The 844,858-nt window shown below is 41.8% G+C and overlaps 4 protein-coding genes and 3 long non-coding RNA genes across 32 annotated transcripts; 3 read left to right on the top strand and 4 right to left on the bottom strand.

The window, feature by feature from the left end:
• The first annotated feature begins 18,150 nt into the window (after window positions 1–18,150).
• LOC123344276 (cytochrome P450 3A9-like) lies at window positions 18,151–37,207 on the top strand. The gene is made up of 13 exons (XM_044980308.1): window positions 18,151–18,308; window positions 22,881–22,974; window positions 23,488–23,540; window positions 25,609–25,708; window positions 26,309–26,422; window positions 26,733–26,821; window positions 27,787–27,935; window positions 28,756–28,883; window positions 29,691–29,778; window positions 31,424–31,584; window positions 32,739–32,965; window positions 34,041–34,203; window positions 36,544–37,207. Exons 1-13 carry the CDS (start codon window positions 18,238–18,240, stop codon window positions 36,640–36,642), a joined length of 1,536 nt encoding a protein of 511 aa, XP_044836243.1. The 5' UTR covers window positions 18,151–18,237; the 3' UTR covers window positions 36,643–37,207.
• A 4,787-nt stretch (window positions 37,208–41,994) lies between these two features.
• On the top strand, window positions 41,995–64,432 carry LOC123344439 (cytochrome P450 3A21-like). The gene is made up of 13 exons (XM_044980659.1): window positions 41,995–42,150; window positions 46,276–46,369; window positions 47,665–47,717; window positions 49,782–49,881; window positions 50,268–50,381; window positions 50,700–50,788; window positions 51,298–51,443; window positions 56,718–56,845; window positions 57,540–57,627; window positions 58,818–58,978; window positions 60,192–60,418; window positions 62,391–62,553; window positions 64,085–64,432. Exons 1-13 carry the CDS (start codon window positions 42,080–42,082, stop codon window positions 64,175–64,177), a joined length of 1,527 nt encoding a protein of 508 aa, XP_044836594.1. The 5' UTR covers window positions 41,995–42,079; the 3' UTR covers window positions 64,178–64,432.
• A 10,257-nt stretch (window positions 64,433–74,689) lies between these two features.
• LOC123344010 (cytochrome P450 3A24-like) lies at window positions 74,690–97,472 on the bottom strand. Its single transcript, XM_044979702.1, has 13 exons — window positions 97,289–97,472; window positions 94,655–94,748; window positions 92,611–92,663; window positions 89,924–90,023; window positions 89,275–89,388; window positions 87,015–87,103; window positions 85,927–86,075; window positions 85,184–85,311; window positions 84,144–84,231; window positions 81,964–82,124; window positions 81,067–81,293; window positions 78,835–78,997; window positions 74,690–76,268 (listed from the first exon to the last, which is right to left on the bottom strand). The coding sequence occupies exons 1-13, from the start codon at window positions 97,357–97,359 to the stop codon at window positions 76,173–76,175; spliced, it is 1,533 nt and encodes a 510-aa protein (XP_044835637.1). The 5' UTR covers window positions 97,360–97,472; the 3' UTR covers window positions 74,690–76,172.
• Window positions 97,473–118,777: 21,305 nt separating this feature from the next.
• Window positions 118,778–783,245, bottom strand: SDK1 (sidekick cell adhesion molecule 1). Of its 26 annotated transcripts, none has more exons than XM_044979056.1 (49): window positions 783,008–783,245; window positions 780,412–780,478; window positions 775,756–775,851; window positions 755,388–756,792; window positions 534,839–534,998; window positions 506,306–506,412; window positions 501,238–501,385; window positions 393,090–393,223; window positions 321,284–321,395; window positions 320,063–320,253; window positions 305,907–305,990; window positions 300,150–300,344; window positions 298,852–298,968; window positions 298,419–298,586; window positions 295,849–295,951; window positions 294,210–294,386; window positions 284,195–284,331; window positions 272,064–272,211; window positions 271,049–271,189; window positions 266,717–266,898; window positions 256,558–256,673; window positions 254,104–254,296; window positions 251,205–251,303; window positions 243,784–243,975; window positions 242,105–242,226; window positions 241,777–241,833; window positions 230,597–230,706; window positions 227,586–227,736; window positions 225,051–225,288; window positions 219,027–219,142; window positions 218,001–218,190; window positions 215,128–215,226; window positions 203,998–204,192; window positions 199,520–199,721; window positions 194,733–194,836; window positions 193,457–193,527; window positions 186,840–186,975; window positions 185,103–185,162; window positions 183,005–183,106; window positions 161,203–161,318; window positions 159,585–159,771; window positions 157,891–158,028; window positions 152,824–152,985; window positions 151,425–151,550; window positions 143,272–143,436; window positions 140,679–140,816; window positions 138,671–138,791; window positions 138,154–138,283; window positions 118,778–127,086 (listed from the first exon to the last, which is right to left on the bottom strand). In XM_044979056.1, the coding sequence occupies exons 4-49, from the start codon at window positions 755,860–755,862 to the stop codon at window positions 126,814–126,816; spliced, it is 6,888 nt and encodes a 2,295-aa protein (XP_044834991.1). In that variant the 5' UTR covers window positions 755,863–756,792; window positions 775,756–775,851; window positions 780,412–780,478; window positions 783,008–783,245; the 3' UTR covers window positions 118,778–126,813. The 26 variants fall into 26 exon arrangements, with proteins under 26 accessions (XP_044834991.1, XP_044834987.1, XP_044834992.1 ...); XM_044979052.1 differs by having other exon boundaries at window positions 783,110–783,245; XM_044979057.1 differs by having other exon boundaries at window positions 755,388–756,747; window positions 783,110–783,245.
• Window positions 273,354–277,848, top strand: LOC123343744. Its single transcript, XR_006572338.1, has 3 exons — window positions 273,354–273,764; window positions 277,028–277,113; window positions 277,765–277,848. It is a non-coding gene; the product is annotated as an uncharacterized LOC123343744 (long non-coding RNA).
• LOC123343746 lies at window positions 353,244–357,493 on the bottom strand. The gene is made up of 3 exons (XR_006572340.1): window positions 357,074–357,493; window positions 354,205–354,273; window positions 353,244–353,377 (listed from the first exon to the last, which is right to left on the bottom strand). It is a non-coding gene; the product is annotated as an uncharacterized LOC123343746 (long non-coding RNA).
• Window positions 656,175–659,196, bottom strand: LOC123343745. Its single transcript, XR_006572339.1, has 3 exons — window positions 659,157–659,196; window positions 657,161–657,255; window positions 656,175–656,577 (listed from the first exon to the last, which is right to left on the bottom strand). It is a non-coding gene; the product is annotated as an uncharacterized LOC123343745 (long non-coding RNA).
• Window positions 783,246–844,858: the final 61,613 nt, after the last annotated feature.

The following is an 844,858-nucleotide window of genomic DNA, read 5'->3' as shown; positions in this document are numbered from 1 at the left end:
ACTCAACCTACTTCTATCCCCACCAGACAAGAAACTGGCTTCTCTGTAAGATGCATCTCACTTGGTGTGAGTCAAACACCGGACCACTCAGTGCTCTTTGGCTACACTGAGGACTTACGGGAATTCTCCTACCATTGTTCCAGCACCAGTGCAATTCCAACGGTGCTAGTGGTGAGACCACTAGATAGACCAGACACTTGTGTTTCAACCAGCTTATCATCTAAGCCTCCTCTGAGCATAACCTGTGGTGTTTAGTGATCTGTTCGTCTTTAAGGTGCTTGTATGAGCTTGACGCTAGTCCATGTCCAGTTCCAACTGCTGTGCGTAGCCAGTGCCCCATTCAGCCCTTCTGTCTGGCAAGCTGAGGCCTCAAAGGCACAGTTCCCAATACCGCATAACTCACATCTACTTTATGTGGCTCTCTGTCACCCTGTAGTGGTGGTTGGGCCACATATAGAGAGTGATGATCCTGCTACAGACCGGACTAATGGAGCTGGGTCTTTTAGCTCTGACAGTAGAGTCTCATGCTTCACGAGGTCCCAGATCTGATCCCCACTGCTGATGGCTCACCCAGCGGTGTCGCATTACATGGGATAGCTCAATGGTGAGCCTTAGTGCAAAGAGAGAGAAACATACTGATGGGTGTCGAAAAATCTAGCTGCAATCTAGTGAGCTTTACTCTCCAGGAATATCCTTTGCTGTTGTCATGCCTCATGTGGTGGTGCTATTTTGTGCTAAGACAGTGAGGACCATAATGCAATAGGGGGAAGGGAGCTTAGCTATATTGCTTCTGTGGTTTCTTATCCATTAGTTTCCTTTTATTGTCTATTGCCTCAATAAAAATCCAGGAAAACTAGTTCGTGGTGTGAAGAATCTGTATTACAGGATAATATACAATGTTATTGGCTCTAACTCTTAGATCCAGTATCAACAATCTTGGGTCTTGTGATGCTGCATGTTTATCATTCTGTGATCTCACACTGGGGCAGGGAAATTTCAGCCAATCCTATGCACAACCCTAACCTGCTGCTCCCTACTCCAAGCTAAAACAGCGTTGGCTTCAATTTACATGACCTGGCCGCTGATTGCAGCTTAGCAGGGTATTCTACTACCAATAAACATCTTGTTTTCATGTGAAGAGCTGTTTCGGCTACACTCCTTAGCTATCTTTTGCTAACATCCAGGTCTACGTGTAAAACTTTTTATTGCTCATATCATAGCAGTGCTGCTTCCCTACACACTCCCCACAGATCCTGACTTCACAAAAGGCTCTGATACGGGGAGGATGAAAGGTTCTGTAGAAAACTAATTTCCACAGCTTCCTGTTATTGCAAACTCAGGTATTGCCACGTCTTGCCCCTCAGGGAACAGAGCATGGGCTAGTGATGAGAGCAGGGGGCTGGGAGTCCAGTCTTTTACGTCATTCCCCAAGTGTGACTGAGGCTGATTTTACCCCAAAATGCTAATGGTCCAAAAAGTCTATAGAAATATTAGAGAATCCAGGACGGGGCAGCAAGAAGCAGAAAGCCAAATTCTTTGAAGAATGCAAGAGGCTTTGCTATTAATTATTATTTATAATTTATACTGCAGTAGCATCTAGGAGCCACAGCCCTGCACCAAGAGCCTATTGTGCTAGGTGCTGTACAAACGCAGATATAGCGGCACCTTTCCTGATCACCTGGCAGCGCTGCCCAAACCACCAATCTTGTCCAAACACAGACTCAGAACCACTCTCATGGAAAAGTCCCATCACATGAAATAAGGATTAAACCAATAGGCTTCTAGAGAAATGTATTGGGGTTTCATAGACCTCACTCTTAAATACCGATGGAATGTAACAGAGAGTAAGGCCCTTTCCACCGTGACTGTCACTCCTTTCTCACTGACACCTTCATGAAAGCGAGTGAGCACAAACGCAGAGATGTCTTTCACACGAGCCTTTCAGGATTCCAGGGGGATAAGATTAATAGAGGCCACTATGGTGCATCACCAGTCTTTGTTCAGGAAGTCAGGAATTCAAGTCAAAACCAGCTATGACTCAGAGCTGTTCTGGATTCATTGCGATAAGAAAGAGCAGAGTCTGTTCTGAACTGTGTTACCCTTTGTGACGGTGTGTTTATCACCGGCAACACCTCACTGCTTCATATGGTAACTTATGCCAATTTTAAAGGGACATTGACATGTTAAAATCATGGGCCTGATTCACAACCTGGCCTGGGACTGAGCTGGTGCAGCCAGGGTCGTGGGATTGTAGTGGCCCTTAAGCTGCCAGAAGGAAGGAGCAGCAGCAGAAGCTGTGCACAAAACCCACTGCGACATGGGACCCTGGACATACAGTTTGGGAAGGGTGGAGGGGCAGCTCCAGCTAGGCCAATGACGCTGTGTGTGAGGGGCAGATTTCACACCTGCCAGAGGCTTGTCATTTGGGAGGGCACCCCCACCCCCATGTCCCTCCAAACTATGCCCATAGCCCTGAAGCCAGCTGTGCAGCACACAGACTGGCCAGTCCTGATCTGGTAGGAGATTCGATTCAATTCAATGCAACAAGGCTTTATTCAACCTGTGCACAAGGAGAGCCCCTGGTACGAAAAATCAGGCCGAGTCCCTCCAGCAAGGAGCCCCTCCCCTTGCTATTTTATAGCACATGGCACTTACATAACAAGTTATATAACAAGTTACATAACATGAACCTCTAACCAATCAGAGTTAACCTTTCCATATATGGGTTTGTTTATCACATGCTCATAGTTCTCCATTCCACATGCTGAGCTCACCCCTCTCCCCCTGGCTTTCTCTAGAATGTTCCTAGGCTGGTGAGCCACAGCATGCTTCCCTGTGCATAAGCACCCTGCCAACCACATTTTATCCAAAATGAACACAAGCATCCCCTTCAATACGATGGGTAAAGGACAGCACCATCTGCCCCTAAAAGAGGTGTAAATTACTCCACTCATCTCAAAGGCATGTTTACTCTGAAGTCTAATGATGTCAACTCAATTGTCAACATTGCTAATTATTTGGGGGCCTCACTACCAGGGACTCCCTGGTATCGCTAGGGGAGGTGGGAAGCTACGTGCAAAAGATGACACTGTATTATCATTTCCATCTCAGTTCTCAGGGCCAAGAGGGGATTATGTAGATCCTTCATGGCCCATCTACTTCTCCCCAGGGGCCCACTATGCCTCTGCTCCTCCCCCTGCATGGACTCAAGGAGTACCCTTATGTTGATAGAGGAACGGCGTTGCCAAAGCAGCTGGACTGCCCTTGTGAACAGGAGTGGGCAGGATGATGTAGGCCAAAGTGTTTGGTCTGGTTGGCTTCCTGTTTTGAAAGAAGCTGCTCCACATTCAGATGACTGCCTTTTAAAAAAAATTCACAGCAGTTTAACATTGGGGGGGGGGGGGGAATGTGTGGGAGGGGCAACAGGAGGGAACCAGACCTTTAAGAGGAGGCTGAAAAAATGGGGGGGTTTTCTTTGGTAATTTTTCAGCCTCTCTTTTTTCTCACTGCCTAAGATCATCTCTTGCAAATTTGAAAGTGAAGCCTGTTTTCTCAGCAGTGTTTACCCTTCCCCTGTGTGCTTTAGTTGTAGGGCTGTGATAAGGAGAACTCTACTACTGTTAATTAAAAAAAATCATTTGGTTTTGAAACAATATAGCTATTACCTGGACTTTGAAACGAGATAAGAAGAGAATCATATTCTCTGCCTCTGCATCCCTTTAATTCATCTAGGCAACAAACACCAACAACCACCACCATGAGTTCCTTCTAGATGTTGTGAGCATCCTCATTTTCCACTGAGGTCAATGAGGCGCAGAGGTCCCTCAGCACTTTGCAGCATTGTTTGGTTCTAACACAGCCGTTTTATAATATGAATCGATTTGCTCCTGCTCCAAGCTTCACGCTTGGGTTACAGGACTGCAGCCCTGTGCAGTGGTATGGAGTGAACTATGAAGCACTAAAATATTTGCTAAAGTTTTATTTTATTAAAATAGAGAACTCTCGCTCTCCTCTGCTTGCTGTTACTGTAAAATGGAGCTGAACAGTTACAAGCAAATCTAAGAATAGTTAGTTCCCCAGCCTGAGACTTCCCAGCTTGGAAAATTACAGGGTGAGTGGATTCAGCTTTTCCAGAGACCTGATTAATGAAAAATCTCTCGTACTCAAAGTGCACTTCACTGTGCAATGATATTATATATCTCAGACAGAGCGAGGGTGATTGAAACACGTCATTGCGCCTTTGCAATATACTCTAATGGACAGGATCAGCTCCCATTTAAATAACTGGCAAAACTCTCAGGGCTGATTCTTGATTGCTCTGTGGCCATTTGCTCAAGGTAGGCAAGAGTAAGGCCCCCATCACTACCCCAGGGCTGGGGTCCTCTAGACCCACCTGCTGACCCAGCTCCACTGCTCAGAGTGGATGCAAGATGGAGGAGCAGTGGGGTGTTAGGTGCAAGGAAATGAGGACATGGCTGGAGCAGACTGATGCCTCAGTGACTCTGCTCCTCCATAAAGTATTATAGGCCCTTTCAAAGAGGGGCATAACTTAGGAGAGTCTCAGGGCTTCCCTGCTTCCCCAGACCAGAGAAGGGGCAAACAATTTCCTCACTGTTACTGCACAACAGCACAGGGATGAATCTGCCCTGCGGACTGCAATGTGTGGTGCTACAAGACAGCATACCTACGCCCTGCTGATTATTTGTTACTGCTGACAGAACATCTTAGTCTTTATAGATATATAATTTTGACAGATATTGATAATATTGATTTTTATTTGGAAGGTTTTTTATCAATTTACATTTTCACAGTTGCATGAAATTAGGCGGGGGGGGGGAGGGTCAGATAATTATTTAATGACAGTAGATGTTGAGATTCAAAAACTTAAAGCTTGATAATGGTTAAAATGTAAATTGTCAATATCACATGTCAAAATATGCTAAGTGAATAGCCTCAAATCAAACTCTAATACATTCTCAAGCAGCATTTTTCTTATTTTGGCTCTCTGTAAATTTAGATCATCATCAATGGAAATATTTTTGTTGGTTTGTGTGTATGGTGAAATCAAGGTTTATTGAAATTTACCAATAAAAAACAAATCCTTCCAAGGCTATCTATCTACTATTAGGGGAATTCATCCCTGCATGGGTGCTAGGACTGTTGCAGGGACAGTGGGAAAGCAGCACTCGGGCTGTCAGCACTGGGGCAGGGTGGGGCGGGGGGTGTTTAGATGTGAGCCCCTTCCCTGGCTGACAGCTAGACTGTCAGTGCTGGCATAGGGAGTATGGCGCCAGCTGTCAGCTCTGCTGGGGACTGACAGTCAAAAGGCAATGCTGTGTCTACCTGGACACTGTCACCCTAATTACATCAACATATGCACCACGCCTCTCGTGGAGGTGGAGTTACGTCATTGATGTAGTGGGCCACTTACTTCAGTGGAAGCAGCACTGTCGTGTAGACGCTGACGGAATTAGGTTAATGTAAGCTGCCTTACGTTGACCTAACTCTGTAGTATAGACCAAGTCTGATTCTTCTCTCACTTCACTGAAGTAAATGGAGTTAAACTGGTGTAAATGAGACAAGGGGCAGGTTCCTTGGCTATGATGGGGTATGAGTCAGGGCAGAATTTAGCCTTGTCTGTCTTTCTAGAGTCATACATTGAGTCTCAGTGGGCAGCTTCCCATTTCTTGTTCTCTGTGGACTCTCTAAGACAGAATTCAGATTTTTTTTTTCTTCCCAGAGAGGCACAACGGGCCACCTATTCACTTCTCTATTAACTATGGGCTGCTGCTCCTGACATGCAGTGCTGGGATTTCCAGAGGCAGCAATTCCGCTGGACAACCCAGAGTTTCATATTATTCCACTCAAGTGCACATGGTTCCTTTGGGATCCACATCATTCTGGAGTTGGATTGCCACTTCCAAATAGCCCAGAAGCCCTAACCCACATCAAATTCCCTTTCTACTGCATCTTCAGAAGTGAAGTTCAGTTGGGGAACTAAAGCATACCTTTCACACTGCCAAGTCCCAAATGTGTGTTGCAATGTGGGTCAAAATAAGGGTCCCCCCAAAATTTCATGCAGGAAACTAAATATGCTGTAGGAGTAATTCCTGCAGTGCAAATAACTCTTTCCTTAACCTCAGTGACGTGATTCTGCATTTCTGATGGAAACAACTTTATACCCTAAAAGAGAAGGGACCCCAAATTTGTGTGGAACGTAAATAGCTCTGGGACTCAGTCGCTCAAAATGTGGGACTGTTGGGAAGTATGAACTACAGAGACAGACAGAACACCTGAAAGTTAAGTCCCTCCTCTGGGTCTTCCAGTGTGTCTTGTTTTCACTGTGTTTATGCTTCTGACTGTAAGCTGTCCAGAGCATCACTAGTTTTATGTCCCATTATAAGAGTTTAACAGCTAATGTTATATATTTCACTGTTTATCACCGAGAAAGGGTAAAATGATGAATTCCAAAAAGAAAAGCACAGAAAATAATTTATACTGAAGAAATGAATGGCCCATCATGTCACGCTTCTTCTGCCCTTATTTATCACGTTGACCTTCAGTTCAGGTCTTTGTCCTAGATTATAAAGGTCTTTGTCATACATTTTGGCCCCAGGAAGCTGAGAGTTAGCGAACAGGGCAGAGGATTGCTGCTGGGACTGTAGATAAAGCCCAGCGAGAGACAGGAAGGAATCAGCGTCCATTCTCCTAACAGTGTTCAAATTGAAATGGAACTCGGCATTAATACATTCATTGATTGGTTGGAAAACCGTAGATAACAGGAGACAGCCCACTCCAGAGTTTGACTGCATAGGGAAGGAAGAAAATGGACCGTTAACTCAGGATATGAGAGCTACTAAGCTCAACATTTTTTTAAAAGGCTTCTCAAAATGTGAATTTAGAGCTGCCTGAGGCAACGGATGATAACCGTGCAAAATCTGACACCGTTCGTAATGAATGAGCTCAGAATTCCCTAATTAGAGCCTGATTCGAAATCCTCATTCAAGTACCCAGCTGCATTGACATCAGTGGGACTCTCCATGGGAGTGAGGATTACAGGATCAGGCCCTTAAGCTGCAAAGAACGGTTCTGAAGCCGCTATTACCCGCTTTGCTTCCTCTCCGCTGCCCCGAAAGCCTGACCTGCTGCTGGGCACACAGGCACAAGTGTCAACCTGGGGGACTAATTCTGCTTTAAAGCTTCTATTTCTGTTCTTGCCATTTATACCTGTCTTGTCAGATTTGCACCTGAACTCACCTCAGAGGCATCAATACCAGCTAATGTATAGTTCCAGCCTCAGGCAGCAAAGACTCCACAGCTCTCTGGTGAGAACACAGTGAGCAATTTTCTAAAGTACACTTCTCTTTAAATTAAAAGAACAGCAATAAAAGTCTTTCAACCTGGGGGCCGCACAGGAGTCCTTACCACAGAGATAAACTCTTCAGAGAGCCCGAAAGATCTGTGGACTTTATTCCTTTGGGAGGAAGAAGTAACTGGGGACTTCTTCAGAACCACAGTCAAATGTTCTCTGGACAGAGCTGCTTGTTCTCCCAGGGAGCCAAGCTGAAAGGTGGGCATAGTGTGGGGGAGTAGTGGAGGGACACAGATCTAGAAACAGGCCTGAAATGCCAAATCCAGGGATCCCATAAACAATGCTACTGTTTTGGAGCAGTATGCTTTTTCATTTCTTATAATGTGTCGAGTAGACATTTCCATCTTTTCTGACATCTCTATTTTTGGAATCCTTTGGCATGTTCAGCCAAAAGCTATTTTATCTCCCCCCCTCACCCCCTATGATTTTGTAATACTGTTGACCATTCTGGTTACCAATTAAATATTAAACAAAGAAATAGGCTGTTTAGGCACATCAGGCTGCAAGGCATGTGCTTACTGATAGAAGTGAGATCAGATCAGCCCTTTTGATCTCCAACAGGACACAGTAACTACGTAAACTTTGGAGGTTCAAATAAACAAACTCCAGAGACCTCATGAACTGGGTCCATGAGGTTAAATGTCCAGGTACTCACAAACTCACTTGAACTTTCAGACTCATTCATGAACTGCAATCAGCAAGACGCAGCCTTCTTCCTACAATACAGCCATCGTACTATAAATATATGCTATAGAAGGGACCATTATAGGCTATTTGAATAACAATTCACATAGATTGAATCACCTGAACTCCCATAAAATAAACGTATGCAAAGTTAGAGTCCCAAATGAAATTGACTACAAAAAGAGGATCCGATCTAAAGCTGCACAGAACTGTAGACACAGAAACAGCACTATTTAAAGGAAAGATCAGCCAGAGTGTATTAGTGTGTGATGGAAAATGCCTCGAAATAACCCTGTACACATTACCTGTACGTGGGGACAGACCTAGGTAGCTGACCAGGAAATCGTTGGAGGCGGGTAGTAAACACATGAACCTACCTTGTCTGTTGTGATGGTGACACACAATACAAAACCTGTACTACTGAGCATAGCGCTTACTACCATACTCAGTCCCATTGACTTCAGTGAGATGATGCTTGTCAGTAAGGGGTTTGCAAGGTTGGGCTCCAAAAGCATATAAGGATGATATATAACTCCAGTGGTGTATTAAGCCATGTAGAATCACACATTGCTGGAGAGGGTACCACATACCTGGATCTTCCTTGTATATGTGGAGGATATGTAATGTACTGGCCTTGTGCAGATGAGTGAGTGATGTTACCCATTAGTGGCAGGACCACAGAGAAGCTATGAGACCTATCCCTGCAACTAGCCAGGTTGTAGAGAGTAGTGTTTCCAAAGTGGAAGGACTACCAGGATTCTCAGCTTGGCTTTCTTCATGTGCATGCATACTTTATAAGTAATTATTTTTGTTCTCTAGCACATGAATTTGTTAAAAAATAGCCACTGATTGCAAAATTCTGCATAACTAAACCATTGCTATCAGCTAAATTGAACAAAATAGCATAGAATACACCTCTGAACATTCACTTTAAAAACAAACCATACGTGCCTTTTCCACTGAGTGGGGTGTGTATGTGTTTCCCCAAGCAATCTGCTAGAGAGTGACATTACAATCCCTTGTGCAGGTCTGATTTCATCCAGCAGAGGGCAGTGGTGACCCACAGCCATTACATTTACAAAAGGCAGAAAGGAACTACAAATATTGGCAAAACTAGATATAAAAGTGATCTGTGACCTAAAATCCCACCTATTACAGCTATTACCAGACTTATTTGTTATTATTATAAAGACTTAAGATCACACAACCCTTACTATCTAGTAGAACTGTGACCATGATTGAATGGAAATTTAACCTTTCCCCTCTGGTTATAGTATGGTGAGCCATACTGTGGAAACTGGAATTACGGTAGCGAAATGAGTAATAATAACGCATAGTCATTTGTGCCCAGATCCTCGAAGATATTGGCTTATTCATACTCTGGGCAAAATATACATCCCTTTGCAGATGAAATTGGGCAATCCCACGCTTAACTATCTGATTTGAGCAACAACAATTGGCACACTTTAAAAGATCCACCATTTTGAATGAGTCAAGTGCACCCATTGTACCAGATTTTAACATACACAAGAAGAGGTTTGCTTTGTGTAATGACAACAAAACATTTTCATAATTGCTTCCATGGCTGAAATTATGGCCCTGTACACCCAGAAGCAATAGCCATCTGAATAATAGTGTAGCCCTCCTGGCTGGCACCCTCCCTCCATCTGGGAAGGACGATGACACTGCTTGGACACACTGATTGTAAAATGAAGATCTTGGAATTGGGAAATACTGCAGAGACTTCATTTGGACATGGTGGTGAATGAGGACAAACGCAGGGATGGATTTTAAGCAGCAGGCCACAACTATATTAAACTTAACAGAGGGGAGGGGCACTACCGGCCCTGTCACCCATATTCTCACATATGATGCATTTTAAGTGGTTTTAGCAGAGAGGTTACAGGGCTCCTATCACATAATCCATTCCTAGGGCCCTACCAAATTCACGGCCATGAAAAACGCATTGTGGACCATGAAATCTGGTCTTTTGTGTGCTTTCACAGTATACTATGCAGATTTCACAAGGGAGACCAGCATTTCTCAAATTGGGGGTGTTGACCCAAGAGAGGTTTTTTTGGGGGATCACAAAAGGTTGTTTTAGGAGAGTTGCAGTATTACCACCCTTACTTTTGTGCCATCTTTGGAGCTGGGTGGCCAGAGAGCAGCAGCTGCTGGCCAGCTCTGAATCATAGATTATCAGGGTTGGAAGGGACCTCAAGAGATCATCTAGTCCAACCCCCTGCTCAAAGCAGGACCAATCCCCAAATTGTCCCCTCAAGGATTGAACTCACAACACTGGGTTTAGCAGGCCAATGCTCAAACCACTGAGCTATCCCAGAAGGCAGCACCCTGCCAGCAGCAGTACAGAATTAAGGGTGACAATACCATACTATGCCACCCTTACTTCTGTGCTGCTGCCTTCAGAGCTGGGCAGCCAGAGAGTGGTGGCTGCTGACTGAAGGCCCAGTTCTGCAGGTAGAAGAACAGAACTAAGAGTGGCAATACCACACCACACCATCCTTACTTCTGCACTGCTGGTGGTGGTGGCTCTGCCTTCAGAACTGGGCACCTGGCCAGCAGCTGCCGCTTTCCAGCTGCTCAGCTCTGAAGGCAGCACCGCCATCAGCAGCAGTGTAGCAGTACCACAACCCGCCCTCACTATAACTTTGCACAAACCCCCCAAAAAACTCCTTTTTGGGTCAGGAACCCGACAATTACAACACCACGGAATTTCCAATGTAAAAGCTGAAATCATGAAAATTACTATTTTTAAAATCCTATGACCATGAAATTGACCAACATGGACCGTGAATTTGGTAGGGTCCTATCCATAACTCAGGGTAGACTCCCCTTAGCCTACTCCTGGGATCAGCTTGCTTATCTGAGTCCTACCACCATCCCCCGCAAGGGGGACCTCGGTCCACGAAGGTCACAAGGTCTCCCCCATCTCATGGGCACAAGGCCCATCAGCAAAATCCCAGGTCTTTTACTTCTGGGAAGTTTTCCTTTTCTTCTTTTAACCACACTGGAAACTGGCCACTGGGGGTGCCAGTGATTGGTTTTGTTACACCCCCACCCCCACTGCCCAGTATCAGAAGTCCTGCCTGTCGGATCCAGTCCCTCACATTTCAGAGCCAGATGTTAGCTGCTGCGTTTGACAGAGGTATTCCATCGTCCCTGAAAAACTCAGGCTGATTGTAACGGATGACCCTGTGCTGTACCACAGAACCACCAGTCTCCACGAATATCCTGGGAACCTCACAGTTCACACTCTTCCGTGTCTTATTCACATGATCTGGTTCTGTGGCTGCCAAGAAAACCTGCCCTGTGAGCATTTTTTACTAGACAAACCTAACATATGACCACAGTTGCTTAATCAACCTAACATCCCTGTTGGAGATCTCATCTATTTTGCATGTGTGCAGGATATTTCCAGCTGCTCACTTCTGAGAGAGCACCTTGTATTTTATTGTATCATACCTTAAGTGTCCAGATGCAGAGATAGCAGGAGACAAATTCTTTCTTTTACTTACTCTCAGTTAATTCTACTAGGCTAAACTGGGAGACTCTGAAACACTCATTTGTACTGGATTGGGCAGCAAAATGTGCTGCTGACAGTTACTGAATTATCCAGAGAATGGTATGGTTTAAAGAATAAGAGAAAATATAATTACATGTTTTAAGGAAATGAAAAAAGGTTGGTAAGTTTCAGAGTTATAACTTTAACTGGCAAAACATCTGACAAATATACTACTTTCTACATAGCTCCAAAGCTCAGGATGTGGTCCTTAGCGTCCAGGGGATTTCATTACATTTTGCTGCATATTCAGGGAGGATTTAAAACCCAAGGAAGTATACTTGAGTGGAAGTACTGATGTTATCTATAGCTAGAAGATCATATATTATCATTAAAGACCCCCAGATATACAGCAACTTTACTTTCCTTTGCGTCCAAAAGCAGTATATTTTTATCACTTCAACCAAGATTTAGTCTTTATTATGAAATATTTTACCATGGCTCACCAAAACTTTGCAGGGGCCAGGGGAAAATCAATTGTTTCCCCTCCCAACCATCAACATTTGCCTATGCAGCAACTGAACCCCATATTATGGCTTGACTGGAGAGAACCAATTAAGTAGGGGAAGATAGTGGAGCATATGGAAACAACCTAACACATATACAAATTAGCATATAAAAAGTTCTTTGGGAATTGGGATGCTTTCAGGACACTTTAATGCTGTATTATTTTTCTTTTCTGAAAGACACTATCACATTAGCCTGAGCAGCTTCAAGGTATTAGTGGTGGGCAGGCAGCACGATTCTCTCCAGAAATTTGTTGTAAAGTATGGCTTTTAAAAGCACTTCAGACGTGGGCTTTGACAGGATACAACCTGCTTGAAAATGTCTGGTAAGAGAGGGGTGTGTCAAAATGCTCAATGGTGCTGAAAGTGCCAGGATAAAGACCGACCTGCAGTGGCTGAACTGAATGAAGGGGCAGTCTGCGGGGATGAGGGGAGAAACGGGAAACGCTGAAGCAGTGAAAAATTCAGTTTGGTCTCTCATTTTCTTAACATAAATCACTGAGTTTCTGCACTGTAAAAGCTGGAGTCCTGTGTCTGAAAACAAGAAATCCCAGAGCATCCCTCTCATGGGAGAACTCTACGCCTCAGGGAACAAAATGGTGACTCTTGGTCCTCCACTAACCTGAGGCAGGTGTCTTATCATGAATGCACAAAGGAGCCCATGATCACTGTCCCTCTGCCAATGAAATAAGGCAAAAGGGACCAGATTGGCCAGTATTAGGCTGGTGAGCAGTCATATTTTCACAACACTTACCCAGTCTCTGCCTGTGTGGTGCCCCATCTCTGTGGTTGGGGAACTCTGGATGGGCACAGAGAGCTAACACAGCCTGACATTACGATAGCTCTTCCATATCCCCCTTCTGCATTGAGGGGCCCCCTTTAAGGGGGATTCCAAGAGGCAGCAGCAATGTGGGGAAGCCCTGACAGTGAGGCTCCAAAGAAAGCTCAATGCTAGAGAGCTGAACCAGGAGTTGGGACACAGAGCCTGGGAATGACGGGCCCTGGAGTCTAGTGAATCCCAGGGAGCCCCTACTCATGGAGTTCTCTGCTATCCAGATGTCCTCCCCAGTGTATTTCTACAGGAGGGGTGATCTGCCCTAAGTCTGGAAGTGAAAGAAGTTGTTAACATTTCCTGTTTTCTTATCCGCCCATATCTCCTTTAACTGTTTGCATAAGATAGGACTGTGTGTTTAGCTACTCAGCTTTCTAAGTTTCCGTGACAAAAGGATATATCTATAAAAGTTAAAGGGACTCTGACCTTTTCTTTGGACTTACTTTGTCATACCTTCAAAACAATTTAAGCCCTCAAGGAAAGGCTACAATTCTATAGTAATTAGAGCTGGTAGAATTTTTTCAAGCAGCAAATTTTCCCACTGAAAAATGGTGTTTTATTGAAAATATTTTTTTCCTTCCTAGAAAATATCACTTGCCTTTTTTTTTTTCAGTGAGGAAATTTTGAAACAAAACATTTTATGTTTCATACTAAATCAAAAGTTTTGCTTTATTTCAGTTTTGGAAAACTGAAAATTATAAATATTCTAAATGTTTTTTCCCTTCTCCATCTTTCCTACTGAATGCAACAGAAAGAATGATGTCCAGGGCTTTATGAGTTCTCTTTTTTCCTTGTCCCATGCTGCAAGTTTCAAAATTTCCCCAACTCTGGAAAATGAAAGAGTGGACAAAGAAAAAACAAAACATGGTAATTTTGCCACTCTAACATTTCAGAAGTTGAGGAAGTTTTGAGGAGTTACAGAGTAGAAAAAAGAAAAAGTGTGGGACTGTGGAGAAAAGAGCCTGAACATTATTCGTTTCATTGCACTCAATGACAAAACGGGAAAAAAAAGCAACAGGGTTGTAAGAGAGAGGGAAAATGAAAATTTGCAATCTTCAGAAAATTTGAAATTCCAAAATTTCTGAAATGTTGAGATTTCAAAATTCAAATGGTTTGAAAAATAGTTGGTGAAAATTTTAGAAAAAAACAAAAAAATTGTTCTGCCCAAAACCCTGCAAAATGGAAACAAATTGAACACTTCAGAATTTCCCACAAAATGGATTTTTTTCCATTTTTTGAACAGCTCTAATACTCATGTTTTCCCTAAATGCAGTCAAAAAAACTCAAATTGTACCTTTGGGTTGTTTATTCCTTAGCATTTCTATAACACTCTTCCAATTCTTTCTAAGCATTAATAGAATTTCACAACACCCTGGTGTAGATAAAAATGATTGTCCCCTTTTTAAGCTCTGTCCATACAACGACAGTTTACCATGCCTCTAGGTGGGCAGTGAGTTGGCTAAAATTACAGATTGTGCCCACACAGCACATGCAATAATCAATGTATCCTATCCACCCATATTAGCTGCGTAGTCTGATACATTGTTCAGTTCCTGCAGTGGGTTAGCTACTCGGTAGTTTTGCTGTGTGGACTGGCACCCCCTAACCATGCAGCTGTAACAGTTAAATCTCATCCTCCCTCCACCCATAACTCGGTCCTGTTAGACATCCCACCGTGCACTTTCCCTCATGATGAGACTGCCACTCTGCGTGCCTGATCTGTGGCATCCCTATCTCCCATGTAAAACCAGAGCCAGTCAGCGTCCCTGGCTACACTGCCCAGTAGCTGCCAGCTGGTTTAAAATGCCTGTGACTCGTTTTGCTCTCCCACCACTGCCTGGATAGCTGAAGTCTGCAAACCGCAGAACAACTGAATCTACTTCTCTACCATTGAGAAGCTGAGAGAATATGCCTAGTGGAGACCAGGCCTTGCTCCCTGTCTGGAATGAGAACATCCAGACTGATTCCCATTGAGTCAAATGCAGTAGGCTGTTGACAGGCACACAAAGAGAAAAGCATCCCTCGCAACTTGTCTGTGTAAAGTTATGTCCCCTAGTGGATGAATCAGGGAACTTGAGGTGGGAGACTGAATCACTCATCTCTAGGTCACTGACTTTCATCTGGCCCAGATCATTATGACCAGAAGTTATCATCTATCATCTGTTTCAAGGCCAGTTTGAAACAAATCAATAGACACAGTCCAGTTGGTCTTGTGTCCCCAGTGCATAACCAATACTCAAGGTTGGCACGGTCAGTTTTGTTGGCCGTCCCAGCAGTGAGGCCAAGGCCCCAATGAGCACGGAGTCTGAACTTCTCTTACCCCTACGAGATGGTCGGGTCTGAGCGGGGGTGGGGACGGAGGGAGTGGTAAAGCTAACAGCACTTCTGTTCTGTGGATAAACAACATCCACTTCTTTCTGATATGGTGACTCTGGCACCTTTAGCCAGCACTAAATTCACTGGAAGGAAATGGTAAATTTTGCACGGGGAGAAACAGAGGAAAATAATTATTGTTATAGAATCCTAGCTGACAGGCTTGGAAAAGGCCTCGTAGATCAAGCAGCCTAACCTGTATCGAGGACCCAACATCAACTTGCCACAAGCTTATCTAACCTTGTCAAAAACTTGTCTACCCATGTCACACTTTTAAGGAGATTGCTGTTATTAGACACTAATCTGTGATTGATTGGTATCTGGAGGTTAGAGCAGAGGCCGGGAGAAGGCGAGGAGAATTACAGATCCTCTTGAGATAAGGTCAGACTCTGCCACTCATGCTGCTCTCTGATGTTAGCCAGACATCAATCTATCCATCAGCAACCACAGCAATGTCCTTGGAGACACCCAGGCATTTGATGCTCCTAATACTTACAAGTTACACTGCAATGGAATTCAGTAAGGGACCTTTTAAAGACAACATGTCAATATGAAGGAAGTGTGTTCACTTTAAAGTCTTATTCTTAGTACAGCCCTAAATAACATAGGACCCACCTACCTGAAGGACACATCCTGGTGCCCTACCTATTGTTCTGACAACTAACTGCATTAGAACTGCACACCTTAATAATCTTCTTACACCATGCGCCTGTTCTCTGCAATGCTATTCCCATTCCATAAACACCTGAATATATTTGTGCCATCCTTCAGGGAAAGATTTACAACATATCTTTTCTTTAGTTTTGGTTTCATGGCTTTTGTGTGGGGTTGTTGTGGGAAGAGGGCTGTTGCCTGGTTCCTGGATAGAGGTGAGGTTTTTTAGAAGTTATGGTACCCCTACACAGGCCCCAGAATAACAGGATGTTTCTGCGAAAATGATCAGTAACCAAAGAGTGTAGACTATTTAAAAATGAAGACTTTAAAATTGTTAGCCTCCTACTGCGATGAATGGGACAGTTCAGATTTCTCTTAGAGCTTCTGTCGTAGACGATCTACAGATGCAAGCAGACAGTATTGTATTAGGTCATGGTAGATACATTTTCTTCAAAACTGTTAGGACTAGACACATAATTATTTAAAAACAAAACCTTAAATTCTACAGAAGCTAATTGGGCCACCAGAGAAGGGATGCTACCATATACTGCACCAATACCCATTCTGACTCCTGCTCAATACAACTCTCATGCCTTCCATTGGGATCACTCTGTGACTCTGCACCCCATATTCTTCATAGTGATATTATTATATGATATGATTATAGAGTAATTTTATACAAAATAAGTCATGTGAGGTGTCATTGAAAAAGTTCTAATTTGCTGAATATGATTACCTATTTGTATGCATGTATCACTTTTGTATCTGAAGTTATGAATATTGACTATGTATCTATATTTCAAATGTAGTGACACCTGGGTGAGGCCCAGTAGGCAAGATAGTGGGTGGGGAAGGGCCTATTCAGGGTAATGGGCCATTAGGAAAAACAATAGGCCTTAGGAGAAGCTTATCCCCCACCTGGTGAGCCTTCCTGAGAATGCTACAGACTGCCTGGAAGTAATGGCTGCTATGACTCTACAAGGACATGTGACCAGGCCACATGATTCTGGACTCCATTTTGGGGGGCAGTATTTTTCCATAAACCGGTCTGGGACCCAAGTTTTGAAACAAAGAGTTCCTGCCATATACTAAAGCTATATAAGGTAGGGAGTGACATCATCTGAGGTTCTTCACTCCCCACACAAGAAGACTCCTGGAAACGACTGAGGAACAAAGACTGAACTGGGGGAAGTGCTGGCCCCAGGCTAAAGGGATTTCTAGCCTGTGTATGAAAGACCTGGGAATTCCGAGCTGTAAATCAAGTGAAGCTTGCCCCTTAAGAATCTGCAGCCTGCTTGTATCATTTCTCAGGGTGAGAATCTGCTAATTCATATCCAATCTATTTAGTATATTAAGCTTAGTTTGCATTTTTTGTTTATTTGGTAGGTAATCTGCTTTTATCTTTTGTAGTTAATAAGCTTGTTTTTGTTTTAATCTAAACCAGTGATCTTTGACTGGAGAGCTTGGGGAAAATCTCTGCTTGGTTACCACAGGTGTGCATTGTTCTCTTCACATTGAGGGAGAGGCGGACCGGGTATTAAACCCATAAACTGGCCAGATTTGCCCAGGGCAGAACGGTACTGCTCTGGGGTCCCGGGCTGGGAAGCTGGTGGTTAGAGAGCCTGTGTGTAACTGCAGCTGGGTGTGTCCCTACCTGTGTGAATGCTCGTGAAAGTGCAGGCTGGAGAGCTTTGCAGCTTGTCACAACAGTACAGTGTGAAAGGGAACCCAGACCAGTGGGTCAGAGAGCTCATTGGTACCCCAGTTCCAGGTGGCACCCGTCACACACTCTGTATAGGTATGTTGTCTTTTTATTGTCACTTTGACATTATTTATTTCTATTTAGGAGCCCATTGGGTGGTTACTCATTAAAACTAAATATTACACTGGAGGAACTTTATCAAGAGAAAACTGGAATAGCTGACTGTGTGTATATTAAAGAACTTGTACTGAGGATTCCTAGAGATTACATTATATCTTTTGTCATGAGCTATTAAAGGTAACATTACCTGTCTAGATTGGCATTTTCACGATCTTTGGCATTCACTGCACCCTTTTGATTACATAAAGGATCAGCTCAAGTTTCATTCAGTCACTGAACCACGTGATTAGAGACAAACAGATAAAAAGTTGCGACACTGTTCTTTCCCTAGTCCCAACGCTGCCCAGAGCAGACAGAGGAAAAAAGAACTGAGAAGTCAGACAGAGAACAAGAAACTGAGAGTACCGAGCTAAAATGAACCTTCTTCCTAGCTTTTCCATTGAGACCTGGGCTCTCCTGATTGCACTGCTGTTTCTCCTGATACTGTAAGTATAATTCTACACATTGCTTTTCTACTTGTGCTGGTTTCAAATTCTTGAAGGAGAGCCACTGTTAATTTAAATGTTACTGGCTGTTTCATAGACTCATATAAGTGTAGGGCTGGAAGGGACCTCAACAGGTCATCTAGTTCAGTCCCCTGAACTCAAGGCAGGACTAAGTAATAACTAGACCATTCCTGACAGGTGTTTGTCCAATCTGCTCTTAAAAACCTCTAATGCAGTGGTCCCCAAACTTTTGAGAGTTATGCCCTGTCTGCGCCCTCCCCGGGGCCAGAAGCAGGGGGAAGGGATGTGGCCAGGGGTAAGAGGGCCAAGGTTGGGGGCTGCAGCTGGGGGTAGGTCTGGGGCCAGGGCCAGAGACAGGGTTAGGGTTAGGGTTAGGGTTAGGGTCGGGGCCAGAGACAGGGCCAGGGGCTGAGGCTGGGTGTGGGACCAGAGCTGCAACTGGGCTGCAGTGGGGCCAGCAGCCAGGCCCACACCAGGGGCTGTCAATGGCTCCACTCCTGCTCCTGCCCCCAGCCTTGGCCCCGGGCCAAGAAGGAAGCTAAGGCCAAGGGCCGAGGCTGTGGTGGGGCCAGGAGCGGAGCCGCACTGAGGCTGGAGACAGGGTCAGGCACGGGGCCGGGAGCTAGCACCACAACTGGGGGTGAGGCCAGAGCAGAGCTGGGATTGGAGCAGGGCTGAATGGCGTTCCCTCCCCGCCTCCCATGGGGGCTGGCCCAGCCTGCCATATCCCCCGAATGTTCCTCTGCACCCCCTAGGGGGGGTGCACCCCACAGTTTGGGAACCTGTGCTCTAATGACAGAGATTCCCCAACCTTCCTAGGCAATCTGTTCCAGTGCTTAATTACCCTGACAGGAAGTTTCCTAATGCCCAACCTATACCTGTCTTTTTGCAATATAAGCTCATTGCTTCTTGTCCTAACCTGAGAGGATGAGGAGAACAATTTTTCACCCTCCTCCTTGTAATAACATTTTTATGTACTTGAAAACTGTTATCCTGCCCCCCCCCCCCAGTCTTCTCTTCTCCAGACAAAACAAACACAGTTTTCTTTTTCAATCTTTCCTCACAGGTCATGTTTTATAGACATTTAATCATTATTACTGCTCTCCTCAGGACTTTCTCCAATTTGTCCACATTTTACTGAAATGTGGTGCCCAGAACTGGACACAATACTCCAGCTGAGGCCTTATCAGCACAGAGTAAAGTGGAAGAATTACTTCTCGTGTCCTGTTTACAACACACCTGCTGATACATCCCAGAATGCTGTTCACTTTTTTTGCAACAGTGTTGCACTATTGACTCATTTTTAGCTTGTGATCCACTATAATCCTCAGATCTCTTCCCACACTATTCCTTCCAGGGCAATCATTTCCCATTTTGTATGTGTGCAATTGATTGTTCCTTCCTAACTTCATTACTTTGCATTTGTTCTTACTGAATTTGATCCTATTTACTTCAGACCATTTCTCCGGTTTGTCCAGATCATTTTGAATGTTAATCCTATCCTCCAAAGCACGTACAACTCCTCCAGCTTAGTATAGTCCACAAACTTTATAAGTGAACTCTCTATGCTGTTATCTAAATCATTTATGAAGATATTGAACAGAACTGGACCCAGAACCAATCCTTGCGGTACCCCACTCAATATGCACTTCTAGCTTGACTGTGAGCTACTGATAACTACTCTCTGGGAATGGTTTTCCAATCGGTTATGCACCCACCTTATAGTAGCTCCATCTAGTCCAGTGGTCACCAACCGGTTGATGGTGCTCGACTGGTCGATTGTAGAGGATCTCCCAATCAATTGCAATCTCTGGCGGCACAGAGGGGCTGCCACTAAGACAGGTTCCCTGCCTGCACCGGCCCCACGCTGCTCCCAGAAGTGGCCAGCGTGGCCCCGGGAGCAGGGGAGCAGGCGTCTCCCTCCACGCGCTGCTCCAGCCTAAAAGCATCACCCCACACCTCCCATTGGCTGGGAACGGAGAGCTGTGGCCAATGGGAGCTGTGGGGGCAGTGCTTGCAGAGAGGGGCAGGGCACGGAGTCATGTGCTGCCGCCCACCCAGGGGCTGCAGGGGCGCGTTGGTCCCTTCTGGGAGTGGCATGGGGCCGCGGTAGGCAGGGAGCCTACCTTAGCGGCAGCCATGCTGCAACTGGGAGCTGCCAGCAGTAAGTGCTGCCCAGAGGGAGGCCGCACCCCAAACCCCAGCCCTGAGCCCCCTCCCAGAGCCAGCACCCGATCCCCCTCCAGCACCCCAAACCCCCTCCTGCACCCCAAGCCCCAGCCCTGACCCCCTTCCCAGAGCCAGCACCCTTTACCACCCCGACACCCCAACCCCCTGCCCCAACCCAGAGCCCCCTCCCAGAGCCCACACCTCCTCCTGCACCCCAACACTGCCCCAGCCCAGAGCCCCCTCCTGCACCCAAATGCCCTCCCAGAGCTTGCACCCCTCACCCCCTCCTGCACCCCAACACCCTGTCCCAGGCTCAGCCCAGAGCCCCGTCCCACACGGTGAATCTCTCGACTCTAGCCTAGAGCCTGCACTCCTTCCTGAACCCCAACCCTCTACCCCAGCCCGGTGAAAGTGAGTGAGGTGGGGGGACAGCGAGTGACAGACAGAGGGGGGGATGGAGTAAGTGGGGCGGGGAAGGGGCGGGGCCTCAGGGAAGGGTCAGGGTAGATCCTGGGTTGCCCTTAAATTCAAAAAGTGATCTTGGGCATAAAAAGGTTGGAGACCATTATCTAGGCTATATTTCCCTAGTTCGTTTATGAGGAGGTCATGCAGAACAGTATCAAAAGCCTTACTAATTTCAAGATATACCCCATCTATTGCTTCCCCCCATCCACAAAGCTTGTTACCCCGTCAAAAAACGCTATTAGGTTGAAATATTAAGCCATGAAATATTAGGTTGAAATATTAGGATATGGAATGTTTGAAAACAAATATTCCATCTCTATAGAATCCCCAGCCCTTGAAATTCTTCATGGCCTCTCTGGTTAGTATATTTCAAGACATCTGGACAAAGGGATGGTCCACCCATCCTAAACTCAAGGAAGAGAGATTTGGCATATTCTCATGAATTGTAAGGATCTGGTTACTAAGACAAAGTAACAACAAACCCTTGGGATTATTATTTATTTAGCAGGAGCTGCCAGAGGGCCTAGCTAGGTTTGGGCCCCATTGTATTAGGTGCTATGCAAACATGTAGTAAGATGTTGGTCTTACAATCTAAAGGTTGCCCTACAGGGAGGATATGCAGTAAATGGCACTAGCTCATGCTATTCTACACACACGCTCTGCAAGATCAGTGGAAAGACAACGCAAGAAAATAGCATCCATGAGAGCAATTTGCAGGGCGGGAGTGAGTGGACCCTGGTTTTCTCACACGCCAATGCTGTTCTGCTATTAATGGCTTGCAAGTGACTGACTGGAAGCTTGAAGTTGCTAAGAAGTTGCTGAGGGAATCTTTATATTAAGACTGTCTTTTTCCTCACTCTTTGTCTGTCTTGGCTGTCTGGACTGTAAGCTCTTGGGGACAAAGACTCTCGAACAGTGTGTTTGTACAGCACCTATCACAGTGGGGATTTCTAGGCATGACCATCATACAAATACTAACTAGTAATAATAAAGAGAGGTGTAAGTTACACTTCCCTACCCCAGCATGGCTCCTGGTGTCCCAGGGAGAAGTCACCTGGAAGAAAGGCAGGCTGCATGGCAACTGTTGTTCTGGGACAAACAAGGCCTTTGATACGGTTTCCTTGACAAACACTGGAGCTATAACATTCATTTAGCAACAAAGCTCTCGCTTGGGAAGCTGGTAACCTCCATCTGAAAACAAATATAGTATTTGAAAAGCTTTTTCAACACAGCCAAAGACAAACTTCAAAATGATGCAGCCCAGATCTTCACAGAGAAGCAGAGAGCCCTGAGGTAGGCGTAATAACGTTACAACACCAAAAAAGGGTGCTTCAGAGGAGAGAAATCTGCAAAGCTTTCAACAAAATCCAAACAGAAACCTGTCAGACGGGGCCCCCTGACACACCACTGACTAACATTGGGCTAAGCACAGGGAGAACAATACATGAAATCAAAGTACAGCTTTCACAAGAGCCCTGCTCAGGACTTAACTTCCGGCTCCATTTTGATTTCTCTGCAAAAAAAAAAAAAAAAAAAAAAGCTTTGTTCTCATTTCTTCATTACTTTCTGGCTCCTCTTTATGAGCTGGCAATGAGCCTAGAGAGGCTTTTGCTAATAGGTTGAAGACCCTGTTTTTACTGGAGCACCTATTCCTTTATGAGAGGCTTGCTTTTACCTCAGGGCTACTCTCCAAAGATTTGTGGTGCAGCTGTGAGGTTTATCACTAGCTATGTTTATTAAATAGCTTTACAAAGCACAATTTTTTTGAACCACATTTTCTAGCTTCCAGAGTAGGTGCTTCATTCCTGAACTAAAGCAACAGTTTCACTTCCTCTGGATAGGCTTTGAGGTCTTTCAGCCCCAACATCACTGCAATTACTGTCCTGGAGCCTTCAGATTCTGCTGTTATTTTTACAGATATGGGATCTGGCCATTTGGTTTTTTCAAGAAATTGGGCATCCCTGGGCCAAAGCCACTGCCTTTCTTTGGAACTGCCTTGGAGTATCGTAAAGTGAGTGTTTGAAGGCTTCTCCTGGCTCCAGAAATATATGTCCATCATACAATAGCCAGATTTGTATACTGCATTGCTGAGTTCTCCTGTGTGCTAAGCTCTGCTCTAATGCACAGGTTGCGTAGGATCCAATGCAGGATAACATTTCTGTAATGCAGATGATAATCTGAAGGGCATGATGAGCCCTGGGGTGATTGCCCAAAATATGTGAACACACATAGGCGGCTGGTTTGCAGTCACTATTTACTGAGTTCCTTGCAAACAGTTTATTTACAGACTCCTTAACCTCAAGCGTGATACGCCCCTAGAATAACTAGATCCGTCTATGTTCTTATAGGATTCTATCTCTCACAAAGACATTAGGAGTCACACAAGTCTCAGGAGCTGCACACAGGAGTGCTTGACCCAGCTGCTAGCTCTAGACTTTTAAGTCCCACTACAGCCCCATTCCCAGCCCCGCCCCTGGCAACCCTAGTTCTTTTCTAATTCCATTTTAAAAATCTCTCTCTGCAGGGTTTCTTGGTGTTTGACTCTACGTGCTATGAGAAATATGGGAAAATCTGGGGGTGAGTATGTTTAACCACCAATACTGTTTGGTAGTCTCCTCACATTATCCTATAGTCAGAATCCAAATCGGAGGGTGAAAAAAAACCCACTGGAAGAGGAGAGCTCAAAGGCCCGAATTTTGTAACTGGACCCTGTTCTCCATGTGGAACCCCAAAAAGGTTGATGGGGCAGCGCCCAGATGCAAGCATCCATTCACATGGAGCTGACTGCAGGATCCGGGCCACAGACATGCTATGTACATGTTAATCTGAACTCTCACATGAAAGCAGTTCCATATCAGATGCAGACTGCCAGCTCCTGCTCTCACTGAAGTTAATGGCAAAGCTACTATTGACATAAAAGGAAATTTGTACCTTAGAAGTCCAGTTCTCCTGGATTGCAAACTGTAAAGGAAGGTATATGTATTCCAGATACTACACAGCTATGCTGTTATTGTATATAGATTCCAGTTCCATCTCTAACCCTGACATGCTGAAGCGTGACACATTTACATTACCACTGGTCTTACTCGACACTGGATACTCCCTACAGCATTTGCCACTGTGGTTATTACTTGGGCTACATGCTCTGGTATCTTCTGCAATCTATCCAGCTGTCCCTTATAACATTTTCCCATCCATTCAAAAACCCATATAAATCCATATTTAACTTATGTCCATTATAGGATAATAAATCTTTAAAAATCTGGTCTTAAAACCATGATTTAAAACAAGAATTCAAGCCAATCTACAGGTGTATTTCAGCGCAACCAGCTGAAAAGATTCAAGTACGTGAATCAAAAGGATGGAACAAATTTACTGCTAACATCATAACGGAGAGTAAGAGTCTGGAAATCTATAGTCCAAAGAGTGAAAGTGAAGGTACCTACTACCTTTAGGATTCAGTAGCTCTGTGTTCAGTACCTCTCATCTCTCATTGATTTTAGAAGGTGTTTGGCCTTCTACAGGATTGGACCCTCTCTTTAAAATTTGTAAAAAAAAATGTGAAGCATTCCTTTTGTTTTCACATTGTGTGATAACTTACTGTGACATCTTGCTGAGCATTATTTGTTCCTGATAAACCTTTTGTTGTTATTCAAGTTATGCATGACATCGCATAAGGGGCTTGTATCACAGAAAATTTTGTACTATGGATTGTTTGTTTTTGGAAAAGATTTTCCAGTACAAATCTCAAAAAGGAAAAATCCTATTCTAGCTCCAGAGAGAAGGAAGGGATTGTTTTGAGGAAAGATTGAAAGGAATAAATGTTTTACTTGGGAAAATGAGGAACTGTAGAGAGCTGTCTATGTGAATTCGAAGGGCATAAGCACCAAAGAGGGAGAGGAGTCTAGGGCAGCAAACTGAAGTACAACTAGGAGGAATGAGATGAAATTAAATGAGCATCATCCATTTAAAAATGACACCTTGGCCTGAAATCTTTTACTTACTAGAGATACCAGTAGCACCCACATGACTATAAATGAAAGAAAGTCGAGAAAAAACAGTATTTCTCTCTGTAGCTTCAGTTTAACTATGTGCATTTGACAGCACTTTGTACATAGTCATTTTCACCATTTCCCCTGGATACTCAGTTCCTCCTATTCTTTGTGTGGGTCTTTAATGCAACTACAAGAAACAGAAAACAAATTTAAAACACAACTGTAATACTGTAAGCATAACAGGGGGAACTGGGAATGGGTATGTACTGCACCTAAAACTCCATTTAACTTGCTTTTTTTGAAGTGACTAAAATATGATGCTGGGTCCCTTTCAGAAAAGATAGATGGAGGCTGTATATTGGGGATATTTATGTGTGTGTGAGAGAGGTTTTTCAGACAGGCATAGTCTCTCAAAGGAAACATTCCTGCAGTGGCTGGAAACGGCAGGAATATATGGTGGCCTGAAAGGCCTTTTCCATCTCTAATTTCTATGATTCTGTATTTCCAGTCAGTGCACTTTGCTATAGAAGCTAAGAAAGACTAGGACTTGTAGCTATCAGAGAAACATCAGGGAGGAAGGAGCTTTAGTTTAACTCCTGACTTTCACTGATAGTAGTTAATCAAGAATTTTTATTGCTTTTCCCCCATAGGTTTTATGATGGCAGGCAACCTGTGCTGGCTGTCACAGATTCTACAGTAATTAAAACTGTGCTGGTGAAAGAGTGCTTCACTACCTTTACCAACCGGCGGGTAGGCTTGTAATCATTAATATTAATCAGAAAGATGCAATAAAGCTGTAAGAACATCAAATACTGTAGTTGAACACTGTAGGGATACACGAGATTTCTTTCGGAGATGCAGAACGAATGCACACCTGGGACTAATCTAAGTGGCCACTGCATATCCCTAAAGGAGCAAGGGAGCAGGGGGACCTCACCTGGAACTGGATACCCTGGCTCTCAAAGAAAACTGGTTGACTGCACTTTAAAAGCTGCTTAGGTCGTTGACTTTTATTTATTAAAAAAAAAAAGTATTTAGGACAAAGTCAGCTCTCGGTTACACCTGTATAAATGAGAGCTGAATTTGATTGTGTGTGTGTGTGTGTGTGTGTGTGTGTGTGCGCGCACAAGTGCATGTACACCAGTCTGAGTTAGTGGGTATACATTTGTACAGGTCTTCCCCTGTGCATGTGGAGTTGGTGTCTTCTTGTGGGTATATCTGCCTAAATGTAACCAGTTTGGGGAAGTGTGTGTATGTGGGGAGGGAAAAGGATTGCTTCGTGCACTCTTATCTTTATTAGAGAAACCCAATAGCTTCTTGATAGTTATAAACTTGCCTTTGTCACCCCAGAATTTAGGTCTCGTGGGAGAGCTGGAGTTGGCTGTCTCCCTAGCTGAGGATGAGAAGTGGAAGAGGATTCGCACTGTGCTCTCCCCAACCTTCACCAGTGGGAAGCTAAAGGAGGTAAAACCCAGAGGACCAGTCACAAACTAACCCTTGGGTCAGTGCACAGATGGCGTTCAGGCTGAGATAGTTATAATGGTCTGGTCTCTTCAGTCCGATTCAAATTATTAAACTGGCCTATTTCATTTGGGCCTCCTAATGGAAAAAAAAAGAAAAAAGGAAAAAGGATTAAAACAGAAAGCCCCCAACAGTAGAAACGGATCAAGTCTAATAAGTATTAATGAACCTCCCCTCTGCTTTTCCCAAGCTACGCTTAATGAAGAAATAAAATTTGATATGTTTAAGTCATGTCCTGTAATGTGTCTTTCAGATGTTTCCCATTATCAAGCATTACGGGGAGGTTTTGGTGAGAAATGTTCAGAAGAAAGCAGAAAAGGATGAGCCCGTGGCCGTTAAGGAGTGAGTAACTCTGCCAGGAACAGGAACAGCAAATCTTGTTAGCAACTCTTTGGTTCATTCATTACTGGCAATGCAGATTGTTCTTGGATAAACCAGACTTCTGAAGTGACGAACAGGGCTAAGATGAAATTTAAAAGGGAAAATTTAGGCTAAATCTCAAGAAAAACTCCCTGGGGTGAAACCTGTGGAATAGTCTCTCAAGGGAACTGGTCGAAGCCCCAAAGTTTGGCACATTTTAAACTAGAGTGGAAAAAACCCTAGAATATGTAGTGTAGGGAACAACCCTGCACTGGCAAGGAGATTTAGAGGATGGGCTAACAGACCTTTACTATCTCTAAGTCTATGATTTAATACATGAAGACCAAAGCTGAGACTTGGTCAGTCAAAACTTTTTTGTAAAGGTGTGCTTCCATGAAGGGTCTTAGATGGGAATCCTTTGGGGGCAGAGACTGTGTCTTTTTGCCTGTGTTGACCCAGCATGTTTTGGGCACTACCGGAATACAAATAATAAAATATTATTATTTTATTTTTATTTAATTTTTGACAGCTCATTTATCCTACCACTGGAGCACACAGATTTAATATCAGCTGTCCACAGAACTAGGGCTCATAAGAGGCCACAGCCACCTGACAAAATATTCACAGGCCCTTGAATAGGTCTGATTCCACCAGAGGACACACACACATAGGCCAATACATTATGTTGTGTAATATCCAGAGCAAGGCTACCAGCTTCTACATTCTGCGAGCTCTAGGTAAAACGTCATGAAAACCTATCCCTTTCCCTATAGATGTTCTATTTGTGTTGAGTACCTTGAAAAGGGTGGGGCTTTTCAACACCATAAAGAAAAGTCTCATGAGAGTTTTCTTTTCTTTAAGGAGATGCAATATAGGAAGGGAGGGAAAAGTTGTAATTACCTATTTCAAACATTAACTCCCCTGTCTGTGTTCTATTTTTTTCTCAGCATCTTTGGAGCCTATAGCATGGATGTTGTCACTAGCACTTCCTTCGGTGTGAACATTGACTCCATGAACAACCCCAAAGATCCTTTCGTCAAGGAAATCAAGAAGCTAGTGAAGTTTAACTTTTTTGACCCACTCTTCATTTTGATATGTAAGTTGGCTCTTGCTCACGAAAGATTCCATTTAAGTGTTTCGTTTTGAACCGTGACTTCAGCATCAGAATCAGACAAGCGGTCTATTGCTTACACAATACAAGTGGCTATACCTTAGCCTATAAGCCAATGACTAGGCAACTTTACTGCTAAGGATAAAAGTCTCAAGGGTCATCTTAGACAAATTCTGCTCTAATTTATACCCATACAATCCCACTGATGAGAATCATCTGGAGTTACGCAAGTGCTAGTAAGCTCAGAATTTTGTCTATGAGTTATGGGAAGGAGCACAATGCTGTGGGAATGATTTGTAGGTGTTTGCTGGGACCTGAGAGGTTAGTGAATCTCAGAACATTGAGGTCAGTCTGAAATGACTGGAAGAATTTCAAAGAATTTTCATTCTGGTCAATATCACTGCAGTATTGCTAGTGCAAACTGGAGGAATGTCCTGCCCTCAGAATATGACTCCCCAGTCTCAATGACAGTGGCACCAGTCGGACATGGTGTGAAATAGTGGAATGTTCCTTTTGCTTTCATTTACATTTAGGGCTAAATTATATCATTTGTGCAGAAACTTGAATAGAGGCAAGGTGGAGCCCATCTGCCCCACAGGAAACATGGTGGTGGACAGGCCCTCAGTGGGCTCCCAAGTGCACAGGAGATGTGAACAAATAGAGCCATCATTTAGATGCAGCCTCATCTTTCTAATAAACGTTTCCAGTTGTTCTAATTAATATTTTACCATAGATATCTTAGGTGAAATGGACTTTTATTCCCTGGACATTGCTTCAATCACAGTTATTTTTGTCTCCCTTCTAGTTGTATGCCCATTCCTCATTCCCCTTCTTAAGAAGATGAATGTGAATTTTTTCCCCAAAGATGCCATAAAATTCTTCACAACGTCGATCGCCAAAATAAAGGAGGAACGTGAAAAAGAGGCCAAAGGGGTAAGCAGGACTCTCCCAGTCATGATGCCAGAGAACATTCTCTATTCAGTTAGCCCAAGTGAAAAACACTTACTTGCTTGAGTTAGAGTCTAGCAAAGGACCACAATAGCATGTGTGCATCAGTGATCTCAGGCTATATCAGGGTAAAAACCAAGCAAACTGGATTGCAGTTTGGGCCTGCAGATTATGATTTACAGAAAACGACCCTAAGGAGTGGACATGGAGAGCTAGAGCAGACAGAGGGAGAGACTCCACTGAGCAAGCAGTAGAGCTGTGCATCAATACACACTGCAGTGTCATGGATATTGTGGGATTCAGGAGCACAGTCCCCAAAAGAAGCAGTCTTCACTCTCCAAAAATGACAGAATCACATTTATCTCCCTGCTAGATTTCCTCTCCCCAGAGTAATCCTGTTGTAAGGTAGCTACTTGTAAAAGTCACTTACTGAGATGTAGTTATTACTTTCCCCTAAAATTGCACAGCTGTAGTAATGAGGGTGCTTTGCAAAGTGGACAAAAATAGTTTAGCTCTGCAGTCATCATTCCTTGCGACAGCAAGAGACCAAGTCTGCTGTCTTTGCTGACGTCTCTTTGGGACTGGGCGGATGGAACCTTCCCAGAAGCATAAGAGTTTCATGTTTTGACCCAATGTAACAAGAAAGGCATTTACATTCTGCTGGGTCCTCTCTGGCCACTCCCGGGGACCTTAAAATACAACATTTGTGTTCTGAGACCCATCTTTCTGAGCCTTCCTTAGGGGATCTCGCACCAGATCAGCTCTCCACTGAGTGGTTACTTCTTTTCCCAGGGCAGAGTGGATTTCCTGCAGCTGATGATCGAATCCCAGAACTCTAACACTAGCCATGAAAGCAATGGAGTGACTCACACATATAAAGGTAACACCATAAAAATACCCATACTTGTGAGTGCCTTTGGGGGCTGTGGGAGTGAGGGGAATAGAAATAGGTGTCCTACTGGAGAGGAAATAAATAATTCATCCCCCCGTCTCCAGCTGGGGAGAGGACTCCTTGACTCACCTGGACTATACATAGATTTTTGTTCAGCACAGAATTAGATGGGGACAAGTTATCATCATTTTTGTGTAATACTTTTTCCACTAGTAGAATAGAAGACATGCATTCCAGGCCAACTCCTTCCATATAATCGTTAGCCTTGGCCAGTGAAAAATATGGAGTTGGTACCTAACAAAAGGCCAGCTTGCCCCCTCCCCCCAGCTATTTGTTTACATTGCATCACTATTCACAATTCATGTAAGGAAAACTGCTTCAGTTACAGCTTGGTTAGAAATATCCTCAGTTCTTCTCAGGACTGGATGATAGCAGGTGTCCTATGACATTTATGTAACCACAGAATACTTGGGTTAGATAACGTGAAAATGAACCACAGCAAACTTAGCAGGAACCCATGTTTGTGTGTTTGCTTTGTGTGTTCTGCATAAACCAATCAACAACGCCAGAGGTTACAAAGCAATCATTAGTCCCTGTTTAATTGTCCCATCATACCCCATCAGCCATGCCTATGGGATAATAATAATCATTAAGGCTAAGATGTTGTCAGGGATACTTTTGGTAAAAGTCAGGGATGGTTATGGGCAATAAAGAAAAATTTACGGAAGTCCGTGACCAGTCCCTGGATTTTACTGAATATATCCCTGACAAAATGGGGAGCCCAGCTGCGGAGTCCCCACACCGCCTGCAAAGACTGAGCAACTGTGGGGGTGCTTTGAGCTCTGGGGGCCCCCACCACCTGTGGGGGCTTGGAGCTCCAGGGTAACCCTGCCACCCACAGTGGCCAGGAACTTTGAAGGACTTTTGGTGCCCGCGGCGGCACGGAACTCCAAGGGCTATGCCGCCCATGGTGGCTCAGAGCTCTGGGGTACCCCTGCCACCTACAGTGGCTTGAGCTCCTGGGCCCCCTACCCCCCAGCAGCCAGGAGCTGAGGGGCCCCCCACTGCCTGTGGTGTCTGGGAGCTGTGAGGGAACCCCACTGCCCGAGGTGGTTGGGCGCTTTGGCCCTGCTGCCTGCGATGGAGCTCTGGGAGGCCGCACTGCCTGTTTCAGCTGGGAGCTGTGTGCTCAGAGCTCTGGGGGCCCCCACTGTGTGCATCCGCTGGGAGCTGCCGGTGGCCAGGAGCTGCAGCCCCACCACCTGCATCAACCAGGAGCTGCAGCCCTGGCACCCACTTCTGCCGGGAGCTGCAGGGGCCCTGCTGCCCGTATCCACCAAGAGCTGCAGGGGGTCCTGCTGCCTGCGGCAACAGGGAGCTGTGGGTCCCCCTTGCCATAGCGGGCAGTGGAGGGACCCCGCAGCTCCCAGCTGACAGGGCTGAATTCATGGAGGTCGCTGGAAGTCACAGATTCCATGACTTCTGCAACCTCCAGGAAAAATTTGTAGCCTTAATAATAATAAATCGTTGCCCATCTATACTTTTATAAAATATACTATGTACAAAGAGTGCAGCCTATGTGCTGTAGCGTTTGGGCCTCAACTTTTCTACCTGTTTTCCTCTCTTCTCACAGGCCTGACTGATGCTGAGATCTTCGCACAAGCATTTATCTTCATTTTTGCTGGATATGAGCCCACCAGCAACTCCCTTGGCTACCTGGCTTACGAACTGGCCACCCACCCTGATGTGCAGCAAAAGCTGCAGGAGGAGATAGACTCAGTTTTACCAAACAAGGTAAGAGAACGTTGGCTGCTCAGTGATTGCATAGAGCCTCTTTAAAGCCAGTTTCTTCCCTCTAGTTAAGTCAAGTTAATGAGACTGTTCTTTAATGACATTAAATACATGTGCTAAAAACCTACCATTTAATAAATACTGACTCTGCTATCCTGTGGTAGCTCTGATGGGCACACTTCAAAAAATTTCTGCTTTCACTAAAAGGAGAGCCAATAACTTGCTTCCAAAATGACATATGTTCATTTCAGGGATGTTACATAAAGTACCATGTGTGGAATATACCATGACTTGTCTTGCAAACTCCGTACCATGACTATTATATGCATAATAGCTGTTGTGCATTTCTCAAAATCTCCAGATGATATTTGAGGGGAAGAGAGGCTCAGGGGATGGTGAACACGGATAACAGTAGCCTGGCAATACCAGGGATTACAAATCAGTGTTTAGTACAATTTTTAAATCCCTAGTCTCAAACCAACACCAGTAACTCTGGCCATGGGACAATAAAATAAATCCTTACTGAGTCATATATGTATATTATACCAACATACACAGACACAGAGACACACATACATATCTTGTTTTTCTTATCTCTGCTTGTCTATGTATTTTGCCCATACTACCCTTTTTTCTATCTATCTCTCACATCAGAATTCACACACTCAGCAAGGGCCAAATTACCTCTAGTTACTTTAACTTGCTAAACAACGAAGAGTAGAAAATTACGCTCATGTAAAGGAGATGCTAGATGGGAGACATGGAGTATTCTTGGAACAACTCAGGAAATTCATACCATTATTCATGGGTACTCATATTATGGTGTTTGTGATCTCTTACACTGGACTTCTACATGTTTCAAGAGATGCCACTTTTCAAAAATGCATTGGCCACACTAGGAGGCTCCAAGATCTGCTGATTTTAAGTACAAACTTTGTTTGCAAAAATGGGCAGAGATTTCCAGAAACTTACATTATTTAGGAAAGGAAAATTAAGGTGAACCCTTAGGTTCACACTGAACATTCAGTTCAGCATTGAATGTAGAATGTGCACTGTGACAGATGAGAGGGGAGGACATGATGGTTTTCACACTGGTCACATGGAAATCTGATCTAGAGTCCCTCATGCCTGACACCCTTTTTCCCATTCCCCTAAAGGCTCCTCTTACCTACAAAGCCCTGATGCAGATGGAGTATCTCGACATGTCAGTGAATGAAATCCTTAGGCTGTTTCCTCTTGGAGGACGACTTGAAAGGGTCTGCAAGAAAGACGTAGAGATAAATGGACTGACCATTCCAAAAGACACCGTGGTTATGATACCACCCTCTGTTCTGCACCGTATCCCTGAATACTGGCCAGAACCAGAGGAGTTCAGACCCGAAAGGTACAGAATCTATATCAATAGGAAATGAACAATACAATTATCTCTTTTACCTATATTACTTCGTTCCTAAATATCAGTCTCTTACAAACAAATTCTTGTTGTGTTTAATCTTAACACCTGTTTGCCAATACAAAAGCTGGAGAGGATTCATCATTATGAAGACACACCACTCATGATTCCCTAGTTAAAGCTAAGTTGAATTTTGCACTTAAAGCAGGGATTTAACAACTCTGTTACACATGAAGAATACAGTATATCCTCCTCGGAAGTACAGCACTTACTCTCTAAGTACAGAGTGAACTATCTGAGATTTTGCAAGTACATTGGTTGATTCATTTAGGAGTTAAAATTCATTTAAAAAATTGGTCCTTTTGAGAAATTTAGCACCCACTGTCAGACTATTTCTTTCTCCCATCTCAACAACAGAATAATACTGACATGTCAAAACTTCCCATATAGTCAGAACTCGCTGAAATCTTTTATATAAGCTACAGTTGAAAACCATTAGGATTAAAGGTAATTTTTTCCATTAGTATTCATCACTGAAAGTTTTTCCTTCAGAAGGGGTGGGCTATACAGAATGCCACGTAGACCTGTCCTCTTTCAAACTGATACCACCTCAAACTGATCTCAGTGGGACTGAGGGCATACTTGTCCACAGTTAGATGTCATTTTCAAAATGGCCTCTATCTCCCATTATTCTCTGTAGGTCTGCAACAACAGGCTGCTCTTAATAAAGATGTCTGCTGGCTTCACTCTCTCAGGAAACAATAGGAAAGAAGTAGTGGTCATTTTGAAAGAGTGGAACTCACGATGCTGCTAGCCTGGGTGCAAAGGACATAATTTGGGCTTTGAACTCAGATCCTCTCCACATCCCACCCCGAACATCTGAGGGGCTGTGTAACTATTAGACTGCTGGGATAACCGAAGATGTGCTAGTTCTAAAAGCAAAGTTTCTCTAATACACAATCAGAGGTTCTTTGAGAGAGAGAGAGAGAGTGCGAGCGAGAGAGAGACTTGGCCTCCTTTTTCTTTGCTTCCCTAATTTCCTTCTTACATTTGTGATTGGAATCAGGTTCAGTAAAGAGAACAAAGAAATGATGGATCCTTATGTGTACCTGCCCTTTGGAGCTGGACCCAGAAACTGCATTGGAATGAGGTTTGCTCTCCTCTCCATGAAAGTTGCTATCGCCAGTCTGCTGCAGAATTTCACCTTCAGACCCTGCAAAGAAACCCAGGTGAGAAACCCAGATTTACATTTGAAAACTCAGGTGTGAAAACCAGATGATTATTTACTGGAAACAGTTAATTAAAAACCATTTTAGATACTTTATTTGGGTAAACAGATGGTACACGGTGAAAAATGCAAAATAAATGTGCAACACAGATGACAGAACATAGAAGTGTAATACATAGCAGATTGTATATTGCACGCACTGTGTGTAGTATACAGTATTCTAAAATATACCATGGGAGTAATTCTATAAGGGAAAAAATAGCAACCAAGGAAACATTACAGAACAGAAAGGAGAGGAAAGTGGTTAATCAGCTTTAGTGATGCCTTTATTCAAGTACATTAGTCAACAGTGTTACCATGTTCCATAGAGGAAAAAAATTGCTTGACTCCTATTCAGTAATGATTATAAATGTGCGTCTTTGTTTCCATTGCTCAAGTCCCTGAGTAACATAAGGTGAGATATCTGGAAGTCAGACCTTGTCCTTCATCAAATTATTGAATGTGTCCCAAACAAATCCAAAACCTCTTTTGCTCTTATCCAGTTGCCCATGCAGCCTTTCCTATGGGGGGCATGACAGGGAATGGCTTTAAGCTACTTATAAAGGGTTGAAATATTACCAGACTTTCCAAGTAAAATTATAACCACCTTTCACTAATACTAGGGTCACAACCATTGCACTTTTTTTAAAGCAAGAAATAAGCTCTTGTTGAGGTGAACACTGCCTTCTATGAAAGCTACAGCCATCATAAACCATCAGGAATACTGCAGCACAGACATACTGTGACAGACATGCTGTAGAAATGGTTTTGCCAAGGATCTGTCATTTCCTGGAACTGGGAAACTTGCTGTCTTACAAAAGCAAATGCCTTCCCTGAGCATCAAAGAGGTAAATTTAGTTGTGCATCACCAGGTCTACGTGAGTGATCAGAAATAACCAAGGGCCACAAATGGCATTTCAATAGGTGTGTATAATCCACAAAGGATGGATGTCTTTTAGACATTTCCTAGGAGGAAGGCAAGTGTGTGTTTGTCATTGGTGCCTGTAGTTTAATAAAGACCCACTTCACTTTCTGCTTTGAAAAGGGCTAACGCAGAAAGAGATCATTCTCTCTAAAAAGAACATTGGTATGTGCACCGTTTTCATTCAGAAATTCCCAGCTGGAAACACTAACACTGTGTTTTACACAATTAGGCAGGCAAATGACATGGCAATCATAGAAATAATAGTGGAGACTTTGCACCAACATAGCATTTTTCTTCTATGGATTTCAAAGATCTCTACAAGGCAGGGGAGCATCATTAGCTCCATTTTTACACACAGGGAAGCTTAGTCAGAAAGCAGCAAGGTGACTTGCACGAGAACACACAATGTGTGTATCAGAACTGAGAAAAAAGTCCAGGTCTCCAGTCTCCCAGTCCTATAGAACACGCTGCCTCCTTGGAAACTACAAGTAATGGGGAATACCAAATTTTACTGTAATGCTCACGGAGATTAAGCAATGATGAAAGAAAGAAGAGGTGAAGAACAGCAAAGACGCCTTCACACCGCTTGCTAGATCTGTAACAGTTAGTTGAAATTCAGCTAAAAAATGGTCACCTGGGTTTTTAACTGCACAGCAAACACAGTTTGTTGCAGTCATTAGCTAACTGTGCAGTCAGGTTGTGAGGCCCTGACCTTGGCTCAAGTGCTTTTGGAGTAGGATTGGAGAAGCTCCTCTCCTGCCTTAGCTCCAGCCAACAATCCCGTCACATGGGAGGGGGCAAGCCTGCTTATCTCACCTGGTGGGTCGTGATTGGCTACTGCCTCCTTCTACTCCTTCTAGCCACTGGAGGACCAAGTCTTGTTGGTTCTGTCAGTACCAGAGCCTGACTGGCCTCTCTAGGTAGTGCTCAGATGTCTAAATTTACTGCCCCCTCTTTCCCAGGTGGCACTTTTCCATCTGGTGGGTGTGTCAAGGCAGAGACGCCTCCTGCAGGGGGCAGAGAAGGCTTGGTAGACCCCATCACAGGCCTTGAACATAAGAAATGCTGAGCACCCGCTGCTTCCATTGAGGCCAGGAGGCACTCAGCACCTCCCAGGTCTGGGCCCATTAGGGCTGGATGAAACTTCCATAACAAAACCCCAAGCAAGGAGTAAACTCTCCTGGACTGGGGGTTTGATAGAAAACCAAAAGCATGTCCAAGTTTGTAAAACTTACAGTAACTGTGGGGCAGGTTTTGAATGAACCTGGACTGGATTTTGGGCAAACAAGGGAAAACAAAAGCATAATGTCTCTTTGATAATCTGTGTATATTTTATTTGCTGGGCTACAAATGTTCTTTTCTCCACTAATGTTGCAGATCCCGCTCAAGCTGAATTCCCAGGGATTCATACTACCAGAGAAACCTATTGTTCTGAAGTTAGTCCCCAGAGTTTATACCTCACACCCAGAGGATTAAGACCCAACCGAGTTCACAGCAGCTTTCCAGAGTCCAGCAGAGGCGTTACACATCATTGGGTCTCTGCAACAGACTCAGAAGAAGAGCTTCCATTCATTCCAAAGGCATTTACTAAATATCTACACAAAAATATGACTGTCAGAAATGTAAATTGAGTCACTGGGCAGTGATTGTAAATTGCTTTTATACCATCAGATTTAGAGACTGTATATAAAGGAAAAATTCTACTGAGGCACTGTTCTGCCTCTCTGACTCTTTTTTAGTGAGATTCCTCCACCTGAAGAGGGAATTACTGTCTCATCCAAGAGGCAGTGGGAACTTCGTTGTTGAAATAGAAATCACTAGAGTTACTGGGGGCAGGGATGGGTAAATGACAAGGAATGGCAGGATTTTTGTGAGTTGTACTGATATTTGAAAAAGTGTGTATAAACTGTTGGGCTGTTGAGTTTACTGGGATGTGATGAGACTATCCTAGAAAACAAATTTCTCTTGGGTCATATGTTAATGGAACAAAAGCATGTAACATATACAGAGAACAGAACGCATAAAATGTTTGTGAAAGGGCTCTCTGTTGTGTATTCTGAATAATTTGTTCACTTCTTACTTGAAAAAATATTCAATCTGGACCCCTGAAATTATCCCCATATAGCATCTTCCATTTAATTTACTGAATTTGGTCCTTCATTTAACTTGATCAAAGCTTCCTACTGTAAAGTGTATTACAAATAATACAACTCCTACCTAGTATTTTGGTTAAATGCAGAGGTGGCCAACCTGTGGCTCCAGAGCCACATGCAGCTCTTCAGAAGTTAATATGCGGCTCCTTGTACAGGCACCGACTCCTGGGCTGGAGCTATAGGCTCCAACTTTCCAATGTGCCGGGGAGGGAGGTGCTCGCTGCTCAACCCCTGGCTCTGCCACAGGCCCTGCCCCCACTCCACTTCCTGCCCCCACTCCACTTCCTGCCCCCTTCCCTGAGCCTGCTGTGCCCTCGCTCCCCCCCTCTCCCCCACCCACCCAGAGCCTCCTGCATGCCACAAAACAGCTGATTGGGAGGTGCGGGGAGGGAGGGGGAGGTGCTGATCAGTGGGGCTGCCAGTGGGAGGTGCTAGGAGTGGGCGAGGAAGCTGTTGGGGGGCTGCTGACATTTTACTGTGGCTCTTTGGCAATGTATACTGGTAAATTCTGGCTCCTTCTCAGGCTCAGGTTGGCCACCCCTGAGTTAAGTGGATCACTTTAGGGCAGGGTTATTAATTTGATCACTAACTACACAATGTTGTCATTTAATCAATAAAGTAAAATTCTGAATGTGGGAGAGACCAAGGAAGAGCCCTCTGACAATGAACAAGATGACTGCAATGAAAGTTGCATTATTCAGGCATTGTTATTGACACTAGGCACTACTGTGTGCTAGGCACTCTGTGATATGAGCCCTCCTTATTGTATGGGTCGCAAGATCAATCAATCAGTAAGGTCAAACTGCTAGGAAGAGATCCTCAAGATAAGAGGCAGGCTACTACCCAGGGTCAAGTGATTCAGATAAATGCAATAACAAAAACCTAGCCTTTTGGGCATATACTTTATATGCTCTTTACATATCAGCAGCATTTGTTTTGGTTGCTGTAGGAAGAGGTAGAATATTCAAAGCAAACACACAAAATATAACTTACTAAGCTGCTCTTTTGGGCAAGAAATGATTCTTGTTAGTAAAAATTTCTAGAAACAACATACCATAGGTGGTGTAATGATGCTCACTCTATAATATGGTAACACACTAGGCTTGTCTACATGAGAACACCTAAATGACAGGAGTGCTGGAACAATTTGAATAGTGGGGGCGCTGAGAGCCATTGAACCAAACTGTAAACTCTGTATATAATGGAAACCACTTCAAGCCAAGGGGTGCGGTAGCACCCCCAACATCCCTAGTTCCAGCACCTATACTAAATGATGCAATCCCTTTAATTATTTACAAAAGTGAAGTTGGTTTTGTGAAAGGCAGAATTGCTGCTCAGAGCAAAAGAAAAATATTTCACTTAATTCACCAAGCCCAAGTTACTAGGTATTCCATCAATAATTTTATCCCTAGGGATGCATCTGATAGGGTCGAGTGTCTCTTGTTAATTGCACAACTAAGTGTTGGTCCAATTTTTCTTAATTGTGTTGGAGTCCTTTACAATACCCCTTTTGCAAAGGAGCTGACAAATGGAATTATTTTGCATATATTTCAGTTGGAAGGAGGAATGTGGCAAGGTTGTCCCCTCTCCCTTTTATCTGTTGAGCACCTAGTAATAAGTCTAAGAAAGTAGACCAGCATTGCAAGCCTACACATAAACAAAAGATATACAAAGAGCAACAGAGTAGTTTGTATGCAGATGATTTTTAAAGTTACTTGGGAATTATTCTTCTTCAGTCTTCCCCTGCTAGCATTAATAAACTGGTTTGGAGAATTATCAGGATGCCAAATCACTTGGAATCTACTCACACATAATGGACATTTTTGAAAGATCATATGCTTTTTTAAATCTGCAAGGAAATTATATACAACCTCTCCCATATACCCCATGCCGACGCTACATAATAAAACCCCTATGACATTATAAGGTGGTCACTTCTTCCCTTTTCTTTGTGGGCAGAATTGAAATTGTTAAAACGAATTGCTATATTGTTATATTGTGTTTGTTACTAATGGAGATCTCTGCTTTATTACTGAACCAGCTAAATAAGCCAATCACACTATGTGGGACTTGAGGAGCACTGTTAGTGGTCCTAGAACAGGCATTGAGGCTCATAGCCTCATCACAGAAAACCCAAGATTCCTGTGGAACCCAGAGGATCCGCTGTTAGAGGATTTTCAAGGGATTTACCATCCCCCAGAGCTCCTCCTATAGCAATTTCTACAGGAGATCTAGGTTTGGAAATGAGAAAAGCTGACAGCCCAGTTTATGGGCTTGTTCTTTGTTTGCATAAGATAGAAGAAAGTGTCTCTTAGTTAATGAACTTTGCATGCCATTATGATTCCACCAGTTTGTTGACAGGATGTGGTATTTACAATATCAATAAAAGCTAAAGGGACTCTGTCCTCACTTGAGGACTCACATGATTGACCTTTAAAAACAAAATGAATAGGACTATGGGGTATCAGCTTGTCTCTGATTGCTTTGTAAAGAACTAGCTTCTGTGGAAAGCCAGGGGAAAAAAAATCACAGATAATAAGATTGGAAAATGCCTTTTGGATCACAGAGTCCAATCTCCCTGCATTAAGGAGAATAGGATACTAATTTGCCACATGCTTACCTAATCCTGTCATTAACTTGTCTACATAACACATGTAATAATTTTAAGACATTTGTTGTTAATAGGCATTAATCTGTGACTGATTTGTATCCAAAGATCTCAGCAAAAGCCAGGGGAAGGTGGAAAGCCATACAGATCCTCCTGAAATAAGATCAGATGCTGTCGTTCATGGTGCTTTCTGGTGTTATCCACACATCACTCCACCCATCAGCAAAATGACCTAGGAAACACCCACATGCTTGAATCTCCTAATAACTATAACTTATATTGTAGTAGAATTCAGTAAGTTCTTTTTTTTTAAAAAGGCCATTTCTAATCAGTTAGCATGAAGCAAATGTACTTGCATTGATGTTCTATTCTTAGTACAGCCCTAAATAATAATACAGGGCCAGTCTACCTGAAGGACACTCTTGTTGCCCTTCCTACTGTTCTGGCAGGGTTAGAACTGCCAACCTTCCTACATAATAATCTTCTACAGAAAATCTGGGTGGACAAGAAGCCCCTTCCATAAACGCCAGAGAACACCTGTGCCAGTCTATAGGGAGAGCCGAATGCAGATATCTTTTAATGTTTTGGGTTGTTTGGTGCTTTTGTGTTGTGTGGGAAAGGGTTTATTAGATGGCTCTCCTCAAGTCTTGCTCACAAGTCCAAATTCTACTCAGTGATGTTTAAATTGTGAACACCCCAACATTCATGAATGGGAAGGTCACTTTGTCACACTGGTAAAAATCATGAGCAATGTCGCCGGCATTAGCTTGGTGTAAGAGAGTGGAGAACCATGCCCATTGTTTCAGTCTCTCTGCCTGCAGACTCAGGAGGACATTACTGCATTGGTTCACATTAGTTATGTTTTCTTCAGTAGGGCTAGCAACTTTTTTTTTTTTAAATTAAAGTTTTAAATTTTGACTAAACTGATGGGACCACCGGAGATGCGGTGGTATGGTTACTCCTACTCCTAACACCTGCTCAAGCCAGCTCTGACTCCTGATTTTGGAAATGTTTTAATGGGAACAGGGTTTATTTTTTTAAATTGTAACTGTATTTATATTTATTTCCCTTAAGGAGACCAGAGGCTTTTGGATACGGATAGCTACTAAATGAACATAGAAGCAGCAAAGAATCCTGTGGCACCTTATAGACTAACAGATGTTTTGCAGCATGAGCTTTCGTGGGTGAATACCCACTTCTTCGGATGCAAGAATACCCACGAAAGCTCATGCTGCAAAACGTCTGTTAGTCTATAAGGTGCCACAGGATTCTTTGCTGCTTCTACAGAACCAGACTAACACGGCTACCTCTCTGATAAATGAACATAATTATCCTTGAATTTTTAAAACGACCTTATTATAATCTAAAAAGAGATGCTGTAGCTCAAACTGAAGTTATGTATTTGATATAGATATTATTGGATGAGGTTCTTTGACCTGTGTTATGTAGGAGGACAGGCTAGAGCAGGGATCAGCAACCTTTGGCCCGTGGCTCGCCAGAGTAAGCACCCTGGCGGCCTGGGCCAGTTTGTTTACCTGCCACGTCCGCAGGATCCACCGATCGCGGCTCCTACTGGCCGCGGTTCACCACTCCAGGCCAATGGGGGCAACGGGAAGTGGTGGCCAGCACATTCCTCGGCCCGCACCACTTCCTGCAGCCTGGAGTGGCCAGTGGGAGCCGCAATTGGCCGAACCTGTGGATGCGGCAGGTAAACAAACCAGCCCGAGCTGCCAGGTGCTTACTTTGGCCAGCCACGGGCCAAAGGTTGCCGATCCCTGGGCTAGATGATCTGGCTTTAAAGTCTATGAGATTATCACCATAATAAAGGAACATCTCTCACACAGGTTAGGAATTGCTGACAATTTGCTGACTGAACTATTTGTATTGAAGAAATTTAAAACCCTTGAGATTAGTTTCAGATGCTCTTACATCATAAGATAACATAACCTTTCTGGATTTGCCTCTTTCCACTCGCACCGGCATTTACTCCTCACTCCCCTTTCACAAGGCTCACTTAGAGGCCACTGCGTCACATGAGTAACAGACAAAATTGTGAAACTCTCTCTCATTTTACCTAGTGTGCAAACCTCATCAAGGGCAGAGAAGAGAAAATCAAAGTTGGACTAGTCAGAGAGAGGAGTACAGAGCTAAGATGAACTTCCTTCCATATTTCTCCATTGAGACCTGGGGTCTTCTGATCACCCTCCTCGCTCTCCTGATACTGTAAGTGCAGTTCTATACACTACTTCTCTTCTTGTGCTATGTCCTTCAAGATCTTGAGAACTGTCAATATCTTAATTCCAGTGGTCTCCTGAAATACAACCTGCGCTTCAGTCCTGTAGGACAGGGGTTCTCAACCATTTTCTTTCTCAGGCCTCCCGAACATGTTATAAAAACCCTATGGTCCAGCTATGCCACATCAACTTTTTTCTGCATATAAAAGCCAGAGCTGGTGTTAGGGGGTAGCAAGCAAGGCTATTGCCCAGGGCCCCACACCACAGGGGCCCCCGCAAAGCTAAGTTGCTCAGGCTTCGACTTCAGCCCCAAGTGGCAGGGTGCAGAGCCCCAGGCGTCAGTCCTGCATGGTGGGGCTTCGGCTTCCTGCCCTGGGCCCCAGCAAGTCTAACTCTGGCCCTGCTTGGCGGACCCCCTGAAAGCTGTTTGCAGCCCCCCAGGGGGCCCTGGCTCCCTGGTTGAGAAACTCTGCTGTAGGATCTGTAGCCTCTGAACTCAAAGGGCTCTCTGGCTAGCAAACCTTTTTGAAAGACATATTGACAAAGGGATGGTCCAGCCATTCTTAATCCAATCTAGGGAGATCTGCAAACAGAGTATTTTTGTGAATTGCTATTATCTGGTTACAAAGTATGAAGGTAATAACAATCCCCTTGTGATAGCGGGGGATACTTGTATTGATTCATGTATTTTAAGGCCAGAAGGGACCATTATGATCATTTAGCCTTGACCGCAAGCCAAAGAATCTCCCCCAATATTTCTGCATCAAACTCATAACTTCAGTTTCAGCTATAGCAGATCTCTTAGAAAGTTATCCAGTCCTGATTTAAAGACAGCAACTGTTGGAGAATTCACCACATACCTAGGTAAGTTGTCCCTCACTATTAAAAGTTTGTGCTTTATTTCTAGTCTGAATTTTTCTAGCTTCAGCTTCCAACCTTTGGAACTCATTATACCTGTATCTGCTAGGTGAGTTACAGAGCTGTCTACTAAGGTTTTGGTGGAGGTTATAATTTCCTATTATTTGCATTACAGTAGCACCTAGAATCGCCAAACAGGATCGCAGACCACTTCTGCTACATGCTGTAGAAACATGTAGTAAGAGATTGCAAACTCTGTGAGGCAAGGACTATCTTAAAGCTGCTGTAGAGATAGAATATGCAGTAAATAGAAGTATTTACATATGTAGCTCTATAAAAATTTACATATGTAAATACACACACAAACACACTTCAACAATAAAGAGTAGCAGAAAGACAATACAGGAAAACAACATCCAGGAGGGCAATCTGGAGGGTGGCAATGGGTCCTAGTTTTCTCACTTGCCAATGCTGCTCTTCCTTTAATGGCTTGAAGGGGACTGGGGTATGCATGGGGTTCTCGGAGAAATACTTCTGTAGAGGTTAGAAGTTCATTGCTTCTGAGAAGTTGCTGAGGGATCTTTTTATTAAGCCTGCTCCTCCCAACTACCTTCCTTGAGGCAGGAAAAGCAGCACAGATTTTCACAGAGCTAGACAAAGACTGCAGGTTTTTAAGCACAGAGCCTAATGATTAATGTGGTCAATAGCAAAGTCCATTTATCTGATCTACACTGGCAATTATCCAGCTCCTACAACTCAGTAATATCTGGCTTCCAAAACTGTGACCACCTAATTCTTGAACAACTTTGCATGTCTTAGATTGAGGTGGGCTGTGCAAGGACAAACCCTCCCTCCTGCCCCCATGTACATTCTGCTCTTCAGTTTGGATCCTTTGCTGATCCAAACCCTGATATTTCAACAAACTTGTCTCTAAGACTTCCCAGGTGTCATTTGGCTGCACCCCATGGCTATTCCGAACTTCCCTGTGACAACAGTAATAGAAGCTAAATCCTTCTGCTCTGAAAGTACAGCCCACTTGAAGGGGAATCTTTATTAGCTGTTAGAAGTATAGGGCAATACACAGATTGAACAGGTGTGATTCTACCCAGAGAAGGGCAATGGTTTGCCCACACACTAGCCAGTAGAGATAACTAAAAAATGGGTCCAAATAGTCACACAATCTTGTATCATTTTGTTCTTGACATTTGAAATTTTGACAAAATTTGTTGAAATTTCAAATGCTGACATTTTTCACCCAGCTCTACTATCCATTTTTTTGTACCCTTTCACTGAGATTTGGGGTAGCTTAGATCCCAAACAAATCAAAATGCAGTGTTTTCTTTTTGTTTTCATATGAAAACTTCCTAGTTACCTACAGGGATTAAATTGGAGCACCATTCCCCTTTCTCAAGGTGGAAAGGAACAGATTGGGTAGATCACATTACAGTTACAAGTGTGCTTGTAAGTCTGTAGTGTTCTGGCAACATTTCAAATTAGGTAATTCTACTCTGCTATCCTAAAATTCCCCTGTGATTTCAACTGGGCATGGAGTTTGTTACCATCTGTCTGGGGAATCTTAAAACGTTATACAAACATCAATGAATGAACCACCCTGACAAGGTGTGAGGAAGAGAAGTACTGTATAATGGAAAGCAGAGGCACAAACCAGTAACTGATGTGCCCTATATCACACAGCAAGTCAGTGACGGACCCAGAAATAGAGCATGTATCTCCTAACTCACAGGCCTGTGCTGTACGCCTTGGTGACTAGGCCACTAGGGAGAAGGATAGCTCAGTGGTTTGAGCACTAGCCTGCTAAACTCAGGGCTGTGAGTTCAATCCTTGAGGGGGCCATTTAGGGATCTGGGGCAAAAAATTGGATGATTTAGTAGGGGATTGGACTAGATGACCTCCTGAGGTCCCTTCCAACCCTGATAGTCTATGAAAAAACTCCAGAGCTGGAGCATTTCAGTGCTGGGTCAGTAAACTCCATTATTATCTCTGTGCACCTGGGGGAAGAGCTAAGCATACTGATGCTATTGCCTCCCATCTGAGTTTTCTGTACATTAAATCACAGTAGGGCTTTCAATGGAATTCTGCTGGTAGAGGCAGCTGAGGGAATGTGCTAAATTTGTGTATCACCAGACATTTTTTGGGCAGCACTAGCCTTGAGGAGCCTCCAGTAGACAGAAGGATGTCGACACTTCCCACCACAACCTCCTCCTGCATCCAGACAGAGTTTGAGTCTAAGATTTACTGTGGCAGAATCTGGGATAGACGGTGGGGTGACTATTGCTCAGTGTATAACTGCTTTGGGATCCTTTGCATGAATTATAAATATTGATAAACATCTTATACAATTTCCAGTGTCAGTATGATGCACAATAAAATACAGCATCAGCAAGAGGTCAACCTTTCAATACACTCACCCTTTTTAAAACCCCACAATCCCCCTCCTTGTTCCGGCCTAAACAAGGCCTCCGGCTAAGGTTTCCTTGCTAAACATTAGAGCTATAACAGTCACCCAGTGATAAAGTTCTTCCATGGGAAGTTGGTAACCTCCATCCAGAAACAAATATTTTGAAAAGCTCTTTCAACATAGCCAAAGACAAGCTTCAAAATGCTGCAGCCCAGATCTTTATAGAGAAGCAGAGAGCCCTGAGGTAGAAGGAATAGCTTTACACCTCCAAAAAAGGGTGCTTCAGAGAAGAGAAATCTGCAAAGCTGTCAACAAAATCCAACCTGTCAGACTAGGCTCCCCGACACACCACTGCACTAACATTGGGTTAAGCACAGGGAGAACAATAAATGAAATTAAAGTGCAGCCTTATAAAAGCTCCGCTCAGGACATAATGTCTGGCGAGGCTTTGGTTTGTCTGTAATAAACATATGTAAGCTTTTTTTCCCCATGGTTCTCTCTTTATTGGCTCCTCTCCCTATGCTGGCAATGAGCCCAGAGAGGCTTCTCTTTTGCATTTTGCTAATGGCTTGAAGGATCCATTCTACTGGAGCAATTATTCCTTTATGAGATGATTGTTTTTACCTCAGGGCTCGCTCATTGATGGTCTATTTCAGCAGTGAAGCTTATCACTGGCTGTGTTTATTAAATAGATTTACAAAATACGAATTTTTGGACCAAATTTTCCACAGCCTCATTCCTGTTATAGTGCAACAGCTCCGCTGCCCCTGGGTAGCTTTGAGATCCAACAGCCTGTTGTCAGTGTTATGTGACCTTCAGATTCTTATTATTTTACAGATATGGGATCTGGCCATATGGTTTATTTAAGAAACTGGGTATTCCTGGGCCAACACCCCTGCCTTTCTTTGGGACCATCTTGGAGTATCGCAAAGTAAGTGACTGAGGGCTCGAGAAATACACGTCCCTCATATTACAGTACCAAAACATTTACACTGCACTGATGGATATATCCAGTACAAGCTGCTCTGCTCGCATGTGGAGACCCAAGACAGCAGATAGTCTGTGTAATGTAGACCATGACACCTATTCTGTACACCTCAAGTAAAGGACCTCATGGGACCTTGGTGCTAACTCAAAAAAGACAAACATAGATGTAGCTGGCTTGCAGACTCATCATTTACATTTACACCATTTTTTTGGTACACCGTTTACTTACAGTCGCCTTAAGTTCAGGTTTGACATACGGGCACACATATCCAATGATATTCTTAGGAGGGTCTTGTTGCTCACAAGGTCATTGGAAGTCACACAGGCCTCAGGAACAGCCTATACAGGAGTCTTCTCAGCCCAGCTACCAGCTTTAGCTTCACTTTCCCATCTCAGCAGGCTTCCTGCTTCCTCCTTATATGGCACAAGCAAAGGAAAAGTACATGGCTCCTTCTTAAAAGGGCAGCATTCTGTCCCTTCTGACAATTACAATGTATTTGCATAACAGGCAAATTTTTATTTATTTATTAACTACTAAACTACTTGGGCATCTATTGGATTGTCTGAACGCCCCTAACCGAACATGGTAGAATAAGGGTCGGCAACCTTTCAGAAGTGCTGTGCCGAGTCTTCATTTATTCACTCTAACTTAAGGTTTCGCGTGCCAGTAATACATTTTAATGTTTTTAGAAGGTCTCTTTCTATATGTCTATAATATATAACTAAACTATTGTTGTATGTAAAGTAAATAAGGTTTTTAAAATGTTTAAGAAGCTTCATTTAAAATTAAATTAAAATGCAGAGCCCCCCGGACCAGTGGCCATGACCCAGGCAGTCTGAGTGCCGCTGAAAATCAGCTAGCATGCCACCTTTGGCACACATGCCATAGGTTGCCTACGCCTATGGTAGAATATTCCCTTCCTCCAACTCATCCCAGGAATGACAGGTAGACCCATCAAGCAACAGGCAGACCCAGCAGACAGGCAGACCCATCAAGCCTACCCAGCTATGTTTGTGGTTTAAAAAAGAAATCACAATAACGAACATCAGGATGAACTATGTGCACAGATACATGTATGATGTAACCATCAAAGTCAATGTGCATGTCTATCTGAGGGCGGCATTTGCTTATAATGTAGATCCTCGAGTCCCTAGGCTGTTTCTGCCATGTAGCTGCTGAAATTTCTGCCTGAGTACTCTTGCTCCACTTCTAATTCCATCTTAAAATTCCTTTTGCAGGGTATGGTGGACTTTGACAAAAACTGCTTTCAGAAATATGGGAAAATCTGGGGGTGAGTATTTTTACTAGACAGTATTCGTCAGCTCAGGATCTTTAAAGTTCACCCAAAATCTAAATCAGATGGTGAAAAAAAAATCCATCAGAAGAGGCGAGCTTAACATCATGTTATAGAGAGCTTAACCTGGCTTGTCAGATGAAAAGTGTTCAAATTTGGATCCAAATGACTAGATCCTGCTTTCAGTGATGACAATAACAAAATTCCCACTTTCTTTAAAAGGAACAGGATCCAGCAGGGTTTATAACTCAGGTGTTCTATTCTTCTTGTTTAAAACCTGTGACAGAGGGTATATATATACCCCAGATACTCCCTTGAGAAACAGCCATAATACTGTAGCTGATAGGAGCTATAGAAATACCCAAGATAGACTGATAGGTCTGCCTTGTCACATCTGTCCTGATGAAGGGCAATACATCTGCATTACCACCACTCTTATTCTGCATTGGATGTTCGCTTCATCTTTTATCACTATGATTATAACTCCGGCTCTACATCTGGAACACACCTTGTTGTTTTCAGCAATGTATATATCTATTCATTGTAACAGCTCTCAAAAAGTTTCAGAGTCTAGGGAAAATACCTTTAAATGCCCCCCTCCCCACACAATTTTCTCTCCTTTTCCCCACAAACTCTTCTACCCATTAGTTGTTATTATGTATTATTATAGCACATAGGATCCCCAGTCATGGCCCAGGACCTCATTGTGGTAGGAGCTGTACAAACACAGAACAAAAAGACAGTCTTTGCCGCAGAGTTCATAATCCAAGAATAAGACAAAAGACAACAGGACAAGGAAACAATGAGACAATACCAGTCAGCACGATAGGCAGTGGGTCTTCCACTCCGCCACTCCTATATCTCTGAGCTCCTTCATCCTCCCTACAGCCTCCTCTGCCCTACTCTCCTTCTACAACTCACATTACTCTGCTTTCCAACTCATTCTCCCTACAGCAGTCCACATATCCTTGCACCAGCCGTCTTCCTGCCTTCTCTCCCTCCCATCGTCTCCTTATAATTCCCAATACAGAGCCCAAGGGCAGCCATGTTCCTTGAGGGTAGCCCATTGGAAACAATGTGAGGGAGCAAACATCTTTACTAGAGGCGGCCTCACTTCTACGCACAAAATAAGGAAATGGAAGCCATCTTCACTAAGGGCACCCTCCGGCTTCAAACACTTTGAAAGTAATGGGAAAGGGTGGGCATTTTGAAGAAGGGCAAAATTCATGCGTTTGATGCCAGAAATCAGTACGCCATCAGAAACTTAACACAAATGCCTAAAATGTCAAGAGTTAACAACTGATGATTCACAGCACCTTAAACTGCCATGGATTGCAGTGGGTGTCGTAGGTGCTCAGTCCCCCGTACACTTGGATCTTTTCTTTAAAATTTTGCAAAGAAACTTGAAGAAATCTCTTAATTTTCACACTGTGTTATGAGTCAAGGTGACAGCCTGCTGTACATTCTTTTTTGTAAAAAAATCTTTCCATATCTATTCTATTTCTATAATGTAGAAATGCTCCCTAATGACACAGGACAAGGTGCTCGTGTCACAGAAAAAATTGTGTCCTTTGTCTGGTTTTGGAAAGATGTTTTCAGTACAAATTCTATTCTAGCTCCAGTGGGAATGAAGGGATCGATTTATGAAGAGATTAAGGAACTGAGTATGTATTGCTTGGCAAAATGAGGACTTGTAGGGAACGGTCTACATGTATCTGAAGGATGTAAACGTCAAGAAGGCAGTGGTGCTATTTAGAGGATTTGAAAAAGACATAACTAGGAAGAATGGGATGAAATTAAATGAGCATCATCAACTTAAAAAACACACTTCTGTCTGCAAATCCTTTGCCTATTGTTACCAGTAGCACCTTGATGACTATAAATGAAAGATTACAGAAAACATATTCCTATTTTTCATACCCAGTCATGGACTTTACTATAAAAAGCTCATGAAGACTAGATATTGTGGCCATCATAGAAAACTTGATCAAGGATCTTCCATTGAATTCATTATTTTCCATTGACAGTGGTGGGTTTTGCAATGTGTTCTTTTTTCCATAGGCTTTACGATGGCAGACAGCCTGTGCTGGCCATCCTGGATTCTACACTCATTAAAACTGTGCTGGTGAAAGAGTGCTACACCACCTTTACCAACCGCCGGGTAGGTTCCAATCTTTAATCTTCTTCATTAAGACGTAATAAAGTCTTAAACGAAAACAATCTCAATTACCGTTAGAAACACACAGTATAGGTATGCATTAGCATCTCTTAGTACATGAGAATGAATGTACATCTAGGATTAAGCTCATTTTCCACTGCACGTCACTCCACTCCTGCACTAAAGAAGGAGGGAGGAAAAGCTCAGTTGGAATAGAGTGCTTTGGTTCTCAAAGAAACCTATTTGATTGCACTTTAAAAAGCGGTTGAACCTATTAGGATAGTTTACTGAAACTGGCAATGCAAAACGCTCAGGACAAATTCCACTCAGTTGAAACAATCAATGAGAGCTAAATATGATCCTTTCTGTGCTTTGCCTTTTCCCCCCAGAGATTTGGTCCAACAGGAATGCTGAAGTCGGCTATCTCCCTAGCTGAGGACGAGCAGTGGAAGAGGATTCGCACTGTGCTCTCTCCAACCTTCACCAGTGGGAAGCTAAAGGAGGTAAAACCCAGAAGAGCAGTCACAAACCTAAACCACTGGGCCAGTGCAGACAGCACTGAGGCAAAGATAGTCACAATGGTCTGGTCTCTTCTGTCAGAATCAGATTACTAAATCAGCTTGTTTCCTTTGCATCGCTTAATGTAAAAAGGAAAAGGATTAAACTGAAGATCCCAGAAAGCTGAAAGCGATGATGTTTGTGAATGTTTATGATTCTCCCCTAGACTATTAGAAACCATGTTTTAAACAATAGGAAAAGTTACTATATTAATTATCCTTAAATAGGACATTTTTATTTGTGTGCTCTGATTTATATTTCAGATGTTTCCCATCATGGTACATTATGGGAAGGTTTTGGTGAGAAATGTTCAGAAGCAAGTGGAAAAGGATGAGCCGGTAGCTGTTAAAGAGTGAGTAATTCTGTCCTGCAAGGCTGGGACTTGTCAGACAACAGCTGTTGATATAGTGTGATTTTTAGATTGTGAGCTCTTCGGGGCAGGAATTGTGTCTGTCTGGGGTGCCACAGCCATTAACTGACAAGATCATCACAACACTTGAGCAGGCCTGACTCCACCACACATGAGCTAATAACTATGAAATACCCCGAGGAAGATTACGAGATTCTAGGCTATGCAAGTTCTGAATGAGGCTTTTTGGAAATTTGCCTGTTTCCTCACAGATGCAATACTGGTATTGCGTAAAGTTCTGAATGAGGCTTTTTGGAAATTTGCCTGTTTCCTCACAGATGCAATACTGGTATTGCGTATCTTTCTTTGTTTTCAGGAGAAGGAAAGAGGATTCCTCCTGAGGGTTTTGTTTTCTTTAAGGAGGTGTCATATGTGAACCAAGTGAAAGGTTATAATCACCTATTTCAAATGTTAAGTCCATAATCCGTATTCTATTTTCTGTCTTTTCTCAGTGTGTTTGGTGCCTACAGCATGGATGTTATCACCAGCACTTCGTTTGGTGTGAATACTGACTCCATGAACAACCCCCAAGACCCATTTGTGAAGGAGGCTAAGAAACTAGTGAAGTTTGACTTTTCCCCATTTTTTATTTTGCTAAGTAAGTTGGCTCCTGCTCATTGAAAACTCCAGCCAAGTTTGTGATCCTGACGTTCAGTAAGAATGAGTGGAGCAACAATAGTACATACTGCTCCATTCCATAACTTAGCTAATGTCTAGGGAAACTAAACTCTCCACCTTGATTGCTTAGTCCTACCATAAGTACAGGAGACTGGATAGATGACCTCCTAGGTCCCTTCCAGTTCTATGATTACACTAGGATGGTCTTATCTGTGTCAAATTATACTCATTTATACCCCAATGGCTATGATAATCTCTAAAAGAGACAAGATTTTCTATAGTCAGTGGAGTTGTGTTGACACAAATAAGACCAACATTTGTCCATTCTATTGTATAGCAGGTAGGAAGGGCCACAATAGTGTAGTGGAGATTTGGATCTGGTTCCTAGGGTATGGGACAGTAAAGGATTTGAGAACATTCAAGCCAGTCTGAAAAAAACTCCAAAGCTTTCAGAATATTGTCATGAGCTGGGTGAAACCTTGTTATGGGTTGAGGTAAAGCCTCATTGAAGCTGGAGTGTGAATGTGTTTTCCATTTAAGATAATTGTAAGAGACACTTAAGGGGCCACACCTAAAACAGAGGCCACGTCTACACTACCCGCCGGATTGGCGAGTAGTAATCGATCTATCGGGGATCAATTTATCGCATCTCGTCTAGACGCAATAAATCGATCCCTGAATCGATGCTTGTACTCCACCTCAGCAGAAGGAGTAAGCAGAGTCGACAGGGGAGCTGCGGCAGTTGACTTGCCGCTGTGAGGACGGCCAGGTAAGTCGAAATAAGATACTTCGACTTCCACTGTGCGAATAGAGTAGCTGAAGTTGCGTATCTTAAATCGATTCCCCCCCCTCCAGTGTAGACCAGCCCAAAGCCTAATACAGTCTGCCCAGAAACTAGCACCGCAGGGACAATGGGTTCAACTGGGTATTGTGACCAGCAGGTGTGGGAGTACACACAGATACTGAGGTCACAGTCAAGAACAGAGAGAGGAAGAGGAAAAGAGCCAAGAAAAAGCCAAGCAGGAGCCTGTAAGCACAAATTTGGTCCTGGAAAAAGATAAAGTGAGCTTTTGGGTCTGAAGTTGGCTACAGAGGCTTCTGTTACCTAAGAAACTGCTCCTTTTGTTCTTGGTTCCTTCTGCATTTGGAGAGACAGGACTTTGTACAGTCTTTGTAGACAAACAAAACTGCTTCAAAGAAATGCCTGATTATCACCAGTTTCTACTTCCAGCCCCAAATCTTGATGAGCTGCTCAGGACAAAAAGGGCAACAATATTTTCATCCTGAGTACGCCAGGCTTTGTTATTAGTTCATTTTTTCCAAAGATTTCTTGGGGTGGGAAGCTATCTCTGTGGAATACTGCTACTGCTAGCTGGAGGAATGTCTTGCACTCACACAGTATTATCAACCCCAGTCTCAATGGCAAAAAAACACCAGATACACATGACTTGAGAGCAGGGCCGGATTAATGTAGGGGCTTTAGGGGCTGCAGCCCAGGGCCCCGGGCTAAGAGAGGCCCTGGCACAGCAGGGCTCAGGCAGGCTGCCTGCATAAGAACATAAGAACATAAGAATGGCCGTACCGGGTCAGACCAGAGGTCCATCTAGCCCAGTATCTGTCTACCGACAGTGGCCAATGCCAGGTGCCCCTGAGGGAGTGAACCTAACAGGCAATGATCAAGTGATCTCTCTCCTGCCATCCATCTCCATCCTCTGACGAACAGAGGCTAGGGACACCATTCTTACCCATCCTGGCTAATAGCCATTTATGGACTTAGCCACCATGAATTTATCCAGTCCCCTTTTAAACATTGTTATAGTCCTAGCCTTCACAACCTCCTCAGGTAAGGAGTTCCACAAGTTGACTGTGCGCTGCGTGAAGAAGAACTTCCTTTTATTTGTTTTAAACCTGCTGCCTATTAATTTCATTTGGTGACCCCTAGTTCTTGTATTATGGGAATAAGTAAATAACTTTTCCTTATCCACTTTCTCAACATCACTCATGATTTTATATACCTCTATCATGTCCCCCCTTAGTCTTCTCTTTTCCAAACTGAAGAGTCCTAGCCTCTTTAATCTTTCCTCATATGGGACCCTCTCTAAACCCCTAATCATTTTAGTTGCTCTTTTCTGAACCTTTTCTAGTGCTAGAATATCTTTTTTGAGGTGAGGAGACCACATCTGTACACAGTATTCGAGATGTGGGCGTACCATGGATTTATATAAGGGCAATAATATATTCTCAGTCTTATTCTCTATCCCCTTTTTAATGATTCCTAACATCCTGTTTGCTTTTTTGACCGCCTCTGCACACTGCGTGGACATCTTCAGAGAACTATCCATGATAACTCCAAGATCTTTCTCCTGACTCGTTGTAGCTAAATTAGCCCCCATCATGTTGTATGTATAGTTGGGGTTATTTTTTCCAATGTGCATTACTTTACATTTATCCACATTAAATTTCATTTGCCATTTTGTTGCCCAATCACTTAGTTTTGTGAGATCTTTTTGAAGTTCTTCACAATCTGCTTTTGTCTTAACTATCTTGAGCAGTTTAGTATCATCTGCAAACTTTGCCACCTCACTGTTTACCCCTTTCTCCAGATCATTTATGAATAAATTGAATAGGATTGGTCCTAGGACTGACCCTTGGGGAACACCACTAGTTACCCCTCTCCATTCTGAGAATTTACCATTAATTCCTACCCTTTGTTCCCTGTCCTTTAACCAGTTCTCAATCCATGAAAGGACCTTTCCTTTTATCCCATGACAGCTTAATTTACGTAAGAGCCTTTGGTGAGGGACCTTGTCAAAGGCTTTCTGGAAATCTAAGTACACTATGTCCACCGGATCCCCCTTGTCCACATGTTTGTTGACCCCTTCAAAGAACTCTAATAGATTAGTAAGACACGATTTCCCTTTACAGAAACCATGTTGACTATTGCTCAAGAGTTTATGTTTTTCTATGTGTCTGACAATTTTATTCTTTACTATTGTTTCAACTAATTTGCCCGGTACCGACGTTAGACTTACCGGTCTGTAATTGCCGGGATCACCCCTAGAGCCCTTTTTAAATATTGGTGTTACATTAGCTAACTTCCAGTCATTGGGTACCGAAGCCGATTTAAAGGACAGGTTACAAACCTTAGTTAATAGTTCAGCAACTTCACATTTGAGTTCTTTCAGAACTCTTGGGTGAATGCCATCTGGTCCCGGTGACTTGTTAATGTTGAGTTTATCAATTAATTCCAAAACCTCCTCTAGTGACACTTCAATCTGTGACAGTTCCTCAGATTTGTCACCTACAAAAGCCAGCTCAGGTTTGTGAATCTCCCTAACATCCTCAGCCGTGAAGACTGAAGCAAAGAATCCATTTAGTTTCTCCGCAATGACTTTATCATCTTTAAGTGCTCCTTTTGAATTTTGATCGTCAAGGGGCCCCACTGGTTGTTTAGCAGGCTTCCTGCTTCTGATGTACTTAAAAAACATTTTGTTATTACCTTTGGAGTTTTTGGCTAGCCGTTCTTCAAACTCCTCTTTGGCTTTTCTTATTACACTCTTGCACTTAAGTTGGCAGTGTTTGTGCTCCTTTCTATTTGCCTCACTAGGATTTGACTTCCACTTTTTAAAGGAAGTCTTTTTATCTCTCACTGCTTCTTTTACATGGTTGTTAAGCCACGGTGGCTCTTTTTTAGTTCTTTTACTGTTTTTCTTAATTTGGGGTATACATTGAAGTTGGGCCTCTATTATGGTGTCTTTAAAAAGGGCCCACGCAACTTGCAGGGATTTCACTTTAGTCACTGTATCTTTTAACTTTTGTCTAACTAACCCTCTCATTTTTGTATAGTTCCCCCTTTTGAAATTAAAGGCCACAGTGTTGGGCAGTTGAGATGTTCTTCCCACCACAGGGATGTTGAATGCTATTGTATTATGGTCACTATTTCCAAGCGGTCCTGCTACAGTTACCTCTTGGACCAGCTCCTGCGCTCCACTCAGGATTAAATCTAGAGTCGCCTCTCCCCTTGTGGGTTCCCGTACCAGCTGCTCCATGAAGCAGTCATGAAGCATGCTGTGGCCGCATGCCGCTCCCGGAAGTGGCTGGCTGCTGGCATATCTCTGTGGCCCCTGGCAGGTGGGAGGTGGCTCCGCATGCTACCCCTGCCCCCATCACCATCCCTGCAGCTCCCATTGGCTGGGAACGCTGTCCCCTTCCCCACAGAGGGTGCACACAGATGGGTCAGCAGCCGGCCGCTTCCAGGAGTGGTGCAGGAAGCCCTGCTGTGCCTCTGGCCGGGAGCCTGAACCTCGCACCCCCTCCTGCACCCCAACCTCCTGCCCCAGGTCAGAATCTCCTCTTGCACCCAAACTCCCTCCAAGACCCTGCATGCCCTCCTGCACTCCAACCTCCTGCCCCAGGTCAGAATCCCTTCCTGCACCAAACTCCCTCCCAAAGCCTGCACCCCAACACTCTGCCCCAGCCAGGAGCCTCCTCCTGCACCCAAATGCTCTCCCAGAAATAAACTAATATAACAGCTGTTCTAAGGTGGTAAGTAGGCTATTTTGAATTAATTTAACTATATTCTACATGTTTAACACCAAAATGTAACCACGGAACAGCTTTATATTAATTAAAAGGCAAGTTTAGTATAGTGTTAATAGCCTCGATGCCAGAATTGTGATCATTTTGTTTTAAATTAGGAAAAAGACCTGTACCTGGGGCCCCATAAAAATCTAATAGCCCAGGCCCATAGGAGAGTTAATCCGACTGGAATGTTCTTGGGGCAGGTATTCAGACACCAGGCTAAATTGTAGCAGGGCAGCAGCAACCTTAGTAAGGGGTAGTGTGAAGCTGCATTGCCCCAGGCAGAGTTTAAGAAGGAACTGCGTTTGAGGAGGGATTATCCCTCTCAACTCATTGTTGCCTTTGGGTAGTACACAAATTGCACCATGTCAGCAGATTTGCCTATGTAAATGGGAGCAGGTCCCATTTGCTCCAGGGTTGAATTGGGCACTAGGTTGCTAGTATCTGGAGCTAGATTTGAATCACTGTACTTTGCTCAGTGCCTGGTTCAGCTAAGAATGTCATTTGGATCCTAACAGCCAACCAGTAAAATCTGGACTCTGAGTCATTCAGAAAAGGGTCTAAATGTTGTCAAATTTATTGTTCTGATTATATTTTTCCATTGATACTTTAAGGAAATGGATTTTTTTGCCCAGGTTGCCTCACTCTCACAATGAATTTCTCTCTGCTCTAGCTGTATTTCCATTCCTTACTCCTCTTCTTAATATGCTGAATGTGAACGTTTTCTCAAATGATGCCCTGGAATTCTTCACACGGGCAGTCACCAAAATAATAGAAAAGCGCAAGAGAGAAACCCGCACGGTAAGGAAGACTTCTCCAATGATGGAACCAAAGAATATTATCCAGTTAGTTAGCCCACGTGAAAAATTCTTCACATGACAGCATTAAAATGCAACTTACGTCAAATAATGACCAGAAGCCAGCACAACAACACACCCAGAATTTTGCTTGAATTAAAGTCCCAGCAGAGTCACAGAATAGAAAGAATGCAGCAGTGACCTCGGGTTACAAGCCTAAATCAAAAGCAATTGCAGTTTGGGCTTGCAATGCTTTTGATTTGACAGCAAACTGGCAGAAGATGTGATCATCCATGGAGTGGCCTAGGGACGCTGGAGCAGAAAGAGGGAGAGATACTGCTTACTCAGCAGTAGATATAGTAATGACTACAAATACTCAATATTCAGCAACATGGTCCCCATAAAAGACGTGGTCTTCACACCAAAGATAAGAGGACAGAGTCACTCTTATTATCCTGCAGGACATCCTCAATCCAGTCCCAGGAGAATATTAAACCCTATCATATAGGGGTCTGAAATACACTTACTCTGATTATTTTCCCCGAAATTGTAAAGCCGTATAAGGGTTCCAAGTAATCTGGATTAAAGAGGTTTAGCTTTGTGGTTCCAGGCTCTACTCAGTGCTCCTTGTGAGAATGAGAGTCCAAGTCTGCTGTCTGTGCCGCCAGCTGTCTTCTAAATGTTACTTCTCTTCCCAGGACCGAGTGGATTTCCTGCAGCTGATGATTGACTCCCAGAATTTAAACACCAGTCACGAAAGCAATGGGTTGGGTCACCCAAATAAAGGTAAAACCATGAAATTATTTATAACTGAGTCCCTTTGGAGGCTCCTGGACTGAGGGGAATAGAATTATTCATCCTGTTAAACTGGGGAGAAGATTTATATTCATTCATGTGCACATTTGCACAACAGTGTTACATAAAATCGGTAACTTGCCTCCTTTCCTGCAATTAAAAAAAATGCATTCCATGGCATCTTCTATAGCATATTAACTAGGGTTGTTCAATGAAAGATACTGCGGTGGTATGTACCTATATACCCAGGGACAAACTGCCCCTTCTCACTCTCCCAAATATTTGTCAGCATTGTATATTTTATCACTATGAGCAAATATTCTCAGTTCTTTTCAGGGGTGGATGGAAGCAGGTGATTTGTGAAATTTCCCCCCCCTTTTTTTTCTTTTCTCACACCATCCTCAAAAAGCCTCACACCTGACACCCCTTCTCTGCCTAAAGGGGAGAAGACAGCTGCCCCGGGAGCCCAGCAATTGACCATTCATTAGTTATCAGGGTCATTTCAGACGACACAAATAGTACTCTTCTCTCAGGGACTGAATTTACTCCCTCTGTAGAACTCAAGCCTTGGGGTGAGGGATGAGCTTAGATCCAAACAGACATTCTCATTTTAACCCCTTCAGTCGTCTTTTCCCTGCTCTACAGGCTACAAGGATGTGATGATTACACCAACTCCAGACCAAGGTCTCTGCTTCACGCTCCAGGTTTCAGGGATGTAGTGAGCTCACTGACCTTACACCAAACTTCCTGCTGAACAGGTTCATCAGGCCACAGGGTGATACGTACACCCATCGTTTACATCTAGTAATTTCTTTAGGCCCTACTGCTTTAATTAGGAGAAACTTTCATAGGGATTGTGGCAGGATTATACGTTACATGATTTTTTTATTATAGCAAACTATAATTATAATACCTGAAGAGGAACAGCAAACTTGACTTCCTTGTTTTGACTGGTGTTTTCTGAATAAGCCAACTCTCAATACCAGGGACTCAAATCAATTATTAGCATCTAATTCACCTAACGTAACCCTGTGCTCCTGCACATGGGACAATAAGATAAACCTTCCTCATCTGTGTGTATGTATATAAAATACAATATGTACTGTGCCACAAACAGCACAGTCTACATACTGTGCATTTGGACTTCACCTTTTCTACCTGTTTTTAATCTCCTTTCACAGTCCTGACTGATATCGAGATTCTGGCACAAGCAATTATCTTTATTTTTGGTGGCTATGAGACCACCAGCTCCATTCTTGGCTACATAGTTTACAGTCTAGCTACTCACCCCGATGTACAGCAGAAGCTGCAGGAGGAGATAGACTCTGTTCTTCCCAACCAGGTAAGAGTATTGGATGCTCAGTGATGTATAGCGTCTCTTTATGGGAAATCCCTCTTCTCTAGTTCAAAGTCAGCAACACTGTTCTTTAAAGAAATTAAATGGTTGTATTAAAAAAATATTCTAAGTGTTGATTCACCAATCCTTTGGGAGCTCAGGAGGATACAGTGAGAAGACAATAAAAGAAATCTTCACCAGCCCACATATAAGTCTTCTCTGTATCTGTTTGTCTTTATGTCCCCCCCTTTCCACCAACTTCAGTCATTTATCTCTCATCAAAATGCCACCAGTCAACAATGCATATTAAAAGGGACAATTTACCTCTGTTTTCTTAATCCTGCTATTCAACAATAAGGTATTTATGGGGCAGAGGCAAAGGAGGAGGGAAGGGGTGAATGTAAGAAGAGAAAGCATATGCACAGTATTGAGGGGAGATTGGCTAAGAGACATGGAGCAGTAACCAGGGGCGGCTCTAGGATTTCCGCTGCCCCAAGCATGGCGGCACGTTGCGGGGGGCGCTCTGGTGGTCGCCGGTCCCGCGGCTGCTGTGGACCTCCCACAGACGTGCCTGCGGAGGGTCCGCTGGTCCCACGGCTCCGGTGAACCTCCCGCAGGCATGCCTGCGGATGCTCCACCGGAGCCGCGGGACCAGCGGACCCGCCACGGGACCAGCGGACCCTCCGCAGGCACGTCTGCGGGAGGTCCACCGGATCCACCTGCCGCCCTCCCGCAGGACGCCGCCCCAAGTGCGCGCTTGGCGCGCTGGGATCTGGAGCTGGCCCTGGCAGTAACAGGGCAAAATGATAACTTATTGCATTTTCATGGGTACCAACTTGTGTTTATAATTTCTTACATTGGGCTCCTGAACCAGTCTTTCTCCACTGAAGCCACTTTTAACCAATATTTTGGCCGCAGCAAGAGGCTCAGAACTGCCAATTTTAACTACAAGCCTTGTTTTCATACAGCTTGTGTGTTTAAGGGGGGTCCCTTTCCATCTAAGCTTTCAGTATAAACAAAATGGGCACCGATTCCTGTTCACCTTGATTTTCCTGTCCTCAATGTAAGTTAACTCCTAGCTTTACCCCCAGTATACCTAGGACATGTACTGTGACAAGAGATAAATTGGGGAGGACAGGATGGTTTTAACACTGATCAGATTAAAACTAGATGTGTAAACTCCCACATGCCTGACAGACATTTTTGCTTTCCACTAAAGGCACCTCTCACTTATGATGCCCTGATGCAGATGGAATATGTTGACATGACAGTGAGTGAAACCCTCAGGCTCTTTCCTTTTGGAGGGCGAATTGAAAGGGCCTGCAAGAAAGATGTAGAGATAAATGGAGTGATCATTCCCAAAGGCACCGTGGTTATAATCCCACCCTACCTTCTGCATCGTATCCCAGAATACTGGCCAGAAGCAGAGGAATTCAGACCTGAAAGGTACAGAACCTATATTGATAGGGAAAAAGCAATATACAGTACTGACATCTTTAAATTCATTCTTAAATATCAGTCTCTTGCAAAGAAATTCCTTGTCATGTTTAACCTTCATAACTGTTTGTAACAAGACAGGCAGAGAGTCTTCAGAGAATATTAAAATACCTGCTCCTGCTCCCACTGAAGCCAATTGCAAAATCCCCATCGACTTCAACAGGAGCAAGATTATATGTCCAATATGAGCAACTGTGTCTGAGTTCTATTGGTCTTTCATTTATGAACTCAATGCTCACGTCTCCAAGGTGCCACTCCTCTTTACAACAGTCACACATAGAAGATAGAGAGAAACATTTTGCCTGGTCCAGCTGACTGATGTCTATGGCCCTGCACTTACACTTGACAGTAGCCTGACCAATGACAGACCATGCCATGATGAGGTGGTACTGTTGCAATGGAATGTTATATGACAACATCATTAACAGCTAGAAGGTGAATATAACTGATAATCACAAGCATTAATGGGACTTCATTACTCTGCAGAAGCTTTGCCTAGAACTCTCACTCAGATGTTTTAAGGACTATCAACTGAACCTCCACAGGAAAACTCCTTGTATCCTATGGGAGCAGATTGCCAGCTCAGTTTCTTTGTTTTTGCTGTTCACTTTCCTGTCCAGCCTGAGGTTGAAATTCATTTCTGACACCACTTGACACTTCTATGTACTTTGTCAAGTTTCTACTGAGGTGCAGATGTGGGGACCCACATGAAAGACTCCCTAAGCTTATATTTCACCAGCTTAGGTTAAAAACTTCCTGAAGGCACAAAGTCCTTTCCTTGGATGGTATTGCTGCCACCACCAAGTGATTTAAACAGGCATTCAGGGAGGGGCCACTTGGAGCCCTATTCCCTGCCCCCCCCAGCCCCTTCACCCCCTTTCCTGGGGAGGCTTGAGAATATACCAACCAAATAAGTTAACAAAGTGAGCACAGACCAGACCTTTGTTTTTTTAGGACACTAAAACCCAATCAGGTTCTTAAAAGAAGAACTTTATTATAAAAAAAAGTAAAAGAAGCACCTCTGTAAAATCAGGATGGAAGGTAATTTTACAGGGTAATAAAAAAGACTTAAAACACAGAGGATTCCCCCCCTTTAAAGTTACAAAACAGGAATAAACCTCCCTCTTAGCATTGGGAAAATTCGTAAGTGAAAACAAAAGATAATCTAACGCATTTCCTTGCTATTACTTACAATTTCTGTAATTTTAGATGCATCATTTCAGTAGGAGCTGAATTACCTGCTTGGTCTCTCTCTTTGTCTCAAGAGGGAACACACAGAGAGCACAAACAAAACCTCCCCCCCCCACCCAGATTTGAATGTATTTTCTTTCCCCATTGGTCCTTCTGGTCAGGTGCCAACTAGATTAATGGAACTGATTAACCCCTTACACATAAGTGATTTTGTACCTCTGACCAGGAGCGATTTGATGTTACTGCCTACATAAAGGTTCTTACCCTTCCCTTTATATTTATGACACCATTTGACACAGTCTCTTTCCCACCCAAACTCATCCCAAGATACATTCCTGCCTGAAATGAGGGCAGTTCAGCCATTCTTCAGGACATCCTCTGTAGAGGTCAGTAAGGGCTCTGGTGCTGTGAAGCAACCCCTGACTTTGCTTTCATGAAGTTCCCATGAAGTCATGGGGAGAAAGGATAGAACTTTGATCTTGAACTGAAATTCCCCCATAGGGCAAGAGGCTGGGTAATTGTTAGACCATTAGTGTGGCAATACGAGTTATTTCTAAAACCAGATCATGTTTCTGTACCTCAAAACTGAGCATGTTCTTTATAAAAAAAAAAGATATTTCTGGTGAAGTCACCCCTGGGGTAGCTCTGCTGATGTCAATGGAGTTACAGCAGGCAAATATTTGTGTCTCAGTTCCTGCATAAATGCTCATGTGCTTGTATCTGGAACCAGGTTCAGTAAAGAGAACAAAGAGACGATGGATCCTTATGTGTACCTGCCCTTTGGAGCTGGACCCAGGAACTGCATTGGAATGAGGTTTGCTCTCCTCTCCGTAAAAGTTGCTATTGCCAGTCTGCTGCAGAATTTCACCTTCAGACCCTGCAAAGAAACTCCGGTGAGAAATCCAGATTTATATGCAGTTATTTACAAAAAACAGTTAATATAAAACTGCCTCAATTTATTTGGCTAGAACAGTGGAATATAGTGCAAGATAAATATGCAACACAAGATGCAAAATGAACAGGTATAATACACGGCAGACTATATACCATATTTAGTGTACATAATGTGAAGTAGTCTGAAATTTACAATGGAATATTCTGAAAGGGAAAAGAGACTGTCTAGGAGAGAGAAATTAGAGGGCAGAGGAGAGGGAGAAGGATTAATCAGCTTTAGTGGAAACCTTCAATCAGGTACATTAGTTGATATCAGCATATAGTGTTCCATACAGAAATGAAATGGCTTGACTCATATCTAGTTACACTATCAATGAGTCCTTGTTTTTGTGTTCAAGCCCCTAGGCAGCTTAAGGTGAGGTTTCTGCAAATCATGGCTCATCCTTCATGTATTTAGTAAAGTGGCCCCTTTGAAGTCCAAATCCCTTTTGCGTAGTTGCCTATGTAACATTTCCCTAAGAAAACAATGGCTCGAGTCAAAATATTGCCAGACTTCCAATGCAAAGTTATAACCTGCTTTGATAAATATTAAGATAATAGGCTTTAAACATTTTTAGCAGGAAACAACCTCTTGTTGAGATGAACAGTACATATCTGAAAGCCAAAGGCCTTCACAAACCATAACCAGGAGAACTATAATGCAGACATACTGTGACACAGACATATTAGACTCTTGATGAAATCCTTTCTCTGTCATTCCCTGGAACTAGGAACTTTTCTGTTCAGAAATGCACATTTATCGCCTTCCCTGAACATCATGGAGAAATATTTAGTTGTGAGTCATGGAGCCAAAGGGTGCAAGGGACTGTAAGAACAATCATAAATAATCAATCTCCACAAATAGCATTTCAGTAGGTGCCCATATGAGCATCCAAAAGTATTCTCTTGGACAATTGGTTATAGGACGGCAAGTGAATGTTTGTTATTGGTTCATTTAGTTTCATCAGGACTCAACTCACTTCCTTTCAGTAGGACTACACAGAAAGAGACCATTCTACCTGAAGGCAGTGATATATATGCTGATAGTTTCAATTTTACCGTCACCAAATCCTAGCCAAAATGTTAATGGAATGCTGTGACTTGCAAAATAAGCCATTTTGATATGTGGTTTGGTCCAGGCCTGCCTCTACCCAAAAATCAGGCAAACCTATTCAATACGAGTTTCATTTAGAGATTTTGGCTTAGTTTAAACCTACAAGTCAACTAAACCAATGGTAGAGGGAAGTCTGTGAACCCCAGGAGATTTGCATGAAGCCACTGTGAACTGAAACATCCATGTTTAGCACAAATCTTGTTGTAAACTTCAAACAGGGAAAACCGAAGACCTGTGACACAGATATACAAGGGTTTGTGTTCCTGAGTAGGCCAGAAACAGTCCTATTCCCAAGGGCAAAATGCCTCTGTCCTATATCCCCTTTTTATCTGTCTTTTATTCAGTGGGATCTAAATGACCTTCTCTAATTACTGCAGATACCTCTCAAACTGAGTTCAAACGCATTCATAACTCCAGTGGACCCTATCATTCTGAAGTTGGTCCCCAGAACCACAGAATCGAAGGAGTAAAATCCAGTGGAGTTTTATAGCAGCTCTTCAGAGGCCAATGGCTGCTGTACGAACAGATACTTTACAAGTTATTCTGGGAAGCTAATGTAGGCACAGAAGAGTTTAATTCAGAAGACAATTGCTAAATATTTGCAGAAAAGCATGACTAGAGAAACAGGGAGAGACAAAGTGGGTGAGGTAAGGAACCATTAGACTATATGCTAACTACTTATGCTAAACTATGTGTTGGATGTTGTATTTAGCTGTGACACACATTCCCAGGCCTGGAGAGGAGCTCCGTGTAGCTGGAAAGCTCGTCTCTCACCAACAAAAGTTGGTCAAATAAAAGATATTACCTCACCCACCTTGTCTCTCTAATATCCTGGGATCAATATGGCTACAACACCACTGCAACCAAAAAGCATGTTTGTCAAAAATGTAATCTGAGTCATTGGACAGTAATTATACAGTAAATAGCTTTTCTAATTCTGATTGTATAAAATATATTTACAAAGTAAAGTTTCCACTAAAAAGCAACACCTCATTCACAAAGTTATCTTCTGCTACCTGGTCTACAGTATGGAATTTAATCAAGTCTGAACAGAGTTGTCAGCAAATTGCATTAGCTGAATGGGCTTGGAACACAATTTAGCAGTAAGCGGGGACAAGGGCAAACCATGCTCAGTATTGTGTTAGCTAATTAAACTCAACCACACCTAACCCTTGTTGACAGACATGACTGCTGGCAACTGTGCTGAGTCAGGCACTGTTAAACTTCAGTGCAGGCCAGGTCTGACTCTCTTCTAGCGGTACTCCTTCCCAAAAGGGAGAAAAGTACGGTCTCTTTCAAGATGCAGAAGAGACTTGTTTGATACCAACAGGAATCAGTTATCCTTTATTATTGAGTGGGAATAGAAGTGACGAAAAATGGGTGAATGACAAGGTTCTTTTTGATGTATTGATATTTTAAGAATAGTGCAAATAGTTCTTGTTTGAATACAGTTATACAAATAAACTGGTTGCAGTGAGGCTATATGCTGCTAACTAATCGCTTGTGTAATGCATCTATTGTGTAAAGTGGTAATTTACAGAGATGACAGAAATCAATAAAAATATGTTGATCAGAGCTCATTTGTCTGTTTTATATTATGAATGAGTTCATCACTTCTTGTCATTTGAAAGAAATATGCAGTCTTGACTGCTGAAATTATTGATATATAGCATTTTCGACTCAATTCAATCTCTGGTAAATTTGATCATTTATCTTGCTCAAAATCTAAACAAAAACATTTGTTTTACATATAATACAACTTCCACATACCTTGATGAATGAGATTGCGTTAGGCAAATATTTGATAATTTGAACAATGGCTATAGGAAGTTCCCATTTAATCAACAGAGAAGACCAATTGTCTTATGGGTCTTCATTCAGACTATAAACAAGATAAACTATAGTGGAAATTTGTGTTTAGACATTGTTACTGACATTCAGAGCATTGGCATGTGTGTGCTAAACAACCTGTGATGAGAGTCTTCATTATTGTATGGATGACAAGATTAATTGCTTAGTTCAGTCAAAGCGATAGGAATGGACTTAATCTAATAAACTATTTACGCACTGTACTACTAATTTCTTTTCTATCTTGTAATCCACTTGGTCAAATGAATGAAGTAAATATGATAAAAAGCCTTTTAGACATATTTGATATGTCATTTCCCACAAGACCACCTCTTGTTTCACTTGTTGTGGGAATGGGCACAATAGTCACCACAGTCGTCACAAAATATATCACTACACTTGTATTTTGGGCAAGAAATGCTTCCTGTATTTCTGGCTAGAACCTCATGAAGATGTTCTTCCTTAATCAAGTGAAGCAGTTGCTGTTCTGTCAACATCCATCTCTCTTCTAGCATTTCACAAACCAACCACATCGGTGCAAGGCACAAGTAGTGTCCAGTAAATAGGCAGAAGTGACCCATAAAACAGCAGCAATTGAATAATGTTTCTCCACACACACACTCAGAAAAGTGCCAGATTTTACCAGAACAGCCACTTCAGACACAATGAAGGAGAAAGAAAGATCAGGAATAGCAAAACATATCCAGCAAACAATCAAACCAAACAAACAAACGAACAAACCCCCCAAACCCCATGTGGGCTAGTTAGCAGCTTCAGAAGAGGATTCACATGGCATCTAGTGATGAAAACATATGCTCCTAAACATGATAATTAGAACGAGAAGCTGTTAATCTAGCCACAACACAGTAAGAACAGCACAGGCATGGAGTCCATAAAAATGAAGTAATGTAACTGTATTTGCTGTTCATGCTTTCCAGAATGAAAAATATGAATAATTCCCTGGTAAGGGTCAATTATAACCTGCCACCACTGGCACATGGGACTATATGTATTTTGGGGTAACAAGATAACATTAGTAAGATTCCTAGAAAGAAAATTAGAGCCACTGCGACTTAACTGCATAACACTAATCTGACTATTCAGGCTGGTTCTCGCGTATCCCGACACTTTCCAGACTTCGCTTCCATAACTGAAGATGACACAGAAGTCCAAGAGTCACCATACTGAACCAACCAAAGCCTGGCTAGGCACATGATCTGAGACCTCTATTGACTTTCAAGGAAGAGGGCCTGAATGGAGGAGTGGAGAAGGACTTGTGGTGTTGCAGAAATGCTAGTAAAGGCTGGGTACCTGTCATCTTCTAGCCTCTCAGCATTTGCAGAGGGATGGAAAAAGATAAGTGTCAATAGCAGAAGTTTATGTTTTTACTGTCGTTCTTGCATTATCTTGGAGAATAGTTATTACTAGTGAAATATTAATTTAAATGTAGATAAAGTGTTCATAATACACTTACAGTACAGGTCGTTGTATATGGAGCCTTTGATCTCAAGTTCACAGGTACAATCCTGATGTCTTCAAATTACTAACATTTTTATTTCTAGTCACTGACCAGGATGAAATTAGATGATCGTCTCTGTCCTTTTCCTAGAGTAAAGATTCCAAATCACAAAAACCAGCCACATGTTCCAGTCTCAGTAGAGAAGGAGAGGACTGAATGGAATGGAGTATAAACTCTGTTCTCAAATTCAGAGGTGGTCTTTGTGGTACCAGGCTGAAGGACATTGTCAGGGCAGTGCAAGGTAGCTTGTACTAATTCTGGTCATGATCTACTTGATTTGAGGACACACAGAAGACTGACTGAAGTGCTAGTAATTTAATCCATTTCATTAGCACTTGAAGTTACCACAATTTTTAAGATTACTCTAAATATACTTCTTACTTTTCAAGCTCTCTAGATTGTATTTAGACAGTTGTAATCATTCTAATTCCTGTTATGAGAAGGAGCTTGCTGGGGAAGTACAGGATCTTTCTCACACCAGCTTGGCAGAAAGAAAGTAACATTAGTAGGGGGATTTACTGAGAAAAAGCAACTTGTGCACTCTGGAAAAAAGTTCTGAAATTGATCATTAAGCATCCCCAAATGGTGGTAGAAAAATCCTATTGGACTCTGCTCTATCCCCAAAATATACATTCTCAAGTCCTTTCACATGTCAGCAAAGTGTTGACAGAGTGATAGTGAGACATATTGGAGTGGAAGCAAAAAGAAGCACCGTGACTTTCATTTTAATCACAGACCCATGTGAGGTCAAGGAAAAGTAAAGAAGAGAGACTGAGAGGATAACAGAGAGAATGAAAATGAGCTTCCTTCTATAGAAATCTGGATTCTTATTATATTGCTAGCTCTGCTGGCACGTCAAGTATAATTTTCCTTATTGCTTCTGAAAATGTGCTTTGCTGATGTTTTACTTTTGTTCTTGATGCAAAAACTTCTGACAGACTTGTCCAGGGGTGGGGGTGGGAAAGAGATGCTGGACACTGCACTGATAGGGGTATAAACTCAATGATTTTTTCCATTGACATTTTCTACAATCCCATCCACACCTACAGATTAATACATCTTCTTGTTTCTCTCTGTGCTTCCTCTTTTGCTCATCCCATTTTTCTCTCCCCCTCCCACCTGATCCAGTTTCCCCCTTCTTTTTCCTTCCCAAACTCCAATGTTGCTAGCAGTCCACTCCCTCCCCCTCCTATGCTGCCAGTTGCACATAAACAGAGCACTGAACCAACTGCCAGGCAAATGGCCACTCCTTTCAGACTGCCTGAAACACGTGAGCAGACCAGAGAGATGAGTGTGGATCAACTCAGGGCCGCCCAGAGGATTCAGGGGATCTGGGGCAAAGGCGCCACCCACTGCAGCGCTTGTACTCACCCAGCAGCGTTCCGGGTCTTTGGCGGCACTTCAGTGGCGGGTCCTTCACTCGCTCCGGGTCTTCAGCGGCACTGAAGGACGTGCCGCCGAAGACCCGGAGTGCTGCCGGGTGAGTGAAAATGAAAAAGGCGCCCCAGGGAAGGGAAGGGATTCTCAGCCAGGGCTCGTGGGGCTCTTGTGGGGCCCAGGGCAAATTGCCCCCCCTCCCTGCCCCGGGCAGCCCTGGATCAACTGGGCTGCGTTTTTTAGCTCTTTATGCAATGATTAATGACTGATTACATGGTTTGCACATTCTCCTGCACTATAAAATACCATTTACATTACCCCTCCCCCAGGTCTGAGGTAATTCCACACATTGCTAAGGGACTGGCATTGACTGAGGGGAAAACCCTCCCTGGGAACGCAGCCTGGGTTTCCAGCTTCCCAAGTTTATATGGCAATCCAGTGGTTCCACACAACATTCTACTGCTTATAATACTGTAGCTCAGGTTTCTTTGCAGGTGTGGGATCTGGGCATTCGTTTTCTTCAAGAAATTGGGTCTTCCTGGGCCAAGGCCCCTGCCTTCCTTTGAAATGTGCCCAGAGTTTGGTAAAGTGACTTACATGAGGCTTCCAGAGTTAAAGCAGCACAACCCTTGTGCTGACTGAATAATTATACCCCTTGTTGGTACAGGTCTGTCAGCTAACCCTGCTCATAAGCCCAGTTCCCCTCCCCCACTTTCTTGCAGGGGTTTGTGAACTTCAGTGAGGAGTGTTTTCAGAAATATGGGAAAATCTTGGGGTGAGTAATCATCTATCGCAGTAAAACTAACTTGACTCTTCCAGTGCTGCACACAGTGTACACACGCACTGCCCCCCAGCTCACGGTGTGCAGTGTACATGCTCTCTGCCCCCAGCTCATAGTGTGCAGTGTACACACGCACTGCCCCCCAGCTCACGGTGTGCAGTGTACACACGCACTGCCCCCCAGCTCACGGTGTGCAGTGTACACACGCACTGCCCCCCAGCTCACGGTGTGCAGTGTACACACGCACTGCCCCCCAGCTCACGGTGTGCAGTGTACACACGCACTGCCCCCAGCTCAAATCCTAGAGTCCAAGTGGAAAAAGATTCATAGATTCTAGGACTGGAAGTGACCTCGAGAGGTCATCGAGTCCAGTCCCCGCCCTCATGGCAGGTATAGCTACAAGGTCATGCTACAAGACCCTGCTCCCCCTCAGGTTTCTGTCCCTCTCAGTCTATTCCTCCTCATGACCCCTTGTGTCCCCTCAGCCCTGCTCCTCCTTGAGTCCCCATCTCTCCTCACCCTATGTTCCCCTGGAGCTCCCCTTGACCTCCCAGCCCCCTTGGTCTATTCCCCCTCAGGACTCCATCCCCATACTGCCCACTACTCCTCGAGTCCCCAGTCCCCACAAAACCCCTCTGCCCATCCTCCATCCGCTGCAAGGCTCCAATCCTCCCTCAGCCCCTTCCCCTCAAGTCTCTGTCCCCCTCGTTTTCTTCCAAGGCCCCTGCACACATGGCTTCTTTCTGCCTACCCAGCCCGATTATCCCCCAACAGCACCTCACAGGCAAGATGCCACTATGGGCAGCTCTGAGTACAAAGGGGAGACAGTCTCCCTGGCTCCAGTCAGCGGCTGAGGGGAGGAACTGCAAGGAAATCCACAGACTTGGTGGGAGCACGCAATTCCAGCAACGCTGTGTAAAGGAAGGGGCAATGCATGAGCGTCATGACACATATACACTATCGATCTGATGAAACCGCAGGATTTACTTTACTCTTTGCAAGCATACATGGCATGGTGTGCCCAGCATGGCAAAATCCTAACCTTAGGCTCACCTAGTCCACACATTTACTCCTGGTTACTGTGCTGCGCTAAATGGAGAGAGCTCCGTGGCTCATAGAGAGTCACACACTTCCAATGCATTCAGAATCCCTCCCAACCTAAAAACAAAACAAATCATAGCCCCCGGTAAAGCACTGTCATTAAACTCCTCTCCTTCTGCTCAAAGCACTGGTGGAGTAGTTTATAGATATAAACAGTTTTCCAATGGCAGGCAGCCCATGCGGGCCATCCTGGAGCCTACAGTCATTAAAACCATGCTGGTGAAAGAGTGCTATACCTCCTTTACTAACCAGTGGGTAAGGTGCCAGATGTGTATTCCGCAGCAGCCACAGGGTCCCTTCTGCTGGGCTGGGAGCAGCCTATGTTGTGTGCATACCTGACTTAAATCACCATCCCATCTTTAACCTTTATAGGCAGTGTACCACTTTCTAACATCAGCACGACATACCCCAGTTCATTAAATTCAGAGTTAGGGTGGCATGGAAATCAGCCTAGTCAGACAAAATATATAATTAACATTTACTTTATTGCCCACCTGTTACAGTGCACCCCCTTGTGGGGGTCAGGGCATAATGATGCAAGTATACATGCCTACTGCAGGCCATCTGCCTCAGTCCAGGGCTTCTGTGGCCTGGCCCTGCAGCCACGTCACATAAGAGTTCACAGTTCAGTCCCCTTCTGGGATTCTCAGAGCCCCACCATAAACAAAAGTTTCTTAGCCCCTCCTAGTTCTTCAGTTTCCTGTTTGTTATTGGCCCCACCTCAGGGCTTTCTCACAAGAGCCTGTCCTGCTCCCTGTGGGTCTCTTCTATTCCCTCTTCCCTTTCCAAAACACCAGCCCCAGGATGCACCCAGGACACACAGCCTGTTGCAGAGGCGCCTGTTGCTGACTCTACTCCTGTGGCTCATCTCTCCAGCCACAACCCAGCCCAAACTACTGGGCCGTGCCTCTCAGGAGAGTGTTATCCCCTCTGCAGTATCTCTCCAACTCAGCTCCCTCAGACTTCATATAAGGCCCCAGTGAATAATGGCTCATCACCTAGCTCTGCTCCCTCTGGCTGGGAGGCAATCAACCAACCCCCAGGTGTGGAGCATGTCTCTAATTGTTGTTAGGCTTTTTTTTGTGCCAGTGCTGGGGAAACCCCATCACATGCCACTTTTAACTAGAAAGCTGGATCCCAGGTATCCAAAAGGAGTCAATCTTGAGAATTAACCTAATTGTTTGCTTGAGAGAGAGAGAAAGAAACTGACTATCCTGAAATATCTTATCAGAAAGGTTGTACTTTATACATAGGAGTGTGTTTGGCTTAGTTATGATGCATGTGACTTAACCGAACATAGCAATGGAGTGAGTGGAAAGCGTCTTTGCTGTTCTCAAAGCCCCTTTGAAAGATGTTGGACATGTAGCCAAACATGGTTGGTTGGGACATGGCTTTCTGTGCAGCAGACAGCAAAATACAGCTGAGTTATTAATTCATAGCTCTGCTTCCTGAACTGCAATACTGTTCCATCTGACAGACTGGGGCACCTCTCAAGACAGGAACCAGAGAACCTCCTGAGCCTTGGCATCAGAGTCAGTGGATTCCCCCTTTTTGCTCTCCCTTCTGAGGGCAGAGCCTTGCTTGGGCTCCCTCTCAGTGTTTGCTGGTCTAGCTGGCTGTGCCATATATTTAAGAGAGAGGAGAGAAAAAGCTTAAAATAAAATAAAGGTGTTTGCTTTCAGGTAGAAGCAGCAGCAGGAAGCTGCATCACTGAAGCTTATGAAACATAAAAGGTGGAAACAGTAACCTCAGATGTCAGAATCCACGTCTGCATTTTCAGTGTTCTCTCTCCCAGTTCGTAGCTGGCTCCCTGAAAATGAAAAAAAAAAATCCTCCATCTCCCTTCTCTAGGTAAGGGAAGCTCTATATTGGGAATGTCATCCTGTATAGAAAGCATGTTATGTTTCCCTAACGTAGCATTCTACCAAATTCCACAAAGATACAAGTATAGAGAAAATAACATGTCTGTTCCTGTATAGCCAGCCACTATGCAATAGTAGAAGAAAGCTCCTAAAATTGATGGTTGGTATAAAAGCCATTTAGACAGTCTCCAGAGCTTTACACAGCCTTTTCCGATGGATTGGTGTATTTCTGTTGGTTAATAGGAGTCAGAAGTATCCAATTTTAGGATCTGTGTTTCTAAGCTGCAGCCAGAAGTGGCTCTTCCTGCTGCTGACATAATGCTATAATGCTTTGTGTTCTACAGTAAAGATTGATTGTAATAATGATTTTCCATCGCACAGGAATCCCTAAGTGCATCGCAAATGTTACAGATTGTAAAGCATATATAGAAATCACTTCTCCCACCCTGAAATGCAGCCACTTTTAGGGAAAAACGTGGCAGCTGTTAAATAGTGCACAGAAATAATGTGCCATAAATTTTATAAAAGGATGTGAAATGTATTTTATCACAGAATATGACTAGCTAATTTACAAGTTGGAGAGGATACAATAATTAGAACACTGTACTCTTGTGAAAAGTGCGAAGGGATCAGATCGCAGAAAGTCAAGAGCTTGGTTTTACATCTCATTTAAGATGTCACCTCCAGTAGTTCATTGATTCATACCAGGGTATTTGCTCATTCCTGCCTCAGAGGGAAGAGGGTCCCCATCTCAGTCATTAATGTAACTTTCCTGCATCACCAGGGATTTCTCTAGCTAATGACAAAGCCCAACCCTGCTGAGTTTGGGAGATGTAACGAGATTGTGAACTGCACGGACACTGGGTCCGATGCTCTAGAAAAGGATTGATTTGTGTGTGGAAGGGCGGGGAGTGGAATCAGATGTTGGCATCATCTCAGTGCAAATGATAAGGAATTATGTTGATTTTTGTTTTAATTATCTTTTTATTAGTACTTTTTGGATTAGTAAATATGAAATCACACCACATACGATACAGAGCATTCAGCATTATGCTCATTTGGAATCTAAGAATGACCAGGTCCAGTGAGTCTCCTCTGCTCTCAGTATCCAACAGAGAGAGACATCCTTCTTCCAAACCCAAGTCCTCCAGGACTCCAAGGGCTTTCCCAGCACTGCACCTTGCCATATTACTACAATTCAAATCAAAGTTACAAAATGGATAATAGAGAACAAAGTTTAAAAATCATAGCTGGGCTAATATCTGTGTAAAGAATCCCTCTCACAGGAGACCACTGGATACAATAAGCAAACAAATAAAAAGAACACATAATAGGCTTCACTCCCACTTAGCAAATTACTGCTCATAAATGGTACCTGCTTATACCTAGGCTGCTCTAGTTAACTCATCTGCAAACTGAGCCATGTTGCAGGTCTTTAGTAATAACAGCCACCTAAAAACATACCAGAATCAAGCTAAATCAGCTCTAGAAATTAGTCACATGCATTCTTTCCTGCAAGGATGTGGTCACTTTAACACCTGACAGAGCCATAATGCTACAGCACCACATGATCCAGGAAAATAGGCCTGGATGTCACCACCCTCCTGGGGTTGTAAAACCAGAAGACAGACAGGGCCAACTTGGCAAGAAATAGGAATGGGGACAAAATAGGCAATTTTCTCTACTCCTTGATTTCAATTAAAGTGCCAGAAGAGACTGACAATGTCTGAATAAAATTTCAGAGCAGGGTCCAATATCCAAAAAGCTTTACAAAAGCACCTGAACCTAGCAGTGCTGATGGTGTCTCAAAGCCAGTGCTCAGCTGAAAGGGTGATGGTCATGATACGAGGTGTACTCAGGGTGCATCTAGACTAGGGTAATTTGCACCAGTGTAGCACTGACGTATTTACAGTGGGGCAGACCCTTAGTGTGGACACAATGCACTTCTACAAAATAGAGTTGGCATTAATGCAGCTTATCCCAATCAAGTTCCAGGGTAAGCTGCAGTGGTGCAAACCCTATTTTATACCACTGCACAGCATCTACTCTAAGGGGGTTGCAATGTGTAGCCACACGGGTGTGAAGCAGCCAAGCAGAAGCAAAGCCTCAGTAAGGGGAATGTATGGAAAGAAACCTCACAACTCTGACCGGCGCTAAGAGAGAGAGACCCACCTGACCCATCATCATCCTGACCTCTCCTTCTAAAGCATCAGATCGCCCAGAAGACTGGCAGTGACTTTGAACTAGGGTCAGAAACAGCACCAATGAGTCTTTCAAACCAAGCAGAGACCTCTGATGCATTGACAGTTGACAGAGACAGTGCTGCTGTAGCACCAGATTACATTGCCATTGACAGAGGTGGCTCTGGGCATTTTGCCGCCCCAAGCACGGCAGGCAGGCTGCCTTCAGCGGCTTGCCTGCGGGAGGTCCCCGGTCCCGCGAATTCGGCGGCAGCCTGCAGGAGGTCCGCCGAAGCCACAGGACCAGCGGACCCTCTGCAGGCATGCCGCCGAAGGCAGCCTGCCTGCCGCCCTCATGGCGACCGGCAGAGCACCCCCCGCGGCTTGCCGCCCCAAGCACGCGCTTGGCGTGCTGGTGCCTGGAGCCGCCCCTGGCCATTGAGGGCAGTAGGGTCTTTGACATCTGATGCCTGGTTTACACTTAAAAGGTAGATCGACCTAGCTATGGAGCTCAGGGGTGTGAAAAATTCCTGAGCACCTCTGAGCACTATGGTTAGGCCATCCTAAACTCCAGTGTAGACATGGCTTGGCAGATGGAAGAATTCCTCCATCAACCTAGCTCCCTCCGGGACCAATCCCTGTACCACGTGCATCTGTCCATATGCTGCATATGTTTTGACTTCCTCTATCTTATTTCTACATTTCTAACTTAATTGTCCCTTGCTATCTAGTTCATAGTAAATAGTTCCTGTTCTCCCTCTTCTCTTAGCTGGCTCTGACATTCTGTCTTTTTTAACCTACTAACCTATTTACTTATCTTATTTAGCACAAATGTCCTGTTTTGAGCCTGATGATTCATTACCTTCCTAATGCTACCTTCCAAAGAATGGGGCCTTCCCCTCCATGTATTAATCACTCATGTCAGGTTTCAGCCACACTCCCTCTCGGGGAGGTGGACTACCTCCCACATTGACAGAAAAACCCTTTCCATTGATGTCAGAAGCGTCTACATTATGATGCTACAGTGGTGTAGTTGCAGCCATGCCATTGTAGTGTCCATAGCATAGACTAAGAGTACACACTTTTGACTACAACGTAGATGTAATCATAGCTGAGCTTGCTTTGAACTAGCTCAAATGAAATAATGAAGCCCCAGCAGCACAGGCTAGCTGCTTGAGTACATACCTAGTGTCCCCAGGTGTGGTTGTACAGCCTGGGTGGTTCTGGTTTCACTGCTAGTGAGATTAAAGCTAGCTCAGGTATGTCTACCCACACGGCAATGTAAAATACCCTAGGGCATGTGATTTTTATACAGAGTCATAACAACCTCAACTTTGGCTCAGTCTAGCCAGATGGGAGGTGACACAGTTTTTGTCCCAACGCCAGAGGCCTGATTCTCATTTATGCTAAGCCCTGCTCTGGCAGAGTAAGGAGGCCTGAAAGCGGGTGCATACCCTTAAAGGTCCCTTTAGACTGTCCGAACAGTGTAACGGGGTCTTGGTATAAATGAGAAACAGGCCAGGGTCTCTGTTATTGCTTATAAATGAACTCTGCTCACCCTGTATTTTGTGTAGGTTTGTTTGCTAGAAAAGCCATCCACAATCTCCTATTAAAATGTGGTATGCTATATATTCACAAGGCCCTGCTTTCACGACAGCTGGGGCTTTTTCTAGATATTGCTTTTGCATTCTCTATACAGTTTTACACGGCTCATTCCTATTCTCATGTGATTTATAGAGAGACGAGTCAGGTGGAAGGAGCAACTGGCAACAGCCTCTGATCTGCTGCAAAATTCTTTTACTCCTCTGGATCGACATGGGTTCTGGGGACCATCTTCAGAATGATTGGCTTCTTGGGTTGCAAAAAACCCTTCGTGTCCAGCACCAGAGGGATCTTCACCATTAGTAGAGAAAAATCAAAAGAAAGCCAGTGAATGCAGAGATCTATAAAGGGACACAGCAGACATTATACCCCTCTCAGGATTTTCTGACAAAAGCCCAATACTCTGGGAACAACTAAGGGCATGTTGTCTACACGTCGGTATGGGGTTTTGATTCCCAGCTTGAGCAGACATACAGGCACTAGCTGTCATCAAGCAAGCATGCAAAAAATAGAACATAGCCATGGCAGTGTGAACCATGGCTAACTGCCCTGAGTACATACCTAGGGTCTCTGACGGACACGCACTCAGAGCAGCTACACACGATTTTTAGCTTGCTAGCTCAGAGAGTGCTTGATCTGCCAGCTCCATGTGTGGACATACCCTATGAAGCACCCATTTAGGGTGATCAGATAGCAAGTATGAAAAATCAGGACCGGGGAGTGGGGGTAATAGGTGCCTATATAAGAAAAAGTCCCGAATATCAGGACTCTCCCTATAAAATCAGAACATCTGGTCATGCTACACCCATTCATGTCTCACACCCTTTGCTTTGCATTTTTCTGACCCACTTTATGAGCCCGCTGTTGCCGAATATGTTGTTACAGGTCCAGTGAGAAGGGTGCAGTACAGGTATAATGTTCTCCAGTAGCAGGACCAATATTGCCTTCAATTCTGGCCCCTCAAGATATTGATATATTGGGAGGAGCTCAAAGGAGAACCACACAACTGATGAGGGAGCTGGACATACAAGGAAAGGTTTCACGAGGTAAATCTTGGCTGAGGAATGACCAACCAGGGACATGGTAGCAGTCTGTTAATAGCTGATAAGTGTAAACACTAAGGTGGGAGAGGTATTGTGTATGACATGTAGGAGTAATGGAACAAAACGAAGAAAGGATTATCAGACTGAATAGCCGGAGAAACTTCCTGTCAGTGAGATGCACCAGGCTGTGGAACTGTCTGTCCCAGGGACAGGGTGGAAGCATCAAACCCAGGGGCGGCTCTAGCTTTTTGGCCGCCCCAAGCAGTCATGCGCGGGAGGTGCCCCGGAGCCGCGGGAGCAGCGGACCTCCCGCGGACATGACTGCAGAGGGACCGCTGGTCCCGCGTGGCTCGGCTGGACCTCCCGCGGCTGCGGACGGCTTGCGGGTCCGGCGGCTCCGCTTGAGCTGCCGCAGTCATGCCTGCGGGCGGTCCAGCCGAGCCGCGGGACGAGCGCCCCCTCCGCAGTCATGCCTGCGGCAGGTCCGCTCGTCCCGGGGCTCCGGTGGACCTCCCGCAGGCATGACTGCGGCAGGTCCGCCGACCCAGCCTGCCACCCCCCCCGGCAGCAGGGGCGCCCCCTAGATTTGGCCGCCCTAGGCACCAGCTTGTTTTGCTGGTGCCTAGAGCTGCCCCTGATCAAACCATGAGGCTTTTAAAACTAGTCTGGATAGAACAGCAAAGGATGTAGTGCTGGGAACAGTCTTGCACTTGCAGAGGATGAGCAGAGATGGTCTATTTCCCTCTCTAGCTCTTAGGGAATTTAATGCTGCTGAGATTCACCAGGACAAGCAGGATACCCAGCATCCTCTTTCCCAACAAGACAACATGAATACATCAACAATGCAACAGGTTGCTTCAGGCTTCATACGGGCTCATGCCACGAATCCTGAGTAACCTCCTGATGCCTAAGTTTGGCTTTCAGGACAGCCTGCATCACTGAGCCCAAGGGGAAAGTAGCTTCTTTGAGTATATATTTTGGAGTGGTGTTTTGGTGGGAAAGCTGGAGGAGCTACATAAAGCTACTGGCATTAGTGATATGATACATATTTAGCTAGTCTTCCTCTAATTAAATTAAACAGATCCATTTCAGGACTAGAAAAGTGTCTTTAGACTCAGGGGAGGCCGGGTAGGTCAGTGGATTGTTAATGGACTGCTACAGTCTTTCACCTCCAAGTTAACAGTTCAGTTACAGCTCAGGTCAGTAGAGTTTAGAGCTGAGCATTCACAGCCAAGAAAAACTTCTGCAAATATCTGTTTGATTTTTAAAACAAATCTGGTTTGAGCATGTTCATGGCCATTGGGCTCATCTTCCCTCAGCAAACAAGCTCGTGGACAATGACGTCCTTGGAAACGGCACATTTTATGGGAGCGCTGTAGAATATTCACAGAAAGCAAATTTAGAATTTGAAATTGCAAGAACCTGCCCTGAAAACCTAAGAATAATGCTCACTTAGCCTGGGAACTGAACAACTTCTCCCAAAGCAGTTACAGACAAAGATCTTGCAGCAGGGATTATTTGACATATACTTTCAAATAGCAAATTGCACCTACTTTATGTCAAATATAAATAGCACCATCTGCTATTCGGAGTGCTTTGCTCAATCAGTACATGTATGAATCTGAAGCCCAAGCAAGACTGAGGACATACTGACAGGAGGAAGGAGGTACCGTAGTTTGAAGAATTTGCCTCGTCTATATAAGATCTCCCAATATCGAAGGGCCTAAGCCCTGACCACTAGGCAACACTTCCCATGAGCAAAGACCATCACAGGTAGTAAAACACAAGATACAGATACAAAGCTGGATTCTCACCAAGGTGTCTTTGCAGGTTCTGAAGGAAAATCTTTGCAACAGCACAATCATGGCCACTTTCAGGCTGAGAAGAGCAAACCTCATTCCAATGCAGTTCCTGGGACCAGCTCCAAAGGGCAGGAAAATGTAGGGGTCAATGCTCTCTCTGTTCTCTTTACTGAACCTGGTTCCAATCAGAGAAATGAAGAAACGAGTTAGGAGAAACTACTGTCTCAGGACCTGTCCTCTTTGTTGGATTTGGCATGCTCAGGGGATTGGGAGGAGGCAAAGGCCTGCTTTGCATATTTCAATCAGAACTCATCTATTTCCCATGTTCCTCCATCACTATACAACACCCTCCCCCATCACTTCCATGCTGGTGCCTAAAATTTGCTATACATCTCCAGGGACTTCAAATGAGCAGGAAGTCCTAGAATATATTAGTGATTTCAGAGTAACTCTGTTCTCAGAACTCAAGTTGAAATCCTTCTCGTCCCAGAAACTAAACCCAGAGTCCATATCACAAAAAACAGCTCTAGATCTTCTTCTTATATCAAGTAAATGGACAAACAGAGCAGGGTCTCTCCCTGTCTGGTCTGTACAAAAGCTAGCTTTTGAGACATGCTGCTCAGAAGAGAAGAGAGATTCTTTCTTTGTGCTGCAAACTGGACAGGATCAGTGAAATAAAACAGCTTTACCAGTGAAACATTTCAATATTCCTAAATCAAAATGACAACTTATATTTTTATAGCACTTTCCATTCCAAAGTACTTCACAGATTTAAATGGATCTACAAACGAGGTAAGGCTCACTATAATCACCATTGAACTAGAGTCTCTGGGGTAGAATGGAGCAGCTGTTTAATGGCATACAACAACACTACACAAATGGTAAGACTAGGAAGTGAAGAAGAATACTATCTCTAACTGTAATGGGGAAATGTAGGCAAGGTAGATTATAATATCCCAGGCTGGAATTTAGCTAGAATACCCGTACTCTTATGAAAAGCAGCACGGGAACATTAATCACCACAAGTGGACAAAATGTCAATTTTACACTTCATCTGAACCAACAGTTCCTCCAGAAGGCCAGCACTCTAGCTTGAGTCTGAAGTACAGGTGCAGTGCTGACCCAGAGGAACGTGTTCCACCTACTTAATTCCCAACACTGCTTCCCAGAGCGCGCACACACACAATGTCAGGTGTTCCTTGGAGCTCGCCCAACCAACTGCTGAGATGGCCCTACCATGCCTAGCTTGGGAGAGCTGTTTGGAGCACATCACAAAAAAGCTAAGTTGACTTCAGAGGAACTTGCGCGGAACTTCTAGTTCTTTAGTCATTTTTACGTTATTAATGGAAAAGGATCATGCTCATCTCTAATGGTGTCCCCTCCTCAGTGGTGCTATCTGCCATCAGTTGTACCACTTGCCAGCCATGTATCTGATACTAGAGCAGAGTTAGCCACCTAGCACAGTTCTCATAACTGTGTGTAAATCCGGTTGGGTAATTACATTTCATCTGTCTAAGATGCCTCATGCAGTTTCAGCTGAACATGTTTTTCTTCACATCTCCTAAACTTTGGCCTGGTGCTGCCACGCACTGTTAAACAGCTGCTCTGTTTCACCCCAGAGGTGGGTGCATTTCAATGACTGAGGATTAGTGTGCAATAGTTTGTAGAGTTCGGGCTCTTTGCATGAACACTGCTATAGAAATGTCAGCTCTTAATATCATTATTGAGAGAGAGAATTATTCCTGGCTCTCTGTGCCAACTCAGAATGGCTGCTGGGCCTTTTGCAATCCAGTGAGGGTTAGGCCACCTAATTCCATCAGATTCTTGCCTCATTTCTCAAGGTCTGACCCATCAGTAATTCCTGAGCAGGGAACATTTCATAACGTGAACTGGAAAATTAAATTTTATTTTCTACACCTCTTTGCCCTTCCATTGCTGATCTGCATGGCACTGTGCCAGTCACCCTATTGCTCTTGCTTTAATGTCTGGCCATAAACCCCTCAGTGTTATAGCTGCTGAACACCAGTTTCAGTGTCATTTTCTTCAATACAGTTAATTAAATTCCATGCACAGTTTATGGATGTAGATCATAAAACTCCCCGCGCGGCAACGCTAGGACTGGATGTCAGACATTAATAAATGCCTCATTCAAATGTTATAGTCACGCTTCCCCCACTTTCGCTGCCATTTTCACGCACAGACATCAGGAGGAAGCAGCAGGTCTTCCCCCACCCTGGCCCTTACCTCTCGGGCCTGAACTCTTCTGGCTCTGGCCAGTGTTCCGGGTCCTGATGCAGCACGTAGGCTGGGATCATTGTCACGGTGCCTTTTGGAATGGTCACTCCATTTATCTCAATGCTTTTCTTGCAGACTCTTTCAATCCGCCCACCTGCGGGGAAGAGCCTGAGGGTTTCATTCACCACCATGTCGAGATACTCCATCTGCAGGATGGCGTCGTAGGTGGGAGCAGCCTGGGGAGGGAATGGCAGAGGGAAACAGATTTTCAAGTACAGAGGAGGCCATCTGAGGGCTTGCCTGGCTGTGTATATGCACAATAGCCACGCTAAACAGATCGGGATGACGATGGGACCCAGGGCAAATCGTCATGTCCACCTCTAGCATGAGGCTGAGGTACTGGTACAGTGCTGACCCAGAGGGCTGCTACTTTAAATACTGCAGCATCGGGATGCCAGTGGTTAAACTGGGGCTAGTTAGGCCCTGTCTTGCAGATGGGGGCTCAATGAGGCTCCTGTATCCAAGTTCCCCTTCAGTAGCCTCTGCTTGTGTCATCCAATCCAGAGGTTGTCTAAGATGGACACCAGGGAATGACCTCAATCCTCACTCTTGGTCCTGTCCCGCCATTCCAGGTGCCCCCTGGCACAGACAGGCAGGTCGCACAAGGGAACTTCCATAGACGTCTCTGCTCCCTGATTCACCCAGATGCTATCGAAAGACTGGGAGGCTATGGCCAAAGGAAGCCTGTGTCACAATGGTGCATGGTGTAGGATTGACAGGCCTGGTGGGGGAAACCTCCTATGCACAGAACAGGTGCTCCGCCTTCCACCCAGGTTGAGCTCAGCCCCCACCCAGCAGCAACCGGAGTGCGTCTGCTGGACACAGAGCACTGCAAACCCCTCTGACCTTGTTGGGAAGAGCGGCATCAATCTCCTCCTGCAGTCTCTGCTGCACATCAGGGTGAGTGGCCAGGTTATATGAGAGGAAGTTGAGGGTGGAGCTAGTGGTCTCATAACCAGCTAAGATAAAGACAAGGGCCTGCGCCATAATCTCCTTGTCAGACAGAGCTGGAAAAAGAGGAATGAAAGCACACAGGGAGAGTGAAGCCTCCCTTCTATACCCTGTCCAGCTCAGACGAGAGCCCTATCCAGGTATCCATTTACTACAGTTCCTTTCCTGATCATTTAACCACAACAGCGAAAGGTCCATTTGACGTGGGTTAACCCCTCTAGACTCCAAGCAACAGCAGCAAGTGGTGGACTTGACTCCTCTCTCACCCTGGTGTAAATCAGGAGTAACTCCATTAAAATCAACTGAGTCACATCCACGTCTTTGAGACGGGAAACAGGCCCATTGAGTTTATTTGCTGCAACACAGCAGCCTGAAGAGCAGGTGCAGGAGAGACCCTGCTCTGGAGAGGGTTTGCGGAACTGCACTCCTGCTCCACAGTGGGTTTGAAAATATAAGAACATACTAGAGCTATTCATAGGTGGACAGATGTCTGAAACTCTCCCCTAGGCTCTCAGGTGAGCTGCCAGCTCCTGAGGAAAGGTCTGGACTGTGCTAAGCACGCTGGCAGCGCTCTGCAATAATTATTATTTAACAATTCTACTGCAACAGTGTCAGAGGCCACAGTCAGGATTGGGGCCCCATCGTGCAAGGTGCTGTACAAACACCTGCCCCAAAGAGCTTACAAACTAAGGAGAGGGATAAAATAAAACTAGGTACAAATGTTACTTATATGACACACATTTTTATACTTTATTATGCACTGTTTTAAAATAGAACCACCACGTCTGAACTCTCTTCGATTACTGTAGTGGGGTGGTTACCTGGCTCCTGAAATAAGAAGAGTGAGAACAGCTGGGGGAAGCAGCCACAGCTGTGGCCAGTTCAATTAGGGCCCAGCTGGCCCTGATAAGAGGGCTGGGGACCGCAAGCTGGAAGAGTCTCTCTCCAGCCCTGGAGGGAGACAGGCCTGGCTGCCAGGGAGCAAGGTACCTGAACTGGAGCAGTGAAGTCCTACAGAGGTACTGAGGCAGGAGAGATACAGCCAGGGGATAGGCAGAGGCAGTTGGTCCGACCCCCTTGCCAGTGTTGAGTGGCCATTACAGACTGCAGTCTGCCCCAGTGAGCGGGGGCTAAAGGACGACTGGCAGTAGCCACTGAGGCCAGGTGGGTGTAGCGGGCTGGGGATTCTCCTGGGAGGGGAGACTCAGAGTGGGGGTACTGCAGCGGGCAGAACCCCAGAGTAAGGGGCACCGGGGGCTGGGAGGGACACAGGGGCCCTCTGGCAGGCGAGACACCGGCCTGCAGAGGGCTCTCCGGGCTGGACAAGAACTAATTCCCAAGACGACCAGCAGGAGGGCCGTGCTGGTGAGTTGTCGCTTCACTACAATTACCCTTGGCCTCCATTTTACTGCTGGCTGAGTTTCTTATATAGGCTCTTGACGAATGACATACAGGAAGGCAGAGTAGTTCCATGTGCAGAGGAAGACAGGATGAAAAGAGCGAAGGAATGACAGACAGGCGAGTGATCAAGGCTAATGTCTTTGGTAGAGTATGGGAGGACGTGGGAAGAGACAAGGGCAGAGAAGTAAGGAGATATATATTTATCTTTTAATTATAGCAACTAGGAGCACCTAGGGCCAAATCCTAAGTCATTTGCCCTGCTGGCTTTGACTCAGATTTCACACCGATAAATCTCCAGTGAGGTTGATTAAGTGCCTTGGGATTTGCCCCTAGTTCATTAGGTTTGATTCTATTCCTTTTCATATGCAGCACACATCATTACTGTCCTGATTCTCAAGAGTGCTGAGAATCAACAACTCCCATTGGCTTCAGTAGGGATTGTGGGTGCTCAGCATCTCTGAAACTCCAGCTGTTGGTGTTCAATTTCCTTTCTCTATTTCTGAGAGAGATCCAGATCACAGCATGCATTTCTGGAAAGCACAGAACTTTGGCGGGGGTGGCAGGGGAGGAATTTCGGGTCATCCTACTGACGTGTACTAAAACCCTGCCCCTCCAAAACTCTATATGAAACATCCCAGCTAGTGGCTGGGAGGAGAAGGGGCCTGCAGCCTTACCTTTATAGGAGTGTGTCTTCTCATTAGGTTCAGAGCTGCCATCTGAGCTCTGTGAGTCAACCATCAGCTGCAGGAAATCCACCCGGACCTGGGGATGGAAGGACAGAGTCAAGGCAGATCTACAGCACAAATGAAGGTGTGCTTGCCATGCAGGTGGCATGCCCGTGCTAGCTTTAATCTAGCTAGCACAGGTAACAATAGTAGTAAGGACACAGTGGCATGGACTTCTGCGCAGGCTAGCACCCTGAGTACATACCCAGGGTTCCCTGCACGCTTGCACTGTGGCCGCTAGCCTGCACTGAAGCCCATGCTGCCACATCTCTACGGGTACCCATGCTAACTAAATTAAAGCTAGTGTGGGCTGTGCTCATCTGCACATGCACCCTCAGAGGAGCCATGGGTGGATTGAAAGGTTAGTCCAGCACAGGCTTCCCCTCTGATGTTTCAGCTTTAGTTTCTCCGTCGGTCCAGCAGCATAAGGAGGATCCGAGGAAGACCTCAGAGCATGGTGGCTAGGAGGCTCCTTAAGGTGCAGGCTGGAGACCCATTTTGAGCAAGGGGATGATTTTCTTCTCATGGAAGCCTGAGCAGGACACTTTTCCAGTCTCACCCAAATTTGGCAAACTGAGAGCTAGTATGGAGTGTCGCCTCTGGGGACAGGCTCAGAAACCTTCCCCACACAGGGTATGTCTACACTGGAGCTGGAGGTGCAATTTCCAGCAGGAGGAGACATACTTGCGCTAGTTCCAATCGCGTTAGTGTGCTAAAAATAGAACCATAGCTGCAGCAGCATGAGCAGTGGGAGGGACTAGCCACCTGAGAACGTACCTGGAGTCTTGGATAGAATTCTACTTGGGGTGCTTAGCCCTTCCTGCTGCTTGTGCTGTTGCAGCCACACTTCTAATTTTAGCATGCAAGCTCAATTGGAGCTGGCATGGGTCTGTTTCCTGGAGCTGGAAATGACATCTCCATCTCCAGCGTAGTCATACTCTCAGAGTGAGCGCATGCATGATAAGGAAGACGAGGTGGGCCAGACTGACCGAGTGGTCATTCTTCTGCCGCTCCTTCTTGATGCGCTTGATGATGTTGAGGAAAAAATCCAGGAAGGCCGAGGGAAACAGACTCACGTTCATCTTATCCAGCACTGGAGTGAGGAAGGGGAACATCACTGGAAAGGAAAGAAACACAACAGTTCCCCTCACTGTTATCAGGCGCAGCTCAGCAACGAGGGGCTGCAGTGAGACATGAGCTCCAAGGCACAGCAGGAGAGGGAGCCGGGTCTAGGCAACTCGTCAAGAACAACTAGCCTGCCAAATCACATTTGTCCCCAGTGCTTCTGGCTCTAATGACAATGGGTGACTCCCAATTTACTTCACCTAGTTCAGACGCCCGGTCAAGAGGGATAACAGGAGCCCACAGTTGTGGGGTGGGTGGGAATTTCACTTGAGAATCTATTGACTTTTACCCCTCTATTTAGCCAACTGTGGTGCCCCATTCAGTGTAGATGTCCTGCCAAGGGAATAAAAGTTCTCCATCTTTCCTCTGCATCCAGTTATTTTGCCTGGGTACTGCAGACTGAGGTGGCCAAAAGAATGGGGGACAATCTCTCTATATAAGTATCTTTACAAACCTGCTTGGGGGCCTGATCCTACAAGGGGCTGAGCACCTCCTGAAAAGTGAAGGGGACCCTGAAATCCCAAAGGAGCTGATGGGAGATAGGGTACACAGGCCCTAAGGTACTAATCCAGGAATCTGAGTCTTTAGGTGTGAAGGATCCTCATACCTACTGAGAGGAGCAGTGGGCTAAAGAAATTGAATGAGAGATACTTCTTGATGTAGGCGACAAGGGGGTCGTTGGGGTTGTTCATAGAGTCTATGTTCACACTAAATGAAGTGCTGGCCACCACATCCAAGCTGTAGGCGCCGAAGATGCTGAGGAGAGAGGTGGAGAAAATGAATGCCAGGAACTGTGCAGGACCAGGAGATCCTCCCAGGGAGGATCCTCAGCACAGAGAACTTTCCCTGCTCAAGGACTCAATACCCCCAAAAGCCTGGCACCTTGGACCTATCAAAATCGAGTCCTTGCCCCAGTTTGGGTATGCACAGGACACATTTCCCCAGTTTTTGCCAGTTCCCTTTATGACTAAATTGCCCTCAATCTCTCTCTCTGAGCTCAGCACACTGGACGGTAGGTGGATGGAGCTGAACTGCAGTACAGGGTAGCAAAGAACGTGCTCTAAATTCCATCAGCATTTGAGAGCAAGTACCTGTCATCTGTAAAAGCGACTGATAAAATTACCTTAAAATGCCTTTTCCCCTTCTGCAGTTTGTCATGCTCCTGGGATAGGCCTGATTTCTCCCATCCCCAACAAGACTCTGCCCCTTCCCTCCCTCCCACAACAGCAGTAGAGTGACAAAACCACAGAAGTGTAGTGACTAGTACTGGTCTGGTCTGATCCGGGCAGAGAGAGGCAGCGCGCAACTGAGAAACGTGCCAGGAGCAGGACTGTTATGGAGATTGTCTCCATGTCACATCTCAAGAACGGTGGGGGAGAAAAGTGGGTACGTGGAAATATCTTTAGGGACCTGGTTCCTATTGTGGAAGCACCAGAATATCCATGTGCATTTTAAATAAAAGTAAACACATCTTTCCAGGGTGATGGGCACTTTCTCGAGTGGAAGACGCTGTGTGAAGGCTGCCATGGCCTCTCCAACTCGGCTATGCTTCACAGAGGTGAAATGCAGCATGCTTAGGGTAAGCTAGAGCCAAACCAAACTCTGCGGCTGTGCTACCTTATGAACTCCAAGACTTGCTCCCCGCACCTCTTGTGAACACAGGCTCTTTCCTGCCAGCCCAACAAAGCCACTCACCTCTTCATTTCCAGGGACTCGTCGTTATCCACTTTCTTCTGGATGTTTTTCACTAAAATCTCTCCATAGCGATTCATGATAGGAAACATCTGAAATGCAAACCAACGCACGAGGCATTGCAGACGCCTACTGGTTCCTGAGGCAGGGTCACCACTAGGTAACTCAGCACTGCTATGTGCTGGCAGTCCCCTAATAATCAACACTCTGGTTTGAGGGGGGCATCATTACAGCCAGGGCTCAGACGTGGTTGGGGGAAAAAACACGGTTGCTCTTATCTCTGTAGTTGGTCCACAGAATCATCTGAGTGTGAACTAAAAAGGGGTCCCCCCCCACAACACACCCAGCTTCCCCTCCAGAAAGCACCACATGGTGCACAGGCCAGTGGAGTGCTGTCCATCAGTGACACAGGTAGATTCTGTAGCCGTCTGCACTGAAGGGAGAGCATAGATGAAAAGGATTGAGAAACCCATGTAGTCCAGCTCCTGGCTACAGTGTGGAAAGGGAGACGGATGTTCTTTGGCACGAGCGGTCAAGCACCCATCCCTAGTGCTGGGCCAATGTTTTTTTTCTGGTTTGGGGGCAATTCCCAAAAATCAGGAGAAGGGGAAAAAACTGTTTTGGGTCAAACTGAAAATGTGGTTTTTTTTAATTTTTGGCAAACCAAACATTTGAAAAATATTTCATTTTGGGTTGATCAAAATGTTTCATTTTGACAAAATCAAATTGTTTCATTTCTATTTTCACCATTTGTAGACTTAAAAAAAAAGGAAAGGAAGCTTTTAAAGGAAAAGTCATTTCAAACAAAAAAATCAACACATTTCAAAAATGTCAAAACAAAACGGCTAGACTTTTTTAGGATTGTATTTTGGATTATTTTATAGTCTCCCTACTTCTCTATTGTTTATCTGTAGGGTCTCTGATGCTTTAATTGTTTCCATCTGTTGAATAACTAATTTTGCAAGATTTAAATCAACTAAGGTGGTGGGGTGTGATTGGTTAAAGAATTGTTTCGTAATGGGCTGTGATTAGTGAAAACTACTGCTTGGTAGTACTTTAGTTCAAAATAACTGGTTATGGTACAGTTAAGCAGGACTCAAGCTTCACTATATAAACTAGGGTCCAAAAGGAAGTTCTTTGGAACCTAACTGCAGGTCGCAGCCCAAAATCAGAGCTGCCAGATCTCAACTCCCTGCCCATTATATCATGCAGAAGCTGGAGCCCCAGAGGACCTGACCCTGACTGGGCAGCAGGAAAAATTCATCTGCCTTATTGGGAGTGGTGAGCATTATATGCTTAGTGTGTAGGGTGACCAGATGTCCCGATTTTATAGGGACGGTCCTGATTTTGGGGGCTTTTTCTTATATAGGCACCTATTATGCCCCCACTCCCTGTCCTGATTTTTGACACTTGCTATCTGGTCACCCTATTAGTGTGTGTATTCGGTTTTGGTAACTGTTAATAAATCGAGGTTAAGGATATTACCGTGTAAGGCTCTCACAAGTAAAAGGCCCCACAAACCCTCAGAAGAATACTCCCTGAGCCTAAGAACTGGGTAAGGGCGGGGTGACTATATTAACCCCTTGAGCCCACGGAAGAGGAAAGGTGGGGTGCTCTACAGTGTGTGGGTAACAAGCCGTGGCGAGGAGAGTGACAGGAGGGGCTGGCTGATAGAGTATGTACCTATTATCTCAGATGGGCACGTACTTGGGGTGGCTAATCTGTCTTGCCACCCATGCTCCCACGGTCATGCTCTATTTTTAGCATGCTAGCGGGATCACAGCTGGCAGGAATATGTCTCCTCGAGCTGGGAATCACACCCCCACCGCTCCGACTGCAGATCTACCCATTGTGCTGCCTTCCTCTTTGTGAAGAGGGATCAGCAAGAAGAAATCTCAGGTCAATGGTGGGATCCTCGGCTACAGATTGCGATACCCTAGTATGGCAAATCTTGGAAAGAGAATGTACCCATTTCATTCCCCAGAGGTCAGTTCCTTACTCTCAGTAAGGATGAGAGGCCATGATGAGGGGCAGACTGGGGAAAAATCCACCACCCTCACCCTGACTGAAAAAACATCATGTTGTGGAAATGCACATAAGGATGGATGCTTTAGGGAGAGGCCCGTTTGGCAAATGAGGATGGCAAGGGGATGAGTGGGACAGCAAGATGATTTTCCAGGTGGCTCTGTATTCAGGCAGCAAACCCCAATAGCTTTCAAGCCACTGACCCAAACTGGAACTATTAATGTAATCTGGACTTCACCTCCTTTAGCTTCCCGCTGGTGAATGTCGGAGAGAGCACAGTGCGAATCCTCTTCCACTGCTCATCTGTGGCTATTGTAAGGGCAGACTCCAAATCTCCACTTAGACCAAAGACCTAGAGGGGGAGAATCAAGCAAAAGGTACCTGCTTATACCGTGCATTATGGTAGGATTTCAACCAGTACCTTCACATGGTCGTCCTGAACCCGGAACTCTGACTGTGCCCACAACGCCTCAGCAATGGAACCCCTGCTGCCTGCACCAGGAAACTCCGGGATCAGGCCCATTATCATACTACTGCAATATGGAAGCAAAGGCCTTGCCCTGCCTGGTGGGTGAAGCAATGAATTATATGCAATCCTACAGTATATTTGAACTGAAGCACTCCAAACATCCACCAACCTGGCCTCTGAGGTCAGTATCATTACCTTTGTTTTATAAATGGGGAAACTGAGGCACAGAGCTGGGACGTGACTTGCCCACGGTCACACAGCGAGTCAATGGCAGAGCCGGGAATAGAACACAGGTGTCCTGCCTCCCAGGCCTGTCCTGGGAGCAGCCTGTGTTACTGAAAGGTTGCATTGCTCTGAGAAAACCTTGCCTTCCCACCACACACATGCTGCATAGGAAAGCCCTATACTGGATACCTACCCGACGATTGGTAAAGACGGTATAGCACTCTTTCACCAGGATGGTTTTGATGATTACAGGGTCCAGAATAGCCAGGACTGGCTGCCTGCCATCAAAAAATCTAGGCCAAAGAGAAACTCTGAATCAGTCCTTTGTTTGTGTCAGAGCAGGAGTATCTTGGTTTAGTTATGAATAAATAATCATCCATACTAATTTACAATGCCAATATCAACGGGCCTCAGTTCTCCCCATCCCGCTCCCTCAAGCTCCCCTAAAACCTGTCAAAAGGGATAAGATTCTGAAATTGTTTTATTACTCAGTAAATAGAAGAAATGAGGGTGGAGGAATAGTTCCCAGCATTGATATCTAGCTTTTCTAGCAAAAATCTGCACTGCTGCCAACAGCATTGCCAAAGTGGGGTGTTTGGGCAGGGGGATGCTGATTCACTGTATTGATTCATTGAGTCTGTGCTGTCTGATCTCTCTCTGTTTCCCTCGCTGCTACCATTCCCTCATTGGTTAATAAATCCACCCAGATTAGCCCAAATGGAAGAAAAATGGATTTCTCTGCACAGCGTCTCAGACAAGCAGAGGGGAAAAAACCCAAACATCTGCAGCGTCTGTTATTTAATCAAAGTATGTAGAAAAACATTAAAATCCAAAGCTTGGGCCCAGGGGCGGGAGAGCTGGGAGTGCATGTGCACGTCTCAGATTTCACAAATCTCAAGCACTTTTATCTTTTAAAAATGTTTTGAGCTCATGAAACTTTTCAGAGTTTTGTGCAACAATTTCCCTCCGAGAGGATCCTAAGGGAAATGTGATGAGAGAGCTTCCTGTGTTTCTGGCCACACGAAACCTGCACTGTGAAAGAGGCAGTCAGGACTAAAGGTAGCTCATGCCCTGATTGTAGGAGGAGCAGATAAACAAGATAAAAACCTGCAGCAGCAGCCACCCTGGGCCACACAGAATGGCAACTTCAAAGGCTCCAGGCTCATTTGGGGATCTAGAAGCCATGATTTCTGTGTGGGCTGTAAAGCTGGGGAAAGGCGGTCTCCCTTCCTTAGCTGGGAAGGCTTATTTGGAGCACAGGGGTAAGGTCTGGACCGTACTGAGTGGAGGTGCCATTCTCAGGGCCGACGAGAGGGGTGGGGAAGCCGGTACAAATTACCAGGGCCCAGCTTCCCCGGCTTCGTTGGCCCTGTTTAGCCAGTCTGCCCTTGCTGGGGGGGCCCGAAATTTTTTTTTATCGGGGCCCGAACCCGCTCTTGGCAACCCTGTTTCTCTCAGGTTTAGGTGAAAGGGGAAGCACTCCACAGACACAAATGGCATCTCTGAAAGTGCTGCTGCTGAGGAACAAGGGAGAGCACAGAGAGAGGCAGTTTGTGCCTCCCTGGGATACCCAGCACAGGCTACAGGAGCCCTGAGGGCCACTCAAATTTGTGTCTTACTACAATGACCTCTATGGGGATTGGCAGGGGAGTTGAATCTTCCAGGAGCAGGCCGGACCCAGCCATGCCTCCTCCAACCCTTGCTATGCCCCCCCCATATCCCACAACGCCCCTGTGATTGTAGAGGGGCAGCTCTGCCTAGCTGTCAGAGCCACGTATAGGGGCTCCCTGTGCTGGAGGTATTCCTGGCGGGCCTCATGCCTGCCCTACAGGCTAGCTGGCACAAGGGGCTGTAGTGCCGTGTCTAATCTGGCCCAGAGGGGGTAGGACTGGGCTATTTACTAAGCTGCTGTGCAAACAAAAGTTCAGAGCACTACAACCCCAACCGGAAACAAAGGGCGAGAGAAGAGGGTAATGGGGTGAAAGGGTTAAAGGCCAGTTGGGCACATTTACTCCACCTGGGCAATAATCATATCCTAGCTTGTCAGCCAGAGAGGACGGGGCTGAAAATGGATGGGGTGGTTACGCAACAGACACCTGGGCCTTATAAACAGGCTGCGAGAGTTCAGGCAAGCAGGCTCCTGCAAAGGGCACTGTTAGGCTACGTCTACGCAGCAAAGAAAAACCTGCGGCTGGCCCGTGCCAGCTGACCAGGGCTGGCTCTGTGACCCTCCCACACTGGAGGGTCCTAGAGTCTGGGCTCCAGCCCGAGCCTGGATGTCTACACAGCAATGAAACAGCCCCGTGACCCCGAGTTGGCTGGCCCGGGTTTTTCTTCGCTGTGTAGACGTACCCATAGTGGCTAGAGGCCTCAGGGAGGCTAAGGTTGGGTGGGACAGAGCTGGAGAAAGGCCGTGGGGATTGAGCACAGTTCTCTGGGACTTTGGACTGCACTTGGATATTTATTATTATTGGGACTAGTCACTTCTCAGCTGGAGGGGCTGAATGGTGCCCAAAGACAGCCAGCCTGCCAGGGGTGCTAAAGATGAAAACCCCTGCATCATTGCACCCTGACACAAGGGGGAAGTCTCGAGATGAGCACTCCCCATTACAAAGAGCCTTTGAGAAACAAAGTGGAAGACCTCAGTGGGCTCCAGCAGCCTCTGTCATATTTTCAGCACAGAGGAACTGAGACTAGTGAACCTGAGTTTCCCCTGTGATCTAGCCTACCACAGCAGGAATTAAAATGCCAAGACAGAGCATTATATGGAGAAAAAGAGGTTGCAATGACCAATTGCCCTTTGAAAGGGTGTAATCATTATGTTTTGGGGCTTCCCAGATCTCACCATGAATTAGGGATTTTATTCAGTGGAAAACTCACCCCCAAATTTTACCATATTTCTGGAAACACTTCTTGTCAAAATCCAGAATTCCCTGCCAGAGAGAGAGAGAGGGGTTAGATGTCTGCAGGTAAACAGTGAGCAAAGGAGGGCCGCAGCTTGGATTTCTCCATAGCAAACCAGAAATAAATGGCAGAGATGGGTCAGGTGGGCAGAAGGGAAAGGTGGGCTGCCCTGACAAGCAGATACGTCTTTACTGCCAACAAGGGTGTGTTCTGAAGTTGAGTTAGCTAACACACCTTTTTTTCTGCAGGGAAGACAACCCCTTAGTGTGAATCCAACCACCTGGCGTAAAGGCACCACTTACGGTGACCATCTTTGTTGGATGGAAATAAGGGAAACCACATGAAAAAAGGGTCAATGCTTTATTTTAAGGGGCATTTTAGGGACAAGCCATTTCCCGTGGCATACGGTGTATCTTTCTCCCAAGCGAACATCTCTCCTGCCCTCAGGTGTAAAGCGTAATTATCAAGGTAACGTTTGGAATGACACGGGCAGTGAAGCAGGCTGGCTGTTCTGAGTACAATCCCACTCGAGACCTTGGGTGAGTACTTGGGCAGTTAGGCCAGGCTGCTGTGGGTACACTGCTATTTTCAGCACCCTGGCTCAATTGAAGCTAGAGCATTTACGTCTACCTGAGCTGGAATTACACCTCCAGCAGCTGTGCAGACGTACCTGAGAGAAGCTTGGTCTTGGCAGGGACTGGTGCTGGCCTCTCTTCAGTAGCTAGGGCAAACCATGACCACACAGGAGGCCAGACTCATGAAGAGCCATGGCACTTTGTCCCTTAACAAGCAGGGCTGGGAACATTGTGGACAGGATTTGAGCTTTTGGTTTCCAAAGGTCCCTAGCTGCTGCAGGGCTGCACCAAGAGTGGGGGAGGAGAAACTAGGGAGGAAAACAGGTGGCTGAGAATAAAGAGGTGGGTGAAACATATCACCAACTTCGCTCATCTCAGCCAGCGCCTGGTGGCAGTGTCTTACACCTCCTGAGGCTGTATCTTCTCAAAAGATCCCAAAGTACTTTACAAGCCCCACTGGAAAGCAGCCCCTCCAGAGCCACACACAGCATGCTGCAAAATAGTGAAGGGAGGGGAAATCCTAGCCAAGGACTCCAGGGCTAATTGCTGGGCTTGCAAGAAGGCCCGTGAGACCTTTAATGTCCACGCTGAGCAGGCAGGACTTAGAGTTTTAAGGCTTCATCTGAAATGACTGAGTATAGAGCCCACATCTGGATCGGGTGGAGACGCAAGAACCCAGGATTGAATAATGCTTCCTCCTCTTTAAAAAACCCCCAATCAAATGGTTGTCTTAGGGTAGGTCTGCACCACATTGCCCATATCTATGCCAGCATAGCCCCATCATAGAGATGCAGCTTATACCGATGGGAGGGCTTTTTCTGTTGGGGCAGCAACACCACCTCCCAGACTACATTGATTGAAGCATTCTTCCCTGGACACAGCTGCATCTACACGGGTGGTTAGGCAGGTGTAACTATGTCAGTTGGGGGTGCGGATTTTTCACACCCCTGACTGGTGTAGCTATTCAGATAGACCAGGGTTTAGCAATGGTGAATTAGGAACCACAGTACAGACTTGACATCAATTCCTCTCTCCTAAAGTTCTGAAGCCAAGTTGCTCCCATGGTTGGGGTACAATTCTCCTCTCTAAGGGCACATCTACACGGGAACACTCAGGAAAGAAAAATTAACTTACCCTAAAGTCACCTAAAGGGGTGACTTTAAAGTGCATTATTTAAAACACATTAAACCCCTCTGTCGATGTTCTTCATTCAGAGTAAAGTGGCCTGTAAGGAACTTCAGATTCATGCCTTGAGTTAATTCAGCTTAACTGTCCTGACTGTCCCCATGAAGACATGCCCTGAGTCTCCTATAGACACCTGGTTTAGACCCCTATTAAACCTTTGCACAGGAGCAAGGCAGAGACACCCCCCACCCTACAACCCCAGGTTAGTTAAGAGCCATTCTCCTCTGAATGGGCAGAAAGCACAAACTCCCACCACTCACATTCCGGTATTCGTGGAACGTTCCGATGAAAGGCAGAGGCCTTGGCCCAGGAATACCCAGCTTCTTAAAGAATCGGTATGGCCAGATCCCATAACTGCGAGGCAAACAGAGAGCAAATACATGAGCGACAGGTCATTTATATGTGAATGGCCCCGTGCTGATGGTTTAAACAGCTGTCACCGTCACTTAGGTACTGCTGAAATAATGGAGAGAGAACGCAGGGACGAAGGAGCAGGGATTTGTCTAGTTGTCTCTCTCTAATGGGAAGGGGATAAGTGTATTGCAGTCGCATTTACCTTCTTGTGCCATTCTCCATATGGCAAAATCCTCTCCACCCAACTAAAGCCCAGAGAGTCATACTCCATGCAGCTGGCGTGAGGGGAGAGGAAATCTACCCCCAGTCTAGGGCTAGGGTGAGAGACAGCTGCTGTTCCTGTCCATGGACTGGAACGTGGCCGCATTCCCAGCCCTTCAGTGCTAGTCATGCAGGATGCAGTAGCCACAGGATCAGCATAAAAAAGCCCATGCATGGCTTTCTGACTGGTACTATAAGGGGCCAATGCAGAGGCTCTTACTCTGGCTTTCAGCTGTTCACAGATCAGCTTCCAGCCCCTATGTGCTTACCCTATGCAAGAGCTGAACCGTGTGGAGAGCCTTGCAGCAGCTCTCTGTGTCACAGATGACTGTCACCTGCAGTGCTCAGCAAAGAGTCAGCTTCCAGCTGGTCTCAATCGTCTGCCTTAGCTTCCTTGCCACGTTACTCCACGTGGCCTCCTACATGTGGTAGCGCGGGTGTTTCAAACTGAGGTCAGAAGGCTCCGACAAAGCAGCATAAAGTCACTGCCCAAAGCGTAGCAGTTCCAGCAGGGACTCTGCAGTTTGGAGCTGCTGCCCTTATCTTTTTTATAAGGGCACAAAGTGTGTTCCATTGCCAGCGTGTAACGGATGCAGAATCGGAATCCCCAGCAGGTACGGAGGATTTGGAAACCTGCACCAATGTGCCTGATGCTGGGACATGACACCTTCTTGCTGGATAAGGGTGAGCTGGAAAGCTCCCAGATGTGCCATGCTGATGGGCATGAGAACCCGGTGAGTGGATGTGCCCATCTCTGTTCCCTGGGCTTATGCTGCCTTAGCTCAGTGAAGCAGCATGAAAGACCTGAATGGGGCATTGCTTCATGTGCAAGAAGCATGTAGATTTTATTTCAATACAGTAGAACAGGTGGTTGTTGCTGTTTTGGAAACACCATCTTTCCCTCCCCTAACAGAGCCAGGAGAGAAGCCAGAGGAGCTCCAGGCCTCAGGCCTGGAGGGGAGGCCAGCACTTACAAACATGGCTGTAAGGTTAGCCACCCAAACCTTCCCCTCTCCTGGGGGACCTACTTTAGGCACCGAAGGGTCTGTCTACACTGCAATTAAAAATCCACAGCTGGCCAGTGCCAGCTGACTCAGGCTAAGGGGCTGTTGAACTGCGGTGTAGACATTTGGGCTCAGGCTGCAGCCCGAGCTCTGGGACCCTCTCACCTTGCAGGATCCTAGAGCCCAGGCTCCAGCCCATGCCGGAACATCCACACTGCAATTAACCAGTCCTTTAGCCCGAGCCAGCTGGCACAGGGCAGCTGCGGGTGTCTAATAGCAGTGTAGACACAGCCTTGGCCCGAGCACTTTGGCCTGTGTCTCTTGACCAAAGCCCCAGACGGAGTCAGTATCCAAGCTGGGATTGGTCCCTCACCACTAGACCTCACCGCCTCTCATATTTTGGGCTGTCCCCCTTTGTAATTAGAGGTCATGCTGCCTGCTGCCTGCTGCACTATGGCTAGCAAGGAGCTTGCAAGCCACTAGTGCATTAGGTACATTTCTAAGGTCTGGTCTACACACCTACAACGTAGGTTGACCTAGCTATGTCGCTCAGGGGTGTGAAAAAGTCACACACCCCCGAGAGACATAGTTAAGCCAACCTAAGCCCCAAGGTAGACGGCGGAAAAAATTCTTCAGCTGCCACCTTTCGAACGGGTGGATTCACTGAATTGATGGAAAAGCCCCTTCTGTTGCTGTCACAAGTGGTCCCTGTGGAAAGAGTGAGAGACGTTATCTTTTTCTAAACTGAAAGTCAGGTTCTGTCTTTATATTTATAGGCCAACCCAAACTGGGGAGTTGAAGGCGGGAGGTGCTGTGCCCACAGGATTGCGGGACGAAATAGACCAGCTCTGCTTCGCAGTAAACAAGATGCGAGCCAGAGCGTCTTCTGCCGAGTTTCTTTGGCAAAAGGCGTTCCCCCTCCTTAGGGTGACCAGATGTCCCGATTTTATAGGGACAGTCCCGATTGTGGGCTCTTTTTCTTATATAGGCGCCTATTACCCCCCACCCCGTCCTGATTTTTCACATTTGCTGTCTGGTCACCCTACCCCTCCTCTGTGTATTATCCTCTCCCCCTGTTTCTCTTTTCTCCACCCGTAGAGTCCAGTGGAGTCCAGTGAAGGCCATGTCCTTCATTGTTAGGAAGGCCAGTCCCTCTTCTCTGCTGAATGTCCATTATTTTCCTGGTCTGTTTCTCCCCTAAATTCTCTCAAAGGCCTTGCAAGTACTGGTCAAACACCACGGAAGATCCCCTGTTAGAGGCAGGGTTCTACTTACAGCATCAAGAGGCTCATGAAGGCAATGAGTAAAAGCCAGGTTTCTAGGGATAAACTCGGAAGGAAATTCATCTCGACTCCCTGCCTGCTCCAAGCGAACAACTCTCAGCTCCAAAGAGGCTTCTCTGCTATTTAAAGTTTTTCAGCCTTCCAGCCGAGTACAGCAGTTTCTCTGCAAGGGATGTTCCTGGTCACATGACTTAGTAGGCTGTTATTTACTCTCGTTGCTCGATCTTTAACCCTCAAATGGACGTCTCCCTGGAGTGCCTGTGACAACTGTATCTGCTTTCTTTTTGCATCACTTCCCTCAGTATCCTCTGAGCGCGGAGGTGCCTTAGCAAAGCCTATTGGCCTGTAGCCAACCTACCTGTCAGATCCCTCATGCTGCCTCCCCTTTTTCCTAAGCTTAGGGTGACCGGATGTCCTGTTTTTATAGGGACAGTCCCGTTTTGAGAACTTTTTCTTATATAGGCGCCTATTACACCCCCCGCCCCCCATCCCGTTTTTTCACAGTTGCTATCTGGTCACCCTACCTAAGCTAGAGAGGTGCCCTGTGCTGGAGTCTTGAAATGCAGCCCCCGGCCACCTCATTGCTCTGACTACAGGGGGAGGGCAAACCAGTCAGCAACAGTGAACTGACCCATTTCTGTTCATCTACCCCCGTGGATAGGAACACCTAGGTGAGTGGGGGAGGGGACTGGAGGGTTCTAAGCACTCTGAACTCACCTGCGATATAGAACAGTGCTGGGCATCAGCTTCTGAAGGGGTGCTACCTGGAGACGAAAAGCTACTTCTCTGACATGCTGCCTGGAATGGGGTCAGAGGAGAACAGGACGAGAGGATGTGCTATACAGAAACTCCCCAAATGGCACCCAGCCAAAGCGTTCCAGGCTAGGTGGGTGAAGCAGACCATTTTTCTCCCTGTGACATACGCACTCTCTTTCCTTGTTTTATTTTGCTACAACCCTGTGTCTTTAAACCTGTGGTTCTCAGCCTATTTACCATTGTGGGCTGCATATGCAGCCGTGTCTGTGTTATGTGGGCTGCACCCGCACAATATATGTATACTACCCGTACGGCCCTGAGGATGTCACATGGGCCGCCCGCAGCTGTGTGCTGACTGGGCCGCCAGCGGGCCGCAGGTTTAGACCCACTGCTTTAGACCAGGGGTTCTCAAACTGGGGGTTGGGACCCTTCAGGGGGTCGCAAGGTTCTTACATGGGGGGGTCGCAGGCTGTCAGCCTCCACCCAAAACCCCCGCTTTGCCTCCAGCCTTTATAATGGCGTTAAATATATTAAAAAGTGTTTTTAATTTATAAGTGGGGGGGTCGCACTCAGAGGCTTGCTATGTGAAAGGGGTCACCAGTACAAAAGTCGGAGAGCCACTGCTTTAGATGGTTGTCTGGATGTCTTGTGCAGAACCTGCTGAGACAACGTAACCCTCTTAACCACTGAGAAGAGGGACTGATAAATGGGTCTCTGCAGCTGGCTCAGCTCAGATTCCTTGGTCAGAAAGACACAGACTAGGGCTTGGGCTACACTACAGAGTTAGATGGACCTAAGCCGACTTGTTTGACCTAGTTTCTGCATGTGACTGCACCTAAATTCGTCTCCCACCGCTACAGGTTCCCCGTTACAGTGACGTAATAACACCACCTCCCTGAACAAGGCAGAGCCACAGTCAACCTACTTCCGTCGACACAGGGCAAATGTAGACGCTGCATTACCGGCATCGGCCCTCAGAGCTCTCCAGCAGCTCTCCCACAATGCCTCTGTCCCTGCAACAGTGGTTGCTTCAGACACAATTTTGAACTGCACTGGCCAGGGGTCACAGACATTGGAAGTCACAGAATCATAGAATATCAGGGTTGGAAGGGACCCCAGGAGGTATCTAGTCCAACCCCCTGCTCAGAGCAGGACCAATCCCCAAGTAAATCATCCCAGCCAGGGCTTTGTCAAGCCTGACCTTAAAAACCGCCTCTCCCTCTTTTCTATCTTCCCCTTCCCCAGCCTGTTTTTGAAATGTCTTTTCCTGAGAGCCCACTTTGACGAACACAACCAGGGCTTAAATTCGCATAGATTATTCCCCAGAGGGCCCCCCGCCACATGCTAATAAAACTCCAGAGGGATGAAAATATTTACCGAGCTCCAACTGAATTTAAGCCCTGAGCACAACTACTAGCCCACCTTTGCACACCTCTGACCATGCCAGCTCCACGCACGGAGCTACTAGATGTGCTCCTGCCTGGAGCAGGCGAGAACTCATGGATCTCCTTATCCTGTGGCGAGGAGCTAAGGATCAGCCAAAGAAATATAGATATCTACGTGCAGCTGGCACAGGGGATGCTGAAACCTGGGCAGGACAGGGATGGACAGCAGTGGAGGGTGAAAGCAAAGCAACTTTGGCAGATCTGCCACTTCTCCAGTGAACTACATGCCTAGGTACCCTACTAGCACCCCACGTCTGACTGTGGATGTTTAGCGAGAACTTGACCAGGAGACCTCTGCAAGTGCACAGTGAGGAGGAGGAGGAGGTGGATGGGGGTGTGGGGGAAACAGTGGGAGACACAAACCATGAAGCCAGCCAGGATCCTCCACCGGAGTCAAGCCAGTCCCACAAGGCAAGTGCGGATGAACCTGCTGATGAAGAGGGAGCTCAGGTAAGTGTGTACAGGCCTTTTTCCTTATAAGTGTTTTTTTACCTATTCATTGCCCCAAGTCTTCTCTCTCTCTCCCTCCCTGCCCCTTCTTCCCCACTTAAAAATGGCACCATCCCCTCTGTGTGTTTAGAGAACAAAGGCATTGACTTGATTGCTCACTTTCCTCGTGAAATGTTAGAAAATAAATTTATACAGATTATTCTGGCTGTCCAGATGACACAGTCTGCATAAGATCAGTGTCCTGTGCTCGGACAGAGGGAGAAGAAAGAGGTGGAGGCAACATCAGCTCTTCCATTTTTTGGCTTGTTGGGCTCAGGGTCGCCCAGAGGATTCCGGGGGCCCGGGGTCTTCGGCGGCGGGGGGCCCTTCCGTTCCGGGACCCGCCGCCGAAGTGCCCCGAAGACCCGTGGCGGGAGCCCCCTGCCGCCGAATTACCGCCAAAGCGGGACCCGCCGCCGAAGTGCAGCCCGGTCTTCGGCGGTAGTTCGGCGGCGGGGGGGGGTGTGTGTGTCCCCGCCGCGGGTCTTCGGGGCACTTTGGCAGCGGGTCCCGGAACAGAAGGGCCCCCCGCCGCCGAATTACCGCCGAAGACTGGGCTGCACTCCAGCGGCGGGTCCCGCTTCGGCGGTAATTCGCCACTGGGGGGTCCTTCCGCCCCGGAGCGGAAGGACCCCCCCGCCGGCGAAGACCGGGAATGAAGAAGCTCCTGTGCTCTCTTGCCCCGCCCCCTCTGGGCAGCCCTGACCCTATCCACCCCCCCCAGAACACCCACAATCCAACCCCCCCATTCCCTGCCCCCTGACCGCTCCCCCCACCTCTGCCCCCTCGCTGTGCCCTGACTGTCCCCAGGACTCCCTGCCCCTTAGCCAACAGCCCCGGCCCCGGCCCCAGCCTCTTATCCCTGGCTCCCTCCTCACCCGGAGTCTCAGCGCCTCGCCCGACAGCCGCAGCGTGTCTCCGGCGGGGCCTGAGCTCCGCCCCGCTCAAAGCCGCGTGGTTAGGGGGCGGGGCTGGGAGTTCCACGCCGAGCGGAGGGAGCTGAGCTCAGCCCGGAGCTCACAGCCCCGCCCCCTCCCCACGCGGCTCTGAGCGGGGCGTGGCTCAGGGGCCCCGGCGGAGACACGCTGCCGCGCTGTCTGAGGACGCCGCTTGATGCGCTAGGGCTCCAGGAGAGGGGCGGAGGCGGGAGCCTCAGCTGTTCTCTTGGGGGCCCCTGCGGAGCCCGGGGCAAATTGCCCCCTTTGCCCCCCCCTCTGGGCGGCCCTGGTTGGGCTAGGCGGGGGCCAAGTGGAGTACTTTGTTTATGTGAACAGGGATGTCCCTTTTATCCTGTTGAGCAATCTCGATGAAACATTCAGAGATATACTCTGCAATCCTTTCCCGGACATTTCTAGGGAGGGGGGCCTTGTTTCTTTCCCTGCGATAGGAGACTGTCCCATGCCACTCTGCGACTACTTGTGCTGACACCATTATAGTCAACAGTCCTGGCCAGCTTTGGGACATCAGTAGCAGCTGGGTTCTCTGTGACTTTGTCACCATCAGGAGCGAGACATCAGCCTGTGAAAATATTGGCAATATTCACTGCACTTTCCTTATACTCACACCCAGAGGTTAATCCTTCCATGCAACAGCCCGCCCTTTGCCCCGCCCCCAGTCTCCGACTAGGCCGTACTCACCATGGCTTGTGCTGCAGAATGGGTCTGTAATGAAGTGCTCCGAAGCGAAAATGACAATTACCACGTCTTAGGAAAGGTGTTTATGGAAATAATACAAGGGAATGTTGAGACTTATCTTTCCCTTTCTGTTGTGACTGTAAATCTAATGCTGGATCTGTCTGTTTTAATCAGCAGCCTGTGGCATGGTAGCCTTTAAAGGTGTCCCCTCCACATCTGCTGAATGTCTGACCTGGTCAGAAGAAGAAAGAAGCAGACCAGAAAGGATACATTCGGCAAGATCCTTCAGTCCTCTGCAGCTGCTGACAGTGAACACAGGGATTAGAGCGGGACAAGTGGCTGAGAGAAGGGGGCAGGATAGGAATGGAGAAATCTGTTATGGGAGGAGAGGCAAAAGGACAGAGAGGAGCAGCAGGAAGCGCAGCAGGACATTACGGCTTTGGTCAGGCAAGCAATGGAGAGGTTGCAGAACATTATCGAGCTCCATGCACAAAGACTCCCGGCACAGCAGCCTTTACAGTTCCTGGGAAACGCCATGGTCACTGCTGCCTATAACCCCCAACATACCAGGTGGCAGCATGGCATGAACCCTTACCCTTGTGGCCACTGCATATCTGGGGAAAAGAGGAGAACCATAACCACACCCATAGTGACTTGTGATAACCGCAGGATCAGTCCCAGGCACAGTGTGCTACATGTTTTGTAACACAAATGAACCCTTGTAATATGTTTTTAATATTCATGTTTATCATTTATTTGGGTTTTCCAAGTATGGGTCACCCTCTTACAGTGCTGCTAAAATGGGTTTAACTTGTGTATTTGCTCTTTAATGTTGTCTCCCATTTCTTTGCACACAATAAAGTTATATTTTTGGAAACTTGGAATTCGTTTATTAGTTCACAATAAGCATAAATACCACTTTACAAAATTCATAACAGGAGTCAATAACCAACCTGTATGTAAGCTCTGTACACACCAAGGCTCACTAGTTCATAAAAGCATCACACAGCACTGCTCTGGCTGACTGTTAAAAGACCTTTATAGCTCCACAGTTAGCACTTCTAATAGTCCTTGTGTCCAGCTGTTCAAATGCAGCAAATAGTCAGTCCACTTCAAACCTCCCCCCTGCTGGTAGCCTTTCCCTCTTTCCCTCACAGATATTATGTAGTACACAACACACAGCTCTAACAACAGGAATAGTTGCCTCACTGAGATCCAATCTAGTCAGTAAACATTACCAGTGAGTGACCTTTGAATCTATCAAAAGCACATCCAACAGTTGTCTTGCACCTGCTGAGCTGTAGCTGAATCTTTCTTGGGTGCTGTCAAGACGGCTGGTGTATGGCTTCATGAGCAAGGGTAGGCGGGGTCTCTCATAACAACTTTTGGCATTTCAACATGGCCAATAGGAATGTGCTGGTCAGGGAAGAATGTCCCTGTTTTCAGCTTTTGGAAAAGTCCTATGCTCATCGTTGTTGAATATCTTCTCTCCTTCCTCCTCACACAACCTGTTGTAGTAATATTCACTGATGTTCCACAAATATAGTACAATTGTGTGTCCTGTATTAGCAACAGTCTTTAGAATTGCGCTGAGCTCTGTAGGGTCCATGCTTCTGCCAGAGAGATGGTGGAGAGACCGAAAAGCAGCGTAAAGGACTATGGACGTTTTTTAAATGGCACAAGAATTATGAGATGGAATGAGCATTATAGGATGGAGAAGGTGGCATTGTAGGAATTTGACCCCTAGTTCCCAGAAATCCCTGGGTGAATTCTGTTATGCCACAGAGCACTGTGAAAATGTCCCACAAGTGATTGCACCAGATGGTGACACAGGCCACACTGGGATACCCACCCATCGTGCACAGCATTTTCCATCAACGCAACCACTTGTGGTGAGGATGCACAGTGCCAACACAGGCAACAAAGTGTGCACGTGCCCAAGCTATGTACAAAATCCGGCAGCTGCATGTAGATGTAGCTTCTGTCAACCAAACTTTGTAGTTTACATGGCCTAAGGCAGTGTCTCCCAAACCCCTGTGATGGGGTGTCCACCCCACACCAAGCAAAGCAGGTTCAATTATGTCAATTAACCTTGTATGTTGCATCTGGCGGAGAGTCAGAGAGCAATAAAGCCTAATGGAAGAGGAAGTTCACCCAGGAAGGAGCAGGTTGGGCCTGTATAAAGGGATGAAGCTGAGATGGAAGAGGGCTGCAGGGGAAGTAGTCTACAGTTACTCCCTGGGAAGAGAGAGTTTGGGCTGTTAAACCCAGGGGGAGAGGGCAGAAGATAGAGAAGGGACATAGGAAGGACTCCAGGGAAATAGCAACAAGGTCTGGGAGCAAGTCACTATTGCTGGACATAGGGTCCCTGGGCTGGAACCCGGAATAGTGCATGGGCCCAGGTTCCCCTACCAGCCACTGGGAAAGTGGCACAGGACTTGGTCTTGAACCAGATGACTGCCTGGAACAGCATGTGGACAGCTGATCCAATGGGAATTTGATGCTCCGGAAGGGCAGGGCTAGACAGTAACCTGCCAGAGGGCTGAGGCTTGAAGAGGGAGCACTGTTAGCCCTGGGGAGCGAGAAGGGACATGGTGTGAGCATCTATCAGAAAGGAGGGGCACCTGACCTCGAAGGCACTAATCCCCACACACAGCCATAAGAAGGTGTCCCGGGGTGAGTGCCCTCATTACAGCTCCCTCTTCAGATAACGGAAACCAACTGCAACCCTCTTCAATCCCAGCATGTGATGTGAAAGGCCTCTGCAAAATGAGGAGACTGTGCAACTCTTCAGTCTGATGCTCCCATTCCTTTCCGACCTGCAGTGATAGTGATACCTAATGACAGGCAGTGCTATAGTTAATAATAGTTGACATTTAAAGTATCATTATTGGCACCTGAATTAGTGACCACTAAAGTGAAGAGGGGAGGTCACCCCTCAGAGCTATTGTTTCAGCCTCTCTGCAAAGAAAAATTGGACTAAGGGATCATCTCCATCCGGTGTGCTGCTGTCAGACTGGGATCCTCACAGTGCGTGGGAGATATGTAATGGCCTCTCGTGAGAACTATTTCAGGGCCAGAAGGTGACATTACCAAAGATTATATCAGGTCTCAGGAGCTAATTATTAACAGAGTCCTTGCTTCAGGATCACACACCAGGTTATGGGAGTTTATCTTGATAACATAATGCTTCTTTTCTTGTGGTTGATTGTCCTTTCACTCAGTATCCTAGACGGGGGGTATGGGGAGTTCTTTCTATAGCCGTGAGCAGACTCCCTCTTGCTTGCATGGTTGAATTAACCTCTCTGAACAGAGCTGGTTTTCCATTTTTCATCTGGACTCTTCAAGACTGTATTACCTCAAACACAAGAGTGCTGTCCATGGCAGAGCAGGCCCCCTCCAGCCCAGCGTGGGCAAGTAAGACAGGAGGAACCAAGCTGGCCAGTGCTTCTTCCAAGCCACCATATGGTTTAGATGCTGATGGTTTTGGTGACTTATCTGCTCCTTCCCTGGGAGGACCTGACAAGAGTGAGATTCTGAGAGGAAGCTCATTGGATGTTAAGAAACTCACAGGGCCCAAAAGGCCATTAGGCAAATCTAGCAAGTGGCACTTATGTTCAGAGCCTCCCACTGTCAGCAAAGGGTTTTCCAGCTGGGTTTCTGTTACCTGTATCCCGGAGATGGTCACGACTTCCCATCCACTCTGGGCCTGTGGTTGCAGAAGGCAATTGGTTTTGTCTGGCGGGTCCAGTTCTCTTGTGAAGCATGGCAGGGCACTTCCTTTGCCTCGTCGGCCTCAGCGTTTCTCCCTTGGGTGGTAGGGGGCCTGGAGTAAACCAATCTGGTGATGCCGGAAGGTTTTTTTCTTTGCTCGGGTTTTATTTTCCCTTATTTGCATGGTGGGCCTCAGGGTTGGCTCAGAAAGTTCTCCTTAAGGAAAAGAAAAAAAAAAAAAAGAACAAAACCTCCAAACGCACAATGGAAACAGAAATACTTCCCCCTGGCCCCTCTTCCGGGGTGTTACCCTCCCACACTGGCTCCTACTTGCCAGGGTTTCCCCAAGCAGCTGTTATCTCACTTTCTTTCCCCATAGGGAGGGGAGACAGCCTTCCACCCCGGGGAAGCCTTTCCTTCCCGCCGCCACTACCCCTGCTGCAGCCTGTCTCTCCCCTCCCCTCTCGCAATGGAAGAGGGGTTTTTAAAGGTCACTGGCAGCACTTAACTGACCGCAGGCCTCTCTAGTTTCCTTTTTCAGCTCCTAGAGAACAGGGTCTTCACCATTCTAGTACTGATGTATCTGCCTTCCACTCTCTGCGACAGTGGGGCCTATTTCCGGTCCTCCCTCCATTCACATATCCAGGTGGAGTTCCTCTGGGCGCCGTCCGCTGGCTCCCTTGACACCTTTGAGGAGCAGTAGGCTCTGTCCAGGGTTCGCTGCTCGGTGTCTCCTTTGGGTTCTCTCTTTTTGACCTTCACACCCACCCTTGTTTTTCTTTTTTGTTGTCCCAGCTTCAGCCCTGCTAGCACGAGTCTCTCGACCCAGGCTGGGAAGCACATTCCCAGCTGCAGTGTAGACCTACCCCAGAGGGCTAAGTTAGTAGGGATGTTGGGGGAGGCTACGGTATTGTGCCAAGCTCTTATTTTCACACCATCAGACACAGCCAGTGCCAATCTTTTTGAAACTGCAGAAGCTCCCTAGCTGAAGCCCACACGAAAGAGGGATGAAGTGGTGTTGTTTCTGGTGGGACAAGATCACCGGCAGCCACAACTTCTCGCTGCCATAACGTGTGCAGTGATTTATTTGCTAATCAGTCAGTCAGTTTACTGGGGAAGCCTGGCTGATTTCCAAATCCCGAGGCTGCAGCAAATTTCCAGCTCTCCGCAGATCAGGGCTGGCAGTGAGTGTTTGGGGCCAGAAACTCTGGCTCTTTAACTTTACGCGTCCTTTTCCGCCCTTCAGATATCTGGTTCTTTTATTTTTCTTGTCTCACAGGCTCCACAAAAGTGTGGATTATGTGATACCTTTAGAGCCACCGTTCCCACTTTTCATATAATGCCGCCTCTTCCAAAGCCCACAGCAATTATATCCAGCTTAATACAGAAAGGAGACTCGAGACCGCAGTTATGGGGAGGGAGGTGAATTAGCCAGTGCTCAGTTTTGAAGAACAAGCCATTTGAGAGAGCATAGCTCTGTAAAAGAGTAGTAAATATCCCATCTAAGGGCTGGCTGCACTCCATCTCCTACACACAAACCCTTTGATTTTCCAATAACCTCTACTAACGACTGCTGGGAACCCAGCCTGTATTTCCAGTTTTCATCCCCCTCCTCTCTAAATCACAGGAGAGCAGCTGATGGCAAAGCCAGTTCCCCCAAGGAAGGAGAGTGGACTGACCCAGACAGAAGGTAAGGAAGAGATGGGGCACCAGACAAAATAGGATTTAGTTCAGTGTAGCACCTTCCGTACAAAGAAATGTTTCCCTACCTGCAAAATGGGCTTCAGCTCCAGTGATCCATGCTAACAGGTCCACTGACTGTGGGACAGATCAGAAGACAGAAGAGTCTCTCACCAGAAGGCGTCACTGCTGCTGTCACACATAGGAAACCAACTTCTCTAGAGTGATCAGACTAATAGAAATGGTTAACATGCATCAGTGATACAGAATAACAACAACCGGGCAGGTCATCGGAGCAGCTCACACAGAAACCCTTTGTACCATTTGGGAGAAAATCTCTTTCCTGCAGTAATTAGCTGCAGTAACCCTAACAATGGACTCTGTCTAACACAGTGGTTCTCAAACCTTTGTCCTGGTGACCCCTTTCACATAGCAAACCTTGGAGTGCAACCCCCCCCTCATAAATTAAAAACACTTTTAAATATGTTTAACATCATTATAAATGCTGGAGGCAAAGTGGGGTTTGGGGTAGAGGTTGACAGCTCCCGACCCCCAGTTTGAGAACCCCTGTTCTAGCAGTACTAGTGATCCCCATTCAGAAGAGGAAAGCCAGATCCCTGAACCAGGCCTTAGCAAAGGACTTCCAGCGGCTGCTCTCCCCTCACTCTGTTGGACTTCCGCTGATCGGGGGCACAGGGATCCCTTCTCAGAGTTTCATTTCCTTCTGTGCTGCTCCAAAACAGCCACAAGGGTGATCAGTTCATGGAAGAGCTGTTTGTCTTTTCCTTTATATTTCCAGGTTGGATCACACGGAGTGAGGGTAGGACCTTTCCCTCTCCCATAGGGGGCTGGGGCAGAAGGAAGGGAGAGGTGCTCTCTGGATGAAGGTGAAAGCCAGGATTCTTCTTTGGGATGGAACTGGGCACAGCACTCAAGTCTACGTGGGGAGGGTGACTGGCGATGAATGAGAATCTGCCAGAAAAAGCATGCGATTTGTCCTAGCTTCCTGGCTCAGAGAATCACGACCAAAAATGCCACCTCAAGTGAAAAAAACTGACAGAACAAGATGGCACCAGACTGAGCTTCCAAGGTGGAGGGATTTGATCGAACGTGGGTGTTAGAAAACCCCTAACTAAAGGGAAGAGATCCCTCGGAATCCACCGAGACCCTCCCGTAGCACCAAATGCAAAGACTGACCCTTTACCAAGGGCCAGATTTTTCACTCGGCCATACCATGGAATATTAAGAAAACCAGCTATTTGGCACCTAAAGAGGGAAATATCCTATTTCTCATAGCATAAGGGTAGGTTATCCAGACTCTGTGGTTACCTGTCTTGGGGACTTGAGAAGGGTTTCAGTGCCTTGATTGAATAGTCCTCGGTGCTTCAGGAGGAGATTATTGGAGTGTATCAATTCCTTGTCTAGGTAAAAAACTGGCCAGGTTTTGAATCCTGTTCTAACATACATCCTGTGCAAGCCCATTGCAATCAACGGGGTGTAAACCAGAAAAGACCAGAACATCGCCCTTCGTATTTAGAGAGTGTGTGGAGGGTTGAGGGAGCCTTGGTTCCCGGAAGGCCTTGCTGAGATGGCTTGCCAGCTCCATATTTATGAAGGGAAGTAGGGACCTCGTCTGCTGATGAGAGGGACCAGATGTCGAGGGAAGGGGGAGGATCAGCATTCTGAATGAGAGCCCATCTGGGATAGGGCTGTATTATTGTTTGTATTATAATAGCACCAGCACTGGGGTAGGCACTTGCCACACACATGTGAAGATAGTCCCTGGCCCAAAGAACTTACCTTCTGCTGCTACGGCAAGAGTGACACCAACAGCACGCTATCGCTACGATAGGCGAAGAGCAAACACGGCACTCCCCGAACTGCGTTACTGATTAATTAGTGCACTGGAATGACTTTTCACTGATCTCATGTGGCAGAGGCGTTACCAAACCTTCATGAAGTAACATTATATCAATAGAGAGAAAGTTGATTCCTTTTTTGTTCAAAAGATCAATGATGATAGCCGTGGGAGTCAGCAGTTTTACAATAAACAAACTGCAGGCTCCCGGTGTGACTTCACTCTTTTATGGAACATACCATGTATGGTCTTGACCTTGGCCAGGGACAAACAGAACCCTGGCTTCCTGCTCTCTTGGAGAGCCATTCACCCCGGTACTGAGAACCTCACCAAGTTAGTACAAGCCTCTGTTTCAGGGGTCATTAGCTATTAGAGAAGGTGGCTTGCAACTGAAGTCATATCTTTGAGGGGTTAAGTGTCTTTAGCTATAGAGGATGCTATAGATTCCTGAATAGTCAGAAGAAGTCTTCTTCCCTGGCTCCATGAGCTGTTATAGAAGTGGCTTCTTAACTTTCCTGACCATGCCATTGTTACTGGAATTTTACAGACAGCGTGCCACTACATTCCCTATTGAATAAGAAATAAAGCCTTGGGACACCAGTGAATAGCGAGATGGGTGTGAACCTCCACTAGATGCACTGTGATATAAAGGATTATTTCTCTAGCTTGGGGACACAGGGTGATTCAGTCTGAACCCAGTTAAACCCAGCAGGCAGCTTCCACTAATGTGTCAAAATAACCCTTCAAGGTTTCAGATAGAACTCCAGACAAAGGTCCAGTACCACTCCTATGTTTGTTACAGTTAGCAGCATGGTCTGACTGCATCTACACACAGCATAGTTAGTAACTGTGGTAGCTAGCAGTGTCTCTCCCCTGCCAGAGTCTTTGGCAGGTGCATGGTTCAGCCGTTAGCCAGTTCAGCACCTTATTTTGCAATATGGACAGGAAACTGTATTCAATCATGTCTATACAATCATTTTGGCTGGTCTTCCTTCCTCTCTCGTATTTCTCTGTGCTGCGGACATCCCAGAGTGCATTGCCCCATATGTGGCTGGTGCTGCTCTTTGTCCTTCTCAGGATGCTCTACCGCAGGGTACACTATAGGATACTTGCCCCGATTTTCCCACATTGCACTGATTCAGAAATGGATGAGCAGCATGGTAGGAAGGTGTGAATGCAAAAACCACCGTGTGAGGGGCACAGGCTGATTCATTCTGAGAACCCAGGTACACCCAGCAGGCAGCTTCCATGAACACGTCCAAATAGATCTTCAAGGGTTCAGAGAGAACACTAAATGAACCGTATTATTTATGGTGACCATAACATGACAGCTGCAGCTGTAACACAGATGGGCCCCAAAAGGGGCCCAGGGAGATGGATCCTACAGTGTAAGAGAAATGGCCAATGAACTTCCTAGACTGACAATTATTTTTGAAAACCTGCAAAACTGGGGAGGTGTCAGATAAGTAGGGCCTTACCAAAATCATGGTCTATTTTGGTCAATTTCACCGCCACTGGGTTTTAAAAATTGTAAATTTCATTATTTCAGCTATTTAAATCTGAAATTTCATGGTGTTGTAACTGTAAGGGTACAGACCCAAAAGCGGGGAAGGTCACAAGGTAGGGCGGGTCGCGGTATTGCCACCCTTACTTCTGCGCTGCCGCTGGCAGGGTGCTGCCCTCAGAGCCGGGCACCTGGCCTGCAGCCGCTGCTCTCTGGCCACCCTGCTCTGAAGACAGCACAGAAGTAAGGGTGGCAATACCACAACCCCCCTAAAATTACCTTGTGACATCCCCCTCCCCACTACCCTCTTTTGGGTTAGGACCCCCCATCTGAGAAATGCTGATCTCCCCTGTGAAATACATATTAGTGTTATAAGAATGTGTTTAGTGTTTAGACTTTATGGAAGACTTGTAGGATGCTGCATGTATTAATCCTAGTTATAATATCTGCATCCCACTTAATACTTAAGTGTGTGCTCTAGAACTGTCAAATGTTTTTTCTGAAACTGTAACTCACCAAATGGGAAAAAGGTCACCGAACGCTGGATTTCTATCGAACGCGTTATCTCCTGCCCATCATGAAGGCCTTTTGAACCCAAATGGGTTGTTGTGGCACAAAGACCTTGTGGATTGCTCCCCACCCCGCACTCACGAAGTGGTTCCATGCAGAAGTGCTCGTCCCATCACCTTGAACTCTAGGGAACTGGGGGGCAGGGGGAAATCCCCAACCAGAAGGAATTAGATCTTTTTATGCTGTTTGGACTCAAAGATGCAAAGATTCCTAAACATAAGCCAGAGATTTCCAGGACAAACCTGGGTTAGCCCTATTGGACATATAGAACTGGCATATTTCAGCAGCTCTATCACCCTCTGAAACCTAAGACCACAACTCATTTGTGGATGTATGTTTATCTGCTTTAACCGTGTAAATAATTCTCATTTCCTTTTCCTAGCTGATAAACCTTTAGTTAGTTTATTACATGATTGGCTACGAGCCTTGTCTTTGGTGTGAGATCTAAGACGAAAATTGACCTGGGGTAAGTGACTGGGCCTTTGGAACTGGGGGTAACCTGAATATTTTGTGAGCTTTGGTGTAAAGTGACCATCTAGCACAGAGTCAAGCTTGCTGGGGTGGCAAGATAGATCGGAATGCCCAAGGGGCCTGTCTGCGACTCCAGGGTAAGGCTGTAGTGCCTGAGGAGCTCACATTTGTTACTCGGTTGGTGAAATCTAATTACAGAACTCACAAGCAGTTTGGGGTTTGCGCCCTGCTTCTTAACCATCAATCCTGGGGTTGGTATTCTTGCTCGTGAGCCACTACAGACATTGTGGCAGTGGGATCCTTGCCACTCAGGCCACTGAATACTAGACTGAACAGAGCTTTGTGGGAACAATCCTGCACTGCCCAGGGGAGGATGGGCTAGAGGATGACCAGTGGGAGAGAAGACCCCTGAGGCACTTCTCCCATTGCTCTTCAGCTACGAGGAACGTTAGTAATGTAGCCACAAGGTTCCTCATTTCCCCTTCGCCCTTTGAAAAGATCATATTGCAACACAGAACCATTTCCCACAGCAGAAAGCAACACTTTAGACTTGTTAATGAAGCAACTTTAGTTGACTGTCCCACCTTTGACTATTCTGTGAGATGCTCCTTTCCTTTCCTCCCAGACAGGGAAGCACTTTCCCACTAACCCACCTTCCAATGAGCCTCTTGCTCACTCCTGAACTTGTAGAGACTACCCGGGCAAGCATGAGATGTATAACTTCCTCCAGGGGTTTCACTCTCAGGGAACGATTGAGTGTTGGTGTTCACTGCTCGCCTCTTTCTCATGGACCCCAGGACCAAGCCCACCACGTCTGCATGTTCCCATCACTTCTGCATGGCGATACCACAGGCTGTTCTGCCCGAGCAAGAATCTATTTCTGTTAAATCGGTAATCGCTCTGCTCCTGAAGTGCTGACAACTCAAAAGAGCATTTCCCCCTCTATACTCTGTAATTTCCCAGTGAGGAGAGAGAATGATAGTTCAAAGCAAGAATTACAGCACACAGCAATTTATAAAAACCAGAAAGGCTGGAGCACTCTCCATGCGATCAAATACCGCAACCAGGGGCAGGTCGTCCAGCTGTTCTCTTTCTGACCCAATTATAACTGGAAAATGATTTTGCCACAAAGGAGCAAATTGAAATAAGGGCCCCGCCCCTTGTGGTCCCTTGGAAGGCGTTTAGCACTGCTGAGTGACATGTGCCTTCCTCGTCTTAAACCTCCAAGCAGGTAACCTTGGCTCACCTATAATCAAAGCACCCAGTGCAGTCCAGAGACCCATTCAGGGGCAAGGTGGAGATGCCGCATTTGTAATGCCATTGATTACATCTTAACAGTGTCATCTGCTCTTCAGCCATAATTTAGAACTGAGCTTCTTGATAGTGCACTGTGCATCTTCCCAGCAAGGGGTGTCCTTCTGAAAGAGGATTCAAACACCACCAGTGAGTAAAGTAACCAGGAGGTGAAGGGAAAGGACTGAGGAGATAAGATGGTGGGATTCCAAACTAACGCTTGCTTGTGCTGCTGTGGAAAGTCATGTGTAGGTAGATATTAGGTGTGCCTACCTAGGGAATTGGACTGGAATAGCTGCCTGGGTGGACAATCGATTCCAGAATAAAAATGGCTTTTATTCCAAAATAATGAGTGCATTTCCGAAGCCTCATTGAGGGATGGGAGAGGGACGATGGAAAGGAAGAAGCATCTCCTTAAATAGTGACCAGTCATGAATACATCGTGAGAGATATTTCTTTTCTAGCCTGGTATGCGCACAATCGTCTGAGTTTAAGGAAATCTTTATCCGCCTCTGGAGGGGTATAACAGGTCCCTGTCTCCATGCTGTCACCTGAATCATGTCCTTCAGTTCCCAGTGATTCAGAGAGGAAATTGCTATGGGACAATGCAAAATGCTGCCCACATCCATTCCCAGGGATCAAGAAGCTAGGGATGGGAATCAACACTGAGTCTCTTGCATGGTCGAGCACTGTAGACAACAAGCATAGTTTAACAACATCCTCTTTTTACTGTGTAAACATTGTGTATGTGCTAGACAGCAGCACAGGTGCTGAGACATTAGGATGAGCATGTTAGAAATTCCTGGACAGCCAGAGATTAGATAGCACTTGCTCCTTACACCGTGTTGCAAATTGGTTTCCGTAAGAATGGAACGTTTGCATTTTTATCTGGAAATTTTCGAGCCGGTTGGTGAAGCACAACAAATGATTTTTTACAATCAGAGCTTTCAATATTTTATAGTCCTGGGCCAGAGCGCCCACTGAACGCAGCCTCTCATACATTTTTAGAAATTCAAGCGTATTTCTCTAGCTACCCTGCATCATGGTACCCTGGCCATCCAGTTTTGTACTTAGCACCCAGCTCTTATGAAATTAACTGCTCACACTCTGCCCCCCTCCACGAAGAGAAACTACATCTCAAGAAGGCAATCCTTTGATAAGAGCTCTGCTCAGGATACTGGGGCTCCCCTTAACAGTCACCCAAGGCAGTTCAAAAAAACATGGCCAAAGCAACTATATCACTTCGATGAATTTGTGTTGTATGATCTCACCCACGGAGCAAAACACTCTCCTACACTTTGTCAGGGCGGGTTCCATGTTGCCAACCCCCAAACGTTCCAAAATCATGGGTCAGGCCTCAAAAAATCATGAAACTGGCTTAGGAACTCATGAGATTTAAAAAACAAACATTGGGTTTGCTGTTTTCTGGTTTCTGAGCCATTAGGGCGCCCTCCGGTCTGTAGCAGGGTGCTGGTGCAAAGGCACCTAATTAGCCCCTGCTCTGCCAGCCCCAGTCAGGGGAAATAGATTGGGCCTGGGGAGAAGTCTGGTGCCTGGCCTTTGGAATTGGCTGCACCTGCGGGCCTGAGGATTCAAGGGCTAGAAAGGCTGGCTGGCAGCCAGAAGAAGGGGGAAATGGCCAGGGGAAGGTCAGTCTCCAGGCTGAGGGAAGACTCTGTTTAGAAGAGGAGATTATCAGGCCTGCAAGCTCTGTATCTAGTATAACAGTGGTGGTGGGAGAACACTGGGTAAATAAAGCCACGGGTGCTGCAGAACTAGGAGCTTCTCTGAGCTTTATTGGGGCAACCAGTGGGCCCCAGGAAGAGGGGCGGACAAAGGACTTGTCACAGGGTCACAGTGACAAGCTTTTTCTGCAACCAGGAGGGCTAGAAACTTTTTTTTTTTTAAATGGAAGATGAAATTCTCTCATAATCTCTTCACCCCAGGAGCTGGGGATTTAAGAAAAACACCAAATATCACAAGCCTCCCAATAAAAATCGCAGGAGTCGGCAACAATGCGTTTTAGGGCCAGAATCTGGTCGTAGTTTAGCTAATCTAAATCCATGGACTAAGGGCAGAATCTGCACCTTGCCTTGCTATCTCCAGTGTCTGTGACTAAAGTAGCCATCTCTTTCTGTAGAGAGCGCTGTGCAGATTGATCAAAGAGCGACCTCATCGGTGAGTGATGTAACCTCTTAGGTCTGCAGTTATTTCAGCATAGTTATCACATTAGCAAGCTGTGCTGCTTGCTACAGGTCAGGGCATGCCTGGGCATGCTACTTTGGAGAAGCACAGCAGGGGTGACTGGAAGCTGCTCACTCATCCCGATGGGGAAGAATTTGCCATGGCAACTGAACCTGAGTATTAATAGATTGTTTTAACCCTTACTTACTTTTGAAAGAAATAAGCACATTTCTCTTACCTCGCTAATTTCTTTCCATGATGCGGCAACACCTGCATGAACTAATAAATGAGTCCTCATATGTCCGTCAACGAGGTGTTGGAACAATTCATACGCAGGATTGTTGTGTCCAGTTCTTCCTCCTGTCCTGTCCCTGCCGCGGCTAATGCAGGATTGCTCCCTATTCTCAGCTGCTTCGTGCAGTTTAGTTTTTAATGACCCGGATGATAGGGTTTTCTTCACGTCTCCTGGGAGATCATTTCACAGGCTAATAGCTCAGTCTGGAAATGCATCCTGCACTTCACACCAAATTTTCCATAGCTCAATTTCTTCCCATTATTCCTAGTCCCACCCAGGATAAAACGAAAACATTCCTCACCCACCTCCTTGGTGTTTACACCCGCCAGACCCTCAGTGTGAATGGCTAAAAAACTACCCCAACATAAAGAAAATATTTGTATTTAAGAGCAGAGAGTTGTACTGATAAAAGGCTAATTAACTCTCACACACATTCCCTTGGTATAGCACGAATGAAATCGCTATGTTGACTGATTGTAAAGCATGCTGACAGCCTTAGAAGGAAGGGACTTCATAGGTACCCAATAGTATTACATATACTTCCTTTCATGGCTATCTTTATGCCTGACCTTGAGTTCTCAGTTTGGATAGCGCACAAACAATTAACGTCTTGCTTACACATGGTTTCTTTTTTTCAAGGACCAGGATAAAGGGCAGGACAAATGTATTTCATTCCCATTGCCTCAGACAGCATCTCCTCCTGCTTTGTCACGAAATCACATGCTGTTGAGTAAAACCTGCAGGAAGCCGTTTCCTCATCAGTCACCAGGGTATTAAGTAATTTGGGGAGACACCCTTTCATGATATTATAGGCTTTGTGCTGGCTGCTTCCTCCTCCCTGACCTTTTAATCTCCTCGTGCTCTCATACACTGTCGCTTTCTTAACTTCTCCATTTATTGGGCCAGATTCTCTGCTAGTGAAACTCCATGGGCTTCAGTGGAGTTAGGCCAGCACAGAAATTGTCCCATTGTGTTAAACCTTTTTGCTGCTATTCAGATACTCAACCCTTTCAGACACCAGTGTCACATGAACTTCAAAAATGTTGCTTTTACTGTGGGTAGTTATGGTCCTGAAGCTCTTATTTAGTAAGGGCAAAATCTTCTGCATGCCCTGCACCTGTCCTGTATCTGAGACTCTTATACGCTCTGCTCTTTTAAACATATTTTCAATTATTTTTCCTTTTAAGGGGTATCTTGCACCACCAAGGTTACCTACTGCCCCGGAGCCCAGCCAGTCTTTATCTCTGAATTGTGTCCTACCCAACACCCTGCCCGGAAACTCCCTACCATCTTCTCACCCCCATTCCTATGTCCTCTGCCCCAGTAGACATTCCTCAAACTGGTTCCCTCCCCATTGCTCATTCCCTCTACCCCTCAGACATGGTTTGGCCAGAGATCATCTGCCTCTAGTCAACATGTCCCTTGCTTTTTGAGCTCTCCCTTTACACCTGTCCACAGATCTTCTACATGAATGGAAACAAGCAGATGCACATAGTTCCTTTCTCCAAAGCAGAGGTCCCACGTCTTGAACAAATATGCCTCTTCCCAGTCTCATCTAGGAACTAATGTGTTTATGCCTCTTCCTTCTTTCCAGTGGAGAGCCCCACTACAGGATTCTGCCCTAGTCTCGATATAGGACAGTTGCAGCTTCAGCTCCTGCTTTTGTTGTCCTGGGCTTTCCAGTTCATCCCGACGCTTGCAGCATTGTGTGCACCCGCACAGTGATGGGGTGCTACAACCAGTGCTTGTGGAGAAGCACAACACACTGTACTCCTGAAAAACACCAGACAGGAAGCGTGGCAGTCGTGGGGAGGAACATACTTTTATACTGGGCAGAGACCTTGAGAGGTGGAGGTGGGAAGCAGACTAGGAACCATAGAAAAGGGATAAGTCTCCCGTCTAAAATACTTTGTTTTACTTAAGGACATGTGATTGCTTCACAGTATGAGCCATTCCTTCATGCTCTGCTTGGCTTGTAATGTCCAGGCAAGGCTGGGAGGAAGGAGGACTCCTTTTTCTCTAAGCCATGGGCATCCAAATGAACATAAATGTGCATTTATAAAAACATTTCTTTTGGTTTTGTAGAAGGGCCAGGATGGGAAAGAAGAAATGGGCAAGAAATGAAAATAACGAGTGAATCAAGCAAAGGAGGAAAATATAGAAAATCAACCGGAAGGGTAAGTTCAATGAAAACGTTTTAAAAATGAGAAATTAAAAGAGAAGGGAGCTAAATAAAAACCACAGAGGAGACAACATGGTGAAGAGGAGGAAACAATGAGACAATTACCAGGAAGAGAGTCAGCAACCAAAACAGATTTCTTGATTCAATCAAGTCATAGACTATCAGGGTTGGAAGGGACCTCAGGAGGTCATCTAGTCCAACCCCCTGCTCAAAGGGGGACTGATCCCCAGACAGATTTTTGCCCCAGATTCCTAAATGGCCCCCTCAAGGACTGAACTCACAACCCTGGGTTTAGCGGGCCAATACTCAAACCACTGAGCTAGCCCTCCCTCTGTCATTCATTTCCTGTACTGTTCAGAGTGGGGCAGGCAGCCAAGCCATTTTTCTGTAGGATTGTTTAGGCTGCAAAAGCCATGGCAGCATTCCCACATTCTGCAGTGTTTATATCCATGCTATGCTATTAAACACAAAAACATGTGCAGGGGAAACGTGTGCTGAAAACAGTTAAGGCTGGAAGTGGGAGGATGATATGCTTTGGAGCTGAATCACCTCAAAAGCACGGCTGCATTTTGTGGGAATTTTGTAGAATAGTATCTTGCTCGCACTGTTCTGCAGAGAGAGGATTTTCATCTTCAAAATGGGCACATTGATACTTCTGGATTATGATGAGCTACCAGATACAGAGGGCCGCTGTGTTTATACAACGCTGCATTATTTATAATATCCCTTTCAGGAGCTGGAAAATAAAGGGCCTTCCTTAGAGGTTCGGCTCTTTTCTTCCATTTGGCAAACACTGATATTGGGGCCAGATCCTGAGCAGTGTAAATAGGTGTAGCTCCACTGATTTTCTACTGTCAGCTCATCAACTCGTATAAATCAGCATAATGCCACTGAAATCCCTGGAGCTGGGCTGATTTGCACCAGCTCAGGATCTGGCCCCATCAACAGCAGGGAACAGATTCACTGCTGCTTGGAAGCCTGCAGGGAGAGGCCAAACGTGGCTCGTGAAGGCACAGAACCACACAAAATGGTTGCCGTTTGGCTTTGCATTTCCTCCCCCTCCCCCTAATATTCAGAATCTGGAGGAAATTTATCGCGCGGTAACAACAACAATTTTAGGTTGATCACATTTTGGGTCTAAACTACTTGAAATATCATTTTAACTGAAAGGCAGCAGGGGATTCTAAGATTTTACAACCTAGAACTATCAGCTTGTGATTTCACCCATGATCGATTTTCACTGGCCTGAGCTGCTAATCCAAGAGCGCACTGGCAAGGCACGGAGGACTCCCTGCAAACCACAAATAACTGACAGTTTGCAAATATTTTTCAAAAATAAATGTACCCAGGACACTCACGTTCAAAAAATGGTTCTTTTAATCAGAAGCAATTTTGCAAAAGAAGAAATAATTTTTTCATATAAAAGAGGGGAGTGGTGGGAGTGAGGCTAACAACAGGAGTGGAACAAAAAACAGGTCAAATCCTGAGGAAAATAAACCCAAAGTAAAAGCAGGACCCAATTACCACAGTACAGTAAAAAGAGACTAATTCTTCAAACGAGCTGTGAAACATTGGTTCTACCTCCTACGCTGACAGCAGACACATCAAACGACTACATCTCCATTTGAAGAGTAACAAGTGTGTGGCTACAAACTCAATGTACAGTTTTCTTGCACCTTTCTGCTACCTGAGACCTCACACTGTACAGACATAGGTCACAGCAGTGCCTGCTATTCACAGGGTTAGACATATACAGTACGCTAGGTCTAGTGCAAACATACCATACCCCCACCTGCAAGGCTCCACCTGACGCATGACTAGGAAGATCTCGTTTCCAGACTTGGCTTAGATGCCTTGAGGTATATCTGCTCTGCACGCTAAGCCTGGGCCGGTGGGACTTGGGCTTGCGAACCTGGTGGGTATGTCTACGCTGCTCGTGTCAGCTAACTACACTCACAGGAGTCGCGTTACGGGGGCTGTTTAATTGTGACGTAGATGTTTGGGCTCAGGCTGGAGCTCGAGCTCTGGGACTCTGTTGGGGTGGGGGCCGCCTGAGCCCTGGGACCCTGAGTCAGCTGACACAGGCCAGCCATGGGGGTGTGTAATGGCTGTGTAGACCTACCAAGTGTTTGCAAGCCCATCTACACTGCACTGTAACCCTGGTTTTACAAATGCTGGACCCAGGTCTCACAGCCAGGCTAACATGTCCATATTACACTACTCAGACCATCTGCCTTGGGACTGCGGCTTGACCCGCATACACACTGCAAAATGAAAGGGCTTAGACCTGAGTTACAGCAGGACTTGGGCTCTGACCCATCCCCAGTAGCAGGGTCCAAGGACCTGGGTCCTGATTTCCTGCTGATCCGAGTCAGACTGATTTGTGTGTGGATGGAAGAGCCTGGGCTTAGTGTGCAGTGCAGAGAAACAGACATGCATGGAGGATGCCTTTGCTATAAAATCCTGCTTCAGGCCTGCAAAGCCAAAGATATAAGCGCCAAGATCAATGATCAAATCTAATTGGGTTGAAAATCACTATTCTCCTAACAAGTCACGACTAACCTCGAGGAGGAAGAAGACACTACTAAAAAGGTGCCTGTGGCAACTCTGAGAGGATAATCATCCTGGGTCAGATCCTGAAACTCACGTCACAATGGAAGTACATCCCTTATCCAGATATGTATATGGAAGGTCATTGACTGATTCTGTCTGATCCAATCCACTTCTCCTTCATCTGTCCCGTGCATGGTGAATGTGCTTATCAGTGCAGGCACTCCACTACCAGTAGCTGGACAGCAAACCAAGTTTGTTTGGCTATTGGGGGTGAAGGGTTATCTACAAAGATGAAGTTCTTAGACTCACCTGCATAGGCCCATCCATCTCTCTATCATTTTCATTCCCTGCAATAACTCCGCTCCAAACTTGGGGGATGACTTTCTGCAGGGAGAACGTTTCAGCCAATGTAATCAGTGGCTTTTGTGTACACAAAACAACCACACTCTGCTCCCCAAATGAGCTTTAGTTCTATGTCTCACTTAACTGGGAACTGGCAAACACTGAGGTTTGACTCCCAGCCTGTACACAACACAAGGCATCTACTAGCACCTAGTTCTGTGATGGCCTTCCTCCTCCACAGCTCATCCGTTAATGCACACTCCCTGCTGCTGGCTATTTATGGAGGAGCTCTCAGACAGAAAGCAGTGTCTGAAATCACGTCCGTGCTCTCTCTTGTACAGCCCTAGTTTTCAAGACTCAGCTGATTTCCAGTAGGCCTGTCAAAGCGATTTATTTTCATATCCTGATAATTTCATTTTCTGCAATCAGTGAACATATCATAGACTGATGTGTTTTGATTATGAGGATTGTGAAGAGTAAACGGGGAAGACAGCAGTGCTGTGTATGCACAAAAAGCTACCTCTACGTCCTTTCCGAGAAGCATCTTGGAGCCTTTTGTGTAAGCCAGGGATTTCTTGAGGGCAGCAATGATAAGGATAGTAAGTGCATCTTCACATGGAGGAGCCAAAGTCAGACGCTTGCTCTGACCAAATACTGCAGCAGTCTGATGTTGATCTGGGAGTTTGGACTCAAATGAGACCTCAGCCAACCTGGAAAATGTCACTGGCCTGTATTTTCGCACTCAGATAAAGGCAAAACATTTCCCATTGGGTAAATAACCAGCCCCCCTTTTCAAATATTTCTTCTTCTCTGCAGTGGCAGCAATTACTTCCAAAAGCAACACTGCAAAGCAGACTGTTATTCCTTTAGTAAATGCTGTTGGAACTTTTCACCCCTTTCCATTCACGTCCCCAGGCAACTGCTGGCCATGAAGAAAAAAGCAAGAGGCTGTCATTGATTAAAGTGAAACAGTGCCCTCTCCTGTCTCTTCATTAGTACTGCAGCGTAGCACACGATTTCAGCAATTGTCAGGAATTAGGATTGATACATTATTGTACGCAGTGTAGTTGTAGCTGTGTTGGTCCCAGGATATTAGACAGACAAGGTGGGTAAGGTAAGATATTTTATTGAACCAATTTCTACTGGTGAGAGAGACAAGCTTTCAAGCTACATAGAGCTCTTCTTCAGGTCTGGGATGGGTACAAAATGCAAGGATTGTGTAGCGTAAGTAGTTAGCACATATTGTAAGGGACTTAGACTCATAGACTCATAGACTTTAAGGTCAGAAGGGACCATTATGATCATCTAGTCTGACCTCCTGCACAATGCAGGCCACAGAATCTCACCCAACCCACTCCTGTATCAAACCTGTAGACTAGACTGAATGAATTGAAGATGCCCAAGACAGATTTGTTTGAGGAGGTGGGGGTGGGGGGAATAGGTCAAACCCCAAGTTAAAAGCTCATCTACACAAAAAAGAAATGCAGATACTGATTTCAAGAGACTCTCTTTCCTCTTTATGTAACGTTCTTGGGACCCTAGTGTCCTTGCACTCCATGGCAGCAATTGAGGGCAAAGGAGCGGCTCATCAAGATATTTTGTTATGGTCTTAAAAGCAAAAGTAAAGATAACACAAATAAAAATTAGGAAGAGTAGGTCAAATTTCTAAAGGAGCCTTAACCCTGCCCTAAAGTTTGCAGTTGCAAAATACTTAAATTGCATATTCCCTCTTTGCTTTCAGATTTAATCTCTCACTGCACGATTTGTTTTGGTTTTTGCCATATGCAGTAATAGCCTTGAAGTGTCCCATTAAGACCTCTGCAGTCATAGGACAAAAAGAGGGGGTTAGTGGGTTACAGGTTGTTGTAATTAGCCACAAATCCAGTGTCTCTGTTCAGTCCATGATTTTTAGTGTTTAGCAGAGTAATGAACTTAAGTTCCCAGGCTTTCTTTCGAAAGTGTTGTGTAGGTTTCTGTTGAGGATGAGGACTGAGAGGTCAGATATAGAGTGATCGCTTTGTGAAAAGTGTTCACCCACAGATGATACGGTGTTTTTGTCATTTATTATTTTCCTGTGTGAATTCATGTGAGAGCACAAGTGATTGTCTGTTTTCACCCACATAGCTGTTATTGGGGCATTTATGCACTGGATGAGGTACACCGCATGTTGTGATAGGCACGTGTAGGATCCAAGGGTCTTGAAAGGTTTATTGTGGAGGATGTTGATCATTGAAGCAGCAGCTATATGTCTGCAGATGTTGCCCTATTGTTCCGGCAGGGTCTGTTGCCGCTTTGAGTTGATGTTTCCTGGTCTATGGGGAGCTTGCTTTTGGTGATGAGCTTGGAAAGGTTGGGGTGTTGTTTAAAGGCCAGAGGAGTTTGAAGCCCAGAAACAAGCTCCCCACAGACCAGGACACACTCTGCTAGACACTAAAAATCATGCTGTGATGCTGGGGGTACCTTTCCCAGACCTGAAGAAGAGCTCTGTGTGGCTTGAAAGCTTGTTGGTACAATAAAAGATATTACCCCACCCACCTTGTTTCTCGGTGGAGACATTAAACAGAGATCTTGTAGAGCATTCCAAAGAGCGAGTGAATGATTGAGGCTTGGTGGGGGACAATGTTGTTTATGAAACAGAACCAGAGGTTAAGAAAAATCCATATTTAGAATTATGCAGAAATGATACAAAAGATTTGTAGAGGGGTTTTTAATCCGTGTGAGTTTTTCCAACAGAGTTAGATTTGTTACACGGATAACTTGAGATTCAGGTTATATGCTCACATCAAAGATGACATCATTGACTGAGTGGTTTGCAGCGAAATCTGAGCCCAGAGATGGGTGTGTAATATTATGCACTGTTTTCCTGTGTGAGGTTTGATATATTTGAAGGCTACGACAAGAAAAACATGTTTCCATTAAAATCAGATCAGAGATGTCCCTCTGTGCTCCTGCATGGATTCGTTAATTATGCTGCTTTTGTTTTTAAATAGATCCACGGGGGAGGGAGGGAGCAAAGGAGTGAAACAGATTTTTTAAATATAAGCTTTGAATTAAACGATTGTTCTGAACAGTGATATGGTGGAAGGTGGGTGTGATGGGTAGAAGGATTTTGACATACAGCTATCTCAACCTATAGTGCGCTTTAGTTTATTTGCATACTCAGGTCTTATTGGCTAAAATGTGGAATGGTGTCTTGAGTTTTCCTCAGACTTGAAACATAACTTTTAAAGGATCTGATTCCCAAAGATCACAGCTTTGAAACAGGGACTTTCTTGCTAACTGATGGGGCGCGTCATGCCAGACATGGCAATTTATCTTAAATCCCATAAATCCTAATAAATAAAACACAACTATTAATCATACTTTTTCAACTACAGAATACTAACAGCAGATGACGGGAGGCTCAACTTCATCATGTGTTTAACTATGATACACGATAGTGGGAGGGGTAATGCATGTTATATTCCCATTTGGTAAGAGTAACTAATGCCATGCACTTCCATTCTTTATGGATAGGGTAACCTAAATAAATGTACAGATGTGGAAATGACTGGTAGAGTAGAACTGAGTAGAACTTACTCTGTTAGTGTCAACAGGTCCTAAAAGAATCACACTTGACATTTTTATTTGGGAGTCAAAGAGAGTTCTCATACAGCCAATGCAGCAGGCCCTCAACAAACTCAACTGTCAGGAATTTTGTTAACTAGCAGAAGGGTCTAAGGAAGGAGGAATATTCCCTTCACCTCACCCTATCAAGTTCTCACCGTTGCCCTCTTCAAGCCACAGGGGAATGGTTGCCATTAAGGTCCATTTCCTTTTATCATGCACTGTTCACTAGCTGTTTGCAAAATGAGAATGGAAGTTGGGATACAAACCAATGCGGTGGTAACACTATTCCAGGAAGTGCTCTATCATGTGCCACATTCAGACCTGGTGTTGTCATCAGTGGTGGTGCACCTGCTTAAGCTAAGGCTGACTTTGGACCTAAGCCTTTCCAGGTTTGGATCTAAGCCCTTCCAATCCATGTATCTTACCAGAAAGGGCCTGGAAACATGCTTCCACTAACATCATCCCTCAAGGCTATTGGATCAGTGCAGTTGCTAAAATTCCAACAGCAATCACACTGCCAGGGCAGCTACACTGTAGAAACAATTCTGTACAAAAAAACCCCAAACAAATCTAAAAATACACACTCAGACACAGGAAATAATAAAGCTGAAAAAAATCAAATCACAGGAAATAATGCGGCTATTAAAAAAATCAAAGCAAAACCCTCACTCATGTAATTTTCCCCAAGAAACAAAACAAAAATTCAAATAATAGATTCAAAACAAATTCTCTTCAGTTAATTAATTAAAGCAATGTCCATATGGCTTAAGAGAACAGTCAAAGTGCACAGAAAGGCAGTCGTTTCTTTCCATGTTCTCCATTTCTACATTCACCTTCACAGCAAGTTCCAGTTGTCCCCTGTGCACAAGCAGTACTGGAAAAGAGGGAGGATCCTTTCTTCCCTCAAGCACACGTCTCTCCAAGACACTTTCCATCCCAAGAACTGCGGATAGTTATCTCAACTTCAAAAGCTGTTAAACGCACTCTCTGAAGTTTTTGGTTTGGAATCGCTTCCTTTTTTTTGGAAAGGAACATAAATCCCATGTCAAGGCTACACAGAGTATGCCCCGAGAGCTGCAGTGCCCGGAGGCAGTACTAAAGGATAAAGCAGTCGCCTGCTCTGAGCAGGCACGGAAAGATAACAGTTGTGCTGAGGTTGTGGTTGCACCACACCTGTCCAGAAGAAGTGCCAATGCCTAATCTGTTCCTCATCTGCCCTGAAGAGGCACTGGCAGGTAACAGCAGTAATAATGCAATGACTGTTTCAAACCCGCCCTAAAGGCCATTGGCAGGGAGCAGCTGGGACAATGCCAAAGCTGTTTCAGGGCTCTGCTGAGAGATGCGGACAAATAGCAAGGATAGTAATGCCAAGGCTATTCCACACCCGTCCCAAAGGTGCCTGAATAAGTTGCAGCAGTGCCAATTTTTCATGGCTGTTCCCCAAACACATCTGGAAGGAACTGCCAGATGGCAGCAGTGCCAAGGACATGATTACTCCACACTAATTGTTTCAAACACCTCATGTAGAAATGGTGTTGCAGGACTGTTGCTAAATCCAAAAGCTGGACTGGGATTCTTTAAACCACTGACAGCTTCCGCTTGAAAACAACCCCTTGCTGATAAACACAACAGACTTGGGTAAAAGCCTGCAGCTCTGCGGGTCAAAAATGGGGCAGTACAAAATGGATGTAAAACAAACCAAAAAAGGTCTCTCATTTCTAACGACTGGAGGTTCGGTGCACAGAGTGAGCCTGTAAATGTGCACGAGGTAATTTGCAACCCTAACGTTTGAAAACCCGTTGAACTTGATTTGGAGACATTTTGTCGTTTCTCTCATGTACAAAGCTGCACCAATCAATAAAAGGCACCTGCGGACACCAAAACTCACCCCCTTTGTGTGATGTGGTCTTTGTATTAAATAAAAAACAAACCGCCCTGTTAACAATATGTACTTTTTACAGCTCAGTGGGCAGTGCTGCAGAATCAAGTCAGAGCGGCATGGCGGGGAGGAAGGCGCTTGGCTTCTATTGACAAGGAAGGACAACTTTGATTACTGAAAACCAATCAATCAGTTAGCAGGTTCCCCAGTTTGTAACTGTCACGTTCATTCAATTTTTCCTCTTCTTGCTATTTTTTCCTTTCAGATTTGCACTTGAAATGGTACCAAAGGAGGGTTAGAGCCACACCAAGAACAAACGGACACCACATCAGAATAGCATCCTAGCTGCTTCACCCAGTACCATCTACAGCGCTTCCAAGCTGTCTCCTCTTAGAGGAGCCCGGGGGTGGGAATATTTTAGAAATTCAAAAACCCTGTTTGAGTAGGATAGAAAAGCAGGTAAGATATTCGTTATCAGAAACACCCGTAGCGAACCTACAGGCAAGAGAAGTGATACCACTGTAAACTAATCAGCTGGTGTTTCTAAGGTGGAGGCAGAATGGTGATAAGGAGCAGGGGAAAGAATGTTGTGGCTTTTTATGAAAAACATTCCCCCCTCTTTAAATATTCCTACTTGATCCTGACGGGGAGGGGAGCTCTTGGGAGGTTTCCCGTGTTTTCTCCTCAAATTACATCACAAAGTCACCCACTGCATCAAGGGAATTCACCTCCTCGGTTGGAAAGAGGAAAGAAGAATATGGAAACTGCTTCCTGAAGCAGTGTTACAAAAGTGGTTAAAAACCCCCCCTACTATTCACAAGTGGTTAAAATTGTACCTTTTCAGAATTTTTTTTTTTAAACAAAAGTTTAGCACGTTCAGCTCCGTGTTTTAAGAGTTGATTGTCTTCAGAAAAATAGACTCATTCATGTTCACCTCTGTTCTACCCTGATAGAGAAATTGCCCCACAGTTCACTGCACCGATCACACACGCAGTCACTGTGATAGGTCATTCTCATCTCCACAGGAGTTTCCGCTGTGCTGTCAGGTCCCTCCCAGTGTCAGACAAAGGAGGAGAACCCTGTCACTGGAGTCCGTGAGCCGGGAGCAGGCTGTCCTGTTGGGGTGTACACCCCACCTGTGCTCTGCGTTGTGATGACAGTCTGGAAATAGGGTTCTGTCTCACTCGCCGCGCACTCTTCGTACCTGTAGGGCGTTGGGTGCTTCACACCTTTCTGCTGACGCTTCCAAGAATTGTAGTATGTGGGGTCACTCATATAATGGTTCACAAAAGAGTGCTTTGGCATCTCATCTTCATAATCTGAGTCAGTGGCCTGCAGCATTAGAGAGAAAACAACCATTAGCATCCATGATTTAGCTTGTTCCTTACTAATACAGATTATACAAAATCATCACCACCACCACATACACCACAAGCCTGTATTTTTAGGATAGGCAGGTCTGCAGTCTAAGTGCAGCCCACATAGAAAAGTACTGTGCTCTGATTTAGCACAGCTCTGTGACAGTGGAATTGGGCTAGAGAGAGAGCATCCTCCCTCTCCCCACTGCCCAATGAACTCTTGCTGGAGGAGAGACAGAGATCTGTCATGATTGGCTGGGAGTACTGCTGTAAGACTAACAAGCTCCATTTCAGTCAAAGATGCAAGGGAATGTACAGATGTCACAGTAAAATAAAAAGCCTTCAATTATTTAATCAAACTGCTCACAGTTTCAATTTCAAGACAAGTGAAATCTTAATAAATGTTGAACAGAAAAAGTTTCTCTGCATCTATCACATTTCGATATGTAGAAAAAAATATTCATGCAAATTCCCTGGCTTGAGCCAAATTTGCTATCCAGTGTTTATGGTGATAACATTGAGGCACCCGCATGTCAACTGATTTTTGAAATGAGCTATGTGGTTATAAAGGAAATTAAACAAAAACACATTTGATTTCAAGCACAGAACAATTGCCCTTATTGCCCCTTATGAGTTTGTTTTACAAAACTAGCAATATTGAAAGATAACTGAGCACCAGGCCTGAAAGAGAGCATTTCCGAAGTGGTGGAATTGCTTTCCTGGGATGGTCCATGCGTTAGCCTGTGCTCAGATAGACTCTTATTCCATCAACCAATTGTGCAAGGTGGCTAGCCAGCTAAGGAGCACCCACCACCAGCTAGCTGGAGTCTGGAAGCTCCTTTAGGTGCAATCAAACAAGCTTCATAGGTTTGCCCTGCTTTTGAAGTGGTGCTGCTGTTACCCAACAGACAGAATCTCAACTGGTTTGTAGATCCCATCGGAACACGGAAACAAAAGCAAAGCCTTGGATGAGGGATGCATTTCAGGTGCACCTTTGTCTTGTATTTCTATTCCCACCAAGAACAGACATCATGTAAAAATGTACAAATATTTGCTCAAAATTTTCCATAATCTAGGTCTTTTCTTACCATCCTTGGGCTTTTCATGCAAAAATGGTTTTTCTCTTTTTTGATAGCCTGGTTGCTTCTGAAAGTCTTTAGATACCAAAGCAGTAGTTGCTTACAGGGCCACCCAGAGGATTCAGGGGGCCTGGGGCAAAGCGGGGGAGCTGTGGTGCTTGTACTCACCCGGCGGTGGTCCAGGTCTTCGGCGGCATTTCGGTGCGGGGGGGGCCTTCAGTCACTCCGCGACTTCGACAGCACTGAAGTGCCCCCTGCCACTGAAATGCCGCCGAAGACCCGGAGCAACTGAAGGGCCCCCCACTGCCGAAATGCCACCAAAGTCCCAGACCACCGCTGGGCCAGGGCTCGCGGGGCCCCTGCAGAGCCCAGGGTCTGGGGCAAATTGCCCCACTTGCCCCCTCGCCCCCCCCGGGTGGCCCTGGTTGCTTAAGAAATACAACAGATATATGAATAACTAGAGGTTGCAGTTTATAGTTACTGGCATTGATTATAAAGTGTTGGTGTATCTTTAGGAAGTTTCCATGTCATTATAATCTGTGACACTGCACAGCAAACACATGTTCACTCATCTCCTGTATGCTACACAACTACCCTCTCCTCCTTCAAATCCCTCTTTAATCATCTTTTAACATTCCCCAAAGAACAAGCATCAGATGCCCTGTAAACTATTGTTAAAAAAGGATGTCACATCCTTCATCCTATTCCTTTGTCAGTAACGCTGCATCGACACTAGTAAATTCAGTGCCCGTTTTACCAGCAATAGTGTGTAGACAGGTCTTAGGCCTTTTAACCACTGTGCTTTGAACATCTTTGCAGAGCAATTTTTTAATAACACAATAGCATTTTTTACAACAGGGAAATTTTGCTAAAAATATCCTACTGCTTTGAACAGTGGATTGGCACTACCAGAGCTATTGTAATTTTATTACTTATTTATTTCACTTTGAATAATAAAATAGATGCCTACACAGTGCTCCAGGCATCCTGACACATAATTAATAATTACAACAAAACCAAACCCAGCGGCATTAAACAATTTCTCCAAAAGGAACTCAGCCAGCCTGCTAACTACAAAATGCTCCTTTCCACCCTGTCATCATCCTGAGAAGCAAACTCTCAACCTCATCCAAAAACCCTGTTGAACAGATGTCTATTGCAGCATGCCTGGAACGTCACCAAATTTGGGCTATTTCAGATCTAAGGGGAGTTCCAGAGTTTTATAAGACATGGATCCATCTCCAGTGCCTCTTGACTGCAGCTATGGCAGTATTGCACGGGGAGAGAGGCAATCTCTCAGGCAGGCTGGTCCCCTGGGCCATTTAGGTAACCAACACCTTAAACTCTCTCTGGAAACCAACAGGCAGCTAGCACAGATCCCAGAGCATTGGTGTGACACTATGCCCCATATTCTTCATAGGGACATTGTTGTGATATGAATATGGCATAATTAAGATGTGTTTTACGCAAGATGGGTCATGTGAGGTATCATTGGAAAGGTTATGATTTACTGAATATGATTATCCTATTTGTATGCATGTATCATTTCTCTATCTGAAGTTAGGAATATTGACTATGTAACAATTACAAGTGGGTTTATACCTGTGGAACACGGACCAAACAGAATTCAATCAGCCTGGATGGGCCATTAGGGAGAACAATAGGACTTTGAAGATGCTAATCTTTCACCTTCCTGGGATGCTGCAAACAATCTTTGACTCCTGGCTGCTTTGACACGGCAGGGTCATGTGAACATATCACCTGGTACTGGATTTCACCCTCGACAACTAGTACTTTTTCCACTAGTAGGGGGTGGGGATTAAACTGGGAAACAAAGGATTCCTGCCATATGTAAATCCTATTTAAGGCAGGGAAGTGAGTTAATCAGGTTAATTTTTCACTGAATCCCCGCCCAGGATGACTGCTGAGAACATCTAAGGGTACGTCTACACTACGGTTGAGATCCTGCCTGATTCCTCTGGGAAGCCATACTGCACCATCTACCAGGAAAAATTAGGGCCGCGCCGCTCCCTGCTATGGCGTTTTTTAATGTTTTTTAATTCGTCTTCTGTAACGGAGCGCTGATAGAACAGATTTGCCTGCCCTTACAGCGATCACGTCCGCATGGTCCATGCGGGAGCTCTTTCTTTATTTTGATTTTTAACTGCATCGCCACACGTGCTGATCGGAGCTCCACGCTGGGCAAACAGGAAATATTCAAAAGTTCGCGGGGCTTTTCTTGTCTACCTGGCCACTGCATCCGAGTTCAGATTGCTGTCCAGAGCGGTCAGTGGTGCACTGTGGGATACCGTCCGGAGGCCAATACCGTCGATCTGCGGCCACATTAACCCTAATCCGATATGGTAATACCGATATTAGCGCTACTCCTCTCGTTAGGGAGGAGTACAGAAACCGGTTTAAAGAGCCCTTTATACCGATATAAAGGGCCTCTTAGTGTGGACAAACGCGTAGTGTAGACTGTCTAAAACAACACTTAGGGTGAGAAATTACTGCTTGTAACCAGTTTCTTTAATATGTTAAGCTTAGTTTGCCTGTTTGTTTTATATGCTCAGTGATCCGCTTTGTTTGTTATCCTTTATCGTCACTTAAAGTCTGTCCTTTGTAGTTAATAAACCTGTTTTGTTTTCTCTAAACCAGTTTGTGCGACTCATAACGCGGGGTGGGAGGGAAGCTGTGCATATCTTCCTCCACATTAAGGGAGAGGGTGATTTTCATGAGCGTTCACTGTACAGTTCTCTGTGCAGTGCAAGACAATACCATTTTGGGTTTGCACTCCAGAGCGGGTGGGCACTTGAGTGCTGGGCAATCCCCTAGCTGATTCTTCCTGTGCAGTGCTGATTTCAGTCTCTGCATCTTTTTACAGTTGAGCATGTCCCTACCTGTGTGTGTGCTACAGGAGGCTTGCGGGCCTGTCACTGCGGGACAGGGGGAGGGAGCCCAGGCTAGTGGAACAGGCAGGCTCGGTGGGACTCCAGTACATCAGGTGGCACCCCGAAGTGGGGGGTAACCCATCACAATTGGTATAACATACTGCCAGCAAGATGTCCTGCTCAGAATGCGAGCCACTCACTCTACAGCAGTGGCAGCCTTTGAATGGTTTTAAGGTGTAGTTCCATGTAGAGAGCATTGCAATAGTCTAATCCTGAGGCAAAGAAAGCATGTGTAATCCTTCTACTAGGTGGAATCGGCAGCAGCCAGGGTGGGGTTCGATATCTAGAGGTTCCTTTTCAACAATACAACACAGAACCAGCTCGAGCCCCCACCCAGTAACCTGGGAAAATTACACACCACCCTTGTGTGCCTCTGAGAGGCAATACTACCCCACTCGCAAGCACAGAGTCTGAGTGTAGAAAAGAAACCTTTAATGAAAGGAGAGAAGTCACCTGACATTAATTAGGAAAATGCCACAAGCAGAATTCATACACATAAAACTGTGAGCAGGACACCCACCCTAGAGTGCGTGGGGCAGAGTCTTCTGCCTCATGTTCTTGAGTTCTACAGCCAAAAGTGCCTTGAGTGTGCCCCCCTCTGCTCCCACACCAAGTAGCTATCCTTAGAATATCAGGGTTGGAAAGGACCTCAGGAGGTCATCTAGTCCAACCCCCAGGCAGATTTTTGCCCCAGATCCCTAAATGGCCCCCTCAAGAATTGAACTCATAACCTGGGGTTTAGCAGGCCACTGTGAGGACCCAGGGTCAGAGGTGCAACTGTGTGTGTTCACTTCCCACCCGGGGAAGAAGGCACCTTGCTTGCTCTGTCACCCGAGCGCTTGCTCTGGCTGGCTGTCCCGCCTGCCGCTGTTCCTGTCTGGTGGCCACCCCGCCAGCTGCTGTTCCTCACCACTTGGCCGCCCTGCCAGCCATGATTGCTCGCTGCCTGGCCGCCCCATCAGCTGCCTGCTTGCCACTTTCACTGGCTGCTCCTGCTGGCCAACTGCTCCCTACTTTCGCCGGTTCCCCTCAGTTACCTTCTGCTGCCACCTGCCTCTCTGCTGTGACCTCTGCAGGTCAGTCTCAGCAGGCTGGGCAGAAACACTGCCGCACCACAAGTGATTTCAGCGTATTGAGTACTTAAAATAACAAAAGGCTCCAAATGAAGCCTATTTACCTCTATTTTCGAACACTGGGGAGGAACAAGTTAAATCAGACCTGGAACCCTTAGGGAGAGGCCAAACCTCCTGGCTAGGACACCTGTCCCCACCCGCCTGCTTTCACATTCAAGCCTCAGGCTAAACGAGATCCTTTCAGCTGAGGGTGAACCCCTCATTTGGGATAGGTGAAGCACAATTCTGCTCCCCTTTATTCATACAAGACAACAACATTGATAACAACATTTCACCACCCCCACATTCAGTACTAAAGTGATTTGTAACTGTAGCAGGGGGTCACCCTGCTCCTGCCTGGAGGGGTTAAAAGCAGCCCTGGAGAGGCCTGTGGCTGGGGAAAGGCTGATTGGGGAAGCAGCCTCAGCTGAGGCCACACCCCAATCAGGCCGCACCTGGCCCTATAAAAGGGTTGCTAGCCAGAGCTCCAGAGTCTCTCTCTAGATGTTGAGAGGGATGGGCCTGGCTGCTGGGAGCTGAGCTGGGTACCTAGACTAGAGCAGGGCTGGAGAAAGGCTAGAGGAGCTGGGGAGCTCTGGCCTGGAAACCCCCCAGGCTGCAGGCCTTGTTAAAGGCCAGAAAAGGTACTGAGGTTGCAGAGGGCGGCCCAAGGGTAGGCAGAGGCAGCAGGTCCAAACCCTCCTTGCCGATGATGAGTGGCAATTATACTGCAGTCTGCCCCAGTGAGCAGGGGCTAGACAGTGACTGGCAGTAGCCAAAGACTGAGGCAAGGTGGGGATAGGGGGTCGGGGATTCTGCAGGGGGCAGAACCCCGAGAGAAGGGGCACTGGGGTCCGGGAGGGACACTGGCAAGTGGGACACCCGCTCGCAGAGGGCGCTCCTGAGTGGAAAGAGCTAATTCCCTGGATGACCATCAGGAGGCGCCGCAGTGATGAGTCGTTGCCCCGCTACATTAACCCAACACCAGGCAAAGTTGAGCACTTTGAGCAACACAGCTCTATCTGCTGGATATCTTGGCAGAGTAGATGTTCATGTCAATACAGTTTGCTCCTGAAGTCTCTCCCACTCCCAACTAGCTGTCGGGGAGAGTTCATTCAGACCCTGCTTACACCTGGATAATAGTGGCAAAGTCCATATCTGAAAGGAAAGTTGGCAACCTCCGGGCTAGACGCAGATGATACAAGTTTCATAGGGTATGTCTACACTGCAATAAAACACCCACGCTGGCCCGTGTCAGTTGATTTGGGCTTGTGGGCTTGGACTACAGGGCTATAAAATTGCAGTGTAGACAGTTGGGTTTGGGCTGGAGCCTACGCTCTCGGACCCTCACCAAAACCATTTGGTGAATTCATGTAAAATTTGGGAACAGTTTCAGGTTGACCAAAACTGCATTTTTCAGTGAACAAACTATTTATCCAAATTTTTTCTCCCGGCTCGAGTCCCGGGTCTGTGTCTGTGCTGGTAAATCAGACAGTATCAAGGTATATTTCCTCCACTGTCTCCCACAGTGACCAAGATTGCTTACAGGATCATTTTGTGGAATGGATATATTATTTTTAATGATTCAGAACTATTGACTACATAGAAATGCTATAGGGTTGTTTTCTTTTTTATTATTTGTTTTCTCTGTTATGTGCAGCCGTTTACCATGATTATGGGTTTGTTACCTAGGAAACTATGGTACGCTGGAATTTGATTGGCTGTGGTTGTCAGTTTCTAATCTGACAGCAAAGGTGCGTGCATGCCATTGAAGCAACAAATAAAGAAAATGCCTGACAATTTAAGTATTTTATTGGTAAGATGAAAGACACAAATGCTATTTAGGAGACAAATGAGGGACTAGTGGGTTAGTATTATGGGAAATTTGAAAATAGTTCTGGGTTGTCAAATTTCTTAAAAAGAGATTGGAGCTGAAGTGTTCACGTATATGTTCATTTATAACCAACAATGCACAGAACAGCAGCTCTTGCCAATGACTGCAGTAGAAATAGGAGCAGATCAGCTGGCACCCTGCACCAATACAGGCATAGCCAGTGATATTTTTTTCCCGTGACATCTACTTTTTCCTCACTCTTCACTTCTTCCTCCCTACCCTATGAATAGCTCATCTCACTGCCGAGTGACGGTATCAGGACCAGTCATCACTTTCCCCTGCAAGTGCACGAACCATCTGCACCCTATTGGTTGAAATGAAATGAGACAGCCACGTTGAGAGTAAGGAGTAGGAGAGAGGACAAAGAAACAGACAGGCAAAGAGATGTCTGTGGAGACACTGATATCTATTCGCTGAGGGTACAGCTAGACTACTAGCTAGAGGTGCGATTCCCAGCTCGCACAGACATACGCACACAAGCTATCATCGACCTCGCATGCTAAAGAGAGTAGTGTAGCAGCAGTAGCACCGGCAGCAGCTGTAGTGGCATGAGCTAGCTGCCTGGAGCACAAACCCACCTGAACCTCGTGAATACGCACTTGGGGCACCTAGCCCACGCCTCTGTGGCCAGTGCTACTGTAGCTACACTACTATTTTTAGCATTGTAGCTTGATGAGAGGTAGCCCAAGTATGTCTGCGTGAGCTGGGAATCACACCCCTGGCTTGTAGTGTAGACGTAGCCTTTGGGAGAGGTAGGTATTATTATTAATGTGCCATCTACAGCTGGCTTTCACATGGTACCATCTTCATCAAAATCAGTGGGAGCATTTTATTGGATACTAATTCATTCCTTTTCAATAATGAATTATAAGTGAATAACAGACTGTATTCATACAGAGCTGAGAAACCACAATTCAGTTATAGTGCATAGAGCTTCAATGTACCATCCTAAGCACTAGCATTCAGCACGGCCAGATAATGTGTGAAAGCATCAGGTTCGGAGAAACTCTTTAGGAAATGATCAAAACCAACCAACCTTCCGACCTCCCCCAAAATGATGGCTCCTCCCCTAGCTTGGTGAAAGGTGAGCTGTGCAAAATGACTACTTTACACGCGGGCCTCAGAACTTCCCGAAGGTATCTGCACAGAGCCTAAGCTGTTTGGCTTGTATCTAAGAGCTTTGGTTTTTTATCATTAATTGTCATTTGGCGCTTACTCTCTTATTACTCGACTGCCCTATCTACTGTAGATGCCAATTAAATCATTTCCATCTCTCTGTAACACTGCAAGTACTTGGCTTCCAGGACGTGGAGTGTATTCCAGGATGTGGAGTGTATGTTAATATTTTTATATGCCTATTTGAATACTGTATATTCTTCTCCCATTTTTTTCCTGCTCTCTTCCTTCACTGGGAGGCTCAGAGGCAGTGCTCCCCGACAGCTGTGTTCTGATCTAACTGTGGTGAATCAGTCCATGAGTCTCTTATGATGGCCTTGTTCACCTTTGAGCGACCTCATGGGACTTAGAGGCAGCTGATTTCCCTCTCCGCCATGCCGAATCTTGGCATTTCAGGCTAAGAGGTTAAAGCAAAAATTCAACAAGATGACGTCTGGGCTGAAAGCAAAAAGCACAATTTTGGCCTCAGCTGGCCAAATGCACACTGTATTAAGTGGAATCCAAGACACATACAAAGAGGCATCAGAGGAAAACAGCATCAGAACATCTCCTGCTGCAAAGGACAGAGCCTCTGCAGAGCCCACATGGAAATGAGACATCTGTATCATGGAGAACATCTTTCTGCTAAAGATGATGGAAAGGCTGAAATCCTGGGAAAATAAAGCTTGTCTTCTAAGAAACCCTGTGAGAACTGAAACTAAACGAGCAGAAAACACAAAACAGGGAGAGAGAAAAGATACTCAAATTCTGTAAGATAGAAGTGGTCAATGGTCGCAAACTAAACAGCATTTCCAGACTGATCAAAAGGCAGCATCCCCTACTGATATCTCTGCTGGGAGCCCATTAACATGTCATGCCTAAAAGCATTTCCCACAGAAAAACAGGCAAGCATCAAAGACACTATATAGAAAGGCTGCATATCTAAGCCCCAAGATAAAATGGGCGGCACATTTTGTTTGCATAGAAGCATGCACAGAAAGGAATACAAAGGAAATAGCAAGGATAAAATTGACTTTACACAGCACAGACAGAGGAAACAGGGCCCAGTTATATAGGGCAGAAATTATGACTTGTGAGACCGTTTTTGTGCACTATCCAGAAAACAACACATGGAATATTGAAATTAATGTCAGAAAATGCCAGTGCTAAATTCATGATCATGCTCACCAAATTGTATTAATGGCAGGTTTCATGATGGGTTGTTACAGGGACATGATCACAGATATCATGGATTTAATCTGTAGGTAATATGTGTACATCACAAAGAGAGCAGCTTGCTTGAGCTACAACAAGGAACACACTGACTGCACGGAGGGTTGGTCACAGGGCAACATAAAATGGCAGGCTGTCCAGGGTAATTAACAAGAGGTCAGAGCCAGGAAACCAGCAAAAAAAAAAAAACCCCAAAAAACAACCCTCCCCCCAAAAAACAAACAACAACAAAACCAGCTGTAGCTGCAGGTGCAGAGAAGCTGCAGATGAAAACTGTCATCTTCTTTCCCCACTTGCTGCTTTTGGTTTATTCTTGCTGGAAGGGTCACATTTGGAATATTTTGGCCCACGTCTTGCTGCTTGTGCTGTCAGCTCTGATTCATCAAGATTTCAGCTGACGGCACCCAATTTTAGAGACAAATGTACCTTTCTGCCCATTTCTCACTGCCAGTTCTAAAGCCTGCCTTTTAAGTCAGGGATCCTGCTGAGTTTATACAGACTATAAGCGCTTCATAAAGCAAATGTGAGACAGAAAATAGAGGACTGTCAGATACCTAGCAGTAGCACACAGTACCGTCTTCCTCACAGAATATATGGTTTTCAAACTTTTTAGGCTGCGTACCCCTTTCCAAATAATGTAGCCTGCTTCATACCCCAGCCGAGATAGGGTTATAATATATCTAGGATTAGGTTGCCAGGTCTTACTATATAAAATGCATTGTCAGCCATTATAGGCATTTTCATGCATACCCCCTACAGAGAGCTCGTGTATCCCAGTTTGAAAACCACCAGCAAACAGAAAGGAAGGCAGAGTAGCCTTGTGGTTAGACCATAGGACTGGGATGAGAAAACCTGCCTCCTGGCTCTAACAATGATTTGCTATATGATCTTGTGGAAAGTCACTCCTCCATGACTCAGTTTCCCCATCCGTAACACAAGGATACTTACCTAACTCACAAGGGTAGAGATTCTTGAATGGAAAGTGACATAGAATGTTTACAAATAAAGGACCCGCTCTATGGAACCTCAGTAGTGCCTGGAATTGCCTATCAGCTGCGAAAGAAACTCACTGTCAAATTCCAAACCATCTCCCACATTTGGGTCAGTTCCATGATGTGAAATTCATTTCTGATTAAATGTCACTTCAGACAGTAGATGCGCAGAGCTGGACTTCTCACGGCATGTTCTTTCCTGCTTTCTTTCCAGGAGCTTCAGGGTGATAACGTCGAAGGGAGAGCAGGAAGCTCAGTGCCTAACCAGTGAAGCCTACTGCTTTGCATTTGCCTTTTATTAATAATATTGAGAGATTATAAAATATCTGACACAACCCCAAGTTTTTCTGGTTGGCACCTGCTCATTATTCTTCACCATGGCATTTCAGTTTTAAAGACAGATGCTATTCTAGACGGGTGGGGCCACGATACCCTAAGATTTGAGAGCCCTGAAGTACTGTGCCTGAATATGAAAAACTGATGCAAAAGTAGCATAATGCAGGCATGGAAACCTGATTCCAGAGAACCTGCTGCATGCAGTGAGGAGATGAGTGAGTGCAGTGACTGTGCAGGGCCCTGACACTGCTTGATGAGAGGAGAGGCAAGGGAAGGGGGATGTACTCACCTCTGATTCGGACACTTCCAAAGGCTTCTCATTCAGGGCCACACTCTCAGTCAGCGCTGCTCCATTGTACTTGTTGCAGATATCCTCATCTGAGTAGTGCAGCCCACCAGGGCTTGGGCGAGGAGGGGACCTAGGGGACATCAGGAGAAAGCATATGGAACATTAAATAATGGGTGCACTATATGTCCTCCAATCCTTTTCATACCTGGACACAATATATCAGTTCCCACCCTGCTCTGAACTCCAAAAACATAGTCACTTATCTCAACCCAGAAATGAGACGTTTACTGTCCCACTCCAGGCCTAGATCTCTTTAATCATTGATCATGGAATCTATCATCAGGGGCTGATGTTGCATTCTGGGCAGAGGCTTAGCTATTAGCCCACAGTTTTCACCATATCCTCCAAACAGAGCTCCACCCCATAATCCCCTTTGCTTGTCCTATGGTAGCTCTGAAGCTAAGCAATAATTGAATGCTACGGCCAACACTGAGACAAAGAGGGTCCGTCATCCTACCTCGTCCCATTCTTCTTGGAGAAAGTGCTCTTTACGTTGAGATGTCGGCTGTTGAGCTCCAGGGATGTGAAGCCTCCGTTATCAAGTGTGACCGACTCTTCCACATTCGAGATGTTTTTACCTGGAGTCAAACAATGAAACAATCAGTAAAGACAAAGGTATTTCCCCACCAATTACATGCCTAGTGATAACCTAAAGAACCATTACAAACGAGTGTCAAACCTTGTCCACTTCAGCCTTCTGGATGTCATCAGTTATTAGCGCTACTTCGCCACTAAGTAGAGGACCTATGCCAGCGGTAGGCAACCTATGGTACGCGTGCCGAAGGCAGCATGCGAGCTGATTTTCAGTGGCACTCACACTGCCCAGGTCCTGGCCACCGGTATGGAGGACTCTGCATTTTAATTTAATTTTAAATGAAGCTTCTTAAACATTTTAAAAACCTTATTTACTTTACATACAACAATAGTTTAGTTCTATATTATAGATTTATAGAAAGAGACCTTCTAAAAACGTTAAAATGTATGACCGGCACGCGAAACCTTAAATTAGAGTGACTAAATGAAGACTCGGCACCCCACTTCTGAAAGGTTGCCGACCCCTGACCTATGCCTTCCTTTGTCTTTTTTCAAGCTCCTAATGTATTAAAGAACCATTTCTTATTCCCTTTTACATCCCTTGCTAGTTGTAACTCATTTTGGGTCTTAGCCTCTCATTTTGTCCATACACGCTTGCGCTATTCTTCTGCTCTCCTCCTTAGCAATTTGTCCACGTTCCCACTTTTTGTATGATTCCTTTTTGATTTTTAGGTCATTAAAGAGCTCTTGATGGAAGTAAAGAACAAAGACAAAAGACGGGGGGCGGGAGGGGGGGAGAAGAAGAGAGGAAGACACAGCAAGAGATTTTTTCCTATGCTCATAGCGTGTAATTCCACAGGTCTGAGCTCTGCTGGTGTCTTGGGCAGAAAGGCTGGTGTCATATTGCCAGTCTGCTGCAGACAGGTATTTTATCTTCAGCTTCAATTACAATGTTACATTAAGGCCCAGTGGGAACACGCATATCAGAAGGTGCAGGTCAGAACTGTTTTTTCATGTCTGTCCTCCAAATGTAGAGCACAAGTAGGAAGATGAGAGATTTTCTATGTGCCATGCATAGGAATCTGTAATAGTATTAGCTTGGTAAAATGCCATGGCATTCATACATTTTAAATCCCACAGAGATAAAATCTGATTTACTAACACTTGTTAGAAGTGAATTTATACAGAAAAAATAAATCTTTCTTTGGGCTGAACCACTGAACACTGCCAGGGGAAGTGGGAGGTTCTTTCCATATCCCTGTATTCTATTAACCCCTCTGCATCAGGAGAGCTGGGACTTCCACTGCCCACTCCTGTTGATTAGTCTGATTGGCACCAGAGAATTAACATAGTTCACTCCTGGGTTACGGAGAAACATGCACACAAATAACATTGCCAGAACTCAGGTTACTAATGGGGGAAAAGGCAAAAATGATTTTGAAAGCTCCACAACCAGAGATCTGGGATTTGAAAGGGGAATATTTAAACATTCCTAGTGATGGACCAGCTGTTCCTGTTTTCTGTGGGAAAGACAAATTAAGAGGCTTGGGGCTCAGATTATACTATAGTGCCGTAAAGTCCAGCAATTCAGGTTAGCCATGAGACCCCACTGCCATGACAACCATAGCACTAACGAACAGAGGTGAGACACGGGGTACCCACATACACCATTTATCATCAATGGGATATTATCTACTCCCAGCTCCAGCCACGCTTTGTAAATACATCCCTCCACCCAAATATGTATACGGGGTGTACCCATGGAAAAGCACAAGCCAGTTCTCCCAGATTAGAGATCAAAGAGATCTGATTGGTTGCTCCACCCAAAGAAACACATAGAGCGAGAGATTTCATGCTGCCAGAGTCACTGGTTCAAATGGAAAAAGAATATCCGTGGCATGGGAGGGACTGAAATGGAGCCACTATCTCACCTGTGCTGCAGTTCTTGTATTTCCTGCTCTGGCCATGCAGGACCAATGCGAACACCACTAACAGGATGAGGATGAGACTAGACAGAGCCATCACTAGCAGGAACCACCACTCTTCGTAGAAAGGGGTTTCCAGTTGGGCTACAGAGAGAATAAACAAAGGTTTAGGACCCTTCCACCTAATAACAATTCCTACACATCCCTCCCCTACGCCCCGTTAGCATCTCCCTGCCTTTTTCCCATTGAGATCTGTACCCCTGTTAGTTCTCAGGATAGGGCGTGGCTAAGAGGTTGGATTAGTGCCAGAGGAAGGTGCTGTGCCTATTTCTCCCCCATAGCGATTTCAAAGTGCCCAGGTCTCCCGGGCCTCTGATACTCCAGTCCTGGATCCAAAAAGAGCCCTGCTGACTCACCACAAATGTCACTTCACCTGGAGGATTGGGCCTTCCCAGAACATCACCCAATAGCACTCGCAAGAGATGCAGATGGTGCCTGTGGGGAACGTCCAAGCACTCTCCAGTGCCAATGCACCTCAACCCAAGCTCTCAACATCCCTCTTGTTCTAGCTCTACCCCTCACCCGCTGTCAGTTTCAACCATCCTGACCAGCAGCACCCTGGCTATTCAGAGAGTCGGGTTTTATTCCGACCCACACATTCGATGTGGCCCATCTTAACTCCACCTGTGCCTCAGTTTCCCCAGCTGCAAAATAGGTAAATGACATTTACTCTTCTTTATAAAGTGCTTTGAGATCCTTGGTTAAAAATGGTAACTGCTACTATTATTATTCCTTTCCAGTCATCCCCTTTTTCAGGGTATCTCAGCCATGAGGGGCAGCATTCCTACTAGGGCATAGATCATCAATTGTGCATAACTACATTGCACTTGGCGAGACAGAGAAATACCTGCTCGAATGGTTGATTCCAGGAGACCTAGGGCAGGTCTACACTAAGAGCGGGGGTCGAACTAGGGTACGCAAGTTCAGCTACGTGAATAGCGTAGCTGAATTCGAAGTACCCTAGTTCGAACTACTCACCCTTCCAGACGCCGCGGAATCGAAGTCCGCGGCTCCAAGGTCGACTCCGCCACCGCCTTTTGCAGTGGTGGAGTACCGAAGTCGACCCCGGCGCTTCCGGAGTTCGAACTATCGCGTCCAGATTAGACGCGATAGTTCGAACTCCGAGAAGTCGAACTCACCGCGTCGACCCGGCTGGTAAGTGTAGACTAGCCCCTATTTCACTTGGGACCAAAGCCATAGTTGAACCCAAGCCACTGAGCCGCACGCCTCTCCTAGCTTTCCTACGGCTGTGAAGAGCACTTTACTGCTCAGATTCCCTGGCTCTAAACTCAGCCGTGTTATGAGCCTTATGATGTGGGGGGCCTGATTCATCCCAGGACACTGGGAATTCTGTAGCAGTGAAAAGCGGTCACCATCTCCCCTCTGCTGGGAGGCCAGCACAGACCAATGAAGCCAAAAAGGCGAGTGGTGCAGACCAGGCTGGGGGCTGAATGGACCATCCAGCTGTGCTAGCCTGTAATGCTTTACAGCTTTTAAGCCTGGGAATCTCAATAGAAACTTCTTTCTATCTCAAATTGTAGCCTGAAAAACTTTAGAGCATCAAAAGAAAGTGAACTAAATAGTTCTGCTCAAGTGGAGAACAGACAAATGGGAAACTCTGAGTTCCTTTGAGGAAACAACTGCTAATGGGAAGAGAGGAAGGCGGGGCTGACATGATTCCAACTGCAGAACATCCCTTTAGATTTTGTGTGAAACTACAGAATGGAGAAACACTCTAGTATGTGAAGTGGGTTCCCCTTCTCCCTGGCGCTTAGAGAGGAATGCAATGAGACAGCTCACGCGGAAATCCAGAGTCGTTCTTAGGGGCTAAGTGGTTAGTTGCACAGGGACAAAGAAGAGAATGAACACAACAGCAACAGCAATAGGACCATTTACTTCCCCTTTCTGCCGTGCAACTGTTGAGGGGTATTTGTGTTCTTTACCCCAGGAGCAAAGAGATAAGTCCTGCTTCAGATACTGGCACTGCCGGGCCCATAGGAATTTTGAATCACAAAGCCGTTTTAACAGTTTGCCTAAAAGCATCTTGGAGGGAGGAAGCAAGGGTAAGAAGACACCTGTGCAAGGCCTTAACCAGGGCAGTTTCTCCTGCTTCAGCAACAGGCCACCAAACTCCAGCTGCAGAAATATCTACCCCAGGAGACTGGGGAGGGAATGGACCCAGGTGAAGAGAAGAAACAGAAAGGTAATTGAGGAGAGGGAAAAAGCAAACAAATCACAAACTGTATAGTCATGTTGCAATACATGCTAATTTACATGCAAATTCCTGGGGAAGTTTCTTCACCAAATATTAAAGCGGTAGGCACCTGTTTTTGAACAAAAAAATCAGTATCTGATTCATCATTGCCTCATTCTGGTTTTAGTATGATTTCAGTGGGGTTTCATGGCATAAAGGAACATAGCACAGTTTTTTAAGCAGGGCCTCGGTGCTTTATTTTAACTGTTGGCTCTGGTTTTCTCTCTCCTCTTTCCTCACAAAGGAAGTCTAGTGGGGAAAGTATAATACAGAATGCATGATTACCTGATACTGCTGCAGATGGGATGCTTGGTTCTCCATAGCCAAACTCATTTATTGCAACCACTCGGAATTCATAGCTCACCCCCTGTTTTAGCTTGTCCAGACCGACTGTGTAGGAGGTAGCACTGCGGGGGATGTCCTTCACAAACGTATCCCACAGTCCTTCATCTAGGAAAGCAGCACACATGCAAAAAAAGAGCATCATTAGCGTTATTACTGTGCACTCTTTCTCCTGTTCTGTGGAAATGAGTTGCTATTAATCATGTGTTTCAACATAAGGCAATTTCCATGCCTACCTAAACTACTGCTGTCCAACGCAGCAAATAAATCAAACCAATGTGGTAGGCTATTGAGTCACAGTCATTCTAGGTTGTGACTGCTTTTACATTATGTCAGGATCCAAACATGAAACCTTCACATGGGTGAAACTTACAGACAGAACTTGGAGTGTGACGAAATCCTCCCTGTTCTATACCCCAGATGTGCACAATTAGATAATCAAGATATTCAATAGCCAGATTAATATTTATATTGATAACCATCCAGCACGTGTATGACATTGTTTTCCTATTACATAGGTCATAGTCTCATATCTGCTTGAAGCACAATGAAAAGATGTCATTTTCAACAAGATGGTCACTGAGAGTGGTAGGATAAAAAATTACAACTGTGATTAAAAACTCTGGCCAACAATTTTGAACTTGGGACCCTAACGTCAGGCTAAGTGGCCTATTTTCCAGAGATGACCGGCAAACGTACTGCTTTCATTGACTTCCCACTGATGAAATATAGGCACCATTTGTGTGTATGGGAGTAGTGCTTATTGCCACAGGAGCATCCAAGCTACAGTGCTGAGGACAATGGGCCAGATCCTCAGCTGATGTAAACTGGCATGGCTTCAAGGACCTGGCCCAATGACTATTAATTTTATTTTAACATTTTTGGTAATTAATTTCCATTTCCCCCCAGTATGTCTTAATGACAATATAAAAATAGAAAGACAAAGTCTGCACAAATACAGTGTACGAGATGCTTGCACTGAAAGAAAGCCCTCTGCACTGAGAGTCTATCATGTCCATGATTTCTTCTGACTAGAGTTGCCACCAGTATAATAGTAAAGTAAAAGCCAGCAGCATTATCATTGGTATCATGTTCTAGTGCTGCAATGTCAGGAGCGGAATCTGTTCTCACTTACTCTAGATTTACCCTAGCACAAGTCCACAGAAGTCATTGTAGTTATTCCGGAGTTACTCCAGTGTAAGTGAAAGCAGAATTTGGCCCTTAGCCTATTCCTTTGCAACACGAAATAATGGGCAGAACTGAATGATTTATGCTGTAGGTGCACTTCCATGTGAATGTTTTAATTTTGCCATAAGTAAATACTAATTTGTAATGCGCTGCATGTCCTACAAACTGCATCTGTTCTGATCAAGATGATTGGCAGTCCCAAGCGGACTGAACAAGGAGGTTGAACATTTTACTATTCTGTCCACATCTGAGAAATACTAACAAATAGGTAATTTTTCTGTCATGTTTAAAATTCAGACCAATACATTATTCACCAGCATTTTCAGAGTTTAATGAAGTTATCATAATGTACCATTGTTATGAATTACATTTTTTACAATGTGTGTAAAACAGAAGATAAAATATTGACTTCCCATATATAGGGCAGTGTAAAGCTAGATTATTTTCACCATGCAAAGCTAACAATGTAATATAAATGGTTGGAATGTTTTTTACTTGAAGTGGGTGGAGTGTGGATACATTTTCAAAGAGTGTTTGCTGCAATCACTGACACTATATCCTGCATCTGATTCTATAAAATATTGCCATAATTGCTAGAACTGAGTGAGTTTCCATAAACACATTTGTAAATATTGATACAGAATTTCAGCCCACTGTGATTTAGTTTAAAAGCAATTCATTTGCACCACAAATTGCTTAGGGGGTGGAAAAAAAACAACAGAATAAATAACGATTTTTCCAACACTAATTTCAACAGAAACAAACCTACCACTCTCTCTCTGTTGTTCTTAAAATAGTCCATGAAATCATTTGTATAGACAGTGTGCTAAATTCAGCAAAGCTGCTGCAGGGAGCTGTAAAGTCAACCTCCGAGTACAGCCTGCATCCAAGGGGAAATTATCCCCTGAGGACTGATGGTGGCATTTCTGCCTCTGTCCTGCCCCGGGGCTATGCTGGAGAGGGTGTCGGAGAGAAGACGTAGCTGTAGTTTATATCAGGTTATCCATGGAAGTTTGCTGGTGGGTGTTTCTTCAGAGAACCACTTTAACAGAGGAATTCCAGTTGCTCTGACCGCCACCACGTTTGGCTCACCTTTAGCTCCAATCCTAAGGGGCCTGCCTCCTGAAGCTGGGCCAAAATGGAGCCATTTACCTCACAACCCCCACTCCAAACTTTGGGGACTTGTGTGAAATGGAACCCAGAATCCAACTACCCTTGGTTTGGGCCAGATTGTGCCCAATAGGAAACCAGCCCATACAGAACTACACAATGCTAGGAAGGACTGCAGTTGGCTGACCCATGCACTGCAGGCAGGGAGGTGGAGGAAGGCTCCTTGTTCCCTCTCCATTGCACAACACATGCACACACCAGGCACAATCCAGTCCTTTGGATTTGCAAGACTAAGACCCGGCCAACAAGACTTTGTCCTGTTCCTGGCAGGAATACTTGGGTCTGCCTGTAGATGGACAGCACAGTCAGGCTAAAAAGACATCTTATTTTGATGGCAAACTTTGCTATCCAATGTCAGCAGCTCATCTGCGAGAGAATTCATTAGTGAGACACCTAAGTGGGCGGGGGGAGATTGGCTTCTGTAGTAAGTGGAAAATCATTAGCATACTGTACACAACATTTCCCACACAGGTCACGGTGAGGAAAGATTTGCATGCCGAAAACTAATATCTCAACAGTGTATCAGTGCAGAGAAACCAGTGAGAGAAGCAAAGTTTGCACCACTGACTAACACCGCCCCCAAAACAGATGCAAGTCTAGCCGGTGTCACTCAATTCCTGTTTAACGTACTGTGAGATTCAGCACAGCTGGCAATGGGGATGCAGTCATATCGCTCTCAATTGCTTTTGCCTTAATAACATCTGCCCGTTCCTTCAGTTCATATTACCTTTCACTGGGTACGCGGAATCTGATAGGAGGGGTAAATATATGACACAAAAGGGAGAGTTCCTTTGAAAAATAAATCTTTTTTTGCTTCCTGTTTTTATAAATGCTACACCGCATCAAGGCCCAGCCTCATTTCCTGCTGACACAAGAATCTGATCTCTATCTTCCAGCTCCGATTTCTCCATCAGAGTTGAGAGGCATGCGCCTGTGTGTGGCGAGAAGGCTCTAATCACTCTAGAAGACACTAACCACTCCTACCTATCACCATGTTGAGCCTGGGCTACGCACACAATTTATTCCTCTGAAGCGGTGAGCAACGTTGTGCACTGCAGGTGTTCGAACAGACACCACACCAACATGAAAGCTTGATATCATGGACAATTAATCAGGGTATCTGTGCTGCATAAAACTGTCAGTCAGTAACAGAGGCTTCTGGTTCTTATAAGACAGGCGAGGTGACAAATGACAGCCATGCTGGAGCTGGGGCTAGATGGAAACCTGTCAATTATTCATTTCTGAAGCACTAGCGTTTCTCTCTTTGGGTAATCGGAGAGCTGTGTTGTAAAACTTACTAGTAATCATACGTCAGGAGATTTACAAGAATAGACGCTCCTGATCATTGGGGCCTCCAGTACTTGGTCAGTGTTCATCGGTGACAAGATTAAAATGTTAATTTCTTGAGTAAAGGGAAAGGTTTGGGTTATGATGCCAATTAACAAAAGGACAAGAATGGAAAGGGAAGGCTGACAAACTGTCACTGCACACAGTTCGGGAGCAGGAGCAAATGAAAGGCCCCATGGCAGGAGCCAGAGATGCAGCTGCACCCTTCACTTTGAATTTACTGAATTTTGCTGGTTTGTGTCCACGTTAAACACAGAATTTACTTAGTTGTTTAAAAATAAATAGAAACTGGAAAAAAAAGAAACATTACCCAAGAGACCAGAGAAGAGCTAGAGAGAGATCAGTCCTCAGGGCTCCAGGAAACTAAGTGCCTCAGCCATTTAGGGGAGGGAAAACCCCCACGCTGAGTAGAACGGTTCTTCCTGAAAATGTCTGCCCTCTCGGGAGAGTAATTTTGAGGACAAAATACAATATTTGCCTGATTTGTCTATGTCCTAAATATAGGTGGTATGGCTATTTGGGCCTTATTTGACCCATGTTAGAAACCATGATAACTGGAAGCATATTTAAATGCATTTTCCTACTATAGGGTTAAGCCATGCCCTCCTACAGGGAAAAACCAGGTCAGCACCAGGAAACTTTGCATCATCCTGTCCTGGGCATGGGGTGTCTGTCCCACAAAGCAGGCAGATCCATGGCCTGCCTACCCTGGAGATATATTCTATGATCTGCAAGGAAATCCCACAGATCTCAGGGCATCTGCAGCAGGCCAACATAGGCATTAAGGCATTCAGGCACAGTGCCTCTGTACCATTCCCTCCACATATCTGCGGCAGCATGGGTCCCTGAGGAACCATGCAGAAATCCCCCCTTGTGGGAGGCCACTGATGTGTGTGTGGGGGGGGGGGCAGAGTCTGCAACATCATCCATGAGGAAAGCTGTGGGCTTGGAGGGGGACAACTCTATGCAAAGTGGTGCTCCCCAGGCCATACCTCTCTCCTCACCAGCCACAGGTCTCCAGCCACATGGAGGGGAAGCACATGGGATGCCACAGTGCTGCAGAACGCAGATAAAGCCACTTAACTCCACTCTCTTCCCTGTGGTAAAATTAGGGCCATTTGGACAGGTTTGCTGTTCTCTACCTGTTCTCTGCACGTAAAAGAAGAGGGCATGATCTGATCCACATTACACAAGTGGCCTAGTCGAAGCCTAGGTGATTACTGCGAGAGTGCCAGAGACTTCCTAGTGACATTTACTTTAATGCAGGAGGAACTGAGCTGGAATCTATTTCTCCTGCCACAGAATGGAGGCAGGATGGGAGAGACCTCTGTTTTTCTGAACATTCTCCCACTTGCCCTGACATCTCTGAAAAACCGTTGCTTTGTCTGTTCTGTGCCAGTGTCTGAATGATATGCTAGATGTGGAGGAGGTAGGCAGGCTGGTCACCTGACACAGATCCAGGGGAACAGCAGAGAGGCAGGTTAAATACCCTTACCTGTGTATATAAAAAGAAAAAGCAGCAGGACAGAAGGACCTCTTCGAAACAGAGCAAAGAACAACCTGACGAAGTGGCAACTCAGAGCAGAGGCCAACATTTATTACACTGAGCCACCCTCCTTCCCTGGTGGAAGGCAGCTCTGGCACAGAGCTACAGCAGGAAAAATGAGATGATACAGCAGTTAATGTTTTGGGTAATGAGGCCTATAATAGAGGACACCTGAGATCCGAAGCCCTAAGGTAATGGTACGGTGTTTAAATACTGACATCATGCTAAAGCTTTTTATTTGCCTATTAGATGTTTCTGTTCTTGGCCACAGAAAGACGGAGACCTCCCCTTTCTTGCTTTGTATGTGAATGGCACATGTCAACTGCTCTTCTCTGAAACAGCGACTGTTTAAAAACAAAAACAAAAAGTCTCTCCAACCTGCATTTCATTGCTCAGTAACAACCCAGACGGCAGGAACAGCTTCTTTGCATTATATTAAAAAAAGATGTTTTTCTGAAATGACCAGCACTGGCAGTGGGAATTAGCCCCCTTCTTTTGCTGAGCTCTAAATTCAAATGGCAAATTCCTGCATGCAGAGATGAGGAAGAATGAGATATTTAAAGGAAGCTGAAGCCTGCACGAAATAAGCAAACATTGCAATTAGTCCCTCTCCTCACTTGGATCACATTTCACGCTCTCTACAGCTTCAACCAGAACTAAGAACAGGAATCTAGCGCACAAATGGCCAGTTCATGTGCTACAGCAGCATGAATAGGATTAAAATAATCTGAGGAGGAATTAAATGGTTTAACAGTCAGGTCCTGAGAGCAGGAGCACTAGGAGACCTCTCCCCTGTTTGTTTGCAGGCTCAGTCTAGTGAGGCCAGGATGAGTTAATGTGGCTCAGGCCTGCCGTGGAAGGACCATTCTCTCCACACAAAGCAACAGCGTTCTATGAATACCTAGGCAGTGCGCGTAAAACGTTCACTTAAATGATCAGTCACGCACGGCAATGCGAGGGAGTTGTGGTGTAGCCATTGCACTGCGGTGTTATCTGCTACATGGAAATGCTCCTTCTGAACACATTAGAGCTCGGGGTTTCCCACCTTCAGCGAGATGTGAGTGACAGTGGCTTCACCACGGTATCTTAAAGAAAGGTTGAAGCTAATGGATCTCCTATAGTTTAGGTAGGCTTGTTTGTTCAGCACAGCACTTAACATTTTCTTGCTAGTAGGTGATAGGTACGTGTGATGTAGGCCTCACTCTCAAATAGTCTTGTTTTATTGAGCGCCATTTGTCTGGACTGGTAAACGTGGGCTAACAAGCTTCAATGACTGTTTTGTCTGAGTGTTACAAGATGGGTCCTTTTAAGGGTTTTGGACTTAGCCCCACCTGTGCCTTGTCTGGTCCTAGCTGATGAGTTTGGGCTTGGGCCAGTTGTTGGGTCAAGTGACTGAATATCTGATGATGGCAATCTGGGGATGAGGCTTCCGATAAGAGTGGGTCTGCTCCCTTAGATAGCGGTAAACCAGGGACTAAGAAAGACCTAGGGAAGGTCTCTTCAGAGAAGCCCGGAGTCCGGGATAAGTCTGACAGCTCCTTTGCCTTGAATGATCTGGGGAGGTGAGAGAGCTGGGATTTGAAGTCTTGATACAAGGGTAACGAGGGAGGTATTTCAAGAAAACAGCTAATCAGTACCGGGAGAGTGCCAACGAAAAACCTTAGTGGAATTCAGTTGGCGGCACTCCTCCCTCTGGCACAGGTCTGAATTAACGTCCAGCATTAGTTAAAATGATGACACTGCTGAAGGTGCCATCTGTCAGAGCAGATACAAAAATGAGGCTTTGACCCCTTATATGGTGTGTCTAAACTTGGAATTTGGGGCTTGAGGAGACATACCCACGTGAGCTCTCATTGAGTTAGTGCACTAAAAACAAAATGTAGCCACATCAGTGTGAGTACAGGGATGGCTAGTACATGCCTGTCAGAGACCCTAGACATGTATCTGGGGAGGCTAGCCTGTCGTGCTGTTGTGGCTACGTTCTAACTTTAGGGCTAGCATGTTCTAGGGATGTCTCCTTGAGCTGGGAATCACACCCCCAGCTCCAAGTGCAGATGTACCCATAGTCAATAAAGATCCCATGAAATAATAACTTTGTTGTCTTGATCGCATTCCTTCTGTAGAATGAATTGGAGATGTTATGCTTTATGCCCTCTGCAAAAAGCCATGTTTTCTTACTGATACAGGATAGCTGTTGCATTCTGCCCAGAAGAGGTGTATTTCAGTGGTGGATCTGTGAGGGGGGAGTGATAGCTCAATAATTTGAGCACTAGCTGGCTAAACGCAGGGTTATGAGTTCAATCCTTGAGGGGGCCATTTAAGGAACTAGGGTAAAAATCTGTCTGGGGATTGGTCCTGCTTTGAGCAGGGTTTTGGACTAGATGACCTCCTGAGGTCCCTTCTAACCCTTCTCCTCAAACATACAGTTTGCAAAGTGCTTGAGGATTCTTCTGCATTAAATGGGCTGCATACATGTACATTATTTTAAATTATGAATAACATTAGTTCCTTAACTGGCAGCTTTATTGGTGACATCTGAGGAAAAATGGCACAGTACTCATGGCAATTTTCTGTGACTATTTCCAAGCAGGAGGAAATATGACAATTAACATAGTAATATGTTTACAGAAGGCAAAAATAGAAACTATTTGGGGGGGACATTTAGAAAAGAAAAGCTGTGTCTTTCTTATCTTTCTTTAAAAGGTCCCATCACTCTGCTTCCTGGACAAATAAATTCTTCCAAACTATTACATGGTGGCTAGGACTATGGTGTGGACAAGTTCCCACCACCAAATCCTGTCCACATTTTACGGATTTTGTTTTTCTCAGCAGTAGTTTCTCCTACCTGATGGCCGTGCCTCTATGATGTAGCCAGTTGTGGGTTTGTCCCCTGAATCGCCCTCAGTCCACTGCAGAGTCAGCCCAGAAGCAGATTTTGTAGCCAGAATTTCTTGAGGGGAACCAGGAGACCCTAAGGGATGACACCAGAATAGCAAACATCAGGGGGTGTGAGAAGTGATCACATTATACTTTTAACATCTTCAGAAATATGCACATAAAAACCACTCACAGAAGCTAAACATATACACAGGGTAAACCAGTTTAATGGGGTGCTGGCTCAAATCTTCCCTGGTTCGAGCACCACAGATTTATATATCAGTTGCTGGGTTTTACAGAGGTACTCACATCAACTAAGCAGACAAAAAACGAAAAAAAAACCCCAACCTGTTACTTTCACCACTTACATCTTTGCAAACATCTGCATATTATCACTGGTATTCCTGCCTACAGAGTCAGCCCAGCATCATCCCCGGAAACTCAGAGATCAGCAGCATAGACATGCTGCCTGTTCAGTCAGTCAATACCATGTCATTAGCACATCCAACTAGACTAGTAGTTATAATGCCTATGATGTGGGCATCAGGATGAGTTAAACTGCAGCATCATGTATCACCATCGCATTTACATGGTACAGAAGATATTTCAAGAACATTATAACTGTTGCACACACATTATAGGAGAGCTATTTATGATCATATAGCACCTCCAAAAGATGAGATCACAAGGGAAGGGTGCAATGAGAGAGGTGGAGGGTAGCTTCTGTTTGATTAAGAGGGCAGGGAGACACAAAATAGAATCGTGCATGAATACTGCACAGATGCTTTAAGGACTACCAGTCAGCCAGCGATCATTGTAAGACCTCTAATTTTTCTTGCTGCAAACTGCAATGATTAAAATGAATCATCTGTTTATCAACAAAAAATCTTGGTGCACAAACCAACGAGTCAGGGAGTCTGAAGTTAAGCCTGCTGTTCCCCACTCTTTGCATGGTGAGTATATTTATGTGTGTAAGCCAAAACATAAAGACACGAGGGAACGTTTCTGAACTCTCACCAGTTTTACAGCCAGGAAACGTAATCCAGGTCTGGATCAGGAGTGTGATCAGTGCAATCCGAATCAGGACCATGCTGTCAAGGCACAGCTTTGAATTCCCTTGGCTGGTTGGTTTGTCTTTCAATTTATTTGCACAGGTTTTTGCAGTCATTTTTTTTGGATTTCATAAAAAAGGAAAAACGTTTTTCATGGAATGTTATGAACCCACTAAATCATGCCTAGAGCCCTTGTGACTCCATTCTTCCTCGGACTGGAAATGTATTTGCACATACACTGTATTACTCCCTGCTGTTGGACTGAATTAATGTAATTGGCTCTGGTCTGTTGCATGTTGCTAAGGTTCCACTTACCCTCTGCTGGCCCAGCTGTGATGTTGGCTTGTAGCTCGGGTCCATAGGCGATGGTTCTGGCTTGCACTCTGAATAGGTAGGTCACCCCCTTGGTGAGATCTCGGACCTTTAACCAGCGCTGCCAATTTCCTTGTATGTCCACAGTCACCACCTTACTCACCCCTGGAGTAGCGGTTGAGATGAAAAATAAGAGAGTCTCAATGCAAAAAAGCAATTGAGCAGAGCTTATCGTGTCTAGATAAGTAAAATTATCTCACAGTTTGCTAAGAAAGTATTTCTTACAATTAGTGGGAGTTTAAGTAGTGATAATAGCCAATTTTCAGCACAGATAAGTGTAATTAGAGTTTAAGCTTGATAAGTGGGTACTGACAAGAAAAAAAATCTTACAGCACAACTGGGAAATTACCATGAGACTGCACGCAACCTCACTAATTACACTGGGAAAAAAGGAGGTGGTAAATGAAGGGGACTGCAAGCGGCACAGCTCTTCCTAAGCCAGAGCTGCTCCGTGTGGCGTCTCTTTGCCATGTACCTTGCAACACTATTCCAAGCAAAGAAATACTGCGCCGGATTCATCTTTGCCCTGCACCTTGTACTCTCATTTACACCAGTGTGAAGTGAGTGCACCGTGGGTGTAAACAGTTACCATTCTGACTCAGTGGTGTTTTACACTGAAGTAAATCACCACACAAGGTGCACTGCAGTGGTGAATCTCATCAACTGCATTATTATTTAAGGGGACGGTGAGACCCTCCCCCCTGTTCAGGCCCCTTTAGGCCAGGGGAAAAGGGCTGGAGTAGCATAAAGGGGCCCTACAAGTCATGGCTTGGTCTTGGGAAGAATTCCCTCTGTAGAGGCACAGTGGGGGACAAACATACGGCTGTCTTCCAAGGACCTCCTCCTAAGCCATGGCATAGGGGGTGGACCCCGGGCAATGATGCGTCAGGGGTGGCGCTGTAGCATGCAGCACTGAAGAGATTCCAGGCAGCACTACGGCCCACAGGGCAGCCCCAGAAGGTTGTCATAGCTGAGACAGATCCTCAAGGTTGTCCGAGTTGCACTGAGGGACTCTCCCGCTCCTGGAGGAGCCCAGGATCAGGAGGGTGCAAATGTGACTTAAAACGACTTCAGTGGCACTTTCCCCAGCGCTGCGATTTCTGTGCTGTGATTTGTAGAGCCGTACCCCTATATTCTATACACACATATTTCTTTAACTATGTTACCGTCATCTCTTTGGACTAAGCCTGCAAGAATTTAAAGGATTCAATTTACTTTTCACTCTTTACACAACACCTTCTCTCACGGGCATTCCTCTCTCGCAGAACAATGAAAATCAATTCAGTTTCTTTCACTAACCTTTGGAGTCAGGTTCTCAATGATGCCCTATTTAGGTTGCAAAACCTGCAGAGGAGTGATTATCTGAAAACAACTGTTTTCACTGGAATTTTCTAAAATAATTACATGGAAACGTTTCTTAAGTTTTGTACAAATTGTTTTAAAAAATGTTGGGGCTAATCTGAGTTGACAATGTCCTTTTAATATTCGCAAGTGAAATAAATGTATGTAGCCCTTTCCAGACAAATAAGACAGGTTGCTCTGTCAGGAGGAGTGTACTAGTTTTGCAGTATTCAGGGAAATATATTATGAATAGAATTTCCAGTTTTTGATGTAAAGTTCATGCAAATTAACATCCATTTTCAAGATGTGGTTGTATTAGATACATTACAAAAAATTTTCCAAAGGGTTTTTGATCAAAATTTCATCCCAGTTCCAACGTCCTATTCAAAGAATCCTTTCTTATTTAAAAGAGAAAAAGCTCTAAGCTGCAAAACTTCTCTCTCCGCATCTAGGTATATTATTTAATTTCTCAGTGACAAATGTGGAGACATAACCCAACAAAACACTGAAAAGCAAGAACCTCTGAAATTTCAAACAAGCTTTTCCACCCCTCCTCTCCTTAAACTGAAAAAAGGCTCCAGGGTAGTTTTGTTGTCGGTTATTGGTAAAACATAACATTATAAATGTCTAAATGTGAATGATGGGGAGAAGACAGCACTAGAGAAGAGACTGTAGGAAGAAGGTTTTAAGTGGTGCTTAGAGCACAGTAAGAGACAGGTTGTTCCAAGTCCTATGAGAAAAGGCACAAAATCCTGAGTTGGAAGAGGAGACAAAGAAAACAGATTTAGGGAGGAAGATTTGGTAGCATTCAGAGTACAAGTGGGGCAGCCAGAGAAGGGGAAGAGGGCACAAACAGACATGGTAGGGAAGAGCAGAAAATGGTGAAGATAAGGGTGAGTGGGTTAAACTAGATGCACGAGGAGAGAGCGGGATCTGAGAAGTTGAACAGAGGAAGGGAAAATTATTTATTGCTATCAAATACGGAGACGAGAAGGTGACACTGGAGTCTCGTTTTTCCTTGTCCCCCCTCCATTGTACTTGCCATCCATGCCAACTAGTTAAAAAGGGAAGTCAACAAATACTGAAACAGAAGTTCAGGATAATCCAGAGAGTATTTGTACAGCTATACTGTGAAACAGAGTACCCAGACTCTCACATCACACATTATTTTTTTATTTTCAGCAATGGGATCCCCAACACTGGAGCATGAACTTTCTTTCTTGGCCAACTGTGAGCGAAAGGAGAACAACACGTCTACAAGGAATGGGTTCTGGTAGATCAAGGGGACTTGAGGCTGAAGTCCTCTTTGCAGCTCCTTCTGTTCTCTCCAGCATCCAGCTGCACATGAAGCGGGTCCCTGATGCCCACCTTTTAGGTGGTGCTTTTAGCTTAGACTTTACCCATTCCAGTTTGCTGGAATCCTGAGGGCAACTCTGAACTGCTCATTCAAGGGCCTCTGAACTGGTTAAATACTTGGATAGCTCCAGAAATTTGTAGCAGGTATATTTTTCATGAAGGTTCATCAAGTTTGTGCTTCTTCGCTGTACACAGGAATGGTAGCTGCATAATATCCCCTTACCCTGACATCCATCACCAGCAACTGATCAGACACATAGTTTTTGCCATACCAGTAATCCATATAGTCCGATATCCTGTCTCCAGCAGAAGCCAGAATCTGATGTTTCAGAAGAAGGCAATCCCTTCACATGTAATGCAGCTGCCAACTGTGCAAATCTGTAGATGTTGGGCAGGGAAGGGGGAAATTCCTTCCTGACCCTACAAGCAATCAGATTATACTCTGAAGCATGAGATTTGGTTGACTGCTGAGAAAGCCCAACTGCTTTCATGAAAGGATTATTTCAGTACCAGACAAGAATACTTGAAACACTAATATTTCCACATAAAAGATGGATTCCCTTTAAGTTTTATGTATGAGAGAATAAGAAGCAGGAAAACTCCAAAGTATCTGAATGTCTTTTATGCCCTGTCCACATTTCCTGGTCAGAATTATGCATCCATTCTGCATTAGCTCTTCATGCTGTAACTCTACTAGCAACAAAGGGTAAAAGTGCTTTTATTCTCCTGCTTTCATTTCTGAGTATGACTTTCCCCATGCATAAGACATGGAAAGTCAGCTATAAAGAAATCCTTTATTCCTTACTGCAGAAACAAATGCTAGTGATTGATATCCTTATTTCTTCTGAAAGAAGTTTAAAATGGATTGGCAATGGTTGAAATTACTCGACCCGCTGTCACTCTCCCAAAGCTAGACATCCTATTGAACTACTGGAAATGTATTAGGAATATAAAAAATATTAATAACTCCCTCCCTAAACTTTTAAATCTTTTCTAATTCATCTTTAGAATGATTTTGCGTTTGTTTTCAGAGAGATTGCCAGTTCCTTCTCTGCTGATCTTCTGGCAAATTAATAACGCCTTTGAGACTGTCATATTGTCGTCAGGTGGGATCATATCTAGTGCTGGGTTAAAAAGCTATTTGAAAACTCAGTATAAATACACAGATACAACTAAATCTCTGCCATTCTCCTCTTCTAAAGTGGTCACGGTACCACTGAAAACGAACATACATGATGCCAATACAACCCTTGTTTTATGATACAAATAATATAGTTCATCAGCAGCAACACAAATGGGACTCAGCGAGAGGAATTCTGTGGCAAGGCCTACGCTGCAGTTTTGGGATGAAGCGCAGGAAGACAATCAGGACACTAATATGTTGAGTTTCCTTTTCTGCCACAGAGAGTAACAATGGCAGTGTAACGGCTTTTCAAACCACTCGCTGAATACATCTTTGCAGGAGAATGAGAGAGGATGGAAAAAAGCTGTATTCCACAGTTATATAGCTTACAGAGCAGTTTTAGCAAGGCAGGAACACCCACAGTTGCCCCAGACACCCATGTCCACATGGCTACTGTCACAGCTCCAGTCGGGTGCCCTCCCATGGCCACTCACCAGACTGCTGTGAGGAGACACAGCCGCTGGATCCCATGTGTCTTCAGCCTTTGTAGTCTTCAGCCTCTGGAGTCTGAACAGAGCTCTGAACACTGTCTTTGTCTTGGTGTCCCTAGGCATACTCTCAGGGTGCCTATTTTCTGTCAAACACCCACTCCTGAGAGTTTAGACCATGAGATCCACTGTTGAGTCCCTGGAACCAGTCTGACCCAAACACAGCATTACTTTTTCTTTAATAAGAAGGGCTCTTTAATAATGACAGGGACTAGACCCAAGAGCCAGAGGGACTTGGGCTGTGACCCACCTTCCTAGCAGGGCCCTAGAATCAAGGTCCTCAGTGCTCGCTGACACGACTGATTTGACATCCAGATTGATTTGTGTGTGGATGAAAGGGGTGCTTGGGCTCAAACCTGAGTCAGAGCCTGGGCTTACTGCATAGTGTAGACATACCTAAAGAGACAACAGAGAGGCAACTAGCCCTGCATTCACAATGGATTTTGCAGCTTGGTAAAGATACATACAGAGAGTTCAGAAACTCAAAACGATTTCATAAAGAGCACCCACACTTTTTCTAAATTGTCACAGCTACATGTAGACACTCCATGGAGAAGAATGGGAAGCTGGCCAGAGATAAAAGCCATGATGGTGCTTTTTTCCCCTAGCCTGAATATATAGGTTCTTTGGGGGCTTACTTACCCTGGACTGGTGCCAAGGGCTCATACACCACTCGATAACCCTGCAGGAATCCATTTGCTGCCGTCGGCTCTCCCCAAGACACATTGAGTGTAGTGCAAGTGATTTCTGAGAATGCCAGGAAGCTAGGAGCGCTGGGGGCTGAAAGGATTACAAAGACACTCAACTGCAGCAGGAATATTTAACCTGATATACATCTTATGAAACAGTATTTATTACCCAGTATGAATCTAAAGGAAATAAGATGAGAATAGGATTTATTGACAGTATCAGGTCTTCCTGTAATTGATTGGAAATTCAAAGTGTTCTAAAGTCAGCAGACACTAAATTGCAAAACTGAAATTAAACAGGATAGGAGGAGGAAATGACAAAGATGTAGAAGGAATGACATAAGAGAACAGTGGAGAGCTTCATTTCCAAATGACTGCATCACCAGGATGGTGCGAATGCCTTTTCTATAACTTTTTGGGAGTGTAAGACATAAAAATGAGTCAGGGAAAACCATCAAAGGTTTAGGGCTTCAGGTCCAAGTGGTTAAGTGGCTGTATGTGAACTGAACACACAAGATGCCCAAAGTGCATGTGCAGGTGAGATCTGTATTCAAGTATACGGTTTGTATGTGTGCATGCAAATCCCCAGTTTATGTGCATACATCAGCGTTCACATGCTTTCACGTTTGGGTCTCAGTTTGACTAAGCAGCCAAACATCTGATATGGAGTTGTTGGCCTGCAAATCTTGTGCACACGGATGGCATTTTCTGTTATCCCAGAGCATAGGGACTGTTACTGTGTGCTGCCTGCTGCAGCCCTTCGCCACTGCATGGTGCAGCAAGGCCAGCCCGGCCCTGAGGTTTAAATGGTGCATGGTGTCTTGTGTGTGCTCTCTGCACTGGGCTGAATTTCATTCTCAATCCTGTGCAACAACGTTCAGTTTCAGATGGTGATGTAGATTCCCATTGCAGAATATCAGTTTCTTGGCTAGTAATGAGACCCAAAGAAAACCAGAAGGCATTGTACAGTCTTCCCCAGTGATAAAAAAAGTGAAGGTGCAGAGGCAGAAAGACATTAAGAAGGAGTCTGCTGTTGGTTCACACTCTCTCACAGAACCTAATGACTAGGGAACATCCATAGAATGTGTGTCCCCCTGGGATCAGCATCTCCAGCACAGATATTACTTACTGTGGCTGTACATAATGCCGGAGGCCCAATAAAAAACAAAAAGAGCATAGGGATTGGTCTTGCATTGAGCAGGGGGTTGGACTAGATGAACTTTCTGAGGTCCCTTCCAACCCTGATAGTCTATGATTCTTCTCTCGCATGGTTTTATCAGTGCATCTCCACTCTCTTCAACTGAGTTACTTCTAATTTACTCCAGGTGTAAGATCAGAATCAGGTCCATAACCTTTTATTGGATCAGTTTGTGACAGAGATTCTATTGCTATCCCAGCCTGTTCTACTTTGTATTGCAGCATCAGTTCTGAAATCCCTTCCAAAAGGGTTAACTCCAATTTGATCCAAAGTATTTGCCTAACCATAATAACAATACAATATAATAATTTACCCAACAATCAGATCTAAACCACAACCATTCTATAGCTCTGTATTTTGTTTCCTTAGATACACAGAATGAACAGTTATATAATCATAATCTCTAAACAGGTTGAACTGTGGTTTGGAAAAGGAAAATAATCTCATACCAGCCTGGTGTGTCCTGCCCTGCCTGGGGCTGCTTCTTGGTCCATCCCCCGCTGCATTGAAGGCAGATATGCAGATCATGTATTTGGTGTGGCTGGTCAGATTTTTCAGCCGAACTGTTGTCTCTGGGAGGAAAAGGACCTTCACTTTCCCAGTGTCATTCTGGATGTCCATCTCCCAGTAATAAATCTGTTAAGAACAGAGAGGTGTTGAAGTCAATCCTGCACTCAGATTACAGTCTCAATGTGATGCAGGCTGTAAAACAGGTACTCTTGTTTCCCCATGACCCCAGTAAGATGTGGGCAGTTTTAGTTTTGGACCATTCAGTTATAGGGTATAATAGTATTATTCACTCTTTGCCAATCCTGAAGTCCGTATTTTATTTTTACTAAGGAAAACTCCCCTTGGGTTCATAGAGAGTTTCCTGAGAAAGGTCTTTTAAAAATAGAGTACAGACAATGTGACATGGCCTAATGACATTAAATAAGACCTTCCAGAACACAGCAATAAGTGGCCAGGTACCAAACCCTTCTCAGGTGTGAGTTGCCCATTGGTTCTGACATTATATTTTATATGGAGATATACCTATCTCATAGGATTGGAAGGGACGTCAAGTCCAGCCCCCTGCCTTCACTAGCAGGACCAAGTACTGATTTTGCCCCAGATCCCTAAGTGGCCCCCTTAAGGATTGAATTCACAACCCTGGGTTTAGCAGGCCAATGCTCAAACCACTGAGCTATCCCCCTCTCCCATGTAATTCTTATCCTGTAGCCAGACAATTTAAACTCCAGAGATGAGGATTCCAGTAGGCTACCTCCAGAGCCATTGGTAACACTGCTTGTGAATAGGCCTAGAAGTGACAACTATAAAACAGGCCAGGGCCAGGGCATAACGCCAGGCCGAGCGAAGAGTCTACCTTGGCTCTACAAGCTAAGCTATTAGAACTATCTATACACATACAAGAGGGAAAATACATGAATTGATATATAACATTGCTTGCTACTGCCAAGAAGTAATGCCAGATTATTCTCTCTCACTGGCTCAGCTTTCCTTCACTTGCAGACCTAGATACATGGAGAAAGGCAGAGCCAGACACTGAACTCAAGCCAACCTCCAGCATTTGTAGGCTTGCCCACTTCCACTCTCAAAGGGTCCTCTCCCATCTGGAGAGACAAAACAAGATGGTTCTGCCACGTGGCTGGTGTCTCCGCAAACCAAGTGCAATAAATACTACTGTTTAATTTTGTTAAAGTTAAGGAAATGAAATAAACTCTCTGAAATCTGACATGGCTCATTCTTACAGCTCGGAGAAAGTTATCCATTTCCTGATGGCTCATAACAGCTGTCAATTCCCACCCCGACTTTTCCTGTGTCTTTGGTATTTGGAACAGACACGTTGCCTGCATACTCTGAGCTCCCCCACTCTCTGTATGCACTGAATTTCGATTGAACATGAATACCCCCTTCTCTTTGTCTCTGCCTCGTACACTCTCCCTCTGGTTTTGGCACATGATGCCATGGTCATTACTGTAGCCTGAGCATTGCTTTAGTCTGGCTCATGCAGCAAAGGTAATTCTGAAGCCAAGTAAGATAATGAAAGCAGTAGGAATGAGATATTGCCTTGTAGCCTTGTATGTTCCCATTTTGGCTGTCGACAGGAGGTGGGTCCCAGGTGATCTCTAGCTGGCTCGCAGTAAGGGCATTTACTTGGATGGTCTGTGGGGCCATTGCTGGTGCTAGAGAGAGAGAGAGAGAGAGAGAGAGTGTCAGATAAGGAAATAAGGAGAATTAATAGTGACAAGCAGAAGTAAACTGATATCCAAGTTGCACTTTTCCATTGATGGAGTGACCAGGTTAGTCTCTTTGTTTATGCCACAAGTGAGCTAAGAAACACAATCAGCTTTAAATCCATCTTCCACCCCAGAGAAGTCTCAGACAAACACTTGCAGTGCGTGTGGAATGAGAATCAGTTGTGACTCTTGGAGGTGGCTGTGTTTTCTGTCCCATACAGACCAGCTGAGTACACTCAGTCCAGCAGGCAGTTCTTTAAGAAGAAAATGACAGAGAAAAATCTCCTTATTTGTGTTCATCTAAGCTTCAAAGGCAAATGTTCGACAGTGACTTTGCTTTCCTGAATGGCCAATTGGTGAAGATAAACATATAGGGAAGTGGCTCAGGTTTCCCCAATCTTTCTCCTTAGCAAGAGTCACCATAATGTCCTCTTTATGCTACCGGAGTTTGCTGCCATGAGGCTCAGAGAACCGGGGCTGGAAACACAAAAAGCCAGAGGAGCGTGGCTAGGGTCTCTAAAATTATCTCCAGAGCCCTTTAGAAACAAACCAGTTCAAGTCATATTTTCTGTACAGTAAATGGATTCTGATACTTTTTAGTTTTGATTTCATTGCATCGTCAAACACAAACACAGACTGGAATTTTGTCTCTTTCTGGCTGAATGTGTAATTTATTCACCTACTTGCCATTTCTCCTTCCTTGCATTGCACCGTACCAAAAAACTAATCTCTCCTCTTTGTGCGCACCTGGGTCACACAATCTTTTCCCTTTGCTGTGATCCAGCTCAGTGGAAGTGGAACGTCTTCCCAAGTGACTGGCATGGACGGCCTGTTTTCTAGATCCACTGTCGTAGCCTATGGCAGCTCTTAACAAACAGCACATGTTCTGGTTACAGACAAAATGTCAAAACGTGTCCTGTTTGAACTCCCAAAATGGGAAGGAGAGGGCAGGGCATAAAACAATAGCACTCCTACCTTCTCCTTATGCAAGTGCAGATGGTACTGCAGCCTTTGCCCAGTGTCTGAGCTCCCTGCCCATTTATAGATTGCAAACAGATGTGATAAAATATTCACCACCCAAGTAAGATAGCCCTGGTTATCTGTGCCTCTAGAGAGCTCTTTCTTTAGAGAGAATGACCTTCATAAGTTAGACACTCCCTCTACCCCCACCCCCGCCTTCCAGGGTTATAAAATGAAATAGTAATTAACACCCACTCAGCCTGACACCAACTATTTATTTTGTTCTAACTGTGTGGTTTCCATATTATCACTGCCCACCCTGCCGTTAATGGAAATGTTAATAACCAGCGCCAGGTTGTTGTGACAGATGCTTGGGCTCATTATCAGAAATTCTTATTTACCGCTCCATTAAACGACAGAATCGCACAAAAAACCCACAAAAAACAATTCAATCAAAACTAACGGGAGGAATTTTAACAGCCACATTAATAATCCAAAACATAAATACAGTTAATGTCTTTTGCATGTTTGCCATCGGCAACCCTATTGCAAAATTATTGTTGTACAATTAAAATGTGAAAGGCAAAACTGAGCAGAGTCATTATCCTGGTGTTCAGTTAAAACTGTTTGCTTATTATTATATTTTAGCCTCTTTTTTCAGTTGGATGTGTCAAATGCATGAGGTGAGAATGGGTGTAAATAAAACACAAGCTGGGCTTGTTTAGTCAAGCGAACTCATCTAATTGCTGCTCTGCAATCCAACCCCTCTTCCAGATTTCACTGGTGACGTGAACATAGCAGCAAGCTCACCTGATGGCTATGTTCAGTTCAACTTCATGTTGCTACCTTAGACCTGAAACCCTCAGATGCGGAGGGCTTTATACCACACATCAGAGCACACAACCAAGCGTCTCATACAATAGAAACCCTGTGAATACATCTTTGAGGTCTGGTGTAGACGACATATTGGGGAAAACAGAAATATGCATAACCACGGAGAAAAACAGATCAGTTTTACAATCTACTTTTGCCCTACGTAGTGACACAACTGGATGTCTTGTACCGACAGAGAGATTGTACTTTGAGGCTGCATCTACACTAGCATTCTTCTTCAAATTCCCAGTGCTGGGCTAGAACCAGTGCAGCTCCAATGCTGCAAACAGCCAGAGAGCTAGCGTACACAGACTCCTGTCATTTTAACCGTGTCATATAACTCTTTTCAGAGCATGTCTAGACAACACAATGTTTAAAAATGCCAGTGATCATTCCACCCCGACTCTCCTATTTACAGCCCCAGAATCCTGATGTCATGCAAATTATGTTTGATTTGGTGCCATATGAGTCTGTTTCGCTGTCCATCTTTCAAACTCTGATGCTTCACTCTCCCTACATGCACAGATTTCCTGTTGAAATAAACAGGGACAGCAGAATAGTGCTGCTTATGCCTGATGCTCTGCAGACAGCACATTACATTAAGGGCGAAGTGAGATGTTTTAAAAAGAATGAAACACATCCCTAAAACCACTCCTGTTTGAGACCCCAAAACCTTCACTGAATGCATGGGCAGATTTTACCAGTACAAGGAAACACATTTTAAAGGTGAGCTGAAAGGCCTTTTACCTTCTAGGAATTCAGTTCAAGATTTCAGGGCTCTGTGTTTTTCAGAGCTGCTGGCCTCACTAAACATAAAGCAGAGTGGGAACTGCCTCCCTCACATTGGTTTAGGTGTTAGTGACATTATCAACTTTATCAGGAGAGACACAGAACCCTGAGGGCCTGAACCCAGCTCTTGGCCAGTAAAAAGCATTTCAATTCCTCTGAAAAATGTATTTAGTTGTCATTTCTCAGTCTGCACATGTATTCTGTTTCGGGATCTCATGTAGCTTTTTGCAAGCGCTTATTTTTTTAATAGGATTTCAGTTCACCTTTGAGGCTGCTGCCTTTAAAGACTCGCTCAGCAACACAGAGACAGAGTAAGGAGTTGAATGAGCAGATTGTATAATTAATTAATACAATAATAATACTAATTATGGATTGGTATGATGCCAACAGAATGACACAAGGACAGCAAAGCAACAATACCACATGGAGACACAAAAAGGTGAAAGCTAGAGCCAACATTTACTAACATGGATGCCTCAAGTTTGACACCTACATTTATATTTGGACACCTAAAATGTAAGTGGCCTAATTTTTGGCCCACAGCAAAGTCAATGGGAGCTGCAAGTGCCAATCACCTTTAGATAACATGGTAGTTAAAATACCCAGTGGCAAGGCTACAATAGAGTTTCCTGTATTGTTAGCACTGATGGAGTTGCACTGGGCCATTAACACTGATTTTCAGTAATTTTTGGAACACTGGGGAAGCTCCAGACAACTAGAAGAAAGTGAATGCTGTGCCAGTGCTTAAAAAGGGTAAACAGGACACGCTGGGTAAATAGACTGGTCATCAATCCAGGGAAAATAACTGAATAGCTAATACAGGACTCAAAGAATTAAAGGTGGGTAATATAATTAATGCCAATCAACAGGTGTTTATGGAAAATAGGTCCTGGCAAACTAACTTGATATCTTTTTTGATGAGATTACAAGTTTGGTTGATAAAGGTAACACTGTTGATGCAATAAGACTCCCGTTTGGCATGTGACTTGGTATTGAATTATATTTTGATAAAAAATAGACTGATATAAAATGAAGATGGCACACATTAAGTGGATTAAAAAGTGGCTAACTGACAGGTCTCAAAATGTAACTGTAAATGAGGACTCATCGAGCAGGTGTGTTTCCAGTACTGTCCCGCAGGGTTCAGTTCTTGACTCTGCTATTTAACATTTTTACCAATAGCCTGTCAGAAAACATTAAATAATGACTGATGAAGTTTGCAAATGACACGAAAATTAGGGGGAGCAGTAAATAATTAAGAGGACAGGTCACAGATCCAGAGAGATCTGGATCATTTGGTAAACTGGAAGCAAGCAAACAATATGTGTTTTAATATGGCCAAATGTAAAGTTATACATCTAGGAACCAGGAATGTAGGCCATGCTTACAGGATGGGGGACTCCATCTTTGGAAGAAGTGACTCTGAAAAAGACTTGAGGGTCATGGTGGATAATTAGCTCAGCGTGAGCTTCTAGTTTGACACTGTGGCCAAAAGGCCTAATATGATCCTTGCATAGACAAACAGGGGACTATTGACTAGAAATAGGGAGGTCATGTTACCTCTGTATTTAGCACTAGTGCGAATGCTACTGGAATACTGTGTCCAGTTCTGGTGTCCACCATACAAGAAGGAAGTTGATAAATTGCATAGTGTTCAGAGAAGAGCCATGGGAATGATTATAGGATTGGAAAACATGCATTGCAGTGATGGAGCTCCTTGAGTCTCTCTATTTAGCTTACCAAAGAGAAGATTAAGGGATGACTTGATCACAGTTTAAAGTACCTACATGGGGAACAATAATTTGATAATCTCTTATATCTAGTAGATGAAGGTACAACAAGATCCAATGACCAGAAGTTAAAGTCAGACAAATTAAGACTGGAGATTGGGGAGCACTTTGTTTTTTAAAAAATAAATAAATAAATAAAAAATGAAAGCAATTAACCACTGGAACAATTTACCCAGGGTTGTGGTAGATTCTCCATCAGTGGCAATTTTCAAAAGAAGATTGGATGTTTTTCTAAAAGCTATGCACTAGTTCAAACAGCAATTAATTCAGAGAACCCCTATGGCCTGTGTTATACAGGATGTCAGACTAGATATATGATCACAGTGGTCCCTTCTGACTTGAATGATGGGAGAATTACAAAAAAAAACCCAAAAAACCCCAAAACAAACAAAAACCACCACACCAACACAACAAAACATAATTGCATATGTAGCCCAGCATTACTTCTTGTTAGTGTGGGGTGTTACCTCTCAAGGCTGTGTGTGGCATGTGGATATGATGTTTCCATGATGATGTTGCAGTTGGCCTTTCGTTTCTTTTCTTAGTGACAGTTGCTATGATGCTTTGTAGCACTCCATAAGTTACAAATCCTTGTGATTTATTGTTTAAACATAATAACTTTCTTTATGAAATGCACCCTGCTGCTACTGTTGTGTCTGTGATATTTGTGGGTAGCTGAGAATTTCTCTCTACTGATTTTATTGTATATATAATGTCAATATTATGCTACGCAATTTACAGACAAGTGTAGGACAAAAACCTTGCCCTCAGAAGCTTGCTTTTTAAACAGATAACACTCAGATAAAAGTTAAGGGGAGGGATGCAATGAAACAAAGATGGACTGCAGCATGCTATTTAGCATGATTCTCTTTGAGTCCACAAGTTTCAAACAATTCTGTGTTTCTATTTTGCTAACACATCTGATCCTTTTTTATCAAGTGAGCATTATTTATTTTTTTCTGTTCTTCAACGAGAGCTTGAAATTAACCTGGCTGCTTTTATTCTCCTCTAATCATTATTTGTGTTATGCTAACATCTAGAAGTCAGGATCCCATTGTGCTATGAATTGTACAAACATATAATAAAAAGATATCCACTTTCCTAAAGGTTTTACAATATAAGAATGTAGAGAACAGGTGGATTAAAAAAACCCTGATAAGGAAGCTATGAGATAGAATCATAGAATATTAGGGACCTCAGGAGGTCATCTAGTCCAACCTCCTGCTCAAAGCAGGACCAATCCCCAGATTTTTACCCCAGTTCCCCAAATGGCCCCCTCAAGGATTGAACTCACAATTCTGGGTTTAGTAGACCAATGCTCAAACCACTGAGCTATCCTTCTCCCCTAAGAGAGATCAGCATGATAAGCAGTGGTCTCAGCAAACCAGATGCCTAATTATTGTGGAGTTTTTGTAGGCATCACAACAGAGGAAGGTTTTAAGGAGGAAAAAGAGACAGCTTTTCAAATGTTGCAGTAGCTCCTGCCATGCATAAGGGGCAGCATGGGAGACAGCACCAAGATAGTTCTTGGAAAATTTTTTAACTGGGCAATCAGAGCTGGCATCTTTGTGGAATGAAGGTGTGGTATGTCATACTATTTATTGGGTCTCCTCCAGCAACAACTGATGCTATCACCATAGCTGTGCAAGTAGGATGATTAGTTAGTTCATGTTATAGAAACAGCCAGAGATGAAGCAGTTTTTCACGGACAGAATGGGATCCTTTAGAAACATATGTTCAGAATCTAGAGGATGTTCTCCAACCAGTTCTAGCCATTTTGAGGTAGATCACATTTCGGGATTAAATTATGTGGCGATGTCCCTCTAAGTACACAAGTTCAATATTAATTGTATATATGTAATAATATAGACATGCATACACACAGAGTACATATATATTATATCCTTGAATTCTCAAAAATAGTACAATTAACAAATATAGGGTCATTTGGCCTAAATAGTACATTATTATTTTCTTATTTGGAAATCAGATTTTGGCTTCAAAAGTTATTGATCTGCCAGGTACTAGCTCAAACAGGGTCATATCATCTTGTGGTCTAGGAGAAAGAAGTCTCAGCACATGGTATGGCTTCCTCAGACAATCTCTGAGAAGCTTTAACTGCTATTAAGAGGAGCTAAAACAGACAGAAATAGCCAGTTACTAGTGGCACATTCTTCAGTGGAGAAATCACATATTGATTTATTTGATAGAGTAGATCAATACAGGGGAAAATGGGAGCCTTTCCTAGTCTATATAAACCCAAGGGAGGATGATTCAACATAAAGTTGGATAACATCTCTCACATCCCCACAACGCTAAACACATACCTGGAGACCTTTTACTGAGAAAAGGCTAGCAGAGTCATACCTAATAGAAATAGAAAGATGCACCAACATAGACTCCTAGGCAGGGGTTTGAGGAGGAAGAGAATGTACCCTGGGGAGAAGGGTGTTTGGGATTCTAGAGCATCTGCTGTAGCTTCAGCATCCTGGCCTGTAACCAAGCCAGTCCCCTCCTTTGTATTCTGCACTTGAAGCATATGCAGAAATAGTCTTTGTTCTTCTAATGCATTTTTATAGGACACAGAAAGCATGAAAAAAAAGTAAAAGCTGCTCTAAATAATAAGTAAACACAACATCCCCAGCTGTTCTAGTGGTACCAGGAAGCGTGTCCCGCAATGTTTTGAGTTAAAAACACTTATGTTTTGAGCATGTGGAGAGAGAGAGAGAGAGACTGAGATCATGTTCATTGTACTGTAGATCAAGTTTATATTAGAAAGCTTTTGGATAACAGATGAAACAGGACCAGAAGTGGAATAGCATTCCCACAGCCCCAGACTTAGGGGCAATCATTTCTCAACAAAAATCCAACAAATATGATTAGTTTGTTAAGACCCTTTGTAAAACAGAGGGTGAGTCAAGGAGAGGTAATTTTCTTCCACCTGCTCCTTCCCCTCTCAATCCCTTCCATTTCCATTTAAGGTGGGGCTGCTATGTTCTCTCTCCTGAAGGCTCACTGATCTTTTAAAGTGGGTGTCACACTTTCCACTGAGTCATCTGTAAACACATATCTTAAGGGGTCAGTTATTGCCTGGGGGAATCACAAGGTACTATGATTATAATGCCCGGAGCAAACACCTGAGTGACTCATATAGTAGTACTGAGCACAAATATCACAAACATTTATATGCATTCTCGCAAGGAACTACTTTCACTCCACAAAGACTGGTGTACCTTTTTCTGCTGCTGCTGAAACATGTGATTCTACTTCCTTAATAAAGAACTAAAAGTGATTATCTCACTGGCCAAAGGGGCTGTCAGTCAAAAGGCTGCATATAGTCCGGACCACAAGGAATGCCTCTTATGGAACAATCAAACTATCTCCAGACCTGGCACAGAGCAGATGGGAAAGGGATGGAAGGGAAAGAATAAAATGTATCTTATTCTTTTTCTCTTTGTTTTTCTCCTTTGATGTTAGCAGGATGCTTGGGAGGAACACTAACAGTCTTACAAACATTAGGTATCTACAAATGAATAGACAGGGTTAAACCCAAAGGCCAAAATCCACTCTCAGTTGCATCAATGTAAATTAGGATTAACTCCACTAAAGTCAATGGAGTTAAATCAGTGTGAAACTTGTGTAAATGAGAGCACAGTCAGCTCCACTGAGAGCACAATTCAGAATTCAGCCCCAAGGATGTACTGAAGGTTGTTGAAGTATGCAAGAATATATGGCAAAGACACTGCTGGGTGTTTGACATTGTGTGAACATACTGGCCTGATTCTCCTCTCCCTTTCTATACCAGTATAAATTAGGATAAATTAGGATAACACCATGTGAGAAGGTGCCTTTTCTGATATGCTTTAAAACAAAGCCTATTCTTGTGGGGAGTCAAAACTCACATCCTTCCCGGGGGTCTGACTTTATTAACCAAGAAATTAACAAAGTTCTGTTCAAGTCTTCTCCTCAGACATGCCGCCCCTCCCCCCCAATTCTCCCTGCTCATCCCACATCCTAGTTCCTGTCTTTGTAGAGGGCCACTCCCACTACCTTTATATCTAGATGGGGTAATGAGTTGCCTACATCAGTGAGTCAGCAGCATCCATTTAACATTTATTAGCGGGATCAATATCTGCTAATAGAGTGGGGTGTTTCATGCAAACAGTGTAAACTTGTTACAGTCCACTCAATGTAGTGTTGTTGTAGCCGGTTTGGTCCCAGGATATTAGAGAGACAAGGTGGGTGAGGTATTATCTTTTATTGGACCAACTTCTTCTGTTGGTGAAAGACACAAGCTTTCAAACTTACAAAGACCTCTTCTTCAGGTTGAAAAGCACGGTGTAAGCTCGAAAGCTTGTCTCTTTCATCGAGGTTGGTTCAATAAAAGATATTACCTCACATGCCTTGTCTCTCTAATACTCTTGCTGAAGTCAGTAGTGTGGCAGTGGTGTATAACTAGTAGGAGTGAGAGTAGAATCAGGTCCACAGACTTTTCACACGCTTATGGGTATATAAGGGGTGCATATATATTTCTATTAAGGAGAGGCTTTGCTAGCTCTTCATCAGGATAGGTGTCCAGGTATGTTTGGTATCACAGGGATGTGAGAGCCGTTATCCAAATATATATTGTATCATCCATGTGTGGGTCTGTCTGTATCAACAAGAAAAGGTTCCCAGCTTCCCCAGTATTGACCTGCTTTACCTTGTAAGCCAATATATGGATTTCTCTACTCAAGAATGTCATTGAAAACAGGTGGTTTTAGCTCCCTCTAGAGACAGTTAGGGTATCTCAGAGACCCAGTCAGGGAAGTTAGCAAAGCATGAGAATCGCCAGAATTTAAGAATGTAGGAAATGTTCCTAGTAATCAGTGTTGCCAACTCTTGCCATTTTTCCGAGCGTGATGGGGAATGAAGCCGACTCATAGTGCCGCGAGAAGCTCCAGCCTCCTCCTGAAGTTCATCCCTGCTGGAAGCCAGCAGAGTCTCTCTACTCACCTCTGCTCCTCCCCACTGCAGCTCCTGGCCAGGGAAGGGGCAGACAGGAAGGAGCCCCTGGAGCTGCCCCCCACAGACCTGAAATGGGGAGAGGGGACCCTGAAGCAGCCCCCAGGCCTGGGGTGCGTGTGTGCATGAAGAAACCCAGGAGAAGCAATGGTGAAGATGGGCAGGGGGCTGAACTGAGAGGGGCTGAACTGATGGGGCGACTGGGAGAGGTCTGAAATGAGGGGGTGGGAGCAATGGAGTGGGAGGGGTTGAACTGATGGGATGCGGCTGAACTGAGGGAGAGGGTGGGGGGGGACAGAACTGATGGTGGGGGACTGAGGAACGGAATTAATTGCTGGGTAGGGGATAGGCAGATGTGGGGGTGAGAGCTCCTACAACACAGACCAAAATCACTTTATCCAATGTGTTTGGGAGTGTGTCAACACTAATTGTCACACACACACATGCACTGGGGATGGGCAGGAGGAGCTCACAAATCAGAAGACTCAAAAATACAACATATATATTGTTTAAATCTCATGGCTTTTGGGAGGTCCAAATCATGATTTTCAATTTCTTGCAGATGGCGACACTGAATACTATATCCTTCAGTTAACTGACTGTTAATTACAGACCCAAGCTTCAGAATCCATCCTGTCCTTGATCCTTGAAAATTTCATTTGCTAGGGATTAGTACAGCTCAAAGTGTCACTAGGGGGAGCTAACACAGCTGCAATCTTTACATGTAATCTTTTCTCCTATCAAAATCAAAGGGAAAGCAGAATACATGTGCATCATTCAGTCATAGCAGAATATGCGTTTTAAAATGATACCTTTCTGCTCTTTTCCCTTCATCCTCCCGAATGAAAGGCTCCCTCCTTCACCTCATCATCCCAGACACACTTGCTAGGAGGCCCAGGGCTACAGGATAAAACTAACAAAGCAAGAGTAAAATGAAGTATAAAACCATACATGAAATACTAAAGAGTGTTGGTATAAAAGCCAACACCTGCTGGAGTAGAGGGGAAACCTTAGAATCCCCCTGACCTTCCTCAGTTTCCTCTTACTCCCTTAATACCCTATATCATGAGAGTCGTCTCTCAGACTAAGGAAAATGGATGGGGTTCCTATCACATCAGTCAGCACCACTTCGGTATCTCAGACATTAAAGATGGAAAATACTGTTACATCAGCTAGTTCATATTTCTGCCATAGCCGGACTGTTCCCTACATACAGTCACCTGTAGAACAACTTGTAGAGCAACACAATGACACACCCTTTGTGATGCAGAGACCCATTGGTGCCAACGGACAAAGGGTTCACTGGTCTTTACAAGCAACTCCTGCCTCAAACCTGACAAACTCACTACCCCAATACATCACTTTCATGGTATTTATCAATGAAACATAGTGTGAACCGACTGGTCAACCACACAACTCATTTGTAACTAGAACAACACAATTAGGAAGCAGAGAGAGAGAGAAAAAAGCAAATACTGTACAATACAATACTGGATTAAATGTAAATTACTAAAAAATTAAGGGGAAGTTTAAAGAAAGATTTGACAAGGTAAGTAAACTGTTCCTGTGTCTGTTTCACTTAATTTAAGATGGTTAAAAGCTGCATTTTTCTTCTGCATAGTAAAGTTTCAAAGCTGTATTAAGGCAATGTTCAGTTGTACATGTTTCAAAGGACCATAGTGTTTTGTTCAGCATTACAAACAACCTCCATTCCCAAGGCGTTTGTAACTCTGAAGGTTTATTGAAATTATGCTTTATGGGCTTGGGGTCTCATTGATGACCCATTCAAGTGGGAGGGATATGTCATCTCTCCCTGATCAGCAGATGATGTAATTAATGCAAGGTTCAGATGTCTACCTTTGCTCCATCCTAGAACAGTAAATGGAAAACCATCAAAGACAGCTGCAAACAATTGACAGGACTTGAAGGTAAAAAGAAACATTATAACAGACGGGATTGTCGTGTCCGTGAATAAAGGTAAAAGATCCACTCATCGTGTCCCAGGGTGGAAAAAGACACTGCATTCTTTCACTGCGGAGACATCTTGTTGAGCAGGGGTGTTTCATGAGTGATCTGATCCTAGTTCCTGAGAAGCAAGCCAGCTCTGCAACAGGCTGACCTCAGAAGGGGAAACCCTACTTCATTAGACAGGAAAGGTAACCATGTAGGCTTTAGTCTGTGTTTTATGATTTTGTTTTATATTATAACCATTTGTTTCCATCATTCTCTCTTGTCTGTACTGGAATCTCTATTCTTTCTTAAATCAACTTTCTTTTGTTTTATTATAAGTGCTCACAAGTCCTGTGTGTGATACAGGAGTGATGATTTACAGTAAAACCAGTAAACTGAGGACACTGTTCCTTTGGGGGCAGAGGATCTGGGATTTCCGTGAGGAGCCAGTGTCAGGAGCTGGATATCACAGGGGAATGATCTAAGGGGAGTCAGGGACATAGAATCATAGAACTGGAAGAGACCTCAAGAAGTCATCCTAGTCCAATCCCCTGCACTCAAGGCAGGACTAAGTATTATCTAGACCATTCCTGACAGGTGTTTGTTTAACCTGCTCTTAAAAATCTTAACCTGCAAGGCAAAGACAGGGCTGGCATAGGCTGGTGGTGTTGGGGAGCTAACACCCAGCTATCACAGGCAAGACTCCCTCTTGCTAGAGGCAGGGAGTAACAAGATGACACACAGCCTTGGGTACCCCAAGACCCAAAGGCAATGCCTGGGAGGGTCAATAGGGTCACATGCCCCTCTCCAGATGCCTGGTGGGGGTGGTACCGGAGGACAGGGCTGGGGGTGGTACCAGTACAGCTGCGCCGAAGGAGCTGCTGGTGTGGGGCCACCAGGTGGCCCCATGTTCTGCTCCTTTTGCTTCTGCGGTTCCCAGGAGAGCCCTGCGGTTCTGTTTAGCACTGAACTGAACTGCAGGGCTCTCCTGGGAACCGCAGCAGCGGCAGCGGCGAATGGAGCAGAACGTCGGCGGGGGGGCAGGGAGGAGTCACCTGCTGGGGTCACGTGGGGAGGTCACGTGCCCCCTTCAGCTGGTGTCCCCCTTTGTGTCCCTCCCATGAGTCGCCCATGCCAAGAACTGCTACACCCTTCCCCACCACCCACTGTGGGCTGCGTCTATAGCAGTCTCATTTCCTGACACCTTAGGAATAAAGGGCCAAACCAGAGTCTCAAATATGGTGCTATTAACAGAGTATTAGGCTGTCCACAGGCACCTTTTGGTTCCTAGATTGGAGAAGGAGTAATGACTTTTTGTTCTGAACACCCCAAATGACTGCATTATTCAGTGACACTGTGTGCTATACAGTTCTTTGTTCTCACATACAAACATGGTGTGTCCTCTAGCAATAACTGGGTGACTAGCCACCTTCATGGCTTTGGAAAGCATAGTTATGGTTTGGTTCTGGAGCCCTTCATGTTCAACATAATGGTAATGTACAGTATCTTCAAACAGCATTTCTCCACTTAAGCCAAAGAAGAAAACTTGAGTTTGCAAGACATTGGGTGTGATGAGCAGAGGAAGATTGCCACAGTAAGTTTTGCAGGATCTGGTGCCAGGTGCTCAGGGATGCCCACAGAAAGTGTGGTTTGACAATGCGGCTGACTGGACGGGATGCTGTGTGAAGACGGCGGAACGCGGAGGAAGTTTGCTGGCCAATGATTCTTGTGTTGTGGGTTCTATTTACAGGGGCGGTGCTGGTGGGGATGTGGCGGGAGTTGTAGCCACTCCAAAATTTGCCTTAACCCCCTCCCCATCCCGTAGCAGAGTGAAGGCAGAGTGGAGAGAGCAGTGGAGCAGCAGTGGAGAAGTAAGTCTGGGCAGGGATGCCCAAGAGCAGCCCCTGGCCTATGTCCCCACCCGCCAGGGCACGCCATCCAGGGCTGGTGGAGGGCCCAGGGCTCTCTACACCTGCTGCTCCCCGGACCCCGGTAAGAGTCGACTCAGCAGGGGGGACACAGCCCTGGGGCTGACAGAGCCCAGGAGAGCAACTGTAGAGAGCCCCGGACCCCGAGGGCTCTGCCAGCCCCAGAACTGGGTCCCCCTGCCAAGGCGACTCTTACCGGCTGCGAGCACTGCCCACACTGCCTGGCTTTGGCTTCTGGCCTCTGATGGGGCCATGGGGCGGGACCTCACGGGGGAGGAGGAGCAGGGGCTGGAGCCCATGGAGAGAAGCAGGCATCGTGGTGAGGGGGGCTAAGGCCCATCCCAGCTCCCACACAGGGAAGAGGCTGGTGCTGCCCTGACTATTCATTGTGACGTGACCTTATGGTACTTTGCACTATGAGAGAATGTAGGTACATATTTAAGTCAGAACGACTACCTAGTCTGCATGGAAACTCCATCCTCACAGAAAATGAAGCTACTCCTCACCTTGATCCTGCAGGCCCCTCAAATTGTTAAGGCTGCAGCTGAGTTCTATTTCATTCTATGTAGGTTCTTATGCCACCCTCCTTACCATTGTGGAAGCAGGGAAAGAAAGAGGGGGTTTAAATGTAGCCATTTAAGTGTCAGAGACAGAGCAACTGTTCTGTCAAGTCTTAGCCTAATATCGCGAGACCTGTAGAAGCAGGGCTCACGTCAGGAGCGAGTGGAAAACAGCAGAATAGTCAGTGTGACCTAGCCTTGAGATAACGATGTTTGAGAAGAGAAAGTGAGAAAATACTGGAATAGATAGCAAATAGCCTAAATAAAATGCAGATGTTTTTAATTAATGGATGTCACAAAGAGGTATAAATGTTTGTGTGATTTGGCTTGTACTTTAGAGAAACTGAGGCAGAGATGCTCTCTGTCAGCTGTGTTCTTCCCTTGCAATTGCATGTCCTGAATAAAGCTGTCTCTGATTTTTGTGCTTCCAATCTGAGAGTGGAGTTTGTTTCTTTCACACCATAGTGTCTGAGCACTTTCCAGAAGTGAGTTCAGCTGTCTGACTAACATCTGTCAAGTGTTGTTTGTTCTCTCCTCTTCTCCTCAGAGGGAGAAGCACAGTGGAGTGTACTGGTTTGGTTGTGTGTGTATGTGGGCAGGAGGTGGATTGTTGTTTTTAATATATCTATACCTGTTGCTATGTGTTTATACTAGCAAATGCCACGTGAAAGAAAAGTGGTGAGGTTTGTGATCGTCTTTAGTTCTTGAGAGAGTTCCCATTATAAGCCTGATTTTTACACACTCCACCCTACACGCAAATTTCAAAACCCACAAATATTTCAAAACTTTGCTAGATACTAAAAATCATGGACTGAATAGAGACACTGGATTTATGGCATATTACAACAATCTGTAACCTACTAACAACGACACACACCCTCAGCTGCTTCTCCCTCCTTTCCTTTCCTCCCTATGACTGAAGGGGTGTTAAAAAGCCACTTCACCTTGAATAGTCCCTTGAAACATGTGTTAACCACTGATGCTAAACAATCTGTTCCACCTTGTATCTAGCAGCCACACTCCCAGACCTGAAGAAGAGCTCTGTGTGTCTCGAAAGCTTGTCTCTCTCACCAACAAAAGTTGGTCCAAGATATTACCTCGCCCACCTTGTCTCTGTATTATCCTAAGGCTAACGAGGCTACAGCACTACATAAAAAAAAGTCATATCAGTCTCAAAATTAGTAGGGAAGATCAGGAGCTAAGGTAGACTCTCTCCAAAATTAGAAGTGAATCAGATTTTGGCTCATTTAGAATTCAGCAGCCAAATATGGTTCATTTGAGGCTGCAGGATGGCAACAAGGCTAATGCAACTGGAGGAGTTTGGGGTCCAGATGGGGAAAAATTAAGCTCTGCATTTTCTGGGTGTTGGAGTTTTTTCACTATAACGTTCTTGCACTCAACTGAATATTTGTGCTTGCTATGGCCATATAATTTCACTTGGTTGCTAATTCAAATGGTCATGAGAAAAATCAAGGCCTTTTTACTTTCAATCCCTGATAAATGGCTGAGAATGCCTTCAGTTCGGTGCCTGACAACGGCTGGGATGCTGAAATCTAAAAGCGAAAACAACAATATTCCCCTGTGCCTAGGTTCACAGCAGTCACACTGGAGGAAAAGTGAGATGGCAGGACCATGGGGAGTTGAGGTATGCAAGAGAAACATCACAGTACCTTACTCACTTATCCCCGGATGAGTGTATGCAAGCAGAGCAGGACGGGAGAGTGAGAAGAAACAAAGCTGATTGCAATGTTAACCCTTGAGCCAACCATAGTCAAATTCTAAAGCCTGTCTCAGCTTGAATATGAGTTATAAGCCAAAGGCGGAGATCGGTTTGTTACAGCCCCAACTTTATCTGTGCAATACATGGCCCGTTTTATTTTAATAGTGTTTGGTCATGGTTTTTTAAGGGAAATTAATTACTTTGCTTTCAGTGAGAGAGTCTTGCTACTTTTCTCATTAAGGCCATGTCCACCAGCACATTTCCTACCATTGTTTATTACTGTAGGACGTAAGGACCATAGTCATGGACCAGGAACCCACTGTGGTAGGCCCTGGACAAACACAGAACAGAGAGACCTAGTGCAGATGCAGCTTTACTGGGCACAAATAGTTTCACCACAGCATCCTCTGTCCCTGCACTTAGTTCCTATCAGGGCAACCCAACAGTATGAATGCTGTCAGCTGGTTTACACTAGTGCTCCCACAATTGCTTACATGGGTGGTAGTGCAACGGTGGTAGTTTTTCTGAAAAACGCTAGTGTAGCTACAGTCTATGTCTTCAGCTGGTCATTGCTGAGAGCTGCCAGGGGACTGTCAGGTTTATAAGAGGTAAGTTAATTGCCCAGGCAAGTGTTGCATGGCAAAGTATGGTACAATGGGACATAAATAAATGATAACAGGGGAAAAGACGGTAAGCTCTGTTGATCAAAAATGCTTATCCCTTTAGCTCGGACACTAACACCTTTCCTGCATCGCAACATGATAGAAGGAGGCAATTAAGCCAGAGCTAAACAAGAAACTGCTGCACTGTATAAAGCATTGTGTTGTACCCAGGGCGGCTTATGACTGATATTAACAGCTTAATGAGCTGTTAATGAGGTGCTCAGTCAGCTGCTTTTACTTGCAGCCTGAAAATATAGCAAATGATTTCAGTAAGCCTCTGCATTCTTGATGGGGAATTAAAGATGTCAGATAAAACTATCAAAACTATGTCTCAATCCTGACATTTTTCAATGCATTGTTTTAAAATTCCTTTTTCTGTATGGTAGAATAACATGCTTTGACAGCATTATGACTCCTGGTTCCTTCCTTTCTATCTTGACAATGGATTGAAGTCCCCAGCAACCTGCAGGGATCTCTTTTTGACACATTGACATTAGGACACTTCTTCCAGGGGCTTGCACTGGCCTGGTTGGATTCTCCCTTTCCATTATAACATCTACAGAGCTGAAGTTACTCAGTTTGGATGTTTAACAAATAAACCTCTTTGACTGATCTCCTACAAAGAGCGTGAGATCCTAAAATTACCTCTAACAGAGTAGCTTGAGTGGGTGACGGTAGTAGGAAATAGAGATATGCCTTGTCTAGATTAGTACAATTCATATCCATAATTCACCATCAATGCAACTCCAGTGTAGTGGTGAAAACTCTAACACAGGCCTTCCAGGGTCCAAAGAGATGCTGTGCACTATCCACACCAGTGTTACCACAAGTGAAGCTGTATCAATGGTGAATTATAGGTCTCATTTGGGCTTAGTGCAGGCAAACCCAGAGTGATGCCCATGTATAGAATGAGACTATGGAAGCACAAAAAATGTCACAGAAGCTGACAGGATCATCAGAGAAATGCTGGTACAAGGCAATAACTGTAAAGTCCATTGGCTGATCACACAGGGGCTATCCCATTTGGATATAAGAGCCATTATTTTATTGGCTTCTTGTAAGGCACAAGAGGTTGGAGAAAGGTATGTGACTGGAAACCCCAATCAAGACAGAACACTCTCCTTCCCTCCATTTTCTCTTTCCATCTTCCTATGTTTTTCCTTTCTTGTTCTGCCTCTATTTCACTTCGTTCTTTCAAGCAGCAATGTCAGGGAAACTAGCTAGCAATCCTTAACTCTGAACCCCAGTACAGAGCTTCAGAGACCAGACGGTTAGTCAGTTTCAGAGGCACTGCTGCTGTTGCTAGGCCCCTATGTAAAGCGGAGCGGCATAGCGCGGGCGGGTAAAGGAGTCAGCTGAAACCTCTCCCTGCTCCAGAAGCTGAGGGAAAGATTTAACATCTCTGCTGGAGAACAGCACCCCCCACTGTGTAATGGCAATGTCCCAGTACCACTGTGCACCATGAAGGGTCTGCAGCCCCTTCAGATTTAAACAGAAAATCAACATCTTCCATACTCCTTCTTCCCCTCCTCACCCAAAGAAGCCTTTTACTCATGTTCATCTCGGAGTCCTTGGCTGTGTCTTTTTGCTTCCTGTGCCGAGTCTGCTGTCAGAGCTCATTATTAAAAAAAATTAAAAAGAAAAAAAATCAGATGCATCAGCTCCCGTGAAGCATGAAGGTCGTCAATGTCACCATCAGTTATAATGACACACGTCACTTTCCCCTTCCCCTTCCCACAAGTGCCTTCATCACCTGTTTAAAAGGAAAGTATTTCTTGGCATATTTCACCCTTTCCTCCCCACAAACATACACCTCCAGCAGCAGCTGCTAGAAAAAATTAAAAATTCCATTATATTTCATCCAGGGCAGCTCTGCTGGATGAGAGGAAGCACCAGTGTGTGCATGCTTGTTAGCAAAGGATTTGTACTGCTACCTTCCCTTTTATTCACCTCCCTAAATTAGGGGAAGCATGACTACCCTAAATCTGTGATTTCTATTCAAGTATTATGCACATATTGGAAGCTTCCTAAACTCCAGATCCCACCCCACAAGCAGATAACGACAACAAGCCAATGCTCCTGGCATAGAAGCGGCTGTAAAGGAATCTTTATTTCATTCAAGCAGAACACCACCGTTGGTAGCAGCTGTATTTAGGACCAGGATTAATATCAGTACCTAGGCTCTCACTGAACATTCACTGGCTTTCCAACAAAGCTGGAGCCCTGACAGCTGAACTGTTAAATGAATTAACAAGGAGAGAAGGGGGCCTGCCGAAGGGGCTGTGACTCCCTTTCTAATTTCTGTAAGTAGCAGCTTTCCATTTTTCTGTCATTTGTAAGGAGCTGCACACGGTTCACTAATGAGCAGGGCAGAGCTGTGGCTGGATCTAAAAGGCAACATTAGACCATTACAAGCATCTTCTAGTCCACCGAGAAGAGGAATCTGCTGGTTGGTGTGCTCGTCCCCTAGGAAAAAGCCGCTTGCATCTACCCTACTATTTCACTGCTCAAGTCAGGAGACAGAGTGTCACCAGTACTGCCAAGTCTTGTCAACAATCATGTAACTCTCACAGAACTATTGTCATCTTCCTTCTTGCCCTGAATGCCAAGTGAATCACAAAGGGTACCCAATGGCTAGGACCCTTGCCTGTGAGGAGATGGGTGTTGGGTAACGTTGATTAGTAGTGGTGGTGTAGGAGTCTGATGTGCTGGTCATTCCTTCTTGTCTTGTTATAGTTGTGTTGTTACTGGGTTGTTTGATTTGATCTGGGGTAACCCATCGATCTCTATTTATTAGGGCATTTTTAAAAAATGGTCAAGCATGCTCCGAGTACTGAAAAGCTGCATTATTGTAATACATAAAATCCAAACATATAGGAATAATTCAAATCTAAGAGAGGGAAGGGGCAGATCTGCAGGTAAGTTGGTTCCACCATATGTAGAGGGTAAAGATTAAGGATAAATCCTTAACGCGGCCTGTTTGAACGGCACATCAATGAGTGTGTAGGGGTAATTTGGTGCTGACTGTGCTCCATGCTACACAAGACATAAAGATGAAAATAATGCCAGAAAATCTTAACTTTCTGAGAATAGTGGATTCTAAATTTAGAAATGACATATTCCCCCCAAATATATACCTTGCATCTTTCTCTATATGGCACCTTCCTTCCAGAAGAGCGGTATAAACTACAAAAGGACTCACTTTACCCACCACATACTGCAACCTGTGGGATGGAATGCAGCAGCCATTTAACAGCACTCATCAATAGACTATCTAGGGTACGCTGAACTGGTGTTGGTCTCCTTTTGTCTATGTGTGCACTACTGGTGATAGTATGATAATCACTATCTTTCAGTGGATTAGTGAGCTCCCACCGCCAGTGTTGGTAACCCTCACTTTTTATTGTGTGATCTTTTTAAAATGGGTCTCCAGAGCCAAAACCAAATCAAAGACTCATCTCTTCCTGCTTAGTTGCCTTTGCTACTGCAGCTAGGAAGCCCTAAGAAATGCCAGTAAAACAAAACAATTTACATTTATACAGCACCTTTCCTCCTAAAGGATTCCAAAATCACTTCAAAAACTTAAAACAACGTACAAGCTATATAGGGGGAACACATCACTCCCTAAAGAAAAGCTGCCACCTCTGGGTTGAAACATGACAGCCGCTTAACACTGCACTGTAACATCACACAACAGGTCAGAAAATCTGCAGGAAGATCCTCAATTCCCAATTTCCACAGCATGGATCTGTATTGTCCCTAATTAGAGTAAACTCCACAAGGCCTAACAAACCCAGCGAACTGTGCTGCAGCTTGAGAAACCCCAGCCGTGGCTACATATGAAAGAAGGCCCTCCAGGTGCCTTGCTGTATTCCTGAGCTCTTCATCCCCCTGCCACCCATGTGGGCTTTTGTTCGCCTTTTGTTGTATTTGTGTGCACATGTATAAACACCTTGCAGAGATGAGCTATTAGTTATGAAAGGAAAATTGTTCTGAAGCCAGACATACTTGGCTCCATTTGGAGCTTCCTTTGCCATCTTTTGCAGGAAGAAGTTAGAACTCCAGCAAAATAACTAACTATCTCAATTATGTAAGTATCTCCAACTGGAACTGGAGAGCAGGGCCACCTCTGATTAACTGATGAAGTTTTATATAACAGTGAACATTACAACTATGTCTGAAATAAAAAAGATTGAACAGAGTTAATTTCTTTTTCTTAGTTCACAGAACTCTAGTATTTAATGTAACAATAAAAAAGCCATCTCTAGAGTTCGAACTCAAACCTTTAAATCTTAGATTTAAGAAAAAGAGTAGACGTGAAATCAGATTGGTTCATATAGCTGATTGGGCTAGAGACCAAGTGGTGGTGAAATCCCATCTTACCCGAGCCTCTAACGGGAGAAGTTGCTATGGAGAATGGTACAGAAGTAATAACTGAGGAAGCTCACAGCTACCCCAGAACCAGCCTCTTCCAGCTGGAGTCACTTGTAAAGAATGAAATAGTGACATGGGCTGTGGGGGAAGATGACAGTTACTCCAGTCCCATCCTCTCCCAGCAAGAATTACTGTGCGGGACAGGGTCCCTGTTTCATGAAGCATTCAAATGGTAAGGACTTGGTTATGAACACTGTAATGACTTGTGCCTCTTGACTCTCAGCCCTTTAGGATAGGGACTGTAAATTGGTTGGCAAGTTGCACTTTGTAAAGCACAGTGCACATTTCTGTACTGGATCCATACAAAGTAATGCAAAGGTGCATGGCAAGACAGATAACTAGGTGCTGAGGGAGGGTTTGCAGCTGGTTAGATTAGAGGCAGAGGTAAAGAGTTTTCATTGTCTTGTGGGTGACTGGGAACTTCAGCGCTACCACTAAGCTGGCCAGACAATCCCCTCCATGGATTCAACTGTTCAAGATATGTTTGTGGGGGTGCATGCACAGAAAACATTGCCATGCAAGAGGGCTGTAAAATAAAAAAGGATCTACTTCCCATGTCTCTTTGTTTTATGACCCCCTTCCTTTCCCTTGTAGTTTTCCTAATCTCCACTTTTTACTTCTTTATATTGAGTCACCTTTTCCTCACACTTCCAGTTTCCCTTTCCCAGCTAATTTGGTAGAGATGTTAATCTTTTGGAAATTGCTCAAAGCATTTGTTCTCCTCTTTCTTCACGAGGCATTTTCCTTTATTCTGGGTATTGTAGACGTGTTGGCTTCTGAACAGCAAATGACTATGGCACTCCAGTCCCAACCTCTGCCAGCAGGCGGTGCTGCAGAAAATTGTGTAGGAATCATAGCTATCTGGGGAATCTCTCAAATACCCCAGATCCTGTCTCAACCACCTGGAAAAGTGTGAAAAAACTCAGGTGCTATTTAAATCAATTCATTTTCCATTTGCTTACCTGCTTCACCAACAAACACTTCCACAGGTGCACTGGTAGGGCTCTCCCCAATGATGTTATATGCTGTTATTACAACTTCATATCTCTTGTATTTCTTCAGCTCTGGAAATTTAAATCAGCAGATTAAAAAATTGGGCACTTTTAACATCCCGCTTAACACTCTCTCATCTCTTTATACCCAGAATTCTGTCTCTCACTCGATACAGTGCTAGAATACTAGAAACAGTAAGCCACTGAAAAGTTAGTATTTATCTGGCTAGATCCATCTCTAATTCACACATCATTGTACTTACATAAATATGAAAGGCGCCATATCTGCCCCAAGAAAGGACCTGACTTTCCTAATGCTTCTTCATTTTGCTGCTTCCATAAAAGGGATAATACCTGGTGGGTGATTAGAGGGAGTGGGGGGAACATTGCTGGGCTATTCCACAGCTGCCATTACTCAGGGGGAAGCATGTGCATGGAGTGGACTCTGCACTGTGTGCCAAAAGTTCAAGATCTGGACTCATCCTGAGGTCTGCTGGTGGGAGATGTCATAGCTGCAGGCCTTCCCCCAGCCTCAAAGCGTTTCACCTTGGGAACAATCAACAGCAGCATCATTACTGTTTGCAGCTGCTGAAGTGGGGTGCAGAGGGAGACTCATGGACAGAATTTGTAGTCCTATTCAAAGGGCTGCACAGAATTCTTTTTCTTGCAGCAATCACAGTTTGAACATTGAAATCTCCTTCCTTTCTAAGATCAACTTCTATGCTCCATTTGGCCACTGGGCAAACATTTCTTAGCTGACCCATAGGAAATACACTAACAGCTGGGGAAAGAGTGACAGCAGGGAGAAAAGAAGCTAGCAAAACCCATGGCATTAGGGTAATTAATAGACAAGGGAAAGACAAGAGGCAGACTAGAATCATGTAAATACCCTCACAGAGGGCTGGCTGCAGCTGCCCAGAGTTCCAGGATTTGCATCTGAAAATGAAATAACCTACTCTACAGTAAGTATTTATCACCTAACAGGCAAAAGTATCACAGCAAACGTATACTGAAAGACAGGTCAATAGTATAATAAAACTGTACTTTAATCAGCACTGAGTTTATTCACACAGGTGTGTTTGTGGATATGGGTCTGAATTTCTCCCTTTGTCAATAACTTTTCCCTGTTATCTGTGAATCACACAACACACCCCTAGCTCTGTGGCTCCCGGCAGGCCATCAGTTCAGTAAAGGTTCAATGAATCTGATCACAGGGGTCCTTCTAATTTCAGCTTCACAGAAGTATTTACAAGTGTTCTGCCCACATCTCTGAGTCAGAGTCCAGCATCTCTGACTCGTTTCAGATACACAGTAGATGATTTTTTTGATACATCACTACGGCTTTGCCAGCCTATAAATAAAACATTGATATACCGTAGGAAACAGCCATCTTGATAGGAATTGCAGCACTTGTCAGCTCGCACAGAGGAACTTTTATTGCTCTTGTTGTTAAAAAATCACGAGAAGGGTTTCAGTGCCAGGAAAACAACATATGCAAGTTCAGGCATCCGAATGCGTGTGGGGCTAGGGCTTCACTTCTTCTCCCCCCAACAATCTGTAACTTACAAGCCTGGGGCCAAACCTGCCTAGTGAACCATCACCACCAGAAAGCAACTTGCCTTTTAACTCCGTCGAACCCTGTTTTATTCATTTCCAACTGAACACACCTCTGAGCTGCATAGAAATTCTGGGGGCCCTTTCTAAATTAGCCCTCTACTTGCGGGAGTGCCTCAGCATCCCAGTGTTCGAATCAACGGACTAATGATGTGATTCAGCTAAACTCAGATGGACTGTGAAATATGAGGCGAACAAAATCAAAATTCATTTAGCATCAGAAATACTGAGATGTTAGAGTCAATAATGCTTCACCTTCCCAGCAGCCTTATTTTTAAACTGTTACCTACTTGCATCATCAATGTCTTGATATATTGGAAAGAAGCATTTAAAGAAAAGGAAGCAGAGTCATTAATCTGAGTTGGTTTCTGCATGATTCGGTGAAGAGGACCATAGACGTTTGCCCATAGTGTATTCCCAACCATTACAAAAAGCCAAGGCAGCGTGCACTTACGTGTTAATTCATACGTCGTTAATGCAGAGGGGCTATTCACTGTCTGGAAGCTGCTTTGGGCTATTCAGAGTAAGCAAAGCAGAAAGCTTGTTACAGTGCAGGGAAACAGTTATTGCAAATGATGTACAGCAGAGACAGAGGGAAATGATGCAGCACACACGTACACAGTTTGAGCTTTAGGACTGTACCTTGAAGGGCAATAAAATCCCATCACTCTCTCGTAATACATCAAAAGCATTTCACTCACAAGGGGCTGTTGCATTTCATCACCACAGAGAGAATCACACAAATATAAAGCACAGGGAAATGTACTGATTCCTTAGATTAAATAGAACAAATGAGTATAAGGGAGGCAAATTCTATGGGGAAAACTCCCAACACTGCACTGAATTGTTAGTTCTCAGCCTACCAAAGCTTAAATGTGGAGCATCGTAGGATAAAATCCCCAAATGTGGGACATAAACAGCTAATGCTTAAAATGATGTGGGATTTATTTCTTTAAAACATAAACTAAGTTTCCCCAAGTTTCATTTTCATGGTATTTACAGTAATAATAAACTGTATAAAACAGCAGGTCACTGTGGAAGAGCGGTATGCATGGGTACAAATATCACTGTATTGCTTTAAGAGAAGAGGGAATTTTCTTTGAAAATCTCTCTCTCTCTGACTTCCCTGAAAAAGCACAGTGAGGTGATTTATACTACAGCACTATTAGAAAATCAGCTATCGAACCTTTAGGATCACATTCTGTCCTGATTTACTCTATGTACAATCCCATTGTAAATGAGGACAGAATTTGATGCATAAGCTATTTTAAAGAAAATCTACTCTCTATAGATATCCTCATAACAGCGTCCATAGGAGACAGCCCGGATGGGTTCTCCCAGTACTGAGAAATGCTGCAAGACATTATCACATCATGTAAACCCTGCAGGGCCAGATTGTGCCACCCTTACTCACAGTGAGTAGTATTTTAATCTGAGAGTAATCCCATTGATTTCAATCATGGCAGAAGCTTATCCATCACAATGACATCTTATTGCTAGTTCAAATCTCTCAGACTACTGAGCCGTCACGTGGTCCTCCTCTCCCACCTGATTCTTATGCCTTATTCTTCCCTCCTACTTCCCTTCTTCTGTTTAAATCTCCTCTTCATTTTTCTCTTACTCTTCTCCTTGGCAGTATTCTTTCCATCAATAAAATGTTTACTGACTATTGTTAACCTATACGCCAATGAGACTCTTGCTTTTTATTTATTTTATTTCCTTTCCATTTCTTCCTTAAATAATGACAAACACTTAGAGACTTTAACTATTCGCATCAGCTGTTTTGGTCAGACTGGAAAAAAACCCAACACCTTTTATTGAAATAATACATTTTCCAAAATGCATCTGCTACCTTTTGTGTATGAAGCCAGAACATAGTGTACCACAGTAACCACCAGATGGAAATAGGAGAAAGCAGGAAATCAGAGTATGCATGGAGGGAGGAGAAACAAAGAGGAAAAGAGAATGCCACTTCAAGCATGCTCGCATGGATTGGAGAGTGCCATTAAATATAATGCAGATTAGACCATAGTTAATAGCAGCTTTGAGCATCTCTGCCCTATGTACTTAAGTGCTAAATAATTTAGCATCTGTGGCACATATTTACATCCTTTCCACTGAGTAATGAGGGGTGCGGGCTCTGATGGAATGGTGGATTATCAGCTTGTAATACAGCAGTGTGACTACTCACGTGTAAGCTCAGCTCGTAAAGCTGAAGGGATTTTAATAGTCTTGGACTCTGTTCCAGGCCCAGTTTCATACTCCAGCTCCCGGTAATAAATCCGATACCCCAACAGCAAGCCATTCAGACTCTCAACCTTTGGGGGCTGCAAGAAGTTCACATTAGGAATGTGCTTGGTAAGAAGTTCAATGCAACAAACATCACACAGTTTAAGACATTGGTTTAGACAGTGTCATCCAGAGTCTGGGTTCTGTGCAACAGGGACTCAGACTTCTTTGGTGAAAACAGAACCATCAACAATACAAGAGCAAAACACTCACGGAATTTACAAAACAACATTTAAAGGTATCATTGTTATTTTAACTCGAGACAGTAATTAAGAAATGCTTTGGATTTAGTAGTCCACGGATTATTTGATTCACAAGAACATGAGCTTCCTACATCCTGAATGCACAAGATCCTGTGTGTGACAAATTGTCTGGACAAACCAGTGGCAAAAAACACAGATGTGGCTACATGTTGCCTGCCACAAAAACAGCAGAAAAGGAAGCCAATTTTTCAGACATTTAGCAGCAGAAGAGGAATTCAAATATTTGCAACAGCGTCACTATTAAAGAGCAATTCTCTCCTGGCTGTTCTCCTTGAGGACAGCTTCCTGGATTCAGCATGGTTGGAGACGAGGAGTAGCTGATGAGAAGTGGAATAAGGATCAGTAGTTTTAACTAATTAGGTGAAAAACAGGTATTTTAGTAACGGCCCTACTTCCATATGAGGTACTGCCACTCATTTACATTTGGCTAGTGAGGAACACTCATCCCTCAAGCCACATGGGTCTGTCTATAACAAACAAAGAAACACACAAGTCATGAGAATAACTGCAATTTAGGAAGTGAAGGATGGTTACGGTCTCTCCCTTTTTGTGCCATGAGTATAAGTCTCACCTATAACACTCCTTCAGACTATGTTTCTTTTTCCCCAAGGAGTCTTGCACATAATAAATTGGGACCCCCAGGATTCTGCTCTTTCCACTCACTCCAAGCCTCCTGCTTTAAAGAATCTTCTTTCTGGTTGAGGAGGAGTGAATGGAGCCCAACATTGCTGTTCTCACCTCAGCAAGGTACTCCCTTTGGATACTGGGCTAAGTTGAAGAACAAGACATTTAACTTGAGAACTAAATCTGGATCTCTGGAATAACAGTTCGGAGCTATATACTAATTACATAGGGCCACCAGGCTGGCCATCCATACACTTGTTATTTCTCTAGAACATACTCTGCCACTCAATAGAACTTATACCTCAGCAGAGGAATGCTACTGCAGTCCCCCAGGTCCTTCTCCAACTAGAGATAAAAAAAAGCCTAAGAAATCCATTATACTGAGAGGAGAGTTTTTATCTGAGTGACTTACTTAGACATAGACAGGATATGGGAGTCATGATGGTTTGGAAAAATAAGTGGTTTTTTTCAGGCGCTTACTGTAGTTTTAATGTGGCAGAGAAGAAAAGTGACCTTGAGCCATTATTTTCTAAAGCTCCATGCTCTCAAATTTAAGTAGCAAGGAACTGAAAGGGTAAATGATAATGCCTGTAGCTATAATGATCTTGCTTTTAAATTCCAGAAAGATCTCCATGTACTTTGGAAACTTTACACAGAAATAACTTTGTCCATCACTGAAACAGTAACTACTGGGGTGAAATGCAGTGACAATACCAGGTAACACCCGGTGTAATTTTGAAGAAGAAAGTGAAAACCAATAATGCAACCATTTAAAACAGGGAAAGAGGCAAGTACTGGGAAATTTAAAGAAGAATTTGGCAACAGTCTAGCATACTGCTATGAAAAAAAAAAAGAAAAAGAAAAAAAGAACATAACACCTCCTGCTCCATACCATCACCAACTGAAAGACACCCACCAGAACTGACTGTACTACAGAAAAAGAATGCCTCTGCATTAGGGCAAAAGGTATTTTGGGGAATTTGGTGCATAACTTAAGGCTGAGGGAAAAGGGAATTGCTTACCTTGTGCAGTAACAGACATTCTTCAAGATGTGCAGACCGCAAACATATTCCACAGCTAGTGATTGCACCACACCAGTGTGCATGTGTTGAAGAACTTTCTAGTTAGCAGTGCCAGGAGGGGCAGCACATGCATCCTTCATTTCCTCAGGTGCCTGCATGAGAGTATAAGGGGTGGACCTGCCCCACCACATCAGTTCTTCCACGGCTTTCAGAGCCCCTGGCCTGTGGAGTCTGCAGTAGCACGAGTGGAGAGTGGGTCATGGAATATGTATACGGACTACATATCTTGAAGAAGATCCATTACTGTACAGATAATTAATAGATAAGGAATCATTTTCTGTATCGAGTGATAGTCCTTTTCACATTCCATAGCTGGTGACCCCTAAGCAGTAGAACTTCCCGAAGGCAGGTACAAGGCATTCACACGCAGAGTGACTGCAGTAGCATCCTGCCAAACCTAGCATCATCCATGGTCACTTGCACTTTGTGAACATATGAAGAAAAGACCAACTTACTGCCCTGCAGATGTCTCTGCGGGGCATGCACACTAAAGAGGTCACCAATGTAGCCTGTGCCCTTGTCCAATGTGCTAATTCTCTGCCAGGAAGAGGTGCCCCTGCCAGTCTATAACATGATCTGATGCACTTGTCTATCCATCTGAATAGATGGACATGACTTGTCCCCTAGCTCTCTCCCCACAAGCCACAGAGAGCCTGGGGAATTTTGTGAGGGGGCTAGTCCTGTCAAAGTAGAATAGCAAGGCCCTTTCTTACATCCAACATATGCAGCTTCTTTTTAATTAGTGAGAAGTGTCATACAGCACTTCAAATAACATGGAAGACTTTGTTTATGAACAAATACTTTACTGTACCATTTCCTATATAATGTAAAAAAGGGTAAACACTATTGAACGAGAGTATATGAGGGACACTAATGCTCCACGTTACGTTATACATCTAATTAAAGGATATTTCTTTAATTCCACATGAATCCGTTGACAACCAACTTGTATTTATGCTTTCATGTTTTCCCCAGTCCTTTCCTCCTTCAAATCTAGCACAAATACTCAGAAGATAAATGGCCCAGGATGTTTTTCTCTCTTTGCCATGAAAATGATGATTCTTCCTTGAAAAGGGTACTTTGCTGAAAGGTCAGGTCTTTCCACTCCTATCTCTCTTTCATAGGTAAACCTCTGCTTTTGATATAATGGATTATTTAGGATTTTTATCTATCTGGAGAAAGGCCCAAGGGATCTGCTGAGATAGGTAAAGTGATTATGAGTGGTTGCCTGGATGGTGTGCAGCAGTAATAAGAACAATTTGTTTACATCATGTGAGTTACAGAAACTCTTGTGTCTAAGATGGAAGTAAAGTGATACACAATCTTGAATTTAACAGTAACATCATCTAGAACTTTTAAAACCAATCTTAGATTATTATTATAACTGGCTTTGATGGAAAGCACTTGTTTTCTACCAGTTACATTTAAAAATAATGGACTGACTGGACCAAAGAAATGTGGTTGATCTAATCTACCTGGATTTCAGTAAGGCATTTGATACAATTCCACATGGGAAATTATTAGTTAAATTGGTGAAGATGGGAATTAATATGAGAATTGAAAAGTGGATAAGGAACTGGTTAAAGGGGAGACTACAACAGTTCATACTGAAAGACTGGAGGGAGGTTACTAGTGGAGTTCCTCAAGGATCAGTCTTGGGACCAATCTTATTTAACAGTTTTATTTCTGACCTTGACACAAAAAGTGAGGGTGCGCTAATTAACATTTGCAGATGACACAAAGTTTGGAGATATTGCCAGTACAGAGGAGGATCAGATTATCATACAAGAAGATCTGGATGACCCTGTAAACTGGAGTAATAGAAATGGGATGAAATTTAATAGTGCAAAGTGCAAGGTCATGTATTTAGGGACTAACAACAAGAATTTTTGCTACAAACTAGGGACTTATTGGTTGGAAGCAACAGAGGAGGAGAAAGACCCGGGTGCATTGGTTGCTCACAGGATGACTGAGCCATCAATGTGATGTGGCTGTGAAAAAGGCTAATGCAGTTCTAGGATGCATCAGGCGAGGTATTTCCAGTAGAGACAGGGAAGTGTTAGTACCATTATACAAGGAACTGGTGAGATCTCATCTGGAATACTGGGTGCAAATCTGGTCTCCCATGTTTAAGAAAGATGAATTCAAGCTGGAACAGGTGCAGAAAAGGGCTAGTAGGATAATCCAAGGAGTGGAAAACCTACTTTATGAGAGGAGACACAAAGTGCTTGGCTTGTTTAGCCTAACCAAGAGAAGGCTCTGGGGGGGATATGATTGCTCTCCATAAATACATCAGAGGGATAAATACCAGGGAGGGAGAGGAATTATTTAAGTTAGGTGCCAATGTGGACGCAAGAACAAATGGCTATAAACAGGCCAACAAGTTTAGGCTTGAAATTCGGCAATGGTTTCTAACCACCAGAGGAGGGAAGTTCTGGAACAGCCTTCCAAGGGGAGCAGTGAGGGCAAAAAACCTAACTGGCTTCAAGACTGAACTTGATACATTTATGGAGGGGAGGGTATGATGGGACTGCCTACGATAGTATGTGGCCCATCAGCGACTGCTAGCAGAAAAAATACCTAATGGCCAGAGATGGGGAGGGCTCTGAGTTACTACAGAGAATACTTTCTGAGGTATCTGCCTGGTGGGTCTTGCCCACATGCTCAGGGAGTAACTGATTGCTATATTTGGGGTTGGGAAGGAATTTTCCCTGGGGTCAGATTGGCAGAGACACTGGGCGGTTTTCACCTTCCTTTGCAGCACAGGGCACAGGTCACTTGCAGGTTTAAACTAATGTAAATGGTGAATTCGCTATAACATGAAGTCTTTAAACCATGATTTGAGGACTTCAGTCACTCAGCCAGAGGTTAGGGGTCTATTACAGGAGTGGGTGGGTGAGGTTCTGTGGCCTGCAGTGTGCAGGAGGTCAGACCAGATGATCACACTGGTCCCTTTTGACCTTGAAGTCTATAAGTGGATTCAGATACAGATAGTGCATTTGGATTTTATTTTGTGAGTTATTAACAAAATTCAAAGTTAAAAATTCAGCTTTGCTTGGGACTCTACAGTCTCTTCTTTCCCCTCCTCCCCATTTAGACTGGCTGGTGTTTTCAGGTTTACATTATTCTTTAACACTGATGCAGAATGCCCTGTTAGTTGTAGGCTACTATGGGATTTGGAAAATTTATTTGAAAAATAAAGTACGGCTGAATTACCATGATCCCATATAAGACATGTCGTAATGACAAGTAATTGCCTGCAACTCCCTTGACATGGCTCTGGCACAACTATCGCATTTCGTTTTCTTGAAATATAAAGCATCCAGTTACCTAAACAACCACCTATTTCACATTAATTACCCCCCCCCCCCAGTTCCCGCCATAATCAGTCAATTGGACATTTTTTTTTATTGTACACTACATTTCACATTCCCTGTTTGTCCTTGCAAAGGACTACATTGATTTGGAGGTGGGGCAATTGATTAATACCTATACTGGCCCCATTGGTAAAGTTGTTCAATATGTCTTCCACTTGTCAACATGCAGTGAAAGTGAGGGAGTTAAAACGTGTGTTGCCACATGAACATATGCTCGCTACTTATTTGAATAGCCAGACACACCTTCTAAGTACTGTTGCATGGCAATAAACAGGCCCTCACACATAAAAGAAAATTCTTTTAACATGCAGGAAGCCCAGTCTACGCGGTAAACAGTGTGTTTTCTGCTAGAATGCAACCTGTCAAATATGCACTTCTTATTTGGGCAGAAGTCTATCTTAGGCTTAGGGGTGGGACAGAATTTCTGGCACAGGTCACAGATATCTTGTGTTAACCCATTGGGTTTTCTGTATTAATGCTCACTGGCAAGAGGAAGTCTTGGGTAATAGCACACAAAGAGTTCCAGGAAATCTAAATAGCCCCAGGCCAGACTGAAAAGATAGGAATAGAAACTGAAAATGCATATATTTCTAAAGCAGATATGGCCTGGTTACTCTCAGCATCCATTATTCTGGAGAAACTTCCATTCTTTAGACCTCAAAAAGGAAGAGCCCAAGTGTACGTGGAATTCCTTGGAGGTCTGAATGTCGTCTCAGACACAGCACATTTGCCTGTTTTATCAACTGAAGGAGATTATATGCAATCTGAACTGAATGAGATTTTTGTTCCCTGATCCTTACCAACTCTGACAATGACTCTGCTGTGTATTGTACAGGCAAACTGTGATACCTAGTAATATAAGCAAGATGACAGCACTACTTGTAAGAGAAACATTCTCAGGCATCTGTAGAAACCCCTTTATGTCTCCTATCTCCCTCAAGGTGCGTAACTACCCAGTCCCCCTTAGACTAAAAGCCAGGAACCAGAAATTTACATCTTTCATCATAACGTATAACTGGATCAGCGGCAGGGAACTAGGCTGCAGTCTTTCCAGTGTGCTTTAATACTCGCTTTGCAGAGACGTTATTCACTGCACTGTGCCATTAGGTGAACAAGGTTCATCAATCTTAGGTCACTGTAGAAATGTTCTAGTGATTTTTGTATTTTACCTACCTGCCACTGAACGAGGACAGAGGAGGTGGTGTGGGGAGTTACCGATACAGACCGTGGAGGTTCACCTGGAACTAAACAAAACCCAAAACATAATAAAAGGTTACAATAGTGTGGCAAAACACAGAAAACTTACTCCATCAACCCCTCCTTCTTTCACCACTGATCTTTCTGTCCCAGCTTCAGTGTTATGTTGCTCAATGGAAAGAGAGTGGACAAGAGTACTCCTATGCATGGGCCATTACCTCCCATACCTCCCCCTCTGTCTAGGCCAGTGGTTCTCCAACTAGGGCCGCTGCTTGTTCAGGGAAAGCCCCTGGTGGGCTGGGCTGAGCCAGTCTGTTTACCTGCCGCGCCCGCAGGTTCGGCTGATTGTGGCTCCCACTGGCCGCAGTTCACCGCTCCAGGCGAATGGGAGCTGCGGGAAGGGCGCGGGCTCAGGGACGTGCTGGCCGCCCTTCCTGCAGCCCCCACTGGCCTGGAGCGGTGAACCACGGCCAGTGGGAGCCGCGATTGGCTGAACCCGTGGACACAGCAGGTAAACAAACCAGCACGGCCCGCCAGGGGCTTTCCCTGAACAAGCAGCGGCCCTAGTTTGAGAACCACTGGCCTAGGCTACCTCTCAACACCCAGTATGTGTCAGCTCAGGAATAAAGAAGGAAAAGCTTATCAGGAGCTCACAGCTCTCCACGGTGTAATGCACTAGGTTTGCTCAGGAGAATAAACGATTAGTTTGCTAAGGAAGTGAGAATCTTTTTCAGTTTTTACCCATTTGATTGTAAGGAGGCGAAACTGTTCTAGATTCCCTGTAACTAAACTCAAAGTAAATTAAACACACCTCAGCCATTTGGATGGACTGCAGCCTAATGTGGATCATGAGTGAAAACAATTGAAGACATTTCTTCAAATATATGCACAGCTCCACATTTATTTTTAATGATCCCTTATAAATTATTCAATTTCTGCAAAGATAATGGTTGGCACAGAGTTTGGAAACCAACGAAACAGAGTTTAATTCCATTTGGAGACTCTTGAAAACCTGGTTCACTTTCAGAGGGCACACCAGGACACTTAAAGCTGCCTGTTATTAATTCAGCTCTTTAGCACCCATATCAATTGTTTGTGAACAGAACTGCGTTTAACTGGGTGGGTACCACTGGCTAAGGCACACAATGGAATTAAATCCACTGGAAAGTGTGTTCTAGAGGTTATAGCGAGCTCTACCCGGGCCCCAACCCATGCCCAGGGCAGGCTCATATTCCCGCTCCATCTCTCTTACCATCCTGCAGAGTAGTGACTGCTTCTGTCTCAGCACTGTAGTCACTATCTCCAATATCATTGGTTGCTTTCAGGCGCAGCTTATAAGAGGTAAATGGGTTTAGCCTGTAAAACATAATAATGAGGATGAGGGACGAATTCTCTTCACAAGCTGTCTGAGACCAAACCTCTTACAAAGAACCTGCTCAAAGGCAAATGAAATTATTAGAGTAGTTCATCTCCTCTTAAGACGCCTCCCTTTCTATCTGGCCTTGTCCTTCTTCCTAGTAGCACTGGATTTGCTCAAACTCTCAACTGTTGTCATCACCTTCTCAAATATCGACTGGACAGAGCTCTTAAAGACAGGCATTCTGTGCTCTTGATGGTCTACAGAATAGCCATAGCTATGATTCACAGCCAGATCTATGGTAGCTTTTGGTTCTGGAAAAGGGCAGGGCATAGCATATTAATAATAATAATAATAGAATTCAGCATGTCTATTAGTGTTTCAGAGCTTCACAACGCTGTTCATATTTTATCTAATATATCCTCACAACACACCTGTGGAGCAGCTAAAGACGATCATTGTCATTGTACAGATAGGGAAACTGAGCTAAAGAGAGGTTAGATGATTTGCCCGGAGCCACCCAGTGAGTCAATAGCACCGCTGGCATTAACTCTGAGGCCACCAGTTTCCCAGTTAATCCTCTAGATCATGCTGCAAGATTGGCATGTTTCATTCCTATTCAATTTCAAGCTAATGCCATTCCCTGAATTATTTGGTACAGACAGTGACTGCAGATTCTCTACAACTCTTCTGTATACGCCTGGCTTTAAGATATGCCAAGAGCAACTTCCAACTGATATAACCTTAGCAAAGCTTCTTCTAGCTTTTCTTTTGAATCACCTTCAAGAGCTTCAATTTCAGAGCTACAAGTTACGGGGAGTTTAGTTAATTAATTGGAAGTATCTGTCCACCAGCCAGCAGATGCAATTGTGACTACAGAGCCAAAAAAACAATTGGGAAGGAATGTGTAAAGAGGTGAGCAGTCCCTCTGCACTCCTTTGCGTCCCAGTGTGGTGTTGCAGGTGTGTCCCACCTTAATTTCCCGATTGGGCAGCAAAAGGTTTGCTTTATCAGCTCAGGGCAAGGAGAACCCAACACACATTAACAAAACAGCATGTCCCTTTATAAAAAGGCTTCAGGACGGGAGCAATTACAATAAATTTCATAAGGTCCTCACTACTGGATCCTGATTCAGAGCTCCCAAAACTTGAAGTCCATAACACCAACCCTCTGAGTCTCATAAGGCTGGTCTGCTGGAGCCTGAGAAAAACCTCATGCCGCCTGCATGGCTTCTACTCCCCAGCTGAGCCTCGTCTTCTTATTTATAAAGCCCAGCCCTAGGGCAGGGCCTCCTTCATTACGCTCTAGGCTGTCCCAGCTTTAGAGGAGCAGCACATTCCTTCACAGGATGATTAACCATTGAGGGATGGGCAGAGTCTAGTGGCACACAAAATATTGCTTTTCTGGAGTCTCCCAGGAAAATGCTTTTAGCAAGGTGGAGAAGAAATGTTTTCCTTAGTTCTACCCTGTTAGAAAACTGACATTCTCCTTCAGCAACTGAAATGGTCTTTTTTGAAATACAAATGTTTGGTTTTCAATAATGATAATGTCAATTCCAAAATACATAGCTGGTCTCCTTGATTTCAGGAAAGACGCCGGGCATAATTCAGACCTGATGTAACTCCACTGAGGACAATGTATCAGGTCTGCATTTGTCCTACAATCTTCAAGTTTTATTTTTCCTGCACAATTAGACAAAGGGTAGTAGCAATTTCTTTATGCCCCTGGACACATGACTAAGTAAATGCTCCTGCTATGCACCAGAAGCCACTGTTTGATATTTTTTTTTAACGGGCAATACAAATATACATCTTAACCTCTTGGGCACCATATTCTCAGCATGCCAATGGCCTTTTAGATACAGCCTTACTTACACTGGCAGGTCAGTGGGGGAATAGGACTGCAACATGAATAACTTCTCATAGGCTCTCAATGACTTCAGTAGAACTTGAAAAGAACTTTAATTCCAGCATATCAGGTATGTCAACACTTTGAGCTCTGAGTGTGATTCCCAGCTTGAGGAATCAGATTCACGCTAGAACTAGAATGCTAAAAATAGAATGTCAGCACATCAGCATGCGTGCCGGGAAGGGCTAGCTACCCCAACTGCATGGCTGTCCAAGACACTAACCATGTATTCAGGGTAGCCAGCCCCTCCCACTGGTTGCGCTGCCACAGCTACAGTCTATTTTTAGCCCACTAGCCCTGATCAAGCTAGTGTGAGTGTCTCCCCTTGTGCTGAGAATCCAGCCCAGTTTGAAGTGTAGACATACCCACCATCTCTCAGGAGCTAATTAAGGCTGGATAACACAGTTTAAACACTCTGATGTAATCTATTCATTTCAGTATGGAAAATACAGATAAAATGGCCCTCATTTCCTCTGAAAACAAGACAAGGGCTCCCAAAGAAATAATCACATTGCATTGATGGGATGAATTTTAACATAAGCCTCTACTGAAAGTTCTGTAACTATTTGTATTTTCCAGAGCACTGGAGTCAGAGGGCTGGAAAGGATGACCTACAAGGAGAAACATTATGTTAAGCTGACTGGTCTGTAATTTCCTGGGTTCCCCCTATTTCCCTTTGTATAGATGGGCACTATACTTGCCCTTTTCCAGGCCTCTGGAATCTCTCCTGTCTTCCATGACAGCGATTATTAGCCCTTTTACAGTCCTCTGGAATCTCTCCCACCTTCCATGACTTTTAGAAGATAATCGCTGTCATGGAAGACAGGAGAGATTCCAGAGGCCTGGAAAAGGGCTAATATAGTGCCCATCTATAAAAATGGAAATAAGGATAACCCAGGGAATTACAGACCAGTCATCTTAACTTCAGTACCCGGAAAGATAATGGAGCAAATAGTTAAACAATCAATTTGCAAACACCGAGAAGATAATAAGGTGATAAGTAACTGTCAGCATGGATTTGTCAAGAACAAATTGTGTCAAAGCAACCTAATAGCTTTCTTTGACAGGGTAACAAGCCTTGTGGATGGGGGGAAGTGGTAGATGTGGTATATCTTGACTTTAGTAAGTCTTTTAATACTGTCTCCTATGACCTTCTCATAAACAAAGTAGGGAAATACAACCTGGATGGAGCTACTATAGGGTTCCCAGAGAGTAATTATCAATGTCTCACAGTCAAGCTGGAAGGGCATATCGTGGGGATCAGTTCTGGATCCAGTCCTGCTCAATATCTTCATCAGTGATTTAGATAATGACATAGAGAGTATAGTTATAACATTTGCAGACAATATCAAGCTGGAAGGGGTTGCAAGTGCTTTGGAGGATAGGATTAAAATTCAAAATAATTTGGACAAACTGGAGAACTGGTCTGAAGTAAATGCAAAGTACTCCACTTAGGAAGGAACAGTCAGTTGCACACATACAAAATGGGATATGACTGCCTAGGAAGGAATACTGTGGGAAGGGATCTGGGGGTCATAGTGGATGACAAGCTACATATGAGTCAACAGTGTAACACTGTTGCAAAAAAGGCAAACAGCATTGTGGGATGTATTAGCAGGAGTGTTGTAAGCAAGACACAAGAAATAATTCTCCCGTTGTACACCACACTAATACAGCCTCAACTGAAGTATTGTGTCCAGTTCTGCACCACATTTCAGGAAAGATGTGGACAAATTGGAGAAAGTCCAGAGAAGAGCAACAAAAATGACTAGAGGTTTAGAAAACTTGCCCTATGGGGAAAGATTGAAAAAAATTGGGTTTGTTTAGTCTGGAGAAGATAACAGTTTTCACGTTTATAAAAGGTTGTTGCAAGGATTGAGGTAAAAATTGTCCTCCTTAATCTCTGAGGATAGGACAAGAAGCAATGAGCTTGAATTGCAGCAACAGAACATAAGAACATGAGAACGGCCATACCGGGTCAGACCAAAGGTCCATCTAGCCCAGTATCCTGTCTACTGACAGTGGCCATTGCCAGGTGCCCCAGAGGGAGTGAACCTAACAGTAATGATCAAGTGATCTCTCTCCTGCCATCCATCTCCACCCTCTGACAGAGTCTAGGGACACCATTCCTTATCCCATCCTGGCTAATAGCCATTAATGGACTTAACCTCCATGAATTTATCCAGTTCTCTTTCAAACACTGTTATAGTTCTAGCCTTCACAACCTCCTCAGGTAAGGAGTTCCACAAGTTCCAACAGTGGTTTAGGTTGGACATTAGGAAAAACTTCTTAACTATCAGGGTGGTTAAGCACTGGAATAAATTGCCCAGGGAGATTGTGGAAACTGCATCATTGGAGATTTTTAAGAGCAGGTTAGACAAACACCTGTCAGGAACAGTCTATCTAATACTTAGTTCTGCCATGAGTGCAGGAGACTGGACTAGATAAACTTTCAAGGTCTCTCTCAGTCCCACAGTTCTATGATTCCATGGTCTAGTATACTAAACATTAGGAGAGGAGCCTAGAAATGGTTAACTCTGAATTAGATTTGAATCAACTCTGAATTAGATTCGTGGGACGTCCTTAGACAAGTTACTAAACTTGTGTATCTCAGCTTTGCCACCTCTAAAACAGGGATAGTGACCATTACTTACCAGCCTCACAGAAGGGTTGCGAGGTTTCATTATCTAATGTTTGCTTAGTGCTTTGAAATTATAAAATATTTGGAATGGTATGTATTGTATTTTCTATGACACTCTCATGTTATGTAATACCTCTCAATAACACAGGACGTTGCCTCATGACTGATGGAAGAGGAATAGGTTTTCCATTCTCCATTTGGTAGCTCCCGCACTTCCACAGTGAAGTACCGTATTGGTGAAGATCCATCACTACCAGGAACCCATTGTAACTGCAGGCTCTGTGATGACACCTCAGACTGCGGTATCCTCAGCTCTCTGGGAGGTGCTGGCCGCTCTGCAATTAAACAAACAATGGGTATTACTATGAGAAGAAACTCAAGCTAAACAAATCTAGAGATGCTCATGGAACTTTCCAGATGCAATGTAACAGATACTGAGCTGCTGCTTTTAAATTTGCTGCATGAAACAGTGAAGAAGACATTCTGTACCATATCTCAAGTTTCAGTTGCAAAGAGGAGTATTAGGAATGATCCTTGTCTCTCTAGGAAATAAAAAAAAGACACCGCTGGTTGGCCATGCCCTCAAATAGCCAGATCTTGTAATCAATACATTTTATATCTCTAGAGACCAGAGAACACCTGCACCCTCTACACACACCTCCTTGGACAAAGAGCTGCTCCCTTGCCCCAGCATACATGGGAGGAGGGTATGCGTCTGGGTGCGCTGGAGTGTGGTGGTCAAATTTCACTATGCCTGATCCCTTATGGGCTAGCAGCAGAAGTAAAGGAGGCCATATTGTTACTCTAACTTTCACTTGAGCCAGCTGGTCGAAGATCTAGAAACCACATCCATCTTCCTGTGGCTGCTGTTGTCCACGATGTCAGAGCACAGCTTGGCGGATTGGAGAATTTGAGCCTAAGTGCCTCATTCAGCTCACTGGTCAGACCCTCCCCACCTTCTTCCTTCACACTTATTGACCTTGAGCCTGCAGAGGCAAGACAGCTAGTCCCAGCGCAGATGGGGAACTCTCCAGAGCAATTAATGGTTAATATCCTTCATATGAAGTGAAGAATGGGAATGCAGGTGCTGCAAAAGCCAGCACCGAACGGTTTGAATATAGATCTCCTCTCCCTTGTCAGTGTATCTGCTCACCCCATTGATTTCAATAGAGAAACTCAATAGAGTGAGAAATAATTGTTTAATTGTTTATCATGAAGTTTATTGATTCTGATTAAAATGTGTGGCATGTAATAAAGCAGGAATTGATTGGCGACACCACAGTGTCTTGCCTTCAAGAAGGGATATGATTCAACTTAATCAGCACTTGTTTCCATAAACACACACCTCTGACTGCATTATTCTCCTAGCTTTGTATAAAGAGCCCTTCACTCCCTCTCCCCCACCCCAACTCAAAACATTTCCTTTATGGCCTGGCATTTCTCTGCAGCACGCTCTTGCTGACGCATGAATGCCAAAAGAATTGTAAGCTATTAGCCATACAGAGTCTGCAAGTGCCAGTAGTGTGCATCGCAGAGTTAAACGTAAAGGTCACTGTCTTGCACTGGCAGGACTAGACAGGTGTTCAGGGTTATTCTATTAGATAAAGTGAGTACCTGGTAAAGTCTTGTGGGGCTTCAATGCTCTCATCTGCTAAACTCTGACTAGCTTGCAATTTTGGGCAGATGACATCTTGTATCCAGTTTCCCATGACAGGGTTTTAGTCTGTAGTTAAAGTCTTGATGACCCATTAGCATCTTCTTTTTTGTCAAAAAAATTCCCTGTTAGTAGGAAACTATTCCTACAGAGGTCCCCCATTACCGGAGTTTAGCCACAAGCAATCTCAAAGGTTAACTTTCCTGCAGAAGTAACTACGCCAGTTCATATGACTCAACAGAACTTTTTCACAGGCAGGGGCAAGAGCTTCTTGTTAAGTTTAACAATGGAGAATGTCAAGGCTCATCAACTTTGCTCTAACCAGCAGGTGTCACTATCCTGAAGGGCATTATACTAAAGTGTAAATCCAAAGGATCAAGAAATACCACGCTGTCTAGCTATAACTATTGCCATGAAGCACCTTGTGATAATTAAGTCATAACAAGCACCATATATATAAAGTTTTAGACTTGGATTTTCATAGGAATCTTTGTAGTGGGGATCTATCATGCCTTTGCTGCCTCCTAATGGAGATGCCAGTGCCTGATGTCCCCCAGCTTAAGGAAAATCCAGTCAGCCTGGGCAATCAAAAAGCCTTAGTTCTCCAGGGGCCTGAAAGGGCCAAGAGGAGACACTGACCGATCAGGAGCTAGCAGTCCTGTTCAGAAGGCTTGCCTGCCTCACCTCTTGTAATGGGGGAATGCTGGGACAGGAGAGGAGCTCCTAAGTGTTAACCCAACCCAGAACCCCAGGGCCAGATCACGGCCTTTGCTTAAAACATTGCAACAAAATATATACGTTTTATGCTTACTTGTTAGTTGAAAGGTGCAGACAGCCAAATTTGGAGTTTGTTTATTGCTGAACCATTTCAAAACTGATGCTGAGCTCACAGCATGGGCTGTTCTAATCCAGCTGGGCTACCACTAGCCTAAAGGAGTCAGGTGTCCAATCCTGACCGAGTTTCAATGAGACTTGGATGCCTATCTACTTTAAACTCCTTTGAAACTTCCATCTTTATTTGATATTAAGTGAATTTTATTAGTGGAGAAGTGAATATTCATTCATTAAAGCACAGACTATAAAGACTTCCATATTCTGGTTTGTTTCCTAACTGAACAGCTGCACCTTATGCATTTCCTCTCATCTTATTGATATGAGTGTCACCATTTTTCTTTCTCTCCCAGACACACAGACCAGACAGCTGGTCTCAACTTTATGGGATACATGCAGGGACACGTAGCCAGCTATTAGAGAGGGAAAGGTTTTGCTTTATATAATGACTCTCACATTCAAGATATCCCTACGGGCTTGATGATAATGGAGAACATTGTTATTGCAGTGAAAGTGGGAATTATGCAGTGAGCTATTATGTGCTCAGCAACAGCTAATGTGCAGCGTTGGAAATTAGAATGGCTATTTTTGAGAAAGAGAATGTTTCCCAGGACATTGGGGTTCTCCTCTACACTTTATTGGAAAGTTCCAGGCATTTTTTAACCTTCCACTTGGGCAACAGCAGTTATGGGTGAGGAGATCTTGGGCTTATCAGTCCGGAAGGTGGATTGGACTATTAGCATGTGTATTTTTAAAATTTTTCTACAGGTATTTTCCTTCCCTGGGGACGGCACCTTGATGCAACAGGAAAACCTGTGTGTTCCACTGACCCTGAGAGCTATGCCAGTGGAAGTTTTAACTCCTGGTAGGGCCACCCAAGCTCGACAGGTCAAATGGGTGGGACCAGACAAAAAAAAACTCAGCCCCACCGGTCTTCCAGGTTAGGGGTGGAGCAATAGGCCAACAATGGTATGCTTGTAAAAAAGTTATAGAAACACAATAAAGTAGCCATTCCAGAAAACAGCGAGATACACAGGGATGGTACAGCCTTGTTCATGCCTCTCACATTGATGGTATAGGAAGGATTCCGATTCAGGTTCAGATCTAGAACTTGATGGACAATCATATTTTATGAATTGAGAAATAAAATGCAAAATCCCCTAGTGTTGCACTGTCATGTCAGAACTAGGCAAGAGCCAAAGTTTGCAAGCTGATCCCACAATCGGCAGGAGGGCTACCAGTTGACCCATCAGGCTTGCTTATGTTGGGGCAGGAGGGGAGGGATAGCTCAGTGGTTTGAGCATTGGCCTACTGAACTCAGGGTTGTGAATTCAATCCTTGAGGAGGCCACTTAGGGATTTGGGGCAAAAATTGGTCTTGCTAGTGAAGGCAGGGGGCTGGACTCGATAACCTTTCAAGGTCCCTTCCAGTTCTAGGAGATTGGTATATCTCCTATTATGATTATTATAGTTTACAATTAAAATAAAAGTTTTTCTATCAGATCTTCAGACTAAATTGAGGATCTCCAAGGCAAGTGGGATTCTTTCCTGCTTATGTGAAAATACCAGTACCAAAAATTCTACAGATCAGATTCTGTCATATCTTATTTTTTCTATAATATTTCTGAGGAACCCATCTCCTTGGTATTTAACTGGATTCAGTTACACCTGTGAAACCTCACTGTCACCAATGAGGTTCCATGGGTGTAAACCGAGGGCAGAGGTGACTCTTGATTTGGAATGTAGTTAATAATTCTGAGCCAGATTAAAATCTGGGGATGCCCTGGCAGTGTGCATCAGAGCCAAAGAATGGAATAAAAGGGAAGTCCTTATTAGGTCAGAACTGAGGTGCAGTGGCAGGGCAGTGTTGGGGAAGCCTGCACAGTGTCTGCTCACAGCTGCCTCTCCTAACTAGTGCACTTAATCCTCTCTTTTTTCCTGAGACTACTGCCTAAATGTTTTATTTAGAAGTTCAAAGACCTGAAAGAAAATATCTGACTGCAGAAGAGGGTTGTACATGGTCAACCCTCTGCTTGATGGGAAAAGTTAAATCTCCAACAATTCATCACATTCATTGTACTGATGACTACAGGCATGATGACAAGCTATGATGACTACAGGCATTACCTCTCTTTTCTGTAGTGATTACTGTGGCTTCCAGAGGCTCTCCCCAGCCCTGTCTGGTCTTGGCAGATGTCCGGAAGATGTATGCAGACTCAGGGCTGAGATCGGTAGCTGTGAACTGTCTGACTGTTGAGCCAACTTCCACTGTGGTGAACTTGTTAGGGCTGCTGGTTGCCAGGCGGTATGCAATTTGATATCCTGAATTCATAGCAACAAAAGCAGAAGAGTGAAGAGAGGTTAGGGTTGTTTTTCAATCTTTTAGCGGGGGAAAAATGCCAAGACTATTAGTTCGTCCTAATTACTTATTTATTTGAAGGCAAAACAAAGTAATTTAGCTTTATAACAACCCCTCCCCCAGCCAGATGCAGTACATTATCAGGGAAATTACACACATTGTGATGAAGGGGAGGGCCTTCTGAGTATTAATCCACCATGAAACTCGTTTCACTTTTCATCCTTCACCAGAATAGGATATGAAAACAGTTTAATCTTTCCTGAGCATATTGGTACACTGAGAGAATGCCACAGGAACCAATAGAGTCCACACAATTGACTTTGACAGGCCAAGTCAGTTCACTGAAACTAATCTCCCCCTACTGTTCCACTCCCCGCGACACATACACATTTACTGCAGAGCAGAGCATGCCAATTGAGAATTTTTTAAAACATGGGCATTCAGATTGCTTAGGCAGTGCAACATTCCTATCTCACACCCAGTTAATTCTCACATCTGTTTGGAGTTATTTTTTCATCTTTCCTGCCCACGTGTAGACCTAGAATTCATGCTGTAGTTGATGGTACAAGCCTCTTTCTTTTAGTCACTTGGTGTTCCTGATCTTCTCCTTCACTGCAGAAGATCAGGAGACTGTGGGGTCCTGCTTGAAAAATACCTCTTATGCTGAAAAGCTGACACCGCACTTCATCTGTTTAGTACATTCTGCTCTGTCGACTCTAATCTCCTCTCAAGCCTTTCTGATGGTAATGAGTTTACAGTTTATCACACATTATTAATGATCCAACTGTGCAAACTAGTGTGTCCAGGATTCTCACACACCACAAACAACAACTGTCCCCCAAAGAGAAAATACCAAATGTTCAAACCCATTCTGGAAATACTAGCAACTGCACCAGGTTCTCTTTCTCCTGGACCTCATTGGCAACTTTTAGTCCAGCGGCTATGTTCCAAAATCAATTCATACTAGAACTTGTGCGGTGCTCTGTTGTCCAAGCTGAATAAAGTCAGAACTGTTAAATGCTTCATCAAGTTACATGAGAGAGGGTAATGGCCAAAAAAAACCCCCACAAAACAAAACAGCTGAACTCAGTCGTGACAGATTTCTGCCAAACCTTTGCTGATCTTCTGAACTACAAACAGAATTAGTGTGCTTTTCAGAGTGAATTCTGTATATGAGTATGTGTATTATCTTGTGAACCATAGAATTTACCTGGGATCCAAACGGTGTTATATGTGTATGCAGACAGTGGTAATGATGGGGATGGTGTGTCACAGGGTGATCGGCCCCAGTAAATGAAGTAGGTACAGCTCCCAGGTACTAGAGCAGGTGCTCCCATTTGGCCAATTAGGAGGGATGCTTGGATTAGTCAGGAGACCCAGAGAAGAGAGCAGACTGGTTCAGTCAGGAAAGGCAGGTGAGAGCTGCCAAAGATCAGTGGGACTGGAGGACGTCCTGGAAGGAAGCAGAAGGTGTTTTCTCGGGAAAAGGTGAAGGCAAGGAGAGTAGCAAGAGGGGTTTGCTGGCTGGCATCTCCAAGGTGGAGAGCGAGGACCAGAGAAGGTTGAAGACAGGGGAGTGGCAGAGGAGCTTACCTGCTGACATCCCCAGGGCTGGAAAGCTGAACCCAAGGTAACCATGAGAGCGCTAGGGGGAGTGAAAGATGCTCCCAGCAGAGAGGCCATGGGGTTCCTGCTGGGAAGAGTGGGGCTACACTCCAATTGGAAGGGCTGGGGTGGCTGTCCTGGAACAAGGAAAAGAGAGGACTGACAATGTCCAGGCATGATTGAAGGTGTCAGTCTGTGGTATGTGGGGCAGCTAGGGGTAAGATGTCTTGGGTTTTAAGGATTATCTACACTGGATGTGGGAAATAGACTATTTGGGATTTTTGGTGGGGATGATTTGAGCTATGTTTTGGTAATGGTAATGTTGATGGACTAGAGGTTAAGTTTGCATGGAGTTATGGGGATTCTGAAAGGGGAAACCGAGGGAAACGAGACTGTCTTGCCATGGCCTGCTGCAGGAGGGTGATCTAGGTGGGGCCACCCTATTCCATGTTGTGACTGATTGAATTTCTCTTCCTTGTATTTCCTTGTCTTTTTCTTTGGAGGCCATAAAGAAACCTGTGGCAACTGTTAGCAGTGGGAATCTGAATGCTAGTACTGTATGCTGCTGTGACCCAGAGTCTCAGACCCTGTGGCTACACAAGCACAAGGGTAGGAGACCAGTCTTCCTTGGTATTCAAATTACAGCACATGAAAAACAGAGAGGGAGCCAATGGTCTCAGCCCATATAAGAATAATGGCGTATACAGATGATAGACTGGAAGACCAACATTTTCAAACCTAAGTGCATAAAGTTAGGCATCTAAATAACCAGCTTGCTTTTTAGATTACCTGTAGCTCCAATTGAAGTCACTGGAGGCTCTGAGTTTGCAGTATCTCTGTACATTTAGCCACTTATTTGGGTGCATAAACAGGGATTTAGGTGCTTAATTTTGTGCGCCCAAGTTTGAAACTTCTGCCTTTGGAAAATAAGGTGAATAGTAAGAGCTTGGGTAGTTTCTCAGAAACATTATAGGCCCAGCTGAGATAGCACAGATTAGAAACCTGAGCGCGTGGTTTAAAGTGCTGTTCTACTATGAACAGTGACTGTAATATGACATGGTGAGGCTCTACATGTACTGTCTCGTAACAGGGTTGGCCATCTCCTAAGCACCCTTTCATGGCCAGAGCGTGCTTTGCAACATCCGTCCTCTGTTTCCCTCTCTTCAGGGTCCCTTAAGAATGACACTCAATTTCCCTCTGGGTTAACACCACCCCTCCCAGGAGCGGGTTTAGTAGCAGAAACAGTTCTTTGCCTGGGGTGTCATTAACACAGTTTAATAACAGAAATGGTTCTTAACAGACCACAGGGTCCCAAAATAAAGACCATCACCCTAAAGAAGTCTATACTTGGCGCTGGTGCCTTCTCTCACAGGCACAGCTTGCTCTTCTGTCCTAGACTGTTCTCAGAGTCCATCTTCTCAGCTCTTCCTAGCTGGAGCTTAGCCTTTGGGCAGCAGCATCTAGGTCCCAAACTTTGAGACCCAAACAAGTGCCTCCTGATGTCTGGGCTCCTCTCTGACACGCCCTTGATCTCAGGTCTCCCCTACAGAAGCTCTTAACGCTCACTGTAGTCCCAGAGTTGGCAACCTTTCAGAAGTGGTGTGCCGAGTCTTTATTTATTCACTCTAATTTAAGGTTTCGCGTGCCAGTAATGCATTTTAACGTTTTTACAAGGTCTCTTTCTATAAGTCTATAATATATAACTAAACTATTGTATGTAAAGTAAATAAGATTTTTAAAATGTTTAAGAAGCTTCATTTGAAATTAAATTAAAATGGGTGGCCAGGACCCGGGCAGCGATAATGCCACTGAAAATCAGCTCGCGTGCTGCCTTTGGCACACGTGCCATAGCTTGCCTACCCCTGCTGTAGTCTCTACAATTTCCTGATCTCTCCCCACTTCGCTGCAACCTCCGGCTGCTTTCTATAGAGGAGTAATCACATAGATCTCTTCCAAGTGTTCGCTAGCACCCATTACATTTCTCTGTGACTTCCCGATCAAATGTTTTCATTTTATGAGTATAAAGATGGTTTTCCAAGCTTATAGCCCTGAAATTCATCCTAAGATCTGAACGTCAAGCTATGTACTTTCTGGCTGCTACATCACTAATAAAGAGGGTGCAATTAGGGCTTAGTTAACAAGTGTGTTGATGACACATGAGCCAGAAGACAATCCATCTTGCTCCCCCAAAACTATACTGGTCTGCAGTGCTAACAGGAAATTTAGACTAACATTTTCACAGTTGGGTGACTAAAACTAGGAACCTAAACAAAAAATGATTTGATTTTCACAGGTCCTGAGCACTCGCAACTCCCAGTGATGTCTCAGAGGTACCCAACTTTGAACTTTCCAGCCTTACATTTTTCAGGCAAGTATATGTAATCTATCCCTTTTGACCTATAGTTCCGAGCCTCCCAACCGTCCTGCACTCATCACCATGGTATTTCAGCATCTTTAACACTAGAGTAGTCTGTCTTATTTAAAGTCCAGAGAAAGACAGATCAGTAGGAAGAAGAGGAAGGGATATGTTGTGATCTTTTCTGTTTCTGTACATGTATAGAAAGCAGAATTGAGAGCACAGATCAGGTGACCAGAGTGGGGGAAACAGTAGAAAGAATGTATTGCGGAATTTATACAGTAGCAAAAACAATGAAGGAAGAGGCAGATAAGATAGCTAAAGAAGTACAACAAGAGAAGATAAGAACAAGTAGTAAAACAGCAAGACTAGGGCGTGGAGGAAAAACATAGAGTGAGTTTGCTTTTCTCTTAATAGTCCATCTAGTTGTTAAAGGGTAAGTATGCTATCAAGGGCAAATTATTTTATCGTTCAGAGGGATTAGAACAGGGAGGAAAGTGCCCAACAATAAAGTTATAAGTATTAGACATGAAAGCAAAGAAAAATGTGTATTACTAAATGCTAAGACTAATGATAGACAGATGAACAAATTAATCAAGGAAACAGATTGACATACAGGGAATTATAATAACTGAGTTTTTAGAAGAACAAATTCTTACTACTCCTTAATGCTAGTTTAACTGTTAAGAAGATTAACAAGGAGACTCACTTGTCTCTGACAGCTATACAAACTCCTTCAGTGCAATCTGAAAAAATACAAGCTATCGTCATTCTCTCCCACATTTGTTTTGCTGGCTGGCAGTCTGGGAAAGCATTCCCCTTCTTGGTGGTTATGCAACCAGAGACTCCAACCTTCTTCCCGCAGATGTTTCTTCAGAAGTCCAGTGTTCCCTCCCTTCAGTCCTCCTATCACCCTGAGTGGAAGGCGTATACGCTACCACATCTAAAGCCCAACTCACTCTTGTTATCACTAAAGCACCTGAAAGATAGTTGGAATCTGCATCTTTGGTTTCTTGGGTCACTCTCTCCTATGTCATCCTTTGATGTCCCAGAGTACCCAGGAGACACTCAGTCATGGAAGAGCAATTCTTGTCTTGTTTTTGAGTGACACAGAAGCAATATCTGAAGCATGGAGGTCTAAGCTACAGTTGAGCTTGGTTAAGTTAAGCTGAAGTGAAATTAAAATGGTAACATTATTAGGTTGCTGAATTTTAGCAACAAAAGGAAGACTGCTGGAAGGGTTGGGTAAAATCAAACAAGGCAAATCAATGGAGGTAAATGGAAAGTGTTCAAAGTGAAATTAATACATGCCTCAGGGCATTAAGAAGCAATGTAGCAATAATTGCGAAAGGAGCTATAAAGGCTCCTGCAGATGAACAAGGAAGCTCAGAAAGGAACACATGATAAGAGAGTCCCAGATATCTGGCAGAGAGGAGAGCTGGAAAGATTACTGAACAGAGTCAGGGAAATATGAATAAAATTTAAATGCAGAATGAAAAAAATTACACAAGGGTTATGACTATACGGCTTTTTTCATATAAGAAACCAGAGGGTCACGGGTTAAAAAAAAGAGTAAAAGTTTGAAGGGATGTGTAAACGGGCCGACTCACCCCTGCCGCGCCTCCTGCTGGTTCCACTCGGAATTTCCCTCAGTCTAGCCCTGGAGCACCCTCGGCAGGCTGGTGATCCCCCTATTCGCAGGCCCCCGTGTCCCTCCCTGAACCCGGTGCCCCTTTCTATAATTGGGTCTCCCCCCTCCCAGGGGAACCCCCACCCTACTACCCCCACTTTGCCTCAGTAGTGGCCACTGACAGTCATGGTCTAGCCCCACACCCTGGGGCAGACTGCAGTATCAGCCCACTCATCACAGGCAATAGGGGTTTGGACCTGCTGCTTGTCCTACCCCTGGGCTGCCCTCTGCAACTCCCAGTACCTTTGGCCCTTTGCTAGGCCGCAGCCTGGGGCTTTCCAGGCTGGAGCTTCCCTAGCTCCTCAGCCTGTCCCCCAGCCCTGCTTCACTCAGGTATCTAGTCTCAAGCCCTAAGCAGCCAGGCCCATCTCCCTCTAGCAACAGAGAGAGACTGTCTGTGCTCTGGCTTCCCTGCCTCTTATAAGCCCCAGGGCTTCAGTTTGGGGCGTGGCCCCCAGCTGCAACCACTTCCCCAATCAGCTCAGCTCTGTCAGGCCACAGTTTAAACCCCTTAAAACCCCGGAGCAGGGTCCACCCTGCTACAGGATGGCTCAAGTAAGTCTTCTGGGACAGGAAGATATTCTAGAAGAGTAATATTCCAGATGGCCAATCACAGTATCCATGACAGATACGTCAATTTCCGGCAATATCTACACTGAAAACGCTGCAGTGCTTCAGTGAAGACACTATCTAGGTTGATGGGAGAACTTCTTCCATCAGTGTAGGTAATCCACTTCCCCATGAGGTACTAGTTAGGTTGATGGGCAAATACCTAGGGAGAGGTGAATGAAAATTCCTCACATCCAGTTATGCAAAACCCCGAACTTTCTAAAGCTTTGTCCTGTGGAGAGGGTGATTGTCTTTGGATCACCTGTTATGTGAGGCCAAGATCAAAGGCTCAAGCTGTATAAAGGGAAGATTGAACTATTTCTGGTGGTTCTGGTTCTGAATCTGATTTTGTAATGAACTTGTAGCCCCGGAAAAAAAAACAGTTGTGGGTTTTGAAGGACTGACACCTACCACAGTCTGAGGTTGGAGGTGGGGTGACTTCTTGCAAGCTTTTTAGCATGTGTCTAGGTTCATTTTTGTTAATGTTTTCTCTGAATGCTGTAACCTTAAGAATAAATGTGCGTGCCTACAAAGAGCGGTGGTAATTTGTGACTGCAATTACAGCTGTTCATAGCCTCTGGAGAGAAGCAAAGTGCAGATGCTGGCCGGTTTAGGTAGTCTGGCTTGCTGGAAATATCTCAGTGTAGGCAGGGAGCTGTGCAGCCTGGAAAAGCCCCTCAGAAGGGAGAGGAACACAGGTCTCTACCCAAGAGAGGTGATGGCTGAGGAGCCAGGACCCTTGAGTAGGAATACAGATGCAGTTGCCCTGAGGCTGTCTCTGTAACTTGAAGGTGTTTTAGTCTTTTCCTTACTCTTTTCCCACACAGAGCCTGATCCTAAACCCACTACCGTCGCCGGGGAGCCTTTCCATTGACTTAAGTGGATTTTGGATCAGGCCCACAGTGCATAACAAAAAAGTAGATACAGTCTTTAGGAATTTCTTTTTAAAAAAATGTGCTTACATTTGCATGAGCATCTTTTAAAATCCTTTTTGCGTGTCTGCAATCAGTTTCATATGCCTGTGCTTTCTGAACTGAATAAAAGGCAACAGTTTAAACTACCTGTTAAATGTTAGGTCACTGTAACACAACCACTTGATTCCCCAAAGCAAACAGGCAGGAGAATGACTACAGACAGTGAATACTAAAGCATCTTTCAAGCTCGTCACCATACAAAAGCCTTCAGAACCGACAGCACTGCTCACATGGGCTATGATGCATCAGAGCGATAAACACTCACTAATTTGTCATAGAACTTAGGAAAAGCTGAATGATACTGAGAGGGTACAGCCTGCCTGGTGCAGAAGCCATCCAGATTGTTTATTTTACCACTTTTGCTATTTAAAGGCCAGGGTGTGTGCAAATGCAATACAGAATTAAAATGTGAATTTGCAAACATGGATTACATCCAAATTTTGTTCTAATTCTCAGACGAGTTCTTACACACAGTTTTGCAATAAGCTTCAGGTAAATGTTAGACACAAGGATACCATGAGGAATACTAACCAGGGACTGGAAGGGTGCCGAATGAGCTCTCATTTTCAGTGAATCGCTCACAGATATGAAGAGCACATATCCATAGTAATGCATCACTTTGTTTAAATAGTATGTAAAGGACCTGTGTCTTGTGGCAAGTGGGTGGAATGCAGAAAAGGAGGAAGTGTAGGGGCCCAGGTGGTTACTTCAACACTCCCAAAAGAGGAGTTAGAAATAGCTGCAGCTCTCCATAGTAAAATATTTAAACAAACAAGTGTTTTTCCCTCTAGGTGTCTGCCAGTGTTGCATGCTGCTAATCCCTCTCTGAAATGCTAGAACATGTTTTAATATGGATTACAAAAATGTTAGCTACAAAGGTGTTTGTATGCTCAGAGGGCCACACTAGCAGAGCAGAAACATTGATTCTAAGCCTTTGATTCTAATGTTGCTCTTGGGGGGTGGGGAAGATGTTTTCTCTTTCCAGCACCACTGATGGTTTGCAGGGCACCCTCCAGAACTGTATTAACCTATTTTCACCACCATTTCCAGTTCAGTACACTTGGCTGTGATGGTTACAATTGCTTTCTAAAAGTTCACTGCAGTAAGGAGATTTAAAAAACAATACAGGAAAAAAAGAGTAAATTGTAGCCTTCATTTTCCAATAGTGTTACAGGGCTATGCTGTTTTTCACATATTTTTGAGATACTCTTCTTTTGTTAGAAGGGACCAGAAATACCCCATGTGGGTAATTCTTACCCTTTCATTCTGACATTGCAAACTAATTACTTCCTTCCTTGGATCCTCATGTTATTATTTATCAGGTTTATTGAGATAGTGCCTAAAAGTCAATCAAGAATGGGGCTGCAGTGTGTGAGATGCTGTGTAAACAGTCTAAACAGATAAGGCAAAGATCAGCAATGAGGCATAGTGTGACAAAGGAGGCACAGTTTATAGAGTATTTTTTTTTATATTTTCCCAATATTCTTTATCAGCTGGAGTTTTCCGTAGACACATTCTGTGCTTCAAATCCTAGTTTCCTAGTAAATAAGCACATAGGAGGTAGTACTCCTTTATTTAAAAAACAAACAAACAAAAAATACGCAAACCACACACCCAACACCTCAAACTGCAGGATTCTGTCTCTGACAGCTAACTGGTGCCAACTTTCATGCAAAGACTTTTTTTCTTGTGTTCAGGAGATCCCTGCAGCAGCTGCCTTCAAATCACTGTGATGACTTTCCTGCTCCTTCAGGTGCCAGGATTTCCTCACTTGAGTACTTTTGGAGGCCACGAACCAGAATGCATTCTACAGCTATTGACTCAAGATTTGAACAAAATGTAAAAAAACAGCCTGTAATTTAAAGGGACACTGTCAACCTAGTAAAACCCAAACTATGGGTCTACCTTAAAATTATCCTAATGCTATGGGAAATAATCTCAGAATTCTAAATACAAACCCAAACTACAGCAATGCCAGGTAACACTAGAGACAGAACAGAGGCAGCAGAGTCTAAAAGAATGAGCACAAGATGAGAAGTCAGGGTCTCAATTTCCTCATTTTTAAATGGGAATTAGCATCCCTACCTACCTATGAGGGCTGGTGGGAGGATTATTAATATTAGTCCAGAGCTTTGAAGACAAAAGTGCTATTTAACTACTCAGTACTTTATTATTAGAGGCAGGAATGGATTAATATATTGTAAACATCTTCATACAGATCCCATTGTTTTTGTAAAAGTGACTGCTGGTTTGTGCACTGGAAAGCCATCTTGATAGGTCAGGGTAAAGAAAAGGTGATAAGATGTTTCACAGATTCTTGTAATTGAGTTAGCTACTACTATTGCTCTTGATGAAAAGCTAATTGTGAGTTAACTCCTTGTGACGTGACAGATGGCATTATCCAAAGAAAAGCGATAAAGCAAAACACAAGAACACATACAACTAAGGGTATGGCTACACTGGCGAGTTGCAGCGCTGGAAAGCCTCCACCAGCGCTGCAATTAGTAAGTGGCCACACCTGCAGGGCACTTCCAGCGCTGCAACTCCCTGGCTGCAGCGCTGGCCGTACACCTCACTCAGCATGGGGAATAAGGATTCCAGCGCTGGTGCTGCAGCGCTGGTCATCAAGTGTGGCCACACACCAGCGCTGTGATTGGCCTCCAGGGTATAAGGATGTATCCCAGAATGCTTTTATAAATTACTCTCTTTGTTTTGTTATGCAGCCTCTCTTTGTTTTGTTATGAACGAGCTCCCATCGGAGCTCCGTTGCTTATCTAAAAAACAAACAGAGCTCCTGTTTGCTGTGATCATCTGTACCTGGCTGTAAACAATCAAATGAGAGGCAGGCAGGGAGGGAGTGAAACAGCGGGGAGTCGTGTTGGCTGCAGGCTGTTTGCAATTAAGAGTTAAGACTAAGGGGTCGGAAACATGTTCTGATTTTTCAATGCAGGAAGCTAAACACACAGTGTTGGCTCCAAAAATCCCCTCTCTCTTTCCCCCCGCTCCCTGTCACACTAGACCCCCACTCCACCCCCCTCTTTTGAAAAGCACGTTGCGGCCACTTGAATGCTGGGATAGCTGCCCATAATGCATCACTCCCAACAGCGCTGCAAATGTGGCCACACACCAGCGCTGGTAGCTGTGAGTGTGGCCACACACCAGCGCTGGCCCTGCACAGCTGGATGACCAGCGCTGCAAACTACCAGCTCTGCAAACCGTAAGTGTAGCCATACCCCAAGAGTTTAGGTGGTCCTGGCATCACAAGAGAAAAACCAACTCTTCCCCTGCCATAGAGTAGTAGGCAACTCCCCAAATACTCATCCAAAAAGGATACAAAACAGAAAAATGGGAGACAATTTAAATATAGTGCCATGAGATGACATGTGCATCTGACTCATGCAAATGTGTACCCTGGGGATCAAAAGAATGTTACATTAGTTATACAGACTCTCACTGACCCTTCCAAACCCCAGCAAGGGGTACCACACTTCTCAGCTGACAGCAATGTAATATTTTAATTTGTTCATCTATGAACTGGCTTGGATGTGCTTTATAGTACTGAAAGTAAGAGGAAGAATAAGCACATATTCATAGTTCTCCTTCTGTTTTCTCTCAGCCCCTTCCTAACCATTGTGTTTGGAAATTTAAATGTTGCCTCTCTTACCCAGAATAATTCCATTGGGTTCCTCTGGTGGTTGCCACACAATTCGTACTGATGCCAGTCTCACTTCAGGGAACACCAGCCTCACAGGAGGTCCTGGGGCTGAAAAGAAGAACAGAAATCACAAAAGTGGATATTATGTACCAAAGGAACTGCTAGTTCCATGACAGCTGCTTGTTTAAACACTTCTCTGTCTGCTTTATACAGAAGTCAGGCCAAGCAGTATCTAACCAGAACTCCAGAAATGGCTGTGAGCTTACGATGCTGTACATGCACACACTAGTTTTATTGTGAGGAATTCTGTGAAAGGCTGGGTGCCTCTAGCATCACAGAAGAGTAAATATAATACCGCAACCACACACCCTAGAATGCTTTGCTGTGCCTATAAAAGTGTGTTACAAGGTTGCTTTGACAAATGAGTTCTGACCTATGCGAGAATGATCTCATAACAGCATTGCTAGGAATCCCTGTGAGCCAATCAGATTACACACTTCATCTAAGTCACTACATAGCTGATTATATTCTAGGGTGCGAGGCACTGAGCTACCTTTACAGATAGAGAGAGAGAGAGAGAGAGAGAGTCAGCTTAATCCCCTTCATGCCTGTTGAAATTGAATAATAAACGTCTAACTCTGCTGGCAGCCCTAGCTTTGAACTCCCTTCTGTTTTTACATATGCATTTTGTACGTGTGTCTAGGCTCGAGAACCTTTGTGAGGTCAGAAGCTCATTATGAGCACAGATGGCTGGCACCCAGTTTGTCCATCTCAGGTTCACAAGGTGAGTTTATGCGAATTCACAAATATGCAGGCTCTGAAATTCTCCGTAAGCACAAATCTCACCTGCACTCTCACTGATGATACTTTTAATTAAATTGAACTGAAAGAAGACACAACATGTTTATGTCAGGAGTTTGGAGATGGAAGAACAATTTGTGTCATTTGCCAACATATACTTTAGGAGGGAACTGTTATAATGAGCTTGTCTTTGACAAACAACCTTAAACGTTTCTCATTACATTCTGGTTTATGGAATTCAGTGAACGCACTATCTCCCTGTAGAGTTTTGCTACAATAATCTGCACTCTGCCTCGTCTGTTAGAAAAAGGCTAAGTTACCACACAGCTAGTGTATTAGAGAATGACTAAAGCAATGATTGGGGGTAATTGCACTCTTCCTCTCTGCAAGGCACATCCTTAGTGCTTTGCTGGAGACTGCAGAAAATATTGTACTAAATCAGAAGTCTGAACATGTTCTCAGTCCAATGTAATTACTTCAATAAAGTTGCTTATGGAAATCAAAGTTATTTAATTTCTGTTGGGAGCTTTAGATCTGAAAGGATCTGGGATTTTTATTTTTATTTATTTTTATTAGGATGAATACAAAAAAAAAAGTTTTCAACTGACACATTCTTTATACTTGCTTATACCCTACTGAAACTGCAGAGAAAACAGTCACCTTTAAGTGTTCGACACCTGTAAAGCTGAAAAATATTTTTACTGCTGACGTAAACTTCAGTGAAAATACACCAGGAATGCTCTGACCACACAGACAAGTTAAAACAGAAACAGGAGGTGGCTCTAGTCCTTTCAGCATGTCAAACTGCACAGAGGAATCTCTGAGCTCATAGGAAGCATTGGAGGGGATTACAAAGGGAAGCCTATATGGTCCCTTTTCAAAGGTCAGTCTCTTATTGACCAGAACAAGCAGGTGAATGATTGAAAGACTTGTGGGTTGGGTTTAAACAGCAGGCTGCAACTTTATTAATTTTACCTTGTGGAGGGGCACTTCATTGCCTGCCCCAGCTCTCACGTATGAGGCATTTAATTAATTTGTTCCAGTGAGGGTTCCAGGGCTTTTACCACAAACCAAAAAATAACTTGAGGTACATCCTTCCTCGATTACTCAGGCACTCAGTTCAGTTGTGAAACCTCTTCCCCCTGGTTCTCCGCATAAGCAGGGTGGCGTGACAGAGGTCACAAAGGCATGAGAGGGGAACCTCAGTACTCAAAGTCTTCAAAGTTCTTCTACTTCATGAGAGCAAGGTCCAGCTGTACAATCCTGGAGGTCTTGCTGACCTCTGGAAGCTGGCTCTTCTCACCTTTACCCCCGGACACCAGCTGCAAGTTGTGACGAGTCAGCAATCGTAACAGTGCTATAAGTAGGGCTCCATGTCTATCACGGAGGTTGAGGAAGTCACGGATTCCATGACTTTCTGTGACCTCTGTGACTTCTGCAGCAGCCAGCATGGCTGAGCCAGGGCAAAGGGTGGTGGGGAGAGAAACCCAGCAGCCAGTCAACTGTCCCCATCTCCCCTTACTCAGCCAATGGCTAAGCAGAGAACTGAAGTGGGGAAATCCACTCCCTGCTGTGCATGCATTTGGACTTCTCTCATTCCCTGATGCCCAATCAAAGTACCTTCCCTGGTAAAGGCAGCACAGGGTGTTCTTTTGCAGAACATTCTTACTGGAAGGCCAAACTCCATATCTCCTTCAGGCCCAGTCACGGCTAGATTTGTTTATTGTGTCCTATTATAGCATTTCTTGTTTTAGTGCTAAGATTGCAGTACCGCAGAAGTTCATAACTGGGCTGTCAAACTTCACTCCAGCCTGGAACTAGCTCTATGAGGTTTGAATGAGTGAGAAATGGAGGTTTTTGCTTTTGCCAATTACGGGGAAAAAAATTTCAGTTTTTGAGCCCAGAACCTCAGCTTGCCCCGAATGCTGTGCTAATTGACACTAGCCAAGGATCAGATTCTTTATGTTTAAAACTGCAAGCAAATCTAGGCTATATTTTAAAGTTTGCATAATGAAAAAAGCTTTTATTTAAAAAAATGCTAGAATGAATGGGAAGAACACTTGAGCGACCCATAAACTCACCATCATCCTTGGTTCTCTCTATGACTGGAGGGAAGTTAGGGACCCCATCTCCAATACGTGTGAATGCCAGCACCTGAATCTCATAAAGAACATATTTCCTCAAGCTGGCCAGCAGGACACTCTGGGTGTGGTTACCTCTCACTATTTGGGTCTTTGGTTCAGAGTCCAAATCTTTTGCTTTAAACAGAATCTGCGAGAATAAACAGAAAAAAGTATGGTTATCAATCATTATCCAAAAGGATTACAAGAAAGATTGTATGTATTTTGGGTTCTTCCTGATCTTAAAATATAAAGCAAGAGACTCAACTGCACTCTTTTGCACAGAGCAAACAGGTAATCCCATAGACATGAGCACTGGCTGTATATAACACAGAAAGTAAGCCATGAACCGCTGGACATGTGAAGGGAAATCAGTGATGCTGCATGCTTGAACCTGAGAGATTATGACTTTAGAAGATAGAGGGCATTGTTAGAAAGAACACAACTCTGCTGGATACTTTGCCCTCATGTCTGGTGACTGAACTGCAATGATCTGGGATGATGAGGTGAATATGAGCAAGCCTGTTCTAGGATCTTGACTGATATCCCTTTCTGTGGTCTCCGCTTCGAGCGGCAGGTGTAAATTCCAATTCAAGGAGACATACCCATGTTAACTCTGATTGAGTCTGCATGCTTTAAACAGAATGTAGACGTGCGATATGAGCAGCAGGAGAAGCTAGCCACCCCAAGTACATACCCATCTGAGACACTAGGCATGAAGTTGGGGTACCTAGCCCACTCCTGCTGTTCACGTCACCATGGCAACACTATTTTTAGCATGCTAGCTTGACCAGAGCTAGTGTAGTTTATATCTCCAGCTCCAAGTGTAGACATACCCTAAACCAATTAGATCACTCCTCCAAAGAAAGAGAATATTTCCTGACCCTTCTCAAAAGAGAAATGGGTAAATTAATATGCATCTGGTAGATAATAACTATCAAATGGAAAAACAGCCTAGCAAATTGTATTAAAACCTCGATTGTGTACCTTGTAGCCCAGAATAAGTCCATTTTGCTCTGGTTCAGGTACTGATGTCCATGTCAGTAGGATCTGGGTGGAGCTTACTGCTTCAGCTGACACATTCTCAGGGGGAGCAGAAGGAACTGCAATCATATGGAATCACAGACATTAGAGACAGGTCTTTCCTATTACGTCACCTACTTCATCACCTTGCCAGCTCAGGATTGTTCCCTACAGAGCATTTGCTTCTGCCTTGTTTAGTTTAGTTTTCAGTGTCCGTTGCAAGACTTGTCCACAACCTAAAACAGATGAAAGTCCATTTTTCTCTGATATTCACCCTATATTTCCCACTCTTAAATCTCATCCTATTTTTCCTAGCTCTATCCCTCCTTCTACCCTAATTTCTCACTAATTCTTCCTGCAGACCATGACATTTATGAACAACCAAAGATTCTAAACTATGGACAGTCCATTCCTGGGTGCTCATTTGTTTTATTTTTATGAAATAATAATAAAGATGGAAATTGGGATTTAAACACTTAGCATTCTATATACTTTGTAATAATTAGAGTCAAGTTGGCATTGGACTAATGTAAATATCTTTCTCAATATCTCTGTCACACGTTTTATTTCCCTGTGTTGAAAGCCAGAGATCCTTATATACCGGGAATTTATCCGAAGGTGCAAATCTGTTCCAACAAGACGTTTTACATCTGCCCTGCTTCCTATGCTATCTGAAAGGAAATTATAGCATCTTGTGTAGAATTGGGAATAATTTCAGCCTCTGGATTGAGCCCAGACCTCCTGATTCACTGAGGACTGCTCCAACCTCCAAGCCTTTTGATTAGGGTGTAATGTACAAAATGACAATGTTGTAGATCTATCAGTGAGGAGCTCGGCTTGGATCACCAGGGTATAAAAGAAAGACATGACTATGTCATTTAAATTATAAAATGTGATTATTGGGCCTTATGAAACTAGAAATATGACTGGAACTAAATTACTGACTCCTCACTGACCCGAAAGCAGAGGGATTCTGCATCCTCTGACTATATTACCTCTCCAGGCATCACAGAAGAACCACACAACCACAACTTTAACACCATGCAGTTATGCAATTAAATTTGGAGGCTGCTTTTAAGGGTTCAATAAACAAGATTTTATTTTGTCCCTTTCGTCTTCTTTTCTGTGCATTTCTAATGTCTGAAAGGCATAATCCTTTTAAAAGCATGATACACCTGTCAAGCTTCAGAGAACATTCATTTGCCAAGGAAGAGAATGTTATACAAGCACACGTGGAAAAGAAGGCTTGAATAAGGTTTTGAGTGCATCACCAAGGGAGCGCAATGCCCCTGAAAAAGCCAGCGCTCTCCTTGCAGTCCAAACTGAAAGCAGAAGAAAAGCTGTTATGGAGGGCTAGCTCCTGAGGCTGCAAGCAGCAAGAACAGTATAATGAGTCTGACACAAGAATATATATTGGAAAAAAAATTCACCAATCCACACTGAAGGTTAACCGCATACACAGTCATTTCTGAAACAATTTCCCTGTTACCAATTACCTGGGACATGAGAAACACAGCACCGTCACACGACAATGCAGCAGACTGAAATCAGATTTTTTTCCCCCTCTCTATGCTGAAGTGTTTTTTATCTTCTTCTAGATTTATGCCCCACAAGGATATAATTATGTTAAAGGAAAACAGATTGCCAGGAGCCATGAACGTCTTTGGATCCCTGCCATAACTTTATCTGTAGATCTTCACAAAGAGCTACTCCCACATGAATTACTTTGGCGGGAGAGGGAAAGGAATCAGAGTAAGTGTAAAGGAAAGCAGCCCTTTTCCAGCCACATTTATTCATATTTTCTCTGCTTTGAATTTTCCTTTTTACAAGAGAAGACTTTATTTTTATGAATAATCTTTTGCTTTTTGGTCATAAGCAAATAAGTTCTCCAGAGTTCACAGAAGGTTGCAGCTGAAGTTGTGCTCATAGTGTATGCATGCATGCATCTTTAGGTTGTGTATATGATCACTTATTACTGTTAGCAGGAATCTAACAATGCAGGAAATGGAGCTTTCTGAAGATTTGCTAAACCAGCTTCTTGATGCTCTCTCTCACCTCTCAGTAATGGACAAGGCAAATATTTCCCCAAATATTACCTTAGGAATGTCAGCACAATACCTAAATGGCAACTCTTTTTACATGTCAAGTGGTTACCAAACCTTTAGTTTGTGTCTGTTCTGGCACTCCACTGCAAATTTTTTTTTGATGGTCATGTTTCTATTCCAAGGGGGAACCAGATTCAAGATGATCATTAGACAGGGGATGTGAATGTGTGTGTTTGTGTATTGTATTTAGTGATAAGGTGGTTGAATTTATGGTTGTTTTTCACCGGGTGCCACAACCAGAATACAATGCTGAAAAGTCTCAAAAGTATAAAGTGAAAGACACGAAAAGTTGAAACTAACTCCATGAGGTAGTTAGAAGTAATGCCAATTGCATGGGGTACTTTGCGTGATCAGACATGGGAAACTACAGAGAATCTACTGGTATTTTCCACTGGACCTTAGCAGAAGCTCATGGTTTTGCAGTTACGTTCACCATCACCATAGCCTCATTCTGTCCATTATACCTGGAGTGCCTCACTGTGGTGGGACCATACATCCCTGTCCTGACTCAAACATTCTCATACTGTAAATGCAACAAAGGTTCATAGTTCATCTCTTTATCTGTGTCAGTGACAATCCTTACAATCCATTGGTTGCTATTTTGGATTTTACCAGGAAAGTTCAACTGTCTTAAAAGATGCCACATCATGGAGTGGTCCACTGGTTCCTTGTATTAGCTCATTTAAGTTAACTGAATCATTGTCACATTTTGAAAGTAAAAATAAAGCTGATAATTTGTACATCTTATGTTAGTTAGAGGTGATGGTTCAGACCTAAGGCTATGGTAAAAATAATAGCGTTGCACCATAAAACCCTTTGTCTATAAAGTGAGTTAGACATTATAGGCCAGATCCCCAGCCAGTGTAAATTGATATAGCTCCATCAGCCTCAATGGAGCAATGCTTCTTTACACCAACTGAGGATCTGGCCCTATTTCTGCAATAAAGCAATGCTTTATCTCAGCATCTTAACTGCTTCATGAAGGTCAATGTCTGAAACACTCAGAGCTTGATCCTCCCACGGATACGTGACTGTGCTTGTGCAACAGCTGATTTTGTAAGACAAGTGGCTATGCACATCCACATAATCAGGAAGCATTATGAGCCCACAAATACTAGGGCAATGGATTGGCGCATTTGAGATGAATTATATGAAAACATGAGGTTATGGATCAAGAAAGAAACATTCGAATCAAGGTTGCATGAACACTATCAAGGTCTAGTTAGCATTTCTGTAGTTGAAATATGAAATCCTGAAAACCAATTCCCATCACAATGAGTGGAAACAGAGTTTGTAAATTGTCATTCTATGATTCTATTACACAGTGAAATTAACTGAATTATTTAAGTTCATTTTGGATGAAAACATTTTGGATCAATAAAATCTGTCTTTTTTGAAGCCCAAATTCATCTCTCTCCCCTCTTCAACAACCGGTTATTGTATCCAGGATGTGGATCTTCCCTTCATGTTCATCCTTCCTGCTGTCTACTCTTAAGCCATCCCCCAACCTATCCCAGTATTGCTTCTCCATGCTCAACCTGTTTGGTTGCCTCTAGCCTTCTTTATAATGAAATGCATTAAAAGACAGAGCAGCTGCAGTGATATGCAACTTATTGTTAGCATGTGTGCTCAGCTAACAGTGACATAATCACACATCTTAGAATAAACAGTCATCCAGATGCAATTTTTCTTTTTAATAAAGATCATGGTCACATCCAGCTGCACTGACCTATAGGATACCAAGAGCGAGTTTAGTGCCTGAACTCACTTCTCAGGCTGCCACCCTGGGCTAGAAAGCGACAAAGAGTCCTGTGGCACCTTATAGACTAGCAGACGTATTGGAGCATGAGCTTTCGTGGGTGAATACTCACTTCGTCAGAGGCATGCAGTGGAAATTTCCAGAGGCAGGTATAAATATGCAGGCAAGAATCAGTCTAGAGATAACGAGGTTAGTTCAATCAGGGAGGATGAGGCCCTCTTCTAGCACCTCAACTGCTACCCTTCTGATACTTGACACCCTGGGCTAGTGATTAGAGCTCTGCACGGGCAGTTGAGAAATAGAGGCTCCAATCTTGGCTCTGCCCCTGTGTGGCCTTGGATGAGTCAGCTTTGGCCTGACTGTCAAGAGCGCCGAGCACCCACAATTCCAGTTAAAATCAACCTATGTCTCCCCATCTGTAATATAGGATATCAGTTCTTACCCACTTTCTACCTGCCTCACAGGAGTGTTGGGAGAATTTTTGTAAGGCATTGTGAGCATATACACCTCTGTATAAATGTTAAGTATTACTATTATGCTCACTCCCTGAAAGAAGTGGCTGATGGGACTTGTGTTTGCCTTGAATGACTGCCCCGCCTCTCCTCCTCCCCCACCCCCGGCTTTAGGTGTACCCTACCCACACTTTAGCCCCGCCATGCCCATGAATACAAGGCCTGTCAGGTTAATTTCAGCCTTGATGAAATTTTTGTTTTCAACACAGCAGGTTGCTCCACCAACATTTGTTTTCTTGTTCCACTTAATCTGAAAAGATGCAGCCTAATGTATGATCCTTAACTGTGCACCAAGATGCTTTATTCTAACAACAGATACAGACACCAAACAACAAACAAACAAACTAGTCCTTATGGCTCAAATCAGTGCTCAGCATCATTTTGATTCCAGTTTTCATTCTTTCCCCTCTAGAATCTCTTGCCAAATTAAATATATTTTTTTAATACTGGGAGAGAAAATGCTGACATATACACGGAACTTTTGATCTTTAATGGCTGATCTGGACCACTATTATCCCAAGGTTTTATGAAATCACTTAAACTCAGTATCTGTTATTTTTCAGAGGAATTGTTTGAACAGCAATAGAGAAAAGAGGAAATGCAGTTATCTCCTTATAATGATACAGAGGTCTTCAAAACTATTTTATTCTGGGTCATACTATCTCAAAGTCCATTGCAAACATGTCTTGTTTAAAATACCTCTAGCAATAACATTCCAGTTACTAGGAAAAAAACAACACTTTAACAGGAAGGGGCTCAAAGATTTTGTTTAGCCTTTTACCTTTAGTTAGTTCAAAGATTAGTTGCCTGAACCAGTAGACCAAATCATGCAAGGTGCCGAGCACCTGTTGCTTCCATTGGTAGTTTTGGCACATTGTCTATATTTACATATATGCAGATGTGCATACACACACAGAGCATGTATGGTTTTAAGTTTCAAAGCACTCAAGTTTAAATGATTTTGAAGAAAAATAACAAACATGAGCCTTGCTTAAATACAGGTCACATGCAACAGTAATTCACTTTTACTATTGAATATTTTATCCAAGTAGGGTCACTCCATCTAATTATTCACCTGCAATAAAATCAAATTACATCAGAGGTATGCAAGCTGAGTCTGAGAAAGAAGCTCTGTTTGAAGTTCCCTAGCTAACAGCTTTGCAAGATCTAGCTTCTGCTGTTGCTACAGAGTTACCAGTTATTTACTGCTGCCTTGATATTGTAGAGACTGCTTTCTTCTGGCAACTGGAAGTCTCTACACTAGTATAATATCTGCATACTCAGAATAGGTGGACAGAACAATTTCTATGTGCTTGTTAGCATGCACATATGTGGGTTATATTTATGCAGATCTACAGGCACAATTTTGGAAGGTGGCACTGATAGCTCAGATCATTAGTTTCCTCTTTGGTCACTATCTACTCCATTTAAAATCTTTCCCCACAAGCTGCCTGGCTAGCAAATGTGTCTTTTTTTTTTTAACCACCAATGGATCTGTAGATTGCACTTTTAGGTTTAGTAGATCTGCAAGAGAGGTTGAGGGAAAGGGCTGAAGATACTGAAATGCACTGAGCCCATTCTTCACAGAAGCACATATACTCCTGTTACTTACCAGACTCCCGTGTGCAACTTCTCACCACTTCACTCCAGGGTCCTGCCCCGATGGCATTGAAGGCCTGAATCTGCAGTTCATATTCTACCCACTCCTCCAGATCCTCAACAGTATATTCCCTTTCCAGCCGGTCACTGATGATCTTCATGAGCACTGGAGACTGCAGATCCACACGCCACAATTTTATCCTGTAACCCACCGACTCTGGGTTGCCATTATATTGAGCATCCGGGAGAGGCTGGCCATTAATAATAAGAGGAGCACAAAATTATTGCACAGAATGGGTGGGCTATGCTTTTCAAATCATATGTCATTGCCTTTCGTACTCATATACTTAATAAATACTGCAAGAAGGTGAGAGAATTTGGGGTGGGGGGTGAGAGGTTGAGGGTTTATTATACATTTTGTTTACCTTTGTTCACCATTTATATATTTTTTTTATTTTGCATGTAATATTTTTAATTTTTTTTTCTATGCCACCCTACCTAAATATTTTATAGCAAACCACCTCTCTCTGCCCCACCCCCCACACCTACATACACCCCTCACTCCATATATGTGGAGGTAATACCAATATGGTAAATTGCAGAACCATGGGATAAATTGTGGAAACTAGTGATAAATTGCAGAGCCATGTGATAAATTTATCATGCACCTCAGACTGTTTCACTGGCCCTCTGCCTATTAATCCATCTAACTAGGATTTATTCTAACATTCCAACTCCCTGAGCAGCATCAGCCACTTAAAAGAAAAATTAACCTGCCCCAGAAATGTCATCACCTGCTCCACCCGAGTGTGGATTTCCCCCCCTTAAAACTACATCTGTATGAGCCCAAGTATGAGCAAGATTCAACACGGCTTCAGTAACAGGTTTTGTTGTATATTAACATTTCATAGCTTTAAAGTATTCTATCCTGAGGCCCAGTAGGACTAAAAACGTAAACTTCATTCAGTTGGAAAGAAGTTCCCAAAGGGTCACAAAACTCACCGGCTGGCCTTGAAGGGCAGCGATATCACACTTTAAAATGCTGACGTTATGCTGTGTTGAAAAGCTAAAGTGGGTCATTTTCAGAGGTATTTTGTGGCTCCCTCTGACCTCTGCACTGTTGGTCTCATGGTAAATACGACATCTCGCTTTACAGGTGGATGAATATAAAAAGTCCTAATTAAACTAATTAAATTAAAAATCCCCTAAAATGCTCTTGAATGAACCAGAGTACAGACCACAGATATGAAGGTGTGATATGCTATTAGAGTGTGACTGCAGGGGTTAGGGATGAGTATGTTACTCATATGTGAAGCCACGAGTGAGTTATGCAGCTCAATGACCAAATGAACTGTAATAGCTTTTCTATACATACTAATGTCCCATTTATAAGTCTGACGTCTCAGCCCTTCAAGGTCTAGACAAGTTCTGGGTGCCACTTGGAAGCTGGAATCTCGCCTTTCCAATGAACTACTGCTCCTGTCTAGTCACATTTGTGGGGGAGGGGGGAGCTGCAGGAGGAGGAACTATTTTGGGGTCAGATTTATAATGCAGAAAGGAGACTGTTTGAAGGGAGCTAGAATATTAGAGTAAATCCCAGTGAGATATTTTCACGGGCAACTGAGGCAGTCAAAGGTGCATGATAAATTAATTTGTGAATGGCTCTGCAATTAATCATCTGGCTCCACAATTTATCACATAGCTCTGCAATCGATCACCTGGATACAGTTTCCACCTAAGTGGTGTATAGGTATATATGGAAATACTGTGCTCTCAGTTACACTGGCATAAAACCAGAGTAACTCTCTAAATATTAAGGGTGCTATATACCAGTGTAACGCAGAAGCAGCATTTAACTTATTACAATTTTAGTTCATTAACAATTTATCATTACAACATACTTCTGTTTTTTTCCTATGGACAACCCATTTCATCTTCTCTTCACCATCATGTGATCAACCTTTTTTTTTTTAAAATGATCTCAAAGGGCCCACTCCCAACTAGGGTGACCACATGTCCCAATTTTATAGGGACAATCTCTATTTTGGGGTCTTTTTCTTATATAGGCTCCTATTACCCCACCCCCATCCCGATTTTTCACATTTGCTGTCTGGTCACCCTACTCCCAACCTAGCTAACATCTCTTCATATCAGTATCGGCAAGATCACCATATTTTAGTGATCAGAACTCAGTAAAGAACTCTGTGGAAAGAAGCAGCAAATTAGCTGAAGTATTCATATTGCCTGTATGTGCTGACTGAAGCTGAGAACATGGAGAGCCTCAAAAGCTAAGGCACTAACATCTCTGGCCTTTTACACAAGGCGTATATTTCCCTTGTAAGCTAGGGCAGTGGGGAATTGAGGTGATAGTAAAGCACTTAGATAAATCTCAGATTTCAGACAATTTGGGAAAGGGAATATTTTTGCAGTTGCTCTTTGGGTCAAATGCATGAAAAAGTAATTCATGAACTTTGGACACATTCTCTGGAGAAACTGACACCTCAAATGTCGACATCTCCCCCAGACTCTCCAATTTACATTAACTCACCATCCATCGGATCCACAAGCTAGTCTCGCTGGCAGTGCGTACAGTAACGCTCCCTGGTGCAACATCTGGTGGTGCCTGCAGTGTCTGGATGACACGAGATGGTTGGCTGAGTGGGCTTTGGCCGACAATGTTCACCTGTCTCATCCGGAATCTAAAGCATAAAGAAAGCATAATGCAAACATGTTCCAAAGCAAAGCTAACCTGAAAACTGAACAAATGCTATTTCTTGTCCAGGACTACACCAATATGAAAGAAAACCAGGCCATCATCAATTTGAGACATAAATGCCATTGCTCATGAATGCCCATTAAATTCATTGCCTTGTCCACTACTGCAACAATGGCAAGATCCTCAAAATTAAACTAATTTAGTGTCTATTAGAAACAGACGGGCAACATAAGGCGATTATGGTAATTATACCAAATTTGAGGAGATTATGCCAGCATTAACTGATTTTCCCTTGAGATGCCTTTGTGTTACATTCAGAAAGGGTGTTACAAATATCAGTATCTGGATATCATAGTGTCCTTACAAATATCAGAAATGCATCAGTTATATTTCCCTTCAATGGTCAATTCAATGAGGGCTGATATATCTCTGTGGACTGCCTTGTCTTCTTTCCTATACAAGAATGATTAAGTCATTTAATATGGATACACAGCTTAAAAGCCATCCTGTTTGCTCCAAATGATCTCTTCTACAGTAGGAGTCCCTGTAAGGGCACGAAAGCCTTTTTCAACTTCATAAGGAATCACAAAAAAGTTAAGACTTGCTGTAGGCTTCAGATACCCACAGGTGACAAACACAGGAGGGTCTTGCAGTTCCAAATATTTGAGGCTAGCATGTAGCTGTTCAATTTGTTTATATTAAACAGTGGAAATCTGGCTCTAATGATTGGACTTAGATAAGGGTTGAGCTAGACTATGTAGCACCATTTATCTATTTGCTTTGATCACTTTAGGAAGTGCATTAAAGGCAATTCATCAAACAAACATCATCCTTAATTTCACACTCAAACACTGGCAAAGAGTGTAGGAAAGAAGCTCAATTGACGAAGACGGTCTAACTGATAATTAGCGCTCATGATTTGTCCCTTCAGCGTGCTGTAACTAGAGCTGGCAGGATGATCACTCTGTTTTGGACTCAATTTTTGAGGTTTTGAAATTTGCAAATTTTTTCATGAAAAAGGAACTGTGTTGAAATGTCAGAGAGAGAGAGAGAGAGACCGTGAGCATGTAGCTAGCCTGGCAGTGGGGCACTGGCCAAGGATGTGGGAGACCCAGATTTAAATCCCTACCTCTGTCTTAGTCAAAGCAGAGTTTTTTTTATCCTAGACCACTCTGCTTCAGGCAGGGCAGGGACTTAAATCTTAGTCTTCCACATCCAGGCCAGGACTCTAACCACCAGGCTAAGGAGTGCAAGAGGGTCCCACCCTACGCAGCTCTAGCACTCTCCTGACCATTGATAACCTCAAGGATCTGGTGACAGCTGGGAAATTCATCTCTTTCAATGATCCTATGAAGAGAGCTGAGTGAATATTTACTTTGCAGGCAATTTGGGGAAAAATGGTTTGGGGCCAAACTGAAAATAATGTTTTTTGAAATTTTTCAGCAAATTGAAAAGCTTGAGTTGAACCTCTAGGAAACATTTTGGCAATGTTGCAAAGTCTTAGCCCTGAAAGTTTCTGTTTAGCTTTTCAGGAATTTTGACGAAAGGAAAGGAGGAGAAGATTCACAGAGGAAGAGGTTGTGGTACTGCTACATCCCTTATTAACTTTAGCCTTCAGCTGGGATGGAGGAAACCTGGGCTCAGCTCCCCCCTCTACCTAACATAGGGACAGGAATGGAACGTGGATCTCCCCCATTCCCAGAGAGGGGCCTAGCCACTGGGCTAAGGGATATTCTGGTATGAGGCTCTCTCAGTCTCTCCTTTTGAAGCTGCCCCTTTTATATAAACAATTACAGAGTCACTGGAGCAGGGATTTGAACTTGTGCCTCCCACATCCTACATGAGTGCCTTAACTACCAGGCCATGGAATCCTTTTCACTCTTTTTCTTTGGTCCAACGACTATCCATTGTCATCATGAAAGACTACAAAGACATCCTGATAATATTTTTTTTTCTAAAATTGCCTTATTAGAAATCTCCCACATCTGGAAATAGCTTTTAGAAATTCTTGGCAGGTCCGTATGTAACAGATACAACTGAGTGGCAATATGCTCTTCTGGGGAGGAAGAGTCCAATATGCTCTGGTGGTTTTATACTAAAATTAAGAAAATTAGTATACAGGTACTGAACTAATTACAAACAAGGTGAAGATCTTATCGTATGTATCTTATTGCTTAGCAATTCACACTATCATGTGACCCAAGTGACAGGCCTTTCAGTGGTGTGAAAGTAGACAGTGTCTGTAGCAAACTGCTTTGCCCTGGCTGCCAGAAGTCCCTGATTACTAAGTTTTTTATTAGAACACTATTTAATATAGGCATTTTCCATTAGGATTGGGCATCCCCATTCTCAGACCTTGTTTATACTAGAAAACTGCATCAGTTTAATTAAATTGGATGCACTAAAATCGGTTTAAACTTTACATATATTGATTTATCTTAATTTGGTGAATTCCTGTAAGCAAACCTTTAAAGTATAGAAGCATCTTTAAACTGATGTAAGTGTGTAGATAGGAGATTGTGACAGTTTAACTAGACTGATTTGTAATCAGTTTTAGTTAAACTGGTGCATCCTTTCTGACAAGGCCTCCACCTCTTGATCTAAGAAGTTACTCAATAGCCCCATTTAGTTGGTTTATTCCGCTTTGCATCACGATTAGTTATTTTACTATGCATCAGTTAAAATTTAAATGTGCTAAACACATTGTATACTATTATGGGGTGTGAACTTTTGCCTTTCATTCATATTGCAAACTACAGTCAGCTGCTTATGAATAGAAAAGCTTCTCCATGCTACAGTTTTCTAGGATGTTGATACTGCATTTAATTACCAGCTCTTCTCACCTGTAATGAGTGTATGGAATGAGATTTGGTATCTCCAGCATCTGGGCATCAGGTTCGTTCTCCACCTCATATAGACTCACCCACTCCTCCTCCTCTCCTAGAACACCAACCTATAGTTGAGAAGTGCAGGAACAAACGTTAACCAGACAACACAATGTCCACACTGGCAACATGTGTAATTGCTGCAGTGGAAGGGCGGACACCTTTAAATCAAGAGTAACTAGCTAACATTTGTTTTATGTGCTGTGGCACTCACCAATGGTAAATATGAAACAGTGGCACTTCCAGCCTGCCTTATCTACTGCTGAGATTTCACTTTTGATTCACTGGTGAGGCCTATTGCAAAGACACATCATAACCCAGAGTAAAGAGGGCTAAAGCCATGTTTGATTCATCTGCATATTAGTATCTAGAAGGCAAAAGTGCTGGCTAGTGTTATAACAAAAATGAAGAGTTGACTTCATCAGAATAAATTTCAGTAACTGATGCAGATTAGCCAGGTCTGAGTGGAGGCAAAGCAAGGGCCCCTCAGTAATGAAGACAGAGAACAAAAGACGACAAAGAACAAAGGAGCTTTGTGCTGCACTGAGACCACACTCCTCTATACGCAGCGCTCTGTATTAACTAACCACTGTCTGTGGCCAAGAGCCAGCTCGGCACAGCCCCTCAGCTAGCGTACTGCTAGCAGGGGCAGAACAGTCGTGGGAATTTAAAGCATTACATTCCACATGCCATCTCCAGGTGAAAACTGAAGTAGGAACAGTCAGGACTTAAAAGAGAGACACCAATGGATAAGAAGGGAGACAGGGTCTTTCACTGGGTCTCAGAAGCTGACAGCAGTAGGCTGAAGACTGGGCCAGGCCTGACAGAGCGGTAGCAAGGATCTTGGGAGGGAGCTGGAAAAGAGAGTGAGGAGGATGAGTTATTAGCTTGGTGACTCAGGAGTGCAGCAGAAAGGGTCTCAGATAGAGCCCTCAAATATAATCTTACACCCGCTAACACCACACTGTAACTCTGTATTCCACTTACCCTTCTGTACCTCTTAAAGAGTAAACCACAAGAGTGCTCACTTCCCTCGTTTAATGGCAACAGACTCTGGACAGCTACTGTGTTCTAGTGTACATTGTCTATCATGTGGCCCCATCACCGTAGTATCTAGCACTGCTGACTATTTAAAATAGAAATAAATTTCTACCTCATTCTCTCTTTCTTCCTATAGGAGAAGTAGCTTGATTAATTTATAGATTTCTTGTTTGTTTGGGTATGAGTTGGTGTATTGTGTGTCTATGAGCTTGTGCATGGAGAAATTGAGAGAAAATTAAACTGAAGAAATGAGTTTAGCACTTGATTCAGAAAGTGGCTGGTTTTGTCATCATTCTGGCAGACAACAGCTTTCATGAAGAGTCATGGTCACGGATGGAGAGGAGGTCTCTCAGATACCTAGGGCCAGTCCCAAGGATGTCAATGATAATTTCACAGAAAAGAACTAGAAGCTTCTTACAGAAAAAATAAAGTCTGGGAAATTTTGAACACTCTGTGCAAAGATCCCAATTCTTTATATTACAAAGATTTTTGCAAAGTACCAGGGCACAGAAGCATAGAGAAGGCATCGGAAGTCATTTCTCCACTCTGAAAATGAGCAGCCCCAGACTGAGCCCAAGGAATAAATATCTGATAAAAAGATAAGTTTTCTTTAACAACTCCAAATGGGGAGGGTGCTGAATGTTTAGGACAAAAGCAGAGAATACTTTCTAAAAGGCGTTTTTGATTAATTTTGTAGGAAATCTTTGGTAAATGGTTATTTTTGCAAGACTCCTGGCTCTTAATGATATCACCTCAAAGCGCCACAGTAAGTACGTAGTAATAATCCACAATGTTTCAAAGACAGCAAAATTTCTTTTTCTGTCTCCTGCAGTGATTTAGATTCTTTTTTTAAAATCTTAAGAACAATAATAGCCCTTTGGAATATTTATTGCACAGCAAAGCACACCACAGGTTTAAATCCATATGCAGCAGCAGGCAGGTCATTAATACACATTAAGGACCACATGGTTCAACCACAGAGGCCCATGAGACTTTGTAAACAATTGACACTGAATCAAGCTTGAGAGGTGTCCAATTCCCTGCCTGTATTGCAGGTATGCATTTACCAGCTGGCTGTGAAACTGGAGACATTAAGGATCTTTCACTGATTGGATAACAGTGATGGTTCTGTGTGTTTAAGATCTTGGCAAGACTCAGAAAGGATGTCCCAAGTGAGACCCCACATCAGAACAAAGCTTTCTCTATCAGACAAGGATGACTGGTGCAGTCTCTGAGAAAAGGCAGACCCAGGACCAGTCTGGCACATTGGAAGTTTCCTCACTCGAAAGCCAGCTGGGTAACAGGTGGCATATTACCTGCTTCAGGGCCCTGGAGGCTATGGGCAGAATGGCTTTACAGACAGTAATTATTAACCTTGCTTAGACCTGTACACTGGTGAAAGATAAAAACAGGGAGGGGGATGAAAGCAGGAGGAGTAGAAGCAAACAACTGCAGGAGATGCTCAGGTCTCTCAGTAGAACTTTGAAGAAAAATAGAATACAGACTCAGAGAACTCCTTTTGTGGAAACCTGCCAACATCCCACCCATCTTCCAGTATCCTGGTACCAGCAGGAGGGCAACTTTCCCATACAGGGCCTCAGCCTACCTCCACTGAAGTTAACAGTAGGACTCTGAGTGCACTTCCCCTGTATAAGAGCCAAATGAAGACAACTGGAGGGTGTTGTGGATGACTGGACAGACAAATACTGTTGTAGGCCACTGTTAATTAGGTAAGAATTTATGAATTTAGCAGTAATGTTAGGAATCAGGCTTACAACAGAATGTGTAAAGGTGGGCTTTTGTTTTAACTGTTTTGATGTCTCTAACAGGGTCCCAGGTTCCATACACAGAGATGCAGAACTTTTTTGGTGATTCATCCTGATTCGTGGTTTTAGGACCAACCCTGCACAAAGATGCAGTTATTTTTGCAAAATCATTCTGGTGTCAGTTTAGAAGGGTCCTATCAGCTTCAAACAAAGGAGTATAAAAGGAGCTTCCTCAGGTAGAGATAACTGAGGGCAGGGTCAGAGGTGTCCTTCAGGGAAAACAATTCTTTAGGAACAGGAGGAAGTTTAGGTTAAGGCTTATGTTTTGTTGTTGTTGTTTCAGATAACAATAAAAGCAACTCTAGGAAAGGATTAAGACTGGAAAAGACCCACACAGATACACGTGTGTACTGCGGTAGAAGCAGCATGGGAATGCCCCCTGCTTATAATGACCTTTGCAGACCTTTCGGTTGCTATCTGAATGTAAACTCTTCAGTGCAGGGGACTGTCTTGTAGTTTGCCTCTGAACAGTGCCCAGCACAATAGGTCCAGAATCCTGACTGGGGCTTGCGGGTGCTACAGCATTACAAATATAATACTGCCCATCAACTCATTCCTTTTAAGCCACTAAACATCAGCCATCACCTAACGATAGCTATTGTTCATTTCCAACCAGGGCTGCATTTTGACTGATGCCCTAAGTGCTTAAGGCTCCATTCTGTTGCCAAACTCTTCAGCCATCCAGTCCCTTTGCCAAGGGAAGTATCCCGGAGAGGGTAATGCTTTTAGAAACCAGACAATATAGAACAGTACCAGATTTATCATTCCAACCAATCATCGTTCAATATTGGAGTGAAAAATCAGAGGGGTTCGCCTCTTCACTTTTACGAGAAATGCTAATACAAAGAGTGGAAATGGTTGCAAACCTGGGAATGGTTATCAAGTACTAACCGCTGTAAATGGAACATGTTTCCAGGGGTATATCTACACTGCAATTAAAACCCCCTGGCTGCCCCGTACCAGCTGGATTGTGCTTGTGGGGCTCAGGCTAAGGGGCTGTTTAATTGCTTAATAGACATTCAGGCTCGGACTCTGCGAGGTAGGAGAGTCCCCGAGCTTGGGCTGCAGCCCTAGCCCAAACATCTGTACTGCAATTAAACAGCCCCTTAGCCAGAGCCTGAGTCAGCAAGCACAGGCCAGCCATGGGTGTCTGTCTATAGTGTAGACATACTGTATATGTTCTAGAGGCAACTTGTGTTCAGCTACAGTTCATGGTATGTCAGTTTTCATTGCAGAGGTTTATAAGCAGGCATTTGAAGTCACTTTGGGAGGAAATTTGGTACAGAGGTTGTCAGCCCAGATGCAATATTTTCCTTACAAAAGAATACTTAAAATTGATTCAGCCATTTTTGATTTAAAGATTGGCAAAGGTATAAAACTGTCAGAGTTCCAGACACTTTATTTACCAAGCTCTAAAGTGAAAATGACCTCAAGAGAAGTACCTTATACAATGGATGAATCTGAATAGCTCCATTGACACTGAGGCTTTGATTTAATCCGTGAAATAGGAGTAATTCTCAGTTAATGTTACCACTTCATTCTTAACTCACTGAGGTTATGGCTCCATATTGTAGTAGCACTTAAATATTTTCCTGGGTTGAAAAATCTGTTTTCCAGTTATGACAGTGTTCTCCATTATAAGTACAGGAAATCTCTCTCAGACCAGCAGAAATACTTTGTGTGTGCTCTCTCGTTCAGCACATACTCCCCCAGTTCGGAGACCCTGTGGTCGTCTCGTAGAGCCTCCTATTGCTTAAGTGTGGCACAGCCAGTGCTTCCTGCCTCGGTTTCCTTCCTTGAGGTAGGTCTCCTCAGCCTTCCACACATCGGTCAGTTAGGAGATGTAGCTTGGCCCTCCAGCCAAGTCACAAACAAATGTAACCCCTTCTGAGGTAAGAAAAGGCCCAACAAACAAAAAGGTTCTTCCGCCCTGGTGGGCTTTTCTTCAGCTTGACCTGTGAGCCCCTGTTCCTCTAGGCTACCTTTCTACCCTTCCCCTGTTCCAGTATAGGACATTCAGCCTTTCGGGCTAGTTCACCTGAAGTACTGTTCTCAGCTCCTGTTGAGCTCTTGCATCCTTCCCTGCTCCACGATACAGCACTGGCCCCCAGGCTGGTTCCTCTGGAGCACCCAACTTTCTGCAGATCCTGGCTCAGGGCTTCGGCAGGAGTGATTCCTCCCCAAACTGAGCTCTTTCAGCTCTTTTATGAGGATCAGCTGTTCATTAGCCTATCACCTGACCCCCTTAGTCCCCATCCCCTCAGCCAGGGAAGCAGCTAATTATTTATGACTAGGGGAGGGGGGCTAGCCCCTTCTCCCCTTAAAGGGGACAGTTACACCATGACATCCTGCAATACCTAACCCCAGTGGGATCTCATACTTTGCCACAAGTCTTCTACTCACTTTGGGACAGCATTATTGATACCCATGGTGAATCAAACTTGGCAGCTGTTAATGTAATAATAATCTACTAAATTTTTGATGGGATGGGCAAAACACCCAGCAAAACATTCTCGCTGTGGTGTCATTTACACATGACTCCTGTCAGAGTCCTAGGAAATCTGGCAAGAGAGAAACAGGATGAAACTAGGCTGCAGCATGGAGAGAATCCAAACGTGAAACAATGAGGAACAACAGCCAGGATCTAAAACATATTTGGTGGGGAACTACCCCCCAAAATCAGTAGCATACATGCCCTTTATATTAGGCACTGAATGTATCTTGGAGTACATGGTGGTGTGTGGCAATATGAAGGATTTATTGACATGAGTTTGCGATGACCACATTACTCATCAGTGGCAAAGCCACAAGTCAGTTATTCCAAACAGATGTCAATAAAGCCTTCATGCCCACACCACACTCTTCTCTACTTTGCCAATGCTGGTTGTTTCACAAAAAAAAACAATTTTAAAAATGTTTTTAAATGGTCTTCTGACTATTTTTTGTACTTCTGGTTTGGAAATCCAGTTTGCTTCAGTATTATGGGTTTAACTGTACAAAATGAAAGAGAGGAAAACTACTGCTAATAAATTTTAATAAACCTCTTAAGAAATATGACATGTCGATTTACTATAAATCAGGGTGATGAGATTTTAATGTTTGAAATCGCAATACCAGACAAAGTTAGAATTAAAGGTCCCAGTTCTCCTTTCACTTTCCTTGGTGCAAACCAGGAGTAATTCCATTGACCTCAGTGGAGATACACGAGTGGACAAGAGGAGGGAATCAGCATACTACTTGCAAGCTGGGATTTCAAGCTCCCCAATGTTATGAAACAAGTGTTTTTAGCTCAAAGAGTTTATGCATTTAGCTCAAAGAGTTTTAGACATTAAAAAGGTCACTCATCCAAAAATCAAATATAACATGTCCTGCACCTGCTCCTATCTGACTCAGCCTCCTACCACATATGGGAAGAAAGAAGGAAACATTTTGGTGGCAGGGTGTTGTTATATATACACAAACAACTAGGGCTGTCAAATGATTTAAAAAATAATCACAATTGATCATGAGATAAAAATAGTTGCAATTAATCACAGTTTTAATCACACTGTTAATAATAGAATACCAATTTAAATTTATTGTAATTTTTGGATGTTTTCTACATTTTCAAATATATTGATTTCAATTACAACACAAAATGGAAAGTGTACAGGGCTCACTTTATATTATTTTCTTTGACTACAAATATTTGCACTGTAAAAAGGTAAGCAAAAGAAATAGTATTTTTCAATTCACCTCATACAAGTACTGTAGTGCAATCTCTTTATTGTGAAAGTGCAACTTACAAATGTAGATTTATATATCTATATCTATATCTATATATAAAAACTGCACTCAAAAACAAAACAATGTAAAAATTTAGAGCCCATAAGTTTAAGCAGGCTGGGGCATACGAATGTTTAGCATATTTGGCATGTAAATAACTTGCAACGCCGGCTACAACAGTGCCATGCGAATGCGTGTTCTCACATTCAGGTGAGATTGTAAATAAGAACAGGGCAGCATTATCTCCCGTAAATATAAACAAACTTCTTTGTTTTAGCAATTGTATGAACAAGAAGTAGGACTGAGTGAACTTGTATGAGGCAAACTGAAAAATACAATTTCTTTTGTTTATCTTTTTTACAGTGTGATTAATCGCAACTATTTTTTAATCTAGTTAATTTGTTTTGGGTTAATCATATGCATTAACTGTGATTAATTGACAGCCTTACAAACAACAGATGGAAGTTGTTTGTAGAGGCTCAAAGATTTGGAATGTTGGAAGGAGACCCAGTAGAGATGGAATAGTGGGCCAAGTGCAGGAGAGGAATTCAAAAGTTCAAAGTAAATTAAACTTATTCCATGGTTGCAGCAGCAGAAATAAAGGAAAATAATCTCCTGGTTACCAAGTTCCCATAGAACACATGCAGTGTGAGAGTACAAGTTCATACTTAGATCAGCTGAGACCTCAGTCATGCTTTGTCATGAGCCCACATTGTTGTACTGCCCCCGGAGCTACAGCCTTGCATAAGTCAAATTTTGCATAAGTCAGGAACGTATCTCCGACAATTATGCCAAAAAGAAAAAAAAAAGCTTACGGAATTTACAGAACTTTTTCCGTAAGTCCGGATTTCCATAAGTCGAGTTTGTGTAACCCAGGGGAACATCTGTACTGCAGTTTCCTCAGACTGACGCTTTATTCTAAATTAATCAGTACTTTTTTCATCCATTCTTTTTATTGTATAGCTTGGCTGCATACAGTTCACTGCAAGCAATTAATTCTCAATATTTCAAATTTGATCCATGCTAGCTGGTTGTGATTGCTCACATAAGTCCCCTGGTTTTACATCTTTTCCCTGATTATAAGAGTTACACACATCCAATCTGGTTTCATTCATTACAACAGTGGTTTTCAACCAGTGGGGGTCCGGCAGACTATGTCCAAGATATCCAAAGAGGTGCGCACCTCCATTTGAAATTTTGTAGGGGTTCACAAATGAAACAAGGTTGAAAACCACTACATTAGAATATAAAAACAATGACCTCCCTCACTGAAAACAACTTAAAGAGCACTTTTAATACTGCATAAGAGAAAGCTAGTGATCCAAATATACAGCAGGGAATAGTACTCCATGGTATGTATGTACATTGCACACCCACACAGCTGAGATGGGTTTGTCAGGTATGAAGCTTAAGGGGAACTCCAAAGACTTTAAAAAGATGAACCCCCCCCCCCGCAAATTATTTAAAGTTCCTAAATTTAACTAAGTAGCTACTAGTAGAGTCCTACCGCTTGTATTTCTTTTTTTTTTTAATATAACAGATATTGTGATGTGATATATGGCTGGGACTAGTCCAATAATTCTGACTGACACAAGTGGTCTCACTAAAGACCATCAAACTATTTATAATGAGTAAGATTACTCCCATAAATAAGGATTGCAGAATTAAGTCCTTGAATTGTGTTGGAGAATTTTATGTTTTCCAAAAAATTATAAATAATAAGTTTAAGAGATACCCTAATCAGTAATCTAGCATTGTTCTTGTGCAGACTAATGAAGACAGTTTCAAACAAAACAATGCATTGCAAAATCAATTTCGTCCTTGCTTATATGCCAATACCTCCATTCAGAGTTCTGCATTTCTCCTGGAGAAGCTGAGGACATCACTATCAATGTAAAGCAGCATAGAGAACTCCATCCGCCACAACTTCTCAGGTGACAAAGATTCCACAGGCAGCAGAAATACAGAAGTTTGAACCCAGATATTGGCAGGTAGTAAAACCTTCCTGTTCACATTATGGATATTGACTTCTGATTCTGATCGAAATTACACGAGAGTAAATCAGCAGCAACTCCTCAAGTGCTCTCAGTCATCCCAGAGGTGATGGAATCCAGGACCAGTGTACAACCTAAGGGACAATACTGCATTTATAACAGGTTGAAGGCCAGATCCTCAGCTGTGGCAGCACAGCAGCCTTTGCAATCCTCTGATCATGAAGCATTCTGTTCAAAGGCTGGAGCTAAGACATACATTAGAGCAACCTAAAGGCTACTCAAATCTGCTTTAGCTACCAATAGCCTCACCCCATTTCCCCTGGCAATGGCCCCTACACAGGCAACCACTGAGCATCCCCCTACAACAGGGGAATCATTTGGAAGCTGGAGTCTCTGGGCACAGGAACTATTATGTCGCTATAATGCACAAAGAAGCATTAAGTGGTTTTTTATTTTAATTTTAGGACTGAAATGTAATTGTATTGGCACAGCAGCTATTACCACCATCATGACTGCTGCAGAGATGACAGTTTAAAACAGTTTTGTGATATTGTAAAAATCAGATGTTTAAATTTGATTCTAGTTGATAGAAACAGTAAAAGCTTTAGATTTGAAAACCACAGGCTGTTTCCATGTATGCTTTAACTGTAACATTCAAATGTAAGTAGAAATGACAAAGGAAAAACACTACCCTAAAACAGAGCCTCTGAAAAGGTAAAATATAACAACACGAGAAGCAAAAGAAGCTGTTCAGCTCACTGTACTGCTAGAGGCATGAAGAAAGCCTTGCTCAGACCAGCAATTTCTATTTTTAAACTCGCAGTTGTTTCCGTGTCATGGCATCAGGGGCTTTCAGCAGACGCACCAGTGACTGGAAACATTCCTTCGGTAATTCATGAATGATAAATCTTGGGCTCAAAGCATCCCTGATTTAGCTGGGTTCTTTTTCACAGAATGTTACAATTAAAGGGGGTCCTTGTCCACAGATATAATGCTATTAAAAATGCAGTTAGGTCAGTGAATGGAAAAGATCAGAAAGACTATAAATCATTACTGTGGGCTGTAACATAGTTTTAAAGCCTTAATGGGAAAGTCCTCCCACCATATCGAGTCCAAATAGCTGGGTTTGGTGCAGATGAGACATTCTGAGAGAGCAATGGTAGAAGGAATCCTTCCTCAGTCCCAGGCTGCACAGCAGTATGAGTGCTACTCCACACTCACTCCTGGTGAGCCCCTTTCCATAGAGGATGATATGGCTGGTGGAGCTGTGTTTTCGCAGACACTAGTCCCACTCCTCATCCAAGTCCTGCATCTCCCCTGGCCACAAAACCCCTCTCTGTGAGGGAGCGTACGCAAAGCTTGGCTTCAGAGCACGTATACTGTGTGGATTCCTGTTGGGGTTCCAAGAATCCCCTTACCTGGCACAACAAAAGGCCTCTAAGCTCTGTTGGCATCTGAGACCCTCCATGGATGCGGAGGAGAGGGTTTTACCCTTAATTGTTATGAAGCTGTTTTAATACTTTGAGATTCATTTTATTTCAATGGTGTTTTGTGATCCAACATAGCTCACAAATTAACAAGTTCCCAGCAACATCCTTGTGGTGTTCCAGAATGTGCCAAACCATCAGATTGTAGGTTTCACCATTTCACTTTGTAATATGCAATAAAGTGTATGTCAATGGATCAAAATGTACCAATTAGTTCACAATGATCTCATTACCAAGTGAATGAATTGTATCAACATATCTAAAGTGGTGACACTGATTGAAGAAAGCCAACATTTGGTTTTAAAAACAGATTATATTATTTATAAAGATTCGTGGGCAGAAAAGAAGCAGCACAACTCATCTGTCAGGAGAACTGAGATACGTACATTTCCTCCAAGGCATAATGATAGAAACCAGGAGGAATATTGTTTAAAACTAATGAGGGAGAGAATTCACCCTATACATATCTAAAGACCTGGATAGGAAACACAGGCATATTTCATTACATGATAACACAACCTCATTAATGTTTGGACATTTGCTATATAAAGCAATTCATCCTGTTCTTACCCTTTGTAGCCTATGAACTAATACCCCAGGTATAGTACTTGGTCTGTAAACTCACCTAAAGGAATCTGAAATCAGGTTTCCATTACTAAAATTTTTCAAAGATGTTGGACTTCAAACAGAGTTTGCTTAGTTTAGCGACAAAGAGTCCTGTGGCACCTTATAGACTAACAGAAGTATTGGAGCATGAGCTTTCGTGAGTGAATACCCACTGCATCTGACGAAGTGGGTATTCACCCACGAAAGCTCATGCTCCAGTACTTCTGTTAGTCTATAAGGTGCCACAGGACTCTGTTGCTTTTTACAGATCCAGACTAACACCCCTCTGACGCTTAGTTTAGGTTTCATCTTACGTTTTCCTGAAAATACATACAAAGCTTCTTACATAGGTCCATCTGAATTATTCAAAGAATGAGACTCCTCAGATATATATTATGTGTGGGTCTTAAGATATTTACCATACAAGAAACCTTCAGTTTGCTCCTGAGTTTCCTTTGTTGATCGTTTTGTTCTTCCTGTGCACAAAAATTAAAACATACAGATGACCCCTTTCTCTCCCTGGTTGTTCCATTGCCATTTCTTGGCTAACGCTTCTGAATTCTCTTGGGTTTTAACCTCTACTTTCTCTCCCAAGAAACCAAACATCACCAAAACAATCAGTCCAGTGGTCACTTGTTCAAGACCTTGTATCTGAAGCTGATCAAAAATGTGATTTGAGTAGCAGTGGAAGATTCAGATGATCTATTACTGATCAGAAACCTCAACAGATTTCTGTCATGTACATACCTGCCCCTCTACTATCCACTTGGAGATGGAGGTTTTCCCATCATATCCAGGCCGGAACTGAAGCGTGGCAGAGCGAGGACTGATGTTAGAAATAACCAGATTAGATGGGGCACCCGGGAGTTCTGTAGAAATTAAAACAAATTAAAAAGGGTAGAAATACTTTGGGATTTAGGGTACAAGTAGGCAGATTAATAAGTAGACATTCAATATTTCAGCAAGTAGTACAGTATATCACTTATAATAGAGCAAATTTAATTTTGCACGGACATATATAATTATATTATTATTTATACTACACCATATGTATGCATGGCATTTTACAGACTAATAAAATGACATATCCCTGTCTTGAGGACCCTAGAATCTAGATTAATATTGCACCACAAAAGTTACATAAGAAAAAGAGGCATGGTCTAGTGGTTAAGGTGGTCTGTAAATCTGGGCTCCATTCCCAGCTCTGCTAGCAAATTGCTGTGTGACCTCAAGGAAATCACTTAAACTCTCTATGCTTCAGTTCCCCATCTATAAAATGGAGATAATATTTACCTACCTCATAAAATGTATAGAGGTTTAATATATAAATTGATAGCAAGAGAGTGATGTCCTGGTGTCTGACTGTTGGGTCTTGGTCACATGCTCAGGGTCTAACTGATCACCATATTTGGTGTCAGGAAGGAATTTTTCCCTGGGTCAGACAGACAAAAAACCCACAAGATCTCTGTCTTTCTCTGCGCTGTGGGACATGGGGCACTTGCTGGTTTGAACTAGAGTAAATGGCGGACTCTCTGTAACTTGAAGTCTTTAAATCAAGATCTGAGGACTTCAGTAACTCAGCCAGAAGTTAGGGGGTCTATTACAGGAGTGGGTGCGTGAGGTTCTGCAGCCTGCAAGGTGCAGGAGGTCAGACTAGATAATCATGATGGTCCCTTCTGACCTTAATGTCTACGAGTCTATGAGATGGAAGGTTCTTGGAATAGGGTAGCAAGATTTCTTAGTAGGTGTTGGAACTTTGCAGAGAAATGTTGACCAGTATCTGCTGACTCAGTGTGGCAGATCCGGTTTGTTAACTACATGCTGGATATAAGTTAGGTGGGAGTGACTCTTTAGGCAGAAGAAATGGGAGTATAGGACAGAGAGGTCTCTGTAGAGAAATCCCATGATCAGCCAAGCATAAGCAGCTTGCTTGCCGGGCTGGTGCCTGGAGCCGGCCCTGGCTCTAGGATGTGGAACTACTTCTTCTACAAGATCTCTCGCATGCCAGCACTCTCCACTTCTGTAAATATTTTTTTATTTGTATCACACAAATATCTTGCTGTCCAAGTGCACTGCAGTTCTAATCCTTACAAATAGAAAAATCTTTCTTTGTTTTTAAAAAGCATCTAAACTCCCTTGCCCCCAGAGTTGTGGGTTTTTTGGATTTTTTTAATAACGGTCACTGCTCACCCCATATCTGATGTTACTTTATAAATGCAGAAAGATACTATAATAAGTATCTATTTTACTACCTTTCCCTCTCATTCTTCCATCCCTTCTATTCTTTTTTAATTATGTTGTACTATGCCTTCGTCGTTAGAAATAAAAGCGTTATTATTACCGTACTCAGGAAACCAGTGTTTCCTGGAATGCAGCCGCACACAGGAGTCAGTATACTTTGGGTCATTCTCTGTAGTTTTACCAACCTGGGGGCACTCCAGAGGAAATGGTAGAGGAGGTGACCAACCCAGTGCCTTTTGTAGTCATAGCTGCCACCTCAATAGTGTAGGTCGTGAGAGACGACAGCCCAGTGATTTTGTATTCAAGGGTTGTGTTGGCTAGAGTGCGAGCCAGACGAGATTCATTCCTGCTGTACACCTCCCAGGAGATCTGGTAGCCTAGAAAACAATTACACAGAAGTCAAGGAGTTGTAACAATGGTGTGTTCTTTGTCTTCCTGTGCATGATAATCCAAAGTTCACAAATGTGGTGGAACACTTGCTGCTGGTGGACGGTGGAGAGTTAGCTGAGGGTCATGTTGCTGGCTCTCCTCCAGCATGGATACCTTTTTACAGAAAGGAAAACACACTTAATGCATTAAGGCCAATTAAAAATAAATACTTAAGTACTTTTCCAATACTACTTTTCCACATGAGAAATTATTGTGGATGTCACTGGGATATCATGTGACCATGAAATTGCAAAGGAGAAGAGAGGTGGTCTACATGGAAGAGCCTTCTATCAGAACAAGTAGGCCTGTTCGCTTGACAGGCCTACTAAAAATTAAAATTTTCATCTAAAACTTTGGTTGCCAAATACACTTATCATGAAACTTTTTTAGTAAGTGTGTCTGTGACATACAATGTGTAATTTTGAGACATTTTAATATTTCTTTAACTCTAAATCAATCAAAAATCAACCTTTTATGCTGTAAAAGGTGTATGCTGTGTACCTTTTACAGCATACACAATAAAAAGGTTGAGGAACCCCAGAAATAATCTTTCTCTGAAGGGTGGGATTTCAATTTATGAACTCTAAAAAATAAATAGGAAGAGACACTGAAAAATTCAAGCTCTTCTCACCAGCAAGTAGTTATAAAATTCAGTGAAAAATCTATGCGCAGCTACCAGGGTGACTCCTTTCCTAGGTTGAGGATCTAGAAATACTTACAAATCAGATGATAATGATCTTGCAGGAACACGGTGGGACTCTTACAGAAACAGAAAAACCTCTACTCCCCATATCTTCCTGCTGCACAGACTTTTTAGCAAGGTGAATCGTTATCCTGTCTTTTAAAACCTAGTGTAGCCGACCTATCATCCTAATCCCTACAAAGCCTGACCCTCCACCTCATTCTTCTATTGGAACCAGCCTGTTAAATATTTTCCTTCTTATCTCTTTTATATCTATTTGCCTTCCAGGAACTTCCTAAAGTTTCTACAGCCTGATTTGTTCAATTTTGTCTCTGAATGTGTTTGTTCTCCTCCTCATTCTCTTTGTTTGCTCTGCCCCTTCCTACACCTATCACAACTTTATTCTCCCTTGAGCCCATTTGAACCTTACTGTGTCAGCCCCTGTGATTTGGCTCAGGGCAAAAAAAATACATGCAGCTCTCGAAATCAAAGGAAACGGATGTGATTCAAATGAGTATAAGAAAGGAACTCCTCTGACTGTACTGGGCACACACTGGTGAGGGAAAGGCGGGCCTTCCAACCACGTGCCTTCCTCAACATCTCCCAGTGCTGAACTCGGACAACTCACATTGTTTTCAGTGATAACAACATAAGTGACGAATACGTACAAGTTGAAATAACAATGTGCAGTGATTTTAATCAGAAGTGTTTACTTCAGAGAAGCAACATGATCTAGCAAATTAGATACTGGAGAGGGAACCAGGAATTCCTGAATGCTAACCCTGGATCAGCGATTGAAACACTCAGTGCCTGAGTTTCCCCCATCAGTAAAATGGGAATGATAATAATCTACTTATATCTCAGAAGTGTTGCGGGGTTTCATTAACGTTCATGAAGCGAGCAGTATTATTTCCCAGAGAGATCATACTTTGTATAGCACAGATGGTTAATGAAAAAAAAATCATTAAGAGCAGTAGTGGGTGGGTGTGGTTCTGTGGCTGGCAATGCGCAGGAGATCAGACTAGATGATCATGATGGTCCCTTCTGACCTTCAAGTCGATGAGTATGCAGACTTTGAAAAATGGGTCTATTGACCTATTAATAAAGGGTGAAGGTCACAGCAACAACAGAGTAAGAGCAAGGCTCTCCCCACTCTTTGCTGCCCAGTGGTGGGGTTATGGGCAGTGTGAGCTCACAGGGAACCTTTTCATCCCTTGCACACCTCAGAGGAGAGCACTCTGTGCTGTCCAAGTAGACCAATATGGGGGGGTGGGGGGCGGGTTGGGAGATGAACCAGGAAAACTGCACTTATGCAGGATCTTGCGATCAAAACGCCTGCATGGGGACACACAATCAGTAGCCACTCTTAGCCCAGAAGCTGCCAAAGGGCAGTTCACAGCTGGGGTAGTGGTCAGACAGGAGTTGCACTGCAGACCTATAATCTGCCCATGATTTGTGGAGAGGGCTGATATTTTCTCCAGTCCTGCTTAGCACCCTGATTATTGAGGCTGTGTGTGGGGAAGGGAGAATTTCACCCATAATGCACAAACAAAATAAAACGTTTGAAGATTTTTTTTTAAACTAAAAGATAAATAAGGTATTTGCAATGTTTTTCCTATCCATCTGTGCCCAAAGGACAAGTGACAATATCCTGTCCTAAGTTAAACAATGTGAACTTTCCTCTGCTGATGTAGTATGTTTAGGAGCAGCTTTGGCTAATCACCAAATTTTGAGGGTTCACCTCTGTACATATTATGGGTTGCCCATCACTACTCCAAAGCCATACTGTATTTGGAAAGAGATCTAGTTTTGCTGCATATCAGGCATGTGCTATTGATGCTTTTATTTACTGAAAAGAGAGTCTCCAGGAAAAATACACCAAGATGTATCATTTACAATGTCAATCTAGAGCAGAAACAGAGGCAGCAATTCCAATAATAAAATGATTAGAGTCTATCCATATAAAAACACAAATCAAATTACATACACACACACACAAATAAAGCCTAGTGAAACCAGGCAAGATAAAAACAAACACACACAGCAATGAAGGAAAGAAACTCCAAAAACAGTATCCAAAAGACACAGCACTTAAGCACCAGTGACTGACAGATGGGCAGAACTTTGGGACTTGTGGCTGGAAAAAATGCCCTCTCTGTTTTACAGACATAATCTATGCCAGGGATGTGGGCAGTGGAGTCCAATGGGCCTGGGCAGCAATTGTTTCATCTGGTTTGAGTGTAAGTGAGAAGACAAAAGATAACACAGAGTTTTCCTCATGCTTTGGCACTACACCTTCTCCCTAAACTGCTGCCTAACCAAAACTAACGACCAGAGGAGTTTCAGAAATAATTTTCTGTTGATCTGGAGTAAATTCTCTACAAGAGACCAGTACATCCAATCACAAACTGTCCATCTACATCCAGGCTCTCATAAATCAGAGTTTACTGAGGGAGAAAGGAAGATACTGAAATTTACAATGAGAGCAATGGGCAGTTTAGCAGAGCAGGCTGGCTGCCTACCTTGCAATGCCCCCTGTGTTTTCCTCTCATCCCATGCACTAGAATTAAAAGGGAGCCATAGTAAATGATATCAATGAGCAGAAGTGATGAAGCAGTGGCTTTCTAAGCACTCTTACATCTCCAAGCAGCACTGTATAAAGGCCTTGAGCTATTCAGGGAAATGAATGGTTTTGCCATCCCTTTCTCCCAGCCTTAACACAATGCACACCACTAAAAGGGGAAGTTATAAACCTTGGCTGGCATGTTTTTTCCTGCCTGTATTTCCTCATAAACAATAGTGCTTTTTTTTCCCAGTTCTTTTCTTCTAAAACAATTTACCCTGTATATGAAACAGCCCATCATCTCGCTCCATCAGGTTTCCAAATCATTCTGGGGGATGGCAGCTTGTTTCCAGCAGAGCAGTTCTGAAGTAGCAAATGTATTGTGATCTGCTATGCAGAGGGCAGATTGCTAATTGCAGTGTTAATTTGGAGGGAATTGTCAAAGCAACACTGAAACCGTTCAATAGTAATAATAATATTATCTTATATTTGTATAGCACCTTTCACCCCAAAGGAACCCAGAATGCTTTACAAACTTCACATAGTTAGTATGTTATGCTAGATATTACAGTGATGGCAGCAAAATAAATGACAGGCTACATCGGATTAGTAAAGATACAACCAGGAATCACTCCCCTGTCCCAATACCAAAATGCACTCACCTCTGGGATAGAATAGGGCAGCTGTTTGAAATAATCCCCACTATTACAGAAGCATTTATGACAGGAACTAAAGAAGAATCTCATATCCACTCCAGAGTACTGGAACAATTAGATAAACTGAACATAGCTACTCAAACTGGTGAAAGTGGCTGAGCCTTATGAGAGGTAAGGAGATTACAGCTGAAAATGATATGGCTAATGTGTTTCATTACACATTTAATTTTTATACTTCACTTGAATTCATGTATACAACTGAATACATGTAACTGGTAAATATTGGAGAAAATATTTATCTTTAAAGTTTATCCTCAATGAATGTCATGGTCCAAAATTTTCAAATATGAGTGCCTAAAGTTAAGCATCTAAACCAGGGCGGCTCTAGCTTTTTTGCCGACCCAAGCACGGCAGTCAGGCAGCCTTCAGTGGCTTGCCTGCGGGAGGTCTGCCGGTTCCGCGGCTTCGCCTTACCCACTGCCAAATTGCCACCGAATCTGTGGGACCGGAGGACGTCCCGCAGGCAAGCCGCCAAAGGCTGCCTGACTGCCGCCCTCGCAGGGACCGGGAGGGCGCTCCCCCACGGCTTGCCGCCCCAGGCACGTGCTTGGAGCGCTGGTGCCTGGAGCCACTGCTGATCTAAACCCATATTTAGTTTCCTAAATAAGTGCCCTTCTATTAAGATGTGCTGAGACCCGACAGCTAGGGTTGCCAACTTTCCAATCGCACAAAACCGAACACCCTCCCCCACCCCTTCCCCAAGGCCCCGCTCCTGCTCGCTCCATCACCCCTCCCTCTGTTGCTCACTCCCCCACCCTCACTCACATTCACTGGGCTCGGACAGGGGGCTGGGGTGCGGGATGGAGGTGAGGGCTCTGGGGTGGGGTAGGGGATGAGGGGTTCAGGGTGCGGGAGAGGGATCTGGGCTGGGGCAGGGTGAGGACTCTGGCTGGGGGCATGGGCGCTGGGGTGGGGCCAGGGATGAGGGGTTTGGGGTGAAGGAGGGGGCTGGGGCAGGGTGTTGAGTGGTTGGGGGGTGCAGGCTCTGGGAGGGAGTTAGGGTGCGGGAGGGAACTCTGGGCTGGGGTAGGGGGTTGGGATGTGGGAGAGTGTTTGGGGTGCAAGGTCCTGGCTCTGTGCGCTGCCCTCATACCCACAGGTGCTGCCCCCGCAGCTCCTATTGCTCGTGGTTCCTGGCCAATGGGAGCTGCAGAGCCATCCCTCAGGGAGGGATCAGCATACAGAGCCTCCCTGGCTGCCCATGCATTGAGAGGCTGCAGGGACTGCTTCCGGGAGTCGCGAGGAGCTAGGGCAGGCAGGGAGCCTGCCTTAGCCCCGGGCCCCCGCTGTGCCACCAACTGGACTTTTAACGGCCCTGTCAGCAGTACCGACTGGAACTGCAAGGGTCCTTTTTTTGACCCGACAAACCCGACATGTTGAAAACCCGACATGTGTCAAACCTATCTACAGTCCCCATTGACTTCAGTGGGAGCTGATTGCGCTTAGCAGCTCTGAATACCAGGGCACTTATTTGGGTGTTTAAATGTGGATTCAGGTGCCTAATTTTAGGCACCCAGGTTTGAAGATTTTGGCCAGATTTATCGAACGGATACAGATCTGCTTTCTGCAACCATCAGTTTTTGCCCCAAGACCACTGAGATCAAGGCATGATTTCTCTGAGCAACACTTCAGAAGAGCTACCTCTGTTCAGAGCCATCAGAAGGTGGTATGCATGCTCAATATAATACAAAATTATAAAAAAAACTTGAAATGGAAACGAAATGTTGCAATTGTGTCAAAACAAAATGTTTCATTGACCCAAACAATGTTTTAAAAACAATTCCTTTGTGGAGATGTCATGAATCTGTCCATGATATAGTGCCCCTTTTAGGAGCTCTGTGGGGAGCACATGGTGAAAGTCCAATTACCTGCACCCCACCGGGTGCAGCAAGGGTATGTCCTTTTAGCGGGCCAGCATTCAACCCGCTGGACAAAGCCTCTTGGCTGTCTCCTCCCCTCTCAGGAGAAACAACAAAACAGCCTGCAGTAAGCAAACAAGGTCAAGTAAAGGTATGAAGGAAAAGAACAGGGAAAAGCCTTGTAGGCAGCTCCCTTCAGGATATGGGCCTCCCCTACTTCACAGGGCCCTGGGAGCATTACAGTCTCCTTCAGCATTTACTGGGTCTTCAGTGCAAGTCTCAGTCTTTCCCCCCTGTTAGCTCAAGAGAGCCGCACCTCCTTCAGAAAGGGCAGAGGCTCTATGGGCTTTCCGCCCTCTTTTTGAGACTGGAAAAGCTCAACATCCTGTTCCTTTCCCAGGGTTGCCCCCTTCTGAGTGGAGCCCCCTCCTTTTAACTCCTGCTCCAGCCCTGGCATAATTTGTCACTGCGGAGCAGCAGGGCCGCTCCCGCCCAAAGCAGCCTTATCCCCTTCCATGCGACTGTAGGGTTTATATACCCTGTCACAGGAGAATTTTGAAATTTTCAGGCTTTTTTCAAAACTGGAATGAAGCCAACTTTTGAAAATTCATACTCCTTTGAGAAACAGACCTGCCGTCCTCCACACGGTTTGTTTTCTCTAAGGCTTTCCATTTGATGACAATATTACCGATGTGGATAAGTCGCATGAACTTCCCCAGGTATATATTCTCCTTGACTGAAAAATGAGTGGCTGCTGTCCCAACCAAGTTGACGTACAGTATATGGCTATATAGCAGGAAAGGGTGAAGTAGCATGTGAGTATGAAATCTGTGCTGTTATAATATATTCTATATTTAGCAATAATGTTCAAGTCTTTCTGTCAAATGACCCTTAGCCAGACTGCTTGATCAGAGTGTGAAGGACTCTGCTAACTTGTTATTTCGTCTTAATTGTAACCTCTTAGCACTGCCAATCAGGATTTCCCAGCTGTAAATTCAGCATCAGGAGGTCCTGATCCTTAGCACCAAGGGTCAAACAGAGGCTCAAAGAGTTTCAGAAATCTATTAACACAGGTGGAACCGGCGGGAGATTTAACAAGCTTGAAGACTCTGTGGGGAGTTGATTTCTAATACAGAGTGCCCACAATTTTCAGTGGCCACAATCATGGACTGGTGGTAACAGGACCTGTGCCTTTTGTAACATGTCCTAGTTGACATTTCAATTACCCTAAAGAGAAAGTGGGAAGCGTGCATTCTTGGTTGGCAGCTCTCTCTAAATGTTCTATTATCCAGCCATTTTTTTCATTGCAGCAATACATTCCAATACCTTATTTTAAAGGATAACATCTGATACTTGCCTGTAATTATGCCATTTTTCTCTACAGGTTCCTGCCAGCTGACCTTGAGAGACGTGTCCAGAATCTCAGTGAAACTCAGGTGTCCCACAGCTCCTGGCTCTGGCAATCAGAAAGGGAAATCTGTTAACAGGAGATCCCCATTTACTTTGGATATGATTCATGCAGCAAGGTTAGCACTGAAGAAATAAAACACTGAGCCAGGGCCAGTGGAAACCAGCAGGAGACATCTGTAAGAGCTGCAGGGGAGAGGGGGAATGCAAGGTGTTAAGAATCAATCTGGCTATCATCACATACATTATTTTATCCAGTCCTCATCCTCACTGTGCAGAGAACTAAAAAAGAGGCAGCAGGAGATTTACACACACCTTGTTCTCTGTCTCTCTTCTTGGTCTAACCTAATTAGAACAATCAGGCTAGCTGGATCCTGAAAAACAACTGTGTTTGCTGTTCTCCCTCAACAATATCATGCAGACCATAGCCTTTTCCTGTGCCTTTGCAGGGACTGAGTTTTCAGGCCTTGTATCTGCAGAAACAGCATCAGCAGAATTCCCATTTGGGCAGGGTCTTTTAATGTCACAAATGAAGATCAGTGTTATCCAATCAGCACTTGGATAAACTCTTGCAAAACAGCTCTAAAAAATCTCCAGTATAATGGTAGCTGTCTTCTGTAAAGTGTATACAACTTTGTGAAACTTTTAAAGGATTTTTATGGTGTAGCTCAAGGGTTCTTGAAATGTTCAGTTCCCTGGTGTGCAATGAGACTATAAAGTGGAATGACTGTCAAGAATACACCATCCTCCCTCAATTTTGATCTTCAAGGAAGACAACCTGACTGATTTTTGATTCAACTTGCTATTCTCTCTTCAATCGATGCACTGGAAAAGGGAGCTTTTGGCTTACTTTATATTCACTGTGCTTTTTGTTACCTGGATTCCTGCCCAAATATGCTGTCCTCCAGCTCTGCTGACACCAGTTGGCAATTTCTGGGCTACAAATTTGTATTTTATTTCCTCTTCACTTTTGTGCAGTTTCTCATTCCCTTCCCACTATGAAAAAAGAAAGCCTGCCAGTAGGCTGGCTATAGCTGCATTTGCAATTGTGCAGTCCCAGAGAGGGAAACCTCTGAGACCGTTCTCCAGTAGCCAGCAGTCAAAGCATTATAGAAAAAACTGCTACTCTGGTACGAATCTCAGGAATATTTAACAATAGTAAGTATGCAGTATTCAGGAGTGGGTATATATATCCCTAGCCTCGATCTCCCTACCCACAAAGTTGCCATCCAATATGCTGCTGCAGTTACAATCCAATTTTAGTTTTGTTGTACAATTCTGAAAAGATGGCATGGGTCACATTAAGCCACCAAAGACTGTGTCTCATTGGACGTCAGTTCATGTTTGATCTACAATTGATCAGCAAATAAATTCTTTTGCAGAATCACCAAGCGTTGTAAAGAAAGGCAGAAAGTAACCCAACTGTGAGCAGAGGTCTGGAAGGATCATGTTCTCTTTAGATTTAAAGTCTGCATCTTTTTTCACCATGCAGACGTGTCCAGTGAAATATGAAATGAAATCCACATAAATAAACCAAGCTGTAGTCCTGGAGCCATATTAAGGATTTGGTGTGTCCTCTGAAGGCACAGATCGTACAGTATGTACAAATATCCTAACACTAGGTCTCCTTTTAGCCATTGCAACTCCAAGGAAATTATTTTCTGAAGAGTCTTTAAAAAGTCATACCGCCTATTCAGTATTAGCCAAAAACAAAAACTGTTCTTTCCGCCTTGTCTTCCAGCTTTAATGCTTCAGTAAACACATACGAGGTTAAATTATTGGCTCATAGATTCCTGATGGTTATAATGCTGTTTCAGTGATCTGCTAATGTTTTTAAGTTCTAGCAGCAGGAAATCTGCTCTTTGAGCACAGAGATATCACACTTCCTAGCCCCCGGAGGAGATGGACTATGAATGAGAAAATCTCTGGATAAATAGCTTGTTTCTTTTATGTTCTTTCAACATTCTCTCATGAACAACTGGTCTAGCATTTGAAGTCTTACTTCTTGATTAGACTCTTCTTTGCAGGAACAATGACTAACCAACAGTTATTAAGACAAAACAATATTTCTAAAACCACTCGCTAACCTGGATACATTAAGCAGTTTTTTCTAACTTACTTTTAAATTTAGGGCTGTCAGTACAGTGCTCAGTGAGGGGAAGAGGATTAAAAGCACTGCCCAGAGCTAAGATTAGTGATGACAGACAATTGTGCAAGCCTTCTTCACACAGCTTTGCCACTGCAATTTAATCTTGACCTGCAACAATTCCCCCCCACCCCTCCAGACATATCAATTCTAAACCTCTCTTGAATAGACACCTCCACATAAACCAAATTGGGCTCAAATGTATGGGTTTTGAGACACAGCAAATAATCTCTGCACTGAACTACCAGACTCATTTTCATCCCTTGGTACAGATTTGAGCCTGGTTTGGCAGACAGGATCAGAATAATGAACTCACCTTCCAAATACTTGAACATAAAATATTTGTATAAAACATTTACAGCATGCAAATAAATAATTACATTTTCAATGTACTTACTGACAAAAAAACCTCACATCTGGTGCCTAAATTTAGGCTCCTAAATCCATATTTCGGTATTTAAATATTTTAATTTCTAGTGGCCTGATTTTCTAAAGTGCCAAACAACTGCAGTTCCCATTGATTTCAGTGGGTGCTACAGGTGCTCAGCACCTCTGAAAATCAGGTCACTTTCTTTTATGTGACTAAATATGGATTTAGGAGCCTAATCTTAGGAATCAAGATTTGAAAATTTTGGCCATCACCTTTAGCAGAACTGTTTTCAGGCACTGCCGGTGATTTCTGGCTGGACTTCGCTATACTCACTATCTTCATGAGTGCACAGCAGCTCTGGTGGGCTTTGTGGTCCATCCCCTGGTGTGGTGAAACATAGAACTGATGTGTAATAAGCAGTGAATTTCTTCAAGTTGGTAATGCAGCCACTGTGAACTCCATGAAAATCAGGAGCAATGGTGACCACAGTCACAGACTCTGGTGCAGCCACTGGCCATGCCAGGAGCTGGAATAGAGAAAATTTAAATATAGATTAACATTCATTAAAAGTTGTTTCTATTCGCAATACACTTCATTGCCAAGACCTTGTTAGTCCAATTACAAAAAACAATACAGTGAAAACAATTGTAATCTCTATCGTGCAACTTGAGATAATCCTGTTACTGGATTCACTGGATGGGTTTGTACATTACTATCAACTCCTGACAGAGAATAAAAAGCATATTTTAAAAATAAATAGCCACAGTTTTTCCAGGATGGGTGCCAAAAGTTAGGTTACTATATCCATATTTAAGCACTTAAGTAACCTGTTGATAGACTCATAGACTTGAAGGTCAGAAGAGACCATTGTGATCATCAAATCTGACCTCCTGTAGATTACAGGCCATAGAACCTTACACACCAACTCCTGCAATAGACCCATAACCTCTGGCTGAGTTTCTGAAGTCCTCAAACCATGGTTTAAAGACTTCAAGTTACAGAGAATTCACCATTTGCACTAGTTTAAACCTGCAAGTGAGCCATGCCGCAGAGGAAGGTGAAAACCACCCAGTATCTCTGCCAATCTGACCTAAAGGAAAATTCCTTCCTGACCCCAAATATGGTGATCAGTTAGATGCTGAGCATGCGGGCAAGACCCACCAGGCAGACACCTGGGAAAGAATTCTCTGTAATAACTCAGAGCCCTCCCCATCTAGTGTCCTGTCTCTGGCAGTTGGGGATTTTTGCTACTGGCAGTCGCTGATGGACCACATGCCATCATAGGCAGTACCATCATACCATCCCTTCCATAAATTTATCAAGCTCAGTCTTGAAGCCAGTTAGGTTTTTTGCCCCACTGCTCTCCTTGGAACGCTGTTCCACAGCTTCCCTCCTCTGATGGTTAGAAACCTTTGCCTAATTTCAAGCCTAAACTTGTTAATGGTCAATGTTCTTGTGTCCACATTGGCACTTAAATAACCCCTGTCCCTCCCAGGTATTTATCCTTCTGATATATCTGTAGAGAGCAATCCTATCTCCCCTCAGACTTCTTTTGGTTAAGGTCAACAAGCCAAGCTCTTTGAGTCTCCTCTCATAAAGTAGGTTTTCCACCCTTTGGATTATCCTAGTAGCCCTTCTCTGCACCTGTTCCAGATTGACTTAATCTTTTTTAAACACAGGAGACCAGAATTGAACACAGTGTTCCAGATGAGGTCTCACCAGTGCCTTGTATAACTCTTCCCTGTCTCTACTGGAAATACCTCTCCTGATGCATCCTAGGACTGCATTAGCCTTTTTCACATAGGTACTCAGCACTTGTGACTCCCACTGACTTCACTGGGTTTTTGGGTACTCAGCACCTTTGAAAATCAGGACATTTATATTTAGGTGCCTTAAAGGTTTCTTTAAGAAACAGACCTATAAAGTGCCAGGGAAAGATGTAATCGGTGGAACCCTTTTGAAAAGAAAAGATACCTGACTTCAACTAATAATTCATAAATCATGAAAAAAATTATGTGGTAGATGTAAATGTGGCAGAAATGTTGTCCCCATGCCCGAAATAATACAATTCAGAATTCCCAGGAGAAGCAAGAACTATAAAGATGTTGCAATCTAATGGAATTAAAGAAATCCAAGCAAATAGTGAAAACTTTATTGAAACTGTCAAAACCCTATCTGTTGATAGGTATATATCAGGCTTTTAGTCATTTTATACAGTTGCTAAGGAATTTTCAATTTACATAAATAGCTATGCAAGAAAAGTCTCCAAAATTGCTGGACTGAAAGTTGGAATTAAGTGTGTTACGTGCTTCTGATTGAAACAAAAAATAAAATCTAAAATATGGGAAACTGAAAAAAAAATATTTCGGGTGAAATCCTGGCCCCACTGAAGTCAGTGGGAATTTTGCCTTAGAGTACATAGAAATATAGGGGTTGACTTTCAAAGGCACAAAGGTCATTTATGCTCCCAATTCCCATTGACTGTCCAAGCTATTGGGCACCTAACTCCCATTTATGCCTTTGAAAATCTCTACCCTAGCATCAAATGAATTGGGATTTGCAACCGATCAAATGTTCCTGTCCTCAGTGAGAGCTTACGTAGTCAGCAGATGTTATGTTAGCAGTGACAACAGCTCACTTAGTTTAACATAAGCTTCCTTCTGATGTAAGACATTGTCTCTGATGATATACAGCAGGGCTCTGGAGATACGTGGAATTCTCCAATCTGGCCCAAGGAAAATTATATACCAAGAAAGTTAGACTGCCTTGATCCAAACTTTGGTTTACCTTGTATCCCTGATTGATACCATTGATAAACTGCTGTGGTGGAGGATTCCATAGGAACTGGATGGTCGTGGAGTTCACAGCTTCAGCTTGCACATTCTGTGGTGGAGCTGTAGGCACTGTTCAAAGTCAGCAGGGAAAATAGATTGAGGGTGGGGTGGAATGACGGGGAGGAGAAGAAGAGATGAATTTAGAAACCTTTAGTTGCCATTCATGATTCACAGAAAATAACAACAGTGCTGAGAAAAGGGATGTATGATTTAGGTGCCCAGCAGTGACTTAAAGAGAAAGGTAATTGGGTTATTTCTCATTTTCTAGTGGAGATTCCTTTAATGGGTAAAGGGAGGGGATGAAATAGTTCTTGTGGCTTATTATTCCACTGACGAGCTTCTCCTAGAGACTCGAGACAGAAGCTTAGATGATGATAGGTGAATACATCTCTTTCAATTATCCATGGCTGTAAGGGCAATCAATGGTTTCACCAAGAAATTTCCTAAGCCCTTTAAAATCAAACAAGCCCTCTAAGTAGACAAGCAAAGATATAATGTGAACATATAGGAATTCTAATTGAGGAATCATAATACGGTGACTGCCTCTGTATATCATTTACTGTTCTGAAAAATATATGATGAAGAAATCTCCTGTGGAATACAGATTATCCCCTGGAATAAAGTATTTTTTTTCTCATTTGCTTTTTCCATCCTATTATGGTATTTATTCATTCAATACATGCATAATCAACCAAGATGTGCCCAAACCCATTGAAAGTTAGCAAAAATAATATATGTCACAAATAATAGATGTTTTCAGAGACCTATCCATTGGTGGCCATGTTTTTTTATATTCCATAAAGGGAGGAATTCTCCACCACTATTTTTGATGCTTTAAAAGTACTGTTTTCAGTATGTTCAAATGGGAATTTTCTAGTGAAAATTAATAACCTGAGTCTGAGAAATATCCCCAATTCCCACTAAGTCCAATGAGAGTTGTGGTTGCTCCCTGCTTTTCAAAATCACGTCATAAGCAAGACAAGCCACCAGGAGGTTTGAAAAAGCACAAACAATTATTTGTTCACCAGAAGCTATGCTTGGTGGAGATAAAAAACATTAGTGGAAACAGACCCACTCCAAACTACTAAAACTCACAATCAGCTAACTATAAGGGAGCAGATCTTCAGCTGGTATACACAGTCCCAGCTGCATAGAAGCCAGTGGAGCTATGACAAATCTATACAAGCTGAGGACCTCCTCTGATGGGCCCTACAAAGGAAAATTAGGGTATAAACCAAGCATTTCAGGAATGACATTATAAACTACTCAAGCATCACTCTTCTGTTTAGTCTTATGTCACTGAAATTCCTTGATGACTATATGACCTAAAATTTCGGTTACATGTTTACTACCCTTTTTCGCCCTTCTGTCTACACTGTAACTGTATGTCATCAGAATTCTATACCCGTAAAATGATTTCTGATGTCATTACTCATGGATTATACATAATCAGCAAGGTCGAGGTCAGAATGTATGCAGAGGTGTTCTAAATTACCACTGAAAGGAGAACATTATTCCTACCATATATTAGAATCCCCAGTATGCATTATAAGGATTATAATGTTATCTCTTGCCAATATAAAGTTGTTATGGTTTAGAGCAGGGGCGGGCAAACTTTTTGGCCCGAGGGCCGCATTGGGTTTAGGAAATTGTACGGAGGGCTGGTTAGGGGAGGAGGTCACGGCCCAGCCCCCACCCCTTATCCGCCCCCCCCCGGGACCCCTGCCCTATCCACTCCCCCACTCCCTGACTCCTGACTGCCCCTGAAACCTCCACCTCTGACTGCCCCTCCACCGCCCCATCCAACCTCTCCTCTCATTCCTGACTGCCCCTCTGGGACCCCTTCCCCCATTCAACCTCCTGCTCCTCCCCCAACCACCCTGACTCCTATCCACCCCTCACCTACCGACCACCCCTTGAACTTCCATGGCCTCTATCCAACCCCCCACTCCCTGCCCCCTTACCGTGCTGTCTGGAACACCAGTGGCTGGTGGCGCTACAGCCACGCTGCCTGGCTGGAGCCAGCCACGCCGTTGCCACTGCACAGCACAGAGCACCGGGTCAGGAGCTCGCAGCCCACCACCCAGAGCGTTGTGCCAGCGGTGCAGTGTGCTGAGGCTGCGGGGGAGGGGGAACAGCAGGAGAGGGGCCAGGGGCTAGCCTCTTGGGCCAGGAGCTATGGGGCCAGGAAGGAGGGTCCCATGGGCTGGATGTGTCCCGCGGGCCACAGTTTGCCCACCTCTGGTTTAGAGATTCATGAGAATGTTTTGATAGCATGACAGCTGTATAATACATTGCTTAGGAAACATTATCCCTCATTGTGCTGGGGCGGCTGCCCCACACAGGGAGAAGAAGGGGTTAACAGCAGCACCAGGGAGGCTGAGCAGAATCCAGTAATCAGGAAAGGGCTTACTGAGCCCACCTCAAGGGGGGAAGGCTTGCTGGAGCAGCCAATCAGGGCCGGCGAGGGCCATATATAAAGGGCTGCTCAGCAGAGCAGAGGGGAGTCTCTCTCTGGAAGGTAAGGGAAGAGGACTGGCTACCTGAAGAAGCACCCTAGACAGAGCAGTGCTGGGCAGGGGTAGCAGAGGGTGAGGGTGAGCTGCTGGCTGACCACTGCCAGGCTGGGGCCTTGCTACAAGGGCTGAGAGGGTGCTAGGGCTACGGGGGAAGTGGTCCAGGGAAAACAGGCAGCAGATTGGAGGAGGGCAGTAGGTAGCTGCTGGCTATAGGTTCCCGGGTTGGGACCCAGAGTAGCGAGCAGGCCTGGGTCCCCTTCCCTTGCACCCCACTTGCCAATGAGAGTGGCCAGTATCCAGAGTGCAGTTTGCCCCTGAAGTGAGGGGCTGGATCTTGGAGTGCAGTTGGCCACTGAGGCAAGTGGTGGGACTAAGGACTGTCGGCCTCCCCCTTGGAAGCGGGGGAGAAAGCAGAGTAGGGTACAGCTGGAGGGCCGTGCCCAGAAGACGATGTTGTGGTCTGGGGAGCGATGTGGGTCCAAAGAGTGGCGACAGCAGTGATGGCAGGCATGACACCACTAGCTGAAGGTGGACTGGAAGGACTGAGAGCTAATTCCCAGGACGACCAGCAGGAGGTGCTGTACTGGTGAGTCCCGCCCTGTTACACTTAAACCTCTTCTTATCAAAAACTCTGATGAAACCTGTCATGTCACTGGAGTCCTGTGATGTGTGTATAGTCCTATTCATAGCTTTCCTGTGTAGTGTTTTGCATATTTGATGGCTCACATTAGAATAGGCTGACTAGATAGCAAGTGTGAAAAATCAGGACGGGGGTAGTGGGTAATAGGAGCCCAAATATAAAATCGGGACATCTAGTCACCCTACATTAGAAAAGCTTATTTTTAAAATTAAAATTCCTGCCTTCCTGTATATATTTCTTTATTATTTTTATAATGTATTTGTCAGATTTCCTATTATAGGAGAAAAGTGTTTGAAACATCTTTTACCCTTAGTTTGATGTTAGAAAGTTATGAACAGCTCATTGACGGATTATAATATCCTCCTGCATCGTATTTTGACTTGAGGGGTAAAACAAGCATCATCCTCTCCCCTTTTTCCTTCTTCCTTCTCCTTAATTAATTTTGACACTTCAATCTTATTGGCATTATATTGGTGTATATGTATGTGTACACACACACACACACACACACACACACACACACACACACACACACACACACTCTGTTTATATATGTATGTATAAAATCTGAATGTTTTTGGTTGCCTACAGAAAAATGAAATTCTAACACTCATTCATATAAATCAGAGAATACCTCTATGAATAGTTTGTTGTTCATAGAGTACAACGAATATATGTAAAGGTGACTGAATATTGTTATGCAGAATACATGATAGTTAAATATCAAGCCATTCCTAACAACAAAAGTTGTAAAACATATTCTGTATCCTCCACATTGCGAGCTTATTCCTATTTTGGATTTTGTTAGACATCATCTTTTTCTTTAACAGTGAAATCCGAGTGCCATTGATTTCAGTGATGTCAGGATTTCATCCTGAGTTCAGAGGGCCTTTCAGGAACTGGGAAATCTGCTTTGTGAGAATTATCATTTGCTACAGCACTGAGAATTTACTAACAGAAAAGGAGCCTGGCCCCTACAAACACAGGGTTTCATTTATAATTCTCACTCTAGTAAACTTCTAAGAAACCCAAGCAAACACTTAGGAGTGTTTACAAAAGTTTTAGAAATGTGGATAACCAATTTTTTTTCATTTCTTTTTATGAATGTTCTCAAACTAGAATAAATCATTCTAGTCCAAAAATACCTATTACAAGAAGAAAAATGATGGAGGAAAAAAAAACTTGACCAGAAAAAAATAAAACCTTTGGTATGCTGGAAATCATGATTTATGGTATAATTTATCTTTAGAATTCTTTATAGAAAATCAACATCTACATCTTAATTAATTCATTTTAAAAATGGAGAAAACCAGGCTGGCTAATGGGCATAAGCTTAATTTTAATTGCATACGCATAATACAATCAATTTTTATCAGTTAAAATGTAGCAATATAATCCTGAATTTACTTCAAAGCATAATGCTAAATTCTCTCTTTATGAGCTGAAGTTAAAGTTGACCTCCATGGTTATCTGAACAAGCGTATATTAAAACATGAACTTGGGCTGTGCTACATTTACATCATAGCTGACCTCTCAAACAATGCTCCAAATTAAATCATCAGTAAGTAGCAAGAGCTGAAATTGGTAACAAAGGTACCTCTAATTATACACAGTATTTAGCTAGGCAGATCTGTGACTAATGTTATATATTTCTTATTATCAAGGAACACAAAACAATTCCTTTCAACAAGTATTTACAAAGAAATCCTTATGTAGTTGCATGTTGGATTTTTTAAAATCTAATTTTGGTCATGTTTGTGATTATACTGAAGATCTCACATTGGAGTACAGCTCCAACTCTGTGTGACACCTTTGAAATGTCCCTGAATTTCAGAGCATAAAGTTGGTATGACAGAACCAACCTTTATATTCCTTCAGGTAAAAGTTAATCTGGCTAAAAATGTATTAGAACTCAACTGCTTGAATTGTAAAACATTCTAAAACTACTCTTAGCAGAAAAGGTCATGGAGGCACTGTAGATAAAAGCCATTAAATGGGGTTGGCCAACAAGATTATGGGAATAAGAAGGAATTAAGGATGAACACATGTCCATGTCTCTAGCTATGTGTGAACAGGCATTTAAATCTCACACCGATTAAGACAGACAGACTACCGGTTTTAAATATAAATCTTCAACAAAGGCATGCAGAAAGATCCCAAGCTCCTGACTTTCAGGACGCCAACTTTCACATCTCAATAAGGCAGGCTCACAGATTTTTCTTTATCTGAGAATTTGGTTGTTCCTTTAATGCAGTGGTTTCAGGTGCTAAACTGTGGAGCCCCAGTGGGAGCTCTGGAAATCATTTTGCCTCAAAGGTGCAATTCTTATTGTGCAGCTGCTGATACACCCCCTTAGGGAATGAAGCATTTTCTCTCTAAGCACCTGGCCTGAGATCCAGGGCTTTAATTCTGTGCCTCTTCTGTGTAGGGGCATGAAGGGGAAGTGAGCTCCTTGTTCCCTCCCATCTTGATAAATCATAAAGCAGCAGTTCACAATCTGACCGTAGACAACTGGTTGCTCTAAGCAGATTCCCCTCTGCAAGTCTCTTGCTCTTTGTTTCAACCACTTGGCCTAAAGGAATAACAGGGAGAAATCTGTTTTTTAACTAACAGATAACCCAACACTTGGAGATGATACTCTTGATTCAAGGATAGCAGCTACATTTCTTCCTCGGGACTATTTTCTACACACAGAAGGCAGCCCTGCTGGCAAGTTTTCAATGAAAAGGGAACGAGATTTCCTTTGTGACTCCCTTCATATTGCTAAGGAGGAAACATCATCAGAATACTCATCTTGCTCTTCCGCCTCTCCCTATCATGTCTATCAAGGATTCACTAATCTGGTGGTTCCAACCTCTCATGAGTTCAAGAAGCACCATTCACTTAACTGTTCCTAACCTTTATGATAGGCTCAGGTACACCCAACAGAGGATGTCTCTAAACTGCACTGCTTCTAAAGCAAAAAAGAAGAGATCAGACTACGTATCCATGTCTTGGAACTTTGGGCTACAAGACTGGCCCTCAGAACTTTCCTGCTATCAGTTGGAGGAAAGATGATTGAATTGTTACATACAACATGAATACTAAGAGGGCTGCTGAACTAGCCAGTGGGTTTCATTCTCTCCTTCTTCCCTCTCATGGGAGAAGGGTGTGTTGATGGAATACTTCCAATTTCGGTTGTTCGGCTTAGTGTGTAGGTGCCAGGTGGCATTGACCACCTGGAATACACAGGAGGTTAGACTAGATGATCTGGTGGTCTCCTCTGGCCTAAATGCTATGACTCTAAGAGATGCATTTTCTTTTGTGCTACACTTTCCAGTCAAAAAGAATTCCTCTGAGAACAACTTAAACCTCAGGTTTCACGACCAGTATGAATGACCTCTCTTTTCTTCCAGTTGGCTCATTTAGAATAGACCTATTTGTTTCCTGACGCAATGTAAAGTACCCAAATTTTATTTTGAGAGTGAGTCATAAAGGCACATTTTTTCTGGGATGGAGGCCTTTTCTCCTGGTCCCTTTGGTACTTCAGTTCTTGCAGAAAATAAAATAGAGCAGGGTTCGGTAGTTCTGGGTTGTACTGGGCAAGCATGGTTCTTCAACCTGTTGGTATTATCACTGGCTCTCTGTCTTTACTAATCTCACCGATCTCCTCTGAAAAGAACATCTTGAGTCAATTTGCCTGGTAGTATGGCTCGTGTCCATAATGTCTGAAGGTTTTGAGTGTTTATAGTTTTGAGTTTTGCCCTATTGTAACTGGAGGGCACTTTCCATATTACAGATTAAGTACAATAGGCCACCTAGGAACCTATTTTGCCCCCTTACGCTTATGACCATAGCATTTGAGCACTTCCCAAGTATTTAAAACAACAATAATTCTCTCTCATTGCCACGCTTGTTAGAGAAATAGCTTGAGTACAATGGTATGAAATGGGATCAATGTTACAGACTGTTTCCTTACAAAATCAGACAGATGTATATTGAAATTATAACTTTCTCCTTGGGATCTGGCAGCAGCTTTTGAGCACTGGAGACTCAGGTATAATTCTCCTCAGTATGGAGCCACAGTCTCTCAGACACATCACAAAGGTGACCCTCGAGGGCTATGAAAGTGGGCGAGGAATGTGATGTCTATCTACTATGTAAGTTACTTGAAGGCTAATGTAAATCCATGGACTGGCATTTAACTTTGGGAGGAGCTGTTCAAAGGGACAGCACCTCAGAAGTCAATACAATTGATGAGATTGACGTGCTAGACCCCACAGTGAAGGGAAGAAAAATTGTCTCTCTCCTGGACCAAACACAGCCAGGGAGACTACTTGCATCACCCCCCAAAAGGCTTTTTATGTATATGAAATAACTCTTCTGTGCAGAGATACTTGGAAGCCTCAACTTTTCATACAGTGATGAAAAGTCTTGAAGGACTCTGTTCAAATGAGCAACAGCTACTCTGTGCAGAAAATTGGCACAAATCCCTGTCAAAGATAACATCAAAGAAGTAAGGAACAGCTGGAGAAACCCTGATGAAGAAAGGCATATATATACAGTATCAAAGGGTTATACTGAATATCCCACTGAAAAGACTTTTGGGGTTTTGAAACAGTCAAAGCCTCAGGATGTTGCATGCTTTGCCAATAACTCTCAAAGGACCTCATTGACATTATAACTCAGTTTCTGTGAGAGTTCAGGTCTTCAGGCATCTTGCAAGTTACGTTCTCTTAGACACTGGCCATGAGTTATTTTAAAAGAGCTCTGAGCAGCTGATAGTCAACTATGGGTTCTTGGGCTGCCGCTACTAAATGCCAAAAAGACTAATAAAAGTCCAATCATATGCATTCAGGGGTAAGGGCACAGCTCACGTGGCCAATGAGATGGAGGGGAATTCAATATTAATGTGTTGATCTGCTCTCAGCACTCATTTGCATGGCACATTCAACTAATGCCAGGTATTTCAGGTATTTTTTATCTATCCACAGACAGGCAGGTTCTTGCCAGTGCAACCCAAATCACTAGTGTGTGTGTGGAGAGGTGGGCAAGGTGCATAGATGCAGGTTTCTTAGGCTCATCTTTAAACTATATTATGTATTACAAGACCAGGGCCGGCTCTACAGTTTTCGCCGCCCCAAGCAGCGCACCGAATTGCCGCCGGTCGGCGGGGGCAGTCCGTGTGCCTTTAGGGCAGCAGGCGCATTTCCGCGGTGGTGGCAATTCAGCGGCAGCTAAATATGTTTAGCTGAAGCCGCACTCTAAACATAGAAGCTGCCACCGAAGTGCCGCTGCCGCGGAAATGCGCCTGCCGCCCTAAGGGCACACGGATTGCCCCCACCACCCGCGGCGGCAATTCGGTGCACTGCTTGGGACAGCGAAAACATAGGGACTGCCGCCCCCTGCAGAATGCCGCCCCAAGCACAAGCTTGGAATGCTGGTGCCTGGAGCCCGCTCTGTACAAGATATAGTTTCCACCCATGGTCTGATTTACGTTCCTAATCTCCTGCTGGTTTGGTTTAGGAGGCACAGTCAGCAGTGAGAAATGGTCACAAACAGGTGTCTGTACATTCTCCCATTGCAGGGAGAGTGGCATAGGACATGATACATTTCTTAACGTATGGAGACCTGATACTAACTCTGCTTCAGGATAGACTGGGGCTGTGCAGCTCCCCTCTGTTCAACTCCAAATGTGAAAAGGATTCAAACTGTTTTTAAAGTGGGTTGAAAGCCTGAGGATATCCGCAAGAAAATTAGGGGATGGCAACATCCATTATGGAGCTATTTATTGCGATTGTGAATTACTTAAAAAGGGAACACCTAGCTTTTTCATCTGTACTAAGTAAGAATTACATAAAGATGAATAGGGCATTGTAGATTGTCCTGCATTATAAATACTTCTACCAGTCACACTGAATGCAGGACTCACTACACATGACAACACACAGCGAACTAATGAAAGATAACAGCAGCTATCATATCAAGGAACATTAGAGTCAACTGCAGGGTTAAATAAAGAGTCGGAAGTCAGAAACCTGGGTCTTAGCAGAGGGAAGGTCAAGGTGCTGTGATAGCTTGAACTGTACAACTAAACGAGAACGGAAACCAATGTATGAAAGTGATTTTAGATTTTCCATTTAGAAACCAATTCTCGGTAGAGAACTGGGATATATAATATTACTCCTATCTAATAGCAGAAGACTTTAAGAAATGCATGTCCATCTCTGATACAAAGATTTTAAAGGGCTGGAGGTTGTCTACTTATTTCTAAATTGCAAGACTTTAGATTCTCTGAGATATAACTTGGACTGTTTTCTTGCTCTTTAAGTGTCTTGGTAAACTGGTGCTGCACTTGGGTAGTCTATTTTTAAAATCTCTCTACCACTCACAATACATGTATTCAAATTATAATGTACACCTATCAACAATTAGCAAACCATTACATATACTTCCCAGATTAAAAACCAACATGCACTGTAAAACGTGTAAGTTTTTCAAATAGTTTAATTATTTTTATGACCTACTAAAGCACAGATCATGAGACTGTCTATTGCTGAAAATTTAGTCCTGCAATCATGGAAATTAATGGCAATCTTAAGGGCCTGACTCTCGATTATGCTAAGGATTCTTCAGACTGATCCAGTAGTGTAAACACACCTTTTAGGAGGTGTAAAAGTAATTACAAACCCTTTTGTTATAGAGGTAATTTCCACCCACTTCAGGGCACCTGTATGTTGCCAGAGAGGTGTAAAGGAGCTTTAGTATAAATGAGAATAAGACTTCTGGCTCCCTTTTCCTCTTTGTAAATGCCTCTATCTCACTTGAACCTCTCCTGTAGAATCCTCTTTCTCTACAGTATGTTTTCCTTCATACAGGGAAACATACGACAAACACTTGCACTATTTGTTCACTCTGTCTAAAAATTGGTGACTGCAAAGGATTTGCAGTTTAGGCTGCAGAGCGGAGCTCACCTCCCTGTAAAGTGTACTCTGTCACTGCTCTGCTGAATGCTCCCAGCCCGGCTCCATTGTAAGATGCCACCTGGATTTCATACTGAGTCCAGATGATCAGGTCTTTCACCAAACAGTAGTTAATCTCTGCGCTGGTGATGTTCTTATAGTGATACTCCCCAGGGAGGCCTGCCAGGCGATACCTGCATACAGAAAAGGAAAATTCAATGCAGTCAGTTAAAAGGCATCAATTATAGCAAATGCACTGACTGGCAAAACCGCTTCCTCTCTGAAGATGCAATATTCAAACTTTTACTGCAGAATTATACAAAGGATAATAGAACGTCCTCAAAAACAACAGACTAACCCCTGATAAGATCATACCCTGCTTGACTGCTATAGTATTTATAATCTGATTTCACTGAAATTACATGCTCAGGGCTAAACAAAACTGGCATTTTATCCTGTTATGTCTGTAGAAAAATTATAGCTTTTTAAATGTGGCTTGTCTAGTAAAAGCTGTGATTTAGTATAAAAAATATCACGGACAGGATTTTTATCAGGGTGCTGATGTAAATCAGTTTGAGAAATGTTTTCTTCCTCAGCCTCAACCTGAAAAGCAAGAAGATCTCAGTAGCGTCCAGGCCTTCTGGTCAAAGGGACTGTCAGCTCAAGCCTGCATCAGGAATCCACTTTCACAGAATGATTATAACAAGGCCTGAAACAGGGGTTGCCTAGGGACTGAAGGTCTTGCTAAAGAGTGGGAATTAGAAGAATGGTAATACGGAGATGAAACAGTTTGCCAAATGAGGATCAGTAATATAGCTCTATCTATATAGTGATGAACCTCTGCCAAAGAGGTGGAGCAACTGAATACATTTCCCTGTAGGAGGAGTTATGGAAAATAGAATTGATTTGGATGCATATTTTAGAGCCTTTTTTTGGTGTGTCCTTTTGCATTCTGAGAATCCATTGTTTTCTATAATTATCATTTCCTCTCAAACAAGCCTTGGAAATTTGAGTGAGACTGTTTGCTTTTTTCCCTTTAGGAATAAGCTGTGTAGTAGATACGTACAATATGCTAATCAACATATCAGAAATAAGTAGACCAAACGGCATTATGACTTGCAAATGAAGCATTGCTATTCTGTGAAAAGGCAACTATGGGAAGGTTTGGATTTTTATTCATCATACTATTTTTATGCTGTTTTAAGTCAGCCCCTGCTTAGCAATAACTAAAGGCTTATCTACATGAGAAAGTTTCATTGGTTCATTTACGGTGTGATTTTTAAACCAATATAAATTTAATCAGCGCAATCCCTGTGTTTAGACAAGGCCTAATTCTCAGAGATTTTGTTGTTCCTACAGAGATGTCAGTGCAGCTCTTGATCACCCAATAGCAGTGATACAGACAATCCCAAAGAGTTGGGAGAGCAGTGTGGCTTCCTGACTTGGTCATGTTTTGTATTGAGACTACAGCAGCATAGCTCCATGAAATATTAACAGAAAATCACAAGGCAAATATAGCAAAGCAATGTCAGGATCTCCCCCTGGGATTATTAGGTGGCTCTCTCTGCCTCCATTCAATGCAAGACCTCCCCTTCCTTCACTTATGGGATGATAGGAAGGTTGTATGAATCTTGGCAATGTCAATTCTTTGCTCAGCACTCTGTTTTCTCTCACAGGTAGCAGTCAAAGTGTGGAGTGCTCCCATGGTCTAATCTACCGTGCTCTTAGCATGACACCCCTATAAAAACAACACTCTGCTGGTGAGAAAAAGAGCAGAGGAAAAAGGCCAGTTCAGAAATGTTATGTCCTAGTGATTTTTCTCACCATATATATACTTTGATGTATATTGCACAGGCTTTGTGCAGTGCACCTTCATTTTTAAGATCAGGCATTCTGTCAGTTTAAGTCCAATACATCCTCTATGGTGGGATTCTATGCTGCAAAGACAGAGCAATGGACCTGATGTTATCGTGGGTCTTTCACAGCCTTAATTTCAAAAGGCACCTTTAATACAGAGCTACTGTAGTCTAACTCAGCTGAAACTAGTACAGAAAATCCCTTCAACAGCAGATACCTTCCTGTAACCCTCACATTTTGAATCCCAAGAACAACCCTGGAATATTACAGGGGAAAGTTTTGTTACAATTTTAAATTCCTGTTGAATGGTTTGTTTCCCTACTCAGGAGCCTAGACAATAATTTAAATGTCTAAAGAATGTTTTCAACAAACTCGTACAGACTGATGACAATGGACTGGATAGCTCTCTACTATTAAGAAACGGGATGTTAAAGAGAGGACAGGGATCAATTATGCTAATTTTGCATGAGCTGCAGAAGGAAATGTTTAACCTACAAATTAGTCACCATGTTATATGAAAGAGTCAGACAGTAGAACAGGCTGGGAAGGGTAGGGAGGCTGCAGAATTGCTATCTCCAGAGGTATTTAAGGGCAGACTAACTACCAATCTATTAGGGCTGGTTTAGGAATAACAAAACCAATCCTGTGACAAAGCAAAGGAATGGACTAGCTGTCCCACTAGAATGCCTTTTGATCCCACTCATTCAATAGTATTTCAGCACCAGAGAAAATGGTAACAGATTCTCTGATCCACCAAGGTTGCTTACCAACCGGACACGTGAAGCCATCTTCCTCTGTAGGGAGAAATCTTCTAAAATAACCTCCCTCACCAACCCTCAAGTAAATGGGGAGGAAGGGACATAGTAGGGGCAGAAAGGGGCATGGCAGAGCTGAGTTCCACCAAACAGGACACTATGCTGCCATTAGGGACCTCAGTAGTGTAAGCAAAGAGCAGGACACCTCCTGTTCCACCACAACCAGAGCTCTGAATCAGGGAGCTGCAACCAGCTCCCCATTATATCTGTGCCCAGTAGAGAATACGGGCCTGCAGCTTTCCCCAGCAATCCATCTGAACTCAAAGCTTCAGCTTCAGTCTTTGGCATATTGCAATTTTGATTCACAGGCTTTCACCAAGAAATGTAGTAAACTGGCCAAGATTGATGGCGTGCAAACAGTGTTGCCTACAGTTACAGTTTGTTATTTATAGACGGACCCACAGATGTGTATGACACCATAGTTGCTGCAGACAAATCCCTGCCCAGAGGAGCAGATAGTCTATAAAATAGATATAACACACGAAAAGATGACAATAAAAAAGGAGTGGTGGAGAAAGCATACCATAGAGAGAGCTCACCAAATACGGTATGTGTTGTGTACACATCTTTTCACTTTAAAAAATATTTTTTTACAAATTGACATTTGAAAATCTGCCAGGTAAGAAGGCTGGGGTGCAGGAATATAGTCAAGAGTTATATAAACCACCTTGTTGTATCCTCCTGATTGGGCATACAGACCTCATTGCTTGGGTGACAGGGAAATGGTTAACATTCTTCAGCTGTGTCTGCACTAGGCTTGGCAGGAAATTTCCACCCTCAGCAATACCACCAAAGCAGCTCCATCAAATGGTAGCAAAGTGGTAACACTAGTGTAAAAAGGGCACTAGCACTTTTACCACCATATCCTTTAGCAGATTTAGAGGACTAGTAAAAATGCCACCAGACACCTGTATTCCGTCTAAACTGGGGCTCCAACCTTGCTTGGTACTATACCAGTGGTTGTACAATCTTAGATTTCCCAGAAAAGAACTGTGTAGACAAGGCCTTCCTGAGCAGAGGGAATGCCACGGCTGCCTGCTCTCACTGCAGGGACAATTAGGGAGCCACCTGGGAACCATATAATCACTGAGTCCAGTTGGACTGGTTACTGACTCCCAAAGAGACTAGAAAATGAATGTGGTCTGGGAAGTCTCTCAATCTGATCATACTCTGTTTTAGGAACCACACCCTCTCCATAGAGAAGTGGAAAGATTGTATTAAATAAGTGGTTTTCAGTTACCCATTTGAAGTCCCTTTACGTTGATTTAGTATAGCTGGGCTGCAGAAAGACTATTTACTTAATTTATTTTTAACTCCAAACCTTAATCTGGCCATGGCTCACCTGATCTGTCACATCCTCTCTACTTTATTGGCAGTATCCTTGTTCCTCCAGAACCCAGAATGCCACTGTTCCACTTGTGTGACATGTCTGACTTAAATTATGAGCTCCTTGTGGTAGGGAGTCTTATTTGTCTGCAAAGCACTATGCACACATGGCACTGTGCAAATAATATCAAATGATAAATTAGAACAGAATTAGATATTGTCTTTTAAAACATTCTCTCTTTTTTATTTGTATCACACCGCTAGGATGTCCATCTCTAACACACTAAGACATTTAGCGCCAGACTTTATATTAAGATCCCTCTAAGCCAGAGCATAAGTCACTTACCTTAGGATGTACCCATGGAGAACCCCATTATGTTCACTTTCAGGAGGAGGCTGCCACTGAACCATGATAGACTGATTGGTACGTCCACTCGCTACTATGTTTTTAGGAGGAGCGCTGGGAGGTTCTTCAGGTAACATCAATCTAAGCACAAAAGAATGTGATGGGATGTGGGCGTTGCGAGAAAAAGAAAGCTCTAGCATTTTATTTTGTGTCCACTAAATGTGAACCAGCTTTATTTACTTAAGTCCAAAGACTAGAAAGAAGCTTAATGCTGATCAAACTACTGATGACTTTGCATGAAATAGTTACAACAAATCAACATAATAGAAAATCAGTTAAGCAAGCAACAAGGAGGACAGCTGAGGTAACCTTATTCTGTCTGAATCCCCCATGCTGTTCCAACTGTATGAAAACATTACAAGCCTGAATGAGTTAGAGCTCAGATCAGAATCTGTGACTCCTTTGACTCTTTCAATATTTTTCATATCAAACATTTACATTTTGAAAAAGCCATTTAAACCTCAGCTGTTCTACAATTCATGCTCATAGCAAGCTTTGGTTTATAAAGGTAGGGGGATGCATCTGAAACTAAATTTGATGAAGCCATCTTTCTATGGCACAACTGAAGTAATTATAGAAGTGACATGCAGTGACTGGGTGAGTGCTCTGCCCAGTCCAGAGTTAACCACTGAGTCTTAAACAGGAAAAAATATTTTGGCCCTACATGCATTCACTTCATCTCCTTCTATGATCCTGTTTGATTGTTACTCTGCAAAGATGGATGCACCTCTGTCCCCAATGCATGCAGAATGTGCTGCTGGTGCTAACTGCCAGTATGGCTAAATACTGCACAAAGTTCTTAGGCACTTCATGTAACCAGGGCTGTCCGCTGACTGCCCACATCCCCACGCTGTGGTACAAAAGGTAACTTCATTTTAACAATTCTGAACAACTGACAGATTAGGGGTTACTTCACATGCTGTGCATTTTACATAGGGATCTACTTTTACTTTACCTGCTGGTCTCAGTGCTATACTGGCCCTTGCCCACCTGGTTAACAGCGCACATCCTAAATTGGTAGGTACGGGCTGGAGTTAATCCACTCACAGTGATACTGGTCATCTTAGGGTTAACATTTGATAGATGCACTTTCCAGGGAGAGTCTGGTGGAGGAACACACACACGTTAATAATATTGAGGTGCTTGTTAGAAGCCCTTAAGAAAGTGAATATCTATGACTGCAATATGCTTCCTTTAACTTCTTTCCTCAGAGGAACAAAAGAAACCTTCCTATCTACCCCCATGGTTAGGTAGACTGCACATCTGTCTACTGGAAAGGGATGCTACACTTGTCACTGTAATAACTAAAAACTGTATTCATTAACATTTTAATAAAAGGAAATGAGCATAATAAAGACAGATGGGCTGTGTATTTCGCGACCCATCTGTTTAGCAGTCCATTACACACCACACCTATGAGTATCTCTGACTGAAGGGCTGTAATGAAATTCGCAGCTAGTCTGCAACATTTTTCTACCCAGCTTTCTAGCAGGTGTGGAAGAGTGACTCTGTCAGCCAAATTAGCTCTTTGCTGCAAGATCTGGGAAGGCTTCTACATGCCTGGATGTTTTCTACAGATGTATTGTCTTATATTCAGTCTAATAATTTCTTAGGTTGGCTCCTTGGAATAAACTGCTCCGGCAGTAGTGTAAAACCTCCACTGTCAGTTCATATACTTCACACACTGAGCTTTTCTGCTGTCTGAATTACATTCCCAAGTTTCAGAGGTGAAAAATGAGATATGTTGGAAATTAAATATTCTGTCATCTTTTCACCTTAGCATGTCATATTTCTTGTACACAGTAGGTTGCAGGGCTGCTACTAGCAGGTCACACTTCTGTACCAGATATGAAGTGGCCATAGAGCTCCTTCCTTATAGTGAACAGATGTGGCTGAGATTAGCTTAAATAAAGTATGGTATACACTGTGCCACCTAGTGATAGATTAGTACAATACAGATTAGCATTCCATTATATCTCCCCCTTAAATTCTACATTCCTACCATTTACAAAATTTACACGATCATGCTTTGAAGTTCAGAAGAGATTAATCTGTTAAGTGTCACTGAATCATACTGGTTTTCTAATTACATGATCTGAATGCATAGCAATTTAGTCATCTGGCTGTCCATTTGCTGCAACAATTGGCTATGTTCAGTTTGGAATCTTTGACTCATCATCGTCTTGTTCTATGTCTGACATCTGTAGAATTTTCTGATTGTTCAGTTCTGAACAAACTGTAGATGTTGGCAGTTTCTGTTGAACTCTTCACTGTTGGCTTCCATCACATATCTTCTGAACACCGAATTCTTTTTCTTTATGACAGCTGAAGTTTTTCTTTCCAATTTGACATGAACTCAGTCACCAGATTCTAGACGTGGCAGTTCTGAGTTCTGCCTGTTGTAAAAGTGTTCATAATCTTTTTTTCTTTTCTCCTTTTTATCCAATTTGGCAACTCTCTTCATGTCTGGCCACTTTGGAAAAGACTCTCTCAGGTTGGAACAGCAGTGCTGAGTGGTCTTCCCAGCAGAAGTTGTGTAGAACTAGACCCAGTAGCTGCTCTTGCTGTTATCTGTAACTTGGAGCAAGAAATGGCTCTTCCAGCAGTAGGATTTTCTTGACTGTTTTTACCACTCTCTCAGCCTCTCCATTCACTTGTGAGTAATGTGGACTGTTAGTAATATGATCAATCATATTTCGTTTGGAATGACTTATTCTGCTGCACTGAATTGTAGTCCATTGTGTCACTAGTTGTTCTGGAATACCAAAGTGAGCAAAAGTGCACTTGAGCTTAACAACACTGCATCATGCTTTGTCTTTCAAGTTAATTATTTCTATGCATTTGGAAAACAGACCAGTATGATCAGGTAATGATGTCTTCTGAATTAGCATAAATCTGGAGTTAGTCTCTTCCAAAGTCTGTCTGGTAGAGGTGTTTGTACACTACATCGTTCAGCATTGTCTCTCAAGTTTATTTGTACTGGATCTCCTTCCAAAAGTCCAATATCTTCAAACTCCTCTGTCGAGTTCTTCTACCTTTTTCACTAGGCCCATCATGGCTATCATGCCTAAGAAGGTTGTTGGTCTTTGATAGGGTTACCATATGTCTAGGTTTTCCTGGACACAGCCTCTTCTTGAGCCTCTCTCTGTTCAGGTGACTTTTCAAATATCAGGAAATGTCTGGGGTTCTTGCAGAGCAGACAAGCGGCTGCTCAGAAAGAGCCCTGATTGGTCCACTTCCTAACTGGTCCCTCCCCTCCACCTGCAGCTGATTGGTCGATTCCCCCAAAAGCCACAGCTGAATCCCACCCACCCAGGTCCCAACTCCCAGCCCTGGGGAGGAGGTCCCACAGGGAGGTGCTGACTGACAACTGTCACTGCTTGCACCAGCTGCCCTCACACCATGATAGGAAGCAACACCTGTGAGAACCCCCACCACAGGTTCTCCCTCTAGCACCTCCAACTGTACCCCCTATGCCATCCCTCCCTTCCGGCAGTGTCCTCTTTTTGGGAATCTGAAATATGGTAACTCTAGTCTTTGATCACATGCACTCTGAATGTAAAGCTATTGTTTCTGTGGTGAACTGACCCATGCAGTTCAAAATACCTCCAGGACAAGTCAGAACTGTTAGGTAACTTCAGCTCCGGGGGTGAGGGTGGGGTTGAAGGTTATTGTAAGTCCCTTCAGAGATAACTCTGACATCTGCTCCTGAGTCAATTTTAAAATCTTTCCATGCATATTAAGTTTCACTCTCTAGACAGGCTCTTTGTCATCACTAAAGCTACAATTTTTTCAGAGGTGGCGGAATTCACAAAATCTGACAGGGTCAACCTCCCCCCAACCCCCCGAACTCCGAGCCCACCACAGCTGGTAGGGGACCCTGGAGCTTCGAGCAGGCCCCCGCAGCTGTCTAGCCACTGCAGGGCCATGTGGGGACCCCAAAGCTGAACTCCCCATTTTGTCATGGATATTTTTAGTAAAAGTCATGGAGAGGTCACTGGCTTCCATGAATTTTTCTTTATTGCCTGTGACCTGTCCATGACTTTTACTAAAAATATCCATGACAAAAATCTTAGCATTAGTCATCACACATGATAGATCCACAGAAATAACGACTATTCATCATCCGTAATATGAAGCTCCTGGATTTAGTGTGGCAAACAGCTGCAAAATATCCATATTTTGCACATTTATTACACCTTGCACCTTTAGCTGGACATGCCTCATCTCATGGGATATGACTTTCCACATTTTGGATAAAAGGCTTTGGTGTTTGACTAGAATATGTCCCTCATAACCTGGAAGTTCTTTTCCCTTGCCTCAGGGTTCTTATGGTAATGACTTGTAGCAGTCCTACTGCATCTGTTAACAGCATCCAAGATAGTTTATTATTTTTCAAGTTTGATAAGTTGCTCTTGGTTTTGCTGTCTCAGCAGCTCAGACAGCTTTGCTATTTGAATAGATGTGTGTAGAGTTAAGTCTATTTTAAATAGCACCTGCTGTGACAAATTTTTATCTTTTAACCCACTAATAAGCCTGTCTCTGATATTTTCATGTTTTGCAGTTCCAAAATCAGTTTTCAGCCAATGCATGCAGAACCTAAAAATATTCAACATTTTCCCCAGGTCCTTGAAATCTCTTGATGAAAACATGCTCCTTCATACACCACTTGTTTCTGAGACAAAGTATGCATCAAACATAGCCAGAATGCTTCATAATCATCTTTGTGACGGTCTTCAGTAAAGGCAAAGGATTTAAAGAGATGCTCTTCCTGCTTCCCAATAGCATAAATTCTTCATTTTCCTTATAGAGTTTTGTAGCAACTGATAATCATGCAAAATACTGCTTCCTGTCTGTCCATTGTGAACGTTTGTCAAAGCTGAAACTCTGAGGCATTGAAGAGTGGCATGTTGATGAGATCCTTTGTTGCTTTTTTTTCCCCCAGCCTGCAACCTCTGTTGCTTTTGTTCCTTCTGTTTCTGTTTTCCTCTGGCACTAGTTTACTTCTGACACCACATCATGTATTTCTTGTACATGGTAGGTTGCAGGGCTGCTACTAGCAGGTCATGCTTCTGTATTAGATATAAAGTGGCCACAGAGCTTTCTTCTCAGAGAGGGACATACCAGCTGTTCACTAAAAGTTCCTTTAATGCTCTGCCAGGTATGGCTGAGGGTAGCTTAAATAATGTGTGTTACAGTGCCACCTAGTGGCTGAACATATATACAGTTTAGCATTCTATTACATAGCATGGTGTCATATATTCTCCCCCAAGTCTCGACTGGGGCAGTCAAGAAGAGGTGACATTTGGTTCTTGTCAGCGGATTTAAAGACTTGTTCAGTTTTTAATAATACCAGCTGTTTTCACGTTCCACGCTTAAAATTACAAACATTTCTGAAAACAACTGAGGAACTAGCCAGAAATTTTGGCAACATATCTGTGCATATGGTTCAGAATTGCACTGCAGTCCCTAACAGATCACCTAGATGAAGCCATACACTGCCTGCAAATGAAGATGAGATGTCCCAAATGTGTTAAATGTCACCAACATACAAATCACTAATTCAGTGCTTTGCTGGCTGGTTCTTTAACAAGTTAAAACAGGCTTGATGCCAGTTGGGCTACAAAGGCTGCATCTTTTAATTATTCAAAATATATTTATTATAGTAATAGCTTTCTGAGAGCAAAGTCGTCTTAATGTGATTCCTGACACAGCAAGTAGTAGGAATCCTGGATAGATACTTGCAGAAGAGTAGATTTCTCACACCAGGTGGTGTTTGTTTGGCAAAGGCTTGCTAACAGTGATCTTGACTACAAGAGCTTGATAGAAATCTACATTATGAGAATATGCTTACTCATATTTACTATGCAAACCATAGGCTAAGTTCTCTCTTTGCACCCTTTACTTTGCTTTTCATAGAACTTCTCCTATGACCGTGGCCAAACAACTGTTCATCTCACTACACCCAAGTGCACAATGAAAATTAATGGGAAGCAGGAGTTAAGGTATGGCTGACTTTAGTAAGCTCCCTGAAGCCACTTAATCAAGAAAATGGAAAAGCACACACAAACAAGAATGCTGAATGCCCTTAAATGAGCTAATCCGCACTGGTCCATTTCCTGGAACAATTCAGTTTCATTTGTTTACTGCTAGTGTAAACACCACTTGAGAGTGCTTAACCCAAACAGTTCGATCTAGTGAACAGTTTGATTCAACAACGGGGCCTATTAATCTCCTCAGCACCTTGGGGCTCTGCTCTGTTTATATACTGCATCTGTAGAATACTTTATTTATTCTTTTTCCTCTCCTGGTGGAAGATAAAAGATCTGGCAGGAAGGGAGATTAAACTGAAAACTAATATAAACGAACCCTATTCATCTCCTGGGCACTCTGATTTGTACAGGAAAAGTGGTTTGGGGAGGATTTGCTTGCTCATGGAGCAGCGGATACAGCAGGTTTGCAGAGTATCTTTAAAATTTAAATAGCAAGTCTTCTCTTGACAATCAATAAACTAAACCCTTTGAAAGGCTGCTCTTTCAGCTTAAATGCACAACCAAAACAGAATTACAAAGAAACTTGTTTCACCATGTAGAAGGACAATTTTGACATAGAAAACCTTCAATAAAAATTTCAACACCCACTTTCCCTTCTTTCAGGGATTACTGTCAGTCTCCTGACCCAGAAAGCCTGGAGAAGTTCTACAATGACAAAAGACTTGCCAGGTCAATCTATTAAATAAACCTCCATTATATTGAGCAGACAGTGCTAATCTTTCATTTAACTTAAGCTGTCCAGAACATACTCTGGGTTCCGCTCACTCGGTCTTCCAATTTAATTGCTGTTGGCTGAAAAAGTTTCTCATTTAGTTGTCAATCTGCTCAAACATGCTGGCTATTTTGAATTAGTGCTGTCTTATCTTTTTTCAAATTAAGAGCCATGAAAATAAGAAAGTGACTCTATACTTGACAGGTCAAGAAATCAAATGGTAAAGAACTTCTGTTTTGATTGTCAAAGAATTTCTGTTTTGGAGGCTCTTATTTGACACCAGTGACATTCCTTCCTAAGACAAGTGACTCACCAAGAGGAATTTCTTCTACACATTTGAAGTCTGCCTGCCGTTCTTAGGGGATATCAACTGAGTTGAAAGACTTCCTAACTCAAAATGGATGTCCTATTCCTTCCTGTTTATTGATATAGAACCATTGTTTTCTTAGCAGAAAGCTGATTTCCATAGCTCTGGAATATATTTCCGATGCCTCCCTGTAGCAGGGTGGACCCTTCTCCGGGGTTTTAAGGGGTTAAAAGTGGCCTGACAGAGCTGGGCTGATTGGGAAAGTGGCTGCAGCTGGAGGCCACGCCCCAAACTGAAGCCCTGTGGCTTATAAGAAGCAGGGAAGCCAGAGCCCAGACAGTCTCTCTCTCTGGAGGCAGAGAGAGATGGGCCTGGCTGCTTAGGGCCTGAGGCTAGATACCTGAGTGAAGCAGGGCTGGGAGACAGGCTGAGGAGCTAGGGAAGTTCCAGCCGGGAAAGCCCCAGGCTGCAGCCTAGCAAAGGGCCAAAGGTACTGGGAGTTGCAGAGGGCAGCCCAGGGGTAGGACAAAGCAGCAGGTCCAAACCCCTTGTGCCTGTGATGAGTGGGCTGATACTGCAGTCTGCCCCAGGGTTTGGGGCTAGACCATGACTGTCAGTGGCCACTACTGAGGCAAAGTGGGGGTAGTAGGGTGGGGGTTCCCCTGGGAGGGGGAGACCCAATTATAGTTAAAGGGGCACCGGGTCCAGGGAGGGACACGGGGGCCTGCGAACAGGGGGATCACCAGCCTGCCGAGGGCGCTCCAGGGCTGGCCTGAGTGAAATTCCGAGACCAACCAGCAGGAGGCGCGGCAGGGGTGAGTCAACCCGTTTACACTCCCCTTTCCAAGATGCTATCGTATAGCCTGCACTACTGGAAAGTGCTGAAGTTTCTCTTGTCTCCCCAGATACATCTGTGTTCATAACAATTTGAGAATGTGAAATATTCAAGTTCAAGGCTTCCAACAGTCTGCAGGAATCCAATAGGGTCCATTATTCCAATGTAATTTTAGGGATTTCACTTGGTCTGAGATCACTATCCTCTAAGGCAGGAGTGGGAAAACTTTTTGGCCCGAGGGCCACATCTGGGAGTAGAAATTGTATGGTGGGCCATGAATGCTCAAAAAATTGGGGTTGGGGTGTAGGAGCGGATGAGAGCTCTAGTTGGGGGTGGGGCCAGAAATGAGGAGTTCAGGGTGCAGGAGGGGGCTCTGGGCTGGGGGGGAGTGGGGTGCGGGGAGGGGGTTGAGGGCTCCGGGGTGGGGCTGAGGATGAGGAGTTTAGGGTCTAGGAGGGTGCTCCAGGCTGGGATCAGGGCTGGAGCAGGCAGTTGGGACGCGGGGAGAGGCTTGGGCAGCACTTACTTCAAGCAGCTCCCAGAAGCAGCGACATGTTCCTTTTCCGGCTCCTACGTGGAGGCCTGGCCAGGCTGCTCTGCACACTGCCCCGTCTGCAGGCACTGCCTCTGCAGCTCCCACTTGAGTGCCGGAGGGGGCCATTGGAGCGCATAGGAACCAGAGAGGGGACGCTGCTTCCAGGAGCTGTGTGGAGCAGATCCCGACCCTGCACCCCAGCTGGAGCACCGGAGCAGGGCCATGCCACGGCTTCCAGGAGTTGCATGGCGTGGCCCCAGACCCCACTCCCCAGTGGGAGCTTGAGGGCCAGCTTAAAACAGCTGGCAGGCCAGATCTGGCCCACAAGCTGTAGTTTCCCCACCCCTGCTCTAAGGCCTTACGGACTACCATCCTCTAAGCCTTATGTAGAAATGAGTCTTGGTCGTAACAAATAGCCTTCAAGCAGGAGCGGCGCCAGAGTTTCTGGTGCCCTAGGCAGAATTCAGGGGGCGGCATTTTGTGCGCTCCCATGGGGAGCTTCCGGTTCCACTCCCATCGCGCCGCCAAAGAAGGCGCCTCCGCCGAAATGCCGCAGGCAACAGCGGCAGTCATTGAGCTGCTCAATTGCCTGCCACTGTTTTCTGCGGCACGTCGGCAGAAGGTCCTTCTTCGGCGGTGTGACAGGAGTGGAACCGGAAGCTCCCGTGCGCCCCGTGGGGAGCGCACAAAATGCCCCCCCCCCGAATCCTGGCGCCCTAGGCAACCGCCTAAGGTCGCCTAATGGAAACGCCGACCCTGCCTTCAAGACATATATATTTAAGCCCTGATCCTGCAAAGGCTTACGCAACTACTTATTTTTAATCATTTGAGTAATTCTACTGAGTTAGTAGAACTATACACAGACTTAATGTTAAGCGTGTGCATATTTTTTTAGGAGCAGAGATTTAATATGGTCCTTACCTCATTATGAAGTAGCTCTGGGTTATCCTATTATATCTCAAGGCCCAAATATTCAAGAATACAGTAAAAGAGATACAGGCTTTCACCTAAGTTGCGTCCAACAAAGCTCCACAGACTCTTGCTCAGATAGCTACCAAGTAGAAGTAACTTTTGATTAACTCCAGAAACATTGACACCCTGACAATAACGTGAATGGATCTCTTCAGAGATATATACAACACAGAATTCCTAGGTACACCATAGCAGTGGCTAACCGTGTTATGAAGGCATACAGAATGATACCAGTACAAATCCACAGTAAGCCACACAATCACTTGTTTGGAATGTTTATTGTGAATGTGGGTTCTTACCCTTGTATGCATGTAGTTTGAATGCTTAAGGACCATTTCCCAGAAAATCTATTTTTATGAATCAAACTATACATTTTCCCCAAATGCAACATGTTTGAGGCCCTATGACTCAAATCACCCATGGTGGTGGTCTATTGTGACTAATTAGTTTGAAAACTGCTGTATCCTGCACGGTACACACACTTTGTTTTAAAGATTCGGTGAACAAGGTGAATGAAATCAGATGCTTTTCCTGCAACCCATCTACACAAGCTGCTGCTATTTCCCCCCTTAATTAAAATCAGTTGTTTACATCTTTTTACTGCACTGATACCAATGGAAAAGAGCTTTAATCCATGCCAGGTGGAGCAATACGCCATTCTTCAGTGGAGCTAGTAATTAGTCCCCTGAAAGTTTCACTCGTTATTTTGAGCCTTCTCCAGCTAGTTTTCTATAACAGATACCTTTAGTATGTATTTGCTCACAGTATGTACTTGAAAATGTGCAATGGATGTTAAAGCTATTAGAAATGTATTCAAATCACAACAGTCAAAAGAAAAATCAACAAAATCCAGGACCCAATTTGGCAACTATAACACTGCAAAATGAAACCCATGTATTAAAATTGCACAGAATCAAGAAAGAAGACTTCTGTGCATTACCGGGAACTGAAAAGTAATAACCCCACCAATCTTCATCTATATAACAACAAATGGGAAATAGGATACCTAACATATTGTACTGCTGCTGATAGTAAAAGAGCTACAGATACAAGCAAATGAGGTCATGGAGAGCGTATGCAAAAAATCCCCAATATTTTCTGTATACGAAAAGGCACCTGTGGCCCAAAAAGAACAGGCAGGAAAAAAAAAGTAAAGAAAATATTCTGTGAAAAACGAAGAGAGAATTTGTTTACAAACACTTATGAGACAAAGCTATGGCAACAGTATAGTATCACAACTCAGCATTGATCAGGAACACTGCTGAAAAAAAGACAGAAGAGACACGGTGCCAAGGTTACCTCCAGTAGGAAATCGGTAGGTGCCAACTAAGGCTAAACCATATACACGTCAGATGAAAATAACTCAATCAATACATTCCGAGATTTACAAAAAGAAATGAAATGGAGACAGTGAAGCTGTGCACTAATTAAAATCAGTGATACAAACCAAACTCACTGCTGACATTGCTTATGGTCCTTTTGGAATCGATAGCACATGAGTATTAATACATAAAAGGGGAGGACTGAAATAAGGGCACAGACTTTCAGGAACTCAGAGTCCCCTTTGCCCTGTGTAAACAAGTGATTATGAAGTGAGAATAATAAAAGCAATGTAGATAAAACAAACAGTGAAAACTCAAAGTACGGTATAGAATGGTCCTGGAAGAGAGAATTCTCAGTGAAGAGAAGGTACTCAGTTCATAGAACGCACGGGGTTTGAGGATTTTTTTGCAGTTATCCATCTTACTCAAGCACATATCTATGATTTGTGATGAGATTCACTCAGTGGTAGATTAAAATGCCTTCAGATAAAAATTATTGGAGCTATCTCACTGTGTGTAAGAGTTCAGAGGATCCTGTGGAGTGCTGAGATATTAGTCACATGACTTCTGCAGAACTCTCTCAGACCTTTGCTGAATGTCTTACATATTTTATAAGCTGAATTATTGTGTTTTCTAGCTGATGGTGCCTTTCAGACCACCAGAGTGGAATACTGAAAGGCTACACCTGAAGGCCACTACGAAACTTCAGCTGGTGAAGGAGGCTGACCACCTAATTAGCAGGCATCACATTGCACCCACACATTGTTCCAGAGTGTTCTAAGAGGCTCCATTCTAAATAGACTGGGAATCAGCCATTAAGAATCTTCTCAAGAGTTGCTTCCATGACAATAGCTATGAGTAGCACTTCAAAGCTGTGCTAGGATTGGATAATTGCACTCTGCCTGGTTGATGTCAAAATCATCAATTCTGAAACCTTAAGTCTGAAGAGCCATACACCCCAGCCTAGAAAGTGAGTCTTAAGAGTGATCCCAACCCCAGGTTCTCCATGTAGCAAAACAAGTTGCTATTCACTAGATGATCTGAAATCATCACAATTTACCTTTAGATTTGCAGTAGCTAACTTTCGGATGGTAGAAAAGCAGCACTTTTTGCTTTGCCATGGGAAATCCATTTTTTGGGGCCTGCCGTTCCAATTCTCAGGGTAGTAGAGACAAGAAAGTCTCGCTAAGGTAACTGATCCCCAAAATGGGAAAGAGGAGCAAAATAACTGCCCTTTGTGCACCTCACCCCTGAGCCAAATTCTGAAGAGGAATTAGCTATGTCCCTGGATAACACTGCAAACAAAGTGCCATGAAGTGGCAGCCTGGCAGGAAAAGGGAATTGTGAAGAGTGACAGTTCAGAATGGTCACCTTTGCAACCTATGAAGCTAGGTATCCTTTTAGGCACTAGTCTCAATTGCCAACTTAGAGGAAGGGTGTTAAAATAGCAGAAGAGGGAAAGCAGGAGTTAACATATGAAAATGTATGTGCATTAAGGATGGGTGTCTTGAAGGCAGAGTGCATCGTTACCTCCATTTCCAGCATCTTTGGTAAGCCATTAAAATAATTATTAACATTGCCATGGTGTCTAGAGGCTCCATCTGAGATTGGGGCCCCACTGTGTTAGGAGCCATATGAACACCAAGCAAGAGAGAATCTCTTTTCCAATACACAGACAAAACAGACAGAGGGTGAGAGAAAAAGTATTGCTATCCCCATTTTACAGATGGGGAACTGAGGCGTAGAAAGGTTAAGTGACTTGCTTGAGATCATACAGCAATTCACTAGCAGATCTGGGGACGGAGTCCGGGTTTGCTGATTACTTTAATCACCTGTTTTTCTTCATAACCTTTCGGAGGTGATGTTAATCTAGATCAGGGGTTGGCAACCTTTCAGAAGTGCTGTGCCGAGTCTTCATTTATTCACTCTAATTTAAGATTTTGCGTGACTCTAATTTAAGGTTTAGAAGGTCTCTTTCTATAAGTCTATAATACATAACTAAACTATCGTATGTAAAGTAAATAAGGTTTTTAAAATGTTTAAGAAGCTTCATTTAAAATTAAATTAAAATGCAGAGCCCCCTGGACCAGTGGCCAGGACTGAGGCAGTAAGATTGCCACTGAAAATCAGCTCGCGTGCCGCCTTCGGCATGCATGCCATAGGTTGCCTACCCCTGATCTAGATTAAAACTCAGGAGTTCTTGTTCCCAGTCCTGTGCAGAAACCATACTTCTCTCTGAATATGCAAATAGCAGTAATATTTTATTACTAGCTCCGGTAAAAGCTAAGCCCGAAACGAAGGTTGAATAGTTAAGAAACACAAGAGGTTGCAATGTATTGACTCCACTTACTGTTCTCAGACAACTCTACTATATAGTAGAGAACAGGGCTGTTTCCATCAAAGGGACGCACCCAGGAAAGCATCACGCTGTGGCTGTATGAAGAATTCAGGATGGCCAGAAGATTCTGAGGGGAGTGAGGCAGCTCTCTATTTAAAAAGAAAAGAAAAGAAAAAATGAAGGGATAAATCCCACAGAAAAATCAATCTTCACTTCATTTGGTCTAATGCTTGTAGAAGGTTAGACATTCATATAACATCAGACTTGTACATAAGAACACCCATACTGGGTCAGACCAAACGTCCATCTAGCCCAGTATTCTGTCTTCCAACTGTGGCCAATGCCAGGTGCCCCAGAGGGAATGAACAGAACTTGTAATCATCAAGTGATCCATCCCCAGCTTCTGGCAAACAGAGGTTAGGGACACCATCCCTGCTCATCCTATCTTGAGTAGTTTTGTATCATTTGCAAATTTTGCCACCTCACTGTTTACCCCTTTTTCCAGATCATTTATGAATATATTGAATAGGACTAGTCCCAGTACAGACCCCTGGGGGACACCACTATTTACCTCTCTCCATTCTGAAAACTGACCATTTATTCCTACCCTTTGTTTCCTATCTTTTAACCAGCTATTGATCCATGAGAGAACCTTCCCTCTTATCCCATGACAGCTTACTTTGTTTAAGAGCCTTTGGCGAGAGACCTTTGTCAAGGACTTTCTGAAAATCTAAATACACTATATCCTTGGATCCCCCTAGTCCACATGTTTGTTGACCCCCCTCAAAGAATTCTAGTAGATTGGTGAGGCAAGCTTTCCCTTTATAAAAACCATGTTTACTCTTCCCCAACAAATTATGTTCATCTATCTGTCTGACAATTTCGTTCTTTACTATAATTTGAACCAGTTTGCCAGGTACTGAAGTCAGGCTTACTGGCCTGTAATTGCTGGGATCACCTTTGGAGCCCTTTTTAAAAATTGGCGTCACATTAGCTATCCTCCAGTCATTTGGCACAGAAGCTGATTTAAATGATAGGTTACAGACTACAGTTAATAGTTCTGCAATTTCACATTTGACTTCCTTCAGAACTCTTGGGTGAATACCATCTGGTCCTGGTGATTTATTACTGCTTAATTTATCAATTTGTTCCAAAGCCTCCTCTAATGACACCTTAATCTGGGACAGTTCCTCAGATTTGTCACCTAAAAAGAATGGCTCAGGTTTGGGAATCTCCATCACATCCTCAGCCGTGAAGACCGATGCAAAGAATTCATTTAGTTTCTCCACAATGGCCTTATTGTCCTTGAATGCTCCTTTAGCATCTCAATCAGTGCGGATTTAGGCCAATTCCCCTAAATCGGGCCCCGCACCTAAGAGGGCCCCGCACTCTAAAGAAGAGCGCCTAACTTTTTAATTTTTACTCACCCGGCGGCAGTCTGGGTCTTTGGCGGCACTTCGGCGGTGAGTCCTTTACTCGCTCCGGGTCTTCGGTGGCTTTTTGGCGTCGGGTCCTTCAGTGCCGCGGAAGACCAGGAGCGAGTGAAGGACCCACCGCCAAAGTGCCGCCGAAGACCTGGACCGCTGCCGGGTATTCGAATCGGGCCCCGCACTTGCTAAAGCCAGTCCTGATCTCGATCATCCAGTGGCCCCACTGGTTGTTTAGCAGGCTTCCTGCTTCTGATGTACTCAAAAATTAATAGCCAATAAATAAAACTGGAGTCTTTGGCTAGCTGTTCCTCAAATTCTTTTTTGGCCTTCCTAATTATATTTTTACACTTCATTTGCCAGAGTTTATGCTCCTTTTTATTTTCCTCACTAGGATTTAACTTCCACTTTTAAAAGGATGCCTTTTTGCCTCTCACTGCTCCTTTTACTTTGTTGTTTAGCCATGGTGGCACTTCTTTGGTTCTCTAGTACAAGCATCTTATTATTTAGACTTCTAGCGCTGATATATAAGCACTTTAAAAACTTGTCTCTTTTTAGCTGTCTGCCATTACATGATGTAATTGAATGGGATTTTTTTCAGTTAACTGTTTCTCATCAGATCCTACCTGTATTTTATCATCTTCCATCCTCTCCTCCTTACTAGGACATAGTGAATCTCCACTAATAGATCCTCCCGTAAGGGATGTCTGTGTCCGAACCCTGTGCTCCTCCGCACCTGTCGGCTTTCCCCCAGCCCTTAGTTTAAAAACTGCCCTATGACCTTTTTAATTTTAAGTGCCAGCAATCTGATTCCATTTTGGTTTAGGTGGAGCCCATCCATCCTATATAGGCTCTCCCTTTCCCCAGTTCCTAATGAATCTAAACCCACGCACTGAGACCGTGCAGTTCGATAGTTGTATACGTACCAGTAGCCACTGGAAAACAAATAAATAAAATAGATCTCTAAATTATTCACAGTTTTGTCCTGTTTCTAAAATGTAATTTATGCTGAGATTCCTATGGCTGACAGTGCAACAGCGAATGGAACTGTGACTTACTGTGGAAAAAGCCAAATTCAAACTTTTTTTTTTTTTAAATCGAGACAACTTGGTTAATACATTTTTTTCCTTTTTCTTGTTTTAAAAATCCCGAGGCTATCCTAGCAACGCACAGAAGTAAAACATATAAAAAGTAAAACACATGGGAGACATTATTTAACATGGAATTTTTCATACTCATTGACACTATCCAAACAGAGTTAGTAATCAGAATTAGCATATGTATTTTTAGGCTACAAAACAGCTTGATTAGCAGTGGATGAAAGCTTTTAACTGTCATTGGTAGAATCTTTCCCTCATATAAAAGGAATTTTTGGAAGCATCCAAGCAGAAAATGTAGTGAAAATGCCTGCAGAAACTCCATGGAAATGCGAAATGAAACCATTATAAAAAAAACCCACAACCTCAATTAAAAAGTGCAATTCCTAAAAATACATGTGCCATGACAAATACTTCATTTGGATTCACTGGCTGAAAGTGATGGAGGCTGTACAATGAGGTGCGGAAACCAAATTCTGCTGCATTCATTGAATGCTGATCTACAACACATATAATGGCTATCCCTGTTTTGTATTTTATAAACCTGAGTTCTGTTTCTTGCTATCTCAGTCCCTAAGGGCTAAGATCTCCCAGTCAGGGAAAGCAGAAGAAGAGGGAGTGCTGATTATCACCCATTTGATCTACCTCTCCTCCTCCTCAGAGCTGACTGTAAATTCTTCCTCAACATCCATTATTGCTGACCCATGCTGGTCAGAGCAAAAAGCCATAATTGTACTTGACATTCTTGAATTAGCAAATGTACTCATTTATTTTCTTAATTCATTAAGCTGCTGGATATTTACCGCTCTCTAAAAAGCACAACGAACTCCTTCGCCGGCACATCTAAACATACAAATGATTCCAATGCAGACCGTATCTTTAAATCAGAGCAGTGCAAACCATGCTCTGAATTTCAGATTTCTTGTGGGAGGAAGAAGGTGAGTTATTTATTTTTGAATTAAACATTAAACCACATTAAGGGTCCTGTGCTGTATTTCATCCTAACCCCAGATCAACCTGTGCACCTTGGTTCAGAAAGCACATTTGCAATTAAGCTGGCAAAGGAACCTGCTGAAGGTAGGAGAGTGAAGTGGCTGGTTGCGTAGCTGCTCACTGATGTCACAGACCTCCTCTATCTATCACAAGGCCCTGTGGGGAATGGGGCCGAGATGTGCTGCAGCCACAGCCTCCTCCAGAAGAAGACACTAGCACAGGGCATTGCATAAGAGCAGTGGCTATGGGGAGCGGGGGTGGGGTTGCAACCATTTCCACCCTATTAAGCACTTCATAAACAATTATTTGAACATATTAAGGATGTTGCCAGTATTTATATTGATTGGATAATCCTGTTTTCTTGTAAATGTAGAGAGTTGCATTTAAGTTCATTTGGGGATATAAGAAGCTATCTTATTGGGGAAGAGTTTGCAGGATAGCATTTTTCTTTAGGGTATGTACTGAATGATTTTACAGAGGAAAATGGACATATCCTTTTTCACTCTCAGTTCTGTGCTGAAACTTGTCCAGGGACCTAAAATCGCTTTCTGACAGTTGAAAAGGAGACTGTCAAGCTTGTCTAGAGACCCATTAAGGAAGCAGTCAAGAGACTTGTTGGAGTAGTGATACGTGAGCTAATGTTCTTTTTAAGCATAAACTGAGTTTAAACATGTTTTTGCTTAGGATTTGGTTTAGTTGATTATTCTGTCAGATTCACACCTAATGCTAAAATGCAGGACAATTAGTTAGCAGCATGAAGGAAATGGGAGGTGTGCTCTGTTCCCAGAGAGCACTAACACCATGAACTGTAACTTTCATGCAATACACCTAGCACCACTAGTATAATTTCCTTTAATCTTAAGGGCCTACCTTGTCTAGCAACAGATGGTGTGCACAGATTTAAGCCCCTGGAGGCGGATACAGAGCGTGTGTAAGAAACACACCTGACCAGAAATGAACATTTAAAATTAAAAAGAAATTGGAGTGGGGAAGTGTATTGCTCTCTCTCAAATGCACAAAAGTGGCGATTAACAAATATTAATTCCCCACTTTATAAAACACTTACACTTTGTACATAAGAGATGGTGGCAAAGGAGGAGGAGAGCGTGCAAGGCAATGATAAATGAATCCCCCATCACTGTCATGAATATTCATGCCCCCAAAGAGAGTGCTGCTTTTTTCTTTTCTAAGAAATTGCTTTCCCTTGCTGCTTAAACATACTGAAAGTCATGTGCATGCATGATAATTTTAACTGTGTTTTAGATTGAGAGGAACTTCCACCTAGGACTATTCTGCCTCTAACAAACCAAGGAAGAGAGCGAGACTTGGGATAATGATGTGTGGGGCATGGAACATTCCTAGGACAGTTGTCATCAGTCTAATTCAAGAACTGATTTTTTTCTCACTCTCCTAAGCTACAAATAGAAATATATGAAGATCTCACATAAGAAATATCATGAGCTCAGATCATGCACCTGTCATGCTAAGGAGTCAGGTGTGGTCACTTTTCTCCATAACTTCCACAAGACGACTTTCTATGGTGATATAGTTTTGTATCTGCCTTTTACTGTCATGTCTGAGGTTAATGAGAGCGCCACTGAGGTCATCTGATGGGACTCTGACAAAGCAATTAAAATAGGGGCTATGTAAACAAGAATGAATGTGCAGTCATGGTGACAGGGCTAGAGAATGTTAGAGAGTTGCAGATGATACATGTTAGAAACAAATACAGTAATATTTTGAGTCAGCTCATAACTGCCAGAGGGCAACTAAAAATTTTTACACAGCAAACACACATTGTGTCTTATAAAATTAGTTAGAAGAAAACTACTTGCTATGGGAACTAAACCAGACATGTTGTTGGAGAGATTTCTAAGAAGAATGGCCCAAGAGCAGGTAATTAGAGAGATTGACTGAAATTAAACAAGCCTTCTTGTCAATTTATAAAAAAGCTTTGCTCCTAACTCATGAATGATTTCCTAAGTCAGATCCACCATACACCAGTTAAATCTGGAGCTCAGCTGATGGATCCAACAACTTACTAGGAAGTCAAGGTAGGAAATCTAACAAAACACACTGCCTTGATGGCATTGTCATAAATGTTTCTAACATATTAAATTAAGAGCCTGTCTTCTGTTCAGAGCTTTCCCATTTGTCTGACCAAACTCCCAACACAGGAATGATTAGTGTACTCCCTACAGAGAACAGTCAGGTGAGTGTGCCTTCTTGAAAGCCTATATCATGGCTGTATTGAGAAATTACAAGTTTGGCCAGAGTCAAATCAGACTGTTTGCACTAATTAATGTTATCTATTATTTGTATCACAGTAGGGGACCAATTATGCTAGGCACCACATATCCACATAGCTCCTGTCTAAAAGAGCTTATATTCTAAATAGACAAGACTGACAAAGGGATAGAGAAGGAAGCTTTTTCATTCCTTGTGATGATTCAGGGAATCTGTCAACGTGTAGCTTATGAATTGTGGTTGATATTGGGGATTTTCTGTATATCTGTACCAGACTTCAAAATCCACTCTGAATGTGGAACTTGGTTGTCTTATCTGCTATCTTTTGTCTCCATATTGAGCTAAAATCCAAAATGTGCAAAAGGAGAAATTCATGCACCTGGCACAAGGCTAATAACAGAAGGACATTTAACTTTGACAATCATTCATTCAAATGGCACCCCATTGGACAAAGAGTTGGCTGCTACCCAGGGCACACCAGTTTTCCGGTCTGAATTCCAGGGGAGAGGTTACTAAGCAACGGATCACCTGATGAGGTACTCTGATTATTTGATAAGGCTGAGCAGAGGGTCATCTGACAAAGGGGATGGGAGGTTATAAAAGGCAGAATCTCTCACTAGCCATTTTGGAAGTGAGGAGAAGGAAACATTCTGACAGGAGAGAGACACACACTTCATGATTAGGAGGAGAAGACGTGCAGAAAGTGGGGTGAATCTTAGATGATTTTGGTCTATGCTCAGAGAATGCAAAACAGTAGTCAGAGAGCTGAAGCAGGGAAGCATGTGTTTTATTGTTTTGTCTAGAATTATATATTTCTTGTGCTAGCTAAAGCAAAGAGTAATTGTGTTTAGAAATCTTTGCAAAGTCTGTATGTTATGTGCTGAACCCATCATGTGTCCTTGAAGAGGTGAACTGTAACTCCAGAGTGCCCACAAGGGTGGAATTCTGGGAGCAGATGTGCTTATACTATTAGAAATATGGGAGCTTAGACTTGGTCCTGGTGCATCGAGCAGCTAGGCCTCATGGTCCCATTTCTATAAGGGGTAATGGACAGAGCTCCTGTGCCTAGGAAATGTGCCAAGGATACCAAAGAAAGAAACAGGGCTGCAGCCTACTCAGATCAAGGGAAGCCTAAAGCACAGGGAGTCCTTTGAGGTGGAGGCCAAACACAGCAACCTGGTGAGCATTCAGAGGGAGGTCTACAAGGGTTATGTAACATTCCCCTTTTACAGATGGGAAAACTGAGTCAAACAAACATTAAACGGCCCAGGGTCACACAAAGTCTGTGGCAAATATGGGCTTTGAACTGATTGACTTTCAATGGGCATTCAGTGCATTTGTGTTCCTTACACCTTAGTGTAGGGCCCCATGGGTCTAGAATCCAGGCTTGTAGAGCTACCAGGGAACTGGCAACTCCAGGTTGCCACCCACAGCAGCTATAATCACCTTGTGCTCCACTTTCCATGACCCACAGTTGACGGAAAGTTCCACCTTAATGGCTTGACCTATAGCAGCCCCATGGTGTCTAATTATCTCCCTGCACTATATAGAATGTTCCAGGAAGTGTCCAGGCAACAGCACAGATCTTCTGCAGCCATGACGACTTTTCCTGCTTCTTGGTCTTGGATTCCTGGCTTGACTTAGGCTTGCTTTGGACTTCACCTCCTGTCTTGGATCCTGAAACCTGACCTGGACTCTTGATATCGACCCCAGTCTGGCCCTGACTATGAATTCCTCAGCTACTCCTAAGGCTCAGGTTTGCCCCTGTTCTGTCCCTTGGCCCTGAGAGCCTGTGTTGGGAGCCTGACACTTAAAAAAATATCCCTCTAATTGCCCAGAAGTAGAGGAAAGATACAGGTATCCAGGGTGGAGGAAGGCGGCAACTCCTCTGGCAGATTGCAAAGTTAACTAAGATATAATACTCACGTCTGTCACTGATTGAGAGCCTCTTTTTGAGCATTTGGTCAAAGCCATTGATGTGAATGCTCACAGATGAGAATGTACATCCAATGTTTGTTAATATTTTTCACAAAACAGTTATTTGTGGAACAGGGAATTGCATAGATTTGTCATGCATACAGCAGCTGGTTTTTAATTTAAATTTTACTTCAAGAATTTCCTTCCCAAGTATTTTCTTCTCAGTTTCACTTCTATTGTATTATATATGTCTCTATTTTGTGTGGATTTGTGCTACTGAGCCAAATAATGTTAATGCAAGTTGTCAAAAAAACAGCATTCCTTTGTGTTCTTGCAGTACTTTATCTCAGCGAGATCAAAATATTACAATTCAAAAGTATAACTGAGTAACTTGCCAGTTACCGGAATTCTCTAAACAGACTGGGTCTGATCCATTCCCTGGATTCATGTGGCAGATGACAAGGTATAGGCTATCAGTAGCAGAATATCCTCAAGGAGTGAGGACAGAGTGCCAACGGTCTCCACTCTACAGGGGGACCCAAAACTAGCCAGCAGAGTAGAAAGTGGGCAGGGTTGCAGGGAGGGACAGGCCCAGGACACTTGAGAGATGTGTCCCTTTCAGGTAACTTCCACTGGCAGGAGTTCTATAGGGTGTAACACTGTTCCCTATTGATAAAACCCCCAGAGGTGAGCAGGGACATTAACACCACCTACCATCCTCTGGCGATGAATGCATCTGTTGGTGCATCTGCTCCAGAACACAACATAAAAGGCTGCCTTTTGCTGAACAGACTTGAGAACTATTCAGATTACTTAAGACACAGGAGTGTGACACACATCAATACAGATTGGTAGCTTGGCTTCAAAGCCTTGGTTATAAAGATGTGGCAGCTTTCCTCCCTCGTGCCTGTCCACCTTCCAAAAAAATACTACACATATTGCCAAAGCCCACAAAGGCTCCAGAGAAGTCTGGATAAATGGAAAGTGAAGACGGTTGAGTGGAGGTAATATTTGGAATGCTCCTCAAAAATTCCCACTCTTGGAGACTACCCAGCAGTAGAAATGTACTCCAGGAGGAGAGCGGAAGAATGCTTATTTAACAAGAGAAAGTATGGCAGCTCTCTCAAAATTGGCATCTGATCTAGCCTTGGCACTGTGCGTAATGCTATATAAAACTGAGCTCCGTGTAGCAAGTCTCAAGGGGGAGCACATTACACTGCCAGGCGGTAAAATGAACCATAAGAATCTTCTCTAAGAGATGATCAGGAGTGACCAGAAGAAACAGATGCTATTTTAGTTACACTAAAGTGCAGTTTAACTCAAAAGAATGACTATATAAAAACATTACCTTCCTACTCAACATACATCAGTGTCATAGCTTATGACTTGCGTGATACCAATACAATTCTATTGCATTTTACTCCTGTTAGACAGAGTCAACACAGCTAAGGGTGAATGAAGGACGTTCTATTCTGGCTCACACATCATCATCAGTATTGTTAATTAAATACCAATGTCACGGCCAAATTCTGTCCTAAATTAAGATAATGGGCTAAATTCTGCTCTCTGCACTACACTGACTTAGTGAAGTTACACTGATCTAAATCTAGAGTAAGTGAAAGCAAAATGTGGTCCACTGGTAAAACTGAAGGCAGAATTTGGCCTGCAAAAATATTCGTCTATTATTGCTGATGATGCACAAGCCAGAAAACAGTTTGATTTTCAGACCATAGCCTGAATATGCTGGGCTGGCAGACAGAAAAAGACATCTTACTTGTAAACTGATCATATTTGATCTAAAGGGATAGAGACAGAAAATACAGAATCCTACAATGCCTTTTTTTTTAAACAGTCCTTTTGCAGAATACTGCACTTTAAAGGTCTTTAAAAAACTATCATTAAGAGCAGAGAAATGCATTTGGTTGAGGAAACTTTACTTGAAAATTTAGAAATGCAAAGCAAGCAGGAAGAATAAAAAATGCCTTAGAGACCAACAGTTCTGAAATCTGTTGAATTGTGAGGAAAGCAAAAAAACTGGGAGATGCATTTTTATAACCGCGAGTCCCTGGAGCTGATCTATTATTGCTATTTCTCAAAACATCTACAACATGCACACATGTCTATACATGTTGGCTCACAGTCTCCCAGGAGGGCTAACTGGCTTCTGCCATTTGGAAGTCCATGCAAACACAAAACTGAGGATCTCTTAAGGCAGTGTCATTAGCAAGAACTACTGGCTTAACATTTTCTTTAAAAAGTAATAGAAAGAAACAGTACAAAAATGCTCAAGAGAATTAAAAACCAAATACAATGTGCCATCAAAAGCCAGACAGCTGGAATACTTACATCACTTCTAGTCGAGCCTTTCTCGAATCATTTCCTCCGAAAGAAATAACCTCACAGGTGTAGTCTCCGATGTCACCTGACCAGGTCTGGCTAATAAGGAGGGTACCACCTTTCTCTACTGTAACTCGGGAACTGCTAGATGGGTTTATTACAATGCCATCCTTCTTCCAAACATACCTGGATGTCACAATGTTTCAAAATGTTAACAAATACAACTAAGAAAGCTCAGAAAGATTTGTACAACAAGGTGATATCAGCTGTTAAAATTCTACAGTAAAAATGACACTAAACTGATAGACCACTACAAATATTTTCAGGACCTTTAAAGCCTTTATGAAGTACTGTACTGCAAGTAACTTAATACACATTATTAGGTAAAAGCAGTGTGATTGAATCTTCATCTGGCTCATTTCATTATCTCTGTGATATCAAACACTAACCCATTCCATAAAAAAATACTCAGTAACAAAAATATTTGCAAAAAGTGAATACAAAAGCGGTGCAAGGAAGTTATGACCCAAGTGAATTCATTCTTTCAATTTAAGCAAATACTGCAAAAAATTTCCACAAGTATTTACCTAACTCTGATTTTTATACTATATGTGTTTATGGGCCAGGTCCTGGGGTGTGGCCAAAATGCACGAAGTGAAAGTCAGGAGGTGGTACATGTGCAAAGGTTAATTAAAGCTCTCCTTTACACTCTCCTGATGCAGCTGATATTTGGTGCAGACCATTCCCCCTATTGTTCTAACCAAAGGGGACCAAAAATGCAGCCCAGTATCAGGGTAAAATAGAACCACTTTGACTTCCCCTTTCTCCAGCCACACCCTCATACTCTTATGACAGCAGAAGAGAAGGAATATGGCTTAAGAGCCCCTCTGTTTGGTGTATGGATTTCAGGATCTCACTTACACGGACTGATCCTCCCTGAGCTAGTTACACCAGGTATATTGCCAGATTACACCAGTAACAAAATGCAAAATGGCTGCCATGCCAGAGGATCTAGCCTTGTGTGTGTAGATTTAGATACATGTATACAGCTACACAACATGTGTATAGACAGCCCATAGCCCTACAATCAAGTATGGTGCCTTTAAACTGTGCATATTTTAATGCTGTCAGTTTGTTAAAAGTGGGGAGCTACCTCTGAATCATGTGTGCAGATCTACTAGTTTAGAGGCAAGTTCTGCTCTCCATTACACAGGGTTCAATTAAATGAGAATTTATCCCTTAGTTATTAAAGTGTTTCAGAAAGTGGGGACAGCCCCCCTCCTAGAGTTTCAGCACTCCCAATGTAAACACTTCTGAAGTCCTATTTGATCCCTTTGGGCTTTACTCTCATTAAGTAGCAGCTTCTGACAAGTTGGTTTTATTGATAGTGTATTAACCTTGACAGTGAAATCATGGAAGGCTGTATTGAAGTCATGAAGTGGAACATAGCTCATTGTAAATAATACATAAGACTGAAGTAGAAAATGGAATGTATGTGATTAATGATGCAGTCTACAATCTTATGATGAGGTAATCAAGGGCTTGATGCTGAAATCTGGGATCTTGAAACTTCTCACCTAATGACACTCTGATAGTTTGTAAAATTAAGTTCAGATAAGCCATACAAACAATAATGGACACCACCAACCTGATTGAAATTCTAGGGTCATGAGTTGCTTCACATTGTAGAGTGGCTGTGGTTCCCTTAATAACAGTGCTGTCTTCAGGAGGGTGAACAATAAAAGTGCGATCTGAAAAGAACAGAAGCCAGTGTTCAGGTAAAATTGCAGACTTATCTTGTCTTTCTCAAAAGGCAATGAACGAGTTATTCGTCACTAAGGACAAGAAGCTCTCTTTCACTCTGGCAACGGGAGTGTGAGCGTGAAGCTCTCTGAATGGCATATGGAAGGTTGTCCAATAGTTAAATCTAACAGGCAGGACACTCTTACCACTACTTTATGTGGATCCCTCCTCACCCCTCGACCTAATTTAACTACGTAAAGGTGAGGTCCTAAGTATGTGATGAAGAGGCTTTAGAGAAGCAGCAGAGGACATCAGCATGAGCAGTTTTTAGTTAATCTGCGGGCAGTGCTTTGAATATGAAAAGCGCTAGAGGAGTACTAAATGTTATTTGTTGTCTTTGCTGCAACCAGTTACTGGCAACCCCAAAGTCAAAGTTCCAACATCATCTATGGTGCCTATAAGTCAACAATAATATATTGTTATTCAGGAGCCCAGGCATGCTATTTGGAGTCAAAAACTGTGCAAGGGAAGAAGATACTCTGAAAATTATTCAGAAACAGGAAAATATAAATGGCACCTTATCCCATCAAACCTATGCAACGAGGGTGGAAGAAGAGCAGTTTCAAGGAGTGAAAATGTTCTTCATAAGAAAGAGGTGTTTTCCCAAATGTTGCAAAACTATCTTCATTCAAACACCTCTGGAACACAATAATTGCTTGTAATTACAGCAACTAGATCAAATGTGAAGGATCTCTATTATGCTCAGCAAAGAGGTGGGGGCAGCTCATATCATCAGCTGAAACAGGCAGACAGTAATGTGTGGAAGATGGGTGGATAAAAGGAATGCAGTCCCAAATTCCCATAGAGATGATAATCCATAACAAATGAGAAATCACAAGTGTACAAGAGATGACCAACTGAATCAGATCTGTACAAGTAGAGATATCATACTATTAGAGACAATGTGGGTGAGGTAATATCTCATACTGGACCAACTTCCGTTGGTGAGGGAGACAAGCTTTTGAGCTTACACAAAGAAGAAAAGCTCTATCTATGCTCTATTGTCTCTCTCACCAACATACGTCATCCCCTTGTCTCTCTAATAGTCTAGGACCAAACACAACTACAACAACGTTACAATCATTATGCACTATGTCTAATATTACTAATACCATGTACTATGTCAGTATTATTTCTACTGTACCTGTGTAAGCTTGTTAGCTCTGTAATGGAGTTCTCATTGCTGTACATGTAGTGTGTGGTTATATTCGATCATAAAAGTTTGGCAAGAGAGAAAAAATGAACAGGGACCCTCTCTATTACAGGTATTTGATCCCTTGAGAAATGAATTATGACATAACTATAATGGAGACCCCCTGCTGTGCTCCATTAAATGTATCTGAATACAAAGCAGTACACATTCTAATACTTAAACCATATGCATAGCCAGTAATATCAATATGACATCCATATATGACAAGTGTGTCTTACATTACATTTATTGCCAGTATATTCCAGATACCCTCAAGATCATAAGGTGGAATGTTTACATTCTTTTGGGGATGAATAGATGTAAAATGTGCACCATCCGCCCCAAGGATAATCAGTCCCTAAGCTGCACTTCCAAGAGAGCGAAGGAGAGGAGAGCAATCTACTTTTTATAAAAAGAATTTTAATTCTCAACTCAAGATTTGTTTTTTCTGCTAACGGCAACATGTTAACCATTCCCTTTTTTAACTTGTAGCTTGGATTTCCCACACTGGGAATGTATCTCATCTCCCATACACCAGGAGTAACTCAGGTAAAGTCAGTGGATCAGACTCTGTAGACCAGCTAAGAGGATACTCAGTACAAATCCACGTAGTGGTGGAGGGCAAGCCAAACCTGAGTCTGATTGGTACCAGGCTGATCCCTAAATCAGTTTAGAGCAGCTGAAGCCTGATGTGTTTTGCATTGGCTGTCAACAACTGTCAGAAGTAACTATGTAAGCAAGGGATCACTTATGACCTTATGGCCACACACCCCGTGGCAGCAATCAGGGAGTTGGTGGCACAGAAGCTATGAGGGCTGTTCTATACCATCGGAAGGTTCCTTTAGGTAGGGAGAATCCTTAAGGTGGCCCAGCTCTGCCAGGTTTAGGGCTGCTTTTCACTGCCAGAGAATCAGCGCCAAGGAAATTACACCAGTGTAAAACCTGTGTAAGTTAGCTCATACTCACGCTAATTCTTTATTAAATTTAGTTTCTTTCGAGAAAACATCCTGAATAGCTATCCAAATATACAAAATTTATATTCATCCTTTCACAAAAAAGGATAATTTGATAGATTTATTTAAATAGACACATTATTCCTATTCATTTATACAAGTTTTTCTATTAAGTGGAACTGTATAACACTTTGACAATTTCCTGAGTGCACACCAAAAACTGATTAATTCTTGATTAATGTTAGATTTAAAACAAAGCATTATCCTTACTCCAAACAGTCAGGATAGCGAAAGCATTCAGGGCTCCTTCAGAGTTGACTGCATAGCAGGTATAATTGCCAGCATCCTGGAGGAAGACGGGAATAATCTGGAGCCCACCAGATTCAAGAAGAATGAACCTGGGAATCTGAACAGAGCCACTGGCTAAGATCTGGTTCCCTGAAACATAGGAGGAGGAAACAGCATGACTCTTGTTATTTGCAATGCATGAATTAAGCAATGAAATTCCAAAAGATTAAGTAACAAAACCACACAAGGTGCTCACACACTCACGTGCATGAACACACACACACAACCATCCTCTTCTTGCACAGAACAAACTAGAGAATATTGAGAAGTACATGCTGAATGGACTCTCCCAAAGTATTCGAGAGGAGAACAGAGCAGGAATTCACTATGGTTTCACACCAGAATAAGTGTTTACCCCTTTTCCATGTGATGGCAGGTTTTGGAGCCCCAGTAACCTCACAGCTTAATACTGCAGTCATCCCTTCTGTAACAGTAGTGTCCATTGGAGGTCGGGTAAATGTTGGTGTAATATCTGGAATCAAAAAAGTAAAAAAAATTCATTGGATCACCTATCAAAACAATCCCTTAACTACTATCCTAGAGTGGTTTACTTCCACCTTTATAGAGCGGATCGTGGAGAAGGACATGACACTAATAAATAAAAACCTTTCAGCAGTGACTGTAACCTTTCATTATTCATCTCCTAGGAATGATCTAACACAGTTTATTACCTAAACGGAAAATAAAATCTATCAGTGCTTGTACAAGTACAAGCAAGAGATCTTAATGATAAAAGTGGAAAGGTGTAAAATTAGTGTTTTGGGGAATACAGAAATCTAGATAAACAAAACTATTTGCTTTCATCTTCATAATACAGAGTTCTTTAAGATGAAAAGCAACTTGAGAATGACATTAACTTTGAAAGTTAAATGTCAGCCAAAAATAGTTAGAATCTGATTCTCATTCAATACATTGTCTAAGTTTTTTCTTTCTTATTTTCCCCCAGTTGCACTTTATTACTTTTTTTTTTTTACTGCCGCTTCCCACATAGATATCGAACTCTTGCAGATCTGTTTTCTAAAGCCCAAAGAATTCTGGTCAGTACTTGTATATTGTCCTTGAGCTTAAAACAAAAACAAAAAAAACATTACACTGGCAACCATGGCATTTTTCCAACAAAGAAGATGGCAGAGTGATTCAGTAACTACAACATTTAACTTGGTTTTTACTGTTGAAAAATATGTTTAACTTGGAACTTCTGACTTTGTGTGTGTTTATTCCCCCCCCAAGCAAAATCTACCTAACGTGTCATCCTACACAATCATAAAACAGTAGCATGAATTATATAAAGCATTAGAAAAGGAAAACTCAACTATAGAACTAAAAGGAAGAGAGAGACCCCAATTTCCCCCCCCCAATTTTATTTTTAAAATGTAGGAATAAATCCAAAGCCCATTGACGTCAATGAGAGTCTTTCCATAGATTTCAATGTGCTTTGAATCAGGCCTCAAGTAAATGCATTAACTCTAGAACACTTACAAGGTTATGGAAGTGCAGGTGTTGCCTCTATAGATTTAATTCAATCAATCTGAATCAATCCACTGCACCCACAAAGCTGTCCAGAAGACTATACAAAATGATTGTGGCCCTTCAATCAATTATCTGAAATGGGAACATTGCTCTCATTAATCATTACCATAGTTCCGTACTCACTGGTTACATCCAGGTAGGTGTGAGTCTGTATTTCTCCAGCTTTATTACTGGCAAAACACTGAAAGATTCCGGAGTCATCAGGATGCAGTCCCTGGATCTGCAGCCCCCCATCCGTTAGCACTTTGTAACGAGGATTCTGTAGCTCGTTGATAGGAACAGAGTCCTTATACCAGGCTAGAGTGGGAATGGGAACTCCTACATATCAAACAAAACCAATTCACTATTATTCTTTGCAGATCACTGAATACTCTGTACAATCCAAGTACACAGCAATGTTACAGTCAAATATCTGAGCGCAAAATTGAACCTTATGTAGCCTAACTTGCCCCACCCAAAATATAGAGATATTTGTACAAAAGCACTGTTTGATCAATGGTGAATACAGATCATGTTATCAATGACAATAATATACTGTAGAAAGCGTAATGACAAAAACAGCAAATAATGATAGAGTGTGGAGATAACCCTATCATGTTCTCTTCCTCATAATCATACTTCATACCACACTTTGGGAAAAATGGTTTAAAACAAAATTTTAAATTAAAACCAAAATCCTGTAAATGTAAACCATAGCAACACTGTGACATAGAAATTCCTATAGTGTAGTTTCATCCTGAATAAAAATCTTATATGCCGTTACAGTCAAGTTGTCAAAATTAACAGAAAATGGCAAATTACACATTAACAATGAAATGCTGAAGTGACTGTAATAGGTATTTTAATTCTTAATTTAACAATCCTTTTCCTGATAACTGGCAGTGTATCTTTAAGCGATAATGTACAAGCAGCATATTGTATTCAGTAAGCCTGTTTTAAAATTTGTATTTTGATTAGTAGTTGAAACATTTGTGCATTAATGCAAATCAAAATGTAAACAGAAATCCCACCTTAAAAATAATGCCTCATACTGTGTATTACTCTTTTCTTGCATACACATATATAGAAATACTGACACAGGTTTTCACTTACACTGTAGACACGTCACACCAGTCTGCTGCATAAAAATGACTATAAATTCAGCATTTTGGGCCAGTGGAGGATTTTCCCTTCCTAGTGGAGTTATCCAGTAGTGTAGGGTAGCCATAGACGCGCCTATGCTACCCATCACGATCCCTGCATTGTCCTCCTACTCCAGCAGTCCCTGGCTCTTCCTGAACAGCCCCCAAGGGCCTAAAGTAAAGCAGCCACAAAGTTGCTTTACTTTATGATGGAACTGGATGACCCCAAGATTGGGAGGGCATAAATGCTTAAACGACATTGACCCACCCCTAGTCTCCACCACAAGCTGTATTGAGCTTACAGGCACAGCTGGAACTCAGCCCAGGATCTGAACCACTGACTGATTCTAAGGTAAGAGTAAGGTGACCAGGCAGCAAATGTGAAAAAATCAGGACAGGGGATGCAGGGGTAAATAGGAGCCTATATAAGAAAAAGACCCAAAAATCAGGACTGTCCCTATAAAATCAGGACATCTGGTCACCCTAGGTAAGAGTCACTGTCTCCTGGTGTGGTCTTTCGACAGATCTCTGCATCTCCTGACTGGCCCTCCTTAGTTTGTTCTTGGTCAGGTCAGTTCCTGGACCCTCACTGCCAATTAAGTCTATCAGTCCTTCAATTTTAGGCCTTGCAATTGCCTGGCTATTTTCTTAGACGTGGCATTGTCACCTCTTTGCCACCCCCGATCTTTCTGCCTCCACTTCCAGCTCTTCACTCTCCTCTTTATAGCAAGCCTTGTTTTTTCTATTGGCAGCAGCTGTGGGTGCCTGCCTCCATTACTGGCAGCTCTGGCAGCTGCATGGGGGTATGATTAGGCTATTTTCTTGTAAACAGGAGAGACTCTCCTCCCCACAACTCCCTCGTCTATACTCAGTATGGGGTTTGGAGACTCCATTACAGTCCATGTCTGTCATCCATCTGTCTGCCTTATATATCTCTAATGCACCCATCACAATAATATCTAGGCAACTGAAGTAGTCAATGGGAACTGAAGTTGCCTGATTTTCAGAGGTGCTGAGCAATCTCCGTGTCTCACATTTGTAAAGTAAGGATAGTAGTTACCTACATTACCGGGCAGCTGTGAGGTTTAATTCCTTAATGAGTGAAATTCACTCTAGTGAAGGCCCTTTGCCTCATTTAAGCCCTTAGGATGCATAGAGCCTTGGGCAGGCAGTGAATTTCACCCTAATGTTAGCAGACTTTGAAATCCTCAGATGGGAGGCACTATAGAAGAGCACAAAATTACCATTATTTTGAAAATCCCAAAGTTACTAATATGACATAGCATATCAATTTGTGTCTCCTTTCAATTTTACTCATCCTCTGAGTGTGGACAAAGTTATATTTACCCAAATAAAAATGTACAAAAAATAAGAAGTAGCAGAAAAAGAATATTTGATTCATCCTAATGTTATTTATACAAACATGCATCCATTGCCAAAATCACCTCTGAAGCTGATAATCATCTCAGAAAGAAATCCACTGTACACAGTGTGTGGTGTTGATATGAATAGATGCAGTGTACCACCATGCAACAGGCACAATTTCAATTTCATACAACAGCCCATATACAAAATTAGTATAAACTCTAATGTTCAGAATTCTCAGTGCAAGGGTGTTATTCATCTTTTGAAAATCCCCTGGGCAAATACAAATTATCACTGAGCAATGAAGAAACAGAATGGAACAGTCCTCCTGATATGGAAGAGGCTGGAAATGATTTCAAGTTTAAATAATAACAACTCCATTTTCCCACACATTAGATTTGATGGGCATTCAGATAATGAAACCTGGCATTCAATACTTTGACCCCTACCTTTAACATTAGAGTCATTTCTCAAATCCCTTCCCACTAACAATATTAGCAAAAAATCCTAATCCTATAATCACTGTGAAATACACCTTTCCATCACTAACTCAGCTGATAAAATGAATATTACCATCTCTTTATTTCCTATGTTTCAGCCATGGATACATTCCCCTACCCCCCGTTATGAATCTTATCTCATATGGATAAACAAGGATCTTATCTAAGCATTTAGGAGCCTGTCAATAGCATTCACTTGGGCTTTTAGTGATCTTCCCAGAGACAACTGCTTCTAAAATGGTACAAAATTCCCTTTTTTCATTTTGCAATGAAAATTTTAAAAATTGCAAAAACAATTATGAATTTTGTCTTTATTTCTCCCTGATCCATCCTAACGGAAAATCTAGAGAAGGAAACATTTTAAAGATCTTTATTCCTCCATGTAGGCATTTTGCCAACCCTTGGTCCTACCTTGCTGTTTAAGGGGATGGAGTGTGATCTAAAGATTCATAAAATAAAATTATCATAATACTTAGCGTTTATCGAGTGCCATCCATTTTCCAAAGCACTCTACCAAGATTAGAAAATTAATCTAATGGTTAGAGAGGGGACTGGGAGCCAGAAAAGTTGAACTTCATTCCTGGCTTTACCACTCACTATATGACTTTGGGCAAGTAACTTAACCACACTGTGACTCAGTTTCCCCATCTGTAAATAGGGCCAACAATCTTTAACTCTCTTATAGCCATGGTCCGAGTTTTAGCAATTGTACATGGAGATCATGGATTAAAGACTAGAGAAGTTTAAATTATTATTTTTGTTATTTTTTCTAGCACCCAGTGGGCTGCCGTGTCCCACAAGGATCCTTCCATCTACTTGTTTACACAGGTTGAACTGTTGTCCAATTAACTGCACTCCCATGACACCGCCAACGCGGCCTGCAGCTCCATGCTTTCTATAAGTAAATAAGGAACAGGATAAAAAACGTGCACTGAAAATGTACAAAGCATCAATGGCTGCTGAGAGATATTGGATATACAGAAACTCCATTTATGAGGAAGTAAAAAGCTAGTCTGTGCAGGCTGCAATTTTATTTATAGTTAATCGCTACTTAAACTGTGAAATTAATCCGTCTCTCACACTCACAGTGCGCAAAGGCTGAGTAAATGGGCTTTGTGCAGACGCTTCCACAGGAGCTGGGTGAAATCAAATCCACCTTCATACCTGTGGTCAAGGCACAGGGCAGCTGAGCTGGAACAGGAGCAGCAACCTCTTTTTAAGGATTTACGTGTGGCAGCTTGATCTGTGTAATCACAGACAAAGTGTCCCCCCAGTCACTCCTGTGCCTCTAATCCCTGCTCTTTCCTAATTTATATTGAGCTGGCATGTGGCCAGGAGTCCCTCTGCATGCTTGTTATGCAGCTAACCAAGACTCTGGCAGAAGAACTGCCTTACTGTCCATGGACTGTATCCACATTGAAGGTATATTAATTGATTTGGCTATAAGAGGGTTCCACTGCACAAACAGGATCCAGGCCATAAGACTGCTCAGGAATGCCCCACTAGCTCCCCAGGGAGCTAGATGGAAGGAAGAGTAGGTCTGAAAGAGAAGTCAGAAAGCACCAGGAGGTCTGCATGACCTCTCAAGGACAGATTTTTTCTTTTAATAGCTGACAAGCAGTTGGGGTTTTAGATAGTTCTCCCATTGGGCACGGAAGAGTCCAGAGGCTCAAGTTATATGCTGGGCGCACACTTGACAAATCTCAGAAAAATATTATTATAGCCAGTTTTGCAAATGGTATGATTTAAAAAACAACAGCTACTTGGGTGAGAATCTCATCTGGGTAACAGAAAAATCAATATATTTACCAAAATATGAATGTATAGCACTCCGCAGCACCTTATTTGGCACAGGCAGGGGTGGGCTGGATTAGTGGGAATGGGAACAACAACATGCTATAAAGAACATTCATATTGTCAAAAACAGCTGGTGTTGGGAAAGTGGTATTTGAAATAGTTAATGATTTACAGTTTTCTCACAGTGCTCTTGTGTATGTAACTGTTTTAATGACAATACTTTGCACTTATAGCACCTTTCATTTCAGGACCTCAAGGCATTTTACTGAGTGTGCACTATTATCCCCATTTATGGGTAGGGAATCTGAGGCACTGAGAGGCTAAATGACTTGCCAAGGTCATACGTCAATTCAGTGGCAGAGTCGAACATAATATTCAGGGTTAGAAACTTGCAGCTCACTGTTCTAATCACTAGATTATGATGCTTCCTATTTTTTAATTAGAGGGCATGCGTCTGCTTCTTTGGAATTGTATCGAAAAAAGCATTTCATTTTAAGTCCAGTTATAAGTATTTTGAAGGTTGTTATGGCATTGAACACCTTCCAATTAAAAACGGAAAGAAAAAGTGTAACTACACTTGAACATTACTGCAATTGACATTTCTACTCAGTGTAAAAGCACCATAATTTTCAACAAGGAGGTTTAACTATTGGAATTATTGATTGTTTCGCAGCGTCCCAAGTTATGAGTCCCAAAGCCATTGTTTTACTTCAGTTAATTTACTGGCTCAAGACCCTAATCCTTTTTAGCCAACTACAATTGCAGAAAGTATTCTCTAAAGCAAGAAACAGGAAGGGAAGGAGCAGGGGCTATTTTGCCGAGCAGTCAAGCAGCATTAATGTTACCCAGCTCTTATACCAAAATTCCACTTACTTGTATCACACGTACAAAACAAAACTAAAAGAACAGCCCAATTGTCTACAGGTGAAGGGGCAGCTCCTCAGATGTTATAAACGGCCATAGCTCACTGAAATCTACCCCGAAATGTTAGGAATTGGTATTAGGTGCGGCTTTGTTCAACAGAGGGTGCATTTATTTTTTCCAAGCTCGTACTCCTTTTAAGCAGCTTCATATATTTTATGTACTTTCGCACTCACCCATTGCCTGACATAAGAGGTCCACTGTTTTCTCCACCTCGGCCAAAATTCGACTCTCAGGCTCAGCAGTGAAATAGGGTGGCTCTTTAGAATAGAAAGGAAACAAACAACAAAATGAAAACGGAGGTTGATTTAAAGAATTTAATATAGTTTCCTCACAAATGCTGTATTTAATATAGTATAATACAAACTGCCTAGTTCATCTCCTGTTTGGGGATCATGGGAGGGCTGTTTGTTGTTTTTTCCTATGATGAATATGAACTTCAAAGATAGCTGAGGCGATGCCAATTTATATTTAGCGTTTCACACTGCAGATTAATACCCAGTGCAGCGGCTACTTTTCATTTGATAGGTTTGAATCATGGAATGTTTTAATTCTGTTTAGAAGGGCCATCCCAAGAGGTTCATAAAGGTTTATATTTACAGCATAATATTTTATAGAATAGTTTGCTTCAGTATCTAAGCTAAACACCAGCTTCTCATGAAGTCATGAAGCATGTCAAATAAAGTGCCATACCATGTCAGTGACCCTATATCAGAAAGTAAGCACAGTATATTAAAAAAAAACCCAAATCCTAACAGTTTTATTTGTTGAAAGCAAACAGATTTAATGCTTTAATTGAACATGCAGTAATAACCAACAAAACCAACAGTTTATCATTAGGACTAAACAAAAGACATTATAGGTTGCATTAAACAAAGACTAGACTTGGGGGATTGTAGAACACACGGTCATGTAACTACTTAATCTATGTGGCATAAAATTTCAGGAGTATCGTGTCAAAGTCCCACAGGCATTAAGGTTGCAGTGATTATCATGGTAACTAAAAACTGTCATAGTTTACTCAATGTGATTATCATCTGAGTACTATTTTCAGAAGCATTTTATTTGATTACAACTACAATTGTATCATAGCATAACTAAGCACAAACACCATGCACTGATTGCCTCTTAAAAGGGTGGAAAATACAGAAAAGGGGATATGATTTGCCGTGCATTTTCCTCTTGAAGAATACAAGTATATTTGAGAAAAAGTGTAGTGGGTTAAAGATAGCCTAAAGCTACCTTGGGCCATCTACATCTCAATCCCACCTCAACAACATATAAATAATTCCGTGGTCCAGACTTGGTACACTTAGTACTAACTGTATGGCATTACCTATTTTCATAAATAGAATAAAATCATACAACAATCCCTATGTATATTACATTACAATATTAATTCACTATTCCTCACCACATAACTGGTGGTATAGTAAGTGTTGTTACCCCATTTTGCAGAGAGGTTAAGTGACATTCCCATACCCACACAGCAAGTCAGTACAAGAGCCACGATTAGAACTCAGGACTCCAATCCCCACTCCTCCGCTCTAACCACTAGAAAATGTTCTCTCCAATGTAGAGAAGAGGTATCCCTCTAAGAACCCATTACAGATGTTACATTTCTATATTCCATTTAAACAAAGTCAAACAAATCAGTTTTCAGAGTCTGTGCAGAGAATGAGGGGGCAAAGATGTGAAACTGTCTAGAAAACTCATCTACATGGCAAAACCAATAAACCACTGGTTCTCAAACTAGGGCCGCTGCTTGTTCAGGGAAAGCCCCTGGCGGGCCGGGCTGGTTTGTTTACCTGCCGCGTCTGCAGGTTCGGCCGATCCTGGCTCCCACCGGCCACGGTTCACAGCTCCAGGCCAATGGGGGCTGCAGGAAGTGGCACGGGCTGAGGGACGTGCTGGCCGCCCTTCCCGCAGCCCCCATTGGCTTGGAGTGGCGAACCACAGCCAGTGGAAGCCGCGATCAGCCGAACCTGTGGACACGGCAGGTAAACAAACCGCCCAACCCGCCAGGGGCTTTCCCTGAACAAGCGGTGGCCCTAGTTTGAGAACCACTGCAATAAACTAAACTAACCACGTGATTTCTTACATTTTAATAATATAAATGTGTAAATCTTATTGATCCTCACTGCCCAGCTATACAAATTCTGATAACACACATAATAAGATGTTATATATTGCATATGAAGTGTCGTTCATTACTCTAAACCACAAATTGAAAAGCTGAACATAAAATTGAAACTCATTGTAGGATCACAGTGCAGGTCATAGACGTCATGATTCAAGTTGCTGAGCACTCTCTTTGCAATCCAGCAAAAGAACATGTTTAACTTTAAACAGAAGAGTAGCAGAGTTGCAAACTCTTGTGATTTTTTCTGCAAATTTTGTTACATTTGATCCCAACTCCTGAAATTAAGTTATTACATAAGAATCTCAACTTTCACTTAAAGAAAAAGAGTAAGTTTCTAGTCCTCATGGTTCTGGAGGAAAGCTTGAAAATGTAAAGTCTGAAGGCTCAAAACCCAGAAGGCAAATAAAAGGAACTCAGAATTTATTTGTTAACATTTCATAATTTTAAAGTCAATCTGATGATTTCTACAGATCTGATGCATGACATTTAAGAAGTTCATTGGCTTAATCGGGACTACTCACATGTTTAAAATAAAACATTTTTAAGTGCTTTGCGAGACCAAGGATAGAGTGCTTAATACCTTGGACAACTGAAGCCACAATAAGCAGCCCAAAACCCTACGTAATGTATCAGTGCAATTGCTATCCACTCACACTGAATCATTTACATGTGGTTTTAGGCATACTTCAATTAATTTTTAGTACTATACAAAGTACTATAGCTTTACAGCCTTGGAGAATGAACCCTGCTTATCTACAGAACAGGTACAGCATGGAAAATGATAATTTGGGCCCCAATCCTTTGAAACAGTAAAGTAGGTGCGTAGTACCTTTGCTGGATTGGGGCCTTAGCCTCCTTGCAAGTGCAACGCAAGTTCCAGCTGCTAATTGCCAACATGACAACCAGTCATGATGGTGTTTTGTTTCGGGTTTTGTGGTGGTGTTTTGTTTTGGGGTTTTTTTGGGTGATACGAATGTGTTCACTGAGACTAATAGCCAACAGATGGTAAGGGATCTAGAACCAAATTCAAACTGGTAACCTAAAAGGAAAAAAAAATCTATTTCCCTCTGAAATGGGCTTTTTTGAGTGTCATGAATTAGTATATGCCTGTATGTATCTATAGCAAAGTACAAACTCCATTTTGTTTCATGAATACTATTTTGACTGTAAAACTGCACTGTGCCTTCCCTGTTATCTTTTTTGCCTCCATCTTGAACTGGGATTCATAAAGGCACTGAGAGGGCAATTCAAAGTAATCAGATTGTTAACCTGACCCATCTTGTCCTGTTCAAATAGAAGCTCCCTTGGAGAATGAGTTAGCTACTGCCCAGATAATCCTTTTCTTCCAAGTGAGATCACACGATGAAGGACTTGAAGTCAATTATGGTAGTTACCTGACAAACTTTATAAAAGAAGGGCTCTCTCTCACCAGCCATTTTGGGAGGAGAGACCAGAAACAAAAGCAGATTAAGACTGGGCAGAAGATGAAGGAAGAAAGGAGGGTTCCAGGGCCCTGAAAAGATTCTGACCAAATCCCAAAGAGTTTTTGGGAGTGGTGAGGAAACTGAGGCAGGGGTTTTCATGCAGACCTCATGTTTTTCCCTATATCAGCGTATCTCTTGAGCTGCCTAAAATTAAAGAGCGTGTTTAAAAATTCCTTTGAAGAGTTGGTGTCACTCATTGATACAGTCACGTAACCATGGAAGAGGAAAATAAATACATTAGAGGGTCCAATCACATCTTTGGAAGAACTCTGATAGCATGCGACAGCCACTGGGGAGGCTTCGGAGCTGGCTCTAGTTTCAGGGTCAAGACAACTAGACCACAGGGTCCTTAGTTCCAAGAGTAGTGTTGACACAGGATCTGCATCTGGAATGTGTGCCTAGATGCCCAGTGTGATGTTGCACCCCATAATGCTTTATAAAAATATGCTTATGAGTGTAAATATGACATAACTGGAATACATTTTATGCTAGATATGCCATGTAACATATCTTTGCAAAGGTTATGCTCTACTGCATGTATTCATCCTATTCATATGCATGTATCATTTTTATATCTGAAGTTATGAGCATTGGCTCTATGCTTGTATTTAAAGTGTTTGTTGTAGAAAGCACCTAAGGCAGATTTGGTCAACATAGTGTGAAGGGGTTATTCAGGTAAATGAAAGTACTTGGGTAACAATGGACCTTGATAGACACCAATCCACAGGTAAGCTTCCCTGGGAACGTTCAGGCTAACATGTGGGCAATGGCTCGGCCTGTAGAGAACTGAGTCATGCATGGACATGTGACTTGTCCATGTGACTCCAAAACTCCATCTTGTAGCTGTGATTCTACATGGGGAGAGAGGGGTTTCCACACACAAGAGAGACTGTATAAGCCCTTGGAAATCCCTCCATTTTATCTTCAGCTGGATCAAGAGATAGCCTCTCCACTCCAAAGGATGCCTGAAAGAAACTGGAAAAAAGGACAGTAACTACAGGGGTGTGAGTGATTGCTGGACCCAGACTAGGAGGAAGTCTAGTCTGTAAAAGAAGCTTATTGGAACATCTCTGAGGGTGAGATCTACCTGAATTTAGTTTCTTACTGTATTAGACTTAGACTTGCATAGTTTATTTTATTTTGCTTGGTAATTTACTTTGTTCTGTCTTTTATTACTTGGAACCACTTAAATCCTACTTTTTATATTTAGTAAAATCACTTTTTACTTATTAATTAAACCAGAGCAAGCAATTAATTCCCGGGGGAGCAAACAGCTGTGCATCTCTCTCTATCAGTGTTCTAGAGGGCAAACAATTTATGAGTTTACCCTGTAAAAGCTTTATACAGAGTAAAATGGATTTATTTGGGGTTTGGATACCATTGGGTACTGGGTATCTGGGTGTTGGAGACAGGAGCACTTCTTAAGCTGTTTTCAGTCAAGCCTGCAGCTTTTGGGGGGACATGGTTCAGACTTGGGTCTGTGTGTGTAGCAGGCTAGTGTGTCTGGCACAACCAGGGAGGGTTCTGAAGTCCCAAACTGCCAGGGCTTAGAGGTAGTCCCAGCACATCAGGTGGCAGTCCCAAGGGGGGTTTCTGTGACCCAACCCGTCTCACCCAAAAACCAGTAAAACAGTGCCTGAACTCTGCCCAGCCCCAGCAAGCTAAGAGTATGTACGACCCAAGGTCTGGGTCCAATACAACAGCCTGATGAGTCTCAACCAGAGAGAGCGTACCCAAGGTAGTTACAATGACGTTTCATTGTGTCAAATAATATTCTACAGTAGTATCCTGTATTTCTCTATGAATCTATTACATATTTAGAGTATAGATTAATGACTGGTTTAAATCACACAATATGTGAATTTGAACAATTCATCATATTAGGGGAAAGTGAGGTGGGAAAATATGTGGTGAAATTACAGTGCCCACCAAACTACACACTGTGATACCAGGAGACCCAGAAACACCAATTTCAAGAGGATGGCAGTGATATCTTGGGATCAGGCCAATTGTCTGATTTACATTAATTATAGAATCAGAAGAAAGAGGTGAAATCATCAGGTTCACCCCTCCTGGCAGTGCAGGGTGATGTTTAACGAGAAAGGGCAGATCAGATATTAGACCAGAAGAACAGATACTATATGGGTTCAGATACTATCGTTGTACAGATACTGGGTCTATCTTGACTAAAGAGCCAAGAACAAGCAAGAGGAAGAAGGGCTATCTGAATATAAATAGGTAGTTTTAATAGTTGTTGAGGCTTTTTATGTATTGTTGACATTATTCTGTAAACAGTCTCCCCACAATCCCCTTGGGAGCCTGCAAAATCTGATACTATTCAAACCTCTCCCACATAGAGAGTTATATGGAGAGTGATTTTTAAAATTCTAAAGATAACAGTCAGCATCCATTACACACCCTTCAAGCTGCATCAGAGATGTATGACTTAATCCAAGATCCATTCATGGAAGTCAGAAAGAGCAGAAAAAGCACCACAAGCCAATATTCCATATCAGTCAGAAATTCAGCCCTGCATATTTGAGTGGAAAGTTTGGAACCTGTCTCCATTATTACTATAAACTAAATGAGTCACTGAACATCCTACAAGGAAGATGGGACTGGCGGCTTTAAAGTAACTTAGAGTACAAAGTGTGAAGGTGGATAAGAATCTGTCCATCTTGGGAGCAGAACCATATCATACACCCATGTCCATACACAAATGTTGATAACAGTTTCCTTGAACCAGGACTTTTCTTCGTCTGAAATCAGTCACAGAACTGTTATAGACCTACACAGACTACCTCCAGGTGGTCTGGTTTGGAGAATATGAATCTCAGGAAAAATCCCTTTCCATGTTAGCAACAATTGTCTTCAAGCCTGGTTGTAACTAGCACAGTTTTGTCCCCAGAGTGGGGAGAACCTAATATCTTCTTATGTGATTGCATTTTTAATGTATGACAGACACCTGAATAAGTAAAATAAATACACATCTGAAAGATCTTTATAAAAAAAAATTAAAATAAAGAAGGGAGAAAGGTACCAATCACAGAATAAATCTAATGAAAGCAAAAAAGATTCTTAAAAGGATGACACACGGATTCTAAATACAGCTCAACAGTCTGGGAAGCCTAGGAACAACTCAGGTCTACTCTTTCCAGATGCTTCAGGTAATCTCCCCAAAGATTTTCCCTCTCTGAGCCCCTGAACTCAAGTCTGGGCACGGCAAGTGGTTTTTATATTCAAGATAACTCCCAGAATTCCCTGCCTTGAAAGGGTCATGTATTGTATTTTTATTTCTCTATGCAAAAACAGAATCCTTAACTAAAATTCTCTCCTCTGGTTTCTAAACTTGGTTTGTGGTGTCTTTGCTCCTTACTTTGAGGGGCAGTCATGATGGGCCACCTACCTGTGACTGCCTACCAAATTGTAGTTCATCTCAGCTTCCAACCAGGTCAGCTCTCTGTAGTAACTTCATAATTGTTTTCCGATTGGCCTCTGAATCCTGTGAACTCGCAATGCTGTACCCTTGGTGCCGGATAAAACTCCATGCAGCCTTCACAAAGGGGCAAGGCCTAGACATCTCTCCCATCTTCTGTTCCAAATTGCCCCCTAGGATCTTATTCTTGGAAATAACCTTACCCAGCTAGCATACAAAAGCTCTCTCAAGGAAAAACAAAGAAGGAAAAGAAAAATAAAAGAAAGAAAATGCTGGCCAATGCTTCCAGCTACAGAAAGAATACTGAAGAAAGATTAATCTTCGATCATGTAATTTTCCTCTGTTCCATCATATTTTCTTCAATTCCCTTATACTTGGCACAAAATTTTATACTGCTACTCTGTCCCAAAAGACCATTCTGATGTCTTTGTATTGCTGCGTCTCTCTCTCATTTTGTTCAGATTTTGTTTTCAATCTCTATCTGCTTTAAAGCACAATCATTTTCCTTTTCATTTTCCACACTCTCTGTGTCCTGGAATTCATAATCTCCCATAGAAAAAGTCAGTTTAAAAATAACCGTTAAAGGCATTTGAAGAACTGGAGTAAAAGATTTTTTAAAAAGCTCAGTTTGTAAATGAGTTTGGTCATGAGCAGACTCTTTCAATAACTTAATCTTCAAACGGTTAGTGGTAAAACAAATGTGCTCTTATCTAATCTGCAACAAAACTTCCCCAAACTGTTACTCTGCCAGCCGAGGAACATGTTACCCTTTAAAAAATTTCTAACAACTGCAGCTAATGAAACCAGAGTTTGGAACCGCCTCAGTTTATCTTTGCTGAAACAATATGAAGATGTCAGAAGGAGCGTTTCCACCTTCATTGGGAAATGGCAGTGTAGCAAGAGGCTAGCAAGCTTTATACTTGTGAACGCACTATTCTAATACACCGTGTATTCAGATTTTGCAAATGCTCTGTGTGATTTTAATATACAACTCAAGTGTACTTTAAAAAGAACATTCTTGCAGGTTCTACTAGGGGTTTAAATTGACCATAGGCTCTTCAGCATAGGATTCTTTTGGCTTCTATTAAAAGTCGGCAGGCGCTGGAGATGCTGAGTATCTCGGGATCAGGCTCTTAGTCGCATGACATATTGATTGGAGAATGGAAGGAATCGTGTGTTTTATAACATTTTGTCTATTTTAAATCTGTTTAATGTTCTTGATATCTTATCCTTGTTGTTGTTCAATATGGTAATTGCAGGGTCTACCTAGCCAGGTATGAATCCATCCAGTACTTATACGGCTCTCATCACTACATCGCCAGAGCAAGTGCATTTGATATATCATAATAACTTACAAAATAAAAATAAAAAACTGTTCCATTAACACAATTTTTTGTTGTAAGCATGAGATTGCTCATTAAATTCATTCCATATTATCCTGCCCAGAAGCGCAGCTCTTGCTGTGATATGGTATCAGTTTGTGCATCCTACAAATATTTCATACATGTAAATAAACAGGCATACTTGAGTCCCTGTGAGTGCTACTAAAACAGATTTTAATTATGTAAGTGATTTGGGAAACACCTCTAAATAAAGCTCAGAGAAAGAGCATCCCATTAGCACAAGGAGCCTCTGCTGTTTGAGTCGTGTCTCCAGTTTCCTCCAGAATCCATTCCCTTGCTAATTAAACAATGGCTCTGTTCCATTTTGGAACTCTGAGGTTGAACAGTTCTTTCATGAATTAACTACTAATCTCTTGATTCTGCTTCCTGTTTGGAATTAGACATCCATCCTGCTGTTCAAGAAACTCATAAATAAAGAAACGTAGCAGGCAATGCTGACACATTGAGTAAACACCTGCAACTAGAGTGTCTTGTTCCATCAGGACAAAATAAAAGTAATTGGTAACCAATTTGTTTCTGCTTTCTTTCATCTGTTTGTTCATATCTATGGCTCTTTTCATAACTTCATTCACTGACGGCTCTCTAATACCGAGATAGAAATAAATAAAACATCTAACAAGAAGAGAGTAGACATGCTCCTAATCAAAGGTGGCATCACCATTTTACTAGGAGTCCCCAGTGACTTTTTTCTCAGGTTTAGTTTAACTATATTTAAGTACCCTTTACACTGAGAGGCTGCTTTAAGTATTACACTAGGCAGGATCTGACAGCATAGCAGCAAAATTAAACTAGTCACAATAAAATCTTATGAATAAAAAAGGGCTTAAAACAAAATCATAAATAAATGAAATGTGTCCCTGCTCCTTAAAGAAGAGCGGCTGCAAGGTAATAATTCTAAGAATTGAATACAGAGGAAAGAAGCTGGAACTAAAGTTCACACAGTAGGATCTAAATATAAAAGGGAAAGAGTGCTACAAAATGAAACTGGAACACATCTTGCTAGAGAAACGAGCAGTTTCTCATCTTACATAAAGTGCCTTAAAGCACTTTTACAGAATGGAGCCTATATGCTAGAGTCTTACAACATAACATTTTCCGTTTAATCTATAATGTGCAACAAGTACTATATGTATCAATTCTGATCAACATCAACAGCCAGGGTGTCATTAACAAAGCAATAATCTACCTATCTAGGATACTTGTATAGCTGTAAATTTGTCCTGATATCTGATAAAGAATCAGATTAGACACACAGTTTGAAATCAGAACTGGCTTGTAATTCAAAAGCTTCTCTTTTAGCTTGGTGAAGTGTCCAATGTGCTCAACATAAAAAACTGATGCTAGGAGGGACTTTCATTTAGTCACCAACATTTAGAAAAGCTCCATATTTAAAGGATTGGAGCAAAACTAGTGTATTATTACACTATGCATTCTCTTATCAAGCTAGAGGACACACTTCTGCATTTCTTTAGTTGTTTCCTCTATGAGCATCCCTACGCCTTGATTTGCAAGATCTTTTTATTTCCTCTGAATTGTAACCAGACTGTTCTTGCCTAATCCATTCAATAAAGCCACAGGTTTAGTGCTTGAGAACATAAGAACACAAGAACGGCCATATGGGGTCAGACCAAAGGTCCATCCAGCCCAGTATCCTGTCTGTCACCAATGGTCAATGCTAGGTGCCCCACAGGGAGTGAACCTAACAGGTAATGATCAAGTGATCTCTCTCCTGTCATCCATCTCCACCCTCTGACAAACAGAGGCTAGGGACACCATTCCTTACCCATCCTGGCTAATAGCCATTAATGGACTTAATCTCCATGAATTTATCTAGTTCTCTTTTAAACCCTGTTATAGTCCTAGCCTTCACAACCTCCTCAGGCAAGGAGTTCCACAGGTTGACTGTGCGCTGTGTGAAGAACAACTGTTTGGAGAACTTCTTCCTTTTATTTGTTTTAAGCCTGCTGCCCATTAATTTCATTTGGTGGCCCCTAGTTCTTATATTATGGGAACAAGTAAATAACTTTTCCTTACTCACTTTCTCCACACCACTCGTGATTTTATATACCTCTATCATATCCCCCCTTAGTCTCTCTTTTCCAAGCTGAAAAGTCCTAGCCTCTTTAATCTCTCCTCATATCGGACCCGTTCCAAACCCCTAATCATTTTAGTTGCCCTTTTCTGAACTTTTTCTAATGCCAGTATATCTTTTTTGAGATGAGGAGACCACATTTATATGCAGTATTCAAGATGTGGGCATACCATGGATTTATATAACGGCAATAAGGTATTCTCCATCTTATTCTCTATCCCCTTTTTAAGGATTCCTAACATCCTGTTTGCTTTTTTGACTGCCGCTGCACACTGCATGGACGTCTTCAGAGAACTATCCACGATGACTCCAAGATCTAGTCCCTGATTAGTTGTAGCTAAATTAGCCCCCATCATATTGTATGTATAGTTGGGGTTATTTTTTCCAATGTGCATTACTTTACATTTATTCACATTAAATTTCATTTGCCATTTTGTTGCCCAATCACTTCGTTTTGTGAGATCTTTAAGTTCTTCACAGTCTGCTTTAGTCTTAACTATCTTGAGCAGTTTAGTATCATCTGCAAACTTTGCCACCTCACTGTTTACCCCTTTCTCCAGATCATTTATGAATAAATTGAATAGGATTGGTCCTAGGACTGACCCTTGAGGAACACCACTAGTTACCCCTCTCCATTCTGAAAAACTACCATTTATTCCTACCCTTTGTTCCCTGTCTTTTAACCAGTTCTCAATCCATGAAAGGATCTTCCCTCTTATCCCATGACAACTTACTTTACGTAAGAGCCTTTGGTGAGGGACCTTGTCAAAGGCTTTCTGGAAATCTAAGTACACTATGTCCACTGGATCCCCCTTGTCCAAATGTCTGTTGACCCCTTCAAAGAACTCTAATAGATTAGTAAGGCATGATTTCCCTTTATAGAAACCATGTTAACTTTTGCCCAACAAAAGTTATGTTCTTCTAGTGTCTGACAATTTTAGCTTTTACTATTGTTTCAACTAATTGCCCGGTACTGACGTTAGACTTACCGGTCTGTAATTGCCGGGATCACCTCTAGAGCCCTTTTTAAATATTGGCGTCACATTAGCTATCTTCCAGTCATTGGGTACAGAAGATGATTTAAAGGACAGGTTACAAACCATAGTTAATCGTTCTGCAATTTCACATTTGAGTTCTTTCAGAACTCTCGGGTGAATGCCATCTGGTCCCGATACCTTGTTACTGTTAAGTTTCTCAATTAATTCCAAAACCTCCTCTAGTGACACTTCAATCTGTGATGATTCCTCAGATTTGTCACCTACAAAGGACAGCTCAGGTTTGGGAATCTCCCTAACATCCTCAGCCGTGAAGACTGAAGCAAAGAATTCGTTTAGTTTCTCCGCAATGACTTTATCGTCTTTAAGTGCTCCTTTTGTATCTTAATTATCCAGGGGCCCCACTGGTTGTTTAGCAAGCTTCCTGCTTCTGATGTACTTAAACATTTTGTTATTACCTTTTGAGTTTTTGGCTAGCTGTTCTTCAAATGCCTTTTTGCCTTTTCTTATTACATTTTTACTTAATTTGGCAGTGTTTATGCTCTTTTCTATTTACCTCACTAGGATTTGACTTCCACTTTTTAAAAGATGCCTTTTTATCTCTCACTGCTTCTTTTACATGGTTGTTAAGCCACGGTGGCTCTTTAGTTCTTTTACTGTGTTTTTTAATTTGGGGTATACATTTAAGTTGGGCCTCTATTATGGTGTCTTTGAAAAGCGTCCATGCAGCTTGCAGAGATTTCACTCTAGTCACTGTACCTTTTAAGTTCTGTTTAACTAACGTCCTCATTTTTGCATAGTTCGCCTTTCTGAAATTATATGCCACAGTGTTGGGCTGTTGTGGTGTTCTTCCCACCACAGGAATGTTAAATGTTACTATATTATGGTCACTATTTCCAAGCAGTCCTGTTATAGTTACCTCTTGGACCAGATCCTGCACTCCACTAGGACTAAAACAAGAATTGCCTCTCCTCTTGTGGGTTCCTGTACCAGCTGCTCCAAGAAGCAGTCATTTAAAGTATCAAAAAATTTTGTTTCTGCATTTCACCCTGAGATTACATGTACCCAGTCAATATGGGGATAACTGAAATCCCCCACTATTATCAAGTTCTTTATTTTGATGGCCTCTCTAACCTCCCTTAGCATTTCATCGTCACTATCACTGTCCTGGTCAGGTGGTCAATAATAGATCCCTACTGTTATATTCTTATTAGAGCATGGAATTACTATCCATAGAGATTCTATGGAACATGTGGATCCATTTAAGATTTTTACTTCATTTGATTCTACATTTTCTTTCATATATAGTGCCACTCCGTTATATTTTGTACCCTGGAATGATTGTGTCCCATTGATTGTCTCCACTCCACCAGGTTTCTGTGATGTCTATTATATCAATATCCCCCTTTAACACGAGGAACTTTAGTTCACCCATCTTAATATTTATACTTCTAGCATTTGTGTACAAGCACTTTAAAAACTTGTCACTGTTTATTTGTCTGCCCTTTTCTGATGTGTCAGATTCTTTATGTGAATGTTTCTCATCTGATCTGGCCCACACTTTATCCTCTTCCATCCTCTCCTCCAGACTAGAACCTAGAGAATCTCTATCAATAGACTCTCCTCTAAGAGAAGTCTCTGTCCAATCCACGTGCTTCGCTGCTGCAACTGGCTTTCCCCCATCTTAGTTGAAAAGCTGCTCTGCAACCTTTTTAATGTTAAGTGCCAGCAGTCTGGATCCACTTTTGGTTTGAGCCTTCACAATATCTTCCAAAGTGATGGATAATGGATATTGTTGAGGCCTGATCCTCCCAGGTATTTAGGCCCTCCTGTGTGGTAATGAGCACCCCCACTGGAGTCAGTGGGAGTTTAGCACCTAGGGAAGCTTCGCAGATTGAGCCATGATTAATTAGTCAAGGGCCACATGGGCAACCCCAGCTGGAGAAAGCTTAATTTACACACACATATGTTGCTAATTAGCAAAAACTGGAAAGGAAACATAAAAAAGTCCATGATAAATTCATGGGCGTTTAGTAAGCTGCTATAGTTTAAAAGTTTAGCCTGAATGTAACAATGTACTGTTAAATATTAGAGCCCAGAGACATGCAGTGCTTAATTTGTGCCAGGGCTCAGCCCCGGCACCTCTAGGCTTGGTAGTTCATAGCCCCAGCACCACTGGGCTTGCTGCATCAGTTATGAATGTACAAAAATTGCTTGAGTCCCAGCACCTCTTTCATTACAAATCAAGCACTGGAGATGTGGCTTGGAACACTGAAGTTCAACTTTCTCTCTCTCATTTGACATTGGCCAGCACATGTGCCTGGGAACGTCCTTCACCCCAGGACTAGAATTTGCAAAGGGCAATATAGAAAAGCTCTCCGAAAAGATCCTCTTGCAAAAATAGCAGCATGACATGTTAAAGCTAGAAGTAAGCAATAGGGAGTTAATCAGGATTTAATGTAGCTAAAAGCCACAACATGGAAGCTGCATGATAAGGATTTTACTCCTGGGTTTCCCCAGTTTCACGATTACATTTAAGTTTCAAAGGGTATTCAGAGTCACATCAATGCTTTAAAAAAGTACGTTTAATTAATTTATATTCATGGAGACGAACAGCAGAATTAATCTGGAAGAAAACTCCACTTCACCTTGTTTGTCCCATTCACTGAGGAGAGGTTCAGATGTAAGGTTGATGAAATATTAAAATAGCAATTCTATTTCCTATTATACCCGAGTCCAAACCCTGCTTTACTATAAAAGAGACTGCTTTCAGAATTACCCATTATAGAGAGGAAGGCCTTTGCTCTTGCCGGCTCAACAGTGCTGTCTTTCAACTCTGCCTCACAAAAGTACATCCCAATGTCAGCAGTGGTTGGGTTGGTGATAGTAAGACGTCTCCCAAAACTGTTAATCCCACTGCTTATTTTTATTCCATTTCTCTTCCAGGTCATGCTCAGTTTCTCAACGGGTCTGAGAGAGTAAAAAACATTCAGATTATTACAGTGAATGATATCATCACCTATAATACACAGAGAATATAACTCACCTAACTCTTCCAATATCCCTGGCTGATTGATCAGTAGACACTTAAAAATGAATTCAGATAGAACGCTGATGTCTTAACAATCACACATCAAGAGTACAGACTGCTCAAGTACTACTGAACAAAGATGGCTAATTATTACAGCAATGGAACTTAAGCGCTAATGATTTGGTTTGTCTAAGCAAACAACATTAAAAATAAACACTACCATGGGATTCAGCTACACGGGAGAAGCTTTCATTATAGCACAGTTACAGAGGTAGCACTAACTGTATCAAGAACATCTCTGACTTCAGGGGGAGAGGAAACCAGCTGGACCGCTTACCATCCAAAGGCCCCAGCCCTTTACCTCTCTTAGGATTCAATCCTACTCCCAGTATCCTCAATTGGCTTTAATAGGAACAATTTCTAGCCTTTAGTGAGATTCCTAATGTACACTCTACATTATGGTGTGTACAAGAAGTTAATTGTAATAACTGTAAGCTGAGAACAACTCAGTACTCTGAGTTAACTGCAGTACTCTCCCTTGTCCATTTTATTTATGTGGGGTGAGGAAAATAGGAGGATCTCCTTCATAATTTAGTTAATGGGAAATGTAGACTATTAAACAGTCATCTTGCATTTCAACAGCCAACTTAATAGTAATAGGATTAACCATTAATGTTATGGACTCCTGTTACAGAGTGTTTGCTGATGCCCAAATGTCACGTTTCTGCCTTCTCTTTTTTACTCTGTTGCAGCATGAGTAAAGGTGGGGAAGTAATTATGTCTAGTTTCTTATTTTCCCAGAAATAATCTATATGTTAAACAAGTAATATGGATTCCTTATCAGTCGTGCAAAGCAAGCTGTATGCTATATTCTGCTTATTACAATCATGAAATTAAAAAAAAAAGATTCTCACTCCATTTTTAGTAGAGGACAGTTCTTTATTATTACTACTACTATATTTACAATACCTTGCATTGGCCACACATTCCAGTGTGATTTCACTGCTCCCTGCTACCACACTGGTGTTACGCGGAGGGACTACAATGATAGGAGCTGTGGTGTCAGACACATTGTTGGCATCTACAAAGGGCAGAAAAAAAAACCTTGTGAAAACACTGTACATTTGCAAACAGCAATGACTGAAACATTCCAGGAAAGGATCTCAGCAAATGACACAGCTGCAAATTTCACTCTTCAACCTTATCATGCGTCTTAATCTCCTCATTAGAAGGAGATCTTCAGTATGGTCATTTTCATTTACTTTCATTATACTGTACAAACACACACTTTCAAAATGCCCAGCTTGCAATAATTCAAAAACACACATAACTCACAAGGACTACTCCCAAAAAGAGAGCAAACAAATTAAGCATCTTAGAGGTTTTCAACTGCTGAGCATTTATTTTTTATCAAACCATTGCTGATTTATATTTTTAAGCCCTTTTCACATTTTGTTTAATCTTATAACTTCCATACCATTTCAAAAGAGCCTGCCAGTACTTGCAATAGTTCTTTTAAAAGATTTTTTTTACACTAGGGAACAAATATGAAATTAACAAAGGAACGTATCACAGCAACTTCAATCCATTTTCTTATCAGAGAAATAAATAACCCAAATCTGCTTCTCGTTTGTGAGACATCAAACTGTAAATAATTTAGCTTATGCAACAGTCAGTAGACACTAGAAAAAATGATAAAAAGGCCGGTATCTTACTGGTTTCATTTTAAAATTTTCTGTACGTGCATTTAATAAGTGAATTAAAATGCCAATGTGTTATTGCCTTGCTTCTAGCTATTCATTTGGAGGTAGAAGGAAGGGCGGGGAAGGTAACTTGAATAAGAGAATAATGAAAGATTTCCAAAAATAAAGAATTCAATAAAGGAATTATAGGGAAAAGAAATTAAAATACCTCTAAACTGAGGCAAATCCAAACTGGCTCAAACACTTTTTGCTAAGGAGGCTTAACTATGCAAAATCCATCATTATGGGTAATGAAAAAACTCTGCTACAATGACATATCCACGAAGAGCAGAAAATGGAAAGAAATTTCTGTGTTTATCTAGTATTTCCAAAAATCTTTGATTCTTTCCTTCACATTTTGGACAAAACAGGCTTTCAGTAGAGGGGCTCATAGACATTTAAAATGGGGGTGGGTGGGAGAGAAGAAAGCAGCATTTTGCAAAACAAATATTCTAAATCTCATAGTGAGAAGATTTTTACTCTAACACATTCTCAGCTGACAGTGGAAGGCACAGTATGAGAGAAGAAAGCATGTAGTTCAACCTCAGGCCCCAGAAGTACTGAAGTCCATCCCCATTCACAACAGCACGTGTTCAACTTTAAGCAAGTATTCAACTTTGGGCATGTGCCAAAGTGCCATCCTCAGATGAGATGCTTTCTGAAGTAAGCATTTAGTAATTCCTCTTTTTCAATATATTTACACCCACAGCAAATCACTAACTGTTATAGCCAAAGACCCCTTAAAGATTTAGATTGTTAGTGATTTTTACTTCTGTTTCAATTCAGATCTCTTTTCACAAAATTACTGGGAATGCTGGGCTGGCTATTAGCAGGTGGTAAATCAACTGTTCTCTACTGGTTTTGTGTGACGTGAAAGTTAGCAGCAGTAAATGCTAAAAGGTCAATGAACAAGGCACTAATTTTGCATTAATTACTACTTATCTCCATCTATAAAAGAGGAAAACCATGTTCACTCCTTATCAGCACCTCTGGAGGACAGCTCACAGCACTCCAACAACAACCAAAGAATAGAAGTGGGCTTTGTGCTGACGTCCAGGAGTTCACCATATGAAATAGGCTCTTTGTGCAATAAACAGATAAGCACAAGAACTAGAAGAACACTTTATTTTCCTTGCAACAAGAGTAATATAGGAAAGGCTTCATTTACTCCTTTATTACTAATTGTAATGAGAACACTAATGAATAGAATTTGAGCCATATTCATACAATGTCCTAGAATAAATCTATTAGTAGAATTAGCCATCTGATAATGGTTTTTGAACATGTGGGGTTAAGAAGACACAGATCTGGATCTAGTATATTTCTTTTGAATCATGACATAAAAAGCCAATGTTCTTCTAACTTTTATCTAATGGAAAGCTAATGTGCTCATTACTATATCCAGTATAATATGCTGTATTCTCACATTTTATGGAGCTCATCACAATGCTTGGTGCTTGGCTGCTAGGTACTGTACCTAGAAATGTCAGCTGCAGAAATAATATGCATAGACATAGAACACTAAATTTTTAAAGCACCGTATAAACATTAACTAGGCAGCATACATATTTGTAGTTCATACTCAAGAACAGTCAAAAGTTCCATTTGCACAACCAAAGAGTCACCTGCTGAAATCCACTATGGCCCTGATCCTGCAAATGGGTCTCAGCAGGGGCATCCACATGGTTCCCTTTGCAGGACGGAATCCATAACATTTCATTTTGTGTTGTCAATACATGATGAAGCAAGACTAAAGTCCCTCTGAAAGTATTAATCTCAACTCAACTGTAACCGTGTAATCAATAGCTATGGGCCCATAACATGCCTTAAGGGAAATCCTTTTGTAGAAACCTACAAAGTACAATTTCAGAAAGTACCAGAACATCTCAATTTAGATAGAAATGAAATAATACCATAGAAACAGCATGTAAACCATTTTTCAATGCAACCTGGGAGAAGTGAACCACCAATTTCAGATAGTCAGGTAAGACAGAAACTGTTCAGGTTTTCTATGCACTGCTGTTGTGGCCACGTTGGTCCCAAGATAATAGAGAGAGAAGATGGGTGAGGTAATATCTTTTATTGGACCAAATTCTGTGGTGAGAGACAACCTTTCGAGCTTACATAACGGTCTTTTTCAGGTCTGGGAAACTAACTCAAAGTGTCACTGCTAAAATACAAGATGGAACAGATTGTTTAGCATAAGTAGATAACACATATTTCAAGGGACCATTTGAGGTAAAGTGACCTATTAACAACCCTCCAGTCATAGGGAGGAAAGGAAAGGGGAGGGAAAAATCAGATTGTTGTAGTAAGCCATGAATCCGGTGTCTTTATTCCAGCAGTTCTCAAACTGTGGGTTGGGTCCCCAAAGTGGGTCACGACCCTATTTTAATGGGGTCACCAAGGCTGGCATTAGAGTTTCTGGGGCCTGGGGCCAAACCCAAGCCCCACTGCCCAGGGCTGGGGCCAAAGCCCGAGGGCTTCAGCCCTGAATGGCGGGGCTCAGGTTACAGGCCCCCACACCTGGGACTGAGGTCCTTTGGCTTCAGCGTTGATCCCAACACCCGTGGTGGTGGGGCTCAGGCTGTGGCTTTGGGCCCCCTACCCAGGGCGGCAGGCTTGGGCAGGCCCAGGTCTCAGTCTTTCCTTCTGGGGTCATGTAGTAAAGTGATCACTCTATATCTGCCTCCTCCCGCACCTTGTGTCTGCAGGGATCAGGTGTCACCAGCCCTGTAGCAGCGCAGAGGGCCCTCTGCTGTGAGGGATCTGCTCACTCCCTCCTGTGATAACAGAGCTGCAGAGGTCTCCCTTCACAGCTGCAGGACTGGTGATACCCAGTCCCTGAAGGCATGCTCACTGTCACCGACTGCTTTTTTTTGTGGTCATTTTCAGTGTCAGCTGAAATGTACAACTGCAGACAGTTATAGATTAAAGTAGACTCCTACACCAAGCCTACTCTTGAGAAATGCAGTCACCTCAAACAAGTAGGGTGACCAGACAGCAAGTGTGAAAAATCGGGGTGGGGGGTAATGGGAGCCTATATAAGAAAAAGACCCCAAAATCGGGACTGTCCCTATAAAAACGGGACATCTGGTCACTCTACAAACAAGTAGCAACCAAGATTGCATCCCATACAATCACACTCTTTCCCCGTGTGTTATATACAATATATATGGTACAAAAGTACACCCAAAGCACATTTTTAATGAAAAGTGAAGTACCCCTCAAATACTGAAATCATAAAAGCAATAACATATTTTGTAAGACTCTGATCCTTCAAACACTTCTGCATGTGCTTAACTTTGGGCATGTCACTAGTCCCATTGAATTCAATAGGAATACTCATGTGCCTGAGGTTAAGCACAAGCAGAAGTGTTTGAAGGATCAGGGCTTTCTACACGAAAATAGAAAATATATTAATCATGTAAACCAATAGCTCTTATGCAAGAAAATATTTTATGTGAGCTGTTTCCATTGTCTGACAAATTTGAAGACGACTTATAGACAATATAGACAAACTAACAAGAGCTTAGCACAAACAGGAAAAAATGAAACAAGCTAAAATCCACATTATAAATATGTCCAAATGTTTAAACACTAAACAGCCTTACACATTTTTAAAAGTACTTTTTTCTTTGTAAAGACTTTCATGCAGATAGAAAAAACTGTTAGTTTTAGCCCTAGGGAAAGATTAATGGAGAACTGAACTCCAACCACAAGGAAACTTGCCTCAGATACCCTGGCAACAAGGCACGTTATATATTACATATGACAAAGCCAAAAATACAGAGCGGAGAAGCTTCAGAAATCTTTGAGGGAGTTCTCTAGGGCCCAATCCTCAGGAGTAATAAAAGACAATTTATGGGACTCCACAGAGATTTAAGTTACCTATAGAAAAAACATTTTGGGCAAGATCTTGGCTTTTTAAGCCAGAGCCCCGTGTGGAGGATGGTGCAGGGTCACACTGTGCCAAGAGAAGCATCAGAGTGACTGGACCTCATGCTGGCACAATCTGTCCAGGTTGCTCCTTTCACTCAGGGAGCGAGCACTCTGCTCCATCATTCCCCACAGTGCACCAGCCCTGTATCTACAGCCTAGGAGAGGGCATGGAGTCATGTCCCAGCTCTTTTTCCTCCTGCTCCTGCTCTGAGGAAAAGCAGAAGTGAACAGTCCTTGTGCTCTCCAGATGCAGGGAGTACAGGGACTGCTTTTGTGAGTGACCTCTCCCTGCCTGTATAAAGAGGGGAGAGGGTCTTTGCTTTCTCCTCTGCTCCTGCGCAAGTTCATGATCCAGGCTTGTATTTTAAGAACATTCCAGAAATAAATTCTTTACATTGTCCCATGTAGTGTTGAGGAAATTAAGACTCTATTTAGTTATACAGCTCTCTGTTATTTCTCAGCAGTAGAACTCAAAAGCAGACAAAATTTCTGTTCTACACTCTGAACTTGCCTTCTCACAACTCCGTGTGCAAAAAGAGCAATTTGGTAGTTCAGTCTCTGTCACTGACCTGACCTTCCCCCATGCACAGTGAGGGGTTTCTTTTTGCTAAGAAACTTATCATCCTACACATCATTAGGGCTTTTAACTCGAGAAAATATATACCCCAAGACATTTTATCTAGAGGACACTCAGGTGGCTTTTTATTTCTTCAAATAGCTTTAATATCAAATATCTAACTGGATGTAATGTGTAATCTTATTCAACATTAGTCAAAGGAACAAAAGCTATGGTCTAGCAATGGTATCAATTAGCTTTAGTCTTCTTTAAAGCAAACAAGAAGCAACAGGTACCGCAGCCTGTCCCAGATAGCCAGCAGGGGGAGCTGGATACTTTGATTCCCTCTCCATGGTCAACTAGAACCTTTTTGTATCTGCAATATGACTGCTTGGGTTTAAAAAGATTTTGAAATAACTGATCAGTGGAATTGAGGTTATATTTTTCTCTGATACTCTAAAATAGGAGAAATAGGCACACGCTCAGGAGGAGGAAACACAGGTTTGGGAGGTTCACACAGACAGCTCTCCAAAAGTTATAAAAACGGTGCTTTGCTGCACATGAACATCTGTGCCAAACATCAAGAGTCACTTTATGATGGAGCAGGGCCCCGTTTTCTTCTTCTAGCCCATGTGTTTCATGTACCTAGTTCATGTATTTATCATTCCCTTTCTCAACAATGGATTGGAGTTAATTTATTGTGCTACCTGTTAGTATTTCTAGTTTAAACAAAGGCATACCAGAATTGACAATTAATCTGATGAATAGATAATGAGAAAACCAAAAAAATCTGTTCTAACACATTAAATTCAAGCCAGAGAGGTTCAGTAGTGGAGTGACCAAAGCTGAGGAAAGAAACAAAGAGGGAGGGCCGGGTGCCAGGCGTGGTTGTATTACCAAAGATAATGACGAGTTTCATGGAAGCCTAGATGTGGGACCTCTTACTTTTTGCTGTCCAACAGCAGGAAGAGAAGAAAAATGAGACAGAATATAGTGCCACATTTTATGTTCAATTTCATCTTCATATGTACAATCATTTTTATATGAAGTGTTGTTGTAGCCATATTGATCCCAGGATATTAGAGAGATAAGGTGGGTGAGGTAATGTTTTTTATTGGACCAACTTCTGCTGATGAGGACACAAACTTACACAGAACTCTTCTTCAGGTCTGGGAAATGAGGGTCACGATAAATACAAGGTAGAACAGAATGTTCAGCGTATGTAGTTGAAACATACTTCAAGAGACCATTCAAGGTGAAGTAGCTGATTAATCCCTCTCCAGTCATAGGGCAGAAAGGGAGAGAAAAAGCTGGGGCGGGGGTGGTGGAAGTAAGGGGGTTATAGATTGTTGTAATAAGCCATAAATACAGTTTCTCTATTTAGTCTTTTTTTTTGTTTAGTATCTAGCTAAACTATGAATTTAAGCTCCTAGGCTCATCTTCTGAAGGTGCTGTGCAGGTTTCCTTTGAGGGTGAGGACTGAGAGGCCAGATATAGAGTGATTGCTTTGTGAAAAGTGTTCACCGACAGGTGATAGGATGTTTGTGTCTTATTATTTTTCTGTGAGAGCTCATTTGAGAGCACAGTAATTGTCTCTCATCCATAGTAGCTATTGGGGCATTTAGTGCACTAGATACCTGCTAAACAATCTATTCTACCTTGTATTTAGCTGTGACACTTTGAGTACATTTCCCAGACCTGAAGAAAAGTTCTGTGTAAGCTCAAAACTTCTCTCACCAACAGAAGTCACCCACCATGTCTCTCTAACCATTTTTACCTCATTTTATATACTTCAGGATTCTTCTCTTTGACGAGAAAATAAATAAAATATGACAATTTGACAAACTGTCTAGTTGTTTCTTTCCCCCCCCCTTATTTGTAACACATTTGAGCACACCTCTATTTAGAATGAATGGGATGTACCAAGGAAAATGTTCTCATCTGCCATTTCTTGAACTAAGAAAAATGACAGGGACAAAGAAAAGCAACTCTGCTGACTCTGCACGTTGAAAGGATCATTTTAAGGGGTGAGGAAGCACTTTCAGATACAATTACTTAAGAAATCAGATAAGATTAAATAATAGCTTAATTTCTGGGTATAAAAGTTGAAACAACAGCTGCCAAGGAAATATCTAGTTCAGTTTGGTCCATGCTGACCCTTACATTTGTGCAGCGTTTCACTGAAATCAAAGGAAATCTAGGTGGGTGTGAAGGTTCATGGAGGTGGATCAGGGCCTTAACTGTTAAAACTATTCTGGTTTATAAAATTCAATGCATTCACAGTTTAACATTTGAATGGCAGACTGCAACAGTCTAAAGGAAGAATCCAGGTGATGAGTAACAAAATGTCAATTCTCTGACGTAAAGACTCTTTTTTGTAATTAACTCATTTTAATGTAGATGATTTTCAGCTTTGAAAATAAATGGTGCAAAATCAGAGCATACTTTCTTTGCAAATCTGGAAAACCTGAACAGTTAATGTCAATCCATGCTAACGAAAAGATATTAGCAGAAACAATAGAGATCTGCAGGTCATTCAGGAAGAATCTGTAGGGGATTCCTGCCTCTCTGCCCAAAACTCTGGAATTTTTTTTTAAATGGTATGTTTAGCCCAAATCCTTCTCACAATACTCACACAGAGTACTACTGACGCTAATGAGACTTCATGATATGTGTAAAATGAGCAGATTTGTGTGCTACAAGGAGAGTCGCCTCACTGTTCCTGAATCAAGTTTTATAGAAAACCGGTGCTTAATTTTTGCCAGAGTTTGCCAGGGCTGAGCCCCAGCACCTCTAGGCTTGGCAGTTCATAGCCCTGGCACCTCTAGGTTTCCCATGTCCGTTATGAAAGTAAAAAAAATTGCTTGAGCCCTGGCACCTATTTCATTACAAATTAAGCGCTGTAGAAAACCCATTAGAGCTCACACAGACTATATCAAAGACGTCCACCCTTTTCATCTGTTTATACTACTGATATCATCATGATGTCTGTGAGTGCACTTGTTACTGATCACATTCTACATGCCATTTTTGCCCAAATTTTTCAGAACAGTAACAAATTCCTCAGTTGTCTGAATTGCACTAAATCAAGAGAATGTTGATTGGCTAGTTTAGTGGTTAAATGATTAGATGGTTAGCATATTACATTGCAAAAGACCCAAGGAAGATTCTTGATACTGGTATTATTCCCTGAGCAGCCAGGGCAAGATTTGCTGACATCAATGGGGCTCTGCACCGGTGCAAAGGTCCACCCATGGGGATCTGATTGCAGGACGAGGACCTATGAGAGTTTATAATTTGTTTTATCTTTCCACATAGTCCAGATTTTAACATGGCAGCTTCCTAAGTTTCTCACTGAAACTGTTCACTCTTTCATCCACTTGCCCATGGACAGAAAAAATAAAATGTCAAAAGTCCTAAATGCTTTAAAAAACAATAAAAATCAAAGAAGCCACGTCTCTGATGACAAAAAGGCAGCTTTAGCTACATGTTTCTGAAAATCATCTGCACTTTACATAAGTGATTCACCAAGGAAAATCAATCATTGGATAAGCAATGTGTCAGTCAAAGCCATCCACAGAAAACCCACCTCCAGCTCCCTGAAGAAATTTAGTTACATCTAAACGCTTTTCATACATGAAAATGTCACATAACCCCACTTCAGACACTGTAATTTATGAACATGAATCCATTTATTAAAGGGTGAGGGAAAGGTTATGCAAATATGTTTAGAAAATTGTACTAACAGCTGCTTTTTGTTAGCTGAAAAAAACCCCCATTGTTCAATACAAAAGGCACGTAGGTACAGCATTTTAAGCTCAAGGTCAACATTTGCTGTATTCTATTTATATATGAAACATCTTTTGGGATCCAGATTGCTACCTTGCTCCCAAAGGTCTGTTGTTTCTGATCCTTTTCATAATGGGAACAGAACTGAAAAACAAGAGCTACCCCACAGCCTAACTGAAACAAGCATATGGAATGACTTGTCAGAATAATATTTTAAGAAATAGGTTACTAGGGGCCTGAGGTCCACCCCATATGGTTTGAAGTTCCCCATTCCCCTCATCAAACCAGTCTACTTCCCTCTTCTCTTCCACAAAGAAATAAAATCTTTAATAAGTTGTGCAGGTCACAGAGATCCAGAAGCAAATAAAAATCTTTCATTTACATATTTAGTGTACTATAAAACTTAAAAGCAGGGCAGAACCATAAACAGATCAGAATAATTTATCCAATGTAAATAAATGCCCCCGTCCCCTACATTTTTAAGCACAGAAGTTCTTCCAAATGTGATGCTTTCCCTACGCAGCCTTTGTGATTACCAAACTTTTGGATATTTTATATTATAAGGTCGCCTCAGACCTCAGTCAGGAGGAAAATATAGTGTGCTGTATTTCCACTGTAGCAAGAACAAAACAACTGTGCATACATAGAACATTCAAAAATGGTAAAGACTAAGCCAGCTAAACAAAGCCTACAAACATATTCATTCAAAAATAATTCCACAGATGGATAAGCATTTAATTTTCTGAAGTCAGAATAAAATAGCCTCTCTTTTGAAAGATGGAATGGGGTTTTGTATCTATTTATATACAGTATATAAATGCATACTACAAGAATACTGCAAGTACAGTAAAAAGAAAGCTAAGGGGAAGTTATTACTCAGGGCTCTTTGTTGTTATTTCTGTAATACGGGAAGTGTCAGCATTGTTACGAATCAATTGTTAGATGCCCTTACTTGCCCAGTACAGTGGCTGCTTGCATTAATGTACTGATTATCTTCTATCTGGTGCTCCCAGATAAGACTGGGGTTCGGGAGCACAATGTCTCTTGGATCCCATATTGGCTTTTTACCCTCAAGGGAACAGATGGGTAATTGTTTTTAGCAATATGAATGGTGAACACCCCTCACTGCATATGGCAGTTGCTTCAATAGAAGAAAATGGAAGCTTGTGGCTGTGGAAAATTCGTGTCTCCCTTCCCACTCATCACCCACCCGTGCAAACCTCTACTTTGTGCTGTTTCTTGTTTGAAGTTGTTATATCACAATGACTGTAGGGTGTCACAACATCGGTGCAGATAAATAGGAAAATCTTAGGAGTGAAAGACAGATCAAATAAAGTGAAAATGTATGTATTTCTTTCCTGTCTACCCCAGCTATCTTAAAAAGGAATAAATTTGCTCCTAGATTGTAGAAACATAGTGCTCAGCTAGTACAAGACAGTTTGAGATATGGCCCCAGGTTATCTATTTAAAACTAACTGGTCTTGTAGTCAGCCAGTCTGTGACACAGCTAAGATTTTTCTTTTAGTCAACATAATTCTAAAGCAAATCTAAAGGGGGTTAATACCAACACTACAATTTTACTATCTAGGGGGAAAAAATAGGGCAGAACCTTCTCACATCAGCAAGAGAAATAGAAAAGTGCAACAGGGGTCCTCTGAAAACAAAACATACCCCTCCACCACTATATCCATAAATTGTTAAGTTTACATATTCTAGATAGATAAACAGATAGACAGACATGTTAGTGAAAGGAGAGAGGGTCACTTTCACACATACAAAATGACTTTCAGACATGGATTAAAATTATGTCAGGTAGTTGAAACGAATCTGAAAGCCCTAAGTAGAAATAAACAGGTAATTGGTTTCTGCTGATTGGCAAACAGAATTCTCTGTCAGAAGGCCTGTCAGACAGCTGTTTTCCCCTTTCTGCTTTTTGACTTCTGTCCTCTTTTGATTTTGCTATTAGTTCTACAAATTCTGAGCAGCCATAACTGTCTGTGACAAAAGGAAACACTAAGTGAATAGATCACACACATGAAAAACTGGCCATCTTTACAGATTCTTAGAAGCACTCCCCAGAGGGAGAGATGCAGTTGATCAGAAGCTGGCAAAGCCAAAGTGATTACTAAGGTGAGTTTTAAATGGGTCCAGGGGATTTTGGTTAATTCAAGATCCCAATATTTTTTTTTCATATGGTGTGGGTTTAGGACAATAAAATGTGTCATATATTTAGCCACAAATCCCTCAGAAAATCCGAACACCGCCCTCCCCCGTGCCAAAACAAAACAGAAACCAACTAACCCAGGGGGGAAAAAAAATCCAGCAAAACAAGGTCTAAGACTTATATAAAAGAAGCCTAAGACTGTTTGTCTGGAGTATTTTTGATGATGTTAAAGTTTTGCTTTTTCAATAGTTCTTTCAAGAAATAATCCCGAAGTACTGTTGATCCTAAAAGAAAATGAAAATCAATGAATTTTCTCGTCTTATTTTTGAAAAAAACCCTTGGGATTTCATTTTACTGTTTTATGGTGGCTTTACAATGTTGCCTATAGTGGTGTACATATCAAAATTCTCCTTCCTGTGCTATTTCATTCTATATTACTGGTTTCCCAGATGACTAAAAGAGCCTTATTTCACCAGCACTGATGTAGACTTGATTTTTTATGTTCTTATTTGTTCACTACTTAGGCTTTGGTCCTGGAAGCAGTGACATGTTTAATTTTTTAAGTCAGTTGGACTACTTATGTGCACAAGCGTTTGCAGGACTAAGGCCTCGAGCATTTCTCTGGGCTTCCTATTCTGGGGGGTGCACAGAGGTTTTTGGGTGCTTTGAACAAAATCTGAAACTGCTGCCCCCCCCCACCATCCTTCCAAACAATTACCACTGAGGGGTGGCCTCAGGAAGATTGCGGGGTGACTGAACTGGAGCGTGAGCCCCTCCCCACACTCACCCTGCAGGGGCAGCTCCTGTCCTGCAGGGCTGGGCCCAGCTCCCCACTCCAGGCCTGGTTCATGGGCTTGCAGCACCATTCAGGTTTGGCCTGGCTGCCCCTCCTTGTGACTCTGTGCAATAGGTCACAGTGCCACTCGATTTGAGTGCCCTCTCAATTGGGCAGGGGGGAAGCAAATCTGTCACTTTGCTCCTCCCACATGGCGGTTTTCAGCAGTTTTAGGTTCATAACTAATTGAATAGTGGCTAGAGTAGCACTAGCTTCATTCCTGATGGAAATTATGATGAACCTTCTATATCTGACATTGGACCATACAACAAGTGTCTTTGAAATCAGAGCGGGTGGCTGAACCTAATAAAGGCAGGTTCAGTTTTAAAATTGTACATTTTACAAAGAATTGCAAACAGAGTGTCCCTTTTTCTTACCCACAAAATGTCAAAAAATATTAAGTTTACAATTAATAGTGGTAACTAATATTAAAGACAAAAGAAAACACGTCACTGAAAAAGGCCTATTTCTCTTCGCTCCCAGAGGAACCTGGCACAGCCGACTTTGTCATGAAAAATCCTTTACAACAAACATTTCAAACACCAAGAATTTTTCTGCCCTTTCATATTTAGATCTATGGGTAGGAATACATAAAATGTAAAATGGAGCAAGGAAGTGAAGCTAAACATTTTAAATAGCTAATTTCATTCTGCATAAAACCTTTGCTCCTACTATTAGAAAGTTAAAATTTATCACCAGAGGAAAAACATAATAAGTCAAATGTGCTCTTGGAAAATACAGCGTGAGCAACATGTAAAGGAGGCAACAACAGATAAAAGTCTGTCCTCTCCTCTTTACTGAGTCATCTCAACCCCTGCATGGGCCGCATGCATGTAGCGGATAGGAAACTGAGGTTTCCCTCTCTGAGCTTCTTACACATTTTCCCATTGGAGGAAGAAGCAGGGTTTCTTCCCCCCATACCAGCAGATAACCAAGATCCATACTGATTTTGTGGCTCTGAAGATGCCCCATGCATCTATGTTGTTTCTCATTCCCCAGATTCCCTTTTTACCACAATGTTCAATTGAAAGAATTATTAATGCTGCAAGGCAGTCTGGATTAAATGCAGTTGCATGCTGCCTGAAAGCACTAAGCCGGACAGTTCCTCATGGTGTCTCTGGCCAACAATGATTGGCTTGGAAAAAAATTAGTCAGTGTTATTCTCCCCAAGCTCCACCACACATGATGTCAAAATAAGAATAAAAGAAGTGGTTCATACCTTTCAAAGCTATTTCACGCTGCCTGCAGACTCAGGCACACATCATTGCATTGATTTATACTTAGTTTGAAAGTTACCTTCATAACTATATGGGTTAGAGACTCTTAAGTGAAAACTTAGATTATGGAATACAATATGGGAGAATAAAAAAAAAAGTAACGTCTTAGTGAGCCACTGCAAGGCAGCCCAATTTGGCTCTTAATGGCCAAGGACAAATAACATCTCTTGCCCTCAGTGACAACTCTTCTAAACACTAGCTTAGGACTTGTGCATAGAAAATGATCAGACTCCAAGCTGCTCTCTTGACAGCTCTCCAATCTACGTCCTAGCTGCTTCAGCTCCCAGAGATCATTGTAACTTGTAGTAGGTCTTCAGGCATAACAAATCAACTTGGGTGAAGTGAGCAGCCAGGTAAAATGCCATTGCTTTCATTCACTCTTGAATGCTGCCACTATCAACAACCCCTTGGTCAGTACTCATGGTGCAGCTGTGATTTAGGTTGGTAGGGCTGGAGATTCTTCTTTGGTGAAATAGAAACACTGCTGGAAATGCGTGGTTAGAGATGTCACATGGATAAATACATGTGTCTGAAAGGTCAGCTGATACTAAGATATCTCTGAGTGGATGATCATGAACAAAGATTTTTTAGATTATATCAGGAAATGGCTTTTGAGGACATACAGCACTGGTTCAGCTTCTTGAGACTGAGGGTCAGTCTGTTTTCCCTAGTCACTTGGATACCACTACTCTGAGTTTGGAACTGGAACAACAGTGCTTATGGAGCTTAAGTGAGAAATGGTATCACAAATCCTGGAGCACTTGAAGGGATTTTTGGGAAAGGAAGATGACATCCCCCTGGGAATGGGGGAATCAAGGAAACTGAATTCTGTTCAGTTACTTCTGTGAATTTGGTGACAGATTCCCATATGTCCCAGAAGAAACCAAGGTCTTTCTAGAGGAAGGGGAAGTATGAATGCAGGCAAGTCAGAAATAGTTTTGAGTCTCTTGGGGTCCACACTGGGAGCATCTTTTGAAGGAAGATCCTCAACAAGACCAACTATATACCTCTTCTCCTAGAGATATTGTATGTAGGGGTGGCTCAATGGGACTCAAATCCCCTAGATTTGAAAGAGAGAGGATTTGGTTCTCTGACATCTCTTTGACGGCTTGATTCAACCTACCCTGAAACTCCGTTAAATGCTGGGAATACTATCCTAAAATTGGTCAAGATTCTCCTCAACCAGGGCTAAAGCCACAGAGCCCTGCTGTCCATTGAGTTATTTATTAGCCAGACCCTTGGCTGACAGTTTTAGTCCGTCCTGACTTGCATCACTGATTTCCCACCTGTTTACATTTAGATAGCATTTTTGAGTTTCCTTGATCTGCTTGACAGATAACGAGCAATGTCATGAATGTTGGAGAGCCACTGAATGAGGTGCCTAGCTGCATACAGATAGTGTGTGCTACTGAATCTCAGAAGAACTCCAGTCCTTAATGAACCTTCCTGATTCTGAGCAAGGGAGGTTAGAAGCTACCCTACCTTGCACAGTCTCTGTTGTCTCCTAGTCTCAGTGATTAATCGGGGGCAAAGGGAGGAGCCTGGGCCCACCCTCTACTCCAGGCTCCAGCCCAGGGACCCTAGTAGTATCAGCTATGGTAGCTGACTTTTTAGAAACAGGACATGTACAATTCCCTGGGCCACTTCCCCACAGCAGCCCCCACTTCCTCAAGATCCACTTCACCCTTACCTCAGGGCCTCCTTCCTTGTGCCTGATATGGTTTGTACTGCTCAGTCTCTCCAACAGTACGGCTTTCTCCTACAGCTCCTGACACACGCACTTCACTAACTGGGAGGCTTTTAACTAGTTCCAGCCAGCCCTTGATTGGCTTCAGGTGTCTCAATCAACCTAGCTATCTCCACTGCTTTCTAGAAAGATCTTAATTGGCCCCAGGTGTCTTGATTAACCTGGAGCAACTGCCATTTGATTACCATGGTACCACGGATTTGTTTAGCCTGGGGCTAACATACCTGTTCCTCACTACTTTACTATAGCCATCTGGCCTTTCCCCATCACACTATAGAAATATGACAGCTCCTGCCAATAACAACTTGAGCAATGAACAGGTTGCTATATAATACATTGTTTATACACCACTGACTGCAATTTCTATACAGAAAATTTAATAGACCCCTTTTCCCCTCAGGAAGTTCATGTGGCCAGGGATTTACTGCTGCATTATTCCTTATGACCTGACTTATTTATCATGTCAATCATACTAATGATATGTCAGCATTATCGCAGTTCTGAAGCTTTTGTTTTTAAAAACGTTTTCAGTGCTCCTACTCAACACTATAACAACATATGACCGAAAAGTTATCAGTGGCATTGATTCCACACAACCATAGGGCTGAGAAGCTACTTTGAGAGCCAAAGCACCCAGGAATAGCTGCATTTCTTTTCTTTACTTCAACCCTTTGTGTTAATAGATAGATTTACACTGCAACTGCAATTAAGACAATAAGAAAAAAAATAAAATAGTGACTGTCAACCCACAGAGGCATTGTCAAGGGTCAAATCAAGAGGCTGGAACTTGTAGGTCCTGACCTACTTGAGTGTATACCGTTGTCTTCTTTGCATCACCAGGCAGATGTTTAAAATTACAACTGCTACATATAGTGAGATTGCAAAGCCTGAAATACAAGAGAAGAGGGCTATTTATTGGAGAGACTGCGCTTCCCCTCCAAACAAAAAGCTTTGCCACATACGCAAGAGAGGGGAAAAATAAAACATGTAGAAGGAATTAGAGTAACTACTGGAATTAAAATATCATGGCAGTGTGTGTGAAAGATCATTACCGATTACTGTACAAAGTTATGGACTCAGCCGTTCAGATGGAGCCACACTCACAATATGGTTCTGAATGAAACACTATAAAATGCATCAAGTTATGAGTCAGAGGGCTTAAAGAAAGAAAAATAGTTAACAGTGGGAATTTAGTCTAGGAATACAGAGCAACCTCCTGTACTCAAGCACAAGGCAGTATCTGTGCATGCACTCAGGTTTGAAAATCTGGTTTTCAGACCGCAAACTACTTGATGGTCCAGATCTTCAGCCAGGCCCAATTTCTTTGACTTCAAAAGGGCTAAATCAATTCACTCCAGCAGAAGATCTGGTCCCATGTATTCCTTAATCTTTATTCAACTCCAGTCACACTGACTGTATTCAATAAATAATAACAGTAATTCAAAATTAGGGATTTTTCCTCCAAATGAGTGAAACCTGGCACATATGAGCTTTGCTCAATGTGCAGTTAACAAGCAGGTCTGATGGGTTTTGAAGAAAATCTTGTTTGACTGGAGTCATCCTTGGGCTAATTTTGGCCACAACTGCATGCTTCATGGGAGAAGAAGTCCAAAGGGGAAAAACTGGTGGAAATCCATAAGAGTGTATTTGTGGCACAAAGGATTACCCTTAGGATGCAGCACAAAGAATAATACCAGTAATAATTTGTGCACAGCATTGCAGAGCTTATTTTAAGGTTTAAGTATGTTCAGAATAATACATAAAAGGAGATAAAACCTCGGGGCCTATACTGTACCCCAATTCTGTGGCCATGGGAAATACTGTCTAATCAATGGATGACTGCAGAAATGCCTTTAAATCTGGCATCAATGAGCAAATTCTTCCTCCTTACTTAAATTCCACTCCATACGTAACCGCATGCTGTCCCTCCTTTTGTTTGTTTTGGAGATGCTCACTAATGCGTCAATAAGCAATAATAACGGTATGGTAAGAAGCAGGAGATTTTATGTTTTAAAATCATTCGTTTTTCTTCCAAAAAGCCTCAGGTCCCCTAAGGAGCCCACAGTACCATACACTGGCACTCTTCAGTCTTCTCATCTTTTATTTAAAAAGCTTAATTGAGAGTTGAGAAAGTTGAAAACATACATCTAAGCTATTTAAATAAAAGATTAAAAACAGTTCTTGTACTCTGCAACAGTGGAATGTGCAGGCACACTTCCTCATTGCAGGAGTAATGCAGCAGAATCTATAAAATACAGCTGTACCCTCACTAATGCAGCAACAGAAATTGGTTCTGAAGTGCCACAGAACTCCAGAGGCCTCACTAAAACTCAATAATACACAGTTTTAGCTAGTAACTTAGGGCCAAACTGAGGACAGCAAAGGGGCAAGGGGCAGTCAGGGAGCCAGTTATAGCTCCCTGATTTTCTGTCTAGCCATGCCCTCAGATACTGGCTAGAAGAGCCTGGGTAGCACAGCAATGGTCCCCAAGGGATCATTCACCACCTGAGGACAGGGGGAGACCAGTGTTCTTTAGCCATGCCTCTTCTCCCTTCTGAAACACCCTGAGAGCTGTGGGAAGACTGGAATGGGAGGCAGTTATGCCAGTCCTATGCCCACTGTGGGACTCCATCTCGCTAGGGGAAAGTCTATGCAATCTGTCTATGCTTCCTTTGCTCTACCTGAGCAGGGAAAAGGGAGCAGAATGGGTGGGGAATCTGTGTGATACTTTTTAGAAAGTTCTAAATAAAATATATGTTCTCACTGTCAGGTCAGTGGAACATTACCGTTGCCCACAAGAAGTGTGACATATGGCTTGAGATGCAAAAATTACATATAGGATACACAAAAAGCAGCAAAAGGTTTGACAGCTTAGTTCATATAACATTGGGTCTGAATAGGATTTCCTGGTGGTTTAAACAACATGAACCCACATGAAAAAAATGATAAAATGGTAAAAAATGATTTAAATCCTCAAAAAGCAAAGACATTAGCCAATCAGATTGCACGGATCATTTGTCAATATTCCATCTAGCTTTTAATTACCCAACAGACTGTAATAGCTCTTATGGAGCCATTACACTCTATCGTGTCAATTTGGCTGCTACAAATGCACATCGCTCGTCCTCAGGCTAAAAATCATTCTGAAATTACAGCATTGTTGTAAAAGGTTGCTGGGTGTTCACAGCAGCAGGGTTTTGAACTTCTATGCTTTAGAATTTTTTTTTTAATTTTCCTTTTTATAAACAGCAAATAAATTAGATGCTGTTATGGAGCAATTGAAAACCTTTCAGTTTTTAGATCTAAGAAATGTGAGTTGTAGAAGCATGAAAATTCCCTTAAATTGGCAAACTTCTGTTGGTACTCTCTGTCACAACTTCATAGTTTATCTGTGTCCATATACACACTCCATTCAATGCATGTTATTTTTATGTAGGCTCTTTCATATAAAGCATCATAAAATATTTTAGAAAGAGATCAAAACCCTTTAGAGAAATAGGTATATACACTGCAAGCCAAAACAACAAGGAGATAGGAGTAGAAGAAAAAGATAAATTCAAAGCATTAACTACTGCGGATGAGCTGTCTTGGATACTAATTACATTCAGAGGTGAAGGGAAGAATATAGGAACGTGAGAAGGAAACGGTAGATGAGATTTAGTCTAAATCACAGCCTAAAATAATGAGAACTCTTTATAGGTGAGATCTGTGGAGAATGAGTGACTCAATGACTTATGACTCGGAGGGAGGGAGAAAGAGTTGCATATACATAGGACACCCTGTTTCACCTGTGCATCCTAAACTATGGAACTATTTATTACATCTATATGTCCCCACCTGCGTTCTCTGTTTCACTCCATCTGTGACCCTTATCTTTGTATATCTCCCCTCATCCCTTTCTGCCATCATCCCTCCCCCTTCTATATCTGTCTCCCTAGGCCTAATCAATCACTTGCTTAATTGGAAGTCAATGGCTTTACACCTATTTATGCTGGTGGTGAATGTCAGCCTTGCTTCCCTCTCCCCCTTCCCCCACCAATATACTTCTCCCTGTACTATTTATTGTTATGGATTTTTAAAATGAGGTATCTGTATTCTAGGCAGGTGCACAACTACAAGTATTACAAAAAGAAATAAAACAATAAATGACAAGTCCATAGTACTTCTGCCATTTTCCTGGTCTCTTACTCCATTGTGATTTTCTTCCCCCAACACACTCTTCTTTCCGTCTCACTGAATTAAGTAAATTCATCTTATATTGCAAGGTTTGGAAATCAATAATTCTGACATCAAATCAGAGCTGACTGTATTGCAGACTTACAGAGATACTTCTCATGTAAGTCTTCCCTTGGTTCTATCCATTTATACCCTATAAAAAAATGGAATACATTGAACTTCAAGACTGTGTATATGAGGTTGGACTATATAATATCTACTATGCAGCCAAACTCTAAACAATTTTTTACAAACATAAGAAAGGTGGCAATATCAGAAAATTATAATTACAATGTAGCAAAATAATTAATTATCATATAAAATGTTAACTTACAACCTGCCACTGTGTAATCCAGGGGAGACTCTGTATGGTGTTTGAAATACCAAAAAGGTTACAATCTGTCCTGAGATTGAAAAATAAAATATGTAAGCTGTACAGCAAAGGAACCAAAGATAGCAAACACTTCCTCGTAGGCTTTCCCTCTTTCAGAGATCTGAGAGCTCAATATATCTCCAAACCCTTACTTATCACGCAGAAAAAAATATAACCAGAGACAAACTATTATACTCAATAGTATCCTGTAATCTTCATGCTCTTCAATTTAAGTGCAACCAATGAAACATTTTTTTTGAACTAACTGCACGTTTGCTGAAAAACCATGGATAAACGCAAAATGTGGTTACCGCTTTTGTTTTCTGGACAAGACTGTTGCCATGTTGTGATACAAAGTTTTCACATCATCAAATGTTGATATTTTAGGATTTTTTTGCTGATACAGGACAGTTGCATCAAAATTTGGATTGTTTAATAAATAATAATAAAGCTTTTCAATACAGGTGCTTTCCTGTGCCTCAGAACTAAACATGTACAATTTGCAAGATCCTCAAGAGCCAATTATTTATTTTTGGGAATGTTAACTCTCTTCTTGAAATGTTAACTTTAATATTTATATTTTAGTAAACTCTTTGGCACATCCTTAAGAAAAAAACAAAACAGCAAAACATTAGGGCTAATTACTTCATCATGGATGGGGCATAGCAAATCATTTTAGACCTCTGTTGCTCCTTATCTTTGCAAAGATTTGCATTTGGTGTCAGTAACTCAGTTTGTGAGTAGTTAATAGTTTGGGTATTATTCTATAGTAATGGTCCAAAACACTATAGCTTACTACACAGATATTACATTATTTTTGGATCAGTACTAAAATCTAGTACTATTTAATTAATTGAATACAATTTTTTGTTTCATTTTCTAGAATGCTAATATTTAAGGCTCCCAAAGAAAATTGGGAAGTAGGCCCCCACTGAGGAAGTAGGCCCCCACTGAGATCCAGATCCTCAGATGTGTTATATTCCAGCAAACTTGACCCACATGTTTATTAGTTCACCATTATTATATTGCTCAAAGACATCAATATGAAAATATAAATAAATCAATCAGGGTTTCTCCCTCTACCAATATGGAAAAACGTGACACCAGGCACAGAGGAAAGCTGATCAAAGATAAAATTATTAATTATTTTTTAGGAGCCCGTCATGGGCCAGGACCCCAGTGCACTAGCTGCTGTACAAATGCGGAACAAAAAGATGGTCCCTCTGCCCATTTAAGTATAAGACAAAAGCCAACAGATGGATAGACAGACAGGGGAGTACAAGGAAACAGTGATGCAATATTGGTCAGCACGATGGCAGTGCTCTTAGCATATCAGCAACCTAACCATTGTCAAGACTTTGGTAGGCATGATGGCACAGGAGAATTTTAAGGAGGGTTTTGAAGGAGGATGATGAGTTAGGTTTGTGGATGTTTACAGAGAGCTCCTCCCAAATGTGAGGGGCAGCATGGGAGAAAGCGTTAAGGCACTTGTTAGAAAATTAAACAAGCAGGCAATGGAGGCTGCCATCTCGGCCAGTTAGAGGGGACAGTCGACATCTTGACAGCAAATGACAGTACAGGTAGGGTTGAGATAGACCATGAAGGGCCTTGAAAGTAAAGACAAGCAGTTTGATGCTATAGAGAAGGAGAAGCCAGTGGAGAGATGCAAAGAGAAGGGTGATTTGATCAAAGCAATGGGCTAGGAAAACATTTGCAGCAGCATTCTGAATGGATGGATATGAGTGAGGCAAGACTGAATTTGTTAAGGTCAGAGAGAAGGCTATTGAAGTAATTGAGACATGAGTTTATGAGAACCTAGACAAGAATTTTAGCTGTGTGGATGGATAGGAAATGTGATGTGATGCAGACCAATTCTGCAAGATTTAGACATAGCCTGGATATGAGGACCAAGTAAAAAATGATGCCCAGTTTACAGGCCTCAGTGACAGGCAGGATGTTGGTGTTGTCCATAGTTATAGAGATTGAGAGACTATCACACAGTAACCTCAAGTGACCAAGAAAGGAGTTGGTGAGAAAGGAGCTTGGGAGTAAAGTTTAAGAGCTCTGTTTCACCCACATTGAACTTTAGCTGACCACTAGACATCCACTAGGAGATGTCAGAAAGCCAGGTCAAGATTTTTTATTACTAGTTGTGGTGCCCCTAAATTCATGGGTAATGGTGGCTTTTTAATGCACATAGGCTTCTGCAAAATTCCTGAGCATTCCCCCACCCCCTTCTCTATGACTGGCTGCACAGACAGAAAAACTGGGAGGAGAAATGAAGAAGAGATCCGAAAGATGCAATAGAGCAACTCTGTGGAGAGTTCTGAAAACCAGGAGAGCTATTTCAGACTGGATGCAAAAATGATTAAGAGCAAGGCATCAAAAGTGATACATGATCAGGGTGACATGGTACACACAGTACATGGCATACACACATTTATGTTATGTAAAAAATAAGGAATCAGACATTTATTTCCATAGCTTTGTATTTTAATGACCCTGTCTGGCTTTTATAACATGCAGATATATTACTAGCACAGTCAAATTCACTGGTAAATACAGAATGCCTTTGTAGGCACACAGCAATTTGGGTGCATCTAATTCTGCTTGAACAACATTTTTTATAAGAGACAGCCATGAGTAGACTATTGTCCTAGGGTAAGGCAACAGCACAGCAAGAGAGTCTATTCTGGGTTTTGTCTTTAAAAAAAAAAAAAAGAAAGAAAGAAAAAAAAATAACCCTGTGACACTGCACATGGGCTGCTGAACAGAAACACAAAGCACTGCACACTCCACAGAAAATCAAATGAAGACCGTTTGCTGATGCAGCACAGTGCCAAAGAACCATTCATATAGTTTGTCATTCCATTACAGCAAAGAAAGAAATAGTTCTTCCATCACTGTTTTCAAGAAAAATTAACACTTCTCTCAGATGCTTTTCAGTCTGTGAATGCATTTTATTCATTCGTGTGCACCTAGCCCTTATTTATTTGTAAATTTATGCTTTCCGTGTAACATATGTACACCACATGTATCACAGACCCTTCTAGGGGTACCAGCCTCCCATCAATAAATAAGACATAAGGGAAAAAGAAAAAAGTAAAGTTAGATCCCAGGATACAAGGAATGGCATCAATTCAACTACTGAGCATGAAAACATCCACAACTAATGCAATTGCTACAGTGTATTTAGGGCATTTCAGACGATCACTGTCCTGGGTAGTAACATCTCTTAGTAGTGAGTAGCACATATGATATGCAACATTATACTCTCTTATTACGCTTCTGCATTGTTTAGATACAAGTTGAGTTTAAAAGGCGCCGTCAAAGTTGGTAAAACAAAAATTTGACCTCCCTCAAAATAATAATTATCTCTTAATGTTCATGTAGCATTTCTCAAAATAGAGGTTGCAAAGCTTAACTCCCCTTGGTCCTCTACATATGTAAACAATAACAGTTTCTCTCTGCAATCATGGGGCTGTATGTGGCACTTTTCCTGTGACTGCCCGCTGGTGCCCCCAGAGGTGCTAGTATTCTGACACTGATTACTCTTCCCTGAAATGTTTTGAAGAGGTAGATTCTTATCCATTTCTACGCTTAGTAGTATCTAACAGCAGGAACAACTTTGAATAATGTCATTGGGTTAGAGGAAAGAATTCATTTACACCAAGCCATACTGCACATGTATATCTTCAACCCAAAACACAGCGGACACGTCACCTTTTGAGCTTACTAGTTTTGTGTAAGCTAGTTTTCAATTTAAGGAAAATGCAAGAGAGTTAATTCAGTGTTTCACTTTTTTTGCTAGATAAATGCTCCTAGATATCCTAACCATTTTCTTAATTTATTTTAATTTTAACAAGAAAAACATTAAACTTTTAATGTTTCAATGTGGCTTGATCACACCCTATACATATCAGTACAAGTCATGAAAAGCAGAATCCCAAATTTTCAATTATAAAGAAATTAATGATTTTAAAGGCTTTTGATGCTAATATAAAATTATGTCTGTCAAAAATTCTTGGCATTCTTCCCTCTGAGTCTGTACTGAACTAATGCCCTATAATGGCGTTAGTGACTTTCCGGGTAAAGAAGATCCCATTTTTGAGGTGGGATATAAAACTGAGATCTCCTGACTTAAATCCCACTGTATATTTTACAAGAGTACATTAACTCTGGCGTCCTGGCCACAGTCTAGTTACAGTAACTATATTCTATGCACCTAAAATTCTTCCTGTAAATTCTACTGGATACATAATCCTTTTTCAATTCATCCCCTAGACTCCCCTGAAGTTGGCTATGAACTGTTAAACAGCTGACAAATATCATTGCAAAAAAGAGCATTTAGCTGTAGCATTTAACATCAATGTAATTAACTATGTATCAGAGGGGTAGCCGTGTTAGTCTGTATCCACAAAAACAACGAGGAGTCTGGTAGCACCTTAAAAACTAACAGATTAATATGGGCATAAGCTTTTGTGGGTAAAACACCCACTTCTTCAGATGTCTGTAATTTTCACTCCATGCATCTGATGAAAAGGGTATTTTTACTCACAAATGCTTATGCCCCAATAAAGCTGTTAGTCTTTAATGTAATTCACTATACCCCCCTTTTTTAGCTGCCACATACAGAAAAACCTAATTAGGATAAGAAATATTAAAATGTTTAAAATGTTTCAACAACAACTTTGCCAAAAACCCACCGTTTTTGACTTCCTGGTCAAAAAGGCATTCAACAGCTTACAGGTTGAAGAACACTGTAGTTTCAATTATAACTGAACCAAAGTTCAATCTCTCCTCTCTTCCTTTTCATAAAACCAACACCTTAAAAGAATATTTCTGTGGTGCTTCATGTTCTGTAATTTTTCACTCATTCTCTAAATCTTAGAAAATGTACTGTAGATGGCCCCAGGAGCAAACACAGCAAAGATGAAGTAAAACTAGAAAAGGAGCTGTCTAGTTTAATCTATGAATGTTCATAGCAAGGGCTATGTGTAAGAATTTGTAAGCAGGATCTTCACCAATGATGGTGTTGAGGTTTCGCTGAAACTGGGATTCTGGACATCTGTAGGCTTTGTCACACAATGACTTGGGCTCATTTGTTGCTTTTCTGATTTGAGAATTCCCAAACATTTTGTTTCTCCCAAGTGTCCAAATACATATACTGTATATTTTTGTTTAGAAACCACCGTGGTTTAATAGCCACATATTTTTTGTGCATTCTGCAGTGGAAAGTACAATATACACTCACATATAAAGTGACCTAGCTCTAAAAATGTGACCAAAAATCTATCTAGGGCACAAATCACCATGTTATCTAGAAGGAAATTATCCTCCCCTGGGTTGCTGGCCAAAATGATGAAGGAAGGTGATAGATGGTAAGAGACCTTTGTGGGTTTGCAATCTAGCCCATCTCATCTGTGCAGGCCTTTCAGTCAGACATTTTCTACAGTTCTGTGTCTTTTTCTACCTCTGTCTTGCCTTGATTTTTACTCAGCAAAGTTCTTTGCTCTTCAGTTCTACTTCTGACCTGTGGTTTATTTAGCCCGCATGCTTCCTAAGGTCCTCATTGCTTTGTCTCTCACCCAGTGGCTTTTCCCTGGTCTGGTGTTCACTCTCTGTACCCTCTTACTAGCATCGTAAACAACACTAACCAACCTTCTCCAAACACAAAGGAAAACAGATCTATTATAATTTTAAGTGCTGTATTCCATTACTTCTTGTGAGACTGGAAACTTTGCAATCAGCCTCTAAACACTGTACTATGACTAGCGGAGATTTTGAAGTGTCACAGACTACAGTGCCATCAATATGTTGGTGACACCCAGGTCTACACAGCTCTTTCTTACTCAGCACAGTCGATGCTGTTGCCTTGCCCCCTTTTCTTTTTTTTAATTTTTTTTTTTAAGAGGAAACTTGGAACCTGGATGGAGGAAGTTAGCTTCAAATAAACCTGAGGAAGATGGAGGTTTGGGGAAAAGAAAGGACTTATATGAAGTGGCAGAAGCTAACACCCACCATCCAAGGTATCTGTATTGTAGTGAGCAGAACAGCACAAAGCCTTTGGGTCTTCTTGGATTAATCACTTCTGCTCCCTGCACACATGCGTACACACACACAAGCCAGAGAAACAGCCTACCATTTTCATTTAGAGACTGTGAGCTTTCCTCTAAGCTGATGATCGGGGGTGGGGGAGGCAGTTGTCCAGGGGCTCAGACAATTTAAAATAGCCCGGGGGCTCCTGGCCCTTTTAAATCGCCTGGATGGGCCGCAAGGCTCCCAAGTGTGTTAGACTGCTCCGGACTCCATGCGCTGGCGCGATTGGCCAGTGCAGACAGGCCCAGAAGTGACAGATTCATCACTTCCGCCCCAGGCCCCGCCTCCCCTAGATGGCCGTGGCCCTGGGGACTGGAATTTCTGTCGGTGGGCCTGCTTACTTTAATTCAATTTGGTCTATGAAGGGTTGGAAGAAAAAGTTATATGAAAACTCCAGCTGGTCCAGCACACTTCCTGAGTGTAGTGACCCAAAAGATTATTATACAGGTGCTCTGGAATCTACACTCACTCTTGAGCAAATAGCGGATTCACATCCAGGTGTTGGTTCTCATCTGTAGAGCTAGGAACCAGCAGGCTCTAGTTATTTCAATACTTCTCTGCAATCGACAGACATGCAAAGAGCCGGTTGCTAGTTAAACGGCATTCTCTGTTGAATGAGAATTGTACTGCATCGAAACCTACTGAGTTAGACTGGTGTAAACAATAGGAGAACCAGGCATGGGGGTATTTCTACAGCTCTGGGGCAAAACCTCTCAGCCTAGGTCAATAGACTCAGGCCAGTGAGGCTTATGCTAGTGCTCCAAAAATAGCTGCGCAGACCATGCTTGAAAGTTACAGTGCAGGCTGGAGCTAAGGATCTGAAGCCTAGGGAGGAAGTGAGCTTAAGCACGAGTTCAAGCCTGAACCCCAACTTCAAAGCACTGTTTAGACGTTTATTTTTAAGCACTAGTGTGAGCTCCACTAGCCTGAGTGTTGACTTGCTGTTATGGGCTGTACAGACATACCTGAAGCCAGAGATAGGTTTGCCAACTTTCTAATCGCACAAAACCGAACACCCTAGCCACGCCTCTTCCCTGAGGCCCCGCCTCCTTCCCCATCCCTTCCCTGAGACCCCATCTCCAATTCACTACATTCCCCCTCCCTCGGTGGCTCGTTCCCCCTGCCCCAGCCCAGTGACAGTGAGTGAGGGTGCGGGAGGGGGTGAGGGCTCTAAATGGGGGTGAGGGCTACAGCATGGGGCCAGAAATGAGGGGTTCAGGGTGCAGGAGGAGACTCCAGGCTGGGGCAGGGAGTTGGGGTGCAGGCTCCGGCTCAGGGTGCAGGCTCTGGGGAGGGGCTCGGGATGAGTGGTTTGGGGTGCAGGAGGGGGATCCAGGCTGGGGGGGCACTGAGGGATTTGGAATGTGGAAGGGGGCTGCAGGTTGAGGCAGGGGGTAAGGGCTCTGGGGTGGGGCTGGGGATGAGGAGGCTCTGCGTTGGGGGGGGCGCTCAAGGTTGGGGCATGTGCTTATCTTGGGCGGCTCCCGGTCAGTGGCACAGCAGGGCTAAGGCAGGCTCCCTGCCTCTCCTCGTTCCGTGTTGTGCCCCAGAAGCGGCCAGCAGCAGGTCCGGCTCCTAGGAGGGGGAGCCAGAAGGCTCTGCGCGCTGCTCTCGCCCGCAGCTCACATAGGGCATGGTTCCCAGCCAATGGGAGTGCAGAGCTGGTGCTCAGGGCGGGTGCAGAACATGGAGCCCCATGGTCCCCCTGCCTAGGAGCCGCACTTGCTGCTGGCTGGTTCCAGGTTGCAACGTAGTGGCAGGAGAGGTAGGGACTAGCCTGCCTTAGCCATGCAGCACCTCAACTGGACTTTTAATGGCCTGGTTGGCGGTGCTGACTGGAGCCGCCAGGGTCCCTTTTTGACCAGAACCGGACACCTGGCAACTCTAGCCAGAGACGACCCATGCCTGCCAATAGGGAGGGGGAGACTGAGGGCAGCCAGCTTTACCAGTCTTACTGAGCATGCTCAGTACTCACCAAGTAGCAAATCTGGAGGGCCACATGACCTCACATGCCTCCACCCACATGTTGCCTCTTCCTGAAGCATCCTGCCTATCTCACACGAGCCTTTTAGTTATTTTTCAGTACAGCATTTCTCACTTTTTATTTTGTTGTTTCCACTATCATGTTTGGCCTGTATATAAACATTACAACTATACTCATCAGGGACTTTGCTCAAGGCACCTCTTGAAGGCACAGTAGCGAAGCATATTCACTACAGGAGGATCGATTTGTTCTTCTTTAGCTGGCACAAAGGGAAGTATTAGATTGCAGCCCCACCCACGAAAATAACTCCCTCCTTAAATTGGTGACAGGCTGGATCACTGTGGTGTAACCCCGCTTATCCATTACAGGCTTCTGACCACATCTAACAGGTGACCATGGAATGGATATGGGGTTATGGTGCAATAGAAAGAAGCCTGTGAAAGGGGCATTCAGTAAACCATGTGATAATTTGACAAAATGGACATTCTCTATTTAAGAATGGCCTACAAGTGGAATAACAGGGATTCAGCAGGCTAGCAATCGGGGACATTGGCAGAGCTGTGTATGGGAAGAATGTTGATGTGCAAGATGCATGGCTCAAACCATGGTTATTAGTTTCTTGCTCCTGCATGTGCTATATTCACTCACCATATTTTATAATCACAAAACCCTGCATGTAAATCCCTGCAAGTCAAAGCGAAAACATACTCCCCTACATTGCATCACATTCTGTACCTATCCTGTTGTTTATTCACAACTGTAATTTGTTTGGGGTGTCCTCTTGGCACCGTTATGTTAGGGAGATTTATGTGAACAGTTCCTGTTAACCTTACTGGGAATTGCACCTATAAATTCTCTGGGCATTGACTCCTTTCTTTTCCCATTACCTAATTTCCAACATTTTATTCTTCAGTTTTATGTTATCTTCCCTATAATTCCAATTTATTGCTTAGATCCTGCCAAAAAAAGCCTCATTATGCACTAGCTGCATTTTCAGATAAATTGAGTGCCACGATGAACTAGTAATATTTGTTTCTCCTACATTTGTCGGGAACTAATCAAAATAAGCCAGTGATGGAAAAAATTGCAAAATGCATTAAAAATAAACTGCTGCTAATATCTGTTGAAAACATGCTGATTTTAATAAACATTCTCTTTGCCAGACAAATCACCTAAAATAGGTTGATTCTGTATCAACAAAAAAATAGTTGTTCCCAGCCTAAAAGCTAGGGGATTGTTATTAAGATTTGTCTGCTTCTTGTGCTATCTTAAGGAAGATAAGGCAAAAACCTATTCCACTTTTTCTCTTTAGCACTGTCTGTGATGTGCTGTTGTTTGATGCTCCAGCAGACACTAGGGACTGTAACATGGCCAAGGATCCTCTGAATGCCAACAATAAAGTATTTTACACCCGCAGTCAAGTCTGTGATCATATTCTTCCTTCAGTTACTCCTTTAATTGGTCATTAATGAAGTTGTTCAGGTGAAAGTGAATGTGGAAGTTGGCCCTGTGACATTAACACACAAAGTTGACCATGCCCATAAGAACTCTTGATGCACTGTGGAAAAGTTTAGTATGGTTAGAGTTGGCCTAACAAAAGGTATTTTGAAAGGGGCCTCTCTGAGCTTTTTATATTTTTCTTTGTGCCCCTCTAGATCAGGGTTCTGCCCCTGGCAGTAACCTACAATCTAGGTCTCCCCACCCAGGGGAACCCCCAACCCTCTATCCCCACCTTGCCTCAGTGGCTACTGCCAGTCTCCATCTAGCCCCCGCTCACTTGGGCAGACTGCAGTCTGTAAACCACTCATCATCGGCAAGGAGGGTTAGGACCTGCTGCCTTTGCCTGTCTCTGGGCTGCCCCCCTGCAGCCCCAGTACCTTTTTGGCCCTTTAAGCAAGGCCTGCAGCCTGGGGCTTTTCCTGGCTGGAGCTCCCCAGCTCCCTCTGCCCTTCCCCAGCACTGCTCCACCTCAGGTACCCTGCTCAGCTTCCCAGGCAGCCAGGTCCTTCTCTCTCAAAAAGCTAGAGAGAGAATCTTAGCTTCAGGCCCACTGCCATCTTATAAGGGCTAGCCGGGGCCCTGATTAAGCTGGCCACAGCTGTGGCTGCTTTCTCCATCAACCTACCTTTTCCCAGCTGCGGCCCTCTCCAGGGCTGCTTTAACCCCTTCAGGGCTGGAGCGGGGTGACCACCCCGCTGCAGGTTGGGAGAGGATAAGAAAGAACAAAATTCATGTGATCTAAGATACCACCTGTTCATCTTTCACTAAAAACAATCTCAATGTTAGTAGAACTTGTCTTTAAGTTTTGTCTCTATTTCCATTTCCTAATCCTTGCCGCGAGCTTTCATCTGACCAATGCTGATATGTGCTCTCCCCTCTCACCACTCACACTGCCTTATCCTTTACATTTTTGAGGACAAACTATTAGATACTCTAGAAAATAACGATCCTTGTATTTAGGAGCCAGTTTTAGTTAGTGGTAAGAGCATGGGACTGGAAATCAGAAAGTCTGAGTTCTAATCTTGGTTCTGCCACTGATGGTCACTGGATGACCTTGGGCAAGTCATTTCACCACTCTGTATCTCCATCTCCCCACTTGTAACATAAGGATAATTGGGATGATATGTACCTTTTTTTGTAAAGTGCTTTGAGACGCACTCATAAAAATCTCTATATAAGAACTAAGTATTATTATAATTATTAGTAATAGTAAAGTGCTTTGGGATCCTTGGATGAAAAGTGCTAAGTAAGTTCAAAGCAAACTTTAACTGTTTGAGATTTCAGATCACATCAGAGTTTGTCTACTCCAGCTTTACTTTCACGTATACTGAGAAGATAAATTAAGCACAATTTATCTCACAGTAGATACACAAAGATATCAATGTAAAAAAAGATAAAAATCTTTGAAATGTACCTCTGGCATTGTCGTTTTTGGAATTACTACTGTATATTGTTGAGGGTCTGAAATTGCAAACCTCTTACTCAAATTTTCATGCTCTAGTACCAACATACACTGCAAATAGAACCATCCTGTCCATGAATACTGACATCCCCAAATCAGGTCTATAGTCTAACTTCAAGCATCCCATTCATGTATAATTTATCAAAGCCATTACCATTGTGGTGAAACGACTATTGTTTTGAAATGATATACTGAAGAAAATGTCATTATCAAGGATTTTCATTGAGTGAATGAAGAATTGAGCAGTAGTCTATTAATGTATTGCCATTGATTTATTCTGTGATGTGCCCTGAATTCTGGTCCACAAAAGCCTTTGTAAAATCCACTGTATCTATTAGTGCAATTAGCCAATATAACTACTCTACAGGGCATGGCTCATTTTGTTTCCCTTTTTGCTTTTAGTACAGACTGCTGCAGATAACATCTGGGCTATCGGAGCGCAGACTTTCAGATGCAGTGTCAATAGGAAAACATTATATTGGGTTAGACAGGCCTGATTCTCTTCTGAATAGGGATTCACCACTGTCTTCATAACAAACAGCACAGAGAGGACATCCAGAAACTCAACTCAAGTCACATTATTTCTTCCCGTGTGTTAAACACTCAGAATGTTGAACACCTGACAATTATTCACTGCTAGAAACTAAAAGAAAAAACTTCAGACAGTCAGAAACCAGGTTGGCTATTAAAGTAATATTTCCATTTACAAATTAAAAACAAAACTTTTGTATAGCTCACCTGCCGTCTGCTTTACTGAAGCATACAGTAAGTTGGCTCTTTTAGTTACTCCAAATAAGGCAAGTCAGTAATGGAACAATGAATAACTAACGATTCTGCATCTGCATTCATCTGACAAAATAATTCCTGCTATATCACTTACTTGGTTTAATAATGCCATAACAGTAGATGTTTTTTATTTCGGAAATACCTTTTGCTTTGCCTTGACATTTATCTAGCAGCAGGAGACCATTATCCTGTGACAATGTTCTATTCCAATGACATTAACTCTTAATTATAACCCAGATTCCAGGTTGGAACTGAGGAAAGGAAACCTGACTGGCCATTGGAATGTATATTAATTATCTAGAAAATCCTCATACCACAGCAGTGCTATATTCAGACTGATTATCCTTGCAGTTCTCAAAAGAAATGAGGACTCCATGGGAAAATGGTAACAAGTTCTTTTTTGTTTTGTTTAATAACAAAACAAATGAATTAGATTAGCAATAACAACCTTAGCCCATGGCATTTCTGGGGAATTAATGAGCAACTGGCATTTATGGCCTGAGGCAAAACTCTTCCAGAGTTAGGTACTTAAATAAGTGGCCTAATTTTCAGTGGTAGTTGTGCTCCTACAGGTGAGACCAAGAGGAAGCATCTAGAAGAAAAAAAAGAACATTTTTAAAAAATTGTTATTCAGTTAAAAATAAAAAAGCCTGTTTGCTCACAAAACAGAGGTACCACACAATTCTGCACCATTACCATTTCTGTTCAGTATAAACTCAGGACTCAAGTCGCAAGAATGATACAGCTCGGGACTTACTTGCACTTTTTTAAACTGTAATCTCTTTGGAACAGGGATTGTGTCTTCCTATAAATTTAGAAAGTACCTAGCCCATTTTGGGTTCCACTGCAACAACCTGTTGTGTTTCTTTGCACATTAATTGCTATATGCACTACATGTGATCCTAGACAGTGCTAATGTGCACATCCATGTCTATGTCCATGTCATTCGCACCATCCTCAAATGTATTCTAAAAGAAACAAATCCAATTAGGCGGACATACAAAAAGATTGTATTTGGTTTCCTGTGCAATATGTACACAGGAAGCATCTTATTTAAAAAATAAAACAGGCTGTATTTTAGGGAAAGGCTGGTTCTACAAATACTTCAGCAAACTGAATAGCAAGGATTAGTATATTAAATGAAGCCAATTCTATCTTCTTCTAGGATATTATGGTTTCAAAAAGTATTGTGTGGAGAGGCTGCCATTTGTTTTGGTCAAACCAAACTATCACTCAGAAAAGCTATTAAAACTTTCTTGGCTGTGCCCCTAGAAAGCCCTGTCATTTCTCTGTGGGGGAAAAAATGATGTTTTAGATCGTATAACTCATCTTGCCATAAAAAGCCCAACAACTTCCACATTCAAGATAAAACAATGTGCATTGTCTCTAGAGAATCTAAATTCTGTGACACCATCTTACCTAAATCCAATGGCTAAATCCCAGGTAGCTTCTTTCATCATGAATTTGCTGCATCCTCCTATGAAAGGGCTAAATTACGAAAGGCCATTATTACAAAATTCCTGTATTTCCAGGAATCCCAATGGCCTGGATTTTGAAGGCCTGATAAAGGATTTTATACAATTGCGAGGAAGCTAACTAGTCTGCCCAGGTATTGCTATTGTCTGAGAACAGTATGTGATCATAGATACAATGTATGGGCTGCAATAACAATAGACATAGCAGTGAGAGGTGAGGAATGAGAACCCTTTACTCTGAAATTCCTGGCTTTTGTAGGATTAAGTCAAAATCTTAACATTACTTTTACTCGGGTATATTTTTTAGTGCATTTAATATTTTTCTACAATGATCAGCATTGTTTCATGCTCAGACTAGCAGTAAATGAGGTTGGTACTGTTAAAGATACATCCGAGTTTGGATGCCAGAGGTTAAGTTACCTCACTTGCATCCAAAGATCCCTTCTACGTTGAATGTTTTTTCTTTTAATATCCCTTTGACTTTAAGCTGGGACCTTGGTGAAATTGAGAGAAGGCCAGGATCTAGCAATCTGTGATAACAGATATTTCTAGAGGTGGGGCTTGAATATTTTTTTTTGACCAATGGTGTGAGACATGGGAGTCTGGAATAATCACCCTAATCATGCCTCATATTAATTTGAGCTGTAAGGATGAAATAGCTTTTCCCAAACTGAATATTCTGTGCCTAAAAATAACCCAGAACCAAAATCAAGAGAATAGATTTATTTTCTTAAAGCATGCATTCCATATTACTAATAATTACAGCACTAACCCCATGTCTGTCTTTTTAGTTACTGTAATTGATGGGAGTACTCAGTCTGAAGAATGGACACTTCTTTTTTTCTTTTATATTTTTGAAGTTATTGCAGGATTATATTAAATGTCATGGTAAATAATATAATTTACACTGCAGGCTTTTTAAGTATTCAGAATACAGGCTTTTAGAAAAACAGATTTTAAAAACCCTTTGCACTTAGTGAAATGAATAAAGTGCCAGTTAAAGACAGCGGGAACCTGACCTCTGCAATGTTCCTATGTTCCAAAGTCATGACAAAATGGATTCAAACCAGGCAACAGGATTCTAAGACCCAGCAGCCTCTCTCCAGTTTGTGTGTCCATCTGGCAAGGTCATACCAGCAGCAGTGACCCAAAAGATCGTTAGCTTGCACATTCTTAAAAGGGAGCATGTGGCTCTAAAGCATCATTGCATGTCTGTGCAGAAGCTTGGCAGAATTCCAGGAAGGGGAACTAATGTTACGTAGTGTTTTGTTCCTGCTGGCTGTCTACTGTGATCCTGCTGATCACCTGGAACAGCCTTCCTGCTGCCTCTCTTCACCTGCTGACTGCCTGGTGCTGCCCTCCCACTGTACCTTCCAAATGCTCATTGCCTAATGTGGCTGCCTTGACCAGACGTTAAGAATTTACTTCCAAAACAGACCAATTATTTTTTTAAACTTTTTTCACCAGGACCAGGGATGAAGGGGACCCTTTTCATTAGATTTTTAGAGCACGGCCAGTATGAAATCCCCATATGCATCCCTGCCTCCAAAGCATGCATGGGAAATTATGTTCATTAAAAAACTTTTCATAATGACATCCTTGCTATCAAAATGCTCAGGGATGATTGACCTTGGCATCCAGGATTAAGGCAGCATTATTTTTCTTGATTATCAGCAGCAGAATAGTGGTGAAATTATAAAGCCATTGAGAGGATTAATACAGCCTTGATCTCTCTCTCCTGGCTCTTTATCTCAAGTGATTAAAATTCTCCAGGAAAAAAAATGGTCATGTAGCATACGCCTGCTGCCATGGATAGATACTGTATCAGCTCCATGCATCAGCTCCCCATGACAGCCAGCGCAAAGGTTAATTATGCATGCTGTATATAGTTTTAATCACTTTAATCAGAGCACAGTTACGCTCCATCCCAGGCTATAACTTTTCTACAAGCAGGAGAAGCACTTCAAGCCTGGAAATGTTTGTTTAAGGGCGGGGCTGAGGGGGTGGAAAAGAAATTTGGTACATTAACCACAGACAACACAGAGACCGTGAAAGCTGTCAGCTGAACAACAAGACTAAGCCTAGGCTTCTGTCCATGAATGGAGGCAGGATGGCTACGGGTGATCAAAAAAGGGGTTAGAGTCTTTCTCCAGTTTAGAGTTAAAACCAGACAGCAGCTCACTGACTGAAAATCCGAAACAAAAGCACCTTCTTAACAAGGGGTTTTACAAACAGTAGCCCTCTCTCCACCTCCAATTCTGCTTGTTCCAGCAATGTAAAAGGGAAATAAGGGAAATAATTGCATAGTAGCAGAGAGAGAGAGAAAACTAACTGTTATGATATTACAAAAGTCAGAGTCCCCTGATCTGACATTAGAACAATGGATTCTTTTTTAAAACTTCTGCTATGATTATTATAGGCCCTATTCGGTATTCCTGGCTCACATCTTACTCAGACAAATCTTTCATTTATGGGTGTTTTCCTGGAGTGGGGAATAAGGAGTATTTATTTATTAAAGAACGTTAATCCCTGTGATAAGGGGAGGAAGTGCCATTCTTGGAATACAGAAGGAAGAGACAAATCTGCATTAGTTTCCCCCAGAAAAAAATGGAAGTATTGTTCAGATTTAACTAGAACATCTTCAAGATGCTAGGGAGAGGGGAGCATCCAGAGTTCTCAGCAGCAACTAGGGTTGCCAACTTTCCAGTGTTTCAAAACCAGACACTACATGCCCCCCCGTCACTCACTTCCCCCCACCCCCATCGCTCACCCTCCCCCCAAAGTTGTTCACGCTCCCCTCCCTTGAGACTCACGTGCTGCCTGCTGAGCTGGGCTGGGAGGTGCTGATGCAGAGCCTGTCTGCCCAGCTGGGGCATGGCAGGGCAGAGGGGGGATCGGTCCCTGGAGCATGGGGCTGCAGAGAGCTGGGGCCCTGAGAGGCTGAGAAGCCAGGATGGGCTGTTATGGTGGTGAGCCCAGCTGCTGGCCCCACTCCTCAAACGCCGTGCACTGGCAGGATCCCTTCTTATCCAGCAGCAGCAGCTGCTCTTCCCACCCTCCCAGCGGCAGAGTCCGATTGCAGTTACTGTGGTAACCGGACTTTTAGTGTCTGGTCAGCAGTACTGACCGGATGCTGCACAGGTCCCCTTTCAACCAGACTTTCCAGTCGAAAACCGGACACCTGGCAACCCTAGCAGCAATTGATATACATGATGCAACACAGAAGTGTGAAAGCAGCGTTGCCACTTCTAATAGTATGTTCTCTAGGCCAAATTTATCCTCATCACAAGGCTCATTGACATCACAATGCAGCATTGCAATGCAAAGGGCATGATGCTATATCTGCAAGATTTAATTTTCAGGATGCTTTACCTTTATATTGCAAAGTGGGATTCCAGGACCACTAGCTGGCCCTAAATAAGCACTATACTGCAAAGAGAAAAAAACAAGCTAGGATAGGTGATGTGGACTCAAGCCCCTCTCTCTTTGTTTTATCAGGCAAGCAGAACCCTTAAACATTAATTTGTTTCCTTTTATTTCATTTCATCCTACAAATTCTTCATGGTTTAAAGAATCAAACTGGCTATCAGCAGGAGAACATAAAAAAGTGTGTGAAGAGAATTTATTTCTTTTGATTTATTTTTAAATCCACCCATCTGTGAGGAAATTTCCAGAATTACATAATAAACCCAAATATCCAAAATATGTAATCCTTCCAAAGGAGGACTTTTCCTCCATCCAGTAAAACCCACTCAATCCACCTAATTTGATTCTCAAAGGTACTGCTGGGTCTGAAATCTCCTGCTTTTGCCAATTCCAAATCTTACTGTGGATGTTGCTACATAAGTGACCAAACTACATTTTGATTCCTGTTATTTCTGCTTTTTTCTTTATATGTGAGCCCCATACACTTTTCTTTTTCTGGAAATTAAATACTAGATAAGGATTCAAATCAGGAACCTTGAATCTGAATCCCTTTACAATTGGAGGAAGGTGGATTAAAAGTCAAAACCTTGGTCATTTTTTATCTTATGTTTCTGCTCTGGTTCCAAAACAGGAAAATGTTATTTTCTGTCTCAGAAATTGCTGAAATCTCATTAATATGACTCTTCTTGTAAGATTCTGTCATTCAAGATGGCAGAACTTCATTTCACAAGATTTCCATCACATTGGGGCAAAATCTCAGGAGAAGAGCGTAAGAGACTTCAGCACTATCAAATCTGAACTGAAATCTAGTTGAGTGCCAGCTTTGAGGTAGACAATAACCCATACCCTCCTCTAAACCTTATCTGGATCCAAACATTGCCTCTTTGGCCTTTCTCTAGTTCATTCCAGTCTTTTCATGAGGTAACATCACATAAGAAATCCAGTTTAAATAACCAGGGTCGGCAACTGGAGAGCAAAGGTACATCACAATGAAATTTGAGATTGGAAAAGCAGGGTATTTCTGACCAAGTACTTAAGGCACTAGCCTGGGACTCCAGCGATCCATCTAGGTTCAATTAAAGCAGGGGTCTCAGACTCAAATGACCCAGAGGGCCGCATGAGGACTAGTGCATTGGCCCGAGGGCCGCATCACTGACACGCCCCCTTGCTGCCCCTGGCCCCACCCCCAATCCACCCCTTCCATGAGGCCCCGCCCCTGCCCTGTCTCTTCTCCACCTCCTCCCCTAAGCGTGCAGCTCCCCGCTCCTCCCCCCTCCCTCCTGGAAAGTGCTAAGCGCCACCAACAAGTGTTTCGTGTAGTGAATTTGTACACTCAGTAATGCACCTCACTCAAAGGACAAAACACGCACTTAGATTTACTGCCTAAGGCTCTGGGAGGGAGTTTGGGTGGGGGAGGGGGTCTGGAGTGCAGGCTCTGTGCTCGGTGCAGGCTCCAGGCTGCGGCAGCGGGTGGGGGTGCAGGCTTTGGGACAGAGTTTGGGGATAGGAGGGGGTGCAGGGGTGAGGGCTGTGGGGCTGAGGGTGAGGGGTTTGAGGCATTGGAGAGGCTCGGGGCATTGGAGAGTCTCAGGACTAGGGCAGAAGGGCAGGGGAAGGGCAGCCTGCCCTGGCCCTAGTGCAGGGGGGCGCTAGGACCCTGCGGCAGCAGGTGATGCCGGAAGCCGGCATAGCGGAGGAGTGGAGTCAGCATGAGCTCCCGGGCAGGCTCCCGGGCGGTGAGGGGGCAGCAAGTGGGGGCCGGGAGACACTGGGGGGAGGCGCGTGGGGGCGGCAGGTGGGGCCAGGGGAGAGACCCGGCCCCAAACATTGGGGAGCAGCGCGCGGGGAGCTTAGGCACAGAAAATAACTCGGGGAGGGGGGCAGGGGTGAGGGGAGTTTGGCGGCGACAGAAAGTAACTGGGGGAGCTCCGCGGGCCGCAGGGAAGAGCTCTGAGGGCCGCATGCGGCCCACGGGCTGCATGTTTGAGACCCCTGAATTAAAGGCTCTGCCAGAGACTCCCTGTGTGATCTTAGCAGATCACTTAATCTCTCAGTGCCTCACTTTGTCACAGTAAAATGGGGATAATATGACTTGTCTCCCACCCTTTGTACATCTAGGTCTATTTAGATTGTAAGCTCTTTGAGGCAGGGGCTGTCTCTTATTATGTGTTTGCACAGCACCTAGCACAATGGGACTGTGATTTTGATTGGGGACTTTAGACACTACTGTAAACATGTAGTAGTACTGTTGTAATTTCCCTCCACACCTTTTTTGCCAACCACAGGTATATGATATAGCTCATTAAACTATAGGACACAAAGCAGGAAAAACACACCCCACCTACCCCATCCCACAAGTACCACAGAGAAAGAGAAACAGAACTCCTGTCAAACTTCCCTCCACACCATGCTGCCCATAACTGCTGAGGACTGCAAGTGAGGAGTTCTTTGGGAGTGCCCATGGGTCTGGAACTCATGCAGTGGTTCAAACATTTCAACAACTGCCCCATCAGAACACAGCTCCATTAACCTTTTGGACACACAGTGATGGGTTGGACCTGCCCCCCAATCCAGGATGCCACCTGGAGTTTCACTGAGCCTCTCCAGCTCCACCAGTCTGGATTCCCTCTCCCTGTTCTACTGAATTAGGCTCTCCGACCTCTTGTAATACACACACACACACACACACAGAGATAGGGCCACACTCAGCTGCGGACACAGACACACCCAGCACTCACATGCCCATCCCTTTTGGGAGATAAACCCAAAAGTATATGGTTTTGCACTGTATAGAAAAATCTGCACAACACAAACTCATAAAATTTCACCTCTTCCTCAATTGGAAGAGAGATGCACAACTTCTTTCCCCTCCCAGTGATAAATTACATAAACTGGGTTTAATACTAAATAAAACACATTTTATTAACTATAAAAGGCAGATTTTAAGTGGTTAAAGAGATAGCAAACAGAACAAACCAGCTTACTAAGCAAATAAAACAAAAGATGCAAACTAAGCTTGATTCACTAAAGAAGCAGGTTACAAAATGTAATTTCTCACCCTAAATGTTGAATTTAGGCAGGATACAGGGTTTCTGTAGCTCAGAGTTCCAATTATTTTCTTAGAGACTGGAGCCCTGTCTCAGTCTTGACTCACCCCTGCCTTTCACTTCAGGTTGGTTTCTTTGTCCCTTCAGGTTCTCTCAGCAGTCCTTCTTCTTGGGTAGGCCATGGAGGAGAGTCTGGAATGCCTTCCCTCCTAGCCTTAAATAGAATTTACATAAGGCAGGAAGCCTTTTGTTTCCCAAACTTGACCTTCCCCTTCTGTGAGTGGAAAATTACTAGAAGTCCAAGATAGTGTTTTGTACCAGGTGGCAGGACCACCTGACCTAGTACTGTCACAGCTAGTCCCAAGGACTCTCAGGAAGGAGAGAGATGAGTATCTTCACAGTCCTGTTGTTTCTTCCTAACATACCATCCAGCCCAGTCTGACTTTTTCATTGCTATACCTGAAGGACTAGTTGTGGGTGACACCCAAAGAAGCACATTTGAAATACAGATACATGGCCAATATTCCTAACTCTAGATACAGAAATGATATCAGCCTACGAATTGAATAATCACATTCAGTAAATCATAACCTTTCCAATGATATCTTACATGAGCCATCTTGCATAAAGTATATCTCAGTTATGTCATATCCATATCATAAGCATATATTCATAAAGAATACGGAGTGTAACATCACACACACTTCAAAGACCCTCTTTTCAATCAAACATTTGGGGAGGAGGAAGGGTATACGGTGTAACAGGAATCTAATGTTCATTATTGGTTGGTGAGTCAGAATTATATGGGCATATTATTTTATAATCTGTGGTGACTATTTTAATCACTGAGCTTTAACTGTTGTAAAAGCACTCAGAGCTCTGGATGTAATCATAACTGCAATAAACCTCAAGAAAGAGAAAAAAATAAATATAAGGGAACCTTATTTATTTAAATTTGTAAAGCAACTATTCATTGATCTACTTAGGCTGATTGAAAACTCCATTAAACCAGGTGGAAAAAAAATACACCAGAGAGACGGCTACTTTTCCAGAATCAGCTCAATTTCTAAATGGAGAAATATTTGTAGCAAATTTTTGCATCCTAATTTACATGTTCCCAAGTTTGCAAAATGTCCAAACAATTAGAGCAATTTTATTAAATGTCAGAAATGTATGAGTAAATTTCATGCATACACACACATATTATATTAGGATGACTGAAAATTTGATTGCAAATTGTCACGTTACTTTTTAAATGTCAAACTAGATTGGTTGGTTCATAAGTCACCTGGGCATTATTTCTATTACCCTGAATGACTTAGCCTACTCCATGTATTTTAAGGATTATTAGAAACAATTTTGACTCATTTTTTTTAAAATGGAGTGGCTGCATTTGTGTGTTCTCACTAACCTACTCTTCTATGGACTGCTCCCAACAACTGCTGCCCTTCTTGATGATGTTGACACTTCAGGTTAGCCCTCCATGCTGGCTGGACAGTGAGTTGAAGGGATGTTGGGACATATGGAAATCATCATTTAATCCTATCACTTATAGAGGAGAAATCAGTGTGCATATTGCACAAGTGATTCATGCCCCCGTCATACCTGGTGTGTGTTTCTGGGTATAGTATAAAATAGATTATAAATATGGGTATAAATGTCTAAGTGTTGTGTTATCTCTTCCATGTTTTCTCTCCACAAGCCAAAAAATAACTAAAGATTGGTGACAATGTTATTTCTGAGAAAGAGATCCAATGCTCAACACTACAAAATTTAGAAATCTCAAGTCAGAAGTGCATTTTGAAAGCCAATCTGAGAAACATCCAGAGCCTTGGAAGTCTATAAGGAAGTGAAAACTGAGCAAAACAAACTGGTAAAATGTTGCACAAAAAAGTTAGCCCCTTTCCAGATCTCCCAACAGTTCCAAGTTTCACAGGACTGTCCTGCTTTGATCTCCTAGGCCCAACCACCCCTCCAGCTCTATCTATGAAGAGATGGCTGGGCCAAATTGAGTGGCATTGCAACATTGTGTGCTAGGTCGCAATGCCAATTAAATTTGGTCTGTCTGCCTCTCTGTCTCCATCTACAGAGGGGCAGATGGGCCAAATCTGAGTGGCACTGTGTCCCGCTTTAGCCACTTTAAATGTTGGGAGATATGCCTCCCTCTACCTGGCCCTGATTTTATACTGCAGAATTTTAGGGTATTTTTCAGAAATCTGAGCTCTCTCTCTCTAGAACGCAATAAACTCCTCCATACAGCAAACACTAAACATGCCTGCATTAAGAAACACAGAAAACATTCTAAAGGAAAGCATGACTTTTTCCCCAATCTCCCCAAAAGACTCACCAATAACTTTTGTTTGCTTCATGAGCATGTACGAAGTCTCAACAGTGACAGAGCTACTGAATGAGCGTGCAGTTTTACAAGCTATGCCTGGTTGGAAAAGCAAGTGACAAGAATACTAGGAAAGGACTGTCCACAATCCAAAATCACATTCATCACAGGATGACAGCCAATTGCTAAATGGTCTAAAACAAATCCAAAAGATACATTTTGAAAATGTACTATCATGGGGACAATAAACCCTGCCTAGCATTTTTAATATCAATTTTAATAGCATTTTACTTTTCTTACCACTAGGAATAAAATGAACTAAAAAAAAAGTGCAGAAGGCATTGTGCTATGATAGCTTTTTATTTTACTTGAAAACTTGCGCAAACCACAATCTCTCTCTTTAAGCAGAGAGATGGTCTTTTGGGCAGACTTTTCTACATGCCCATACACATCTGAGCTTCTCAGTGAGGAAAACCAGAGAAAATCTTTGTTCCACAACGTTACACGTTGCTGTCTATTTCCTTTGTTTAAAAAAGTAAAATTCCCTACAGCATGAATTCCAGAAACAGAACAAGTCACAATTAGCATGATCCTAGTCACTAATGACAAAAGTCAATAGACTTCAGATTTCCCTTTCTACCGGCTACTCACATGCACCTGATAGCATCATTTATTTTTTATTTGCAGATCATGGACACTGCAGACTTTACTTTTTCATCTTGCTGCATTAGGTAACAGAGGCAAATAATGTAGGTACAGTTGTTTCTTGCTCCTTCAGGGGAAGGTGGTGTTCAAAGAGGATTCCAGATCCTACCAGAAGAAGCATAACACATCAATTGCAGATAATATGCTGAATTAGGTGAATAGCAAAACTGAAGGTCTTTAGGGAATCTATATACACTTCTTTCACATATACGTATCATTATGGATCCTCCTAATTGAAAAGTGAAATGCAGCAGACAACAGCATCGATCATTACCTTTATAATAATGTGATAACCCATTTTATTGTTCTGAAAGCCAAATATATTCATTAAAGCAGCATAAATTACAATATGATTAAAATTGAACGTGTGTTATTCTGCATAAATGAGAGCTTTGTTGGGTCTTTGTACTGGCTGTGTTCTAGCAGGAGGATAGGATATTATTTGGTATTTGTACCTCTATTGAGTTTTTAATTCGTATAACAGTAATGTAAATTAAGTCTAAAAAAAACAGTGAGCCATTAATTGGGTGTCACCAACACTATAAAGTCAACTTTGATAATGCCGTCCTCTCTCTTTGTCTCTTCTTTAATAAAATGTATTTTCCTTATGTAGACAGTTTTAATCTCCTTACACTGAAGATTTTGCTCAACAGTATTTAATAACCCCAGTGTTATCAAGGGACTCATCCTCTCTGTACAGATACCATTTATTGGAATAAATTATATGGCAAATTTTTCAGAATCAGTGATTGTTGACAGGCTTGTTTACTGTTCATTAATAAACAATAAAGGTTATCATTCCTGCTGGATAATACTGAGGTTACTTGATTACATCTATGTCTAATTACTGTAAATGACCTATAACTCACCAGACTTCTGGGCATTTATTCTGAACTTTGCACAGAATGCAGCAGCAATCCTTCATCGTGGCAGCTAAATATGTCAGGATTAACATTCTGCTAAACATTCAAATAGAAATTACACTAGAGTTGGAAAAAGGGGGTTTATGAGAGGTTTTATGCAATCTGTGTATTCTGATCAGCTCTGGGAAGATATAAAGGATAAATATCATCTCCTAGCAGACTATTACTTATCTCCCAGTTAAGCGAAAACCCTGCTAATGCCATGGAAAAGCAGTAAGAGAAGTATAAGTCTTTTTACAGAAACAAACACCAGGGTATATGAGAAAATTTTACAGTATATTGAAATCTTTCTATATTTTGTCCTCATTTAAACTGAAATTGTTAGAAAAATTCTACAAATGCCAAAACAGAAGTTACACACAAGTGAAATCATCTTTACCCCAGTTTTATCAGTTCATTTGACACATAGCTAACATACTTTTTTGTGGATTTTCACTTATGAACTGTAAATATCAGTGCTTAATTCTTTATTAATTCCTGTTCGTTTACAGGCCCCTTTAATAAATAACAATGCTTTTTATACGTATCTTCACATTTTTTTCTGCCTCCCACAATTGAACTCATAGGAATTTTGCTGGTGGTGGCAGTAGACCATGAATTTGCTCTGATATATTCCTAAGCTTTCTTCCACCATACCTACAACCTGATTATCCACTGACTCGTACAGTAGATAACTGGGTCTATGTCCTTTGCATAACTTTTACACCACCACCTACCAATGTACCTACATCTCTTGCATGAGGCCAGTTCAGACAATGTTGCCACTTCAGAAGGGATATGATTAAATGTTGGTGCGATGTTTACTGCTCATGCTCCAGTGCCATGTGATGTCAAGTACCAACTGCAGCACATTAACAAGCAGCTCTGGAGTGATAATTTGCATCTGTTAGGGAATCAAAGATTTTTCTTCTTCTATTTTAAAGGAAATCTCCAACACTGTTCCCCTAACTCCTTCCATGAATATGTAAGCAGAGTCAGGATGAGCTCTACTCTGACATCTGGTGGTGAATTATGGAGAGTGTGGAAAAGAATTTCAGGAGCTGATTGTGTTTGCATAGGCACACCCACCCTGCCTGGCATAGCCCACGGCAGCCTGGGATGATTGCTTTGGCAGCTGTGGGATCCCCAGTTTCTTTGTTGTTGGGGCGGGAGGAGTGGAGTGTTGTCACCCTGATTGTGTGGATGAGGAACTGTGAAACTGCTTTGTGACAGAGAGTCTCACCATCAATTGAGTGCTAGACAAGGGAGTGGGCTCCTTGTGTGAGCTAGAAGCATCAATTGCACCTCCTCCTCTCTCCACTGTTGAATACCAGAGCTGATTTTTTATTCCATTAAGAATCTAAGTTACAGGTTCCTGAGCTGAACTCACTAAGAGCTGAAATCACTAAAGAGCTGTGCTAACTAGTGTGGGAGCCTGAAGCTATATTGTGGAGCAGAGCAGCTGGCAGAGCGGAGCAGTTTGTGGGACGGTTGGAGTGCCCACGGAGTGAGCGGAGCTGAGCAGTTTGCAGGGACGGCTGGAGCGGATCACAGGATGGCTGGTGGAGCAGAGCAGCTGGCAGAGTGGAGCGGAGCGGAGAAGTTCGTGGGGAAGGCGGAAGCAGAATCCCACAGAGAGGCAGGGCAGTCGGCCCCGGACCACGTAAGGTGCCCCTTTCTACCCAGGCTGGCGGGAGGGAAAACCCCTGCAGATAGACTCTTGAACTCTGGGGCTGCACTGACCTGGGACAGAGACTTTTGGGACTGTGGGTGATCTTTGGGTTGCTGGACTCTAGGGACATTTGGGGTATTGGACTTTGGAGTCTTGGGGTGATTTTGGGGTTGCTGGACTCAAGAGCGCAGGGAAGAGAACACAGCCCAATTTCCTGGAGTGGGTCTTTGCTCATGGTTTGGTCTATGAATTCTAGTTGAGGTGTTTTCCCAATTTAATGCTATGTTGTTTATCTCATGTTATTAAACATTTTCTGCTACACTGAGACTCTGTGCTTGCGAGAGGGGAAGTATTGCCTCTTCGAGGCTCCCAGGGGTGTGTGTAAGATTTTCCCAGGTCACTGGGTGGGGGCTCGAGCTGGTTTTGCATTACGTTGTAGGGAAGGGACCAGGGGTGGCTCTAGGCATTTTGCCGCCCCAAGCACGGCAGGCAGGCTGCCTTCAGCGGCTTGCCTGTGGAGGGTCTGCCGGTCCCACAGCTTTGGCGGACTTCCCGCAGGACTCTCCGCAGTCATGCCGCTGAAGGCAGCCTGCCTGCTGGCCTCGCAGCACCGGCAGAGTGCCCCCCGCGGCTTGCCACCCCAAGCACACGCTTGGCGTGCTGGGGCCTGGAGCCGCCCCTGGAAGGGACCCCTATGTATTGAACCTGGCCCTTGCTGCTATCAATTCGGCCTGGCAGAAGGGTTACAAATACACATACAATTTCTAGATTCATTACTTGTTCCCTCTTCTGGCCTTAGATACTTTGCAGCTGTCTGACATAGGAGTTTGTGGCAGATGCATGGAGGAATCAGACTGCACATTAAGGACCTTACCCAGCAAGCTGTCCCATATGTGCCAACGCCTCATTGATTTCAAGGCTTTTAAGGACGTCTTGTTCCCTCAGGACTGCATTAAAAAAAATCTCAGGCCTTTTGGTAGTGTCAGCGTTGGGAGTGCAAAGGCCAGGGGTGCTAAGCCTTTGAAATGGAACAGAACTAAAAAGGAATACGGAGGTGGGTCCTGTCTAGGCAGGCCACAAAGTATAAAGAATTTTTGATTTCCACAGTCTGGATTCACTTAAAGTGGGTGATATTTTTCTGATTTTTAGAGAGAGAGGGGAAGAGAGATAAATAGAGAGTTTAATTTTCCCAAATCTCAAAACAAAGAAAAAAAGCTACAGATGTGGGACATGTGGAGGGGAGTTAGGGTAAGAGGGAAATCTCAGTATTATTTTTCCATTGTACACAGGTATGCATACAGTGTGAATTCAATATCTCCTGTACTGAGGCACTACAAATATACCCTGCACTTGCAGGGGATGCACTCTGATGTGATGGCATCCCTAGTCAACTATGATCCCACTATTTAAATTCAGAGCTTTTGGGGCTGCACCAAAATGGGCTGCAGAGTGCCCCGAAAAGGTAAGTGCTCCTGAAATGCCGCAATCCAACCTTAAGAATTTAATCTGCCAGGAACTGAGATAACATGAAAAAAGCAAGACTAGAGGAACCCAGCTATTGTTAACCACATATCTCTAATGGGACCCTTCACATTTGCTGAACAAGATGCACAGTGATGTAGTTGACATTCTTCTAGCCACATCTTCATGATGGTTATTACCTAGAAACTTGAATTTCTCTTTCAAGAAACAATTATTCAAATAATATTTCCAAGCCCTTCTCAAAAATAAACTACTTTTGTTTAAAAATCACTAATTTTGGTTGCAGGAGGAACCTGGCATCCCAGGTTAGGCAAGTGTGACAGAATGTACCCGTGTCCATTATTGTAATAATCTTTGTACAAAGTAGGCCTTGAGAGGTATCATATGAAAACTCATAATTTCCTGGTCATTATTGTCCCGGTAAAAGACACATGGCAACATTGTGTGAAAAGTTAGAAGATTCCATCATATGGTGTTACTAAGGGCTTGTCTATACTGACAATTTACAGCACTGCAACTTTCTTGCTCAGGGGTGTGAAAAAACACCAGTTCCAGCACAGCAAGTTTCAGCTCTGTAAAGTGCCAGTGTAGACAGTGCACCAGTGCTGGGAGCTGCGCCCCTTGTGGAGGTGTTTTTTTTAAGAGCGCTGCGCTCCTCCGCGATTACACAAGCCATATTAAAGCGCTGCCAGTGTAGACTAGCCCTAAAACATGTTCCAAGTCTGGGGAGTGGCCAAACCAGTTCCTCAAAGACATACAGCAAACTGACTCCTCAGCCAGATGAAAACAAGGTCAATGAGCCTGTGACACTGCACCCCATATTCTTCATAGTGATATTAGTATGATATAATTATGATGTATTTTATGCAAGGCATGTGAGGTGTCATTGGAAAGGTTATGATTTGCTGAATATGATTATCCTATTTGTATGCATGTATCATTTTTGTATCTGAAGTTAGGAATACTGACTACGTATCTATATTTCAAATGTTTACACCTGGGGAACACCCACCAGACAAGATGTTCTCAGCCTAGATAGTGGGTGGGGAGGGGCCACTAGAGAGAGCAATAGGCCTTAGGAGATGCTTATCTCTCCTGGGGAGCCTTCCAAGTAATGGCTGCTTTAATCTGTTTGCTATCACTTATAATCTATCTTTTGTAGTTAATAAACTTGTTTTTGCTTTATCTAAAACCAGTGTGTGGGAATCACAACTCGGGGCAGAAAGCTGTTGCATATTCCCCTCCACATTGAGGGAGGGAGCAAATTTCATGAGCTTACACTGTACAGTTCCCTGTGCAGTGCAAGATGGTATAATTTTGGGCTAATACTCCAGAAGGGGTGCATGCCTTAGGAACTGGGAGGTGCCCTCGCTGGAGCCTTCCCATACAGGGGCTGGTCAGAGTGTCTGCATGTAACTGCAGCTTGGTGCGTCTATCTGTATGTGTGCTGGTGAAAGTGTAGACTGGAGCCTGGAGAGGGCTTGGTGGCTTGTCACAGCAGTATAGTGTAAAAGGGAGCCCTGGCTGGTGGGTCAGGGGAACTCAGTGGTACCCCAGTTCTAGGTGACACCCCAAGGGGAACCAGTCACAGGGCCATTACCTGTGAAGTGGCTATGCTTTAGAAGGAAAGGGGGCAGTGGGGGAAAAAATCTACATCTTAGCAAAGAAACAGCATGGAATTCCTGGCCCCTATCTGCCTTTTGCTATGCTCCTAGATGGAAATACTTCTCAAAGGGAAGACGGGACTATAAAAAGAAGGGGCAGACACGCCCATGTACCCCTCCTCCTCATTCTCTCTCTCTCCATCGATTTACTGTACCAGAAGGAACAAAGGGAGCAGCCATTCAACTGGGAAAGCGGCCCTGGTGCAAGAAGTTTGGCCAATAAGACTATTGATAGCATACAGTGAGAAAAAACTTTGCTTTGATTTTAACTTAGTTTGTTAAGGTGGGCACTAGCTGCACTTTACCTTTATTTTTCTTGTAATCATTTCTGACTTTTACACCTCATTACCTGTATTCACTTAAAATCTATCTTTTTGTGGTTAATAAACTTGTTTTATTGTTTTATCTAATCCAATGTATTTGAACTGAAGTGTCTGGGAAACTCCCTTTGGGATAAAAGAATATGTGCATATCATTTCTATTAATAAAATGATGGACTTTCCATAAGCTTGTTTTGTCCAGGAGAGGGCTGGGCAGTACAAGACACATTTCTGGGGGGAAATGTGGGACTAGGGGTGTGTTGAGATCACCCTGCAGTATAAGCAGATAAGATCCTAGGTGTGGCTGGCTGCAGCTCACACACAGACCAAGCTGAGGGTGACTTGCATGCTGGAGGCTGTTTGTGAGCAGGCCGGAATTGGAGACTACAGTGACAAAGCAGCATAAAGGGCACGCAAGGTCAAGAGTGACATAAGCACTCACTGGTCAAGATAGGACCCTGGGTATGTCACAGCAGGTTCCCAACCTGATCATTGAGACATGCATTTTGCTCCTCCATTTCTTACCCAGCGCTGCTAAGCACAACCTTAAATACAAGCACATGGGCCTCTGTGAGACTATCACTGTTTGGTCATTTGAAGTGACCCATCTGAGGAGAGCTTGAAAAAGTAATGGTTACTGAAGTCATGCTTCAAAAGCCCAAATGTGTGATGACACCAGTTAACCTGCACCGCTGATGCACCAAAGACAAACCCAGGTCTTGCAAAGCATCATGTAGAGCACTGCTGAGAGGCCAGACTCTCCCAAGCTTGGTAACTAGGTATATTGTTCTCCATTTTGTGTTATAGTCATTGACTGCATCTTCCGCTCAAACATCTTAACTTTGCACTGAAAACCTTAGCATTTCAGCAGCTCCCTTGAACTGTTTTTTCAAAGCAGATTTCCCCTTTTACACAGGGACGGAATAAACACAAACTCTTCTAATTCACTAATCAGGACAGATAATTACATCCCCTTTAATTGTTTTCTTTTCTCAGCTTAGGTTCATGATGATGGGAAATGGTAAAATTAGTCCAGAAGCCATCTGAAGTTTGCTGATTAAAGCCTTAATTGATTCAGAATGTTTTACAAATCAGTCTCTGTGAATTACTTCAGGATCATGATGATATCTTGTAAAGAAGCATTCACAAAAAATTATAAATAATAATCACACGTTGAATGAGCACCAAGTTAACATAAATCCATCCTTATATAAATGACCAAATTCTCTCCAGAAAAGCACTAAAAACACTAGCTTTAAGGATTATTTTCACATTTCTTATTCACTTACAGTTTTGTGACACCATAGCAGTAGGTGGTAAACTGAGGATCATGCAAGAAACAGAAAACACCTTGCAACAGTCAATTACCTCAACCAAACGAGAGTAAAACTCAATATACTCCAAATGACCCTCCCTGTTCATGAGAGCAGATTGATTTAGGAGGAGACTTATCTCTAATAACCCCTTTAAAAGTCAGCTTCCTTACAAAGGCTTCTCATCCTTTCCTGAAATGACTGACAGCTTCTGAGTGGACTGCATACAATGTCTTCTTTAAACAAATGTTACTGCTCTCCATCTTTTGCAAGGCTCATAAAGCTGATATATTTACAATTGCTGTGCCTGATAGCAGCAATGCATCCAGAGCTATAAGTGCTTCTCTGATGCAGCACATTTCCATCCTCTCACCTCCAGACAAGATCTGAATTCTTCAGTGGTATTTTATGTCATCTATCATGCAGTGTTGATCAGCTTTACAAATCTGCATGGGCAGTTAGCCAGGATTCTTTTTTAAAACATGGATTACACAGGTCCCAAGGAGATCAAAGATAAAAAGGAGAAGAGCCTTACACTGTTACTCTTAAAGGCTCATCAAAGTGAGTAACTACAGAACTAAACATAAGCACTCCTTCCATTTGTGGACGTCAGAGTTAGTACACAACTACTTTAATGCATGCCTCCCTTCTTTCTGCACTGCTCATGCAATTCAATTCAACTCTATTTCCATTCTAAAACTGATATTTCAGTACCCGTGTCTGCACTGACACCACGTAATACATATTGCTGTGTCATTCTTCTAATAAAATAAACCTAGCTCCCATCTGATTTTTCAAAAACCACCATGTTTCACAGAATACACTATTCTTAATAGCATATATAGTCTGTAAAACTCTTAGTTTTCCTACTTCTACATGCCTGAAATCATTCTAAAGGTGCTAAACAGAGCAAAACTGTAGAAGTGATTGACTGCAGTCCAGTGTTTTTTTCAAAGACTACTACTACTATTACACAAAGGTGGTCTATGCAGAAAGTTTTACTCGTGTGGTGTGTATAGTCATTCATAAACCTTCCTATAAATCACATAACTCGTGCAGGTTAATCCCATTTTGTTTGCAATGCTCTTATTAAAATATGATTGGCAAGTGTTCACATCACACATTACTGATCTAAATGATAGTTCACTTGTGATGAATATTTTCAGAATATTGTCCCATTAAAGATAACCATTTTTGACAAATCTAATATCTATAACTGTAATACAGAGATTAGTTTTGAACTTCCAGCCCTACTGATAGATCATGAAACTAGTATAAATGCTGCAGTCAGAGACTGAAAGTCACCAAGATTGCTTACAACATTAACATGAAACAAACGAATTATCAGTCCCATATGAAACTCTAACACAGGATGACTACCTAATTAAAATCTTATCCTTTAAAGAATTCAATAAAGATTTGTCAGTTGACTTCAGAAATCTCTGTTTTAAAGGCACAGTACCCCTTTTCAGATAGCATCTTTACTGGATGTAAAGTACTGAAAGGTAGTGTAGAGAAATTATTATAGTCACCTCTAAAGAAACTGTGCATGCAAAGGTTCATATAGAGAATTGCCTGGGCCATAATAGCAGCATGTTCATGGTCTATGTATTTTGAGTTTTACTGAACACAACCAGTTTTAAAAATATTTTGACAAAATTAAGCACTCCCTCTCTTAACAGGCATTTACAATAGAAAGGTGAAGAGCAAAATATACAATCTACCTACATTTTGCTAGAAATGCCCTAACACAATTCACTTGTAGCTTCTGGTCACTCCTCCACTTGGAAGTTATGTAGTCATTCCAGACTTGTGAAAACAGGTGTTAACAGAGCTCACGACCTGGGGCCTGCTTGCTCTCTTCCTGGGGCCTGCTTGCTCTCCCCAATAAGGCTCAGAGGCTTCAGGGTTGTGCAACACCCATGTCTTTATTTACTGAAAGTTGTCCCGCAACCAGTGTCCATCTATATACAAACTTTACAGGCAGAGTCAGCCTTCGGCTAGGCAGCCTCCAGCTCCCACCCTGACTGATTTCTCCCTTACTGCCCCCTGTCTTCTGACTCCCTCCCAGCCTTTATAGCCCTTGGCTTGTCAGGCCAGCAGGTGTTGCCAATCCTCAGGCCGGCATCAGGCCTTTCCATCAGCCCCAATCTGTTTCCCTTGATTGGAGCTGACCAGGCAGGGGTTAATTAGGTGGTTTTGCACCAGCACCCTGCTACAACAGGCTATTATTCCATTCCCTTTCCCACCTTTCTCTGCACACACTCACGTATATATACACACACACACACACACACACACACACACATGCCTTTCATTGCCACCATAATTAAGGGTCTGTCACTTTTTCCATTATAAACTCCCTTTGAAAGCATTTGTAACAGCCTTTTAGAAAAGATTTATTTATGAATGTACACTGATAGATGGAATTTTTAAAACAACAAGAAGAAATAAATAGCCCAGATACTTTATCGACCATATGTGCAACACAGGTGATGGCAGGATATCAGCAACATTCCAATCTATAACCAAAATATATAATTGTCCCAGAGTAATTTATCAAAATAAATTCTGCATTATATTTGAAATAGGAATTCAGCAGACATTATGAAGTCCAAAGAGGTCTGCCTGATTCAATAATTTTTCTCTGCATTAGCCTATGAAGTGCAAATTGCCTTCTCCATCAATGAACATAATATCTGATTTCTCATCCACAGTTTAATCAAAGGTGGTGTTTCTGACCTTCTCTCATCTTGTCTAATACAACTGTTTGTTTTGTTGGCAACACAGACAATATCACTAGTTTAGTTTCTGAAGTACCCAAGCCCTTTACCACTCCATCGTAACAGTTTAAACTATATAATAGAAAACATTTAATATCTTTTCACAAAAACTAGTGGATAGCAGATAATCAAAAGTTCTAGCATGCCTCCTTTATAGTGTTTGGAATTTAATATAATTTATGAGGGGTTCAGGTTTTATGCACAAACTTAAATCTGGAATTTACCAATTCATATTTAACTTTATTAAGATTTCTTTAACAAGCCACATAAATATAAGGCAAAGCCACATGCACCCAGAGAGAGTCCACTGAACTTTCACATTGCATTGTTGTGATTGACCGCTCATACTAAGTGCTTTTCCCAATTTATTAATTGAAGATACTCTTCTTCCAGCCCAAACATTCAATTAATACCTTTTCATGGTTGTACTCTCACCTCAGTATGTGCATTTTCAGTTAGCATCAATCTGACTTATGTTTTTGTATCTGAATGAGAACAGTCCCCTTTTTGTCTGACTTGAGACACATTAGTATTCCATCAGACTACATGCCAGGAGTCCTGCAAACGCTCATATGAGTAGTCCTTACCCAGGTCTGTAATCCCATCCAAGCCAAAGAAACCACTAATCTAAGAAAGAACTATTCACACAAATGTTTGCAGAACCAGTCTCCTAATATCTATAATGTAAAAATCTAAAAAGTGCGTAGCTCAAATTATATTTTCCACCATATTGATCAAAAGACAAATGCTCCATTCAAATAAAGATCTTATAAAAGGAGATACTTTCCTGGGTCCACATATTGAATTTAAACTCTTTCAAATTGATGAGGCATAGTTATTCCATCATTTTGTTCTGGGTGATAGCTATTTTGCTCATCTGTTCAATAGCTCAATGTCAAAACTTCAATGTATTTTTTAAAGGAGAATTAAATCATCACTATCATTAGGTCCTTCACATCGTGAGACCAGTAATGGAGCCCATAGAAGGCACTGTTAAATGCTAACCTCAGTTACAATACTGAACTCCACAGAATTGATTAGGTTCTACCAGTGCAACTGAAAGCAAAATTGAGTGTATCTGTTACTTACGATGAATTGCATTTCGCAAAACTAAACCTGATCTACACAGTTGGAAAATATAGGAATTATGCCCTATCTTAAGACAACATTAATATAGTACTCCTGAGTCATGGCAACTACCTATAACATATCAATCTGGTAAGTAAGTCACTAACCTTCTTACAGGACTCATTAGTAATAACAATTGGAATGCACTTATGTAAATATTTAGGAAGGACTACAATTTTATTAAGATTGATTCAAGCAATTAAGGAGATTGGAAGATAGAAATTTTGGAAACTTCTCATTCTAATACAAGGGATAGTACGTTATTTTGAAATAGCTGCAGGACATATTTATACACATCAATTCCTACATATCTTATGGTATAGGCTGTTAATTTTAAAGAAGGGCATAAGAAGCAGAATCTTAAATCCAAAGAGTGGCACCAAATATTTGGTTAGTTTCCAAAATCCTACTCAAATTATTTTCATAGCTGGAAATTTACCAGATGTCTTCAGAGCAAAGGAACATAATATTGTCAAAGATCAACATATTGCTTTTGCATGTTTTTATGGATAAAGTTTTTTTTTTAATGGGAAACAAATTCTCACTCCTTTCTCTTTTAAATCTATGTTATTTCATGGCTGTTTTCCATTTGCAGTGAAAGGTGGAGTTTGCCTTTTCGCAGCTAAATTGGAGTGGTAATCATCTGTTTAAACAGTCCATTCCTCAGAAACATGCCTGCTACATTCACTAGGACTGGACTAATAAAGAATGTTTGATTCATTTTTTTTAGTACAGTTTTTTAAATACTTGTATACTACAAATACTTCAATTTGTCAGGGCAAATGCAAACACATAACTCTAAGCAGTGTGACTAGAAATAAATATTATTTGAATAGAAAAACAGAATTGTGGATCAAATTTACCAGAGATATTGCCATAAATGAAATAATATTCATTTAGTTGAAGAAACAATACATTTTAGATTTTTGACACAACAATGGACTTACAAAATGTGCAACAAAATTTAGATAAGGAGAAGAATTCTCTAAAAAAGAGAAATCTTAAATTATTAAACAAACCAATTACTTCCAGTCAAACAAAAGGTAATAAATGATAAACACACAATACACTTACATGAGTCTTCACAATAAATCCCATGGCTTTTTACAGTTCAGCCACAGATTAGATAGGCCAGTATGAAGATGAGATCAATACTGTAATAATACATGGTTGAAATATACGCAACCATGCAAAATCGTTTTGTCTGAAAGCAGGACATCAGTCAGAACCTGATTGATAGTCACGACATTCACAACAAAGAAGCCATAAGGCTTCAACTTTCAAAAGCAACTGCATTAAACACAATGTGAAGCCTCTTTTGCAGACTCTCATTGTAGCTTATATATATAATTGTGCAGGACACAGTATGTTGGAATTCATTTCCTTTCAGCCTCTCTCTTCTTTCTATCAAAGTTCTGTCTCTTCTAAATTTCCAATCTAAAAATCTAAAAAAGGCAGTGCATGCCTAGTTAAAATAAAATGGCCGAAATAGCCTTTTCTTATTGTGACACAAGATTTCCCATATTAAAATTAAAATACACTCAATAGTAATTCTTGGCTGTGCTGCAGAAGCAGAGGTTATTTAGAAGTGAGCATTTGACATAATCACTTATGATTCAAATAGAGGAGAAGGGAACCAAGATTGTTATTAATTGTATAGTATCATAGGTGTGCATCAGGCTATTCAGATCTGTAGATGCTCAGTCTTAATGATGAGCATGGGATAATAAAAACCAAAGTACATCGCTAGATTTGTTACAAGTAAAAAATCCCAGTCTAGAGGGCTTTACAAACTAAAAAAACCCCAGATAAGTAGTTGGTTCCACCTCTTCAGACACAGTAGGCCCATTTGTCTTATGTTGTTGCAATTTGCCAAGCTTCCCAGTGTTTTGTGATGACCAGTGGCATGCCAAATAAGTTGCAAATGCAACTATTCCAATTTTTTGCAATGGTCTTCAATATAGAATATCCTCTTCTCAGTTTCACAAACCCTTTCACCTATCTGTTAAAGACTTGATTTCATATTTGCAATCACCTTGAAAAGACCATCTGCAACTTTATTCATTCACTACCAATTACCTTCTTTAATAGCTGTGAAACTATCACTCACAGGGATACATGATAAACCCACTCAGTGGTGAAGGCACGGCTAGATACGTGATGTCAGAGGCACCCTCAAAAACATGTACAAGGACAAGATCAAAAAGGCTAAAGGACAAAATGAGTTATGTCTAGCAAGGTCCACAAGAGGCTCTAAGAAGAGGTTCTTTAAATGCATTAGGAGCAAGAGAAAGATGAAGGAAAGTATACGTCCACTACTTGGCAGGGAAAGAAAGCTAATAATGGTTGACATCACGAAGGCCGAGGTGTTTAATGCCTATTTTGCGTCAATCTTCTCTAAAAGAAGGGTTAATTGTGACCACTTAACACAATTACTAATAACAACAAGGGGGAAAAACAGGTTAAAGAATATTTAGATAAGTATTCAAGTTGGCAGGGCCTGATGAACTTCATCCTAGGATACATAAGGAAGAAGTTGAAGCAATCTTGGAACAATTAGCAATTACCTTAGATAACTCATGGAAGACAGATGTGGTTCTAGAGGACTGGAAAAGGGCAAACAATGCCTTTCTTTTAAAAGGGGGAACAAAGAGGACATGTGGAATTACAGACTAGACAGCCTAACTTCAATATCTGGAAAGATACTGGAACATATTATTTAAAATATCAATTTGTAAACACCTCGAGGATAATAGGGTGATAAGTAATAGCCAACATAGATTTGTCAAGAACAAAGTATGCCAAACTAACTAATTCCCTTCTTCCCCAGAGTTATTGGCCTAGTTGATAGGGGGAAGCTGTAGACATAATATATCTTGATTTTATTAAGACTTTTGCTAGTCCTCATGACATTCTCATAAGCAAACTAAGGAAATGTGGTCTAGATGAAATTTTAATATAAGAAAAGGCCATTTTCAAAGAGTAATTATTAACGGTTCACTGTCCAACTAGGAGGACCTATCAAACGGCGACTGCAGGGGTCTGTCATGGGTTTAGTACTATTCAAGTTATTAATGAAAATACTGGTTAATGAAGTGCAGTGTATGCTTGTAAAATTTGTGGATGATACCAAGCTGGGGGGGAGGGGAGGACTGCAAGTACTCTGGAGGAAAGGATTAGAATTAAAAATAACCATAATATATTGGAGAATTGGTCTGAATTCACAAAAATTAAATTTAATAAAGACAAGTGCAAAGTACTTCTCTTAGGAAGGGGGGAAAAAATCAAATGCACAACTACAGAATGGAGAATAACTAGCTAGGCCAGAGGTGAGCAAACTGCGCCCACCAGGCCAGACTCTCGTGCCTGGCCCTTGAGCTCCCGGCCAGGGATGCTAGCCCCTGGCCCATCCCCCTGCTGTCCCTCCTCCCCCAGTTCGCTGTGCCGCCAGCGCTCTGAGCGGCGGGGCTGCAAGCTCCTGCCAGGCAGCACGGCTGCGAGAGCCACCGGCCTGCCCCAGTGTTCTAGACTGTGCAGCGGCATGGCTGGCTCTGGCCGGGCAGCACGGCTGCCAGTCCTGGTGCTCTGAGAGGCATGGTAAGGGAGCTGTGAGCGGGAGGGTTGGATAAGGGGCAAGGGTCCCGGGAGGCAGTCAGGGGACAGGGAGCAGAGGACGGTTGGATGGGGCAGAGGTTCTGGAGGTGGTGGTCATGGAATGGGGGGATTGGATAGGTGTGCGAGTCGCAGGGGGCCTGTCAGGGAGCAGGGGGTTGGATAGGGGTCGGGGCAGTCAGGGGACAGGGAGAAGGGGGGTTGGATGGGTCGGGGGTTCTGAGGGGGGGAAGTCAGGGGGTGGGAAGTGGAAGGGGCAGGGTCCAGGCTGTTTGGGGAGGCACAGCCTTCCCTACCCGGCCCGCCATACAGTTTCAGAACCTCAATGTGGCCTTCAGGCCAAAAAGTTTGCCCACCCCTGAGCTAGACAGTAGTACTGCAGAAAAGGATCTGGGTTACAGTGGACCACAAATTGAATACGAGTCAACAGTGTGGTGCTTTTGCAAAAAAGGCTATCATCATCTGAGGCGTATTAACAAAAGTATTGTAGGTACATAACAGGAGGTAATTGTTCTGTTCTACTCACCCGGTGAGGCCTCAGCATGAGTACTGTTTCCTAAAGTGCGTCTGGGAGCCATACTTAGGAAAGATATGGAGAAATTGAAGAAAGGTCAGAGGAGAGCAAAAAAATAAATGATAAAATGTTTAGAAAACTTAACCTAGAAGGAAGGATTAAAAAAATAGGTATGTTTCATCTTGAGAAAAGACGACTCGGGGGGGACTTGATAGTGGTCTTTAAATATGTTAAAGGCTGTTAGAAACAGAATGGTGATCAATTTTTCTCCATGTCCACTGAAGGTAGGACAAGAAGTAAAGGGTTAATCTGCAGCAAGAGATTTAGGTTAAATATTAGGAAAACCTTTCTAATTATAAGGATAGTTAAGCACTGGAATAGGTTACCTAAGAAGGTTGTGGAATCCCCCTCTTCAGAGATTTTAAGAATGGGTTAGACAAACACTTGTCAAGGATGGTCTAGATATATTTGGCCCTGCCTCAGCACAGGGGGCTGGACTACATGACCTCACAGGGTCACTTCCAGCCCTACATTTCTATGATTCTCCTCCTGGGGTTGCAATCAAATGCTTTAACCACAAGACTATCCATTCTCTCTTTATAGTCCACGTCTCAGTTACTGTACACTTCTCAACTTCAGTAAGTGTCCTACAGACAACAACTTCACTCACTACAGAATCCTCACTAATTCATTAAGCATTGTCCATCTTGTGAACTGAATGAAGCAGAGGTCCGACTGAAAAAAAGAGGACGTGATCACGTTACAGGTGGTATCATAATGCATACGCACAAATGATAGAATTAAGATTGCATGGGCAAACTGGAATCTGGCATTTCCTAGTTTCTGAATGCTTGACTTTCCAACATTAATATGTTCAGATGGCCTTTTTGCATGTCATTGCATATATAGCTTAGAGTTGAGTACATATACTTGTACAGTGTCTAGCACACTGGGGCCCCATTGTTGGTTGGCCTTTAAGCACTACTGTAATAATCATGGTTAATAAAATAAATAATAATAATAATATACTCCCAGCAAGTAGTTCTGCTGACAGAATGATAGTGCTGGGATCAGAACACAAAGAGAACTTCTAGCCTTATTCCGTTTTCCGGTTCTGTGTTTTATATTGAGAAAAGATTAAAAAGAAACACTTTAACATGAACATTTATTATAATAATAATCCCTGATCTTTCACATTTATTTTTTTCAGATTATGTTTGTCAAAAATGCAAGAGGAAAGCGGTAGATTTTTAAAATATACTGTCAAGTATCAGAGGGATAGCCGTGTTAGTCTGGATCTGTAAAAGCAGCAAAGAGTCCTGTGGCACCTTACAGACTAACAAACGTATTGGAGCATGAGCTTTCGTGGGTGAATACCCACTTCGTCGGTTGCAATACGTCTGTTAGTCTATAAGGTGCCACAGGATTCTTTGCTGCTTAAAATATACTGTTTCTCAGCTATGTCATAATCTTCATTAAGAGAACTATTTAATATGTAAAACACACCATCGGCAGAATTTTTCAGTGACTGCTTATTATATTGAGCTATTCTGCTAAGAAATAAATATGCATAAAACAAGAGAGACACTTATAAGCAAACTTTTCTGATATAGGAGTAGTTAAAAAAGAAAACCTCAACTTATTTGCTGTCAAATATCTCCTAAACTGTTTACTTTGGATGACTGAACATGGGAGCCCTGTTCATATCCTTGGAACATGTCATTTTAAATTACATCTTTTCATTTGTAAGAAATTACATGATGATTATATTTTGACATGAAGATCACTGAGAAGCTGAGCAAGATACCTATATGGTTTCATACTATAACTCCTAGAACTGATAGCATATAATCTTATTTTATTACAAAATCACGTAGAGCTGTTGCAGCCTCATACCACAAGAAAATAATTGTGATTAGCTCTCCTTAAAATAGCTATTCTAAGTTAATTCTGCATTCAGTAAATCTCACAGAAAAGGTTACAGCTTCTAGAATTTTTGACATTACAGGCAAATATGGCTCCTGGTATGTACCTTTAGAAATCTATGAGATCTGAAATTGTGCAGGCACCTTCCATTGTTTCCCAGCAACTTTATCAATGGTTCCCAAACTGGGGTTCGTGAACCCCTGGGAGTTTGTGAAATGTTACAGGGGGTTCTCGGGAAAAAATTTCCTAATGGCAGACAGAGCTGTCCCTAGGGACCCCAGACAGCACGGGGCCAGCAGCCCAGAGCCCCTGAACTTCCAGGAGTTAAGCAGATCAAAGCAAGCATCTCTATCACAGTGAGGAGATTTAAACGTCAAGACTCCTTATAAGAAATGGAAACGGAGGTGTTTTTAAAATTAAATAGACAGATAGTATTGTTTTAAAAATTATTATGAAGAACAAATTTAAGCTTTCTTGTAACATGCACTGTTTGCCTGGACTACTCAAGACCTGAATGCTTGTGTAGGAGGAACTCTTTGAGTTGGCTTCTTAAATACCTTCATGCTGCTTCACATCTGATAATCCTTGAAGAAACATAGGAGCCTTGTCTTATAACAGGCTTATTCAAAGTGATACAAGCTATGAAAGTGAGATCTTGGAAGAGTGTTGCCGTTTCATAATGTAATAAAAATATTGTAATGATAAATAATAATTAATAATAAATAGTGTGTAATAAGCATGTCATAAAAACAAATTTTATATTTCCAGGATCACTGCTTTTATACTTTATACTCCGGTAAAAGAGAAAATCCCTGGAAATATTCATTTTTAGGAGGCAGTTCACAAAACTTGACATTTTAGTGAAAGGGGTTCATAGGTTGTTAAAGTTTGGGAACCACTGAGATAGATGAAATTCCAGATTTAGAGAGGTTAGATGATAAGAATGTGTAAATTACACAGAAATGTTTCAAATCAGTCATCTTAGCTGCTTACATACTCTAATGAGTTGGATTAGTAGAAACATTCATACAGAAGTTCAGAAGGCAATATCCAAAGGGGGTAAACTGGAATTGGAATGTTGGCATTTTTTAAATCAGTATCTGGTATCTAGGCCCCTGCACTCTTCTGTTGGGCAATGGATTTCGTAATGCAGCATTCCGTTAGGTCCATAGGCATTAAGATTAGTGATTTCTTGCTCTCAGACCTTGACTATGCTGATGACATTGTTCTTCTAGTAAAGAGCCACGACAGGTTTCGCGAGCCAGAGTTGGCCAAGGTTGGGCTCCCTGGTTCATGGTCAAAGACAAAGCTGAAAAACCTATGTCAGGTCCTCCCACAACTCCAATCTCTTTGAATAATGAAACTGTTGAAGCAGTCTCCAGCTTTTGCTATTTGGGTTCTATACTCATCTGTTTCCTCCAACTCTGATACAGAGGTTCTTCACCAAACTGGCATCGCAGCATCAGTAGCATGACAATCTCGGCATGACAACCACGCTCAGGATCTATTTGAGCTGTTTCCTTTCTGTACCACTGTACGGTTGTGAAACATGGACACTATTGCCACTCAGACTGGGCAAAACTGGAGGCTTTCCATACAAAACGCCAATGTCATATCTTGAGCATAAAGAGGAACGACTTCATTTATAACACAGATGTTTATGGTAGCTACAGGCTACTGGGGCCATTGTCCACGTCTTTTGCTTTTTGGACATGTCACCAGAATATCACAAGACGTACTGGCTACCGCCATTCTCTGGGTAGCTTGTAACATCTGGGATAAAATTCCACCAATTGAGCAGTAGAGGCAGCCTAGAGGCAGACCCCCTATCACATGGGTGCATCAAGTCTGTTCTGATGTTGGACTCCTGACCCATTAAGTTCTAAATTATTTGTCATTAGTCATACAGTCCCAGGAAATGGTCAGCATGGGATATTGTTATTCAGTTTTAATGGCTCCTCTACTCTAATAAATGAAATAATAATAATATATAATTTATTATTATTACTAATGCATTTAAAGAGTTTTTCAAAGATCCCAAAGTATTTTGCAAATTTGAAGTATACATAGTTATCACTTCCTACACAGGAAAAATTCAGACAATTCAGGGATGCAAGATTGCAGCTCTTTAACAGCACATAATGTTTAGGAAATGAAGTAAAGACGGAGCCAACTGAAACTACAGAAGGGATTTTTGGTAGGCAGAGTACACTTAAGATGGAATTGGTCCAGAATATTAAGGTTAGCTCCTGATTTCTAAAAATTGGCATGACAGCTTGAATGATCAGAAGGAATAAAAGCTTAGTTTTATTTCCCATCGAAAAGTTGCCATCTTCAAGCAGCCCAATGCCCTCTAATGCCATGCTAGTGACAGGGCCGGCTCCAGCTTTTTTGCCGCCCCTAGCAGCAAAGCGGGAAAAAAAAAAAAGATAAAGACACGATTGGTGGCACTTCGGCGGCAGCTCTACTGTGCCGCTTCATTCAGTGGCAATTCAGCAGCCAGTCCTTCCCTCCGAGAGGGACTGAGGGACCCGCTGCCGAATTGCCACCGAAGACCTGCATGTGTCACTCCTTTCCATTGGCCACCTCAAGCACCTGCTTCCTTCATGAAAGCGCCACCTATTCAATGATCATTATCACTTTCTGCAGCACACAGAAGTTTCTGGAAGTCTCCTATCCAACTAATAACCAGGCTTGACCCTGCTTTATTGTAAGATCTCACACTACAAGGAGGTATAGCTGGACCTATGTAGCAAGGTGACAAGTAGTTATTTGTCAATAGCTTTATTACTGCAATATTTAACTCTGAAATATATCTAACCAGAGCAGAACACAGTAAAAAGCAGAACAGAATATGTTTCTTGGCGTTATGATACATCTTTTATTACTATTTATGAGTGAGTTTGGATGTAGGAGGTAATCCTTTTCCTGTTACCATTTCCAGCATCTGTGGTTTTCTGAACATCCAATCAGCATAATGAAATGAAAACAATTTTTATCAGAATGAAAAATAAAACTGATTTACAAGGGTCAATGGCCCTAGTTCTCCAGTGTTCTCAAGCTGCTCTCCACCACTCTAATGATCCCAAGCTGCCCTAAAACTGATGCAGCAGTCAGGCCACACAAGATATCCCCCAGACTAAGGGGATTTTTGAGTGGCATATAGCTGCCCAACTAGCTCCTATGCACACACCCTGGCTACTGGTACAGGGCGACTGTCCAAGGAAAAGGCTCTAATAAAGCCACTCTAATTTATGCTGGGGACCAGAGGGCTCCGGGATCAGGGAGCCAAATGTTGCTTAAAGCCATCTTTTTGCCCCCTCCTCAACTATGGCAAGCACTCCTCAGCCAGAGCTGAGAAGCTGAACTTTTGTATCCTAACCCACATATTTAAGAACCAAATATAAACAGATTTTCCTAGTTGTACAGTACTTTGAACAGGACTATCTGGATCTGGTTACTTGACAGGAAATTTATCCCATGTCTGTAGACACTCAGGATTATTAATCACCCATCTCTTCTACCCATTCATATATTCTTCATGCTTTTAATTTCTTCTTAAATATTAACCCCACAACTGTAGTATGAATTTACTTATATCTCAAGGCCTGACTGACATAAAAATGTATATGCTATATCTCACTGGAAGTGCCTGTACTTTTTAAGATGTAGACACAAGCCTAATTTGTTTGGCATTTGGTATGTTTTCACCATAATTTGCAGAACATTATTAAAATATTTTTTCTAGGTGAATCAGTAAGTTGAAAAGTAGAGGTTCACTGTCATAATAAAACTTTTCTGCATATAAAAGTTTTTTGGTACTACTGCTATGATGGTCTGCCAGGAAATCATCATGCTTTGTACAACATGGCATTACCCTAGCTGGCATGTATAATTGATGTATGTCACATTTTATAAAATGATTGCAAGGTAAATTCAATTTTCTATTTTCCCTGTTTGTGTCCTCTAAGAATCTCTTATCTTCACATATCACTTACAGAGCAGTGGCAAAGATAGGAGACAAATCACTCCAATGAATGTAATAGCAAAACTGATTAGAGAGAGGGAGAGATTAATTGCATGTGTCAGATATAAATAAAAGATTTAGGTGACAGCCTAGATATATAATACATATGTATTATATAGCTAGATATATAGAATTATATTCACAAAGTTCAATATATATTATAAACCTATGTTAAAATAGGGGCTAGGTTTTCAAAAAAACAAAGCCAGTGATTTTGGCTGAGCAATGTGTGTAATATATACACACTAGGGGCAGATCTCTAGTGAGTATAAATTTTCATAGCCCCACTGAAGTCAGTGGAGCTATGAAAATGTACAACAGGAGAGGCTCTGCCCCCTATTATTATGATTGTTCTAGTTGTATCTAGGAGAAAAGGGATGGATTGTTCCCTCTTCCACCTACTTATTTTCCATATTATAGTCAGTAGCAGTGAAAAGTGCAGAGTGGCTCACCCAGTTCAAGAACAGAGTAGTCATTTTGAAAAACTTGCAGTTTGGATACACATTTGTCAGTGTAATAATATTTAAAATGATACATTTCACAGACATGCAGCTTCTGATTTTTAAATATTTTGTTATGCTGATTTAGAAATCGAAAACTCTCAAACTTCAAAGATTTGGAGTTTTGTTTTGTTACTTTAAAGGAAATTTCACCTACCTTTTTTACTGCAGAAATATTATCTACTATCAGAAATAATGACATTGGCTTTTAAAATATTAACACTGTAGTTACAAGTTGATCGTATCTGCTCATTACCTCATTCCTTGGTCTGGATGTTCAATCTCACCTTCCCCTCATGCTGTTTGAACCTTGAATACCAGTATCCAGGTGTGAAGTCAGCTGGAATTCAAGTTCAAATCAGCAGGGGAGATGTTTTCAATCTGGGCCAGGGAGGAACAGCAGATGTGAAATGTGTGGAATGCAACCTGCTGGGAAGGTGAAGCATTGCCAAAACAGTGCAGTGGAACAGAGGGACATAAGATAGTCACTTTGCCTTCTATTCTGCAGGAAGGAAGGAAACTAAAAGGATATAAGGCCAGAAAAGAGATGAAATTTCCAGAGCTAATTATTAGCTAATATTTATTATTTCAATATTTTAATGATATATTCTTTGTAATACATAATTTATTTTCTATACAGCCATTGTTAAAAAGCAGGGGAGCTTTCCTTACAGGAAAAGATGTGACAATCTAAAGGGAGTCATGAAATTTGGAGTTTAAGAGTGCCATTATGTCCTAAATGCACACCATTATTCCAGTGTAATGTATTCAATAACAACATATCAAATTCAATATCCCAGGTAGCTATAATGGGTTAAATTAGCGATAATAGCCTTAACTAAAATTTCTAGCTTTGATCAGCTATAATCCAACTTTAATATTTGTTTCTGTGATTCAAAAGTAAAATCTTATAACAAAAAGATTCCATTAAAATGTTAAACTTCAATTACTGTAAATATATATTTGACTTTTAAGAAAATATCTAGCCCTTCCCCCGCAAATTTATTTAAGTCATATCCAATCAATTCTCAGAATGAACGGCCCATAATGACCAGCCTGACAAGATGAAACAATCACAATAATAGTCCTCCTGGAAATTCTCCTTGACAAAGAGAAATTTTAAATATTGTGAAGAAAAGGAGGGGAAATGAAATGGCATTATTTTCAAGAAAGAAATAAAAATGGCACAGCTGATAGAGCACCCAGAGTTGGGCTATACTGGACTTTCCTCGCATCTGTTCAGAACTGACGGCTTATAAAGTACAATCATTGCTCAGAAATGTAATTTTCTCCTCTCAGCTTCCATCACCATGTACCTTTTCTTTGGACAAAAATGTCTTATTGAAGCATTAATTTTATTTCAGCAGAACTAATCCATGGAGGCTAAGTGAATGTAAAATTCCCATGGCAAGGACTAAAAACAGTTTGACAAGTTCATAGCGCTTGCTTGAGTTTGACCTCAGAATAGAAATGTCTGTTCTCAGGAGGGTCTGGCCAATTCCTTTTTTCTGCCTACACCTGAGCTGCTGGAGTTAGCTATGAAAAATTCATTCAACAATATGTTTCAAACGCCCACCTCTATACCCTCAACATCTGCTGACTTTACTTCACATTAAAACCTCAAAGTGAATCCTCTCTTCTAGTTTGCAGTAAACTTTGATGGTGAATAAGAGAAATTATGGTTTAGGAACGCTTCCTTCCTGAAAGGAAGATATCTACTCGGGACCTGCTGATGATTTATCTTCCTAACAATACTGACAGAGGGAAGTATTTCAAAAATAAATGCATCCCAAACAAGGGGAAAAAACTTGTAGGGAAAGGCTCCAGACCCAGCTGGATGAAAAAACACCTCAAAAATGTTATTAGAAGTAAGCAGAATGCCTACAGGGAATGGAATAAGGGATTGATCAGCAAAGAAAGCTACATCCTGGAGCTTAGAAAACATATGGAAAAACAGTGAGAATTGCTAAAAGTTAAGCAGAATTTGCTCTTGCCAAGGAAATTAAGACAAGTAATAAGAGGGTTTTTTTTAGTTATATAAATAAAAAGAAAATAAGGAAAGATGAGTTTGGGGTGCCATGAAGTGTGGATGGGAATGTGATAAAAGAATATCGATATGGCCCCAAAACTAAATGATTCCTTTGCCTCCATTTGTTGCAATTAATTTATAAAATGTTATGCTCATTGCGTAAAAACCCTTTTATAGTTATTTGATCTCCATGGACACTGACAGGGACCTAAACATCTTGTACTGTAATAAGATCCTTTTCTTTTATTGTTCAAATAATTTTGGTGAAAAATCTGTACCCTGCAGTTCTGAAGTTGAATATTTTTCATCTTTTACATTTTGAATAATTAAATGGGTTTCAGCCAGGGTCAATTAGGTCTATTTAGCTTTATCTGATAGATGACTACCACCACAGAATAAAATACCTTCTTACTGCAAGTGGAAACTAGGCATGATAATATGACATCCTTGTATTTTAAATTAATTACAATACAACCATACTAGGAGTATAATTTTTAGACCCCAACTATTCCAATCTTACCAATTGCACAGTGGTTTCCTTTTTACACTCCCAATGCTCAGGGAGGAAATTTATCTTCATTAAATGATAATTGTCTTTATTATCTTTTGACTCTTCAGAAATGCTAGCTGGCAAGGTTTTTACAATTTTCATCAATCTTGTTTTGTGTTTTTACAAAGCCTGCATCAGAAAAAGACGTACAAGTCTGCAGAATGCTCTATATTTCCTAGCAGTATGAATAGGTCTTGAGAATATCTAATTTACTAATATATCTACTGAAACGACATGCACCTCAATATTTCACAGCTTAACAAGAAGGTCCAGCAGCAAGGTCCTGAATTGCAGTTCCAGATGATTAGTGCTGCAAAAGCAATTCAACCAGCAGTGTCCATGCTGTCAAAACAGTTTACGTATGCCCACCTTCTGCAATCTTGCCTTTTCACTCATACACCAGGGCTATGCTCTTTCTTATTTTTCATAAAATATTTGGAGAGAGATTGACAATATAACTGCACATTGCTTAAGTTCCTAGACTGGGTTATATTGGCGTAGGGTTTCTTATTATCTATAGTTTTCTATTTAGGTTAATAGCTAGCTCTCAGTATACCTTGGATTCTCAGAACCTCACCTTTTTATTGAAGTGATACCACAGAGTACTACCTTATCATCTTTGTCATTTTATTATATACTGAAAGCAGAAACCTCAGTCAATTACATATGTGGGGATCACACCTTCTTGTGAACCTTGTTACTAATAGTTGCCTTTCATGAAGCTTGGGTTCTAGAAATACCTGTAATTTCACAAAGAAGCATCATAAATTCTGAATAACTTTCATCTATAAGTGGTAGAAACTGCAGATAAATTTCCTGTTTACCACTGTACTTCCAGCTGGCTTATGTTACATGTGAAAGATGCTTCAAGCTTCACTATGCTTGGGTGCATAGAGTGTGCCCCTGGAGGAAGTGTCAGAGTTTTGTGATGGCCTTACTTTAATGAACAGTTCTCCCTTTAATTGTTCTGCCAAGTCTGATAAGATCAAAAGTATGTTATTTAATTCCACTGACAAACCAAAGTATTCAGGAAGTGATCTGATGATCTGTGCTAAAGCATTACTGTATTTCTGTACATAAGAGAGTGAGTGAGAGGGAAGAGAGTAGATAACAGGACCTGGAACCAGCTGATGATGATATCACAACATGGTATATATGTCATTATATGGATAGGAGTGGGGAAATATGGTGTGAAGAATGTGAGATATTTCTCTATTTTTATGAAAATTATGTTTACTCAGTTTACCCAGTCACTGTTATATTCCTACATGGTCTCAAGAAATTAAGTTTTTTCCAGAGATACTCCTTGTGCTAAGGAGACAGGGAGTGGCAACTGAGTGCCTGCATTTGAATGAGAATCATTAAGGACTATCAACAGATGAATATACCAGGGCCAGGCCCTTGCGGAACAATGGGGAGGCTTATTGCCAAGGTGAAACCGGCTCTCTCCAGATCTTTAGAGGAGAAAGAGCAAAAAATCCCCAGGAGGGGAACAAAGGAACCAAGATGTTGGTTAAAACCACAGAGGCTGAGAAGTTTGGGGGACAAGAATAAAGGGGCCTGTTTCCTGAGGAAAAGGGAAGCTTTTTGATTGCTGGAAAATTTAACCAGAAGGATGCTGGCTGCAGGGTCAGACAGGAGATTCCATGTTCTGAAGGAGAAGCCATTTACAAGAGAATGGGAAGAAGAAGGGCCTTGGACTCCCTAGAGGACTCTTACAAAATCCAAAGAAAACTCAAGTCATGAAGACAACGGTGTGCAGATATTTCTTATTTTGTCTGGATGGGTTTTTTGTCTCGTGCCATCTAAAATAAAAAGTAAATATTAGAAATCCTTTTGCCAGGTTTGTGTCTATTTGCTTCAAATATCACATGTCCCTGAAGGGGTAAACTATCAACCAGAGTGTCCACAAGAATAGTGCTCCAGGAAAGCATGTGTTTAAGTTACTGGGGAATCTTAGGGTGCTCAGCACTGGTCTTGGGGGCCTAGCACAGCTGGCCCACAGGGCCAAAAAGGGACAGCAGACAGACTCTCTGTGCAGGAAGTGTGCCAAACAGGCCAAAGATGGTGGCTGGCGCCCATTGAGACCCAGGGGAGCTAAAAAAGCCCTGGGCCCAATGTGTGGGTCCAAACAGCAGCTTAGTGACGTCCTTAATGGGATCTTGACCAGAAATTTGACACTGGTGAAGTCACGCATATGCAAGGTTCCATAGTTTTTATGAGGAAAATACTACTTCCCTCTAAATAGTATAGTGTTTCCATTTTAGGAGCTCAGTGCTTTATAAACATTATACCTCACAACAGCCCATCAGACTGCTGGTTATTAAACTCGTTATATTAATTGGGGTGGCCCCATAGCTGGTATAAACTGATATAGCTACAGCAGCATACTGGGGCTAAACCCTTACTCCAACACACAGCTCTGTTGAAGTCACCAATTTACACCAGCTAAAGATCTTTCTCAGCATTTAAATGATCTACCCAAACTTACACAGCAAGAAAAGTGACAGAAATGGTAACAGAACTCAAACTCCTATTTCCCAGGCTTTACTAGCCAAAATTCCTCCTTGATTTACACAGAAGCTGGGATACATAGTTTATAAAAATCACGACTTATTAGTTCAGTAACTAGGTTTTTCAGTTGAAGATAAGGCATTTTAAATTTATGACTAATCTATGACTTCTTGGTCCAGGTTGCATTTGACATATAACTGACATTTTCTTACCGTACTGTCTGTTGGACACATTCATAATTCACTCTAACTTTCATGAGATAATAAGACTATGAAACCTCTTCAGAACAAAAAGACCAGCAGTCACTAGCCCTGCATGCACGTTTTCTATTATTTCCACAATTCTCTCCCTTTTCTGTTTAATTTATTATAGATATACCCATGGCGCTCACCCTGTGGTATCTGAGCTCATAAACTGTTTCTTTGTCACCTAAGACCTGATCAATTGCCCTTGAAAAAAATGGAAATATTTCCACTGACTTCAAAGCTGGATTGGATCTCTAGGCTACATTTTTAATTATATATATTTTGTGTGCTCCGTTTTTGGGAGGTCAACTTGCCACTTTAGCTTCCAGCGGGTAGGTATTCAGCACTTTTTCCAGGTGTCCAAAGTTGGGAAAACAATAACTGAGGAAATTGAACTTGACTTGAGCTTTAAATTTCCACAGCCGGTGAAACTACTCATTGGTTTTCACCTTTTTGTTTAATACATGTGTGAAGCAAATAGGGCATACGGTGCGGCAATGTGGGCTGTACAATCATCACGATGCAGATTACACAAAGCTCTGTTCCTCTTTTTCATCCAATCCACATGATGCTATGCCAACCTTTTCAGAGTGTGGCCAGCCTCAGGATGTTGATAACAGTGAGTTGAGACTCAACCCAGACAAGACAGAAGCAATATTGATGGATAGATGAAAGACCGTAGAAGTATGCCAAAGATAGTTTCTTGCCCCTCCCCCCCATTACTTAAGCCTGTGGAGCAGTGTGACCCTTGACTGGATAGTAGTATACACCTTCTCAATTGTTGTTGAAAGGCCAGAAAGTGGTCAAGCTTTATCCCCAGATTAGTATGGCATGGTTCAAAACCAACTGGCTGATTGTTCAGAAGGACCTGTTGTGATAACTGGGTCTACAAGTTTATCCTAACTGTGAGCTCATCTGTGAAAAGTGAGTCAAAGATCATAAAATGTCACAAAAACCTACAACAACAAATGTTGAGGGGAAAAGGTATAAAAGTTGAGACAAAAAGATTGAATTAGTCCAACCAAAAGGCCTTCTGATAAAACTCAAGGACTATGTTAAAATCATGCCTAGGGTAAGTGACTGGTCCTTTGGGACAGGGAGTAACCGTTTTTGATGCAAAGGACTATTTTTCACAAAGGCAAGTTTATGTAGGTGGTAAGATCAACTGGAGTTCCCAAGGGGACTGTCTGTGACTCCCTGTTAAAGCTGTTGTAGTGCCTGAGGAGTTCACACTGGATGGTTGGTGAAATCTAAGTATAGAACTCAACCAATTTGGGGGTGTGTGCCCTGCTTCTTAACGGACTAACCTGAAGTTGGTACTCATGCTCCTGAGTTACTCCAGCCAGCTTGACAACTACCTCCACCATCTCTTGGGACCCCAGGCCTTCTTAGTCCTAATCCTGAGATATTTCCTCACCAGGCTATAAAGAAACCACTAACTGCAATGCCCTAAATAGCCTAATACTGGTACAAGTTGCCAGGTCTCAGAGTGATTAATATGACCATGTTCTATGCTTGTGTTTCTCCAGCTGAGAGTGTCAACACCGAAGACAAAGGCTGCATTTACTATCCTTGCTGTCCTTCTCTCTCCCCTTTTGTGGCTTAATGTCTTGGTTTTGTCTTCTAGGAAATGGGATTTAACAGCAGCAACAGCAGCAGGTCTAGCCCATTTCAACTAACTTCTCTTTTCCCTAAAAGGATAGTAATTATCTTTAATTCCATTTGAGAGACTGTCAAATACACAGGGTTTCCGTCTAAAAACTCTCTCTAGCTAAAGGGAAAGAGAACAAGGGATGTTGATAAAATGAAAGCCTTACTTAATATTTTTCAAATGCTTTAACTGTTCTTCCTTCTTTTCTGAATCTTTAATAAAACATTAAAAAGGATTATTAATGGTGTGCTTGCCATGGTACCAAGCAGGCTGAGGTCTCTCAACCCCAAATCTTGTGTAAAACTATTTAATGTTGGACTCCCACTGACTTGACTGGGAGTTGAGTGCGCTCCATACCTCCCAGGAGAAGCTTAGCTCATTTCAGGATCACTTTGCTAGTAAATTCTTTTCAGCATGCCGATCTTTGGGAACATTTTCAGTGACCTCAATACCAAAGCAAATTTGGTGAGATTTCAATACTCACTCGCTACACTCAGATAAAGAAATGGACTCGTCTTGTTCTCTCCATTTTTTTCATTGACTGCTTGGACATAGTAACCTCCTGCATCTGTTGCTTCTGCTGCAAGGATCACCAACTGATTCTCCAGTGTTATAGCTCTGTTTAGGAAAACAAAGGATCATGTTAAAAGAGGAGCAGTGATATTAACTAAGGATAAGCTGTACAGAATCTGGCAGGACTACACACTATTCAAAGGTCATTCAAACAGACATGTGTGGAACTCAGCAGCAGGACTTTATCTTCAAACACAACCACAGGAAGGATTCAAGAGCTTTTGGGTCTGTGATGTTTGAGCCTTTTCTCTTCTTTAAGTTGTTTAAGATGTTTCCAGTCATACAGAAGACTACAATAAATGATATATAAAAATTAAATAGTTATTTAAGAATGATGAGACAAAGAGTTTGACCATAACTATATGGGTTACATGTTCTATGCTCCTGGCAAACATCATTTTGCTGCCAACCCAGTTTGACTGAAAACCTTCTCAGAAAGTGAGAAGATCAGCATCTGGGAATGAGAGCACTCAGTTCAGTTAAAAATCAGAGGCAATAGAATTTCAGGAGACAGAATATTCTATATTTATAGCCTGTGTAATTATTTCAGTTACAGATACAAAAAGAGCAAGAGACTAATTAACATGCTCAGCTGAAGAATCGTGTATATAGAGGGAGTGAAGAGCAAAACTATTTAATCTAAACCAGGTATGAAAGCACAACACTACTCTGTAGTTGGTGGTGGCGTAGTCCTAGGGGAGTCAATAAATGTCATGGTCTAATATAATTTACTCTTTCTTAGAGCTGCTATATAACTGTTGTCTTCATAAACTCCCTTGTAAGACAGTGCTAATCATTTGTACTGCAGTAAGATCAGTTTGTTTGCATTTTACATGTGCTGTATAGTCTTTTGACTCTATTAGGGTAGGTCTATACTTACCTGCCGGGTTGACGCGTAGAGTTCGACTTCTCGGAGTTCGAACTATCGCGTCTAATCTAGACGCGATAGTTCGAACTCCGAACGCGCTCCCATCGACTCCGGAACTCCACCACCGCGAACGGCGGTGGTGGAGTCGACAGGGGAGCCGCGGACTTCGATCCCGCGGCGTCTGGACGGGTGAGTAGTTCAAACTAAGGTAGTTCGAGTTCAGCTACGCTATTCACGTAGCTGGACTTGTGTACCTTAGTTCGACATGCCCCCCTAGTGTAGACCAGGCCTTAGATAAAATATAAATCTAGGGAAATATGTAAAAATTTAAGTGCTTGGAATAAATATAGTCTCTCCGCTGAATCTGTTCCTTTCCACAAGTTAAGTTCTCCTTATCTGGTTTGTAATGACAACACAGACCAAACACCAGCACTGCTATCACTAATGGTGCAAGGCAGCAGTATTAACTATTCAGAATGCCACATTCACAAATTATAAAAGATGAGGAACTCTGATTTGACCATCTAATAGGAGCACAATATCCTACCACCTAGAAGATTAAACTTTGTGTTCAGAATTGGGTCATTTGGGGGATTTCCAGGGTTGGAACCATTAAGAAGCACTGACATGATAAGGTCTTAGTGTGGATAGGGCAGTGTTTCTCAAGGACCAGTCTGTGGACCAGTGCCAATCCCTGAGATCTCCCTGACACAGTTTAGGAAGGCAGCAAGCTGGTCCCTGGTATCAAAAAGGTTGAGAAACACTGGGATAGTGTTTAGTAGGACATGAGAAGCTCAAAGATTATATGAAAATTAAAAAGGAACCCCACAGGATTATAGTGGCAGAGTTGTGGATCAGGCAGCAGTCATTTTTATGCTGACTTTGATAAAGGCACAATCTAGTGATCTGAATATAGGACTTGAAGCAAGAAACTCCTAACATTGGGCTCAAATCTACCACCCATAGTCACAGTACTCTGAGCAGTGCACTAGGCTCAAGTGTACCTTTAAATCATAGCCCTGAATATGGGTTGGGGGCACAATTTCTGCCCAGACTCAGAGGGAAGTAACTTTGTTGATCCTCACTGTTTGTCCCAATAGTTCTGGCTAGCCCATACGGGTGGGGATCCATATTTATGCTCTCTTTCTGATCCTCTCCGTTCACTTGGTCGTAAAGCAGTATCATGCATGCAGTCTTCTGCTCTTTCAGCTGTGCTAGAACTTCTATCTGGACTGGTCCTATGCAGCATCACAGTTGTGTATGTTTAGTGGGAGTGGAAGGGTCTTATCCTACATAGCTGCACAGGGGAGTAAGGCACAATCTAGTTCAATTAATGGGGGCTCATTGCGGTGTAAGGTATAATTCAGCACGAGTAAGGGTGGTAGAATGGAACCCTTTGTTATCTTGGCCAAATCACTTCATCCTTTTGTGTCTTGATTTCCTCACTTGTAACATTGGAATAATAATAATAATATTATAACTTCACAGACTGAGGAAGTTAGAGGGCATATTAAGAGAAAAATCTTAATCTAAACCTCCTAGCACTAACAGTTTCACAGATTTTTTGAGAAGTTGTATATACAGGCGCTGATGGAGGAATGTGGCTCCCCCCCCCAACCCACATACACACAAACTGGCTCTCGGAGAGCGCTTTAAATAAATTAGAAAATTATACTGTAATTGTTAGCAAAAGAGCAGTTGCCAAAGATATGAAATGGGATATTAAAATTGTTAATGAATGGGGTTTTTTTAATCAATGGTTATCTCATAACACACGCCCAATATTTCAAAGGCACTGATGAACTAACTACTGAAACCTATCATAATGAATACATTGCTATTAGTGAAAAAGATTTCACAACTGAGGCTCTGAGTCTGCAGAGATGTATGCATGTGCTTAACCTGATGTATTGGTAGTAGTCCCACTGACTAGGAAAGTCAAGTACGTAAAAAAAGTCTTTAAATGATACAAGGCTGAGTTTCCAACAGTATCATGTAACATGTTCTTTCTACAATATTATGTTTTCAATGAACCCCCTGGGGAAACCTATCATTTTAGAAATACTCTCCAAGGCAACATCAAGGGACCTGGATTTTTCTTAGTATAGATTATGTAACAAAATTATGAACAAATGCAAAACATACATTCTGTTCTATATATGTTAAAGGAAAATTAGCAGGTGTAAATGATTAATTATGTTAGATGGGAAAAGTTTATATACCGTACTAACATTACTCAAATAGCATGTGAATGTTTTGAGTTATTCTCGCTCCAATAGATCAGTAAGGAGTTTTCCTCATAGTGTTTTTGCATGGTCTGGTTTCATTAATATTAACTCACAATTATTTTATTTTTGGAGAAATGTTCTTCTTCATAAAAGGGACCGCAATGGAAGGAACGTGTATTCCCAACTTCTGTATGCTAGCCTATATGTTGAACAATGAGGAACAAAATAACTGTGGAAAGATTGTTTAAATAGAAGCTATGTTTGTTATATGTTATCCATGATATTTTGACTTTATAATCAGAAGACAGATAACAGTAAACATCTGTAAAGATACCCATAATGATTGACAGCTCAACCTCCTGATAAAGACAGCGGGCCAGATCCTCAGCTGGTGTAATTGGAGCAGTGTCATTGCATTCAATTGAGTTACACCAATCTACACCAGCTGCATAATTGGCCCACGGTATCACATTTTGAAAGTTTTTATTTAAAAAAGATATATTAAATTATCCCTGTGGGTCAATTTTTCCGTGTTGAATGGAACTGTATTAGCTTAATTGACTTGGAAATTGAATCAAAATGTTTCATAGATTTACAGAATGAGGAGCTAAAATGTAATCAATACTGCATTTAATAAAGCAAACAGGATAAAGAAGAAATTTTCTATTAAATAATAATGATAGTATCTTTAAATACGATGCATATTATATTTGTTCCTACTGTAGTTATTCCAAAAGGATACAGCAATAAGGAACATTATTTTTAAATGCTGGAATACATTTCAGGCAGATCCAGTACCAGCTGCAGTTGTAGCCAAAAGCCTTATAGGCGATGCAGCACTTTTGGAAAGAGTACTGCATAATTACCTTGCTGTTATTGATTTAACTATTGTAAGTGATTGGTTGGGAATTCCCAAGACAGTGCACAATAAAGCATATAGTCAATGTTCAGGAATGAAAGGCAAAGGAAATTTTAAGATAAATTTACTATGGAATTTTTTTAAAAAATGAAGGATTTCCTAAATTGCAATATACAAAATGAACTTTATTAGAATGTCTACGTGAATTAAGATATATGGATGAAATTTAGAAGACTTTTAAAGACTATATGAACATAAATATATAATTTGTACAGGAAAGTATCCTTACCCTATAGTTGGGCATTATACATTACATCAGGGGTGGCCAACCTGAGCCTGAGAAGGAGCTAGAATTTATCAATGTACATTGCCAAAGAGCCACAGTAATACATCAGCAGCCCCCATCAGCTCCACCCCCCGCTCCCAGCCCCATCAATCAGCACTTCCCCCTCCCTCCCTGCAGCTCCTGATCAGCTGTTCGGTGGCGTGCGGGAGGCTCGGGGGGTGGGGGGAGCGAGGGCACTGCAGGCTCAGGGGAGGGGGTTGGGCCTGTGGCAAAGCCAGGGGTAGAGCACCTCCCGGCACATTGGAAAGTTGGCGCCTGTAGCTTCAGCCCCAGAGTCGGTGCCTATACAAGGAGCCGCATATTAACTTCTGAAGAGCCGCATGTGGCTCCGGCGCCACAGGTTGGGCACTCCTGCAATACATCATCACAGTGACATGAAAAAATTGAGATATGAGGACACAAAGAGTTGGGAAACAGGAGATAAGATAAGAAATTATTGAAGACATTATTTTATATCTTTTTAATTAAAGTGTCCAATTAATCTTAAACATTCTAAGCTGAGTTATTGATTTCTTTTCTGAAAAATGTTTAAGTAAAAGTGTTCAGTTTTAATTCACTGAATAATTTTTAGTTGTTAGAGAGGGGCTACAGTGGAATAGCAAGATCTGAAGCTCCCAAGCTTTAGGAGTTCAGATCTGGATCTGGAAAGCGCTAAACTGCCTGTTTGCATTGGGTGGCTTAATTAGCTACATTGTGAAGATTCATTAATCAATGTTTCTAAATCACTTTGAAGCACATGTCCTGATCTTTGGCTGCACTGAGGTGGCTCTTCACACTAAAGTTGCCTTAAAATTTGTATTACAATTATTTTTTGTTTCATTTTCAATGGCAACTTTTTAATTATTTCAGCATCACAACTAATATTCTAAGGACAAACCTGATTCCAGGCTGTTTAATAGTCTGTTTGAGGTTGACAACTCTTACAGATGGACTTTAATCTGTTAGTAATTCATAGCTTATATAAGGCAACTATACAACTATTGTTTGAGAGAGAAAGAGAGACTGAATTTAACTCAATTAACATCTCCAGAAAGGGACAACTGACATGCGAACTAGGGTGCTGTCACTATGACCCTTGAGGGTGACTAGTTGTAAGGAAAAAAATCAAGGGGGCATTTGAAATGTTATGTATTAATAAAGGAAGTTGGAAAACACCTCTAGAGCTAGATGGAAGGATAAAGGAAACAGATTCTGTACGGAGAATAATGTACATTTCTCCCAGATGGTACACCTGACCAAGTATTACAATTGAATTGCTGGTGTAACATTGGCTGAATACAATTTCTGTCCTGTTTGAAACAGAACTACATTAACATGCACTAGGGAACTTTTCAGGTGCCCCAGTACAGTCCACACAGGTCAGTTAGTGCATGACATGTTAGTGTGGCCTAAAAAGTACACCCATCTGGTGCAGACTAAAGGACCATGTAGTCAAGCCCAGAGTCTCTGACTTACTGCCTGGCCAAGGGATATGACTGACAGAATGGAAGGACAAAAGGCTCAACATAGGGTAGAAGGAGAAAGGAACAGATTTATAAAGGTATTTAGGCACCTGAAGACACAAATAAGTGCCTGGTGGGATTTTCCAAAGCTCCTAAATGCTTAACTCCCATTGATGGTTTTGGATCAGGCCCTGAGAAATACAAACTAGCATTTTCAACAGTGGGTTCCTAAATCAGCACACCTAAGACCACATTCAGGCACCTAAATAAATTATCTGATTTTCATAGGTGGAAATATTTAACAAAATATCCCAAAGAAATCTTCACATTACCAAACTGTTGGATCTTTGCACAGAAAATCACAACTAATGGAAAGAAACAGTATTTTTTAATACAAGGGACTAATTTTCAGAAAGTCATATTTTGTTAGACTGTTAGTTAACAGATTGGTGGATAAACAGATGTTAGAAATCTAAATCATTGCAGTAATAAAACGAAAACCACAGAATAACCTGATTCAGCCTCTGCTTAAAACACAGCCATCTGTTCAAACTCCAGAATGCAATATTTTAGAAAAAAGGCCTTTGATAAAGCCTCTTTTCCAATGCTATCATCTAGCTAATGCAAACATTAAAACCTTCTTTAAAAGACATTAATTCCAGAAAATCTGTATTTCTTTTTTAAAACTTTTGTTTATATCATGTAACCAGAGCTGATCCTTCTCCACAAAGCCTGATACCCCCCAGTAACAATGATTTTACTAAGAAATGCAGAGATTATAGCATAATGATGATGTAATTACTAAAGGATTCCCAGAGGGATTTTTGGCCTCAGAAAATATGCAGTAATATCATATATAAATATACATTATCTGGCTATAAATATATATAAATCCTAGCTCCATTGAAGACAATGGGATTTTTTTTCAAATTTCAGCGGAGCAAGAATTTCACTGTGTTTTCAACCAAAATTTCCTTGCCACTTTTGGCAAGGCATATTTAAATATGTTTAAATAAAACTAAGAGCTCACCTTCATCAGGACTGAACCCTAGACTAAAATATTATGAAGTTGGCTATATTATAACATAACTGTAGCAACAGAGCATGAGGGGTCCTGGATAGATCTCATTCTTGAGTGGAACAAAATATTCAGATTTCAGGTACTTAAGTACATACACAAAAACACACATTGAATACTGCGAAATGCAATTCATGCAGTGTGCTAAACAGAACATAAACCAAATTCTACCTTCTGGACACTTCTGCTTAAAGGCCTACTGGACAGTCATTAGCTGACAGCCTGGTTTTTTATTTCTAAGGGTTTTGTAGCCAGTCAAGATTTTTCATGAAGATTTGTTTTTAAAGAGAGCGTATCCTCTTTTTTACTTTCACACTTAACAAAAGAAATATGCAATTCATACGTATACGGTGGAACAGCCATTTCCCAAGACTCAGTCAAAAGGGTCCAAACAAAACCAATTAGTTGACCTACAGTAAGGAAAAGGAACCAAAAGCAGCATGGGCATTGGTAGGATACTAGTGGCCAATGGGGACAGACTAGCTGTAAACACTGTGAGATGGAGACTTCTCAGTCTACTTAGCCCCTTCCCCCTGTAACAGGGCTGCCTTGGTCCTGCCTCTGTCTCAGTCCACAAATTACCTGAAGACCCTTTTGCTGGTTCAACAGCCTGTGCAGTTTATTTACAGTTGTGTCCCTCCACCTTCACAGCATACCTAAGACCTTTCCCATGCAGAGGAGAGAGAGGCCTGTAAGCTAGTGGGTGAATTGCAATATACCAATCGTTTACAGTGTTTGTTTTCCCCCAAAATTTTCTAGTGCACATTGGGGACCACCAAGATAATCTGGGAAGAAAATAGAAGCTGGTTGACCACTGGTTGTTCTATTGTTTGATCTCTGTTCTTACAGAGCCCGTAAAATACAGGAAATAAGGCAACAGAAGACAGGCAATACTTGGCTGCCCTCCTATGCCATTCATCTTTATCCTCCTACAGGATATAAAGGGAGTTACAAACTCCTTTGAGGCACTGCTTGCACATATCCCTCCCCAGCCTGCAGCTCTGCTCCCAAGGATGGGTTGATGCGTAAAAAGAGTGTGGTTTTTTCCAATCATGTTAGCAAAACTGAGTTAGTTTAACACAATTGAAAACTCTCATTGAAGTACAGGCTAACATGTCTTAAGACCTGTTAGCTGGTTGTCTTCTAGCCTAGGGGACCAACCTGCCAAAGGCAGAGTTGAAGCTGGGCAGCTCTGACTGCCTCAGCAGAAAGGGGATCAGAGAGACAGCCCTGGGTGTTGCTTTGACTTACACTTCCCCCAATACCCATCATGAGCTCCACTCCCCAGGGCAGTACTGTTTTAGAGGGAATGTTACTAGTGAAATAGCAGAGCCCTCTTGGTATACCGATCATGCCTATATCTCCAGTGCCTTCTGCTCCTCTCCCTCTACTCCCTATTAAGTATTTCTAGAGACTGGGGTTTCTGGACTGATAGCCCAGTATTATGAACCCCAAGCATTCAAAAAACATGAAACAAGACCCCATACATCAGGGGATTGGCTTAAAAATATACATGTTGGATTTTTTTGTTTGTTTTTTAAAAACACTCTTAGCACGCACTCGGGAGATGTTTTCAAGCTTTCCTTCACAGCCAGGATGGTTTTCTAAAAAAAACCCTGAAAGTTGAGATTCTCATGTAATCACATGATTCCAGGCACTGCGGCTTTAAAAAAGCCACCAAATATTGCAAGACTTTGATAAAATCATGGCAACAACGAAAGACCCTCCCTGCTCCCTGCTGCTGCCGCCTGGAAGGAGCCCTAAAGGTTCTCTGTGAGGTACTACAACATTCCTTCTTTGGGAATGAGGGTTCTCAGGAGGTGCTCCCCAAAAGACTTATTTCAAATATATTTTAAAAATTATGCCCATATTAGTTAGTGCCCCAGATACTGCCTTTTTTTGCAAAGTGTGGGGCAAGATAAAATTGAGAGTAGCCACCTTTTAGAACGTGAGGAAATAGACAATTGAGGCAGGGCTGCCTTCCCACTGCAAATAGAGTGGGCGAAGAAGCAGCAGCATCCTCAGGGACATCACAGAGTGATACCTTAAATACAGGATGACGACAGCACTGCAGAATTGTGAAGGAGATGCTGTGCAGTGAAAGAGAAACTTCCTATTCACTGCAAATGTCTTCTGTAATAAACTACTGAATACAGAAAATGGCAAGTGACATAAGTTAGGTTTAGTTTAAATATTCTTTATCTTTCAAGCTTGCACTGATTTTAGTTCTTCTTTAAAGGGACATAATCATCCCTCTCCCCCCAGAAAAGAAATGTTTGTTAATTTTTTAATTATTATTAAGTAACAAGAGCTCAGTCCAGCAAACATCAGTACCTGTAATGGCTATGCTTGAATCACAGCACACAAGTGGTATCTAACTGAATCACAGTGCAGTGATAACTGTTCTCCTGCACCTGCTATTGTAACAGTGTAACTATAAGAACGCATCCCAAACTTTAAAACTAAACTAGAAAACGCTGTCAAGAATGGAATCCAAAAATTCTGGAAAAAAGTCAGTTTTCTTTTCAAGTCTTTTTTCTTTTATAAAATTGTTACTCTAATCAAGGTATGTATGTGTCAACAGAATATCTATTTTCTGCTCTCTCTCTGGTTTATCATACAATCAACCTATTGAACTCCACTTGAAACATCACTATCTGTTGCTATGGACATAGCTAGCAACCACTGGAGAGAGGAATAGTGGAACTACTTAAATATAAATGGATTATTTAAACAAAACTGGCTGTTGGGAGGTATTCACAGGTCACTGATCTATAAAGCTAACTGACTCCACTAAAGATGAGCAAGGGGCTATTTGTATTAGTTTGGTATTTGGCGGGCCAATTTTAAGATACAAATACAAGTAAATATTGCCTCACTATGAAGTATTTTCTTGTACCGAATAAAAGAGAGTTCTCTGTTTGTTTTTTACGTTGACTTTTTACCTCCTCTATTGTGAAAGGAATATTTTTGGTGTTATTAAATAGCACCTACCTTTCTGCTACAGGAGGTCACTATAATGTAGTGTTATTATACTACATTATAGTTTGTAGTTTGGTTTTAAAGAGCTCCTGCTGGAGGAGTCTTATATGCAGTGGTGCAAGTAAGCAGGTACGGTTAGTCACGCGGTACCATTAAGATATTTATTGCCAGTACGTTGTACCGGAAAGACGTATTTTCAGAACCGCAGGGCTCTCCCAGAAACCGCAGTGGTGAAAGGAGCACAACATGGGGGCACCCAGTGGCCCCACACCAGCAGCTCCTCCGGCGCATCTGTACCAGCCCCAGCCCTGCCCCCAGCCCTTCCACACAGTTGCATCTCCTGTCTGGGATTTGTACAGCCCTGCTGGAGGACAGGGCTGAGGGAGGGACATGGGCGATACAGCCGCGCCGGAGGACCTGGCGGCACTGCTGTGGTTCCTGGGAGAGCCCTGTGGTTCAGGAATTGGTACCGGTGCAGCAAGAGGATGGAGCCCCCTCCAGGTAAAGTGGGATGGGGAGAGGATGTGGAGAGCACTGGGGCCCCGGGCTGGGGGTGGGATGGGGAGGAGTCACATGGGGGGTCATGTGGGGAGGTCACGTGCCCCCTCTTTAGCTGGTGACCCACTTTGTATCCCTCCCATGAGTTGCTTATGCATACCAGTAAGAATTAAAATCTACTTTCACTACTGCTTATATGTTTCTAGCACCATTTCATTGATAGCTATTCTTGAAAATAATTACAAAAGTGAGCCATGACAATGAACTGTATTGAACAAAAACAAATTAGCAATGGTATGCCACTTGCCCCAGGGCATCACAATGAACAGATGATGGATTAAGTAACAATGACAGAGGTGAATCTTCAACCCCCTAATAATTTATTTAGCAGATAAATTTAGAAGTGCCATAACATCGCTAATCTTGATGCCCCACGTCTATTTACTGCCAACTCTGCATCTGCCATTGGCATTGCTGCTGCCATTTTACATTTGTTTCTGTAACTCTTCCCTGAACACATGGTTTCCATTTTCACAGTGTAATTCAAAGCAGAATCTTACCTATGGCTTTTCATGGTTTTAACCATTTGTACTACCGTATTTGAAGCATATAGACTTCCTGGAATCACAGGTTCAAATCCTGACAGACACAATTCAGCTATATCTTTCCAATAGGTGTTGCCCAGTTTTCTTGGCTAAAATCCATTCCTCCCTCAACACCCACACATCAAGTTGGGCACTGTTTTGTGCCAACTGTCCACACTTACAGGATGGGCAACTCTATCCTGGGAAGCAGTGACCCTGAAAAGGCCTTGGGTATCGTGGTGGATAATCAGCTGGACATGAGCTCTCAATACAATTCTGTTGCCAAAAGGCTACTGAGATCCTTGGATATATAAACAGGGGAATTCAAGCACAATTCAAGAAGGATGTTGAAAACCTGGAGAGGGTTCAGAAAAGAGCCATGAAATTGCCATGATTGGAAAACATGCCTTATGGTGACAAACTCAAGGAGCTCAATCTGTAGAATTAAAAAAAAGAGAAAGTTAAGGAATGACTTGATCACAGTCTATAAGTACCTACATGGGCAACCCAAATTTGGTACCAGAGAGCTTTTCAGTCTAGCAGACAAATGGCTGGAAATTGAAACTAGACAAATTCAGACTGGAAATAAGATGCAAATTTTTAACAGTGAGTGTAATTCACCATTTGGTTCAATTTATCAAGGGTTGTGGTAGATTCTTGATTACTGGAAATTTTTAAAAGATATGATCCAGTTCAAACAGGAGTTAATTCAGGGAAATTCTATGCCTGCGAAATACAGGAGGTCAGACTAGATGGTCACAACGGTCTCTTCTGGCTTTATAATCTATGAATTTATTAATCTGCCTGCAGACCTCACTTCCTGATGTGACTACATATCGAAGAAGGAGTTTCCAGTCATTTGTAGGTCATTTCGGAATCCTTCAAGATAAAAAAGGTGCTATTATACGTAAGGTATTAGTAAGTGAACTAGTAGCCTCACTCTTCCTCAGCTCTCAGAAAACAAATGTCCACTTCACAAAAACTACCTCCAAATCCGGCACTGGTCCTGGCTATCTCAACAGACAAGTGAAGAACTGAATGAAGACAGGAACTCTTCAACTCTATAGGTGGAGAAAAGAATTAGGCCAAATAGATATGGTGGCATGGAGAAGTATGTACTGCTATAGCCTATGAAGTACCCGAGGACTTTATTCTCCAGGGAAATCAGACCAGTAATCCAGTATTTTCACAAGCACTAGTTTTCCGCTATATCATCTAAAACCAAAACAACAAGAAGAATGCTAAAAGGAAACAAGTGTCACGTGTTAAAATCTCAGGGCTCCATATGAAGTAGGGCAGGTACAGTGGTACTGGGTGATGACAGAGCAATTTATTCAAACAAGTTTTTATTATGACATTAAATTAAAGATCAATATAGTAGCTGGTGGTATCACTGTAAAAGACTGCAGTTTGCTGTGACCAGTACTTCTGCTGTTGTTGCAAATACACTGAGTTAAACCACTGAGAATAAAAAGTTTAATATTTATTGATGTTCATCACTTATGTACAAATCTGGGGGCTTGCACAAATATTGCTACTTGCCCATCATCAACATACATACTAGCGTGACACAACATTGACCGAGCACAGGACTCAGAGCCAAAAATGACAGAGTTCTAATTCTTGCACTGCCAATGATATATGGCCTTGGGCAAAGTATTTAACCTCGCTGTGTATTTGTTCTGCCCTTAGTAAAATGGGGTTGATTACTTCTTTACCTCAGGAATGGATTTTGGGGATGAAATTGTTAGTCTGTATAGCACGTCAAAGATGTAAAGGATTATATAAATGTTATTAGTAGTCTTAATTTTCCTTACTTCTGCTTTTCAGAAGTTTTGTCATGACTGCAAGCTAAAGACAACTTCTTTTTGCCTGCTCATTTTAAAATTCCTTTAATATCTCTTTAATTATACCCATCCATCCACTCACGGTGTATTTATATTTCATACACTTGTCTTCCAATAACTAGTGGTTTTACAATACTTTGCCAACTACAATCCCCCTATCTCTTGAATTGAACAATTTTGTATTTAATATAGATTAACAGATACATTTATCTTGGTCCCTGTAAATTCCCTGTTTCTCTGCTGAAAGTCCCTATTCTGTACTATTGTTTTCAAGCCAGTTCATCATTCACTTTACTTTGAATGGTGCCCTCAGTGCAAGCACCTCAGACTGCTTTAATCCAGTAACTACAAAACAAAGGGTAAAATACAGATGAGTAAACAAATAGGACTTTAACAGAGATTTAAAATGAACTAATAATTCCATATTTCAAAAACAGGCAGGATATATGGTAAGCAAGATGGCAAGCAAACATGATTTTCAACCATATGGTGTTTTAAAAAGTCTATTATGAAGCAGAATACAGGGAGCTCTGGGAATGGAGAGGACCACCAAATCACTAAGATGTCTGTGACATTCTATGTAATGACTTCTATACAATTATAACACTTCATAACCAATTCTTTGTCAAATAGAAAGCCAGCCAAGGACCCATAAAGAAGAGCTCTGTGTAAGCTTGTCTCCTTTCACCAACAGAAATTGGTCCAATAAAAGATAATGCCTGACTCACCTGGTCTCGCTAGAGTGTTTTTGGTATTGGGATGTATAATGACATGACACACCAGTCGGCAGCCTATGGCACGCGTGCCTAAGGTGGTGCGCAAGCCGATTTTTGATGGCACGCAGAGGCACTGGGGTTTCCGCCGTTGGCTCCTGCCAGTTGGGGTCCCACTGCTGGTCCCACTCAGCGCCTGCTGCCGGACTGGGTGAAGGAACCCCAGGCTGGCAGCGGGCTGAGACCCCGGCTGGCAGGAGCCAGAGGCCGAAACCCCAGAGCGAGGCAGGCTGAGCCACTCAGTCGCTGCTCTGGGGTTCTGGCTGCTTGACCCTTGCCATCCAGGGTCCCTGTCGCAGCCCCTCACCTTGCTTCCAGTTGGAGTTCCAGCACAGGCCCCCTGCCGACAGGGTCCAGGCCTCCGGCCTTGCTCAGCCCTACCAGCCGCCAGCTCCACTCACCTCAGCTGCCAATCTGGGGTTCCAGCCGCTGACCTCCTGCCAGCCAGTTAACAACTGATCACTCAGAAGCCTGTGTGCAGCTTAAAGTATCCAAATACGTGCCAGACATTGGAAAACTCAGCAAGGAAAAGCAAGGGCAAGGATCACACTAAACTGATAAGATCGGCATTTTAATTTAATTTTAAATAAAGCTTCTGAAACATTTTGAAACCCTTGTTTACTTTACGTATAACAGTAGTTTGGTTATATAATATATAGACTTATAGAGAGACCTTCTAAAAAACGTTAAAATGTATTACTGGCACGCGAAGCCTTAAATTAGAGTGAATAAATGCAGACTCAGCACACCACTTCTGAAAGGTTGCCGACCCCTGTGATACACCATAGTTTGTGTTATAACTTGCTAGCTGCAGAATTCTATAAACTTGAGATTATGTAAAAATGAGCAGAAATGCTACCCAATGAGAGGTCAAATCTTCAAGAGCACAGATTAAGGTTTCCAAACCCTAACAAGTGAATAGAATAAGGTGAAACCTACCAATGTTTGAGAGAGAAAAGTAAAATTGTATCAAAAAAGATCTGGTCACCCCCTCCTATAGTAACAGAGAAAGACCTGCTGGCAGAGAGTTCTCTGCGTTTACAACTCCTGGGGGAATTCTGCACCACTGCGCGATGCAAAATTTTGCAAAAATGAATGTTTTTTGCAGTTTCCTTTCCGCCACAGAAATGGCTCACCTAGTCTCCTGATTTCCACCACAGAAATGCAGTGCTGCTGTCCGCCACTAGGGGCCACTGGACCCAGCAGAGCCCAGCTCAGCTCACACACAGAAGACACTACCAGGGGGATGGAGAGGGAGCTAAAGGGTACCCAGCAGGGGCGGCTCTAGGCCCCAGCACGCCAAGCGCGTGCTTGGGGCGGCAAGCCACGGGGGGCGCTCTACCGGCGCCGCGAGGGCAGCAGGCAGGCTGCCTTCGGCGGCTTGCCTGCGGAGGGTCCGCTGGTCCCACGGCTTCGGAGGACCAGCGGACCCGCCGCAGGAAAGCCGCCGAAGGCAGCCTGCCCGCCGTGCTTGGGGCGGCAAAATGCCTAGAGCCGCCCTGGTACCCAGCAGCTTCAGTTCTCTGCACGCCCTGAGAGAAGGAGATGGCAGCGCACAGGAAACTCCACACAAGCCCTGGACCCAGAATCAGGCTGTTTCACCCTCTGTATCCCTGGGCATTGAGGGCTAGGGGGGTGAGTGTCTGGGCTGGGGGGTGCGGGTGTCTGGGCTGGGGCGAGGACACAGCTGGGCTCTATGGGGTAGGAGGAGTGGGTACCTGGGCAAGGGCGGATCCCACAGCTGGGCTCTGGGAGAGAGGGGTGAGGGTATCTGGACAAGGGGGATGACCTGCAGTTGGGCTCGGGGGGAGGAGGGGGTGAAGGGGTCAAATATCTGGGCTGGGGGGATGCCGTGGCTGGGCTCTGGGGGGCAAGGGGTGCGGGTGAATTGGCTGGGGGGGACGGGGCGCATGGCTGGGCTCTAAGAGGAAGGGGTTGTGGGTGTCCAGCCCCTGGCTGGGCTCGGGGGGAGGGGGCAGAGAAACAGGAACTGGGTTGTCATAGAGGTTTATTTAACTCTCTACTCCTCAGGAAATTTTGTTCTGTGCATGTATTGTTACAAACATACTTGCTGACAGGTATTTTGAAATAAATTACCAAAATAATTGAAACTGGCATGATTATGTAGTGTTATTTTGACAAATAAAATCTGCAGAATTTTGAAATATTGTGCACAGAATTTTTATTTTTCTGGCCCAGAATTCCCCCAGGAGTAATGTACTGATATGGGAGCATGAAATGGCCTTATGTTTTCAGTATCCTTATGATCAGAAGTTCTTCTTCTCACCAGTTGCAATAGTATGCATATTAGTATCCATAAAACTTCACTTATGTCAGCCTTTTAAAAATGAATGTTCTGTGAGATAGCCTCTTAGAAATTCTGAGAAGTAGCCCAATAAAGAGTGCATTTGTATTTGTACCTGAAGCCAACGCGTAGCTTTTGAGTCCATAACCTATCAGATGAGTTCAATAACCAACAAAAATTTGGATTATGTATGATTAAAACACAGCAGATCATAGGATTTTTTATTTCAGGCTGGGCTGTGTTCCCAAGAACAGAAAGATAGGTAATCTATCAACTCGGTTTATTTCTAAATTAAATCAATAGATTGGTTGTTTATATGACTTATAGCCTATTTGACTTGTGAGTTAATGGCATAAAATTCGCTTCAGTAGGACAGTAACAAATACTTGAATTTCTTAGACCAGTATAGCTTGAGTATGTTAGAAGAATAAAGCTTTTTCAGCCAATATTGCCAGCCCCGGGATAGAATGAGAGTAACTTCTGCTTTAAAAGCATCTGTCAAATATGTGGGGAGCAAAGAACTCAACCCCCTTTGTCACAGCACTATTGAATACTGAGACTGGAAGCACCACAACGTATTCCTTAACGTGAAGGGCAATGTGGAACTCAGAGGATGCAAATGAAAGACTCCTTTGTTACTTATTTTCAAAGCAAAAATTACTTGCTCCCAATTAGTGAGAAAGTAGGATTTTGTAAGGAAGTTAAGCTGTGTCTTCCTAATGAGAAGTGTGCACGAGAGACAAAGTAAAATGGCCTATAGAAGTGGCCAAAAAACCACAGTAAAAGTGCTTAGTATTTAACCCCAAAAGTAATCTAACTAGCTACCCGATGGGTTGTACACAGTGTTGCTGTAGCAATGTCAGTCCCAGGATATTAGAAAGACAAGGTGGGTGAGGTAGTATCTTTTACGGGACCAACTTCCGTTACTGAAAGAGACAAGCGTTTGAACTAATGCCTGGGCTACACTAGCAGGGGGGTGGGGGTGGGGTACGAACTAAGATACGCAACTTCAGCTACGCAAAACTAAGTATCTTAGTTCAGCTTACCTGGCCATCCTCATGGCGGCGAGTCAACTGCCGCGGCTCCCTCGTCGACTCCGCTTACTCCTCCTGCCGAGGTGGAATATGGGCGTCGATTCGTGGATTGATTTATCGCGTTCAGACAAGCCACGATAAATCGATCCCCGATACATCGAACCACTAGACGTACCCTTACACAGCTCTTCTTTAGGTCTGGGAAAGGTAGTCAGAATGTCACAGCTAATACAAGGTCACACAGATTGTTTAGCATAAGTACACCTCTACCCCGATATAACACGAATTCTGATATAACACGGTAAAGCAGTGCTCTGTGGGGGGGCGGGCGGGGCTGTGCACTCCAGCGGATCAAAGCAAGTTTGATATAACGTGGTTTCACCTATAACGCGGTAAGATTTTTTGGCTCCCGAGGACAGACTTATATCGAGGTAGAAGTGTACTTAGAATATGTGCTAAGGGACCATTCAAGGTGAAATGGCCCATTAACTCCTTGTAGTCATAGGACAAAAAGGGGAGTAGTGGGTTACAGATTGCTGTAATAATAAAGACACTGGAATTATGGATTAAGACCATGATTTTTAGTGTCTTGCAAAGTTATGAATTTAAGCTCCCAGGCTCCTCTTTTTGAAAGTGTTGTGCAGGTTTCCTTTCAAAATGAGGACTGATAGGTCAGATACAGAGTGATCACTTTGTGAAAAGCATTGACCCACAGGTGATAGGGTGTTCTTGTCATTTATAGTTTTCCTACGGGAGTTCATCTGAGAGCACAAGTGATTGTCTGGTTTCACCCACATAGTTATTGGGACATTTAGTGCACTGAATGAGGTACACCACATGTTGTGATAGGCATGTATAGGATCCATGGATCTTGAAAGGTGTGTTGTGGGATATGCTGATCATTGTAGTAGTGGAGATACGTCTGCAGCTATTAAATCTGTTTTTCTGGCAAGGTCTGATGCTGCTTTGAGTTGGTGTGTCCTGGTCTGGGGAGCTTGCTTTTGATGAGCTTTGAGAGGTTAGGGGGTTGTTTGAAGGCCAGAAGAAGGGATTCAGGAAAGCTTTCTTTCAGGATGGCGTCTCCATCAAGTATGGGTTGTAGTTGTTTGATGATACCCCACACGGGTTCCAGTGTGGAGTGGTAGGTGACAACTAGGGGCATGCAGTTGGATGGGGTTTTATTTCTCATATTGAAGCAGATTCTCTCTGGGTATTTGATATGTTTAAGTTCGGCTTTTACCTCAGTAAGCTTTCTATGCAGTCTTAGGGATCACTGACAAAAAACCCACATGTAATTTTTTAAAAGACTGTCAGAGTGTGCACTATGCATATGCATGCTGACATATACATGTACCATGGGAGAAGTGTCAGATCTGCTACTTTATAGATCCCTGTTCCGACTGAAGTGCTGAAGTTGCTCCTTTAGCTCATTGGACAGCCTGAGTTTTTGAAGCAGCTGTTTTAGATTCAATTCCCCATGCCTCAAACACGTTAGCAGTGTATGCATAGAACATGGATCAGTATAATCGGAGACTCACATTTCAACAGAACTAAGTATTGCTCCCTAGACAATATTCTAAGAGTGTTCAGTGTAGTACTCTTCACTCAAAAATCATGAGTACAACAAATGTCCCCCCCCCCCGCATCTTTACTCTTTGCAATAGATTTACATACTGCAGAGGAGACTGGAGAGTCATACCCTGGAACAAGCTTTCTGTTTTTCACTCTGTAGGACGATATAGCCTGTTACCAGTCCAAAAAAAAGTGACAAGAACCAGCAACACAAACACCATCTGAGTGGTGCTACCTTCAGAAGTAGATGGGCTGGTGGCTTGAAGAAACCTCATGCTTCACTGGCTGAAGGAAACATCATCAACTAAAAAAGCCCTTTAATTCTGGAAGTTTTACTATAGCTATCTATTACAGAGAGGCAGAATCTCTGCTGCCCCAAGGAGCTTACAGAATAGTCTTCTGTGGTAATTCTTATTGTAAGGATGAAACATACATCCACATAAGAATGGCAATTCACAATTTAGGGTCAAATCATCTGCACACAGGCTCAATGAAGCACGCCGGGGTAGCATTAAGGCAGTATGCAAAGACGGCAGTTTAAACCCACAGAGCTGTGAATTTCAATTCTTTTGCTGCTTTGAGTCACATCCGTATTCATTTAATGTAGATTAAGCAGTTTCCTAGGGAGGTTTTTACATCTGTAATAACCTGCCTGCAGATAAAGAGAGATGAAAGATTTGCTGCACTATGGGCCTGCTCCTGCATTCCTTGCCCATTGCTAACTCCCATTAACTTCTGAAGGTGTTTGGCTGGGGGCTCAAGGAATGCAGGCTGATACACTATGGTTGTTACTTTGTGATTAACGGAATTAAACCCTGATTGGATAAAATACTGTAAAAACTAGCCAGCTGGTAAAATGGCAGCTTCATTTTAAAAAATTGTTCTACCACGCCACTTCTAAAAAAATGCAAGGTACCATTCCATTTTATGCAGAGAACTAGTACCTGATTGGGAAAAGCAATCTCTCCTATTCTGCACCCCTTGTGCTAGAAAATTCTGAACCAGATTTTCCAAATCAACACACACCAAAATTAGGCATGCAAATACCTAACATGCTTGTAGAAATTGTGTACCTGTGTATACACATGGCTTGTTATGCGTTTAATTGGCTATGTGTGTTGATAAACGGCTTGTGTATGCACAGTGAGCATTTCTACACATCACCTAGGCTCACATAGTTGTAGGCATACACAGTGCATGCCTAAGTGCCATTTCCTGCCAACACAACCATGTGACTAACTTTATTTGATGACTATCTCTGCTCTGCTAAATGGTGCCAGCCTTCATAGGCCATTACTCAAATTTTCCAGCAAGCACCTTTACACTTTCTCCCACGAGGGGGAGGAAATGTCTGTAAAAATGCACAAAGCCATTACACTACGCTCCTTCAAATCTCAGCTATACCAATTGTGAACAAAACAGCTGAAAATGGTGTGAGCGCTATTTATTACGCTGATCATGTTAGACTCACTGTTACCATGTGCTCTCTCCAGTTTCTTGTATCCACCTATTGTCTCGTCATATACTAAAATTATAAATTCTTTGGCACAGTGACTATCTTTTCATTATATGTGTATGCAGTGCCTAACACAATGGATTCCTGAGACCTCTAGCCACTACTGCAATACTAATATTAAACAGTCATCAACAAGTCACCGAGTTCAGTGGGACTAGTCAGATGAATAAAGATACTCATGTGCTTAAGTGCTTGCAGGCCCAGGCCATTAATTAATAAATATGTCCCAATGCCTCTACAAATATTTGCAGAATCTTATAATTTCTTCTAAATTAAAGATTATCTGTAAGATAAGTGTCATCCTGGAGAGAATTTCTATGGTAGTTATGGAAACTAACAATGTTAATGCTAATTAAAAAGCAACTATTTAAATTCTGATTTCACTTTAGTCTTTTAATATATTTAAATCATCTCTGTGCTTCAAGAGCTCTTGGGAGAGAAAAAGCATATGACCATGGAGGAAACAATATCCTCAAAGCCTACTCTCCTATTCAAGCTTTGCTTCCAACAGCTAAATAAGTGGCAGGAGAGCAGAAGGTTAAAAACTACGCAGTTCATCTCTGCCAAAACACTAAAGAAAAAATGAGATTGCCGAATAGCTGACAAGGACTACAGAATCAACACAGCAGCAATCTGCCTAGAAGCTGCAAAGGGCAGAATTCAGGGGTCTGCTTAAAAGGTCCTATCAATTGATGCGTATAAAGAGTAAGAAAACCACAATAAAACCATTATTACTGGAGCTACATTCTATGGCCATTATGCTTTGTGATATTCAATGTCGAACATATTAAGTGTTGTATACTATGAATATTTAATAATTATATTCTTATGTAGCTCTTAATGTCTTAAAATGAGTATTTTGATACATTAACAAGTTATTCACCTATACGTTTTGTTCCATGAGGTTTTGTAGTTGTAATAAACGGATACCACCCTCTGAATCTTGTGCAGATTCAGATCTCAAAGCTCAAAGGTCTGCAACCCGTGCATGCTAACAGCCATTATGTGCCACTTCTCAGTTCTTTGCAAAATAATAAACCACAATACCTCAGACAAAACTATGCCAATATCTCTTAGGGACAGTGGGTGGCTAAGTGAGTATCTATTGCACCCATGTACTCTACCTTCAAAGACAAAGTACAGATATGAAAACTACTTATTTCCAAATTTACCAGTTGTAATAGACCATGTACCACTGAATGTAGACTAAGAAGGTACAGGAATGTCTTGACAAAGATTGCTCAATAATACCAAATTTAAAAAAAAATCTTGTTACAATAAGAGCCATCAGAAAGTCTGACTCACAAAGTGACCATATAGTGCAATACAGCAGATTCTTGCTAAGCTACTTTTCAATAAGCCACAAAACCTGCAACTGCATAATGAAGATAGATTTTTGGTATGCAGTTTACTGAAGCACAGAAGCCACATACACAGTGATGAGTGTGGTGTAAGAACCTAGATGAAAGATAATATACACAATGAGATTCTGCTACTGTGCACGGAAGCTTTGATATAGTAAGCATTTGTAATGCACTTCCTTTAATTTGTGCATCATGCTCTTACCTGGCAGGAATAGAAAGTACAACAGCTGGATATATGTGTTTTGTCTAATACAAAACAAACCAAAGGCTGAAATTTGTAAAGCTGTTTTAGTTTTCAGTCAGTAAAAAAAATAAATGGTTTCAGCTGTTTCAGAATCTTTCCTGATGAGCCTTAAACACTACCAGTAAAACCACACTTTTTAAAAATCTTGACTTCTTTAAACAGGTCAGTCTGAAAACAGAGAAAGTGGTTTCTCTGACTGCAGGTCCATGGTAGCTCCACAGACTGCTTGCTTTTAATATCCAAACTCCCTAAAGGCAATTCTTTCAAGGTGTTATATGCTGGGAAATCTCTGTATTATTTCTTATTAATATTGTGCATGTGTCAGTGTTTGTTTATGATGGGGTTTTCATAAGAACATAAGAACGGCCATACTGGGTCAGACCAAAGGTCCATCCAGCCCAGTATCCTGTCTACCAACAATGGCCAATGCCAGGTGCCCACAGGGAGTGAATCTAAGGGCAGGTCTATACTTACCTGCCGGGTCGACGCGTAGCGTTCGACTTCTCGGAGTTCGAACTATCGCGTCTAATCTAGACGCGATAGTTCGAACTCCAAACGCGCTCCCGTCGACTCCAGAACTCCACCAGCACAAACGGCGGTGGCGGAGTCAACGGAGGAGCAGCGGACTTCGATCCCGCGGCGTCTGGACGGGTGAGTACTTCGAACTAAGGTAGTTTGACTTCAGCTACGCTATTCGTGTAGCTCAAGTCGCGTACCTTAGTTCGACCCCCCACCCTAGTGTAGACCAGGCCTAACAGGCAATGATCTAGTGATCTCTCTCCTGCCATCCATCTCCACCCTCTGACAAACAGAGGCTAGGGACACCATTCCTTACCCATCCTGGCTAATAACCATTAATGGACTTAACCTCCATGAATTTATCTAGTTCTTTTTTAAACCCTGTTATAGTCCTAGCCTTCACAACCTCCTCAGGCAAGGAGTTCCACAGGTTGACTGTGAGCTGTTTGGAGAACTTCTTCCTTTTATTTGTTTTAAACCTGCTGCCCATTAATTTCATTTGGTGGCCCCTAGTTCTTATATTATGGGAACAAGTAAATAACTTTTCCTTATTCACTTTCTCCACACTACTCGTGATTTTATATACCTCTATCATATCCCCTCTTAGTCTTCTTTTCCAAGCTGAAAAGTCCTAACCTCTAATCTCTCCTCATATGGGACCCGTTCCAAACCCCTAATCATTTTAGTTGCCCTTTTCTGAACTTTTTCTAATGCCAGTATATCTTTTTTGAGATAAGGAGACCACATCTATACGCAGTATTCAAGATGTGGGCGTACCATGGATTTATATAAGGGAAATAAGATATTCTCCGTCTTATTCTCTGTCCCTTTTTTAATGATTCCTAACATCTTATTTGCTTTTTTGACTGCCGCTGCACACTGCATGGACGTCTTCAGAGAACTATCCACGATGACTCCAAGATCTGGTGCCTTATTAGTTGTAGCTAAATTAGCTCCCATCATATTGTATGTATAGTTGGGTTATTTTGTTGCCCAATCACTTCGTTTTGTGAGATCTTTTTGAAGTTCTTCACAGTCTGCTTTGGTCTTAACTATCTTGAGCAGTTTAGTACCATCTGCAAACTTTGCTACCTCACTGTTTACCCCTTTCTCCAGATCATTTATGAATAAGTTGAATAGGATTGGTCCTAGGACTGACCCTTGAGGAACACCACTAGTTACCCCTCTCCATTCTGAAAAACTACCATTTATTCCTACCCTTTGTTCCCTGTCTTTTAACCAGTTCTCAATCCATGAAAGGATCTTCCCTCTTATCCTATGACAACTTAATTTATGTAAGAGCCTTTGGTGAGGGACCTTGTCAAAGGTTTTCTGGAAATCTAAGTACACTATGTCCACTGGATCCCCCTTGTCCACATGTTTGTTGACCCCTTCAAAGAACTCTAATAGATTAGTAAGGCATGATTTCCCTTTACAGAAACCATGTTGACTTTTGCCCAACAAAAGTTATGTTCTTCTATGTGTCTGACAATTTTAGTCTTTACTATTGTTTCAACTAATTTGCCCGGTACTGATGTTAAACTTACCGGTCTGTAATTGCCGGGATCACCTCTAGAGCCCTTTTTAAATATTGGCGTTACATTAGCTATCTTCCAGTCATTGGGTACAGAAGCTGATTTAAAGGACAGGTTACAAACCATAGTTAATCATACTGAAATTTCACATTTGAGTTCTTTCAGAACTCTTGGGTGAATGCCATCTGGTCCCGATACCTTGTTACTGTTAAGTTTATCAATTAATTCCAAAACCTCCTCTAGTGACACTTCAATCTGTGACAATTCCTCAGATTTGTCTCCTACAAAAGGATGGCTCAGCTGTGAAGACTGAAGCAAAGAATTAGTTTAGTTTCTTTGCAATGACTTTATCGTCTTTAAGTGCTCCTTTTGTATCTCGATCGTCCAGGGGACCCACTGGTTGTTTAGCAGGCTTCCTGATTCTGATGTACTTAAAAACATTTTGTTATTGCCTTTTGAGTTTTTGGCTAGCTGTTCTTCAAACTCTTTTGGCATTTCTTATTACATTTTTACACTTAATTTGGCAGTGTTTATGCTCCTTTCTATTTATCTACCGTTTGTGTCTGTGGGTGAATGAATACTTTGTTTTGAAGATGCTGTTTTTCAGTTGCTTTTATCAGCTCACTAGTCATAAATCCGCAGAATAAAAGGGCTTACAGGTTCCACACCTAGTTGGGCCTGTGTCATTAACATGGTTGAGAAACACTGAGCTGCTGCCAAGAGATTCAGTCCCAGAGTGGCTGAATTTCATGGTTCTTCTCAAGCTGGGGTGAAGGTACAAAGGTGTACCCCACAAAAGGGAGCACTTGAAAGGTACTGAAAGGGTCTCAAGCACAGTTTGTCCTGTAACCATGACACAAGGATCTCGCTTCAGAAGCTACAACCTCAATAAAGAGACAAAGTGGGTGAGGTAATATCTTTTACTGGACCAACTTCTGTTGGTGATAGAGACAAGCTTCTGAGCTTACACAGAACTGTGACCCAAAATGCTTACATGTATAAAACAAAACAATCATGACATGGAGGAAGAGATGCATTAGGACTATAACAGGGTTTAAAAAGAACTAGATAAATTAATGGAGAAAAGGATATTTACACATAATCAAAATGGGAGGCTGCTTGTTTTCACAAGGCATCATACAAATCATGTGAGCCCCTTATGGATTTCTATTACTACTAATTTACATTTTGTTACCTTGGCAGGAGGGTAGCCAGGTGTCCAGTTTTTGACCGGAAAGTCTGGTAAAAAATGGGACCTGACAGTGTCCAGTCGGATCTACTGACCTGACACTCAAAGTCCAGTTACTGCAGGTGAGGAGGCACCAGGTCATCAGTTGGGGCTGCTTTCTACCTGTGTTGGGCAGCTGCAGCTCCCAGACGTGCAGCTGAGTTTCTCCAGACATGGGCCACAGGGAGAGAAGGGAAACACAGTGAGCGAGGAAGGATGAGGGGAAGAGGAGCAAATGGGGGTGGGGCTTTGGGGGAAGCGGTGGGATGGGGCAGGACCTCAAGGGGAAGAGGCGGGATGGGAGGTTCCAGCACTCCTTCTGGAAGTGTCTGGTTTTTAAATACTACAAAGTTGGCAACACTACTTGGCAGCCATGTTAGGATTTAACAATCTGTATAAGTTAATGGCAGCATTCAATGCCCTAGAATAGTAGTATCTAACCTGTGGCAACCCAGAGGTCACCCGTGACCCTTGAGAGATTGAAGAAAGTGCGTATAGACTGAAAATATGTTCCCTGAGTTGTGCCTTGTATTTTGTAAAGGGAAGTGTTTAAATCAGTGCTGTTGAAATGGGACAATGTCTCTTCCTACCACTTCTCCTGCAGCCCCAGGAACAGCTCTGGTCTGAGTAGGAAGTGCAGCGCTGGGCAGCTGCTGTCACTTCCTTGCTGCAGGTTTGGCTCTCGGGCTGAAGAGGCTGGACACCACTCTATCATCATAACAAAGATGAAAGACAGTGATTTGGTCACAGCTAGTAAGCTGTCAGCCAGGGAAAAATATAGGAATCAAGAACAGTCCAAAAAGTGTCTAGGCAAATTATATATTGATTATCAGGGCAGATCTGATCTTCACCCATTCTCAACGCATGCTAATTTGTTATTTAAAAAGTAATGTTGAAGCAAATCAGGGAGAAGCCCATTCACCATTAACCTGTGTTTATACCGAACAGTTTTCCAAATCAGGAATTCAAGTAATTTCATATCCGTTAGGGCCAAGAGAAGGAATTCAGCAAGACTGAGAATAGTCCATTTGAGAGCTTATTTGAAAGTGCTCTCCCTCTCCTAGTCAACTTCACAACTTGAGAGTGCAGAGGTGGCATTTTTTGTTTGACTGATGAGCTTCTACAACAGGATTATTTAAGGGTATTTTAAATGTGATTTTACAATGTTGTAATGTTTGAAGCTAGCACAACATATGTTTTTACTGCTCAATACTTGTAGGCTTACAGATAATTGTGGAATGTTTTGAATATTATTCAATAATCAAAATATGTATCATCGAGTACATACAGCGTATGCCTACTTTTATAAAAAGTTAACAGATTTAAACATTAATTTTGGAAACACTTCAGAATTATTATATAACCATCCTTTTGTGAACACAAGTTACATTTTTGTATATATTTGTTGATGCAAAGGAAAGAGAGGAAAAGGAACTTTCTAAAACCACACCTTTGTCTAAACAAGGTCACAATCAAACTTGCTAAAATAGTTGCCTTGTAGTGGGAGGGGTGGAGGGGGAAGGAAGGAATTTCAATTACATTTATTCATTGTCGATCTTATAACAGAAAACAAAGGATTTTTTTAGAATAGCATAAATGTTATTTTAGAACTATGAAAACATCTATTGAGTCTACAATAGAGTGCTCTAAAAATATCTGATCTCAGGATTTTCACAGAGATGAATATATAAAGAGTGAACAAAGTCTCAGATTATACAGTACATTATATCATTTGTTATGGAAAACTCAGTTTTTGCCAAACCACAATATTTTTTCTATATTTAAACTGAAGGTTCCAGTCTGTGTGTTCTACTCCTGATTTCTACCCGCCTTCCACTGTAGTGTAACAAACCTAGGGCAACCAAAGATGTCCTGTTTGTCACTACGATGCATACAATGGCCATTCAATTTCACAGCAGAAGCATAGCTTGAACTTGACTTCTCCTTTTCCAAAAGCATTGGCTCCTCCCACCTGAGTTAAAGGAGAATCTCCATTACCTGGTAGCTGTATGACAGTTCAGAAGTTTGAAGTCTATACAGTAAAGGGCAGTGGTATACAAATACACAGTAGCCAGTTCAGTGTAACAGAAGTGCACTTGTAAAACTCCATGTGATGCACATTTTGGTTTCTAACATTGATCTTAGAGTTGGTAGTTTTATAATTTTGTTGTTTACTATTGTCTCCTCTGGAGTATAAGCATACAGTAATCTTACCTATTACCTTTGCTGGATGACTGTGGTGGGTACCATAATGCAGACTTCCCTTTTTAGACTTTCCACTTCATCCTTATAGAGGTTTTCATGAATAAGGGCTTGTATAAGTGTTTATTACTTTAAATAAAATTATTTGAGACACAAAAATCCAAATGATGTATGCAAAATATTTGCATCCCACAAAGAACATCTCATGTGATAAAGCCTTGTCCTGTTTCTAGTTTCCATAACTGGAAGGAGCTCAGATTTGCTTTATGGAGTTCTCACCTAGGCTGCTCAAAAGATAGCTCTAAAAGATTCTTAGCAAGGGTAATTAATTTAGGAGTTTATTCTCTAGTACAGCCCTGAAAGCAGAGAATGGGTAGGCTTCTTCTGTCTGTATTTTTAAATGCAACTCTGCTCAGTTCAATCAATATAGTTGATTTTGTTGTTCTTTTTATTACAGCAGCAACCACATTAACAGATTATGAATGTAAATACTGTACCTGAAATTGGAATTAGGAAATGTAGAAACACCATGTTAACACTGGCAAAAGGCGATCATAGTTCAGAGAAGCCACACAACAGATAACCAAATTGACCTAGCAGAATTTAATAGGAGACATAACACTGCAGTTTTCCAAAAGGTTTTATTATACAAGGGCATTAATTAATGCAAAGTTACAATACAATTATTAGAATTTGCACAATAAATCACCTAGTATGTTCAGAGTTGACTGTGGTTAATACTGCGGAACTACAATGATACTAGAGGAGAAGAAGTCCTATATGCAAGGGGAAATTATGCCTGTACAAACTTTTCCCCAAAAGAACTATTACTTTTATTAGAGCTAACAACTGCAATAAGAAAGCAACAGAACACTAGATGACACAGGATTTTTGCACACCTCCATGAAAAATTATATTCCCCAATGCTCTAAGGGGCCATCATGGGAAACTTTCTGGGGGAAGGGAGATAACAATGAGCTACTTACTTACTATAAAATGCTATAGGGAAAGCTCACATATGTGTTAAATGAATAAGGAGAGTGATGCTGCAGCAACAGGTAGGAGAGAGAGGGGAAAAAAATCTTATTTCACTGACAATGGGTAACAGTTTTGTTTTCTAAACTGACCTGGAATTCAGCTCCAAATTAACAATTTCTGCTCAAAACCACAAAGTGAACAAACATCTGACTGAGTGATTCCAGTTTTCCGCCTTCCTCTATTATTCCTTTAGAGCTACTCATAATGTCAGAATACAATTCAATACTGCTGCCAGCTTTTACTCCATCAGAATACAAATCCCCAGAGAACAGACAGAAGTAAAAATGGCCAAATTTCAGTACATCCTTTTTAAAGAGGACCAAAAGCAAAACATTTTCTGCCTGCTGATATTAATGACAAATTTTAGTGCTCCTAGATTAAACCGAATCCAATTCACTTAACCTATAGTAATATGCAAGCACCTCACACAGGGAAAGTCACTCCTGTGCAGAAGGCCAAAAAGGGTCTATGCACTGTTTAAGCAGGGTTAAAGTGGAGCTTAAGTAGCGAATGGCCCGTGTGCTGGCCCTCTGCATAGGCATGAATTCCTTCAAGACAGGTCCTAAAATCTTCATGCCACTCTCTTGCCACTCTCCAATTAGCTGCTGAAGTTGGTCTGATTTACTTTCTCTTCTACGAACCTCTGGCCTTTTTAGAAGAGTTCAGCTAGCAGTCCAGTACAAAAGTATTTACAATTAGACTAATTGCTGCAAGTACTGTAGATTACAAGAGCACATAATGAGCTCATTTCATATGGGTCACCAAGTGGGTCAGTACCATAGACATAGATGTGAAAGGTTCAATATCCCATTACCAGTCTCCAGAAACATCCAAATACTCACACACCGCATGAGCTCCTCCCAGCAGTTTTCCCTTTACAGTGAGTTTGCAATAGTTAATTAAAAAAAATACAACAGAGAACATGGATATCATATAGCATAAAGCACATGTAAGCAGAATCTGAATGAATTCTCCCTTGACAGCTAGCTGGGAGGGGGAGAGACTTCAGGAGCAAACTGTATTTACATGAACACACCTACTCTGCTTAGATATCCAGTAGATAGAGCGGTGTGTTGCTCAAAGTGATCAACTTTGGCTGGTGTTGGGTTACAAAATCACTTTAGTACTGAATGCAGGGGTAGTGAAATGCTGTTATCAATATTGTCATCAATGTACGAATAAAGGGGGGCAGAACTGTGCTTAACCTATCCTAAATGAGGGGGTCACCCTCAGCTGAAAGGACCTCATTAAGCCAGTGGCTCGAATGCCAGAGCTCTGTGAAAGTAAGGGGGGTAGGGGCAGGTGTGGACCCTTCCCAAGACTCTGTGTTCTGGTTTAACTTGTTCCCATAGGTGCTGATTCCGTGGGTACTCTGGGGCTGGAGCACCCACAGGGAAAAATTGGCAGGTGCTCTGCACCCACTGGCAGCCAAGCTCCCCTCCCCCCACAAAGTCCTCCTTGCCCTCTCCCCCCTGCAGAGGTCACAGCAGAGAGGCAGGTGGCAGCAGAAGGTGACTGATGGGTGGCGAGCAGGCAGCCAACAGGCAGCCGGCAGGAGCAATTGGCGAGAGCGGCCAGCGTAAGCGCTCAGATGGCGGAGCAAGCAAGATGCCTTCTTCCCAGGGTTGCAGGTGAACTCACACAGGTGCACTTCTGACTCCTGGGTCCTCACTAACCAAAGATAACCACTGTGAGTGGGGTATGGTTAACCAAGGATAGCCACTGTGAGTGGGGAGCAGAGGGGGGCACGCTAAAGGAACTTTTGGTTGTAGATCCCAAGAACATGAGGCAGAAGACTCTGCCCCAAGCATTCTGGGGTGGGTGTCCTGCTCACAGGTTTATGTTTATGAATCCTGCTTGGGGCATTTTCCCTAATTAATGTTGGGTGACTTCTCTCCTTTCATTAAAAGTTTCTTTTCTACACTCAGACTCTGTGCTTGTGAGTGGGGTAGTATTGCCTCTCAAAGGTGCCCAGGGGTGGTGTGTAATTTTCCCAACTTACTGGGTGGGGGCTTGAGCCGGTTTTGTGTTTCATTGTTGAAAAGGAACCCCTAGATATTGAATGTGGTCCAGGTTGCTGCTGGCTCCACCTTGCAGAAGGGTTACACAATACTATAAGGTACTAGTGTGTAGCAAAAGAAAAGAGCTAATGTATGGGTATTTACATAGAACTTTTAGATACCTGTGAATAATAGAGGCTAGAGATTTGTGATTAATTGGAGTCACATATTGATTCATAAAAGACAGACCCTACAGAACAACCTTTCTGGGAAGAGGTTAACATTCAAGGGAGAGATTCTTTCCCATTCTCGCCTGTACTCTATTGTAGCAACATACAGGGTCCCTACACGTGCTGCAAAGGGCTGGTAGAGGGTTTGCCAAGTGTAGGACAAGGAGGGGAATTTCTGTAAAGAGATTCTAAGGAGATTCTGACAGTTCTGGGTTACTGACTGATCAGGACACATGGACAAAAGACAATGGATTTAAGCAACAGGTCACAGTTTTATTAACAAAGAAAAGCGATTCCTATCCCCTCTTCCATACCAGGTATTTAAATGGGTGTAGCACGGGGTTACAGGCTCCCACTATACAGTCAGTCAATAACTCATGGTGGAGTGGGTCTATCCCGGTATTGCGTTGACCTAACTACATCGACGTAAGTGCTGTCTCTCACGGAGGTGGAGTTATGAATTCAGTGTAGTGGGTGAGTTACATTGGTGGGAGCTACATTTTAGTGTAGATGCTTACAGAGTTAGGTCAACGTAAGCTGCCTTGCATTAACCTAACTCTGTAGTGTAGACCAGGACTCAGTCTCTGACAGGAGATACTTGCTACAAGTGAGATATTAGGGGCTACATTCAGCAACCTCTCCAGTAGTCTCATTAAAATCAATGAGACTGTACGAGTAAGGGCTACAAAACATGAGTCAGGCCCTGCATTTTTCAATGTCTAATTATTGGACACTCATTTTTAATGCAACTGCAATGAGTGAGCAGAAGTCTATATTACAAGTATATGCCACTTGAACTTCAAACTCTTCTTAAACATTCAAAGACTGTAGCATTCTCTTTATTTTCAGTTCCAAAAGTAATTGATTTTTCTTTTTACTCTGATGTCCATATTTAAACATGAAGTAGTTAGGCATCAGGGGGAGCCACCTTTCATCCTTTGTCATTCCCATTTGTGCCTCAGTATTGGGGAACATAAATTATGGTAATATTTCACTTTACCTTCACTACAAAGTGTCTTTCATTGTTCTGCACCATAACCTTTAACATAGTTTAAATGCAACTTATACGGCCAAGTACAATTTAATTTCAATTTTAGGAACTAAAAGCCCATTAAAAGCATCTTGTATCTTAACATTTACATTTGTATCATTTTAGAATGTGACTTGTAAATAAGGGAGTCAGTGCACGAATAGGTCCTAATGGAGGAAAAAAGACAAGGGATGGGAAAGGAAGGGAAGGATTCAGAGATTTAGGGAAAGTAATGTAAGACCACGAAATATACCCCCACCTTCCACTGACCTTTTTGTAAACCTTGTACAGCTTTTTAATAATAATTTGCAAAAAGCTCTCCCCGTGTACTAATGGTGGGAGTATCCCTTAATGGGCATTTAATAAATCCCAATTCCATACAGCAAAAGATAGGCAGAAAAATGGCAGAAGTACAGGCTGATAAACAGATCTTTAATTAGTTCAATTTTTGTATGCCCACAACTGGTGTTCAGTTTAGAAACAAACAACAACAACAACAAGACTAAAAAAAACCCCACACCCGTTCAAACAAACAAAATCAGCTGTGCTAGTGGAAAACAAATTACTTGATACAGTAGAGGCAAGTGAGATGGATTCTGACATCAAGTTCCTTCTATTTAAAAAGCTCTTACTGTGTTCAATTCCCAGAAACAGCTCTCACTGATGAATTATGACATCAGAAGGGGGTGTTTTGATGATGTGTGATAAAGAGTCATCTTCCTTTTCATATCATGGTGTAGAAAATATATTGAATAAGTTTGAAAAATGGCTCACTTTGAAAAATATTACCCTGAGAAAGTTTTGTAAGGAAAACTTTTTTGGTATATATTATTTACTATTTACACATTTTCTCCTACAAATGTCACACTTCTCATTCTTTTGGCATAGACTAAAGACTATTATTCTTGCTCTCACAGACATCATAGACTTCCTTGGTGATTTAATTTAGTTGGTTTATTTCCCCCCCCCACACACTATACTGTATTAAAAGGTGAAATTCTAAAGTTCTTGCCAAATGACACTAATATGCCTACCCCAAAATGAAAGCTACTAACAAGCTGTCTTCAGGAACTACTGTTCTCAGATGACTTTGAAACTACATTACTGAACTTTGTTTACTCCTGCAGGCTATGTAAATCTTGGATTAAGAATTTTCAGGCTATTGTACTAATAACACCAAAATCACCAACAGACATCATTTTTATAGCCACAAAAGCAATTGTTCCTCCCCCTATTTCTTCTCTTTAGTATCATTTGTAATCCTGTAAACCATAACACGGAAGACAGATTTGCCTGCACCACTCGGGAACAGGGATTTATTGCAGGCCCTTTTTAAACAACTGCAGCTCTACTGTAATTGATTTCTGCAGCCTAAGAAAGACAGCTTGCAAACTTCAACTCTGTACCTTTTCCGTTCAGAATGTGTTTGGCTAACTGATGTCGAATAGGTCTGTAAAACTGAGTGTCTGTTTATTTCATATCAATCAATACAGAAAAAGTACCATCAGAAAGGAAAACCTGCAGATTTCTTTGTTGAGGGGGGAAGAACAATAATTTACCATTCTTTTTGTTAATTTAATATTACTCTAAGGCAGTCAATTAAAATGCCATTTAATAAAGCAGCAGTTACAACGGGATCCCAAATCGGCTTGTCTACACTTACATTTTATAGCGCTTTAACTTCCTGGCTGGCTCAGCGGTGTGAAAAAACTCACCGCTCTGAGCACAGCAAGTCTGAGCACTTTAAAGCAGTAGTATTGACAGGCTCCAAGCGCTGAGAGCTGCACTCCCAGCACTGGGAGCTATTCCCCTTGTGAAGGTGGATACCAGGAATGCTGGGAGAGCTCCCAGCGCTCGCATGCGACCACACTCTCACTTCAAAGCACTGCTGCAAGAGCGTTCCCGCAGCAGTGCTTCGAAGTTTCCAACGAAGACATACCCGTCAAGGATGTTAAATCCACAAAATTAAAGATCTCCTAACCTAAGGTCAAGTTATTTAAGTAAAAATTATGTTCTGCCATCTAATGTCCTACCTGAATAGTGTTTTACTGGTAAAATTTTGTCTAGAAATGTACAATCATTGCAGCACTTTGATGTAATGGACCCAAAGGACCCTTCAACCTTATTCCATATGTTGGATAATTATGAACTCATCCTCTCTGTTTAAAATGTGATTCTATTCTGCAAATATGGCATAGCAGGTTTCTGTTTACTAATTGCATCCTGATTACATTTCCTCAGTTCAGAAGTAAGGATTTTTTTTCCTAGTTACCAGCTCTGCAAACTCCAAATGAATTTGAGAATCAAGTTGGGCTCTCCCTCTTCTTGTATATCATCATCATCATCATCAGTAATAAAGGTTCTGCAGCTCAAATTCTGCTTAGCTGCACCTGTGGAACCTCATAGTCTGCAAATTATGTCCTAAAAAGCACCTGCATAATGCACAGGATTTTACATGAGTAACTGGTTGTCTTCTCTAGAGTAGTACAGGGGTATCTCAGGGAAGAATTTGACCTTGACTTTGAAACTTAATTAGCAATTCCATTGATTAAGCAAAACTCAGAAAAGAATCCATCTCACATTTCAATAGCTGGTGTTGGTGCCACCTGGCTAACAGAAGATAAAGACACTAAAAGCCTACTTCTGACAAAAAGTAAATAGGTAGGACTGAACATGTTCAAGGAACAGAACTGCGTTGTAAGAAGGTGCCACTTTTACACTAGTTAACTTTCAGATTAAAACACATTTAAAGCACCGTTGTAAAGTGTCAGATGTGTCCCTCTTCCAAAAAAAAAAATCTATTCAGTTCAGATTTCAAATAAATCTTTACATGAGTTATACAGTGCAAGTTTATCTGAATCTTAAAACCTTTAAAATTGTGAGCCACTTGAAATACATGATATACTATATGCACAGATATCTGCAGATCTACAGAACACATGTATTTATACTCTGCCTGTGTGCATGACTCTGCGATGCAAAGTAAAAGAAAAATAACTGCAAAACAACACAAATTTTACTGATCTGTCTTTATCAGATATGAAATATGTAATTATGAACTTTGTCCATAGTGAGTAAAAAAAGATATATAAAAGTAGATCTGGATTTTTCCAGCAGAAGTTTTAAAAGCCTTATAAGCTGCTTAGACATTGTATTACCTTTAGGAATTAAACTGCAGGGTATTTTTATTTGTTTTAAATGCACAAGTTTCTCTTTCATTCAGTCAGATATATTTGCCAGTGGGAAAACTCAGTGGGCCTAATTCTGCTTTGTTACACCAATAACAATCTGGCATAATTCCACTTGAGTCAATGGAATTACATTGACTTTATTCTGAAATAACTGAAAACAGTATTATGCTCAATGGCTATAAAGCTGCAGGCTGGGACACCGAAGAGATGAGCTTCAGGTTGGCTGATGTATTAATAAAAGCTGCTATAAACTCCATGCATATTTCTGTTATCGATCTCCTGTGTTAGTGAAATCAGCACACTGATAGTGCATGATGTAGATAGAAGATGTATGGAAAGGTTCAGTTAATGAGGGTTTGTGTAAAATATTATCCTTATCATAACAGCATTGATCCCATGGGAGGGAAGAGACTATTTTGAGAAGAAACTTTTAGGCATTTGCGTAAAATGAAGGGTATGTAAGAAATTCAAGCTATTTTGAAGAGGTTGGTCACATACTAATGGTTCCCTGTAGATGTCAACTCACTCTTGAGCATCAGTCAGTATTACATATACTTTGTCACAGTGTAAGATACCACACATCATGATACATTGCACTCAATGTATGCATAGACCATAATGATGAATCTGATGTTTGTCACCCACAGTGGTGCTGTATTTACATGGACTAGTGAATAACAGCCTTAGGATTGTAACAAGATCTGCTTTGATTCCTTGATCTCGTTTTAAACCCTGTTGGTAGAATGGGGTCCTACCAGATAGATTTCTTACTAATCTTGTCATCTCTGCCAGAAGACTGAGATCACATTTATTTTCTTGTTGGTGATAGACTGCTTCCACAGTCAAAGTTACTAATATGAATGATCTTTAATCTGTTTTAGATGTTTCTAAGGCACCTGTCACTGTGGTATCTAAGCATCAATAAATAAAAGAGAGCCAAAACACATTCTGTTAGCCTTTTTCAAGATAAGTTTCCTCATTGTGACTTAACTTATTATTGAGTACCACATAGAGAGGGTAGGATAAAGAATATTTATGTGCATTTGTATGTTTGCCAGCTCATAGAACAGATAACCACATAAGTGGTGTGAGATATATCATCCTCCAGAAACCCACCTTCCATGCAGCTGGAAATTTCAACATGAATCTAATGTTCCTCATTCATATCCCTCAAGAAGACTCATTATTGTTGTTACTTCTACAAGCAAATGCCAACTAATTATGATTAAGTAGAGAGGCAGCTGGGAAGAGATTATAGTTCAAGACTGAAAACAAAAACATGAAACTTACATTGCAGGTTAGCCATTACTGTGATCACTACTCATTGTATTTTTCTTTTCAGACTTTGAGGTCTTTGGGACAGGGACTATATACTTCCGTATGTTTATACAGTTCCTAGTATACTGTGCACCACCATAATAAATAATAATGATAATAATAAAATACTTAATAAAGTTCAATTCCTCTGAATTGTTTTCCATTTTAAATGGATGTCAAAATATATGAGTAGACAGCATGGCAATGAAAAAACTGGAAAGAGACCTAGTTGCTCAATAAACTATTCTAAGTATCTATATCTGTATCTACACTGATATCTATTAGGCTCACCTCAGAACTTTTCCCTTGCAGTGATCATCAACTATTTGATCAGTATGCTGAATCCCTGTTTTATTTACTCACTAGAATGCTGCTCCTGAGTTGTGTGTCTACCCTCCAGTTAATACAGTGTAATCCCGTTATACCATTCTATTCTGTATCTGCTAGAGTTTCAAAGCAACAGCTTTTCTGTTCAGATTCCAGAAGATATTAAGCCTCCTCTGCTTCCTTTCATACTTCTAGCTGATTTGACAAGGATGGTATTTACAACCAGAAAAAATTGCTAATAAAATTACAAGCATCAGCTAAAGAGGAACTGGAACAATAATCTACTGTCATCACTCTGGCATAGAAGAGTCATTCTTCTCTGTGATAACCAATATCCTGGGGGAAGACAAACTACAACATTTCCAGTTCTCCCTGACTTTCACACTCTGTTTCTGAGGCACACCAGTGTTTTAAGAGAGCATGTAAATCAACTTTGGGAAAATGAGCAGTCTCTTATTAAGAAAGCACATCCTCATCTCTCATGGTATTAATCAAAGCTCCAGTTTTACATGATGGCCTCCAATCACTTTAATAATGGCTGAACAGTTAAAGGTAAAAATTGCAACTATTCTGAATGCACCATTTCTGGTTACAAGTCAGTGTTGCAACTAAAGGGTTGGTTTTCTGTTACCATAGTTGTGACAAATTGTGTACTGAATATCACAACATGATGCAATTTGCAATGTAATGAAAAGTGTTGGACATTAAAATATATTTGGGCTTTTAACTCAGGCAAAAATTTCAGTCATGGTGTAATGACATTGGGCCTTGGAACACATCTGCACATCCCAGTGCACCTGTTACAAACCCAGAACCCTTTAAATTTGGGAGCTCTAGTTGCAGGGCACATAACTAGGAACAAGCATGTGACCTACAGGAAGGCAGATATAAGCCTTTCTGCCTATTATGCAGCAAGAGATGACAGGAGAGATCCATGGTTTGGGGAGACCTAATATGGGTATCTCCACAGTAGCCAGGAAGAGCTACTAAAAGGGATGAAGCTGGAAAGGCATCAGCTGTTTAGTATCCAGTAGTTTTGAGATTGTGTTTTGGGACTAAAGCAAGCCCTGAAAGATGTGATGAGATCTCATTGCTGAAACTTCATTGTTCAGTCTCTGACTGGTGAGCCATTACACCAGGGATTGGCAACCTTTGGCACGCAGCCCATCAGGGAAATCTGCTGGTGGGCAGGGACAGTTTGTTTACCTGAACTGTCCACAGGTTCAGCCGATCGCAGCTTCCACTGGCCGCGGTTCGCCGTTCCAGGCAAAAGGGGGCTGCGGGAAGTGGCGTGGGCCAGTGGAAGCTGCAATCAACCAAACCTGCAGACGCTGCAGGTAAACAAACCGTCCCTGCCCACCAGCAGATTTCCCTGATGGACCGTGTGCCAAGGTTGCCAATCCCTGCTTTACACCACACTTGGTCTCCACCATTAGGCGTGTCTGCCCCACACTGGCCCTGATAGGGTTAAAACCCAGCCTGGAGGGCTGCAAGGAAATAGCCAATTAGGGTGGTGGCTGAAGCCAATTAGGGCAGTGACTGGACCAACCTATCAGGACCAAGCTGGCCCATATAAAAGGAAGCTGCAGGCCAAAGCAAGGCAGTCTGCTGCAGGAAGCTCAAGGGAGGGGACTGGCTTCCTAGAGGGCTGCAGAACTAGCACCATGAACAGGGATGCTAGGACTTGCAGGCATGAGGCTCTGGGAAGAGGGTGAAGGGGCAAGAGTTGAAGGTGCTGGGGCTGCGGGGAAGTGGCCCAGAGGATCGAAACAGACTGGTGGAGAAAGAAAGGAGGGGCATCGGGAAGCTGTTTACAGGGTCCCTGGGCTGGGACCCAGAGTAGTGGGCAGGCCTGGGTCCTCCTTCCCCATCCACTGCCACAAAGCAGAGGCAGTGAGACTGGAACTGTATTGGGTCTGCTGGCGGAGACAAAGATGGGAGAGCCACCACCACCAGAGGGCACACCTGCTGACCAGAGCTAATTCCTAAAACGGCCAGCAGGAGGCGCCAGTGTGATGGGTGACCCTGTGACAGGTGCCTAAATACATATTTACCTGTACACACGGAAATAAGTGGCTGATTTTCAAAGGTGCTGAGCACCAACATATCCTACTGAAGGCAATATTTACCAACTGTTCACATGACATTATCTGAGACTACCGAATTTCACCTTTTCTCCCCTAATTTTTAGAATAGGAGATAACTGTGTGGTAGCAGTTGGCAAGTGTTGCCTGTGTAATGGCTTTTATTATACATTCATACTCTTCCTTTAGAAAATCTAGTTACAGAGAAAGGAACATTTTTTCCATTTAAAAAGTAGTTATATATGCTATTTGTGATCGAGTGCTTTGCCCCTTAACTGGTCTCATTCTCACATAAAACAAATGAATGATCAAATATAAATTCTAGCACTTTTCATTTTGTGTCTGTTCTTCCAACAGCCGTGCTCTCCAGATGATTTCTAACAGCCTACTGGGGTTTCTTCACCAAAGTTTGAAGCTCTGGAGAATACTCGCTTAAGATTTGAACACATGAACACTAAAGTGACAGAAGGTTAAACTGACTTGCCTCTCAACTTTGTGGGGTGTATTTTCTAAAGTGTTTTTTTTTCTATTGTGAGTTTTATTTTTCCCCTCAGCCTTTAATCCACATACTTCCAGTAATCTCATTGCTAATGACTTGCAAGATAGTCAGTCAACAAGGAAAATATTCACTGAGGCAAAACATGTCTACAGACATTGTCGGTTTCATCCACTATACAGAGAGGAGTTCTTCTACTTGTGAATAATAACAGTGTATATTTAGAGATTTATGCACTGGGTAAAAACAGCAGAAAAATTTCAAAGAAGATGAGAGACCCAAAAGTCTGTTAAGCTAGGAGGGTCAAATCAACATTTACAAAAGTGCTGAAAAAACAATTTACCTTTTTTGGCCATTTGTATGTACATTGGTCAATTCATAGTATCATTGGGAAGTAATACATTTAGGATTAGATAGGAGAGTAAAAGGAACAAACAAGATATTAACCCAACAGCTCATTAAACCTATTGCTGAAGACCACACTGTATGTAAGAAAAAGTTTTCAGAGTGGAAAAGAAAGTTTACGGTTTGTTTGTTTTTTTTAATTTTAGTAAAATATTTGTAGACTTGATAGAACATCGTTCAGGCTCCCTGTTACACACCTTCGCATATTTTGTCAGTGGAGAAAAGCCTATTAAATAGATACTATTCTTCATGTAATGTGCAACTTAATTTTACAAGGGGGTATCAGTCAGAGTTGGCAAGTCATTCACCCATTCTAATGATATTGATATGAAGGTTTCAAACTGGTTCAAAGCATGGAAGAGAATGTTTGTGTCTAATCACCCTTACAAGATAGGATTTATGACAAGTGTACTTAAACCAAAGTCTTAACATTTAATTTCCATACAATAATGATTAATAGGATGAGGCATGGGGTTTAGGGCGATAGTCCATATTATACCAAGTTGGACAAAAGTTTAAGACCAGGAAATGACGACAGAAGTATAATAATTGAATTTGTAAAGCTGCTGTATCTACTATACAATAGAGTTTCAACTAGGAGAAGAGGAAAAAATAGAAACAAGCTTTTATTTCAAACAGGCAGCTGCAATACCCTCTTAGAGATCAAAAGAAAAAAGACTCAAGGTTAGTTGCTGGGAGTTCCAGAAAGAATTTGTCAGCTCTCTTGAGCAATGGGAAATATGCCATGGCTTTTGGACAGCAAAAGCACAAGCTCAGATCCCATCTGTAGCTGTTCCTTCAACCTAAGAGGCCTTCGAAATGCAGGCTTTTAACCAACTGATCATACATCTCAAAGCTTAACTGTTCACAGAAATGGAAGATAAGTACAGGAGAATTCAACATATCTACTATCGCACAGTTTCATATGGTTTAATAAAATGGAAGGTAATCTATGACATCTATGAAATGACAAGTTAACATTAAAAGTAAAACTACCTATTATTCAATCACAAGTCTTTACTCTGATATTTTCCCCTAGAAGCTAAGTATCATCTTTAGAAAGTCCTTTTGGGAATTCACTATAGGTGTGACTGTATGTACTTTCCCATTGCACCACCAAATTCTGTCCCTCGGAGCACTAACAGAATAAAGAGGGTTTCCCCCCTTTTGTCTGCATTTCATTTCTGAATATTTAAAAAAAAGAGAATAAAAATCAACTTCCTGTAGAAGACCTTTCCCTCCCCTGTGCTGCCCTAACTTCTTTGAGATGTGCTGAATACATGTTTAAGTCACAGAAAAAAAATCAGTCAAACTGTGTCAAAACAGTGAGAGACAGACACTGAAAGAGTTTTATCTTTAAGTTGTTTTTAAGCCACCCAAGAGGAAGCATCACTTAAAACACAAGCAATGTTTAACATCCTGGTTATCGGAGTAAAAACCTGGCAGATGATCATTCCACTTATAAAAGAAACATAGGAGAAAGTGCAGTCACAAACTTCTGATTTAGACAGTGCTAGTACTTTCTCACTGTGAATCAGGTGAAGCACCATGGAAGGCAGTTTTCAGATAGATCTGATTCTGAAAAAGCTTTCATCAGTGGCATTGGGAAAAGCTGCTTGAATTTAAAAAAAAAAGTTCTCCAGGGTACCAGCTAACTCCCTAATCTCAAATCTTTAAAATAAAATAGATCTAAGGAATGGGAGATCGTGCAGTTTGAAGGTAATGATATTTGGGCTGTATGTATAAAATGGATCAGATTACTGAAACATGAATTTGCAGAGCATTCAGACTGAGATGGATGGAAAATTAGTTTGCATATTTTACATTATCAATGTATGTGAAATACTGAGGTGGCAAATCTGATCTTATTACATAGTGATAATACTTCCTGAACATGGAAAATCCAGGTTAGCTTGTTTCATAAGATGCCAATCTTCAGGCATAAACTGTTAGAACTGTCACTGAAAAAATGTGGTCGTTTGTCAGTGATGTCAATCCCAGAACATATATTAATGTTAGTATATTTGATTCAATCATTCAAAGCCAAAGAGGTGCTGAATTAACACCTACAACTCTTACTGATGTCAATGACCACACATGCCCATTAAGCTGGGGGGCTGTTTGTCTTGCTGGAGAAAGGTGTGTACCTATTTAAGTAGCAGGCACGGAGTGATCTTGCACCAGCTGCAGAGGAGATCAGCCTGGGGACACTGACACATCCCTTCAGGTGACCAAAAGAGAGGGGAGCTTATATAAGTACATGCCGGGCAGAAGAAGCCCTCTTTTACATGGAGCAGGAGCCACCCATGGAAGTGGTAAAATGCCAGGTTTGCTCAGGATCCACTGTGGGCAATGCACTAGTCATTCCTTTATTGCGGGTCTGGGAAGGAATTGTTTCCCTCACCGCCAGATTGGCCTTGGTGAAGTGGGGTTTTTGGTGTTTGCCTTCTCCACAGCAGGTTCGGGGGGAGGGGCATATGGGGGCAAACATGGAACGGAGTTAGGCTGTGATGCCATAACTCGTTATATTGATGTGAGGTAGATGTCCAGTGCAGGTACTCCATAGGGAAGGGATAGAGTGATCAGATAAATTGATTGTTAAAGGAGCAGAAACAGGGGGTTTCAGGGCTCCTATCACTGGCATGGCAGGGAGCCAACCCCCTGTCCCCTTCCTTTACAGCCCACCTTAATTCAAAGGAGGGATGGTAAAATCCCACCAGCAGCAGCTTGGCTGGGGACCACAATGATAAAAGGGAGGGCTGACAGAAGCTCCCTCATGTATATATTGAAGTGGTCACTGAATTACTTGCACTGTACACTTCTCTGCCAGGTACTCCTAGACAGTTGTTAAAGTTAAGGCCTAATAAACCATATCCAGTGTCTTCTGTCCTTCTTCTGACATAGTCTGACAATGTGGGAGCTGGAAGCAGCTTTCAGGATCAGGCCCTTGAACCACAAGCTGTTTTAGGACAATTATATTCTCTTAATTTTATTTGGGAATATTCTTTGGGCTGCAGAATGTGAATAAATAAAGGAATTTGTCCAAGTCTTTTTTTACCCCCATACTTTGCATCAAACATTAATATGAAACAACTATCTATTTTAGGAAATGTTATACCACTTTCCCATATTTATTATATGTGCATATATCAGTCTTAAAACAGATAATCTCTTGGTGCAGTTCTGTAAAAGGAACATGCTCCAGATTCACTGCTGTATTACTCCAGTTTCATGGTATTACATTGAAAGGTTGGAGGACTGCAATGGTGAATCAGGTCCTAAGTGTTGAAGGAACAAGTTGGAAATGCTTCTCTCAAAAACAAACAAACAAAAAACTACCCCCCCCAAAAAAAACCAACCCACACATCTGTAACAAACAAACCAAACAAAACCCCATGCTGAAACTAAGTAGATCAGTCTCCACTTCAAAATACTTGTACTAAATTGATAAAGCAAAGACTATCTTGCAATGTATTATAGTATTTCAAACACTACCTAAAGAAAACAGCATTAAATTCATCTTGTGAGAAGGACTAAAAAAAAAAAAAAGTGTCCCAATTCAATTACCCGCCATATGATCATTGATACTGATCTCAGGAGATTGATCCAGTTCCAACTCAGTAGAAATAGCTGATTCCACTAAGCAAATTTGTTTCTCTTTTCTTTAACGAATGACAGCAATTCATCCATATAACAAACAAATATGGCCCAGGAGCTTAATTCAGCATGTCCCTCTGTTTTATACCAGAAAAAATTATCTAGGGGTTTGCATTGCTTAGGGGACAAATATTTTATGAGATGAGACTGCTCAAAGATTCAGTCTCTATCCAGCGGAAAAACAGGTATTAATAGTGTTATGGTGGAAATCAGATGGTGCTGCCACATATGCAGAGTTTTGTAAGATCTTTTTCTTAGCACGTGAGCACTGTTCGGTCTTTGAAGAAATGCTGTGTTGCTGTTAGTTTTGTGATGCGGCTCTTTTAGGAGGAGCTGTCACAAGCAGTAGTAAAGTGTGCTCTCTGCCTTAACCTCTCTAATTAGAGAGAATTTTTGGAGGAGAGATGGTCCCTGGGAACCTGGCAAAGATGTTTTCACTGAGATTTCTGAAAGAGAGGATTGCCTAACTGCTGGGGACTGACTACCTGCATGCTGACCCCTCAGTCATTCAGAGACTCATTATGTAGCGTAAATAAAACAAGTTACACTCAAGTAAGTATTATAGATTTCTTTTTCAATGGGAAACTTACTTGCAAGGCCCTGACCTCTGCTACTGCTTGACAGAGGTGCTACTATAGCATTCCTCTTGATAGCTTACCCAATGCAAGGATTTGATGTCTGTCCTGCCAGGACAGATACTTTCTATTCCCTCACAATGACCAAAGTAGAAAATAACTTTACACTTGACCAGCAAGTAACACACTTCAACAAGAAGACGGAGGAGACCCCTCAAAAAATCTCAGATCTTCTTGCAAATATGCTGAGTGTAGAGCAAATACCCTAAAGAAAGTTTTCTTATAGTGTTTTAACAGTGGGTAAGATACTTATGGTATTTGTGATATTTAATGTATTGAGAATGAAGAGTAATGCTAACATAAGCACAGTAAAAAGAGGTAAAAGGACACTATTGAAGGGTACTCACTATATTTAGTTGTTCCCCTGCTAATATTTATTAGCAATTATCCAATCATTCCCTCTGCCAGTGAAGTTTAACAAACTATTAGAACTTTTCCACCAACTTCTGTTTCTATATTCTCAATAATGTTCAGTGTTTTGAGCTTTTCTCTGAAAACAAACATTATCTTCAGTTGTATGCAGTGTTAGTACCAAGATATGAGAGAGACAAGGTGGGTGAGGTAATCTTTTATTGGACCAGCTCTGTTGGTGAGAGATAATGTGTTAGCTCGATAGCTTGTCTCTCTCACTAACAGAGTTGGTCCAAGAAAAGAGATTATCTCACCCACTTTGTCTCAATCTTCAATTAACATTTTTACACCTGCCCACAACATTTGCAATTTAGTCCAATGGATAGCCACAGATTTTACCAAAATATCTTCTGAAAATTGTTTTACTTGGGAGTCTTGAACATCGTCTGTTTTCTTGACAAAGACTTATTTCATGTTCTTAAAATAATTGCTGGAGTTGCATCTTTTTTGTAGGCAACAGTTCCACTTGCCTTGTCTTCTTTATGTGAAGTGGATATAAGTGAATTTGAAGAACAGAAAGAGTCCAGGCTATTGCAACCACTCCTGGGGATGGGAGGAACAGGCTGAATAACTCTGAAGCAAGTATTAATGGAGTCTATTGACGGTGAATAAACAGGTACACACTGGGAGGATTTCCCCTTTCTTTCTTTGACACTGACACTCCACTCTTTGACTGCTGGTTGCAAACAGACAAAAGTAACCTCAGCAGGAAAAAAACATCTCAAACTGACATTGGACAGGCTCAATTTAAGAACCCATCAACACTTCACACCTAACTAGAGCCTCAGGAAGTATAACTGAGCAGTCCCATGGGGTCTACCAAATCAGTAAGTCCAAAAGCAACACCACTATATCCATTCAGTTGGCCGTTTCTTTCTTCGAAGTAGTTTTAGTATTTTAAGTCAGTTATTAAACTACATTTGAATTTTAACAGTTTTTAAAAAATGGAGGCTTTCCTAAAACTTTGCCATGTACCATTATGTACATGCATCAGATTGTTCTAATATTTTTCCATTTAATTGCAGGCTGAAGTGTATGAAAATAATTCTTGACAAAGAAAGTCTCCAGCCAACTTTAAGGAAAGCAAATTTGTGCATTTTCTCGTCTAGTTTCTGGAGAAAGGCTATCAGAAAGCCTTTTTATTTTAGCACTATCATTGAAAAGCTACACAAAGTTCAGGACTGATATAATGTGTAGGTCTGCCCCTCCCTCCCCATATAAACACCAAGCACACACTACTCCTTGAACCCCCAGAAACTCTCCTAGAACCTACACTGTCCTTTCTGAAGCCCTCTAGGGTGGAAAGTTATACACAGATCCCCCTCTCTCCCTCCCAAGATAAAGATAAAGACCTGAATCTTGGTCACTAACAACTTGGATTAGACCTCAACAACTGACCTAGAGATGAAAGGACTTGCTGTGGGTACCAGTCACATAAGGGATCAAAACCCTTTCCTGGTCCATCCGATTTCCCTAAGTCATGTCTCTGAACTGCTAGTTCCCTCCTGATAAAATTTTAAGTCATTCTACTGTATTGTCTTAGTCCTGTATTATTTAATCATCTGAATATTTAAATGTTACATTTTTTGGTCCCCTACTGAGCTACTTCTGTAATTTTCACATCTTTCTGCCTTCTTGTGCTTGCACTACTTTTGGGTTTTCTGCAGCTTCTCTGCATTTATGCCTTCACTCTCCCTCGCACTTGGTTCCTATTTAGATCATTTCAGTCTGTATCACACATTCCACTTACTTTTCTTTTGCATCTTTCCACTCCACAAGATTATGAATCTACTAACCTGCTATATAACTGGAAGGGGTGACAGTTCAGCAGGAGAAAAGTTAATCTACTAGCTAACTAAGATCAGTGAAGTATTGTTTATGACACACATGGGAACAATCACTAACTGAAACATTTCTGCCAACATCGTAATCATTTTCTCATTACACACCAGAGCTTTCATATACCTTATTACAATTCATATTGTTAGATAAATTCACTTTTCAGAAATAAGCCCATCCATATTTGCAACCAGCCATAGCAAGAGTTCAGAAAGAGATTAGGAGGAGAAAAAAAAACATAAAACAGACACCAAATAAATAACAGGCATAACAACTGATCTCTAAAGAGAAAACTAGTGATGGCTCCCTGTGCTGCAATTCACTTTCAAAGTCACAAAAACCCTTTTGAACCTCTTGTATTCCCCTGACTAATGCCATCATTATTTCAACACTGGCTGTTTACAGTGAAACAGGTGCTATCTTGTCAAACGAGACCCTTTCTTTCATCATCTTGGAGTTATTCATTGCGTATTGTTACCACTGACAAGGTTTTCTGGTTGCCTGGAAACCAGGTCATGCCGATATTATTCAGTACACCATGAATAACCAAACATTTTTTTGCTGGGGGGAAGAGGGTATGGGTGTAGAGGGAAAGAATTGTTTTATTCCCCTACCTAAGCTTCCCAGGAAAAGAAGCTCCATCCGCTTATCTCAGAGGCATTAAATTAAATTAATAATGGAAAATTTCCAGCATCTGATTGAAATGATTCACCATATAATAGCTAACATTCTTGAGTTTCATTTCTAAAAGCTTTTCTTCCTCACTACATACAACAGCATCTCCCAAGCTATCTAAAATAAAAGGGAACTATTAATGTATGCTAAATTACCTGATATGGTTTAAAGGTATTATGACAGAAAGAACAAAATTTGCTGGGGGAAAAGCAATAAATATTGGTATTCAGAAACAAAAAAGTTCAATATTCAATTATGAACCTGACACAAATCCCCAGCATGTACCAACCAAGGCAGTGGCTTTAAAATAACAGTTTGCTTATAAAAGAGTTTCAGTTCAATTGAATAAAGTGTCTGTTTCCGACCCTTCTTCATAGCTCTCATTATACCACGGATGGCTATTCAGAAACTACGTTCCCAAACAACTTGCAAATTCTCCAGCCATACATTTTCACAAAGTTCAAATGTGTGCAAAGAATGGTGCATGCAAGAAAACATTCTTGTGGAAACTGATTTTTCTTCATCAAATCAATAATTTAACTTTTACTTATAAAGTTCAGTTTTCCTTTGGGATGCCAAAGGCTTGTATTATTCTTGTTCTGAAACTGGTTGTTTGACAAGCAGAAGCCTGACCTCACCTGTTAGCAGAAAGGTAATGATGATGAGAAAAAACATACTATGTCAGAGTTCTGCTCCCTAGCCACAATGGTGTGACTAGAACAGGAGTACTTGTTAGTACCTTAGAGACTAACAAATTTATTTGAGCATAAGCTTTCGTGGGCTGCAGCCCACTTCATCGGACGCATAGAATGGAACATATAGTGAGGAGATATATATACACATACAGAGAACATAAAAGGTGGGAGTTGTCCAACCAACTCTAAAAGGCTAATTAATTAAGATGAACTGTTGTCAGCAGGAGGGAAAAAAAACTATCTTGATTTTCACTACAAAAGTTTTTTTCCTTTTCACGGATACAGACTAACACGGCTGCTACTCTGAATGGTGTGACTGAATTCCCAAAACAACTGCTTCTTCAAATGATTGCAAAGTATTCAGACATACAAAGTGAATTCCGTCTTACTAATTTCAATGACACTCACTGTGGCTTGTAAGAAAATGCTTCTCAGGTAGCACGTTATAGAAGATTTCTTCCAAATGATTTACCGGTACTTTAGCAGTCCACTCAGCACAAATTAAAATACAGAGTGTTTCAAATGCAAGTCACATCTTTAATGCTTAAAGCTAGTAATATATGAATGATATAGGGAAACCCTCAGCTACATGCATTTGCAATAAGGTAGACCCAATGAACTAGCATATGAAGAGGAGCTCAGTTGAGTCATTTTTTCCTGAGGCTGGTGTACTATTGGAAAACTAAAATCCTAAGCAGGTATATCAAAAATGGTGCAACTCCACAGTAGAATTTTAGGTACTGGCAGAATCTCAAAGCTCTGGAAAAAGTGATAAAATGTACATAAGAAGTGTTTTTCCACACCAATGCCTTTTAGATTCTTTGAACATGGATCCATGTTTTGGGCATCACTGTAAAAGAAAAAAAAATTGCCCCCAAATCCTTACCTCTCTTCTGTTGCTGTCACCTTGCCAGGCGATACCAAAGGTATGCAATTGACAGTATTGTGTACTCCATATTTTTTATTTATTCCAGTAAAGCCACAGAGTAAAAATATATTCAAGTCCTTATATTTTGAAAGTAAGTATTAAAGCAAAAGGCATGAAAAGCCTTGGGAAAGAAAAAAAAAAGCTAACCAAAAAGGAATCCGGGGGAAAAAAAGAATTTTAAAGCCCTTGAAGGAATACATCACAGGAAAAAAAATAGGTCTATTAAATTAATTAAGTAAGTTGATTGTAAACATTTACAGCCCTACACAACACAGAATAAGTCTTGTGGGAGGCAAGTTACCAAAGTCAATTTTACCCCTTCAACCATGAGGTACTTGTAAACCATTTCATAAACTCTATCAATAATGTTGTACAAGCAAAATAAAAATTTCCTATATATGCTAAATACTCCAAGCAATAATCTACAAGACACCTAACTAAGTTGCCTCTTGTTATGGATCTCTGGTTTGTTTGTATTTAATTCAAAACAGCAAAATATATGCTATAGTTATTCTTTCAAGGTGACTTTTTCCTACTCACTCCATGTTAATCTCCTGCACACTATGTAGAACCACAATACTTGGGGACTCTTTTCCCTTTTGATCCCTGCACATTGTCTTCAGTTAGCTTTGGATGAGGCCTTATAAATAGCTTTAAAAAAAAATCAGAGTTTCACCAGTATAATGTACAAAAGGTTGTAACTAGCACACATCGTCCTCCCCTTCCACCCCTGATCAGTTAGAGGACTATCATACTGACAGTTATCTCATAACTGGAATGTTTAAACATGCCAGCTCTCTTAATGCTTAAACATGCCAGCTCTCTTAATGCTTCTGGGAAAGCTGCTTGTTTCACCTCTTGTACCTGTGACAGCCAGATCATGGGCAGCCAGACCTAATAGTCAGAGCCAGAGGTTGTGTATCTATTACAGGAGTGGGTGGGTGAGGTTTTGTGGCCTGCAATGTGCAGGAGGTCAGACTAGATGATCATGAGGGTCCCTTCTGGCCTTAGAGACTATGATTCTATAGGAGTGTCAAGTTAGCTGGGTCAGGATCCCAGGAGCAGGAGACAAACTGGAGATCAGAACCACAAGTCAAGAATCAGAGTCAGGCTGGGTCAGGATACCAGGAGGTCAAAGGCAGGAAACAAACCAGAGGCCAGGAAACCACTCAGTGGAAGTAAAAGGCACACAATCCAGAGGAGGAGAGAATTCAGTTGTTCAGACTGCTTCCTGTTCCTGCTGCTGGCTTAAGTAGGGCTAGTGTGCCAATCGGCTACTCTGGGGGTCTGCCAACTGGAGCTTGTGGGTCCCAGGTAATGTACTATCAGCAGGCTGCTAGGTGAAGGGATGCAATGTGGCTGCTCCATGACCCCAAGGGAGCTGGGCTTGAGGCCCATGGGTCAGGACAGTACCACCAAAGCAGGTTTTTGTTCACAATGCCTTACCTCTTACAGGAGGTTTGATCCTATTCCACTTAACTCTGCAACAGGTAGCATGGAAGCAGGTGTCATCACCATTCAAGCAGAAGTGGATGGTGACCATGGAAATTGCTTTAATCAATGCTTTCAAAGGATATACCCACATAGCTAATTAATAGGAGAGAACCCGTCTTGGTGAATAAACTAATTACAATACAGATGAAAAGGTATTTGGAGTCTAACTCCTCTTCTTGCACATATCTATACTATTTTAGCGGCCCAAGCAGCACTCATGAAATCTGAACTACGCTTTTGATTTAAGTTTGAACAGAAAAGAAATAAATAGCCACGTAATCCTAGTTGTTATGGTTTCCCCTCTACTTTGATATCATAAGAAAAAAAAACTGTCAACTCTGGTAAAAATTGAGATATTTCTCAGAATCACTGACTGAATTTCAGTTTCTTGTTATTGCTACAGATCTCCCCTCCCACCAGCAGTGTAGGTTGCTGTGAGCACCCAAGAAGATACAGTGAACTATGTTTTCAAACAGGAATGTGGTAACAATATTATGTAACCCTGCCTGTGATCTTTGACAGCACAAAAGGTTTCCTTCGGGTGGGGGGGGGGAGTTCCCAGCACTTCCTTCACTCAAAAGGCCTGACATACCTTTCTAAATCCCCAGCACTTTCCACAGAAAAACTTGTACAACATGGTGATTCTTAATTTTAAGTGCATGAAATAACCATGTGTGCTGGGAGAGGTATTTTATTTATCGCCTTAGTTGCAAAAATCTAACTGCCCTTTTAAATTCTGACCTCTTCGCTGTCCTCATTATAGATACTGAGTAGTGTCCTTCCCATCTGACCTTCTGTAACACCATTTTACATTAGACCATCTGATTAAGCTCTGAGGTGTGGAATAATGAAATTATGGTCTATAAAATATTCTCATTACCCATTTTGTTTCCTTCTGCATTAAGTTTTGTTTTGCCTCTCATTTCCACAGTAATAAATCTCATGACAGGATCACAGTGTCATTGATGTCAATAGGTTTCTGCAGTACAGCAAGAATTGGAACTTAAATGGCAGGGAAGTAGTCATGGGGTGAGGGAGGAAAACAATACACTAGGTTTATCTGAACACTACAGAACAATAGGGCCTGATTCACTGCTCTGTTACTCTAATTTTATGGTGGTCTGACTCCAGTGGAATTACACTGGCATGAAACTGGAGTATCACAGTGGTGAATCTAGCCCAGTAATTTGTACTTGTTAAGAAGCACAGCTCTGATCCATATTAATTGCACAGTCTCTGCGTGAAATCTTGTCTTGAAAGATTCATGTTGTTCTTTTGAGTCAATTATTAGATTGTTAGGTCTCTGGGATAGGGACTGCATCTACTTGTATGTTTGTACAGTGCTAAGCACAATAGGGCCCCAGTCTTGCTTGGAGTCTCTTGATGAGATGGTAACATACATATTAAATAATGGTGACATAAATAATTAGCAGATTGAGTAAATTAACAAGCTGAGTAAATTCAAGTCTTTGTAAGAGTTAGTGAGAAATATCAAGGCAGTTTTCTGCAAAAACTCTGAAATGAGTATGGATCATCCAAAAATAAAGCAGGAGGTGGCGTTGTGTGGATTTCTGATGCAGCCTCTAATGGGGAAATGGCTTCAGCATCTACCCCAGATGGCAGCTGTATGCATGGAACATATCTGTCGCCCTTACCATAAAAATGGCAAAACCTCAGGGCCTCATTCTCCACCACCTTTTACCTCTGCAGAGTACAACATACTAACAAATGAGAATGATGCCACTTTTCATCTTCTTTACACTTGCTTTGCACAGGTGTACCTTTTAAAATGCATATACTTTAACAGACATTCTTGTAAATATTCAGAACATTCATTCTGCACACAAAGAATAAGTGGTGTAAGTTGGAGGAGGATTCTTAGATAGGAATAATATAGTGTAAGAAATTTGCAAGTTTAAAATTTTAAAACAACCTTAATTACAGAGCCACTATGGTGCCTCTATAGTACATAATAAACACACACACAAACACACATGCATGCAAATATATGGACAGAGGAAGTGGTGTGGTGTAGGAGTCATTTTTGCGTTTGGTATATGTACCAGTAAACAGAGGGAAAGCCATTAAGATGTCACAGTGTACTTGATTCAATGCTGCTATTAGCAATGGCCAAATAAAGGTTATTTTGGGTGCAGATGAATATGCATGGCTTTTGGCATTTTTCACTCTGACAAACCATAGCTGTAGATGACTGTCATCTGTTCCTGTAAACGTTTTATGACAGAACTCTTATCTCTCCAAAGACCCAACTATATAAACTGAAGTAGTTTAGATGCATCAGGAGTAATCAGTATAAATGTCTCATACAACTCAAAAATAAATTGGCCCTCAGCCTTTGGTATTTGCAAACACTGTCTAAAACTACAAATGGGGTTACTGGTTAATTAACTGTTATTATGTTTGCTCAAGAAGGAAAGATCATATCCCCTGATTTTGGAAGGGAAACAATATTTGACTACATATTTCAATCCATCTTGGCTGATGTCTTTTTAATACCCAAAGTTTATTATTACTTGATAGGCTTTCCTTCAGCTCCAAGTCTGAGAGAGAAAAAAAATGCCAAACAAATTACAGGCACAATTTAGTACTTTCCAACACAATCTTAGGCCTGGTCTACACTGGGGGGGGGGGGTCGATCTAAGGTACGCAACTTCAGCTACATGAATAGTGTAGCTGAAGTCGAAGTACCTTAGCTCGAATTACTTACCCGTCCTCACGGTGCGGGATCGACGTCCGCGGCTCCCCCGTCGACTCTGCTACCGCCACTCGCTCCGGTGGAGTTCCGGAGTCGACGGGAGCGCGTTCGGGGTTCGATAGACGCGATATATCGAACTCCGAGAAATTGATTGCTACCCACTGATCCGGCGGGTAGTGAAGACGTACCCTTAGTAAGTGAGTTGGAATAGCAGTACCTATCTTTGTCTCATATTATGCTCTATTGAATTGATTTAGAAATGAATATTTTGTGTATGTGATTTTTCCAAAGACAAACTCAGCTTCCATTCATATCTCATTATGTCTGTTCAGATTTTCTTTAAGCCCTGCAAGGTCCATAGAATATTTTTAAACCTTCAACTCAGTAAGAGCCCTATGCCACTGGATACATATTTTCTGTTATAAAAACAAATGTAGTGTATTTGTGCCTAATTCAGAAATGGTGTGTATTGTGGTATAAATTATATCCCCTATTTCCTTAGGCCTACATAATCCTGCTCCAAGGTGTGGGGGAGTCTAACTGTGTATTACTTACAATCTGAGGAGTTCGAAGTATAAAAAGGCAAAATGGTAGGACTTATGGTTACTTTAGCTTACACATTTCTCCTGCAAACAATATGACCACTTATACCCCCTCACACAACAACAAACTAGCATAAGAGGCTAGCTGAGCATAAAAGTGTGTCCTAGTGGAAGGGGTTCTAACAACAATCTCACTCTACACTGCTAAATTTGGCCCTTTATCTTATCTTATCTTTCCCTGTGATTATGTTACATATCTTTTCATGACTTCATAACTAGTAGCAGACAATCAAAATTTAATTGAAAAGATTTTTTTTTAAACAGACAGGCAGATTTATAAAATCTATCTAAAACCATCAATTTAAAGTTTTTCCCAATATAGGAAAGTGTTTTTATTCTGTCATTTTCTCCATTAAAAAAGCCTCTGGCTTGAACATCCTTGTCAGGTACTGAATGTGAGCCGAGTAGTCTATTTATGGGTACCTGCTAACAAAAGTAAGAATTCACTCTTATTTTCCTTGCTGATGTTGACATGATTTAAGGAATGGAAACTGACTTGAAAAGAGAGTGCTAGAATATATGCAAGCAATGTAGGGATAGACTGTTGTGCAAAGCTACAGAAAGCAATGGAAAGCAAAGCTGTGGAAGGCTAGTCCTCTAGCAGGTGATCTAACAGGCATTGTGCCTGGCTCTCAGATATCTTAGGGAGTACATATTAAGTGACCACTGTTATGTCCTTTGAAAGGGTCCAGTGTGTGTGCTCCCCTCTGTTGCACTGGAGAAAGGGAGGTCAATATCACTCTCCCTTTAGGAAGAGTATCACAACCATCAGAATTCAACTTGTACTCAGGGCTTGTCTACACAGGGAAGTTATTCTAGAGAAAGGTAGGGTGTGAATTATTTAAAGTAGCACAGATATGCCACAATAGGTATTCTGGTCAATTTCCCCAAATAGACAAGTCCTGAGATTTTGACCACTCCTGCACAAGTTCCTGGGCATTTGGAGATGGAAAGGACAACCCTTCTGCCCACAAAGCACCAGTGCAGGGCAACAGTCAATCTAGCTCTCAGTGACTATATAAAATTAATACACCCTGAACATGCTGTCATATTAGCTGAAGTGATTTAAAGTTTGATGTGTAGAGCACACGCTTCCATTATCCTTTTTCGCTACTAAATACTTATTTTGGCAATCTCTAGTTTCTAAATAGTTACCTTTCTCCTGGCTAAATTACACCCACTCGGTTAATAAAGGGCACTATCCTGCAAACTGCTAAGATCTCTCAACTACCATTAATTTCACTCAACAGCTTGTAGTCTTGATCCAAGATTAATAACCACTGTTTTTGTAGTACCAAACTGATACAGATTTCTGCTAGCCCTGCAGTAGCATTTAACTGCTAGGTGCTAACCTTAAAGCTGAGCTGACATTGAACAAACTGATGCTAAAATCAAAATGTTTTCACAAGATTTAACACTATATAGTTGCTGTTAAACAGTGCCATTATTTTCTACTCTATTCAAAACACAAGTGAGAAACCTGGTTTTAACTTTTTTCTTTATTCTGAATGACAATGAATTTGTGACTATTAAGATTCAGTTGATGATAAACTACTATACTTTTCAAAGGGCCAAGATTGCAAATAAAGGAAAAGTGTAATAAAAAGCCGCTCTGATCATTACATCTGATTGTGGTTAAGGTAACCATGTTGAAATAAATATTTAAAACTTACATTAATTCTGAAAATATTTGTTTCTCATATATTACAAGAGGAACTAAGGCCTACTCCATAACACTGCTGCTCTTGCTGGAAACTACATGTGTAAAAGTAACTTCTACTGAGAGACTATTCACACCACATTTGGACCCAGTACTGCAAACATTTACTACTAGAAAGTCACACTGCTTACCGTTGTAAGTGCTACCCAGTAGTAAGTGTTTGTAAGACCAGACAGAGTTACAAAGCTAGCTGAACAAGTGACAGATTTTTCTAAGTATCCCCATATTTTTAGTATTACTTTTTACTGTCCAGTTCTAGTATCAGCATCCTCTCATGTTGAGTAGTATCTCACCCACAAGAGCAGACCCAACAGAGTTTAATGAGTGTATTCATGCTTATGAGTTAGGGTTGCAGGATGCGGTCCAGGCAATTACAACGAATCACAACAATTTCATCATTAAGTACAAACATAACATTTGTTTATACAATTGTCACAAAATTCCCAGATTATAGATAAATTCAGTTGACTGGACCACTGTTGTGGTCCACTTTGTCTTTTAAATCTCCTTGTGTTCCCCACCCCACCCCACCCACTATGCAAAGAAAAAGCATTTTTGCCATCATGAGAACTGCAAGGTGGTTTCTTTTCATTTCCTTGCTCCATTTTAACCTACAAAAGATGGACGGGAGAAATTCTCCAAACAGAAAATCCCCCTAAGGATCTGATGAAGCTTAAACTGAGCTGAGTCATTCTACCTTGTCCTCTAAAGAGGCTATGTTCCTAGAAGAAGTAGCTGCCTATACTACACAATTTTATTCTCCTCTTTTTCATGCATGTCCCACCAGCAGCTGGTAAAGTCACTTAAAGGAGGGTCTGGTCCAGAGCAATAGGTGTCTGACTGGGAAAAAAGTCATGCTAGTCTCACAAATTCCACTCAGCAATGACACCAAAATAAGGGCTGGTTTACATGTGAAATTTTTCCAACTATAGCAGTATAATTATACCAGTAAACTTAGACTGCTATAGTTGTAAGCTGGTATAAACGCCTCCCCACACACTCCATGTGGATGCTCATATTCAGAAAAAGAGTGGCTAAAATGGGAAAAGGTACCCGTATACCTGAATAACTGTCCATATGGGACTTTATCAAGTTACAACTAGAGTGGTTTAAATTTACACCCAACCTTATACTGGTATAACTTTCCCATGTAGACAAGCTTTAAGGGTATGTCTACATTGCAAATAAAAGGTGCGTTCTTAACTCAGGTTAGCTAACTCAAGTTAGCTAACTTGGGTTGAATAGCAGTGAAGATATGGCAACTCATCTTTTAACTCAGATTAGCAGCTAGAGTTAAAGCCTAGAGGGAAGCCTAGAGCTGAATTCAAACTGTTAACTAACCCAAGTTAAAAGTCAAACTGTCATGTCTACACTGCTATTTTAAGCAGAGTTAGTTAACACGGATTAGCCGATCTGAGTTCTGAACACACCATTTATCTGCAATGTAGACACATACTGAAATACAAAAATGAGGCACTTCTTCCTTGTGTGTTTTGATCACTGGTGATATTGTTTACAAATGTTAATATTTACATTGTCATCCTAAGTCTTCCATGTTCACACTCCATTGATATGAATGGGGCAGTCCACACATCTCTCAGAGGTTTTTTCCACGTGTTTGCATACCCCAGGCAGGAGCAGGGTGACTACCCCGCTACAGTACTCCATCTCAAAAAAGATTATTAGAACTGGGAAAAGTACAGAGGAGGGCAACAAAAATGATTAGGAGTACGGAACAGTTTCCATGTGAGGAGAGATTTTAAAAACTGGTACTGTTCAGCTTAGAAAGGAGACTACTGAGGGGGGGTATGATAAAATCATGAATGGTTTGGAGAAAGTGAATTGGGAAGTGCTATTTACCCCTTCACATAACACATGTACCAAAGGAAGTGTTTCACACAACACACAGTCAACCCCTGAAACTTGTTGCCAGGAATGTTGTGAAGGCCAAAAGTATAATTGGATAAGTTCATGGAGGATATCTCCATCAATGGCTATTAGCCAATATGGTCATGGACGCAACCTCATGCTCTGGGTGTCCCTAACCCTCTGACTATTAGAAGCCGGGACTAGACAAGAGGATGGATCACTCAATAAATTGCCCTGCTCTGTTCAATCCCTCTGAAGCATCTGGCACTGGCCACTATTGGAAGACAGGTTACTAGGCTAGATGGACCATTGGTCTGACCCAGCATGGCCATTCTTACGTTCTTATAACACGGTGACTAGATGTTTTATTGTTAGCTATTTTAATAGCTAGTTGAAAGGTTAAAGTCAAGTTTTACACTGTGCTTTTGAAAACAAACCTTGTACTTTCCTGCTATTGTTAGCTAACATATAGTGGTAGTTACTGACTGTGTTCCCTATTTAGTGATTCTGATTATACATTAGATCAGTACACACAAACAAACAGGAGTCAGATAAAATCAATGCAGCAACAGAGGTTGCCTTTTAAACTAAAAGTAAGTTGATTCTCTTTCTGCCATGTAAACAATCACTGAGTGATACCATTTCTCCAAACCCTATTTATGATGCAAGCCAAAATAAAAAAATCAATACACTTCAATGACAGGAAACATCAGTGTCTGTCTGTAACAACAGTAAACGACCCATTCTTGTTTCTTATCGCAGTCATGCCACCCTTGTAAAGACTAAAAATCACATTCCCAGGAATGTCAGTCAAAAGAAGACACCTCTACCATGATCAATTTCGCTGGTAAGTAGTTTGTAAAGCTTGTAATAAACAGTGCTTCTGTTCACTTTGCAAACTAAGAAATCTTCCTAAGCACCGATCAGTGAGTTTTATCAGAACACAAAAGGTCAAACATATAAAAAGTACATGCATCTCCAAGACTTACTGAAAACAATTAAGCTCTGTGTTGTTATTTTAAGTTATTACTTTGATTCAATCATATAGTAAGTGAATAACTGATTTCTGACAAAATAATGCATTTGTATAATTCATTTAAAGCAACTACATGATGCTAGGCCTGGAAAGGAACAGAGAAGGGACACAATAGTTTGTGAAATTTTATTCTAATCAAGATTATCCAATAAAAGTGTATTTAGGGTTTTTAAAAAATTGTACAATGGAATGGAGAAAGAGGCAAGAACTTCTGTTCTATGAAAGAAGGAAAGATTTCCTGTTAACAGAAGCTATAAAACATATACCTCTCCAACTCTTTTAATTATTCTTATGGTTCTTCCTGATCTTGATCGCATTTGTAAGTGGATGGCATAAACCAGTCTATTTATCTTTGAATTCATGAACTAGTTAGACTGATGGAAAACAAGAAGACTGTTAATAGTAAAAATAGAAACAGTTAATCTACCTTTTAGCAGTGCACAGATTGCAAAAGACAGAACAAAGAGTTAATTTAAACTAGTAAAGGAAAACAAAACAAGACATGACACTTAGGCCATGAGACCATTTCAGGCTGTGGGGAAAAAAATAGAATTATTTTCCTACAGCCATAAGTAGAGCTCAAAGCTGAAATGTCTCTTCTAATCTTATTGTTTATTTCTAGCCTGCATTTTATTATCCTCTTTGCTTTTATAGATTACATACTCCTGCAGGACCATATTTGCCTCCATATGTTGATCATTATTAATTCTGTTTGCTAAATGTATTCCTAGATCTAGATCCTTTCTCATGCTGTGTCTTCATATTCACACCCTCTTTATATCATTGCTGTTACCCCTCACTAGTACAAAGACTGATGACACTTACCTGAGCCAGGTGAAGTGCAGGAAGTTGCTCTATACGTTTTTCTCATGTGATTTTACCAATGAACCTCATTGCAGCATAATAGGTGGGCATGAAAATGCAAAATCTTTAGTTCACTCCACTCTCTTTTTTTAAAGTTGTATAAGTACATTGTAGTGGGGCAGCTGCCCCACTCCCTGAGAATTTAGGTACAGCAGGCAGGAGGGGGAGAGATAGCTCAGTGGTTTGAGCATTGGCCTGCTAAACCCAGGGTTGTGAGTTCAATCCCTGAGGGGGCCATTTGGGGATTGGTCCTGCTTTGAGCAGGGGGTTGGATTAGATGACCTCCTGAGGTCCCTTCCAACCCTAATAAGCTATGAAGATATGTGCATTCCAGTGGGCCTGCGCAGACGAACAGCCAATAAGAAAAGGACTTATTGGGAGCCAATCAGGGCCCAGATTGGAGGGAGCCAATCAGGGCCAGGCTCAGTCCTATATAAAGGCTGCCCAGACCAGCAGCAGGCAGTCTGTCTCAAGAGCTGGGAGACTAGCACCAGGGACAGCGCAGTGTGGGGGCAGGCCTGGGGGAGCAGAAGGAAACTCCAGCCTGGTGTCTGCCAGGCTACAGGCCCTGAGGGGAAGGGCCTAGCCGGTGCAAGAGGCCGAAGGGGAAGCAGCCCAGGGATGTGGAGAGAAGGAGAGCAGGATGGCTGCCACTAGAGGGTCCCTGGGACCCAGAGTAGTGGGTGGGCCTGGGTCCCCCCCTTGCCTTACACCTGGCTGATGGGAGCAGCTGTCTAGAGGGGTGAGACTTTAGGGGTGCAGTTGGCCACATTGGCTGGGCACAGAGAGGCAGCTGATTGACCTCCTCCCCCCAGAAGGAGGTGTGGATGGACTAAGTGGCACTGCCGGAGGGCAGTGGCCTGAAGAGGATGCTGCTGAGCGGGGAGCAATGACACGCCAACCAAGGGTGAGATGACAGATGGGACACCACCAGGAGGGGGTGCTCCACTGGACTGAGCTAATTCCCAGACATGACCAGCAGGAGGTGCCAGGTGGTGAGTCCCAAAACTGTTACATACACAATCAATTTAATATTTCATGTAATTGGATTTTGACTTCTGAAATCTCAGAAACTTTATTGTAGTTACAAACTCTGGTTTTAGAGAAACTGTCGTTCATTAGCACCATCTGATCAAAAGGGGTGATTCCAGAAGAACAAATCAAGTATAACAATGTCTTCAATTATTTAATATAATCATAGGTGTGCCTTCTTCTTAATCTAGAATGTAGTGATTCACCATGGACAAATTATAGGCTTTTGTAGCATACAATAGATTTCTCATGTGGAAAGTGAAAAAAATTATTTTGCTATTTTAACCTACTTTTGCTTTACTCACTAAGATCACACAATTGCTGGCTGACACTATCCACACCAATGGTAGAAACTGACATAGATTGGAACCTCTTCATGTGGGGCAAAGATTGTGAAATCTGAGCTCTGGAGAGCAGTGGTTCAGGTGGAGCCTGCTTTGAATTGTTAAACCTTCCCTTGCTATTTATTTGTTCATTTGTAATTCAGTGTTTGTGATCAGTCAACAAGCGTTGCTATGGAATGACACATAGCTTAGCTTCCCATTTCTCTTGAGGCTGAGTGGACTATCTTCACAGTACTGCAATCTCAAAGCATTTCAACATGATGACAATGCGACAAATTATGACAACTCTTGCGCAGATGCTCAGGGGGTAAGAGTCCAAGGATCAGTTTTCGCTTTACACGCTTGTTAAAATGGCCACCACAATCTGAAGCAAGGTCTATAATTAAAACTTTTACCGTTACAGTAACATTGGTTATGGGTGTGATTTTTATGATACGTATTTTTAGTGTAGATACAGTTATATTACCAAAAAAAAGAGAAGACGTTACTAGTAACTATTCTTAGAGTTGCCTCTGTACATTCATATTAATGGCTTCTTTGCAAATCCGAGGAGCTTTTTTTTTTATAAAGGCTATGGAAGTAGCCTTGACCTTAGTGGAGTGTGCCTTCAAACCCACAGGTACTGGTTTCCTAGCTCAGCAGTAGCAGTGTTCAATACCTCTCTCAAGACCATGGGAAAGACACTATGAATTGGTTTCCCCCTAGATGTCTTCTGAGACATCGTAGGCATAAAGCTACCATGAGGCCTCATGACAACTTATCTCTGTATACCATCCTGTAGGGGGAAGTGGCTATCAAGACAGTAAGCACATTAACTGTCCTAGAAGAGGTGCTAGCTATACCTCTACCTCACTATAACGCGACCTGATATAACACAGGTTCGTGGATAGTGTGGTAGCAGCGGAGTTCCAGCGGCGCTTTAAAGGGTCCGGGGCTCAGGCTGATGCAGGGAGCCCTGGGTCCTTTAAATCCCACTGGAGCCCTGCCGCTGCTACCCTGGGGCTGCGGCAGCGGGGCTTGCCAGCGCTTTAAAGGGTCTGGGGCTCCGGTTGTTATGGGGAGCCTAGGGCCCTTTAAATCACTGCTGGAGCCTCGCCACTGCTACACCGCGGGGTAGACAGAAAAGGCCTGCAAACTTTTGAATCGCATTTTCTGTTTGGCCAGCGTGGCAATCTGTAGGTGAGTGTAGATCTCATCGGCAAAAGTGACCATGATGGAGTCCCAGAATCGCAAAAGAGCCCCAGCATGGACCGAACAGGAGGTATGGGATCTGATCACTGTATGGGGAGACAAATCCATGCTATCAGAACTCCATTCCAAAAGACGAAATGCCCAAACATTTGAGAAAATCTCCAAGGGCATGAAGGACAGAGGCTATAACAGGGACCCGCAGCAGTGCTGCATGAAACTTAAGGAGCTGAGGCAAGCCTACCAAAAAAAGAGGCAAACGGCTGCTCAGGGTCAGAGCCCCACACATGCCACTTCTATGATGAGCTGCATGCAATTCTAGGAGGTGCCCCTACAACTACCCCACCCCTGTTCTTTGACTCCATCAATGGAGTAGCACGCAACAGGGATGTGGGTTTTGGGGACGAGGAAGATAGCTCACAGCAAGCAAGTGGAGAAACCCTTTTCCCCGACAGTCAGGAACTGTTTCTCACCCTGGACCTGGAGTCAGTGCCCCCTGAACTCACTCAAGGCTGCCTCCCGGACCTGCCAGGTGGAGAAGGGACCTCTGGTGAGTGTACCTTTGTAAATATTATACATGGTTTAAAAGCAAGCATGTTTAATGATTAACTTGCCCTGGCATTCGCAGCCAGTACAGCTACTGGAAAAGTCTGTTAATGTGTCTGGGGATGGAGCAGAAATCCTCCAGGGACATCTCCATAAAGCTCTCCTGGATGTACTCCCAAAGCCTTTGCAAAAGGTTTCTGGGGAGGGTAGCCTTATTCCGTCCTCCATGGTAGGACACTTTACTACACCAGGCCAGTAGCACATAGTCTGGAATCATTGCATAACACAGAGTATGGTCCTGGTGTTTGCTGGCATTCAAACAACATCCGTTCTTTAGGGGTAACCCAGGAAATAGGCTCAAAACGATTGTCTGCCATTGCTTTCACAGGGAGGGGAGCCTGACGACATGTACCCAGAACCACTCGTGACAATGTTTTTGACCCATCAGGCATTGGGATCTCAACGCAGAATTCTAATGGGTGGCAGAGACTGCGGGAACTGTGGGATAGCTACCACACTGCAACGCTCTGGAAGTCGATGCTAGCCTTGGTACTGTGGATGCACTCTGCCGAGTTAATGGTCTTAAGTGGGGACACACAAAATCAACTGTATAAAATCAGTTTCTAAAAAATGACTTCTATAAATTCGATCTAATTTCATAGTGTAGACATACCCTTAGATTCTGCCATCCAAGCCAATCTGAATTTTAAGAGTAAGATTTAGTCAGTGTGAATATACTATCTTCTTTCTTTGGCAAATTTATGTTGATTTCAATGAACATTTTCAAAATGAAATGTGTAGATTTGTTGGTTTGAAATAACTTTTCATTTCAAAATATCTTATTTTTAAAATTTCAAATAAGTTTAAAAATGGTCAAAATCATAACAAAACATAACAATTTTGTTGAAATGAAGTTTCTTTCAAATCCAAACTACTTTTTTTTCAACTTTTGGAAGTTGCCAACAAACCAAAAAATGGTTTATTCACACAGTTCTACTCCCTAGGTAAGTACACTATACTCATACAATTCATATTTGTCCATGAATTCATAATATTGACCAGTTTATGCCGTAATTCATAGATTCATGGATTATAAGGCCAGAAGGGATCATTGTGACTATCTAGTTTGACCTCCTGCATAATATAGTCCATAGAACTTCCCTGAATTAAATTCCTGTTTGAACTGGAGTGTATCTTTTGGAAAAATATCCAATCTTGATTTAAAACTTGCCAGTGATGGGGAATCCACCACAACCTTTGGTATATTGTTCCAATGGCTAATCACCCTCACCATTAAAAACTTGCACCTTATTTCCAGTCTGAATTTGTCTAGCTTCAACTTCCAGCCATTGGATCTTGTTATACCTTTGTCGATTAGATTGAAGAGTCCATTATCAACTTTTTGTTCCTCGGGTAGGTATTTATACACTATGACCAAGTCACCCCTTAACCTTCTCTTTGTTACACTCAATGATCTCAATCTATTTAGCTTATCACTATAAGGCATGTTTTACAATCATTTAATCACTCTCATGGCTCTTTTCTGAACCCTCTCCAATTTATCAACATCCTTCTTGAATTATTGATGCCAATTCTGGAAACAGTATTCCAGCAGTGGTTGCACCAGTGTCAAAAACAGAGATAGTATAATCTCCCTACCCCTATTCAATATTCCCCTGTTCACGTACTAAAGGACTGCATTAGCCCTTTTGGCTATAGCATCCTAATGGGAGCTCACATTGAGCTGATTATCCACCTAGATCCCCAAGTTTTTTTCAGAGTCACTGCTTCCCAGGATAGGGTCCTCCATCTTGTAAGTATGGCATATCTTCTTTGTTCCTGGATTACATTTGGCCATATTAAAATCCAAGTTGCTTGCTTCTGCCAAGCTTACCGAGTGATCCAGATTGCTCTGTATTAGTGACCTGTCCTCTTCATTATTTACCATTCACCCAGTTTTTGTGTCACCTGCAAACTTTATCAATTATGATTTTCTTTTTTTTTAGGTCATAGGGCCCAGAACTGATCCCCTCCCGAACCCCCCTAGAAACATACTCGCTTCATGATTTCCTGTTTATAATTTTGAGCCCTATAAATTAGCCAGTTGTTAATCCATTTTATGTGTGCCATGTTAAATTTTGTATCATTCTTGCTTTGACATAAAAATGTTGTGCGGTACCAAGTCAAATGCCTTATCGAAGTCTAAGTACATGACATCACACTATTACCTTTATCAACGAAACTTGTAATCTCGTCAAAGATATCAAGTTAGTTTGAAAGGATCTATTTTCCATAAACCCATGTTGATTGGCATTAAATATATTACCTTCTTTTAATTCTTTATAAAAAAGTGTATTTATGATTATATAAAGCTACATGAGTTGTAACAGACTTGACTGTTAAATTAATAAAACTCCACTTTTCATTTCTGAAGGCCAGTTAGAGTGCCTAGAAGACTGTCATTGGCTGCTATCAAGTTTGGACAATCTGTTATAGTACATCTGTGAATGGAGTACTCAAAATTAGTAGTACTCATGTTAATTGAATGTTACTTATAAATGCAATTACTTTGGATTATAATGAGCAATAAGAGACATTGATTTCACATTCAATGAGTCCTCAAGCTACCTTCTGAACATTTAAACTAATAAAGAAGCTTGCGGTTTCCATACATCATTGTCCAGGTTTTGGTTTGTTACATGACATAAGGTTACATACTTTCTTTTAAGAATTCATTTTGATGAAGAGTGGTATATATTGGAAGGAAAGGAAGGTTTAAAAGTATGGGCCCTGACACTGAGCACCCGTCTACAAAAGAGAACTGTTCCATTGCTAACTTAACTGATGGGACTGCAGTAGTGTAAAGAGCCATAATGCAGTGCATCCATACTAGTCCCCCTGTTTTGGCTACTGTTTGCCCTCGCATCCACACACTGCACTCCAGTCAAACAGAGCAATTACAGTGCCCTGTGGGTTCCCAGCACCTGGTTCGGAAATCGGGGAGAGGAACTGGAGTCTTGTGGCAGAAGGGTCTGACTCCCACAACACCTGGAGCACTATAAACCCATGCCTAGGGACCCAGGTCCTGGAGTAATGTCATGTAATTCAAATAATGTAATCACATGAATCCAAACTTTTAATAAAATAGTAAGATGGAATCCATTTATTTCACAGAACATGAATCCAGATTTATATAGCAACTGGTGGGCATCTCCAACCCATACGTTGCAGGTGAGTGGGAAAATGAGGTAGGGTGAGTAGATAGGGAAGGCAAACCAAAACAATGCAGCCAGAAAACAACTGTTGTCTTTAATGGGATATATACAATTTGGCCAAAATTTTCCAATTGCTGCATTCAGCTCTTCTGCTTCACTGGTGGTAACAATGGTGAGAGCACTATTGTAGAGAGAACTTCAAATGGCTCCTGGAGTTTTAAGCATCATGTTGTCTAACCGCTGTGAGGAAGTCTGTAGAATATGATGCTTAAAATGCTGGTGGTCACTGGTGCCTCTTCTACACTGGCATTCCCCATGTTGGAGCTGAGCCAATGGGAGATTTTAGAATAAGAATAGTGTAAACAAGGCCTAACACAATAGCCTGTACTGCCAGGGCTTGAGTGGGAAATATGCAGCAGTGGCAATATGCATTCCATTTGCAGCACCACATATCAGACCAGGTGGGGGAAGAAGCACACAAAAGGGGTCAGGGAAAAAGGAGGGGAAAATCTGCCCTAATGTTTGCCAGATTCCTCTATTTCATTAATTGAACATGGAATCTGAATGTCTGAAACAAAGCTCACGCAGAAGCACTAGAGCAGCAAGTGACATTCCAAAAAAAGTACTGTAAGGGCTTGGCTACACTTACAAGTTGCAGCGCTGGTGGAAGCTTTCCAGCGCTGCAACAACACCCCGTCCACACTTGCAGAGCACAACCAGCGCTGCAACTCCCTGGTTGCAGCGCTGGCTGAAAACCCATCCCGGCAGGGGTATAAGGAGTGCAGCGCTGGTGATCCAGCGCTGCCCAGCAGGTGTGGACACTCACCAGCGCTTTACCTGTCCTCCAGGGAATAAGGAGGTATCCCAGAATTCCTGTTCAGCCACTCTGCACATCAGTTTGCACTCTACTGCTCTTGCCTCAGGTGACCCGCCCTGTAAATGCCCCGGGAAATTTAAAAATCTCCTTCCTGTTTGCTGCAGCCAGGTGTGGAGTGCAATCAGTTTTAATCAGTTACAGGTGACCATGCCTCCACGCGGCAAACGAGCCCCAGCATGGAGCACTGGTGAATTGCAGGACCTCATCAGTGTTTGGGGTGAGGCATCTGTTCAGGCACAGCTGCGCTCCGGCCGTAGGAATTACGATATCTTTGAGCAGATATCAAGGGCCATGCTGGATCGGGGCCATGATCGGGACGCAGTACAATGCAGGGTGAAAATTAAAGAGCTGCGGAGTGCCTATTACAAAGCCCGAGAGGGGAATCGACGATCCGGAGCTGCTCCCACGACCTGCCGTTTTTACAGGGAGATGGATGAGATACTTGGGGGTGACCCCACTGCCAATCCCAGGATAACGATGGACACTTCTGAGCAGGCTGGGGGACAGGAGGAGGAGGCGGAGGAGGCGGCGGAGGCGGAGGCGTGGGGGGGGAGGAAACCGCGAGTGAAGCTCCTGGCATGGGGGAAGAAACCGCAGATTCCCTGGAGGCATGCAGCCAGGAGCTCTTCTCAAGCCAGGAGGAAAGCACCCAATCGCAGCAGCCAGCAGTTGCAGAAGGACAAGCAGAGGAGCGTGTTACCGGTAAGCGGCTTTTATTTTCTGGGTGAAATGTTTCTGGAGAGGAGGGGGGGTTATGGATGCATGCATGCCAGCCTCTAGATGTGGAATAGCCCGTTGATGTGGTCTATCACGTCGCGGTAATCTGCCTCAGTTATCTCAGCAAAAGCTTCATCCAGAGCGTGGGCAATATGCCTGCGCAGGTTTATAGGCAGAGCCACTGTGTCCCTTGTCCCAGTGACGGTGACGCGTCCGCGCCACTCTTCTGCCAGTGGTGGGGGGACCATTTCTGAACACAGGCAAGCCGCATAGGGTCCCGGGCGGAATCCACATTGCTCTAAAAGAGCCCCCCGCTGTTCCCTAGTGACTCGCAGTAGGGAAACATCTTCCAGGATTAAGTCCTGTGAAAAATGTTGGGAGACTCTTTAGTGAAGAGATAGGGAGATAAGATCACCCCTGCATCTGCATCTTCATTTCACTCAACCCCTCTAGCACTCCAGATTACCCGAAGCAACCAGCTCCCCTCTATCACCCAAGCCCCACTTCTCCCCATATAAGCACTGCTCACTCACCATGTCGTGGCTTCTGTAGTGTTATGCGTGTGGGTAAAAGAATGCTTAAATAAGAACTCACTCCCTCAGTGTAACAATTCATGTCTGGAGATAGTGGATACAATGCTGCCCGTGTTAAATGTTGTCATTTCTGTTTCTACAGTGACCTTGACTACTGGACTGCCCAGATGTTCAACATCACAGAGGCTTCAAAATTTGAGAAAAAATCCCCGAAAGAGCAAAGAAGACATGCTGAAAACTGTTCTTAATCAGTCTGCTCGAGAGAGTAAGGACTTGAAGGATTGGCGAGAGAAAGAAAGCAGGACACGCAAGAGAAATGCAGTGGCCAAGAGGAAAACCACGGAGCGGCTGCTAAGCATCCTGGAGCGCCAAGCGGAGTCTATAGAGTCACTCGTTGCCATGCAAGCAGAGCACTACCGTGCTACTCCCCCACCCGCCCCGTCCTTTGTGCCTTGTGCCCCAATGTCAGCTCAAACCACCTTTCCCCAGCATCCAGGTTCTTACCACCACCAGCTGCCTCCAACACCTGTATGTTCCCCAACCAGCCCTGATACCTACCACCACCCTTACCCTCTGCATTCAACCCCCATCACCATGCAGTATATGAACCCTGAAGTGCAGGATTCATTAAACAGCAATCCAGACAGGGCATATGCAAACTTGTGACTGTACAGTTCACCAACCCACACCCCTGCCCTCTTGTGTTCATGAAATGTTGTGTGTCTGTCTGTCTGTCAAGGAAGTTTTTTTCTTTTCAATAAAACAATTCTTGGCTTTGAAAACAGTCTTTATTATAGCAGATAGTGAAAGATACCTTAGCCCAGTAAAGAAAGAGGCACTACAAATCATATTATTATTATGGATAATAGAATAACAGTGTAAGCAGTGCAATTCACTCCCATGCAAGGCAGCAAACATTATTGTTGGCTTTCAGCCTCAAATTCTTCCCTCAAGGCATCCCTAATCCTTGTAGCCCTGTGCTGGGCCTCTCTATTAGCCCTGCTCTCTGGCTGTGCATATTCAGCCTCCAGGACTTGAACCTCGGTGGTCCATGCCTCACTGAATGTTTCACCCTTCCCTTCACAAATATTATGGAGGGTACAGCAAGCGCATATAACCGCGGGGATGCTGCTTTCCCCCAAGTCTAGCTTCCCATACAAGCAACGCCAGCGGGCTTTTAAACGCCCAAAAGCACACTCCACAGTCATTCTGCACCGGCTCAGCCTGTAGTTGAACCGGTCCTTGCTCCTGTCAAGCTTCCCTGTATAGGGTTTCATGAGCCAAGGCAGTAACGGGTACGCGGGGTCTCCAAGGATCACAGTGGGCATTTCGACATCCCCTACTGTGATCTTCCTGTCTGGGAAAAAAGTCCCTGCCTGCATCTTCCTGAACAGGCCACTGTTCCGAAAGATGCGTGCATCATGCACCTTTCCAGGCCAGCCTGTGTAAATGTCAATGAAACGCCCGCGGTGATCCACAAGCGCCTGGAGAACCATAGAGAAATACCCCTTCCGATTAACGTACTCTGATGCCAGGTGGGGGGGGCCAGAATAGGAATATGCGTCCCATCTATTGCCCCTCCACAGTTAGGGAAACCCATGTGTGCAAAGCCATCCACAATGTCCTGCACGCTCCCCAGAGTCACGGTCTTTCTTAGCAGGATGCGATTAATTGCCTTGCAAACTTGCATCAAAACGATTCCCACGGTCGACTTTCCCACACCAAACTGGTTCCCGACCGACCGGTAGCTGTCTGGAGTTGCCAGCTTCCAGATTGCAATAGCCACTCGCTTTTCCACCGTCAGGGCAGCTCTCAATCTTGTGTCCTTGCGCCGCAGAGTGGGGGCGAGCTCAGCACACAGTCCCATGAAAGTGGCTTTTCTCATACGAAAGTTCTGCAGCCACTGCTCGTCATCCCAGACTTCCATGACGATGTGATCCCACCACTCAGTGCTTGTTTCCCGAGCCCAAAAGCGGCGTTCAACGGTGCTGAGCATTTCCGTAAATGCCGCAAGCACTTTAGTGTCACACGCGGCAGGCAAATCCATATTGATATCATCGTCGGAATCCTCACTGTCACTTTGGAGCTGAAGGAATAGCTGGACTGCCAAACGTGTTGTGCTGGTGACACTCATCAGCAGAGTCCTCAGCAGATCGGGCTCCATTTGCCACAGAAATCGCGATTCACACAGAGAGTAACAGAAAGACACTCACAATGGCGCCAAACGCTGCTGGAAAGAGTGAATGCTGGGATGTGAAGCGATGCACCACGGGGCGCTGGCAAACAGGAAGCGGAATGACCCGCACACTTCCTTCCCCTTCCCACAATACTCAGCGCCAAAACGGCGCCAAAACGGGACGAGGTGCTCTGTGGGATAGCTGCCCACAATGCACCTCTCAATACAGCGCTGGAAAGTGCTGCAAGTGTGGCCACACTGCAGCGCTGGTAGCTGTCAGTGTGGCCACACTCCAGCGCTGGCCCTTCCACAGCTGCATGACCAGCGCTGTAACTCCCAGCGCTGCAACTTGTAAGTGTAGCCAAGCCCTAAATTACACTGGGCAGGAAAGGCACAAGTAATTAGCACTACACAGATCTCCGTATCTTGGCTTTTTCTTATAATTAGCAGACAAGTAATTTAAAAACCACAATCTTGCACAGAATCATTATCATTATTTTCCAAAGGGAGTGTAGAATGCTGGCAGGGAATGGATGACTTTTACTTCACTCACTCAGTCTAGCCTCATTACAGAAATTGGAAGGGAAATTCAGGAAACAAAAATACAAGTATCATTTCTCTTTCACATTCTAATTTTCAGTCTTAAAAAAAAAACCACCAGAGAGGCTACCATTCCTTATCAAGCTCTTCAAAGCAATTTTAAAATATACAGCTACATCCGAAAGAGCCATTTAATAGATGGAATGAAGTTTGTGACTGTAAATTATATTTTCTTTAGAAAATCACCATTTAAAATATCAGAGGTTGTTCCCCATCTCAACAGCTCTGATATCTGACAGTTTTTAAAATACTGAAATGATCTTTTACTGGTAATAGTTTACTTGCAATTAAATGTTCATTCTAAATTCAATATTCTGTTTAACAAGGCAATTAGAGAACCAATAAATCAGAAATTAATTAACATTTTGTATTGTATTTCTGTCAATCCTCATTTTTTTCTCCTCAAATGGCCTCTTTTAAAATGAGGGAATCTTAATATTGTCAAGAAAGGAGGGTGTTCATATAGAAAGGTTTTAGAAGCTGTGGCATGGCTATGTCAGCAGGATGGCTGGAGCAGCTGGATGAGGCAGGAAAAAGGCACTTGCATCAGATGCACCAATGTACCCATGCTTCACTAGGGAAGCCAGCAGGTGATGCACCAGAGCCCAAGACAGAGGCAGCAGGGCCTCATGTTCCTGTAAGGGAGAAGGGTGTGCTGCTGGGAGAAGGGACTGCTCCAGAGAGAATGTGGATTCAACATTATAATATTGGTGGAAGTATGCTGAAGCTGGGACAAAAATGTAATTTCTATAAAAATCAGTCCAAATATCAAAGTAGCCTCTCAGGAAGGACATCTAGTCACCCTAGATTCAGATGAGGTTATATCTTCTTTAGTTTTCAATTCTGAGGACAGAAGTAGGCAGAGTTTAGTAAAATCCCTGTGTAAAAGGACACATCGTTGCATGTTTGAGTTAATTATAGCTCAAGATTATCGAATAACAGGCTCAACTGGAATTATGTAATCAAAGATTATCAATCAGAGATTAGTACAACACTATACAGAACACTGAAAGAATGATACAGAATACTGAAAGAATAGATATACTATCACCTTTTGATGTGATGATGATTGATGATAAAGAGCTGGTTATATGTCTCTCCTTCACTGTAACTGGAGGGATGCAGCAGATTCATTCCCCAACTAAATTCCCATATTAGTGTCATTACATAGGGGTTTCCAAACAAAGAAAACCTCTTTTGTAAAAAGAAATATGTTTTTATGTCATTTCTATACATTCTCAGTTTACCTGATTTATGCGTGAAGGCATAATTATTTACAGCGAAGAGGACTAACAAAATAATATAGTTCAGTGGGTCATTCTTCCCCCATAATTATTCTTTTTTATCTGCTGTAAAAATGATCCCTTATCAGTTTCCCAGGTTTATATATGCTTACATATATAAACCTGGTTTCCCAGACTATCTGGAGTTCCATGGATATAGAGGAACCCAAGATTGTTAAATACAGTTTAACATATAGAATTCCTCAATTAGGTTACTTATCATTCAAGGACCATTGTTCTGGACCTTAGAATTCAACACTCTTTGTTTATATCCTAAAGATGCTAAAGAATAATTAATGTATAAATCAAATATACAGAAAGTAAAGAACTAAGAGGGTTAATATTTACTATCAGATACGAAAGACATTTATCCACAGCCAACCCTTATAAAGTAATTGTCACCATATTTATCCAGTAGAAATCAACATGAGGAAATCTTCTTTTTTTGCAAAAGCAATCTGGCTATGGGCGAGCACTCACAGGCTTCCAGTTCCACAAAGCTCAAAACACACAATCACTAATTCTATTAATAGTCTCATTTGTGGGCTTGCCTTACATTGTAGTGTTGGTTTAAATACGTGTGTTGCACTGGCGGTGAAGCACTAAATTAGCTTCTTACAGCTTCTTTAACTTGAACCTTCAGAGAGTATAATCCTAACTGGGAATAACGTTAACTAAAGCACATTTACACTTACACTGAAAGGCTAAGATCACAGCCAAATAAATAAATAAATAAATAAACTTGTTCCACAATGGATTTTGCCAGACAATGTTTTTCAAAAATGGCACACTACTAAAGGGCAAAGATCATATAATTCTTCCAAGTCACAGTTAATGTCTCTAAGGTGTTGTCTACAGCAAAGTGAGATTTTCTGTTGTGCTTCTTAGCGAAGCAACACAAAACTTGCATGTCAGGAGGAAGGGGTATTAAGGTGATTTTCGACCATCTTTGTGCCCTCTGGAACTTCAGATTCTCTGGGGGCTGCAGGGGCGCCTGGAGTAATTTACACAACCCTGGGGGCAACCTGAAGTTACAGCTGCTTCTCATGGATGATCTACGGGCCACAATGCTGCCCCAGCACTCCTTCCCCTAGTCCTGCCCCGATGCACCTCCTCCACTAGGTCACTCACAGCAATTTTCAGAGGGCAACTATATGGCAGTCTGGCAAAGTGACTTCACCATGGGAATCCTGGCCCAGCCAAATACAGGGCATTTTTAGGGCCCATTTACACTGCTCTGGCTCTTCACCCAATGACAGTTAAGAAAAGGACCCAGTGTCCTGACACCCAGACTGGTGCTCTGCCCCCTGCTAGTGTGAAACACCACTCCTCGAGGCAATCCTGCAGGATTTAAAAGGGTCTATTAAATCCTGTCTCACAATGATTTCCAACATGTAAATGCTTATGCATCTGATTGAACCAATCAGAGACTTTTTAAAAAAATTATGTTAAGAGACTTAGTCTCTTTGAAGAGAGTGGCTATGTTTAAAAAGAAAATCCTTTTAAAATGCCTGTGTTTGAAGGTGCCTCTAGAAGGTAATCTGACAGCACTGAAGTAACTAGATTTTGCAGTTCCTGCTATACAAGATTGTAGCCAATTAGTTCATTTTATCATCCATTTATGATTGTATTATGTGATGTTATGGTCAATTCATCTGGTACTCATGTACAGGTAGAAGACCCTATGAGGCATGGCAGACTGAACCAGAAGGTCAGCCGTCACTAATAAACTCCCCCAAAATCTCCTAATAAGCTCCCCAAATTCTTAGGCTCCTCTGTACCGCACCATCAATAGAGGATCAGGGAAAATTTGTGGGTTTACCTGGATCACACCCCTCCTTTCAGTGTACTTTGTAATCCGGCTGCTAACAGCTGAAGGGGAAGGAAGCACCACAAAAGTGGGAAGACTCATGGGACAATCCCACAGGAAGCTCCAGCATAAACCTTCCCTCTATCAGTGATCATCTATTGAACGGTCCATCACACCCTTGAATATCTCTGAGGATGTGAGCACGACTACAGTCTTAGTCACTGTGTGCATTTTTTTGTAAGATTTATATATGCATATGTAATTGTAACTTTACTTATTACTTTAATACAACTTGTAGTAAAGATAAGACTTTGTACTTGTGATTGTGATCACTATCCTTGGACTTCGTATGTTCTTAGAGTCTCCAAATTTGAGAAAAGCACCAGAGGTGATTTTCTTTCTGTTGTGCTTGAAAATGTGGCAACCAGAGCTGAATGTATGGGGGCGTAATAAAATAATTACTAAATTCAAGTTAATAAATAAAAAGGCTACAGGATGCATTCTGAGAAACAGTAGACTGTCTGATGTAAATTGTAAAGTGCACATTTGGTGTTGGTGGTATTTGTTGTTACTGACATGGTATACTTATTAGAAAGCTGTCTATTCTCTCCTATGCACTCTCTTCTACTTTATTTTAATTTGTGGTATAGTGCATAGGAGAAGCACCAATTTAATATTTTTATACCTTTGAAGAAATAAAAAAAAAATTGGTGCTGTGGTGACATTTACAAGCAACTTGATCTGCATTCATGGATTGCAGAATGTCTAATATGGCTGTATGAGTTCAAATCAATAGCACCGTAACATTGCTTTTCATGGTGGATGTGGCTTTGTTTTAGGGAGGTTTTTTTGTTTTGTTTTGTTTTTTAAGAAAAACTCTATACGGGGGGGGGGAGGTCTGGATTCATGATTTATTTATCCAAGTTAAAGATGAACTCCTAACTCAATAGATGAAGATCCATGCCATTCGTGAGTTATTAGGTCTCCTGAACCTAAATGCCAAAAGAAATGATGGACCTGCATGAAGTATTCCCCTTTCATTAACCACTTCATCCAATCAAAAAGAAAGTTAAGAAGTGAAGAAGAAAATTGTCAAAGAAAGGATAGAGACTATATGGCTCTTTCCGAGCACGTGTTTAGTGGAGTTTTCCATCCCACCACCCAAGTAAGGCCGCTTTATCTCCAAAGCAACTCTCCGTTTTCCCTACCCAACTTTGGCCCCTCAAAAGGTGTCCTGTAAAGCAGTGGTTCTCAAACTCTTTTTTTCCCCACGGACCACTTAAAAATTGCTGAGGGTCTCGGTGGACCACTTAATGATCTTTCCAAATGTTGTTTGTACCGTCAGCTAACTATTGTAAAGCATTTTGAATAAAAGTGCTATATAAAAAAACCTGAATAATAATTAACATTTTTTTGTTCTACAAATAAAAGCAGACAACTCAGATTTTAATATCAGTAGTCTGACTTTTCTAATGCAATGGATATGCTCTCTCTCCTGATGCAGCAGCCCCCAGGCTGGGGCTGGAAAGGAGGGGGATCTCTCCCCCGCCACAGCAGCCACAGATCTGAGGCTGGGAAGGAGGGCCATCTCTCCCCGGCAGCCGCAGCCCTGGAGCTGGGGAAAGTCACCTCTTTCTCCGGCCACCGCAGCCCTGCACATCCCAAATGCCCCCACTCCGTCTTCTCACCCCACTGCCCCTTCCAACCTACCTCCTATTCCCCCCAAGGCCACCACCTCACCTTACATGTGCATCTTCTCCAGGGTCCAGGCACCTAATTAGTGGGGCGATGCCTGTGCAGCTTCACTAATTAGTTAGGTGTCCCTTCATTCTCTCGTGTGTGGTTGCCCAGGTGCGCACCTTCAAGGGAACTATCTGCGGACCACCTGAATGGAGCCCATAGACCACTGGTGGTCCACTATTTGAAAACCTCTGCTGTAAAGGATTTGCTGAAAATTAAATTAGTTTCTATGATCCCAAAAGAAGGAAAAATTATTATTGTTTAAAGTGTATTCATTATTTTAGCTTCAAAGGTGAACTACAAAGCTAAATCAAAATCTGTTATATATTATACCTAGATTTACAGGCTGAATGCCCCCAACCTGTCTGTAGTCGACAGTGAACTAGAAATATGTATTTTAAACTATCCTCTTTAAAATTATTTTTCCTTTTCTGAAATTCTCCTGGGCCTCCCTGGGCTGAAGAAGATGTCCTTGGAAGAGTGCTCTGTGACTTAGGAGCTGAGATGCCAAGGTGTTTGGCACCTTATAGTTACAGTACATCTGTAATTTTCAGGCATGCAAAAGTGGAAGAAATGGTCTCTGGTAGCTACAGTTGCAACAGTGTAGCAAATAGTCTTAGCAACAAGCAAGGACTATAGTGTTCAAACAAAGTAGGGTTTGGCAATTCCTGCACCTTTATTGCCACTTGTCCACCTTGGTTTTCTTCATTTTTCTATAGCTTGTGGGTTCTTTTCCACTTCCTCCAGGTCTTTCTTCCCTTTCTGCTCCTGTGGTCCTTTCTTCCTTCCATTGAGCCTTGATTCCTACATCCCATTTTGCACATTTAATACACTTGCATGGTGCCATCTATAGCTATTGCATGATGCTGATGCTCAAAACTTTTCCTTCTAAGATTTACAGGGAAATGGCCAAGAGGCATCAGACATTGGTGATATGATATGTGCCCTGGATTACACTTAACACAGGGATACTGCTTCTTGTGTCTTACCATCCTTTTAATATTTCCAGATTTTATTAATCACATACCTTTCTTTATACATGCACAGAAGTTGTGGGTGAATGGGTTTCCCTGTAAGAAAAACCCTGATAAGGTCCATGAGACATTATCACTGACAGACTATACACAGTAAAATTTCCTTGTTGACACACTTCTAAGCTCCTTGAAACATACTGTTTTCTCTCCAAAGACTGTAATTGAAAGTTATAGCTTATAAAAATTGATTTATTCTTACTGAAAGAATATTTAAAATGATCGGAACGAACTGAAATTTAAAGTTTAAAAACCACATCAATAGTTCTCATCTCAACATTTATGTAATGGAGAGGCTTAGAAGAGAGCAATATGATATAATTTAAAAATGAATTCAACAGTTGTTTTTGCTCCTTTAGAGTACAGTTATTGTCTGTCATACAATTAAGTGAGTATGCTAGTGACAGAATACAGAAAGCAATAGGGAGTACAGACAAGACCAGATGCTTCATGTAGTCTGTAAACCTTTGACTCACCACAGTGAGAGAGAACCTGTCTATTGTATTAGAAAGAGTGAATTAAAGAGATGACCAGGTAGGAATAACAAGTACAATACTGCATCACTATATTGTACTGGGTATGAATCAATACATACGGTGCCCTGCCAATGCTATACTACACTATCATGCATACAGTATAGCTTGTTTAACGGTAAATATGAGCATTTCATTTAAAATTGATAAAGTCATCAGTAAGATAACAATAGAACTTGAAGAACTGCATTGAATGAATGAAAGGAAAGATGCCTATGCAGCTTCACAATAGCTTTGGCGGTTGTCAGAAGCATCTTTAATGTAGCTAGCATTCCCACTCCAGCTACTGTATTCTCCCTATTTCCTACTAGCTCCCCAGGCCCTTCCACCAATGGTTCTTCCATTGCACCACATTATTTTGCCTACTGATATATACTGTTGGAATAGACTATTGTCCTTTCTCTGTAAAATTCTATTAATCAGAATGCAGGACCAAATAGCCAATATTGTCCCAGGCTTCTCTTGCTATTATATGCTAATAGTTCCAGCATTTTCCTGAAAACCTCCACATACCATAGAATTTTGTCTGGGGAGTATGTGAGCCTCTGACAGAAGCTAATCATCAAAAGAAATCCATAGCTACTAATTGTTGTGGTTTATGGGGAATATATTGAGATGATTACCAAATTAATCAAATTGGCATTGAAATACATTTCACTGATCTGCTTACTCAGTGTACAGTGTCTTCTTCCGTCACTTCCGTAAATGACTAACACCATGTTTTTGCTCAGATCCCAAATGAATCACTATCTGAACAGCCTTTGTTTGGAAGTGACAGCAAGCACAGTTCAAGGCAAGAATCAACAATCCAAACCTCTTTGAGAATAAATATTATAAAAAGAGACCAGTCCATCTATAGTTAAGCTTGAAGCCAGCTTTCTATTATAAACCCAATTCTGACACACTCCCACATTCAAAAACAATTTTGAAAAAACAACCCTTATCTCCTTGAAATTTAATATGGATGCCCTTATGCAACTGTAGAGTTTTTCTAGATATTTTGAGAGGAATTGTTGGGCAAGGCATTGAAGAGATATGAAGTTTAAAAAATGAATGTTTTCATGTCTTTAAACTTTCCCTTACTTATCTGAAAAAAACATAAGTTAGAAACTCAAATATTTTTGTCCTGTTTGCCTCTGTGAGGAGTTAAAGAGATACAATCAGATTTTTTTTTAAAATCAGTTCTGTCTGAAATGTTTTTGTCTACTCTTATAGTAAGTACAATACTGACTATTATGACCAAGCTTTAAAAATATTGTTTTCTCTATATTTGCCTTTGTTTACTGTGTGCTTTGGGAGTCAACGTCATTCTTCCTCAAATAATCTCAAAGAATAGAGAAAACTGGCTGACTGTTGAGAAAGAATATATGTACCACCTATCCACCACGTCAGCTACTCAAACAGATACTATCTTTTGATTTACCTTACTTTGAAAACACCACAGTGCCAGCATCTCATCTTTATATTTGATATATGCACCAAACCTACTCAGCTCCCATCCCACCTTCCTAATATACTTCCCACTTAAAATTTTACAGCCATTTTAACCATTTGCAGCACACATGTTGAAACCCTCTACTCTTTTCATGCACTATAGGTAGTCTGTGGTATAAACATCAATGGATATGGTTTAAGATGTCCACAGTTATAGGCAAAATGCCAAAGTATACTTGGTATGATATCCTCAGATCCTGGGCTTCCTGGTGGAACTGCCAAGGAGGGTATCTTGATTGTAAATGTCAGTTATGCCTTACCCACCAATTTCTAGAATGTCCTCTCATTTTTTTAAAATTGATACATATGTAAAACCTGAACTCCATGTTACCTAAGATTTTTTTTTGTCTAGGAGTAGCTATGTTAATTTAATAAATACTGTAAAATTAATAATAAATATAATAAATATCTAGGTTCAGGAAGGAATGTTTGCCCTGGGATCAGATTGGCAGAGACCTTGTGGTTTTTTGCCTTCCTCTGCAGCCTGGGACACAGGTCATTTGCAGACATAAACTAGGGTATATGGTCAATTCTCTGTAACCTGAAGTCTTTAAACCATGATTTGAGGTCTTCAGTAACTCAGCCAGAGGTTAGGGGTTTATTACAGAAGTGGGTGGGTGAGGTTCTGTGGCCTGTGATGTGCAGGTGGTCAGACTAGATGATCATCATGGTCCCTTATGACCTTAAAGTCTATGAGTCTATACATCTCACTCTTATACATCTTTCATCCAAAAGTAGTACTAACTACACAAATCCCATAAAGTACTTATACAAAGACACTGTTCACTACCACTGAATTGAAATACTGTAGTTTAGGTGATACTACAGTCTGCTTCAGACAGAGACGGGCAATACCTTTAGGACCCCATGCAGGACGTTATCACTAAACTGTTCTTTCCCTTCGTCTGCATCAATGCATCAATTTGTGTCAGTTTTGTAACTCTAGCTGTAAACTGGCCTTTTAGGCAGTTTGTCAGGAAATTCATGTAAAAATTGGAGAGGTTTTCAGTCCTGCCTTTGCTACAAATTTTGCAATATAGGAAGACAGTTGCTCACAAACATGTTGCATAGTGCCAAAAAATGTAGAAACTGCCAGATATGATGATTTAGAGGAACATACTGTAGTGCATGCTATATGGGACTATATAACTGGTCTAAATAGTCTGGCAGTAGCCAATACCGGCATCATCAAGAGAAGGTGAAAAAACTCTTAATGCATATTTTCATTTGTACAGTGTTGTACACATGGCCAAATTTCCTCCTGTGCTCTCAGATGATCAGCATGTAGTAGCACTGAACACTTGCACAGTACTATTCATGTTCCAAATGCTCTACACACGTTAACTAATTAATCCTCACAATACTCCTGTGAAGTAGGTTAGCAAGTATTAGCACATACCCTGAAGCATGAGATTTGATTACCTTTATCATTATTTTACCTCCTATGTTACTAGTGGTCATAAAAAGTTCCAACGATGTTTTTATATCCACCTACACCATTTGAGCCAAAGGCCTCCTGTGGCAGTGAATTCTACAGGTTGGGCATGAATATAGGAATATTTGTTTTTATTTGTTCTAATTCTATTGAGTAAACTATTGCTCTGATATATTGACACACTAGAAGAAGAGACTAAAAAGTTTTCATTGTGTCTTTATTTTGAATACTGTGCCTCAGTACAGAATAATCCTGGCATTTTTTATATCTTCTCGGACAAGTCCAAATTCAGCTGTTATTATCAGTGAAGTAAACAGAGATCCAGAGTGTAAATCAGAGTAGATTATGTCCTTTATGGAGAAAAGTCTTTCCATATCTTTAACCATTTGCATTGCCATTCTTTGGACTATCTTGTTAAAAACATGTTTGTAAGGTTCCAAAAGCAGAATCTATTAAATGGCTATTTAAAAAAAAATCAGAGGGGTAGCTGTGTTAGTCTGGATCTGTAAAAAGCGACAAAGAGTCCTGTGGCACCTTACAGACTAACAGACGTATTGGAGCATAAGCTTTTGTGGGTGAATACCCATTTCGTCACAAGCATGACTCTTTGTCACTTTTTTTTTTTAAATTGTAGTTTTACAAAATTGCTTCTTAAATTCCTGAGAAATCTGAGCACCAGATTTTCTGGTTTTCTCTGAAACAATAAGTGACACCACAATTACAATTACCATAATATAAAGCATGGGAATGAAAACAGGCATATAAAATTAATTGGTTCTTTCAAACTCAAGCTTGTGGTACTGTATTTATGATGATGACATTTACCCTGGCAAAGAAACCGGAAAGTCTGCAGTTCAGATTTCTCAGAATCTTTGAGAGCTTGAGACAAAAGGCACCATAGAAGTGGGAAGTATTCTTATTCTTATTATTGAGGTGATTATATGCATTTTATTGAAATATAAAGCTTGTTTCGGTTTTAAACAATGGATAATATATATAGTGTACTGATTTCCTGGTTTGGAACCTTATCAAGGAGTTTGGAATTTTTTTCTTCAAAAATCTTTATCTACCACTAGTAGTCTATTCTGAGTGAGATTATCAAATGTTCTTTTTTTAAAATCCTAGTAAATTTTATACATTCAGTCATTTTACCTCCCAGTTTATTAACTATTAGAATTGCATAATCTTTATGTAAGAGCTGCACAATCTTCTCTGATAAAAACTGTGCTGGTTTGATCTGATTAGATTATACTTAATCAAGTGTACTTTTCTATTCTTACAATCTAAAACCCAGATTCTGCAAATACGTATGTATGTGAATGCAATGGATCTATTCACATGCTTAAAGTTAATCATGTGCTTAAGTGCTTTGCTGGATCAGCACCTTAAAGGATTGTGTCCTTAATGTAAAAGAATGTAAAGTGGGTTAAGGATTCTTCCTTAGGCGATTCGGGGCTTGGCTACACTTACAAGTTGCAGCGCTGGTGGAGGCTTTCCAGCGCTGCAACAACACCCCGTCCACACTTGCAGGGCACAACCAGCGCTGCAACTCCCTGGTTGCAGCGCTGGCTGAAAACCCATCCCGGCAGGGGTATAAGGAGTGCAGCGCTGGTGATCCAGCGCTGCCCAGCAGGTGTGGACACTCACCAGCGCTTTACCTGTCCTCCAGGGAATAAGTAGTTATCCCAGAATTCCTGTTCAGCCACTCTGCACATCAGTTTGCACTCTACTGCTCTTGCCTCAGGTGACCCGCCCTGTAAATGCCCCGGGAAATTTAAAAATCTCCTTCCTGTTTGCTGCAGCCAGGTGTGGAGTGCAATCAGTTTTAATCAGTTACAGGTGACCATGCCTCCACGCGGCAAACGAGCCCCAGCATGGAGCACTGGTGAATTGCAGGACCTCATCAGTGTTTGGGGTGAGGCATCTGTTCAGGCACAGCTGCGCTCCGGCCGTAGGAATTACGATATCTTTGAGCAGATATCAAGGGCCATGCTGGATCGGGGCCATGATCGGGACGCAGTACAATGCAGGGTGAAAATTAAAGAGCTGCGGAGTGCCTATTACAAAGCCCGAGAGGGGAATCGACGATCCGGAGCTGCTCCCACGACCTGCCGTTTTTACAGGGAGATGGATGAGATACTTGGGGGTGACCCCACTGCCAATCCCAGGATAACGATGGACACTTCTGAGCAGGCTGGGGGACAGGAGGAGGAGGCGGAGGAGGCGGCGGAGGCGGAGGCGTGGGGGGGGGAGGAAACCGCGAGTGAAGCTCCTGGCATGGGGGAAGAAACCGCAGATTCCCTGGAGGCATGCAGCCAGGAGCTCTTCTCAAGCCAGGAGGAAAGCACCCAATCGCAGCAGCCAGCAGTTGCAGAAGGACAAGCAGAGGAGCGTGTTACCGGTAAGCGGCTTTTATTTTCTGGGTGAAATGTTTCTGGAGAGGAGGGGGGGTTATGGATGCATGCATGCCAGCCTCTAGATGTGGAATAGCCCGTTGATGTGGTCTATCACGTCGCGGTAATCTGCCTCAGTTATCTCAGCAAAAGCTTCATCCAGAGCGTGGGCAATATGCCTGCGCAGGTTTATAGGCCCCCCGCTGTTCCCTAGTGACTCGCAGTAGGGAAACATCTTCCAGGATTAAGTCCTGTGAAAAATGTTGGGAGACTCTTTAGTGAAGAGATAGGGAGATAAGATCACCCCTGCATCTGCATCTTCATTTCACTCAACCCCTCTAGCACTCCAGATTACCCGAAGCAACCAGCTCCCCTCTTACACCCAAGCCCCACTTCTCCCCATATAAGCACTGCTCACTCACCATGTCGTGGCTTCTGTAGTGTTATGCGTGTGGGTAAAAGAATGCTTAAATAAGAACTCACTCCCTCAGTGTAACAATTCATGTCTGGAGATAGTGGATACAATGCTGCCCGTGTTAAATGTTGTCATTTCTGTTTCTACAGTGACCTTGACTACTGGACTGCCCAGATGTTCAACATCACAGAGGCTTCAAAATTTGAGAAAAAATCCCCGAAAGAGCAAAGAAGACATGCTGAAAACTGTTCTTAATCAGTCTGCTCGAGAGAGTAAGGACTTGAAGGATTGGCGAGAGAAAGAAAGCAGGACACGCAAGAGAAATGCAGTGGCCAAGAGGAAAACCACGGAGCGGCTGCTAAGCATCCTGGAGCGCCAAGCGGAGTCTATAGAGTCACTCGTTGCCATGCAAGCAGAGCACTACCGTGCTACTCCCCCACCCGCCCCGTCCTTTGTGCCTTGTGCCCCAATGTCAGCTCAAACCACCTTTCCCCAGCATCCAGGTTCTTACCACCACCAGCTGCCTCCAACACCTGTACGTTCCCCAACCAGCCCTGATACCTACCACCACCCTTACCCTCTGCATTCAACCCCCATCACCATGCAGTATATGAACCCTGAAGTGCAGGATTCATTAAACAGCAATCCAGACAGGGCATATGCAAACTTGTGACTGTACAGTTCACCAACCCACACCCCTGCCCTCTTGTGTTCATGAAATGTTGTGTGTCTGTCTGTCTGTCAAGGAAGTTTTTTTCTTTTCAATAAAACAATTCTTGGCTTTGAAAACAGTCTTTATTATAGCAGATAGTGAAAGATACCTTAGCCCAGTAAAGAAAGAGGCACTACAAATCATATTATTATTATGGATAATAGAATAACAGTGTAAGCAGTGCAATTCACTCCCATGCAAGGCAGCAAACATTATTGTTGGCTTTCAGCCTCAAATTCTTCCCTCAAGGCATCCCTAATCCTTGTAGCCCTGTGCTGGGCCTCTCTATTAGCCCTGCTCTCTGGCTGTGCATATTCAGCCTCCAGGACTTGAACCTCGGTGGTCCATGCCTCACTGAATGTTTCACCCTTCCCTTCACAAATATTATGGAGGGTACAGCAAGCGCATATAACCGCGGGGATGCTGCTTTCCCCCAAGTCTAGCTTCCCATACAAGCAACGCCAGCGGGCTTTTAAACGCCCAAAAGCACACTCCACAGTCATTCTGCACCGGCTCAGCCTGTAGTTGAACCGGTCCTTGCTCCTGTCAAGCTTCCCTGTATAGGGTTTCATGAGCCAAGGCAGTAACGGGTACGCGGGGTCTCCAAGGATCACAGTGGGCATTTCGACATCCCCTACTGTGATCTTCCTGTCTGGGAAAAAAGTCCCTGCCTGCATCTTCCTGAACAGGCCACTGTTCCGAAAGATGCGTGCATCATGCACCTTTCCAGGCCAGCCTGTGTAAATGTCAATGAAACGCCCGCGGTGATCCACAAGCGCCTGGAGAACCATAGAGAAATACCCCTTACGATTAACGTACTCTGATGCCAGGTGGGGGGGGGGCAGAATAGGAATATGCGTCCCATCTATCGCCCCTCCACAGTTAGGGAAACCCATGTGTGCAAAGCCATCCACAATGTCCTGCACGCTCCCCAGAGTCACGGTCTTTCTTAGCAGGATGCGATTAATTGCCTTGCAAACTTGCATCAAAACGATTCCCACGGTCGACTTTCCCACACCAAACTGGTTCCCGACCGACCGGTAGCTGTCTGGAGTTGCCAGCTTCCAGATTGCAATAGCCACTCGCTTTTCCACCATCAGGGCAGCTCTCAATCTTGTGTCCTTGCGCCGCAGAGTGGGGGCGAGCTCAGCACACAGTCCCATGAAAGTGGCTTTTCTCATACGAAAGTTCTGCAGCCACTGCTCGTCATCCCAGACTTCCATGACGATGTGATCCCACCACTCAGTGCTTGTTTCCCGAGCCCAAAAGCGGCGTTCAACGGTGCTGAGCATTTCCGTAAATGCCGCAAGCACTTTAGTGTCACACGCGGCAGGCAAATCCATATTGATATCATCGTCGGACTCCTCACTGTCACTTTGGAGCTGAAGGAATAGCTGGACTGCCAAACGTGTTGTGCTGGTGACACTCATCAGCAGAGTCCTCAGCAGATCGGGCTCCATTTGCCACAGAAATCGCGATTCACACAGAGAGTAACAGAAAGACACTCACAATGGCGCCAAACGCTGGAAAGAGTGAATGCTGGGATGTGAAGCGATGCACCACGGGGCGCTGGCAAACAGGAAGCGGAATGACCCGCACACTTCCTTCCCCTTCCCACAATACTCAGCGCCAAAACGGCGCCAAAACGGGACGAGGTGCTCTGTGGGATAGCTGCCCACAATGCACCTCTCAATACAGCGCTGGAAAGTGCTGCAAGTGTGGCCACACTGCAGCGCTGGTAGCTGTCAGTGTGGCCACACTCCAGCGCTGGCCCTTCCACAGCTGCATGACCAGCGCTGTAACTCCCAGCGCTGCAACTTGTAAGTGTAGCCAAGCCCTCGGTCTCTGTTAAGTTCACACTGAATCACCATGAAAGTGCCTTTGGAATGGGAATTTCCACAGTAATGATAAATGAATACACACACACACACACACACTTTATCACTTGAATTCTTAAAGAATGTCAGCAGACCAGTGGATAAAGGAGAACCAGATGACAATTTATTTGGATTTTCAAAAAGACTTTTCAAAGTCTCTCACCAAAAGCTATATAAGGAACTAAGTAGTCATAGGATAAGAGGCAAAGTGCTGTCAGGTATCAGAAACTGGCCAAGAGATGTAGAAGTGCTTTATGAAGTGAGCTTCATTATCTCCATTTTACAGATGAGGAAACTGAGGCCCAGAGAGTGGTGAAATGACTTACCCAAGGTCACTCAATAGTCCAGCATCTTGATTATTGCAACATCCTTCTCTCTGGCCTTGACAAGTGCAATCTTGTCCAATGTTGCTGCAAAGATCATCCTCCTTGCCTCTCGCTTTAACCATGTTTCCCCTCCCTTTGCATCCCTCCACTAGCTCTCTTTTCTCTATTGCATCAACCATGCTTGTCTTCACCTTTCAAGGTCCTCCATAGTCTATCCCCACTCTACTTATCATCTCTCATTTGCTATTGAGATGTCGACTCTTGCCTCCACTTGACCTGTGGTGCCAGCTTCCATTGCCCACTTGTTAAACTTTCTTCCCTGCTGCCCCTCAGGCTTGGGAGGAGCTGCCCATAAACATCCACAAAACTAACTCATTATCCTCTTCCAAAACCCTCCTTAAAACACGTCATTGGCATGATGCCTACAAAGAAAACTCACAAAACTGACAATGACTAGATAACTGGTGTGCTCAAACTACTGCCTGTCATGCTGACCAGTTGTCTCTCATTGTTTCCTTGTACTCCCTAGTATCAGAGGGGTAGCTATGTTAGTCTGTATCCACAAAAACAACGAGGAGTCCAGTGGCACCTTAAAGACTAACAGATTTATTTGAGCATAAGTTTCAAGGGTAAAAAAACCCACTTCTTCAGATGCATGGAGTGAAAATTAGATACAGACATCTGAAGAAGTGGATTTTTACCCATGAAAGCTTATGCCCAAATAAATCTGTTAGTCTTTAAAGTGCCACCGGACTGCTCATTGTTTTTCTTGTACTCCCTGTCTGCTGTCTCTTGATTTATATTTTGATTGTTAGCTCTTTGGATCGCGGAACATCTTTTTGTTTTATGTTTGTATAGCACAATGGAGTCATTATCCATGACTGGGGCTTCTAGGTGTTAAAGGAGTAGTTGCTGTAGTAATAGTTATTATTATATTATTAAAGTGACTTATTTCTCTCCATTCTGCTTGTCCTGTTTTGAACTATCATGCAACCCCTTTTTTAAAAAGGTTGACCCCCAAAATTAAATTTAAAAATGGTTAAGACTAGATTTTTACATTAGCGTTTTATAAAGTACAAATTCAGATTATTTTATGTAATTCTGGTAAATCCCTTTTGTTTGTTTACTAAGAGGAGAAATTCAGCATTTCCATGAGAGTGAAACGTTGATGACCATTTGCTAACACATGGAAGTAAAAAGAAAAAAAAATCCAGATTTTTTTAAGTGCTTTGATAATTGTGCCAATGAAAGACACTACTGTGAATGAAACTTTAGGGACTGCAAGATTTAAATGATTAGCGGATCAATCTGCATCTACCTAGACATTTTAGATCAATTTTCATATTGTTTCCCCATCTAACCTAATGCATATGCTCTTGGTATAACTCAAGGGATCTCAAATAAAATAAGGTAAATTGTTTAAAATGATTTGGGTTTCTATTATTCTCTGACATAAAAAACCTGCCTGTCATTACCTAACACAAACTTACTCACAGAACAGGGAAAAAAATTATTTGGAATACTTAATGAACATATATTTTGCAATGACGATGATTAAAATATAGCACCTAGCAATAACTACTGTCATTTATTTGAAATGATGAAGCAAATATCCCACTGGGAACTGTGAGTTCCGGGGTTTATAATATAACTCCCATAGACCCATAATTCATTAGCCCTAACAATGAATAACAAAATAACTCTAAAAGACATCAAGTATCAGAGGGGTAGCCGTGTTAGTCTGTATCCACAAAAACAATGGGGAGTCCGGTGGCACCTTAAAGAATAACAGATTAAAGACTATCTGTTAGTCTTTAAAGTGCCACCGGACTCCTTGTTGCTTTTCTAAAAGGCATGGCATAATCAATATCCTGAGCTACACATGACATAACTTTTTTTTTAAATGCCAATATATCAGGAGGTTGCTTAGATATTTTTCAGCAGAGAAAACTATATACATTTTAAATGAAGTTAACATTTTAGCTCTTAATTCAATGGAATGGCATTTTTTTCCCATGTGGAGATTTTTTTAAATTAAATTGATTTATCATGTACAATAAGAAGGTGATGTGAAATTCTACCTTTATGCATCTTGATTAGTAAAGCTCAGTGCAGTGAACTTTTTTTATTCAATGAAATTAACACTGACAACTATGGATTAAAAGCTATCAGGCATTAAACTATTAAACCTTCACTTCTTTTTACTTCCATTAAACAAAAAGATTTTGCAAACTACTTGCCCATTAAATTATCAATAATGTATCAGTTTACCCCTGCTAATGGAAGTCTAAATAGTCAACACATTGTGAAGACACGATTCACAAGGTCATATTTCCACCTCTCTAATCAAAATGGTATCTTAGCAAAAAATAATAATCATAGTACTGTATTGTTTGTCTACTGAGTCAGTTTAGACAGTATTGCCAAATCTACGGGCGTGTCATAAATAAACAGGTCAGGGTTAAGGTCTCTTTTACCTGTAAAGGGTTAACAAGCAGTACCTGATGACCACCTGACCAGAGGACCAATCAGGGACAGGATAATTTCAAATCTCTGTGGAGGGAAGCCTTTGTCTGTGTTCCTTGTTTGCTCTGTGTTCTCTCTTTGGATCTAAGAGAGGCCAGACATGTCTCCAAGTTCTCCTGGAGTAGTTCCTACTATCCAATAGTGAGTATTAATTAGAAAGGCGGATTAGTCTTATAATTTGATTTCTACATTTGCAATTGTGTGTTTGCTGGATAAATTCTTTATTCCTGATTGCTGTTACTTTGCTTTTACTGAGAAAGAAGGGGGAGGGGGAATTCTCTCCAGGTTTATAAGTTAGACTCTGTGTATTGTTCCATCTTGGTATTACAGAGACAGTTTACTTTCTTTTTATTCTTTAATAAATCTTTTCTGTTAAGGACTTGGTTGATCTTTCCTTGGGTGAATTCTCAGGGAAAGGGGAGGAGGGAGGAGGAAGGCATCCCTCTGTAGTTGAATCCCAGTATCTCTCCTAGGAGAAGGGAGGGGGGAGGAAGCCAGGGAGAATGGTTTACTTTTCCTAGGTGTAAGAACTCCATGGATTTGGGGCTCTTGGGATCCCCAAGGATTTTGGGGAAGGACTGTGTCCCAATACACGTACATTATTGGATGGTGGCAGCTTTTACCAGATCTAAACTAGGATTTTAGTTTAGGGGAGTCCATGCAGGTCCCCATCTTGGAACCCAACAGCTCTAAGTGGGGGTGAGACCTATGACAGGGCGGGAAGGGAGGAAGGTAATTTATTCAGGCCCTGGCACACAATTAAAATGCTAGCATGACATTCACTGCTCATGCTCCAGTGCAGTATTCTGTGGGGGGTATCACCTGCTTATCCAAGTACTTTTATGTATCCCCATCACCATAGTGCCTGAATGCCACCCAAGTATTTGAAAAAGAAATCAAAATAATCAACCCTCTTCCCAGCCAAAAGGAGAAATAGCTTGACTTGTTTATAGTTTGTGTAGCTGGACAGTAAAGAAGTTATTGAGGAAAAGCAAAGTCAAAGAGGTGAGGGGATTTTGCATTTAGTTCTGAAAGTGGTTAATTCAAGGGTAATTATTATCTCGAGGCATTGACATTCATAGTCTAGGTTCAGCTCCAGTGAAAATTCTGTCTCCTGCGCACACAAGAAGAACCTGAACCTTTTCAGGGCATTTCCATTCACCTCTGCAGCCTCTTGGAGATGGGATATGAATATTTTTTGATCAGTGCTATCAAATACCATGGAGAACTACAGCAGAATGAATATGGATGTATTTCCCATGTCTGAGGGCAGGATCAGGTCATCCATCAGAGCAACAAGTGCTGTCTATTTATTGTGCACTGGCCTGAAGCTTGACTGAGAAGAAAGATTCAGGATACTGGCAACTGACAGGTGGAGCTGGAGACAGAGACTGTTTTTTTGCTACCCTCTTGATTAGTTTTATGAGATGCTTCATGCTATCTGAGCTCTGTGGTGATAACCTAAGGCCTTGGAGAAATTAAGAAGTCTCCCTGGCATCTCCACCCTAGAGGGGGCACATCACAGTTTCCTCTCTCTTTCTGTTTAACAAGAAACCTCCATCTACTATTTCACTGAGTCCCTCTATCAGTACACTTATCAGTATACAACTTATTCCACCCGCTTACACCCCCTCCAGGGACCCGTCCAGCTGGCATGACAGAGTAGTGTCAGGAAGATGAGGGTAGGGTAGTTTGCCGAGTGTAACGCCTTATAATAGAACAGCTTTGCTGGGGATCCCAACTGACCCAGTCTCTATTTTGCATCAGTATAGCAGGAGATTAAAAGGCTAAGGCATTCTAATTACAGAGGAGATGAGAAAATGATAAACTGTTGGTCAGTTGTAGACATGCATGATGATACTGTATAAAACTAATTGCCTTATTTTCTTTCTTGTAATGCTCTATTCCACAGTAAGGAGCCACAGTGAAACAACATTTTAATGCACACTGCTATAATAATTTACTACATGTATTTGGTTAACGGGCAGTATAAAAGGAAGCATTCAGTTCAGCTTCCAAGGATTCTGACTGCAAATATCCAGTACTAACTCCGCGTGTTGGGAACTATTGGCCAGTTCACTTTTTTCCTGATCTTAACACTTATACTAGGTTAGGAAAAATAAAGAGAAAAATGTATATGATGTTTTCCTCATTTTAAGATTTTTTTTTAAGTAAAATGTTTACAAAGTTAATGTACACTGGGCTTTGGAAGTGTGTTGTGTCCTAGTGTCTGCAGGTGCTGTTGGGAAAATAGCATTTGCAGCTGTCTACCAGCAGTCACTGAAATTTACAAGTGTTCCAATAAACTCTGCTTCTGGCTGCTGTTTGCTCCCATTCTGGTTCCCATGGAAACAGGTGATGGATTGCCAAAAATGAGAAATGATGCTTTAAAATAATCAGTCTTTTGAACCAGCATCTATTATAACAGCACCTCACTCTTCTTCCCGTAATCCCAAGGGAGTGGGAATAAGAACACATGGCAGCTGGAAGCCAGAAACAAAGTTGGTAGAACTCTTGCAAATGTTATTGGTTGCTGAATGACAACTGCAAATGCAGTTTCATCAACACCACCAAGAGACTTTAGTAAACAGTATCTTTTAAAGTGTGTATTTGAACTTTCAGAGAAAGAGTATATAAATTATTATTATATTATACACACAAATCTTTTGTTTGACTGATTTCAGTAAGGTACCCCCTAATTGTGTGTGAGTAGCCCACCAAACATAGGTTTCTTTTAAACCATTCCCTCCCACTCTGTCCCCACCTCTGCCTTGAGAATTGTAATAGCCAGTAATGTATATTCCTACAACAGGTAGGAAGTTGCCTGAAATGAGTATCTACATAATCAGGTATCTGTAACCCATGTCCTTCCTCATTCTCCCCGCTTTTTAATGTATGTCACATCCTTATGTCTCCATCAAGCCTATCATTTAGTCCCTAATCCTGCAAACACACATACAACTTCACACACATGCATAAAAGTTTGCAGAGTCAGGTCAGGAGCTCATTGTGATGCTGGCAGACCAAGTGCCAACTCATGCCAAGGCCCTTAGACCCCAGCTGAACACTGATGAATGCAAAGCTGGAAACCAGTCTCGCTCACCTGTGTGTTAGTATTATAAAAATAGGTATTAGATGTATAAAATTGTGTTTAGACTTTATGAAATGTTTGTAGGATACTGCATGTATTAATCTGACTTAGCATGTACCCCATGTTACCAGGTTATATCAAGTGTTTGCATTGTAAGTCTCTGTAATTGTGTAACTCACTAAACAGGAAAGAAGCATTAATTAACGTAACGGCAGAGCTCCTCCAGAAGGTGTTAGGACCAACACATAAAGCCCATGGAAACCAAACAAGCCATCATGAAAAATCAAAGGAGAAAGACTTTGTTAATTGCATTCCTCCCCCGACACCCCATGAAGAGCAGACCCACAGTGAACTCATCTCATCTGCTTGAACTCTGGGAGGAAGGGAATAAAACAAGAAGAAACTGGGTCTCTATGCTGCTTGGACTTTGGGTGGGCAAGATTTCTAAGCATAAGCAAAGGATTCTCAGTGTTTGGCCTGGGTTAACCCTAGAGGACTTCTAGAGCTTTCATATTACAGCAGCTTCTATTACTCTTGCCTGGGTGGCAAGATAGACCGGAGTACCACAGGGTCTGTCTGTGACTCCATGTTAAGGCTGTTATAATGCTTGAGGAATTCACATTCGATACTTTGTTGGTGAAATATAAGCAGAGAACTCACAACCAGTTTGGGGTTTGTAACCTGCTTCTTAAGAATCTGCCCAGAGGTCGGTACGCAGGCTCCTGAGCCACTCGAGACAGTTTGATCCCCATCTCCCTTGTGATTTTTTGAAATGTTATCAAACTTGTGACTTTTGTTAGTGACAAACAGTAAGCTCATGCAATATATAAATATCTGCACACACATTCACAAAAGAGGGGACCGTTTTAACTTGCATCCGTGCAATGGATTTCTACATGAGTATTTTGAGGCAATGTTTTTCTCACTTTTAATTGTTAGGCTCCATCAAAAGGTTTCACCAGAGAAAAGAGTCATGCTTCTCCTACAGATCACACAGACCCATGAAATCTCAGACAAGGCATTTACAATTTATTTATATTCATTTTGAATCTGCTAGATGAAGGCCAGACACAAAACAGCTAGAGATTCCGCTCACAACTAACGATCAGAGATAAGCCACAGGCAGGCTGCCAGCTCCTTCCTTCCTTTTCCAGGTTTAATTAATGTACGGTCTGCTTCACATTTGCTTCCATGGACCAAATTCTTAATATTCAAGTTGAATTTTGTTCAAAGTTGACCTGGCGCAAATCGACCAAGAGAGCCACAACATATCTCAAAGGTTTGTTTGTTTTTTCTGAATTAGGCTTAAAAATGTTTACATAAAAAGGAATCTTCCCCAAACTGACAGGATTCTAAACTCATTCAACAAAAATCCACATCATGTTATTACTAATTTACTCATCTTTACACATCATAAAAATATTTACTAGGAATCTGAACCAGACAGGATTTGCTTGTGTCTGCACAAGAACAAAATTAATGTCTCATCATAGTCTGCAGCAACCAGTACTGACAGATGCATTTTAAATGAGTCAGTTTCAATTAATAAAACAAAATTGGTAAACACAAGGCATTACCTAGTGTATCATTTGATACGTCACAAGCACTCTGCATCTATTTCTGTAAAAATATACCGGTACCTATGTGAGGTGGTCACAAGAGTATAGATCTGGAGTATTTCAACTTTTCAGGCACGACCCAAGACTCTTCTGTTTGTACAACCAACTCCCAAGAATGGCGGTTGCAAAAACAACCAAGCAAATTTTGTCTTGGTTACAATAAGAATAATCCACTTGCAGAAAGCACAATACATGAGGGTGACGTAAATATCCAGTCATGTCTAAAAGAAATAATGCTTTTATAAAAACTACAATTTGATGTTGTTATTTGCCTTAATCTTAAATAATTCTGATAACATAAATCATAGGAGTGAAACTCAAATTCTGTTTTTAAATCCTATAATCTTCCTACCTACAAACTGGAGAATCTTTCTTGAAAAGACGTATCACGGATACTCTTTGAAAGAGGATTGTTAGTCATTCTCTTTTGGCAGTTTATATTTACTCTCAAAATCCATTTGCCTCTAAGAGCCTATACAAACTTGTAAATCAACTTCCTAACCTAAACAGAGTTAACTGAATCATCTTTAATGCTAAACGCTTCTGTCTAATGAGGATTAGCTTCCCATTCTCCTTACTTCCACCAGCTCCACATCTATGGTTAACAAACTGTGGCAATACACACAATGCTGATCTCTATTCAATATTCTGTACTGAAATTCAGTAACGGCATATTCTTCTGCACTGTGTTGCTCTAAAGTATCAACAGAGGTTTATGAAAAATGAATCCTGTCAAACTACCTTGATATCTTTTTTTTTATGAGATTACAGGTTTGGTTGATAAATGTAATCGTGTTGATGCAATATACTTAGACTTCTGTAAGGCAATTGATTGGTACTGCATAACATTTTTATTCTAATTTTTAAAGATATAAAGTTAACAGCATGCATTAAATGGATTTAAAAACTGGCTAACTGATAGGTCTCAAAATGTAATTGTGAGCAGGTGTGTTTTCCAGTGGAGACCCCTCTGGGATCGATTCTTGGCCCTATGCTATTCAATATATTTGTTAATAACCTGGAAGAAAAACACAAAATCATCACAGATAAAATTTGCAGATGACACAAAAATTGGGGAAGTGGTAAATAACAAAGAGGACAGGTCAGTGATTCAGAACAATCTAGATTGCTTGGAAAAATGGAAGCAAGCGAACAATGTGTGCTTTAATATGGCCAACTGTAAATGCCTACATCTAGGAACAAAGAATGTAGGCCATACTTACAGCATGGAGGAGTCTGTCCTGGGAAGCAGTTACTCTGAACAAGATTTGGGGGTTGTGGTGGATAATCAGCTGGAACATAAGATCCCAGTGTGACTCTGTGGCCAAAAAAACTAATGTGATTCTGGGATGCATAAACATGGGAATCTTGAGTAGGAGTAGAGGTTATTTTACTTCTATATTTGGTACAGGTGTGACCACTGCTGGAATACTATCCAGTTCTGGTGCTCACAATTCAAGAAGGATGTTGATAAATTGGAGAAGGTTCAGAGAAGAGCCATGAGAATGATTAAGAACATAAAAACATAAGAATGGCCATACTGGGTCAGACCAAAGGTCCATCTAGCCCAGTATCCTGTCTTCTGTCAGTGGCCAATGCCAGGTGCCCCAGAGGGAATGAACAGAACAGGTAATCGTCAAGTGATCTATTCTTTGTCACCCATTCCCAGCTTCTGGCAAACAGAAGTTAGGAACATCATCCCTGCCCATCCTGGCTAATACCCATTAATGGACCTATCCTTCATGCATTTATCTAGTTCTTATTTGAACCCTGTTATAGTCTTGGCCTTCACAACATACTCTGGCAAAGAGTTCCATAGGTTGACTGTGTGTTGTGTGAAAAAATACTTTCTTTTGTTTGTTTTAAACCGGCTGCCTGTTAATTTCATGTGATGACCCCTAGTTCTTGTGTTATGAGAAGGAGTAAATTGCACTTCCTTATTTACTTTCTCCACACCAGTCATGATTTTAAAGACTATCGTATTCTTCCCCACCCCCCAGTCATCTCTTTTCCAAGCTGAAAAGTCCCAGTCTTATCAGTCTTTCCTCATGTGGAAGCTGTTCCATACCCTTAATCATTTTTGTTGCCCTTTTCTGAATCTTTTCCAATTCCAATATATCTTTTTTGAGATGGGGCACCCACATCTGCTGGCAAGATTAAAGGATTAGAAAATATGCCTCATAGTTATAGACTCAAGGACCTCAATCTATGTTAATAATGAGCTCTTCAATCTAGCTGAGAAAGGTATAACATGATCCAATGGCTGGAAGTTGAAGCTAGAGAAATTCAGACTGGAAATAAGGCATTAATTTTTGACACTGAGGGTAATTAACCATTGGAACAATTCACCAAGGTTCATGGTGGATTCTGCGTCACTGACCATTTTTAAATCAAGATTGGATTTTTAAAAAATATATTCCCTAGGAATTATTTTGAGGAAGTTCTTCTATTGCTTCTGTTATACAGGTCAAACTAGATGATCACAATGGCCCCTTCTGGCCTTGGAATCTGTGACTACTGAAGACGGCACTGAAGGATTTCCAGGTACAGTTTGGTCTAAGAAGCCCATCACAGCAAATAAACATGCCCCAAGAATTCACTTTTTTTCTACAAGTGTACTTGCACTTTTTAGTTCTAGTACAAAATGTAAAGTAGTCTATCAGAGTCCTTCCATGTAATGGAATGAAATAATGTCTGAGCTATAAATTTAATATCCAGTGAAGAACATATTCCAGAAGATACTATGAGCAAAGGATGAACCTACATTCCCTAGGACAGAGAGATGGAATCCTGTCAATTCAGCCTGAGAGAATAATCCCAGCTTCTTTTATTCTGAAGTATTAGTGTCCTTCTTCCACCACATATAATAGCAAACCATTTGCACTAGTTTTCTGACTATCTAGCACTGCTCAAGCTGTACCTGTGTTAGAGCAAAATTTGGGAGATTTCAGAGTAGATGCCCTAGAGGAATAACAACAAAACTTTATATCAGCTGTTTTCTAGTCCTGGCTGGACCTTGGAAGGGAAAGTACTCTATGCAGCATTTGGCAAAGAAAAGGGGTGGTCATGAGTTTAAGGAGATAATTCCATGACCCCTCCCACCCACTCCCCCAAAGAAAATACCATCTCCCAAGTACTAAAAGAGGTTGTTTTTAAACTGTATGTGAAGTCTATACAACTGAATATATACTGAGACAGCCCAGATTATTCCGGTACTGTACTATCATCTGTATTGCTCAAAAGGGATGCCCATTCCAATTCATAATTGCAGATTTAGAAGCTCTGTTAAAAAAGTTAAGTATTATTCAGCTAACTCACTAAAGACTTGGCAATCTCAGAATTTATTGTTGATTATATATACATGCTAATTATCACAGTTTTAATTAAAGTATTATCTGGTGCATGTGAAATGCAATTATGCGCAACCAGTGTAAGTTGTGTAACAGGCTAATATTTGTAGAGAAATGCATTGTCGGCAATGAATCCGCTCATGTAAAATGAAGTGATGTTTGTTTTCAAATGAAAAATCTGTACATGGAACATTACACACTGAGCTGTCACCATCAAGGCAAAACATTCTAACCTAGATTCAAAGCCTAATAAGTAATTTTCAGATTTTTTCACCTTGGTCATCTTCTACATTGAAGTATTTGATTAGAGCTATAGTTATAGGGATCGCTCTTAAAATCTTCACTGTTTTGCCTTAGCAAGAAGACAACAAAACTGCAGTAATTTTACCTACATACAAAGGCATATGTAAAGATTTTAATAGTAACAACAGGCACATGAACAAAGGAATTTCCATACTGAAACAGACCAGTGGTTTATTAATTATTTTTATATAGTACTCTCTATAGTCCAGTTTACTCTCTATGACAATGTCAGATGTACTATACAGAGGAAACTGTAAGCCCCTCTATAACTGTACTTAATCAAGTATACATTACTATACCAGTGGGGAGTGATGTAGAATTTTTCTTGAACAATCAATTTATGATCTGATCAATTCATCACCTTAAACTAGCCAGGATAAAAATTACAACTGCAAGTGCTGTTCTAATTCATATAAACATATAATCCTTTAAAATATTCTAAGCTATTTGCCTCAATTTTCTATGTCAGTGACTTTGAACTTTCACCTTTTTCTTATATTAGGAGCATCTGATAAACCATTTCTATTCCATTGATTAATTGACATACATCTATCACTAGGTCTTTCTATTCTGCCACTGTGGTTTTTTTCCATATGAGGCTACTAAACCTGCAGGCAGTGTTCAATGTGAGAATATACCGTTATTTTATATTATGGAAACAGAATATTGTCCATATTCTTATCTAGTTGCCTTAGAACAAAAATGTATTTATTTGACTGCTACAATGCCTAAAGCAAGTGTCTTCACTGAGCTGTTCACAATGATATCTAGTTACAACTTCTTGTAAGGCTACAAATAATCCAGGACTCTAACAAGATGTATGAGTATTTTAAGTTCTTCCTTCTGATGCACATCACTGTGCATCTGAATACTGAATTTTAAATGCCATCATGTTGCATGTTACCTAGTTTCAGGGCGCACCAGCACAGCAAGCAGCTGCTTGGGGGGGACAATGGAAAGGGGCTGCACGTCCGGCTCTTCGGTGGCAATTTGGTGGTGTGTCCCTCACTCCCTCTCAGAGGATACGGCCTGCTGCCGAATTGCTGCCGAAGAATGAAGGGGCGCAGTAGAGCTGCAGACGAATGTCGCTGATCGCAGCTTTTTTTGTTTTTCCCCCCGCCGCTTAGGGCAGCAAAAATGCTGGAGCTGGCCCTGCCTAGTTTTATCACATGCTCTGGAGTTCCTCATAATCCTCCCTACTCATGATTAACAAATGACATGTCATCAGCAATGTTGGCACTGCAATATTTCCTCTACCTCAAATTCCAAGTTGTTAATAACTGACTCAATTACTAAACTCTGGAGAAACTCACTGTTAGCTTCTCTCCATGCTGCAACTCTCCTGATCTCTTGGTAAGAACCTTAAATAAATCCACTCTGTATAGTTTTCTAGTTGTGGGGTTTGGGGGGGTCTTTTAAGCAAATTTCTTTAAGACTTTCCTTATATTGTACCTTGAGTATCTTCATAAGAAGATAAGGTTTTGAAAAGCAGTCTCCAAATTATCTTGTAGATCCTTCAACAAATAATGCTGAGGACCATGTATCTAAAGAGAATACAGAGGATGAAGCATATCATTCCAAAAGGTCTCTTCAATGCCTTAACACCTCCCCTTTCTCTTTGATTAAGCTCTATTTGTGGAGCACTTCAATAATTTCAAAGTTTCATTCAGGGACACAGCATGCTGAGGCTTCTTTGAAGAGGAGGATCTTGAAGCAGGATCCTATCCCAGTGGGGCATCTACTTGACCCAGGGGTTCTTTCATACTGAAAGGCATCAGGAGATTCTTCATGTCTACTGGACCTTGAAAACTTCTGAGGAAATCCTCAAGCAATTCCTACAACTATGAGCAAACATGATCACCCCAAAATACAACAGGCCATGAGTGACATCTTTTGGGCACACTTAGGTTAGTGCTTAAAAGCACCAGGGAACATTAATTCAATACTAGACATTTGCTACAATAAAAAAATGTAAACATCAACCATTAGAAAATTAAGTAAAATGCAGTAAAATCTCAGTGAAGAAACAAAAAAATCACAATTACTTTAACCACATCTTTAGAGGCCAAAGAGAGGTCACCTCACAAGAAGAGCTATTTTTGCCTTTAAAAGAATTATAGCAAAATAACAAAAGATGAACTAACCCTACTTGCATTCTTGCTGCCACTATCCCAGTCAGTAACATGTGAAACAAGCATATATTACACCTGTGTCTAAATTTTTCTAAATGTAAACAAATATTCAGAAATAAACATTAACTAGCTCACAATGGGTCTGATCCATTGAAAATCAATGGCAAGACTTCCACGGACTTTAGTAGGCTTTGCGTCAGGACCACTATAAACTACTGCTGAACAAAATTTTAGTTTGAGAAACAAAGATGTTTTTATACTGGAATTTAGAAAACACCAGCGATGGATATGTTTATTATATTATAAAATGAGTTGACTCATTTTAAACTTAAAACACAGCAAAATGAACTATCATCCACCCAACCTAGTTTGCTATTTTGCAAAAAAATTCCCAGGCTGGGATCCTATAGCTAAAATATTTCATTCCTGAACACATTGTAATAGTCCTTTCAAATTACCTTTTAATAATGAAATATTTAGCAAAGCCCTGGTAACATCTGCTGTAAAGTTAGGGTTTCTTTTTTATTATGCTATATAAAGATTCAATAAAATTAAGTTAAAATATTTAAATATATATTTAAAAGGCCCAATCTATGGCATTATCACTAGATATGTATGTGTATAGTGACAGGTTGACTTTATTACATATTTAAACCAAGCTTCCATTTTCAGAATTATCAAGACAGTTTGACTGAAGCTGATGAATGACAGCCACAACTTAACAGAAGTACTACCACAGAGGCACTATCACATAAGTCAATAAAAACAAATGCGTACACAAAAAGTCCAGTAAAAATGAAAAACATTGAGATCGCTATGTTCTTTCCATTACAAATGCTAAATTTAGGCAAATCTTTCTTAAAGTAATTGAAGTGAAATGGTAATAAGTTAATGGATGTTGAACTATTTAAATATGTGCAATTATGCATTATATTGTTTTCTAAATCACCTGGGATAGAGTTTACCCCCTAGATGTAACAATTAAGATTATTATTAGGAAAGCATACTACTGCAAAACTAATTAAGAGATTTGAGATGTTTAAACCATAAACTTCACATCTCAAGGAAAACCGCACAATGAAAACAACATAGAAAAGGAGATTCTGCTAACATTCTTGTCAGGTAGGCCACAGGATGCAATTTGAAGACAAGAACCTGCAATTAAGTAAGAGCCTAGCATTGTACCGAACATGCTCTTGCGTACTAATCTGATAAACACCAGTAGAAATTACCTCCTAGTGGAACAAAAAAACCCAGACTGACAGTCTATACATTTCATTTTCCAAGGAAGAAAAAGAAGTTACAAATGTGTAAAGGTAAAATTCAAATAATTCAAACTTTCAAATGAGGATATTGCTGTTTTCATGTCTACTGCAAGACTGTTCCCACCTTTTGTTATGCAAAGTAAATGGAGCAAGGTAAATGAACGTATGTCTGCTCTTTGCAATGCCAGTGCCTGAATTCTTTGGTCTCAGAACATAAACTAAGTTTGGAATCCTTAGTAACAATTTTCAGTATAAAAGCAACAATTGCTGGAATATGAAAGAAGCCAATTAGCCCATTAAGACGCTAATGTATCTTTTTTTTGAAGTGATTACAAGTTTATATAAAGGGACTAGTTTGATAAAGGGACTAGTGTTGATGTAATCTACTTAGACTTCTGTAATGCATTTTACTTGATACCAGAAGATGTTTTCATTAAAAAACTGGAATGATACAAAATTAACTTGAGACACATTAAATGGATTAAAAATTGGCTAACTCCCAAGTTTCAAAATGTAATTGTTAACAGGGAATCATCATCAAGTAGATGTGTTTCTAGTCAGGTTCTGCACGAATCAGTTCTTGGCTTTATAGTATTTAACATGTTTATCAATGACCTGAAAGAAAACAAAATCATGACTGGTAAAGTTTGCAAACGACACAAAAATTGGAGAAGGGGTAAATAACAAAGACAGGTCACTGATACTGAGTGATCTGGGCACAAGCAAACAATATACATTTTAATATGACCAAATGTAAGGTTATACATTCAGGAACAAAGCACACAGGTCATACTTACAGGATGGGAGAGTCTACCCTGGGAAGCAGTGACTCTGAAAAAGACTTGGGGGTTATTGTGGAAAGTCAGCTTAACATGTGCTCCCAGTGTGATGCAATGGCAAAAGGGCTAATGCAATTCTTGGATGTATAAACAGGAATATCAAGGAGGAACAGGGAGATTATATTACCTCTATATTTGCCACTGGTGCAATCGCTGATGGAATAAATGTGTCCAGTTCTGGTGTGCATTGTAATAAATGGGCCTACAAATTTACCCTAACTGTGAGCTCAAGTGTAAAAAGTGAGTAAAAGGCCCTGCCCCCTGCATGTTGGTGCCCCAACCCCTCCCTCCCCATAAAAGAAAAAGCCTTGAGGGCCCCTCGCAACCGGAGGAGCCCCGGCCCACCCACCCCAGCTGATCCCCCAGACCCACCGCGCGCGCCCCAGACCCAGTGATGGGCTGAGCCACCAGCCCCCACGAGTGCTGGGCCAAGCTGTCGGCCCCCCGAGCGCTGGGCCAGGCGCCGAGCCAGGCCAGGCTGAGCCAGCAGTCTCCCTGAGCCCTGGGCCAGCCCCGCCCTCGCCCGGATGGCCCTCTCTGCCCTCCGCCAGAATCGGCCAGGCTGAGAGCCGCTGGCAGCCTCCCCAAGCGCCAGCTCCTCCCGGCCCTGACGGCCCCCCCCACCGAGCTGATGGCCCCTGCAGCGCCCGACTGAGCTCCCTCACTCCGCCGGCCGCTGGCTCTCCATGTCGCTCCTCACTCCCCCGTCCTGAGGAGGAGGGATGCGGGGAGCAGCAGGGACCTTGGGGGCAGGGGTGGAGTGGAGGAAGCAGTGGGGTTCTCAAGGAAGGGGGAGGCAACTGTGGCCCAGTTGTCTGGCAGTGGGGCAGCGGGAGCACAGCCTTCCCTGGCCTATTATACACAATGCCTGTGCTGCCACCTCCATCTCCAGCTGAATACCACCGGGGATGTGAGACTGTCTCCCCTCATCTCTAACCCCATGTCTCCTTAACCTTCCCCATCTTATTTCTTTTTCCTGTCCCTCTCTTTTTGCTTTCTAATAAGAGTCTGGCTTAGCTGGGCAAGACTGTATATTTGCAACACTGCTGGAAGCCTGTGACCAGAAAGAGGCAACTACAAGCAATGCCCTAAATAGCCTGATGCAGGTATAAGTTTGTTAAGTCTCAGAGTGGCTGATCGGACCATGTGCTGTGCCTGTTTCTCCAGCAGTAAGAAAGAGAGAGCCAACATCAGAGATTGCAGTTTTTATCTTTGCTGTTCTTTTCTCTCTTCGTGTGTGTGTGCTTGTCTTGTCTTGTCTTCTAGGAAATGGGAGCAAACTTTAACAGCAGCAGCAAAGACAGCTCCAGCCCATCTCCACTAACTTCTCTTTTCCCCCGCAAAGAAAAATTATTACCATTTTTAATACCCTTTAAGAAAATGTCAAAACAAAGGTTTTTTCCTTCTAAAACCTCTCTCCAGCTAAAGGGAAAAGGAACAAGGGATGTTGCAAAAAAAAATTAAATAATAATAATAAAAAAAAGCTATAACCATTTTCCTTCTTTTCTTTAATAAAACATTAAAATGATTTTTAATTGGGAGTTTGCCATGGTACTAAGCAGGCTGAGGTCTCTGTATACCAAATCTTGTTTAAAAACATTTAATATTGGACTGGGTTTGGGCCCCTATATGCCATCTAAATTGTTACATGTCCATAATTCAGGAAGGATGTTGATAAATTGGACAGGGTTCAGAGAAATGCCATGAGAATGATTACGGGATTGGAAAACATGCCCTTTATAGTCAGATTCAAGGACCTTTATCTATTTAGCATAACAAGGAGAAAGTTAAGGAGTGACTTGACCATAGTCTGTAAGTACATATGTGGGAAACAGAAATTTGATAAGGGGCCCTTCAATTTAGCAGACAAAAGGTACAACAAGATCCAATGGCTAGAAGTTGAAGCTAGACAAAATTCAAACAGGAAATAAGGCTCAAATTTTTAATGACGAGAGTAACTAACCATTGAAACAACTTACCATGGACTGTGATAGATTCTCCATCACTAGCAATTTTTAAATCGCGATTGGATTTTTCCCTAAAATATCTGCTCTACTTCAAACAGGAATTAATTCAGGGAAGTTCTGTTACCAGTGTTATACAGGAGGTAAGGCTAGATTATCACAATGGTCCCTTCTAGCTTTATAATCTATGAATCAGGGAACAAACTTGACCCTAATTTCCTCCAGGAGAGCACTGACTTGTGTTTGTATCAAAGAGCAGATTCCTCCTCACTCCCCTTTCCTATTTCCCATCCAAATGAGTGAAAGTTTATCTTTACTATGGCCTCCAGCCTCCCTCTCCATCCTACAAACATCACAGCCCAGACTCTTCTTCAATCTTAGCTACTGGCCATGGTCCAAATGAAGTTGTCAGGTTTTTCTGATAGTCAGACTGCGGTGCTTCAGAAACAGCTAGGTGGATTTTAGTGAGTAAAACTTTACTGTTTTATCTAGAAAAGGCATGGGGATCAAGAATGCAAAATACTATAAATGAAAAATAAACATTTATGCAAAACTGAGGTTCCACAATGAAAGTCACAAAGGCTCCAATTTAGGAAAGCATCCCTTTTTAGGAAGGACACTTAAGCATGTTCTTAACTGTATGTATATGCTTAAGTCTCACTGAAGTCCAGTTCCCTTTCAAGGTTTGTCTACACTGCATCAGGAGGTGTGAATGCAGAATCTCCAGACTTACCCAAACTAGCAATCTAGTTAGATCGTGCAACAGCAGCAGTGAAGGATGGGGCATGGATCAGTCCTGCTCACCAAGGACCCTGGTACATACTTCAGCAGTCACCACCCATGCTGCTGCAGCTTTATAGCGATTGTTACTCTAGGAAGATCAAAGCCTGCTCCGGTATGTCTACATGAGAAGCAATCACACCTCTGATATCATTCATAGTCACAATCTGCTTCTCAGGCTGCTCTTAGGGCAGCACAACTACATGAAACTCCTTGCTCAGGGCAGATATTCAAGTGATGATTTAGCCTCATACCCGTAACATTTCATTTTAAATTTTCAGTTATAAATACCAGTGCAGGACAGCAGGAAGTGTTTTTAATATCCAGTTAGTCATATTCATAAAGGCATCTACAGATTTTTCTTTGCTTTTGGGATGTGACTTTGGACAAGAAAGTGATTTTCAGCTGTAGGTTGGTATGTATATTTTTGCATGTATATATGTGGATGGATGTGTGAAAATAATTGATTTGTGCACGTGTGGCTAGAAACGTGCACCCCGTGCAAACATGCACCCAATTAGGAGCTGAAAATCAGACTCTTGGTTTTCAAATCCACACTTTAATGAGTGTTGCACGTGCGTGTATTAACGGGAGAATAGATTTCACAGAACAGAAAGATTAAAGAAGGAAGAATTACAGTAAACTACTTAAACCAGATGCCAATTGCCTAAGAAACGGTAAGTTTCCAAAGCAAAGACAGCTTAGCCATACAGAAAAATATTTCTCTGGATAACTTTTGGTTCCATCCTCTACCAAGTGCCGCTTTCCAGCTACTTTCCTCTCAAACAAAGATTTACACCGTTCCTCCCTTTTTCCTCACTCCTACTCTACACTATATGCATCTAGTAATTTAATAGCTGGGTATCGCTTCAACTCTACCCCAAAGTTTGGTCTTCTGCTACAACATTTAAGGCCCTCATCCAAAGTCCACCGGAGTCTTTCCACTGAATTTCCACACTTTTTCCAGTACTTTCTCAAATTTACTTTGAGTGTTGACTAAAGTTACCACTTCCTGGTAGAAACAAACTAGCTAGCTACATATGAAAAGTATTTCTGAACAGCAACATATTTGACCAACATTCTACAAAATGAAGTTTGATTCCCAGATATTTTTGCTTCATAACAATAATCCAAATGGCCCATGAACAGGTGGAGAAAAGTTGGACACATGAGAGGAAATAATGCAGCAAGTAAACTGGTGACTCAGGTAGCAGAACAGCTGTACTAAAAAGAAGATTTTCATAATCCTTTTCTAAACGAGGATTCCATAATGAAATAATGGACAAAATATTATAATCCTTTATGATGTTTCTACATGAATATACCTTCTTTGGCCTCCATATGAATTAATCTGAATACATCGTCAGGTTTCCCTTATTCTGAAGAAAATGATGATGAAGAGCACTGTACAAATTTTCTTGCAGGTGAAGTAACATGGCTTTTCTCTGATAATGCACAAACATTCCTTTAAAATATCAAAATAAGACTTTGAAAACTTCCAATAGCCAAAATATTTACTGGTTTGTTGTATTACACACCACACATGAATACACTGAAATAGGGTGGAAAGAAAACAAACTCAGGGGCTTTGAAATGCTGTAAATATACTCCATTGTTTTGCTTGAATAAATTTACTGTGGCATATCAGTCATCTTATATCAGGAATTTTATCAACAACCTCATGACTGTATGAAAGGCCTCTTACTAGACATGATAAACTCCATATGCTTGTGTTATCTTTACATTAGCCTACCTGTGACTGTATGCAGCAGGAACTAAAGCTCTTCAGAGTGGAATTGCAAGTGAAAAGCTTGTAAAAATTAAGTCATTATTCTGATCTATATCCTTTGGCTTTAGCACAATTTAAGAACGTGTTATCTAATCAATGCAGCTAGGATACTGGTTAACAGCTGAATTAATAGTTATTTTCTACAAAGTCGAATAATCTTTCTACCAGGAGTTACATTGCCATTTAAATTAATTAAAATTCACTCTGTTTGAAAGAAATTGTCTGTATCTCAAAAGGAAGCCCCATCCCAGTAACTATCACAGCTCTGCACTCTCGCACAGCAGGATTATCCTCATGACTTTTCACTTGTGGAAGAACGTGAAGACTAATCTATCCATTGAATCAATGTTTTATTCTCCAGTCTAACCAACTGACAATTTTAACCCTAATGACCTAGTAAGAGGAATAAGAAATTGGTCTATTATCTTTGCTTATTCTGAATTCGAGAAGTATTTGTTACAACTGGAGACCATGCTAAGATGTGAAGTTGACATTAGAAAAGAAAGAGACCAAAGGCTAGTCCTATTCAATATATTTGTAAAATACCTCCAAAATAATAAAGTGATGCCAGAATTTACGACAATGCAATAATATCTTCTGCTACCTGCGTTCCCTAGAAACAAAAACAAATAAAGATGGAATGCTGAACAGGCTCAACTGAAACATTAACACACTGGCAGGAAAAAAACTGAAATTTTAAATATCAGTTTAAAAAAGCAAATGAATGATGGAAATAAAATGACAGATTCTTACCAGCTGCTGAACTATTCATATTTTTGCATAACTATTCTTAATGTTGATCTTTTAAGTTTTTACAATAATGACAAAGCCTGTACACTCACCTGGATTTCTATTACAGTGATGTCAATTCTATTGAATTGTGGTAGTTATCCCTGTATTCCTAATGGGCCTGGTTCTCATTTACACTAACACCCGTTTACACCATTCTGGAAATATAAAGGGTGTGTAACTTTAAAGTATGCTTACTTTAAGTCCACTTTACACTGAGGAAGCAGTGGACGGCCCTTAGTGTAAATGAGAAGCAGTTCCAATAGGTCTTTGAGCCAATGGTTGTCTTAAATGATGTTACAGTGAAAAAATAAATGCCAACTTTTCTTTGAGGCGGTGATAAGAAGTTTCAGCATGGAATATCCACCTCTGCTCTCTCCAGTTCGTGCACTGAGGGTTTGTCTAAACCACAATTAGACACCTGTGGCTGGCCCATGCCAGGGACTCAGGCTCGTGGGGCTTGGGCTAAGGGGCTATTTAAATGCGGTGTAAAAGTTTGAGCTTGGACTGGAGCCCGGGCTCTAGGAATCTGTGAGGTGAGAGGGTTCCAGAGCGTGGGCTGCAGCCTAAACCAAACATCTACACCATAATTAAATAGCCCTCTAGCCCAAGCCCTGCAAGCCCAAGTCAGCTGGCACCGGCAAGTCATGGGTTTTTAACTGCAGTGTAGACATGCCCTGAATGTTTCATCCGCCTGCATTAAGTGTAATGTTTTCACCACTGGGAAATATTGTAGCTGATTGACAAGTTGATTGATTTAGCTAGAGGGGTGAAAACCCCTTCTGTGGACACTCAGGATGTAAAGTGATTTGTATTGATTTAGGAATATAAGGCACTCAAACCAACTTAAGAGCATCCACACAAAGGATCAAAACAATCTAACCAGATCAGTTTCTAAACTGATTCAGTTAAATTGCTACAACTTGTGTGTATATAAGGCCTTATTTAAAACTGGAGGGCTGCTGCTCAGAAAACTTTTCCCCCAAGGCAATTAGTTCAGTCCCCATAAGGGAGGCATTACACATTTGTGATAGTTAGAGGGCTAGCTGCACCTCTGACACCTTCTCTAGCCTCTGACTGCACGCACACACACACCCCCCATCCCCACCCCCCAAGTCTCAGATTTCATGCCTTCACGTCTCTCAAGGTGGAATCCTGTGATTCTCCCACTCCAGACTGGTACCCTGCGTATCTACTGCACTTATCCCAATAGGTCTGACTAGGTTTGACACCTGCAGTTCTTCCTGTTGGGAGCTTGTGACCAGTGGTTAACACAGGGATGCAAAACAGCCTTCTTAAATTAAAGTACTGTTTAATCTTAACAGTTGGAAAGAGCATACGATACGAGCTATAGGATTTTAAAATAAACAGCCAGCCTATATGCATATCTATCTTACTTAAAGCTCTCCCACTCTGTGATAGAAGGCCTAAGAAACCTTTGCTTCTTCAGACATGCAAACAGGTATCTGCTTGTGTCAATCTGTTCCCTGCAAACAGCTCCCAAACAAATGCCTGACTCCTGGACAGAGACTTTTTAGCTGCCTGTAGCTCTTTTGATCGGTTTGTTCCCAGCATTGGCAAAACAAGCTTTGTAACTTGGCTGGTGTCAATGAGTATATTCCTCACAGGTAAGAGTTCAGGCATTGTCTCTTAGCCCCACTGAAGTGTTTACCAGGAGGTATTTCATCTGGAACTACTGTTTCTGTTTCCAGTTTGTTTCCCCAACAACCTGCTATTAAACTAAACCAACATGTATATATACACATTAAACATTCCAATATAGCCACATAGTATAGAATATATACAATATATATAGAATATAGGCCTATAGTAACAACCCCAATTAGCAGGCCATATAGTCATAACTCATTACAGAGCTGCTCCACATCCTTTGCCACATTAATTCCAACTGACTTTCAAAAGAATACTAGCTTTCATGTTTAAAAAGTGTATAAATGGACTGTAGTAAAATATTAGCCAAGATGGTCAGGGACACAACCTCATTCTCCAGGTGTCCCTAAACCTCCATCTGCCAGAAGGTGGGGCAGGATGACAGGGGATGGAACACTTGAAATTGCCTGGTTCTATTCATACTCTCTAAAACATCTGGCACTGGCCACTGTCAGAGACACTGGGCTAGATTGACCATTGTTCTGACCCAGTATGGCTAATCCTATGCTCTTATAACACAGTATGACTCTACAAATTAAAAGTCAAACTCAAAAGCCTTTTTTCCCTACTGAGAACTCGTAGCACTCAGCAGCCATCCTGAAATCAGAAAATCTCTCTCACCACAAGCTGCCAGCTACTGGATCCTTTAAAAATTCTCATTTTCCAAAAACATTGATAACCCAGTAATTCTCTATTAAATTTGACAAGCAGGCAGGGACAAAAAAAAATAAATAATAAAATTAAAATGCTCCAGCTAACCACATAAAGCTTTAAATAAATGCATGAGTGTAATGATAGACATTGGCATTTTAAATGTCTTAGGTAAGGGATAAACTAATACACCTTGAGATAATGCTTAGCTAATCACGGTGCAACAACCTTGTCATGAGTGGATGAACTGCTAATTAGACCAAAGGAAATAAAACTGCCAGTAGGATAAAAAGATAAAGAGAAATAATCAGTGATTACAGTTTTATTGTCAAGGAAAATAGCATCAAGCAGAGCTCAATATAAAATGCAGCCTTATAAGTAAATACCAGCATTCATTAAATTAGTGCATTCAAGTAAATACAATCCAGGGACAAACACTTACTTCTCTGAAGCACACCATGAAAATGAATGGAAGGAGGAGAAAGCAGCCATTCTCCATTACCACTTCCTGCTGCTGTACAACAACCATTAAGATCACATGAATTATTTTGTTGAATTATTTAAGAATTTCAGAGCCAGTCTTGAAATAGTCATTTATCTCAGACTTGGGATGAGCTAGACTACTTCGTTTTCTTTAAACCTTAATTAGTCTGCTTAAAATGTAAAGTGTTATCAAATGGAATTAGTCAGATTTCACATCTTTAATTTTTTGAACTTCACATCAACTTACATTCTGCTGCTTGGAATAATCTTGTGGCCATCTCTAAACCAAGTCACTTGTGGTCTGGGATAGCTGATGATGTACAGGAATTCTAGAACTGCAGCTTGTCCTTGTGACACTGTTTTTCTCTGGTCTGTGTCCATGAAATTTCCCATATCTGAAGAGAAAAGTTATATTCAAAGTTCTGGAAGTTTCTTCTCCTTTTTTTTTTTAAAGGCAGCAGAGAAAAAGTTATATTTTACAACAGAGTCAATGGCATTGCCATAACTAAGCAAAAATATATGACTATAGTGTTGATTAATGCAGATTTCAGGTGCGTGGTGAGGCACACGACAAAACAGAGTACCTCCAGAGCACACAATCACTGCTGCACGATTTAACGTGCCCTATTATAATAACTGACTTTTTTTAAAACCAGAAAGTGTCATTTTTAATGTACAAATTGTTTTGGAATATATTCTTACACTGGATAAAGTAGTTTGTAATGTACATTGCAAAAGTAGTGTAAATGTTTTATGAACATTCTTTAGCACAGTTTTCTTGCTCCCAAGTCTTTCTGGTCATGATACTCCTTCAGTCTATTGTTACACCCACAGGCATAGCTGTATCATGGTCTAGTCACACCAGTAGGCACTCAGATTCACACTGATGGACCATTGTGTGACCATTTGATATAACTGCAGGATCAAGGCCATGGTTATCTGCAATATTTCATTAGCTGTGGGTTCTTCATTAGCTGTGGCCTCCTTCCATGACCAAACACTCCATCTATATATTTGACATTTTTTTAAAAATGCAAACTTCTACTATGGGTCCTCTCACAAGTGCACTCATGTTGCTTATAGTTTTATGGGCAAGGACCAGGGAGTGGGAAGTCCATTAAAAACACTCTGCATTTTTTCTTCCTGCTTTTGAGCTTTGTCTTTGATCTGCAGGTTTCTACTCTTCTGCCATCTAAAAACCTGTATACATTTTATTTTTCTTAAAATTACCAAACTGGTGTACAGAAATAACTGTTTTGGTTTCCCCACTGAATTCCCATCTCCCAAAGGCCAAGGGGTTGGTATTCAAGTTCTCAAGAGCAGAAAGGGATGCAGGGAGGGCAGAAGAGCATGAACCTGCAGCCCTGTCTAAGGATGGAAGTAAGAGACTAAAGACAAACAAAAGCAGGAAGAAAAAACATAGTATTTTTTAAAGGGTTGTAATCATCTTTGTGATTTTCAAGCTACTTATTCAGATATAATCAGCACTGTTGCTCCACGTATTTTTGTTTATAACTAATCAGATGGCCTACTTGAAAAGAAGTTTTGAACCACATAGGTAATTCTAATTAATTTCACTGTCATGTGACTAGTCTAGCCTTCAGAATTCAGGCATTTTAAGCCCAAAAAGAACTGGTCAGCATTTTTTTTATAAACAGCTTTTTCCATTCATTTATATCTCAACTAATTTTTCTGAGCATGAATTGAAAAAAAATTGGAGGACTTTTATACTGTAAAAATGACAACAGTAAAACACTACAAAGTTTGAGGTGCTTCCTTGAATGCACATTGCTTAAAACAATTTAGATTTGAAAATTCAAGTTTTGCAAAAGATAGCAGCAGTCACTACTAGATACAGAAATCCGGTCCCTTGGGTATTTAACACATTTTTTAAAATCTTCTTACAGATTAAAATAACTAAAAATATCATAGAACAGATCTTAACCTTGGGTGCTGAGTTTCCAGATTTGTGTTGATTTACAGTAATTCAGGCTCTTGTTACCAAAACTGGCTTTTTGGTATTGAATATTATTAAATATAATGGTGACAGATTAATACTACAATAGAATTCAATTTTAATGATCGTATTTTACAGAGATAATTCAACAATGGATCAAAGTGATTTTTCAAAAGCTATTTTATACTGTAGCTGATATATTTGTCCCTCATGTATACTAATCAGGGGACATTCAGTTGTGAAGACCAAATGAGAAATAATTTCTGTAATTTTTACTGTTTGTTTTCAAAGGTAGGAAAGACTTTCACACCTTTCTTGGGTACCATTTGATTATAGGGGGGTAGAACATCACATCTTGCGAGATTGCTATTAGAGACAATTCTAACCAGACTAAAATGAGCAGGACTCATTCTGTCCTTCTGAGATGGAAGTTGTGCTTCTAAGGATATGTCTGATTCGGGAATTCACTGTTTTTTGTGAAATTGCATTTATTGATCATTTGGGTATAACCATCAGAATAGAGATGCTCAAATTTATCCTTACAATACAATTCCAGTTGTGCTATTATAGTGCATGCTTTATCTCCTCTACTCCTGTCTTATCTCTTTTTTTTTATTGGAAAACAATTTGATACTACTTTTATGTTCTGAAAAATCACTATGCCACTGCAGCATGCTCTTGGGAAATCCCAATTCCATGCTCAGTCCACGAGTCATAATCTCAATTTTGCTATTGACTTGCTGTGTGACCTTGGGCAAGTCACTTAAATCCTCTGTGTTAATCTCCCTCTGATGTTTTAAGGGATAAATTACTTGAACTTTGTAAAACATTGTATAAGTACAATGTATTATTCTCATTACCACTTTTCATTTTAAAGTACAGGAAAGAAAATCCTATGCATTTTCCCTTATGACACAGTTATTCAGTCTAATCACTTACTTGGAAATGGTTATGACTAATGAAGAATTCAACTCATCTACTTAATCTTACTTCCATTTATCAAGCATTATCCATTTTATTATTGCTGATCTTCCAGTTATGTACCCTGAAGAACAGCATCCTATGCATCAGCCAGCTAACATGTAGTGTTACAAACAAATGATACTTTACTTATAGACTTTGAAATATTTACTTCAGAAGAATGCTATTGTTTTGGTGCAAGAAGGAGGAGTGGAAGTAAGAAGCTGAATTTCAGTCCAAAGCTGGCATATGTTCAAACATATTTTTTAAAGAGTAATGGATTGATCACAGTTTAATTCTTTAAAAATACTTTCAAACAAGTTATTTGATTTATTTTTTCTAGATGTTAATGCAAGAAACGAGAGCAAAAGTAAACTGAATTATGACATCTTTCATATCTTACAAGTCAAGGCAGGTAATTCAGCACCAATGATTGAGAAAATCAACTAACATTTCCAAGTGAAAGTCAAAAATCAAATCAGAGGTCAAGTTTGACAGCCTTTGTATTCTGAACTACAGTCTACAGATATGAACATCCTACAAGATTTGGTTCACAATCATATTCAGAAACGGAACCTCAGAGTTTGGTTAGTGACGTATTGACTGTGAATAAACTCATTGATTTTCTATTGCAAGGGTGATTACTTGGAACCTCCAAGGCAACATCCCACCTCTCTCTTCCTCGGGTAATCTATACCTGTCTTCCTAACAGCCCCCTGCCTCCTTCATGCTCTAGGGCCTCTATCATTGGTGTCTTTGGGGAAAGGCATGGTGTTCTCCTATTATCCTATTATCCTCCTGCTGTCTCCAGTTGTCCCCCTCCCAAGAGTCTTTGAAGGGATGTGGGAGCAGAGTGTGACAACTGGCTGCTCTTTCCATTTTCTGTTGTTGGAGACCAGGAAGAGAGGACTGGCAGGTAGGGCCACTGTCTCCCAACTAAAAGAATCGTGTTGGGGCTAGAAATTTGTCTGACATCCTTTCCCCCACAAACAGCAGTGTTGTGTATTTGGTTGTCATGGTTTTTGTTGCTATGGCAACTGAGTTAGATTATTATGGGTTAGCTCAGCCGGTTTCAACCAGCTGAGTGAGCTCTCTGTATATCTGTAAATAAAATGGAGGTTTTGGTTAGCTGCCTGCTCTCTGGCCTCAAGTGATTGCTTCCTACACCGGCTGCCCCAAGGATATAACAAGCAGCAGATGGAAATCCTCCATCTTCTGATGTAGCCGGACCTATACTAAACCCAGAGGCAGGTAGGATTCCAGTCGGCTTGGCATGTTAGCTAGGGAATTATATAGGGTTCCTTCTTCTCCGGCAAGGCCCTTACAGTACCACCGAACTTTTATGGATTCTTAGGAGGCCTTTCTCCGTACTCCTTTGAGAAGAGAGTGTTTAAACTGAACTAAATTGAGACACATCTTTCCTCCCTATTTCCCTCCAGGAGCAAGGCATTGCAAGTAGGAGCTGTTGCTAATATTGGAGGACACAGAAAGCAAGAACAATCAGTGCTTGCCTGCCCTTTATATTAGCTACATGACAAATCAGGTTCAGAGCTCCTTTTTGTGCATTTTGATTCATTTGAGAAGGCAATCTGTCCCTCTCTCTCAGAGAGTAGTGTCTTTGCTGACCATAATCTCCAAAGTATCACCATGTCTCACAATCCTTATGGATTTCCACTAAATTTTTGTTCCTTGCTTGGTGGTCAAAGTTTCTTTCTTTACTTCCAACACACTAAAAACTTGGCTATAAGTGATTTCTTGCATCCGAAGAAGTGGGTATTCACCCACGAAAGCTCATGCTGCAAAAACATCTGTTAGTCTATAAGGTGCCACAGGATTCTTTGCTGCTTCTACAGAACCAGACTAACACGGCTACCCCTCTGATACTTGATTTTAAACTGTCGACTCCCTCCATTATTCTTCCATGTTTGTGCCATTTTAGTTTTTTGAGGGCTCATTTCTCCATAGTTTAGCCCCAAAATATTGTCTCCCATTTGAAACCACTTTTTCAGATCCCTCTTTTTCCTTTCCCAGAAGGACCTGGCCTTACCTGGTCTGATTATGTCTACTGCAGTTGTGTGTGAAGGGGAAGTCAGTCCTACTTACTGGTTGTGCAAAAAGACCCATGGGGTTTGGAAGATAAAACATAGCAAGCTTCTAATCCAGTCTTGGTTTGAGTGATTCAATACTTGCTACAAATATTTCACATTGCGACAGTTCGAACTTTGCTACCTGATGGCAACCACTGTCAATGTGAAAATTCTTGCAATATAATACTTTTTAAACATATGACTTATCTCAAGACATACCTAGAATAAATTGACAAACATTATTGCTATATTGTTCTTCCTGCACATAAGAACTTAATTGGTTTGTTAATAAGTTACAAGATAACACATACATGCCACTTGAACTTCAGATTTCCTTTGCAAGAGTGCCCCCATCCTGTTCCGCACCACACATTGATAAAACCCAGCATGGGACCTTTGCAAGGTTGGGATGATGTATCTGTGAGACACAAAGAGAAAGGCAGAGTTATAACATATCCTCTGTTATGGATGAAAAAGTTACTATCTATTTCCAAAAATAGGTCATGCATTAAGAAGAGTGTCCTATCCACTCTTAAATTTTGTGATGAGTTTCTACATCCTACTCTAACATTTGACATTGCCTCATGCACATCTTGCACCTCTTTCCCATGAGCAAAAATGGATAAATGACTTGCACTCTCTCAAATTATCAATGATCCCATGATACATCCTGGACTATATCCAAGAATGAAATATTTGAATTGTATGGCAAACTTTCAGTCTTATGATCCATTTATGATAAGACTAACTAGACTCAACATTTTGCTTAGTAGTATTGATTTGAGTTTTTCCCTCAACTCAATTTACCTTCATCCATAAGGCAAGAAAAGTCTAATACTTTTCCCAGAGGTGCTATAACAAAACAGAAATCTAAATAATGGCATTGGGAAAGCTTTCCAACAACATTAAAATTCAGGTATGGAAACATCTTTTACTATACTATGTGACCAACTTAACTCATAAGAGTACTGGAGCAGACAAGGTGCATTATATATTGTATTTGTTCTGCTCCTCAGCACACTTAAAAAGTCACTTAGTCTACTAATTGTTCATCTTCTTCATTCAACTATATCCGACTAGTCAACCTGAAAATGAGGTGATAGGCACAATTTTAATATGAATAAAACATCTGAGTAATATAGATAATCCTGCATTAAACAAATATTAATCAAAGGACATATTCCCTCCGGTCACCTCTGGAGATCTTATGGCAGGATTAATGAAACACTTTATGAAAAGATAAGGAAAAATAATACTGCTGAATTTTAATCTTTAAAATGTTATTCCATTAGAGGAAAAGGTGTTCATTTTCTCTCTCTCTCTCTCTCTCACACACACACACACACACAAAATCCATGACAAGAATCAGATGCAATGAAAATGAGGAAGGTGGGGAAAGTCATTTTTTAAAATAAATATAGAACTGAGTCACCAGCTATGATTACTGTATCATAATTACTACTAAATACACATATATTTCTAGGTAAGGTAGCCCACAATCAATAAATTAAAATCAACAAGTTTCAGTGATCAAATGTGACTAATTTTTTTTCTCTTTTGCTAAGCAGAAGACTAAAGCTGAACACTATAAACCACAAAAAATAGAGTCTGACTTAATTGGACATTGACAAGTCATTTTTATTGTTATTTTTTCTTCATAGTTTATAGCTCTTACAAGCTAAAATTTATTTTACTTTTTCTAAAATATTTTGTAATTTTCTGTTTGGCCAATATTGATTTCTTCCCCTTGTGTTTTAAATGGAGTCAAAATTAAAACACCCATTTTTCCTGTCTTCATCTGCACAAGGCCAGGACTGCAGAGCTAGTTTTCCTGCCAGTAGAACAGATTGAGTGGATTAGAAGTGTGCTGCTTTGACGTCCTTTTCTCAGATTTATTTGTGTATCAGAATGAAAACTCTTCTAGTATGATTGTTGGCCGGAAGAAAGAAAACCCTTTAAAGGTTACAAAGAAGAAATCATCTAAACCCACCTAAGCGGTAGCTTCTAACTCTGGATCTACTGTCTCACCATTTGTCAAGCAGGGCAAGTAGAGACACACTTTCTGGAACAAACCTACCATGAAATCTTTGCAGTATATGGTCTAAAATGATGCAGATATCTGCTTACACTTGAAGCAAGTATAGCATGGCAGGGAATTGTTACACAACTTATAACCCAATGCAGCAGACTCAAGCCATTGGTCTTATTCCTTTCCAACCCCATTCACCTACCAAATACCCAGCACAGGAATGGAACTCCTAAATGCAACTGGATGTACAAGAGAGAATTAGTTTCCCACACTTTGGGGGGACCATTCTGTTACTCTCTAGTGCAGGGGTTCTCAAACTGTGGGTCGGGACCCCTCAGGCGGTCACAAGGTCATTACATGGGGGGTCGCGACTGTCAACCCCCACCCCAAACCCCGCTTGCCTCCAGCATTTATAATGGTGTTAAATATATTAAATGGTATGTTTAACTTATTAGGGGGATTGCACTCAGAGGCTTGCGATGTGAAAGGGGTCGACTGTAAAAAAGTTTGAGACCCACTGCTCTAGTGGATTATGAGCACATTTTAAAAGTGTCTTAGAAACCTACTAAACCTTTTCTTTTAAAAAAGGAGGAGATATCTCAGTTCCTCTAACATCCAATTTTCAAACAGGTCAAAAATTTTAGCTCTAGGCTCTTCAATTTAAGGGTAAAGCCTATTTATTTAGGTCTGAATACTAGTGACATAGTAGAATTTTGGAAGCATTCTCAATCCATCTCTAACGTCACACACTCAGCTGACTTCCCAGTGATCTGCTGCAAACCATCTATCCACCTCTCTGCTGGCTGTCCCCTATTATGATGACCCATCACCATGCTTTCCATGATAACTTTCTCAAGGTTATTTCCATTTCTATTCCTGATGTGACCAAAGTACGTAAGTTTGCATTTGTTGATTTCCAACAGCAGAGTTCATTTCTCTCTAATAATACTTCTAACAAGCATTTGTTTGCTTTTTCTGTCCAAAAGAGATGCAAGAGTCCTCACCACCACTGCATCACAATGACTTCAATTTTCTTCTTGTCAGAAGCATTAGTTTCCCAGGAACCACATCAATAAGTCACTATGGAAAAAAACTAAGCTTTTCATTAGTCGAACCCCCATAAATTTCAAGATGCCATGGTTTTTCCACACTTTTGTAAGAGGGGCAATGGCTGAGCAACCTATCTATAGTCTTCAGATTTCTTTGGAGCAGCATCCTTGGTTGGATATGTATGATCCCTCATAATTAAATTAATTTACTGCCTCCACACTTAACCGTTAATTGTGATTTCCACCTGCATCCTGTGGTTATTGATCATGTCAGTGTAAATGCATTTTGTTGATGTTATATTCAGGGAAAGTCCATCTCTCTCTCTTTCCCATTTCCCAATTCAGGTTCTGGTCAGTAGCTCCAAAGGTGGATGCTGCTATTTCAACAATGGAACCTACACCATCAAGTCCTCATGAAGGGATGGAAGGATGGCTTTGTGATTTAGGCAGGTTTTCAGTTTCAGAAGCATCCACAGTCTTAAAATGGCAAATTGTCCCCTTGAATTCAGATACCATCAGATTCTGGTAATGGTTAAATTTGACATCACAACTATACCATAACTATTGTTAGTTATTTCACTGCATCCATAAATATGTATTTGCTACCTCATTTTCCCCACCCCAGTCTGCTTGTTTATCTCATCCACCTGCTAGGTCTTGTCTTTTGGGACTGTAAACTCTTTGGAGCAGTGATTGTCATTCATTATATGTTTATACAATGCCTGGTTGTGGCTTTTAGATGCTATCACAATATAAGTGTTAGATAATAAAATAATAATAAATACTCCCATATGCTGCAAAGGAAGAAAAAAGAGAGACACTTCCCTGTCCCAAAATTATTACAGTCAGGATGATGGAACAGACAAGTGAGGCTGTAACATACATTGGGAAGGAGAGATTAAGAAGGAGATGATTAGAGAGCCAATTCCACAGTCTTTGGGTTTAGGTATACATAGGTAATGTGGGTTCAACATATTTTTGTTAGTTTGTGTTTTGAGTGTAAACATGGGTCTTTTTTCTAGATAATGCTCCAATAATATGCTTTTAGAAGTGATCTGAATGAGGCAAAAGGCTCCAAAATATTTTGGAACGGTGATTCATGAGCAAGTGGCAGCATGAAAGAAGGCAAAAGCCTTTTATGGAAGCATATGAAACAGGAATCCAGGTTGGTGTAACTGGGGAATTGGCTGCATGTCAGGAGGTTAAGGGGAAGAATGCTAAACAGACAGGGAAAGAGCTCTTGACAGGAACTTTATGATGTAGAACCTTAAAAGCAAGGACAAGATTTTTGAACTTCATTCACAGTGCCGTGGGGAGCCACTGGGGAGTGATGTGACTCTTGATCACATAGACTAGTGCTTATGCCTGCCAAATTTTATTGCTCAGATCTTGGTTTACAAAAATGACTAACCAGTCTCCCTATGAAAGGCATCTGCTATTCGGGACTGGAAAGACTCTTAATCTCAGGAATATTTTTCTTCTACAACCTTCTGCCAGAAACATCATAAGAACAGAACTTATTCAGTCTCAGACAAAGGGAATATGAATTCAAGTTTTGTTATCATCAGTTCCAAACCTCAGTGGTAACAGATGTAGGAGAGAAGTCATTCTTCCTATACTTCCCTAAGTACTTCTGAGTATCTGTGGATCCATGAATCCAAGCTGGCCCCTGGAGGCAATCTCCAAATTTAGCCAGGCATTATCTTTTATGCAGTGGTCATTTACTCAGAGTCATTTTCCTTATTGCCATGTTAAGGCCTCATTACAGAATACCCTCTCAAACAGAGCTGAAATATGGACAGCAATGCCCCAGCCATAAAGATTTTTCTAGCATTAAATATATGTTTGGTGCCCTGTGAAGAAAGAGATAAATGTGTGTAAGTCAATCTTCCTCATTTCCAAGAAAGCTTGAGAGGACTCCAGGTAGTTCTGGTACCTAAAGAAAGTCTACTTCATGAAAACACCTAGAAGATAATAAGGTGATAAGTAACAGTCAGCACAGATTTGTCAAGAACAGATCATGTCAGAGCAACCTAATAGCTTTCTTTGACAGGGTAACAAGCCTTGTAGATAGGGAGGAAGTGGTAGATGTGGTATATCTTGATTTTAGGAAGGCTTTTGATACTGTCTCTCATGACCTTCTCACAAACAAACTAGGGAAATACAACCTAGATGGAGCTACTATAAAGTGGGTGCATAACTGGTTGCAAGACCGTTCCCAGAGAGTAATTATCAGTGGTTCACAGTCAAGCTGGAAGGCCATATTGAGTGGGGTCCCTCAGGGATCAATTCTGGGTCTGGTTCTGTTCAATATCTTGATCAATTATTTAGATATTGACATAGAGAGTACACTTATAAAGTTTGTGGACAATACCAAGCTGAGAGGGATAGCAAATGCTTTGGGGGATAGGATTAAAATTCAAAATGATCTGGACAAACTGGAGAAAATAGGATGAAATTCAATTAGGACAAATGCAAAGTACTCCATTTAGAAAGGAACAATAAGTTGCACACATACAAAATGAGAAATGACTGACTAGCAAGGAATACGGTGGGAAAGGATCTGCAGGCCATAGTGGATCACAAGTTAAATATGAGTCAACAAAGCAAACCTGAGTCTGGGATGTATCAGCAGGCATGTTGTAAGCAAGACATGAGAAGCAATTCTTCTGCTTTACTCCACGCTGATTAGGCCTCAACTGGAGTATTGTGTCCAGTTCTGGACACCACATTGCAAGAAAATGTGGACAAATCAGAAGAAGTCCAGAAAAAAAGTAATAAAAATGACTAGAAGTCTAGAAAATATGACCTATGAGGGAAGATTGAAAAAAAATTGGTTTGTTTAGTCTGGAGAAGAAAAGACTGAGAGGGGGTGTGAGAACAGTTTTCAAGTACATAGAGGGTGGTTACAAGGAGAAGGTAAGAAAAAAATATTCTCCTTAACCTATGAGGAAAGGAAAAGAAGCAATGGGCTTAAACTGCAGCAAGGGCAGTTTACATTGGACATTAGAAAAAACTTCCTAACCTAGTGAGGAGGGCTTTAAACTAGGTTCACCGGGGGAAGGAGACCAAAGCCCCGAGGTAAGTGGGGAAGTGGGATACCGGGAGGAAGCACAAGCAGGAGACTGCAAGAGGGGAGGACTCCTGTCTCAGACCGAGAAAGCGGGACAATCAGCGAGTTATCTTAAGTGCCTATACACAAACGCAAGAAGCCTGGGGAACAAGCAGGGAGAACTAGAAGTCCTGGCACAGTCAGGGAATTATGATGTAACTGGAATAACAGAGACTTGGTGGGATAACTCACATGATTGGAGTACTGTCATGGATGGATATAAACTGTTCAGGAAGGACAGGCAGGGCAGAAAAGGTGGGGGAGTTGCGTTGTACGTAAGAGAGCAGTATGACTGCTCAGAGCTCCAGTATGAAACTGCAGAAAAACCTGAGTGTCTCTGGATTAAATTTAGAAGTATGAACAACAAGGGTAATGTTGTGGTGGGAGTCTGCTACAGACCACCGGACCAGGGGGATGAGGTGGACGAGGCTTTCTTCCAGCAACTAACAGAAGTTGCTAGATCACAGGCCCTGGTTCTCATGGGTGACTTTAATCACCCCGATATCTGCTGGGAGAGCAATACAGCAGTGCACAGACAATCTAGGAAGTTTCTGGAAAGTGTAGGGGACAATTTCCTGGTGCAAGTGCTGGAGGAACCAACTAGGGGAAAAGCTCTTCTTGACCTGCTGCTCACAAACAGGGAAGAAATAGTAGAGGAAGCAATAGTGGATGGGAACCTGGGAGGCAGTGACCATGAGATGGTCAAGTTCAGGATCCTGACACAAGGAAAAAAGGAAAGCAGTAGAACAGAGACCCTGGACTTCAGAAAAGCAGACTTCGACTCCCTCAGGGAACTGATGGGCAAGGTCCCCTGGGAGAACAACATGACGGGGAAAGGAGTCGAGGAAAGCTGGCTGTATTTCAAAGAAACCTTATTGAGGTTGCAGGAACAAACCATCCCGATGTGTAGGAAGAAAAGTAAATATGGCAGGCGACCAGCTTGGCTTAACAGTGAAATCCTTGCTTGTCTTAAACACAAAAGAACAGCTTACAAGAAGTGGAAGATTGGACAAATAACCAGGGAGGAGTATAAAAGTATTGTTCAGGCATGCAGGTGTGAAATCAGGAAGGCCAAATCACACTTGGAGTTGCAGCTAGCCGGAGATGTTAGGAGTAACAAGAAGGGTTTCTTTAGGTATGTTAGCAACAGGAAGAAAGTCAAGGAAAGTGTGGGCCCCTTGCTGAATGAGGGAGGGAACCTAGTGACAGAGGATGTGGAGAAAGCTAGTGTACTCAATGCTTTTTTTGCCTCTGTCTTCACAGACAAGGTCAGCTCCCAGACAGCTGCACTCTGCAGTACGGTATGGGGAGGAGGTGACCAGCTCTCTGTGGAGAAAGAAGTAGTTCGGGACTATTTAGGAAAGCTGGATGAGCACAAGTCCATGGGCCCGGATGCGCTGCATCCGAGGGTGCTAAAGGAGTTGGCCGATGAGATTGCAGAGCCATTGGCCATTATCTTTGAAAAATCATGGTGATCGGGGGAGGTCCCGGATGACTGGAAAAAAGCTAATGTAGTGCCCATCTTTTAAAAAGGGAAGAAGGAAGATCCAGGGAACTACAGGCCAGTCAGTCTCACCTCAGTCCCTGGAAAAATCATGGAACAGGTCCTCAAGGAATCAATCCTGAACCATTTAAAGGAGGGGAAAGTGATCAGGAACAGTCAGCATGGATTCACCAAGGGCAAGTCATGCCTGACTAACCTAATTGCCTTCTATGACGAGATAACCGGCTCTGTGGATGAGGGGAAAGCAGTGGATGTGCTGTTTCTGGACTTTAGCAAAGCTTTTGATACAGTCTCCCACAGTATTCTTGCCAGCAAGTTAAAGAAGTATGGGCTGGATGAATGGACGGTAAGGTGGATAGAAAACTGGCTAGATGGTCGGGCTCAACGGGTAGTGATCAATGATTCCATGCCTAGTTGGCAGCCGGTATCAAGTGGAGTGCCCCAAGGGTCGGTGCTGGGGCCGGTTTTATTCAATATCTTCATTAACGATCTGGAGGATGGTGTGGACTGCACCCTTAGCAAGTTTGCAGATGACACTAAACTGGGAGGAGTGGTTGATACGCTGGAGGGTAGGGATAGGATACAGAGGGACCTAGACAAATTAGAGGATTGGGCCAAAAGAAATATGATGAGGTTCAACAAGGACAAGTGCAGAGTCCTGCACTTAGGATGGAAGAATCCCATGCACTGCTACAGACTAGGGACCGAATGGCTGGGCAGCAGTTCTGCAGAAAAGGACCTAGGGGTTACGGTGGACGAAAAGCTGAATATGAGTCAACAGTGTGCCCTTGTTGCCAAGAAGGCTAATGGCATTTTGGGTTGTATAAGTAGGGGCATTTCCAGCAGATCGAGGGATGTGATCATTCCCCTCTATTCAGCACTGGTGAGGCCTCATTTGGAGTACTGTGTCCAGTTTTGGGCCCCACACTACAAGAAGGATGTGGATAAATTGGAGAAAGTCCAGCGGAGGGCAACAAAAATGATTAGGGGGCTGGAGCACATGACTTATGAGGAGAGGCTGAGGGAACTGGGATTGTTTAGCCTGCAGAAGAGAAGAATGAGGGGGGATTTGATAGCTGCTTTCAACTACCTGAAAGGGGGTTCCAAAGAGGATGGATCTAGACTGTTCTCAGTGGTAGAAGATGACAGAACAAGGAGTAATGGTCTCAAGTTGCAGAGGGGGAGGTTTAGGTTGGACATTAGGAAATACTTTTTCACTAGTAGGGTGGTGAAGAACTGGAATGGGTTACCTAGAGAGGTGGTGGAATCTCCTTCCTTAGAGGTTTTTAAGGTCAGGCTTGACAAAGCCCTGGATGGGATGATTTAGTTGGGTTTGGTCCTGCTTTGAGCAGGGGGTTGGACTAGATGACCTCCTGAGGTCCCTTCCAACCCTGAGATTCTATGATTCTATGATTCTAAGGTGGTTAAACACTGAAATAAATTGCTTAGAAAGGTTGTAGAATCTCCATAATAGGAGATTTTAAAGAGCAGGTTAGACAAACACTTGTCAGGGATGGTCTAAATAATACTTAGTCCTGCCATGAGTACACCACACTGAACTAGATGACCTCTCGAGGTCCCCTCCAGTCCTACAATTCTATGATTCTATTAAATCATAAGTTTTAAAGCAGATGCTGCACTCTAACTCCTTAGTTGTCCAATCTTGACAGTTTGCAGTCTCAGTGGATTTGGAGGAAGTCTAAAAACATGTTCCAACCTGACCCATTCATCTACATTTTCTGAGGTTTGGAGTGGGTAAAGAACACTACCAATACAAAATATGCCATTTGTTTTATCTCTGGCACCAAGAAACTAATGGCATTACCAGTAAATCAAAAATATTCATATCCATACACATGCAAATGCCATACCACTGTCTAGATAACTTGACATTTCTGAGACCAGCAAGTACCTTATGGCCAGTCAGAAAAAAAATCTGTCGATGCTTGAGCATCGACAAGACTCCATTTTAATCTCTAATTGACACCCTTAATCAATCAAACATGATGGAGACACTGAAATCAAGGTGATTTCAATCAGTTTGAAGTTTGTCTAATTTGAAAATTATTGCATATTTATAGGGAACTAAATTATAAACACTGTTTTCAAATGCCATTACTGCTAGGGAATCGTATTTGAATTTTCCGAAACTGCTAAAGGGAATAAATATTATATTGAAAATTAAGTCCCTGATTGTGCAAACACTTAAACAGGAATGTAACTTTACTCATGTGATTAGTCCGATTGACTTACATGGGATAATTCATGGTTTTAAAATATGAACATATGTGATTGCAAAATTATGAGACTAAAATGGCATCTTTATTAAAAACTTCCTTCTTAGAGGTATAAAATCTCTGTAATTTCAAAACAAAATTGCTTCAGTATTAACAATGAAAAGCTATGTAGACTTCCAATTGCTTCAGCGTTAACAGTGAAAAGTTATTTAGACTTCCAATACATTAATGAGGTTATATATATAAAAAAAATTTAAAAACACAGACACACACACACACACACACAATAGGCCATTTTTTAGGGCTGTCAATAAATCGCAGTTAACTCACGTGATTAATTCAAAAAAATTAATCACGATAAAAAAATTAATCACGATTAATTGCACTGTTAAACAATAGAATGCAAATTGAAATGTATTAAATATTTTGGATGTTTTTCTACATTTTCAAATATGTTGATTTCTCTTACAACACAGAACACAAAGTATACAGTGTTCACTTTATATTATTATTTTGATTACAAATATTTCCGCTGTAAAAATGATAAACAATTCACCTCATAAAAGTACTGTAGTGCAATCTTTTTATTGTGAAAGTGTAACTTACAAATATTGATTTTGTTTGTTACATAACTGCACTCAAAACAAAACAATGTAAAACTTTAGTGCTTATAAGTCCACTCACTGCTATTTCTTGTTCAGGCAATCGCTAAGAAAAAAAGTTTGTTTATATATACAGGAGATAATGCTGCTCGCTTGTTATTCACAATGTCACCTGAAAGTGAGAACAGGCATTCACATGGAACTTTTGTAGCCGGCATTGCAAGGTATTTACGTGCCAGATACGCTAAACATTTGTATACCCCTTCATGTATAGGCCACCATTCCAGAAGACATACTTCCATGCTGATGATGCTCTTTAAAAAAATAATGTGTTAATTACATTTGTGACTGAACTCCTTGCAGGTGAATTGTATGTCTTCTGTTCGGTTTTACTCACATTCTGCCATATATTTCATGTTACAGCAGTCTAGGATGACGACCCAGCACATGTTCGTTTTAAGAACACTTTCAATGCAGATTTACAAAACACAAAGAAGGTACCAGTGTGAGATTTCTAAAAATAGCTACAGCACTCCACCCAAGGTTTAAAAATCTGAAGTGCCATCCAAATATGAGAGGGACAAGGTGTGGAGCATGCTTTCAGAAGTCTTAAAGAACAACACTCAGATGCGGAAACTACAGAACCCAAACCACCAAAAAAGAAAATCAACCTTCTGCTGGTGGCATCTGAGTCAGATGATGAAAATGAACATGCATTGGTCCACTCTGCTTTGGATTGTTATTGAGCAGAACCTGTTATCGGCATGGATGCATGTTGTATGGAATGGTGGTTGAAGCATGAAGGGACATATGAATCTTTAGCGTATCTGGGACGTAAATATCTTGCGACGCCGGCTAAAACAGTGCCATGAGAACGCCTGTTCTCACTTTCAAGTGACATTGTAAACAAGAAGTGGGCAGCAAATTGTAACCAAACTTGTTTGTCTGAGAGACTGACTGAAGTAGGACTGAGTGGACTTGTAGGCTCTAAAGTTTTACATTGCTTTATTTTTGAATGCAGTTATTTTTCTGTACATAATTCAACATTTGTAAGTTCAACTTTCTTGATATCGAGATTGCACTACAGTACTTACATTAGGTGAATTGAAAAATACTATTTCTTTTGTTTTTTTATAGTGCAAATATTTGTGATCAAAATAAATATAAAGTGGAGTACTGTACACTTTGTATTCTGTGTTATAATTGAAATAAATATATTTGAAAAAGTAGAAAACATCCAAAAATATTTAAATAAATGGTATTCTATTATTGTTTAACAGCATGATTAATCGCAATTAATTTTTTTAATTGACTGACAACCCCACAAGACACCTAAAGTTAGGCTCTTTAGCCCATATTTAGGCACCTGAGAGTGGATTTTTGAAAAGCACTCAAGTGACATAGGAGCACAAGTCCCATTGACTTCAAACTGTAAATGCTGATAAAGGTACATATCCAGGTTGAATCTCGTCAGATTTCTTGACAACTGGAAGTTCAATATATCAAAAGGTCATGTAGGCTGAAAATATAGCATGGGATATTTGCTTATCAATTTTGGGTTTGAGTTTATGTGGTTCTCACAGAAAAGATATAAATAAAGGCCCAGACTTTTTTTTAGAAGATATAAGCATTTTATGTATGAAATTTAGCAGAAAATGCTGCCATATAAAATCTGAAATTCTAAAATAAGGAACTAAAGAAACAATTACAAAACATCTACTTCAGTGATTTAAGACTATGAGATAGGAAGAACATAGAGAATCATCAAAATATAAATAAAAATGATTACATATTTTTAAAAAATATTGTAATCCAAAAAACAGATTTTTATTTTTTTAAATCATGATTATCCATTCAGCTGTCGAAAAAAGGTCATTTTATGTTATGTTCTCCACATTTACCAAAGCTTCAGCATTTTCTGCTAGAGACAGAAACATAATACTTTCAGAATTCATAAGCAGAAAGTTGATCCAAATATAACTTAATCCCAAAAATGAACAGCATTTTTACAGTGATCAAGAGATTATTTTGCTTTCATTTTGTACGCATTCTAAACCACAAGAGAAAAGGAATTTCCATTGTCTGGATGCCAGCAGGGCACTTAAAGTTTCTGCAAGTAATTTAGAAAGATGGACAGCCTATTTGTTTTGAATGGAACAGCCAAGTAGAGAATAGCTGCCTAGAAGATTTCCATTGCAAGATGGATAGTGACATGTATCAAAGAAACCTAAAAAGCTTCTGTTCCAGAACATAAGGGCTCACTCAGCCAGAGTGATTGTGAGATCTTGGGATTCAAGGACAAAACCTTGACCAAAGATCTATGCAGAACTGCAAGTTGAAGTTTAGTTCATTAGAAGACTTTTTCCAATTTCCATTTTCTTTTTAATGCACCATGTAAGTTAAAAGACAGTGTGGCTGCAGGAGAAAGGCAGTGCTTAATTTGTAATGAAAGACATGCCAGAGTTCAAGCAATTAGGTCCCAGGTCTCAAGCAATTTTTTACTTTCATAACTGACATGGCATACCCAGAGGTGCCAGGATATAAACTGCTAAGCCTAGAGGTACCAGGGCTCAGCCCTGACAAACCCTGGCACAAATTGAGCACTGGAGAAAGGCTTTTTATAAGTGTGGCCATAAAGATGCCAATAGAAGGCAAATTTGGGGGAAAAAACATGCTCATTTTAAAAGAAAAGCTGTTGGAAAGACTAATTTCTATTCAAAATATGTTACCAGAGCCTTAAGAATCTACCGATTTAGCCTCTTTTATATATAGGCAAATTAAACTGTGGCCCTCTAAAATTAAAAACACATCAAAATACTGAGATTGCCACGTAGAAAACTAGATCATGCTACTGCTCAAAAACCCTTTTTTATGTTAAGCTACATAACATTTGCTTCAACTTCCAAGATCACCAAATTTGGGACAAAGGCAGTGGATGGGATCCAAGGAGTCTTGTTCTAATTAACAAAAATTAAAAAAAAAAAAAAAAAAAAACAAGGGGGAAAAATGATGTCTGAAGTTCAGATCTACTAGTTCAGACTTGATGCATGCTGATGTGTATTATCCAATATCCTTACTTCAATCAGCCAGTATTGATTTGTTTTTCATTGTGACGTGTCTATCTCATGCCACAAAGTTATAAGGTTCATCTATAAATATGTAAGATGAACTAGTGTATGCAAAGTCACTACAATGCTCTGCATACATAATTAGCATTATACAAAGAAAGAATTTCTAACCTGCATAAGGTAAGTTGCTCATTCAGGATCATTTGTGTTAAGACAATACTGTGCAAAGACTCCAATTACTCTGTATTTAAAGTGTCGAATCCTACCATGAACCTGAGTAAACATTTGGGGGCAGGGTGAATGTCCTCCTGAAAGTACATGCCCTTCATATCAAGAGCTGCAACCCACATGTCCTTTTCTAGGGATGGTATGTGCCCGTGTTATCATGGGAAATAAAATGGTTGAGACAGTGGAGAATGACAATGGGTATCCAGCCATCCTTTTTGGGTACTAGGAAGTACATTGAGTAAAAGTCCTTCCCCTAAAGCTGAAGAGGTACCAGAGCTCTAATGCACCTCGTTCAAAGAGATTCTTCTTCTTGTTTGAGAATCTCCTCATAAGGATAGCCCCTGATGTTATGTCCTAGGGGCAGCCGGTGTAGGAAGCAATCACTTGAGGCCAGAGAGCAGACAGCTAACCAAAACCTCCATTTTATTTACAGAAACAGAGAGCTCACTCAGCCGGTTGAAACCGGCTGAGCTATCCCTTAATAGTCTAACTCAGTTGCCATAGTAACAAAACCCATGACAACCAAATACACAACATATTCCTCCCCGCCCTAATAAGAACATCCCCTAAATAAAACACACACTAAACTAGAGAAGGAGGGTAGACTGCCTCCATTCCTGACTAAACCCTGGGGATTATTTTGCCCCATAACCGTGGGTTCGCCCTAACTAAAGATCCAGCCGATGAGGAGGCCTTCTGTCTCTAGGTGGGTTACGGCGAACTTCTGGTGTTGTTGCACCCGAAAGTACTAGGGGCTCAGGGTCCGCAGCACGAATAGGTGAGGAGGTGGTATCAGCTCGTGCTGGGCAAAGGGGTATCTCAGCTGCCGGCAGTAATGGAGGAGAACAGTCAGGAACAGGTGACTCATGATTCGGTGTCTCACCAGGAGGGGTGAAGTCAGACCCCTCAACTGCAGATGGGTCCTGAAGACTGGCATGACCTGGCAACAGCTGATCTACATGTCGCCGCCAGGTAAGATTCTCTGCAGTCCGGACTGTATAGGAAACAGGTCCTGTTTGAGTGATGACTGTGGCCGGGACCCATTTAGCTCTGGAAGTATAATTCTGAGCCAAAACTGGCTGCCCTGGGCTAAAGGTTCGGTCTTTTGCTCTGGGTGCCCGTCTGATTACTTGATATTGCTGCTGATGTTGCACAGTTTGTCTGGGTTCAGAAGGTTTCAGCAGATCAAAGCAAGTGCGCAGCTGTCGTCCCATCATTAGAAAGGCTGGGGAAGCCTGGGTCGTAGCATGAGGTGTGTTTCTATAGGAAAGTAAGAAGGTATCCAGACGCTTTTGAATGGAGTGTTGTCCCTTTGCTGATTTCAAAGCGTTTTTCATTGTCTGCACAAATCTTTCAGCTAATCCGTTGGTGGACGGATGATATGGTGCTGACGTGATGTGGTGTATCCCATTTGCCTTCATAAAATTTTGAAACTCCTGAGAGACGAACTGCGGTCCATTGTCGCTCACAAGTTGTTCTGGCAGACCAAAACGACTAAAGAGTCCTCGTAGTTTTTGGATAGTACTCTCTGCAGTAGTGGACTGCATTATAGAGACTTCTGGCCATTTAGAATGGGCATCTACTGCCACCAAGAACATGCTTCCTTCAAGGGGGCCAGCAAAGTCAACGTGAATACGTTGCCACGGGTTTTCAGGCCAGTCCCATGGGTGTAGGGGTGCCCACTGGGGTGCATTTCTTACACTCTGACATGACATACAAGCTTTTGCCTTCTCTTCAATAGCACTGTCCAATCTAGGCCACCAAAAATAGCTTCGTGCAATTTCCTTCATGCGCACTATTCCACAGTGACCGGAATGTAGCTGTTCTAACATCTGTGATCTCAGGGGTGGTGGAATAATGACATGCCTCCCCCACAACAAACAACCAGATTGGACCGATAACTCCGTCCGCTTGGACATGTAGGGAACAAGGTCGGGTGAGACCGGAGAGGTTTGTCGAGATTTTCCATGCATCACCAGGTCCATAACTTGGGATAATACTGGGTCAACGCGGGTTGCCTTCTTTATCTGAGTAGCAGTGATGGGTGTATTCTCTACCTGTTCAAAGTAGAAGATTTCCTTTTGGGCACTATCTTGATGTTTGACCGGTAAAGGCAACCTCGAGAGGCCATCTGCATTGCCGTGCAGAGTGGATTTCCGATATTTGATTTCATATGTGTGTGCAGAAAGTATCAATGCCCAACGTTGCATACGACTAGCAGCTAATGGGGGAATGCCTGTGTAGGGTCCAAAAACTGATGTCAGAGGTTGATGGTCTGTAAGAAGAGTAAACTTTCGCCCAAACAGGTACTGATGAAACTTCCTAATTCCAAAAACAATTCCTAATGCCTCACGTTCGATTTGGGCGTAGTTAGTTTCTGCTTTGCTTAGAGTGCGTGAAGCAAAAGCAATAGGTCTTTCTTCTCCCGAAGGCATAATGTGTGACACGACCGCTCCCACTCCATAAGGGGAAGCATCGCAGGCCAATTGCAGGGGTAAGGATGGATCAAAGTGCGTTAGAACTTCAGAATTTAACAATGCATCCTTAGCTTTGTTAAATGCAACATCACAGGCTTCAGTCCACTTCCAGGCCTTGTTCTGCCCAAGGAGCTCATGAAGTGGTTTTAGCAGTGTGGCTAACTGTGAGATGAACTTTCCATAATAGTTCAGTAGTCCTAGAAATGAGCGTAGCTGGCTTACATTTCGAGGTGGGGGAGCCTCCACAATAGCTTTAACTTTTGCAGGGGCCTTATGAAGACCTGCAGAATCGATGATGTGTCCCAAATATTCAACAGAGGGCTTGAAGAATTCACACTTGTCTTTGCGAACTCGTAGGCCATACTCTTCCAGTCTTTGTAGGGTAGCCTCTAAATTCTTTAAGTGATCCTCTTCATTTCTTCCAGTGACCAGGATATCATCCAGATAGCACTGAACTCCTGACAAGCCACACAAGATCTGGTCCATAGCCCTCTGGAACAGGGCGGGAGCCGATGTGATTCCGAAGGGCAGGCGACAGTATCGATAAAGCCCCTTATGAGTCACAATAGTCAACAGCTCTTGGGACTTTTCATCGACGTGCATCTGTAAATATGCTTGACTCAGATCAATCTTACTGAACTTTTGTCCCCCAGCCAGGCCTGCGAAGAGGTCATCGATGCGGGGAAGTGGGTATTGCTCTGCACACAACACTGGGTTGACAGTGACTTTAAAATCACCGCAAATCCGGAGAGAGCCATCTTTCTTCACTATTGGAACGATAGGAGTGGCCCATGAGCTATGGGTAACTGGTATTAGGACTCCATTGGTGACCAGGCGCTCCAGGTCTGCTTCAACTTTTGGCCTGATGGCATATGGCACAGTTCGGGCTTTCAGATATTTTGGTGGACTGCCAGGTTTAATGTTCAATGTCACAGGCCTGGTCTACACTAGGATCTTAAATCGAATTTAGCAGCGTTAATTCGAACTAATCGCTCAACCGTCCACACCAGGAAGCCATTTAATTCGAACTAGGGGGCTCCTTAGTTCGAATTTGGTACTCCACCCCGACAGGTGGAGTAACGCTAAATTCGCACTTGCTAGCTCGAATTAGGCTAGGTGTGGATGCAAATCGAACTTAGTAGCTCCAGGAGCTATCCCACAGTGCACCACTCTGTTGACGCTCTGGACAGCAGTCCGAGCTTGGATGTTCTGAGCAGCCACACAGGAAATGACCCGGGAAAATTTGAAATCCTTTTCCTGTCTGGACAGTTAGAATCTCATTTCTTGCTTTGACATCGGGGCGAGCTCCGCGGCACCTGCAACGATGCAGAGCTCTCCAGCAGAGGAGTCAGCCCAATGCAAGAATAGAAAGAGATCCCCAGCATGGACAGACCGGGAAGTCCAGGATCTGATCGCTGTGTGGGGCGAGGAGTCTGTGCTGTCGGAGCTGCGCTCCAACAAGCGTAATGCAAAGACCTTCGAGAAGGTCTCCCAAGCCATGACACAGAAAGGATACAGCCGGGATGCGATGCAGTGCCGCGTGAAAGTCAAGGACCTGAGGCAAGGCTATCAAAAAGTCAGAGCGGCAAACGGACGCTCCGGAGCACAGCCCCAGACATGCCGCTTCTACGAGGCACTGCATGCCATTCTCGGTGGGTCTGCCACCACTGTCCCACCAGTGACCGTGGACTCAGTGGATGGCATAGTGAGCCAGGACAGTTCCTACTCGATGTTCGCCGATGGGCAAGACGACGAAGGGTCCGTGGAGGAAGGCGCAGGCGACAGCGAACACAATGCCCCTTTCCCTGACAGCCAGGATCTCTTCATCACCCTCACAGAGATCCCCTACCAACCCTCACCGGCCGTGAACCCGGACTCAGAGTCAGGGGAAGGATCAGGCGGTAAGTCGTATAAACAAGAAAATATTTATTTGCTCGAAAACATGTATACCAAAAATATAAATTCTATCTATAAATACTATATCTAAAAGTTTTTAAAGGGAAACTAAACGAACAGTAGGTCTACACAGATTGGGATGGAACAATAGTCCTCCATGGACAATTCCACAAATGCTTCAAACAGTTCCTCAAATACCCTCCGCAGGAGGTTTCGAGGAAGAGGTGCCTTATTTGGTCCTCCGGTGAAGCTCACTCTTCCACGCCACGACATCCTCAGATACAGGGGAACCATCGCCTCTACCAGCATGGCCGCGTAGGGTCCCGGTCGGTGAAGTGCTTCCCTTAACATCCTTTCTTTCTGCACTCGAGAGACACGCCTCAGGGTAATCTCGTTACTGAAGTGCTGCATCTAATTAGGGCAATTAGCGAATAGTTACTGTTCTTAATGGTTTACTTATACTTTGCATAACAAAGCCCCGCGCTTAGCAGCCACGTGCTGTAGGCCACACAGGAAAAGCATACATTGATCTTTCCCCTGCAGTGTCGGGAGTGGCTGCAAAAGGGTCATAGTATCTGATTTCCAGATTGCCTTTAGCACGACGGCACAGCTATCCGTTAACTGATAAGCATAATGTACTGTAAGGCTTACCAGGACTCTCTGCTAGAGGGATTCTGCTATCTCTCCCGACTTCTCCGCTCTCCTGTGCAATGGCGCAGCCAATCAGAGCGTAGGCCAAAATGTTGTGCTTCTCTGGAGACCACGTGACACTTGTTGTCCGGTACGGTCTTCTTCATAGAAATTGACTAGACGGTGTTCACTGTTCGCCAAAATGTATCTGTACAAGGAAATCACTAACTTTCCCCATCACACAGCTTCGGCTCCTTCCCGGACTGCCCCGGCATCCCCCTCGCAGAGACTGGCAATGATTAGACGGCGAAAGAAGAAGACTAGGGACGACATGTTCGCTGAACTGATGGCCTGCTCCCGAGCAGAGGCTGCAGAGCAGAAACACTGGAGGGAGACCCTATGTGAGCAGCATCGCACACTCATGGAACGTGAGGATAGGTGGCGGCAGGAAGACCAGCAGACCACCCAAACGCTGCTTGGTCTCATGAAGGAACAAACGGACACGCTTCGTCGCCTTGTTGATGTCCTGCAGGACCGCAGGCTGGAGGACAGGGCCCCCCTGCAGTGTCTCTGCAATCGCCCTCCCCAGCCAAGAAGTCCTGGCCCCCCCTCACCCAAAAGTACAAGACGGAGGGGTGGTAGAGGCCGTGAGAACTGTCACTGAACCAGAGCAGAGCGGCCGTGTACCCCGCACTTCTCACGTTAGAAATTTGTAGAAGTGCTTCCCTTATAGGCTCAGCCAGTCCCAAATCCAAGGTTCATCCCCCCACTGTTTATTAGATTAATAAAAGATGTTTGCTGTTAATCACTGTTTCCGTCATGTCTTTCCTGTCAGAGGATTTTTCGGTGTATGGGGTGGACAGGGGTTTCATACTTGCACGGTATAGCCTACAGTACCAGGGTACAGACTTGGGGAAAGGATCAACTGCGGGGCACACACACACTGCAGTCAGTAGGCACCAGGGTCATTCTGTGTTGTGTATGCTGCCCCTGATCATTTCGTAATGTGTATGCTTGTCCAGGGTCCTAGCGCCTGCCACGCCATTACTGTGAAGGCAGGCTGCCCTTACGATGCACTTGCAACGGATCCACGAGCCTATCCGCTGCCCTGAGCCCCAACAAGAGCCCTCATCCACGGACAGATAGTCACCCTTCTCCCACACCCATCACCCCTTCCCACGCAGAAACCCGCAGCCCACTGCCGTCATCCAAACCCCTATGCAAAGAAGGCACCACTCGCCCCTTCCTGCAAACCCTCCCCTTCATGCAGAACCACTGTCATCCGTCCCCCACCCCAGAGACCTATGTAGGAGCAGGAGGATGTCAGTCCTCTATGGAGGAAGCGGTCTGTACGTCAGTGCACACCGTGCCCAGCACAGTATGCGTCCATGTCTCAACACCAGAACAGAAATGCAAAGTAAAAGAAAGATTTATTAATAATGAGTGTAACAATTAATTTGCTTAAAAACGTGCTTTGGAAGTGGGGGAAACTTGGAGAACGTGGCATGTAGCCGCAGATCCAAATCGACACAAACTGACACAGGCCCAGGGTCAGTTTCTCTTGAAAGCAAGTGGAGAGTCATAGGTTACCCTGCTCTCCGAGGAAACTTGCTTTCAAAGCCTCCCGGATACAGAGCGCTTCCCGCTGGGATATTCTCTCGGCACGGGTGTCTGGCTGAGCGTAAACTGCAGCCAGGCGATTTGCCTCAACCTCCCATCCGGACAAAAAGGCCTCGCCCTTGCTCTCACAGAGATTGTGCAGCACACAGCAAGCAGCAATAACTACGGGGATATTCTTTTCGCTGATGTCCGAGCGAGTGAGTAAGCTCCGCCATCTCCCCTTGAGACGTCCGAAAGCACACTCCACCACCATTCTGCACTTGCTCAGCCGGTAGTTGAAGAGTTCCTTCTCTCTGTCCAGGGCGCCTGTATAGGGCTTCATGAGCCAGGGCATTAGCGGGTAGGCTGGGTCCCCGAGGATCACTGTAGGCATCTGCACATCCCCAACCGTTATTTTGTGGTCCGGGAAGAAAGTACCTGCCTGGAGGAGTCTAAAGAGACCAGAGCTCCTGAACACACGCGCGTCATGAACCTTGCCCGCCCACCCGACGTTGATGTTGGTAAAACGTCCCCTATGGTCCACCAGTCCTTGCAGCACCATTGAAAAGTAGCCCTTTCGGTTAATGTAATCGCTGGCCTGGTGGGCCGGTGCCAGGATAGGGATGTGAGTCCCATCTATAGCCCCACCGCAGTTTGGGAATCCCATCGCGGCGAAGCCATCTATGATGTCCTGGATGTTTCCCAGGGTCACCACCTTTGAGAGCAGTTGCTCAACGATTGCGTGGGCTACTTGCATCACAGCAACCCCCACGGTAGATTTGCCCACGCCAAAGTGGTTCGCTACTGACCGGTAGCTGTCTGGCGTGGCAAGTTTCCAGAGGGCTATGGCCACTCGCTTCTGCACACTCAGGGCTGCTCGCATCCGGGTGTCCTGGCGCTTCAGGGCAGGGGACAGCAAGTCACACAGTTCAAGGAAAGTGCCCTTACGCATCCTGAAGTTTCGCAGCCACTCTGTGTCATCCCAGACCTGCAGCACTATGCGGTCCCACCAGTCCGTGCTTGTTTCCCGGGCCCAGAATCTCCGTTCCACAGCATGAACTTGACCCATTGCCACCATGATCTCCACTGCCCGGCATACCCTGCTTTCTGAGAGGTCTGCGCCACTCTCCTCACCGCGCTGCCGGAGCCTCCTCGCCCGATTTCTCAGCAGCTGACTGTTGCAGAGGTGGACGATAAGGTGCGAGGAGTTGACAACGGCCATAAGTGCAGCGATGATCGCAGCGGGCTCCATGCTCGCAGTGCTGTGGCGTCCGCGCTGTCACTGACCAGAAAAGTGCGCAAACAGATTTCCCACCGGCGCTTTCAGGGAGGGAGGGCGTTTGTGAGTGACGGTTGAATGATGACAGTTACCCAAAACCACCCTCGACACATTTTTCCCCCAGCAGGCATTGCGAGCTCTACCCAGCATTCCAATGGGCAGCGGGGACTGCGGGAACTGTGGGATAGCTTCCCACAGTGCACCGCTTCCAAAGTCGACGCTGGCCCCGTGAATGTGGACTCAGAAATTCGAATTAGTGTATTTAGTATGGATACACAAATTCGACTTCATAAGGTCGAATCCACAAATTCGAACTAAGTTGATTCGAAATAGTCTTGTAGTGTAGACAAGGCCACAGTGATTCCCTTCATACTTCCCAAATCATCTCCAAAAACAGCAGCATGTTTCCTTAGTATAGGGGTTAGACTGGTTTCTTCTTTAGTCATCCGGTGCACTTCTGCCCAGTTCAGCTGAATCTTCCCAAGCCAAGACCTACCCATTAAGGCTGGGTAGTCACCTCTCACCACAAACAGTGGCAATTTAGCCGCCTGTCCATTGAGCTCCACCTTAACATCAATAGTGCCCAACATGGGCACAGCTTCACCTGTATACGTCTTCAGAACAGTTTTTGTTGCCTTAAGCGGAAGATGCTGTAGCTTTTCCTTATACACAGTCTCAGGAACCAGCGAGACAGCTGCACCGGTGTCTAGTTCCATGCGTATAGGTTTGCCCTCCAATAAGGGGGTTACCCAGTATTCATGTGAGCCCGCTGCCAAAGACAAAACATGCAGTGGCACTTCCTCTTGTGAGGAGGTGTCACCTTGATCATCCTGGGTCTGCTCTAGGGTATGCAAGGTTCCTCTTTTTGTCGGCCAGACCACAGGCCTCTTTTTCTTTTGTTTACAGGCATACTCAATGTGTCCCTCTTTGCCACAGTGTCGACACACCAGGTCCTTACACCAGCATTCTGATGCCTGGTGACCCAGCTTACCACAGCGGTAACATTCTTGACTCTGCACCGTTTTGTGGGTCAGTTCTTGTGACACTTTTTGCACCCTAGGGGATGCACCGATGTATTGTGCCTCCCTTGTAGCCAGTTCCATGGAGACAGCAATATCAACAGCCTTCTGTAATGTAAGCTGGGCCTCTGTCAGTAGGCGCTTCCGTATAGCTTCACTGCAGAGGCCACACACTAACCTGTCACGCAGGGCATCATTTAACATCTCTTTAAATTCACAGTGTTCTGCTAGCTTTTTTAAAATGGCTACAAATTGTACAACTGTTTCATCTTCCTTTTGGTCTCTTTTGTGGAACCTATATCTTTCAACAATTACCAGTGGTTTTGGGGAGAAATGAGACCCCAGGATGTCACTGTAAGATTTAGTCTCAGGCTTAACAGGGTGTAGTAAGCTGCGTAGCAGAGAGTAGGTTTTAGCCCCTACAACAGTTAAGAATATTGGCACCTTCTTCGCTTCTGTAATGTCATTTGCAATACCAAAAAGCTCAAAACGCTCAGTATACACATGCCACTGCTCTGTATTCTCATCAAAAGGCTCCAGGGGCCTGGTCAGAGTAGCCATGATTTTTAGTTTCACTTTCACAGTCAGTGCAAACAAGCAGCTTTTTTTCTTTGTTTGGTCTTTACCTTGACTTCTACTTCCTTCTGTTACTGGAGCAGCACCAGGATCCCACCCTCGTTGCCAGTGTTATGTCCTAGGGGCAGCCGGTGTAGGAAGCAATCACTTGAGGCCAGAGAGCAGACAGCTAACCAAAACCTCCATTTTATTTACAGAAACAGAGAGCTCACTCAGCCGGTTGAAACCGGCTGAGCTATCCCTTAATAGTCTAACTCAGTTGCCATAGTAACAAAACCCATGACAACCAAATACACAACACCTGAAAGGGGGTCGGCAAAAGGTTTTGGAGGGGGCAATGTAAACTCAATCACATAGTCAGAATGGATGATATTTAAGTCCCACTTGTCCATAGTTATTGAACTCCAGGTGTGGAAAAAGACCAACAGACAACACCCAAAGGATGTGTGGGGATTGGCAGACAGTGGCATTACTAGTTTGCAGCTCTCAAGCTCCCATAAAAAAGAACCCTTATTTAACCAGGATGTTTATCTCCTGAGATGAAATCAGAACCAATTATATCACATCCAAAGTTTAAATCCTGCAAACAAAATCTTTATGTCAAAATGTGCCCTTTCTTGCAATACATTCCAACATACCTACAGCACAAAAACCTTTCTGGGGGAGCACATGAATATTAAGACAGCAAATCTAGAAGTTTTCCATGCATACCAGTTCAAAACCCTTTTGTGCTTATCTTGGGTTACAGAGAGCTATTAAAATTAAGAACAGACTTGCAAAATTAATATTTTATGTAACTGTTATTGTAATTATTAATAGTTCATATTTTACTAGCTTTTCAAGCACATATAGCTGTAGCAAATGTGCTTTAATTAGATATGAAAAACAAGAATAGTTAAGTGCTAAATAAAATAACCATGCCTTACATCATGGCCTGAAATTGAATATAAAGATAAAAAACAAGGTACTGTGTATGTAATAGGTGTGTGGTCTCACACACACACACACACACACACACACACACACACACACACACACACACAGAGTTATAGTCCACTGATCTGAGTTTGTTACAAGACCAGTGCATGGTAAAATGATAATTTTTGTTTTAATTTATTACAGATGTGTGCAAATCTGAATACTGAATACCATGGCAATCTGAACTTTTTGTTTCAGTTCACACGTGTCAGACATATTCTTATTCAGATTTTTTTCCAAGAGCAGAAAATAAGAAGTTTCTCACGCACCCTAGCATCTCTAATGTTCTCGAGTCCTACTCTCTGCCTTTCGATACCACCCGAGAGGTCCCAGGTCCTGCCCTCCTCCTACACTCTTCCTTCTTACCCCTTAAGTGACAGTTAGTGTTTTCTGATCCTTCTACCAGCTTCCCTGCTGCTCATACACTGCAGTCAACTTTGCTCCTGTCAATCAAAACAATTCACTCAGAGATGCTCATACTTCCTGCTGTGATTAATCATCCTATTAGATGTTTTCTTCTAAAAAAAATATTTAAAATCTCCATTTTATAAGCTAACTAACACACACCATGGAGTGTGTTCAGCACGTTTTGACATATCTGAATAGCTGGCATTCACGAAACTGTTCAACTGTAAGTGGTCCCACATAAAGTAGTATCCCTTAATGTTTAGGGGAAGTGCAAACAGAAGTAAAGTTGATGTGGAAGTAGAGACTCTGAATGGCTCCGTAAGCATTCCCTTCTTTGGGGGTAGAAGACAGATTACTGGCATTTACTATATTGAGAGAGAGAGGATACAGGGAATTCTGTTAATTATTCCCCCAAAATTATTATCCAAACCCACATGTTCTATGCAGTACAGGTTTGGGGAAAAAGCAAACTTCTTTCCTCCACAGTAAGATCCCTTGGGGGCAACAATGAAAGTTATAGAAAGAAACCCTTTCCTGGGCTTAATCAGAAGAAATTATAAATCTATTTAAGTTTATACACAGTAAGGACATTTTGATTTGTCTTTCTATACTAGACAAGAATAAATCTGGATGAAGACGTTAACAGAGCTAGTCCTAAAAGAAGTAGATAAGACTTAAGCCAAGAATACCTCTTTCTTCCAAGAACCTCAGATCCACTGAACTTTTGAGTGATTGTGGAGGAGAAATTGGAAGAGTCCAAAACACAGGCATATGGGATAGCACTGACCCCTTTTCATGTCAATAAAGTAGATAATGTAGGGAAACTTAATACTTAGGTTATTATATTCTTTAGTACAGGGAACAGGCTTTATTCCATAAATATGCTACAGTCAACTGGGTACGTAATTTGGCTGGATCTGTACTGTCTGAAAGAAGAGAAGATGTGATGCAGGCATGAGATACTGCAAAGAGATTATCCAGTGCAGGAAGCAGAGCCAAGTGATTTAACTTCAGTATTCAGATTTACCGTGTTCTACTACTGCAAGTGGTGCAGCTGCAGCTGTTTGTGTGTGTCTTGAATGCTTTGTGATGAAATGGTCATTCCAGTCTTGCCACAAACAGCACCAAAGCACTGCAGCCCTTCAAACAAAGCTGAAAGTATAAATGGAATTAAAATGGACCCATTCCATAGTGAACAACTATCTTAAGAGGCAGAAAAACAACCAGTGTTGTGAACTAAGAAACATACTCCTGAGAGTAGAGGTGAAGGAGAGATGATGAGAAAATGTTCCCTTGTGAGTTACTGTCACTTATCTGATCAATAGAGAATGGTAGCACTTCCTTCTATATGTCTACTTTGGTAGCAACTGTCTTCTGAAATAATACTCCACTGCCAGCAACTCTGTATAGTGCAAAGGTGGCCACAATGTGGCCAGCAGAGCCCTGTAATGCACATTTCTGCTCCACTACATCTTTGCAAAAGAGGTGTGGCCTACATAAGTGTGGGGACTGTACGTTCTAAAATTCCTTGCTTTGCAAGGTGCAAAGGAAACAGAAAAACAATAATGACATGGAGAAAAAAATCCAAAAAATAATCCAAGAAAGATGGAGGCATACTCGATAGGTAACAATCTTGCATTTCTAAGGATCAACAAGACTTAATAGGGCACCCTCATTTCTACTTTCTATGATTTTATAAAGAAAGAGTAAAAGGAGGGAGTAGAGAAATGGAAATAGGTGAAAGTGACAAATTTTAGATTAGCCAACTTCATTTTATTAATTGCATTTAATTTATTCTAAATGACCTAAAACCCAATTTCAAAAAAACCCAAATCTAGGAAAATAAATATGTCATATAAAGTAGTCAAGTGGCCAACATGAAGCTTGGTGTCATAGGATTTACCCGTTTGCATTGTATTACTATTTTACCAATTTGAATAAAATTACAAAAAATACAAAATCTTTTTTTTGTTGGCGGGGGGGGGAATAAAAAGAAGAAATGCTACTCATATTTTCTGTTTGGCTTTCTTTCAACATGTGCAGTTTTATATTCTAATAGCTATGTGTTCGTTACCTTGGAAACCGCTGTAGGGTGAATTTTGATTGGCTGTATTATCAGATTAATTCTTACAATTGTGGATACTGTTTAAAAATGGCGCACGTGTTTGTGCATTTTTATGGAACAGGTGCCGAGATGTCACCTCCTCCTCCTCCCCAATGTAAATGTTCAACATTTTAAAAGTTTGTTGTTCCTGTGTTATTGGAAGTGCAGAGAATATGAAAAATTATGCTGAATATTAGTAAATTATATTTTGGAAAAATCTACAAAAATGAATTATGGGCTAGTCTGTTTATGCAACTGAGTTACAAGAACAGTTATTATTGATGTGAGCAGGGATTTTTAAGGAGCAATTTTGATAGAAGCAGTGATATCAAAGTGAATATATAAACAAACAGTTATAAATAGCTGAGCCCAGGAAGAGGGAAGTGACAGACATGCCCTGAAGTCCAAGGACTTTGCTATTGATGTCACATGGAAGGCATTCACACATTATGGAGATGGGCAGTGGTATAAAACTCTAAAATTGATAGTTATCAGAATGTATGCACTGGTATTATTTCCACATACAATGCTATGAATTATTTTTGTTTACCTTGAGTATATAAATATAAGGATGCAGCTTTTTTTTAATTTCAAAATTAAGCTTCACATTCATAGAAGCGGAAACAAAAAGAGTGGTGATTTTATACTAAGGGCTTCATTCTGCGCTTTCTATAACTTTGAATGCAGTGGGGGCTTTGTCTGGCTATTGAGAAGAAGAGTCTTGGCTACTTTAAGGGATCCCCCACTTTTGGGCTGTAGAAAGGAGGATTGGAGAGCATCACCTGAGTCAGGGACTGACTGAAATGAGCTCAGGTGGGCCACTGGCCTATGTGCATGTGCGGGAGGGGTATTTCTACTCCATTCCCTGCAGACAGAGTCATCTTTCACCCTGAAGCAGCAGCACCCATCTTCCCTCCCATGTAAGCAGAAAATACACAGGTTTTATCATCTGCACTAGTTACTTGTTTCAGAGCTGGAAAGGAATTTTCCTTCACTAGCTTTTCCAGGGCAGAGTGGGCTTCCCCTGCTCCTTCCCCACAGCAGGTCAGGGGCCTGGTTGGGTTGTTGCAGTCTAGCAGATGAGAGGTGTCCAGTGCAGATACTTGTTCCCTAAGGAAGAATAGCTCCCTGATAAACCAGGGAGTTGGATTGATGGGAAGTCATCCCCCAGGGAAGCTGAGGAAGGGGAGCTGGAGCATCTAACATCTAGGAAATTGGGGAGACAACCTCCTTTCCCAAGCCCCTTTAAATCTTCATATGAGGGGAAGGCTGTGGGGTCCCAGCAATGAGTTGGGGCCAGAATAGGAGGGAGGAGGGCTGATGGCAGCACTCCCCAAACACATGGAAATGATTAAGGAAGGAATGATGACCTGCACTGAACAATTTCTTGCTACGTCATTGAGGCCAAATTAAAACCACATTCCTTGCATCTTGTTTTTCTTCCTGCTTGGCCAGGACAATAGCTCCTCCAAACTCAGTTCTCTATCAGGGGAATGTAGCTCAGTCAATATAACATATACTGTGTAAAATGGGCTCTGCTTTCAACCCCCCATACTTGGTCTCCAAAATGGAGAAGCAAGGTACTAGAGTAGCAGCTAGAGTGAAGTAAAAATGGAGAGTGAAATGAAAAGCCTTTTGTTTAATTTAAAACAGAGTTTTTTGTTGTTTTAGAAGACACTATTGTACTGGGAAAATTCCTGTTTTCAAAGGTGAGTACACTTATATAGGCATCATTTAAGAAATCCTTGAAGATGATATTGTAAGATGATATTCTCTTCTACTGCATTCCCATTTTAGGGCCTGAGTTGTAGCAAGTTATAAGCATTCTTTTAGCAAAACAGCAAGACACTTTCAAAGTTCCACTCAATTTAGTGTATATAACATCACATTTTATTTATATAATGCCATTGTTCCAATTTTCTTCATGATGCATTGCACTGCCTGTCATCATTACCACACTGTGATATTGTGACTAATAGCAAATCTCTTCTAAGTGCAATCACAAAAAATTATTGCAATTAAAACGATATTTAAAAAAAATCCATTTACTTATATTCAGTGGAGTAGGCCGTGATTTCAGTGTCATTGTGTAACCACTTAAATTCCAAGGGCCAGCTGCCTTCCGCAAGGCACGTGAGTACAAGACGGTTCCCCTCTAGATGGATCTGGGGCAAACCAGGCTCAGTCTTGAAGTATGGTGCAACGTCATCTGAAACACACAAGAGAAAAAATGTTTTCATGACTGTGAAAATGGATATCATCCTTGATTTTAGGCCACCCATATTTAGCTGATTTCCTCCTAAATTATTTAATAAAATAGGAGACTAGGCTGTCCAGTACTTAAGTATCAACCTCCTAAGCATCAACCTTCTGTATCTAGAAACATGCTACTGGTTAAAATGCTGCTTGGTTCACAAGTTAAAAACAAGTTTGGAATCCTCAGCCTAGGCTCCTCTTCATAGGTGTTTATTTACATGGCAAAAGCATTGGACAACCTGGAACATATTCTTGAGCCTCTGCTCATCAGAGGTATACAACAGAAATCTACACAGTGCCTACATCTGTGTTTAATGTGTCTGGTAGGAGCTATTAACACTAAATCCACTCGCAAAACTTTAAAAATCCATTTTGAAAAAAAAAATCAGAAAACAAAGATTGAATGGAAGTGATCATCACAGCAGGACAAGTGTCATGGCAAATGTATAATTTTGACAAAAGATCAGCTTAGAACAAAACATCTTACAAAATAGCAAGATTAATGTGTCTTTCAGTATTGTCTCTAACAATAGTATCTTAAATTATATTTTCTGTGACCAATCACAGGTTTTGAATTAGGGTGTTTTAATAACGTTCAAGGGTCAGATAGATGTAGCATGCAAACTCTTATTCTTCTGTGGATCACAATTGCTAACAATACTCCATTAGATGAAATTAGGGGTTGTTAATTCAAACATAAAAGATGCTCCTCTTTCACGTGGAAGGAAATATCCAATAGGATTACGAAACATTCTGAGCCCAAACAAACACCCACTGACATTCATGAGAGCAGGATGTGGTTTATGTAATCTAATCCCGGCTCCAGTCAAGTTAGTTCAAACTACACCTCTACCTTGATATAACGCTGTCCTCAGGAGCCAAAAAATCTTACTGCATTATAGGTGAAACCAGGTTATATTGAACTTGGTTTGATCCGCCGGAGTGCGCACCCCTCCCCCCCCCGGAGCGCTGCTTTACCGTGTTATATCCAAATTCATGTTATATCGGGTCACGTTATATGGGGTAGAGGTGTATCATCAGCTACCAAATTACCTGAAACTAGACATTACCACTACTAATAGACCATTTTGAAAAGACAGATCAAAAGAAAGCTGAATGTTCAAATTTTCTTTATCTGGATATGTCTTTTTATTTGAATTACACTAACAAAATCCATTAATGGTACTGAGCCTGTTTAGTAAACATGCAAGGCCTATTTGTGCATGGAATCTGGACTCTCTTCCTAGTTGTTTTATAGACTTCCTGTGTAACCTTGGGCAAGCCACTTAGGGGCAGAGCCTCAGTTAGTTTAGACCAGAGGTTGGCAACCTTTCAGAAGTGCTGTGCCGAGTCTTCATTTATTCACTCTAATTTAAGGTTTTGCGTGCCAGTCATACATTTTAATGTTTTTAGAAGGTCTCTTTCTATAAGTCTATAATATATAACTAAACTATTGTTGTATGTAAAGTAAATAAGGTTTTTAAAATGTTTAAGAAGTTTCATTTAAAGTTAAATTAAAATGCAAAGCCCCCAGGACTGGTGGCCAGGGGCCAGGCAACATGAGTGCCACTGAAAATCAGCTCGCGTGCCACCTTCGGCACGCATGCCATAGGTTGCCTACCCCTGGTTTAAACTGTTGTAGCTCCACTCAAGTTCCTGGAGCTATGACAATTTACACCAGGTGAAAAACTGCCTTAATCTCCCTATATGAAATCCAGGAGAATTCATTCTTTGTATCTTATTTTCCATCTGTAATTTGGGGGTAATAATTCTTCCCTTACCCACATGGGTGTTGTGAGGGCAAATTAAAAAATATAAGCTACTTAAAAACCTAAGAATATAAAAGAATTTCCGTTGATCATATAGGACGGTTCTAACATAGAAAACTAAGACAATCTTTACATTTACCACATTACACAAAATGTGGACCTGATATTGAATACAAAATGAGCCCTATTAATAGAATACATTTTACTGTCCAGATAGAGCTTTAAAGAAAAAATAAGTCAATACGGAACTGACGCTTTTTTGTCTGGCAGATTATTCAGTTAAAAATTCCATAAAATTAGGTTCCTATCACTGTTAAACTATAGCAATATTACTTTCCAGATCACAAACTTTTAATGTATAAAATCAGTAGAATATACATCAACGTTGGTTTTATGCACTAGTCAAATTCCAATTAAATTATACCAAGTTATTCAACAAGAAAGTCTACAAAATTCAGCTCCCATTGGTGTAATAGTGCATAAATACAAATATGTTGCTTTCCAGATCACAGAGTTTCAGTACAAAAAATATGAAGAGATAGAGGTTTAATCAAGTGTGAAAGCAATTTCACCTGTGTACTCAAGAAAAAAAAATAATAAAAAGAAAGACCTGAAAGGAACCCAACATACAGCTGCTGGTGAAATCAGTGGAGATGCTCATGTTAGAGCTCCTTTGAGAGGTAGGTGCTAGCAAGGCACTCTCTAAAAAAATCTCTGACTCTGCAATGTGCTTCCTTCATCCTAAAGTAATGTTTTAAACTAGACCATCAGTATTTCATCTAAATCATTAAGATATTCTGGATACTGTGTGTACTGGTATTCAGGCTTTGCAAATATATTTTGATTCAAAGGAATCCTAGATTAATTTCTGTAATTCAAATGTTCTTGATTTTGATTTTTAAAAAATAGAATGTGTTGATGCAACACAGTACTGCAGAATTTCAAAAGGTTCTATAGTAGCTTAAAGATATGATGTGGTGATATTATTAAAAATAACTCAGATGTTTTAAGGCCAGAAGGAACCATCGTGATCATCTAGTCTGACCTCCTGCACATTGCAAGCCACAGAACCTCAACCACGCACTCCTGTAATAGACCCATGATATCTGGCTGAGTTACTGAAGTCCTCAAATCATGATTTGAAGACTTCAGGTTACACAGAATCCACCATTTTCTCTAGTTTAAACTTGCAAGTGATCAGTGCCCCTTGCTGCAGAGTAAAATGAAAAAAAACCCAGGGTCTCTGCCAATCTGACGAGGGGGAAAATTCCTTTCCAATCACAAATAGGGTAATCAGTTGGACCCTGAGCATGTCAATAAGACCCACCAGGCAGACACCTGGGAAAGAATTCTCTGCAGTAATTCAGAGCCCTCCCAGTCTAGTGTCCCATCTCCAGGCAGAGGATATTGTGACACCCTGGCACCCCAATATTCACCACTGTCATGTAATTAGGATATGTTTTGTACAAGGTATGCCTTGTGAGGTATCATTCTAAAAGTCTTGATCTGCTAGACATTAATATCTTGTTGGATTGTATGTGCTACCATTGTATGTGAAGTTATACATTTGGCTATGTATGTGTTACTGAAACATGTTGTGAGGTGGAAAACACCCACAAGCAGCCTTTCAAGTACAACAGTAAAAAGACCAAACAATGTTAATGGCTTCTTGAGGAAATGCACACAAGCACAAGGATTATTCCAGGAACTGGGTACAATAGAAACCTCTCAGCGATAGCACTACACAATGGGAACCGTTTGACCCAGGTCACAGCAAAAGAGCTTTCCAGCATGTGGGAAGAAGATATAAAAGGGGGACAATGACATCATGATGGCAACTCACTCTTCCTACAACAACACATCTGGAAACACCGGAGGGGCAAGGACTGAACAGTGGGAAGTGATGGTCCCAGGCTAGAGGGATTTTTAGTCTGTGTATGAAAACCTGCCAAGGCAACTTGTGCCTTAAGAATTTGCCAGCCTATTTTTCACTCAATGTGAGAATTTCCTAATTATATCCTACCTGTCTAGTGTGTTAAACTCAGTTTGCGGTTTTATTTATTTACTAAGGTAATCTGCTTTGATCTGTTTTCTATCCCTTATAATAATTTAAAATCTGTCTTTTGTAGTTAATAGATTTGTTTTTATTTTGTCTAAAACCAGTGTGGAAATCATACTTGGGGCAGAAAGCTGTTGCATCTCTCTCTCCCCAATGAATGAGGGAGTGAATTTTGTGATCTTATCCTGTACAGTTCTCTGTGCAGCACAAGACGGTATAATGTTGGGTTTACACTCTGAAGGGAAGTGTGTGCCTCAGCAACTGGGAGGTGCCTTAGCTGAGCCTTCCCATGCAGAGCTGATCTCAGCACATGTGTGTGAAGCTGCAGCTGGGTGTGTCCCTATCTGTGTGTATGCTGGTGAAGGAGCAAGCTTGGAGAGCTTGCAACTTATCACAGCACCACAGAGTGAAAGGGAGCCCAGGCTGCTGGGTCAGGTGGGCTCAGTGGTACCCTAGTGCCAAGTGGCACCTCGGGGGAACCCGTAACAGATATTTGCTATTAGCAGTCACAGATGGGCCACGTTCCATTGTAGGCAGGCTCATCAGACAATCCCCCTCTACAAATTTATCAGCCTCAGTCTTGAAACCAGTTAGGTTTTTTACTCTCAATGCCCTTGGAAAGTTGTTCCAGAACTTCATTCTTCTGATGATTAGAAACCTTCACGTAATTTCAAACCTACACTTGTTGATGACCAATTTATATTCATTTGTTCTTGTATCCACACTGGCGCTCAACTTAAATAACTCCTCTCCCTCCCTGGTATTTATCAATCTGATAAATGTATGGAGAGTTATCATATCTCCCCTCAGCCTTCTTTTGGTTAAGTTAAAGAAACTTTTACAACAAACCTTTCTTCTGATCCTCCAGGTAGCCCTTCTCTGCACCTGTTCCAGTTTGAATTCATCTTTCTTAAACATCGGAGACTAGAATGGCACACACTATTCCAGGTGAGGCCTCACCAGTGTCTTGTATAATGGTACTAACACTTCCCTATCGCTGCTGGAAATACCTCGCCTGATGCTTCCTAGGACTGTAGTAGCCTTTCAGTCGTATGACATTGGCAGTTCATAGTCATCCTGAGATCAGCCAATACACACAGGTCTTTCTCCTCTGTGCTTCCAACTGATACAGTCCCAGCTTAAAACAAACTCTTTGTTAGCTCCAAAATGCATGACCTTACACTTTGCACTATTAAATTTCATCCCATTTCTATTACTCTATAACTTTTCTCTATATCATAAAAGCTGAGCTCCTGGAAAACAATACCAAGGTATGTAGCATTCATATGTTAGTATTACAAAAAAACTCATAGAATTAGATATATAAATTACATTTTTAGGATTAATATCACATTCTGAATTATTCCTTCTCATCATTTTTAATACTTAAAAATCCCTATTAAAAATAAACTCTATTCACTCCACTGCCATACCCAATTCTTCTGTTTGAATATAGAACTTTTATTGTGATTTTTATGTCCATTAATGGTGTGAGAGAGAATTATGGAGAAGTGCATGGATATTCCAAATTATTAAGGAGGAAAATTATATCTATCTTGGCCTTATAATGTCTAGTCAATTACACTAGATGATTTTTGAATTCAGTTACATTTTATAAAGTTTTGTTTCCTCACATTTAAAAAACTTTCAGTACTATTTCCAACCAAATTCTGTATTATTGTTCTAGACAAAAATATGTATTTATTAAGGTTTTAGACTTTTTAAAATGAAAAGTAATAATATTGTGATTAATATTAACTTGACTCGTTTGTACAATGATGCTACTGTATCTTATTTCTATGCTTTCAGATATGAATTCTTTAAAAAACAAAAAAAAACAAAAAAAAACAAATGCCAGCAACTCGGATGTCATTCATTCTTCCACCCCATTTTTTTTTGTAAATAGATATCTTGGTTGTGAGTATGTTACCAATTTGAGCCAATACTTAAGAATCAATGAAACATTATATTCTAGCAGTGCATGGGGTTTTTGTTGTTGTTGTAGTTATATTTTAATGGCAACGTTTACCCTAGATATTTAGATGTTTTAATTATAGTACATTAAATCTAGAGCTTATATTTTTCTTTTGTATATGCTTCTATTTTGCCAATAATTTAGCAATAATTTATCAATCTAATTATATTTTTCAATTTTAAATAATTTAAATATATAATCTACATAAAGGAACTAATAAAGTAAATGTCTTGCATTATCTACTTTACCACATTAACTTGGATACTTTTTGTATCTTAATTGTCAAACTGATAATAGGACATCAAAGAATGCCCCCCCATTTTTTTTATAAACTAGTTGAGCTGAGAGACCTAATGACTGTAATCTATTTCATAACCTGCCCTTTTCTTTTATTTTCCTTTCCTTTTTTAAAAAAAGAAATAATAATCCACCCCCAGATACCAGAAGAATCAATTGTACCATAAACAAGGGGTGCCACTAGCACACAAATTCTCTAAAATGTTCTTATAAAGTGACAATAAAATTTATTAAGCCACCATAATAAGCGCTATCAATCAGGTTAGAGTCCAGCTGAGAAAGGATTAGAAATCTCAGCATGAATGAAGCAATCAGCCTGAGTGGGACCTTTATTAATCACACTCTGGTTTTTAGACAGCTGAATTTCCCAGGGTGACTAACCTTTTGGTTAAAACTGCTAATCTTCCTTTCAAAACTTATTTTATATCAAACTCAAACATTTTCATTCTCCAGCCCACTGCATGAAGGACTGAAAGTTATATCTGATCAGCCAATCAATATGAAAATTATGAATCTCTTCTTGTTTTGGTAAATAGCCCCCAAACTTCATTTGCAGATAGTTTTGGGTACAACAGTAAAACTGCAAAAATTATGAAATCCACAGATTATTGCAAAGAAACTTCTCTAAGTTTTAACAGCAGAAAGATCTCAATACTTTAGCAGAATAAGTCATAGCCCACTTCCAGGTATTTTGCTTTATAATTATCATAAATTAAACTCAGCTACATAGCCATTACTAAAATAATAGTATAGTGCATTCTATGATATCATCCTTGCTGGGTTTTTTAATTATGTTTTCCCACTTCCTTGAAAATGTTCAACAATTCAATAATTCCAAATGGGTCAGTGATTAGAGCAAATAAGATTCTACAGTTTTTGTCTTATACTTGGTACAAAACATGTCAGACATATGGAATCAAATCCCATCAATTTCATTCAAGGCAAAAGAGAAAATTTCTTTCCAATATCTCTAACTTTTCTGAATGTATTGAAAGCTGTAAGTACAGAGAATCAATAATAAGGAAAAGAATACAGTAGAACCTCAGAGTTATGAACTGACCAGTCAATCACACACTTCATTTGGAACTGGAAGTACACAATCAGGTAGCAGCAGCCAAAAGGGCGGGGGGATGGAAATGCAGTATGGTGTTGTGTTAAAGGTAAAGTACTTTAAAAACAAAAGGAAAGAAGCATTTTTCTCCTTCATAGTAAAGTTTCAAAGCGATGTTAAGTCAATGTTCAGCTGTAAACTTTTGAAAGAACAACCACAACGTTTTGTTCAGAGTTCCAAACATTTCAGAGTTACAAACAGTCTCCATTCCCAAGGTATTTGTAACTCTGAGGTTCTACTGTATATAGCTGGATAAATAAATTTTAAGACTTCAGTCTAATAATAAAAAGCATTCAAGTACATATATCCATGCTTGTGGAGTTTTGCTACATAAATAAAGTGGCAGATTTTGTTTAACCAAGCTAACCACAGATGTGTAAAGAAATGGAATAAAACCATTAGTCCTATTTTTTCCTTGTGAGACTATTGAGCCATCCAGTGAGATTAATCTCCAATGAAATGGACGTCAGCAAAATAAACGGTTGCCCCAATAAGATATTTGTTCCTGTTTTTTCAGTGGTCTTTTTCAACATCCATGGTAAGAAGCAGACATGCTGGTAAAAAAATCCTCCTGTTACTTCACTCTTATGTAAGCATTTTCCCTTTCTAAAAACAAACAATTTATATAAAAGTCAGAGCAAAACTGCTGTCAAACTTTGCACCTCGCCTTATCCACAAAGATTTAAAACATCACTGCTGATACAGCCCACCAAGAGGTTTTTTTCAGATTTCAAATGTTATAATCAAGCTGGTATTGTATAAAAGTAGTCTTCAGAATTCAATCCAATTTTCTTTGAAGCTAAAATTTAATAGACCTACTGGAACGTTTTAAAAAAGAATATAGCGCAAGATATAAATTATCCTGATTCTCCAGAAAATTTACTTAAACCCTTTAAGTAATTTTATCCTCTAATCTTTTATTCCTGATTTTCTCATCAAGCATTCACCATTACTTTATCAAATTCAATTATGTAATCAGCGATCACTAAAAATTCACTACAAGAAAAAATGAAAATAAAATACCAAGCAAAGCTTCTAAAAGAAAAGGTAGCAGAAAAGCCTTGATGACTGTATTTTCTTTGAAGCCAAGTGCAGTGCCATGGAGAACTAGTCCATATTTTCACTACTGGTGTTCATTTATAGAGTATAATGATACTTATACGCCCAAAGCATGTTTTAAACAGAGTTAGATCAAGGCAGTTAAAGTGGGAGGCATTTAAATTTCAAATTGGACTATTAGGGGGAAGTTAACTGTGACTCCCATATGGCAGACCCAGAATAACCACTCTAGGAAGTATAAGTTCAGCCAGAATGAGGAAAGCTGACCCAGGAAGAAAAGAAGGATACAGACGCTAGTTAGAATGTGGGGACACAGCTGGACAAGTCAACATGACAGAGGTAGTCTCTTTATTAGTTCAATTGTTGGACAGACAGAAAAGCCCAGTCCAAAGAGGGACCCGGTCAACTCAAGGTTCAGCAGAGCTCGAAAGAAGTAAAGGAGCCCCAGGACAAGTTCCTTTAAGTCACTATTTCAGTTTCACTGCACTGAAGTTTGGTTCAGCTTCTCAAGTGAGTACTTCTGTGTTTGTATATTCCATTCAACCCTCCCTTCTATTCACAGTGCTACACAAGCAAAGTTGAACACATTCCTAAAATACATAAATTTTAATGGTATAAAACCAATTAATTAATTTCCCCCCTCACCACCAAAAAGCCAGGGTATAATTTAGAAGCAAAAGCAGCATTTATACATTCATAGCCCAGAAGCATATTTTTCCTGCACACCAAAACCTTACACATTCACATTATTTGCTTCTTTTTATATGTCTTGTTCTGGTAATCAGCGCTTCTTGACCTGACTGGAGCTTTACCTGCCTGCTGGGATTTTCAAAGCAATTTAAGATAGTTCAGTGCCAAAATCTGACTGAAATTGAAACTCCTAGCCCCTTTCTGAAGAGGTAGAAGAGGCTATAGTTATCTTGATCTCCTGGAAAGAAACCTTTCCAACTGAAGTACTAAAAGGACATAAACAAATTAAAAGAAGACAGCTGGGGCCCCAAACTAAAGACTACTGATTTGGGAAAGGCTGAGTAGTTACAATGAGAGAAAGGATAGTCCAGTAGTAAGGGTGTTAGCTTGAGACTCAGGAGATCTGAGTTCAAGTCTTTACTTTGCTGTTGGGCAACTCACTTAGATTTTCTGCACCTCAATTCTCCTTCTGTAAAATGGAAGAACAGCAATTCCCTATTTTAGGGTTGTTGCGAGGATAAATAAAAGTTAAGACTATGAGGTGCTCAGATACTGTGGTAAGTGGATCCTTATGAGTATCTTAGATAAAGGAGTGCCTTAGATCTAGAGATTCAAGGGATCTTAAGTAGGAGCTTTGTACCTGAACCAGCTCCTTTCAGGGAAATTTATCTCCAGTTCTTCTGTACAGAAATTGTCCGGCAGCATCTGACCCTCTGTATCTTATTTCTAGTGTATAAAGTGGGCCTTGATAAGGGTTGTGCTGAAGAAGCAGGGTGTGTGTAAGCTGACTTGAGCAACAAGGAAAGAAGAACACTAGAAGGCAGTCCATCCTGTTGGTTGGTGATTGGTTGTGATTCGTTACAGATGACTGACTGGATGACACAAAACTACAGCAGTTTACTTTAAGCTTACTTAAAAAAAAAAAAAAAGTTAAGAAAACCAAGTGGAACAGCATGGGGTTAACAGACTAAAAGAAAGAAAAATCTTTTCAGTGAGCTTGAAAGAAGAATGCAATAAAAAGAAATGGAATATAAATATATAAAAAGCAAGCAAGCAAAATAATGAAATTGACAAAGAAAACATTTTCATCATCGTTATTTTACATACATTTTGAAAGTATCATGCTGAATAATATCCACAGTTTTATGAATTAATCAAAATTAAACTCATAAATATTTATGGATTTTTCTTCTATGGATAATGGTCTTGATTCCACCAAGTTACACTTCTCAAACCTATAATGCTACAGAGATACCAGAAATTTTCATTTCCAGGGCCAGTACTGTCAACACTGCCAAATCTTTAACCACAGACAAGAGCAACACCCCATCAAAGACAGGTTAAAATGCTGGTGTGACATTTACTGCTGATGCTTCAGTGCACATGGCATGGAGAGAAAACAGCTTTGTACTGATTGACAGCTGAGAACTAGAACCTCCTAGGGAATCAAGACCTCTTTTTATCATGCCCTGGCTTGGGCACATCCCAAGGTTCTTTTTCTTCTTTTCAAAAGGAAATTTCCATCTCTTATCCCCTTAACTCCCCTTACCTCCACAAACACACAAAAGTTCTGGATGCAAGATTTATTCCCCTGTGCAACTGAACCTGCCTATCTTGTATGGCTTAGAAGTATGGGGAAGGTCAGGCACTGAATCTTGGGCCCTTACAGTATAGGAACCAAATTGAATGGCTTAGTTTCAGGGGCCCAGCTTTTTTTAAATTAGTCCTGTGCTTGAGTTCAAACTTTTAAAATACAATGTTGAGACACAGTAAAAGATCACCATTCACTATGTCAAAGGTACATTAGCATATTGGAGTCTCCTTAACAGTATTTCTCTGCAAGAAGGCTGTTCTAGCCAATATGTTGGCTAGTTGTGATTCAGCTTGTTTTGGCTGTAAGTGTGACAAATCTTTGAAAAGACCAATTAAATTAAACAAATGTTTTACTGCCATTCTCCAAATGTATATTTCAAAACAGATAAATCACACAGTGAATCTTTCCTTAAGATACAAGATAGTATTTTTAAAAATACTATTATGGTACTACATGATCAAAGCTTCTGTCATGGGGTGTATGTACCCCAGCTACCTAATATAGGCACTGACAGCCATTGCTGATTGGCAGCCTCACAGCGGCTGGGAGGATAGAAGGACAGGAGTGGACAGGCCTGGGTTCTCCTGATGGACCTAATATCAGATGTTTTTTCAGATCCCTGGGTACCAGAAATAGACTGTGTGATATTGCACTCCATATTCTTCACAGTGATATTATATGATTATCACATAATTATAATGCATTTTATGCAAGATGGGTCATGTAATATGTCATTGAAAAAGTTATGATTTGCTAAATATGATTATGCTATGTTGTATCATTTTTTATCTGAAGTTATGAATATTGACTATGTATCTGTATTTCAAATGTAGTTACACTGGGGTGATGCCCACTAGGCAAGATGCTTTCAGTCTAGATAGCTGGTAGGGAAGGGCCTATTTAGGGTAATGAGCCATTAGGGAAATCATTAAGTCCTAGGGGAAGCTTATCCGTCACCTGCTGAGCCTTCCTGAGAATGTACCAGACAGCCTGTAAGTAATGGCTGCTATGACTCCACAGGTTCATATGACCAGGCCATATGACTCTGGACTCCATCTTGTGGTGTCAGTGTTTTTCCACAAACTGAGTTTGGGGTAAAGGGTTCCTGGCATATGCATAAACTATATAAGGCAGAGAGTGATGTCATCTGTTGTTCTTCAGTCCACACACAAGAAGACTCCTAGAAGCAGCTGGGGAGCAGAGACTAGAATGGGGGAAGTGCTGGACCCTGGCTAAAGGGATTTCTAGCCTGTATATGAAAACCTGGGAAACCCAAGCTGCAAAGCAAAGGCAGCTTATGCCTTAAGAATCTGCAAGCCTGCTTGTACCATCACTCTAATTCATATCCAATCCATCTAGTATGTTAAGATTAGTTTGCATTTTTGTTTATTGCTAGGTAATCTGCTTTGATCAGTTTGCTATCCCTTATAACAGAGGTTGTCAAACTGGGGGTCAGGACCCCTCAGGGGGTCACAAGTTTATTACATAGAGGGTCGCAAGCTGTCAGCCTCCACTCCAAACCCCGCTTTGCCTCCAGCATTTATAATGGTGTTAAATATATAAAAAAGTGTTTTTAATTTATGAGGGGTCGCAGGCAGAGGATTGCTATGTGAAAGGGGTCACTAGTACAAAAGTTTGAGAACCACTGCCTTATAATCATTTACAAATCTTTTGTAGTTAATAAACTTGTTTTATGTTTTAATCTAACCCCCCTGTGCCTTTAAGTGAAGTGTCTGGGGAAAAATCTCAGCTCGGTTTAACAAAGTTTGTTGCCTTTCCTCTCAACATTGAGGGGGAGGTGAACTGGATAATAAATTCATACTGGTCAGGGTTTTGACCAGGGCAGGATGGTATAGCTCTGTGGTCCTAGGCTGGAAAGCTGATGGTTATTTTGGCTGTAGTCTCTGTATTGTTGGTTCATGCAGTGGCTGGTCAGAGAGCCTGTATGAATGCTGGAGGAAGTGTAGGAACAGGAGTGGGTCTGCAGCTTGCCACAGCAGCAAAGTGTGAGAAAGGAGCCTAGGCTGATGGGTCAGAGGACTCAGTGGTACCGCAGTTCCAGGTGACACCCCAGGGTGAACCCATCACTGCTGAGCTGAGTAATGGCCATGCCTCACTTGGCCAGGAGGGACACCGTTGCACTGACTCACAACTTCCCATAAAGGATGTGCCTCTAAATTCTTATTAGAGACTGAGGCCCATATTGGACCTCAAGTTAATCTGAAGTAAATCCAGAGGAACTCCATTTAAGTTAATGATGTTACTCTTCAGTTTCAGCAATGTAAATCTGCTTAGATTCTGCCTTAGATCTTCAAGTAGCTGAGTCTATGTAACACACTACACAAAGACAGGAGGATGGCTACTAGATGTCAGTACTGTGGTCTCTGTACAGACAGAAACTTCAGTGCGGATAGAAGATTTGGTTGGCGATGGTCCATGATCTCAGGATGAAGTAAAGGTTCATGGGGAAAACTACTTCTGTATCTTTAGAATATCTAGTTAGTGAAATACTAGATCAACAGATAATCAACAGGTGGACTGTGGGCCAAATCTGGACTACCAGATGCTTTTGAATGGACCCTGAAATCTTTATTTTTTTACTTTCTCTGGAATCTGACCCTTGACTATACCTTGATCAAGCACATACTCCACCTCATTTTCTTGCCAATATTCTCATCCCAAAGTACCAGGGTAAATGCCTAAATGCTGAAGATGCTGCTGCTATGGCATGGGCACCTAATAATCATACAATTGATCATGCCAACTATAATAAATGTCAAGGCTGCCAAGGTGAACCATTCAAGCAGTACAGGTTTCCTGCTGATATTTTAAAGGAAGTCATACCACTGAACTGTTGGAAGGCACTAGCTAAGCACCTGGAACCAGAGTTTGTTGAAGTGCTCAACCAGCTTTTAACAGCAGTAGCCTCCTTTTCAGGCACAGAAAGAATTTGGACTAACTCATTCAATGTTGAGAAATGGATTGGGAGTTGAAAAAGCAGGAAAACTTGTCTCTCTATTCTAGTTTAGAAATAAAAATGCCAAGGGGGAGGATGAGATCTACTACTTTAAAAAGTTTGAAGGATAGTCTACATAACTTACACACATTTTCCAGAGACTTAGGCAAGTAGAAACTTAAGCTCCAATCACCTTTCATTTAGTTATATTTGAAAATTTCCCCAGGCTGACCTGAAATCAGTTTATTTCGTTGACTACAGTTAATATCTGTGTTCCTCTTAATAAATCATTTAGCTGTAAATGTGAAACATGTTTTGATAAGCTTTTAAGTATCCAAAACATTTAAGGTTGTTCTGTTTAATAAACGTGTTTAATTAAATTCCAGTAACCGTTCTAATGCAGCTTGACAAATCATGAGCGAAAAGTTAAAATTTACCATTTGCTAACATACTTAAATGTACAATAAGCATTTGTACATATTAACCTATATAAATTGCTTAAAATGTATTTAGTTAGTGTATCCTCCTACACAGCAAAAACGTTTAGCAAATCTAGAGGAGAGACTATTTGCTTGTAAATCAAACATGTTTTAATGTTTGTAACTGTCAATGAGAATGCACCCTTCTTTTGAAAATAAGTGAAGTAGAAATAGAAAAGTTGATTCAAATTGATTATTTAAATTGAGGCTTTCCACTTGGTGATTTAAAATCATGAGTTAAATAGTGTTGGTTCAAATCAATCCACTCTGTATAAAAGGCTGTCAGACCAACCCCTACTTGAGACACTGGAATGACATTTTCATTCAACGTAATGCTTCTCCATGTCTTATTCTTTCCATCTTCACTTCTGATGATTTCCACGAAGTTGTGAGTATGTGCAATGCAAGAGGTCATTTTGCTACTCTTATCTTTTCTATGGTTGCTATTGTACTTGTTTGTAAACAAAGTCTTAGTGTTTCTGTGTACATCACTCACCAGTCTCATTTCCTATAACATCTCAAGTAGCCACCTGAGTAAAAGAATCTGTTATTAGTGACTTGGCATTTTTGCAGCCTACATTAATCAAAAGCTAAACAGGTATATTCTGCTGGAATCATAAAATCATGAACCAACAGGAGGATGACTTGTAAGTGTACAAAACAGAATGTTTATAGGAGCTGGGTACTGTCACAAGAGCCGAGGATGACCAATAACCTCATTGTGTTTAGAACTAAGGATATCATCATCTTGGTTACCACCACAAGACACTGAGAGGGATGTGCCAATATACCATTAGGTTGTCTTTTTCTTAAGCCTGAAATATGTCTTGACCAGATGAGGGAACCAGCTGCCATCACTATCTTCATGGCTAAGTTCTAAGCAACTCCTGAGATGTTAACCTCAGGTTCTGAAATTCCTTTGATAGCATGTCAATTTCCACCTCTCCCATTTCAGTTTCTCTTTTACCACCTTCTGTCTAGTAATACACTCATTTTGCCAATCAGGACAGTCTAACATTGCCACATTTTACTGTGATTATTTTGGCAAGCTAAAAGCAACACCATTCTGTGACACTAAGCACCCCTGTATTAACACCCTATACACTTTTGTAGTAATCTTTGAACAAAATATGCCTTGTGAGATTTTAAAACTGATCTCACCTGATCATTAATATTCTTGTGTGATTTATGTATGCATGCAATAGGTATTAAATTATGACTCTATACTGGAATTATAAGTAAAGGGTGTCTTAACCAGGTACCTCAGGGGAGTTGTTAAATAGGTCTATCCTAAACAAAGGAATGTGTGTTTACCTCATTTTACATACAAGCAGTAGGAAGACCCCCTCAAGCTAACAAGGAGTAGATGCAAACCTCACATATAATTGAAGGAGAAAACAGCATGGTGTCTACACCAACACGAAAGAGAAGCTTGGTCTGGGATTTTCTTTTCAGCAGAATCCATTTCAAAGGTTGACTAATCTATAAAGACAAGAGGCTAACCCTCAAGGGATAAGCAATTGAATCAACTGATTGTATACAATATTATAAAAGTGTATAGAGTGAGTTCTTTTCTGAAAACTAATAACACTGGTGATATCATTGTGAAATGTATGTATTGGCACTATGTTGGAAATTGTAGATGTTTGTTGATATTAGGCTATGCAGTGTGCCCAGACAGAAGGGAATACCACAGCTATCTACCAGTTTCCAATGTAAACTAAGCATGGTGGAATAAAAAAAAAGGAAAACCTATTTACATAGATGTCATATAGGAGGATGGGAAGCCCAGAGGAAGGGAAAAAACAGTATGAGGTCATCCTGCTTCTTGAAACAAGTTCATTGAACTTTGGAAGATATAAACAAGGAAAGAAGCCACCTTTGGCATCCATCACTAGACAGACAAGAGACCAGAACACTTGCAAGCTGAAGAAGATGGGTCCTTTAACCAAACTGAGAGGTTGAAGTCTCTGGAACTGACTGGAGGCAAGAAACCTGCTTAGGCAAGAGATCTTTCACCTAAGACAACAAGGGAAGCCAGTACCATGTACTTTTAGGGAAGGTCCCAAGTCAGCCATGGCTGGGAAGAAAAATGACTGGTGAGAGAACAAAGCCTGTATCTTGCTAGATTAAGTTTGAGCCTTTTAGATGCATATTTTCACTTTTATTTGCTTGTAACCCTTTCTAACTTTATTCCTTTTTACTTAGCATCACTTAACCCAAGTCTTATTGTTAATTTTTTTTTACTATAAACCAACTCAGTGCAGTGTTTAAATGAAAGGGTGTACTTACCCCAGTTAAGTTAATAAGCTGTGATGTGGTTCTGTCTCTTTATAAGAGCAACAACCCTTATTTCTTTGAAGTGTCCAGGAAAGGGCTGGAAACTTCCAGACACATGGTTTTGGGAAAATCTGAGACCAGGACTGTGTTGGGGTCACTTGGGTGGTTGTAACCAAGGCCGGTAGAAACTACAGTGTGAATGCTATGTTGCTGGCAGGCTGCTGGACCTGGGCTGCAGCTATACACACACATTCAGGGTGTGACCTGCATGCTGGTAGGCTGGTTGGGAGCTACAGCAGGAAAGCATTGTGAGGCATCCAGGGTTACAGAGCAGGTTGTGACAACCCCTCACTGGTCTGAATTGCATCCCTGAATGATAGTTGCATGTGGTTTTTCCAGCAACAGAACTGTAACCCAGCACCAGATGCTCTATTTTACTATTCTTTCTCCTCTTTGTGCATGTTTTGCCTTAAGATAAGCCAAGAACAGCCTGTAACAAAAGCCAAGGATCTGAACTCAAAGTGACTTCTCTCACCCTCCTAAGAAGGGCATTTGATCAAACTGAGAAACTGTCAAGCAAAGAGAGAAGGAGAATAAAAGTTTGAAATGACAATTGTTTAAAAACAAAAAACCGTATACAGTTAATAGTAATTTAGGTTCAGGATACTGTTGCTAGGGTCTTGGCTTACCTTGTTGAGTGCCTTTTAAACATTTATTAATGGTGTGGCAGAGAAAATGTATCAAATAATGTAACTTTAAGATTATCAGAGTTTCTTAGAAGGTGGTTTCCCCATCCTGCTCCAAAACAGATTCCACATAAATTGTAGCGGGTGAGAACAAAAACTTCTTGGGGCTTGACTTTATTCACAGAGACACAAAACCCACACAGAGACACACACACACAAAATACCACACAAATATTTCTCCCTAGACTTGGCTGCTCCTTGGGTTTATCTTTGATTTCTCAAACCAAGAGAGGTCAACTCCCACCATTCATATTTGGATGGGGTAATAAGCCATTTTCAGAGAGAGAGAGAGAGAGTTGGTGACGTAATCTTTTATTGGACCAACTTCTGTTAGTGAAAGAATCTTGAGAAAGAGCTCTGTGGAACTCAAAAGCTTATGTCTTTCACCAAGAGAAGTTAGTCCAATGAAGATTACCTCTCACACCTTGTGTCTCTCATATCATGGGACCAATGTGGCTACAACAGTGAGTTAGCAATAGACATTTAACTCCCAGCTGATCATCGTGTGCTAAAAGGATGGGGCTAAAATTCTTGAGTCTTGCAATGATATTTTGCCATTTTATAGCTCTCCTCTTCCTGCTCCCCAGTAGATATTAAAATCCAGCTTGTGAGCCTGAAGGAAAGTCCCTGCTGGCAACTGCAGGCTTCAGCCTCTTAACTCCCAGCCCTCTGCTCTCTAGCTATTTGACAATGCTATCTTCTCACTATATTTGCGGAAACATACTAAATTAAACTCCAGATTCGACTATGAAAATCCATAATCTTAATATTCTTATCCATCTTAAATAAACCTTCAAGTTTATCTGCTGCGAGAAAAGCAAGACACTGGCAGAAAAGTCTTTCCTCTAATGAACAGGGGGGAAAAAGCTAAAGATGACTCATTGAGTATTTGCCTTGAGAATAAATGGGAGGACTCCTGATTTTACTCTCTATTTCACAAAATTTGAGTCTTAATAAAAATAAATTATTGGTAGTTGTCCCTTATATAGAACTCAAAAAGAGAATCCATCATCTCATGAAAACTGTACACTTCTCATAGCCCTTTCAGAATTAATGCAAGGTTATTATCTTCTTTGAATTCTACAAGGTTATCAAAAGGAAACTCAGTACAAATGCTCTTAGTACCTTAAAAAAATGCCTACAGTTGGGCACTAAGATCCAGTGTTTCAGGTATGCAATCAGATCTGCTTCAGCAGCTGCAATTTAGTAAAAATTCATGTTTGTATAAGTCACTGACATTTTAACCAAACACTGCAGACCCAGCAAGAGCATCAGTACATCAGCCTGCCATTGTATCATACAAGAACACAATGTGGTTCAACCTCATTCAGCTCTGTTATGGTTTTCTGCAGGCTGAGAGAACATAAGAGCTCAACCTCTGGTAGTCGCTAGAGTTTTGTTTCTATTCTGAACATCTGTAAACACGGGAATAAAGCACACCTGAAGAGACCATTGCAGCATCCTTGCTAAGAGCCAGTGGGATCACTTATGGAGTGATTTCACAATGTTCAGCTCTGTATTATAGGACAAAATATGGGGGGAGAGGGAAGAAGTGGGGATACATAAAGAACCTCAGGGGTTATAATTATAAGTGGAGTTTAGGAAAAGTTAGATTTATTCTATGTTAATTAGAACCATCCACCATAATCTTTCTACACTGTTTAAAAAGGTGGCAGGCTCAGAAACAATAGGATAAGAACCAACACTAAATAAGAGATTGGGCTCTAAGAACTTCTTTATGCAGACTCAGCAAAGAATCCTGTGGCACCTTATAGACTAACAGACGTTTTGCAGCATGACCTTTCGTGGGTGAATACCCACTTCTTCGGATGCATCCGAAGTATTCACCCACGAAAGCTCATGCTGCAAAACGTCTGTTAGTCTATAAGGTGTCACAGGATTCTTTGCTGCTTCTACAGAACCAGACTAACACGGCTACCCTTCTGATACTTTATGCAGACTGTAGCTAATCTGTGAAAAATGGTATTGAAGGCAGCTACAGCCATGAACATATTTTAAAGAAAGTTAGAAATGCACTTAAAGGAAAAAGGCATAACAGAGTATAAATGTTACATAAGCAGGTGGATGAGCCTGGCATCATATGGCCTCTTTCTGTCCTAAAATATTACTAAATCAAGGGAGGAGGGAACAAAGAAAAGCAGCAGAAATCTACAACACTTTAGGCCAGACTTCGTAGGAAATCATGGTTTTGATTTTTTAATATCTGGTGATGTTTCCAGTGACTTAAGAAGTTCTGAAGGAAATACGTTGCTAAAGTTTAAATCTCGGCAGGCAGAGAGACTGAACAGGAAATAAGCTAGTTGCAGAAAGACTTCCACCAATACTTTTGAGAGCACCTAGCCTTCCTACCATGTAATCTGTTGCTTTCCAACAGGGCATTAAGGACCTTGTTCTGAACACGCTCCACTGTATTATCAGAGATCCAAATGACCCCTTTGAATACAGCTGAAAAAGAGGAAAAATTCAGAACACAAGTGTTCATTTCAAAAGCCTGCCCTTGGCAGAACAGCAAACATTCTTATTTGGATATTTTAGATCACATACTATAAGTCATAAGTTTATGCTAATGATGGAGCCTCCAATTCTGGAAATCCAGGAATAGAAACCCTATTGCAGTGGCAGCAAACAATGCCACAGCAGAGGCACTGCCAGACCTGGAAACCAAGTAAGTAGGCCTATTCCATATTATGAGGAGAAAGTCATCATGATACTGATTTCCAAACAGCAAAGCAATTGAGAATATCTATGAAAAATAACACAGGTTTATTGGCACAAACTTTAGGAGCTAAGTGAAATGATTTATGAACAGTTCTTTGTTATAAAATTATGTGCATTCTTTACTATTGCTATTTTATGTACATAACTTGTAATTGTCTTTGTCTAGCAAAATGTATGTAAAATGTATATATATGGGAAGGCATGATTCAATAAATCTCTTAAAGTCATGCTCAACTTTAAGCATCTGAGTGGTCTGATTGTAGTTGATTTAAGTGCTATGTTGAGTAGGCATGGGATGATTCACATAAGTCATTTGCTGAATTAGGGCACCAACTTTGACAAGCAGCACAATCCAAACTCCACTGAGGTCAATGGAAACATTCCCATCAACTTCAATAAGCTTTGGTTCAGGTCCCCCAGTTCCATCTGAACCTGTAACCAATAACAACAGCCACATAGACATCTGAGCCCTCAAAAAAGCATCTGCACACCTATATTGCAGCACACATTTGGATGCACAAACCTGTTTCTTCCCCCCGCCCCCCGGATACAAAAGTGCAGACACAAAATTCAAGGCCAGATCAAAGCACTCTTGGAAATTTGGCACCAAGTTTATCTCAACTTTACTAGATCCTTTAGGAAGCTATCCACATAAGATTTTAGTCTCATCCCCATGCACATATATATTTTCTGACAACGTATTTTTAACAAAAGTGACTAAAGAGGGTTGTGGCTAAACCAGCAGACAAGATAGTGGCTTAATCCTGCTCTCTGCAATAGAGAGGGAATAAATGAAAATGGTTAAGAAGATAAGAAGAACCAAGGCGACCTGAATCTACTGATCTGTGCAGGGATTAGAGGGAGGGAAGCTGAAGAAAGATGGCAAATCCTAGTCCCAAAGAGCAGCCTTTGGGTGATTGAGGGTTCCCAGGGTTCAACCTGGACTGTGGAACCACTGAGCCTTCCAAAGTCACCAACCTGGATTGCCTCTCACACTGTGATGCTGATGTCAAGCTAAAAACCTCTGATAGGCACTGCACTTACACAGATATCCACAGGCAGGGACACACCCAACTGTATTACATGAATGATCTCCCAGCCATTCATGAATCAATTGGGAGGATCCAGCCAATTCCCCCAGCCTTGCACCCCAGAACTGTTCTGTCTTGCACTGCTCAGAAGTCTGGCCAGTGTAAGTTAATTATCTAGTTTGCTTCTTCTTCAAAGGAAAGTAGACAAGCACCAATCTTTGTAAACTGAGCTGGGATTTCCCAAGCACTTCAACCAAAACAGGTAAAATATAAAACAGATTTATTAACTACAGATCGATTAAGTGATTATAAGTAGCAAGCATAAATATCAAAGTTGGTTACTTAACAAAAATAAATTCACAATCTAAGTTCTACAAACTAAACTTGATTTGAATCAAGCAGTGTCTCACCCTGACAGATGGTACAAGCAGGTTACAGATCCTCAATACACAGGCTGGGGCTCTTTCCCAGCCTGGGACCACCCTTCCCCAGTTCAGTCTTCATCCTCCAGTCATTCTTCCAAGTGTTGAGTTGGAGGGGAGGAAAAGAGAGGCCAAGTGATGTCACTGTCTTTTATATTTTCTTCCAGCTTGCTGGAAGGATCTTTGCTGTGACCTGGGTTAGTCCACCCCCATGGTGTACCTCCCTCCTTTGAGAAGTCTCTAGAATAGGGGATTCTTTTTCTTGATCGGTGCTGATGAGATATTAATGCTGTCTGGATACTGATGGCTATGCCATTGCTGTATCTGAAAGGCTGGTTGTGGGTGTTCCCAACTTCAACATATTTCAGTGACACATACAGCAATACTTCATAACTTCACATGTAATGATAGCACATACAATCCAACAGGATATTAATGTTCGACAGATCAAGACTTTTAAAATGATACCTCACAAGGCATACTTTGTACAAAACATATCAATATCAGTGATGAATATGGAGGTTCCAGGATGCTACTTTGAGATACAGAGTGTCACAGTAATAAAAATTCAGCAACAGAATCCAGTGCCATCAGCAAAAATGGCTCTGCAAACTCAAATGTTGAACTGAATCTTTGTTATCCTATAAAGAAACAGTGGACGAGTGCAATGAGATTTAAAATTAAATAAGTAAAATTGTACTATTGTGGCTGGGAAAGAGTGGGGCAGCAGCCACCATGAGAGAGGTGTAACATGCAAGGTGGAAAGCCAAGATCTAGATATCTGGGAAAGGAAAGGAGTCCTCCAACATAAAGATCTGTCCCCATTAAAACAAAGAGTCACAAAAGCGTGTAATTCCGCCTCCTGCAAACAATGGAGACAGGAGAAGCAGCATTAGTCACTAAGGCTGACCTGCAGGGACTGTTGTTAAAAATTAAAAAGATGGATAAGGAAATGAGGGAAGAGTCCCAATCTTATGTTAAAGATATGAAAAATGAAATTAGATTACTGGGAAAATATCAGATGTGGAGATAAGATTAAGTGAGCAATTCGACAGGATTACTAAACTAGATGAAAGAATCCAAATCATTGAAAAAAAAGACAAAATTAAAACTGGAAGACACAGAAAAATAGAGAATACGGGAATATTTTAAGTTTTAAAAGGTACTCCACAGGAGACTGAAGGAAGAAGTCTTGTGGACACACAGATATTATTTTCCATGACAAATTAAAACTGGAAATAAAGATCACATTCATATTAGAGGGTTCATAGATCCCCTTTTCCCAGGACCCCAGCATGCTCCATATGTTTTAAACAGAAAGCAATAAAAAATAATTTGTCAAGCAGCTAGATTTTGTATTACACATTATTGGAAACTGTGCAATATACCTATGAAGTGTGGTATAGTAAAATATAGACTCCCCTCGCAACAGAAGATCTTTCATACCAAGTATTTACACAAGAGAAGCACCAGAAAGAAATAGGCATTTAGAAATTTGATCACCCTTTCTAGCAAACTCAACAGGAGGGTTCTGCAGCCAGCAAGCCGGAATCTTTATCCAGGTTCTTTGACTAACCTGATCCTGAATATGTAATATATTATTATTGCAACTTTGCCTTCATAAGGAGTTATAAACAAAAATCCCAATACTGACTGAACACCTAATTTATACTTGTCAGGAATAGGAAGAAACATTTCATGGAACCTGAAAACACAATTCAGCCTGACATATTTCAAGGCAGAAATGCTTTTAGCTTATTAATGTGGAAACTTGTCTATTATTTAGTTTCTTCATATTATAAACAAAAGATAATTTAATATTGTTTTAAACTTTTGACAGTTCTAATGTTAATTACATGTACTGCATTTTATAAATCAATATTTCTTACATAAAATGTTATTTAGCTTGCCAAGTGTAGTAATAGATAAATGCATTTGCTGTTCTTTTTAACCTCAATAAATGACATACTTGCATCCAAATGACAAGAAAAAGAAAAATAAGATTTGTTTCAAAATGAGACAAGGTTAACTTCTAGCTAGTCAGAGAGAATTTAAAACCGCATTTTGAAAATAGATGTTACAATTTATTTTAATGTTTGCATAGATCATCTTTTGCTTTTGATGTCAGTGTATGACGCTACCATATTTCAGATTAGCCGAATGCACACAGCATTATAATTTCTATTACAGTGCTACAGCTGTTGGTCAAACACAGAAAAACGGAGCCGAAGAGATTGGATCTCCTTTGTGAAAGTTCTCACGATGCAACTCCACCATAAGAAGAATGATAAGGACCAAAGCAAAAGGGATCCTTGGGCAAAAAGGGACAATGTGATGAATTAACAGGGGAGGAGGTGGAGGAAGGTGATTCTACCTCTGTATATGGCATTGGTTAGACAGACAGTGAAACATTGTATCTAGTTCTGGTGTCCACTTTTTAAAAAGAGGATATTGAAAAACTGAAGAGTGGAGATGCTTAAAGAAGTCAATCTGTTTATCTTATCGAAAAGATTGAGAGCAGACATGCAAAACCTGTGAAAAAAATAAGAAATTGGGCTTGGTTTTGCCTTAATTGACTTGTGAGTTGCTTTTTGGCTAGTTTTTGGCTTGTAGCTTGTTGGCTTTGTAGCTTGTTGCAGCTTGTTGTTTGTTGTTTTTTTTTATAAGCTTCCAGCAGGCAGGGGTAAGGGGGTGGGGGCAAGCAGGTGAAAGGGGGGAGAGAGTCAGGGGTGTACAGAAGGCCCACCACAGTCCCAGATTGCACGTTGGGGGGAATCTAGAGTGTTGGAGTTCTTAAGGATTGGCTTGTTTTGGCCTTGTTTTGAAATGGGATTAGCTTGACTTTTGGCTTATTTTGAAAGTCCGAGTACTTATTTACCACATGAAAGTTGGCAACTGTGATTAAGAGGTGACTTGATTACAATGCATAAGTGCTTTCACAAGGGAGAAAATACTGGGTACTAAAGGTCTCTTTAAGCTAGCAGAGAAAGGCATAACAAGAACCAATGGCTGACAGTTGAAGCTAGACAAATTCAAATTAGAAAAAGTCAGAATTTTTTAACTGTGAGTGTGATTAACCATTGAAACAAACTGCCAATGGAAATAGTATATTCTCCATCTCTTGACAGAGGTGCTGGAACAATTTGTACAGTGTAGGTGCTGAGAGCCATTGAGCCAAACTATAAACCCAGTATATCATGGAAACCACTTCAAGCCAACACCGCCAGCACACCTTGTTCCAGCACCTATGTCTGTTGATGTCTTCTAATGAAGACAGGATGTTTTTCTGGGAGTTATGTTTTAGTCAAACAAGTTATTGGGCTCAATACAGCACTGTCAATTTAATCACCTGTGATATAAAGGAGGTCAGACTAGATTATCTAATGGTCCCATCTGCCTTAAATGCTGTGAATCTATGACGTGCTTCCTAAAATGACGACATTCTCATAGTATTTGCAAAGGTTAATGACACAACACAAGAAAAATTAGAATTTAGCATTAAAGAAACAGACATTTGTGTTGACATAACATTTCAGCTTATTTTGTTCTGACCTGAAAATGAAAGAATCCCAGGGTGTATCAAATTCATACAGAAAACTAAATTAGGCATAACCAGGGTCTCCTTAGTTAGATCCACTGCCTGGACAAAGGTCATGGGAAGAAGAAAGCAGTGACTGTCATCCGCTAATCACCTAGTCAGAGTAATGAAATAGTAAATAGAAATCACTGCAAATAAAGGAAAGAACAGTGACTGTGGGTGAAGCCAAAACAAAAACAAAGCAAACCACAACCCCACCCTGAGCAATCTTCTCACACTAGCACTGACCTGAGATTAAATAGGATTTACAGTATATTTTTAATAAACTGCAAACTCAAAAGAAAAAAAGTCAGATAATTTGGTCTGTCTGCCAAAGCAGGACTTGGAAGATAATGTAGTACTTTCATGGAACTGCAAACACCAGGAGAAAGCACAGATTAAAATGGTTTTGATTAAAATTGTCCAGACCAAAGTGAAAATGCATTTCCAAGTTGTCAAAAGGCTTTAAGATGAGAGAAAAATCTACTTTAGGTGGAGCTCAGTTATACAAGTTTGATAGAGTCTAGGGCTGGCCTGCAGACCACCCTACCAAAGAGTTGGAAATAGAGATCTACAAAAGAGAATTTCTGCACACTTAACCTTCTCACCAAAGTAAAAGCCACGAAAATTAGAAAATCAGGAGAATTCCTGGTTAGCTGTTTGTAAGAGACTTTAATGACAGCTTATCACAACACTTTAGAAAACTTGCCAACTCCCACACCTCCCAAATCTCACATCAAATATGAGGCCTTGTATTCAACAAAGTCAAAGAGGAAGGAGCAGATAGCTTTGACTGATTGCAGTTCCCAATCAGAATGATTTATTTTATTCTAGGACTGTGAAGAAGACAAAGCAAACCACAACCCCACCCTGAGCAATCTTCTCACACTAGCACTGGCCTGAGATTAAATAGGATTTACAGTATATTTTTAATAAACTGCAAACTCAAAAGAAAAAAAGTCAGATAATTTGGTCTATCTGCCAAAGCAGGACTTGGAAGATAATGTAGTACTTTCATGGAACTGCAAACACCAGGAGAAAGCACAGATTAAAATGGTATTGATGCTGTTGTCTGAGATGAGCAATAAGATGAGGATTGAGGATAAGACTGCCTCTGATAACAAAAAGGAATAGGCAGTCTCCTTCTAGCGTCAATCTAGTTTCTTTCCAATTTTCTAAAAGTTAATTCAGTTTGTTAGTGAAAAGACTATCATCTTTAAAAGGGATGTCCTCCACTCTAATATCCACAGTCAGTGAAGACAAAGGCAGTCATGCATGCCTTCTCAAAGTAACAGCAGATGTCCATGCTCTGGCTGAAGAGTCAGAGGCAAAGGAAGCCCCAAAAGCATGCTTCAACACATTTTGTCCCTCCATTGATATTACATTTGTCAATATCCTCTTATAATCTGGGAGATCCTACACAAAGACATCTTTTTTCCACAGAAGGAATTATTAATAGGCCATCACTGCCTGGTAATTAGCCACCCTAAATCCAAGAGAACAGGAAGAAAAAATACCTCCCAAGGGCATCAATCTTCTTCCCGTCTCTGTCTTCAGGAATCAAATGGGCTTGACCTGTAGCAGCCACCACAGAATTTGACTTGGAGTCAATGTGAAAATACAAGAAACCCCCATGAAGAATCTGATACATCTTGTCCACTTTCTTAGATAGATATGACAAGAAGCAGGGGTAGCACAAACAGGAGGCAAAAGACCACCCAGCATAAGGTAAAGAATTCTATTCCTGGAAGGAGCAACAACAAAGTAAAATACGAGATGTGACACCTCCTCCACAGCAACTGAGGATAAATTCAAAGTGGATGCCATATGACCCACTAGGTCATAGAACTGAAAATCATCCTCAGAAAGAGACAATGTGGAAGCAACACCCATATGATCACCAGGTGACAAATTAGGATCAAAGTCTGTATCCATCTGATCCTGTTCAAAAAGAGAAGCCATCTCCTCAGCCTCTTCTTCAGACACAGTATGAGGCACTACTTCCTGGGCTGCAGATAGATCCAGTGGAACTGGATCCAAGGATTCCCCAGCCACCAGATCCTTATCATATGAGATGTCATATCTCAGTCCATAAGTCAGATGATTTAAGAATTCATGTGGTGGAACCCAATAAGGCTATGGAGCCCAGGACTGTCAGTCTCTCCAATAGCTGGGATCTAGAAACATACCCATAGGAGGAATGACAAACTGTCCAAAAGGCTGAGGAAACCCAGACTTAGGTAGCATAAAGCTGTATGGTTCAGGTCCTTTAACTCTTCCTCTAGCCTCCTCCCACTGAAGATATGAACTTGGATCCACTACAGACCTCAGTGGAGATAGCAACAGCACTGGAGAAATAGTAGGTGAGAAGGATCTGCCTGGTGATCCTGTAGGAGTCTTAGAAGCAGGAGGCAAACATGGAGCTGGAGAAAGTCTCTCAATATCTTCCCCCTCTTTTCAGGCGAAGGGAATGCAGATCTAGGAACCAAGGAAGCCTCTCTCTTCCTCTCCCCCACTAGTCTCTCACTCAGATCTGAGGAATACTCCAAAGTGGAATATTCAACATTAGCCACCACAGCAAAGGTCCTTTTCAGATCTGAGGATGGCCCTGAGTAGCGGGGCAGTCACCCGCTCCAGCCCTGAAAGGGTTACAACCAGCCCAGGGAGAGGGCTGGGGCTGAGAGAAAAAACCTAGGCTGATTGGGGAAACAGCCTCAGCTGGGGCCACGCCCCAGTCAAGCCACAGCTGGCCCTATAAAAGGCTGTGGGCCAGGAGCACACAGAGTCTCTCTCTCTAGCTGTGGAGAAAGATGGGCCTGGCTGCCTGGGAGCTCAGCAGGGTACCTAGAGTGGAGCAGGGCTGGGGGAAGGAGCTGGGGAGCTCCAGCCTCGAAAACCGCCAGGCTGAAGGCCTTGCTAAAGGCTGGGAAGGGTACTGGGGTTGCAGAGGTGCAGCCCAGGGCAGGCAAAGGCAGCAGGTCCAAACCCCCCTTGCCAGTGATGAGTGATTTACAGACTGCAGTCCACCCCAGTGAGCGGGGGCTGGATGGTGACTGGCAATAGCCACTGAGGCAAGGTGGGGATAGAGGGTTGGGGGTTCCCCGGGGAGGGGAGACCCAAAGTGTGGGGACACTGCTGGGGGCAGCACCCCAAGATAAAGGGGCACCGGGGTCCAGGAGGGACATGGGGGCCAGCGGCAGGTGAGACACCAGCTGCAGAGGACGCTCCAAAGGCTGGAAAAGCTAATTCCCGGGACAACCAGCAGGAGTCGCTGCACCGGTGAGTCGTCGCCTCACTACACCCTGGCACAGGAATGAAAGACAGTGCCAGTCCCATAGACCTAGAGAGCACTGGATCCAAAATGAGACTTAGCTCCACACAGGTCTGGGCTTTGAAGTCAAACCAGGAACCATTTTAGGTTTCAGAGTGGGAAATGCAGAGGCCTTGTCAGACTTGGATGGATCTGACAAATATGACATACAGATCTGGCACCGATAAGAGTGGCCTTCTTCTCCCTCAACTTTTGCCTTCTGATCCAACACAGCTGGAACCAATGACACTGTAATGCTGAACCAGTGAAGGTTAAACAATCAGCAATCTGAGTAACCTGGAAGCAACCCTTAAGGACATATCAAAGGGTATTGCCATGGTAAACAGGGCCATTCCTTGTAGCTAGTTATCAAAGCCATGTTAACTAGACTCGTATCTTTAACATGTTTGCCTGTATTGTTAGAGAATTAAGAGTAAATGCTAAATGTATTTGTCTGTGTTTATATGCATCTGAGTAAAAGTTTAACAAAGTGATCTAATAAGCTTGTAGATGCTAAAATCCTGTTCTTGTCCCATAACACTTCATTACTCTATTCTGTTGATTCAGAGATCAACAGGGACTGTCCTCATTTCTCTTTGAAACTTGTAATTCCACATAGTGAACTGTCTTGATAGTTTGAATGGCTATTGCTAACTGTATTGTCTGAGAAAGGACACGTTGAGTAGAGATCAAACTGTCAGCTTGCTTTCATCAAAGCCTACCAGGTGGAGTTACCTGTGAGCGTCCAGCTTGCTTCAACTATAAAGGAAGCTTTGGGTCTGATTCTTTTAATCTCAGGTCTGCTTAAACTTGAATAGGGAAGACCTAAACCATAGGACTAAGGTCTCTAGGTAGACATCTGGATTACCCTGGAATTCTCATGGAGAAACAGACTCAACACCTGAACTGCCTATGGGACTATAATCTTTTAACTTGATTCCATAAAGACTTTTACAAATCAGCAGCCTCACTGTCTCTGCTATGAAACTGACATTACACACATTTGTATATATTGATCTCTTAACCATATATAACTCTCTCTGTCATTCTTTTTTTTTATTAATAAATCCTAGATTTAATTAATGATTGGCTGTAAGCGTGCATTTGAGTAAGTTCTGAAATATTCATTGAGTTGGTGGGAAATGTGTCTGGTCCTTTGGGATTGGTAGAACTTTAAGTATAGTGAATAAGGTTTTTGATAACCCCTCGCTATAGGCTGTCTAGATGTGAGCCAAATGCTGGAGTGCCTAAAGGGGACTGTATATGACTTCTGGTTAACGAGTGTGGTATTACAGCAGTTGTTTTGTTACTGGCTTGGTGAATCTAATTATAGAATAAATCACCAATCTTGGGGATTGTCTGCCCTAAATCTTCCAGTCTGCCCTGAGTTGGCCTTCTCAGCATGGCCCATCCAGGCTCCAAGATCACAGACACAGACCTAGGTTCTTTAGCAGCTAGCTAAACAGTGCCTTCAATGACTTGAAAGTTTTAAGAGGAGGATCTGATGGAACAGGAGCCAGATCTGACAAAGATCCTGATCTCCAGGATCCATTGGGTATCTCAGTCTTGCTAGACAAAGCAACCAAAGCTGAAACAGGTCTCTTAGTCTTCAGATCTGACAATCCCTCAGAATCCAACAGTTTAGCAGCAAGAGCTTCATTAAGTTCTTCTGTTCCTTATGTGCTCTGGATGTAAAGGTTCATCAATAAAACACTCAGGAGGAGAATGACCTTCGCTGAGCCACTTAAGGAACCTAATGTGGTTATCTGACATCAGGAATACAACTGGATATGAAGCACATTTCTTAAATCCCTGCTTCTTCTTCTTTGGTTCTGTGATTACATGGAACCAAACCTACAAATTTTGCTAACTAACTATAACTACCTTAATCTACACTGTGCACCAAAGTAAACTATTATAAATTATCCAGAGGCACTAAATAGGAGAAAACCCTGGATCCAATGGACTGGATCAATTCACTTCTGTCTGATGCAACAGTTGGAAGGAACTGAGGTGGCAGAGAATGCAGAGCCCCCCCTGCATAGCCTCACCCTCAGAACATCTGGAGATGCTGAAGGGAGGAATATGAGTGTATGCACATGTGCTCCAACAAGCACTGCTTGGAGAAGGTTCTACCATTAGGCTGCACTGTGAGGCACAAAACCTGTAAGTGGGAATATGCAGAGCCACTCAAAGAATTAGGAAGTTAGATACTGTACAGTGTCTAACTTCCTATTTAAATTTGTCCCCTTCTTTTTGAGCTTGCACCCAAACAGAACAGGGTTTTCTTAAGTCTAAATCTTGACTTATAAGAACCTCTGTGTCCTGTAGAGAGTCAGCCCTGGGCATGTCTGCAAGTTTTGTAAAATCACACTCTGCAGGAGACAATCTATTGTACCACTGATTTCCTTGATTCTCTGCAAGATCTCACAAGCCCCTCCAGTCATCTGTTTCTGCTGTATACATTAAAATGAATCATCTAAATGACACTTAAGAAATCGGACCAGACGGATTCGTAACCCAAAACAACAAAGTTGTTTGTTAAAAGTAAAAGCTATTAATCAAATAACTTATTCTGCAAACTGTGTGGGAGACTGAGGCGGCTATATTTGACATTTTACACATATTTACTGGTACTACATTATAGTGTACAGCTGTTCTAAGGTCACCCTTGCCATGTCCACTAGATAAGAAAAATGTTGATAACTGAAATATATCCTAATAATATGCTCTTTCCCAATAAGCAAACTGTCTCTGGGGGAAAAAAAGAAAAAGAAGGTATGTGGTTTTTTTATTTCACTGAGGAAACACACTTGCCAACCATTTCAAAGAAGATAATTTTTTTACAATTAAAAACAGTTCACTGCCCAGCAATAGCTCTGACCTCTTGTCACAGCAAAGCACCAATGGGGACATAAAGGGAAAAAATAACAATTTCCAAATGATCATAGAATCATACAATTATAGGGCTAGAAGGGATCTCAAGAAGCCATCAAGTGCAGAGTCCCTGCTGAGGCAGGACCAAGTAAACTTAAACCATCCCTGACAAATATGTGTCCAACCTGTTCTTAAAAACCTTGAATGACGGGGATTCCACAACCTCTCTTGGGTGCCTATTCCAGTGCTCAACTTCCTTTATAATTTGAAAACTTTTCCTAATATATAACTGAAATCTCCCTTGCTGCAAGCCTATTTCTTTTTGTCCTACCATCAGTAGACATGGAGAACAATCGATCACATTTATAGCAGCCCACAACATACTTGAAAGACAATTATCAGGTCCCCCTTCAGCCTTCTTTTCTCAAGAGTAAACATGCCCAGTTTTATTAACCTTTCTTCATAGGTTAGGTTTTCTAAACCTTTTATCATTTTTGTTCTCCTCTGGACTCTCTCCAGTTTGGCCACATTTTTCCTAATGTGGACACAGTATTCCAACTGAGGCCTCATCACTTCTGTGTCTTACGTTCGCCTTTCCTGTCAATACACCCAGAATGATATTAGCCTTTTTCACAACTGCATCATATTGTTGGCTCATTCAATTTGTCATCCACTATAACCCCCAGATCCTTTCCAGCAGTACTACCAACTAGCCAGTTACCCCCTCTTTTGTAGTTGTGCTTTTGATTTTTTCTTCCTAAGTAAAGTACTTTGCACTTATCTTTATTTAATTTCATCTTCAGGAATTCATACTAATTTGTCAACTTTAATTTTGAATTTTAATCCTGTCCTCCAAAGAGTCTGCAACCCTCCCAGCATGGTGTCATTTGCAAATTTTATGGCCATACTCTCTACTTCATTATCCAAGTCCTTAATGAAAATACTGACTAGTACTGGACCCAGGACTGACTCATGTGGGATCCCAGTAGATATGCCCTCCCAGTTTGACAGTGAACCTCTGGTAACTACTTTCTGAGTATGGTCTTTCAACCAGTTGTGAACGCATCTCATAATAATTTCATCTATGATCACATTTTCCTAATTTGTTATGAGAGTGTCATGTGGGACTGTATCAAAAGCCTTACTAAAATCTAGACACGTCACATCTACTGCTTCCCCCCAATCCTTAATACTTAACTCTGACTTCAAGTTTTGGATATTTGGTGTTAAGCCAATTGGAAGATAACCGGGTCTGTATGTTCTTGAGCCTCATGATTCACACAGAAGCCCATCTCTCCCTTTAGCCTCTACAATTTATCATATACCCAATTGCAAGACAAAACCATATGCATGTATGGCAGTTGTTTGCCTAACCTAAACCAATACAATAAAAACATTCATTTGAAGCTGGCATGAAGGCTATTATAATTTTGGAAATAGAAAAAGATTTAGCAAAAAACAATACAAGAAATATACCCTATACCAATACAAGAAAAATTAAAGAAAAAAATCATTGGGGAAGTTCAATGGAAATGTCAATATATGTTGGGTAACAGGAGAGAAGAGATCTTTGTACATTTAGAAATAAATGATTTCGGAGGTTTTAGTCAGATCCAATATGAAGGTGTATTTTGTAATGTAAACCAATGGATGTTGTAATCCTATGATAATGCTCTGCTACATTACCTACTGTGAAGATAGAGGAGCTTATAAAATGAACTAACAGGTGAGGCAGGATACACATTTTCTGGGAGGGGGGTATCACAGTGATACTGACAGGCTGAGACAATGAGCTGCTTTCTGTGACGGACACTTGCTTTCCTTCACCTTCTTTTGTAATGTAACTAAGGCACAAAGAAAGACAGGATATACCTGATCTTGCTATTTTTAGCATTCAAATTACAGACGAAAAAATAGCTTGCAGTAAACCAAGCATTGCGGACTGAAAATTGAACCATCTTAAAATTACTTCACATTCTACATATCTTTATCTACTTTTTAAAAAAAAATTGTAGAGTGTTATATGAATATTGTCTGTTTATACAATTTTCAGCAAGAGAAGCAGCTCCTTTAATCTTATATTCATGTAGTTTATGAAAAGATTCCCTTTGACTACAAACAATTCAGTATCTAATTGTAATAACAGATCTTTGAAAATACATGCTTACCCAGAAATCTTTGTGCCTGACCTAAAATAAAATAGACTGAAATAATAACACATTATTATTGGTTCACTAGAATGTAAATTAGTTGCTTTTTTTTTTGTTTGCTTAACATCCTGAGGCAATACTAAACAGGTGGCAGTTTTGAAATTGGTTTCAGGTGCAAAGACATTAAATTGGCATGTTCTATGATTACAGAAAACACGTATTGGACAAGTGCCAAATCAGGAGGCTAACAACAAAATTGGTAAGTTTTAAATTAAAGCAACATACGTTAAATTGCATTATATATGTGTTTCTTCTCAGCTTGCAACATCTGGCCACAATCTTCTATTTGTATAACTGTACTCCATAGTTTACAAGTATCAAATATAGCTTTATTGGCAGGGGAGAGAAGCTTGCTTAAGTGATTTACATGCTGAACAAAATAAAATATGACCAGAGCAGATTTTATCTTTAGATGCCAAAATAATGAAATTGTGTACACAAAGCTCTGGAGTGACTTTAGTAACCCCTCTTTATTGCTTCCAGCCAACAAATTTTGCTGATAATCAGCAGAAACATAACATTTATTCCATCTGGCCTTTTGGCCACTGGTTTATAATACTGTAAAAGAAAATGGACCCTGTGCATTATTGCAGGTAAACTCTTAATCAGTAAAGTTATATGAAAGTACACTAAAATACATGATTCCTGCTGGGAGTCAACAGGACCACAAGTGCATTACAAGAAAGGCTGTTTTTCTTTGAGAAAATAAGTGCAATTCTAGCCTCTACAAGCAATAATAATAATAAAAACTCACATAAAACACTTCAGACTTTGCTTCCCATTTTAAATAGCTGCAGGCAAAATTCAGAATATATCTGTCAAATTGATATTATCAACACAACAGGGCCATGCCTGACTTGTTCTACATTTGTTCTGAAAGTTCACTTTTAGTGGTCATTAGTCAAGTAGGAAGGGTACAGGAGACCAAAATAATTCACACTACACAGGCACACAATTATGCATTTAAATACTGTTTCTAGATACTTGTCTGTGGGCAACAATCACATAAGATTTAACATTTAACATTCAAGACCAGACATTCTGAAAATGATGGGTGATGTGTGGTACCTAGTAATAAAAAGACCTACCCTGATCTGTGACAACCTGTGCCAACATCTTTAATTTTGTTCTTGACATCTGAAAACTATTTCAAATAGACAGACCCATCTGAAGGCAAGAATACTACAGCTAGAGACAAAAATCATTCCAAAAGAAAGACTAAAATGTAAAGGTTAAAACCTGCATAAATGTGCAGTTTGATAAATACTGACTTTGTTTTCTTTGCTATTTAAAATAGTTTCAACCATTAAGCTGGTGAAACTAAAAAAGTTACTTTCATACTATTAATACATTTTAAAATATAGCTACACTTCATCTGCATGCACCATTGTCTTTGGGATCAGAGCTAGCTGAATACTGCAAAAACAAATAATCTTCTCAAGTGGTACTTGGTTTTACTATGTTTGTGCCCCTTTTTCTTTGCTCTTTTCAGACAGCTTTTTGTTCACATAAATGTTTGATGAATGATAGTTCTTCATAAAAATACATGGGTTTGTGCATGCGAACAAAATTATTCTTTTTTTAATTACTAGTAATTTCTTGTTTTTCTGTTTAAAAGGGTTCAGCCCTATAAGCAGGGAGGAAAAACAATACCATGTGACCAAGATGACTATTTACATACCACAAATAACAAATAGCAAACAGTTGAAGTAAACCAATTATGATCAATCCGTAGGCTGAACCCATTGTTTATCTGAACTATTCAGCAGACACAGATAAATATATTCACAGAAAGGAGAATCGCCTCACAAAAATAAGTCTGTTATTTTTTAATTTGTACTGGGTGAATAATTCAGTCAGCTCTATTCATTAGGTAGACATTCATTAAGGACTGCTAGAATTAATCTATGAATGAATGGAGAGGTGCTATCATCATAATTGTAGTATTGTTTAATGGACTTGAAAGACAACACATAATGCAATATCTTTAGATCAGACACTGATTTTTAAATGAGGGTGTGGTGAGCTTCACTTTGGCACTGATACAGTGTTTATAAGACTGGGATTCCAACATCTACCTTGTACAGATGGCTCCTTTTCTTACAGAGCTTTGAGTTGAGAAAACATTACATCTATGAATATGGTTCCCATACCTTGCTTTTTAGTTTGCTTTGCTTGCCAAAGAAAATTGGTAAAAGCTAGAATAATATACACACCTTCCTTAAGCTACAAAAACAGTACTTCTTGCTTGTATGAAAAGTATTTTTATTTGGTTTTAGGATCATACACTGTTGGTAATGAACCATAGCAGCTCTTCTGTAAAAGTAAAAATTCAGCTTCTTTCTGCTGTAGCATTCACTATTATAAGCATTAAAAAAAGAACTCTACACAGAGACTACACAGAGGCAAAAAGGGTCTCTGATCACAGCCAGCAGGAAGCAACCATTATAAAATCAGTGTGCCATGCATTGTGTGCTTGACGATGTGTCTTTATACCAGAGCAATAATATCTACTTTTCAACGAGTGCTGTAAGGTGTGAAGCAGTCAGCTTTGGGGAAAATTCTGATTTTCTTTGGTACAAGAGATAATTTTCATAGTATTATATTTTGCAAACATTAAAAAGAATTAGACACACTGCGGCTCTCTTTGTCCATGAGTAGACAGCTGTCAGAATAAAATCACTGTATCATGTACTGTGAAATTGGAAGTATGCCATTATTCCAAGGTAGATAATATCTGTTCTTTGTTGTCTGTTGAAAGATGCAAAAAAAGTGGTTGGAATGGAAGCTTGTGAATGATATATTATTGAGTCCATGAGTCAACACAAAACATTACTTCCTTGCACACAATTCTTGTGCCTCAAACTTACTGGACAACATATTTCAACTCCTCAACATTAATTCAGTTAATTGGACAGATCCTGGAGTATGGCTAATCTTCACAGCACAGGACCAGGGTTCCCTTGATCCTACTGCAGACTGTGTGCAGGGCTATTCCACCAGAATTCCAGTAGAACAATCTTCAGGCAGCTACAACTTACAATGCCTGCAAAAAGCCCTAAAGAGCTGAAAGTGTATCCAGGATACACACGACACAACAGTATCTCAGCGGTGCAACCTCTTTGCTGCTACTCTGGCAGCAAGGAGGGAGAAGTGCATAAAAACCGCCACATCATCTCAACACTACCACAGAGACACCCTTGCTCTGAGGTGATCCTGTTTCCTTAGCTAGTTCTAGGACCAGATCACACCGACAGCATGATGCAAAGAAGCAACTTAGCACCAGAGTTTACTTGGAGGAAGGGGAAAACTATAGCTCAAGATAAATAAGTTATTTGTTTCAAAAGTTTACTTGTGTGAAATAATATTGCTAACAGAAGCTTATTTCAGAAAACATTTCACCAAAATTACTTCAGTTACAAGTGCTTTGCTCAAGGTTTACACTAAGGATTAATTTTATCAAAGTAAAAAGATGTCATACATTGTCACAAATTACACAATTGTTAAATTCACTTTTAATCAACAAAATGAAAGATCAAAACAATAGTTTACACTTTTCTTCCAGCAGATATCATCAGCTTGGAAAGCGAAGTTATCGTGTAGAATAACTACACTACATCATAATGGCAACTGATAGAATTGTTACTAAAGATAAACTTGTGAATAGTTACATTCACATAGCCATGGAAGCTAATATATAGCACTACATGGGGAAAAAACAAGCACAGTAAATACTTCTACTCACTGAGATACGCTACCTTCTGATGTTTCCCAGTAGAACTACTACAATAATATAGAGTAATACATAGAGATGGTAGTGAAAAAAGGCAGAACACATTCAAAATTGTGCAGTTAAGTTCAGTTTGCTCCCATTTGGCTATATTAATATTTCTGGATTAAGTTAATCAACTTTTTAAATGTCAGAAGTTACCTTACAACTTTGGAAGTGTTTTTGCTTTTGCCAACATTTAGATGGAGATCTATATTCCCATGACCTAATTGACATCAGATTGTGAAAATGGCAGCGTCGGTTTGATATTTTTGTCCAAACACAACATTTGATGGAGGAGTTTTCAAAAGCACTCAATGTTGGCCTAACTCTGCTCCCAATGGCTTCATTGGGAGCAATTAGCCCAACAGTGAACACTTCTGAAATTATCACTCTTAATGATTCATGCATTTTTGCAACTAGTAACTCTCAACCTCTGGCCCTAAAAAGTGGGAGAGGAAATAATGCTGAAGATACTTCAGCCTGTAATGATGATGTATCCATTTTATTTATTTAATTATTTACATAGTGCCAATATTTTTCATGGCTCTTTCTAAAACTCCATTTCGGGACAAGTATTTTAATTTACCATGTTGTTACGCCCCTGTTATTTTACAAGAAAGAAAGAAAGAACGAACATCTACCAAAAGCTAGAAGCAAACTAACAATTCTGATCTGAAACTTTGTCCATTTCAGGCCTTATTTAGCAATTATCACAGAAAGTCTCTACAGGGAAGATTCTTTTATAAACCATATTGTTATAATATGTATTATGAAAAGAGCTAAAATACAACATAAATTTTATGTGGAAAGGCAAAGTGATAGCCCACACGAGTCAGAAACTGCATTAAATAATGCAATCTAATGTACATTAAAACTTCCGTCTGTCCTGATTTCCAACAATGCTATATAATGGACATGCATTTCCAAACTTTTACAGGACTTCATAAGATAAACTAATAGCCTTTGGAAGAAGCAATATAGGCTATAGTGTGAATATGTACGTGCAAAAACCAGTAGTTAAACATTTTGGAAAACACATTTCAACCCCATCAACATTAATTGAGTTAATCGGCCAGATCCAAGAGTGTGCCTGGTTTAATCTTCCTAGTAGTCAAAAAACTATGCAATAGGTGGCCCATGATGTTGAATCTGTTGTCTGAACTGCAGTTCAGTGAACACAGTAATCACTGTGTGAACGTTGCTTGAGATTTCACTCATTGATTTCCTTGGTGTATTTCTTCTTGAATATTTGTGTGATGGTGTCAGCCATTCACACTTCACTAGAATACTTAAGCCAGCAGTAGTTTTCTTTGGGCCTTAAGGTTAGACCTTGGTGTCGGATGAAGGAACTACAAATCCATGGCAGCTATCATTTCCACTTCTATCCCACTGTTATCGCTAATGAGTCTTCTAGTGTAGATCAAATTGCAGAGAAAGTTTCACTTAAATCTATTCTGGCAGCTATAACCCATTCAAAAGCAAAGATGAATGGACATGGTCCTTGGATTTCTAAGGGGAAGACTTCTTTAGAATACAGACAAGAGAATTTAAAAGTTGTAAGTACCTCTCAAGAGAGATTTAAAAATTAAATTGATCCTGTAAAGGCATTGTCAACTGCATTTATAAGAGAGAACACCTTTTTATCAAGGAGAATTGAAATGATAGAAACTCAGTTTAAACTTAGAAAAAATCAGAATCCTTGAAGTCAATGAAGCTTAAACTATTTATTAGAAACTAAGAACCAAATGTTCCCAACTTATTAATGCACATAGATGTGAAATGTACCAAACAAGTAGTATGGGAGAACACTAACAGAACTGTCAATATATGCTCCACCCTGGTCCTAGAGAGTATAGAGATCTTACTGCAGCCGCTCTGTAGCTAGGAGGAAACAGGCAAAGATGTAGAAAAGTACACGTTTCTCCTCTCTAATCCAAGCAGTTTCCAGATCAATAACCTGCCTGGAAACCACTGATGGAGGAACCTGCAATAACTCCCTTTCTTTGTCTGCAAACGAACTTGGAAAGTGCAGTTTGGGGAAGTAGCCTGTGGGTAACTAGAGTGTAAGAAAATGCCAAAGTTAAGGTATCATCCCCTTGTGTGTATGCATTTTAATACTGTCCTTGGTATATCATACACCAGCAGTTCTCAACCAGAGGTCCGCGGCCCCCTGGGGATCCACAAACAGGTTTCGTGGGGCGGGGGGGGGGGCGGTGTCCACCATGCTGGGCCAGAGTTAGACTCATTGGAGCCCACCACACAGGGCTGAAGCATATTGGGGGGGCCTCAGAAGGAAAAAGGTTGAGAACCCCTGTCATACACTATTTTTTCCATGTAACCACAATATTTGAAGGTTTGAAAGCAGCTGTTTAATATTCATTTTTATCCTCACCATTCGATGAGTGAGCTGCCAGTGAGGGCTCAAATATGTCTTCCATCACACTGGAGTAAATTCATAGTTACATCATAGTAAGTACAAGTAAAATTTGGCTAAAAATAAGGGACAGATCCCCAGGACCTATTTTTCAATACAAGTCCCTGCTTCATTCACCAAACATCATCCAACCTGAATACTGAGATTTTCATTCTGCAAGGTGCTTGAACATTCCTGTGAGGTGCTGAGTACCCTTAACTTCCACTGACTTCAATGGGTGTTTGGGGTGCTCAGCCTCTCGTCGGATTATGTCCTTAACAAAGCAGGGACTAATACTGAAGAAAAACATACCATGCAACTGTGTAATTAAATACTGCCTCACAACTCCCCTTTGTTCCACATACATCAGAGATAAATTACTAATTACCTATACATGTAAATTTCTAATAGAATATTGGTGGATCATTAGTGAAAAAAAACCCTATGGGTTAAAAAAAGAAATCACTGTGTATATATTTAAAAAAAAAACTGCTATGATTCACCCAAATCACTACAGATGTTCAAAGGATCACTAAAGGCACATGACTCTCTCTCTACCAAATCTCATGTCTCTAACCCTAATAACAGGTTCTAAAGCTATTTTTTATAACACTTTTGTGAATTAATTTTAAATTACAACTCCTTATTTTTGCCCCTTCTCTCTATATTCAGAAATACTTGAACAGTTCTTGTTCAAACTTTCCAAAAACATTCACCCGCAAACATAGACCAGACCCAGAAAGTTTCGGCCTGAAATTTAAGAAAAAGTTACATGGAACTGAAAATGGAAACAGGCGGATTTATCTGTGAGTGGCTATGCACCATCTATAACATCACTATGACACAGATACATGTACAAGGTGAAGTGATGCAATTAATGTTTGCATTCCCCTTGATTTACAGTCATGATATTTGGTACACATTCACTATGAGACACTGAGTACTGGGGGGAAAAAACCAACTCTTGAATTAGACATTTCTGTTACAAAGGTTCTAATATTTTTTAAAATGTATCAGTTTCTTCCATGAGATGCTCATGTTAGATATAAGACTTCTTTTGGAAAAATCATCATTTGACATTACCAGCTCAATTTCATGGATTTTAGTAATGAAAATTGCTGAAAGCAAACGAGTGCACTGGAAGCAGCTATGATGATAGCCACAGCCACCCTAATGGATCAACCTACAAACACTTCATATGAATATAATTATTCACATGTCGAGGTGCATGCAGCTTCTGAATCAGAGGGTGGATTTCTTTCTACTACTGACAATTCTGTGTTAAATGCCCAAAAATATATGTGGCAGTGAATATATTGCAGAAGATACTATTTAATACAGAAAAAGATCATAACTACAATATTTTAAAATTGTATGTGACATTGGGCAACATGAGGAAGATATTATAACAATCATACTGCGATGTGTCACTGTGAGTGTTACAACCCATCAGTTCCCTTTAAATGTTGGGTGACAAGCGCTGGGTACCAAGTTCCCAGAGAGGAGCAATGCAGGCACTCCAGACTTTAGGTAGTTCCATCTCTCGTCCATAAACGTTCACACACTTTGTGTAACAGAATTATTTTACCTGGGCTGCTGGAATCGAAGCAGTACAAATACCCAGGGTACAGTTAGCTTAAGTTAAAATAAAAGATCAACCCAATAGCTCCTAGCACAGTTCATGGGGACAGTCTAGTAAAGGGGTAAAAGTGTGAACATGTCTCATTGTAATATCTCTACACTGCCCTCCCGCTTACAGGATACAGCCTTATATCTTCCTGCTGTGACTACTACTGGCCCAACTCTCAGTTTTCCATTTCCAGCTCCCATTCAGTCTATTATCCAGATTTCCTTCTAGCCTACTGTTCCTGCTCTCACACAGGTTCCTCCTTAGATTGATCGCCTCCTGATCTCAGGATAATTCTTCCTTGTCTAGCTAGTCTGGTGATTATGGAGCCCTCTTCTGACTAACTGTTGAACTGGGTAACATAGTCCACTGGCTGGAACTTTCCCTCCAGCTCAACCAGATTGTGGAGAAGTAACCCAATCCTTTCAGCCAGCAATTTCATTACAATATTACTGTTTTATTTGTTTTGCAATATTGAAAACAATTATATTCCTATATACTCAATTTTTTTAAATAAAAACACTTATTTGCAGTTTCAAATGTCATTTAAAAACTGGTGAATTGCTTTTTTTATTTTATCATTTATGAAATATTCTAATACTAAAACAAAAATAAAGCTTATTGTTTAAACAAAAGTTCTGTAACAGCAAAAAAGATTCCAAGTTGAGGTCTTGAGTGTCAAGTTACAGCCCAAAGAGAAATTTTATGTCTTGAGTTCATAGTTTCAATAGCCTGAGAAGTCCGGTTTGCAGTGAAAGTTCTGACATGGTCTTATTAACCAGTGCAGTGGTTAACCATTACTGTAACAGTAAATTTTAAAACATGACACTAAAAAGAAGATATAGATACACCTGAAACCATCTAGTATGTTATGTAACAATTATCAGGTGCCACCTTGTATTTTCAAGAACTCCTTCCCTCTTTTATTTACCACACGTACAACAGAGAAACTGCAGCTTTACCATCTTAACATGCGAGCATCTTTTCTCTTAACAAATTGGGTTAATCTTGAGTCATTACCTAGTATATATTAAGAGACTTTTACATATCTGAGCCTGAGGGAGTTGGAGTTTGTAATCAGACATGACTTTTAAACAGCCGCTCATCTTTATATGAAGGTGAACTTAAAAAACAAAACAAAAAATTTTCATCCTGGGTGTTTTAGGTCATCACACAAGATTGCGCCTTGATTCACTCTCAGATTGAAGTGTACATTTTAAACAAAGCATATAGTGCAAGCTGAGCAGTTGGAAATAATTGGAGGGCTTCAAATTTCTATTTTAATTTGACAGATATTGGGTTTCTGAGCTTCTGCAGTGAACACTGATTGAAAATTAATGGTGTGCCCCCAATGTTTTCAGAGGAGCTTCAATTCTCTGTACTGAAATTCTCCTAAAATATAAAGCAGTGCAATATTCACTTGCTGGAGGAGATTGAGATTTTGTACTTTGAGGATTCCAAAAGACAAACAAAATTTTCTAATTCAATTATATTGGATTAATGGCTTCTTTTAAAAAAAATTAATATGGATTCACTCCAGAACCACTCTTGATTAATTTTCAGAACTTCAGTGATTTCATGCATGCCGTTTCCCTCTGTAATTCCAAAGCCACAGCTACATATTTACATAATTTTATTCTAAATGATACAAAAGCTGCAGACTGTGTCAAATGTATACAGAACTGGAAACTGTATTAGTAACTGCTTGAATCGTGGAGTATAGATGGTTATGATAAATCTCTTTTCACAGCTGTGGCAGCTGTTGAAAAAGAGATGGTAGAAGTGTAAGTATAATGCCCTCTCCTCCCCATGCGCACACACAAAATTCCAGTCCTGAGTAAATAATTTCCTGAATGACAGTAAATTATATCCAAATCAGTACTGCAAACTGACCTGATGTAAAAAAGTTTCCTCCTGTTTAGCCTCGTTTACAAACCAATCTCTCCTGTTATAATGGACGACAGTCAGCTGCTTTATGTCATGCTATCATTCACAAATTCCTCCTGAGACTCTCCTCCTGCTGACTCTTTTCTAACTTTAACAATGCAGGCACAAGCTGACGGGAAGAGCTACGGGCTACATTTCCTATATGAAATTCAGGAACTGGAGTTCCATCTATTAAAATAAGTAAAAACCCTAATATAAATTAAAGAGAGCAGAATACCACAATGGCAATAGCTTCCTGTAAATCTAGTGACAATGAAAAGCATTGGAAAGCAAAAAATTAAAATAAAGCCAAAACCATACACGTCAGACCTTCTGAACTATACATGAATAAACATCACCCATTAATATGGAAAGGTGTAAAGGTAATCTGGCCCAGATTGTGGTCCACATTCTGACTCTTAAAATAAAGGAGTCCTCCTAGTGGCATAAGGCTGGCAGGTAAGCCTTACACCACTACCCCAAGCAATTTCCAATGTGGGATGTATCAGGGACTTGCCCTAGGACAGGAGAGAGCATGGCCAGAGCACACTAAACTCCCAGCTATCCTGGATTTGTGGAGCAGCCAACATGTGTCCATGTGAGGTGCCATAACACTGCTGTAGGATGAATCAGGGGCCAGGCCCATAATCTGGAAAGCACAAAGCTGTCCTAAAGCCACCTTTGACTTCATATTGCCACCCAGGCTACAACTCATGAGCATTGTCACTCAAGAAGGAAAAAACCCACAAACTTTTTGTATATTAAAAAGTTCTCATTCACTTTGCATAGTTTATTAAATATTTTATCTTTTTATATGTATGAGCTACAGCTGCAATGTGGTATACTACAATTGTAAATTATTTTGAACTACTGCAGCAGTCACCTACCTCTGATAAAACTGACAATTCAAGTGACAGGTAACTAAGTTAAAAAGCAACTTTATCAAAATTGTATGGTGCTAATTACTTATTCAGTTTGTGTTTTCAGTAGATACTTGACCAGCTAGCATCTGTGCACATAGTTTTTATTGTGAGTTGTAGATTATCCCTTGATTAGGCCTTTAAAAATAACTCTCCAGAAAGATTCAAATCACGCACAATTTTAACAGTCAGGAATGACTATTTACTTTAAGAAACAAGGTTTTTCTCCTTCTTTTAGACAAAAATGACAATTTGCAATACTCATTACCACTAATGGTTCTTATATCTTAATAGTTACTCAAGACTAAATTCTGTAAAGTAAATATGTATTTATTACACAACAAAACAATAGTTGGAGTACACCCTTATTCCATTAAACAAATACATAGTAACTATCCTTTTTGTTTTTCATATGATTACAAAAATTATCTTAAATTAGACCCAGGATTTTAACAATTTATAATTAGTAATTTATTTCCCCTGTCACTAGATGTGCTTTAAACACTTTGCAATACTTTCTGAAATAATCTAGTTTAACTATTAACATTAACAGTTCTTCCACATTAGCTACTATGAATATGCATCTATTATTTCTATACAGTTAACTTTTGGCCAATGCCATTTCAAAACGGCCAACGCGGACTTCAGCAGTGGCTTCACTAAGTTCAAACATTTACTGTGAGGCAATATTTCTTTTCAGAAGTATTACCAATATGTGCAAGTTTGTGTGCTGTCTGAGAACTGATACGCAAAGAATATGGGGAAGAGAGAGCAAAGAGTCTCCTGATCAATATAGCCAGTGGCCAAATGTCACAGTCTGTCTCAATGACTGGTAGTACTTTACTCAGGTTGGCTAAGGCTTCAGTTTATTGCAAAGATTGGGGTATAAGGTAATCTCAGAGATAGGGTGACCGTATTTCCTATGCTGAATACAGGACACCTGGTAAAATTACTCATATTCAAGTGAGTTCAACGGCAATCAATCGTACAAATGTTCAAATTAACATCAAGTTGACTGAGCCCCTGTAAAAAAGAAATACTGCGTAGTTGGATTCTTTTTCTTTACCTTCTTATCTTTAAGGCTTTAGGGTTCACACGGGGAAGCATGACACACATACCCCTACCCCCCACACACAAACGCACACATGGGAGTGGTGACACACACACACTCCCATACAACTCTCTCACACAGCGGGGATGACTGACTGACAGGACCCTCCCTGCCCAGTGCTCTCGACCCTCCATGCCTGGCTGGAACTCCGGGACAGACCCACCTCTCCTGGTACCTGGCATCGCATCTTACCGAGACAAGACATGGGGGGCGGCATGCAGGGCCTCTTGCCCCCACTCCCAAGATTTCTGCCAGGGTTCACATCAAAATGTGGCCAGCAGCCGCCTTTCGGCACTGCGGGAGGAAGGGACGGGAGCTGCTTCCAGCTGCACGGGAGGAGGAAGGGGAAAGGGATGACCAGGCCTGTGTCTCTGCAGAGCTCATCTCTTCCCCTTTCCCCCGCCCCACTCCCATGTGGCTGGAAGCAGCTTGTCCTTTCCTGCCTCCACAGTGTCGAAAGGCAGCTAACACCTCCAAGCTGCTGCTGGCCACCGTCATAACCCAGCCACCTCCTGTCCCCTGGATACAGTGCAGGCAGGAAGGGGTTAAGTCCTAAAGATGCATTGTGCACCAGGGCCCAGGGAACCTGACTGCAGGGGCTTCAGAAAACCAGCCAGAGAGGTGGCTCAGCAGAGTAGGGTGCCTAGGGGAGGGAGCAGTTCCACAATCCCTGGGGGCAGGACCCTGGAGGGGTGGCCGAAGAGGATGCTAATCTCCTGCCCCAGGGGCTGCTGTGGAGCCTGCAGGTTGGGGACGTGAACAGCTTGCAAATCGCTCCCCCTGCTCCCCGCCACTCCAGTGCTTGGTTGAGGGGCGGAGAGGCTTCCCTGTGCGGGGCTTTGGCACATGCAGGGCTCAGCTCCTCCTGGCCGAGCCAGAGGGTCTTGGGCTTTCCTGGGGCACCAGCCCAGCCAGAGGCAGTGGGGGAAGGAAGGAGCCTGCTGGCCAGGCTGTTTGTGAGCTGAGCATTCCGACCTAGGGCTGGTTCTCCGCCCAGTGCTGGGAGGGGGATGCACCCCACTGCGGGGGGATATGGAGGAGCAGCAGGGCTGGGGGGCAGGAGGTGAAGGGACAAAGCAGGGAGAAGACAGCGAGAGGGGAAGAACATAAAGGGCCAATGGGTGGGCAGCAGAGGTGACATGTAACCGGCTGCTGCTTGGTGCCTGTCAAAAAACACCAACCACCACAGCTTGCAGTGTGCAGCCAGTGCCAGCCGGAAACAAGATGGGGGGCGGGGCCCTGCTGGCTGACAGCATGCAGCAGGGGCTGCGCTGAAGGACCAGCAGGGAGAGCAGCTGGCCCCGTGCACTGTATCTTCGCCCTGCCACCAACCTTGCACACCCACCCCCATCATTGGCTACTGGACCCCCCACTCACCACTAGTGGGTGGATCTGGCCAGCTGCAGGACCCGCTAGTACTGATGGGGGGGGGAGACAGAAAATACGGGACAATTTGCCCATTTTAAAGAAAAAGTTGAGACACCTGCTGGAGGGCTTAAATACGTGACTGTCCCTTTGAAAACAGGACATCTGGTCACTACTCAGAGAGCACGGGGATGATTTACAAAATAAACAGTTATGCTGCTTTGCAAAGTTCATGACAATGTTGCTCAGATTGCGATAAGAATCAGCTAGAAGAGTCTGAGATTTCTGTTAGGCAAATAAAACAACAGAACTGCATTGCTCCTGCTATTTGCCCCAGCTTCAGTCCAAATGTCTTTCTCTTCAGTCTCCCATTGATCACTGCCTGCAGCATCCTTAGCACCTGTCAAAGAATCTCTTGGACTTTATCCAGCATTCTCTATGCACAGCTTTGCAATTGTTGGTTCTCTGTCATACATAGGTTACCAGGTACCCATTTTATAATAATATACTCTCTTCCTTGGTCATATCCAGTTATACATCCTGGCTTTGCATTGGATTTGTCCCTGGAACTCCACTCTCAAATTCTCAGGATACTCCAGTAACACTACAACTAGCTAGTGTCTGGCATACAGGGTTCTTATAGAAGAATTTCCCTGCACTGTTGGTGGCAAGCTGGGAATCCGTTGGAACGCTTGTTGACTTGGGTGCTCAAAAGTTTCTGTCTTTCTCCAAGATTTTCTCCAAAGAGCTTTGTTCTTTTCAGAATTTGCCTATTCTAACAGCTACTATAAGAGGCCGACTCCCTCCATGTTGGCTCCCAGCTTCTTTCTGATGCACAGACTGTTTTTACTCCCCTCCTCCACGTTTTGTTTACACACTCTGCATCAAGCCTATATTCCAATCAGATTTCTTTGATGGATGCTTAGCGCTCCCCAGCATGGTTTTGTTGTTACATTTTATTTTGCTCTCTTCTACACTGCCACCAGTTCCTCCTGCCCCTCATTTTGTTAGATGTCATTTCCACTTTTCTTCTTTAAATTAAACCCAGTCCATCACACTATACCTCATTTAGATGCTGTTTAAAGAAATAATTAAAGTTATACTAGGAATGATGCACGAATCAACAATGGATCATGAAGAACAAAATATTCTTCATTGCTGCTCATCAGTTTTTAAACTACACCCTCCCTCTCCACCATTCCTGTCACTATTTTTTCTTGCAAGAAAGAGAAATACACATACCTAACACACAATCGCTATAATGAAAGTTGAAGTACAGGGTTTTATTTTATTAAGGGATTATTTTGAAAACAAATTAGCACATTGGACTAATTTAATATAGGTAATTAGTACTCAAGATCTTTTTTCTAGCTTTATAAGAGATCCTATGTAATATATGAGCGCAATCTGAAGGGTTCATTACTTTTGGTTACTTGAAGACATTCAACTCTCTATACAACATTTGTTAGTTTCAAGATTGGCTCAAAAAGGTTAAAAACCAATAGCTGAACTGTTTCAAGCTGCAGAATTTCAGACGGCAATAAAATGCTCTAATAGATACAAGAAAACAAGGTTCATGCCAGCAAAATATCATTATGGATCAGTAACTCACAATTATATAAGAGCCAGGGGTCAATGATACCAGCACACTGCATATATTTAATCCAATTGCTCTGAACATAATTTTAATAATCAAATTATGGTGCATTTGGAGCCATCGCAAGGAGAAAAATGGCTGCAAGTACATGAAATGATAACCCTCTTATATGGAAAGTTGATCTATAAAGTTCAAAATAAAGGTTATATACCTATGACCCAGTCCTGGAGCATTTACTACTGTGAGTTTGGATGTCAAGGAAGCAGAGTGACTACAGATTTTCCTCTGCCCAAGTCATCAGCAGGGGGGCTTTCCTTTGAAGGACTGTAGATATTGCTCCCCTTTGTCTGTTGAAATATGACGTTGCTCAAGTGTCATGATCAGCAAATGAGAGGAATCCAGATATGAGAACAGAGCTTAAAGATCATAATGGATTGCCCTGAGTGCTCATTGGTTTATACGGTATTCCTTTCTTGTCTGGATCAGGCTTGGGCTCCATCAGTGTCTCTCGTCCCTCCAGGCAGACACCTGTCGTGATAAATATCCTGACAGTCTCGCTTATTGGAAAGTCTGATTTGCAATTGTTTGGATTCATCCACCATCTGAATGACCTGAGACTCCTCCTGGGGAGAGAGTCCTTCACTGAGAGGTGGATAAAAGTTTGTTGATGGAGGGATGAGAGGAAGCTCTATAGCAACTTCATGAGAGCATGAGATCACTAAGAATAACCACACAGGAGACCATTGATCCCAGAAGAGACTTTCCTCAGCCTCTCCCATCTCTCTCCCTCACTGGTTGTTGGGGGACTAAGGTCTTTGACTTTTCCGATAAGTCCACTAACACCTAATTCATGGGTTCACTGAATAGCCTGCCCTCAGAGAATCTTGAAGCAGCAAAAAGCAGCATAGCCAGTGGGTCTGACTTCCAGTTCCAGAGCCATGTGTGTCAACATGCCACCACATTGTAGCCCATGGCCATCGCAGTATATTGGAACACAACCAGGAAGGCAGCAGATACCAGTGCAGCAGCTAAGAATATCTTTTTTAGAGATGTGCCTAGATTTAAGGCTGTTCTGTATTTTAGTGATTCTGTGTCAACCAGATTGTCAACCCATGCTAGACAGTGCTAGTCTGGCAAAACGATATAGTGCTTTACATCAGTAGATCTCAAAGCTCAAAGGGCAGCTGAAGAAGCTTAAAAAATTGCTTTTCTTGATGATTCAACCCTCCTATCTGGAAGGTCCTCTGGTGGCAGAGCCTCCTCTGATGGAATTGTTTTGTCCTTTACCAGAGAGGACAGGACTGCATAAACTTTAAGGAGGGAGGCCAGATCTGATTTTGATTGGTTGACTGTGTAGTATTGTCTAACCCAGGGGTCTCACACTCCCAGCCTACGGGTCATCTGTGGCCCAAGAACCTCCTCAATGTGGCCTGCGTGGCTCCAGCAATTTTGGAGCCGGGTTTATCCCTTGGCCCCACCTGCTGCACCCCGGGCACGCCCCCCGAGCAATTTAAAATGGGCCGGGGCCCCGCCCACCACTGGCAGTGCAGCGGAGCCGAGCGGCTTCCTGCCTGCTCGCTCCACATGGCTGCCAGCCCCTCCCTGCGGCCCCTGGGCGGGGCGGAGCTGTGCCAGTGGTGCCTGGAGACAGCAGTGTGTGGAAGCCTCCCAACCCACCCCACCTTGGAGCCCCAGGTAAGCACCGCATCCTCTGACCCCCTCCCAGAGCCTGCACCCCCTGACCACCTCCCCACATACCTCTTCCCGCCCCCAAACTCCCTCACAGAGCCTGCACCCCCTCCCCCTTCCCACACACACCCCTAGCCCCCAAACTCCCTCCCAGAGCCCACACCCCTCCCCCCCTTGAGCCTGCAACCCCACCCCTCCTCCTGCACCCCCACCCCTGCCCAGAGCCTACACCCAGCACTCAAACTCCCTCCCAGAGCCTGCACCCCAGGCCCCCTCCCCCACCCAAACTCTCTCCCAGAGCTCAACCTCTCACCCCTTCTGCACTCAAACTCCCTCCCAGAGTCTGCATCCTGCACCCCAATCCCCTACCTCGGATCTCCTCCCCCACCCAAACTCCCTCCCAGAGCCTTAGGCAGGTGACGGGTGGAGTTTGAGGGGGCAGAGTTTTGGAGGGCAGGTTCTGGGTGGCATGAGTGACATTACTGGCCCGCTGGGAGGATTTGAGGATTGGCACTGGCCCTAAGGTAAACTGAGTTTGAGACTCTTGGTCTAGCCACTGTTCTCAGCCTTTTGGACTTCCCTGGAAGCTCCCATCCGTCCTTTATAATTTTATTGTTAAAGGCAAATGAGGTTCTAGCTGAACCAGAGGGGTAATGTCACTTAGTGGTCTTAGTTTCCCTATTAGACAGGTTTTCCTCCTCCTCCTTTGCCCGCTTGCTGAACTGGCAGACAGAGCTGAGCTGACAGAGAGGGGCATGCTGTCGAATGGAGGGAGGCATTCATGGCAGGGGCTCCTTACCAGGCTTTATCTGCTCTGGGTCCATTTTAGTACCTTCTGGCTGCCACAGCAGCCACAGGGTGAGGGGCTGGACAGCTGCTGCACAATCAACAGCCAAGGCTGTGAGCAAAGACTCCCAGGGGATGGGCAGGAAGCTTCCTTGGCCCTTTCATATTGTGCTTCAACCTATGCTCCCTCCACAGCGTGGGTGGGAAAGGAACTGCCACTTCCTGGGGCCACTGACTGTGCCAGACTTTGGAGATCTGTCTGCTTTCTGGGGGGTTCTCCTAATTGAGGAGGGAGGCTTCAGGAAATGCTTCCCTGGCTGAGAGGGTCAGGAGACACAACAGGCACAGATCTCCATCCAGCCACAATCAGTTGAAAGGTGCAGAAGACACGGTTTCTGGCTTTTCCTTTCTTCTTCTCTACCATGCTGAACTCTGCTTGGGTGAGCAGGGTGGGGAGGTACCGAGAGTCCCAATAACTATAGGAAAATGGGCAATCCCATCAAGATCTTAAGTCAATTGAAGTTTTCTTTTTTAAATCTGCTCTGCAGCAGGGAGGAGCTGGTTTGCCTACCTGCAGCTAAAGAGATAGACACACTAGTAATTTTTCAGCGGTTAAGCCATGTCTCCCCTGCCAATGACTGACAGGTTTTGTCTGCCTCAAAGGCTGCATGGAGCAGAGACCCAATCTCATGTAACTGTGGACAAATAAGAAAGGGAAACCCCTTATATGTCTCTTTCTCAGGCCCCATCTATACCAGTCATTCATATCTTATAATGTATATGAAAAAGCTAAGGCATGGGGAGGGAGGGAGGGAGTTCCTGGAGAGCACCAAATGCTTTGGATTAGGAAGAATAGGTGGGCAGGTCTGGTCAAGACACTTCTGGTCATCTATCAGTTCATTTGAAACGCTGTGGTAGTAGCATTGGGCTTATACTAAACTATAGCGCTAAACTAAACAATAAATGTAGAAATGTAAGAGACTGAACATTGTATCATTGATGTAATTTACACTCTTCAGAGAAGTCCTGCTGATATTAAAGTAAAATCATAACAAGCATTGTACTAAAGGGATTTTGTTTAGCTCTACTTAAATATACAGTGCAATGCAATTTAATTTTATAATCTGTAGTTCAGACAGAGTTGTCAGCGTGCTTGTTACAATAATGGATAATGTAAAAGATTATAACAAATTAAACTGGGAACAATAGATTACAAGAAGTGTGAAGAACTAGTAAAAATCCTATTGCTGAATTAAAATAGGTTAAAAACCATATTGCTGAACTATTTTAGGTAGAAGATCTGAGTTGTAAAAATAAGGTTCATACTGAATTCTGATTAAGAAAATATATTTAAATTCATGAGTTAAATCCAGGGTGGAGAGTCAAACGGTAGTAAAAGATAGGTTTCCTCTGATAATTCAAGAAAAATATGGGATCCATACTAACTAGTTATTATCTACTGCACAGGATTGTGCAGAAGCATTCTGAGATTTTGTCCCAGCTTCCTAAAATAATGTAGCTTCTAAACATACTAGGCAAAAAAATATGGGCAGAAAAACTTCATCTCCAAAATAATCAGTGGAGAAAAATGGCTTGACAAAGTAAAAGATGGAAAGGAAATGAACCCTTAAAAACATGAGTATTAAATAAGAGACACTCATTCCGTCTTGGAAATGCACCTTGGAATATGCTGGAAAATGGATAGATACATGTGAGACATGCACATGTTAGACCTCATGCAAATTGCATCATTGTTGGTAAAAGAAAGAATCCCTTTAGTCTGACTGCAAAAGTATCCAACAGTTGAACAGGCGCTAAGAGACTTGATTAAATTCTGAATTTGCAGGAGAAAGCACTGGTGGATATCATTAGTCTTTTCCTCTTCTTACTTGTATGAGTCTATGTATTAAATCTCTTTGGAAACAGAAGAAAATTTATGGGTAAATTTGAATCTGTCTATCAATAATATAAAATCAGATCAACTAATACAATCTTTATACATGAAATTGCATCTATGCTCATTTTCACATCACCTAGTTATGGTGCAGGAAAAGAAACTGGTGCTCTAGGTGATGGAAAATGAAAAAGAATTAGGCCCATGGAAACAGAAAGGTATTAGTCTTGTGCACATACTCAGGACTGGGTGAGGAAGCCAGGCATACAAGACTGTCAAGAGTGGTATACGCAATATTCTACATATTGAATAATAAAATTGCAGAGTGCTCTAGATTCAGATGTTTCTTAAACCAAGGGTGGGGAACCTCCGGCCCACTGCTTCATTTAATCTGGCCTGAGGCAAGTCTGCACACTGCAGGCCAGAAGCTCTAGGCCTCAGCAACCCCAAAGCTCACCAGGTTGCCAGAAGTCCAGACGGCTCCACACAGCAACCAGCAGTGACCGGCATGTCTCTGTGGCCCCTCGGAGCAGAGGTGATCAGGGAAGCTCCACGCGCTGCCCCCCAGTGCCAGCTCCGCAGCTCTCATTGGCCACTCTTCCCAGCCAATGGGAGCTGTGGGGGCTGCGCCTGCAGATGCAGATGCACCGTGCAGAGCCCCCTGGCCCCTCCGCCTAGGGACGGACATGGCAGCCGCTTCTGGGAGCAGTGCAGAGCCCCGGCGGGCAGGGGAGCCTGCCTCAGGTCCACTCCACCACCGACCAGGAGTCGCCTAAGGTAAGCACCACCCGGACAGAGCCCGCACCCCAAACCCCCTGCCCCAGGTCAGAACCCTCTGCTTCACCCTAACTCCCTCCCAGAGCCCACTCCTTAAACCTCTGGCAGCCTCTGAACTCCCTGACTTCTGGTAGCCTAGGGGAAGCACCAAGCCTCCGCGCCTTCCCACAGGGCTGGAGACACAAGCGCAGGCTCACCCTGCTGCGGGGGGAAGCCCTGAGCCTCCACACCTCCCCACCCCACCCTGCGGGCTGTGTGTGGCCCATGATTGATTTTTTCTGTGCAATAGTGGTTGCTGATAGAAAAAAGGTTCCCCGCCCCTCTCTTAAACCATCACAGACACTGGGTAGCATTGTACCATAGACTCATAGACTTTAAGGTCAGACGGGACCATCATCTAGTCTGATCTCCTTCACATTGCAGGCCACAGAACCTTACCCACCCACTCCTATAATAGACCCTTAATCCTTGGCTGAGTCACTGAAGTCCTCAAATCATGATTTAAAGACTTCAAGTTATCGAGAATCCACCATTTACACTAGTTTAAACCTGCAAGTGACCCATGCCCCATGCTGCAGAAGAAGACGAACCCGCCCACCCCAGGGTCTCTGCCAATCTGACCCAGGGGGAAATTCCTTCCTGACCCCAAATATGGCATTCAATTAGACCCTGAGCATGTGGGCAAGTAACTCTACTGGGACAACATGGGTAAATACTAATCAATATGACAAGGGTTGTAGAATCAGGCCATAAGGGTTTGTCTATACTGCAGCTTGGAGTGAGCCTCCCAGTCCAATTTGACAGACTCACGCTAGCGGAGTTTGAACTAGCACAGTAAAAATAGCCATGGAAATGTTCCAACTTGGGCTGCGGCTCAGACGAGCTTGAGAGCCCAGGCTGGAACATCCACATTGCTATTTTTAGAGTGCTAGCTCAAGTCCTGCTAGCTTAAGTCTGTATACCCGGGTTAGGAGGCTTGCTCCCAGATTTAGTGTAGATATACCTTACGAGAGCTCTCCCCTGAAATAAGTTATCCTTATTATTCTACACAAAATGTTTCCAGTTTTCTACCATAAATTAACATTAATTCACTGCTATGTTCCTTAAAATTAACATGGCTTAATGCCCTTTATTTCCTTATTGTTTCATGACTATTACAGATGAAATCAATATATCTGTACGTAAGCTTTGCTAATTAACTTGTGCTCTCTTCTATTTGCTCTGCAGGAGAAAAGCACAAAACAATGTAGGATTGACTATTATTTATTCATTTTATAGCGACACTGAATAACCATGAGTCAATTTCAGGCCCTTTAATTTCCATTTTCTATATAATTTCCCCTAAATTTTGCTTAGTTCTAAAATTATAATAGACATAATACTGACACCTTATCATCATCTCAGTCCTATTAATTTATATTGCAAGATTTACAATCGGATTTTGCTAGCTTTTAACCTTTTCCTTTTTAAAAAAAGAATATACTGCTTTTAAAAACCTAAAAAAATCCATCTGTTATATGGCTGTAGATGCAAATTGGTTAAATTCATAGGCTCTTTCAGTATTCATTTCTTTGATGGGATATTATTACACTCTATGCAAGAATTTAAGTACTGAGGTGTTTGCTTAGATTCTCATTTCCTTTTTGATGTGCACATTAACTTATATCCAAGATGAATTTGAGATAGAATATAAAATTCTTATGTGCCTTTGTCTATTTGAAAAAAGGTTATTACCCAGTTAATTTAAGAACTGATGGATGACAGGGATCTGGTTTATTCTGAAATGTTCTTTTGTTTATGTGCATATTGTGTTTTCCTTTGTGTCGTTTTACTTTATCAGGAGACTGTTTATTTTGATAAGTACAAAATGCAGTTGTCTTTGAGTAACAAAGTTGCCATCAAATTTGTTAATAACATGTAAATACTTAAATGACAACTCATACACATTATTTTTGTTATTATTCATTATTTTCTTTTAATAGCCTGGGATATTCTTTAAAGTCCAGTAATCAACAACCCAATGGAGTTTTTCCATTTGATATGTCTATAATGGATAAAATGTCATTTCCTTATTGAACTTCATAACTGGAAGCTCAAGCATATTGTCTTAACTGAGATCTATATTTAATTGTTGAATATTGATATTTGTGATTATTCTCATATTTCATGGTTAAATTATTCTGTATGTACATATGATGCCTTACCAAGTTTACACATCCCCTCTAGACATTATATGATACCCAAATAAATAACATTCAAGATTCTACTGACTGAGATTTCCCCTGTGAAATATTGTATTATCACTATTGGTATTTATGATATTTATTATCAGAGCACCTAGGAGCTTTAGTCATGGATCAAGACCCCATTGTCCTAGCACTGTACAAGCATATAACAGAAAGACAGTTCCTACTCCAAGAAGCTTTTAATCTAAGTATAAACCAAGCGATAACAAATGGATACAGACCAACAGGGGAGTATAAGGAAACAATATGACAATAATGATCTGTACGGTAGGGAGTGGTCTCAGTATACCAGCAGCCTAATCTTTGTCAAGTTTTTGATAGGTATCACAGCAAAGAAGAATTTTGAAGAAGGATTTGATGGTGGATAATGAGGTAGTTTTGTGGAAGTTTCTGGGGAGCATCTCCCAAGTGTGAAAGTCAGCATTGGAGAAAGCACAAAGATGCTTGTTTGAAAATTTTAACAAGTGGGCAATGGAGGCTGGCATCATGGGCTGATTGAAGGTGAGCATTGGCAACTCAATAGCAAATATGAGATGATATGGTGGGTATCGATCATGAAGGGCCTTGAAAGTGAAGACAGTCAGTTTATGTTTGATGTGATAAAGAAGGGGAAGACGGTGGAGGGATGCAAAGAGAGGAATGACATGGTCAAAGTGATAGGCTAGGAAAATGATCTTTGCAGCAGCATTCTGAATAGATATAAGCAAGGCAAGACTACATTTGTCATAGCCCGAGAGAAGGATGTTGCAGTAATTTAGATGAGATTATGAGAGGTGGGATGAGAGTTTTAGCTGTGTGGATAGATAGCAATCACTGTATCTTAAGGATGTTATGCAAAAAGAATCAGCAAGATTTAGACATAACCTGTATAAGAGGACACTTACATTACTGGCCATGACATGCAGGATAGTGGTATATTCCACAATGATTTAGGGAAGGGATAGTGGGAAGAGCTTGTGCGGGGAAAGACTAGGAGCATCTATTTTAGCCATGTTGAACTTCAGCTAATGGCTTACATATCCACCAGGAGCTGTCACAGAGACAGGCCAAGATTTTGATTTGGATAGAAGGAGACAAGTCTGGAGTAGACACAGATGTGTGAGTCATCTGCATAGAGATGATAGTTGAACTTGTCAATGAGATGCCAATGAGATGACCCAGAGATAAGGTATGGAAGGAGAAGAGAAAGGGACCAAGGACAGTCCTGTGGAACCCCACAGAAAGTTGGAGGGCAGATGAGGAAGATCCTCAAAATGACACGAGGAAAAATTGATTAGAGAGGTAGGAGGAAAACCAGGAAAGGACAGAGTCATGGAAAACAATGGAGGACAAGATTACAAGAAGTTCATAGTTGACTGTCAAAGATGGATGGAAGATGAGGAGGGGGAGTACCAGTTCTGAGCTACAGCTATGAAGAGGTCATTAGAGACTTCAGCCAGAGTAGTTTCAGTGGAGTGCAAGGAGCGGGAGCCAGACTAGAGAGCGTATAGAATGAAATTGGAGGATAAGAACTTCAGACTGTAAATGTAGCTAGGGTGTTCAATAGGCTTAGAGATGAAAGGGAGAAGGGAAATTGATTGGTAGTTGGAGAGTTAAACTGGGTAAAAGATGGGGTTTAAAGGTGGAAGAAACTAAAATATTTGTACTGCGAGGGGACGGAGCAAGAGGAAAGAAAGAGGCAAGGAAGAGGATGAGTGTGCATGAAGCAGACCAGAGGACGACATGGGGTGACTGGGGAGGGTGGAGGAGTTAGAGTCGGAGAGCAGACACCTTCTGTGTTTGTGATAGGGGAGAAGGAGGTGAGAGTTGTAGGAAGGAAAGGGAAGGGAAGGCAAGCTGAGAAGAAGGGAAATGCCACATTATATTTTCTCTGTTTTCCTCTTTGAAGAAGTCAGCAAGATTGTGTATGGACAGAAAAGTGGAGGCAGGGGGAATGGAGGGTTTGAGGAGGGAGTTAAGGATGGTGAAAAGGCAGCTGGGATTGTGGATGTGGGATTCAATTAAGTTGGAAAAGTAAAATTGTTTAGCTAGGAAGATGGCAGAACTGAAGAAGGAGAGAACAAATTTTTAGTGGAAGATGTTAGTCTACTCACAGAATTTCTGTAGGAGTCATTCCACAGCATGAGAGCAGGACTGGAGGATGTGGACGCTGGGGTGAGACAAGGCTGGAGGAGAATATTTTCTAGTCCATTCAAAAGATGAAGTATGTATGAATTAGATAAAGGTGGTGCTAATGGTACCATACTGCCTTCAGAACTAGTTTTCTCCATTTACAAGTAATACTACAACCTTTACCTGATAATCAGTGAGGCAACCTGCAGTTTTAAATTTTTCTTTCTTTATCTAAATTAAGTATGGTTATCAAGTGTGTTACAATCCTAGAAAAATGCAGGACATATATTTTCATTTACTGTTCAACCATAATTCTTAAGAATCCAAGTAGAAGGTGCTTGAAATACTTGTACAATACCTAGAAGCTTGGTAATTACTATTTGTGATGACACCAAGCCCAAAATGCATGACAATATCAAAAATGCTTCTTGCATTGATAAGGATTTTTTATTATCAAAATGGCCTATTGATGCCTATATAGATACAGTACAGATTGGTAAGCGTCAAGAAATCTTTAGCAAAAATTTATTCAAGTGTCTCCAGTCATATACAAATAAGTATACTGTACTTGTACAGTTAATTGATTTATAACCCTGTCTTTGTTCTACCTCTTATGACATTTAGATTAGATCATTGGTTCTCAACCGGGGGTCTGTGAGCCCTTTCAAGGGGGCTGCAGGGTCCTGCAGCTGAAACCCCGAGCCCGAGGACCCCCACCGGGCTCAAGCTGGGAGGCACGGGGCTGAAGCTCCAAGCCCTGGTGCTCCTTGTGTGGCAGAAGCCCGGAGCCCATGGGCAGAGTTGGGGACATGGAGGGCATTGCCCCCCGTTGCAGCGCAAGAGCACAGCAATCCCGGCGGCAGCTCCACACCTCGCTCTTCCCCTGCCCCCTGGCCAGGTCAGAGGCAGGAAGCCAGAGCCGATGTAGTGGCACAAACATCTCCCTGGCAGAATTTTCTGTCTAGGTTGTACTGAGAATGCTCACCCAAACTGAACAGGCTCAGTAGGTAACTGCTATTGGTGGGAAAATGTGCCAGCTGCTGTTTTTGCCCTTGTGTGGGGCAGCTGCTGCTCTGGCTGGTGCATGGAGCAGGCAGCGGCAGCATTCCCTCCTCTCCTGCTGGTGCACTGAGTAGAAGCTGCTCCTCAGCTCCCAAGTCCCAGCCCCCTTTGCTCCCGCAGAAGCAGCTGGTAAGAGCCACCCAGTTGGGGATACCCGGCTCCATGGCTGGCAGACCCCTCCAGGAACAGGGACCGCAGGGGACCCCTCCCAGCGCACAGCCCCTAGTACTCCTCTCCCTACACCCTCCCTGCACCCTGAGCTACCCCCTGCCTGCACACAGCCCCTAGCTACCCACTTCCTGCGCCTTAAGCTGTTTTCAAACTTTTTGAGCTAAGCCCCCCGCCTCTGAGTTATAATTTTTGGTTGCCCCTCCCCCCCCCAGACGGGTGGCCTGCTGAGGTGAGTCAGGGGGTGGAGGTGGCGCTCCCTCCCTGGACCCCGCCATGCGGTTGTGGCTCGAGCCGCGCTGGCCCCTGCCCTCCCTCCCAACAGAAGTCAAACTGCACCTATGCCCAAGACCCCTGCCCCAGGCTCCCTCCTTCCCCTTCCCCCTGCGTGGGCCCTGGAGTTTTTATAGCGTGTCAAGGGGGGCCTCAGAGAGAAAAAGGTTGAGAACTCCTGAATTAGATGGTCTATTCTCTTCCCTTCTTCAAAAAGCTTAGGAGTGAGCATTTACACACATAAAAAGTGTTAGTGAGAGAAAGACAAGCTAGCAATATCCCTTGATTCAGCAATGAACCATTCCTGAAGGGGAAAAAAAAAAGATGAGGTTTTATCCATATGGATGGCCAAACTTTGTGGTTCAGAGATTTCTAGTCCATTCAAAAGAGGTTTGTGGATTAAGACAGAAAAACTGAAGTATTAGAGGGGAAAGATGTTTTAAAGTCTTCTAAGGAAATAAATCCAATTCAGTGAAGCTGGATAAATCAGTTAAGGCTAAAACTTGGATGAAAACTTTCAGAACTAAAAGTCTGTTGGTGAGACTATAACTCAGACCAGCAACTCGATTTGGGAATTTTTTTCTACTTAAAGAAGTGAAACAGGCAAAATTGATAGTTTCAGAACTGTAGACAATTCAGCCCAACAGTCTTAACTGCATTACTCTGCGTTGCCATTCAGCAAGAAACTCTGACTAGATTGCTCATCCAAGGCTCAAACCTTGGGCAATCAGGGGCTGGAGTTCTCTGGAATGAAGGGGAAAATCCCTCATGGCACTCAATAATAATCACTGCAGCTCATTAATGAGTAACCGACTGCCTACAAAAGAAGACCTGTCCAGTTCTCTGCTTGAAAAACTATGTTGAGGGAAAATGGGAGTATGCTGAACCCTCTGGTAGGAATGTGGAGGACCCTCCCTCCCCTCCCCTTTTAATTAAAATAGAAAAGACTACAGTTTTCCAAATAACAGCTGTCTTCTAAATGATAGATTTAAAATAACTATTTGGGGGACTGAGTTGAGCCAATTAATTAAAGACAATGTACTTGATTCTCCTCTTGCTTAGACAAATGTAAATCAGATATAACTTGGATATGAGAAGAGCATGGGCGGCACGTGAACCCCATTTGAGGAGGCTAGTTCCCTGCCCTGCCCCTTCTGCCCCTTGCCTGCCGGAGGAGCCCTGAGCTCTAGCCCACCAACCCCAGCTGCCCAGAGTCCCAGACCACTGGCTGGCCCGAGCCCCAGTCCGCTGGCTGGCCTGTGCCCTGGCCCTGCCCACCCCAACTGCCCCGAGTCCTGGGCCACAGTCCGGCCTGAGTCCTGGGCTTCCCAGAGCCACTGGCAGCCCCAGGCCGCTGGCTGGCCAAAGCCACCCTGAGCACCAACCTGAGCCACCCTGAGTGTGGGTGGGGCCACGGCCTGGCTGTTTGGGGAAGCTTAGCCTCCCCTCGCCTATTATACCCATTGCCCATGGAGAAAAGATTCAGGTATAATCACACCATCAGTCATTACTGAGACTGAAAAAATCACAGTCCACATTTAAAATTCCAGATTATTCATACACCTTCTCAGCACGACATTGATTTAGCCCAGGGGTTCTCAATTTGGGGGTCAGGATCCCTAGAGGATAGCGAGGTTATTACATGGGGGGTCGCAAGCTGTCATCCTCCATCCCAAATCTTGCTTTGCCTCCAGCATTTATAATGATGTTAAATATATTAAAAAGTGTTTTTAATTTATAAGGGGGGGTGACATTATTGACATGAACCGTGACCATATAAATCATTGTTGTAACCAGGGTCCTATAGTTGCACCAAATCTTGTACAAAGGAGGTTAAGTAAGGTGAAGCATTTGGTCAGTTTCTTGAGAAAGGACTCTTCTCAGTAAGTGCCCAGTCAAGAAACACTTAACTGACAATGGACTTCGGGGGACGCCAATCCACATTTAAGCTTTCCTGAGAATGTTCAAACTAACATATAAACAATGGCGTCGGCCTGCAAAAAGCTGAATCATTCATGGACATGTGACTTGCCCAGGTGGATACAAACTCTATCTTGTTGCTGTGACTTTGCACAGAAGAACAAAGGGGTTTCTGCCCACAAGAGAGAGAATATAAAAGGCCTTGGAAGCCTCTTCATTTTGTCTTCAGCTGGCTCAAGAGATGGCCTCTCCACCCCAAAGAGATGCCTGAAAGAAACTGGAACAAAGGTCTGTAACTATGGGGGTGTGAGCGATTGCTGCACCCAGGCCATAAGCCACAACATTGGCTGAAAAGAATTGGGCCCAGACTAGGAAGGAGTCTAGTCTCTGAAAGAAGCTTATTGGGAATCTCTGAGGGTGAGATTTACCTGTATTCAGTTTCCTACTGTATTAGGCTTAGACTTGCATATTTTGTTTTATTTTACTTGGTAACTTACTTTGTTCTGACTGTTGTTACTTGAAACAACTTAAATCCTACTTTTTATATTTAATAAAATCACTTTTGCTTATTAATTAACCAAGAGTAAGTAATTAATACCTGGGGGAGCAAACAACTGTGCATATCTCTCTATCAGTGTTATAGAGGGTGGACAATTTATGAGTTTACCCTGTATAAGCTTTATACAGAGTAAAACAGATTTATTTGGGGTTTGGAGCACTTTGGGACCTGGGTATCTGGGTGCTGGAGACAGGAGAACTTCTTAAGCTGTTTTCAGTTAAGTCTGAGGTTTGGGGGTGTGGTTTGGACCCTGGGTGTGTGTTGCAGCACATTAGCGTATCTGGCTCAACAAGACAGGGTTCTGGAGGCCCAAACTGGCAGAGAAAACGGGTTCAGAGGTAGTCTCAGCACATCAGGTGACAGTCCAAAGGGGGTTTCTGCGACCCAACCTGTCACAGGGGGGTCTCACTCAGAGGCTTGCTATGTGAAAGTGGTCACCAGTACAAAAGTTTGAGAATCACTGATTTAGCCCTTAGGCTAACAGTCCTGCCCACTAGTAAAATAGCCCTGTGAGTAGTTGATAAGATGGATCCATTCATGCTTGGGCCAAGAAACATTTGGAAACATTGACTTTTGGTACTCCATTGTGCTTCTAAATACCACATATAAGTAGTTTGCAGTTTCCCAAACTGTACCCATCCATTCTTGACAGATAAATGAATAAATAGTTGGGTTTTGTTTTTATTAATAGTGATCAAAGGATGCCAGATAATATAAAGAAACGAGAAAGAAGGCTACAGTGGAGCAACTGTAATTCTTAGTCACATAAAAAGGCTTAAATATGGTGAGAGCTCTTTAGAATAGAGTTAAATATTTTTACTGTGGGTTCTCAGTTGGGACCTCCAGATTGATACAAAAGAAAAGACTCCCTAAATGATTAACTGCAGGTTTAAAGAATAAAAGATTAAACCAGAAGTAAAAATACTCACAAAGAAGTAACTCAAGAGATGAGGAAAGGGAAGGAGTCAACAACATTTTTCTTAATCAAGGAATCACTCAAAATGGATCCAGTAGAGGGGCAAGAAGTAACCTTTGTCTCGTGACAAATTAAAAAACAGATCAGTAAGTGGAGCTGAGGGATGTAAAGGTGAAGCCTCTCAATCCATAGCAAGTTATATCTGAAGAGGATTATGCCACTAAATTCTGTGTTCTTTGCCTTTAAATTCTAGAAACCATGAGCTCTTATACTCACACGGGACTCCCAAATACTCTTTACTTCCCATCAGAGACCACACTGTACTACTTCTGTTCCAGAGATGCCCCTCCAACCACTCCCTTACAGAGATCCTAATGAGCTCTAGCAGATCAGATCTCCCTTTCCCTCAAAAGAAAACACAAGCAGTCCCCAAAAACCTCACTACCACATTTCAGCTAGAGCTATGCACCTTCTTCACAGAGGCTCAGACTAAGCAAAGTACTTTAGCACTTGCCTACCTTTCAGTATTTAAGTAATTCTATTGAAGTAAATGATTAAACAGATCCCAAGAGCATGGAATAGGGAAAATACACTAGCAACTTATTCAAAGTCAATGTGACTACTTAGGAACTACTAATTGAAGTCAATGGCATTACTCAAATGTGTAAAGTTAAGCACGTGCTTAAGTACCGAATCTGGCCCTGAGAGTCTCGTCTTCCTCCTTGCAAAGATTTACTGATACATCTATTACTCCCACCATAAAATTTAAATATAACCATATGACGAAGAGCTTACTTATAACATTGATAGGTACTACTGAGAAACCTAAGATAAAGGGTAAATCAAAGAATAGCTACCGAATTATTTCCATTTTAAGAAGTAATTTTTAAATCTAATAAACCCTTATTTTTAATTGAAGTAAATTTAAAAATTAGTATCTGAAATATACATTTTTGTTCTTTTTCAAGTTCCAAACAATAACATTTTGAATATTAAGAAGTTCTGTATTTGTACTTTATTTAGATGGAATAAATTTTAAGAAGGTGGAAGAACGCAAGACAAAAAACAACTTAGATGAATCACAACTTTTAGCTGCGCTGAGAGAATCTCTAAGATTAAGTAGATAATATGGCAGACTTCTCAAAGATACCTAATAAATATGGGAAAAAACTGCAGTAATCTAAATTCCAAGCTCAAAGGCACCTAACAGAGGAATTGTGCTATGCTTCCAATATAAATAAATCCCAAGACCCTGGGACACGGAAACTTCTTTTCCAACAGAAAGACAATATAATATCCTTTCCATGGTTTATATACGAAAAAGAAAATGATAAAGATAGCCAGGGCCGGCTCCAGGGGTTTTGCCACCACAAGCAGCCAAAAAAAAAAAAAAAAAAAGCTGTGATCGCGATCTGCGGCAATTCAGTGAGAGGTCCTTCGCTCCGAGCGGGAGTGAGGGACCCTCCGCCGAATTGCCGCCGAATACCTGAAAGTGCCGCCCCGCTCCAGAGTTGCCGCCCCAAGCACCTGCTTGATAAGCTGGTGCCTGGAGCCGGCCCTGAAGATAGCTATATACTCATCTAAAAAAAATAGGGAGTGTGTAAAACTGATGAAATCAGTAAGACCCATTTGAAATCAGTAAGACCCATTTGAAACCAAATGATTTTTTAAAGAGATACTAGATTCACAACAATCCAACTTCTTTGTCCAAAATATTAAGGTTGCAGGACTAAAAAAAGAAAAGTAAAGTTAAAAGGCTTTCTATGAACTATTTCATATCTCTATCTTCTCAAAAAGGTCTGTGGTTAAAATTAAAGATGTATTTTTCAGCTTATTATTTATTATTTTAATATGAAGCTTGAACTCTATTATTTCATTTCAATCCACATCTCTATATTTCATCTGTCATGTGAAACAAATGTTAAAGAGTTTAGCAATTACCACTTTGAATTACATTACAAATTTGCCTGGAAGTAGGTTTTTATACTTTGATCTAAAACTATTACCCATGTCCTGTAAAATGTAATTAAATAAATGAAACCAGCCCTTGGGGACCTCTTGCTCCAAAATGAAGTTTTAGATCCAAAAAGCGCCTGTAACCTTTACTGTTACCATGTCTAAAGTGCCGCCTGTAATTTCAACACAGTAATCAGATCACCATAGAAAGGCAGACACTTGTTGATGTGAATTCTTCTTACAGATGTCCCCAAGGACATATTTACCACATCATGATTCACACAAATCTTATTAGACCACAAACCATGTTTTAAAAAAATATATTATAAGTTATGAAGCAGTGCATCTGGAACTCTATTGGTCAGTTATGAAACATGTGCACTGTGATCTCTTTTTCTCCACTACCACCTTACTGAAAATCATTTTAGTGACACTAATTACACTTCATACTTTGTGTTCTTCTTCTGAAGCATTTTATGACTAGGAACAGGTGAGTGAAAACAAGATCTTTATTGCTTCTGTCTTTGCTGCTTATTTCTTGCTTGATGTCAACCGTTTCTCTTTGAGTCATCACATTCCTATGAATAGGGAGTCCATAAACACAAATTTATAACTGACTTCAAAGCCCCAGTCCAGAGTTCAGAGCATTTTGCGGATCACAAAATCAAGCCCCAAGTGAGAGATAAGTTAGAAGAGAAGTAATATTATTCAAAAGAGTCACAAAGCAGTTTCCAAAGTTTAAAAGTTGAAACATTTCTTTAAAGTGCCATGGAATTAAGTCTAAAGCAATGTTCAAGTTCCAGTCCAGTCAATTAAAGTTTTCTTCTAATTAAATTACTAAAGTGCTTTAAAATAAATATTGTACAAGTACACAATATACAATTCTGGTCAACCTTACAAGCATTAACTCAGAATAGTCTATTAAAATGAAAAAGACAGGCCAGAATGCTCAGGCTTTGGATGCCTACAGTTAGAAACCTAAAAAAGTAGTTTGGTGCTGAATGCCCATTAATTTTAAAAAAAAGAAGTTATAGGTCCTCATATCATCTGAAGATTAGGCAATTTATTTAGGAGCTAAATATGTATTTAAGTGCCTAATTTAAGGCACCCAAGTTTGAACATTTCCACTATAGTGTTCAATGAAGGCAGAAGCATTGGTCCAGAAGTCCAGCTTTAACTGTGAATTTCCTTGCTTTTGCGAGTTAAAGTCAAACAGATTTGGGTAAAAATTTGGGGAGGAGGCAAAAATGCAGATTTGGCAACACTGAAACATTCCACAAATTCGTGTTATTTCACCAGATTGTTTCAGTTAATAACTTTTTTTTAAAAATTCCAAAACAATGAAACAAAATGTTTTGATTTTTTCAGTTCAAAATGACTTTTCACTTAAACATTTCTTTAATATAAAAACAATCAAACATGATTTTAAATGATTGAAATAGAAATGAAATGTTTTGTTCAACCCAAACTGAATTTTAGTTAACTATTAGAATCACCAAAAAAAAATGTAAAAATTATTTTTGGTTTGACATGAAACTGTTTTTTTTAATATTATTTTCCAGAACTGCCAGCAATTGAAAAATCAGTTATACATCCTGTACTAGTCAAACAGTATGCAACATTTCCCATCCCGTTAAGAAAAACAAAGTAATCCTTGACTGTAATACATGAGACAATAGAATACATTTTAAAGGCTCTTTAGTAATTTTATGCACCATTGTGTAAATGTGAAATTAAAAGATAGTTCAAGTGCTATGGTCTATACTGACTATAATAAAGGCACTACAGACTGTTGGGTCAGGAAAACAATATACGGCATATAAACAGTAGCTTTTTTTAGGTATCAGTTTGCCCAAGAATCTCCTCTTTTTCATCCCTTTTCCATCTCCCTCTTGAAGACTAGTCAAGCTGCTTGATATGTTATTACTCCTGAGGGAATTCTGCACCAAAAAATTAAAAATTCTGCATACATTTTAAAATTCTGCATGTATTTGTCAAAATAACACAATATAATCAACCAGGCCAGTTTCAATTATTTTGGTGATTTTTTTTCAAAATACAGTACCTGTCAGCAAATAAGTCTGTAACAATACAGACAACAACAAAAGATTCAGGAATTGTTTTTTGACAAATAGATTCCTTACTAGGCATATTAATACACGACTTTTAGTAATAATTCATTTAAAATAAAATACAGAAATGTATTTTCCGAAACCCTCAGAAGCAGTTCTAAAGCTTGGGGGTGTGAGGGGTAATGGAGGAGCTGAAGGACAGGGAATTAATAGTTGGGAAGGAGCCTCGGAGTGAACCTGGGGGGTTGTTGGGTGTTGGTGGAAGAAGTATGGAACGGGTTCTTTTCTGGGTGGGGAAGGAGAGGAATTGTTAGGGTGTTGGGGAGCCTCCCCATGCAGACCCTGGCTGACCCATAGCCTCTCCCATTTGGTCAGGTACATCTACCCATCCCCATGTGTGCCTGCACCCCCATTCAGCCACTCCTCCTGCCCCGTACCCATGTGTCCCTGCACACTTCTCCTTCTCTGTCCCCATGTGTCCCTACACCCCCCACTCAGCCACCCCTTCTCCCACATCCTCATGTGGCCCTGCACCCCTGCTCATTCAGATCCTAGTCCAATGCTGTCATCCCACTGGATCCTGTGTCCCCATTCCAGTCTTTCACCCCTCACTAGCCCTTCTGAACCCCAATCTATGTGACCATCCCCCCCTGAGCAGTCCCATGTGTACCACTCTGTCCATCCCCCCCATATCCTACGCCTCCTCACTTGGCCCTGTGGGCATGACACTTTGAGGAATGTAGCCTCTGCCCCTCCTCCCCTTTACACGGCTGGCTGCTCTGTCCCCTGAGCTGGATGCCAACGCAGCAGCCCCTGGTGGGTGAAAGATGTAATTGAAGTGTCTCCCCAACAGAATGTATTTTCTATGGGAGGAGAAATCTGCAGGGGACATGAATTCTGCACATGCACAGTGGTGCAGAATTCCCCCAGGAGTATGTTGTCTCCAGTAGGCAGAAATGTCATAATTTCATATGCTAATATACCAAGGTGATAGGTGACTTACAAATACCTTATGTAGACAGTAGGTAGGCTGTGGCTTCCAGGATTCCTCAATATGAAAGTTCTCTGTCTAAGCAGACTATCCTGTGGTCGTAGCAAAAACTAGGTGTGATGGGCTCCCCCCGGGGTGACACCTGGAACTGGGGTATCACTGAGCCCTCTGACTCACCAGCCTGGGTTCCCTCTCACACTGTGCTCCTGTGACAAGCTGCAGACCCACTCCCAGTCCTACACTTCCACCAGCATTCACACAGGTAGGAACACAGCCAGCTGCAGTTACATGCAGGCTGACCAGCCACTGCATGAACCAACAATAGAGAGGCTACAGTCAAAATAACCACCAGCTTTCCAGCCTAGGACCCCAGACCTGTACCATCCTGCCCTGGTCAAAACCCCGACCAGTATGAATTTATTATCCAGTTTGCCTCCCTCTCAGTGTGGAGAGGAAATGCAACAGGCTTTTCCCCTTGAGCTAAGATTTCCAAGCACTTCATTTAAAGCAAAAGCAAGTGTATTAACTACAAATGATAGGTTTTAAGTGATTATAAGGGATAGCAAACCGATCAAAGCAGATTACCTAGCAGATAAACAAAAACACAAACTAATCGTAACATACTAGATGGATTGGATATGAATTAGTAGTCTCTCACCCTGTCTGATGATACAGACAGTCTTGCCAATTCTTAAGGCACAAGCTGCATTTGCTTTGGAGCCTGGGTTTCCCAGGTTTCCATACACAGGCCAGAAATCCCTTTAGCCTGGGTCCCGCACTTCCCCCAGTTCAGTCTTTATTCCTCAGGTGTTTCTAGGCATCCTCTTGTGTGGGGAGTGAAGAACAACAGATGATGTGACTCCCTGCCTTATATAGCTTTAGCATAGGGCGGGAACCCTTTGTTTCAAACTTGGTTCCCAGACCAGTTTGTGGAAAGACATCCCAAAATAGAGTCCAGAATCATGTGGCCTGGTCACATGCCCTTGCAGAGTCATAGCAGCCATTACTTACAGGCTGGCCATAACATCCACAGGAAGGCTCACTAGTCGGGGGACGCCTATTGTTTTCCCTAATTATCCTGAATGGGCCCTTCACAACCAGCTATTTAGACTGAAAGCATTTTGCTTAGTGGTGTCACCCAGGTGTGACAGCATGTGAAATATAGATACATACTCAATATTCATAACTTCAGATACAAAAATGATACATGCATACAAATAGGATAATCATATTCAGCAAATCATATTTTTTCCAATGACACCTTACATGTGCAATCTTGTACAAAATCATAATTATGCCATAAGCATATCATATTAATATCACTATGATGAACATGGGGTGCAGTGTCACACTGGGATGTGAGGAATGTCAGTTCAGAGAACCATTGTCTCATGTGCCAGGAAGCTGAAACTGGAAAGTAGGATTACTTTGGCCTTGTCCTGTTTAATAATCTGTACTGCTCTGTATCAGAGGGGTAGCCGTGTTAGTCTGGATCTGTAAAAGCAGCAAAGAGTCTTGTGGCACCTTATAGACTAACAGATGTTTTGGAGCATGAGCTTTTGTGGGTGAATACCCACTTTGTCGGATGCATGTCGGATGCATGTACTGCTCTGGTAAACCTTAGACAACAGGTTACCACTCCTGAATTAGTGAATCCACTGATCCTATTTTCCATTACTGATTAATCAAAATTTAGTACTTGTCTACCGCTGCAAGCATAGCAAAAGTGTGGTTGTCTGAAATTTGGATATTATCAACCATAATACTGCAGGATTCAGTGACCAGTTCCCTGGACTTGACATGCTTCAGATGAACATCTTTGCCATTCTATTTAGAGTGCTTTTTACATGACTGGCCTTGAACAAGAGAATTTGTTCTTCTGTCCACTGAAAATGAATTATTTTGTTCACTGAAACAGGAACATTAGTTCCCTGATAGCCTGATTCCTTTTATACCTGTCCACCACCATAGTGGTATACTTTGACATTAGCAAAATAGTTTTCTTCTCAAGGAGGCACTGTAATTATAAAAGCACCAGTTGTACTGCCTAAATCTCTAAGATACTGATATTGCTGTCTTTTTCATTTTCTGTAGACAGGGCATGGGCTGAGTAGTTTCACATATTGTTTCCCTAAGACTGATTTCAGATGAGATAGTAATTCTCTGTGGTGTTTGGAAGGGAACTTCTCACCAGAACCTATAAGGTCAATGAGTGAATCAAGGATTATCTGCCTCCTATGCCATAGTGTCTCTTTGGCACTGATTTAGCAAAGCACACGAGTAGTCCTATTGCAGTCAATGGAACTACTCTAATGCCTAAAGCTAAAAAGATGTTTAAGTGAGGATGAACTGACAACTAAAGAGAGTGGACCAACCCAGCAGATGTGATCTTTCAAAGGAAAAAGGTAATGATATAACTCAAATAATAATTTTATTCTTCCTAGTTGAGTAAATATACCATTCACCTTAAAGTACACCAAGACATGAAAAAGTTCTGTGCCATTTACAAACGGTTCACATCACAAAAGCAAGGTAGCTTTTATTGTTTAATTTGATTTATTTTTGCAAATTTCAGCTTGGAAAGCAATGTCACATAGCATCAGACACCTTTTGGTGAACAGTGGGCATGTAACAGAGTCATAAGCGGTGACATGCTGAGAAAACACCAATTGCTCCTCATGAACATTTGTAAAGGTCAAGTGGGAAAAATTTTAATCTGAGCCTGATTCTACCTTGTACTTCATAGTCTAACAGAGACTTGTATTTAGATCATCTTGAAACACCTCTCCTCCATTAGGAAACCTCTGCTGGAAGAAATATGTACATGAACCCCTGTCGAATGAAGTGGTGAAGAGTCAGCTTCAGGTGGACCTTGTACAATTTTAGGGTGAGTTTCTGATTCTTCAGAACTGCAGTGGCTTCTGTGGCTTGTTCCCTGAGCAATAATAAATTATTATGGGTAAACATGAACCCCTTGAGGTGGGTAAATCTGAACTCCTCTAGTTTTTGCCCTACAATCACTAGGAGCTTTGTTAAGACTCAGTGTGTTGTTTAGAAACCAAACAAAAGGATTCAATATTGATAATGGTTGTGAAAATAAAACCAGTGGACTTTCCGGCTGTCTTAGATAACCTCTGCAGATCTCATAGAAATCTATGAAGTACTCTAAAAGATTGTTATTATGGATTTCAGAATCTCAATTCATATTTGTTCAAATAATGTATTAAATATGTTAAATATAACAGATTTGGATAACAAAAGAGCATGTTCTGTCCTTGCAAGCCAAGAGGTAGTATAAATCATAGTTCACTGGCAGGATGCAGCATCCATTTGGAATGTTGACTGTCCTATGCATCTGCTGAGTTTCTTGAGAGGTAATATGTCTCTCAAGATGTATTTCATTGAAGATAACTGAATATAGTACTAAAAATTTCTGACTAAGATTTTTATAACTCCTAGTTCTAACAAAAAACAGGCTGTTACCAACTCCTTTATATGCTTTTGTTGGGGGCTGTTGGGAGCCTAAGACTGTATTTACCAAGAAGAGTTGGAAACTTCCCAAGTTATAAGGAATTCCCCAGATTTACTGCTTCCAATAGCCACCATCCTGGTGATAATTTTTCTCATCCTATGGCAAAATGCAATTGTAATTTCCTTAGCTTAGGTACCCTCCAGATGCCTGGCATAGTCATTCTGTTATTCCTGTAATAGTAACTGCTCTTGACAGAGGAAGGATTATCCTGTCTAAGTCTATCTCCTCCTCTGTTTTATTTACAGCACCTTTTCTTGCTGTATCAAGTCTCTCTCAAAATCCTTACACTTTCTGTATGAGTTCCAAAAGAACTATCTATTCCCTCTGGAAGTTTCTGTTGTTGGTGATTTTTTTATAGCAAGCAATTCCTCTCCACGAAAGCAGTTAAAATAGTTTAAAAGGGTGCTGCAATTCTAAACTCTCAATGGACTTCAACCAACTCCTGATTACCTCAGGGGATTTTTGTTCCTGTTGTCTTCCTGCTTAAGAAGAAATAGCTTCCATACTTTTATTTAAAAGATTATCTGGACTTCCAGCAGATGACTTATGTAGTAGAAAACAGAACTAAGTCTGTCCTGTGCTGCATCATGAAGGAACCTCTTTGGTTATGACATTGTGGTAGAATCTTTGTCTGGCAAATGAGGAGAGCCCCTGAAGTACTGCCAGTCAATGGCCTTTGCAACATATAAGGTGTAGGCAACAAGTCAGTGAGCTGAAATTAGTAACAATAGTCTGCACTGAGATGGTGAACTGAAGGGTAGATTAGTGAATTTCTCCAGCTAATATAGCTTGGTCTAGCTACAAAAGGTAATGAAGCCAAACATTCCCAGACTTTAGCTGCAGTGGTGTTCATTGCATAAAAAAGGCTTTAAAATCGAATCCAGACCTACAGTTATGAAGAATTATACAGGGAAATGTTGAGAGTTTACAGAAGTACTAGAGAGTAATCAAAAACATAGAGCGATTACTGTAGTTTAAACACTCAAAGTAACTTGTTTTAAGAAAAATAATAATGAATAAACATCAGTGAAGAAAAAATCTAAAAATATTAATTCTCATTAAATCTATGTAATACCAATTAAGTCTCTGAGCAGCTACTCCATGTTGTTTTATATCATTTTACTGAACTCTTCGGAGCCATGTCTTTCTGTGTGTCTGTCCATGATGCATATGGCTTTGACAAGACCTAAATTATCTCTGGCTGAAATTGAATCTGTTGAGGACACTGTAAACCAAATAATCCAATTCCTTTTAATATCCCAGATTGAATCCCTGAGCCTTAATGAACATTTCTTCCCCTTTCCCTCTCTGTAGAGCTAACTAAATTGTTGTCAAGAACCTAGCAATTATATATAATTTAAATATTTCTAGTTTATGCTCATTCACCAGTTGCAAGTGAGGATATGATTGCAGTAAATTTCCCAACAATTCTATGTAATTTTAATTTAAAAAAAAAACATTAGATGAAACAATGGCACCAATATCTAATACAATGTATTGAACATGTCTAAAAACATTAGAATTACTTAAATAAGCTACATTTATAATAAGGACCTGTAATGATGTTTACTGGAAACACTGAATATTAGATAATGTGTATAAATACACTGACTATGTATTTCATACATAACTTTTTATATTCAAGTTTTAAAATTGTACTTAATTTGCATTCATATAGCAAGTTTAACATAAGAGCTAAGAGTCCGAAGCATAATACAGTGCTGTGCAACTACTGGAGTCAAGGAGACTCCATACCTAACAAGATATTTTGTTGCCTCAAACAGGATGGTTAACAAGAGGTCCAGTGTTTATAGGGTCTTTCCCATTAGAAAGTTTTATACAATTTAGCAGTCATGTAATTTTTTTAGGTGCTTTAATATTACGCAAATATTGAGTATAAACCCAAAAAGGAAACACAAGAATTTTTATTAACATTCTTCTATACATAATACTGCCAGAAACAGAAAAATCACAATATATTCTCATTGTTATTTTACCTTAGAAAGGAAACATGATAGGAGAGAGACTGAAGACTACCACTATTCCTTTCCCCTTTCGATTTCCAGTTTTTGATATGTGAGATACCTATCTAACCCTACAGGAAGATCCCTAAATCAAAGCTTCTGAGAAAGGTGAAAGACACCCAAGGTATTTGATAATGTTTGCCAATCGTTGGTATCAAAGTAAAAGTACATTAAATGTAATTATCGTACAAAAGTTACCCATGAATACTTAATATTTATCATTGAAAACATGTGCAACCGCAGTAAACTGCTTTTCTTTATGAAGAACAAAAACCGTTGGGAGTTTATAGTTACCCTACATTTCAATTCACTAAATAGACCCATTTTTAAAAAGGATGTGAGCACACACAAAAAATTACTGCTACTTTTTGCAGTTATAAACCTAGACACATTTGCTAAGCAAAAAGTATGCTATTTCCCCAAGACTTAGCTGGGAACAAAATTTGGCCATACAATTCTAAATTCTTAAAAACAAGATTTAATAGTGAAAAAGCTGTCAGAAATCTAATCTTTTTGTTGCTGGTTCTTCACTTCAATAGCCATGAGGCAGCTTTCCATAGATACTCTAGTCAACAGAATGACAAGACACACCTGTTATATTAGGAAGGCAGCACAAAAGGACAGGTATAGTCTGTTTAAAATTCAGCAGCAGGCAAGCAATTAAACACAGCTGTTCTAGAGGGTTCTGCTTGCATACAATATCTTCACCTTAATCACTCATGGTGCAGTGCAGTTTGGGGAATCCTATAGAATCTTGTGGGATTTCAGGGTGTCTGAAAGAAATGTGTTTTGCAAGGTACTTAGAAAAGCATAGTGCTGGATGTCTGACAGAAATTCATTTTGTGGCACAAACTACATTAGTTTGAATTCACAATGGTTTTGTTTTTGGCTCAAAGTCAGTGCTTAATAGTATAATATAATACATACACAACTGCAGATATAATGACATGATGAAATTCTTAAATTAATAAAGCAATATGTAATAACAGACCAAAGGGGAAAATCTTATTTTAAATAATTAACTTTGCAATCAAGCAATTCCAATCAATATAAAAAGATGTGATCTGCAAATGAAATGTTCTTAGCCACTAAAAGACTTCACCTTTCAACAACTATATTTTCCAAAGTTTTGATTCTATAAGAACCTGAAGACATTTTCAAAGTACACACAGTGTAGAGGTAAAAGCAGAGTCTCTTTTGCATTTTAGATAGTGAATTGGTGGCTTGTTGACATTTCAACTACTAGCTGCCTTTCTGGGTCAGAGGACAATGCTGTACAGTATATGCAGCTTGCACAGTGAAATAAGACATTAACCATGCTACAGCAAATGAAGACAGCTGAGCAAAAAGTGGATTACTTTACCATAAATGTTTTTGCTCTTACGAGTCTATTGAGCTTACTGTACTAATTCAAAAAGTTAGCTGCCAAATTCCCAGAACACCAGTGTTTAGTATTTTTTGTCTTAAGTATTTTTGACTATCAAGTTTTATTACACATTTTTTTAATCTGTACTACTATGACTATCATCAAGACTGGCAACTATACTCCTGAAACACAGATTTCAATCTAATGGTGTTTATAGATAAACTATAGTTGATCTTCTACAGCTGATGTAACTGGAGCCACAGTACTACAGCAGAATTTCAAAAGGAACATTTGCAGCTTTCTCCCCTCCTCCCCCCAACCATTTCCACTTTCACTAGAAGACCTAATTATAGATGGTCAATCTGGCAATCTAGTGTAACCAAAACAAAATACCATCCAAGCTGCCAGGACCACAAAACCTGGGAAACCAGCAAAGGCAGCATGGTAAGCTCCTGGAGAAAAGAGCAGTATATCACTTCCCTCTTGTAACTTTCATCAAATGTTAGGGGCAATGTTGCCTACTTCCACAAGGAGGCACATCTATCCTTCTACAGAGGAAGGGAGGGTTACCTAAACACATATCTTAATTTCTCTTTATCAATAGCTATTTTGTAAGGTCTTCCACACTTCTTAGTTGTCTAACTTGCTTGCTTTATTTTTCTCTTTGAATAATATTTTCTAAAGGATACTGGTATTTTAGCTACTTTTGAATTATAATTAATTTTATCCCTTTGATTTATTATAGAACTCCCTTCTTCACAGCACCTTTCTCACTATGCATAAAAACTCTTCCTAACCCCCCAACACATCTAGTTATCATTAACCAATTTTTTCCTTTTCTTTATCTTTTTCTTGCAACTCTTAATAAACAGTGCATTTGTTTGGACGCCTCTTCCCTTTTCCATTTACAGTACTGATTTTGTAGTTTTATCTTTTAAAAACTTCAGCTCTGCAAGTACTCTAGTGAAGACACAATGGCCCCTTCATATTCCTTACATTCTTATTTTCCAGAAGAACAGTACTATGCTGCACCATGATTATGTTGTCATTTTTTGATTCCCCAGCCTGTTTCCACAAAGGCAGATTTTAATATTTCTTTCCATTGGTCCTGAGACCTCAAGAAAGTGGTTCTCTCAAGGACGATGTAATGGGCACTGTAGATGTCATCTAACAATTTGTGGTCATTAAATATCACAGGACTCTTTTCTCTATGGAGTAGTCAATGGTAAATTCATGTGTGTGTGTGTGTGTGTGTGTGTACACGTACGCGCCTAACTCTCATTTGAAGATCTCCCCAGTAGAGTTTCTGAAAAGTGCTGAATTGACAGCCCTACAGACTGAAGCTCTCAACCCACAAGGTATCATCAGTGAGCAGGTATTCAAGCTTGCACAGATAACATACTTAAAACCTGACCTGAAGGGATCACCTCTAGAAATGAGAGAATAATTTAGACTCCATGCCCATTCAATCCTTGAACTATGCTGACTGCCTTGCAATTTCTTTCAAATATAACATTCGTCACCACCTGTCCTAAACTGTTGTGAAGCATTACTGTACACTGTTAAACATTTGCTGCATTCCTACTCAGAGATGGCGGCACTCTACCATTAGGTGAAGTCTTTCCTGTTTAGTGCTTTGAGATCCTTCAGGACAGAGGGGACTATATAGTAGCATTTCACAGTGTATGGCTCACTCCAAACATTCCCACCTCTAATCCAAACGTTCTCCAGGACTTGGTCTCATACCAGAAACTAATACTATAGTCCTGCACTATTAGAAATACTACTCTTTTGATTAAATGTTAAGTAACAGATTTCAAAGTTAAAATAAAATAGTCCAGATTTTTTATTGTAATACAATCTATTGAACTGCATAGGAAAATACAACTAAAAATTATAGATCAGATTATTCTAGATAGGTTCTGTGATTTAAAACTAAAAGGAGAAAACTGGCACAGCCAGTATGTATATTGTTGAATATCATTTGTATGCACTGTTATATATTTTCACTTATCTATATGATGAAGTATATTATCATAAGACATGGCTAGGTTGTATACAGCTATATACATACTACATACACACACACACACACACACACACACACACACACATATGTAACATAACATTTTCATGGAAGCAGTAAACAGTGTTGGAGAACTGAACAGTACATTTGTCCTCAATTTGTGGAAGCAAACAAAGGACCCTGTCGTTTTTTTAAAAATGGGCAGTCATTAGCTATTTCAATAGCAGTGAATTCCAGTTCTTGTCTCTTCCCCTTGGAGTTTGGACTGCCTCTGTCTATAGTTTTAAATATACTGTTTGAAAAAACAAAGGCAGACTGTTTTACAACCATTAGACATATTTTAAAGCTGTGGTTTACAAATCAGTCTGTAATGAAAGGAAAAAACCCTGAAGGTTCAAATCTTCAAATAAAATGTATGTCAGTTTAGCTATAGGGTTTAACTGCACCAAGCTTTGGGGGATCAGTTTCTTTAAATCAATTATAATCGATACAAGCCAGATGGCTGGGCTGTCACACTGGATAGAGCTGTCTGTATGATAAGGTCACTGCATCTGTCAGTGGGAGACTGCTGAAAAGGCGTCACATCTAAAAACTCCCTAACCTCACAGCCCATCTATTTGAGAAGAGTCCATCAGGGATTAAGATGTGCAGTGAAGGAATTAGATGGGGTTACCATATTTGTCAGTGTTTGTCAAATTATTTTACCTTTGTGGGGAAAGAAAGAAAACAAAACCCCAAGCTGTTGTCCCTACAGTTAACAGAAGTTTCTAAGAGTTTTCCCCAAAGTGTTAACATTTTCATTCTTTATATTTTTAAACAATGCTCTAAAATATATTACCACAAACTGCATAATTTTAACATACATCGTGCTGTGTATCAACTATCAGGAAAGATATTACCATAATTAAATGTCATTTCTGTGAGGGGACAGATATTACAGGTTCAGGCTAGATCATATCTGGTATTATATTACAATTTGCAAAATAATCTCTCTCCTGCTGCTTCAGAAACTCACTATAGAATAGCAATGACTGCTAAGCTACATTCCTTTCATCATAAAGCAGATATATCTATAGTTATACAATCAAAGTTCTTATGAATGGTGATATAGATCATATAGCATTATGAGATTTAAAAAAAGTGCAAAGCAGGCTAAGCACACTTTTAAAGTTTTTAAACTTACTAGAATTTTAACTTACAAGAACAACCAAAAACACCCCACCACCCCATGCCCACATTCAATGGTAGAGGGATCTTGGTTGCACAGGAGGGAATGTGAGTGTGTGGGGGAATGTGAGAACACTTACTTGGCAAAACAAAGGCTGGCCCCTTCCTTCTTCAGGTCCTCCACCTTCCCATTGGCTGGGGTTGGGAGGACTGGGCTGGTTGACTGGCTCTTGCATGCCCCCAGCCCTGCCTATTTAAATTCTCTGGGGCATTTTAAAAGTCTCTTGCCTCTGTTATCTGCAGTACCCTGCCTCCCCTTACTAGTATAGGAGCTGTGTTTTTGGGATACTGTGAGTATGCTCATTTGGCTGGTTCAAGATCAGGAAGGAATTTTTCCTGTTGGGGCAAATTGGCTGAGGTCCAGATGGTCCTTTTGTCTTCCTCACAGTGTTACAGAAGCACAGTCAAGCTCAAAGCAACAGGACTTTTAAATTTAATACTAGGAAAGGTAAGATTGTTTAGCTCATTGCAACTTGTGTCTAGTGAGGATAAAGGCTAAAAAGTCCACCTCCCAGAGGTAAATGACACCTCGGATTTTGCTGGTGGATCTTGTGCCTATAGGACAGGGGTTCGGGACCCCTCGGGGAGTCACAAGGTTATTATAAGGGGAGTCGTGAGCTGTCAGCCTCCACCCCAAACCCCACATTGCCTCCAGCATGTATAATGGTGTTAAATATATTTTAAAGTGCTTTAATATATAAGAGGAGGTCGCACTCAGAGGCTTGCTATGTGAAAGGGGTCACCAGTACAAAAGTTTGGGAACCACTGCTATAGGAGATAGAGAGCTTTTGGTAACCATTATGTAGGGAGGAAAAGGATCATTCGTAAGTGAACTGAGTCCTAAGGGTAGCCCAAGGACGATCTATTGCAAGTTATTGGTTATATGGTGAGAGCCCTGTAACCACACACTGGAACCAGTTAAATGCCTGGTATGTGAGAGTAGGGGATGAGCACATAACACAGTGGTGAGTAACATGCAGCCTGCAGACTGCACGCAGATCATCAGGGTAATCTGCTGGTGGGGGCCACCAGACCATTTGTTTACATTTGCATGGCCGTCCGCAGCTCCCAGTGGTCGTGGTTTGCCGTTCGCAACCAATAGGAGCTGCGGGAAGCAGCAGCCAGGCCCACGCCGCTTCCCGAAACACCCATTGGCCGGGAACAGCAAACCACAGCCACTGGGAGCTGCAGGCGACCATGCAAATGTAAACAAACAGTCTGGCAGCCCACCAGCGGATTACCCTGACAGGCCATGTGCAGCCTGCAGACTGCAGGTTGCCCACAACCGACATAACACCTTTCCTTAGTGTTAAATATAGCTGTGGCCTGTTGCTTAACCCCATTCCAGATATTTGTCGTTCACCTGCATGTCCTTACCAATGTCTTCAAGATTTTGTGACCATCCAGATTACTTCCATCCTGCTGAAATGTCAGCATTGGCTGTAGATATCTGCTCCAGCAGATCAATTAAAACCTAATCTGCATTTTTTTCCTGAAAACCTTCCTTACAATGTTATTTTATTTCCCTAAAAGCATAACAAAGTAAAAATAAGTGAACTAATATCACTCAACTGAAAATAAGTAGTACAGTATGTCTATTTACCCCCAAGCTATACTTATAATACGTAGCCCTGAAATGTTTAATAGCCTTAGTAATAATAAATATTTTATTCTAGAAACACCAAAAATAGTCAAACACCATTTGAATGGAACACTTTTCATGTAATTTATATATGACAAATTACCCACTGAAACTAACTTTTCCATTAGTGTTAAGTGTTTTACGTGAAACAATGAAACAGAAAAATAAGAACTATTTGCTCTGACATTTTAAAATGTTCCCAACATACACTAAGGAAATTAGAGCTACACTTCTCTTTAGGTGTTTATGTCCAAGAGCACAAATTAAAAAATAAAATATAGCATATGTCTCTGATGTGCTAATGTGCATACAACTTTCTGAGTATTAGCTGAAGTTTATTGAATTGTATTTTTAAAATTACAAAGCCTGGGTATATAGCACTGAATCAACTTCATATAATTTCAGTACAAAATTTCTCCCATCTCCAGATATTGCAATTTAGCTTAGATTTATAAATTCTGTTAATAGTAAAAATAGCTATATTGACTACTACTACTCCTGGGGGAATTCTGTGCCAAAAAATTAATAATTCTGTGCCAAAAATTTTTTTAAAATGTTGCACACAATATTTTCAAATTCTCTAAAATTCTGCATATTTTATTTGTCAAAATAACAACATAATCGTGCCAGTTTCAATTATTTTGGTAATTTATTTCAAAATACCTGTCAGCAAGTATGTCTGTAACAATATCGACAACAAAAAGGGTTCAGGAAATGTTTTTTGACAAATAGATTCCTTACTAGGGATATTATTATAGAATTATGAGTAATAATTTACTTAGAATACAGAAATGTATTTCCTGCACCCCTGAGAAGCAGTGCAAAGGCTTGAGGGAGTTAGGGGTAACAGAGGAGCTGAGGGAGAGGGAAGTAATTGCTGGGAAGGCGCTTGAGTGTGAACCTGAAGGGTTGTTGGGTGTGGGTGGGAGAAGTATGGAACAGGTTTTTTTGGGGGGAGGAGGGAAGCAATTGTTAGGGAGCCTTCCCCATGCAGACCCTGTCTGATCCCTAGCTTCTCTCATTCAGTCAAACACATTTGCACCCTTTCCCATGTGTCCTGGCACCCCCTGTCCCCTTGTGTCTCTATACCTCTACTCAGCCACCCTCCTCCCCATGTGTCCCTGCACCCCATCCCCCATTTTCATGTGTCCCTGTACCCCTACTCAGCCACCCCCTTATCGCCATGTGCCCTTGTGCCCCCACTCCCATCCAGCCCCCGCCGCAGTCTGTTCCCCTCCACTAACCCTTCTGAACTCCAGTCTGTGACACACAACCCCAGTAGCCCCATGCTGTGCAGCTCCTCATATCCCTTGCCTCCTGACCTGGCCTCACAGGCAGGGCGCTGTGAAGAAGGCAGCCTCTGCTCTCTCCCTTTCCACAGCTGGGTCTGGCCCAGGAGTGGCTGATCTCTGTTCTGGCACCACAGCGGCCCCTGGTGGGCAAAAGGAGTAACTACAGCACCTTTGGGCAGAATGTATTTTCTGTGAGAAAAAAATTCTGCACGACACATGAATTCTGTGCACGTGAAATGGTTCAGAATTTCCCCAGGAGCACTAGGACATACAACACAGTAAATTCAGTAAATATTAAATCCATTGTAAAGTAAAATAAATATCCAAATCAGTTTAGGAATACAGCAAATAAATACAAGGCTTTTATCAGGCTGTATTTTATAATTATTAATCTCAGAGAGTATGAGATCAGAAATATTGCTTATATCATGATATATAATATGCTGGTCTCCTCCATTTTAATAAAAAATGTTTTTGTGCATGTCTATTCTTTCCTGTGATTTGTCATATCATTGCAAATATGGGATAGTCCCTTCTCTCATAAGGGGAAACAGGCATATTTGACGAAATACATCTCTAGAGGGCTTACTAAAACAAAGTTAACAAGAATCTTCTCTTCCTGGATGAGTAAATCTCCTTTTATTTATTAGCGCATACTGTCACCGTGCCTCAGCGGGTCACAGCTGAGAATACCAAATTCAGGACAGACTGCTGAGAAATGGGGCAGCCTCACTCCTGAATGGTGGTTATTCTATCATTAGATTATACCAAGCCAATAACAAAAGTGAACTTCTGTCTCACCACACTGGTTAACATGAAGCCAAAAATGCAGTCTCCTTAGGCATTCCAGACCTCTGCCCACCACCCAGACATTAGACTCTATGATGAGTGGTTACTGAAAAACAATTTAATCAAATATAGGGCCTTCTAATCCCAAGGGATCAGCCACTTAGCCAGGTCAATATGTGACTCAAATCTTATGCAAGAATCACACTGATGCCAATCCTTTAGTAATTAAAAACTAAAGGTTTAATAATAAAAGAAAAGAAGAGAGTTTGTAGATCATATACATACAGGTGATTTTTCCGTGTTCATAGATCAGAAACATAGCAGTGATGGAATAAACTGTGAGCTTGCAAAAGTTTCTCTTGATTTACCCAAACATACTGGGGTTCATCAGTCCTTATCCAAAGCTTCCTTGTTAGAAATCCAGCCCAGAGAAATGAAATAGAAATTAAGACAAAATGGAGATATCTCGGGGGTTCTTTTATATTCTCTGCCATGTGTATGGAATTTTACTGTCACAAACAAAGCCAATGGCCTCTGTTTGTGGAAAGTTACTAGCCCAAGATGGAGTCCAGGGACACATGAGCATATCACATGTCCTTACACGCTTTGATGACTCCCGGGGGTAGGCATTGGCCTCTCGAAGTCTGATGCATCTGCAAGAAGACCTACTGGGTGGCATGAGTTTCTTCTATGGCCCATTGTGAGACGTAAGTGTCTTTGATGGGCCATCAATATATCCGTCTGGCCGCAATGTAAATTCTATCTGGGGGGTGTTACCCAGGAATAGAACACATGTGTACGATACCAGTACATAGCCAATATTCACAACTTCAGATACAAACACATACTCAAATACAGAGTAAATGCTTAGCAGTTCTAAAATAGTGTTAAAATTTGGATTTTCTTTAAATATGCTTGCACTGTCTGGGGAAGAGAGATTATGTAAAAAACATTATGTATTCTACTATAAAGTGTCAAAGCCCTTGAATTCTGTGGCAGTTAGTGCAAAAAGAAAACTTTTCACATATTAGTTCAGAAATACTGATGCTGACTATCCCTGTTTACCTTTGACAGTGCACTATTAGTAAAATAACATAGAATTTGCAATGCCAGATTAAATCATTGGTGTCTTTTACTATATTATGCAGAATTTGTGAGAATTTAAATATTTTCTGGCTCTCCTGACGTTCTTCTCGTGTTTCAAAAAATAATCCGACCCTCACTTTAAATCCATTGAACCAGAAAAATTAGCTTAGATTGCTAGAAACATAAACATGGCCATCTTTTTCATTTTTTGAAACTTAAATGTTGGCAGTTCAACATGATGTCTATAATTCTTCCGGACAATGCATGAAAAGCATGACTATCCATTAATATTTTTAGCAGGGCAATGTAGGGGGGTATGAGTGATGCTGTAGAAATAATTCTGACCATTTATATCATTGATATATTACTGTTATACAATTGCAACAAATCTTGTACACAATATGTCATGTAAGGTGTCAATGGAAAAGTTATGATTTGCTAAGGATGCCTATCCTGTTTATATGCGTCTGACAAAGTGGGTATTCACTCAGGAAAGCTTATGCTCCAATACATCTGTTAGTCTATAAGGTGCCACATGACTCTTTGTCGCTTTTTACAGATCCAGACTAACACGGCTAACCCTCTGATACTACACACACACACTCACCTTATAAGTTAGACAAAGAAGGCATACAATTTCTCATTGTGAGCACTGACAAATTTATTTATTTATTCAAATAATTAAAACACATCTACAGGCACATATCCAGTGCTCTGGTTCTCTATCCCATAAATTAAAAATCACAACATAAATAAAAGAATGTCCATTCACCCAACACCTTCCTCAACATCCTAAGTCAAAGAGTACCTGGAAAGTTAACAAATCTGAGGTATAGCAGGCCAGGTGGGAGAGGAGGGGGAATTTTCAAAATGGAAGACACTTGACAGAGAATGCCCTGCTAGCAATTCCATCTCTATTGTATTGAAGGAACTCCTGCTGAAGTTTCTCTGCTGATCCCAAATATGGCAGTATATCACAGGGAACAAGATGCTCTTTCAGGTAATTAGGTATCAAGTAGCCCCAGCATTAGTATTTTACTTTTCAGTATTATTAATTCTAAACCTTGAGAAAGCTGTTTAAAAAGTCAGTGCTTCTTGGGGTAAATAACCCTTAAAAATTATGACAGAGGTGGATGCTATATTAGCATCCATATACCTACAGACATTAATCAAATTGTCAAATAAAACATTCCAATCAAGTCTAAGTATTCCTTGGATTTTCCCAATGCTATTTGTAAATATATTACCATAGTTTATTAGTCAAGCGCCAACTGATAAAATTACTGATGTTTACAGGATCAGGCCACAAATTTGTCCTCACTAACAATTAGCTAACATCAATAACATAATCATCTTCTATCCATTTTACAAAGCATCCTCATACACTGTATGCTTAACTACATTTTTAAAGTTTCCTCTGGGGAAGGTTTGTAGTCTGAAAACAGCAAAAATGCATTTGATGTTTCATTTTCACTTCCAGATTAAGCTTTTGATACATGCTGTAACAGCTTTTGAATTTAGCTGATTTTGCTCCTTTTCAATTTAATACTGTCTCCATCATTTTGAAAGCAACTTTAAATAGCTCTTTCATAATTTGATAAGTATACATATGAAAGTGATTGGTTTAGAGGCATCAGAATTTTGAATAATATGCTGTATATTTCAGTTAAGTAACAATCGGAGTGGCTCTACCTTTTTTGCCGCCCCAAGCACAGCAGGCAGGCTGCCTTCGGCAGCTTGCCTGCGGGAGGTCCCTGGTCCCACGGATTCGGCGGCTTGCCTGCGGGAGATCTGCCGGTCCCACGGCTTTGGCGTACCCGCCACCGAATTGCCGCCAAATCCGTGGGACCGGCAGACCTCCCGCGGGCAAGCCGCTGAAGGCTGCCTGACTGCCGCCCTTGCAAGGACCAGCAGGGCACCCCCACCCCGCAGCTTGCCGCCCCAGGCACGCGCTTCAATAACAGCTTCAATAACATAAGTGAAGAACATGTTTACTCACTAACTCATATGATTCATTTTGGGCAAGTAACTTAGTCTCCTTGTTCCTCAGTCTCAATCAGTAAAATGGGATAGTAGTAATATAGTTACTTACTTACCTCAAAAGGCAGTTTTAAGCATTAGTTTATGTTTGAATAATGCTTTGAAGATATAAAGTGCTACAAAAATTCTATGTATTAAAAAGGCATTAATGAAAAGGTAGTAACATAAATTTAAAAATTAGTCAATATAATATCCTCGTGTGGGGAAAATACCAAGGAAACCCACCACATCATCATTTAACTTCAAAGAGGGGAACTACACAAAAATGAGGAGGGTAGTTAAACAGAAATTAAAAGGAACAGTCACAAGAGTGAAATGCATGTAAACTGAACGGAAACATTTTTAAAACACCATAATAGAGGTTCAAACTACATGTATACCCCAATTAAAAAAACAGAGGACCAAAAACATCACCATGGCTAAACAGAGAAAAGGAGATGATTAGAGACAAAAAGACATCCTTTAATAATTGGAAGTAAAATTCTACAGAGGAAAACAAAAGGACATAAACTCTGGCAAGTAAAGTGTAAAAGTATAATTAGGCAAGCAAAAAAAGACTTCAAAAAGCAGCTAGCTAAAGACAAATACTAACCGCCAACATTTTTTTAAGTACATCAGAAGCAGGAAGCTTGCCAAACAATCAGTGGGGCGACTGGATGATCAAGATGCTAAAGGAGCACTCAAGACAGACAAGGCTGTAGTGGAGAAGCTAAATGAATTCTTTGCATTAGTCTTCACTGCAGAGGATGTGATGGAGATTTCCACACCTAAGCCATTCTTTTTAGGTGACAAATCTGAGGAACTGTCCCACATTGAGGTGTCAGTAGAGAGGTTTTGGAACAAACTGATCAATTAAACAGTAATATGTCACCAGGACCAGATGGTATTCGCCCACGAGTTCTGAAGGAACTCAAATATGAAATCGTGGAACTACTAACTATGGTATGTTACCTGTCACTTAAATCAGCCTCTGTACCAGATGACTAGAGGATAGCTAATGTAACATCGATATTTTTAAAAGGTTCCAGAAGCGATCCTGTTAATTACAAGTCAAACTTACAAGCCTAACTTCGGTACCAAGCAAGCTGTTTGAAACTATAGTAAAGAACAGAATTATCAGACACATAGATGAACACGATATTTTGGGGGAAGAGTCAACACAGCTTTTGTAAAGGGAAATCATGCCTTACCAATCTATTGCAGTTCTTTGAGGAGATCAACGAACATGTGGAAAATGGTGATCTAGTGGATAAAGTGTACTTGGACTTTCAGAAAGCCTTTGACAAGGTCCCTCAACAAAGGCTCTTAAGCAAAGTAAGGAGTTATGGGATAAGAGGGAAGGTCTTCTCAAAGACCAGTAACTGGTTAAAGGACAGGAACAAGAAGGAATAAGCAGCCAGTTTTCACTGTGGAGAGAAGTAAATAGTAGGGTCCCCCAAGGATCTATATTGGGATCACCGCTATTCAACATATTCATAAATGATCTGGAAAAAGGAGTAAACAGTGAGGTGGCAAAATGTTCAGACAATACAAAATTACTCAAGATATTTAAGTCCAAAGCAGACTGCAAAGAGCTACAGAGAGATCTCACAAAACTGGGTAACAAAATGGCAAATGAAATTCAATCCTACCTATACATAGAAAATGATGGGGTCTAAATAAGCTGTTCCCATTGAAGCAAGATCTTGGAGTCATCATGGATAGTTCTGTGAAAACATCTGCTCAACGGTCAGCAGCAGTCAAAAAAGCCAACAGACTGTTAGGACCCATTAGAAAAGAGCTAGATAGTAAGACAGTCAATATCATAATGCCACTATATAATCCATGGTACATCCACAGCTTGAATACGGCATGCAATTCTGGTCACCTCATCTAAAAAAAAAATATGAGAACTGGAAAAAGTATGGAGAAGGGCAACAAAAATGATTAGGGGTATGGAACAGCTTCCATCTGAGGAGAGATTAAAAAGACTGAGACTGTTCAGCTTGGAAAACAGATGACTGAGGGAAGATAGGATAGAGGTCTATAAATGATGTGGAGAAAGTGAATAGAGAAGTGTTATTTACCCCTTTACATAACACATGAATCTGGGGTCACTCAATGAAATTAATAGGCAGAAGGCTTAAAACAAATATAAGGAAATACTTCTCGATATAACGCACAGTCAACTGTGAAATTCATTGCCAGGGATGGTGTGAAGGCGAAAAGTATAACTCGATTCAAAAAATAATGAGAGGATAGGTCCATCAATGGCTATTAGCCAAGATGGTCAGGGACGCAAGCGCATTTTTACTTGTAAATTAAGGAAATTTGGTAGAGAAATCATTAAGAGGCAATAAACAGGGAACTGTACCATGCCAGGGTGGTTTGAGTAGAGAGAACAGTGGGAAAGACAGGAGGAGAAGATGAAAGCTGAGAGTTAGGCAGGGTCATGGATTTTGAAGGCCCTTGAGGATGAGGACAATAAACTTGAATTTGAAACAGGAGATAAGAAGAGCCTCATTTTGTTCACATAGAAACCTAATGATGTTGAAATCTGTGAACAATCAGTAGAAGTTCAAAATAATAATACACAGTAGTTACCTAGCAGAAACTAGCTACATAAATAATTCAGGTAAAATGAACCAGAGCATAAATGCAAAATCCTTGCTTACAGGAGCCACTGGATTTCAACAAGCCATTAATCTATCACTTCATATAATGACTCAAGTTATTTGCAATTTAACATTAGAAAGACTTGTGAATCTATATAGGTCACACCTGTTGCTTGTGAAAAGTTGACACTTGCTGCATTTCACAAATATCCTGCCAAAGGGTGGACGTACAAGATAAATTTATGCAATTAGGTTTTTGTTTAGATTACTAGAACAAGCCATAAATTATTGTTCATATCCCTTACTTCATTAATGTCTCCCTAATTAGCAAAACATCAGAATCTGTGGCTGGAGCATTAATGGTTAGTGATAAAAATGCAGGTGTGAAATAACCTACTTTACAATATCAGAAGATGTTAATGATTTCTCACAAAGCAGCAAGGTCTCATGGAAAATAATCTAACTTCCTTTTTCTACCTACTGACAATCACAGGTTCATATCATGCAAAAATTACTATACTTATCTTCTCATTAGCAACTAATCTCACTCATTCCATTTGCCAAGCCAATTATAAGAAAATTTCCAGACTGAAATGCATTAATAGAACACTTGGACCGCACTCATTTTTCTCATGATAAAATAATTAATGAGCACTTGTATATAAAAATCAAAATAGTTTTGTTAGCTAATTACTAAAACTAAGGACAATAAAAACTATCATACTAGAAGTAACACAAACTCCTTATATTGTGTAATAAAATAATAATCAGATTTCCCCAGTTTACAGTGAAATAAGGGACATAAGAAAAATACTATACTACTACTGTTTTACAGATCACTTCCCCTTGAAAAATCTTAACAGTTCTCCTCAAAGTGGAAAGGTGAGTGATGGAGTATCTACCCCCGGGGGCCATATTGAAACCGTGTTTGAATTAACTTCATGATTTATAGAAATTCATGGTTAACAATCTGGTGAAATTTGCCAATGATACTAAATTGTTTTAGTCAGTAAAAATTATGGAGAATAACTTAAAACTCCAGTTGGCATTAACACTCCCGTTGACATAGCTACTGCTTCTCGGGAAGGTGGAGTACCTATGTTGACAGGAGAAGATCTCCTGTCAGTGTAGGTAATGTCTTCACTAAGCACTATAGTAGCCCAGCTGCACCAGTATAGCTGCGCCACTGCAGCACTGTAAGTGTAGACAAGCCCTAAGAGTCTTTTGCTTCTCTCTGAAGAACCAGGAATTGGCCACTACTGGAGGCAAAATATTTGACTGCTATAGGCAGATCAATGGTATGATTCAGTAGACCAAATTCTATATAATTTTACTATCAATACACAGGTTCAAAAGAAAAACAAAGAAAGATGGAATTATGTGGGTTTTTTAATTAAGGCTCCTTCAATCCACTTTTGGCATGTATTTACAAAAGGATATTTCATATTGTTGCAGTGGATTTCAAGACATCCTGTAAGATTTGCAGAGTAAATTTTTGCAGTTCTTATCCTATAAACAAACAAACTATTAGATACTTTAAGGAGTGACTTGATTTATCTGCAAATCAGCACCTTAGTATAGGAATTAAATTCAAACTACTTAGAGACAGATTCAGTTTTAATTACTTTATTGGACTCTAGGCTCTTAATGAGGTTTTTAAATACTACTTTATCCAGGGGTTAGCAGGATCATTATCCCTCTGGGTTTTAACTAACATATGACTATATGATGCCCTGCACTGGTTTTTGGCACAGTACTAAAGCTGTACATCACACACATTTATGTATCTTAGAATGCTGGTCAAAACAGTCTGATCACTTTCCCAAATCTTAATTCCTTGAGAAGGGAAAGCCTCACCTGACATGAAATCTTAGGAAGTACTTCCAATTTCATAGGAAAAAAATTGCCTGACAGCTTTCATTGTAATCTGCTTTTAGTTAAAACTCTCTGAAGATCAAAGAGGCCTCACTCAGACAGACAGATGCATTTTCATGCCAGTGGCTAGGAAAAAGAACAGCCTTCAAGCGAACTGCTCAGTGAATCCTTAAGTAATCAGGCAGCAGAATGAAGAGTACAAAACCTAAAAAAGGTCAATGGATTAAAAAAAAAAATACTTTGGCATTCACTAAAAAATGTTGTTGGAAAACCAACCTGGAAATAACCACTAACTGTGGAATTTAGTCATGCTAACAATTGTTCCTCTTAAGCAGAGAACCACTTTAAAAAAGTTAAGTACTGCTGATAAAGAACAAGTACCATACATACACAAAGAAGTAGCACTTCTTTCATTTTCAGATAAATGGGTTTCCTAATAGTAACATTTAATCAAATGTTTAAAGAAAAAAATCAAAAACAAACAAACTAAAAAAACTCAAGGTGTTAAAAAATCCAGTGACCAGATGGCTAATCTCAATTTGAGTTTCAGAAAAGTACTCAAAATTACAGTAACTCATAGCAGAATGACATTAGATATAAGCTTTAATTGGAAAACAGAAGCCTAATATATGATCAGTCATTGAATTCCAGTAATGGATCAACTACGCACAATATTTGAAAGGCAGGGAGAGGGCCTTTAAAATAAGCAAGCCAGATTCTTCACCATCTTGTACCTTTTGCCATGACTAAAACCTGGGCAAAGAAGGTATAGAATGCCACCAAAACAGAATAGTAGCATTTTACATCCAATTTGCATAGGTGTAAATGGAGACACAAGGTGAAAGACAGGGTAGAGTAAGGCCCACCGTTGTTTTTTTTCTTAAGGTACAACACATCCGACGAAGTGGGTATTCACCCATGAAAGCTCATGCTCCAAAACGTCTGTTAGTCTATAAGGTGCCACAAAACTCTTTGCTGCTTTTAACAAATTTTTTGGTTAGTGAGCAAAGGTAGTTCATTTCTAACAGAACTTCTCAACTCAAGCTTGAACATCCATTATTAAAATTTTCTGTTTGATAACTGGTTTCATCCTGTAACACCTGCCTTGAAATCAAAATTGGTAACAATAACTAAAATGCTCAAATAGTAAAATATTATGGTCTCTCAGTACTATGATTTCCAGGATCAAAGTAAATGTAAAATGAAAAAAAAATCCCTGTACATTCAAATATTTACTTCTTGGATTATTTTGAAATATAAGCATTATATTTTTTAATTCAAACATGGGTATAGAATACTATGTACTTGTAATGCCACACAGCTGGGTGGGTTGTCAGTAGGGGATTGAAATTGGGACCTCTTGTTCTAAAAGCATGAGCCTCTACTGCTTTAGCTAAAAAAGAGTCAGCTCTGTAAGCCAAGGCTGTAGTATGCTCATAAACCTCTATATGTAATCCAGTCACCACTAGAGAGAGACAGAGTGTCACAATAGGTGGGTTACATACTGCTTAATTAATACACTTGGCAGATAAACGTTAAAAAAAGTTAGATTCTGAAGGCTATTTGAAAAATCCTAATGTATAATGTTTCCAAGATGTGATAATGAGTGCCTTTAATGAGAACACTCAGAGACAGAAAGGGGTTTGTTTTAAAATGCATGTCTGATCATATGCAAGAGGCTTATATTCAAAAATGCTTTTTGCTTTTACTTAAAAGTGTCTACAATTGGACTGACAGAGTAAATGTCCATCGGTGTCTATGTTCAAGTGTTAATTTAACAAAACCAAAGAAATAATTTCAAAAATGTCATTGGCACTTACGCTCAAGAGGGCCAATTCCAAGGCAGATTTTCTAGCCAGAGACCAACTTTCAAATGACTGTATGGACTTCTGGTATCTTGTGTCTCAGGAACAGAGATGTCTCACCATGTAATACGATGCCCACAAGCAACTTTAATGAACAAAATTTGGGATTCTTTTGACAAAGAAAGAAAAAAAGAATATTTGACTATATTGACCAGGTTCTGCCAAATAACGTGGGGACAAGAGTTTATTCAGATTTCCCTTAAATACATTTCTTCTGCATAGCCTTCCAAAATGAATTCAGCCATTAAAGACATGATTCCACAAAAAGATCTGTTACATATTTTAACTGGGGCCAGAATTTAGGAATTTACAAAGGGACATGGAGCCCTTCTGCTAAGTCATCCTAATGTCAGATGGTAGGAACCCATTAAAAAGATATAAGATATAGTATATAAGAATGTTTGGAGGGACTCTCTGAGCAGAACCCTGGGGATCTTGCAGGAGAAAACCCTATAGATGTCCAATATTAAGAGAAAGCTTAGGCTGGGGGTTGTATTTTGTTGTTAGTTAAGAAAAATCCCACAAATGGGCTAAGTTTTCATCTCATCCAGGGTTTGTACACTCTGTCTGGAATACAGGGGGAACTGCACCTGCTTACACATGGTACCAGAAGTGGTATGAAACATCGTCTGTCCAAAGAATGGAAAATGGAAAGATCCTGAAATAGATGATGGAATCATGGAAGCAACAGCAGCATGTTGTTCTGCAGTTTCTGAAGGAGCAATAAACCCAGGCTACAACTTAATAGCAACAATATTAACAATTCCAGGAGCAGGTGCTTCACAGGATGATTAACACAAAAGCAGGCCTTAATTAAGTCCTAGCCCCTCCCAAACTGGGATAGGAAGATGACTCACTTGTCTACCTGATCACTTTTGAGTTGGTAGTTACTGAAGCTTATTGGGAGGATTCCAGGGATATTTGTTTGGGCCTTTTTCTAATGGGATGGGCACAGGCAGCATACCGTGTGCTGGATGAAGTTGTAGCCACAGAGGCTGTGAAGGCTGGTATTTTGGACCAGTTGGAGGTCTCAGAGAAGTAAAGGCAGAAACTCCACGAAGCATTAACTATTAGTCAAATTTCCGAACGGCTTGGTGGGGGAACTAAATGCAGCCCCCTACCCCAGCCCATTTGTGAGATTTCTGGACCCCAATAGCAGGAAAGACAGTGCAGAGAAGGTGGATGAACATCTCCCTCCCCCGTGCACAAAGAGAGAGAAGGGCACAATGCACAAAGAGATGAAGGACAAGATCTGGCCACATTTTTAGAAGAAAGAAAGTGAGTGAAAATGCACATATACACTACAGTTGGAACAAGATGATCTAAACCCTAAAATGCTCTAGATCAAAATACCTTTTCATATGTTGTACAGGCTGTCCAAAGAGATGTTACTGAGGGATAAAGGATTCTCTCGAGAAACTGGAATAAGCAGTATCTGTTGGGGACTGTAACAGGGTGGTTTGCCCATAGCTGGGGAATCTGGGACTAAGCCAAACCTGATTATAGGTCGGGCCCTACCAAATTCATGGTCCATTTTGGTCAATTTCATGGTCACAGGCTTTTAAAAATCATAAATTTCATGATTTCAGCTATTTAAATCTGAAATTTCACAGTGTTGTAATTGTAGGCGTCTTGACACAAAAAGGAGTTGTGTGGGGGTCACAAGGTTATTGTAGGGAGGGTTGCAGTACTCAGGGCCGGCGCTTCCATTAGGCGACCCTAGGCAGTCACCTAGGGCGCCAGGATTCGGGAGGCGGCATTTTGTGCGCTCCCCACGGGGCATGCGGGAGCTACCGGTTCCGCTCCCATCGCGCCGCCGAAGGACCTTCTGCTGACGTGCCGCGGAAAACAGTGGCAGGCAATTGAGCAGCTCAATGACTACCGCTGTCGCCTGCGGCATTTTGGCAGAGGGTCCTTCTTCGGCGGCGCAACGGGAGCGGAACCGGAAGCTCCCGCGCGCCCCGTGGGGAGCGCACAAAATGCCGCCCCCCAAATTCTGCCTAGGGTGCCAGAAACCCTGGCGCCGCTCCTGGCAGTACTACTACCCTTACTTCTGCGCTGCTGCTGGCGGCGGTGCTGCCTTCAGAGCTAGGCAGCTGGAGAGCGGCGGTTGCTGGCTGGGAGCCCAGCTCTGAAGGCAGAGCCGCCACCAGCAGCAGCACAGAAGTAAGGATGGCATGGGATGGTATTGCCACCCTTACTTCTGTGCTGCTGCCTGCAGAGCTGTGCCCTCAGTCAACAGCCGCTACTCTCTGGCTGCCAAGCTCTGAAGGCAGCAGCGCAGAAATAAGTATGGCATAGTATGGTATTACCACCCTTGCTTCTGCGCTGCTGCTGGCGGAGTGCTGCATTTAGAGCTATGTGCCTGGCCAACAGACACCGCTCTCTGGCTACCCAGATCTGAAATCAGCATGGAAGTAATGGTGGCAATACCGTGACCCCCCTAAAATAACCTTGCAACCCCCCTGCAACTCTCATGTGGGTCAGGACCCCCAGTTTGAGAAACGCTGGTCTCCCCCGTGAAATCTGTATAGTATAGGATAAAAGCACACAAAAGACCAGATTTCATGGGCGGGGGGGCACCGGGGGACTAGATTTCACAGTCCCTGACGCACTTTTCATGGTTGTGAATTTGATCAGGCCCTAATTATAGGATGAGCCCTTCCTGTGAGGAATCAGGTGATTTCTGTATAAAAGGAGTCAGATTTTAAGCACAGACAGAGTGCAACTGTGGAAAGAGCTGGAAGGAGAGTCAGAGCAGGAAAGGAAGCTGAGTAGGGAGGCAAGCTCTTCGGGCAGGGAGGCCTGGGAGAGACCCTGATCAAAACAATGAAGAGACTGGGAGATCCAGAGAGGAATTAAAGAGCCAAGATAGGAAATGGCTCAGGGAAAACCATGATACAAGTAAAGCAGCTGACTTAGCTGTGTGATACAGGGCCTTGGGCTTTTAAACCCAGAGTTAAGGGTGGGACTGGGTTTTGCTACTGTCCCCAGTGAAGGGGGATTCAGGCTGAACCTCAAAGACAGACTGAGGAACAGCCCCAGAGAGGGGAGAAGGATCTTTTGTATTAAGACATTTTTGGGGACTTTTTACTTTGGACAATTGTGACCCTGAAAGGGGTGGATTTAAAATGGTTACCCAGCTAGAGGGCTGAGTTAACTGGCAGAGAAACCACCACAAATCCAGAGTGACCAATAGAAGGGGGTGCTAGTCTTGTGAGAGAGCTGTGATGACACAGCGGGCCACAAAGGCTCATGGAGAATGGACTCAGTAACAGGGGCTAATAGTCCCCTTGCCTGAAGACTGGGAAGTAGCAAACATATTTAAAAAAAACAAAAAACAGCAAACTGTTAGACCAGTTGACTTACCAGCATTTGTGGAGAAAGACACTATCAATGAACTTTTAGAGGATATCATTAAAAACACAACTTGATTAGACACAGCCCAAGTAGATTTATGAGAGGGAGGCCTTAACTTGAAAGAACTTCAGCAAAGTAGTTAATACTGATATGCTTGAACATAAAAAATGACTTCACGCTAACATCCTTCAATTCAGGTAACAAATTGTAGGACAAGAGGTAAAATAGCTTGTCATATAGAAAACAGTTTAAATGGCAGTGATGATTTCTGGATCCATTATGAACTGATGCACCTTTATCTTTTAAAATATCCTTTATTGACCTCTGGTTATAGGCTTGTCTCTCTACAAATCATAAAAGAACCAGAGACCCGCCTGTGCAGCAAAACATTTTTATTAAAGGACCAAGACTGTGTTTCCAGAAGAAGTATGGAAAAACTATGATTCTTGATGGGGGAATATTTTTTTCTATCGTCATTCTAGCTGACCAGTGTGACACTGGGAAGAAACAACCATCCGAACTCATGGAAATGTCTACACATAATGAACCCAGGCTTTTGACTAAAGAAATGATATTCCCTCAAGAATAATTCTGAGGTTTAAGACAAGCCTAGGGCTAGTCTACACTGGCAATTTTTTATTTTTGTTTGAAGATTTCATGCAAAGCTTTCAGTCAATAACATTAAATATATGTAAAGTTTTTCAAATGTTAATTTTGTTTTAAAATTCTACTTGGAGCACTATAACTACAGTAGTAATAACTATATATGGATAATAGAGTAAGCCTCCAAATCACTTAGGTGATGTTTTTCCAAATGCTGAGAATAGCTCCAACATTGGTTTCCCAAATCAATACCTAATCCATGGTGGCTTTATTTATTAGCTAAATCACATGCTGGTCATTTTTATATTAGTGTACTAATTTAAAAAAAATAACAGTATTTTTTTGTGATTTTTAACACAGGAGAGGACAAGAGGTAAGCAAATGCCTAAAGAGAAAAACAAAATGATCAGTCTGGCCTTGCCTCTCTTCCCCTACATCTTAAAAAAAACTTTATAACAGGCAGAGAGGAAGGAAAAGGTGCAGTAACAAAATCCCTTCTACTTGTGCTTTAAATAATGAGTACTGGTACACAGTGAAATTTTGAAACACAGACTGACATTTCAGAAGTATTCATAGTATACCCAGAGATTTGAGTTCCCTCCAACAAAAAATGAGTTTGTAGAGCTTCATTACAAGAGGAAAGGGCCTATTTGGTAAACAACTTTCACTCAAGAGTGGAAACGGAATTCCTTTTCATTCTCTGCATTTCCAGGGGACACTGGCAATTGGCAGGAAGATGTCTTTGGAAGGCCATATGTTCATTTCCAAGGGATGTAAGAAGATCAGTTCCTCTTCACTGAGAGCAACTGTAGTAAGACTGGGTGCACTTTACCTCTTCCATCAGGGGGGAATTGGCAACTTCTCTCCTCAACTTTATTTTTTTAAATATTTTAAAAATTGAATAATCTCAGCAGAAATAAAATTAGGTGTTAAAAGCATGATTTTCTCTGACTCAAAAAGTTGTATGAAGAACTGCAAATAATAAAAAAAATGTAATTTACTTGGTATCCAATAAATAGAACAATCTTTTTACAATCGAACAAAAAATGCACAACATCAGAGAGAAAACACAAAGTAGTGACATGGTAAACTAGAAAGGAGCAGTCAGTACTTGCGATACATCTGATTTAACAGTGCTTTGGAAAAGGGATGTAAAGAATCTTACAAGTGACCATTTAAAGGAACAATGCTGATTGCTCCTCAAGGAGTCAGTTTGGAGCACTGAACTTATAATGAATGAGCAAAACTCATCAAAACATTACAATGTTCTTCCTGAGCCTACTACATTTGACAAAAAATATTCTAGTCAGTTCAGGCTGTAAGTATCAGAACAATTGTCCATGTTAAAAAAAAAAAGTTGTTTGTGTCAGGGGCGGGAGGTCCACCGGAGCCGCCTGCCGCCCTCCCGCAGCACGCCGCCCCAAGCGCACGCTTGGTGCGCTGGGGTCTGGAGCCGGCCCTGGTTTGTGTGAATTGCTGGGGGGGGACTGTACAAAGTGGAACAGAATTAATTGCTATGCTACAATTATAACACGTCATGTACAACATGACTGCATTGTTACATTTTAAATGACAAATGACAGAAATAAACAATATGACTGATAGTTAATTCTCTGAGAGAGAGAAGATATATGAGATAATATTTTATTGAATTAACTTCTGCAGGTGGAAGGGAAGCTTTCAAGCTTCACAGGGATCTTCTTCAGGTCTGGGGAAGATAGCCAGAGAGTTTGAGGAAATACAAGGCGGGACAGATTGTTAAATATAAGGGATTCACACATTCTGTAGAAGATCAATTAAAATGAAGTGGGCAGTTAAGGGTTATCAGGCAGTACAGTTTGTTACAAATTGTTGTAATGAACCATAAAACCAGTGTCTCTGTTTAGGCCATGTTTTTTAGTATACAACAGATTTATGAATTTAAATTCCCAAGCTCATCTTTTTGAAGGTCCATAGCTGACCTCTCAGTCCTCATTCTCAAAGGAAAGCTGCACAACTCCTTCAAAAGATGAGCTTGGAAATTTAAATTCATATCTCTGCTAGACGCTAAAAACCATGAACTAAATAGACACTAGTTTTATGATTCACTGTAGCAATGGGTCTCTGGCTTACATCCTTCTGGTTGCCAACCATATTATATTACTTTGTAGGCCCTATGGGATTGGTGCCTGCAAGAGTTTCCCTTTGGGAGCCTGCTGACAGTAACAGTCACACTGCAGCTTCTCCAAAAGAAAGTATGTTTTATTTTGCCCAAAGGTACACAAAGAAGTGAATGTAAAACAACAAAAAACCCTATACACATACTGTCTTATCTACACTTGTTATCCTACTCAAGTCCCTAGGTGGACATAACAGCCTTGGTGTCCTCCATTATCTTGGGGACCAAGTTGTAACCTGCTTAGTATAGACTCTGGTTCTCAATCAGCCTGCTGTCTCTGTGTCAGCTTGCCTGCTGACCCCTCCCTCCTGTCTTTCTCCCAGGGGCACCTTTCAACAGATCAGTGTCCTTTGATCTCTCTCTTCTCAGCCTTGACCAGACAGCCCTGGAACCTGAGGAGTCCCTCTTCAGAGCTATAAACCCGGCTATTGTTTGAGGGAATGCTTTTTACCTTAGGCCATTGTTTTACCTTTTCTGGTTTCATTTAATAACCCCTTGTGATCTCACTGTTCATTCAGGTAAGGGAATATTACATAGATATACTAAGAAGCTGTGACAGGGTGTAACAGCTCCTTTGAGGCTCCCTGCTGGAGGCCTCACAGTCTACACCCTGCCCCAGGATATTAGAGAGACAAGGTGGGTGAATTAATATCTTTTATTGGACCAACTTCTGTTGGTGAGAGAGAGAGAGACAAGCTTTCCAGCTACACAGAGCTCTTCTTCCGGTCTGGGAAAGGTACTCAGAGTGTTACAGCTAAATACACGATAGTATAGCATAAGTGAGAGCAAATGTGTGGGTTGAATGTGTTGTATTGTTGGGGGCAACAGTTTTAGGAAGAAATCACTTGAGACACAGAGAGCTGTAAACCTTAAAAGCATCCATTTATTGCCACACACTGAACTAACCTCCTTTGCGCCTCCTTTGTAGCCAGTTCCATGGAGACCGCAATATCAGCAGCCTTCTGTAAAGTAAGCTGAGCCTCTGTCAATAGGCGCTTCCGTGTAGCTTCACTGTGCAGGCCACACACTAAACTGTCACATAAGGCATCATTTAATATCTCCTTAAATTCACAGTGTTCTGCAAGGTTTTTCAAAATTGCTACAAATTGTACAACTGTTTTGTCTTCTTTTTGGTCTCTTTTGTGGAACCTATATCTTTCAGCAATTACCAATGGTTTCAGAGAAAAATGGGACCCCAGGATTTCCACAAAGCCACTGTAAGATTTGGTCTCTGGCTTAACAGAGTATAGTAAGCTGCGTAGCAGGGAGTAGGTCTTAGCCCCTACAACACTTAAGATCATTGGCACCTTCTTCTCTTCTGTAATGTCATTTGCAATAACAAAAAGCTCAAAATGCTCAATAGATATGTGACATTGCATTATAGTCTCCTCAAAAGGTTCCAGCGGCCCCATAAGTGTACCCATGCTTTTAGTTTCAGTTTGCACAGTTAGTGCAAACAAGCCAGTTCTCACCCCCTTCCAACAGCAAAAGGGCTTTTGGTTTTTGTTGTACCTTGACTTCTACTTACTTCTGTTGCTGGGGCAGCACAGGAATTCCATCCTTGTTGCCATGTTGTTGTATCCTTGGGGGCAACAGTTTTAGGAAGAAATCACTGGAGACAGAGAGCTGTAAACCTTAAAAGCAGCCATTTATTGCCACACACTGAACTAACCAAAAACCAGCCAAAACTGACTGGGCTTTCCCCTAATAATCTACATCAACTACCATAGCCACAACAAGATTCTAATACCATGACAACCAAATGCACAACAGAATGGACACTGCTACCTGAAATTTCCAATTAGAGGTGCAGGGGTGCAGATACACCTACAGTGGAGCACTCTTAGAGACACTACTCAAAGAAGAAGGGATAGCTAAATCTCAGTTCTGCCCTACATCGTCAGTCCTGAGAGATAGTAGAGAAGTGAAGGATTCTTATAAGAAAATTCAAACTTACTTCAGGCTCATTTTTAATCCCTGCTTCAAGTATCTTGCAGCTAACAAGATTCACATGTGAGGAATCAAAGGCTGCCCAAAGGTGAGCAAACCTAGCATACAGCTTTTGATTTTGGGATATTTACATATTTATTGATCAAGGGAGACAATACAAAACACTGATCAATAACAGAATGAGAAAACCAGAAGCCAGTCTGTTCTTCACAAAAATAACAAACTTCAGCCTCTTACTGCAATAGTTTGGTCAGCAAAAACCTTGCATAGAATTTAGTTGGGACATCAATAAGGCTAATGGGTCCATAACATGAAGGTTCAATTTTATCACCCTCCTTCAAAACTGGAATTATAATATATATATCTCAGTACCTAGGAAAAGAACCAGATTGATTAATAACACTAAAAAGGGCATCAAATTGGTGTCCACCAAGAAACATTTAAGCCCTTACCTTCTATATGAAAACTGGGCCAAATTCTGCCCCCACTTAGGCCTGTACATCCCTAGCAATTCCAGTGGGTTATTTGGGTAAAGAATTTGGTCCATTAACTATCCCCAAAGCTAGATATTTTTGTTGTAAAATTAGGGGATACGCTTCTGCTGCTGTTGCTGCAGGCCATGAAGTGAAAGTCCAATCGACAGAGCTTAAGTCATTAATATGCAGAATTAAAGATACAATAGTAAAGCTGCTTAAAAATACTCTTTCCAGTTGCTTTTTATTACACAAACTTCAGAATTCCTGTTTGTCAGTACCAAATCCCATGAGAATTTCTTAAAACTAAACTGCCTCTCCAAAGTCCTCCCACAGATGAAACTTTTCTTAGCTTTCAACAAAACCATACATTACTGTTTAATAGGAAGAACCAACACAGGCATTGTTCTTAAAAATACCCAAAAAAATTCAGTAAGTTTATCATTTTTTCCATCACTCCTATTTCCTTGGTTTTAGCAGATCTGGAGATTGTGAATTTTAACCTATTTCTGACTTGTTGAGTATGCAAATAGCCAGGGCCGGCTCTCAGTTTTTTGCTGCCCCAAGCAAAAAATTATAATAATAAAAAAACCTCCGAGAGCGCAACTGCCGAAGCAAAAAAAAAAAAAAAAAAACCACCCAGAATGCCGCCCCTGGAACTGTGCCTCCCCAAGCATGAACTTGGTTTGCTGGTGCCTGCTAGATCTGGTCCTGCAAATAGCATTATCACCCAGCTTTGAAATAACCACTAACTGAACTATTCATACAAAAGCAATGGAGGCAGCCCACAGCAGGCTTTGTCTAGAAGACTCAGATACACTGTATTTACAGTACCTACTGCTGTGAACCCCCTTTACCTGTCAATCTGTCTGCCCAGTCATAAAATGTCATCAGCCCCAACTGCGCAGCAAATATCTGTAACAGCAGTTGTGACACTGCACCCCATATTCTTCATAGTGATATGATATGATTATGACATAGTTATGATGTATTTTATGGAAGACAGATCATGTGTGATATCAATGAAAAGGTTATGATTTTCTGAATATGATTATCCTATTTGCATGCATGTATCATTTTAGTATCTGAAGTTAGGAATATTTGACTATGTAACTGTATTACAAATGTGTTTAAACCTGGGAAACACTCACTAGACAAGATGTTTTCATTCTGAAAAGCTGGGTGGGAAAGGGCCATTAGAGAAAACAATAAGCCTGGGGGCCTTCCTGAGGACACAGACAGTCTCCGAGTCGTGGCTGCTGGAACACTACAGGAACATGTGACCAGGTCACCTGGTGCTGGACTTCGTCTTGGGATATCAGTATCTTTCCACTGACTGGCATGGGAACCAAGCTTTGAAACAAAGGGTTCCCACCATATGCTAAAGCTATATAAGGCAGGGGAGTGACATCATCTTGGTTCTTCACTGACTCCCCACCCAAAGAGACTCCTGGAAACACCTGAGGAACAAAGACTGAACTGGGGGAAGTGCTGGACCCAGGCTAAAGAGATTTTTAGCCTGTGAAAGGAACACCTGGGGATTCCAAGCTGTAGACAAGTGAAGCTTGCCCCTTAAGAATCTGCAGCCTGCTTGTATCATCACTTAAATTGAGGATCTGATATTCATATCCAATCTATTTAATATATTAAGCTTTTTTTGTGTTTTTGTTTATTTGCCAGGTAATCTGCTTTGATCTGTTTGCTATCCCTTATAATCACTTAAAAATCTTTTGTAATTAATAAATTTGTTTTAATTTGTTTTACTTTTGTCTAAACCGGTGTGTGAGAGTCATAACTCGGGGCAGAAAGGTGTTGTGTATTCTTCTCCACATTGAGGTGGGGTGAATTTCATGAGCTTACGCTGTACAGTTCCCTGTGCAGTGCGAGATGATATAATTTTGGGTTTACACTCCAGACGGGATGCATGCCTGTGTAGTTCCCTAGCTGAAGCCTTCCCATCCAGGGCTGCTCACAGCGTCTGCATGTAACTGGGTGTAGTTGGGTGTGTCTCTACCTGTATGTGTGCTGGCGAAAGTGCAGGCTGGTCACAGCAGTACAGTGTAAAAGCAACCCAGGCTGGAGGGTCAGGGGAGCTCAGTGGTACCCCAGTTCCAGGTGGCACCCTGGGGGAACCCATCACAGAAGTATCTGCTGTAAAATCCTCATTTTCTGTTTTCTCTAACTTTTCTTCAGAGCTGAAGAGCCAGACGCATGACTTCTACATCTAACAACAATTTGAGAGAGAAATGATCACTATCCATTCTGAATTATCTGGAGGAAGTAAAATGTTCCTCAATTACAATACTCAGAAGTGAAATCTTTTATACGTACGATGCAGATAGTATGTAAAATTTTAAGTCCCAACTGTAACCAAACTAATTTAACAAGACCACCATAAAACTGGTATACAGTAATGACAACACTCGTGGGGATGTCTGCAAGGGATAAAGGTGAATCAGATTAAGTCTTATTAAACTAACTGGGTATTAAAATCACTTCATCACCTTTCTTAAGGGAAAGATTTACTGGCTGATTCAATTTCTGTCTTCTGTAATTCCTAACAAAAGCCTCAGAGGCTTCCTGTTTTGAAATGCATATACAGTTTGTAACTGAGAACTGGACCACTCCCTAACACAAAAAAAATTCCAAATATTTAAGAAACTCTCTATTTGCCCTTCATTGGAATGTAAAGACATTTATCCTTTCTAGGATGCCAGTTTCCCCCCTGCATCCAAATGTAACCCAATTTAATGCTCTTATATTTTTTATGTTTTGGGAACACATGCCAATCTTTCTATCATTTTTAACAGTTCATAGGGTCTAAGATTAGACATATGGTCTTTCTATTATCTGCTTCCACTCACTCTCCATGATGTGCTGTAGGACTTCACAGAGCCCTAAACAAACCATGATAACCAGATAATGAAAAATCTACTATTCGGGTCCAGAAAATGGATCCCACATGATTAGCTAGAGCGGATTCTCCTAACCTATCCCTCAAGCATTTTCGGTTTGTATCATGTCTTAACAGAGCGAGCGCCTTGTACACTACCTTCCTTTGTGTTGGCAACTGAATAATGTTCCTATGACTGGAAGCAAGGACTGTCTCTTAGTTACATGTTTGTACATTGGGGCCCTGGCTACTGTGCACAACCATAATACAAATAAACAAGAATGTAGCAACTGCTTAAATGGGTAAACAATATTAGGAATCTATTTGATCTTTTAAAATGCTATTTAGCAGCTGCACACAAGGAGGAGTGTCAACACCATATAACCTGCCAACTCACTGTAGAGCACCAGCAAAAGAGCCACAGATCACTGGCGGTCTGCAAATTATAATTTGGTAATCGCTTTTCCATATTGTCATTCTTATCCATTCACGTAATAATTTTTTTGCAGAGGATTATCTAAAATTTAATTTTATAAAATATGAGAACTTTCACAACGTTTTGGTTCTTCCATATGACCCATGTCATTGTCCATTAGCAGTATAATTTTTATTATGCAAAAAGTTTCAATAATAATCTATATACAGCTTTTAAGTGGGCATGAACCTTTGGCCAGAGCTGCAGCGACAGGAATATATAGCTTCAGTATATATATATATATATATATTTATTTATTTTTTAATTTAGATACTGAAATAATATATTCTAGTCCTGACAACTATGTCTACCGGTTCATTTTCACTTCATTGCCATGCCAGCTTCTTTTCTTAAAGGATTTTTTTTTTTACTGTACAATAGCTAAATTTCACCCACTAAGACAAATGAGAGTTCTTAACAATAAACTTAGTTTTATTTTTAATTTTAACTTCTAACAATTTATGCTCATCTTTTGTTGTTACTGGCATTCTCTAGAATTTATAAATGCTGTGAACTTTGACTCATTTCAATTCAGGTTTACTATGATAACTTATTACTATCTTCTACTAGTGAAAGCAACATACTGTATTGCTCTACACATACTAACATAGCTTCTTTGGTATGTAAAATGTCTTTAAAAAATCAGTTTAACAGATCATTTAAAAAAAAATACCATCAACAATCAGCAACCTAAAGGGACAACTAGATTTCTGAGACATTATATAGTCCCAAAGTAATTTCCAATGGGACTACAAAAGAAATAATTTCTGAGAAGATATGTAATCACTAGTCAGAAGATGAGATTCTATGTAAGTATGATCAACCTTGGAAAAATGACAAAAACATGTGTGTACTATGTATCAGTATTAACAGAAACAACAGAAGTGTGATTCATTCTCACAGCTACCAAACTAGGAAAACCAGAAGAGCATCTGCCAATCCTATTTGTGTAAGAAGGACAGTATTATAGTCATCAAGTGAAAGGCAGGATTCTTGAATTAAGAGTAACTCATAAAAGAAAATAAGTAGTACTGTTCAGTATTGTTAACATTTCCCCTTTAAACAGACCACTCTTCATAATATAGACCAGGGGTTCTCATACTGTGGGTTGGGACCCCAAAGTGGGTCGCGACCCTGTTTTAATGAGGTCACTAGAGCCAAAGCTCGATTGAGCCCAACTGCCTGGTGTCAAAGCCTGAAGGCTTCAGCCTTGGGTGATGGGGCTCAAGTTACAGGCCCCCTGCCTGGGGCTGAAGCGATTGGACTCTGGCCCCCCTGCCCGGGGCAGTGGGACTTGGGCAGGCTCAGGCTTCAGTCCCCACTCCTGGGGTTATGTAGTAATTTTTGTTGTCAGAAGGAGGTCACGGTGCAATGAAGTTTGAGAACCCTTGATATAGACAAAAAGAGGGAAAAGCAGTCCTTCTCACCTCACTTTTTTGTTTCCAAACTATCTAGCAAGTCTACCAGTGAAAAACATTATTTTCTCAGGTCCACTTTCAATCTACATATTAACATCCCTTATTTGTTGTTTAGATGATATCAGCAACTGTAACTCTGAAACTTAGGCTCCAAACTGTAGCATTCTACTATCATGAGAACATAACTACACTAATTCTCTGGTATAGCATCCCCATTCCTTATAAATGAGGAATTTATCCCTTAGACCTTTTGAATTCTATCTTACACTTGCAGAAAGGAAGCTTACTGACCACAGTCTTGCTGCTCCCCGTCTGAGTTATTAGAGAAAACAGAGAACCTAAAATGAAAGGAAAAATTAATAGTAAATTTATTGGTAAATTAATCAATGCAGAACATAAAATAACGATTGCACTGGCTGGAGAAGCAGTATCATTAATTCTGCAGCTGGCGTCCTAAGAGTGTTGTCCATCGGGGATGATTACTGAACCTGATTACAGCTAGGTTTCAGATCCTACCCTTAAAAGCACCTCTGGGATCGGAATCAGAAGTAAGTTCCAGTAAATCAGACTACACAAAAATAGCACCTTAAAATACTTCCATATCTGAAGGCAGTCTAAACTCATACCAAATACCAATCAGAGTCATATCATAGCATCTCATTAAATCTGCTTTGTGCCATTCCAGCAGTGCAAAGAAGACTCAAAACTGTCCTAAATTGTCAAAGGTGTAACTTGTGTGGCAAGGGAGCATGGCCTGAATGTCACTGAACCCCAGCTCCTGGAAAGCAATTACAGCCAGCTGTAAATTAAAGCAGTCCTGAGTCTGTTCTAATTTGTGATGGAGACCCAAACAGCTCCTGGGTAACACCAATACTAGAGAGGCACAAAGGTGGCATACAGCAATGTTCCCCACTCTTCCTCTCAGGTCCTGTGTCAGGCACAGATCTTCCAGACCTGACAAATGGATCCATTATGTCTCATGCTGGTAGAAGACTCACCAAAGACTGGATAAACAGTGACTTTTGTCTAAGCCTTTTCTTAGGCAAAACCTGATAACTACACTACTCCTCTACAAAACAGGCAAATTTAAAAGATGGACTCTGTAGGTTTTGAGAGGAACAAGCCCACTTGGTTCTACATTCACTGTATGAAGCCAGATGATTAATTTGATCTCCTATTACTTTAGGAGCTAACAGCGGAATACAGAAAAACATTAAATTAACAGTATATCCTAATTAAAATTAGTTGATATATACAATATACACTCCAGGGGCTGAATCACAAAGTTTATTTCCAAGAAGATTGTGAATCAATCTATTTCATTGTCACACCATCGATAAAACTTAAACTCCACAAATGATTGTCTTTATCTCATTACCCATTCCAAGAACTTGGTCTGCTCAGTTGCCCTCTCCTTGCTGAATGACTTGCTCACTGGAAGGACAAATTTCAACAATGACAACACAACCCAGGTGCAATAATTGGATGATCAAGTATTTGTAGTTTTAACACAGTGAAGAACTCAGATAAAAAGAAATTATATTCAATAAAAACGAGAAATAAATGACTTTGGGCTTTTCCATTCTCATTCCATCTCAGAAGTATTCCACTCACATTTCAACTTATAAATCACTTTGCCTGAGTACTAAATAGAAAAGACTGAATAGACTGAGAGACTGTGCAACAAAGGAAGCTAAGTGATTTTCTGACGTTTACGTAATGCAGACTTTTTTTCCTTATGATTCCTAAGATTAAATTTAAAAGATATCAGGGGTAATCTCCTGGTGAAGCTGAACACAGGAATATATTTTTGGAATGAACTCACAATAGGCTGGAGGACAATATCATAAAGTATAGTAGCCCAAAAAGAAGTTTGATGGGCAGAGGGAGTGCTTTGAGCAGATCAAGAATGGGAACAAGATAGTAGGAACTATATACATCTACACTGCAAATCATGAAATCGAGGGGACATCCCAGGCTGGCTCCAGGCACCAGCTTAGCAAGCAAGTGCTTAGGGTGGCCAATTCAAAGGGGCGGCACATCTGGGTGTTCTGCGGAAATTCGGCGGCATGTCCCTCATTCCCTCTCTTCCTCTTTGAACAGCCGCCAAATTGCCGCTGAAGCAGCATGGTTGAGTTGCTGCCGAAGTGCCGCCGCTCGTCTTTTTTTTGTTTGTTTGTTTTTGCCACTTGGGGCGACAGAAAAGCTGGAGCCGGCCCTGTGGACATCAAACCATGAGATTGACTGAGGTGACTTTATCTAGTCTGTTTGAACTTGGAGAGCACCACCCTGAGATGCACATTCTAGAGAATTAAATAAAGCTTTGAGAAACCTATTTTCAGCCTGTGGGAAAGGGAAATTTTACAACATGTTGCTTTCCAGAGAAGAAAAAAAGTCTGTAGAAGAGTTTCCCTGAAAGGCACTAGACAATTAGTGTTGACTAGTCATGCTCTTGATTGTTCTGGGTTTTTTTAAATAAAAGTTATAATTACATCCAATCTGGATTGTCTTCCTTACATATATTTATGAAAATTTTGAGAAGAAATTTGAAAGCCAGTCATACTAGTCTTATTTCCCACAACTGACTTGAAGCTAACCTTATTTTGAACCCGTTCTGTGCACACATAGGCACTCTCATCCATAAAGCAGAAGGCATCTACAGTATAATATGTTATTAGTGTTGCTGGCTTCGTAATACAGTTGAGGTTTACAATGAGGAGTTTGCTTATTATTTTAAAATATGTTTTTATTAAGGAAAAATATATCCTAAATATCCAAACAGCTTACAGTTGCAAAGAACCCTGGATGTTGTTGACCCCATATAATCCTTAAAATGCATTGGTCAAAGGTATTTATGCCCATTCAAATTAGAAATTTCAGTAGAGGTTTGAAATTGAGAGCACATTATGGTTAAATATTGTTTTATTTCTTTTATCCAACTGCTCATGCTGGGAGAATATAACAACACAAAGTGCAATAATAATTCTTTTTTAGCTATTCTGATAAGTACTGTATATTTTTCTGGTTGTGCTTTGGTTAAATTACACTGAACCAATTTGCCAGAAAAGAATGATTGATGAGGAAATAAAATGAATGATTAAGGAAAATATACAATCATTTTTATTGTCTATAAAATATACAGAGTAAGATTAACAACAAAACTTATTTAAACAATTTTTACCAAACTAAATGAACAGTCATGCAAGGAAGGAAAGGGTAATCTTTATAAAATATTAGTTACTTTTCATATTCTGAGGTTAAATTCTCAGAAGCTATTCCAGTTTCTACAGCTTTGAACATTTAAAATAAGTGTTTCCTTTATCAGTCACCTGCATCTTTCACTAGAAAAGCAACACAGCCTCCTTTTTCACACAGTAAAGCCTACAGAAAGATAGAAGAGCAGCTGCTTAATCTATGTTTTTGGTACCATCTCCAAAAATAACAGCATTTTTTATCCTGTATACAGTAACTCCTCACTTAACATTGTAATGTTCCTGAAAAATGCGACTTTAAGTGAAACAATGTTAAGAGAATCCAATTTCCCCATAAGAATTAATGTAAATGAGGGGGTTAGGTTCCAGGGAAATTTTTTTCACTGGACAAAAGACTATATTTTATATATATATATATATACACACACACAGTATAAGTTTTAAACAAACAATTTAATACTGGTACACAGTAATGATGATTGTGAAGCTTGGTTGAGGTGGAGTCAGAGGGTGGGATATTTCCCTTACTGCTAAATGATGAACTAGCAATTGGCTGAGCCCTCCAGGGTTAACTCTCTCACTTCTAAAAGGCAGCAGGAATGGAGGGAGATATGTACATTTCCCCTTTAAGTACACTGCCTTGTTAATTAGATCAGCTTGCTGAGACCACAGCTGCTGCAAGCTCCATCCGTCCTGAGCCTTAGTGTATCCCCCCTTCACTATGGAAGATGGGGTAACTGGGGTGCAGGAGCAGGGGGTTGGAGGGCACCCTGACATTAGCCCACCTCTTCCTTCCCTCCCCCCTGCACAGCAAGCAGGAGTCTTGGGGAGCAGCTCCAAGGCAGAGGGCAGGAGCAGCACATGGCAGTGGGGGGAGGGACAGCAGCAATTGCTAGCCTGCTGGGCAGCTGCTGCACTGGGAACTTAGGGGAGAGGGGAGCTGATAGGGGGAGCTGATAGAGGGGTTGCCGGTCCACCCTGGTTCCAAGCCCCCACCAGCTAGCTGCAACGGGCTGCTCTTCCTGCAAGCAGTAGATAAAGCAGGCGGCTGCCAAACGACATTAGAAGGGAACATTACACAACTTTAAATGAGCATGCTCCCTAATTGATCAGCAGTGTAACAACGAAACAACGTTAACCGGGACGACTTTAAGTGAGGAGTTACTGTACATGAACTCTCTACTAGTTCCACACTGTTACTATATGCAAAGCCTTGATCCTGCAAGCTATTCTGCATGCACAGCAGCCTGCAAGAGTGATGCCTTGGTGCTTGTCCTAAAGGCTGGACATTCTCACTGAGATAGTTGTTGCAATTCCCTGATTGGTATATTGTACTTGGTCCTGTGGGTAATCATACAGGACTTAATCAATATAGTGGTATATAGGTAGGACCCTACCAAATTTATGAAAAATGCATCACAGACCATGAAGTCTGGTCTTGTGTGTCCTTTACCCTTTACTATACAGATTTCACGGGGGAGACCAGTGTTTCTCAAATTGGAGGTCCTGACCCAAAAGGGAGTTGCAATGGGATCACAAGGTTATTTAGCAGTTGTGCAGAAGGAAGGGTAGCAGTACCGCAACCCCCCCTACAACTCCTTTTCGGGTCAGGACCCCTACAATTACAACACTGTGAAAATTCAGATTTAAATAGCTGAAATCATTAAATGTATTATTTTTAAAATTCTATGACCATGAAATTGACCAAAATGGACTGTGAATTTGGTAGGGCTCTATATACAGGATCAGACTGAGTGTCCAGAATCAAATAATAGCTTAATCCATAGTTTAAATAAGATCAGGGTTCTGCCCCCAAACTCCTTTCAAATAAACAAATGATAATGACATTTTTTCTCCAAATGTGGTTCTTAAGGGCTTGTCTACATGGTGGGGTAATGCACACGATGGGGATGTGATTTCTAAAGAGCACTAATGTTTTATGCATTGCCCTGTTGGTGCATGCTAAAAGTTCCCCGATGCACTTTAACAAGTACCGTTTCAAGCAGCACTACGTTAAAGTGCACTAGGAACATTTAGGGTATGTCTACACAGCAACTATAAACTCGCAGCTGGCCCAGCCAGTCTACTTGGGCTCGACGGGCTCAGGCTGTGGGGCTGTTTCATTTCTGTGTAGACTTCCAGGCTCAGGCTGGATCCCGGGCTCTAGGAACCTATGAAGTTAGAAAGTCCCAGAGCTGAGTCTCCAGCCCAAGCTCGGAAGTCTACACAGCAATGGAACAGTCCACAATCCGAGCCCTGCGAGCCCAAGTTGGCTGGCATGGGCCAGCCATGGCTTTTTCTTCACTGTGTAAACATACCCATAGTGCACAGCTGCAAGATCTACGTGGACACATTAGTGTGCTATAGAAATCACACCCCTGTAATGCACATTATCCCACCATCATGTAGACAAGCCCTCAGAAATACAGTCTGATATTTAACTAGTTATTCTCATTCTCATATTCTCAGTTATTCATTGAGGCTGAAGTGAGTTTATTTCCACGACTGACTTTTATCTGTACAGTTTTGCATAGTCAGTGAAATTACGGATACAGCATGCTGTTCCTTTTAGTCCTTCTTCTTCCTTAGGCAACTTCTATGACAGTTGGCCAGATTAATCATTCAGCTAAATCGAATTGGTGATAAGGCTGAATGTAGCAACTTAGAGAGGTATTACACTGTTGCTGGCCCCAGGGAAAAGTCTTCACTTCCCTGTTAATGTCTTGAATCAACAGGCAGACTTCATGGCACTGGCTGGATACTCAGAACAGCTTTAGATCTGGTAGTTCCACTGCTGACCAGATCTCTACCTTGCATCAACTTTTTGAGAAGATAGCTGAATTCAATAAACCATGCATAGCACTTTTTAAAGACTTCCATCAGGGCTTTGATCAGCACAGCAAGTAAGCTTGTGGGATCTGATAAGGCAACTCAGAATCGCTAGGAAGAGAATGTTATTGATAGAAGAGCTCTATACCAGAACAGAAAGCTGTGTTGGCATCAATGGCAGAAACATGGCAAGGTTTTCTGTCTCCATGGGAGATCAGCCAGGCTGTATTCTGTCACTATCATTGTTCAATACTGGCATTGATTGCATGATGGATAAGCTTGAGGAGGAAGCTGTCAGTAGCATTGAGCTGAACACTATTCTGCTTCAAAATCTGGAATACATTGATGATGTTGGCTTGCTGACTCAGTTTGGTGAATCACTGCAGCTGATGGCTGGTCTGGTCAGACAAGTAGCAGCATGCACTGCCTGTTTATTAACCTGGATAAAACTAAATCCCTGGACATTTTCATCAAGCATCCTCCAAGTCAAAACTAAAATCAGCTCGGGCAACATCATAGACAGTGCTGGAAAATGCTCAAAATATGTGAATATTCACATGGCAGCAGCTGCTGCCATTTTTAAGGTCCTTCACCAAACTCTGTGGGGACATCATGACATCAAGCTTGCCACAAAGCTATGAATCTGTAGAACCATGACTATATCAACTTTATTGTATTGAAGTGAAATGTGGCACTTAAGAATGCTGAAAAATACTTGACTGATGTTTCCGTTCTCGCGGTCTTCATCAGCTGTTCCACATTAAGAGGCAGGACAGGATCAGAAATAAGGATATTTGAAGCTGACCTCAGCAACCACCTCCATCTACATGGATTCAGTTTTGGCAGCTTTCTTGGTATGGACATATTATCAGAGTGGAAGATAAAAGAATTCAAAAGCATATTTACCAAGGAATGCTACTACATGCCCATTGATCACATGGGTGCCAAATGCTTCAGTGGTGCGATAAAGAATGCTAGTGATGGGCATACAATGGATATCCAGCCAGACCACCTTAAGGACCTAACCAGAGATCAATCCAGGTGGCACTCAATATGCAAAGAGCCCACATCCCTTTGGGATTTGGCATGATGATGATTAAATCAAATCTCCTACAAGTTAACAGATCTAGCATTCATCTCCTGAAGCAAATTTAAAATGTATGCATTTTATTATGTTAGGGCCTTATTCATCAAGTTATCATATACCTAACTTTAAGGATAGACTACTCATATATTTAAAGTTAGGCATGTGTTTTAGTACCTTTATGAACTGGGGCCTATGGCTGAAATTTTCTCCTGAGCAAAGACACAACATGTCTATGCACAACTTAAGACCTTAAAATATGGAACACAGGTCTTGTGATGGCTCTCTACACAGTAGCGCCTAATAGCCCATCCTGTTTGGCAACAGGCTTCCCATAGTTGTTTATTTTTAACCAGTCTGACTGAGAAGTTTTAGACTCATTATTAAGAATTATGGGAAGATAACAGCAGTTCCCAATCAGTTTTTAGTTTCTGTGCAAGTTTGGGAATAATTTACCTTCCAATCCAATTTCTGACCAAATATGACTAAAATACAAACTCTGAAAAAGAATTTTAGTACAGTTTTTTTAGTCTAGCGTATTTTCAAAAAAAACCCCAAAATAATTAAAACTATTACTATATCTATCGGTATTGTAAAACGCGACACGGTCAGGCCAGATGGCTACAAGACAGTGGTCAAAGGTAGATACATTAGTTCCAGGTTAAGCAGGTCCCTTTTCTCTGGGTAAGATAACAGGGACTATTCCAGAACACTCAGGAACTTTCTAGAATTAATTAAGACTAATCAGGACACCTGGTTTAAAAAGGCTCTCACTCATTAGTGAGGTGTGCGTAAGGAGCTGGGAGTGAGAGGACGTGCTGCTGGAGGACTGAGGAGTACAAGCGTTAACAGACATCAGGAGGAAGATCCTGCGGTGAGGACAAAGAAGGTGTTGGGAGGAGTCCATGGGGAAGTAGTCCAGGGAATTGTAGCTGTTGTGCAGCTGTTCCAGAAGGTACTCTAGATAGCTGCAGTCCACAGGGTTGGAACCCAGGGTAAAGGGAGGGCCCGGGTTCTTCCCAAACCTCCCAACTCCTGATCCAACACAGGAGGTTCCACCAGAGGGGAAGGTCTCTGGGCTGTTTCCCGACCCACATGGTGGATCAGCAGAAACTGCGGGGATTGTTCTTACTCTTTTTTCCCCATACTGGCCAGTGATGAGGTTATCTGAGTGAACAGCAGATTTGAGCCACAAAGGTGGCCAAACTGAGGGCTACTGTGAATCTCTGAGGCAAGCAAAATCCACCAATAAGCGCAGGAACCACCGAAGTAGAGGAGGAGCTTTATCACAAAGAACTTATCACATATCAGAATATTTACAAATTTATTTTCTCAAAATTAAAGGAATCCTTCTAGGGCTGATGTATTCTTTGACTTGCAAGAGGGCAGATTGAATGAAGAAGTCAAGTTTGTGATTTCAGAGATCTGAAACAGGTATCATAACTCTAATAGTATGATTGGTGAAGCTTTTCAGAAGGTAAACTTTTCAGTTATAGGACTCCAATGTGAACTAATTATTATGTATAGAATTATATCTTCCAACGTGGTATTTTTTATCTTAGATTATAAACTAATGCTATTTTAATGAACAACAGCTCTATGTCCGTATTTTGATGCTAATCCTTTTCAGTTTACAAATGCTATCTATAAGCCTTATGGATAGTTAATACTTCTTGTGGTACTAATGCAATTTGAAGTCATTTGTTTGCATTTCATTATGTGGATTTATATAATTGTGACTAACACTAGCTGAGTGGTACAAGAGCTTTATGAAATGGAGCTTTAAAATGAGGGCACAATTATTCACTGACAAGTACAAAGTTGGTATCTTCAAGGTTACCCAGAGCAACACAATAAAATTAGTTTTCCTCTGGTCGATGTTGTATGATGGCATTAAGGGCATGTAAGTACTGGGCCAGTACAACGCTTCTACATGCCAGCTATAAAATAAATTAAACTTCATATCCAGCTAATACCAGCTTTTGTGTAACTAGTCATCATCCCCTTCATTGATAAGCCTTTTGTGACAAAAACAGATCTCATTTTCTGTAGAGTGAATTACAAAATAGAAAATATACAGAGTATCAAAATTTTGTTAGCATGCATGACATCTGTCAACTATTGTACTTAAATTATGCTTGAATTTGAAATACAGGAGCCAAATAGCTACAAAAATTTAATCAGTTTATACTAAAACTATTTTTCAAGTTGTCATTATCTTTGCAGCACACTATTTCTTATTTCTAAACTGGGAGAAAATGTATTGCTGATATGATAGCAACATTTTTCTATCCTGCCAGCAAGCAGTATTCCAATTCATATTTACCATGTGCCACTACTTCTCTACATTTCTGTGATACAGTCATTGGAACTAAATGAGGAGAGAGTCATAATGAGCTTCTAACCACAGAAAATAAGGGAATAAAAGGAAGCATGATAAAGTATCTCCATCTTAATTGCTTTTAACTGAGTTACTGCAGTGTGTAGAACACCTCTTACAAATACTGCATTAACTGAGGCTTGTAGAACCAATCCAGTTTACTAAACGTATCACAAGTATGAATATTAGATCAAATAGTATTTCTGCATATTTACATTAAAAGTACATAAGGTTATCTGCACAAAATAATGCTATAGTTCTAGTTGACTGAATTCTTATACCATGGGGTGAAGACAGTCCCTTAGAGGTTTATGCTTTGAAAATACATCCCTGTTCCAGCTGGAAATAAATGATCTTGACACATTATTACCTTTGACATTAGGATGAAATGTTGCTAAAAGAGCACACATCTTTCTAAATTCAGTTGTCCTTTTGATGTGCACCTTCACCACCCTAGTAACTAGTCTATGCCATAATTTCTCCTCACATAAGAATGACAGAAGGAAGTCAATACTAGCTGTTGTGATCTTTCAAATATTTTAAGAATAAATTAAGGTGAGATTCCTAGAATTATTTTATACTGTTGAAAAAGATAGCACTGACCTTCTAAAGAACCAACCCCTCTGATCTGTAAATTATCCTGCCTGATGTTACTGCAATGAATAAAAGCAATTTAAATGGAAAATATATTCAAATTAACTTCAAAAGTTCAAATGGTTGACTCATCATAGCCTAAAGAACCAAATTCAGTGCCCAAATTAAACATTTTCTAATTTGTGAGGGGTTTAGTCCATTTGATGCTTTTAGACATTTTTTACTATGTGGATGTATCAATGGCTAATGTAATTGTCAAGTGCAATTATACTTTCAATAGAGATACCTGCATGTGACCCAGGAAGTCCTCAATACCAACTGACAGGGTGCACACCATGCCATAAATCACATCAGGCCTGGCACACTCAGGCCTGGTCTACACTGGGGAGGGGGTCGAACTAAGGTACGCAACTTCAGCTACGCGAATAGCGTAGCTGAAGTCGAACTACCTTAGTTCGAACTACTTACCTGTCCTCACGGCGCGGGATCGACGTCCGCGGCTCCCCCATCGACTCCGCCACCGCCGTTCGTGGTGGTGGAGTTCCAGAGTCGACGGGAGCGCGTTCGGAGTTCGATATATCGCGTCTAGATGAGACGCGATATATCGAACTCCGAGAAGTCGATTGCTACCTGCCGATCCGGGCGGGTAGTATGGACGTACCCTCATTGTCCAAACATAGTGTTGTCATAATCTGTATCTAAAAGGTATCATGTAAGGTATCATATGCAATCCAGTAACTCACTGGTCATGAATATTATTGTGTGATGTGTATATACAGGCAGTGTATAATGAATTATAGATGTGCCCTGGAAATACAGTCTTAAAAGGTGTTTTGCAAGCAGTGCATAAACCCAGCCTGTCCTAGCCAAAGGAAAGTTGTTTTGCCTATTTTCCTGTGTCTCCTATGTAAAGTGAGCCAGATAACACCTCAGAGGACAATGAAAAGTACATCTACATAAAAGGTAAATAAAGCCATCAAACTAGATAAGCGGGAGGGGGAAGACTGCAGTTTTAATTATTATTAAATAATAATTATTATTATTTATTGGTTATTTCCACCACTTGCATCCGAAGAAGTGGGTATTCACCCACGAAAGCTCATGCTGCAAAACGTCTGTTAGTCTATAAGGTGCCACAGGATTCTTTGCTGCTTAATTATTATGATGGCAGATATAGCTTGCACTCCCAGGAAGCCTTCCTAGTTCTTGAAACAGAGGCAATAGGTTTTGGAGAAATACAAGCAAAGGCAAAAAGCCATTTTGGCATCCATCACCTGGGGGACACAAGAGACCAGAGCTCTTATAAACTGAGAAAGGTGAATCCTTCAGGCAAGAGAGTTGAAGTCTCTGGGAACTGACTTTAGATGATAAACCTGCTTAGACAATGATTGTAACTTGCTGACATTTTAGTCACTAGAAACCGTGTTTTGTTTTGTTTTACTTGTAACTATATTAAAAAAAATCTCAGTTCTGTGTATTAAACTGAAGTGTGGGCCTTCAGATAAACTAACAGTCTAGTAGAGTGGTTCTCAAAGCCGGTCCGCCGCTTGTTCAGGGAAAGCCCCTGGCGGGCCAGGCCAGTTTGTTTACCTGCCGTGTATGCAGGTTCGACCAATCGTGGCTCCCACTGGCTACAGTTTGCCGCTCCAGGCCAATGGGGGCTGCAGGAAGCAGCAGCCAGAACATCCCTCGGCCCACGCCACTTCCCGCAGCCCCATTGGCCTGGAGCAGCAAACCACGGCCAGTGGGAGTCGCGATCGTCCGAACCTGTGGATGCGGCAGGTAAACAAACCAGCCCAGCCCGTTAGCGGCTTTCCCTGAACAAGCAGCGGACCGGCTTTGAGAACCACTGGTCTAGTATGTATTCTGTCTCTTTGGAGATAGCAAACTTAATTACTTCTGTGAGGGTACAGCAAGATAGTCTGTCACTGCAGGAGAGATCGTTTGGGGGAAGGACTGGAAGGGCTGTTGGTGTCTCCCTGCAAGGAGTAACCAGGCTGGTGGAAGTCAAAGTGAGGCCATTGTGTGAGGATTACAGGGCAGGTAGTGACAGAGCCCCTAACTGGTCTGGGTGAACTCCCGAAGCACCACACTGCACGCCTAACATATTAGTACTAAGCCCTAAGAAGTAAGTCCATCCTCAGTAAAAACTGATATCAATGAAATCATCTGCTTTCTTGGATTCATCTCTTTTTCAATACATCCACCCAGTGTGCAGACTCCAGAATAATTTTAGTTGGGGTTTTACTTAGATTAATGTAACAGAATTCCAGTATCCTTTCTCATATATCAGCGTATGTGCAATGTGCCCAGCCATTTAACGGTGTAATCGTCAGCCAGGTGGAGAGGCTGGTGTCAAAGTAAGTCAGTCAAGCATATGAGACATAGTCTGAAGTTGACCGCAACTGCATCACAGGTCATTAGAAAACCCCATTTAAAGAGATTGGCCACACAATTGCCCTGTCCTGTTTGAAACCAGTTCAGAGATAACCACAGGTGCCTTGGCAGATCAAAACCTGGTGGACAGATATTTGGGTCAGTGACGAGAGAATGATTAACAACTGTTGCTGCTGACCACTGATTGCACCAAGCAGATTCCACTGTCATATCCTCTGGTGGCATAAATGACAATAAAGGGCATCTAGAAGACAGGAGATCTGGCACGTGTTGAAGAGGTCTGCATACAAAGGCAGGTCACTATTCTCATTGATCTTGGCCAGCAGCATGACAGAGGCCTTCTCACAGTGAATATGGGGTGGTGTTATGTTACTAAGGGCTTGTCTACACTGGCAATTAACAGCGCTGCAATTTTCTGGCTCGGGTGTGAAAAAACACCCCCCTGAGCGCAGCAAGTTGCAGCACTGTAAAACGCCAGTGTAAACAGTGCCCCAGCGCTGGGAGCCACGCCCCTCATTGAGGTGTTCTCTCCCAGCGCTGTGCTGCAACCACACAAGGAACATTAAAGCACTGCCATGGCAGCAATTTAGCAGTTCTAGTGTAGACTAGCCCTAAGTATTGGTAGCCGTGGCAATGGAGTTGCCTGTAAAATCCTGGTAACAATACCCATAGCGTTGTTAAGCTCTACATTGACCAGCCTCATGTGAGAGAAGCGACACTAGACAGGAGCACAGTACTCTATTGTTGAACATCAGAGGGCAAGGCCTGATGTTCTGAGTGTCCACGCACTTGAAACCCAGGTTCAATCAGCCAATTTTCTGAGCAGGTTGTTCCGAGTGCTGACTTTGGCTGCCGTCTTCCTCAAGTGGTTGCAGTACATTAATGACCTATCCAATGTCACACTGAGGTAAATTGGGTATGGATCATGCTGCAGGCGTTGTCCATTGAGGAAAATGAATGCTGACTTTATCAATAACCAGGTTCAGTTTAATGGTGTCTGGATAAATACTGTGCCTTAGTTCAGAATTTCCTGTTTAAATGGTAGATTTCAGTACCAGATCTTTGGGGCCACTTGGGGACTACGTTTATTAGGGAAGTTGTTTGTTTTTTTTAATTAGGGGGAAAATACATGAAAAAATCAGGTAATTGGACAAATTCTGAGATAACATATTTAACATCTGAACATTGTGGTTCCTCTTCTGTACCTAAAAGAGGTCAATTATACTAGATCTTTCAAACTTTCCTAGTATCCACCTTTTTAACTAGATTAAATTACTTTGAATTTAATCAGTCTTATATCTTAAACTCATAGGTCTGATAACACATTAATTTGTGCTCACCTCAATATAATTATTACCTCCTGATTCAGAATTACACTTCTACTCTTCTGATTGGTTATGTATGAAGTCTCCCATTTTTCCATTTAATAATATTTTATTCTCCAATGAGATGAGTGAATTCTTAGGAAGCCAGTCTTTCTGCCTTTTGTTCTCTGGGAACTCAGTGGGAGTTCTTCATTGTTTCCATGAGTATTCTCCTTCTACAATGGGTCACAAACCCTTCTGTCCCTTCAGGCTGACATCTATTCAGATCACAATCCTTTATGAAAACTTGAAAAGGTACGGCACTTCCTTCATACAGATATGTCTACCCATTATAGTGATCTGAATTGTCATTACAGGAATATGAAGTAGAGAGCAAACTATTGTCACTGCCTGTAATGACAGTATTTTGGTATCTTTCATCAAGGTGACTTGGACTCAATTACAAATGAGGATATTGCAATTTTCCAGAATTCTTAGATCTACTTTTCTTGGAGTTTTGACTTCTCAATGGGAAGGGTTGTTAGTCAGGTCAGAAGGGATAAGACACAGTGCCCAGAAAGGGTGTGGGCGAGATGGAGAGTGCAAGGTTTGGAAGGGAAGAGCTGGATTTCTCCTCCTTGGGTCCTCAGTCTTCCACTGGCCAGGCAGGGGGGACTGGGTGTGCTGACTGGCTCTTGCACTCCACCCCGACTCCTCATCCTTCTATTTAAACCCTTCTTGGGCTTTTCAAAAGAATTGTGACCCGTTAGCTGCTCCACTCTCCCTCATTCACCTTTGGGGGAATACAGGAGATATGTTTCAGGATGCTGTGGTAGTGACTGATCATGTGTTTTGAGATCAAGAAGGATTTTTTCCCATTGGGCCAAACTGTCTGAGATCCAGAGGGTTCTTGCATTCCTTGCATCATAATGAAAAGACTAGGACTTGAAAGTTTAATATAAGGAAAGGTAAGACTGTTTAGCTTGTTGCAACCTCTACCTGCGGGGAGGGTGAGAGGATTCAGAAGTGAGATGGGATAGGCCAAGGAGGATCTAACTTGAATAATTAGTAATATGGTGGGAGCCCTGTCACCCGACAGTGGACCCAGTCAGATGCCTGGTATGTAAGATTGAAGGGTGGGGATATCACACCCCACCCCAGAGTTAAATTCATGAAGTTGTGGCCTGCTACTTAAATCCATCTCTGGGTCTGTCATTCATTTGCCTGTGTGTCCTGATCAGTTCATGGAGATCTTTTTTGTTAATTGTGTTACTGTTCCACGTGCATCTCCCTTCAGGACTAATGGACAGCAGGACATTCTCAATTTGCACAAGCAACAGCATCCTGTTTACTAAAGGGATGTTTAGCATTCTCCAGTGGAAACCTCCTAAAAGAATATTTTCCTCAGATTAGACTTCCAGAGTTTTTCTCATTCTCAAATAAATGCTTCAACAAGCTATTAGTAATACTTGAAACTTGTCATGGTAATGGAAACCACCAGAGAAAGGAGGTAAGTGCTATAAGAAACTAGCTCAACATGTAATACCTATACTGAGATTCTTTACAAGCAATGTCATTCTAAAATGGCACACTGCCAATGCAGGTCAGTTAACAAGTAAAATTTTATTTTACGCCCTCTGTATGCCAGTTTAGAAAAAAATAGTATCTGCATAGTAATCCCTTAAGTAATACATTGCCAAACTATATATAATGAGGGGGGAGCATGTAATAAGGAAGAAATCCTAGATAGGCTCAGCAGTCCATAGGATGTGCTGGCCAATGGTAAAAAGGGTTTTCACGCAACTGAAAAGTTTGTCCTTGAACAATTTATTTTGGATATTCTAGAAGGGAAATTTTCCCAATGAGATTGAATTAAGGGCTTTACGTAACTGCACTATTACCAATTATTTCAGTGTTCTCTTTTAGCACTAAAGCCTCTGAAAGCTTTTTAGAGTTTGATGAATCATGTTTAAATATTAAAAACTCTTTAGCCAAAAATCTTGCCAAAGAAAACTAGGTCTCTGCTTTAAACCATCTAGTGGCTTCATGGGGCTCTAGGGATGCTCTACATATTCAGCTGATTGATTATCTCTTTTTGGTTGATGAAAATCACTTCACAATTTACACCTTTCAAGTCAGAGGCTAATACTCCCCCTTTAAATAATTTACTGTTCTCCATCAACCAGGACATATTTCTGTGTGGAATGTGCAGTATAACCATCTTTTTTAAAAAAACATTATTTGAAATGACAGGTTAGGAATAACAAATTATTTACAGTATCCCAAAATCATCTACCAGCAGATTCTTCACACACTAGTTTTTAAAGTCACACCACTTAACCCAAGAACAGGCTTTAGTTTGACTGCCCTGATTTGCTTGTTTGTGGAACCACATCTTTAAGGCCCAAGAGCAAGTATGGAGGCTTTACATTTATCTGACAGACTTACTTGCTTCTTTTCCAGATCAGTAGCTGTCTTCTTGCACAGTGCTCAGTACACTATTTGTTTTACTTTTCAGCTTAAATGTTCCTTAATTTGGAGCCATTTTCTCATTATGAGCTACTTTCTGTGAGAGAGACAACTCCTGGAGAAAACTGATTCCCTAAGGCAAAGAGATCAAGAGGGGAGTCAAGAAACACTTTACTGCCACTGGCTGTCCAGATACTAAACTAACTGCATCCCTTCCATTTTGAAATGACAAATAGTGCAAGATTTCATATATATATTATAGGAATACTCTCACTACAGTGTATATACTGTATCAGTAAATACCAGATACACCAGGTTCTGAGCAGGATTCAATGTACTCTAGTCCAAATTTCTTAAAACTGCGAAGTTTTGAAGGGATGAAACCACCAAGATATCACGGCTCCGAATGTGGCCTCTACGAGTTGTAATGTTGCTAATATGCTACCAAAAGGAAGAAATAAATATATTCCCCTTTTTCTCAGTGATGCAAAGACCAAAATTAATATTTACGTGAATACAGCTGGATCAGCTGAGAGTCTGAAGAGTAGAAATTTGTGCTGAAAGCACTGCTTCTGTTAAGCATCCCTTACAAATCTCCTGGGGCATTCTTGAATAGGAAATAGAAATTTGCCTAGTAATTGTTTATCTTGATATCAGTGTACAGACACAAAATTAATAGGTTGCAGTTCTTTGTACTGCCTGCAGGACAACCATCATCATCAATAACCAAGAATGATTTCAAGCGCCCTCTGCTGGTTCTTCATCTTTATTTACAAACTTTTTTGTAGTTGATATTTCCAAATCACTATTCTATTATATATGCTCCTTGCTGTATAAGAAATTAGTAATTTGTTTCCAAACATTAATAACTTTACCAAGTGAAAGTTTAATCATAGCTATTAGATTATTTAATATTTGTGAAGGACATTAAGATGAAAGGCACCTAGCTAAACATTATAATTATTTCTAGGTCTAATGAGAGTAAAATATAGAGATGAAAAGAATTACACTACCCTATTTTCTCTGTATCACACTGGCTTACTGCCTGACAGTAACTCGGTGAAGTGAAAAGCAGATGGAACCACTGTTCTTGCTCTAGATGCCATTGGTACAAGACACTCTTCATTGTACTACTTAGACTGCTGTTTCATTAGCAGTATGTTACCCCCTTAATGCTTCTTCTGGCCCAGCTCCCTGATTATGACACTAGAAACCACATGAGCAGCAAGACAGCAAATCTTCCTGTAAACAGAGAGAAAAGGGGAAGAATTCTTCAGGGTCTGAAAATAGCTAAAATTTAAAACAGTTAAATACTTTGGTCATTTTCTCACCCTGAATGTTACTTTTTAAAAAAAGGGAGGTCTGTTTAATAGTGACTCTAGCAACATTTTGAAATGTCAGACTTCTGTGGTATCTTATTCAAAGCCAGTTACATTGCTCCCATAATCCACAACACTGTCAGACATGTGATTGATAAGTAAGATGGTGCTGTTGAGTTTGTTCTCAAAATTTATGATCACATCTGCTTATCAGCTAAGCACTGAGCAGCACTCCCAAGGATTTTTTTTTTTACTTTGTTAAGCTGGAATGGCAAGAGGTTTCCCCTGCATGTTTGCACTAGATGGTTGTCTCTAGAGCCTGCCATTCAGAGATTAATATTTTCTTGGATAGTCATTCTTTTATATTTTGTTTGACTTGGCAGAGTCAGAGTATTGAAAAACTGGTTAGAATTCAAAGCAGACAAAAATAAGACCAGAAATTGACACATTTTTTAGTCCAAAGTACAGCTAAACTGCTACTGGTATTTTTTTCCCTGATGTCTTACCTGTCTCAGTGTGAATCACTGAAAACACGGAAAGTTGATCCCAACCTTACTGAATGGTTCGTCAGTCAAGCTCTGTTTATAAAACTCCAAATCATCTGGAAGTATAGATATGGATAAGAAGATTTTTCAAGTGGCTTTCACACAGTACGGTAGACTACAGCAGAATTTTACACTACAAAATATCTGATATTTGCCTTCTTGGTGTATGTGTGGGGTGGTTTGTTCGTTCGTTTGTTTTAAAGGAAGGACTTTTGATACAGCCCTGGCTGATTCAGTCCTACTGGATGGTCACAGGTCTACTATGTTGGATCCAACCTTTGAATCCTACATCCTATATACCAGTGGTGAGCAACCTGCAGCCAGTAGGCCGCATGTGGCCCATTAGGGTAATCTGATTGTGGGCCGCGAGACATTTTTCTGACATTGACTATCCGCAGGCATGGCCCCCTGCAGCTTCCAGTGGCTGGGAACGCTTCCTGCAGCTCCCATTGGCCGGGACGGTGAACCGCGGCCACTGGGAGCTGCGGACGCCCTTGCCTGCGGACAGTCAATGTCAGCAAAATGTCTCGCGGCCCGCAATCAGATTATCCTGATGGGCCGCATGCAGGCCTCAGGTTACCCACCACTGCTATATACCAACTGGTTCTGAGTAGTGTTCAGACCCTCTCTCTCGTTCTGGGCTCTCAGGCCAGACTTCCAGTTTTGGATATGGTAATTTGTAGTCCAATTGACCCCAATGCTGAGATCAGTGCTGAACCTCCCAAACCTTCCCAGTGGTTTGTGCATGCTCTCCCCACTCCTCCAGCTTAGTCTTCTGGTTCTGGTCTCTCTCTCCTTGCTACATAAATAGTGATCATAATAACAAATGGAATTCATAATTGGACCAAGCCATTCCTCAAATTGTCACAAACATGTCTACATCTCTCCTCTTCTTCAGTGCATAAGCGAAGGGGAAGTTGTATTTATTTCAAACTTCAGCAGCAGCTTGGATCGAGAAGGAATGTGAGAAGTAGCTGTTCTCTCCCATCTCTTCCCACCACATGTCCAGGATTGAGGATGTGTCCGAAGGAAAATCATCGTCCCACTCTAATACTACCATGAGAGGGAGTTGTGCCCTGAGGAAATCAGCAGGCTAGCTACATTTCTCATACTACTGCTTACATTGGCCGAACCACCCACTTCTTTCCTCTATCCCCTCCTCTACTCCTCTGCACATTGCCATCAGCAGGCGAGAGGAAATGGGGCTTTTTTTGCAAGGACCACTGCAACCTGGTTTGAGGTGTGTGTGAGAGATTGCCAAATTGACTGATCTTTTTTTTCTGGCAACAGTAAAGTCTGCTACTAGAGAGGAAAGCAGAAGCAAACAGATTCACTGCATATATCTCACCCAGTGAGCTCTCCCAGAGTGCTATACCTCTTGTCCTCCGCTCTTCTTAGAAACAGGAGGAAATGAGATAATTAAACTGGGCTCCCAACAGTTTATCAGAATACGTGGGTTTCCTTGCTTTTAAAGAAGACCAAGTCTGGTCTCATGTTTTGTTTATGGTTTGGGGGGGGGGGCTGGTGGGGAGATTATAGGGTTATTTTATATCAGTAAGTCTCTCAAATGGAGACTAAGAAATTGGATTCTACGACTAAGAATACATAGAATACACCCTACTCACATAGCAAGATGCTACTCAACATAAGCCAGAATTTAGCCCTTGGTGAATGTTTCTTTGAAACAAAACAACACCCGCCATTCTCTTGACATTTCTAAGAGCTATCATTTTGGGAAAAAATTTGTTTTAGATAATTGGTTTTTTTACTAAACTTAAATACTTTAAAACTTGGATAATACTGTTAGAGAAAACAATGCAAGGGAAATAAGTTTTTAGTTTTGACTCTGCTGAAGGAAATTTGTCAGTATGAGGAACCAGTTCTTCAGAAATACAAAAAACGTATTTCAGTTTTCAAAAGAAAAGGAAAACTCAGCTTTGTTGCCTTTAAGTATTACTTAAGATTTGGGTTCCATTTCCAGCTCTGCCACAGACTTCCTGAGTGACCTTGGGCAAATCACTTAATCCATCTGTGCCTTAGTTCCCCATCTGTAAAATGGAAATAATACTTTCACACCCTACAATGATAAATTCATCAATAGTTGTGAGGCACTAAGAGTCCACAGTGGTAAGTGTCACAGAAAAGGCTATACATCAAATAAATAAATAAATAAATATGTCCTGTCTGTTTAATTTAAAATCAAGTTCATCTGCTAAGTCCAACAATGATCTTATAAAGAAAGATATTTAAAGAAATATCTTGTATCATTACGTTTACAGAGGTGAATGCATTCAGAAAAGTATTCTGACCAGAGTCTGGGGGTCACTCCCTTGCAGCTGTGTCCTCTTAAAATGGTGGAAGACACTCAAGATCTCAGCTAGTTTGCCAGGCCAGGTATGAAAATAGGAATCTACCTACTAACAAATTAGCATGTAATAGCCTTGTGTCTTATGTTTAAATTAAATTAAATGTTATATTTATAACAGTTAGACAAGGTGGGTGAGTTAATATCCTTTATTGGACCATCTTCTGTCTCTTTCACCAACAGAAGTTGGTCCAATAAAAATATTACCTCATTCATCTTATCTTTCTAATATCCTGGAATCAACATAGCTTCAACTACACTGCCAACAATATTTTTACCAGAACAGTTACATAATACCTGAATGTTCCGGATCTGTTAACAAATTGATTTTAAAAAAAATATTGTTGACTTGATTGTTACAAAATAGCTAGGCCTTAACCTTTTGAACACTCATTCCCAGGATGACAATTAAAATCAGGGAGGGCGAATGAAAAAAGATATATATCCAGAAAGTAATTTTGTCCTGTCTAAGTTTGTCTCCATCTGTAAATAGAATGAGCTGAAAGAGCTTTATTGTATGGTATATGCTAGCATAGGGTCTTTTGAAAAATTACTAGATAAAATTAATTATTAAAAACAAAGTGTCCATTTGATTATTGATTATACCATTGTATTTAAGAATATGCTTACATATGAAGTGCTCTAGAAAAGTGGTATTGATTTTAACTTGATGATTACAACTAGAATTAAATTATGCCTTTGTAATACAAAGCTATATTGAACTTTTTTCCCCACAAGGAAAGTATTTACCACAAAGTAACTTTGATGTATTGTACAGTAAGTACAAAAGGAGCAACTACCTCCCAGCATAACTTTAAACATCAGTAACATTAAAATTATGTTTTATTTGATAAGTGCTTTATTTTGAGATCCCACTAGTAATGTGCTCTTTGTGGGAACTCTTTTTTGTTTGTTTTGTTACTAATAAAAGTCTGAATAATTGCTCCTAAGTCTGTAAATGTCACCAAGATTCCAGTCAGTTTTCCTCACCGTGGAGGAACATAACGGCAGTAAATAACCACTTTTAAATGTGCATGAGGGATCCATATCCTTTGGGATGAGGAGGGTGGGTTTAAAACAAGTAACTATTTGTTTTCTGCAGGCTAAAAATTGCCCAACCAGGTAGTTAGTATTAAACTCCCACTTCCCAGTAAATCACAGCTCATTCCCAGTAAATAATATCACAAACTATGCTGAGAATAGAGCCATCCCAAAAAAGTGTCTTTTCAGAATTCCCAGGATAAACACTAATAAAACACATACTAACATAGGAAGACCCCGACCTACAAGACCTGAGCGTCCTTGTCCTTCCTACTAACGCCAAACTGGTAAATGAGCACAATGAAGAGCAAGAGCACAGGAGGCCTCAGAGAATTAAAGCTAAATGTGGCTTGGATCTACCAAAAAGAAAGATGCTTTAAAAATATGTTTTAGAGGGAAAATGGTGTAGTGGCAACAATGGTGCCTTCTTTGGAACTATACAGCACCAAGCTTCCTCAGGTATGTTGAAAGGGAGTTTGTAGTTTTGGATCCCAAAATGTGGGGAGCCCTACATTTTTATAGGCCCTTCAGCATATATTATGATTAGGGCCTGATCACTGAAACTTGCATACCTCTTAAGTTTTATAGGAAGAAGTTACAGTGAGCAGACTAGGGTTAATATGTAATTACTGCAGAAGTGCTGACAAAACCATGGTCATGTTCAAACTTTTCAGTGGTGCAAACATCTCAACAAACCATATTCCTTTACATTCTGGCAAAGATTTGGGCTTTAGAAAGGCAGCTGCATCACACTTTCTGCAGGTGATGAAATGCATTCCTACCATAAACTACTTTTTATTTGCTGCAAAAGTGGTTGGTAATCTGATTAACATATGCTAAAAGTGAATGATTGACAAGTCAGCTAAACCTTACCTTTCCTTGAGCAGCCCTTGATTTACTATTAATTGTAATTAGAGTGACTAAGATTTGATTAAAACACTTCCTCAGACATTTACTGAAAGCCCTTTGAGAGCAGTTATAGTCCTTCTCAGCAAGGGGATTCACCAAGATATATTAGAGTATTTGGGCTATATGTCTGTATCATAGGCTTAGGGATCATAAAAATAAAGCAAATACCAACAATACAACGACGTGTCACTCACTGTATTATTCCCTTTCAATCAAAACTGAAAATAAATTTAAAAAAAAACATTTTATCTTGACTAAGCTTTTCTAGTAAAGAAAGAACAAAATATAGGACATATACTGACATCCAAAAACCTACAGAAATATTCTATTTAGCACCGTTCGGGAAGAATTACCTTATTATTAAGCTTTTTAGCAATAAAATGTTACTATTAAACATCTTCAGTTTTTTAAATTTACACAGGAATTATCTTTTAAAGATTAATATTATTCCTGAAGTATATTTGGTGTGCATACTGCTTTACGAAAATGTCAAATGACAAGGTTCCTGCCCCAATAAGCATTTAGTTGCTTAATAAATGATTACAATGTTTTTGAAGAATCTCCCACAAAACAGCTGAATATGGAAATTTTTTGGAAACATGGTAGCTTTTTCATTCACTAAATTACTTTACTCCTCTAACAGGTAATGCAACTGTGTTAGTTTACAGAAAACAAAAGTTAAACTTGAGTGCATTTATAGCACGCGGATCTGTTTCTTATATATGTGAGAAAGAAACAACTGTAACTCTGAAACTGCAGGTAGCAGTCAAACATCCTCTTGAAAATTACTTCAAGGAAAGAGCTGGAGCTTGTCGCTTCTCAAAAGCCTCTGCTATACAGAGTTAAAATGGTAACTTTAAAGAAGGTAGTGTTATTAAGTCTGTCATTTGCTGTCACCACAGGAGTCATCTTCATTTTTAATAAACACATGTGATGCCCATAGTTCCTTCCTCGAGCAAAAATGCGCACACTTTTTTCGACAGAAACTAATCTTTCTAAGACAACCAATTTTTCCAGTACAGTTACATAAAGTAATATTAGAGCAATTTATTTGATAATAAATGTAGTTTGCTAAGTTGAAGGGAAATGACACGTGAAATTTCTCAGATCGCTTCAATCTGTTCAGTATACTGATTTAATCTTTTCCTGACTTATGTATCGAAAAGAAATGCTGATGATGACTACATAGAAATCTTATATGTGGTATAAGAAAATTCCTAAAATCTAATGGTTTTATTCAGTATTCTCTGCAAATTACAAGTATTAATGACAAGCTATGACTCTACAGACTGCAAATGGTCAGCGACAAAATTCTTTATTAGAAAAGTAGCACAGCAGAATACACTTCTGCTATGAATCACAATGTCTGGCAGGATCCCTTTGGGGATCTATCATTTTTGTCCTACAGATAGTATAAAACGCTAGTTGAGGAGGATACCATATTAAATTATTTGTAAAACTACCAAGAATCTGGTCTATTACCAGACTTTTTATAGTTAAATTAGCACCTTTTATCTCAAGCCAAAGATAATGCAGCTCCAACAAAATTATAATACATATTGGTGGAAGCTCAGCCAAAATTTTCAAATGTGGGTGCCTGAAGTCAGGCAACTAAATCCATATTTAGAAAATAAAATATAATCCCAATCCTTCAAACACTTATGCTTTATTTTACTCATATCAGTAGTCCCACTGAAGTCAAAGTGAAGCATGTGTGTAAGTGGCTGCAGTAATGCAAGGGAGCTGTTTTTCAGATTTTCACAACACGAGCTTTGGGAGCACACCACCTCTGAAAATCTTAGACAAAGGCACCTAGATTTAGGTGCCAAATTTAGACACCAACGTATGAACATTCTGGCCAGGGATGAGCAGCAATGCCACATGAAAATGAAGGAACTACAGTAGGCATACCACAAGGCCAGGGAGGCCAACAGGTTGATCTGGTGCTGAGCTTCAAACCTGCTGTTTTTACTATGACCTGCAAACCATACTCAGCAGAGATACCAATAACACCGCACAGACCACTGTGGATACCTGAGTGGAGCCCAAGACACAGAACCCTGCCATGAATAAAGCCGAGGAAAAGGTGGAGCAGGAGCAGGAAAACGTGGCAAAGGGGAATCAAGCTATGTCACAAGCTAGGACCTGCTCGAGACTCCCCTGCAGTCTAACCAGCCCCATCAGCCAAGCAATGGACAAGCCCAATGCAGGGGAGGGAACTTCAGGTGTGTGCATGAATCTTTCCCTTGCAATGTTTAAATGTAAAGACAGTACCGGGCTCATTCCAAGTCACCAAAGACACATATATCAACTTTTCATTTTTTTATTCGTACGAGAAGAGGTAGTGCTACAAAAACAGGTAGAGATGTTATTTGTTTTTCATTCCCCTATGGGGGGTGGGAGAGAGGAGAGGAGAAGGGGCATGCGGAACAGTTTGTTGATGTACATAGGGATGTCCCTTGTATCTTCCTGAGAGATCTCGATGAACTTTCACAGAGGTATTCTGCAATTCTCTCCCAAAGGTGTCTAGGGATTACTACCTTACTTCTTCCTCTGCAGCAGGGCACTTTCTCATGCCAGTTCATGATAACTTCAGCTGGCACCATTGCAGTAAACAGGCTAGTGGCATAACAGCCTGGGTGGCTTCAGGAGGCCAGCAGCAGCAGCTGCATTCTCTGTGCTTTTGTGATCCTCAGGAGTGAGATATCAGCTAAAATCACCACCACCTGTGGAAAATAGTGCCATTTTTCCAGTGTCATTGCCGTATACTTGTACCCATGAAAATAGGGACCAAATTGTTTCATGCAACTACAAATTTTAATGCCCTCCTTCTCTCTCTCTCTCTCTCTCCCCCCCTCCACCCCAACCCCTTCACGGGCAATACTCACTATGGCTGGGGCTGGAGAGTGGTGCTGTGCAGAGGTTTATTTAAAAATGTAGTGGAAATGGGGGAAGGGAGTTTTGATACTTATTTTTCACGTTCCGTTATGACTGTAAATACAATGATACATCTGTCAGTTTTATTTGTAGTTGCTACCAGTGTGAGCTTGAGGGGTGTCCGTTCCACACCCACAGAATGTTCAGTTCATTTAAATTGGAAGTTTGTATTGCATTGTCCTATTTTATTTGTACATTGTTTTTTCACTGCTTTTGACAGTCAATAAAATTCAATTTTTGAAAATTAATTCATCTTTCTTAGTTCACCACACATACTGCAGAATGTATAGCAGTACTCAAAGCATCCAGTATTTCTATGTGTACAGCACCACAGAACTCATAGGTTCAAGAAAATACTGTCATATGTGTAAATTTAGAGTAAGCACCACATAATTCATAGTTTCAGTGAATGAGTGCAATAGTTATAAATGTATAGCAAAATAGAATAGTTCATAGGTTCATTATAAGACAGTGTTATATGCATAAACATACACCAAGCACTACACAATTCCTAACAGCCCACAAACCTTCTGGGCCAGAGTGCAGACAAGCACAAGCTGACCATAAAAGTGGTCTTTCAAGACTTCCTGTAGCTTGAAAGCTCCATGTTGGAATTTCAGCAGACAGCTGCTCCACCTACGTCCTCCACCCTAGTCGCAACTTTTCTCCCTTTGCCTCACATATATCATGCAGCACGCAACAGGTAGCTGTAACCATTGAGATATTTCTTTCTCTCTGAGATCTAATCCAGTGAGTATACATCACAAGTGTCCCTTCAATCTAACAAAAGCACATTTAACTGTCGTTCTTCACCCCTGCTTACCTGGTAGTTGAATCTTTCCTTGGTGCTATCAAGGCAGACAGTATATGAGCCAGGGGAGCAAGAGGTAGGCAATACACTAATTTTGGCAGCTGTACACCCACATAACTTGTGTCGACCAAAGGCTTAGTATTTAAAAACACATATGCAGCAAACTCAGTATAAGAAATACACCTCAGAACTTGCCGGAGGGAAAAGCTTCATCACAAAATGAAAAACAGTTCATAAGGTTCTCATTTGCTTAATAAAAATACCTATTGGATTAATGAGAAGCTTCCTTGCCAGCATCAGAGTTTATGAGCTCACACCACTAGTTATCAAACATGAATGGAGATTGCTGAGCAAGGTTTAGAAAAGCCATATATGATATTTTTAGCTAAAAAAAAATATTAACGAGAACCTTTTTTAAAATGTCACTTGCTCCCCACACACAATACGGTAAAGGCTTTTTTTTTATTAAGAAAAAAAATCCTACCTGTAAATCAGATTTCCGCAATTTTCTTACAGTAACTTGGATTTATGTATTTTGCTCTTCTACTTGACAGGACAATCCAGTGCTATAACCTTTCCCTAGCAAGAGGACTTACACAGCTGTACTTCAGCTTGAGAAGTTCAAGGAAGTTTATTATTAGGTTTACTAGATATAATTATTGAACCACAGAAGGGTCCAGGAAACAACTTTCTCCTGTAACAGATCCATTTTTCTGGACAGGACCTATAACTTATGAATATTTGCAAAACTGAAGCATAATTCCTTTTTGGAGGTAAAAAGTTCCTCCTGATAGTATATTTGCTGAACTAACTGTGTCCTCATCAGTGTGTCTGCCTCTGTGGAGAGGGGCAAATGTTTTCTCTTCTGCTACCTGTGGGACTGTCTTTTGTAAGGGAATTTTTACCCTGCCAAACAAGTTTCCTTTTATTTATTCCTGCTTATTTTCTTCCTCTTCTTCTAGCTTGGCCCACACCCATCTGGAAATCCACAGCTGTTGTTAGTGATTGAAGTGGTTGTGCAGACCAACAGCAACAACAAATGGCTCCTGCTTATGCTTTCCAGTTCAGAAAATATTCTTCTTTTAAAATGAAATAGTGCACTTGGGACATATTCTCTTAGCATCAGAGGTTTTCTCCTCTTACCTTCCCACCAATATTGTTCAGCAACTCCTTCTCTGCTCGTGTATCCAGAAGCTTTGCTATGCCCTACTTTGCTGCCCAACAGATTGTGAACATATCAAGAGGGTTCAGCAAACAGTTTTAGGACCTGAATTTGTCTTCTCAAGATCAGAGTCACGTTTCTATCCAAGCTGCCCTGGTACTTTGTTGGCAACAGTTTTACATCAGTAGTAGAGCATTTTTGAACCAACACTGGCAGTCTACTTCTTCACCAAAACCTGCTTGAAGCTACAAAGTCTATAAGCAATTTCAGGTAAAGGATGAAAAACTCTTAATAAGGACCCAAGCAGACAACTATTATAATAATTTACTTATGTTCCAAAGGCGTCAGGTGGGCCTTAGCACTTCAAGTGCTCTCTGTGTTGGACTGACAGCTCTCTACCTGGTTATTATACAATTTCCAGAGGACATGGAGGAACATGTTGGAAATTCCTACAGCTGCACTTGTGTTTGGGCTAACAGTCCAGATCTGCATGTCCTCAGGCTACTTCCCATGAGTTATGGTTTTTGTCTTGATCATCCATTTCAGAACAATGGCAAGATTAGCTTTCGTACCTTTAATTTTTAATTCTCCTAATATGAACCTATTCCTCTTAACTGACCCTCTCTATGCATATCTAGTATTCTATACAGGTGTGGTTTAGCATGGAATTTTGTCTTCCTTCAAGTGAGGACAAGAGAGAATGTTAAATTGAGCTCAAATGTCAGTGTTATCAACAAAATGGCTGTGTTTGCTTCTTCAGTCTAAATGATGGTAATTGTTTCAGTATTGTGTCACTACACCTTTTGAAATTGCTGATTTATTTTCCTGACTCCACTTGCTAGTTGCAGATGAAAAAAAATGGTTACTAGCCTTTTGTAACTGTTGTTCTTCAAGATGTATTGCTCATGTCCATTCCATGTTAGGTGCATGTGCACTGCATGCACCACTGCCAGAGATTTTTCCCTCAGTGGTATCTGTCAGGCTGGCTTTAGCACCCTCTGGTGCCAGGCACTTATGCACTGGTATAAGGGGTGCCACTGGCCATGCAACCTCTCAGTTCCATCTTGCCAGTTAACTCCAAGAGAGGGGTAGGAGGGTGGGTCATGAAATGGACATGAGCAACACATTTTGAAGAACAACAGTTATGAAAGGTAGTAACTGTTTTTCTTCTTAGAGTGCTTGCTTATGTCCATTCCCTCTCTTTCTTCACCATCTAAATTTACCCAGTAATAATCCATGCCATATTCTGAAACTTATATTTGAATGATGACATTATTAATCAGTTCAGAGTTTCCCTTAACTTTCTAAATATCACACCCCCTTAAAAATTCAGGAGCAGTACAGCTAATAAGATTATCAGTACAATCAACAGAATGTTGAGACTTGCTCTGGAGTCACACAAATGTGTACAGGTTATAAGCTTTTTAGATCATCAAATTTTAAAAAGAGGTAATCCCACAATAAGAAGCCCAAGAGACACTTATCTTTCAATTTTCTATTAGAGCAACTATGGAAAGAAAGACATAAAATCCTGTATAAAAACAATAAAAATAAATAACTTCATTTTCCAGTGAAATTCTGTAATTACATTATTCAATAAAAACAAGGTGTAAAGACTGAATGGCACTTGATGTATTTTCAATCGGGTTATATTAGAGTAGTCAGAAATTATTGTTCTTAAAACAAAAAAGCTTAATATGTTTCTTATTAAAGAAAAGGTGCATTTTGATCTACACCACCACAGATTCAATGATGCCAATATCCAGAAAGGGCCCTGAGGCACAAAAAGTGTAATTATTACTTCAAACATAAAAATAAAAGATCTGGCACTGCAGATAACAAGTTTAGGAATTTTGAAACACAAATACTAGATGTAAAATAAGAACATTTAGATCAGAGGTTCTCAAACTGGGGGTCACGAGCTGTCAACCTCCACCCCAAACCCTGCTTGCCTCCCGCATTTATAATGGTGTTAAATATATTTAAAAGTGTGTTTAATTTATTAGAGGGGTTGCACTCAGAGGCTTGCTGAGTGAAAGGGGTTGCCAGTAAAAAAGTTTGAGACCCACTGATTTAGATGAAATACTACAAAGTTATTGAGCTACTTAATAAAGAACTACCAACTACTTCCCACGCTATTAAAAACCACCAGAAAATCATCAGTTTGTTTAATTAAAAGTGAATTATTAGAAAGACAAAGGTAGGGGGGTTTTCCTGTAATTTTCATTTTTCCCAATATGGATCCACTACTCTGGACAGAGATTATAAAGCATGTCCATCCAGTCAAATAAATGGAGGTGAGGCAGAGTTCCTCCTTCATTTGTGTGTCAAACTGGAACTGAAAGCTCTTCCTGATGACTCAATCAACCATGATTCTCCCAGAGGAGTACTTCCAAAGGTGAAAAGATGCAACAAATAGGACAATTATCATTTAAACTGATTAAATAAACATAAGCATTATGTTGATGACATTCTGTGACATTTTTAGCTCCATTTGACTTTTCCTCTTATCCTGACTTGACAGAAATCCCAGTTAAGCCAAATCTCTACAGAACAGATCCCCACACTTGATCTGAAAACCCCAAATCTATTGATCTTCAGGGTAAACTACAAGGTGGAATTCTGAGGGAAATCAGATTTGTGGGAATGGAGTTTGGTGTTCTGCAGATGATTTAACTTTTTTTATATATATAATTTATGGCAGGGATTCCTAGGAGTGGAGTCCTTTTAATTTATTGTATAAATATAAATAAGTAAATAAATACTAGGTAAACACAGAGAGAGTCTGTCTTGAACAATGGATCATTACATATATGAAATCAAACTTTGCTTTTCTCTTACAAAGGATCCACTACTCTGAACAGAAATCATAACTCAAAGTAGCAAGCAGTGATCAACAAACACTACAGCTACATTTTAGTCATGGGTATTTTTAGTAAAAGTCATGGACAGGTCACAGGCAATAAACAAAAATTCATGGCCTGTGACCTGTCCATGACTTTTACTATATACCCCTAACTAAAGCTTGAGTGGGGTGCTGCGGATGCTGGCAGAAGTGGCCCGGGGACCCTTGCTGGTGCTGGGGGGGGAGGTTTGGTGGGGCTGGTGGGGCTCCCTACTCAGCTCCATGCGTCCCTGCAGCTCCTAGGTGAGAGGAGCCAGGGGGCTCCAGTGCTGCTCCCGCCACAAGCACCGGCAGCTCCCATTGGCTGGGAACAGCAGCCAATGAGAGCTGTGGGGTTGGGGCTTGTGAGCACAGGCAGCATGCAGAGCCTCCTGGCCTCTCCACCTAGGAGCTGCGGGGCCATGCCAGTGGGAGCTGGGGAGTCCCCCACCCCGAGGTAAGCACCTCCCCTGCCCTGAGCCTCCTCCCACACACCCAAGCTACTGCTGCTGGCCAAGGGGCTGCCTGGCTCAGGCAGCCCCGGAGCCACCATCAGCCGCTGCAGAAGTCATGAAGGTCACAGAAAGTCATGGACTTGCAGCTTTAACAACCACTAACCACATACAGAGAGTTATAAAATAATGAATAAATGCAAAAATAGTCCTTTCAAATTAAGGAACTATAGAGATGACTGTGAGCCAAATGAAAAGACCATACCCAAACTATAACTGACCTCAGATTAGATATATACATCAAACTCTACTTTCAATTAACTGTGCATGCACAAATTACTACTTCCCAAAAGGAATAATTTTATATATCTCTACATATGATTTTTATGTATTTACTTAGGGCAGGTCTACACTAAGAATGGGGGTCGAACTAGGGTACGCAAATTCAGCTACGTGAATAGCGTAGCTGAATTCGAACTACCCTAGTTCGAACTACGTACCCGTCCAGACGCCGCGGAACCGAACTCCGCGGCTCCAAGGTCGACTCTGCTAACTCCAGCTGCCGAGGTGGAGTACCGGAGTTCGAACTAGCGCTTCCGGAGTTCGAACTATCGCGTCTAGATCAGACGCGATAGTTCGAACTCCGGAAAGTCGAACTCACCGCGTTGACCCGCGCGGTAAGTGTAGACTAGCCCTTAGTTATACAAACCTTCATCCTGAAAAGGATTGAGAACACACTGAAGGATCTCTTATTCAAAAACAGTAACAATTGTTTGCCCATCCATAACTTTTCCTCCTCTGAAGCGCTCACCTGGTACTCCATCATCCATTACAACAGGGTTATTCCTCCTCATCTTTCAAAAGGAAGCTCTTCTTATTGTGGGGAGGCAGAGGGTTGGTGGTTGGTTTTTGTTTTTTAAACCCCTCTCTCTCTAGCTTCACAATGTATTAGCTCCACCAATTGCCATTCAGAGAAGTACCTCTCTAACTCCCTAACCAATTGCCCAAGCTAAGAAAACAAACTATATAAATTCTATAAGCAAACGTTAAAAAATTAGCCAAATGTAGGCAGGAAATTTTATCTTTTATCTACTTATTGATTTATTATATAAAAATGGAAATGAAGACATTGCAAACTCTGGTTCCAATATGAGGGAAATCTAAGAGTTCTCCTTCTCTCTGTAGGAATGCTCCATAAAGAGTGAAAAAGGAAAGAGAGATATTTTCTCTCCCAACAGGCATTTAATAGAAGATTTTGTGAGGCTGGGGTCTCATGGAACACCAGGTGTCCACTACAGAGAAGAAAAAATTACAGCTGGGTAGGTAAGTACATTTTATCATACTCCCTGGTGAGAACCTGTTGCTTCATGAGCTCTACAAATGGCAGGGAAATTTAAAGCATCAAGAAAACTGAATCAAGAAAAAAAACAGCATCTATTTTAAAGCAATGGATAAAAGAATACACTGAAGACCACATAGTCATAGAGCAAATTTACTGGAATGAAGCACTGTGCTGTTCTGCACAAGAAATAGCCATGTGCCTGTCTGAGCAAGCTATTGCAGAAGGAGAACAATATTTTATGAACAATTTGCAAGCCAGACAAACTACTGAATTTATGTGTGTGAAAACAGTGAATATGGATGACTTGTGCCCCTTCTTAGATCACCCAACTATTTCTGAAATTGTATCCAATTTTCTTCCTGGATATGGTTTGCATAAACAATGTCAATTACCAGACAATATCTAAGGTGCACAACGGATTCTCCTAGTTGTTGAGGGGCTTGGCATACACAGAAAGCAAATAGATTAGTTCAAGTGAAAAACAAATTTATGAATCAGATTCTGCTTCAGGCCTGAAATCACCTTATCTGGGAAAAATTGCCCATAAGCATTCCAGGTGAATATAGTCCCCAAACTTACTGAGGTGTTGTCTACACAGCACTAACAAAGCAAATTAGAGACATGTAATATATCAAGTGCTCTAATGTACTGCACTCTAACTGCATAGACCCTGCTCGGGCAAACTAAAAGGTACCTAATTCACATTAAGGTTAGGTGCCTTTTAGTTCACACCAGCAGGCTCCAAAGGGGGCAGTTAGAGCATAACCCATTAAACAGCTCTACAAATCACATCCACCGACAAGCCCTAAGACTCCTGACTAATGTAACTGCTAACACGAAATATTTCCAAAAGAAAGTAAGGGAAGACTCCTCAACATATTCAAAAAGAGAAGATTAAGTGATTATCTAAAGCAGGGGTTGGCAAACTACGGCTCGCCAGCCATTTTAAGCTGGCCCTCGAGCTCCCGCTGGGGAGCGGGATCTGGGGCTTGCCCCTCTCCGGTGCTCCAGCTGGGGAGCAGAGTCGGGGGCCACTCCATGCGGCTCCTGGAAGGAGTGGGATGGCCCCTCTCCGGCTCTACCAGCTCCAAAGGCCCCACTCCAATGGTCCCCTCCAGTTCTCCAATGGGAGTTGCAGGTGCAGTGCCTTCAGACTGGGCAGTGTGTAGAGCCCCCTGGCCATGCCTCCACGTAGGAGCCGGAGAAGGGACATGCACTGCTTCCGGGAGCTGCTTGAGGTAAGTGCCTCCCGGAGCAAGCACCCCTGAGCGTCTCCCCGTGTCTCTACCCCAGCCCAGAGCACCCACCTGCACCCCGAACCCCTCATCCCCAGCCCCACCCCAGAGCCCACACCCCCAGCTGGAGCCTGCACTCTTTCCTGCACCCCAGCCCCTTGCCCCAGCCCTGATCCCCCTCCAGCCCTCCAAACTCCTTGGTCCCAGCACAGAGCAACCTCCTACACCCCAAACTCCTCATCCCCAACCAGAGTCCTCACCTCCTCCCGCATCCCAACCCCAATTTTGTGAGACAATATGACATTCTGTTTGCTTTTTTAACTGCCGCTGCACATTGAGTGGATGTTTTCAGAGAACTATCCAAAATGACTCCAAGATCTTTTTCTTGAGTGGTAACAGCTAATTTAGACCCCATCACTTCATATGTATAGTTGGTATTGTGTTTTCCAATGTGCATTACTTTGCATTTATCAACACTGAATTTCATCTGCCATTTTTTAGCCCAATCACCCAATCAAGTTTTGAGAGATCCTTTTGTGGCTCCTCGGGGGAGGAGGCATGGAGGGGAGGAGACCAGACCCATCTCCGGGTGCCTCCCCCTGCTGCAGGACACTCTGGGACTGGGCAGCAGCCCTAGAAGTTCCAGCAGCTGGAGGAGATTGTAGATCTGGGTCTGATTTTCCCTGTGCTGCTGGGAGCACTCCAACAAAGGGGATTCCTAGCTCTGGCTGGGCTGGGGAGGGACAGGACTTGTCCATCCCCTGCACAACTGCTCAGGGGGGTGGGAGGGAGATCAGACCCATCTCCACCTCTGGGAACCTCCTGCAGCTGCAGGAAGTGCTGTGCTCCAGCTCTGAAGGCAACAAAGAAGTGAGGGTGGCAATCCCATGATGCCCCTCTACAGCAGGTTTGCAACACCCCTCCTCACAATCCCTTTTTGGGTCAGGACCCCCACGGTTATGACACCCTGAAATTTCAGGTTTAAACATCTGAAAACATGAAATTTACCAATGTTCAAATCCTATGGCCATGAAATTGACCATAATGGACCATGAATTTGATAGGGCCCTAGTTATGAGTAAATAACACTTCCGTATTTACTTTCTCCACATCATGATTTTATAGACCTCTATCATATCTCCCCTTACTCATCTATTTTCCAAGCTGAAAAGTCCCAGTCATTAATCTCTCTTTATATGGAAGCTGTTCCATACTCCTAATCATTTTTGTTGCCCTTTTCTGAACCTTTTCCAAGTCCAATATATCTTTTTGAGATGGGATGACTACATCTGCACGCAGTATTCAAGATGGGCATACCATGGATTTATATAGAGACAATATGACATTCTGTTCGCTTTTTTAACTGCCGCTGCACATTGAGTGGATGTTTTCAGAGAACTATCCACAATGACTCCAAGATCTCTTTCTTGAGTGATAACAGCTAATTTAGACCTCATCACTTCATATGTATAGTTGGAATTATGTTTTCCAATGTGCATTACTTTGCATTTATCAACACTGAATTTCATCTGCAATTTTGTTGCCCAGGCAGAATCTTCCTTACAGGGTTGTTGTTGTTTTTTTTTTATGGTGTTGATAATATTCCCACCTCCATGTTTTCTTTATTTGCTTACATAGAATAATGATTTTTTCCTATCTGAAGTTCGAGTCATGCCCCCAGATAGAAAAATATCAGCATTAATGTACCCTAGAAAATCCCCATGGATTTACAGGGCAATACCACAGAAAGTAGCTCTCCAACCACTCTTCAGCTAGGTAAAGTTAGGATGGGATGAAGCCATGCTGGAAACCAACAGTCTGATTTTCAGAGGTGCTGAGTACCAATAGCTTCTATGGAATTTAGCTGGAACTGTAATTGCTCAGCACTTCTGAACATCAGGTTCTACTTGATTTTTTAGTTGTGGCTGTTGAGCAACAAGTTTGCTGATCAAGAATAGTTCCAATACAAAGAGAACATTCTGATAACATATAACAAGTGTTCAGCAGATCACTTACAAATAAGGCTTTAGTTATAGCTCTGCTGTCAGTTTACTAAGTAGTGCATTAACATAGGTATTGGTGAAGATAAGATTTTAAAGGGTTGGGGGGGGTCAGAAAAATCAATATTTACCAAATAGCCTTGGTGTATTCTCTTATTTCAGTAAGGATAATAAATAACATAAAGGTAGAAAACAAAGTACTTGAAAGATAACTTGTCATGAGTCTTGGCAAGATCTTCTACGGTGTCAGTTTTTTCCATGGCAGTTGCTTATAAGTCACAATAGCATCATGAACTTATCTATGTGAAATGAACAACAAACTATAGCATTGCATTTCTCTTAATGTGAACAATAATTTACTATAACCTTGCACATTCTCAACCCACATTATAGGCAGTGTAAAAGATAAAAACATATCCCAAAATCAAGCTATTATTTTAAACCAACAGAACTACCAGACTGAGAAAACTCCAGATAAGCACTAGGCTGTCAAAACTTGTAATAAAACAAACACACACATGCACAGAAGGGATTCATTAACACCTCTCCACATAAGAATCATTCTCTGCCTCCAGGAAAATGTTTACTGCTCTAAAAAGAACTAATGAGATCTAAACAAAAATGCAGAAAGCAGAACAGACGGGTGTTGAAACCACCTCAGCTGTAAAACCTTCCAGAACCATGCTCCCGACAATCCATCAAACTGTGTAAAGCAGTGGTGGGCTACCTGCGGCCCATCAGGGTAATCTGATTGTGGGCCACGAGACAGTTTGCTGACATTTACCATTCGTAGGCACAGCCCCTCGCAGCTCCCAGTGGCCGCGGTTCGCCATTCATAGAATATCAGGGTTGGAAGGGACCTCAGAGGGTCATCTAGTCCAACCCCCTGCTCAAAGCAGGACCAATTCCCAACTAAATCATCCCAGCCAGGGCTTTGTCAAGCCTAACCTTAAAAACCTCTAAGGAAGGAGATTCCACCACCTCCCTAGGTAACACATTCCAGTACTTTGCCACCCTCCTAGTGAAAATGTTTTTCCTAATAGCCAACCTAAACCTCCCCTACTGCAACTTGAGACCATTACTCCTTGTTCTGTCATCTGGTACCACTGAGAAAAGTCTAGATTCATCCTCTGTGGAACCTCCTTTCAGGTAGTTGAAGGCTGCTATCAAATCCCCCCTCATTCTTCTCTTCTGCAGACTAAATAAACCCAGTTCCCTCAGCCTCTCCTCATAAGTCATGTGCTCCAGCCCCCTAATCATTTTTGTTGACATCCGTTGGACTCTTTCCAATTTTTCCACATCCTTCTTGTAGTGTGAGGCCCAAAACTGGACACAGTACTCCAGATGAGGCCTCACCAATGCCAAATAGAGGGGAATGATCACATCCCTCGATCTACTGGCAATGCCCCTACTTATACAGCCCAAAATGTCGTTAGCCTTCTTGGCAACAAGGGCATACTGTCAACTCATATACAGCTTCTCGTCCACTGTAACCCCTAGGTCCTTTTCTGCAGAACTGCTGCCTAGCCACTCGGTCCCTAGTCTGTAGCAGTGCATGGGATTCTTCCATCCTAAGTGCAGGACTCTGCACTTGTCCTTGTTGAACCTCATCAGGTTTCTTTTGTCCCAATCCTCTAATTTGTCTAGGTCCCTCTGTATCCTATCCCTCCACGCCAGCATATCTACAACTCCTCCCAGTTTAGTGTAATCTGCAAACTTGCTGAGAGTGCAGTCCATGCCATCCTCCAGATCATTAATGAAGATATTGAACAAAAACGGCCCCAGGACTGACCCTTGGGGCACTCCGCTGCAGGAAATGGTGGCCAGCATGTCCCTGCAGCCTGCCATTCCCACAGCTCCCATTGGCTGGAAACGGTGAACCCGCAGCCACTGGAAGCTGCAGGGTGCTGTGCCTGCAGATGGTCAACGTCAACAAAATGTCTCAATCAGATTACCCTGACAGGCCACAGGTTGCCCACCACTGGTGTAAAGTAAATACTAATCTAGCTAACCATTCTGAAATCTTATTGTTTAAAACTTTATTTTCAGGTTCAATGGGCCAATCCCATGTACACATTTTGCAAGCTTTTGATAAGGCAAGTACTACAAGATCCTCTTCTAATTTTATCCCTCACAATTTAATATCCAATTAATAATTAAATCCAGGAATTGTATATTAAATGGGATTTTGTTTTATTAAACAGGATTTTGGTTTTGGAATAGGACACTTCACATCTTCCCTTGCAAGCCCTCCTTTGTTCACTACACCGCTGTTAACATTTCAAACAGAATTTATAATAATTTCCATTTAATTGGACAAAGGAACATTTTCCCTTCATATCATTTTATGAGACCAAATTTTTGCTTCAACAGCATACATATTTAGGATCAAGCAATACCCTGATGAAGACTTTTTTTTATTCTCAAATTGCCCTCTGCTTTGTATTCTGAACCCCTGTTGCAGACTTAGGAACTTCTTAGTAGAAACTAGTTCCCATCATGTCTATGTTCCCCAATACTGGAAGATCAGAAGAGTAACAAAGTAGTATTTATTGAGGATCAATTCCCCTAGATTGTCTGTTCATATGCTTGAAAGTTGAGAAAGAGTTCTACTGAATGCTGATTTGTGCTCATCTGAGCATGCCATTTACTTCCTGTGCCATCAGCCTGCTGCATGCACACATCTAGTCATTGAGAAATATTACTATAGTGGCTTCTAATCTTACACAAACTGGTTTCCTCCTCATGCACTTTTACAAACATAGGAGCACTGTTTCCACTTCCCCCATTTTTGATGGACATCTTTTTTCCTAAAATGGACTACCTGTGTCCTAATATTGTAAAGCTTCTGTCTTTTGGATTTAGGATGGAGTTCAGAAGCTTCTACAGATATGGACAATTTTCTTTTTCCTTATTACAGTCTTAGAACTTGGATTCTCTCCATCTGAAGATGGGGAAGATTGTGCAGTAGGCAACTTCCATTTCCACTTCACCTTGTGAAGACAGAAAGAGTAGGAAGACCTTTCTTTAACCTTTAGCTAGGAGAGATCTTGGTCTAGGTCTCTGAGCAAGAAGTTAGTGGGAGTTTATGGCCTGGAAGGGTCTCTGAATGGTTGAAAAGTTTCCTGGTTATCCTCTGGAGGTGCAGGGAGGTTGGAGAGGCTGTCCAAAGGGTTCAAAACTGGGAGGTCCAAAAGGGTAATACCATGAAAACTGTTCTCTGAAATGACACTCCAGTCTGAAAGGGAAAGTGGAGGTAGTGGAAAGCCAGGCACTGAAAAGATACCTGTTTGCCTCCTCATGGAGCAATATATCTGTGGGAAGAAACTGCTGCTGTCTAAAAAAAGGTATGCCTGACACAGAACCATGAAGGTACAAGAGGAGGCATGGGGGACATAAGTTATTTCTCTGATGTCAGTAGCTTTGACAGTTTTGAAAGAGGCCTGTTTGAAAGTTGCAGTAGAGATGACTTAACTCTAAGTTTTTGTAGTGCTGGTTGCCTCAAGTTCTCTGTAGGACCTTCTAGGTTCCTTGTCTGTTTAAGTAGTGTCTGAAGAGATGAGAGTAGAAGGTGGTAGTGCTTGAGGGGACTGCTCATACTGATCAAACAAAATAAAAAAAATTAAAAAGGTAAAGCTTCCGATCTCAACATAGCTATGCTTTGTCTGGGTGAACCTGGAACTTCCTGTTTCTTTCCAGGCAGTTTATTGACATTTTGTGCTTTTGGAAGAGGTGGACCATCACAGATGTGGAGCAGAGTATTTCCTCCTACACACAGAGCCTTAAAAGCAATTAGATCAGGAGTCCTCAAACTTTTTCCTTGTACGTTCTGATTCTTATAGACAGATTTTCCATGGACCACTTCCCCTCCTATTCATGAGTGTAGATTATCCCTGTAGCAACTACAACAATTGCTTATATTGGAAATATTTTAATTGTATATAATTTAAAAGATGGAAACAAAGAGAATTAATACCAAATGCCTGGCCAGCTCTTCACAGACCACCAATACATGTTTTATATACCACACTTTAAAAACTACTTATTTTTAATGTGTGCCCACAGAGAAATGGCTTAATTGCAGAAAATATAAATTTAGAATGTCCCTTGTAGAAAGAAAGTGATATGCACACTGTCTGTGTCACTCCCTGTAGGCAGAAGAGTCCCGTCAGTTTCTTCAAAGGCGAGAGAACTAAATCCTGTTCCTGTGCTGTTCTGCATCAGAAGCAGCAAAGGAAAGTGTAAGCACCAAGGCTGGCAGGCTTGTGGAAACAACTCTTTGGCTCCCTCTATAAATGAAATGAGAGGATTGATGATGTTTTCATACCAACTGACAAGGTCATTTGTATAGTCAGATCTCTGGCTCCCCCAATAGGTAAAAAGGGAAAAATGGGTAGTCTTCCTAACTGTTGATAGATATAATTTAGATGTGCTTCAGAGGAGTTCCATAAAGTGCCCAAGTCTGTACCATACGCAGTTTCCCCATATTCTACCCTCATAAACTGTGTTAAATAAGCTATGTAACAACGAGTTTAATAAAGGGAATGCAAGTGTATAAATTCATGGGGGATTATTCAATGAGGATTTCTGATCTGGAAATTATGGGGACTAGATCGGGTATAGGCCCAAAATGGACAGAGAGAGAATATGGGGTTCCTTCTAGGGTCTCATTTTGGCTCTGAAAAGAGAGGCTCAGCCTGAGCATTTTGGATTCTTCCAGATACCAGGTGGGAGCAAGCAGTTATGGACCCAAGCCAACCTGATGGAATGGCAATAGCAAACCAGATGGGAGCTAGGTGCCAGAGAAAACCAAGCTGAACAATGGCAGGCTGAGGCAAATCTATAACTCAGGGGACCAGCTGAATGGCACCCTAAGCCTACTCGACTGAGACTAAGTTGGACAGGACTTGTGGGTGACACCTAGATAGGGCTTTTGCTTGGACACAGAGTTTGGGGGTGGGGACTGGACCATATACCAATTAGTTTGCTTTCTCCCCCAAAATAAAATTAGTTCTCCTCCCATTACCAAGACTCCTGTGCATGCCTGCAAGAGGGGAAGATAAATACTGTTAAAGGGGACTAAGGTATTTATTTTTTCTCCCTGGAACCAGAAGTATGAGTAGGGCTGTAGAGAGGAGCTCAAACCAGACATACTATCTAGTTCAGTGGTTCTCAAACAGTGGATCTTGACCCTGTTTTAATGGGGTTGCCATGGCTGGTGTTAGACTTGCTGGGGCCAGAGGCTGAAGCCCGAGCCCCACCACTTGGGGCCAAAGTTGAAGCCCAAGGGCTTCAGCCCTGGGCTGCAAGGCTCAGGTTTCGGCTTCAGACCTGGATAGTGAGGCTCAGGTTCAGGCTGAAGCCCTGGGCTTTGGCTTTGCATTCCCGCCCCCCCTCACCCCAGATGGGATGGTGAGGCTTGAGCTTTGGCCCCCCACCCGGGGCGGCAGGGCTCAGGCAGGCTGAGGCTTTGGTCCCCCTTCCTGGGGTCGTGTAGTAATTTTTGTTGCCAGAAGGGGGTTGTGATGCAATGAAGTTTCAGAACCACTGATCTATTTTTAAAGGAACTCAAACATCAGAGTGAACCTGGTCTTTGCTCCTGATATTTACAAGTGGCAGATGGGTTACAAAAGTAGTTTGTCGTTAGGAATACTGGACCTGACTATAAAAGAAAAAAATCACAATTTTGAAATAGACTCATAGACTCCTAGACTTTAAGGTCAGAAGGGAAATGATACAGTCTATATTTTTTTAAAGGAGTCTCTGAATCAAACTAAATGTCAGATGCCACAGTAACATCTTGTCTTCTGTCATATTATCTATAAAGATACAAGCATAATAAAAGATTTGCAGTAATTCTCCTTACAGATCTAAGTACTAAGTCCAATATTACCTGTTCCAAATTCATAATAAGTACGTTTCCACAGGAAAAAATCCCTCCCACTGACAGACTAGCAATGCAAAAATATATAGAGAATAAATAACTAGGTACCAAAAGGGCATTTAAAGAAAACTGCAGTTAAACAAAAATAAAATACACTTGTGGCCATCCATACATAATTCAGAATTGGACAGAGCACAGCAAACATTAATTCAGGGACTTCAATACAAAAAGTCACATTTGTTTTCCATTTACATCTTTTTGAAGGGATATCCTCAATCTGCTAGACCCCGTTTAATTTACAGGGAAACAGTATAACTTTCTCTCTCTTAAAGACAGTGAATGTTTCTATTTTTAACAGAAGTCAGAGTATATTTAATAGTGACTGATGAGAAAGCAAACTGTTGGTTTTTATTTATTTATTTATTTGGTTCACACACTTAAAAGATTATAGGTGTATTTCAGTCAGAAGGTCTCTTTCACTCTATGTAAAAAAAAATTATTGATCTTGCTTTCTTTTTCCATAATCCAAAGATGACCGAAAGGCAAAAATACTACCTTTCATCTTAGACTCTGTTTTACAAAAATATAAGAGAGATGACTGAACAATCTATTTTGAAAAATCTACAAACAAGAACCAAGAAAGCTTAATCATCTGTTCCTCTCAGGTGCCTCTGCCAGCAGCCTGAGACTCCCTACCCCCAGCATTCATGGCCCATAAGACCCTATACCCACTGCCTCCAAATCTGAGTAGTGGCATTATGATCCGCTGCATGGGGTTCCAGTGCCACTCAGGCTTGGCCCAGCTTCATCTGTCACAATGGAGGGGCAGCCAGGACACATCTGAGTGAGTGGTGCTGCAACCTTGCACACAGAATTGCAGCACCACTCAGGTACGGCCCAGTGAAAAAATGGTCAGGCCATGGCGCTTCTCTCTCTCTCTCTCTCTCTCTCTCTCTCTCTCCTCTGTAGCCTATGCCCCGAACCCTGCAGCTGGGTTCCCTCACAGAAATCCAGTGAGTGGTTGAGAGGGGGCTCTCTACTAGGATCTGGGGTCATTCACACCTCTAGTATTTCAGGCATTTTTCCCGTTTCTTGATAAAACACTTCAACTTACCTGCACTGAAAACTATTATCTCCAGTCTATACTGGTACAGTATGTTTCTGCATACCTTACAGTTTTCAAGATGACATTTCTACTATGTTCCTTGGAAAAAATTGAAATCTTGATGAATTTCTTAGTCTTTCCTCAGGTGTTAATAGTAATTCTTCTATTGTCCTTTTTACTAAGAGCTTGAGGGACAAGCATGGAAATCTCTTGGCAACAGAATTTGCTCCCCATATTGGAAAACCAGATTAGATTGATTTATATTATTTTCCAGAATGTTTACAATAAGGTCTATATGTTCAGACACAGGATAAAAGTGGTTTAGTACTTTAAAGTTTACAGACCAATTTAAATATCGTCATGACTGCTTGGAAGAACAGCAGATTTGAACAAATCTCGCAAAACAGTAGCTCCTCCAACATCATCTCCAAAGGATAATTCTTAGTCAGATAAGTATACAAAACCAATGGTAGGAGATGTAAATTGAACATGTATTTTAGAAGTTCCTGGAATTAATGATTTTAATAATATGAAGAGAAGAGCACATATATTGTTGCTTAAAAAACACACTAGGGAAATACAGAGGAAATCATGCTGTAATTCAAAACCTTAAGTTAACCAAATGAAAATATTTGTGACCTTCACTTTTACTGATTGGAAACATCACTATAAAACTACTTGTTCAAAGTTTTTTGTATTTTGTTTTTAAATAAAGTGGCTAAATAAATGGGGGGAAAGAATATCAAGATCATTTTAAAACAAAGGGATTTTAATGTTCAAAGTCTATTCAACAGGAAAAAAACATTAGATATTAAACCAATCAGGGGTGGCTCTAGGCATTTTGCTGCCCCAAGCATGCCTGCGGGAGGTCTGCCGAAGTCGCAGGACCAGCGGACCCTCCACAGGCATGCTGCCGAAGGCAGCCTGCCTGCCGCCCTCGCGGCGACCGGCAGAGTGCCCCCAGTGGTTTGCTGCCCCAAGCACACGCTTGGCGTGCTGGTGCCTGGAGCCGCCCCTGAAACCAATTATTCTGCGGGTTACAGATGAATTTGAACATAGGCTTGGATTCACTCTAGTGCTGCATCCAATTTGCAACCATTCTCCATTGGGTCTGGTCACTGAAATTCAGACCACACTGTGATTTTTTTCCCACTCCTTCTGTAAGAAGTTTAAAAGTCAAATTTCGTCTTGCATAATGAATATGCTATGAACAACAAGATTTCCTAGGACTATTACAAAGGGTTCTAGGCCTGGCGTTTAGAGAAATTAAAACTCATAATGTCCAACATTTCTTGCCACAAAATTTCAAAGTATATTTTATTTCTCCCAAAAGATCCAGGTGGTAAGAATTGTTATCAGATAGTTTCTTTAATATATTTGACCACATCCATACCTAAGACATGCTTCAGCAAGGCCAAGTCATTAGTTTGAACCCACTCCCATTAACCACCTCTATGCTATGGTGTGTTGTTCTTCAGTGTGACTTCTCCTAAATAAGACCGTGATTCAGCAAAGCACTTAAGTGCTTTGCTAAATAGGTATGGATTTAAACACATGCCTAAAGTTAATATGCACACGCATTATTTCTAATATACATACAACACAATACCTCTTTGAAGTTTATTTGGATATTTTTAAACATTCATTCACTGTACACACTGAAAGCTCAGTTTTATTACTCTTGGAAAACAAGATTAGGAAGTCACACCACAGTAAACTTGTGTCTTCTAAAATACTGCAAAACAGCTTTTACATTCTTGTCCAATCAAAACACATTTATTAAAATACCAATTATAACAACATTTAAAAGAATCACATAATGTACGACTGGCCAGATTTGGACCATTTACAAGGTCTGCAGTTGTTGAACGCTGCAGTAATTGACCTTAGTCATGTAAGAACACTGACAAGAATGAGTTGGCTTCCAGCCCAGCAAACCTTCAAAATCACTAGTGAGGCTCTTAATATTTCATTACTTGTGTTCCACTGGTTATATTGTTAACATAAACAAAAACTAAAACCTTACCACATATACTACTTTTGTTTTTTTACTACTGCAGGAGTGCTGAGTGAGCAGAGCGGGGCAAGCTCCTGCACCCCGACCCCATTTCCCCAGCAGCAGTGCCAGGAGGAGGCTTGGGGGGGACTGCAGGCAGAAGGGGTGGGGAAGGGCCCCCACTTGCTCTGGTCCAGAACCCCAAAAAATGGTAATCCACCTCTGGTATAGCCTAATTAAATAACAAAAATTATTAGTCAATTTTAGTTAGACTTCTGCTGGGCTTGATGGATAACTTTAAGTAACATAATATTTGCTCAAAACATGTTCTCTTAAAAGTTATTTTCAACTATGTTGATTTCAATTTAGATATTATGTAAGAGAAACCTATGAATAAAGTATAGGTTAATAGTTTCTAAGGCCAGAAGGGACCACTGCAAACATCTGCTCTGACTTCCTTCATAATAGAGGCCATAGAACTACCCTGAAATAATTCCTGTTTGAAGTAGTATAATTTATTTTTTAATTATAATCTACTAAATCTTAAAATTCTCTACATTTCAAAAATAGGAAAAATTAATTATTAGAAATTCTGACCATATATGTTAGAATATGTCATATATGGCCATATTTACCAAAAAGTGGAATTCTGTTCTGAACAATGACTATGTGAAAAGAGGAATGTACTCTTCCATGCTTATTGTTTCTCTCTGATTCCACATAACATTTCTCACATTACATGAAAAAAGTTGCAGGGGGGGGGGGGGTTCAAGCTATCAGATCCTAACAAGTTCATGCTGGGATCTGAAAGTCAAACTGGCTTCTTTCATTTACATGCATCATTTCCATTAAGATTTTTCATACCAGATTACATCCTCATTTGGCATTTGTGCAATCCTCACGAAGAAAACCCAAAATGTGAACCATTTTTAAATCAATGGAGTATTCACATTCTTAAATCTGCAGCCAACCTGAAATAGCTCAGATTGGTGTGAAATGCCACATTCATCTAAATGAGCAATTAATTCCAAGAACTAAAGAAGATAGTTTGAACATAAATGTTAACTACTTTGTTCTTGATAGAACAATTATGGAAGAATTCATTCTTACTAGAAGCATCCAGCTACTGTGACAAATTTGTTGGCTTACAAGCACAAAGATCTGACATCTACAATTTCAGATGCCAAATGGAGCTGAAGACAAATTAATCTGATGACAAACATTATATGACATAATTATGAAGACTGCATTGATGTTTGCACTTAAAGTGGGATAAGAGGATTGATTCCTACATTGTCTTGCACCTTGTGTAGCTATTTACAGCTGTGCAAAGTAAGTGAAAAGTTATTGTAAAAATCTACCATTTGGTAGTATTTAACAGCCATTTTGCACAGGTGGAAAGGTGCAAAGCAGTGGAAAATCAGGATCTAAATCAATTTCTTATTTTTGAATAATATATGAACAACAGTATTCACATTAGATTCACTTACTCTTTTAGAAAAAAAATAATTTTCTGAAAATTTATTTAAAAAACTGTTGGTTTATGAGTTCAGAATTATAAATTGTTTTTTGGTGATTCAAAAGGAAAACCTTGGAATACAAGTATTTAAATGATTCAGTGCTTCACTGGATGGGCTATAAGAAAGTACACACTACCAGAACTTTACTCCTAGCTCCTCAGAAGTCTGCAAGAGAGGAATTTCTCATTATTTATTAATATTTGTATTAATTTGTAATTTGTAATATTTGTATTATTTGTATTACTATTGCTCCTAGAACTCCTAGCCATGGGCCAGGATTACATTGTGCTAGGCACTTAAGAAGCACAGAACAAAAAGATGGTTCCTGTCCCAAACAGCTTATTAACGTCAGCAGAAGCATTCCCCTCGTATGCACCTCTGTCATATTCTGGCTGCAATACAGACCAATAAGGGTGGTGTCATCATTTGCCTGCAACCCTGGGTGCCCTACAATGCTTTTGCTACTGCAGCTCCCGACCTGGGACACTCTCTGCCATGCTACATAGCCCTGGTTCAGCCTCTCTGACCCCCAGAGCCTGTTTACAGCCCCACAGTCCCACTCTGGCTTCCACCAGCTTTGGTTACAACGAACAAAGCGACCCCAACACACTCTCAGTCCTGAATTTTCCCAAAAACATGTGCCCTGAAATGTACAGACCTCTTCTGAATCACTCAGATAAATAATTAGGTTCATAGCTCCTCTAAAAAGACACCACCACATTACAGCTTATTAACTTAACTGGGGTAAAATACACCCGTCCCTTCAAACACAGCACTGAATTGGCTTATAGTAAAAATAAAACAAGTATAAGTTAAATGATCCCATGTAAAAGGAATAAAGTTAGAAAGAATTATAAGAAAATAAAAGTGAAAACACGCATCTAAAAGTCTAAAACTTAATCTAACAAGGTACAGGCTTTGTTAAAGATGGTTTCTCACCTATGTTCAGTTTCCAGAGACTTCAACCCCTCCATTTGTTTGAAGGCTCCATCTTTCTCAGCTTGCAAGAGCTCTGGTGTTTGTCTGTCTAGTGATGGATGCCTTTGTCTTATATCTTTCAAAGTTCAATGAACTTCTTTCAAGAGGCAGGATGTTCTCATGTTGTTTTCCCTTCCTGTGGGCTTCCCATCCCCCTGTATGTAAATAGGGCTTCCATTGTTTCAGTTCCACCATGGTTAAAAACATAGAAAACAAGTAAATAGCTGTGATGTTCCTGTCTGCAACAGATCGGTTTCTCCCTTTGTTTGGACATAGACTGTAAAGCCTAATATCAATGAGCATCCATAATTCTTTATATAACGTTAACACATACATTTTTATGGTAATATTCATAACCAGTGTGTCAGTCTTTCATAAATCATCTCACTCGTTATACTTTTATAATACAGTAATATTGATACGATCAGTGGAGTCAATTGCTTATTACTCCACTGCTTATTTACTCCAATTGCTTATTACTTGAGGTAAGTTTCTCTTCCCAGCTGGAGAGTAGACACCAGGCTGTCTGCTCCCCCACTTGGTAGCTTGATAGCTTTGTTTACCTAATATGTATATAGACCTTCATTGACTCTGCCTGATGATTGAGCTGGTCAGAGAAGCAAATACATTCCTTTATCTAGGGTACACCTATTTACCAACACCCCCTGACATGCCTGGCTTAAACATATTTTAGTCATAATTCCAGTGTATAGCCATAATTCTTAATACATACTATGTACATACATCATGCAAGAATATTAATAATCAGTGAGTTATTAGTTTTCCAATGACATGACACCTTTTAAATATAGATTATAACCATAGTGAGTTGGGGCACACTGAATTGTTCAAGCCAGCTGAAACTCATTACCAGATACCAGTGAGCCCCTACCCCAGGTATTACTTTTACCCCTACTTCATAAAAACCACTTCTGAAAAGCAAAATCTTTTTCCTTTGGAATTTACAAGATTGCAAAAATTGTCAGGTTTTTTTAAGCTATAATAGAGGAAAATACCCTCATAAGATATTCTCCATTATGCTCTCACCCCTCATTCCAAATTAGCCAAGTGGAATGCCCTGTTATATTATGAATATGCTCTGTATAGTTGTCCAGGACAAAGCGTAAACATTTCCAGCATGTATTGCTTAATATAAGATTGTTGCCTCTTTCCTGAATTGTTAAAAAAAACAGTTTGGTTTAAATAGGATGACCAAAAATTATTTTCCCCATCCTTCACTCCCTCCTTTCTGTGAGTACATCTATTTCAGTACATGGTCTTATTACCGACAAAAAGGGATGTGTTTGTGAGAGTTCTTTTTTTTTTTTTAAATACTAGTCACACTTATTTACCAGACATAAAATAGTTGTGTTTTTTAAAATAGTTTCATTATAAACTCACTCTGGGACTCTGATAGATGCATTTTATAAAACTAACAATAAAATAATTAAAAATTATGAAAGCATACAATTAATGGATTACATTTTATCATTCTCCCATAAACAATTAGGTAGTTTAAATCCTTGTTACTCAACTAAAAGTTGTTTCAAAGATACTGGTATAAGAACAGCAACATTTTCACTGAAGAATGAACAAGTTATATATGGATTTACTTGTTAATTTCTGGGTATGTCTAGCACAGGGGTAGGCAACCTATGGCACGCGTGCTGATTTTCAGTGGCACTCACACTGCCCGGGTCCTGGCCACTGATCCAGGGGGCTCTGCATTTTAATTTAATTTTAAATGAAGCTTCTTAAACAATTTAAAAACCTTATTTTCTTAACATACAACAATAGTTTGTTATATATTATAGACTTATAGAAAGAGACCTTCTAAAAACATTAAAATGTATTACCGGCACACGAAACCTTAAATTAGAGTAAATAAATGAAGACTCAGCACACCACTTCTGAAAGGTTGCCAACCCCTGGTCTAGCATAAATCTATGAAGAGGTGTACTTCTGTATTTAAAGAACAAACCAAAGTGGAGGGAAAAAAGTTCAATTAAGAGAAAGAACAACACATTTTGATTTATTTAAATAACTCAAATGTCATCATGCATTATTCAGCATTAAAAATACTTCAAATTATTTTGCTTTTGCAATGCATGTTATTGTTTCATTTGAGGAATATAATTGTGTTTTGTGTATGACCTTTAACGCATTTTTGTCACAGCTTGATAACAACTTCCTGGTAATTTCCATTCAACAATCAACCACAGTTGAGTTTTCATAATTAAAATCCTCAAACATTCATAGAAACATTTAGTAAAATTTCCTCTCTTTAATTTAGTCTTTGCCACATTTGAAATTAATATTTGATTTGACTTTTAGGTAAGCTAAGGTAGTGAATGGACTCCAATTCCTGAAGACATTAACCATTCATCTGTATATTCAATGTCCACTAGTGGCTTGAATGGTTCAGCTGTAACAGCTTGACATACAAAATTCAGCTTCTAGGGGCAAGTCTGTCAGACACTCAGGAAAGTTAAAATGAATTAACTAGAAGTGTGAAGTTAAAGTGCATTAGTTAAAGCACATTAAACTCCAGTGTGGACACTTATGAGGAAGTAGAGAGGCTTTAGTTTAGGGGATTAAGCTAGCGTGAATTTAGGGTATGTCTACACGAGAAATGCAGCAGTGGCACGGCTATAGCAATAAAGTGATTGGAGTGATTCTTCAGTCACTGTACTAAATCCATCTGTCCAAGTGGCAGTAGCTAAGTCAACAGAAGAATTCTTCCTTTGACGTAGCACTGTCTATACTGGGGCTTAGGTTAGCTTAACTACATCTCTCAAGGGTGTGAATTTCTCACACCCCTGAGCGATATAGCTAGGTTGACCTAAACTTTAGGTGTAGACCAGGCCTAAGGCCACTTTACTTCTAAACGAAGAGTGAACATGCAGGGGTCTAATGGGCTTTAACTAATGGATTTTCATTTCACACCTTTAGTTAATTTGCCTTAACTTTCCTAAGTGTCCCCATGGAGACATGCCCTAAGTGGGATATTTGTAGAATACTCATGGTTTTATCCTGTTACTTTCTAAGGGCTGGTCTCACTGAAAAGTTACATCAGCACAGTAACATCTCTAAGGGCTAGTCTACACTTACCGTCCGGGTCGACGCGGTGAGTTCGACTTCTCTGAGTTCGAACTATCGCGTCTGATCTAGACGCGATAGTTCGAACTCCGGAAGCGCCGCGGTCGACTCCGGTACTCCACCACTGCAAAAGGCAGTGGCGGAGTCGACCTTGGAGCCGTGGACTTCGATTCCGCGGCGTCTGGACGGGTAAGTAGTTCGAACTAGGGTACTTCGAGTTCAGCTACGCTATTCACGTAGCTGAACTTGCATACCCTAGTTCGACCCCCACCCTTAGTGTAGACCTGCCCTAAGGGATGTGAAAAATCCCCTGATGTAGATAGTGTTAGGTTGAATCCAAGAAGAATTCTTGGACTTTAAGAACTGAGAGAGAGATGCCTTACACCTGGCTGTTCTTTCCCTACTTTCTCTCTACAATTCTGAAAGCTTAGCTCTTAAAGATACTGCAAAACATGACAGCTCTGCAAGCTGCTGAGTGGAGAGAAGAAAGAGCAGATTTATTTTTAAAAAATGGATTAAAAAAAGTAGGAAGAGAGTTTCTTTTTCTAAAAGCAACAGCACAGAAGTGCTATGCACTCCTGCTGGCGAGCAGAAAATGTGGAGCAGACAGGTGTTAGGCAGTCTGCTTCACTCTGTGGTTCAGGATGACTAATTGCTATACTTACCTCCTGACATTGCCATGAAAGGGCTCAACCCAGCAGTTGAGGATCAGTGGCAGCGAACTTGAGAGAGAATTATAATATTCCTTTCCTTCATCACACTCCTACCTTCTTACTACTCTCCCTCTTGAGCATCTAGAGCTATATACTGGCATGAGTTTTAATGTCTAACTCGTGAAGTGATAATGACTAGAAATCAGAAGGCGAAGCCATGATGCGGGGGTGAAGGGGAGAAGAGTATATAAGATTGGGATTGTGTACCAAGGAGCAAACCTTGGTCTTAAATGATCCCTGATCAATTGTGCAAAAGTTGATCAGATTTTTCTAAATAGCAGAGGCAACAACATTTTTTTAAAAGTGTCTGTGATTGAACAGAATGAGGTAGTAACCGCAGGAGAGTGGGAAGCAATGGTACTGTCTCCAACTATGTTTTAAAGAAGAAAGGATCCCCCGGTCAGAAAACATTGATATAGAACAGGGCCCGCTCCGGGCATCAGTGCAGGAAGCAGGTGCTTGGGGTGGTCAATGGAAAGGGCCAGCACATCCGAGTCTTCGGCGGCAAGTCCCTCAGTCTCTCTCAGAGGGAAGGACCGGCTGCCAAATTGTCGCCGAAGAAGAATGAAGCCGCTGATCCTGGCTCTTTTTTTTTTCCTCCTCTTCACCGCTTGGGGCAGCAAAAAAGCTGGAGCCGGCCCTCATATAGAACAATATGTCAATATTTAATAGATAAATATGATCAGGCTACTTAGATTTTGACTTCTTCCTATGACATGAAAAAGGGTGATTCTAATCATTAGATAAAGCAAATGGCTGAAGATGTCACTACTTGTTAAAATGGGATGAATGGGAGAAAAATGTAAACTAAAACCTGAGTGAGTTCAAATTGTTGCATACATACATGCTGGGCTATGACATCAGGAATTATTTAGGCAAACTAAATTAACAGCTATCATGCGCTACCAAGAAGAGAAGTGGATTTGAACTTTATCAAGTTTCACGCTGTCTAAGCTAGAAATGTTGTGAAAATGGCATTGTCAGTCAGCTGGATGGAAGCAGCAGAACAGGTTGCAGTACAGCAGGCCACCTCACCTGAACTTAACCAGGGAGTGCGCGCGCACACACACACACACACACACACACACACACTCTAAACAAACAAATGGAGATTCTGCCCTCCCATACTTAGGGGCTGCTTTCTCAAGGACCCTTACAAAATCTAAACCTTCTGGGAGTACATGCTTCAGTTAGAGCTAACGGGGGAAGGGGGAATCACACTGGAATAATTGTCCTTTTTTTATACCCCAGCAGCAATTAAATCTAAACTTTGTATGGTCTTATTTTTTACAGGGTTTATTAACACTAAACTTAAACTACTAACTACACACAGAGACTTGCAACTAATCTTAGAGGAAGGTTCAATGATTTACTATTGGGAATTTTTATTTTGCTTGAAGGACAAATAAAAGTGCAACTGTTGGCAGCCAAATCTTCTGAATTAAAAAGTATGCAGCTGCATACTCAACAGTTTTCTGAATACCAATTTTGAGCTACTTAGGGAATTTAGAGACATACCAAATGTTTAATTGTAGCATTCGTACAAAGCTGAATTAGAAGCCAAATACTAGATAGAAAAATATATGATAGAGTAACATGTATTATATTTGATTATTTTCTCTTTCAGAATGTTCAAAATAAAAACCAGTATCTGTTTGGCATTCTCATAAACCCACAAAACACGTATTAGATATTACTTTTTCTATTAAATTTTGTTGAGAACTTGGTCCTTTCCTCATCACTATGTGAAAAATACAGCACAGTTAGAACAACTACTTTTCATTAAGCAGATGAATCAGGAGTTAAATACCGAACTCCAAATCATAATTAAAAAGATAATTCCCTTTGCAATAATACATTTTAGCAATCAAACATTGTTCAAATTACTCATTTTTTTAAATAATTGATTTCTGATTCTAAAAAATTAAATGGTCTAATGCATTATGGAAAGGTTAAAGACCTTATTCTGAATACTGTTTGCTTATACTGTTGACCTAGAAGGTTAAGGTAATTAATCCGACATTCTGATAGTCAGATGTACCTCTGCCCTCTTCCAGGCAAACTTTCTCGATAATGACAAAATTGCTAGATTGCAGATTGCTCGAGTCAGGGGCAGCTCCAGGCCCCAGCACGCCTGCGGGAGGTCCGCTGAAGCCACAGGACCAGAGGCAGCCTGCCTGCCGTGCTTGGGGCGGCAAAATCCCTAGAGCCGCCCCTGGTTAGAGTGAAACAGACAAGTAAGTCCACATTCTGCTCTGTTTTCCAGGAGTTCTATTGCCAGTGTAACTTCACGATTTCAATGGAATTACACCAGTTTTACAAAAGTGTAGTCCAGTACAGAATCTGGCCCCTATTCTCTAGAGGCAAAAGGCGCTCCTTAAATTAGTATTTTAGGTCTCATGCGGTCTCCACTTAGAAGGTGCATATCTAATAAGGCAGTGTCACAGGGAAAGTGAGCCCCGTCCCCTCTTGGGTCAGGGTGGGGTAATTATTTCCCCACAGTCACAGCCTTACAAACAACCCTTTGTCTTGGGGTAGTGTGGCCTAGTGGTAAAAGTCAATATGACAGTTCTCTCTCCCAAAGTTGTGTGGCCCAATGGCCAGAGTCAGGGTGACGGCCCCTCCCCACAGGCCTGTGGTACCTAATGGCTCGAGTCAATAAGGCTTCCCGGTTCCGCCGGAGTGTATCACCTAGCAGTCAGAGTCACTGTTGCCACCTGACTCAGCAAGGCAGCATGGCCTAGTAGCAAAAGTCAGGAGGGCTTCCCTCTGTCAGGGCTGCTCAGACCTAGTGGCCAGAGTCAGTAAGGTCACTCTCTCTCAGGGCCGCATGGCCTAGTGGCCAGAGTCAGTATAATTGCCCCTTCCTTGGGGCTGTGTGACCTGTCAGGGTAGTGGCCCGTCACCTTGGGGTGGGTGGCAGCTGGGTAGGGGTACCCAGGCCCTCCCTGCTCCACCAGGTACCATCTCAGGGCCCTGTCAGTGGCAAGTATGCCCTCCACTGTGTCAGCGAGGAATCCACCCAAAACATGCCGACCCCACTCAGCACCACAGCCAGTCTCCCGGAGCTACTTCCAACCTGGTTCCTGATGCCGGGGTCCTGGCGTTTCCAGGGTCTCTGCGCTCCTCTGTCAGTGCGGCTCCCAACAGCTCCGCTCCTCCATGGGTGTCCTCCAGAGTCTCAGCGTCCCTGGCTTCTGCCATCTGGGGATTCTGTGGTTCCTGGGCTGGAGCTTTCAGCGTGCATACTTTCTCTTCGGTGGTCAGTCTGAATGAGCTGAGCTGCTCCCTTTTATACCTAGTCTCCAGCTGGAGCATGCCCTGCGGGGCTGTGGGGTCGTGGCCTCCTTGGCCCAGAGAGTAGAGTTAACCCTTGCAGTACCTCACAATCCACTGGCCCTACCTGTCGAACCACCTCAAAAGTGCCCTGCCATTTAGCGAGCAGCTTGGACTCGGCCGAAGGTAGCAGGAACAGGAAACTATCCCTGGGTTCAAAAGTGCTCAGCCTTGCCCCTCAGTTGTATTGCTGGGTTTAGGTCTGTTGCACTTGCAGTAGATTCACTCGGGCAAATGCTTCCAACTTCTGGAGTCATTCGTGTAGTTGTAGTATGTAGGGAACTGACCCCGTGACCCGAGCTCTTCCCGGGTCTCCTTCAGGAGATAGAGGATCCCCCCAGGGATCCATCTCCCATAAAGCAGTTCGAAAGGTGAGAAGCCTGTGGTGACCTGGGGAACCTCCCAGACAGCGAACAATAAGGCTGGTAGTAGCTTGTCCCAGTGTCACGGGCCATCTTCTATGAATTTCTTTAGCATGGATTTCAACATCCCATTAAACCTTTCCACCAAGCCATCCGTCTGCGGGTGCTATACAGTCTTAAGTGCTCAGATATTCAACAACCAGCACAACTCCGACATCAGTTTGGATGAGATGTTGGTTCCTTGGTTGGTCAGAATCTCCCTAGGTATCCCCACCCAGGAGAAGATTTTTAGAAGTTCAGCTGCTATGGTAGGGGCCATGGTATTCCGTAGTGGGACAGCCTCTGGATATCTAGTCACATAATCCAACAGCACCTGTATATACCGACACACAGAACTGCTTTTTTCCAAGGATCCTATGAGATCTAGGCCGATTCTTTCAAACGGAACTCCAACCACAGGGAGTGCTACAAAGGGGGTCCAGGCAGGCCTTGCAAAAGTTCCGTGCTGGGCCAAAAGAACCTTTGTGCCACCCACTGTAGGGTCTTCTCCCTGCCTAAGTGCTGCCCAGGGCAATGAGTGGCCTAATTGTAGCAGGCCTCTCCAGTACTTCTGTGGGACTACCAACTGCACAGGTCTTCTTGGGTGTGGGGCTCCCTGATTACGCGGTAATGGCGATCCTTGCGTACCTCAAACTGGGGTCCCTGTGGCATTCATTGTTTGGCCTCCCCATCTGGATCAGGGACCACCACTTGTTCCCAGGCACAGTTTAGGGTCTGGTCCTCTCGTTGCTCTCTCATGAAATTCCCTCCTGTCTAGGCAGTCAGGGTCTGTCACTCCTGCTGGCCCTGCTTTGGGAGTGGGTTATAGGGAGGTACTGGGTTTAAGAGAAGAGTCTCTCTCCAAGTTCCCTGACCTCCCTTGGGCCACAAGCCTCCTTTTCATTGGACATGTTCTGTCTTTCTCCGGTGCCCGACAACTCCAGTCTTGGACAATCTTGCGGAACCCTCATCAGTCTTGCCCCAAGATCACCGGGTAGGCTAATATTGGGGCCAAGCCAACCCAGAACACCTCCTCTCAGTGTCCATCCAACAACTGTACCCAAGCAGCAGGGTACGATCGCATATCCCCATGGACACATTGCATGAGGATAGGGTCCCCTACAGGTTTGGGGGACTCTACCAGATTGGCTCGCACCAACGTCTGGCTACAGCCTGAGTCAACTAGGGCTGTCACCGGAGTGCCTTCAGGGTTACCAGTAGCTTGGTGGGGCCTTTTCTTCTTGCCCTGGAACCCACCATCAGCACTTAGCCGTAACTGCAGTCCATGAATGGGCAGTTGTAATGGAAATGTCCTTCCTGTCCACACTCAAACATTTTCCTTGGGCCATTTCCTCCGGCAGTTCTGGAGCCCCATTTGCCTCCTACCTGCAGGCCACTCTTCCCCCAATCCGGTGGCTGGTTGACTGGTTGCCATCTAATCAGTGTTCTCTCTGCCTTCAATGCACCAGGTTGATAGTTCAGTTTCCCTGGCTCATGTCGACAGGCAACTTGTTCTAGCTGTTGGCCTGGGTCCTCAGGATTCTTGGTCCTTCACCCTCGTGCCTCTGACCTCTCAGCATCAGGTAGTCCTCCATGAAGGAGACTGCTTCCGTCTGTCGATGTTGCTTCACCCATTCTTTTCCTCCGGTGGGGAAAATCTGCATAAACTGCTCCAACACCACCGCCTTCACCACCTGGGCCGCATCAGCTCCTCTGGCTCCAGCCAGCGTCAGCAGTAATCTCAGAGCTTTTGGGTCACAGCCCTTGGCCTAGCCAGGGGGTATTACTCCCACCAAAATCATTGTCGGTATGTCTCAGGGTTGACGCCTGTCTGGTTGAGGATGGCCACCTTGACCTTTCGATATTCCAGTGCGTCCTGGGGGTCCAGATTGCAGTAAGCCACCTGTGCTGAGCCAGTCATATACGGAACCAGCAAGGTGGCCCAATGCTCCCCCAGCCATCTAGCAGAGGTGGCAATCGTCTCAAATGTTACTAGGAAGGCATCAGGGTCATCACCGGGCCTCATCTCAGTCAGTCGGATGGGGAGTCCCATTAGACTGCTCCTGGCTCCACCAACATAGGGGTCCAGCAGGGCAGCAGGCTGCAATAGTGTCACCATTCGTTGTATCAGGCACTCTTGTTGGGCCTGGTGCAAAGCCAACATCTCCCACAGCAATTGCTGCTGCTGGGCCAATTGCTGCTGTTGCTGGACCACCAGTTGTTGTAGTAACTGTAAATGATGTTGCTGTCTATCCAGCAGCCATTTTAGGACCCTCTCAGCTTCCGTCTTCCTAAGTTACATGGGAACAATCACAAAAAAAAAAAAACCAAAAAACCACAACCAACCACAGCAGAAACGAAAGGAAAGGGAGGCTGTCACACCCCTTCCTCCCAGTGAACCTCTCAGCTGGCTCTGGATCTTGCCCACATTCTCCTCCAATTTGTCACACAGCAAGTGCTCCCCATCCCCTCTTGGGACGGGGTGTGGTAATTATTTCCCCACAGTCGCTTCCTTACGACCACTCTTTGTCTTGGGGTAGTGTGGCCTAGGGGTTGAAGTCAATATGGCCATTCTCTCAACCAAGGTTGTGTAGCCCAATGGCCAGAGTCAGGGTGACAACCCCTCCCCACAGGGCTGTGGGACCTAATGGCCCGAGACAGTATGGCTTCCTGGTTCAGCTAGGGTGTATTGCCTAGTGATCAGAGTCAGTGTGGCCACCTTGTGCTGCCATCTTGTGCTTCTTCACTTTCCTACTTTCCCCACTAGTCAACAGATATATGTTGGGTTATACTTTGTAAATAAAACAGTTCAAAGACTCCCCAACTCTTGACTGACAAGTTCATATGCAATGCTTGCTACACACCTCCTTTTACTGCAGCAAAAGATGAGCGTAGGAAGCATCCCCGTACTAAAACTAGTACCTCTAAGTTTTGATATCTTTAATTATTAACGTAAACTGCAAATTTAAAATAAACAAACTGAGCTTGGATCCTTTTTCATCATGAATAAAAGAAAGTCTAAAAGTTTTCTTTACATTAAGATTATGATAAGAGATAATATAATGACATGATAAGAGCACAAGAGTGAAAACTGAGGTGATTAAAGGGGAAATGATTTTTGTCAGTTTCCACGTGTTTGTTTGATTAGTACCTCTTTAACTTCAGTTACTATCACTGTGAATCAATGAAGCCTTTGTAAAATACACAAACAGCCTAAGCATATCAGTTAAGATGTTATAAACATATCTTGTTCCTCCTACTGGTCCACCAACAAAATCAGGGAAAAAGTATATTTAACATTCCTGTTATTTCAAAGTTTAAGAACCATGCAGAAAAAGTAAAATTAAAAACTCAAACCTACCACACCTTTCAGACCTTAATACATCATAAAGCAGCAAAAATGGGCACGCCTTTTTTTTTTTTAAATTCCTTGGCATATTACTTTAAAATGCCATCTCCTTTAACTTCTGGGTGCAAATTTATTTCTATTTTATAGATTTTTTTCTTTGTATTTAATTTTATAATTATATTTTATTACATACTATTTTTCAAAGTTCAAAGAATTTTGGTGTTTTAAAAGGAACATTTACTTTTCCGTGATTCCCACTCTAATTATATACTTTTCCACTACAACATGCTAGCCTGTCATGTTTTCCTCTTTCACATATTTCCTGTCAATTCATTTGTATTTTATCCTGTACTATTTGCTGCTTTAAGATTGTTGCCTTTCCCTTTTTTTTTTTTTTTTTTTTTTTGACTACCCCTAGTATATATATTACACACATGCACACACACACTCCTATTGGGTAAGCTGGTTTCATGTGTTTTCCCCTCCCTTTGTTCACACCTGGTATTTGGTCATTGTTATCTTTTTCAGGAATGTACAGATAAACTGAGCTTTTTGAAAATCCATAAATCTGGAATGTGAAGTGCTAACGGTAGCTATTTGCAGCCCATAAATTGCAGGTAGTACTTCTCTGTTACAAATCAGAAGAGACTGTGAAAATATTACTGTGTTTGCCACCTTCACAGTGCAAATATTTGAGAGAGTGTTAAACATATATTAAAATGTGGCCCATTATTAGATTTATTTCATTAAATCATACAGTAAGGCATGATTTTGCAACCTGTTAAAATGTACACAGAATTTAACACTACTAAGGGCTAATCTACACTAAAGCCGTAAGTTACGTAACTGAAGTCAACATAGGCAATTTATTCCAGTGCTTAACCACCCTGGCAGTTAGGAAGTTTTTCCTAATATCCAACCTAAACTGCCTTTGTTGCAATTTAAGCCCATTGCTTCTTGACCTATCCTCAGAGGTTAAGGAGAACAATTTTTCACCATCCTCCTTGTAACAACCTTTTATATACTTGAAAACTGTTATCAGGCCCCCCTCAGTCTTCTCTTCTCCAGAATAAACAAACCCAATTTTTTCAGTCTTTCCTCATACGTCATGTTTTCTAGACCTATAGTCATTTTTGTTGCTCTTCTCTGGACTTTCCCCAATTTGTCCACAACTTTGCTGAAATGTGGCGCCTAGAACTGGACACAATACTCCAGTTGAGGCCTAATCAGCATGGAGTAGAGCAGAAGAATTACTTCTCGTGTCTTGCTTACAACATCCCTGCTAATATATCCAAGAATGATGTTTGCTTTATTTTTTAATCAAATTAATTCAGTCTTATGTTTAAAGTGAGCTAATCGGTAACTCCATTTAAAGGAGAATGCTTTTGGATACTGACCCCTTACACAGCAACAGACCTATCATATGTGAACTGTCCAAAACGCTGGACAGTTCACAACAAATTTGGGGAAAATTTGGGACTGGGAGTGTGTTAGGGTCAGTCTGCAAGTAGTAACAAAGGCTACTGGATGCTGGAATGTTGCTGATGAATTGCTGATAGGCTGCTGGGGTCAGAGTTGCTGTACCAGGACTGCAGCTATACACAGATACTCAGGATGTGGCCTTCATGCTGTTTGGCTCTTTGTAAATGACCCAGGTTGGGAGCTACAACAGCAAAGCATTGTGAGGTACCTAAGTTTGCAGGGCAGGTGGTGACACAATTCCTCACTGATCTGGACTGCATTGTGGAATGCGACAGCCTCCTTTGACTTTTGGAGAACTGGACTTCAGGCCTTCAACCATACTAAGCTGTACCAAGCTGAAACAAAACAGCAACAACAAAAATGCAGCTTTACTGGGCCTGATCCTCCATTGCCCTGCAATTAGCATAGTCACCTACACTTATGACTATAAAACTGACAAGAACTGTCCTCTAATTTGCATGGGTGGTGAACTCACTTTTCACAGGGGTAAATAACTACACAAAGTGAAAGTCAGTCAAGGATCAGACCCATTACATTTTTCTTTGTTGTGTCATTTGTTTATATTTTTATTGAAATTAGATTATTTTTATACATTAGTTCACTGAAGATAAATGAGAAAGATAGAATTTTGCTATTGGGAAATTATTTGCTTATCAATTAAGTGTCTCAGGTAGTGATTTGCCAAGAGATTCACCAGTATCTTTCCAGGACTCCCACAAGACAGCTCGATTTTTTAGAAACACATAATACCTTAATTGTGCATATGCCTGTAGCAGGCTTCTAGTCTGCCAATGGGATAGAAAGCTCTCCCTAACTGGTGCAGTAAAAGTACAGGAGGAAATCATCAGGAAATGTTAATGCACCAACTATGAAAACAATAAAAAAAAGCTAACTTAAAATGCAATGCTTCCATTTGAAGAGCTTTCTGACAAAGAATGTTCTCCAGTTGTTAAGCCAAAACACTTAGGGCTAAGGTTATACCTGAGCCTTATGCAAGTGTGCTGAGAAGGGAATGCAAGTACAGTAGTGGTTCCATCCGCTTTGTGCCTGCTGTGCAAGGACTAGGGGAAATCACATTCCACGTAATAAGAGGAATCCAGAGACTGCTCCCTCTTACGTGTCTCTGAAGGAGCAAACTACTCCAGTAAGACATGGAGAGAGGAGCATGTTGCATCAGCCTAAGGGTGGATGTATCATGCCTGCCCCCCTTGAATTCGCTGGAGTTATTGGAAGTTATTATGAGGCGCAATCCATCCTGGAAGCTCTTTACTGCCCACAGTGGAGGGCAGTGCATAAATTACACAATTTAGCTCAGATTGTATAATCTTGTTTTGAGTAGTAAGATTTGGTTATAATATTAAATAAAGTACAGTACAAAGAAATGCTATTTTCTTGGTCCACAAAAATAAAACGTAATTTTAAACTGAACAATGTAACACTTCAAACCAATATACAACACTTGCTCTCATGACAGAATCCTTCTCCTGTATGAATTCTTACTCCTTCATTCCATGTAACCTGCCATCTCTTTCACCTCACATAATATAATGAAGAATTAATAAAAAGCTTTAAAAAATATGATTTGGGGCTGTTTAGGTTGCAATTGCAAATGAAACTACATCATTCTGTTTCTTACCCATTTATTGTTACATGGGTTTTTTGATAATCAAAATAGAAGCTGTAATGAGATGTGTCTATTAGACATATTCATTCTGTAAATATTTGCAAACTGACAGGCTGACATATGGTACCAATTCATGAAGAAATTTATGATCTCATATGATACAGTTCATTTCTAATAATCCTACTACACTTCAAATTAAACCATGAACGTTCTCTTTCTGTAGATACCCTATGAAGTGTTTTGTTGATGGGCTCTAAAACCTGAACTTAGTTTTTGCCTTACAATCTTTCAGTTTTCCTACATCACTTCATTTCATGTCTTGATTGCTGTTAGCTATCTCATGTGCTAGAACTTATCTTTCACATTTTTTCTGTCTCTTTAACCATTTAACAACAAAAATGCATAATCCATATGCAAATGACATTTACAATACCATGATTTTCACTTCCTTTTTTTTTTTCCGTGTGCTAACAGGCAGGATTACTGCTAAGCAAAAGGAGTGAGAACTATCCCCACAGTGAATGCTCTCTCTAATTAACCACAGAATTATGGTAAAAACAAGAACAATTTGCTTTAAAAAATATATCCATTGATTCCTTCAGAAGCAGATTTGGAGTCTTCCCTTTAAAAGACTGATTATACTTTGGGCATGAGCAGCAGTCCTTCACAGCAAAACTTTTAACCCACAGTAAAGATTTTCATGTTCACAAACATATAATGATTTAGTTATCAAGAATGAGATATTTGAATTCATAAAAGCCACTAATATTGTTTTTAAATTTAAAGGTTTTAAGGATTTAAAGAACATTTAAATGTTCTAAAAACATTCTTTGGGCTCTATCCTAAAGGTCCTTTTTCTGTCACATACTATCAATAGTAATGTTATGTAGCGAATAATATTACCTCCGAGGTTCTTGAGTCAATGTAAAGTTATACTCTATACTGCATAAGCTGTAGTTTATAAAGTGTATTCATTTGGAAACAAATTGCATAAATAATCAGTCACAAAGCCCATATTTTATGTATATCCCTTAATAAAAAATGTTTTTCAGATGGATTGCAATTGAACAGCTTCATATTACCATGCATCTGTAACTGCTAGGTATTACAGTGAATTTCATAATTTGTTTATTACACTTTATTAGATCAGCCTATTAGATCTGTATGTATCTTTAAACTATTTTAGAACTTCAATTTTTATTTAACTAGTGCTAAAATAAAACTAAATACCTTAATACAAAAAAGTTTCAATTTAAATCTGATCTTTTGCTCACTGTCCCATACTCCAATTAATTTTTTTCATTTTAAAACAGAATTTAAGCAAACTCTAGTGAATTTTTGATCAAGTACTGTATCCCCCAGGATACAGCATCCCTTACTTTGGGCTGTTCTCCATTTGTATTTATTTTTAGAGCTTGATGGTGTCTAGAAATTTTAGATGAAGATAGTGTAAGTTAACAGCATAAATTAATCTTATAATGTAAGGATGGAATTCCTCATTGACCAAGAATACTAAGTGTTGCCATATGTGCAATGTCTCAAGCCTATAACCATGCCATCTTAAGAAATTCTAGAATGAGAGCTGATACCTCTCTTGAATTTAACTTCTCAAAAGCCTGTTTGATTTTTTCCGCAAAATATTTGTGCACTTTGGGAAGAGTGTACGTGGATATTAATTATGTGTTTACTTATCCTGTACTGCAGTTTGGGCATAATTACTATGTACTGAATGCTCCATTTAAACTGATATCCAAAGAAACAGAAAAAAATAATACTTTTTATTTCTATTTTTACTTTTTGATGGAGTTTTCCCACTTGTTCCTGATTGAGTAGATTCCAAAAGACTTGTCAGAAGAGAGTAGAAAATGTAAAATTCAGAATTCAGATTCCTTATTCGGGGCGAGGCAGCTTTCTGAATATCTTTATCTTTAGACAATATAGCATCATATTGCAGAAGAAAGGATATTATGACCATATTGTTTGAGGACAGACTGTTTAGCCAAGGAAAATCTTGGTACAATGTCCTCTTCCTCATGCTGAATGCTGGAGGCATTGTATAAAACTTCAGAAAGGAGTAAGGACCCTGATGCAAGTGCAATAGAAGTGCTATTAGAATTGATATTTTCAATTACTCCAGCTTCTCTGCAAGATATATTCACTGGAAAAAATTTTCAAGTAGCTGCCTCTTAAGAGGTCAACTCTTGCTCAGAAACAGCAATACTTGGACCATTAACATTTCAGGACACAGAACAGAGTAAGAAAATTCTGTCTCTCCTGTAAGTTTTCCTTCTGTGTAAATCTGAGCTGTAGGAATTTAGCCCATTTATACAGCATTATGAAGGTTTACGTCATTTATCACAGTGGAATCTTCTTGATCTGCCAAATTTAGGGATTTTCATTTTCAGTTAATTTTTCTAGTTTGTCCTGACAGATTGTGTTGTGTTGTGGCTCAATAACAGTTGGAAATTATGGGGAAATTTGAAAGCAGAGAAATCTGAAAATTCTCCCAAAGAAGGAAAAGCTGGGTATCAGATGAAGTGCTTTGTCTGTCCACACAATAAGGGCAGAATGTTCTAAATAGAACATGTTGAGAGCCGGCCCTAGTTGGCGAGCACTGATAATTCTAAAAACTCCCTTCAGTCTTCATGGTCAAGGTTCTAATTTCCATGGACTAGCGGACACTTGGAATGAGAAGTGGCATTTTTTCCAGTATTTACTTTAAGCTGGACTATTCCAGTCATAAAATAGCCTTTAACTTTAGCAGCATTCCTCAGAAGAGTTTTCCAAGGCAGTAAAACCTTACACTCACATGAGTGCTTGCTGTTTTTATGTTTGTCTACATGGCGCTGCAGTCCAGTCTATGGGGGTGTGATTTGTAGAGTGCTCTGAAGTATTTCTCTCTAACTGTTCTGTGTAGAGCCTGCTAGCTTAGAAGTGTAGGACTACATTAACACAAACTAGGTATCTTTTTGTTCATATCAGGAGGAAGCAGAGTTTGGGGTGAAAGAGGTTGGAATCTGGGTTTGGAGGAGAATCAAACAGAGGTGGGACAGAGGAATGGAGGCACAGGCTCCAATGGGAGAGACCAAGCTCCCTGATGCTCAGAACCAACAATGAATGACACCAATCATGCTTGCTAATACATGAACAAAACTTTGTCAACAACTAATACATTGACCCTATTTTGTACTCCACCGTAGTAATGTAATGGTTATTCCAAAATGCCCTGAGCCACCTTTGCTACAGAAAATATTGTGTAATCCATGCTAACACCGTTTAGCTTTGTTCCCCTGTAACAGCTACATCACCTATTGAGTTTTATGAGTCTGATACTGTCTTTGAGTTAATGGACCTGGTATTTCAGCTCAAACAATAAAGGCTCATAGTTTTAAATCCAGAGACCTGAATGGGGGCATAATTACAAATTGTTCCCACTCTAGTGGCTACACAAAAACCTAATTGTTTTAGTGCATACTTACAAAGTATGCCAGCAAGGGAAGATCATTCCAATATCCGAGGTCCATAAAAAAATGAAATCTCCATACATGTCTGCAAGGATTTAATCTGGGCCATCTGAATCTAAAAGCATGTGTCTCTAGGGCATGAGCTAAAGGACCAGATTCATTAGCTAAAGGCAGAAGCAGACTCCTACAGGGGGATAAAGAGACAGTGTTAGGGTGGTGTGATGGGGTGTATAGGGATTAAGGAATTGCTCTGGGATGGAGTAGTCCTGCCCCACTGCACCTGCAAGTCATGTAGGAATGGAGGAGGAGTTTAAAAGGAGGAGAGACAGCTCAGTAGAGAGTCTCTCTGAGAGGGGAGCAGATTGCTGAGCTTCTCAGCTCCCAGGAAGAAGCCCGGTATCAAGCAGAGACCATGCCATTGCCTAAAAGGAATGCAGGTCTCCTGGGATAAAGTGATGAGACTGTAATCTATATTTTTTTGCTAGAGAACTAGTGGACTTTGAGTTAGACTATGGCCCCTCTGCAGGAAGGGCGATCAGTATCCTGGCTGTGACTCTTGGTATGTTTTTTTCCTTTGTTTATTTACTGTTGCTGCTACTGAGCACTTTATTTTTTCCCTGGAATTTTAAAAGGGGGAGAAGTATCCAGAAAGGCTTGGCCAGACAGCTTAGAACCCATCACTGCCAGAGTTCTAGGGAATGCCCCTGCTGGAGTAACTGGACCCGAGTGAGGTCATGCAAATCCTCTGCAACACCTCAAGGAGGTGCAGTGTTGGGATCAGATCATTGCATGGTGGTCACAATCATATTTTCTGAAGTCTTTTCGAAACATACCAAATAGTATGTCTGATACACTGTTTCATCCTAAACACTCTATCCTTGTGTCAACATAGTATGAGGTCCTCATACTTTTAAGTTATCAGTAACATTGTGTCAACACAAGTTATGTTGATATTCAAAATAGTAATTTTTTAACCTTATTTATTTATACAAAACATGTTGCACCTTTTAACAAACATTCTTCCCAACTTCTTGTAGAAAAACATTATATGCATTTAATACCTCATACTGCTCTAGTACATTTTTTAAATAGTCTGAAGAAAACATTAGTCCCTTTTAAAAATTGGTCATATGGTGCTCTTTGAAATAGTTCTATTTATAACAAAGGATTTTCTTCAAAAATGTCCTAGAAAATACAAGCAGTTCACAAAGTACAATAGGTATTTGAAATTGATCCTCTATCTCAAAATGGATAATAGAATGGATGCAATCTGAACTGTGGTGGTGTACTGCTCCATAATAGTAAAACAAAGAGATCTTGTCCTCAATCAAACAATATTCTCAATCACATAGTTCACTTTTAATCATATGAGTAGTTCCTTTGAAGTTAGTGTATTTTAAAGTTAAGCACAAGCTTAAGCACTTTGTTGGATCATGGCCTTAGAGAAGTTGGAAATATAGGCAACACATATGAGATCCATCTTGACAAGATGTAAGTTAGTACAATTTGGGGAAAATGCCAAATACAAAAATGTTCAGTAGAAGAAAGAAATCTGGGAAGTACTAATGTTGAAAGTGACCTGAGGGTGACAGTCAATAGGAAAAATAAAACAGGACTTCAAAAAACAGAACAAAACAAAAAACATGTGGGCTGCATGAACTGAAATATGATGTCAGAGTACTAAGGCAAGTTCCTCTATATCAGGGATCGGCAACCTCTGGCATGGGGCCTGCCAGGGTAAACACCCTGGCGGGCATGGCCGGTTTGTTTACCTGAGGTGTCCGTAGGTTCAGCCAATCATGGCTCCCGCTGGCCACGGTTCGCCATCCCAGGCCATTGGGGGCTGCGGGAAGCAGTGCGGGCCGAGGGATGTGCTGGCAGCCACTTCCCGCCGCCCCCATTGGCCTGGAGTGGCGAACTGCGGCCAGTGGGAGCCGCAATCAGCTGAACCTGCGGACGCAGAAGGTAAACAAACTGGCCTGGCCCACCAGGGTGCTTACCCTGGCAGGCCACGTGCCAAAGGTTGCCGATCGCTGCTCCATATGACTCAGATGGGATCACACCTAGAATACGTTAGTAATACATAATCCTAGATAGTGCTTTTTCATCTTTAAATCTCAAAGCACTTTACAAAGGAGATCATTGTCATTATCCCTGTAGTGGGGCAGTTGCCCCACTCCCACAGAACAGGGGTTAAAAGCAGCCCTGGGGAGGGCTGTGGCTGGGGAAAGCAGTGAGAGCAGCTGAGGGAGTGGCTGATCACAGGTGTGGCCAGCTCAGTCAGGGCCCAGCTGGCCCTGATAAGAGGGCTGTGGGGACAGAGGAGTCTCTCTAGCAGTGGAGAGAGAAGGGCCTAACTGCCTGGGAGCAGGGTACCAGAGATAGAGCAGTGCTGGGGAAAGGCAAGAGGAGCTAGGGAGCTCCAGCCTGGCAACTCCCCAGGTTGCAGGCCTTGTGCAAGGCCTAAAGAAGGTACTGAGGCTACAGAGGTGCAGCCTGGGAATAGGCAGAGGCAGCTGGTCCTACCCCCTTGCCAGGGACAAGTGGACATTACAGACTGCAGTCTGCCCCAGGGAAAGGGGGCTGGATGATGACTGGCAGTAGCCACTGAGGCAAGGTGGTTTTAGAGGGTTGGGGGTTCCCCTGGGAGGCGAAACCCAGAGTAAGGGGGTACTGCTGGGGGCAGAACCCTGAGGTAAAGGGGCACCGGGGTCCAGGAGGGACACAGGGGCCCTAAGGCAGGTGAGACTCCAGCCTGCAGAGGATGCTCTGGCCTGGACAAGAGCTAATTCCCAGATGACCAGCAGGAGGTGCTGCACCAGTGAGTCTTCACTTTGCTACAATCCCCCATTTTACAGATGAGAAAACTAAGGCACAGGGCCTGCAATATTGCATTCAGATCTGGGAAAGATACAAACTGGAGCAAGGTCAAAAAAGAGTGACAAAAAATGGTGAGGGGATTGTGAGGATTGTTTTATGAGGAATAATTAAGAGAATTAAATAAGCAAATCTTAGCTAATTTATTACTGGGTGAGAGGATATGATAACCATCTACAAGCATCTGACAACACCAAATAGATAGAAGTAGAATAAGTAGGAGTTCATGGGATGAAATTAAGAAATGGAAAAGTTAAGATAAGCAACAAGAAAACTTCCTTATAATTAGCTCTATTAATTAAATTGTGGAATAGTCTCCCAAGAGAAGCAGTGGAAGCCTAATCAGAAATTATGAACTGATTTGAAGGTCAAGGTGAGGAGTTTTAGCTTGCTTCAGTAAGAGAGAAAGCCAGTGAAGGGCTTCAAGGACAGACAGCAATTCCAGCACTACATTCTTGGACTGAGCGGGAGAGGAAAGATAAGAGATGAAGGGAGTTCAGAGAAGGAAATTACAATAGCCAACGAAAGGGATGACTAGTGACAACCTTCTTATACTTATGCTTCTGATACCTTCAGGTTAGGATAGGCACTCTATCTTCCCTAACTGATCAGAAAGCTGCAACAGCTGGATTATTTATTTATTTATTTTATTAGAATAGCTGGTTTTCTGGGACATTGGGTCTCATTTCATTTAATTGTTTTAAATGTGTACAGTTTCCCAAGTGTCTCCACAAATAAAAATCCAAATTGTTTGCTGCTTTACAAATTTCTTCTTTATCAGTTCTCTATCAGCCCAAGGTGTTGTTAAATCCCTATCTAGAACAGATCAATGGATGATCTCATTTTCACTAACAATAAATTGTGAAATGTAATTAAAAACTTTACAATTGACATTTCTAGGCCTGTGTCCTGGAGGAGGCTATATTGCTAAAAAGTAATGCTGTTCGTTATGCAAGCAGTGGGACAACCTTATGAAAGAAAAAGTTAACTAGTTTCCAACTAATTTATTAATACTGGTTTAACTGCACAAAGGAAAAATTTAACTTTTATTTTATTTTTTCTAAACTGAAACTCTTCTGCAGATTGTGTCAGCCTTATTAAAGCAGTTTATAAACTCAGTTGCTGTCTCCCCCATAAGACACTCACATGTAAGCATCAGAAATGGCATTACACCTCTACTCCGATATAACACGGTCCTCAGGAGCCAAAAAATCTCACCGCCTTATCGGTGAGACCACATTATATCAGGTTTGGTCCGGTACGCCATGCCAGACTGGACCGGCTTCCCTGGAGGTGATTTAAGGGGCCCGATGCTCCAGCCGCTGCGGGGAGCCCTGGGCCCTTTAAATCACTGCCGGAGCTCTGGCAGTGGGGCTCGGGCAGGGATTTAAAGGGCCCGGGGCTCCCCGCAGCAGCTGGAGCCTCTGGCCCTTTAAATCACTGCCTGAGCCTGGCTGCCAGAGCCCCGGCGGGTATTTAAAGGGCCCAGTGCTCCAGCTGCTATGGGGAGCCCTGGTCCCTTTAAATCACCGCTGGAGCTCTGGCAGCGGGGCTCGGGTAGGGATTCAAAGGGCCTGGGGCTCCCCAGAGCGGCCAGAGCCTCGGGCCCTTTAAATCACCGCCGGAGGTCTGGCAGTTGGGCTCAGACAGTGATTTAAAGAGCCCAGGGCTCCACACAAATTCAGATATAATGCGGTAAAGCAGCAGGGCTCGAGTGGCTCTTTAAAGGGCCCAGGGCTCCCCGCTGCTTTACTGTGTTATATCCGAATTCGTGTTATATCGGGTCGCGTTCTACCGGGGTACAGGTGTATTTTTAATATGATGACTGCCTTTATCAATAGACTTCAACTATATCACACATTACTCCCTTCTCCAGCCTCAGGGTTATCTTGTAACATGTCCAGAAATTACTGTCTTTATCACCAAAGTCCAAGTATCACATTAAGAGATTCTGACTTCTTTCTTTGATCAGAATAAAAAGAAATATTCTAGCTGATAAATAACATGATGTTAAAATAGTATGATGCAAAACCAATTAAGTTAGGAAACCACTGATAACATAGACCAGAGTGTGTGAGACACTGGATTAGAATGAGGACATTACATATGTAAAATAAGGTTCAAACGCTTCCTGATGATAGAAAACAGGATCCTCCTGTTTTTAGTGAACTCCTACGTACCTCTGTCCTTGTTTTCTTATCTGTTGCACCATGCTCCAGTCTGGGGTGGTAGTTTTTGGCACATTGAAGTTCTCGTGCTATGGGTATATCTCAGCAGATAGCTGGAGGTTCAATGTTTGCTAATACAGAAAGCCATGGTAGAGATGTTGATTTTAAAATTCCTGTGATGATTTGCATGGTCTGATTCCTCTCCCTATCCACAAGTTGGGATGGCAGCTTCCTGTCCATACCAGTGCACAGTACTCTGCAACTGAGTACATCAAGCCCAAGGAATTTTGGTAGCACCCATGCAGTTGATCCCCAGCTTGTTCCCACTGACTTTTGAATAACGTTGACATGAGCCTTCACTTTAGAGGCTACTTTCTTGAACTTCCCATTTGGCAGGTTATGGATAGCATACCCCAACAATGCCTCAAATCAGAAAAACCACTATGGACCACAGGTGATTACCTCATGCCTCTGCATCCAGCCAGGGAATGGCAAAGTGTCTGGACCTCATCTATCATTTCAAACAAGCACATTATTACTGACCCAGCAAGCCGCTCTCCCAGTTTCAACCTGTACTGCATCTGAACAAACCATGGAAGATGCAGCTACTTGATGCACACATGAAAAATCAAAGACTCCCATTTGTGCAACTAAGGTGAGAACATCCAATCCATCAAACACATCATAATGCATTGCCCCAAATATGGATTCAAAGGTGAATTGGATCATATCCACAACATCATATAGAAAGCTTGAAATGGCTTATGGACCTACAACTGCATCTATAGAATGTTGCTCTGCAGATGCTATATGAGAGAGACAGAGAGAGAGACGCTCAAGTCCTTTCCATTTCACCAGTGAAGCCAACCATGATGCCCCGTTTCTGTATCCTACTCCCATCTCATGCCTCTTCTATGCTGCCCTCAAAGCATTAAATGTCGTCCACCAAGACAGCTCCTTCACCTCGATCAAATCAGCAGTAAAAACTCACTCACACCATGTCACCTATGAAGAGGATGTAAAAAGAATTCAGACTGATCTAACAGACAGAACCATTGAGAAATATAAATGCCTTATTAAATAATCATATTATCTTATTATTTAAACCCTTGTCCTTCTGCCAATTCTCCCTTTTTTGTCTGTTTATAATCACCACTACTTTTGTCTTGTCAAATTTAGACTGTAAGCTTTAAAGTCAGGAATGGTGGATATTCTTTTTTCTGTGAAATGTCTAGCACTTTTGAAAGCTTACTTAAGTTCCATTAAAGGAGCAAACAAAATTTAAGTTAATTAATCTAAAGCTAAAAACCGCACACAGAACAAAGTACATCTACCTTTCCTAGTAAGCTAAGATACTCAAGTCAGGCAAGCTTTTCACTGTATGGAAACAAGAATAACTGGAGTATGGCAAGGAGGAAGCTCCCTCAAAATAGAGAGTAATATTAAACTGTTTCCTTGTCTTCGCCCACTGAGAAAAGAATGACAAAACTCACTTGACAGGGATGGCATAGATGGACACTGGAGAATTCAATATTCAGTATGCTGAGCATTTCTTAAAGACGAAAGATCTCTCAAAGTGGGATAGTTTTCTTAACAGATGTTTCTTGCTCTGTCAGTCAAGAATAACTTTGTTTTTATGTCATTACTACAAATAGCTTTCTAGGCAACAGACAAAGCTTTTGATCTTGATAAAGCATTTAAAAGTCAAATAATTCTAACATAAAATTATAGCAAGACTTCTTAAGTAAACTTAATTTTCTTCTCCTGCACAAGTTAATTGTACTACAAGTTATGAACCATTTCTGTTAAGTGTATGTCAGCATCTTCATGATGTTGCAATTGACCTGAGGCAAAGACTGCATTTTTCACACCTCATCTATGCAACTACATGTTAAATACCAGCTTCCAAAGTATTCCAAAGTATTCCACTGTTTTTGAGAGAGTTTTGAGAACTTGGAAAGGTATGCACTAATAATTTTTTCAAGTGCAGTATTTTTCAATAATTAAACCAAAATTACCATTTCAATATTCTCTTCAAAACAAGCTAGTGGAGGGGAGAGGGGAGAGGGGAGAGTGGGCTTGGGGGGAGGGGCAAGACCAAGCTTGTTCTGTCCCTTAAGGGTTAAAGTTTGTGTAGCTGTCTCTTTGTTGACTCAACCCATATTTAAGAGAGCACCATCTGCCAAGTTGTCTGGAATACAGTCCTTGTCTGATAATTATCATGTTGGAAAATAAACATCTCACCGTACCTATACACTCAAGATTTACTTTTATGACAATTTAAAAATCAGGCCACCAAACACCTTCTGAGGTTTACAAAATGTTAAAACGTTGGTTTCAGTTTTAAGCCCTGAAATTTATCTTTATTTCTAGTTGCATACTATTTTCAGTAGCTCAAAACCAGTCAAATTTTAAACGCCTTCAAAAACAACAATTGCATTTAAATGTCTGGATTAATGTCATTGTTCCAGTTTGCTTAATTGCTACTATGCAACAAAAAAAACTAGCACAACCAGTATTGCTATCAATACTTGCTCCCCAAGAACAAATTATAAAAATATATTTTAATAAAAATTCACTGTATAATTATTAATTCCAGAAATATTTTAAGCGTTAATACATTATGGGATGGTTTTCAGTAAATTCTAGTCTTAGGTACATTTTAAAACATGTTATGTAATTAATTCTTTCAGACATACTTTAGATGTCAATCTTTTTTTCTCTTACTAACTGCACAATTAAATAACTGTAAAATAAGTTTCTCACTTCAAGTAGTTATTTATTTAAGTTATTTTAGTCACAAAGATGACTAGTTATTTTCCATTTCCTAGTGCCTTATAGACAAGTGATATTGCAATACTGGAACACATTCTTGCACTAGCAGCAGAGGTCAGAATAGTTCTACAGTCTCTGCTGGGTATGTCTATAATAACAAAGGCCTTGATTCATCTCTGCATAAATCCAGTTTTATACCACTGAAACTGGAATTTCACAGTGGCAAATCGGGATCATGGTTCTGATTGTGCTGGGATAACTTCTTTTTAATCAATTACTTCCTGTCAACATTAGCATTATTTATAGACCTGAGAAATTGATGCTTTTGCTACAACACTGACAGTCAGAATCAGAAAAGTAGTTGAAAATGATTTAAAAGCAGTAGATAGTACTGCATATGAATACAGTGTTTTATTATGGTCTAAAAAACTTGGATTTATCAAATCTGGTCAAAATTCCTAAACAGATAGCAGGGTGAATAGTTGTGAGAACTTCAAAAGCAGTATAACAAGAGAATATATTTAATTGTACATTGCTGTGTGACAAATCCCTCAAATAATCCACACACACACACACACACTCTCTCTCTCTTCCTGTTTCTGATTTGAAAGAATATCACTATACTCACGTACATGAAACCAAAGCTTAACAACTTTAAAACTCTTATTAGGTCTCCTTTATATTTGATTCTGAATACAAATTCAACGCAGGTGTGAAAATAGGACTTTAGGCAGGAGTTCTGGTATTCCCTCCAGATCTGTATCCTTCAGCATCTGGAGCGGGGTGGAGAGAGGAGAGTGATTCTTCAACATAAAATTCTCCTACATTCATGGCTTACATAACTGCTAGAAAGAAAATAATTTTTAAACATTAATCTTGGTTCATAAGATATCAAGGTATTGAAAGGGTGTGTGGAAACTAGGTCCCATTTCAGTACTCTGGGATACCAGATTTGTTCTCACTTCAGTGCAATTTAGGAATAGGTAGTGCTTAATAATTTGTATTTGCATGGAAAGTAATACAGCAGTCAAATGGGCTCCAGTGTTTGTATACCAGTCTGGAAGAACATGGATGAGACAGTTAATAGAAGTCACGTGCAAAGATTGTAAATTTTAGGACAGCAGAAGACTGCAAACATTTTCCACTTGTTTGAGTGATTGGAACTAATCATGTCTTTTCGTACTGATTGAAAAATCTTTATAACAGAATCTGACATGTTATATCTACTTAGATTTCCACAGTCAGAAGCCATGTCATCAGACAGAACGTCTGCTAGAGGAGAACAGGATATTTGCAAAGCAACACCAAGACTGTTTCCTTTTGAGGAAGGTACATTTGTTCTGTTGGAGTCTTTTTTTAGTGTTGTTCTTTGGTCCAAGTAATGAGCCAATATTCAGGGTCTTTCTAGGTTTTTTCCATTAGAAGGAGAAACAAATGAGTCAGTTATTTCTTTGGTTAAATCCTGTTTATTTACAAAGAATGTGCACAAAGTCTTATTTCCTTGAACACAGTAAAAATAAACATCAGGATGCAGTTTCCTTGTTCAGCAAGTCATCATCATCATGTTTCCATTATGCCTTTGGTATTTAGGGCAGCAACAACGCTCCTCCACTCCTGTCTGTTTCTGGCAGATCTTTCAATGGTTTCCCAGCTGTGCCCCAGGTTTTTCAGCTCAGCTTACACAGCTCTTCACCATGTTTTTTTCAGGCAGCTTCATTTTTGCTTGCTTTCCGGTGTCCTTCTTAATACTATTCCGGTGCTGGAATCAGTTTCCATCTGAAGCACATGACCGATCCATCTCCAGCACCTCCTGGTAATGATGGTGCTCATATCTCCTTGGCTGCACTGTGTGACTAGGTCTTGGTTTGAGATTTTTCTGGGCCAGAAGATACAGAGGATTTTTCTGAGGCAGGCTGTATAGAATTAAGACAGTTTGGACATGTCATACCTTCTCATTCCCCAGCATTCTTCACTATAAAGTAATGTTGAAAGTACACAGCTCTGATAAATCTTGAGTTTGGTTTTGGTGGTGTATTTTGATGATTTCCAGACTGTATTTAAGGTCCTGACGGTGTTCCTGGCTTTATTGATTCATTTCCGGATGTCTTGGCTTGTTCCACCATCCTGGCTGATGGTGCTGCCCAAGTATGTGAATGTTCCTACATTCGTGAGAACATGATCCTCTAACTGTACTGGTGATGGTGAGACAATATTAAAGGTCATGATATCTGTCTTATTGCGGTTAATTTTCAGTCCAATTTGCGGACTAAATGTGTTGAGTCAAGTTGTTTTTTCTTGTATATGGAGTTGGGTATGTGACAGGAGAGCAAGATCATCTGTGAAGTCCAGGTCTTCAAGGGATCAGAAGGGTGTTAATTGAATATACTCTGGACTATGATCTTATGCAGTACCTTGCTTGGCACAGATAAGTGTGATATCACACCAGTTATTACAATCACTACGAGTTTCTTTCATTGGTATCTTCACTATTACCAAATTGGTCCACTCATCTGGTACCTTTTTCCCTTTCCCAGACTGATGTAAATAGAGGGGCCAGGATAGATGCTGCTAACTCAGGATTTACCTTGAACAATTCTGCATTCAAGTTCTCCTTGCCAGGAGCTTTCCCATTTTTTAAGGATTTGACGGTTTGAATGATCTCTTCCTTAGTTGAGGTGTTGTGTTGATATCAAGATCTTCTGCCTTCTGGATGTTTGCTTCCTCTTTAGGTGGCTCGCTGTTCAGCAATTCTTTGAAATGCTCTGTCCAGTGCATTTCTTGTTCTTTTTCTGTTGTCAGTAGATGGCCTTATTTGTCCCTGTTTGTTGGTGTCTGCTGTTTACCATTGATAAACCACGTCATTTTGTAGATGGTTCCTTGTTCTCCACGAGCAGCTGTATCCTCTGCTTGTGTTGCCAGATTATCAATATAATGTTGTTTGCACACTCTCACAAGACGTTTGACCTCCTGGTGTGCCTTGCTACACTGCTCGTGGTATTTGTCCTTTAGCTTCTGGGATTTTGTCTAAAACTTTTTTCTTCAGGGCTCATCTGGTTTCTATGGTGTTGGGTGTAATCCACTCCTTTCTTCTTTTCTGCTGGTAGCCTAGACAAGCTTCACTGCTCTGTTTACAGATTGTTGTTACTTTGTCCCACTTCTTGTTGATCTCCTCACCTGCATTCCCCTCCTTTTCATCAAGGTCTTCAAGTGCCTGAAACCTCTTCTTTAACTGCAGAACAAAGGCTTTCTGTATTTCAGGAAACTTTAGCTTGTTAATGACATGGCTATGTCACTTCTCAGTTTTAGCATGATGGAGGCTATCACCAGGTGGTGGTCGCTGCCAACATCTGCTCCCCTTCTCACTTTCACGTCTGTCAATGAGCGTCGCCATTTGCCATTGATCATCATGTGGTCAATCTGGTTCTTGTCTCTGCCATTTGGAGAACACCATGTCAGCTTGTGAATTTCACAATGTTGAAATAGGGTTCCGCCAATTACTAGATTGTTCATATTGCAGAAATCAACAAGCCTCTCTGTTTTCATTCATGGTGTCACACCTATGTCTTCCCATTGCTCTGGTGTTGTTTGTGACCTTGGCATTCAGGTATCCCATGAGGATAGTTAGGTCGTGGCGTGATACTCTAACTCCATCTGTAATGTAAGGTAGAATTTGTCCTTTGCTTATTCATCACTGTCATTTGTCAGAGCATAGCACTGAATCAGGGTGATATTATTGTGTTTCCTTTTCAGTCTGGCTCTCGTAAGTCTGCTGCTGATGGATTTCCACTCAAGCAGGGACTGCTACACTCCCTTCGTCAAAAGGATGGCAACACCCAAATGGTGTTGTCCATCATCCCATCCAGAATACAGCAAAGTTTCTCCCAAGGCCGTTGTTAATCTTCCTGATCCCGTCCACCTGCTCTCGCTGACAATCAGGATTTGTAAGCTGTAGTGTCTCATCTTTGCTGTGACCTGAGCTAGCTTCCCTGTTTTGTACATTGTCCATATGTTCCAAAAACCAAGTTTGTTTTTTCTCTGGGTACTGAGCACTTCAGTCTTCATGTCAGTGGCTTCCTTTCGGCTTTCACCACTGGCAATCACACAGGTCATTGACTCCTGAAGGCCATCACAAACAGTAATGGTTGAGTTCTCCACCACTGTTTCCGTAACATATCTTGTTTTTTATGGGATAGGATTGTTAGCCCTGTGCCAAACCCCCAACCTGGAGGACCAGGGCATCTGTTTTGTCTGGCCGCTCCCCCACAGATGAGTCTGGCATGGTTGAACCTGCCAAGAGCAAAAAGCCCAAGACTTTGGGGATCGTTAAAGCACACAAGCTGTCCTGCCTCAACAAGGCATGGACACCAGAGGACAGCAAGTACTCTATTAAAAAGAAACTCTTTATTTTGGCTTCCTCCCAGGGCTAAACTCACACTGCTTCTCTTGCTGTCTACTCACTTTCCCCCTACTTTCTGTCAGATATATCTCTCTGTCAGCTGCAATCAATCAGTGCCCCAGCCCCTATATTTGCAATCAGTCTCCAGGTAAACATTTTCTGTTAACTAATGTTAATAAGGCTAACACAGCACAGTAAATATTGTCCAATTGTGAGTCTGTAAAGAAAAATATGTCTCTCCTTTATCCTTTCTGGAAATATGATTACACAACTACAGACTGACTATCCACCCTTCCCTCAAGACAGTCTTTACGATTGAAAGTTGTGACCATTTTCACTTTCCATTGATGATCGATGAAATGGAAGTGAGAAATGTCACATCATCCATCTCTCTATTTGAAATCTTCCATGCATCAAGATTTAAGTTCAGTCTTAAAAACAAAACAAAAACAAAAAAAATCTCTGAATTGTAGGGCAGACATCTGTAGTAATATAGGCCTCCCAGAAAAGAATTAATAAGATAATAAATCCTTTTTTCTATGAATCCTTTTGCCATCTAAGCAGACTGGCTGGAAGAAAACAAACAATCAAGAAAGACAAAAACAGAGTGCTCTGGTCTCTCTCCTGTTTTCTAAGGATTTTAGTTTGGGTTAATTTACTTAGGCCTGGTCTACACTAAAAAGGGGGTTCGAATTAGGGTACGCAAATTCAGCTACGTGAATAGCGTAGCTGAATTCGAAGTACCCTAATTCGAACTACTCACCCGTCCAGACGCGGCGGGGTCGAACTCCGCGGCTCCAAGGTCGACTCCGCCACCGCCGTTTGCAGTGGTGGAGTACCGGAGTCGACCGCGGCGCTTCCGGAGTTCGAACTATCGCGTCTAGATCAGACACGATAGTTCGAACTCCGAGAAGTCGAACCGGACGGTAAGTGTAGACTAGCCCTTAGTAAAAGTGATTTAAGCCTATATATCTGAACCCTAGTCAAGGACACCACATGGATTAGGAAGGTCGTTAGTCCAAAAAGTCTGGTGATATTCTTTGAACTACACAATTAGTTTACATGAAACATTTTAATGAACAGTAGGGAGAAGCTATCAAATGGCTTCTGTGTGTGCAAAAGAGGCAGCAACCTGGAAACTTACAAAAATATATTTACAAGTTTTAATTTTAAATGAGTGAATAGTAATTAGAGATGGAAGAGAGTCATTCAACTTGTTAGTTTCCTACCAATGCAGGATATTTCTCTACCATAGATTCAAGTGCTTTGTCCAGTCTCGTTTTATATTATTCAAGGGAGGGACTTCCACTACTGTTCTTGGGACAATGATACATCTATGAAACATAGACTTCACTATTATAAAGTGATTACTTAAACTTTCCTTTACTCAGTTTGTCTGAATATTTTTCATTACAAACCATTAGGTCACCCTAGAGAATTGTTGTCCCTCTTTACTTGTGCATTCTCCTAATTACTGTATATTTATATTCACTCATCCCTCCCTCTACCTTAATCGGTATATATATTTAATCCTTTAAAATATATTTAACTCTTCTGTTACACATAGATCAGTCTCTTCAGCTCTTAAATTATTTTTATTTCTTTTCTCTGAATATCCCCCAGTTAGTCAATCTTTGTGGTAGTACACTGTACACTGAATTCAAGGTGTGATCTTACCAGTATTTTACAGAAAAGGAATAGCACATCCTGATCTTTGACATAGTGTCTCTTTGTATGGGTTTTGGGTTGTTGGGGTTTTTTTTACTACCTTATCATATTGCTAGTTCATTGCAATCTACAGTTCCCAAATACTTCCATTCTACTAAATATCTAATTTTCAAACTATTTTGCCCAACTGTATTAGCTTGCATTTTTCCATGCCGAATCTCTTACGGGGGCTCGTGATGAATAATAGGCTGAATATGAGCTCCCAATGTGATGCTGTGGCCAAAAGGGCTAATGCAATCCTGGGATGCATAACCAGGAAAATCTTGAGGAGTAGAGAATTATTTTACTTCTACATATGGCACTGGTGTGACCACTACTGGAATACAGTTTCCAGTTCTGTTATCCACAATTCAAGAATGTTAATAAATTGGAGAGCATTCTGAGAAGACCCACAAGAATAATTAAAGGATTAGAAAACATGCATAGTGACAGACTGAAAGGGTATGTCTATGCTGCAATTAAACACCCACAGCTGGCCTGTATCAGCTGACTAGGACTTGGGCTGTGAGACTATAAAGCTGCAGTGGTAGACATCCAGGCCCGAGACCCTACCCCTCGCAGGTTCCAGAGCCCAGGCACCAGCTTGAGCCCAGATGTCTACACTGCAATTTTATAGCACTGCAACCTAGCCTCAGATGCCTGAGTCAGCTGACACAGACCAGTCATAGGTGTTTAATTCCAGTGTAGACATACCCAAAGAGTTCAATCTATTTAGTTTAACAAAGACAAAGTTAAGGGATAACTTGATTACAGTCTGTAAGTATCTACGTGGGAAACAAATATTTAATAATAGGCTCTTCAATCTAGTGGAGAAAAGTATAACACAATCCAATGGCTGTAGGTTGAAGCTAAACATATCAGACTGGAATTAAAGTTAAAATTTCTGACAGTGAAGGTAGTTAATCATTGGAAGAATTTACCAAAATTTATAGTGGATTTTTAAATCAAAATTGGATGTCTTTTTAAAAGATATGCTCTAGGAATTATTTTGGGAATGTCTCTGACCTGTGTTTTACGAGATGTCAGACTAGATGATCACAATGGTCCCTTCTGGTGTTGGAATCTATGAATTTTCTACTCCATTTCTCAGCTATCTCCGTTTTTGTATTTTATCTGTCCTCACTGGTGTTTGCAATAATTATATAAAGTATTTATCTTGAGTATTTCTAATGTACCTGTCACCATGGTATCACCTAATACGTCAGTCAAATGCAGAGAAGGTTTTCAAAAAAGGGAATTCAGTGGGATAGAAACTGAAAACATTGTGGGGCCACTACCATTTAAGTGCTTTGGAAAAACACTAATTGGTCTGAACAGCATGATAACTCTCTCAGTTACCTGAATCTCAGTGTATACCTTTTAATATATATCTATTCACCAGTGTGAAATGTATTTTTAAATGGTCAGAACCGAAATAGTCTTAAGGTACAGAGATGAATATCTCATTACAAAACCATATGGCTAACAAACAACAAAATTTAATGTGACATTCTGTCATAAAGCTTGTTACTATGCTGTTGTCAGTTCACTTTCCAGCCTTGGCATTAGAGCATGTAGGGAGTAGTTGGGTTTACACTGCAACAAATGGAAATTTAAAGATGTAGACTTGGTATCCTGTAGGTCAAATTCAAATAACATATAACATCTTAGGGAGTATCTTTAACACCAAAAAGGTGGCATTGTGGTGGCAACATCAACAGAATCTTAACTGTATTGTTGCTAAGTGAAATATTACAACATACTTTCAGATATTTAAGATGAATTCCTCACTTTAGAGGATGCCAGGCTGTGCTCAAACTAGGTATAATAAAGTAGCCTGATAGCTGAAAGAAAGAACACATTGTACTTCTCTTTAATATTGTCAATATTTTCTTTAAAAGGCCAGTGGAGAAAACATGGGGAATTTATAAGAAAAAATACTAAATCTCAAGGTAAAGAGAAAACACAGCTTCAGGTGAGAAGGCTGCATCAAAAGAAAACTACTGTTTATTTCTAATTAAAATGAACATAATGTATACTGCAAAAAGAAAACGGAAATTTGTATACATATGGCATCCTGAATCCATAGATGCTGAATGTTAAATAAGTTTGTTTTTCATACTTTTCTGCATAAGTTACACTATATTGTTCCTAATTAATGAAATGCATAAGTATATTGTTTTAAATTTTCTTAATTAGAATAAGAGTTCCCAAATTTTGGAAGAAAATACATTTTATCATTTTGCTTAAAATTGTTCAATGGTATTGCAGCAGTAGAGCTTCTGGGGAAAAGACATAGGAAATTGGAACATGGCATGCAACTGAGAAGCTGTACTTTGTGTAAGCTTCTGAAACAATTTCAGTGGGGGCAGAATATATTTAGTATAAATGCAAAAGACAAAAAAACCTTATGCATAGGAATTTGAAGTAAAAAATGCAAAGCACCAGTAAAACAATATAATCTTTGCTCTATGGATTTTGACTGCATACTAGTAATTCTCTCCTTTGCCAAGCATAGGCAACAGGAAGTTAGTGTTCAATAAATGTGTTGGGATTTTTTTCAATAAAATGAAAAGTTTTATGGCATGTCTTCCTACACTCTCCTGACATCAACTGGAAAATCCATCAACACAAGCTATTATTGGAAAAACAATACTATAATAAAAGAGGGGGCTGGCAGGGTATTCTCCTTGAAGACCGCCTGACTTTGGGATTCATTGCCCCACTATCTGCTGACCTTTGGGCATGCTGCAAAGTCTATCAGACTTTTGGGGAGGGTTAGGGTTCACATGGGAAGGGATGTGGGTTTGTCTTATTTAAAAATGCTAGATTTTTGTAAAGGGATGAAGCTGATTGGGTTATGTATTATAGATTTGTAATTTAAAGTGTTGGCAGGAGACCCACAGCCTGATACGGGAACTTTATTGTGTATGTTTACAAACTGAAAAATATTTTAAAATGTCAGTGATACAGTTTTTGCACACCCTATAAATATTAACCTAATAACTATTCTCAATGTAAAAGGTAAAGCGATTCTCTGGTCCTTTGAAATGTCTGAAACTAGGCCTCCTGCATCCTTTCTGTATTATGAAAAGACAGGTTATACTGCAACTAAGATTATTAAAAGAGAGATTATACTTCAACTAAATCAAATAAATTTATTTAGATAATTTATAAGGCCCCATTGCCAAAAAAAAGGTAGGAGGATGCATTTATATTTTTAATATATTACTTTATAATTGACTTTTGAATTTCAGAATTGACAGATTGCACTTTGGAGTTCATCCATGCACTGAGCAGCAAATAATCAATAAAAAAGCATTGGTGTCCTCTGCTGGCCCTCCCTTTGAAGAGTTGCTGATACTAGTTAATATGGCATTCCCAGAGCTACATCCTATAATATGGTAGAATATATACTCCTTATAACCTGCCTGTAAATTTGAATAACTTTCAGTCTCTCTCAACAACAAAAAATGTTAAGCTTAACTACTAAGGAGTAAAGAGAATGCAGCTGAACTTCAGCCTAAGAAAACTAAGCCTTATATTTTAACTTATGCTAAAAAATGAATTATTGGCCTATCCTCAGATAAGTAGTTCTGAAATAAATTGGAATAATCAAATACAGAAATCTGTTTCTGCATCTTTAGTATTCTAGTTCAAAGCTAATGGAGGTCTGAATAGCAATCCCAGTAAGGGAAGTAAACTAAGACACCAGAAAATGCAGGGAATGCACTAAATTGAGAAGGATTAAACCCACATCAGCAGAAGCGAAAGCATCCAGTCTGTAGTACTTCGTGTAGATATTTAGGGAAGATCAGACTGCCATGTTGTACAGCAGGGTTTCTCAAACGAGGGTCGCTGCTTGCGTAGGGAAAGCCCCTGACGGGACGGGACGGTTTCTTTACCTGCCCTGTCCGCAGGTCCGGATGATCGCGGCTCCCGCTGGCTGCGGATCGCTGCTCCAGGCCAATGGGAGCTGCTGGAAGTGACGGACAGTACATCCCTCAGCCCGCACCACTCCCAGCAGCTCCCATTGGCCTGGAGCAGCTATCCGCGGCCAGTGGGAACCGCGATTGGCCAGACCTGCAGACTCGGCAGGTAAACAAACCGGCCCGACCCTACACAAGCGGCGACCCCTGTTTGAGAAAACCTGATATAGACTTTTTGTCTTGTGCAATTATTTTAAAACAATGTCCTTAGCTAAAAAACTAAGCTAATCTATTCCATTTTTTCCTAAACTGTTGTTTAGTAATATAGAAATTCATAAGATCTCTATTTCAAACCTTTGAACACCATTTTCTTTGTTTAAAATTATGCTATTTTGTCAACAAACTTGTTCTGAAACTGAATGCTCATAATCCTTTTTTATAAAAATTTGTAATGTCCCTTTAAATAACTGGAAGTCCTAAATCCATATTATTGACACTGCAAATTCTGTAAATACACAATTAACATCAGCTGTATAGTTATAGCCCTATGTTCAATGATTCACAGCCTGTTGTCATGACAGTGCTGGGACTTGAAACAGGTTTAGGCTTGATGAGTAGCTCCACTGGGCATTTAAATGCCAACTGCCAGGTAAATTGTTAATGAGGAAAACAATGTTTGCTGCTCATAATAATAAAAAAAAAAGCAGGAATGGGATTTTTGTATTTTACTTTTATAAAAGAAAGGAAAGTGAATTTATTTTATGTATTTCTCTGTTCAGTACCATTTTTTCCATTAAGCTTTATTTTTATTTTTTTGTGGAGCGGATGCAGGAATTAATGATCCACACAAGAAGTTATCAGCAGAAATCAAATAAAAATGATTGATCACCTATCTTTCTAACTATAGAAGTATTTCAGCAGAAAAAGCAATGTTATGCCAAATAATATTAATGCAACTGTGACGTTGCAGTCTATATGATTTTATAAAAATTTGATAATGAGTGAATATAATCTAACTGGAATATGCTTCATGCAAAAGGTCTCTTGTAAGGAATCATTACAAAGCTTATTATACACTGAGTGTGATCATTCTATTTGTATAAATGTACCACTCTTGTATCTGAAACTAGAAATATGAAATAAACTCTGAGGGCCTATTGTAATTATGCAAAGTGTGGGCCATTAATGGTGGTTTGGAATCTTGATGACTCCCATTAACCAGGACAACTGTCCGCAGATGGGTGTGTTTTACCTGTAAGTCTTCCTGTATACCTGTGTGCTGGCAAGTGGGCAATGAAGTCTTGCAGTGACATGTGATCATGTCACCTGAACTGGAATCCATCTTTAACCTGGTGTCTTTTCATTGAGAAGGACGGGGTGGAAACCCAGAGAGGGACAAAGGATTCCCGGCTTATGCAAAAGATATATAAAAGGGTGGAACAGAACAAAGAGGAGAGGAGCCATCATGAAGAATCCCCTAGCTACCACCTGAGCTGGGACAAGAAATGTACCAGGAGAAAAAATTGTGCCCAGGCCTGGAAGGTGTCCAGTTTGAGGAAAAAACTTACTGAAGCATCTCTGAGGGTGAGATTATCTGTATTCAGTTTGTTTAGACATAGATTTACGTATTTTATTTTATTTTGCTTGGTGCCTTACTTTGTTCTGTCTGTTACTACTTGGAACCACTTAAATCCTACTTTCTGTATTTAATAAAATCACTTTTTACTTATTAATTGACCCAGAGTATGTATTAATACCTGGGGGAGCAAACAGCCATGCACATCTGTTTATCAGTGTTATAGAGGGCGAACAATTTATGAGTTTACCCTGTATAAGCTTTATACAGGGTAAAACAGATTTATTTGGGTTTAGACCCCATTGGGAGTTGGGCATCTGAGTGTTAAAGACAAGCACACTTCTGTGAGCTGCTTTCAGGTAAACCTGAAGTTTTGGGGCAAATAATTCAGACCCTGGGTCTTTATTGGAGCAGACAGGAGTGTCTGGCTCAGCAAGACAGGGTGCTGGAGTCCTGAGCTGGCAGGGAAAACAGGAGCAGAGGTAGTCTTGGCACATCAGGTGGCAGCTCCCAGGGGGTTTCTGTGATCCAACCCGTCACAGCAACGTCTTTTTAAAATTTGTACTTGAAGCTGAAACTTTCTTAAATTATTCAGCTCTCCTCTGAGACCAAGCATGCTAAATGTAAGGCTTGACTACCTTAGGTTACTTGATACATCAGGTATCAGTGATGCTGTGGATGAATTCTAGCTTGTCATTCACAAACCAGGAAGTGCTGATGTGTTAAAGATTTCACAGAAGAGTGAAAAAGAACATAAAAGTAAAGTTAAAACTGTCTGATTAGTGGGGACATTCAGTATATCTTTCTGGGTTTTCATTTTAGCATTGTAGTTCATCGTTGATGCACTGCTGGACCTACAAAGTTAATATTAAGGGTCTTCTAAGCACAAGCAGAATAATTGGATCCAGCCTCCCAAGGCAATAGAACTTTTAAAACAGATTAATTTATAGAAAGTGTAACATCCTTTCGTATTCAAAGGAGCGCCATAGGCAAAAAATGGATAAAGCTGATCTACAGTTCAGAGAAAACATGGAATGGTACATAAGCGATTGTTAACATAAAAGGACCACTAGCTCCTCAATCTTCCCAACTGAACCTAGGAAGAAAGAAATTCTATTTTTATAGCAACTCGTAGAAGCGGAGAGGTCCACATTTCTACATGTTCCTACAGCATCCTCCACAAGTAATGAATATGCTGAACAGGGAGGACCACCAACACAGGGCTTCTATGTATACTTGTAGATGGCAAAGTTATGTTCTTTCTGTAAAATTTGCTGATATGTTGACCAGCAGCAAAACACAAGGGAGTATTCACTCACTGGGATTAGTGGCAGCAGAATCTCAGAATAACTGCAGATTAACGTTTATAGCGTTGCTTTCAATTTTTTTTAACTTGAGTGATAACTTGTGGTATGATATCAGACCACATAATTAAAATCTGGATGCAAGGAGTTTAGTAACATATTGTTTTAAATGTGCTACACTTTTACCTCTGGAGATGTGTTAAAAGTGGAATGAGGTTCACAGCCATCCATCCACCTGTGGTCTAAGCACAACAGTGAGCCAAGAATTTAAACAGGACAAGAAAAATCCCTTTCAATTCTAAAGATATGGCAACTAGAATAACTCCCAGTGGCTAAATATAAAAAAGGACTTTGGTTCTGATAAAGTAATTTATTTAATTATTTTCTGTGATCTAGTAACATGAGTTGCACAGCGATGCTGGGCTCCTTCTTATTCATCCACTAGGCAGAGTAGCACACAATAGAATTCTTCCAAATTCACTCCCCAGAGCTAGCCAAGCCTCACCATCTTTTCTTCCTCTCCAGTGCAAGGATTTACAGTGCTGTAAAAACTTTTGGATTAGCGAGTAACATAACTATTTTGATGTCACAGAACTTTTTGATTGGTGGAGCTACAACACAAAAAATAGTTAGCAAGTACGAAATTTCCTTTTCCCTATCCTAGTTGTCAGTGCAAAGAGATGGAATTGGCATAGTATTCCTTCCTCCCCCTCCCCCCAAAGGAAAAAAAAAAGGCAGGGAGGGGAAGAGAAAGAGCCGTTAGTTAAACAGATCCTACATAAAGTTAAGAGTCCGGGTGGGGGAGTAAAATTTAGTTACTTTAGAACTAAAGAAAATGAGCCCCAATCAACAAAATTAACCTGTGGCTCCAATTAAAAGGGAGAGAGCAAATCTTTTTTTTTTTAAATGATCAGAGATAATGATTCACAAAGGTGACATCTGCTGAAAGTAGCATAATGAGGTGAACGTTCTTAGTGAAAGCATGAACTAGGAAACACCAAGTAACAACATCCCACAGTTACTCAGCTGAAGCATCTCCCCTTTCAGCCCAAAAGGTATGAAACAGGATAACTGAGCCTTATTTATGACACACACTCTCATAAACTTCCCCTTTCCTTCCCTCTGCTCCAACGCACAAATAAATTATTCTTCTATGTTTACCTTTTTTTATTTCCTTCAAATTTGACAATCATCAGCTGAGTACTTCATCTTTTTTATCCCCTTGAACCTTTTTAGGATCCAGGAATCTAATAACTTTTTCTTAAATAAATGCAAGACAATATGGTTTTACTATGAACACCAATAAAATCTACATGACCAAAAAGATAAGTGATTCCATTATAAATTCCTTACATTTAAAATGACTCTTTACTTGGAAAAGGAATTATTGCCCATTAACAATTTAAGTGGACAGACTAATTTTTCAGTTCTTGAACCCTATTGAACCATATCCCTTTCCACACACACAAAAATGGGATTTATATCTGTGCAAGAAATTAGATCAGAGCAACAGTAATGAAAGGAGAACAATTTACACATTAACATTAAAGAATGGAACTTTACTGGGATCAATCTGTATCACTTCAGTAATATTTATTAGTAAGCCCTGTTCTACACATTAATTACCCAGACAAAAAACGAAGAGCTTAAAAGCTGCAGACCAGTGCAAGTCATGCTTTCAAAACTTCCTATTAAAATATAAAATGTTAAGTATTCTGTATCAGTAATCCCATCATATCAACAAAAGAGTTCATAGAATGTAAAATAATCCTTAAAAAGAATATTTTCAAATTTAAAAAAACGTAATTTTGAATAGTATCGGAGGGGTAGCCATGTTAGTCTGGATCTCTAAAAGCAGCAAAGAGTCCTGTGGCACCTTATAGACTAACAGATGTATTGGAGCATGAGCTTTCGTGGGTGAATACCCACTTCGTCAGATACATGTAGTGGAAATTTCACTACATGCATCCACTGAAGTGGGTATTCACCCACGAAAGCTCATGCTCCAATACGTCTGTTAGTCTATAAGGTGCCACAGGACTCTTTGCTGCTTTTAATTTTGAATAGTAATGTAACACCTGGACTGAGGCAGTTTGACTGGAGTATATCCAAGCTGAAATTAAAATCAACTATATTTTTAAACTACAAATGAAAATAGTAAAATTACAATGCTAATCAAATCAAGCCACAATCTTTGTTTTTACAACACTAATTCAAATGTCATTAGTTTCCATGTGCTCAAAGGATTTATTGGGAATTGCCCAAGACTTTACTGGAATTTTGCACCAGATACAAGTTCTGCATTCACTTTCCTGTTTATAGCGTTAGGCAAAAAATATTGAAGTTTCCAAATCTTATATGTAAAGGACTTAATGCTCATCCCTTTCTTTAAGAACATTAACAGCATGTGCAATGACCAAACATGACAAAGGCCCTCCTTTACCAAACTCATAGCCAAGGCTAAAAATAAGTTTGAAACCTGTTACCTATAGCTGCCTGTTTCTTTAAAAGGAAGCAGTGCCGCAACCCCACAATCTTTGTTTCTGAAAGAACTATTGCACACACACACACAGAAACAACGTCTAATTAAATAATTCAATAAGCACTCTGGTGTTTTTACTCTAATATTATTACAGTTGACAACACAGATGTATGAAAGTTGGGATTTGCGTATGTGATTACAGAAGAAGTTTATGCTTTTGGCTCTGCCCTAAATAACCTAAAATGAAACCTCCTTTAGATGCATTAACAAATTTAAAATATGCTTAGAAATCTGAAACCTAGCACTACATAAATGTAGATTACAAAAATAGTTTTGACTTTTTCCCCACAAGTTACTCCATGACAAATAATACAAAATAATACATTAATGTACCTATCTTAAATGAAAATGAAAAATAATCCAAGCTATGATATATCATTTGGTTTCTGAGTGACATCTTATTGTTTATGATGGTCACAATTTTTCAGCTGATTACTTCAAGTGTCACTCTTTCCACTCAGTTTCAGACACCTAACAAAGAAGCAGGGGGAATATGCACATGTTTAGACTAATAGTTATTATGGTCCAAATGAGAAGCTAAAATTATTAAACCACGGTGCAATTTTTCACATTGTACAAAATGGACATCTAATGAAGAAAAAAAGGAAATAGCTGAATTTTGAAGAGATCAGTTTAAAACAAGTTTATTATGATTGACTGAAATAAACATCTACTGTATTTGGCAATTTGATGTGTCTAGAATCCAGTTAAGCACTGCATAAGCAATCCTTCAAGAAAGTACTAATAATCATCAATGCAGAGGTTAGAAGTTTCAACATAGTAACTATCTGAAGGATCTTAACACAGTGGAAGTTCTGAAAAGTTAAATCAGACAACGAACTGGGAACAAGCAAACCGTAAAAAAGAAGAGAAAGGGGGACTTCAAAATGAATGTTATGAAAACTGACACATTAGAAGGCCTGCATTAAGAGAACACACTATGCACACATCTGAAGGTTACAAATGCCATTTTCTGCATGTTAACTCCGCTTTCAGGGTATTTTCTTTCTTCCTTGCTCAAAGCACTGCTTCAGACAGTTCCCCTGTTGCTTCTCTCAGTTCTTCTTGTGTCAAGTGACAAGTGTTTGGGGGGAAATGAATGTTAAGCTATTGCCACTGGAACAGCATTTCCCATCTTACACTGCACCCTGAAGGCCATCCTTCTGAACAGCCGGATGACAAAAAAGGCCAAAAGAGAGACAATTATTTAACCTGACCCCAAATGACAAGAAACAGCCCTCAAGATATGTGAAAAATCAACCTGTGTAGCAAGAATACTAAAGAGCCAGTCAGAGATTTTAAAATATCATTTTGAAACAAAAACTGAATTATGTAAGAGATCAAAAATAGCTATAAAAATAAGTTAATCCACAGCTTCTCTCTTACATATAAGTAATAATTTGTCTACAAAAATAATAAAAGTAACATCACTTTGCAAAGTAGAAAATTGCTTTTCCTTTCCCTAATGATATAATACCTACTGCCTTTGCAAGCTGGGAATTAATCCACTTTGTCATGCATTGATGGGTGACACAGAACAGTTCTCCTGTATGTATAGACTTTGGTGTTATATTAACTCAATATTCAACACAACTGACAACTGAATGGGCTAGCTGCACCCAGCCCCAACACTCACTGACAGATGGGGAATAAAGATTGTGGAGTATGCCATAATTTACCAAAGCACTGATGCCTATTCACTTCATGCTGCAATGATTTCCAAGTAAACACACCACAAGTACACCATTAATACAAAGAAAATGACAGCCAACGCTTATTCCACAATAGTGCACATTCATACAAGAGCTGGTTTATTCAGGAAGTGCTATGACAATAACAGCTTGAAAAAACACAAAAAGTTCCTAAAAGATATGCACTTGCTCATTTGAATGTTAGGAAATCTAAAAAATGTACAGTACAAATATACAGAATGAACGCTTTGGGCTAAATTCAACAAACCTGCAGGGCATGTATCAAATAGGATAATTTCTTACCTGATCATTTATTACCCAACAATTCCTTTATGACTGGACTGTATTAATCCAGACTGACTGGCAGTCCTTTTGTAGTGAGGCAGAGTGGCCTCCTTCTGGATCAGAGAGGGAGGGACCATTACATGCCTTCATCGTGGGCAGAGCCAAACTCACCCCGCCACCCACACTTGAAGCACAGGGGCAGGACAGGAAGTATAAAGAGAGGGACCTACAGCTCAGCTGGTGTTGGGCCAGGGAAGGAGGCGGACGTCTCAAGCCGTCTGCAGGATCCCAGTTCAGTCACTAAGCTGCACAGTGCCCTGCGAACAGAGGAGGCTGAGGGCGGCAAGGAGTTGCTAGAGCCAATGCCAGCAGTCTATGGAACAGCGAGAGAGAGAGAGCTGCCAGCAGAGCAACACCACTGTAGGAAGTAGCCCAGGGGAACCCGACACTGATCCGCTTGCGCTGCTGGGAAGCAAGGCAACATGTTTTGATTGTTCCTCTGCTGACCCAGTGGTGGGACTACCTGTCACTGTTAGGGCCAGGGGCGGCTCTAGACATTTTGCCGCCCCAAGCACCGAGGGTCCGCTGGTCCTGCGGCTTCGGTGGACCTCCCGCAGGCGTGCCTGCGGAGGGTCCGCTGGTCCCGCGGGACCAGCGGACCCTCCACAGGGCCCTCAGCTGGGACCCAGTGAAGTGGTGGGGGAGGCAAGGACCTCCTAACCCCTCTCACCAACTGCCCACACCTGGGGCCAGTGACCAACTCACCTGAGGCTTAAGGCTCTGGCCACAGACTGTTTGTTGCTCTGCCCTGCCCACAGGGCCAGAGTATATAGACCAGTGGTCCCCAAACTTTTCACATCACGCCTCCCTTTACCCTTGTCCGTGCTCCCCACCCCAGGAGCCAGGGCCGGGAGCAGGGCCACGACTCCGGGGGTGGGGGTGCAGACAGAGATAAGGGGGCCGAGGCTGGGGCTGCAGCTTCGGCAGGGTTGGGGCCAAAAGCAGAGCCACAGCTGGGGGACAAGGCTGCAGGCGGGGCTGCAGCAAAGGGAACAGAGACATAGCTGGGGGCCCAGGCTGAGGGTGGATCTGTGGCCAGGGGCCATGGCTGGGGGTGGGGCTTGGGACAGGAGCCACTAGGAGGATCATCTTAACAAGATTGCAGCCATCCTTAGAGCCCTCAACACCACTGGGCTGATGGCCAATCCTAAGAAGTGTAAGATCAGGTGGCAGGAGACCACCTATCTCAGATACACCCTAGGGTAGGGCTGAGTATGCCCCCTAGTATGAAAGGTCCAGGCTCTGCAGGCCTACCTGCCACTGACAATGAAGAAAAGGTGTAGCAGTCTCTAGGGCTAGCAGGCTATTACCACCATTTCGTCCTCAATTTTGCCTCGGTTGCGGCCCCCTGACAGAGCTCCTAACAAAGGACAGTCCCCGGCATGTACGCTGGACAGTGGAGTGCAGACAGGCCTTCAAAGACTACCTGTGCCAGGAGCTGGTGCTGTTTATAAGTTCATAAGGAAGCTGAGACAGGAATGAAAACCCACCTTATCTTTGTTATGTTATATTCACAGAGTGCCTTTGATACCAAACTGCCCAGCACTTAACTTTTGAATTTGACATCCTTCTGCACTTCCTGACGTAGAATCCTCAGCTGAGGTTTTGAAAACAGTACATTTATAAATATGTGAACAATTAAATAACTTTCATTATAATAAAATAAAAATCAATATTAAATCCTGTAAGTATCAAGACTAGCATAGGAGAACTTAAAATAAAATTGTCAGGTAACAACACTTTAAGAAAACTTATCCATTTCTTACCTGGGAATTTCCTTTCTTGGAATAATAAGGTCCATAAACCCATGACGTTGGGTCTCTACTCCATAAAGCCTTGGAGGCAGACTAAACCTATCAATCAGTGACAGGGGAGGTATGGCTCCACCTCTGACAAACTGCCAGTTAAGACATTTCCATAGCTTAGCAAAACTATTCATTTTATATTGGTAAGGAAAAATTAAGCATTATGGCTAAACAGAACAATCCTCCTGCAAAGCAACAAATTGAATGAAAAAACAAACTCTTGAGTACCAATTAATAATCCCACATCTTTCCCCAAGTCACAGCCCATTCACGGTGGGGTGGATTTGTGGACCTCATTACTCTAAAATAGTAAATTTTCAAGTAAAGCAGAGATAATTTTCCTGTTCTTATTCATAAAAATATCCACAGATTCATGACAGTGGAATTTTCACAGCAGAGTCCACTGGAGTGGAGGAGGGGCAACTATCTACAGTTATGTATAGATTCAAAAGTCAACAGCCCTTTCCTGACAGTTACTGGGTTACTACATTGAGGATCACCCATCTACAGAGGACAACGTCTGTCAGTGAGTGATGTCCAGCTGGCTGAATTTGAAGAACATATGACTAAATGGCAGCTTTACAGATTTCCTCATATGAGGCATATGATCTTCCTGCTCATGAAGTTGCCACAGTTCTGAGAGAGTGAGTTCTGATATTGCAAGATGAAATTACAATTCAAAAAGTATATGTCAAAAGCATACAATACCTCAGCCACCTAAAAATGGATGATTTTGAAAACTTCTTTCCCTTTGACACAAATAAGAAAGCACAAACAAAACATGTATCTTTCTGAACTGAGCTGCATGGTGAAAATATGTTTGGAGAGCTCTGCAGATGTGCAAAATATGCCACAATTTCTCTTTGCACTGGAGCTGGGAAGAAGGATGGAAGGACAATTTACTGTGCTCTCCAGAACCTGGAGTTAAACTTTGGTATGAAAACAGGATCAGTTCTGAGTACCAGCATCCAAACCTCAAGAGGCTCAGATGGGAGCGGCTATCCAGGCAGAATCTTCTATTGAAGCACTGGTGACCTTGAGAGCAGTGTTTTACCCTGTCATGTTATATTTACTTCCTGTTTAATACAATTACTCTGTTGAATATATATATATTGTGTGTGTGTTATTTCTTGGGAGTATCCAACTATCTGGCAAAGAAGTGAAGGTTACCCTGTGGTTACAATTTTCCTTCCAATCTGCCCTGATGACTCTGCCAGGAAGGTGCGACAGAGGAGTCAGGATCCAGATGAACTCAGGCCTGTCCAACAAAATTCATAAGTAGACTGGTGTTAAAGGAGGTAACCAGATGGATAAGGGCACCACAGTAATAAAAAACAAACCAGAAATTTCAAATGATTCTACATGGGCAGAATTTCTCACAATGAATTAATGGATTAGTTCTTCCAGAGGCTGAGCTTATGATTGACAGTTTTAAAGACTGCCCCATAAACTGAGCAGGATCAAATCTTCCTGTCAGGATTTCAGGATGAACCTTTGATAAAAGTAAACTGCAATCATTTTCCTAACTATTTTAAATACACCGAGTGTGCTAGGAAATATTTTTTTAAAAAGACAATGTAAGAGACAATTACAGTATTTTGTGATATACCACTTCTAAAAAACAGGTGTGTGGCATGCCTATTGTTTCAATGAAATGCATACATAATGCCACAAAAAATACTGCAACTCTTACTTACTCTTTTAAAAAAAGAAAAAATCTAACCTCTTTAAAAATGACTTGATAGAAAGTGTAGCACAGAAATTACTTGATCTTTTGCTATCTGACATTTTTGAAAAACAACATCTGGGATAATTCATCATGTAACAATCTTTCTGATTATCTGTTGTGAACCTGGTCTTCCAGCACAATAACAGCCCTGCTTCAGATAATGTTAGTCACAGATAGGATATTCTGTGCAGATTCCAGTTAGAGAATGACTAACGAGTTGGTTCCATGTCTGATAGCCAGGAAGAAGGGACTTTAAACCAGGGAGACAAACTTAATTTTGAATATTATTAAAGTTTGAACAGTGCAAATGTGTGTCAAGGATGCCTTAAAATATTGACCAATAAATGTGGAAGTTGGATGGACCAGCCTTACTTGGCATCTAAGGAAACTAAACTTGTTGTAAACAAGAGAAGTAAATACTGTTTTTACATGTGGGTGATTTATTTCTTATTGCACTCCCACACAGAGGAGAAAGGAGATATAACGACCCACTCCCCATTTAAGCCCAAGCGGGCTGCATCATCACCAGAGCCTGTGCAAGCGGGAGAGCAGCTGCCGTCAGGCTGCTACTCCACCTCCTGTGCAGATGTGGGGAGATGGACAGGCAGAGGTGGGGAAGGGGTGGAGCTTTAGCCCTAAAGCAACCACAGAGGTGAGCAGCAATTTGTACCAGCAAAAATGCTTGTGCAGATGACTGTCCCTCTGGAGCAAGGGGAAAGCAGGGGTAAAACTGTGATTCTCTGAGCACAAAGGGCTGCATTACTGTCGCAGGTCTTTGCAGCATTTTTGTTTAATATATTTTTCCAAACCATACCTCCAAAAGAGAAGTAGATTTTAGACTTCTTCCTTGTAAAAGTTTGATGTGCCTTTATAACATGTCTTTACATGTAAAAGCACATAAATAAGTGAAAGTCACTTCACTTTCATAAAGCCCAAGTAATCAGTCTTTATGCAGGCAAAGTATTGGACCAGTGAAACCCACCACCACCCCAAAAAGTCAGAGTTAAGCCCCCCCACCTTAGATGCTATGCCAGTTTATAAACTGAAACAACACTCACACATAAGGCATTAGGACATTGTATATGCATAAATGCATCCCCTGAGGCCCCTCCCCTTTGAAGCCTCCATTGTCTCCCTCTTCATCAGTCTATGCGATGCCAGCCTGGAGACTCCATCTAGTAGGGCCAGTCTGGTGGCAGCCCCAACAACAAGGCTTAAGTGGTGCAAAGGGCCTTCACACTATGGTGAATTCAAATGATAGGAGAATTTCTTTTCTCCCAGTAATAATAATACCTACCTCTTACCTGGTGCTTTTCATTCATAGTTCTCAAAGCACTTTACAAATGTAGTTAGTATTATTATCCCAATTTCAGAGATGGCAAAACTGAAGAAGTAACTTGCCCAAGGCCACCTAACAAGCCAGTGGAGGCTCTGGGAGTAAAACCCAGATTTCCTGAGGCCCATTTCAGTACTCTATACCCTAGGCCACACTACAAACAATCAGTAACTTAAGCCAACTATTCATGAAGTGTTATTTTTGCTCCGTTTCTTGTATCTTCTTGAAAGTGTCTTAGTCCATAAACATTCTTTTAAAAATGGCTATAGACAAAAACTGTACCAGTATAACTGAGCAGCATACATTTTGTGTGCGTATGAGTGTGTATAATTGGTAAAAGTATGAATAAATGTATTCTATTTCCTTTCAAAATTTTTTAAATGCTTTTGTTTTCCTCATGAGTTCCTTGACATTTTCCCTTAAAAAAAAAAACAAAAAAAGCAGTAGGCATGTTTCCTATATATACAATACTAAGTGGATACAAGGATTTGTTGTCATAACCACAACAACATTCTGAACTAATAGATGTTGATCCTTACCTAATTTTGAATCTCAGAACAGAAGAGTTATGAGGCATGGCAGAAATAGTGTGTACCAGGAATAAAAGGGGTTGATCACCCAGAGAAAAGGGCTCTTCATTTTTGCTCAGAAATTAACTGTTGTAACCACATTGCCTTGGCCATCTGCACAGAGACCCTGGGTCACTCCCCTCTGCCTTCTGGTCTATGAGGTTCATTACCCAAGTGACTTGGAGAATGGTTTTCTTGGTAACCCCAGAAACATTAGAGTCTACTCTTGGAAGCTATCAGTCTTATCCTTTGAAAAGTGTCTAAAGAGGTCTAAAGGACCATGATTTATCTGGAGCAGCCTACTCTCTCTTCAAGCAGTAACGATAGTGTGCTGAAATGTAAAGAAGTAGAATTGCTTTTCTGGCCAGCCAAGGTATGTTCTCTGTCTGCCAACCTTCCTCCTATAGCAACTCATCTTTCAAATTAAGAATGTGCTTAATCAGCATATGTACCTTATCACTTGTTAATGAGTATAGCTTCAAAATATATCTGGTGTGGCATATAATAAAACACTATAACCCCCTCTTACATTTAGCATAAACTAGTCATAAAGGATTTCCCCCTTATCAAGGTTGTTGGTTCTTGTACCACCTCTTGTATCTGTTGAGTTCACATTTTTTATTATTTGTATTATGTTAACAACCAGAGACCCAAATAAGATTAGGGTTCCATTGTGCTATGCACGTTACAAACATATAGAAAGAGACAGTCACAAAGAGTTTACGATTTAAATAGACAAAATAGACATGCTATCCATATTTTACAGATGGGGAACTGAGATTCAGAGGGATTAAGTGTCTTGCCTAAGATAACAAAGGAAGTCTGTGGCAGAGCCAGGAATTCAACCCAGATTTCTATCTTATTCAACTACAAAGCCATCCTTCCTCCTATCATCGTTCCTATTTATCATCCATATCTGTATTATCATCTTTAACTGTATTATCAGCGATGTCAATATGATGATGCTGAAATAGTGGAAAGGAATTTATGTTTCTGTATAGAGCTGATCACTGTGGTATATACGTATTTGTTATGCTTCCCCCACCACCACCACATCCCAGAGAGACAAATTTGGGAAAAGGGAAAATAGAACTTACAGGACAAAATGGCTTTCTATCCATCCACCCAGTCTTTTATGCCATACTCATCTGAGAGCCTTAAGAATTCTAAAACTTCAGGCAAAACTTTGCATTGACAGATCAGGATCAAGGTCACAAAGGAAAAGAACTAAGGGAGATATACCATGCAGGAATTAACCCCTTTCTCCATGTCATCACCATTGTAGCCAAGTGGGTTTGTCTTGAACTAAAAGCTTAGCCTACAAGTCATTATCTGCAAAAATATCCAGGACCTTATTTGCATTCAAAGGGAAAAAAATCCAGCAGCATAATCTTACACTAGGAAAATGTTTTCAGTTTTTTGGATAACTTGGATGTATTATGATACATTTTTCTGTTTTATTACATTTTCTATAACTTTTGATTATTTGTTATTTTGTTCAACAACATTTTTTTTAAATTGCAAAACTAAGATTTTTTAAAAGTATCAAGCTATCTGATGAAGGACTACCTTCTCAAAAGCACCGGCAGTTCCTACTCTTTTGTCTGATATGGCCACATCAACTTCCACGGGCAGCATAGTAAGCAACCAAGAAAATAGAACTGATTCACATCCAGGAGTTTCCTTCAGAAAGGGTCCACCTTACTCCTCTAGCAACTACATCTACAGCAGAACCGATGTACCAACAACCTACTGAGCTCAAAGCATCTTCTATCATACACCAACATGGGAGTTCATATAAGCACAGATTCCAGTTCCAGAAGGGACCATTGTGATCGTATAGTCTGATCTCCTGTAACAGTATAACACAGGCCATAGAACTTCTCCAAAATAATTCCTAGAGTGCATCTTTTAGAAAAACATCCTGTCTTGATTTTAAAATATGATGAAGAATCCACCACGAACCTTGGTAAATTGTTACAGTGGTTAATACTCTCACTGTTAAAAATTTATGCTTTATTTCCAATCTGAATTTGTCTAGCTTCAACTTCCAGCCACTGGACTGTGTTGTACCTTTCTCTTCTAGACTGAAGAGCCCATTATTAAATATTTGTTCTTCTTATCAATACTTATAGATTGTAATCAAATCACCCCTTAAGCTTCTCTTTGCTCATCTAAATACACTCAGAGAGCTCAATCTATCACTATAAGGCATGAAGTATAATCCTTTAATCATTCTTGAGGCTCTTCTCTAAACCCTCTCCAATTTATCAATATCCTTCTTGAATTGTGGGCACCAGAACTGGACACAGTATTCCAGCAGCGATCACACTAATGCCAAACATACAAGCAAATAACCTCTCTAAAATCATACTCGAGATTTCCCTGTTTATGCATCCCAGAATTATATTAGCTCTTTTCATCATAGCATCACACTGGGAGGTCATGTTCAGATTTGGGGCCTTGCAGAATCAGTGCAACCATGGGTATTAGTGCACACTAAGTCTATTTCCACTGAGTCAACGGACAGGAAGCTGTCCTCTCTTTGACTCAAGAGATGATTATCCACCCTTCTACCCATTTAAGAAAAGCAGAACACACTGCACCTGGATAATCACCTCCATGCAGTATGTTCCAAAAAGCAAGAGGGGAAAATAAAACTTCATTACAGAACATCCAAAACAAACCTACTTAATCCTGTTAAAAAGTAAAAGATTGAGGAGGAAATTACCAAAGGTAATTCTAATTACCAGTACATAGAGAGAATGTGCGCACTCCTGCTTAGCCAGATTGCGAGGAGATCTGAAAACACATCAAGAAAGTTAGTCAGTCACCTTTAGAAAGAGCGGGATGATCATGTCACAGAAATTTTTTCCCCTTCTCCATCTGCTGATAGGACAATTTATATCACTGTGATGGCTTGTGTAGATGGAAGTACCAAATCTTCAGAAGGAACACATTAGCTGTGTTTTAAAAAAAAAAACAACAAAAAAAAAACCTCACCAACTACCTGTGCCAGTACTTGAGAATTCTACTTGACTGAATGGATAAATACGTTCTGTTTGATTTTTGGATTTGTTTAATTACATGTCTGAAATTTTCTTTAGCATAAAACAATTAACTACTTCACTTTGTTGAGACAATTGATTCAACATGAATTATTCTGGGTGGGGGAGATGCTAGGGAGTGAATTTCATTAAACAGTGATGGAAGTGGCAGGACAGGCTAGAAATAGGCATGGTATAGACAGTGCTAGTTTCTTTTTAGCAGTTCTGTCAACAAACTTCACCCCTCCTAACCTCCAACACTTCTACTATTCCAAGAATATGCAATGTTATCATGCCAAATTATAATTCACTTTAGGAATTTAGAAAAAAGTCTAATAGGGACTAGTCTGAGACTACCAAATTCATTTAATTATGACCTAACCTATGTTTGAAACCAAGTCTCCAGAGATAAAAGGTGAATTCATAAATGCTTTTAGGTGCTAGCCTATTCAGATTGGTAGGTCTTTCCCCACTACACCTTGTAATTTAGGGCCCTGTCCTTACTAGAAAAATGCACCAACCATTGCAAACACTTCAGAAATGAAGCAGAGCTGAGAAGGAAAATCTCCCCAAAAGGGCAAATGCAGCTCTGAGACATAGCTGAAAATTAAATGGACATGTGTTGACAGAATTCCATCCTCATGTATAGTTTTCAAATGCACAAAAGTACATTCAAGTACATCCATTCAAGACTTTTTTTTTTTTTAGGATTTAGTTGATCAACTAGTCACTTAAACTTCCAAATGTATTATGTTAAATGTCCACTCTGTATTTCAATCATTTTAATTTTGAAAAATAAGACTGTAGTAGAGCAGAACTGCCAAAGGGTACTACATTATATCAACACATACAATCATTTGTGCAACATAAAAGGTAAGATTTTCAGAAGCACAATGTTGGACTAACTCTGTTCCCACTGAAGTCAATGGGAGTCTTACAAACACTGCACACTTTTGAAAACCTAAACCTATATTTAAATATTAGTGAGCAGGCTGCTAACATTGAATCACATGGGCAAAATATATTTTTGTACCTGCTTGACAACACACAGGTAAGCCACAGGATTGGCAACAAAGTATGGAATGAAAAATAGTCTACTAACATTAAACAGTGTTTTCTATTTTTATAGCAAAACAGAGTAAAATAATGCCTCTGAAATGAGAATAGTAATACGTAAAATACAGTACAGTACACCATTGTGTAGTACAATCTCTTTATCATGAATGTACAAAAAATAAAACTGCATTCAAAAATAAAACAATGTAAAACTTTAGAGCCTACAAGTCCACTCAGTCCTATTTTCTGTTCAGCCAATTGCTCAGACAAACAAGTTTGTTTACATTTGCAGGAGATAATGCTGCCCACTTCTTGTTCACAATGTCACCTGAAAGTGAGAAAAAGGCGTTCACATGGCACTGTTTTAGCCAGTGTCAACGACATTTACATGCCAGATGTGCTAAAGATTCATATGTCCCTTCATGCTTCAACCACCATTTTAGAAGACATGCATCCATGCTGGTGACAGGCTCTGCTCGATAACAATCCAAAGCATTGCGAACCAATGCTATCTTCATTTTTCATCCTCTGAGTCAGATGCCACCAGCAGAAGGTTGATTTTCTTTTTTCGTGGTTTGTGTTCTGTTGTTTAGCATTGGAGTGTTGCTCTTTTAAGACTTCTGAAACCATGCTCCACACGTCATCCCTCTCAAATTTTGGAAGGCACTTCAGATTTGTAAACCTTGGGTGAAGTGCTGTAGCTATCTTTAGAAATCTCATATTGGTACCTTCTTTGCGTTTTGTCAAATCTGCAGTGAAGGTGTACTTAAAAGGAACAACAGGTGCTGAGTCATCATCCAAGACTACTATAACATGAAATATATGGCAGAATGCAGGTAAATCAGCTGGAGACATACAATTCTCCCCCAAGGCGTTCAGTCACAAATTTAATTAACGCATTATTTATTTAACAAGCGTCATCAGCATGGAAGCATGTTCTCTGGAATGGTGGCCGAAGCATGAAGGGGCATACATATGTTTAGCATATCTGGCACATAAACACCTTGCAATGCTGGCTACAAAAGTCCCATGCAAACGCCTGTTCTCACTTTCTGGTTACATAATAAATAAGAAGTGAGCAGCATTATCTCCCATAAATGTAAACAAACTTGTTTGTCTTAGTAATTGGCTGAACAAGAAGTAGGACTGAGTAAACTTGTAGGCTCCAAAGTTTTGCATTGTTTTGTTTATGAGTGCAGTTATGTAACAAAAATGACATTTGTAAGTTGCACTTTCATGATAACGAGATTACACTCCAGTACTTTTATGAGGTGAATTGAAAAACACTATTTCTTTTATCATTTTTACAGTGCAAATATTTATAATAAAAAATAATAATATAAAGTGAGCAGTGTACACTTTGTATTCTATGTTGTAATTGAAATCAATATATTAGAAAATGTAGAAAAACATCCAAAAATATTTAATATATTTCAATTGTTATTCTATTGTTTAATAGTGCGATTAAAACTGTGATTAATTTAGATAAATTTTTTTAATCACGATTAATTTTTTTTAGTTAATCGAGTGAGTTAACTGTGATTAATCAATAGCCCTAATTTTTATGTCTGATTTTGTAAGCAAGTAGTTTTTAAGTGAGGTGAAAGTTGGGGTACGCAAGAAAAAGCAGACTCCTGAAAGGGGTACAGTAGTCTGGAAAGGTTGAGAGACACTGCCTTAGGGCACTATGACCATCGGAAGGAAAGTTTCTTGTGCTACTGAATGACTATTAAATCAACTGCTTGAACTAATTAGTGATTAGAGCTTCAGCAGAGCTAAGGAGAAACTTTGCAGGAGTCCTACGGTACTCTCTGAGGTTTTATGTGGGATAATGTGTACAATTATAAACGTAACCAATAAGAGTCAATGGCCACATTTCCCTTATTAGTGATTAAAGGGGTATTTCAAGTTGGCAATCTAGTCAATTAAAAAAAAAAGTTAGTTAAAAGCAATTCCAGATATTACACCTGATCATTTTTGCAGTTGTAATATCACACTGTGCTGCATTTAATGTGTTTGTCTCTATCCCCTGTTACTGAGTGAAAAACTCATACAATGAGAAACTGACTAATTCACTAGATGGGGGAACATAAAACTGTCTATACATAACATGCCGTAAAAACATTTTTTCTTTAATCTCTTTATTTTATAACCACCTTTGTGAGTTTCTGGTAACAATATGTGAGGTGCTCAGAAATATGATGTAAATTTATAGTAAAAATCTGTATATTCATATTTTTTAAAAGACTCCATCACACACATGCAATATAAACAAGCCAAATCCATTTTCAGAGCAGCCTGCCCCAGCTTCAAGAAAACAAACCCTTTCTCCATCCAGCATTAAAACAGTCCAGTTTCTTTCTAAGATTCTCATCCCACCCAATTACGTCATATGAGAGAGGCTCTCCAAGGTAGGACTCAGAATATCTATGCTGGAATTTCATTCAAAAAAATACCATGTCATTTTCTGGTTTAGTAAAGTCTTCTCCTTAATAGCACCACTGGATTGGAACACATTGTAGCCACAGAACCCTCCAGGGTTCCTAAAAGAACTGTACACCCCCTCACATAATGTCTGGATCATTATGTCTGGATACCTCCTCTAGACAAAATGATAAGCATAGCCCCAGTGCAACACTGTCTTAGGACAATGGTTCTCGATCAAGGGTACATGTAACCCTGGGGGTATGCAGACGTCTTCCAGGGGGTACATCAACTTATCTAAATATTTGCCTAGTTTATCAACAGGCTACATAAAAAGCACTAGCGAAGTCAGTACAAACTAAAATTTCATACAGATAATGACTTGTTTATTCTGCTCTATATATTATGCACTGAAATGTAAAAGTACAATATTTATATTCCAATTGATTTATTTTATAATTATATGGTAAAAATGAGAAAGTCAGCAATTCTTCAGTAATAGTGTGCTGCATCACTTTTGTATTTTTATGGCTGATTTTGTAAGCAAGTAGTTTTTAAGTGGGGTATAACTTGGGGATATGCAAGACAAATCAGACTCCTGAAAGGGATACAGTAGTCTGGAAAGGTTCAGAGCCACTGTCTTAAGAGACTCCTTCCTCAAAGACCCTTCCCCCAGAATAGCACACTCACTCCTTGCATACTGCAGACATTCTCAGGCAGAGTACAACTTTTCTTCCAGCACCAAGGCTCAGACCACAAAGGGACTTAGGTGTTGCAATGCTTAACTTTTAGGAAAAAGATCTTGGAGTTATTGTGGATAGTTCTCTGAAGATGTCCACACAGTGTGCAGAGGTGGTCAAAAAAGCAAACAGGATGTTAGGAATCATCAAAAAATGGGATAGAGAATAAGACAGAGAATATATTATTGCCCTTATATAAATCGATGGTACACCCACATCTTGAATACTGCGTATAGATGTGGTCGCCTAATCTCAAAAAAGATATACTGGCACTAGAAAAGGTTCAGAGAAGGGCAACTAAAATGATTAGGGGTTTGGAGAGGGTCCCATATGAGGAGAGATTAAAGAGGCCAGGACTTTTCAGCTTGGAAAAGAGGAGACTAAGGGAGGATATGATAGAGATATATAAAATTATGAGTATGTGGAGAAAGTAGATAAGGAAAAGTTATTTACTTATTCCCATAATACAAGAACTAGGGGTCACCAAATGAAATTGATAGGCAGCAGGTTTAAAACAAATAAAAGGAAGTTCTTCTTCACACAGCGCACAGTCAACTTGTGGAACTCCTTACCTGAGGAGGTTGTGAAGGCTAGGACTATAACAGTGTTTAAAAGAGAACTGGATAAATTCATGGAGGTTAAGTCCATTAATGGCTATTAGCCAGGATGGATAAGGAATGGTGTCCCTAGACTCTGTTTGTCAGAGGGTGGAGATGGATGGCAGGAGAGAGATCACTTGATCATTACCTGTTAGATTCACTCCCTCTGGGGCACCTGGCATTGGCCACTGTCAGTAGATAGGATACTGGGATAGATGGACCTTTGGTCTGACCCAGTACAGCTGTTCTTATGTTCTTAGGTGCCATAAAAATCACTGGAATCCACAAACCCTGTGTTAAGTGCCTATGCTCCCTATACAATGCATGGAGAAAGATAGGGGCTTGGAATGGGATCCACAAAAGCCTGCACACTAGGTGGGGAGCTACCTAAACTGGCCAATCACAGTTTCTGACAAGAACGGTGTGTTCTAAACCCTGCCCTTCTCAAGTCCTGCTAAATCCAGGCTGGAAGGAGGCACCTATCTCTGCTTGCAAACCACAGGACTCTCTCCTGAAAACAGGTCCCTATGCTGTTTCTTCACAGAATGGTGGCAAAATACACCAAACGCTACACAAGACATCAGGAGGGAGGGAGGCAGACTCCCTGTTAACTCAGGGGTTAGGAACTCCCCAGGATGGGGGAGACCCCCCATTCAATCCTCCCCCACCACATAAAGGATTTAAGCAGCTTTCAGGTAAGTGTCCTAACCCCTGGACTACAAAGTCACTCTCGTGGACTTTCTGGTCCATTGCATATTTAATACACAGTGGAACAACTTCAGTAGGAGAAACAGTGAGAGACCTCATCAAAATATCCCATAATCCAGCAGTTAGGGCCCTCACCTGGGAAATCCCTCCTTCTCTTCAGGGGGAAATTGAACCAGGGTCTCCCATTATCTAACCACTGGGCTACAGGATAGGCCCCCTCTTCTCTTAGCCATTTTGAGTGGAGTTAGACATGATCTGAGCATACTTATGGGATCAGGCCCCACAGGCGACATAGATGGAAGAATGTAAATATCCACCTGGTTTGAATTGAGGATCATGCTGGGGCTCAGTGAGATTGATGTCCAGGAATCAACCTGAGGCAGCAATGCACATGCCAAGAGGAAGAAACTTAGATGCTTTGAGAAATTTTACATAAAAAATGAAGGTGCTTAGTAAGATTAAGTGCCTACAGACTTAGATAACAGCTGAATGAGGGTGGTTTGTGGGTCGCAGTAGCACCTAAATCTTGGCTTTAGGCATCTAAGCTGTTTGTGAACCTGGGCCCAACACACCTCCCAGTGCTCGCTCTCTCTTCAATTTAATTCTATCAGCCAATCTTATCCCAACAAGTGCTAAGACCACCTCTAGATATGTTTAAAAACCTTTTCTATTGCCTTCTGGTAGCTCATGCACACAATTGGAGTCAGATTGATAGACTATGTTATGCTCTTATGTTATGTTCTTAATTTTCAAGGGCATGGCACACCATGGATAGGCTTCTTCCATTCTTATGACTGAGCAGCCAATGTAAGATTTGATTTCCAACCACTTAGGGAAAGTGGAGATGATACTAACCAAAGTATACATTGGGTCTTATAAAACCTGGTTCACTTTACCTTAATAATGATGGCACATTTGAAGATTATAAAACTTATCTGCATCTAAAAACTACTCCTCAGCATCTGTGGACTGTATTAACTATTCTGTTTACCATGTTTGATTTGACAGCTTTTTTAATTTTTGGAAAAGACTCTTATATTTACAGCAAACTAAAATAAATATTATAGAAAGGACACTGTTGAAATTGTTCAACAATGGATTAAAGGATCCCAGAGTTGTAAATTATGAAGAAAAATTAGCTGTATGAAGAAAAATAGCTATAGTTGGGATTATAAATAGAGCTGGTAGCAGTCCCTGTTAAGAAGGTTGCCCAACACTCTTTTTTTCAGTTGCTTAGAACTCTGCCAAACTTTAACCAACTGGCTGGTCTATTCTATGTTAGGTATCTGCCTCAGGCTGATCTTTTTGGGGGGTGGGGGAGGTAAAATTTTAGACAAAATGTTTCAGCGGTTTCTGAAAACAATGGGGGGTGGTGTCTTGGCCATGTTAAAAAAATCTGGCAGTCTTTTCTGTGAAAAGCTTTAGCATCCTGGAGCAAAGATGTTAAATAAAACAGATAGATGCTCTTAGTATCAGAGATGTGCCTTTCACTGTCCCCATGAAAATCTGCCCAAATTTTGCCAAGTTATAAGACTTTGATCATCACAATTTGCACATGGACAGTAGAGACTTCTGAGATTTAGCAGCTAAATCCCCAATAATTCCATCTGCACTGGGCATTATTCAGCCTGCCATTGCAGCTCTGGGCTGCTGCAAGCCATGTCACCTCTATGTCTGGGCATGTGAAATGAGAGCTAGGATACTATCTCTCATGTGCTCTCAGTGATCCCATGCTGGGCCCAGGCAGCATAAAGGAGAAAGTTGCCTTATTCAGATGCAGAGAGAACAAGAGACCTGGGGGGGGGGGAGTATATTGGGACAAGGAGAGAGGGGGATAAGGTGGAGCGAGGCAGACTGGAACTTGCTAGGCAAGGAGACTGGGCCTGAGAGACAGTGAGCAGGGGGAAGGAAGTGAGGGAAGGAGGAAAATCAGATCTGAGGAAGAGCCAGGTTGCAGGGCAGGAGAACTAGGACTAGCAGGGGAAGAAGACTGGAACAAAGAACCAGGGAAGAAGGGGATAGGGGAATGGGACACTGAGATTGGACAAGGAGCCAATGGGGATGAGGAATGTGGGCAGGGAGGGGTTAATGGAGGCCAGACTAGGGGAGAAATAGATTGGATGTTGAGCTGGCCGGGGGGACGAGACTGGGAAAGTCTAGGCAAGGAAACTGAGAACAAGGAGCAACTGAGCAAAGAGACAGGGACAGATATAAGTGGGGAAACAGAGACTGAAACAAGATGCCGTGAGGGACTTGCTGGATATGTAAATTGGAGTCACATGGAGCAAAAGGGACCATGCCTGGGAGAAATGGGTAGAAGAGTTTGTGTGTACTAGAGCATACTCCACTCCAGGGCCTGGAATGGAACCCAAGATTCCTGACTCTCACTATTCCTCTGCCATCTGCAAATATCTGTGAAATCCACTGATAAAGTGTCCCATACCATGCTAGTGCTAATCCATACTGAAGATGACAACCCATCAGTTACCTACTGCTATCAGTTTCTCCATTAGCTCAAGTGACAGGTCTGTGTGGAGGATGTAAAGATTCCAATCCTGCTGAACCATGTCGCTACCAATATGATGCCACTTGACATAATGACATAGGGTCCTGTGAAGGGGTCAGAAGCCATACCCACCTCTGACATCCTTCAGAGGGGGATTCAGCCAACCCAATTAATCCCCTAGTTAACTGCTAAGGTGTATGACTGATTTAATTAAATAAGGAAGTTAATTAAATAAAGGCTTATGAGGAAACCCATGAGAAGAAAGAAAGTTTTTGAGGAGGGGAGCTCCTAGAGAGCTTGAACTAAGTAGAAGCTGTACTCCTAGAGCAAGGGAGTCTGAACTAATCAGGAGAGAAACCCGATGAAGACTCAGGGAGAAGGTAAGTAATGGACTCAGCTGGGGGACAGATTGGGTCTGATTGAATCTCTCAGCCAGGAAGTTGAGGGTTTGTATTGGACTTTCTGTTAAATAAATTCTATGGGGAAGGTGGTCCAGAATACCTGAAGCTTGTCTGAGGTTTGTTTATACTCTGGCTGGAGGAAAATTGAGGCGGGACTCCTCAGATGCACCACAGCTGACCCCAAGAGAGTGTACGTGCCTGCACTGTGGCACAGAATTTTGCTGGGGAGGGTTCAGTGTGGTTTCTTAAAAACCTAGGAAATTAAACACATAAACCTAAGTTAAAACAACATTACTAAGACTGCAAAATCAAGTGTTTAAAAAGTTAGGATATACCAGAATTAAGGTTGCCTGTGCAATCCTAATTCCCCCCCCCATTTTATATATGCATTATAACAGTCTTTATTTGCATGATCACATTCCAATTTTTCCATAAGGGCCCTGCCTCATTCACTGAGGAATAAATCAAGACTGCGTGGTGAAGGAGACTGTAGATTCCTGCTTCATTTGTTGCAGAAGTTATAAAGGGATAAAGTCAATGAAGCAGGGGATTGCAGGAAGAGAAAAGATGGTCTCATGGTTAAGGCAGATGAATGCTGCCCTGGATAACTGTATTCTATTCCTGCTTGTGTTTTAGAGTTTCTGTATTATGCTGTCAAGTCACTTAAACCAAACTTTTCACAAGTGGTCATTATTTGTGTTCCTCATTTTTAGGGTACGTGACTTGACACTCTGAGGCTTGATTTGCAAAAGTGACGAGAGCACTTACAATTGAAGTCAATGAGAGCTCCGCTTTGAATCTATGGAGTGTTATATAAAGGTAAATAGTCTGAAGAAGTTTCAGAGTAGCAGCCGTGTTAGTCTGTATCCGCAAAAAGAACAGGAGTACTTGTGGCACCTTAAAGACTAACAAATTTATTTTAGCATGAGCTTTCATGAGCTACAGCTCACTTCTTCGGATGCATAGAATGGAACACACAGACAGGAGATATTTATACATACAGAGAACATGAAAAGGTGGAAGTATGCATAACAACAGGAAAAGTCTAATCGATTGAGATGAGCTATCATCAGCAGGAGGAAAAAAAACTTTTTGAAGTGATAATTAAGATGGCCCATAGAAGGTGTGAGGAGAACTTAACATAGGGAAATAGATTCAATTAGTGTAATGACCCAACCATTCCCAGTCTCTGTTTAGGCCAGAGTTAATTGTATCTAATTTGCATATTAATTCGAGTTCAGCAGTTTCTCTTTGGAGTGTGTTTTTGAAGTTTTTTTGTTGCAAAATTGCCACCTTCAAGTCTGTCACTGAGTGGTTAGAGAGGTTGAAGTGTTCTCCCACTGGTTTTTGAATGTTATGATTCTTGATGTCTGAAAAAGCAGGTTCTTGTTCTCAAATTTAATACCCAAAATTAGTGGATAATTTTTACCTCAATCTCTTTCTGCCTCAATTCTTCATCTATAAAATGAAGATAATATCCCCTCACCTCACCGGAGTGTTGTGAAAATAAATAAATATTTGTAAAGCACTCAGATACTATAGTGAGGAGTATCGCAAAAAAGTCCATGAGAGAATTCTGTCTGAGTACAATGCAATAAATAAGACATAGGGCTACACTTGGACACTGAGGAGAAAACAGTGTATTGAATAGCTTCCCATTAAATGAGCACCATCCATTCTGTGCACTAAAGGAGGCAGAAGTCCTGTTTGGAAGAAAAATAGTATGTGACTGTGACACTCTGAACCTCAAAGTAGCACCCTGGAACCTCCATATTCACCACTGTCATATAATTATGATATGTTTTGTACAAAGTATTCCTTGTGAGGTATCATTTTAAAAGTCCTCATATGGTGAACATTAATATTCTATTGGACTGTATGTGCTATCATTGTATGTGAAGTTATGAAGTTTTGCTATGTGTCTGTTACTGAAATATGTTGTGAGGTTGGGAACACCCACAATCAGTCTTTCAGGTACAACAATGGAGTAACCAGACAGCAGTTAATGACTCATTAACACACATCAAGGAAAGAATCCACCATCCCAGAAACTGTATAGAAAGGAGACATCTCAGAGGGAGCACATATACAATGGACACTGTTTGACCCATGTCATAGCAAAAGATCTTTCCAACAAGCTGGAAGAAACTATAAAAGCGGGGAAGGGACATCATCCTTGGCCTCAGTTTACCGCACAACTCAACACTTGGAAAGAAACACGTTTGAAGAATAAAGACTTTGAACTGGGGGAGGGTGGTCCTGGGCTGGAAGGCAGCTCCAGCCTATGCATTGAGGATCTGTGACCTGATTGTAGCATTTGTCAGGGTGAGACACTGCTTGATTCAAATCCTATATAGTTTGTAAAACTTATACTGCGGATTTATTTTTATTTCTTAAGTAACCAACTGTGATCTCTAGGCTTGCTACTTATCACTTAAAATCTTTCTGTAGTTAATAAATCTGTTTTTATATTTATCTACATATAAATAAATGTATTTTATATTATATCTAAAACAGTTTGTTTTGGTTGAAGTGCTTGCAAATCTCAGCTCAGTTTACAAAGGCTGGTGTGTCCTCTCCACATCAAGGAGGAGTAGACTGGGTAATGAACTTACACTGGCCATGTTTCTGACCAGTGCAAGATGGTACAGTTCTGGGATGCAAGGAACGGGAGCAAGGGCCAATTGGCTGGATCCTCTCTATTGTTGGTTCATGAATGGCGGAGAGATCATTCATGTAACTCAGTTGGGTGTGTCTCTTTCTGTGTAAGTGAACTACCTGCCAGAGATCTGTGGCTTGCCAACAGCATCACAGTGTGAGAGGCAGCCCAGGTTGATGGGACAGAGGGCTCAGTGGTCCCACAGTCCAGGTTGCACCCCAGGGACCCCGACACAGTGACCATGTACCTAAAGACTGTCAAAAATGCAAACACCAGGGGAGCAAATTAAGGTTTCCTGGGCAACCTTAGCATCAATCTGCTCCTTAAACTATTTTGAAATAGTTAATTTTTCCACATTCTTGCAACGAGCTCTAGCTAGGCAGATACCAGAGCCCCTATAGAATCTCTAACTTCAGTGGAACTCCATTGGCACAAAGGTCATTACAGGTGTAGGGCCTAAAACTACAGTATAGTCAGCTTATATTTTAGCTATAGCTGAAATACAAAACTGCCAAATGCATTAAAGTCCTCCCACATTTGATCAGAACATGTGTTCTAGAAATGCACTCCTAAGAATGGCAACATTTGAAAACTGACAGCCACAAAAGCTCAAGCAGCTTGAAGTCATGAGTTTCCCCTAATTTTGGAACACTTTCGTTGTTTTGTAATAAGATCAGACTTTTTTTTTTTTAAATTTCTATAATTTTTTGTCACCCAATCCTCAAATGTAAGCAAACATTTGTCAGATTATTGCTGAAACTTGTGAGTTAGTCACAGTCCTTAACAGATCCTCCAAAGGCTAGCCTATGGGGCCAAAGAAGCCTGTGGACATGGGTTCTCAGTTATGTTGTGCGTCTGCCATACCAGTAAAAACAAAACCGTGAGGATGTTTGGATTTTTGCAAATTCCTTCTCTTCAGTTGAGCAGCTTCTAGCACAACATGGGGAAGACCAGTGAAGAATTTGACTCACCTGAATGCATCTGATGCAAGGGGAGACACCTTCACCTTTCCCCTTCCACCTTCCCCTCCCCCCCCCCACCCTCAACAGTTCCAACTACTCAGTGCACAAGGGAAAGAGAAAAAAACAACAAAGCAGAACCATCAGACACTGAAGCAATGGCAGACATCGCAACTTTGTGAGGCAGCTGTGTGATATGGTTTGGGGAACCCCCAAAACTAACTTCACAGTCGAATCCCAAAATCTTACAGTAGGTGTTTGGTCAAGAAGAAAAGCCACCAGCATTGCTGGTTTCCTTTGAATATCATCCATAGGTGAGGAAGGGAAAACAAGAGGAATAATTTTCTTGTATGTTGAATTTGAAGTTTTATGATAAGTTAATTAAATAGGGCATTTTAAAGCAAAAAACATTTGTTTTGTTTTTTCAATATTCTTATCACAAAGTCATCTGAACACAGTTGGTTCAAACTTTCCTAAAGAATTTGATTCAATACTGCATCACTCCAGTTTTACACCACTGTAACTGAACTTCACTGAAACCGGTGACATCAGCATAAAACAGTAATGCAGAGGTGAATCAGGCCATAAGACTGTTTGAACTTACACCAGCTAGAATAGTCCCCTATTTTCCAGTGGTCCGAGAGCAGTCAAGAGCATCATACTCTACCCTCTCATGCCCTTTGCTGGACCTACCATGCCCTCTGCACTGATGATACCACAAGAGGCATCTGACAATTATCCTAAAAATGTACGAATCCTCAGCTTCTCCTTTAGGACATCTTCACAGTCACTTTGCACCACTACAGTAGTGCATGTTGACTTTAGTGGGGGTTGATGACCTGGCCCTATAAATGCAGTTTATGGAACAATAGCATGAGTATAAAGCCTTATTATCACACGATTCCATATGGTTTCTTATATCATCCGCCTTCCAGTAGTGCATTGAGCAACAAGACCAATATCTATCGTGTGGCTTACATACACTCTCTTCATCCTCTCTCACACTACCGTTAAGGTCTTCTCTCATTAATTTGTCTGCAGCACTTCACTCAAAATATGAATAAATTAGCAAATATGTATGATGCTTAGAATATTAGATTTAAGTTTTTTAGCAATGTATACAAATGAATCCATTTTAATAAATCTATTTAAATGCACAGGAAGAGGAATTCACACATTTGAAAACTAACAAATGCTGTACTAAGAAAAGGGAACACAGAAGGAAAATGTATTGTGATCTGAGGGCCCTCTGACAAATGGTATAAGGCTGTTATAAGACTAAAAATACCTCTCCTAACATTTAACTTGCCATACCTTCTGCTCTCCAGTAAGTTCATCCTCTTATCAGTGTGCCTGTCTTTCCCCTTACACAACAACTATTTATCTCTTGACATAATTTGCTAAGTATCCTTTGCAAGTTCCTCATCCACTTTTTGTATCAAATGCAGTGTACAATTTATTTCACAAGTTTCTTGCACTTAACACATTTACAAATCCCACCAGATTACAAACCGGCATTAACAAAAACCATACCCCATGAAAATACATTCCTCAACCATCCATTTCACTGGTTCTATCAAAAGCATAATGGATATTAATGCCACTTAAAATAAGGATTCAGCTTCTTATACAATTTTAAATTATAAATTTGATCAAGTGGCATGAAAAATTACACTTTCATCTCTGTTAAACTAAGAATCAGACAAGCTTCTCTTTCCTTAAAAATTAAGATACTGTTTTTCTTGTTAAAAGATGCTTAGAGCTTTGCAGTGGTTTTATCTTTTTCAAAATTACCCCCGTTACAGTCAAATTTTAAAAAGTGTTCATTCAATCCTTAAGAAAAAGTGAGACAAATTGTTGTTAGGTTTAAAGTCAGACCCCAAAATGTATCTTAGCCTTTAGCAACTTCCAACATATTTAAACAAACAGTAGTACTTCAATTCAAATCCTCTAGTAGACATGTAGATATTAAACTCTAATAGTCAAATCCTGTAATGAGCTCTGTTCAATCAGTGGGGCTCTGCATAGTCACAGGGATCCACCCAAGGAGAGTAATTTGCAGGATCAGGACCTTTGTTTTAAATACAGTAGCTACCTGCAGGAGCACTAGTTAATTTAGGGGGTTGTTAATGTGATCTGAAGCCTTTCATCACTTATCTGCTAATCTGAACCTGAAATTCCTAAACAGTGACTAACTGTGGTTATAAATGACTTTCTTATGGCTATTTTATGGCCTATGATAATTTGGTGCTAACTAGTTCATTCCAAATGGGCAAACCTGTCAAAAACCACCACAAGCATTATGGTTGGCAGGCTCAGCAGAAAGACCAAGGACTGAATAGGCATAGAAATTTTAAATTACCCTCTCGTCCTTAAAGGTCATCTATCCAAACAAATTCAAGCTCATTGGTGAACCAATGTAGGAAGGCTTGCATTAATACTGCAAGTTGAAGGGAAGACTTCACTTTCCAGTACTTTCAGTCCTTGTATCTTTCGTAAGCACTGGATTCATTTTAAAATAAAAATACACCACAATAAGCCAGTATCACAGTTAGCTATCAATGAAGGTTGAAAAGCTAATGAATATAAATGCTTACATCTCCTCTAACACAGCCTAAGAAAATTGCAATGAAAACTTTGAGCAAAGCGTATTGCCAAAATATTCTCTTTGTATGTCTCATCTCTGAATCCTTTGTTCTATATAGATCATCCAGTTGTGGCCAGTACTCAAACTAGTTACAACCACAAAAATACTTTATCGTTTATTTGAAAATATTAAATACTTAGTCTCGATCTTTTCTATTCAGTTTATTGGGAACCAAACTGATAGTGCATTTCAATGTACCTGGTTTAATTTTAAAAGTGCTGGAACAGTCATTTGTGAAGACTTCAGATCCTAACAGCCGTAGGCTTCACATTTAGAATGTTGTATTTTATTTTTATCAGATAAAAAGATTAGAGGGCCATGTAATACTCTTGTCCATATGACCAACTCATCATCCCATTAGAAACCCTGTGTAGCTGTACCAGAACTTTCATTTTCAAGATACATGAGCTTTTGTCATACACTGACATATATCTTCTACAATGTGAATTTTCAATTTGATATAAAAATGATGGATATATCATACAATTCAGAAAGCATAGAGAACAGCAACCTGTCACTGAATTTAAAATTTATGGCAACCTGTTTGAAGTGCATTGCATTAAGACTGGTACTGTTTTTATTACATCACATTTTAAAGGGACTACTACTGTGGGCAATGGGATATACCAATGTGGGGCTTCCTCAGTCTCTCCTGTTCAAGCTGTCCCACTGTGGCTAAATAACAAGAGTGATCAGAGCATGGGGACTAGACACAGGGTTGCTCAGCACCCAAATGGGTGCCCTAACCATTGGACTATAGAATCATTCTCACACACTCTCTCTCTCTCTTTGGCCCAGTGACGGTTCCACTGTAAATAAATGCCTCAATAGTCACTGAGCCAGAGAGAGCAAGAGAATGTGAGATGGATTCGGTAGTTCAGTGATTAGGACACTCATCTGGATTGGGGGTGACCCGAGGTCCACTCCCCCTGCATCATAATTCATCCCTACTGAAACAGCTTTAGCAGGAGACACTGAGGGAGCCCTACATCAGAATATCCCATAGCTCAGTGGTTAGAGCACTCTCCTGAGCAATGAGGCCCCTGTTCACATCTTTTCTTCCCCTTTGGCAGAGAGACAGGAACTTAACATGGATCTCCTGCATCCCAGATGAGTGCTCTAACCATGGGCTACAAGTTATAAGAAGGATGGCAGCACCAGCAGCACCTCCTCCTCCAGCCATCTTGTATGGCGTGAGGCTGGTGCTTAACTCATTTTCACAAGGATCACCTTAGGAGCCTGATTCCAATTCATGGATTGCTAAGCAGCCCAGACTCAAGCACCTATCTCGAACAGAAGGATGGGACTTAGCACGCACCACTCTCACCACCATCTCCCATTGGCTACTCTAAGCAGGTCCCTATCTGGCATGCTGGTTTTTGTGGATTGCATTCTAAGGTGCTTATCTCTCCCCATTTTACTGTACAAGGAACCAAGGAACCTAACTCAGCTTTGTGGATCACAGTAGTAGTGTTATTTTCTTGGCATCTAAAAGTTAGGGGCCTGGACACTCAGCATTGCAATGCCCAGGTTCCTTCCTGAAGCCCACCCTTTGTTGGTACCTCATTGAATGAATTGTTCATACTCCATTGACTAATAGTTACTAAACCCCATCCCCATGTAGTTGCACAAGTGCTTTTCTACAGTAGTTTATCTTTCTGCCCCCTTGCAGGCCTATTGCTTGTTTAATTATTGCTTTGCCTACGTATTTAATAAACTGATTGTGTTCTAACTTTTTTAAAGTTTAGGATAGTTTGTAACACTAGACTTTGTACAAATCCCAAACAAATTCAATAAAGATGCATTTTTAATGTGCTTAGTAAGCTCTGAAATATGGTGCTAAAAGAAATATTGTTTCAGTATATTAAGTACTGCACAAATGTATGTGCATAGTTTTTACTGCAAGATGAAGGTTACTTTTACTAGTCACAGAAAATATTTTTTAATGAGTCCATTTAATTGATTCAGGGATCTACCGGGTACATGTAAAACTGGCTCCACGGCTAATCTCAAGAAGCCCAATTTAAATAGACATTTTAAAATATTTGCCTTTCAAAATAAAAGGTCACATTGGTAGATGCCAATCAAGGATACAGAAAAAGAGAAGAAATGTGAATTATAATTTGCAGAGGATTACATTAACTAGATGTAAGTACATTCTGTTTTACTATAACAATACCCTCTGTTAAGGTTTGCAGGCCTCAGCACAAGTAGTTTGGGAATAGGAATGACAGCATAAACAAAACTTTGAAAAAGAGACAGATTTATGAGGGTGGAGTTCACTATTAAACAGTGGATTAGAACTACTCTATACCCTGTGGCTGAAAATGTCTGAAAGGGTGCAATAGTAAAGGCTGAGTAGACAGATTACAGCAGACTTGGTTTCATAGCCCTCTCCCTCAACATACAGACTATCCAGTTATTAAACTTTAGCTGTAGAGTTCTCCCCTATGTACAAAAACTAAAGAGCTAGTGAGCATCCACACAAACAGTTCAAAGATAAGCAAACTGATGCATTGATTTTATTTGTAAAAGGCTAAATCAGGATATACTGGTTTACCAACTTCATTTTTAAAGTGTAAACATCTATTAAATACAGGGTTAATCAAAACATAGTCGGTACTTTATTTTAAAGATTTGTTTGCAGAATGTATTCCCCCTTTTATGAGATTATTAATTTCTGAGTTGTAATCGCTGACTCGTTATCCCACACTATAGAAATGAACACACTAGTGGAACACACACAATACACTCAGCAATAAAACACAAAACAGCAAAGAAAGTGAAAGCTGCATTTGTTCAGCATGTCATTTTGCTCAGCCAACCATAATGCCATAGCCTACCACTTATTGTTTACTCTGTCAAAGGATTATTAAGAATTACCCTGCATTTAGCTATTTTTTAAAGACGTAAATTTAGATGGAAAGTGATTGCCACTTGATATTTGAAATCGATTGGTCGACTGTGACCCTTCGTTTACAAGAGACTCATTTAACCGCAAGGATCTCTGATTTGAAAATACTCAGATACGAATCCATCACAGTTTTGTGTCACTTAATTTTTTTTAAACAATCTAAGGAATGAACAAGACTCGACTCGAAGTTCACATACACTGGTACTACTTTTTTTTTTAAATGTGTTTACATGTCTGATGTAGTTCTAGTCGGTGAATTTATGAGTCCGTTTCTCTTAACAATGTATGTCGGTGCACAATGATTTTTTTTAAAACTCACACAGAAGTTAACTCTTCTGCTACCTAAGAAATAACAGAAATGTATGCTCATCTCCAGTTAAATAAAAAGGAAAGGTTATGTGAGGATTAACAGCGAGGTCCCGATATAACTATTGATACTTATATAGGGGGGTCGAAACGGGATAGAAAGCTAAGAGAATTATGTAAAGGGATAAACGCTTGCTCCTATAAAGAAAGGACTGTTTATAAATAAAATACCATTTATATATTAAATCCATTGTTAATTACGGTTTCTGAAGTTTGTTCTCTATGGGATTAAAGCAAAGGGCTACATCCATGCCTGAACAGGATTTCTACGTCTTAAAAGGCAGATGCAGCATTTCTCTAAACAAAAATGTCTCTGAGCCCTACCTTGTGCCAGTGCTTGCAACATGTGGAGCTGAATCAACAGAAACGCCCACCATCCGCGACAGAAGAAGAAACAGAAGTTTAACTTTATCATCATCCGGTCTCTCCAGCTATTCCTTCGTGCAATAATTTCTCGATCCACCTTTCTTCCAACTATTATTTCTTCACGGATCCCCAGTCGATCCGACTGCCTGGTGACAGTTTTGTCAGCTCTTTGGCCATTGATCACTCCACACCCCGAGGCCGGTTTCTCTTTGGTGGGTTGAGGACATCGCCCTTTGCCTTCATCCTGAAGTTTGGGGGGAACAGACACCCCCGGTTTACAGGAGCGGAGGACTCGGTGATTTGTGCTCACTTTGCATGCAACCCGAAGGCAGCACGCCGTGTGCATGACTGTGTTATAATCGCCATCTAAATCAATGTATCTTGTGGAGGTATTGATTGCACCAAAACAACCAGGCAGAAATGTGAAACACATGTTTCTTTGCACTGTCACATCCAATGCCTTCAACGCTGAGAGAGTAAGTTTATTGGCGTTAGTATTCCAATAAATCTGGATCCTTCATCACATCGCTAGCAAAAGCAGAGAGAGATTGATCCATTTAGAGAGCCACCAGCAGACAATCCAGAGAGCACCTTTCATACCGCAAAGATGACGGAAACTATTCCCACTTGTGATTGTTATGGAGCAGGTTAGTGTTCCGTATGTGTCCCATTCCCCGTTAAACCCCTGCTACAAAAGTGTTAAATGCTTGTATGAGTAGAAAATAAACCTAAAACCAAGGGGAAATATCGCACTACTCCTTGCACTAAAGATTTATTTCAGACAATTTCAAGATTAGCCATGCAGACAGAGTAGTCTCAAGATATCCCCCCAGAGCTCCACAATTATATTAATCCGGTTTTCCTTTGGCTACAAATCTGTCATCAATATGAGGGTTTGAAGGGTCCTTGACCAGGTAGATTTAGCAGCCCTAGCTGTGAGTCCAGTTAGATTTGAAGTCAGCTACAGGCCAGTAGGGGTGTCACTCGAACTCTCACACTCAGCCGGAGGTGGGGGAAACCTCAGTTGATCAGATTTCCCTGCTAGCAGGAAGGTGCTGGTCTGTTTCTTGCAAGGGAACCGCAGTAAAAACCACCTCCAAAAAACAGGCAAAGGATTTGCTTCTGGTCGGTCGTGAAAGCAACAAAGAAACCCTCTGCTGGGGCGTTTCAAGAAGGAGGAGGACGGAAAATCGCCTGAAACAAGCAGCAACAAGGTGAAATCCTTCCAGTCCCTTTGCTTATATGGACTCCTCCTACGTTCCTTGTTTGTGCAGTCCAGGGCTCCTGGTTCTTCCTGTGTGTCTCTCCCTCAGAGAAGCTGCCAACACAAGGGGAAAAGCTCTGTCGGAGCAGCAATAAACCCCTACACAATAAAACAAAACAAAGTAAACGCTAAAGGTTTAACATTTAAACAAACAGCGGGAATTGCTCCCCCCGCCCCTTAAAGGGAGCGGGGCAAAGTTTTTTTAGAGGTTTTTCCTCCTCAGTTTTTGTCCTGATTGTTAACATACAAATAGGAAAAAGCGAATCAGAACCAAAAGTAAAACAAGTCACCCAGGAGGGAAATAGACCAAACAAAAATCCTGCCAGCTCCCTCCTTTGCCCGCCACAAGACTGAGCCTGAACTTTCCTCACCTCTCGCTGTGTATCACCTGGTTTTCAACCCCTACCCCTATCGCCCACACTTCACAACCCCACCCCCACTTCACTGAGTCCGGACACTCCTCTCGCGTCCCCTACCCCACCGCCTCCCTCCTCTCCCACCCCGCCTTACTCAATCCACATTCACTTCCCCCCTCCCCTCCCCATCCAACCCTAAATACCCCCATCTCCTCACCTCCCCTGCCTGACCCCCACACAGCCCTCCCGTCCCATTCCCCCTCATCCCCTGACCTACACCTAGGAGGGCTGGGGCTGTGTGGGGAAACATCCCTCCCGGGACCCAGCAAAGCTGCTGCGAGAGAACTGGGGGGGGGCGGGCGGCTGTCAGAGGCAGACGATGTGCGGGGGTTGGGTGTATTCACACAGGTTTTGCCCGCCCGTTCTGTACAGGCGCTGGGAGGGGGGAGCCCAGCTCCCTCCCCCTCACACACTAGCTGGCCACGAGCGCGGGACCTTCCAGCAGCCGCATGGAACGCTCGCCGTCCCGACCTTCCATTCCACCCGTTCTCTTCCCTCCCCCCCGACCCTTTCAGAGGCACCGCCTCCAGCCAGGCGCCTGATTGGACAGAAGCCCTGTGCGGGGGGGGGGAGAGGGAAAAGAGAGGGGGAGGAGGTGGGGCGTTCTTTAACGGCCGCGCGCGCTAGCCCCGGTGGAACGTTGCCCCTGGTCCTCGCGCTCGCTGCGCCCCCTAGGTTTGCAAGCCAGCCTCTGCAGCAGTTGCAGCAGAAAGGGTGGAAGGACAGGCACGCCCAGCAAAGAATGGGTGCGACTGCTGTAACTGCGGGCCAAGAATCTCTCTCTGTGCATCCCCTGCAGCTATTAATTTTTGGCAGCAACAAGCAAAAAGAGGGATTTGACGAAAGCCAGGGAGCCTAGAGGTACAAATTAACGCCCTCCCCCTTCTCTCTTTGTGTGGTGCTTTAGCTCAGCCTGCAAGGGCTAACAGCGCTGCAAAGTTCTTGAGCTTTGTTTTCTTTGATATACCAGCAAATGTTTAAACTAGGTTTGCGCCCAACTTTTTTTTTTAAATATCGTGGCAAGAGAGCTATTGCGTTGGATTCACCAGGAGAACACAGTAAACTGTGTCACGTCAAATGTAAGATGTTTCTGTATTAAGGAAGGGCATGAAGCCTTGGCAATGAAATAAGAGGCATTTAAATTAAGCCAGTTCTTTTTCCACGTTGCCCTGTTTTCTTGCATAATAAAAAGGAGTCTCCTACGCCACCTCACAAACGAGCATGATATCTGCCAGCCCCACACCTGTGCAATCTCCTTCCCACATAGTATCCAACAGGTGCAACATATCTGTAGCCCTTCCACTCCCTAATGTGTAACAGGTTCGTTGATATCTAATAGTCACATGTGCACGTTTTTACTTATGCAGTAACTAATGGGTGGCTATAATGCCCACAGTCAGTATCAGGCTCATGATATCCAGTGCCCAGCACATTCTTTCCCTCTTCCCCTTATTATCTAATGGATGCATTATTTATGCCAGCTTTTCCCCAGTTTTCTTCTGTTTCCATCATTGAATTAGTGCATAGTATGCCTCTGCCCCTACAGATGAACTCTTTCCACTTCAGTATCTAACATCTCTGTGATATCAATATCCCACTGTGTTGCATATCCGCTAACAGGAGATCCAGGCTACCCCAATGCTCTGTAACCTCTCCCTAGTAACCAAAAAACAAGCTGTATTTCAGCCCCAACCTTATTAACAACCAGATGCATGATGCACTCTATCCCAGCACATTTTCCCTCACTGCTATGAAACAGGTGAATAATTATAGAACTCAGGGCTCCACTCTTATAGGCATCTGTCCCTAAGGTCTGTTTTCGGTACGCTATACTGTAAGCTGAGCCAAGTCTGTTTTAAACTGTGTAGAGAACTGGTCTCAGGGGTACAACTGTGTTTATAATTTTTGTTGAGCTATCAACAATTCACTGCAGTGGGGAGAAACTATTTTAAAACTAGTTGTTTGAAGGTGGGGTGGAGGTCTAATTTACCCTAACTGGAAATGCATAACATACTTAATTGGGTTTTTAATTACCACAAAGCAGTATTATGGCTGTAGATCTGCCTGACAAGTTTGGAAGTTCAGTTTCAGATTTTAAGGTCAGATTGAAATCAGTGGGTGTCATTTGCTATGGGGCAACTGCTCCCTGACAGAGGTGTATATGCTCCACTTTTTGGTCCCCCTCCTGGACTTTGGAGGCTATAATATGGATATATAATGTTTTGTATGCTGATGCAACTTTGCCACACACCCCAATTCTTTTTTTTTCCTGAAATGACATCCCTGCATGTAGGAAGAAAGGCTCAGGTACTCTATATTTAAGTTATAGTGAAGTTGAAGGTGGTTATCAGTACTGAAGAAGTAGCGGTTGTTAAAATAATCATCAGGCAGTTTAGGCCCCAAATTAAGGCTTTATAAAAGATGAGTTATAGAAAACCTAGCAGTAATATGTTTGTTTCCATTATTTTGTTTTCACTGAAGCCATGTTGTTTCATTCCAAGGAAAATTCATTTATAGTCATCTCAAACCCACAGGATTGTGCTGGTGTATAAAAACAGGAAAATTAAACTAAACTAGTCAATTTTCATCATCCAAGCCTATGAAGTTGAGTGAAATTAAAAAAAAATACACCAGCTAAATAAAAGTAAATCAGTTTTAAAACATTTTAATTTTAATATTTAGTAACAAATAAAGACACCTGCTTTTTTTTTTAAACCTCTTCAACCTGATAATGCCTCTTTAAAATTATTCCCCTGTGTATTTTCAGTAGGGAGGCAGTGTGTGTTTGATTACTTTCTTTTGACCTGGTAAAGTGCCTTTGGTCTCCTGAAGGGCAAAAATGGTATTTTCTTCAATCATGTTAGCTTAACGCAATTGAACGGCCCTCTTATCTGGTTTGCTGAGACACAGAATAACATGTTTGGAGACCTGCTAGCGGAGCTGGGTGGAACTTAGGCTACAACATACCAGCCTGACTTCAAAGATATTAGCCTGCATCTTTAACAAGTGCTTTTAAATTGTATTAAGCTAAGACAATTGAAGACAATACCGTACCATTTTTGGCCTTAAACACAAGACCTATGTTTCTAAAATGCAGCTCTGTTGTTTTGGAGAAGTTTTTTTTTTTAAAGTGTTGCAATGTGAGATGGCTGCCTGGATGTTGGTAATATTGCTTTTGCTGTTTCCATGCTGCTGTTCTACACTTGCTCTCCACTCTCCCTAATGTACATTATGAGTGAGGAGCAAAGTGCTGAACCCGTGGCAGGAAAGGCAGTAGAACAGCTCTCCCATATAACACCAAGACAACTATTAGAGACTTATGAAGGCAAACCAGTCCGGGGGGTGGGGAGGGAGCATAGAAGACAAGGAGATGGAGCCAATTGTGTAAAAAGACAGGCAGATGGTGGAGAAAATATGATAAATATTGGGCAGATCCTGTAATTTAAAAATGACTAAAATGCAAACATGATACCAATAATACTGTAAGCTATATAGTTTTGTAACATCATTGTAGAATATTGTATCATTTTATTTATATACGTGGTGAAAGCATAGAGAAACATTGGGAAGAGAGGGCAGAGAACAGGTGGAGGAAGGAGTAGAAAACTCACCTACCCCAAGAGATGCCAGCTCTCTGAAGACAGCTGTTAAGCTAAAAAAGAAGGATCATACAACCACGCTATGGAGGAACCTAACTAAAGATAAACAACACAGTTCTTGGTTTGGTAGGAAAGAAAAGGGGGAAACAAATTGCCATGCAACAAATTGACAACTTGCATCTTTATGTTACTCATATGGCTTGAGTGTATTTGTTATAACTTTACTTCTGACATTAACAAAAATGTTATAATTTTGTCACAAATAGTTAATTTGTCCTGACTCATATAATTATACCGAATACTGCTACAGTTGTGACTTTTGTCAGCCAATCAGACTCCTGTGGAGAGAGTATCAAATATGCCTGATTATATTTGTTTTCAACAAATGTACCCTATCTTACTTTCCTAAAGCTATCCCATTCAATGATGGATAATACTGAATTGCAAGGTTGCAAATCACATCAAATTCTAGTTTTCCAACCAGGAAATCACTATGATTTGGTTACTTATGTTAGTCCTGTAAGTAAACTTAATCATTGCCTTTCATACATTCTTCTAGAAAAGGCATTTCTGACTAATTTGACACCAGCATATAGTATTTTCCACCAAGATGTTTTCTTTGATGTTCTACTGTGCTCAGAAAATATAGTTGGTAAAGAAAAAAACAGCAATAGCTTTGAAAGATAAGAGGAAAGACACTTCTACATTGACAGGTAATACCATAGGACAAAGAAGTGTCATCAGCATAGGTGTTAATATTCAGACTCTCAAGAACACTATTTATCCTCTTGTACTTGAGCATCATATCTTGCTCTATGATCTTCATCCAGGTCTTCCTTGTTCCATCTTGAATAAGCTGCTAAAGTATAGAACAATTCAAGTTTCTGATTAGAGAACCCTTCTGTGTATACAACACGTGTCTGTACAGTGGTGACAATAAGAATTCCAAGCTTCCCGAGTCCTGGAGTTTATTCTTAGACTTGGATTTTGCTTTAATCTAAAATTGCAGTGCAAATTCATCACTAGGAAAAACAATTGAATTAACTTAACTATATAGTTGTTCCAAAAGATTTTATACTACTATGAATACTCTTCCTGTCTTCCCGAGAGACAAAGCTTTAGAAAACAACAGATATGTGACTGAAAAATAATTTGTTTTAAAAACAGGATGGCTTTGCAACCCAATAAATCAGTCTGAGTATAGTAAACTATTGGAGGGTCTGAAATCTTCCTAAACAAGGGGGTAGTCCCAAGGGCCACTAGCCAGCTGCTCTGCTTTAATGGTGTAAATCTGCTCCTACATCAATAATAAAGATTGGAGGAGAATAAAAAATATCACATTACATAGCTGGGAATCCCATGAGAAGCATTATACAATGACCTCACCACACTTCTGGAAGTGTCTTCTGCAAAGAAGACAGCTCAGGAATAACAATAAGAATTCAGATAGAATTCTGAGGGGTTAAATAACTTAATATGATATGAGTTATAATGCCTCTTACACAAACACAGTAACAGTCTTGTGTTTTATTCTGTTTGGCTTTAATTTACTAAAAAGCAGTTAAACGTAGAAGATAGGCTCAGACGCTGGATGACATTTGAACCTAAGTTAAAAAATGTCAGCAACTTCAGAGTTAAAAGTTCTTCACTTACTTCGTAGTACCATTGTTCCAAGATATAGGAATCTGAGAACAGTAGAGCTACAATACTTAGGCACAGCGGTAAGAGTTAAGGGCAGAGTGAGCAGACTGACTAAACTCCACGTTTCATGGCTTTTATGAGTTTAAGACCTATCCTCATAGTGCTTAACATAGCTGTGTTTAATATATTCAAAAGCCAGATGAGCAGATTTGGACAGTATCTGTACAGTCTCTAGAAAAGGGTAAGTGTAGCTTCTGAATTACCCCCATCTTCTGCATTATGCCAATGTAACACAAGGCCATCCCATTTCACTGTCAGAAGAAATTTACAATGACCTGGCCACGTTTCCCTGCTGTGTTTTATGGAGTAGAGAGTTAGCGGAGTAACATAAAGGATCAAGACAACAGGTTCTGCGTTTTTGAAATGTAGATGTTTGAAAACATTCTTAGAGCCTCCAGGAGGAAGACCACAGGAGCTGTAATGATTTTACTCCAGACGAGTTTGGATAAAATGTAGAGAGAGATCTTATTTTAACAAGTCTGCAGTCTTCAAATACCAGTCGGTCTGGACATCCAACAACGGGCAGCAGTGATTACCTTTCATGATTCAGAGGATGCCCCAGACAAAGGTGACCTGAGCGAGTTGAGCAATGGCTGGGATTGTCCATAAGTACTATAGACACAGACAAAATGCATAGGTTGTACCAAACCTTTATACCATAACTCTTCCATTATATTAAATTCCTTAAGTGTTGATCTTCCTTTTGCATCTTCCTTCAAGTCTCTGAATCTACTTATTGATCAAGATTAAAATGCAAGTAAAAATTGAACATATGTAGAAAAGAGAGAGCTGCTAACAAATTGCATTTAAACCTGCAGTTATACCACTCCGTACTGAATTCTAGTAATATGTCAACCCAATCAGGGTCATGACAGATAGGAGACCTCCAAGGAACACCTAGGGCTGCAAGGAGAGGTGCTGGTGATTCAGTACATCTACCCCCCGAGTCATTAATGAACCAATGCCTGAGCATAACGTTATGAGTGTGCTACTGCTGGAGGTCCTGTCTTTAAGGTGAGACACAAAACTGAAGTCTTGACCACTTGTAATAATTAAAGATTCCATAGCAGTTTCTATATGAGGAGAGGTGTGACCTCAGAGTTCTGGCAGAAATGCAGCTCAGGAATTATATTCTTCCTACCTTAATTCCAGTGCGGTTTCAGCTAATCACAGTTTTCTTCATTTCCTGACCTAAACTGTTATAGAGTGTTCATTTGCACTGTTAAGTGCTGCATTTCACCCCAGAGAGGGCTGCATTTTAATGGTGGAAGAAATAATCCCTGTATATCACTTAACTTCCTTGCAAAGGTGTTGTCAGGGCTCAGTTAATGTTTCTGAAGTGTTTTGAAAAGCACTATAGAAGTACAAATGATAATATTTTTATTAAATACAAGACTTGTTTCAAAATGTATGATATACATATGTTCTGTTCATAGATATTTTATCTTGCATAAGGAAGGATACTTGTTGAATTTTGCTATTATGAGGTTACATTATCAGTATTTTTCTTTAAAGAAAAAATATTAAATGTATACAAAGAAAACATAATTTAAAATTAATTTAGAATATACTTGAGTTACTATAATTAAGTTAGTTGAAAAATGCACAGAAACAAATACATTGATTCCATTATTACAAGACTGCATTTTTTAAATTGGTTGACATGATTATAATGGAATAATTTTAAAAAAATCATGTTTAATACAAGGTAATAAAGATACAACAGAGAGAAGGATGAAAACAATTATTATGAGGACTTGAACAATAAATGGATCATGAAATGAGAGCGTAAGTTTCTAAACACACATAGGTGTTTATAGTGATTACAGTATAGGCTTCCTGACCTAACTGTAAATTATTTTTCTTTTGGAAGGATATAAAAAGGTATTCATTAGTAGTGATTTAGACTAAGATTCAAATCCAGTGGAATTTACCATTATGTTGATTTCAGCAGAGTTTTTACCTGTATTTAGAGTGTTGCTTATCTTTTAATGATATTCTGTTGGTTGCTAATCTTTTGTGCGTGCATATACTTGCATATACAAGAATTTTCCAAATTTACTGATAGCTCAAGTTTAGGCATCAAGCTTAAATCTCATGCCTCCAGGTGGCCAAAACAAAAGCTGAACTAGATTGCGTGACTCAAGGGAGATGAAGACAGGATTAAATCAGATGAGCCAATGTGCTAGCTGTCTTTTACAAGTTCTGGGGTGACTGCACAATATTAAAATCATTTAGTATATTTTTTTCCAGGCAGTTGGTGCTGAGGATCTTCACCAACAGGTTCTTATTCTTAGCAGTCAAAATAATGTAATTGTTGCCACTGTTCTCCTTGGCTGCATCCTTGTGTACATCAACCAATCCCTTCTCTGTACTGACTCTCCATTATTCATCTGGCATCTATTCAGCACCTCTCTGTTTTTCAAGCCTTGCTCTTCTGAGTGCCATGATTCTTCCCCTCTTCATGGAGTTATTCATTTGAAGGTGATCAGCAGCAAATAGACTATATCTTTGAATGTAGTCAAGTTAGGCCGGGGGTCAGAGCAAGAAGAATTTTGCTCACCTGATTAGTTATTGCCATTCGTATCCTGCTTGTACATACAGAAAAGTAGTTTAAATAGCAAGTCAGGCTGTGTACATTTATATGGTTCCCATTTCAGGAGTACCAAAAAGTATAGCCTTTAAATCAAGGTCAATAAGGCAGTTCCGTGGTTTGGAAGGGAAGAACAGTAACAGAAATTCTGACTTGTCCGTATCCATTGTCATCTTTTTAAAAGTAGCTAATTACAAAGATTTTCCAAGTGATCCCATGGGCTGTTCCTGCACATTCTTTAGATAAGTTGTAGAAATTTATTTAAATGTGTAATGAAGTTCATCAGGCAGTGCACATTTGATTCAAATTCAGACTGTCACTTTTCAGTAGTAAACATGATCTGGAATACATGTTCCTTGAAAAAGCCATAGCGATACTCAACTGTAATTAACTTAACCAACTGGCAGAATGTTGCAATTGCAGCAATGCTAAGGCAGGTGAAATGAAAGGGGAATATTGCAGTAAAAAAATAATAAATGAATCCTTAAAGAAGTAAGCAAGCATCAAAGCCTTGTGGTCACTTCCTTTAATCCTACTTTATTTTTTTCTGAACAGCTTTTTTATCCAGACTTAGTAGTAATTTGAAATGTTTTCTTGTAATAATTGGGCCTACAAATTTACCCTAATTGAGTGAATGTTTATAAAATATCACAATAACCTATAACGGTAAATGTTGATGTGGGGGAAAGAGGCAAAAAGGAGACAGACTGAATAACTCCAAACAAAAAAAACAACCCTGCTGATGTAATTCAAGGACCGTGTTAAGATATGTCTAGTAGACCAGAAAAGTGTGGGACTGGAAATAAGTCAGCTAAAATTGGTGTGTCAGAAATTAGGCATAATTGGTAAACAAACAAATGTGGAGGATAAGCTGTTTTACCCATCACTCTGTTTTAGGGTCCTTAAAAGAAAATAGAATCACAGAAGTATAGGACTGGAAGGGACCTCAATAACTCATCCAGTCTAGTCCCCTGCACCCAAGGTAGGATTACATTATAACTAGACCATTCCTGACAGGTATTTGTCTAATCTGTTCTTTAAAACGTCCAATGATTGAGATTCCACAACCTCCCTAGGCAATTTGTTCCAGTGCTTAACCACCCTGACAGATAGGGAGTAGGGCTGTCAAGCAATTAAAAAAAATAATCATGATTAATCACACGATTAATTGCACTGTTAAATAATAATAGAATACCATTTCCTTAAATATTTTTGGATATTTTCTACATTTTCAAATATATTGATTTCAATTACAACACAATACAAAATGTACAGTGTTCATTTTATATTTATTTTTATTACAAATACTTGCACTGTAAAAAACAAAATAAATAGTATTTTTCAATTCACCTAATACAAATACTGTAGTGCAATGTCTTTATCATGAAAGTTGAACTTACAAATGTAGAATTATGTACAAACAAATAACTGCATTAAAAAATAAAACAACATAAAACTTTAGAGCCTACAAGTCCACTCAGTCCTATTTTCTGTTCAGCCAATCACTCAGACAAACAAGTTTGTTTACATTTGCAGGAGATAATACTGCCCACTTCTTGTTTACAATGTCACCTGAAAGTGAGAAAAAGGCATTCACATGGCACTGTTGTAGCTGGCGTCACAAGATATTTACATGCCAGATGTGCTAAAGATTCATATGTCCCTTCATGCTTCAACCATTTTAGAGGACATGCATCCATGCTGATGACAGGGTCTGCTTGATAACAATCCAAAGCAGTGCGGACAGACTCATGTTTATTTTCATCATCTGAATCAGATGCCACCTGCAGAAGGTTGATGTTCTTTTTTGGTGGTTTGGGTTCTGTAGTTTCTGCATCAAAGTGTTGCTCTTTTAAGATTTTCGAAAGCATGCTCCACACCTCGTCCCTCTCAGATTTTGGAAGGCACTTCAGATTCTTAAACCTTGGATGGAGTGCTGTAGCTATCTTTAGAAATCTCACATTGGTATCTTCTTTACATTTTGTCAAATCTGCAGTGAAAGTGTTCTTAAACGTGCTGGTTCATCAGCCGAGACTGCTATAACATGAAATAGATGGAAGAATGCAGGTAAAACAGAGCAGGAAACATGCTATTCTCCCCCAAGGAGTTCAGTCACTAAGTAATTAACGCATTTTTTTTTTAACATGAGAATGGAAGCATGTTCTTTGGAATGGTGGGTGAAGCATGAAGTGGCATACAAATGTTTAGCATATCAGGCACATAAATACCTTGCAATACCGGATACAAAAGTGCCATGTGAATGCCCGTTCTCACTTTCAGGTGACACTGTAAATAAGAGAAGGTCAGCATTATCTCCTGCAAATGTAAACAAACTTGTTTGAGCGATTGGCTGAACCAGAAGTAGGACTGAGTGTACTTGTAGGCTCTAAAGTTTTACATTGTTGTGTTTTTGAGTGCAGTTATGTAACAAAAAAAATTGACATTTGTAAATTGCACTTTCACAATAAAGAGCTCGCACTACAGTACTTGTATGATGTGAATTGAAAAATACTATTTCTTTTTTGTAATTTTTACAGTGCAAATATTTGTAATAAAAATAATGTAAAGTGAGCACTGTACACTTTGTATTCTGTGTGGCTATTGAAATCAATATATTTGAACATGTAGAAAAACATCCAAAAATATTTAATACATTTCAATTGGTATTCTACTGTTTAACAGTGCGATTAAAACTGCGATTAATCATGATTAATTTTTTTTCAGTCAATATTTCCTCATAAGTCATTTTTGTTGCTCTCTTCTGGACTTTCTCCAGTTTGTTCACATCTTCCCTGAAATGTGGCACCCAGAACTGGACACAGTACTCCAGTTGAGGCCTTCTCAGTGCGGAGTAGAGTGGAAGCATTACTTCTCTCTTGCTTACAACACTCCTGCTAATACATCCCAGAATGATGTTTGCTTTTTTTGCAACAGTGTTGCACTCACATTTAGCTTGTGATTCGCTATAGCCCCCAGATGCCTTCCTGCAGTACTCCTTCCTAGGCAGTCATTTCCCATTTTTGATGTGTGCAATTGATTATTCCTTCCTAAGTGGAATACTTTGTATTTGTCCTTATTGAATTTCATCCTATTTACTTACAACCATTTCTCCAGTTTGTTCAGATCATTTTGAATTTTAATCCTATCCTCCAAAGCACTTACAACTCTTCTGATCTTGGTATTGTCCACAAACTTCATAAATGTACTGTCTATGCCATTATCTAAATCACTTATGAAGATAGTGAATAGAACTGGACCCGAGACTAATCCTCACATGGATAGGGTTGCCAGGCATCCGGTTTTCTACCGGAACACCCATTCGAAAAGGGATCCTGACAGCTCCAGTCAGAGTTTCTGACCAGGTCACTAAAAGTCTGGTCAGTGGCACAGAAGGGCTAAGGCAGGCTCCCTGCAGCTCCGGATGCAGCTGGCATGTCAAGCTCCTATGTGAAGGGGCAGCCACGAGGGCTCCTGACACTGCCCCTGAGCTGAGTGCCGGCTCCGCAGCTCCCATTGGCCGTGGTTCCCGGCCAATGGGAGCTGCGGGTGTGGCACCTGTGGGTGCAGGAAGCATGCAAAGCCCTCTGGCCCTTCTACCTAGGAATCAGACATGCTGGCTACTTCTGGGAGCCGCCTGAGGTATGCACCGCCTGGCTGGAGCCTGCACCCAAAACACCCTCCCACACCCCTACCCCAGGTCGGAACCCGCTCCCGCACCTTAACTCCCTCCCAGAGTCCGCACCCCTCACCCTCTCCAACCCCCTAGCCCCACCCCAGAGCCCGCACCCCCAGCCAGAGCACACATCCCCTCCCACGTTTAAACTCCCTGCACCAGCCTGGAGCCTCCTACTGCACCCTGAATCCATTTCTGGCCCCACCCTGGCACCCACACCCCCGGCTGGAGCCCTCACCTCCTCCCACACCCCAATCTCCCGCCCCAGCCCTGTGAAAGTGAGTGAGGATGGGGGAGAGCAAGTGACAGAGGGAGGGGTGGTGGAGTGAGTGGGGGACAGGGCCTCGGAGAAGGGGCAGGGCAAAGATGTTCAGTTTTGTGCTATTAGAAAGTTGGCAACTCTACCATGGGACCCCACTTGATATGCCCTTCTAGCTTCTCTGTGAACCACTGATAACTACTTTCTGGGAATGTTTTTTCAGTTATGCACCTGCCTTATAGTAGCTCCATCCAGCCTATATTCTCTAGTGTCCTTATGAGAAGGTCATGTAAGACAGTATCAAAAGTCTTAGAAAGCTATTAGTTTGGTTTGACGTGATTTGTTCTTGACAAATCCATGTTGACTGTTACTTATCTCCTGATTATCTTCTAGGTATTTGCAAATTGATTGCTTGATTATTTGCTCCATTATCTTTCCGAGAACTGAAGTTAAGATGACTGGTCTGTAATTCCCCAGGTTGTCCTTATTTCCTTTTGTAAAGATTGGTACTATATTTGCACTCTTCCAATCCTCTGGAGTCTCTCCTGTCTTCCATGAGTTTTCGAAGATAATTGCTAATGGCTCAGGTATCTTCTCAGTCAGCTCCTTGAGCATTCTAGGATGTATTTCATCAGCCCCTGCCGACCTGAAAACATCTAACTTGTCTAAGTAATTTTTAACTTCTTCTTTCCCTACAGATCTACCCCATTATGTTAGACATCCAATAGCTATTAATTTTTTTGGTGAAAACTGAAACAAAAAAGGCATTTAGCACTTCTGTTATTGTCTTTCTCTGTTTATTGAGTAATGGGCCTACCCTGTCCTTGGTCTTTCTCTTGCTTCTAATGTATTTGTAGAATGTTTTCTTGTTACCCTTTATGTCTCCAGCTACTTTTGGGGAGGGAGGGGGAAATCAAGAAGAAGAAGCTGTCTGCCAGAAACAGTTGTTGACTGAAAGATGGGAGAACAGGAAGGAATGAGCTTTACCATCCTGGCTGCCCCCGTCTCCTAGGATCTACCGTAATACCATTGGCCCTTCATCATGCTGATCCAAAATGATGTCTTGGCCAGATTTGGCCAGAGAGAAGGACCCAGATGACATTGTCACCTCCACTGGCTTCAGCTAAATCCCAAACACAATCTAGGATTTCTCTCTCTCTCTCACTCAATCTCACACACACACATACACTATTCCTCCCCACCCCCCACGTGTCCTTTTCCTTCCTCAGCTTATTTCTATCTTTTCTTATCCTTCTTTGCCTTCTGTCTAATCAGATTCTGGCTTAGCTGGCCATGACTGTATATTTTGCAACACTACTGTAAGCCTGTGACCAGAAAGAGGCAGTTAAAAGCAATAATTTAAACTGCTGTATCCTGGTACATATTTGACAGGTGTTGGAGTGGCTAATAGACTGCGTGCCATGCCTGTGTTTCTTCAGCAGTGAAGTTGCAAATGAATGTCAATACCCAAAACAGAAGCTCAACTTTCTATCTTTGCTGTTCTTTTCTTTCCCCTTTTTTGAGTGATTGTCTTGTTTTCTCTTCTGGAAAATGGGATCCGATTTTAACAACAATAGCAACAACAGCAGCTCCAGCCAGACTCAACTAACTTCTCTTTTCCTCCAAAAGGACAGTTATTACCATCTTTAAGACCATAAGAGACTGCCAGACAGTGGGGATGTCTTTCTAAAAACTCTCTCCAGCCAAAAGGAAAGGGAACAAGCGATGTTAAAATGAAAGCCTTACTGAATACTTTATATTTCAAAAGCTTTAACTGTTCTTCCCTCTTTTTCTGTATATTTAATAAAAGGTTAAAAAGATTTTCACTGATGTATTTGCCACAGTACTAAGCAGGATGAGGTCTCTCTATACCAACCCCTGAACCTTATTTAAAATTGTTTAGTGTTGAATAGTTACAGGGTTGCATTAACACCTTTCACTCTTTGGGCCCTTGTATTCCATTGAAATTAATACAATATTTTGTATTTAAAATAGATGACAGGCATATTCTCTTAACATACCAAAGTCTGAATATAGGATACAATGAAAGACAATGACCCCGATAAAGTATGCAAGAAAAATAATAGTTCAAGGAACCATGTGAGATTCATTCCTTTCACATAACTCAGCTTTTTGGTAACCTCTGTTTCCTGAGTCAACATTTCTGATGTCAGTAATTCACAGTAATAAAAATGAGAGAACGCCCAGTTTGCATATGATGAACGTAAATATGGGTTTGTAATGAAGGGCATTTGAGAAGTACAATATGGCGCTAGGTCTTGCAGTTTTGCCTATTGATGTCTAATAGGATGGCAGTATGATTCTGTATAGCTAACTTAGTATGGCATGGAACGACTCCATGCCATTTTCTGAGCAGAAGCTGCATTAGGAGGGATAACTGTATGAAGCTTTTTGCAGTTGCTGCTTTATGAACATAAGCTCCATTTAAAACATACCACTCTACATAATCATGGTAAACCTTAAGATTCATATTTCAAATTGATGTCATTCCTGATTTGGAGTGAGTGAGTGTGTGTGTGTGTGATCAGTTTTTAAGTATTTTAAGATCAAGCATCGCTAGTACAGGAGCTCCCCAGTAGAGCTCTCATCGTTACAAAAGAAAAATCTAACTACAGACTGCATGGGGAGCTGCCATGACATATAAATCTCTCAGTAGTCACAGCTGTGCACCTGTTGCCGCATCTAACAAATAGCAAAACAGGATCCAGCCAAGTCTGGAGAGCTAAGAAAATATAGAGCTTCATTCTGATCTCATTAACATATGGTTTAAATTAATCCAACTCCATGGACTTCAATGGGGTTACTTCTGATTTATATCTGTAGAAGAGACTGATCCAAAGCCCATTTAGGTTAATGGGAGTCATTTCATGGACTCCTGCGAGCTTTGAATCAGGCCCATAACATACTCCAGAGAGTGCACATTGCAGGTCTTCATGGTGATCTTCTGAAGAGCATTTCAGAGTCCATCTTACGAGAACAAAAATGTACCAAATGTAGGTTAACTCCAGTACCCAATAGTAACATGTATGCTCATACAAGTATATTGAAGAGTGCAACAACCACAAATGCCAGAACATTCATACATATGGATGATACAAGGTAGGGAGCTGGTACTAGGCTGTTGCACAATAGACCTGCGGTCACCCATCTGTTCTATTATAGTTCTCTTTTTTATATGGCGAGAAGCATGATGATGTATTCATATCTTATAGTGACAATGAAATACTTTCTATTCCTTCAGCAACTAGGGAGGAAGTTAAACACTTTTAAAATTGCAGGGCTGGGTAATTTACATCCAAGAATATTAAAAGAATTGTCCAAGGAGCTTTATGAACCGTTAATGTTAATTTTTAACAAAGCTTGGAAAACAGGGGAAGTTCCAGAGGACTAGAAAAAAGCTAATGCGAAAGCAGTATTTAAAAAAGGTAGGATGTCCCAGGTAGCCATAGGCTGGTTAACCTGACATCTATCCAGGCAAAATTATGAAAAGGCTGATATGGGGGTGCAATTAGTAAAGAATTAAAAGATGGTAGCTTAATCAATGCCAATTAACATTATTATTTTTAAAATTATCTTGTCCAACAAATTAATATTTTTTAATGAAATCATACATTTGGTTGAATGATAGATTTTATAAAGTAATCGTAAATGGTGAACCATCATCCATTGGAGGTGTTTCTAATGGGGTCTCATGGGGACCCATTCTCAGCTCAGTGTTATTCACGCACCTATGTACGGAAGAGATTTGTGATAGCAAATGGCTCTTTAATCTAGTAGAAAAGGGTATAATGAGAAACAATGATTGCAAGTTGAAGCTAGACAAATTCAGACAACAAACAAGGTACAAGTTTTTAGCAGTGAGGTTAATTAACTATTGGAACAGTTTACAAATTCTCCATCACCTGAAGTCTTTAAATCAAGACTGCGTGCCTTTCTAAAAGACATGCTATAATTGTAACAGAAATTATGAATTTGATGCAGAAATTATTGGGTGAGGTTCTTTGAACTGTCTGCACCGTACCAGACTAGCTCTGTGGTTTTCAACCTTTTTTTGGTTTGTGGACCCCTAAAATATTTTGAATGGAGGTGCACACCCCTATGGAAATCTTAGACATAGTCTGCGGACCTCCAGCGTTCACAGACCACAGGTTGAAAACCTCTGTTCTATGGTAACAACAACCTTTTGCAAACCCGTTAGACCAGTGCTCTCAACCTTTCCAAACTACTGTACCCCTTTCAGGAGTCTTATTTGTCTTGTGTACCCCCAAGTTTCACCTCACTTAAAAACTACTTGCTTACAAAATCAGACAGAAAAATACAGAAGTGTCACAGCCACACTATTACTGAAGAATTGCTGACTTTCTCATTTTTACCATATAATTATAAAATAAATCAATTGGAATATAAATATTATACTTACATCTTAGTGTGTAGTATATAGAGCAGTATAAACAAGTCATTGTATGAAATTTTAGTTTGTTCTGACTTCGCTAGTGGTTTTTATGTAGCCTGTTGTAAAACTAAGCAAATATCTAGATAAGCTGATGTACCCCCTGGAAGATCTCTGTGTATCTCCAGAGGTCCGCGGACCACAGATTGAAAACCGCTGGACTAGAGGATCATAATTGTCTCTTTTAGATTTAAGATTAAATTAAAAAACTAACTGGCTTCAAGACTGAGCTTGATAAGTTTATGGAGGGGATGCTATCCTGAGTGCTTACAATGGCATGTAGCCAATTTGCAACTGCTAGTAGCAAATATCTCCAATGGCTGATGATGGGACACTGGATAGGGAGGGCTCCGAGTTACTACCGAGAATTCTTTCTCAGATGTGGCTGGTGGGTCTTGCTGACATGCTCATGGTCTAACTGATTGCCATATTTGGGGTCAGGAAGGAATTTCTCCCCGAGTCAGATTGGCAGAGACCCTGTGTTTTTTGGGGTTTTTTTGGGGGGGGGGTTGTTTTTTCTTTCCTCAGCAGCATGGGGCACAGGTCACTTGCAGGTTTAATCTAGTGTAAATGGTGGATTCTCTGTAACTTGAATTCTTTAAATCATTATTTGAAGACTTCAGTAACTCATCCAGAGGTTAGGGTTCTATTTCAGGAGTGGATGGGTGAGGTTCTGTGCCCTGCAGTGTGCAGGAGGTCAGACTAGATTATCATGATTGTACAAAATTATGATTGCCGTGTGGCAAAAAAAAAAGCAAACATCATTCTAGGATGTATTAGCAGGAGTGTTGTAAGCAAGACACAAGAAGTAATTCTTCCACTACTCCACGCTGACTAGGCCTCAACTAGAGAATTGTGTCCAGTTCTGGCACCACATTTCAGGAGAGACATGAACAGATTGGAGAGAGTCCAGAGAAGAGCAACAAAAAATTATTAAAGGTCTAGAAAACATGACCTATGAGGGAAGATTGAAAAAGTTGAGTTTGTTTAGTCTGGAGAAGAGAAGACTGAGAGGGGACATAACAGTTTTCAAGTACATAAAAGGTTGTTACAAGAAGGAAGGAGAAAAATTGTTCTCTTTAACCTCTGAGGTTAGGACAAGAAGCAATGGGCTTAAATTGCAGCAAGAGTGGTTTAGGTTGGACATTAGAAAAAACTTCCTAACTATCAGGGCGGTTAAGTGCTGGAATAAATTTTTTAGGGAGGTTGTAGAATCTCCATCATTGAAGATTTTTAACAGAAGGCTAGACAAACACCTGTCAGGGATGGTCAGATAATAGTCCTGCCATGAGTGCAGGGAACTGGGCTAGATGACCTCTCGAGGTCCATTCCAATCCTATGATTCTATGATGGTCCTTTCTGACCTTAAAATCTATGAGTCTATATTCAGTCTTGCAACAAACCATAACAACAGGGTATCTGTGGTAAAGATGCAGAGAAAGAGCAAATCTACCAGTACAAGATGGAAATGATTCTCCTGTAGCACTCTATGGACACAGTAATCCCCTGAGAATCACAGTGTGGAGGTGTAGGCTAGGCTACTCAGTGACCAGACTTCTAAGCTGCTGTTAGCTGAAAGTGGTGGCATAGCAACACGATTCATGTATGGGCATTTATTTTGTTGGGTTTTTTAAACAAGGCTTATAATACATTTGAGTAGTCAGGAATAAGAGTGTATGGTGGAGAAAAGGGGCAGTTGTTCTTAAGTCATTGCTGAAATGCCAGTGTTGGAGACTCCCATCATGGACTGCTTAGCATGAAGCCAGCAGTCCACTAAGAGTTGGTTATGAGGCTCTGCATTATGTTTTAAATGTCTACATACCCCCCAGGGATATTTGCTTCTGCCTTACAAAGATGTATAGGAGAGATTCTGTGCAGAGATTTCACCATGCTGTACAGACTAGCAGAAATAAACTATGTGCACCCAAAAGCAGCCCAAATCAAAGTACAAAATATAGTCCTTGTGTTCTGTATAATACTCCTTTCTTAAGTGTGTTATTTCTCATCACATAAAATGTTTTGTTGCTGCTTCCCCACTCCTGCAGCATTCCCCAGTGTTCCCTTTAATCAGATTATAATCTTATGACATACTAACTGTAATACATCAAGTAGTCCAGGAGTTGTTCTTTTCCTGATGTGCAGGTATTTTGTAAAGCAGCAGTACAACAGTTAAAATATTGTTTTTAAATGAAGGAATACAGCCTACTGACTCTGGTATTATTAGTGAATGTTCACTAAACCGGTTAGGCTCTGTTACCATACCAAAGGAGAAAATAAAGTTATAAAAGTCAGACGTTTTAATGGTACATTGACTTATTTCTGTGGCTAATATTTAACTACTTCAGTTTACCTATTATTTTTTCTTCCTGTAATAAGCAGGTTTGTTTTTATCACAGACATCTTTTTTCCCTCTCTCTTTCTGTTCTCCCCAGCAGTAAACAGTGACCTAAAATTTATGAAATAGATAAGATAGATATACTCCCTTTCTTCAAGATATTATTTATGCTGCTTGCTAAATCCAGTCTTGATGCACACTTACATATGTGATTACTTTAAGCATGCAGAGTGCATGCTTTGGGACTTGTGAAATGTGTCGTAATATGTTGTTTGTTTATAAAAATTCTATACATTAAAAGTTTAAACAAAATCTGTTCCTTCCTACTGAAAGAGATTTTTCAAAATCCAATGTTTGTATGTTGGCCGTACATAAAAATAGTGTTTATGCTCCCTCTTCAAGCTTTGATACAGGAAGGATCAAGACATGTAGGAGCAATTAGTTAACCTGGGGTGAAATTGTGACCCTATCAATTGGAGTTTTGCCATAGACATCGTTGGGGCCAGAATTACACCCGGCACTGTCAGATGCTGAGTACCTTCAATTCCAATAGAAGTTAATGGGAATAGACAGCACTCAGCACCTACTGCAGTTGGGCTCAGAGAGCAGTGAAGATGGGTAACAACCAAAGTAAACAAAGAAAGACGTATTAATTCCAAGTGTCAATAGAAATGTAGGGAGTGGGGGAACATGTTGATAGCCAAGGTAAGAACTAAATTGGCGAAGGAAGACATTTAAATTTAAATCTTCTAAGAAAAATCCAAAACAAGTAGAGCTTTAAAAATGTAAATAAATAAATATTTTGCAGTCTCCCTTTTTAGTTCTGACATTTGACAAAAGCAGGTTTGCAGAGCGATTCCTAATGTGGCATCCTCTGATCAAGGACACCATCCTACCTTTCAAGTATCAGAGGGGTAGCCGTGTTAGTCTGGTTCTGTAGAAGTAGCAAAGAATCCTGTGGCACCTTATAGACTAACAGACATTTTGCAGCATGAGCTTTCGTGGGTGAATACCCACTTCTTCGGATGCAAGCCGAAGAAGTGGGTATTCACCCACGAAAGCTCATGCTGCAAAACGTCTGTTAGTCTATAAGGTGCCACAGCATCCTACCTTTGTTTCCAGAGACACTCCATTTTTAGCCTCTCAAAAGAAGAGGATTCACGGAGTGGCTCAGACATCTTACAAGCTTAGATTAATAAAAAATAAATTAGCATTGAATGTTGGCAAAACTCAAAACCATATGTTCAGAGAGTTGTTTCATTCACTCATAATTAATTTTTTATAAAATGCATCTTTTTTTGGCCCAAGCAAATAGCTTTAAACATCTGAGTATTTTGATGAAGTCTGACTCCTGTTATGGATGTTTGTCTCAGAGACTTGCATGTAATCAATAAGAGTTTTCATCGAACAGTTGTATATACTTGGAGCTGTTAGGCCATTCCTAAGTAATTTTGAGACAAATTCTACTTGGTTACACTGGTGTAAATCCAGAATAAAGCTCTGCTCTTGACACACATGCTTAACTTTAAGCGCCAGAGGAATCCCATATAGTCCAATGGGACCACTCAGAAGATTAAAATTAAATATGTGTGTAAATATCTGCAGGATTTAATTTCAGAGGAGTTACTCGAGATTTAAACCAATGTCATTTAGAGCAGAATTTGGTGGTATATCAGGAGACATTGTTCTTTACTTACATATGTTGGATGGTCTCTGTGACAAGTTGTGCAGGTTTACAGTCAGTTGTGGTTCTTTATCTTAGTAACAAGTAATTAAAAACAATCCTTGGAAAATTACTAGAATATAGTTGACCATAAACCCCCTAGAAAGCCAACCAAACAATAAATCCCATGTTGTTACCCAACACTGCAGATACAGCATTTTCATAATAAAGACCATTTTAAATGGTTCCAATTTTAGATTTTCTTTTATGTACATTGAAATCTTTTTCCTTAAGAGCAGCACAGTTAAGAGGTGGAGGAGATGGATTCTTTTAATCTTATTTGCATTTTGGCGGCATGGTAGCACAAGTTGGCTGATAAGCACTTGAGTGGAGAGCAGTTCTGAAAAAGAAAGATGAGAGTAAAGCTCTCCTTGTGGTCAGTGCAGTTCACTGTCTTTCTACATAGCTAAGTACAGTTAAATTATTTGGAACAAAGGGTTTATTCGGGTGAATATTAATGTACAAATAACTCTTATTCCTGGAAGCTTATTGTGAGGCATAAATTTACAAAGGTCATTGAAAGGTGAGTTTACAACTGTGCCTAATGTTTTTCAGCTCTTTACATGAGTTATATGTAGGTGGTCTTTTGAAAGCTGCTGAGGAACAAATAAGGGAAGGATAATTTATGACCACTAATATTTGTAATCATATATGTTAAGAGAAGAGAAATTGCATCTATGGCTGCGGGAGGTAAGTGATCACAACGGGAGTCAATGCTAATATTTGGCAGTATTAGGCACTATGTAGAAACCATAGAACAAAAGACAGATGGGCAGGGATATTTTTCCTTCCATTAGTTGTGTTGCATAATTAGCTAGATGTATCATGGGAAGGGGTTTTTTGTTTTGACTTTCTCTGAAGCATTGGGTATTGGTCAGGAGCAAGATACTGAATTTTGATGGACCAATGGTCTGGTCCAGGGTGAGAAAACCCATAGTTTCTTAGAAGGATATATGCAAGTCTTGGAAGTCCAGTATGCTATCTAGTGGCAATACATCACAAAGGCCCTTTAAGGGAGGTTATAGTAAACTACTGTTAGTAGTTTCAAGGTCAAATATAGTTCTTCCTTTGAAAATAAAAGATAGCACTACATTACTTGTCAAGTTAATACAGTGTGATAGAGCATCTCAGGCAGCACATTCTGAAAGGCTGTAAATGTCTAATAGATTTAGGGAAACTGTACCTTAGGGAATATATTAGATAGAATTCATCAATGGATCAAAACTGTCTTGGAGCCTTACTTACTGGGGACCAGCAAAGTTTTAAATGATTAAAATCTTATCAAAAACTTAGAGACAAATTGTATTTCTTGGATTTACTTTTCAAGAATGGGTCAGTAATTTCTATTGGAGAATTTAGGGTTTTTTTTTAAACATTGGCCTGAATAAGTTCTGTAATTTGAATTCTTTAATTCAGTTTTGAGGGTTTTTTCCAAATGATTTTAAAATTATTTAATGGTCTGTTTATAGATGAAATTGGATGTGTTTGCAAAGTCTCTTTGCAGTGTGCCTCTAATAACAAAAAATGTTAATTATAAAATATGTTTTTGTAAGTTTTGCATTAATCAGACATAACATTAACAAAGTGTAAAGCTTGTGCACATGTCCACAGACATACAGAACATCAGAAAGCTTTCATCCCATGGGAAATATGTCACAATGTGTTAGAATATTTTACAGTCAATACCGTGTTTAGGGACAGATTCTGCTATTCTTGCTCACATGCAGTAGTATGTCACCCTGCGAGTGGTCCCATTGAAATCAGTTACACTTAGTAGAGTGAGGTATATTACTCATCATGAGTAAGGGTGGTACAATCCGGCCCTTAGTTATTTATTTTCCATACAAGTTGCTCTCCATAAAGACAAATTCCACTGCTGTTTTCTGTTCATGTGCTTTCTAGCTGTATCTTAGTGCAGAATTTCACGTCAATAAGAGTCTCTTAACTGCTATCCAAATTGTAGGATTTTTTGTTCTTCAGTTGCACTTTTCTTTCATTACAAATTTCTCTGTTAAAAGGCTGTTATGTATTAGCACTCAGCTATGGTTAACCCCATTATGTTCCTTCCATTTAAAATCATGCCACACTATACAAACTTCAGCTGAAAAACTTTACGCAGGAGTGGATGAATATGATTAGGTAAATAATTCTTTAGTTCTGGAGCAGTTGCTAGTTACAAAGCATGAACTATGGTGTGTTGATGACAGTATTAGAGAATTGTTTAAATTAAACAGTGTATTGCCTTTGTCTTCTGGTTACTAGCTTTCTGTGATTAGCTTTTTGTAGGGCACTCATTTGCATAGTAGAGATTGCAGCAGTCCTTCCAGGATAAGATTTTCTGGTGTTTTTGAGGGGCCCTATATACAGCAAAGAAAAGTGTTTAGCTCTTCTCTTTTATTCTCCTTCCTCCCTTCCATCCACACCCCAAGGACCTGATTCTGATACTGTTACCCATAATGAGCGGAGCCTTACTCCATGACCAGTTCATGAAATCAGTAGGACTATTCTGAAAAAAATATTAAACATGGGCAAGGATCGTTAAGGTATAATAAATTTAAAGATTTGGACATATATTATGCTAGTTTGAGTGACAAGTGAAAGCAAAAGCAGAATATTTGATCAGTACTGAATTTCTGCACAGACCCAAAATGACGGCATGTTTCCACAAGTTAGCATAGAAGAGAAAATAAGATGTTACATTATTCTTTCTCTCAGCCATCTTATCAAATATAAAACCTGGACCATAATCCATGACAATGACTAAATGCTCCTAATATTTCTGCTACCTGTTGATTTTTATTGTTTCAAGCATATGGTAAGCAACCAAAACATGCTTGAAGAGAAACGGCAATTTTTTTCTTTTCTTTTATCACCACCTCCAATTTGACTCTAATTTTGCAGTTCCCATAACAACATCCAAATGACTGAAAGCTCTGTCAAGACTATACCAGTGCTGTCCATGAAGCCAACTGGACGAAGTAGCCTAGCTGAGCGTCTGTTCTGCTTTCCTTGTACCTGTGAAAAAGACAGATGTGCTGACATTATTTCCTTCATCCCTTGCTCTGCAAACCAAACTTACTGCTAATTACTGTCACTAGTTTTCCCAACTGTAGAAGTGATGAGAACAAAATACCCACTGTTGTGAATTTCTTGCTAATATTACACAATTTAACTGTTGATCATACCTTTATTTTTCTGTGGTTTATCCAGACAAATAGAATCCCACTGTATATTTGTTGCCCAAAAGTTACAACAGGGAACAAAAATATTTCTTCTAGCACTTCTGTTGTGCCCAGTACTTCACATCAGATTAGGCAGAACAGAATAATGCACATCAAATAATTAACAGAGTATTTCTTTTTAAATTCTATTGTTTATCCTTTGTGATGCAAATATATTAAGAGGGAGCAAATGCTAGCAGGTAGGGAAATAATACTTTTGCTATGTCATGCTAAGTTGGATGTTCATTTCCCCCCAAGCTTTTTCAAATCTCCAAATATTAAAACAGGCAGCAGCATGAAGTAAACCGTAAGTTGTATTCTAAGATCTGTTTGAACCCAGTGCTTTAGCCCAACAAATTGACAGGGCACATGTCCTCACTAGTGTGCTGACATGTGAGAACATAGATGGGAAAGAGATTGAGGGTGGGGAATTTGGGTTTGTTTATCCTGCAGGTGATGAAAATGTCTTATGGCAACCTGCTATTGCACAGATAAAAAATGCCTGAACTGCCTGTGAAATAGCAAGTCTCCTACTTTGCAAGTAGCCACAATCCTTAATTTATTTATTACAGATATTTCTATAGCATATCTGTGTTAAACTTGACAACTTGATTGCAGTGGGGTCCTGCCCCAGGGCAGCTATTTATATGCATCGTATGACAAAGAACATCAACACAAAATATTTTTCTGGAATAAAAACAGTCTGTTTATCATGCTGTCCATATTTACCATCTCCAGTGCACAATTCAACAGTTTTGCAAAATTGAATAGTATATGCTCCAATTCTCTCTTGGAATGTTGTGATGTTAAAAAAAAAAATTGTACTTCTGTGCAGAAGGAGATTAATCTATTCAGCAACAAAGCCTTGTCTAGAGCATTATGATCTTTTCCTACCCATATATAACTCGCTGTATGGCTAAACTCCTCCACCACTAATATGTAGCTGTCACCTTCAATATACCATTATGATAACACAGCAAATCTGTATATTTCCAGACAAAAAACTAGGTTAAAATGGAGTTAAGATTGAGAGTACATATCAGTAACCTTAAGGGTAAAAAACATGGTGGTTGTTATTTATTTTATTATTTCTATTATCATTGCCCCTAGAAGCCTTAGTCAAATATTGGTCAACATGAAAGGCTGCACAGTAGCAGCCTAATCGTCGTCAAATTTTTGGTAGGCATCATGGCAAAGAAGAATTCTGAGGGGGAATTTGAAGGTGAATAATGATATGGTTTTGTGAATGCTTACGGGAAGCATCTGCCATGCAAGTGGAGCAAGATGGGAGAAAGCACAACAGTGTTTGAAAATGTAACAGGGGTGGTGGAGGCTGGCATCCAGGGTTTCAGGGACCGGACCAACTAGGAACAGCTGGTGGCCTGCTCCCCGAGTAACTGTGCTTCTAGACTGCTAATGAGCCCAGCTGCACTGCCTTAAAACTCTGAGTGGCCACAGCCCTGCTGGTTCAGAAGTCCTGTTTATAAGCCTGGCCCCCACAGCAGTTCAGTGGCTGCTCAACGCATACCATGCCCACAGCTGCACTTGCCCTTGTTCTAGTCCCTGCGCCCGCTCCAGCTTGCTTCCAGTCCCCCGTCCTGCTCTGCTCCGCTCCAGACCCTGCTCCCTTCTGGTTTCAGACTTCTGGCTCTGTCCCCTAGCTCTGGCTTATGATTCTGATTTACCTCCTCTGGCTCTGGCATTTGGCTTCTGTTCCTTCAGTACTGACCCATGACTCGTTTCCTGGACCCAGCTCTAACCGGGAGGCTGAACTCTTGCTTTCATCACTAGGCATGACTGCTGAATTGGAGGCAAGCACGGAGAGCTCAATAACAACTGAGTGCTGATAGGTAGAGTAGGGATTAACTGTGAAGGGCCTTGAAAGCAAGGGCAGAAGCAGAATTTTCCAAGGAGGAGGCCAAGAGTTCTCCCTCCACGGCCGTGCAGCCAGTCCCTTATGTTCCCCCTGCTACCTCTGTATCTGGCCGCAAGCTCTCCCCCTGTTACTCCCCCTTCGCCAGCCCTGAGCTATCTTTGCACCCAGACCCATGCTCTCCACTCTGGACCTAACTCCGTACACTCCTGCCTGCTGCCCCCACAACCAGACCAGACCCAGGTTCTTCCCCCACATTGCCCATGCACCAAGCTCCACATTCTCCCCCATTCATCCAGCTCTGCACACATTCCTCTCCTGCTGTCCCTCATCCTGCCTTATGCTCTTCCCCTGACACTGCCCCACACCCAGCCCCTGGTCTCCTCACTCAATACCCAGCCCTGAGCTCATACCCAGAAAAGTAGTAAGGCTGAAGAGCACCATCCCTACCAGGTGCCAGGCAATTCTGGGAACCCGGAACCCAGACCCCATCCTCCTCCTGCATCTCTGCTTCCCCAGGAAGCACCAAAAGCCTGTATCCAGTCCTCTCACCCTCCTAGGGATCAGGGTTTCCAGGTGCCTCCTGTTCCGTTTTTCCCTAGGGACTGGGGATGTCTGGTGTCCATGTTCGCTGGAAAGACTGGAAAAGTAGAGGGAGCCAAGCAGGCATATCGAGTTGTAATACCACTCAAATTTGGCCTGGCTGTCCATGTAGCAGTGGTATTGTGACCTGGTGCGCAGGGTCACAACACCACTCAAATTCAGCCCAGCCACTCCTGCTTTATGCCAGCAGGGAAGGGGCTCTACCATTAAGCTAGCCAGCAGCGGTCAGAGACCAAGGAAGGAGCCTAGATTCCCATCTCTCCCACCTAGTGCACCCCTGCTTGAAATGAATACAAGCAGCTTAAAGGTTGATGCCACAGCGAAAGGGGAGCCAGTAGAGGGATTCAAAGAGATGAGTGACATAAAAATGGCCATACTGGGTCAGAGCCATGGTCCATCTACCCCCAGTATCATGTCTTCCGACAGTGGCTGGTGCCAGGTGGTACAGAGGGAATGAACAGAACAGGGCAGTTTATCAAGAGATCCATCCCCTGTTGTCTAGTCTCAGCTTTGGGCAGCTGAAGGTTTAAGGACACCCAGAGCAGGGGATTGCATCCTTCACCATCTTGGCTATGACATGGTCAAAATGATGAGCTAGGAATGTTATCTTTGCAGCAGCATTTGGAGAGCAGAGCAAGAATACATTTGTCAAAGCCAGAGAGAAGGGTGTTGCAGTATTCGAGATGATGAATACTCGATCTCAGATCTTAGAGGAGATCTTAGAGGAGAGTTTTAGTTGTGTGGGTAAATAGAAAATGCTGTATCTTAGAGATGTAATGCAAAAAGAATTGGCAAGATTTAGACATACCCTGGATGAGAGTGCCTAGAGAGAAGTCCAAGTCATAGATGATGCCCAGGTTATAGGATTGCGTGATGAGCACGATAGTGGTGTTGTCCACCATGATCCAGAAAGGAGGTAGTGGAAAGGCTTGTGGGGCAGGGAAAGATTAAGGGCTCTGCTGTACCCATGTTTAGCTTGAGTTGGTGGCTTGACATCGACAAGGAAATGTAAGAGAGACAGGTCAAGATTTTTGTTTGGACAGAAGAAGACAGGTCTGGAGTAGAGAGAGAGGTAGATCTCTGAGTCATCAGCAAAGATGGTAGCTGAATTTGAAATTGCAGATGAGATTACCCAGATATAGGGTATAGAGGGAGACGAGAAGAGAAGGGGACCAAGGACAAAGCCCTGTGGGGCCCCCACAGAAAGTTGAAGGGCAGATTAGGAGGATCCTCCAAAGGACTCACTGAAAGAGCAACTGAAAGGGAAGCAGGAGAACCAGGAGACAGCATAGTCTTGGAAGCCAAGGGAGGACAGGATTTCAAGAAGAGCATGTTCAGCTTTGTCAAAGGCAGTTCACAGGTCAAGAAAGCGGAGGATGGAGTACTGGTTCGGTGCTTTCACTAGGAAGAGGTCATTAGAGACATCAGCAAGAGCAGCTTCAGTGGAATGGAAGGGCCAGAAGCTGGAGTGGAAAGGGTCTAGGATGGAACTGGAAGAGTGGAACTCCAGACTGCACTTATAATCAGCACATTCTGTGCACTTAAAAACAAAAGGGAGAAAAGAAATGAGGTGGTAGTTGGAGAGGCAAGTGGGGTCAAAGATTTTATATTTTTTAGATGTGAAGTTGTAGTTATCCCAAAACCAACCATTACAAACCTATAAAATTCAGATTAAGGATACACTTGAAAGAAAACCAAATATGTTAAGGTATGAAAATGCAGAGTGAAGGTACCCAAACAACCTTAACTTGCTTGTGTAGTGACACCATGCAATAGCTATACAATTATGATTGAGACATTTTCATGTTTGTAGCCCTAGATTAAATTGCATTTGATTATTTTTTAATATTCTTCCCTCAAACTCAGAGTGTCACTATAGAGCAGAATGAAAGGTGGGTGCCTTAACTATGCTTTTCCAAACCTTGATGTGTTTGGATTTCTTTTAAGTTTAACCTCTTAGACTGTGATTAATGCTAGGATTTGTAATGTTTGGTTTGGGGATAATTACAACATGCCTGTGATTTTGTTTGTTTTATCTTTAAGTTACTGATATGTACTCTCAACCTAAACTCTGTCTTAATATAGGACTCAGTTTTTAATTAGTTTTAACTTATAAAATAATTAATGCTTTTACTTGTAAATTCTCAGAATTCATTCTGAACTCAGGGTAAGTGCTGTAAGTTTGGGGAGGATACACTTTATTTTTCATACTAGCAAAGAGATTGAATCCCTGTTTTAGGTGCACAGTGAAATTCAATCTTAACCAGAGTCTATATAATTAATAATCATCCATATATAGAACTGTAAATATGCCCACTGATTTACAAACTATAGCCTTGACTGTCTTTAATTACATGATCACATACTATTTTTTATATAAGACCCCCACCTAATTCAGTGCACAGGATGGACAGTGCTCACTTAACAAGCTACTGTTCAATATACTTTTTTCTTTTCATTGTTCGATGTATGGCCCCATGCCTTATTTACTGCACATTATTCAAACCCCACTCTGACGACAGATTACTAATTTCCTTGTTTGTTTTTCTGTGATGCTCATCATAATAGTAGCTGAGTGCTTCACAGATACTAATGAATTTATTTTCACCACACCTCTGTGAAATGAGGAGGTGTTATTCCCCTTTTACAGGTGGGGAACTGAGGCACAGAGAGATTAAGATCAAAAGTATCCACTAATTTTGTGTACCCAATTTGAGACCAGAAACTGATTTTTCAGGGTATTTTGCATTATATAGCACTTTATATGTTCAAAGCAAGCCTCCCATAGACTTCAATTGCAGCTGTGAGTGCTCAGCACTACTGGAGTTCAGACCCAAGAATCTCAACTCAGTAGACCCCTGTACAGATACAAAATTTGTATCCGCATCTGAGCCGCAATCACAAAAATGGTCTGCAGATTTAAAGTGGATATCTGCAGATTTGAAGGGCTCCACAACTCAGGATCCCACTGTCCATTCTGTGAAAAAATTGGTGTGTGTGTGTCTTGACTGTGGAGTTCAAGATGCTTGCAAGAGCTTTGCTTTATTCTGTGATCAGTGCCAACTGTCTGCATAACAACAATATGAAATCCTGCAGCACCTCATCTAGGTTCTTGTATGGGAATCTCAGCCCTTAAAGGCATTGTCTCTAATACCACATCTTTCCTTTCCGGCTGAAAATTTAATAGCAATAATACTTTAAAAAACCCAACAACATTAATATATCACAGTTACAAATACTTAGAACTAAATAATGTTCAAGTAGTCATATTTTTATGTAACACTTTAGGAGGAATCTCCAACCTGGTGCCTTTAGAAAAGATCCTATCAAGTAGGATGAGTTTGGACAGGTTTTTTAAAATCAGATTGACGTGCAAAATCTAGCCCTGGACTTTTCTCCATTGCACTTTCGTCAGATGCTCTAGAGCGTGTGTCTGGAACCACCAACTTTCTCCCAGAATTGTATTTAATTTGCAAATCACGCATTTGTAGCTGAAAAAAAAATCTGTATTCTGAGGGGGATATTTGCCATGTCCCTTCCAGCAATGGCAATAAATGGTTTGTGGTCAGGTTCAGTTAACACAGGCTTCCATAAATAAAGACATGACACTTTTTACACCTATGTGGCACAGCCAAAGCCTCTTTTTCTATTTGAGCATATTGACACTCAGTTTTTGTTAGTGCCTGTGACACATGAGCCACTGGTCTCTAGCTTTGACCACCCTGCTGTCAGAGGACTTTGCCAGTATGCTCCTTGGAGGTTTCCGTGGACAACTTAATTTTGTACTTCCTGTCATTGTATCTCAGGATTGGGGCTTTAATTATCTCCTTCGGTTTCTCAAATTCTTTATTAAGGGTTTGTCTACATGCAGACCTAGTGTACGGCAAGCTAAGGTGTAATCCATTGCACGCCAGCTTGCCATGCACTACACATGTCTTTGTGGACCCTGCTACCCTGCACTAAAAGTTCCATTAGTATGCTTTGCTGTATTGCCTACTGAGGGAAGTAGATACCTAGAGGTGTGACTGTCTAGTACATAAACCTGAAGAATCCTTTAATTGTTTTCACTTGTTTTGCGTGTGTAAATTTGATGCTTATGAATGGGAGGGACTGATATTACAAGCGAGGGTCATTCCCAGTACAGGTGAACACTCCCAGCTTTTGTCACACTCCTCTGCCGAGTCTGGGTGAAGGAAAAGTGACAGTGCACCGGTCTCTTTTAGCTGAGATGGGAATAATTAATTTTATTAAAATGACTTTTATTGGTGGTTAATTTTATTTTGGCTGACAGTCACATACATGAGCAGACATGTCTATTGCTACAGCAAGGTGAGCTTTATTTAGAACAATCATTTATATCTTTGGGTGATTTCATTGCAAAGGAATAGGGGAAGATGTGCAGGAACTTCAAGGTGGAACATTTTCTCCCTGTTTGAAAAGGATCAATAGGAAAACAACAGAATGCTGACTGATGGAATGCTTTGGCCTTGTGATGCAGGATTCTTCCATTGCATACACTGATGAAATTCAGGCATTTCATAGGAATGACACACTTGGGATTTTTGTACAGTGAGCAAATACCACTCTTCCCACCCACTAGTCCAAGTGAAGTAAGAGGGAAAAGAAGTGGTATTTGCTCATTGTACAAAGTCCTCCTTGCAAGAAGTGATGTTGGCATCAGACTCAAATGAAATGATTCACTTGTTCCTCTGGTCAGAATCTGATGTTTGCAACCACCATTTTTTTGGAGTGGTGAAATCTGATGACTGAAAAAGTGGCACTCTCTAGAACTGAGATGATGGGAGTTCCTCAGGGCTGATTTTCAGCTGGGGCTAAGCCTGGGAAAGTAGCGTTCAGAGTTTAAATGGCTCAATGTGGGTAGGGGGGAACCACTCCATAGTGTAGAAGAACAAACCTGAAACTGTTAACTGGGCTAGTACATGACACAGTTAAATATTTTTCAGGACTTAATTCTAACCTCATTTACCTCGGCTATCCCACTGATTTCAAATAACCAACAACAAAAAAAAGGTGATGGAGCTTGCGTTTGTACAATTCAGGCAGAATCTGGCTTTCTGTATTTATCTGAGAAACAAGCAGATAGTGTTTATGGGGAGAGTAGTTGCTCAAAAAGACAGACAAGTTGCCTCTTTTGACCTCACTGTCCAGTTTTCTCATGCACTTGAAAGAGTCTCTTGATATTCTGGTGCCCTTCGCAGGGTAGGAAATCTCAGGTTATCTAATTAGGCTTGGACACCTTGTAGAAGAGAGAACCATGAATCTTCCTACACTGGTGTATAAAAGATATATGGGAGCTCATTCTTCATGGAATTTATATTTATCAATGTTGTGACATCCCTCTGTAGCATCAGGATTGCTGGTACAAACTCAAATAATATTTATATACAATCCAGACTCAATGGTTCCCCCCCCCAAAAGATCAGCCATTCTTGCAAACAAAAAAATGGACAAAAAGATAAAAGACTTTAAAAAAAAAAGTGGTAAAAAGGAAGGGTGAAATCAATAAAGATTAGCTGATGGAAAGAGTCTTTTTCATGGATCTGAAGTGAATAACTCAGGGATTGTGGTGCGCTGCAAATAACCAGGAAGGGTGTGCAATAGGGTGGCTCCCTCCACTGAGGAAATCCTATCTTTGACCCATTCCAGATGGAAACTTGGCATGGAAAGCAAGGTCAGGCCGCTCATCTTAATTATCTTGGGGAAGCAGAGGGAGAAATAGTTGCTCAGTTACTTTGGATTTAGATTATCAAGCATTTATGGAAATATGTTGCTGGGTTCTCCAGGATTTCAGCCTGTGACCTTTGTTCATGCAAAACACAGAAAAATCCATTAGGAGACTGGCTAATAGCCAGCCCGCATGAAATCAGCTGGCATTAGGTTAGAATATAAGCAGCACGTTTTGACTTGCTTCTGTGGTGGCCTGACTGAAAGTTAAAAAATATGCTTACACAAAAACCAAATATAGTAAAGCAAAGCAAAAAGGGGAGATAATGCATTAGGATTAAAGCTGAAAGAGCTTCAGTGCAGAAAGATGAATGTGAGACATACAATAGTGTTCTGTCTTTAAGATCCAGAGCATGCAAAGTACAGGTGGGACTTTCATCTACAAATCTGCTCCTCCAAAACAGGATTCATTTAAATGAGTGAAAAAAAGCATATCTTATGTGCAGGTGCAGGGACATATGTAAAATGAAGGAATTCTGAAGACAGAGGCACTTCAGAAATGCTATTTACAGAGGAGCAATATGTAAAATAAGAGATCTTTGTCTCCACTGCCCTCACTTGGCACAGCTATAAATGACTACACAAGGTGCAAGGCAGTAAAGACTTGGGTTCAAAGTATTTCAAATCAGATTTGTCTTTACTTAGGTACAAACTCATTCTACTTGTGTAGATTTTGTGAAATATTCAGCTGGAGGAGGGGTACTGTGGCTGGTTTTGGATTCAGAGAAAAGTTTACATCTGGACCCTATGTTGGCTTCCTGAGTATATACCTCTCCAAAAATTAACTAGATTGTCTGATTCCCATTGCCTATCAAAGGGTCAAATTATGGTTCTTGTTACAACTGTACAATCCCCTGAAAGTCAACAGAGATGGAGGGGGCTGAGTATAGAATTTGGCTCAGTGTGCTTTCTCCTTTGTGATTGTTTCTCTAGGATGGTGGTGTGATTCCCATTGCCCCATTCACAACCCTAGCCACATCCAATAAGCCTGCTTTTTTAGTTATGTTTCAATTTATTTATTGGGGTTTCTTTGCAATAATCCCCATATTCATCCCTCCTCTGCCATTCTCTTGGGTTACTAGCCGGATGAAAAATCAACTCTCACGCAAGCACGTTTTCTAAAAAATATTGGTGGCCACAACCACTACAATGAGTCCCTCTTCTCTAGGCCTTACAAGTTCTGTTGTAATAGTCTAAGACCAGTCAGAGAGAGAGATTCTGCTGCTGCTGAAGTGTTACTTGGGAATTGACCTGGAAAAAATTCCCCTGAAGAGCAATAGGGTGTCAGTGCTAATTCCCAAATAGGGAAACCAGTGAAACTATTGAACCGTACCAAGTGCCATCCTTTTCATCTCAAGCTGTTAAAAGACTAAGCAGAGTTGTTGACATAAGAAAAACTTAAAAACCTCTCACTAGAGGTTACTCATGGAAGCATTGAACATTATGGTAATAGCCTGGTAAGTGTCAGTGAAAAATCTTCCACCCGTGTGTGATGAAGTGTAAAGAAACTGGTGGTGACAGGGGCCACCATTCTCTTCCTTCAAGATTCTCTTTAAACCCCATTGCTTCCATAAGGGCCCTATAGTAACAGTGGTCAGTGCCAGGCATCATGCAAATAATGTAATGGTAGGTGTCCCCAGATGGACCTGTTACACAGTATCTCAAGTTATATTTCTTATTGTCTGAGCAAGTTTTGACCCTTAGGAAGACATAATGAGTTGCTCTTATTTTTGGGTTATGTAACACAAGATTTTTTGAGGAAAGAGGATCTTGTTAAAGTCACTTCTTATGACAGAGTAGCTCCCTGGGAACGGGGCATTGGTGTTGGGCTGAGATTTCTGGAGGGGATAGCCTTGCTTGCTGATTGACCATTTCATTTCAGGACTGGTATATGTGTTTAAATAAAGCAAGTTACACTTATAATATATCCAGAATTTACATCACTGATTTCTTCTCCACGGGGAAGCTGACTTCCAAGGCTCCAATGCCTTTTGCCATTTGTCAGAGGGACTATGTTGGTGTCAGAATGGGACACTGGCAACAGAAAAAGAGCAACAATAATAAAGATGAGAGGAATGATCCTGGCTCAAGCATTAAGGTGGTTGTGAATGGGAATTAATGCAAGTGAACTCTCTCCTCCACTCCCTCTTAATTGTGAGTTATTTGTCTCTGTTCCCTCCCTCCCAAAATATCATGGCTTTTGCCGACTTAGCAGGAACAAAAACAAATGTGTGCCTTCTAGAAACATATAGCGCTGTGAGAGAGGCTGCAGTTATATGCATAACACATCACATCTCTCTTGCTGAACTCAGGATGGTTGGGGACTTAGAGAAAAAAAAATCCAAAGCACAGTTAAGAAATAACATCTCTTTCTTCTTCTCCTAATTGTCATTATCTCCTCTAATTTTCATTATCGGAGATTTTTTCCCCTGGTGGCCTAATTCTTTTCCATTGGCTTTCTTTAAGCTTTCCCTGAGCTTTTTCAAGCTTATGGTTTTTCTAACTGTAATTGTATGCTGCTTATGACAATGAAATATATCACATGACAACACTGCCCTATGGGAAGGGTGCTGCTAGCTCATGTTACAAGACTTATTAGAACCCAGACACCCTTTCCTTACAGTACAAAGTACAAGATCTTGCAATAGTAATAAGAGAAAGGTAACCTTTGATCTGAAACATTTTTGGTCTGGTTTCAATTATGTTTTTGCCTTTAAGTATAAGGCAGGTTTGCCTCCTCCCTCACGCCCAAAGAAACATGTTTCATCCTGGTGAACAGCATCAGTAATTCTCACCAGAAAGAACAGCTCTCCTTTGGGTTCATGCTCATGTGGATACAACCGTACAGCTTTTGTATGTTTAGAATAATACATGTTTTATAGTTGAACACCAGTCTGTCTTTCAAAAATGGTGCCGGGCTGAAATCATAAAAGCTGGAGCAAGTTATAAATGTCAGCAGAACCCTATGATTTAATTAAACCCTTAATATTTAGCCAAGAAACTGGTTTTTTTTTCAATGCATATAAAGAAATTCTCAGTAATTAGCCTCCAGTGGCTATCACTTATAACTTGACATTGCAGGTGGAAAAAGTTTATAGTTTGAAAAATGCATGTATGTGCTTTTGGGGCGGGGAGGCGAGAGAGAGAGACAGATATCAAGAGAATACAGTTTAATGGAAAATGCCTTACAGTATATGAACATGAGAAGAGGAGCACTCTTTTGTTCTTGTGTATATACGGAGCACTCTTATCTGCATAGTTCTTGAGCCATTATACTAGTCTGCGCATATGCAAAGTATGCCTTCATCTAAATAAGGCAGTTTCATGCTTGAAAAGATACCAAAAGGCATAGATTTTTAATTGTTGTTGTTATTAAAGTATACATGTAGCTCAAAAGTATACAGTATGCTAATGAGCACTTAATAACTCCTTAATAAATACAACACTCTGTTGTAACATGGTTACTGAATTTTTAAGAAGCAAAGATTAAAAAAAAAGAATTAAACCACAGTACCCATGTGTCACATTTAATACAAACATTTCAAATTAAAAAATCAATTAAACTATTAACACTGTCAATGTTATTGTACATTCGTTTTAAAAAAACATCAAAGTTGTTACTGTATTGGACTTGATTTTGATTGATTCTGGCTTTCACAATGAATGTTATAAAAGCATTGATAGTTGCTCGTTCAGATATAGGACTTACCATAATGAATCAAAACCAGTGGTCCACCTGGACCAATATCCTGTATCTGACAGTGCCCTGTGCAAGATACTTCAGAGGAGGGTGCAAGAAAGTCCATAACAAACATTTAAGGAATAGTTTGTAAGAAAAAGTCCTCCCAGCAGTTAATCGTTTGTTTATGCCACGAAGCATGAGGCTGTATATCCCTTATAATTTTTATCCTATGTAATGTAATTGTGGGTGATCTCATTACCTTTATAAACGTCTGATCCTTTCTTTGAATCCTACTAACTTCTTGGCATGTGATTTCTTATGGCGATGAGTTCCATAGGTTGATTTTCATAGTATGTCACAGTAACACTGATGAATTAGCAGTCCATGTGATGCTTTTTTCATGCAAGTGCTGCATTTTCACATTCTACCTATATATTTATGCAGTCACAGTGTATAGGGGAAGGCAACTCATGACACAATTAGGTAAGCACTTAACTGGGTTATTTACATAAACAATATACACAATTTATGGAGGGGAATCAACATGTGGTTCATGAGAGAAAGATTTGGAGTGGGTGCCTGCTATGTATATAAGCAGTTTGCATTTAAGTTGACTGTATTCTATAATTGTACAATTTTATGGATTAATATATATATATTTAAATACATCCTTTGCAGCATCCACAGTTTAATAATGGGACACAAGATATCACTGAGATGTTACTATTTTTGTTTTAAAAAATAAGTCATTCTTAAGAATTAATGTTTGTAAAGTGCTTTGGAAATGTAAGGCACCACATAAGTGCTAAGTATTCACAATATGAAAGTATGATTTAATCTTTTTGGATTTGTAGATCAATTTCTGCCTTAGCATTCTCTCTTTCCTGATCATGTACAGTTTCCAATATGTTGCACAAGTGGTTAGTCTGTTTACAAGAATAAATAGTCAGTGTTTGCAATAACCTCTGCAAGACAGCATTACTGACACGAATAATAACCGAGCTATAAGTAATAGAAACTACCCCAGCTCCTGTTTTCTGCGTGTTACTGAGCTGCATTCATTCCTCATAAGCTGAGGTTTTGATCTCTCACATATGCACTGATAGTGAATAGTCAGTCTGAAGTAATGTACATTTGTTATAGTAACTGTGACAGTGTATTAGGTACTGTAAGAGTATGGCATACTTTAATGTGATATAGTTTGACATGACGTACATTGCAATGCAGTGTTAGCAAAGCAGAAACAAAGCAATACAAGATTTTTAGATCAGATACTATTAGGGCACAAAAACACTATTGCTATTTTGTCTCTTGTTGCGCACACAGTCTCCTTTATGGTGGAAATTGTGAAGAAAGCCAACATCCACCGCAAAGCTATGTTGGAGTGTTGTCATCCCCAGAGATCCATGTACTGCATGCGGTGTCTGAGAGCATTAGAGGTACAGCCATAAAACCCATTAGTCTAAGACCCTAAGTGCAGGTGTTCTGTTGAGAAAGACATAGGAGCATGTGTCCTAACCCACAGATCTATTGTCAGTGAGGCTAGGACCCAAGCCAGTCTCATCTACTTAGGAAGATCATGTTTTTAAGCCTGTTGCTGTCCTAGATCTCCTATGTACTATATTATCACAGTGGCAGATGGTTCCCTGTGTTTGCACAGCTGGCAGAATCGGTGATAATGATACTTTGCACTTTTATTGCACCTTCCATCTGAGGATCTGTGTATTTAGTGCTGTCTTAGTCAGCGAACCTGATTTGGAAACGTACCATACAGTGAGTGTTCCTCATTTCCTAAGGGCTGCCAACATTTTTTCCCCTCTGTGTCCCCTCATGTCCTATGTAGCATGGCTGCTTCTGCCAACAGCTCTGTGACTTACTGTTCATGGCCATTTTTTCCTTTACATATGTCCTTCCCTGTTCCATTTTAGCATTGGTTTTTGATCATCCACTGTTCAGAGATCTTAGGAAATATTAGGTATTGCAGAAGTAGCTACAGGCAGAGGTTATCAGTGGTGGGAGACTTTTAATTATTACAGTGCAGCCATATGGTACCATATATGTTCTATGCTAAGGAGGGCTGTTGGAGATTTTCCTCATTTCTCCCCATGTCTTATAGGAACCCAGTACAGAACAGGAAGCAACATATTGGCAGATCATTATATTTATTGCCATTATACCACATTACAAAGGTGTGGGAGCCCAGTTGCATGGTGACTTTACCAATTTCATATCTCTCACTTCCCACCATCCTCTTTACATAGTGTGTTTCTATATGTATGCATGAATGCCTTTATATGGTTGTGTATGTGTATGAAGCCAATATGGCTTTTCTGTCCTATTTTCCACCCCTTCAGAGAAATGGCAACTCTGTCAGTGTAGATAAGCAGAGACCAGTCCGAAATGAGACAGGAAAGATAAAATAGGACAAACTACAGCCTGTCAGAGGCCTGTTGCTTGAAAGATCTCTTGCCTTCATCAGGAAGAGGAGGCGAATTTGGTGACAGGGGGAGATCAGTATGATGAATAGGATGAATGTGGCTTTAATGTGTTGCAATACAGCTGCAGCTTAAAGCACTGCACTATCAGAAACACCTGGCCAACAAGGAATGAGACCTTTTATCTCAAGTGGAATGGAATTCCTGCTCTGTCCATCCCACATTGTGCTCCTGGGAGAGGGGGTTTTGTGTTGGTATGTATGTGAATATTAGAACGGAAGTGTAGGGTGGCTTCGGCCTCTGTGTATTGCAGCGGAAAACTGTTTCGCATATGTTGAGCATTATTCTGCTGTCTCTTACAACACTTTTACCTACCATAACTCCATTCAGGTCAGAGGATTTTCCTCTGATTTATACCAGCATTTAAGTGCTGTGTAATTTCTTTGCTTTCCTTTTGGCAGTGGGCTGTTTTAATGTACTTAGGAGTTCAGCCTGCTTCCCTGCTTCTCCCTCTTCTTAAGCAAGACTCCGGCATGAAAGCTTGAACAGTTTCATGTGCTCCACTTGGTCTCCCTGCACTGCTCTGCCTCACTGCTACCCCACTGTCATTTTTTAAAAACTAAAATTAAAAAAAATTCAGAAGAGGCATTTTTTTGTTTATGCAGAATTAGCAATATTTATTCTCAGTGAGTGAAGTTAAAGCTGCAGAGGGAAAACTTGAAGCCAAGGTTTTGTCTGAAAGTAAATAAAAACCACTCAATAGGCTTTAATGTCAATCTGCAAATGAAAATATGTGGAGAGAAAAGGTTTTATTGTCTACTTCCCCCTCCCACTGTATTTTATTTCCTGCTTCTCCAGTGACTAAGTTTTCCAGTCAGCGTGAGAGCAACAGTGCATTGGAGTTTTGTTTTGCAGAAGTTCAGCTCCAATTTCATTGTATACTGAAAGCTGAGTATCCTGAGACCTGCTAACTGGACCTTTTCAAATCAGCCATGCTTTTTACAGTAAGAAGCAACCCCTCTAATTTCAACCTTTGTAGTCACTAGAACATTTTGGTTTGTTTATTTAATAGAGTTAATAAGACAATCTTCATTATTCACTAAATTGTGCACCAACTATGTAAACCAGATGTCATGATATATGAAAAAGGTCTGGACAGATCAAATATGCAACAAAAGCTAGTGCCTTCCTTTTATTGTGACTTTGCTGAAAGATTTCCTAATTATTTCATCCCCTTTTGGTGGCCCCAGACTTAACATACACTTTCCTTTCTTTTTTCAGCATATGCTATCTTAAAAAAAAAAGTGTAAGATAGTTATATAAGAAACAAGCATATGTACGGAGACTAATAAAGTAAAATAGTCCTAATAAGCTAGAAGTGAGGTGCTGTACGTTATTTTCCGTAAAAGTACACATCTTATAGTAGTTCTGCCTTCCTTACCTTTAAAGGGAAGAAAGAGTGAGAGAGAAAAACAAAAATAGAAGAGAGAATAGGTAGAGGGAAAAGAGCGCTGGTTGGCAGAATTCTGCTTGGCAGTGTATATAAAGGAAAATTGCTTATATTTCCTCTGGAGAGCATGTGTTGTAAATCATATAGAGGAAGGAAGGGGCTTTTCAGGGGTCTCCCACCTTCCTTTTAGCTCCCATGGTTTTTAAATATTCCCAGAGTTCTGAAAAGGATCCTGGAAACACATCTTTAGTGCCTTTCATCCAAGCATCTCACAGCACTTTGCAGAGTGATGGATTAAGTGTCACAACACACCTGGGGTTATTGGCATTTGGAAACAAAACTTATAGGTGCTTAAGATAATATTACTACCTCAGATAATATTAATACTTATCTTGATAGCCGGGGGGAGGCTTGTGATGATTATTTACTTAATGGCTAACTCTATATTTAGGCACGTAAGTGGCCTGATTTTCAAGAGTGGTGAGTGCCTACTAGCTTTCAGGCAAAAAGGATTTAGGAGTCTAACTTTAGGCACCCATTTTGGAAAATCTTGGCCAATGTTTTGTAACATTAGATATTTTATAGGCATTGGCAGGGAATCTGTAGTTAAGGCTGCATTGAGATTTTAATGTAAAAAAGACTTTCACACTTTAATGACTTAATTTACTTCCAAGATTTGGCACAGTAACTTTTTATAGGAAAATTTAATTTCCTGTATAAATCTTTAAGTAAAATATTTACTAAATTAAGCAGAGGAAACTTTTTAAGTGTTCAGAATTTTGAAATATTACCTGTTTTCCTTGAATTTCCTTTGGGTTCCTCTACCTTTCAAATAATCACAGTCCCCAGACACCTCACAGTAATTATCATAGCTTTATCACTTCCAGAATGGATTTCTGCAGTGTACTTTATAGTGGGGCTATACCCGAAGATCACAGAATGCTACTTACTTAATGGACCTCCTCATCTAGGGAATGGATAGCTCAGTGGTTTGAGCATTGGCCTGTTAGACCCGGGGTTGTGAGTTCAATCCTAGAGGGAGCCACTTAGGGATCTGGGGCAAAAATCAGTACTTGGTCCTGCTAGTGAAGGCAGGGGGCTGGACTTGATGACCTTTCAGGGTCCTTTCCAGCTCTATGAGATAGGTATATCTGTATTATTGGGAGTGGACTACATCCACCCTGATCAAATAGGCCCTGTCAATACTGGTTCTCCACTTGTGAGGTACTCCCTTCTCTTCATGTGTCATTATATTATATAATGCCTGAATCTGTAACTTTCACTCCAGGCATCTGAAGAAGTGAGGTTTTTTACCCATGAAAGCTTATGCCCAAATAAATCTGTTAGTCTTTAAGGTGCCACCGTACTCCTTGTTGTTTTTGTGGATACAGACTAACATGGCTACCCCCTGATACTTAGTGGACCAAGTTATCCCTGTTCTCTGTAGATTGCCCTGGCATCCATTTAATCTTTGGGTACAATTCAAGGTCTTGATTTGGATCTACAGTATAATGTCTGTAATGGTGTGGGTCCTGGTAACTTAGAAACCACTTCTTTCGTCATGTCTTACTCTGGCATTTGAAATAGTCTGAGATGGATTAATTGATTCATGGTCCCTAGATGTATTCATGTGGAAGCTGAGGCCAGAACTTTTTCCATGGAAGACACTCAGTTGTGGAATTCACTTCTCTGGGTCCATTCCAGCCTGAATGTATTGACCTTCAGGGCTTTTTCAGAGGAGGTTGCTTGAGGGATCACCAGAAAAGCAGTGTCCTTGCCTTAATTTCCCCCACTTGGGGCAAGAAGAAGCCACACATTAACCAAATAGCATGTCCCCTTTTAATAAGGTTAGCAACGTTTCCAGACAGGAATAATTACAATAAACAGTTTATCAGGTCCATGGTGCAGAGATCCCAAACTTAAAATCTACAAAACCAAATCACTGAATAAGAAAATAGGAACTAGCCAAAATCAAGCCTTTATTCTTTGTTTGATCATTTTACAATTAGGCTCTATGGTGACGGAGCAGCTTGGCAGAAATGATAATACTGGAGGGGAAATGGAAAACAATCTGTAGGATTATCAATGAGATTCCTAGACAGTGGAAAAATACACACTTGCTGTTTGTATGGTGAATGGGCACAGTTGCTGTTCAGGATTTATTACACATTTTTGTTCTGTGGACATATGAATATTGGCATGTCTGGAACGTGCGCCTATGCTATGTATGCAGGACCATGGCGTCTCTGGCATCTTGTGAATATGTGCCTAACATCCTGAACAATTTTCCAGAAGTTTGTGGGCCTGTACCATATATCCAGGATTCTGGCACCTTCAGCACTATGTTACCACCCTCCTAATTGCTGGTAACTGGACCCTGAGGCCCTGCCCCTTTCCCCAAGGCCCCGCCTCTGCTCCACTTATTCCCCCCAAGGCCCCACACCCTTCATTTGCTCCTCTCCCCCAGTTCCTCTCTGGATCACCTCCACCTCAATGGGTTCCCTCTGTTCCAGGTCTGGGAGAGGAGCTGTTGCAGCCTGACAAGGAGCCTACCTGCAGGTAGGAGGCAGCCCCAGCTGAGCAGGGACTGGCGTGAGTTAATGAGCCGGTGCCTCTGCTCGCCCCATGGTAACTGGACTTTCCAGTTGAAAACTAGGCACCTGACAACCCTACACTTGTCTTATAGCCAGGACTACGTCATTTCCAGTTTTGTGTGGCCTCATGCTGCTCCCAGAATGTTTTGAGAGCAATGATAGACAGTCACTGCAGTAAAATTAAAATCCGCTTACACAGACTGAAAGAGAAAAAAGTGTGTATATATGAAAAGGTGCATTCTGACTTCTTCAAGGGGTTTTCAAAGGAATATTCCATTCTCTCTCTCCACACTTTTTTTTTTTTTGAAATCTGTTTTAACTAAATCTCCAATAAAGCAATTTCTACAGAAGAAGAAAGTGAAAAAATGATCTTAAATTTACCATTGGCTAATCATATGTCCAGCCATTGTGATAGCCAGTATCTAATTTCTGATCTGCTTTTGTGTAAACCACTTTCCAGATGTTAGAGGAGTGATTGTTGAGCGTTTGGCAAAAGTCAGGTGGTAACTCAGACACAATTGTCCCTTCATGCAACCTTAAATTTTGTATTTTAAATTCTTTTTAGATCTTGTCAGTTTTAAATTCTAAAGTAATCAGTATAATCCAATAGAGAAACGAAGATAAAATTGATTGAGGGAGTGGGGAGGAGAGCATAGGCCTGTTCTGTATTAATGAAGTCTACTGCATATGTTATACCATTGTCCAATAGCTGTAAAGGAAGTTTCCTGAATGTAGGGAATTAAGTCAAAAGGGGCTATTAGGGGGAAAAAAGGAGGAAATTAATAAGAACGGCCATTCTGGGTCAAAGCAACGGTCCATCTAGCCCAGTATCCTGTCTCCAGCAGTGGCGAGTACCAGAGTTTCCAGGAGAGTGTACAGAACAGGGCAGTTTTTGAGAGATCCACACCAACTTTCCAATGTGCCGGGGGTCCTTGACCCCCAGCTCTGCCCACAAGTCCCACCCTGACTCCACTCCTTCCCCCAAGGCCACACCCCTGCCCCGCTTCTTTTCACCACTTCCTGCCCTGCCTCGTTGCACCCCATTCTACCACCTCCCCCGAGCCTGCCCTGTCCCCGCTCCTCCCCCCTCGCCCCTCAGAGCCTCCTGCATGACGCAAAACAGCTGATCATGGGAGGGAGGTGGAGGCGCTGATTGGTGGGGCCCGCCGGCAGGTGGGAGGCGCTGGGGGGGGTGCTGATAGGGGGGCTGCGGTGAGTGCTCAGCACCCACTATTTTTCCCCGTGGGTGCTCCAGCCCCAGAACGCCCACGGAGTCAGCGCCTGTGGATCCATCCCCTGTCTTCCCCTCCCAGCTTCTGTCAGTCAGATGTTTAGGGTTGCCCCACACACAGGGTTGCATCCCTGACTATTTTGGCTAATAGCCCTTAATGGACCTATCCTCCATGAACTTATCTAGTTATTTTTTTGAATCCAGGTATACTTTTGGCCATCACAACATCCCATGGCAATGAGTTTCACAGGTTAATTGTACATTGTGTGGAAAAGTACTTTTTCTTGTTTATATTTAAACCTGCTGCCTATGAATTTCATTGGGTGCTGCCTAGTAATTTCACCCTGCTTTTTGTATTGTGGGAAACGGTAAATAACGCTTTTCTATGTTCAGTTTCTCCACACCACACTCTTTTCTAAGCAAAACAGCCCTAATCTCTTTATCCTCTCCTCATATGCGAGCCATTTCATAACCTGGATCATCTTTGTTGCCCTTCTCTGAACCTTCTCCAGTTCCACTATATCCTTTTTGAGAAGGGGTGACTAAACTGGACACAGTATTCAAGGTGTGGGCACACCAGGCATTTATATAGTGACATTATGATATTTTCTGTCTTATTTTCTATCCCTTTCTTAATAGTTCCTAACATTCTGTTACTCTTAAAGTTTTCAGAGAACTATCCCAATGACTCCAAGATCTCTTTCTTGATTGGTAACAACTAATTTAGAACCCATCACTATAGATGTGTATTTGGGATTTTTTTTCCATTGTGCATTACTTTGCACTTATCAGTGTTGAATTTCATCTGCCATTTTATTGCCCAGTTACCCAGTTTTGTGAGATCCATAATTCTTTGCCGTCAGCTTTGGATTTAACTATCTTGAATAATTTTGTATCATCTGCAAACTTCACCACTTCATTATTCTCTCCCGTTTCCAAAGAAATAATGAATATGTTGAACAGCATGGGTCCCAGTACAGATCCTTGGCGGCGGCGGATCCCACTGTTTACTTCTTTCCATTGTGAAAATTGACCATTTATTCCTATCATTTGTTTCCTGTCTTTTAACCAGTTACTGGTCTATAAGAGGACCTTCCCTGTTATCCCATGACTGCTTAGTTTGCTTAAGAGCCTTTGGTGAGGGACCTTGTGAAAGGCTTTCTGAAAATCTGAGCATACTATACCAACTGGATCACCCTTGTTGACATCCCCAAAGTAAGGTTGCCAACTTTCTAATTGCACAAAACCAAACACCATGACTTGCCCCTGCCCCACCCCTTAGCTAAGGCCCCGCCCCCACTTGCTCCATCCCCCCTCCCTCCATCGCTTGCTCTCCCCTACCCTCACTCACTCTCACCGGGCTAGGGCAGACGGTTGGGGTGTGGGAGGGGGATGAGGGCTCTGGCTGGGGATGTGGGCTCTGGAGTTGGGCCAGGGATGAGGGGTTTGGGGTGCAGGAGGGGGTATATATTAGCATGTTTTATCTGTGTTTATCAGTTAAAACCAAAAATCAGAAAGCCTGTGTATATGCCACTGGTCACAAGCCCTGGAGAGCAGAGCTGTAGGTACTGAACCTAAGTCAGGCATGCTGAGGTGGTCATCATTAGTACACAGGGGTCTGTAAGCCAGGACGGGGTCTGAGTGGAGAACCATGTGAGTCCACCCTGAGAGAGGTGAAAGCTTGGGGCTTGTCATCTGGGCTGGTGGCGGGGCTGGGAGAAGGGGCTGCCCTCAGAGACGGGACAGTGGTGCAGCTCACTCTGTAACCACCCCACCCCTCACCCAGAGAGAGATCAGAAAAGTGCTAAGAATAATGGACGAGAGTATTGGTTTTCCAGTCAGTTAGGGATGAATAGGTTCTGTTCTATTAATGTTCTTGTACTGCATCCATCATCACGGTATCTGAGCACCTTCTAGAAGTCCACTAACTGATATAACTACCCTCTGTCAGGTATGGTTGTTTGTTCTTTTTCTCAGCCTCTCCTCGGGGAAAATCATTTGTGGGATTTACTAAACAATATTTTTCAATATTTGATTTTTTTAATTAATGTATGACATGTCATGTGTTTTTCTTAGCAAAGGCCCAGTTAGAATTAAATATTGGTGACGTTTATGGTGGTTCTTACTCCCTGTGGGAGTTCATGTCACAATCTTAGACCGAGAAAGCTCTGTGTCCTGCACAAATGAGCTTTACATTGGCGCCATAAATCTCCACTGGAACAGTTGCTGACCACTGTGGAGTTGCTGACCACAGTCCTCATCCTGGAGATTTAGGTGATCTTTTCAGTATCCCATGTTCAGACCAGTAAGTGCCTTGAAGATAAAGACCAAGACCTTGATTCATTGGAAATGTTCTGAAATTTCTTAGTTGAGCTCATCAAAGTGTTCAAATATAGTTTCATTCATAGGGTTTGCTTATTAAATGTTCTTACTCATTCCATATTTCTTGACACAGCTGTAGAATATCTAGTAACCTATGGATTAATTCCTCATGTCAGGCATCATGCACATGCACAAGTCAGCCGAGGTAGTAATGGGATTTTTCTAACGGTTCAAATGTGCAAATCTCCCATCTCTTCCCAACTTCTGTAACAGGTAAAGTTCTAGGAGACCATTTTGTTCTCCTCTAATTGAAACATTGCCAAATTTATATTCAAAATGTGTAAAGTAAAAATTTACTCCAGGGCTAAGAATTTAAATTACAAGTCTCAGTCCCAAGCGAATATTTACAGTTGAATTAAACAGGGATTATAATGGAAATGCTGATAGATGTTTTACTAAAGCAACACCACTCTGAGAATCTCTGCTAGATGTTTTTAAAGATATTGCTGAACTTTGATGGTTTGCTTCTGTCCAGCTCAGTTCTTAAAAATAGGCCATGCCTATGCAGCAAATTAGTAATTCTAGCGTGGAGCTTCCATGCCTTTGCCATGTTCTCATTAGTGTCAATCTCACCTGTAATTTAAGATTTTTTCATTTTCAAAAGGACTGAAAATAATCACAGTGTTTTAACTCATATGGAAAGCCAGAGAAAATGCACAGATCCCAAATATTTTATATCTCTGTGGCTCCTCTTTCCTCTCCTGCCAACTCTCCACACCAACTCCTCTGCGGAGAACACCCATTTGCTTCAGTAAGATCTTTGGGTGCTAGTTGTCACAGGGCTACTGTACCTGTATTTCCCCTCAGTGGTCCAGCAAGGGCACCCAAACCTCTCAGGGATGGAGATATGCATCTCTCTCCCTTCTGACCAAGGTATTTCCAGGCTGTACAATTTCCTACCTTCACTGCGTTATTCGCAGCACAAACAGGTTGCCCAAGGACACAGGCTTGCTTTCTCTTCAGAGATGGTCAACAGGTGTAATTGCTACAGTTTTAAGTACCGCACAGTTCTTTCTATTCAAGTTTATTTTATTCTTAAGATAAAAAGCATTAAAGAGAAAACTTATTTGAAACTATCAAAGAACCTACACACATGCTAATATGTTTACTAGAGTTAACCGCAACCCTAACATGGATTCTGGCAGGAGTGGTCCTTCAAATCCCCACCCAAGGGAGATTTCTTGTTGGCTACCACTTCATCCTAGCTTCAGCTCAGAATACGGGACTTCAGTATGCCCAGTCCTTTCAACCCTAACCTAAGGATTGGGGCCCTCTGTGCACCTGGGGTCCTGTCCATTCGTTGGATCAGGAAGAAGGACTTGAGCCAGTTTAAAAACAGGGTATTTATCCCAAACCCTTTCTTTGTCTATTGGTCCCTGGAGAATCCAGTTTGAACAAGGATATGTGCACCTTCCGGGGGGTGGCTCCAAAGGGCTGATAACAGAGGAAATATATTAGCATCCCCATCCCTATTAGAGAAGATACATACAATGCCACAATAACATATACACAGTTGCAGTTTTTATATAATGTACCCCAAAGGTATAAACCCTCATTCAATAAGGTTTAATTTAATTCAGAGATAATGCAGGAAATTGTCAATCTGTCACACTAGGAACCTCTGAAAAACAGGCCACAAATGGCTAGTGTGTGCCTGTCTATATCACAAGCTTCAATCCATTGTAAACATCAATGAAATAAGGTGGCAGCGCTGTACCATGCCCCGTGGTAATAATTAGATGTTACAGTGATAGGCACTATAGAAAATCCTTAGGAAGACAGATATACTTTGATTCCCCATCCCTGTATTTCAGCCCCCAGGTCAGTAGGGGTGAGGGTCAATGCTGAGATTGTGCACCTATCCTTTGTCGGGGAGGACATGCCTTGTGTTGCCATCCTTCCAGATGATTAAGGGTTAATACTGAGGGTCTCCAAAGGAAACCTCACCTAGTCTTTCTCATGCAAAAATTATAGCCATGACTTGTGTTGTTTAAAGTAGGCGGAAAAGACAGAGGCTCCTTAGGAATGACAGGGATGTTGTGGATCCGTTAAGTATTGGAGAAAGATCAGCAAAAGATGTAACAGACGACAAGGGCCTGGTGGGGCCTGAAGATCTTCTGTCATCTTATCCAGTCTAAATACTGGGAATATAAGTAATGATTCTAATTTCCTTAATATTTAAAAATAAAAAGCCAGATACTCAGCTAGTGTAAATTAACATAATTCCATTAACTCCAGAACATCAAAACCTTTGACTCTTGGGCAGGGGAAGGCTGGACAAAACAGACTAACTGGAAAATATCAGCTGAAGTGGAACAGAATAATATGGTTTGCAAGACTTTTGATATGTGCACCTTATTTCTTCTTGTCATTTTCCCGCTGGAGAAAAGAATGGTGTTGAAAAGCATGCAGTTCATAGACAGGGAGCAGTATAAAAAGTGCAGGAAAAAGGAACTTTAGGACATACACATATCACCAAGTTTGCTTCTGAAGACAAAAACCAGAAGCTTGAATTTTAAGTAGAACTTGTAGTACTGACCTCCAATCTCTCTCTACATTCAGATAAATTCTACAGGTGCTCCCTGTGCTCTTCTCATCTTTCCAGACTTTCCAGACTCCTCACACACCCATGAAGCAGCAAAGAATCCTGTGGCACCTTATAGACTAACAGACATTTTGCAGCATGAGCACCCACGGAAGCTCATGCTGCAAAACGTCTGTTAGTCTATAAGGTGCCACAGGATTCTTTGCTGCTTCTACAGAACCAGACTAACACGGCTACCCTTCTGATACTTCACACACCCATATTATCACTGTTTTATTGTTAATCATTTATATAGTACTGTTCATTGTATCCAGTGGTTTACAACAGGGTGAATGTGCCACACCTAAAATAGAATCCCTGCTCCAAAGGACTTGCAGACTAAAGGCACAGGTGGTGCCCAGATATCATGGCTCTGAGGCCATGTCTACACTACATTTACTACACCAGCACAGCTAGAGCACTGCAGTTGTGCAACTGTAGTACCATAGTAGAAGGGTTTTTTCTATCCATGTAGGTAATCCATCTCTTCGAGAGGCGGTAGCTTGGTTGATGGAAGAGTTCTTCTGCTGACCTAATCGTGTCCACAGTGCGGGTCAGGTGAACCTAACTGTTGCACAGGGTGCAAAATTTTTCACCCCACTTAATGGTGTTAGCTAGGTCGGTCTAATTTTTAGGTGTAGACTACTGTTGTGGAAAATTAGCCACACGGTTGATTTTAGATCAGACAGCCTGAGGCACCTTTATTTCATACAAGCATATATGCAGGGAGGGTCAGCATGGCCCCACGCAAGGGGTTAACTGCCCTCTCTTCAACAGATTTTCACCAAGCTTATAAAGGCTAAAACCACAAATCATTACTTACTAAATTTCCCTTATTTGGGATTATCAATGGCAAATTAAGCAAGATAGCTCAGTACTTTTCCATATTTGGTTTTTCCTGTTATTGTTCTTTGGCAGTTTTCGTTGGTAGTCTGCCTGCCTTAAGACCCCTCCTTTGCGGTTGCATTGGATAAGGCTCTTGTCGCATTCTAGCTGAGCTGCACATATGGGCCCTCTTTGTTCCTTTCCTCAGTTCCTCTTTCTCTGGTCTCTTCACCCCCCCCCCCCCCCCGTTGCCCTTTGTACAGATAAACAAGTTTTGCAGACGTTCCAACCTTTGCTTTTACATAGCAATTGTTCTAGCTACAGGCCTTGGGCCTGCGAGGCAAGGAGGGTTAAGGTACGCTCAAAATTCTGGGCCTATAAGCGGGGTGGGGATATTTTCCCTATCATTATGCCTGAGCATTGTATAAGAACCAGAATAGAATAGAAGCAGCAAAGAGTCCTGTGGCACCTTATAGACTAACAGACGTTTTGGAGCATGAGCTTTCGTGGGTGAATACCCACTTCGTCGGTCAATAAAATACAGTGCTAAACAAATGAGTACCATGTTCCACTCTCTCTCTCTCTCTCATAGAACCAGCTATGCCTTCTTACTGGGGAGTCTGACTGACAAGAACGACTATAATGAGATATAGATATCACATTTCTTTGACTGACTGCACAGCTACCACTTTTTCCAATAACCCGTTGTGAACAAAGCCTTGGTCTTTCTGGAGCAGGCTTTGTGACATCTGACAGAATGAGATCTCTGCCAACTGCACATTTTCTGAACTAAAACAATGATTAAATAAATGTATAAATTACAGTGGGCTAAATTCTAATTGCTGTAAAATGCATGTTCTCTGTGCCCTCCTTGTGCTCGGGTCTCCTCTCTAATTCTTAAAGCAATAGCTAAGCACACCATTGGTCCTTCTACCGAGGGGTAAGATTGCCTGTTGGCATATTTAACATCTCTGAACAGGGGACACTTTCTAACGAGTGAACAATCCAGACTCTCTGCCCCTCCCCCTCCTTCCTAGCCTGCCTTTGGTATTCAATATGCATATTAGAGCACAGTGCATGTTATGAAGAAGAATATTATAACTGACTTCTCCGTGGTTGGGGAGGGGAAGCAGAAAGGGTTGATTGGAATAGCTGTATCCCAGAGGCAGACTCAGACAGCCTTTGTATCGTGATCTGTGTCAGTAATACCTGTGCAGCAATTTTCATAGAGAGACTAATCTGAGAGGGAGAAGAAAGCAGAAGAAAAATATCCAAATTATAATAAGTAAATTATTCAAACAGGATAATTAGTTTTTTCTTCCAAAACATGTAACACAGAACAACTGGAATTTCCTTTAATAAGCCCTGAACGCAGAGGCCTTGGAGGGTAAAGCAGTGAACCGTAAAGAAAAATACAAAAATCTTGAGGAGATGTTAAAAAGAACCTGTTTTCAGTTTATCCTTTGGAAAATAGCATCAGGCTTTTCCACTTCAGTTCAAGGCTAATGGGCCAAATGAGAGCTGATTTGTTTTCCCCCTACAGGAAAATTGCCACCTTGTGCTAAGGAGATGCCCTTCTTGACACACAGCTGAGAGCTGGCATAACTCACTACAATACAATCTCCCCAAGGGCCTGGGCTGGGGTCTCCGCTGCAGAGCGCAGTAGGAGAATGGTTGTCAAGTGTTGCATCTTCCTGCAATTCTAATGCAACATGAAAGAGAGACACTGAAAGCCCAGGACAGTTGCACCCGCCTTTCTTCATTATTATTTTTTTTCCTGGAGCTTGCTAATTAAATCATTAAAATTTTATCTTTGCTTAACCATGGATAAAACCATTTGAAATATTTAATTAGTATGCTGCAAAGAGATTCATGTGAAGCCAGGAGCATTTGTAGAGTGTGAGTGGCAGCTGGGGGAGGAAAGAGAATATGTATGGGAAGTGCATTTCCTTGCAGCGAAGACCCTCCCTTGAAATAAACTACAGATGAAACTCTGGACTACATTCACCCCCTAGCATAAGTCGTCTGGCTCCCATTGAAGTCAGGGTATCTGCTCACAAAATGCCTATAGCTGATCCCCACGATTTAGGCAAGTATGTAAGATACACCTTTTGTTCCTTCAGCAGAAGGGTGAGGGACAGTGCCGGATTAACCTTTTGTGAGCCCGGCATCAAACTTATTTGTGGGCCCCCCTGGAGGCAATGGAGCATGGTGCGTGGAGGTCAGTCCCCAGAGCGAGGGGCCAGCCAGGGGCAATGGGGCATGGTATGGCAGGGGCGGCCCAGCTCTGCCCAGCCCAGTGGGAGGGCACTATTTACAAACCGGCGGTTGCCAGACATTTAGTGCCCCGCCCGGCCCTGTGCTGCCAGCATGCACCTTCCCCTCAGGGGGCAGGCCCATGCCACGCTACACAGCCCCTCCCCCCCCCAAATCCTCCTGACTCCCTATGGCCAGAGCGCCCCCCCGACCCACTAAGCCCAGCACCCCCCGCCAGCCCACTCCACACAAATGCATAGTGCCCTGAACAACACCATCTCTGTCCAGCGCCCCCCTGCCCACAGCCCCACCACAACGGCCCAGAACCCCCCACAGAACCCCCACTCCCTAGTGCCCCAATATATACATTCCCCCCCCACACCCTCGCCGCAAGAAACCCACCCCCCCCCATGCCCTGCATCCCGGCCCCACTCACTGGCCCTGCTGGGAGGCGACTCTGTCTTCCTGGCTGAGCCGGCAGTGCAGTCAGAGCCGGTCCCGGGGCAGGGAATTGCTCCGGTCCCTCCGGAGTGGTGTGATCAGCCAGGCCAGGGCCTGCCCCGGCCGGGCTCCCTCAAGACGCACTTCCCCTGGAGGGGCCCAGCCAAGCCCCCCCCACACACTGTCCCCTTCCCCCACACCCCAACCTTGGCTGAGACTGGCCAGGCTTCTCACCAGTCTCAGGCGGCTCAGCTCCAGGGAGACAGGTGGTGGGAAGCAGAGACTGCCTGGAGCCGGAGGTGCACTGGGGTCTGGCCAGGGGGCAGGGAGGAGCAGTGGGGTGGGGCCGAAGAGGCAGCAGGTGGACAAGCCAAGAGGAGCAAGTGGTGGGCGGGGGGAGCCTGCAGGGTCTTGGGGCACAGTGCAAGTGGAGCAGGCCGGGGGCCCTTCTGAGCATGGGCCCGGCTCTATGGAGACACTGGAGCCATTGTAAACCCGGGACTGGGGAGGGAGGCCACAGCTATTCTTGGAACTTGTACGTATGAGAGACAAGTTGGTTAGGAAGGGGGACGCTCTGTCAAACGAAAGCAGGATGCCATGGTGTGGGGTCCATGCTTGTGACTACATGTAAAACAGTGTATACAGAGGCTGCACATTAAAAGCTGCCGCCAGCAGTTTTAACTTGCTCACACGGTGTAGGGCAGCTGGGTTTTCTCACCCTTCCACGGGTCTGGTTCAGGAGGAGGTCCTTGGTAAAAGGAACAAAGGGAACACTGTAGTCCAGACTCTGATATATTATGCAGTAATCTTGTAGGCCATGGCACAGTGGCCCTGCAATTCCATCATTGGCTTTGTAGTGCTAGGGCTGGCAAGAAGGCAAGAATTATACGTACACACATACACAGTCAAGTCCTGCTCTGCCTCATATGGAGCAGCAACACGAACCTGGGTCCCCACATCCCAGGCAAGTGCGCCAATCAATTGGCTAATGACTATTCAGGGGTCTCAGTCTCTTGTTTTGACCAGAAACTCCATCCTGGACCATAAAAATCATCTTAATTTACATTTTTGTTGAAAACAATATGTTTCCGTGAAACTTTTCAGTTTGCACAAAAGGGCAAGTTTTGTCCAAAAAAAAAAAAAAATTGACCAGCTGGACCCGGCAGCCACTCTCTACTTGCTCATGCTGCCTCTCTGTAATTAACACCCATTTTACTGTGGGGCAAACCATGCCATCACCTATGACAAGTTGCTTGCATCATGCCCTACCCACCTAGGCCAGTGCAAATGCTAAGCCTGCAATGTTCATTTTGCTGCAGCCAGTGGACACTTTGCCTGAATGGTATGGGGAGACCCCTATGGGAATCTCATTAGTGCTGGCTCTTGCCTCTTATTGTCTTAAGAATTGTAATAATAGAAAGGAACTTACGGCAGCTTCAACTCATCCCTCATTACTGGGGCATGCAGTGAAAAGGGCTATTGAACATTACTTTGGGGGGGGATAGGAAGGTTCAACTGAATGCCCCTAAGATAATGAATATTTGTATGCACCTTTTTTATACTCTGTAGGGCAATTGGGCTCAAGCTGTTTTAGGCCCATGCAACATGGGCGGCTCCTACATATGCCCAATTATTTCCCACTGGGGGCCAAAAAATCACCCTTGCTTGCAGCCTGTGCTACTGTATTGAAGTCACTGGGATTGCACTGGGCAAGCAAGATCAGCATTTGGCCTTTGACTAGGCATCTCATTGGCTGAGTGGGGGGACCCTCAGATTACAGACCATGGCAGATGTCCCTTTCCACCCCAAATCCCTTATGTTGGGAGTCCCTCTGCAGAGGAGCCAGAGAGCAAGGCACAAATAAACAGGAGTCAGCTGACACCCCTCCCTTGTTAACATTGCAAAGAAGAAAGGAAAGGAAAGGTGTATGTGGTCAGGGGTATTATACGGAGAAAAAGAGATTAGGGTGCTTGGAAGGGAAAGGGGTTATTAAAGGCCAGCCCCTGGCCATCATTCTGTCGCTTCTTTGTAATCGCACACACCCGTGAAGTGAGATGTGCCTTTTTTTTTGTAACTACACCCCTGTTCTTACCATAAATAAATTGCTTACTGGCTGCTTTGCTAAAGACTGGCTTCCCCCAGGCAGTTCTCGCATGTCAGAAAAGTGGTGAGAACTGTGTGGTAAACAAAAATTTAAAAAAAGAAGAAAAAGATTTACCCTCCTCCTCCTCCCCCCACTTCCCATAAATACTGTGATTACTAAAATCTTATAAGGACTACAAGAAATCAAAGTGTCTTGTGAAACATAACTGCTGTTATTGTGTTAGGTTACAGATACACCGTGGTAGGGATGTGCATTAACAACCCATAATTATATAGTACTCTATTTAGAAATGGCAGTGACAGCTATTAACCTGTTCTCTTCGTTATAGGATAATGATGGAGGGTAATCCCTTGATTGCAGTTAAATATTCTGAGAATTTGTAACGCTGTCTTCAGTCTCCGCGGGTTCACTGGGAGAAAATTGCAAATGAGAGCTTGCTTACTTCTTTATCTTTACAGTTTTATATTCACTTGGCCCAATGGCTTGGCTAGAAGAAGGTTCAGGGATGAGATTATTGTTGTTATTTATGCAGCAAAGGCTTTGCAGACATATGAGATGGTGGGTAGGGCAATGGCTCTTTTACACAGGGTCTGTGGTCAGATTTCAGGGCTTGGAGAGGGTGAGTTTATACTGTATTGCTTTCTGTGGGTTTGATCTTGCAATGTGCTGAATACTTCTCTATGGTGCTGAGTGGGAGTTGGGAGTACTCAGCACTTTGCAGGACTGATCCCTAAATGCAAACAATACAGCAGCAGCAGAGCTGTCTGATTGTTGAGGGAAGTTAGATATAGTGGCTTGGAAAGTTGGGAGAGATGAAAATTCTCCTTTGGATCAGCCATTTCCAGCACAAGCTGGTTCTCGCTTGTTGACAAACAAGGAGAGAGGATAGAAAAGGGGAGCTTCGCACCTTACCTAGTGCTGAAGACTGACAATAACTGCACCGCCTCACCAGTAAAGCTTCACAATAACGATGAAGAGAAACAGGACGCCAATGTATCAAAAGCCACTGTTATCATTGTGCTGAGGATCACTTTTACAAGGGTACATGAAGAAAGCAGATGTTAAGGGAATTTTCAAGCAAAATCAACCAAGGGCTTTCACAGAACTTCTCTACCAGTGCACTGCACCACTCACCTGATGTGACTCTTAAGATGAGAAGGCCATTCAGTCTCCCTGCATTCAGCATTGTTTTCTTCCCATATTGTTCCATCTTTGTACCACAGCTCCCATCTGGTGGATCACCTTGTCCTGGGATGAAACAGAAATTAGTTCTTATGTGCATTCGGTCCTGAGTTCCCCTAACCCTGCTTCATCAACTGAATCCTAAACTCGACCTGGCAGGGCTACCTTTTGGTGAAGCAAAAAGGGAATTAGTCCTCCTGGATTTCCCCACACTGGGCCTGGTTCAAATCCCATTGAGAGTCTTTCTTTGACTTCAGTGGGCTTTGGAGCATATCCATTGCTGTGTCAATGGACTTGAGGGTAGGAATCCCCTTTGCAAATGCAACCCAGCGAGCACCAAGTCTCCATGTTCATTCAGACCTTCAGTTTTGCTGACAGTATGTCACACAGCCAGATAGTCAACAACACCAAAGCATTATAGTGGCTTTACCATGCTAGCATATATTTTTTCACTGATGTCAACTGGACACTTTGCACTGGGTTTTTAGAACAGTAAAAATATCCTACCTAAATAAAGTGCAGCTGCAGTCTTACCTGGCCCAGTATAGACCCATGGTTCGGGGACTGAATGTTGTGACTTGCTGTCCCATGCTGCATATATACAGTTAGCTTATGGTGTGTGTATGTGTTGAATGAATTGCTACCCTCTATGATCCTGCTATCTCTGGACTTCAGGAGATGGTCATCAGTGTACCCTCTCTCTCACAAACATTGGGATGGAGGAGTGGGCTACTGGTGTTATCTCCCAAAGATCAATGCTGTAGCACAACCCGATGACATCCATAATCTTCTTTTAGAACTGTTCTATTTTGTTTCACTAGCAAATTCTCTCACTTCTGCTTCCGCAGAGACAGAATTAGTTAGCGTGGAATGTATTTAATTATCCTGCAACAAACTGCTTGAAAAAAATAACTCAGAAAGTAAGATAGCCAGCTGATATTTTCTGCAAGTTCTTCTGGATCCCTTAAAAAATCTTGGTCCCCAAAATAAAACCACTGAAGAGACTTGAAGTAATTTTTAAAAATAAACAAACAAAAAACCCTTTTGCAGTCCCCCTGAGTTTAACTTTGCCCAGGCTTTCTATCATCAATGTATTTATTCATATCAAAGTAAGAAGCTCATAATAGAACACCTAAATATCAGCACAACACAGCTGCAGACTCTAGCAGAATACAGAATAGATTACGAATTGCAGGTTACATTCTATCTTGAGTTATACCCATGTACCCCATTGAATTTAATTGGGTTGCCTGGAGGTGCCTTTAATAATTGCAGAATTTGCCCATGCAAATCTTTCACAATGCTGAGATATTTCCCCTTTGATGACATCAGTTTCCTCTCATCTCCCACAAAAATTGGATTTTTGCTCATCAGATGGTATGGTTAACAGGTAGTGTTGAGTCTTTGAAGATATGCTATATTCTTGATTGTTTTGTGTTGTTGTTTCTTTTGGGAGGAGCTGTTGCCAATATCAAGAGAGTTTGTTCTGTGCCTTCATCTCTCTAGCTAGTCAATTTTTAGGGCAAATAATTAATAAGAGTTGCTCCCTAAAAACCGGGCATTGATGTTGGGCTGAGATTTCTTAAAGATGGGTTTTCTTCATACCATTTGTGACCACCTCTGTTCAAGAACTGATGTATATAATGTAAATAAAACAAGTCGTGCTTTAAAAAATGACTCCATGACACTGATTTCTTCTCCAATGGGAAACCAACCTGCATGTCCCCAACATCTGCAACCACTTAGCAGGACAGCTACAGTATTATAACATAATAGCCCCCTCATAGTGTCATAATGTGATTTGGTCTTGCCTGTGTAGATGGGACAAAACCATGTTGTAACTGTGTGATGGAACCTTGCTACAGCCCTAGTTTTCATGCAGTTGTCTCACCATTGGATAACATGGATATAGTATGATTTGGGGTCCTCTGTACAGATAATACTAAACCACATGATAAACATGGCACCACAAAAGTGGTGGTTTTGCCCTGTAGATGAATCAATAAAGACTGTCTCCAGTACAATACACACACAAGTGTTCTTCACCATATAGGCTGTTTTGGGACAAGTAGGGTCAACAGCAGAATAATTTAGTGACCTGAACTCCAGTTCTTTTTTTCCCCCCTAACTTGCTGGTAAATTATCCCAAAGCACAATGCACATGCTGAGGGAAATGATCTTTGAGTTTATACCAGTATTTAGGAGTAGATGAGCTGTGGCTTAACGCATAAACCTTTTATCTATGGCAACCTAGGTTCATGTCTGGATTAAGTCACAGGATGATGAATTTGCCCTTAGGAAGCATTTTGACATCAGAAACAACATCTGCTGATGTAAATCCACATAGCTTCATTGTTTGAGTGGAGCTATGTCAGTTTATACCAGTTGGGAATCTAGCGCTAGGTACTGAGCGTGCCTGGCAGTAATAGCTCAGGAGAGACCTGGGACTAGAACAGCTAGGGAGTTGCTAGTCAGGAATGGAGTGACAAGAAGAGCTTATTGGGGGCAGTAACAGTGCTTTAGAGGTAATTTAGAAGTTTTAGATCAGGAAACTGAAATAAAGGTGGTTAAAACCCAGGACTTGAGGACTGGGCTGTGACAAGTAGTAGTTGGAGCAGGTTCCATTGGGAAGGCCTGCTGAGCATGTGCTGTCTTTGCACATGCTTAGCAGGCATTTAATTCACAGGTAAATGGTGGGTGGGGGGAGAAGAGGAACAAATGGATGTGCTGCAAGGCTTGAATCCTAATTCTGGGGCTGTGGGCTAAATCCATGGATCCTTCTGAGAAAAAAAAATGATTCAGTCAGGGAGAATTTTTGTGCCACAAGAAATGCAACATGCTTTGCCCTTTCCATCTATTATTTTCAAATGCATTTTCCAGGTCAGGTGGTTCTTATCACTTGTCCCACTTCCTGACACCTGCCTGAGTTGGATTTTCTAAGTTCATTACCCTCAATGTGAGCGATCAAAGGTGTTGTTTCTGGTAAGATGCCTTTCGCCTTTAACTTTCTCTCTTTCTACAGCTCTTCCCTTCCTTGTATTGTCATATTCTTTCTGCCTTTCCTTTCTTATCCATCTCTACTGACTCTTTCCTTTCAGTATCACCCATTAGTAGATTAAAAGAGGCAACTGCAGGTCAAGATTAATGCACTCTGGCCTAACTCTGGGCTTGATTCTCCTCCAAGTTACTTCAGCACTGATGTAATTCCATTGACTTCAATTCCTGATTTACACCAACTTCAGTGAGGGGAGAATACAACGCTGTGACAGGGCCAAGGCGGTGCCTGTCACACAGTACATGTCTGCAGCCAGTGCTATAATTGTCTCCCTGTAATGAGAACTAAAAAGAGTTAAGCAAATTCACACTTTGGTGGTTATTATTATTTATTATTGCTTTGAGAAGACACTATCCCACTGTCAAGCCGTAATTCTCAACTTAATCCCTAGAGACCAGAGAGAAGTCACTGCAGGAGCAGCAGCCTCAACAGGCTCACGTTCTGAAACAGTACTCTGTCTAGATGGCTGAGTTCCTTCTACTGGAAATGATGTTTGAACTGCGGGGGAGAGAGGGAGGAGGGGATGAATGATGTTGACACCAGTAGCATGAAATTATACATCATCCTACAATTACAAATCGTATTCCGCGGATCTAAAACTGGATTATCCAGTAACAATGTTCTTTGCCTTCAAGATCTTTGGAGCATGATGAGACAGACGCAAGGAAGCTCTAGCAACTTCTTGCAGTTGACAGCAGAACGCATGGTCCAGTCTCCTACCTTGGCAAATATGTGATATTTGAATTGTTCACCTGTTTTAGTAACATATGTTTACCATGAATTGGAACTGTCATTGTGCAATTATTTTTCCTTCCCCACATGTTTGAAATACAGGAGCTCACAGCTAACACTCTGCTTCATGTTGGCCAACTTACTGAGCCTGATAAGGGAATCAAATCTCAGCCTCTCAAGCACAATTCTATCTATATGCAAGTTTCCCAACAAGTGAAAACCTAGTTTAAGTAGAATTTTTTTTACGCCTTTTGCAAAGCGCATAGATATCTGCAGATCTTGTGTTTTATTTCATTTGTTCAGTTCCTGCTCAGGATGGGGATTTTGGTGGTGAATTATTTATGATTATAGGAAACAGGAGGGGGAGTGGTGAGATGAATTTCCATGCAAACCTCATGCAGTTTTCAACAGATTTCACTAAAAATATTTTTTCTTTTCCCTACAAATTTCGTTTATGTTCTGTCACTGGAGGAAACCATTATTGATTTATTTAAAATATTTATGCAGAATTACAGTGGAAAGTTACACACACACACATTAAGAGGGAACTGTATATTCAGGAGGTTTATTTCCAAATAAAAAGTTGGAAAGGTTGGGTCTGCAAACATCAACAGACTCATTCTCTGCTAATTTCAGACACCTGCAGTGGAAATTACTCTCCACTAAAATTGAACATTTTGGTCAATTCCTGCTGTAATTAGAGGTGTAACGAATGCATCTTCCACTTGTTAGCAAAATATACCAGTGACACAATACAAGGCAGGTTGAGCATAATACTTAGATAAACTGCAGACACTTAAAGGCTTAGTGTACATGACTGTAGCACCAGCACTGACCGGTAATACGGTAGCGACAACACATATGCATATACCATGTTGTTGGTTTTAAACTGCATCTCTTCAGAAACGCGTCTAGCTTGAGCTCTTCAATCCCTTTTGGGAATTTTCTGCCTTTTAGGATACATCTGTATGGCAGTCGGGTGTCTGACTGTAGCATATGTGGACATATCCAAGCTCAGGTACTTGGATAGCAGTGAAGATGTAGCAGAATGGGATTTAGTGCAGGATGTACAAGCCCCCCTTGGACTCTGGTACTTACTCAGGGGGCTAGCCAGCACTGAAACCCATGCTGCCATGGCTTCATAGCTAACTTGAGTGTGTTTACATGTGCTGCAATTACATGCTCCATTTATGATAGAGACATACCCTTATTTGTCTTTCAACAGGGCTTGGTTTACAATTTGTGAGTCCCCAAGCTACCGCCGGTGCCCCTTGCTGTCTTGGCAAGGGACCTTGTGATTATCTGGCTTGGCAGGGGACCTTGCAGCCCCTGGATGCTAATGTTGGAGAAGGGATAGCGTGAATCAGTGCAAAACCTCCAGAGTGTAAATGTGGTGAAATGGGGAAAACAAACACCAAAGCCAAAGTGTCAACAAATGCTCCGCTGAGTTCCCTCTGTCTAAGGCCAGCCCTGTCCTCTGGCTGTGGTTCTGGACCAGCTCATTCTTTCCTTATCCCTGTGGTCCCATCAATTATTGCAGCCTGCAGCATGGTTTGACTCACATGTGCCAGCTCTGTCTTCATGGCAAAGATCAACAGCCAGCAAAAGAAGGGAATTAAGTCTTCATTAGCTTACATCCTTGCGTCTCTAGTTCTGTTAGTGTGGCAGGGTCCTTGCACTTAAAGACTTTGTAGGAGAGATCCTGTGCTGGAGACCACACTGCAGTCCCATCCTCTGTAAAGGAACATGTAGCGAAGTCGAGTCTCGGTGGCACAGCACCTCCTGCTGGTCTTCTGGGACTTAGCTCTTTTCCAGCATATGGAGCACCCTCTGCAGGCCGGTGTCTCGCCTGCCACTGGACCCCGGTGCCCTTTACCTCGGGGTTCTGCCCCTGCAGTACCCCCACTCTGGATCCCCCCTCCCAGGGGAACTCCCTCCGTCTACACCCACCTTGCCTCAGTGACTACTGCCAGTCGTCATCTAGCCCCTCTCACTGGGGCAAACTGCAGTCTGTAAAAGGCCACTCATCATTGGCAAGGGGGTCGGACCAACTGCCTCTGTCTAAGCCAGGGCTGCAGCCTCTGCAACCCCAGAACTTCGTAAGCCTTCAACAAGGCCTGCAGCCTGGGGGCGTTTACCAGGCTGGAGCTCCCCTTGCCCTTTTCCCCAGCACTGCTCTGCTGCAGGTACCTTGCTCCCAGGCAGCTAGCTCTTCCCACTCCAGGGCTGGAGTGAGACTTCTCTGGCTCTGGCTCCTGGCCCTCCAGCCCTCTTATCAGGGCCTGATTGGCCTGGCCCCAGCCGTGGCTGCTTCCCCAGTCTGGCTAGCTTGGCTGCTTTTAAGCCCTGTTCTCCAGGAGTGGGGCAGTCACCCCTAAGATATGTGGCCTAAATTCTTCCCTATTATGGCTGTTTTTTGCTGTGATAATGGCAAAGTACCGCCCTAAACCCAGAAAAGCTGTCCCTGAGATTATCACTCCAGTGCAAGGTAGATCCTCTAGTGGTAGAAAGCTAGCAGTGTCCCCTATATCCCTTGTTGCCTATGTAGGGGATGGAGTAGTCTTAGGGCTGTTCGGATTTATGATGAGAGACTCTTCTGGTGCCCAGCTGGATCAGTATAAAGAGAATGTGAATGTGGCTTAAAATCACCTTTGCATCCCCTGCTCTATGCATTCCTCAGCCACACCTGAGGACCTGGCCTATGTGGCTCCCGTTTGGAATATCTGTATGGAAGGGGATAAAATATTAATCAGTAATGAGTTAACAGGCATCCTTAAGCAAATAAAAGAGCCTGGACCATATCTCAATAGGTGTTCACAGAATTAGTTTAGTTTGGTTTTGCATCTCTTTCAAATGCCGCACAAAGTAAGATCATCTGTCTCCTTCCAAGCAAAATGAAACCTCTTATAATTGTCATTTTCTTCTCCACAAAAGAACTTCACAACAAGCAGAAGAGGGTCACTAGACCTGGAATTAAATGCATGGAATTTAGAATGTTCTTCCTACTTCACTATACATGGAGTTCCATTCTATCGGAAGTCACTACCATGTGTGGGAATGCAAATGCTTAAACATGCAGTGTTACTGTGTTTGTGTCAGTGATATAAGCCTAATGCTCACCATATAAATGTTTGTTCCTAAAATACCACAATTGTTGTATTAAATTAGATGGAATAAATGAGCCAAAGGTGTTAACATAACTCAGACACTGTCCACCATTAAACAATGTTAAGCAAGGTTCAGGCTTTAGTATACAGAGACCTCAGCCTGCTTAGTACCGTGACAAACACATCATTAAAAATCCCTTTAACCTTTTATTAAAGATGAAGAAAAGAAGTAAAAACAGTTAAAAATTTTGAAATGTAAGTATTATATACAACTTTCATTTGAACAACAACCCTTTCCCCTTAGCTGCAGAGAAAATAAAAGCCTCTTGTTTGACAGTTTCTTAGGGTATGTTTACACTACCCGCCGGATTGGCGGGCAGCAAACAATCCAGCAGGGGTCAATTTATCGCGTCTAGTCTAGATGCAATAAATCGATCCCCGAGAGCTCTCCCAGCGACTCCTGTACTCCACCACTGTGAGAGGCGCAGGCGAAGTCAACAGGGGAGCAGCAGCCGTCAACTCACCACGGCGAAGACGCCACGGTAAGACGATCTAGGTACGTCGACTTCGGAAGTTGCGTAACTTAGATCAATCCCCCCCGCAGTGTAGACCAGGCCTTAGATTGTATCAGAGATGATGATAACTGTCTTTTTTGGGAAAAGAGAAGAAGTTAGTTGAGATGGGCTGGAGCTGTTGTTGTTAAAGTCAGATCCCATTTCATCCCAGCTGGTGTTTGGGATTCAGTTGGAACCGGAAGAGGTAATGATGTTATCTGGATTCCTCTCTCTGGATGGGTCTGCTCAAGACATCCCTTAGGACCAAGATGACAAAGGCCTGGGATCCCAGCAGGTGGTGGGGGTGGCAGCCATGATAGTGAAGCTTGCTTCAGTAGCTTCCATCTGTTCTTATTCTCCCCTCCCCACCCCCCCCAGATCTCTTTCTTTAAGGGCCTAAAAAGAGAATGCGGGATGGAATAGCCCATCCCTTTATTATTTTGTCCACCAATAAGGCCTCGTTTCTTACACATCAATTTTGGTTCACTGATTTCTGGACCTCACACAGTCCTTGAGTTACGTTAGTAGGTCTTTTTCTTTAAATTAATTGAGTTTTTCTGTCACCTTTTCATACCTTTTATCATCAACATTTGTTCTTATAGGCTAGTGCGACATCTTATGAACGTTAACATACTTTTTTAAGTTGAGCTCATGATTAGAATAAATTTGTAGGCTCAGTTATCACAACAGTAATATCAGTAATAGATATTACTGAAGTGTTGCAACTCCGTAAAACAGATATGATTGTTCTGTTACTGTTAACGCTAGCCAAAAAAAAGCAATTCTGATGGCACGTACTAACTCGACAGGACCCAAAGACTGAATGGCTCAGCCTAAACTTGATAATGAAGCAAGTCTCAGCAAGAGCAACACAGAACTCAGAGCTGTTTGAAAGGAAATGGGAAACAACTATTAATTATTTCAAAATAAATAACAGGCTTAAAATTACTATATGGTTTTGTATTCATTTGCTATTATTGTGTAGGTATAGGGCCGCTTTTGCTTACATTTAGATATGTTATTGGAAACAAAGGGAAAGTATTATGTACATGTGTATTTTGTAATATTTGAAATAAATATAGTTTTGGAGGAACCTCTTGCCATCAAATTCCACATAGTGGGATGTATTGTTGGTGATAAAAATCCATTTAATCCTGCCCAAACATCTCTATTTTCTAAATCTTCCATTGAACCTGTTTACTGAAGGGTAACCAGGTACCCAAATGATAGTAAACTGGCACTGATCCAAAGGTGTCTTGATTTGCAGAGTATATGCAAATTCCAGACCTACTACCTCCTTTGTATTTCAGTGTTTGGTTACTAAGCACGTAACCAAATGTAAGTCATTTACTTAACCTGTAGCTCTTCCCCCACATTTGTAATACCTGCTTTTGTAAAGGGTTATAAAGTAGTTTGTGATCTGCAGTATGATAGATGTTACATAAAATAAATTGTATCTGTTTATCTGGCTTATTTCTTTATAGTGCTTTTCAATAATCATTTTAAAGAACCCTGTTTGTTTGACAGCTAAGTGCATTAGCGTATGCTACTGTGATATTTCTTTTGTAATATAATTATTATTTTCTCATGTAGTTTCTGTGAATTATATCACAGTTGTTAATGTTATCCCATGGCTCCAGTATGTATGTATGCATGTATTTTCATTATGCTTTTTAAGGCACAAACCTACCTTGAAAACATTGCTAAGTAGATTATATCAGCTACATTAATCCTGCCATGTGCAAATATCTTAATAAATAAAAGAAATAACTGAGATTAATTTAGCAGGGCTGAGCATGTCACTGCCTCTCAGCACAAATGCATATGAAGTTGCAGTCATTTGGCAGTCAGACTGTAACTAAACAAAGGCAACTTGAGTATCAAAGTTTTCAGCAGCTTGTAACCGCTCTAATTATAATGTAATTCTTCTGTGGCTTTAACCTCATTATCATACTCAAAATGCTTGTTTATCAAACAGTTTTAAGGAGCCACTGAGGAATTATTCCCCTACAGACCTTCAGAATTACTAATGACGTGCCAGGCGTTTGGATAAATCCTTTATAAAAATGCAAGAAAATCCCAAAACAATGTGGCTGGTCTCCCTCCAGGTTTTATTTGCTATGCGAGTGTCGTAAATATGTACTTGACTCTAAGGCCATTAGGTGGCGCTTTAGAGCTGTTGGTTTGGCAGGTATGGCCTGCCATGAAATAACTTGTGGAACCAAGATGATAATTGATGAATCATCTACCTTTTAATTTACATGGAACAAAGTAGGGAGACTTTTTTAATGAAACAAAGTAATGTTTAAATGTGAGGCCTTGTAAATATTTTGTAGTGTGCGAAGCAATGACTGTAACTTTCTTCCAGCTCTTACGGCATGATCAAAATGATGTCTCTAGTAATTCAAACTGCTGTCTGTCTGACTCTTTATTTCCATGGGCCCCATCACCACAATATCACCTAGCATGGTGGAGGTTTTTTGTGAGAGGGGTATGTGTTATTATAAACTATGTTTGTTAAATCTAATCATATTATCTAATTAGAAAGTTTAATTATGAGCAACTGTGTCGCAGGACTCAAAAAATGTATACAAAAATGCATTGGTGGGATTAAGTAGGGTTACATAAAATGGTGTTTGCTTCTGGAGTTCAGGAATGTGTGGGGTATTGTGTCTCATGTGAGTGCAGAAATTGAGAGGAAGCTAAGTTTTAAAAAAAAGTTTTGCATTTAGTTCTGAATGTGGTGAGTTCCATGGTCATTCTCATTTCTGGTGGCAATGAGTTCCAGAGTGTAGATCTAGCTTCTGTGAAAAGTCTGCCTCCTGTTCTTACAAGCTTTCATATGTTCAGTGACAGTTTCATTGTTCCAGTGGACTGTAGCTGTTATGAGAGGTCATAATTACAGAGGAAAAGGTTTCTCAGATAGCTAAGGCAAAACCCATGGAGAACTTTGAATATTAGGACAGAGATCTTAACTTGCACTCTGCAGTAAATAGAGAGACAGCACAGAGAGTAGAGTACTGGGGAGATGTGTTAGTTGTGACTTATGTTGCCGAGTAGGTGAGCTGCTATGGTTTGTACTAGTTGGACTTTACTCAGGGTGGGTGTCTTCATTCCTATATAGAACAAGTTGCAGACATGAGACTTACAGAATAGAAATGTGTGGAACACTGTGGCCAGTTGGATGGGGCTCAGTTTTCTAGCCAGTCACAGATGGAAGTAGGTTTGTTTTGTTGCAACGGCTATTGGGACACCCATTAGCATTGAGAAGCCCGAAGCAAATCCCAAGATTGTGAAATTATTTAACAGTCTGAGGGAAGGTGCCATCAATAGTGGGGTGTATCAAAGAGGAGGCAAGTTCATCAGCTTGTTTTTTCTTCATATCAGCATCCTCCCAGTTTTGCCCATGTTCAGCTATCTTTTTCTGTATGTCTGTACTCTAACTAGCACAATGGATGCCCGACTCAGATGAGAGATGTAATACAAATGATATAAAAATACAGAACTCAGTCTTACCTTGTTTGCATGACTGCGAGTCTGAGCTTCATTTGCAGCTGTAGAGGGAAACCTGCATTAACACTGCTCCTGCACCCGCCTAGAGCTCTTCTCTTGAGATGTTGCACCAACTGAAATTCCTTTTGGATATGAATATACACCTGTATTCCTACTTATCTGAGTTCTGATGTGGAAATTAGATGCTCTGCTTGTGTGGACATCAGAATATTTATTGATATTTAAAATGTTCTTTGGATAGATGTTGGTGCATGAGGACAAATGACGAGTGTTGCAGGTACTTATTTTAGGTGTAGTGGAAGATTTAGCATGAATGCTGCATTCTCTCTTAGAATTCTCTTGGAAATGAGAATCAGAGTCTCCAGAGATCTTGGTGGGGAATGGAAATAAATTATAAACATATAAATAACTTTGCACTGCTCTTCACTGGTAAAGGCTGGTTTTTAATTTATGATCAGGTTACAGCTTCTAATTTAAAGCTCTTAAAACATTTAGAAGGAATTCTTTGAAATATTAAAATACTTTATAAAAATCAATCTGGAAAGTGATAGTTTTCCTAATTCCCATTTATAGTCTCTGTAATGCTTCTGCTCTCAGTGGAACCACATGGTGTCTGACTTCTCAGCCTTAGCCATCTGCTGTGTGAACAACATGGAGAAAGGGCTACAGGCTTAACTAAAGGAGTGATCAATAAGCACAAAAGAGCTGTCGTTGGATTTCAAAAGTTTCCATCTTGCTGGCTCCCTCTCCTCTTTCCTTACTGCTGTGAGCCTCTGCGACAGACAGTGAAGCACATCACTGAAATGTGTTATAAACTGAGGGAGGAAATTACCTGATCTCACAGAACTATATCGCATACAGGTCTGTGGCATCTTACACGCATTTAACATGCGCGATTTCAGCTTTACGCAGTTGGCAAAAACAAAAAGAGAAAAATAACAATGTTAATACTGTACCTGTAGTGTGGGCAATTCCGCCCGCCATTCAACTCAATGTAATTTTTTTATCTGTGGTTTTCGCTTTACGCCCTAACCGTGGAATGGAACCCCTGCGTAAGATGAGACTTGCCTGTACACTATTATTGCAGGATTTCAGTTGTTTAAGATTAATCCAGGGCTGAAATTACTTAGGTCCTACAGGTTAGTACCTTGGTGTGTTGGCAGAATGGCTTGAGAGACTATGGTTAGAACAGCAGGGGGACTACAAAGGTAAGATCTGAAGGCTACTGACTGAGCTGAGGGGAAGAAGAGGCAAGACTGTGTCTGAAGTATGAGGGGTACTCCAGAGCAGGATGGAGGCTCATTGACTAAGCTGGTGTGCTGGGACTGGAAAAGTAGGGGTGCTGCTTGAGGTATATTGGCAGAACAGCTGGCAATAAGGCAGGTGCTGCTCGTCAGGATTAAGATGTGCTAGCAAAGCTCATGGAAACTGAACAACTTGCCTAAAAAATAAAACATAAGCTGAACTGAACTGTGAAAGACCTTGACATTTTTGGTTGTGAAGAGAGACTTTGGCCTTTCACTCTTTGTGTGAGAAGGGGACAATATTTGTTAATTTGTATGCAAATAGAGAATGATCCCATTCTTATCTATAATTTGGCATCCTCTCAGGCAATGGCCCTTTTATTCCAGTTCACATGGCTAATATTTACACCACCTATGATGACAACTGGAGGGATGTTTTCCTTAAGTATTGTCGGGCATCCTCTCACGCTTTGTGTAAAAGCTTCTGTAACCTTCCCCATCTTAGCTTTGAATCTTTCCCTCTGGGCCTAACTCTCTCTGTACAAGTGGCCAGCAGTGAAGCCTAATTAGATGTGGGCTCAGCAGTCCACATGTGACAGAAGTGCCACGTGTTCTAGCGGTAGAAGAGCAGCTTTCTAGGGAGTAGTGCTGTTGTAAAGGAAGTGCTGACTAGTGGTACAAGGGGAGCACTGTGGAGAATAGGCACCGCAGGAAGTACTGCCTGCAAGACCCAAAATGACATTATCCTGCTGCCCTCTGATTGGCCCATTGCCTCTACTTAACCCCAGAGGTTGCCCCTGGAAGTTGTTTGGGCAACCATACAGACCTTGGCCTGTTACTATGCTGGACTTTGCCTCATCTCCTGATCTCTGGTCTCTGACACCAGCCTGACTTCGACCCCGATTCCTGCCTCTTGATTCAAACCTGGTACTGTCTCTGGTCTCGGCTCTTGTTTACGGAACCAGGTCTTACAATTCCTCTAACTCTGGCCCGGTGACTTCTGTCCCTGGTAGGCAGACCTCCACCCAGCTGTGACTGCTAGGTAAGACCGCCTATGCCCCAGTCCCTTTCACTGAGTCTTCCCAGTGTTTGATCTTTCCCTACATACACACAAATGCAGCCCTTCCTTTTCTTCCCATTCTTCTATGCCCTCCTGTTAGAATACTGCATGTGCTCTTCTCAAAGGTATTATATTTCCTTGAGCATCACTCATTAAAGAATAGTATATAAAGAAAATGATTAAAGATGTCAAAGCAAACCTGCATGTGGTGGGAACAGAGAATTTAGAGAGAGTATATGTATTTTTTCCGAGGCCCTTTTGTTGGAAGGTGATTTCCTTTTTTGGTTCTGCCTTTGGTGCATATTAGTCCTTTTTAGATTTTTATTCAGAATTTGATGTGAGGGCTATAAAGATGAAATATGCAAAAACTACCAGTCCGGGTCCATAAATAGTGACAGAAAAGGCCTTCAGTGTGGTTTCATGGGGTGGACTAGTCGCTGCTTTTTCTGTAAGGACTGGAGGTGCGGGAGGGAAGGATGATGACTGAGACAAAGAAAAAGATGGTGGTCACTGGCTTAGCACTTCTGACATGCTGCTTGAGGGGTGATAACAGCTTTTGGTGTGGAATTAACAATGTGTGTCTATATATAGGACAAGTGCTAAAGAAATTCTGATCTTATATAGCTACAGCCTGGCCTCATTGATTCTTGTGGAGTTAGTGGTTTGCTGGAATTTACTCGTAGGCTGGTGGTCCTGTAGGAGGGATACAGTATGTTTTGCCTCCCCCAGTTACAATCCAGAGCTGCTGGAGATAGGGCTTTGTATTAAGGTCTGATGAAGAGGAGTGCTGGCAACAGACTGCTCTTTATTTCCTGGCCCAAGTCACCTGATGTGGACCAGGGGTAAAAGTTTAATGCCCCATGTCACATGGCCAGGTCACTATCCACTGACTCCAGTGGCTATTGTTACAGGCTTAACAGTCCTTACTTATTTTTTAAGTACCCCTCACTTAGCTGCAGCAAATAAAAAAGCACTGCTTATAAGGAGGTATACGTAGGCATTTTTATTGTGTATCCTGAGCATCATTCCCATGAGTTAGTTTAGAGACAGCTATATTTCCCAGTGAGGAACCAGCAGCCTCCTCCTTTTCTCACCTCGGCTTATACTGTGTTCTTATTGGGAGCAGACCCAGGGTTTAGCCATCCAGGAAAGGGAATCCAACACCCACAGAGTGGATAGGGCATTAGACAGGAACTCAGGAGGCCTGGGTTACATTTCTGGCTCTGTCACTGGCTTGCTGAATGACCTTTGGCAAGTCATTTCCATCTCTGTGCCTCAGGTTCGCCATCTGTAAAATGGGGATAGTGATACTGACCTCCTTGGTAAATCACTTTGAGATCTATGGTTGAAAAGCATTATATAAAAGCTAGGTATTATTAGTGTTATTATTATTACATAGGGGGCAATGTCCATGCTGAGACAGCTAAGCAGGCTGCAGTGAAACCAGTTACCAGCCAGTCTGTGGGTGTGATGATTTGGGGAATCTGTCTAAGTTAGTGGTTGTCAATCTGTGGGTCGGGACCCCAAAGTGGGTTGTGACCCCCTTTTAATGGGGTCACCAGGGCTGGCGTTAGACTTGCTGGGACCCAGGGCTGAAGCCAAAGCCAGAGCCCCACTGCCCAGGGCCGAAGCCTGAGGTCTTCGGCCCTGGGTAACAGGGTTCAGGTTATAGGCCTCCCTACTTGGGGTGGCAGGGCTCGGGCAGGCGCAGGCTTTGGTCCCCCTCCTGGGGTCATGTAGTATTTTTGTTGTCAAAAGGGGGTTGCGATACAATGAAGTTTGAGAACCCCTGGCCTAAGTACAGCTTATGAATTCTGGTGGATGTTATGGAATGAATGAATCATGGAATACCTCAGTGAACGTGGAGTCAGCCATCTGCTGTCAGAGCTCTAGCATGGCTCTTCCAGACCAGCTATGAGGGTAGTTCATTAAACCTTAATCATTCCCTAGTCAGTTGGACACACCCTCGGACAATGGGTTGGCTGAAACCTTGGGAAATCAGCTCGACCAACTTTGTCTGCAGGGAGAGGGGTTGGAGAGAGGAAAATCCTCAAACACAGGGCAAAGAAACCAGATTTTGGTAGGGGGGAATATAAACTCAAGGGACTCTGAGACACAGAAAGAATTGGATAGGAGAGAGGAAGAGATGGGCATGCTTTTGTAATGGAGGTGTTCTGTTTAACTCTGGGACCAGCCAAAGAAGAGGGAGGCTAGTTGACTTAGAGGGGAACTCCATGATTTAGAGGAGAAACCATGGGCAGGAGAGGGGGAATTGAGGATTCTGGCCTACTCCCAAAGAGCGCTCCATGGGGGTGAGGAAACTGAGGCAGGTAAATGCATATAGATATATTCATTATTTTGCCTAGATTTTGGATGCTCTTTACTTAGATAGAAAGAGAGAGAATTTGTTTTCATGTCTCATGCAAAAATCTATTTGGGCTTGCCTATGCAAACATTTAGGTCACAGAAAGCTGGATTGTGAATCTACCCCGTGCTAGCTTGTGATGCACCAACGGTCTGCATGGACCCTAACTGTTAGTTAGTGCGCTTTGATCTACCCTGCTTTGAAACTATAAGTACTACAAGGTGGATAGAAAGCTGGCTAGATCGTTGGGCTCAACGGGTAGTGATCAACGACTTGATGTCTACTTGGCAGCCAGTTTCAAGCAGAGTGCCCCAAAGGTCTGTCCTGGGGCTGTTTTTGTTCATCTTCATTAATGATCCGGATGAAGGGATGGATTGCACCCTCAGCAAGTTTGCGGATGACACTAAACTGGGGGGAGAGGTAGATACACTGAAGGGTAGGGAGAGAGTCCCGAGTGACCTAGACAAATTGGAGGATTGGGCTAAAAGAAATCTGATGAGGTTTGACAAGGACAAGTGCAGAGTCCTACACTTAGGATGGAGGAATCCCATGCACTGCTACAAGCTGGGAAAGGACTGGCTAAGCGGCAGTTCTGCAGAAGAGGACCTGGGGATTACAGTGGATGAGAAGCTGGATATGAGTCAGCAGTGTGCCCTTGTTGCCAAGAAGGCTAACGGCATATTGGGCTGCATTAGTAGGAGCATTGCCAGCAATTAAGGGAAGTGATTATTCCCCTCTATTCGGCACTGCTGAGGCTACATCTGGAGTATTGCATCCAGTTTTGGGCCCCCCAAAGGATGTGGACAAAGTGGACAGAGTCCAGCGGAGGGCAATGAAAATGACTAAGGGGCAGGAGCACATAACTGAGGAGGAGAGACTGGGGGAACTGGGCTTATTTAGTCTGCAGAAGAGAAGAGTGAGGGGGAATTTGATAGTCTTCAACTACTTGAAGGGGGGTTCCAAAGAGGATGGAACTAGGCTGTTCTCAGTGGTGGCAGATGACAGAACAAGGAGCAATGGTCTCAAGTTGCAGTGGGAGAGGTCTAGGTTAGATATTAGGGAAAACTATTTCACTAGGAGGGTGGTGAAGCACTGGAATGGGTTCCCTAGGGAGATGGTGGAATCTCCATCCTTAGAGGTTTTTAAGGCCCAGCTTGACAAACCCCTGGCTGGGATGATTTAGTTGGGGTTGGTCCTGCTTTGAGCAGGGGGCTGGACTAGATGACCTCCTGATGACTCTTCCAACCCTAATCTTCTATGATTCTATGAAACAGGAGTATATTAAAGCATACTCATGAATTGTTAGCACACATTAGCAGAGTGCACATGGACAGAGTTGTGCAGGGTAGATTGCACACTCCAGCTTGCCATGAACTCAATGTTCATGTAGACAAGCCTTTAATGTATGTTTGCTTTCACTATCACATGCCCCGGAAGGGTTAAACTGTAAATCCATAGCACCCTCATAGTGAATGTTCTGAGAGAGGGTGTGCTTAACCTACAAAGGAATCTATGGGGAGAGCCATCGCTAGTCCTGGGGGCTGAGGACATCTGGTCTGTGTGGTTCCATTTCCATGAAAGGGTAACAGACAAGAGCACCTGTGCCCAGGAAACATACCAGGGGGCCAAGAGGAGTGTTGTAGCCTGCTGAGAGCCAGGAAAGCTTAAAGCATGTGGGTTCCGTGGACTGGGAGCCAATACAGCAGCCTGGTGAGTGTCCGGAAGAGGGTGCTTTACTGAGCACTGTGTGTGTGACAGTAGGCACTATCCATCCTGAGACAGTTGAGCTGGACACACTGAGACCCATCTCCCATCTAGTGTGTGGGCAAGATCCACACTGATGTAGTTGAGCAAGACCAAGCCAGAATCAGTGGCATGGAACTGGTGAGAAATTTTCCAACCCCACTCCCCAGCTTTCCCCTAGGCATGGGACCCCAATTTCCACAGCTTGTGGAAGAAGCAGGAAAGTTTCTGTTGCACCTAATATTAGGTGAAAGCAAGTTGTCCCATAGCAACTAGGAGGAAGAAATTCCTGCTCGAAGCCAGCATGTAGGCAAGGTCTCGTCTGAGATGGTTGAGAAGGCTTCATTCCCCCTTCCCACAAGCTGTTCTACTTGCAAAACCTCACCTGTTACAGCAGGTGCCAGCTCCTACAACCTTACTGATACCAATGAATCATTTGTCTCCATTGGGTCTGGTTCATTCCTTATTCTGTGTGGTTGAGCCCCACGCAGTTGAGACTCCATTGCAGGCAGCATGGGGTGAAGTAATTCAGATCTCCCTCCCTGGGAGATGGCCCCACCTCGTCTCCCCTTCTAGCCTCTAGGGGTCCCATAGGAGGCCATAAAGTGGCTACTATTTTCTTTAGGGAGACATACAGGATGCGTGCCTGCAGACTCTCAATCTGTTTAGTAACACACTGTAGCCTTCACAGGGGCACTTCTCCTTTCTTGCAGGGGTTTGGCTCAGGGACTGGTGAAGGATATTGCTCACAATCAGCGCCTTAAGGGGCAGCACAAAGTCTTAAAACTTCTCATGAGAGAGTGTTTCCTCTAACTCCTCTAAAGAGAAGGAGAGCTCTCGAGCGAGATACCTCAGGCTCTCAACTAAGCTTCCCAGAATTAAGCATGAGTGGACGTCTTCTATTTTCAGAAAATGAAGCGCTGCACGCACAACCCACCAACCAGGCAAAATTGAAGAGTTGTGTAATTCTTCTTCACTTGGATTTTGAAGGTGGAGTGGGAATTCACTATCAAGGACTTCCTGTACCTAAATGTACTAAAATATCTTCATTATTCTAGACTAAGGTTAAGCCTGCTGTGGCCTCTTTCATAAAGAAGATAGTCACTAGAATCCATTGGTGTCTTCTTTCTTAATGTTAATTGACGTTGGGTCCAGAGAAGCTGGTCATCAGGGCGAATACTAGACCCCATAAAGAGGGAACATATCTGGAGTCTGATGTGATTCTGGGGAGGTTGTGGCCCAAGGAGGAGATGTGTAGTATAACCTGTCTCATACTATGGCCCCCAAACTCACTCCTCTGTTTTCAGCAGATCTGTCTTAATCATGATGTGCATACAGCTACTTTGAAGGCAGCAAACCTTCAGCATTGCTTAGAGAAAGTAGCCTTGTTCATGTCCTTGGCAGAAGCTCTATCTATTCCTCAGGATTCTACCCCAAGAATTAAAGTCAGGGTCAGCTGGCTCAGCAAGACATACTTAGAACCGAGGTAATGTAGTCTAGAGCAGCTAGCCTTTCGGTGCATCACTGTCCGGGCCGGAAGCCTAATGATGGGACCGATTTGCATCAGAACTCAATTAAAAAAAACAAAGGAAGTACTGTGTGAGGAAGAGATGCTCGAAAGTGGATGCTGTGGTCACTTTGTCACATAGCTTTATCTTTAACTCAGTGGGCTAAAGGTTTCCTTTATGCTTTCCTCCCTGCAACCAGTGAGCATAAATATGGTAAAGAAGATTGTAAAGGAACAGGCCACTATGACTATAATCATCTTCTCATTAATCCTCAGATCTTGATTCTCGCACCTTATTCAGATGTAATTGGAACTTCCTCTCAAGCTCCTAGTACACCCATACAAAACATAGTACAACAGGAACCTATCCTGCACCAATATCTAGTGGTGCCTAAGTTGTCAGCTGGGGAGCTGAGAGGAGGGAACTATAGTCACTCATTCTAAGAAGGTGATAAACACCCTCCCAGCATTTTGGAGGAAATTCACAAATGGGATCTATCTAGATGTTGGTGATACAAGGGACACACATAAAGGCAAAGTCAGCTGAAGCAAAGGGCAGTTTTGCATTTTTACAAGATGACCTACCCATGGGGCTCAAGGCCATCAACTTTTGGAAAGACGGGTCAGGAACTGCAGGCATATTACACAATAAGAAACCCATCTAGTCATTGGCACACAACCCATTACTAAGAGCTACCACTTTCATTGGCCCTATGTGCAGATACATGTCATGAGTTAGATCTGTGGGCCACATAAGTCCTAATAAAGTTACCTTACACCATCAAAGTTGGTAGTTTTTGTCTTTTTCTCACTGCAGGTAGCTTGTCTACTCATCACCGCCTTACCAAAGGGGGTTTTGGAACTTGGTGTGCTCTTAATGAAACCTTGGTTACACATTCTGTCAAACATTGTAGTTCTGTGAACTGACCCGGCCTCCATCTCCAACGTCACCACAATCTTTCTCATATAATAAGAGGTATTATTTCCCTTTGGATTGAAGCTAGATGGAAACAGAGTCTACAAAGGAATAAAGGTGTATATAGCAGAGGCATTCAAACCCTCAGGTATGACACTCTCAGTACTATGCATTCTGTGAAAAGTGCAGCAGTTTTGTGAGCAGAGACCTCACATGCGTCTTATGAGGAGATCTGTAAGACTGCTACAGGGCCTGTCCTCCATACTTTCTCAAACCCTATAGAACTGATGTCTTCACAGCTGCCGATGCAACATTTGGTAGAAAGGTGTTATGAAACCGGGTTCTCCAGGAACCATCAGGTGCCTTTTCATTTCTACATGGGTAAACTGAATCATCCTCTCTCCCTAGGAATAACATTGTTTTCTACATCCCAGTGTGAAGGAAATTTCATGACATGGAGAGGACTGAGAAAGGGAAGATTCTGATTTATTTGTGAATTTTCATTCCAGGATACTGCCACATCAAGCACTCTGACCCTCACTCAGAGGATTGCATTGTGTCAGAGGCTTTTTTTGTTTTTTTCTTGCTACTGCTTGCTGGTTAAGTAGTTTGAAAGGGAAGAGGTTGTTCCTCTGAGGAATCCCTAAATTTTATGTCAAGGCTCTGCTGCAAATGATTGGAATTGAATAGCGCCTATAAACCTTTATATAGCTAGTATTGGAAGCTATTGTTCTGAAGAGTTTTTCCTGAGGGGCAGTCCTAAACTCAGGCTCAAAGGAAAGATCTGGTCTGTCTCTGGTTGTCATGAAATGGGGAGTGCCCCACTGTGAAAATTGTCTGCCATGGAAGAGCCTAGAATGAAAATTCACAGGTAAGAATTGGATTCCTAATTCACTTTGGAAGTTAAATGAATTAAGATAAACCAAATTAAGGCAACTTTAATTCTGATTAGGTGTGTCCATACAGGGATTTGATGCAGTTTAACTCATCTACATTAAAGTCACACCTTTAGTTAATTTGAATTAATTTTCCTGAGTGCCCCCACATAAACAAGTCCTAAGGAAGTTCTCCACCCAATTCCCACTAAGCTCTATTGGAAGTTGAGTGGCTAAGCTAAGGTTTCATGGACATCCTTAACCTTGTAATTTTCTGATTGTTGGGTGTCTAGCTTTGCAACCATAATGTTCTCTAAAATAGTGTTGGAGGAAGGGGGTTGAGGCAGGGTATTCAGTATGTGGATGAACTATGATATATTGATTGCAGTACTCTGCACACTACAGTTCCTGGAAAAAGCCCCCATAATTGTGGGTGTGATAGCATGCACTCAAATCAACATTCATCTGTGTGGTGTTGCACTCATAAATTACAAAACCGCACCTATGAGAACTCTCCAACAGTGTTTGAAGAAGAGCCGTGAGCAGTCAAGGTCAGGCAGTCTGGTGCCTGTCAAGGATCTGATGCTGGAGCGACAGGATAAATTGCACTGAATGAGAGGTAGGTTGAAGTGGCACTAAAATGATAACCGTCATAGGCATGGGGTAGGCTTGTTTGGAGGCAGTGAACCAGTTTGTTTTTAGTTACATCCAGGGTAGTTCCATTGACTTCATTGGTGTTCCTCAAGTTTTCACTGGTGTCATGATAGCAGAATATAGCCCGGTTAGGGGTACTGTTGGAAAGAGGCAGCCTCAGAAACTGAATGTTTTTGGGGGTAGGGAGCTGTAGAGGTTGCTTGCATTTTTTTAATGGGGGAGTTGGTAGTGATAATAACTGGGGACTTTGGTGGAAAGCAGGCAGAAACAGAAACTGGGGATGGAGTTTATAGTGGGGGAGGCCTCAGCAGGAGCTATCAAAGAGTACGAGGGCGGGAGAATTGTCATAATCCAGGACTCTGGGGGAGGCAGGACCCCCAGGGACTCATATCCATGTATTATGTAAAATATAAAGCAGACCAATTGTGAATTAGAGGGCTATAATTCCTGCTCTGAGTTCTGCTGATTGCACAATCTACTTGAACTTCTCTCCCATGGTTTATGATGTCATCAGAACATCTTGATGGAATTATAGCCCCGTAATTCACAGCTGCTGGTTATTTATTACGGGCACACGTATTTTTTATATTGAATAGTATGCCTCACACAGCTATTTTTTCTTTTCTGCAGTGGTTTTCTCAACAGAGCATTATATGAAGCAGAAGCAGAAGAATTAAATAATATCACGCCATGCTTGGGTTTATTTGCTAACCAAAATAACAAGCTTTTACAGAGCTTTATCATACCAAGGCCACTGCTTTACAATAACATTAAAATGAAAAGCCGTCTGAGGCAGCAGAGCTAATAATTGTTGAAAATCATTTAAAAGCCAGTGAAAATAGATAATGCAAATTTAGATTTAAAACAAGGGGAAAGTAGGGCCATGCCTTATATCAAGCTAAGCCCAACCCGGAAAACCTTTTCTCGTGTAAATAGCCCTGTAGAAGTCAACCAGTCACGTAAGGGATTGCAGGTTTGGATCCTTATTTTGTTAGTTAGAAGGTCAAGGTCTGGTGACTGTAGAGGCAGATATGTACTTTCATAGCAACAGTTGCTACAAGTCTGAAATGAAATGTACCATGATTGATAAGTGTGGCTGAGAGCTTTTGAATGGTTTTATTCACTTTTACACATTTGTACTCTACTTTGCCCAAAGCCTTTGTGTGTGGAACTACGTGGGAGTCAATGGGATGGAACCCTGGGGCCTGGAGTGCAGCTTTGCAGTAGAATCTGTGTAACTGTGGTTCCAGAGACCCTGATGGCTTCTCTCCCCCAGCTCCTTGGAGCCCATCCAAGCAGTACACATGGTAGGCAGAGATTCACCTGCATTGTCACATTGCCCATGCTCAACCCCTGCCCTTAGGGCTGAAACCACCATGGCTGCATCAAGTGCCAAAAGGCTTGAGTTTGGAGGCAGTTCTGAAGGCCTAATAAATCCTGAAAACCCCTGACACGAGGCTGCATTTCTCACAAGTGGAAGGAACCACGTATGAGTTATTCGGGTCTCTCTCTCTTTCATAGGCAGGCGTCAACACAATGAGTTATTATAGGTGATGCTGCACCATAGTCACAACTTGGGGAGGAAACCAGACATCCTGAGCTGCTGTCCCTGCAATGCTGCCCCTGACCAACAGCCTTGGCACTAAAGGCTACAGACTCACAGCAGCCACTCCCCAGGTCCCTGATTGGATGAACAGGCAGCACTCTCATTGGGTATCCACACTATATAAAGGGCCCAATAGGACGAGGAAGTTGTCTGAGCAACAGCCCGTTGCTTGCTGCCTAGAGTGCCTTGTCCTGTTGCCTCACCTGCCCCTGTCTTGCTGCCTCGCCTAACTTCATCTCTCTAACTGCTGACCCAGTTTCTTGGATTGGGTCTTCCGGCTACTGACCTCTGTGAGAACTCTCATCATTGCCCCGGACTGCCTCTGATCTGGATTGACCTGCTGGCTATCGGACCACCCCTCACACACTTGACTGCTGCTCTGGACTGCCCCCGAGCCCACCGTGGGCATTACACCTGTTGAGCCTGGTTCAGGATCTACAATCAAGTGGACATGGGGGTGGGTGTAGTATTGGAGCCTGAATGTACTTAGTTTGTTAGACCAGCAGTTCTCAAACTGTGGGTCAGGACCCCAAAGTGGGTCGTGACCCCACTTTAATGGGGTCACCATGGCTGCTGTTTAGACTTGCTGCAGCCCAGGGCTGAAGCTGAAGCCTGAGTGCTTCATCCTTGGGTGGCAGGTGGCAGGTTTCAGTTTCAGCCCTGGGCGGCGGAGCTCAGGTTACAGCTCCCCTGCCAACAGCTGAAGTCCTCAAGCTTTGGCTTCGGCCCCACTCCAGGGTGACAGGGCTCAGGCTTCGGTCCCTCTTCCTGGGATCGCATAGTAATTTTTTCTTGTCCAAAGGGGGTTGCAGGGCAATTAAATTTGAGAAACCCTGTGTTAGACTAACTTTCCCACCACTGCCTCTACTCTGTAGGGCATAATTTTTGGCTCCTTGGTGCTGCATGGTAAAAGGCCAGAAGCAAAGTTACTGTAGCAGAGGAGTGTCAGGAGATCAACTGCAGTGACACAGCCTGGACCACAGGAGTAGGATTCCTCCCCTGAATACAACCAGGTCACCCAGCCAAATGTTTTTATATCATCATTCACCAGCATAAGCAGCAAAGAGTCCTGTGGCACCTTATAGACTAACAGATGTATTGGAGCATGAGCTTTCGTGGGTGAATACCCACTTTGTCGGATGCATATATTCTATTTATGCCTCATTTTATTGTAGAGGTTATTTTAAATTCTTCTTAGAGTTGCACTGGCACACACTGGCATTATTTTTATATCCCTACACCTGTGTAGTTAAGTTTCCTTAGTTACCATCTACCAGGCCTCAGAATGATAGAAAAACTAGAATACAATTAAAACCCCTTAAAAACAAAATCATTATGCCACTGGAACATGGGATTCCCATCTCCCTATTGAAATGCAGCACATATTTCTAGCCCTCATGGGATTTTAAATCTGTCACTGGTTCAGCACTAAATATTACCCATCCTGGATCTTTGATCAGTGTAATTTTGGGTTAGGAAATTAAACATGTGGGAGGAAAGAAGAAAATACCTTTCGTGGAAGGTTCTTTTAGTTAAATGAAATGGAAGCTGCTCAGAAATAGTGCCAGTGGCAATGACTTAGCAGACAATGCAGGTGGGGAGATGGAAGGTACAACATAAACTTAGCTGATCATATGACTGCAGAAATACAGGCTTGATGGTACCCAATACTGGTAGTGAGTTTGTAATGACACTCCCACTGCCCCGTTCTGCAGTCCTTAGATTGTGATTTAGGAAAGTGTGCTTAACTTTAAACAAATATTTAAATTCTATCAACTTCGATGGAACTTAAGCATGTGCTTAACTGCATTCTTAATCGAGGATGCTTTCCTGAGTCAGGGCCTTAGTCCCCATGCAGGCAAAATGCCTGTTATCATCTCTGAGAGTTTTATCTTTGTAAAGACTCAAGACTGGACCTAACATCCCAGATACTGAAATAGTCCATGAGAGTACATGGATAGATCCCAATTCATTGGAAAGAGAAAATGCCCTCTGTTTAAATAGCATATAGGGTTTGATGTGAATTGACAAAAGCTAGGGAATTCTGCGTTATTGCTCTTTACCCACTCATTTTGCTTTTTCTATCTATAATAGGACAAGTTAAAGAGGCTGTCAGCACTACCTTTGTTTTTCCTGACTTTTGTCAATTTAAGTTAGACCTTTAATGCTGTTTAAACATAGTTTTCTGAAATCGTGGAGGAAAAATGATGCCATATGTCACACAAACCTGGATGTAAAGGTACAATAGTGTAATAATGGGGCTTCCAACCTGCCAGGATATCCTTGTAAATGAGAATTGATTTTCTCAAGGATTCTTTACTGGGCGAAATAAATTAAATCTACCTTTAGTTCTATTTGTTTAAAGACCTCTTTGTTAAAATAAGAAAAGTGATATAGAGACAATTCTAATAAATTAGAACAGGATAAATTATACCCAGCAGCTTGCTGAATACCTCCAGTTATGAGATCCTTTATAATTGAAGAATACTGCTGAGGCCTCCCAGGAAGGGAGCCTGCAGATGTCTCTGAAACACTTTGATTAACTGTGGTTTATTTTAGCTGTGATTGTACAGCTGATGTGTGACCCCTCTTTTTTCACCTTCCTTTCTTTCTTTCTTTTTTTTTAAAAACTTTTAATTTGATAAGTCTTCTGACATGTAAAGGAGCTCTGAGTTAGAGACACTGTCTAGCAGATTAGGCCCCATATTTGATTTGAAAAATAGGATAATCTGCTCCAAAATGCTCCATGATTTCTAATCATTCACTACAGTCCAGAGAAACTCTTTTTAAAAAGCTAATATTTATTTAGGACATAGATGAAAGGCCCATTGTGCACATTCTGCTGTCCTAATTTATTATTGCAATGAGCAAACAAAGAAAAAAAATCATGTTATTTTCAACCAGCATTACAAATGCATAAGAGAAAAATCTCATTATGGCCAGATTCTCGTCTGGTTTAAACTGACCATTGTAGAAGTCCATTGACTTTAATGGAGATATGACAACGTACATGATCTGATCATCTGATCCACTTCTGTTTGTCAAAGGAAATCTCACCACTGCTTAAGTGGGATTTTTTCCAGTGTTCTAACAGAGTATTAGGAAGAATAGAGTGAAAAACGTTAAAACGGTGTCTCTTTAACAAAGAAGAGTGGACACTGTAATGTATTTGTGGGTTTCTGTACTGCTATTACTGGTGTGGGTTGTTAAGCTATGATAACATAAGTATGGCTGACTGAACCAAAGTCAGAGTGTAACTTACTAGTCAGGAAAAACAACGAGGAGTCCTTGTGGCACCTTAGAGACTAACAAATTTATTTGGGCATAAGCTTTCGTGGGCTAAAACCCACTTCATCAGATGCATGGAGTGGAAAATACAGGAGCAGGGATAAATACATGAAAAGATGTATTATGTGTCACTTTTCTGTGCCCAATGGGTCCGTTACAGCTCTTAGGTTGGGAGTCTGGTTCTTTAGTTCAAGCTATAGTGATTTATGCAAATAGCTCTAGCGATCCCTGCTTCAGTCTATGGTGTTGGCCAATATGGTGGTCATCACATAAATGCTCATCTGGGATTTCCACTGCAGTGGGACTCAGATCCTCAAGATGGACTTCCTCTGTCCCAGCGAAGTATGTAATCCACTGTTCAGTGCATGTGATGTGTCCTTCACTGTGCCTGATGCACAGAGGATTAGAATCTGTTACAGTCTTGTCCTGAGAGCCTAGATCTTTATCTCAAGCTCTGAAGACTCATGTACTTCGTTCTGAATCCTCCCACTTCAAGCCATGGTGTTTTGGTCTAGACGATGACCATCACATCAGCATACCTCTCAGCCTCCCAACTTGAATACATTGTGTGACAAAGACTCTAAAATGAGAGAGACAAAAAATTTACACGTGGAGGAAACTTACAATTCTGGGATTCATTCATCTAGTGTAAATAGCTCTTTATGTAATCTTAGTTTCATGACTCTTTCTGAGGAAATAATTTTCAACACTAAAAGTGAGGGGACACAAACTGTGTGGAATGCAGAGAACTCTGGGACTAAAACGGAGTGACATCCCTCAAAATAAAGGACATTTGAGCGGTCTGAGTCTCAATATTTGAGTCACTAATATTAATTGCCTTGAAATAGATATCAGAGCTGTTTCATTTGTAAGAAATAGATGCCTCCGCTGCTGGAGGTTGTGTAATTTTTCCCCTTGGGTGCTCCAGCCCCGGAGCACCCACAGGCGTCGGCACCTATGGAACCCAGGAGTCCTGACTCCCTCTCCCCTGCTCTTGTTACCGGACCACTCCCATCCCTAGTGTCTGAAGGGATTTATCCTGTTTGAGTGGCATGAAGGAATAGCTCATCTCAGAGAAAGTTCAGCAAGGCTTTAAAAAAATGCTATCAGTGGAAATTATGTGCAGTAAAACTACTGACCCTTAATAAATGAGCCTGAGAAATCTCACTAAGGGTAGATGAGAATTCTTGTAGGATAATTCATATTTAGACAGTGTGAATTAGTTAAATGAATTAATTCAATATACAGCATTAAAAAAACATGCAACAGCTTGGGAACCTTTTGGCAGAAAAACAGAAGAAGCTTGAGAGGAAACTAGCACTTTGCATTTCACACATGGACTTCAGACGCTTTCCAGTTTGCTTGAGTGTTTTTCCAGCAAAAGAATCCCAGTGAGCTGTTCCCATGAAAGGTGTAACTTCTGGCAGAGGGTGATCCACAGTGAGGTGCTGGCTATGCTATGAAATGAATAGAGTTTGAAGGGTCTGAAATGACTCTGGGACCACATCTGGTCGTCCATGCTTAGTTATTTACATATGGTACATTTACTTTTGTTCCAATTAGTACATTTGTACTTGGTATATTCCTGTTTTAAAAGGATTGAGGGCCGAATGTTTAACCTCACTTACACCTGTGCGACCTTATTGATTTCAGTAGGGTTACACAGGTACTGGTAATGAGAGAATTTGCCCCTGAGTTTGCCTAAGCATCCAAACAGAATTGGCTTTGTACAAAAATGAAACAAAGCAGAAAAAGCAAGGGTTTTTTCTGTCAACATGACTTCATATCACTGGCAACATCACAGAAGCAATATGCATATTTATTCTCTCCCAGGCTTGGGCACAGCTGTCTTGCAAAATATATCAGTGAAACAGACAATGACACAACAAAAAACCTGTGAAACAAAACTTTAAAAAGAAGCAACATTAATTATATTTCTCACAAACGAACACATTGAAAGTCAGGCAGAAGCCAGGATATTCAGGATTAAGCAGTCTCACTCCCATGAGGTGTAGATATTGCTGTGGTTGTATTTAATATTATGTGTGATTATTAGAATGTGATTCTACATGATATTATGTGCCTTTATGTACTGCAATACCCAGAAGCACAATGGTCGCAGATAAAAGAAGATAAGATCCTTAACGAGAGGCTTTCAGAATGGTGCAAAAGAAAATAGAACATTTATCCAAGAAGCAATTAACTTGGTTGGTAATTTTGGGTATCCGATACTTATTTTTGAAGATATGTTTCTGAATAAAAGCTTTTTTTCCTCATCTATTTCTCCTAGCTGAGCCTGTAATGAAAACATAATCCTGTTTAGCAGAACCTCGCTAATGACTGGGAGACCCATCGTGGATTACTGAATTTTGTGAAATAGCAAGTGCTGTAAGTGAACACAATAAAAAATAAATCAGGGATGCTGCATTGCAAAATAAGCTTTATTCATTTATTTCTGACTAGTCTGGTTTAGTTTTAATTATTTATAATACTTCACAGCACACTAATAAATGTGCTGCAGCATATTTTGTAAAAGTAACAGCCACTGTAATAAGAGACCGTGCTAGAGCTCTCATCTGTCACATTCTTCCTGAAGTGGGAAATGACCAAGGTGTTTTTATAACAATAAATAGTTTTTTGGAGTAGTAAAGTGAGAGTTTGTGAGATTCTACTGGCTTGATTGTGCTTGTGGCTATGGGAATCATAGAACTGTAGGAATGGAAGGGACCTTGAGAGGTCATCTAGTCCAGTCCCCTGCCCTTATGGCAGGGCTATGTATTATCTAGACCATCCCTGACAGGTGCTTGTCTAACCTGCTCTTAAAAATCTCCAGTGATGGAGAAATATTGCAGTTTCAAATTCAGTCAATCTGGGCACTTTGTTTCCCTCCATTGTGCAATCTGGTGGGGAAGATGACCATGCAGAATTTTCCTTCCCACAATATAGCTGCCACCATCCCTACCCATCCACATCCATGTGTAATAGGAAGCACCTGAGAAAAGGGATTGACCTGGGGAATGCAGAAAGAGTCAGGGTCACATGGGTGCAGCTTGTAGAGGAGGAAACAATACCACCAAGGCACCATTCTAAGACAGATTTGCTGCCTGTACTAGTAGGAGAGAGAGAACAGAGACAGTTGCATACTGCATATGGGTAGCCCAAGTCTTTGGTTTTGAACCTGCATAACTCACATTCTCAGGCTCTGTGTATTGAACAAGTGCCTCCCCCGTCAGTCCTGGACCACCAACTCTGCCTCACAGAGAGGAGCATATGTCAGGCTTTTGAGGTTAAGGATACCTTGGATATTTTAAAGGTAAGTCCTCCCCTTCCACGTGGTTTCAAGTGGGAACTGAAATACGTGGTCCTCTGTCCACATTGCAGGATCAGGTAAGTAGAGCCCTGCACAGATACAGAATTTGTGCCTGCATTCTATCTGCAAAAATGATCCGCAGATGCAGGTATCTGCGGATATAAAGTAGATATCCATGGATTTGCAGGACTCTACAGATAAGAGGGTGAGACACCCTTTAGGGAGAAAGTCTTTGTTTAAACGCAACTATTTTTTTTAAAGTGAAAGAGTCAATAATTTCATTTAAAACAAAGCTGGAAAATGAACAGGTATGTTTCACTATCTTAGAGTTCTCTCTGGCCTGAAAGCCTTCCTTCTGACTCTGATTTTTCTAATTTTTATAAGTTTAAATCAGACTTTTAAAACTTTTAGTCTAAGGTTTCTGTTCTGTTTGTTTTTTGTGCTGTTAAGGTATTTGAAATCATTAACTTCCTGAATAAAAAGCGAATGTCTGAAATGATCTACGCTACATCCACAGGGAAATAATGTAAGATACCTGGTAGTCATTTTTTTTTGTTTGTTTGTTTTTTAAACAGAACTTTGTGGCAGTGCAATACAGGGAGCCACCATTACAAACGCAGCATGAAAGAGCTTTGTTTTTCACCTATTTTTTCTACATGAAAAAATATCTCCTTTCTTCTACAGCAGTTGCATGGGTAATAACTTGCTGCCATTTGTGTGTGTATGTATAGCAATACCCTCTGTTAGATGGAATTTCAGACCTGCACAAATGCATTCTGTAGGTTCTTTCTCCTTCATTCTGTCCTGAGCAGACATGCCAAACCTGTGAAAAACAACACAGAAATTGGGCTTATTTTTGGCTTTATTGGCATGTGAGTTGCTTGTTGGCTAGTTTTTGGCTTGTGGCTTGTTTCTTGTAGCTTGTTGCTTTCTTTCTTTTTTTTTTTTGATCGGCTCCCGGCAAGCGGGGCAATGGGGGGAGAGACTCAGGGGTGCACAGCAGACCCACCACAGTCCCAGACTGCACACTGGGGGATCTAGTCACAACGATCAGTGGTTATCAAAGTTTTTTTTCACAGACCACTTGAAAATTGCTGAGGGTCTCAGCGGACCACTTAATGATCTTTCCAAATGCTGTTTGTACCATTAGCTAACTATTGTAAAGCGCTTTGGATAAAAGCGCTGTATAAAAAAAACCTTAATAATTATTAAGGTTTTTTTGGTTCTACAAATAAAAGCACACAACTCATATTTTAATATCGGTAGTCTTACCTTTCTAATGCGATGGATGTGCCCTCTCTCCCCCACCGCAGCAGCCCCCGAGCTGGGGCTGGAAAGGAGTGGGAGGATCTCCCCTGCCAGAGCAGCCACAGAGCTGAGGCTGGGAAGGAGGGCCATCTCTCCCAGCAGCCACAGCCCTGGAGCTGGGGAAAGTCACCTCTTTCTCTGGCCACCGCAGCACCCACCCCGTCTTCTCACCCCACTGCCCCCTCCTACCTACCTCCTATTCCCCCCAAGGCCACCACCTCACCTTACCTGCACATCTTTTCCAGGGTCCAGGCACCTAATTAGTAGAGCCACACCTGCGAGGCTCCACTAATTAGGTGGGTGGCCCTTCATTCCATCATGTGCGGCTGCCCGGCGCACACCTTAGAGGGAACTATCCACGGACCACAGTTTGAGAACCTCTGCCATAGAGTGCTGGGGTTCTTAAGGATTGGCTAGTTTTGACCTTGTTTTGAAATGGGATTGGTTTATTGTGAAAGTCGGGGTGCTTATTTACCGTGTGAAAGTTGGCAACCGTGGTCCTGAGCTGCCCTTGGGTTGTTTCACGCAGGTGAAGCCTGGTGCTGGAAATGACCCACAGCAGAGTGAGTGCTTGTTTGAGGCCAGGTTCTGATCTCAATAAACACCAATGTGAATATGGAGCAACTACAGTGAAGCCAGTGAAATAACTCTGGATTTACACTTGTGTAAATAAGTTGAGAATTTGGCCCTTGTTCCTTATGCTCCTGTTTTGAGACATGACACTCCATTCCCTTTTTCCAGCGGAGAGATCTGTCTCCCAGTACTGCTTTTAGTCCTGTCATATAGCAAGAATGTTAAATCTCTCTTCAGGTGTCATCAGGAAGGAACAAGTGTTAATCAGTCTGGCTTATGGGGGTTCTTGAATCTTAACTATAAAAGACTTGTTTTTTTTTAAAGCCCTTCATGTCTATCTGCCACCTTCATGGAGTAACATGGCATTAAAAATTTGAACTAAGGTGCCCGTCCTGCAAAGACTTATGCCTGGTCTTAACTCCACCTACTCTGAGCAGCTCACTGACTTCACTGGGATTGTTCACAGTGTGAAAAGTTAAACATTTGCCTAAGTCTTTGCAGGATCAAGGACTAAAATATTAATTGTGTTTTTGTATTTTCCTAACTATAATTGTACTTTCCCCAGGTGACTGTCTAGGACAGTTGTTTCATCTCAATTAGAGAGAGCTGCAGAGCGAGAGATTTAGCTTCTACTTTAATCATATAGTCTCTGTGAATGCAGCCCTGATAAAGTTCATTTGCACAGGGCAGCTGCCAACACTTCTCCTTCCCGTTTTTCTTTTCTCTTTATTTGCACCATGACAGAATTAATTAGCTTTCACTCACAACCTAACAAGCAGTATGGCCAGCCATTGCCCAATTTCCTCTCCCCTAGGAGCACTAGAGAATCAATGGAGGAAGAGAGGTGCCATTATCCCTAAAGGTGTCTCCTCCATCAAATGATCTGCAGTGGGTCAATCTAAGATCTGTCTGCAATCAAAAAGAATTATTTGACTGTTCCAGTGCCCCAACTTTGCCTTTGGGGTTCTGCCAGAAATAATCAGTAAGTCCTTTCTTACTATATTACTGTATCTCCTCCCCACCCCACCCCCAGCATATGGAGACATTCTGAGCTGCCAAAACTGTATATTCTGGACTCCAACAATAAAGTTGGTCTGCTCTCCTCTACACCCCTGATTCCTCTTTCTTCTTCCCATGCCTCTTTTCAAGGGCATTGAGTTCCTCAGATGTCTTCTGTGGTGATCAGAGTTTCCTATTAGACCCGTCAGAGCAGACATTGTACTCCAGCTTCTCTAGTGTAAAATTATTGAGATTTATATAAAGAAATGTAGCCACCCCCCCAGTACACTGATTCATCTAGCTGACATAAAGCTCAAATGTTATAGATAAGCCTGTGGTAGTTTTCATAGGGTACCATGTAATGGGCCAATAAACCTC

Source organism: Mauremys mutica, chromosome 11, assembly GCF_020497125.1.
Source record: "Mauremys mutica isolate MM-2020 ecotype Southern chromosome 11, ASM2049712v1, whole genome shotgun sequence".
NCBI classification, from domain to species: domain Eukaryota; kingdom Metazoa; phylum Chordata; order Testudines; family Geoemydidae; genus Mauremys; species Mauremys mutica.
The sequence above is the reverse complement of the archived record's forward strand: the minus strand, read 5'-3'. Positions and strand labels throughout refer to the sequence as shown.

Coding starts and splice junctions, on each gene's coding strand:
- LOC123344276 (XM_044980308.1), top strand. CDS start 18,238: ATGAACCTTCTTCCTAGCTTTTCCATTGAGACCTGGGCTCTCCTGATT. Junction 26,822..27,786: donor GAGCCCGTGGCCGTTAAGGA/GTGAGTAACTCT, acceptor TTTTTTTCTCAG/CATCTTTGGAGCCTATAGCA. Junction 29,779..31,423: donor AGTGACTCACACATATAAAG/GTAACACCATAA, acceptor CTCTTCTCACAG/GCCTGACTGATGCTGAGATC.
- LOC123344439 (XM_044980659.1), top strand. CDS start 42,080: ATGAACTTCCTTCCATATTTCTCCATTGAGACCTGGGGTCTTCTGATC. Junction 46,370..47,664: donor CCATCTTGGAGTATCGCAAA/GTAAGTGACTGA, acceptor TTCCTTTTGCAG/GGTATGGTGGACTTTGACAA. Junction 57,628..58,817: donor GTTGGGTCACCCAAATAAAG/GTAAAACCATGA, acceptor CTCCTTTCACAG/TCCTGACTGATATCGAGATT.
- LOC123344010 (XM_044979702.1), bottom strand. CDS start 97,359: ATGAATTTCCTTCCGAGTTTATCCCTAGAAACCTGGCTTTTACTCATT. Junction 87,104..89,274: donor CCAGCGGGAAGCTAAAGGAG/GTGAAGTCCAGA, acceptor TTTGCATTTCAG/ATGTTTCCTATCATGAATCG. Junction 86,076..87,014: donor GAGTCCCTGGAAATGAAGAG/GTGAGTGGCTTT, acceptor CTCTCTCCTCAG/CATCTTCGGCGCCTACAGCT.
- SDK1 (XM_044979056.1), bottom strand. CDS start 755,862: ATGTGTTTCACATTTCTGCCTGGTTGTTTTGGTGCAATCAATACCTCC. Junction 393,224..501,237: donor ATTATTCCAAGCAGCAGAAT/GTAAGTTGATGT, acceptor TTTCCTAAACAG/AGCTATAACACTGGAGAATC. Junction 305,991..320,062: donor GGCCTTCCTCTCTATAATGG/GTAATTCTGAAA, acceptor TCTATTCTAAAG/AGCCACCCTATTTCACTGCT.